Source organism: Eubalaena glacialis, chromosome 7 (assembly GCF_028564815.1).
Source record: "Eubalaena glacialis isolate mEubGla1 chromosome 7, mEubGla1.1.hap2.+ XY, whole genome shotgun sequence".
Taxonomy (NCBI): domain Eukaryota; kingdom Metazoa; phylum Chordata; class Mammalia; order Artiodactyla; family Balaenidae; genus Eubalaena; species Eubalaena glacialis.
In genome coordinates, this window is record NC_083722.1 from 73,660,478 (window position 1) to 74,729,288 (window position 1,068,811).

The window sequence follows — 1,068,811 nt, forward strand, 5'->3', positions numbered from 1 at the left end:
TTCCAGGCAAAAGAAAAGAATGCAAAAGCCCTGAGATGGGCTGTGCCTGGCCTGTTTGAGGAACCACCTGGAGGCCTTTGTGGCTAGAGCAGAGTTAGGGAGAGGAAGATATGGAGGTAATGTTGGCATATCAAGCGGGGCTTTGTGTGCCACTATAAGGACATCAGCCTCTCCTCTGAAGTAGATGGGAGCTATTCTGGGGTTCTGAGCAGGGGATTGACATAGTCTGACTTAAGAGTTAATAGAATCCCTCTTTCTGCGGGTTGAGAATAGACTACGAAGCAGGGAGCCTTGAGGAGGCTAAAGGTCATGGTCAGAGATGCTGGACTGCATCAGAGCACAGCACAGCAGGTGGTGAGATGTGTTTGGATTCTGGATCTATTCTGAAGGAAAAACCTAAAGGAATTGTTTTTTGTGGTTTTTTAAAATTTACTTTTACTTATTTATTTTTGGATGTGTTGGGTCTTCGTTGCGGTGCACGGGCTTCTCATAGTGGTGGCTTCTCTTGTTGTGGAGCACGGGCTCTAGGAGCGCGGGCTTCAGTAGTTGTGGCTCGCAGGCTGTAGAGCGCAGGCTCAGTAGATGTGGCGCATGGGCTTAGTTGATCTGTGGCATGTGGGATCTTCCTGGACCAGGGCTCGAACCCATGTCCCCTGCATTGGCAGGCGGATTCTTAGCCACTGCGTCACCAGGGAAGCCCAGGAATTGTTCATGAACAGAATATAAGGTACATAAGAGAGGAGTTAAGGATGATGCTAACGTTTTTGACTTATTGACTCTAAGTGGACAGTATTCAGGTATTCACTATATTACTCTTTCATCATTTCTGTATGTTTGTAATTTATCAAATTAAAAAGCTGTGAACAGGGCTTCCCTGGTGGTGCAGTGGTTGGGAATCCACCTGCCAATGCAGGGGACACGGGTTCGAGCCCTGGTCCAGGAAGATCCCACATACCGTGGAGCAACTAAACCTATGCGCCACAACTACTGAGCCTGCGCTCTAGAGCCTGAGAGCCACAACTACTGAGCCCACATGCCACAACTGCTGAAGCCTGCGCGCCTAGAGCCCATGCTCCCCAACAAGAGAAGCCACCGCAATGAGAAGCCCGCACACCACAATGAAGAGTAGCCTCCACTCGCTGCAACTAGAGAAAGCCCGTGGCCAGCAACGAAGACCCAACACAGCCAAAAATAAATAAATGAATAAATTTATTAAAAAAAAAAAAGCTGTGAACAATAAACATACCCCTATCTACAGCAGGAACCTCACTGCCAAGCTAACCTAACAACAGTCCTCCTCTGTAGGCACTCCCAGGCTAGCAGAAAGCCTAGAATAGGGAGAATGGACCATGTATGCTAGGGGTGGAAAGATTAGTGACAGGATCGGGATTGGCATCAGGAAGTCAGTGGGCCTGACTGGTGCAGAAGGCACCAGGTGAGTGGAAGGGGAGTGGAAGGGGATTGGAAGGCAAGGAGGCTGGGGCAAGGCCCAAAAGCCTGTTTACTCTGTGTTACAGGCTTTTTCTAGATGGGGATGGGGAACCATGGAAGAATTTTAAGCACAGTGTTGACATGATCAGGTTTGTTTTAGAAAATCTATTTTGGATGGATGAATTTGTCTTGGGAGAGAATGGAAGCAGGGAGACCAGTTAAGTGAAAATTACAGTGGTGCAACGAGAGGCAGTAAAGGCATTAACTGAGCCTGGTGCTCATCGCTGGATTGGCGATGGTAATGGGACCATGTTTATTTCACTTGTGACTTGTAGCACTCCAGCTGCAGAAGAGGATCTAATTTAGAGTCAATCTGCAGCTTCAGGAAGAGATGGTGTTTGTTATAGAACCGCCCTCCTGATAAACACTCCTGGTAAACCTGGTAAATCCTCCTGGTAAACCTCGACAGACCTGAACGTGGACTCCACTGAAGCTCACCAGCTTCTATTAAATCCTCATAGGGTAACTGATAATCCACTAAACAAATGGTCTTCCTGCTTCTTCATCTGATAAGCCTTACACACAGCTAGAAAACTCATCTGAAATTTAATCTGACTGTGTCATTCCCTGGCCAAAAAACCTCTTCAGCTCCCCATTGCATCAGAATAAAATATAAATGGTTCAGGGGCGGTCAAGGTTTTTCACAATTTCCTGCTAGCTTACTTCTTCAACCTTATTTTTCCCTAGACTGTATCTTCCTCTCGGAGCAAACTGAGCTTCTACTGGTTTACCACACAGACCTGTTACTTAACTGACCTCACCTCCCACCGCCGACAGCCAGGCTTTTACATATCCTGTCTCCTTCAGCACAGAGTATCCTTCCTCTCCCCACTCCATAACACACTGATGCAGGAGATGGATACCAAGTTGCCCATATGCTAGACACTGTCCAACCTGTGGTTCTTAGCAGTTTTGGGGGTGGAGAATTCCTGGCACCCTCTCCCCAGAAAAACGTACACATGCATATGCACCTCCAGGTTTGCTATCAATTTCATGAGAACTTGAAGCTATCCTTGGACCTCATATGAGAAGCCTTGTTCCTAGACCCTGGGAATCAAACATGAATGAGAGGGGCCTCCCCTTAGGTCACACCCTTCCCAAGACAGCCCACACCCAGTGACTGAGCAAGGTAGGGATTTAATGCCTGACCAGTCTGGTCTGGCATCAGATACTCTGACAGGCAATATTCACTCCAGTGTTCTCTGCTAGGTTGGCGGCAGCTTCATTGGGCCTGCAACACAGTTTAACTTCTGCCTTTGCCTAATTCTGCTTCCCGGGCTACCCTGGTGGTGCAGTGGTTAAGAATCCGCCTGCCAGTGCAGGGGACACGTGTTCGAGCCCTGGTCTGGGAAGATCCCACATGCCGCGGAGCAACTAAGCCCCTGCGCCACAACTACTGAGCCTGCACTCTAGAGCCTGTGAGCCACAACTACTGAAGCCCATGTGCCACAACTACTGAAGCCCGTGCGCCTAGAGCCTGTGCTCTGCAACAAGAGAAGCCACTGCAATGAGAAGCCCGCGCACCACAACAAAGAGTAGCCCCCGCTCATCACAACTAAAGAAAGCCCGCACGCAGCAACGAAGATCCAACACAGCCAAAAAATAAACAAACAAAATAAATATATAATTCTGCTTCGCTTTACATATGTTGGTCCCTAATAAATATCTTGCTCCCCAAACTCCATCTCAATATTTGCTTCCAGAGAGTCCAACCTGCAACAGTAGTGTTCCACACCACTCCTTAACAAAAACAAAATAAAACCAAAAGCAAAAGAACATAAAACTGTAAACTTAAGATTTGAAATAGTCCGCTCGGCTGCCTACAGCAGAGAATTGAAGAGAAAACTCCGAGGGCACTCCGTTGTCTTCTCCTGGAGTGACAACGCTGCTTTCCTAGTTGAACCCCGTCCTCCTTTGCGATCCGCTGAGGGCTGCAGTGAGCATCGCTTATCCTTTGGAGCCCTCTGCCAGGAAGAGCCAGTTGTGTGTGGCCCCTGGTGCCTGGCCATTCCCATCCAGGCTGGATTCTCCAGAGTTCCCCAACCAGGGATCAAACCTGGGCCCTCAACAGTGAAAGCGCAGAGTCCTAACCATTGGACTGCCAGGGAATTCCCCACACATGCACAGATTCTTGTAAGCTCCACACAGACAGGATATAGAACAATCCCCAAACTCTTGTCAAATTCCTTCTTACTGCGCAGGAGGTAGTCACTCTCCTCTCACAAGTGAGCCTGAGTAAGTACCTAGGAACCAGATGTGATAGGTGTATGTTTAACTGCCAGATGTTTCCAGAAGAGCTGTTCTAGTCTGCATTACCACCAGATATAATGTTAGAGCCGTGTGGCTGACAGGGTCTTGGTGCTCCGGCCGGGTGTCAGGCCTGAGCCTCGGAGGTGGGAGAGCTGAGTTCAGGACACTGGACCACCAGAGACCTCCCGGCCCCACGTAATATCAATTGGCGAGAGCTCGCCCAGAGATCTCCATCTCAATGCTAAGACTCAGCTCCCCTCAATGACCAGCAAGCTCCAGTGCTGGACACCCCATGCCAAACAACTAGCAAGACAGGAACACAACCCCACCCATTAGCAGAGAGGCGCCTAAAATCATAAGCTTACAGACACCCCAAAACTCACCACCGGACTCGATCCTGGCCACCAGAAAGACAAGATCCAGCCTCATCCACCAGAACAGAGGCACCAGTCTCCTCCACCAGGAAGCCTACACAAGCCACTGAACCAAACTCACCCACTGCGAGAAGATACCAAAAACAATGGGAACTACGAACCAGCAGCCTGAGAAAAGGAGACCCCAAACACAGTAAGTTATGCAGCAGATGAAGGAGCAAGGTAAAAACCCACCAGACCAAACAAATGAAGAGGAAATAGGCAGTCTACCTGAAAAAGAATTCAGAGTAATGATAGTAAAGACGATCCAAAATCTTGGAAATAGAATGGAGAAAATACAAGAAATGTTTAACAAAGACCTAGAAGAACTAAAGAGCAAACAAACAATGATGAACAACACAATAAATGAAATTAAAAGTTCTCTAGAAGGAATCAATAGCAGAATAACTGAGGCAGAAGAACGGGTAAGTGACCTGGAAGATAAAATAGTGGAAATAACTACTGCAGAGCAAAATAAAGAAAAAAGAATGAAAAGAATTGAGGACAGTCTCAGAGACCTCTGGGACAACATTAAGCCCACCAATATTCAAATTATAGGGGTCCCAGAAGAAGAAGAGAAAAAGAAAGGGATTGAAAAAATATTTGAAGAGATTATAGTTGAAAACTTCCCTAATATGGGAAAGGAAATAGTCAATCAAGTCCAGGAAGTACAGAGAGTCCCATACAGGATAAATCCAAGGAGAAAAATGCCAAGACACATATTAATCAAACTATCAAAAATTAAATACAAAGAAAAAATATTAAAAGCAGCAAGGGAAAAACAACAAATAACATACAAGGGAATACCCATAAGGTTAACAGCTGATCTTTCAGTAGAAACTCTGCAAGCCAGAAGGGAGTGGCAGGACATATGTATTTATTTATTATTTATTTATTATTTTTATTAGCAATTTCTTTCTTTTTTTTTTGAATTTTTGAATTTTATTTATTTTTTTATACAGCAGGTTCTTATTAGGTATCCATTTTATACATATTAGTGTATACATGTCAATCCCAATCTCCCAATTCATCACATCACCACCCCCACCCCCCCGCGACTTTCCCCACTTGGTGTCCATACGTTTGTTCTCTACATCTGTGTCTCTATTTCTGCCCTGCAAACCAGTTCATCTGTACCATTTTTCTAGGTTCCACATATATGCGTTAATATACGATGTTTTTCTCTTTCTGACTTACTTCACTCTGTATGACAGCCTCTAGATCCATCCACGTCTCTACAAATGACCCAATTTTGTTCCCTTTTATGGCTGAGCAATATTCCATTGTATATATGTACCATATCTTCTTTATCGATTCATCTGTCAATGGGCATTTAGGTTGCTTCCATGACCTGGCTATTGTAAATAGTGATGCAATGAACATTGGGGTGCATGTGTCTTTTTGAATTATGGTTTTCTCTGGGTAGATGCCCTGTAGTGGGATTGCTGGGTCCTATGATAATATTATCTTTAGTTTTTTAAGGAACCTCCATACTGCTCTCCATAGTGGTTGTATCAATTTACATTCCCACCAACAGTGCAAGAGGGTTCCCTTTTCTCCACACCCTCTCCAGCATTTGTTTGTAGATTTTCTGATGATGCCCATTCTAACTGGTGTGAGGTGATACCTCATTGTAGTTTTGATTTGCATTTCTCTAATAATTAGTGACATTGAGCAGCTTTTCATGTGTGTCTTGGCCATCTGTATGTCTTCTTTGGAGAAATGTCTATTTAGGCCTTCTGCCCATTTTTTGATTGGGTTGTTTGTGTTTTTAATATTGAGCTGCATGAGCTGTTTATATATTTTGGAGATTAATCGTTTGTCTGTTGATTCATTTGCAAATATCTTCTCCCATTCTGAGGGTTGTCTTTTCATTTTGTTTGTAGTTTCCTTTGCTTTGCAAAAGCTTTTAAGTTTCATTAGGTCCCATTTTTAAATTTTTATTTCCATTACTCTAGGAGGTGGATCAAAAAAGATCTTGCTGTGATTTATGTCAGAGTGTTCTTCCTATGTTTTCCTCTAAGAGTTTTATAGTGTCTGGTCTTACATTTAGGTCTGTAATCCATTTTGAGTTTATTTTTGTGTATGGTGTTAGGGAGTGTTCTAATTTCATTCTTTTACATGTAGCTGTCCAATTTTCCCAGCACCACTTATTGAAGAGACTGTCTTTTCTCCATTGTGTATCCTTGCCTCCTTTGTCATAGATTAGTTGACCATAGGTGTGTGGGTTTATCTCTGGGCTTTCTATCTTGTTCCATTGATCTATATTTCTGTCTTTGTGCCAGTACCATATTGTCTTGATTACTGTAGCTTTGTAGTATAGTCTGAAGTCAGGGAGTCTGACTCCTCCAGCTCCGGTTTTTTCCCCTCAAGACTGCTTTGGCTATTTGGGGTCTTTTGTGTCTCCATACAAATTTTAATATTTTTTGTTCTAGTTCTGTAAAAAATGCCACTGGTAATTTGATAGGGATTGTATTGAATCAGTAGATTGCTTTGGGTAGTATAGTCATTTTCACAATATTGAGTCTTCCAATAGTGGCCGGACATATTTAAAGTGATGAAAGGGAGGAAACGACAACCAAGATTACTCTACCCAGCAAGGATCTCATTCAGATTTGACGGAGAAATTAAAACCTTTACAGACAAGCAAAAGCTAAGAGAATTCGGCACCACCAAACCAGCTTTACAACAAATGCTAAAGGAACTTCTCTAGGCAGGAAACACAATAGAAGGAAAAGACCTACAATAACAAACCCAAAACAATTAAGAAGATGGTAATAGGAACATACATATTGATAACTACCTTAAGTGTGAATGGATTAAATGCTCCAACCAAAGACACAGGCTCACTGAATGGATACAAAAACAAGACCCATATATATGCTGTCTACAAGAGACCCACTTCAGACCTAGGGACACATACAGAATGAAAGTGAGGGGATGGAAAAAGATATACCATGCAAATGGAAATCAAAAGAAAGCTGGAGTAGCAATACTCATATCAGATAAAATAGACTTTGAAATAAAGAATGTTACAAGAGACAAGGAAGGACACTACGTAATGATCAAAGGATCAATCCAAGAAGAAGATATAACAATTATAAATATATATGCACCCAACATAGGAGCACCTCAATACATAAGGCAACTGCTAACAGCCGTAAAAGGGGAAATTGACAGTAACACAATAATAGTAGGGGACTTTAACACCCTACTTTCACCAAAGGACAGATCAACTAAAATGAAAATAAATAAGGAAACACAAGCTTTAAATGACACATTAAACAAGATGGACTTAATTGATGTTTATAGGCCATTCCATCCAAAAACAACAAAATACACTTTCTTCTCAAGTGTATTTCTTCTCAAGCTCATGCAACATTCTCCAGGATAGATCATATCTTGGGTCACAAATCAAACCTTGGTAAATTTAAGAAAATTGAAATCTTATCAAGTATCTTTTCCAACCACAACCCTATGAGACTGGATATCAATTACAGGAAACAAAACTGTAAAAAATACAAACACGTGGAGGCTAAACAACACACTACTAAATAACCAAGAGATCACTGAAGAAATCAAAGAGGAAATCAAAAAATACCTAGAAACAAATGACAATGAAAACACAGTGGCCCAAAACCTATGGGATGCAGCAAAAGCAGTTCTGACAGGGAAGTTTATAGCAATACAATGCTACGTCAAGAAACAAGAAAAATCTCAAATAAACAACCTAACCTTACACCTAAAGCAATTAGAGAAAGAAGAAGAACAACAACAAAAAAAAACCAAAGTTAGCAGAAGGAAAGAAATCATAAAGATCAGATCAGAAATAAATGAAAAAGAAATGAAGGAAACGATAGCAAAGATCAATAAAACTAAAAGCTGGTCAATCCCACTACTGGGCATATACCCAGAGAAAACCGTAATTCAAAAAGACACATGCACCCCAATGTTCATTGCAGCACTATTTACAATAGCCAGGTCACGGAAGCAACCTAAATGCCCATCGACAGACGAATGGATAAAGAAGTTGTGGTACATATATACAATGGAATATTACTCAGCCATAAAAAGGAACGAAATTGAGTCATTTGTTGAGACGTGGATGAATCTAGAGACTGTCATACAGAGTGAAGTAAGTCAGAAAGAGAAAAACAAATATCATATATTAACGCATGTATGTGGAACCTAGAAAAATTGTACAGATGAACCGGTTTGCAGGGCAGAAGTTGAGACACAGATGTAGAGAACAAACGTATGGACACCAAGGGGGGAAAACTGCGGTGGGGTGGGGATGGTGGTGTGCTGAATTGGGCGATTGGGATTGACATGTATACACTGATGTGTATAAAATTGATGACTGATTAATAAAACAAAACAAAACAAAAACAAAAACAAAAACTAAAAGCTGGTTCTTTGAGATGATAAACAAAATTGATAAACCATTAGCCAGACTCATCAAGAAAAAAAAGGAGAAGGCTCAAATCAACAGAATTAGAAATGAAAAAGGAGAAGTAACAAGTGACACTGCAGAAATACAAAGGATCATGAGAGATTACTACAAGTAACTATATGCCAATAAAATGGACAACCTGGAAGAAATGCACAAATTCTTAGGCTTACAGCAACCAGAAGCTGAGTCTATGAGGGAATAAAGTTCTGTTGTTTTAAGCCACTAGGTTTATAGTAATTTGTTATGGCCATCCTAGGAAATTAACGCAGATATTTATCATTCCAATTTCTCTTCCTTAATTTGTAAAGTTCCAGATTTCACTCTGTTATCATTTTCCTTTTACTTGAAAAAAAAATTAGCATTTATTTTAAAGGCAGTAAATTCTCTTCGTTTTCCTTCACCTAAAAAAAAAAAAAAAAAGATTTGAAGTAAACACCCTTGTAATAGACAAAAAGTAACTACCTTTTTTTTAAAAGCAAACTAGTAACTACCATATTTTTCTTAGCAAAATTATTTAATGGTGAAATATTAGAAACTTTCCTATTAATGACAGGAACAAAGGTAAAGATGTTTTTTAATCATGATTACTGCTTAACGTTTTACTGGACATGGTAGCTAATGCAAAAATACCAATAGGAAGGGAGGGAGGGAAGGAAGTAGGAAAGCAAGGAAGAAAGAAAGGAGAAAAGAGGGAGGTGGAAAAAGAGGGAGAAAAGAAAAGGAAGAAAATAAATTAAAAAATTAAAAATTAATTGTCCAAAATATCCCTATTTTCAAATGATCCAAATGCTCACTTTGAAAATTGAAGAGAATCAGTTGAAAACCCACTAAAACTAATAAGCAAGCTAAGTAAGGAGACAGACACAAGAACAATGTTGGAAAGCAATAACGTTTTGATACTTTAACAATAACCAATTAGAAAACATGAAGAAAGAATCCTATTCAGAATAATAGCAAAACCCACAATGTATGCAAGACTAAACCAAAGATCCATGTGAATAAAACTATAACAATTCAAATACAAAAAAGAAAAACAAAATAACTGTAAAGAAATACTATAGGGCTTCCCTGGTGGCGCAGTGGTTGAGAATCTGCCTGCCAATGCAGGGGACACGGGTGCGAGCCCTGGTCTGGGAGGATCCCACATGCCGCGGAGCAACTGGGCCCGTGAGCCACAATTACTGAGCCTGCGCATCTGGAGCCTGTGCTCCGCAACAAGAGAGGTCGCGATAATGAGAGGCCCGCGCACCGCGATGAAGAGTGGCCCCCACTTGCCGCAACTGGAGAAAGCCCTCGCACAGAAACGAAGACCCAACACAGCCATAAATAAAATAAATTAATTAATTAAAAAAAAAATTAAAAAAAAAAAAGAAATACTATATTCCTTGGATGCAAAGACTCAATATTGAGGATATCAGTACTACACTTGTTATTCTTAGAAATTCAATGCTCTCCAGTGAATTTTCAAAAGTGAAAACACATCATTCTGAATCTAAGGTTTATACAAAAGAAAAATTGTATGATATTGGCTAAGAAATTTTAGTCTTCTAGCTGAGGCCCCAGACATCAAGGGGCTAAAACAAATCATTCCTACTGTAGCCTGTCCAGATTCCTGTGCCACAGAAACCAAGAGAGATGTTATATTTTATATTTATATATCGTATGTGCAAATTTATTTTGAAAACAGAATACTACACACATCATTTCATATCCTACTCATATCACAGATACCTTTCCTTGTTAATAGATGCCTCAGTACAGCCTAATTGTTAATGGTTTTCTTTATTGTATATTTTACCATAATTTAACAAACCTTTACTTTTGGACACATGGGATGCTGCAAACTTTTTCCTATAGAATCACCATTCTAAAGCACATACATGTGCACATAATTTTGTCTGTATCTTTAAATGTTTTGGCCTAATTTTTAAATTTATTTATTTTTTAAACTTTGGGTTTATTTATTTATTTATTTATGGCTGTGTTGGGTCTTCATTTCTGTGCGAGGGCTTTCGCTAGTTGCGGCAAGTGGGGGCCACTCTTCATTGCGGTGCGCGGGCCTCTCGTTATCGCGGCCTCTCTTGCTGCGGAGCACAGGCTCCAGACGCGCAGGCTCAGTAATTGCGGCTCACGGGCCTAGTTGCTCCGCGGCATGTGGGATCTTCCCAGACCAGGGCTCGAACCCGTGTCCCCTGCATTGGCAGGCAGATTCTCAACCACTGCGCCACCAGGGAAGCCCCCTGGCCTAATTTGTAAATCTTTATTTCCTGGGGAGAAATTGTCACTAGTTAAAAATAATGGTATTAGCATCAGCCCAATAAACGGCTATTTAATAGAGTAATATTGAAAACAAGGTTGGATCTGTGCCCTTAAGAAACTCAGCTTTAAGAGGGGCAAGACAGGAGAACAGGTAAGGATTGTACATTGGATTCCAATATATTGTACATACACCTGTGTACTTGATATGTGAATGACCTCATTCTCTATTTTGCAAATGCAATAATTATACAGAAAAACTGATTGTTCCCTTGTATTCACTGGAGAGGATTTATTAGCAGTGACCCAAAGTGAAGGCTTCTAATTAAAGAGATTTCATTATCAGAAAATATATTTTGGGTCCTTCGCTAGTGTCATGACGTAAAGGGATTATGTTTTGTCATAACAAATAAGTACACTGGATTATAGATAGACTTTTACATTGTTAATGCATAAAACTCACAACCCTACAATATGTTACTCATTACTATTAATTTTCACTCCAAATTAATGTGGGGCTTTCTAGTATTTGAATGCACCTGACTTGGGTACAGGCTCTGAATTAAACAGGAAGCTGAAAATCATGTATAAGAAATACACGAATACATGCAAGAAGCAAGAACTAAAAATAAGAGAGCCCATTACACAACGATATCTTGAATATCTTGAATATCAGTGTATACACGACTCATGTATGGGTGGAAATGGTTTGGGTTATCTGCGGACTTGCACAGCGAGGAGGCTCCCTAACATCACTGGCTTCACACAGGCGTTTCCACGTTGTGCAGCAGCAACTTGAGTGGGGCTTCACGGCTCTATCTATCCACAATACTTGACAAAAGCCCTAGAAGGTACTTAAAGTCATAATGGCACTTCCTATACTGTTTGAAGAAACTGTGCAACAAGGCAGTTAAGATTCAATCTTGGATGAATGGGAAGCCAAAGAATTAGGCAGCGAACTAGGCCGCGGAGAGGGAAGCGGAAGCCTGGCGTGGTCCTGTGAATCGGCTGCCACCAGGCGACGGCCTCAGAACGTACGCAGAAATTCCCGGCCCTGCGCGCTGACCCGAAGACCCAGCTCTCCTTCGACTAGATAGCGGCCAGGAAGCAACAGGCCTTTATCCACTCCACGAACGTCTGGATGTCTTTTCGGTGCCGGACACCGATTACAAACAGAGAAGTGAGGAGTCCGACAGAAAAACCCTGGTTTAAAGTATCCCGGCGGGAGGCGCTGGTAGGCAAAAGCCGGAAGAGATGCCGTGACCACTCTCCAATAAGCCGAATCCTCTCCTCTGCTGCCTCTCGCAGCCGTCGGCACCGGCTGTGCCCTCGGCCCACTCTGGGTCGCAGCGCTTGTCTATAGTGAAGTGTCCGCAGAGAGGCGTTATTGCCCAGCGCCTGCCGCGACCCCGGCGACCGCGGGTCGACCCCGGGCCGGAAGTGACGGAACTGCTCTGAGCACTTCCGGAGCTGCTGAGACGGCTTCGCCGGAGGAAGCAGTGCGGGTCTTGACCGGCGTTGGCCCGCCGCCTCCGCCGCCGCCGCGCCTGGACCCGGTTCTTCTGGCCCGGCCCGACCCGGTCTGGCCCGCCCGGGCTCAGCGGCCGCGGGGCCACGGCTCCCGGTAAGTGCGCGGTGCGAGTCTAGGCCTTGTTTACCCCGGCGGGCCGGGGGAGGGGGTGGGCTCTCCGCGCGCCTCCCTAGCCCGACCGGGGCTCCGCCTTCGTCGCTGCCCGCGAGGTCCCGGCGCCCTTGGCAGCTCTTACACTGTTTCAGCGCACTCCGCCACCCGCCGAGGGGCGGCTGAAGGCTGAGGCCAGGGCGAACTGGCGCCTGGCGTCTCTCCGTTATTCCTCCTCCCGCCGCCTGCTCAGCTCGCAGTGAGGTCGGAGGCCAGCGCCTCTGACCGACTGGCGCCGGCGCATCTGGGCCCTCCCCGCCGGGCGCGCCGGCAGACGCGCTGCCTCCGGGGCTCCCCACTCGAGTCATCGTTGGGAGCTCTAGCAATGCAGCCCGCACGGTTAGTTAACGCCCGTTGGTGAAGGGTCCCGCAGCGCGTGGGCACCGTGTCCTCGCGGATATCCCGGCGCCTCGGACGGGACAGGCGGCCCAGGAGCTGCGTCGACCTCGCCCGACGCTGCTGTGCTAGCGGCGGCAGAGGCGACCGTGTTCTGGGATGACTTCACCTCAGTACTGATTGTTACCCTGTCCCATAGAACTTTCTGCCACAATGGTCATCTTCTGTATCTTTGCTGTTTAAGTAGGGTAACCACTATCCACACGTGGCCATTGAGCATTTGACTTATGGCTCGTGCAACTGAAAAAGCAAATGTTAAATTTTATTTAATTTTTAAGTTAAGTTAAATTTAAATAATCACATGTGGTTAGTGGCTACCGTATTAGACAGGGTTCATATTTTTGTATCAAGTAATTTTCTTCGGATTTGTAGACTTAGTAAATGACCTACAGTGCTAAATATTACGTCTGGAGTAAACGTCGTCAGACCCACCAAAAAGTCCGTGTTTTGTTCTTGTCATCTTTAAACTGAGAAGTCTTCCGTTTGAATTCTTTAGCCCAGGGTGGGTGGCAGGTCTTCTGAACACGTGACTTTGGGTGAAGGGGGAGGAGTAATTTCTGTTACTCCTTTTCTGTTTGGGATGTAAGGATAATATTTAATATCCAAAGGAAATCAGAGCGTTATCATCAGTTCTGTTAATGAAGTAATAACATACTGGCCCCTTTAAGCAATGTCAGCATTCTTTCAAATAGAATAGGGATATTTAACTTGGAAAAGATTAAAAACTAAGGTTTTATTTAAATTTGGACCTAGAACACCCAGTAAGCATGAAATGACATTCTCTTTTTTGGAAGGCAGCCTGAAATTTTCCCCGTTTCTTGAATATTTAGTTGGTGAGAAGGCTATGGGCAACCTGTAAGCCCAAATCCTGGAGAAAAATCCAGAGAAAGTGAAAACGGTGCTTTTTTTGTTGTGATTCTGGAGGTAGCTTTGTGGATAGTATTAGGCTTTCTGGGAGGGTGATGGGGCATTAGGAGTCCTCATAGGCCCTGGATCTGGTGAAAGTATTATGCTGGACTCTACTGGTTGGCAGCAGTGTGGTCCTGGGCAAGTTGCTTAATCTTTTTGAACTCTAGTTTCCTCATTTGTAAGAAGGGGATGATAGCCACTTTGTAGGGTTTATAAACATTTAATGAGAATGAGTCTGACCTGAAATTGGCTCTCATTAAATGAAAGCTATTACTGGTAGTGATATTTTGTAGATGGGAGCAATATTTGTAATGCTCTTTATGCAAATTTGCCTAATAAGCAGTATCGTACATAAAAATGCAGATAAAAGAAAACAGAATAAAAAAATCAATTATTCGCCTTCTATTTTGGAAATTATCTTCCACAATCATTGTTCAGACTTTGATTTTCATTTAGTTTAAATTTGCCTGTTTGTGTTTGAAGTATTTCTTTGAAAGTTATAAGCTCTGGTTTTCCAAGAAATTCAAAAGGATAAAGAAATGGACATAAAATTTCTAATTAAGTAAGCAAATAGTACTTATTTAGTCTTGGATAGTGGGATCTGTAGTTCTGAGAAAGTCAGGTAGCCCTTGAGCATGTCAGAAGAGAGGTGGGAAATGGGTGTTAATATTGCCTAGTGGGCATTCTACTGGAGACATTTTTTTTTGCTTTTTGAGCGCAAACCACTGGACCGCCAGGGAATTCCCTCTGTTTTCTCTCTCTCTCTCTCTCTTTTTTTTGTTTTGTTTTTTGTTTTGTTTTCTTTTGGGGACTTTTTTATTTGAAAATATTTTTTTCATGAATAAAGTGAGATCTGAAATATTGGCAGTATTCTATAAGTGTTAGTGGAGATGACTTCATGGCAAAAGTCCAGTTTAAGTCAGTTATGATTTGCTTTGTCAACCTCTGTGTAACATTTAAGATTGAAATTGTGGTAGTTAATTTAGGAAATCTTAACAATAAGAGTGAGGTGTTGCCCAACATTGTAAATCAACTGTACTCCAATAAAAATTTTAAAAAAAAAAGTGAGGTGTGGTGGGCTTTCAAACTGAGGGAGAGAACTGGGTATCCATTTCTCTCACCAGTACCCCAGGTTAAATTATTGTTAGCTGTTTATTTATTTAAGTCCATTTATTATTTATTTATTTATTTATTTATGGCTGTGTTGGGTCTTCATTGCTGCACTCAGGCTTTTCTCTAGTTGCGGTGAGCAGGGGCTACTCTTCGTTGCGGTGCACGGGCTTCTCATTGCAGTGGCTTCTCTTGTTGCAGAGCACGGGCTCTAGGCACGCGGGCCTCAGTAGTTGTGGCACGTGGGCTCAGTAACTGTGGCATGTGGGCTCTAGGGTGCAGGCTCAGTAGTTATGGCGCTCGGGCTTAGTTGCTCTGTGGCGTGTGGGATCTTCCTGGACCAGGGATTGAACCCGTGTCCCCTGCATTGGCAGGTGGATTCTTAACCACTGTGCCACCAGGGAAGTCCTGCTGTTTACTTTCAGTACTTTCTTTTTTTAGAAGGCCATGTAACTCTTGTCAGTATGTAATTATGACATATAGATTTCTATGGGACTTAAAATAAGAAAATAATTTTCTGGTCCCTTGCTGCTTGTCCTTTTAAATGTCTTTACTTTTTAAAAAATAAGTTTGCAAACTCAGGGTACCAATTTTAAAATATATGAATAGAACTATCTCTTTTCATTTTAGATGGAAATTATATGATATAGACTATTTGGGTGACATCTTCCTGAAAGATCTTCAAGAATTACAGGTATTTTTAATTTAATTTAAAGATTAATTTTTTCTCCTAAAGGAAAAATACCATAGTTAAGTTCAGTTGTGATGAGGTGGTTCTAGCATACAAAACAATTTGTTAAAAGTCAAACTGCAAGTATTACATTACTGCCCTCTCATTAATGTGACTTTTTTTTAAATTTGAGCATTTATAGGTAACATATCAGAGGTAGAGTCACTGATATTTTTATGATATCATTAAAATGTGGCTGTATAATCCCTTAGACTGGTTACATATTCAGCACACATTGATTTTTTTAAAAAATTTATTTATTGATTTTATTTTTGGCTGCATTGGGTCTTTGTTGCTGCGCGCGGGCTTCTCATTGCGGTGGCTTCTCTTGTTGCAGAGCATGAGCTCTAGGCGCGGGCTTCAGTAGTTGTGGCTCGCTGGCTTCACTAGTTGTGGCACACGGGCTTAGTTGCTCCGTGGCATGTGGGATCTTCCCAGACCAGGGATCGAACCTGTGTCCCCTGCATTGGCAGGCGGATTCTTAACCACTGCGCCACCAGGGAAACCCCCACACACATTGATTTTTAATCTTTGTTTTATTTTTTTTTTTTTTGGAGAGATTATCTACTTCAAATAGGTTTTAAATTTACTTTAGTATTTAATCCAGATTTGGTTATGTAAATTATTTACGTACTATTCAATCCAAATGCTCTTGCATTTTAAGGTCCTATTAGTTTTAGATTTAAATCACTGTTTGATACTGTTCCTTGGAAATGATCACTTGAGATAGTTCTTGTGCAGAGAAGTTAATGGGTATTTGCCAAAGCCCTCTCTGAGAAGAAGTTAAGACTGTGACTGTTTTGCTTTCTCAACTAGTATTCTCTTTTCATTTATATGTAATTGAGTAACATTTTGATCTTTGAGGATTTTTCAGTAGCTGGTTACATTTGATCTCTTGTTTCTTTACCCTAAGTAGATTCTAGCCTTGATCCTGCTAAGGCAGAATATCTATAGTTTTCCTTCACTATTGGGTCAGTTTCTTTGCCTCTTAAGTACCTCTTTTAAAGGATTAGTAGAACCCTTTAAAATGGAAAAATCAGTTAACTTTGCAGACTAGAGGAGGATGTTGAAGAGCTATGTGGTTTTTATTTTTTCTTTACTATGCACCTTTTTTTCCATTTATCTGAGAGTGATGTCTGTAAAACAATGGTATTCTTTCCCTAGATATTATAGTGGGAAGGAACTGTGTCCCTATTTATGTACTGTCTGTGTCACCACTCAGTGGAGCATGATTAGCTAAGAGATTTTAAACTTTGGTTGTTTAGCCTTTAGGATGCTTCTTCTATGGGCAGCCAGCTGTGGGAATGTGCTTCTCTCTTAAGGACCCTGGCAGGAAGGACAAATCTATGGGAATTTAACTCCTTGACATAGAGCAGATAGCCTTACTCTTTCATGCCAGACCCTTCATGTGAAGTTACCATTGTTAACTGCTTCTGCCCCTCCAGGAAAGGGTTTCCCTTTGAAAGGCCTGGGCATAGAGATGATGGTGAGGTTTCTTGTATGAGGGGAGAGTTGGAATAGGCCATAGTGGAGGTAGGACCAGGGCTATGCCATTTTGATTCTTGAATGGTTTTTGTTACAACTTCTCATATTGAAAGTAAGTAACACTTATTTTTTTCTTTTCTTCCCTTAGAAGACAAAAACACTAATGCATTTGAGAAAGTGGTAAAGTTTGTGGGGAGGGGAAAAAACTGCTTTCCTGATCTACAACTCGTCTGGATGTTAAGATGTCTGTGGACATGAATAGCCAGGGGTCTGACAGCAATGAAGAGGACTATGACCCAAATTGTGAGGAGGAGGACGAGGACGAGGACCCTGGGGACATAGAGGACTATTACGTAGGCGTAGCAAGCGATGTGGAGCAGCAGGGGGCCGATGCCTTTGATCCTGAGGAGTACCAATTCACCTGCTTGACCTACAAGGAGTCCGAGGGTGCCCTCAATGAGCATATGACCAGCTTAGCCTCTGTCTTAAAGGTGAGCAGTGTTGTCAATTCCCAAGTGTAATTCCTGCAGTTAAATCTAAATATGAGCTGTTGCTAACGTCTCCTGCAGACTGATCGAATGGCCTGTAGCTTGAAACCAAATATAAGTGTATGTTGCATCATCCGGACACATTTGATGCATTTACTTTGTTTGCTAATATGTGCATATCTAAGGTCCTCAGCTTCCCAGACTACTAGGAATTAGAAAGGAAGGGTGGGGTGGATTCAGGAAAAATAGACCAGAAGTACACAGAAAGCAGAACTGCATAGATTAACACTTGTTTCAGAAAGTCTTATGAAACTTTATGAGGTAAGATAGGATAAGCATCAGAATCACCATCTTCAACACAACAATGTGTGGGTGACTGATAAATGTCTTAAGAGAGGTACCTAGATCTCCTGGTTTGCTGTGAATAATCAGTGCTTCTGGGCTAATGAGCTCATTTGTTTCATATACTGATGACTAACGTCTGATGTTGAAAGAGATTTTAGCAATAACTAAGAATAAAGCAAGTTCTTCATAGCTTGTATTTCATTGATTTTGGGGGGTGTTAAATTGAAATTTTAAGTAATTAACAAAATTGTTTATTCTAGCAAGCGCCTTATTTTTAACACTTAAACTAGCATACTTTTCAATATTTTGCCCCTCAGGCCAGTTACTGTCCTCTCTATGTACGTTTTGTACTTCGTAATATTATACTAGTACATAGCATAGCCACATAGAACACCATGTACTGTGAATGTGAATATTATTATAGTCATTTAGACAATTTCCCGGCATGTTTCTTTCTCCTCTAACATTGGCCATTATGTGAAAGTGGGGAAATTTCTCCTACTTTACTGTTTTCCCTGACCTTCCTTTCAGGAACTGTTACATGGATTTTGTTGTTTGCTAAAATTGAAGATCAAGAGCCCATTGGAATGATTTCAACCAAATAATTTTCATGTTGGTATTTAAATGGAAATAACTAAGGTGTGCCATGGGTCATTACTATAAAAGTTGCTTTATCTACTAGTTCAGGCAATTTTTTTTTCCAGGTGATCGGCAAAGGCTAACTAATACGTTGGATTTGGACACTCAGGGCTTTATTAGCAACTAGCTGGAAGCTGAAAGCTAAAGCTTTTTGTGTGACTCACTCCTAGAAGTGTGCACATTTCCTCTCTTGTGCTCAGCAGAAAACTCTGAAGAATGGAGACCCATTGGAACCTCTGGGTTTGGGATTTCTCCACCATAACGATAACAAAGCTGCTGGGACCTCTGCTTTCCGAGGGCATTTCCCTGGTAGAAGAGAGGCATCAGATCTTTTCCTTCTTCGTTATTCACACCTCTCCCTATCTGGTCAACTAGTTTCTTTTACTTTAACCATATTATACATAGTCTTGGTATTTAAAATTACAAAAAAAATTGTCAGGTGTGTGGTTCTGGATGGTATCAATTGACTAAGTTCATCAGGATGTTCCCATGTATGCGTAGGAATTCTCAGTTTGTCCAGCCCCTTGTGCTGACTTCCTGACCTGCTAGAGCGGGGCACAGCTGAGGGGCACAGGCCCTTTCCTCCTTTTTTTTTTTTTTTTTTTGGTAGTAAAATCCATAAAATTTACCATTTTACGTCCTTCCTTTTTATTAGGCTGTCATATTGTCGGCCCCCTGGAAAGCCTTCCCTTCATCTCCTCACCTTTTAGTACCCTCAGGGCTCCTTCAGAGTCTACCTTGTGATTTCCCTGAGTGAGCCTCCTCAAGACCCTCTAGAACACAGAGGTTGTCTCTTTTGGTCCCAGTGTCCAAAATGTTACAGCCCATGTTTTTTTTTTTTTTTTTTTTTTTTTTTTACAGCCCATGTTTATTACATTGTATAGTGCAGTCTTCTGACTGCTTCATGTTGTTTTACCTTTTCACATGTTTTTGCATGTTCTCTCCAACTAGATTGTTACTTCCTGGAGGGCAGAAACTACATTTTACCTTATCTCTCCCATCATCCCTATCACAGTGTTTCATCCATAATAGGTATTGAATAATTTTGAGATACTTGTGGATTTTGTCAACTTTTGATGATGTAGCTGATGTTACTGGTGTGAGCTAGATTCCCTAGTCCCTGCTGTACATTCTCTACTGTCGTAAAAGGGCATTATTCTGTCCCTCAAGATCATGAAGAGTAGAACAAAAAGAACTTGGAACAGAGATGAAGGAACAAAGAGAGATGGAAGAAAGTTGAAACCCCAGGAAAGGGTTAAAGAGAAAATGAAACAAAGAGGAAAATAATCCATGAAATTTTAGATGATGGTAGAAGTAGAAGATGGATTTCTTTTCCCTCCCTCACTGAGGAGCATGTTAACACCATTTCCTTTCTGGGGCTGGGCAGCAAAGGTCCTGGCTCATTTGGTGGCTTGGCTGCACATAAAGGGGCTCAGTGGTGTTTTAAGTGGTTCAGGAATTTGACCAAAGATGACAGGCAGAAGTAGCTTGGTTAAGAGTAAGGGAGAAGGAATCACACACAATCTTCCTCTCTCAGGCTGGCTAAAAACTAGCATTGGTTTTATTTTTGTATTTAAAAGTTTTTTGAGACAGGAGGAAATAATTTAAGTGCTAAATTTACAGAATGGTGTTCACAGGTGCTTTGGCTACTCTCACTCCCCTGTTGCATGTGTCTCTGAGAATGGAGCTCAGTAGTCATCACCCAGGTCAGTACTGATTTCCCTCATTGGTCATGGTGCTGTTTGCACAACTCTGTGACTTATTGAGATATTTAATTCTTTCATATGATTTAGGTGTTATTCAGCTAGTAGGAAATGTGATATGTACGTAGTTTAAAATTAGAGCCTTATGAGCAGCTGTCCATGAACAAAAGCTAAGTTTGAGGAGTGGCATCAATTTTCCACTGATCTGTGTTACTCATTTTGTTGTGTTCTGGCAGTTGCCTATGGGTGAGCCGTAGCCTAACAAAATTAAGCCTTCTGTTACCTTTTGGGATTTGAAGTCTCTTAAGTAGAAAATTGCCAATTGCCTGGGACACTGGCCTTTTGGTTTAGTGAGGGCCCTTGGTGTCAGAGAGTCTTCCTGTATGTATTCTGGGACCAGTCCTTGAGTAAGATCATTAATTAAGAAAGGAAAGTGCCCAGAAAATCAGATCCCGGGCTGAGGATAGACAACAGAGAAAATGCTTATCTGTTATAGGGTGGTGGGGCGGGCGGACTGCTGATGTTCAAATAATGGCAAAACAGAAGCATTGTTAGAGAATGAGCTATCATCCTATACAAATGGAATAGTCGTGAAAGATGAAATGATTGCCAAGTGAGGTGGATTGTGTTGTAAGAGAGGGAAAATCTCTGACGAATATTTCAAATATTTTAGTGATATTTCAGTCTTTAAAGAAAACAAAGTTACCTTTTTAAAAAAATTTTTTTTAAATTTAATTTTATTTATTTTTGGCTGTGTTGGGTCTTCGTTGCTGCGCACAGGCTTTCTCTAGTTGTGGCGAGTGGGGGCTACTCTTCGGTGTGGTGTGCGGGATTCTCATTGTGGTGCCTTCTATTGTTGCGGAGCACGTGCTCTAGGTGTGTGGGCTTCAGTAGTTGTGGCTCGCAGGCTCTAGAGCGCAGGCTCAGTAGTTGTGGCGCATGGGCTTAGTTGCTCCACGGCATGTGGTATCTTCCTGGACCAGGGCTCGAACCCATATCCCCTGCATTGGCAGGTGGTTTCTTAACCACTGTGCCACCAGGGAAACCCTACATGCTGTATTTTTTTTTTTTTTTTTTTTAATTAATTAATTAATTAATTTTTATTTTTGGCTGTGTTGGGTCTTCGTTTCTGTGTGTGGGCTTTCTCCAGTTGCGGCAAGCGGGGGCCACTCTTCATCGCGGTGCGCGGGCCTCTCACTGTCACGGCTTCTCCCGTTGCAGAGCACAGGCTCCAGACGCGCAGGCTCAGTAGTTGTGGCTCACGGGCTTCGTTGCTCCACGGCATGTGGGATCTTCCCAGACCAGGGCTCGAACCCGTGTCCCCTGCATTGGCAGGCAGACTCTCAACCACTGCGCCACCAGGGAAGCCCTACATGCTGTATTTTTATATGAAACTTACACAAAGATTATTATTGCTGCTATAGATGAGGGGAGGCCTTTTCTAGTAATAACAGGCATTTTTATTGCAAAATGTGCTATAGTTAACTTAGAATAATTTTGTCATTCAGTGAATCCTGTTGGTACTGTTCCCTGAATTGCATGAGGCATTTGCTGTCAGGCTGCCTAAGAAGGGGATTAGGCATGGTTGAGCCCCAGAGGGAGCCCAGGCTGGCTTTCATTGGTGATGGGCTGGAAGCGTCTCCCACGTTGTGTGCTCTTTCTCTCAGCAGCATGTCAGGGCTGTGGGCGGGAGAGGCAGAGTGTTGCTGCTCAGAGCCCTGCCCATGCTTCAGAAAGGAGAAGAAATAGTACATTTTGGACTAGACCTAGTCCATGGAGCTACCGTGAGCTATCTGAGCTTTCTGTTGATAGGATAAACTTCAAGATAGGGTGCAACAGCAGTGCAAGTAACCAAAGTCCACAGGTCGATTAAGCATGGGGATGGGGAAGTTACCTTCTGGGCTGGAGTGGGAGACTAAGATGTATAGGTAAAAAGGAATAAAATGTAGAGGATCATGAATGCAGCCTAAGGTGTCTTTACTGTTGGAGGGAAGAATTTGATTTTTTAAACTTCAGTGCTGAACTGTGCTGCTCATTTTCTCAAGCCTGGTTTTCCTCAAATAGGGTTAGAGAAGTAAACTGGTTATTAATGAGTGTTTTTACTACAGTTCTTGCTTTACGAATTGCTGTATTAACTGTAGTAGAGCTGGGAAAATGTTCCCTAGAACACTCTATTCTGCCACCCTCTTGCTTGAATTTGTTTTAAGATCTAGTGCTTGCTATTCAGCAAAATATGGCTGGAAAATCTCTCAAAGTTCTTTTGCTGTGGATCATTTTTCCCTTTCGTGGATGAATCATGAGTTTTCAGGACTTCTGACTTTAAATGCAGAAGTCTTTGTAGTCCCTTGTTCAAAACAACCTGGTTTCTATGCATTGTCATTTGTAACATAAGCAGTTAATATTCTTAAGAACAAACATCTTATATTTATCCTTTCTCTCAAGTGGCACTAAGGTTTTGTATAATATCTGGAAAAGACTAACTTTATTTATTAAATCAACTTTCTTGTATTCTGGTATAGCTGAATTTTAAGAACATTTTACTTTTATTTATACATTCATTAATTAACCAAGTAATGGTTGTTTTCTTGTTACTACTCATGGAAAAGTATCTTTAAGCTGGGCCTAGTAACACTGAATGTTTGTGTGCTGAACAGCCATCTGATTTCTATTTTTATGATCTGATGTCAGGTTTCTTTGCATGCCTGTATCTCAGAATCTAGATTAAATGCCTGTGTTTCAAATAGTTGGTTGTTAGTGGATGTGTTGACGTACTTCACCATGCTTTAGTCTGGAAGTCTGATTTGTGTTTTACTGGTATATAAATTTATTTTTTAAAGGGAGATGAGAAATGTCCAGAGTGACATTGAGAATTGCCTAAGTACAGCTAGTGCTAGAGTTGTCCCTGTCTTGCCAGTTTAGAAAGGTTATTGTTATCATTGGCTTTGTGTCCTCACTGTGTACCTGGCATCACACACAACATGCTCACTGCCTTCCAGAAAAGAAGCTCTTCATCACATTCAAGGCCAGCTTTCATTCTGGTCTTTTCTTGTACTTTCACACTACCTTAGGAACCGTGTAAACCATTTGTAAGGGCAGGAAGAGAGAGATTATTAAAGAGCATGAGGTAAATATGGGAGTGCTCCTCCATTTGTAAATAACCATGAAAATGAAAGTAAAGGCATATATATGTTATAAACACAGATGAACAAAGAGAACATGTGGGGGGAGCATGTGGGACATCATTGCACGTGGGAGCCAGTTTGTCCAACATGTCTTTGAAGAGGTTGTGGGCTCTGATTTGACTGACAAAGACTGGGAAAGATAAGTGTGCTGCAGATGGGGGGATTAATTAAAGGTCTGTATGTAGAACAGTCAGCCCTGCTCTCACTTGGTCTCTCGGCAAAATAATCAAGGGGTGATTCTAATTCCACAGTTGTCCTAAACCTGAACTTATTTATATTTAAATGTTTATTGTTGAGATGTTACTACAGTTGAAGAATATCATTCATAATTGATGATTGATTAAAAAAAAATTAAAAAAAAAGAATGTCATTCATAATTCCATTAACGTAAAATAAAAGTTTTCTTCCTTGCTTATTATCCTTAGGTCTTGTCCGTATTCATAGATAATGTTACTGTGCTGCAATTCATTCATTCATTCAACCAATATTTATTGAGCACCTACTATGTTCCAGGCACTGGGAAAATAGCTGTGAACAAAATAGACAAGAATCCTTGATCTGGGCAACAGTACATTCTAGTAATCATTATGTACATGTATTTATATATTCTATTTTTTTATGTAAATTTCGAACATTTCCTCTTGTTTATACTTTATCCTCATTAGTTATTTTAGGGATAACATACCATCTTGTTCTTGAACCATAATTTGCTCAAGCTTTCCCCATTGGGCATTTAGGTGAGTACTTATGTGTTACAGTTATGGGGACTGGTTATATTGCTGTGAGTATTTTCATGGATGTGGCCTTTGTGTTGTTGAGCCTGGGCTAGTGGTCAGATAACTAGGTTCCAGTTCCTTTTCTGCCATTTAATATAACATGACCATGGGCAAGTTTCTCAACATCTCTAAGCTTCAGTTTTCTCATCTATAAAATAATGATAATTAATACCTTCTTCACAGCATTAAGTGAGATGATGCATATAAAGTGCCTGGCACATGAGTGTTCAAACATGGTCATGGTAGAAGCAGGGCAAGAGTTGAATAAGGAGAATATTGCTTTCACATGTTTGCTGTGGTTCCTTAAAACATTCTCAGGATTGTGCATTTTGAGTCATAGGGTAGGAGCCACATTGTGGAAGGTTCTGGGTGACATATTACTGACCGATGCTTCTGAGTGTGCGTGTGGTAGTTGGATCGTGTATCTTGGACTCTTTTGCCTTCGTCAAAGCCTCTAGTGTCCTTCTCCTGGGGCCTACTGATAAGAAAAGTAAAAAGAACACAAATTGAATTTTGAATTGGGACTAGGAAAAGATTATAGGGGAATGTAGCCTGTCTTTTGTTCCTACATTTCTTTTTTTTTTTTTAACTGAAAAACATTATTGTTCCTACATTTCTGATGAACTGCAGCGGTTGGTCTTGTGCCTGCATTGACAGCACTCCTTAATGAAGTGCTTAGCTTAGTTGATTTTGGGATCCTTGTTACTAAGGCACCTCCTTACCTTTTTTTTTTTTTTCCCCATGCCACATGGCATGCGGGAATCTTAGTTCCCCAACCAGGGATCGAACCCGTGCCCGCTGCAGTGGAAGTGCGGAGCCTTAACCACTGGACCGCCAGGGAATTCCCAAGCACCTCCTTACTTTAACTTTTGCTCTGTTCCAATATCACTCTCCTACTGCTCTAGGAAAAATTTAAAGGATTAGAGTTCTCTGCTCGAAAGAGTGAAGAGTTGTAGGAAAGATTTGAGAAAGGTGCAGACTGAGACAGCAGGAAGCTTCTCATCTTGCTCGTCCTGAAATGTGTCTGCCTGTGGCTTGATTAATTAAACTGTCATGAATTGTCGGAATTTGAAGCTTATGTTGTGTTCTCTTTTCTTTAAACTATCACGAGCCTTTATAAACATGAAATGGTTTTACTGTGATAACCATAAGTTATCAATCATAAATAGAGGAAAGTACAGGCAGGAAGAGTGAGAGGTTTGTTTGGAGATTTTAACAGGAGAACAGAGCTGTTCTTAAAATCATGAACAAAGAGTGGTCTCTATCCGAGAATGTTGCTCTCTGTGACTAGCAGTTTCTTTCCTGGCCAGTACATGCTCTACCCACTCATTTCCTTTTTCCGTTGTTTTAGACTTTTACTGGTTTCTTCAATGCTCTCACCATCATTTTCCAGTCTGTATATAGCCTTGCCACTTTTTACAGAAATATTCCAATGCCATCAAACGTGGCTTTCTGGATTCTGTATCTTAATTGGTGATACCACCATCTACCAAGCTGGAAACTGAGGATTTACCCTTGACTCCCTTCTCCCATGAAGCCCTCTCTGATCTCCAGACAGAGTCAGACACTCTTGCCTCTATACCACTTTGTGGTACATGTTTCTTTCTTTTTTCTTTTTTAAGTTGTTTATTTATTTATTTTTGGCTGCATTGGGTCTTCGTCATTGAGTCTTTGTTGCTGCGCGTGGGATTTCTCTAGTTGCGGCGAGCAGGGGCTGCTCTTCATTGCAGTGTGCAGGCTTCTCATTGCAATGGCTTCTCGTTGCGGAGCACAGGCTCTAGGCGCGCAGGTTTCAGTAGTTGTGGCATGCGGGCTCTAGAGCGCAGGCTCAGTAGTTGTGTCGCACGGGCTTAGGTGTTCCATGGCATGTGGGATCTTCCTGGACCAGGGCTCGAACCCGTGTCCCCTGCATTGGCAGGCGGATTCTTAACCACTGCGCCACCAGGGAAGTCCCTGTACATGTTTCTTGGTATGTACTTATGCTATTTGGAAAATTAGTTGTTTGTAAGCCAGGGATTGAACTCTTTGAGATAGAGGTCCATGTTTTCTCTTTGTATAACAGCATCTAGCAAAAATGCCAGGTTATGTTTTGTTCTCAGTAAGTGTTGCTTGTTGTTGATCTGACTGTCTACGCCCAGGCCAATAATTGCAAAAGTTGAGAATCTAACCCCAAGGCTCTACTCTGTGTGCTCATGTTTGTAAATAGAAGACATGCTTGTTGAAGAGCTTCCATGAAGCCAGCTGACTTTTAAGTACAGATAATATATACCTAGTGGACGTGTGGTTCCCAGCTTGGTGTGCATGTCAGAATTAGTTTTGGCAGTTCTCATACAGAAGACTGAACTTCGTGCAGATGTAATAAAACAGAATCTTCAGAGGTGAGGTGAGGTATTTTACATTATATTCATGTGGAAGTACAAAAAAATTATGAAATGATTCAGGTTATCAAAATGAGAGAGGAGTGCATCCTTTCTTTGGCTGCTGAAAAGATATGTCCAACATTCATTGTGTACTGGTTTTTTAACCAGAATGGGAGTAGGATGTAAACTGCCCACGTATACTCACAAATTGGGTAGGTTTTCTGTAATATTTTTGATGTCTAAACATTACTTCATATTTCCTTATCAAAATAAAAGTGGGTCCTTATGTCCATGTTGATGATGAGTAGCTGTAAAACTGACTAATAGTATCTGCAATCATAAATACAATGTGAATGTTTTAAAGGGTTTTTATTTTATGACACTAGTAGAACACCTGAAGTCTTTGCTTCAAGATGGTTGGCTGCCCTCACATACGTTTGTCCCTTCTCCATTTGTTTTTGTTTGTTTGGTATTCAAATGTCTGTAACAGTTTTATTTGCAATAGCCAAAAACTGGAAACAACCCAAATATCTACAAACAGATGAATGAACAAATAGTGGCATACCCATAGAACAGCGTACTGTCATCAATATAAAAAGAGTGGGCTGCTCATATAAACATGGTTGATAAATCTCAAAATATGCTGCATGAGGAAGCTCGGGGGGAAAAATAAACAATTTATTATTTCAATCATATACAATGCTAGAAAATGCAAACTTATCTATTGTAAAGGAAAGTGAATTAATGGTTGCCTGGAGAGCTGGGGGGAGGGCAGGAAGAGAGAGATTATTAAAGAGCATGAGGTAAATATGGAGGTGCTCCTCCATTTTTAAATAACCATGAAAATGAAAGTAAAGGCATATATATGTTATAAACACAGATGAACAAAGAGAACATGTGGGGGGAGCATGTGGGACATCATTGCACATGGGAGCCAGTTTGTCCAACATGTCTTTGAAGAGGTTGTGGGCTCTGATTTGACTGACAAAGACTGGGAAAGATAAGTGTGCTGCAGATGGGGGGATTAATTAAAGGTCTGTATGTAGAACACTCAGCCCTGCTCTCACTTGGTCTCTCGGCAAAATAATCAGGATAATCTGGGGAGATATAGGGCACTTAGAGAATGTAAGATTTGGTTCTCTTCATTTGTCATTTTGGGAGCCCTTGAGTCTTGAATAATTGCTGCCCCTGATCAGTCACCCTAAAGAAAAGCCTGTCATTTGGCAGGTCTGTTCATGTACACAGAGCTAGTATTCATTTCCTGAGGCCCCCTTTTTGAAAATTGTAACATTCACATAAAATTCACCATTTTAAAGTATACAATTCAGTGGCATTTAGTACACTCATAGTGTTGTGCAACCATCTTCTCCATCTAGTTCCAAAACATTTTCATCACCCCAAAAGGAAACTTGGTACCCATTAAGCAGTTACTTTCCACTCCCCCCATCTCTGGCAGCCACTAACCTGCTTTCTGTGTCTCTGGATTTACCTATATATGCTATATAAATGGAATCATGCAATATGTGACCTTTTGTGTTGTTTTCTCTTAGCATAATGTTTTTGAGGTTCATCCAAGCTGTAGCATGTATCAGTACTTCATCCCCCTTTTTGGGTGACTCTTTATTTTTTAATGTGAATGGCTAACCAAGAATTACCAGACATTTCAGGAAAACATGCAAAATGAAAGAGAAACAGAAAAATTGACCTTAGCTGAAACAGACCAGTAGGTAATTTTGCTTGTTTTTAAAAGTGCACTATTTAGTATTTGCCAAGATACTCAAGAAGATGTGGCATGTATAAAACAATCAGAGATGCCATCAGGAAGAAAATCAAAACAAAAAGAACTTGTGGAGATGAATTATGGGTTTGTCAAGTTAAAAAATATTCCATAGATAGGTCAGAAGATAAAATCAAGAAGATCTCTCAATGTAAAGCCAACATGCAGGCAAAAAATGTATGTGAAAAAACAGAGATATGGAGGTTCAATCCAGAGATCCAGCGTTTACTAGGATTTGTGGGAAGTGAGAACAAAAAATTGAAGGAAAGAAAATATTAAAAAGTATAAGAAGGAAATTTCCAGGAGCCAAAGGGAGGAGAGTCTTCATATTGAAAAGGTCTATTCTTTGCCCAGAAGAATAAAGAAAGACCCATTGCCAGAACTGTCCCTGTGAAATTTCAGAAAAACAAGGATAGGCAGAAAACTCTAAAAGTTTCCATAAAGGTATACCAGGTCTTCTAAAAGAAATGGGAATCAGATGTCTCAGCAGCAGCAGTGACAACCAGAAGACAATGGAGCAATGGCCTTCAAAGTTCTGAGGGAAAATAGTTTTGAATCTAGAATTCTGTCCTTGAAAAATAAACTCGTTTTCAGATGTGCAAGGACTCCCAAAATTTACTTCCCTTGTACCTTTTCTGAAGTAGTTACTTCAAGATGAAAATCAAAAAAGAGAAAAATAAAATTCAAGAAACGATTGAGGACTTACCTGGTGGTGCAGTGGTTAAGAATCCACCTGCCAATGCAGGGGACACAGGTTCGAGCCCTGGTCTGGGAAGACCCCACGTGCCGCAGAGCTACTAAGCCTGTGTGCCACAACTACTGAGCCTGCGCTCTAGAGCCCACGAGCCACAACTACTGAGTCCACTTGCCACAACTACTGAGGCCCGTGCTCCTAGAGCCTGTGCTCCACAACAAAGAGAAGCCACCGCAATGAGAAGCCTGTGGGCCGCAAAGAAGAGTAGCCCCAGCCTGCCTCAACTAGAGAAAGCCCACGTGCAGCAACGAAAACCCAAAGCAGCCAAAAATTAATTAATTAATTAATTAATTTAAAAAAGAAAAATGATTGAACTAACCTAGTAGTCCAGTGAAAAGTCTCATGTTCAGCTGTGTAACAGGCCTGGAAAATGGTCAGCCCAGATTGGAACAGAAACTTGGTGGGATCCAAGAAAAATTTCTTCAGGAATGAGAGTGAGGTGGATTCCAGCAATAGATAGAATGAAGAAACTGGAAGATGGTTGGGATGTGGTGAAGAAACCATAGGTCTCTTCACAAGAGGCAAGGGAATTAGAATTCCCATGCAAAGCAGAAAAACTACACACAAAAAATCACAAGCCAAATAAATATAAAGCAAACCCTCCATATGGCACAAGTATGAGTGATTGGCAGCGACTAATAATGATAATTTATTTGTGCCTGATGTACGAACATTCTTCTTTGAGTGGGCCAAGGATCGTGACATTGGAAGCTCAGGGTAGAAAATGCAATTCTGGTCCTGTAAACAATGTTTTAAAATTACAAAGGCTACAGATAGAGGAACTGAAAATAGTGATTTTAATATCAAAAAGTTGGGGCTTGGATGGGAGTGGGTAGGGAGTGGTATAAGTAAGCTAAGTCTGGTAGAGAATTACGGGCCCACTCAGCGATGTTGGTAACAACCAGAAGAACCCAGACGAATGACTGGGAGAGATTTCTCCTGGATGGGAAGACTGGGAGGATGGGGGTGGGGCGGGACAGAGGGGCAGGTGTTGTTCCTTTTCATCAAAGTGCTTTTTATGAACCATTTGATTTATTTTTTGTTCAGTGGTAATTGGGATAGGTAAAGAATTTGTTGATTCCCAATAAAAAGTGTTTCTGAGTGTCTTCTGTTGTCTTAACTTTTAGATAGATGCTAGGAAAGATGGGGAAAAAATAGTTTAACCTCTACCATAAAATAACTTAAAGATCTCTTTGCCTTTAGTTTCTGCCCCCTCCTTTTTTAGAATGGTGAGAAAGAAAGGAGGTATAAATAAATAAAACCTTTTCTACTTCTATTTCATATTTTCTGATATACCCACTAAAAGCATCATTTTATTTTGCTCTCTTGAAAAACTTGAAATGATTTCTCCAGATTCCAGCCTGAACTCTTCTTTCCTGTTGCTCCTCTCCTTAATGTTTGATTTTTGCCTCCTCAAACCTCCTGTCAGCATCTCTGCCATTCCTGTCACCCTCAGAAGGCTTCTCAGCCCGCCATTCTTTTTCTTTTTTTTTTTAAACCCTCCCTTCTGGAGCTGTATCTGGCCTCTCCTGGTAGATTGTGCACCCCCTGAGGGCTTGGAAGGCTTTGGTGCCTGCCTGGACTCTGGAGGAGGCTGTGGATTTGCAGTGGCTTGAGATTAGACCATAGGAGACGGGCAGAGGGTAGCGTTAGCATATAGCACCTAGTACTGGCACAGGCATTGTTCTAGGTGCTTAGGTATGACAGAGAAGGAAAGTGTTCTTAAAAACCTCTTCCCTCAGAGAGGAGCTTCTATTCTGATGGAGGTTTACATAAACATAAAAGTTATAAAAATGTGATATATGTTTTGAGCATAGCTAACAACAGCAGTCAGTGGCTCTGTCTTTGAAACATGCTGTTGGAGTTTGTGGCTTTGTCACTAAGATATGCTAGCCTATGACATGTCCTCTGGAGAAGAGAGGTGACCTAGCTGGAACTGCCTAGAGGTATTTGGTATTCCCTCTCCTTTGTCTCCTCACAGTAGCAGTAGCTGGAGAAGACAGCATTGTTTGAAATCACTTATGGACAAGATGGGCTTATAGCTGCGGGAATATGGTAGGAGACTTGGCTTTTAGTCCTACTATGTGTAGTTCATTGGCTGTCAGCTCCTATCTGCATTTCTTTTGGTTGTGGTTACTGGATATGACCTTGGTTCACTGAAGTTGTAATCATCCTGCCTATATATGGCACCCCCCTAGAAAACTGTTAGAATTCTAGAAGGGGCTGTAATCAGCCTTTTGTACTAAGTATTTCCCAGAAGATTTTCATTGAAATGCAAACCTAAAAAATATGCTGGCTGGGATTTACTTCACAATAATCTAGAGGGTAGGGGATAGGTAGGGTGCAGATACAGTGGACCTGGCCATGAGTTGATGTTGGAGCTGGGTGATGGGTACATGGGTTTCATTATAGTCTTCACTTATGTAGATGCTTGGAATTTTTCATAATAAAAAAAGTACCCTCATGGTCAAGAAATGGATGACTTTCGTATTTTTGCTTTATTGTATTTTTCATAAATAACTTTAGTAAGGTCTTTAGGTGTTTTTGGTATTGATTTTAATGATCAGAGACCATAACAGGACTAAATTAAGGATAGACTGGAGAGAAATCTTCAAATTTGTGTTTATTAATCAGATTTTTTAAAGCACTTGTAATACATGGGTGCCTCAGTTACAAGTCAGCCCTCCCTCTGTGGAGAGAAAGTAAAGGAAGCAAAGTTACAATCAGGTGCCTGAGAGCTGACCTTTTAGAGGCTGAGAGTATGAAGGTGTGAAGTATGGGAGAAGTGAAGGCCCACCGCTTAAATTCGACTTTAGGGGTGGGTCTTGCCTAAGGTCAGAGGCACTCTGGGACCCTACTACCACCACCACCACTGCTGATTTTGCCCCATTCTAGGCTGGTGTTCACCTACTCCTTTGTCTCTGTGCTTTAACCTTACTTCTTTCTCTTATTCCTTCGGTACTTTCTTGCCTCACCCTCTACCCTCCAAGACCAAAATCCATCCATCTGGATCTCCTTAGGCTAGTTTTCCTGTATCATGTCCCTTTCTACCCCAGGCCCAGAAGCTGGCCAACAATTCACTCTTCCTTCATCTCTGCTTTTTAGTGAATGACCACTAGTGTTTGTTAACAAATGTGATTGGACCATGAAGTGGCTTAACAACAGGCTGAGGCATGGAGACCCATTCATGTAGCCTTAAAAGATTTCAGGCAGTTGGCAAGTAAGAATTCTAAATAAAAATTGAAACTACCACCTGTATTTTTTCAGGCCGTTGATGCTCACTGCCATCAGCTGCATCCTCCCTATGGCACTGGTAAGTGTGGGAAGGGCTGGTGACAATTTTGGTGGGCTGCTGAATTTCTTTTTTCTGGGGGAAAAAAATCTATCTGCAAGCTGTGTTATTAACTTGTCCCCAAGGGCTGGACAGCTTGAACCAGCTATAGGAGACTAAAACGATGAAGAAGCAACTGACCATGCTCAGGGGTTTCCTTGGGGAACTGTTGTCAGGAATGGAGGCTATTCAGTATGTGCTTTGATCCTTACATAAAATTAGCATGTTCTGTGCATTATTTTGAATAATAAACATACTATCCAGGTTTTCTGGGATGTCAAGTAATGACTGTTAAATTGCCTGAAATTCTGAAGACATTTTTCCCAAAGATAGATGTTGGCGATGTATTGAAAGAGTACAGAATATTGTATGTACTTATCGTTTCCTTCAGTAGCAGGATTTATCTCCCTCTGGTATTTTAAGTTCTTTGTGGTCAGGGGATCAAAAATGTTTGTTCCAATGATTAAGTTATAAAATTCTGATAGAGACTTACTTGAATTTTTATCGGGGAAGGGTTTGGTGGAAACCAGAAAAGAAATTTGTGGCTCTCATTTACTAATAGACTTCAGGTGGACTTGGGGTCCTGTGATTTGAAAAATAATTTCACCACAGTCAGCTTTCTGCTCAGGGACCTAATAGGGAAAATACATACAATGAAATTGAAACATAGAGTGGGGCAGCAAGTCATAGGAATGCTAAAAGAATGCTAAAATATAACCCAATGACCAGATTGCTGCTGGAGTTGCCTTATCTAAGCTCCTGTAATCCTGCATCTGTCTCCTTGTAATGAGTGGGTCAGAGGCCACATAGATCCAGAAGTTTTATCTTATCAAGGTAGTCTCCATTCCAAGTTGACAGGCTGATGCTTATACTATTTCATTTCTCTAGTCTCTGAAACCCTTAGATCATGGAGTAAAAGTGCCTCCAGACAGAATATCTAACGAAATGCTGAGGTTGTAGACTTGTGTGCTGTTAACCATGTCAGGAACTGCTTGCTGATAACAGCAGTTAAAATATTCATGTACACTTCATTACATCTGTGAGAAAATCTTAGCATCATTGGCTCATATCCTGGATTTTCCCCCTCAGGTCCAACTCCTACCCACCCACCCCCCAAAGCCCTGCTTGTGAAGCCAGGATAGAATTGTGTGCACACTTTATATATTCTTTGTTAAAAAACAGAAAGGAGAACTTAACTCCTCAGCAGCTGTCTACTCCTTTAGGTGTCTGTGAACAGGTGGTAACTACTGAACATGTTTTGAGGGCCTCTATCTGGGAAATACCTTCTTAAGTGTCTCTCCCAAACATTATGGAGGATGACAGAAGAAGTTTGCCTGCAACCTTTGGGAAATAGTGATGTCCAGCAGCAAAGTCCTTTTTGACATGCATGTAGCCAAGTGCTTCCTGAAATAAAGATCAGAAAACCATCTAAGGGTGTTGAGATTGTAAATGTAATGGCAAAACAAAGCCAAATTGGATTGGCAATACAGAGCAATGTCCAGGGTGGATGACAACAGCGGTGACCCCACAGTCCTTTCAAGCTGGAGGGAAAGCTCTACAGAGTCTTCTGACCCATTGTGGGTCAGGTTTGAGGGCACAGGGAATGAGGGAAAAAAGGCAGGGAAGATGGGCTACACTTGGCCTCTCTTCTGACCCCATCTTTGACTCTGTGAAAACCTTCTCTAGACCACCCAGGGACGTGAGGGCACCCTTCAGTCTTTGATGAACTTTATACCACTACTTGCCCTCCCTTCCCCACTTTGATCAGTCACACTCCCTTCCCCAGCTCCCTGGAGAAAATGAGAGAGAAGTTCTTATCTTTGGGGCTTATGTTCACACTGACCAAGGCTTAGGCACAAGTGCAGTTGCTCAGAGACAGGCCAAGGAGTGAGAGGAAGGCAGGCCTGAGAGCTGTGCCCTGTGGAACAGCAACAGTTTGAGCTGACAGACCGGGAGAAGAGCATCCAATGGAACACTAAGAAGGCTGGGTGTGGGAGGTTTAGAGGGAGCCAGAGTGTTGTGAAGTTATTGGCATTACAGACCTATTTATGCTAAAATTCACATTGCCTAATCAGTTAACCTTTGGTCAGAACTATGTTAAAAACTCTGAAGGGAAATTTTTCATTTCGAAGAGTAAGTAAAAGATCAAAATGAACTATTTGATGCAGTAGTGTAAGGGTCAACCCTCCGTTTACTGTGACATTTGTTTATGCAGATGATTGCCATTGAATTAATTTGGCAAACTTTCCCTCCAACTTCATGAAAAATTTAAAATATACAAAGAAGTTTAAAGAATTATACAGTGGGCATCCATTTACATACCATCTAGATTATATAGTTGCTAACTTTTTGCTGCATTTATCATATGTCTGTCCATCAATTTTATTTTTAAACAGCTTTATTGAAGTATTACTGACATTCCATTAAATTCATCCATTTTAAAGGGTACCATTAGAAGAGTTTTAGTAAATGTAAACAAATATACAACCATCACCACAATCCAAGTTATAGAACATTTTCATCACCCAGAAAGTTCCCTTGTATCCATTTGTAGTTGGTCCCCACTCCCAGTCCCACCAAACTGCTGATCATCTTACTGTCTGCATAGTTTTGCCTTTTCTAGAAATTTAATATAAACTGAATCATACAATATGTAGTCTTTTGTGTCTGGCTTCTTTCACTTAGCATAATGTTTTCAAGGTTCATCCATGTTGTATCACATGTCAGTATTGCTTTCCTTTTATTGCCCAATGATGATTTTCCATTGCATAGATACATACCACATTTTGTTTATCCATTCATTCATCAGTTGATGAACATTTGGGTTGATTCCAGTTTTTGGCTATTATGAAATATGATGCTATGATTGTTTATATCCAGGGTTTTATGTGGACATGTTCTCATTTCTCTTGGATATCTAGCAGTGGGATTGCTAGGTCATATGGTAAATGTATGTTTAACATTTTAAGAAAATGCCAAACTGTTTTCTGAGGTGACTCTACTATTTTACATTCCCACCAGCATTATATAAGTGTTCCAGGTTCTCCACATGCTTGCTAGCACTTAGTATCGTCAGTCTTCTGGATTATAATCATTCTAGTGAGTGTGAAGTAGTATCTTGTAGTTTTAATTTGCATTTCATTTCCCTAATGACTAATAATATTGAGGATCTCTTCTTGTGTGTATCTGCTATTCATACTTTTTTTTGTGAAGTGTCTGTTCAAATCTTTTGCCCATTTAAAAAAAATTGAGGTGTTTGTCTTATTTTTGAGTTGTATGAGTTCTTTATATGTTCCGAAATAAGTTCTTTATCAGATACATGATTTGCAATTATTTTTTCTCCCATTTTGTGGCCTGTCTCTTCCATTTTCTTAATAACGTCCTTTGAAGAGTAAACGTTTAATTTTGATGAAGTCCAGTTTATCAGATTTTTTCTTTTAAGGATTGTGCTTTCAGTATCATATCTAAGAAATCTTTGCCTAAAACTAAGGTTGCAAAGATTTTCTTCTGTGTTTTCTTCTAGAAGTTTTATAGTTTTCAGTTTCATTTAAATCTGTGAACTATTTTGAGTTAATTTTTGTGTGACATGAACTAAGCATCTAAGTTCTGTGTTTGTTTGTTTTGTATAATGATATTCAGTTACTCCGGAATCGTTTGTTGAGGACTATCCTATCCTCCAATGAATTACATTGTGGAAATTAACCATAAGTGTATGAGTTTACTTCTGGACTTTATTCTGTTCCATTGATCTATATGTCTGTCCTTAAGCCAGTACCCCACTGTCTTGATTACTGTAGCTTTATAGTAAGTCTTGAAGTCAGATGGTGTAAGTCCTCCAACTTTGCTCTTTCAAGATTGCTTTGGGGACTTCCTTGGCTGTCCAGTGGTTAAAACCCTTGCTTTGATTTTGATTAATTTTTTAAAATAAATTTATTTATTTTATTTATTTTTGGCTCTGTTGGGTCTTCGTTGCTGCATGTGGGCCTTCTCTATTTGTGGTGAGCGAGGGCTACTCTTCGTTGCGGTGCACGTGCTTTTCATTGCAGTGGCTTCTCTTGTTACGAAGCACAGGCCCTAGAGCGTGTGGGCTTCAGTAGTTGTGGCGTGCGGGCTCTAGAGCACAGGCTCAGTAGTTGTGGCACACAGGCTTAGTTGCTCCGCGGCATGTGGGATCTTCCTGAACCAGGGCTCGAACCCGTGTCCCCTGCATTGGCAGGCAGATCCTTAACCACTGTGCCACCAGGGAAGTCCCTGATTTTGATTAATTTTGATTGCTGTGTTCAGTCTATAGCTATGTTGTCCAGTATGGTAGCTGTGACCACATGTAGCCATTGGGCATTGGAAATATGGCTAGTTTGGATTGGTATGTGCTATAATTCTGAATACAATGGACTTTGAAGATTTAGATGGAAAAAAGATGTAAAATATAGTTCATTAGTTTCTGTGGATTAACATGTTGAAATAATATTTTAGGTATATTGGGTTAAATAAAATATATTTATAAATAAATTTTAGTTTTCATTTGTTTGCTGCAAATGAAAACAAATTTATATATTTTATATAAATTTATATATTATATAAATTTATATAAAATTTATATTTTATATAAATTTATAAAATTTATGTATTTTTATATATTAGCATTCTATTTTTTTATCTTACTAAATTTATTAGTTCTACTAGTAGTTTTGTAGATTCTTTTAGGATTTTCTGTGTAAATAGTCATTTTATTTAGGAATAGAGACAGATTTGCTTCTTCTTTTTTTAATCTTTTATGTCTTTTTTGTGTCTTTTTTTTCTTTTTTTTTTTTTTTCCTTTCCTTATTGCCCTGGGTAGGGCTTTCATAATGTTAAGTGACATGATGAGAGTGGTCATCCCTGCAATGTTCCTGATCTTAGCATTCACTATTTCATTATTGAGTATAATGTTTTCCATAGATGTCCTATATTAGATTTAGGCAGTTCCATTTTTCTTCCTAATTTGCTAAGAATTTTTGTCTTGAATGATTATTGAATTTTGTCAAATGAGTTTTCTTGCATCTACTGAAGTGGTCATTTGGGTTTTTTCTGCCTTTATTTTGTTAATTCAGTGAATTGTCTTAGGAGTTTTCACATGTTAAATCAGCCTTTTCTATATTGCTGGATTTAATTTGCTAAAATATTTGGATTGATTTTTGTGTTTTTGTTCATAAGACTTATTTGTAATTTTATTTTTATATTTTTGTTAGGTTTTTATATCAGGGTTATGTTAGTCTCATAAAGCGAGTTTGGAAGAAGTATTCCTTCCTGCTCTAGTTTCTGAAAATGTTTATTTAAGATTAGTTTTGATAGATTCACCAGTAAAAACTTCTGGGTCTAGCATTTTGTGAGAAAATTTTTTATCATGAATTCAATGTCTTTAATAGATATAGAGCTATTCAGTTTTTCTTTTGTGTCAGTTTTGGTAAGTGTTTTTCAAGGAACTTGTCAATCTCATCTAAGATACCAAATTTATTAGCATTTTATTATTCATATTTTCTTATTTTCCTTTTAATACCTGCAAGATTTGTAGGGATAGTCCCTCTTATCACCCTTGTTATTGGCAATTTGTATTCTCTTTTTTTTCTTAATTGTTCTAGCTAAAGTTTTTATCAACTTTATTGATTTTTTTAAAGAATCAACTTTTGGACTTTATTGATTTTCACTATTTGTTTTGGATTTTATTTCTGTTTTTATCTATTTTCTTCTTTTAACTTTGAGTTTTGTCATCTTTTTCTAGCTTCTTAAGGTAGGCCCTTATGTCATTGATTTTTGGACCTTTCTTCTATAGTATAAATATTTACATTTGTAAATTTCCCTCTTGGCATTATATTAGCTGCATCTCACAACTTTTATTATGTGGTATTTTCATTATCATTCAGTTCAAAACATTTTCTAATTTTTCTTGTGATTTCTTCCTTGACACACAGGTTTTATAGAGGTATGTTCTTTAATTTCCAAATATTTGCTATATAAGAAGGGCATGCTTGGCAGAGAACAGTCATGGAGCCCCTTGGGGTTGCTGGAATCATTTGGTCTATTGCTGGACTCCTCAGGGCAGTGGTTCTGCAGTGGGTCCTGATGACTCTTGACTAACGCTTAAGGTTCATCTTGTCAGTACTGGAGAGCAATGATGGGTTTTAAACAGGTTGGGACTGATCCTGGTAAGACGTGAAAGCTCTAAGAATAGTCTGTTATTGTAATTGTTACATGGAGGCTTTAGGAAACTCATCCTGGGGGCTATGGGCGGTGGGGGGGGGGCGGGCAGACGATAGACACTGGCATATCAGTATATAAGATACCTTTCCTTTGTCCAGGTGTTAGTGAAGCCCTTCTGATGGAAGTGTTTAGGAGAGGCAGGACTAGAGATTGTGCAGTGGAATGGTGGTGATGGAAGAGGGTGGAGTGGTAAGGAAGAGCGAGACATAGAGGAAAATGCTGATGCAGGTGTAGGAGTGTGATGTCTCCAGTGACAAGATGGGCATTCAGGAGGAAGAGCACATTTAGTGTACCTGAACAGGTTCTGCGAGACTCATCACAGAGACCAAGAGGGGTGTTAAGGCAGAGGAAATTTAAGTGTCAAATTCTACCAACAAGATAAGAAATGTTTGTTGAATTTGGCAACAAGGGAGTTTATATTGCCTGGTACATGTGTGTAAAGAATAGTATATCCACTATCGGCAGTTCCAAATAGATTGAAATTCAGCAATTAAAATCAACATTTTGTCAAACTATGAACCAAAATTGAATTCATATTGGCAGTTATACCCACTAAACTTTCAAAGTATTATATATATTTTCAAGCATGATTCTTGAGAATAGCTCTAACGTTTTGGGGAGGAGGTGAGGGGATAGGAAAACATCTTATTTCTGCTCTTGAGAGTCTTTGTTTAAATTCATCCTAACTATTCTTGCCTCATGGTCTTGTGAGTATCCAAAGTGGACACATTCCACCAGCTAAGGGTTTGCAGTTTAGACAGGGGTAATAGTCCCAGGCATGCTGGAAATAGTGACCTATTACTATCGAGAAGGGCCCTCTTTGACCCCTGAGATGGAGAGAATGGTGGACTCTGTCTCTGTGGGGAGAAGCTCAGATTAATCTGTAATTACCTTGGGGTTCCACATTTTTGGGCAAGAACTTCCTAGTTCTTAGTTTCTAGTCTTTTCCTCGATTAGACTCATAAATAAATAAGACTTTTAATCTTCTTATTACATATTGATCTAATAGAACCGCAAATTTGTCTTGAACATGACATGGTCATATGTGTTCCTTCCTAAGTCATTAGTTTTTTTGGCTGTCAGTGGTTATCAGCTTGGACCCATTTTCCTTTTGGAAAAGGTTTGAGCTTCTCATTGTGAGTCCTTCTTGGGAGAGTTCCCTGGTGGCCTAGTGGTTAGGATTTTGGGCTTTCACCACCATGGCCCGGGTTCAGTCCCTGGTTGGGGAACTGAGATCTTGCAAGCTGCGCGGTACAGCCAAAAATAAATAAATCAATCAATAAAAGAAAGCTTTAAGTCGTTCTTGATAATACGTAATCCTAACTACTAACAGGTTGTTAGTTGCTTGTCAAAACAGTCCAGCAAGAGTTCGTCTTGGTTCTGCTGGAAGATTTTTGTTCTCCACAATTGGACATATAAGAAGAGTGGAAGACTTTCCCCAGTTGTTAAGTGTTTTTTTAATATATATAAATTTATTTATTTTATTTATTTTTATTTGTGGCTGTGTTGTGTCTTCGTTTCTGCGTGCAGGCTTTCTCTAGTTGCGGCTAGCGGGGGCTACTCTTCGTTGCAGTGCGCAGGTTTCTCTTGTTGCGGACACGGGCCCTAGGTGCGCAGGCTCAGTAGTTGAGGCGCACGGGCTTAGTTGCTCCGTGGCATGTGGGGTCTTCCCAAACCAGGGCTCGAACCCATGTGCTCTGCATTGTGCAGGTGGATTCTTAACCACTGCGCCACCGGGGAAGTCCCCAGTTGTTAAGTGTTGACTTTAATAGATTCAGGATGGATTGCCAAGCTCTTCGAGCATAACTCAGTAATGCTGTGAATACTCAGGTAGTTCGTTCCTGAGAAAGCTCAGCTGTTTGCACTCTGAGAATGACAGATTTTTATCTTTAATGTTTTAATATCATACATGAGGTTTGTCTTGGCCCTCTTGCTGAAGGTGGCTTAAGTATTGCCCCACCCCCCTACAATCACCTGACGTCTCTTCATCTGGGAGACTGCTGAGGGGGCAATGGTGAAGTCAGTTCTCTCTTGTGACCCAAATCAGGGAGGATGGGGCCTCTCTTCCGAGACTACCTTTTAGCATAAATTCTAGGTACTCTTCCTTTAACCCTGTGCTGCTCTTGCTCAGAGGGCCCTTTGGAACCTGATTTTCCTGTAGATCTTACCTGGTGTTCATTACTGGGCAAGGTGCCGTCATTCTGCATTTTCCTTCAGGTTCATAATGGATTAATTGAGGAAGAGTCCCTAATAGTTTATGATATACTATGAACATAATATGGGCAATCACAGCGCCTCCTGCAGAAGGCTGGTGGGAGGTGCATACAGCTGATGCACGTGCCTACTGCCTTGTATATATTGATGTATTCTTGGCTGTTGGCTTTGAAAGAATAGATTCACATCTATTTAGTTTTATAAAGTACTAGATGCATCCTCTCTTCACATTATCAGTCCTCACCAGAACTCAACTCTACTGGAATATTCTGAGTTGGTCATTAGTGGACTTGTAGTCATCAGTAAAATTTTCAGTTTCAGCAGATAGCTGTGTTGTTTTCATAGATGGATGGGCTGCATCTGGTGTGCTAATTCTGAGACTTTGTTGTTGCTGTTAGTGCTGTTGAGATCAAGGGATCAGACCAGGTATGGTGTTAAAATTCTATTTCTTCAGGAAGATCAAGAAATTTCATTTTGGGAATTCCCTGGTTGTCCAGTGGTTAGGACTCTGTGTTTCTACTGCAGGCGGCACGGGTTCGATCCCTGGTCAGGGAACTAAGATCCCGCGTGCTGTGCGGCCAAAAAAAAGAAAAGAAATTTCATTTTGAAAATCCATAAACTAAAGACATAATGTCATTTAATGATCATGTGTCCAGTCCAGTTCTGGGCTCTGTGGATCTGTGAGAGGCAGCCTGACCCCTGTTCTTAGCCAACAGGTTCCTCTAAGCCATCTGTGGTGATAAGGGAAGGTGGCTGCTGGACATAGCCAGGACTCCTCTGGGTTTCCTGAATGGCTCAGTGCCTTTGAGATGACTTGGTAGCCACTTCACAATGAGACATTTAGAAGTCAGGACAGAAAACAGTGGGTGCATGGCCGACTGGGCCCCACTGTATAAGAGACGACGGAAAAGGTTCCAGCAAGGAGCTCATTTAAACCAGTATCATTTTGTGAATTCCCTGGCGGTCCAGTGGTTAAGACTCAGTGCTCTCACTTCCGAGGGCCCAGGTTCAATCCCTGGTTGGGGAACTAAGATCCCACGAGCTGCGCGGTGCGGCCAAAAACATTAAAAAAATAAAAAAAATAAAAACAGTATCATTTTCAGGTTTTAAAAATATATTTGTAGCCAAAAGCTACATTCAAGCAAATTTTAACATTTTAATATTAACAACATTTTTAATAATAATATTTTAAACGAAATGTTTTTTCTGTTTTCATTCTGTGATAGTGGTCTGTGTGGATGCATAGTTTTTTTTTTTTAAAGGAACTAATTTTTTGATTTAATTTATTTATTTTTGGCTGCATTGGGTCTGCGCGTGGGCTTTCTCTCTAGTTGCAGCGAGTGGAGGCTACTCTTCTTTGCAGTGCGCAGGTGTCTTACTGCGGTAGCTTCTCTTGTTGCAGAGCACGGGCTCTAGGCACGCCAGCTTCAGTAGTTGTGGCACACGGGCTCAGTAGTTGTGGCTCGCGGGCTCTAGAGCACAGGCTCAGTAGTTGTGGCGCATGGGCTTAGTTGCTCCGCGGCATGTGGGATCTTCCTGGACCAGGGCTCAAACCCGTGTCCCCTGCATTGGCAGGCGGATTCTTAACCACTGCGCCAATGGAGAAGTCCCAGGTGCATAGTTTTTTTATAGAATCATTTAGAAGAAATGTCAGCTATAACTCAGGAATCCTAGGCCTGAAGTCTCCATGAGCCTCAGTAAGAAAATACTACAACAACATGCATGGGTCACATGCCTCTTACCTTGCATGGAAGAAAGTGGGGACCCCCACCCTTAGTGAAGTAAGCTGTCTTGAGTCCTTGGTTTTCTCCAGATGTACCTGGGTTGTAGGACAGGAAAGCACTCACTCACTGATGGTGCACTGAGACATGCTATTGTTTAATAGGGATGTATGTGTCTCCTTTCAGGAGTGATTTGAGCTCTAGGGAGCAGGGACCACATGTTGGTCACTGTGTGTCTTCCCTCCTGCAGTTCTTATCTGTGCACCAGGCATGTACCACCTTATAGGTCCTTGGTTGCGCCTGTATGAAAACTCAGTCCAGTGAGCAGAGTACCAAGGTTCTGTGTGTTCTCTTGGCTCCCTAGGTTGAAGTGTGCTCCTTGTTTTTCCTTGATTCAGTAGCACCCTCGTGTTTTGCAGTGCTCTCTCTGGGTAGCCTTATCTAGGCCTCCAAACACATCCTAATCTTCTGACCCCCCAGCCGGATTAGAAGATTAGGCCCCCTGGTGGTCCAGTGGTTAGGATTCTGTGTTTCACTGCTGGGGGCCTGAGTCCAATTCCTGGTCAGGGAACTAAGATCTCACAAGCCTCACGGCCAAAAAAAAAAAAGATTAGGCCTCCACCCAAGTCTTGATGTTCAGGGTTCTGTTTTGTAACTAGCTTACTTTCCTATTAACATTAAAATTAATATATGAATTACTTTCTGCGTCAGTAAATTTAGCTATGCAACATCCTTTTCAGGGACTGCATATCCTGTATCATTTCCTCAGAAAAAATTTACAGAGGTAGAATTGCTAGCTCAGTGCACCTTCTGAGGCTCTTTGATAGCCATAACCGTTGTGCTTTAAAGGAGAATGTAGGGGCCAGAAAGGCTGCCCACGGACTTCTAAATTCTCCTTGCAATTAGGGCTCATTAGTTGCCGGGAATTCAGAGATTTTAAACAGGGGTGTTTTTTGTTTGTTTTGTTTTTCTGGGTTTATACAAGAAGTCCAACCCTGAGGTTTTCTGCAAGTAACAGGCCTAACTAGAGGTGCACTTACCATGTATGGCCTCCTACAGCAGCTTGAGGAAACAAATCACATTAGGGAACCTAACAGCTCTTTTGCTTAAATTGGATGCTGGGTCGTTATATACTGTAGATAGGATGGTTTCGCATAAGTTTCAAATCAAACTAATTTCTTTGAAGGGTCATTAATGAAAACAAAGATCGAAAAATCAAGAGATCCAGGAAATCACTAAGACTATAAGAGTCTGAACTTAAAAGATGAAACAGGGAACCAAGAGGAAGAATTTGAAAGTCAAGCCTGGGCCTGCAATAGAGATGAATGTATGCATTTCTCAAAATGCAGAGCACTCTGAAAGAAACTACGTTATAATTTGATTTCTTTTTTTTTTCTTTCTAGGTATCTCATTCAGTTGCTAAACTTATATTAGTTAATTTCCACTGGCAAGTCGCAGAGATAATGGACAGGTAAGGTGTTTGGGGGAGGAAGAGATGGCATCGCCCATAGCTCCTCTCTCTGCCTACCCGCCCAGTGATGATGATTGTTTATGTTTTGGAGAATATCCTTACAGTGTGCAGATTATATTTTTAAAACACTGGATCATAGTGTATAGCCTTTTTTCTCTCAGTATATGGTGAACATTTTCCCATGTTTTCAGCATATTCTTTCTACCCCAGTTTTAGTGCTGGCACAGTATTTTATTATATAGATGTTCCATACTTTTCCAAAACCCTGTTGTTGTACAGTGAAGTTAGGTCAAATTTTTTATGCCATTGTTAATTTTTAATCAATGCCCTTCTAGGTAACACTTGACAGTATCTCCAGTTATTTCTTTCAGACACATCAAGTGAGGAATACATCATGACATAGTGCATATTACCTTCAGAGAAAAGGTCAGCTAGTTTACCCTGCACCTCCAGAACCAGAGCCCTTGAGGCACACAGCTTGGAGTCTCAGGTGTCCTGGAAGTTGTCAGGAGGAGGGGTTCCTCCTCCTCATGCATCCTCTAGGGGGATTCCTCTAAGAGGCATGTGCTTCTGTCTAGCTCAGGGTTTCTCATCCTAAGCACTGTTGATGTGTTGGGCTAGATAACTCTTTGTTGTGAAGGGACTGTTCTGTGAATTGTAGGAGGTTTGGAAGAATCTCCAGGGTCTACCTACTAGAAGTCCTTAAATCAAAAATGCCTCCGGACTGCCAGATAACTCCTGGAGAACAAAATTGCCCCTGCTGAGCAGTGCACTGGTCACTACCCCTGCTCTTTCACACCACAGTGAGTCTTCTTTCTCTGTATGGTGTGATTCTGTTCATTGGCAGAGGAAGATCATTATGCCTTTCCTTCTCTAGGCTAAGAAGACCAAACTAGCTGGAGCAGCTCAGCCTGATCAGGAAAGAGCAAATGCATTCCTGGTTCACTAACTGCACTCTCACTCTCTATACTGAAGAGCTGAATACATTTAGGTAGACTTCCAGATGAACTTCCCTGTCTGCACTGCTATCCAAAACTCTGGAACCACATAGGTTCCGGTAATGGGTATCTAGCACTGTCCAAACTCTCTAGCCTAACTTGGGGATGGAGACAATTTGGATAGCTATAAAGATATTAAGAATAGTAGTGTGAGAACTAGGAATAAAAATTGAAGTAGGTATTCTGACTAGGTGGAGTAAGGAAATCATGTATATGAGATGTAGTTCTTCCCTGCTCAGATTCCTGGTGTCTTGGTAATGTGATTACCTGGACTTTGTGTGGCACTTTTATTGCCACATGATAACTGTTTTTATTTTTAAAAGTATTTATGCCATACCTCATTCCAGAAAGGAATTAAATTTTTATTATGAAATTTTTTTTTCCAAAAATGTGTGAGTGCACACTCACATGCATATGTGTGATGTATATAGGTTTTAAAGACAAATAAAGCAAACAAGAAACTCTCTGACCTTTACTCAGAGGCCTCTGATGGCAATCCCTGCCTGGCTACAATCCCTTCCTTCTCCAGGGCGACCAGTACCTTGAATTCAGTATTGATCATTTTCTTATTTATTCTTAAATTATTTATCTTTTAGTTTTGTATGTTTTTAGAACTTTACAGACATGGAATCATATCATACGTATTCTTCAACTTTTTAAATTAACAAGGTTGAACATCATGACATCCATCCTCCTGTCAAAAACTATTTGTGAGTTTTTAGTTTTTTGCTGTTAAAAATAATGCAACTCTGAAAACTCTTGTACATGACTTACAGTGTCACATAATTTTTCTAGGGTTAAGTACAGAAAGTGAATTGCTGGGCTGTAGGGTATGTGTTACTTCAGCTTTACTAGATAACGCCAAAATGTTTTCCAAAGTGATTGTACCATGTTATATACCCACTAGTGGTGTATGAGTGTCAGAATTAAAGTTTTACAGTCTGGTGGGTGTAAATGGCATCTGGTTGTTTTTAATTTCAATGTCCAGATTATTAAGGAGGTTGATCATTTTTTCCTATGTGATTTGTACTTCCTCTTCTGTGAAATGCCTGTTAGGTCTTTTGCCCATTTTTCTAATTGTTGTTTTTCATTTCAAATGGACGTTTAGGAGTTTTTGTTTTGTTTATTCTGAATATCAGTTCTTTACCAGTTGTATATGTATTGAATTATCTTTCAGTTTATAGCTTGGCTTTTCACTTTATCTTGTCTTCTGATGAACTGAAGTTCTTTTGGCTTGCGGGATCTCAGTTGCCTGACCAGGGATTGAACCTGGGCTATAGCAGTGAAAGCCCAGAATCCTGACCACTAGGCCACCAGGGAATTCCCTGAACTGAAGTTCTTAAATGTAGCATAGAGTTTTCCTTTATGCTTTGCTTTTTCTGTGTCTTTAAGATGTCCTTTCCTATTCTGAAGACATAGAGATATTTGCTTGTAATTCCAGAAAGGGACTTAAAGCAGATATGGTCCTTCATAAGTATTTTTCTTATAGTTCAGTGCCTTTAAGACAGAGTTGTTATTCTTATACCAATTGAGAGCTAAAAAAATTGAAAAAGCAGAAAGTATTTGTAGTAAGGTAAAAAGCAAGCTTGGTTTTGCGAGAAGGTAGTTAAAAGACAAAGATACTTTAGTGTGACTGCAACACATGTTGGTCTATCCTGTTTTTGTTCAGAAGTAAAACTATTTGTCTTCAGGTTCTGATTCCCTTTATTTCTGCTTTTTGTTTTGTAGATACAAGTCTAATTCTGCTCAACTGCTCGTTGAGGCTCGAGTTCAGCCCAATCCGTCGAAACATGTGAGTGTCTCCTCCTTGAATAAGGCTTCTCCTGTTGCCCGTGGCTCTTTCTGTGGCTCACATTGTTATTGAGAACCATCTTGCCTTGTTTATAGTGCAATATGCCCATGATATTTGTTCCAGCATAGGCCTAAATCTTCCATTTCCATTATAGTTTGGAAACTTTCCTCATAGATGAGGAGTGAATCATTGCCTGCCCTCTCCAGCCTCACCTTTTTCCTTGCACTTACATACAGCCTGTACTCTATTCCTGCTGTGTTCTTGGTGTTCCCACTCACCACATGCCTCTTTGACTCTGCTTGTGCCTTCCCTGGCCTGGAATGTCCAGATTCTGTCCCCATCTCTGCTTGTGGAAATGGAACTCATCTTTAGAGACCCACATCCAAGCCATCTCTCACAAAACCTATCTCCTGGGACCACTCCCCTCCAAACTCCTCTAATTATATCTTTAAACCTTTACGTGTATGTTGTAGTAATTCACTCATATCTTTTCAGCTCCCCTACTAGACTGTAAGTGCTTTTTAAGTTTAGGAATCAATGTATAGCAATTTCCTCTGTATCTGGGAGTTCGGTCAGCATTTGTCAAATGAATGAGGGCCATGTTAAAAGCACTCTCAGGAGGGAGAATTGGGGCTCAGATCACCACATAACTTCTGCAGTCTCTTAGGAGAAAATTTCTAGGAGCATACTGGACAAACATGAGAATACGGTCCTTTTCCTCAAGTTATTTTTTGTATTCCCAGTAAACTAACAAGAACCTAATGTTAAACATGTAGTGGACTTTTTCATTGGTTAGTGTTTTTGGCTGGGGTCCCCAGATTGTCTTTGCCAGTTTGTGTAGCATGGTATATGGATTCTGGAGTTTTACAGTTTTTTTAAGCTTTACAGTTATTTGCCCACAAACTAGAAGAGTTTCTTCCCTTGTAGAAGCCTTCCTCATCTCTCTAAATTAATTGTATGTGACATCTCTTTGGTATGTTAAGGATGAGTTGTGACTTGGTAAAAATTGTAATACTGTGTGTTTTGGACATATTGATATGGGAAAACCACTGTCTTTGACAAGTAAAACTGCATTGTGGGCTGTTAGAGGCTCACACTCAGCCTCTAAGCACCTATATGGCTGGGTTTGTAGTACTTGTTGAGGAGTAACTCTGTGCTGTGCTGAATGAGGGCAGTTTACAAAAGAAACCCAATAGCCTCTGAAAGAAGGTGGATTGAATGACCTCTAAGGACCTTGACAATTCTGAAATCCTGGTCTTTTCAGCCTGACGTTATAAACTACTGTTAGTTCTCATTTCCATCTTCTCTCTGCCTCTCTAAATCCTAGTGATTCATCAAGCCTAGTTCAGTTACCACCTCCTTCAGAAAGCCTTCCTGATAATATGCTTTCTGCTCAAAACTGGAACTCGCAGAGTGCACACATTGCAGTTGAGTTCTGACACTTGTTGCAGGGTCAGAATTGCCTTCCATGGCTCATATCACTCTGCCTCTCCCCAGGTCCCCACAACCCATCCCCCTCACCACTGCGCAGTGTGTATGCAGTTTGTGCGGAAGGAAAACCTACTGTCTCTGGCCTGTCAGCACCAGTTTTGCCGCAGCTGCTGGGAGCAACACTGCTCAGTACTTGTCAAGGACGGCGTGGGTGTGGGTGAGTCTGCCATAGGATTTATAAAAGGCTGGCAGGAAGTATTTAGCTTCAGCTCTGCCCTTTCAGGTTCTCAGGTCAACTGAGTGTTTTCTTGTGAGCCTAATTGAAGTTTTTATTGTCAAAACCATTGGTTTCCAAACACATATGTCTGAACAATGGCAAAGTTTAGACCTGAGCAAAATGAGAGAGTTAAGGCTAATGTTTGGGCATATATGTAAATGTTGGTGTGAATGCAAGGCTACCTTCTCTTGCCTTTTGGGAGAACTGTCCTTTAAGCTGCCTACTGTATCTATCTTGATTCTCAGAGTGGCAGCCATAACTCAGAAACACCTAGAGAGTTTGCTGTTATTTAGGAAATATAAGCACAAATCAAACTTGATGATCAGTTAAAGGAATATTTAACTATGACTTGATATTTGAAACTAAATTAGCATTACTTTGTGTCTGCAAAATCTCATTGTATTGACGGTAATCACATGCACATAATATTAAACATCACAAAACTAAATTGTTAGTTAATAACCCTATAGGATTTTTTAAACAGTTTTGTTTTTTATTTGTGCTATTTGTGATATATATGATTTAATTTGTTTTGTTTTTGTTGTTTTGTTTTTTTTGGTGGCTCTGTGCGGCTTACGGGATCTTAGTTCCCCGACCAGGGATCGAACCCGGGGCTCTGGCAGTGAGAATGCCGAGTCCTGACCACTGGACCATCAGGGAATTCCCTATCCTATTTAATTTGGAATAATATTTTAGTTGCATCACTGTGCAAATATATTAATTTCTCTCTTCTTTGAATAAATTCTGATGCTTTAGGGGTTCCTTACGTAGAATCTGAATTTGTTGGTTGAACTCAGCAAATATATTATCGTTGTGTCTTCTGCGATACAGTTGTCCATCAGGTTGTCTTTGTTCAACAGGTGTCTCTTGCATGGCTCAGGACTGCCCGCTTCGAACACCAGAGGACTTCGTGTTTCCGTTGCTGCCCAATGAAGAATTGAGAGACAAATACAGACGCTACCTCTTCAGGGACTATGTGGAGGTATGCCCAGCCCCTGTTGTGCCCTCTGTCTTCCCGGGCCTGCTTTTCATCAGATGCTCACCAGTTACTTTATAGACTAGGCTGCCAGTAGATGCTTTCGTTTGAAGAAAGAGCTCCACGGCTTTAAAACAGGTTGAAAACTACTAAAGTGCTAGTGAATCCCAGGTCTGTTGCTTCCTTATTATGTATCCCTTGACCCATTATTTTACCTCTCTGAGCCTTGGTTTTCTCTTGTAGAATGGTCAGGCATCCCCACCTTATACAAAGCTGCTTAAACAAGCTATTGTATGTCAGGGGATAAACACAAGTCAGGCATATCTCAGGAGTTGCTGTTCTGTTCAGTTCACTGTGTGATTCAGCACAAAGAAGAGGTGTTGCTTTTTGGGCAATTTGAAAACTTGTTCAGGTTTTCAGCATGGTCAGTTTTGGAGTCCTTCCCCTCTATTGCACTACCTGTTCAGGCTTGTTGGGTCCATGCAGCATAATTTTCATCTTTGTCTTTCATGCCTAAGCTTATTGGATTGATTGATGGTCTGGGTCGTCTCATGCACATGCCACAGGAAAAGCAATGCCTTGTTCCTTGTGCTGTTTGCTGCCTTTGGTAGATGCCTGAGGGTCGTTGAGCCCTTCAGAGTCTTATGCACAGCTGAGTGGTCTGTGTTCCTTTCCAGCCCTGGTCCCTATGCCCTTTCATTTCAGAGACACACTTCTGTATTCCATTTTGTCATCTAATCTTAGAGCATTCTAGTGAGTTGCTACCTAGTTTAAGCTAAACATTCAAAGGTCATTTTCAGGGATCTCCCTGGTGGTCCAGTGGTTAAGAATCTGCCTTCCAATGCAGGGGATTCGGGTTCGATCCCTGGTTGGGGAACTAAGATCCCACATGCCGCGGGGCAACTAAGCCTGCGTGCTCTGGAACCTGTGTGCCACAACTAGAGAGAAGCCCACACGCCGCAACGAAGAGCCCACGCACCACAACGAAAGATCCCGCATGCCACAGCGAAGATCCCATGTGCCGCAACTAAGACCCGACTCAGCCAAATAAATAAATATTAAAAACAAGCAAACAAACAAAGGTCATTTGCACTACCTGCCTAATATCTGGTCTTCACGACATCCATCTTGAATTCCTGTAGCCCCTTGATATAGGTCATCAGCTGGAAGAACAGAAGGCATTTGAGTACTCAGGGAGGTCTAATTTGGAGGCACCAACTAGGGGATGTCCTCATTATTCCCCCCCCTTGGTGTTTTCACAGAGTCACTACCAGCTCCAGCTGTGCCCTGGTGCAGACTGCCCCATGGTTATCCGGGTACAGGAGCCCAGAGCTCGCCGAGTACAGTGCAATCGGTGCAACGAGGTCTTCTGGTAAGAGTGAGTGTGGGTGCTGAGCAGCCCTGGGCTTGTGCCTTCTCCTGCTCTAAAGCATCACTGCTGTTGCTCTTGTGAGGGTGGGGCTGGGAGAGGCAGGGTTGTTGAGCCAGAAGAGCAGCTCTGTTCCACGTGGGCAGGGTTTGTACCTAGCATCTCATGTTCCATGAGATGTTTGATAATAGTCAGTCTGGAGACAAGAAAGGGGCACAGATTCTTGGGGAATGTGCTGTGGTTTATGCTACTGAGACTTATGGCCCAGAGACTGCGTGTCTGTATGGGTGTGTATCTCCCTGCACAGATAATTCACATACTACTGTATTTGAAAGCAACAACCATCAAGGTTTTAATCTTTCTCTCTCTTGGCCTTTCTGCTAATTTTATAACACTATAATCCATAAATGTGTTTATATTTACCTGGGGTTTACTCTATTCAGTAGACATGATGGGAATAGCTAAAGTATACTGAAGGCTTACCAGAGGAAATGCTCTGTCCTGATGATTTTACCTTCATTATCACAACAACTGTGTATGATTGTACTGTTGTTACTCTTATGTTATAGGTGAGGAAATTGAGGTGCAAGGTAATGGCAGAGCCATAATTTAGGTCCAGACCTGTCCCCAATTCACACCTCCCTGGAAAATTCATGGTGGGGCTTCAGAGAAAGTATGTAGAAAATGTGGTATGTGTGCATATGTGCCTGCCTTTCAAGATGTTATTGAGGGAGTCTGTGATTCACCAAAGGTTAAGAACCACTAATGTGGTTGCTTTCCATCCTTTGTGTCCTGCATTATGAACTTCTTTTCCCTGGGACATGTGTTAGGCTACCTGCCTGAGAGCCTTTATCCATAAAGTTGTGTTGGCTTGGACAAAAGGGAAATTAAAAACATGGGAGCCTGGCCTGATGAATGTTGGAGTGTTTTTCTTTTCTGATTTTAAGTTTCAAGCATTGTCAGATGTATCATGCCCCTACAGATTGCACCAGTGCTGGCCTTGTGCATCCTGTGTGCACATCTGACTTGGAGATAAGCCAAGGCTCCCAGAACTGGATCTCATTCCTGCCTTGGGCCTGAGTTGAGGTATCTTCTCAGAATGCATCCCTGTGCCCTTTGGGAAGCTGAATTCTGAATTTGATATCCTGTCAGGAAGGATTGACACCACATAAGATATTTAAAACAAACATTTCATTTGGGTTTATTGAGAGAAATTCACACAGTACTTCAGTATAATCCTGGGTAAGAAAAGGTCTCAGATGCCTTGATAGGTGATGTTACCTCTTTGAAAAGCTCTAATTCAGGATCTGTTGGCTTGGACAGAAGGAAAATGAAAAACACAGGATCTGACCTAACGATTATCTTTTCTGGTTTTAAGTTTCAAGTGTCGTCAGATGTATCACGCCCCCACAGACTGCGCCACAATTCGGAAATGGCTCACGAAGTGTGCAGACGACTCTGAAACAGCCAACTACATTAGTGCTCACACTAAAGACGTAAGGACTGTATCTTACCTGTCATGGATCTGCCCTCCTTAGTGCTGCCCAGGGCCTTGCCCAGGAGATGTACCACCTGAGAGCAGAACAGGGCTCTTGATGGAGGCTCTTGATCAGGGCCTCAGGGCTCTTGATGGAGGCTGCCCAGACCTGGCAGAGTTTGTAGCAATTTATCATAGTATGCACCGAGTGCATTTATTTTAATAAATTGCTGAAATGCTTGGAGAAGTTTGACCCTTAGGAAAACTAATTAGAAGAAGACTAGGTTTTATTGAATGCCTCCCAAGCTTTAACAGCCCTGGGAGGGAGGTAGTTGATAGCCACACTTAATAAATAGCAGAACTCTAATGCAAGCCCAGGCCTGCCCAATTCTCATTCTGGAAACTTCCCATGGGAAAGCATGGCCTGTAGCCCCTTGAGTTCTGCATGACTCAGCACTCAAGGCTGTACCCTGTGCCAGTCACACGCTGAGTTGATGCACCCACAAGCACAGCTGTGACCATGACATCATTAAGCATAGTCCTTTTCATGGCGGTGGAAGAGCACAGCATCAGACTGATCTCTGCATTGCTGCCTGGGGTTGCTGGCATCTCTCAAATGAGAGCGAGCTTTAGAGGTTATTTCCTTGGCCTCTCCGGGAAGCAGAAGTTCAGGCAAGCTGATGAGGACTTAGTCCAGTGTGGCAGCTCTTATGCTGCTTTGGCATTCCTCCCAAGCAGGCAAGCTCTCTACTGACTCAGCTTGTGCTTAATCTGAGCGGCCTCGTGGCAGGGACAGATGGTGCTTGGAGTGTTTCAGAGCCAAACATGCTGACCTCATTTCCTTGAATTGCTGTTCCAGCCTCAGCGACCCGCCACATTTAAGTGAGATGCTCCTCCCCAGAAGTGCTCGCACGATGAGCTACTGGGCACGGGTGCCGGGAGCTTTGTGTAATTTGTCTTAGAACCGGCCTGATGGTGCGTGAGCCTAATGGCACCCTTCTGTCTCCTCAGTGTCCCAAGTGCAACATCTGCATTGAGAAGAACGGAGGCTGCAATCACATGGTGAGCAGACGCCTGTACGTTTTGCTTATGTGACGTGGAGCCTTTGGTCAGCGTGCCCTTAACATGTTCTCTTCTGTTTTCCTCTGACAGCAATGCTCCAAGTGTAAACACGGTGAGTCCCAGGCTTGATGTACAAGGCCCAGTGGCACAGTCTCTGTTTCTTGTGCACAGGTCTCCACTGCTTGTTTAGTGAGTGCTTTTGTGGTGAAGTGATAAAACAGAGGGCAGCCTCAGTCACTTAGGGTCATGATAACCAGAATAAAGCATTTCTTGATCTCTTGATTTATTATTTTTCGGTCCCTTTTATAATCCCACTGCCGTCTCGCTGACACATGTAGTCAGAAGTCAAGTTTGGGGTGACTATTAGACCCTCATGAATCCTCAGTCATCCAAGAAGAAGGTTTTAGTGTGTTCTTTTTATTTTTGCCAAGGCAGGTAAGTAGCATGGGGCTTATCTGTGCTGCCTTACAGATACCTTTTAAGCAGGCTGTACATGGTTTTACTGGAGGCAGTAAAATAATAGTTTTCCTCTAAGGTTTTTTTTTTTAATATATATATAAATTTATTTATTTATTTTTGGCTGCGTTGGGTCTTCGTTGCTGTACACGTGCTTTCTCGAGTTGTGGCAAGTGGGGGCTACTCTTCGTTGCGGTGGGCTTCTCATTGCAGTGGCTTCTCTTGTTGTGGAGCAAGGCCTCTAGGCGCGCAGGCCTCAGTAGTTGTGGCTCGCGGGCTCTAGAGCACAGGCTCAGTAGTTGTGGCGCATGGACTTAGTTGCTCCGCGTCATGTGGGAACTTCCTGGACCAGGGCTCGAACCCGTGTCCCCCTGTGTTGGCAGGCGGATTCTTAACCACTGTGCCACCAGGGAAGTCCTCCTCTGAGGTTTTATAAAGTTTGCAGAGGTGGTTTTGGCCTTTCAGGCCTCCGTCATCTGTCAGGTGTAGGTTACATACAACCTGTTGGTTTTGCTTTCCTTTCCTGCCAGATCAAGTACAGAAATAAAATTCCTTCAGGTAGAAAATATGTCCAGATAGGTTTCTTACACAGCTGCTTAGAGGCCGACCAGGAGGCCATGAGAGTTTCTCTTTGTATGAGCCTGACTAATGCTAATCCTGTGTTCTCCCAGGAGCACACTGTAATTAGAGTAGACGAGGCAAGGTTTTAGACTGGAGTGGTCACCCTGAAGTGTAGAACGAAGATAGGCCGAGGGTAGTGGCATATTTCCTCAGTGATATCCCACCCTAGCTTTTCTGCATGTTTGAATGAGAGAGGGACATGTATGATCCACTTAGAACAGTGCACAAGACATACGTACCGTTTAAAGAGAAATGACAAAGTGAACACCCGAGTACCCACCACATTCCTAGTACTGAGGAAGTCCTCTGTGTGTCCCTCCTCAGTCATAGTCTCCCCATCCCTTACTGCCCAGAGTTAACTTCCATCCCTTGCATTGCTGTATAGTTGTACTACCTGTACAGGCAACCCTAAGCAATGTAGTAGTATTTAAAACAGTAGCAAACACAACCTAGCTGACTGAGGAGAAAGCAATATTGCCACTGTTCAATGAAGCCTCCTAGGAGAAGAGAAGTGAACGACCTCTGGGTCTCTTGATTTGGCTTTAGCTTTAGCTTCTCCAGATTTTACAGAAGTCCCTTTTGGGAAGTCATTGAGCCAACTTATGGAGTGATTCCTGGGAAATAGCGTTTACCGCTGTTGGGGTCTCTGGTAGAGACAGAACATAGAACTGTGGTTGGCCCCTCTCCGTTAAGCCACAATAGTTGTTCGGATGTATAGCATTCATAGGGGATCTTTATTTTTCCCTCTTTGCTTCCTCAGTATGGAAACAGAGTCATAATTCTGGGTATGCACTATTGGGTGGGTTTTATGAAAATGTGCGTTTTATTTTTTTCTTTTTTTTTGGCCGCACTGCGTGGCTTGTGGAATCTTAGATCCCCCACCAGGGACTGAACCCGGGCCACGGTAGTGAAAGCACCGAGTCCTAACCATTGGACCGCCAGGGAATTCCTATAAAAATGTGCTGTTTAAGACAGAAGAAAAGGGGGAAAAGTCTTTCTTTCCAGTTTCATGTACAACACCTAGGACAGGTGTTGAGAGTGGGAGATAGTCAGGAGGGCAAATGTGTTTTCTGAATGACCAGGTGGGCTTCAGTTGGACAAGTTTCTGCTTGTCACAGAGGCATTGACACAGCAGACCAGTGGCCTTGTACAGTCAGCATCTGCTTGTGTTGGATTAAACGGCACAAAGCATATGTGTTCATGAAACTGAGACTATCCGTAGGCTGTTGTTCAGATCAGCAAGGACAGGCTTACAGGGACAGTGGGATGTGACAGGGATGAGAGGTATACATTCCCTCTGTAAAGAGGCACCCTTGGAGAGTTCTGGATAGGTGACCCGCCGCACCCCCCCCCCGCCCCGGGGCAGGATCGGTCTGTTTTCCTGCTTTGCCTATGACTTTGGAGGAATGTGGGCTTGTCTCGTGTGTGTAAATACTTCTTTCTCTGTTCTGTGTAGACTTCTGCTGGATGTGTCTAGGAGATTGGAAGACCCACGGCAGCGAGTACTATGAGTGCAGTCGGTACAAGGAGAACCCTGACATTGTCAATCAGAGCCAGCAAGCCCAGGCCAGGGAGGCCCTCAAGAAGTACTTGTTCTACTTTGAGAGGGTAGGCATCCAGAAGCCTGGAGGGTGGGCTTCTTCCATTTGGCCTGCTGGGTGAAATTCCCAGTGACTGGTAGCTACAGCCAGCATGCGCACACAGAAGTCAGGAAGTGGAACTCCTGCAGTGGCCTGAGTGGTGCCTCCATAGATATGGCTTTCAGGCTCCACAGGGCAGCCACAGCCAACAAGGAAGGACATGCTGACCTTGTTTGAATGATGAATTGAAGGATAATGAAGGATCATCAGACAGTCTTTTCCATCCAGTGCCATGTTTGTTGTTTGTTTTTAATTGAGGTATAACTGACTGACAGTATTATATAATTTTCAGGTGTACAACGTAGTGATTCATAATTTTTAAGGGTTATACTCCATTTATAGTTATTATAAAATGTTGGTTGTATTCCCTGTGCTGTACAGTATATCCTTGTAGCTTATTTTACACATAGTAGTTTGTATCTCTTAATCCCCTACCCCTATCTTGCCCCTCCCCCTAATCCAGTGCCATCTTAATAGTCAGATTCAGAGCGCAGTTCTCCCCAGGAAGACCCTTCAGAAGTCCACAGAGCATGCGACATTTGGTTTCTAAGCACAAGAGACCTGTAGTTACCTAGCTTTGCTTCATCCTCAGGGCTCGAGTCCTGTTGCCGCAGTGGGGTAGAGTGATTTGGCAGGCAGACAGCTGCTCTGGACAGGGTTGGTAGTGTGGACTGAGGAAGCCCCCCTCCTGCAATCCCAAGGACACACAGTCCCTATCAGCTAGATGAGGCTGTGGCCATTCTGAACTCCTTTTGGATCTCCACCTTCCTGGGACTCCTGCAGCTTTCTCCCTCCTCTGAACCCTGTAGTGGGAAAACCACAACAAGAGCTTGCAGCTGGAGGCACAGACATACCAGCGGATTCACGAGAAGATTCAGGAGAGGGTCATGAATAATCTGGGGACGTGGATCGACTGGCAGTACCTACAAAATGCTGCCAAGCTCTTGGCCAAGGTTTGTACCCCCTCACTCTTCCAGTCCCTGGTTTGATGCCCAGCCCTGTCAGACCCAGACCTCTGAGGGTGGGAGGCACTGTAGGGGGCAGGGGGCTCAGCACCCTGTACAGTCCTGCATGCTCCTGCTTATGGGTCCACATTTTGCTGGGCTGTGCCCACTGAGGACCCAGCCCTCTGTGGATGTCCAGGGGATTTTAAGAAGAGTATTCCGGTGCCTCTGCCTGCAGGGAAGGAACTGCAGGGAAAACTAGAGCCCTTTTCTTCTTTTGTCCCATCCATGCATCACTCAAAGGAAAATAAGAGATTGTCTTTGGACAAGTATTGAGATAGATGTGTGGACTCTGATGTCCGACTCAAGAGGGAAGAGCCGTTGAGGCAGCTGCTGGTAATAAATCACAGTGTGAAAAAGGAACTGTGGGTGTTCTGTGACCATTTTTGTTTCAGTTTTTGCCATGTTGTCCCCCAATTCATCTTTTATTTGCCTTGGCCTCATTTCTTTCAGGCCCATACCCGTTGAGCCAGGCTAATTTGCATGGTGGGGTAAGAACTGTAAAAGCCACTTGAGATCCATGTAGTTAGGATCATAGATACAGGTCCCTTCTCTTCTCTCTATTGCAGTGTCGATACACCCTGCAGTACACGTACCCATATGCATACTACATGGAGTCTGGACCCAGGAAGAAGCTGGTAAGGCAAAGCGATTCTTCTCCTCTGCTCTCTTAGCTTCAGAGGTGCCCTTCTCTACCTGCGCTTTGCAGGAGAGCAAGGACCAGACGCCTGGTTATTGGGAGGGCAAAATCAAAACTGGCAATTGTAAAATTTTGTTTCTCCCCTAGGCATTTCCAAAGTAGATCTCAGGTGCTGGTATTTTGTGTAATAGGAAGGCAGATATACTGAAGCCCGTGAACAACTATATTTTTGGGGTGACTGGCTGAAAATGTCTGTTGCCACTTGGGAGCAAGTGCCCATGCTTTGGGAGGATATGCAGCTTGCATGTTCCTAAATATAGTGGACTTTTTTTGCATTTTGGTTTAATTTTCATCTTAGATGTTGGGTTGTTTCCCCCCAATTATAAAGTAATTCACACTTGTTGTTTAAATGTTGAAAAACTTAGAAAAACGTTTACATCATTCATCATCCCACCAGAAAGAAATGACCACTGTTAGCGTTTTCCAGCCTTTTAAAATTATTTCTATAATCAAGGTTATATATATAACATTTTTTTGTTACAACTAATTGTTTTTGCAGCTGTCGTTATTTACCAGGCTGGAAAATGCCATTTTGTAATAGTTGCATAAATGTTCCAGTATATGGTTGTACCAACATTTGGGGCATTTATTGTTTCTGTTTTTCACTATCATAAATAAGACATTGGGAAACCTCTTTGTGCAACTGATTTGTGCAGTGGGTATATAATTACTAAGTCAAATGGTTTGAAAAATTTTAAGACTCTTGATTTTCAGAAGGGCTGAAAAAACAAAGTATTCAGTGAATACAGTGTCTGTGAATATCCACTTTGACTTGTTTTTGCAGCATCCATTTCCCTGTATGTTGGGAGGATTCTCTTCAGTGGCTTAAGTTCTTCCCTTTTCTTTGGGGGCGGAGGGTGAGTGTGGCCTTGCCACATGGCTGTACTCCATAGGTAGCCTTTTGATTGGATTCTGGCTCTGGGTACAGGAAGTAGCACTGCTCTCTGAGGACAGTATCAGGGTTGTCTATAGCTCATGCGAGCCTGAGGTGCTGCATCTGCCCCTCCCATCTGCAGGCCCTGCCCCGGCTACAGCCCCCTCTCCTTTTGACCCTCCTGCTCTACCCATACAGTTTGAATACCAGCAGGCTCAGCTGGAGGCTGAGATCGAAAACCTGTCGTGGAAGGTGGAGCGTGCAGACAGCTATGACAGAGGGGTAAGTGCTGTCCTCTTGGATCCTCTGGCAGGCAAGGGAGGGCTGGTGTGGTAATAGGTAACATGGTAGTTGGCATGTGGACTGGAGGCTGCTGCTGAAAAGGGTGGGAAGGTCAGTGCTTTTGACTTCTTGGAGTCTGTGGCAGGGGTGGCAGGGGTGGGGTGGCTTTAGCTGCTCCCTGCTCACGGGACTGGGCCATGCAAGCACCTATCTTGCTTCCTTGGTGCAGGACTTAGAGAACCAGATGCACATAGCAGAGCAGCGGAGGAGAACCCTGCTGAAGGATTTCCATGACACCTAGGTTGGGACATGGACGTGCCAGAGTGAGGAAGATGTGGCTGCGAGGTCTCCCGGCTGCTGTACTGCATGCTGCAGGCTCTGCCTTTCACAACCCCAGGCAACAGCCAGGGCCCCACTCCTGAGAGACACTGGCCACACACCTCTTAGTCGATTTCTGTTTTTTTTTTTTTCCCTCATCTTTTTGCTTTTTGTTTTTCCCAGGGTAGAGGCCATGTTGAATTGGCCTCTTCTCAGGACCTTTAATTCCCCCTGGATGGTTGTTGGGAGGGAGGGAAAGTTTTTTCTGAATGACTATTAATAGGATTAGATCATTACAACTTATAATTTTCAAAGATTGTACAATTATACAAAAAAGAGGGGCAGACAAACCATAGAATTACACAGAACCCTTTTTAAAAATAAATTGGCATTGGAGTGTTTTAACCTCTAGCTATTTTACTTAGAATGTAACATATGCTGCCCGCTCACCTTGCCTCAGAATCTCTACTGCAAGAGGGCCCCGGTGGTCTTTGCTTGCCAGATTCATATGTGTTTGGCCACAGCTAGAGTCTCAAGGGAAGAGCATGGGTGGCAGATGGTGGGAAATTGAGGTGGCCTGAGTTATAGGCATGGAGCGCAGGGAATCACATCGTGCCTCCTGCCTGGTCCTTGTAGACCCTTTTGTGGTCAGGTGCACTGCCTTACGTTGGCAGTGAGGAGACAATACAGAACGGAGTCTTGCCATGGGGTGTCATCCTGTCTGATGGCACTGTGTGTCTGTGGACTCATCTTAATTCTTGAAAGTGAGCTTTACCTGGGTCTGGCTACTCAGGCCAGAGCCCACAGCCGAACACGTAGGTGGGCTTGTGGCCCTCCAGACCAGGGGATGTGAGTTCAGCACAGTTTTCTTTTGTTTTCTAAAGATAGAGATCCACTTTTAAAGGGAATTGTTCCCCCAAATAAATTTGTTTTACCTTGGTTCTTTCTTTTGTGCCAGTGTTCCTGTGGTGTGACTCTGACCAGGTTCACACACAGCCATACCTGACACTGTCCTGCTACACTTTCCTCTGGTGAACGTCAGGGTCAGAGTTCAGCATGGTCCTCCCAAGGACTCTGGTCTGCCTGGCTCAGGGACCTTGTTTGCACAAATTGTTTTTATGTTAACCTGGAGTGTATATCTCCATTACCCACTCTAGGGGTTGGTGGCGCTCCCCCTTGCCTGGTTTCAGCTATTGGAGGACAGTACCTCTAGGGTCTGGGAGTCTGAGGCCAGCACCGTTCTTGATTTGTGGTCCCAGCTCCTGTACCACAAGGGGCGGGCCAGGGAAAAGGGCCAGCTTTTTCACAGTGCAGAGTAACAAGTGGTTTGCATGGTGTCCTACCTGTCCTGAACCTGGTCCTGTGGGCCTTTCAGAAGTTACATCTGTGATTCCTGGGGTTTCTATGGCTTTTTTCAGTGCCTCCACTCTGAGGCTGGCAGAGTTGTCCATACTCGATAGGGCCTCCTTGACCTCCTGGAAGAGTTGCTTGGGAGATCTGTGAATAAATATTGTGTTGGAAATTCTTTGATATTCAAACATTTTCACCTCAGTCGGTAATTTCCCAGGTACCATGTAAGCTGTAAACTGAATCACTCTTGAAGGCAGAGGACAGCTGTAACTCTTGGAGTCATGGGGTACATAGCCGGCTGCAGGCTCCCTTTCTCCCCGGTCAGGTTTTGCCTCTTCCTGTCATCTCCTGCAAGGAAGGGACCATGGGGTGGAGCGGTAGGACAAGTTATGAGTATAGCAGATGAACCCAGAGTTGGACAGTGCTGAGCTAACTGAAGGAGGAGAGTGCCTGCTGCGGGACCTAGGGGTGGGGTGTGACTGCTGCATTGGCCCATGGAAGATCCTGGTGTCTGGCGCTTTTACCTCTGCATTGAGTCCTTTCTGTGTCACCGCCATGGCAGCGGCAGGAGCTGAGTTGCAACTCTGCACCTTAAGTCACACCCTCGGCGCCCTGGACATTTTTTGGACTGCACAGCTACCACATAGTGCATTTGCATCCAGCTGTGGCCCCAACCACTGGAGCTGCAGGAGGTTCTGTGCCCAGACTGCAGCCTGCAGCCCTTGATCTGTGGAGAGCTTTTCTTTTGTGCCTCAAGTGGCTGTCTCTTGTTAACATCAGGAAGATGGAAAAGGTCAGGCAGAATTTTTCTGCCCTGCAAAGGAAGGCACAGTGTTTTCATGAATTTACCATATATCTTTGTTTTCTTCAAAGAAAAAGTTGAGGTGATGTCATCTGCTCAACCTTGAGTGGTTTATTCAAAATAAACTGCAAGTTTCTGATTATAAAAGTGTGTGCAGAGCCATTCTTCAAAGGATCCAAGTAGCCTTCTGAGCCAATGCCCCCGGGGGTTCAGGCCAGTGAGCACCAAATAGGGGCCTTCCTGTTGGCCAGTCCCCTCTTCCAGAGGGCTGTGAAGGCCCCACTGGCCTGACTGTTCTGCCTTTCTTCCCTTCCTGGGGAGAGGTCACCTGTGGAGGGAAGTGGAATATCCTGGTATTTTTGGCTTTCCTTTCCCTCCTTGGGTGCAGGCCAAACCATTCCCCACCAAACACAGATCCCAGGATGTGGTAATGTACTGATTCTAATGCCCTACAGCCCTGCTGAGTCCCTGAGCTGCTTATTCAGAAGATCCTTCGGTCCGTCCAAAGCAGATGTGGGAGCAAAGGGCCATGGAGTATGGAAGCGGGACTTGTGGCTTCACAGGGGCCCTGGGCTTAGGAAGAGAGGACTCTTGACAGGAACTGGAAATGTTTGGAGTTTAATCCCAAAGGCTGAGGACAGGAAACAGAGCTTGGATTCTGAACAAGGGGGTCCGCATTTGTGGTGTCAGGAGTGGCGGCAACTTCACTGATAGGGGTGAAGGCTCCAGCGCTGTGGGCAGCACAGCATGCACAGGGCAGCCAAGGCCGGGGAGGTCCCAGACACTGCTAGTCAATTCCACAACTGCTCCTCTTTGGACCTCAGATGTGCCAAGCCCCATGCTCAGCACCTGGGCATACAATAGTGTGCAAAAGATACATGGTCTCTACCCTCTAGGAGCCTCCAGAACATGGAGGACACAGAACTGGTCACTAGTGAATGTTTTCACTGAGGCAGCAAGGCCAGGGGCTGAAGAGCTACTCCTGCAGATCAGTGGGCAGGATACCAATGGCCTTGGCACCATACCCTTGGTGATCTTAGAACAAGAGAAGATAGCACATTCTAGCAAAATCTGGAGGAGGGATTTTCCACATACTCTTCAGGGCTTCCTGCAACAATCTGAGCATTGCCTATATACTGAGCTCTATTTTGGGCACAGAGGACATAGCCATTGAATTTGTTAGACCAGTTCCTGTCCCCACAAGATAATCACACTAATGGTCACTGAGCACATATCCACTTAGTCACCACAGCAGCCCTGTGAGGTAGGTGCTGTCACCGTCCAAAATGAGTAATTTGCCCAAGGTCATCATTCTAGTAAATGGCAAAACAAAAAACATTCGCTGTTAGAAATTGGAAAGTAAATGCAACTTTTGTAATAGAGATTAAAACACAGCTCAGCACAAGACCCAGATTTGACTATGTATCATGATTGAGATGGGACTGCCACCCCCATGAGGTGAGCCAGCCTGGGTGGTGAGAGGTTTAGATATCAAAAAGGCCATAGCTTTTAAAAGGCCAAGAAATTATAGTTTATGCTGTGGTTGTGAAATTCTCATAGCCAACAGCAGGCAGAGCAGAAATAGGGGGTGAGGCGCCCCCCACTTCCCACCCAACCTGCTTGCCCTCTGGTGATGAGTTAGCTGTGCATAGCAGTAAGCATAACAATTGGATACAGGTAATAGGAACTTAGGAGAATGGAGTTCAGGAAAATAGTTTAAGGAACATGAGCATTTTGTGGTGATCTAATTATAGGTTTTAAAAAGCTAAAAAGGAAATGGTCTCAACATTCATTCATGGATACCAGAAAACCATGACATCTGGAATTCATTTCAGGAAGAAGGGCCAGGTCCTCGCTGCCTCTGTCTTTCCCTCCATGTTGGGAGAGTCCAGACTTGCCAGTTGCCTACAGAGCTCAGTTCCTACTCCATCTGAAGCAGGATGCTGGACCACTGGAGGTGTTTGGTCAGCATCCCAGCTTTGGCTGAGCCCCAAAGGCTCCCATTGCCACCTGCCCCCCCCCCCGAAAACATCCAGAACTTCTCCTTTTATTGGACAGTGCTTCTCTAGTTTCCTAAGGAGATTGACAAGATAGTCCCTAAAGGTGACCGGATGAACGCATGTATTGGGTTGGCCAAAAAGTTCAGCAACATCTTATGTAAAAACCTGAACAAACTTTTTGGCCAACCCAATACTTGGGCACTGATGAAACCTGCCATTGTGTGTAGAATCTCCAAGAGAAGAAGGTGGGGCTGCCCTACTGAGACCAGAAAATGCACACTCTATTTGTCTGGAAGGAAGTTGGAGGGGGAGGGGGTCTTAACAGTGTAAAGACAAACCACCGGTGGGACCTGCCTCAATGATGTTGCTCTTGTCTGCATGTCCACCTCGGGGGTGGGGGGTGGGGCGAGCAGAGAACGAAAAAGACCAGGTTTTGGCACTTGGCCACTGGTATGTCCTCCCACCTCCATATTTGGGGATAATCTGGGTTTAACTTTCCTCTGAGGCGTTGGTGTCTCAATTATGGAAAAGTCCCTTTCTCCCTCTTCATATGTGCCAGCGCTGAGGCAAGGAGTGTTCCTGTGAACCTGAGCACCTGCAGCATTCCTGCAGGTTACTGTTAGGGTGCCAGGGCTCCTCCAGGAAGCCCCCTCTGACCACTCCAGACTGGGTCCCCCGTCTATACGACCCCGCACATCAGGCAGTTGCTTCCTAAGACCTGACTCGTGCAGCCCTCCCCGGGAGGTTCAGACCGACCGCAGAGCAGACCTCCAAGGCGTTTCCTGGCCGCCTACATTGGCGAGTGTCAGTGCCGAATGCCTTGGGTCCGACGCCACCACAATGTGCGCAGTCATCGGATTCCGCGGTGCCCCAACCCGCCGCAGTATTGAATCATCTTTTGGCACTGCCTCCTCCTTGTTGCCACCACACTCCTGGGAGAGAGAAAATGCAGACCATACTTTTCCGGGAAGAGGGAATTGCGTCTCAACCGGGGAACGGAGGAACTACCAGTGGGGTTTCCTGTAACTGTGCTGCTCTTGTCTGCATATACATTTGCGGGGCGGCTTCTGCCCTGGGGAGTGTGCATCTCCTCCTAACGATAACCCAACTCGGGAAGAGAAACTTCAGTGTGGGCCGGGGTTCAAGGCGCGGAGATCTTGAGTGCAGCGCGGGCGCGGGATCCCCAGGAACCCCCTGCTAGCGACCGCCGCACGCGCGGGCTCGGCGTTGGTTGTTTTGGCTACGGCGCGGCGCGGCGCTGGCAACCCCGCGGCCCCTCCCCTGGATGCGCGCGCAACCTGGGCGCCATGGCGGCGGCTGTGGCGGCAGGCCGGCGGCCTGAGGCTGTGAGTCCGCAGTGGGCGCCGCCCCAGCACGACCCGGCCGGGGCAGCGGCGGGGCTGGCCGACTGTGAGGACACACCGGTCCGGCCGCTGTGCAACCCCCGCGGCATCTGCTCGCGCGCTTACTTCCTGGTGCTGATGGTGTTCGTGCACCTGTACCTGGGCAACGTGCTGGCGCTGCTGCTCTTCGTACACTACAGCAACGGCGACGACAGCAGCGACCCCGGGCCCCAGCGCCGGGCCCAGGGCCCCGTGCCCGCGCCAACCTTAGCTCCCCTCACGCGGCTGGAGGGCATCAAGGTGAGGCCCCCGCCGCGGCGCGCTCCAGGCCCTGCACCGCCGAGCCCGAGACGGCCGGCAGTCAGCCCGGGGCTCCACGCTGCTCCCTGCGCCGTCCCGGCCTGCCGCGCGCACCCCCTCACTCGCCCGTCGCCACCCACCGGGCCGGGGTGCCTTTTCCTTTCTCGCACGTAGGGGCCTGGCGCCCGAGCTGCCCGCTGTGCCGCTTTCCCTTAGGTGGGGTATGAGCGCAAGGTCCAGCTGGTCGCCGACAGGGATCACTTCATCCGAACCCTCAGCCTCAAGCCGCTGCTCTTCGGTAAGTTCGCTGGGCACCCCCAGGAAGGGTCAGGGGCTACGATTTGGTGGCTGCCTTGAGGCTAATTTGACCACGTGACTTCTGTTTTGAAAATGGCTGCTTCAAAGTAGCCCTTTCTTTTCCACTCAGAGGTTGCCCCAAGTGAGGTACCCGCCCCCATCTCCAATATAGGGTGACAGGCTGACCTTTCCACACTCCCCTCTGTGACCCCTACTCTCTGCAGCTGATCCTTCCATCACAGGGCTGGGCAATGTGAAATAGAAGCTAGTGTCTAGACATTTCATTGAAACTGTCTTTGGACGCTCCCTGCCATGGTTAATTCTGTCACATTCTAGAATGGGGGGAGGGTCGGACAGACTGATAACCAGGTCCTAGCTGATCTCAGGACCTGTGAGGGGAAATTCCACTCCCAAAGTGGGTCTGATAAGAAGCAGGCTGTCCAAATGTGGGTAAGCTGGTGCCCCCAAACCTGCCCCACAAGGGCACCAGCCTTTGCTACCAGCACTCTGGGATTCTTCTTAGGATGGAGTTTTGTGTTCAGCCATTACAGTAGGCAGAGCCTTCCAGGGTGACCTCATTTGGAACCAGCCTCATACCTCACATTTTCTGAGCTCTTGTTATGTGCTAGACTTCATGTGATCGTTCCATTTAATTCTCACAACCCCTCTATGAGGTGGGTGTAGATCCCACTGTCAGGCTAGTGGGTGAGAAAGTGAGGCACAGAGAGCCCCCGTTGCTTGGCCAGGCTCACACAGCTATTTCAGGGTGAAGCTAGGATTAGAACAAGGCAGCCTTTCTCTACAGCCTGCACTCTAAAGCCAACGCGCTAGTTGTGAAGACCCTGAAGTCCTTCAAAGACTACCAGTACCAACAATATGGGGGTCCCCAGACCCATGACCTTGCCCAGGATAGGTTTTCCCACCCCAGTCCTGGGTACCCAGCCTCAGTGACACACTTACCTGCAGACCTGAGGTGTTACTGGGTGCTGGGGGATGGAAGGGTTAAGGGGCTTTCAGGAGGGGACTGGGGACCAAAGCAGAGCATCTGAGTGCATGCTGTTAACCGTAGGGCGGAGGGCCCTGGTTGGGGATTATGCCTAGACCTGTGAGAATGATTTCACATAGGTCAGGATGTCAGTCCTGTTGTGGGAAGGCACTAAAAGATTATTATTATTATTGCATAATGTTGAAGTCTGAGCAAAGCACTAGTTCAGGTGCTGGGAATACAGAACTGGACAAAATAGGAAAACAAAAAACACCTGAAGCTGACAGTCGAATGAGGTTACAACAAATAAACACACATGGTGTGTCAGATGGTGATAAGTGATCACAGACAAGTAAGGCAGAATTTCAACGGGGGTTGAAACTGAGTAAGGTGGTCAGGGTGGGCCTCCCTGAGAAGGATATTTGAGCAAAGACCCGCAGGAGCTGTGGGATGAAGCCAGGTGGCTGTCAAGGAACAGGTGATCCAGGCAAGGGAACAACTCTCCCCATTACTACTCCACTGTTGTGAGACGGACACACTGAGGTGGGTGTACTTTCTCTCATCAGCCTTTTTTGGACCCGTATATACTTAATTCAGACATATGTTAGGTTAAGTGAGCTATGAGGCATAACCCCTAACCCTAACCCCCTAACATGCAGCTTGTTGCGTCAAAGTCCTACAAAGCAGAGAATGAGAAACCCAGACCCGAAGTCACCAAGAGTACATTACGGGAAGCAGAAGAGATTTGACAAAAGGTAAACTGATTCTGGTTAAGCCATCAGATGGGTTTCTGTTTGTGCAGGTAAATTACAAAGGGCATGATTAGGAGAACTGGGCAGTTGCAGCAAGACCTTCCTGCTTATTGTTCTCATTTCCTCCAAAACTACCTTACACTACCTTTGAGTCTGTTGGTGAAAGATGTCCCAGGTTTTACTCAGAAAGTCCTGGGGCTTGCTGCTTGGTGAAATGAGGTGAGACAAATGAGGAAGAGGTCAGTGATTATAAGAAGTCCAGTTGTGAGACGGGCTAACCACAGGGGAGAGGGTGTCCAAGGAGGGGCAGTTCCTGAATGTAGTGTTGGATGAATCCAGAGAAGGAAGCCTCACCCCAAGAAGGAGCAGTGTCTGTCTGTTTTCTGTGCCTGCCTGTCCATCCACCTACTGTCGCCCTAAAGAGGCAGGCAGGGCCCAAGGAGAATGGGCCCGCTATGGGCTCTGCCACCTTGCCCTACTGTGACCCACCATCAGGGACCCAAGATACCAGGGCTCAAGGGGTAGGGGTTCAGGGTGTCAGCTGGGGCAAGGGAACTGGGTTTTACCCTAGGGTGCCTCCATCTCTGTGGAAGGGAACCCCACCACTTCACAGGGAAATCCGCATGTAACCTTCAGCCTCTCCCTTTGGGGGAAATTTCCTGTTTCCCACCTTTGTTCCTAGAGACATTTGGTAAGTGGGACCTGGGCCACAAAAGCCCCCACCCTGAGTTCCTGGCGGATACCTGCTTGACTGTGGTAGGCATTTCCCAAGGATTTGGACCGTTGTCCTATTCAGTTCAGAAGGGAGGTGTTCCAGTTCTGACTCACTGTCGCCTCTCTAGGGACATTGCTTTCTCTCATGTGGCTCACTTCTCCCTCTACCTCACACTTATTCTGTATTTAAACAGCAGATCAGATCTCATCACTCCCTTCCTTAAAGGCCTCCATGATTTCCCATTCCACTTCTACGTCTCATTTGGTGCCCCAAGGCCCTCTCACCTCTCAGACCTCATCTCCCACCACCCTTCCCTCACTCACCCCCTGTTGATTCTCAGACACCAAGCTCCTTGCTGCCTTGGCGCCTTTTTTTTTTTAAATTTTTTAATTTTTTAATTTTTGGCTGTGTTGGGTCTTCGTTGCTGCGTGTGGGCTTTCTCTAGTTGTGGCGAGCGGGGGCTACCCCTCGGGGTGCACGGGCTTCTCATTGCGGTGGCCTCTCACTGCGGAGCATGGGCTCTAGGCGCGTGGGCTTCAGTAGTTGCAGCACGCGGGCTCAGTCATTGTGGCTTGCAGGTTCAGTAGTTGTGGCACACGGGCCCAGTTGCTCCGCAGCATGTGGAGTCCTCCCGGACCAGGGCTCGAACCCGTGTCCCCTGCATTGGCAGGCGGACTCTTAACCACTGCGCCATCAGGGAAGTCCTGCCTTGGCGCCTTTGTATGCACAGTTCCCTCCACCAGAAGGCTCAGACTTGGCTCTCACCGAGGGTGCCTTCCCCCGCATCAGGCCTCTGCTCAGACCTCCCCTCCTCAGAGACCTCTCTCCACCTCAGACTGGTCTTAAGAGGTTTCCAGGCTCTCCGTTGCGTCAGCCTGCTTGGTTTTCTTCTCAGCGCTTAGCATCATTGGAAACTATCTTCTGTGTTTATTTGGCAGTTGTGTCTTTGCCCCTAAAGGTTAGCTGCATGTGTGGGAGGCCTGATTTGATATGGCTGTGTGTCCAGCGGCCAGAGTCTACTGCTGACCATTATTGGCCAGCTGAAGGGGTTTACTAGATACTCTCAGCCAGTCCAGCACCTGTCTTTTTGTGCAGAGTGGCCTCCACCATGACCCTGGGCAGGTGCCTCCTGATTTGGCACCCTCTTCAGGAGCAGCAGGGGGCACTTCCAGCGGGCCAGCAAGAGTTTTAGTCCACTTGCTTAACTATTTAAGGTAAATGAGTAATTGATACCAGTACACAAAACAATGTATGTTAAAACCATAACTGCTTTATTATAGGATTTCCAGACCTATTCTTTTTCAGCTTAAAAAAAAATAATAAAGCAGTTACATAAGACCACTGTGCTCTCTTGACAAACACTGGAAGCGCAGAAGTAGGGAAAGAATTGTAGTATGCATATTAGGTCAGGTTTGTAAGCAGCTTAATGCAGTTTTCTGTATGAACCCCCCTGCTGTTCCACAGGCCCGCTGCTTGGCAGAATTGTGGACTCAGTAAAGGTCAGGAAGATATAATTGAGTCTGTCTGGAGCTTGACAAGCAGCATAGTGCCTGGGTGAGCATAGCCTGAGGCTTTGTGCCTGCCCTGAGGCTCAGCTTGGGATGCTGGGGCTTGTGGGCAGGAGCAGGGCATCAGCCAGGCTGGCATCCCAGGTCTGGGAAGTTCAGAAAGGTAGTCTTGCCTGCCCAGCACACAAGGCTAGCTGCCTTTTTCCAGGAGAAAGGACCACAGAAGTGGACTTCTGCCCTGCTCGTGCTGGTCCTGGGTGAGCCTTGGAGTTACTCTGGACTCTGGTCTGCAAATATCCATGGAGGGCAGCAGAAAGAGGGTTTTGTGTGTGTCCAGGGGAGCACATGGTTTGCGTGGCCACTGCAGAGGCTGTGGCTATAAAGTCCCAGGCTCTCCCCACCTGGGTTGACTCTATTCTGGGCACTGGTGACGATGCCACCTGCGCATGGCCAGCTGCAGATTTCGGTGGCCCTGGCTCCAGCCATAGGCCGTGGTTACCAGCAGACGGTGACCCTGCACCTCCCCACTCAGCACGTAGGTCCCAGCATGCGTTCTGCGCAGGAGATTGTACACACACGTGGCATCCAGCTGCAGCCAGCGTCGCAGAGTAGGCGCCAGCTCCCCAGGGGGCAGTGGGCCCGCCTTCAGCACCTCTAGCTGTGAGTCCAGGTCGCAGAATGAGGGTCCGGAGGATGACCCATTGCGCCAGGAGAGCCTAACCTTCACTGCTGAATGGGATCAGAGGGCCGAGATGATGAGCCTGGCTCCTCTGAGTATCCCCATCCTTCCCTCCACCTGGTAAACCAAACCCTCTTGTCTGATGCTCTGCTCTTGGAATCAGGGTCCTAGAGAAGGCCTGTCCTCCTGGGATGTTGTTTTTTTAGCAATTATTAAAAGAACTTATTTTTTAGTTCTAATCAGGCATAACGTTTGGGTATCCCCTCTTTCTTTTGTCTTAGCACCAAGCCAGGAGTTGTAATGAACCCACTTGTAAGGGGTGTAACGGGTGCTGGGCACCAGGGGCTCACCAAAATCGCTAGCACAGAGCGTGTCCAGGACCTCCTTGGACGAGCTGGTGTCCTGCAACTCACAGTCCCTGCAGCTGGCACGCGGCACTGGGGGGAGGAGCTGAGTGAGGCTCCCCCTGGGCCCCGGGTGGAGGAGGGGAGTCATCAGCAGGGGTTTCTCCCACTTTCCCCTTGTTCTTTACCCTTTTTGAGATGGATGGCCGCTGTGTCCCTCTTCTTTCCCACCAGAGAGACCCAGTTACCTGATCCCCGAGAGCTGTGATTTGAAAGGGTGGGGTGCAGCCTGTGGGGCTGAGAAAGGCTTAGATCAGCCTAGAAGCTGTGCAGAGACTCACGTGGGTGGCTCGGGCGGGAGCCGTTGGAGATGGCAGCCACGCAGAGGCCGTGGCCGGCGGGGAAGCGTCCGCAGTGCAGGATGGCTGGCCAGGAGTAGCCTTAGCAGGCCATGATGGGGGGCGCAGCTGGTCTGCACGGCCTCGCACAGGCTGCGGCACGGGTAGTTGACCCTGCAGGGCAGGGAAAGGGTCAGGGGCAGCGGGTGCTCAGGACCAGGGTTCCTGGATTCCAGGCTGGGGCCTCTGGGTGCTCCTAGCTCGAGGCCTGGCCAGAAACTCCACGGTTGCTGGGCAACGACACCCTGGTCACCTAGCAACAGCCCTGCAGCTGGGCTTCTTGCTCCTTTGCTTGCTGAAATCTTAGCCCTCAGCCCTGCGTCTCCCAGCCCTTCTGTCTTGTATCCCCAGCCCCACCCCTGCCCTGGCCCATGCTGCTTTCCACCTTTCCAGTGCACCTCCCCCTGCAGCTCCGGTGGATGCCTAGTGCCTGGCAGAGGGCTGTGGGAGGGGCCCTGCACTCTGGGCCTTCACTCCCCATCTCGGAGGGAGAAAGCAGGGCCCTCCCTCTTGTCCTGAAAGGCCTGCAGGACACTGCAGTTTCTAGCCAGGACTGGGGTTGGCCAAGAGCAAAGGGGCCCGATCCTCAGTTTCTGAAAGAGCCCATTCTTGCTGCTACAGGCATGGTCACCCTGAGGCTCTAGGAAGGGCCCTGGCTCTGCAAAGAAGAAACTGAGGGAGCTGTTGTTCACGGGGTAGGTTAGGCTGGGGAAGAGGAATCAGCCTTGCAATCTCTGGACTCTGAGAGAAAAAGCCACCAGATGAGCCGTGGCTCCATCTCTGGCCAGGATCCTTTGGGCAGACAGAGTTGCCACACCTCACTGGAGAGGGGTTCTCAGCCCCTAGCCTAGAGCAGGCTGCTCACTTGCCCTACCTTGACATTTAAGAGCCCTTGTTGATTTGTGGATCCAAACCAAGGGTGCGCACCATTGATAGTCCCCTGCCTATGTCTCCTGTGTCCCATGGGCATCTGCGCTCTCTGCCAGCAACACCCTGACAAAACAATCCTTCATCCTCCTGTCACTGATAGGTACGCAGCAATGATTAGTGAAGAGCTTCCAGAGCAGGCCCTGGCTGAGGAGAGCCCCCCACCCTTACCTGGGAGCCCCTGCCCTACCTGTCGAGGCACACCGGGGCAAAGAGGGAGCAGAGGAAGAGGCGCGCATCAGGGTGGCACTCCCTGGCCAGCAGGGGCAGCCAGCTGACTGACTGCTGGATGGCCTCGGCTGCTGTGTCATGGTCCAGCAAGTTGGGTAGCCGCATCTCTGTGTAGCCAATGTCGTGGCACAGCGCCATGGCTTGGGGAATGGGCATGCACCGCGTGGGGCCCCAGGGAGCCCCTGCCCCGCCGTCACCCGACAGCACCACCAGTGCCACCAGCAGCCACAGCCCTTGATCCATCACCTGCTTTCTCTGCCTTGGTCTCAGTGGACTGAGGTTGGGGGCTTTATAGGGCTATACCCACACCCCAGGAGCCAATGTTTGCCCAGCTCCCATGTGCTCAGACCCACCTGGTTAGGCCCCAGTGTGCTGGCCTGGGCTGTTTGCATTTGATTAGCACATGGCAGGGAGCTGTATAGAGGGTGGCATCTCCTTTGGGCCTGTGAATGACTGGTACCTAATAAACTGAAGAAACCTGGGCCTGTGTTTTCTTTTTCTGGTTTACTTTTCTTGTTTTTTTATCTTTTTAAACGATCAGGAGGTGACTGGTGATTAGCAATTTGGTCTAACCCATTGTCCAGCAGCGCTGCCCCCCCAGTGGATGGCTCACACCCTTTCTGGGTTTGACAGGTTGAGGGGATCAGGCAGGCCGGAGGTGGGGGTGCGGTGGGGTGGCTTTTGTCCTGTCCTCAGTGTCGTCACATCTGGGTCATCTACCTGTGGAAGCTGAATCTGGCTGTGAGCATGGGTTCTGGAGTACAACAGCCTGTGTGGCCCTGGCCAAGTTGCTGATGTCTCTGTGCTTGGGGGCTCCTCAGGGAGAGGAAGGGTGAATTAATGGGGCCTGGTTTTCTAGGACGAGTATACGGGTTACGGAGTTGATGACATGCTTAGGACAGGACACAGAGTCTGTGCTCCCTAGGTGTGATCTGCTGTGATTACTATTAAAAACTGCTGCAATCCTGGCTCCTAGTGGCCATTTTCCTTCCTCTTGGCAATGACTGGAACTTCATGCTGAGAGAATAACCCAGAAAAGTGGCAGACCACTCTGCAGGAGTTCTGAGGGGTCACGGTGGTGGCATGGCCCTTCCTCCAGTCAGTTCCTGTGTGGGCCTCTTGTGCCCCGTCAAAGGAAGTCCTCTCTCCCAGGAACAAGAGAATGAAGCAAGGCCCAGGCTCCAGCCCTGGAAGTGCCTGGAGTCACTGGGATGTGGGCTCGCCAGGTGTGAGCTTCGCGTTCCAGCTCCACTGAGCTGCTTGTGGAGCTGGTGTGGGGTCATCCAGCCACTGGAGCTAAGCCCCAGGCCTGACTGGCCTTTACTTGGGCTTAGAGGCATGGAGTAGGCGTTCAGTGTACATTTGTTCCCAAAGCAAAGGACACTAGGGCATCTTCTCAGAGCATCTGCTAAAAACCTGAGTGACCCCCACTGACCTCCCAGCGCTGGGCAACTCAGTAGTGGACGGATGACCAGCACCCACTTGTGCAGGAGAATGGAGGGCAAGGCCTAGAACGCTGGTTGTATTCACTTTGTTTTTATTTGAACAGTGCTGAAAAGCAATAATGAAAGCAAAAACCTGCCAACATCCCCTCGCCCTTTTAAAATATATACCCAGTAAGGAGTGGAGGTCAACCCTCCACCCCTCAGGTCCACCCTCTGGCCTTTGGTCCCACTCCAAGGTGGGTTAGCCCATCCCCAGCTTTGCTCTGGCTCACCTCCCAGGACTCCCCTGGAAATTGTGTGCTCTCAGCGTCAAAAAGAGAGGCCCCATGTTCCAAACGCTGGCTAACCTTTGCAGGACAACTTGACCTTGGGGTCACAGCCCAGAGCAGATGTAAAGGGGTGTGTGAAGTCCTCCTGACTTGGTGACCAGCAGGGGACAGGGACTACCCCAAGCACCCTGCAGAGAGGAAGGTATTTATTTGGTGCATCAGCGTCCTGGCCCGGTCCTTGGCCTTACCCCCCTCCCTCTTCTGGCAGAAATCCCTGGCTTCCTGAGTGATGAGGAGTGTCGGCTCATCATCCACCTGGCACAGATGAAGGGGTTACAACGCAGCCAGATCCTGCCCACCGAAGAGTATGAGGAAGCAATGGGCACAATGCAAATCAGCCAGCTGGACCTCTTCCAGCTGCTGGACCAAAACCATGATGGTCGCCTGCAGCTCCATGAGGTTGGGATCCTGGGGCCTGGAGTAGGCACCAGGGTGGGAATGCCCAAAATTGTTTCTGGTGGCCAGGTCACTTGTGCTGCTCAGCCCTGGCCCCAAGAGTCAGATGCCACCTCAGATCAACTTGGGCATGCCCAGGGTCCACCTTCCTTCCTAGAGAGCCCCTTGCTGCCCTGGGAACCCCAGAGGATGGCAGGAGAATCTACCTGGAGGTGATGGCATTTATTGCCACAGTTCCCAGGTGGTGTGCTGTCTGTGGTCTGGATTCCTTGCTGCCGTTGCTGGGAGCCCCACAGAATTCATGGTGGATGGGGTGGCAGCTCAGAGGAAGCCAGAAGTCTGCATCTCTCTCTGCATGCCCCTCACACCCAGGCTTCTGAGAGAGGTCTTGGTGGGGTGCAGGGTCCCTTCCCTATATAGAGTGCCTCACTGAGCCCGATCTTCCTAAGGGGCCTGGTGGTCATTCACTGGCCAGGCCTCCCCATGGTGCCTCTTCCTTTTTCGCACCCAGGCCCTGGCCTCCCCCACCTCACCTGGGGTATCTGGTTGGGACACAGGCCTGTCCTTTGCTCTGCCTCCAATAGGCTGACAGTGCTCCCCGTGGAAGCCACAGTCCCACCAGGGCTGAGAATGGTCATGGCCCACAGGTCTTTAGACTGTCTTTCTGGCCTCCTCCCCAGATGCCTCTAGACCTCTCTGCCTACCCTCACTTCAGCTCAGGGACCTTGGGCTCTGTCCTTTGTCCTCACCCATGCCCTATCACCTGAACCCTCAGCCCTACAGAAGGAACTAGGCAGCTGTCTGTGCTCTGGTGACTCTCCATCACTGGGGCCACTCCACTGAGGCACCATCTTGTGCTTTAGGTCCTGGCCCAGACTCGCCTGGGAAATGGACGGTGGATGACTCCAGAGAACATTCAGGAGATGTACTCTGCGATCAAGGCTGACCCTGATGGTGATGGTGAGCTCATACCTTGCCACAGTTCTGTTGCTGTGAGCCTCCTGCCCCCCAAGCCAGGTAGCCTCTATGCCCAGCTTCTAGAGTAGCCAGAGATGAGGAGGTGAGGATCCAGCCTTGCCCTTACCCCTGGGAAGTAGGCAGGAGCTAGACTCTCCCATTCCCTTTGGTGACAGTCTAGAGGGCAGTTCTTGGAGGCTCTTTTGACCTCACCAGGCAGCATCTGGGGTACAGGAGGTATGGTTGCTGGCTGGCAGAGGGCAGAGTGGTACAGTGGGAGCAAAGGAACAGTGAGGTCAGCTTGGCATCTGCTTCTCTCCAGCCAGGCACACGGTCTGCCCCAGCAGTCGGCCTCTCTGGTCTAACCAAGGTCCCCCTTGCCTTCCTCTTGCCCACCTGGAGTCATGCTAACTGCTGGGGGTCATGTGGGCAGGAGTGCTGTCCTGTAAGCATCCTCGCCTTTGGTAATAACCCCCAGGAAGTTTCTGAGGTGTAGTCATTACCCTCATGCCCAAGTTCTGGACCAGTTGAGGAAATAGGACTTGGAAGAATGGCTTTGTGGCTGGTGAACCCACAGTGAAGAATCTGACTGGGACCTGTGGCTGGAGGGGCATCATGCTGCTACTGCCCCTATGTGCAGAGCTCGTGACAGACTCACAGCCCTTGAGTGCCCCCACCCTCAAGAGAAGTCTGGGCCAAAGCATGGAAGTGTGTCAGTTGGGTCAGCCAGGATAACATGTAGCAAAGACACCAGCTATTCTTCCAGAACCCTAAGAGGATACACCCTAGCTTTGTGGGTTGAGCAGGAACAGGGGAGAGTGTTCTCATTTGGGAGAGTGGCCTGGCTTTCTCTGCTGAGGTAGACTGGTTTACCCAGCGGGCAGGACTGGCCAGGTGTATTCCACTCAGGATGAGACCCGAGATCACGAGGGAATTCCTGGGGACCGATCCCAGCTTACACCCTACAGTGTGAAAGGCCCTGGACAAAACCCAACACTGAATGCTCTCTTTCTTCACCCTCTACAGGACCAGAGGGTGGCCCTCATGCTCTACAGAGCCAGGCTGGAGGGCCAAGGGCAGTCCTTGGCCTAGGGTCCTGGCCATATGGCTTAAGCTTCCTTTGGAGACCCTGCTCTCTGGCCAGTCTAATAGGGGTTGGGCTTCATCCTTTTGGGGGCCAAATCAGGGCTTAAACTGAGGAAATGAGCTTCTCTGGGTCTTCCCGTAGGGCCTAATGTGACAGAAGCCAACTTCATCTGACCCGAGTCCAGGTTGAGGGACAGGTGCACATGGCCCCCCAGTGCCTGAGGCCAGGGGTAGGTAGGAAGGTGCAGCCTCCCCACTATGCCCTCCCCACATGGGCTTGGTGGGCATTAATGGTGGGTGCCCTGTGCAGGAGTGCTGAGCCAGCAGGAATTCTCCAACATGGACCTTCGTGACTTTCACAAGTATATGAGGAGCCACAAGGCAGAGTCCAGCCAGCTGGTGCGGAACAGCCATCACACGTGGCTCTACCAGGGCGAAGGTGCCCACCACGTTATGCGCGCCATCCGCCAGAGGTGAGCACCTGAGGCTGTCCTCCCTGGTGCAGGGCCCCCACAGAAGTCCTTGGCTGAGACGGAGAAAACGGAATTGATTAGCCAACTCAGGATTAAGTTCCACTTGTTAGGCCAGGATTGGGACTCATTTGGAGACAGACAATTAACAAAAGCAAATTAGCCCTGATTGTGGGAAACAGTAGACATTTGGGATTAGAAACAGAGTGAATGTTTGTTTTCTGCTAATTAGAGAAGTGATCTCTTATCTCTGTCCACAGGACCCCCTTCCCCTGAGCAGCCAGGGGTTTTAGATAAACAGCCTCCTTCCTGGAGGGAGTGTCTCCCCCTCCCCCAACTTAATGAAGATTTCATCTTTCCCACCCAGTGATGTCTCTGGCATCCAGGGAGAAGGGCTCATCATGAGTAACCCCTTCCTGCTCTTACAGGGCCAGTCTGGGGTGGCTTAAGGAGCTTTCAGGGGAAATAGGGGCAGAGTTTGTGGCAGGCCCAGGGTCCACCTTGCCAGCTCCCTCAGGGTGCCACCTGGCATGGGGCTGCCCAGCTGAATGCCTGCTGCCCACCAGGGTACTGCGCCTCACCCGCCTGTCACCTGAAATCGTGGAGCTCAGCGAGCCGCTGCAGGTCGTGCAGTATGGTGAGGGAGGCCACTACCATGCCCATGTGGACAGCGGGCCTGTGTACCCAGAGACCATCTGCTCCCATACCAAGCTGGTAGCCAATGAGTCTGTACCCTTCGAGACCTCCTGCCGGCAAGTACCTCCCACCTGGGGGCTGCCTTCAACTCCCAGACCAGGCACCCCGATGACACAAGCACAGCCATGCCCTGTGGGCGTGCCCCTTGGTATGGGGCCAGGAGAGTGCTGGGCCATCCTGGTCGAGGATACCCCCATCTCTCCCCTCAGGTTGTTTACCAAGTGGCCCAAAAGGGGTGGTCATCTTGTCTCGGTGGCCAGACTGAGGTACCCACAGACACTGAAACCCGCCCTCAGAGCTCTCAGGCAAGGGGCAAAGTTGGACCCCTGATTCTTTCCGCTCCCTCCCTGGTTGTTGATCCTGCCGGCACTGCTGGAGACCTCAGCTTCTCCCTTTGAAGCTATGTCCCCCTCCCTTGCCAAGGCATGGTGGCAGGTCTCTCCTCTTCATGTGGCTGCTCTGGCTCAGCCCCTTCTAGTCACAACCAGCCCTCTGCATGATCTTGCTGCTTCTGCTAGCCTACGTTTCCCAGCTGGCCCTTGGTCAGGGCCATGTAATTTAGCTAAGTGCACCTGTGATCTTGGCCATAAAAAAACATTGTGACTGACAGAAAGAGACTGGGTTTGTGGGAAGAAGAATGGGCTAGGGACATCTTGGTACTGACCTGCCCTGTTGTCACTGATCCCAGCCTGCCCCTCTGGCCCTTGGGGACCTGGGCAGCTTATCCTGCCCACAGGTAAGCCCCTGGGAAGCATCCACAGCTGGGAACCTGCTCAACAGCCCCCCTGCCTTACAGCTACATGACAGTGCTGTTTTATTTGAACAACGTCACCGGTGGGGGCGAGACTGTCTTTCCTGTAGCAGACAACAGAACCTATGACGAAATGGTAAGGGCCAACCGGGCTGTTACCCTGGTGGGATGGCAGGGCCTTGGGCAAACAGTACATACCCCTCCAGACCTGGGATGAGGCCTAAACAGTCCCCTGGGGACATCTGACTGGTTTCCCTCTGGCCACCTTTGACTGCCTGTCCTTAGGCTCCTGGCCATACAGTCAGGGCAGCTTGAAAACCCCACCACTCTGCTGCCCACAGAGTCTGATTCAGGATGATGTTGACCTCCGTGACACTCGGAGGCACTGTGACAAGGGGAACCTGCGTGTCAAGCCCCGCCAGGGCACAGCAGTCTTCTGGTACAACTACCTGCCTGATGGGCAAGGTGAGGACCTGTGGCCAGGCCAGGGCTGCCTTGAGGGAAGCTTCCCTTTACCCAGCCCTGATTGCCACCCTGGTGAGCTGTTTCTGGCTGCCCTTCAAATGGTTTTTTTGCCCCTAGTGCCTCCCAAAGACCATCCTCAGTGACTTCAGCAGCCTGCACCTGTGCAGCCTCCTGGGCTCTCTGGAACCCTGTCACTCCTTGATGCCCCAGCCTTCCAGCTGACTGGGGTTGGGGACACGTGCACCTTGGTAGCCCAGACTGGGAAGGGCTGCAGACAGGCCTGGCAGCAAGAAAGCCGATTTCAGAGAGCCAGTGGTGTTGATAAGGCATTCGCTGGAGAAAGATGCTGAGCCCCCAAGGAGGCCTTGTGGCCAGATGTCTGCCACTGAAGGTGTGCACAGCTGGGCCTACCCTTGCCATGCACTTGGGCAATATGAGGACAAGCTCAGGTCAGCCCACAAGCTCAGCTCAGTCCAGCCTAGATTCCCTCTGGTCCCCTCCCTTGCTCACACCATCCTCCTCTCCTAGGTTGGGTGGGCGACGTGGACGACTACTCGCTGCACGGGGGCTGCCTGGTCACGCGCGGCACTAAGTGGATCGCCAACAACTGGATCAACGTGGACCCCAGCCGGGAGCGGCAGGCGCTGTTCCAGCAGGAGATGGCGCGCCTGGCCCGCGAAGGTAGCGCCGACTCGCAGCCGGAGTGGGCCCTGGACCGAGCCTACCGCGACACTCGCGTGGAACTCTGAGGGGAGTGTCCGTCGCGGTCCCCAGCCGCAGGTCCTCTGCTGCCCGAGGTTGGGGGCCCTACCCCTGTCCAGCTGCAGGCCAAAGGCCTGGCCGATGTCTTGCCCCATCCCCACCTCCAGCCGCGATTAGGGCACAGTTCCTATATCCATGTTATTTATTGTGTACAGCCCCATGCTTCCCAACAAATAAAACTACGCGGCTTGCAGCTGCAGGGCCGAGAACCTCGGAATAGGCTGTAGGCATAATGGGCGGGGCGGGGCGGGTCGCCGCGGCCGGGGGTAGGCTGCGACGTCACGTGAGGGGGAGGGCGATTCGGCCCCGCCAATCCCAGCCTGACGGCGTAGGGCGGAGGACGGTCGTCATTGGGTCTCGGCGGCAGGCGCCCCTGCTTCTGCTACCTGTTGCTACGGGCGCTGTAGAGCTGCAGCGAGGCGCGCGGGAAGGCTCGTCTCGCGAGAGCTCAGCTCCCTTCTTGACCGTGGCAGCTGCAGCGGTTCTGGGACTGACATGGACGCTCACGAGGACTACGTTTGGCCGAGGGCAACCTCGGAGCTCATTCTCCTCCCGGTCACGGGTCTGGAGTGCGTGGGGGAGCGGCTTTTGGCGGGTGAGTTTTGGTTTGAGGCGCGCGCTAGCGGAGAAGAAACTGAACGCTCGCCTGGGGAGCGGCCTTAAGAACAAAGGGATGCCGCGAGGAGGAGGACGGGCGGCGGGCGGGAGCCCGGAGATGGCGGGGCTGAAGCGCGGCCCGAGGAGCCCAGGAAACAAAGAACTGAGGTGGCTCCCGAGGCCTTTCATAAACTGCAGGTGACGCGGAGAGGGCGGGTGGGACGGCAAAAAGGAGCAGGGAAACGCGGTCGGCGGGGGCGGGGGAAGGGAATGAGAGACGCCTGTGGCCGCTTGGATGAGTTGGGCGGGGCCTTGGCCTCTCCTGAGGGGGCTCGGCGAGTAGGTCGGCGATGGGTCCCCCCCGTGGGCGGGTCCAGAGCCCGGGGCGTGGCCTTTCGGGGGTGGGCAAGGCCCAGAAGGGGGTGTGGCCTCTCCGGTGTGAGGGTGCGGCGGGTGAGGCTCTTACTTAGAAGGTGGGGATGAAGAGCCTCTGGCCAGGATGGGGTCGCGGGAAGCCAAGGACGAGACCTTTCTGAGTAGGCCAGTGCTCGGGGAGGCGGAGGCTGAGGTCTCTCCTGAGATGGTTGGGTTCCAGGAAGTCCGATGTCGATGCCCCTCCGAGGAAGGTCGGCTCGGGTAGCAGAGGCCAGGGATCTGAGGCGGCAGAGACCTGGGGAGCGGTGAGGCTCGACTGGAAGCCACTAGTGACCGATGATGGTGCTGCGGAGTTTGATAAGGGTCCCAAGGCAGAGCACTGGCTGTCAAGCCTTGAGTGAGCTGCTACCAATCCTAACGGGGATGGATGTATGGGGGTGGGGGATGGGGCGAGGGATGGCCCAATTTTGGTGTGGTGTGGGGGCTCTGGGAGCCCAAGGTTCCTACACTGAGCTAAACTCCTAAGGCTCCTGGAGGAGAGGATAGCTAAGCAGAAAGCTGAAGAACCGCAAAAGTAAACTAGAAGAGAAGGTTCCTGGCAGAGGGTGAGCAAGCCAAAGGCCTTAGCCAAAGGCCTTAAGACTGAGTTTGTCACTTTGTGTGAAAGAGGGAATTCTTATGAGGCTTCAGTAGGAGGGGAGGGTGGTCTAGGAGAAGAGCCTGGACAAATGAGCAGAGGCCAGACCATTTAAGGCCTAGATTTGACTTTATCCTTAAGGGCATAAGGTCCCAGTGGCGAAGCCCCATTGAAAGGTATTAAGCGTGGGAATGGCTTGGGAAGTTCAGATCAGAAAGCTTTTAAAGTGAATTCACCTATTCCTGTGACTTCCAAAGTGACTTTTATATTGACAGTTCTCAGATCCCACCCATGTGTACTGATGATCTAAATGTGTATCTACAATCTGAATTCCCAGCCCTTGTTGTCAAGTGCACAGGTGCCTACAAATTGAAATACTCCTGCTCAGCAGAGGGAACACCAGCCACTCAGGTGCCCAAGCCCAAGAATCTACCTTGTTCCCTAGGCCAGTCTGGTTGATTTTCACTTCATACATGTGGCATCTGTCTATTTTTTCTACCTTTATTGCCATCAAATTTGAGGCCATGCACCTATGCCTCCCTGACCCTCTCAGTAGTGTTCTCTCTAGCCCATCCTTGAGCCCTTTGTTTCCTGTTCTAGCCACACTACCCAAAGCTCTTGCTCACCTCAGGGCCATCAGAATTGCTGTTTCCTCTGCTAGGAAAGGTTCACCCCCTCTCACTCCTGCCTGTTCTTCCTTTGGCTTACTGCTGCTGATCCCTGATTCCTCAGCCTAAATGTTTTGTCCTCCAGTTGGCCTCCCCAGACACTCACCCAGTCTGGTTAGATCAGACCAGGGTTTCTTAGTCTCAGCACTATTGATATATTGGAACAGATCGTTCTTTGTGTGAGGGGCTGTCTAAATTGTAGGATGTATAGCAGCATCATTTAGCCTCCACTCCTAGATGCAAGTAGCACACACAGCTCCCGGTTGTGACAACCAAAAATGTCTTCAGACATTACCAAATGTTTCTGGGGGGAAAATTTCCCCTCTGTTGAGAACCACTGGAGTAGACTTTCCCATTTTATATCCTTTTTTTTTTTCCCCCTCATTTTATATTTTTAAATCAACCTATATAGTTCTTTCTTGGAACTTACCAAAATTATAACTATGTAGTTTACTTGTGTGATAGTGTTTGTTTGTTTGTTTGTTTGTTTTAACTTTTTGGGTTTATTTTATTTTATTTTTATTTATGGCTGTGTTGGGTCTTCGTTTCTGTGCAAGGGCTTTCTCTAGTTGCGGCAAGTGGGGGCTACTCTTCATCGCGGTGCACGGGCCTCTCACCATCGCGGCCTCTCTTGCTGCGGAGCACAGGCTCCAGACGCGCAGGCTCAGTAATTGTGGCTCACGGGCCCAGTTGCTCCGCGGCATGTGGGATCCTCCCAGACCAGGGCTCGAACCCGTGTCCCCCGCATTGGCAGGCAGACTCTCAACCACTGTGCCACCAGGGAAGCCCTGTTTGTTTGTTTTTAATATTTATTTATTTGGCTGTTCCGGGTCTTCATTGCTGCATGTGGGATCTTCAGTTGCGGCATGCAGGATCTTTTAGTTGCGGCATGAGAACTCTTAGTTGCAGCATGCAAACTCTTAGTTGCTGCATGTGGGATCTAGTTCCCTGACCAGGGATGGAACCCGGGACCCCGGATTGGGAGCGTGGAGTCTTAGCCACTGGACCACCAAGGAAGTCCCTATTTATTTTTTAATTTTTATTTTATGTTAGAGTATAGTTGATTAACAATGTTGTGTTAGTTTCAGGTGTACAGCAGAGTGATTCAGTTATACATATACATGTATGTATTCTTTTTCAAATTCTTTTCCCATTTAGGTTATTACAGAGTACTGAGCAGAGTTCCCTGTGCTATACAGTAGGTCCTTGTTGGTTATTTTATTACTTTTTAGAATATTTATTTATATATTTTTTGGTTATCTGTTTTATTTGTTTGGTTTTTTAAAAATATTTATTTGGTTGCGTTGGGTCTTAGTTGCAGCTTCAGGACTCCTTAGTTGTGGCTCGCCAGCTCCTTAGTTGTGGCATGTGAACTCTTAGTTGCGGCATGCATGTGGGATCCAGTTCCCTGACCAGGGATCAAACCCGGGTCCCCTGCATTGGGAGTGTGCAATCTTATCCACTGCGCCACCAGGGAAGTCCCCTGGTTATCTATTTTATTTATTTATTTAAAGTATTTAATTTATTTATTTATTGGCTGTGTTGGGTCTTTGTTGCTGCGCGCAGGCTTTCTCTAGTTGCGGTGAGTGGGGGCTACTCTTTGTTGTGGTGCGAGGGCTTCTCATTGCGGTGGCTTCTCTTGTTGTGTAGCAAGGGCTCTAGGTGTGCGGGCTTCAGTAGTTGTAGCACATGGGCTCAGTAGTTGTGGCTCGCGGGCTCTAGAGCGCAGGCTCAGTAGTTGTCGCGCACAGGATTAGTTGCTCCGTGGCATGTGGGATCTTCCCGGACCAGGGCTCAAACCCGTGTCCCCTGCATTGGCAGGCAGACTCTTAACCACTGCGCCACCAGGGAAGCCCCTGGTTATCTATTTTAAATATGTGTGTGTACATGTCAATCCCAGATTCCCAATCTATCCCTCCCCCCACTCTTTCCCCCACCCTGTAACCGTAGTTTTGTTTTGTTTTGTTTTTTTAAATTTTATTGGAGTATAGTTGATTTACAATGTTGTAAATTCTTTCTTTACATTCTATTCTTTCATTTCTTAAAGAATCTCAGATTCTTTACCGATATAGGTGATTACAGAATATTGAGTAGAGTTCCCTGTGCTATACAGTAGGTCCTTGTTGCTTATCTGTTTTTTATATAGTAATGTGTGTATGTTAATCCCAAACTCCTAATTTATCCCTCCCTGCCACGTTTCCCCTTTGGTAACCATAAGTTTGTTTTTGAAATCTATGAGTCTGTTTCTGTTTTGTAAATACGTTCATTTGTATCTTTTTTTTTTCTGGCTGTGCCTCGCAGCTTGTGGGATCTTAGTTCCCCCACCAGGGATCAAACCCGGGCCCTCGGCAGTGAGAGCGTGGAGTCATAACCACTGGACCAACAGGGAATTCCCTGTTGTAGACTTTTGGATGATGGCCATTCTGACCGGCGTGAGGTGATACCTCATTGTAGTTTTGATTTGCATTTCTCTGATAATTAGTGACGTTAAGCATCTTTTCATGTATTTTTTGGCCATCTGTTGTGTGATATTGTTTAATGTCTTCCTAATCCACAGGAGCAGGGTCTTATTCATTACTCCAGCATATAGTTCATTGTCTGGTTTATAATCGATGTTCTGCATTTTTTTTTTGTTTTTTTTTGTTTTTTGACCGCACTACAGGGCTTTCGGGATCTTAGTTCCCCAACCAGGGATCGAACCCGAGCCCCAGCAGTGAAAGCGGAGTCCCAACCACTGGACCGCCAGGGAATTCCCAAATAAGTGTTTATTGAATGTCAAAAGATTGAGATCACAGGCTGGGAATAGCATGAGGGATTGCTGTTGTCATCTCAGGTTAAGAGGTGATGTCCTGGATCAAAGTCACTGCGGGGGATTGGATTTACAAATTCTTTAGAAAATGAAATCTGCAGAACTTGGAGACAAGATGTGGGAAGTTAAAAGGAATGGGCTTCCCAGTTTGGGGCTGGGGTTGGGTAAAAGATGGTAATGGTCATTGGGGTGAGGACATGGAGCGAACTTGAGGATGAGCTAGTAGAGTAGGACGTGCCTGCAGGGCAGCCAGGGGGCAGCTGAGGGTCACAGCAGCATCTGCTGCCAAAGTGTGGGCTGCCTTCCCCATTGATATTGAACATACTCACATCTTCTGAGATACAGAGAAGAAGCTCCTGGAAATCAGGAGGGGTTCTGCTGTGGACGCAAGGTGGAAAGATTGACTTACTGGGTCTGCCTCTCCCCTGGGGGAGGTGGGAGTGGGAAGAATGCATGTAGAGGTAAATGAGGCCAAGGATTTGGGGACTAAAGCTGAGAAGGTTCCTGTCTGAAGCATGAGAAGTTAGGTGGGGTGAGGAGGAGACTGAGTTTGAGGAATTCATGGTTGAATTGAATGTGATGGGTGACTGATGAGGGGATCAGAAAGTCAGCACTGAAGGTACAGCTGAAGGTGAGACCAAGGATTTTCCAAGGTTCAAGCCTGCAGGACTGAGTGACCTAATATATTCATAAGCTACTTACTGAGAATTTTCCCTGCTCCCTGTCTCGTCTTCATGGCTCATCATAGTTAGGTGAGGGGTTCTGATGCGCCTCTTTGCCTCTGTCCAGGTGAGGGGCCAGATGTCCTGGTGTACACCTTGGATTTTGGTGGACATCTGCGGATGATGAAACGAGTGCAGAACCTGCTTGGCCATTATCTTATCCATGGGTTCCGAGTGCGACCAGAACCCAACGGAGACCTTGACTCGGAGGCCATGGTGGCGGTGTTTGGGAGCAAGGGACTCCGAATTGTGAAAATTGGCTGGGGACAGGGCCGCTTCCGGGAGCTCTGGCGCTCTGGCCTGTGGAACATGTCTGACTGGATCTGGGATGCCCGTTGGCTTGAGGGGAACATGGCCTTGGCCCTGGGCCACAACTCAGTGGTGCTGTATGACCCTGTGGTAGGGTGCATCCTGCAGGACGTGCCCTGCACGGACAGGTGCACCCTCTCCTCAGCCTGTCTGATTGGAGATACCTGGAAGGAGCTGACCATAGTGGCGGGTGCCGTTTCCAACCAGCTCCTGGTCTGGTACCCAGCAGCTGCTTTAATAGACAATAAGCCAGTAGCCCCCGACCGACGGGTTAGTGGGCACGTGGGTGTCATCTTCAGCATGTCGTACCTGGAAAGCAAGGGCTTGTTGGCCACAGCTTCAGAAGACCGAAGTGTTCGCATCTGGAAGGTGGGTGACCTGCGGGTGCCTGGGGGTCGGGTGCAGAATATTGGGCACTGCTTCGGGCACAGTGCCCGTGTATGGCAGGTTAAGCTCCTAGAAAATTACCTTATCAGTGCAGGAGAAGACTGCGTCTGCTTGGTATGGAGCCACGAAGGCGAAATCCTCCAGGCCTTTCGGGGCCACCAGGGCCGTGGGATCCGGGCCATAGCTGCTCATGAGAGACAGGCCTGGGTGATCACTGGGGGCGATGACTCAGGCATCCGGCTATGGCACCTGGTGGGGCGTGGGTACCCAGGTTCGGGGGTCTCCGCCCTCTGCTTCAAGTCCCGTAGCAGGCCAGGTGCCCTCAAGGCTGTGACACTGGCTGGCTCATGGCGAGTACTGGCAGTGACTGATACAGGGGCCCTGTACCTTTATGACCTCGAGGTCAAGTGCTGGGAGCAGCTGCTGGAGGACAAGTGCTTCCAGTCCTACTGCCTCCTGGAGGCAGCCCCTGGTCCTGAGGGCTTCGGACTGTGTGCCATGGCCAATGGGGAAGGTCATGTCAAGGTTGTCCCCATCAACACTCCAACTGCAGCTGTGGACCTGACCCTGTTCCATGGGAAGGTGCACAGCCTGAGCTGGGCCTTGCGTGGCTACGAGGAGCTTCTGTTGCTAGCATCGGGCCCTGGTGGTGTGGTGGCTTGCCTAGAGATCTCTGCTGCGCCCTCTGGCAAGGCCATCTTCGTCAAGGAACGTTGCCGGTACCTCCTACCTCCAAGCAAGCAGAGGTGGCACACATGCAGTGCCTTCCTACCCCCGGGTGACTTCCTGGTGTGCGGGGACCGCCGGGGCTCCGTGTTGCTGTTCCCCTCCCGACCAGATCTGCTCAAGGGTCTTGGGGTCGGAGGCAAAGTTGGGGCTGGTACTGGAGCACTTGGAACGGGTAGTGGCAGTGGTGGGAGTGAGAACGCCTTGGCTGAGTGGGGCCCTGTGTCCACCCTCCCTTCTCTGCATGGGAAACAGGGTGTGACCTCGGTCACCTGCCATGGTGGCTACGTGTACACTACAGGGCGTGATGGTGCCTACTACCAGCTCTTGGTGCGAGGTGGCCAACTCCAGCCAGTCCTAAGGCAAAAATCCTGTCGAGGTATGAACTGGGTGGCTGGGCTCCGAATGGTGGCTGATGGGAGCATGGTCATTCTGGGTTTCCACGCCAACGAGTTTGTGGTGTGGAGCCCCCGGTCGCATGAGAAGCTGCACATTATCAACTGTGGTGGAGGGCATCGCTCCTGGGCCTTCTCTGATACTGAGGCAGCTATGGCCTTTGCCTTCCTCAAGGATGGGGATGTCATGCTGTACCGGGCTCTAGGTGGCTGCACGCGGCCACATGTGATTCTCCGGGAGAGCCTGCATGGCCGTGAGATCACTTGTGTAAAGCGTGTGGGCACCATCACCCTGGGGCCTGAATTTGGGGTGCCCAGCTTCATGCAGCCTGACCACCTGGAGCCCACCAGTGAGGGCCCTGGCCTGATCGACATTGTGATAACGTGCAGCGAGGACACTACCGTCTGTATCCTGGCACTCCCCACAGCCACAGGCTCAGCCCATGCGCTTACAGCTGTCTGTAACCACATCTCCTCGGTGCGTGCAGTGGCTGTGTGGGGCACTGGCACCCCAGGTGGCCCTCAGGATCCTGGGCCGGGCCTGACTGCCCATGTGGTGTCTGCGGGGGGCAGGGCTGAGATGCACTGCTTCACAATCATGGTCACCCCAGACCCCAGCACCCCAAGCCGCCTTGCCTGCCACGTCATGCACCTTTCGTCTCACCGGCTGGATGAGTACTGGGACCGGCAGCGCAATCGGCACCGGATGATCAAGGTGGACCCAGAGACCAGGTGAGGTGCACTGTCAGACAGGAGCACGGGGTGGGGGGGCATGCAGGGCAAGCCCTGTGCCGCTGCTCCGAGGCTCTGCCTGATGGCTGTGTACTGTCCTTGCAGGTACATGTCCCTAGCTGTGTGTGAGCTCGACCGGCCTGGCCTTGGCCCCCTTGTGGCTGCAGCCTGTAGCGATGGGGCAGTGAGGTGAGCATATAGGACCCAGGGGGCCTGGAGACAAAAGAAAAGAATGTAAGGATGTTTAGAATGGGTTCTGAGCTGGGCCATCCTCTGCACCCCCCAGGCTCTTTCTCTTGCAGGACTCTGGGCAGCGGCTACAGCTCCTGGCTGAAACCTTCCACCACAAGCGCTGTGTCCTCAAGGTCCACTCCTTCACACACGAGGCAACCAATCAGCGGCGGTGAGAGGGGCTGCATGGTGGTCCTGCATGGGTTTGGTGGGGGCTCCTATTGCTTTCCATCCCCCTCACTGACCCAGCTGCCTTTTCCTGGCTACCAGGAGGCTGTTCCTGTGCAGTGCAGCCACAGATGGCAGCCTGGCCTTCTGGGATCTCTCCACTGTGCTGGACCATGGCTCCCCTGCCCTGGAGCCTCCAGCGGACCCTGGGCTTCCCTACCGTGAGTAGCTAGAGTGCCACTATGGCTGTCCCCCCACCTCCCAGTGCACCTAGCCAAGTGTTGAGCTGGGTCGTGACAACCATCTTCTTCCTCCAGGGCTGGGCAGCCCCTGCCTGACCCTCCAGGCTCACAGCTGTGGTGTCAACAGCCTGCACACCTTGCCCACACGTGAAGGCCATCTTGTGGCCAGTGGCAGTGAGGATGGCTCCCTCCATGTCTTTGTGCTTACTGTGGAGGTGCCAGAGCTGGAAGAGGCTGTGGGGGGCGCTGAGCTGGTGCCCCAGCTGCAAGTGCTGGAAGAATACTCTCTCCCCTGTGCACATGCTGCCCATGTGACAGGCCTCAAGATCTTAAGCCCAAGCCTCATGGTCTCAGCCTCCATCGACCAACGGCTTACCTTCTGGCGTCTGGGGCATGGTGAGCCCACCTTTATGAACAGTACAGTGTACCACGTAGCAGATGTGGCCGACATGGACTGCTGGCCCGTGAGCCCTGAGTTTGGCCACCGCTGTGCTCTTGGGGGCCAGGGCCTTGAGGTTTACAACTGGTATGACTGAGATGTCCCGCGGTGGCCGGCATGCTGGGCATGGGGCCTGCTCACAGACAGAGTGACTGTCTGTGCCCATGCCCAGTGTGCCTTGAGGGGAGGAAGAGGCAGCCGCGGGTTCCTGACTCAAGAGCAGGAGCTGGAGGTGAGTTGAAAGCCACCTGGGCAGACCAAGAATATGCCCCACTCCCCACAATGGGACAAAACTTTGTCACAGAAGCAATTTATTTTGGTTCTGGGTCTCTAACAAAATCTGTGGGTTTTTTCCCTTTCAGTTGATGACTTTGCGGACATTCCCAGATATTAGGGCCTCTGTGGCCTTAGATGTGACTCAGTGGAGGGAGACCCAGCATGGCCAGCCCGGTGTGGAGCACTTCACGCACAGCCCGCAGAAGCTGCAGACGGGCAAACATTTGACCAAACAAGTGTGGTCGAGGCTCCTGGAGGAGAGAAAGGGGCCTGCTGGTCTCATCCTTTGCTTCCCCTGCACCCCCCACATATGCCCTTCTGCTGTGCACTTACCCCTAGGATGTGTACCCGGTTATAGTATGAGCTGAAATCCATGCTGAGCTGTACCAGGAACTTGCACACCTAGAGACAAGAGACTGAGTCACTGGCCTGTCTCTCTTTGTGCCCCAGAATAAAGAATAGTGTGTGCAGTCCGTCCCAGTCTCCTCTGCCTTACCATCTCTGTGCGTGCAGTGATGTGGAGCCCTGGGGCTGTGTGGGGCAGGGCTGCTGTCTGGCCCAGCAGGTCTGGGAAGGGGAGGACGCTGTTGAAGAGCAGCAACCACTCACCCTGTGGGGGAGAAGGGTGCTGGGAGGGAAAGACCTGTGCTTCCCACACGTGACAGCTACCCAAGAGGGGCACTCACCTCATCATGTAGCAGGGAGAAATCCAGACTGCTCACAGGTGGGAAAGTGGGGTACAGACCTTGTTCCATGCTGCACTTGTAACTCTCAAAGAGTGTGGCAAGACGTGCACAATTATACATGACAAAGGTGCCACTTTTGGTGCCCTTTGTGGAAATGCTGCTGTCGGCCAGGGCCAAGAGAAGCTGAGGAATGAGGGCACAGCTGCAGGGGGAGGACAGCCACTGCACACCCTGTCCCCCCCAGCCCTGGCCCAGCAGGGCGCCCAGGCTCACCTGACTTTGTGGGGCTGTGCTGAGCATCTCAAACTTAATGGTTGCCACAGAGAGAACCCTGAAGATTTCCATCCAGGCTGGGTCTGAAGGAGTACAGATCAGTTATCAGTCTCTATAGGCAGGGAACAAGGGGGGCAGGGGTGCAAATGACCTTCCCCTACCCAAAGCACAGCCAGGGTCTCCCAGGCGCACCTTGTGCCAGGTCCCTACCGTGCTTCAGTGCTGAGGCCTTGCACACCTGGGCATGCCGGAGCCTGCATTTTGAAAAGAGTGAGAGGAGGAGCAGTGGGCAGAGTCCCCCACCGCAACTACCCTGGCTTGGTGGCCTTCCTTCCAGCCTCACTCACTCGTAGTACTCGGGGGCAGTCAGGGTGCCAGGTGCACCAGCTACTTTCACTGGGCCACAGACCAGGTGCTTCTGTCAGGAAGATAGCAGGGGCTCAGCCAGCTGGTGATACCCTCCAGGAACCTAAATTTGGTTCCTGGACTCCCCCAGCTTTTTACCTTAGGACCTCCATCCCATCAGGGTAGCCTCCTCAACCTATTCTTCAATATTCTCTGGGCTATGATGCTTCCAGAGACCTCTCCCAGCACCTGCTGCACGTGCCCATTTACCAAGCCTAACATCTCCCCAAGGTCAAGTATCACCTTCTGGACCCATCAACTAACAAGTGGGTTTCAAGGGCCCTCTGAGGTTGGTGTGGGGAGCCACCATCACTAACCTACCTGTCTGAGAGGAGCGTGGTTATCCAACTTCCACCAAAGCAGGTCCAACTTCTGTTGCTGGAACTCCTCCTCACAGCTCACCACGTGTACAACCATACAGCTACCTGCACCAGCATCTGGGGCCGCGGCCTATAGGGTAGGACAGTCACTGCTGGGGACACAAGACACCTGGTTTGCCAGAGGCCTGCAGGGTGGGGTGTCAGTCACTAACCAGGCCTAGGGAGCTGTCCTCAGCCCAATCCTGCACAGCCTGCTGCAGCTCCGCCAGCACAGCGAGCAGATCCTCCGTCACTGCGAAGAGAACACACAGGGCTGAGGCCGGCGGGGAGTGCGGGGCCCAACTACTTTTTTTTTTTTAAACATGGATTTAATTTATTTATTTATTTATTTTTGGCTGTGTTGGGTCTTCGTTTCTGTGCGAGGGCTTTCTCTAGTTGTGGCAAGGGGGTGCCACTCTTCATCGCGGTGCGCGGGCCTCTCGTTGCGGAGCACAGGCTCCAAACGCGCAGGCTCAGTAGTTGTGGCTCACGGGCCTAGTTGCTCCGCGGCATGTGGGATCTTCCCAGACCAGGGCTCGAACCCGTGTCCCCTGCATTAGCAGGCAGATTCTCAACCACTGCGCCACCGGAGAAGCCCCCCGACTACTTTCTGGCCCTGCTAGGCTCCGGGTCCTACCCAGACAGCTGTCCAGGTTGGGGTCATAGCCAGTTGTGCGTCCCCGTTCGTCCACCAGCTCCTTCAGGCACACTCGGCCCAGGGCGCCAGGGGGCAGGGCTTCCGCGTTACGAGCAGGGGTGAGCTCTGCAAGCGCGCGGCTCCTCAGGGCTTCGGTCGCGGCTCTCTCTGAGGCCGCGGGCCAGTCCACCCGCAGCTGCTGCAGGAAGGTCGGCATGTGCGGGTCCCGCACGGCGGGCACTAGGCGCACACTCACCCTGCGAAGCGAGGCGGCCGCCTCAGCCCGAGCACCGGGCTCAGCTATCCCCCACTTTCCACCCGCAGCGGCTCTCGGGCCCCCATCGCGCGCTTTCTCCTTTGTGTGCCCGCGCCCCAGCTCACCTGTGAGCGTGCAAAGCTCGCGCCAGGTGGTCGGCCACGAGCACGGCACGCAGCTGGCTCAGGCGGAGGGCGCAGGGGCTGCCGCGCAGCGCCGGGCAGTGCAGGACGACGCGCGGGCCCGGGGCGGCGGGGACGGTGGGCGCGGCATAGGCGGCCACGGCGCCGAGGACGCGCTCGAAGACGGCGGACCGCCGCAGCTGGAGCGCCAGCCCCGCGGGGGTTGGCGCGCAGCTCAGTACCGGGGCCACGCCAGGACCCTGCAGGCCGACGATGGCGTGAACCACGCGCTCGGGCACCTGCGGGAAGACAAGCTGGTGAGCGGGTCGCGGCGCTCCCAGCTACCTCGGGCCGCACGTCCCCGCCCTGCTCGCGCCCACCTGGTCGTCCCCGAAGCGCGCCTGCAGCGCGCGCCGCGGTGCCAAGAAGTCTCGGACACGCAGGTGGCGGGCGCGTGTCTCCTTGAACCACACTGGGCCGCCCGGCCCCAGGGCCGCGTTGAGGGCTCCCAGCGTCTCCTCTACCCCAAGGCGCATGGCGACCGGAAGGAGTAGGCAGAACCGGAAGCAAGGAACCGGAAGCAAAATTTCGAGGTCGAACTTCCAGGAGGGCCAATTGGTTGGGGCAGGGATCTGGCTGCGGCCCGTGAGTGGACAGGTGCACTCGACCTACGACTCCAGTGCTACCTCCGCGTGGCCCACCAGCTTGGCTCGGCTCCGGGTCCGAAATCTCTGGGTACGCTACGGGCCTAGGATTCTCTCGCCGTCGCCCGCAGTAGCAACCAGGGAAAAAACCTAAGTCTTACATTTATGTATTTGTGATAACGTTTCATTTCCTCCATTTACACATGATCAAAACGGCAAAAGTCCCAAGTGGATTCTCACTGAAATAGGGCGGCTAACATTAAAGCCACTTTCATGACCTACTGAAAAAAGTCACATTTTTAAGAGAATTTATGTTCTCCAGTTTTGGGTTATTTGCAAGCATTCCCTCCTTTGACATATAGGTTGTCTTTATTCCTAATAAATGCCCACTGATAGAACTGCCGGTTTTCTCCTCTTGAATCTTGAGTAATTAGAACCATCATGATGGTTTCCAGAAGCTCTTAATGCTTCTCCTTGAACCTGGTGTACTTTAACAAGGATCCTCCCACTTCCTGGTTTAGGCAACCAGCCATTGTGGGTCAAATAAACAATGTGACCATGAGAAGACCCAGCTTAAGAACAGTTCACTGAGCACCCCACTCCTCTACCAGTGAGAATGCTCTTTTCTCTGTCCCACCAGGGCTCCTGAATGTCTTCACTTTACTGTAACTTAGATAACCCTTTCCTCTTTTCTTTAATGGGGATTGAACCTAACGCAGTAGAGCGCTGTGCAGCAGATCACTGGCAAACCCCTGATCTCCGCCCTGGAGCAGTGAGAATAACCAGAGCTCAGAAAGGAGAGAAGCCTCGGCGCAGGAAAAGCTTGGCAAGGCCCCTTTCTGGGCTAGGGCTGCAAGGCCCTGCTGGGAAGCGCCGAAAGAGCACTGGGCGGACACGACATTCCCGATGGCTTCTTGGGTGCCCACTCAACGGGAGTGATCGTGTCATTCCAAAGCGCTTTCCATGCGTCACGCGCACGACCCGGGGACAGCTGCTAACAGGGTTGGGGGCCCGGAGGCGGAGCTGGGGACTTCAGCTACTCTGGGTGCATGAAGACGGTTGGGGGCGGTTTTACCCCAGGAAGTGAAAGGCTATCTTTAGCGAGCTGCGGGCTGGGGCTGCCCTGTGGGACTCACCGCCATTTGCAGCCCTATCCGGAGGCCCTGGGTCCTCCCTCCCCTGGCAATGGTACCTCGGGCTCCAGAGATGGCCACCGCCTCGGCTCTCCGACGTCTACGCCTGTCACTTCTAGCCTGAGGGCGCACCTGAGAGAGGGACGGAAACCAGAGCGACCCAATAAAGTATGTCTGGGGATCAGGGGCTAGCCCATTCCATCTGGGTCAGGACGCTGCTCAGGCAGGAGAGCAGGGAACGAAATCCAAGTGCAGCTGGAATGCTCTGGAGACAACAGCTGCTTTTGGGATTCCGTTGCCCGCTGTCCAGCCGGGGGGGGAGCGGTTTGAGGGGGTTATCCCTCGCCCTAGGGCCAGATCAAAACCCCCCACTCCCAGTCGCCGGACTCAGGAGGTGAAACCAAGTCTAGTGGGAACGAGCCGCTCACCTAGGCCCCCAAACAATATGGGTGGTGGGGGCCTTCCCCGGGACCGGGTCCCGATCCGGATTAGATCCGCAGAGTAGGATTAGTCCTGTTGGTCTCATGCAGTCAGGGCCACTGCAGTGACGGTGGCGGGGCGGGCTTCGGGATCAACCAAGAGGGAAGCGCGCCCGTGGGATCGGAGGGGAGGTAAACCCTCCTCGGGGACACCCCGGCACCCGGGACCCTTTGTCCGGTGACGCGGCCAGTGCCCGGAGCGCTAGGGGCCCAATGGGCCCGCACGGCAGCGACGGGACTCCTGGAAATCCATTGCGACCGTCCTCGGTTGTGTCAAGCCTCCCGCCAGCCCGGCCCCGAGGGTGGCAGACGCGGCAACGTGCCCCTGAGGCCAACACACGGTGGGCGCGCGGAGATGCCAGAACCTGCGCGGGCGCCAGCGATTCTCACGCCAGTAGGCCTTCTGATTCGGCTCAAGACGGGGCGCAAGGAATTCTCGGGACGCAAGCGAAGTGAGCGAGGACAGGGCGATGCTCCAGCCGCTGTCTAGTTCAACGTCTGGTCCGATTTAGGCCCGGTCGACCGCCGAGCACCTAAAAGTACCCTACCAAGGCGTCCCCTTCCGCTTGCTCTGGCCGCAGATTTGGAGCCATTTTAAGGCGAAACCAACCAGCCACGCCCCCTCGCGCTCTGGAAAGGCCAATCCATGCTCAACCACGCCCCGTGCGACTCGCGGCCGCGGCGCCAACGGTCGCGCTTGTGACGGTTAGGGAGGGGCGGGACTCGGGGGACAACCGAGGGAAACCTGAGCTGCCCACCTCGCCCTCGGAACCCGACTCTCCAAAGCCGGGATTAGAGGCTTGGGGGCTGATGCCACACCCTGGCCAGGTGTGCGGGAGTCGAACAGGTGCTCGGCCGCCCCGCCCCCGGCCCCGGGAGGCCGGCGTAATGGCTGAGAGCCCGGGGCCAGGCCGCGGCTGGGGCCCAGGCAGTGCCCTGAGGCCAGCCACGCCACCAGGTGTCCGGCTCCCGCAGGACGGCCTGCGGAGGTCTGGGGAGGGGCGGACGGCAGGTGCTGACACCGGAGCCGCGCTGGGGGACGCGCCCTCATGGGACCGAGGCCCCTGGCCCGCTCCTTCCTCTCTCCCGCGCTGGGCCGGCCGAGTTGCGCGGTGCCCTCCGCGACGCTGGGGGCGCTGTAGCCGCGCTAGGCTTGGTGACGCCACGACCCCGCTGTGCTTGCGCCAGCCTCCCTGCACGCCGGTCCGCCATGGCCGCCGCGTTCGTGCTTCGGAGCCAGTATCGAGCGCGGCTCGCCCTTCGCTGTCCGCCTGCGCAGCTGCCATGGTGAGCCCGGACCCAGCGTCCCTGACCACCCGCTCCTACGGCCGGCGATTCCCGGCCCCCTAGACCCTGATCATACCTCTCCGCAGGGCCCCGCGGCGTGGGCATCGGCTCACGCCGGCGGATGACGAACTGTATCAGCGGACGCGCATCTCTCTGCTGCAGCGCGAGTCCCCGCACGATATGTACATCGACAGCTACAACAGCCGCGGCTTCACGGTCAACGGAAATCGCGTACTTGGGCCCTGTGCGCTACTCCCACACTCGGTGGTGCAGTGGAACGTGAGCCCTTCCCTGCAGTGAGGAAACCGAGGGCCAGAGTCACAGGCCTGCCCCCTGATTCTGTCCCTGGCACACCTGGCTTTTCTTTTGCCCCGCACTGGAGCAAGTAGAGGGCCTCTGGGGAAACCTAGGTGGACTTGTATTTAACTTGTCTCCTCTCCACACAGGTAGGTTCCCACCAGGACATCACCGAGGAAAGCTTCTCTCTCTTTTGGATGCTGGAGCCCCGAATAGGTATTGGAGGAGGGGAGGGCTGAAGTGCTGAGCCCCAGAAAGCCACCCTTTAGACAGACCTGGTTGTAGACTAGCCGTGCCCGTCCTTCCCTAGAGATTGTTGTGGTGGGCACTGGAGACCGGACTGAGCGGCTGCAGTCCCACTTGCTGCGAGCTATGAGGCAGCGGGGCATCGCTGTGGAAGTGCAGGACACAGTATGTCTGGGACTTGGGAATGCGGAGGGGAGCCTAAGCCTAGCACTAGCCCAGCTGATGCTGGCTTTCTCTTTGCAGCCCAATGCCTGTGCCACTTTCAACTTCCTGTGTCATGAAGGCCGAGTGACAGGAGCTGCTCTCATACCCCCACCTGGCGGGGCTGCACTCACATCTCTGGCCCAAGCTGCAGAATGAACCACCAGGAACTTACCTTACCTGTCCAGGAGGGCCCTGGCACCTTTTGCAGAATGCAGGGGTTCCCAAAGCTTTCACTAGCCCCTCCCCCTTTGTCACTGTAACACTTGTCTTGTTTGCCAGCAAATTAATAATTTAACCCACTTCTCTGATTTTGTATTAGGTGTGTTGCTGGCCAGGCGCTGCTGGCTCAGTGAGTTCTTGGAGGGGGTTGTGAAGGAACCAAGGGGTCATCTATTTGTCTACACTGCTTGGCCTCTCAGAGGCCAGGAGACAGTATAGGCACCTGTTCTAAGCTGTATATCTATCTACTTGCTGACATGCAGATTTGAGGGGACCTCTGTGTTTTCTCCACGAGGTCCTTTTAGAGATTCAAGTTAGAGAATATGTATGTGGGTCTCAACCTGATCCCATGTGGCCAAACTTTGGGCTAGCAGGAGGCCCCGTGGATGCCAGTCCAAAGCCCCATGGACTGTTCTGTGACCCTTCCTAAGCAGCCACAGGCAATTTCTGAGACCAAACCCTTGGGGGCCAGAGCTTGTCTGAGTTGCCTTTTGAGATGCCTCAGGAGGGGCTTTTTGAATCTAGTACTACCCCCCACTTCCAGTTCCTTGAAGCACCCTTATCTGGGGGCATCAGGCTTTCTCTGGAAATGAAGGTGCTTTGTTTTTGTGTATCTGTGATGGTGGCAGCTGCAGAGCCCCACCTGCTTGTTGACCTCAAAGATCAGGCATCACTTTTTTTCAAACTTTTATTGAAAAACCGAGGGTGTGCTGTATCCCTTTTCAGAAAAGACGCTTCTCATACCTGTTGGCAGAAGGACCAGCTGTGAGGTGAGGGCAGGAGCATGGAGGCATGGAAGAGACCTCCACCCCAAGGACAGAGGAGTGGAGAGGGTTGGTCACTTACGAATGGAGGCTGTGGACACCACCTTCCACCTGAGCTGAGGATGTTCTCTTCTCAAACTTGAGCTCTCCAGAATACATCATGGCTCTGAAGAGAGGCAGAAGTCAGATGTGGGTAGCTGGCCCTGGACCAGCCCCTCTACCTAATGTCCCAGCTCCCTAAGCTTACCGGACTTGGGTCAAACTCTTGGCACCAATGTCCTGGCAGGAGTGCTGGATGCCGGCAATTAGGTAGGGCACAAATTTGTGTATGGATCCTTTATCCTGCACAGCCCCAGACACCCCCTGGGCCACCTTGATTTTGTCAGCTTCACTGCAGGGAGAGGCAGGAAACAGGCAAAGTCGAAACATGGATGATGCTGCCAGTGCAGGGTTAGCATAGGGCAACCGACCTGCCTGTCCCACCTGAAATATCGGTTCTGGCTGCTGAGATGCTTGTCCATGGCATCGAGAGAACCCATACCACGATATTTCTTTAGCCGGATCCCATCAGAGAAGAAATACTCGCCAGGGGCTTCAGTGGTAGCAGCCAGGAGGGAGCCCATCATAACTATGGACAGAAGGAATGCTGGGGGAAGACCCTGAATGGCATTAGGGAAGGAGACCCACTAGGCTCTCTGAATGTTGGGCCTCACCTGTGGAGGCCCCAAGGGCCAAAGCTTTGGCAATATGGCCCACATTTTGGATTCCTCCATCAGCGATGACAGGAACACCAAAGCGCCGTGCATATTCTGACACCTTGTACACTGCTGTTGCTTGGGGCCGCCCACAGGCCAGCACTGTTGAGACATGGAGGAACAAATGGGGGTGGCGTTAGTGGGGACAGGCAAGAGGCTCTGTGGCCACAAATCAGCACCCAGGAGCTCTCAGTTACACCTGCACCAGGACTGCAGCCTGGTAGAGGAAGAGTCTTGTCTGGGATGGCTGCTGCCCCATCAGCCTTAAAAAGTACAAATAGCTGTGATGGTCTCCATTCACCCTTGGCATGTGTGCGTGCATATGTGCATGGCCCAGGGCAGCCTCAGGCACGTGCATTCAGCAGCCGGGAAAGCCCCGCCCAATTGATATCAGGTGGGGTAGGGGGTCACCGTGCAGTTAGTACCCAGAGACCCACCCCTTGCTCCCTGCATGGTGGGCAGCTCAGGCAAGATCAGGGCAGTGGTCGTGTGGAAGGAAGAGTGGACCCCGGAGTTGGTCCTTAAGCTGTGCCTACTGAGGAGATGTGGGCAGAGCAGGGCCTACCTGGTGGAGGTCCTGCCCTACAAACACCCCAGGAAGAGAAGGGAGCTGTGTTCTTGAGCAGCTCCCAAAACCATGGTCTGTCATTCAGTTTGCCCTGCCCACCCGTCAGCACCACAAACCCCGGGAGCTACAGCTACAGTCAACCAAGCAGCCGGGCAGTGGGCAGCTGGGCCGGGCCAGTGGACCGGGCCGGACTTACTATAGCAGCCCGTGACAGTAGAAGGGCATTTGGGGCTGTGGGACTTTATGTCTGGAGGGATCTTGGGAGCCGCTAAATAAAACAAACAGACCAGAGTTTAGAGAGGGCACGGAGCAGGAGCGGGGAGGCCAAGGCTAGGTGGGGGAGGAAGTGGCAGGTGAAGAATGACGAGAGCTCGTCTTCCAGCATGTTACCCATCCAAGGGGCCTGTTTGGCCCTGGGGCTGCCCCTACTGGAGGACTCAATGTAGTTCCCGTAAGAGCGCATGGCTCCAGGGCATGTGGGGCTAAGGGCCCTGCTAAAGCCAGGTCTCTGAGGGCCTTGCCAAAACGTCTTCTTACCTTCTTGAGTGATGCAGATGGAGCCACTGCCCATTCCCACCCGCAGGGCATCTACACCAGCATCAATGAGGTTCTTGGCCTGAGCAGCTGTGACCACTGCAGGGAGGAACAGGGACAAGGCTCACATGAAGGTCTACGTGGGAGCCTAGCTCCCCCACTCTCGCCCCACATCCTTCAGTGCCCAGTCTTGTCTCACCATTGCCTCCAATGACTTGGAGACTGAGGTATTTCTCTTTGATGTACTTGATCATGTTGATCTGGAAGATGGAGTTTCCCTGGGAAGAGTCCTGAGACAGGAAGGTAGTCCCAATGAGACTGTGGTATGACAGCTGCTCCTACCACCCCACCTTGCCTGTGCAGCAGCTCACCAAAACCACCACGTCCACACCAGCCTGGGCTAGCAAGTCCAGCCGATACTTGTCATCCTCATGAGTGCCAATGGCTGCTCCACACAGCAGCTGCTTCTTGGCATCTTTGGAGGCCAGTGGGTAATCTCGGTTTTTCTTCAGGTCTGTCCGGGCAATGATGGCCACCAGCTCATCATCTTCATTTACAATGGGTAACTTTCCTGGGGGCAGGGCAGGACATAAATCAGGACCTTGGTCTTTGGTTCCAGAACCCTTCCTACCTCTAGGACTCACCCTTCTTGCTGCGCTGCAGAATTTCATTTGCTTCCTTCAGTGTGATGCCTGCAGGGGCTACCACCAAGTCTTCCCTCTTTGTCATGATCTATAAGAGGGGAGTTGTGAGGAATGGCAATAGGAGATCAGGCCTCCCAACAGACCCTGCCCTAACTCAGGGGTGAGGTTCCAAAGACCACCATGTTTACACACCTGCACCCAGACTACCCTCAAGTAAACCCAACAGTCTGCAGCAATCTAGTGGCAAGAGTGAGAATTTAGTAGAAAGGACATCAGGTACATGGAGCACATTGTGGAGAAAGAGCCACACCAGAGAAATGACGGGAGGCTGAAGTTGGTCCTTGAGCACAGCCCCCACTCTGGGTGTGGCAAAAAATTTGGGTATGCTGGCAAACATTTGGGCAGATTGAAAGCCTTTGGTGGGGAAGGGATGCAGGAACCCCATGAAAGGGTCAGAAACTTAGCCGGGTGTTCATCTTTCCTGGACAGCAGAGGCCCTCAGAGTTGCCATTCAGACAACAGAACAGAATCCTTTATCTTTAGCCTGGGCTGTCAAGAGTTTGCCTGTGCTCTGTCAGTGGCACCCACCTCTCCCAAAAACTGGTCATGCTCCTCCTCCTTGAGAAAATCAATGTCCCTCGAGGAGATGATGCCCACCAGGCGGCTCCCCATCCGGCCTGTGTCAGTGATGGGGATACCACAGAAGCCATGCCGGGCCTTGGCTTCAAAGACATCCCGCACTCGATCCTTGGGACTGAGGACCACAGGGTCCGTGATGAATCCCTGCTCATATTTCTGGAAGGGATGGTGAAAAAGGGCACTTCTGAACCACTTTCATCAGACTTTTGGTCTGAAGCCTGGGATCTGTGCCAACTCCCCCTTTGGCAGTGCCACAGGATCAAATCACACAAACACTTCAAACCCAGAGCTAGAAGACATGAGTGAACTGCAGGCACTGTCCACCTGGCCCTCTTCTGTTGCTTTAAGACACAGGGTCTCAGGCTCTTCTCCTCAGGAATTGAACCCCCACAGTGGGAAAGAAAGGATCCTAAATCAGGAGAATAATTCCCCCACTCCCACCCCACTCCACCTCAGTGCAATTCCCAGGAGCTCTTGACCGTGATCTTTTCCCTTCTGACCTTCACTTTACGAACTTCATTGGCCTGGAATTCTGGTGTACAGTTGTGGTGGATGAAGCCAATACCACCTGTAAGCTGCAGGATACACAGAAAGAAAACAGGGGAAAAGTGACAAAGAAGAAGAGTGGCATGATTGTATGCCTTTGGGAAAGAGAGATGGGGCCCCTGCTTCTGCCCTCACATGCCACAGTGCTCACCGCCATTGCTATGGCCATCCCAGCCTCTGTGACTGTGTCCATGGGTGAGGAAACAAGTGGGGTCTTCAGAGTGATCTTTTTAGTCAGAGCAGAGGTCAGGTCCTAAAGAAATAAGGCCAACTAATGTGCAAAAGCACCTCATATACCTCAGGGTGGTGCCATGTTCCCTGCAAAACAGGTGCTCTGTATGACCTGCATGCCAGTAAGACCATTCCATAGCATCCACCCCCAAAAGCAATCTACTGAGGTAGTCGAGAGGGGACAGCAGCACTTTTATCCAACCTTGATACTTAGGATCCAATTCCTGTCCATACTCACCACTTGGTCTGCAGTGAAATCGATGTACCCGGGGAGAATGAGAAAGTCACTAGAGGGGAGGGGAATTGGGAGTAAGGGTCAGGCTTATGGCAGCCTGAGACGCCATCCTCATAAATCATCTCTTAAGGCATTCCGGCAGAGAGGGAAATGACCTAGCCCGAGTATCACAGGCAAGGCAGAGAACAAGGTAGAGATGGAGACAGCGGACCTTTTCTGCCACCTAGCTGTTATCAGCGCCTCTGGCATCCTGACAACTCCATGTGCCCAGAGAACGGAGTTTCTAACCTGGAAATCTCAGGCACTACCAAGATGCCTCCTCCATCCCGCCCGCTTCAGACCTGTCAAACTGAACCTGAGATGGGTGGGGAGTTTCCGGAACCTGTCCCCCACGCCCGAGCCAAGCGGGCTCAATGGAAGCCCCACCCGGCCTCCCAACCCTGCGCGCCGCTCCTCTCCTGGCCCAGGTGAGCCCGCTAGGCCCGCACTTGTAGGTGAGGCCGTCCCCGCAGTTGAACAGCTGCTGTGCCGTGAGCCCGTCGTCCGGCACGTAGGACGTGCCCCCGCTAATCAGGTAGTCGGCCATGGCTAGCGCGGGGCAAGGCCGCGCGTCTCCGAGGACGGCGCCGCAGAGGCCTCCGCCTTCTGGGCCGCGCCAATATAAACCCGCCGATATCGTCACTGCGCCCAGCACGTCGCCGACGTCAGGACGCAGCACGCACGTACAGAACGCGTACGCTTCTAGGGCGGGGCTGGCGGTAGGGAACGCAGGCGCATAGCACAGCCTAGGGCTGTTTCCTGTTGCTACCCCCTCCCGCAGGGCCTCGCCCGTCCAACGAACAGGCAAGGCTTTGCTGCCACTGTCCCGCCTGGCTCCTCCCAAATGAAGAGACGTTGTTCACTAACATGTTGAAAAGACGTGCTTGTCATTCTTAATAAACAACTAGATTAAGAATACATAAGAGAAACAGAGTGGTATCTTTATATGATACACAAGTGTATGTTACAAGAATTCCATCAGGCACAGAAGCCTCAGGTTTAAGGCCTCAATGTTAGGCCAAAAAAAAAAAAAAAGACATGGTAAAGTTTTTACTTTAACATCTAAAATGTCACTTGTCATAAAGGAGGGTGTAATAGAAATTGTCTTTAATAAATCATAATTGAAGTTCCCCTCATTTTCCTTCCATTAAGATGCTAGGTTTATGTCTGAGCATGAAGAAAGAAAAGACCATGGCTCCCCTGTGGTCAGCAAAGTCTGCCAGTCAGAGTGGAAGCCAGCTGGGGAGATTCCCTGGAGGGTCCATCCATCATTAATTCCATCTTTCTGGAGGAAGGGAAGGGGCGACATTTCTCCTAACAGTCCAAGCCCTTTCCTCAGGCCCCACACAAAAAAAGTCAGCCAGCAACTGTCTAGGACATCTGGCTCTCAGGAAACCCAGAGCCCCCCATGGGCTGAGAAGTCTGCCACAGCAGATTTATGAAGATGCACAGGGGGCAAAGTTTCCTTTTACATTTGAAATAGAAGCAGTCTGAAAGGGTTCATAACTACACCAATAAAAAAAGAAAAGAAAAAAATGGAGGCCTCTTCTTTAGTGTGAAAGTGTCCGTTTTTTCCTGGATGGTCTCCCTTGCACCATGGCTGAGGGATCTCAGTGCATGGTGCTTGCGGTGGCCACCGCAATGGCCTCCTGAATTTCTCTTATCACCAGGATCCGAGTCAGCATCTGTCCCATCTGCTCTCTGCTGATAGGCTGGACTGAGTACCAGATTGGGCTGTTGGGGGCCACCACCGGCTCGGGCGTCAGGTAAAAGGTGTCATTCCGGCCTTTCACACTCTGGGGGCTGAAGAATACATGGGTAAAAGCTGGGTGAAACCACCATGATCTCAACCCTCCCACCATGAACCTCCTAAACAGATGCTATCTGCAAAAGATGGGAAGCTCTGGAAAGCATGGTGGCACAGCTCCTAAATTCCATGCAGCCAACACACACTACCTCTAGGACGTCCCTTTGGAGTTACTGCAAATGCCAGTGTTAGGCTGCCCATCTTCTGCTCCTCCCTCACACACTGCCAGGTGTGATTCCTCTGACTAGGGCTCCCAGGGCTCATCTACTTGAGTCCAACCATATCCCACTCTGAACCAATTTCAGCACCCAGAAGTTCCATCTCCAAGTCTTTGCTTATGTTGTTTCCTCTACTCCATCCACTGATAATTCCTCAACTTGATCTGAGGGACTCTGACTTCTCGGCTTGGCTATGATGCTGGGGCCTTTACCTGGACTCACACCCCCTCAACGTTGTGCTGTACTTCTCTTAAGTACTTAGCACATGCCATCCTCTAACAGTTATTCATCCACTGATTCAAGATTTATCAAAGGGCTGCTGTGTGCCAGGCCTGCACTAGGCGCTGATATTAAAAGAAATGAGTAAGACCCAAGAGTCCCTATATTATGGAGTTTACAGGTAAGAGGGGAGACAGACAGCAATTAAACAGTTACATAAAGACAAAGAAAATAACAAACAGTGGTAAGGGTTACAGAAGACACAGCCGGAGGGAACAGGCAGGGAATTTGGAAATGCTTCCCTAATAAAGCTCTTTTAAGGATTGATAGGAGCTAACTAGCTAAACAGGCAGGGGGTGGCAGGGTTTGCCCAACAGGGAAAAGTTCTGTGCAGAGGTCTTGAGGAAGGGAGAGCATGATGCCCTTCAGTGGAGAAGAGCCAGTGTGGCTAGAGAGCCAAGAGCTACACGGATGTGAGGTTAACAAGGGAGAGTACGTGAAAGGCCCTGCTGGCCACATTAGGATTACTGTCTTTCTCTATAGAGCAAAAGGAAACCACTAAAGGTTTTAATCTAAGTAACACGATAAGACCTACAATGTAGAAAGATCTTCTGGCATTGCTGTTAAGATGATATACCAAACTGCAGGGGCAGGAGAGAACGAAAGCCAAGGAAAGGAGTTCCCCTTAGATTGACAGTGGTGGTGAGAAAAGGTCAAGGCCAGGAAGATGAAGGGCTATGCTCAATATATGACAGAGGCAGCCTCTCTGTACCGTCCTCCCTCTACCTTCATCCTCTCTCCATGAAAGTGGACCATCAGGGAGCAGTGCTGGGCACATGCTTTGGGAAAACCAATAAGGTTGCTTCTATATTTAGCTTTTCGGAAGTGTGTTTTTACTCTGCCTGGGACTAGAGAATGCTTTTGTGCGCACGTGCACACACACACGTCACCCAGTCACAATAAAGCCTCCTCACCATTTAAAGAGGTAGAAATCGTAGAGCTTGATAGGACATCTCAGTGGATTCTCTGGATTTTCCGTCTGTTCTGCATACATGTCATCTGTAACTATAAAACATACCCCACCACCACCACAGACATGGCATCAGACTGCCTTTACTCAGGCTCAGATTAGAAACCTTAGGCTTCCAGCCATCCCAACCAGGAAATACTGGGAAGGAAAAGGGTGTGAGGCATGGGCAGTGAGTATGAAAGGAAAAGGTACCTATCATTTCTGGGGTGTCTCTGCTTCTACAAGAGTTTGAAGTTTCTGGCTGGGGAGAAGGGAATGGAAAATTCCTATCCAGCAAATCCCAATCTTCACACTCATTACTAGCCCCCCAGGCACAAGGGCAGGGCAGGACTAGTAGCACCTGTTTCTGCAACCCCTACCTCTTTCCCCTACCTTTCTGGCCAGTCTGGTGTATCCCAAGTGCCTTCAGGTACCGAATACTCGTGCTTTTATCCTTAGGGTTAGAGGGGTTCTTCTTTGTCTGTCGTAAGACCTTGGAGAAGGCCAGCTTCATGTGCTGGTCCACTGTCTTCAACAGGAAGTATCTGCACCACAAGTGAAAGCAAGGCAAAGGGAGGGGTGCCAGGAGGAGACCGTGACTTACCCTCCGCCATCAGGGCTTCAGAGGAGCCGCTGCCCACACTCCCAGAATCTGGGCAGGCCCACACCCAAACACACTGTCTAGTGGAGGAATCTCATCAAGACTGATGGTAGGGATCTGGCAAGGCTGTCTGCCTCACTGGTCAGCACACAAAATGTAGCCAAGTGGGGCTGAGGGCTTTCAGTAGCTCAAAGGCTCTCAAGTATATGTCAAAGGTATTCAGAAGTCCATCTGGATAGTTTCTACCCTCTTCACTGGGCAGATGCCAGCAGTGGCTAAGCATGGAGCCTCTAGAAGACTTACTTGGTGTTAAAGAACATGAGGGTGGTCAGCAGGGTGGAAGGGGAGTGAGCGCCGAGCTGCTTGCACTCCCACAGCATCTCCTCAGTCACGTGGCTGGGCAGGACATAGCCTAGGAGGAACAGAGTACTGCTACAACAAAAGGATGGCAGGCGGTCCCTCAAAAGTGCAGGATGGGAGGTGTGAAGCACAACAAGGACCACACAGGAGTACAAGCTTAACTGGAGAAGTCTTCCTGGGATATGGCAGAATCATCTGGAAAGCTTGTTAAAACACAAACAGCTGAGTCCCAACCCAAGTTTCTGGGCAGGACCCGAAAATGTGTGTTTTCAACAAGTTCCTAACACCACACTTTAAGAACCACTGCCCTACGTGATCACTCTCACCTGATGTTAATTCTTCCTCTAATTGCAGATTAATATGGGGTAGAAGGACATCCCTCAGAGAAACACCCAAAAGTATAAGCCAACCTCTCTGCATATATGCAAACTTCTCTGAAAAGAGGGTACAGAGCTTTCATCATACTTTCAAAGGTATCCAGGCCAGGGCCCAAAGAACTGGTATACATGCCCGTTTGCCCTTGTTAAACTTCTCATGTCTTCCATCTCTAGAAAGCAAACCCATTCTCATCCCCTTTGGAAAAAGGGGAGAATGATATTCAGATCTATTATAGGTTTCCTCCATAGGGCAAGTTTTACTGTAAGACCCTGGTTCATAAGCTAACTGAAAGCTGGACAGGGGCTAAGGCAGTGGTTTGATCAAGAGCCCTGGGCAGGCAGGTCTACACCAAAGGAAGATGACACTTCGGCTGATCATCAAGCCCCCTTCATATGTTCATTCAACAGTCAATGTCCAAGTGTATGTGTGCCAGGGACTGAGGGCATGGTGAAACAGCAACAGACACCAGCATTCTCCTGCAGGAGTTTCAGGATTCTCCAGGCAGGGAGTGAGGGTGGCACTTCTTAGAAGCAGGGGAATGTTCTGCCCAATACATTCCTTTTCTCTGTTCTTGCCAAAGCTGGCCCTCTGACTCCATTAGTGCACTTCCATCTCTTTAGGGAATGTCTGCCTCTACTATTCTATTTTGTGGCCCAATGGCAATGAGATAAACTTCCTTGCTCTCAGACAAATCTTAAGCGGGATGAGTGACAGAAGATAGCCCTCCTCAGGGAAGGCCAGCCCTAGGAGTGGCCCCAGGCATACCTTGGCATGCCCTATTTTCCCTGGGTTCACTCTGCCACCTGGTGTCACTTCCCTATAACCACTTCTTAACAACACAAAGTGAACTTTAATGCCTGAAATCCAGAACTCCTGGCACGGGCAACAGGAGATACAGATGGAAACAACATATAAAATCTCATAGTTCTGAATCTGAACTGTAAAGCATCAAAATGATCTATTTTATATTAATTTTTTTAGTTAGGCCTAGAAACCCAAGGAGCAATGAGCACCCCTACCATCCAGACTGTGATAACGAAATACCATTTAACACTGAAAAGTACCAGGCTCCGTGGAGAACTGATCAATTCCACAATGGGAGACAGAAAATGTCCAGGATAAGCCTGGAACATTCTGGCAAACCAGAAATCAAGGAAGTAGGATCATGTCAAATGAACTTAAGAGCCAATTTAAAGAGGCTCCAAATGGCCAAAGATGGGACAATTTGTGCATCATTAAAGATAACAAGTGCAATGAATTGAATCATATTAAATATGTTTAAATTAATTAGCTCACAATGATTCTTTAAACAAACAAACAAAAAAACCCCAGCTGGAGGAAGCTGGTAAACCAACTCATTACTGTGAAAACTGCTAAACAAAGAAGAAGAAACAAGCCCTTATCCTGTCTCTTCTATACAATCTATACTGCTAGGAATTCAAAGAGTTGACGAGGGAAAGTTTCTCTTTGTATTTCAGCTAATAATGAAGTAATAACATTAGAATACCACTGCTTGCAACTCCTCATGAATTAATGGATCCAGACATTATGGGCACCTGATGGAAGTAAGCAACCCATCTATGATGTAACCTTGCCAAAAAGAAAACACACAAAAAAAACAAAACTTGATTAATCAAGTCTTTATATGCAACTACCAATTAACTGTAAATACAGGGGACAGTAGAATATGTTAAATTACAGTATGGAGATATAATAGTAAAAATTAGACTTTTTAAAAGGCTAGTTTCTTCCATAAATAAATTGCAAGAAAAATAATCAAGGGGGAAATTAAAGATTAAAGCTAAACATTAAAAGGTATAACAGCAATTTCAATGTGTGGACCTTATCTGCAACTTGACTCAAACAAATAAAATTCTGATATTTATGGGACAATTAGAAATTCGAACAAAGGGTAGAATTTGATGACATTATGGACTTACCTTTTTAAAAAAAAGTATAATAAAGGCATTGTGGAATGTCAATAACACATATTAAAATATTTACGGATAAAGTGTCTGGGATTTACTTCAAAATAACATGGTTGGGGGAACAGGCAGTGTATATAGGGAACAAGATTTGCCATGGGTACATGGGAGTGCCATTAATTTATTCTGTTTATTTTATATGTGCTTGAAATTTCCATAATAAAAAGTTTTAAAAAGCAAACTTTATATAGCCACACTTGGTTTGAAATTTTGCAAATCATGTACAGTGATTCACTTACTCAGGTGTCTGTTCTAATGGCATCCCCTCAGAGAGGCCTCCCTCCTAATGTACCCGTAACACTTTCCATTCTCTGTGCTTTGTTCTTCAAAGCACTTATCATAAATTAATGTGATTATTTATACAGTCTCCCCCGTTAGACTGTAAGCTTCATTTTGTTCACTACTGAATTATATTATGTACACCTGGAACTGTCTGGCACATAGTAGGCACTCAAAAAAATATTTGTTTAAACAATATTTTTTTTAAAAGGTTAAGCATGTAACTATGACGACAAATGTTAACTAGACTAAATCATTTTGCAATATATACATACTGTATCAAATCACTGTTGTACACCTGAAACTAATATAGTGTTATATGTCAATTATATCTCAATTTTAAAAAAAGATTAAGAAAAAGTTAAACAACATACATTTTATTAAATCCAGAGCCAGGATTAAAACTCAGATATTCGTGTGGACATAAGGTTTTCAACTCATTTGGGTAAATACAAAGAAGCATGACTGCTGGATCCTAAGGTAAGAGAATGCTTGGGAATTCAGCCATTCTAATAGGTATATAGTGGTACATCACTGTATGCATGTATGTACGTATTTATGCATGCTGTGCCACGTGGCTTGCGGAATCTCAGTTCCCCGACCAGGCACTGAACCCGAGGCACGGCAGTGAAACCACCAAATCCTAATCAGTAGGCCACCAGGGAACTCCCATCACTGTTGTTTTAATTTGCCATTTCCTGATGATATATGATAAATATCTTTTCATATACTTATCTGCCAGCTTCTTTGGTGAGGCATCTGTTCAGATCCTTGACCCATTTTTTAACTGGGTTCTTTGTTTTGTTATTGTTGACTGTTAAGAGTTTTTTATATATTTTGGATCCCAGTCCTTTATCAGATATGTGTTTTGCAAAGATTTCCTCCCAGTCTGTGGCTTGTCTTTTCATTCTCTTAACAATGTGTTTCACAGAGAATAAGTTTTTGTTTGTTTTTTAAATTTTAATAAAGTCCAACTTACCAATTTTTTCGTTTCACAGATTGTGCTTTTTGTGTTGTATCTAAAAAGTTACCAACAAACCTGAGGTCACCTAGATTTTCTCCTATTTTATCTTCTAGGAGCTTTATAGCTTTACATTTAGGTCTATGATTCATTTTTTTAAAAAATATGTGGATGTCCAGTTGTTCCAACAGCGTTAGTTGAAAAGACTATCCTGGGAATCCCTGGCGGTCCAGTGGTTAGGACTTGGTGCTTTTCACTGCATGGCCCAGGTTCAATCCGTGGTCAGGGAACTAAGATCCCGCAAGCCACGTGGCGAGGCCAAAAAAATAAAACAAAACAAAACAAAAGACTATCCTTGCTCCATTTAACTGCCTTTGCCCCTTGGTCAAAGATAAACTGGTTATATTCGTGTGGTTCTATTTCTGGACTCTCTATTCTGTTCCACGGATCTGTCTGTTCTTTCACCAAAGACCTGCACACAATGTTTACAGCAGCTTTATTCATAATTACTGAAACGTGGAAACAACCAAAATGTCCTTTAATAGGTGAATGGATAAACAAACTGTGGCACATTCATAAAATGGAATATTATTCAGCAAAAAAAAGAAATGCGCTATCAAGCCATGAAAAGACATGCAAGAACATTAAATGAAGTTATTGAAAGAAATTAACACTAAATTATTCTAACTACATGACATTCTGGAAAAGGCAAGATTATGGAGACAGTAAAAAAGATCAGAGGTTGCCAGAGAGTCAGGGGAACGGAGGGAGGGATGAATAAGTGGAACACGGGGGATTTTACGGCAGTGAAACTTCTGTATGATACTGAATTGTAGATACATGTCATTATACATTTGTCAAAACCCACAGAATATACAACCCAAGGAGTGAACTCTAATGTAAACTTCAGACTTTAGTTAATAATAATGTACCAAACATGGGCTCATCAATTTTAACGAATACACTACACTAATACAAGATACTAATAATAGGGGAAACGCTGTGTGAGGGAGTATATGGGATTCTTTGTATCTCCTGCTCAGTTTTCCTGTAAACCTAAAACTGCTCTTAAAAATAGTTTATTTTTAAAAAAAAAAACAAACACCTCAAACATTCTACTGCGAAACTCATGTTCTTTCCAACACAACATGCTGCCCAGGTTATCCATGGGTAAAGCAAAAATTATGTTCTATATATGTAGAACGTATGTTTAAACATAAGGGGGAAAAAACTCAATATGTAATATAATTAACCTACAGATGAAATAGTTCATAATTCTTAATTTTTGCAAGGATTCTAATTTGAATCAATAAATTTTAATAGGGAAAAAAAATGGAGTAACTACCCCACACTCTGCATGCCCGTGTCCTTGCCACACTGGGACCAGCCAGATTCTCTGTCTGGTGAGCCGTGCCCCTTCCACATTAGGCCAAGCAGCACAGAGACTGATGTTTGGGGCCTGGGATTTATAACCTCCTCACCCACATGCTATATATCACAGCTAGCCACACAAGTAGCTGATCTTTCTTTTTTTTTTCTCCCCAGCTGATCTTTTTAAAACCCAGGTGCTAAAGACATCCAAGGACTAGGAAGATTCTTACCAAGTGGAGTGACTCGGGGCTGAACGTCCTTCAGAACTTCATGCAGCCACTCCGTGAATCGAACATAATAAAGATCGGAGAAAATGTCATCAACCCGTCCATTTTCAAAAAGATACTAAAAGAAAAATAATCAATAAAAGTTGTCGGTAGTCTCTTGGGCAAGTTGTTGAGGGGAAGCAAACATTTTTCTACCAGTACCCTCACCTCTCCCTACCCATTCCTCCCCCATTAACAAAACAACACACCAAGTCAAAACTGTCCAGCAGGGACTTCCCTGGTGGTCCAGTGGTTAAGAATCTGCCTTCCAATGCAGGGGACTCGGGTTCGATCCCTGGTTGGGGAACTAAGATCCCACATGCTGCGGGGCTACTGAGCCCATGCACCACTACTAGAGAGAAGCCCACACGCCGCAACGAAAGATTCTACGTGCTGCAACAAAGAGCCAACGCAGCCAAATAAATAAATTTTTAAAAAACTGTCCAGTGTGTGGCACTTTCACAGTATACTTCAGCATGTGAACTGCCTCTCACAACACTCTTGAGAGTTGGGTCAATGGAGCAGATTTTGTGAATGCTATTTCACCCAAGCAAGGCATTGTCTTGTGGTAGCAAAAATCACGATGTGGGCTCCAGGGCCAGCCTCTTATTAGCTATGGTATAAGTTTAGTAACTCATGCGAGTCTTTTAACTTTGGGGGCTCAGTTTCCTTGTTTGTAAATGGAGATGACTGTGCCTGCCTTCCAGGAGTGAGAGAGCATGGAATGAGACAAAGCATGTAGAGCAATTCACCCAGTGCTCTGGGTGACTGGTTAAGAAAGAGGAACAAAGTGGGAGATGGGCTTTTCTCAGGCCTAAGCAACAGGGTGAGTCCTAGTTAGCAACTGTTCTTCCATCATACTGTGGGCTTCTCCACAATAGCATTCAAACACTAAGAAATCCACCTCCGCTCTCCTAAACTGCCAGTCCTAAAATGAATTTCTCTGTTAATCTTCATCTTAGATGTCCTGAAAACCTAACTACAGTTGTATATTCTAGCTAGACACTTCCAAATAATTATTTTGCATTAATGCGGGAAACAATGAGAAGACAAGCTACATGTCAGCACGAGACTTTGTTCTGGATAAATTGCTTTTCTGCAAACTACATGTTTACTTTAATGAAAAGTGTTATATAAATGTTCCATGATAAAAAAAAGGCTCTAAGGTAATATATCAAATTTTTTTTAAAAAAATTTTTATTTATTTATTTATTTATTTATGGCTGTGTTGGGTCTTCATTTCTGTGTGAGGGCTTTTTCCAGTTGTGGCAAGCGGGGGCCACTCTTCATCGCAGTGCGCAGGCCTCTCACTATCGCGGCCTCTCTTGTTGCGGAGCACAGGCTCCAGACGCGCAGGCTCAGTAATTGTGGCTCACGGGCCTAGCTGCTCCGCGGCATGTGGGATCTTCCCAGACCAGGGCTTGAACCCGTGTCCCCTGCATTAGCAGGCAGATTCTCAACCACTGAGCCACCAGGGAAGCCCATATCAAATATTTTAATAGATGTTTCTCTAGATAGTGGGATTATGATGATGTTTATTTTATTTTTTAAAGTGAATATGTACATCTTTTCCAATTTTAAAAAATTCACTATATAATTGAAAGAGAATGTCTTTACTGTAACCACTTGCTTGTCATTTTACTAATTTGACTACCCAGCAAATACCCAATGGGAACACAGCTCAAACATGTTCCTGTGAAGTTCTGTTTCCTACCTTTTGAATACACAGGAAAATATAGTACAGCACATCTGGGTCATAGGGTTCACCTTCTCCATTTCGAGCTTCCCGTGTCATTAGACAGAGCCCATAATTCAACTCGGCCACAGCAGAAGAGATGAGATCTTCCTGGAATCGCAGCAATTGACGCCCTGCAACACAAGCCCCAGAGGTTAGTGAGGGTCCTGGCAACAGCCATCTCTTTACTGGTTGCTCATATCCCTGGAAGGAGGTTTCAGAGCAGACACCACCCATGAAGGTGCTGGGATGAAAATGGTCACCTGTATCTACGATCAGAACTAGCCTACAAAGACAATAATCCTGTTTGCCCTATTACACAAAGGGTTTCCTTCCCACAATCCTTCCTACTTCACGTATCCCCCCAATTATTATTAGGACCAAGACATGAAAGCAAAAACACAAAATCCACCCTCTGTAATATGAGGAAGTATGTGAGGATAATGCTAAGGAAGAGGGCCCCTGAGTGCACTCACTAATTCTTATCTCCTCCCAGAAGTCTCTCTGTCCCAGAAATCCATGTGTACAAAAATGCCTGATCTTGGGCAAACCCCACAAATTCTGCTCATTTATAGTAGGTCCGGCCTGCTTGTTGCTTGTCTTGAATTCAGCATACTATTTCAGATGGTGCTCCCTAGTGCCCAGAGAGCCAAGGGACACCACTTTCCTGCCATTCTGTCCTCCTGCTGCTTAAGTACCATTGCATTTTTGACAGAGTCCAACCCCCTTTCCCTCCCAAACACTTACTCCCAATGGGTGCCAGTCTGTTCTGAGCATCCTTCTCTAGCTCAGCGTTCTTGGTCTGTGCCCAGTTTTTCCATACTTCAAGCCCTTCTTCTGGCTTCAGAGAATTTGGAAGCAGAAGTTCTGGGGAAGGCTGTGCCTGTGACTGTGGTTCAACTTCAGCAACTTGGACAGTTTGAGCCTATGAGAGAGAAACCATCAAAATGTGTCCAAAGGCCTTTTGGCAAAACTGCCGGAAAAATGTTACTTATAGTAAAAAACAAAAACAAAAAACAAATGTACCATACTAATGTTAGATGTTAATAACTGCAGAAATTGGGTGTGGGGTTTATGGAAATTCTGCAATTTTTCTGTAAGTCTAAAACTGTTCTAAAAAATAAAAAAAAAATCTCAAAAAAAAAATGTTACTTATAGTTCTTTTAATTAAAAAACCTCTCTTCTCCTTGCTGTCCTACTTTCAAGAACCTCTGGAGTTCTATTCTTTACTCCAGAGACAGCAAAGGCTAGTGCAAAGCTCCTCAGTCTTGGTTGTACTTCTGAATCTCTGATTTAAAAACACCAATACCTGAGCTCCACCCCAGAATCTCTTTTTAAAGAGGTATCAGTCTTTTAAAAACCTTCCCATGTAAAAAGGCAATTCTAACGTTTAGTCACTGCTCAGAACTACTGGCACAAAGCACTGCTCATCAAACTACAATGCACAAATAAACCCCTTGGGGATTTTATTAAAATGCAGATTCTGATTAGAAAGACCTCAGGTGGGACCTAAGATTCTGCATTTCTAACAAGCTCCCAAATAAGGAAGCTGGTCTGCAGACTATACTTTGAATACCAAGTGTCCAGACTGTTAAACTTGGCTGCACCTTAAAATCACCTGGCTGATTTTAAAAAACACCCATGCCTGGGCCTTATCCACAGAGATTCTGATTTAATTGGTCGAAGGTGGAAGCCTGCCAGCAGTATTTTTAAAAGCTCTCCAGGTGATTCTAATGTCCAGTCATGGTTGAGAATCATCCTTCATGTTCCTTCTCAATAATACTGTTTTGGCTCATAAGGACATTTTCTAGAGACAGGAGGCACTGTTTTGTCTTCCTGCCTCCAAAGGAAGAGCAGTCCCATCCTCAATGGTCTGACAGCCAAACCACGCAGCCAAAGGGGCAGAGAATGTCCATGACCTTCAATCACAATCCCCATCAGGCAGGAAAGACACCAACACAGATACAAAGCACAGGTTCTTGGGTCTCACACATCTATCTACATTGTGAACAAATTCCCTTGAGCAATTTTCCATGCCAGGGCCTACTAAAGAGCTGAAGAATGCCAAATCATTCAAATTGAAGGCCAAATAACTTATTCATGACACAAATTTGCTTATCAATAAATAAAAATAAAAACTACCTTACTAGCTTTGATATAAGATACATGATCAAACAAAGAGATAAAAGAAATACCAGTGCTAGGCCCTTAAATGTCTGTCAACCCTGGAGCTCCCCTCTAGACACACTTCTCAGTTCAACTACCATTCTCCTTGGTGAGTCTCAACATTCCCAGTTTAGATCTCCATGTTTGTGGAAATGATTGCTAACTCTGTGACTCTATGCTAGACGGTCCCTTAATATACCCAGTGGGTACTGTACATCTCCAGCTGAACATCTGAAAGCCACCTCACATTAACATCTACGGAGAGAATTCATCACTTTGCCCATCCAGAAGTATTCTCCTCAGAGTACCCTCTCTTACCTTGTTCAATGGCAACACCATCTACCCAAGCTAGAAATCTAGGAGTCTGACTGGGTAAGCAGGTGGGGGCCAGAGGATGTGGGGCAGTGCTTCTCTGTCTTATTAGCCAGGGTCCCTTCACTGTGTGCCTCCACCCACTACATGTAACACTCCTAATCATCCTGACAACCAAAATTCTTCTACACATGCTCAAATGTCTGTCAGTGGGTAGGGGAAGTAGAAGTCTCATCCAGGTTGAAAACTACTGATGCAAGTAAGGCCTTCTACACTTGGTGTAGAGTTTTTCCTATTTGTGATGGAGACCTGAAAAGAGTTTTAAGTTGGGAAGTGACATAATCTTACATTTTAAGGAAATTATTCTTGAGCTGTAGAAAATGGATTAAAGAGCAAAAGTGGAAGTAGGTGCTGGTGGCCAAGACCAGGATGGTGGCAGTGAAATGATTTAAGAGATTCTGAGAAGTTTGGTGGTAGAATCAATGTGGCTTGTTGATGAATTGACTGTGAGGTGTAAGGTAAAGCAGACTCAAGGATCTCAAGGATGACTCCTGGGTTTCTGGCTTAAACAAATGGGTGAATGATGGTATCACTTTTTGAGATGGGATAGTTTTTGATAGTAGTAGAGGGGATGCTAATGAAGCGCTGAGATATCTTTAACAAATGCAAGTAAATAAATAAGTAGGCTGCTGAATGTATGGGAAAGGTCCTAAGGGGAAAGGTACAGTCTAGGGATAAAGATCTGTGTGTCAATGCAGTACATGGGTTAAGACATGGGCTCTAGAGCCAGCCTGTCCAAGGTTGAATGCCAACTCTGCTACTTACTAAAAGGTGGCTTTGGCCTTGTTGTTTAATCTCTCTGTGCCTCAGTTTCTTCATTTGTAAAATGGAGATAGTAGTACACACCTCTTAAGGTTGGTGTGAGAATTAAATGAGTTAATATATGCAACACTAAGGACAGTGCCTGGCAGATAGTGTCAGTGATTATCACCTTCTGCAGCAGACATCTAGAGGATTCTGAAAATCATGACAATGGAGAGAAATCCCTTGGGGAGAAGAGAGGGTTAGTACAGAGCTTTGAGAAACAACATGTATGGCTCAGACAGAAGAGAAGGAGGCTTCAGCAAAGTCTCCTGAGAAGGAAAAATAACCAGTGGGGTAGGAGGAAGACCAGGAGTGCATAATAACATGGAAGTCCAAAGGAGAGTTTCAAGAAGGCAGGCATGGTCTGTTGTGCTGTGTGTTGCTATAATTGAGATAAAAACAGACACGTCTGTTGGATCTGGCCACAGGGAGGTAGGTCACTGATGACCTTGACAAGAGCAGACCCAGTCATGAGTTGAAGGGAAAACTGGTTAGCAAGTAGAGTCAGCCTGTGCAGATAATCCTTTTGAGAACTCTGGGAATAAAGTAAAGTGGAGAAATAGGGGAACAGATGGAGGTGGGTGTGAGGTCAAGGGAGGGAGGTTTCGTCACAAATCTGGTTTTAAAGACAGGATATAAAAGAGCTTTCAAAAAGGGTATGCCAGGTGAAGGAACACATCAGCTCTCCTTAGGGTTCAACTCACATCACAGCACAATTATCTTCCCATGGGCTACGAGGGCTCCAAGGGCAGACTGTCTTATTCACCTCTGTTTCCCAGCACCTAGAACAGAGCCTGATAAGGAGGGCAGAGGGATATTTGTGGTGTAAATGGACAAACTCATCTTTCCTGCATGATGGGTATTCTTCCCAATTTTTCTTTTTCTGGTAATAACCCTTGACATACGTCGCTATAAGACTTTGCCAAAGGAGACACAGCCTCTGAAGAACATGAAGAACACTAAAATGAACTTACTAAAATGAACTCTAGAAAAGATTTTCCTGCTGAAGGGCCCAGATGTGCAAATTACAAGCAGAGCCCAATGAGCAACAAGAGTCCTGAATTGCAAATTGGAACATCAGGCCCAGGAGAGCAGAGGAGAGGCCTGATGCGCTCCATCCCTGTGAGCAAAAGCTCAGCACAGAGCACCAGTACAAGTCTCCTGTCTGGTCTCTCCTACATGCAATCAATTCTACACACCAGTAACTGATTCTTCTTCTTACCATGACTCTTAGGATTCTGGAAAATTTTCCTACCACAGATCATGTCAACTCCTCACTTTGGGAAAATAGCCCCTTTGCCCCCTGTACTAACTCCTCTCCCATGGTTCTCCTCCTCTCATGTGAACCTAGGCCATATCACTTGTGTCCACCCTTGGCTCTTATGCATCTTGCTCCATCCTTCTGTCAATCTAAGCTATCAACTAGAGATCAAAGGCCATTTTTTCCACAAAGATGCCTCTGCTGACATTTAACCTAGATTGATTTCTGAATTCCCAGCTTGACTTTGTGTGTGTAGCACACGTTGTCACACTTGATTACGCTGCTTTATAAATACTTTACAGAAACAAATCATATGTTCTCACTTCCACAAGACTATAAGCTACCCGAAGCAATGACACTGTCTTGTTCTACTTCTAGGCCTGACAACTGGATATTTAATAGGTCCTTAACAAAGTCACCTAAGATTAACATACTGTTGCCTCTATGAAACCACTCGGTCAGCTTTTGCTTACCCAATCATTGACATCTTGAGTTTCTGAGTGTGGTCCCTGGTCTAACAGTGCTTTGTTTGTGCCAGCTCCCTCACATGCATTCCCAGAGCTCCTGTGCTGAGGCACACTACCTTCACAAGTCCCATGAGACCAGAGGCCCTACATCCACTCTAAATGTCTGCCAGACAAGGGACCAGAAACTTTACTAACAGTCTTAAAAGGTGGATCTGTGATAGCCTTAAGAAGATTAACAGTTAGAAAAGATAAAAGAGCCAAGCAATTTTAAAGTTAAAATTTCAACAGTTCTGGGCTTTCCTGGTGGCACAGTGGTTGAAAATCCACCTGCCAATGCAGGGGACATGGGTTCGATCCCTGGTCCGGGAAGATTCCCACATGCCGCAGAGCAACTAAGCCTGTGCGCCACAACTACTGAGCCCACGTGCCACAACTACTGAAGCCTGTGTGCCTAGAGCCAGTGCTTCGCAACAAGAGAAGCCACCACAATGAGTAGCCCCCGCTCACTCCAACTAGAGAAAGCCCGTGCGCAGCAATGAAGACCCAACGCAGCCAAAAATAAATTTTAAAAAAGTGCCTCTTCAAAAAAAAAAATTTCGGGCTTTCCTGGTGGCGCAGTGGTTGAGAATCTGCCTGCCAATGCAGGGGACACGGGTTCGAGCCCTGGTCTGGGAGGATCCCACATGCCGCAGAGCAACTAGGCCCGTGAGCCACAACTACTGAGCCTGCGCGTCTGGAGCCTGTGCTCCACAACAAGAGAGGCCGCGATAGTGAGAGGCCCGCGCACCGCGATGAAGAGTGGCCCCCACTTGCCACAACTAGAGAAAGCCCTCGCACAGAAACGAAGACCCAACACAGCCAAAAATAAATATAAAAAAAAAATAAATCAATTAATTAATTCACTTTAAAAAAAAAATTTCAACAGTTCTATTTTTGCAACTTTTCTGTAAATCTAAAATCATTTCAAAATAAAAAGTTAAAAAATTTAGCTCAGGGCTTCCCTCGTGGCGCAGTGGCTGGGAGTCCGCCTGCCAAAGTAGGGGACACGGGTTCGAGCCCTCGTCCGGGAGGATGCCACATGCCACGGAGCGGCTGAGCCCGTGTGCCATAACTACTGAGTCTGCGCTCTAGAGCCCGTGAGCCACAACTGCTGGGCCTGCGAGCCACAGCTGCTGAGCCCACGTGCCACAACTGCTGAGGCCTGCACGCCTAGAGCCTGTGCTCCGCAACAGGAGAAGCCACCACAATGAGAGGCATACGCACCGCAATGAAGAGTAGCCCCTGCTCGCCACAACTAGAGAAAGCCCGCGTGCAGCAACGAAGACCCAACGCAGCCAAAAATAAATTAAAAAAAAAAACAAAAACTTGGCTCAACATAGCTGCCATGACAGAAAACTCAATTAACCATGGCTTATCTTAACTATTTTTCAAGGAACATAAAAACACGGTTGCAAAGTCCCACTGCCTAGGGGGCTTATTCAAGACTCCCAAGATGATCACTTTTTTTTTTTTTTTTGGCCACGTTACATGCCTTGAGTGAATCTTAATTCCCCGACCAGGGATCGAATCCGTGCCCCCTGCAGTGGCAGTGTGGAGTCCTAACCACTGGATCACCAGGGAATTCCCCAAAGATGATCACTTTTAACAGGCCCACCAGAAGGTATTTTAGATCTCATAATTCACCTATACTGTGTCCAGTGTAGTCCATCTTTAGATGACAACTAAAGGAGGAACAATTTAACACCCCCTCAACTGTGATAAGTTTAGAGCCTGTGTGCTAAACTACAGGGGTTCCACTAGATCTGTTCATCTGTGATGCAGAAAGCAGCTTCTGGGACAGAGATAACACTTGGGGTGACCCATTAGTCTCTACCTAGAAGTTTACCATTCCTAAAGAGATCACAAAAAAGCACTCCAGGCATCTACCCCCAAAGCAGTTACTGGTCATTTCATTTACCTCCAGGTACCAGGCTAGAACTCCTACCTGTTCCATAGCTTCACTTGCCATTCCTGTCCCCTCTCCCCAACTCTAATTAAAATACTAAATACTGTATTACTGCAAGACCAACATCATTCCTGTAAACAAGCCAGAGGCGCCAGAGGTTACCAGGCAAGTTCTGTGTTGCACTGGGCCCTGAGGGAGCAGGCTGCCCTACAGATAAGTCTCACTTACTGAACAAGTAACCTGGAGCTGCTGCTGCTGCTGCTGCTGTGGTGGCGGTGGCGTCTGTTCCTGGGGTGTTTGTTGTTGTGGCTGCTGCTGAGGGTCCCATATATGGACAGTCTGAGCTGTATTCTGGTATGTGCCTGCCACGGCCTGCACAGCCACTGGAATGTGGATGTTGCCATTCATGAACTGTGCTGGAAAGAGAGAGTTTGCAAGGGTCTGCACTACCTCTTCATGGGAGTTTTTCACTACAGACGTGGTGCCCACCATCTTCTCCTTGTCATCCTCCAGCTTTACAGCTGCCAGGGCTGTGGGTGAGCCACTGACGTGAACTGCGTTGTAGGCTTCCTGGGGAATGGCAATGTGAGTAATGCTCTGCTGCTGAGGGTCCCCCCGGGGCTGGGCAGAGTAAACAGGTATGGTCCAAGTTTCTCCTGTAGGGCTAGTAATGGTCCCAGTGGCACTGTACAGGTGGGCACTGTCTACTGTTAGTAAGTCGGGCCTCAAAGACACATAACTCTGCTGCTGGCCCTGTGGAATGGCCAGCACGGTGGCCACCGGCTGCCCTGAGATGGCGTAGGACACAGTGATGGGCATGTCCACTTTGCGCTTCTTCACTGGCTGGAGGACACTGGCCGTGCCAACCCGCCGCTCCCCTTCCCGAGGTGAGCCCTGCTGGGACGGTGGTGGGGAAAGGGCACCCACAGTCTGGATTTGGATCTGCTGACCCCCAGCAAGAGACTGGCCAGCCACCAGCTGAGCCTGGATCTGTTGATGTGGGATGTGCTCCTCTGGGATCTCTGCAGCCTGGATCTGCTGGGCCGCCTGCATGTGCTGCACCTGGATCTGGGCCGCCTGCAGCTGCGAAGGGCTGGGGCTCTGCAGAGATGGGGTCTGGATGGAGGGGGCTGTCGGCTGTGCTGCTTGGCCTTGGATCTGCACCTGCACATGGATGGGCTGCTCAGCAGGCTGGTGAACGGTGAGCTGCGGGGAGAGCTGCTGAGCCGAGACCTGCTGCGGAGACTGCTGTACCTGCACCTGTACCTGCAGCGACAAGATTCACCAGTGAGTGAATAGGGCAACATTGAGAATCCAGCCCCAAAGGGAAGAAGAGATCTCAGACGGGAACCCTGGGTAATGTGAAGAGGAGCGGCCGCCATACCCAAGGCTTCTGAGGAGGCCATAACCTCCAAAACCATAGGCAAAATTCTCCAGCATCACACTCTGAATGTGTTGCATTCAGAGCAACACATATCCACCTGAGAGCAAGCAAGACTATCAAGTGGGAAATATCAAAACTTTTGCTCATTTCTTGACTTCCTTTTTAAAAGTAACCCCTTTTGTTTTTGCATACTGACATAGTAGTACAAGTATATAATTTATAAATATATACTTAGGTGTATGTTCAAAAAATAGTTTATCCATGTGGTTAGTAATAAAAGTGTGGGGACATTGTTCTAAAAGGTCAGAAGGCATTCAACTCACAACTCAGAATCAGAACTACCCCCACCACAGACAAATAGTAAACAAACACAGCAGAGACAAAATGTTTGAAATCTCTTTTGGAGATATCTCCAAATTTGCTGCTAAAATATGGGCACTGGGGCTTCCCTGGTGGCGCAGTGGTTGAGAATCTGCCTGCCAATGCAGGGGACATGGGTTCAAGCCCTGGTCTGGGAAGATCCCACATGCCGTGGACCAACTAGGCCCGTGAGCCACAATTGCTGAGCCTGCGCATCTGGAGCCTGTGCTCCGCAACAAGAGAGGCTGCGATAGCGAGAGGCCCGTGCACCACGATGAAGAGCGGCCCCCGCTTGCCGCAACTAGAGAAAGCCCTTGCACAGAAACAAAGACCCAACACAGCCATAAATAAATAAATAAACAAACAAACAAACAAATATATATATATATATATATGGGCACTGTTGAATGATTCTTTAGAGTCCTTATTTAAGATAGCATTGTTTTAATAGAGAAGCCACAGATTCCTGATAATTTAATCTAAGGTTACTATATCCTGGACCATGCATTTCTGATAATAATGCAGCTCATGTCTTATTGCTGTTACTTCAGCATACAAAACAGCATGAAAAGATGCTATGTATAGTATGTAATTTTAAAAAAGAAAAGATTTTTCCATCAGACACACATACCTAAATTATTCTGAACTCAGACTTCCCTCGTGGTCCAGTGGGTAAGAATCCACGCTCCCAATACAGGAGGCCTGGGTTCAATCCCTGGTTGGGGAACTAGATCCCATATGCATGTCGCAACTGAATCTGCATGCCGCAACTAAGAAGCCCACATGTTGCAACTAAAAGTCCGCATGCCGCAACTAAAAACATGCCACAACGAAGATCCCATGTGCAGCAACTAAGACCCAGTGTGGCCTACATAAATAAATTAAAAAAAAAAAATTACTCTGAACGCATGTCGGAATGAGGAAGGTGTAAAATAAGAAGGTAGATCAGTGATTATATACATCACAAAAGATAACCAAAGATGGTGCTGGGACAAATGGCTATCTATGTAAAAAGAATGAAGTTGGACCTCATCCTCACATCATACACAAAAAATGGGAGAGGATCTGAACAGACACTTCTCCCAAGAAGATAAGCAAATGGCCGGTAAGCACATGAAAAGTTGCTCAACATCGTTAGCCGTCAGGGAAATGCAAATCAAAAGCAAAATGAGATACCATTTAAACCCAGGAGGACGACTATAATAAAAGATAATAGGGACTTCCCTGGAAGTCCAGTGGTTAAGACTCTGCGCTTCCAATGCAGGGGCATGGGTTCCATCCCTGGTCGGAGAACCAAGACCCCACATGCCGTGTGGCACGGCCAAAAAATACAATTAAAAAAAAAAAATTTTTTTTTTTTAAATAATAAAAGATAACAGGGACTTCCCTGGTGGCACAGTGGGTAACAATCCGCCTGCCAATGTAGAGGACGCGGGTTCGAGCTCTGGTCCGGGAAGATCCCACATGCCGCGGAGCAACTAAGCCCATGTGCCACAACTGCTGAGTCTGCGCTCTACAGCCTGTGAGCCACAATGACAGAAGCCCGCAGAACTACAGCCCAAGCTATGCTCTGCAACAAGAGAAGCCACCCCAATTAGGAACCCGCACACCGCAACAAAGAGTAGCCCCCGCTCGCCGCAACTAGAGAAAGCCCGCACACAGCAACGAAGACCCAACACAACCAAAAATAAATAAATTAAAAAAAAAAAAAAGATAACAAATGTTGGCAAGGATGTGAAAAAATTGGAATTCTCATACACTGCTGGTGGGAATGTAAAATGGTGTAGGCTGCTTTGGAAAAAAGTCTGGCAGGGACTTCCCTGGTGGCGCAGTGGTTAAGAATCTGCCTGCCAATGCAGGGGACACAGGTTCGAGCCCTGGTCCGGGAAGATCCCACATGCCGTGGAGCAACTAAGCCCATGCGCCACAACTACTGAGCCCGCGAGCCACAACTAGAGAATGCCCGCATGCAGCAACAAAGACCCAATTCAGCCAAAAATAAAAATAAATAAATTTATAAAATACTTTAAAAAACAAACAAACAAAATTCTGGCAGATCATCAAAAGGTTAAACATAGCATATGACAAAGATATGAAAACAACACCATATGACCCAGCAGTTTCACTCTTAGTTATATACTCAAGAGAAATAGAAACTATACTCACATAAAAACTTGGACATGAGGGACTTCCCTGATGGTCCAGTGGTTAAGAATCTGCCTTCCAATGCAGGGGACGTGGGTTCGATCCCTGGTCAGGGAACTAAGACCCCCACATGTGGCGAGGCAACCAAGCCCATGAGCTCGAGATTCCACGTGCTGCAACTACTGAGCCCAGGTGCCACAATGAAGAGCTCGCACGCCGCAACGAAAGATACCATATGCACAACTAAGACCCGACGTGCCCAAATAAATAAATTAATAGATAAATATTAAAAAAAAGAACTTGGACATGAATGTTAATAACAGCATTATTTAAAATAACCAAAAAGTGGAAACAACCCAAATATCCATCAACTGATGGATAAATAAAATGTAGTACTTCCATACAACAGAATGTTTAGTAAGAAAAACATAAAATTTTGATAAAATGCTACAACACAGATGAGCCCTGAAAACATTATGCTAAACGAAGTCAGTCACAAAAGACTACATATTATATGATTCCATTAATATGAATGTCCAAAATAGGCAAATCTATAGAAATAGAAAGTAGATTAGTGGTTGTCCAGGAGACAGGGATTGGGGGAAATATGAAGTAACTGCTAATGGCTACAGGGTTTCTTTCTGGAGGTGATGAGAATGTTCTAAAACTGATGTGGTAATGGTTGCACAACTCTGTGAATAGACTAAAAACTACTAAGTTGTATGCTTTACATGGAAATGAGTGAATTATTTGATATGAGAATTATATCTCATTAAAGCCACTACTGATTTAAAAAATAAAAAAGCAAGGAGGAGGCTATGTAAAGAGCATAGGCCTTGGGACTTCCCTGGTGGTCCAGTGGCTAAGACTCCACGCTCCCAATGCAGGGGGTCTGGGCTCATTCCCTGGTCAGGGAACTAGATACCACATGCCGCGACAAAGAGTTCGCATGCCGCAACTAAAGAGCCCGCATGCCACAACTAAAAGATTCTGCATGCTGCAATGAAGATCCCACATGGTGCAATGAAGATCCCGCGTGCTTCAACTAAGACCCGGCGCAGCCAAATAAACAAATAAATAAATATTAAAAAAAAAAAAAAAGAGCATAGGTCTTAAGAACAGACTTTAAGTGAACAGACTTGAAGTGATGATGTACTTTCCTAGCTGTGACTCCTCTAAGTTTCAGTTTCCTGAGGCACAATAAAAAGGGGGAGAAGGCCTACCTCCTTACAGAGTTGTCATGAGCATAAAATAATATTTACTGACACACAGTAGATGTTCAAAAAGTAGGTTTTATTCCTCATAAGCAATATTTCTTTACACCAGTGAGTCTCAAAATGTAGTTTCCAGGCCAACATCATCATCACACTGGCAATTATCAGATATACAAAATTTCAGGTCCCAGCTCAGAACTATTAAACCAGAAACTCTAGGGAATGGGCCCAGAAATCTGTATCTTAACAAGTCTTCCAGGTGACTGATGCATGCTCAAGTTTGAGAATCAGTGCTTTACACCAAGGACTGAAGGAAACAACGAAGCCAATTACTACAGAACAGCAGTTTTCAAGCTCTTTGATCTCAGCACCCTTTCAAAAAATGACTGAGGACCAACCCCAAAGAGCTTTTCTTTACACGAGCATAGATAACAATTCTTACTGTATTAGAAAATCAAACTAGGAAACTTAGAAAAATATTAATTCATTAAAAATCACCACATAGAGCAGAAGCAAGAAGAACTACAATTCTGCAGCCTGTGGAAGGAAAACCACATTCACAGAAAGACAGACAAAATGAAAAGGCAGAGGACTTTGTACCAGATGAAGGAACAAGATAAAACCCCAGAAAAACTACTAAATGAAGTGGAGATAGGAAACCTTCCAGATAAAGAATTCAGAATAATGATAGTGAACATGATCCAGGACCTTGGAAAAAGAATGGAGGCAAAGATCGAGAAGACAGAAGAAATGTTCAACAAAGACCTAGAAGAATTAAAGAACAAACAAACAGAGATGAACAATACAATAACTGAAATGAAAAATACACTAAAAGGAATCAATAGCAAAATAACTGAGGCAGAAAAACAGATAAGTGACTTGGAAGACAGAATGGTGGAATTCACTGCCACAGAACAGAATAAAGAAAAAAGAAGGAGAAGAAATGAACACAGCCTAAGAGACCTTTGGGACAACATTAAACACAATAACATTCACATTATAGGGGTCCCAGAAGGAGAAGAGAGAGAGAAAGGACCTGAGAAAATATTTGAAGAGATTATAGTCGAAAACTTCCCTAACATAGGAAAGGAAATATCCACCCAAGTCTAGGAAGTGCAGAGAGTCTCAGGCAGGATAAACCCAAAGAGAAACACGCCAAGATACATAGTAATCAAATTGATAAAAATTAAAGACAAAGAAAAATTACTGAAACCAACAAGGCAAAAACGACAAATAACGTACAAGGGAACTTCCATAAGGTTAACAGCTGATTTCTCAGCAGAAACTCTACAAGCCAGAAGGGAGTGGCGTGACATATTTAAAGTGATGAAAGAGAAAAACCTACAACCAAGATTACTCCACCCGGCAAGGATCTCATTCAGATTCGATGGAGAAAGCAAAAGCTTTACAGACAAGCAAAACCTACGAGAATTCAGCACCATCAAACCAGCTCTACAGCAAATGCTAAAGGAACTTCTCTAAGCAGGAAACACAACAGAAGAAAAGGACCTACAAAAACAAACCCAAAACAATTAAGAAAATAGTAACAGGAACATACATATCGATAATTACCTTAAATGTGAATGGATTAAATGCTCCAACCAAAAGACACAGGCTCGCTGAATGGCTGCAAAAACAAGACCCATATATATGCTGTCTACAAAAGACCCACTTCAGACCTAGGGACACATACAGACTGAAAGCGAGGGGATGGAAAAAGATATTCCATGCAAATGGAAATCAGAAGAAAGCTGGAGTAGCAATACTCATATCAGATAAAAGAAACTTTAAAATAAAGAATGTTACAAGAGACAAGGAAGGACACTACATAATGATCAAGGGATCAATCCAAGAAGAAGACATAACAATTATAAATATATATGCACCCAACATAGGAGCACCTCAATACATAAGGCAACTGCTAACAGCTATAAAAGAGGAAATAGACAGTAACACAATAATAGTGGGGCACTTTAACACCTCACTTACACCAATGGACAGATCACCCAGACAGAAAATTAATAAGGAAACATAAGCTTTTAAATGACACAATAGAGCAGATAGATTTAACTGATATTCACAGGACATTCCATCCCAAAACAGCAGATTACACTTTCTTCTCAAGTGCAAATGGAACATTCTCCAGGATAGATCACATCTTGGGTCACAAGTCAAGCCTTGGTAAATTTAAGAAAACTGAAATCATATCAAGCATCTTTTCTGACCACAACGCTACGAGATTAGAAATCAGTTACAGGGGAAAAAACATAAAAAACACAAACACATGGAGGCTAAACAATACATTACTAAATAAACAAGAGATCACTGAAGAAATCAAAGAGGAAATAAAAAAACACCTAGACACAAATTACAACGAAAACACGATGATCCAAAACCTACGGGATGCAGCAAAAGCAGTTCTAAGGGGAAGTTTATAGCAATACAAGCCTACCTCAAGAAACAAGAAAGGGCTTCCCTGGTGGCACAGTGGTTGAGAATCTGCCTGCCAATGCAGGGGACACGGGTTCGAGCCCTGGTCTGAGAAGATCCCACATGCCGCGGAGCGACTAGGCCCGTGAGCCACAATTGCTGAGCCTGCGCGTCTGGAGCCTGTGCTCCACAACAAGAGAGGCCGCGATAGTGAGAGGCCCACGCACCGCAATGAAGAGTGGCCCCCACTTGCCGCAACTAGAGAAAGCCCTCGCACAGAAACGAAGACCCAACACAGCCATAAATAAATAAATAAATAAATAAAATTTAAAGAGAAAGAAGAACTTCCAGCTGATGGGGGAAAAAAAAAAAAAAAGAAACGAGAATAATCTCAAATAAACAATCTAACCTTACACCTAAAGGAACTACAGAAAGAAGAACAAAGAAAACCCAAAGTTAGTAGAAGGAAAGAAATCATAAAGATCAGAGCAGAAATAAATGAAATAGAAACAAAGAAAACAATAGCAAAGATCAATAAAACTAAAAGCTGGTTCTTTGAGAAGATAAACAAAATTGATAAACCTTTAGCCAGACTCATCAAGAAAAAGAGGGAGAGGACTCAAATCAATAAAATTAAAAATGAAAGAGGAGAAGTTACAACGGACACTGCAGAAATACAAAGCATCCTAAGAGACTACTACAAGCAACTCTATGCCAATAAAATGGACAACCTGGAAGAAATCGACAAATTCTTAGAAAGGTATAACCTTCCAAGACTGAACCAGGAAGAAATAGAAAATATGAACAGACCAATCACAAGTAATGAAATTGAAACTGTGATTAAAAATTTTCCAACAAACAAAAGTCCAGGACCAGATGGCTTCACAGGTGAATTCTATCAAACATATAGAGAAAAGCTAACACCCATCCTTCTCAAACTCTTCCAAGAAATTGCAGAGGAAGGAAAACTCCCAAACTCATTCTACGAGGCCACCATCACCCTGATACCAAAACCAGACAAAGATACTACAAAGAAAGAAAATTACAGGGCTTCCCTGGTGGCGCAGTGGTTGAGAATCTGCCTGCTAATGCAAGGAACACGGGTTCGAGCCCTGGTCTGGGAAGATCCCACGTGCCACGGAGCAACTAGGCCCGTGAGCCACAACTAACTGAGCCTGCGCGTCTGGAGCCTGTGCTCTGCAACAAGAGAGGCCGCGATAGTGAAGAGGCCCGTGCACCGCGATGAAGAGTGGCCCCCGCTTGCCGCAACTAGAGGAAGCCCTCGCACAGAAACAAAGACCCAACACAGCCAAAAATAAATATAATAAATAAATAAAGATTACTATTAAAAAAAAAATTACAGACCAATATCACTGATGAATATAGATGCAAAAATCCTCAACAAAATACTAGCAAACAGAATCCAACAACACATTAAAAGGATCATACACCATAATCAAGTGGGATTTATCCCAGGGATGCAAGGGTTCTTCAATATACGCAAATCAATCAATGTGATACACCATATTAACAAATTGAAGAAGAAAAACCATATGATAATCTCAATAGATGCAGAAAAAGCTTTTGACAAAATTCAACAACTATTTATGATAAAAACTCTCCAGAAAGTGGGCACAGAGGGAACCTACCTCAACATAATAAAGGTCATATATGACAGACCCACAGCAAACATCATTCTCAATGGTGAAAAACTGAAAGCATTTCCTCTAAGATCAGGAACAAGTCAAGGATGTCCACTCTCGCCACTATTATTCAACATAGTTTTGGAAGTCCTAGCCACGGCAATCAGAGAAGAAAAAGAAATAAAAGGAATACAAACTGGAAAAGAAGAAGTAAAACTGTCACTGTTTGCAGATGACATGACACTATACACAGAGAATCCTCAAGATGCCACCAGAAAACTACTAGAGCCGATCAATGAATTTGGTAAAGTTGCAGGATACAAAATTAATGCACAGAAATCTCTTGCATTCCTATACACTAACAATGAAAGATCAGAAAGAGCAATTAAGGAAACAATCCCATTCACCACTGCAACAAAAAGAATAAAATACCTAGGAATAAACCTACCTACGGAGGTAAAAACCTGTACTCAGAAAACTGTAAGACACTGATGAAAGAAATCAAAGATGACACAAACAGATGGGGAAATATACCATGTTCTTGGATTGGAAGAATCAATATTGTGAAAATGACTATACTACCCAAAGCAATCTACAGATTAAATGCAATCCCTATCAAATTACCAGTGGCATTTTTTACAGAACTAGAACAAAAAAATCTTAAAATTTGTATGAGACACAAAAGACCCCAAATAGCCAAAGCAGTCTTGAGGGGAAAAAACGGAGCTGGAGGAATCAGACTCTCTGACTTCAGACTACACTACAAAGCTACAGTAATCAAGACAATATGGTACTGGCACAAAAACAGAAATATAGATCAATGGAACAGGATAGAAAGCCCAGACATAAACCGATGCACCTATGGTCAACTAATCTATGACAAAGGAGGCAAGGATACACAATGGAGAAAAGACAGTCTCTTCAATAAGTGGTGCTGGGAAAACTGGACAGCTACATGTAAAAGAATGAAATTAGAACACTCCCTAACACCATACACAAAAATAAACTCAGAATGGATTAGAGACATAAATGTAAGACTGGACACTATAAAACTCTTAGAGGAAAACATAGGAAGAACACTCTCTGACATAAATCACAGCAAGATCTTTTTTCATCCACCTCTTAGAGTAATGGAAATACAAACAAAAATAAACAAATGGGACCTAATGAAACTTCAAAGCTTTTGCAAAGCAAAGGAAACTACAAACAAGACGAAAAGACAACCCTCAGAATGGGAGAAAATATTTGCAAACGAACCAACGGACAAAGGATTAATCTCCAAAATATATAAACAGCTCATGCAGCTCAATAATAAAAAAACAAACAACCCAATCAAAAAATGGGCAGAAGACCTAAATAGACATTTCTCCAAAGAAGACATACAGATGGCCAAGAAGCGCATGAAAAGCTGCTCAACGTCACTAATTATTAGATAAATGCAAATCAAAACTACAATGAGGTATCACCTCACACCAGTTAGAATGGGCATCATCAGAAAATCTACAAACAACAAATGCTGGAGAGGGTGTGGAGAAAAGGGAACCCTCTTGCACTTTTGGTGGGAATGTAAATTGATACAGCCACCATGGAGAACATTATGGAGGTTCCTTAAAAAACTAAAAATAGAATTACCGCATGAACCAGCAATTTCACTACTGGGCATCTACCCAGAGAAAACCATAATTCAAAAAGACACATGCACCCAATGTTCATTGCAGCACTATTTACAATAGCCAGGACATAGAAGCAACCTAAATGCCCGTTGACAGACTAATGGATAAAGAAGATGTGGTATATATATACAATGGAATATTACTCAGCCATAAAAAGGAATGAAATTGGGTCATTTGTAGAGATGTGGATGGATCTAGAGACTGTCATACAGAATGAAGTAAGTCAGAAAGAGAAAAACAAATATAGTATATTAACGCATGTATGTGGAACCTAGAAAAATGGTACAGATGAACCAGTTTGCAGGGCAGAAATAGAGACACAGATGTAGAGAACAAACATATAGACACCAAGGGGGAAAGTGGTGTGGGGGGTGGGGGGTGGGGGTGGTGGTGTGATGAATTGGGAGATTCGGATTGACATATATACAGTAATATGTATAAAATGGATAACTGATAAGAGCCTGCTGTATAAAAAAATAAAATTCAAAAATTCCAAAAAAAAATCACCACATAAACCAATATAAATGTCAACATAAATAACATAGTCTTATGAAAAATAAATTTGCCAGAACAAAAAATTTATAATAAGAGCTGCATTATTTTACATCTTTGCAAATCTCTTTAGTGGCTGACTTAACTGAAGACGACTGCATTCTCATACTTGCTTCTGCATTCAATCTGTTGTGACACATCATACATGGCCTCTGCAAAACTCCACTGTACACTTATGAGAGAATGAGAGTGAAAAAGGCAAATAAACATCTTCATATTATAAAAAAAACAGCCTTGGACTTCCCTGGTGGCACAGTGGTTAAGAATCCGCCTGCCAACAGAAGGGACACGAGTTCGAGCCCTAGTCCGGGAAGATCCCACATGCTGTGGAGCAACTAAGCCCGTGCACCACAACTACTGAGCCTGCGCTCTAGAGTCCGCGAGCCACAACTACTGAGCCCGAGTGCCTTAGAGCCTGTACTCCGCAACAAAGAGAAGCCACTGCAATGAGAAGCCCACGCACCGCAACAAAGAGTAGCCCCTGCTCGCCGCAACTAGAGAAAGCCCGCACAGCAACAAAGACCCAATGCAGCCAATCAATCAATCAATTAATTAAAAAAAAAAACCAGCCTTAACTCCGAGGAACCCTGAAAGGGTGTTGGAGACTACCAGTCCCTGAACTACTCTTTAAGAACCACTGTTGTAGAGTTAAATACACAGTATGTTTTTTGTTTGTTTGTTTGTTTGTTTTTTTGGACTGCGTTGGGTCTTCGTCGTTGTGCGCGGGCTTTTCTCTAGTTGCAGAGAGCGGGGGCTACTCTTCGTTGCGGTGCGCGGGCTTCTCATTGCGGTGGCTTCTCTTGTTGCAGAGCACAGGCTCTAGGCGCGCGGGCTTCATTCATTGTGGCACACGGGGTCAGTAGGTGTGGCTTGTGGACTCTAGAGTGCAGACTCAGTAGTTGTGGCACACGGGCTTAGCAGCTCCACAGCATGTGGGATCTTCCTGGACCAGGGCTCGAACCCATGTCCCCTGCACTGGCAGGCAGATTCTCAACCACTGCGCCACCAGGGAAGTCCCAACACAGTATGTTTTTAAACTATATTATTACTTGCTTAAAAACAAGATGTCAAAAATCTGGTTATTGCAGTTCATTCATTTACTGTATCTCTTTAAATTGACTTTTCTTAGAAACAATTTATCAATATTCAACCTTCCAAAAGCAACAAGTTAGCAAAAATACTAAGGAATCAGAACTGAAGGCATTTACCCCTCACTACAGAACAAACAGATACAAATAATCTGATGCCACTTTATATCCAAAGTAGTTAGAAGTTAAAATTAGGGGAGTAAAAGTTAAAGCACTTTCTGACATTTCCTTACCAATGTCAAGATATTGGATAAGGTATCAATTATGTGTTTATAACCTTTACCCATAAGGATAAGTCAATAAGAAATTAGACGTTATTTGTATTAACCTCTTTCATATTTTTTATTTATATAAAAACATAACTTTTTATCTGCTTAGATAATTACTGCATAGTCATAGTGAAAATCTGTAACCTCAGTGGAGTAAAAAGAAAAAAAATTTTTTTAAAAAAATTTTACTTGAACTTAGGAGGAAAGAAAATTAAAAGTGAATTGAAGGGGGCTTCCCTGGTGGCACAGTGATTAAGAATCCGCCTGACAATGCAGGGGACACGGGTTCGAGCCCTGGTCCAGGAAGATCCCACGTGCCGCAGAGCAACTAAGCCTGTGCGCCACAACTACCAAGCCTGTGCTCTAGAGCCCACGTGCCAAGAGCCCGTGATCGGCAACAAGAGAAGCCACCGCAATGAGAAGCCCGCACACTGCAACGAAGAGTTGCCCCCGCTCACCGCACCTACAGAAAGCCCGCATGCAGCAATGAAGACCCAACACAGCCAAAAATAAATAAAATGTTTTAAAAAAGTGAATTGAAAGAATAGCTGAACTTTGAGTATTTCTTCACACTCAGAAAGCTCCTAGGGACTTCCCTGGTGGCGCAGTGGTTAATAATCCACCTGCCAATGCAGGGGACACGGGTTCGAGCCCTGGTCTGGGAAGATCCCGCGTGCTGCGGAGCAACTAAGCCCGTGCACCACAACTACTGAGCCTGCGCTGTAGAGCCCGCAAGCCACAACTACTGAAGCCTGTGTGCCAAAACTACAGAAGCTCGTGCGCCTACAGCCTGTGCTCCACAACAAGAGAAGCCTGCACACTGCAACGAAGAGCAGCCCCCTGCTCACCACAACTAGAGAAAGCCTGCTCACAGCAATGAAAACCCAATGCAGCCATAAATAAATAAATAAATAAATTTATTAAAAAAAAAAAAAAGCTACTACAAGATTCCTCTTTAAAAAAAAAAAAGAAAGAAAAGACAAAAATCTAAGGAAGATATTCAGAGGTTGGTATTGTGCTTTATTAACTTTAATTTTCAAGGTTAAAATACCTAGGTAAATTGTCGCAGAAAACAAACTGATAACTAAACAAAAAATTAAAGAAAAAAAGGTAGTTTGAAACTTAAGCCTAGATTTAAAAGGATTCTAAAGAAATACAAAAAGGAAAAAGATCATCCCAAAGACATGTATGTGCTAGAAAAGTGATACAACAATGGAGGAGGGGGACATTTCTGGGGGAATGAATTTGGTTTCACTGTTTCCAAAAGTACTGTTTCTTACCTTCTATCAATCCCTTATAAATCACATTATATTTCAAGTTCCCTTCACATCTGAATCGTTACTTCTCATTCAGCTCTCCCCACCACCTTTTCCAGAGTTTTTAATTGCTTTTTTTCCCGCTGTTGATCAGAAGAGATATACTTTAAATAACTATACTTCTGCGTTCTTGATCACATAGTATGTACAGTGCTAATTACTTTCTTCTTGAGCATTCTGACTTCCTATTTCAACCTGGACAGACTGCATTCTGGGTCTTCTGTACAGACTGGGATTTAGATCTCAACTCTGAGCTGGTTCTGTTTCTTTTGTTCTCATGACTTCTTTCCTAGATTCATTATTTGACTGAGTACATAAGTTTTTCAGAAAGTATGTCTGAACGTGGTCCACAGCTCAGCAGCGTCAGCATCAACCTGGAATTTGTTAAAAATGCACATTCTCTGGAAACGAAAAGACTGTTGAAGAGATATCTGCATCCCCATATTCACAGCAGCATTATTTACAATGGCCAAGACATGGGAACAATCTAAGCGTCCATCAATGGATGAATGGATAAAGAAGTTCTGGAACATATATATACCATGGATATTTTTCAGCCATAAAAAGGGAGGAAATTCTGCCATTTGTGACAACGTGGATGGATGCTGAGGGCATTATGCTAAGTGAAATAAATCAGACAGAGAAAGACAAGTACCACATGATCTCGTTTACAATATATGTAAAATCTAAAAAAAAAACAAAACCCCAATCAAACTCAGAAAAAGAGATCAGATTTGTGGCTACAAGAGGCAGGGGGCAGAGGGAGGAGGAACTGGATGAAGGTGGTCAAAAGGTACAAACTTCCAGTCATAAGATAACTAAGTACTAGGGATATAAAGCACGACATGATAACTATAGTTAAGATTGCTATATGGTGAACATGAAAGTTAAGAGAGTAAATCCGTGAGTTCTCATCACAAAGGAAAAAATATTCTTTTCTTTTTCTGTATATGAGATGACAGATATTAACTAAACTTGCTGTGGTTACCATTTCACAATATATGTAAATCAAATCATTGAGCTCTACACCTTAAACTTACACAGTGCTGCATGTCAATTATATCTCAATAAAACTGGGGGGCAGGGGGATGCAAATTCTCAGGAGTGACCCCAGATCTACTGAATTAGAATCGGGAGGGGGGGGTAGCCATTTTTGTTTTAAGAAACCTTCAAGGTGATTCTAATGTACCCTAAAGTTTGATAACCATTAGTGTATAAGTTTTATTGGACCTCACTTGTCTAGGTTCTTAACCTGTTTGCAGATGAATAATCTATTTCCTTTTCCTCTGTCATTCAGAACCTAAGCAATACAGAGCTCAACACAACAGGACTAAGTACTCCAACTAAGGAATAATGAGAAACCATGAAGTAATATATATATTACCCCTCTTAGGAATCTTTTCTTCCAAACAATCACTGACACTAAAAAAAATACATATCTAATATCATTTTTGGATTTTTTTTTTGTTTTATTTTGTTTTTGGCTACTTTGAGTATAAAACCAGTATTTTATTTAAACAAGAATAAACTGGGTGAGTGTGTTGGGTCAATTTCTGAATTCCACCTCATAAACAATTTTGGTCCAATATCCATTAGTTACATGTACTTAGCAATCACTTAAAACGTGGTTAGTCCAAATTACAATGTGCTTACAAGTTCAAAGCACAATCAGATTTCAAAGATTTGTGCCAAAAAAAATGGTAAAATAGTTCATCAATAATATAAGACTGAGTACATGTTGAAATAATATGTTAGTTTAAATAAAATGTGATCTTAAAAAGTCAGTTTCACCTCATTCTTTTCCCCCTTTTATAAAAGAGGCTACTAGAAAATTTAGAATAACATATGTAGCTTACACTCTATTTCATATTCTGAGTCTCATGAGGAGGGACTACTGAGAACAGTGCTCAATGTGCCAGAAGACCCCACTAAGTGAGGAATCACAGCACTTGGGATCCAAACATATCTGTGCCTTTTAACAACTAGTCAGCAAAACCCTGGTAGAATTTCACTGTTCAAACAATGCTCTTCTGAAAGTGGTAAAATCTTTATCCAACTATCATACATTTACCACTCTTACTAAACAAATGAATGTAGATATGGTGAGGGAAGAGATTTAAACATGGGTAGAAGACTGGACGTGTCTACTGACAGATAAATGGATAAAAAAGATGTGGTGTACACACACACACACACACACACACACACACACACACACACAATGGAGTACTACTCAGCCATTAAAAAGAATGAGGGGCTTCCCTGGTGGCGCAGTGGTTGAGAATCTGCCTGCCAATGCAGGGGACACGGGTTCGAGCCCTGGTCTGGGAAGATCCCACATGCCGCGGAGCAGCTGGGCCCGTGAGCCACAACTACTGAGCCTGCGCGTCTGGAGCCTGTGCTCCGCAACAAGAGAGGCCGCGATAGTGAAGAGGCCCGCGCACCGCGATGAAGAGTGGCCCCCGCTCGCCGCAACTAGAGAAAACCCTCGCACAGAAACGAAGACCCAACACAGCCAAAAATAAATAAATAAATTTATTTTAAAAATTAAAAAAAAAAAAAAAAAGAATGAAATAATGCCATTTGCAGCAACATGGATGGACCCAGAGATTATCATACCAAGGGAAATAAATCAAGAAAGAGGAAGACAAATACAACATATAGCACTTATATGTGGAATCTAAAGTATGACACAAATGAACCTATCTACGAAACAGAAACAGACTCACAGACATAGAGAACAGACTGTGGTTGCCAAGGGGGAGGAGGGGTGGGAGAGGGAAGTATTGGGAGTTTGGGATTAGCAGATATAAACTATTATATATAGGACGGGTAAACAACAAGGTCCTACTGTACAGCACAGGGAACTATATTCAATATTCTGTGACAAACCATAATGGAAAAAAATATGGGAACTTCCCTGGTGGCGCAGTGGTTAAGAATCCGCCTGCCAATGCAGGGGACACGGGTTCGATCCCTGGTCCGGGAAGATCCCACATGCCGCGGAGCAACTAAGCCTGTGCGCCACAACTACTGAGCCTGCATTCTAGAGCCCGCAAGCCACAACTACTGAGCTCACGCGTCTAGAGCCCATGCTCCGCAACAAGAGAAGCCACCAGAATGAGAAGCCTGTGCACTGCAATGAAGAGTAGCCCCCGCTCACTGTAACTAGAGAAAGCCAGCACACGGCAACAAAGACCCAACGCAGCCAAAAAAAAAGAATATGAAAAAGAATATATATATGTATAACTGAGTCACTCTGCTGTATAGCAGAAATTAACACATTGTAAATTAACTATACTTCAATAAAATTAAAAAAAAAAAAAAAAAGACTGGACATGAAGGGCCAGAAAAGGCAGCAATAAACAGTCTACCAATCTGAAGTGATGATCAGGACCCCAATCAGCCCACAAAGTGCCAGTGAGAGAATAGCTGATTTCAGTCCTGTTTTTGGCTGCAAACCCTTGTTTGCAGAATACACCACATTATGACTTCTGCCTCCCCAAGGCAGAAGCTGGAATCACTGTCCCAACCTCTCCTGCAGCTAGAGTGCAGGCGTGTGACCAAGGCTTCCCAAATTAGACACACTGCATGAAATCTGGACTCAAAACGGAGCAACATGAGGCAGCAGGAACCACAACCTCCATTTTCTGGTGAGAGTGGAAGATTGTGGCAGAAATGGAACAGGATGGCATAAATCCCAATGAGAGACTATGGTAGGACAAGGACCTGTGCCCAGGGGTGTGGCTGAAGGTCTTTGCCAAGGCAGGCTAGCAATGTGACCTGAGTCCTGTTCCTGGCTGTGCAGCCTCCAAGACACATTCTCTAAAAACCAAAACTCAGATGGATACAAAAGATATCAAAACAAGTTGAGAACTTTAAAATAGTATTTACCTTGGGAGAGAAAGATGTACAGAGGGGTATTAGAGATCTGAACTGCATCTGTAACATTATGTTTTTAAAAAAAAAAACCAAAAAAAGCAAAAATGGCAAACTGCCAACACAGTAGAAATACTTGTTCTAAATATTTGTCTGGATACTTACTTTTCAAATGTTTGAAAAGCAACTGGGGCCCTAGGTAGGAATGGCACTAATGAGAAGGAGAGGAAGAAGAAAACAACAGTGGTTATTATTTATTTGAGGGCTTACTACGTGCCAGGCAGTGTACTTAGAACTTAGCATTTTATGGAATCCTCAAAGTAACTACAACATAAATTCTTTTATTTCCATGATGTAGATAAGGAAACGGACTCAAAGTGGTTAAGTCACTTGTCTATAACCATATATCTAAAGAATCAGAGGCAGATCGAACTCATGTTTGTTTAAGGGCAGTCTGGCTCTTGATTACCTCCTTCCTCACTCTCAGCAATTCTACACTGAGGTGAGGGGTTAGTGACTGACTGCCCCAGCACAGAGGGAATGTGCAACAGCAAAAAGAGGAAGAGGGACAGAAGTTGGGATGACAAATGAGGAAGAATTGTACTTTGATCCACTGAAGGCTTGAGATCTTTACTTCTAGCAACAAAAGAATCAAGTGCTGAGGAATCTCCTTCCCCAAAGCATCCTTCACTTAGCAGGACCAGACTGACCAACCAGCCTTGTATGAAGCCTCAGTTCCTGCCCTATAGAAGTACAGAGAAGAAACAAGAAATTCTATGGGTGCTAAGTGAAACCGGACTCCTAGAATTCACCATCAGAGGGTCTTCTCTCTGGCATACACATTTAACTCCATGTGGATGCTTTAGGAAGTACCCAACTCAAGAGGGCTCTTGAAAGTGAAGTTCCAAATGAACCACCTTCACCTAGCTCAGGCAGACCTATCAACAACAGGAAACTTAGGCCTTCCTGGTATTGTACAAACTGTGAAGGTATTTACATGACAGCTCTTCCTTTTGCCTTAAGAAAGTGCCTCCCTATCTTAAATAAACATATGCTACTGTGATATTGTAATATAATTTTTGGTCTTTTCTCTGATTCTTGATCTGAGCTCTTAAGACCTTTGTAATTTCCTAAGTGATAATATAAATGCTAGGACCATATTATTTTCTAATGAGGCAACTTTGGTGGGCTCCTGGATGAGGGCTGGTCACCTCAAAGACCAAGCCATAATTAGAAACTTGGTACTTTCAGCCCCACCCTCCATTCTCTGGAGAGGGAAGAGGGGCTAGAAATTGAGTTAGTAATCGATCATACCTATATGATGTAGCCTCCATAAAAATCCCGAAAGTTTGGGGTTTAGGGAGTTCCTGGGTTGGTGAATACATTCACGTGCTGGGAGGGTAGTACACCTCAACTCCATGAGGACAGAGGCTCCTGTGTTCACGACCCTTCAGAACCTCGCCCCATGTATCTCTTTATTTGGTTGTTCAACCGTATCCTTTATCATTTCCTTAATTATATAATAAACTGGTAAATGTGTTTCCCTGAGTTCTGTGAGCTGTTCTGGCAAATCATCATACCGAAGGAGGGGTAGTGAGAATCGCAATTTATAGCCAGTTAGTCAAAAGTACAGGTGAGATAACCTGGGACTTGCAACTAGTGTCGAAAGTGGGGGGGCAGTCTTGTGAAACTGATCCCTTAACTTGTGGGGATCTGACGCTAACTCCAAGCAGATAGTGTCAGAACTGAATTGAATTATAGGCCAGCCAGCTGGTGTGAAGAATTGGTCATTGTGGGGGTAAAAACACACATTTGGGGGCCAAAAGTGTGAGTGTGGTAGTAGCAGAGAGTAAACGGACACAGTGAGTTTTATTCAGACAGCTACTCTAACTTTTGACACAGACCTTTGTCTCCCATCAATTCACTAACACTGTTCTAAGGATATGATTACTTTGTCAAATCTAACAAGCTATGTGGCCGCTTCTAGGCTGGAAAGATGAGAAATTCTTGGGGACAGAACAAACTCTCTGGGATGGCGACAGATGGTTTTAAAAAAGCAATCTAATTTTACCGCAATTTTTAAAAAAAGCAACTTAGAAAACTCTCTGCCCTCAAGGTAATGAATTGTTTTGAAATTTCAAATAACATTAATATAGGCATAATTTTACATTCTTATCAAAAGGGTTAGGTTGAGACACAATACTATGGGCCAAAGAGCCTTTTAACATTTGAACTGAGAAGGCAGGTCTGTTCAGCTCCATATTTCAGTGTACACGTCACCTCTCTAGTCTCATCCTTTCACTCAGTGCACTCTAGTTACACAGCCATTCTGCCGTTTTTCAAATAAGCAGGCTCCCACCTTAGGGCTTTCTGATTTGGAATGCTCTTTCCTCAGATAACCATATGGCTCACTCACCAGCTCTCTTTGGTCTTAACTCAAAAGTCACCAGGATATTAAGGCTTACCCTGGCCACCCCCATCTGCTTTGTTTTTCTCCTTTGCATTTATCACTATATAACAAGATTTTTAAAAATCTTATATATCATCTAACCCCTCCCAGCTATAATGTATGTTCCACAAGGTCAGGGAGCTTTCTGTCTTGTTCAGTGCTGTACCTAAACATCTAGCAAAGGGCTTCATACATAAACACAAACATATGGAGATGTCTGGGATAGGGGAAAAAAGGTTAAGAATCATTGTCCTATACAAGTTCAAAGCAAAATATTCACAAGCAACACTTTTTTTTTTTTTATTACAAAAGTAGTTCATGTTTAAAAAAAAAAAAATTCAAGCACTCCTCCTTAGTACCCCACTACCCCGCCCAATTACTGTTTTGGGCTTTGTTACTACTATTTAAGGACCACTACATTCTACATATGCTAAAAGCCAGTGATACTAAACTAGTTTTGACACTCTATAATCTGTTAAACATCCTGCTCTGTCAATATACATAGATCTATCTCATTCTTCTGGCTGCACAGGACAATATAGTACAGTTGTATCATTATTTGCCATTTTCCTTACTGAAAGAGTGACTTGTTTCCAGTGTTACTACTATAAGCAATGCGGCAGTGAATATCCTTATATACACATTTATCTGTGAACACAAATGCAAGGCCAAAGGTACGCATATTTAAACATTTGACAAGTATTGCCAAATTCACTCTCAAGAAAATCACACTAATTTATCCTCTTATACACCTCCTACCCTGGGTGAAATCTTTATAACTGTTTTCCTATCTAATAAATAAAACATATTTCATTTTAAAAACTTAACACTTCCATAATCACCAGAAGCATGAAGCATCTTTTGACATACTTACTAGCACAATCTGTATTTCCTCCCCCATGAACTATCTATTTATATCCTTTGTTCATTTTTCCACTAGATCATTTTTTTTTCCTATTTTGTAAGTTTCTTGTGTATTAGAAACACTAGTTAGGAGCACAGGCTCGAGTTAAAACAGCTTGGGTGCAAACGCTAGCTATCAGAAGATGAGTTAACCTCCCTACACCTCATGTGCTATTTTTAGTTTCAAAAATTATACCTTTAGGGCTTCCCTGGTGGCGCAGTGGTTAAGAATCCATCTGCCAATGCAGGGGACACAGGTTCGAGCCCTGGTCCAGGAAGATCCCACATGCCACGGAGCAACTAAGCCTGTGCGCCACAACTACTGAGCCTGCGCTCTAGAGCCCGCGCACCATAACTACTGAAGCCTGCATGCCCTACAGCCCGTGCTCCACAAGACAAGCCACCGCAATGAGAAGCCCGCGCACCGCAACGAAGAGTAGCCCCCACTCACTGCAACTAGAGAAAGCCCGCGCGCAGCAACGAAGAACCAATGCAGCCAAAAATAAATTAATTAAATAAAAAATTTTTTTTAATTATACCTTTAAAGAAAGAATATACAGACCTATAAAACAGATCAAGAAACAACATGTGTATAAAATAATTTGTAACTGCTAGGCCCATATTTTCTGTCACTCAGAAAATGTTTTTCCGAAGTCTTATATAAAGTTGTATCTTTAGCCATATATTTATTGATGTTGTCTGGCTTATGATTTTTTTTAAAACAAGTTTTTATTGTATTTAAGACACTTAGGTTTTTTTGGCCACGCTGCGCAACTTGCAGGATCCCCACCAGGGATTGAACCTGGGTCCCCTGCACTGGAAGCGCCGAGTCCGAACCACTGGACTGCCAGGGAATTTCCTGGCTTATGATTTTGATAGCTTTAGATTTATTAACATTGTCAACTTTCATATAACATTAATAACAACTTACAATCTTTATTTAAATTAAATCTACAAAGCCAACTTTTAGAAAAATTAAATTCCATTTGGCTTAAGCCAGTTATTAATGAAAATATATTTGTCTTAAAAATTTTTTTAATTTATGAAAATGAAAGAAAGATTAGTCTCAAGAAAGGTAAGCTAGGCTTAACTAAACTTTGGTCCAAGAATGCTTGGCTAAAAGGTCTTTTTTTTTTTTTTCCAGCCACGCTACGCGGCTTGTGGGAGCTTAGTTCCCTGACCAGGGATCAAACCTGGGCCCTTGGCAGTGAAAGTGTGGAGTCCTAACCACTGGACCGCCAGGGAATTCCCTAAAAGGTCATTTTTAATTTTAAATAAAGGGGATAAAAACTACTCTTGCACATATCATATACCACAAACCATATCTCGGCAACTTGTACGGTAGAAATTTGTGGTAAGATTTTTTAGAACTACTTGAATAAAGCAAAAAAAAAAACCCTCACCTAGGAAATTTTTTTTTAAAGGAAAAAATGAGGTTTCCTCTACCTACACAAATAACTTGAATTAAAATTGATAACCTGTGTGTGAAAGGGAACTACACATAAAAAGTAGCCTAACAGGTTGGCTAAAATGTAGACCCGTAGAAAAAAAATATGATTCTTACCAAAAGAGCACTGATAATTATTACTGAATTATTATATCACTTGCTGATCAAGCTAACATTCCATGGGCTGTAAATATAGTAATTTTTATGCAGGGGTCCCCTGAGGCCTGAAAATTAGTTCAAAGATTCTTTCAGGGTAAAAAAAGATTGGGAAAAGCTATCTCAGAGTTTACTTCTTTCCTTAGGAACGCTTTCCACAACCTAAAATTACAGAAACTTTCTATACTGCCTTTTCATAGTTCATTGTTTTCTTGTTATCTGACTCTTCAACCCATCTGGACCTTATTTTAATTATGAGAGGTATCTGACTATTTCCAAAAGAGGAGTAGACTGCCTTACTCCACTAATGGAATATATCCTTTCCTCACTGATCAGCAGAGCCACTTTCATCCTATACCTGGTATCTACTCATAATGTATGCAGACACGAGTGTGTATATGTTTTAAAGTCCTTGGTCAACTCCCAACACATGGGTCCCCAAAGGAGCCTTCTACTCTTTGTATTCTTTACTTCTTGGATTAGGGGACCCTGAGAACTGCTCCACTTTTCCTAAAAGTTTCTCTCTTAGATGAATTCCTCTATCACCTGATTCTGTTTGTTTCCTCTCTTGCAGCAATTCCTCAGATTTAGTGGGTTTAAAAAAAAAAATCATTCCCTATTTATTATTTTTAGTGAAGTTTAGTTGCTGTACAATTTTATAAGTTACAGGTGTACAATATAGTGATTCACAATTTTTAAAGGTTAAGATTTAGTGGGTTTTTTGATGGCACTTTTTTTCCCCCAGCACTGCTAGAAAAAAAAATTTTTAAGTATCTTTTCAGTCACTGAGGATGGGAAAATATGTGTTCTTATGAGTCCACCATATTGAACCTATCTCATGGATTTATTATTTTATTTCTTCTTCCATTTACAAGGGGTTTGGGAAAAATGATGATACTAATAGGTGATCTCAATTAGCTATCTTGAACGTAAAGTCTCAAAAAACACTTTAAACTCAAATCCCAAACTATTTTAATCTTACGAAAAAGAAGATCCAAGCAGTAAAAAACAGAATAATTTCTTCAACTGAAAAGTCAGGCCTTCCCTTTTTACCTTTCCTGTACCCTTCCTTCCTTATAGAGACTGGAATAAACAACTGCATCCCTCCATGTGCCAGATGCTTTCTTGTTATCTCATTCAGTCTCACTAAATAGTATTATCCCTACTGACAGATGAAAAAACTAGCACTAAAAAGATTAAGAAAATATCAACAAATAAGAAGTCAGGTCAAATTTAAACCCAGGAATGCAACTCCAAAGCCCAGGTCCTTCCAATATACTCACCTACGTTGTTAAGGGGCAAAACCTTCTATCTCACCAAACACACCTCTTCACACTCTTGCCTCTCCATCATGTTCTACTCCCTTTCCTATTCTCTTGGTGGAAGTCATGGAGGGCAAAGTGAAATGCAACCACAATAGACAGTAGCAAGAAAGCAGCATTTGTAACTGTAGGAGAGTTTTAGTTTCACATAAGGACCCCTAAAGAGGAAAACTTACCTTCTCGGCAAATGTATTAAGTTTCTCATCTTTCAATAAGCATATTATCAATTAGCATTATTTCTTGAGGCTTATAAATATCAAATGCAGGCCTAGAAATTTACAGGTGACGTTGAGTCATGGAACCATACAACTACATGAATAAGAGCCTTTCCATTTAAAAAAAAAGTTCCAAACATCATGCTTTTAGTAATGAGCTAAGACTAGCCCTCCTATGTTCTTGATCTGCTCAGGGTGACACAGACAGAAGGGGAGCTTCAGTCACACACAGTGTGACACATCCAAATCCAGTTCCAAAAGACCTCTTAATTTCTATACTGTTCAGTTCTCCAAAGCAAATGGCAAGTATCTGTAGCCTCTTAAGTTTACAGTAGTTGCAATTATTTTTAGTCTATGTTAACTATGAAAGCCCTTGTGTAAGATAAAATGTTTTTAAAAAGCCAGAATATTCCCCTTGGTGAAAATAATCTCTGACATCTGTATATAGACATGATGCTCTACTAACCAAAACCCTGATGGCAAATAAAGTCTATTCAATGAGGATGCACCTCAACATTTATTTCCCTTTTACCTGAACCTGCTGTGGCTGTTGAACCTGGATCTGCTGTTCTTGCTGGGTTTGTGGCTGAACACTGGCGGTGACTGGACAGGCAAGTTCAAGCAAAGACCCGGCCACTTCAGTGCTGTCTGTGTAAATGCAGTTCCCACCCTGTTGGTACACCATGGTAGTGGTGGCCGTCTGCTGGAACTCCTGAAGGGCTTCTGGCCCCTTAGAGGCTAGCGAGTCCAGAAATTCCTTCATCCTGTGTTGCGGGACAGACCGCGCCTTCACTCTGATGTACTCTTCAAAGGAGATGGTGTTCTCCAGAGAATTATTCATATTGCAGAGTCCTTAGGGTTCCTAGAAATAAAATAAATGGACAGAAGTCAAAACTATGTCACTGTTTTAACATACTGAAATGCACAGAGCAATCACTCTTGCATCAGTGTGGACTATTCAGGGCAGCTGTATACATCTGGAATCCAAAGTAAGATTTTATTAAATAACCTTATTTTTTTTCAGTTAATGGCATCTGAAAATTGTTTCCATAAACATTTCTTAAATCAAACTATCACACTGAAAACAAAAAACAAAAGCATGTGTCACAGTACTGGATGAAACGGGCTGCAAATACACTCTCCACCCAACACTAGGCCAATCCCATCTTCTCTGCAGAGCCAAGCACTGGACAAAAAAAGTCACATGCAACACTGCTCTGTGACCATCAGAGAGGACTACCAAGGAAGGTAGGAGCCAGGATTCCTACCAACATGTTCTATTTCCACTGCCAACTATGTTTTACAGTGAAGGGACACCTATGCCACCTAGCTGTGGCAAGACCCTGGAGACAGGGGATGTGTTCATTTCCCACCAGAAACACCAAAAATCCCATTTTGCTACATACTGCTCACATTCTTTTGCTGCATAGCTTAGTGGTTAAAAGCATGGATTTTGGAGCCAGCCTTCCTGGGTTTAAAACCCAGCTCGAGGGCTTCCCTGGTGGCACAGTGGTTAAGAATCTGCCTGCCAATGCAGGAGACACAGGTTCGAGCCCTGGTCTGGGAAGATCCCACATGCCGCGGAGCAACTAAGCCCGTGCGCCACAGCTGCTGAGCCTGCACTCTAGAGCGCGTGAGCCACAACTACTGAAGCCCGCGTGCCACAACTACTGAGGCCCGCGTGCCACAACTACTGAGGCCCGTGCGCCTGGAGCCTGTGCTCCGCAACAAGGGAAGCCACCGCAATGAGAAGCCCGCCAACAAAGAGTAGCCCCCACTTGCCGCAACTAGAGAAAGCCGGCACGCAGCAACAAAGACCCAACGCAGCCAAAAATAAAAATAAATAAAATAAATTTATTAAAAAAAAAAAAAACCCAGCTGGAACTCTCCTTTGCTGTGTTACCCTGGACAAGTCAGTTAACTTTAGTTTTGTCTATAAAATCGGAATTAAAATAGCATTTACGTCAAAAAGTTGACTTGAGAATTAAATATATGTAAAGCACTTAGGAAAGTACCTGACATATATACAGTGCCACATAATTATTAACTAATTCTATTAAAGTAAGTGGGGGGAGAAAATTGAATAGTACCTTAAATAACTAGGTCACTTCAGAAATCAATTCTGCAAGTTTTTCATCAGGGTATTTACCTTAAGAATTAATCTGGAGACTTCCCTGGTGGCGCAGTGGTTAAGGATCCACCTGTTAATGCAGGGGACAGGGGTTCGAGCCCTGGTCCGGGAAGATCCCACATGCCTTGGAGCAAATAAGCCCATGCGCCACAACTACTGAGCCTGCGCTCTAGAGCCTGAGAGCTACAACTACTGAGCCCACATGCTGCAACTGAAACCCCTGTGCCTAGAGCCCGTGCTCCGCAACAAGAGAAGCCATCGCAATGAGAAGCCCGCGCACCGCAACGAAGAATAGCCCTCGCTAGCCGCAACTAGAGAAAGCCCACGCGCAGCAATGAAGACGCAACGCGGCCGAAAAAAGATAAATAAAATTAAAAATTAAAAATTAAAAAAATTAAAAAAAAAAGAATTAATCTGCAAGGGTGGATAGTAGCTCTCAATCACCTGGGAGACAACCATGCAATCTATCCATGAACTGCTGAGTGCCCTGTCACTGCTGCTTTCATACCATACTCATAGTGACCAGTACCACCTCCAGGACAAAAGCAATGGCAGGATATGAAAGTAACACAAACCAAGTGAATCTCTTTGCCAAAAAAAGACTCTCAGTCAATCTCAAATGTCTAGAGAAGTGATTTGTTTCCTTGAGCCATCCGACTAGAAATATCAGTCTCTCTTTCACTGCCCAGATGCTGTCTTCTGTTAACAGATATAAGGTGTGTGGGTAATCATATATCTTCCACCTGGCTCTAAACTCTAGTAGACAGGACTGTGTCCTGGTCCTCTCTGAATAGCTGATATGTATAGGTACTTTGTATATATCTGTTGCACTTGGAATTCAATGTGGAACAAAAAGGATTATGACTGTTCCTGTAATATCTATAACTTACAACCATAAAATGTTATGCTTTTCTCTAGTAAATGGTTAATCTATACCTTGGGGGGGGGGAAAAAGCCCTATATATCCAGGGCAAGAGACTAAAGGAAAAATATGATCCTTACTGCTATTAATTTACTGACACCGGCAATATTCCTGTGGGAGGCTGTTTAAGTATAGTATACAAATTATATTCAGGTACTTTCAAACAGAATAGATCCAGCAGTAAACCTTTTATTATGATGCCCATAATATATTGTAAATATATTTCTCCATAAATAAAGAATACTACATATACCTTATCCTGTCTAAAATGCCTAGACCCCTACTCTCAGGAAAGCCTCCACCTCTTAGGAAACCCCAAGCACAAGAGAGTACAGAGAACGGCAAGTACTGGTCAGGGGAGTGAGTGCAAGGTGAAGCTGTTGCTGATGGCCTCTTGTCTTTGGAAATTTAACACTTGTTTGTCCCTTTGTCACCTCTCTTCTAACCATCTCCCTTGCCCAGTTCTCCCTTCTCTCCCTTGCAGAGGCTCTCAGTTATCTTTCTCAGGACAGAAAATTAGAAGGTCTGCTATGAGACTTCAAGATTAAGCTATCAATGATATCCATGGCACATAGAGTAGGAGGAGCATCAAGGACAAGCACTTCATACTCAGAGCAGGCCACTGCAGCATAGGTGACCCACAAACAGTCACTAACCACATTGGCACAGAATGTGTCAAAGCTTCCCTCTGATAACGGCATCACAATTGAAATTTCCCTCTTAAGGAAGCATCTCTCATAATATAGACCCACTAATATTACAAAGTTCACAATATGTGATTCTAATATCCAATTACATACACCCTTCTGCTCATAAGGGACAAAGGAGAGAGTGTGTGAACAACCATTAACCAGTTCTCTACCATGTTGGCACATATTTCAGTTTTTCACCTCCATTATAGAAGAAAAGCAGAGGGCAACTGAAATTTACACTTCCCCAAATTAATTTTCTTCAATAATTAGTTGCATTCATGTAAAATACTTAGAGATTGCTTGAATTTTGTCTGTGCTAGAATCGTAGCTACTGTATCAAAGCAATTTTTTAAAAAGTATAGAGAATCATGCAAATCATGCAAAAAAAAAAACAAAAAACTTTTTCTGCTTCAAATCTGGGAGAATATAAATATGACCAAGCACAAATACAAAGAAACACTGAAAGTTAAGTTTACAGAACCAGAAAACCTTCACACAAATATTGCTCGGTAAAGGCAGTCCACAGAATCTTCCTAGTGACCTTATTTCCCTTCACTCTTTTAAGTTTCAGTAATCAAGGAGGCTTAAGCCTCATCTGAAGTCTGATATTAAGTACAAAGCAGAATTATACCAATTTTTCTTCCTAGACACAAGCTTTCTTCAGTTTTCAGTGTAGAATTCCACCTAGTTTTTTTTTTTGGGGGGGGGGGGTTGTCTTTGTTTTTTTTGGTTGGGGAGGGTAAAAGTAACACATCTACTTTCTTAGAAAAACTGTTCAAATAATATAGCAAGGTATAAAATGAAAAGTAAAAACAGCTAAGTAGGGGCTTCCCTGGTGGCGCAGTGGTTAAGAATCTGCCTAGGGACACAGGTTCGAGCCCTGGCCAGGGAAGATCCCACATGCCGTGGAGCAACTAAGCCTGTGCGCCACAACTACTGAGCCTGAGCTCTAGAGCCCACAAGCCACAACTACTGAGCCCATGTGCCACAACTACTGAAGCCTGCGCGCCTAGAGCCCGTGCTCCACAACAAGACAAGACACGACAATGAGAAGCCCACGCACCGCAATGAAGAGTAGCCCCGCTCACGGCAACTAGAGAAAGCCCGCGCACAGCAACAAAGACCCAACACAGCCAAAAATAAATTAATTAATTAATTTAAAAAAAACAAACAAACAAAACAGCTAAGTATGCTGTGACCTCTGGTTCTTTTTTTTTTTTTTAGGAAGGAGGGGATTTTATAATTGGCCAAAAATTGTGAAAGACTGCAAGACAACTCTCATTTTTTTCTCATAGCACAGTTCAGAATGTTAATGTTTAAATTAAATGTTAAATGTTTAAAATTACTCTCTAAAATTTTAAACCGCTTTCTCCAAATTAAGAATGTAAGTGAACCATAAATAGAGGGAAAATCCTGCTCTATTAAAAGAAGGCTTCATATGTTCTAATAGAAAAACCACAATTTAATTGATTTTTAAAAATCTACCTAAATATTTCAAAATAACTGTTTATGCTTCCCCGAATTAACTAACTCCCAGTTTTAAGTACTACTTTTATTTTATTTTAACATCTTTATTGGAGTATAATTGCTTTACAATGGTGTGTTAGTTTCTGCTTTATAACAAAGTGAATCAGTTATACATATACATATGTCCCCACATCTCTTCCCTCTTGCATCTCCCTCCCTCCCACCCTCCTTATCCCACCCCTCTAGGTGGTCACAAAGCAACGAGCTGATCTCCCTGAGCTGATCTCCCTGTGCTATGCGGCTGCTTCCCACTAGCTATCTACTTTACATTTGGTAGTGTATATATGACCATGCCACTCTCTCACTTTGTCCCAGCTTACCCTTCCCCCTCCCCATATCCTCAAGTCCATTCTCTAGTAGGTCTGTCTGCATCTTTATTCCCGTATTGCCCCTAGGTTCTTCTGACCATTTTTTTTTCTTTTTTTTTAGATTCCATATATATGTGTTAGCATACGGTATTCGTTTTTCTCTTTCTGATCTACCAATTTTAAATATTGGTCTGTCCTCTAGGAAAGGTGTTAGGGCATTTAAATCACCTTCCTCTCACTAACCCCTGCCAATCATATTTTAATTTTTGTCATGATCAGTTTCATAGCTTTAAACCTCTAGTTGTAGGCACACTAATTTTATAGTATCTCTGGACTTCCCATCATGTAAGATAAGGAAATTAAAGTTCCATGCCCTCTATTTTTGACAAGCATTTAGCTAAGTGAGTATAGCTTCTGTTTAATCAATCTTTTAGTTTTAACAACACAGCATTTCATACCAAATCAAACTCAGAACATTTTTTTTTTTTTTTTTAAATCAAGGTTCCAGGACTTCCCTGGTAAGTCCAGTGGGTAAGACTCCGCGCTCCCAATGCAGGGGGCCGGGGATCGACCCCTGGTCGGGGAACTAGATCCCACATGCATGCCGCAAGTAAACAACTAAGAGTCCGCGTGCTGCAACTAAGACCTGGCGCAGCCAAAAAAGATAATAATCTTTAAAAAATCAAGGTTCCAAAGATGATAAAAACCATTCTGCTCCAAATAAATCCTACCTGTCAGTACTTCTAGAAAACAACATTCAAAACAGTCGCTACAAGAATAGTCCAAATATAAATTTATTTCCTGAGCAGAATGGCAAATAAGATGGATATTCAGTTCTCAGAAAGAATGGAATAAAAGCTTGGAAAAGTATCTGCTATAAAGCCCCAAAGTTCATTCTTTAAGTTTTCATCAAAAAAAGAAAAGACCACACACCTTTAAGTAGGGAAAATTCTATAAAACTTAGAAAACGTTGATAAAGGTTCATACACAGGTTCACTATATTCTCCTCTGTTCTTATGAAAATATTTGAAATATCCTATGACAAAATCACCTTTTGGTTTATAGCTAGCCATGTATTTTAAGTAGTTGAGACTCCAAAGTTATAAAACCTTCTGCAGTGCTCCAACCTTACAGTCTACTGTTGGCTCTAAGCAGAAGCTACTACTTCCTAATTCCCATTGCTTTTTCCTTTCACTAAGCCCCCAAGAGGTTCTTCACTGACTGTACAAGTCCACAGAATCATCTGAGAACCACTAACTCAGAGGAAGCTAAATACTAACAAATAATGAATTCAATGGAGAACTTAAAAAAATATATAATGGAAAAGGCCAATTTGAAAGAATATTCCAATCTGCTCATTTATACACAAGGCTTCATTTCTTGTCTTTTTAATCTGCTCACTTGGCAGTATCTACCAGACTGACACATTCCAATAATGAAAGTACACTAAGTCAGCATTTGACCTGACACAAAAGTGCTGCTTGGGGCGGGGGGTGGGGTGGCTTCAGAAATACATTTAAATATTTGAGACCAGTCAGTGAGTAAAAAACAACACTGAGAAAAATTAAACATATTCTCAATAGTGGTGATAGGTTCTTCCTTTGCTTTTATGCTCAGAAAAAGTCTGCCTTTACCATAAACTCATTCACTTACAATTTTTAAATTTACAGTGTAATTATTTATACAATGCTTTGATCCATTTAGAATTTATTTTGCATAGTGTGAGGTAAAAGCCTAATTTTATTTCCAAAGACCCAACAACCCTGTATCATTTACTGAATTATTGAAATTTATTTGCCCGCTGATTTAAAATGCCACTGTGATTATATATCAAATTCATATAAAGAAGGTCTGCTTCCAAGCTTTTTGTGTGATTCCACACATCCTTCTGTAACATAGTAACTTAAAAAAAAAAAAGCATGTTAATACCTAGAAGATCCACCTTCCCCCAACAAACGTTTGGTTTTAAAATAAAAAAATTTAGTGACACAGAAGACACATTACGTGGGAAAAGGGAGGCCAATACAATTGTATTTATATATCCCAGTATGGTTTAATTATGTACCCAAGAAGAAAAACTGGCATAACAGCAGTTATGCCTGGGTAGTGTGGAATAACAGAGGACTTAAATTTCTTCCTGTTTAATACACTCCTGTATTTTCCGCAATTTGTATTAAACCAAAAAGACAGTTAAAAAGTAATCCTTTTTGCATAGTGGTTATACCACAATAACAGTAACAGACACACAAACAATTCTGGTTGTTCACAGTTTGATTTTTCCCTCAAAATCTGAAACTCTGAAAGACAAAACCATCAAGCAACAGAAGCTTGCATAATAATGAAGACTGTTAAATTCAAGACGTTGCTCACCAGATACATAAGGCTGAGCCTTGGTAACAGAGAAAGAAAAATGGATAAACTTAATGAAACTACACTCTATAACCCCAAAAGAAAGAAGATTCTTAATTAGCCCCAAGTCAAAGACTCAGTGAGGAGCATTAAGTAAACTGATGAACTAAAATACTTCCGAAAAACATGAAGCTGGAGGGATAGTTGAGTACTCCCAATTTCTGGGAATCAGAAATGGAGGGGAAAACACTCTGGGGCTCTTTGGGGTGGAGTCTGTAGCCAAGCATTTGCTTCTGAATACTTTAAGCATAGCTGCTTTGCAAAACAATAGACAAACCAACCCCCCCACCAACAGACCCAGGAAATTTTCACTACAACTGCACACATTTTTACTGGTTATTTCCCCTGTACTTCCTTCTACTGGAGCTTAGCACAGTGCCTGACAAAGAGCAGGCCCTCAGTATACCACAGTTATCATTATTCTAATTATTTTATCTCTAGTACACAAGAGGAAAAGGTTACTCCAAAGCAACAATCTATTACATTTCTGTTTGCTAATTTTTTTCTATTTCAGTACTAAGGGAAGGCCTAAGTACTCAGGGGAGTCATCCCTTCTTGGGTCCCCTCGAATCTGGTACCTCTTCCCGGCCCCCATGCAGCTCTGCAGGGTGGGTCTTGAATATGTGATGAACTAAGAGAAGACACTTGGAGCTGCCTCAGAGCCCTGCCTCTTCCTGTTTACCCAATGGTCATGCTCTTGGGCCCCTCTTAAGGCTCACATCTACTAGCAATGGTTCCTCATAGCTTAGTTCTGGTTTGAAGAACACATTCACATGAAAAAAACATCAATTTCCATTTTAAGGAGTCACAGTCACATTTGTCCTAATTAACATAAGGAGTCATTTCAAAGAAGCAGATGGGGAGACACAGTTCTATTCTTAAAGATACTAACCCACCACACGGTTTGTGATAGAAATTATCCCATTAGGATAATTTCATCTGCCCCATGCCTTCACCAGATAGAGAAGTCCCTGATATAGGGGCATTTTCACCATGGTTCTAGTTCTAGACAACACACTTTCAACCAGAAACTTAAACTCATATTCCTACCAACGACTGATGAGCTGTAACCTGGCACAACTGTTTGCATTATCTAGTGAAGTTTGAAAACGTCCATTCCACATGATCCAGCAAATTCTATCCCTAGATGTACATGACACACACCTATACAAATGTACTTAACGAAGAACGTTCATAGTAGCATTGTTAATAGCCCCAAACTGGAAGGAATCTAGATGTCTATCAATAATAGAGTGAATAAATTATGGTTTGTTCAAACAGCAGACTACTATACAGAAATTGGAATGAATGAACTACAGCTGCACACAACGTGGATGAATGTCACAGGCACAATGCTAGAATAAGATACAAAACAGCATGACTCCATTTATATAAAATTCAAAATTAAATAAAACTAGGTTGTTGAGGGATACGAAGGTAGTAAAAAGAAAAACAAAGAACATGATTATCACAGAATTCAGAATAGTCATTGTCTCTAGGGAATGAGAAGCTGCAACCACGAAGGGACTCATGAAGGGTTCAGAAGTGCTGGCATTGTTCTATTTCTTGAAGAGGTGCTAGTTACACAGTGGTTCACTTTAGAATTTTTCATTAAATTGTATACAGATCTACTGAATTAATATGTATAGATAGATACTTCAAACGCACATGCAAAGAAGGGCTTTCTGACACAGTCCACCAGCTCTACCTACAGTTTTGCCCTAGCCTAAAGTGTGACAATAAAGGACCATTCTTTTCCCCTTTTCAGCAAAGCAAGGGGTTAATCTATCATTTCTTCATGCAGCTACAATTAGAAATCACAATCCAATGTGACAATTAGGAAAAAACTAGTGGAGCATTTAAGTGAAGCCTGGAAAGGACTTAAAACCTCTGGAACAAAATTCAGGGCAACTACCTACAAAGAAATTGAAAAGAACAGGTGTTCATATAACACTTCATTCTGAGGCTGAGAAATAAAAGACCATTACAGATAAAGGGTGGCCATTTAAAAAGTACGCTAGCGGGCTTCCCTGGTGGCGCAGCGGTTAAGAATCCGCCTGCCAATGCAGGGGACACGGGTTCGAGCCCTGGTCCGGGAAGATTCCCACATGCCGCGGAGCAACTAAGCCTGTGCGCCACAACTACTGAGCCTGCGCTCTAGAGCCCGCGAACCACAACTACTGAAGCCCGCACGCCTAGAGCCCGTGCTCCGCAACAAGAGAAGACACTGCAATGAGAAGCCCGCGCACCACAACGAAGAGTAGCCCCAACTAGAGAAAGCCCGCGCACAGCAACAAAGACCCAACTCAGCCAAAAATAAATAAATTAATTAACTAATAAAAAATATAAATAAATAAATTAAATAAAAATAAAAAGTACACAAACAAGAAGCATGGCATATCAGAGACAAACTTGTACTTGATTAAATTAAAAGAAGGCATGCAAGCTTGAAGGAAGAAATCCCTGATTCTGAAGCTGTCATGATGGAGGACAGCCACACCCAGAGCCCCTAACTTTGGTTACCTTTTGGAGCAATTCAAATTTACATGAAACTTCAACCACAATTTGATCTTTCCTTTAAAATGGCAACATAAGTGGAAAGGGGTTGTGGAAAGGCAGACGTTTATGGAGAGGTACACAAATTATTCATCACAGAGGACTGGAAGCAGGACATCTTTTAATAGGGAAATCTTAGTTAATGAGCTTATGAAAAAATATTATCTACAGACACCAATTTAAAAGGCAGACCTCAAACGTAACGGTTAAAAATTCCAGAAAAAGCAGGCCTAAATGGTGTATTAATATTTTAAGTGTATCCTAGATAAACTTGACTGCTTGTCTTTGAACCATTTGGATCCTTAGAAAAGCTGATGCCTTGTCATGCTAAAACCTGAAAGTTGCACTGACTTACATTTTAAGAGGAAAACACTGTTCAAGCAGCAAACTGGCTGGCTTCAAAGATGCCAGTTCTCCCACATATTCAATTTTCCAGCAACTACTAATTTCTGGCAGACAGCACCCAGAATGACTGGCAGGATTTCTAACGTTTCAATATTACCAGGAAAAAAACTGCACACATATTTACAGCATATGAATAATTCTAACTCACCAGTCACCATGTTGCATGCATTTCTGCTGCTTGTCCTGAGTTCTTAAGACCTGTAACATTCTAAAGAAGACAGAACAAAGAAGCTCCTTCCATCCTCAGCCTCTTTTTAAATTTTAACCTTGTTCTTAAAATAATACAGTATATTAAGAGCTTTCTAATAATACAGTATTTAGGTAGTTTTCTACCCCCACCATTTTCAAATTTAATTGCTAATTTTAGTTCCACTTAGTTTCTTTTTCCTTAAATTTAATGAAGCAAAACTGTAAAACGTAAACTAGCACATATTTTGTCTTAGAAAAAAGAAGTACCTATTTCTCTGGACAAACCTAGAACTCCCCTGGCACCAGAACACAGTGCTGGGATTTAAAAAAATAAAAAAGCTGAAAAGGATTGAAATCCTGGATCAAAAGTGACCTTTGCAGGCAGATTTCAGATCTGCTGGGGGATCTTCGGACTTACAAAAGACGGCAAAGCACTGATTATCAGATTGTTCAATTTCGTTCTGAGCAACTTTTTGGCTGAGCAATAGCGGGCCCTTTAACCTAACAGAGTACAAGTAAGCCCCTCCCAACGAAACAGAGGAAAAGGCTGCATTTCAGGATTTAAAGTGGCAATTTAGAGCTTGGGTAGTTTCACAGTGTCCATAGAAGTGGATCCCCTTCCGGAGCGCACAGAGGTGACGTCTAAGAATTGCGCTTTAATGAAGAATTACTTTCTAATGACAAGAAAACAAATACCACTGAAGGGCCTTTTAGGATTTGCCTTCCCTCTCCAGCACAAAGCATCAAAACAAGGTGAGGAAAGTCGAGGGGGTTCGTTGCCCTCACAGACGAACAGAGCTCGGTTTCAGAATCAGGGTAGCACCCTCCCAAGTACCCACCCTGCACATGGGCCTCGGGACACCTCATTCTTAGAGAACCAGCAATCTCGCCCACTTCGCAGAGAAGCGGGGCCGCAAGCCAGACCGCAAAGCAGGTTGGTTTCTCCTCAGGCCTAGGCCCCGTTGGTCCGGGGACGTCACCTGAGCAGGAAGGGTCCAACCCACAACCTTCTCCAAACTGCAAGCTGCCCGCCCGCCGCCCCTCCCCGCAGCAGGGGTGTCCTGCGCGCCCGCGCAGTGGTGCCGCCACCCAACAGCAGGCCGCGCGCCTGCCCGCGACCCCCGACTTCGGGGCGCGCGCCCCAGAAAGCCGCTCTGGCCGACGGGCTGCAGCTCCAGGAGCCGAGATATCCGGGTCGGGAACGCGCACGTCAGTGGCCACGCGCACCGGGAGGGCCGCACAGCGCGCGCGCCCCCGACCATATAAACAGCCCCGGCCGCGCGCGCCCACCAGCGCGCATTCGCGCGCCGTGCCCACCCGAATCCCCGAACCGCCCCTCCCCCACCCAGGGGGCGGGGGCGTGCGAGCCCTGGGTCGTTCTCGGCTCCGAAGCCGCCCCGAGGTCTCCTGGGCCCAGCGGCAGCGGCCCGCCCGCCCCCGCCCGCCCCCGCCCGCCCCCGCCCGCCGTTGTGTGGGGTGGGCCCGCTGTCTCAGGCCCGCAACCCCGCCACATCCCTGCCCCAACTGGAGCCCTCACCCGGCGACGTCGCCGCCGCCGCCGCCGCCGCCGTTCTACCCGCCGGCCCCGCCGCACCGCTCGGGGCCCCGGTTCTGCCGTCGCCGCTCCAAGACCGACAGGATTTTCCCCTCACAGCTCCCTGGGCGCCATCTTACATTCAACCCTCACAGCCAATGAGTGCCGAAAGCCTCTCTCGCGATGATTGGGGCGTCGAATCCCGCGAGAACTAAGGCTGCCTCCTGGCCAGACTTAAAGGGAACGCTTCTGCAGAGGAGAGAGGCCGAGCCTAGGGTTGCAGGAGCGGCAGAAGCCCGGGGTGTAGGGCGGAGCGTACCGCCCTCAGACGCCCCTCCATGTGGGGCGGAGCCAGGGCCGGAGATCGGCCTAGCCCTGGAGCCTGGGCAGGCCTGGGCTCGAAGCTCACTCTCAGGACCCTTCTGCCGCCTGCCGGGGCCTCCTTCTCGCAGCCTCACGCGGTGCGGAGACCAGCCTCTTACTTAAGGTGGGCCCCACAGCCTCTGACCTAGGCCCGGCGCCTCCAGCCGCACCCCACCTAGGAAGCCCCGGGTCACTCTCCTCCAGGAATCCCTAGCATCTGGGACCCACCCCTCACCCTCTATCTGCTGTCATCCTAATTCAGCCTTCCGCAGTCCAGTCCACCTTAAAGCGGGCCTCTGGTAGCCTGGTGTTTGTATACAGGGAAAATGTGGAGGGTGTTAAAGCTGCAGGCACACGAGGGCTTCACCAGTAGCCCACACTGCCCCAGAGGGGCATAGACTACCATACTGTTTCTTAAAAAGGCCTCTGGACCTTTGCACTTGTTCATCCTTCCCTGGCAAACTCCTAGTCCTTTGGGGTTCCCCTCAGGAGTCACTTCCTGAGAGTAGTCTTCAGAGGCCCAGGCTGGGTCAGAAACCTCCTCCAGCCTCACACAGGCCCCAGGGAGACATCTGCACAATACCTGGTCGCCCTCTGTCTCCCCAACTAGGTGGTGGACTTAGAAGGCCACCACACAGGTCTTCCTCATCTCACTGTGCCTGGCACATAGTAGGTACTCAATAATTATTTTTTAATGACTGGACTAGGAGCCAGGCCTCTCCATCTGCCTAGGCATGCAGGCAGACACAAACCTTCCAGGTCCCTCTGACACAGGGCTCCTAACAGTGGAGCAGCATCCCAGGACCCACCGTTCCCTCAGACCAGGTGCAGAAGATAACGAATCAGGCCCAGGCCTCAGCCCTCGAGCATCAAGAAGTGCACCAGTGGTTTCAAAGCTGTCAGTACTGCTCTGTGTGTAGCGTACCTTCCCCCTCCCCCAGCATGACTCTAAGGCCCTCGGGTGCTAGGAGACCAGAGACATAACACAGACCCCAGAGGGATTTAGCTGTTCTTTATTGACATGGAGTCTGGGTACCCCTCGCCTCCAGAAGGATGAGGTAGGTCCACAGGACTTCCAGTTCACACTTTTCCTGGGTCCTCCTTCAGTGTGACGGTCCGGTTGAAGACAAGCTGGAGGGCAGAGGGGGAGGAATGACCACCAAGCCAGAACCAGGCCAGAAGGCCTAAGTGGGTCTCACCAGACACCCCACTCCGACCCTCACTTCATCCCAGAGGAGCTGAGGGCCAAGAAACTCTAGTTCTCAATAACTTTCTGACTTTGGCTAAAGGACTGGATGGCTCTGGGTCTCCATTTTATAAGAATTATAACAATCCCTATGCCTTCCCCCTACCTTGAGGAATAAGAAAGGAAGGGTTCATACAAAATTTTGTGCACGGACTTAACCTCTGAGCCTGTTTCCTCATCGGTAGAACATGAACCCCACCTCAGGTGGTGAAGATTAAGTAAGGAAATGTCAGCAAAGTGCTTGGCACAGAGAATGGCAGCCACCACCATCATTGTTGCGGAAAGGTAAATTCAAGCACCTGTCCCTGGCGGCTGTCTGGATCCACAGAAAAGTAACCAAGCCGCTCAAACTGGAACTTGTCGAAGGGCTTTGCCAGGGCCACAGAACAGTCCACTAATGCTGCCTCGACCACTTGTAGTGATGCCTGTGGGCAGAGAACTCAGGTGGCCATCCAGCCAGAAAGGCCCACCACCCTCACCCCATACCCCATGAGCCTACCGGGTTCAAGTCACTTAAGAATCCACCAGGCACCTCAGCAGGATCCTCAGGGTTCTTGTGCTGAAATCTGCAGCCAGAGTGAAGGTCAGACTCCAGCTGGGCAGCCACAGCAAGCAATGCCCATCTTGTACCTGCCCCAACACCAGCTCTGTTCACTCACAGTCGCTCGTAGAGGCGAATCTCACACGTCAGAGGCTGTGATACCCAGTGAATAAATGCCTTGGGCTTTTCTCCAGCATCTGCCCGTCTGCAGGTCACCTCAAGCCTTTCCACACAGCCACTAGGGCCCTGGAAGTCAAGGGGCCTGCAATCAGACTTGGACACCACTACCAGGACTGCAAGCTGCACCCAGATCCTCACCCCAGCAGGCACTGTGGTAGGAAGGCTGCAGCTGGCTCTCACCTTGACAACATGCTGCAGCTCGATGATGTAGCCTGTATGCCTCAGGCCCACGGGCTGGCCCCATGCCAGGCGCTTATAGCCTGGCTCTGGCTCCTAGAGGTAGGAAGTGGGGTGGACACAAGAGGCTGCAAGGGTCGGGCAGGTACAAGAGGCTTCTCCCACCCCTAGGTCTGGCAAGGATTGGTTTGACTGAAGCAGGGAGTAGATGGACTGATAGAAGAAGAGATGAAGGGCCCTCAGGACTGGGCCCGGGAACAAATAGGACCCTTCACCACCCCCATTCACCTCTCTGAAGTCAGTCCTTTCAATGAAGACAATGGGTCCAAAGGGAATCTGATGGAAGCCCTTGGTCTCATCAGCTGGGAAGCTGGGTACCTGAATGTCCAAGGACTATAGCAGGAGATAAGTGTCTGAGTCACACTAGGCACTGGGATTCCCACACCCAAACCCAGGTGCACCCCCCAACACACACACACACACACACACACACACACTGAAGGAGACTTACCTTGGCAGCAGGAAAATTGGTGATGACCACCTGTAATGGCTCTAGCACAGCCATGGCCCGAGGGGCTGTGTCATTCAGCACATCACGCACACAGGCTTCTAGCAGATGTGGTTCCATTGTGGTCTGTGCCACTGTCACTCCCACCTAGCAGGAAAGGATAGCATCAGTCACAGCCACAACCACATATTACTGTGCTCAGCCCCCACCTGCCCACTCAGCCCACTCGGCTATACCCGAGCACAGAAGTTGTTGATGGCCTCAGGCGGGAAGCCCCGCCGACGTAAGGCTGTGAGCGTGAAGAGCCGTGGGTCATCCCAATCCCTGTGGGCGAGGTGGTGGTGAGAAGACCTTTGGCAGCACATGCTACTAGTACCACCAACCTTCATTAGCCAAAAAGCCACACCTACCGCACAGCGCCAGCTGCTACAAGCTGGAGAATCTTCCTCTTAGAGACAACAGCATAGTGCAGATTGAGGCGGCCGTACTCCCACTGCACAGGACAATAGACGTCCAGTGCATTGCACAGCCAGAAGTAGGAAGAGCGTCTGGGGTGGGAGGGCAGAGTCAGGACTGGCCACCTCCAACCAGGGAGAGACCGGCAGGAAGGGCTGCTGGAATCCCACTGGCCCTCCCCTCCCCACGGGCCCAGCTCCCTCACCGGGCCTGGAATTCCTTGGTGCAGAGTGAGTGGGTGATATGCTCGATGGAGTCACAGAGGCAGTGTGTGTAGTCATAGGTGGGGTAGATGCACCTGCAGGGCATAGGCAGTGGGCCCCACCATCCGGCCCCACTCTGCCCTACCCATGGCCCACCCGCCACTCTACAACTCCACAACCCCACCCCCACCTCACACCCACCAGGTGTCCCCTGTGCGGTGGTGCGGTGTATACTTGACTCGATAGGCCACAGGGTCCATCTTGCCATCCTCCATCACCAGCTTCATCCGCAGCGTGGCCTCACCCTCTGCAAACTTGCCCTTGCGCATTGCCTGAGAGGGAGCAAGGGCTCAGGCTGCCATTCAGCACAAGGGCATCTCATTCTCAGTACCTTGGCCCACCTAGACCCAATTGCACCCCCAGAGCCCCACCTCGAAGAGCAGCAGCGACTCCTCTGTGGGACGGTCTCTCCAGGGTGAGGGCAGTGGGTTGTGGCCTTTGAGCTCCTCTCCTCGCTGGTGGCACACATAGGCCTGACCCCTATGAGGAAGGGGTGTGAATGCCCAGCATGGCTGTGCCCTGGTCAGCCTGACTGGCTCCACATCATGGCCTTCGCCTCACCTGCGGATAAGCTCCTCGGCCCACGCATACAGCTGGTCAAAATAGTTGGAGGCATATGTCACCTTGTAAGGTGTGTAACCTGGGGCAGAATGAGACAGTATTAGCAACCAATCAGGGACACCCAATGGCAGGCCATGGCCCAGGGAGAGGCCCACTGATAAGCAGTTCTGCCCAGGCCTTCCCCAACCCATACCCAGCCAGGCCACCATGTCGCAGATGGCAGTGAAGAACTTTGCTTCCTCCTTCTCAGGGTTGGTGTCATCAAAGCGCAGGAAACAGATCCCATTGTTGGCCTAGGAGAGTTGCAGTATCTGTGAGCTCCCACATCATCAGCTCCTACAATCCATCTCATCAAACTGGGACATTCTCAGAGCTCTCCCACGTCAGAATTGAAAATATCTTTCACTCACCTTCCTGTATCTAAATGCCCTAAACAAGGCATCTCATAGTAACGTGGGACGCAGCATAGCCTCTTCCTAAGCCCAAGAGGTTGCACTGGGAATTTCCCCAAATGTGAACTCACTGCCTCACCAAGAGTTTTTCCTCAATGAGCCCAACTGGATGGATTCCTAGGTATCTGTCACACATTTCTAGGTATCCCCTCCAAGGCCTCTGTCTGCTCTGGGACACTTTATGGAAGCAGCAGGAAAAGTAGTGATACCTCTCTGGTACCTAGTCATGGGAGCAGCAAGCGGTTACCCTGCTTGCCAAGTCCCCAGACACACTCACCTTGGCATAGCCAAAGTTGAAGTTGATGGCTTTGGCATGTCCAATGTGCAGGATTCCATTGGGTTCTGGCGGGAACCGGGTACGTACCTGAGATAAGAGGAATGGGAGCAGAGGAATCAGGTCAGAGCTCAGACTACACTAAAGGATGACCCTTCCCAGGGAGGCCATGGTGATAGGTAAGGTGGGGTAGTATGAAGGCAGCCCCAGGCAAGTGATGATGGCACTAGCTAGCCTGGCAATACTCCCACACACCTGTCCTCCAGTGATTTCCAGGTGCTGCTTCAGTAGATCCACGGTATGTGGAGTGGTCACATAGCCCGGGGTCTTGTAGTTCTCACCTGCCAGGGCCAGAACAAGCCTGATGATACCAGGCTGCAGCCCAGGGCTCCCTATCCCAGGGACCTGACTACAAGAATTGCTATTAAGATCCAGCCCTCCACAAGAAAAGGAAACCCTCTTACACTGTTGGTGGGAATGTAAATTGGTGAAGCCATATGAAAAACAGTATGGAGTTTCATCCAAAAACTAAAAATAGAGTTGCCATATGATCCAGCAATCCCACTGATGGGCATATACCCAGACAAAACTATAATTCAAGAAGATACATGCATCACTACGTTCACAGCAGCACTATTTACAATAGCCAAGACGTGGAAACAACCTAAATGTCCACCGTTAGATGAATGGATAAAGAAGATGTGGAACATATATATATAATGGAATATTACTTAGCCATTAAAAAGAATGAAATAATGCCATGTGCAGCATCATGGATGGACCCAGAGATTATCACACTAAGCAAAGTCAGTCAGAAAGACAAATACAATATGATATTACTTATAGGTGGAATCTAAAATACGACATAAATGAACATATCTACAAAACAGACAGACTCACTGACATAGAGAACAGACTTGTGGTTGCCAAGGTGGGGAGCAGGGATAAGGGAGGAAAGTACTGGGAGTTTGGGATTAGCAGATGTAAACTGTTATATATAGGATGAATAAACAACAAGTTCCTACTGTATAGCACAGGGAACTATATTCAGTATCCTGTGATAAACCATAATGGAAAAGAATATATATATATGTATAACTGAGTCACTTTGCTGTACAGCAGAAATTAAACACAACATTACAAATCAATTATACTTCAATAAAATTAAAAAAAAAAAAAAAAATCCAGCCCTCCACAGAGTTTCAACCTGCCTGCTCACCAGGCTTGTGGAACTTAAGCGCCTCGCCTCGGAGCTGCTCCATCAGAGACAGGGTCTGAACAACAGCCTCACCTGCAAAGAATAGACCAAGGAAACTTATTCTCTGGATACAGCTACCACATCCAGCTCAGGGAGGTGCCTGTCGATACTACCCATATCCTGCAACCGGAATAGAACCAAGCAGTCCCCTCTTACCCCAACCCCAGAGACAAGAGATACAGACCAGACTTCTCAGGCTTCCTCTGACTAGTTTCTGGGTAAAGGAAACACCAGAAATTCCAGTCTTGCAGCAGAAGACAGAGTGTTGACTAAGCCAACGGCCTGAGAAATCTGGGCTATAAGGACCCATCAGGTGGAAAACCCAGAAATCAGGGAGTTGAATGTGACAGGAGCCTCAAGCCTCTCACCATTCTCCACCACATCCTTTGCTGTCCTTCGGGCTGTTTCTTCTGGCCGAGCCTTTGCCACCTGAGAGAAGTTCAAAAGTTGGGTCAAGGTCTCGGGATCACTGGGGTCAGATACTCCCTTCCCCAGCCTGAAGTTTCACCCTACCCCACCTCATCCCCAGGACCCAAGACCATGCTTGGTCCCACCTTGGGCTTCTTCTCCAGATCAGTCTCCGTCTTGGGACCCAGGAGGTGGAGGACCTGAGCAGAGAGCAGAGACCAGAGTCAGAGCTGGGACAGGAGCCCATGACTGACCCCATCCACCCATCCAGCTAAGGGCTTCTTGGTTCTGTCTACTGGCACCACCTTGAAAAACCTACCTAGCCCATCCCACCTCTGCTCCTCACATGATTCTGCGGCCTCAAATGCTTTTTCCCTCCTGAGGGTCCTGGGCTCAGGTAACAAAAACAGCCATTTACAGAAAGGAACTGTGGGCCCAGCATCAAGATATGCCATCTACCTCAACCATCACCCTCTTGTGATTCTCTGCCAGCACGCTGAGATGAAGGCCACATCACCCTTATTTACAAGATGAGGAAACTGAGGTTCAGAGTAAAGCAACTCACCCCAAATTAGGCAGAACCCTGAGGCCCAAGTCTTTCACTGTCCAACTGGGTGCTGCCCCCTCTACCCCAAGCTCTACTATCCATCATCAGAATAGGAATAGGCTCTCTTCCCCTACCACCACCATTTATCCCTCAGTGGACTCTAGACACTGTCTCTGGCAGGGTCTTTGCCTGCTTCAGCTCAAGGAGGCACCCACCTGCATGTCTACTTCGTGCTTGATCATTTTGCCATCTGCCCACTTGAGCGCAGCCCGAGCCTCTCCTAGAAATATGGGCAGAGGGAGCTGCAGAAAGGCAAAGCAGGACATTGCCCACCCTCTTTCCCAAGAAAAGAACCTGGCTGACCTCAAAAACCACAGCCAGACCACTTTTAAGGTGTTCCTATTCCTCTTCCCACCTCCCTCTCACCCATGCAGAAGAGAAGCCATGACTAGAGAGAATAACATAGTCCCCTGCCCCAGGCCCTGCTCACCCATCAGCAGCCCCATATTGAAATGGTAACGCTCTACTAGGAGCTGGGGTCGGTGGCGATTTATGGCAGCCTCCACCTACAGAAAGCCAAACCATGTGGTTCAGGAAAGTGTCCTTCAGAAATGCTCTAGGAACCCACACCCTCACCCTGGGTCTTCCTGGTTGGAAAAGCTGAGCCACTCCTTTTCAGGGTCAGTACTAAGGAGGCAACCGATGCCTGGGGAAAGACTCACAGCCTCCTCAATCTGCTCTGGGGTCACCACAATGCCCACACCACATTCCTGCTCAAAGTCCATGGTGTTGATGGGGTCCAGGGGATGACTCCGCACATACTCAAGGGCAGCTGAAAAAGGAGAGCCAATGAATTTGTGGCATCTCAGCTCCAAGAAGTAGGAAGACAGAGCCCTAATCCGATCCATGAAACCCCAATTAGTTTGGCCTCCTGGGAAATTGTCTTGCACCTCTAGAGAAGCCCTGAGGTCACAGGAAAGAAGCATGTGTTCTGAGGGAAACTCTCCCTCAGACCTACAGTTCTCTAGTCAGTCTCACCAGCGGTGGCCCTCTCCATCCCTCAGTGCCAGGGCCTGGGTTTAGAGGGGAATGCAGAACTAGTAATGCAGAGAGACGCTGAGAGACTTCGCAGAATGGGTAGATAGGGATCTTGGCTGAGAGGAGGAGTTGGAGGTGGAAGCGGCAGGACAGGCAGGGGTCTCACCGCTCAGCTGGGTCTCCGTATGGATCTTCCTATTGGCTATGTAGCTCACGAGGAAAGAGAGACGCCGCGGATCCCTGAGTCGGGAGGCCAAGCCATAGAGCAGGGTCCCGGTAGCCTTGTCGATGGTGCAGCCCAGAGTCTGTTGCGCCTGAGGTCAGAGGGGTCAGGAGATAAGCCCCATGCCCAGTAAGAAAGGCCTGAACAAGACAAGCTAGGTTGGTTGGGGTCAGGACCGAGCCTGGCGCTGCGTTGGGGAACAGTCGGCAGCCCGGCCCAGGGACTTGGGTTCGCACCTGGGTCGCCGCCTCGCGCAGCTGCGCGCTCAGAGCCGTGTTCTTGAGCGTCTCGCGGGCCTTGTGTTCGCTCAGGCCGAGGCCGGTGAAGAGCGACAGGGAGTCCAGAGCTGCCATTGCTGGGACGCCGGAAACCGAAAGAAAACTTTGGGGCCAATCTGCACATTGGCATTAGCCCACTGGCCAATTGGAGAGCGACGCCGTCAGGGAGAGCCAATGGTGTCCTTCCTTGGCGGGAGGGGGCGGGGATCTCCAAGGTTGTTAGCGTCATTGAAAGGGCAGAGGGCGGCCTTTCCTGCCTTTCAAGGCGCTTCACTTCCGCCTTCGTGCTGCAGGTCACTAGAAGGGGTAGTGGCCACGGGACTTCAGGGGATGACTTGCCGCGGACCTGGAGGGAAGGTGTTCAGCACCAAGGCAGGAGGCAAACATGGGCATAGCCCTTTGCTCTTCGACTTTTCTCCTTCAGCCCTGGAAACCTCGGGACCATCCCAATTCTGTTCTTGGGAACAAATTTGAGTCCCTATCGCGTTTCTGACGTCAAAGCTTTGGAGTTGTCACGGAAACATTTGAACAAAATGAAGCCCGGGAAATTCTGTCAAGACTCGAGCACAGAGAATGTCTGAAATGGCCCATCGATGGGCCTCAAAAGTCTGGCACTTTTTGAGCACCCACCTGGACACACACCTGGCCAGGAAGGGCCTCGCATAAATTCTGTGATGATTTGGTTTAAACTCTCCTGTCTGGGAATTCCCTGGTGGTCCAGTGGTTAGGACTGTGCGCTCTCACTGCTGAGGGCCTGGGTTCAATCCCTGGTCAGGGAACTAAGATCCCACAAGCCACGTGGTGTGGCCAAAAAAAAAAAAAAAAATCTCCTGTCATACTTAACCCCCTTATCAACGCATGCATATGTCAGGAAAACCACAAGCAGATTAGACCTTGAAATCCACATGCAGGTGTTTGACAGGATATTTTATTGAAGTTGGGATAGGGTGGGACAGAGAAGGTAGAATAATTATGATGATGTTCTTGGGGGTCTCCCCAGTCTCATTGGACTTCCAGGACCTGCTGAGAATCATTAGGCTGAAACTGAACATACAACCTGTTTTCTTTATGGAACTGGAGCTGCTGGTGGTGACATGATGAGGAGATGCCCAAATTTGGGATGGGAACTCAGGCTTTTAGAGGCCTTGTCATCACTGATACTACCGGACCTTCAAGCACTGGTCAGGATCCTGACTGCAGTCCGTATCCATAGTGTGTCCTTGTTTGGTACTATATCCTACTAATGAGCAAGTCCATTTCTGGGCCCCACATGATGACCACATGCCAGGTTCTGCCCAGTGCCACACTCCGCATCAGTATCCAGAGCCAGTCCTGTGTCTTGGCTCCCCATGGCGCCTTGGCCCCAGCCTGATGCCCAGCCCAGCCAAGGCCAGGAGCAGGCATTAAGCAGGAGTTGCAGTGCAGTGGTGCCACAGACAGGCACTAAGAAGCAGAACCATAGCCACGCCAGCCCTGTGCTGAGTCCACAGCTGCAGGTGTCTAGCTCACCACAAAGATGCCTAAGATGAGCAGAGTACCTGATGCCACCCAAGGATTCATTACAGCACCATGACCACCAACACTAAGTCCTGCAGGTCTAATGATGGCCCCCTCAGTGGGGTCAGGGCCTGTACCCTCTTCCCTGGTTCCCTCATAGTGCTGACCCTGTGGCTCCATGTCACAGGATGAGGCAGTTACCCCTACCAAGAATGCCACAAGTAGCAGTGGCAGGCCAGCCAGTCCTCTGGAGCCCTTTGACTTGCACAGAGCAGAGCCATAAAGTTGGATGGGTGCATCCCTGGGGGACTGGCTTGCTTGCATAAGCCTCTGGCACTACTTCAAGGAAAATCAAGAAAACAATGAACAAGGAGAAAAGCCAGGGAGCAGCCAGCAAGGCCCAGCTGTGGCATGGGAAGAGGCAGGGTCCAGTAGCCAGACCTACGGACAAGTCCCTGTGGCACAGGCTGACGCACAGAAGCAGCAGTGGCCACAGTGCTGAGGGCCATGGCAGCCTTGTGCAAATGCCCCAGAAGGGTAATATGGCAGGCTCAGCAGCAGCAGGGCTATGGTCAGAGGTGGACAGAGCCCCTTGAGTAGTGCATCCAGCACATGCAGGTCACCAGTGGCCAGACACTTGGGGCTGCACACAGTGAAGGCCCAGCACAATCCTGTTGCAGCCCATGCCTAGCAGCCCCTCCAGCAGTGTGCCAGCACCAACACCCAGCTTGGCAATTCCACCATTACTGCAGGGCCTCACAGCCAGCAGTCCAGGCCCCTCTCCATGGCCAGCAACCCCACATGGCCCTTGTGCTGTTGTCCCAATAGAAAAAAGCGACACTGGTCACAAGGCTAGCTTTCTCCAGGAGCTCCTTCTGCTCTCCCCCACCCCTAACTCCCTAACTCCAGCCAAGGAGTACTAGCAGGGCCCACAGGCTGAGCTTTTTGTAATACTGACCCCTCAGTCTTGGGGGCAAGATGGACCTGCCAGAATCCTGCCCCACCCCTGCCTGCCTTACACTCTTTCTGGCTTACCTGAACACCTGCCTCAGGAGTACCTTTGCTCCCCATCCCCCCCCCAGCTGGAGATGCCCAATCCTAACCCCAAGCAGTTGAAGAGAAGAGGCAGCGTTATCCATGAAGAGAGGCACGGAGGCTTCTCACAAGACTTGCCCTTGCAGTATGTGTACACAAGGCAAGCCTGCTGGAACAAGGCTGCAAACCCACTGTGGGTAAACAGCCTGGGGCAGTTGCCAGAAGCCAAAGTTTCAGGGAATCAAGGGAAGAAATGGCCTGGCAGGACCCCACACCCTCCCTCCCACAGGAAGCCAGCTAAGATTAGCTCTGGTCCTCTCTGCCTGTCCTTTTGGAGCAGGGTCTCCTTTCCCACAGCAGTTTTTTCCTGCTCTGTTCTCCTAAGGGATCCAGATGGTTTTCAAACTACAGCAAAGAAAGACCTGAGAAGAGAAAAGGAGAAAAGAGACTTCTCTCCACCCCCAAGTACTTCCTATTCCCCAAACAGTCCTTCCTGACCTGCTGTCTGGTTGTCAGCCCCAGGCTGCTCCAATGCCTGCACCTTTTACCCCACGCTGTCAGCTTCTGGAGCTTCACTGGGTACACTCCACCCCTTGGGTGTGAGGTACCAACAATGTTACCAACCATAGCTGCCTCCATGTGGGACCCAGAACCAGTGGGATCAAAGGGCAGGGGTCACGCCCCAAAGAGCTGATGGCAGTGGGGGCTTCACGACCCAAAGGGCCTGAACTGGAACCTCATCATCTCTCCTCAGACCAGAGCACTTCCAGGGTCTTTAACACACCGACACACACACTGACACACACACACACATACACACAGATGTTGGGAAGGGGAGATAGTCACAGCACCTGGTGTATCACAGTGACTAAGTCTGCTTATTTGTCATTTATTTTTAAAATATATTTAAACAGCAGCAATCACTTCCAAAATGCAAAAAAAAAAAAAATTACAATTTTTAGAATAAAATTATAATGTTTATAATGCGAGTCAGAAAGAATTGAAGGTACAACTGAGAATCAAATCACGCAGCACTGGGCGTGGCTGGAGAAGCCAAGGCCCACTGGCTGGGGCGTCAAGTTGACAAGAGGTCCCAACCAGTGAGGTTTCCACCCTCAAATCATACCCCCCCAACTCCCCATTGACGAAGCCAGTGTTCTCTAGGTTAGAGAAGGAGAAGCGTCAAAGAGCTGGCCCTCTGTGGGGGATCCCCCAAACCCAGTCCCCCCACCAGCCAGGGACCTGCTAATCGACCTCCTCCATGTTGCTGTAGGTGGGGGCTGGGCGGTCCACAGGGGGGGCGAAGCGTTCAGGGGCTGTCCGCGTGGGGGCCACCTCGGGGGCCTGGCCAGGGCCTAGTCCCTGCAACAGAATATGAGGACAGGGGTTGGGGGCTGCCCAGTATGCCGCCTGGCATCCCGGGGGTGCTGGCTTGGAGCCCTGGCACCCAAGGGAGGGCCCCAAGGCAGGCGCAGACAGCAGCGGCATTGAGACAGAGAGACGAGATCGGCCTGAACAGTCTCGCTTTATTAACACTTTAAATACAGGAAGCTGCTTGGGCAGGGCTAAGCCCCAGGCCAAGGGTAGGAGCAGTAGGACAAACGGACAGACAGCTGGACGGGATACCCACCCTAGGATGCTCTGCCCCTGCAGGAGCCACAGTCCCCACCCTCTCCCCTCAGATGCACACACTGAGGCCCAAGCCCAGAGTTGGTCCCCACCACAGAGGCAGGCATGGCCTGGCGGGCAGGTAGGTAGGCCAGCTCACAGCAGCTGCCTGCAGGTGAGCTCATCTCCAGGGACTCTGGGATACCAGAGGATAGAACACGTTGAGCACGAGGGCCACCAAAGCTGCCACGGTGCCCAGAACAAAGTATCGGAGACAGCCCTCGTCTGGTGTGGTAGGGCCACGTGGTGGGGGGCCCACCCAATCCTGGGGCCCCCAGGGACCCAGGGGCGCAGGCCCCTCGGGTACTGGCTCCTCCTCGGCCTCCAGCTCCTGCCAAATCCGGGAAGCCTACGGTATGCGGAAACGGCCATCAGCACCCAGGGCGGGGGTGAGGGGGTAGGGGGACCCAGTGTCCCCAAGACCCCTGGCCATGACAGTCCCGCCCCAGGTAACCGGCGCTAACCCCCTACATCCCAGGTCAAGCGGCAGAGAGGTGGGCAGGCAGGAGCCAAGTGGGCCATTCGCAGGGTTGTCTAGATGGAGAGCACCACAGTGGGCGAATCTTGATAGCATTTTGGCCTCAAGAAGCTCCCCAATCGACATGCAACTTCCCCACGGGGGTGGGGTGGGGGTGGGGGTGGGGGTGAGGGTTAGCTGGTCAGTTTTTTAGCCCAGGCTTCCCACAGAGGAGACTGGCTCATGGAGGACAGAGCTGCCAACCCCAGAGTCATCTCCTGGCTCCCTCCCACCTACATCCAGATCCTGATCACTGTCTGAGTCTGAGCATAGAGGGCTCAAGGGAGGAGAGGACAGCAAGGAGACCAGTCCAGAAAAGAGTTGCGGATGTGCCCACCAACCAGGCCTATGGCATCCCATGTCAGTAAGAGAGACAGAAGATCCCGAAGGCACAGTGGGGACAAAAGCTCACCTCAGAGAGGGTGACGGCCACACTAGGCTATGGCCTGCTGGATAGGCCCTGTCCTGAGTGCACATCAGAACACAGGGACGATCACAAGTGAGGGTCTGTGGGCTAGCATGTGGGGAGTGTGCAGAGGGAAAGTTGGGAGGTGTTAGGTACAGTCTGTTCACACCACTGTACCCAGTGAAATTTGGAGCAGCTACTTGGCCCGTAGCCTATGCACACACCAATGGCAGCGTGTTGCTGTGTGTGTACCTCTGTAAGTGTCCCTGCAGCCTGGGAATCGCTCTGGCTAAGGCTTTGATGTAAGGGAACCCTGTCTGTGACTCTTAAAAATCCCAAGGTTCCAGGGGCCTAGGGCTGTAGGAGAGGAAGCTGTGCCCTACCCCCGCCCATCTGTGAGTTGGGCCCCACTAGCCTGAGCAGCCTCCCCGTGCCTCACCTGGCTGGCAGCAGACTCAGCTGCAGGGCCTAGGTCTGGGTGGTGTTCAGAGTGACCTGCCCGGGGGGGCCTCTCCACAGGAGAGTTCCGCCGGCGGTAGAAGAGTACATAGGCATAACGCGTCACGACCTGGCTCTCGTCTACCGTTGTCACCGTGCTGTCATCAAACAAGCGCCAGCCTATAGCAAGGTGGGAAGAGTGTGAACATACCCTGCACCAACACCCCTACCATCTATCCTGCTGGCTGCGTGTGCCCTCACCCACGTCGCTGCGCTGGCTGCTGCGATCATTGGGCAGGCGCGCACAGGCAGTGTAGTGGCCACCGATCATGCCTCCATAGTGGTTGATGACAGCATACAGGTCATAGCTGGGCAGCTGCTCCTCTTTCTGACCGATACAGAACTTGCTCAGGTCCAGGTTCCTGTGGTACAAGCCAGAGAGAGGTGAGACAGTCAACAGGTGCCCTGGATGCCGACCTTGGCCCCCATGCCCTGACTACAGTCACAAGGGCCCACTGCTCACCGAACAGGGAACTCCACCAAGTCATTGATCTTGTCACGCCAGATGAAACTGCGAAAGGAGAAGCGCTTGAGCTGCACGATGAGCACATTCGGCAGGCGCCACAGCAACAGCTGCTTGGAGGCCTCGCGGTGTTGTTTGCACTGCGGGCAGTACCTGACAGGGGACAGAGGCGGAGTCAAGACCAACAGACCTCCACTCCACTCTTCCCCACTACCTGCCTGCTGCCCTGTCCTCACCAAGCCTCCTCAGGTGCCAGCACCTCAGGCCGCGTGAAGAGGTTCAGACACTGGTCCAGAGTGAAGTGGCCAGCACGGGCAGCCTCACCAGCAGAGCCTGGATCCTCAGCATATTCCAGCTCCTTGGAGGCTACCAACACAAACTCCTGCAGGCGCTCATTGTTCCGCCAGACTAGAGCAAGGCTGCAGTCATCACCCAGCTCTAGTGGGGTGTCTCCTGGAAACAGGCAGGGAAGGGAATCATGCAGCTGTGGAGAGCAGCCAGCCCAACCCACGCCAGGGGTCCCTCCCACGGCCTCAGACACCTTTGTCCTCTAGCCGCTGCTCTCGGTTGGATACATCAATTCTATAGATAAAGAACTGCGGTGTGTGGGAATTCATGGCTTCACTTGGGTGTTGGTACCCAGGCACAGCAGCTGTGAAAGAACATGATAATCAGAGCTTTCCTGTCTACCAGAGCCTAAACAAGCTTCCCCCAACCTCCCCTACCCCAGCTCCAGAGCCTTTCACCAGACTTTTACCTTCAGGCCGGGACACCCTCTCACCAGCAGGCAAGGAGCCAACTTCAATGGGCCCACTGGCCAGCATCTCAGAAGAAACTCCACTGGTGCTGGGCACAGGGCCCCGATCAGGGGATGCCCAGTCCCGGGGGACCCCTGTGTCCCCCTCAGCCACAGGGGTCACCAACTGGAGCTCTGGTGGCTGAACAGGGTCCCTGTCATTGTCCCCAGCCTCCAGGGAGCTAGTGGACAGCAGTGTGGCACAGCCAGGGCTCTGGGACTCCAAGGCCATGCGGCCAGGCTGGAAGGGTGGCTGGAACACACTCACAGAGTACCTGGTAACAGGCAGCAAAAGCAAGTAACAATCCAGACCAACGTGTCCAGCACCTCTGCACTCCACCCCCACCCCCCACCTACCCCACCTTAATCCAAACACTGGGCACTTACCGGGCATAGCCCTCTAGCAGCTGAGCAAGACGGGCATAAGTGAGGCGTGAGGCAGGTACACTGACCAGGAAGGGGTAGCCAATGTTCTCAGGGCGGCAGAGGCCCTTATGGTCAGGCCAATGGGTTTTCTGACAGAGCCTGGAGAGAAGGAGGAGGTAAGACTAGGGCCTTAGCCCCACCTCTACACTAGGGCTAGACCAAGGAACTGGGTATGCCAGCCCTGCCTCCCCCAGGGTCTGGTAGAGTGGGGTGGCAGGTAGAGGGCTTAAAATATATGTGCCTTTATGTGGAGAAGAGGTAGGGCAGCAAGTGGAAGGTGGAGAGGAGGGACGGGGGGAGACCACGGGAGTCCTCACTGGTTGCAGTAGCCCACGCGGTAGCAACGGGTACAGCGCTTCAGCTTCTCATCCTCTGACTGCTGCTTCCGCTGGCAGGCTGCACACTTGGAGATGGGGATGCTGGGCACCTGGGGGCGCTAGGGTAGGTCGTCTGCCTCAGTGAGGCCAGGCCAGGCAGGAACGCCCCCCTCTCCCATCAGGGCCCTGTGCCATCAGGTTGGCCCCCACTCACCTGCTGCACCTCTAGCACCACCACCCGCTCCTTAGCTAACTCTGGGGATAGCAGCTCGAAGCAGAGGAGCGTGTCGGAAGGTGACACAGTGTCCAGTGAGTGGGAGGGCAAAAACACACGGTGGAAGCGATTCTTAATCACCTGGGGACAGAGGACACACAGATCCTATGTGAGGACAAGCCCTTTCCCTGGCCCTGCCCCAAAGCACAAGAAGAAGACCTGACCTTGATCTTGGGTCAATGGGGGCAGGGTTGGGGATTGTGGCCCAAAAGAAGTATATGCCTCTGCTGGCCCCAGCCTCAGTGCCCAATGGAATAAGGAGCCTGGTGCGTCACAGAGCATGAAAAGACCAGGATTGGGGCAGGTATCAACCATACCAGCTCTCCACACCAAGGGCCTCTACCCTGCTGTCAACCAGTGGGCCCTGTTGAGACTGCACCATGGTTATTATGGAGGGACCACATTCAAGGAGGCATCTCCCTACCTCTACCCCCCTGAGGTAAAGGACACTACCAGGCAGCAGGCTAGGAACCTTTGGGGAAAACCGGCACACAGATCTGGGAAAACAGGAGGGAGAAGCAGAATGGATGGAGAACGTCTATAGCTGGTGGATGGCTAGTCCTGCAGCTCAAGCTCCTTGTCTGAAGAAGGAAGAGCAGCTGGGGGCCAACAACAAAAGGGGGAATAAATCCAGATGATGGCTGGGAACTGAGGACACCTCAGTTACATAGCCCAAATGCCTGGTTTCAACCATGCCTCAACCAATAGCACCCCACCTGTCTCTGTGCAGTCACATGCACGTTTGTGTGTACACGTACAGATGCTAACGATCGTACACACGTATCTGCGCGCTGCAAACACAGACACGTGTCCATGCGCGTAAGAGCCTTGGAAAGACAGACACACCTCAGCCAGACGCAGGTTCTCAGGCTTCACGTGGACACTCTGAGACAGGGAGTCCAACACTTCACTTGCACTGGAGTTCTCCTTGCTGATGCTCACCAGAAACTGTGGTGACAAGAGTACAGAGTCCATGGTGGGAGGTAGGCCAGGGTCTCTGTGAGAGCCCAGCAATACGGCCTTACTTCTCACCTTGACGGGCTTGCTGTGGGGCTCCCGGGCAAAATAGAAGATAGGGAGAACCTTTTGCTTCTGTGGCAAAGGCACCGGCAGGTACAGGAACGGGTCAAAAGTGATGGAGACCTGCAAATGTACAGTTGCCACTGGGTGGCCACAGAGGGAGTGGGGGGCAGGATGCTTGTGCCCTGAGAGCCCAATCCACGCCCTTGGATGGCTCTCAGGGTCTCACAGCCAACCAGCAAATTCTCAGGCTTGACAACACTAGATGGACCAGGAGAACCATTAGGAGAGAACAATCCCTGTTTCTGGTAGTTGAGGCCTTCCTCAGCCAAGCCACTTTAACCATCTGCCCCTCACTTGCACACCTTGTGCCTTTCCAATCTTACCCATCCCCACCCCACCTTACATCACCCAAACATCACTTTTACCTCAGTCAGGAAGCCTACCAAGCCTGACCTCTGCAGCCCACACAGGGCCTAAGGCCTCCCCCTCACCTTCTTTGCCCAAATGTTGCCCTGCAACACCTAAAGATGCACATGCCTCTGACCCCATTCTGACCAGGCTAGCTAGGAGAAGCTGGGGGTGTCTTTCTAGGAGAGTCCGTCACACCTTTGCGCACACGGGGCACACCAGCTTCGACTTGTACTGGCCCTGAAATAGGTCCACGATGAAAGAGTCATTCCTCATCTTGTGCCGCTGCCAGGCTTCCTCAGCTACCACCTGAGGAGCAGAGTGGTGAGAACCGAGGAGACCTGGGGACTGGGACGTGCATGAGACATGCCCACCTCTGCCCCCAACTCTGACCTCATCAGGTCGCCCATCTGAGTCCACGGTCTCCGTGTAGGGCTTATTCTGAATACGGTTCAAGTCTTCGTGCAGCCCATCCAGCAGGAAAGCCATGAACTCCTGGGCATCGTGCTGTGCGTAGCCTGTGAACTGGCTGGCCTTGCTCGCCACAATGGCCTGGAAGCAGGAGCAAGATGTGAGCATGGAGCCCCAGTACCTACCATGCACCCAGCTGGCTGGCCCTTCCCACCCTCTCCAGCCAAGGGTAGGAGTGGCCACAGATGACCTTCAACTTGGAGGGCTGGAAGGCATGATGGGTTCCCTTCCACAGCGCCCGGAGCAGTACAGCAAAGCCGATGGCCAGACGCCCACCAGTCCCCAGTGGGTTGTTGTAGTTGATCTCGGCCTCAAAGGAGCGGTCTAGGGACAGCAACCAAGTAGAGGTGTGAGCAGAGGAAGATATCCCCCATCCCCAGGGCTCCAAGCCCCCGTTCTCACCGTGGAAGAAGTCCCGCAGCTCCCGAGTATTGGATAGAGACTGAATGACGCTGTTCATGAAACAGGTGTTGCCTAGATTGACAAGGCCAGTGAAGCCCGGCAGACACACCTTCTTCTCTTCTTCCTCCTCTTCCTCCACGCTGTCTCCACTCACCGGGCTGTGGGGCATTGGAGGCACCATACATGTGGGCTTGGGCTGTGGGAGTAAGAGGGGCATGAGAGAGCAGCCCTGGGCTCTCCAGCCTTCATCCTTGGCCCTCCCCACCCAGGATTCTCACCGATGCCAGGTGTGGCTCTGGCTTTGGGGCTGCATGCTCCATGGGGGTGCGGGCTACCACACCATCTAGGCCTGTGTCCTCAGATCGAGCCTTGGGTTTCTCCTTCTCCACAGCCCGGGCTTCCTCCTGGCCTGTCAGGGGGTGGGGGGTACCTCCCGGTGGGGTTGAATCCAGAGGGGTTGGACCTGTCGGCACGGCTACCTTTGCACCACCCACTGCACCTTAAAAAGGGGGAATGGTGGGGCTGGTGGTTAGCAGCATGTGGCACGGGGTGGGGGTCTGGGTCATGAGGACTGGGCAATGAAGGGAGCTCGTGTGCAGACCTCGTGCAGCTGGGGCCTCCAGGCCCCCCCAGCGCTGACTCTGCCGCTTACGGAGGCAGATGTCGATGCGAGAGGCCGTGAAGCAGAAGGTGCACTGCTCTGGCTCGATCAGGTTCCTGCAGGAAGAGGCTAAACTCAGAAACTTAGGTGGAGGGGATGCAGGGCTAGATGGGTCAGGGGGATGGAGCCCGGGGTGGGACAGGCACAGTGGCGGGGCCGGGCACCACCCACCTGAGCTTCACCTGCCAACGGAAGATGGCGTGGGGCCCACAGCCCGGGTGCAGTCTCAGGAAGTTTCCGTCCCTGCAGAGGCAGAGCAGGGGCAGAGGGCAGGAGAAGAGGCAGGAGAAAGAACATGAGACGCACTGTCCTGCCTGAAGCACACTGTCTGCCCTGTGTGTCTGCCCACCCACCCACCTGGTCTGGAAGATAAGCGTGAAGTCCTGCTCGCGGAAAAGCACTCGAGATGTGTCCCTGCAGATTTCCTTCACGTACACGTGCACCACCACTGAGTCCGGCCCCTTCTCATACGAGTCATTCTTGACAAATGCCAGGTTCACCATGGACTCGGGCTCTACGTTGAGACCACATCTCAGCACCACCCAGGACAGGTTCCAGCCTGTTCCTACTCTACTTCCTACCCACCCACCAACCTTGCAACCCAAACTAGAGCTCTGCCTGCCCACCCCCAGCCCCACCTTTACCATCCACCAAGGCTGCAGCATCTGCTGCCACTGCCATCTCCTCTTTGGAACGATCATCTTTCTCAGGGTCTCTGCTCCGAGCCATGACTGGGGACACTGGGTCATTCCTGGGGGCTACTGCTTTCTTTCCTGTCAAAAGTGCTAGATTCTCCTCTGAGCCCAGGAGGCAGGTCTGGGGGTTCAGTGGTGGTACACGGAGCTGTTCCTCAGCCTCAGCCTGTTCATGGCGAGATTATGGGCAGGATCAGCCCTGGGTCTGGCAGGAGGCCCCCCACTGCAGTCCACACCCTTCCCCCTCATCTCCCATCTCCCAAGCAGGCACCCCACTCTCACCTGGGTGGCCGGCTCAGCCAGGAACTTGGGGGCCTCACCTCGGGGTCCAGGGCCATCTCTGGACCCTTCCCCCTCTGGCCCTCTGTGGAGATGCACAGCCCTCTTGGCGCTGGGCCCTGCCTGGGCCCCAGGGCCAGCCCCTGCGCCTACCTCACCACGGCCCTGGGCCCGCTTCTGGTTCCGGGCCTCCTGCTTAGCCCGGCGGGGCTCAGGGCCTGGCTCCAGGGCAACAGGAGACGGCTCCTGCCCATTCTCCTGGCACCGCAGCCCTGGCACCAACTCCTGGGTCCCTAGAGGTTTCTTCTGCCAAAGATACAGCAGTCAGGCCCTGTTAACTACACTGAGTATCCCTACCCTACTCTGCTCTGGAACTTACCAGGAGAGAGGGCCACGTGAGCAGAGGCACCTTCTTGGGCAGTGACAGCTGCAGGAGGCCACCTTTGCGAGCCTGCACTTTGGTGCAAGAACTTTCTATCTCAGCATAGAAAACACCACCCCACTGCCGACCACCTGGCAACAGAGTGGGAGGAGTGAGCTGGGGTAGGGGATATCAAAGGATTCAAGTATACTGCTGGGCTCAAAGCAGATGGACATACCTGGAAGCCGCACCACACAGTCTGTGTCTGTGAAAGCAGCATCCACCTCCTCCAGACGCAAGGGACCAGCTCCCACACGCAGCTTGACAATCACCTCATCAGCACTCTGCCTCCAATCGAGCAACAACTCTACAGAGGGAGTGTCAAAAAGATTGTGAGGGTCTCCATGAAATTTTGATGGGCGTAAGCAGGTACCAGACACCCAGCCCTAAGGCAACTGCTCTAGATAAGGGCTATATGCCCAGTGCCCCCTTCTCTCCCCTAGCACTCTATCATCCAAAAGGCTTATTCATTACTCACCCTCTTTGGTCGGCTCCTCCCGAGAAGTGAATGCTGACCCTGACAACAAAGTAAAGAACAGGGAAAGGATGATGGACAGGCAGCCTCCAAGACTCTAACATCCCACCAAACACCATCTTTAGGACTTCAGCCAAGTACCCCAACTTCAAAGCTGAGGCTCTACCCAGCCTGCCATTGATCCTTCTCTCAGCATCAGACCAGGATGGGGAAAGAACAGCAAAAAAGTCATCTCCCAATCCCCAATCTGTATGCTCAACAGGAAGGGGGGAGGGGAAGGCCACAAGCACTCCAGGAATGCCACTACCACCTCTCCTAGGATCTCCATCCTTGCTCTCCTGGTTTGCTCGATCCTTCTGCTTCTTCTTACTGGTGGCCTCCTCCAGTCCTGGGGGCCCTCTCCTTGGGCCTGTGGTGCTGGCCCCGCCAGACATCTTGAGCCGCTTGGGTGACAGCCAGAGTGCCCCGGGGTCGGCAACGGTGTCTGGGTCAGGGCTGCGGCGCTTTCTTCCTGGCCCAGCTATCTTGGCAACTCTTTGTGGACAAATTCTCCAGCAAGGAACTGACAGCCTAACGAGAAGGGGACAAGTGATTACTACCAAGGCCCAAAATTTGCTCCTTGGTTACACCCAGGGCTCAGCAACCTGGGACACTTCTAAGCCTATGGAGCAATATCTCTCTACTACCTGATGTAGCCCTGGATACTCAGACTATTCCTAAGGGGGAATAAATAATGCAAGTAGAGGCAACCACTTCTGGCTGAGCCTCCTAGATGCCTGCCATACAGACACACAAAGAGAGAAGCCTCACTGAGGAGATGTCAGGTCAAGGCAGCCATGGCCTGGGACCAGGCTCCTCCAATCTGGAGAGGAGCCATAGCTCCAGCCCACAGGGCTGGCGCTCTGAGCAGGGTGCTCACTTTTCCCTCACTCTCACTGGCTGCTTAGTCACCACCCGAGAAGTAGGAGGAAGGCAGGAAAGGAGGAGACAGACAATTAAACAGCAGGAGGACCAGGCTCTGTGGCTGAAAACAGGCCCAGCCCAGGTGCTACCACTGCCCAGGCATCATCTTGAGGTTAAGGAGCCCCACCTGCCACCTGCCAGTTCCCACCTTCCTCTGAACCTGCTTCTGTGCACTGCTTGGTTTTTGTTTTTGTTTTTGTTTTTGTTTTCTTATATCTGGAGAGATTCCTCTCTCCAGCTGCTCTCCTATGCAAAGAGGGACCTGCAAAAGCTAAGGTGAAAAGGGTATTCAGATGTCACATTTCCCTTTCAGCAGCATCTCTGCCTCAGGGTGGACATGCAGTCTGAGACTGAAACAAACATTATCCCCTTCCTTCCCATGTCCACCCCCTCATCAGCTCTTAGCCAGTTTCCCACAGACCCACCAGTGGATTCTGGGCTGTTTCTCCATCCAAAATAAAGTTCTCAGAACTGAGATAAGGGTGGGGATGAACGAACCATGGATCCAGGACCCCTGGCAGCCTCAAGCATGGCCTGAGACAGTAGTAGGACAGACAGTGACTAGTCTGTGTTCCCCAGAGTGTGAGTGTGTGGGTGTGGGTGTGGGGAGCGGAGGTTTGGCGGGGGACGGGGGGATTCTTCTACGGGTCAGATGTGGGACTGGTGGGCTGGATCTTCAGTGACGACAGGTCCAGAATCGAGAGGTGAACATCTGCCGCCTCTTTGCTCCCAGGCCCCAGCTGAAGGTCGCGTCCCTACCCTCTCCTCCTAGGACGTTGAGGAGGGAAAGGGGCTGCCTAGAGACCCAAGGTGGCCTAATACGGCCGCGCGGGGTTACTGACCACAGACCAGCGCCCCGGCCGGGCTGCGACCCAGCTCCAGCCTCCGAACCCTGGGCCCGCCACCACCTCCTCCAGGAAGCCGCCCTCGCTCGCCGCCAGCCCTCTCCGAGACGGCAGGCCGGCCACAGGCTTTAGTGTAACGGCCCCGCCTGCATCAGTGGGCCCGGCACGCCGCAGAGCTCGAGGGGTGGAGACTGGTACGGCCCGTGACCTTGAACAGGTCGCCCCAGGCCCGCGTCTCGGCCTCCCCGCTCCGGCGAGACAGGCGAGCAGCGGCCAGCTCCACTCACCGAGCGAGGCCGCTTCAGCCAGCCCTCTTCGGGCCCTGGCAACCCGCTCTCGGTTCCGGTTCCGGCGTCAGGTCGGTTCCGGTTCCGGCGCGCCCCTCCCCCGTCCCGGCGCCGCCACCACCGCCTCAGCGGCTTGTTTTGTTTCCACTTCCAGTTACGGCCGCGGGTGCCTGAACGCAGAGCTGGTGACGCACTTCCGTTGGGAGCAGGTCCGGGGCGGGCCGAACGGAGGAGGCGGGGCTACGGTGCCTTAGCCTCGGTGGGGCCCTGCTGGTGGCAGGTTCTAGGTTCCGCCCAGAGACTCCGCCCTCCCCAAATCAGAGTCGAGACCACACAGGGGGCATTCACACTGGTTTATTGGGGGACTTGCCAGGCTGGGGACTGTTCCATGCACAGGCAGTAATGCGTGCGGGGCGAGGCTGGGGACTGGGGTAGGCCTCGGGTAGGGGTCACTGGCAGGTGTTGTAGATCTGGACCTGCAAGTTGATGGCTTGAAGCACACTGCGCATCCTGGCCTCCAGCCCGTCCAGCTGAGCCGCTTTGCCCTCCAGCGCCCGCTCGTTCTCCTCATAAGTGCCTTCCAGCTCTAGGAGAGACAGGTCTCAGATGAAGGGTCCTTCTCCCAGAGTCCCACATCTCTGGCGTCCCATCCTCACCTTGCAGCCGCTGCAGCTTGTCTTGAGCAGCCTGCAACAAGCCGCGAGCCTCATCCCGCAGTTGTTCTGCCCGTGCCTGCGCAGCCAGCACACCCTGGGCCTTGCGCTCAGCCAGGGCCCTCACTGTCTGGTACTGGTCACCTAGTGGGCCCTTCAGCAGCTGCGGATATAGAGGTCCGGGGCAGGGTGGTGGCCCAGTGGAGGCCCAGCCTCTACCCCCACCCCTTCCAACTGGCTCTGCCTCAACCCACCTGTTCAGCTTCCCGGGCACGACCCTGGGCACTGCCAGCTGTTTCTTCAGCACTAGAGGCTGCCAGGCTAGTCCCTGCTCGCTTCAATTTCAGAGCCTCCAGGAGACCATCCAATTGCTGAGCCCGCTCACCTGCAGAGCTCAATGCCTTCTCTGTACCTGCCATCCTCTCCTGCACCTGCCACGGGTGGGCCTAGGGTTAAACAGGTTTATGCAGCATGCTCATAACCTTGCCCCACTGATGTCCCAGGGAGACCACACCTGGTGCAGGGTCTGCTCTGTGTCCTGTGTGTCAACCACTGCCCCCTGGATGGCACCCTGAGCAGCACCCTGTGCCCGCTGGGCCTCCTCCAGCGCTGCCTGTACTGTCTCTGCCTTCTGTTTCTCACCCTCAGCCCGGCTCCTGGAGAAGAGAGGGAATCAGGGCCTGCAAGTATCAAAACCAGGTGTCAAGGATGGGGTCCAAGGTTGGGGTCAGACCGTGCCCGCTGTGCATCCTTCAGTAGCTGCTCTGCCCGATGCACATCTCCCACAGTACGCGCCAGGATCGTGTCCACGTCTGCCAGGCTCCGGACCCGCTCTGCAATCTCGCCCGCCAAGTGCCGGATCTGCTCAGGTGACGCTGGGATGGAGAGCTCTAGCACCCGGGTGGCCACCATCTCAATGCTATCAGGATCAGCCCCCTCCTCTATGGGGACACAGGCAAGGGCTTAAGGACACAGATTCCCCAGCACGGGCATGGGGACACAGTCTTGGGGTATGGACTCAGGGACCACACATGGGGTACGGATTTGCTAATAGGCATAAGGATGTAACCACAATGACAGGGACTATACATGGGACATAGATTCAGGGTCGTGGACTTGGGGACTACATATGGGCACGGGCTCAGGGTCCAGACACCCTGAGCCCTTGCCCATCTGTGGTCACAAACACAGGTACAGTGCAGGCCCTGACCCAAGTATGAACACAGACACGGGGGAAACACCACATGGCCTGGGCCACAAGGGAGGCTCACGGCTGAGGAAGTCCTTCACACTCTGGATAAGTTCCCGCAGTTCCTGGTTGGCCTGTTCCACCTGTCCCCTGGAAGCATTAGCCTTGTCCAGGGCTGCCTGGGCCCGCTGCTGTGCCTCGCCTGCCTGCCGACGGGTCTCGGCTACCTGGCTGAGGATGCCACCACCTTCTGCCAATGCCCGCTGCAGTTCTGCCTGTGTGTGGCGGGCCCGACCCAGCGCCAGATCCGCCATGGCTGCTGCCCCACTGCAGCTGAGGCCCCCACAACGGGGCTGCCCATCCTCGTCCCGACAGCCGGCACCCCCGCAAGGGCTCGTAGCACAGGGTGCATCTCCCGGGGACCCACACACCTGCCAGGCACAGAACAAGTCAGGGCCTGGGGGAAGGAACAGCCACACCCATATGTCCCACCCGACACTTGTGCCTCACCAGTTCATTTATGCCTGTCAGGCTCAGGGCACGGGTACGGGCAGAGAGCTCGCCCAGTGCCTGCTGGTTAGCCACGTGCTTGCGGTTGAAGTCCTTCCTCCGGGCACCCATCAGCACCTCTGTCCGGTGCCGTGTGCCTGCTGAGTTGCTCACAGGGCTGGGCACTGTTAGGGCTGACATGTTGGCACGACGTTCTGCCTCTGCAGACAGGCTGTGGGCATGGCGGATGCTGTCATAGGCACCTAAGTCGGGCAGAGGCAGGCAGTCAGCTGAAGATCAAGCCTGATCCACACGCCTAGTTGGCCAACAACTCACCCAGGAAGTTTGAATGCTTGAGCAGGTCCAGATGCTGGTCAAGCTGCCGCAGTGTGAGGTTAAGTGCAAGCCCGTCTCGCTCTAGACTGCTTAGTGCATGGTTGGCATTGAAATTCTTGTCCTGCACATCTGTGAGCTCTGCTTCCAGCTGGGTCAGGTGCTCAGTGGCCTCCCCAATTTCACGCCTGCATGAGGTGATGGGGAGATATTATTTATAGAGACTTCAGCCCTAATGCATCGGGCCTCTGCCCCATCCCACCGTGTATCCTCAGGCCCGTCCGCACCGCAACTCCTCTGTGGCCTCCACGAGCTGTGCAGTGGAGGCAGCTGAGGCGTTACGGGCACCCACAATCCCCTGCACAGTGCCCAGCTTCTCCTGCATGTGCCAGAAGCTGCTCTCAAAGGCACCCAGCACACCCGTCTGCTGCAGCTCCTGCGCCCACTGCTCCAGGCGCTGTGTACGAGCAGCCAGGTCCTGTACCACACGGTCCCAGTCTCCGAAGCACGCGTGGCAGGGGTGGCAGGCAGGAAAGACACCCGAGAAGCCACGGGCACACTGGTCACAGCGCACGCCAGACATGCCCAGGCGGCAGCTGCAGTGGCCTGTGGAACGGTGACACTGAGGTGTGTCTATCCCACGAGGGTCACAATCACAGGCTGCAGGAAAAGGGCAGACCACAGAGTTAGGGCGCCAGTGGGGCATCCTGGGAAGTCCCCCATCCACCCTGGCCCCACAAGCCCCCTTACTGCGGCACTGCAACCCAGGGTCTCCCCAGTGGAGCTCCTGGCACTCAGAACAGGTTCGCCCACCGAAGCCAGCACGGCAGTGGCACTGTCCTGTGAACTAGAGTGGGAACAGGGCAGAAGTCAGTCAGAGGCTGAACCCTCAAGACGTGAGGCAGGCAGCTGGCCCCATCTCCCCAGGGATCCACAGGAAGGTCCCATACCTCATTGCAGGTGGGGCCTCTGGCTCGGCTTGGGTGGCAGGCACAGGGCTGGCAGCCATGGCCACTGGTAAGGTTCCAGAAGTTGGGGGCACAGCGGTCACAGCTAGGGCCCTGGACATTGGGGAGGCATGGGCACTGCCCACTGCTTGGGTCACAGTTGCACCGGTCAGTGGATGGGCACTGCTGGGGATCTGTGCCCAGCAGGTTGCAGATGCAGCCTACGCCAGCCAAGATGAGCACACTGGTTAAGGGGAGCTGGAGCAGGGAGCCCCACCTCAGCCATCCCCTCCATACCCACACTCACGGTGACAGCTCTGTCGGGCAGCCTGCCCATGGAAGCCAGGCTTGCAGTGGGCACAGTGCGGCCCCTCTGTGTGGTGTAAGCAGCGCAGGCATTGCCCCGAGTGGGGGTCACAGGCATCAGGGTCCATGGGGTCAATGTTACCACTGCATTCGCATGGTTGGCACTGGCCGCCTGGCCTTGATGGGTCCCCAAAGTGCCCAGGGGCACAAGCTTCGCACCGCAGCCCTGCCCACGGTCAGGGGAAGGCGTGAGTGCTCAGCCTAGCTGCCCCACCCTGATCCCACGCCTGCACCTTACCCACTCACCTGTATAGCCTGCCCTGCAGTGGCACACGATCTGCTGGGAGTACCCATCCCGATGGCAAGAAGTAGCAAAGTGCCGCCGGCTCCCGGGGCCTTCAGGGCAGGGACAGGGCCGGCACTGGCCCCCATATGGCAGCCGTGGGTCCCCGTGGAAGCCAGCAATGCACCTGCAGGGAGAAGGAGGAAGAGCTGTGTCATCCCTGAGCAGCCCGCCCACCCACCAGCTCACTCATAGCTGCTTCAGGCTCACCTTTCACAGTGCTCACCCCCTGTGTGGTCACGGCAGCCCAGGCAAGCGCCTGTGTGAGGGTCACATTCGTCTGCATGCCCGTTGCAGACACACGGCCGGCAGTTAGGGAATCCCCACTGGCCACGCTGGCAGTGCTCGCAGCGAAGCCCAAATGCACCAGTTCGGCAGGGGCATTGCCCATTGGTTGCTTCACACAGGCCGCTGAGTGCCCCCTCAGGGCTGCACTGGCAGGCTGGGGGCAAGGCAGAGGCTGAGCCAGGGAGAGGGTTTGAGGGGAGTTTGGGTGAGGTCACGGTAGAAGGTCAGGGAATGGAAGAGAACTGCAAGTGACCAGGGCTGAGAGTATGGGGTCCAAAGCAGAGTTGGAAGAAGGAAGAAGCAGAGCCAGAGGAAGGAGGGAGAACAGTAGTGGCAGCGGGGCAGAGGTGGGGGTGATGTGTAGAGAGAAGAACAGGGGGACAAAGGGGCAGGTGAATACCTTGACAGCCTGTGGGGCCAAAGCCATAGTAGCCAGGGGCACAGAGGTCACAGTGGCGCCCAACCACTGCAGATTTGCACAGGCACTGACCGCCATGGGGGTTGCACTCAGAGCTCAGTGAGCCCTGGGGGTCACACTGACAGGCTGTGGGGAGAGGGGACAGGGCAGGTCAAGCTGAGCCCACACACCTCCGCCCCACCAGCCAAACCACAGACACTCACGCAGGGCTCCGTTGTAGACCAGTGTGGACAGGCTGATGAGGAGGGGGGCGCAGGCCTCAGAGGGAAGGGTCTTGCTGGGCACCAGACCCTCCTCGTGGCAGCGGTAGTGTTCAAAGGTGGCACGGCGCTCCAGAGAAGCTGCATCACCCCCACTAAACATCTCCAGCACCAGGACACGGGGCAGTAGCACCAGCTTAAGAGATGAGCAAGGAAGAATGAAGTTCAGACCCAGGACCATGTTGGAACTGCCAGGACACTAAGCTTAGCACTGCCACCACTACAGGACCCATCCCACAGGCCCTGCCATCTTGGTTGGTGTGGGAAGAGGGAACTGTTCACCGAGTCAATGAGTAGGCTGGGTCCAGAATAGGGGGCCTCAGGCTGGGCACCTCCTCCTGTTCGCACCAGCTTGAGATGCAGCTTGTAGGAGATGCCAGGCTCAAGGCAGACAGGTCTGGGAAACACCATGTACCTGAGGTAGGCGAGGACAGGTATGGGGTCACCCAGGGTTCCCGTATCCATCATCTTGGGCCTCCCCACCCGACACATAGCAACCAAATCATTGGCCAAGAAAGATACTAGGGCTGGGCCAGGCCAAAAACAGCTGGACAGCCTGATGGAGAATCTCTACAGAAGATTCCCATAAATGTGCCTTCACTGGAATCATCACCTGTGCAGACAGTCCTGCTGAAAACACTCCATACAGCCTTGCAACCCCAGAGCATTTCCCTGGCACAAATGCTTCCCAATTTTCCCTCAATGCCCTTTTTACGCTTCCTCCAACCTCGACCTCCAGCCTCCAATCGCGGCTCCTCTTCACCAAGACTGCATCACCTCCCCTCACCCCAGGTCATTCCCATCAGCCTGCAAACCCATACTAGGGTTCTTTTATCCCCCCTGAAAAAAATCTTTGCTCAAGATTCGAGTCTCTCCCTGGCTGCTGCTTTGTCTTTGCTCTCCTGACCAACAAACCCCTAAAATTTAACTGTAGTCACTGCCTCCACTCTCTAGCCTCCCACTCCAGGGGAGCTTTTGCCCCCGCCAGCATGCCATAGAGTCAGCCTGTTCCAAGGTCACCAGTGACCTCCATTTAGCCAAACCCAGCGGCCACTCCTCTATTCTTATCTGCTCCAGCGTCCAGCAGCATGCAGTGAGGTCAGTGCGCCTTCCTTCCTGAGACGCTCTTCTCTTGGCTTCTGGGACCTTGTCCAGACTCCTGATTTCTCCCCATCCCCCAGCTACTGCCTCTCTACTGGGCTCTAACACTAGAGTACCCCAAAGCTTGGTTCTGCTCCTCCTTCCTTTCTCTGGTCATTTAATCTAGATCCACCTCTTTAGGGACAAGTCCCAAACTTACATCTCCAACCTGAGCCCTCCAGTAATTCCAGACACAGAAATCCAACCACCCACTGGCCTTGTCCCCCATGTCTAAGCATCTCAGAACTGCTCCTTCCTATGTCGCCATCTCAGCGAAGAGCACATGCCATCCAGATGCCCAAGCCCAAAACCCTAGAGTCACCTTTCCACTTTTTCTCCCTTTCCTAAGCCATCAGCTCCTCCACTGGAACCCTCTGGAAACTTCCTTTTCTCGCCACCTCAACTGCTACACCTGTGTCCAGCCCACTGTCACTCAGCTAACTCAACAGCTGCCAGCAGATCTCCCAGCTTCCACCTTGGCCCTTTAGGTCTATTCTCCTCTCAGAAACTAGAGGAATCTTTGCTAAACATAAGTCACAGTTGGCAAAATGTCTATTATGGGTACAGCCAGGTTCATTATGCTATTCTCTGCTTCTATGTATTTTTATTTTTACATGATAAAAAGTTAAGAAGAAAGTGATGAAAAAAGATACATGAAACAAATACTACCCAAAATATAATAAAGCCTTAGACCAGTTACATCCCCACTCAGAGTACTCTGACACCCTCCCTTCCCCCCAAGGGCACTACCTATCCTGACAATCAATGGGCTCCCCTTATTTCCTGCCTTGGCCTCTGGAACTTAGACCCCTGAAGGAGCAGGTCTTGTTCTGTCTACTTCCTTCCTCTGACCAGTGCCATGCCCAGCAGCAGCTGGCAAACAGTACGCAGGAGGAGGAGGCACTTGAAGGAAGGAACAGATGAATGAGCAGGGGGGTCTTCCAAGTGCCCTGCAGGGAGCTTAGGGCTGACCCACAACCCCCCACAGTTGTAGGTGCTACCATTAGTGTCCTCACCTGGTGCCTGGTCGCAGAGTCCCTGGGATGTGGTCATCCTTGGGCAGCACGTGCCCACATGGGCTGTGGGCAGATACAGGCCCTGGGCGCTGCACAGTCAGTTCCATCTCTGCCCATTGCTCAGGTACCTGGGGGAATGGGGTGATGGAGGAGATGCTCCCACACCCAGAGGGTCAGCTCTGGGTTAGGTGTCACAAGGTCTGACCTGGGGCTCCAAGCGCAGTAGCAGGTCATAGTCCATGGCTCTTGGTACAGAGGCCACCAGGAACTCCAGTGCCTGGCCTTCCTGCAGCCTAACAAAGCCTGGGCCAGTCCAAGATGGAATCCCCCCAGGGGTCACCAGGCGCGCCACCACATCAGGTACCTGGGAAGCAATGCAGCTGGGGGTGCGGGCTCAGGCAAGGCACTGCCTCTTTTGCCACAGCCTGTCCCCAAACCCCAGCTCTCTGTTGAGGCCCTACCCGAGGCGGACACCCTCCCTACACCAGGCACCACCCATAACCCTGCCTCTCCAGCCATAGTACCACCCATGCCCTGTCCTTCAACAGTGCCCCCCTACCTGCCCCTGGGCTTCCTCAGCCTCCCAAGTTAGGTGGTCAAGGAAGGGCCGGAAGTAACCAGGCTGCACCTGCTCACAGCGTCGCCCCACCATGTTCTGGCGGCAGCGGCACTGACCTGTGGCCTCGTTGCACCTGGGGAACACATGGTTACTCAAGAAGGATCCCCTTTCCCGCCCAGGATCTTTTCCCACCCCTCCCAGGGCCCCTTATACAGTACTCACTGGGGATCCAGGGCACCACCGACATCGCAGGCACATGGACGGCAGCCAAGTAGGTCGTGGCTCAGGCCCCAGTGGCCAGGCTGGGGGAGAAGAGGTTGCTGAGGGCCAGAAATAGACCCCCCTCTCTGCCCAACAGGGAATCCAATGATGGCTCTCAGCCTCTACCACCCCTTGGGGAAAGCATGGCCCCCCGACCACTGGCTCCCACCCTTGGCCTCCCAGACCTGAGGCCTCTCAACCAGGATCAGACCCAAAGCCCTCAGCGCCCACCCAGTGGGGCAGGGACACCACTCCCAGCCTTATCCTCTGAGGATAAGTGCAGAACTCCAGCCCCTCCAGTCGCACCAGGCAGCGGTTGCAGCCACGTCCAGTCACTAGACGCTTGCAGAAACAGGCTCCACTGTTGCGGTCACAAGGGGTGCCCCCTGGCACTGTGCCCCGTGTATCACACTGACATTCTGCGGAGAAGGAGACCCATCAGCACTTTGGGGAGCTGGGGCAGTGCTCGTGTCCAGTTGGGTCCAGAGTAAGAGGTCAAGGGTTAAGGTCAGCACAGGAGTTAGGACAGGAAGCACATACGCTGGCAGCCTAGAGGGTCACTGGCACTGAGCCCAAAGAAGCCATCACGGCACTGCTGGCAGCGAGAGCCCAGCACATGTTCTTTGCAGCGACACTGGCCCGAGACCAGCCCCAGTGCAGGATCATCATGGGGATCACAGCGACCACCGTCTTGGGAACCCATGGGGTCACAGTCACAGGCTGAGAGCACAAAGAAGTGCAGGGTTACCCTATGCCAACTAGCCCAGCACCAGTCATCTCTCAAGCCCCCACCCTAGATTCCCAGTCTGGCTCCACCCTCCATCCCCCCACCCCAAATCTCTGCCACCTGGACAGCAGTCTGGCACTTCAGCTCATACCCCAGGATCAGCCTTCCCTCTCCCATGTCCAATTCCAGCCTTACAGCGGCACACGGCTGGGTCTCGCAGGTCCTTGGTTGGGTCACGGTAGAAGAAGGGTCGGCAGAGCTCACACTGGCGCCCAGCTGTGTTGTGCTGACACCCATCACACACACCTCCACTCACGTTGCCAGATGCCAGGTATATGGCCATGTCGAAGTGGCAGCTGTAGGTATGCCCGTGGCACTCACACTCTTGGGAGAGGGGAGGGAAGAGCAGGGCAAAGGCCACTTGAGGGACCATGTCCTGAGGGTAAGGGGCTTAGGGGCCCCCAGTGCCACCTTAGGTCCCTGCCACAGGCCAGAATTTGTGGGTGGGGGTTCAGGGACTTTAAGGCTTCAGCATCATACTGGGCCCCTAACCAGAGCAGACTGTGGCAGAGGGTTGAGGGAGTCCCCAGGGGCATCAAGACCAGGATACCCTTCAGGCACAGCCTAGGTGTTAGGGGCTTAACCAACCAGCTCTAGGTTCTGCCCAGGGCACAGCCAGGCCACAGAGTCCTGGGGCTATGAGGGCCGGGGTCTCACTCACTCCTGCAGGCATGACTGTGGCCGTCCTCAGCCGGATGCCAGGGCAGATCATGATAGAAATCCTGACACTGCTCACAGTTGAAGCCACGAGTGTTGTGTTTGCAGATGCAGGCCCCATGAACCTAGCAGGGTGGGTAGGCAAGTGGTCAGCACTGTCCAGCCATGCCTGCCCCTGCCACCAGCCCTACTCCAGCCAGCTGAAGACCCTCACCATGCCCTCAGCATGGGCTGGTGCCCCTGGGGCGGGTGCACACTGTGAGGCGTGTCCATAGCAGAAGCAGTTGCCACGCACAACCAGCTCGTACAGGGCATAATAGTACTTCTCGCGGATCTCCCGCCGTGGGTCAAGCAGGTTGTCCCCGAGCGTGTGTAGCCGTGTCAGGTTCACCCGTAGGTTGGTGATCTTTAGCAAATCTAAGTGGGGGAAAGGGGTTGGGGGCCAGCTGTCCAGGCAGGCTCTTGCTGCCCCATGCCCACCCAGGAGCTGAAGCTGCCAAGGTCACCTTGGGAGACCTCCTGTCTACAGCTGTATGAGCTAAACTGGACTTGGCACCTGCCCTAGGAAGCACCCAGAATAGCTACTGAGGCCCCAGATAGTCACCAGCCGGACGCTGGGACTGCGCCAGCCTCAAAGAATGGAACACTCACTCTGGATCCATGGGCTATAGGGGTCTGGAATAGGGATTGCAGGGTCCAGCACACGATAGATGACCTGGAAGGGCATAGAGTCATTAGAGACACTGGACCTGCCTTATGCCCGTCGTGCCCCCTTTCTGCCCCAAGCCCAGATCCCAGCCCTCACCTCGCCTTCAGTGGATGGCTCAATCTCTGAATAGCGTGACTCACAGACTACGTCATCCCAGTGCCGTGGTGGGGCCAGTGGGACTCCTGGGAAGTCAGCCCCACAGTCATAGGAGAAATATCTGTACACGTGCCAGGTGCGTCCAAAGTCTGCTGAGCGCTCCACCAGCATGGCAGCAGGGCGAAACGTCTGGGTGGGGAGCATGGCTGATCAGTGGGCACTAGGACCCAAGTCCAGCCCAGGCCCATCAAGAGCCCTGCCCAGCTGGGGCCTGCCCTCAAGCAGCTCACAGACAGGTGGAGGTGACCAGGGGAAGCCAAGCAAGGATCAGGAAGGGAAGCCACCTCTAGTGGGGAGACTCAGCGGTCACGGGGCCCAGGGAGGCAGCGCCTGACCCAGCCTGGGATTGAGGCAGCGTGTACAAAGGCCTGGAGGGGGGAGGCAACAGAAGGTGTGGGAGGTGAAAGAGCCTCCCATCCAGCCAGGGCACAGCATATGAGCACAGGGAGGCTGGGCTGAAGAGCTGGGACTCTGTTCAGGGGCAATGGGGAGCCAAGCAGGGTGCTTCAAGCAGGCTCCCAGACACACGGGCACCTTGAAGGTCATAATGAGGTGCGTGAAATGGAACTCAGCCTCCAAGTCCAGCTGGATGGTGACCACGGGGACACCTGGGGCAGGAGTCGGAGGTCAGGGACTTGAGGCTACTTGGTAGACAGCCCTGCTCACCCATACCTCACCCACAGCCTCACCATTCTCTGACTGCCACCAGGCTGCCCGGCGCTGTGGTGCGAAGCTGGTAACTACATTCTGGATGCGATGGCTGTTTGGGTTGTCTCTAGCAGAGAAGGGGCGCCGGGAGTCACACAAGAAGCATTTCTTCTCGTCCTGGGTCAGGTCAGGGTCAGGATCAGCGTTAGTGCCTCAGCCAGTGCCGGCACCACCCTGACTCAGCCCCCCACCTCAACTCCAACCACACCTGCAGGTGACTGACGATGCAGTAGGGCTGGGGCCCGTGCAAGCCACAGGTGGATGAGGCGGTCAGTCTGTCAGCACGGCCCACCAGCAGGTCCCCTGTGGCGGGGTAGCAGCTTCCCCGCGAACAGCCTGGCACATCCAGGGCCAGGGCCTGGGCCAGGGCGGTGGCCAGCACTGGGAACAGGGCGTCAGCTGGTTCTGCTGCGCTCCCACCCCGTAGCCCCAGAGCCAGCTACCCCAGGACCCACCATCACATCCCGCAACCCCCAGGCCTTCACCAGGCCCTCTCACCGCTCAGCAGCAGGCCCAGTAGAAGCTGCCAGGGCCCAGGCTGTCCCCGCAGGTCCCTCCCTTGTTCCCCTGCGGCCCGCTCCATCCTGAAGAGGAGAGGAATCAGGATGAGGAGGGGATGAGAGGTCTGGGGCCCATGCCCATCTATCCCCTCCCTTGGGGTCCCGTATTGACTCTGCCTGTGTGGGTCGTTGGCCGATTCCCCACTCGGTCCTCTGTCCAGCGGTCCCTCCACTAGCTCGGAGTCCAGCGACTTTGAGCAAAGTTGGGAAGTATGGCAGGAAGCAAAGCACGGAGCGGATCTCGGGCAGGAGCACAACATCGTGCAGAAACCCCCACCTCTCTGGAAACGACCCTCACTCTAGAAACTAGACACAGGCTGGCTCACCTGCAAATCTTTATTGTGCCCCCATGCCCAGGTCTGCACAGAGCCAGGGGAACACAGGGTTTTGGGCCCTTAGGCCACTATAGTTAGGGGACGCACCAAGCAGGGGCTATGGCATAAGCAAAGGAGAGGAGTCTGATCTTTGAGACCTCAAGTGGCCCATGGAAACTAGCCTTTGTCCCCAGTGTCGTTGGTGCTGTGGAAGTCACCATCAATTAGGCTTTTCAGTCCCAGGGCTCCAGCATCAGTGGGGAGGTGGAAGGGTGCACTCAGGGTGTCAAGCTCCCCTATTCAGGGATGTGGGATGGACAGCCTGGCCGGAAGGACAGGACAACATGGGGTAGGGGGGGAGATGGAGAAAGGCCATCTCCTGCCCAGGGTCTCCGCTTCCCCCAGTCGCTACAACAAGTAGGCATGAGAAGAGCTCAGTTTCCCACTATGAAAATGAGTGCTGGTCACCGACAACAGACCAGAGCAGTACCGACCAAATCCAGATCTTATGGCTCTTCATCCACTCCGGGCCTTCTGGCCCACCGAGAGCGCCTGAGCCCGGGCTTGGAATGCGTGCTGCCCAGAGCCCATGCCCCACCCAGGCCCCTGGGACTGCGGTAGGGACCATGGATTCTGGGGGTCTGTTAGGGCCCTGTCGGGGTGACTTTGAGCTGCCACAGCTGCGTCCACTGTCTGGGGTCAGGTGGAGAGTACCCCAGAGGTGTAGGCCCAGGGGAGAAAGCTGGGGTTCTTCAGGGGAATCATTAGGCTTCACAGGGAGAGTCTGGGCAGGGGGGCAGTCAATCTGCTGGACTTTAAGGGTTGCTGGGAGTTGCACCAGTTATGTGGAGTAGGGGTCTCCAGACACCTGGGGGGTCATGTAGTCGATCTGAGGGACTCAGGGATACTAGAGGGGGCTCAGAATTTGAGCTCATTCAGAGATAAGGATCTATCAGGATCTCAGGGGCACTTGATGGTCTCAGGGAGTTTTACTTGACGCCCTCCCCCCGACACCCGCCGCCTCCCGGTTTCTCAAGGTCAGAGGGCCACTGGAAAACAACATGGTGTCACATAGAGGTCATTCAGGATCAACAGGCACTCAGTGGTGCCTCTGGTCTCTCAAGGTCAGGAGATTCCTGGGTCACTCTGGGGTCACTCTGAGTCACCCAGGTAGTCCCAGAGTCCCTCTTACTGGCATCCACAGACAGCAGTCAGCAGGTGGTGTACACAATGGCTCACAGCTGCATGTGATCAAGCAGCTCTGCTGCCTGCTGCTCCAGGGCCCACAGGGTGGTCACTTTCTTGCCCAGTGCCTGCGCATTCTGAGCCAGGTGGCGCTCCAACCCTGGGGATCAGGGTCATCTGAGCCAGGCTCTGACTTCTGGTCCTAATCTCTGACCCTGACTCTGACCCCAGCCCTAAATAAGCTCTAACCCTAATTAACATTTGACCTCCTGTTCTGGACTTTGACCCCAGCCTGAGCCCTATATGAATCTGGACCTGACCCCTATGTGAATCTGGACCTGACCTGCACCCTGCCCTGACCCTCCCACACCATCCCTATAACTCTGACCCTCCCTTCTGACCCTGAGCACCCCCCATACCCACCCCACCATGGCCCAGCCACGTACCCTCTAGGCAGCTCCAGCTGTTCTGTGCCAGCTTTAGAAACTCTTGGGCCTCAGCTCATGCCCACTGTACCTGCTCTTCTGCATCTTGCACCGTGGCCACCAGGCTATGCGTGCCCTCCTGCAACTCCACCACACCTAACTGGGCCACCTGCAATTCCTAGAGCAGGACTAGATCTGAAACCCCACCCCACGTATACTCTACAGTCCCAAACACATTGCTACCCAAAGTTCCTGGGTTGGGGGGCAGGGGGTTTTAGAACTGAGACCCTGCCTCAGCCCAGCATAGCCCAGTCCCAGCCTAAACCCCATTTCACACTATTCCAGAGGTGTCCCTGAGACCCTAATGTCCACTTTTCCCATCTCACCTTGCCCAGGCTCCCAGCCACACCCAAGGCATGTGCTGCTCACTCTTATGCCTCCTGGGCCTGCCGCTGACTCAGGGCCAAACAGGTCCTGAGAGCCACAGCTGCACTGGACAGATGCCCCAGGACCAGGGTCACATCCACTGCCAGTGCCACCCAGGCCAGGCGGCCTGCCACCTGAGGCAAAGATTGGGGAATCACAGAGAGGTCACAGCAGGGTAGAGCATTACATGGTCAGGGTATTTAGCACCGTGGTATCTCAATTGGTCAAGGATCTCAGGGAAAGAATGGGGATCACAGCAGCCTCAGAGCAAGAGGTGTGAGGGAGCTGAGGGGTATGGGTGGGGTATCACCTCCTGTACACTGGCCTCCAGACGTCGAAGTCTCTGTTTCACCACCTGCAACCCTTGCTCTGCAGCCCTTGCACGAGTTCCCGCCTCAGCCAGCACTCCCTAAACATCCAGCGCTTGGTCCAGGGCCCTGGCTGTACCCTCCCTGAAGGACACAGATGATCAGTCAGTCCAGCATTCCTTTCCTCCCCAACCTCTGACCTCTACCTCCAGCCTCCTGGCCCTTCACCTGGTCTGCTGTGCCTGATGGAGAACACCTTCAGCTTTGGGCAGCTCCTGGCCTACGGCATCTGGCACAGGGAGGGCACCCTGGATCTGATCCAGCAGGAGGGCAATGCCCGCTGCCCCACCTTGGGGGAGGGGCACCGCCAGCGCATGGCATGCCACCAGCTCCGCACTCACAGCATCTGTGGGGATGGAGGTAGGGATCCTGGATGTGAACTCTGATCCCTGACCCAACGAACTTTGACCCTAATCTCTCACTGACCCTGCCTCTGACATGACTACACGGTGTGCTAGAGGCTTCCAAGAGCCAATTGTTAAATTTTCAGGAATTCTGTGAATCAGTTGTTAAATGACAGGTAGACTGAAATCAGTCACGGTGGGGATTACTGACGCCATAGAAATTGACAAACACTACAAATCAGTTCCTCCTGACCCCCAGGCCCCACTTGTAAAACATTTACGAGCACACTAGCGCTCCCACCTGACCCCTGGTCAGCCCTGATGAGTATTCCTCATTCTAGAAGGAGTATCATAGCAGTGTCCTGGATGCCCACCTGCCCCTGCCCCTGACCTCAGCTGTGAACAGACACACAACAAGCAGACATGTACCCAAGAGGAAATGCTGGATGGGTTGCACAGTTGCTTGCATGTGAGCCATGGTGGCCACACCCCAGACCCCCCTGCATGACGCCACATCTCCCAGGCCTGGATTCCCGTGGAGCTTGCAGTGGCCTGGATTTGCTGTTGCCGGTAGGGGTGGGTCAGATGTGGAATATGTCTCTTGCAACACCATGGCCAAGCCATGGTACCCTGTGACTCCCACCATGCTTTCCTCCACAGCCCCCATGGCTCTGTACCAGTCGCTGACACTGCTCCAAGGCTGTGACCGCCATGTCCAGGCTATAGGAGGAGTTATGGGAGGTAACCAGAGCCCACTGGGAGGTAGGCAGAGTTCCAGCACAAGAGGGAACACCACAGGGCACAGGAACATAGACCAACCGAGGTCCCCGACCCCTACATTCCTAAGGGATCCAGTGAGGAATGCATGTCCCAGCTCTCCCATTGCCCTATACCCAGTTTACCCCTAGGAGAGAGTCCTCGCCTTGGCAAAGCCTCCCACAGTGACCCATATCTCCACCTACCACTCCAGCTTTGACTAGGAGCTGCAGAAGCTGAGGGTGCAGCCTCTGGGCCCTGTGGACCAGCCCCTTCAGTTTCAGCTGCCACACAGCTGTCCCTCTGGGCCGGCCCATCCCCCACAGCAGCTTCTCTGTCCACCACCAGGCCTCCTGGGCCTGTCCCAGGATGCTGTCTTGTCCTCCAACTGTGGCCACAACCTGGGCTGTAAGCATGGCCTCTTGAGAAAGCAGGGCAGCTGAGGAGGCCTGGGCCTCAGCACCTGCAGGGGATAGGAACGATAGACACAGGGTTGGCTCAGGGCTCCATTGGCAGGGTCAATCAGACTCCTGGGTCCCCCAGATATGTAAGCAAAGGCACCTGGTCCCTTCCTCCTGCCCCAGCCTAGACCCCACCGTCACCTGTGGCCCACCTACCTGCCTACTTGGCCTCACCTTGGGCTCCCGTGACCTTCTTGAGCCAGGCCGAGCCCTTGACACAGTCTAGCTCCCGGGATAATTCTTCCAGATGTTCACACTGCCCCCTAACCCATGGCTCTCTTTCTGCTACAACCTGTCCTTTGGCCCACAGTGTCTGGGCCAATGTGGTTGTTTCCGGCCTGTGGGAGGATGGAGTATCAGTCTGGCCAGAGATGCCCTTTCCTCCCTGATTCCTCACTCAAGAAAACTCATCTCACTCCCAGACCCAGGACTCAGACAGGCCAACCCAAGACCCTCTGAATCCCTGACCCTGGGAGGCTAGCTGGAGACCTCCTTCCTACTGACCCCAGACCCCTTGCCTGAGTCCAGCTATCCATTCCGTAGGTTGTCGTAGGGGCCCCACAGCGGGGGAAGGAGATTGCAGGAGTGTCTGGGCCTGCTGGAGTACCCCCTCCAGGCCTGCAGGTGCCCCCAGCACCCCAGCCAGGCATCCCCTGGCGTAAGGCGGCCACCTCGTGGGCCACAGAGTCCAGCTGCAGCTGGAGCAGAGCCAGGCGTTGGTCCCAGGAGGTGAAACAGGGAGGGCAGGACGTGCAGTGTGGGAAGCCACCTCTGGAGCCACGGGCACATGCCTGGCACCTCAGCCCTGAGATGCCCTCTCTGCAGCAGCAGGTGCCTGTGTGTGGGTCACAGCTGGGCGAGATGGAGCCCTGGGGGTCACAGGCACAGGCTGTGGGGGAGAGAGAGAGTCAGGGTAGGGAGCAAGCAGCACTCACCCTAACCTTGCCGCCAAGAAGCCTGAGGAGGAGAATGACCCTGTGTGAATATGAGAGCCTCACCTAAGCCACTGCTCAGAGCAGTCATGGGGGAACTTCCCTGGTGGTCCAGTGGGTAAGACTCCGCGCTCCCAATGCAGGGAGCCCGGATTCGATCCCTGGTTGGGGAACTAGATCTCGCATGCATGCCACAACTAAGATCCCGCACGCCACAACTAAAAAGATCCCACGTGCCGCAGCTAAGACTCAGCACGGCCAAAATAAATAAATAAATATTTTTTTAAAAAAAGAGAACGGTCATGGGTACTGGCATCTATCCCAGCCAGAGAGGCCATACTGCATGGCAGCCTTTGGGCAGGAAAACGGCACAGGGCTCCAGGTGCTCTACAGCCCAGGCAGGGGTCAGTTAGGGTCAAGACTGGCAGGCGGGGTCAGGAAAGAACTACCCAATGTGTCTGCTCCGCAGGCCTACCCGACCTGGCCTTGCCAACACTCTTTCCCTACAGCTGTTTTCACGAGTATTTCGTTAAGTTTTGGAGAAAACAGCAATAAACACGTGCTCTCGCTCAGGACAACCTGGTGGCTCCCCCGCCACCCCACAGGGAGGATCCCGTCAGGACAGCCTCACCCCTGGTGGTGGATTGTGTGAATGCCCTGCTCACCTCTGCACTCCCGCTCTGGGTCACCCCAGTATCCATCCTGATACCAGGAGCACGTGCGGCCCCCAAATCCTGCCTGGCAGGGGCACTGACCCGTGACCTGAAGGAGGAGTGTGTGGCCAGTCCGCAGAAACAAAGAGCCTCCTCTGGGGGAGGGAGAAGGAAAGGAGAGCTCAGAGGCAGCACGCTGTGCCTCCTCTCAGCCCTGTTCCTGCCCAGGCAGCACTCGTACCTGTGCTTGGCTGAGGGCTTCTCCCCTCCTGCTTCCTCTGGTCTGACCCCCTTGGCCGGCCCCCACCTTGTCCCCACATTGCCAGCCTCGCCTCCCACAGACCGGCCCTCTGGGTTCTCAACTCCTGACCTGCTCCTCTGTGTCCTGAGTGGAGCACCCCACTGTTTCCACACCCTCACCCCCCGACTCCCACCCTCTCCTCACCAAGGACTCGAGAACACACTTCAGACCTCATCTCATTCAGTCCCTGACGTCTCTCCTCCTGGAAACGCTCACTTCCCGCGGCCATCCATCTCTGCCTGCATCTCCCAATCCTCCCCCTCCGCCCATGTCTCCTCTGCCTCCTTCTCAGCCGCACCCGGCCCCACCCGTGCCACACTCGTTCTGCTTGCCATGACCAACTCACAGTGCTTCACCTACACGCCAACACATGGTGGCACGCGGGGTCGGGCCCATGTGGTCTCATGTCTGCTCATAGCTAATGTTGCACAAGAGCACACACAGCTGCTTGCAGCCACACACACCGCTGCTGGTAGTCACATTAACACTCACACTCACACCAGCCATAAATCACACCACAGGCACACACATTCACTCACACCTGGCCACTGCCACATGCTATGTGCGACAAGGGCTTACTCACCGGGTGATACACTGGCTGCAAAGTGTGTTGGGCACGGCGGTTGCAGGGCTCACAGCCTCGGGCCCCCCCCAGGTTCCAGAAGAGGGGGGCACAGTGGCTATAGTCCCGCCCCAGCGTGTGGGGGCAGCAGGGGCACTGCCCGCTGACCTGGTTGCAGAAGCAGGCTTCAGCCCCAGACAGGCACCACGCAGGTATGGTGCCCCAGCGGTCACAGCCACAGCCCGGGGAGAGGAAGGGCTTGACGGGGTCTGAGGAAAGAGAACGCACCCCCCACCTTGGGATACCCTCACCCATCCCACTCACACACTCATGCCGGCAGCCCCCTTGGTGCAGGGCACTGCCTTGGAAGCCAGGCTCGCAGTGGGCACAGCCAGGGCCATGGCTGTGGTGCAGACAGCGTTGGCAGTGTCCACTGTGGGGGTCACAGGCGGCTGGATCACGGGATCAATATTGTTGTTGCACTGGCAGGGCTGGCACGGACTCCTTCTGGGGTCATCTCCTGGCCAAGGGTGCCCAAAGTAGCCCAAGGAGCAGCGGTTGCAGCGGGGGCCTGGAGTGGATTGGGGTATGTGTGGGTTGTCTCAGTAGTCTTCCTGTACCTTTGGGGCCTCTGGGTCCCACTTAAGCAGCCAAAAGGTCTGAGGTCTGGCCAGGAGGGCAGAGGACACAATAGCTATATTATGACCCAACTTCTTGGCTTACAAGTTCCATGACTATAATTCCTCAGGAATGGGAACTTCTTGAGGAGAGGAGCGCACCCTGCAGCTCAAACACACAGGTGACACTGGCAAAGATTTGCCTCGTGGACCTGATGGGATTGTGAACAAGTGAGCAGGGCCATGGGTTTGTCGCTGCTAACCATGCCTCACCTGCATAGCCAGGTGCACAGAGACACAGGACACGTCCACTGGTGCCGTCCACATGGCCGGAAGTCCCATGATAGATGCCTGAGCCAGGGTGCCCAGGACAGAGGCAGGGCCGGCACTGCTGGCCTGAGCCCAGGGTGGGGTCTCCGTAGTAGCCATCCAAGCACCTGGGGGCAGTAGCACATGGAATGGGGCCTAGCCCACTCATCATGATCCCTCCCCAACCCTTCCAGTGGCAGCCTCACCTCTCACAGTGCTGGCCCATTGTGGCCCCGTGGCAGTCCTGGCAGACTCCTTTGAGTGGATGGCACAACTCAGCAGCTCCATTGCAGGCACAGGGTTGGCAGTGTGGGAAGCCCCACCAGCCATAGAGGCAGCGGTCCCAGCAGCGACCAGCAAGGCACTGCCCTTTCACAGGGTTACAAATGGCATTGGTGGCACCCATGGTGTGGCAGCGGCACTCTGTGGGAAATGACAGGGTAATCAAGCCCTAGAGAAAGGAGATGGCTGGTCCCAGACACCACACCCACTGGCCCTGAAGGCTCACCACGGCAGCCAGTGGGCCGGAAGCCATATGTTCCAGGTCTGCAGTGGTCACAGGTACGACCAACGATGTTAGGGTGGCAGCGGCACTGCCCACCCAGCAGGGCACACTCGGTGCTCAGTGAACCCTGGGGGTGGCACTCACATGATGCCAGGAGAACGGGTAAGATCAGATGAACCTCGTGGTGCTCCTGCAACCCCTATCCTTCAGCCCCCTCAAGCCAGGGCCACACACTCACCAAGGCCACCCCCCTGGAACAGGGCAGAGGTGCTGCAGGCAAGGTGGGCACAGGCCTCAGGCACAGTGCTGGAAAGGCTCATCCTCGCTGCCTCCATGCAGCCCACCTTGTGGAGCGCCTGCAAGTGCCCCGTGGCCCCAGGATCCACAGATCTCAGTCCAGGCAACCCTTTCACCTGTGGCAGGAGCACAACCTAGTAGGAAGGTAGAGGGTGGAGGGCAGGGGGTAGTGAACCCAGCCCCACTCACTAACACCTACAATGGAACTTCTGTACGTTGGCCCTCACAGCCCCTTCCCGCCCCTTTCCTGTTTCTCTTTTGATTCTGTTTCTCCTTCCTCTCCAATAGCCCTGATCTAGTCCAGGCAATGCCACCTCTCACTCAGAATCATTGAAGTATCTTCCCCCTAACAATCCATCCTCCCCATGTCTCTTCCCTGCTCAAATCCCTTCCAGGGCTCCCCATTTCCCCAGGATAAGCCCTTCGCCTGGCCCACAAGTTCCTGTGAGGTCTGGCACCTGCCAGTCTCACCTTCTATCCTTGGCATGTGCTTTTCGCTGCCTGATTCCCCCTCCCTACACTCTCCACCTGTCTCAATCCTCTTGGTGCAACTCTAGGTCTCCACAAGCCCCTGTCCCCTGAGCCCACTGCATCCATATTGTCCTGCTAATTTGTGTCTCCACCCAGATGTGGGGTGGAATCCCTAGGATCTCACCGAATCCAGAAGGATGGTGCCCCCTGCCCAGGTCTCTGCACCCCCTTGGTCCGCCATAGCCGCAGGGTCATGGAGTAGCGTGTTCCAGGTTCAAAGCAGAAAAGTCTGGATAGAAACACAGCTCTGCAGGGACGGGGGAGAGGAGTCAGGGTGGGGTAAGGAGGTCATGATCATGTGGTCCCAGGAATGCCCCATTTCCACTGTGCAGATATGGGGTCCAACATTTCATCATACGACCAATGGAAAAAGACCAACTTCTTAAACCCCGCCCTGTTTTAAATTAGGTCCCTGTTTTGATTGTTCTATGACATGACGGTATTCCATATTGGGAGGTTTCTGCTTTGTTTGGGTATTGCTTTGAATGTGTTGGCTACATAATAGGGTCTTGGTATTTTGGGGGTCATGGGGTCTAGCCTACCTGTGTACCTGGGTCAAGGCCACCTGGAACAGCTGCTCTGAGGGCAGCAGATGGGCACAGCGGGTACTGCTGGGCTGGGATTGAGCACGGACCCTGACTAATGCCTGCCACTCTTCAGGTGCCTAGGGTTAGGGGTCAGCGGTCATAGAGCTGCCCCTACCCACCACCCGGCACCACCCATCCACCTGCCTGGCACCCATGCTACTGACCTGGGTCTCATAGTGTAGGACAATGTCACACTCCAGGGCAGGAGGCACTATGGGTGCCAGAAGAGAGAGGCCAGCCCCATCAACCACACATGCAAAGTCTGAGCCAGTCCACAGTGTACAGCCAGCTCCCTGATGCAGGGGCAGGGGCTCCTTTGGGGTCTGGATGTGCGACACTGACTCCCAGGTCCAGACCACTCCAGGACCTAGGACCCTCAGGATTTAGGTTCCCATTCCTCTAAGACCCCAGGGACTCATAGCCCGGGGGCTTGGGCCCATCCCTACTAAGACCTAGCGGCCTGTGACCCAACCCTGTTCCTCACACTCCTCACCTTGGGCAGCTGGTATTTGTAACAGGCTCACCTGGCAGGGTGGAGGGCACACCGAGGGACACGCTGTCTCTGAAGTCGGGGCCTGAGCCAACCAGGGGAGGCCCCTGCGGCTTGTGTACAGTGGGGAGGAGCAGGCTCGGGGGCTCCCTGGGGGCAAGTCAGGTGTCAGTGTCCTCCCACACTGTCCTGGGTGAGGATTTTTTTTTGTCCGTGCCGTGCAGCTTGTGGGATCCTACTTCCCCGAGCAGGGATCAAACCCTCGCCCGAGGCAGTGAGAGCTGGGAGTCCTAACCACAGGACTGCCAGGGAATTCCCTGTCCTGGGAATATGGACTCCATCCAAGACACCAAACTTCTGACCATGCTGATGCTGCCTCACTTGGACCTGCCTCACCTTCCTAACCCTGTCTGGCCTCTTCTTCCAACTAGCTCTCTCTGGACACTCTCTCCCTCCCCTGAGCACCAAGGTGTGAGCCTTGATTTCCTCCTGCCCCTGCCCTTCCTGGACACTCACAGGCAGCTGGGGGTCAGCAGGCTGGAGGCCCAGACCAAGCTCAGCTTCAGCAGTGGCCTGGTCGAGGGCAGCACAGAAGTACCCAGACCGGCGTTCACAGCAGTGGCGGCCACGGAGGTGGGGCCAGCAGAGGCAGAGGCAGAGGCCCTCCCCTGCAGAACACCTGAGCCAGCATAGGAGTGGGGACGGGACAGAGTCAACTCCCAATTCTTGTCCCTTGACCTGGACCCCCAGTCCTTGCCTTGTACCTGTTGCTGTAGGCACCCCCCAAAGTCACAGTCACAGGGCCGACAGCCTAGAGTCACTACTCAGACCCCAGAAGTTGGGCTATAAGAGAGAGTAGGTGGGTGGAGGAAGGAAAGGAAGACCTGGGCAAGGAGAAGAGGGTCAGGAGCCTGGAAGGCCATATGCTGGGACTGCTCGTTGCAGGAAGAAGCGAGGGTGAGCCCAGGGCTGGAATGCTCTTCTGCCTCTGGCTGAGAAGTGGAGAGGAGACCCTGGTGTACTCCTGCACGGCTTCATGGAGGTGAGGTAAGAGGTAAGAAGATGAGGTCACAGCCAGGGGTAAAATAAAAGTTAAACAAAGGATTTGTAATGTTCAAGGAGAGGCAAGAAGGGGATACACTGAGTGTCCCTTCAAACACTTTTGCTGTGAAACACCTTTAAATTCAGTGCATAATACTGTTGTAACTCCTTTAAATGTTTTTCTTTCTTTTGTTCCCAAAGCTCCCACCTGAGGGCATGTGCTGGTTCAGCTAGCCAAGGTGGCGCTGACTCTAGTGACCAGGTCAGGAAGTGGCACCAACCCACCAACAAGGCTTAATCTACAGTCACAGATTACAACCTTGTACTTGTCAGCTTCTAGAAGCTCAGCACCCAAAATCAAGGTCAAATCAGAAGGTGAGTCAAGCCTCACCAGACAACGGCTGCAGTCCCATCCAGAGACAAAGCGTTTGCAGTGACAGGCACCACTGGAGAGATCACAGGCATGAGTGCCAGGGACGCAGCTCCGGGGATCGCATCTGCAGGCTAAGGCACAGGGCTGTCAGGGTGCTAATGAGACTGCTGCAGGGGTAGGTAGGCGCATGCATTATTAGGGTAGTAATTGGGGGCAGAGCAAGGAGGACATGGGGGTGGGGGTCCACTCTGAGGGTCACTCACACTGGCAGCCCTTTGACTGCGAGAGGCTCAGGCCATAGTGACCAGGCCAGAGGAGTCACAGCGCTGGCCCCACACGTGAACTTTGCAGCGATACTGCCCAGAGAGGAGGCCCGAGGTTTCATCTGTGTGGGCATCACACAAACCCCCTTCCAGGGCACCCAAAGGGTTGTAGTCACAGGCTAGATCAGGGGTCAGAAGTGCGGACAGAGTCAGGTCAGAGGTCACCATTGAAACTGAAGGAACAGGGTCAGAATTAGGATTGGGGGTTGGAGGGCTCACGTTTGCAGGAGTGAAGGGAGCAGGGAGCCTCCCTGGGATCTCGGTGGAAGAAGGGCTGGTAGAGCTCACAGTGGCACCCAGCTGTGTTGTGTTGACATGCATCACACACACCTCCACTCACGTTGCCAGATGCGAGATACAGGGCCATGTCAAAGTGACAACTGCAGGCATGCCCATGACACTCACATTCTGGAGCAGAACAAGGAAGGTGGCTATGGAGTGGGCTGGCCTGGCAGGCATGGGGGTGCCCAGGCTCTGCTGCCTGCCATGGGTGGTCCTGGTGCAGGTCCTGGCAATGCTCAGTGGGTACCAGCTCTGTGGTGGCAGCAGACACAAAGGCCATGCACCTGGCAGGGAGGATGGCAAGACGAGTCTGCCCCGGTCCCCCAGCTTGCCCTCCCACCAGCCACAGGATGCCACTCCTACGGTACTCACCATGCCTTCCACGTTGTGTGGGACCCTGGGTGCAGGCCTGCACTCAGAGGCATGGCCATGGCACAGGCAGCTGCCTTGGACCACAAGCTCAGAGGGCATAGTAGTAGAAGGGGTGTCCCTTGAGGCCCCCCTGGGGCCTGTCACCCAGTGTGTGCAGTTTGAAGTTCACACGGAGGTTAGTCACACGCAGGAGCTCTGGAGACAGATCGAGAGCCCTCAGGTACACTGGTTGTTACCCCTCTATGGCTGAGATAGAGAAGGAATTGGGGGGGGGGTGGTCTCTCCCCTCTCTACATCATTGCAGCCACCTCCTCCAGCACCCATGCTGTAGGACTCCCCCATCCCTGCTCCCCTGATTATACCATTTTAGGATGACCACAGCCTAATGGTGATTATCCCACCTCTGCACTGTTCCAGACCCGATATCACTCCTGAGCTGAGACCTGCACATCCCACTGCTTCCTGGACACCCCTTTCTGGTATCTCTAGATATTAGAAACCTGCTTCCCCAAGGTAGTAAAGGATTCCAGTCCCCAGCCCGTCATTAGAAATCAGCTTATCATCCAGCCAAACCACATAAGGTATGTTTATTTATTGACTGCCTTTCTCATTTTTATGTCAGCTCCAAGACAGATAACTTGTCTATCTGCTCCCCACTGAGCAAGGCCCAGAAGATGCCTGGCACACAGTGGGGCTCCATGGGCACTTGTTAAATGTACACATGGATGGAAAGATGCGTCCATGGCTCCTCTTGCTCCTTACAGCTTAAGTCAGCTACCAAGCCGAGACCACCTCCTGTATCTCTTTGCCAGAGCTCCCCTTTCTCTTGATCAGAGGAACATACAACAGCTGCTCTAGGCCCTAGTAGGGCGGGGTGTGTGTGTGCGTGTGTGTGCGCGCGTGCTCAGGGTAAGTAGTTGGTAATAATCGAAGTCAAGGTGGGTGGAGAACGTAGAATGTAGAGAAAAAGCTACTTTGGGGTTTGTCCTCCTGCTCTGGTACTCTCCTGGCCTGGCTCTGGGCTGCCCTGCTGGGTTATGATTATGTCTCTCTTGTCCTTTAACAAGACTTCTGTTTTACAAGGAAGAGGTCACACCCAGAGACGTCCTGGCGCCACCTGGAGGCAGCTTCAGGAACGCAGGGTACCAGTTAGGGCCAGGGTGAGGAATCAAAGTGGGGAGGGCAGACAGGGGACCGTGATGGGGAACAGTGACGGTGGCTCACAAAGGGAAGAGTTATGAGGTACAGTGTGATAGGAGCAGAGGTGGGGACAAAGATTGGGCTGGCATGGCCAGCAGTGATGAGGACCACAATGGGGCCTCACAAAGGAGTTCAGTGATGGGGCAGAGATAAGGGACAGAGATGAAAACTGCTACCCATGCCAGTCCCTATGCACTGGGCACAGGTATGGGGAACATGGGACAGGAATGGGGAGCCGTAACAGGGACCATAATGCAGCAGAGCTGGGAAACAATCCTTGGGGGACTGGGCTGGCTTGCCCGCTAACCTGCCCCACGGGTGTGCATACCCAGACAGGACCTCACCTCCCACCAGTGAGTATCTGGTTTTCCCAACAAAGGAGTACAGGACTGGCTGTGGGGATAATTACCCTGAACCTTGGTATTATTTGGGTTCTCCACCAGAATGGCTGGATCCAGAACTTTGAAATTACCTAAGAAGCAAGCCTGAGCCTCTGGCTTCATCCCAGGGCCCAACCCCCCTTCCTCTGGGCCTGACCTCTCCCTCAGTGGAAGGCTCGATGTCTTGAGTAACGCTGCTCACAGATGAGGTCACTGACTCTGTGGCCAGGGGCAAGAGGAATCCCAAGAAAGAGGCCTAAGCAGTTGTGGGCAAAGTAGCGGTACATGTGCCAGAAGTGGCTATGGTCCACTGAGCGCTCAAGGAGCAGAGCCAGAATGTCTGGGGACAGGAGGGGGTCCTTGGGTCACCAGGGGCAAACATCACCGGTGGCCATCAGGTCAGGAGGCAGAGAATAAGCTTTCAGTCTCGGGCACTGGGTCACCCTGAAAGTCATGATGAGGTGGGTAAAGTAAAAGGCATCTTCTAGGTCCAGCTGGTGACATTCTCAACACCTGTAACCACAAGGGCTGGTCAGTGGCCAGGCCTTGACCCTGATCCCAGCCCTGCACACATGGGCACACAAGGACCCTCACCACGCTCTGCTTGCCACCAGGTCTTTTTGCCGCCAGGACCACTCTGGGAGATCACATTCTCAATGCCATGGCTTTTCCAGTCCCGAGAGTCACAAAAGAAGCAATTCTCAGCATCCTGGAGGAGTGCCCAATGAGACTGACTAGTCAGGAGGTGCTTGGTTGGCCACAACCCCCTCCAAAATTTCACAGCACAGGCCTCTCCCTCTGGCTCTCGTCAATGACCTGAACTCCCACAGGTGCTGAACCTGCCCAAGAAAATCCAAGATACCATCTCCAGAGCCCGTACCCTCCTCCCTACCTGTAGGTTACTGACAATGCAGTAGAGTTCAGGGCCATGGAGGCCACAGGTGGATGAGGTTCGAAGGCTCTGGCCACAGCCAATAATCAGGTTGCTGGTAGGTGGGTAGCAGCTGCCGCCTGAGCAGCCGGGTGGAGGAAGTTTGTCTGGCACCTCCCGGGCAGTTGTTCTGGGAGCCTGGACTGGGAGGGGCAGGGTCTGAGTATAGAGATCCTAGGGGTACGCCCCCCACCTCACCCCATCCCACAGGGAGGCCCGATGATTTTTTCTCCCCCTCCAGATGGCTCTCAGGTAAAAAGACCACCTCTCACCCATCGGTGGCAGCAGCAGCAGAGCTGAAAGGAGGGGCTAGCCCGGCTGGGGGTCCTGGGCAGTTGGAGCTAGAATCAGGCCCGAGAGAGAGAATACAGAGTGTGCCCCTAGCTGGGCTGCCCTTGAGGATCTGAGTGTGGCCCTCAGGTCCTTCCCCATACTCACATGGTAGATGAACTCAAGGCTGCCAGAGGCAAGGAGCATGCAGGGTTGTGGAGTCATGGTGCAGCTGGGAGAAGGGGGGGGGGTCCCCAGAGCCTGGGAAACCAAGAGAGGCCGTGCCCAGGGAAAGGATATTAATAGCAGTCACCAGATGCAGAAGAAAGGTGGGGAGGGGGGCACCAAGAAGCAGAGCTTCTCTACAGGTCCGCCATCCAACGCAGCTGGTGCTGGTGCGGCCAGGGTTCAGACTAACCCTCAGAGACAGAAAGGATCCAATTCTCATTCAAATGAGGCTTCCACCCCTAGCTCTGAAAGGCTGTTCGTCTCCAGGAGCCTCTGGGGAATGTATCCCCCTCCCCGCCAGCCCCAGCCACTGCCTTTCAGGCTGGGCAGATAGTGAAGGACTGGCAGATGGGCAGGGAGCTAGTTTTGTTCAGGGCTCAGGGCCCTGTCCCCTCTCCAAAGCAGGAAGAACCAATAATGTCTGAACATACAGGCCACTGTTGGAAGACATGCTGAGGCTGGACCTGGGAATAGAGCACTTGGAACCCAGGCAGAAAGCACTGAAAGGCAGTGTGGAAACTCTCCAGGCTCAGAGACCGCAGCACTCCACCCATCCAAGATAATTCCTTGGTCAGTGAGGGGACTCTGTGGCCCTACAACCCAGAGCCACCCTGGCCCCTGACTCAAGCCCCAACCCCTTGCCACCAACTGGGGAAGTCGAGGATAGTCCCTCTCCTGAAAGAAGCAGAGGAAAGAATAGGCAGAAGTAATTCAGCCGATTTAGGCCCCACCCTACCCCAGACAAGCCCACACAAAGCGCCAAGGTTTCAGCCAGAGTAGACTGGAAGACAAGGCCAGGCTGTCTGCACCGCCCCTTCCCTGGCCTAAAAACCTGCAGGCTGCAAGGTTCCCCACAGAGCCACCTATTGTCCGCCTCCAAGGGAGCTATCTGGATAACAAACCAGGGCAGCCCCAAGGGGAGGTGTCCCACCTTAGAGTGGCTCTGCCCCTGCCCTCAGGGGCCCGGAGGCTGCCCTTCACTCACATCCATGACCTTCCCTGGGCTACCAGGACCCTCTCTGGCATTCCTGTTCCTGGGGCTACCTTTCCTAAACACTCAAGCTGGCTTACCAGCAGTCACACACACAAAAAAAGACAATGGAGTGTGTGCAGGGAGACTGGAAGGTGGAAAGGTATAAAACGTGATAGATGGAATAGTGGACATACAACTTGAAGAGTAACAAGTCACAGTGCGTCGCACCATGAGACCACCCCTCCCACCCGCCCACCCCACCCCACATCCTCCAGTCTCTGAAAGGAGGCCGGTGGCTCTCAGGGCCCTGGAGAGGTACCCAGAGTCCTTAGGGTTGTGGAATCCATGGGCATTGCACACTGTGCCACTGGCCACACAGACAACTGGGCTCAGTTTCCCCGAACATTGCTACGTGAAGGAATCAGGGTGCCGAGTATGGCAGCAATGGCTGAAGTCGTATTACAGGGGAAAGGTTCACACGGAGGATCCGCTGAGCCTGCTGCCGTACCTCACGGTCTGAGGACTGCCTGTCCACCTTGATGGCCCGGAATTTCAGCAGCTTTGCCGTTCCAGGTCCTAGCCATACCTTAGGGGATTGGGGCCCAAGCCGTGTTCTCTTCTGGGGAGGAAGATCCTTTGCCTCCTCAGTCCTTTTCCTCTTCTGTCCCACAGTCTCAGGGCAGCTTTTCCGGCCCCTCCTTGCAGTCCTGGCCTGAACAGACCTTTTTGGCCTGCCCCTGCCCCTGGGCTGGGTCCGAGCCACCTTGGCCTTAGCCCGCACTGCCTTGGCCCTGGCACTGGCCCGCACTGCCTTGGCCCTGGCCCTGGCCCGCACTGCCTTGGCCTTGGCCCTGGCCCTGGCCCGCACTGCCTTGGCCTTGGCCTTGGCCCGTACTGCCTTGGCCTTGGCCTTGGCCTTGATCCGTGCTGCCTTGGCTTTTGCCCGGGCCTTGGCAGCTTTGGCTTGTGTTCGAGCCACCTTGGCCTGGGCACGGGCAACTTTGGCCTGGGCTGTTTTGGTGCCCAGAGCACAGCCACCTTTCATTTGTGGGCCACTGAGGGAACCAGAGGCTTTGTAGGTCTTGCTCTGGGGCCCAGTGCCTTGTCGGGGTCCAGCCCTGGGGCCTCTTCGAGTCAGACACTTGGGGTCCTTGCTTGTGGCTTTTCTGGGAGCTTTGGGCTGGGAATTCCCCAGCCTCTTCCCTGGACCTTTCCGCAGCTTCAGGGGAGAGTCTGCAAGTGAGAGCTGCAGTGACTGTGCCTTGTGCTTGGCACCCAAGCAGGGCATGGGAGTCTTGAGTGGAACCAGGGCCTCAAGGACAACAGAGAGCCTCATGGCAGGGTAGACACCTGGATAGAGGTGGGTGGGAAAGCCCACTGCTGCACCCCGGGCACGGCTGGCGCTTGACTGCTTCAGGGAGCTCAGTAGCAGGTTGGTGGTGGCATGCTTGGCGAGGGCTGGTGTGGATGCTTTGGCCAGCCTGCCAGACAGTGGCATGGGGAGCAGCGTGGCCCGGCCTGCAGGCAGCCGCATGGCAGTTCGGGGAGCACTGGCTGGAGGTGATGTGGCAGCTGGGGTGGGGGCACGAGCCTGAAGCTTTGTCTGGCTTGGGGGGTTGGCTGTGCATGAACTATAGCCATAGACATCACCGCTGCGCAGGATGGTTGGTTGGAAGCCATCATCCCGCAGGCCCTGCAGGAAGGCCACAAGCTGGGCCTCAGTGGCACTGAGATCCTGGCTCATGGGGTTAAAGACAAGCAGCGCTTCCTCCAGGGCCTTCTTCCCTGCCGTGGAGATCCGCGACCAGGAGTGCACAGCTTTCTCCTCCACATGCTGCACCACCACGCTCATGGCATTAGGCACTGCAGATCTGCCTGGGTATCCGCAAACCAGCGCTTGGCACCTCCAAGGCAAGAGGAAAAGAGTCAATAAGAACGGCACCGAGATAGGGGACAGGACCAGTAGATAGGTCAATCAGGTCCAGCATTCTTCACAATAACATCTATTGACACAGAGGGGTCTGGCCAGAGTGAGCCACTCCTTGGGGCAAAACCCTGGTCTTCTCCACCTATCACGGTGGAGGGTGGGGGGTAGAGGTGGGGGACTCATATGGGTCAGAGGCAGCTTCTTCAGGATACATGCCCATAAGCTCATCAGAGCCATCCAACCTGCTGACGGGCCCCTGGAAAGATCTGGGCCTGGCCAAATTCCTAGTATTAGACTCAACACTGGGAATACAGGCAAATATCTCTGTCTTCCAGGAGCCCTGTACAGAAGGCAAGATAGAGATACCCTCAAGGTTCTCGGGAACGCACACTGGCACACAGCTCAGCTAGCCAATGGGTAAGGGAAGGATTCCCAGGAGAGGAATACTCAAGTGGGACATGAATGATGAATAGGAAAGGACCAGAAGGAGATGGAGCAAAAAGGGCAACAGCCAATGCAATGGCTCCAAAGTGAGAAAGAGTAAGGCAAACTTGGTGTGACTGGAATCTGTGGTCAGGGCTGGGAGGTCTAGCTGGAAAAACAGGGGACAGCAGGGCAATACAAGCTTTGAATGTTCCTTGAATGCTGGCCAAAGGGCCCAGACTTACATCCAAAGTCCATGACCATCTCTGTTCCTACAGTTGCTGCTGTTCAGGTGCCCAGGGGTGGACCTCCCTGCCCACCAGAAGTTCTGCTTTCAGAGTTCCCAGACAGTCCACTCAGAGGTCCAATTCCTAGCACTAGAGCCATGGAGACCAACCCCAGGGAAAAAGCCAGACTCTCCTTCAACAGAAACTAAAAAGATGATGAGTAGCAGGTACTAGTAACATATCTCTAGGCAATCAGGCAGCCTGGGGCCAGGCAGCCAGACCAAGAGCCCAAGGTCTGGGAGCCAATGACTCCGAGTAAGATGGTTAATAAAGTGGACCCTAGAGATTTGAACTGTCCTAATTAGGGTTTGGAAGCAGACTTCGGTACAGCCCATTTAGAGCTGTCTGGGAAGACCCAAGTTGTCCCAGGCTTCTCCTTAAAAGCTGTAGGCCGTCAATCATGACTAACATCTAGTCTAACCCATCACTGAAGGGTCCCAGAGACAGCTCCGTAGCTGCACAGGAGAATTAAAAGATCAGCTGGGATCAAGCAAGTCCCTGGGGCCAAGAGGTGAGTCTGTGCAGCTTCTTCCTCCCCCTAGTGGAGCAGAAGTTTTCAGAATTCCCTGGAGGAAGTGCCCTGGGGCTCTTTGTTTGGAAACATTCTTGGATCCTCAGGTGTCTCGGGCACTTCCCCTCTCCAGAGGCCATTCTCCAAGTACAGTCCTTACACATGACTTTAGTTCTTTTATTTTTTCCCCAAGGGGTGTAGTTCCCAGGACTGTGAACTGTACAATAAGGAAGGGCCTGTTACCTCCAGGCACAGATACTGGGGGTGAACCGGGGTCTCTTCCGCCCAGGTCGGCCTGGGCCCTTGGGAGGGGTCTCCTGGGCTTTCCAAGAGGCTCCGGAAAACAGAGACTGCAGTCCGACCCCTGACTTCCCTTCACAAGTGTCCCCGGGGCCGCCCGGGGAAGCTGATGAAAGATGCGGGACGGGAGCGGCCCTATCCAAGCGGAACTGGGATGGGGGCAGATCAGGGCCCTCAGGCTGGGAGTCCGCGTCCCTGGGACCGAAGCCGACGGTAGGAGCGGGGGGCCTTAGAGGAAGCGAAATGCACGGGGAAGGCGGTGGGAGCGCGACCGGGTCGCACAGCCCCAGGGTGGGGTCTTTGGGCACGGGGTGGGGGTTGGGGGTCTCGGCCGGGCCGGCGGAGGGCGCTGGTTCCGAAGGAGCCGGCCGCCCGGCCCATCCGCCCTGCCGCCTCGCGGACGACCCCTCCACGGCGTGGCTAGGCCCACGGCCCCAACCTACCGGCGCCGCCGCGGGGACCCAAGACGCGCCTCTGCGCCGCCTCCGCTGCTCCAACATGGCCGCCTGCTGCGCACCGGAAGTGCGCCGCGCTTCCGCTTCCGGGACCTGGCCCGCCCTAGTGACCCTTGACCCCCCGAGACCCTGTTTCCCCCAAAGTCTGGGGGCGGGACAAGCGGGAACCAGAGAAGACTTCCTGGAGGAGGTGGCAGAGGGGACCGCTCTAAACCCTTGCGGGCCTGTGCAGGAGTGTGAGGGGCAGAGGCGCTTTCGGCCGCTGCCCCAGGCAGGACTGCACCAGACTAGCATTGGATTAGGGGCCCGTCTGACACCTTCTCTGAGGGGCTTGATGGTGGAACGACATGTGGGAGGGATTTTTGGCAAGGTCCAAGCTATCCTTCACCCTTTTAGTCCTCCCGCAGCCACTGACAAGGCCCGCCTCTGTCCCAGGTGCCTGAACGGAGGGTGAAAGAGGAGTGCGCCCTGCCTGAGAGTGTCCCTCGGGAGCCTCTTTGTACCTCCTCTGAGGGCAGCAGGCCTTCCCCTAATTCCTGAGAATGGGCCTGCTGCATGTGGTATGAAAGGCTGGTTTGCACACATTTGTTGCAATTAAGCCCAAAACTGGGCATGTCCAATCTGAGAGTCCCAGCATACCAGTGTGGGCCTGAGTGTACTTGCTTAGGAGCATGCCCACAGGTGTGGTGGGAGGACCCTGGTCCAGCCTCAGCTCCCTCAGTGGCAGGAAGCCCTCCCTAAAGTCTTAACTCTTCCCCAAATCCCTGCTCTTTGGCCTAAGAGATTGGGACCTCTTTCCACCTGTATAGTCTTTCCACATGTACCCTGGGGCCAGCAGAGGGGTGGTGGTTACAGGGCTCACTACCCAAGCAGCATCAGATGAGAGGACACAGGTAAAAATTAACCCTAGGAGTCTAAAGGGTCAGAATGGTCTCTATTGCTCTGACCAAAGGCATTTCTTGGTCAAGGGCCCCCAACTCCAGGTTGGGAGTCAACCTGGAAGTCCTGGTTTCATGGATGAGATGGTGGGGGCATCTGTACTTGGGTCAGAGCCTGAGCTAAGAGGCAAAAATATTGTCATAACTCTTGGACCTGACATGTACAGTGGTGCAAATTTGGTAGCTGGGGGGCAGGTGGAAGCCTATGGGCAGTCACAGAGTGTGACTGGATGCTTCATTTGGGGACTGGTTGATAGCCCTCCTCACTCCCCATAAAATCCCAGGATCCTCTACCTGATCTATGTTTCTCTGCCTATACAGAGGGGTCTGGGCACCCCTAGAGAGAAACACTCACCCCACCCTAGGCCTCACCTTGTGCACCTGAGCTTCTCAGGGCCTCAGCCCTGATGGTGGGATCCTCAGTGCCTTTAAGCATAGCCAAGATGTCCAGCAGGAAATGCAAACACTCCTGCTCCTCTGGGGTCAATTCTTCTGGCCCCTTGTATTGGTAGAGAGAAGGGAAGGATGGGCTCTCAAGGGCCAGGGTCTCGGGGGTTGCAATCAGGAAGTCCCACCTTAGCACTCCCAGTCCCCAACTGTGGGTGAGCCCCATCTCTGCCCCATCCATGGTTGAAGATTAGTTGTTCACTCTTAGGACCAATCCAGCCTCATCTTCTGCCCAAGTTGTCTTCTACAGCTTCTCTAAAGCCAGCAGTGTTGGCCCCCTGTGTGCAGGTGGGGCCAGGCCTGTGTAAACAGAAGCCACTTCCACGAAGAAGCAGAGCCCAGCCTGTAGGGATGACATGGGCCTAGGTGTGTCCTGGAAAGAGGATATGTCTCTGGTGATGTCCAGCCTAGAGGTCAGCGCAAAGTGGAGGACAAAAAAAGGTAGGTCCATCCCTAGTCTGTGTCCCTTCCACACATTAGAACTGTGGGGATGATATGGGTTCAGGGAAATGGTCTGGGGTACCTAGCTTCCTGAGGGGAGGCTGATCCTTTTGCCTCTTGGTACCCAGTATGTCCCAGATGGAACTCTCTGGGATCATTCATCAGGGCCAAGTCTGACTTGACCTGGACTTTGGTGGATGCTGACCATCCCAGGCATAACTGGGATCAGATGAGATGAGGTTGGAGAGACCACAGGGCCATCCCAGGATCCAGCCCTTCCTCTCCATTTGGCATCTTTTATATCCCTTATATCTAAGGTGATGGACCTTAGACCCATATCCACCTGAGCAGAGAGATCTGGTGAAGATCTAGATGTGAGTGAGGCCAGTGGCCTTGGAGGGATCACCCCAGGAGGGAGTCTATGTGCCAGGGAGAAAAGCCAAGGCTGGGTCTTGAGGAGCCTCTTCCTGGGGAAGGAGAGGAAGCAGGGCCTGTAAAAGCCTCTGAGGGGCAGGACAAGCAGCAGGAGGAAGCCAAGGTCACAAGGGTGGGTGAGGCTTTGAAGAGGCCAGCAAGATTTCAGTTGAGAAAAAGACCATAGCCCCCCCCCCGCCCCGTTTTAGCTATATGGTGTTCCATGGTGACTTTGGCAATACCAAGTTTTGGGGAGCAGTGGTAGCAGATATAAGATGGCCAACACCAAGGCAGTGGAAACTGTGAGAGAAGATGACTTCAAGAGTTTGACTGGAAGGAATGGGACAATGGAAGGACTTGGGGTGCTGGGAGGTATCTAAAGGCAGGAGGCTTTTATGTGCTTAATTACTGGAAAGGAGAGGGGAAGGGGCCTGGAAAGGGAATAGTGGGAAATGTGAGGGGGTCTGCAGGACAGTGTGAATACCCCATGGAGGAAGGTACCAGTGACTGGCCTAAGTGAGGAGCATTTTGGGGGCAGAGTGGAGTGGGAGGATGGAAGCCTTCTAGCCAGGACCTGCAACCAGCCTTGGCACCATTTCCATGCGGGCCGTCCAACTCCATCTGCCAGCCCCTGAAAGGGACTGAAGACTCTCTCTCTGGTCAGAAGGCTCTGCCCACACTCTAGGCTGCCCAGAAGTCAGGCAGGCTAGGGTATTCATGTCTCCAAGTTGCTCTCAACCCATGACTGATGGAGATTTGAGAATGAATACCTTAGCATTCCCTTGCTCTGATGGGAACAATAATGTGAGGCCCATGTTCTACAATGGCTCCCAGAGTCCCCAGCAGGATTTGGTCCTTGTTGCCCACAGTGGGAACTTGTTTGATGACACACCCCTTTATTGGCTGCTTTCCCTGTCTCCTTGCCATTCTTCTACTGGTGCTTCCTGTCCTCATCTCCCACATTAACTATATGTACTTGTATCTCAGTCTCCAGGTGTGCTTCTGGAGAAAGTGAGGCAGACGCTGTCCATGAAAGAGGGACAAATGGTAGCAAGCATAAACAGTCACGAGGACTTCTTCTCATAGGTGACCACTGACCTGTACGAATGGGCCCCTAGCTCACAGACTTAGCCAGTACTCTTAATGCTCAGAAGATAGGATGGGCCAGGGTCTGGGTCTGAGGTAGGTCTGCCTCTGTCACACCAACTTGTTCTCGCCTGACCCCGGAGTTGGCTAGAGGCAGGCCCAGGACCCTGAAGATGGACAGTCACAAAGTGCCTTGGGTCCCAGAGTAGCCCAGGCCTCAGGCCCTGCAGAATAAGCCCAGAGTGACCTGCCTGGGAGGTCCCCTGGCCTCTGACTCTTCATCACCTGCTCTGTTACCCTCCCCCACAAAAATTGCCCCCACCCATGCCTGAGGAAGGGCCTGTCAAGTACGGAGGCTGGCACTTTCTGCTCCTCCACCCCCTGCTATCCTCAATGTGCACCACAGAACCTGTTCTGTGCCCTCATCCGTTCTTGGGGAAGGGCGACCGAGCCATTGCCCCCACCAAAGGCCCAGGACATTCCCTAAGAGGCCTCCAGGGGGCGCCGCCGCGAAGCCTGTCGTGGGCTCTTCGGAGCGCTGCGGTGGTGGGCAGGCGCCCGCTTCTCAAGCCCCCAGGTTCTTCTGGCCCGCCCCTTCGCCGGTGCTCCCAGGCTGGGTCCTGCTGAGAACGGCCCCCACCATACACGTGTCGTGCGGCCCACCGCTGCTTCCTTTCTCCCCCAGTCCGAGGTCGGACCCCAAATCCTGGGCAGGCCCAGTGTCCACATGTCCGTCTGTCTGTTCACCGGTTTGCGTGCGACCATGGGTCGGCGCGCCCTGCTCCGGCCACGGCAGGTGCGGGGTTAAAGCAGAGGGGAGGTTTTCCCGAGTCGGGAGGGGGACGAGGGGCGGACCCTGTCCAGCCCCGCCCCGCGCCGGAGCAGAGCGGGAGCCCCGCTGGAGCCCCGCCGGAGCCCCGCCGGAGCCCCGCCGGAGCCCGGCCTCAGACCCAGCCAGAGCAGGCACCAGCGGAACCGGAACCGCGGACCCTGCGCCCCGGCGGCGCCGGAGCCCCGGCCGGTGAGTCCCGCGGGAGCCGCGCTCAGGGGAAGTTTAGGGCGCGGGGTGTAGAGCCCCAAGCGCGCTCGCCCGGACCCGCCCCCCATTCCGCGAGCTGGAAGTTTGGGGCCAGGAGCCCCTCGCGCCAGTGGTCCCAGGAGCGTGGCCCCCCGCGGGAAAGGAGAAGCCAGGGAACTTGGGATCTGTGAAGTCCAGCTGCCCATTCCTGCTGGCAACGCCCTGGACTCTGGGAACCTAGAGTCCAGTGCTCGTGGGTTCCCAAAAATCATCCCCCTCCCCGTTCCAGACACCAAGAAGGCAGGCCTCTGGGGACTTGGCATGGGCAAACCCCTGAGAGTAGATCTTGAGGGGAAATGTGGGACTCTGGCCTCCAGCCCCTCCCCTCCCAGTCTCAAACACCCTGATCTTGGCCTTTGCTGGTGGGAATGGATGCACTCTATGGAATGGCTCCCAAAGGGGTTTTAAGGATACCCTGGACTCTGATCCCTGGCAGCAGGTTGGAGACCCTGATGGCTGCCCAGAGCACACTGGAAGCCAGTAAGGGGGAGGGTACAGTAAAACTCCACTGATGCAGAGCACCAGGGTGAGGATTGTTGAGGGAAAGGGAAGGGGGCTAGGGTGGAAAGTCCTATCCTAGTCACCTTATGTCCCACCTAGACCTAGATTCAACTGGGGAGCAACTAGGTGAGGGCAAGGTATGGGAGGAGAATCCCTCAAGCCCCATAGGAAGTCGGGAAGTTGCCTGGGTAACTGGGAGACTGCCCTCCTTCCCACTCCAGGAGGGCCTCCACATCAGTGTGCTAGGCAGTGGAGGTGTGTCCTCCCTCTGCTTTTCCCACCAGCAACTTTGGGCCAGGCTGCTCATCTGTACCCTGAGGGGCTGGTCAGTGGCTCTGACCCTTTGTTTTCCCTCTTTTCTCTAGGTGAAAGCAAAGTCCTTGGACTGGCCCCACACTCCCTTGTAGCCCCGGTAGAGTCAAGATGTGGCCCCATCATGCCCTTCAGTGAGGCCTGCAGCCTGAGCAGATAGCATGGCCTGCCACTGGAGGTGAACACCATGGCTACAGGAGGTGGCCGGGCCTTTGCTTGGCAGGTGTTCCCACCCATGCCCACCTGCCGGGTATATGGTACAGTGGCATACCAGGATGGGCACCTGCTAGTGTTGGGGGGCTGTGGCCGGGCTGGACTGCCTCTGGACACTGCCGAGACATTGGACATGGCCTCACATACATGGCTGGCACTGGCGCCCCTGCCCACTGCCCGGGCTGGTGCGGCTGCTGTGGTACTGGGCAAGCAGGTGCTAGTGGTGGGCGGTGTGGATGAGGGCCAGAGCCCGGTAGCTGCTGTGGAGGCCTTCCTGGCTGACGAGGGCCGCTGGGAGCGTCGGGCCACCCTCCCTCAGGCAGCCATGGGGGTTGCAACTGTGGAGAGAGGTGAGTGGCTTCCCAAGGAAGGTCCCTCAGGTGCCCCAACACCCTCCATTCTTTCCTGACTTGGTCCCTTACCTTCAGTGATTGGGCAAGAGCTGTAAATTTTGCCTGGGTGCCCTGGACATGGCTTTGTTTCTTGTACCCTTCCCTACCTAGCTCTGAGCTGGGCTAGCAGCAGCCTAAACTGCCTTTTCCAGCTGTGAGGTGGGAGTCAGAGCCGAGGCTAGCCGCCAGCATGACGGGAGGCCCAAGCCACCTCCCTGCCCCATTCCTCCTTTCTAAGAGACAAGGAGGGGTGGCCCAATGACTCCCACAGTTATAAATAGTCTGGGAGAGGGGGATGGGAGCAGGGCCTTGGCTCAGAGCCCGGCAAGTGCTTAAATTCCTCGTGCCACACAAACAAACCAGGGAGACTGAGATGGACAAAAGCCAAGCTGGCCTGGAGGCAGTTGCCATGGAAGCCCCTAGCTGACTGGCTGTCTGCCCAAGGCCCCCAGACATGCCCCCAGCTGACCCTGAGGGTGTAACAGGGCAAGAACCTACTCTAGTGAAAGGGCAGGGTACAGAAGTGCTGGCAGAAGGCTTGTGGACAGCACCCCCATCCTGCAGGCCCAAGCTCCTCTCCCAGCCCCCCAGCTGATCCCCAGAGCCCCCTCCCCAGTCTGAGCTCCATGCTGAACAGATCTTCATATGGCCCCCACCCCTGGCTTAAACCATCCCCCACCCTCCTTCCCCCATGAGAGTCCCCACATTGTGGCCTCCAGGTCTGACCACCGGTCCTACTTGGATGCCAGACTTGGTTGCCATAGCGTCTCCAGGGAGACAGAGACGGCTTATAATTAGATTGGCTGCCTCCTGCTCTTCACTTGAAGGGGCCCTGGCCAGAGTGGGAATCCTAGTTCTCCCAGCCCCCACTCCAGGCAGGCAGGAGGGTTTCTGCTGCCAGGGAGGGGTACCATAAATAGGTGTGTCCTAAGTCACCTCCAGGCCTGACCAGGGCAGTTGTCAGGGTGGAGTGCTGTGGCCAGGCCCAGGGATAGTCTGTATTACTCTTTTCTCTGCAGATGGTATGGTGTATGCACTGGGGGGAATGGGCCCTGACACAACCCCCCAGGCCCAGGTTCGGGTGTATGAACCCCGCCGGGACTGCTGGCTTTCGCTGCCCTCGATGCCCACACCCTGCTACGGGGCCTCCACCTTCCTGAACGGGAACAAGATCTATGTCCTGGGTAAGGACCTGGGGATGTGGAAAATTGGCTTGAAGTCCAAAAGCACTTATCCCTATAGGTTGGCTAGGATCAAGCTTAGTCTGGGATGGTGGGACAAGAGAAGTTTTGTTGGTTTGAGCCAGGGTTGCTCTGAGGCTCTGACCTCTGGTGGTCCTGCTGAGGCTGGAAAACCAAACCCCAGTGCCTAAGGATCTTTGGGGTTGATCTGTGCTCTGGTGTGCAGACAGCTGGGTATGGGTAGCTGGGGTGGGCAGTGGTAAAGGCTCAGCAACCTGGTAAAGGAAGAGCCTGCCAGGCCCCCTGGGCTGCCTCCCAGGTGCCCCAATTCCATTGGCAGGGGGCCGCCAGGGCAAGCTCCCAGTGACTGCTTTTGAGGCCTTTGATCTGGAGGCCCGTACCTGGACCCGACACCCAAGCCTGCCCAGCCGCCGGGCCTTTGCTGGCTGCGCGATGGCCGAAGGCAGCGTCTTTAGCCTGGGTGGCCTGCAGCAGCCCGGGCCCCACAATTTCTACTCCCGCCCACACTTTGTCAACACTGTGGAGATGTTCGACCTGGAGCATGGTGAGCAGTGGCTGGTCTGGGCTATTCTCCCACTCTCCATGGGATGGAGGGGTGCAGTGTGTGTGAGGGGGCTAGATCTGACCTCCCCTCCCCTGCAGGGTCCTGGACCAAGCTGCCCCGCAGCCTGCGCATGAGGGATAAGAGGGCCGACTTTGTGGTTGGCTCACTTGGGGATCACATCGTGGCCATTGGGGGCCTTGGTGAGTCTCTGTGGGGCTAGGGATAGGAGGGGAGCCCAAGACAGGAAAGAGTAGCCCCCCGCGTGAGCACCACCTCCTGCCCTTCTCTAGGTACTCCAGGGGTCAGGGCTTTGTGAGCTTCCCTTTCCCAATCTGTAAAACAGTCAGTGGGTGGTCTACCTGGCTCAGCTTTTGGGGTGTCTCTCAGCACCTAACTGTGGGTTCTGTACCAGCAGGGGCCTAGGAGATAAAAACAGGACAAATGACCACTGAATGAATGGAGAAATAGAAATGTGAATGAATAAATGAATGAGTGATGAAATGGGGGCAATGAGTAGCAAGGCATGGATAGCCCATCCTGGGGTAATGCATGCTGGGCCATGCTCTGGGCTCAGGGAGCAAAAGAGCTGGAGCCCCTGCAGCCTGTGCCCTTTACAACATCTGTCTTCTTCCTGCAGGAAACCAGCCGTGCCCTCTGGGCTCTGTGGAGGGCTTCAGCCTTGCACGGCGGCGCTGGGAGGCACTGCCTGCCATGCCCACAGCCCGCTGCTCCTGTTCTAGTCTGCAGGCTGGGCCCCGGCTGTTTGCCATCGGGGGTGTGGCCCAGGGTCCCAGTCAAGCTGTGGAGGCACTGTGTCTGCGTGATGGGGTCTGAATGCCTGATGGGACCTGTCCACTGGAGCAGTTCAGTGCCAGAAGCAGATGTCTGTGGTTCCTTTCGCTGCTGAGAAAGCTCACTGTGGCTCTGTGGGATGAGGGAGGCACAGGGTGGGGCACTTGAGACACTGTGTCTGGGACTTGGGGGTGGTCTTCATCTTTAGCACAGGACACACATACCTTTATACCCACCTTTACTCCCATTCATTCACGGACCATGCCCAGCTCCACCCTTGCTCTGGAACCTACTGGGCCCTCTGTCCAACTGGGAAGTGGGGGAGGGCAGAGCTGGCCTCCTGCCCCACAGGTCAGTGCCTACCTGGAGTTGATCAGGCCCTCCCCAATGGCTGTTCCTGAAAAATCCTAGCTGTCAGCCTGCCTTGAAGGCCCTTGTGGACTCAGAAGAGGTCAGAGAGGGTGGGAACACAGAGGGGTACAGGAGTGGATGTGGGGACCTTCAGAGGGCCAGAAGAATGTTGGCTTTGGGCCCTTTACACTGCTGGCTGTGTGACCTTGGGCAAGTCATTTCACCTCTCTGTGCCTCAGCATCCTCATCTATAAATGGGGATCTCTGAAACCTTCCTGCCCTACCTACCTCACAGGGCTGTTGTGAGGACCCAGGGAGTTCAGATGTGGAAGTAAAAGTGCTGCTAAATCTGGCTTATGGGCTCTGTCTGGTGTGGACTCCTGTGTTGCCCCTGCGCCCCTGGCCCTCAACTTTCTCAGGGGATGAGGGTCTAGAGGAGCCTTTAGGATCTGGCCTCTGCCCCCAAAGTGTTCTGGTGTCTTAGCCCCACTTAAGCCTCAGTTCTCTGTTGGTGACGTAGGATGACCCGCATCCCCTATTGCCCTGGCTGTTAGAGGGCACTCACAGCAAGACCATAGAAGAGCTCAGAAAACTGCAACAAAATACCATAGGATCAGGATGACCTCAAGATTCACATCACACAGCATCCTCAAAGCCTCTGCTCACCTCCGGCGGGGGGGAGGGGGAGGGTCCAGTGGGGGCTGTTCCCTCTGTCCCAGCTGTGGCGAAGCTGTCTCAGGCATGACTGTGTTGCCACTCACCAGACCCCTAGAGGCAGTAGCCTCCCAGAGAAAGCAAAGCTGCCAGCCCTTGCCTCCTCCTCCAGTCTTTGCTGCCCACTAGTAGGGGCCATTGACTCTACTTTCCCTGCAGCCGTACTGATTGCAAGGGGTTCACAGTTGAGTTTGTGGCAAGAACGGATTTGGGGTCCTGGAACCCACCTGCTGTGGCCAAGGTAACCCTCCTGGACCATTAGCCTCCTGCAGGCCTTACCTCTTCTCGCTCACTGGCAGGACTCCCCAGGCAGCACCTCCCCAAACCAGCACAAGGCTCCATGGCACAAGCAACATAGGAGCCAGGCGCAGGGCCTGGCTGTGCCTTACTGTTCTCCAGCCTCTGAGATCTCTTGGGCTGCAAGCACAGACAGGCCACTGAGTTAGCTGTCCTTGTTTAATGTTCTGGACCAGTTTAGACACTCAGAGACCCCAGCATGAAGGTAATGCTGCAGCAGCTTGGGTCTTGTGATCCCTGGAAGGTCAGGCAGTGTGTCGGTGACTGGGGCCTGGGGCCCCATGTTGTCACTACCACAATGGCCACCACGGGATGGCTGGCAGAAGTTCTGCTGGTAGGTGGTGCCGGCACGGGGAGGCTGGATTTGCACAAAGTGGACAAGGCGCTGGGGGAGGTCACTGAGTCCTGGCCCTGACCGGAAATCAGCCTGGTAGGAGGATTCAAGGGGCCGCGGCTGGCGCAACTCCAGTTCACAGGGTGCCCAGCGCAGGAAGGTGTGCTGCTGCCACAGGCGCTCCAGGTCTTTCCGCCTTCCGATTCCCTGTAGCAGGCAGTAGGGGCCCTCCTCAACGGTACGGGCCCTTGGCCCACAGTCCTGGCACGAGGCAATTCCTTGGGCCCCTCCTATACCCAAGCCTGCCTGGTGATGCCTGGCCTGTGCCTGGCCTCCCTGGCCTGTACCCCAGCCTCTTTGGCCTGCATCCCCAGTCATGCCTTCCATTCCAGAGTGAATGAAGCCCCCAGAAAGTCAGTGGCTTCTAAGATATTTGCACATTGTCAGGCAAGCTGGTGGGGGAAACCAAAGCAGAGGTACATCTGTTTGTAAAATGGGCTGTTTCCCAGAAGAAAGAGGTTGTCAGGAAGACAGACACTCCTCTGTCTGTATAAAGAACCCTCTCTCCCTGCAATGTCTTATCCCCTCCACCCTACCTCAACTTCAACCTAGGCTGGGAGTCTGCCCATTTTCCTTCCTCTCTCTAGCACTCACTTTGTCAAAGGAAGTGCGGTTGTCATGCTTGGAGAAGAAATGTTGCCGCGCTGGCTCCTTGAAAGACAGTGAAAAAGAAGGTGAATGGGGAAAGATGATGCTTACCTGTCCCCAAGATGCTAACTCAGGGCCCCATAATGGAGGGAAGTTGCCAGGAGCCACAACCCTTAAACTGCTAAACTGTCAACACACTGAAAGGGCAGATACAAATTAAAGCAACACCTCATTCCTGGGACATCTCATCCCAGCACTTGCTCTCAAAGCAGAAGCCTCTGGGGCCACTGATTGAGAAAGGGGCTGAGGCATTTTCCAGGACATCCTGCCATTAGTGGGGCAGTGGTTTAAGTTTCACATTGGGTCCTTTAGATCATCCAGGACTAGGCTCCAGCTCTCTCCTCCTCTCTTTCACTCTCTCATCAGCAACCCAGCCTCTTGGCCCTAAATACCACCTGGAAACTGAAATTTCTCTTTAGAGCTTGAGCTCTCTCCCGAACTCCAGACTGACTAGCCAACCACCTGCTCCATATTCCCATGTAAATGTCTAACAGGCATCTCCAAACACATGGCTGAGCTCTGGATCATTCCCCAAAACCACCCCACCTATAGCCTCCCCCAGCTCAGGTCATGGCAGCTAGATCTTGCCAAACACCTTGGAGTCCCCTTGATTCTTTTCTTTCACACCCTACATCCAGTGTGCCAGGAAATCCTGTTGATACTTCCTTCAATATGTACCCAGGATCAGACCACTTCTCAGCATGGCCGCTGCTTTCTCTGGTCTAAGCCACCTTCCCCTCATGCCTCAATTACTGCAAGAGCTTCCCACTTGGTGTCCCTACTTCCAAGCTTGCCTCTCCAGTCTATTGTCCTCTTAGCAGGCAGAATAACTCTTAATATGTAAATCAGATCACACTCCTTGTTTGCCAAAAATCCACAACAGTTCCTCATGTTTATAAAAGTCAAAGTCATCAGAGTGGTCCATGAGACCCACATGATATTGATTCCTCCATTACCTCCAGCCACACTGGCATCCTCACTGTTCCTCAAATACACTAGCTACTTCCACCTTGGACCTTTGTACTACCAGTTACTTCTGCCTGGGACTCTTCTCCCAGCTGGCCATGACTCCCTCTCACCTACCTCTTGGGAGGCCTTCCTTGACCACTACTACACCAGCAGTCCCATCACCCCAACCCAGTATTTTTCACCTTCTAACATACTGTATGACTATGTATTATGTTGCTGTTTACCATCCGATGCCCCTGACTAGAACACAAGCACCTCATGGGCAAGGTTACTGTCTGTTTTACTCACATCTATAACTCCAACACTGAGCCTGGCACTGTGCTCAATACATATTTGCTGTTAAATCAGTGAACAGGGACAGAAGGTCCCCAGGGCATTTGCTTTAGCCCAGTTGGGGCCAGAGAACCATGCCCCATCCCCAGGCAGAGAGAGACCACCTCTCAGGCCCCTAGACCTCAGCAGGAATCTCTCCCAAGACCGTCCACCTTGCCTTTGTGCCTGGTCTTTGCCCCCAGGGTCCCTCCACCTCAGCCACTCAGCTTCTCCTGCTGCAGACCAGAATGAAGTACCTGATCTGCTGAGTCCAATCTTGGCTGGGTTGGGGTATGAGCAATGCCTGACAATAGGTTCCTAGATAAAAGTCAGGGGCTAGCTCCATCCCAGATCCCTGAACCAGAATCTTCGGGGTGGAGCCTTTAACAAGCTCCCCTATTGGAACCTCCTGCCTTAGACAGCCGGTGTTCTCCAAATCGAATGAAAGCTCCATGAAGGTAGGAAGCCAGCTGGCCTTACCTTTCATTCCTCATAAAGCAAACTGACACAAGAGATTAAAAACCCAGAGCCCTTTTAGGAAAAAAATAGAAAATCTTCAGAATCTAGAGCTAGGCAAAGAGTTCTTAGATGTGACACCAAAAGCAAGAGCCATAAAAGAAAAAAAAATCAATAAATTAGACCTCATCAAAATTTTTTTTAAAGTTTTGCTCTGTGAAAGTCCATGTGAAGAGGATGAAAAGACAAGTTACAGACTGAGAGAAAATATTTGCAAATCACATATCCAATAAAGGACTAGTATCTAGAATGTATAAAGAACTCTCACAACTGAACAGCAAAATAAACAATCCAATTAGAAAATGGGCAAACGACATGAAGACATTTCTTCAAAGAGGATATATAGATGGCAAATAACACATGAAAAGATGTTCACCATCACTGAACATTAGGGAAATGCAAATTAAAACCACAGTGAGAGGGCTTCCCTGGTGGTGCAGTGGTTAGGAGTCTGCCTGCCAATGCAGGGGACACGGGCTTGAGCCCTGGCCCCGGAGGATCCCACATGCCATGGAGCAACTAGGCCCGTGTGCCACAACTACTGAGACTGCGCTCTAGAGCCTGCAAACCACAACTACTGAGCCCACGTGCCACAACTACTGAAGCCTGCGTGCCTAGAGCCTGTGCTTCGCAACAAGAGAAGCCACAACAATGAGAAGCCCGCGCACCACAACGAAGAGTAGCCCCCGCTCACCACAACTAGAGAAAACCTGCGCACAGCAATGACGAACCAACACAGCCAAAAAACAAAACAAAACAAAAAAAAACCCACAGTGAGCTATCATGACACATCAATCAGAATGGCTAAAATAAAAAATAGAGACAACACCAAATTTTGGTGAGAATGCAGAGAAATACAATCATTTGCTCATTGCAGGTGGGAATGTAAAATGTAAAACAGCCACTCTGGAAAACAGTTTGACAGTTAAAAAAAAAAACACCTAACATGCAAGAGGTACAATATAGGGGCAGGGGAAAAAAAGAGTTATTATGGGATTATATGAAATCATGTGTGTGAAACTTTTGAAAATTGTAAAGTGCTATAGAATTTAAAGAATCTTTCCTTCAATTAAAAAAAATTTCCATCCACATTAAAAAACCAAACAAACAACTTAAATGCAACCACAGGGACTTCTCTGGTGGTTCAATGGCTAAGACTCTGAGCTCCCATTGCAGGGGGCCAGGTTCTATCCCTGGTCAGGGAACAAGATCCTACATGCCGCAACTAAGAGTCCGCATGCCCGCAACTAAAAGATTCTGCATGTTGCAACTACAAAAAGATCCCGCATGCCACAACTAAAAAAAGATCCTGCATGCTGCAACTAAAGATCCCTCACGCGGCAACGAAGATCCCGTGTGCCGCAACTAAGACCCGGTGCAGACAAATAAATTAAAAAATAAAATATTAAAAATAAATAAATAAATGCAACTATCATATGACCAAGCAATTGCACTCCTAGGTATTTATTCCAAAGAAATGAAAACTTATGTTCACCCAAAAACCTGTACACAAATGTTCATAGCAACTTTATTTGTAAGAGGTAAAAACTGGAATCAGCCCAGATACATTTTAATAGATGGATGGTTAAGTAAACTGCTATATACATACCACAGAATACTATTCAGTAATGGAAACTGAACCGTTGATACCACTTGGAGGAATCTTCAGGAAATTATGCTGAGCAAGAAAAGCCATTCCCCAAAGGTTGCATGCTGTATCATTCCATTTACATAAGGTTTTTGAAGTCACAAAATTTTAGAAATGGAGGAAAAATAGCAGTTAGGGACAGGGGAAGGGTGGAGGAATGGGAGGCTGATGGGTATAAAAGGGCAGGACCAGGGATCCCTGTGATGTTGGTCAGTATCTTGACTGTGGTGGGGGATGCACAAACCTACACGGGTGATAAGATTTTATAGATCTTTTTTTTTTCTTTTGCAAATGAAGTGACCAACAAGGGATTAATCTCCAAAATATACAAACAGCTCATGTGGCTCAATATCAAAAAAACAAACAACCCAATCAAAAAATGGGCAGAAGATCTAAATAGACATTTCTCCAAAGAAGACATACAGATGGCCAGGAGGCACATGAAAAGATGCTCAACATCATTAATTGTTAGAGAAGTGCAAATCACAACTACAATGAGGTATCACCTCACACCAGTCAGAATGGCCATCATGAAAAAATCTATAAACAATAAATGCTGGAGAGGATGTGGAGAAAAAAAGGGAACCCTCCTACATTGTTGGTGGGAATTTAAATTGGTAACAGCCACTATGGAGAACAGTATGGGGATTACTTAAAAAGCTAAAAATAGAGCTAGCATATGATGCAACAAGCCCACTCCTGGGCATATATCGGGAGAAAACCATAATTCAAAAAGATACGTGTACCCCAATGTCCATTGCAGCACTATTTATAATAGCCAGGACATGGAAGCAACCTAAATACCCATCAATGGAGGAATGGATAAAGAAGATGCGGTACATATATACAATGGAATACTACTCAGGCATAAAAAAGAAAGAAATAATGCCATTTGCAGCAACATGGATGGACCTAGAACTTGTCATACTGAGTGAAGTAAGTCAGACAGAGAACAACAAATATCATATGATATCACTTACATGTGGAATCTAAAAAAATGGTACAAATGAACCTATTTACCGAACAGAAACAGAGTCACAGATATAGAAAGCAAACTTATGGTTACCAAGGGGGAAAGCGGGGGGATGGATAAATTGGGAGATTGGGATTGACATATACACACTACTATATATAAAATAGATAACTAATAAGAACCTACTGTATGGAACAGGGAACTCTACTCAATACTCTTTAACGACCTCTATGGGAGTAGAATCTAAAAAAGAGTGGATATATGTATATGTATAATTGATTCACTTTGCTATACAGCAGAAACTAACACAACATTGTAAATCAGCTATACTGTTATTAAAATTAATTTTAAAAAGATTTTATAGATTTTTATGGGTTTTTTTGCCCATGCCGCGTGGCTTGTGGGGTCTTAGTTCCCTGACCAGGGATCGAACACAGGCCCTCAGCAGTGAGAGTGTGGAGTCCTAACCACTGGACCACCAGAGAATTCCAAGATTTTATAGATCTTAACACACACACACAAATGAGGAAATCTGAATGAAATAAGTGGATTGCAGCAATGTCAACGTCCTGGTCATGATATTTTACTACAGATATGCAAAATGTTACCATTGGGGGAAACTGGGCAAAGCATAAAAGGGATCTCTTTACTAATTCTTACAACTGTTTCTGAATCTAAAACCATCTCAATAAGAATTTCAATTAAAAAATCTGGAGGTCTGGGGCATGTTCCAGTTGCCCCCCCAATCCCTCCCCCATCTCTACCCTTAGCTATAAAATTGTACACAGCCCTAGAATGTGGATGCCTCTGCTGTTGGAGGCAGGTCTGAATTTGGAAACTCACTATTCTTACAGTGACAGGATAACCTACCGACTCCCACTGACTTGAGTTTTATTCTCACAACTGTGGGAGTCTAGTGAAAAGTGCAGTCATTTCCTCTCCACCCAGGCAGTTCTAAGTATTCTTGTCCCTGAGGAGAATTTCACCTGCATCTTTGCTTCTAAACCATCTAAGGCTCCTTTTCCACTCAGGTGGTAACACCCGTGGTCTCTGAGCAGGTAGGGCTTGGGCTAGGGTTCGAGCTAAAGAAGCCTTGGAGGAGAAGTAGGTTTCCTGGAATGGGTCAGTGTTTGCCTGTGGGAGGACTAAGGGCCTCTGTGGAGGCTGGGCAGTGTGCAATTAGTGGGGTACTGAGCGAGGAGTCCCTGTGGCAGACTGAGACATGGTGGGGGGGTGGGGCAGAGGCAGAGACACAGCAATCACGGCACCACCAACGAAGGACCTGCCTCCAACCATGAGCCCCGGCACTCTGGTCTGACCTTAAGAACAAACAAGACCAGGATTACATTTCCCAAGAGTCAGACAGGTGAAGGCTAGAAATAAACTAATCTGGTTTAGAAGAAAAAAAGAAAAAGAAGAATAAAAGAAATAGAAGAATAAAAAGAAAAAAGAATCTTCTTGCATCTGAATGACAAAATTTCTACCTGCCCCAAACTAAAGGTAAGTGGCTGCCACATCTTGGAAAGGTTTTCAACAAGAATAGCTGCAATCAGCCAGCTGACACTTGGTATCTCTCAGCAAATATGAAAAAAGAATGTGCACCTTCCCTGAGCAGTCCCACTAATTAAAACAGCTTTAGATCTAGAAAGGGTCAGGAGACTTGGCATTTGTACAGCCTAAGCCCAAGATACACAGACCATGCTATTTTGGGGTTGCTGATAATGCCAACACGTAACAAGACTTCACTTCAATCAAAACATGTCCCCAAATATGTCCTCTACTCTGTTCCTGGGGGACAGACTGAGAGGACATTCAGGTCTTTGGGATGAGAGCTGCCACTGAGGACTACTACAGACACCCAGCAGGAAGTGCCCAGGTTACCTCTGTCCCTGCACTACGCAGACCTCATCACTCTCTCAAGGCAGGTGGCCCCAGACGAGCAGTCTGGAGTTGCATTTGGGCCTGGCTCAGTAGGCAGTGCCAGGCAGCCGTTCCAACTGGGCATGCTAAGGAAGTTCAGGCTCTGCAGCATGGCAGACTCCAAGACCCTGCTCTTGGCCTGGGAAAGCAATTTGTAGAGAATCCAGATGGCCAGTCAAGTAGGACCTGGCTAGAGGCTGGGAAACAAGAAGCTGCAGTGGGGGGAGCATCTTCCAGGCACACCTCCAGGTCCCTCTCAGCCCTCCTCCACCCTGATCTTTCCCAGGAGTCTGATGTGAGCACACTTCTCACCAGGTTGACTTCCCTCTGACCCGAAAGGAAGCCTGGAAAGGAGATGGAGGGAAGGAGGGAGGAGGTGTTTCTTCTCCTGGCTCCCTTCCAGGCCCGCCTCTACCTGCTACCTGGCTGTGTCTCTCCACCCGAAATCACCACTTCTCTCAGGAAAGCCCTCTCCACACCACTCTCTCCTTCTGGGTTCTAGGAGCCATGCCCTCCCCTTGTTCCTTCAGGCCCAGCAGTACTGACCACTTGGTTGTTACCATCCTGTGAGAATGCCTTTCTCTGAAGCTCCCACACCTACTCCTTTATATGTATACCCTCCTGAGTTCTCCTGTTTTGAGTGGGCTTTTTACTTTTGGGACCCTGACTATGCTCAGTGTCCCCTCCTTGTCTCCAGGCCTGGAAGCAGTGGAGGGCCTGCAGCCCTGCATCCCTCTCCTGTTATCTGGAAGCCTTTTCCAGCCACCCTAGGCCGATTCTGCCATCACTCCTTTCCAGTCCTCCTTGGCTAGGCATGGGGGTGGATACCTGCCACTTTCTATGCTGTTTTACTGACCAGAGGAGGCCTCCTACTCACTCCTGAGCCCCTGGACTACAAGGCTGACTGTGAGCTAGACCACTGACTTTCATGGCGTCAAGGAATCTGTGCTGAAGGACAGCAGTCTGCAAAACTCAAGGCTTACTTCTTGGGTTCTGGAGGCTCTCTCTCCATGGCCACCCACCCCACCTGGGCCCTGACTCTTCCTCCATCTAGAAGGAGCAGTGAGCAAAACTGTCCAGCCTGGTACTGGCTCTTCTCCACCCATGTATCTATAGGGGGAGGACCTGACATTTCAGGGAAGAGGGGCCAGGCCTCATGCAAGTCCTGGGGATAGGCTGGCCTCAAGTGTCAGTCCAGTTGTGGTAGAGTCGAGGATATTGCTCTTGGGTCCTGAGAGAAGCAGAATCTGGCCCAGCGTGGCAGCTGCACCCAGGGCTGCCTCGTACCTGACAGCGCTGCAGGAACACTGCTGGGGGCTGGGGCTTGGCTGCAAGGCGATATTCTCGAGCACTTTCACTCTTGAATTGGCCTCTGTAGTGCCCATAGAAGCCACTGTTGTGCTGTAACAAGGCAGGCTTGAGGGTGAATCCCACCCCAACCCCCACCCTGAGTCCTAGACCTCAGAGCCCCCAGGCTAGAAGCTTCTCCTGGGAGTTCCTGACAGAATAAAAAGAATCAGAGGAGGAGTGACACCCTGGAGAGGGGCCAACAGAGAGGTGTCTCCATCCATCATTAGAACAGTTGGCCTCAGCTGGGAGGGTTATGTCTGTAAGGAAAGGGTGCGTCCCTTCCTTCCTCCCCTGCTTCCTCTCACCCTCCCTCCCCTTCCTTCCTTCCTTCCTTCCTTCCTCCCTCCCTCCCTCCCCCCCTTCCTTCCTTTCTCTCTCTCTCTCTTTCTTTCTTCATAGCATCCTAATATGGGCTGGGGACACACACAGCAGTGAAAAGACAGAAAGACCCTGCCTCTATCAACCTTCCTTCTGGTGAGGGAGTAAGACAAGTGAATAGAGTCAGGAAAGAAAGAACCTGATGACTAGATCAAGAGTGACAGGGAGTAGGGACAGCATCTCATGACAATGGGCGTGGTACTTGAAGGAGTCAGCCATGTGAGGGGCAGCAGAAGAGCATTCTACGTGGTGAGAACTGCAAGTGCAAAGATTCAGAGGCCAGAGAGAGAGTTGTGTTGGAAGAACCGAAAAAAAAAAAAAAAAGAGGCCTCATTGACTAAAAGACTGTGAGCAAGACGAGGAGAAGTAAGGTGAGGTCAGGGAGGGACAGGGCCTAGACTGGGTTAGGAATATGGATTCTCTTCCAAGAGCAAGGGAAGACTTCAGCAGGGAAGGGGACCAGACAGGTTCTGAGTTGGGGTGACTTAGGAAGCACTAAGCAGAGTTTTGAGAACAGGGACACCACCTAGTAGCGTGGTCCTTCCCTGGGGGATCTGAGAGGAAGTCCCCTTCATTGTCTTCCCTGCATTGTTAATAGAGGTCAAAGGTCACTGAAAAGCCAGGACTAAATGGATACATATTCTGCATCTATTGACAAAGTCATGAACACCTGTTTGCTACACACTTTGTTATTCTGGGGCAAGTAGGGCACCCTCTGAAACTGGAGCACATAAACAAAGGATGAACTTTCCCAAAGAAGTACTTCAACAGTGGATACCTTCCGGAGAGAATTTCAGAGACAAGGACTGGCAGAAGACAGAAATGAGCACCTATTGGGGGTATAAGAAGCTGTACTGTGCTGATGTCATTAGGCAGACAACACGGATGACCATGTCTGGCCAGGGAACTCCTATGGCCCAACCTCACCGTCCTGAATACCCCCTGGAGAGGACAGTGTGTCTAGTACACGCCATGATCATAGTCCTGAGCAGAAAGAACCTGTTCCCAGCTGGCCTCTGGCCATCAAAGTGGGCTCCTAAGCGTGCCTGGGAAGCCCTTTATCTTTTCATCCCACTGAGGGCTTGGGTCATCCAACTCATCTGTCCATCCTTCTACTACTGTCAAACACTCCTTTCTCTCTATTCAGTTTATTTCAACAGTATTTACTGGGCCTTTACTGTATGCCAGGCATGGGACATACAGATAGAAGAAAGCAGTCTTTAGCCTCAAGATGTTCCCAGTCTAGAGAGCAGTCAAACTACAGAAGTTTGGGGGGATCAAACAAAGGACTGGGTATAAATGGGGTGGCTAGAGGACTAAGAGGATCAGCTAATCCAGGCATGAGACCAGGACACATGGAAGAGGGCACGGTGTCAGGAAGACTAGATAAGCTGTAGGGGGACCTCAGAATGGCAGGGGGGGAGTGGGCAGTTTGGGGTCCTCCTTTAGCCTGGATGCTGGATGAAACCATTCTCACTTTACTCTCATGAGTCATTCATATTTCAGGTACTACCCCAGGGCCAGGGGCTAGGATTAATGTAAAGTACACTCTTACCCAGGAGCCTACTAAAGCACTTTGCATCTTTCTGGGAAAGGAGCAGAAAAGGCAAATTTTCCTCCTGTCTTTTTGAGGCTACTTCTGGAGAAAGAGCATCTCAGCAGGTCAACTTCTTGTTGCTTAGTGACAAAGGGATGTTGTGACTACACAATGCTCCTGATTGTTGAGGCAGTGCCCAGCCTGCTACTCCTTTGTGCTTCCTACTCTGTTCTTACTTCTCTCTGAGAGAAATCTGTCCCTCAGCATTAACAGCTTGGGAGAGTTCTTATATAAACATATAAGGCTCCGCAGTGGAGTCTGATGAACTCACAGTCAATGAAATAGCAAACATTTTAAAGGCAAATCCTGCATTTTTAAAACTGCAACCATACTGCCAGGGATATAAATTTATAATACATTTCATGGAGTTAGAAGAAATACTAAAGGGGCTGGTAGCTCTTAGGATAAAAATGCTGCTTCAGAATAAGGCTCTGTCAACTTCTCAGGAGTTTGTGGTGACTGGGAACACTAATTGGTGGCAAATGTTGGTGAATGTTACAAGGGCCCAAGTGAAGGAGGAGAGAGCATAACAGAGGAGCAAAAGAAGCAGCATGAAAATATCTGACACCATGGTTCCATCCCAAGCTAGCCTTGGGCAGATTATTGTCTCTCTCATTTATAACACAGGGACATGAACAGTTCACTCCTTTTACTAACCCAGAGAAGCTGGCGATTAGCCTCTAAAACTGTGCCAACGAAAAGTTCAACAACAGGAAACACTCAGTAGGGCTTTGTCACTGGCACAAGCCCTACTAGCCAGAAAGTCCACCCTATTAGTATAGTAACCCTGGAGATCCCCTCTCACATGTATTCACAACTACAAAAATGTTCATTGCTGTATCTGTATAGGGGAAAAGCTATAAACAGGCTGAATGTTTATCAAGAGGACAATGAGAAAATTGGCCTATAATCAAACAATGAAATACTGGAGTTACTATAAATTGGCTACAGATACTTGAATCCATAGAGATAAATCTTAAAAATGGCAAGTCAAAAAGTTGTAGAGGGAATTACCTGGCTGTCCAGTGGTTAGGCCTCTGTACTTCCACTGCCGAGGGCCCAAGTTCAATCCCTGGTCAGGGAACTAAGATCCCACAAGCCGCAGGGCACTGCCAAAAAACAAAAAAAATTGTACAACTTGACACATTTTGATCTATGTATACATCTATGAAACATAACCACAATCTAGGTGGCAAACATATCCATCACCCCGAAGTTTCTTTCTGCCCATTAGTCTTCCTTCTCTATGGCACTCATTGGCCTCAGGCAACTGCTGTTTGTTTTTCTGTCACTATAATTTGCGTTTTCTAGAACTTTATGTAAGTGGAATCATTCAGTATGTATTCTTTTGTGTGTCTGTCTTCTCTCACTCAGCATAATTATTTTGAGAATTATCCATGTCACTGTGCCTATCAGTTGTTCATTCCTTTATATTGCTTAGTAGTTTTCCATTGTATGGATATGCCAAATCTCTCCTCTTGCTCTTTTTTTTTTTAATTTATTTTTTTAATAGACTTTTTTTTTTTATAGTTTTTGGTTCAAAGCAAAATTGAGTGGAAGGTCCATAGATTTCTTATATACCTCCTGCTCCCACACATACAGAATAGTACATTTATTATAAATGCTGACCCTAAATCGACACAGAATTATCACTCAAAGTCTATAGATTACCTTAGAGTTCACTCTTGGTGTTGTTCCTTCTATGGGATTGGACAAATGTAAAATGACATGTATGCACCATTATAGTATCAAAAAGAATAGTTTCACTGCCCTAAAAATCCTCTGTGCTCCACTTATTCAGCCCACCCTCCCCCTCTAACCCCTGGCAACTACTGATCTTTTTACTATCTCCATAGTTTTGCCTTTTCCAGAATGTCATACTGTTTAGAATCCTGCAGTATGTAGCCTTTTCAAGATTGGCTTCTTTCACTTAGTAAAATGCATTTAAGCTCCCTCCATGTCTTTTCATAGCTTGATAGATATTTTAGTCCTGAATAATAGTCCATTGTATGGATGTACCACAGTTTATTTATCCATTCACCTACTGAAGATGACATCTTGGTTGCTTCCAAGTTTTGGCAATTATGAATAAAGCTGCTATAAACATCCATGTGCAGGTTTTTGTGTGGGCATAAGTTTTCAACTCCTTTGGGTAAATACCAAAGAGCATGATTGCTGGATCATATGGTAAGAGTATATTTAATTTTATAAGAAACTGCCAGAACATCTTCCAAAGTGGCTGTACCATTCAGCTTTCCCATCAGCAACGAATGAGAGTTCCTGTTGCTCCACAGCCTCACCAGCATTTTGTGTTGCCAGCATTCTGGGATTTTGGCAATTCTTAAAGTTGCATAGTGGTATCTGTTTTATTTTGCATTTCCCTAATGCATATAATGTTGAGCATTTTTCATATGTTTATTTGCCATCTGTGTATCTTCTCTGGGGAGGTGTCTAGATCTTCGGCCAACTTAATTTTTTTATTGTTGAGTTTTTTAATACATTTTGGATACCAGTCCTTTATCAGTGACGTCTTTTGAAACCACACACCAATCAGGTTTTTGTCCCCATTACATCACTAAAACTGCTCCCTTCAAGGTCACCAATAATTAATTCTCACTCCTCATTTTCCTTGACTCATCAGCAGCATTTGACACAGCTAACCTCCTCCTCTTTGAAGGATCGTCCAAGTGGCTTCCACAGCACCTCACTCTCCTGGGGTTCCTCCCCTTTCCCTAACCACTCCCACTCTGGCTCCTTTGCTGCTTTTTCCTCATCTAAGCCTCTAAACGTTGTGTGTCCTAGGACTCAATACAATCTGTTTTCCATCCATACTCCTTCATTGGTGATCTCATCCCATTTCATGACTTAGCCAGCCATCTATAACTACTGTGCGTTAAGTTGACTACTGAGAGGGTCTGCATCGGCTAAGGATGCCTGGTGAGGTGTGGGTGGACTGCAGGGTGTGAGTGTGGAGGTGTGAGGGTCCATCTCGTGAGGTGCGCGTGGGTGGGTGTGTTGCACACCGGTGCCTGGCGAAATGTAGGTCAGCAGGCCAGGCCCACGATTAAATGGTTAACAGTTGAAACCGTTAGGACCGTTAAAACCGTTAGTAGCGTGCCGCAGCGGGGGCGGGGCCCAGGGGGCGAGGAGTAACTCTCATTGGTCAGAGCGCGCCCTAGGGGCGTGGCCACGCAGCTTAGGCTGCCTCCGCGGGACCAAGTGGCCTCGAGGCAGATCCCCGCAACCCCAGGTCGGGCGCGAGCCGGCCCTCAGAGGTGGAGGCCGGAGGGGTTTGGACAGGGCGGGCTGGAGCGGGGTGGGGTGAAGGTGGGGGGGTGGGGGTTGCGGAGCCGTCGGGTCCTCGCGGATGGGTTCGGGATTCCCGGGGATCTCAAGGAGTTTGAGTGCCTAGTGCCTAGTCGCCCTTCCTTTCCCTGTGATGAAAGACCACCCTGGCTCTTCAAGGGACTTGACTTCTGTGCTTATCCTTGGAGAGCTGTTTTCGCCAGATGCGCTGGGGACCACGGCCTCCTGGTCTGCCTCAGAGACGAGAGAAAGAGAGTACGCCCCGGAAGTCAGGGTGAACCGGAACCCAGGGAAACCCACTGGGATTGGTCTTTGATTATTATGACGGAAAATCCCTTGGAGGTCTCTGGAAACAACAAGGAATGATTTACTCTGGGAGCCCAGAGCATGTCTCCTGGTAGAAAAGAAGAGACTGAAAATGAGAGAGAGTGACTGTACGAGGTTGAGGCGGGCCTGGTGGAGGCCAGAGGGGCCACAAAGTCTGAGGGAGAGACTAGTTTAACCTGTAGCCAAATGGAGGAGCCGTAGGGGCCCTTGGAGGGCCTCGCACCGTGGCCTCAGGATTCTCAGAGTTGAAGACCGGGTCAGATGGGAGGGCTCTGTGCCCCTTAGGACACAGGACACCCTCTTCAGCCCACGTACTCCTTCCTGCCCATCACCGTGCCAAGGCCCTTCTTGTGGAAATAGTCGCGTGCACTGAAACCTTTCTCTTCCTTTTATGCTTCCTTTAATGGGATTGGGGGATAAGAGAGAGAGGGAACTCTGCCCTTGAAAGTTTTTAATGTGTGCATTTCAGTTTTTATTTACCTTAGAATGGCTAAGGTCCTACCTAAGAATGACTACCTCTTCATTACTCGTGTTGTACTAGCATCTGCAAGGAGCGCTGCCCTCTGAGAATATAAAAGCATGTATACAGATAGCATGGTGACAGGTGAATGCAGAGAGGACAGGTAAACCTGAGACTGAGCACATCAAGCCCCAGGTGGTCGTTAAGCATAGTCGCTGTAACCATGGAATTTCTTCAACCACATTTAAGAAACCTCTTAAGAGTAAGTTAGGTCTGGAACCTGGGGAGTAGTCATTCTAAACCCCAAACCACATGCTATATAAATTACTCTCCTCTGTCAGCATAAACAGAAATGGAAGACAATAGAGGATTTATTATCTATATGTAGTTATAATGGCCTTAAATAATGGCCTTATAGTGGTATGTATAAAATTGTCTAGATTCTTTTTTTTTTTTTAATAAATTTATTTATTCATTTATTTTTGGCTGCGTTGGGTCATCACTGTGCACGGGTCTTCTCTGGTTGTGTCAAGCGGGGGCTATTCTTTGTTGCTGTGCACTGGCTTCTCATTGCGGTGGCTTCTCTTGTCGCGGAGCACAAGCTCTAGGCGCGTGGGCTTCAGTAGTTGTGGCGCGCGGGCTTCAGTAGTTGTGGATCGTGGGCTCTAGAGTGCAGGTTCAGTAGTTGTGGCACATGGACTTAGTTGCTCCCCGGCATGTGGGATCTTCCCAGACCAGGGCTCAAACCCGTGTCCCCTGCATTGTCAGGTGGATTCTTAACCACTGTGCCACCAGGGAAGTCCAAAAATTGTCTGGATTCTAAATCTAGACTTTAGATGGAGGAAATTCTGCTAGTGTGAATGGAAGAAAAAAACTCGACTATCAAAGAAATAAGTAAACATGAGACTCAGGAATCCCATATTTACTTCATCTCCTTTATTAAAATATATAATAAAATTTGTGATGATCTAGAGACTTGAAATGCAATAACTGAAAACAAATCATATATATTTTTAAAAATATTTATTTATTTATTTATTTTGATTGTGCTGGGTGTTAGTTACGGCATGAGGAATCTTCAGTTGCGGCATGCAGACTTCTTAGTTGCAGCACGCATGCGGGATCTAGTTCTCCGACCAGAGATCGAACAGGGGACCCCTGCATTGGGAGCGCAGAGTCTTACCTACTGGACCACCAGGGAAGTCTCCATATATTTTAAATTTGTGGATACTTGGAAAGTTTTGCTCCATTGTTGTAATTTAGTTCCCATTTAGTTACTCATTTAACAATAAATATTTTCTGAGCACCTATTATTTGCCAGCACAATTTCTAGATTTTGAGGATATAGCAGTGTACAAAAATTCCTATCCTCAAAGAGCTTAAAATTACATTCTGGTAGGCATGGGTGTGCATGCTGAGACAGGCAAAATAAGATAAATTCATAAAATATGTAGTGTATTAGAATGATAGGGTGGAGAAAAAGCAGGGGAGAGACATAGTGATTATTATTATTTGTTTATTTATTTATTTTTGGCCGCACCACGTGGCATGCAGGATCCTAGTTCCCTGACCAGGTATCCAACCCATGCCCCCCTGCAGTGGAAGTGCGGAGTCCTAACCACTGGACCGCCAGGGTATTCCCCATAGTGATTATTGAGGTTTTACATTTTTGAATAAATAATTTGAGAGAATACCTGAAGGAGGTGGGGTAGCCTATTATGCTGATATCTGAGGAAGGAGTAAACCAAGAAGGAACAGAATGGGCAAGGGATCTGAAGCTGGTGTGTATCAAGTAAGGGAGAGCAATAGTGAGGAGCCCCATAAAGGTATGGAATGGCGTGTAAATGGGAGAGAGGCAAGGTTAAGGGAAGATTGCAGAGGACACAGAAGAAAACCATGAGAACTCTGGCTGCAGTGAAGAGTTTGAACAAAGGGGTACTATGATCTGACTTATGGTTAGAGTAACTTCCACCCTTTCCTAGGGAAGAGACTATAACTTGGAACAAGGGTGAAATCAGGGAGATCAGTTTGGATTGCGGTAATCCAAGCTTGTGGCAGTGGAATGAGGTTGTCAGATATAGCAAATAAAAATACAGGATGGGCTTCCCTGGTGGCGCAGTGGTTGAGAGTCTGCCTGCCAATGCAGGGGACACGGGTTCGAGCCCTGCTCTGGGAAGATCCCACATGCCGCGGAGCAACTGGGCCCGTGAGCCACAATTACTGAGCCTGCGCGTCTGGAGCTTGTGCTCCGCAACAAGAGAGGCCGTGATAGTGAGAGGCCCGCGCACCGCGATGAAGACTGGCCCCCGCTTGCCGCAACTAGAGAAAGCCCTCGCACAGAAACGAGGACCCAACACAGCCATAATTAATTAATTAATTTTAAAAAAATACAGGATACCCAGTTAAACTTCTGGATATGTTTTGTAGGAATTACCTTAGTATTTGCTTAAAGATTGGATTTGAGAAAGAGGAGTCAAGGAGGACATTTAGGTTTTGGCCTGAGCAACTGGAAAGATGAAGTTGCCATTAACTAGAATGGGAAGACTAGATGGGGAATGTTTGAGAGGAAAGATAATGATCTCGGTTTTGGACATGTTAAGTTTTAGGTGCATATTAGTCATCCAAGTAGAGATGTCAAGTCAGCAGTTGAATATAGGAGTCTGAAGTTCAGGAGTAGGGTCTGGGCTAGAGGTAGCAACTTTGGGAGTTGTCAGCTAATACAAGGTATTTACTCATTTATTCACTTTTTGTTGTGGGAAATTTCAAATATATAAAAGTAGAGATTGTTGATGAATGAACTCCAATGTACCTGTCACCTAGCTTCAACAATTATCAACCCAAGGCCAGTCTGTACCCTTCCCCAGCTGCCCAAGCCCATCTCCATTGTTTTAAAGCAAAGCACAAAAAAAATTAGATTATTTCATCCATTTAAAACTTAGGTATATATAAAGATAAAGACTCTGTTTTTATCATAACCAAAATATCATGATCATACTTAAAATGACAATTTCTTAATATCATTAAGTAACTAGCCAATGTTTAAATTTCCTTGATTGTTTTCCTACAATTCAGGATCCAGAATAAGTGGACCTGTACAGTTGACCCTTGAACAACACAGGTTTGAACATCACAGGTCCACTTATACATGGATTTTTTTCAATAGTAAATACTACAGTACTACACAAGCAGTTGGTTGAGTCCTGGGATGTGGAACTGCAGATGTGGAGGAACCACATATACGGAGAGCCAGTTATAAGTTATACCTGGATTTTCAACTGCACTGAGGGTTGGTGCCCTTAACCCCTGCATTGTTCAAGATCAAGTGTACTTGGTTGATGTGACTTATACATCTCTTCTTTTTTAATTTAAAAAAAATTTTTTTTTTTTTTGGTTTTTTTTTTTTGGCTGCGTTGGGTCTTTGTTACTGCATGCGGGCTTTCTCTAGTTGCGGCAAGCAGGGACTACTCTTTGTTGTGGTGAGCAGGCTTCTCATTGCGGTGGCTTCTCTTGCTGTGCAGCACAGGCTCTAGGCGCACGGGCTTTAGTAGTTGCAGCACATGGGCTCAGTAGTTGAGGCACGTGGGCCCTAGAACGTGTGGGCTCAGTAGTTGCGGCTGGGCTGCGGGCTCTAGGGCATGTGGGCTTCAGTAGTTGTAGCTCGGGGGCTCTAGAGTGCAGGCTCAGTAGTTGTCGTGCACGGGCTTAGTTGCTTCACGGCATGTGGGATCTTCCCAGACCAGGGATCGAACCCATGTCCCCTGCATTGGCAGGCGGATTCTTAACCACTGCGCAACCAAGGAAGTCCCTATACATCTCTTTAAATCTATAGTCTTCCACACCTTCTTTCCTCTTGCCTTTTATGGGTTGAAAGAATAGGGTCATTTAAACTGTAGAATTTCCCACTCTCTGGATTTTGCTAATTGCATTCATTTTGTGCCATTTAACCCCTGTATTTTCTGTAAACTGATCCTTACATCTGGAAGCTTAATCAAATTAAGGCTCAATATTTTTGGTATGTATACTTCTTTGATAATGCTGGGAACCTCCTGTTGAACCTCATCAGGAGGTGCATACTAAGTCTGGGTCTTTCTTTGTGATGAAAAGATCAATCCAGAGGTTTAGGTGTTGCCAGCCTGATGTATCCATTATCAAGTACCCTTATCAGCCCTTCACGTCTTGGTTTTAGCAGCCATTAATGATCGTTTACTAGATCCTTTATTTTCATTAGGGCTCCAAAATGATGATGATCTAATTCCACCATTCATTCTATGTTTACTAGCAGGAATACTTCTATAAAGAAGACCTTTTTCTCATCTATATATTGGTTACCCCAAGATACAGTTTAGAAAGGTAAGGTAATTATAGATTCTTTCCCTACCAGTTTTCAGAATAATGAGTTGGTTACCTATCCTCCAAAGTGACTGATGAGGGTTTTTAAAAATATAATCATAGCTTCCTTTTCCGGTCAGCGGCCTGAGGTGACCTCTCAAAATGGTTCGCTATTCACTTGACCCAGAAAACCCCACAAAATCATGCAAGTCGAGAGGTTCAAATCTTCGTGTTCACTTTAAGAACACTCGTGAAACAGCCCAGGCCATTAAGGGTATGCATATCCAAAAAGCCACCAAGTATCTGAAGGATGTCACTTTAAAGAAGCAGTGTGTGCCGTTCCGTCGTTACAATGGTGGAGTTGGTAGGTGTGCCCAGGCCAAACAGTGGGGCTGGACGCAGGGTCGGTGGCCCAAAAAGAGTGCTGAATTTTTACTGCACATGCTCAAAAATGCAGAGAGTAATGCTGAACTTAAGGGCTTAGATGTAGATTCTCTGGTCATTGAGCATATCCAGGTGAACAAAGCCCCCAAGATGCGGCGCAGGACATACAGAGCTCACGGTCGGATCAACCCATACATGAGCTCTCCCTGCCACATTGAGATGATCCTTACTGAAAAAGAACAGATTGTTCCTAAACCAGAAGAGGAGGTTGCCCAGAAGAAAAAGATATCCCAGAAGAAATTGAAGAAACAAAAACTTATGGCCCGGGAATAAATGCTGCAAAAAATAAATGCAAATAAAAGTAAAAGCAGAGTGTTGGTTGTCTTAAAAAAAAAAAAAAATATATATATATATATATATATATATATAATTATAAATTTAACAGAGAAAGCCCCTTTAAGTTAGCTCTCTTGTAGTCTTTGGCCCTAGTAATCTTTGATAACTTCCTTGTTGTCTGGTACAATGCGATGTCTAAGACTCATCTTGCACATTTCCTGCCCCAGACCTGGTTCCTTTTAGTGAGGAATGGTATTTCAAGACCCAAATCTGGGTAATAAGGTTGGTCATTATTTCCTGGCATTTTCAGTGGATGGAGCTATGAAACATATTTTTAAAGAGAATAATACATCAGGAGTTAATGATTTTTCAATTTATTTCAAACATAGGATTATAGGGTTTGTGTTTAACTTTGTCATTGATTTTATATTTGTATCTCTTTTATCATACACTGAAAATTTTGATTCCCAATGACATTAATATAATTATTTATTTGCAATATATATATATGAAAACAGATACACAGATTCCTGTGTTGCTCATTTTTTCCTTAGGATACGCTCCACCAGGGATGTGGAGTCACATCACCATATTTAGAGGCATAAGAAATAAACTCTCTCCGTGGGGCTCAATCACCACCTTGCTTGTTTCACTTTGCTTCTTTGCTGGGATTACTTTTTCCCCCCATTTTGATTTAATTTTAATTGTGTGACTGCATGTAATGATACTTACATAATTCTAAAGTTGAAACTGAAAACTGCTACATTTGGAGAGGTCTAGCTTAGCTTCCATCTCTAGCCTCTCTACCTTATTGCCACCCTCCCCCTAAAGATAAACATTTTTATTGGTTTTCAGTTTATCTATCTTCTCTATATGTCCCTCCCTCACTCCCTCCCTTCTTTCCTCCCTTTTTAAGAAAAATATAAGCACATTTGTGTGTGTGTATGTATTTATATTCATATTACCCTGCCTTTTCTTGGATGAAATAACTGCATACCACACACACTGTTCTTCACCTTGCTGTTTTTAACTTAGCAATATATCCTGGAGGTCACTGCCAGAGTATATAGAAGAAATCTTCCTTACTCCTTTTAACAGCTCCATAAAACTCCATTGTGTGAGTGTACCATAGTTTGTTCAACTATTCCCCAGTTGATGGATATTGGGTTGTTTCTCGTCTTGCTATAATAAGATAGTGTTGCACTGAAAAGGCTTGTGTATATACAATTTTGTGTTTTTGCCATAGTATTATTGGGATAGATCTCTAGAGGTAGGATTGCTGGATTAAATGCTAAATACATATATATGTCCTAGATAATGCCAAATTCTCCTCCACAGAGAAATACCATTTGGCCTTCCCACCAGAGGTGCATGACAGTGCTTCTTTCCTCACAGCCTCAGTAACAGAATACATCATCATACTTGGATTTCTACCAATTTCATAGGAAAGAAAATAGTCTCAGTATGATTTAATTTGTATCTCGTTTAATGTGAGTGAGATTGCCCATATTTTCACATATATATAAAGGCTTTTGTGGGTTGTTTTGTTTTGTTTTGTTTGTTTCTTTGTTTGTCTGTGCCACTCGGCTGCAGGGCCTTAGTTCCCCAACCAGGGATTGAACCCGCACCCGCAGCAGTGAAAGCAAGGAGTTCTATCCACTGGACCGCCAGGGAATTCCCATATAAGGGCCTTTGTGTTTCTTTTACTGTGAACTGTTGGCTCGTATGTCCTGACCATTTTCTATAACTTTTATGTGATACAAAATTTTCTTTTTAAAATTTTTATGTAGTCAAATTTGTCAGTGATTTTTTTGTTCTGGACTTTGAGTCAAAGTTTTCCCCACTTCCAGGCTATAGAGGAATTTACCAGTTCCCCCACCCCAGTGCTTTTATGGTTTCATTATTATTTTATCTTTGATCCATTGGGAATATTTTGTAGTATATGGTGAAAGGACTAGATCCGATTTTTTTTTCATATAGCCATTCAGTTATCCCAACTCTACTTTTTAAAATGTTTATCTCTCCCCAATATATTTGAGATACTACCTTTATCATATGCATACTACATTTCCATTTTCAAATAGATCTATTGCTATATTATAATAGACTATTATATTTTCAAATAGATCTATTGCTGTTCTACTGGTTTGTCTAACTGATCATGTGCCAATATGATGTGTTGAGAGGTGAGGAGACATCCTTGCCTTGCCTTGTTCCTGATCTTAATGGGAAAGCTTTTAGTTTCTCACCATTAAGTATGATGTTAACACAACATTGTAAATTAACTATACTCCAATGAAAATGAAAAAAAAAAAGTATGATGTTAGCTTTGGGTTTTGGGATAGATGTTTTCTATCAAGTTGAGGAAGTTCCCCTCTATTTTTTACTTTGTTGAGAGTTTTTATCATGAATGGGTGTTGGATTTTATCAAACGCTTTTTTTGTATTTATTGATATGGTTATATGATTTTTCTTCTTCAGCCTGTTGATGTGATGGATTATATTCATTGATTTTTCAAATGTTGAACTAGCCTTGCATGACTTGGTTGTTGTGTATAATTCTTCCTATACATTGTTGGATTCAATTTGCTAATAATTTGTTGAGGACTTTGCATCTATGTTCATGAGACATACTGGTCTGTAGTTTTTTTTGTAATGTCTTTGTCTGGTTATATTATTGGGGTAATGCTGGGCTCATAGAATGAGCTAGAAAGTGTTCCCTCTGCTTCTATCTCTTGGATGAGATTATAGAGAATTAGTATAATTTCTTCCATAAATGTTTGGTAAAATTTACCTGTGAACCAAGCTGGACAATATTGCCAGTTTTTTTTTTTTAAATAAATTTATTTATTTATTTTTGGCTGCGTTGGGTCTTTGTTGCAGTGCGCGGGCTTTTTATTGTGGTGGCTTCTCTCGTTGTGGAGCACGGGCTGTAGGCGCGCGAGCTTCAGTAGTTGTGGCTCACGGGCTCCAGAGCACAGGCTCAGTAGTTGTGGTGCACGGGCTTAGTTGCTCCGCAGCATGAGGGATCTTCCCGGACCAGGGATCAAACCCGTATCCCCTGCATTGGCAGGCGGATTCTCAACCACTGTGCCACCAGGGAAGCCCTATTGCCAGTTTTTTAAATGAATTTTCTTCAGTTTCATCTCAATGAGGTATTTTATTAATTTATTTGCATCATGGGAAAGTAATATTGCACTGAACTTCTTTGAAGGTAGTCTACAAAGAGGAAATTATCTAAACTGTGTTCAGTAAGGTTGAGACAAAATAATTAACTGTGATATTTAGTCCCAACCCTGTAGCAACTTTATTCTCAGCGAGGGTGAATGTGAGACACTTGGTGTATTATGAATGAGAGTCCTTTGAACAACTGAGAGCAGGTGCATATGAAAGGCCCCAGGAGACCATGGATTTGTTTGAAAATGGTGAAGCCACAGTCTCTGAGAAAGTAATTAAGAAGAACTTAATAAGTGCCAGTGTCCATATCCAGGCAATATATATTCATGATCTTGAATCCCTACCCCCACACTTAAAGGTAGGTGTTATCTTTATTTAACTGATGAGGAAACAGATTCAAAGAAGTTAACTAATTTGCCCAAGTTCACACCATTTATAAATACAAGAGTCAGGATCTGAACCTTGATCTAGTTCCTCTAAAGCCATAACCTTTCAAGTCATTACCCTGCTGCTCATCAAGGAAGAAATCCAGAGCTTCTGTTTCTAGAAAGTACCTAAAACAGAGGCAGTGTTGAGAAACAAGAGTATGGTGTGCTTGAAACAGCATGGACTTTGGTACTGGGATGACCTAGCATAGAACCTACTTACCTCTAATTATTGGAGAGAACTTGAGCTAATTATTTACCCTATCTGAGTCTTCACAAACTTTTAGTGGGTATAACAACACCTGCCTCACAAAATCATTAACTTTGCATCCTGCAGTGTATCTAGCACTGTGCCTGGCACATAGTAGATGCTGCGTAAATAGTACTACCTTTAGCCCCTTGATTCTGTGTGGCCTATACACTTAACATTCTTGTAAAATAAATGGTTATAAACACACAAATGCATCTATTTTTCTAGAAAATTAGAAAACTTCAATGTAACAAATTTCTCTAAACAAGGTTAAAGTATATGAAAAGTATACTAAAATATCTATATTTGTTCAGAACTTATGTTTCATTTTATCTTGATCTATATTGGGGATCTCATATGTGTGGGAATCATTTTCTGATGCCTTCAATGGTAATATACAATCTGATAGATGTGAATGTTCTGCGGGATCAGGCAGACAAAATTTAGAAATTGGGCTTGTTTCATAAAATCCAGGCTCAATGATCATCATAATGAACTGTATTACACAGTATGTTGGATTGGCAGTGAGCAGAGTAGGACACTGCTTGTAAGAGGTGTGGGAAGGCACTTTTGCCCAAAGCACTCACTCTTCAACTAGCTTCTTACTGCCCAAATTCCACAGCTCTCTTGGCATTCCAATATCCTATGGACTGAGAAGAATAAGTCTTCTTGGGAAAGGTTATAGATTAAGTCATTCATTGTATAGGCAATGAAAGAGGTGTTTATTGGTCTTTTGCCAAAAGCAGATTATTAGTAGGGTGGCAGAACAAGAAACAAGAGAGCAAAGGATGGAAGGCAAATTTACTGTTTCACAGGTGGCTGGGCTCTCTCTGGTATTAAGGAGGGGAATTTGTATGCAATTTAACTGCAAAAAAACCCCAAAACAAACAAACCACAAAACCTATTTCTGGCACATAGGTAATGGGAATTTTCACCAGTTGGATGCGAATATAACTGCTGAGATGTCCTCGTCTACATATAATAGTCACCAGTAAAGTAATCTTTGGAAAAAATTATAGTATATTAACCTTTTAAATTAATGTTCCTCTCTTCTTTTTAAAAGGAGTAATTGTAAGACATGAATTTTAATGTCTGGAATATCAAAGAGATGCTCAGTATTCCCTCAGGCTCTGGGTAAGTTTTCTGGTTATATACTCTGATACTTAAGAGGATCTTATAGTTGCATTGATTTCATAGAAACAGGCTCCCCTTCCTATTAGTTTATAGTAATAGGGTTACCCGATACAGCTTCTTCCCTTTCTCTTCCCCTCTCTTGTCACCACTGCACACTCCCATATTTGTCTTTTTCCTTTTGCCTATTTTCTGATTATAAAAGCAGTATCAATGGCTATGTGTGTTAATTGAGTAATGACTCTGTCCAGCACTGGACCTAGGGACTATGAGAGTTAGACATGGTCCAACATCTGGAAACTCTCACCTCACCTGGAGCAATTGCTATTGAAACAGCAAGGATCAAACTCAAGACAATGTTCAGATAAGTGTTCAATTGTGTAGTACAATTTGTAGGCACCATGAAATCAAGAACCACTCCATCTGTTGACAGGGCTCATTGACATACTGCCTGCTCTACTACTCCACTGAGGTACTTAGATTGGTGTCCACTAGCCATATAGTAGGCCTTCCATTGCTAACTTGGTGGGTGTACCCCAGAAGTAGTATATATTAAGGGATTTCCAATTGTTTTGGTATGCTTTTATCATTGGATAGTTTCTTTTCTTCCTAACACCTTCCTAAAGACAGCAAAAAACCTAAAACATTGTTGTTGTTGTTATTTTTCTTAAAAAGAAAAAAAGAGCTTACAGTTGATACAGAGTAGGGGGAAAAAAATCTATGCTTAATTCCAGATCGTAGCTTTAAGATGTAAATCCTACAGGACTTCTGTAGGCTTACAGAGCTGTTTCTTTTCCAGCCCAGCTAATTATTCTCTTTGACCTAAGAGGGGAGTCACAGAGAGCTATTTAGCTATTTTGAGCAGTGATTATGCAAACCATATTATATGTGTGCAGCCTATTACCTTAGCTAATCTTAGAAAATGATTCTATGAGTCAAAATAATTTCTCTGTTCTGAACAAGTAGGGTTTCTTTTTGCCTTGTATTAATAAATAATGATACCTTTAGCTTAGAATATGTACTTATAGGCTATCTATTTTAAATCTAACATTTGGAAAAGGAATGATCTGCATGTGTGTATTTTAATGAAAAGCATGTTTTCTTGGGTTACACAACAGCATTAAGTAACACAAATTGTTACTGAGGTGTCTTTCAAGTAAAAACTTGAAGACTATATGTTTTACTTGTCTGTCCACTTCTGTGCTGTCTCTGTAGTAGGCTTAGTACACTGTGTTCAAGTGTGATTGTATCATTATCAATATCATTATCCCCTTCATATGTGAGATTTAGACTGGCATAGGTATCCATGGGAAGCAAGTTGGAAGCCCACAGCTGGAAGTATTTAGAACAAGCAAGAATAAGACACTAAAAGTGTGAAAGGGAATAACACAATGTTTAATGGATCTTTCTGTGTGCAAACCTGAGTTGATCATATTCTTCAGTCTGGATGAGGCCTATTTTAGTCTGCTTGGGCTGCCATAACAGAGTACAATAAACTGGATGGCTTAAACAACAGAAATTTATTTTCTCACAGTTGTGACGATTGAAAGTCTTAGAACCCTATGCCAGCATGATTGGTTTTGGGTGAGGACTCCCTTCTTGGCTTGCAGACAGCTGCCTTTTTCTGTGTCCTCACATGGTGGAGAGAGAAGGAATGAGGGCAAGCTCTTTGGTCCCTTCTTAAAAGGACACTAGGGGCTTCCCTGGTGGTGCAGTGGTTGAGAGTCTGCCTGCCAATGCAGGGGACATGGGTTCGGGCCCTGGTCTGGGAGGATCCCACGTGCCGCGGAGCAACTGGGCCCGTGAGCCACAATTACTGAGCCTGCGCGTCTGGAGCCTGTGCTCTGCAAAAAGAGAGGCCGCGATGGTGAGAGGCCTGCGAAACGCGATGAGGAGTGGTCCCTGCTGGCCGCAACTAGGGAAAGCCCTCGCGCAGAGACGAAGACCCAACACAGCCAAAGATAAATAAATAAATAAATAAATAAATAAATAAATAAATTTAAAAAACTAACCTCCCCATTCCCCCTCCCCACCCCCACCCTCTTTTTTTTTTTTAAAAAAAGGGCACTAATCCCATCATGAGGGTCCCACTCTCCTCACCTCATCAAACCCTAATTACCTTCTAAAGGCCCCATTTCCAAAAACCGTCAAAATAGAGCTTAGGGCTTCAACACATGAACTTTGGGAGGACACAAACATTCAGTCCATATCTAGGTCTATCTTGTGTTTGTTGTATTATAGCTCCTTCTCTCCCTCCAATCCTGCTCCTTTCCTTCCCTATAGACAACAAAATCTAGGAGAGTTAATATGTATCCTTCCAATTAACCTTCTACATACTCAGTTACATACTTGTTTGGTGTGTATGATGTAGCCTTATAAATTACATTAATGTATGAGAGAGTTCATTAAATTTTTACTTTTTCTGCACTCAAAAATTATATTTTTGAGACTTATCCATATGGTTATATGTAAATCTAGCTTATTGCTTCTGACTACTGCATCAGTTATATGCATAAGCCATATTTTATTTTTAATCTATTCCCTTAGTGATGAACAAATTCAACCTTTTAAAAGATAATGTTCTCTTAATCCCTAAAGATTTTGTGAACTTTGATCTCCAAAATGGTGTTATAGTCCATAATGTTATAGTACAAGGAATAATGGTGTTAGTCCTTAATGTGTGAAATTCCATCTGATTGTTCCCAGGTTGTTGTAATCGAAATGTCTGGCATTCAAAATTTCCTTGTTTCTTTACAGGTAGTACTGGCAGTGTGCAGGGAACTAGGAGGTCAAAAAAAGCTAGCATTCTGCCCAGAATATTCTAAAATAGTTTTGAATTATGGTTTCATTTGCCCACTTGATATACTTGTATTTTCTTGCTTAATTTCAGGGCCACTAAGTCATCTAACTGGAATAATAATCAGACTGATTACTCTAGTCTCAGTGATTCCCAGTTCCTTTTTGGATCCCAGTTCTGTCCAGAAAGTTCAGAGACCCCGTCAACACCCTTGGACTTTGGTGTCCACCTGAGACATCCAAAACAGTCACAACAGAATTCTCTGGATGTAAGTCTGAATTCCAGAATTTCTCTGCACATGTTTCACGGTCATTATGGACATAAACTGTAAAGAAGACTTATTCTGCTGGGTTATATTTTAGAGTTGTACATCTCTAAGGATTACTGTCCTAAATAGATTTGTGCTTGATTGGTGACTCATTTGACTTGGTAGTGTGAAATGGAAAACATGTTTATATTTGCATTTTCTTCCATTACTAAAACAATATATTAGAATAGTGCCAGTACTTTGACTACTCCTAGGGAGTGCCAAATATTGCATGACATTTAACTCCTTGAAGAAGGAGATGAGGATATTGAGGCCTAAGTTGATGAATAAGGGCCAGAATGAGGAACATAATCTCTTGATTTTTTGAGACCAGCCTATCTTCTTTTGTGAGTCAGAAATATTTTTATATATTTACTTATTTTGATGTAGAACCAGATTTAACTTTATACACAGACTTAACTGCATCATATAGGGACTTAATGAATAAGATTAGGTCGATACTTTAAGTTAGTAAGGTATGATCTGAGATAAATATTTTAGTACAAAAATTGGTACCCAGTGATATGAAGGAGTAAATGTACTGCCTGAATGTTCCAGAGTAAGTTTTGCCTCAGAATGCAGGAAATGCCTCACCGTATGCCTGCATCACATGTCAAATTTATCAACAAGTCTAGTTCATCATCAACTGAGCAACAGCAATTTGAGTTAAACTTATTAATATAAAAACTTTAACACATCATCTCAAGACAGCATAATTTTCTGTTGCTGCCTTTAAATTTATGCAATTGATTTTAAGCCATTTTAGCTGACATTTTAAATACCTCTGGTCTGGTAAGGCAGAAATTATATTAGTAAAAAGAGTTGCTTTGTTTTAATATAATTTTCTGGTACATATGAAATAAAAAGGAAATACTACATGCTATATTGTATTTTATGGTTTGCACTTAAGTGTGACTCTGCTTTGTATAGAAAATAGTGCATGCTATAAATATTTTTATGTGTGAAATGCTATGATTTTTTTTTTTTCCACTGAACAGAGTGAACCTAGTATTTTCACAAAGTACCAAACAAAACCCCAGCTGTTTGGAAGAGATACAAAAGATGGAGGCTTATTTCCTCTTCCTTTGTCAGTTGGAAAATCAAAAGGCCTCTTGGAACAGTTTGAGGAGAAAAAGAAAAGTGCAAAAGACAAATGTGACAGGTACACAAACCTTTCAAGTGGATGAGACAGCTCCTCTCTTCTGAGCGAAACAGAAAGTGGAATGTCAGTAGTCGAAAAATTCAGTTTCAGCATGAGAGCATTCTTGCCTTTACAGCTCATCTAATAATTACTCTTTATTTGCTTTCTTGTCAGTGTGACTTATGGCTGCCACAGTTTTGGCCTCTCTGAATATTAAGCTAAAGAACTTCTCAGAGAAATGCAATATTCAAGTAATGTTATATTTATTCTGCCTAAAATTCTGCCCTTTAATTTTTTTTTTTTTCAGATCATCAGAATTAGGAAATTAGGTAACATTTGTTTTAGGGTCAAGAATATAGCACATGAATTCTTAAGTCATAGTTCAGGCTGATTTTCTCACTTTGAAATGGTATTTTTAAAGATATACCCTAAATTTTATACATATTCTGATTCACTACATATATATGTGTGTGTATATATATAAGCAAATATTAGGGCTACTATATTAATTTGCAAATGAATAAGTGGCAGTCACTGAGGAAATTAACTTGTTCATTTCTTGGTAGTAAGTTATTAACAGGACATCTTTAGGTATCATAGAAATCATAACACCCAAGCAGAAATATACTTTATTATTTCTGTAACAGTAAAGGTGTATCACTTAGCATCACCACTAGTACTTTCATGTCGAAAGAGCCAGAATTTCTTTAAAAATTCTAGATTAGGAATTCTTTAAAATTAGGAATTCTTTAAAAGATTAGGTATCTTTTCCACTGTATATTTACATTCCTTTAGTGAGCAAAGCAAAATGCTCTATACGAAGTGTTTGATTCTGCTGATAAATAAACATTTCCCAGATGCTGACAGACTTCTTTCCCCTAGGAATCTAGGCTCTAGGACTCATAACGATTGTAGAGTACTGCAGATGAGCAGGCTCCTCTCATCTTACTGCTTCAGATAAATTAGTCTTAATTTTTTTGTTCTCTGGGCTTTTGGATTACATTTTGTTTGATCAAGATTTCTGTAGCTAAGGCACTTCCCTGGTGGTCCAGTGGCTAAGACTCCATGCTCCCAATGCAGGGGGCCCGGGTTTGGTCCCTGGTAGGGGAACTAGATCCCACATGCCGCAACTAAAAACAAAAGATCCGACATACTGCAACTAAGACCCAGTGCAGCCAAACAAATAAACAAACAAACAAATAAGATTTCTGTAGCTAAAAAAAACTTTTTTTGAAACATTAAGTCCTTCTTGATATTTCCTTCCTCCCTCCCTCCCTCCCTCCCTCCCTTCCTTTCTTTATTTCATTTTTCATTTCCTTCTTTTTTTGTAGTGAAATGAGTTTCTCTTTTTTTTGGCCATGTGGCTTGTGGGATCTTAGTTCCCAGACCAGGGATTGAACCCAGGCCCTCGGCAGTGAGAGCATGGAGTCCTAACCACTGGACTGCCAGGGAATTCTCAGAAATGAGTTTCTGTTAATGTTTATTTACAAGATGGCTGGCAAAAAATAAATAGTATTTATATAGAGAGAACAGATGATAAGGACACTGAAGAATCACTTCTCTATTTAAAAAATTTCAAGCTTACGATATTGATATAAATGCTAAGCAAAAAATCATAATTTTAATAAATTCTGGCAAAAACAAACACCAAGATTTTAGATTCCTTGTTTTCTGTCAATAAGTGCTTATCAGAAATGTGGTGAGGAATGAGAAATTTTTAAATGAGAAAGAGAAAGCATACCACTGTAAATTTGGAAGGAGGAAAATGATAAGGCATGGTACAGAGTTCAAACATAAAGAGATGCTACAAATCAATAAGACATGGATTTACATATTGTGTTTTGAAAGTACATGTTTTCCCAAATGTATAGAAAGGGCATATGAGGTTAAGATATCTCAAAAGAAGCCTTAATCATTCAGATTGCATTTGTTATGACTCAAAAACCCACCTCAAACTAGCCTGGACAAAAAGGAGGATATATTAGCTCTCTTAACCAATCTGGGAAGGACGGGGAACGAAATGAAATCAGAATCTGTCTCTTTTCTGTGCTTCTCTCTCCATCTATACTTCATTCTCTCCTACTAGAGACCAGCTTCCTATTAACACAGAAAAAGAAACTCTCACCCCTTAGTTACAATTTGAAAATCCTAGTGAAAGCTTCTGATGGGCTTGTTTATTAGGTTGTGGGGGGGTGAGGGGAGGGGGCTGTGACTGGAAGTCCTCACCAGAATCACTTTGTGGATGCAGAAAGAAGCAATTCCCCATTAGAGCTGGATGCTGGGCACACCAGACAATGGATATCCATTACCCAGATTCTTATTTTTTAATCAGTCATATTTGAGAAAACAGATCAGTCTCGTAACCAATGAATAACCTAAGGACCACAAATAGATTATAAAATGAACCATGGGGACTTCCCTGGTGGCGCAGTGGTTAAGAATCCACCTGCCAATGCAGGGGACACGGGTTCGAGCCCTGGTCCGGGAAGATCCCACATGCCACGGAGCAACTAAGCCCGTGCGCTGCAACTACTGAGCCTGCGCTCTAGAGCCCATGAGTCACAACTACTGAGCCTGTGTGCCACAACTACTGAAGCCCACATGCCTAGAGCCTGTGCTCCGCAACAAGAGAAGCCACTGCAATGAGAAACCCACGCACCACAGGGAAGAGTAGCCTCCACTTGCTGCAACTAGAGAAAGCCCGCATGCAGCAACAAACACCCAACACAACCAAAAATAAATAAATAAAATAAATAAATTTTTTTTAAAAAAAGAAAACATATGGATGGCAAATAAATACATGAAAAGTTTCTCAACACCATTAGCCATTTTGGAAATAAAAATTGAAATCATAATGAGATATTACTGCTTATCTGTTAGCGTGGCTAAAATTAAAACAAACAAAAACTGACAATACCAAGTGCCGAGCAAGGATATAGACCAAATGGAAATCTTGCTGGTGGAAATGCAAAATGATACAGCCCCTTTGGAAAAGTTGGACAGTTTCTTATAAAATTAAACATAATTTACTATATGCCTCTGCAGTTCTACTCCTAGGTATTTATCCTAGATAAATGAAAATTTATGTTTACACAGAAGCCTATGCAATAACGTTTATAGTAGCCTTGTTCATAATCACCAAAAACTGGGCACAACCCAAATGTCCTTCGATGTATGAATGGATAAACAAACTATGGTATGTCCATATGATGGAACACTACTCAGCAATGAAAAGGAATAAACTATTGCTATACAACAACATGGTTGAATCTCAAGAGCATTATGCTAAGCGAAAGAAATCACAAAGGTTACATACTCTATGATTCCATTTAAATGACATTCTGAGAAAAGCAAAACTATAGGGATGGGTATCAGATCAGTGATTACCAAGGGTTATGGGTGTGGGCTGGACTTTACCACAAACAGACAGCATGAAGGATTTTTTTTGGATACTGTCTTATATCCTGGTTGTGATGGTGGTTACATGAATCCTAATTTTGTGTTAAAACTCATAGAACTGTGTACACACACACACACACACACACATACAATAAATTTCATATGTTAATTTAAATTTTTTAAAGTGTTAAAAATTATTAAAAGATATTGGGTGGTTCATTTTATTAGTTAAGATTATGTTCAGCTGCATTGACGTATATACACTCATTCTCATTATAATAATAGAAGTTTTTAAAAGATGTTTATTTTTCTTTAATGCAAAAATCATCCTGAAGTGTGTGGTCCAGGGCTAGAATGATGGCTCCATGGACCTCAAGGATCTGGCTCCTTCCAGCAGTGTGGTCTGCCATCCCTAAAGTATGACTGCCCCCTGCCCCCGCCATCCTCACAGTGCTTGGAGGCTGCTGGAATTCCAGCTGTTACATCAGAGTTCCAGACAGCTGATGGATGAGCGAAGGAAGAAGGGTATCTTCCCGTCCCTTTAGGATTCTTTTTTTTTTCTTGGCCACGCCATGTAGCTTGCAGGATCTCAGTTCCCCGACCAGGGATTGAACCCAGGCCCACGGCAGTGAAAGCACAGAGTCCTAACCAATGGACTGCCAGGGAATTCCCTAGGATTCTTCTTGGAAGTTGCATGCAACACTTTTGCTTATATCTCACAGTGGCTAAAATTTACTCACATGGCCACACCTAGATGCAAGGGAGTCAGGGAATGTCATCTATCTGGGTGGCAGTGCATGGTGGGTGAGGATCAGGAATCTAATTTCCAAGGAAGAAAATGAGGCCAATTTAAGTTTCTGCCACAGTCGTACAATTGCCAACAACTACCTGCCATGGACAACTTCCCAAACAAAGTTTCAAAATTAGCCCAGGGCAGATTCTGCTGCCCACTAACCCCTGCCCAGAGTGCACTAGACCCTTCCCTGCATTGTAGTCAGTATGGTCCTGGACACTTTTCTTTCTTTCTTTTTTTTTGATGTGGTCCCTTTTTAAGATCTTTATTGAATTTGTTACAAAATTGCTTCTGTTTTATGTTTTTTTGGGTTTTTTTGGTGATTGTTTTATTGTTTTTTGGCTGCGAGGCATGTGGGATCTTAGCTCCCTGACCAGGGATCGAACCTGCACCCCCTGCACTGGAAGGCGAAGTCTTAACCACTGGACCACCAGGGAAGTCCCGAGTCCTGGACACTTTTATCAGTCCCATGGCGCTCCATCTTTCTACTACTATTGCCACAGCAACCAGAAAAGAGAGCTCACAGTCTTTTTCTCCTGACTCCCAGTCTGGCAAGGCATGTGTGATGGGAGAGCCCAGGGTTCAGGAAGAGCTCAGAAAGCAAGCCTCTGGCACCCTCAGCCTCAAGAGAAGGAAAGAGACTCTGCTCCTCCCCAAGATCCCTAACCTAAGGAACTCCTCAAACAGGAAAGAGGGTCAGATGCAGAACAAACTGAAATAAAGAATCTAGACTTTTCACTCTAAGTATAAATTTGTAGATTCTGTAGTAGAGGTTTCATCGAATGCTTTGGGAGCCCTGAGGACAGGCTTCCAGCTCTGACTGGGGGCGTCAGGAAAGACTCCATCCAAGGGAGCACATCTAAACTGAGTGGGAGTTTTGGGCAGAGATCTTGGGTCTGTCAGATTTTCAAGTCTGCCTCTGAATCAACTTACTCTGTGAACCACCACTAACACTGTTTTATGTAACTCTGCTCTATTTTTGAGTATTTTCTTTCTTTCTTTTTAAATTTATTTATTTTATTTATTTATTATTTTTGGCTGTGTTGGGTCTTTGTTGCTGCGTGCGGGCTTTCTCTAGTTGCGGCGAGCAGGGGCTACTCTTCGTTGCGGTGCACGGGCTTCTCATTGCAGTGGCTTCTCTTGTTGTGGAGCATGGGCTCTAGGCGCACGGGCTTCAGTAGTTGTGGCTTGCGGGCTCTAGAGTGCAGGCTCAATAGTTGTGGCGCACGAGCTTAGTTGCTCTGCTGCATGTGGGATCTTCCCGGACCAGGGCTTGAACCCATGTCCCCTGCATTGGCATGCGGATTCTTAACCACTGCACCACCAGGGAAGCCCTATTTTTGTGTATTTTCAAAAATAAAAATGGGATTGTTTACTATGGACTATTTTGCAATCTGTTTTTAAAATTTAATAATATTAAATGATTATATTTGTTTCATCTACAAAATCATTTCTGTGGTTGCACTGTATTCTGTTATATGGACCATTTAGGGGGTTATGTTTTAAATGTTTAATACAGCATGAGACATGCCAAGAATACACAATGAGATAATGATAATCTTTTCAACAAATGATGTTGGGAAAACTGGGTCCTTATGCAAAAGAATGGAAAAGGACCCTTATCTTATACCATACACAAAAGTCAACTCAAAATGGATTAAAGACTTAAACATGAGACTTGAAACCGTAGAACACCTAGAAGAAAACATAGGGAAAAATCTTCTTAACGTTGGTCCTGGCAATGATGTCTTGGATATGACACCAAAAGCACAGGCAACAAAAGGAAAAATAGACAAGTGGGATTACATCAAACTACAGGCATCCCTCAGTATCCAAAGGAGATTGGTTCCAGGAGACCCTACACATACCAAAATCCACTGATGCTCAAGTCCCATAGTCAGCCCTCTATATCTTCAGGTTTTGAATCCACAAACTCAACCAACTGCAGATGGAAATTTCTGTCCATGGTTGGATGAATCTGCACATGCAAAACCCTCGAACACAAAGGGCCAACTATATTTATTGAAAAAAATCTGCATATAAGTGGACCCATGAATATCAAACCTATGTTGTTTAAGGGTCAACTGTAAAAAGTTTCTGCACAGCAAACGAAACAAAGAAAATGAAAAGGCAGACTTTCCTGGTGGCACAGTGATTAAGAATCTGCCTGCCAATGCAGGGGACACGGGTTTGATCCCTGGTCTGGGAAGATCCCACATGCTGCAGAGCAACTAAGCCCGTGTGCCACAACTACTGAGCCCACGTGCCACAACTACTGAAGCCCACACACCTAGAGCCCATGCTCTGCAACAAGAGAAGCCACCACAATGAGAAGCCCATGCACCTCAACGAAGAGTAGCCCTGGCTCACCGCAACTAGAGAAAGCCCGCATGCAGCAATGAAGACCCGATGCAGCCAAAAGAAAAAAAGAAAAAAAAGAAAATGAAAAGGCAACCCATGGGATAGAAAATATTTGCAAACCATGTATCTGATAAAGGGTTAATATAAAACATATAAGGAACACCTACAACCCAATAGCAAAAACAAACAAACAAACAAAAACAAAAACAAAAACACAAAATATCCTGATTAAAAGACAAGCAAAAGAATTGAATAGATAGTTCTCCAAAGAAGACATACTAATGGCCATCAGGTATATGAAAAGTGCTCAACTTTGCTAATTATCAGGGAAATGCTTATCAAAACCACAATTAGATATCATCTCACACCTGTCAGAATGGCTATCATTAAAAAAATTAATAACAAATGCTGGCAAGTATATGGAGAAAAGGGAACTCTTGTACACTGTTGGTGGGAGTGGAAATTGGTGCAGCCACTTTATTTTTTCTAATTTAAAAGAAAAAATTTTTTTTTGGCCATACTGCATGGCTTACAGTACCTCAGTTCCCCGACCAGGGATCAAACCTGCGTCCTCGGCAGTGAAAGCGCAGAGTCCTAACCACTGGACTGCCAGGGAATTCCCTGGTGCCACCGCTTTAGAAAACAGTATGGAGGTTCCACAAAAAATTATAAACAGAACTACCATATGATCCAGCAATTCCACTTCTAAGTATATACTCAAAGGAATTGAAATCAGGATCTTGAAGAGATATCTGCACTCTCATGTTCATTGCAGCATTATTTACAATAGCCAAGACATGGAAATAACCTAAATATCTATCAGTGGATGAATGGAAAAGAAAATGTGGTATGTACATACAATGAAATATTCTTCAGCCTTAAAAAAGAAGGAAATCCTTCCAGTTGTGACAACATGAATGAACCTGGAGGACATTATGCTGAATGAAATAAGCCAGACATAGAAGGACAAATACTAACTATATGCTACCACTTATATGAAGAGTGTAAAATAATCAAACTCATAGGAGCAGAGAGTAGAATGGTGGTTGTTGGTGGGGGAGTTGTGGGGGAAACAGGTGGAATTAGTCAAAGTGTACAAAGTTTCAGTTTATACAAGATGAATAAATCCTAGAGACCTGTACTGCATAGTGCCTATACTTGACAATGCTCTGTTGTATACTTTAAAATTTGGTAAGAGGGTAGATCTTTTTAAAGTGTTCTTATCCCTACTACTAATAAATAAAGAGGGTGGAAGGAAACTTTTGGAGGTGATGGATATATTTATGGCATAGATTGTGGAGATGGTTTCACAGTTGTATACTTATCTCCAAACTTGTATACATTAAATATGTACAGCTTTTTGTGGGTTAATCCATACCTCAATAAAGTAATTAAAAAAAAAAAAACCCAACTTGAGTACTGACCACTCAGAACAGATGATGACTACAAGCAATTGGCACAGCTATGTCCTTGTACAAGACTGGAAGTTCTTTTTGTTCAAAATTTCTAAAGCATTGCTCCATTGCCTTATAGCTTTCTGTGTGCTTTTAAGAGGTCTGCTGCCATTCTGATTCCTGATCCTGTGTATGTCACTTGCTTTTTTATTTCTGGAAATTTTTAGGATCTTCTCATTATCCTTAGAGTTTGGAAATTTTACAGCAATGTGGTTTGATATGGCTCGTCGTAGCCCTGGGCATTGGGGAATTACTTTTGACCTATAACTTGTGTCTTTCGGTTTTGGGAATTTTTCTTTTATTATATCTTTGAAAACCTCCTTTTCACTCTTCTTTTTTCCTGGATCTCCAATTTTGGGCATGCATTGAATCTCCTGCATTGATCCTCTAATTTTCTTTTTTTTTTTTTTTTTACTACCTACTTATTTTTCATCTCTTTGTCTTCTGTTCTATTTTCCATCATATTTCCATACTGTATCTTCTAGTTATTCAATTTGTTTAATTTCTGCTATTTTTAATTTATAAGTTCCCTTTCTTAGTCTCTGCTTTTATACTTTAATAGCATTCTGTTCTCATCTTTAATTCATTAATTTTTTTTCATTTTAATATTTTTATTGTTTTCAGGTAATGTCTTAATCTTATTCATAAAACCATAAGGTTTGTAGATTTCCAAATGATTCTATCAAATTCTTCTTTTAAAGTCAGTCTTTTGGACAATCCTGCAGCCTGTGGAATGAAAGCCACATTCACAGAAAGATAGACAAAATGAAAAGGCAGAGGACTATGTACCAGATGAAGGAACAAGATAAAACTCCAGAAAAACAACGAAATGAAGTGGAGATAGGCAACCTTCCAGAAAAAGAATTCAGAATAATGATAGTGAAGATGATCCAGGACCTCAGGAAAAGAATGGAGGCAAAGATCGAGAAGATGCAAGAAACGTTTAACAAAGATCTAGAAGAATTAAAGAACAAACACCTAGAAGAATTAAAGAACAAACAGAGATGAACAATACAATAACTGAAATGAAAAATACACTAGAAGGAATCAATAGCAGAATAACTGAGGCAGAAGAATGGATAAGTGACCTGGAAGACAGAATGGGTGGAATTCACTGCCATGAAACAGAATAAAGAAAAAAGAATGAAAAGAAATGAAAACAGCCTAAAAGACCTCTGGGACAACATTAAGTGCACCAACATTCGCATTATAGGGGTCCCAGGAGGAGAAGAGAGAGAGAAAGGACCCAAGAAAATATTTGAAGAGATTATGGTCGAAAACTTCCCTAACATGGGAAAGGAAATAGCCACCCAAGTCCAGGATGCGCAGAGAGTCCCAGGCAGGATAAACCCAAGGAGAAACATGCTAAGACACATAGTAATCAAACTGACAAAAATTAAACACAAAGAAAAAATATTAAAAGCAACAAGGGAAAAAATGACAAATAACATACAAGGGAACTTCCATAAGGTTAACAGCTGATTTCTCAGCAGAAACTCTACAAGCCAGAAGGGAGTGGCATGATATATTTAAAATGATGAAAGGGAAGAACCTACAACCAAGATTACTCTGCCCGGCAAGGATCTCATTCAGATTAGATGGAGAAATCAAAAGCTTTACAGACAAGCAAAAGCTAAGAGAATTCAGCACCACCAAACCAGCTCTACAACAAATGCTAAAGGAACTTCTCTAAGTGGGAAACACAAGAGAATAAAAGGACCTACAAAAACAAACCAAAACAATTAAGAAAATGGTAATAGGAACATACATATCGATAATTACCCTAAACGTGAATGGATTAAATGCTCCAACCAAAAGACACAGGCTTGCTGAATGGATACAAAAACAAGACCCATATATATGCTGTCTACAAGAGACCCACTTCAGACCTAGGGACGCATTCAGACTGAAAGCGAGGGTATGGAAAAAGATATTCCATGCAAATGGAAATCAAAAGAAAGCTGGAGTAGCAATACTCATATCAGATAAAATAGACTTTAAAATAAAGAATGTTACAAGAGACAAGGAAGGACACTACATAATGATCTAGGGATCAATCCAAGAAGAAGATATAACAATTATAAATATATATGCACCCAACATAGGAGCACCTCAATACATAAGGCAACTGCTAACAGCTATAAAAGAGGAAATTGACAGTAACACAATAATAGTGGGGCACTTTAACACCTCACTTACACCAATGGACAGGTCATCCAGACAGAAAATTAATAAGGAAACACAAGCTTTAAATGACACAATACCAGATAGATTTAATTGATATTTATAGGACATTCCATCCAAAAACAGCAGATTATACTTTCCTCTCAAGTGCACATGGAACATTCTCCAGAATAGATCACATCTTGGGTCACAAATCAAGCCTCGGTAAATTTAAGAAAATTGAAATCATATCAAGCATCTTTTCTGACCACAACGCTATGAGCTTAGAAATAAATCACAGGGAAAAAAATGTAAAAAACACAAACACATGGAGGCTAAACAATACATTACTAAATAACCAAGAGATCACTGAAAAAAATCAAAGAGGAAATCAAAAAATACCTAGAGACAAATGACAACGAAAACACGACGATCCAAAACCTATGGGATGCAGCAAAAGCAGTTCTAAGAGGGAAGTTTACAGCAATACAATCCTACCTCAAGAAACAAGAGGGACTTCCCTGGTAGCGCAGTGGTTAAGAATCCACCTGCCAATGCAGGGGACACGGGTTCCAGCCCTGGTCCAGGAAGATCCCACATGCTGCGGAGCAACTAAGCCCGTGCACCACAGTTACTGAGCCTGCGCTCTAGAGCCTGCAAGCCACAACTACTGAGCCTGCGTGCCACAGCTACTGAAGCCCGTGCACCTAGAGCCCGTGCTCAACAACAAGAGAAGCCACTGCAATGAGAAGCCCGTGTACCACAACGAAGAGTAGCCCCCGTCTGCCACAACTAGAGAAAGCCTGCGCACAGCAACGAAGACCCAACACAGCCTAAAATAAATAAATAAATAAATAAAATTTAAAAAGGAAACAAGAAAAATAAACAATCTAACCTTACACCTCAAGGAACTAGAGAAAGAAGAACAAACAAAACCCAAAGTTAGCAGAAGGAAAGAAATCATAAAGATCAGAGCAGAAATAAATGAAATAGAAACAAAGAAAACAATAACAAAGACTCAATAAAACTAAAAGCTGGTTCTTTGAGAAGATAAACAAAATTGATAAACGTTTAGCCAGACTCATCAAAAAAAAGAGGGAGAGGACTCAAATTAATAAAATCAGAAATAAAAAAAGGAGAAGTTACGATGGACACCACAGAAATACAAAGCATCCTAAGAGACTACTACAAGCAACTCTATGCCAATAAAATGGACAACCTGGAAGAAATGGACAAATTCTTAGAAAGGTATAACCTTCCAAGACTGAACCAGGAAGAAATAGAAAATATGAACAGACCAATCACAAGTAATGAAATTCAAACTGTGATTAAAAATCTTCCAACAGGGGCTTCCCTGGTGGCGCAGTGGTTGAGAATCTGCCTGCTAATGCAGGGGACACGGGTTCGAGCCCTGGTCTGGGAGGATCCCACATGCCGCGGAGCAACTAGGCCCGTGAGCCACAACTACTGAGCCCGCGCGTCTGGAGCCTGTGCTCCACAACAAGAGAGGCCACGATAGTGAGAGGCCCGCGCACCGTGATGAACAGTGGCCCCCGCTTGCCGCAACCAGAGAAAGCCCTCGCACAGAAACGAAGACCCCACACAGCCATAAATAAATAAATAAAAATAAAATTAAAAAAAAAAAAAATCTTCCAACAAACAAAAGTTCAGGACCAGATGGCTTCACGGGTGAATTCTATCAAACATTTAGAAAAGAGCTAACACCCATCCTCCTCAAACTCTTCCAAAACATTGCAGAGGAAGGAATACTCCCAAACTCATTCTATGAGGCCACCATCACCCTGATACCAAAACCAGACAAAGATACTACAAAAAAAGAAAATTACAGACAAATATCACTGATGAATATAGATGCAAAAATCCTCAACAAAATACTAGCAAACAGAATCCAACAACACATTAAAAGGATCATACACCATGATCAAGTGGGATTTATCCCAGGGATGCAAGGATTCTTCAACATATGCAAATCAATCAATGTAATATGCCATATTAACAAATTGAAGAATAAAAACCATATGATATCTCAATAGATGCAGAAAAAGCTTTTGACAAAATTCAACACCCATTTATGACAAAAACTCTCCAGAAAGTGGGCATAGAGGGAACCTACCTCAACATAATAAAGGCCATATATGACAAACCCACAGCAAACATCATTCTCAATGGTGAAAAACTGAAAGCATTTCCTCTAAGATCAGGAAAAAGACAAGGATGTCCACTCTCACCACTATTATTCAACATAGTTTCGGAAGTCCTAGCCACGGCAATCAGAGAACAAAAAGAAATAACAAGAATACAAATTGGAAAAGAAGTAAAACTGTCACTCTTTGCAGATGACATGATACTATACATAGATTTAAAAAAAAAAAAAAATAAAGTCAGTCTTTTGGAGCATCCATAAGACTTTGGTATGAAGAGTTGTCCTATTGGGGTTCAAAAATTGATATTTGCATTTGTATAGATTAAAGAAACAAAAATCTGTAAAAATTTTTAATGACGACGCTTGTCTGATTTTTTTCAAAAGAGGGATATTTATTTGAGGAATAATTGTGAAAATTTCTTTTTCATTAGAAACTAATATTGTTCCCAGAACTGTCTCTATATTATCTCACTCTTACTGTCAAAATAATAGTCATTAGACTAAGATGTATCCAGGAATTTTGGGCTATCAGAAAGAAGTCACTATCCTCTGAAGCCATGTTTGGCATAAAAATGAAAGCTGGTCTGTTCTACTGTACTAACCACTTGAATTGCTAAAATGCAACCTCATTTAAGATCCATGTAGAGTAAATTTTAAAAAACAAAAAAGTGTTTTCCTTTGGAAATGATCAGGAAAAGTCAGTATTCTCCTTTTTTCCATCTGGGCACTAAGGTTTCTCAGAGTTGAGTCTTCAACTCTGATAAAGCGCCGTTTTGATGCTGCACTAGGTAGAGTCCAGCCATGTTCATGGAATCAATTCTGTTACATACTGTTTCAATATTTCGCAAAGATTTACTTTCTTTTTTCTCTCCTATTTTAGTGAGACTCTATACAATTTCATTTCCCATATCAAAGAAAGCATTAACAGGGTAAGTATGCCACATTTCAAGGCATTAGAACATCTTGCATTTTAAGAAGTTTAATAATTATATTGTATTGACTTCTGTTCATGTAGAATAGCAATATTTTAACTACCCTTTTTTATCATTAAATGACAGTTCACCAAGTTAATAAAATAAGGCAACAGTCTGTGAATTATTTCCTAATTTTGGGTTTCTTAGTTACAGACATCTGTGGAAAAATCTGAGGAACATCTCAGTTCCAGAAGCCAATCTATTTGGGATTCTTTGGAAACTGTGGCCAAGACATGTGAGTGTCTAGAGTTTGAGGTTATCAGCAGGGGGCACTGGTGAGCAGTGAATGTGAACTTTCTGACCCTAGCCAGATTTCTGCCAGTGGTGAGGTTCCATACAGTGTTTCAGATGAGAGAATGGGTACATAAGATTAGCCCTGAAGAGATGTGGAGCTGAACTATGTAGTGGGCTCCACCTCTATATGGGAATGCCCTGGTTCCTCTATGCCTTTTCTGAAGCACCAATCCTCCACCCAGTAACCCTGCTGCCTCAGGGCAGACAGTTCTACCAGGTTTCTCATCTCACTGCCTGAAGTGAATCAAGGGCATCCCTGGTTCTCAAATGAATTGCTGGCTGTGTTGTCTATAAAGGCTCCCTTGCTCCCTTAGGACTTAGAAATAAAGACAGTGCTCCTTTAGGAGTTAGAAATACTCTAGTCACCTACTGTTCTTCTTGCTGCCTTCATTTCAATGAGAGCTGTTTTGTAGTGAATCACAGCATCTTTCTCAATTTCAGTTACAGTCTGTGGTTTGTAAAGTCCTCTGCTCTGCCAATTAGTGATTTACATTTAGGTGAAACCATGGTTCAGGCCCTTATTTAACCATTACACAGGTCTCCTTAGGTGAACACTTCCCTGGAACCAACAGCTTCTCAGCTAAACAGCAAGATGATGACTGCATCTGCACTTGTTTGCATTTGTCTGTGTGTTTATTTTTTATTTTAAACAAATTGAAGTCAACTTATTCAAATGCCATGGGATGGATTGCTCATGATTTACAAAAATTAATGCCTTTGTGTAACTTAGAAATTAATCCCCATCTGTCTACAAAGAAGCACTGTACTGTCTGCTGGCTTCCAACCTGAATATCCCACACACAGGGCAACTGTGCATCTGCTTGGAAACCAGTTCTGGAAGCGTAGGACTGTTACCCTCACAAGAAGAAGCAAGACAAAGAGCAGAAGGAAAAGGGATGCTTTCTTTGTTTCACATGATAAAATAACTCATTTTAAGTGTGCAAGGAAAGCACTCTCTTTACTTGTTATGTTTAAAACTGGGTGAAGTACAAAAAGGAGAATTGCAGCAAATGTGTGGCATTTAAGGCCCAGAATAGGGAATGGAAGTGCTCAAGGCCCCAACACAGGATGAAGGCAGAGAGAGGAGTAGAACTGAGTCTGGCTTATAGTAGGCATGGGGATCCTGATCCTTCACCCCTGACGGTTTCTTAACTTTCAGAGCTTAAGACTCAAGAGAGCCACATTGATAAGGCAAACAGTAACAAACACTGTGGCACTACATTAATTAAAAGCCAGGTTGTTCTTAAAAATAGGCACAAGGAGCCTGTCCAGAATCATTCCCTTTCTTGGTAGGTAGTGATCAGGAGCAGGAAGTTAGTCATTGAGAGAGGAACCAGGCAAATCCTCTGTCATATAGCTAGGCCCAGTCCAGCTAGCCTAGAGCACCGAACTTCCCAGTCAGTGCATTCTGCAGGCTTTCAGTATGCACTCACTGTGCTTGTAAGGGAAGGGGGAAGATACTATGTGAAAGCACTGTCTTGGGTTATTATGTAATTTATACCTTCACAGAATGAGGTCATGAAATCTTTCCCCAGTCACATTCTGCCTGTACAACGAGAAGGATCACTCAAGGCCATCTAATCTAACTCCTCTTCTTCTTCAGCTAAGGACACCAAGGACCAGAGTAATAGAATAAATTACCAAGGCCATCCACATCTCACTTTATCTTGGGTTTAGGTTCGGGTAATTAGTAGAAAGCAGTACTTTCACCTAATACGTATAAGTTCTATTGAAAAATATAGTCATTAGGAGAATAAAAAGGAGGGGCCACTATCAAAATCAGAGAATGACTCTTTTGGAAAATAGATAACTCCATACGTCAAAATTAATTCCATATGAATCAATATATTGCGTGGTGATTAAATCATTAAAAGAACTGTAAGAAGCATGAGCAATATTTTTATAATTTTAGAGTGAGAAATGCCTTTCTGAGCAAGGCACATATAATTGTTGAGAAGAATGAGGTCCATCTATATGAACCATGTTGGAATGGAAATATTTATTAATTGTTAAATGAAAACAGCAAGGTGCTGCTTATGTGCACATAGTTTGCTCCAGGACACATCTTGTGGAGGAGTGAGATCAGTCAGTGAAAATTGGGAAGGGTATCCTGAGAAAAAGGGGGACTGAGCAAACTCCTCTTGTACATAGAGGCTTCCAGACCCTTTCTCAGGCGGCTTTCATTAGCACAGCAGGGAGAGCAAAACTAGAGTTAAAGGAAAATCACTGGCCATCAGTGGAAAAGCATCAGAATATGACCTCATCTCAATGGAGCCCTCGTCAAATCACTAAAATAGAAATAAACAAAATCATCTTCAAGGAAAGAGACAAGGTGGCGGCGAGTAGGAGGACCTTGAGCTCACCTCCTCTCACGAGCACACCAGAATCACAACTAACTGCTGAACAACCATCGATAAAAAAAGACTGGAATCTACCAAAAAAAGATATTCTACATCCAAAGACATAAAGAAGAAACCACGAGACGGTAGGAGTGGCGCACTCACAATATAATCAAATCCCATACCACCCGGGTGGGCGACCCACAAACTGGAGAGTAATTATATCACGGAAGTTCTCTCACAGGAGAGCTCCGAGCCCCGCGCCAGGCTCCCCAGCCTAGGGATCTGGCATGGGGAGGAAGAGCCCCCAGAGCATTTGGCTTTGAAGGGCAGCAGGGCTTGATTGCAGGAGCGCCACAGGACTGGGGAAAACAGAGACTCCACGCTTGGAGGGTGTGCACAAGGTCCTGCACGCACCGGGTCCCCGGGCAAAAGCAGTGACTCCACAGAAGTCGGGGCCAGACCTACCTGCTGGTCTTGGAGGGCCTCCTGGGGAGGCGGGGGGCGGGGGTGGCTATGGCTTTCTCTGGGGCCATAAAAGCTGGTGGTGGACATAGCAGGGACGTGAACTCTGTCTGGAGGCAGACATTTTGCGGCCATGGCACCGAGACCTGGCCCCACCCAACAGCCTGTAAGCTCCAGTGCTGGGACGCCTCAGGCCAAACAAAATCATCTTTTTTCTAAAAAATATTAATTAATTAATTTATTTCGGCTGCACCAGGTCTTAGTTGTGGCAGGCCGCATCTTTAGTTGTGGCACGCAGGCTCTTAGTTGTGGCATGCATGCGGGAACTAGTTCCCTGACCAGGGATCAAAACTGGGCCCCCTGCATTGGGAGTGCAGAGTCCTACCCACTGGACCACCAGGGAAGTCCCTAAACAAAATCATCTTCACAAGAAAATAGAGATATTGGCAGTGCGCTCGGCAGTCCCTCAGATCTGTCTCTTACTTCAACAGTGTTCGGATGGAACAGATGCAGGGATGCCCCTTGCTCCAAACTCTGACCACCCCCCATCCTTTTTTCCAGTCACAACCTTCACAATCAGCCACTCAGCTATCCTCGGCCACCGGGACCAGCCAACACCATTTTTTGAGCTTAACTCCTTATTACCGATCAACCGTCAGCTCCCGGATTCGTCAGAATTATTCCACCAAGGTGGAGGCTACCGTCAACTGCCTGGTCAACATGCATCTGCAGGCCTCTTACACCTACCTCTCTCTGGTAGTGATGATGTGGCTCTGGAGGGCATGGGTCACTTTTTCTGCGAATTGGCTGAGGAGAATCGTGAGGGCGCCGAGTGTCTCTTGAAAATGCAAAACCAGCACAGCGGCCGAAGCTATCTCAAGATGAGTGGGGTAAAACCCAGGACGCTATGGAAGCCGCCGTGCTCAGGGAGAAGAACCTGAACCAGGTCCTTGTGGACCTGTACGCCCTGGGTTCTGCCCGCACAGACCCCCACCTCTGTGACTTCCGGGAGAGCTGCTTCCTGGAGCAGCAGGTGAAGCTCATCAAGAAGATGGCGACCACCTGACTAATCTCCCCAGGCTGGCTGGTCCCCAGGCTGGGCTGGGCCAATATCTCTTCGAAAGGCTTACCCTCAAGCACGACTAGGAGCCTCTGAAGCCCAGTGGCCTTTGAGGAGCCCTTCTGGTGTCAGAGCTTCTGCCTGAAGCCCCTCTCTGCAGCCACTAGGCAGCTTTTTAACCACCCTGGACCCCTCCCAAGCCTTGGACCAAATGGAAACAATAAAGCTTTTTGCCAAAAAAAAAAAAAAGAAAGGAAGGGAGGGAGGGAGAAAGAAACTAGAGATATTGTCCAGAATATGGAAGTGGATTTTAAAAGGCATTTTTACTAAAAAGCTAAAAATCTGTTTATAGACAAAGCAGAAATGAAATAAGTCTCCTTCTAGAGAAGACACACACACACGCACACACACACGCGCGCACACACACACACAGGATCTATAACCTAAACGTGGATATGCACATGTATTGATACAAAATTCCAGAAACTGCTCATAACGTTAAATCCGGGAAGCGGGACCAAGGTCTGCATGGGAGAGATTCGATCATTTTTCATTGTATGCCTGTTTATACTGTTATAGTTTTGTTTTGTTTTTGGCTGCGCCATGCAGCATGCAGGATCTTAGATCCCCCACCAGGAATCGAATCTGTGCCCCCTGCATTGAGAGCGCAGAGTCTTAACCACTGGACCGCCAGGGAAGTCCCTATACTGTTATAGTTTTTAAAAGAAAAAAATTCAATAGACTTTGGAAGTAATAGCTCAATACAAAAGCTCTTTAAAGGAGAAGACCCTGAACATATGTTTCCCAAGGACAAAGAAAGAATATGTGGGACCACAGACTGATGCTTACTGAGTACTGAATCTAGAATTGAAAACTTTGCTTGCCTTCCTCATTTTCTGTTCCTAAGAAACATTGATATTTAGGAACTCAACTAGGGTAGGATAATTACATTTGCTTTCTACTACAAATATCAACATGGATGTCTGGAAAAATATTTCACTAATTGAGTTTAGGGGCAGGAATCCAGTATTTGAAATATAAGTAAACAGCCTTTTTCTAATTGGTTGACACATGGAATTTAACTTGTGTTGAGTAATAGAAAATTCGCTTTCTAAAAAAATTCTTACATTTTTTATTGTGGTAAAATACACATAACATAAAATTTACCAGTTTTTACTTTTTTTCCCCCAAGACCACACTGGCTTGTCTATTCCTAGTCATCACAGGCTCTTTCTTGCCTCAGAATTTTTGCACTTGCTGTTTCCTCTAGCTGAATAACCTTTCCCTAATCTTTGCAGGGCTAGCTGCTCCTTATCTTTCTGGTTTCACCTTACATGACTCTATCTCTGATAACCTTATCTAAAGTAGGTGCCCCCACCCTCTTATTTTTATTATATTTCCTATCAGAGCACTTATCACCATTTTCATTTATTAATGTGCATGTTTGTTTACTTATTTTTTTCTTCTTCAAGACTGCAAAGTTCACGTAAGTAGTTTTGTTCAAGATTGTTTCCATACACCTAGCACAGTGTCTGATAATAAACTTTCAGATAAAACTGTAAATCTCCAATTAATATGTTCAAACACATTGGGGAGTCTTTCTGTTTCACTTTTTCATTAGAGATGTCCTGCCTGGAGCTCAGCCTCCAGCTCCAGATTGGGCAGGCTATGCTTTATGTCCTCTTCTTAGGACTTCACCATCATTCTGAGGATCCTTTTTTTTTTTTCTCCCATTCCTGAGGGATGGAAGCAGGAGTACTGTGAACCAAGGGAACAGCATGTACAAAAGCCAATGGTGGAAGAGAGATTGCTTAGGCAGAGCTCAGAGATACAGAGGATAGTGAGTTAAAGGGAAGTGAGCCTGGGTCTTGTTAGCCAATTTATTGAAAGATTTGGACTTCATCCAGTGGCCTGTGGGGTACCATTGAAGGTTCCAGTGACCGTTTCAGAGGAGGCATGATCATACCTACATTCTAGAAAGATCACTCTGATGACAGGGCCAAGAAGGCTGGCCAAAGAGGACGTTGGTGCCATCATCTGGGCAGCAGGTTTCAGAGTCCCCAGCAGGTGCTAAGGTTGAGTCTGCTTTGGCCAGGATGTTCTCAGGGAGGGAGGGAAGAAGAGACAGTGGAGGAACCACCCTGTTCTTGCTTTCTCTCCTCACCAGGGCTGATCTGGATGGTTAGAGTTCTGGGTGTTGGCAGAGCAGGCTCTGGTAGCCCGTGCCGGGTTCCAGCTTCTCCCTCTCCACGACTGTGGCCTGGGCAGGGTGGGGCATACCATAGTCTTCATGTGGTAAATTGTCATTGTTTTGTATTTAGTGCGAGAGACCACGAAGGCCCAGAGTGATCTGGTATTGGAAACAGTGCGGGACAAATGCAACATGGAACAGGCCATCCTTGAGTTGCAAAAGAGATTTGAAGGTGTAAGTGTAGACCCTGACCCCTTTCCTCAAGTGTGTTTCTGGCTTTGTTACTAAGACCTAGAGAGACACCTTTAAAATTGCAAATTTCAGCCAAGAACAGAGGCCACCACAGGCCCCTTGGTAACAGGCCCGGGTAGAGGCCAGCTTCCTTTCCCAAGGTTCTCTGGCATGATGTGGACCCTAGGGACCCTGCTCCAGAGCGTAGCCATGTATCCCCTGTATAGTACCCAGCAAGGGACAAGGTTTTGATCTGCTGGCCCATCCTTTGTTTTGTTCACACGTTATATTGTGCATTCTGAGTTGCACTGTCCGTAACTCCCTTCTTTCTCACTGCCTTTCTTTAGAGACAAGCAGAGTTTATAGAAATGAAGTCCAACCTGAAGCACCTTGAAGTTTTAGTTGCTCAGCAGAGTAAGGACTTCCAGCAGCTGTGTGAGCAGCTAGGCCAGCTGAATATGCCCAGTGTCCTAGCAGAGCTAAATCAATTGATCTCTGTCCCTCGGATACCCAGACATGTGAAGGACAGTGCTTCTCAGACTTCACCACCTCTGGCCCAGAGCCTCAGTTTCACCATGCAGGAGAAATATGCCTCTGAGGAACCAGTTATGTGGCAGGCCCAGGCCCTCCCTGCTGCATGCAATCTTAGTGTGGGCTCCTTGAGGCCTGGGGAGTCTGGCGTCTGGGGTGAGGGAGCAAAGAGTAGTGCTCTCCAAGAAGAGGCTGTGCCGCTGGCAGTTGGAACTGGCAAAAGAAACAGGCAAATCAAGGACAAGGCAGTGCAGACTAACTGCCAGAATTGTGCTATTACTAAAACAGGCTCTGAGAACCATGGCTCTGGCGTCCTGGGCCACAAGATTCCTGAAGACAGGGACCTGGTTTCCCAAGGAGCTTCGCGGCTTATATCCCTGGATTTAAACAACTTTGCAAACAGCATTAAGAACAACTGCCAAAAATGTCAAGCCAAAGGCATGTTTTCGTGTAACCCTTGTGAACAAAGGTTGGTGACTGAACAGAAAGGCAGAACTGTAGAAAGAGGGGGGAAAGGCAAGAAGCAGCATCCCAGGAAAGCCCCCAGAAGCAGGCTTCTAGCCAGGAAGCAAGAACAAACCCCAAGCAAAACCTGTGCTTCCAATTCTAAATATCCTCACCCTTCAGTTTCCATCCCACAAAGGCCCCCGCTGGGGCGGCAGGAACCCCTTGCTCAGCCCCTGCATCTTCAGGGCCCCAGGAGCCCCACAAAACCAGTCTGCTCTGCTCTGAGAGGAACAGTCATGCCCAGTAAGACAGCAAGGGCAGTGCAAGGGAATCTCTTGCAGTACAGTGGGCATGCTTCCCAAGACAACAGCCTGCTTTCTCACAGTTCCCAGGGGGACCAACAGATGAGCTGGTTCAGTGACCTCAACGTTGGAAAAGAGCCCCCTCAGTGCAAGGAGCCAGGGAAGAATATGCTCTATGACCTGGGTTTTGATAGCAGTGATGATGGCTTCTGACCAGCCCATAGTGACTTCAGCTGATGGTTTATTGGTCTCAGCTGGAAAGACAACTCACAGAACACTTTGGGCTGGCTAACAGCAGAAAGTTCCCAAAGGCCTGCCTGGAACCCTCAGGGTCAGAGGCTATGCTTTGGAGGGGGTAGTGGTCAGTGCAGGGCTGGGGAGCAGATCCGGCATTCTGGGTACCAGGTGCTGCCCATGACAGAGCACAGGGATAAATACACCCTTATTTATGGGAATGAAATGTGTGCAGAGGTGGTGATGAGAGCTGGGGCAGCAGCCTGGGTGTGGGGCATAAAGAGGAGGGTGTTGTGTTTGGTAGAAGGAGGGCTGCCTTCCATATGGAATATCCAGTAGCAGAAGGGCTCTCACAAAACTGCTGGTGTGGCAGCATGTCTCCCAAACACAACATTTTTGGTCTTCAAACATTTCCTTCACATGACCAATATCTTTCTGGGCCTCAGGATTTTTTTTTTTTTAATTATTATTTGTATCCAGTTTTGCTGCAAGAGCATCTGCATTTTTTGGTCAGTGGACGTATTATAGGGCACACACTAAGTCAGACTTCCTGTGAACAGAGAAATATAAAGCCACCAAGGAAAGAGAGGTGACATGCGCCAAACAAATGCCGGGAACCACACTCTTCACAGGCACACAGTTCCATTTTTCTTTCTAGCTGTTTTCCCCTGTCCTATTTTCAACCACTCTTTTAAAGCTAATGAGAGCAGCTGTGGGCCCTGTATCATTTCTGGAGAGCAGTGCGCTTATATGAGACTTTGGCTTTCCAATTATATCTTGTTGAAGTTTTTGAATTTTTGCAATATATATGTATTTCTTTTGTAATACAAAAAAATCAAAAAATAAAGATAAAACTTTTAAGGTGCGTACCATCTTTTTATTCCTTACGCTTCTCATAAGATGATTTTGAATAAACCACACCCTACTCAAACTGATTTTTTTTTTATGAAAGTAAAAATCCTCATGGATGGACAGCTTCCAGAATTTGCCTATTATCAAGCCAGTACAGGGTTGAAAATGGGGCTTTTTTTTTTTTGGCCATGCCACGCAGCTTGCAGGGGATCTTAGTTCCCTGGCCAGGGATTGAAACTGGGCCACAGCAGTGAAAGTGCCGAGTCCTACCCACTGGACCGCCAGGGAATTCCTGAAAATGGGGCTTCTGAGTGGGCCGTTATAGAAAGTAATGGTTCCTGATTTCTCATATTTATATTCTTTATTTTCAGGGTTATGTATCTCACAAAAATCTGGAAGAGTTTAATTTGCCTGTGACACCTTCGGCAGGGCTACCAGGAACCAGCCTAAGGTGCTTTCACTCTCATTTCCAGACCAAGGGCGTCCTGCAGTCTACAGCCACAGGAAATGGCAGCAGCCCTCTCTCTTCAAGGCCTAGGAAGTATAGACTTGGGCTCTGCCTTAGGGTGCCCTGGCCTCTACTCTCCCTGTGGGTCTCACTGGATATCTGTTCACCCTGCCCTCTGCCAGCCTCCACTGCCTTCCCTGCTGGTTTTCTCCGCCTGTGCAAGGACAGCACGGGAGGAAGCAGCCCAGCCCTTCCCAAACTGACTACAGGTGGCTGTGGAGCAGTTAGCATGAGGCTTGTAGATCAGAGGGGTCTGTATTTGGAAATGTTTTATTACTCTAAGTTGAAAGGTTTAGTCATTTTACTTCACAGTTGAGACCCTGTTGAGAGAACTCCACCAGTATTTATGACTGTGGCCTTCTCATTGAAGGGTCTTGTCCAACTATGAAATGCCAAAGCAGGACCCTCTGTTCTTTGATTCTGCTCTGAGTTATGAAATGCTGTATTTCTTCAAAAGTATTTCATTTTGTTTAAAGTCAAAGATCAGAGTGACTCAGTGTTGCATGAGCTGGGTGTTTTTGTAGAATGAACAGTAAATTTATCGCCTAACAAGGCTGGGTTAATTAAAATTATGCTGCCTGTCTCTGGCAATCATTAGAAAGGATATTCTGTTTCTTATTTTATTCCTAAGGCTTTTTTTTTTTTTTAAACTATTGTGTTCCTGCCAAATTTGGTGAGCACAACACAGCCCAGGCACGTCCCTGGAGCATGCAACATTTTTGGCTCTTTGGATGCTGATAGAGATGTATGTAGCCACACAGGGGTGGATGTGGTGGGAGGTCTACCGGCCTAGGGCCCACCTAGGGGCTCCTCCCTCTATACAACTCCAGCTACAGTCTGAGGATGGAAGTGAAGCCACTTGCAGCACCTAACTGTCTTGACATTTAAGTATCAATTTAAATGTCACCTACAGAGAGGCCTTTTCCTGACGTCTCCTCTTCTGAAGGGGCTCACCCTACTCACTGCCCATTCCCTTACCCTGTTTTAATTTCTCTCATACAGTTCCATCTGAAATGATATATTAAATCAGTATTTTTGTGTTTTGCCCACCTTGAACAGTAGAATATAAACTCCAGAAGCAAGAGCATCTGCCTCGTCCCTACTGTATCCTCAGCATCCAGGAGAGTGTCTGGCACTAGTAGACACTTGATAAATACTTACTGAGAACAGGGGTTTCCTACTTATCTTTCAAACAGCTCCTGGCAGCCTGTCCTGAAAGTTGGGTCTCTCTGGTATCCCTTTGCAACTTCCCTTCTTTGTCTCAGACGTTTCAAAGGGGTCCTGATGACGGATCTCCTATAAGATGCCCATTCCTGTCTCCCAGGCCAGCTCCCACCCAAAGTGCCCAGAAAACAACAGACTTTTTGCCCTCAAAAAAGACAGTGGTTTCCTACAAGAGCTGAACGTAGTTCTGAAATTGTTTTTCATGCCAGGCCTTAGGCCAAAACTCTTCATCAAATCAGGCATTTTCCAGCTGGCCTAGCACGGAAAGTCCTCCCCACTAGAGCTGGAATCCACTGTCAAGCAGATTTCCTGAGTAAAACTTTGTTCCCTCTATAAATATTTAGCTGGAACCTAAAATATTAATGTTCTCCCACATACTCCAGGGAGAAAGCAAATTACCAGAGCCTCAGATTGTCTCTAGATGACAGCCTTTCCAATAACTACCCATAATCAGGTGCAGTGGCCTCCCTGGTTTGCTTGCCTAGTTCTCTGGCCTTCACTGCCATGTTAAACGTCTTGTGCCTCAGTTAGAGGGAGGAGGGAGATTGGCCTCTTTTGCAAATCCTTTTCATCAATTTCTTTGATCATTAATAGCTCACAACTCCTCCAGTGGCAGGATGGTGTTGCTGCCCTATCAGCACATTCCTGGGTGCAAAGGTGAGGGGCAAAGGTCCCCCAGGTTATCTGTCTCCCTCCTCCTTGTCTCCTGACCCCCTTGGAGTCTTCCCTGGGATTGGAAGTGCAGGGTCCAGGAGAATGCCAAGGAGCCAGGGCAGGTGGGCCAGGAGGTGGCTCCCCCATTCCCCTGGTGAGGGGAGCAGGAGGGAGGGGGAGGGAACCCTGAGACTCAGAGATGAAAAGGTAGGCTTGAGTGCCTGACTGTGCTGGCTGGAGCTACACAGAGGCAGGCGCTTACTGACCACAAGTGCCCCCAGAGCTTACCTGGCAAGAATTCAGACTGCAGTCTAGACCTGTGTTGCTAGACAGCCATGCCCAGGAATGTGGGGAACATTGCAATCCAGATGGGGCTGAGGATAGGGTCACTGTTTCCAGCCCTTGGCCACCCTTGAACTATCTTTTTTTTTTTTTTTTTTTTTGCCACACTGCGTGGCATGTGGGATCTTAGTTCCCTGACCAGGGATCAAACCCACGCCCCCTGCAGTAGAAGCTCGGAGTCCCAACCACTGGACCACTGGGGAAGTCCCTTGAATTGTCCTCTTGAAAGAACTGTTGCTGTACTCTCAGGCCTCAGCTGTGGCCTCTGCTCCTTGCTGGAACTTCACTCGGCATTCACTCATCTCTCCTTTTTCCTGTCCCTTCTTCCCCGCCCTTTCCCTCCAGACCCCCAGCCTCTCCTAGCTTCTACAGACCAGCTCCTACCTTAAGTATTGTTACAAGTCTACCAGTATGCAGACAGAGCTGGTTTCTAGTGACTTTGGCACTGACTCGGCAGCATGTAGTCAGGGGACCTGGAAACCCCTCCTTATAGAACTGGATGGGCCCAGCTTCTCACATGCCTTGTGCTGTAGCTTGAACTTGCAGTTGGTGACTAGCAGGTTCCAAAGCTCCTATTTATTCTTGAAGCTGCCTTGTTTCTATTTTGATTCTGCTAATCCAAATTGCAGTTTGGTGTTTCCACGGAAACAATTCAGGGATTGTTTGGCTTTCCAAGATGAACTGTGGGGGAGAGAACCGAATGACGTAAAACATTTTTAGTTTCTCAAATATCAATGTCTCCCCAGTAAATCTTTGGTCCCAAGTTTATTAAAATAAATGTTCTAGGCAAAAAATGTTCTAGGCTCCTTTTACTCCTCCAGCTAAACCCCTAGAGACTAACTCCCCAAACCCCTGCTCCGTGCAGAGGAGCACACATCTGCCCGCCACCCTGAAGCAGATGACAAAGGCAGGAAAGTGTCCTTTGGGCACCTTGGGGAGCCAGGGATGCAGAGACAAGAGTAGGTGTCACCAGGGAAATGACCACATGGCCACCCCAGCTACTCTGGGACTGGCGTGCCAGAGGCTCAGGGCTCACCTACTTTACTAAATAACTGTGTTTCTACAGTGAGGAAAAGCTCCTCATTTAAGGATTCCGGGATGAATTAGCCCTTTCGGTAAATCTGAATTTTCACATAAAGGCTTTGCTAAAACAGAGGTATATTTGTCTATCCAGCCAGGGAAAACCTGACCCCTCCCTCCTACCCCACCCCTACCCCAGGCTCCGCCCTCATTCCCAAGGGCCACAGTCTCTGCTGCAGGCAGAAAAAAAATCCTCTCATTTCAGTCTTGCAGGGTTAGGGCTAGATCCCCATTCCCAGCACTGAGTGCTGAGAAACAGCTCTGTGAGACCCAGAGCTTCTGGCCCTGAGGGTCCAGCACCCGCAGGGAAGGGTGAGCCCCTTGTCAGGGTCCTGCTGAGCACCCCCTTGCAGGCCCTGGACCTGCCCCAGTTCCTGGAAACTGTGAAGGTCACCTCTGGGCAGGTTTCTGGTGAGGGATGCCCATGGCTGGTTGGTGAAGATGAGGGTTTTAAAGAACAACTCTAATTTCTTTTTTCTACAGAAGTGATACATGTCCACCGCAGATAAACTTACAAATACAGACAAGAGGACTTCCCTGGTGGCGCAGTGGTTGAGAATCTGCCTGCTAATGCAGGGGACACGGGTTCGAGCCCTGGTCTGGGAAGATCCCACATGCCGCGGAGCAACTGGGCCCGTGAGCCACAATTACTGAGCCTGCGCATCTGGAGCCTGTGCTCCGCAACAAGAGAGGCTGCGATAATGAGAGGCCCGCGCACCGCGATGAAGAGTGGCCCCCACCTGCCGCAACTAGAGAAAGCCCTCGCACAGAAACGAAGACCCAACACAGCCATAAATAAATAAATAAATAAATAAATAACAAAAGTGATTCTTTAAAAAAAAAAAAAAAAATACAGACAAGAAAAAGACCTAAAACCTCCTTGGTCCTCCATAACAGTTTTCTGCATGTGTGCTCATACACACATTTCACAAACTTGGGATCAACTGCATTTTAAAAAAAATAAATACATCTTAAATTTTGCAATAAATTCAGATTTACAGGAAAGTTGCAAAGACAATAAGTTCAAATATATCCTTCACCCAGCTTCTCTTAATGTTAACATCTTGCATAACTGTGGCATACTTGTCAAAACTAAGAAACTAACATAAACATATTAATAACTAAACTTGAGCCTGTATTTAGATTTGATCCGTTTTTCCATTAATGTCCTCTCTCTGTTCCAGGACACAATCCAGGACACCGCACTGCATTTAGTCATTGTGTCTCCTCAGTGTCCGCTGCTCTGTGACAGATTTTGAGTCTTTCCTTGTTTTTCATGACCTTGACAGTCTTGAGTACTGGCCAGGTATCCTGTAGAATATCCCCCAATCTGGGTTCAACTGATGTTTGTCTCACGATTAGACTGGGGCTGGGAGGTTTTGGTAGGAATACCATGGAAATTAAGCACCCTTCTCATCGTATCCTGTCAGGGGTGGGTGACGTGCACAAGACAGCACGGGTGGTGCTCACCTCCATCACTTGGTTAAGTGGTGTCTGCCAGGCTTCTCCATGTAATCTACTATCTTTCCCTTTCCCAGCTCTATTCCTTGGAAGCGAGTCACTAAGTTCAGCTCACCCTCAAGGGGTGGTGACAGGCAGGGGTTGGGGGAGATGAGGATTAAGCCCCATATCCTCTGTGGGAGAGTATCCACATCAAGGCATATTATTTGGAACTCACTGTTGGGAGACCTGGTTTTTTGAATATCAAGTAGCCTGACAACTCTCCCTCCAGATGGCCCCATTCCCCCTGGAGTGGGGCAGGCAAGAAGCTGTGAGCATTTCTTCTTATTTGCTCCTGTCTCTGCTATTCAGGGAATAGAAAGTGAACCCCAATTCCATAATCTGTGATGTTTATTATCTGCAGGGAGTGAGTGTGCGGTGGCTTGGAAGGAGCCTCTGGTTAGCCCGTCCGGCCCTCTACCCCCCAGCGGAGGCCTGTCCCATGAAGTGGCTGGAGGCTAGTTCTCAGGGTCAGGCAAGTGCCCAGTCTCACACAGCTACGGAGTAGATGCAAGGTCTCTACCTGGGGGCCCAGAGGAATCTCCAGACCTGTAGCAAAGGGGTGTTGCCAGCTCTGCAGCCTGCCCTATGCTGGGTCACTAGCCTAAAATATGGACTGGTGGGGGGCGGGTCCTCGGCCCCTTGGACTTCCTCCCAGCTCCTTGGTTTGAGTTTTGGGTCTTACAACAGCTTTGCACCAGACTCCTTACCCCCATACTCCCCTATGCCTAGGAGGCGGGCACTTCCCTGAGACTTAGCTTCTGGGAGGCATGATACCTTGCCCAACAGCTTATTAGGTTTCCTGAAAGAACATCATGGTTTTGAGAGATCTGTCCAAATAATTTCTGATGATGTCCTTTCTCTCAAGCCGTGGTGGAGGGTTGGCTCCAGCCCAGGAAACCTAATAAGGGATGCTACCAGCCCCTCTGACACAAGTAGGAGGCCTTTGCAGAGGGCTTTGAGCTGGGCAGGGGCAAGGATGGAGGGATTGAGGGTCTGGACATGAAGAGGGCATGAGGCCCGTGCAGGGGACAGGCAGCCTTGTGTGCAAAGTGCGCAAATGTGGCAGAGGGCCTGGGGCCAAGGTCCATCTTGATGCCAGTTCCTCCATACAGGCTGAGCTGGCCTGGGATGGGCTGGTCCCAGGGGTACAGAAAGCCCATGCTGGTTATGGCCCCCGTACTTTTTCAGGGGTCCATGGAAAAGAACATGAAGACACACAGCAGAGGCCCAAGACCTGCACCTGCCTTGGGTACTGGGTATATTGAACATCAATCAAAAAAACAGTCAAGATGTTAAAAAAAAAGGTGAAAAAAAAAAGAAAAACTTCAAAGCAACAGAATTAAAAAAACAAACAAACTGGGCTCTCAGCTCAAAAAGGGACACAACTGGAAGTTAAAAAGGTTGGGGTAATTCAGATTCTGCCAAGCCTCTGAAGAATGTGGCCCCTGATGATAACTGTGACTGCCCTGCACAGACGCCCTAACATCAGACTCCTGCTGTAAAGAATCAAAGCTGAAGTCAACTGTCCTTACTCAATTCGGTATTTAAAAGAGGTCATCAAATTGTAGTCCTCTTCCAAGTCCAGAACAGTCTCCACGATATTGTGATCATAGAAAGCCTGCTTGAGGCCGCCAGCGTCTGCATCCGAGGCCTCCTGAGGGCTCTCGTCCACCAGCAGGGCCCAGGCTTCCTCCTTGAAGGGCCAATCTTCACAGCAACCACACACACGGTTCAACTCGTTTTCAAATTCTAGTTTTCCAGCCAATTCTTCAATAGTTCGGATGCCTGTATGGTCTTAAAAATAAAAACATTCAGCATTACAATTCCAGTGAGAGATTTCTTAAGCCATTTCAGGCACAAGTTAAAAACCACAAATGGGCGGCCATCTCCGGGGACTCTGCAAAGCTGGTGTTCCTGCCCCCGGGGCTGGCAGGCTGCCACATTCTAACATGGGCTTGGTGTCCCCCTTCCTAGCTCAGGTATTTATTGAGCCCCAACCATCTCCTTGGTTTCCAAGGAGGGTTTAAGTGGGAGGATACAGAGATGCATGTGTTCGTTCCGGCCCTCAAGAAACTACTCCCTGACCTGCGGGCACAAGACACAGTGAGAGAAAAATAGGATCTTTTGGGTAATCATAATGCTGCCTGCTGGGACTCCCCTGGCGGTCCAGTGGTTAAGACTCTGAGCTTCCAGTGCAGGGGGCACGGGTTCGATCCCTGATCGCGGAACTAAGATCCCACATGCTGTGCAGCGTGGCCAAAAAATGAGAAAAAGCTAAAAATAAAAAGCTTTTAAAAAAAAATAGTCCACACACAGAATATACAGATGTGTGTGTAGAAAAAGTATCTATGACAGGATATACAGCACTGTGTTAACAGTGGCTGCCTTTGTGGTGGATGGTGGAATTATAGGGGAGTTTTTGGCTTCTAACTTTTCTTCTAATCTTGTATTAATGCCTCCCCAGCTGGACTACTCCCCTCTACCCCTACCCCCATCTCTGCCTATGTCCTGTTTCCTTCACATCTAAGCTTATCCACCAACAGGGGCTGCTGTCCCTGGCCTCCAAGGATTCACTCTAAATGTACATTTATGAAATGACTTGACTGATGTGTAACTCCCCCAGGTTATCAGCTCCATGAAGGCTCTCTGCTGTGAGCAAAACAAATCTACCAAGCCAGTGGAAGAGAAATAAGAATTTTTTTTTTATAAGACGCTTGCTGACTCAGGATCCTGTGTGAAGAACCTATCATTCCAGGGAGAGGATGGACCAGCCCTCTGTACTCACCAATCATGTCAAGCAAATCCTTTGTGACCTCTTGGCTAGAACTGCTGAGTGGCATGTTTGACTCAACCTTCAAATCTTTCTCCGTATCTTTCCTGCAGCCCTCAGGTGAAAAGAAAAAGGTGGGGGATTAGATCTTCTTTCAAGAAAATATTGGAGGGGAACTCAGTGTTAGATAATCTTAAAGACAAACACTGGTACTTTAAATTGTCATTTATGCTGTGATTAGAGGATGACTGGGAACCACTGAATCAGTGAAGTTGACTAAAAGCATCATAATGCCCATTAATGTTTGTGAATACGAGCAGAAATATTTGTAGAACTGAAATGATTAAATGGCTTCTTCAGTCTCTGACTACAGAGCAACCAAGATGGCAGGACGTTGAAGTTTCAGCCCATATGGTCCTCCTTGCTTCAAATCAAGGTGCCTAGGACGAGGCAGTTTGCTGCTACCTGGGAGAAGAAAAGGTCTAGGGAAGACCTTATCCCAGGGAAAGCCTAAAAAGCTCTGGGGTGAGGAAGGGGAACAGAAGCAAGGATGAAGTCAGGGCCCAGCCATCGATCCGCCTCTCCCCAGTGTGGGGAAAAAAACACTGGAATTAAGATGTGTGTTTCTGCAGCACAAAAAATAAGATGACTTTTAAAACTAGGTTCTTTAACATTCACTACCCCTTTTAGTACTGCAGAGTGGTTTCCATGACTGGTTAGACATTCAACACCCCTCACCCCCTCAAACCAAACACACACACACACACACACACACACACACACACACACGCACACACAAACACACACACGCTTTCTGAAGAACGTTTACAAACTCCCCAAATAAAGTCTTAGAGCTTCAGAGGGGAGGCAAGAGTAGTGTTATGGACTCAATTTAGGATTTTCAACAATTTTTTCAGATATGAGATACCCCTAATTGTAGCTATTAAACTATTCAGATTGGAATCACCTTAGACTGTCTTTTCTCCAGTTCTCCCCATCTCCTGCCGCTCTCCAAAACTGCCTTTCAGGTGCCAAAATGGAGGAATGCATCGATATGTTTTCCTTGCTGGTCAGAGGTTTTCTTTTGGGGCATAGAGCGCGTGTCTTTGCATTCACGGGTTCGTGGTTTGGTGCAAAGGCAGGGCTCTCATTCCCAGGAGCACACGGGACAGGAGAGAAAGGAGCCGCAGAGGAGCAGGCTGCCAGCGGGTGCCTCCTGCAGAGGAGCCTGTGCGTGGGGAAGGGGAAGGAAAGCGACGCGGCGTCCAGCTCCAGCCTCTGCATGCCTGAGCACTCCTGGGAATGACTGATTCCTTCAAAGGCCCGGTCAATGGCTGCAGTCAGCTCCTTTCTGCATCTTCTCAGTTTTTCAGACATCTCCCCTAAAAGCGACCATGTCTTTATTATACAATACACTGGAAATGCACACAGCAACGTGAAAATAATGTTACAGATGAGGTTGTAAACCACCCCCAAATGGGGTATTTGCCACAATTTCCTTAAGTTTGATCCACGCCATGGGTCGGAGAGCAGGGAAACCCACACTCCCTGCGCTTTTTTCCCCGTGGGGTCAGGTGCGGCCCGCGGTTCTCCGGGAGGGAGGAACCGGCGATGGAGCCGGAACCACCCCCCCTCCCCCGGCTCCGGGCCGCTCATCCCAGCCCGCAGCCCCGTCGGTCGCAGGCTCCGGCCCGGCCCCACCCAGCGGCCAGCCCCCGAGCGGAGACCCCCAGCCGGGTCCTCACCGAGCAGCCGGCGATACCGCAACGCAGCCCCTGCCAACGGTCGTCGCGCGCGCCCTCATCGATCCTTCGCGTGTGCCCGCGACTGACAGGCCCAACCCCCACGGCTCAGGTTAAAGGTCAGACAAGAAAAGCCCGGATGACCTTATTCTTTGAACCAACGCAAGGGGCAGCAAGGGCCCCACGCACGGAGGGGACAGGGGGCTCAGGCCTCACCGCGACAAAGACAACGGCCATGGGAGTGCGGCCCGGGCAGGGGTGCGGAGGCCAGACCGCCGAAAGAAAATCGGCTGGAGGGGCGGGGATCTCACTTCTAACCAAAATCAGCAGCGAGAATGGGAGCCCTTTCCAAGCCCAGGAAGGTTCCCATTCTCGAGCCAACAGGGAGAGAAACGACTGGACGCGACCCAGTACCCAGCGGTTTAGTGTACCAACTTCCAAGTGATATCTAATAAAAGTGCCAGACGGGTATCCAACTGTCTCAATTCATCAAGGATGCTGGGGGACATAACAGAACTGCTAGGTTCCACAGGAGACTGAGGGGCAGGAAACCCCAACACCAAGCATCTTCATTTCATTAGGGAGAAGAAAGCTGGATATTCCAAGATGACACAAAGGGAAACGGAAATGGGCTTCGGTGGCTAATTTTTAGGATATTATAAACCCATCTCAGTGCACAGCAAGGGAGAAGGGGATGACATCATTTACTCGAGGCTTCATTTACTGTGGGCAGACTACTGGGGGGAACAGTAATCATCACCAGAATCAAAAATCCAGGAACTCAGGGCAGCCTGTGGCAGGTCTTCATGGCCACACCAAACTCAATGACAGTGTGTTCCTCCCTGTTCTCTGGAATCCATCAGACATACTCCATTATGTGCCCCCCTCCCGACCCCTACTTTGCAGCTCCACAGGTTTTACAGAAATTTCTCACCACCTGTATAAAAAGAAAAATAATTCAGCCTCCTGACATAATCCTTTTTTTTTTTTCTTTTTTTCCTCATAAAAGAAAGAATTTCCTCATCCAGTTTTTAGACAGAACACTAGCAAGTCTTCAGTGTCAAAGGTATTCTCCTGACGGATTGCACTGGTGCTGTGGTGCAGGGTCACTGAGGCAGCATCAGTTGGTGTCCATGCTGCAAGTCTCATCATCCCCCATGCCCTGCTGTAAGCTGCCTGGTCTCGTCCCTCCATCAAAGGATCCAGGAAAACTGAGTGAAGTCGTCTTGTACAACTCATCATCTCGACGCTGGTAAAACAGCACATAAGCTGCTTTCGTCTAAAACACAAGAGGGGCAACGTCCATTCACTGGTTGGAAAAATCACCCATTCCCCCCCCAGCTTTTCGCTCTGTTCAAAACACACCACTCTCAGGGATCCGCCGTCTTGCCCTGTGCAGCCACATACTGAAGTGACTGTGAAAACCCTTCTACCTGAGGCTGGCTCATGCTGACCCTCCCCAGGGAGTGGGGAAAGGCAGGGGCCTTGTGACAGACCCCGAGGAGAGTTGAGCATCTCATTTAGGAAGGGTCCCAGAAGGAATGGCAGCCAACTCTTTCTCCACCACACCTTGCTTCCACCGTCCCAGCAGAATGACTAAATAACCAACTAGCCCGGGAGACTCTTCCCAGCTCTAATCCCTGAAGGTAAGAGTAGGAACCAGGTATTAGGGCCTACTCACCACTATTTGATCCTCGGAGGCCAGGGACACACTGCTATCATCAAAGTAATACCATTTCCCGTTCAGTTTGTTCTTCGCGTACGCAGTGTCTGCCAAAGCAAGAGAATACTCTAGCCGGTCACCAAGAGAGCTAATCTGGCTAGCTCATTAGGGTGGCACTCAACAGCAACACAATTCCAAAACATGAAACAAACAGAGTCTGAAATTAAAAGTAATTTATAGGTTGTGTCCTAACAACCAAAAGATAACTCATCCTTTAAAAAAAAACCTGTTCCTAGGGAGGGCGGGAGGGAGGGAGGCGTAAGAGGGAAGAGATATGGGGATATATGTATATGTATAGCTGATTCACTTTGTTATAAAGCAGAAACTAACACACCATTGTAAAGCAATTATACTCCAATAAAGATGTTAAAAAAAAAAAAAAAATCTGTTCCTTCTCAAAAAGGCACTAAAAGGGTAAAATTGGAGCTGCCGGGGACCAAGGCTTTAAACTGTAATTTTGGAAAACTAATCCAAAAACTAGAGGAATCCAGTGTCAATCTTCAGGATGGCTATGAGCAATAACCCAGAGTCAGGGGACCCTTAAAAGGAGCTGATACTTTAAGATTTAAACAAAACAACAGTTCTCAGAAACATGCCAAGTCAAACTCCCCCACTTCATCCAGGCAGATGGTTGGCTACTACTGCCTCTCACTGCCTCTGGAGCCTGTGGGGTAATCCCAGAGAGGGACACATTGGGTGTTTGGGTTTGCAAAGCTGGGATGTGAACAAGAAAACTTAAATATATCTGCCTTTGAAACTGTGAGTCAAGAATCTGTGGCTGGGTAACAATTCCTCACACCGGGCCAAGCATTTCCCCATACCGGGCCAAGCATTTCCCACATCCAACACTTCTGGTTTTGATTTTACACTATTTCCAAGCAGGATGTGTTTACAACAGGAATCCCAGCAGCAATACCCAATTCCTGCTCCACCCAGACTCTCAGAAACAACAGAATCTGATGGAGATCTGGTTTCCAGTCTCAACCTGCTGTGTGGCTTTGGCAAGCTGGTTTTTTTTTTTTTCCTTAAGCTGTTTAACCATTACTCACTGCAGTGCCTACTGCACCAAGTGGTAGTGGAGGACATGGGACAAAGTGACAGAGAAGGTGCCAACGGCCTATCCCCGCTGTCCATGCTTGGCATAACAACAGCAATGGTGGCTCTCAATCTTGGCGTTCCAACTGTGGACCCTATGTGGACCTGCACATAACCAGCCTAACCTGGATGAGGAAACTGAAGCCTAACCTGGATGAGGAAACTGAAGCCTAACCTGGATGAGGAAACTGAAGCATACAGAGGCTAAGTAACCTGCCCTAGCGTGTTTATATGCTAAAATAGAAGTTAAAAATGAATACATGTGTCCAGTATGCATGAATATAGATAGTGAAATTAATTTTGGGAGAAAAAAGTTAGAGAAGAGTAAGTGCTGCAGGATATGATATGATCAGAGATTGCTAATAGCCACTCCAGTAGAGCCCCAATTTTCAAACAGGCACAATTTTTATTTCCCATCCTCTCCTACAGCTAGATGGTAGCCCTGTGACCAAGTGATAGCCAATGAGATGTATGTCGAGGAGTTGAGGGGGACTTCTGGGAGATCTGCTTAAAAGGAAAGGTCATGCCCTTTTTTCCTCTTCTTCTAATGGCCTGGAATGTAGACCTGAGGGCTGGAGACTGAGCAGCCATCTAAAGGCAAGAGGTGATATGGTAAGAATGGAGAGGCAGGAGAACAGACTGCTGGGCCAACAGAAAAAGCTTACCAGTATAGAAGAGAAGACTGGGGTTTAGGGCAGTTCCATAATCCACTGTGAGTGTAAATGGAACTGACACCTCCCATGGTGTCATCTCTTGGGGTCCTGACACTGGGTGTAGTGGCAGTTATCATGGTGCGGATGCAACAGAAGAGATATGAGGAAACCCAGCTCCTCACTTCAACATCACTAACACCTTTCCATAAACAAGTAACAAAATAAACTAGCAAAAGTATAAAAGTGAAGGTAAACCTACACATTATAGAAATTTTGGAAAATAAAGTAGAACAAAGAAAAAATAGTAAAATTAACATTTTGGTCTCTCTCCTCCTAGGCTTTCCCCCCTCCTATCATAGTTTCTCTGTCTTTTGTTTCAGTGTAGTTGTGATACTACTTTCTGTAATGATGCAATTTTGTGTAGCTGTTTTCCCTTAACATACCATGGGTATTTCCCCATGTTATTATTAACTTTATTTTGCAATGACTGTGTACTCTTCCATGAAATCGATGGACAGAAGTGCCAACGGTTGATCACCAATGCTATTATTAATTTTCCACTATTATAAATAATACTAATTTTTGACTATTATAAGTAGGTGAATATCTTTGCACATGAATTTTTTCCCCAAAGTCAAGTAATTTCCTTAGGTTTCCCAGAGGTGGATTATTGGATTAAAGAATATGAACCACCACCCTACCAAAAAACTTGAGGGGCAGCAATATGGAAAAAGCCCGCAACCTGAGGCCCGTGGAGCTGTGTAAGTTAAGTGCTTAGAGCAATGCCTGGCACACAGGGAGAGGCTGGTGAAAGATGACTGGCCATGGGCATTTCAACATCTCAGAAGGAAGCAGATGCCAGTACTTACAGTGGCCAACCCCCATGGCTCCATAATGATTGGACACGGCAATGAGGTCGTACACATAAGGCCTTGCTGACAGGTCACAGACAAACTCAGACATGTTCAGAGCTCTGAGCACAGAAAACAAAAATAACCCTTCAATACATTAAACTCAGAGAAAGAAGTCGGAGCAACCCAGCAACCCCTTTCATGCAACAGGCTATAACACAGGGAGGCCCTCAGAAACTAACTGCAGAAGGAACGAATGAACAGTCCAGACAGAAGGGGCCCTGGGGTCTTGTTCTGACCACTGACATGTTCAGACTGGAAAAGAGAAGCCTCCTACCCGAGACCAAATGTCAAGGAAGGGCTCTGGGCACAGACACGAGGGCTGCAGCAACTTTGTAAAAATGGCTGTTACTATCAGAATTACAATTAGTGCCATAAAAATTTAAGCTAAATACCAAAATAGGCCCCCAAAAGCTTTTTTCCCTAATGTTTTATTTTGAAAATTTCTAACATACAGAAAAAAAGAATTTTACAACAAACATGTATATACCCACCACCTAGGTCTTCCCGTTGACATGTCTATACTTCATGTATCTATCTACCCATCCCCCATCCCCCAAAAAGCATTTTAAAATCTGCATATTGTGGAGGGACTCCTACCTTGTTGACTGACTTGCCTGTGTCACTTACACTCTGTAACCTGGGACCCAAGAGGACACTAGTAGACAGCCAGTCCCAGTCCCTGCCCCAGGGACAGGACTGTGGTGGATCTGCACCCCCAAAAATCCAACTCTCCCTAGCAGATTACTCTCTGGTTCCTTGTGCCCCTGCATTAACGAGGCACAGCATGTCCTTGTGCTGCCCTACTGAGCCTGGGCTCCCTGGGACCAATGACGGATGGGAAGACCAGTTCAGTTAGGCTGCGTAAGGGACTCGAGAGAGGAAGTGCTTCTACTGGAGAGTCCTTTCCTTACAGACACGGAGGGGAAGTGAGCCAAAGTCTAACTTCTCAGAGCCTAGCAACACACACACCTTCACGCAGAAAAGTCTTTGGCAGCAACACACTCTGCCAATCAGTGCCCAGATTATCTGCCTGTTTTTTAATTTTCCCAAAAATAACACTGCAGCCCAGGGACCCACCTGACTGGGAATTCCACAACTGTATCAAGCTTGTCCCTCCAGTATCTATTGTAGGAGAAACGTTTGAGGTGGACCACCAGAATCTTCGGCAAGGACCACAGGTCAAACTTCTTTGTGGCCTGCTGATGCTTCTTACAGTTGGGACAGTACCTGAAAAGAGAAACCTCCACTTAGTGGGGAGGCAGGGGGCCAGTGCCGCCTGGGCTCTCAAGCATGGAGGCAATCCCATAACATCCTTTCTTGTACTCAGCATGACTGCTTCAGGGCAGGGAGGTCTCTAAGCCACCTTCCAAAAGAGGGTGATGGCTTTCCTAGTCTGGAAAACACAATTCACACAGAAAAACCTGTGTTGTAGGGTCAGCCATGTAAAACAGTGACACGTCCAAATACAAAGGGTTTTAGTGTACACAGATGGCCCCAGCAGATCTCAGAGTCCCAGGGTACCTGGGTGCCCCTGCCCAGAGGTGGGAGCTGCATACCAGGGGTCATGCTCCCCAAGGGTCTCCATGGTAGTGAAGAGCTCGATGCAGTCTCTCAGGGCCACTGCTGTCTTCTTTTTCTTCTGAGGCTGCAACATGCTGACGTGCTTCTCGTAGGTCTGTGAGGAACAAAGTGCTGAGGTCTGCTGAGGAAACAAAGTCTTACCAGGCTCAGCCACAACCTCACGAGCTCTCACGCCTGGAACATAATGTACTTTCTGGAGCCTCTGAACATGTAATGACAAAATCTTTAAGTGCTTTTCATTCTCGGTCTAAAACATACCTTGCTAAACTGCTGGGGAACTGGTGAGAGAGACCCACCCGAAGCAGAAACCAGCACATACCCCTGACCAAGAATGCCGAGTGACCTACCTCAGATTCCTGCTCATCATAATAACGGCTCCGGGTCTCACTATCCCAATCGATGGCTAGTGTGGATCGAGCTGTGGAGGAGGACCAAAGTATCACTCACTACTGAATGGCCAGCAACAGTAGAGGCTCCTCAGGTGACAACAGTGAGAAGGACCGCACTCAGGCTACGCCATCAACACCTGCTCAACCATCAACAGCCACTGCCAAGAGTGATGCTCTGCCTTGAGCCAGCCAACTCTGAATCCCTGGGCCCCCAAATCCTTTGGCAAAGATTTCCTCAACGCTACAGACACACTTTAAAGGCACTAACTACATAGAATTCTGAAAGGGCACAGGTCAAGATGGAGTAACAGTGGCCAGATTTCTCCTCTTGCCTTAAACCACAAGAAAACCTGACAAAATAGAGGAAACAACTGTTTTCAGACACTGAATATTAGGCAGAGCAAGAGTGAGATCCCTGAGAGAAGGCAAAAAATAAGGTGATGCCTACATGGCCCCAGCTTATTGCCTGGAGGCATTTTCCAGGCCATAGCATGGGGGGGGGGGGCGGGGGAGGAGAACAAAAGGCTGAGTTGAGGAGTCAAAGACCAGTGTTCAAGAAGGGGGCTAGGGACTTCCCCTGGTGTCGCAGTGGTTAAGAATCTGCCTGCCAATGGAGGGGACACGGGTTCGAGCCCTGGTCCGGGAAGATCCCACATGCTGTGGAGCTACTAAGCCCGTGCGCCACAACTACTGAGCCTGTGCTCTAGGGCCTGTGAGCCACAACTACTGAGCCCTCGTGCCACAACTACTGGAGCCCGTGCTCCGCAACAAGAGAAGCCACCGCAATGAGAAGCCCACGCACCACAATGAAGAGTAACCCCTGTTTGCCCCAACTAGAGAAAGCCCGCGCACGCACAGCAACGAAGACCCAAAGCAGCCAAAAATAAATAAATTCAAATAAATAAATTAAAAAAAAAAAAAGAAGGGGGCTAGAATTTGCAAGGCATTACACTAAAGACAAGAAGCCGCACGGAGGGAATGGAGCTGCAAAAAGACAAGAGAGACCCAAAACCATCTCAATAAAGCTGTTTAAAAAACTCTTTTTAGGGGCTTCCCTGGTGGCGCAGTGGTTGAGAGTCTGCCTGCCAATGCAGGGGACATGGGTTCGCGCCCTGGTCTGGGAAGATCCCACATGCCGCGGAGCGACTGGGCCCGTGAGCCACAATTGTGGAGCCTGCGCGTCTGGAGCCTGTGCTCCGCAACAAGAGAGGCCGCGATGGTGAGAGGCCCACGCACCGCGATGAAGAGTGGCCCCCACTTGCCGCAACTGGAGAAAGCCCTCACACAGAAACGAAGACCCAACACAGCAATCAATCAATCAATCAATAAAATATTAAAAAAAAAAAAAAAAAAAAAACTCTTTTTAGGTAATTATTTAAAAAGGGAAGAAAGCCAGCTAGCAAACTAGAGGACATCTAGCAAATCTCTTCTCCAATGAAGGAAGCAAAAAGACACAAGAGATGCTTTTGCAGCTCCCCTCCCGACCCAGGGTAGGCATCTTCACTGTCCACATGTTGCTTTTCAGGCACAACACACGTCCCGTGTGGATGCCCCTTCCCATCTGTACAGCAGTCCCCATTACAGGCTCCAGGTAACAGCCTGTGAAATCCATGACCATCCTCTAGATGGGTCACACTTCATGAGTATTCTCATGGAACAAAAGAAATATGCATTTATTCTCATAAGTTTGGGGAAATACTGCCACCTAGGAGGGCCACAAGAAGTGTTATCAACCAGAGCAGAAGTCCTGAAGGATGTTGGGAGTGGAGGGAGAGCTCGTTTCCTTCTGAAGTCATCAAGGACGGAAGAGAAAAGCCTGACAAGAAGGCCAAGGGAAAGTGAGGAGGGGTGTCATGTCTCTGAAACAGTCTTTAGAGAGCTTTAACCCAAGGATCACACAAGTGTCTGTTCCTGGAGCCACACTATGAGATGATGAAAGCTCAGTGCAGTGAGTGAGTGCTGAGTGCAAGGATTTTCCAATAGATCCTAAGTCCCCAAAAGCCCAGTTTGAAAGGTCAGAGAAAGAGCTTACAGTTGAGTTTAAGCAGTTTCCCATCAGCTGCAAGGGAATTTAGGTCGGCTGTGCCATAGGAGTTCACAAGGCAGAAGGTAAAAAGCCTTTTTGGGCAGGGCCGGCTTTTGAGCTTCTTTTGGGTGGTCTCGCCATGGTCACTTCCCAGCTCATCCTCCCCACTGTCCTCTGTTTCTGAAAGCTGCTCTCTGCCTTCTTCCTGATGCTCCATTTCTTCTTCGTCTTCTCCTAGCATACAAATGAAAAATAACATGTATGTAATTTGCCACCATTTCAATGCTGCAATTTTTATTTCATACCTAACTGTGGTGCTTCCTTCCAGATTCAGTCCTGTGTGTGAACTACATCCACCCCTTTGCATCTACAAGGCACTTAAATTCACATGTGACACCCCCACAACCTGGTAAGCAGGCAAGTGGGCACAGCTATTCCACGATGAGGACGCAGAGGCCCAGAGAAGTTCAAGGAGTCACCAGAAGGTACAAAAGTGAGTCAGCAGTCCTGCCAGCCCTAAATTTGGGGCCCTCACCACTTGGTACTTTACTGGGCTTCATCCCACATAGTCTGACTCTTTCAACTTGAGCATTAGTCACACAGAGAGAAAAGGACCAAAATTAAACCCATACTCAATACTCAAGAAAACCGGCTGGTAAGAAACAATTTAAAAGTCAAACTTTAAATATGATAATGAACACAAATAATAAGTAAAGGTCTTCAGTTCCTCCACAAGAAACATGATGACTGTCCCTTCAACAAGTATTTACTGCATGTCTCTCAGGTGCAGGCGCCATGATGGGCCCCAAGGAACACAGCACACAGGATCCTCCTCTCCTTTTTTCTCCTTATTCATTTGAGATTGCTGAATTTCAAGAGTTTGAAGAGGGGGAGTTCCCTGGCGGTCCAGTAGTTAGGACTCAGCGCTTTCACTGCCAGGGACCCGGCTTCAATCCCTGGTTGGGGAACTAAGATCCTGCAAGCCGCGCAGCCAGGGGGAAAAAAAAGTTTTAAGAGGCATTCTAGGGACTTTCCTGGTGGCACAGTGGTTAAGAATCTGCCTGCCAATGCAGGGGATACGGGTTCGATCCCTGGTCCGGGAAGATCCCACATGCCGCGGAGCAACTAAGCCCGTGCACCACAACTACTGAGCCTGTGTGCCACAATTACTGAAGCCCGCGTGCCTAGAGCCCATACTCCGCGACAAGAGAAGCCACTGCAATGAGAAGCCTGTGCACCGCAACAAAGAGTAGCCCCTGCGAGCCACAACTAGAGAAAGCCTGCGTGCAGCAGCAAAGACCCAATGCAGCCAAAAATAAATAAATAAAATAAATAAATATATATTAAAAAAAGAAATTTAAAGAGGTATTCTAGAGACATATGGTGATAAGTAAATTTCCCAGGTGTTTCCAGAGAACTGGTTGGTATATATGGCTGCAATAAAAAAATCCACGATCAGGCTCATCATAATTTTTGTTGTTGGGCAGTCAAAGGGGAAAGTTAAGGTATCTAATAAGTAATTTCAACAAAGATGGGGACAACTCCAAAAGGTGATGTAAAAGTAACAGGGGAAGGGAATTCCCTGGCAGTCCAGTGGTCAGGACTTGGTGCTTCCACTGCCGGGGGCCCAGGTTCAATATCTGGTCGGGGAACTAAGATCCCACAAGGTGCACGGCGCAGCCAAAAAAAAAAAAAAAAAAAAAAAAAAAAAGTAACGGGGGAAGAAAAGATTCAAAATATGAAGTTTATATATTTGGGGAAATAGCAATAGAAATGGAAACTGAGGAAAGGAAGACGTATATTCTACATAAGAATCCTCTTTCAGGGACTTCTCTGGTGGCACAGTGGTTAAGAATCCACCTGCCAATGCAAGGGACACAGGTTTGATCCCTGGTCCGGGAAGATCCCACATGTCATGGAGCAACTAAGCTCGTGCGCCACAACTACTAAGCCTGCGCTCTAGAGCCTGTGCTCCGCAACAAGAGAAGCCACCGCACACAGTGGTTAAGAATCCTCCTGCCGGGGCTTCCCTGGTGGCGCAGTGGTTGAGAGTCTGCCTGGCAATGCAGGGGACACGGGTTCGAGCCCTGGTCTGGGAAGATCCCACATGCCGCGGAGCAACTGGGCCCGTGAGCCACAACTGCTGAGCCTGCGCGTCTGGAGCCTGTGCTCCGCAATAAGAGAGGCCGCGATAATGAGGGGCCCGCGCACCGCGATGAAGAGTGGCCCCCACTTGCCACAGCTGGAGAAAGCCCTCGCACAGAAACGAAGACCCAACACAGCCATAAATAAAAATAAATAAATTAAAAAAAAAAAAAAAAAGTCAGTTGTCTCTGTGTCTGTCATCTTTTGGAAAAAAAAAAAAAAAAAAGAATCCTCCCGCCAATGCAGGGGACACGGGTTCGAGCCCTGGTCCGGGAAGATCCCATATGCCACGGAGCAACTAAGCCCGTGCGCCACAACTACTGAGCCTGCGCTCTAGAGTCCGCGAGCCACAACTAGTGAAGCTTGCGCACCTAGAGCCCGTGCTCCGCAACAAGAGAAGCCACCGCAGTGAGAAGCCCACGCATCGCAACGAAGAGTAGCCCCCGCTCGCTGTAACTAGAGAAAGCCCACGCACAGCAACAAAGACCCAACACAGCCAAAAAAAATAAATAAATTTAAATTAATTAATTAATTAATTTTAAAAAAAAAAGAGAGGCCACCGCAATGAAAAGCATGCACACTGCAACAAAGAGTAGCACCCGCTCACTGCAACTAGAGAAAGCCCGTGCGCAGCAACGAAGACCCAATGTAGCCAAAAAATAAATTAAAAAAAAAAAAAAAAGAATCCTCTTTCAAAAACTGTGTCTCGGGAGTTCTCACGAGGAAGGACAAGTTGGGCCCAGGACAATGCAGCAGTTTCCTGTCAGGCCACAGGAACAGCACAGCCATGGATGACAGTGTGACATGAGTCCCCATAAGCAGGACTCTGAAACAGCCAGTGTGCATGAGACTGCCAGCCTCAGCTCTCACAGAGGTTCCTTTCTCAATTAGCTCACTTCACTCCTGAAGCAGTGGCACTGCCCCTTTTACACCCAGGTAAGCCTGCTCTGCTCTCAGACTGGCAAGTGAAACACTGCCCTGCCCAAGACACTCAGAGAATCAGCAGGAGACAGCCACCACAGGCCTAACAAGGAGCCATGGCAGTAAAGAGGTTAGAATTATTTCAACATTAAACAGGATCTGAAGTCTACGCACCAAGGCTCACTTATGGAATTCAAAAGAAGGCAGTGAGAACAAGAGACTGAACAAGAGACTGACAGATGGAATGTCTAAGAAACTAGGCTAATTGTAACAATAGCAAATACTGACATGATGCTGTTATTAACTGAGCATCTATTATGTGCCAGATACTCTAACCACACTATCTCATTAAACAGTAACCTCAACTCTGTGAAGCCGTTATCATCATCCCATTTTGCAGATGGGTAAACCAAGGTTAAGAGAGCTGAAGTGACTTTTTGAGGTCTGCCCCACACCTCAAGCTGGGAATCACAGTGCCTCAACTTCCAGAGCACTAAGAACCCACAGGTCACCCAAGGTCTGCTCAGAGACTACCACTACAGCTCCAACATGTCTGCTTGTGGGACCTGTGCACAAAATACACTCCTGTTCATCCCTCGTGGGAGGAGAACATGATATTCTGGGCAAGAACAGGAGTACGACTATAATAAATACTCAACCTAAAATACCAACAATTTGGAATATCCCTTCAGGACAGAGCCTTCTGGTCATTACTTTTAATGTCAATTCTCACTTTCCAGGACCAGGCGTGTCTTGCAGAAATCCTGGCATTTGAATTTTCAACTGAGAATATATATTCAGCTATTCACAAAGCACAGGAACTGGAGGACATTTCTGGTTTTATAGGAATAAAGCCACCTAGTCAGTCACGCAGGCCCCCAAAAGAAGGATGACAGCCACAGTGCAGGTCAGACATAGCTCCCTGGTCACAGATGAGCTTGTGAGCACTAGGCCACAGAAGGATGTTGAGGGCTCTGGGTTTCTTGCAACAAGTCTATCCTACTGCTTTTCCAACTGTGGCTCGTCACTCCCACATCAGGAGCTGTCCAGAGCCAGCTACCACCTGTGGCTTCCTGGGTAGAAAGAAAGAAAGGCCCAAGAGAACCTGTCTCTGCCTTCTGACTGGCTGGGCAGGACATCTGTCCTCCCCAGGGGCGGCTGCTGGACCATGGTGATGGGTAAGGGCCAAGACAAAAGCTCTACAGACACAAGCCAGGTTGTGAAGGCAGCCAAGTGTACTCAGCAATCCCAACAGGTCAGAATCAAATCCTGACTCTGCTACATGACCTTGGGCAAGTCACTCAGTCCTATTATGCTTAGTCTCCCTGAGGTGAAACCCAGCCTCCACGCCTAAGATTACACGAGGTGTCAAAGTTGGACAATGGGCTCTGGCAGAGTGAAGTGGTGCAGACAGGGCTTCCAGGTCTGCTCTCTAGGCAGAGCCCCCAACCCCGCCTCAGAGCCTCCCTCACCCATGTATACAACACCTTTGGAAGAAGAGGGAGGTCGGGAGGGATTTGGTCAGTCACAGCCCCACAGCGTGGCGTGCGCTCACCTTCACAGCTGCCCCTGGAGCCATTGCAGGCCCCCAGCTCCAAGGGCGAGCTGCCAGACTCATCAGGCAAAGGTTGTTTTATATAGCGGCTTGAAAAGAAGAAAGAAAGAAATTGTTTATTAGTTGTAACCTTTACCTATTTTTCTCCACTACTCAGCCTGAAGTAGTTCCTAATTTATATACTCAGCTATTCACAAAGCAATTTATGTAAATAAAAGGGCCTTAAAATTCGTGTGATGGCTTAACACTTCAAGAAATTGAGAGGAACCTAAGAGATAAGAAGTTTAACTACCAGGGCACTGAAGACTCTGAGAAAGTCTGTTTCAAATCTTTGATAAACGTTGCGTGGCACCATCATTTAAAAAAATATTTCCCAGTAATGTTAATTATCAGGTTCAGAATGACAGTGGAGTAGTTCAGAAATTACATTCAAATACAAAATGCCATCAAAGCACTATACTCCCTAGAGCAGGTGACTGACAGGTGTGAAGACATGATTCCAGGGACTAGAAGAGGCTTAGGTGTTCACTGTCATGGTGCTTCAGATGTGCCAGATGTTCTGTCCCAACAGCACCTGCCCTGGCCCTCCCAAGGGCCAAGACAACTACATTTCTAACAGAAGTGAGCACACGGGGTCCACACTGGCACTCTGCAGGGGGCAGTCACTCTTACTGGGCCTATCTTATTTTAGATAACAAGCAAATCACATTCCTACCACCAACCTGATACGCTCACAAACAGCCTGGTACAAAGACTCGAGGGTGAGCTTGTGCTTGGGGACAGAAACCAGCAGTGGCTGCCCATATAGCACTGCCCCAGTGGAAGTGCTCGACGGCCTGGATTTCCTTTCCCTGAAGTACACTGGAAGCGTGACACATTCAGAGCCGTCTGTGGAGGTGCTGCAGACCTCGTACCTGTGTCAATCACACAAGAGAGCACCTTCAGCGGCAGGTCCCTGTGAGAGACGGAGATCTGAGCTGCAGCTACATGGTGGCCAGGACTACGGTTACTAGGACAGAGTGCACTTCAGTACAAAAGGTGGATAAACCATTTCCAAGACGATGCTAGAGGATGGGTCAGGAATCCCAAAGAGGGTCAACTGTTAACACAAGGTGAACCTACACAACCCAGGACCTGGGGCTAATGTGATCCTCCTTCTCCCAACCATGGCCTCAAACTCTGTAGTCCTTCAACTGGGACTCAACACAGATGACACCTGTCATCCAGACCATCACTTCAGACACAAAGGCACACGGGGGGGCCCAGCCCCCAAGTTCACCTTTTGTCACCCATCAAGGAGCTTAACTTTTAGAAAAAGGCATTCTCAATGCCCTGCCCTTTAATAAAACCAAATACTGTACAGTGACGTATACCTAGAATATAAGCCAAAGACTCTTTATTTCAAATGAGGAAGCAAATTTATAAAACTGTTTGCCATCTTTCTTCAAAAACATTGAAGTAAAAGAATCATATTTAATTTTTTAAAAAAATCAGAGATAACCAAAGAAACTGCTAAATACAAATCAATGATTTTGAAAAATGTGTCTTACTTAGTGAATACATGGGATTGAGGAGATTTATAGATGTTTTATCCTGGAACAGATGTTACCAAAATTGCTGGCAACCGACTGTAGTCTTTCCCTCTTCCTATAGGGGGAGACACAAACTTACTGATTCAACTTTTGAAAACCATAAACACAAACACACACACACATACACACACACAAACTCTCCCCACATGCCTGGCAAACAGTCCTGACTATAGTATATGCAGGAGGAGTTCAAAGAAAAACTCACAAAAACGTCCAAGGTATGCTCTAGGGTAAGGACCCTGGGGTCCAGCATAATGGTCAAGAACCACACCTTGGAGTGAGGCTGGCCCAGGTTCCAGATCCATCATTGCCACTTTCTGGCTGCTGTAACCAGGCCAAGTGCCTTAATTTCTAAGTCTGTTTATCCAGCGGACAATGGGATCACCCACCTTCCAGTGTAGTGGTGAGGATTAAGTAACTCAGTAGCACAGTACATCACATGCTCAAAAAAGTATTAGATGCTACAATTGTGTTTTCATAAGACAATTATCAATTCATCATAAAACAATTTGCTTTCCAATTGGCTGGCCCTCAAGCTCTCTGAAAAATCCTCCATTGGTGGTTTGCCAACCTCCCCACAAGGTGATGTCCCAGGTCTTCTCAGCACAGGTATGTGCGAACACTAGTTTCCAGAACTGAGGGAGACTGTGTTAAGGTCTTGGGGTAAGAAGTGGACAGTCCCAGCCCTGTGGCCCAGCATGAGCCTTGGCACCCTCCATTAGTAAAGTAAGGGAACACGGCTGCGAGTGGGGAAGCAGCCTATGCAAGTGTGAACAGAACTAGGATCTTGGGTGTGTTAAGAATTCTTCCTTTTAGAGTGACCTAGAAGTCATTGGCCCCAAAAATGTAAAGGGAAGGAAATGCCTCCTTTGTGTACTGCATTCCTCAGCCAAAACCAAAAACCGAAACAAAATCCTAAAAACCTTTCTCGGCAGAGCCAAGTTTCTGGCTGAGAGGGAATGAGGGAGAGACAACATGGGTGTGCTCCACATGCAAGCCTCCCTGAGCAAGCGGCTGCTGGGAGCTCATACAAGCTCACACTCCACCCCCCCACCCCACCCCCACCTGGAAGAGGGACACAAACACAATCACACAAAGCAGCCTTGAAGCAAGAGGACTTGGGAGGGACCGAGGAGACGAGCTGCAGTTGGAGTGTACTGTCCCCACAGGGATGAGAAAACCGAGTCTCAAGGTTTGCAGACGTTAGCGCTGGAAAAGGCTGCTTAAATCAACCTTCCCTGTCATCTGGGATGGCACCTGCCTGAGAAGCCACTACCTGTGGCTGGGAGAAAGGATGAGACCCTCCCTGTACTGCGTCCCTTCTCCTGTCTTCCCGTGGCCCCTCACAAAGCTGTGACTCTTCTTGAGAAAAGCATTTCTGACAGCAGGACCATCTGCAGAACCACTGAACAGGCCTTAACAGGTAGCAACTGTTGACAAAAGCCTTGTTCATGCTGAGGAGAATTATCTGGAATGTCTAGCTCTGAAGTGCCAGTAGGCGCTTAGCACTGATGGCTGCCCAAAATTCCCTGAACATCCATCTCTTGCACCCAGGGGTTGGGGCAAATCCACATGAGCACCAACTGCCAGATCTTCTGCTCTGGAGACACTGACAGACACTGGCAAAGCCTCTAGAATGTTTCCTTTGACCCTGCAGCAGAAACCACTGAGTACTCACACGAAAATGTCATCCCGAGGCATGATGTGGTTTAAACCTTCATCCATTTGGAAAATTTTGTGGAACCGGTGATTATACACATCTGTGACCACCATCTAAGAACCAACAGTAACAGAAAGATTACAGGATGGATAAGAGTACACCCACCACATGCCGCAACTAAAGATCCCACATGCCGCAACGAAGATCCCATGTGCTGCAACTAAGACCCGGCGCAGCCAAATAAATAAATAAATATTTTTTAAAAAAGAGTACACCTACTTAATAACCCAGGCACAAATGAAAAAATATGTGCTGCCCCCAGAGAGATCACGATGCAACCAGCCCCAGAGCTCAGGGGCCAAGGGCCAAGGGGGAGCAGCATGGCTGTCGCCACCAGAAAACATGCTGCATCTGTCCCAAGGTTTACGATGGGATTTGCCCCCCAGTGGCAGGAATGGTGGGGAGTGAGTGCTGACCAGAGACCAGCAGTCATCCAGAATCCTCTGGGGTGTTCCCTGGGGCTGGAATTCCCCAAGCCATCCTCAGCACATAGCAGAAAAGACCAAACCCCAACCACCAAGACCTACCACCTGAAACCAGCAGGGGTGCAAGGGGAGTGGGGAGCAGAAGGGCACTGACCAGGGCTGGGACAAGGGAGGGGCTGGGGGCATCCAGGAGGATGGATCCTCGTGCAGCAAGAGGTCTTCACTTTCCCCACCTTCACACAGGGCCAGGCTCAGCAGAAAGGCCAGTGTGAGCAATTGTTTTTATTTTTCTATTTTATTTTTATTTTTTAATAAATTTATTTATTTATTTATTGGCTGCGTTGGGTCTTCGTTGCTGCGTGTGGGCTTTCTCTAGTTGCGGCGAGCGGGGGCTACTCTTCGTTGCGGTGCGCATGCTTCTCTTGTTGTGGAGCACTGGCTCTAGATGCGGGCTTCAGGAGTGGCACATGGGCTCAGTAGTTGTGGCTCGCCGGCTCTGAGCGCAGGCTCAGTAGTCGTGGCACACAGGCTTAGTTGCTCCGCAGCATGTGGGATCTTCCTGGACCAGGGATTGAATCCGTGTCCCCTGCATTGGCAGGTGGATTCTTAACCACTGTGCCACAAGGGAAGTCCCAGCAATTGTTTTTAAATAAAGATTTCTATCAAGTCACTCCACAGACTTACAGAGTTTGGGACAGGAAAGAACTTCCAGCTTCTCACATTACAGATGAGGTCAGGTAGGAAGGGAAGGCAAAGTGAGAGCAAATCCCCAGTCCTGGCCCTCTGACCATAGCTAGTGTGTCCTCAATGGAGGAAAGACAGTGTTCCCAAGGCTGGAAGGGACAGACTCAGGCACAGTGTGCACAATGAACAAGGGCTAGGAGGTCTGAGGCATCCAGATATAATCACATGTGTGCTGGCCGATAAGACCTACCCCACAAAAGTGGCTACAAGGTTGAAACTTAACTCCAAAGGACTATGAACTGCCCCCAATAGGCTGAGTGCCACTGAACACCTCGCCTTACGTTTTCCGCAGCAATGCCAGACAGCCTGGAGAGAGCCTCACACAGGTCAGACACGGCCCCCATCAGCGGCACAATCACACGGTACTGCAAAGGAGAGATGGGAGGGGTGACAAGGGTGCTCTGGAAAGGGTGGGAGATGAGTCGGGAGGAGCAGGCATCATGGAGGGCAGAGGTGCTCCTCCAGAAACAGTGTGTGGTGAGGTCAGGGCCCAGATGAGTGGCCAGCAGAGCAAATAGGCAAGTCTTCTGCATCAACACCTGCCTCTCTATTCAGGTAGCACCACAGAAGCTGGACCATCTCTTTCCCTCCTACACATTGCTTTATTTTTTTCTTAACTTTTTAGAGCCATTCACTACTTCCTTTAAAGAAATGTTACAATTATACAAACTGCCAACCAGTCCTTGTCATAAAGCCAGAAGAAGCATGCAGTGAGCCATCAGCAGGGCTGGACACTAAGACCGGCCTGTCACACCTTTCATTTGGCCTTTTGTTCTGGCCAGGCTCTCCTAGCTGACTTAGGGGTGAACATAACCAAAGGAAGTACTGTTTCTAGTCCCCTAACATTCAGATTCAAGGATCTCTTAGCAGATCAGCCAGGTTCCTTTAGTCAAATGAATGGAACATAGGGGAAAAGGTGACAGAGAAGCCCAGAGAACCTTCACAATATGCCTGAATGACATGGGATTACACAAAGGTCTGAGGGAGGACAAGGGCACACACTCAAGCCAAGTGCCAAGGGGTTTCAGAGGCAGCTGATGGAGCTGCTGCTGCAACAGATGGAAGCAGCCCCACTCTGGGTCTGGAGGCCACTCACAACAAGGGGTACCATGAGGGTGATGATTTCTCTTACCTGGGTAGGTCTGCAGCGAGGGTCAGCGGGAACCAGGAAGATCTCCATAACTCGATCTTTCTTCAAGGGCAGCGGGAGAGTTAAATAGCAAAATGGGTCAAAGGTCACAGAAACCTTAGCACATTCTGGGCAAACCAAGGTAGATTTGAAGAGGCCATGGAACGTGTCCACAATCACAGAGTCATTCCTCAACCTATGATTCTCCCAGGCTTCCTTTGCCACTACCTGGAAGAAAGCAAAGGAGATAAGTAAGACATTCTCAACACCCCCCAGTTCTTAGTCTCTGCATCCAGAATGATTCACAGCAAAATCTGAAACAGACTGTGAGGCAGTCTGTGCAGCCAAGAACTTGGTCCAGGCCAGTGAGGGCCAGGACTGCTCTTAGCATACCAAACTCATTCCACGTGCCAGCTCCATGCCCAATCCTACATTTAACCAAGTGCTGATGCAGGATCTACGGGACAGAGACGAACTGAGAGCACTGTGGACACATGGACCTGACCGGGGAAGGACTGCCTCCTATAGGGCTTCCAATGATCCAAAGTCCCTTCAGTGAGCTTTTAATTTATGCTACAGTTCAGCTACCTCATGGTTTTTCCTTTAAGATGTGAATGCTACTTTGAAGTATTCATATTGATCATCCCAATGTGATAGGTGGCTTAAATACTAAATTCCTTCTTCATAGATCTGAAAATCAAGGCAAAAAAATTTAAGTGCCCTAATAATATTAATAACAAACTATTTTAATCATCATAGATGGATTTTAATGGATTTTAATAATCCCAAGGGCCCACACTACAGACACTTTACAGTTTTCAGGGGGCCCTAGTCTCTGGTTCACCAATGTAATTCTACTAAACAAACTGACTCTAACTTGAAGAAGCCCAAGAGGGAGCATCAGGGGTAACAAGAGTTAGCCCCTTTGTAACGTGCAATACATTTCCATATTAGACCTAACGTCCACGTCACAAACAACAGTGAGAGGCAACCAGAGCCCTGGCACCAATACTCCAAGACCAGAAGAATGCCCTTGCACCTCCCAGTAGGAGGCAGCTTCTTTGGAATACTTTTCTTCAAAAGTCTTCAATATCATACCGCATCTGGCCGCCCATTGGCATCCTTCAGCTCCAGGTACGGTTTTTTCTTCACTCGGTTCAGATCTTCGTGCAATCCGTCTAGAAGAAAGGCTAACAGCTCCTGAGAGTCTTGTTGTTGGTAGCCAGAAAACTGAGGGGCAAAACGTCCCACCTGAGTCTACAACAAAAGCAACCACATCAGAAGGCATAAGTTATAAAGAACCAGTGAAGTCAGATAGGAAATTGTCATCAAAAATAACTTTGGGCTTCCCTGGTGGCACAGTGGTTAAGAATCCGCCTGCCAATGCAGGAGACAGGGGTTCGAGCCCTGGTCCGGGAAGATCCCACATGCCGCGGAGCAACTAAGCCCGTGCGCCATAACTACTGAGCCTGCGCTCTGGAGCCCGCGAGCCACAACTACTGAGCCCATGTGCCACAACTACTGAAGCCCGTGCGCCTAGAACCCATGCTCTGTAACAAGAGAAGCCACAGCAAAAAGCCCGCGCACCACAACGAAGAGTAGCTCCCGCTCGCCGCAACTAGAGAAAGCCCGCATGCAGCAACGAAGACCTGACACAGCCAAAAATAAATAAAATAAATAAATAAATTTATTTTTAAAATAAATAGATAAATAACTTTGCAGTCTGCTGGTACCGTAAGGGAGAACACCCTTGCTCCAGTAGCCTGATTAACTCCTCAAGGGCCTAAAGGTCAGCAGTTCCTACCAGAGAGAAGAGGGCTAAGATCTGAAATCCAGGACAACTACAGACTTGGAACTTGGGCCACTACCCTAAGAGAGGAGTAAAGAGTGACTCCCTCAGTAGCCACATCTCCTAAGTACAGACACGAATCCCTCTCCAACCACCTTCTTTGGTTCAGAGTCTCCCTAAGAAGTTTACAAATGGTACCTGCATCAGCCAGAGGAATCCTCTTAGCCCTAAATAAGAGCACTGTACATAAGAGCCCTCCTAGCCCTAAATAAGTGTCTGCCTTGTATTGCTCTACACTACTGATCCTCAGAGTGCAGTGCCCAACTAGTGGCATTAGCATCATCTGAGAGCTTGACAGAAATGCACCTTCTCAGGCCCCACCCCAGAACTTCAGAAACAGAAACTCTGGGAATAGTAATTTGCATATATTTCCCAGGGATTAATGTGACCATGGGAATGAAAAGAATTTGTTTTCAATTTCAGTAAACAATCTAAGATTTTAATTTTCTCATTGAGCTTAGGTGCTATATTTTTTTTTCCTCTGTGAATCAGATGCTTCATGAAGGCTCCTTGAACCAAACAGGATTTCCAGATTTCAACACATGGAGGCAAGGCACTTCCCCCTCAGCAGCGAAAAACATTCAGGGCAATGGAAGGTTGAGGTGCTCCAAGTGCCCAATGCAGTTCACCCATCTTCCCATCTTCCTAGCTGAGGGACCCAAGTGAGAACTGCCCCTCATACCAACATCTGACAATGTCAGCCCAATTCCTAACTTAGGGGACCCAACTCAAACCACAGTTGGTATACGTTCCAGTCTCAGAGAACCTGGGAGCACCCTTCAGATGATACTGGAAATTAGATTGAATTTTTATGGTCTGGCTTAGGGTGTCAACCATTTAAAGAATGCCACTGTAGGGACTTCCCTGATGGTCCAGTGGTTAAGACTTCACCTTCCAGTGTAGGGGGTGTGGGTTCGATCCTGGTCAGGGAGCTAAGATCCCACATGCCTCGCAGCCAAAAACCAAAACATAAAACAGAAGCAATATTGTAACAAATTCAGTAGACTTTAAACATGGTCCACATCAAAAAAACTTAAAAAAAGAAAGAAAAAAAAAGAATGCCGCTGTAGAATACAGCATTCTGAACAAGCAGCTTACAATACAAATGATTATCTGAAGTATCCTCGGCCCAGAGGTGGGGGCTGAGTCACTTAAGTGTGTGCTAAATGACTGAACAGAAAAGAAAGATCTGATCATGTAGTGCTTTTAGCCTCGAAGCCCATCTTAATCCCAAAATGCAGTAAAGGAATGCTTCATTACAACACGAAACCACTCTCCCCAAAATAGGAAAAAGGAAGTATATACGTCAACCTACTTTGAACATGCGAGGTGCCACATGAGCATCCCTTCCAGACCACATCTGCTTAATGAGCTCTGCATAGGCCTCTGCAATTTCCCCTTTCATTCCCAGAGGGTTGTCCCTGTTGATTTCAGCCTCATACTCATCTTTGAGAAAGTAGTCAGTCAGTGGTGCAGTGTTGCTTAAGCACTGAAAGAGAACACGATCACAGCTTACACCACTTCTGGAGAGCACACAGAGACACAAGATAAACCCAGTTCTAAACGACCAGTGAGGGTCACGCCAACAAAATGAAGTGCTCAGCAGATTCTCTGAAGGGCTCATAACAGTAAGGCACAGCCTCCCAGAGGCTGGTGGCCACATTGTGACTAGCCTCCCAGGGACACTGTTTTGGAGGGAGCTCACACTTACTGCCTAAGAACTGTTTCTGAGACAAGCTCTCTGAGGGCAAAAGCTGTATATCCCAAATGCCTGACACACAGTAATTTTCTATTCAGTGGAAGATAATAATTTTAAGATGATATTTTTTTTTTATTGGAAGTGACTGAGACATTCCACTATTTCATGAGAAGGCAAAATATAAGTAAGCCGAAGGCAAATGTTTTACTAGAGCCAAAACACTATGGGTGGGAAAATCAGGATAATTAGAGAATACAATAAATAATACTGTACCTGTGTATATTAATTTTAACTCCTTAAATTAAAAAATGAAGGTGGGTATTGGATTTTACCAAATGAGTTTTCCTACATCTACAGAGATGATCACATGGTTTTCTCCTTCATTCTGTTAATATGTTAAAAGACTGAATAATTTTTCAGGTGTTAAACCAACCTGGTTTTCCTAGCACAAACCACATCTACTTGTTATGTGTTACCACTTTTATTTAGATATCATTGATTTTGATTTGCTAAAATTTTATCTACATTATTTGTGTCTACACTTATGAGATACGATAGTCTAAAATTTTTCTTTTTAGAAATTCCTTGTCATATTTTGGTATCAGAGTATCCTGCCTTGTAAAATGATTTGGGGTGCTGAAAGAAGATAGGCATGATTGGTATTTCTGCCTTAAATCTTTGAATACATTCACCAATTCACAAGAATTTTCTCTTTAACCACTGGGCAAGCAATCAGTCATGCCATATAATAAAGCCCCAATAAAAATTCTGGACACCAAAACTCAAGTGAGTTTTCATACCTGGCAATGCTCCATGCCTACTGTTACACATCAATGCCAGGAAAGTAAAGCATCCTGACTCCACAGGAAGAGGGCAACAGAAGCTCTGCACTGAGAACCCTCCTAGACTCTGCCCTACTCCCTTCTTAACCTTGCCTAATTTTAAATCTGTATCCTTTCCCTATAACATACCATAACTGTGAGTATAATTACTTTTAAGTGAGTCTACAAGTCTTTCTAGCAAATTAACAAAACTGAGGGTGGTCTTAGGGAGCCCCAAACTTGCAGCTGGCGTCAGAAGTGAAGGCAGTATTAAGGACTGTGCCCTCCTAACTTTGTAGTTGGACCCTAACTCCAGCCCATGCCCAAAACAGTACCATCACATAGTATGTGCCCAAAAAATATTTGATGGATGAATAAATGAGGTTTCAAAGGGAGGATTTTAGGATTTTCTCCAAGCAGGGGCATGAGGTGAGACAGCTCGCTGGTGAAAAGATGGTCAACTTCAAGCAGGAATAATTTGGCTTAGTACCAGCTGCTGTGAGTTCTCATCCCATTAGAGACCAACCAGGCAAGTATTCCAGTACTTTCTGAGATCATTCCCTAATGGTCAACAAAATTCAACATACTTTTACTGTAAAACCAAACCTAGAACTGATTAAGAAGACATTTTGAGGCCAGGAACACTGAGGAGGCCATTCTGTACTACCCAGTGGGACGTGCCTTGGCAGGGATCCCTGAAGTACTAACAAAGGGTCGTTAGGGACCCCTGGGAGAGGATCCTCCCAACACCTTAGAGGCCACTCCCACCCGAGCCTCAAGTACTGTGAAGACACAGTGTTATTGAGATGGCAGCTCTGCCCCCTACCTGCAAGGCGGAGTTCATGAAGCAGGTGTTCCCCAGGTTTCCAAGTCCACAGAGCCCAGGTTGTACATGAGTTGATGGGGACTCCTGACAATTATACGAAGCAGAGAAGCCAGATCCACTGGAAAACATAACCCACATCAGCAATAAAAGTGAGTGTTGCTCACATGCCCTCAGGATGCCTTTTAGGGCTCCGCCAGGGCCTCTAGAATTCTCACTTGATAATAACCCCGTGATACAAGGTCTCTTTACTCCCCTCCCCAGCCCTCCAGCTCCCCCAACCCCCTGCCTTGATTTGACATGATAACGGGTGGTGAGCACATCCTTAAGGGGAGAAATGCTGTTTGAATCCTCTGCTCTCAGGCTTTGGCAAATGCTAATTTTGTACCCCTCCAGAAGGCTAACTGCCAGGTGACTTCGGGGAAGAACACTGGTTACCAAGATCAAAGCTTGCACCTGCCACCACCCACCAGGCCACACTCAGTCTTGACTGTGCCTAAGTGTGCATGCACTCTCTCTCTCGCCTGAACTTCCTCTTCCACCCTGTCCGTGCTATATGGCAGGTGCTCCTGAAACACTCGGAGAAAGGATCACAGCCATGCAGAGGGGAAACAGGCAGGGTCCTCCCACAGCCAACAATCATCCCCGCATAGCTATTCTGCCAGACAGCCAGCCCATTCCTTCACAGACAAATGCAGTGACCCCCATGACCACCAACTGACTTAGGCTGTGGGGAAAACACCAGCTCGCAGGAAGAAAAGCAATGTACATCAGAACTAGGAGGCACAATTTACTGTGGGTATGAAATGGAGCAAGAAACCACATGCAGCATGTTCCCATGGGGAGCCCTAATCCCACTATGCTTAGTGTAGCAGCAGAGGAGGTGTCCAGGTACGGCCTGGGAAAGGACTCAGAGGGAAGGGAAGCAAAGTGAAAGGACCTGCTCTTACCCCCTGCTGATACCGGAACTGTGCATCCCAGAGGTGTTAGTGCTATCACCATTTGAAATGGGAGAGGCAGATACTGAGGAATAGGGACTTGCTGATGATGTTGGAGAGGTAGTAAAATTTCTGCTAGGCGCAGTGCTTGATCTGGGAGAGAGAAGCAGAAACAATGCTACTGACATTTTGCAAAAAGCAAGCGCTATTTAATGCCTTAGGTCTCTTCTCAAGAAATAAATGTTCTCCATATTCAGTTATTTAAAATTAATTGCAAAAAGCCCATTTTCATGCTAATTCAAGACAAATTTTATTTAAGTGAGAGTAAAGAAATTAATTGATCTTCCTGTCTCATTCATCCACATGGTCATATACTGAACCTTTCAGTAGGATAAAACACAAGGTTGATCTTCAGGGCATCCTAGTTTGATTTACAAATGATAAGCTTCCCTAAATTTTAAGAGTTACCAGTGAAAGACAAAGAAAAATGGTAATAAGAGATGAATTTCCCCCAAAGTACCTGACCGAGATTAAACAGGTGGCTATTAAGTATAACAATAGGAAAATGGCAATTTAGTTTCACTGTGCTATTTGAGGAAATTCCTTTTGTTTCCTTAAATTTACCAAATGTGAATAACCTCTGTTTCAAACTCATGTTTCAATATTTTTCATAGCATCTTATTTTAGATTTATTCCTACTTTCAGATTAATTAATTCAAGGGCTAATTGCCCCAAATCTTAAATTGATATCAAACGGGACTTCCCTGTCGGTCCAGTGGTTAAGACCCCGCGCTTCCACTGCAGGGGGCACGGGTTTGATCCCTGGTTGGGGAACTAAGATCCCACATGCCGCATGGTGTGGCTCCCCCCCAAAAAAAACTGATATCAATTTTATCATATTTTCTACTAAAATTCATATAGGCACATGCAGAAGAAAGTGAGTTGTCTGCATTGTTTCAAGTATGTACAACTGTGATTTTCCTTCTAGATTTGGGGTTATTTTTAGAATAGAGAAAATAATTAAGATGCACTGTCCCTGCAGAGTGCCCAACCTCATGTGATCTGATGTCAACCAGGGTTCCCCTTGAGAAGACAGTGGGACGTGGCAACAAACATGAGTGATCCTGTACCCACACTGTAGGCAGATGTCAGGGAACTATCCAGGGGCCTAAATGGGCGTCAGGAACTGAGTTCTCCTTCACATTCTGCGGTCACAGCAAGGGAGGGGGAAAGAGGGCTCCCCAGCCTCTCACCCACCCATAAGGAAACGCACCTTCTCTAATCCTGAAGAGCATCTGCTTCACTGAGCCTCATCTCAGCTGCAAAGGAGTCCAAGAACTCAGGCAGCTCCTTAAGTAAGGCTTCTCAGAGCCAAGGGCACTCTCTTCTGCCACACAGGTGACTTAAGCATACACTTGAGGCCTGTCTACTGTGATGCCCGTATGCCCAGCCTCCTATGCAGGCAGGAAAGTCACTACCCAAGACTGGTCTGATATGGCAGACTCAGTTATCTCAGGTCTGGAGATACTACAAGATAGCGAAATTCAATTTCTGACATACAGAACCTCAAGGCACATGGCTTAACACTCCCCTTTTTAGTAACTGTTCACTGGTAACTTATTTTATTCCCTGAACTTAAAAGGGCAAAAATCCATATAAAGCCACTACACATATCCAAGACCTATCAACTTCTTAAACAGACAACATTCTGGTTGAAATGAAAGAAAACAGGGAATTCCCTGTGGTGCAGTGGTTAGGACTCTGCACCTTCACTGCCAAGGGCGTGGGTTTGATCCCTGGTCAGCAAATTGGGATCCTGCAGGCCACACGGAGTGGCCAAAAAAATAAATTTAAAAAAACAAAAAAAAGAAAAAAGAAAAATTTTATTTGACATTCGTTTAAAATGTTCTAGAAAATACTGCCAGTAGTTTTCAGAGTAAATTCGGTCAAAAAGAAATCCAACAGTGATTACATAAGGATATTTTTTATATGCTTGAAAACTTATACAATACAAAGTTTTTGTTTGTTTTTTTACTCTACCTTTGACAGACAAATCAAAAAGCAAGACCTCTGTACAGAAGTGACTTGTAACTGAGAAATGCTTGGGCACTTGTCACCTGTCACCAGGCAACTTCACAGCACACCCTAGGGCACTGCAAGCCGGGAAGTAGGCAACGGTAGGAAACGCCTGACGTGAAGCAAGACCTCACTCTCAAATGTGACCAAGTCTCATGCAACAAACTTTCTGAAAACAGAGGCTACATGTCCAAATAAGGATCCCTCTGCTCCTAAAAGATACTCTGGTTAAGCCTCTGGTCTCCTGGCACCTTTCTACTGAGATATTTCCTGATCCTAGGCATGTCCAGTCATTATCATCACAACGAAAACATGCCCTGACCTATGGCTGAGGCTCTGTAACATATTCATGCCTGCCCTCCTTGCTCCATTGCTCTCTGCTTGCCTCTCAGATGTTCTCCAGGCCAAATGCCACTCTGAGGATAAGTCCACTCTTTAAGCCCACCCTCTGACCTCAGGTATTCAGAGGCCAGCATCTGGCATTATCATTAAGACAACAATCAACTCTTAGCCAGAATCCTCACTGCCTTCACAACATCCTAAGCTGTGATCTCCCCCTCCACCAACAATGTTAACCCTCATATGCATGCAACTCAAATCTCTATTTCAGGAACACTGGCTTCTTCCAGCTCTGGGCAAGCAGCCTTAAAGGGGACCGTGGTGCAGAGCTAACCAGGCCTTATAGACATCAGGCAAGTAAAGTTAGAGAGAATTAAAGAGTTAGAGAGGGGCTTCCCTGGTGGCTCAGTGGTTGAGAATCTGCCTGCCAATGCAGGGGACACGGGTTTGACCCCTGGTCCAGGAAGATCTCACATGCCGTGGAGCAACTAAGCCCGTGCGCCACAACTACTGAGCCTGCACTCTAGAGCTCACGTGCCACAACTACTGAAGCCCGCGTGCCTAGAGCCCGTGCTCCACAACAAGAGAAGCCACTGCAATGAGAAGCCGGTGCACTACAACAAAGAGTAGCCCCTGCACCGCAACAAAGAGTAGCCCCCGCTCACCGCAACTAGAGAAAGCCCGTGCGCAACAACGAAGACCCAACGAAGCCAAAATTAAATAAATAAAGTTATAAAAAAAATAAATAAAGAGTTCGAGAAACAGAAAAAATGAGGCCAGATCTATAGAGAACCTTGGAAGCACTAACACAGAGGTTGGAGCAATCCACAGGAAGGAAAAAACCATCTGAAAATGCTCAGAGTTTACCAGGTGGCTCTCACTAGTGAATAAAGGAGCTGAATGAAAACAATTTCATTATGCTATCCTCCTGCCAGGATATATGTAAAATTGATTCTACAAGTGGGTTAAAAAAAAAAAGGATTAAGCCAATCATTGTCTTTCCCTGGATGACATACTCACTTGATGTACTTTCCCATTCCCTCAATTTTATCCTGTGTCGTCTTTGACAGACAACGTACTACTGAACAGGGCTGGTTTAAAAAACAAAAAGTCTGATTTGAGAGCTTGTCTTTTTAATGAGTTCAACCGATCTACAGTTATTCTAATTACTGTTATAGCTGGACTTAATTCAATCTCCCTTGTTTTCTAATAACCATACTTTTCAGTTGTTTTTTCCCTTCTTTCTTGACTTCCACCTGAGTTTCCCTTTTTTATTTTATTTATTTATTTTATTTTTAATTTTTTTATTTATTTGCTTTTATTTTTGGCTGTGTTGGGTCTTTGTTGCGGCGTGGAAGGAAAACCACATTCACAGATAGACAAAATGAAAAGCCAGAGGACTTTGTACCAGATGAAGGAACAAGATAAAACCGTAGAAAAACACCTAAATGAAGTGGAGATAGGCAACCTTCTAGAAAAAGAATTCAGAATACTGATAGTGAAGATGATCCAGGACCTCGGAAAAAGAACAGAGGCAAAGATCGAGAAGATGCAAGAAATGTTTATCAAAGACCTAGAAGGATTAAAGAACAAACAAACAGAGATGAACATTACAATAACTGAAATGAAAAATACACTAGAAGGAATCAATAGCAGAATAACTAAGGCAGAAGAACGGATAAGTGACCTGGAAGACAGAATGGTGGAATTCCCTGCCACAGAACAGAATAAAGAAAAAAGAATGAAAAGAAATGAAGACAGCCTAAGAGACCTCTAGGACAACATTAAATGCAACAACATTCGCATTACAGGGGTCCCAGAAGGAGAAGAGAGAGAGAAAGGACCAGAGAAAATATTTGAAGAGATTATAGTCGAAAACTTCCCTAACATGGGAAAGGAAATAGCCACCCAAGTCCAGGAAGCGCAGAGAGTCCCAGGCAGGATAAACCCAAGGAGAAACACGCCAAGACACATAGTAATCAAACTGACAAAAATTAAAGACAAAGAAAAATTACTGAAAGCAACAAGGGAAAAATGACAAATAACATATAAGGGAACTCCCATAAGGTTAACAGCTGAGTTCTCAGCAGAAACTCTACAAGCCAAAAGGGAATGGCATGATATATTTAAAGCTATGAAAGGGAAGAACCTACAACCAAGATTACTCTACCTGGCAAGGATCTCATTCAGATTCGACGGAGAAATCAAAAGCTTTATAGACAAGCAAAAGCTAAGAGAATTCAGCACCACCAAACCAGCTCTACAACAAATGTTAAAGGAACTTCTCTAAGTGGGAAACACAAGAGAAGAAAAGGACCTACAAAAACAAGCCGATAACAATTAAGAAAATGGTAAGGGGCTTCCCTGGTGGCACAGTGGTTAAGAATCCACCTGCCAATGCAGGGGACACGGGTTCGAGCCCTGGTCCGGGAAGATCCCACATGCTGTGGAGCACCTGGGCCTGTGTGCCACAACTACTGAGCCTGTGCTCTAGAGCCCGCGAGCCACAACTACTGAGCCTGTGAGCCACAACTACTGAGCCTGCAAGCCACAACTACTGAGCCCGCACGCCTAGAGCCCATGCTTCGCAACGAAGAGTAGCCCCTGCTCGCCACAACTAGAGAAAGCCCGTGCACCACAACAAAGACCCAAAGTAGCCAAAAATAAATTAAATAAATAAATAAAATATCATTGAAAAAACAAAAGAAAGAAAATGGTAATAGGAACATACATATCGACAATTACCTTAAATGTGAATGGATTAAATGCTCCAACCAAAAGACACAGGCTTGCTGAATGGATACAAAAACAAGACCCATATATATGCTGTCTGCAAGAGACCCACTTCAGACCTAGGGACACATACAGACTGAAAGCGAGGGGATGGAAAAAGATATTCCATGCAAATGGAAATCAAAAGAAAGCTGGAGGGCTTCCCTGGTGGCGCAGTGGTTGGAAATCCGCCTGCCAATGCAGGGGACACGGGTTCGTGCCCCGGTCCGGGAAGATCCCACATGCCGCGGAGCGGCTAGGCCCGTGAGCCACAACTACTGAGCCTGCGCATCTGGAGCCTGTGCTCCGCAACGGGAGAGGCCACGACAGTGAGAGGCCCGCGCACCGCGATGAAGAATGGCCCCCGCTCGCCGCAACTGGAGAAAGCCCTTGCACAGAAACTAAGACCCAACACATCCAAAAATAAATAAATAAATAATTTAAAAAAAAAAAAAAAAAGAAAGCTGGAGTAGCAATACTCATATCAGATAAAACAGACTTTAAAATAAAGAATGTTACAAGAGACAAGGAAGGACACTACATAATGATCAAGGAATCAATCCAAGAAAAAGATATAACAATTATAAATATATATGCACCCAACATAGGAGCACTTCAATACATAAGGCAACTGCTAACAGCTATGAAAGACGAAATCGACAGTAACACAATAATAGTGGGGGACTTTAACACCTCACTTACGCCAATGGACAGATCATCCAGACATAAAATTAATAAGGAAACACAAGCTTTAAATGACACAATAGACCAGATAGATTTAATTGATATTTATAGGACATTCCATCCCAAAACAGCAGATTACACTTTTTTTTTAAAATTTCTTTAAGGCTAAGTTTTGGAGTTTTTAAAATAAATTTATTTATTTATTTATTATTATTATTTTTTTAGCTGTGTTGGGTCTTCATTGCTCTGCTTGGGCTGTCTCTAGTTGTGGCAAGCGGGGGCTTCTCATTGTGGGGGCTTCTCTTGTTGCGGAGCACGGGCTCCAGGCACGCAGGCTTCAGTAGTTGTGGCACACGGGCTCAGTAGCTGTGGCTCGCAAGCTCTAGAGCGCAGGCTCAATAGCTGTGGTACACAGGTTTAGTTTCTCCGCAGCACGTGGGATCTACCCAGACCAGAGCTCGAACCCGTGTCCCCTGCATTGGCAGGCGGATTCTTAACCACTGCACCACCAGGGAAGTCCTACACTTTCTTCTCAAGTGCGCACAGAACATTCTCCAGGATATATCATATATTGGGTCACAAATCAAGCCTCGGTAAATTTAAGAAAACTGAAATCATATCTTTTCCGACCACACCGCTATGAGCTTAGAAACAAATTACAGGGGAAAAAAACGTAAAAAATGCAAAGACATGGAGGCTAAACAATACATTACTAAATAACCAAGAGATCACTGAAGAAATCAAAGAGGAAATCAAAAAATACCTAGAGACAAATGACAACGAAAACACGACGATCCAACACCTATGGCATGCAGCAAAAGCAGTTCTAAGAGGGAAGTTTATAGCAATACAAGCCTACCTCAAGAAACAAGAAAAATCTCAAATAAACAATCTAACCTTACACCTAAAGGAACAAGAGAAAGAAGAACAAACAAAACCCAAAGTTAGTAGAAGGAAAGAAATCATAAAGATCAGAGCAGAAATAAATGAAACAGAAACAAAGAAAACAGTAGCAAAGATCAATAAAACTAAAAGCTGGTTCTTTGAGAACATAAACAAAACTGATAAACCTTTAGCCAGACTCATTAAGAAAAAGAGGGAGAGGACTCAAATCAATAAAATTAAAAATGAAAAGGGAGAAGTTACAACGGACACTGCAGAAATACAAAGCATCCTAAGAGACTACTACAAGCAACTCTACGCCAATAAAATGGACAACCTGAAAGAAATGGACAAATTCTTAGAAAGGTATAACCTTCCAAGACTGAACCAGGAAGAAACAGAAAATATGAACAGACCAATCACAAGTAATGATACTGAAAATGAAATTCCAAGACTGAACCAGGAAGAAATAGAAAATATGAACAGACCAATCACAAGTAATGAAATTGAAACCGTGATTAAAAATCTTCCAACAAACAAAAGTCCAGGACCAGATGGCTTCACAGGTGAACTCTATCAAACATTTAAAGAAGAGCTAACACCCATCCTTCTCAAACTTCCAAAAAATTGCAGAGGAAGGAACACTCTCAAACCCATTCTATGAGGTCACCAAAACCAGACAAAGATACTACAAAAAAAGAAAATTACAGACCGATATCGCTGATGAATATAGATGCAAAAATCCTCAACAAAACATTAGCAAACAGAATCCAACAACACAATAAAAGGATCATACACCATGATCAAATAGGATTTATCCCAGGGATGCAAGGATTCTTCAATATACGCAAATCAATCAATGTGATACACCATATTAACAAATTGAAGAATAAAAACCATATAATCATCTCAATAGATGCAGAAAAAGCTTTTGACAAAATTCAACAACTATTTATGATAAAAACTCTCCAGAAAGTGGGCACAGAGGGAACCTACCTCAACATCATAAAGCCCATATATGACAAACCCACAGCAAACATCATTCTCAAGGGTGAAAAACTGAAAGCATTTCCTCTAAGATCAGGAACAAGACAAGGATGTCCACTCCCGCCACTATTATTCAACACAGTTTTGGAAGTCCTAGCCACAGCAATCAGAGAAGAAAAAGAAATAAAAGGAATACAAACTGGAAAAGAAGAAGTAAAACTGTCACTGTTTGCAGATGACATGATACTATACACAGAGAATCCTAAAGATGCCACCAGAAAAATACTAGAGCTTATCAATGAATTTGGTAAAGTTGCAGGATACAAAATTAATGCACAGAAATCTCTTGCATTCCTATACACTAACAACGAAAGGTCAGAAAGAGAAATTAAGGAAACAATCCCATTCACCATTGCAACAAAAAGAATAAAATACCTAGGAATAAATAAATAAGGAGGTAAAAGATCTGTACTCAGAAAACTAGAAGACACTGATGAAAGAAGTCAAAGATGACACAAACAGATGGAGAGATATACCATGTTCTTGGACTAGAAGAATCAATATTGTGAAAATGACTATACTACCCAAAGCAATCTACAGATTCAATGCGATCCCTATCAAATTACCAGTGGCATTTTTTATAGAACTAGAACCAAAAAATCTTAAAATTTGTATGGAGACACAAAAGACCCCGAATAGCCAAAGCAGTCTTGAGGGGAAAAAAAGGAGCTGAAGGATCAGACTTCCTGACTTCAGACGATACTACAAAGCTACAGTAATCAAGACAATACGGTACTGGTCCAAAAACAGAAATATAGATCAATGGAACAGCATACAAAGCCCAGAGATAAACCCATGCACCTATGGTCAACTAACCTATGACAAAGGAGGCAAGGATATACAATGGAGAAAAGACAGTCTCTTCAATAAGTGGTGCTGGGAAAACTGGACAGCTACATGTAAAAGAATGAAATTAGAACACTCCCTAACACCATATGCAAAAATAAACTCAAAATGGATTAGAGACCTAAATGTAAGACCGGACACTATAAAACTCTTAGAGGAAAACATAGGAAGAACATTCTTTGACATAAATCACGGCAAGATCTTTTTTGATCCACCTCCTAGAGTAATGGAAATAAAAACAAAAATAAACAAATGGGACCTAATGAAACTTAAAAGCTTTTGCAAAGCAAAGGAAACTACAAACAAGATGAAAAGACAACCCTCAGAATGGGAGAAAATATTTGCAAATGAATAGACCGACAAAGGATTAATCTCCAAAATATATAAGTTCATGCAGCTCAATATTAAAAAAACAAACAACCCAATCCAAAAATGGTCAGAAGACCTAAATAGACATTTCTCCAAAGAAGACTTATAGATGACCAAGAAGCACATGAAAAGCTGCTCAACATCACTAATTATTAGAGAAATGCAAGTCAAAACTACAATGAGGTATCACCTCACACAAGTCAGAGTGGGCATCATCAGAAAATCTACAAACAACAAATGCTGGAGAGGGTCTGGAGAAAAGGGAACCCTCTTGCTCTGTTGGTGGGAATGTAAATTGATACAGCCACTATGGAGAACAGTATGGAGGTTCTTTAAAAAACTAAAAATAGAATTACCATATGACCCAGCAATCCCACTACTGGGCATATACCCAGAGAAAACCGTAATTTAAAAAGACAGATGCATGGGCTTCCCTAGTGGCGCAGTGGTTAAGAATCCACCTGCCAATGCAGGGGACACAGGTTCGAGCCCTGGTCCGGGAAGATTCCACATGCCGCGGAGCAACTAAGCCCATGCGCCACAGCTACTGAGCCTGCGTTCTAGAGCCCACAAGACACAACTACTGAGCCTGAGTGCCACAACTACTGAAGCCCGCGTGCCTAGAGCCTGTGCTCTGCAACAAGAGCAGCCACCCAATGAGAAGCCCACACACCGCAAGGAAGAGTAGCCCCTGCTCGCCACAACTAGAGAAAAGCCCGCACGCAGCAACAAACACCCAATGCAGCCAAAAATAAAAATAAATAAATAAGTAAGTAAGTAAGTAAGACACATGCACCCCAATGTTCACTGCAGCACTATTTATAATACCCAGGTCATGGAAGCAACCTAAATGCCCATCGACAGACAAATGGATAAAGACGACGTGGTACATATATACAATGGAATATTACTCAGCCATAGAAAGGAACGAAATTGGGTCATTTATAGAGACGTGCATGGATCTAGAGACTGTCATACAGAGTGAAGTAAGTCAGAAAGAGAAAAACAAATATCATATATTAACACACATATATGGAAACTAGAAAAATGGTATAGATGAACTGGTATGCAGGGCAGAAATAGACACACAGATGTAGAGAACAAACGTATGAACACCAAGGGGGGAAAGTGGCAGGGGTGGTGGTGGTGGTGGTGGGATGAATTGGGAGATTGGGATTGACATGTATACACTAATATGTATAAAATAGATAAACTAATAAGAACCTGCTATATAAAAAAATAAATTAAATTAAAAAATTTTTTTTAAAAAAGGAAAGGTTTTTTTTTTTTCCCCTTTCACCTCCCAATGGTTATTCTTCCGTTCTTCTTTAGTTTACAAATCCCAAGTTTTAGTTAGAGCCCTTCCAACTGCTAAAAGACATTTCCCAGCCTCCTTTGAAGCCAGGTGTGGTCATATAATTGGCCAAAGAGATGTAAAGGCAGATCTTCTATGTGATTTCTGGGAAATTTCTTTAAAAGGAAGGGGCATGTCCTTCTTCCTGATTCCTCCTCAGCTACTTGAATGCAGGTATGATTGGTTCAGCTACAGCGGTCATCATGGACCCTGAGCTGACCACCTTTAAAGTTGAAGCCTCGCACAGTAGGCTGTGCAACATGACAAAACAGCTGGATTTCTAATAACAGCAGCATTGAACTGCCCACCTCAGAAATTCTTTTTGGAAAGATATAACCGTGTACGTTGCTCGACATGCTAATTTTCAGGTCTTTCTTCATTGCCACCAAAGCTTTCCTAATCAATACAACATGTTACATAAAAGATGTAAATTCTACTTTTGTATTTCTGGTAGTTACTCCACTAACTTACCAGGATCTATAACTGTTTTTATTTTTCCCCATCAATTACTTCAACTTATTAACTACATTTCCCTGCAAAAGTAGTTCCGGACATTCTCATCTCTCTTTACTGCTTCCTGTCTCCTCACCTGTCTTCCATGTTGGGATTACCCAGTATTTACTTCTGGATTGTGTTATTGATAAAGGCTGCTTTCTTAAACCTTTCTTCTTACTATTACTGAACTTTTTTTTAACGTTTTATTGAAGTATATTACATAGAGAAATATATACATTATGAGAGTACAAAAATCAAGACATTCCTGGGAATTGCCTGGTGGTCCAGTGGTTAGGACTTGGCAATTTCATAGCCATGGCCTGGGTTCAATCCCTGGTTGGGGAAATAAAATCCCAAAAGAGGCATGGCACAGCCAAAAAAAAGAATCAAGACATTCTCACCAAGCGAATACCCCTATATAACCAGTACCCTCAGACCAAAAAACAGGACAGCACCACCCCCCAGGTGTCTTCCTCATGCTCCCTTCAGTCATGATTCTTCCCTAAGCTAACCTCCATCATGACCTTGACACCCATAGATCAGTTTTGCCTGTTCTTAAGCTTTATATCAAGGGACTCAAACAGTATGCCACGTTTTGTGTCTGGCTTCTCTCATTCACATGGTTTATGAGACTCAATGTTGCTGTGGCTGGAGAGAATTCTATCACGTGCATACACCACAATTTATCTATCCATTCTATTTTTGGTGGACATTTGGGTTAGCTCCAGTTTGTGACTATGACAAGCTGTGCTGTCGTGAACATCTTTGAATGTATCTTTAAGTGAATGTGAGATGTATTTCTGTATGCCTAAGAGTGGATTGCTGGGTTGTAGAATATGCACACAATTCATCATTTAGTACTTGTTGCTAAACCTTCTAAAGTCACTGTACCAGTTTATATGCCCCATCAGCAGGGTCCAACACCTCTACAACGCTTGACACTATCTTTCTTTTTCATGTAAGCATTCTGGGGGATGTGCAGAAGCACTGCATTATGGTTTTAATTTGCCATTTTGGGATGACTGCTGAGGTTGAACACCTCCCCATATGCTCGCTAGCCACACGGTAGCCTCTTTTTTTTTTTTAATTTATTTTAATTTATTTATTTTTGGCTGTGTTGGGTCTTCGTTGCTGCACGTGGGCTTTCTCTAGTTGCGGAGAGCGGGGGGTACTCTTTGTTGCAGTGTGCAGCCTTCTCATTGCGGTGGCTTCTCTTTTTGCAGAGCATGGGCTCTAGGTGCACGGGCTTCAGTAGTTATGGCATGAGGGCTCAGTAGTTGTGGCTTGCCGGCTCTACAGTGCAGGCTCAGTAGTTGTGGCGCACAGGCTCAGCTGCTCCGCGGCATGTGGGATCTTCCCGGACCAGGGCTCGAACCCATGTCCCCTGCATTGGCTGGCAGATTCTTAACCACTGTGCCACCAGGGAAGTCCGGTAGCCTCTTTCTTAAAGTGACTGTTATAGGTTTTCTTGTCCTTTTTTCTAGAAGGGGTGTCTGACTTTTTCTTACTGACATTAAGGGGTTTCTTTGAAATTCTGGATATAAACAATCTGTCAGACATACGTATTGCAAATACCTTTCTCACTCTGTGGCTTGCCTTTCCACTCTTTTAGAACAGTCCTGAATTTAAAAGTCATCCACTCGGGCTTCCCTGGTGGCGCAGTGGTTGAGAATCCACCTGACAATGCAGGGGACACGGGGTGGAGCCCTGGTCCAGGAAGATCCCACATGCCACAGAGCAACTGAGCCCGTGAGCCACAACTACTGAGCCTGCGCTCTAGAGCCCACGTGCCACAACTACTGCAGCCCGCGCGCCTAGAGCCCTTGCTCCGCAACAAGAGAAGCCACTGCAATGAGAAGCCTGCGCACCACAATGAAGAGTAGCCCCCACTCGCCACTAGAAAGAAGCCCGCACACAGCAACGAAGACCCAACACAGCCAAAAATAAAAATAAATAAATTTATTAAAAAAAAAAAAAACCTTAAGGAAAAAAAAAAGTTATCCACTCTATCCATGTCCTCCGCTATGGTTTGTGGTGCTGTGTCTTGCGTAAAAAATCTTTGCTTACTCCAAAGTCATAAAGCCCTTGCTTTCCTGTCAACGGAACACTTCACTAGTTGTATACTCTCCCTTGCACCTTCTGGATTTTACTGCCTGCTCCTGGACGCTAACACTACTTCCCCCAAGAGGTTTTCAAAGAGGAGCTCTGTGTAGAAAACTTTCTAAAGTCATCTATGCCAGAGAAAATTATCTTTACATTCAGATAACAGTTTAGCAGGTTTTAAAATTCTAGTTTTAAAGTTATCTTACTTTGGGACTTCCTTGGTGGTCCAGTGAGTAAGACTCCGCACTCCCAATGCAGGGGGCCAGGGTCTGATCCCTGGTTGGGGAACTAGATCCCGCACGCATGCCGCAACTAAGAGCCTGTGTGCCGCAACTAAGAGCCGTGTGCTGCAACTAAAGATCCCGTGTGTTTGGGCTTCCCTGGTGGCACAGTGGTTAAGAATCCACCTGCCAACGCAGGAGACATGGGTTTGAGCCCTGGTCCGGGAAGATCCCACATGCCGCGGAGCAACTGAGCCCGTGCGCCACAACTACTGAACCCAGCGCACCCTAGAGCCCGTGCTCCGCAACAAGAGAGGCCACTGCAGTGAGAAGCCCGCACGCCGCAAAGAAGAGTAGCCTCCACTCGTCACAACTAGCGTGCAGCAATGAAGACCCAACACAGCCAAAAATAAATAAATAAATTTAAATAAATAAATAAATAAATAATAAAGATCCCATGTGTCACAACTAAGACCTGGCACAGCCTAAATAAATATTTAAAGTTTTCTTACTTTGATACTGAAAAAGTATCTCCTAGGTCCATTGTGGCTGTTGGGAAGTTTGATATTAATCTGCTTCTCACCGTGACTTTCTCTTTCAAACAGATTTGACATTTTCCCTACATCTTTGTTGTTAAATTTCAATCTAATGTGTCTTGGTGTGGGCTTTGTTTTTTCTGTCGTGTTTAGCATTCTTTACATTTAAGATGTATTCTCTTTTATGATTTCTGAGAAACTCTTGGTCATTATTTCTTCTAACATTTTCTTCCCCTTGTCTGTCATTTCCTCCCTGCTCCTAAGATTCCTATTATCTGGACACTGACATTTCTACTCCCATCCTCCACAGCACTTTTCTTCTATTATCTTCCACCTCCTTAACCCCTAGAATTCTTCAACCTGACCTTCCGACTTCTACACTCAAGTCTTGAGCTACATCCATTCTGCTACTCAACCCAGCCCCTGAATTCTCTGTTCCCACGTAGGTATCTCCTTGTTCCTGTTTCATGTACCCATTTCCTCTTTGTCTTTAGGATTTCCATTATGCTTCTTCCATCCTCCTAAGCAGCTGGGAATATGAATTCTGCTCCAACTAGCACAACCTGTCAATTTGTCACTTTCCTTTAATTCTGACTATACTTGACAGCTTCTCGTTGTGGCTCCCTGTGAGACGTTCACCAGGTGAGATCACCCCGCTCCTCACTCACCACACCCCTCAAATGAGCTCCCCACCTCATGGAAAGGCAAAGATGGAAGCTAGAGTCTCACAAGGATCACAGGCCGACCGCCCCAGCATCTCTTGGGCCTCATCCCCTCAGCCCTCCTGTCATCCCTCCAAGCACCAGTCATAACAAACTCCTGCTGGCCTTCAACCAGGCCTGCTCTGCCTCAGGACTTCTCCATCTGCTGTCACCTCTGCCTCACAAAGCTGTTCTCCACACCACACTCACTGCTGATTCCCTCGCCTCCTCCATGACCATGTTCAAATGGTACCTCAGTGGGGCCTCCCCATCGGCCTGTTTAAATATGCCCAAAGCCTTAGCACTTGCTAATTTTCTTCCCTGATTTTTTCCCACAGTACTTGTAAATCTTCAGACGTGTATTTTTTAAATTTATCTATTTTCTGCTCCTTGAGGATAGAGACTTTGTTTTGTTTATTGCTGTATCCTTGGCATCTAGAACAGTGTCCGGCACTACTGAGAGAGTAGGGAGGCGAATGTGCCTTAGGACTTCTGCTCTGAGCTCATTCACCATTGGACACCCTCTACCAGGAGACTCAAACCTTCAGGGCATCTCAATGAGGCATTGCTCTTTTCCAAAAGCTGTTTCCCTTCACTGGACTCTCTTAGGCCTGAGGGTGTGGAAGGGATGGGGAAAAGCAACAGTAGGAAGAGAAAAAGGCACAACTGAAAACAGTCTCCCTTGGCCAGTACGCACAGGCTCTTCCACTCCAAGCTGTCAACCCTACCTCACAGACTGGAATCCAAGCACCTTCTCCCAAGGGGGTTGTTGCAGTTTTTATGTTATTTTCTCTTGGTTCTGTGGCATTTCCATTCCAAGAAGGGAGTCAGCAGGCTGGGCTAGTATATTTGTCTCCTATGGCTGCTTCACAAATTACCACAAACTTAGTGGCTTAAACAACACAAATTTATTATCTTACGGTTTTGGAGGTCCAAAGTCCAAAATTCTTCTCACTGAGCTAAATCAAGGTGTGGGCAGAGCTGTGTTCCTTGGTGGGGGCTCTAGGGACTTCTAGAGGCTGCCCACCTTCCCTGGCTCATGGCCAGTCAAGTCTTTCTCACACTTCACCACTCTGACTCTGCTTCTGCCCTCACATCTGACTCTCCTGTCTCCCTCTTTCATTTATAAGGACCCTCATGATTATACTGGGCCTACCCAGATAATCCAGGATAATCTCCCCATCTCAAGATCCTTAATCACATCAGCAAAGTCCCTTTTGCCATGTAACCTAACATATTTACAGGTTCTGGGGATTAGGACATGGACTCTGGGGAGGGACATGATCATTATTCTGCCTACCATAGCTATTTTGTCATCTTCTCAGGAACTGGTGACCAGAGTTTCTTAAACTGAAGTCCATGGCTAGGCTTCAGGGTGTCTGTAAAACCCTTGAGATTATTGGCAAAATGTTGCGTCTTCCTGCATGTTTCTTGAGAGAGAGCTCAGAGCTTTCATTATTTTCAAAAGAGCTAAGAGCCCATTACTACAAAACAGTCACGGTTCAGGGCCTGACTGAGGGAAGAAAGCAAAGACCAACACTGTCCCCGTTAACTACTGGAACACAGACACGATTTCCCCCATCTTATACCATAAGAAAAATTCAACACTTCTGTCTCCTTCTCAGAATATGCATTAACTTCACACCACACATGAACATCTCCTGAGACAGAGGTGCCTGGAGCCCCAGTTAAGGAGCAGAGTAATTCCCCCAGCGAATGACGAGGACAACAATGAGAAACAGGCCCCTGGGTAAAGAGTGGGATGGCATCAAACTATCACCTTTACATCATGCAAGACCCCATGCCTGAGCCCTCTTCTCTTCCATCAAAGCCTCTAACTATAGGTGGAGAAAATAAATGCCCTTGACAGAGACAAAGCCACCTCTTGGCAGAGCAGATCCTGGCCCAGATCCTGGCCCCTTCTCTTCTCCTTTCATTCTCAACAAGCAGAGGCTCACTGCCTTGTTCACACACCTGACAGCTTCCCCTGAGATGGCTGCCCAGCATGCTGCTTACCAAAAGCCAGGATTATAGACTCCGGATACATAATCGAATATGTTTTCATCTGATTTAGAATTTTATTTTCTTAGCACAAGTAACTGCCTTAGGAAATAGTGTCTCTCTTACACCTGTGTGCCCAGCTGCAGGGAGAAAAAGTCCACTTACTTTGACTGCAGGGTCTGCCTTGGCCACGTGCCATCTTCATTTTGGGGCTCAATTACTAGCACCTGAGTGAAAGGGGAAACCATATTAGGAATGTGCAAACCATCTCACTGTTGACATGCTCAGAACCAAAAGATACCTGTCCACACACCCTGGGCAGAGCTGTCTGCTGGGGCATGGCTTGGGCCCTCCTACCTGACCCTGGTACAGCCCAGCATCCTGCACAGTGTTGTCTAGCTTGCTCAACTGCTCGTAGGTGTTGCTCATGTATTTGTTCCACAGCCGTGTCTCACGGTCCGCAGGGATGTTGAACAGCTTCCGCATTTCCTTCTCAATGGTTGCTGGGGACAGGCAGAAACATCACTCAGGGCTTTCTCCAGAAGCAAGGCCAGCAACAGCCATGGCAAGCTAATGCTCATCCTCCGTCCTTTTCAGATGGTCACTGGATGCTCTGGATCAAAACTTCTGACCGACCTCAGCCCCTTGGTGACTCCTAAGGCAAACATCTTCCATGGGCATACTCTTGCACTCATACAACCGAAAATTGTCCCTATGCTTCCCATTCTTTAATGATGTGGGTCCCCATTTTTAGCACAGAAGCAACATGGAAAAGTCAGAAAACTTATCTTTGGAGTTAAGATAGATTTGGTTTCAAATGCTAGCTTTGCCGTTTTCTCACTGAGATTTCTGAATAAGTGACATTAATCTCTCTGAATCTGCATTTTTTCGCCCTTATTACCATATGTTAAGTGGGCAGAGACCATGCCCAGTGTTTTATACAATATGATTCCCAGGCTTAGCTGTCCACAAGAATACCCTGGGGAGCAGGCTCCCAGGTCAGGACTGGTAACCACAACCCGAGATTATCTGGGTAACAAGTCTGAAGAGGGTGCCCCAGCTTCCCTCTCATTAGCCACAATGCCCTGCACTCTCACTGGATACCTGGAACTCCAGCCCAGCTACTCACCGATGGTGTCTGCCTTGCTGAAATGGTAACTCAGCACATTGGTGGGGTCACTGTTCTCACAAAGCTTCAATTCCAGCAAATACACCTCCACCTTGCAGTGCTTGACAAATAGGCCATGCTCTACAACCTGTGAACAAGAGGCACGGGTGAAGGGGCAGTGGTTCCACACCAGGGAAGTCTTGGAAGCAACATGTCTCATCAGTGGCAAAAGGCAGAATTCACATGATAATCAGTTTCCCTAAGTGATCGGGGGGTCAGAAGTACAGATTTTTAAAGCCACTGGCATCTGTCCTAGTTTAAAAACCTTACTTCCACTCATTAGGGCCAACCAAGAGCATCTGGATGGAACCAGAGCTGGCAACAACAGTGCACAACAGGAAAGTCATTGTTCATCTCTTAGTAGGGATCATGATGCCTCCCTTGCAGGGTCTGTGGAATCAGAGGCCTACAGAATACAGTTAAAGCCCTTGGCAGCACGCTCGCCACATGGCAGGACTGTGGGCAGGACCGGACATCTGCGGGTGGCCAGCATGCCCCTAACCATTTGATACCTAACCCCTCTTGGAGTCCCAGGTTTCAAGCTGGAGAAAGAAGGTAGTTCTGGCCCTGAAGAGCGACCCTTAGAAGCTTGGCCTCAGGACTGCAGCCCTTTCCTACTCTGCTAAGAAGGGAAACTAAACACCAAGCAGAGTAAGAAATTTACCCAATGCCTACATATCAGCAGTCATGTGGACTCCTGTGATGTCCCCCTCCAGTGGGATAAGCAAACAACTGTGGGAATCAGGCTGGTGGTATTCTCACCAGTCCTGTCTACCAGAGGGGCTAACAATCTGGGTTTCTCCCAGGGCCTGCCTTCCCTCAAGAGACTGTTTTCTCAGATATAAACACCTGTTTTCCGAGGTACTCAACAGTGTGACCAGAGATTCTTAAGCACAGGGGGAGGGACTTCGTGGGTGGGGCAGTGGTTAAGAATCTGCCTGCCAATGCAGGGGACACGGGTTCGATCCCTGGTCCAGGAAGATTCCCACATGCCACGGAGCAACTAAGCCTGTACACCACAACTACTGAGCCCGTGTGCCACAACTACTGAAGCCCACACGCCTAGAGCCTGTGCTCCACGACAAGAGAAGCCACCACAATGAGAAGCCCGCGCACCTCAACGAAGAGTAGCCCCCGCTCACCGCAACTAGAGAAAAGCCCACGCGCGGCAATGAAGACCCAACACAGCCAAAAATAAACAAAAAACAAACAAACAAACAAAAAAGCACAGGGGGAAAAGCAATATCAGAAAGGTTAAGTTAAACAAGAAGCAGTACATTACTGTATATCCATATGACCCCAAGTGAACTTTCTCTCATAGAACCTTCCAGAATGTGCTCTCACTGCACCGCTGGACATATCCCAAGCCACTGGGCAGCTGTGATGTCTGGAGGCCTCCACTCAACTTCTTAGGTATGGCCAGTACCCCAGGAAACCAATACCAGTCAGTGTCAGGGAGCACTCACAGACACTGACCAGCAGGTGTAACAATTCATGTACTCACTTTTCTGACAATGGGCTGCTGGCCTTCTACACAGCCATACCAGTTTAGTAACTTATTCCAGGCCTCGGCTGGGACCAATACATAGTCCAATTCGTCAATTAAATGTTCTTTCAAGGTCTGACTCTCAGGATCTGAAAAAGGAAAACAGCACATAGCTCACTGCTCTTCTCCCCAGAAATGTTTGTTTTACATGATTCTTATGTATTTTTCAGAAACACGAAAAGCATTTATAGGAACAAGTACAAAATTCCAAAATTCTGTCACTGGCCATAACACAGAGCAGACCTGGAGTCTTTAGTCATGCTTTCTGAACATTTTATGAGGAACTTGTATTTCTTCCATAGTTGGAGGGAGAAGGAAAGAGAAAAGAGAAAAACTCCAATTTACACTTTCAAAGTGCTTCCAGATTCCACAATTAAAATTGTTTACTATGAATATTTAACGTAATATTCTGCTTAGTGAAACTGCATTAAGGTCAGATATCATCTTCCTTTGAAAGATTTACTAAGAAAGCAAACAAACAAATCATTGAAGTTAAATTTATTTTACCAAGAGTCATTCAGCATTCTTAGTTTTCAACACTCCAAGTGAAAACTCAGCTGGACACCAGCCATGTGGAGGGAGAACACCTTTAACATGCTAAGCATCCATCTTACACCCCACACGGAGGCAACATGACTGTGAGTCAGAAAAGGACATCCATGGTCTGAAACATACTCTCTCAATGGAGGACCAAGGGACTGGATCAAGGGAAGACTAATCATCTCCCATCAAGGAAGCCTCCCTGCTAAGCCTGTGCCCATCTACACCCACTCCCGCAGTAGTGGAAGCCACTATTCTCCGCCAGACAAATGAAGCCATGAAGCCGGGGAAGCAAAAAGTACCCACAATGGTGCAACTCATCTGTAATTCAAGGCAGACAATGTTAAAAACAAAAACCAAAAACAGCATGCACAAGGTGACCAGGGCTTCCTATCACCTCTCCCACCAGTTTACACCCTACCCCATGAGGTCTTCTGCCCTTCCTCAGGGCGAGTTTCAGATCTGATCCACCTCTGCCTTTTTCATTTCCAAGGAAAAAAGAAAGGAACTAAACAGCCTTGGAGAACAGGAATACCAAGGTGAGAAGGATGAATGGAAAAACAAAATGTGGTATATACACACAGTGGGATATCATTCAGCCTTTAAAAAAAAGAAATTCTGACATGCCGTTAACATGGATAATCCCTGAGGACATTATGCTAAATGAAATAAGCCAGTCACAGAAAAACAAATACTGTATGATTCCACTTACATTAGGTACCTAGAATAGTCAGACTCAGAGACAGAAAGTAGAATGGTGGTTGCCAGGGGCTTGGGGGGGAAGGAGATTGGAAATACTGTCTAATGAGTATGGAGTTTCAGTTTTGTAAGATAAAAAAGTTCTGGAGATGGGTTGTGCAACAATGTGAATATACTTTACACTATTGAATACTTAAAAATATGCAGATGGTAAATTTTATGTGTATTTTACCATAATTTAAAAGAAAAGAAAAAAGTGGCTCCTTCTCACTGATAAGCCAACCACCTTCCACACCAGCTCTGGCATGATTAATACTGACCGACCACCCCTTTTCTATTCAGCAACAGAAGGATGGCACAGGGGTAGTACTTATCAGTCTACTTGAAACAAAAGCTTCTGAAAAAAACTGACACCTAAACTCCAAGGTTTTCTCTGATTTGCAAATTAAAACTCATAAAGGTTATTCACTTGTCTTACTTGGAGACATACACCTTCATTTCTAACACTAAGCACTATGCAGACCTGGCCACGCATACTGTGCCAAACAGCAGCCAGAAACCTTAAAATGTGGGAAAGGAACCGAGAGCTTTTAGCATCATCAACCCCAAGTACATCAATTCTTACAAGGCTTTCTCCTCTGGGACTCAGTGACAATTTTCTCAAAATGTCATTCTTATGACACTCTAGGGCAAACACAGGAACTTAACTGGAATTTTCAATGCAGTTCACTATTTTCACTTAAAACTGGATCAGTCTAAGGGCAGCATGCTAAAAATCACACATGAGTTTTACAAAAAGGATTTAGGCTCTGCAAATTTCTCCAACAGAGGCAAATAAAGGCAAAAAAGGAGAGCACAGTTTGGTCTAAGCATTGGGATTCCAAATACACAGCAGGGGCACAGGTGGAAATAAGAGAGGGGTGCTCTGCAGACAACATTAGCAAGTTGCCCTACCCCCTCCTTCCTACATGTTCAAGAGCCCCTTCTAGGTCATTCCCCATTCTAGGGTCATTCCATGACCCTAGGCGGAAGGCAGCCAGACTGGGACTGGCAGGTGACTGGAGAGCCCAAGAACTAAGAGGGTGGCCCTCACTGGCCAGAGATAGACCATTCCCACACTGTCAGTGTTCCAGGGTCTGAACGGAATGTACTTCTCACTTCCCAAGCACACAACAAATGTTTTGAGCCTAAGCCAGGTGACATCAAATTGGAAGACTGCAGAAGGAATGCTTGTCCTTAGCTGAAGGTCAGGCAAGTTACTTCAGAGGGTCCCTCCAGCTCTAGCGTTCTCATCACCAATACTATTAAAAGCCTTAAGAATTCTCCTTTTCAAAAAAAAAGAGGGAAAACGACAAAGTGCAAACACAATGCAATTATCCTTTGGGGTAACTTCATGGTATACTGCCACCATCTGACTTACATCAGTAAACAAAGCCTATGACATTATTGTCATTCAGACCTCCCCTAAAACAAGGTATATGCTGAAGCACTGCTCATTTTTAAAAACACCCAGGTAGTGTTATGTACTTGAATCAAGCCTCAAAAGCCTCATGCACTGTCTGCCTTCCTGCTGCCCTGATTGTGGGCCCAGGCAACAGATCACCTCTGTCCTGGTTGCAAGGGAGTCTAAAGCCAGGCAGAACAAAGCCTAGGAAAGGCCAATTGCCATTTCTGTGCATCTAAAGGTGCAAGCCAAGCTCAGGTGTGTCATACATCACTTTTTCAGTCATTTCTTCCATTGGGAGCTGTGATCATAACTCTACTAACCTTCCACCTCCCCTTACACTACTTCTATGACAAACACGGCCATCACAGGAATGCCTGATGAATGTTGACAGGTCTACAATTTGTTTCACTGCAAAGGCAACACAGAAAATTCTGGTTCCCAAATTTCAGATTCCAGATGCCGTTTCAAAATGATATCCTATTTCTTTCCATTCAATACACTAATCTAAAATCTGAAATCTCCAGCAGAACTAATTTGAAAAAGAGAGAGACAGGCAGACAGAAATTTAAAATGCTAGAAGCACACTCTTACCAAGAGCAGTTAATTTAGGAAAAAAAAAGCAGCTTAACTTCTCCATGAGGGTCTGCATAGACTTCTGCTATAGACACAAGTCAAGGACACTTGTTTCTATCCCCTCACAGTAGGAAAGTCAGGTTCACAATATCCATGTTACAGATAAACATGACCTCAGGTCACAACCCAGGTGGACATTTCAGTTAGATAAGCAACAGGATACTGCACCTGAAAAGAGTCCGGAGTTATCTATCGGGCCAGGAAACAGATTATGTTCACCCACACTGTACATATCCCAGCTGTCGAAGCCCACATACTTCTTCCACTGCTTGAACCACCGGCTGTCAATAAGATACCTAGAGACAGACAAAAATTTACTGTACCAGACAAGCTGAGCTTTTAAGTTTCTGCAGCTGCTCCCTCAATTCTTTTATGGTCCTTCCACTTGGGGAGCAAGCAACCCCCACTAAAAAACACACTTTCAAGAGCAGGAGCAGGACCAGGCCCTGCATGGCACAGTGAGCCTGGCCCAAGGCAGGCATCCATTAAGTGAAATGATTGTTGAAAGAATCCATAAATGAAAGGAAGGAAATGACTGGCTTCAAAATGCTTGTTTAAAGAAATTCTTTCTATGGGGAAAACCTTGTTTGCTAATGACCATGTCATTAATTTCATAATGATCTTTGTAGAGGTCCTTGTCCAGGCAGACAGTTTGGTTACACTGCTTTGCTTGATGTGAACAGCAGTAAAACAATTTTCTTTCTAAAAATGAGATAATAACATCACACACTTCAGTTTTCCTTTGAGGACCAAACAAGATATCAAAAAATGTGTTTGTGTGTGTATATATATGTGTGTGTATATATATATACACACACACACATACATGTACACATGTATACATATAGACACACACATATATACATATAATATTGTCTTGGTGTGTTTATCTTGTCAAAAAAGCATTAAGTTGATCTGGTTATATTTTAGAAGTATCACCATGCTGTTTTACAATTAAGACAGAAGGAGGGGAAAACCTCTGTAGGGGAACAAAGCACAACAATTATATTGGTGAGTCCTTCAAATTTTACAACCAACACACTTCAGAGGAGATCAGGCAGCTTCCCCAAGGCCACAAGGATCCATAAGTATATCCAAATCTCTAAAATGCTCTTTCCCCTCCAAACACTTTTAGTGTGTGATTTTAGTCTATGTGAAACTTCCTCTGCTTCTGCTGAGTATTTTTCATGTGCCACCACTACTCAGGATATCATCTAAAAGTACTTCTGCCTGCCCTGTCTTTCACAGCCTGGCTAGCTCGAGAACACTGTAAAGACTGAATTCTTCCTAATCTCAATGCTTCCCTTCCCTGCTCAATTCCTCTGTCACTATAATGGGCATTATCACCACTACCATAGTTTCTTAAAGAGGGTTGATCAATCATATTCAATGCAAAGACAAGCCCCAGTTTTCTGCTCCCACACAATACCACCCAGGAATCTCTTCACTAGTGGAAGTCCTGTCCCTTCTACTAGACAATTTATTAAGAAAAACTTCCTGACTCAGACTTGCTCTTCTAAATCCTGGTCTTTTAATCCTCTTTTTAGTTAGGCTCTACGCTACCCGCCTCTCCCACTCCGAAATGCTGCCGCCACAATTATTTTTGACATCTGCTACCAAAATAACCTGGGGCTCTCAGACATTTGTTCAGCCTCTGACCTTGACGTCCGTTCGGCAGTTTACAAGTTACAAGTATCTACTTCGGATCTACGCCTCAACCAACTGAAGGAAGGGGCGCCAAATATCGCTACCCTGGTTTTAATAGTAAGGAATCAGGGTCTGTGAGGTGTGGACGCCTTCGCCCAAAGTCACAAAGCGAGTCCTCAAAGGTAAAGGACTCTCCTCAACCTGAAGGTCCCCGTGAGCGTTCCGCTTCTGTCCACCCCGTAGCCCTAGCCTCCACCGGATCCGCCCCCTGGGGCTCCGAATGGACCGGGACGACCCTCAGCTCCACCCACGCTTTCCCAGAGGTAATCTAGGGCTCCCTCCCCTAAAGTGCGGGGGTGAAGCCACTCTCTCAGGGTCACTAACATCGCCCCCACCTGGCCCCTGCCCAAGCCGGGAAAGAGGGGCCGGACCTGAGCGTCCGAGCACCGGCCCCTGGCCCTGTGGGGCGGAAGGGCGGGCCCGGCGCTCACCACTGCGCCCCTCGTTGGAGCGTGGTCCTCATCAAGGCCCCGAGCTCGGATTTCTGGGTCTCCGCATCCGGTCGCTCACGGCAGCCCCCGCCTTCCGCCATCTCGTCCGTGTCCCCGGCCGTGCCGGCCCGGACATCCGTCTCGCGCACAGCGTGCTGTGGTCCGCGCCCACGCACGCACGCACGCATGTGCGCGCGCCCAAGCCCCTCCCTTCGTCGCGGCCCGCAGCGCCTGCCAGCCTCTGCCTTTCCAACGCCCGCGACGCGCTGCCCCTCTCCTGCCCGTGCGCGGTGGAGCCGGGAGGGGGGCCGGAAGAGGAGGCGGCGCGGAGATGAAGCCGCCGCTTCCTCCGCCCGGCAGGTCTCGCCGCCTGGTGGCCGTCTGGTGGCCGTCTGGCACCCTTTTCCCTGTCCAGCCCGGCGATCTCAAGGAGTCAGACCGCAGGCTCCACGACCCTTCCGGCACCCCCTTCCGGCCAGCGGTGTTATCCTGGTCTTAAATAAACGCAGCGCCAGGTGCGAGGAGCCCTGGAACTAGATTTTCTTGTTTTCACTCCGGCCAGTCCACTTTCAGCAGAGACCTTAAGCAAGTCTTTAGCTGCCCAAACGTGGGCTCCAGGTCCCTGTCCGGGAGGCCCTACAGGGATTTTGGAGAATGCCAGGTGCACCAGCGCTTTGGGACCGGGACTCGACGGTGTGGCCTAGTCATTAGCAATCGTGTCCGTCTGGACGCCAGAATCACCCGGCCCAGGCTGAATTCCACAAGCCCTCCACTGAGCTAGCTGCTTACTTTGTCAGGGAGGCAGGCAGCCACAGAGGGGCGATAGCAATGGGGGTGGGAGGAGAGGACTAGGTGTATTCTCCACATTAGATGTCCAGGCTGCTGATTCGTTGCTGCAGCAAGATACAGTGTCCTGAACACCGTATGTTTCCCACTCGACCCTGCATACAAAAAACACAGCCCTCCTCCTGGAGGGTGAAGTACGCCCAGAGCAAGGAGGAGACCAGGCAGCTGGCCTATGTGAGTCTAGCAGTTCCCGCCCTCAGAGAAAAATAAATAAGACCCAGCACCTGCCCTTATACGATCTAACAGAGGAGAGGGGATCTTCCACAAATAGCCCCAGCGCCAAGAAGTGCGTGATAAGCACCGTTACAGGGCATGAACCAAAGACTAGACCCCAAGCTGTGAAAGGGAGCCTTTGACTTAAGTACCTTTTGAGTGTGATTTTTTTTTTTTTTTTGGCTGCGTTGGGTTTTCATTGCTGTGTGCAGGCGTTCTCTCGTTGCGGAGAGCAGGGGCTACACTTCGTTGAGGTGCACGGGCTTCTCATTGCGGTGGCTTCTCTTGTTGCACAACACAGGCTCTAGACACATGGGCTTCAGTAGTTGTGGCATGCAGGCTCAGTAGTTGTGGCCCACGGACTTAGTTGCTCCGTGGCATGTGGGATCTTCCCACACCAGGGCTCGAGCCCATGTCCCCTGCATTGGCAGGCTGATTCTTAACCACTGCGCCACCAGGGAAGTCCCGAGTGTGATCGTGAAGAAAGCATAGAAATGATGGTGCATGTTAAAGGAGAGGAGACTAGAGGGGTCAAAGAGAATTTCTGGAGCAAGCAAGGAAGGATCAAAGAGTGAAGATTAGGCCAGTTGAGCTGGGCACAGACTGAAAGGACCTGAGAGCTAAAGCTGGAAGGGAGGCCGGAGGGACATATGTCCTGCCTTAAATGGCCCACAGATATTGTAGGAGGTTGAAGAGCAGAGAGAAATAGCTGAGGGTGCTTTATGCCTACAGTGGTGCAGCCCAGAGACCTACTAGGAACCTTTGGAAAGGTGCCTATGAGGGAGGAGAGGAGAAACAGATGAGCCATGTTCAGTGTTGGGGGTGGAAGAGAGAGCTGGCCTGGTGAAGCTGTGGTAGGACATTTGAACAGATTTACTATTTTTATGTTGGGTTTTGGCTAATTGAAATGAATTTGCACTCCTGGGACATCTATCACACACCATCTGGTAACAGAGGCCTTTTGGCAGTTGGGTAGATAGCAGGGGAAAGTAATTTGGAATTAAAACTGCCTTGAATAACCACATAGCAGTTAATCCCCTGCAGATAAGAGTTACCATCACGTGATAATTCTAAATCTGGGGAGCCAACCCTGGCACCCCAAGTGCCCTTCTGTGAAAGTTCTTTGAAATTGTTAAAAATGTTATCAAATGAGAAACATTGCCTTTAGTCCTATTTATGGAAGAAGAAAGTTGGGTTACTGACATGACTTCAGAACCTACATTACAATGTCTGCTTCCCTCTTCTTTTTTTAGCAGTTTCTCCTATACCATTTATGGCATGGGTCAGAGTCTTAAGGAAGTAGGACAAGTCGTCAGCACCACTAGGAAGGGGGACAAAACCTAATTATAAAAATGAAGACTTTGGAAAATCTTTTTAAGCCTGGATCTCCTCAGTGCTATTAAATAGCTGTAAAATTAGTACACTAATTATGGGTAGTCCCTAAAAATTTATATTAAAATTATCAAGTGCCAGTAGTTAAAATGCAAGGACTAAAGTGAAACTTCATAATCAGAAGATCACCATTATTTCCAGTTTTAAAACTTTCTTAGTGAGTTTGATTATATGTTAAAAACTAAGAACTAGAAACAATGAACATCTGCCTGTGTGTTCCTGCTGTTGTGAGAGTGACCAACGGATTTGGGAGGAAAGGAGTTGAGTGATTCAACTCAGGAGACACCCTGGCCCCAGGACTGTGTTCTCTGTTGGGCCATTTCCCCTAGGGAGAGATATGGGCCTAGTAGGCCCCTCTCTTTGCCCCACAACCAAACCCCAGAACTGAACAACTCACCCATTGCCAAGGGAGCTTGGAGCACAACAACAGGAAGGAAAGCAGGAAGAGAGCTGGAGGCAACAGGTCTGGCTGATTGGTTACATACTACGATCTTGGACTGTGATGATCTATCTAATTGAGGGTTTGTAATGTCTGGGTGTGTGAACTTTAAGTTTTATTTGGTTCCAAATCATGAAGTTCTTGCCTTGGCTGGTACTATGGCTTGCTCTAAACCTACCTGGAGTTGGCCCTCCCCAGTCACCCTTGGTCCACACTTGGCCGGCAATCACAGAGCACGTGTGGCTGTATTCACAAATACTGGGCACCTTTTTTTTTTTTTTTTTTTGGCTGCATTGAGTCTTCGTTGCTGCGTGCGGGCTTTCTCTAGTTGCGGTGAGCGGGGGCTACTCTTCATTGCGGGGCGTGGGCTTCTCATTGCAGTGGCTTCTCTTGTTGCGGAGCATGGGCACTAGGCGTGTGGGCTTCAGTAGTTGCAGCACGTGGGCTCAGTAGTTGTGGCACGTGGACCCTAGAGAGTGCGGGCTTCAGTAGTTGTGGCACACGGGCTCAGTAGTTTTGGCCCACAGGCTTAGTTGCTCCGCGGCATGTGGGATCTTCCCGGACCAGGGTTCGAACCTGTGTCCCCTGCATTGGCAGGGGGATTCTTAACCACTGCACCACCAGGGAAGTCCCTTGGGCACCTTTTGATTAGAGGTGGCATCAGGAGAGAAATACTTTTTTTTCCTTTTTGCCTGTGCTTTCTTACCTTGCCCAGGGGACTGTGAAAAAGTGAAAGGCGCTAGGGGTACATTTTAGAAGAATTTAATGTCTTATCAGTGACACTTTCGCCTCTGTTACATAAGGGTTAGGTTACTGGGGAAGGTGACAGAGGCAAAAAACTGAATGAATCTCACAGAAAGGACATGGGATCATTTTTTCCCATGTTGGAGATTCTATTCTGGTTATGCCACTGTCGGTAGCTAGCCCTGATTGGGTGGGGAAGGTGTTGTGTCCTGGGCCCATGTGTGGTCGTGTCTCCTCTTCCTGCTCTAATTCTGTTACCATCAATGTCTTAACCTTAAATAAGCATTTAGATATTAATTGTTAGATATTAATTGTATGTGTCGTTTTCCCTTTGCACAGAGAAAATTCTCCATAAGCATTTCTTGGGTGAATGAATGAAAGAATTATCCAGATAGTAGTCATTTTTTTCATTTGACTGATAATCTGTTATGTCCTCACAGTCCCTACCGTCCAGGGGTTCCCAGCCAGTGAGGTTGGGGAAGATGTTTTCACATGTAATTATAGTGTGTTGTGTGATAAAAGTGCTAGAGGAACATGGAGGGTGATGCTGTAGACACTTCGCTAGGAAGGAAACATAAGCAACTGGTGTAGGAAGCAGAGGTATGCTTAACATTAAGGATGAAAAAAAATTAAAGATAAAAAAAAGGGAGGGACTTCCCTGGTGGTCCAGTAGTTAAGACTCCGCACTTCCAGTGCAGGGGGTACGGGTTCGATCCCTAGTCAGGGAACTAAGATCCCACATGCTGCGCAGCGGTGAGGCCCAGAAAAAAAAAAAACAGTATGCTTAACATCCCCCCTGACCTTTGAGGATGCATGATGAGTCTTCCAAGGAATCCTGAGGGGACCAGGGCTTCTTTAGATTCACACACATGTACACAGATATAGCCACGTGCTGGGGACAGAGGAGGCTGGGATAATAGGTGCTTCTTCTTCAGGGAGGCTCAGATTCCCTCCAGTCGCCTCCCTGTGGAGTCAGGTAGCCTGCAGGACTGTAGGACACCACCCAAGGTGGGCTGCACCTGCCCCTGGATACTGCCCCGACTCTGGGCATTTGGATTAAGTGAGCCTGTCTGTGGTCTCCTACCTTGGCCTTGCTGGCCATGGCTACACTGGACCTGGGAGGGGTGCTGGGAGTGGGGTTTCTGTCTGCAGGATGAGTGATAGAAGAGCTACTGGGCCTCTGCCCAGCACGTCACTGTCATGTCCTGTCAGTTTCAATGCTTCTGGATGCAACTAACAGAATACCCACCAGCAAGTGGCCCACCTAGTTAGTGATTTTATTTTTGTTTTTTCACGTGACAAGTCTGGATTTGAGTTCTTGGGTAGGTCAAAGCTGAAGGATGTCAGATCTCAAGTTGGCTTCTCTGTTACCCCCAGGGCCAGTGCCCATAAGCCCTCACTCCTTGGGCAAGAACTTCTCTCATCTGAGCTCCTGCTTCCCAATCCAGCAGTGCCTGATGCCCAGTAACTTACTGACCAGCTCCAGCTGGGCTTTATTTTAGTGCCATCCCAGGTGTGTCACACCTCTATGAAAGCATGCTTATCTAGCCTATTTGGTGATTGTAATAACACAAACCTGCCAAATTCAGAGTGCTCTGACAGGGCTCCCTGCCCATTCTTTAAAAATCCATGCTGTGGATGGATTTATTTCTCTTGTGGAAAGCTTTAGCAAGTATTTTTTACTCAGTATTACCCCAAAGTTAAAACTTATGAGAAAAGGCTGATCAGGCCAGGAATGCCTCACTGAAAATAAGCTTATTTTAAATGTTGTTTGTGGAACTACATCGAGACAGAATGAGGAAGTCATCTGATAAAGAACTAATTGTGCAAGAAGTGCCTGACCAAATGAATTTTATCAGATTTTTTTTCAGCTTTGTTGAGGTATAGTTGACAAATAAATTTTAGTGTGTACATTGTGATTTAATATACATATACATATTTTATCAGATTTAATGTTTAAAACCAGCATTTCTGGAAGAACTGCTAAAATGGAGGCTTCTGAACCTACTGAGTAACAGCACAACCCATCCCCTTCTCAGACGACCTGTGGCCTAAATACTGCTGCCTGCTCCCAGATCAGGCAGTGTCCCGGAGGCACTGCTACCAAAGGCCAGGGCCGCAGGCAGGTTCACTGGGATTCCTTCACTTTTACTTGTTAATTTGAGCTGCTGATTCACAATGGGGTGGAGTGGGTGCAGGTCAGATCCAGTAGCAGTTGCATGGTTGAATGAGAAAGAATGTGTGTGTGTTTTGGGGGAAGATGTCCAGTTTCTTGGGGAGGAAGATTAAGTGTTAACCGGCTTTAGTCTGAGTGTTCCCAGAAAAAGAGAGAGTTGAAAAGGACAGTTAAAGGAGGCATGCAGCTTCAAGTCTGAGGAGGAGTATTCACCAGCCAGTGTCAGCCACGTGGGGATCTCAGAATTTCCTTTCTCTTGCAGCCCAAGGCATAAACTGAAGAAAAAAAAAAAAAAAAGTGGGCAAGGAGGGGTGAGTCACCAGGTACCCAGAGGGGAAGAAGTTGGAGTCAGTTTGGAAAGCCCTGGATTCCCATCCCAGAGCCTAACCAGAGAGTGTGGCCTGGGCCACACTGACCCTTTACAGGAAAGGGGAGAGTTGGAGCAGGAAGTCTCTTCTCATGGGTTCAGCTGTAGGACATTGAATAGGACCCTAAATCCCCAGGCTATCCACATCAGCATCTCTGGAGGGGGGCCGTGGACATAGCTTTAAACAAGCACCCAGGTGATTTTTGGGCACTGTGTATTAGCTCCCAGAATAGGACCTGGTAGATCTCGGGCACTGGCTGTCTGGTTACAGCTCTAGCTCCCCCTGACACTGCACTTGCTGAGGAACCCTCAGTTCACAAGCACTCATCCCAGATAACTATTCTTTTTATTTTTTTAATTTTGGCTACGCCGTGAGGCATGCGGGATCTTAGTTCCCTGACCAGGGATTGAACCCGTGCCCTCTGCAATGGAAGCGCAGAATCCCAACCACTGGACCACGAGGGAAGTGCCCCCAGCTAACAATTCTTTATGAAATGTCCCTTCCCTCGGCTCTTTGACTCCATCCATCACTGTTCCAGCTGTGCCTCTCTGCCATCTGACCCAGAAGCACTGTGAATTCATAGGCCTCAAGTTTAGGCCCCCTGATCTTCTTGCCACTCTCCCCAGGTGAGACCGTATCCTCTCCAATGGCTACTTACTGGCCCCTTGACTAGACCTTTGTCTCCAACCCAAATTCCTTTTCTGAGCCTCTTGTAAGCACCTGCTCCAGATATCTCCATCTGGATGTCTCATGCGCCAAATCTGAATCTAAACACTTTTCTTCTCCCCACACCTGCTCCTCCTTGTGTTACCTGATTGTCAGTGATGCCACCTTTCCACCTCAGACCTTCACACACTGAACTCCCTGCCTGTCCACCCTCCATCAGCTTGTTCCTCAGCTAACTGCTCCTTAACCTCTCTTCAGCTTCACTGTCACTCCCTCCAAGAGACAAAAGTGTGATCCTCCCCACTGGGCCAGGCCCTCTAATTTATTCTCAAAGTACGCCATACTACTCTCATAGAACTAAACATGCATTTAGTAATTATAGAGTCTTTCTGCTTTCCTGAGGACTGTATCCTGGCACCCAGCAGAGTATATGGCACAGGGCTGAATGATGAGTGTTGCAATAAAGGAGCAAAGGGCTTTTAGAGAAGAGATGTGGGGTTTAAGGAGGTCAAAGAGGGCCTAGGTATACCCAGATATACCCAGGTGTATAGGTTGTTAGTTTCCATTCCAGCAGTCAGATTTGGAGTCTACAAATAATCCTCAAAAATCCCTGACCCTGTTTTTTTGTTTGTTTGTTTTTAATTTTATTATTTTTTTACTTTTGGCTGTGTTGGGTTTTCGTTGCTGCACGCGGGCTTTCTCTAGTTGCGGAGAGTGGGGGCTCCTCTTCATTGGGGTGCACGGGCTTCTCATTGTGGTGGCTTCTCCTGTTGCAGAGCACGGGCTCTAGTCGCGCGGGCTTCAGTAGTTGCAGTGCGCGGGCTTCAGTAGTTGCAGTGCGTGGGCTCAGTAGTTGTGGCACACGGGCCTAGTTGCTCCATGGCATGTGGGATCTTCCCAGACCAGGGATCAAACCTGCGTCCCCTGCCTTGACAGGCGGATTCTTAACCACTGTGCCACCAGGGAAGTCCCCCTGACCCTGTTTTGAGTGGAAAGTTATTCTCTTTATATTAATTGACAAACACTGGCTGATTCATGCTATACACCAGGCTCTATGAACCCTGAGGAGATGACCAGCCCCTTTCCACCTCCCAGACTTTCACCCTCTGGGGAAGCAGCCCAGTCACTCACAGATGTAATCAAGACTTTTGGTTCTGAGAGGAGCACAGATAGAGTGGGGTCTCAATGGGGAACAGAGCTCTGCCTTGTTACCTCAGAGGGGACTCAAAAGCGAGGTGGAGAGGCCTTGCAGCCAGAGGGAGGTGGGCGTTTTGATGATGGAGAGAGAGGGAGCCAGAACAGATACAGCCCTTAATGACCTAAGGGCAGGCAGAGGGGGAGGGCAGCAGCAAAGATGCCTGCTTAGGGTTGGAAGAAAAGTTCTTGAGAGTTGGTTAAGACACAGAAGGGACTTAAGCCACCAATTTGAGCATAAACATTGGGACCCCAGAACCTCTGGACCGTGTTCTGGACTGATAACACATATCTGGGTGCTTGTCTGTCCAAACAGAAGCCTCATTGCATACAAGCCCGGCAGAGTCCCTTGTATTGTGATAGGAAGTGGCTCTAGGTCTGTCTCAAGATTACTGACAACAGGAACAACAGATGGAGAAGTTGGACCTGAGCCATACCTGAGAAGCAGCGCTGGCCTCCAAGATACGCGCCTACCCTAAGCCTGACCATGCAATTGCAACTGCAGGGCATGGTCAGAACAACCAGTTGTATACTATTCTGAGTACCTGAGAGGCAGCAGCCGGTAAGCACAGCATCAGAGCAGGTAGAAGCGCTGGGTAGCCCTATGCAAAGAAGATCTAGCAAAGTAATGGGGAAAGAAAGTTATGTTGCATAAGCTGCCAACTGTGTAAAGTGAGCTTGTATGGCCCTAACACTTGAGGAGGCTGTTACCAAGTAAGGACTTGCTGCCCAACACACATAGAAGCCAATACTATGGCACCCACTTTTGAGCAAAGAGCTTTATTGTGAGGTTGACCAGCAAGGAGACAGGAGGCAAGGCTCTCAAATCTCCCTAATCTGGGGTTTGGTCAAACTTTTTTGAGTTAGGGGAGGATGGGTTCATATGTGGAAGCACTGGTGGGGCAGGTTTTGACTGGAGGGCTTTGGAACTTGGTCATTTATGGTAAGGTATGGTAAAGGGGACTTCAGCACTGGGTCTTCCTGGACAATGGATCTTTCACTTCTGAAAGGGTTCCAGCATTCAGGTTCTGGTCATGTCCGGGTTCTTTTGGTTGTGTGTGGGGGAGGAGGGGTGGAGGTGGAAAAACTTGGTTCCAGGCATTATTAGAATTCAAAATTTCGCCTCTGCTGCATGACTTGCAGTTTTGTTCTGCTATCTCTGAAGAACAACTCAGTATCTTGTTATCAACAGAGCAGGGCCAGTTTGGGCTGGTTCTGCAGTTACAAAGCCACGGACTCTAAACTTGAGTGGGAGCCCATGGTGTTATTTTTTGTGAAGGTCATTTTGAGCAGAGCAAATACTCAGAAAGGAGAGGCCTAACTACTGAGGATAGGCAGTCAGCCTTTGAAATTTCTTCCTCTTTTTGAAATAAAGACTTTCTCTTGTAACAGGGCCTCAGGATGGCCCTGCTGCATGTCCTGGCAGAGGGAGAAACGCTGAGACAGGAGCTAGGATTGCCACATAGGAAAGAGTGAATTCCACTGCAGACAAAATTTTGGGATGTTCAGGCTTGGCTAGGTAATGCCAGCCAAGGAATGGGGGCTTAAGCTCCCAGCCCTATGACAATGAGGTTAGTAGGAAAGGTGTCCCCATCTGACAATGACACAGGACATACACACAGTTCTGCTCACACTCAGCACTTTATTAATGAGAAAGCTGTGGTCTGGGAAAGGGGCGGCTGGGATGGACAGGACCAGTGCCCATCTCGGGGGATTTTCCTGGACATCTGGCATTCCTCCATGCAGGTTTAGAGGAAACACCTTCATGGATAAAATCCCCAGAGGGCAACGCTGTGACTGCCAAGCAGCAGGGGTAGGAGGGGCACCCTAGGCACAGCTGGGCCCCTGGGACAGCACGGCTTCGATGTCAGGCTCGATGTCGATGGTCAGAAAGCGGCGGCTGTACCTGCGTACGGGCACACCGTCTGGGCCCACCAGGAACTTCTCGAAGTTCCAGGCAACATCGTTGCGGCACACCGGAGACCAGGTGATGAACTTGGGGTCTGTCATGAGGGCAGTGGCGTCGTCACTGGGCGTGGGCAGAGCCTCCCGAAGGAAGGCGAAGAGCGGATGGGCCTTCTCGCCATTCACCTCGCACTTCTCGAAGAGCATGAAGTTGGGCTCGAACCCACCGCCTGGTCGTACGTACTTGAGGCAATTCAGGATCTCCTCGTTCATGGCATTTTCCTGCGGGAGGGGAGAGCAGCTGGGACCCGGGGCTGCGAGGGGAAGGGAAGCCTTCTAACTGCAAACATGAAGTTTCTCCATGAGTCACTAGACTGTACCTTTCTTGCACAACCCCAGGGTGGACCTCAACCCCAGCTGGGATGAGCGCCGGAGGGAAGCGAGCCGGTGGCCCGCCTCTCCGCCCCCAGGGCGCGCGGCTGCTGGGCCCGGCGGGTCGTCCGCCGGCGCTCCTAACCCCGGTCGCACGCCCACCCCCGCTCCGCCCGGCCCGGCGCACCTGATGCCCAAACTGGTTGCACGGGAAGCCGAGCACGACCAGGCCCCGGGGCCCGAGGCGCCGCTGCAGGTCATTCATCTGGGTGTAGTCCCGGACAGTTGTGCCTCAGAGAGACGCCACGTTCTCAATGAGCAGCACCTTGCCCCGCAGGGACCCCAAGTTCACGGGCTCCCCGCCGGCCAGCGGGCGCGCAGAGAAGGCGTACACCGAGCGCGGGGCCGCTGCCGCCAGGGCGGCCGCCGAGCGCTGAGCAGCGCACATGGTGTGGGTGCCCAAAAAGACAGGAGAAAGCCGCGGACTAGACGAACAGGGGGTCCGGGAAGCGCCTCCTAACAGGCGAGCGACCGGGGTCATGTGGCTCGGGCACTTTTCCGGCCGCTCCTACCCGCCCCTCCCCCGCTCGGTCCCGCCTCATCCGGCCTCTGTCCTACGGCTGTGGTCCCGCGAGGCTGGAGGGTGCGGTCGGGCCGGATGCGGACACCGCCCAGACCGTGCCGAGGCACGGACGCATTTGGTCCCGCCCAGGGAGCGCAGCGCCGGCACTGTGGCAATCGCGCGGATTATCCAGCCCAGAGCCCAGGCCGAAGAGGGCTCCGGATTCTTTCTCAATGGTTCTCCAGGGATTGGGGCCCGGCACGGGGAGACTCGCCAGCAACAGAATCGTTCGCTGCCTGTGGCCACACAGCCCTCCCAGCCTATGCCATATTACTACTCCCCGGGAACGTGCCCTATTGTCAGACGCAGAGGGAGTTACGACTTGTGATGATGGTGCAGTTAGCAGCAGCTGCCAAGGGAAGTCCTCTGTGTTGACACTTCCTGGTTCTAGGAAGCTTAAGTTGGAGGAGGGTGGGCAATGCTGGGGAGAAAGGGGGCGGGCAGCCAGGGCTGGACTCCAAAAGCCAGCTCTTTCTAACCCATTTCCTTGCATTCTGGGGCTGCCCTAGACTGTGTTCTCCTCCTGGCCTCTGGTGTCCCTCCTACTTTTACACCCCCAGTGTGGCACGACCCTTACACAGGTTTTCTGGGGTCACTGCTCAGGCCCTGCTCCAGACCCCTGGAGGGGAGACCAAAAGCATGCAGGGCCAAGGGGACTCAGTCGATTTCAGACCATCCTCAACTTCATCTGGAGCTCAGGCGAGGAAGTAAAAGACACCGGTACTTTGCCCCCTGAAGGAACCTTCCAAGGTGAGCTAGGCAGAATTCATCCTCCATTCCCAGCCCTGGAGAGAGCCAACACAAACACCAGGATACAGGAAGTTTAGAAAACTGCCTTTATTCTATTAGTAGTTGGAAAAATTAACTGGTACAGAAAAAAAGTTTAGTCAGCTGGAGAGGACAGAGAAACCATGGGCCATCCAAGAGAACTGGTGGCTCCTCTGGGAGGGAACCTGGATACAGTGAGAAAAAAGAGCACTGTGAACTAGAGCCAGACCCTGCCGTCCAGGTGAGACAGGTTATGCCACCTTCTGAAGTATCTAAGTGCCTCAGGCATAAAACCAAATTCCTATTTACTTAGCCCAGCTCTGGGGAAGGGGGTACTGGAATATGTGGGGCCGAAAAGGGGAGACATGGCCATCTTTTTTCAGAGAAACTGACAAAACGGGTATTTAAAAAATGAATTTTCCATCTGACTTTATTTTCAAATACACTTTTTTTTAAAAAAACCAATACACTTTCTGTGAGGATGACAAATATCAGTATTAGGAAATCCAATTATACAAAAAATACTACATCTAGTCTGGGGTAGATATATTTATTTTTGGTAACATACATTAAGCGGCACTAATTACACAGTAACTATAAGGTAACTAACATGAAACCACAGAACTGTAACTTTGCCACAGCTGCGTGAACTTGGGCCTTTCTGGCTGAGCACATTTTCAAAAAACTGGATTGCCACCCAGAGCTATGCCAATGAAATCTGTTAAAATGAGTAAAGCTCTGAAGTGGTGACTCACCAGAGTACCTTGCAGCTGAAAGATGAGAGGCAGGACATGTTAGTTATAAAGTAGTTACAGCCTAATTCACAAAAGTTACCAACTGTTTCTCTTTCTAGAAAGAAGCAAGAAGTTAGGAAATTCCTTGAATTAGCGCCTAGTGTGTCAGGTGGGAGTGCAGAGGAGGGCTGTTAGAGCAGTGTCAGAAGGACCCTGGTGGGTCAGGTGGGTTGGACATCATTAATAATCATGGTTGGCTTCTAAATACTGGTAGCAAGATGACTTCTGATTTGTAATCTTAGGTAAATTATAGATAAATGAAAAAGGCCAGTAATCATACACTAAGATTAATAAACAGCACTTCAAAATTAACCGCATGAGGGCTGTGCTTGCAGCAGGGTTTCACAAGACAAGGCACCCAGATTTTTTCTTCCCACGTCTGGCTTGCAGAGCAGCTCTCGTGGCCATTTCAAAAACCTCCCTCACTCCATCTTTGGTCTTTGCTGAACACTCCATGTACCCAAAAGCGCCAATCCTGTTTGCCATATCTCTGCCTTCTTCCGGTTTTACTGGCTCCTAGCAAAGAGAAGAGAGCACTTTTAGTTAACAGCATTACATACATATAGTAAGTAGGTGTAGAGTATTCAAATTCAGCTAAAAGACTGCTTTTAAAAAGCTGCCGAACTCCCAGATTTGAGTTCTGTCTTATGACACTCATATGGGGTGACCCCCACCTCCAATATATAAAAAATCCCTGTCAAACACGCTCTTCTCTGGGAAGTGGAGAGAAAAGGAGAGGCCAGAGAAGCCCTAGAGGGTTGAGGGAATCAAGGGCAAATTACTCAAGCTGTTGATCCAGGGTAAGCCCTTAGGTCTTCCTGTAGTTAGCCTCACAGAGGATTGAATGCTCAGGGAAGGAAATAGACCCTGACCTTCACATTCAGACAGAGAAACCTCAGGAGGAGAACCCATGCAAAAGACCTCAAGGCACTCCTCCTGCAGTGGGGAAGTCCTATCATTGGGCCACCTGGCTTCTCAGAAGCCAAGATGTCACCTCCACCATCACTTTTATAAAGGCATTAGGGGTCTCTGTTTGGACTCCCTGCCATCAGGATTTCCTGATCCTTCAGTTGCCACCAATTTATCTTTAGCCTCACATATACGAAAGTAATAACTGGAGAGGGAAATCAAGAGCCTGATAAAGTTCCTGAATCTGAAGCACTGACTACTGCTGTGATGGTCCTTTCTCAGGCAGGCAATCTTCGGGGCACAGCACTACCTCACAAGAGAGGTTCCATCTTACAGGACTAGGGAGTTTTAGGGACCCCCTCTGTGCAGGCCCGAGTCAGTGAGGGCCGGATGGACAGAGAGAGGCTTCTGGGACTTTCTCTGAAACAGCCTGGCCTTTGAGGGTTTCTGCTGGGTTCCCTGAACCTCGAACCCAGGCCCCGAGTTTAAGAATGCTACAGGAAGACAGAGCCCTGCCCTAGACCATACCTGCTTCATCTTGGCTAGCTCCCGCCTTGTGTGCTCATCATTTCGAAGATCCTTCTTGTTCCCAACCAGGATGATGGGCACGTTGGGACAGAAATGCTTGACTTCTGGAGTCCATTTTTCTGGGATGTTTTCTGAAAGAAGCAAAATGCACATAATTTGGGGATACATATAATTCTATCTTGAAGAATCTCCAAAAACCCTAGTTAAATTGCAAAAAAACTTCTTGAGAAATATGCCGGACATTTAATGGAATTTCACTAGTTTCAAAACCATGAAAAAGGTAAAATCTAACCCCCCTTCTCTTAAGCACAGAATCACCAGCTTTTCTCAGTCCCACCAAGGAGCTCAGCTCCTCTGGAGGTGGCACCAGGTAAAGGCTCTGGAGGAGCAAAGGATGGCTCCACAATGGTGCCACCTGCCCCAAGAAGGAAGGCTCCCCACCAGCCATCCATGTCACTGCTGGCAGATGATTCTGACCACAGCTTACAGAAGGAGTCCCCATTCTGGGGCTATAGCTGGCTCAGGGTTCACATGTTTTCTCTACACCTTACTCATGGGCCCTCAGCATGACCTACCCTTGGGTTACTGGTATTTCAAATGGCTTGAGTGGCTTTTGAAAATGAGTAATAACCAGCTGTAGCTTCTTGCCAATACTGTAGTAATTTAGAAAGGTTCTACGTACACCATGGTGGACAAGTGGCCTGGGTTCAACCTCACACACCCACCACCTTGAGCATCTCAGTGTCAGGGATGACACTATAAAATGGGGATAACAGTAATACCTTACATGAGGCTATTTTGAGTCAATGCGTACAGAATACTTAGTATGATGATCATTCAAATGGTACTGATTGTAATATAACACTATATTTTAGGAGTAAACTGTTCACTCTCTGACTTCAAGACCAAAAGGCAGGAGTTAGAATATAAAAGATGCTCTGCCTTCTGGCTAGAAGGTACAGAAGCTACATGAATAAGGTCAGGAAAACTCATAATTCAACGCTCCACTCTTCAGCACATAAGACAGACACTTGTCTGCTTCCTTCCTCCTTTGCTATAGCGGCTAGAGTCAATCACTAATGTGACAACTTAAAACTCAAAGCCTTATTCTAGAACAAAGGGGTTCCCAGAGAAGCGCAGAGCAATAAAGAGACAAGGGCCAGCATATCTAACAGTGAAGCCAAACAGCCTCAGTACTGAATCTTGCTCTTATCTCTGCACCCTGTGGTCAGTTTTCAGTTCAGGTGCAACAGTGATAACTTTAAAGAGAAGGTGAGATCACATCACTCCTTTGTTCAAACCATCCAAGAGCTCCCATCTCACTCATGATGAAAGGAGAGGTCCACACCATTAACCACATGGCTCTGCAACCCTCACTCCACTCCCTCTGCTACAGCTACACTGGACTCCTTCCTTCTGCCTGGGAAACTCTTTTGTTGGCTATCTGTGTTGGCCTCCCTCACCTACTTCAGGTCTCTGCTCAGAGGTTTCCTTTTTAGTGAGGTTGCTGACCATCCTATGGTCATCTTCTAAAACAGCATACTACCATGGCCTATTCCATACCCACCTCTATGAATGTTATTTGTAACATTTCTTGCTATCAGATTTACTGTGGTTTTTGCTCTTCTGTCTCCCTTCATCTAGAATATAGGTTCCATAAGCAGGCGCTCAATAATTATTTGCTGAATATATAAAATTATTACTCCAAAAGTCCCCCCCACCCCCTGGAATTCAGGACATATAAACTGAAATGAATTGCCTCTGTCTTCACTTTTCATAAATGATTTTAAAACTTAATTTTTTACTTTTTAATTCAGTGATGGCAATCGCCTATGACTGCTCCCACCTCCAAAGTAATCTGATATCAGGACACATCACTTTACATGGATTTACGCTGGGGTGCTTTAGGGGCCATTGGGAATTCCATAAAGCCAGAGAAAAGGAATCCTTATCTAGATCAAGCAAATGAAATTTTGCCCAGAGTCTACCTTTATACGTGAAGTTTTACTGCAACAGAGCCAAGCTCTGTTGTGCTACAACAGCAGAGTTGAGTAGTTGTGGCAAAGTTCAGGAGGTGCAACAGAGAACACATGGCCAACAAAGCCTAAAATATTTACTATTTGGCCTTTTACATAAGTTTGTTGACCCCAGGCCTCAACTAGAATCTAGACTCTAGACCAACTGCCAGTGAGACAGCAGAGGTTCCAAAAAGTAAACTACTGTCACAGGGTTGGCCAGCAACAGGGCTGAAACCTGCACACCAACATTCTGATTGCTGATCAAACTTGTTATCCTACACCTAGACTCAGGGCCATGGTCTAACATCCAACCAGGTAAAAACGAAGTCCAGCATTAGGTTCACATTAGCTTTTCAGTTTCTTGATATAGACGTTTGACTTCCCAAGACACATTTTACTGGGGCAAACTACCGGTGGACTTCTCTCCTACTCCCTAGCCAAGATAAGAGAACTTTTAAAAGGCCCTTGGCAAAACCAAGCTAATTCAGTCAGCTCAGCAAAGGGGCGCTACCTACCTATCATACTACTGTGGTGACCAGCAGTCTCTCTAGGTATGTTTGTATTTCAGAGAGGGAGATCAATCTCTCTTTGCCTCTTTACTTTCTACCTCTGCTCTCCTCCCTAGGACCTGCCCTCTGGGGGAGAGGATAGCAAGAAACAAGTCATAGTAAACAAACAGAGGTCAAAAGCTGCAGACTTCCTTCGAGACCAGCAGACACAGTCTTAAAAGAAAATGTGAGACTGAAGAAGAGTAACTTTTTTGCTCTGAAGGTACTTTTGTCCCTAAAGGATTATACCTTGGATGAGGCGGCAAAGGGCACACAATCCTCCTCATTCCTATAGGATTTAGGCAAAGTCCATGATGTGTGTGTCTGAGGGGAAGGTGTCACATGGCTCCATTTTCTCTCTAAAGCTCAGCCTCTAGGGGCTTCTAACAGTCCCCCCAAAGGAAGGCAGATTAATTTGAAAACCAAAACTAGAACACAACTGTTAAAAACGAACCAAAGTGAAACAATGGCAGAGAGCACCCACTCTGTCTCAGTTCTGGGAGATATTGCACAGGGGGCTCAATCTCAGCTTGGCTCCTTGGGCTGCATGACCTTGAGCAAGTGGTTCAAAGTCTCAGAGCACCTCCCCCAGTACTGTCATTAAAGTGAGTACAAGCATGACACAGAAAGGGTCACTCTAACCCTAACTCCCCAGCAATAGCCCAGGCCACCAGCAGGTCCTCAACAGTCATCTGTGTTAATGATAATCTCCTTGGCCCACATGCTGCCCTGTAAAAACAGCACTGCAGCACCAAGCAAGACATTTCGTCATCTTCAGTACAAACCGAAAGCACGTTCTGTTTCAGGCCTTGCTGCCTTGTTCTGCAAAGTGTGAGGTCAGCATCATTCCCCCTGTTTTTTGAAGGAAAGCAGCTTCTGAAACATGTGGCCAACGGAGCTAGTGGAATGGTCAGGTTCAAGTCTCTATTAGCTAAGACGCTTTATAAAACAGCTAAAATAGGGCTTAAAAACATTACCAGGAATCACCAAGTCATCAGTCGGTCTAGATTTTGGGAAGCAGCAGGCTCAATATCAAGTACTGAAAAAAGGTGTGGACACCCAAAAAAAACCTTCCCCAAATCTTAGTCCAAAAAATAGCTTTGGGAAATGCCCTGGTGGTCCAGTGGTTAGGACTCCACGCTTTCACTGCTGAGGGCGCAGGTTCAATGCCCTGGTCGGGGCAAGCTGTGCAGTGCAGCCCCCCCCCCCAACCAAAAAAAGACAAAAAATAGCTTTGTATTCGGAACCCACCTACTTTACAAGGTGGACATGGCAGTCATGGGAGACCTAGGCTGAAAAGGGACTCAGGGCTCAGGCTCTACAGTCCCAAGGCTCTACGACTCTGGCCACTGATGATTCTTTCTCTGAAACTCATGTCTGCTTTTCAGTCACTTGATGCCCAGAAAGGACCTGAGAAACCAAAGGTCGGCCAGGCACACAGGCAGTGACAAACATCAGGCTGCAGGGCTACTCACCTAAACTATCAGGGCTGTCAATGGAGAAACACATCAGTATAACATCAGTATCCGGGTAGGAGAGAGGCCTCAAGCGATCATAATCTTCCTGCCCAGCTGTGTCCCACAAAGCCAACTCTACCTATGGTAGGAAAAATAAACATAAGAGTGCAGGTTAATCCCACCACTTACTTTCAGAAGAAGTGACACTTAACACAGTACCTTCAAATGATAGACTGTCCAAAATAGTAAAATACAGGAGTGTTCACTTTTATTAGAATCAAGCCTGAAGGTGGGAAGGGGTATTTAAATTATTTTAGGTTGAAATTTCTCAAAATTGCAAATTTTATAAACAGATGCTAGAATTGAATAAAGTACCTAATTCAAAATGTCAAGTCAAAAATAACTTTGTAGGGACTTCTCTGGTGGCGCAGTGGTTAAGAATCCACCTGCCAATGCAGGGGGACACAGGTTCGATCCCTGGTCTGGGAAGATCCCACATGCCGTGGAGCAGCTGAGCCCATGTGCTGCAACTACTGAGCCTGCGCACTAGAGCCCGTGAGCCACAACTACTGAAGCCTGTGTGCCTAGAGCCCGTGCTCTGCAACGAGAGAAGCCACTGCAACGGGAAGCCCGCGCACCGCAACGAAGAGTAGCACCCGCTCGACACAACTAGAGAAAGCCCGTGCACAGCAACAAAGACCCAATGCAACCAAATAAATAAACAAACAAACAAAAAACTCTGTAGCTTAAAAGTACTAAATTACAAATAACATTCTACATAGGAAAGAAAGTGAATGAACAAGAGGGGAAATCAACTGTAAACAACACTCCACTAGGTATACAAGGCAAGAGAGGAAAAAACCAGAACAAGTAACTTTTCCTAACACACTCTCACTCAACCATTTCCTTACTTTGTCTCATCATTCTGCTCCAATGTGGAAATGTGGAAACAAGACTGTATTTGAGTTGATGGGTCAGAAAAGACACCATCCTGGGTGTTAGGCAAGGTCTGAGCTGACAAGAAAGGCCTATAGCTCTGCCTTTACTGCTCAAAAAAATGTCTGAATGGCTGAATGAAAGCATCACATAGGTAGGAGGGTACTCCTTTCACACCTGGGAACCTACTGACTTTCCAGTGGTAGGAGGGCAAACTGATGTCTGGGCTCTGGACATAGCCCCGCTTCCACATTGTCCAGCACTGCAGTCAGCCCTGTCACTTCTTCTTACAGTCACAGTGGATTTTTAACACCCTTTGCTCAGGAGCCCTTTGGCGCCCAAGGAGTTCTCCCTCCAATGCCTAGGATAGCCTTCTATTCCTAACATCTTCAGAGCCTGTATTTCAGAGTTTCTAAATATTATTCCTACCTTAAAGTTGATGGCGAATTATCTCTTCCACCTTGAACCTCTGCCCCAGGATGTGTCACTCACAACTTCCACATGTCCCACTGCGCCTCTGTCACGCACACATACCATCAGCTTGGTATAGGAATCTGTGACATACTGATGCCCAATCCTCACAGCTGGTCTGATCTCAGGATGGTACAGCGCATTCAATCTCTGCCAAATCCCACTCCTCTGGCTCCTCCACACCTCATGGGTATTCAGTCAGACACAACAGCCAACTCTGATTGTCTCCTGATAAATGATTTCAGGGTGTCAGGACTGTCTCATGTCAGAATGGGCCTTTCTATTTTTGGCAGGCTTATTTCTTGGACCATGATCACCTAGAATTTTGGATGGTTCCCTAGGCTCTGTTAGTGCATACTTTTATGAGAACATTTGCAGGAGGCGCCCTCTCCCATCCTGGGGCTACCGACTTGCTCTAAGGAAGGTAGCTAGACTGTGATACCCTCTTCCAGATCAAGTACCTTTCTTTCAGGGTTTCTCTCCCTGGGTGAAGGGCTCCTCTATTTTGCCAGCGTCAGGCATGTTCAAGGTTGGCAGAGCAAGAAAGATATTCATAGACCATTCCTCAAGGTTTGTAAGTCAAAGTTCCTAATTTTCCTTTTCTTTTTTTAAATTAATTAATTAATTAATTTATGGCTGTGTTGGGTCTTCGTTTCTGTGCGAGGGCTTTCTCTAGTTATGGCAAGCGGGGGCCACTCCTCATCGCGGTGCACGGGCCTCTCACTATCGCGGCCTCTCTTGTTGCGGAGCACAGTCTCCAGACGCGCAGGCTCAGTAATTGTGGCTCACGGGCCCAGCTGCTCCGCGGCATGTGGGATCTTCCCAGACCAGGGCTCGAACCCGTGTCCCCTGCATTGGCAGGCAGATTCTCAACCACTGCGCCACCAGGGAAGCCCCTAAATTTCCTTTTTAAAAAATATTTATTTATTTATTTATTTGGCTGCACCAGGTCTCAAGGTTTATAAATCCCTAAAATTTCTTTTTATTTCTTAAAAAGTTATTTATTCATTTGTTTATTTGGCTGTGCTGGGTCTTAGTCGTGGCACGCGGAATCTTTGTTGCCATGTGCAAGATCTTCGTTGGGGCACATAGGATCTTTTAGTTGCGGCACGTAGGATCTTTTAGTTGTGGCATGCGGGATCTAGTTCCCTGACTAGGGATCGAACCTGGGCCCCCTGCACTAGGAGCGTGGAGTCTTAACCACTGGACCACCAAGGTAGTCCCAAAGTCCCTAAATTTCCTAAAGGTAAGATCCTGGTCATTCCAAGACACCAAGGCACAGATGATGTTTCAAAGACAACAGAAGAGTCATTACTACCCCCGAAACATATATACTGCCACAGGTGGAAAACACTCTCCCAACTGATGGTCACAGACACATAGCAACCAACAGCTGTCATTCTCTGAATGAGAAGATAAAACCAGCAATATACATTCAAGTAGGCTTTTGAGAAATGTGCTATGAAAATACCAACCTAATCCTGTTTTCCTCAAGCCACTGGGTCTTTCTGTGTATGATGCATGGCAATCTAAATTAGATGAGAGGGCTGTTATGTGACAGCAGGCCCAAAGATCTCAGCACATTTTCACCCAGCTTGTCACAATTGGGCCCTGTCTCTACACAAAACCAATCTTCCTATCAGGCCCACAGAAACCCTGTATCATCATGCAGAGAACTGACTGAAAGTTGAATTGGCAACACTGTACTGATGGGCCACCTGCAGGGAAGGACCCAGACAAAGTTCTGTTACGCTGGAATTCATGTGTTTTTTTCATCCATTCTTGACAAGAAGGGTGCCTTGGGGTTCCTAATGGCATGAGAGCAATCATTGTGGCCCACACGGCAACTGGATAAACTATAAAAGACGGTTCTGAGTATGCTCTTGTTCAGCCCAACTTGTCAAGTGCTTTGGTGCTTCCAAATGCCTTCAGTCACTTCATAGACCCCCGACGTCAGCCGTAAAATAGCTTAAACCACTTTACAAATGAAAGTGGCTCAAAGATTAGGCAGCTTACTCATGGTAATAGAAGTATCAAGATACCCTATGAGGGACCCTAGAATTCTAAGCAGCTGGCCTAATGTGCTTTCCATACACAGTCCCACAAAATGAGGCTAGGTAATACTGGGACAGAAAGGGATAGCAGGTAAAGCAAGAATATGAGAAGGAAGAAAGGAGACAGAATTGTGGAAGCCAATAAATTAGGTGCTAGCAGCATGAGACATGTGACTGAATGCCTTAAGAGGACTGAGTGTCTTGGAAAAGAGCCCCTTGTTCTAGTTTTCTTTTCAGCTAACCCATCTGCAATGAGAATTTCATTCCTCTTCAAAAGATGTATAGGAATCTGGATAAAATATTATTTTGACAACAAAAGGGAGAAGAGGAAAAAAAAATCTAATTCCAGAAGAGCTTTGCTCCAGTCTTGCTGGTGGGCTTTCAGGGCAGACAGGAGGAAACACTGTCCTCACCACCAGTGACAGGTAATTGAAGCAAATGTAGCAGCCTGTTTATGTTAAAGTAAAAATACATTAAAAAAATTAAATGTGCCGATGTTGTTTAAATGTCACACTGCTGGTGGTATAGATCTGTACAACCCTTTAGAAGCATAATCAATAAGGACCCGTTGACCTAGTAATCTCAAACTTCAGCACTTAATGAAATACTATGACAGAAAAAAAAGTCCATCCATACAAAGAGGTTCATTTTAGTATGATCCATTTGGCAACAAACTAAATTTCAAATATAAATAAAGCTGGAAAGAACACATATTCTAAGGCTTCCCCATGTGAAATACATATGAATGTGGACAAAGTCTAGATGGTAAGTTAAAAATGAACAAAATTGAGCTAAAAGGCAGGATGAGAATGGATTTCTCATTCTAACATTTTTGTTATTGTTATATTGCGTACTGAAGAGACAAAAAGGCCTAATTCTCTCCAGGCTCTATGAATAGCCTAACATGCAAAATAGTACCAGTTGTTATGAAAAGTATACTCACCTGCTTTCCGTCCACTTCAATATCTGCCACATAGTTCTCAAACACCGTAGGTACATACACCTCTGGGAACTGGTCCTTGCTAAAGACAATGAGCAAGCAAGTCTTGCCACAGGCTCCATCTCCAACAATCACCAGTTTCTTCCGGATGGCAGCCATTGCTGAAACACAAAAGTGTTGTCTAGAATGCACAAGAAGCTGTAATAGCTTCAGTCTATAGCACACACTTTTCTGACCATGGAGCACATGCTTCTAGTAGCACACCAAAATATAAAATGCTAGTACACCTTTCCACTTGGCACCAAAAAGTCATACCAAAAACCCATAACTAACATTATACTTAATGGTGAACATATTGAAAGCTTTCCCCCAAGATCAGGAACAAGACAAGAAAATCCACTCTTGCCACTTCTAAGGAGGTTCTAGAAATTAGTCAAAAGACAACATAAAAGACATCCAGATTGGAAAAGAAGAAGTAAAATTATCTTAATTGGCAGATGACATAATCTTATATATGGGAAATCCTAAGGAATCCACTAAAAAACTATTAGAACTAATAAATTCAGCAAGGTTGCAGGACACAAGATCAACATACAAAAATCAATTGTATTTCTATTCCTTAGCAATGAACACACTGAAAATGAAATTAAGAAAACAATTTCACTTACAATAGCATCAAAAAGAACAAGATAGGAATAAATTTAACAAAAGAAGTACAAGACATACTCTTGAAAACTTAAAAAAACAATGTTGAGAGAAATTAAAGATCTAAATAAATGGAAAGACATTCATGTTTATGGACTAAAAGACAATATTGTTAAATGGCAATACCCTCCAAATTAATCTACAGATTCAACACAATCCCTATCAAAATCCCAGCTGGCTTCTTTGCAGAAATTGAACTGATCAGAAAATGCACATGGAAATTCAATGGACCCAGAATGGCCAAAACAATCATAAAAATGAAGAGCAAAGTTGCAGAACTTACACTTCCTGATTTCAAAACTTACTATAAAGGTACAGTAATCAAGACAGTGTTGCACTGTCATAAAGACAGACATATAGGTCTTTGTGCATGTGCGGGGTGAAACAGGAAGGTGAAGATGGCAGCAGCCAGGGCGGGGGTCCTGGGAGTCCGATGGCTGCAAAGGGCAGCCCGAAACGTGGTGCTGATGGGTGCACGGACAGGTATGGTTACTACCTGAAGCTCCCTGACCACTCACAGCAGGAGAGGGATCCATGGTATGACTGGGACCACCCAGACCTGCGGTTGAACTGGGGTGAACCGATGCACTGGGACCTAGACATGTATATCAGGAACCGTGTAGACATGTCCCCCACTCCTGTTTCTTGGAATCTTTTTTTTTTTTTAAAACCTCTACAATTATTAGTTTATTAGTATCATCCAGGACTCAGATGTTCAGTATTCTTCCTGAAATTACATAAAACAAATGCAAATGGAAAGAATCCAAGTCAAAATTATATAACAAAACAGCACTCCATCACAAAAGCGTGTAAAATCACAAGAACGCTATTTTAAAACACTGGCACTTTAAGAGAACGATAATCTCAAAAACCACAAAATTGCCAAATTGTTCCCTAAACTGTTAAGCAGATAAACATATGACCCTGATGAATGAGCTTGAGTTTTGTAAAGAAAAATCAAATTCAAATAAATCAGGTAATTCATACTGAAATACAAAGTTTAAGTGTCTTCTTCCCTCATGTCTATTTGATTTATAAAGGGGCAAACCATAATATAGGAAAATATACCTGATTTAAAATGTGGTATACAATTTTAAAAGTTGGCCCAATTAATTAAAAATACCTTTAATGGAGGATCTCAAGTTTCCTAAACAATCCATATTTAGATAAATAGGAGAAGACATTTACAGCCAGCACTTTTTCTCCAGAGCCTTTGTTGGGACTAATATCAACAACTAAAAAAAAACGTAATATGGCAGTCTTGTATTTTAAGCTCACGCTTTTGGGGATACATTCTCAGTCTTAAACGTGGGAACTGCAAAATATAACTGCCATTACATGGTAATGGGAGTTAAAGGATGTAGAGTCCTCATGTAAAGATGAGAACATACTTTTCTATTAGTCCTTCAAGGACAGACTTTCAAAATGTTTGATTCTAATAATCCCTTGCTGTGAGTAGATTGGTTACTCTTCACTTTGTAAATGAACCTGGGCTATGTGAAATCTGATATCAAGCGATCAAGATTTGAGTTTCAGTTATGGATGAAAACTGTCTCAATTACACTTTTATTACCCTCATCATGAGTATGCAGGGTGTGTACACAAAAGCTTTTTATCAGCTAACTATACGAAAGATAAACACTGTAAGAATTCGTGTGATCCAAAATGGGCAAAAGCAAAAAGACTAGCTTCCCCTTAAGAAGAAAATTTTCAGACCTATGAAAAGGACAATACTAAGAAAAAAAATTGTATTTACTTAGAAGCATTCAGAATGTCAACAAAACAGCTGCAACTTTTTTTCTTTTTTTTGCAATTACAGAGTGGTATTCAGTTAACAGAACAACAATTATTTCATATAAGCTGCATCAGAGACAACTGAAGATGAAAAAACTACCATCCCCATATATAACTAATTTGTGCTGTGCACCAACAAGAACCTGCTTTAAATTTCCATGCCAATTTACAACCCCCATACTGTACCAGGCAAGGTTAGTGGCTATTGAAAATACCACCAGGACAGGGCTATCTAAAGACACATTTGGTAGTGTGTTAACTATACAAAAAAAGACACTGTACAGTTTAAAAACAAATCTTACACAGCCTTACATTTCAATTTTTTTCTTTAAAAGGAGTGAGTTGTGTACAGGGGGGTTAAATGCTTTATAGACAAGAAAAAAAAAAACTGCACTAGAACCAACTTATTCATCATCATCATCTTCTTCCTCTTCATCCTCTTCATCTTCCTCCTCTTCCTTCTTTTTCTTGCTTTTTTCAGCCTTGACGACTCCCTTTTTTGCTGCATCAGGCTTCCCTTTAGCTCGGTATGCAGCAATATCCTTTTCGTACTTTTCCTTCAGCTTAGCAGCCTTCTTCTCATAAGGCTGCTTGTCATCTGCAGCAGTGTTATTCCACTGCTCCACTGTTATTATCTCTCCCAGTTTCTTTGCAACATCACCAATGGATAGGCCAGGATGTTCTCCTTTGATTTTTGGACGATACTCAGAACAAAACAAGAAAAAGGCCGAAGGAGGCCTCTTGGGTGCATTGGGATCCTTGAACTTCTTTTTTGTTTCCCCTTTAGGAGGGATATAAGTTTTCATTTCTCTTTCATAACGGGCCTTGTCCACCTTTGCCATGTCTTCAAACTTTCCTTTCTCTTTAGCAGACATGGTCTTCCACCTCTCTGAGCACTTCTTAGAAAACTCTGAGAAGTTGACGGAAGCATCTGGATGCTTCTTCTTGTGCTCCTCCCGGCAAGTTTGCACAAAGAATGCATATGATGACATTTTGCCTCTCGGCTTCTTAGGATCTCCTTTGCCCATGCTTAATTATTTTTCTTCCGCGAGGCACAGAGTCGCCCAGTGTCCGTCCGGCTCTCACTTGCCCCAGCGCTGTCTCTATGGAGCTCAATGTACTGCAATGGCTGTGAGAGCGGGAGCCAGACGCAGCCTCCTCACTCTCTCCGCTCTGTAACTGTTTCTTGGAATCTTATGTGTAAGCACCTCTTCGGCTTCGTGGCCTTCATGCTGTTCATGTTTTGGGTAAGGGAGACTTACCCCACCTACCAGCCTGTGGGGCCAAAGCAGTATCCTTACAACAATCTGTATCTGGAAGGAGGTGGCAATCCCAACAAAGAACCTAAGCCGGTGTTTCACTGTGAGATCTGAGGAGGCTTCGTGGGCTTTGTGCCCCCTAACTGACTCCTTTAATCCTAGAGATTTTACCTTAATGAAATCCTTAATAAAACTTAGTGCTGTGGTTAAAAAAAAAAAAAGACATGTATAGATCAATAGAGTAGAAGTGAGAATCCAGAAATAATCCCTCACCTTAGGGTCAAACAATTTTCAACGAGAATGCCAAGACAATCCAATAGAGGAAAAACAGCCTTTTCAACAAATGGTGCTGAGACAACTGAATAGATATATACAAAAGAAGAAAATTAGAACTCTACCTCACATCATATACAGAATTAACTCAAGATGGATTACAGACCCAAATCTAAGAGCTAAAACCACAAGAGACATTTTTTAATTAACCAGCAACAACAACAAAAAACACAGTAGGGCTTCCCTGGTGGTGCAGTGGTTAAGAACCTGCCTGCCAATGCAGGGTACATGGGTTCAAGCCCTGGTCCGGGAAGATCCCACATGCCGCGGAGCAAGTAAGACCATGTGCCACAACTACTGAGCCTGCACTCTAGAGCCCGCGAGCCACAACTACTGAGCCGGCGTGCCACAACTACTGAAGCCCACGCGCCTAGAGCCCACCTGTGCTCTACAGCAAAGGGAAGCCACCGCAATGAGAAGCCCACGCTCCACAACGAAGAGTAGCCCCCGCTCACCTCAACTAGAGAAAGCCCGCGTGCAGCAAGGCCCAACGCAGACAAAAAAAAAGAAAGAAAAAAAACGCAGTAAAATATACATAAAATCTACCACTTAAACAAATCTTAATAACTTTGGTGGCATTACTTACATTCAACACTGTTGTGCAACCATCACCACCATCCATTTCCAGAACTTTTTTCACCTTCCAAAACCTAAGTTCTATATCCATTAAACAATAACTCCCCATTTCCCCTACCTCCCCTCTGGCAACCACCATTCTACTTTCTGCCTCTATGAATTTTACTACTCTAGCTACCTCTTGTAAGTGGAATCATACAGTATTTGTCCTTTTGTGACTGGCTTATTTCACTAAGCATAATGTCTTCGAGGTTTCTTCACTTTGTAGCATGTGTAAGAATTTCCTTTAAGACTGAATAATATTCCATTGTATCAATATGTATATACCACATCTTATTTATTCATTCATCTGCTGACACTTGGGTTGCTTCCACCTTTTGGTTATTGTGAATAATATATTTATCACAATATCCTGTGGACAGTATATTCACAAATATATCCATCACCAGGAACCAAAGAAAAAAGATAAATTGGACTTCATAAAAATTTTTAAAACTTTTGTGGTTAAAGAGATAGCATCAATAAAATGAGAAGACAACCCACAGAATAGGAGCAATGTTTGCAAATAACGTATCTGATAAGGGACTTGTATCTAGAATACATAAAAAACTCTTACAACTGAACAACAAAAAAAGCAGCTTAGGTTGGTAGTCTGGCTCAGGGTCTCTCGTTGCAGTCAAGGTTGATTTGGACCCAGAATATATAAAGAACTCCTACAACTCAATAATAACTAGACAAACAATCCAATTTAAAAAGGGGCAAAGGGGACTTTCCTGGTGGCACAATGGTTACGAATCTGCCTGCCAATGCAAGGGACACAGGTTCAAGCCCTGGTCCAGGAAGATCCCACGTGCCTCAGAGCAACTAAGCCCGTACGTCACAACTACTGAAGCCCGCGTGCCTAGAGCCCATGCTCCGGAACAAGAGAAGCCACTGCAATGAGAAGCCCACGCACCACAACGAAGAGCAGCTTGATGCAACTAGAGAAAGCCTGCACGCAGCAACGAAGACCCAACGCAGAAATAAATTAATTAATTAATTTTAAAAAATGAGCAAAGGATCCGACTAGATCTATGACCCAGCAATTCTACTCCAAGAGAAATGGAAACATGTGTCCACACAAAAACTTTACATGAATGTTCACAGCAGCATTTTTCATCATCATCAAAAAGCAGAAACAAACCAAATGTCTAACAACTGATGAATGGATAAAATGTGGTTTATCTACACAATGGAATGTTATTCAGCAATAAAGTGTGTGTGGGGGGAATACTAATACATGCTACAACATGGATGAACCTTGAAAACATTACAATTTGTGAAAGAAGCTAGCTACAAAGAACCACATATTGTTTAATTCCATTTATATGAAATGTCCAGAATGGGCAAATGCAGAGATAGAAAGTAGACTGGTGATTGCCAGGGGAAGGGAGTTGGAGGAGGGAGGAATAGGGAATGACTACCAAGGGAAAAGAGGAGTTTCTTTATAGGGTGATGAAATTTTTCCAAAATCATTCTCAGATGATTGCACAACTCTATGAATATTCTATATACAACTGAACTGTACACTTTAAATGGGTGAATTGTAAGGTATGTGGATATTTAATAAAGCTGTTAATAAAAAAGCAAAGCAAAGCAAAGCAAAGCATGAAGACTCCCTCCATTTGGCACAGACTAGTGGTCAACTCCAATTCCCACCATTACCTCTTAGAACAGCACTCCAATTTTTAGTTGTGCACTTTGTTGCCCAGCTAAAAGCCTACATTTCTTAGCTTCCCTTATATTAGGTATGGCCATGTACAAAGTTCTAGACCCTAAAATGTAATCAGTATTTTGTGGGACTTCCAGGAAGTCTTCCTTAAAGTTGAAGTCTCATGCCCTTCTCACCCCCTTCCTCCTTCCTGCTGCTTAAATCTGGAGTCAGGGCTGTTTAGAAAAAGTCGTCCTAGAATATGAAGATGAGTGCCACACCCTGGAGTTGGAGGAATAAAGGGTAGAAGGAGCCTAGGTCCCAGATATCTTGAGAGCCACCATCTCAGCCCAACTGCCTACTTCCACACTTCTTTTATGTGAAGGAAAAATAACTGTCTTGTTTAAGGTAGTATTTTTCAGGTCCCCATTACCTATAGTCAAACTAATCCTCAACAATACATACTCACTGACAAAATCATGTTGTCTGAAGGGAATGTTTCTCAAACTGGAGTGGGTGAGACAATCCATTGGGGTACATGAAGGAAGCATTAGAAACTAAAATTTTTAGTCTAGAAAACATAAGAAATTTAGCTTTAAAATTAAATACACACACACACAAAAAATTAAATACATATAAACTCATAAGCATAAGGTTCCATAATGGGAAGGGCTGACGTTGCCATCATTTGTGAGTTCTCAGAACATCTGCAGTATACTGCAGTCAATATGTGCCTGGCTAAGAATATACACAGCTATTATGAAATTTTAACCAACCCACAATATTATCTAGTAATTTTTAAAGACTTTTTATTTTCTGCAAAAAAGCAAATTGAGGATTATGGATAATACTAATAATGAAAGCACAATAATTAGCATATACATAAAGGGAAAATGTGCTCAATACAATTCTTTAAACAACAGGACCACGCAATCAGACAGTACTGTATAGAGACCAGCCCTTTAAGTTATAGCTCAGCACTCTGGCCATCCATTCAGCTTCTGTATCCCGCCCTCAATTTTTGCTTTGGATTCCTAATAAATATGGGACCCATTTCAAGGCCCTATACTTGGTTCACTTGTGTTTTGTCTTCCAACCAGACTGCAAGTCACCTCAGAGCAAATGACATATCTTAAATTTCTTTGCAGCCCTATGTGGTTCAGTACCTTAGTGGACATGTAGTAGGTATTAAGTAAATCCAAAAACAAAACAAAAAAAATTTTTTTAATGAGAAAGGAGAGATTACCTCATTTTCAGTCTCCTATGAAATAATCCAGGGCATAGACACTAATGAATTTACCTCTTTAAAAGTCCTTCCTCTATGTTCAGTCTGACTGCTAACATCTTGAAAGGATTCACAAACCATTTTCTACTTTTTCTCATGCTCTCAAATTCATGCCAAGACTTTATATACTTTACCCATCTCCTCAGGCCTAACTTGGTACTGGTTTATGCCCAAAGTCAAGGAACCAGGACCTTCCAGGATGCAAACAAAATGCATCAGGAATTTCCCTGGTTCAAAAAAAGGCTGCTATCTTTGAATAGCATCCTTCCTAGAAAGCACTCAATTCTCAAGAAATAATTCCTCTAAATCTAATGTGGTTAATAAGGACACACAAAATGAAAATGCCAGGGAGCAACCAAAAAGGCTCTTGAAAATTTTCCCTGGGGAACATTTTGCCCAGGAAAAATACAAAACCATTCAGCTTCTACTGATGACAAAGACAGAAATCACAAGTGATTATGGGACAAAATGAAAATGAAAGCCTACAATTACAAGGTAATTTCTGGGATGCTAGGAGTCTGGCAATACAACCAGAGTTGTTGACGAGATGTGAAAAGTACAAACATCAGAAAATGAAACTCGCTAATTTTTCCTGAAATGACCCAGGAATTTTTTCTTTTACTCTAGTATCTTTCCTTTCCACTTTGTTATAATCCAGTATCTTTTAAAGTACATGGCTTGCCAGCTTGAGAAAGGAAATCACACTGAGCTCTCTGCAGTCTATCTGCCAGATGTATCATTTTCTATTTCTAGACTCTGAATTGTTTCAGATATAATTCTTAAGAGCTTAGAGTAGAGGTTTATTTTTCCAGTAACAGTCAGTTATATCTATTTAAGTTACCTGTAATAGTATGCAAGTGACTGTATATTTCTTTTAAAAGTTCTTTATTATTTTCCTCAGTCCAAAACCTTCAGCATAAGTTACTGTGCTACCCTCACTCAAGTCGAAAGGAGCTCTCTCATGGTGCTAAAAGGGCACAGAAAGTACCCACTCCGAGTTTATGTTCTCTGCAACACAAAACCAGCCTTTCCTCAAATCTCAAAAAACAATGTGTTCTGGCTGTGAACCAAATATCAGCAAATTACATTAAGCAGTTACTGTTAACAAAGAAAACAAGACAACCAAGACTGCAATATATTTCCCATCCATATGTAAATAGAAATGTGTGCCCAAGAAAAGCAACTGAGAGGCTACATGCAGTGTCCCATGTAATCCCACACTTGGTACTCAACAGTCACAAGGGCAGATAGCTCAGTGACTCTCAGGAGCCCACACCATAGCCCTCCAGTGCAGCACCCCTTTACAGGAGGTATGTGGAATCTCTGCCATCTCTTACAGGGTCTGGCATTATGAGAGGCACTCAGTGAAGAGCAGTTACTACTACTAGGGTCTCTCTCCTGCCCAGGCCTAACCTTAGGTCCTCTAGCACCTTTCAATTCATACACTATTGCCACCTGTGGTATCCCACATCCCTTTCATCATCTCTCCTGTCTACTGGCTCCTTCTTTCAGTCTACAATAAAGTGCAGGGTGCCCTATTCTAAAACAAGAAATCTCCACATCCATGCTTTCCTCTACTAACCTTCCTCTCTCTGGTCTGTTTCAAAGAAAAGGTACAAATTCCTGCTTGCTTCATACCCACTCACTTGCTTAAATTCTTCCAATCTGCATTCTGCCCAAATTTCTACTGAAAGTTTCTCAAAAGGCACTAATGACCTACCTTCACAAAATCCAGTCCTCATTCTCCTTGATATTTTTTTACCACCTTACTTACCTTCCTATCCTTGGACCTCCCTGACAAAATATGCTGATGTGCTGATCTCTTAAGTCTTCCATCTCCCTAGCTATAGCCTCCACACCTAACGACTCCCTTCAAGATTGTTTTTTTCCCTCACTCTCCTAATACTCTACCTATCTCTGGGGGTTTCAGTTCTTCAAATATTACTTTTATGCACATGATTCTCAAATCTCTATCTCTGACCCAGTCCCTGTTCTCAAACTCCTGACACACCTGAACTCTGTGCTCTGCTTGCATATCAAATTCAACATCTCCAAGACATCATCCCAACTTCTGTCAAGTCTCTTCCCAGTTCCCCCAATCTTGGTGACAAAAACAAAATTACACTCCTAACACACTCAACTCACTGTAGAAACCCTGAGGTTAAAAGACTCTTTTACTTCCTTTGTTCTTCACAGTATGACTACTGTCAAGTTCTGGAGAACTCTACCCCTTCACGGGTCTCACTTCCACCACTAACACTTCCCCTTGCATTCCTACATTGTTTTCAGTTCAAGTCCTCAGTACTCCCTACCGGGAAAAAAGCAAAAATCCAACTGGTTTCCTCACTTCCCTTCTATCCTGCCTGTTGCAGCCAAATCCTCCATTCCTATGCCTGGGCTTCAGCCCATCAGTCTTTGCTCAAAGGCCTTTAGAAGGTCAATGCCAAAATCAGGTCAAGACACATCAGCCTTAACCTCTACGACCCTCTGAAATTCTAACAGCAACCTATTTTATCTTCACAACTTCTCTCCATTCCTTATACACCTGGTTCTGTTAACTGGCCTTGTAAAATTCCTCCACCTCAGCTCAAAGCAATGCCTTCGTTGAAAAATGTTTTCCTTTCCCCAGAAAAGAACAACTCACCTGTCCATCTCAACTACCACCTTCTGTTTCAAAGCCTATTTCTGGTCCTACGGCTTCCACTCCAAAAATGAGATGCTGCCTAAAAGTGGGGCTTTGGACTGCTCTTGGTTCTTATACGTATCAGTTCAACCACTTTTACCAGGCATTCTACTCTATGTGAGAGATGTGGCAGTTTATTTCTCTGTGCTTGACTCATATCCATTCCTGGGGTTTAAGTTCCTCCAGGACAGGGACTATGCTTCTGGCTTGGCCTATCCCTTGGAACTGTACTCCCAGCTGCATTAATGTGGCAAGGATACACTGAATGGGATCCATGTACAGAGGAATAAAAGTCTAAAGAAGGGGTATGTTTCCCCAAAATACTGATGAAAAACCTATAGTCTCAGAAAACTGAAATTCCACTCAAACTACCAGAGGTCAAGCACTAAAATACTGAAAAAGACTTAGTGTGTAATACTAACTGGACCTGGACATGTGCTCAGTAGAGAATTTCAATGACATTCCTCTGAAAAACAGACTACCAAAGTATGTCAACTGAAGCTACTTCTGCCTGACTTACCACGGATGTTTTTAGAGTCTCAACATTGCAGCTTCCCCTCTGGTCTGATATACCATATATAATGTTTGCTATCTGCCTTTCAAAAGCCCCCAATTTTAAGTACATACTTCCTACCATCACTGTATTGCAATTGGATCCTTCACATCTGAAAACATCCCTGTAAAATGCTGTTAGAAAGCCAGGTAGCACCACAGCAAAGATACATGCTCTTAGTGACTACTCTTCACAGGCGGACAGTGTGCCAAGTATACTGGGCCCAGCCCTGCCCCCTGATTTTCAAGGCCAAGAAAATTCCCAGGATGGGAACAATGGCATTATCAGTGGCTGCTACAACCTCTCAAAATCAATCACAACGATGACAAATTAAGGTGCCCTGACTTAGATGTGGATGGAACCTACCTTGCCCCTGTTGCTTTGCTTTTGGGGTTTTTTGGTCACGCCGCACAGCTTGCGGGATCTTAGTTCCCCGACCAGGGATCGAACCCGGGGCCCTGGCAGTGAGAGCGCTGAGTCCTAACCACTGGACTGCCAGGGAACTCCCCTGTTGCTTTGCTCTGATGTCAGTTACTATTCTATAGGCAACATGAAAGCCCCCCAGTCTTCCTGGTATAGTCTCATTCACAAAGTTACTGATGACCACACCAAAAAAGTCAGAAAGACCTTCTAACTCTGTGTCCAGAATGCTTTAAGCTATAGCAATAGGGTGAACTCAACAAGGCCACATGGGTGGCTGTCTGTGGCTGGCATTCAATGATCTAGTGGTTAAAGCATAAAATACAATAAAGAATTACTAATTGTTATTTAAAGGTTTCTATTAGAAAGCAGGAACTTTTGTTTTATTTGTTCAAAGACTCGAAACTTCTCAAAGGTTGGAACTCAGTACAGGACTGGCCCTGCTGCTAAGCAGCAGTGCTGGGAGTGAATGGCAAGAGGTCACCCTTCTGGAAAACACCACCTTCCTTCCATAAGAGGAAATAAGGGCTGCCTGGACATAAACATCCTCCCTGAACAGCACTGAGGACAGAAGGCAAGAACATCTTTTTTGTGATGTGCAAATCCTGGATGACATAGTCATAAGTACTTGGAGCAATACCCCTTTCAAGGGTGATTCTTCTGCTGGCATTGATGATGAAGCACTTTCCGAGGCATATACCTCACCAGCCCCATCAGAGGCTTGGGTTTTTGGAGGACAACCACTGATACACTTCACTGCCACATCTGATAGTGATGCCTACTGCTAATCACAGGCTACTTGTGGCTCTCGACTCCATTTCTGCCTAACCCTATTACCTGACACGCAACTCCTTCAAAAAACACACTATGCTAATCATTCTTCTGGTTCTCTCTTTAATGATATAAATGGTGTCGTAAGTTTCAAAATATGCTATACTACAACAGATCTTAAACTGCGTGGACCTTGATCAGCCACCATGACAACTTACACTGGTATATCACAATGTACCTGTTACACATTTGATAGGAACTGATTTGACCCTGAACTTCTCCAAAGGCAAGTTTAATTATCATTCATTTTACTAATGAGAAAAGAAGCTTAGAGTTACTATATTTTACTGAGTATAAGGCCAGTATGTTATTAAAATACATTTTCAAACTGAAAAACTGTTCTAGCATGTAAGGTACACAGTTCTAAAACTTCCATTTTTAGAGGGGATGCTGAAATGTAACTTGTGCAATTGGGATAGACAACAAAGGATTTACTCATTGCCAAAGAGCCCTACAAATCAACCAAACTCCATTAGCCTAAATTTCTGCCAGTAAACAGATAAAATAGGCCAGGTCTACTAAGCAAACATGTCATGGAAGCCCTGTGCCCACTGACACACAATGAAAGGCATGTGATGTCCAACTGGTCAGGGGGCAAGGGGATGGGGGAACATGACACATATGAAAAGACGTTATTCTACAGTGTGTTATATGTATATTATACAGCAGATGTATACACACATATAGAATCTTTCTTAAAAAATATTTCAATTGAAGTATAATTCACAGGACTTCCCTCGTGGCCCAGTGGTTAAAATCCACCTGCCAATGCAGGGGACACAGGTTCGAGCCCTGGTCCCGAAGATCCCACATGCTGTGGAGCAACTAAGCCCGTGTGCCACAACTACTGAGCCCGTGAGCCACAGCTACTGAAGCCCACGTGCCTAGAGCCTGTGCTCTGCAACAAGAGAAGCTACCACAATGAGAAGCCCATGTACGGAAACGAAGAGTAGCCCCCGCTCGCAGCAACTAGAGAAAGCCCACGCACAGCAACGAAGACCCAACGCAGCCAAAATTTTTTTAAATAAATAAATTAATTAAAAAAAGAATCTGCCTTCCAATGTAGGGGATGTGGGTTTGAGCCCTGGTTGGGGAACTAAGATCCCACATGCTGCAGGGCAACTAAGCCTGCGTGCTCTAGAGCCCACACACCACAACGGAAGATCCCACATGCCACAACTAAAGACCTGATGCAGCCAAATAAATAAATAAATATTACAAAAAAAAAAAAAGAAATATAATTCACACACTATACAATTTATCTATTTAAAGTATACAATTCTGGGGATCTCAGTACATAATGATTATAGTTAATGATACTGTATCACATACTTGAAAGTTGCTAAGGAAGTAAATCTTAAATGTTCTCACCACAAAAAAAAGAAATGGTAATTATGTGACGTGATGCAGGTGTTAGCTAATGCTTTGGTGGTAATCACTTTGCAATATAAGTGTATCTAACACTTTGTACATACTTGCACAATACTATATGTCAATTATATCTCAGTAAAGCTGGGAAAAGAGGTATACAATTCAATGGTTTTTGGCATACTGCATTATTTTTAGAAGTTGTGATAATATATAACAAAATTTGCCATTTTAACCATTTTTGTGTATAACTGTGATATTATGATATATATTTATAACAAGAAATATATATATATTTCTTATTTGGTCTTCATCCCAGCTCCTGGCACACAGCTCCTAAAACCTTAGTAATTTCCTAAGCGATATGTGCAATGGAGAGTTATTTGTTATAATATTTGGTCTTTTGGCCTCAAATAGCTCCAGTGTAATCAGGGTGAAGAGTGTCTTGTTATTCATAACAAGCTCTTTTCAACCATACCTGAGTTTAAGTTAATGAGGTGACTTTTGGAAAATCCCCAAGGATGGGGACTGGTTGCCAGGGGAACCAACCATGTGATTAGAAGGTTGGAACTTTCAGTCTACCCCCCACCCCCAAACAGGAAAGAGGGGCTGGAGGTTGAATTAATCACCATTGGCTGGTGATTTAATCAATCATACCTGCATAATGAAGCCTCTCCCAAACCCAAAAGGGTTCAGAGAGCTTCCAGGTTGGTGTTGTGAGAGTGACACACCCGAAGAGGGTAGGGAAGCTCTGTGCCCCTTCCCACATACCTTGCCCTATGCATCTGGTTGTTTCTTTTATAAGAAACCGGTAATCTAGTAAATTAAATATCTTCCTGAGTTCTGTGAGTCACTCTAGCAAATTAACTGAACTCCAGGAGGGGGCTGTGGGAACCTGGGGATTATAAAGCAATAAAAGCAGAGCTCTTTGGGTCTTAAATGACAGATTCACAAAATTAAAAGTTGACTTGATTCAGATATAAAATCTGAAACTTTATTTAACCCAAACTCTGCTTGCTTTGGTAACTAAGCCAAATTTCTTTCAAATGAAATTACTCACCTAACAAAATTCTGTTACTGTATCTTTAACCTCAAAACATTAGGGACCCAAGTCTAACTAAGGAGCTTCACCTCCATGTGTCTTACAGAGTGATTTACATTGCTCTAAAGAGGTGAGACCTATACTTGGCCCAGGTTAAGGTCTCTGGAAGAATCTACTTATAAAGAGAAAACATGCAACTTAAACCATCTCCATCTACACAAGCCAAGAGCTATTGAAGGGTACTGGGAGACTAATTTGGCAACAATCATTTAATATTATTAGTAGCCTTTAAGCAGAAAAAAGACTTTCTTGAAATTCATTTCAGGACACAATCTATATGAGTTCTCCCAAAATAAAGTAGCATAAGGTCTTACTGCAAAGGACATCTAGCCCAGGATCTAGCATTCCAACTTTTTTTCTAAAAAATTCCTTAGGCAGTCATCAAAGTACCAGCAAGATAATCAGCTTACTCAAGCCACAAGCTAGAATTTTTCAAGCTCCCAATGAGAGCCCAGATATGGTAGCAGCAGATCTGAAGTGATGCCCAGTACTATCTCTGGCAGATGCATTCTGCTCAAGCCCTCGTAGTAAGTCAAAGAACTCTGATCTCAACACAGGCAAAGCAGTTCTGAGATATGGAGAGCTTTAGTTTGTGGCTCACGTTCATATCTAGTCTCAAAGTTATGTTCTCCCAACCCTGTCTGTCCCAGTATTATTAATGGTAGAGGCTGTGTTCCAAAATGATTATTTCCAGCCACTATGAGCTGATCTGTAAGCTTTTGAGTGCAGCCCCCAATTCTTATACTGTTCTGCTAAAACTTTATTTAACCTAGGTTTACCCAGACAATTTAGGCTACTCCAGAGTTCTTTTGCCTTACCAAATCATCTATGTAAGGACATTTCCTTATGATGACACAAATGGAGTAATGCTGAACCCTGAATATAAAACACTGCCTTATTCTTAATTCTCAAAATTTTATTTTCTAATAATGAAGTGAGAACCCATTTGCAAAAGGGAAAAGGCATATTCTTAGATGGAATGAAAGCAAACAACAAGCCAGCACCTATTCTGGCTTTTCTAAAAGTGCACCTTCTTCCCCAAATCAATTCTTCTAATACAAATTTCAATCCCTTGAGTCATGCTCTCAGGTAGGTGTGAGGAAAACCAATAGAGTACAGTAATAATATAGAAAGTGTAAATGATAGGCTCAACTCTTTCAGCTACATTTGCATTTTATAAGAGCCTATAAAACCCAAATAAACACCTAGTAGATGATTACTTCATGAGAGATGAACCTTCCTTGATTATTCCTCAATCACTCTCAACTTACACTGCATATGTTAAAAAAAAAAGGTGGGGGAGGTTTTACAAAAAAAGAGAACAAAGACTAAATCTCAAAAGTCTTAAGATGTCAGAGGGAAGCAATAAAGAAAACCATGATACAAAGCACAAGGAAAGAAGTGTTAAAAGAACTGATTAATACCCCAGGAGTTAATCTTTTGGGGTAAAAAAAAAAAAAAAAAAAAAAATTTTTTTAAAGGTATTTCACGAAGTGAGCACATCCATGTAACTACCACCAAGATCAAGAAACAACACCATCAGCATCCCAGAAGGTCCCGTGTCCCCTTCCTCCTAAGTCATTCCTGGACTAGTCTGATTTCTTTCACTGTGGATTGGTTTTGCCTGGGTTTAAATTTCTTTGCTGATCTTGAACTTTGTTTGGGGCTACTTTATTTTAACAATCTTTCAGAGATTCACCCAGGTTGCTTCAAATAGCACTTGGTTTACTTTCATAGCTGTGTCGTATTCTGTTCTTGACTGATTATTTGGGCCTTTTAGGAATACTGTTATGACAAATCTTGCACGTGTTTGGTATACTTATTTACTAAACAATTTTGTGGGTTTATACCTAAGAGAATGTTTTGCTTTAGTACATACTACTAAACAGTTTTGCAAGGTAGTTATATACTCCCACAAGCAGTAAATGCTTCCCATTCAACGATACTTTTTAAATTTTAGCCAAGTTGGTGGGTGTGTAGTGATATCTCATTATGGCTTTAATTTGCATGTCTCTGTTGACTAGAGGTGTTGAACACCTTTTCCTGTGTTTACTGGCCATTTTGGAAAGCTGCTTTTGTGAAAAAGGATTACTTTGAACTAAGAAATTCAACCCTACTGGGGAGATAAGATACCTATGAAACATACTAAGATGTAGATTGAGATTTTTTTAACAGAAGCCAAAAGACTAGCAGAGTAGGTTAGACTATCAATCACTAAGAAGCAGATAAACAGATTTCAGAGAAATTGTAAGACTCACTGAAAATTATTCTGGGGTACCTGGTAGGTGGTGGGTGCTTCATTTTACCCCTATAGTGCATACACTGATTAAGAGGTTCTCAAAGTTTAACATGCATCAGAATCACCTGGAGAGAGGGCTTGTTTAAGCCCAGATTAATGGACCCACCCCCAGAAGTTCTGATTCAGTAGTTCTGTGGTGGGGGCTGAGAATCTGCATTTCTATCAAGTTCTCATGTGATGCTAACACCACTAATCTAGGGACCACTTTGAGAACCACTGAAGTGTCCTAGATAGTCACCTTAATAGGACTATTTCGTTAATTGAAAACTAAAGACTAAAGGATTAAAAATACAGGGAATTAAGTCAATTATTAGTGCCTTACAATATTTGCTTTTGGTTCAGTGAGTTATTTTTAATTTCCAATCCAATTTAATCTAGGAAGACTCTAGAATGTTGTACACTAAACTCTAGGTGTTAAACAGCTCCAGAAAGCCTTCAGGAAGCTATTCAGACAAATGTGAGTCAACATCATGGTTACACAAACATGAGGAGATCACCACACTGCTGTGTGAAATGGAGAGAATTGAATGTTAATGCATCATTGTAGTTTACCTACCCAAGTGCAGGAAGCAGCCACTCTTAACAGTTTAAAAGTGTCTGAAGGACAGACCACTCCCACACTGTGCAACCAGGTAAGCAAGACAGGCAGGAGTGCAAATAGGCTGTAGTCACCAGAGGGAATCATTAAGACTTGTAAAAAGAAGTGTGAAAAGAGCTGGCCACCACTTATAAGTCTTACTGTAGCAGAGCTTCCTGAAACTCAGAAAGCTACTACCCTTGCTTGACAGATAATCATCTGTCCCCCTCCATGAGTAAACAGACTTAAGACACACTAGAACCAAATCGATGACTTCACAGCAACTCAAACATACTCGACAAATTTGGCAGCTCTCTTCCCCTGGTATGCAAATGACATTCTGAAAAGAATGTGTACAAAAAAATCATAAAAGGATAGAAAGCTAGGGAAAACGTGAAATATAATTTTTACAACCACAGGACTTTTGATCGAATATATGGAAAACTCGTTAAGGAGAAATAATTCAGAGTAATCAATCACCATAAGTTACATATTAACTGAATCCACCCTTCCTTCCCTTCCTTTCTTTCTAAAATATCTATCTGGAAAAAAAAAAAAAAAAGAAAAAAAAAATCTATCTGGCTGCGCCGGGGTGTTTGCGGCATGAGGGATCTTCATTGTGGCATGCAGGATCTTTTTAGTTGCGGCATGCGGGATCTAGTTCTCTGACCAGGGTGTGAACCCGGGCCCCCTGCATTGGGAGTGCAGAGTCTTAAACACTGGACCACCAGGAAAGACCCTTAACTGAATGTTTCACAATGTCACCAAGATTTGCTTGGATAGGCAAAACAGAAAAGGACACTAAAACCTGCAGGATTCCTTCTTGATGTTTGCGGTGGAGAGAAGGGTGAGAGTAGAGTGTTTAGGGATATGGACTCTGAAACAAACTGTTTATTAGTTCAGGGCTTTGTTCTGCCCCTTACTGGTTAGCTGCGTGACCTTGGACAAGTTAGCCTTTCTGTGCTTCAATTTCTTTATCTGTAAAATGAGAATACTAGGCAATCCCATAGGGCAGTTATGGGAATTAGACATGTTCATATAAAGGAAAAAGTCTATAACGGCATTATTCAAGTGTTTGCTATTTCTGGCAATTTCCCTTTTATTTTCTACAAAGTGGTGGGAGACAAGGCTTCTTCACCTTTAAATGCCTAAGGTTCTAGGTACAAGTAAGGAGAAAAAGTAAGTTGGGGAGGGGTGGTTGCAAAAAAAGAAAGATGATCTAAATAAATAGAAAGACATCTGTGTTCATGGATCGGAAGATTTAACATTGTAAAGGTGGCAATACTCCTCAAATTGATCTATATATTCAATGCATTCCTTACCAAAATCCTAGCTAGCTTCTTTGCCAGAAATTAAGAAGCTGCTCCTAAAATTCATATGGAAATCCAAGGGACCCAGAATAGCCAAAACAATCTTGGAAAAGAAAAATTAAGTTGAAGGACTTCCTAATTTCAAAACTCACTACAAAGCTAGTAGTAAACCAAAAAGCAATGTGGTACTAGTATAAACACAGACATATAGACAAATGGAATAGGACAGAGAACAGAAATAAACCTTCACATATATGGTCAACTGATTTTTGACAAGGGGCCAAGACCATTCTATGAGGAAAGGACAGTCTTTCCAATAAACAGTGCTGGGGAAACTGGATATTCACATGCAAAAGTTCAGACTCCGACCTTATACAATAAACAAAGTTAACTCAAAATAGATACAAGAGGAAAACTATAAAAACCTTAAAATACTGGGGAAAAATCTTCCTGTCATTGGGTTTAGCAATGACTTCTTGGATATGCCACCACAAGCAAAGCCAATGAAAGAAAACTTAAATTGAACCTCATCAAAATTAAAAAGTTTTGTGTCTCAAAGGGCACCATCAAGAAAGTGAAAAGACAACCCACTTTTGAGGAGAAAAGATTTGCAAATCACCTGATACGGGATTAATATCCAGAATATATAGAGGACTCCTAAAACTCAACAGCAAAAAAAGAAACAACCCAATTCAAAACTGGGCAACGGAAAATATACAAACAGCCAATACGCACATGAAAAAGATAGTCAACATCATAAATTATGATGGAAATGCAAATCAAAATCACAATTAAATACCACCTCACACCTATTCCGATGGCTAAGATTAAAAAAAACCCAAAAAAACTCAGAAAACAGCAAGTGTTGACAGGAATGTAAAATGGTACAGCCACTATGGAAAACAGTATAGAGGCTCCTCAAAAAATTAAAAATAAAATTACCATATAACCCAGCATTCCACTTCTGGGCATATACTCCAAAGCAGCAGTCCCCAACCTTTTTGGCATGAGAAGTTTTGTGGAAGACAATTTTCCCACGGAGCAGGGGTGGGAGTGGGGTGGGGAATAATTCAGGTGGTAATGCGAGTGATGGGGAGCGACAGATGAAGCTTCGGTCGCTCACCCGCCACTCACCTCCTGCTGTTCCTAACAGGCCGCGGCGTGTTCCTAATGGTCCATGGCCCAGGGTTTGGGGACCCCTGCTCCAAAGAATTGAAAGCAAGATCTTGAAGAGATATTTGTACATCCATGTTCATAGCAGCATTATTCACAATAGCTAAAACATGAAAGCAACCCAAGTGTCCATCAACCAAGGAGTGGATAAGCAAAATGTGTTATATACATACAAAAAATTATTCGGCTTTAAAAAGGAAGGAAATTCTGCAATGTGTTACAACATGGATGAATCTTGAGGACATTATGCCAACTGAAAAAAGCAAGTCACGAAAAGGCAAATACTGTATGATTCCACTTATGTTTTAGAGTAGTCAAATCATAAAAATAGAAAGGGGAATGGTGTTTGCCAGGGGCTGGGACAAGGGAACAATGGGGGATTAATGTTCAATGGGTACAGAGTTTCAGATTTACAAGATGAAAAGCATTATGGGAATAGATGGTGGTGATGGTTGCACAACGTGATTTTTTTTTTTTTTTTGGCTGTGCCACGTGTGGCTTGCAAGATCTCAGTTCTCCGACTGGAGACGGAACCTGGGCAACAGCAGTGAAAGCCCGGAACCCTAACCACTAAGACACCAGGGAAATCCTGATGTGAATGTATTTAATAACCCTGAACTGTACATTTAAAAATTGTTAAGATGGTAAATTTTACATTCTGTGTATTTTAACTAAAAAAAAAAAAGTGATTAGTAGGCCCAAGTCTTCACACTGATTTAGAAGACAGAACAAATCAGTTTTACAGAAGAAAAGGCGGTTTCCCTTCTTTTGCTGGCTGGTGCCTGTATTCTGCCTATAGTGGCCACAGGCTGGCTGTCAAAGGCAATCAGCCTGACAGCCCATGTCAGGATTTAGGAAACGGTATCTGTTTCACTTTGGAAAAGGCAACATGTAACGAAAAATATAGATCAAACAAAATTTATGGCCTGTCCTAGGCCCAGGATTCCAAGGAAAATTTACAAATTTTAATGGTGGCATTAGAAAAACTAAATAAAACTCTTTCAGGAATAAGTAAAAGAAGTCATGGTTATTAATGTGAAAGAAGACATAATCAAAGGGAAAAATGGGGAATCAAAGTGAAAATTTTACTTAATGAAGAACAGTGAAAAAGTCACCTAACAGTTCTTCAAAGAGCCCAGAGTGACAAGTGCAGCTAGCAAGTTGTTGCAAATACCGTTGTGATCTGGGATTTTAAGAAACATAGCTTAATTACAGTTTATCTGGAAGACAAGTAGAAAGATGCTTAAACTAAGGTACCTGCAGGATTCATGAGACATTTCAATGACAATATAGCAAGCACCTAGTACATGTTTATATACCAACCATTAATAACTACATAACTGCCTACAAAGTTGGCTTTACTAAGCAATTAATATAACATATTTCACCTAGAATTAGGTAAGAAGGGTGGTAGGATAGAAAAATCAGCTCAAGGATCGAAGTTCAGAAATTTAAGCCTGGATCACGAGGCCACCCACAAGCAGACACCTAGGTTTTAAGGACTGCACTGCAGAAGCAATGTTTTCCAACAATCTTCTCTGAAATTAAGGGTTGTCTCCAGGTAAAGGGTCCAATTCACTCTAGATCTATTCCATTAACATCTGTACCACAATACAATTTTGTAAAAAGTAAAAGCATATTTTGGTCCTATATACACTTTCCTTCTGCCCAAGAAGCCTCCCCACCTCTTCTCTATCTACCAAATATTTACCTTTCAAGATGACGAAGTTGCTTCTTTCCTGATCTCCTCTTCCATTTCCTTTTCCTTCCCCACACAACCTCCTTTATAAATATCCTTATACTTATTTATCATTCCTATTTAAACAAGACTCCCTCTACTGACTGAAAGCTAACTTAAGGCAGGGACAGTTTTATTCATTTTTATATCACCAAGGCCAAGCATGTAGTGCCAGACACCAGTAGGCTCTCCACATGTGTTTGCTGAATGAATGAACGAAAGCCACTGTGTAATTTACCACTGGCTGCTACATACAGAAGTAAAAATTTGACTTCAATCCACCTTTGAAAGGAAGCACTTGTGAAGCTCTCCTCAACACGCTTAAGATGTCACTCACACCTAAATTATGCATAAGCAGGAAGGAAGCCAAAGACTTCAACAATAGTTATCAATTGGAATATAAAAATAATGAAAAAATATATTCAGGGAAGCAGAGTCATTGCTTGAAGCATGAACACAAGAGATAGGATGTCTGGGTTGTTTTTACTCCCAAAGCTGGTACTGTTACAGTTTCAATGCCCAACATGGTAGCCACAAATCACATGTGACTAATTTTTTAATATTTTAATTAATTCAAATTCAAAAATTCACTTCTTTGATAACACTGGCCACATTTCAAATGCTCAACAGCCACATATGACCATTGTATTGGATAGGCAGATACAGAACATATCCACCATCACAGAAAGTCTACCAGACAGGACTATATTCTAAACAATTCTCCCACGCCTATTTGGTAGACACAGGATTCTTATTCAATGTCCTGGTTTTTTGCATGCTACAAGGATCTGCCAAAGAAGACATATCCATAATTTCACAGTATAGATTTTTCTGGAAAACATTACAGCAAATATCAGGTCATTTAAAGATAAATTCTAGAAGGCACTCTCATCCATTACCCAGTCAGTCACTCTTACACCCTTTAGTACCTACACTCTTAATACTTAAGTACAATGGTGATCACCACCTTGCCAGGTCCAGTGGCCTTGTCTCAATTCTTCTCTCCCTTACCCTTGATCAGTCTAACCCAAATCAACAGTTTTCTATGGGCCATTCTCTGTTCTAGGTGCTAGAGAGCAGCCTTATATGAAAGACACCTATTGTTTTCTGTACAGAAAACAAAACAATGTAATTAAGTGCTATAAGAGAAGCTTATGCTCTCTGGTTTGAATGGAGAGAAAAGCAAGCAATTCTGCCAGAGGGCTTCACAGAAGATAACATCTGACCTGGACCTGGAAGAATGAGGATTAGTCGAGGAGTTGAAAAGAGTGGTGGTGGCTCAGGAATACTTTCTAACATGAGGGAACAGCCTGAGCAAATGACCTTAAAAGCAAGAATTCAGAGAGGAGAAAATGAAGCTGGAAAGATGAGTGACAGTTAGGCTGGAGGATCTAGAATGTCATGCATAGCAACCTGTATTCTATTCTGTAAACAAGAGAAAACCAATGGAACAGCACCATCAGATCTGTGATTAACAAAGAGAGCCGGGACTTCCCTGGTGGCGCAATGGTTAAGAATCCACCTGCCAATGCAGGGGACATGGGTTCGATCCCTGCTCCAGGAAGATCCCACATGCCACGGAGCAACTAAGCCCATGCACCACAACTACTGAGCCTGCACTCTAGAGCCCGTGAGCCACAACTACTGAGCCCATGTGACACAACTACTGAAGCCCGCGTGCCTAGAGCCCGTGCTCTGCAACAAGAGAAGCCACCGCAATGAGAAGCCCGCGCACCGCAACGAAGAGCAGCCCCTACTCGCCACAACTAAGAAAAGCCCACGCGCAGCAACAAAGACCCAACGCAGCCCAAAATAAATAAATATAAATAAATTTAAAAAAAACCAAAACAAAAAACAAAGAGAGCCTTGGCAGCAGCATGAGAGATGGCTGGGAGGTGAACCGGACAGAAATGAGAAGACCATGGTGAGAGTGCCCACGAAGAGAGAGAAGCCTAATGAGAGGGTGAGATGGAATGAGCACAATCTAAGAGGCTTTTTTCTAACCCTACATACATTTCCTCCAAATCAGATGAAAAAGGTTAGTGCTGAGACTAAGTTCTTATTACAGGTAAAAAAAGGATAGCCCTCAAGTGTGTGGAATACTGAGTGATTGTGATCTATCCACAGAGACCGCTAGTAACATGAAAGAGGTGGACATGAGGGAGCCAGAGATTTTTGAGCAAAATAGTCAGAAAGCTATGATGAGAATTAGCCCCAAGAGAAAGAGCATTTCAAGGAAAGGGTCCATATTATACGACTAGCAAAAAGGGCATAGACATAACAATCAGAAGGTCTCTAGCAGCACAGGGGAAAAAAACCCTTCAGTTGGTCACAGGGGAGGATTACACTGCAGTGGATGGAGATGAGGGCATGAGGAAGGTGGGATATAATGTTCTTTCAAGAAGTTAGAAAATACATGTTACAATATGGATAAACCTTGAAAACTTTATGCTAAGTAAAAGCAGCCAGTCACTAAAGACCAAATATTACATGGTTCCATTTATATGAAATGTCCAGAACAGGCAAATCTACAGAGATGTGGTTGCCTAAGGCTGGGGGGTAGTGGTGGGAGAGACTGGAGGATGACAGCTGGAGAATACAGGAGTTTCTTTTCAGGGTGATGAAAGTGTTCTAAAAAAAAAATTTTTTTTTTTTTTTTGGCTGCACTGGGTCTTCGTTGCGTCGCGTGGGCCTCTCTAGTTGTGGCACGCAGGCTCTAGAGCGCATGGGCTCAGTAGTTGTGGCACGCAGGCTTAGTTGCAGTATGTGGGATCTTATTTCCCTGACCAGGGATGAATCCAGGCCCCCCGCATTGGGAGCGTGGAGTCTTAACCAATGGACCACCAGGGAAGTCCCTGAAAGTGTTCTAAAGTTGACTGCACAAATGAGTGAATATACTAAAACGCAGTGAATTATACACTTTTTAAAAAATATTTATTTATTTATTTGGCTGCGCCGGGTCTTAGTTGTGGAACTCGGGATCTTCGTTGCAGTATGCGGGATCTTTCGCTGCGGTGCGTGGGCTTCTCTCTAGTTGTGGTGCACGGGCTTAGTTGTCCCACAGCATGTGGGATCTTAGTTCCCCAACAAGGGATCGAACCCGCGTCCCCTGCATTGGAAAGCAGATTCTTAACCACTGGACCACCACGGAAGTCCCAAGTTATACACTTTTAATGAGTGGACTGTATGGTATGTGAATTACATCTCAATAAAACTGTTACCAGAAAGTTTTTTTTAATTAAAAAAAAGTCTGGAAAGTGTGGCAGAGACTCCTCACTGCCTGCCTCAGATCAATCATTCCCCTTCCTGGTCAAATGGCTGCCAATAATAAAGACTACATCCCCCACCTCTGTGGCAGCTAGGTGGGGTATTAAAGTCTAGCCAATGGACTGAATGTAGAATTGATGCAGGGGAGGGGAAAACTGCTAGAGTAGAGTTCTGAGGAGATTAGAGGGGACTAGCATCTAGCACACAAGTGGAGGGGCTAACCCTGGATATGAACTATGGACTCCCAAAGGACCACTCCATGATAACAGAGGAGGAAGCAGACCGTAACAGCCAAATGTAGGTGAGTAAGCAGATGTAGTGGTGGACTCTTCCAATGGCTTCCATTTTCTCAGTTAATTAAGAAGAGAGATCATCAGTTGACAGGGAAGCTGGGGAAGGGAAACAGAAGGTTTGATCGAAGGAGGTATTTCCATATTGTCCTAAAAATAGAATAAATAGACTAAGGAATCTTAGTGGGACTGCTGGACAGTGCTTAACTTAGGAAAGAGCCACCTTTGAGGTTAGGGGTCATGAGTTCCAAGTGAGACCAATCAGCATACTTTTTTCCTTCTCCAGACAATCAGTTACAGGGTAGAATAAGTAAAAAGTTGGATTTAACCAGGGCCGACCTTTTGCCAGATAAGATGAAGTGAGAAAAGAGTTAAGAATATATAAAAGGGGGTGATTATAGTGATGAACTATGAACACTGAGGAGGAAAGTGCGAACTGAAGAAGATTGAGGGGCAGTAAAAGGGTAATAAGATCAATGGATTGTAAGCGCCAGCGTTGACTGAAGAATTTCAGTGTCTGAGTATTAAAGGGATTAAGTCATAAAAAGAGCACGCTATTAATGTAGGGAGCAACTTCTCTGAAGGGCTATTGACAACGTTAGAATTTAAACTGCATATATTGGGAATTCCCTGGCAGTCCAGTGGTTAGGACTCTGTGCTTCCACTGCAGGGGGCACAGGTTCGATCCCTGGTCAAGGAACTAAGTACATCGTTTGAACCACCAATTCTACTTACAAGCATTTATCCTATAAATATATTCATGTGGATGTAAATATTTATGTTCAAGAATACTCACTTCAGCAATAGTTTTATTATTATAGTAACAAAAGATTAGAAACAACCTAGGTGTCCCTTTTGAGGACTGGTTAAGTATCCATACAATGGCACATTATGCAACCATTAAAAGAAAAAAGATCTGTGTTAATGATCTCCAAGATAGATTAAATTTTAAAAAATAAGGTGCTGGGACTTCCCTGGTCGTCCAGTGGTTAAGAATCCACCTTCCAATGCAGAGGACGCAGGTTCGATCCCTGGTTGGGGAACTAAGATCCCACATGCCGCAGGGCAACTAAGCCTGCAGGCTACAACTAGAGAGAAGCCCGCGCACCTCAACGAAAGATCCCGCAGTGCCTCAACTAAGACCAAAAATAAATAAATTAAAAGAAAAAAAAATAATAAGGTGCTGAGTATTTACACTCTCATACCATTGTGTAACGGTGGAATGTACAAATATATAGAACAGGGCCCGGCAGAGGTACACAATTAACATTCACTGAAGAACAATGAACACTGGTATATACAGACTCACTCTCAAAAAATTCACAAGAAACTCTTAACAATGGTTGCTTCTAGGAGCCATATATCCTTTTGCATTGTCTCAATCTATAAGATGTACGTACTATGTTTTTGAAAATGATTAATAAATTTTATTTATTTACTTATTTTGGGCTGTGTTGGATCTTCGTTGCTGTGCGCGGGCTTTCTCTAGTTGCGGGGAGCGGCAGTGCACGGGCTTCTCATTGTGGTGGCTTCTCTTGTTGCGGAGCTCAGGCTCTAGGCGTGGGCTTCAGTAGTTGTGGCATGCAGGCTCAGTAGCTGTGGCTCACGGGCTTAGCTGCTCTGCGGCATGTAGGATCTTCCCGGACCAGGGATCGAACCCGTGTCCCCTGCATTGGCAGGCGGATTCTTAACCACTGCACCACCAGGGAAGTCCCTTAATATGACTGACTTGGAAAGGTCTACATAGTATATTAAGCAAAAAAAAAAGGGAAGAAACAAAGCAGTACATATGCAAGACTCCATCCTGGACTCTGATCTCCTGTTTATTGAATCTGACAGATGCATATTGCCCCCTCTCCCACATAACTTCCCTAGGCTAACCAACACTGTCCACCCTCTCTTCCCTATAAGGAGGTAAAACAAGATTATCTGTGTTCAAGCAGTTTAACACTGCAAAGGGCTGATTCGCACCACTCATAACACTCCCCTTTATCTCCTTTTAGGCCAAGAGTTACGCCCTCCCCAGAGACGACTCCCTGGCTACCCCAGCACAAATTCTTCTTTATCCCTGAACTCTTATAGCTGTTTCCCAAATGACTGTATAAGCTTGCCATCACTTGGTACTCTGCACTGGTAGAGAGAAGGCTCTTGAAATCAGGTGCTAGGGTTCAAAGCAGCTGTGAATCTTTGGATAAGTTACTCAACTCCTCTGTGCTTCTACTTCCTCATCTGTACCAGTGGGGAAAATAATGGTTCCTACTCTCACTGGATAGTGGTAATTATTGAGTTAACACAAGAAGGCACTTAGAATAAACAATACCTAGCACATAACAGCTAATGTTTTACTGCTGGATACTACTGTCTGTAAGCTCCAGTAAAAAAGACTATACAGCAGTCCCCTGAATCTACAGTTTCTGCACCTACAGATCAAAAATATTCAGAAAAAAAAATTCCAGAAAGTTCCAAAAAGCAAAACTTGAATTTGTCACATGCCTACAACTATTTACATATAATTTACATTGAGTTTACAACTACAGCTTACCCTTGAACAACACAGGTTTGAACTCCACAAACCCACTTATACTCAGTTCTTCAATAAGCACTATAGAGCTTCCCTGGTGGCACAGTGGTTAAGAATCTGCCTGCCAATCCAGGGGACTTGGGTTCGAGCCCCGGTCCGGGAAGATCCCACATGCCGCAGAGTAACTAAGCCCGTGCACCACAACTACTGAGCCTGCGCTCTAGAGCCCGTGAGCCACAACTACTGTAGCCTGTGCGCCTAGAGCCCGTGCTCCGCAACAAGAGAAGCCCGCCCACCGCAATGAAGAGTAGCCCCCGCTCGCCGCAACTAGAGAAAGCCTGCGCGCAGCAACGAAGACCCAACGCAGCCAAAAATAAATTAAAAAAAAAAGTATCCTCTAATAAATAAATAAATAAATAAACACTATACTATACTATCACACAATCCTGGTTGGCGGAATCCAACTGAATACGGGACTTGAGTATCCAGATTTTGGTATCCAGGACAGGTCCTGAAACTAATCCCCGTGTAAACCAAGGAACGACAGTATTTATGTTGTATTAGGTATTATAAGTAATCTAGAGATGACTTAAAGTATATGGAAGGATGTGCACAAGTTATATGCAAATACTACACCATTTTATATAAGGGATGTAAGCAGCTACAGGTTTTGGTATCTGTGAGGATCCTGGAGCCAATCCCCTGAGGGATAACTATCTTCATTTCTATACTCCCTACAATGCCTAGCAAGGTCAAAGGTATCACTGAATGTAAGTATGTGTTTGCCAATTGAATTAATGATAAGAAACCTAGCTTTCCTATGTTAATGGATAAAAACGTGTTGGTATAAGAAAGAGTTAATTTTCTAACTTTTGAAAGGAAACTTTCAAAAGCTCAAGTTACTAAAAATAGACATTAGCCTTCAAATTTACTTCCTCTTAGTTACTTCCCTTCTTTTCTGAATTGGCCTTAAGTCTCATTCTTCAAGTAGGAAGGTATTTCTTTTCAAACAAGACTTACAACTAACAAACCATTGTATATAAAACTCCCTAGCCCCAACATTCATGTATGAAACAACATCGAAAGGGGAGGGAAAAAAAAAGACTAAATGTCTATCTTGTCACCTTAGATATGGCAAAAAGCCTTGAGGAAAAGACCAGTACTCTGGGACTATTTTAGAGGGCAGCAGTTTTCAACCATGATGAAGAGATTCATTACAGGGGATCAAAAACAATTTGTTAATAATAGCTAAAGTACTGAAGATTGCAAGCAATTTATTTTTTCCATAAATCAGAACAGATTCAAAGTTACCCGAATACAGTGGTATTTTTTCCTAAAATGAAAACTTCCCCAATCCAGTAAATATGTTTTAAGGCCAAGAGTTTTTAAGGCCTATAAGCATTCCTTTCTTGCATTCTATTAAGTCTTCCAAAGCAGAAGAGAAAAGGCCTGGAAATTGTGCAACACCACTGTTAACTTGTGAATAATCCTGATTATTCACTGTAGTTGGAGGAAGGTGTAATCACATGCACTCTAACCCCTGCACCATCCAGATTCAGGAAGGGGACAGCTGACACAAGCTCTCAGAGTTCCAGGTGATTCTTTTTTTTTTTTTTTTTTTAATTTATTTATTTATTCATGGCTGTGTTGGGTCTTCGTTTCTGCGCGAGGGTTTTCTCCAGTTGCGGCAAGCGGGGGCCACTCTTCATCGCGGTGCGCGGGCCCCTCATTATCGAGGAGCACAGGCTCCAGACGCGCAGGCTCAGCAACTGTGGCTCGAGGGCCCAGTTGCTCCGCAGCATGTGGGATCCTCCCAGACCAGGGCTCGAACCCGTGTACCCTGCATTGGCAGGCAGACTCTCAACCACTGCGCCACCAGGGAAGCCCCCCAGGTGATTCTTATCCACCAACCCTCCCAACCCAAAACACTACCACCAACCTTACTTGACCAAATGTTACTTTTGGGTTTCAAAATCTGAGTCCCATCCTGAGTGTGTTTCATGAGCATACAGCATCTACTATATGGACTACCCCATAAAATCAGAAATATTCATTACATGGATAGGTCCCACATAGACTAGCCAAAGAAAAGATTCTATGAGAAATTAATTTCAGTTATAGGTAGCAACAGAGTAGAAAGAAGGCAGTTTACAGTAGCAGTAAAGGAGCTATTGATACATTACCTGAAAGTTATCTTACTAGCTTTGTGCCCCTTTACAGTTTCCTTATCTGTCAGGGCTGGCATGAAGATTAAATAAAATATTACACAAAAATAGCTTACCTATTCTGAAAATAGGTCAATGTTTAATAAATGTGTCATCATTATTTAGGTCTTATTTTGTACAAATGGCAACTCCTTCCTTCAAATTCCAGCTGGCCAGAATTGAAGACCAGTTTATAATATGGCCTGACCTGAAAGGAATGAAACTTTTACCAGTCCAGCAAATAATTATTTTTCCAAAGTGCATATGCCATCCATACCTCTTTCCACCCTCTTCTTTCCCATTAAAGAAAAAGACTTAGCTTTTCTCTCACTGCCTAGAAGTACAGGCCCACAATTCTTCATCCAAAAGCCTTGGGGTCAGATGTTTCTAAATTCAGAATTTTTCAGATTTAGAAAGGTAATATGGTGCAAATGCCAAATATTCTGTAACACACCCAATGGGTTAATAGTTCTTCAGTAAAATAAGTAAATATTCACACTAAGTAGGATAAAGACTACACAACTTCTCATCAGTTCAGGTTTTGCCATCAAATGAGTTTGTGGTTTTTAGAACTTTCTGAATGGCAATTATGAAATCCTTAGTCCAATGTCAATCTGTTTTAAACACACAATCATATTCCTCTCAATACTTTCTAAGCACCTTTTGTAATGCCCTCAAGTCTTATTTTTCCATGACCAATAACAATGCTGTTATCTCAGAGAAATGGATTGAGCCCCTCCTGACATTAAAACAAAATAGGCTTTAAATTAGGTGAGTTGGGGGTTTTGTGTGTTAATTTTGATAACTTGTTTAGGGACCACACATTTTACAATACTTATTTTCTTAGACTCACAGTTAATCTGCCCCTGAGCACAATTTTTAGCTTATTTTTGGCAGATAAAGAGCCACCAAAGACTTTTGAGATGGTGCTACCAGATTATAATAAATGCATTATATATACAGACATTTATTAGCCAAACATTCATTTTAAGCAGGCACAAAAAAGTTCTCAAGCCAAGAAACAGAAGTAGAAATAATTCAACTGAATAACTGTACTGTTTCTGCTGGATCAAGATCTTTATAATATTTTGGAAAGATAATGAACAAATCTCCATGCAGAGAAAATAATCACAGCTTGAAAAATTACTAATTCAGCATACTTGAGATAATTATAATTCTACCTCATAATTCTTCAATGGGACTAGCTACACAAAAGAAATAGTGATGACTACGGCAAGCTTTCTACTGTTTCTCAACCACCCAAGAAATAAAAGCATTTAACACCAGCATAGCTTCGGACATGACTTAATTTTTACTTTTTTACTGCATTCATTATTTTAAACACAGTGGACACAAAAGATTAGAAGTTGAGTTCATAAGACTTGTTAACATCCATATGCTTCAATTATGTAATACAGTTGAAATTTCATATTGTTTATTTCTCTCCCTAAAGAAGTTGTTACAAATCAGTATCGTACATATGACTATTACAAAAGCAAAAATTGTCTAGTCTTTTGAAAACTGAACTTGACAATTTAAAAGGAAAATTTAAGATACATAAAAATCCTGTGAATTTCATTATGAAGAGTGATAATCCTAGTGTACATAATAACTTAACCCCAACCCTAGGTTTTGTCAATGTTAGTTTCTGTGGAAGGGAGTAGTGTCAATGCAAGAGGTGCAAAAAATATTTTGGATGAAATGTGGGTACAAAATGTCATATTGCAGATAAGGAAATAACTATAAATCCCAAGCCACTAACTTATAAAATTATAAAACCCAAGGCATACAACCACCCTTGGCCAAATAAAATATCCTATAATATCCTATAGCTGAAGATATTAAGCCATCTTTCTTCGGTCTTTCCTCTGCCCTGAATGAACGTCACCCACCCTTCCCCCACTTAGATAACTCATACTTAAAAGGCTAAGTCACTTTCTCTCAAGGCCTTCCCTGAGCCAACTTAGATCAGGTCCCGTAAGTACTCTGAGCATGTAACATTTCTCTCAGGACTTCCCTGGTGGCGAAGTGGTTAAGAATCTACCTGCTAATGCAGGGGACACGGGTTCAATCCCTGGTCCGGGAAGACTCCACATGCCGTGGAGCAACTAAGCCCATGTGTCACAGCTACTGAGCTTGCGCTCTAGATCTTGCGAGCTACAACTACTGAGCCCACGTGCCGCAACTACTGAAGCCCGCGCGCCTAGACCCCATGCTCCGCAACAAGAGAAGCCACCGCAATACGAAGCCCGTGCACCGCAACGAAGAGTAGCCTCCACTCACCGCAACTAGAGAAAGCCCGCGCACAGCAACGTAGACCCAACACAGCCAAAAATAAATACATAAAATAAATAAATTTATTTTTAAAAAAATTAGCATTAAAAAAAAATTTCTCTCTACTTCACTCGTCACACCCCCTCCAAACTTTCTTCCTGCCAAACTCCTATTAGTGTAAGAATCACCTCTTATTCACCATTGTTGGACAAGCACAGGCGCAAGCATGTAACAGTTAAGTGTTCAAATAACAAATTCCAAAAAATACATTTCCCAGAGCAAAGAAGCTTATATAACCAATTTGCTGCATGCAAATTTTTAAAAGAAAACAAGTTACAAGATTAGCTGTGTACACCAATGGTGAGCTACCTCCTAAGGCACAGTTGTAGTAGTTTAAGAATTCACCCTCATAAAAAAAAATTCACCCTCATAGAATTACAGAAACCCCTCATATAATCAGGAACTTCAATCATCTGTAACAATGAGTGTTAAAACTCAGATCCTACGAACTTATTTGCTCTTATTTTAGACAACTCCGCAAGTCTAACTGGCCAGTAGCTCAGTTCACAGTAGTTTAGACAAATGCATGCTTGGGTGAGAAAGAGGTGTAGCCTATGACATGAAAGTAGAAAACCCTGTAAATCAGGTTTGGAAACGTAAAATGGGGAGGGAGGGAAGTGCCATTCAGTCCAGGCCAGAGTCCTAAAGCAGTGCAGCATACTCCAAGGACAGACCTTAAAAATCCTCTAGGAGGGGACTTCCGTGGTGGTCCAGTGGGTAAGACTCCAAGCTCCCAATGCAGGGGGCCCGGGTTCCATCCCTGGTCAGGGAACTAGATCCCGCATGCATGACACAACTAAGAAGTCCACATGCCGCAACTAAAGATCCCACATGGCGCAACTAGACCCGGCACAACCAAAATAAATATTTAAATAAATATTAAAAAAAAAAAATCCTTTAGTTGGAAAGACCTCAATCGTTATGCAGGGAAGCTTAAGGTCCAGATACTATAAGAGAAAAAGAAGACATTCACTACAGGAATAAAATAAGTTTTAAAGCTTAAAGATGCAAGCTTCAGTTATCCAGAACACAAAGATACTATTTCAGTGGTTTAGGATCTCAAATTTTCTACAGGAGCCATACTTCCTGTACTTAAATACACATGAATGAAAGTTTACAGGATGCCCTACAATGCACCCTCCTGAAGCAAAGCTATCAGGACTATAAAACTGAAAATAAAAGTCAAAATACAGCCTTTTCTTCAGATAGTCCTAAAAGTAACAACCAAACGAGAATCAGATTTTTGTTCAAACAATAAACCTGGTTGAAACGAAGTGTAGATTTTTCATAAGCACTCCCTTCTCCAGTACCCTCCTCCATTCCACTGCTTTGGTCCTTTGTTAAAATACACATACAAATGAACAGAATACATACTACTTCCTTAAGTCAGAGGAAGAAACTGTGTTTCAGTGCAATGGGCAGAAATCTGTCCTATCAACTCCAGGTTCACCCATACCTAGGACTGTGACTAGCACAATGGAAACACCATTAAACACTTGGGAAAGTAAGCTGAAAACATAAAGCCATTTATTTTGTTTATGGACTACATTGGAAACCTCTGGCAAGGAGGCGCAAACTACCATCTGTCCATTTGCTCATAATGAGCTTGAGCCTGGTACTATCAACATTATTTGGCCATCCTGATCAAGCAGTTGCCAAGGGTCAATGTCAGTTCAAAGGCCCTTGGAGACCAAGAGCAGCAGGCCTAAGGTACATAGTAAGGGCAAGTAGAGGAGAACAAGAAAGCCTCCAATATACTGCCAAGTGGGAATCATCCCAGACTGAAATTCTTCTTTGTGGGGTAGAGGGGAAAGAAACACTCCTGAGGGAACATACCTTCTGGCTTCCTAAATAGGAGCATCATATCACTGACTTCAAAAATTTCAGGGTGAAACTTAAATATTGGGTCAACAAAAAAGTTCGTTCGGGTTTTCTGGTAAGATGTTATGGAAAACCCGAAAGAACTTTTTGGCCAACCAACAGATGCACAGAATCAGGATTTGACCTTGTGCAACCTAATTCTCCACTTACACTGTCCCCAAGACAATGCTCGTCTGGAGAACTGACACATACAGTAGAATGCACCAAAAGCCTCAAGCTGCCTAATGTCCTGTTGAGATGTTTCAGCAGTGACAGTGCACAGCCAGGCACTGTATTTTGGCATAAAAATCGCTATTCCTCTCAAGGTTCCACAACTAACAGACTGAAAACTCTTTACGGTGGGGCCTGAACATCCATTTAAAAAACTTGTTTTTTTAAATTGAGGTGAAATTCACAGAGTATAAAGTTAATCTTTTTAAAGTGTATAATTCAGTGATATTTAGTACGTTCACAATGTTGTGCGACCACCAATTCTATCAAGTTCCAAAACATGTTCATCACCACCAAAGAAAACCCCACACCCATTAAGCAGTCAGTCCTCAGTTTCCCCTGCCCCCAACACCTGGCAACCACCAATTTGCTTTGTCTCTACAGATTTACCTATTCTACACACTTCATATAAATGAAATCATACAATATGTGGCCTTTTGTGTCTGGCTTCTTTTACTTAGCATAATGCTTTCAAGGTTCATCCATACAGTAGCATGTATCAGTGCTTCATTTTTAAAAAATAGCTGAATAATATTCCGTTGTATGTATATACCATATTTGTTTATCCATTCACCTGTTGATGGACATTTTGATTATTTCCACTTTTTGGGTATTTGAATAGTACTGCTATGAACATTTATGTGCAAGCATTTGTCTGAGTACCCGTTTTCAATTCTTTTAGGTATGTACCTAGGAGTCGTAAGGTAATTCTGTATTTAGCTATTTGAGGAAAAGCCAAACTATTTTCCACAGTGTATACTTTTAACTGTCTTGCCAAATAATCAACAAGACCTACTGTTAAGGGGAAAGAATAGATGTATAACAGTGTGATGTGCATTAGTTTGTATATAAAAAAGGGACACAGTATCTCTAGAAGGATACATATGAAACAGTTACTTGGTTTATACACAGGAAACAGGTACAAGGTTTTCTCTGAAGCAAGAACCTTGGGAGGCAGAGATGTGAGAAAGGCTTGTTTTCATGCTTTACCCCTTTTGCCTTGCACTGAATATACATGCTTTACCAACCCCTTGCTCTAAAATACCTTTAAAGCTCCAAAGGAAGCAATACTCTGAGAGAAGCACTGCACTCTAGGACAGGAAGAATATACAGTTTTTATTACAAACATTATTGTATGATTTTATTTTTACCTAGTGCATTTTTCCCCTTTTATTGTGGTAAAATATATATAACAAAATTTACTATCCTACCCATTTTTAAGCGTACAGTTCAGCGGTATTAAATACAGTCACACTGTTGTGCAACTATCACCACCATCTATTCCCATAACTCTTTTCATCTTGTAATCTGAAACTCTATACCCACTGTACATTAACACCCCACTCCCCGGTATTCTTCTTCCCCCGCCAGACCCTGGCAACCACCATTCCACTTTGTCTCTATGGTTTTGACTACTCCAAGTATCTCGTATAAGTGGAATCATATAGTATTTGCCGTTTTGTGACTGGCTTACTTCAGTTAGCATAATGTCCTCAAGATTCATCATGTTGTAGCACATTGCAGAATTTCCTTCCTTTTTAAGGCTAAATAACATTCCATTGTATGTATATACCATATTTTGCTTATCCATTCATTGGCTGGTAGACACTTGGGTTGCTTCCTTGTTACAGCTATTGGGAATAATGCTGCTATGAACATAGGTGTACAAATATCTCTTCAAGACCCTGCTTTTAATTATTTGGGATATAAACCCAGCAGTGAAATTTTTGGATCAGATGGTAATTCTATTTTTAATTTCTTGAGGAGCCTCTATATTGTTTTCCATAGTGGCTGTACCATTTTACATTCCTGAGAACACTTGGTATTTTCTGTTTTTTTGATACTTGCAGCCATCCTAATGGGCGTGAGGTGGCACCTCACTGTAGTTCTGACTTGTAATTCACAGTCCCAACAAGAATAAAGTACATATATTGTTTTAAATAAAAAACTAGTTAAAAATAGAAAAATTTTTTTTCATTTTTATCGGAGTATAGTTGCTTTACAATGTTGTGTTAGTTTCTACTGTACAGCAAAGTGAATCAGCTATACGTATACATATATCCCCTCTTTTTTGGATTTCCTTCCTATTTAGGTCACCGCAGAGCATTGAGTAGAGTTCCCTGGGCTATACAGTAGGTTCTCATTAGTTATCTATTTTATACATAGTATCAGTAGTGTATATAAGTCAATCCCAATCTCCCAATTCATCCAACCCCCCCTAACAACAGAAAATCTTAAAGCCTCCCAAGGAAATGTTCTGTATCTTGACTGGGTGGCAATTACACAGGTGTATATATTTACCAAAACTTACTAAACTGTTATTTAAATAAGTACATTTTATTTATGCAAATTACACCTCAACAAAGGTGATTTTTAAAAAAGCCTCCTAAAGTAATTCCAACTTTAGGAACTGGATCCCATGTTTAGGAATAGCCAGGTTTGCGAACCACTGTTCCTAAGCAACAGGGATCCAGTAAAGAGGCCTGTTTATTTCCCCCCAAATTAATTCTTAGGGTGCTATCCCCCCTCCAAAAAAATTACCTTACAAATTAGATTAAAGTGTGATTACTAGCTACTATAAACTGTAACTTGAATAGTGAAAGTTAAAGAACTGCACCTGCATGTCTGGCACTGGGGCTAAGTGCTTCTCTCTCACTGAACCCTCACAGCACTCTGTTATCCCCATTTTACAGAGGAGGAACTGAGTTACAAAGGGGTAATATTACTATCTAGAGTCATAAGCTGTCAAGTATAAGAGCTAGTACTTAACTGTCAGTTCTCTCCAGAGAACCCATGCTCTTACCTAAGATATTCTATTGCCTTCCTTTTCTGAACTTAAGACCTTCAAAAGATAAACAGTTTCCTTCGAATAACTTTAAAAGTTAAACAAAAGACTTCATCCAGAAAAGAACTTTCCCACAAAAAACTCTAAACGCCACAGTATTTCCAACAAAACTGCCAAATCATGTAATAAAATTATCTCGTGACAAAAAACTGTACTGTTACAACATTAAATATCCACCTTAAACGTACTTCCTTCCTTAGGCCTCAAAACCTAAATAACAAATAATAGGGTTACCTAAAGGTACACCAAAAGAGTGGCCAAACATTTGCTCTCTGCGCCCATGGAAGAGGCATCAGAGGACAACTCATCTGCACTATATCAACTGAGACACAACTGCCACGGGAATAAGGTAAAAATAGCAGTGTACATACAACAAAAGTAGAACTTTCAACCATATGCTTAAAATCAAAGCACAATTTTTTACAGTAATGGAATTGGATCTCTGTATTTTACAGCAGCTAGGAACTTCAGAAAATAAAAACCTATCTTCTTTTGTCCCTCTTCTTGCAAAAAACACATCAGTTTTTATGTGGGAACTGCTTTTGGGGGCCTACTATTAAACTGACGAAGTGGTTCAAAACATTTTCCTGTTAAGTTTTAGGGACTTCTGTCTTAGGGACTATGGTAAGGATGCAAGCTTAGTAAAATTGGAAAACTTAATTAATGGAAAATATAATTTCTAAAGAATAAGCCTGAAAGATAAACGAAGTCTGCATATAGCTGGTACAGGATAAATGCATGCTTCTAACTTCATGATCAAAGATTCTTCAACTACAATTAGACACATGAATGTGCATGAGAGTTGCCATGGATTAGATATTGTTCAAAACCCCTTCAGTTATAAAACGTAGTGGCAGCAAATAACAGTAGAAAAAAATCTCCACCTCACAGATCTACTTTTCTGTCCACTTGTTGGAGAGTGCCATCTCTGCTGCTACTATTTACTGATGCTTAGGGGTAGAACTAAATGATCCCAGTGTCAGATAAAGGCAGAATCACTACTACAACCCAAGAATGAATCTTTACAACTTGTGATTTACATGGTCTCATGTTATCGAACTATTATTCATGATGTCAGTAAACATTTATAAAAATGATGGTAAAATCTAAGCCCAACATACTAACTGCTACAGTTAAACAAACAAAAGACAAGAAAAGAAAATGAAAACAACTAACACGTGTTTCTCCTATTCAGTCAGGTGGCAGTAAAGAAATTCATGTAACTTTAAGCTTCCTATTAAAATCTTCATCACTCTGAAAGCAAACGGTCACTATATAAATACAATGCACTGATATCCTGAAAGAAAAATATACTTGAAGAATCTACCAGAGTTAGAACAAGTATTTCCACCAAGGGAGAAAACTAATATGCATTGAGCATTGTGCTCTTCACATATTATTTCATCTAAAATTCCTATGAAATGGAAATCTTCATTTCACAGATGTAGGTGCTGAGGCTCAAAGAAAAAAAATAACCTGCTTAAAGACAGACAGACAGATAGACAGACAGACAGGCAGGCAGACAGGAGGCAGGCAGGCAGGCACACCGTCTATGGCAGAATTCTTTTGTAATTACAGGGCCATCAGCCTTTCTGGTAAAAAAAAATCTGATTTAAGCAAACTTACAGAGCAAAAGCATAACCTTATTTTTGTTTTTAACTCAGTAATGTCAAAAATGAACTGAGAAAACAACTTTGAAACACAGTCTGTCCTCTTTTAAGAGAGGCCATCAATCAAACCACCCTAATGCATCACTCGAATCTGCTGAAAAGGAGAATTTCAAGCCTCATGGAACTGCAACAGAGTATCACGCCCAGTGGTGCTAGCCTAGTTGCTGTCTTATGCCCAGCACTTGCACTGGGCTAATCTCTTGCCATGGATCATCAGTATTCCCTACTAGAATAAAAATGAGCAGCGCTATTAATGTTTTTGTGATTATTAACCCCTGATGTGCTTTCCACTTTCTCGTCAGTGATATTGAGAAAAGCAGATGAAATGATTCAAAATGTTCATGTTTTTAGGAATAAAGACATTGTAAAACAAAGAAAAAACTACCTGAGGGCAGGGACCTTCTTTGTTTTCTTCAAATGTGTCCCGGAACAGCACCTGCATATAGTAACTATTTGTTCAATGAATGAATAACGACAAGCTAGCTTGGCCATTCCTTTTACCATGCCAACCATAAGTTCAAAGCCAACCATAAGTTCAAAGCCAACCAAAACCACTACCATTATATGACTTCCCTGCCAGGTAGCCTATCTCATCAAATGAGAATATTCATCCTCTTAAGAGCTCACTTCTTTATATACAGAGTTCCCTCCGACCCAAGGAGAACAAGAAAAAGTAGTCAAAATGGTACCAAACCAGGATACTTACATGGTATCAATTAAATTAAGATGATTCTATTTCCTTTATTTGTAATCCGTTTAAAATATCTGAATAGCCCCTGGATGGGCTATTACACCTGCTATTAACATTCCTCTCAATGCTGACTCCTCTGGTAAGAAGGACTGTCCTCCAATCCTCATTCTCTGGTTGAATTACTTTCTATTGATAATTAGACATACCCAAAGCACAGGTTGTGCACAAACTGTAAGATGACCAAACTACTCTACAGAAAAAACGAAAACTTAAAGAAATTTAAAAACAGAAGAATTAAGATGGGAGTGATCCAGAAGTGAGAGAAGTATGTGGATAATATGGTAAATATATCTCCTTAAAGATTAAGAAGTTAGGAAATATATCTTCATCTAAGAAGAAAAATATTGCTTAGAATAGAAATAGGAAGTTAGAGGAGTATCTTATAGAGAGAGGTTGGAAAATAAGACCAGAGAGAAAAGTTATGGAGTAAGATAAAGATCTCAAGATTGGTGGAGAAGAAAATCATTAATAGTATTGCACCCACATTTCCTTAGAACTTACATTAATATATAATACAAAATAATTATTTCTCTTCCATGGAGAAAGGGGAATGAAAGCTATTTACATACCTTACAAATGTGCTGCAAGACCCACGGCCTGTGTGGCAGAAGTTCTACAAAGTGCTTTGAACTTCTCAGATGAAAGGTACTATAAACACATTAAAAAAAAAAAATCAGGAATTATGTCTATTCATTTCACAAAGAAAAAAACAAAAGCACAGGATGTAAAATGGGCTTGCCCAAAGTTCTGTTAAGTAATTCAGAATCCAGAAGGGGGAAAAGCACAGAATTTAATTTTTACTGACATACCATAAAATTTACCACTTTTAAACGTTTTGGCCTCCTTCACTTAACAGAATGCACACTATCAACTTTATTTTCTGAGTATTACAAATTAATGTTGCCCTTTTAAAAGCAAAAATCAAAAGCAGATGAATCCTATGCAAATTAATTTCCCAACATTATAAACATTTAACACACAGCATTACAAACACACAGCAAAGTTAAAAGAATTTTACAGTGAACACCTGTATGCCTACCACCCAGCCTACCACGAACATTTGAATGACCTGCTTTATCAAATGACATTTCCTTTTTAATACAGGCATTACAGAGAAATTAAAGACAACTGTCAGAAAATCAATGGATTCAAAAAAACAGGTTGAAGTCATTAGGTTAAAGACATGAATAATATTAGGAAATCCTTCTGATACCTTTGTCAGAAATGGTCTGTATTAGTTTACTGTTTAAAGTCAAAATGGACTCAGATCTACCCCCTACTCTTGGTGAATGATTCTAATTGTTTAATATCAGATCGGATCATTATCCTGATCTTTTAAAAAAATCTGATGATTAAAAAAAAAAATCCAAAGAACTTCCCATGTCCTAAAAGGTTCTACATGATGTGGTCCCTGCCCACCTCTCTAATTTCATTTTACCTCCCACTTTTCCCTTCACTCCACTCCAAACTTATTTCATTGGCTGCTTATGTTCTCCTCTTTCCCTTTACTTGAATATTAAATAAGATGCTATCATAAATATCCTTAAGCACATTTACTTTACCCACCCTCTTAAAAAAAAAAAATCAAGCTCAGTCTGGTATCAACTGCAAACTGGCTCCACTTTAACAGAGTATCTCATATTTTGATGATTATTAGCTATAAAAATGTATTCATAATCATCTGGAGGAAGCACCAATAAACTCAGACCAACACCCAGAATAAGCAGCTTCAATGCCTATCTGATTTTCAGTCACATGACTACCATAATTATGAGTATACAAGGTCTTAATACTTCAGCACCACAGATTAAAAATGAGTCACTTGAAATAGGAATTTTACAGTAATTACTAACTTTAAACTGTCTTGAGAATTTTAATTTATTAATCTCACAAGTACTTAACAGTGAGCATGTCCCCAAAGAGCAGACTATAGTGAGACACATTAACACAAGTTTAAAATTTGGTTATGTTAATGTGAAAGTACAAGCAAATAGTTCTACAGGCCAGGTGCATAAAGGAATAAACTTAAGTCGTAAGGGAAGACGAAATACCTTTAGGGACCTTTTAAAACTACAAATATATGTGATTAAAATCCAGTGATTATGTACTATTTATCATTATCACTAGTAGCCACAATGCAATTAAACCCGAGGTGCTGTCTATAGAAGCCCAGCAAGCCCAAATTAGTGCTCTTAAAAGTTGAAATATCAGTCTTTCTTCTGACAAAGTTAACGTGACTCCCTCAGCTCCAGGACAATTAAGAAGGCCCAAAAATAAAAAAATAAAAAAATAAAAAAATAAATAAAAAAAAAAATAAGGCCCAAAGTAGCAACCCACCTTCTCCAGTCACAGCGTGGGCTCCAAGCTATGGACAAGAAACACCTGAAGATCTACCTGTTTTTACTCTAATAACTTACACCCCCACATGACCAGGTGAAACTTTTAAAAGGAGTTAACTGACAAACAAGGAATTAGGACTGAAAATACTCCAGCAAAACCACCACCACATACATATACACAGGAAACTATATTCTCGATATACACTGTTTCTCTCCATCCCACCTCAAATCAATAGTCAAAAGAGCCCACAGTTGCCTGATAACATCTTATCAGGGCCTAACTATGTTGGATTTGGAGCAGGGGAGTCTAGGCCTGCCTCTGGAAGAAGCTGGGTCCCTCAAGAAGACCAAAACACCTCACGCCAAGAACTAGACCAAGCAGAGACCCTGTATATTCATTTACCTATTTCAATCAACTGCTGTAGGACCATCCAAATTACAGAAAGGAGAGTAAAAGCTCAAGAACTGAAATTTGCTTGAAAAAATTTTCAGATTCTCCCAATACATAAAAAATCAGCAATACATAAATGAAGAAACAGTTGGAATAAGCTTAAAGTCCTGAATTTTAGCTGACTCTAAGCAAGCTGTTTGGGAGTACATGGAGATCTTACAGTGAAAATAGTTCTGGCTGGCACCTGACTAGACATATGACCTTGGGAAATTTACTTAAGTCTCTGGGGCTCAGTTTCTCATCTGCAAATGGGGTTGGACTACAAGTCCTGAAGATTCCTTTCAGATCTAAAATTCTTGATCAGTGAAAAAGTCAGTGGATTCCTACTCTCTTCTTCCCTCTAGTACAGATATTTATGAGAACAGAGACTATAAGTCTAGGACTAGACTTTGACTAAAACCAAGTTCCATCTTATATTTTTTGTTTGTTTTCTTCATCTTATAAATTTTATGTCCCCAAGAGCCACCAGTGCTCTAAAAAAGTAGACAGAATTACTCAAGACAATTTATCAAAAGAGATACTTCAAGTTATCCTTTACAATTAAGAATTAATCTTCTATTTCAGTCCAAACAATGTCACTTGTGCCAAACGCTCAAAACAGCATCTCTCCCAATTTAGCCATGTCTAAAGTGACAATCAGGCAATGGTACATAAGCATTACACATCTGGGTGTGTGACACTAAGTGGCAGAAAAATTCTCACCACATACAACATTTAAAATAATTTTTAAAGTATTTTTCCCCCTTCAGATCTGGCAGAAGTATAATCTGATCACACACCTGCATGAAACATTTACTTCAGTAAACTGTCTTAAACACAAAAAGAATCAAACGAGTTACCAACAGAGGTAAAAATTTTAAATCAGGATCATTAAGAAACACAAGTGAAACCAACTCTGGGAAAAAGAATGCCAATTTTCTATCATAAACTACTAAACATGGTTTTGACCAAATCAATTTGAGTGCAAATAGTACTATTTAATGAAGGTGTAACTGGATCCAACACAGGTAACTAAGGACAGATGTCCAGGTGATTCCTAATCAAGGCAGTAATTTAGACTAAGCAAAACTGCAAATTAATACTTTATTTTGATGACACATAGTTTAAATCATGAAAAAATGTTCCTTTCAACTGGAAAATTCCCTTCTTTTAAATACGGAAGAATCCTAACCCTTAAGATTTCAACACTATATTTTACTTACACAATCTCAAAGAATACTGCATTAAAAAAGAAAATACCCAAAACATAACTGGACTTCACGCAGTATAAAACGGTGATTCATGTTTCATATTAAACGTAAAAGCCAAAATGGAGTTGTAAAGAGTTTCTTTCCCATTTCAACTCCAACAGCCACGCGCGCTTCACAGGGGACGGCTGCCCAGCGGCTCGTGCGGCCCAGCTTAGAGCCCCCGCCCTGCCCGGCGCGGCCCTAGGAGAGGAAGCGACGGGGACCGCGGGCTGGTGGGCCGCTTGGGCTCCAGCAGGCCTGGCCGGGCTGGGGGAAGGGGCGCGGGAGGCCGCGGGGCGCGCTTCCGGGGACTGCGCGGGCGGGGCCGCCGCTTCGGGAAGCGGGGCCTGGGTCCCCGGCCGGGGGTCAGGGTCAGGGGCCAGGGTCCTGGTGCTGCCGGCCGAGAGCAGCAGGTGGGGCGCGGCCGCGGCGGGGCGGCGGCTGGCGGGCGGCCGGAAGAGTGCCGGGCGGGCGGGCCCGGGGCACCGCGGCGCCAGGAGGGAACCTCTCGCTCACCTCAGGCGACGACTCCGAGTCCGGCCTCTCCGCGCCGAGGACTCCTGTCCGCGAGTCGCAAGCTCGAAGACTACAGCGGGTGGCTGAGGAGGCTGCGGCGGACTAACGAGAGAACCGACGGAGAGCAACGGGCGGGGAGCGCGAGAAAGCCACAGCGGGCGGCGACGGCGGCGGGAGGGCGGGGAGCGACGTGCGCGCCCCCGTGTGCCCAGCGGGCTCGAGCCGGCCCCAGTCGCGGCCCCGCGCGCGCGCGCGCACTCCCTGCTCAGCCACGATTGCTTAGGAGCGTGTCCACACCCTAAAAGCAAGACTCTTAACCAATCATTGCAGCCGCGTGGGGCATCATGGGAACTCCTGGGCTATAAAAGACCTGGTTGCTATTTTATACTCCTCGAGTCACTCATCCTTTAAGCAGGGTGGGGCTAGGTGCGCGTGCGCGGTTTTAACACTCCTCCCCAAACTGCCAACTCTTCGCGCAAGCGGGGTAGACGCACCTTGCCTGGGTTTACGCGTGCGCACTAGCGGGCCTGGCCCCGGAAGACCAGACGCCTGCGCAGTGGGGACTACGGTGACAGTCCCCCGGCTGGGACGCCGGCCAGTCATGGCGGAGCCTTGGTCTGGGCAATCCTTGCAGGCTCTGCCGGCCACGGTGCTGGGCGCTCTGGGCGCCCTCGGCAGCGAGTTCCTGCTGGAGTGGGAGGCGCAGGACATGCGCGTGACCCTCTTCAAGCTGCTGCTGCTTTGGTTGGTGTTAAGTCTCCTGAGCATCCAGCTGGCGTGGGGGTTCTACGGGAGTACGGTGACCGGGCTGTATCACCGGCCAGGTGAGACGATCCACCAACTTCCGTAGGCCGGCCACCCCCTCCCCCACCGACTGTACCTTTGGGCTCCCCAGAACCCCCCCAGACTACCAGTGGGTCCCCTGAGAACCTCATCACAACTTAACGCTGTACCCTGACCCATGTCAACATACCATTTCACGCCAGAAACCCCACCAGTCCACCCGTCACATATAAGTTCCTTTCAACCCCCGTCAGACAATGCCACTAGTCCCTTAGGGCCTCCACTACACTCTCCATCAAACAATACCACTGGCCTTTAACCTGACCTGGGCTGATGCCTGCTCAGATACCCACCCCCAGCTTGCTGCAGCTCTGGATGTGTTCCTGCCCCCAGGTCTGGGCGGCCAGAACGGATCCACACCTGATGGCTCCACGCATTTCCCTTCCTGGTGAGTAAATCTACTCCTATGTCTACCCCATGCTTAGCAGGCAGAGGCCACTCCTGAGCTGAGGACAGGGGAAGGGAGTTCTCAGGGTAGGAGGCCACCAGCTTTGCAGCAAACCCCAGGGTCTGCACTAGAGCTCAGGCTTCAAGTGACATCGATGCCTGAACAGCCCATCTGTATGCTGTTCATACAGATATGTGGGGTGGGTGGCGTTATTGTCACAATTTCAGAGATGTAGTGGCAACTGCACTGTGAGAGATGTAGAGATTCCACTGCACTGTAAGCCCGTCAGTTAGAAAGGCAGGAGCCTCTGTCCTTAGTGCACTGACTGAACTCATCAGGATCAGCCTTCTAATCTGTAAAACATGAACTCACTAATCAGAGCGTTCATTCAGTTGATCTCTGAGCTCCTACCACATGGCAGGGGCCACACTAGGTCCAGAGAACAAGAACAACCCAGGCCCTGCTCACAGGTGGAACCAGAGATTTAAAAAGGGAGGGCAGAACCTAGTGGCGTGGCAGGGCAGGAATAAAGACGCAGATGTAGAGAACGGACTTGAGGACACGGCGGGGAAGGGGAAGCAGGGACGAAGTGAGAGAGTAGCATTGACATATATACACTACCAAATGTAAAATGGATGGCTAGCGGGAAGCTGCTGCATAGCACAGGGAGATCAGCTCAATGCTTTGTGATGACCTAGAGGGGTGGGACACGGAGGGTGGGAGGGAGGCTCAAGAGGGAGGGGATATGGGGATATAAGTATACATACAGCTGATTCACTCTGTTGTACAGCAGAAACTAACACAACATTGTAAAGCAATTATACTCCAATAAAGATATTTAAAAAAATTTTTTTAATAAAAGGGGAGGGCAGCAGTGCAGAGGCAAGGGTCATCAGAGCTGGTATCTTCCAAGTCAGACACCTAAGCTGAGGGCAAAGGCTAGGGGTGTACCAAGCAAAGAGAATGGACAGAACAAGGCCTAGAGGCAAGAACAAGGGTGACATATTGGAAGGATAGACAAGGCTGTGACGCTGGAGCTCAAACATAAAGAAATGGAGGGACCCGGAATACCCTATCCCAAGTCTCAAGGAGCTATTGGACTCAGCAAAGCCATGGCCTGATCGAATTTGCTTTTATAACTGCCTGCTTCATGGCAAATAGGTAAAGGAGTCCAATAGAGAGGGCAAGAGGCCAGTTAGGAGGCCTGCCACTGCACAGGTTTCTGTCCTTGGCAACTGGCGAAGGATGGGAGCACCATTCACAAAGTGGAGAAGCAGGAGGAAGAATAAGTCTGCAGGGGAAAGTGGTGGACCCAGTGAGGGCTGTGGAAGCTCAGCAGAGAGGTCTAGGTTATAGTGTGGCCTTACTGAGCCCAGCTCAGCCCCCACAAGGGGACAGTTGTGCTGTCCGTGGAATAACCCCTCTTCTCTTCTATCACTTTCAGGGAAACAGCAGCAAATGAACCTCTAAAAACCCACAGAGAATAAGGGAAGGCAGCAGAGGGGTCTCCAGGAACATCACCAGGTCTGCTGGCTCCCACACTGGGTTCTGCTGCTGCCCAGACCCCAGGGACGACTGCAGCGGGGGTAGAGGTTGGGGGTAGGGAGTATGCCAGTGCTTGCAGGGCTGGGCCTTCACTGCCCTTGGTCTTGCCTCCAGCAGCCCCAGGCATTGGGCCAGTAAAGAGTTTGCCTGTACCCTGATCTGGGTGGCTTAAGGAGAGAAGGCATGCTTCTCCTTTCAGGGATCAGCTCAGAAGCCTCTGGGTTGGGGATGGCAACAGTCCATTTTCTGTCTTGGCTTTTTCCTGTTCCTCTTCCCATCCCCCTGGGATGTGACCCTGTAGAGATTTGTCCCTGGGAGGAAGCCTGAGGTTGACCAGCTCTGAGATTTGTAAGGCAGGTCTGTTTTCCCCTAAGCCTTGGGTTTCCTTTATTTGGTTTTGCTTTGTTGGCAGGGACCCAGGGAATCCTGGCCTGGACACAGCCTTATATTTTATGGTTACTTAGCTGGCCATTCAAGTGTAAGACAGTGGACACCAAACACCCACCTCCTTTGGCTCATCCTGAGCTCTCCAGGTGTGAGTCAGGCTATATAAGTTCTCTTTTCATTGTACTCATATTCCTCTTAACCCCTCCCAGAATGAAGCTGGGTACCTAAAAGTGGCTGAGTCCCGGGGGTGACCTCCCATCCCCACTGCTTAAGTGCCTGTGGGGTTGTGGATCTGTACCCCGCCCCTCAAAGGGACATACTGAGCAGTTTAGTGCAAAGCGGCCCCATCGTGCCCTGCAGCCTCACCACTTCCCATCTTGACCTGGAACCAGAGGAGCTTCGTTCTAAGAGCCCACAGGCTAGGCAGGCCTGCCACTTCCACAGTGAGCCAAGGGAACTTCCAAAGGTATAAGAGGCAAACACCAGTTCCTGAAAGCAGTGTGGCCCTAGACCTGCCTCCTTCCCTGATGGACATACTTCTGCCTGCTTCTGCTGGGCCAGCAGCTACCTCAGTGTCCCACTGCTTGCTTCCTCTCTGTTAAATGTCACATTTCCATCTGGCAGCCTTTGCCTAGGCTGTCTTTGCAGAGTGCACTGGAGTAGGACTATGCTGAGCTCATGCACGAGTACTCCGGAGTATCATCTGGCTGGTGGGATGATGGTTCTGCAGCCCCAGGCCTACCCACTGACAACAAACACCACACTCAGAATTGGTCCCACATTTCACCCCAGGCTCAACTGAGGATGTGGCTTATTAAACATGGAAGTGCATCAGCTGTGTGGTTATTGACAGGACAGTGTGCATGCACAGGGGAAACTGGAGAGGGAACACCCTGGGGGCTGTTGCCCCTGAGCACCCAGAATACAACTTGCAGAGCTGCAGAGACGATGCCAGCTCCCTGGAGGAGCAGTGGTGGTGCCCAATAGGGGCACTCTCCCCTTTAGTTCTTATAGACCTGCCCCTCTCAAGGGGAACCCACTCTGAGTCTGGGCCAGGAAGGCAGGCATTGGACTGGCACCCCAGGAACCCTGTGGACAGAGAACAATGAAGCTAGAACTCTAGCAAGCAAGAAGGAAGGAAGCTCATTTAATGTTTTATTTTTTTTAGGAGTCAGTGGAGTCCAGTAGTAAGTCCCAGGGACAAAGGTCAGCCCAGGATAAGGCAAGTCTGAGAGGAGGCCCAGCCTGCCCTACAACAGCCCTGGGGCTCAGAACAGGTGGTGAGCCTGGCATGGCTGGCTACTGGGCAGCAGGCTGGGCCAACTGGAGAATGTGGAAGAATGAGTCCATGCCCCCCCCTCAGCCATCCCCAAGTTTACACACGGGCACCACAGCCCTACTAGGCCAACCCTCTGTGAGTCAGGAATCATCCCTGCCCAGGAAGAGGCAACAGTTTGAATTCATGGGAAGTGAACCAGAGGAGGTAGCTGGCACTGCCCAAGGTAATGACTCTTTGCAGTGTGAGAAACCGTGGTGAGGTAGGTTGGGCAGGCTTTCTCCTCCCCCTAAAGGTGAGCCTTTGCTCCACAGGCAGCACCTGGCAGAGTGGAAGGGCGAGGTGCCAGAACTGATGCTTCTCCAGCAGGCAAGAGTGGGGTCAATGGGACCGTGGGCTGGTCCGTCACTCAGAAATGGGGTCTTGAAGTTGCAAGTGGCACAGGATGAAGTGGGAATAGGTGGTGTGACTCCGTCACCCAGACAACCAGTACCAGCCTCCACCTAGCCACCTACCCCAAGTGTGTTCTGTCTCAGCTTCCTGACTAACCCCTTGTAGAATGCCCTCCAGGGTAAGGCTCCTGGAGGAGAGGGCCCTGCTCCAAGTCATCCTCACTTAAGGGTATAATAGTTTGTGGGCACAAAGGGCATCTTGCTGACCATGGCCATCTGCTGCTTTCGCCGCACCTCTACAAGCAGCAGGGTACCTGGCCGACTGTACTCATAGGGCACATAACCCATCGCCACATTCTTCCTCAGGCAGGGTGAGGGGCAGCCACTGGTCACAGCACCTGTCCGGGCAGACGCCATGTGTCCACACCACCCTGCCAGCCCAGGGTCCCCACCCTCCTACTGGGGTGGGTTGACAAGGGCTCTCCAACTTCCCTGGTCAACCTACCAAGCACGGTACCCTCCGTACTCAGGATGGGGTTGTGCGCCCGCACAGGAGCCCCCTCACACATTAACCCCACACGCCTCCGCTGCACCTTGCCCTTCAGCTGGGGAACAATGACCGAGGCTCCTGGGAAGTCCATAGCAGCTCGGCGGCGCTTCCCTGGAACATGACACATCAGATTTAAGCCACAGTCCGTAGGACCCCTGACCACAGGAGGTCCTAGTGACGAGGACCCCAAGTGACATCTATCCAGCATCAAGGCCCCTTCGCTTAGGCTGCCCCTGGACCCCATTCCTCCCCTGCAGTGCAGTCAGCCATCCACCTACTGACCCCTGGTCTTGGAGGCCATGCTCCCCACCTCAGCCTGCTGATGGTCCTCAATATCTACTGGGCAAAGCCACTGTGGTACCTTCAGGAAATGAAGGCTCAGGGAGGTTGTGCCACTTGCTCCAGGCTACACAACCTTGGAAGCAGTCCTGGGTTGGCTGGTCTCATCAAGGGTCACTCCAGCCTTCAGGATCCCCTCCCTGAGCGCTAGCCCAGCTCACCCAATGTCCAACTGAGGCTGCCTTCCACAGGTGTGGTGTGTTCGTCAATGTCGTTCCCATACAGGCAGAGGCCTGCCTCCAGGCGCAGGCTGTCCCGGGCCGCCAGCCCTGCCAGCTTCACCTCTGGGTTTTCCAACAGAGCTGTTGCCAGGCGGACTGCCTCTGCTGCCAGCACCGAGATCTGCAAGGGACACCAGGGAGCAGATGGGCTGCTGGCCCCAGAGTCCTATGCCCTGCACTACCTTGTGCCCACTTCTTGACAAACCTCCACACCATCCTCTCCTGTGTAGCCACAGCGGGTCACACGGCAGCCAGACACGCCAAACACCTCCATCACAGCACTGGTCATGAAGGGCAGTTTCCTCAGATCATCTGCCACGCCAGCCTGTAGCACCTGGGCCGCAGTGGGGCCTGGGCCCAGGGAGCCAATAACCAAGTGTCCAGGTCCTGGTGCCCCAGAAAGCTGGATCACAGCCCTTAGGGACCAGAACAAGCCCTGAGCAAGCCCCACTCTGTAGGTGGGAGAAGATGCTCTTGCCCACAGCCCATGGAGCCTTGTGGCAGGTAGAAGGAGGGCATGATACCAAACTTAGAATTATGGTGCACCATCCTCACCTTCCCCAGGTGCAGCGCGGCCTCTGTGCCAAGCAGTAGAGGAAACCTGGAAGGCAAACGTCAGCTCCAAACCCAGCCTGGCCCACTTACCTTGCAGGGCTAGCAAGGCATTATCCATCACCTCCAGGCCCACATCGCTGCCCATGTTCTGAAGCTCCCTAACCTTGTCCTGAAAGGAAAGAAATACCACATTTGCTCTGGGACCCCTTACTGAGCACCTACCATGGGCCAGGTGCTGCAGAGCTCAGCAGAGTAGGCTGGTTTCCATCTTAACAAGGTCATATAACTACTAAGTGGTAGGGATGACTCAAGCCCAGGTCTGCTAGCTCTAACACCAGGCTCCAGCCCTCCATCCTCACCAGAGGATGCCCACTTAGGGGCCAGGATCAGCTTCACCTCCCCACCTCCCCCACTTCCCCACGACTGAAACTTAGCATGCTCCAGGGAGGGCCCGCTCTGGCCCACTGTTCTTTCAAAGAGCCATTGTTTGAGCCATTCCAGGTCTGTCCTGGAAAACAAGGATGCTGCTCTGTGAACAAGGAGGACAGGGTACCTGGGACGCAGAGGGGCTATACCTGCATGAGGGTCAGGTCCTTTTCCCAGCAGCCAGCATTGGACACCACATACAGGTGTCCCTCAGAGGTGTTGGTCACAATCAAGTCATCTAAGATGCCGCCAGCCTCATTGGTAAACAGCGACAGTGTTCCCTAGCATCAAAGTGGAGCATCATTGCCTCCAGGTCCAAGAGGCCAAGGTCAAGTGTGAGTCAAACACACCCCTGGGCCCACTCAGCCACCACAAACTCATGAACCCTCGTGCATAGTGCTGAGGGGTGGCAGTGCAAGGAGCAAGGCTGGGTCAGCCCAGGCCCCTGCACAAGCCCAGGGTTTTTGATCCTCATACACTGAGAAAGGTTTCACCTCTTCCCCACCTTGGAGGACACCTCCCTGATCTGGTGGGGCCTCTGCACCCCTGCCCATTCAGTACAGAGAGCCCCTCTCACACTTAACCCACCATACCTAGGACTTGCTGCTTCGTCCCACCCAGACCTAGGACAACTCAGTCTGTGCCCCAAACCCCAGGACAGAAGCTTCAAAGTCTATGGGAATTCCCTGGTGGTCCAGTGGTTACGACTCGGCGCTTTCACTGCTGAGGGTGAGGGTTCAATCCCTGGTTGGGGAACTAAGATCCAGCATGGCCAAAGAAAAAAAAAAAGCAGCAGCAGCAGCTTCAAAGTCTATCTTGATGATCCCATGTGCTCCACAACAACCCTCCAAAACACTGAGGCTGGCTGGCCTCAGCCTCCCCACTGGATGGACAGTATAAGAGCCTGAGGTTAAGAGGTCACATGAATCACCTGGGGATCTTGTTAAAATGCAGGTTCTGATTCAGCAGGTCTGAAGAACTGGCCTGAGAGTGTATCCTAACAAGCTCCTATGTGACGATGAGGCTGCTGGTTTACGGACTACGCTTTCGTTTTTCTTTTTTTTTTGGCCGCGCAGCTTGTGGGATCTTAGTTCCCCAACCAGGGATTGAACCCAGGCCCTCGGCAGTGAGAGCACAGAGTCCTAATCCTAATCACTGGACCGCCAGGGAATTCCCAGGACTACACTTTAAATTGCAAGGGGTTTAGCAGCATGGAAGGTCACAGAACAGGACATGAACCTGGGTTTCTGGCCTCCCAGCTTGATGTGGTGGGGATGGGATAGGACCCTCCCTGCAGATGGCTGGGTGTCTGGACATGACTCAGGGACTCCGTCCCCCAAGAACGAAAGCCCTGAGAAACTGTGTCTGATCCATCTCTGTGCCCCTAGGCCCAAGGCAGGGACTCAGACTGGTTTGCTGGCTTATGACTAAGAACACTCATTGAGCAGAAATAAAAGAGAGGCCCGGGCTGCCCTGGTGGCGCAGTGGTTAAGAATCCGCCTGCCAATGCAGGGGACACGGGTTCAAGCCCTGGTCCGGGAAGATCCCACATGCCGCGGAGCAGCTAAGCCCGTGCGCCACAACTACTGAGCCCGCGTGCTACAACTACTGAAGCCCACGCACCCTAGAGCCCATGCTCCGCAACAAGCCAAGCCACTGCAATGAGAAGCCCGCGCACTGCAATGAAGAGTAGCCCATGCTCGATGCAACTAGAGAAAGCCCGCGCACAGCAACGAAGACCCAACGCAGCAAATAAATAAATAAAATTAAAAAAAAAAAGAGAGGCCCACCTGGTTTGGCTTTAGCTCTGCAATATCTCCAACCACTAGACTTTCCATCAGCTTCACCCGGTCATGGCCAAATATCTTGGTCTGGGAAAGAGGTCAAAAAGCCTCAGGTCACTGCAGTAGCTACAGTCTGGAAAGCCACGGGGCTAGGAGGCATCCTCCCTGCCACCCACAGCACAGTCCAATCCAGCCAAAGTGCCTGACTAGTCTTTTGGTTCTGCAAGTGGCAGAAGCCCTACTTTCTGACCCCCACACCCGCCAATACAGAAGAGATGCACTCAGGGAGGTTAGGGAACTTGAAAGGGCCCAGCACCTTCCTGAAATACCACCTTTTCCAAACAAATACCTAGGACAGTGGATGACAATGAGTGGCAGCCCTGGAAAACCCAGGACGTTGAGGCACTCCCCTAAGTGGGAGCAGGCTAGAGAGATGAGACAGGAGATGAGCAAGAGACCCTCTGAGTCAGTTTACTGGGGGCCATAGTACATTACACCCTTGAGACCTCCAACTCTTCTGAGAGGGCTGCCCTTGGAATCCAGCTCCCAGCAAAGAAAGCCGAGGGTTGCACCATTGTGGACGGAGAGGAAGCCCTGGCCTAGCAATCAGCGCACTCCCCTGGCTCACCTGCAGCATGTGGGACACGTCAAAGAGCGAGCAGTGCCGGCGTGTATGCAGGTGTGAGTCAACGTGGCTGTCCCGGTACTGCACAGGCAGATTCCAGCCTGCGAATGCCACCATCTTCCCGCCATGGGCCAGGTGGAAGTCATAGAGTGGTGTCCTGCGGAGCACGTCCTGCGGGCGGCCGGGCTCAGTGCCACCAAGGCCCCAGACCCCAGCCCTCTTCCTCCCCCACCCTCCAAGATTGGCACCACAACCCAGCACCCTCTATCCCACCTGTGCACTACTGAGAGAACGGCGCAGGGCCGAGGGGAGCGCCTGGAGACACGAGCGCAGACGGGACATCATGCTCCCAGCCCACTGCATTGTTGCCCGCAACTGGTGCAGCCGACGCACAGAGGCCACCACTCTGCCAGGCACGCTGGGAGATGTAGTCCAGGCCCTGCTTAGCTAGGTCTCTCCCCCGCCCGGGGGATCAGAAGAGGGAGTGGGCAGCCCCAAGGGCAGACGCAGCTTTAGAGCACACAGTGCATTGACTCCCAGCTGCAGGGAAATAGCCCCGGGCGCTTCCATCTGGGCGCTTCCATCTGATCAGGGCAGATTGGGCGGTTGGAGCCAGTTAAGCCACTCAGAAATAGAGCTGGGGGCTAGACCTCCCCCTGCTGACTGCCCTGCCTCCAAAGGGCCAAAGTTCTGCAAAGGGCTGAAAGGCCTGAATCACCAGTTTAGGACAATAGGAGTGTAAGGTCACATGGGGGGAGGGGAAGGGGTGGAGAGGGCACAGGAGGGTGGAGTCAGCCCGGCAGGCAGAGTGCCACAGTAACCTGGCCTCATGTGAGGGTCTCCAGCTCTCTCACTGGGCAAACATAGGCAGCGAGCACAGTGATGCATTCCACAAGTATTTATTGGTCTTGCTGCACACTAGGCCCTGTGCTGGGGACACAGCTGTGCAGGAAGCAGGGTCCCTGCCATCCCAGGGACCTCCCCCCTCACTCACATACACACTGAGGGCTGCTACTCCCTGAGCACAAGACTGATCATTACCCTCTTAGCAAAAGCTGAATGGGGCTAAGTAAATGACCCTGCAGGCAGATACCACCTGCAAGAACTCTGATAGATGACATCAGAAGGTGGCCACCAAAAAGTGGCTGCCCTTCCCCTAGAAAGCTGTTGAGCCACACAAACATCCAATTTTCCAGGTCCAACACATGTTGCAGTACTGCCTCATAACAGCCCCCAGAAGAAAGCCAGGAAAAAACAGAGAGAAGCAGGATTTTCTCATAAGGAGCAGCAGCCTGTCTTATTCAGCTGCTGGCCTGGGGTTGTAGAAAACCTCAGCCTCTTAAAAGACACCAATGAGAACTCTCACCTGGCCCCCACCACCACCACCGAGGTTGATCTCTCATCACACTGAGCGTGGCTCTTAGATGGGGGCAACTGGAAGAGGGACAAGGATGCACTTTGGGCTCTGTCAGATGGCAGACAGGTCCCAGGACTCATTTTCAGGCCCCAGCCTTGCCCAGGGCACCCGCCCAGACCCGATGGATGGGGGCAGACCCATTTGAACACACATCCAGGAGCCAACTCAGGGACCAAGGGACTCAGGCTGCCCAAATTCCCAGCTTTGCGTGGCTCCCTAGGCAAGCAGCAGAAGAGTTTAGATAGGAATTTTCTTTTTGTGGGCATAATACAAAGGGAAAGAAGACCATTAGGGGGCGCAGAAGGAAAAATGCGGCTCCTGTTTCTCCCTCAAGCTTCCAAACTACGACTGCCAAGCTATAGCAGTCTTCCAAGGCTAGACAGAGCAGGTTCTAGTAGGTTACCCCAGCCCACTGCACTCAGGGTGAGGGAGCAGGCAGAAGGCAGGAATGTGCATGTTGGCAGGGGAGACAGAGGGCACAGGGGGATTCTTAGTAATAGAACTGGAGTGTTTTTAGGGAGGGCGAAGGAGGAGTTTTGGGTTGCAGTCAGGTGAGGACAGAGTGTATCCCCTCCAGGAGTTCATGCTAAAGCAACACAGTGAGCCCCCAAGAATCTTGACTCTGTGAACATGGTCCCGACAGAATGCGCATGCAGGCAACACTTGGAATGCACAGGGACAGCACTTCAGCCGCTGATGGCCCAAACCGGGCCTGGATCGGCACGGAAGGCCAACGTCTTGGCTAAGGGCCACAGCTCAAGTGTAGGAGAGCAAGTTCAGGTCATAACAGCCATCCACCTGCAACACAAAAGACCATCAGATCTGACCCATTTAGGCCAACGGGAGCCAAGCAGAGGGAAGCGATCACTCACATCAAAGCGGCCGATCCTTGTGGAGGTGTGACTGGCCCGGATCATCTCTGTCAGCGCCCACATCTGCTGTACCTCGGAGGATACCCTGCTGGGGTCTGGGAGACCCTGCTCCAGAAGGAGGGGTCAGTGGCCATGGGTCTCTCCCCAGCAGTGCCCTTAGAACTCCAGATAGGCCAAGTTGGGCTATGGGGCCCTCCAGCTGACATTCCCAGATGACTTGTGAAGCATGAGGATGGGGCCTGATGTGGAGTAGGTGGCCCAACCCCACACAGAGATGCCTCAAATCCCAGGAGGAAGGTGCACAGAGTGAACCAAGGTCCCTGGGTCCAGCCCCAGATTCTTGCAGAAAGGGGTCCCCTTGGGCCTGTGCTGGACACCAGAGCTGTTCGCACATGGTTCTTAGCCAGGGTGAGGGCTTACCTCAAGAAGGGGAGCAGGCTGCTCACAAGGCACTGGGTGCGAGAGCCACTTGGGGAAGGTCATGGAAGGGCTCTGCAAAGCAAAGGCATACTGCCCTGAGGCGGGCAGAGTAGGAGAGACCTGGAACCAGATCTCAAGGTCCTGAAGGCAGAGAGAAGGGCCCCTGAGCCCCAGAAACTGGGAAAATCCTGTTTAGGTCCCAGGGGCAGAAGACTACCTAAGCTCTTCTGCTATGCAGAAGGAAGCCCCACGAAGACAAGGAACAGAAGTATATCTGGGTACCCGAATGTTCCAGATCTGAAAAAGGCAGGTAGCCCCAAAGGTCAGGGGATATGGGGACATGGCCTCACCTCTCATCATGAGCTTCCAGCATTCCCACCTGGCTAACTTCCATGAAGGACTCCTTCTGAGTCGCCCCATCCTTACCCATCCACTCCCAACTGTACCCCCAGGCCTCCCAGCCATAGCTAGGAGCCTCCTGGAGAAAAGGCCAGCAAACAGCTCTGAGCTAGTCACTTACCTTTGGTCCCTGCTGGTAGATCTGCAGCTCCTCCACCGTGAAAGACAACCACAGTGGTGATGGCTGTCGCAGAATCAGGCGTAGTTCCAGTACTTTGCCCATGTCACACAGCATCTGACACATACACACAAGGACCCACCGAGGCCCCAGCTCACTGCCCAGGAGCCAACCAGCAATGAGCCAAGGTGCTTCCTCCCCAGGCCTTTGAGAAGGAAACAGTAGTTCCTCCAAGGCACTTGCCCAAGAACCACAATTCAGGCCAACCTTGCCCGCCCCTCTTCCCTCATGGTATCCTGGCCCAATCCCCAGGCCTCTTGTGAGCCTTCATCTGGGCTGCCCTGGCCATACTGAGTCCCAGCTAACCTGGTGCTTAAACAGCGATACATACTCCTGAGCTCCCTCCTCACTGTGTGGGTCAGGCATCAGGCAGTAGTCCCGAAGGCAGGTCACCCACTTGGCTGGAGTGTGTGTTGAGGTGTGCTGGCGAACACGGATGGTCAGAAAGGCTGTGTAGTAATTCTTAAACATGATCTCCTGCAACTAGGGCACACACAACCCACCACAACAAATCAGACCTAGTCCCCGGGCCTGAGGGGTTCAAAAGCACCATCTCTTCCTCCACTTAGGAATGTACTCTTCTACCAATCTAACAATATCAACAAGAATCCACTGGGGCCCAAAGAGATTTTGCCTTCCTAGAACTCACAGTCTAAATGAGCACGTCATGCAAACAAACCATGACCTCGGATCTTGCCGCATGTCCAAGATGCTGCAAGTGGTCAGAGCCCTAACTCTAGATGAGTCAGAAAATGTACAGATGAGTTCATCAAGTGGACCATGAAAGGTAGAAACTGTAAAGTAGCATAAACAAAGGAGCACCAAGGGGTGACAGGACCTGGCATACCCCTGGAACAGAGAGTGGTTCAGCCTAGCTAAAGCAGTTTTCATCACTGGATACTCATCAGAATTACTCAAGGAGGGAATTCCCTGGTGGTCCAGTGGTTAGGACTTGGTGCTTTCACTGCCAGGACCCGGGTTTCGATCCCTGGTCAGGGAACTAAGATCCCACCGTGGTGAGGCCAAAAAAACCAAAAACAACAACAACAACAACAAAATACAACAAAACAGAATTACTCAAGGAAATTTTTTTTTTTTTTTTTAAATATAAGTGTACAGGCTCCACCCCAGACCTACTGAATCAGATTTCCAAGGTTGGGCCCTGTAATGAAGTCTCCCAGCTTAGAGTAAGCAACAGCTTGGGGGAGAACCACACACTACAGGACAAAATGCCTGGGGCCGAGAGGCAAGTAGGGCAAAGACACAGAGTGGCTCTGAATGCCAGGCCATTAGAAAGTGGACTTTGCCCTCTGTGTTGAGGTCTTGCAGTGTCCAGTCACTCTGCCAGCAGATGTGGAAGGGGAACTGGAGACTGGAAACTGCAGCCCCTGGGAAGATCCTGATGAGGGATGATTTGAACCTGACCTCCAGCAGGGACTGTAGGAATGGGCAGGAGGCAGGTTTGGGGGTAACTCATTGTCTAATGATACCCAGCCAGTGGCCAGGGACAAAACGACCTTTCACCTCTATTAGGTTCAAAACTGTATTTCCAGCACCTAACCTACTATCTCGGCACTTCCGTGTCAGCGCCATTCTGGACATTGGGGGAGAGACGTTGGAGAGAACAGAAGAGGAAGCTGCATTCTAGTAACTGTGTTAACTGAAGGAATAAATAAATGGTTAACTGATTCGTATGGGCGAGGTACTGCAGAGGCTTTCGGTAAACGATTAAATGGCTGGGACACGCCCGAGTTCCCAGATAAGCCCCGCCCAGGAGCCCCGGTCGCGCCCACTTGCTTGCTCACCTCGAAGGGCGCGACGCTGGGGAAGGTGACATCGATAACCAGCACGCCAGGCCGGCCTTGGGAGGTCCGCACGTCGCCCACCTGCAGGGCCACAGTGCCTTTCACATGACAAGGGACCGACACGCGGGACATGGTGGCAGCGGCCGCGACAAAGTAAGACCAATGGTCCTTCCCGGCGTCCCCAGCCGGGCCGCAAGAACTACAACTCCCGAGAGGACTCGCGCTCGGCCAGCCCAGCCAATCACCGATGCTCGGGTTGGGCCCGCATTCGGAAGTGCCTGCGGAAGTGCTCCTTCAGCCAATCACCGGGCGTGCCTTAGAGAGCCACCAGGGATCATGCCCAGAAACGGCCTAGCCATTCTGGATCCGGTTAGTGCTGAACCTTCTAGGTACCCTGAGGTCTCAGTCGGTTACTGCCTCTGTGCAGGGCCGGCGTCAGTTAAAGCACAGAAAGCCATGAGCATAGTGTCTGGACGACACTGGTTGCAAAAATAGATATTAACCCTTTTTTTACGTGCGCGAAGGATTTGAAGAAGAAGAAATAGCCAATAGCCAGCAAGAAAAGATAAATAGCCAATATGCCCATGAAAAGATGCTTAACATTATTATTCATCAGGGAAATACAAATTAGAACCCCACACACCCACTAAACAGACTAAAATTAAAAACTGACAAAACTGGAACCCTCATGCATTGATAATTTCCTGCCACTTTGAAAAGCAGTTTGGCCATTCTTTAAGAACTAAATTTATGCTTAAAACATGATCCAGCCATTGCACTCCTAAGTATTTACCCAAGAGAAATGAAAGCATATGTCCATCCAAGGACTTTATTCATAATAGCCAAAATTTGGAAATAATCCAGGTGTCCAGCAGATGAACAAATGAACAGATTACCTAATTGTGGTGTATCCACACAATGAAATACTACTCAACAATAAAAAGAAATGAATGAATCCACAGGCTATCAATAGATGAATGGGTAAACAAAGTATAATTACACAAAATGAAATTATTCAGCCTTAAAAAGGAATGAAATTCTGGCACATGCTTCAACAAGGATAAACATTGAAAATATTACACTTAGTGAAAAAAACCAGACATAGAAGAACAAATATTATATGATTCCGCTGATGTGAGGTACCTAGAAGAGGCAAATTCATCTAGACAGAAAGTTTAATAGAGGTTGCCAGGGGCTGGGGAGGGGGAAGTAGAGAGTTATTGTTTGACAAGTACAGAGTTTCAGTTCAGGATGGATGGAAAAAAAAATCTGGAAATAGTGGTGATGATTACAAAGCACTATGAATGTACCTAAGGCCAATGAATGATATATACACTTAAAATGAGTAAATGGTAAATTTTGTCATGTATGTTTTACCACAATAAAAAACAAACAAACAAATGAACAACTGACATACACAATACCACCACTGGATTTCAAATGCACTATGTTAAGCAAAAGAAGTCAGACCCAAGTGAGTTCATATGGTATGGTTCCACTTACATGAAATTCTAGAAAAGTCAAAACTAATATAGAGTAATATAAATCAGAACAGTTTTCCCTGGTGCCAAGGGTGACTGTGAAGAAGTACAGGGGAATATTTTGGGGTGACAGAAAGGTTCTATGACGTGATAGGCTGGTAGTTATATTTGTCTAGACATTTGTCAAAATTCATTAAACAATGCTTAAGATATGTGCATTTTATTGTATCTAAATTATACCTCAATTGGGAATTCCCTGGCAGTCCAGTGGTTAGGACTCTGTGCTTTCATTGCCAAGGGCACGGGTTCAATCCCTGGTCAGGGAATTAGGATCTCACAGGCCGCACAGAGTGGCCAAAATAAATAAATAAGTAAATAAAAATTGGTTAAAAAAAAAATATATATATATATACACACACACACACACGCCGATAAAGAAATTTAAAAAAAATAAAAATAAATTATACCTCAATAAACATGATTTTAAAAGAAAAAAATTAAACATCATATTTATTATCATCATCATCCTTCCAGATACTTGTAGAAACAATGCCTCAGAAATTGTCACTTAAGCCTGTTTTATGGATAACAAAGCTGAGGCCAGATGTGGGCCAGTGATTTCCCAAGCCAAGAAAGCAATATGAAGTAGAACTGGAAACAGAGCCTCTTTTGGACTCCTACCTCATAGGTCAGACCCTCCAGGCAACAGTCATCTTTGGTGACCTGTGCCTTCTCTGTGTGAGGGGCTCCAGAGACACAGGCCCAGTGTAGCTCATAGGATTCTCATAGTGGGGCATCAAACAGACACAAAACCAGGATTCCAAGCCAGCCCAAGGAACAGCCTGGAGGAGCTGAGCCTTCCCAGCCCAGACCTAGAGACCTCCAGTGACAGAAAACTTTCCCTGCCTCATCATAATTTGTAATCTGTGGCTTCTGGACTGGTCATTGTTATCTCCATTTTGTTTTTTGCTTTTTGTTTTTTAATATATTTATTTATTTATTTATTTTTTGGCTGCATTGGATCTTCATTACTGCACGCGGGCTTTTCTCTAGTTGCGGCGAGTGGGGGCTACTCTTCGTTGCAGTGCGTGGGCTTCTCATTGCGGTGGCTTCTCTTGTTGCGGAGCACGGGTTCTAGGCACACAGGCTCCAGTAGTTGCGGCACACGGGCTCAGTAGTTGTGGCACACGGGCTTAGTTGCTCCGCGGCATGTGGGATCGTCCTGGACCAGGGCTCGAACCCGTGTCTGCTGCACTGGCAGGCAGATTCTTTTTTTTTTTTCTGACATCTTTATTGGAGTATAATTGCTTTACAACGTTGTGTTAGTTTCTGATGTATAGCAAAGTGAATCAGCCATACATATACATATATCCCCATATCCCCTCCCTCTTGCATCTCCCTCCCACCCTCCCTATCCCATCCCTCTAGGTGGTCACAAAGCACCGAGCTGATTTCCCTGTGCTATGTGGCTGCTTCCCATTAGCTATCTATTTTACATTTGGTAGTGTATATATGTCAATGCCACTCTCTCACTTCGTCCCAGCTTACTTCCCCCTCATTGTGTTCTCAAGGGCAGGAGGATTCTTAACCACTCTGCCACCAGGGAAGCCCACTATCTCCATTTTGACTCAGAGTAATGATTCATTGCCTGGGTCCCTCCAGATTCCTGAGGGTTTCCCTTTTAGGGAGCCACAACCCCCCCATAATGGAGCAGAGGTTTCCCTAAATCCCAGAGGACTATAGCCCTCCTGAGAATCAGGAGGATACAGACAGGCTCTGGTCTTCAGGCCTCAGCTCTGAGAGCAGACACAGACCCATGTGGCCCCTCATTGCAGATGAGTCTCAATATTGAAACAGGAGGGAAGGGTGCAGGGCACAACCTTTGAAAGAATGACGTAGCCCGAGGACATGACATAAACTGATTAGTACCAAATGGGTCCAAGATGGCAGACAAGTCGACTTCCACTAGACCTTGAGCCTCAGTATACAGCTCATTGTAACACATCAGTAAGCTGACTGACACACCCACAGAGCCATGGCAGTTCCAAGGCCCACCATAAGTATCAAAAAGTGGGTGGTGGCCCAATTCCTGGAAATCCCCACCCTTTCTCAAAATAGCTGGAATACTCCTCCCATTCATTAGCCTATGAAATTACCCACCCCTATAAAAATTGATAACCCATACCCTGGTGCTCCTCTTGCCTTCTGAGATGGCCCACTGTCTGTCTGTGGAGTGTGTTTCTCTCTAAATAAATCCACTTCTTACCTATCACTTTGTCTCTCACTGAATTCTTTCTGCAATGAGACATCAAGAACCTGAGCTTCATTAAATCCTGAAACCAGGTGTGTGATCTCAGTTGGAAGACTGTGAGTTTTCGCCGGCTGCATGGGTTCGAGTCCCAATCAGGGTTTTGGCTGGGTTTGAGTCCCAGCACTTGGGTTCCGAGTCCCAGTCTGAGGTGCACGGTTTCAATATCTGTCTGGTGAACAGCCACCTCCACTTCATATATATATGGAGAGAGAGAGAGATCAATTGAGAGATTGAGATTATAAACTTATAAACTGTTTGCTCATGTAATTATAGAGGCTGAGTACTCCCAAGATCTGCCATTGGCAAACTTGAAACCCAGGAGAGCCAATGTGTAGTTCTAGTTCAAGTCTGAAGGCATAAAAACCAAGAGAGCTGGGCTTCCCTGGTGGCGCAGTGGTTGAGAGTCTGCCTGCCAATGCAGGGGACACGGGTTCGAGCCCTGGTCTGGGAGGATCCCACATGCCGCGGAGCAACTGGGCCCGTGAGCCACAATTACTGAGCCTGCGCGTCTGGAGCCTGTGCTCCGCAACAAGAGAGGCCGCGATAGTGAGAGGCCCGCGCACCGTGATGAGGAGTGGCCCCCGCTTGCCACAACTAGAGAAAGCCCTCACGCAGAAACGAAGACCCAACACAGCCATAAATAAAATAAATAAATAAAAAATTAAAAAAAAAAAAAAAGAAAATGCTCCCTATTAAAAAAAAAAAAATTACTGGCCATAAATTTAAAAAAAAGCAAAAGGAAAACAAACGAAGAAAAATATCTGCCATAGGCATAAAATCTGCTTAAAAAAAAAAAAAAACCAAGAGAGCTGATGGTATAAATTCCAGTCCAAAATCTGGCAGTCTCAGAGACCCTAAAAGAGCTGATGTTTTGGTCATACCCCAAAGGCTGGAAAAAGAACAATATTCCAGCTCAAGCAATCAGACAGGAGGGGTTTCCTTTTACTCAGCTTTTTTGTTCTATTCAGAACTTCAACTGATTGGATGAGGCCTACCCATATTAAGGAGGGTAATCTGCTTTACTCAGTCTATTCAAATATTAATCTCAAAAACTAAAAGAAAGAAAAAGAAAAAATAAACAAATGTTAATCTGACACAGAAACACCCTCAGACACACACCCAGAATAATGTTTGGCTAAATGTCTAGATACTCCATGGTCATTTCAAGTTGACACATAAAATTAACCATCACACAGTGTGTTGTTAAATTTCCACATATTTGTGATTTTTGTTTTCAGTTTTCCTTATCTTATTCATGTCTAGTTTCATTCCATTGTGACCAGAAAGGAAAAGATACTCAGTATGATTTCAATCTTTTTAAATTTATTGAGACTTGTTTGTGGCCTAACATATGGCCTACTCTGGAGAATGTTCCATGTTCACTTCAGAAGAATGTGTATTCTGCTATTGTTGGGTGGAATGTTCTGTATATCTCTGTTAGGTTTAGTTGGTTTACAGTGTTGCTCAAGTCCTCCATTTCCTTACTGCTCTTGTCTGGTTGTTCTATCCATCATTGAACATGGAGTATTGAAATCTCCAAATATTATTGTAGAACTGTGTATTTCTTCTTTCCATTCTGTCAATTTTTGCTTCATATATTTTGGGGCTCTGTTGTAAGATGTATATATGTTCATAACTGTTATATCTTCTTGCTATATTGTACCTTTTATCAATATTTTCCTTCTGTCTCTTGTAAACTGTTTTGATTTAGGTCTAATTTGTCTTACAATAATATAGCCACCCAACTCTCTTTTGGTTACTATTTTAATGGAATATATTTTTCCACCCCTTACTTTCAACGTCTTTGTGCCCTTATACCTAACGTGAGTCTCTTATAGATACACATAGATAGACCTTTTTAAAAAAAATCTAATTTGGGGAATTCCCTGGCAGTCTAGTGGTTAAGACTCCACACTTTCACTGCCGAGGGCCCGGGTTCAATCCCTGGCCAGGGAACTAAGATTCCACAAGCCACACAGCGCAACCAATAAATAAATAAATAAATATTTAAAATAAAAATACTATATATATATATGCCATCTGAATGACCAAAATATATATTTTTCATATATATTTGGTCTTCATCTACAGTTTCTGGTTCACAGCTCTTAAAACCCTTGGAATTTTCTGAGAGACAAGAACAATGGGTTAATATCTGGTCTCTTGTCCTGTCCTCAATTCCTGAAAACTCTTCAGGGAAAGTGACTTTTGGATCCTGGTCAAGGGTGGGGGCTGATTGCCAGGAGAACTTTTAGTCCCACTCCCCAGACCTCCATGGAGGGGAGAGGGGCTGGAGGTTAAATCAATCACCAAAGGCCAATGATTTAATCAATCATGCCAATGTAATGAAGCCTTCATAAAACCCCAAAAGGACAGGGTTCAGAGAGCTTCTGCATTGGTGAGCATGTGGAGATATGGGGAGAGTGATGTACCTGGAGAGGGCATGGAAGCTCCACACCCCTTCCCCATGCCTTGCTCTTTGAATCTCTTCTTCTGGCTGTTGATTGGTATCCTTTAATAATTGTTTTATAATAAACCAGTAATCTAGTAAGTAAAATGTTTCTCTGAGTTCTGTGAACTGTTCTAGCAAATTAATCGAAATTGAAGAGCAGGTCTTGGGAACCTCCGATATACAGCCAGTGGGTCAGAAGTACAGGTGACAACCTGGAGTTGAGATTAGCATTGTAAGTTGGAGGGGGTCGTCGTAAACTCAATTTGTGGCCAGTTGGTTAGAAGCACAGGTAACAACTTGACCTGTGTCTGAAGTGGAGGGCAGTCTTGTGGGACTGAGCCCTTGACCCATGGAATCTGATTCTATCTCTGGATAGATAGTATCAGAATTGAGTTAAATTCTCAGACACCCTGTGGGGAAGCCTCCACACACATGTTGGAATTGGGTTCAGGGAACCCTTATTTATTCCATTTCTGCCTTTTTAAAAAAATTTAGTTGATCTTTTGTAGTGTATCACTTTGATTCCTTTCTTTCCTTTTTTGTATATTTTTAAACTATTTTCTTAGTGGCTTACTTAGGGATCACAATTGATATCTTAAATTTATGACAAGCTAGTTTGAATAATACCAACTTAGTTTCAAGAGTTTACAAGTACTCTGCTCCTATACATCTCTGTTCCTCCCCCTTTATATTGTTATTGTTACAAATTATATCTTTATATATTTTATGACTACTAACATGGATTTATAATTGTTTTATGCATTTGCCTTTTAAATCATGTAGAAAAAAGAGAGAAATTACAAATCAAACCAAAAGTATCATGATCTTGGTTTTTATATTTACCTATGAAGTTACCTTTACTAGTATCCTTTATTTTAAATTATGGCCTCAAGTTACTATCTAGTGTCCTTTCATTTTAGCCTGAAAGATTCCCTTTAGCATTTCTCATAGGGCAGGTCTACTGCTATATCGTTGTTTATTTTAAATAAGCAAATAGGGACATCCCTGGCAGTACAGGGGTTAAGACTCCCAGCTTCCACTGCAGCGGGTGCAGGTTCGATCCTGGGTGGGGGAGCTAAGATCCCACATGCCTGGCAGCGAGGCCAAAAAAAAAAAAAAAGCAAATAGTTTAAATTTTCCTCAGTTTTACTTTCCAACACATAAACATCTAGAAATATAACTCACATAAAATCTCTCTTGAGTCCTCAGTTATAAGAGTGTACGGCCTACCGCCCGGAGCCAGTGAGGCTGTGAGGGGGTGCGTCTCGCCGCCCCTGGCCCGCCTGGCCGGGTGTTGGGCGCTGGGCGGCATCGCCTGTCTCGGGGTGCCCAGGATAAAGGTAGCAGTAATGCTGATGCTGGCAAGCAAACTGAAGCGGGATGACGGTCTCAAAGGGTCCGGGGCGTGAGCCACAGCCTCTGACTCCACTCGGTGGGTTTCTGTGAGAGCAGGCTGCTTGTTAAAGAGGTTGCAGAACTCGTCGCTAATTTACCTTGTACGTGTAAAGTATATTTTCCTGATCCAAACAAGCTTAACTGTTTCAGCTGTCACCCCAGATGAGGGTTACTACCAGGGTGGAAAACTTCAGTTTGAAACTGAAGTTCGGGGACTTCCCTGGTGGTCCAGTGGGTAAGACTCTGTGCTCCCAATGCAGGGGGCCCAGGTTCGATCCCTGGTCGGGGAACTAGATCACACGTGCATGCCGCAACTAAGAGTCCACATGCCGCAACCAAAGGATTCCGCGTGCGGCAGCCAAGACCCGGTGCGGCATCAGTAAATGAATGAATGAATGAATGAAACTGAAGTTCCCGATGTGTACAACATGGTGCCTCCCAAAGTGAAATGCTTGACCAGGATCTGGCACCCCAACACCAAAGAGACAGGCGAAATACATCTAAGTTTACTGAGAGACCATTCGACTGATGGCACTGGCTGGGCTCCCACAAGGACACTGAAGGATTTTTTTTTTTTTTTTTGGCCGCACCACAGGCACGCAGGATCTTAGTTTCCAACCAGGGATCAAACCTGTGCCCCCTGCAGTGGAAGCTTGGAGTCTTAACCACTGGACCACCAGGGAAGTCCCACTGAAAAACAGTGTTTAGGTATTAAACTCTTTGTTTACTGATCTTTTGAATTTCGATGATCAACTGAATATTGAAGCTACAGAACATTTGCAGGACAAGGAAGACTTCAGCAATAAAGTTGAAGACTACATTAAGCATTATGCCAGATGACAGGAGGAGAAGACTGCAGGGCTGTGGACTGTGCATTAGAAGTTTGTCTCCAACTGAAACCAACAGGGAGCCTCCTCCCAGTCCTCGTGCTCCCCTCAGTCACGTTGGGGCGTCGGAGTCCTGTGACCATGTTGTCCTGAGGAAGAACCTCTTCACAACCACCCACTGTAGATGGAGAGTTCCACATAAACACAACAAGGAAATGTGTGTGGGGTTCTAAAGCATTGTCTGCTTAACATGTTTACTTTTTTGGAACTGTACTGTATAGGCTGTTGATAAGATTCTCGAGAAGTTGTAATGAACTCAACATTGAGGCTAGAGCTTGATTCTCCCCCTTTTCCCAAAGTCAGTTCCCTGCACAGGTGATGCTAATGATGTGCTCATTGTAGTTCACAGACTGGCGATTAGAAACCTGCTACAAACTGTGACTGGATGCAAATTCTCTTAGCTCCTTCCATGGATGTTGGCCCTGCCTAGACATCGTGAAGCTTCCCAGAATGCATAGTCATTCACTGTAGATCTCTTACTGAAATGCATATTTTATTTAATGTAAGTATCTTTTGGAACAGATTTGTAATTTGTATGATTTAATGCTTTAATTATTTTTTTCTATTCTCAGTTTGTACTTTCATTGTATAGAGTAGACAGGAAGATGTTGGGGCAAGCAACTATTGAAGAGAAATTTTAAAAAAATATGAAAGACAAAAAAAAAGAGTGTACGTGGTTTTGAGACCAAAAACTTTGAGATCCACTGTTCTAGAGTTTATTTCTGGGAGTCAAATTGTCAGATCATGGCTATGAGAGAATGCATATTCTTACATTTAATCAATAACATGAAACTTTGGGACTTCCCTGGTGGTCCAGTGGTTAAGACTCCACACTCTCAATGTAGGGGGCCTGGGTTCGATCCCTGGTCAGGGAACTAGTTCCCACATGCATGCTGCAACTAAGAGTCCTCATGCTGCAACTAAAGACCTCCCGTGCCGCAACTAAGAAGTCCACATGCCGCAATGAAGATCCTGCGTGCTGCAGTGGAGGCCTGGCTCAGCTGAATGAATGAATGACTAACTAAATAAATAATCCCACATGGTGCGTGGTGTGGCCAAAAAAAAAAAAAAAAAAAAAAATCAAACTTCTTCCCAAAATAGTTATATAGCAATAAGCAATAATCTTTTAAAACTGCATCTCTGGCCCTGCTTTTATAACTCGTCTCTTACACTCCTCTCTCCCCTGCTCTGGCCACATTGGCCTCCACACTTCCCAGGCTCACAGGTTTATTTCCACCTGTTTGCTCACTGTCTCATTTCTGTCACTTCTCAGCCCTAATATCTCCTCACCTGACATCATATTGCACATTTGTTTATATGTCTGATTGCCCTCCAGAACAGCACTGTCCAACAGAAATATAATGTAAGCCACAAATGTGGGCACCCTATGTAATTTAAAAATTCTTGGTAATGTTAAAAAAAAGTCAAAAACAGGTTAAATTATTTTAATAAGATATTTTATTTAACCCAAAATACTCTAAATATAATTTCAATATAAAATCAATATTTAAAATGTTAGATAGTTAACATTATTTTTTTTACTAATTCTTTGACATCAGGTATGTATTTTACACTTACAGCACTTCTCAATTCAGACTACACATTTCAAGAGCTCAATAGCAGCGTGTGGCTAGGGGCTACAATATTTGACAGCACTGCTCTAAAATGTAAGCCCTGTAAAAGCAGAGCTTGGTCTGTCTTGTTCCTGGCTAAATCCCCAGCACCTAGAACAGTGCCCGGCACAAATTTTATATTCAATTAGTGTTTGTTGAATTCGTGAATCAATAGAATGGCTTTGTACTCCTTGGCAGCCTTCCGTAGGACAGGTCCCAGTCCTCTGAGAACACATCATCTGGCTGGCAAACATCAGGCATAGTTAGGACAGCAGCGCCACCTGCTGGGGAATGGGGAGTCACGCACCCATGAGAATCAGGCACCAGGACTCAAGGCTGGTGGAGGGGGCAAAAGCAGGAGGTGGGTTCTGGATGCCTGGAATGCTATTCCTTACCTGAGTCTTGGACCCTCAATTTTCCAAAAATCTTTCCCAGACCTTATCTCCTAGTATTACCAAGGTAACTATCATATTAAGAATTCCATCAATAATAAGACTTACCTGGTGGCACAGTGGTTAAGAATCCACCTGCCAGTGCAGGGGACACTGGGTTCGAGCCCTGGTCCAGGAAGATCCCACATGCCGCGGAGCAACTAAGCCCGTGCGCCACAACTACTGGACCATGCCAGGCTCCCTTTTGCATGGTCTACACCGGAACTCTGGAAATGGCTGCCTGAAAGTCTCCTACAGGCCAGCCCTCTGCCCAGTCCTTTTATTTTTTATTTATTTATTTACTTATTTTTGGCTGCATTGGGTCTTCATTGCTGTGTGTGGGCTTTCTGTAGTGCGGCAAGCGGGGGCTACTCTTGGTTGCGGTGTGCGGGCTTCTCATTGCGGTGGTTTCTCTTGCTGTGGAGCGCAGGCCCTACAGTGCACAGGCTCAGTAGTTGTGGCCCACGGGCTTAGTTGCTCTGTGGCCTGTGGGATCTTCCTGGACCAGGGCTCGAACCCAGTGTCCCCTGCATTGGCAGGTGGATTCTTAACCACTGAGCCATCAGGGAAGCCCTGCCCAGTCCTTCTTAACTTCTGTTGGGTTTAGACCTTTTGAGAACCTGATGAAAGTCAACCTCCTCCAAGATTACACTTGCACATTCGCGCACACACACACACACACACACACACACACAAGTTGCTCGTTTGTAATGTTTGGGGATCCAGAAAGAGTCAGTATGTATAAAATTGTACTAAATGGGGACTTCCCTGGTAGCCCAGTGGGTGAGACTCTGTGCTCCCAGTGCAGGGGGCCAAGCTTCGATCCCTGGTAGGGGAACTAGATCCCGCATGCATGCCACAACTGAGAAGTCTGCATGCCGCAACTAAGAGCCTGCATGCCACAACGAAGAGCCGGCACAGCCAAAATAAATAAATAAATTTTTTTAAAAAAAATAAATTTATTTATTTATTTATTTATTTATTTATTTTTAGCTGTGTTCGGTCTTCGTTTCTGTGCGAGGGCTTTCTCTAGTTGCAGCGAGCGGGGGCCACTCTTCATTGCGGTGCGCGGGCCTCTCACTATCGCGGCCTCTCTTGTTGCGGAGCACAGGCTCCAGACGCGCAGACTCAGTAATTGTGGCTCATGGGCCCAGTTGCTCCGCAGCATGTGGGATCCTCCCAGACCAGGGCTCGAACCCATGTCCCCTGCATTGGCAGGCAGACTCTCAACCACTGCGCCACCAGGGAAGCCCCAATAAATATTTTTTAAAAGTTGTATTAAATGAATGGCACCTTTGTCTAATGGCATAGTGGGTCTACAATAACCATCAAGTTTCTGATCCAGGTGGAGAAATCTCCTAGCAATGTTGAATGAACAAAGCAGAATAATAATAGTAACAATAATAATAACCACTAACACTTATTTAGCATTTACTATATGCCAGACACTGTTCTCTTTATGCTTGTGTTCTTTCCTTATTCCACTCCCCTTCAAGGTAGAAATCACAATTATTCTAATATTACAGGTAAGAAAATGAGTGGAAAGTTTGAGTAACTTGCCCAAGGCCATATATCTGATGAGCGGCCATACTGGGGTTCAATTCTGGCAGGACACCATGTTGTATATAGAATCTGGTCTGAACTCCATGATTTTTTAAATTTAATAAATATTAGCTGAGCACTTTTTTTCACATGGGCATACAGCAGCGAACAAAAGTCTCTGTTCTCATTTTTTTTTTTAATATTTATTTATTTATTTGGCTGTGCCAGGTCTTCGCTGCAGCACGTGGGATCTAGTTCCCTGACCAGGGTTCCAACCCAGGGCCCCTGCATTGGGAGCACAGAGTCTTAACCACTGGACCACCAGGGAAGTCCCTCTCATAGAGGATTCATTCTAGTGGAGGAGATAAGACAAATAAATCAGTTTACATATGTCTCCTTGTGATAAGCACTCTGAACAAAACAGCAAGTAATACATCCAAAATACTCTTGCCAGGATTCAGCCAGGTCCTTTGTTAAAAGCCTCCTGGGGAGTTCCCTGATGGTCTAGTGGTTAGGATTCGACACTTTCACTGCCATGGCTGGGGTTCAATCCCTGGTCAGGGAACTGAGATCCCACAAGCCATGCAGCGAGGCCAAAAAATAAAAATAAAAAAGCCTCCTGGATCCTAGGGCAGACAACAACAGTTCTTTCCTCATCTCCTACCCTGGGTTCAAAGTTGCTGGTTGGCAGCAGGAGGTGGCAAGAAAGTGACTAACAAGTCCAGGCTCTGCCTAGAGATGACCACACTAGGCAGCTTACCAAAAGCCCTAAATGAGTAGAAGAGGGATTCAGTTTCAAGGTGAACCAATTGGGAGGGCTGTGCGGGGTAGGCAGTGAAGGTTGGGAGGGCATGAGATTCAGGCAGGACCCAGAAGTATGGGCATGATTTGGACTTGAGCTATGCTTACTTAGCTCAAGCCCTGGTATATAATAGGTGCTTAGTAAATGTGGTGAATGACTGATAGAGTTGATAAATGAAAAAAACAAAACACACACCCTTGTATTGATGGGTGTGTGTGTGAATGAGAGCTCAGAACTTCAAAAGCTCCCAGAGGCCCGCAAGTTGGCAGCCAGACCCATCTGGATGAGCAGAAGGCAGAGGGGCAGCAGATACTGTTGGGGTGTGCGTAGAACAGCCCAGCCCTGGTGAGTGCGGGTCTAGCTTCTCAGCTGGGTCTGAAGCCACCCTTTCTTTTATACTATCTCCAATAAGATGATATGAAGTAGCTCCCAGGAGGTGGCAGGGCAGATGGACCCCTTGAGGCTCCCTAGCCCAACCTCTCAGGCTCGAGAGGGCAGTGCAAGTCAAGATGGCCAGGAGCTGGCCCATGGTTCAGCCAGTTGGGGCAGAACCAGACTAGAATTTCTCTGACCTTAAGTGCACTTCAGGGGCTTCTAGCCTGGAATCCCTGCAAGCACTGCAGGATATTTAGGGACTCTTTTAAATTATAAGCAAGACTGTGTGTGTAGGGAGTGTTTGTCTGGGAAAGTGCTTTTTCAGATGATGGAGATAAGGAACGCTGGGGACCCTGCCACAGGGAATGAAATCCATGGTACCCCTTTCCTAGAGTTGGTCTCCAGACAGGCTCTATGCTGCCTTCCCAAACATTGGCTGGCAGCCCCATCATCTCCCTTGGGGCTTGCCATGGAGTACTCAGCCGCTTCCATTCCAGAACGTGTGTGCCCAATCAGGGGGTGGCAGGAAATAAGACTTTCTCCGGTCCTTGGGGGCTACTGGGTACAGCTGGGAGCTTGGAGCAGCTTCCTGCAGCTGCTGGGGACAGGAAGCCAAGGAATGCTTGCCTGTGTTTCCCTGGCTTTCCTGGGACCTGCTGTCCTGCCGCTGAAGTCACTGGGACTCACCAGGCCCCACTAGGCCCCACTCCGGGCCTCACTGTTGGTACATTTTATCCCATTATGAAAGGAATCTGGAACGAGTTGACTCTAGTGTTGGGCAATGCAGGACCAGCAGGAGGCTGCCCAGCTGGCTTATCTTGTCAGTTCCCCTACCTCCTTCCCTGAGCTCCCCGTGCTTGGCCCCAACTCCAGACCATTCTGCTCAGAGTCAGGCAAGTTCCAGCAAAGTCTAGGATGCCTGGTCAGGGCCTGCTCAGGCAGTCACCTCTTCCCTGTTCTTGTCCATCTGTCCAGGCCTGGACAGGCTCTGCTACCGCTGAACCCTTCCTGGGAACTCCCCAAGCCAGCAGGAAACTAAGCTGCGCCCCTCCCATAAGACCCAGCTTCTGTGACCCCTACTCCATATACTTCCTCAGACCAGGCCAGGCTGCCTGACCCCCCTCCATATACCTCCTGGTTTCCTGTGTGCAGCTTTCCCTGAGGAGCTGGAACGCGTGCTTCTCTGTTGCCCTGGCCATGACTTCTAGTTCTCTGCCTTTGGCCTTCTTGCATGTCTGGGAACAGAGTAGGTACTCAGTAAAGGGCTTTGTTATTTTATTTATTTATTTTTTTGGCCACACTGCGTGGCATGTGGGATCTTAGTTCCCCAACCAGGGATGGAACCTGCTCTCCCTGCAGTGGAAGCACAGAGTCTTAACCACTGGACCGCCAAGGAAGTCCAAGGGCTTTGCGATTTGATTTGCATACTTCCCTGTCCTCTACCCACTTCCTTACCCTTTTACAATTAAGGACTGAAGTGGGCTTAGATTAAATGCCAGAACTTCTAGAAGACCCTATAATCAGGCACCCTGAGAACACCTGTGTTCAACCACTGCCCCCCCCGCCCCCCCCGCCCCCCACCCCCCACCCCAGGTCTTTTTGCTCTTTGAATGGGGCTGGCTGACCTGGAGCCCTCTGCCTTTTCCTCACTGAGGTTGCCCTGAAGCTTCTTCCCTCCCTCACTGGTCCCTGACTACTCATACAACTCAACAGTGTCAAGACCCCCACCAAGGTTGAGCCCATGTGAACAAAGGGAGAAGGAGAGAGAGACCTGCCCTGTTTCTCCCAAGTCTGGAAGCCCCTCTCATGAATTCAAGGCCTCTGTGTCCTGGGCTCCAGAGGTGGATAGGTCCTGGTAGTTGAAGTTTTTTGGGTTTTTTTCTGGCTGCGTTGGGTCTTCGTTGCTGCACGCAGGTTTCTCATCGCAGTGGCTTCTCTTATTGCAGAGCACAGGCTCTAGGCACGCAGGCTTCAGTAGTTGCAGCACGCGGGCTCAGTAGTTGTGGCGCATGGGCCCTAGAGTGCAGGCTCAGTAGTTGTGGTGCACGGGCTTAGTTGCTCTGCAGCATATGGGATCCTCCTGCACCAGGGCTCGAACCCGTGTCCCCTGCATTGGCAGGCTGATTCTTAACCACTGCGCCACGAGGGAAGTCCCAGTAGCTGAAGTTTTGATGCAGCTATATCCATCTGTTCACTCATTCAGCAAGCATCAGTGGAGTTCCTTACTCTGGGCCAGGGACAGTGAAGGCTAGGAAGATGAATAAAGATTCGCAGCTTGGCTATTTACTGGCTGTGTGACCTCTGGTGACTTTACCCTTGGGCCTCAGTTTCCTCATCTGTAACATGGGGCCAATAATAACAACCGTTGCAGAGGGTTGTTGGGAGGCAAAGTGAAATTTTGTGTGTCCAGGGTGCAGGACAGAGTTCAGTGATGGCAGCTGTTATTATCAAGGGAAATCTTTATTCTCCAGGAGCTTGAGGTCTCCTAGAAACAATAGGGAGTCAGATGCTGAGAAGGCTTTTGGGTGTTGTTCTTGAGTGGAATAGGCAGGACTTGGGTAGGCGGAAGAAGAGGGGCCCACACAGGTGGCATTCTTCAGGGAGTTGAGGGGAGGGGATGAGACTGGTGAGTCTTGACCAGTCTGGGGCAGGCCCCTATTGCCCAGGGTGGTATAGGGTGGGGCTCAAATTTATTCTGCAGGAGGCTGGAAGTCTCTGAAGGTATGTTGGGTTGTAAGGTTTGGCCTCCAAAATGCCAATTGGACTCTCTGGGAAGTCTCTCCAGAAGTCTACAGGTCTCCAGCACAGACTTAAGGCTCCAAGAGGCCTCATTTTCAATCAAATATTTGTTCACTCATTCCAATTTTACTGGGTACCTTCTAAGTGCCAGGCCCTGTCTCAGGTGCTAGAGGTTCCCAGGATGGAGGGAATAGCCAGACATAGATCCTCTAGTCTGTCCTAGGGATAAACTTTAAGTGAGACATAATAATATGGTGGGGTAAACCAGGGTCCACAGCAGAGACACCCTGCCCAGGCCAGAAACTGAGACAGGGGATGAGCAGGAATGAGGTCAACCAAGTGGCCAAAGAATGCTGTGGGCAGAAGTGTCACACCTGGGAAGGCTTGAAAGGCTTGAGGGGAGCTGGCAGATGCCTGGCATGTTTGTAGGAACTTAAAGAGGTTCCCTGTGGCTGGGGTCACGTGCAAAGAGAAACTGGAGTAAAGATGTGACGGTATGTGTTGAGAGAAGTGGAGGGTGGGGGCCAAGCTGGACAGGTCAGGATGAATGAGAGGTCCTCGCCCACCTGCCCCCCTCCCAGCAGCAGTGGGAAGTCGGGGGCAGAGCACTGAGCAGGGCGGGATCACAGGTAGATTTCAGTTTGGAAGTTAACTTTGGCTGCTGCCTCACAAAGACTGGGTCAGCAGAGGACAGGGCCCCACGGCCCCCTGCAGGCCACAGTGGTGTTATGGGAGAAGGTTCTCAGAAGACAAGGCCCCAAAAGACTAGGGGGATGTGCAGGGTAGGGGCTGGCACCTCACCCTCAGACTGACAGGAGGCAAGGGGACTTGGCCCTGGAGGAGCCTGGGAGCAGCAGCAGCTGTTGCTCCTCGTGAGGGTTTAGGCAGTCCACAGCTGTGGTGGGTCTCCAGGATTTGAGGTCAAAGACCTCTGAAAGGCAGGGCTGTGGTGGGCCAGCAGGGCCATCGGCCAGGGAAGGGGGGAGTCGTGGCAGTTCAGCGGGATGCAGTGTCCTACTCTGATCCAGCTGTCTGGGAACAGCTGCTGGCCCGGAAGAAGGAGGGAACCCAGGCAGCAGCAGGTGAGGAAGCTCCCTGGCTGCTGGGCTGTGGGAACGGAGGTTGAGAGCCAGTGGGGGGTGGGAGGGCATTGGGAGAGAGGCAGCATCTGCTGCCAATGGACCAGCCTGGCTCCAGTGCATTCTTTTTTTTTTTTTTTGGCTGTGCCCCGCAGCTTGTGCGATCTTAGTTCCCCCACCAGGGATCGAACTCGCACCCTCCGCAGTGAGAGCGCAGGGTCCTAACCACTGGACCGCCAGGGAAATTCCAGGCTCCAGTGCTTTCAGAGGCGACTGAAATTCCTCTGGGAAGGAAAGACTGGGGTGAGGATGGGGGTGGGGAGACTAGGGAGGGAGCCAAGTACTTTTCTCTGTGTTCCAGTGGTTTCCCTCAAAGACCATTCTCCTGGGCTGCACTGCCTCCTCAGGACCCCTCTAGAGCCCTCCCCCCATCCTAGTGGGGTTGTTGGTTTTTATCCCTCTCACCGACTCTTCAGCTCTCCTTATCTGCACCTATGTCCTGGCCCTTCTAGGAAGGAAAGTGGACAACCTGACGCCTTTTGGAAAGCTCTGGCCCATTGGGTCATAGAGGGAAAGGGGTTTGCCCAAGGTCCCAGTCAGTCAGAGGCAGGCACAGGGGCCCCTGCCTGTGTGCAGCTAGCCCTTGGGGCCTCAACCCTAGGTACCCACTATAAGAGCAACTAGGCCTGGTACGCCCCCAGGAACTGCCTCCTGAGAACTGGGAATTGATGGGACTTACTTAGTCCCAGTGGTTGTAGGTGCAGTAAAGAGGCCTGTGGGCTCCCGCTTCTCTACCCACCTCAACACCAGGGCCTCAGCACCATCACCATTGACCCAATTGCTGAGGGTCCCAGGCAGCAGGGCGAGTACAAGGAAGTTTCAGGCAGAGGGAGAGTATGGGGTCAGCTGAGGCCAGTCTTCCTTCTTGGGGGCCCCAGCATGAGACGAGCAGCTGCTCAGCCCTGCTTTGAGGCCCGGACTATCCCCTTCAGGAGCACCTCCACCCTGATGTCCCCACCTTTGTATTGTTCCAGCTGCCACATCCCCACATGTGCTTGGGGGCACAGAGATGGGATGGGAATGAAGAGATGAAATGTTTCTTTTTATCTTTGCTGTAAAAATTCTCCAGGGATCATGAATGGGTCTTTGTATGGCTCTTAGGACATGTTAGTGCCTCTGCAAAGAGCCATGACCATGCTTGTAGCCAGTCGTGCCTACACCCAGAGGTCCAGAGCCCTGGCTTCAAGCTGGGGTCTCTCTTACCTCAAGAGCCCAGTCCCCAGTCTGTCCTGTTCCAGGCCTTCTATTTTTTTTTTTTAATATTTATTTATTTATTTATTTGGCTGCGCCGTGTCTTAGTTGTGGTGTGCAGGATCTTTTTAGTTGCGTCATGTGGGATCTAGTTCCCTGACCAGGGATTGAACCTGGGCCCCCTGCATTGGGAGTGCAGAGTCTTAACCACTGGACCACCAGGGAAGTCCCCCGTTCCAGGCCTTCCTGGTCCCTGGGGTCCCTTGTCAAGTTCAGCTGACTGAACCCTACTGATGAATATAGACCCTCTCCTGCCCTTCCCGGGTAACCCCAGCCAGGACCTCAGTCCACTCCATTCGGCTAAGTGGCAGCTGCAGGGAGGGAGCTTTGAAGGTTACCGGCCCTGATCAGTGAGCAGAAGGGAGATGGATGGGACAGCTGGCTGAGGCCTCATGTGCCTGCCAGGTGACACCCCGCATGTCCTGAGGGCCTCCTGCAAGCCTGTGTCAGGCAGCAGCCCCAGGGGAGTTGGGTGGGGGGGTATCACCCAGAACCTGTCTTGGGGCAGGACATTCCCACCCCTCAACACACACACTCCTCTGCTCTCTTCCGCCTTCACCTTGGTCCAGACCAAGTGCTTCCTTTCCTCAGAGGGTTGGTGCTAGACCTTCTCTGGTGGGCTCTGCATGGTCTGTCCTAAAGCCCTTACCTGCAGTGCATACCAGGAGCTGTCCAAGCCATTCCTCTCCCCACAGGCATGTTCCCTCCCCCCTGGTCCTTCCTCCTCTGGGGCTGAAAGGAGGGGTGCTGCCTCTCTGGCCTCTCTGTATTCCCGTGGAAGATGGAGGCAGGGAAAGTGAGAAATTTTCTCTCTAAATGCTTGTTCTGACTTGACTTCCATGGTGCCTGCTGTCCCTCCCCCTGAGGATCCCCATCTGTGCCCCTTCCCCTGCCTGCTCTCCCACCCCTTTCCCTGCCTCCAAGGGGAAGGAGGAGCTCCAGGGCTGGGGCCAAGCTGCTGCCCCCTCATTCCTCACCCCACTGCATTCCTTCCAGGAGGCCTGAGGGCACAGTCCCACTCTCCTCCTCCTCCTCCTCCTCCTCCCCCTCCCCCTCCTCCTCCCCTCCTCCTCCCCTCTCCTCCCCCTCCCCTCCTCCTCCCCTCCCCCTCCTCCTCCCCTCCCCCTCCCCTCCCCCTCCCCTCCCCTCCACCCTCCCCTCCCCTCCCCTCCCCTCCCCTCCCCCTCCCCTCCCCTCCCCTCCCCTCTCCTCCCCCTCCCCTCCTCCTCCCCTCCCCCTCCTCCTCCCCCTCCCCCTCCCCCCCTTCAGCTTCCCTGCCCCTTGCTTCTGGGATCCTATACTTCTGGCAAACCCAAGCCTGGTTAAATCCAGCTCCAGTGCCCGCCCTCCCACCAGTCACTCTTTCTCCCTTGTTCAGTGTTCCATTCACTGCTCAGGCCATGGTGACCTCCCGGTTTCCTCAGACCCGTCTGGCCACTTTCTCCTCTGACTTCACTGTTTTCTGTTCCCTAGAAAACCCCAGGACTTCCTCCTTTACCTCCTGCGGGCTCTGCCTTCAAAGAGAGGACTTCCCTGATACCACATAGCAGATCCTGGCCCCTCCCGGCCCTCTCATCCCCTGATTATTACATTTTTATTTACTTATTTATTTACTGTATAGCTTGTTACACTAGAATTTGAGCTCCACAAGAGCAGCTTGTTCCTTTTATCCCTTGCTGTGTTTCCAGCATACAGTAGACTCAGTAAATACCTCTGGATTAATAATACACTGACAGATGTTTCACAATGGTCCTGATTCAGTCATATAAAGTGATATTCTGTCACTCTCAGTGAGCAGGCAAATCTGAAGCCCACATATGAGGTCACTTGATGATGAGGGACAGGCTCAGAGAAGGCAAGTAGCTTATTTCAAGTCACACAGTGAACTTAGCTCTGGTTCGCAGCAGGGGCTTATTCCTCATATGGACACACCTGGAGGTTTGGCTGATCTGCTAACATTCACTCTTTATCCTTTATTAGCTCCCCTCAAGATGCCTGGATGGATCCCTCTTACTCCTCCCCCAGATGCTGGGGATTTCCCAGACCACAGGTGAGGCTCCCAGGGACACTGCCTGTATCTGTCAACACTCAGCCTAGAGCAAAGGGTGTCTGTCCACTCAGGTTCAACACTTTCCAGTGTTCTAACAGCATACCCATCAGCCATGAGAGCAGAGTCAGAACCAGTGGTTGTCAGGTAACCTGTTAATGTCTCTTGACTAAGGGGCCACTGAGAGGAGCCGAGGCTGATGAGAGGCACACTCTCAGATCTCAGGCCAGCTCTGAGAGGAAGAGGTCTTTCTGCCATGGAGGAGCCCTGGCCAAGCTCTGGGCCAGACATGGACATATGACTGAGCGTGGAGAAGGGACTCTTAATCTGGCTGAACAAGAAGAGTGTCAGTCTGAGGGCCTGGGTTTAATCCTGGTCAGGGAGCTAGAAATCCCATAAGCTGCATGGTGCCGCCAAATAAATAAATAAATAAAAAACAAAAAAACCAAAAAAAACAAAAAAAACGAAAAACTGTGGGTGGCTTCCGCCAAGACTCTGTGTTTAGGGGCTAGCTGGTCAGTGACTAAAAAGAATTAACAAAGAGGCGCCTCAGCTTTGTTTGCCTCCACTGGCTCCTCAGCCAGACCAGACCTAATCTGGTGTTTAGTCCAGTGCTCAAGGCCACAGGCCCAGTGATTTGAGAATAATCACCCAAAGTTGGCCTTGGGGGACTGTCTTATCCCAGAGCCAAAAGGGAGTGGAATGTGACTGAGGGAGAGGGCAGTGGACATGTGTCCACCAAGGGGAGAGGCGACTTTTATTCATTCGACCAACCCTCACCCTTGCTGTGGAGTTCCTGTCCCCACAGGACTGTATGTTCCTGGAGGGCCAGGTGCAGAAGCAGCTGCCTGGTTGACTAGAAAGGAAGGCCCTATGCCAGACATGTATGAAGGGGTCTGGTGGAAGTGCTGCAGTTGAGGTCCCTGCAAGGGAAGGAGAAGATTTCTGGGAAGACTGGTGTTGACCCGCAAACACGCCTACTAGCAGTTTCTCCCAGATGAACTTATCAGCCCTTTCTTTCTGCCAGAGCTGCTGGACAATCTGCCTTCTGTTAAATCCAGACAAAAGGGACCCTTCCCTTGCCCTGATTTGGCTGGCCTTGCTTGCCAGCCCACTGCCTCAGGCAGACCTGCAGGCCTGGCATTTGGACCAGGAGCCTCCACCCTCAGCCAGCACTGACCCCTGCCCCTCTCCATTGGGCCTTGGGGAGGATCAGTAGCAGGAGCCTCCCTCCCCATCGAAGTCTGAGGCTGGGCACTGGCCCTTGGCCCTCGGTTCCTTGGGAATATGCCAGAATGAAAAAGGCCTGGAAGCCTAGGACCAGAAGAAAGTTTGGTCCAAGTAGGTGTCTGCTGGATTTCACCTGAGCTAGAACCAAGGCCCTAGCTTAAACCATATCAGCACCAAGTAAGCACTGGGACATTTGCTTTGGGCCTTGTACAAGGCTTAGACCCTTGGGGATAACTGCCAACCGAGAAGGGAGGCAGGCAGCATCCCCTGATTCCTTCTTTTCCAAACAGAAATTGAGCCTCTATTATGTGCATGCTGTTAGGTGATCGTTGCAATGTGGGATCAAGCAGGTACACATATCTGGCCTCAAGGGCTCATACTCTAGTGGGGAAGACAAACCTCAATCTGATAATCTTCCTGAAGCCTCTGGCTGGGGGTCTAATTGGAGGGTGGAGGAAGCACTGGAGGCTATATGGCCAGGAGAGTTGAGGGCTGACTGTCATGCCTAAATAGTCTCATTCTTGGTCTCTTGATCAGTTCTCCCTGAGCCCACACCACGTGGGCCCTTTGGGCAGCTGTTCTTGGGTGTGCCCTGGGCCTCACTCTTGGCTGTGCTCTCCAACTGGCAGTGAACACCAAGCCTGATCTAGGATGGCCTAGGCACTGCTGGGGTTCCAGAATAGCTCCCAAGGGTGAGTCACTGGGGACCTTGTGCTGAGCCCTAGGGTGAGCTGTGGGAGCCCCGGGAGAGGAAAGGTTTCAATTCTCAGGACTATAGGGAGTAACAGGGCCTTGACTTTACAGCCCCCACCCAACCTAGGGGCCATGAAGACTGTCCACCTCTCTCTATGGGCTCCATGGGGGCTGGTTGGGCTCCACTGGTGGCTGGTTAGGCCCCAAGAGGCTGGCCATCCAGGCCTCTTGCCTTCTAGGGCCTGAAGGAACAGGGGGTTGGGGGAACCCCAACTCCAGACAAAAAAGAAGAAGCCAGCAATGAGACCCAGAGCTCACATCTGTTCTGGCCTTGTGGGGAGAGCTGCCAAGGCTGGAGGGCTGGGGAAGGGGGAGAACATTGGGGCCAGCCTGGGACAACAGCATCTCCAAGTGAGTTCCAAACCTGGAGAGGCAGGGACTGGAAGGATTTGGCTGTAAGGGCTTCAGGCAAACTCTGGTTGTTGCTCCCCTCCTCCTAGGACTAGGAAGGGCCTATCCCACCTTTTGGCACCAGCTGGTTGAGGTAGAGACCTTCCCATGGCCAGAGCTCTGGGGGAGCTTGGGCATGGGGTGCTGGGACTCTGGAGGCCAGAGTGAGGCCTGGTGCCTCATCTAGCAAGACCAGTGCCAAAAATGAAGAAGGGGAGTTACTCTAGCATCCATGGATGGTCATTGAGGACTAAAGAGCAGCTAGCAGTTTCTGTGTAGACGGTAGGAGGGATGAGGCCTGTACTCACTGCTGTCTTTTGTTTTGGGAAAACATATATATATATATATATATATATATATATATATATATATATATATATATATATATATATAATTATACAGTCAGACACTAAAATACCCAGCAGAACCTAGGGCTGCAAAGCAGTGTCTGGTGTGCGTTTGTGGGTGGCAGGGAAACTCTGCAAGCTGAAGGAGTGAATGGAAAGAATGTATTTTGTTTAGAAACCCAAATAATTTTCTACATTTTTAGCCTTTTTTTTTTTTGACTTCTTTATTGGAGTATAACTGTTTTACAATAGTGTGTTAGTTTCTGCTTTATAACAAAGTGAATCAGCTATACATATACATATATCCCCATATCTCCTCCCTCTTGCGTCTCCCTCCCACCCTCCCTATCCCACCCCTCTAGGTGGTCACAGAGCAGCGAGCTGATCTCCCTGTGCTGCATTTTTAGCCTATTTGAAGGAGGAGAATTTTAGAACTGGATTTGAAAGACCATAAATTTTTTAGTTTTAACATCCAAGAGATAATTTGGGGCTTTTTTCCTGGTTTTTACTTCTTTTTCTGGTCTGTGTGAATGAAGTTTGGAGCCTAAGCATTTAAGTATAACGCATCACAAGCAAGTATGTGTGTTTGAAAGATGAGGCATTCCTTTTTGCTCTCTCCGAAATTTGCTTCTTCTAGTCCTTCCTAAGGAGGGGGAGAAAGCAGGGGAGACCCAGGGCTGTCCGGATTCCGGGAGGAACCCCTGGCAGGCAGCAGCCCGTTCTGTGTTCAGAATGTACTCGTTGACAAGAGTGCGGGCCTGGAATTCCAGCCTGGCCACAGGCCCAGGAGGGAATGGACACATCCTGCACAGGGTTTGGGGAACAGAGCCCACCACGGGTCCCATCCCCATACCCGTCCAGTAACTGTCGGGGGTCTTTGAGATAATGGGCCTAGGTAAGCCCTGGGGAGTGAGAGCATTTTTAGGACCCTCCCCTTGAAGGGAGACAGACCTCAGCAGTAACTCCCTGCCCTTTACTCCCCCAACTCCCTGAAAGAATGCGGGCCTCGAGTGAGTGACCAGCGCCAGCAGGTCAGAGCTATTTCTGGCGGCTGAGGAGGCACCGGATTCTGGGTGTTCAGGGCAGGAGGAGGGGACGAGGGTCAGGCCTGAGGCGCTTCCCGGACACCCCCGCCTGCTGGGGGCTAGGCCCCCGGAGAGGGGCAGTCTTCCTGCCCTTCCGGCCCTCGGCCCTCGCCTCAGTTCCTCATCAGTATAAGAGTCGGGCAACGGGGCCATCATCCTTCGCAATTTGGAGGACGCTTCCTGATTGTTTTCTTGTCTTAAAATTACCTGATTTGCGTTCGACAGAAATCAGGAGGGCGGAAGGCAGTCTATGGGTGGCCAGTTGTGGCCGGGCCAGTTATCGGGCCTGACCACCCGGGTAGGTTGGATGCCTCTCAGGGGCCCACATGCCTGAGGTTGGGCGGGGCACCCCTCCCCCACTCCCAGTCCTGAGCTCTCCGGGTAACCCGGACGGGCCGGGGCGTGTCGCGGGTACGGACCTGGCCCGCCGCGGGCGGGATTTCCAGGACGGGGCGTGTCTTTTCAGACGGGGGCGTGGCGGGCCAATAAGCAGAGCGGCGCGGGGGGGCGGGGCCTGTGCGCGGGTGCGGCGCGCTGCGGGGCGGCCGACGCAGGCAGAAGCGGGGGTCGCGGGGACTGCCGGTCGGCGCCGCGCGGAGCTGGCAGCGGGATTGGCTGTGGCTCTCGCGTGTCAGGGGGTTGCTAGGCTTCGGTCGCGCGCCCCGCCCTCGCGCTCCGCGCCCTCTCACTGCCCGGTACGTGCTCGCGCCGAGGCTGCGGTGCGGCGATAGAGCTCCTCGGGCTCGGCGGCGGCGGCGGCGGCGGCGGGAGCTTCGCGCCGAGTCCCCGGGGAGCGGCGGCGGTGTCTCGCGGGCGGGAAGAGCGAGCACCTGCCGCGGCCCGCCCGTCGGCGCTCGGTGAGTGCGCCGCCCGTCCACTGCCGCCGAGCCTGGCAGCCCAGGCCCCCATTTCCGTCGCTGGCCCAGCCTTCCGAGGAACACCTGCTGCTGCTCTCGCAGTTTGGCCCGGGGCGGGGACACGGTCGCGGACGTCCTTGCGGGTGAGGCGGCGACGCGGCCCGGGTAGAACCGCCCCTTGCTCTCGGCCCCTCAGGCGAAGGCTGGGGGCGTCCGGGCCCGGGCTGCGCGCCGCGGCGGTGGGCCAGGCCTCAACCCGGGCCGCGCTCCAGGGGACGCGCGGCGGCCGCGGGCGTGTGCGGCCTGCGGACTGTCTCCCGGGCTTTCTCAGAGGGTCGCGCGGCCCAGTTTGGCCGGAGCCCGAGGATGGGGCATTGAGCCCCTCAGGAGGCGCCGCAGCCGCTGGATCCTGAGCCGCTCAGAGCCTTGGGGTCACCTCTTCACACACATACACACTTGGCTTCTTTGGTGTTTGGAAAACCATATTCACCCGCGGGTATATCTGGAAAATGTCTCCAGAGAAAATGCTCTCTCGGTTTAGAATCCTTCTGCCGTAAATTCCAAGTTAATTTCATACGAACTCAACTACTAATTTAAAATGCATATTTTAATCTCTATGACTTGAGAAGCTCTTAGATTTGTAAACTTACTTCAGAATTAGTTTTAATGGTGATCATGAAGTTTTGCCTTGGTGAGAGCTACAGCCTGGGACAGCACGGTTATAGCCTAGAGTTCTGTCTTAAGAGCCCGGCCTGCTGTTTCCCTAAATAAGCGAGTAGACGTGATTCCTGGCATGGAAGACAAACTCTGCAGGGAGGGTGGTGTTTATAGGACATAAGTCCAGATAAAGAGTTGGATGTGCTACCAGGTGTTTTGGAGTTTGGTGTAGGTGGGATGTTGTAACTTTATCAGGTTCTATGCTCAAGCGTTCAGAGACATAATTTTGGGATGTCCTTTTTTAGAAAAAGAATTGAACATTGGAGGCATAGTTTGAATATGGAGAAGTTGAATTGAACTTTGTTTGCCTTGGAGCCAAGTAATAAGAGCTCCTGGCCTACATGCTTAAAGGAGGCTGAGGAGCCATTTCTTGGAGGAGTGAGATTTGAGGAGGGAGTTGGATGCATGATATGAGCCTGTTTAAGGCCTGTGGGATACTGTAAGAAAGTAGGAATAAGCATTACTATATAGGCAACAAACATCTGGTTGGAACATGAAAGCTTGTGTTGTTACGTGCCTCTGTTGAAAGAGGCAGAGAGCCAGTCTTTACTGCTCTGAAAAATTGATTTGGCAAAATACATTCATTTATTTAACAAATATTTGGCTTCACTGCTTACCAAATTCTGTGGTATGTCCAGGGGACCCATGTAAAAGAGACTGGTTCTGCCCTTAAGGAACTCAGTTTCGTGGACAGTGGGGGATGGGGAACCTATGATTGATAGTGTCTGCCCACTAAGTGTGCTCAGATGGTGCTTGGGAGCCTGAGGAGAAAGGGAATTCCTGAGCTGAGGCTTGCAGGGCCAGCAGAAATTAGCTGGGGGACAGCAAGGTCCGGACACAGGGAACCACATGTATATGAGTGCCTAAAGTAGCACATGTGAGTCCTCCAGCATGACAGGTGGGAGCCCCCGGCCTTTCTTGTTGTGCTTAGTAGTTCAAACTTCATACCCAAGGTGCAGGAGTCTGGGAAGGCTTTTCCTCAGTTGAGTGGCATGGTCCAGACCCATGTTTAGAAAGATCTTGTTGGTGGCCACAAGCTGTGTGGGAATACCAAGCTGTGATGGGGGAGGAGACTGCATTCAGGAATGTGTGGGCCAGAATATTTAGCATGACCAAGGCTTTAACCAGGTCTTCTGCAAGTTTGCTAGTGCCTCTTAAACATTGAATATGGTGGGATTTGGAGGGACCCTGGGGCAACTTAGACTGGGATTATTTAGAAAAGGAGAAGCATGGCATTTGTTTGTTAAAAACCTTAAACAACCTTATTTCTCACTTGAACTACATTGCATTTCTTCTTGGGCAGGGCTGGTATATTAACCCCTGAGAGTAGATGTGTGTTCATCCCTGTTGAGGCAGATGGGAGCATGTTCAGTCCTTTACCTCACAGTTGTTCCACCCTTCCCTGTGCTCTGGGCCAGTGACACGATGGATCTACATCAGCCACGGTCGAGGGCCTTCTGTGTTTCTGCTCTACATGCACCGTTGCTAATGCTTATGAGAATCCTTTATAGTGGCTTAGCAAACCGAGTCATAGATGAAAGAATGTTCCCAAGGTCACACAACTGTCATGTGGTAGAATTAGGATTTGAACCCAGGCTGAACATTTGGCTGTACCCATCTGTGTTTCTGTTACATCAGACTAGTAATGGTGACCTCGGTTGGGTCCTTCTCTGGTAAAGACCAAGCCCAGGTGTCTGGTGGTGGGCAGAATGCCAGGACGATATGGGAAGGTGATCAGTGATCCCACGTGGAACTCCAGGAACATGTTGTGCGGGACCATTTTTCAGAAACCTAGGGTTTGTCAGAGCCTTCTTGAGGCCTGTGCTGGTTGCTCTGGGTACCATGCTGAAGTAAGCCAAGGAACTTGGGTCCTAGGCTGGAGAGGGCAGACTTTAGGGAAGAACTGCATTGGGCTAGACCTTCAAGAACGGTTAGTGGTTTGATTGGTGAAGGAGTGGTGGCAAGAAGGTCACAATTCTGTGGAAGAAGAAATGAGCAGAGGAAAGGGGTGGGAGGGAGAAGACTGGGCACTTTTTTTGTATGTTCTGGAAGGTTGGGTTGCAGTCAGAATGCCACGTGGAGGAGTTTGGTGTTATGTAAGAACAGGAAACCTTGAAGATCTCGGAGCACAGCTGTGATTGGATCAGCTCTGGGTTTTAAGAAGTGAGCCCTCACTGTGAACGTTGAGGCTGGGCTGGACCAGAGGCAGGTTGGTTACTGCTGTGGTCCAGTGGGGGAGACACTGGATCTGAACAAGAACAGTGGTCAGCAGGGGAGTGGAGAGAGATAAAGAAGGTTCAGGATGAGCCAGTTCAGCAGATGTTAGGGACCTGAATGGTTCTGGTACCAGCAGGGGTCTGCCACTGAGTGGAAGAGGCAGGAGGTTGACAGTGAAAAGATGAGGATGTAAGGCTGCATCAGCCAAGCACTGGTGAGGACTTGAGAAACTCCAAATAAAGAGGGGCCCCTAGAGAATTCCCCAGTTGTCCAGTGGTTAGGACTCTGCGCTTTCATTGCCGAGGGCTGGGTTTAATCCCTGGTCGGGGAACTAAGATCCCACAAGTTGAGTGGTGCGGCCAAAAAAAAAAAAAAAAAAGAGGGGCCCCCTAGACTGCAGGAATGGGGGAAGGCTTGAGTCTTTGTGGCAGGCAGGTAAGATGGCAAGGAAGAAGTGAACTTATGAAAGAGAAAGCATGATTCGTTGACCCACTTGGTAGGTAGAGGAATAGTTTGAATTAAAATGTCTATAGTTTTGGATACTCAGAATCATGGTGGGTGTAATGTAGCTTTATTTTTTAATATTTATTTATTTATTTGGCTGCGTTGGGTCTTAGTTGCGGCACGGGGGATCTTTGTTGCAGCATGTGGGATCTTTTCGTTGCGGTGCACGGGCTCTTCGTTGCGGTGCTCGGGCTTCTCTCTAGTTGTGGCACACGGGCTCTAGAGTGCGGGCTTAGTTGCCCGACCTGGGATCGAACCTGCGTCCCTTGCATTGGTAGGCAGATTCTTAACCACTGGGCCACCAGGGAAGTCCCCCGTAATGTAGCTTTAGACTGGATTCAGTTAAAGAATTGCCACTGGCTCACAGATTTGACCTGTGCAAGGCAAACTAAAGGTGGCCCGTGATGGTGTGAAGTTAGAGCCCCTTTACCTGTGCTTGCTTTTTTAAATTGGGTTTTTTGGTTTTTTTTTTGGTCATAGCCTTCTTGATAAGAGGCACATAACTAGCCTAGTGGAATTGCAAGTGTTGACAGATACATTTTGTGGATGGGCAAGAATTAAGAGTGAAGTCTCATGAGTTTTTTTCCTAGCCAGTATAGGAAGTCAGCAATGAGAAGTTTGATTCAATATTCCAGGTTCCGGGGTACATTGTTTAGATTTGAGCCACTGCAGAGTATGACCGCTTGGAGGCTGGAGGCTTCCAGAGTATCAGAGGAGCAAGAAATGGTGGTGTGAACATTGAAGGGAACTCAGATGGGGTGTAGAGTATTGAACCTTAAGGGAACTTAAAGTGAGAATACAGGTAGTATGGTCTTCAATGTGTCCTGTATATTGGTCAAGGATTTCTCCCTCCTTTTCTGGAGTAAGTGTTCTCCCTCCTCCATGTTAAAGAGTGTTTCTGTGCCTTTGCCAGTGTTATTGTGCTGTTGCTTCTTTTTCTTTTTTTAAGTGTTTTTTTTTTTTTTTTTGATAAATTTATTTTATTTATTTTATTTTTGGCTGCATTGGGTCTTTGTTGCTGCGCACGGGCTTTCTCTAGTTGTGGCGAGCGGGGGCTACTCTTCGTTGTGGTGCGCACGCTTCTCATTGCGGTGGCTTCTCTTGTTGCGGACTAGACGCGCAGGCTTCAGTAGTTGTAGCACGTGGGCTCAGTAGTTGTGGCTCGTGGGCTCAGTAGTTGTGGCTCGTGGGCTCTAGAGCATAGGCTCAGTAGTTGTGGCACACGGGCTTAGTTGCTCTGCGGCATGTGGGATCTTCCTGGACGAGGGCTTGAACCCGTGTCCCCTGCATTAGCAGGCGGATTCTTTTTTTTTTTTTTTTTTTTTTTTTTTTAAATTTTATTTATTTATTTATCTATGGCTGTGTTGGGTCTTCGTTTCTGTGCGAGGGCTTTCTCTAGTTGCGGCAAGTGGGGGCCACTCTTCATCGCGGTGCGCGGGCCTCTCACTATCGCGGCCTCTCTTGTTGCGGAGCACAGGCTCCAGACACGCAGGCTCAGCAATTGTGGCTCACGGGCCTAGTCGCTCCGCGGCATGTGGGATCCTCCCAGACCAGGGCTCGAACCCGTGTCCCCTGCATTGGCAGGCAGATTCTCAACCACTGCGCCACCAGGGAAACCCCAGCAGGCGGATTCTTAACCACTGTGCCACCAGGGAAGCCCCTGTGCTGTTGCTTCTTAAGCTCCCATCTTTCTCTGCTTTTCCTGTGGTGACACTCCAGTTCTGGAGTAAGGTGATGGTGGTTTTGAATATACAACTGATTGATCTGGTCATTTCCCGGTAGGTCTTTGTGTGCACATGCCTCTGGGTATTGATTTAAAGCAGTCTTCCTGTGAGTTGCATAACCTGCTTTGACTTTTGACAGTCCCTCTTCACTCTGATCATTAGTCAGTAATACTGCTCAGATAGCAATTTCTATAAATAGGATTTTAGAGTAGTTTACAAAATTACACCAGCCAGAGTGCTTAATTTAGCCTTAATGAATAGGGTTTCCTATTTTCCTGTTTCTTAGGTTTGATAGCTAAGCATTTTCTTAACCTTGCTCTGGGTCCAGGGTGGAAGGATGGATGGGATGCTGTGGTACAATATCATAAACAGAGCGTGTCTAAATTGGTGAAACTGTTGTGTGTTCTCTGTTGGAGTGAAGTAAATCTGAATGAAACTTTTGCAGTATGTTGACTTAATTTATATTTTAAAAATAGGATTCTAGTGGGAATAATCAACTGAATATAAAAAATCACTTTTTAAAAAAAATTTTGGCGGTGCCAGGTCTTAGTTGCAGCATGTGGACTTCTTAGTTGCGGCATGCGGGCTTCCTAGTTGCGACATGTGGACTCTTGGTTGCGGCACGCGTGTGGGATCTAGTTCCCTGACCAGGGATTGCACCCGGGCCCCCTGCTTTGGGAGCACAGAGACTTACCCACTGCACCACCAGAGAAGTCCCTAAAAAATCACTTTTATGACAATGTCTTTATTCTGTACATCATGGGGTACATTTACTAGTGTTGAGGTTTTGCTTCTCAATTATACCTTCTTGAGCTAATTATTTTTGAAAATACCACTGTCTAAATTTTAGAGATTGGAATTAATTTTATATTTTTGAAGCTGTTTATAATTTTTGGTCCTGGATTGACTCTACAGAATACATTTCGTTTTCTTTATTACCCTTTGACAATAAATAAAGCGTGACTGATTGGTGGTGTGGGCGGGAGACTAAGTGGCATTCCCCACTTCCTTTGGAGGTGGTCATTGTGGTGTATGTAATTCTATTTCGGTTGTGAGCTTTCACCAATATTGGTTCCTTCTTTTCCTGTAGGGCCTCTGTTCTCCAGGAAGATAAGGCTGTTTTTTTGGCTGTGCTGCACAGCATGCAGGATCTTAGGTTCCCCAACCAGGGATCAAACCTGTGTCCCCTGCAGTGGAAGCACAGAGTCTAAACCACTGGACCACCAGGGAAGTCCCCCCAAGATAAGGCTTTTAAAGCAGCCTAGCACTGGAAGGTGAGGTAAGGTACTTGAAAAGGGAGATTTCTGCGAAAGAAAGATGGTGGATAATCATGTACTTGGCAAAATGATCACGGAATTTTAAGACACTATAGTGGGGGAAAAGCTGTATTAAATAATACATATATTTAAAATAAGAAATGTGGAAGAAAAAAGTAGAAAGGAAGGGAAAAATCCCTTGTCCCCCAACTGTATTCTTTCTTTAAATAGGAAATGCTAACACATGGTTCAAACTCAAAAAGTTCAAAAGGATTGTACAGGGGAAAGAAGTCTTTCTTCCACCCACCCCCTAAGTCCCTGCTTTCCCTCCCTAGGAGCAGCCGTTATCCCCTGATTCCTGGGTGTCCTCCAGAGATGGCCCTTGGGCAACACTTTTACTGAGTTTAGGTTAGAGTATAAATTTAATTTTTAATCTTGTTTTTGCCCTCCCAGCATTATAGCATGATCATTGTTCTATAATTATAACATTTTTGATGGTTAACCTGTCCCCAGTTCTTACATGGTTGTTAATCTTACTTTGGTCATAATAGGTAATGTTGCAGTTAACATCTTTGTGCATAAAGTTTTTTTAGAATCTTTTTATTACCACAATATTAAATATAAAACTTCTGAAAAAAGTGCAGTGTGACTTACAGTTTTGGAGGAGCACATCTATAACATCAAGTAAGGCAGGTTTTTATTGATTTTCATTTTTAATCACTGTGTACATTTTCCCCAGTTCCTTTTCTGTGACTTGCATGGGTATGCAATTATTATAGTCACGTAGAGGCCTAGACTCGATATTCCCTGCCATTGGGGGTATGTGTAGCCACAGATTCATTCTTCCTGAGGCAGTCACAGCCCTTGGATACCCTAAGTATAGGGGAGTGTGCCAGTTGAGGGGAGCTTAAGGATGAGTGAAACATTTGGAAGGACGTGTCATACTCAGGGAAAGAGAGGCCGGTGCCCAGCTTGGTCTGTTTTGGTATTTGCTCTTCATTTCTGTGAATGTTGAGTTTTTGTGTATGGAGTATGGGAATCGACAAACAAGAAGCACTGCTTACAGAGTTCTTTCTAATATGTATTGAAACAGATTCGTGGAATTGGAAGATGCTTGTTTTGGCAAATGTTATGGTTGTCTGTGTTTTACCTCTCACTGTACTGGGAACATTTACTCTAGGAATTCCAGGGGTTGATATGGGATTACTTAAGAAGATTCCCAAGGCTATCTATGACAGAAGTGAACCAGTTCTGCCTTGGTTTTCATAAATGCCTCTTTTAATTAGCTTAGTTGTTCTCCAGGGCTGGGTTGATTCTCTAACCAGTTTTTGCCAAGAAAAATTATAAAGTTAATAATGGAATTGCAAATACTGGTTCCTTTTTATTTGGCTGTTAATCAGCACCCAGTATACCATCCATTTTCTGGGCCCTTATTATACTATGAAATGCTTTCATAAAATATGCATCTCTCATCACTGTAAATGTCTTGTGTATACTCCTGCTTGGGCTGGTAGATTGTCTTTGCATCGGATCTGCCCTGACGTCAGGGAGCCTTGCTTACTGGATTTTTTTTTTTTTTTTTTTGGCCTTGCCGCGCGGCACGTGGGATCTTAATTCCCTGACCAGGGATCGAACCCATGCCCCCTGCATTGGAAGCATGGTGTCTTAACCACTGGACTGCCAGAGAAGTCTCTCGCTTACTGGATTTTTTAATGGTGGAGACCAGCCTGATGAGTAGCCCTTGAACAGGGGTGGATTCTGGGTCTTGTGGAAAACGAGGAAGTGTAGCGAACTTTGCTTTACCTGTTATGTTAAGCATACCTGAATAAGCGTCTTATATTTTTAGACTTTTGAACAATATTGGGAAGATTGAATTGCCTGAGGAGAGAAATTTGGTAAGAGGAGACTAGAAGAGAAGCTCTTTATTAAAGATCTAAAAATAGAATTCACTAAAGTCACAAATAGATAACAGTAGGATTCCTGTCTCCTTTCCTTCTCTGGATTGTGCTACCAGCTGTTGCTTCTGCTTACCTGGAAGGGATCACAATATTTTGTCAGAAGGGTCAATAGTATAGACTTAAAAAAAAAAATTTTTTTTTTTTTTTTTTTGTTTATTTGGCTGCATCGGGTCTTCATTGTGGCATGTGGGGGTCTTTCGTTATGGTGAGCGGGCTTCTCTCTAGTTATGGCACTCAGGCTCCAGAGTGCACAGGCTTAGTTGTCCCATAGCACGTGGGCTCTTAGTTCCCCGACCAGGGATCGAACCGCGTCCCCTGCATTAGAAGGCGGTTTCTTAACCACCGGACCACCAGGGAAGTCCCAATAGTATAGACTTAACATACTGTGTTTGCCAGTCTGAACATGTGCTTTTTCCAGTTTTAAAAGTAGTTTAAAAAGTGACTGGATTCCTTGGCACTGGGAAGAAATCTTTAGCAGGAAAAGTTGATTGTTCTGCTTGTAGTACCAGCCCTGGGCTGACGGGGGCTGTGGGGTCCCCTGTCCCCTCAGTGCCCTGAGTGGTGGTGTTTTTTTTTTTCCTTCTGGTTGGGCACTGCTGCCCAGAGAGAGGACTCCTGTGTAGGTCATCTAATCCGCATGACTTAATCAGTTGGCACCTCAGGACTCCCTTCTGCTTTTTTAGGAGGGGCCCTTTTTGATTTGTGCAGCTGGATAGGAAAATGGCTGCTCAGGCTTTCTTCTTATGCAGGCCTCTGATGCCCTGGGCTGCCTGTGCCCTTTCCCTCCGTGTGAGGGGGTGAAGGAATGTCCTGGCCTCCCCTCTGCCCTCCTGCCATGAGCTTTCAGGGAGAATGGGGCCCACTGTGGGCTGTGCACAGCCCTCCGCTTAAGTGTCAGGCCTGCCGTGGCCTTTCTGTTGGTCTGCTGTGGTTACAGGGTGCTGAGGGGCCAGAAGCCCAGCAAGCAGTCATTTCCTCACATGCTGCCCTGCTGTTCAGGAGTGTTCTGAGGGATGGTGCTTGTGCTTTGTTTGCTCCTGGGGCTGCCCTCTAAGTTTGTCAGTCTTGGTAAACATTCTTGTGGACCCCTTTGCAGGCCTGAGCTCACTCTTGCGGCAGATCTCAGGCCATATTTGGAGAGGCAGGCCTGCTGCTCCCAAGGGTGACTGAGTGCCAGGTCACAGGAGGCTGGGCAGTTCCTCCAGGCCACTGGGGAGGCCCAGTGTTCTGAATCTACTGGGAAGCATAGGATTAATCTATTTGTGAATGAAATTGGACTTCAAATTCTTGTTTTTCAAATTTATTTTGGCCTTCAATTATATCTCAATAAAGCCGAGGAAAAACTTATTTTGGCCTTAATCAACTGTAGAACTTGCTGAAGATGTGAAATGCCAGAATATGGTGTAGGGGAAGCCAGAGAGACTCAACTTTTTAAAAAACAGGTTTGTTCTGGATATGGGAGCTCTCTCCTGATATCAGACTGCCTTACCCATCAGGCAGTTCTTCTCCTGACCCCAGGCAAGTGTGTCCCTGGAAAAAAATGTATGAGATATTTTTGGTTTTGATGAGTGAACAGATAGAGGTCACTGGCTGTTTCTCTTTCGGGGGTGTTGGCTTCAGATAAGCAGCCAGATTTGTGATCAGCTGTTGTTTAGCAGGTTCCATGAAGGGTAGGTGAGTGAGTTGGTGGTGGTGGTAGCGGGGATGGAGGAGGCCTAGTCAAGCCTTTCTGGAATTGGCGAAGGGCTTTTCTACTTGAGGGCTATATTGATTGCATGGGAGGCTGCTGAGAAATTTGCTCCTCTAAAACTCAGGTAGGTTGACTTTGGAATGGTCCTGGAAATTGTTCTTGATCGTAGTAAAACAATTCCATTCTTTCCATGATGCTTCAATATGTACAATTTCTTTGTCTTCTGTGGAAGTGTCTTGTGAAAGGAGCAGCTGGCACTGGCACTGCCCTGGATGTTTGCCTTCCTCCTACCTTTTTTTCTTTCTTTTATTACAGGAAAAAAAAATTCTAGCCTATTTTAACCTGCTATCTGAGCAGAGTGATACGTTTCCTTCTCTGTTTTAAGATTGGGATTGGCACTTGTTTTTATCAAATAAAGGAATAAAACATATTTGCCATGCTGAGATCACACTGCAAATGCCAGCACTTGTTATAAAATGGTATTGAGTTTTCTAAAGGAGAACTGTTCTTTCAGATAGTGCCTGGTCATTCTATGGTCTTTTGGGTCATGACTTCCCAAGAGGTGAGGTCTACCCACTGAAGGCCCTTGCTTTTTGGCAGGACAGGCACGGTTTTTGGTACAAGTGTGATGAGGTTGGACAATGAAAACACTGCCTACCCTCAGCAGTAGAAACTCGAGCCTGAGGAAGGAACCTACCAGAGGTACTGAGTCCCCTGGAACCCTCCCATCCTGATGTGGCCTTAAGAAAGGCCCTTGACCTCTCTGCCTCAGCAAAATTGGGATGGAATATCCTCCCCATAGGCTGCTGAGGAGGAAATAAAAGCTTCCTAGTAATGTGCCCTACACCTCTCCATAATTGCTACTTATTATTATTACACTTGTCCTTTTTCTAGTGTAAACTGAGAGTCCGATATTTAATAAAGGCTGGACGTATTTCTTAGGTTATGTGATTGGTTCAGGGGTGTTTTTTATTGTGTTTTATAATTACATACATAATAGATTATATTTTATATGTACCAAGTAGTATCTTATTAAAAAAAAAAAAGCCTTAGACGTGAGCCCATTGATACCTCTCAGAAAGCGGCTCTAGCTTGACTGCTTGCTCACCTGTGGAGCTTTGAGTGCTGTGGTGTCTTATTGGGGTGCGTCATCCTGGAGGTACTGGCCCCATCAAGATGAATAAAGGACAAAAATAGTTTGAGGACCAAGGATTCTGTTAACTAGACAGCATTGTTTACATTTTTAAGGAGTTTCTTTGGAAATTCTTTGATGTGCCCAGGTTTGTTTTCTTGAACCTCACCAGTGCAGTAGAAGGAGCATGGACTGGCAAGGTTGCCGCGTGAGTTGAGTGCCTGGAAGTGCTTTGTTTCCTTTTTTTGTATAATGTTTATTTCTGTTTGAGTTATCAACAACAGTGCATGTCTGGTGTGAAAAGCCCTTGGTTTTCAAAGAGCTACACCTCTACTTATTTTTTCCCCATGTGACCATATGACTTATTGACTAGGTAGTTTATAATAGGTAACTTTGACTTTTCAGTCAACAGATGGCATTTTAAGAGACTTGGAGCAAGTGAGTGCTCCTGGTTGAACGTTGGGCAGCAGCAGATTCTGTACCTGGAGCATGTAATTTAGCTGAGCTGTAGTGTTGGAACTCTTTAGAACAGAAATTTTAAGACTTTTTTGTTTATTGTATAGTAGGATGAGCTCAGTCTGGAATGTCAGAACCTTACTCTGTAAAGTCAGCATCCTCCCTGGAAACCTGAAGTATTTTGGGCTTCCTTGATTCCTTGAGGGACAAATTGAGCTTAGAGCTCTGGGGTGGGAGGAAGATGAGGGTACAGGCACCAGTGCCCAACTTCTGAGCAGAGGATAATTATCCTAAAGACAAAAGTTGGGTTCCAGCCTCCAGATGATGAAGGCACCGGGTTTTATGAATCTGTGTTCAGGGGGAGCTGCCTGTGGGTTCCCACTGGAGAAGGCTCCGGGTGATTTCCAGATAGTGAAGGCATTTGGTCTCTGATCTTTGTTTTAGAGGCAGGTGAGGGTAAAGCTATTGGCTGTTATCAGATAAGAAAATGACATGATACCAGCGGGGAGCTGAAAATCTCTAAATGCTCACTGTAAATCCTCTGATAGGGTAGAGGGGAAGCAGAGCCCACAGGGCTTCTCCCAGCCTGGGAGTAGTCCTGGGGCAGTGCAGGGCAGTGCAGAGGAGGCCACTGTGCCAGAGCTGATTCTCAGTACAAGAGAAGAAACCCTGCTGTGGAAGTAAGTTCATTTCTGTTGCAGTCACTGCAGACTCCTTGTCATTGTGGGGGGATTATTGACCTTGGCAGTTTTATTTCAGATTTGGATCTGGGGTGGAGAAAGCAGGACGCCCAGTGGTATACATAGTGATGTCCATGTTCCTTAGCTCGTCTGCTCTTGTAGGTTGTCTGAAGCACAGAAATATTACACCCATCAGAGATTATGGGTGGCTGGATTAAGATTGTTTGTATTTTGTATATATATTTAAAGCGGTGTATTTTGTGTCAGGTCCTTTACATGCATTAGCTTACCTAATGAATATATGTTTATAATTGGAAAAAGTTAAAGAAAAAAGGAATTTGATCTAGGAAGTGTTTAAGATGAAATATTGGCTGTTAAGCAGCCTTGCAAGACAGGCTAGCCCATGAACTATGGAGGAGACTGTCTTTTGGCACCCAGCAGTCAGGCCCTGTTGTCGCTGGGTTTCAGTTATTTGTTTATTCATTCAGCAGGTGGTTTTTGAGTCACTGTCATGTCCTGGGCACCGTGCTAGGCCCTGGGAATGGACCTGGCAATGGATGAGAGAGGTATGGGCCCTATCGTTGCCCTGACCAGAAAAAAAAGGGAGAAGTGATGAAGTTATTTCCCTTCAGTTGATATTTTTCAGAAAAAAATGTGATTTGGAGAGGCTGAGGGTCACGCCCCTGGCAAGTGACAGCAGTCAGTGTGCCTCTGATTCATCATAAAGGGGAGTGGGGGGGCTAGGCCCATCTTAGAGAGTGATGTGAAGGGATCAGGGAGAGGACCTTAGAGAGCTGGCGGGCAGTAATAGATTATTTTCAAAGCCAAGCTGACATTTGGGTATACAGTGATGTGTCTCTGACCTGTTGAGCCATTTCCTAACCCTGATGCCGTGGGAACCAGTTGAGAGGGATAAAGGAGTCATGCAGGTAGCTACAATATCAGCTTAATAACCAGCAGAGCTATTGGAGAGTGTGGGACCTGGGTGAGCAGCCAGTGGTGGTTCCTAAGGCCAAACCCCTGAATTAGAGAGAGGTCTCCACCCAGTTGCCTGTGAGGCCACCCTCTCTGTTCCATGCTTCCTGGTGGGGTTCTCTTTCTGCATATGCTGCTTTGCAAAGTCCTCAGGCTCTTCCAGGACTGGTTTTCTGTTTACTTCATCTATTTATTTATTTATGTATTCATTCATGCGTGCGTGCGTGCATGCATGCGCGTGACGCAGCATGCAGGATTTTAGTTCCCCGACTAAAAATATCAGAAATTGAATCAGTTCAATCAGGGATTGAACCCATGCCCCTGCAGTGGAAGCACGGAGTTTTAACCACTGGACCGCTAGGGAAGTCCCAACTTAATCTTATCTTTTTAAATCTATTTTTTAACTTTTAAAAAGCTTTACTAGTGTAAAATTAAACAAAAATGGAGAAAAGAAGACCACCCTCCCCCCCAAAAAAGTAGAGCTTAGTGAATTATAAGGTCATGAAATAGAACTTTATTGGTTCCACCAGAGGCTTCTCTGTGGGCCCCAACCCTGCCACAGCCCCCTCTCCCCTTCCTTCCCAAGGTGACCCCATCCTGTCTTTTTGTAGCCATTTTCTTACTTTTTTTTAAAAATGGTTTTATCTCCCAAATGTATATCTTTAGGCACTGCAGTGTAATTTTGTCCATTTTTTTTTTTAAGTTGTCATATCTTGTAAGTTTCTTTATCTGCATTTTCTCCCCTCTGTCCCTTTTCCTTGCAATTATCTGCTGAAGAACCTGGGCCCTTAGACCTGTGGAATCTCTCGCAGTCCATATTTAGCAGATTGTGTCCCAGGGTGCAGTTGAGCATGCTCTTCTCTGTATTTCCTGTGAATCAGCAGCTGGATCCAAAGGCTTGATCAGCCTCAGGTTTGGTCCCTTTGGCAAGGCTGAGGTGGTGTGGGTATTTCCTCGGAGTGCTGCTTTCCTTTTGTTCCATATTTTGCTCATAGCAGGTACCCAGAGCACCACTTCTGTGGCAGGACAGTGGGGCCTGAGGAGAGGCTAGGCCCAGCTCAGCCTCTAAGTGGCTCTGTGGTCCTTGTCAAACCAGTTTCCCCAGCACGGTGTGACAGGTGTTGCAAGAGGAAAAGCCTGGATGTGTTCTCTGGCCTAATTCACTGAGATGGGTTCACAGTGCTGTCCCCCTCTCAGGCCCTCCCTTCTTCCTTCACATTGCTCTTCTCCCCACATTCTCAGCTCCTCTGCCTTTCACTGTCTGTCCCTCATCTTGTCCCCTCTTCAGCTTTCCTCTCTTCCTTTCCCCCTTTGTTGATAGGGTATTGTGATGGGAAAAGGTTGTTTGAGACTTAGGAGAGGAATGCTCATCCTGCGTGATTGCTCACCATCTGGGGGACTGTGGAAGCCTTGGTTTACCCATCTGTAAAATGAAGGTGTAGCTCCTGATGACTTAAATGGTCACCTCAAACTCTGTCTTATGAGTATTGTGTTTTACAAATTTTCTCTGTGTTTGAAAGCTATTTTAGAGGATTTTCCTGCTTCTTCATGTAGGCCACATAGCTCCAGTGGTAAGGAAATGGAGAAATGGATAGAGCTTAGAGAGCAGCCAGAATCTAGTCTTTCCCCATATCTGCACCATCAGACCAGGCAGGTTGGGTGGATAGTAGAAAGCTTTGTGGGCTGCGGTCATGGCCTCACCTGCTGGTCTCAGTCTCTGGGTACAGAGACTTGCCTTACAGAATGGGGAGGTATGTCAGGTACCAGTGTTGTCGCCTTGCTGGCTGGTAGCTGAAGATGTGGGCATGTGGAGGTCCAAGAGTGAGTGCTGAGAGTAGGCTCAGGCTCCAGGCCCAGGAACTCATCAGCTAGTTCTGGCTTTCTTGTCTGGAGGCCCCACCCCAGCTTACCCCAGAATTTGATGGGCAGCGTAAGCCGGTATCTGGTGTGAGGGCAACTATGTGCTCACCTCAGAGAGCTGCTGCCTGGTCAACTATTGCCGTGAAGATCTGGAGGAAAAGGGCTCTGCTCATGGCTGGCCTATACCTTTGTATATAGCAAGCTCATTGCCCTTCAGATGGGAGCTGCCCCTGAGAAGAGATGTCATGTGATGTACCAGGATTTTTCTGGCCTTTCCCCAGTGCTGTGACACTTACCATGTGCCTGTGGAGTTTTTGTTGTGCTATTATTTCACACATTTAAAATTCCATTTAGTTTTATACTTAAATAATTTTGAAGCCATGTAAATTCAGATTTTTGCATCCTGTATGTCCATCAAGGTTGCTTAGGCCTAAGGAAGTAGACCAGGTTTTGTTTTTTTGTTTTGAATCCAAGTTTTCTGAGGGTTGTCCTTTAGGGAGGAGAATGTAAGGAATTCCAGAGTTAGGGAGGTGTGGACTGTGCTAGTGGAAGGGCTGGAGAGGCTGCTGGGCACTGCTCAGGAGCTGCCTAAAGGAGTGGGTGTCAGCAGCGGGCATGGCGGTGAGGAAAGCGCTGAATCTCCTGTGTGAGAGATCTGTATCACTACCTTTAAAAATTGCATTACTTGGAATTTGGTGAGGTCAAGACCACAACCAGAGCTAGTTGCTTAGGTGGTGAAGCAGGAGTTAAAGCTGTGTTTTCTGATGTTGGCTGCTCTGGTATTCTTTGGTGTTTGTGATCAGCTAAGAGTGAAGGTCCTTAGAGGGAGTCCTTGCTTTCACCTCAGGTGTGGGCAGGTGGCAGGCAGGTAGCAGGCCCCAATCAAAGTTATCCCAGGCCAGAGCTGAATTATCTCATTCTTTAGGCTTTGAAAATCTATTCTGTTACAGATGAAGTTGTTTCACGGAATCTCCTGATAACTAGTAGTATTTGATTTTTTTTTTTTTGGTCACTATTAAAAACAGTTGAAGCAAAATTTACATGTAGCAAAATGCATAAATCATAAATGTACAGCTTGACAGTTTTAGATATTACATATATCACTCAGATCAAGATACAGAACATTTCCAGTAGGTTCTATTGTGCCTTTACCCAATCAGCATCTCCCTAAAGGTAACCACTTTTCTGACCTCTGTTCTTGAGCTTAGTTTTGCTACTCTTGACCTTTATGTAAGTGGAATGATAGAGAGTATGATATGTACTTTCATGTGCCTGTCTTTTCTTGCTGAATGTTAGGTCTGTGACATCTTTGTGGTTCTGTACAGCAGTTTGTTCTCTTTTGTTGTATAGTATTTCACATATGAATATACCACAATTTACTGCTTTTCCTCTTGGTGGACATTTGAGTTGTTTTAATTTTTGACTATCATGAATAATGCTGATATGAACCATTCTTGTCCATGGCTTCTGAGTATATATCTAAGAGTGAATTGCTGGATATACTTGATGTTTTAATTACTGGGAATTTTGTCTGTATGCCTCTGTTGTATTTTATTTTTGATCTTCTCGTGGAGAATTTCAAGTACAGTCAAAGACAGAATAATACAACGAATCCCATGTACTTATCACCAGCCCCAACATCCATCAACTACTGGCCAGTCTTGCCCATTCACACTCCCAACTATTGTCCCTACCCCACCCCTCCTTTATTTTGAAGCAAATCTCAGACATCCTGTCATTTCATCCATCAATAGTTTAGTGTGTATCTATAGAAGGTAATGTAACCACAACAGCTGCTGAAGGGCTTCATGCTCCTATCTGGTCCTGGCGTTCTTCACTAGGGGTTTGTATCATGGTCCTCATGGTAGGATGTGGTTCCCAGTTCCTGTTACTCCTCATCTTGATGGAGTTGCCTATGTCCCTGGTTTTTCCAGGAAGTTTTTGAACCAGGAACCAGCATGGTATAGAGTTGGAAAGTCATCTTAGGACTTTGGAATGTCAGTCACTGTTGTGGGCACCACTTTCTGTTGGATTAATCGTTCATGTGTACAAGTTAGGCTGATCTGAGTGAAAGATGAGAGTGAACTGGTGAGTACTTTTGTGCTCAGACACACAACTGCCTGTCCCAGATGGCTGCACTGGCCTGGGACAGATGGTTCTTTCCTCAGTGCCCCAAGAGTCTGGAGGGTGTGACCTCCAGGATAGCCGGGCTCCAGCATTCCTCTCAGACCCTGCCCCTCAGTTGAAAAACAATAGGCCTCAAACTTAGATTTGGCAATATGATTTAGAAAAAGTTAATGTTTTTCAGAACAGTGAAGCTACAGTATGAAGATTAGACTTGGGAGCCCCAAAATACTCTCTAGCTTCCCTTTCCTGTTCTCCTTGGGCTCAGCACTTGTATTTGTGTTCCCACTGCCCTGAGCCCAGAGTTGTTTAGGGTGGGCCCAGAAGGTACCCTGGTCCACAGGGCTGGTCCACAATAGGAGCAAAGAGCACCACAGATAACTTATTATTTGGAGTAATTAGCCCATAAATTTTCCATAGCAATTTTCCTCTGAGGTAGTCAAGTTTGACTAGAAAAACAGTGCCATGTTTTGATTCATTAGTCATCTGGATGCTCACCCTCCCATATTTTCATGCTGGCTAACTATGAAGTACCATTACTCCCAGCTTGAATTTATGATACCTGCTGCCCACTATGCCCATTAATCCAACAATATGAGAGGGACAAACTGTCTCATGCTCTTTCGACCTGTCCCACACTCCTTTCTCTTCCATCTCATGTTATTGAAGGAGTTTAACAGTAACTCAATTTTAGTGAAAGAGAAAAGTCACTCATATCTTTAGGTGGGAATGTAAATTGAAGGGTATTTTGCCAATATCTAGCAATTCTAATATACATAACCTTTGACCCAGCAATTCCACATCTAGGATTTTATCCTCAGATTTCTTACCAGAAGAATGCAGGGCTGAGAGGGAGAGAGCACCCTTCAGAGCAAAATATGCAGGATACTTAGACAGGTATGGGCTATGAGCAGCAAGGGGTAGTGAGGAAGTGGATCCACCCACTGGGGCTGAGGTCTTCCAGTTCTAGTAAATTTTAAAAAGTAACAGTTATGAAGTATGTGATACCATTTGAACTTTGAGTGAAATAAAAAGAGATGTACTAGTTTATGTGTTTAGAGATACATTAAATGTGTCATTTGTGGAGAACTCCTGAAGAAACCCAGCCTGCTTACCTGAAGGCCTGGGAGGGAAACCACCTTTTCACTTATGACCTAGTATATTATTGAAATTTGTTTTACCTCCATGTGAATTACTTTTATTGCATTAAGTTCAAAGGACCAGACAGCTGATGGCATCATTGTGAGGCTTACTGTGTATCTTCTGAATCGTGCCTGGGGATTGTTAATGGGGAATCTGATACTGGGAAACATTGATTTCAGCCTGCCCATATTTTGTGTTTAGCTCTGGGACCTCTGAACTTGGTGATGGTCTGGTTGGGGGTTTTTTCCTCCAGGAGGGAAGACTCCTGGGAAGGAAAGATGAAACTATTTTTAATCCTGAGCAAACATAGCCCAGTGTAGTAATTTCAGGCCCCAGTGTGACATTTTCTTCCATTATAATCCGAGTCACTTTTAAAGCAAAGTCCTTTTTTGTACATTTTGTGCTTGTGTTTCTAGAGGGAAATGCTTTTAAGTTAACCCCTCCTTATAAAGGAGGGCTTGGGGACCTGGTGGGCTGTGTTTTGAATCATGAAGTCAGGGGCCTTGGTGCCTGGAATCTGGAACGCTAGTGGACAGAGTGCGAGGGTGTGAGGTAAGTGGTAGGATTAGGGTTACTTAGGCCATCACCGTTTACAGAACTCATCTGCTGACTTTGCCTCACAACTGTTGATGAATATTGCTGCTTCGTCAGGGAAGAACTGAGGTTCTGAGACAAGAGGCCGACCATGCCCCACATTCCTTTTTCTTAACACTTATTTTCTTTTCATTTCACACAGTTTATATTTTTGTAACTTAAAAATTTGTTATAACTTCAGACTTGCAGAAAAATTGCAAAAGTAGTACAAGAGTACTACTTGTTTTTGCTTTGTCATTCTGTTTCTTTTCACTCTGTACATTTTTTCCCTGAACCATCTATGAGTGATTGGCAAACATCGTGCACCTTTACTCCTAAATACCTAATTGTGTATTTCCTAAGAATAAGAATATTCTCTTAACATAACGACAATACATCTGTCAATATGAGGGAAACTTAATATTGGTATAATATCTAATCTACATTCCATACTCAGATTCCTCAGTTGTCCTAATAACATCTTTGATAGCCCCATGTGAGTAGGCACAAGTTGCTGGTTTGTCTTGATCATCAGTCCTGGTTGAGGAGGTACCTGACAGTTTTTTCCTCCTTAAAGGTGCTGTTTTTCCCTTCGCAATTAATAAGTAATTTATGGTAGGACACCATGTAAATATCCTGTTCCTTATCAAACTTTGACCCTCTACTTTCAGCATGCAGTGATGCTTCTAAGACCATCATTCCTTCTGAATTAGTTGTCATCTTACTCAAAGAAGAGCTTTCTCACCTCCTTCACTTGTTTATTCATTGTTTATATTAGTTCACATTGATAACTTATTCAGTGTGGTACAGCCCATTCTTGTCATTATTCATTTTGATGCCCAGATTGTCCCAGGTTTGGCCAGTGGGATCCCCTTTAGGCTGGCTCCTGTGTTCTTTTGACATGTCTCCATCATTGTTTGAGCACTTCCTTACTTTCTAGTGCAACAAGATGTTCCAGGTTCCTTTCCCCAGCCTGGCATCAGCCCTTTCCACAAGGAGCCTTGGTTTCTTTTAGTTGAAGTGGCATTTAGAAACCAGGATATGGATGCATGGTACACATTTTTATTTACTAAAGTCTTTTAAAATAAATCTAATTTTGTATTCAGTTACTTAATCATGTTGCAGTTGAATAAAGGAGTTTCATGATTTGAATGAAGGAGATCCAGTTCTTGACTTTTGTTATAAGTAGAACAAGGGAACACACGATATTAGCAGACTAAGATGGACTTTAGCAATAAAATAAAAGAAGGTCTTGCCTGCTCAAAAACAATTTATTTCTGCTTAACTGTTACAGAAATTACCAAAACCACTGAGCTAATTTCTAAAGAGGAAGGATATGCCTGAATATTGATGCCAGGGACCCTTATTCCAGGCTGTGGACTGCCTGAAGTCCAGCTCCATGAGGCAGTGCCCTTGACTCTGTTGTCAGAGCTTTGGAGTAATGGCAGTGTCTTTCGAGGCGATGATGCAGAGCTGCCCTGGTGTTTCAGGTGGTCTTTGACATAGTTCTTCCCTAGGTGGGTTCCAGTGTCATGGGAAGACCTGGGTCTGACCTGTGTTCTCTCTGTGCCATCGTTAGACTATGTGAGCAAATCAGATATGGCCCCTGCTCTCACTATTCTGAGAATTTAATGAAGAAGGAAAGGTATAGTGGGGGGTTAATTGGATAATGGAGGACTGAGTTGGGTGGGTTTCCCAAGGAAGCAACATTTAGTGGGCTGGGAGCTGAAGGGCGAGAGGGAGTTGGAAAAAACTCTACTTAACAAATGCTCATGAGTACTTTTTTTGTGTGTGCCAGGCAGAGAGGGTGGACCTGATTCATGGGCAGCTGTCATGAGCTGCCTAGAACACAAGAGCCATGTGATGACAGTTGTGGCTCAGGCAAGTTAATCTAGTGAACCAGGCTTCAAGTCCTGGCTCTGCCCCTTACTTGGTATGGACTTCAGTTTTTGCATGTCGTAAAGGGGACGTTAGCTATTCAGCAGGGTTACTGTGACGTAGGGTCACTTGCCATCCTTAAGGTGTTGCAGCATCCAGAACATGATTACTCCTTGTTATGGCAGTTGAGTGTAGGGTAAACCATAATAATTGAAAGGCAGTCTTTGTGGAATGCTTAGTCTGTGCATACATTGGGCTGAGTGGCTGATGCATCACTTTCAGTTCATCCTGACAGTAGCCCTTTGAGGTCAGTGACACATGGTCCCCATTTCACTGATGAGAAAACAAGCTTAGGCAGCACCTGGAGGCCAACTTGAGCTCATGTCACAGAATCAGAGTGGAGCCAGCAACTGCCACAGCCACTACGACTCTGAGAAGGACTGGGACTTGGAAGGCAAGAGGGAGAACAACTCCAGTATCACTCCTGGGTATTTCATGTGGTGCCAGTGCTGCTCAGTAGCATTGATGTGTTTTGTGAGGGGACCAGGACATGTGGGAGAAACTTTCTAGAGGATCCAGAATTGTGGGTCTGGGGCTCTGATGAGAATTTCAATACAGGAGTCCTTGCCCTGGTGAGGATTGATCAGATATACTGGGTTGAAGGTAAGTTTCTGCATTTCCAAGCCCTTTTTCTCAGCTGTGCACCAATTTTTTAATTTCTTCAGTACCTGCTGTCCGTGTGGTCTGGGCCCCAAACTATACTGTCTACCTCCTGTTCTGTTTCAGAGCTGCTGTATCTTTAGAGCAGGGTTTACTATTGGTTGAAATCTGCACCCCAGTCAATGACATCAGAATTTTGGGGGTGGGATTCAGGCATCAGCTATGTTCCCTGCCCAGGTGATTCTAATGTGCAGCCAGGGTCTAGAGCCAACGCTCCAGAGCTTAGGAGAGCTTGTATCCTTGGTTGAAGTAAGAAACTTAGCCTGCTCACGAAGACAGAACTGGGTATTCAAAAGGTGTTGATGTCAAAAAGAGTCATGTACCACAATGTTCATTGCAGCTCTATTTACAATAGCCAGGACATGGAAGCAACCTAAGTGTCCATCGACAGATGAATGGATAAAGAAGATGTGGCACATATATACAATGGAATATTACTCAGCCATAAAAAGAAACGAAATTGAGTTATTTATAGTGAGGTGGATGGACCTAGAGACTGTCATACAGAGTGAAGTAAGTCAGAAAGAGAAAAATATCATATGCTAACACATATATATGGAATCTAAAAAGAAAATGGTTCTGAAGAACCTAGGGGCAGGACAGGAATAAAGACGCAGACCTACTAGAGAATGGACTTGAGGACACGGGGAGGGGGAAGGGTAAGCTGGGACGAAGTGAGAGAGGGGCATGGACATATATACACTACCAAATGTGAAATAGATAGCTAGTGGGAAGCAGCCACATAGCACAGGGAAATCAGCTCGGTGCTTTGTGACCACCTAGAGGGGTGGGATAGGGAGGGTCGGAGGGAGACGCAAGAGGGAGGAGATATGGGGATATATGTATATGTATAGCTGATTCACTTTGTTATAAAGCAGAAACTAACACACCATTGTAAAGCAATTATACTCCAATAAAGATGTTTAAAAAAAACAACAAACCAAAGGTGCTGATGAACCTGCCCATTAGATCAAAGCTCATCTGAGGAAGATGGTCACACAGGAAACAAGCTTTAGGTGGCCTTGATAGCCAGTGCATCAGAAAGGGGGTGCCTTCTGTTTCCCTCTTCCTGGGAATTCTCATGCCTGATGCTGTAAATGTTTAGCTGTTTTTGAAGTGGAAAGGAATGGACTTTGGTATAGTGCCATATTGCGGAAAAACAGTGATTTGTGTTTAACTCCCCAACTAAATGTTTGTTGAGCACCTGTTCCATTGAGGGGCTGGGCCGGATGTGGGAGTAAGCATTCCAAGTTAAGTGGAGCATGATCGCGCTGTAGGAACACCTGCGGCTCTGTGTTTGAGGAGAACGTGCTGTGCGCATAACTCATTAAATGAGTGGCAGGTATTGGGCATGCTTGGATAGAAGGGAAAGCACTCTTGGAGTGGTAAAGGAAGGGCAGTCTCTCAGGAGAGGAGGACTTGGAGCCTAGTTCTGAAGATAAGCAGAGAACCTGAGGGTTCAGTAGACATCTCTGCTCTGGGCAGTGATACAATGTCCTAGCTTATGGAGGAGTAGAGCCCTCCTATCCCTTCCTATCCCAGTGGTCTTGGATGAACAGACCGGTCTGGAAAGTAGAGGTAACACTCTGAGGACTCAGCTTTCCCTGATGGTGCTTCACTCTTCTCCACCCTGGCCAGGCCCTGCTGTCTAGCCCCCACTGCATTAGCCTGAGCTCAGGACTTAGGTGAATTAGACCCTATTCCACCTCTCAGGGGACACCCAGTCCAGTGGGGAAAGTTTTTATTGAGAAACAAGAGAAGCTCCTATTATTATTATTTTTGGCTACGCTGCGAGGCATGTGGGATCTTAGTTCCCCGACCAGGATTGAACCTGGGCCACAGCAGTGAAAGCGCCAATTCCTAACCACTGGACTGCCAGGGAATTCCCACATATTATTTTTCTTGAGACTAGTCCTGTAAATAAGAGGAAGCATTTTCATTTTTATTGTGTTCTTCATTTGTGAAGAGATTGAAACACAAATGGAATGGAGTTGGAGTTAAAGAGCAGATGGTGGAAGGTAGGATGATATGTGATATTGAGTAGATGGCCAAAATTTTTTTTTTTAATTTTTATTTATTTATTTTTGGCTGCGTTGGGTCTTCGTTGTTGCGCGCAGGCTTTCTCTAGTTGCGGTGAGCGGGGGCTGCTCTTTGTTGTGGTGCGCAGGCTTCTCATTGCAGTGGCTTCTCTTGTTGTGGAGCACGGGCTCTAGGCGCATGGGCTTCAGTAGTTGTGGCTCTTGGGCTGTAGAGCGCAGGCTCAGTAGCTGTGGTGCACGGGCTTAGTTGCTCCATCGCATGTGGGATCTTCCCGGCCCAGGGCTCGAACCCGTGTCCCCTGCATTGGCAGGCAGATTCTTAACCACTGCGCCACCAGGGAAGCCCTAGATGGTCAAAATTTGTTGAATACAAATCATCAAGGAAATATAATTCCTGTTGTGTGTTTCCTTGTTAGAGCAAGGTGCTTATGGAAAAAGAAAAGGAATTGCAGAAGTATTATTTAATTTGCCATTTGCCTAAGTTATCTCTGTTCATGCTGTTGATTATAATTGTAGCTGGTGTTATTTCATTCCATGTTTGCCTAGAAAACAAGGTTTCTAAGAACAGACATAGATTTATAAAATTATTTTTTTAAAATCCTGTTGGCCAAAAAATTGCTGTTGGTCCATTGCACCCGGTGTTGCTCTGCTCTCTCGAGTGCTGTGACCTCTGATAGTCACTGACCTCTTTCCTGTTCCATCCCCAGAGGACAGCCACACCTGAAGTTCTGTTGGGCAGGACCACTGCTTTCCTATTGAGGTGTAGATGAAGTTAGAACATGTTCATTCTCCTTGAGAATGTTTTGGACGTGGGACTTCCCTGATGGTCCAATGGTTAAGAATCTGCACTCCCAATGCAGGGGGACTGCGGTTCGATCCCTGGTCAGGGAACTAGATCCTGCATGGTGCAACTAAGAGCCTGCATGCCGCAACTAAAAGAGCCTGCGTGCCACAACTAAAGGTCCTGCATGCCGCAATGAAGATCCCGTGTGCCACAACTAAGACCCGGCGCAGCCAAATAAATAAATAAATAAATATTTTTTAAAAAAAGAGAATGTTTTGGACATGATTCCTTTAAAGCCTGTTGTGTCACAGCCCATAATAAGTGCTGTGCACTAACCATGTACAGGCCTTGGTGCCCAGGCGCTACACTCGTTGCTGTGGCTCATCCAGCAGGATATGAGCTACAAAGAAGTAACCAGTACCAGACAGGTGCACACTGGTCCTGTTTGAGGTGCTCACTGAAGCTTAGATTCCTGTTGAGGTTGAGGCCTTGTCACTTTCTTGCTCCGTGGTCAGTGTCAAATTCAAGTACTTAATAGTCTCTAAAAGCAAAAGATAGCTGAGATCCCTGGGTGCATTGCAAGTAATCCAAAAAACATATGCAAGCTTTAAATTAGTCTTCTTTGAACTAACTGCAGTTGTTTACAGGGTGGACTCTCTCAGAAACTGCTGCTCAAGTTTGCAGCTGCACTAATGCTTGGGGTACGAGAGGTGGAAACTCTGGTGTCAAGAGCCTGCTGGGTGACTTCCTGCTTCTTAGCCTTTCTGCAAGTAGAGAGCTGGAGTGACTTTTTGAGGCGTCCGTAGATTATGAATTTATAAAGAGAGCTTGACTTGAAAACAAAAGAAGAAACTCCAGCTCTCTAGATAAATGCTACTGGTAATTTACTTATTTTTAGTTCTTTGTCACAGAAAATTCTGGATTTTCTTCTAATCATTTGCTGAATATAGCAGGTAATGATCTAAGGCTGGCAAAGGACTGGAGGGCTGCTCTCTCCCTTGGGATGAGAAGCATCTCCGAGGAGCTCATATCTCCATTTGCTCCCCCTCCAGTTCTGAGTCAGGTTGATGGGTGAGACATCTACTTGGGTAGTAATAGCAAAATCCCGAAAAGGATCTGACTGCTGTTTTTGTGGCCATTTCCTTAATCCAGTAAGAAATATCTCCAGCCTAGCATGTCTTACTGCCTTAGGATGAACAGCTTGACAGGAGTGTGGAGGGTACTCTCTCCAGTCCCTGTTGGTTGTTGCCCTGACTGTCTTGTCTCTGCGTCTCCCACTCCCCCATACAGAAATCTATGTAGGGACAGAGACCAAATCCTGTTTTATCAGTCAGGCTTTACAGGGCAGCTTGGTCTGAGAAGATAGAATCAGAGCTCCATCTAGTTTACTCACACTTTCTCTTTTGCCTGTGACCTTCCTGCCTTCCTGTCCCTTTACTGACCAAGGAAGCTCTGAGGGGTAAGCAGCGGCTATCCCTATGGTTCTGTGAGGGGCCAGCCTGTTAGGAGGACTGTTGCCATGAATCCCTCACAGTGTCATCTTTATCCCTGTGTGAGATAAATGCAGAGGTTCCTGACTCTTGATTAGATCTGTTCTTAAGACCACAGAACTTAACAAGATTCATTGGATTGGTATACAATGAGAAGACATAAAATAAACTTGTCATTTACAAAAGAGGTCTTTTAAGTAGTTAGCTCCCAGCACAAATGATTTACGTAGAGCCTGGGAAGGGCAGGGTGCCTCTGTGCTCGCATTAGAAGCCAGTTGAAGATTCCTGGGAAAAGAAGATAGAGTATCTGAAGAATTAAGCTGTGGGCTGGTGGGAATATTTGTTCATTTGGGCTATGGGAGTCTATTTGTGCCTGACAGTGGCCCAGCTTGGAAATTTAGACGATCTTGGCTCTGTTTGGAAGAAGAAAACAACACTGTCGTGCATCAGGAGATGGTGGCCACTACTGAAAAGTACTTGGTAGCTGTTACTTTCTCCCCAGTACTTGGGAGTATGTAAATTGTAGCTGTACCCATTTGATAAGACAGACGATCCTCTGCATTTGTCCTTCCCTTATCTGTATTTACTTTTAATTTTTAATCCTTGGGTTCTAAAAGTCAGGAACTAATTTCCAAATAATTACTACTGAGTGGAAACCCACTTTTTCCTTTGTGCTAAGGGAGTGATCAAAGCCTGCAGGAAGAGGAGGTAGAAGCAGGGGGAGGTGAGGACAAGGGCATCTTCAAGGATTTCTTCAGTTGTGTTATACCTGGGTGTAAATCTGTTGTGGCAGACAGTGACTGGGGATCTCCTGGAGCTTTGAGGAGGGGGAAAGCGCTTGGGAGTAATACATTTCCTCCATCTTACTTGATGTAGAGGTACCTGAACTGGATATATTGTATTTCTCTGAATCGTTGCTGTGATCCTTGAAGAGCAGCCCCATATCCTCTACTGGGGATATCCTTGTACCGGTGTGCAATCAGCCAGAAGTTGCTGGGATTGGCCCAGGAGCTTTGCCTTCACCAGTTCACTGGGAGCTGGTACTTTCAGGTGCCACTCTAGGCCTGATTCCGAGGTCACGCTTGGCATGACCTTCTTCTGCTCAGCATTGGCCTTGTTCACTGCTTCACTGCCTGGTCATAGAGTGGCTGTGGCTTTGCAGAGCAGGGGTTTCAAGAGTCTGCAAGGCCATCTTTTGGCTCTTTTGCTCCAGCCTTTGGAAACACAGCCCTAAAACCTACCAGAGAAGTTTGTGATTATTTAGATTTTGCAGCTGTAGCAAGGCTGAGGTAGGTAGAAGGACGAATCAGAGCCATATGTGGGAGGGAAGGAATTCTGCTAGCAAGGAAGTCTGAGCAAAGGGAGTGGGTGCTAGTTGTGTCTTGTCCTTCTATAAACAAGGTTTGTTGATCTGGCAATTTCTGGCGTGGTTGAAATGTTCTTGATGGTCGAGCCTTAAGAATGTGGCCCCAAAAAAGAATGTGGCCAAAAGCAGGTCACAGCTTTAAACACTGAAGGCTGAGTATTTGCCTAGATAAACACTCAGAACAATGACACCTTACAGTGAAAGTGCAAGAGCTCCCAGTCACCGTGGGCCAGGATACGCCTGTCTGGCTCCTGAGGCCTGTATTGTGAGGTTGCTGGCAGGATCAAGAGCTGTAGTAATGGGGGACCTGAGTAGGGAGCTGGGAGTGGCTTTGGCCACCCCAATATTTCATCTCATTCCTCTGTTCTGGAGTCTGATTAGCCAGTTAGGTCAGGAAGGCCAGCAGTCAACAATCTTTTTCTAACCTTAATTCATTGAAGTTAGATTAGCATATTAGTTTTGAGCTGTGGTACTTATTTTTAGTCTTTTGTAGTATAATGGAAAAAATATCAGAAAGCTCAGCTTTTAACTTCAAAGTGTGAAATCAGATGATTATTTGCTTTGTGCTTGGTGAATCATTTTGGGGATTTAGGGGAAACCCTGTTGCTATTCCCTGATATCTGAGTGCCTGCTTGGTGCTAGGCATCAGCTGGGGAAGAGGGCAGCAGAGCATATGTGGCGTCAGACCCCTGCAGTGGACCTCTTCTCTCTCCTTCCTCTCTGGGCAACCCTTGGCGTTCAGCCTTGACCCGACAGATAATTGACCATTCTGCCCTCACAGTGTAGTCCCAACTCTACCTTTGTACTGAGATGAGGAAGGGGTTGGATAGCCAGAGGAAGTCTGGGGAGTCAGAACGCAACTTTTATTTTCTAGTAAGCACCTACTTGGAAAACACTTATAATATATAAGTATTTAGTTTATTACCTCTTGTGTTTTATGATTTAGTAATGTATGTAAATCTTAATTGGCTATTTTTGTATGAAATTTGGGACGACTACATGCATAGCAAATGAAGCTTCACACCTAGTACAGGGTAGGTAGTCGTTAAATATACACTGAAGTGTTAACTATTGTTGGGCTCTCTTGAGATAATTGTAATTTACTTTAATTGGGTTCTTGGATGCCACAAGGGTATGCAAATGTAGTAACTCATTCCCACTTGTATTCTGCTGAGTCTGGCCACCTACCTCTCACACTTGCTCCCCTACTTCCACCCCACCTCCAAGTCCAGCTGCTGCAGCCAAATGGACAGTTAGGCCTGGTCCTTGTCTTTGAGCTCAGTTTATCCTTTTCCAGCCTCAGTGCCCTACCTGGGCATCGATGATTAGAAGACTGGACCTAAGCCTTATAAGTTTTTTCCGAAGTCTAATTGGTGTGACACTTGAGTAATGTGGGTTTTAAAAAAATATTTATAATTGTAGTAAAATATATATAACGTAAAATTTGCCTCCTTAACCATTAAATTTTTAAAAAATTGTGGTAAACAAAACAACATAAAACGTAACCATCTTAACTGTTTTAAGTGTGCAGTTGAGTACTGAGTAATGTTTAACAGCAGCATATGGAGTTCAGTGGAGTGTAGAAGGAACTGTTTTTCAGTGAGCTTTATCACATAAGATGTTAAAAATCTACTCAGGCTAAAAACCACGGTCCAGTGGAGAATGGCCTTTCAGCCCTGGCTTCTGAACCTTGTCTTTCTTCCCTTCCTCTAGGATGTGTTTGCACCTGAGTGAGTTTGTACCCAGGTAGAAAGCCTTTACTTCCTTCCTGCCTTTGTTGAGAAAACCAAACCACCGTCAGCAGAAATCACTGCCCTTCCGGGACCTCTGCTTTTCATATCTGTGATAACTGAGAGTTTCCAAGAGTTTTCCAAGTGAGAAAAGCATTCAAATAGCTTTTGTGTTTGATAGACTGTTGAGTAGTGCTTGTTTCTCACAGGTGGTAATTTTTTTCTTCCACATATTTTTACTTTTAAATCTCTTGCTGTGTATGTGGCCCTGGACTCTTGGTGGGTTCCCAAGCTCCCTGATGGTGTCTTCGCCAGGCTGCCCCCACACCTCTGATGATACTCCCACGGGACACAGGCCAGACAGGAACTTGCTTTGTGTCAGGGAAACCTCATCTGCCTCCTGAGCAGTGAATGATTTTAGGGCGACACCTTGCATCTTCACCAGTGACTTGGCTCAACACCTTCCTCATCTGACCCCAAGGTGTGAAAAAGTCCTGTTTTAAACTCAAAGCAGAGCAATCTGCCTGTCTTATTGGTGTTTGAAGCCCAAGTAAACAATGACTTCACACTATTGTTTTCCATTGTGTTGAGTACATCCTGTTGGCCATCAGATTGAGCAGTTTTAAACTGGTTAACCCTCTAGAATTTTTAGATTAATATTAGACTGACATTTAACATTTACTTTTAACTTCTGAGTGTCTGGACAAAAGCCTTTTTGCTAGATGGAACCTAAAGTGGTTGTTTCAGTTCAGATTATTCCTTTTGACCATTTAAAACAAGGTCATGGAATTTTATTATTTTAGTTTTGTTTTAAGAAGAAAATCCCATTTTCCTTAAGTGTTTTAATTACATCGTGAATGGTAGCAATTTGACAGTTTAAATACTATTTTTAGGTAATATAGCTATTAGAGATTTAGGGGTTCCTGCGAGTGGTGGGCTGGGCTGCCTCTGCTTCGTTTTGTGTGGTTAATAATGGGTTGAATCCCACAACTTTTCCTTCATTCTTAGAAAATAAAAACTAGTAGGGAGCCATTCTTTCAGAGTTTTTAGTTAAGATACTTTAAAGTTTCAATCTCTGTAGGTTTTTCTGCACGTGAGGAAGCGTTAAGTTTACTATAAATTGAGTTAGTGTCATGTATGCATTTGTTCCACGCGTTTTTTGAGTGGAAGGTTTTTATTGACTGACCCTCCTCCATGTATGCGGCACTCATTAGCTCTGGGAGGTAGCCAGTGCTGGAACAGAGCTGCTTCTCTCCTGGGGCTGGAATTCCAGAGGGAATCTTCTAGTTCCCAGGGATCCAAGTCTGTCTGGACAGGGTAGAGTCACAAGGCGCTCGCACACGCTCGATCTCCTCTCCCCCCCACCAACCCCAAACGTGCTTCATTTGCGTATAGATAGGGATTAGTGACAGGAAGGAGCCCAGAAGGATTCTTTCCTCAGATGTCTGGGGTCCTCACCTACCACTGTATAATGCTTTTGAGTCTCTGGTTGTGTCCCTGCCGATTGATCTGGTAAACTTTATTTATTTATTTTTTATAAATTTATTTATTTTATTTGTTTATTTTTGGCTGCGTTGGGTCTTCGTTCAAGCGGGGGCTACTCTTTGTTGCGGTGCGCGGGCTTTTCATTGTGGTGGCTTCTCTTGTTGCAGAGCACGGGTTCCAGGTGCTCGGGCTTCAGTAGTTGTGGCTCGCGGGCTCTGGAACGCAGGCTCAGTAGTTGTGACGCATGGGCTTAGGTGCTCTGCGGCATGTGGGATCTTCCTGGACCAGGGCTCGAACCCAAGTCCCCTGCATTGGCAGGCGGCTTCTCAACCACTGCGCCACCAGGGAAGCCCTGATCTGGTAAACTTTAAATACACCTGCCTCCCGGGCAGATTTTATGTATTTTGTTTTACAAAGAGCACCACCTTTTAGGCACTGCTGAAAACTTGGCTTTTTATTTCTGCCCATCACTGGAGAGTCCCCAGTGTCACAGTTGGAGAAAGGAAGTATGCCCATTTTTCACATTGTATGCCATGGCTTGTTGAGCAGGTGTTCAGAACGCCAGGGGCTTCACCAAGGCTCTGGGAAGGTCCCTCTTCCCCCCCAGAGTTGGATTTTGCTGGGGTCTGGAGCAGTGCCGAGCTCAGACTTAGTGGCGGACATTGCACTGGGGACTGGCACAGAGGAATGAATTACCCATTCCCACTACCCATTTCTCAGCAGGAGAGCTTCAGCAGTGTCAGTCAGGCAAACAGTGGTGAGTTCAGCTGAGACATATTCTTGGGCTACCCTTAGCACTTGCTGGTATTCCAGAGGGTATAATGTGAGTGTGCATGTGCAGTGTTGAAATGAATGGCTGTGTCAGGAAGACTGGGTGACTCTGACGTAGTCTTTTTTCTGGTTCCTCAGCACCTTCTCCTCCCACCATCTTCTGGCCACAGGCTCTGTGTGACCATGGTTGAGTGTTACCTCTCTTTAGGCCTTGGTTCTGAAAACTGAGGAGGAGGATCTCTGTAGTGCCTCCATCTCTGGATGACCAAGTGTGTGAGTATGAGACTATGTGGAAAGCCTTCCAGAGGGATGTTCTAATAGTGGTGTTTGGATGCAGCCTGACAAGTTCCTAGCACAGGGAGGCGTGACCGTTGTTTATAGGAAGCCAGTATCAGAAAGACACAAGGCTGCTTTTTGCCAGTTTGCAAAAAGATCTTTTCTTCCCAGAACATGGAAAACCAACACATAGCAGCAGTTGGAGTTGTGCCCTGGACAATGCCTGCTTGCTAAATGCAGAGCACTTAGTCATGCCCATGAAACAGATACCCCGTGTCATCATATGTCCACAGATAGCATACTGAGCTTATGTTCCTGGTAGGACAGGGTGTGTCTCATACTGTTGCTGTTTTCAAATAAGCTGAGAATTTTTAAATGTAGAATCAGATTAGAAAAGCAAAAGATCAACTGGATCTAATAAGTAGAAAAATAAGTACACAAAAGAATAAAGGCATCAGAAGAAGATTAAAAAAAAAAAAATGTCCTGTATCCTCTCCATTCATTTATTACCTGTATGCTTGGCATACATCAGTGATTGCAACAGGTGCATTCCTGCCCTTCCCTTCTACAACTTACAGTCTTGTGGAGTGTTGGTTGAGCTGAGCCATTTACTAAATAATAGTTAATATGTATAAGAAAGGAAAAGTTATAGAAAGCACTATGCAACAGTAAAGAAAACACTAAAGTTACAATTTAAGATAGTATAAAACAAAAGACTTAGAGAATTTAAAAAATTAAGTGATAAAATAAACTATAAAAGGGGTACAAAAGCACAGACAATTAAAAAACTGGGAGATATTAAAAAAAAAAAAAAAAACAGAAAAGAGCTTGAAGAAAAGCCTTAAATTTGGGGGCAGTTTATAAGGATCTGAGGAGAAGACCTCCACCCAGGATACGGAGAACACCAGGTGTTGAAGAGCTGGGTGTTTCCTTCCTTGCCTTTCCTGGTAGAGGACCTCACAAAGGTCACTGGGAGTTAAGTGGTTCTTGGAACTGATGCCTGCAGGACCCCAGCTTCTAAGTCCGTGATCATTTGGTGTCCCTCTCGAGAAGTGTGGCACGTAACACTGCTGGCAAGTCTGGTGGGCAAAAGTGTTTTTCATGTTGCTTTAATTTTCTTTTCCTTGATTACTAGTGAGGTTGAGCATCTTTTTGTATGTTTATTGCTTTCAGGTTTTCTTTTCTGTGAATTACTTGTTTGTTATCTCTTCAACCCATTTTTATTGTTTTAGGGCACTTGATATATTTTGATAGGGATCCTTTAGCTATCACATGCACTGAAAAAGCTCTCTCCCAGGCTGTGGTTGGTCCTTTTTATTTTCTTTATGGTATCCTTTATTGTACAGAAATTTAAAATTCTAATTCAAATTTATCCTTTTTTTTTTAGGTTAAAACATTTTTTTGGAAATAATTGTGGATTCACATGCAGTTGTTAAAAATAATACTGAGAGATCTTGTATGCCCTTTACCCAGTTTCCCCCCATGATAACATCTTAAATAATAGTACAATATCACAACCAGGATATTGACATTGATACTATCAAAATACAGAACATTTTCATCACCACAAGGATCTGTCACGTTGCCCTTTCATAGCCACATCTTTCCCTCATGTCCTAACTCCCTCTTTAATTCCTGGCAACCACTAATCTGTTCTCTGTTTCTATAATTTTGTCACTTCAAGAGTGTTATATAAATGGGGACTTCCCTGGTGTTCCAGTGGTTAAGGATCCGAGCTTCCACTGCAGGGGACATGAGTTCAATCCCTGGTCAGGGAAGTAAGATCCTGCATGCTGCGCAGTGTGGCCAAAAAAAATTTTTTTTTAAATAAATTTATTTATTTATTTATTTTTGGCTGCGTTGGGTCTTTGTTGCTGTGTGCGGGCTTTCTCTAGTTGAGGAGAGCGGGGGCTACTCTTTGTTGCGGTGCGTGGGCTTCTCATTGCGGTGGCTTCTCTTGTTGCGGAGAGCGGGCTCTAGGCGTGTGGGCTTCAGTAATTGTGGCGCGTGGGCTCAGCAGTTTTGGCTTGCAGGCTCTAGAGCGCAGGCTCAGTAGTTGGCGGAACACAGGCTTAGTTGCTCCATGGCATGTGGGATCTTCCCAGACCAGGGCTCGAACCCGAGACCCCTGCATTGGCAGGCGGATTCTTAACCACTGTGCCACCAGGGAAGCCCTGCGGCCAAAATTTTTAAATAATTAATTAATTAATTAAAAAATTAATGTTATATAAATGAAATCATATACTGTGTAACCATTTGGGATTAACATTTTTCACACCACATAATTCCCTTGAGGTTCGTCCAAATTGTTGAGTGTGTCAATTCAAAAGTTCATTCCTTTTTATTGCTCACTAGTATTCCATGGTATGGATGTACCACAGTTTAACCATTCATCTGTTGAAGGGACGTCTGGGTTGTACCATTTGTTGAAAATGGTTGTACCATTTGTTGTACCATTTGTTTCTCCCCCATTTAATTGCTTTGTACCTTTGTCAAAAATCAGTTGAGCATTCTTGTTTAGGTCTATTTCTGTATTCTGTATTCTGTGCCATTGATTTATGTGTTTGCCCCTCAACCAATACAGTCTCTTTTTTAAAAATATTTATTTATTTTCCTTATTTTTTTTTTGGCTGCATCGGGTCTTAGTTGCAGCACACGGGATCTTTGTTGAGGCATACAGGATCTTTTTGTTACAGCACGTGGTCTGCTCAGGTTTCTCTAGTTGTGGCACTTGGGCTTCTCTCTAGTTGTGGCACAGGGGCTCCAGGGCACATGGGCTCCAGAGCGCTTGGGCTCTGTAGTTTGCGGCATGTGGGCTCTCCTGTTGAGGCGCGAGAGCTCAATAGTGGCACGTGGGCTTAGTTGCCCCACGGCATGTGGGATCTTAGTTCCCAAACCAGGGATTGAACGAATATCCCCTGAATTGGAAGGTGGATTCTTTAGCACTGGACCACCAGGGAAGTCCCCACCAATACAGTCTTGATTACTTAGCTCTCTAAGTCGATATTAGGTAGAATAATTCCTCTTTAATCTTCTTTTATTTTTTAAAATTTATTTATTTGGTTGTGCCGGGTCTTAATTGCGGCAGGTGGGCTCCTTAGTTGTGGCTCGTGGGCTCCTTAGTTGCAGCTCATGGGCTCCTTAGTTGCAGCTTGCCAGCTCCTTAGTTGTGGCGTGCAAACTCTTAGTTGCGGCATGCATGTGGGATCTAGTTCCCTGACCAGGGCTCGAACCCAGGCCCCCTGCACTGGGAGCATGGAATCTTTACCACCGCGCCCCCAGGGAAGTCCCTAATTCCTCTTTATTCTTCTTGTTCAAAATTGTTATTGTGTTGAGAAGCTGGAGCTGGTGTATTAAATTTAAGAATATGCAGATTATGACCTGCTGAATGAGGGGGCACAAGCCATCCACATGAGGTCAGCAGGTAGCTCCTTCAGCATCTGAGCTCCCAGTTTGGGGAAGTGAAAACCATAGGGTCGTTTTGATTGAAGGTGCAGTTCCAATCCACCCACACAAAGGAAGTGAAGTCACAAGGTCTATTACTTACAGATCCCAGAAATAGGGGGGTGGGCAATGAGCCAGGGGAAGGGCAGTCATCCGTCTCAGGTCACAAGCGAGCAGGAGATAGAGAGCACCTATTACTTACATGGTGGTTGGGGCAGAGGTCCCTTATTTTTCAGGGGCTCAACTCTAAGTGGATATTTTAAAAGATGCCCCAGGAAAAGCAAAGTGGGAATTTATGGTGGGAATCTTAAGCTCAGATCCTTATTGGAATGTCCAGACTCTGGGAAATGCCTAGGCAGCAAATCAAAATAATTGTTTTTCTCATCACAGCTATTTTATTTTATTTTTAACATCTTTATTGGAGCATAATTGCTTCCCAATGCTGCGTTAGCCTCTGCAGCACAACAAAGTGAATCAGCTACATGCATACACACATCCCCATATCCCCTCCCTCTTGCGCCTCCCTCCCACCCTCCCTATCCCACCCCTCTAGGTGGTCACAAAGTACTGAGCTGATCTCCCTGCAGCTGCTTCCCACTAGCTATCTATTTTACATTTGGTAGTCATCACAGCTATTTTAGTTCCTTTGCCTTTCCATATAAATTTTTCTAAATTAATTAATTAATTTTTTGGGTTACATTGGGTCTTCATTGCTGCACGCGGGCTTTCTTTAGTTGCGGCAAGTCGGGGCTACTCTTCGTTGTGGTGTGCGGGCTTCTCATTGTGGTGGCTTCTCTTGTTGCAGAGCACGGGCTCTAGGTGCGCGGGCTTCAGTAGTTGTGGCATGCGGGCTCAGTAGTTGTGGCTCACGGGCTTAGCTGCTCCGCGGCATGTGGGATCTTCCTGGACCAGGGATCAAACCTGTGTCCCCTGCATTGGCAGGCGGATTCTTAACCACTGTGCTACCAGGGAAGTCCTAATATAAATTTTAGAATAATCTTGTCGCTGTATACAAAAATTCTTACTGGGATTTTGATAGGAATTACGTTAAACCTTGAATTAGTTTTCTAGGGCTGCTGTAAAAAATTACTACAACTTTAGTGGCTTAGAATAACACACACAATTATTCTCTCATAGTTCTGGAGACCAGAAGTCTAAAATTAAGGTGTTGGCAAGGGCTGTGCTCCTTTTGTGGACTCTGGGGAAGAATCTATTCCTTGTCTCCTCTAGCTTCTGGTGGCTGCCACTATTCTTTGGCATTCCTTGGCTTATGGCCACATCACTCCAATCTGTGCCTCAGCCTTCACATCCCCTTCTCCATCTGTGTGTGTGTATAATCTCTCTCTGCGTCTCTCTTATAATGAAAATTGTGATTGGATTTATAATCATCTCCCCAGGTCAAGATTCGTAATTTAATCACACCTGCAAAGACTTTCCTTGTAAAGTACATTTGCACATTTTAGGGATTAGGACCTGGTATCTTTGGGCGACCATTATTTAGCCTATTACAAACCTGTATATCAGTTTGGGGAGAATTGACATCTTTACCGTGTTGAGCTTTCCAGTCCGTTAACACGGTATATCTTTCCATTTGTTTGGATCTTTGATTTCTTTCACCAGTGTTGTATGGTTTTCAGCATACAAATTCTGTACATGTTTTGTTAGATTTACACCTAGATATTTCATTTTTTAAGCAATTTAAATGGTATTATCTTTTAAATTTGGTGTCTGCATGTTCATTTCTAGCATACAGAAATACAACTGATTTTTTAAAAAAATAAATTTATTTATTTATTGGCTGAGTTTGGTCCTTCTTGCGCGTGGGCTTTCTCTAGTTGTGGCGAGTGGGGGCTGCTCTTCGTTGTGGTGCGTGGGCTTCTCATTGTGGTGGCTTCTCTTGTTGCTGAGCACGGGCTCTAGGCATGCGGGCTTCAGCAGTTGTGGCTTGCGAGCTCTAGAGCGCAGGCTCAGTAGTTGTGGTGCACGGGCTTAGTTGTTCCGCAACATGTGGGATCTTCCTGGACCAGGGCTTGAACCCGTGTCCCCTGCATTGGCAGGCGGATTCTTAACCACTGCGCCACCAGGGAAGTCCTACAACTGATTTTTGTATGTTTGTTTTATATCCTGTGGCCTTGCCAAACTTACTTGTTAGTTCTAGGAGTTTGTTTTGTGGATTCCTTGGGATTTTCTACATAGACAATTATGTTATCTGCAAGTAGGGAGAGTTTTATTTTTTTAACTTTATTTATTTTTGGCTGTGTGGGGTCTTCGTTGCTGTGTGCGGGCTTTTCCTAGTTGCAGAGAGCAGGGGCTACTCTTTATTGCGGTACACGGGCTTCTCATTGCGGTGGCTTCTCTTGTCGTGGAGCATGGACTCTAGGCGTGTGGGCTTTAGTAGTTGCAGCACACAGGCTCAGTAGTTGTGTTATGAGGGCCCCAGAGCACGTGGGCTTCAGTAGTCGCGGCACGTGGGCCCAGTAGTTGCGGCTCGCGGGCTCTAGAGCGTGGGCTCAGTAGTTGTGGCACACAGTTTTATTTTTAAGTCCCTACAGTTTTATTTTTTCCTTTACCATCTACATGCCTTTTGTTTCCTTTTCTTGCCTTATTATGCTGGCTAGAACTTCTAGCACTATGTCAAATAAGAGTGGTAGGGGACTTCCCTGGTGGTGCACTGGTTGAGAATCCGCCTGCCAATGCAGGGGACACGGGTTAGATCCCTGGTCCAGGAAGATCCCACATGCTGCGGAGCAGCTAAGCCCGTGTGTCACAACTACTGAGCCCGCTCTCTAGAGCCCACGAGCCACAACTGTGCTGCAGTTACTGAGCTTGCATGCTACAATTACTGAAGCCTATAGCCAGCGCTCCACAGCAAGAGAAGCCACCGCAATGAGAAGCCTGTGCACCGCAACAAAGAGTAGCCCCCCCTCGCCGCAACTAGAGAAAGCCCATGGACAGCAACGAAGACCCAACGCAGCCAAAAAAAAAAACAGTGGTGAGAGCAGACATCCTTGCCTTGTTTCTGATCTTAAGGAGAAAGCATTCAGTCTATCACCATTAGATGCTCTTTATCAAATTGAGAAAGTTGTCCTCTGTTCCTGTGTTTCTGAGAGCGTTTATCATGACTGGGTGTTGAATTTTGTTAGGTACTTTTTCTGCATTAATTAATATGATCATGTGATTTTTGTTCTTTAGTCTGTTAATATGGCGGATTACGTTGATTGATTTTCAGATATTGAACTGACCTTGTACCCTGAAATAAGTGCTACTTGGTTACGGTATATAATTCTTTTTATATATTGCTAAATTCTATTTCTTAATGTTTTGTTAAAAATTTTGTGTCTGTTCATCTGCATTTTCTTCTTTTTTTTCTTTTTTGGTATGGTCTTTGATGTTGGTGTCAGGGTAATGTTAGCTTCATAAAATGAATAGGCAAGTGTTTCTTCCTTCTACTTTCTGGAAAAGACTGTGTAGAATTGGTGTTAATTCTTTAAATATTTGGTAGAATTTATTAGTGAAGCTGTCTGGGCCTAGAGATTTCTTTTTGTGGGAGTTTTTAAATTATAAATTTTTTAAAATTACAAATTTTGAGGAATTGGTCTGTTTCATTTGAATTATCAAAATCTGTGAGTTATTTGGTAGTATTTCCTTATTATCCTTTTTGACGTCTGCAGGATCTGTAGTGATATCCCCTGTCTCAGTCCTGATATTGGTAATTTGTTTATAGAAATTTGTCAATTTTATTAATCTTTTCAAAGAACCAGTTTTTTGTTTATTGATTTTTTTCTGTTGTTTTCAATTTTATTGATTTCTGTGCTTTACTGTTTCCTTCCTTCTGCTTGCTTTTGGTTTATTTTGCTTTTTTTTTTTTTGAGATTCTTGATGTGAGAGCATAGATTATTGATTTGAGACTTTTCCTTCTTTTTCTAATGGTTTCAGTGCTATAAATTCACCCCTAAGAGCTGCTTTAGCTGTGTTCCACAAATTTTACTATAACCCCACAAATGTATATTTAATTCAGTGTAACATTTTATTTCCCTTGAGACTTCCTCTCTGACACAGGAATTATTTAGAAGTACATTGTATAGTTTTCAAGTTTTGAAGATTTTCTTACTATCCTTGTGTTACTGATTTCTAATTTGACTCCATTGGGGTTGGAGAACATTTCAGTATTATTTCAGTTCCTTTAAATTTGTTGAGATTTTTTTCATGGCCCTAGATGTGATCTCTCAGGGTATATGTTCTGTGGACATTTGAAAAGAATATATGTTCTGTTGTCAGGTGGAGTGCTCCATAAATGTTGATTAAATCATATTGATTGATAGCATGTTTTAGTTCTTTTGTACCCTTGGTGATTTTCTTTCTAGTTGTTCTATCATTTGTTGAGAGAGTGATGTTGACATTTCCAACTAGAATTGTTGATTTGTTTATTTTTCCTTTCAGTTCTATCAGTTTTTGCTTCTCATGGTTCTGCAACTCTGTTGTTTGGTGCATATACATTGAGGATTAGTATTCTTCTTGATGGATTGACCCTTTTATCATTATATAATGTACCTCTCTGTCTTTGATAATTTTTTTTGTTCTGAAGTCTACTTTATCTGATATAAATACAGCTCCTCTTGCTTTCTTTTAATTATTGTTTGCATGATATATCTTTTCCCATCCTTTTACTTTCTACCTATCTTTTTCATCTTGGTGTTGTCATCTGTTGATTGTCTTTTTTTCATTCAGTTTGGGATCTTCTTGGTTCTTGGCATGATGAGTGATTTTTCAGCTTTTTTTTTTTTTTGGGGGGGGGGGGGCTGTACCGCATGGCTTGCAGGATCTTAATTCCCTGACCAGGGATTGAACCCGGACCTACGGCAGTGAAAGCACCAAGTCCTAACCACTGGACTGCCAGGGAATTCCCATGATGAGTGATTTTTGATGGAAACTTGAACAATTTTGTATTTTGTTCTGAAACTCTAGATTCTGTTTTAGCTGGCTTTTGTTTGACACTTGTCCGGCAGAGGAAGGGTAGAGGAGGCACTGCCTGATTACTGGGAAGTTTAGATAGAAGCCCAGGTGCCCCACTCAGCCTTTGTTGACACCTGAAGGCAGGTGAAGTCCTTGTTACTGCTGGTTGAGGGTGGGAGTTCTAGTTCCCTAGGCCTCACGACTGCTGAGCAATGGTTAAAGTTCTGACTCTCCACCAGTCTTCCTCTGACACCATCCCAGCAGGGATGGGGAGAGGCTCCTTCTTATTGCTTGGGTGGGAATATAGAAATCCAGGTTCCCCTTGTGGTTTCCACTGACACCAAGGGGCTGAAGGTAGAGGGTGGTGCATTGTTACTAGCCAGTGAGGATGAAAGTCCCAGCTCCCTCCCCAGTGGAGATATTAGGGTGCCTTGTTACAGCCTCATGAGGGTGGAAGTCTTGGCTCCCCACTTGGCCTTTGTCGGCATGGGTGGGAGTGGGGCCACAGTTTTTTCTGTGGTGTTTTGCTAGCATAGAGCTGTTACTGTCTAAATGTTTTATGTCTTGCTAGGTTACCCCCTTCTTGCTCCTTTGGATAAAGAGAGCAGACTTCTGTTAGGACGTTTTTTGTTTCATCTGTTGGCATTTCTGGGTTGCCAGCTTCTTCAGCTCCCAATTCTGGTATACATGAGGCAAAAGAAAACCCAAGGAACTCACTGCTGTGTCATTGCTTGAATCCTGGGGTCCCTAGCTGGTCTGCCTTCTTCTCTTGACTGTTTAAGAGTCTCATGTTTATTTTATATATATAATATCTAGGATTTTCCCTTGTATTTAGTGGGAAGCTAAGGAGAAGTACATCTATTTCACCTTCCTAGAAGTGAAAGTCCAATGGTCTTTTTCTTTTACGTTTTGTGTTTTTTGATATCTTTTAAAAATGAAATCCTTCCTTATTCTGACATTCTGCTATATTCTAAACATTTTAAAGTTCTGCTTTTTACATTTATGTATCTAATCCACCTGGGATTTATCTTGTTTTTGATGGAGAAGTGACAGAAGAACCTAATTGTGTTTTTTTTCTACATAGATAGCCACTTGTCCTGGCGCCTTTGAACAGCTTCTTTGCAAGCAGGTTTTGGGCTCTCCCTCTGGTTCCACAGTCCAGTGTCTACTCTGCCCCATGTGACACTGCCTTAAATACAGTAGCTTTGTGATAAGTCTTGGTTTGGTAGGATAGGACTCCCAGCCCTCAAAATTGTTTTACTTTCTTGGGTTTTGTCTTTGTCTCATGACTTCTAGTTCAGAAACAAAATAAGAACAGGAATAACGAAGTCAATAGCAAAAAAAACCTTTTGGCATTGGCTTGGATTTGCATTGACTTTAGAGTACGCTGCCTGTTTCAGTGGCCTTGTTTTCTTCAGCAATTTTATTTACTTTGCATTACCCAGGTCAAAAAATATCACATGGCTCCTCAACAGCTTGGCTCAGGGCAGGGCTTCATCGTTTTCCAGAATGGGAAATTGCTTGTGATGGCTGTGGCCACCTGTGGGCACCCAGAAACTCCCACAGTGCATCTGTGTGGCTGCCAGCCTTAGGGCAGGGTCATGAGCTGCTTGAAGCTGGTGTGGGGGAGAGGGGACAATGTGCAGGGTTTTAGTCCCTGTTGGGGGTGGGGGGCAAGAGAGTTCAAATAAGTTTTGTTCACTAGCACTGAGTTAGCAAGTATATGCAATATGTGGGGTGTAAGCAGTGGGTGGTTGCCACACTTCTCTGTGCAAATACTTGGCTTTTCAATTTTTTTCAAAAGTATTTTTGAAAAATATTTAATAATTGTAATATTTGCCACATTGTTTTATCTCTATATATGCATGCACATGGGTTTTTTTTCCCCTTGGACCATTTCAAAGTGAGTTGCAGAGATTTTTGATACTTCATCCCTAAATACTTCAAAATTGAGGACAATCTGTTATCGAGCCACACCACCATCATCTCACCTAAGAAAATTAACAATAAATCTAATCTCCAGCCCACATGCACAATTCCTCAGTTATCCCTTTGGGAGCTGGTCTTGTGTGTTTTTTGTTTTTTTTTAAAAGTAAATCCAACACAAAGGAACCTATCTATGAAACAGAAATGGAATCAGGGTCATAGAGAATAGACTGGTGGTTACCAAGGGGGTGGGGGGTAAGAGAGGGTTGGATTAGGAATTTGGAATTAGCAGATGCAAACTGGTATATATAGAATGGATAAACAAGGCCCTACTGTATAGCACAGGTAACTATATTCAATATCCTGTGATAAACCATAATGGAAAAGAATATGAAAAAGAACGTACATATACGTATAACTGAGTCACTTTGCTGTACAACAGTAATTAGCACAACATTGTAATTCAACTATACTTCAATACAAAATAAATTTAAAAAGTAAATCCAGGGTCCAGTCAAGATGTACACACTGCATCTGGTTGCAGTCTTTAAATCTAGAATAGTCCCCATGTATTTAGAGGCGTCAGATTTGGAAAGACCAGACCAGTTATCTTGTAGAAGGTCCCACATTCTAGATTTGTCTGATTGTGTCTTCATGGCCCTGTGTTTCCTATGAACTGGAAGTTAGTTCCAGAGCAGCACTACTCAACAGAAATATAATGTGATCCACATATGTCATTTAATATTTTCCGGTAGTCACATGAAAAAAAAAAAAATAAGCAGGTGGAACTAATTTTAATAATATATTTAATATCTTTATTATGTACTATTTATTAATATTTATTTACTTAACTATACTTAATATTTTTATATCTAAAATATTATTTCAATATGTAATCAATATTTTTAAAGTATTAGAGATTTTACATTCTTTTTTTTAAAATTAATTAATTTATTTAGGCTGTGCCAGGTCTTAGTTGCAGCATACAGACTTCTTAGTTGCGGCATGCGGACTCTTAGTTGTGGCATGCATGCAGGATCTAGTTCCCCGACCAGGGATCGAACCCTGGCCCCCCTGCATTGGGAGTGCAGAGTCTTACCCACTGGACCACTAGGGAAGTCCCTAACGTTCCTTTTTTGTACTTAGTTTTCAGAATCCACGGTGTGCTTTATACTTAATGGGCCAGCCACATTTCCAGTGTTCAGTAGCCACATGTAGCTGGTGGCTCTGTACTGGACAGTGCAGGGTGAGACTTTATCCAACTCAGAGTAGATATTTTTGGCAGGAAGACTTAGGGGGTAGTAACTGCCTGTGCTCAACTTTGAAACCATGGAAGTTGCTGAAGTCTGAGTCTACTCTTCTTCTTTTTCAGGCTTTGGGTGCTCTGGGATGGAGCAGGTGTGCAGAGGCTGAGGACCCAGTTCTGGGACCACGTCACTTGCTTCCTTTCTTAGACTATCTGCTTGAGCAGACTTGAGCCCGGGATGAGGATGTCTGTGGCCCTCTCGCTGCTGCTCCCCCTCTGGGGGAGGACCTTTCTCCTTCTGCTATCTGTGACTGTGACTCAGTCCCGCTGGCCCAGTGAGCCTTCGGAGGCCGTCAGGGACTGGGAGAACCAGCTCGAGGCGTCCATGCACTCAGTACTCTCAGACCTCCATGAGGCTGTTCCCACGGTGGTTGGCATTCCTGATGGCACCGCTGTCGTCGGACGCTCATTTCGAGTGACCATTCCAACAGATTTAATTGCCTCCAATGGAGAAGTCATCAAGGTGAGACTGGATATAAACTGTAAATGAGGAATAATTCTCATCTTCCATTTTAGTTTTGATTTTAGTGTTAATTTTAGGTTTTTTTAGTTTTATAGTTTAGGTTTAGTTTTTCAATTTTCGAGGAATTCTGAGCTCAGTTCTTCCAGGACCTGCTAAGTGTTCCTTAAGAGAGGGACAGCCGCTGACGTTCACTAGAGGGTCCCCATATATCTCAGAATAGCATCCTAAACCTTTATTTTTGCTCCCATTTTGAGGGTGTCACCATTAAAAAGCTTTTACATACGTACTCTGGAAGATCTTTTGGTCATCAAGTTAGGGATTTGATGGAAGGGCCTGTGTATAGGAAATGGTCTGCTTTCATTAACCATGGGATTAAACCCAAGAAATATGGAACTTTTAAATGCTTTGAATCTTTTTTTTTTTTAATATTTATGTATTTATTTATTTATGGCTGTGTTGGGTCTTCGTTTCTGTGTGAGGGCTTTCTCCAGTTGCAGCAAGTGGGGGCCACTCTTCATCGCGGTGCGCGGGCCTCCCACTATCGCGGCCTCTCCTGTTGGGGAGCACAGGCTCCAGACGCGCAGGCTCAGTAGTTGTGGCTCATGGGCCCAGCCGCTCCGCAGCATGTGGGATCTTCCCAGACCAAGGCTCAAACCCATGTCCCCTGCATTGGCAGGCGGATTCTCAACCACTGCACCACCAGGGAAGACCTGAACCTATTTTTTAAAAATAAGGTATAAGTGAATATTGGAGTTTTGCTTTGCTTTGGTGTTCTATGTTTACTAATGTATTTGGTCACTTAAGAACCAAAATTAGTACTTAAATTTCAGCCTCGCCTCATCTCCTTTTGGGGAGGCAACACAGAAAACAAGGGGATCTGAGATCTTTGTAACTGAAGAGTGTCTTGTCCAACCCAGGGTGGAAATTAGTTGAAACAGGAAGCTGTTGTGTGAAGAAGTACCATCCCTTTGTCTGGGGTTGTGGGACCTTGGAATTTCCCGTGCTTCCTGATTGAGTTTGCATGGGAGCCGTGTGGGTGGGTGGGGTGTACTCCTCAAGCTATGAACATCTCCTAGAGCAGATGTCAGCACACTTTTTCTTAAAAAAAGCCAGATAGTAAGTATTTTTTTGGCTTTGCTGGCCATATGGTTTCTGTTGCAACTCCTCAACTTTGCCAGTGTAGTATGAAAGTAGCCATAGACAATATGCAAGTGAATGGACATGGCTCTGTTCCAATAAAACTTTTTTTAAAAAATAAATTTATTTATTTATTTAATTTATTTTTGGCTGCATTGGGTCTTTGTTGCTGTACACGGGCTTTTCTCTAGTTGCGGCGAGCGGGGCTACTCTTCGTTGTGGTGCGTGGGCTTATTGCTGTGGCTTCTCTTGTTGCGGAGCATGAGCTCTAGGCGCATGGGCTTCAGTAGTTGTGGCACGCGGGCTCAGTAGTTGTGGCTTGTGGGCTCTAGAGCGCAGTAGCATGGGCTTAGTTGTTCCATAGCATGTGGGATCTTCCCGGGCCGGGGCTGGAACCTGTGTCTCCTGCATTGGCAGGCGGATTCTTAACTACTGCGCCACCAGGGAAGCCCCCAATAAAACTTTACTTTTAAAAACTTTACTGAAACTGAAATTTTAATTTCATGTGATTTTCACGTGTCAAGAAATACTATATCTTCTTTTGATTTTTTTTCCCCTCACTCGTTTAAAAATTGCAAAAAACATGTTTAGCTCATGGACTGTACAAAGACAGGTGGCAGCCCAGATCGAACCCGCGTCCCCTGCATTGGAAGACAGATTCTTTACCACTGGACCACTGGGGAAGTCCCATGGCCACAGTTTTCTTTTTTTTAAATAAATTTATTTATTTTATTTAATTTATTTATTTTTGGCTGCATTGGGTCTTCGTTGCTGAGCGCAGGCTTTCTCTCGTTGCGGCGAGCGGGGGCTACTCGTCGTTGTGGTGCGCGGGCTTCTTGTTGCAGAGCACGGGCTCTAGGCGCGCAGGCTTCAGTAGTTGTGGCTTGTGGGCTCTAGAGCACAGGCTCAGTAGTTGTGGTGCACAGGCTTAGTTGCTCCACAGCATGTGGGATCTTCCCAGACCAGGGCTCGAACCCGTGTCCCCTGCATTGGCAGGCAGATTCTTAACCACTGTGCCACCAGGGAAGTCCTCATGGCCATAGTTTTCTAACCCTTGGCCTACAGCATTCTTTCCCCAGAGGTGTGGCTTGAATATGAATTAAAAGTATTCCAAGGTCTATACTTTGTTATGGTAGTTTTTAATATCTGTTTTGCACTTAGATTTCTACATACACATAGTGTTCTGGCTATTTATTGGTATGTTTAAAGCATAAGAACATAGTGGTTTGAAACAGCCAATTTGTTTTGCTCACAGTTTTGTGGCCAAGAATTCAGGGATTTAGAGCTCATCTGGGAATCTCATCTCTGCTGCACATGGCACTAGCTAGAGTGGCTTACCTGGGCCTGGAGGATCTACTTCCAAGATGGCTCATTCATGGCTGGCAAGTTGGTTCTGCCTGTTGACAGGGAGCTTACCTGGGGCTGCTGATCAAGGTCCTTGGTTTCTCTCCATGTAGACCTTTACACAGATACTTGGATTTCCTCACAGTACAATAGCTGGGTTCCAAGATTGAGTATTCCAAGATACAGGAAGTGGAAGCTGCCAGTCTCTTAAGGCCTGGGCTTGGAAACTTGCACAGTGACACTTCTTTGTACTCCATTGGTCAAAGCACACCCAGGCTCTAATGAGTCTTTACCAACTTGCCTCTCTCTGACCCACAAGCCCCAGGCATCTAGATTAGAAATGGTCACAAATTCCATGCCACTTTTCTCATTGAGAGGTGTGTCTATGCCCCTTTCCCTTGAATCTGGGCAGACCCACTCCTCACCTGACCCTCCTTGTGTTCTCTTCCTTTTCCTTTTTGACCCCCTCTCCTTAGCTCATGACTCGTTCTTAGGGTGGCCTTGTGTTCTCAGAGGTGGTCATACTTCCGAAGATCCTGGCTCAGTTCCATGGAGCTCTTTCTAGTTTGTGGAGTCTTTGAGAAAGATTTCCATGTAATCTTCATAACACCCCAGTAAGCCAGTTTCTAGTTTATTAGATGAAAAATGGCGTTTTTGGAGGTACATTTCTTACCCAGCATCAAATTTCATCTTCTGAATATCCAAACCCTGTAGTGATTACCCTTGTTCCAGTGGCCACTGGAATGTTGTACATGGATTAGTCTTGACCAAAGGTGCCTTGAGTCGATACAGTGAGCTGAGTATTTGCTGTATCTGGCAGAGGGACATTTAACAGGCTTATTCACTGGGGGAGCAAAGAGATTTTACTAGGAAAACAGGATTTTATCTGAGCATATCTATCTGTGGAAAGCAGACCATTTAGTAGATGATTAACCTGTAGAAAAACAGGTGAAAATGTGTGACTCTTCATCCCGAACAGTCTTGACATCAGGGTTGTGTGGGGTGGGAATCAGATCAGAAAGCCTGACTTCCTTCCTGGAGCTTTGGTTTCCCTATGTATAAAACAGGATTGAAAAGTCTTTACACTAAAGGAGTTGTTTTTTCCCCCCCCCATTATAATAATGATGTATAAATGTACATTGTAGAAAAAGGGAGAAAAAAAATCTCCTGTGGTTCCTACCACTAGCATACTCCTCCATCATTTTCTGCGTTCATCAAGAGGTGTCCGTGTCACATACACACACAGACATTTTAGACAGACCTGAAATCATGCTCAATCTATTTTTTAACCTTTTTTTCATTCACTGTAGTTTGAGTTTTTTTCCTTGGTTATTAAGTATTCTTTGGGAATGTAACTTTTAATGGCTGCCCAATATTCTTGTGTATGTGAGGAATATTTCAGATCTTGGTCCCAAGGAGCCTTGTTGGGGTGACCTGCAAATCATATCCATCACTATTACTGTCATCCAAACTACCACTCGCTCACCTCTTCCCAGGCGCCCTGCCTCTGTTCTTAACCCCTTAGTCTGTTCTCCATACTGAGGCAAGAGACATCTTTATCTTTGTAAAGCTTACATCTGCTAAAAACAGGCCTCCCCTACCCCCCTGCCCTTAGGATTAAGCCCTGTTTGATCTGGCCTCTGGCCTCTTCTCTCTCCCCTTTCCCTTTGCATACCTTGTCCCAGCCACACCAGCCTCTTTCTGCCCCACAGATATGCCAAGCTCAGGGCCCACCCCAGGCTGCTGGCTCTTTTTTTCTTCTGTCAGCATGGGTACAGCCACCTCTTTCAGGCTTAATTTCAGCATTGGAGCCCTTTCCCTCCACCCTGATGAAGGCAGATTTCTCACAAAACCCTGTGTTATCTTCTTAGCAAATTTTTGTACTTGAAATTCTTGTTAGTCTGCATGTTTGATTCCAGTCCCATAGTAGGCCTTCAAATGTTTTTGGGCTGGCAGAGGGAAGGAGAACCCCCTCAGTACCTGCAAACCTGCTTTGGATTGTCAAAGCCTACCTGCCAGGGACTTATCTGGTGGTGCAGTGGTTAAGAATCCACCTGCCAATGCAGGGGACACGGGTTCAATCCCTGGTCCAGGAAGATCCCACATGCTGTGGAGCAACTAAGCCCATGTGTCACAACTACTGAGCCTGTGCTCTAGAGCCCACGAGCCACAACTACTGAGCCCTCATGCCACAACTACTGAAGCCTGTGCGCCTAGAGCCTAAGCTCTGCAACAAGAGAAGCCGCCTCAATGAGAAGCCCGCGTGCCGCAACGAAGAGTAGCCCCCACTCCCCACAACTACAGAAAGCCCGCGCACAGCAACGAAGACCCAACACAGCCAAAAATAAATAAATAAAATAAATTTATTAAAAAAAAAAAAAAGCCTACCTGCCTGTTTGTAGGAAGAAATGCCAGCCTATGTCAGGGCAGTAAGAGACTAAGCTTGCCTAAGCCTCATGTGGGGTTCCCAGGTAAGGGTCGGCCTTCCAATCAATTAGCCGAATTGCCTAATGAGGACTCATAGGCAGAGCATGGTCTGTCCTGAGACCTGATGAGATTAGGTGGGGTGGTTGTCATACTTGCTGACTGGTCAGGAGATGTGCATGGGGGTTGGTGATAGAATAATTCAGTGTTTGTAACAGACCATGTAACAGTCTATAGAAGGGGTAGAAAATTAAGTCTCATGCTAAGTGAGCTGCACTGGCTACCTGCCAAGCCTTGTTGGACCTGTGTGGGCTGATGGTTGTGGTATTTAAGGAGATTGTGGCAACTTTGGGAATCACAGTGACAGAGGAAGTGCTGCTTGGCATCAGCCAGGTATGCCCATTGGGTAACATCAACTCCTAAAACAAGCACTTCCCTATATTTTATACACCAGGCTTCAAGGAAGCAGGTCAGGAGAAAGAAGAACGGGACATGCCTGCCTGGAGGATTAGCCCTGAGGTCCTGGATCTTTTGCTCTCCCCCACATCTGAGACTCTTTCATGTCCAAACAGCCCTTGTCCAGTCTCATCCCAGCCAGCACCTATTACTTCCCTGCTGTTCTCTAGCTCTACCTCAAGAATCAATTTGCTATTACTGACCCCATTTTAACTCCCAAATGGACTCCATTGATCTGATGATGTAAGAAGGGGCTACGAGCTACCTCCAGACCTTTGTGGCCAGCATGACCTTACTGAAAGACCTGTGCCTTGGGTCTCTCTTCTTTTCTCCTGTGGCCTCAGGACACCCTAAAGGAGATGGTCCTGGCGTGTGCTCCCTTGGACCAGACTAGATGCCTGTATGCAAAGCTCATCCCAGGTCTCGACTGTTCTTTGCTCTCACAGGAGTCTTAGGTCTTAGAACACCCTCTCTCTTCATCAGGGTCTGTGGGTATAGGTCCCACGGAAGCCAGCTTTGCCTTTGCTGGGCAGATCCTAAGCTGTCCCAAGTTGGCCATAGTATAAGTTACCCCCCTGACTTCCCTCAGGATTGGCGCCGGCTCCCTAAGGGTGCCTCTCCTTTGACTTGAGTGTAGGACTGGCTGAGGAAGGTGATTATATGGCTGGAGATGTTCTAACTCCTCCTCTCTGGGGTGGTCAGGAGAGAAGTCTTTGCATCTCATGAAATGATTGGGCTACCCCTCTAGAGCCCCCTCAGATGTCTCATTTTGGTAGTGCCCATGAGGATGGCTTTTCATCCCTGCTTCCCTTTAGCCTCCTTGTCTGGAGACAATGTGGAATTTCTCTCAGCCCAAGATGTCAGCAGACTGGGAGCAGCCCTTCCTGGGACTGTGCTCTCATCTGCTGGCATAGGCCCCCAATTGTTCCCATGAGAACAATGGGTACTCTTTTTGGCCAGGAAGGGGAGCTCATGAAAGGAGTATTTCTTTGGATGCTTGAGAGCTTTGTGGCAACCCCGCCTGCATGAGATGAACTGCAGTTTCTTCCTGCCTCAAGTGGGTGTTCCCTGGCTCTGAATTGATCCCTTGTGAACGGAGCACACTGGGAAATGCGGGTTGGCGAAGGAAGGCATCCTTGGGGGTGGGTTGTCAGAATGGCATTTGCCCAGACATATCAGCTCAAATACTTATTATTGAATATATAGGCTTCTATGTTTTAGGAAAAAAATTACTGACAAGGACTGAAAACATGACAAAGTAAAAATAGTTGATGTCAGGGCTTGGGATTGAGGGACTGATTCTGAGAATTTTATTAGTGGCTATAACTATGCTAAGCTGTCCCTTACTTTGGGGGGAAAATGATTAATTTTTGTTTTCAGATGAGAACAGTTAACATCGGATAAAATGCTTCATAATTCAGACCAGAGGGGCACTGATGGGGCTGGACAGGTTGTGTTCAACATGTGATCCTGCGGCCTTGGCCTTTGTGGCAACAGCCATATTCTGGTTTGAGGTTTGAATGTCAAGCAACAGAACCAATGATTGTCTCTCATGGGTGTGGCTCTGCTCTACTCGGTAAAGCAAAGTATGTCTACCCTGGTTCTACCCTGGTTCCTCACCTTCTGTGGGGGCAAAGTCTTGGCCTTTGACCTCAAGCCAGAGGCTCTTCCTGTTGACATGTGCCATCTCCCCACAACCCAGCCATGTGACTGCCCATGTGCATCATTTGCAGAAGCTGAGCTTGGCCACAGAGCAGATTAGTCTCACTGTCATAGTCCATGGCACAGACACAGGATCACCCTGAATGCGAGTCAGCACCATGGGGGCTTCTGAAACGTGACTGGAAGCTGACTCCATCAGAGGGACTATTTCCTGCCCCCCTGAGCAAAGGAGCCCACCACACAGTCGGCCTGCCCCAAGGAGGCCTTGATCACCTCATGTGTGAGTGCCTCCAGGGTGTTGCCTACGGTACCCAGCCATAGACGGCTGCGGGTTGGCTCAGCTCCGCAGCTTGGGTGAGGGGTGAGGGGCTGAAGGGTCCAGGAGCCAGTGACCAGGTCTGAGGGAAGGCAGGGACTTTGCCAGGGCAGGCTGCTAAGAGGCCCAAGCAGTGGGGTGTCACAGGGCAGCAGTTTGTGCCACTGTGAAATGGACCACTGAGAAGACCCTCTGGCACATCTGTTGGGGATTCAGGGAAGGTCCCAGCCTGAACCCCTGGGGCTGTCCTGTCTTGAGGTGTTGGTTGGAAGGTGCCACCACTGAGGCTCAAAGGACCCTCCAAAAGGTTTGTAGTGTGGGGGAATTCTCACCAAATGCAGTTTCTTGATTATACTTTATTCCTAAGATCCCTCTTTGCTGGCCAGCATCAACTCACCCAAGTGACAAGGATATGAAAGTGCTCATCCATCTTTCTGGAACTTTTGCTTGCCATTTCTAAGTCCCATAACTCCTGCATGGGTAAGATACCACCTTGTGGGTTCTGAATGATAAAGCTTAGGTTTTCTTGGTTTTAGAAACCAGTGGTCATATAGTTAATTAAGCCCTAGTGAGAGTCCAGCTCCTCAGTTTTGATGGGCAGAAATCTGCTCTTTGATGAGGGACTAAGTAATATAAGCTCCTCTGCCGATTTGTTCTTTCTCCAGGTATGTTATGCTGATTTGGAGTGAGAGACTCTACTTGCGTTGCATGGTGTTTTAGCACAGGTGCTGTATCTTTATCAGACCAAGTGTTTGACAGTCTACTGTGCAAGAGAAGGCTCCAGCGAAGAAGTTGAAGAGAATGTCTGAGAACTGAATAGGAAGTCAGTTACTAGTCATCTGCTAGTATAGACTGAGGAGTGACCAAAACCTTCACGTTTGGCAGTTCCCCAATCATTGGTCATGGTGATTAATTGTGGGCATCGCTGGGCAGGTAGTCTTCAGAACTCCTTATGTGTCTGCCCAGGTTTTGTGGTTTTGATTCTTAATGTTTTTGGATGTACTTTATGGATCAAAATTTCTAAAATTGGGTGTGTGGCTGTTCAAGATCTTGTTTTCCTCAGTGCTGGGCTTGCCTTCCATCTCAGAAGCATGTTCTCTCTGAGGGTTGCTGAAACTGGAAAGATTTCTGGCTCTTTCTGAGTGGCCTGTGATCTAGAGCCCATGATCTCAAATCAGGCTTCCTCCTGCAGTTTCTGCCTCCTGCAGGTGTTCCCATTGCCTGAAGTCTCCTTTCCAAGATGGCTGCTTTATAAGGTCAGCAAGGGAGTGTTGGTATTTAAGGATGGAGGGTGACTTGAAAACCTGGGGGTGCCTTGAAACCCTGGGGGAGTTCCATGGCCGGGGACAGCCTGTCACCCCAAATACATGTGCTGGTGTTATGAGCACTTCACACAGAGCTCTGATTCCTGCTTCTTGCCTGCCATTTCTAGCCTGGCAGTCCTTAGAGGGTCAGTTGTGGGTGGTTACAGTACAGCTAGGACAGAAATTTCTATATGAGTAAACTAAAGATTCCAAGGATAGTCGGAATCTCATGTGCAAATATGCCAGGATCAAGCACATCTCTTTTAGACTTAGAGGATGTGAGTGCTGGCTTTGGGCTGTCACCTGCAGCAAGTTCTCCCTGCCCTCTATGCCCCTCAACGTTTTCATCCACTCTTAGCAAACAGGTCTTAACAGGTAAGCAAGTCCCTGAGGGTCCCCAGCCTTGGCCGTGTTCCCCTATAGGGTCCTGGCTTCCTCTTCCTGTGGCCTCTCCACTTCCCTTTGATGCTTTGAGTTTCTGCTTTGGGGTATGAACAGGGAGACAAAGCCTCAGTGTGTGCTGGGTCCAAGCCCATTTGGGAAAGAGGATGGGGGAGTGGAGCCTGGACACGCCCTGGATCCATTCCTGCAGCAGCCTCACAATGTGTACTGTGTCCTCTTTCAGCCCATAGGGGCGGGTGAGGAACCAGCACTGACAGAGTCCAGCGTGTGCCTGGCCCTGTGATCATACAAGGCTGGCATCTTTTCCCCCTTCTTACATGTGAGAAAGCTGAGGCTGAGGTTGGATGAAGCCTCAGACTGCCTGGAGATGGGGCTTCCCTTCGGGTATGGTGTTTTTATAGAGATGAGTCCTGGCTTGTCATGGGGGCTGTGTCTCTGAGAAGGAACTTTCATATCCCACTTCACCCTTAGGCCCTGAGAGGAAAAGTGGTCTAGAGCCTGGAAGTTTTGCAAGCTGGGGAGGATGTCCAGAGTTCCCATGGACTGAGGGGCTCCTGCTTTGTCACAGTAGAGCAGGTGTTGCATCCCAGAGCGTTCCCTCAACTGAGTGCCCTTGAGAGGGAGGGGGGCCGCTAGTGGAATCCTTTGGGGACTGTGGACACTGCCAGACCTTCAGGCATGTTCAGACTTCCCAGTTCAGGGGCTTTCCCTAAATGGCCTTGAAAATGCAGAGATGTCAGCTTCCCTGTGACTTGGGTAGGCTCCTTGTGGAACTCAGATTTGTTTTGCTTCCTGTGGCCTTTCTATTAAAATGAATCATTGCCAACCAAAGTGCTGCCTGGACCTGATGTTTGCAGTACCAAGATGCTCAGAGATGCATGGATTTTAGAATGTTCAGGTTAGAATCTCTCCTTGTCTGAGGAGTACCCAACACACCGGGGACTGTTTGCTTCCGGGTGTAGATCCAGGTTGAACACCTATCCTGTGGCCAGGGTTCCAGTACCCTGAGGAGCCAGAATTTGCAGAAGGGAGGGCAGGTGCAGGGTGGAGTGGCTTGGCTCTGTTTTTCTGACATGGCTTATCCCAAATGTTGTCTCTAAAGCTGTGGGTAGACCATAGTGAAAGAATTTGTTTCAGTAACCAAAATGAAGCTACACAGTTCTGCTCTTCCATCGCCCAGTTTGAGATTGAGCATTATAACTTGCTTTGGTGAAACCTGGGGTTTTCTTTAATGTTTGTTATTTATGTTACACGTTATTAACATGTTAAAATGTTACTTGGCGTAGTTCAAATAAGTGTATATTTTCTAAGTCTGGCTGTGTGGGAGCCTTGACCAACCTGGGTTTATGCCTTAGGGCATGTCTGACAACAGAACTGTGGCTGTTGGGGGTCAGCAGAAAGGGAAGCCGAGCCAGCCAGGGAAGCTTGAGGAGGCGAGGGCCCTTCTCTGTTCTCTCTGTTATAAAGTGCCCTTACGTAATTGAGACAGACTTGAAAAAGCACTGGTGCTGCTTACTCATCTGTGCTGATGGAACACATGGCACTGGGCACAGGGCTAACTGCCTGGCCACTGAGGCATATCCCATGGGCCTGGCCAGCCACTTGGCACCCATCTGGAGCCTCTCCTGGTCTCTCTTGGCCCTGTTCAGTCTTCTCTACAAGTGGCTTCTCCTTGGCTGACTTCATCCAGAGATCCATTCTTGGCCCTCCCTTTCTCCTTTCTCTGCCCGATCTCTTGCAGGTGTGCTCTCATTCCAGTGGTAGTCATTGGGATGGAGTGGGCTTAGGAGAGATACCCTTGGGTGGCCGGAAACCTGGGTCCACGCCCTGGCTCACCTACTCTCTTCCTCTCAGGAAGTTCTTACCCCACCCCTGTAAAACATCTCATGGTTCCCTTGACTACTCCATTTGGCCTTAACATCTTTGCTTCACATTTTTTGCAAAACTAGATCATTCAACCTTTGCTTTATATGTTTATATGTGGATGTGGCAGTTTTTGTATTTAACATAATTGAACTGAAAAAATTTAAAGCATAGGTTTTTCAGTCAAAGCAGTTGTAATAAGTATTTTTGTAGCTAAAAAAGATTGTAAAGGAAGAATATATTTAGTGTTTTTCATGGATTTGAAGACACCCATGTTTACAGTTGTTTTACCATTTCTGATGTTGGCTCTGTTTGCAGTGGATGGTGAGTGATGGGATGGGGGATTCTTAGTGGTTCATTAATTAGATGATTGTGCACCCTAGGGTTGATGGAATGTGGTGTCACAAAAGAAACTCTGTGAACTCAGTGGTTCAGAGAGCAGTCAATAAAGGACAACTCCTAATAATGTCATATGTCTTCTCATGGCTTTTTGCTGGAGGTAGGAAATCTCTTTATAGGCAGGGTAAATATCTGGTCTCTGATAAGGTTGATGGAATGGCATGCGCATGGACACCTGGGTCCTGGCTGGGAAGAGCAGGTATGAGTTCAGGGTCTCTTCCCCAATCACTCAGGCACCTGGCTCTTGGAAGGAGGAAGCCTGACGAACCAGAGCCCTTGGGGAACCCAGCAGCCATAGCTGTGGCCTTCCTGCCACAGGGAGGGAAGCATTTTAGTTTCCCTCTCCTGACAAGCAATGACCAGGAAGGGCAATTCCTGGGCCGAGGCTGGCAGTAAGACATGCCATCTGTTGGCCATTGTGTTTCTGGACTTGATGGACAGGGCAGTGGAGCTGACTGAGAGTGCCTTTAGGCAGACCAGAGAGTGGGTCCCACCTTTCTTGCATTGGGGGCAGGAATAGGTGTTTCCCGAAGGTGAGAGAAGTCATAGATGGGGCCTGGGCAAGAGGCGAGTCTTGTTTCCCTCTTGTCAGCTGATGGTGGAAGTTTTTTTGGTGGCATTCCCTTGGGGGCTTTACGTATTACCAGTCATGTCGCTGTGGAGGACTTCCACCCTGAAATAAGTCTGGGAGGTGCTGTTGGGTGGAAAAGGGGATGAGCTCCTGAGGCCTGCTCTGTGCTTCGGCTTTCCAAGGACAGAGGTAAGCTCTGTCCATTTCCCAAACTTAGGTGACTACAGAATTCTCTTTTAGAGAGACTGGAGGTCCTTGGAATGCCTTTGATAAACACTCTTCTTAGAATAATTGTTTACATTCCCCTACCCTGGGCATTGCAGTTTTTCTTGAGATTTGAAAAGCAGTGTTAAGACATTAGATACAGCTAACCAAATGTACCCCACTACACTTGAATGTAACATGGTGGTTGTAAAATGAGGCATCTGGGGGCATTGAGTTGTCCCTGCACCCAGACCGATGTGCATTTCCACTTCTGGGCAGGAGAGGCACTCTAGGCCAGGCATATACCTTGAGCAAAGTTGTGGTATCTGTGGAGGGTAGGGTAGAAGTCTGAGGCAAGGTTGGAAAGTAGTGCTGAGGGATGAGACACTCGGGCTTGATTCTGCAGGCAGAGTGGACGAGTAGGTGGCAGGGCACTTCACTGGTATAAAAACCTGCAACATTCTTGAGCTCCATGGCATCAGTTCTCTGGGATGAGACATGTGTTTTGAGTGCCAGAACTGCTGTCTCCCCACCGTGTGGCCTTGGGCGAATCATTTGCCTTCCATGCTAGCCCATCTGGCAGCCCCAGTCTTTCCTGACAGGTAAATGAGCTCCAGGAGAGAGGCGTTGGTTCCTCCACCAGGAATTCTGAATTGTACCTCAGGCCTGTCACACAGGTTAGGCCAGTGGTTAACTGTTGTGATCATTTTCGGGTTATGCAGTGATGGTGGCAATTAACTCATGCTGACATCTCTTCTAGGTATCAGCAGCAGGGAAGGAGGCCTTACCGTCCTGGCTGCAGTGGGACCCACAGAGCCACACCCTGGAGGGTCTCCCCCTTGACACTGATAAGGGCGTGCATTACATTTCAGTGAGTGCTGCACGGCTGGGGGCCAACGGAAGCCACGTCCCTCAGACTTCCAGTGTGTTCTCTATCGAGGTCTACCCTGAAGACCACAGTGAGCCACAGTCTGTGCGGGCAGCGTCACCAGACCCTGGTGAGGTGGTATCATCTGTCTGTGCTGCCGATGAGCCTGTGACTGTCCTGACAGTAATTCTGGATGCTGACCTCACCAAGATGACCCCAAAGCAAAGGATTGACCTTCTGCACAGGATGCGGAGCTTCTCAGAAGTGGAGCTTCACAACATGAAGTTGGTGCCAGTGGTGAATAACAGACTGTTTGACATGTCGGCTTTCATGGCTGGCCCAGGAAATGCAAAAAAGGTGGTAGAGAATGGGGCCCTGCTCTCCTGGAAGCTGGGCTGCTCCCTGAACCAGAACAGTGTGCCTGACATTCGTGGTGTGGAGGTCCCCGCCAGGGAAGGTGCTATGTCTGCCCAGCTTGGCTACCCTGTGGTGGGTTGGCACATCGCCAACAAGAAACCCCCTCTCCCCAAACGCATCCGGAGGCAGATCCATGCCACACCCACACCTGTCACTGCCATTGGGCCCCCAACCACGGCCATCCAGGAGCCACCATCCAGAATTGTGCCCACCCCCACATCTCCAGCCATTGCTCCTCCAACCGAGACCATGATTCCTCCAGTCAGGGATCCTGTGCCTGGGAAGCCCACAGTCACCATTCGGACTCGAGGTGCCATTATTCAGACCCCAACCCTCGGCCCCATCCAGCCCACTCGGGTGTCAGAAGCTGGCACCACAGTTCCTGGCCAGATCCGCCCAACAATGACCATTCCTGGCTATGTGGAGCCCACGGCAGTTGCTACCCCTCCCACAATTACCACCAAGAAGCCACGAGTATCCACGCCAAAACCAGCCACACCTTCTACTGATTCCTCAACCACCACGACTAGAAGGCCGACCAAGAAACCACGGACACCCCGACCGGTGCCCCGGGTCACCACCAAAGCTCCCATCACCAGATTGGAAACCGCCTCCCCGCCTACTCGCATCCGCACCACCACCAGTGGGATGCCCCGCGGAGGAGAACCCAATCAGCGCCCAGAGCTCAAGAACCATATCGACAGGGTGGATGCCTGGGTTGGCACCTATTTTGAGGTGAAGATCCCGTCAGACACCTTCTATGACAATGAGGACACCACCACTGATAAGCTGAAGCTGACCCTGAAGCTTCGGGAGCAGCAGTTGGTAGGCGAGAAGTCTTGGGTGCAGTTCAACAGCAACAGCCAGCTCATGTATGGCCTGCCTGACAGCAGCCACGTGGGCAAGCACGAATATTTCATGCACGCCACAGACAAAGGGGGCCTATCAGCTGTGGATGCCTTCGAGATCCATGTCCACAGGCGCCCTCAAGGGGATAGGGCTCCTGCTAGGTTCAAGGCCAAGTTTGTGGGTGACCCAGCAGCTGTGGTGAATGACATTCACAAGAAGATTGCCCTGGTGAAGAAGCTGGCCTTCGCCTTTGGGGACCGCAACTGCAGCACCATCACTCTGCAGAATATCACCCGGGGCTCCATTGTGGTGGAATGGACCAACAATACACTGCCCCTGGAGCCCTGCCCCAAGGAGCAGATCACGGGGCTGAGCCAGAGGATCGCTGAGGATGATGGCAAACCTCGAGCTGCCTTCGCCAACGCCTTGGAGCCCGACTTCAAGGCCATGAGCATTTCTGTGACAGGCTCTGGCAGCTGTCGGCATCTACAGTTTGTCCCAGTGGCGTCACCCAGGAGGGTGCCCTCAGAGGCACCACCTACGGAGGTGCCAGATAGGGACCCTGAGAAGAGCAGCGAGGATGATGTCTACCTGCACACGGTCATTCCGGCCGTGGTGGTTGCAGCCATCCTGCTTATCGCTGGCATCATTGCCATGATCTGCTATCGCAAGAAGAGGAAGGGCAAGCTCACCCTTGAGGACCAGGCCACCTTCATCAAGAAGGGGGTGCCTATCATCTTTGCAGACGAGCTGGACGACTCCAAGCCCCCACCCTCTTCCAGCATGCCGCTTATCCTGCAGGAGGAAAAAGCCCCCCTCCCCCCTCCTGAGTACCCCAACCAGAATGTGCCCGAGACCACTCCTCTGAACCAGGACACCGTGGGAGAGTACACACCCCTGCGGGATGAGGATCCCAATGCGCCTCCCTACCAGCCCCCGCCGCCCTTCACAGCCCCCATGGAGGGCAAGGGCTCCCGTCCCAAGAACATGACCCCATACCGGTCGCCCCCTCCCTATGTCCCCCCTTAACCCACAAGCGCCTGGGTGGAGGCAGGGCTAGGGCAGGGCCCTGGAGACCACACGGTGTTGTCTGTGGAGACCAGTGGCCTGCAGACCATCACCCACTGGGAGCCGACACCTGACCTAGCACACGCTGACACACACGGGGCCTGGACAAGCCCGCCCACTTGGTCCTCCTAAACCCCAAAGCAGCTGGAGAGACTTTGGGGACATTTTTACTTTTAATTTTTGCCTAACAGCTTTTTGTTTGTTCATAGAAAATTCTTCGCTGCGTTTTTGAAGGCTGGCTCTGAAAGCACCGTTTGGAGTAGAGGTAGATGGAGGGAGCGAGGAACCGTGAATGAACTCGCAGGCAGTGCTGGGCGGCCTCCCGGCTCTCTGCGTTTTGCCTTTAACACTAACTGTACTGTTTTTTCTATTCACGTGTGTCTAGCTGCAGGATGTAACATGGAAAACAGTAGCTAAAGATTAAATTCAAAGGACTTTCAGAAGTTAAGGTTAAGTTTTTACATTTAATCTGCTGTTTACCTAAACTTGTATGTGTAATTTTGGGGTGGGTATGGGAAATTGCTTTGCTAAAAATAAGCTCCCAGGGTGTTTCAAACTTAGAGAAGACCAAGGGACAGTATTTTTTATCAAAGGAATCCTATTTTTTGACACTACGTAAACTTCGTTGCTCTGATACCCCAGAGAGCCTGACTGGGGGCCTCCTGGCCCTGGCTTAGGGGCCAGGGCCCTGGTGCTGGGTTTGCTGTCCCACTGTTGCCAGGGGCTGGAAGCTGGAGGGGCCTCTTAGGCCATGGACATCCACACCCCCACCCCATGCACGCTAGCGGCCCACAACCAAGGGGTCTTCATTTCCATGGAAAGGGGACTCCAAGAGGCAGTGGTGGCCGTGACCCCCAACCTAGGTGCTCCAGGTGGGCCAGCTGCTCGTGGGGATGCCTGGGGAAGTCGAGAGACTCGACTACATCAACCTGTTTTCTTTTACCCTTTTTCTGTGTGTTTTTTTTTCCCCTCCTAAAAGGAATATCATGGATTTTTGAAACACTCAGTGGGGGACATTTTGGTGAAGATGCAATATTTTTATGTCATGTGATGCTCTTTCCTCACTTGACCTTGGCCACTTTGTCCCAACAGTCCACAGCCCAACCCTGACCCACCCCACCCCTTTTCTCTGGCGCTCCAGTCCCAGGCCTTGGGCTTGAACAGCTGGGAAAGGTCTGGTGGCTGGGGAGGAGTGCCAGCAATAGTTCATAGTAAAAATTTGGGGGCTCTCAAAGCTAATTTTTTACTAAAGTTTTTATACAGCCTCAAATTGTTTTATTAAAAAAAAAGATTAAAAATGGTGATGCTTACAGCAGTTTGTACAAGCTCTTAGTGTTGATTCCATGGGACTGACGGCTTTGCTCATTTTGATTTTTTTTCCCCCCCTTCTTTTCCTAATGGTTTAAATTCTGGAATTACACTGGGGCTTCTTTTGCCTTTTTTAGCAGAACATCTGTCCATCCATCTGCATCTCTGTCCCGTGACTCAGGGGCACCCACTCAGCTTTGATTCTCCTCCTTTGGAAGAAACCATTTTGAGCATGACTTCTTGATGTCTGAGAGTTATTTTGGGTACCTTTTAGGGAGGAATGCCTTTTGCAATAATGTATCCCTTCCGTGATCGAGGGCGGGTGGGTGGACCCAGGCTCCCTTTGCACACCAAGCAGCCACTTCTAAGCCATATTGACCATTTTGCAGAGGATTCATGTGTGCTGCCTCAGGAGGGGAGGGACGGTCAGAGTGGAGGGGTCTCCACCCTGCCCTTCTCTGGAGGGTATTCCCGCTTGCGCCTTCTCCCACAGGGCCTAGCCTCTCTCTCCTGCCTGGTCCCCTGGTGGGGTGAGCAGTGCCACTGTGGGGGAAGCCTGTAGATGAGGGCTCAGTGGACCTGTGATGACTGGGCCTTGTGCCTCCAAGCCCTGATCCAAGCCGGAGTTTCCCCAGTGCCCCAGAGTCAGGAGCGCAAGCTGAGTCTGACCTGGTGAGATTATTTTTGATGACCTTGCCAAAAGATAAACAATTTCCAGTGTTCCAGGTGAGGGCTTTGAAAGGCCTTCCAAATAGCTCCGTTGCCTCTAGCAACCTCACCATCGGGCATTGCCACGCAGAGACGTGGCTGGCCCAGAATGGCCTGTTACCATAGCAACAGGAGGCGATGGGGCAGTGAACAGAATAACAACAGCAACAATGCCCTTGCAGGCCGCCTCCTCCCCTGAGTGCCCGGCTGGCAGTGGTCTTTGGACTCTGTGAGACAGAGAGCCAATCTCACATTCAAGTGTTCACCAACCACTGACGTGTTTTTATTTCCTTCTATATGATTTTAAGATGTGTTTTCTGCATTCTGTATAGAAACATATCGAACTAAATAAAACAGTGTCTTTATTACAATGCCATTGCCTCCAAGCATCTCTTTCCCTGGCCCCTACACAACATGAGTGTAGGGTGGAACTGGAGTCCATGTGACAGAGGGAAGAGGGGACCCAGCTAGGCCCACTCGGAGGTGGCCTTTGAGCAGCTGACCAAATAGCCTTCACATCCTTACCATTTCTGTGCCTCTGGGAGGGGTGGGTGTGTGCACCAGAAGCTCTGCCAACCAATGAGCCCTCCTTAGCACCTCTTCTGCCTGAGCCAGCTGAGATAAGTCTCCTTGAGCCTCAATTTCCTCATCTGTAGTGCGGGGTGGGGAGAGGAACGGGCAGAAAACCCAATGAGACTGGGCGGGAGGGGAGGATGGTGGGAGAGGTCTTGCTACAGGCTGTCTGCCCCAGAGTGGGTCAGCTTCTGCAGGTCCCAGACAGGGGTCCCTCAGGCTGGACCCCTTGCCCACTACCTTGTGGGGTTGAGGCTGGCCAGTCTCCCAGGTAGTCTCAAGGCAGGTTTGGCCTTGGCCTTGGCCTTGGAGTGGGGAGAAGGGGAGAATGGTTTCTGGCCAGGCTGTTCTGCCCTCATTGGGCCTATAGTTTCTGGGGGCCTGCCTCTAAGTGCCCTGCCTGGGATGGACAGGCCAGCTGGGTAGCCTTAGCATGACTTAGTGCCCAGGAAGGGGCAGATTGTCCTGGGACACTGCCAGGGCGTGGGAGGCAGGGGATGCAGCAGCTGTGTCTTCAGAGGCAGGATCAGGGCCATTGGTCACAGAACAACTGGTGCCTCTTTTGGGCTCACTCCCACCACCACAGGGTTCTCACCATCTCCACCTACAGCCCCCAGGCTGCTGGTCTGCTCACAAACTTCAAGACCCAGAGCTGAGACTGGTCCTGTATTGCAGATAGAACGGAGTCCCAGAGTTGGGAGTTGAGTGTCAGACAATTAACTTGTAGGATACCACACTGATAAATACCAGGAAACGCTGTCCCCAGTGCAGAGTTCACGGACACATACCTCACCCCAAGACCTAGCTGCAGGAGCCCAGGAAATGACCCTGCCCTTGCTCTCTTGGCCTCAGGAAGTTCTGCTTAATGTCTAACCTGAAGCCACTGGGTTGAGTGGACTCACTGTCCTGAACTCGAGTAAAGGGATTCCTGCTTTCAGCAGAGAATAGTAAGGTCAGCAGGGTAGGAAGACGAGAAGCCACAAGGTTCTCTGGCCTCCGCTCTGCCCTCTCCTTTAGGAATATCTGATGTTTGGCCTGGCGGGCCTCTGCCCCACAGCACTCCTGCCAGGTCTCCTTGGTGGGGATAGGGACTGTCTACTCACTTTTTTCAAGCTAGAGAGGGTGATGTAGGAAAGGGGCAGGAAAAAAGGGCTACAGTGGGGGAGGGGAGGGGGAGCTGTCAGACCCACAGAAATCTGCCTTCCCCCTCTGTCTCTGACCCAGGGCAAGTTCCCAGGATCCCTTTGGCCTGGCTTCCCCATCTGTGAGATAGGACAGTGCTGTTCTCCAAGGGATTCTGAGAAACCCTGGGAACTGGGGGAGTGGAATTGGGATAACAAGTCACCCCCAGTGCATCTGCCTGTAAAAGGGTCAGAGAATCCAAGCAAGGCTAGAAGACTCTTCATTCTTTCCTGGTATAAAGGTACTGCCTTGGGCCAGGGCATTGGCTGCAGAATATTGGGATGTCTAAGAGCTCCTGGCCAGCCTAGTTCTCTAGAACATCACCAGTTTGGTGGGGACTGGAGGCTCCAAATGACTCACCCACCTCCACTTGTTCCCAACAAGCAGAAAAATCTCCTACAAGAGGCCCTTCCCTGGCTGCTCTAAAGCATGGAAGGCCCCACTCAAGCATCAGTCTTTCAAGGGTGAGCTTCACTCCTCTCTCTCTATTACTATATCTTAAAAATACAAATGAGCTAATGCTTTTAAGCTAAAGCTTCCTGCTTCGCTACCTTCTCAATCACCATGTTGAGGCAAGGTGACTGAGGCCCAGAGAGGGCAAAGGTCCAGGTACTGTGGCTAAGGCAAAGCAGGTTCAATTCTAAGTGTGACCTAAACACTTTAGGTTTTTTCAGATTGTAAAATTCTGTTCATTTTGTAGAGCAGCAAAAAATTATTTGAAGCCCCCCTGGGAGATGGCACCATTTCCCTTATGAGGACCCTAGCAGACCCAGAGAAGATATGGCAAGAGATTCAAAGTAAGGGTTCCCATCTGCTGGGAATGGGGTGCTCCTACACCTGAGGGCAGCATGGAGCAAGGGCAGCATGGAGACCTGGCCACTGGGGCCCTCACTGGCCCCACTGCCCTCAGGGTTGATGGGCTCACTCCCACCACCACAGGGTCCTCACCGTCTCCACCTACAGCCCCCAGGCTGCTGCTCTGCTCACAACTTTCAAGACCCAGAGCTGAGACTGGTCCTATATTGCAGATAGAACTGAGTCCCAGAGTGGGGAGTTGGGGGTCAATTACTTGTAGGATACCACACTGATAAATACCAGGAAAAGCTGTCCCCAGTGCAGAGTTCAGGGACACATACCTCACCCCAAGACCTAGACGCAGGAGCCCAGGAAATGACCCTGCCCTTGCTCTCTTGGCCTCAGGAAGTTCTGCTTAATGTCTAACCTGAAGCCACTGATGGAGGTAACCCTAGAGTCTCAGCTGGGGTGGGGCTAAGTTGGTCTGTTTGTGTCCCTGTGAAGGCTCCGTGTGTCCAGGAGGTGCCCCTGGGTGGTTTCCGGGCGGTAGCAGGGGCAGCTCTCAACCCTGGTAGTGGTTCAGGGGCGCCCCATGTCAGCCCGGCGTCGAGCCAGTTGCCAGGGGCTCTGGGCCAAAGAGGGGGGACAGTGTCCATGGGCTCCCAGGAGGTGGCGCCACAGGCTGGAGTAAGCCTGACAGCAATGGGCAAGTCAGGCTGTGGGCGGGGTTAAGTAACAGCGGAGGCTGGCTGTGGGAGGGTGGAACCCGGCCTAGAGCAGAGCTGAGAAGGCCGGGCACTGGACCAAGCCTAGAGCGGGGCGGGGCCGAGCGGGGCTGTAGGCAGGGCTAAGGCGGTAGGGCCTGCTGCCGAGAGCCGCTCCGAGTTAGGCCGCGGACTGGCGCTTTAACTGGGCGGGTCTTTTCTCGCTCAGCCACCGAGGCACAGACCCTGAGGGCATTAGGGTGCGAGTTGCTGGGGTTTGGAGCCTGCCTTTCGCCGCGGCCGTTCTCCTTCAGAAAGGGAAGCTAGAAGAGAATAAATGGGAGGGGCGAGTCTGGGGCCCAGGCTTCCAGATGGCTTCTGTTACTGGGGCCCTGCCGGCAAACCTTGAATTCGGATGTACTTAGGCAGGAAGGAATAAGGACCTTTCCTTTGCACCTTAGCTTTTGTAAACCTCCAGGATTCCTGCGGTGGAGGCCAGCATGGGGCCTGCACACAGTAGGGCTCAGCACTTGTTGAATGCTCCCTGAGTCTCCTCTTCCTCCAGCCTGAGAGCTCCTGAGGACACGGCCTAAATTGCTGCGGATCTGGGAGGGTCCTGGATGGAAGCCAGGCGGCTCCAGTTGCTGTGCCCCTAGGGGAAGACACTTGGCAGTAGAAACAGACAGGGATGGGGTAGCAGATGACACTTTCTCTGAGTCGACCCTGGAGTGGGGGCACCCTGAAGCCCCAGGGAACACCCTGCCCAAAGCTGTCTCCACAGCCCTGGGCACTCACTAGGACAGCAGGGAACATCCATTTGGCAGTTGGCTAGAGCTCCCAAAGGCAGGGCTGAGTGTACTCTTGCCTTGTGTTCTCATGGTGTTGCAGCCTCAGGCTGTAGAGGGCAAAGCCCAGGTTTGGGACTTGCTAAAATGGCTGGGAGTTCAGGTTAGGCCAGCTCCTTTCCCAGGGATCATGCCCCATTTCCCTCAGCATCTCTGTTGCAAAAGGTCTTGGGAGAGAAAGGTGAAGAAAGGGGCTGGCTCCAGCCCACGATGGCAGGGGATGGGGAGGTCCTGATGGGAGGTGGCAGCAGCTTGCCTCCAGGTGTGCCTGTGGGAGAGGACCAGCTTTGTCCTGGATGAACTCACCCTCAGGGAACATGTGCCTAGTTGGGCTGGACAAGGAGCTGGGCTTGGGGGATGCTGAAGGGGATGGAGTCCTCGTTTGAGCAGCACATGGTGCATATGTGTGTAGGGGGGAGGCCAGCATTCCTGTGTCCAGTACAGTGATTAGAGGGCAAATGAGAGGCTAAGGAGGCATCCAGTGTGACCCCAATGGCTCTGACTCAGCAGCCACTGTGGCTCCCAAGGCCCACCCTGGGTCCCAGGCAGTACAATCAGCTTACTCCTCTCCTCAGAGAGGCCCTAGGCCAGGCAGGGCTAGGAGAGGGACACAACCACCCTCTGAGCCCCAAGAAGATCCCTGGAGCAAATCCGGGGATGAGGGAGGGCTTGGTTGAAATGAGCAAAGACTGGGGGAGGGAGGGCTCAGGGGAACACATGACCTTTCTGTTCTCTGAAGGCAAGAGGAAGATGTACTTTGTTCAGCCTTACTAGGAATTCCTCAGTCTGTACTGTTAACTTATGGTCAGAAAGGCTACCTTCTCGGAAAGCTGATGCCCATGCCAGGCCTGCCAGCTGGGGGAGTTATTAATACATAACTAGCAGTGCTAACCCAGATGCTGCTGTGCAACTGATCCCTGCTGCTACCCACCCCAGGACCCTGGGGAAACCTGAGTGTGACTTCAGCCTTTATAGCCTGGTCTGGCCTGGTGGTGCTTTGGCCACACCCACGGCTGCAGGGGATGGTAGTGGTCCTGCACGGAGGGCCAGCAGTCAAGCCCTACAGATTCAGGGCCTGGTTTGAGCAGCAGGCAGACAAAGGCCAGACTTGGAGATCGCAAGTTCAGTGAGGGTGGAGTAAGCTCAACAGTCTTGATTTCTGCTGCATCCTTGGGGCCTAGCATGATGCTGTCTTTATTCTAGGGCTCAAAAGTGCCAAATTGAACTGAAATTTAAATTTAACTAAATTGAATTTAACTGAATTGAAATCATCCATCCTAGAAGAGGCCTAAGGGACTGTGGACCTTTCTACTTGCCATAAGGGTTTTGTTTCACCGACCTGCCCTATTCTGTCCATCTTTCCTGGAAGGCAGGAATTCTTCCAGTGGCTCCTAGAAGCTCCCTGGACAAACAAACCTTATCATAATCCACTCTGATCAGGACAAAGATAAAGCTCAGTGCAGAGAGTAGCTATGTCCCATGGCCTGAAATCCCTGGTGGTAAAGGGTAATTCTCAGTAATGGGCTTGGGTTTGCAGTAGTGGAGCCACAGAGGGTCAGGAGGTAGGGTTCCCTTTAATAGACTTCCCTGAAGACATGTGGAACTGAGTCTGATGAAGGGGTTGAACTAGCTTCCCCTTCCCGTGAACTGTCCAAGTCATATCTAATCCTCTGTTGCCTGGAGTAGGATACATGGGCTGGTTAGGAGAGGGCATAGGGGCATGACTTGCCACCTGACCTGTTCCCCCCGCTCCCCATCCATGGAACAGAGGTAGGTGGAAGCAACTCCATGGAAACTGGGATCCTAGTGGGAAGGACTGCAATAGTAACTGAGGTAGCATTTTCTTTTTTTTTTTTTTCATTATTTATTTATTTTATTTTTGGCTGTGTTGGGTCTTCTTTGCAGCACGTGGGATTTTTGTTGTGGTGTGCAGGCTTTTCATTGCGGCAGGCAGGTTTTCTCTCTCTATTTGTGGCGCGCAGGCTCAGTAGTTGTGGCGCGCGGGCTTAGTTGCCCCGCGGCATGTGGGATCTTCGTTCCCTGACCAGGGATCCAACCCACGTCCCCTGCATTGGAAGGCAGATTCTTTACCACTGGACCACTAGGGAAGTCCCGAGGTAGCATTTTCTATAGTTTACAGGAAACCATTTATGTGCTTGTCTCTCCCCTTCTGCAAACTGAACTCCTTGAGGGAAGTTCCCCCAGTCTTCACTGGGCCTGGCACCGAGTAAGAGTTAGGGATGCACTGGCTGAAGGATGATGAGTGTGCGTGCACGCATGAATGAGATCTGCAAAGCCAGCCTGGAGGCCTGTTTGGGGGAAGGCAGAGGGGCAAGGAAAGCAGCATGTTTTGACTTGGACACTTACAACTTGGAGAAACCATGTCTTCATTATGTCACAACAAGCCTTTGGAAGCACATAACTCTAATAGCAATGGGGCTTAATTAGCTTTCTTGGGAGCAATGCATGGGCGGTGGGGCTAGGCTGGTGATAAACATTTCTGATAATTTTTTTACTGGCTTTTTTCACATAATTCAAGTAAAGATTTGCACATTGCAACAGTAAAGGAAGTATGCAGACAAGGCATCAAGCAAATTCTATACCTTTCAGTTTTGCTCCCTTTTCCTACTCTACAAAGGGCATGGGTCATCTGAAGACCCTAGTACACAAGCAAAATTGTCCTAGCCAGCCCAGATGGGCTGCTGAGCAGGACAAAGATTGATCAGGTTTCTTGTTTGTAGCCTCATACCAGCCTTCGGCTTGCTTGAGAGCTGCCTTATTCCCCATGTTAGTGGGTAGTGCTGACAAACCTCAGCCAGGAGGGAAACCTTCTGTTTCTTTGGGCTTCCTTCCTTCCTCTTCAGTCCTGTTTTTCCATCCCAGAGGAGGAATGCACACAGGGATCCAATTTCCCGAGTTGCTTCTCACTGGGAGGTGAGATAGGCCTCAGCATCACTACAACAAAAAGAAGAGTGCAGAGGTCAGGGGGCCCTGTAGATGGGAGCCAGCTCTCCCAGCATCTCTGGAATAGTCCAAAACCTGTAGCAACACGTCATCCAGAACTGTCCTCAGTCATCCTTCGTCATTCTCTCCCATCTCTACGTTCTCTACCTCCTCTTCTTGCCTGCAAAATTTGTCATTCCTCTTCACCACCGTCGGCATCTTCATCTTTGGCTCCTGAGCCTCTCTGTGGAGGTCGCCATGCAGAAAGTAGCAGCCCAGGGTAAACTGGATTGTGTGGGGAAGCAGGACAGCCTCAGAGTCTGCACTCTGACCCCCTGTGGATGGGCTTGCCTGCCTGTTGCCTTGCCCATGGCCCAGCTGGCAACCAGGTGCAGCTCCTGAGGCCCTGCATCTCTTCATTCTTCCAAGATTTGCCTTCCAATGACTAATCATTTCTACAAATCCCAGCAGCAAGCTGGCTCTGACTAGGCCTTTTCCTACCTGGATAGATTTTTTTCCCCTGATTTCATTTTCCCTCTGGTCTTCTATAAGTGTTTGAAAGCACAGACTGGAGAAGTAAGTGGACATGTGTCCATCCATCAGTTCTGTTTTGGCATGTGGACTGATTTTCCTCCCATCTGGTCTTTCTCCAAAATGACTGCTATGTGTCATATGTCACACTGAAGTGGGAAGGAAATGCCTTTGGCAAGTGAAGTTTAGGGGGCTGGGAAGCTTCTGTAGGGTCTCCAGGTCCATCCTGTCCCTGGCCAGGCAGCAGCTGGACAAAGGAGGGAGTGGTACCAGACATACCACACAGCTGGTTTGCACAAACCGAGAGATTTGTGCATTCACTTGTCATGAAGTCAAGCCTAGTGAATTCTCCTAGGTCAGTATAGGCAGCTTGTCTATGACCCCTCCACCAGGAGACACTCTGGGCACAACCTCAGCACCCTCCTTTTACTCATTAAGTCAACAACCCAAATGCAGTGTTGCAGGAGCTACAGCCAAAGGCCCCTCTGATGTGCTTTTAGACTGGTGGTTGGTGAAGCCCTTGGAAGTGCAAGTGAGGGAAATGCTCAGAGCTGCAAAGAGAACTCAGCCCAATCATTAGCCCCTGAGGTCCTGCTGAAAGCCAGCCCAGGGGATAGGACAAGCCAGACAATGTCCTGCTCTTGAGGAACGCCCACTGTAGGTCAAGAGGAAGGAAACAACCCCTGGAACAATGAATAAAAACTGGAGACTGAATCAGAGCCCCAGACAACCAGAGGCCAGCACCATCCCATGGTTGGCAGGAGTCCCTGGGCTGAATGCCAGGGGTGGATGTGGACAGGGCAGGCATGTTCCTGGCGATGTTTCTCAGAGGAAGTGGGACTGAGAGTTTGAAAGGAAGGTAGGGGAACCACTACCCCACACTTCCAGGTCTCTACTGTACTGTGTCCTTTGTCACCAAGGCAGCAAAGACCCTGGAGTTCTGCTAACAGCCAGCAATCCACTCTGAGGCAGGCAACTCCCCAGGCCCGCTGCCTGAGTAGGGCTAATTACCCCCATTGTTACCAGGGACATGTTGATTTAAATCTGTGGAAAGCCACAGCTCCTATGGCTTCTACAAAAACAGAAAACAAACATCTTTCTCTCCCCGGCTATCAAGTGGCCCAGCCCACACTGACTGGTGTCTGTGAAGCCAGAAGGGCCTGGGTCGGGCCAAGGTCAGGTCATTGGCCTGCCCATAGTGCCTTTGTACACGTTCTTCCGCAGGAGAAAAGGTGTGGCACAAAACCCCCAAATCCCAGACCACCCACCAGAGGGACAACTAATAATAAAGTTGGTCATGTGTATGCTGGGCACTTGTTGTTTTATTTGTATCAGCCACTCCACTCTCATAATCCCCCATGTTAGAAGGGCTAGTATTATTATAACTTTGCAGGCTAGGAAATGGAGGCTTGGTGAGCCTAAGTCAGTTGCCAAGGCCCCATTTGGAAAGTGGCAGGACTGAGGTGTGGATCCTTGTGGAGCCTAGATGTGCACACGTAGTCACCAGACACAAAGATGATTGAAACACAGGAGCAAACACAGTGAAGACCATCATAACATAGGCAGAGAGGCTCTCATCATCCCAGGCAGTCAGAGTCAGATAGTCAAGTCAGCGATCCAGGCTTCATGGAAACTCCATCCCAGAGGTTGGGGGGGAGCAGATCAGAGTGTATGGGAAGGCCCAGCCAAGGTCTGTCCATCAGCCTGGTTATCAGTGTTCATTGAGATCCCTGGATTAGTCCAGGTCAGGTTAGAACTGCTGACATCCCTTTTGATATATTCATCATCAGGAGAATTAAATGGGTTTGTAAAATGGGTCCAAATTTACTCAAGTTCTTCTACACAGCCATGATTTATGAAGCCAGGAATAGTTCGGAATATAGTCTGGATCTTCTAAGAAATATTCTCCCTCAGGAAAGCACAGGTTTGTGTGAGAAGCCAGGAGGCAGAGTAGTATGCAAACACTGAAGTCTGTAAAAGTGAGGTAACGGTTAATGCAGAGGCAGCCTGCAGCCCCTCACCTGGGAACAGTCCCTGGGAACCGCAGCTCAAAGCCTCTAAGAAATATCAATTCCTCTTCCCAATCTCCAAGGTCACTGTCCCAGGGCCTGCTGAGGCATCCTTCCATCTGGCTTCAGGCCAGCCGTGACACACCCTCTACCTTTCCCAGGGACACTTCCTGAGACTCCTGTCCCGTGGGACCAGGCCTCAGCGTGAATCCCAGATGGTTCTCATTGCACCATCTGGATAAAGTCTTCACCCCCCAGCTAGCCTTTGAGACCCTCATAACCAGCCCCATCACCCAGCATCCTTTATCTCCTACCTTCCATGACATTGTGCCTCTTAACACTCTTGTTTATTTGCGTTTCCAACTCCTAAACATCCTTTAATGCCACACTCGGTGTCCCCTGTCTGAGGCCTGTTCCCACAAAGTCTGCCAGGTGGCACACTTAAGTTACCCAAGTGAGAGCTCCCACTCCCAAGTTCTCCGAGTCAGAACGCGCCACTGACTCCAGGGCAGGGCACGGCGCGACGCCCCCACAGCCCCTTCTCGTGATCCGTGTCCCTCCAATCCTGGTTAGGTGGGAAGCTCCCACCAACCGCCGCTAGGCTCCTGATAGAGCCCTCGCCGTTCGCGTCGGCCTCAGACGGCGCATGCGCTGGCGCCGGCGGCTGTTTCCCTGCGACCCCGCTTCTGGCTCGTGTACTAGAGTCCTCACGGGCTGGCGGGAGCGCGCGCACGCGTGGGGGGCGTCGTGTGCAGGGAAGGGGCACCCGGGGCGCGCATGCGCAGCGGCAGGCGGCGGCGCGAGCAGGGCTGGGAGATGATGGCGGCGGCGGCGGCGGCGGTGGCAAGGAGTGTGTGAGCAGCATCCCGGGAACCGCCGGCCCGGGTCCAGTGCGACCCCGACCCCGCCTGGCCGCCCGCCATGGGCAACGAGGCCAGCCTGGAGGGCGGCGCTGGCGACGGGCCGCTGCCGCCCGGGGGCTCCGGCCCCGACCCCGGCGCGGGGAAGCCGCCTTCAGCACCGGCTGGTGGAGGACAGCTCCCGGCGTCAGGCGGGGCGCGGGCAACCGCCGGACCACCCGGTCCAGGCCCCGGGCCCGGTGCCGGCCCGGGCACGTAAGTGCGGGATACTGCGGCGCCCGGGGGGCGGGGATCTGTAGCCTGAGGCCGAGGCCGAGGCCGGGGCCCACGACCCTGCGGTCTAGTCTGGCCAGCGAGGTCGGACGTCCGGCCACACTTAGAACCCAGCTGGTTTGGCATGAGCGGGTGGTCGCGGGAAGCGGCCCTCCCTTTACAGCCGCCCTGCCTTAGTAAAGCAGAATGGTGAGCGCAGGGTCAGTCCGGGCCTGCAGACCGTGACTCCGTCACGAACCCCAAATTCGCTTCCTCCCCAGTGCCGGGCTAAGGAGGGGCTTATGTAACCTCTGCCGGGTCCCTCTGCACTGGGGAGCAATGGGATGGAAAGCGTCCTCCTGTCTGCTGGAGTCTGCATGTGTCCATTGTGTTGGGCCGAGGAAAGAGCACAATGGGAGTGGCTGTCAGGGAAGATAAGTGTCACTGCGAGGAACAGAAAGATGTGGAAATAGTTGAACCATGAACTTGGTCATGCGCTTTCCTCAGGCATTTAGTGGCTAAAATCATCTTTGGAGGAAGGGGAAATGCCACTGGACACCAAAAGGTACTTATTTAGGCTCATAAATACTAACAGGGTCATGTGCTTTCACAATGGTTTAGTGAAACACTTTGGGGTGAAGCAAAAATGCAGTTGAATCATCTAGAACCAAATATGTTCTCTTGTCTTATGATTTAGATTACCACCTCAAATCAGTGGAATGTTTTAAACAGAACATATCTGATCAAATACTGTGAAACCAGCTTGTTTAAAATGCATCCCGAGGTCCTATAAACAATCAAGTGGCAGTAAATGCAGTGGAAGGAAATGCCAATATATAATGAATCAGTAGACTGAAAACTCAGGAAAGCTACCAAGAGACAAGATAAAATGGAAGGCGTTATCTTTACACCAAATAGTCCTGGAGAGTAGCAAAACTGGGGAGTGCTTCTGGATCCATGTGAGTCTGCTGATAATGTTGCCTTGGCTTCTCTGTGTGGGAGCACATAAACTGTGAGGGAGCATAATTTTTGATTCTTTAGCTGCCCAACTGTGCCTTTCATGTGCTTATTTTCTCAGAAGTTGTTTCTTAGACAATTAACAGTAATGAAAGGCTCTTAGTAGCCTGAAACCTGCCACAGACAGGCCAGCCTGTGACCATCCCTTTTAGAGGGGGGATTTGCCCGTTTTACATTAGCTATTATGGTAATGCAGTTGGATAGCACACAGTTCTTAGCACTGCAAATACTGTCCGTTTTGCTGCGTGTTGAGCTGCTGTTTGAGTTTTAGCTTGGGGGAGGCTCACTCAGGCTTTAGAGCTCTCCTTCCAAAGGAAAGCATCTACGGCTGAGTGGAAAAACACATTGTTGTTAGGAGTTCTCTATATGGGAAATTTGACATTTCTCTTCTGATAACCAAACAGGCTACTCTGCTTGTAGTTTATCTAATGTTGCAGAGCCAAGCATATGAAAATTTGGAAAGACTTGGGCAGCTCAAAGACACAGGAAGAGGCTAGTGTCTATTCATATTCCTTTTCAGTATTTCATTTCTACCCTGTCTATGTGTTCTGCTACAGGGCAGACCCATGAACTACTGTGGGTTAGGGAACCATGGGCTCCTGCTGGATTTAGCAGTCACACAATCTCACTCCTGGCTGTGGGCAAGGCACACATATGGACCTGTGGAGCTAAGGTCCTACAGCTGTCAGGCTCAGGGGGTGAGCTGGCTATTTGTCACCAAAGCTCTGAATTGGGGGCCCTTAGGAGATGGGATTTACTCTTCCAGCTGATATTTGCTTGTCAGAGCATCTCAGCTGAGCTGCACCTCCATGATACGTCTCTCCTTCAGCATCAGAATGGCTTCTACTTCCTCTCACTAGAGCGTCTCAGGTACCTGATGCCAAATTTAGCATGTTCTGTTCCGAGATGCTGCTGAACAGATTGGCCCATTGATGGAGAAAAAGCCCTGTGGCATGTGCTTCTGGGCATTCGGGAAAGGCATTGGCATAGTTTCAAGCCAGCTTGTGAATTTGGGGGAATTATACTGTGAATAGAGGTAGGTGGAGGGTCAGGTAAGGGGGAGATCATTTTACTAACCCCAAAGGGGAATGGAACTGAGGTCCTGGGGGAGTTGATTCCTGTCTCTTTCCTGTTGCTGTATTACCCCTTGTCACCCCAGGTTGAATTAGTCTTTTCATCCTCATACTGAGCTGACTTGGGTTCTGTGAGGGGGCGGCTCCAGCATCTGTGGCTGAAGAGCTTGACTAAAATCCTGTGAGTAGCAGTGCCACCACACCCATAGTGCTGCCTCTAACCTGTTTGGATGATATGGCACTTTGGGCATCAGAGAGTCTCTCAAGGCAGGGCTCTCTGCTTCCGGTCTCAGGGTCACATGTGCAGTTATATACGTTGTGCCTTTCCCAAGGAGTGCCAGGTCAGGGAAGGCTGAACTCTATCTCAGGCTCCAAGCTATATGCCTTGGTATGGGCTGCATCTTCCTACAGGAAGGGGCACCTTTCACTTATTCATTCATTCACTTATTTTTATGGCAGAATGCCTGATGTACAGTGAAGGTCCCAAGTTGATGGGATTTTACTTGTACACACATCACCAGTTCAAGAGAAATTTTATGAGTACTCCAGAAAGCACCTTTTAAAAAAATTGCACAAAGAAGCCACGTAGACCAGTGGCGGCCTGTTTAATCTACACCAGCTCTGCGGACTTGCAGAACTTTGACATTTGCAAATTGATCTTTAGTCAATCAACCAAGGTATATTTACTGGTATCAAGAGCAAGCACTGTGCTGGGCTTTGTGGAGGGTCTGGAAGAATATATGATGTTCCCCTGTCCTCTAGCACCTCACAGTCTGGTTGGTCAGATAGCTCTTGAAGAGCTCTCAAAGAACAAAGTCATGGAAGGTTCCTAGGAGTGACACTGTAGGCAGCTCAGTGTCTGAGAAGTGTCAAATAGGTAGTGCTTATAGAAGGGTTGTCAAGTGAGAAGAGTGGAGAAGCAGAGCCAGGCTTCAAAAGAAGGAGAATCCCAAGGCTCCTTGGGAGAATGATGGGGATCTGAGAGGTGGAGAGAGATAGAAATGACATGAGGAGTGTGGTTTACACAGGCAGGGACAGTGAGCAGAGACTGGGGCCGAGTGCAGGGGTGTGGAAAGCTGGGGCAAACCAGGTAAGGCGCCTCCCGCTTGTTACCCCATTGAAATTGGTGATCAGTGCTGAGCTCTCACTCACTTCCAGTCCAGGGAGACATCTTGAGCCAAAGGCAGCTGGGCACAGAGAGCCTGGGCATTTGCTGGAAGGTGGTTGAAGCTGCTCTGAGAACCATACCCAGAGTTCCTTTCTCAAGATGGGTTTGCCATAATTATATCTCAAAAATAAATGAATGAATGAATGAATGGATTTGTCAGGCATAGTATCTCTGGTTTGGGATTAGCCAGACTTGTTATACTATGTCAGCTATCAGTCAGGCTCTAGAAAAATCTGGGATTAATTTGTAAGGCTAAAATGAAAGGATACAATTGTTAGGTTTGGAAATAATGATCCTTTATCATTTAGAGATCATGTGAGGCCATTGGATTCTCGTGGAGGGCATGTCATGGAGTTTGCGCTTAAGTGACCTAACATCTGAATGGTGATGATGTCAGAAGCTCACCCAAAGGGGGCAACCATTTTTGCATTTCTTGCCAGGGAGAGAGGGACAGTTTTGATAATATAGCTGTTCCTAGCATTAGTAAGACTGATAAGATGCTGCAGATACAAAAAAAAAAAAAGTTATGGATGCATTAAGGGGAGGAAGTCTATTTTATTTAAAAAAAAACTTTTTATTATGGAAAATTTCAAACATACATACATAAAAGTAGAGAGAATAAGTTAATGAGCTCCCATGTTCCCATTGCCCAGCCACCACCATCATCAGCTCATGGCTGATTAAGTTTATCTATCTCCCTCACTTCCCACCCCCATCTTCGAGATATCCCAACATTTCATCATCAATATTTTAGTGTCTGTTTCTAAGAAATAAGGGATTTGTAAAAACATTACCACAGCACCATGATCACATCTAAACAGCTAACAGTCTCTTCTTAATCTTAGCAAATATCCTGTCAGGGTTCAATTTTTTTGATTATCTTATTAATTTATTTTTACAATTGGTTTGTTTGGACTGTGAACTAAACAGGGTCTACACATTGCATTTGTCTGATACATCTCTTCAGTTTCTTTAAATCTATATGTTCCTTCTCCTTTTTTCCCCATTGTGATTTATGATTGGCTGTGTTATTTGTCCTGTGGTTTCTCATATTCTGGATTATGCTGATTGTATCCTTGTGGTGTCATTTAAGATGTTCTTTTGTCCCGTATTTTTCCTGAAAACTGGGAATTACATCTAGAAGCCATTCAGAATCACATTTCTCTTTTTGGCCAAGAAATTCTAGCTTTTTAAGAAAGAGTTCGTTGAGGGCTTCAGATGTGAAGGGACTGAGAGTTTGTTGAAAGTAGATCTAGACTTTGGACTAGTTTGGGAACCAAAGAACAACACAGTGGGCCACTTTTCTGTTCTTTTTCTAAAGTTCTCCTTCCACTGAGTAGGTTTGGTTCTGAGTTTAAGAAGTCAAAGCTTTCAGAGCCCCTGGATCACACCTTTTCACTCCAGCATAACAGGGGGAGCCTTCCCTGTATATGTAAGTAGCAGGCTGCTAGGAGAGAGGATTTGGGGCTTCAGTAAATCCTCCCCCTTTTCATAGGTCCTGCACATTTGAATGGGGCCCTTTCCCCTAGTCTGTGATGGATGTGGGGAGGGACAGACCTTGCTATGTGTGGGCTACTTGGGGAGAATCTGTACCTGGAGCCTGTGGCCCATACGCAATCATTTGGTGCTGACTGTGGAGACAGGTTGGCAAAGCTGTCGTAATAGTTATAACTACCATTGCTGGGTGCCTGTTCCACCACAGTCATTCCTCTAGGTGTTTTACACACACTTATTCCTCACTCCACCTGCCTGGCCATACAGCTCCTGCAGGCCCCATCTGTCCTGGCCTTATTCGTCCTTCCTTCCCAGGGACTCACTTTTTAAAATGGTGAAATGGTGGCTGAGACCTACCTGCCAGCAGCAAGGGCCAAGTGTCACTTTAGGACTTGAGACCCTCCTAGTAAGCTGGGACTCAGTGGACAATCCAGCTGTGGGGACTCCTATCTCAATTGGTGCCAGGGGCATGTCATGCTGGTCTTGGTACTGCATTCATAGGACTTGCGCAGGTTCCTTTCCTGCAGGGCCTTCTGCCATCTCCGTTCACCAGTGTAGTGGTGGAAGCTGATTGTAGCTGGGGAATGAATTAGGACCCTGGCCTATGGTAAGGGAGATGAATTCTGGTGTCCCACCCCCCCGTGGATTGGGCCTCTGGTGGGGGTCTGTCCCTTTCTGGCATTCTCTCAGTGCATGTGTCTTATACTTTAGGTTCTGGTCAGCTGTGCCCGTAGGATGGAGAAGAGGAGCATGCTCCCTGATTGATCTGTGCTAAACCTTGGCTGCCCACGCTGGTCTCAGGGCTGCTTTGATCTCTCCTTCCTGTACTTTGCTCTTAGGGGCATCTAGGGTTAAGAGAGCCTTGCTCTAGCAGAGACCTCTTACGTGGTATCTCCACTTCCTTCTAACAGGAGGGACACATGGAGGCATATTGGGAGCCTCCAGAGAACTTTAGGTCACCCTTGAGATCAAATCCAGATTTCTTTGGAGAGGCCTGGCTGCTTCTGAAGTGGTGGGACTGCTGTCAGGGCCAAAGGTGAGGAAGAGATTTTCCCTAAGGAGTAGTGGAAGGACTTGGTCCCAACCACTGAGGAGATCAAAGAGCCTCAGCACACAAGGAGCTCTAGGAGCTCACACAAGGATCACCCAACCTGGTCCCATCTGGGACTGCCCCTATACACAGAGGAGCCCAAGCTCTCCAGTGCCCCAGGCTCAGGGAGGGGGATGTGCCCACCCCCACCCCCAGGGATGCTGGAAGAACCAGTAAGACACTTGGGTGCTTAGGAGGAAAGGAGAGGTAAGGAAATTTCCTGGTAGTCGCATCCATACATTGGATACGTTCGTGTGTGCTGGTAGGTAATAAGGATCGTCTGCACTTTTTGTATACGGGAGCAGTTATGAGGGATTTCTACAGTTAAATTCTACTTAGAAGTAGGAGGACTTTAAAGTGATGTTCAGCCACGTATTCAGGAAACCCTTTGCTGAGCACCTACTGGATGCCTATCCCCGGGTGAAATGTGAGGAACAAAGGAAGGCGCAGGATATGGGCTCTGCCCTCAAAACGGCTCACAGCATGATGGGAGAGAAAGAGGGACTTCAGTTCAGATCTTTACCCTCAACTTCCTTAAATTAGAGTTTGCTCCTGCCTTCTCTTTTTCTTGCAGAGGTAAGAGAAATGAGCACACGATTAAAAGGGTTTGTATTATTTCATCTTCTAAAATAGTAGAGCACATATTTGTATGGTGTTCAACAGCTTACAAAACACATTCACAGCACTAACTTACTCTGTTGGGAGCTCCAAAGGTCTAACATGAGAGATTCAGAAGAACAGCCAGCTAGCTGACTTTAGCAAACCCAAATGCCATACACTGAGCACAGCTGGAGAACCACGTCACTTCCCTGCCTCCTGCTCTCAGAAGATGGAAAATTTAGCAAGAGGATGGGAGGGCCTTGAGGACAGGAAAAGGATCTGGAAGTAGGACATTTGAGCAAAGGACAGGGTAGGGTGGGGTGGGGGATGAAGAATGGTGGAAGCATCCTGGGTAGGGGTCAGAAACTCAGGTTTTAATCAGTCCTGATGTTGCCTGAAACTGGCTGTACGTGTTGGGTAGGTCCTCAGTTTTTTTCCATCTGTAAAATGAGAAATTTAACTAAATAATCTCCATAGTCCCCTCCACCTCTGACAGCTTATTTCTGTGAGATGATTGAAAAGGAAGGGGGATGCTTCCCACTGTTCAGCTTCACAGAGGAGAGAAAACAAGTACAACGTGCAGCCTTTAGGTTAATTAGAAGAGCTTTAAATGAAGAGGATTGCTCTTCCATTGTGCCCCAGAGATCTTCCGGAGTGGACAAAATGACCTCACAATCAAGCCTGGAGCCAGGAGAGGGACTGGCTGCTGCCTTGCCACTTGGTTGCTCCTGGTAAACACGGGCTCTTGAAAAGCTCTTGGCATCCTTCTACTGGCTTGGCTGGCCAGCCAGCAAGGCTCCCACCTGGACCTGCAGAGCCTGCTGCAGGATCCCTTTTCCCAGCCGTGCTCGACTGCTTATCTCCTGAGTGTTGTCCCATCCGTATCCCACAGGTGCTCTGGCAGCAGCCAGTGTGCTCACGATTTCCAGGGGAGCCAGCGTTGGCAAACACTTCGTGGTGGGGGAGGTGGGGCATGGAAAGGGCTGGCCTGAAAGAGACTTTAGTTCTGCCCCCTTCAGTTGGCAGTTGTACAGCTTCCTTCACTTGTAGAGTGAGGAGATGGATATGGTACTCGCTGCAGTTTCTCCAGTAGCTCCGTGGGTTCTGTGGGCTCAGGCCAGGTCTCCTCCAATGTCAAGGTCTGGCATGTGAGGCCACGTCCTTCAGGAGCATGGTTTAGCTTCAGCACGTGATATGTTTGCTCTGTCCTTTTATTTTGAGCATCTAATCCAACACCTAATGGGTACCAGCATGGCTGCTTCCATATTCCCTGAAGGCAGGAGCTCTGCCTTGGTGTGAATACCCCAGTGGTCCGTGGCCTCTGGTCCCTCCCAGGCAGATGATTCCACTGTTGGAAAGTTCTTCTTTCCCTTTGTGGGTCTCCTTATACCTCCTGTCTCTGGGTCCTGGCTCTGCCCTCTGGGCCGGCTGACTTATCCGCTCACAGGTTTGGCAGGAGCTCACTGTGCTCTCACCTCCTCAACCCCGGTCTTCTCTCTAGGCTTCTCCAGCTCCTGTGGCTGGAATGTGACTCTGGGACCCTTGCTGACCTGGGCTGTCCTGCCCAAGACTGTCAGATCCTGAGGACAGGAAGGCTCAGAGAACAGGGCTCAGGGCTCAGCACGTCACATGGACTGTGAGTGACACAGTCTGAAGGATGAGGGGCCTTGGCTCATGTAGCCTGAGAACACCATCCTACACCTTTGTGAGCACTCTCTGGCACTGCACCCCACAGTTGTCCAGCCTCATGCTGGGCATCTCAGCATGAAGGCTGGGTTCCCTGCATCCTGGGCTTGTGCGACCTGAGTGTGAATCTTTGGGGGTTCTGCATGGGTCCCTGCCATGACATCTCTGGTTGTACTTAGAGATCCCTTCCAACCTAGTGAGACTCTTTTGGATCCTGACTCTGTCCTCTGAACTGGGGTAATAACTAAGGCAGTGTGATTGTTTCAGTAATCATGCTATGTGAACTTCTCCCTTTCCTATGGCCCTGTGAGCCCACTTTCCAAACCCCTTTATCTGATCTTGAGTGGCCAGTGTAGGGTTGTAGAGGCCACAGCCTTGCTAGCTTGGGTTTGGAGTGGTGCCAGCTGAGGACAGTGGCAGAGACAGGGCTGGATTGGAGAGGCAGCCACCGCTTGCATCTTAGCCGTGGCAGCCCCTGTGTAGGCTTGTCCTTCCCTGGTTGGCCAGGTCATGCTGGCCTCTCTTTGGGGTGCGTTGGCTCTGTAGGTTAGATGTCCCCAGGGGCAGCAAATGCTCTGCAGATGAAAGTTTCAAACACACATAAAAGGAGAGAAGATGGTATGGTGAACTCCCTGCTGTGACCCCATCACCCAGCTTCAACAACGATCAGTGTTTTGCCAACTCGTTTCATCTATATTCCTCCAATTTTTTTTTTTTGGCTGGAATATTTTCAGTCAAAATCCTAACATATCATTTCACTCATAAATACTTTATGATGTACCTCTCATAGTTAAAAGATATTTTAATTTTAATCCAATGACATTATCACAGCCAACAAAGTTAACTGTAATTTTTTTTCAAACTTTATTTATTTACGTATGTATGTATGTATTTATTTATTTATGGCTGTGTTGGGTCTTCATTGCTGCGCACCGGCTTTTCTCTAGTTGCGGCGAGCGGGGGCTACTCGTTGTTGCGGTGCATGGGCTTCTCATTGTGGTGGCTTCTCTTGTTGTGGAGCACAGGCTCTAGGCGTGTGGGCTTCAGTAGTTGTGACTCGCGGGCTCTAGAGCGCAGGCTCAGTAGGTGTGGCGCACAGGCTTAGTTGCTCCACGGCATGTGGGATCTTCCCTGTAATTTCTTAATATAACCTAATACCTAGTCCATGTTCAATTTTCCTTGATTATCTCAAAAATGGCTTTTTATTTAAAAATTTTTTTAATTAAAAAAAATTTTTTTTAGCAAGAGAAAACACAGATTTTTATTTATGTATGTATGGGGGAGTTCAGAGAAAAATATGATTTCCAAAAATGACTTTTGAGAGTTTGTTCAAATCAGAATCCAAACAAACCTTGCATATATATAGACTATTATATATATGTAGTGTATATATGTGTACTTATTTCAAAATAATGATAGATATTTTTACTAACAATACTAATGAATATAGTTTAAAATTCGCTTGCAGTTTCTTTTGTCCTTAGTTTATATATTTTCAGGCATGTGTAGTCAAAGTTCTGTGTTTTATTTATTTATTTTAAAATATTTATTTATTTACTTATTTGGCTGCACCAGGTCTTAGTTGCAGCACGCGGGATCTTCGTTTCTGAGTGCGGGATCTTTTAGTTGCAGCATGAGGGATCTAGTTCCCTGACCAGGGATCGAACCCGGACCCCCTGCATTGGGAGCGTGGAGTCTTAACCACTGGACCACCAGGGAAGTCCCAAAGTTCTGTGTTTTAGAGTTATTAGAAATGATTCTTCTCTGTGTGGTTATGCTACTAAGAGGCTATACAATTAAGGTTTTTTTTTTTTTTTCCAGTTTGTGTTCAGTTTGTAAGGATTGCTTTTTGATCACTTACCTGTTGCCACTGTCATACTGCACAGTAAATCAACCAAAACTCAGTGGCTTCAAATAGCAATTTTTAATTCTCACTCATGCATCTGCATGCTGGCTAGAATTCATTGATCTAGGCTGGGCTCCAGGCTGTAGGTGAGTCCAGGTCTGCTCCACGTGTCTCTCATCCTCCTCAGACAGCAGGCTAGCCAGGGCATGTTCTTCCCATGGTGATGACAGATGCACAAGAGGGCATACCTAACCACATACACACATTTCAAGCCTCTGCTTGAAATGACACAACTGCTAACATTTCTTTAGTCAAAGCAATTTTTAGTTAAGCCCAAAATCAAGGTGTGGTACTGTAGTTACTATGGCTACATAACAAATTACCCCAAAACTCAGTGGTATAAAACATCCATTACTTTGCTTATTAGATTCTGTAGGTCAGGAATTCAGGCAGGGCACAGTGGGATGGCTTATTTTTGCTTCACAATGTCTGGAGCTTCAGCTGGAAGACTTGAAGGCTGGGGACTGGAATCATTTGACATGTCTTCATCATATTCATGTCTTACAGCTGATGCTGGCTATTAGCTGAGAGGGCCTCAGTGCTTCTCCATGTGGACTAGATTGAGCTTCCTCACAACATGGTTACTGGGTTCCAAGGGTGTCCTGAGAAAGGAAGTCAGGTGGAGACTGTGCTGCCTTTATTACCTAATCTCAAAAGATGTGCATTGTTACTTCTGCCATACTCCATTCATTGGGGCAGTCACAAAGTCCTGCCCAGGTTTGAGAGGAGGAGACAGACTCCATCTCTTGATTGGGAGTGTCCAGGTTCTATAAGAGCATATGAGGGCTTCCCTGGTGGCGCAGTGGTTAAGAATCCGCCTGCCAATGCAGGGGACGTGGGTTTGAGCCCTGGTCCGGGAAGATTCCGTATGCTGCGGAGCAACTAAGCCCGTGTGCCACAACTACTGAGCCTGCGCTCTAGAGCCCGCAAGCCACAATTACTGAGCCCACATGCCGCAACTACTGAAGCCCACGCGCCTAGAGCCCGTGCTCCACAACAAGAGAAGCCACTGCAATGAGAAGTCTGCGCACCGCAACGAAGAGGAGAACTCCCTTGGCGCAACTAGAGGAAGCCCGCGCGCAGCAACGAAGACCCAACACAGCAAAAAAATAAAAATAAATAATTTTTTAAAAAAAGATCCTACGAGGGAATTCACTGGTGGTCCAGTGGTTAGAACTGCAGGGGGCGCGGGTTCGATCCCTGGTTGGGGAACTAAGATCCCGCATGCCATGTAGCTTGGCCAAAAAAAAAAGAGCATATGAGACTGGAAATTTCGCTGAGATTATTTTCAAAAATAGAGTCTCCTTCAGCTGGGAAAATGTACTGCACTTCTAGTGGGAGGAATTGCAAAGTCACATGGTAAAGGGCAGAAATCCACGGAAGGTAAAGAATGGAGAACAATGCCATCTACCATATTTTTTCTTTACCATTTAATTTTCTTAAAATTATGTAAAAGTTTCATGTGATTCCAAATAAAACAAGGTGTATTGAGAGAAGTCTAGTTCCATCTTGTTGCCTTCCACTTTGTTCTCTGCCTTCCCTGATAAGAAACCATTTTTATCAGATTTTTCCATTGTTTCTTTTTGAAAATATGAGGAAAAATGTACATTTATTTACCTTTCTTTTTTATATAAAAGGTAACAGATTCTAAACACTATTCTATACTTTGCCTTTTTTTCACTTAATATATCCTGAAGATCTCCTCATAGCAGAATATAGAAATTCTCGTGATTCCTTTTTGCATCTGGGCACTGCTCTATCATGTGCACATGCTATGGTTTTCCCTTGGACATCAACCTGTGTCCAGGCTTTTGCTCTTACAAATAGCACCACAGTGAGGAACCTGGTATCTGTGTCATTTTGTATTTTTACCAGTGTATCTATGGGATATTTTGTGTTTTTTCCGCTGTATCTGTGGGATAGTTTCCTGTTGGATGCGGAAACAAAATGGTGAATGCACATTTTGCTATGTGTTGCCAAGCCTGAGGGGCAAGGGCAGAAGCTGGGAGCTAGTGAGGGGCTTGAACAGTATTCAGGTGTGAGAGGATGGTCACTGGACGAGAATGAGGAGGGGGCGATGGGGAGTGGGGAGGTGGGTGAGAGTGCTGAAAAGTGCTCAACTTCTGAATATATTCTGGCTGTAGAGTCAGCAGGATGGCTGAAGGGTTGGCTGTGAAGGGTTAGAAAAAGAAAGGAGTCAGGAGGACTCCTGAGTTTTGACCTGAGCATCTGGTGAACACTGGAGGCAACAAGGATGGGGTCTAAGATCAGGAGTTTTTTCCTGGACAGCTTGTGTTTTAGAGGCATCCAAGTGAGATGTTAAGTAGGCAGCTGGGTATTCTAGTCCCGGCTAAAAACATAAAGTAGCACTTCACCTGCAAATGCTTTAATGTTGATGCCACCTGGTTCCTACAAGCACTCTGAGAAAGAAATAAGGAAGAGGAATAAATTGAGGCCATACTGGAGTTCCAAGAGGGCAAGTCAAGTATGTTCAACTCAACAAGCATTTATTTTATCAAATGAAGTGCCAGAAATGAAAACATTCACAAGAGGCCTGGCATTAAATGCCAACTGGTGCCTGGTTCCTGCCCAGGGCTGAGGATATAAAGGTGAACAGGTAGATTAGCATCCCTGTTTCCTACTACAGAGAATCTTTGAGTTAAACTTGATTGAAGGTATGGTCTCTGCCCTCTGGGAGCTCTGACTCACTCATTGGGAGATGCTCAGAAAGCCCACTGTGGTCCATCCTTCTCATCTTCACACACAGCTGCTAAAATAGATACAGAATTTGAGCCTCAGACCAGAGAGTTTACTTGAAAGTTCCGGCCCATCCCACAGGCTCTCAGAATTCATTGCTGGTTGGGTCTGAAGCCCAGACCACCAGAGCCACAGAGAACACCCTCTCACTGTAGGAAGAGTATCACTGTTCCTTCTTAACCCTCACTTATGTTCATGAAACTCCAGGAAGGCTGGACTGTGGTGTGGGAGAGGGTTCCCTTGGCAGATTTTGGGGATTGGGAAGAGGGCAGGAGGGAGGGAGCTCCAGGTCTGGGGTTGCTGCTCTGGGGTGGTGATCTGCTCATGGGCATCTGGGGTAGAGATAACATAATTTGACTCTGTGATGTACATTTCTCTGGGCCCTGGGGCCCGGGTGCAGGCTGTGGCACACGGAGCTGGCTCCAAAGCCAGTGGACTGGAGTAGGTCTTTCCCAGTGGCCAAGCATTCTTCTCTGCTCCCCTCCTGTACTGAAGCACTTTTGCAAATGATAGTGCTTAGTGCCAACTGCCAGGGTGAGAGGGGCTTCCTGCCAGGGTGCTTTCAGGGAGCTGTGATGCAGGCTGAACCTGTGGAAGAAAGGAAGGAAGGGAAGAGACAGAACAGGGCAGCTTGCTCTAGATTCTCCCAACAGACCAGGTCTGCCCCCACCCTACCCTTTACTCCCCAGCTTTGTCAGGGTGTATGGTGGAGCCCCTCCAAGGATCCCTGCTCTCATTGGTACTTGGCACCTCCCTGGCCAGCATGGTGTACCCCTTAGATTGCCTGAGCTGAAACACAGACTGAGGGGCAGCAGGTACATGGCCTCTGTGCTGTCCCTACCCAGGTACCCAGTCAGGTATGAGGAACCCTGGGAAACACATCCAGGGCTCCAGGGACAGTTGTCACACTACCAGCTCCTTTTATTTTTTAAAAATATTTTAAAAATATATTCTTTTTCATATTCTTTTCCATTATGGTTTGTCACAGAATACTGAATATAGTTCCCTGGGCTATACAGTAGGACCTTGTTGTTTATCCATCCTATATAATAATTTGCCTCTGCTAATCCCAAACTCCAAATCCTTCCCTCCCTTACCCTCCCTCCCCCTTGACCAGGTCCTTTTCTAAATGGTAAGAACCTCCACACCCCTGAGTGTGGTGTGAGAAAGAAAAATGTCCTCCCTGTCCTCAATTCATAGAGCCTGGTGGGGACCCTTGGGGGCAACACTGCCCCTTTCAGTTGCCAAGACCTTGACTCCTGCTCAAGGAGTACCACTCCTGGTGGTGCTGAAAACCTGTTTTAAGTGGCATGATAAAAGAGGAAACCAGAAGCTTTGCCTTTTTGGAAACCGTCCTGTGTTCCCTGTACTCCCATATGAGCCCTTATTCTGGGACTCTCAGGCTGGTGTGATGCAGGGGCAGTGACCCCAGGAGTAATTAAGGCTGAGTCTCCTGGCAAGGTTTTCAGGGAACATGGGCCTTGGTCAGGCTCCCTCAGCTTCCTTTTCCTTAGTCCCTACTGGTGGCTCAGGAGAAACAAGACATTCAGATAAAGATGTACATAGCTTTTGGAAAGATAGTAACAATACTTAGTAATAATTGAGTGATTTTGCTTATACAGTATTTTTTCCTCTGTGTAGCTCTGGCCAATAGAGGGTCGGAATCACTGTTGAGGGATGGAAAGACTGAAGCCAGAGAGGTAATGGGCGTTTCCAAGAACCCCATAGCAAGGTGGGGCAGGACCAGGAGGAGGAGCCTGGACTGCCCACCCTGGCCTCTGTTCAGTGAATCTCCCTCGCTACTTTGGGATGAGGAAACTTCCATGTGTCCAGTAAAGGGATCAGACGTCCGGTGTGCAGCACTGGCCTGCTTGGTGCACTCTCTGCCCTTGGGTAGAGTGGGCTAGGGGTGGGGAGCAGGTGACAATCTCAGGGTGGCCTTGGGGGTATAAGGCTCCAGGGCCAGAAGAAAAGAGCCCAGCCCCCACTAGATGGAGTTTAGGGGCAAGGCCTCTGCTGCATTCTCTTCCAAACAACTCACTCTTGTAGAGCACTCACTCTGTGTCAGGCCCCAGAGGCCTCAGGGTTCAGTTGGGAACGAGGACAGAAGTCATTCAGTCTTTTTTTATGTGCTGGCATGGATGCAGGGAGTACCTTCTGAACAAGCCCACAAGCTCCAGGACCTTGTGGAGTGTACAGCCTTCAGGAATAAGACCCATGGCCACTTTTCAGAATCGGTATAAGCGATTCTGATAAAGGGTGCTGGTTGTTATTCCATGACCTGCCTTGGGGTTTAGACACCTAGGATCTATACAGCACCACCGACACCCTCCCCCGAAAAATTAATTTCTCCAGAAGCCCTGCTTTATCCCCAGGAAAGGCTTTGCTCCCAAACGGTTCTCATTCTGAGAATGCTGGTTCTTTGTCCAACATTTTTGTTCATTATTTATTTTTGTTCAGCGTTTGTTCATTCAACAAGCATTTATTAATCCTGCTGTGTATCTGGGTCTGTGCAGGCTCTGAGTTCACAGAGGAAATGCAGTAGTCAGTCTACTTGGATCCCACAGTCTGGGTCAGCATGAGAGACTCAGCCAAAGCCACAGTTCAGAGAAAGGAGCAGCAAAACTTCTTAGGTGCCCCCATGGGGGTCTCAGTGTACTGGTGTCCTGCCAGACTTTTTGTAGCTGGACAGGCCTGAGCCTCAGATGATGGCTGCTCGTACACACACACACATGCACACACACACACACACACACACACCCTCTGACCCTGTTACCTCCACACACACACACACACACACACACACACCCTGACCCTGTTACCTCCCGGTGCTCCAGGGACAGCCTAATGGCCAGGTTCCTGTCCTTAGCTGCTTAGACCTCCCTGTGGGCTCAGACGCTCCTGACCATGCTCTCCTTCTTGAAACTCCCTTCTTGGTTTTGTAGCATGTCCTTGTTTACTTGTCGGTCTTCTTTGTGGCACTGCTTGCTCTGTCTGATGAGGTCCCCAAGACTCAGCCCTCAGCCAAATCTCTTCTTCTCACTAGGCCTGCCCAAGGCTTCTACGCAAAAGGTGCTGTGTGCTGACGGCTCCCCAAACTCTCCAGCTCTGGTCCTCCCACTCCCAGTGGACATCTCCATATGGGCCATCACTATGCCATCACTTGCCCTCTCACCTCTCCCCTTTGGCTGAAATAGTGTTTAATGTTGGGTTAGCAGGACCCCTTTTCTTGGGAAAACTTGAGTCTGTACCACAATGGACTTAATCTGACATAAAGACTTTTTTGAGGACAGGAATGTCGATGATTTTGTTTGGTATCCATAAGAGATCTTAAACAGTCTTTTTTTTTTTTTTAATATTTATTTATTTGACTGCGCCGGGTCTTAGTTGCGGCATGCGGGATCTTTAGTTGTGGCAATGTGGGATCTTTTTTTAGTTGGAGCATGCGAACTCTTAGTTGTGGCTTGTAGGATCTAGTTCCCTGACCAGGGATCAAACCCGGGCCCCCTGCATTGTGAGCGTGGAGTCTTAGCCACTGGACCACCAGGGAAGTCCCTTAAACAGTCTTTTGTTTGGGAATGGAACCTCTTCCTAGGCCCAGGCCTGGGCTCCCCAGGTCGGTAGGAGCAGGTGAGCAGAGTGCAGATGGTCAAAGAACACTTCTGGTGGGAAATATCATAATCCAACTTGGACAGCCTTAAGTCAAAATGAGGGGGCCATATTATAAGATCAGAGTTGTGTCTTTCAGAACTCAAAAGTAGTTTATAGTCAGCTCTCAGATAGGGATGAGGACCAGGGAGATCATCTTCTCCTCCCAAATCTGCTTCTCTTCTTCTCCCTGCTGCTGCTTTCTGCAGCCTGGTGAGTCTGGCTTCTCACCAAACAGGCTGGTGGGAATCTTGGCAACTCACAGCTCACCCATCCCTCTCCCTGTTTTCCTTTCCCTCCCCCATTTCAGTTCTCCAGGGGAGAGACTCTGAGAGGCTCAGTGTGGGCCAGGGGCCAGCATCAGCTCTGATCCACAGTGCAGGTGGAGCCACATTGTACAATCTGCACAGGACGTCATTCCACCAGATTCCCCCACTAAGTGGAAAGCTTATGGTCCACCCACAAGGGTCATCTGTAGGATCCCTGCTGCTGGCCAGTGTGTCAGAGTGCCCCTTTAAAACCTCTTCCATGTGCAGCCCTTTTGACTCTATCTTACACCCTGGAGAACCTGGTATCCAGGTGAGACAGAAGGCCAGGTGGACCAGAGTGATTGCCAGGGCATGTGCCCCAAAGAGTGGTGGATGGCTCCTGGACCTGATTCTTTGCTTGTCCAGGAAGAGGAGAACATATTCCAGCAGCCTTGGGCTGACTCCACCCCATCCCCTCAGACTCCAATGGGCAGCTGCCTTTCACAGCAGCAGGCTTTCCTCCCAGAAGCCTGCTTCTGGGGTCCCCTTTTTTGCTTTGGGACCATAAGTGTGCTTCCTCTTTTCTACCCAACTGCTTTTGCTCTCCAGCCGGGTCCTGGTCTCTGGTCCCATTCTCTCTTCCATGAGCATACCATCACCATGGTATTGGAGCCTTTCCTGTGACTGTTGCCTTAGTCTAAAGGCTTGGTACTGGGGGTAGGAGCAGAAAGGGGCTTGCTCCCTCCTTTTCTCATGGTATAACAGTGCTGAGCAGCTGTGAACAGCTACTGGGGCTCACCCACCAGGCTTCCCAAGGGCAGGAACTCTGTCTAACCCTTTGAGAAACATTAGGGAGGGATGGGGCTCAGGGTCAGCCATGGTGAATTGCGGCCTCCCTGTGGAGAAGCCTTGCTTCTGGGTGGGCCCAGGTCGGTGGGCCCAGGTGTTTCTCCTGGAGTTGGAAGTTTGGTCTATCCTGTTGGGATCTCCTGTAAGGATGCAGCCAATTTCCCTTTTCTAAGCAGGTGTACAGCAAGGGCACCCTGGAGCAAGACCAGTAGCTCTCATCAGCATATCAGCTTGTGACAGGGCTCATAGGTAGTTCTTCCTTGCAACTTCGGCTTCAAGGTGAGCCTCTTAAAACCCTAGCAGCACAAGCCACACCTTTGGAAGCCAAGGCCAGGCCTCCAGACAGATGTAACAGAGACCCTGCTTCCCCCTCGCCCCCCACCCCTCCCCAGGACTGACCCCACTGTCCCGCCTATCTGGCTATGTTCCCTAAGGGAGGAGAGACGTGGAGAGGAGTGGGCGGGGGCAGGAAAGCCTGCATGGGGTGGCTTCCCTCCGGTGACCGTGATACCACTGATCAAGGTGCTAACTGTGTGGTTGCTTAGCATGACTGGGACAGGGGGAGCAAGTTTACTATATTTTCATCCGTGACTAGTGCACAGGTGGGCCCTGGGCTTGTGAGTACTCAGTAGGGTGGGGCATAGTGGGGGCTCCAAGAATAGTATGGACACTCAGCAGGGATTTCAGGAAGGGATCTTGCTGAGAGGTAGCTCTCAGCCCTCTTTGGGTCCTGCTACCCCCATGCTTCTCAGAGATCTTGCCTGAGCAGCAGTCTTGTTGCCAGTGAGGCTTGTTCTTTGTATTTGTTCCCATGCTCTTTTCTTGGCTTCCCTTTTTTATGTTACTCTCCCGACTCCTGATATATCCAGGTAATTTTGAGTTTTAACTTTGTTGATGAGACTCTTCTGGAATTAATAAAAATTATATAAGTAAGACATGAATATATTCTTGATGTAAATATTCAAACAATTCAATCATATATTGAGTAAAACTTCTATTTTCCTTTCCTTTTCTAGCATTATTACTTTTCTGTGTATATTTCTAAGATCTTTCTCCAAGCATTTATATTCATGAATCTGTTGTGTACATATACACACACTTTTTAAAAATAGATCAGTTTCATTTTCTGTAGTAGCAAACATTTAATCACCAAACAAAACTTGTGGACCTTGAGCACCCAAGGGCCATCACAGGCAAAATGTTAGGCTGCAATAATAAAGTAGCACCTACTCCAGAAATCAGTGCCCTAGGGAAGGGTGCACTGCCTAGGAGGGGCACAGAGTTAGACTTAGCCCCCTTTTCCTTGCTAAGGGTTAACAAAAAATGGGGCACAAAACTCTGCAGGGTCTGCACCACCAGAGGAAGCTGGTCGAGACAGGAGGGGATGGAAATTTGGAGTTGGCCAGGGTCTTCAGCCATTCACATTGAGCTACTTCTGAACTGTCCCTGAGAGTTCAGCATTTGGGATCAGGAATTGGTGGGCGATCTCCACCTCCATAGGTGACAGCAAAGGCAAGGGAAGGTGAACTGGAGCAGTGGGTTACCTGGACCTCTAGCCACCAGGCCCTGGTGCATGGGGTGCCCGCTGTGTATGGGGAATGCCACCGGCTGTGGCATCTTCCTCTCCTGTGATGCCAGGGCCTTAGGATTGCCTCGGCTCCCCAGGGCCACCTGAGCCACCAGGGCTTCCAGGACTACCTGGCCTGCCTTGGCTGTCGGTGCTACCTGCTGCACCCACTGCACTGGCCATGGCTTCTGCACCTTCCTCCACTGTGCTTGTGACTCCTTCACCATCTGACATCTTGAATCCGCCCACCCTCTCCACTGGCCGCTAAAAGATCAACACACATACTTTCTTAAAGAAATGGGATCACACTGAATATGTTGCTTTGCAGCCAGCTTTTTTTCACAGAACAGTATGGGGAGACATTTCTCCCTACCCCCCTCACTTCTCAAAGAATCAGCAGTTTGGGCCCTAGATAACTTTTTGTCACCTTGTCCCTTCCTGAATTGGAGCAATCCTTGTGCCTTTTGGAGTCTCTTGGCCACTCCTGTGTCCCAGGCATATCTCCAAGCAAGCTACCAGACCTTTGTCTAGCTGGACACGTACTTGCTCAGCCTTTGAGGGTAACGTGAGCTTGAGCAGCTCTGTGCAGGGGTAGGACAGTGCCCTTGTTCCTGAGGCTCTGCCTGTGAACTTCAGAGCGTTTCCAGGTTCTAATCTGTTTTTCCAGCTAGGGCTGTCTCCTGGATGCAGGGGTCCCTGCAAAATTCCTTTTTCTTCCCTGACATGTGGTGTGAATTCCTTTTCTCTATTCATACCTTCTGCAGGTTGCATTGCTCAGATTCACAATCATCTGAGTAGAAGACTGCTCGCAGGGCAGGGCCACTTACAGCATAAGGAATCATCTGTGCCGGCATCTTGCCTTTCTTTTTGGTCCCCATGGTGACCTGTATTAGTACACACTGCCTATGCCCCTTCAGAAACCCAACCCTGAATCTGAAGGAGGGTGGACCCCAATTCTCTAACCTCTTCCCACTAAAGGTTTTGGTGTTTGAAATTTGAAGATTTTTTTTAGTGCAGCCCAGCTCCATGTTGGATCAGACCTCTACTCCAGGGCAGAATAGTGCTTGGGGTCATTTATTCATTTAATAAATATTTATTGAGCACATACTACATGCTAAGGACTGTTCTAGGCAGTCCTTACTGTTGCCTATTAATCATGTCCTCCTCCCAAATTTCTTTGTTTTTGCTGGTTTCCTCACTGCTTATGGGAGGCTTTTGCCTCAGGAACATGAATTTCAAATTTCCAACCAAATAAATCACAAGAATTTTTCCCTGAGTGTTTACTCAAATTCTGTCCTACCAGGAGCATTTTATTCTCCTATGAAATGCCGAAGAAACAGGAGGCGTGTTTCCCAGAAACTGGCCTTGATGTGTTTCTGACGAGGCACTTAGTTTTAAGGAGTTGGGAGTGTTAGAGTAGGGTAGGGGGGCGCCTAAGTTCCCAGGCCAGGTCCCAGCCTCGCTGCCTGTTTTTCTGGTGCCCTTAAGCTGCTTAGTTTCTTTAATCTTTAGTCTTCTCATTGGAAAAAAATGGAAATGATAAGAGTACCCACCCTGCGTGGTTGTTAGGAGGTTGATTATGTAAAGGGTGAGTCTGGCACATGGAGTGAGCTGAGAGCCTGATGGTGCTAGGGGTGATGGTGTTAGTGGTCTGACTCCCACGAACGAAAGACATTGAAACCATTATGTATTTCATCAGTCAAGATTTTTTTTTAAAATATCACTTTTTATTTTCTAACTTTGTGAATGCTTAATACATTAGCACCATAGCACATGCTTACAGTTTAGAAATGAATATTGCATATTTGGGGGTATAGGCTCAGGTAGCATTTTTTTTTTTAATTGATTTATTTATTTTGGCTGTGCCTGGTCTTAGTTGCGGCACACGGACTTTTAGTTGCGGCATGCGAGCTCTTAATTGCAGCATGCATGTGGCAGGGATCCCTGACCAGGGATCGAATGCGGGCTGCCTGCATTGGAAGCGTGGAGTCTTACCCACTGGACCACCAGGGAAGTCCCTCAGGTAGTATTTTGAAATTCTTTTTTGAGATACAATTCACATAACATAAAATTCACCCAATTTTAAGTGTACCATTCAATGTTTTTTAGAACAGAATTGTACAACAAAAACTACAATCTAAATTTAAAACATTTTCATCACCCCCAAAAGAAACCTTGTATCCATTAACAGTCAATTCTTATTCTTCCCCACCCCCAGGCTTAGGCAGCCACTAATCTACTATCTGTCTCTACAGATTTGCCTATTCTGGACATTTCATGATTAAATAGAATCATGCAGTATGTGGTTTTTTGTGTCTGACTTCTTTCACTTAGCATGTGTTCAAGGCTCATCCATGATGTAGCATGTGTCAGTACTTCATTCCTTTTTATTGCCCAATAATATTCCATTGTATGGATATACCAAATATTATTCCCTCATAGGCTCATGAACATTTGGGTTGTTTCCACTTTTTGGCTTTGACTATTATGAGTAATTCTGTTATGAACATTTGAGTACAAGTTTTTCTGTAGACATATGTTTTAAATTCTTTTGGATGTATTCCTAGGAGTAAAATTGCTGGGTCATTTGGTAACTCTACATTTAACATTTGGAGAACTATTGGACTTTTTTCTAAAGTGACTGTACCATTTTACATTCCAAACAGCAGTGAATGATGGTTCCTTTTTTTTCCACATCCTTGCGAACATTTGTCATTATCTTTCTTTTTGATTTTAGCCATTCTAATGGGTGTGAAGTGGTATACATTGTGGTTTTGATTTGCATTCGCCTAATGACTAATGATTTGAACATATTTCATGTTATTGTTGTCTATGTCTTCTTTAGAGAAATATCTATTCAAATCCTTTGCCTATTTTTAAATTGGGTTGTCTTTTTATTGTTGAGTTGTAGAAGTTATTTGTATGTTCTGGATAATAGACTCTTGTCAGAGATTTGATTGGCAAGTATTTTCTCCCATTTTGTGATTTGTCTTTTTACTCTCTTAATGATACATTTACAGTAAAAAAAAAGTTTTTAATTTTGATATAGTCCTATTTACCTATTTTTTGGTCACTTGTGCTTTTGGTTCTGTATCTAAGAAACTATTGCCCAACCTAAGGTCATGAAGATTTTCTCCTATCTTTTCTTCTGAGTTTCACTTACATTTAGGTCTATGATCCATCAGAGTTAATTTCTATGTATGGTGTGAGGTAGGAGTCCAACTCCATTCTTTTGCATGTGGCTATCCCAGCACCATTTGTTGAAAAAACTGTTTTTTCTCTATTGTATTTTCTTGGCATCCTTATCAAAGATCAATTGACCATACACATATAAGTTTATTTCTGGACTCTCAATTCTATTCCATTAATCTATATGCTTATCCTTATGCCACTACCACACTGTCTTGATTACTGTTGTATTGTAGTAAGTTTTGAAATTGGGAAGTTTGAGTCCTCCAACTTTGTTTTTTCTCAAGACTCTTTTGACTATTCTGGATCCCTTACATTTCCATATGAATTTTGGAAAGGAGAGGCTTGTCAATTTCTGTGAAGGAGCCAGCTAGGATTTTGACACATTGCATTGAATCTGTAGATCAATTGGGGAATATTGTCATCTTTACAATATTAAGTTTGATGCATAAACATGGATGTCTTTCTATTTATTTAGATCTTTAATCTATTTCAACATTTTGCAGTTTTCAGTGTATAAGTCACATTTTTTGTTTGTTTAGGTTATTCCTAAGTATTTTATTCTTTTTGATGCTGTTGTAAATGGAATTGTTTTCTTAATTTCAGTTTTGTATTGTTCATTGCTAGTGTATGAAAATAAAATTGACTTCTGTATGTTGCTCCTGAATCCTGCAACCTTGCTAAACTAATTTATTGGTTTGAATAGTTTTTCAGTGGATTCCTTAGGACTTTACTATATTCAAGATCATGTCATATGCAAGTAGAGATAGTTTACTTCTTTCTTTTTTTTTTTTGGGCCACGCTGTGCAGCATGCGGGATCTTAGTTCCCTGACCAGGGATCGAACCTGTGCCCCCTGCATTGGGAGCATGGAATCTTAACCACTAGACCGCCAGGGAAGTCCCTACTTCTTTCTTTATAATATGACTGCCTTTTATTTATTTTCCTTGCCCAATTGCTCTGGTTAAGACTTCCAGTACTATGTTAAATAAAAGTGGTGAAAGTGGACATCTTTGTCTTGTTCCTGATCTTAGATGGAGAGTTTTAGTCTTTTACCATCGAGTATGATGTTAGCTGGGTTTTTTTCATATATGGCTTTTATCATGTTGAGGAAGATTCCTTCTGTGCTTAGTTTATTCCTAAATCAGCTTTTATCATGAAAAGATACTGAATTTTGTAAAATGCTTTTTCTGTATCAGTTGATGTGATCATGTGTTTTTTTTCTTCATTCTATTAATATGGTATATTACATTGATTGATTTTCAGATGTTCAACCATGCTTGTATTCCAGAAGTAAATCCCATTTGGTCATGATGTATAGTCCTTCTAATAGGCTGCTGAATTCGGTTTGCTGGTATTTTCTCGAGGATTTTTGCATCTATATTCATAAGGAGATTGACTTGTAGTTATTTTTTCTTGTAGTGTATTTGTTGATATGAATTCTTTTTCAGTGTTAGAGTTTACCAGTGAAGCCATCTGGACCCGGACTCTTCTTTGTTGGAAGTTTTAAAATGACCAATTCAGTCCCTTTACTTGTTATAGGTCTATTCAAATTTGTTTCCCCTTGAGTCTGTTTTGGTAGTTTGCATCTTTCTTGGAATTTGTCCATTTCATCTAAATTACCAAGGGCGGGCTTCCCTGGTGGCGCAATGGTTAAGAATCTGCCTGCCAATGCAGGGCACATGAGTTCAAGACCTGGCCCGGGAAGATCCCACATGCTGCGGAGCACCTAAGCCGTGCATCAGAACTACTGAGCCTGTGCTCTAGAGCTCACGAGCCACAACTACTGAGCCTACATGCTGCAACTACTGAAGGCCGCACCGCTAGAGCCTGTGCTCCGCAACAAAAGAAGCCATCGCAATGAGAAGCCCGCGCACTGCAACAAAGAGTAGCCCCCGCTAGCTACAACTAGAGAGAGCCTGCGCGCAGCAATGAAGTCACAACACAGCCAAAAATAAACTAATTTAAAAAATAAATTAATTAAAACATTTAAAAAGTAATAAAATAAATTACCAAGGGCATATGATGTTCATAGTATTCTCTTGTAATTCTGTTTATTTATTTAAGGTCAGTAGTGGTGTCCCTCTTTCATTTCTGGTTTTAGTCATTTGACCTTTTCTCTTTTTTCTTTATCAAAAGAATGTTTTTTTGGTTTTGTTGATCTTTTCAAAGAAAGAGAATTTTATTTCCTTGATTTTCTCTCTTGTTTTTCTATTTTCTGTTCATTTACTTATGTTCTAATTTGTATTGTTTCTGTCATTGTACTTGTGTTTACTTTGCTCTTTTTCTACCTATTAAGGTGGAAGTTTAGGTTATTGATTTGAGGTCTTCTTTTGAATATAGGTGTTTACAGCTATAAATTTCTCTCTGACCATTGCTTTTGCTGCATCCCATATATTTTGACATGCTGTGTTTTCATTTTCATTTCTCTCAAAGTATTTTCTAATTTCCCTTGTGATTTCTTCTTTGACCCATTGGCTATTTAGGAGTGTATTGTTTAACTTACACTTATTTGTGAATTCCCTAAATGTCTTTCTGTTATTGATTTCTTTTTTTTTTTTGGCTGCGTTGGGTCTTCGTTGCTGCACGCGGGCTTTCTCTAGTTGCGGCGAGCAGGGGCTACTCTTCGTTGCGGTGTACTGGCTTCTCATTGCGGTGGCTTCTCTTGTTGAGGAGCCAAAAAATTAAAAATAAAAAGGTACTGAGGTCTCCAATTATTGTTGTCGAATTTTCTATTTCTCCCTTTAATTCTGTCAGTTTTTGCTTCATGTATTTTGGCACTCTGTTTCTAGGTGTATTTATGTTTATGTATATATGTATATATGTTTATAATTGTATATAATTAGATATTGTATATTGATTGTATATAATTATAATAATTGTATATAATTTAAATCTTTCTAATGAATTGAGTTTTTAAAATCGATCTTTATCTTCAGTAACATTTTTCTGTTCTACAGTCTATTTTGTCTAATATCAGTATAGCCACTCCAGCTCTCTTATGGTTGCTGTTTGTGTGATAATATTTTCCCATGAAAAAAATTTTAAGCTATTTATGTCTTTGACTCTAAAATGTGTCTCTTATAGATAGCATATAGTTGGATTTTAAAAATCAAGTCTAATAATCTCTGTCTTTGATTCGATTGTTTAATTGATTTTTATTTAAGTGATGTTATTGGTATAGTTTGATTTACATCTGCTAATTTGCTTTTTGTTTTCTATATGTCTCATTGCTTCTTTATTCCTCTTTTCTTCCTTTACTGCCTTCTTTTGTATTAAGTGGACACTTTCGGTTTAACATTTTAGTTCCTCTGATGGTTTTTAAATTATATAGGTTTAGATTATTTGTCTAGTAGTTGCTGTAAGACTTATACAGTATACATCTTTGTTTGTCAGAATCTGCTTCAGATTTATGCTTACTTAATTCCATTGAAATATAGAAACATTACTCTTATACAGTTCTATTACTTTTCCCCCTTTTTGTGCTATTAGTGTTATACACACTATATCTATATATATTACAAACATAACAGTACATCATTATAATTATTACTTTATATGATATTATGTAATGTTATATACAATCTTATATAGACCTTTTAAAGAAGCTGAGAGAAAAAGGGGAGAAAGTATATATTTGTGGAGTTTGTTATATTAACTTTCTTATTTACTACTTCTTATTCTCCTCATTTTTTCCTGTGGATTCTAGTTACTAGGTGATGTCATTTCCCTACTTCAATACAGCTTTGTTCCCACCCACCTCTTTGGTGCTCTTTTTGTCAGACATATTACATTTCTATACATTATAAGCTCAACAACACATACAGTTTTATGCAATTGCCTTTTTATCAGTTAAGAGAAGAAATATGCAATTATACTTTCTTTTATGCTTACTTACGTAATTACCTTCACCAGCACTCTGTTGTTTTGTGTGTGTGAATTTGAATTACTGTGTGGTATCACTTGTTATCTGCCTGAGGAATTTATTTTTTCTTTATACCCTTAGTTTTACTGAGGTATAATTGACCTTTATTATTTCTTGTAAGGCAATTTGCTATCAACAGTTTTTTTCTGCTTTTGTTTATCTGCGAATGCTTTATTTTGCCTTCATTTAAAAAATATCTGTTTTTCCAGAGATTTTTAAGCTCACTTTATATTTGTTATTAAAGATTGTTGACTCTGATAAGGTTGAGCACCAAAGGCACAGAGTAATATTATGAAATATCAACACATTTCTTATTCACAGTTTTTAAAAACTGTTAAAAATGTTTAAAAATTTTTTTAAATAGCAAGCCAATAGAGTAGGGTAATTTGAGACATATTTTTTTTTTTTGACATATTTTTTTTAATTGAAATTATTGTAGATTCATATGTGGTTTTAAGAAACAATACAGAGACATTCCTCTTACATTTTGCCCAGTTTCTCCCAGTGGTAAAACTGTAGTATATCACAACCAAGATATTGACATTCATACAATCCACCAATCTTATTCAGATTTCCCTAGTTTTACTTGTACTCATTTTATGTGTGCTTATTAATTAAGGTATACAATTTTATCACCTGAACAGATTTGTGTACCCACTACCACAGTCAAGATTCTGATCAGTTCCAACCACAAGGATCTCTTGTGTTGTCCTTTTATAACTACATCCAGCCTCCCTCCTGCCCCTTCCCTCTATTTCATCCCTAATCCCTGGCAACACCAGTCTGTCCTCCATTTTAAATGTTCTGTCATTTCAAAAATGTTGCACAAGTAGAATCATACATAACCTTTTGGGGTTGGCTTTTTTCACTTTTTTTCACCTATAATTCCATACAGATTTGTCCAAGTTGATGTGTCAACCAATAACTCATTCCTTTTTATTGCTGCATAGTACTTCATGGTATGTATGTACCACAGTGTGTCCAGCCATTCATTGTTGAAGGACATCTGAGCTGACTCCAGTTTTGGTCTGTTACAAATAAAGCTTTTATGAACATTCATGCACAGGTTTTTTAAAAAAAATTAATTTATTTGTTTATTTTTGGCTGCGTTGGGTCTTCGTTGCTGTGCACGGGCTTTCTATAGTTGTGGCGAGCGGGGGCTCCTTTTTGTTGCGGTGCGCAGGCCTCTCATTGCAGTGGCTTCTCTTGTTGCGGAGCATGAGCTCTAGGCACGTGGGCTTCAATAGTTGTGGCTCATGGGCTCCAGAGCGCAGGCCCAGTAGTTGTGGTGCACGGGCTTAGTTGCTCCGCTGCATGTGGGATCCTCCCGGACCAGGGATCGAACCCGTGTCCCGTGCATTGGCAGGTAGATTCTTAACCACTGCGCCACCAGGGAAGCCCCCATGCACAGGTTTTTATGTGAACATAAGTTTTCATTTCTCAGGGATAAATGCCAGGAATGCAGTGGCTGGGTCATTTGACAGTTGCATGCTTAGTTTTTAAAGAAACTACCAAACTGTTTTCCAGAGTGGCTGTACCATTTACATTTCTACCAGCAGTATGCGAGTGATCCAGTTTCTTTGCATCTTTTCCAGCCTATGGTATTGTCATCATTTTTTAGTTTAGTTATTCTGATCGTCATTGTGGTTTCAATTTGCATTTCCCTAATGGCTAATGATGTTGAACATCTTTTCATATGCTTCTTTGCCATTTGGTCTGTTCGTGTCTTTTGCCCACTTTCTAATTAATTTTTTTTCTATTGAGTTTTGAGGGTTCTTTATATGTTCTGGATACTAGTCCTTTATTGGATATGTATTTTCAAATACTTTCTCTTACTCTGTAGCTTTTCTTCTCATTCTCTTACATAGGCTTTTACAAAGCAAAACTTTTAAAATTTGGTGAAGTCCAGTTTATCAATTTTTCTGTAATGGATCATACTTAAAGTATCAAATTTAAGAACTCTTTGCCTAGCTAGATCTTGAAAATTTTCCTGACATTTAAGTTTATTGTCCATTGTGAATTAGTTTTATATGAAGTCTGAGGCTTAGGCCAAGGTGGTGGTGTTGTTGTTGTTTTCCAGTCTTTGGATGTCTAACTCCTTCAATACCATTTGTTGAAAAGGCTATCCTTCCTCAATTGGTTGGTTTTGCACCTTTGTAAAAAGTCAGTTGAGCATATTTGTGTGGATCTATTTCTGAATCCTTTATTCTTTCCATTAGTTTATGTGTCTATCCTTCTACTAATACCACACTGTCTTAATTCATATAGTTATATAGTAAGCCTTAATATTGGATAGAGTTAATTCCTCCCGCTTTACTCTCCTTTGACAAGATTATTTTCATGTTCTAGGTCCCATGCTTTTCCATATAAATTTTAGAGTAAGTTTGTCTATGTCTATAAAAACTATTGGAATTTTGATAGGAATTGCATTAAACCTATAGATCAATTTGGGGAGAATTGACATCTTTTCTATGTTGAGTATTCTAGTTCATGAGGATAGTATGCTCTTCCATTTATTTAGGTCTTCTTTGGTTTCCTTCCTCAGCATTTTGAAATTTTCAGCTACAGATTCTATAAATGTTTTTAAGGGTATACCTAAGTGTGTTATTTTCTTTGGAGTGATTGTACGTGGTATTGTGTTTTTACTTTTGATTTCTCCATGTTTATTGTTAGTATATAGAAATGGAATTGATTTTTATATATTTATTTAGTGTCTTGCAACCTTGCTGAACTTATTTAATAGTTCTATGATTTTTTTGTAGATTCCTTGGGATTTTTAATGTAGATAATAATGTCATCTGCAAACACATACAGTTTTATTTCTTCCTTTCCAATCTGTATGTTTTTTATTCCTTTTACTTGCCTTATTACAGCAGCTAGAACTTGCAGTACTATGTTAACTAAGAGTGATGAGGGAGTGGCTGGAAGGGAGGGCTGGACTGAGGGACGTCCAGACATCAGGTTGAGTGGGGTGGTGAGACCAGAGGTCAGAGGGATTGGAATGGCAGGCAGGATTTGGACTTGAGTTTGTTAGGAAAATTCTTCTGGCTACTGTATGTGACATTCGTGGAGGAGGGGAGCCTGGAGCCCGGGAATGTGTAGAGGCTATAGTCACCACCCAGAGCCCCATCTTGGAGCCAGTGACAGAGATTGTTGAACATGGGTTTGAGACAGAAGAATGGCCTGTGAGGCGTGAGGAAAGAGTAGGTGAGGAGCCATCTTTAAGACTAGATCAAGGCAGGACAAGAAGCCCCAGTTCATTTTCCTCGCCCCTGTGATGTAGTCAGTGACCAATGGCAGAAACCAACTCTGTATCAGAAAAGCTCCTCTGGGAGAGCAGAGAGGAGAGTAAGTTCTCCAAGAGGAAGGAAAGTAGGGAGGTTCCTGGGCTCCAGAAAAAGGAAGCCATGGTGGGGGGGTAACCTGGAAGTATGGCCAGGAAAATTGGAGGGACCGAGGAAGTGGTCTGCAGTGCAGGTGGCAACCATCCGAGCTGCCTGAACATCACACATGAGACCTTCTCCCTGAAGGTTCTGCAGAAGTTAAAGAGGTCCTTACTTGTACTGCTGGGCATGGCAGTGTCCAATGGGCTCAGCTCTGCTTTCCTTTCTGAGGCCTCGTGAGATATGTGAGTGACCAGAAGCCTAGAAAGATCTTAGTAAGAGCATGGTTTCTTGGAGGTTGGTCTTCTGAGTGTAACACCTGTTCCAGTGCTATCTTGTGGCTCTGTGTCTTGGCCAAAAAATTTGAGGGTGAAGCTAAGTCCAGAGCTGCAAACAGAGGCCAAGGCTCTGATGGTAGTCCCTGGGGCAGAGTCTCCTGGATGTCATCTTCCTCACTGAAGTCGCTCCATGATGTCTCAGAGTGAAGGCTGAGTCTCAGTCTAGCCTGGTTTATATCCAGTCTCAGAAAGACACCAGACAGTTTTCCAATTTTTTGTGTATATCAATCACTAGCATTGTTTGTTTCTGAAGAATTTATACTTTTATTTCTCAATAGGAGGTAATTATTAGATTTCTTAAAAATGTGGGATTTGTTTAAATGAGTCACAGCATTTGGCTGAAATAGAGAGGACTCCGTCTGTTGCTTTTGCGTGGTCTCCAGTTCTGTTCTCTGTGACTAAGCTATAAGGGAAGCAGGAGAACTTGGTGTTCTGTGAGCTAACCATGACTGACTGTCAGACACAAGCCTCACCAAGTAAAGATATGGGAAAGAGGACCCTGTTTCCTGAGAGCTTCTCAACTTGAGATCTCTGCAATTAGTCACTGTGTTTGGGTGAGACGGGGTTGGGGGCAGGAGCCAAGGGCTCTTTGTCCACTGACCTCTGGCTCTTTCATTAGTGACAGGTCTTTCTCATGTGCAGAGTGAAAGAACAGGTATGCTGTGAGTCAGGGGCACAGCACATGAGATTCTCACACCCCTGCAGCTCCTGTGAGGGGTAGCTGCTCTGTGGGTGGGGCGAGTTGCTCCCAGAGCTTTGTGCTCAATCAGCAGATTGGCCTGCCCTGCTTAGCTGCTCACGTACCTGCCTCTCACTGGGCAGCTGGGGCCTGGCCTTCCGCACCCACTGGAGGGGCTGGGCCCATACAGTCATGCCTCGCCTCTGCTGGCTCCTCCAGGACCAGCAGCCTGGGAACTCTTGAGCGGCACAGGTGCTACTCCACTGCTCTCCTCTTCTGCTCTAGCCCTGGAGACCTTGTTCTGAGCTGTCACAGGAAGTGCCCTTTCCTCTGTGACTCAGCCTCATCTCTGCCTGTAGGTGGTGTGCTGCCTGGCTAGTGTGTAACCTCAGTGGACTCCTCCTCCTGTGGGGCCAATTGTAGTGGCTGTGTGGTCCTGTAAGCAGATGCCACCAGCTTTGCCTGATTCCTTCTTCCCAACTACACAGGGTGTATCACAGGAGTTGCCTGTCTGTTTATTTATTTATTTATTTATTTATTTATTGGCTGGATCGGGTCTTAGTTGCGGCACGTGGGATGTTTGGCTGCGGCGTGCGGGCCCTTCGTCATGGTGCACAAGCTCTTCATTGAGGTGCGCAGGCTTCTCTTTAGTTGTGGCGCGCGGGCTCAGTAGTTGCGGTGCATGGGCTCTCTAGTTGTGGCACGTGGGCTCCAGAGCATGTGGGCTCTGTAGTTGTGGTGCACGGGCTTAATTGCCCGGCGACATGTGGGATCTTAGTTCCCTGACCAGGGATCGGACCAGCGTCCCCTGCATTGCACGACGGATTCCTCACCACTGGACCACCAGGGAAGTCCCAGGAGTTACCTGTCTATATTGGCACCCTAGGCAACACAGTCCTGCCAGGATGCATCGTGATTACCGAATTAGCAAGTGACCAGAGCCTTTTCCAGGAGTGAGCCTCGTGTGAGGAGTGCTGAGTGGACCCCGCTCCACTGCTGGAGACAGCCCAGAAGCCATTCCCTACAGTGATACCAGTAGCTCTGAAGGCCCAGGGAGATAGATTTCTGTTGGCCATTCTTTTAGCAGGTTTTTGGTGAGCCATACTGTCACTCTGTGCTGAAACTCCAGATCCGACTCAGCCCAAAAAAGTGCTCAGCTGACCTTGCCAGCTCCCAGCGAGTGCAGAGGCCCCCACCCCAACAACCCCTTCATTTTGGGTTAAGTGTTTCCCTTTCCTGGTACATCCATGAAGCAACTTCTCCTTCCCAGCAACGAGCACCAGTTTGCTTTGACCCTGTGAGGGGTCTGTGCAACACCCTGTGGCTGGTGTTCGGACCACTAGCCTCGGACTGGGCCTACACCGGCCTCCCTGGTTTGCTCTAGCTTCCTTAACTGTAGCACAATAAGATATTCTAGGCTTAACAATTCTGCCCCTGGCTTTGTTCCCCTGACAATGATCCTGAGGATCATCCTACAGCAGTCCTCAGAGACCTTCCTCATCCCTTTTCACAGCTGTGGAGAATTCCATTATGTTGTTGGACCACAGTGTTATTCAGCCAACTCCTACGGAGGACTTTGGGGTTGTTTCCTGAGCTTTGCTGTCACAAATCGTCCCAAGATGAATTTCCAAGTGCATGTATCTTTTTTATTTATATGTGTAACCATCACCTCCATCTAGTTCTAAAACATTCTCTTCACCCCAAAAGAAAACCCCATACCCATGAAGCAGTTGCTCCCCATTTCTTCCTCCCCCAGCCTCTAGCAACTAGTAGTCTGCTTTCCCTCTCTATTAATTTACTTATTCTAGATATTTCATGCAAATGAAATCATAAAATATGTAGCCTTTTGTGTCTGGCTTGTTTTTTTCCTTTTATAAATTTATTTATTTATTTATTTATTTTTGGCTGCGTTGGATCTTTGCTGCTGAGCGTGGGCTTTCTCTAGTTGTGGCGAGCGGGGGCTACTCTTCCTTGCGGTGCGCGGGCTTCTCATTGCGGTGGCTTCTCTTATTGCAGAACACGGGCTCTAAGCATGTGGGCCTCAGTAGCTGTGGCACGCGGGCTCAGTAGTTGTGGCTCGCAGGCTCTAGAGCACAGGCTCAGTAGTTGTGGCACACAGGCTTAGTTGTTCCGCGGCACGTGGGATCTTCCTGGACCAGGGCTCGAACCTGTGTCCCCTGCATTGGCAGGCGGATTCTTAACCACCGAGCCACCAGAGAAGTCCCTCCATTCCTTTTTAAGTCTGAATAACATTCCATTGTATGTATATACCACATTTTGTGTATCCATTTTCCCATCCATGGGCTTTTGGGTTGTTTCCACCTTTTGGCTGTTATGAATAATGCAGGGATCCTTGAGTCTCAGCAGCCTGGTGGACAGGTAGAGCAAAGACATGTAGACAGGCACTGGGATGAGGTGCGGAGGCTCGGGAAGGAGTCCAGAAGCAAGGTCTGCTCCCATGCACCAGGGTGTTTGCGTGGCTTTCCTCAGGTCCCCTCTTCTGAGGGTCATCCCCCTCCTTCCTCATTTGTATTGTTCTGAACGAGTCAGGCTTATCCATTTGTCTTCTTGGTCTTTGCCTGTCTCTGCACCATAAGGCAAGTTCCATGAGATGAGTGGCCTTGTTTGCCTTGCTCACTGCTAGGTAACCAACATCTGCAGTGCAGCCCAGTGCCAGGCACCCTGGAGCTCTTGATAAAAAGGATCTAATGTTCGGTGAAGCCTCACACTTGTGCTGCCGTGGCTGCCATTGTAGCCTTAACCCCTTTTGTCTCCCCAGCTTGCATTTGGATCTGCACTCACCACGTCCTCTGTCCAAGTCATCCCAAACTATCCTGGGTCCCCAGCACCTTCTCAGACATTCCCCCCACCTTCTGCCAGGTGAGAGCCTGGCTATGCCTGAGGTTGCAGCATTCCCCTCAGCCCCTCGGCAGGGCTCTGCAGACCCACACTCACTCGCATGTCCCTCCTGGCCAGGGGGCCTTTGGGGCTGCATGAGCCTGGCCCTCAGACCCTGGTCCTTCCTCTCTTGTCAGCCACAGGCCATATGGTTCTACCACTTTCTCTCCCTCGGCCTTGCTGGCTGGACCTCTCATTACTTCCCACTTCCCTAAAGATTTTGGCATCAGAATCCCAGGCTTCCTGCCCACTCCCCTTGCTGTAAGCCAGGGAAGGAAGGAAGGGAGGAAGGAAAGAGCTAATGTTTTTCTCAGTGCCTACTGTGCACCTGGCATTGCTCTTCCTCAGACTGGGGTGACCCTCGCCGCTCTGTTGGCTTAGGCTGACCTGGGCACTCTTGGCGGGGACGCAGGGCTGGGCTAGTCCCTCAGGGCATTTGCCCTTCCCCTTGGGAGCAGACCTCCTGGACAGGGTCTTACTCATTACTCAGGGCTGTAACTCCATGCGCCATGAAAAGTGTGGTCATACATGTGCTGATGTGCTCACACACATAACCTTGCATACACGTGTGAGCACACGCACGTGCCCCACACTCACACATGCGCAGGTACACTCACACAGCGTCTCATCAGACTTTTTTCTCGGGTCTTAATCACCACCCTCAGACTCACATTTTCCTTTTGAGTACATCTGTCTTAATGGATTTTAAGCACAGGTAGCTGAGTTTAACACTCTCGACATGTGAACACGTTTCAGGTAGGAACATGGGCATCCCTGAGCCTCTGCTGGTCAGATGCTGAGCCCTGGGAAGGGGAAGAGAGTAGGGAAGGGAGCTCCTGGTGGTCAGTCCGAGGGAGGACCTCTCCTGGTCAAGGGTCCCACCTGAAAGGGACTTTTGCTCCTTGGATGGAAGGTTCTGGCCTTAGGCCAGGCCCAGGGAGCCTTGCAAGAGAGTTAGCTACCCCATGGCAGCCTGGGCAGTGGGGTGTGTGAGGGTCAGCTCCTCAAGCAGGAGGAAAGAATAGGCACATGGGGTGAGGAGGGGTGGGGTGAGGGAGCACTTCCTGCAGGAGGCCTCCCTAGCCTCTCATGTTATTGGGAAATCTCTACCAGTGGCAGGCAAAGCTCCCTGAGAGACTCATAGGTGAAACTCCAACAGGAGGGATCTAGAAAGGAACCCTCAGCACATTCCTGGCCCTCACAGTCTAAGGGAGAGGGAGGCTTAGGAACCAAAGTGCCACAGATAGATATTAGATTTCTCGTTCTGAGTTAGATCCCTCAGAAGTGAAGGGCAAGAGGACCACAGAGGAAAGACTACGGAGTTGGCAAAAAGGGAAAAGGAGCCTCCATGCATGTACATTTTAGGCTGACAGGGAAGGTGGAACAGTGGGCACAGTGCTGTTGAAGGCTGGAAGGGTGGTGGGTGGCTTTCCTTTTACAGTGTCCTTTAATGAAGAGGGCGTGTTTTTCCTGCTGGAATCTTGAGTCTCATTTACCATCTTGAGATGTCATTTTTTGTCATTCTGATTTTTTTCACAAGCCCTGTAAAGAATTGCATTCACTAGATCAACACTTCCTTAGCACCGACCCCATTTGGGCCTGGGTGTTTAGTCCTGTGCTGCATGCAGGTAGGGCAGGGAGAGAGACCAAAGAGCTGCCCTCAGGCACCACTGGGAGCTGCCCTGTGTGAGGCCGTGGAAGTCTGCAGGAAGGTCTACAGCAGATTTCTGGGGACTGGAGACTCTGGGGAAGGTCCCATAGAGGGCAGGATGCTTGAGCTGGGTTTTGAAGGTTGACTTGGAGTTTAAGGAAAGGGCCTTCTAGAAAGAGAGCAGAGCATAAGCTAGGAGGAGTGAGGGTCAGCTGGGGAGCCTCAGGACTCCCTGCCTGAAGGCAGTGCAAGAAGAGGAGACTGCGGGTGGGAGGACCCCATTGTAGAGTGCTTTGAAGGCAGAGGCCGAGTGCATCCAGGGAGGGGTAGCAACTTGGGTGGGGCTGGTGGCATTTCACTTGCACCTGTTTCGGAGGTGGGAAGAGTGAGCACTGGCGCAGTGTGTCTTGTGCGATTATGGCAGCTGCCTCATGGGCTTTCTTTTTTCTTTTTTTTGGCCGCACCGCAGGCGGCATCCTAGTTCCTAGGATTGAACCCGTGCACCCTGCAGTGGAAACACGGAGTCTTAACACTGCAGACCACCAGGGAAGTCCCCAAATGGGCTTTCTGAGTGAAACTCCTGAACAGGGCCTACCCTGGTATCTCTGTCCTGGACTTCAGAGTCCTTTCTGCCCCCAGACTGTCTCTCATCAGCCTCAGAAGTCTTGTGGCCCCAGGATTGTTGCAACACATTTACTATCTTCCAAGCCTGCTGTGTCCGTCACCACCACACAGGACCGCTGATTCCCTAATCATTCACCCCAGGCCATTGACCATTCAGTCCACAATTACTGAGTCCCCCTGTATGCCAGGCCCTGTGCCAGGCTCTGAGGACCGAGTGGTGACCCAGTGTGGAGGAAAGGCAGACTGCCCCCACTGCTCTCTGGAAGCCTGTCCCCTTCCCCCATCTTCCTCCAGAGTTTTCTCTACCTGTGCCAGCCCACATCCATTTCTCCTTCTGGGAGCCCCCGAATCCCCCACCCCTCCCCATCACACAAACATGTGTGCACATTTAAGTTCTAATTATTTTGTGTATGGTAAAGTTTTGTGTGTGAGAACACTTGCTTTGAGTTCTCTTGATTGTAATAAATTTGAAATTGCAAGGCAGAGGTATTGTTCAGAGGCTTTCCTCCTCATTTCATTACCTGTTATTTCCGGTGCTGCAGGCCCTTTGTCCAAAGGCAGGATTCTTTAGCGGTTGGAATAGCCCTGCGCAAGAACCAGCACTGTGCCCTGGGCTGTGGGAGCAAGTGACAGAAGGGCAAGCGCCGACAGGGTGACTTTGGGAGATGAGTAGGGATGGAACCCCTTCTATTTTTTCACTCAGAGCTGAAACCAAGGACCGTGGATGATCCTCCGTCACAATTTTCTTTTACCATTTTTGGGTCACAGATAAGTTTTTCCTTATTGTATAGAAACATAAAAAGCAAGCAAGCTCTTACTAGTTAAAAAAAAAGTTTAAAAAATTTTAAATTAAAAAAAAGAGCAGGGCTGATCTCTGGACAGAGAGGTTTTTAACATGGAGTGGGCAGACGTTACTTTGGTGTTTCTTTCTCCCCCCAAATACACAATAGACATAGTTTTTGGATCCCCCTGGCTTTCCATGAGAAGGGAGTTAAGGGGCCCTCAGGCTAGGTGGGGTTTCCCTGCAAGTCTGGAAGGGCAAGCTCTGGGAAGCCTCATACACTTGAGGTGTTTTCAGGTCCAGCCCAGTACCCTGTGCATGGCAGGTGTTCAGCCAGTTCACGTATTAATGATGCAGGCACTGGCTTATCTTACTAACTGCATTGTTGGCCCCCGTCTTCCTTCCAGTGCTTGGATCAGGGCGGGCATGGAGCAGGCCCTTAGCCATCTTTGTGGCTGAGGGTGTGTCCCGGCAGTCCCCGAGGACAGGCTGACGGCTGAATCCACTGCGCTGGGTCTGAAGACAGGGCAGAAGCTTGTCAAGCTTTCTGAGCTAGAGTCCTGGCTTCTGCCGTGTTGGGGTTGGAGTGGAGAGAGTGGGGCCTGCTGCCTCCATTGTCACAAAGACTTGCAGTTTTCTCTTATCTCCTGGTTTCAGCAGAATTTGGAAGAGAGCTGACAAGCATAGCGCTGTCCCCTTGGTAGAAGGCTGAAGTAGTAGAATTTGTTGGAGCAAGAAGCAGGGGAAAAGCTGGCTCAGCTTTATGTAATGACTCCTGACTCCTGATTAGAGATTCCTAGCTTTGAGAGTCCTCTCCCTGAGCCAGAAAACTGGGACGCTTCGCAGCTCAAAGTTGTCCCTATGTGGGGTCCCCATGCAGATGTCTGCAAGCCTGGGGCTGGGTGGGGGCAGGAACCTCGGTGGCTTGGGCTGAATTCCTGGGCCACACCTGGGAACCATGGCACTCCCGGAAGACAGGGTTGGTAAATGAGAACCAAGGGCCGGCCTGGGGCCAAAGATCTTGAGAAGGCTGTAGACAGGGGGCTAAGAATTTGCCTGTCCGCCATGTGTGCCTCAGAAAGCTGAGCCTGGGAGGGGAGTTCATGGGGGTATGTGGCTGGCCTGGAGGTGCCATTGAAGGATACCCTGGTCACCACAGGCTGGAAAGGCCAGGGAGTGCCTTAAAATTCAAATGCTGTACATGCTGTAGGTCTTAGTACAGGGATGTGTTGGGATTTGCCCAGACGAATGTCAGCATCCTGGGTTCAGTCCTTATGGTGCCCAAAGGGAAGAACAGTCCCTAAGGTTGGGGCCTTGTTTCCTCTGGTGTCCCAGGTCAGGCCACCTGGAAAGCCTAGGAGGTGACGGGGAGAGCCTTTGAGGAGCTGCTGACCTGGTTCTCATCTCTGGGCGGTGACTCTGGTCTTGCCACCTGCCTGCCTCCTCTTCCCTCCTTTGGCCCTCTTGGCTCCCAGCGTGGGCCCCCACCTCTCCTGGCTCCCTCAGGAATCTCCTACTGATGAGCTTTACCCAAGTCTGATGAATAAGTGGGAAAAAGGCATTAGGGCACTAAAAGCAATAATGCTCCCCTCCTACTAAGTTCTAGCTAAAGAAGCCAGCTCCTCTATGCACTGTAGTAAAACCCCGTCTTTGGATCCTTTCCCCTTGGAAATTGTGGTAATTGGCTGAACCAGACCTTTGTAAAAGATGATTGATATAAATATGACTGTTTAATTCACCTAAAATAAGAAGTTGCTTTCAAGCCCTACCAGAGTCATTTCCTATAAATCTTGCCTAATTACAAATTATCTTTCGTCAGTTGATTATAACAACCTGTGTGAACTTCTGCTTCCTTTGACTGGCAAACAGGGATTGCACCCGCATTAGATTCTGGGAACCCCTGCCCTTATGGGGTGCTCAGTCTGACCTAAGGGACACTGTAAACAGATAGTGCCTTGCAGGAGCAGCACTGGGACCAGGCCGGTGGGGGACGCAGAGGGAGGGAGACCCCAGGAGGCTCCACACCAGAAGTCAGGTTGGAATGGTGCTGTGGAAGTGTTCAGCCAGCCCTCTGGAGAGCCTGTGGGCGTGGATGCAGGAAAGCCCCTGGCCTGTTGGGGAGCCCTGCCTCAGGCAGGGCTTGTGTTAGGGGACGTGTGGGTGATGCTTGAGAGACAGGCTGGTGTGTAGGCCCAGACCAGCCATTGAGGAGTTTGTACTCCATGGGCTTCAGGAGGTCCAGTGCCTTCTGAGAGCAAACAAAAATGTTTATGAATGTGTACTTTTCTTCTTCTTAAGGATAAGATCTAAAGTTTTAAATCAGATTTATAAAGGGACCATGCTTTGGAAAACTTAGAACTTGCACAAGTGAAAAGCCAGAAAATGGCATTTGTTTTGTGTTGTAAAATGTCTTTCTGGTTTATACGATAAATTAAAAGCATCTCTTTGCTCAGTCTCCTTACTGAACTAACCAAAAACTGCAAGAAGAATAAGAAACAGAAAACTCTCTTCAACAAAACTAAGAAACACCTGTATGTAGGAATGCAGTGAACAAAGAATGGTTTCCAAGCACAGGGGAAATTAGTTCTGATGAGGGAGGGCCCCAGAAGGGGAAACTTGCCTCTGCGGAACTAGGGCAGGGAGGTCAGAGTCCAGAGGGCCAAACCCAAGAACCACCTTCTTGGACTGGTTAGCAAAGCCACCATATGTGGGGACGTTTAGGAGTGTCCCTGAACCCTGTGTGATGCCAAGAAGTTACTAGGGAGGTGGAGTTGCTCAAGGAGTTGAGCAGATTGGGGGGCGGGGAGTGGGGGGAACCATGGGCTGCCAGCAGCCTGGACAATGGAAAGACAAAGGAAAGTTAAAGTAGGTGTAATTGGTATCTCTGGAGAGGAGAACAAAACAAATGGAACAGAGAAAGATTCAAAGGTATAATTAATAGAAAACGTTTCCCCCCTGAAGTAAAGGAACACATAAATCTTTAGTTTGAAAGGACATACTGAATTTCAGGAAAAATAGATATGGAATATTAAGTTACTAAACTTCAAAGAGAAAAAAAAAAAGAGTTCTAGAGCACCTAGAGGAAAATGTTAGTATACCTATAAGGGGAACTAATTGGGCTGGCCCAGAGCTCCCCACAGTAATAGTTAGAAAACACAGGGGCTGTACCTGCAAAGTCCTCAGGAAAAGGAACTGTCAACTGAGAATTTTACATCCAGCCAAGCTGTTGTTCAGATTTAATGACCACAAAGGTATGTTCGGACTTTCAAGAACTAGGGAACATGGTTCCTATGAGCTCTTTTAACATGAATGAATGAATAAAAACTTCTAGAGATACACTCCATAAGACATGAATGGGCAAGCTATGACTAGAGGACTAGTAACCCCTCAACAGAGTCCTAAGGGGGATGGCATCTACCACTCCCTTGCCCTCAGGTGAGCCATGGTTCACACAAGCACCACAGTGCAAGAGACATTCAGCCTTCAGAGTTACACCGAGCTCATGGCATTTGATGGTTCAGCTGACTGATGCCCACACACAGCTCTTGTGACTCTGGGAAGACCACAGATTGGAGGTGAAAATGGGACCAAGGGAAAGGTCAGAGGTAAACACTACATGCATCCTCTGGTCTCTTTCGGGGGATGAATTTGACCCGAGGTGGGTCTGGCCCAGTTCTGAATGAGACACTCCTGGAAGCTGGGTATCACTTGAGGCAGGTCTGAGGGTCTGGTTTGGTTCTGCATCATGGATGACAAGTTCATGGCCTTTGTGCTTATGTGCCCTACTCCTGGGTTCATGACAGACCTTTCTAATTGGTGGCAACAGTCTTTCCCACTGATCTTTCTCAAATCCAGCCCTCCACGCAGTCTCTGCCAATTAATGGGGTTAGAGGAAAGTTACCTTTATTTCCCATCCTTGTTCTGGATTCTGGAGACTGACTGGGCCTAAAGGGAACCAAGGCCAAATCAGATTGTCCTGAGAAATGCTCTCAACCTAGTGGACCCAGATAGGCCTCAAGGCTGGGGAATGAGGTACCCAGGGCTTGCTTTCCTTGCAGTTATGGCCTGGGTCCCATCTTGCTCTCAGCCTCCTGCTGGTGTCTCCCCTTATGCTGGCAGCTTCCCCGGGGCTGTGTCTGATGGCAGCAACTCTTATCTCTACCAGGGACCCATGATCAAAAAGGCAGGAGGCCACTGGCCTGAAAGCTGGGCAGGTCAAGAAATGTTTTCTTGTGTGAAAACTGGCATTTTTTTAAAACTCAAACTTTCTGAATTCTCCCATCCATTCCTGAGAGAGTTGCTCCAGGACCCAGGACCTAGATCCTGGTGCCCACCGTTCTGCAGCCCTTGCTTCTCTGCCTGGATACACGGGGGCCGCTGGGCTGGCCTAGAGGTCCTTCCTGGCCTGGACCTTAAAGGAGAAATCCTCCCATAGCATCTTCCTGGCCATAATTGCCTGTTAGAGAAAGGTCAGCCAGGAATTTATCAAAACCTTGTTTGAAGCTGTGGGAACTCTTCCGGCTGCTCTTAGAAAAACAGTTTCTTTAAATTCAGTCCCCTCCTGGTGAGCAAAGGCAGCCATTTATTTGTGTGAAATATTTCTCTTTCAAGTATTCAACTGGAGGTGGCGGGGGGCATGCTCTAGAATGCTGCCATGTGGAACCCAGCCTAGTTTTCCCTTGGGAGCTCACACGGTCTCTTCCTGCTTTTCCTGCCAGTCTGCCCAGCCTGAGCAGGCCCTCCCTGACTGCAGCCACCAGAGGGCCTCCAGGCTCCTTCCCACGTGGACTAGGGCAGCCACGGCTCTCCCTGGTGGCCCTGCCCTTATGGACATACCTGGTGTCTGAGCATCTTTGGTCACTGGAGCTTGTCGGCCTCATGCCTCTCTTGGGAGTTTCTGACAGAGGGGAGTCCAGCTTTTGACTGGATTATTCCTCCCGGCAGTGGTCATGGTAAGGGACAGAAGGCCACAGGGGTACTGAGGAGAGCTGGTGGGGAGGCCGACGGGATTGGCCTTGTGGCAGGGGCTTCTTCCTGCCCTGCTAGCTAGCTTTAAGACTTGTTTCTGATTAGTCAGTAGCCTTAAATGCTGAAAGGGAGGAAACCTGGTAGAAATACAGCAATTTTTACATCCTCTACCTTTCTTGGCCATCTTTTTAAAATATCTATCCTGGATAAGGCATTTTTAGTCTTCCCCTGCTTGTCTTCCAGCCACTCCTTCATATCTCTGCCCTCTCCCTCCTTCTTAACCTGCCTGTCCTCCTGTGTCTTTTCCACTTTATGGCAGTGTCCCTCTCCCCTCCTGCTCACCTGTCCTCATCCCAGCCCTCCTCAAGGAGCAGGACTCCTGGAGGCTGCTGGGAGGAGCACTGGCCTCCAGGGCTCTCACTACTGATGAGCCATATCCATGAAGCCAGGTCTTCCCTGGGGCTGGGCTGGGTCCTGATTGTGGACACCTCCCTTCCTCCCTCCCTTCTGCACCCAGTGGAGACCTTTGTTAAGGAGGGCCTCCTGGGGAGGGCATTCCTCTGCCCTCCCCAGGAGGCCCTAGGCTACTCCAACCCTGGCCCCCTTGGGACTTGTGTCCAGTAGAGTGTCACAGACAAATCTGGATCTCTGGCCATGGATGGGCCCTTGTGGTCAGCAGGATAGAGAACTGGCCTGTCTTGAGGATAAGGGACTGAGTGGGAGAGGGCTCATGGCCCTCGTGGGTGTAGCCTTTTCCTTCAGAGCTTCTGAGGCTTCTCAGCCCTCAGGGACGTAGACTCAGGAGCATGTCGTTGAATGCTTCTCCTTATGGGAACTTCTCTGACCCTGGGGGTTGTGTTCTTGTTGTTCTCCTTTCTCTGACCTCTCTGTTTCTGATACCCCTTCTGCTCCCATTAATGTTGATACTCCCCACAAATCTTTTCTGGACCACTGCTCTCCATGTGATCTTTATCCCCTGAGGCTCACCTGTGAACTGAACCCTTAACTCTCCCAGATAAAAATATCTAGACTTGTCTGAATTGAACCCAAGCTCCGACCCATTTCCTGATGTTCCTTGGATGCCCCCTGAAGACCACCAACTCAGCAAAACCAAACTCAACCTCGTGATTTTGCCATTTCACTCCCCAACCTCCACCCACCAGTTGGCTTCTCTCCCTGGATCCTCCGTCTCAATCAAAAGAACCACTCCTCCCTAGACCCCAGGTCAGAATACCCCTGCTGAGCCTTCCCTCCCTCTTGGTCCCTGGACTATCTTTTGGGCTGTTGCCTTATTCTCACTGTCTCCCTGCCTCCACCATCTCCTTGACGCAGAGCTGGAGCACTCCCTTGTTTGAAAAGCTTGGAGGCCCTGCTCTCCTGGCCCTTCCTATTTTAGCTCTGAGCTTCCCATGTAGTCCTGGTAGTTGGGTGCACACTGTTGCCAGGAGCTGTTCTAGGTGCTGAGAATAGCACTGACTTACACCTTGTCAGGCCTCTGGGTCGTTGCAAGTGCTTTCCTCTCTGCTTCGATTGCCCTTTATCTTGGGGAGAACAGCCCATCCATTAAGACCTGGTTTAGATGTCTCCTAGTCCTCAAAGCCTTGTCAGACTTCTGCCTTCCCTGGACTGTGTGGAGGTGTCTTACAGTGATTTGTTTGCACATCTGTCTCCTCTCTGGACTGGAGGCTCCCAGAAGACTGGATCCCTGTCTGATTCACTTTTTAAAAACATTTATTTTAGTTAAATATTGAATAGGTGTTTATAGAGAATATAAGAACACTGATAAAATATGTGTAAGATGTAAAGGATAGCAATACAACCAACACCTGTGGACCCACCTTCGTTTGTAAGAGACGTAATCCATTCTTACCATCAGTACCTATCACAGGGCCTGGAACTATCATTCCAGGGGTCAGTGAATGTTTGCGAATGACGGAATGCTCGAATGAATGAGTGAATGAATGTGGTTTTCTCTATGAGTCTCTCAGTGTTGCTGGCCAAACTCCAGGGGAAGTTGTCATAACTAAGTAACATCACTGCCCTAGCTCAGCCCCACTCCATGAGCTCACTGCACTGCCATATGACTTCCTGTTTACTTTGCATCTACACTTATTGAGTGTCCACTCAGTGCCCAGCATGGTGCTGGGGCCTGGGCTACAGTGAGAAGCAAAATGTCAGAGACCGCTTCTGAGGGAGTTTCCACTTAAACAGCTCTTCAGAAGAAAGAAAAAAGAATCCAAATTGCAGTGCTTCCCACCCCTCCATAGCCTCACTGTGCTCCCCCAGAGGTGGTGTGGGACATGGTTAGGGACATGGACTGGTGGCCTTGATATTGGAATCCCAGTGCCACCACTTACAGGTCATAATAGCTTTTCAAGTTCCATAACTTCTATGTGTGGCAGTTTCCTTGTCTGTAAAATAAGCAAATTGGATCCTACCGCATGGATTTGCTATGAGGCTTAAAGGAGTTAATATGTGACAGGTGCTTGGCACATGTGGCGCTCATGGTGAGGGCCCGATTAGTATCACCTTTGCTGTGGTCAAGTGGAGTGTTCTATGTGGTGGGACTGGGGGTGCAGCCCCTGGCCAGAGAGGACTCCGGGTGTTGTTCCTGTCATTCTGTCCTGCGTGAGGTCAGATCCAGCGGAGGGCCAAGTGCATACCTGTCACATGCCATGTCTCCTCAGCTCGAACACATTTTGGGGCCACATTTTAATGTTCTGAGTCGTGATGTGACTGCAGTCCATCCATCCAGGAAACACGTATTGAGCATCCAGCATGTGCTGGGCACTGTGCTAGGCTCTGAGGTGCAGCTGTGGAGAAAGCACAGAGGCCCTGCCCGCATAGCGCTGTCAGGCTAATGCAGGGACCACAGAGGGTGCACAGAAGCAACATATATAGTATATGATGAGTCGGAAGGTGCTCAGTGCCATGGAGAACAAAGAGGCAGGAGGGATGGAAGCTGCATTTTAAATAGGGTGGTCCAGGAAAGTGTCTCCGAAACGATGCCACCAGAGCAAAGACTCGAGAGAGCGCAAGTGCCAGCAGATGCAAATGCCCAGAGGCAGGAGTGGGCCTGGCGTAAGGGAAGTGGACACAGGGAGAGAGAATAGTAGGAGATGAGGCTGGAGGGAAAGGGCCCAAATCTCATGGGGCCTCATGGACCATTGTAAAGCCTTTGGCTTTTCCTGTGTGAGGGAAAGGAAGGTTTAAGCAGACAAGGGAAGTGGTTTGATTTATGTACGTAAAGGATTATCCCAGCTGCCGCATGGTGAAGACTGCCACGTAGAGGGGCAAGTGGGAGCAACCCAGCTTGTGCAAAAAAAAAGAGGGCACAGTGACTTGACAGGTGGAGCGAGGAGGCAGAGGAAGTGGCCGGACGCTGAAGCCCACAAGATTTACTGATGATCGACATGGACTGAGAGAAGAAGGGAGTCAGAGACTCCAAGGGGAAGATGGGGAGGGGCACATTTGTGGGAAGATCAGGGGCTCAGCTTGGACACAGCAAGTTTGAGGTGCCTGTAAGACATCTCAGTGAAGATGGCAGTGAGCCAAGGGAGGAGCTCAGGGGAGGAGTCTGGGCCAGACACACATTTGTAGTTATCAGTGGGGAGTGGGAGTTAAAGCCTTGAGTCTGGGTGGGTCTTGAGCCTCAGGGGTTTGTGTACTCGGAAATGCTTGTGTGGACAAAAGCTAAGTCCCTGCAGTGTAGGAAGTGGGGTCCCTCGTTTGGGACACGAGGAAGACCCTGCAGAAGAGCTTGGAAAGGTATGGCCAGGAGGGAGGAGGTCGCTCAGGAGAGGGTGGTGTTCTGGGAGGCCAGTGGAGAGCTTATTTCAGGAAGGATGGAGTGCTCAGTGCTGTCAAGTTCCGCTGCTGGTCAGGGGATGATCAGGTGGGAGGAGGAACTGAGAAGCGACTGTCAGATTTGATGATGTGGAGGCCACCGGTGACTGTCACCTGAGCGATTTCTGTGGAAGGATGGGCAAAAGCCAGGCTGTATTGGTTGAGAGGAAGGGAGGAGAGGGGCTGGAGGCCGTGAGTGGAGACCACTCTCTCAAGAAGTTTTGCTGTAAAGAGCAGCAGAGAAATGAGGCAGTAGCTGAGGGGGAAAGTGGGCCAAAGTTCTTTTTTCTTTTTCAAGATGGGAGACACATGTTTGTATGGCCATTGAAATCATCCAAATAGAGAGGTAAACATGGACGGTGAAGGAGAGGGGAGAATTTGTGAAGTTGAGAAGTGGGCCTTGGGAACAGGAGACAGGCAAACACAGCGGGACAGACGCCGAGAGGCCTTAGATGTACAAATTCCCCTCCAGTGGCTCCCGCTTTCCCTGTGAGATGGTGAGCAAGTTGTCAGTGACAGCGAGGAGAGGGAGGGACATGCTGGCGGCTTGCAGATCAAGGAGAGGTGTGAGGAATCATCCAGGAGACAGGAGAGTGAAGGGCTCATGGGCGTGTATTGTGATTGCCAGGTGTCAACTACAGTCGCCGTGTGATGTGTGAACACACGTCAGGCCTCTGTGCAGGGACCGTTGCCCTTCCAGTGCAGACTTTGCTGGGTGCAGTGGGCATTGTTTGTTTATTCACTGTCACCACAGCTGAGTTGAAAGTTAACTTGAATTTGGATCCCTAAGTGTCACATAAAATGCCCCGAGAAAGACTACACTGTGATGCAACACTGAATTAAAAAGTCACTGTGTACACGGAAGATTGCCTGTCACACCTCACGCAAAACAAACACAGTAGAAATTGCTAAGTTTCTCAGGAGAAACCACTGACCTTGCACAGCCTGAGAAGGGGCTACAGTCTCTTCACATGTTATAAAGGGCTCTTCGTAGCTTCTGATTAGCTTTAAAAAAAATTTTTTTTTAAATTTATTTGGCTGTGCCAGGTCTTAGTTGCGGCACACAGGATCTTCGTTGCTACGTGTGGGATCTAGTTCCCTGACCAGGGATCGAACCCAGGCCGCCTGCATTGGGAGTGCGGAGTCTTAACCACTGGACCACCAGGGAAGTCCGTTTCTGATTGGCTTTCAAGGGCTGCTTTTAAATTCTAGCCCCAAATAATTTAAGTAAAAAATGAAATTATGAATTTAACCAAGTGGGATTATTTCTTTACGATACCTAGAAATTAGTCTACTGAAAGGCCCTAGAGTCCAGGTTCCAAGTGTGGGCCAGAGATGGCTGCAGCCACCACCACACTGGGCCTCACAGCTGGTGGCAAAGGTGGCTCAGAGGGGCTAGACTCAGACTCTGGTTATCCCACTGAAGAAGAAAGTGGCAGGTCTGTGAGACTGGATGGATGGGTGTATGCTCTTGTTGGTTGATGGACATTCAACAGTGTTTCTTTTTCCTGGAAGAGTCTTAATTAGACCAAGGGTGTGTCTCTTCCCCAGCAGTTCCTCGGAAAGCAAGAAGGACTGCAGAGTGTCTTGAAGTGGGCCTCGCCAGGGGGGCTCCTCGTCTCCCCTCTGAAATAGCTTGTCCTAAGGCATCCTACAGTTGGCTCCTGAATTTTTTGGCAAGCAGATGGTCTTCATATAAAGGCAGCAAACTTAGAATCCCCTCCTATTAGTCAGACCCTACAAGGAACAGGAACACTGGGGCTGAAGGGGCCAGGCCAGGATGCTCCACAGGTGGCTGTGGCCGGGCCTCTGCAGTGGCTCTCAGCCAGGCTGCCCTGTCGCCTGGGTGCCAGTATCCACCCAAATGAATACAGACTGAAGCAAGTATCGAATTTCAGGGAAGCAATATGAAGCATTGCTTTTGGCTTTTTGTGCTTGGCTTTTTTCAAATTGGAATACTGGCAGAAATGAACTGAAATTGGGTCAAATGAGAAGGAATATAGGGCATTGAGTTTAGCTTGATGGTTTGCCTTCTACCTCATTGAACTACTCAACTCTGCTGGCTCTGCTGCAGCAGGGCCATGTCGGATGGAGGTTGGGGTCAGGCATATTGACCCCAATGCCCCTCGATGGTTGCTCAAGGCCTGGATCCTAGAACTCCGGTCCCACCCTGCCTTGCACTAGCAGAAAGGTAACACTTCACCCATCTTGATGGACTTGGTCTGGCATTAGACCTGCCGGAAGACTGCCAGAAGGAAGGCTCCATTGTCCCTGCTGGAGATGGCATTAACTGGGCATTGGAGTGCCTCCCCACCCTCACCTCCAACTTCCTGGGGTCGGCCTCTGAAGTGGACAAGCCAGAATGTAACAGACCTGCCAGGGAAGTAGCGCTAAACTAGCTGCATGTTGAAATCACGTAGGGAGGAAAAAAATACTAATGCCAGGGTCCTGTCCCCACAGATTTTGATGTAATTTGTCTGGGGTGCAGTCTGAGAGTCAGAAATTTTAAAATCAGCCTAGGTGTTACTAATGTATAGGTTTAGAGCCTTGGTTTTCAAAGTGTAGTCTGCAGACTACAGTAAAGGCATCACCTTAGAGATTCTTTTTTTAACATCTTTATTGGTGTACCTTAGAGATTCTTAAAAGTGCAAACTCCACCCCAGACCTACTGAATCAGACTCTGCACTTTAGTGGGATGTAAGAGGGGACACTCATGAGCCAACCACATGGCCTGGTGCTGAGGGTTCAAGTCGGGGGACACTTGTCAGTCAGCACTCAGCCAGTGGGGGCTGTGATGATGCCACTGGGCAGCAGAGGAGGGTGGCGACGGGGCTTGGCAGAGTCACCTAGGTTGGTGGAGACCTCTGCAGGGGAATTCTCTAAGGTATATCTCTAACATTGTCATTTTCAATGTCATTTCAGCGTTTCCAGGAGACTGGACCCCAAGGAGCCCCTGGGTAGCCAGAGAGCAGCTTCCCCAACCCTGAAGCAGCCTTCTGCTCCTGCTCCCAGCCGTGAGAGCCCCCAGGAGACGAGGGCACAGGGCCCAGCAGGCCAGGAGGCTGATGGCCCCCGCAGGACGCTGCAGGTAGACAGCAGGACGCAGAGATCAGGGCGGTCCCCCTCTGTGTCACCGGACAGAGGCAGCACCCCCACATCACCCTACTCCGTCCCCCAGATCGCCCCCCTTCCCAGCAGCACGCTGTGTCCCATATGTAAGACCTCGGATCTCACGTCAACCCCCAGCCAGCCAAACTTCAACACCTGCACCCAGTGTCACAACAAGGTCTGCAACCAGTGTGGGTTCAACCCCAACCCTCACCTCACCCAGGTAATCAACTCTGCGCCGGCTTCCTCCACCCCACCTGCCTTCCCAGGCCTCCCCTGTTTCCCCTTTTCACCAGCTCTCTTTTCCTGGTCATTTCCCTTGGCCATCAGCTTCTGTGTCTTCCCAGGGCTTGTATTCTGGCTCCCAGATGTGGTAGCAAAGAAAAAGTCCTGGCCCCAGATGTCCTGAGGTATTCCTGCACCTACTGAAAGCTTGGGCTCAGTCCTGAGTAGAAGACGCTTTCTTACCTGGTCCAAGTTTGACCTGGAAAAATGGCCTTAGGGAGGGCCAATGACAGTCTTATGGACAACTTTTCCCAGTGGATGCTCATTTGGAGAGGGCCATGAGCAGCTGCAGGGCCCAAAGGGAGGCAAGTCTCCCTGGCCGTCAGCCAGCCTCTCTCCCTGACAGTGGGTCTTGGAGAGGGATGCCAGTGAGGGGAGCAAGGTGTTAAGGGAGACAGGAAACTGCCTCCCACCTGGGCTTCAGGAACCACCTCCTCTGGGCTTCCGTTCCAGTAAGCTGGGGCCTGATAGGGCAGAGCAGCTACCCATCCCAAGAAACAACCTTGGGGTAAAGTAGAGACCCAGACTGGGGGCCAAGCATCCACATGGAGACAGTGTCCTACACTCACCAAGAGGCCACTGCAAGGCCATTTCCATGTGATTGGCCTCCGTTCTCCCCCAAAGGACCCTGGGTCCCCAGCCCCACCCTTGCTGTGTTGGGATGCCTTGAGTTGCTGTGGGATGCTCAGCCAAGCCCCTGAGCCTCTCTTTGGTGCCATGGAGGCTGGGTGCCCCAATATACTAGCTGGGCTGGGGCCATGCCTTTGAAATGAGTGGGTTTGTCAGCTTCCTCCCTCTCCTCCATGGTAACCCACAGAAGTCTCTGGTAGTTCCCCCAGGGCTCTGCCCTTGGGCCAGATGGAGAGTGGTGACTGCATGGCCACAGCTGGGATTATCAGCAGCAGGAGCCGTTTGGACCACATGGGTGGGGGGATGAGTGAGAATAATTGTTCACAGGTTGGGGTCTATTTGTGATATGAGGTGCTGTGGGTGTGGGACGTGTGCTTTGCGAGAGGTAAGTGTGAGATTCCGAGGAAGGAGCTGCCGGTGTGGGGAGATGATTCAGTGCGTTTGCAGTCGCTCCTGGAATGTGGGGGCTTTCTGAGGAGGCGTGCACACTCGTGATTATTACATCCGTGATTAGAAACAGCCCATCCCTGCACTGATCAGTTAGGTAAGTGTTGCTCCTCAGTATTTAGAACAGTGTGGTTAAGGCCAGGGAAGCTCACCTGGGTGTTTCTGCTAGCGAGAACCCAGAAGCACCCAGCCTCACAGGAACAGGGAGGCTTGGCAGGCAGGGATGAGAGAGGCTGCTGTGGGGATCCCCCTCTTGTGCTGGCCCTGTCCCCCAGGTTCCAGCCTCCAGAGATGCTCACTAGAGCGGCAGGACCCAAACGACTCTGGGTGGGGTAGGCGGAGATCAAGGGAGAGCCGCACACGGTGGCACCAGTTTCCTGGTGGGCATCTCAGTCCTTCCCACACAACAAACTCCCCCAGCCTAGGACCTTTGGTGAGGTGGGAGGGGAGCCAGCCTTTGGCTGTGCCTGGAAAAACAGCAGAGTGGGAGGACCTTGGCGACACTCGGTCCATCTGCCTCATTGTGCTGGGAGGAAGCCGGGGCTCAGGGCCAGGAGGAAAGAGGCCTCCAACTTACTGCAGATTCACAGTGTTTGGTGAAGAGCGGGCCTCCGGACCAGGTCCTTCAAGGCATATACATGCAGGAGCTCTAAGACAGGGCTGTTGCTGGTGGCCTTTCCCAGACTTGCTTTCACGGAACATTAGGGGCTGCTGTTCCATGGCGTTCAGTTTGGGAAATGCTGACCATTCTCCAGGTTCTCGCCTGGTGGATGCCCTTTTCTGCCATGGTCTCCAAGCAGAACCTTTTCTTCTTCACGGTTGGCTTTCAGTGGTGTTCCTGTCAAGGAAGAGAACCCTCAGCCCATTTTCCTGAGGGGCTGGCAGAGCCTAGTTCTTGAGTCAGAGCAGTTGCCCTTTGTCACTTCACTAAAAGCAGGTTCACCTCCCTGGTCACGCTTCCACGTAAAGAGAAAGCACATTTGCAAGTTTTGCCCACATACCTGCTGATAGATCCACCTTGATCAAACCACATCTGTTCTGGCCCTTCTAACATGATGTTCATCAGCCAACAAGGCTGTCTGTGGGGTTGCCCTGGTGTCCTGGGCTGGGCTCCTGCCTGGCCTGAGGTTCTGGGCAGCGCAAGGGGCGGGTTCTGAAGTCAGGCTGGTGTAGGTGGAAGGGGCTCAGGCAGAGTGACCTTTTCCAGGAATTTCAGCTCCAGCACTCACTTCCTTTTTTGATTACTCACTTCCTTTTTTGATTTCTCACTTCCTAGGAGGAGCCCAGCTAGAGTGGAAAGTGGTGGGGGGACTGCCAGTCCCAGCACAGATGCACTACAGACACTGGCCACTGGGCAGCTTCATTGGGGTCCTGTCTGGGGGTGCGAGCTTGTGCCTGAAACTGCTAGTGTGGTAATGCCGAGGTAGCCTGGGTCCTGCATCCTGCCTTGAAGGTCACCGAAGCCTCATCAGGGCATGTGAGCAGGATGCATTGCTCCTCAGCTTTCTACCACACAAGTGACTTGGAGGGTTTCATGCCTCTCAGACCACTAATGAATCTGCTCTTGGATCTTTGGAAATGAGACCATGGAAAATGAACCTTTTATCGTGTGTGTCACAAGGAGAGAATCAGGGGCTGGTTGGTAACTCAAGTTGCAGCACAGATTAGGAATGTGATAGAACTGTTATGCTGAATGGCTGTGTGAGGACAAAGGAATAGGAAGGAGGGAAAAGACTGGCACTGCTGGGCCAATGGTCACTGGAACTCAGAGTTTTGGTTTTTCTGTCTCATGGCATCTGTCAGGGTCTTATTACTTTAGCTGGGTCCTGTGGAAACAGCACACCAGGTCTGGAGATAAGAATCACGTACAGGTCAGCCCCATGTGGCCAGAATAGTGTCTGAGATCTGGAACCACTGCTTTCTGGCCAGTGGACCCAGGGGCTGCTGGATGGGTACCACACTCACACAGATGTGGCACTTGCTGTCCTGCCCGTGCCCAGGTTGGCTGGTTCTCAAGGCTGTGATGCCTTGAGAGGAGGATGCCTGCCCATGCACTTTGCTGGGGGTCTGTTTGCCTGGAGCACATTAAGACTTCATGGAGGTCGGGGAGCAGCTCAGAGCACCCTCTGTTTACAGATGAGGAGACCAAGTCTTCGTTTATTCTGATTCATTCTGGAGCAAGGGAGCTGGGGACCCAGAACCAGTAGCTAGGTCTCCAGTTTTACCCCAAGGACTCCCATCCCCATTCTCCTTATTCATAGTCCATTTTTGCTTGGGCTGAGGATGGTTCGTAACAAGCAGGGCTATCCTGGCCACTCTTCGTGGTGGAGGCTGTTTTTTCCTGGAGATCTCCAGCCCTGGTTGCTCAGGGCAGGTAAATAATTTAACCTGTTTGAAACCATGGCAAAAGACTGGGGGTTTCCTTGTGGAGTCAGAACATTTCTCACCACCCACAAAAGACCCTCCCTGTGAGGACGCACTGACCAGGAAGCCAGAGGTGTTAGCATTTAAGCCAAGTCACTGCCCAGTGATGGGGAAAAGACAGGAAGACTGTTCTCTTCTCTCCCTGGATGTGGGTTCTTACACAAGTACCTTAAACCTCCCGAATGTTTAAGGAGAAGCAGGGTCCAGGGACCAGCCTCAGTGGCTTTGCCGATGCCCCAAGCCTGCTCCGTGCCACATTAGCCCACCTGTCTGCTCTTCGGTAACTCAGCATTCAGGCCTGCCACCCCTTTCTCCTCTGGGACAGAGCCACCTGTTCTGATAGCTGGGGGAAGGAGACAGGTGTGGCCATGAGCCAGCTGGGTGGAGGGGGAAGGTAAGGTCGGGGTGGACAGCGGGGTGGGAGTGAGCTCCTGGAGAGGACAAGCTGTGGCTGGGGGCAGGCATGGCCTGTCTCTGTCAGCCCCCTCAGGGGCCTCCTTGCCCTGCTCAGAGCAGCGCCAGCAGCACATCCTGGCCTGAAACTCCTTCAGTGGAGTCTGTCCTCGCGCTAGCAACAGCATCACAGGAATGAGTGCTGTGCAGAGGCAGGGCTGACTGCACGCCTGTGCTTCCCGGTTGGATCAGCAGAATCCTCTCAGAACAGTACCTAAAGTGAGGCTGTAGCCTGCACGTGGGAGGCCCACCCTCTACCCCTGTGGGTAGCAGCAGAGCTGCCACCTTATCCCCAGCCTTCCAGGTCCAGGCAGCCCATGTGCCTTCAACCTCCCTTGCTCTAGTCAGAATCGCTTATAAGCCCCTCTAAGAAAACTACAGAAGAGCGATCATGGTCTTTCTTCGCCCATTCCAAGGTCTAGACTTTGCTGAGACGAAGCCAAGACCAAGCTACTGTGCCCTCCCCCATTCCCACCTCATTGGCAAGCCTTGGGCTTAGGCACTTACCAGGGTGGGTGGTGTGGAGAAGGGAGGGAGAGATGCAGTGGCCACAAGCCTCTTCCTCTCCTGCCTGCATCCCACTCTTTTCCGGCGAGGGCTGGGCCACCAGCTGGCCCGGGGGTGGTGCTGTGAGTGCAGCACAGATCCCTCTGCTGCAGCCACCAGCCTTGCCCCCTTCCCTCTGCTCCCTCCTGGCCACACTGCCGCCTGGGCCACTGAGGACAGAGGAGCGGGTGTTAGAAGGACATGGATCAGCGGTGAGCTGAGGAGAGGCAGAGGTGTCCTCCTCCTTCCTGGGCCCAGCCTTCCCCTCTCCACCTCCAAACAAAGAGGAAGTGGATCTCCAGGTGGCGGGCCCTTTGGGAGGCCTTTCTCCCCTCTGTACGTCTAGTCCTTGGGTGGTTTGCCTGGCAGTAGCCAGTTTGACCCAAACAATCTCTTGAGTCAGTAGGGAAATGCCCCCCAAGCTTCAGCCAGCCCTGGGCAGCCAGCCGTGCTGTCAGTCCCTGCTCCCAGGAACTAGGCCCCTTGGCCGCCTTGCTTGGGCCACTACGGGGTGGAGGCCAGAGCCACTGGGGGCAGGCGGAAGAGGTGGCTGTTCAGAAGTGGGAGTTTTTTATAGCTGCGGCCGTCAGGCATGGCACTTAACTTTTAGCTATGAAAGGGGGCTGTAAAGTTATCTAAGAATGAATGTAAAATTAAATCAGAACAGAAAATACGAAATTTTATTCCTAAAACACCTGATTTTGTATGTGAGGGCAAAAGAAAACAGCATGAAAAATAATGGAGTGAAAAGGGTAGAAAGAGAGAAATAAAGTAGAAGCAGGGAGAAGTGACAAGACGGGGAGAGGCAGGGGGTCCAGAGGCAGGAAGAGGCAGAGGAGGAAAGCTCCATAAAGTAGCCAGTTGCTGGCTGGTCACCTGTTGGTTCTGCCATTTCTACTGTCTGTTAGCTCAAACTTTGGCCTGAGCAGGCCCGCTTGTATCTACTCAGTCAGAGGGTGGCCCTCTCCCTTCTTCTCATCCTTTCTTCCCTCCACAAATGCTTTTTGAGTCCATATATAAGCCAGGAACTGTCCTCAACACTGGGATTCAGGCAGAGCTGCAGCAGATGTGTTGCTCAGCCCTGGGGAGCCTCTGAGCCAGAGGGAGAGGCAGCCCGTTCACCAGTAACCACGCCTGCAAACACACAGCCGCACCTGGGGGTCAGGGTTGTGGAGGACCAGGAGGAGGGCTGGTGGGACTTGCTGTGATGCTGTGACAAGACTCTTCGGGACTTCTACAAGGAGGGGAGGTTAGACTGCAGTTGTTAGACTGATGCTGGACCAGAGACAGGTGGAGGCAGGGAAGGCCTGAGGGGAAGTACGTGGCCCATGTGACGGCCGGGGAGCAAGCCAGGTCCAGAGGGCAGGCAGATCCTGCTGGGGGCTCCAGATGTGATGTCAAGGGTTTTGGATGATGGCAGTGGGAAGGTAAGGTGTGCATTTAAAAACATCTTTTTGGAAATAGATAATGGTGATGGTTGCACAACATCATATATGTAATTAATGCCACTGAATCTACACTTAAAAATGACTAAAATGGCACATTTTATGTTTACTCCCCTTCATAGATGTATATGTATACAACAATAGCACACAGACATACACCCCACACTCTGGCCGCTGTGTGGAGAATAGCCTGTAGGGGCAGGCTGGGGCTGGGGTAGAGATGGTCATGGTGGGGGAACCGTGACAGATTCCTGGTGTATTTTGGAGGCTAAACAGACAGGTTATGGAAATGTAGTGGACATGGGGGTAGGAGATGGAGATGGAGAATTCTTCCGTTTGGGTCGTGTCAAGTTGGAGTTGTCTGTGAGCACCCAAGTGGAGTGCAATAGGGTGACAAATCTAAGACCCTGGCGTGCAGGCAGGTCAGGACTGGAGACCTTGGAGATTCACAGCCATATACTGACATCAGTATGCTTCCCACTAAACACTTCAGTAAGCCTCTCATTGGTTAGAGATCAGTATTTAAGGTTTTTTTTAAGGTAAAATTTATATAGAATGAAATGTACAAAGCTTAAATGTACCATTCAGTGAGCTTTGACAAAAGCATGCACCTGTGTCACCCAAAGCCCTCCAGTCAAGACAGACAACATCCCCTCACCACAGAAAGTCTCTTCAGGCCCCATCCCTGTCCATCCTCATCCCTCCTCCAGGGACAACTGCTGCTCTGATTTTTTATCTACCATAGATGAGTTTTGCCTATTCCAGAACTTCATATAAATGGAATCATACAGAATGCACTCTTTTGTGTAAGTCCTTTCTCACTCAGCACAGTGTTTTTTGAACTTCATCCATGTGGTCAACTCTCGAGAAGCTTGGCTGAGAAGGAGAGGAGAGAGCCCGGACAGTAACTAGGGAAGGTGTGCAGGCAGGAGAGGGTTTCTGAAAAGCAGGAGACAGTGGTGCTATCTGAGCTCCGAGAGGAAAGCGATGCCTAGGCATGTGGGAGATGGGGCATGATTGAAAGAGTGGGGCCCCCGAAAAGGCAGGTCTAGATTCTGAGTGTGGAGGAGGCATCCTATTATGTGGCTCCTTTTTGAGACACTGGAAGCAGGGCCATCATTTGATCCAGAAGGCAGGGGAAGATGACAGGCAGGGATGGGGATGGAGAAATTGAACCAGCCTTTGTGGAGAAAAGCTAACTGGAGAGATGGAGTGAGTTAACCAGGCAGCTGGGGGGCCCGGGAGAAGCTAGGACATAAGTTAATTTACAGTGGAGCCCCTTTGCCTGGTACCCATTCAGCTGTTCAGGTGTAGGCCCGGAGAAAAAGGTATGCAGTTGGATCTAATTCTGGAGCAGACACGGGTCAAGAGAGCACAGACATTGAGCAGAGTGTGACAGGATCGGCAGACCATAGATTCAGCGGGGTAGGAAGGGATGTGAAAGCAGAGGGCCCATGGACGAACAGAAAGCAGAGGCTCGGTGGGGGAGGTCTCCACAAGGCCCCAGGCCCGCTGCAGTGGGGAGGCCTAGGAGATGACCTGGAGGCTGGAGGAGGACAGGCACAGGGGTAGTTTGGGAGGAGAGACAGTTTTGGGCGAGGGTAAGTTTGAGGGTGAGGCTGAGGGATAGAGGTGTCAGGTGGGTTAGTGGGTGGCTGCCATCTGCAGTGACTGTGGGAGTCAATGCAGTGGAAGCCTGGGAGGCCAGGGCCAAGGACTTCTGAGACTAGAGGGCATGATGAGGGGGCCTGGAAGGCAGCAGGAGCCAGGAGGGGAACAGGGTGGGGAAGCCAATGGCTGAGCCCCGAGGGCCCTAGGGAGTTTAAAGAGAAGGTGAGGGACTTCCCTGGTGGCGCAGTGGTTAAGAATCCACCTGCCAATGCAGGGGACACGGGTTCGAGCCCTGGTCCAGGAAGATCCCACATGCCACGGAGCAACTAAGCCCGGGCGCCACAACTACTGAGCCTGCGAGCCACAACTACTGAGCCCGCATGCCACAACTACTGAAGCCTGCACACTCTAGAGCCCGTGCTCCGCAACAAGAGAAGCCACGGCAGTGAGAAGCCCGCATACCGCAACAAAGAGTAGCCCCCGCTCGCTGCAGCTAGAGAAAGCCCGCGCACAGCAACACAAGACCCAACACAGCCAAAAATAAATTAATTAATTAATTTAAAAAAAAAGAGAGAAGGTGAGGCATTGCCACATTCTGAAATCCAGGGAGTGCAGCTTCTCCTAGAGAGGTCGTCTGGGGTCCAAGAGGAGTATGGGGATGGGGTGTAGGGGAGTTGGCTCGGTGCTGGACAGGAGATTTTATAGGGCACAGTGGACAGGCCTGGGAAGGAGGGGAGCCCGTCTGGGGTAGGATCGGAGGGGAGTTGAGGGATATCGGGAGGTGGAGGAGGATCAGCAAGGGGATGGATTCTCTCCCTTTCATGGAGCTTCAGGCTAGTGAGGCCTTCCAGCCCCAAGCGGCAATTGGGTTCAGCCTCCACGACCCAAATCCTGGCCTCAGATGCTGGGCAGGTTCCCAGGGTCCCCCTCAGGGTCCTTACCTGATGAGATTGGCACAGGCCTCCCCAGTGGGCCAGGCCTGGCTGATCCAGCTCTGGATCAATGTGCCCTGCTCTATGGGACCCTGTGGTACCCGCGCCTAAACCTGAGGTTAACCAGTTGACAGGTAAAGCAGATTGGTGGCAGACTTGGGGCAGCTAGATGCTGGATGAGGCAGGTGATGTGTCCAATGCTAGGGGCAGTGCGAGGGCACAGGCCCACCCTTCTTCCCAGCCCACAGTGGGCTATGTGCCTCCTCCTGTCGAGGCCTGGCGAGTGACTCACAGCCCGGAAGAGCATGAGGTCACACTGGCCAGTGGGGCCCTCCCAGGAATCTCTAGACTTGGCACCAGCAGGGAAGGCTCATTTATAAGCTGCTCCTGTGATGTTTCAACTTGTACCAAAATGGAAAAAAGAATGAATGCAGCATCAGGCACGATGTCAGTGCAGTGATCTGACACCCTGCATGCCCACTCTCCCAGGTGGGGCTGGGCTCGGAGGCAAGCGCTGCTCTCTGCAGGAAGGCAGGCTAAGTGACGTCTGCCACCCTCCTTCCTTGCTGGTGGGGACGTGGGAGGGGATGGTGGAAAGAGAACCTGTTACTGCTGGGGGCCCTCAGAGCTTCCTGGTAGCCACAGAGGTGACAGTGCGGCAGGCCCCACCCAGGAGCAGAAGCAAGTTCCCTGGGCAGCATCCTTTGGGGCCAAATATGATGTGCAAGGCTGGATCCCACCCTTTGGGACTGAGACGCAGGGTGGCAGGTGCAGTGCCACCAGTGCCCCTGTGGGAAAGATGTAGAAACCCCTCCCAAAAAGTTTCCCCACACCCCTTCCTGCCCCAGAGCCCAGTGGAGAGAGCCGCAGGGAGAGGCCACGCAGACGTGTGGTTCACAGAGCCCCCAGCCTGGTCCCAGGCCTCTGGATCCTTAGTAGGCTGCACTGCCTTAGCTGCCCTTCTGTGATTGAACAGTGCAAGTAAGGGAGCAGCTGAGAAAGGCTCTTCTCGGGGAGAAAGTCCCCTCAGAGCCAGGAACCCACAAGGCCTGCTTTTTTGAATCTCTGGCCGGCTCCTGGCAGAGCAGGCACTGGCTCCCTATGGGAAGCCACATTCCTGTAGCTTCTGCTTCCCCTATCTGCGGACCAGCTCTTGGCTGCACACCACACTGAGCCTTTCCATCCCCTCTGCTGCTCAGACCCCCACTGGGCTGGGTGCAGGGGCATCTATGCCTCTGAGATGGCACAATGGGTCCCCTTGCTGGCAAGAAGGATCAGCTTGACCGAAGCTGATGGCAGGCAGAACCATCTACCTCAGAGTAGCCCTGGGAAGTCCCCTTAGCTCCATCTCTGGGTCTTGGGACATGAAGTCTGTGACCTGCCCACCTCCTGGCCATGGGCCAAGGGCTTATGGAGATATTTGATAACGAGACTCTAAGAGAGGTTCCCTGTCACACTGGTAGAAGGCCATGCCCTCTGATTCTGGTGGGCAGCCAGCTAGGAGGGTACCCAGGAGCCACAGACACTGTGTCCAGCCGAGGAAGACTCTTGCTGTTGTTGGTTCCAGAGCCAGGGGAGCTGCCCCAGGCCTGGTCATGTATACCCAGCCTAGGTGGGCAGGTGGGCTGGTGGTGCACAGCCATCTCCCTCCCTACCCAGTGGACAGCCTCCATCCCCCTAACACAGGGTAAGGACCTTGGAGTAGGGAGGAAGAGGTGGAGGATGAGCCCCTCCCAGCAAGCTTCTGAAGTTCCATGGGGGAGGCAGAGAGGGAAGTCTTGCTGGGTTCAGAGAGATCCCCCAGCGAGCTTTCTCCTTGGGTGGCCTTGTGTGCTGGCCCTATCTGCCTGGGCCTGAGCCTGGGAGGGGTTGGGGGAGGGCACGGTCAAGGCTCCTGCTGTCTGGAAGAAGCTGGATAGAAATAGCTACGCCCATCTGGGAGATGAGTCACTGAGGGGCGTTTTAGCTGTTTCTTGGAGAGGTTCTATTTTAGGTGAGACGCCTGTGACAGCCTGGGTGATAGGGGCTGGGTAAGGGAAGGTTCTGGTGGTGAGTGCAGGAGTTTTAGCACAGGCCCTTGTTCAACCCTGTCCAGAACCCAAAGGAGGGTCACCCTGAAGTCCCAGGAGAAAGAGCCTTACCTCTCAGATTCCTCTTCTCGGGAAGTCCCACCTCAGGGTGTGCTGCAGAGATGGGACCTCCAGCGTGGGCTGCGCACCCACCACAGGAACTGAGTTAGTGGCTGCCGCCCTGGGCCAGGACCTAGGCCTCCCCTCAAGAGCGTAACCATCTCCCAGGGTCCCTCTGAGGGTGAGCCAAAACAGCTTGCTCCTGGGAGCTCCCGCTTTTGATGGGAGTGAACCCCCATCACCCTCACCAAAAATGACTTTTCTAAAGGAGTCTTTGGGCTGAGTCCCAGGGACACAGATTGTTTCCTCTGTAGCTTTCTTTGTCCAAAGGTAGACAAAGCTGCCTTGGGTCTTCAAAGCATCTAGATGAGTTAACAGTTCCCGGTTTGGGGGATGGCTTCACTCTCCAGTGCTGCAGCATCACTGTTCTCATGGTTTCTAGAGCCAGGCTTGGTCTTTGAGTTTCGCAGGGGCAACTTCTAGACCCATGACTTGACTTGCGTGAGGCTAAGCGGTCTGCAGAAGAGGCAGACATGCAAAAGGCCACAGGCTGCAGCCTGCAGCTGAGGAGCTGGGCAGGGCTGGCAGGGCCAGTCTTGCCAGTAGTGCCACTTCCAAGCTGGGTTACTGTGAAAGCTGGTGGCTAAATCATACTAGACCTTGGTTTTCTCTACTGTGAAGATAAAATGCAAGAATGCCTGCGAACATGCCCTGTGTGGTGCAGGGTGCCAGGGGGTACTCATCAAAGTGCAGTCTTCTCCCTACTCCTTGGATGCTGCTCTTGGGCTGCTGGCAAGTCAGCCACAGCAGCAGCAGCACAGCCCTGTGACCTCAAGGCAGAGAGCAAGGCTGGAGGCACCCCTGAGGGTGGGCAGAAGGAGCTTTCTGCCCCAGGGACCAGACTGGACCTTTCCCTGGCAATTGGGCCACTGTGGTGCTTTCAAAGACTCTGGCTGCTCAACCATAGATGAGCGGACTTGGCCTCTGCCTTTCTGGTTGAGAAGGAGAAGCCTCCTCATGGGATGCTGAATCTCCATTCTCATGGCTGCGGCCTTGCAAGAGCTATGCCCCTATTAATAGGTTGTCAGGATTAATCCCACAGCAAGCATTTCTGGAGTGATCCCTACTGTGTGCCGCACACTGTGCACTGTCCCAAGACCACCTAAACAAGAGCTCATGGGTGGGGCAAGGATACAGGAGACACCCAAAGGGACAAAGTAGCAGAAGCTTTGGGAAAGAATAAGTACTGTGAAGAGGATAAAATGGGTGATTACCTACAGAGTGCTTCGGAGGTATTTTCTTTCTTTTTTTAAAAAATATTTATTTATGTATTTATTTATTTGGCTGTGCCGGGTCTTAGTTGCAGCATGCGGGATCTTCGTTGCCACGTGTGGGATCTTTAGTTGCGGCATGTGGGCTCTTTAGTTGCAGCATGCAGGATCTAGTTCCCTGACCAGGGATCGAACCCGGGCGTCCTGCACTGGGAGTGTGGAGTCTTAACCACTGGACCACTAGGGAAGTCCCAGGTATTTTCGATTGTGTGGCCAGGGAGGGCCCTGTTGGTGAAGTGATACTCGGTTGAGACCTGCATAGCTAGCAGCACCCGGGGGCAGAGGGAAGAGTGAGTGCAAAGGCCCTGGTTACAGAAGAGAGCTCAGAGGACCACTTGGCAGAACAGGAGGTCCAGCGTGTCTGGGGTGAGACAGCAAAGGGGAGAGGGCAGGAAAGGAGGCCCGAGAGAGGCATAGGCTGGGGTAGATCGGGGGCCTCATGGGTCACAGTAAAGAGTTCCCATGGTTAAGTGTGGTGGGAATCCACTAGAGGGGTTTGAGCCTGTAAATGACATTCTCTGATTTGTATGTGGATTTTTGGAGGAAGATGATATTGACTCATGTAGCTGGAAGTCCGAGGGTAGACTTAAGGCAGAGCTGGATCCAGGGAATTGAGTAAAGTCGTCAGTTCTGCTAGTTCCTCTTTGTCTTAGCTCCACTTCCGACTGTCTCTTGATTTCATCCTTAGTGCCTCTCTGCATGCTGGGCAAGAAGGCTACTGACCACTCCAAGGCTATGTCCTTCTGATGAGTGAGCCTATCTCCTGTTGTTCACTCACCCAGTAACATGGAAGGGCTCTGATTGGCCCTGTTTGCAAGGTCACATGCCCATCCCTGCACCCCTAGCTGCAACCAGTGATTGGCCCAACCTGAGTCATGAGCCTGCTGTCCTAGGGAGGAGTTAATGACAGAGAGAAACTACACGTCCATCATGTGAACAGCAACACATGCCTTGTTTATTCTGGAGGCACAAATTATCCCATTTTCTTTAAAAAATTTTCTCTTCCTTAAGAAAGCAAAAGGCTTTTTTATTCTACTTACGTCACTTACATTGTATTACTTTGCCCTCACTTATTTTGCTCTCAAGATTGTTCATTTATATCTTGTCTCCTCAGCTAGACTCTAAGCTCCTCTAGGACAGGAATCATGGTTTCTTTTTATTTTCTATGCCTCCCTCTCGCACCTATTACTCTTCACTTCTTTATTCATTCTGCAAGTTTTTATTGAGTACCTATTGCATACCAGGCACTGTTCTAGGGCCATGCTTTCCCTCCTGGTTTATATTTTAAAAGGTCACTCTGGCTGCTGTGCGGAAACAGCCTGAAGGGGGCAGCAGGGGAAAGAAAGTGACCAGTTGGAGGCTTTTGGGGTCATCCAACCAGGAGGATGGGAGCATGGATTGGTGAAGCGGGATGTGGAGATGGATGATGTACGCAGGTCTGAGGTACAGCCAGTGGCGTGGGGAGGACCCTGGCAGGCAGTCTGGCAGGCAGTGTGTTGGTAGTTGGGGGTGGGGAGTGTGTGACTGCCTCTGCTTGGCTCCACACATCTGGCAGCTCCTAGAGGGCAGGGCAGTGCTATCTGTCCCTCAGCCCACCTCCTGGCAGCCCAGAAACACCGGGGCCAGGCTTGGTGCCCCTGCCTGTGCTAGGAGCTGGCCCTGGCTGCTGTGGGCTGCAATGACCTGGACCATGGGCACCACCAGTCCTGACCACCCTGATGACCATGATGCTTCCTCCTCAGGTGAAGGAGTGGCTCTGTCTGAACTGCCAGATGCAGAGGGCTCTAGGGATGGACATGACCACTGCGCCTCGCTCCAAGAGCCAGCAGCAACTGCACTCCCCAGCCCTGTCTCCAGTCCACTCCCCAGCCAAACAGCCCCTGGGGAAGCCGGAGCAAGAGAGATCACGGGGCCCAGGGGGACCACAGCCTGGCCCCCGCCAGGCTGAGACAGCCAGGGCCACCTCAGTGCCGGGGCCTGCCCAAGCAGCTGCCCCTCCGGAGGTGGGGAGGATGTCTCCTCAGCCCCCTCTCCCCATCAAGCCTTCCACAGCTGAGCCCAGGCCACCTGCAGGAGAGGCCCCGGCCAAAAGTGCCACCACAGCACCCTCTGGGCCTGGTGCTGCTGAGCAGACCCAGGAGGGCCTCACTGGGAAGCTCTTTGGCCTTGGTGCATCGCTGCTGACCCAGGCGAGCACCCTCATGTCTGTGCAGCCTGAGGCCGACCCCGAGGGCCAGCCTGCCCCCAGCAAGGGGCCGCCCAAGATTGTCTTCAGCGATGCCAGCAAGCAGGCTGGCCCAAGACCTCCAGGCTCAGGGCCCGGGTCTGGGCCAGCACCTGGAGCCAAAACTGAGCCTGGAGCTAAAACAGGTCCTGGATCAGGGCCTGGAGCCCTGGCGAGAACTGGGGGAACAACCAGTCCAAAGCATGGCAGAGCAGAACACCAGGCAGTGGCCAAGGCTGCTGCCAAGCCAAAGACCATGCCGAAGGAAAGGGCCACCTGCCCACTGTGCCAAGCTGAGCTCAACGTGGGCAGCAAGGGCCCTGCCAACTATAACACCTGCACCACCTGCAGACTCCAGGTGTGCAACCTGTGTGGCTTCAACCCGACGCCCCACCTGGTGGAGGTAAGAGAACTGGACCAAGCATGTTCCCTTGGGCCTTGGTGAGGGGCCAAGGCCTGGGGTGATGGGGGGCATGGGAGCCAGAAAGGACTGTAGAAATCTGGGTCTGTAGCAGTCACGGGGCTGCCCCTACACAGCTGCAGAGGGTCTATGCTCCCTTACCTGTCCCTGCCCCCAGCCTGTCCTTCCACTCAGAGAATTAACTGGCACAGTGGACAGAATAATGGTGCCCACTGCCTCTGACCGGCTGACCAGTGCCCTGAGGCTGGTCCCAGAGGTAGCCAGGTTCAGGAGGCCCTGAACCGGCCTCCGCATTCTTGGCTATCGTGGGCATGGCCCTGATGGATGATGCCAACCCCTGCTGCGCATGCAGGAAGAACCTGAAGTCGTACCCTGCCCTCAGTCTGTGACTCTCACAGGGGTTGAAAGGCTGTTAGGCAGAGGGCTGTGCCCCCATGCCCAGGGCAGGGCAGGAGGCTTTCTTACAGCGGGGCAGCCCAGCCAGGCAGTGTCCTCCCTTCATCCCCTCGTCTGAGGTCATGGGTATTGATATCTGCTTGTCAAAGCCACAGTCTTTGGTCCACATATTTTCCTGTGGCAGGGCCTAGCCCTCCTTGGGGCTGTTTGTGGGGATGCTCAGAGATGCTCTTCTTACCCAGAGGAAAGTTTGAGGGAGTGCTGGGATTGGGGCCTGTCTCTCTGCAGTCCCTCTTCCACAGGAGGGTTCTGGGCCCTGTGCAGAGCTGGGTGGAAGGGAGCAGGAGGCCTGGTGTTCTCTTGAAGCTTGGAGCCCAGCCTGGGAGGTTCAGAAGGTGCGGAGGAGGAGGTACCCTGGCAGAGCAGGACGAGCCTGGGCCGGAAGGCTGCTCTTGCTTCTGCCCTCACCTACTCCGCCCTGCCCAGGGCCATCCATGTGAACCCTACCTTGGCTGCCTTGCCCATAGCGGGGTGTGTCCCCTTCCGTGTGTGCCCTTGCGGTCTCTGATTGGCTCATCTTGGCAGGTGGATGTGTCCCCAGCTGTGTCATATCAGGAGATGTCAAGCCAAGCCCACTCCTCCTGCACACGGTAGCCGCCTGAGTCTTGGGGCCCCTGGGCTAAGCCATATGTGACTGATGGTTGGGCAGAGGAGTGTGGAGTGCAGACCACCGCTGGCCCAGAGACAACAGAGGAGTGTGTGGTGTAGTCATGGTCTCTGTGACACCTTGTTGTGACTTGCCTTGGGCCAGGCCTCCATGGGAGCAGCCCACTGTGACAAGGAAGACTACTTTGGCCGCCACAGGCCATATTTTCCAACATATAGGGAGGGGCGGCCTGAGCAAGACGAGTGACCTCCTCGTGTGATGCCTCATGTGATGCCCTCCAGGTCCTCACTGCCACCTCCCCAAGCCCTAGGTCCAGTGGCTCACTGGAGGATGGCTGGCCTGGCTGCCCAGAGAGGTGAGGGGGCACCAAGGGGTCACCACAGGGCCAGAGGAACTCCAGTCCAGAGCCAGGCATACACCCACTGCCGGGTGGGGCAGCCTGACGCTGAGCCCTGTTGGACTGCTGAGCTGGCCCAGCCTGGAGGACCCTTGTCCCTGAGGGACCTTCGGGCCCACATTTCCTCATTAAGCAGGATGTGCAGAGAGGAAGGGAAAACTGTCTCTGTCCAGGAGTATAAATGTTCCTGACAGTTCCTTTCAGCGACTTCTGGGCCAGGCCAGGGGAAGTGCTGATTCTGCCCAAACAGGAGTGTCTCAGTCACATGCTGACTCTGGGTGAACGGTCTGGATTCTGATCTCAGCCCCTCATTAGAGGCTTGGTTGTTGCCTCCCTGGACCCTGGAGCTTCTGCCCCTCGGTAGCTAGCGTTGCCCCTTGCCCCAATCCCTCCATGTCCTGCTGTCTCCATGTCCTGCCCCACTGCCACCTCCTTGGCCAGGGCCACCCTTGCCTCCACAGGATCTGTGGGTTCCATGGGCCTGATGGCAAAGCTGCTGGGCGTCCTGGTCCTAGATCTTCCCTACCTGCAGCTTCTGCTTCCCTGCCTCCTGCTCCTAACAGCAGTCAGAAGGTGGCCCAGCTTCTCTGACTCCTTTCTCCTCATGGCTCTGCTTGTTAATGCTGCTATCCCCAGAGGGCCTGTGGCTGCTCCTGGGGAAAGTGTGGCTAGGCAGCCATCATGCCTCCTCCCGTGGTTCCCACCATGAGACCGTGCCACCATCATCCATCAGAGGTGCAAGCTGGGAGCCTGGGGTCATCCTCACCTCCCTCTCTCTCACCTCAGCATCCACTCCATGAACCAAGCCCTGCTGGCTCTGCCTTCCCACTGGCACTAGACCCTGGCCTCTTCTTTTCATCCCTGCAGCCACGGCCCTACTCCAAGCCCTTGTCCTTCCTCACCCAGACAATGATCAGAACTTTCTCCCGGCTCTGCCTGCCTTGGGTCTTGCAAGAGGCTGGTAGGGAAGGGCTGGTGCTTGGTGTGTCCCCCTCCCCTGCCCTTCCCAGCTGAGGCTCTTAACCAGGCCATGGGCCATCTTTGGTCCCATCTCAGTGAATGGCCACTTGGCATTTAGAGCAATTTTGTGTTTCCCTGTGTGTTCTTGGTAAGAGGCTCCTGATTTTTCAGCAGGTGGCCCAGACACATCCTGCCTTGGGAGGGAGGTGGAGGGGTAGGTCTGCCTTGGCTGTCTCTCTCCATCTGGCTGTCTCTGTGCACAGCATGAGGCATGTCTGCATGCAGACTGGGGGCCTGAGGGAGGGCCAGCTCCCCCCCAGGCCTGTTAGACCTGCTGTGGCTCCACCTGTGGGTGGAGCCACCTGTCTGGGCTGCCAGGGTGGGAATTACCCCAACTCTCTGAGCTGTAAAAACCTTTTTACCTTCTTTCTCAAGAGGGAGTCCAGAGCATACAATGGAGGAGGCAATAAGACTAGATCCCTTTTCTCTTTGAAATTTTCTCTGAAAAATTAACCATAGTGCTATAAAATGTGAGTCATTTCATGATTAACAGTTGTTGATTCCAAATTTTTTACCTATTTATCTTTTTGAAAGATAATAGTACCCTCTGGCTTAATTTTTAATTGGCTTTCGGTTCAAAATAGAGTTTGTGAAGAAATTAGTGGAGTTGGAGTTGTTACTGTAACACTGCCCGTTTCTTATCTTATTATAATTGCCAAAATACAAGCCGTGGCCTTGAGAAGTCAGGCCTCCCTGGGCAAAGGGCCTGGCACCTGTGATGTGTGGGACGGGCTGGGCCTATTTGGGGTGGGGGCTGCCTCTGCTCTAGACCTGCCTCAGTCTGCCTGTGGGGTAGTGATCTCAGGGAGACCTGTTTCCTCCCTTGTGAAATGGTGGCCATAGTTCTCCCTCTTAGGTTTCTGTGAGAACCAGGTGAGATGCCATACTTCAGATACTTGTGCGAGGTCCAACACACAGTCAGCCCTTGAGCCAGGAGATTGGAACCAGAGTGTCCTAAAAGAGGGTCTCTGTACAGGAAAGAAAGAGTCCCCACCAGCCCCTACTACCTGGGTATGAATTGACCCCGTGGCCAGTGCAAGATCCTCGTCTCATGAGGGATGGCCACAGGGAATGGACACATTTGGTGCTGGAGCATGAGGAGAGCACAGCCCAAACATAAAGGCAAATGTTGGGGATATCAGGGAGGATTCCTCTTATCGGAGGCAGAGGTCCCCAAAAGGGGAGCCTATGCATGTCTGGGGACAGGGAAGAGCAGGGCAAGAGTCAGGAGAGGAACAGCAGCACCAGCAATGGCCATGCCTGTGGTCCAGTGTGCAAGTCTTGGGCTCTTTTATTTTTAATCTCTGGGCATCCTTTTCTCAGGAGTTCTCATCCACTGCCCCTGGTCTGGCAGTGGGCCTGGGGGTATGTTGGGCTAGGCAGCCAGTCCGGTGTCGCTGTAACCAGACGGACACCTAGGCCAGCTCCACATGCAGAGAGACTGTGTTCTGCAGGGTCATTCAGGCTGTGTCAGACAGTGCAGGGAGGATGCCCAGCTTCCAGTGCAGCCTCGCTGGGCTCTCTTGGCCCATGAGGTGCAGCAGCCAGTGATTCCGGAAGGTAGCGGGTCTCACCTGCCTGTGGGGTACCCTACCAACTCTCTCAGATAATTCACTTCCCCTGCCTCGCCCCGAACCCACCTAGCTCCATCTGAAGGTATGCACATCTACGCCTCCCACCATTATTAGGTGGCGATAGCCCTTGGGGGATTCCTACCTTCCTGCCCCCAGAAAGGAACTGGGCAGAGGGAGGCAAGGCAGAAATGATCATCAGAGCCTCCCATGTCCATCCCCAGGTCCCAGATCGTCCCCTGCCCACTTGCCAAAGGGGATAGGAAAAGGGGCAAGTGAGCAGCAGCTCCCCAAGGGCTGGGGCTGCATGAGGGAGCGTATGAGAGAGAACGTGCAAGTGAATGATTGAATGAGGGGGGTAAACACTAAAGGGGGAGAGGGAATGCATGAACAGGGAATGAAGGAGCGGGGTGGGGGTGGGGGCATGAAGTGAGGGGCAGAGATGAGAGCAACGTGAATAAAGGAGTCAGGGCCTCAGTTTGCAGCTGCATTCCAGCCCCCGGGCACAGCCTGCCTCCCATCCCATCCCCATCCCCATCCTTGGCCAGGTCTCCCCTGGCTGCACCTCTAGTGGCCCCAATGCCCTGTACCCTTCTCCCACCACCCCCAGAGGGCTGGGGAAGGGCCTCCAGCAGCCAGGTCAGCTGTTTATTTTTAGCTCTTACCTCACATGCCTCCTCCTGCCTGCCCTCCCTCCCTCCCTCCTTCCCTCACTGCCTGCTATAGCAGAGCCAGGAGCAAGAGGGCCAGCTGGGCAGCCCCTTCTGCAGCCTGGCTGCCTCTGTGAGAAAGCGTGGGAAGGAACGAAACCCCAGGGAGCATGTGACCACAGTTGACATGCTCTGCTGAGGGCTGGGCCTCTGGGCTCAGGTAAGCAGGCCACTGCAGGGGCTGCCTCTGAGCTCTTGGCATTAGGTCTGTCGCCTCCATCCAGGCCACCCTTCCAAGGTGCCCTTGCTTCATTTGGACTGTCACTTCTGGGGTGGGGTCTGCAGGCCAGAGGTGCAGGTCGGAGGTTTGCCAAGCCAGCAAGGTGAGCCAAAGCAGATGACAGAACCTTCAGAGGCCTAACCTGGCTGGCTGTGTGCATGGACCCAAGGTGGAGTCAGGGCAGTGTTGCCTTGGGCCAGCCCCCTGTCTAGGCCCACATCCTAACCCCATCATGCTGATCCTGGGGCTAGGGAAGGGGCTGTTCGCTCATTTCCAGAACTCTCTCTGGGCCTTTGCTAACACCCCTCCCACTTCTCTAGGATCATTTTGCCACCTTACAGTCCTCTCTGACATGGAGGGAGTTCCACTGTGACCTCAGGTGATGCTGGGGGAACGTGGATGGGATTCCTGGCTGAACCCATCCAGCACTCTCCCTAGGCACCAAGTGAGCCCAAGGCCCAGCAAGTGGCCAGCACCCATTGCTTCATAGGAGTTTGTATGGGGGATACACAGAGCATCAGATAAGGTCCAGGGGAGTCAGCAGTGGTGCTAGAGCCAGGCCCTACAAGGAACAGGGTAAGTACCCGCAGGACCTCTGAAGGGTCCCCCTCCATAGCTGAGCCCCTCTACTCAGGACCTGTGTGTGGAATTGGGCCTCCAGGCAGAGTTGGAGCTCCAATCTCAGGGAAGCGGTCTCAAGGCCCTGAGTAACAAGCTTGTGGAGCAGACCTATCCCTCAATCAACACCAGGGCCCTGCCACCCGCCTGACCTGGCCTCTGCTGGGGCCCAGGGCAGAGATGTGGTGTGTAGCTTTGTGGGCAGGAAATCAGGGCAGAATCATTGATACGGCACTTGCCATGGTGGCCTATGGATGCCAGGCTGAGGACAGGCATCCTGGAGGTACCATGCTTCCAAGGCTCTGCCAGGTGGGCTAGGGTCTGACTTGGGCCCAGGGGCAGTGTGTGAGGTAAGGGTGCTGAGGATGCTGGCCCACTTTGGGCTGGTGAGGGCCAAGGGCCACCTCTTTGCCCTGTCCCTGGCTCTTTGACCTTGTGGTTCTGTGTCCTCTGGTTCCCCTGATGCCCCATCCTAGTGGTCAAGCTGCTGGTGGGAGCCTGAGTGTCTTGGCACCCCGATGTGCAACAGTAGGACAGTAGGGGTGCCGAGGCTCTGCATCCCTGGGACAAGAGCAGGCACAGGTGTGTGCTGTTACTCTCATTCCCCGCCCAACCCTCCCTCGTGGGCCAGGACAGGGCCTCAAGTCTTGCCAAGGAGGAGCCCTGACTCTGGAGGAGGCTCCTGGGAGACATGCTCCTGCCAGCTTCTGATCTGCTACAGAAATCACCCGCTCAGGGCTTGGGATGCTCGACCCTCTCCCTGTGCAGACAGTGGGACCTGGGGGGTTAGACTTGGTTTCTGGTGTTCTGGGAACTTCACCATTGATGCCCATGTCATACTCAGAATGACCTCTTTGGGGCTCTGGGTTCCAAGAAGGCTGCATGCCAGCCTGTGTGTCCGTCTTAGTCATGGCTATGTCTCCAGTCCCCAGCACTTAGACTGACACAGAGAGGGTAATCCTGAAACTGGTGGACTGATGGTTGAGGATTTGATCCTAGCCCAACTCTGGAGGAAGCAGGGCCCCTGGCCCAAGGTCTGGCACACACAGTTCCCATCGGAAGAACAGCCCAGAGGCCGGGGGAGCAGGAGGAGGCTTTCGCCTGGCGTCTTTGCTGGCCTAAGACAAGGTGACTTGGGCTGGGGGGTGTGAACAGAGGGGACTGCTCAGCTCCATCCCCCACCCCCAAGCAGGGCTTCCCCCAGACAGCCTCCCTTGGCCCCACGAGCCTGCACCCTCCCAGCACAGCCCTTATTTGGGGGTGGAGAAGGATGGTATCTGAGGCCTGAGAGCTAGGAGGCTGGGGCGGGGCAGTGCCTCTGGGAGGTGCTCCTTGCCTGATGCTGTTCCTGGTCTGCGGGGGCTCTCACCTGGGGGACTCTGCACCCCTCCCAGAAGCTGTTCTCACCCTGGGGGTGAGTCCCCAGCGCCCCCTCTTCTCCAGATACTGTGCTACTTTTGTAGCCTCCCCTCTCATACAGGTTCTCCTCCTTTTCAGGCCAAGTGAAAAGCTCTCTATGGGGTAAGGAAGCAACCCTTCCTTTGGGTTTGTCTTTTTAACTCTACATATGCATCTAAAGGATGGGGCGTCTGTCATTTGGGGGCAACAAACGTATCAGTCTTTTTCTCCTCGTGCCTTTAGTGTCATGCTTTGGGAGATTTTCTCCTCCTTAAGGTTTCAGAAATAGTCACAGGAATAATCTTTGAGTACTTCAGTGTCTTTGTGATTTTCATCAAACCCCTCCTCTCTCGTTTCCTTACAGAAAACCGAGTGGCTCTGTCTGAACTGCCAAACTAAGCGGCTGCTGGAGGGCAGCCTGGGAGAGCCGACCCCACTGACCCTGCCCACCTCACAGCAGCCCCCTGTAGGGGCCCCTCACCATGCAGCTGGAACAGCTCCTCCGAAGCAGAAAGGGCCACCAGGGCTGGGCCAGCCATCAGGCCCCCCGCCTGCCAAGGCCAGTCCCCTGCCCACCAAGGCCAGTCCCCTTCCTACCAAGGCCAGTCCCCAAGCCAAGCCCCTCAGGGCTTCTGAACCCATCAGGACCCCGAGCAGTGTCCAGGAAAAGAAGACAGGAATCCCAGCTAAAGCTGAGCCGGTGCCGAAGCCACCTCCAGAGACTACCCTGCCCCCTGGGACTCCTAAAGCAAAGGCTGGGGTGCGGAGGACTGAACCTGCCACCCCCGTCAAGGCGGGGGTTCCAGAAGCCCCGAAGGGTGGGGAGGCGGAGGTCAGTCTCATTTACTTCCCAGGGATCCTAGCTTTCAGGCAGGGCAATCTAGAGAAGGGCTTAGCTCCCTGCGGGACTGGGATGTAGACCTGGGACAGGCCCTTTGGGGCCACAGAGGACAGCAGGGATGCCTAGATGAGGCCCTAGAGGGCCTGGAGCCTGTGAGTTCTAGGCCGATCCTGTGTCTGACACCTTATTGGATGCTTTGCTGGGTTCTGCTGCCATTAGATTTAGTAAAATTTCTCTTTGAGAACCTAGGGCTGCTTGGGGTTTGACATGGAACCTGTAAGTTATTCAAGACCAGAGCAATGGAGTGGGTGGTGGGCCCTGATCCCCCGGGAGGTGGAGGTACCCTTCCCCAGGGCCCTGGGTTGACGGAGAGGGCTGGACTCCCCCCCACGAGCTGTCTGCCATGGGGAGTCAGCGTCTGCTTCTCACCCTGCTGCAGGAGCCGGTGGGCAAGCCTTACTCTCAGGACCTGTCTCGGAGCCCGCAGAGCCTCAGCGACACAGGCTATTCCTCCGATGGTGTCTCCAGCTCCCAGAGTGAGATCACAGGCATTGTGCAGCAGGAGGTGGAACAGCTGGACAGTGCAGGGGCGACAGGGCCACGCCCGCCCAGCCCCTCTGAGCTCCACAAGGTGGGGAGCAGCATGAGGCCTTCGCTGGAGGCCCAGGGCCCGGCCCCCAGTGGTGAGCGGAGCAAGCCACCCTACGGCAGTGGTGAGGAGCAGAAGCGGCGGCCCCACTCCTTGTCCATCATGCCTGAGGCCTTCAACTCGGATGAGGAGCTGGAGGATATCCTGGAGGAAGAAGACTCTTTGGAGTGGGGGCGCCGGAGGGAGCAGCAGGACACGGCTGAGTCCTCAGACGACTTCGGCAGCCAGCTGAGGCACGACTACGTGGAGGACAGCAGTGAGGGTGGCCTGTCCCCTCTTCCGCCCCAGCCCCCATCCCGGGCAGCAGAACTGACTGATGAGGAGTTCATGAGGCGGCAGATCCTGGAGATGAGTGCCGAAGAAGACAACCTGGAGGAGGATGACGCTGCCCCCACCGGGCACGGCCCGGTCAAACATGGCTCCCAGAAGGGCAGCCCCCGGCCCAGGCCCGAGCCCAGCCAAGAGCCGGGAGCGCTGCCCAAGAGGCGCCTGCCCCACAACGCCACCACGGGCTATGAGGAGCTGCTTTCCGAGGGAGGCCCAGCAGAGGCCGCAGACGGCACTGGGGCTCTGCAGGGCGGGCTCCGCCGCTTCAAGACCATCGAGCTCAATAGCACGGGCAGCTACGGCCATGAGCTGGACCTGGGCCAAGGCCCCGACCCCAGCCTGGACCGGGAGCCCGAGCTGGAGATGGAGAGCCTGACGGGCTCGCCTGAGGACCGCTCCCGCGGGGAGCACTCCTCCACACTGCCGGCCTCCACGCCCAGCTACACCTCGGGCACCTCGCCCACCTCCCTGTCCTCGCTGGAGGAGGACAGCGACAGCAGCCCCAGCCGCCGGCAGCGGCTGGAAGAAGCCAAGCAGCAGCGCAAGGCCCGGCACCGCTCGCATGGGCCCCTGCTGCCCACCATCGAGGACTCCTCAGAGGAGGAGGAGCTGCGGGAAGAGGAGGAGCTGCTGCGCGAGCAGGAGAAGATGCGGGAGGTGGAGCAGCAGCGCATCCGCAGCACGGCCCGCAAGACCCGGCGTGACAAGGAGGAGCTGCGGGCCCAGCGGCGGCGTGAGCGCTCCAAGACCCCCCCCAGCAACCTGTCACCCATTGAGGATGCCTCCCCCACGGAGGAGCTGAGGCAGGCGGCCGAGATGGAGGAGCTACATCGTTCCTCCTGCTCCGAATACTCGCCCTCACCCTCCCTTGACTCAGAGGCTGAAGCCCTGGATGGTGGCCCCCCTCGGCTCTACAAGTCAGGCAGTGAGTACAACCTGCCCACCTTCATGTCCCTCTACTCTCCAACCGAGACACCCTTGGGCAGCACCACCACTCCCAGTTCCGGCCGGCCTCTCAAGAGCGCTGAGGAGGCCTACGAGGAGATGATGCGGAAGGCCGAGCTGCTCCAGCGGCAACAAGGCCAGGCAGCAGGGAGCCGTGGGCCCCATGGTGGCCCCTCTCAGCCCATAGGCCCCCGGGGCCAGGGTTCCTTTGAATACCAGGACACCCCAGACCATGACTATGGTGGGGCTGCTCAGCCGGCCTCGGAGGGCACGCCAGCCAGCCTGGGAGCAGCCGTGTACCAGGAGATCCTTCAGACGTCACAAAGCATTGCCCGCATGCATCAGGCCTCCTCACAGGACCTGGCCTTTGCTGAGGACAAGAAGAAGGAGAAGCAGTTTCTGAATGCCGAGAGTGCGTACATGGACCCAATGAAACAAAATGGCGGCCCGCTTACCCCTGGTACCAGTCCCACCCAGCTCGCCGCCCCTGTGTCCTTCTCCACCTCCGCCTCCTCTGACAGCAGTGGGGGCCGAGTCATTCCCGACGTCCGTGTTACTCAGCATTTTGCAAAGGAGCCTCAGGACCCCCTCAAGCTGCACAGCTCTCCTGCCTTCCCCAGCTCTGCCTCCAAGGAAGTAGGCATAACCTTTACCCAGGGCCCTGGGACTCCAGCCTCCACAGCTGCGGCTCCAGCCTCCACAGCTGCGGCTCCTTGTCCGGCTGGCCTGCCACGAGGGTACGTGACTCCGACTTCCCCAGCAGGCTCTGAGCGCAGCCCTTTGCCCTCTTCCACTGGCCACAGCTATGGACAGAGCCCAACCACTGCAAACTACGGGTCTCAAACTGAGGAGCTACCCCAGCCCCACCGTGGCCCTGCTGTCAGTGGACGGGCTGCCAGAGAGAAACCCCTGAGTGTGAGTGATGGCGAGAGTGGCACCCCGCAGACCTCCCGGGGATATTCCTACTTTGCAGGCTCCAGCCCCCCTCTCTCTCCATCTTCTCCCTCAGAGAGTCCCACATTCTCCCCTGGCAAGCTGGGCCCAAGGGCCACAGCAGAGTTCTCTACACAGACGCCAAGCCTGACCCCTGCCTCGGACATGCCACGGAGCCCTGGTGCCCCCACCCCGACACCCACAGTGGCTCAGGGCACACAGACGCCACACCGACCCAGCACGCCTCGCCTGGTATGGCAGCAGTCCTCTCAGGATGCCCCCTTTATGGTCATCACACTGGCGTCAGATGCCTCCAGCCAGACCAAGATGGTCCATGCCAGTGCCTCCACCTCCCCAGTGTGCTCACCCATTGACACCCAGCCCACCACCCACAGCTACAGCCAGACAACACCTCAGCTGCCCCCAGAGCCACCTGGGCCACCTGGCTTCCCGCGGGCAGCCAGTGCTGGTGCAGATGGGCCCCTGGCACTATATGGCTGGGGCGCCCTCCCTGCTGAGAACATCTCCCTGTGCCGGATCTCCTCTGTCCCTGGAACGTCTAGGGTCGAGCCCGGCCCCAGGCCCCCTGGCAGTGCCGTGGTAGACCTTCGCACAGCCGTCAAGCCCACGCCCATCATCCTCACTGACCAGGGCATGGACCTGACCTCTCTTGCTGTGGAAGCGAGGAAGTACGGCCTTGCTCTGGATCCAATCCCAGGACGGCAGTCTACCGCTGTACAGCCTTTGGTTATCAATCTCAATGCCCAGGAGCAGACCCATGCCTTCCTCAGCACCGCCACCACCGTGAGCATCACCATGGCCTCATCTGTGCTCATGGCTCAGCAGAAGCAGCCTGTGGTCTATGGAGACCCCTTCCAGAGCCGGCTGGACTTTGGCCAGGGTGCGGGTAGCCCCGTGTGCCTGGCCCAGGTCAAGCAGGTAGAGCAGGCCGTCCAGACAGCCCCGTACCGTGGTGGGCCCCGAGGAAGACCCAGGGAGGCCAAGTTTGCCAGGTATAACCTGCCCAACCAGGTGGCACCTCTGGCCAGAAGGGATGTTTTGATCACTCAGGTGGGCACTGCCCAGAGTGTTGGCCTCAAGTCAGGCCCAGTGCCAGAGCCTGGTTCCGAACCCCATCGGGCCACCCCTGCAGAGCTGCGGTCACACGCCTTGCCAGGTGCCAGGAAGCCACATACAGTGGTGGTGCAGATGGGAGAAGGCACAGCAGGCACTGTGACCACACTGCTCCCAGAGGAGCCGGCAGGTGCCCTGGACCTCACTGGGATGAGGCCCGAGAGCCAGCTGGCGTGCTGTGATATGGTCTACAAGTTCCCCTTTGGCAGTAGCTGCACAGGTACCTTTCACCCCGCCCCCAGCGCACCTGAGAAGAGTGTGGCAGATGTTGCCCCACCCAGCCAAAGCAGCGGCCCCTTCTACAGTCCCCGGGACCCTGAGCCTCCCGAGGCCCCCACCTACCGGGCACAGGTGGTCGGGGGGCCTGGGCCCCATGAGGAGCAGAGGCCCTACCCACAGGGCCTCCCTGGCAGGCTGTACTCCTCCATGTCTGACACCAATTTGGCTGAGGCTGGCCTCAACTACCACACCCACAGGATTGGTCACCTCTTCCAGGGCCCTGGACGAGACTCGGCCATGGACCTCAGCTCACTGAAGCACTCCTACAGCCTGGGCTTTGCAGATGGACGCTACCTTGGGCAGGGCTTGCAGTATGGTTCATTCACGGACCTACGTCATCCCACAGACCTTTTGACTCACCCGCTTCCCATGCGGCGCTACAGCTCAGTGTCAAACATCTACTCAGACCATAGGTATGGCCCACGGGGAGATGCAGCTGGCTTCCAGGAGGCCAGCCTGGCCCAGTACAGTGCCACCACGGCCCGTGAGATCAGCCGTATGTGTGCTGCCCTCAACTCCATGGACCAGTACGGAGGGCGGCGTGGCAGTGGTGGTGGTGGCCCCGACCTCATGCAGTATCAGCCCCAGCCGGGGCTCAGTGCCCCGCAAGGTCTGGCTCCCCTCAGACCTGGCCTCCTTGGGAACCCCACCTTCCCGGAGGGCCACCCGAGTCCTGGGAACCTGGCCCAGTACAGGCCTACAGCAGCCCAGGGAACAGCAATCAGACAGCTGCTGCCATCCACAGCCACTGTGCGTGCAGCCGACGGCATGATCTACTCGACTATCAACACTCCAATCGCTGCAACACTGCCCATCACCACCCAGCCTGCCTCAGCACTGCGGCCCATGGTGCGTGGTGGCATGTACAGGCCTTATGCATCTGGAGGAGTCACAGCCGTGCCACTCGCCAGCCTGACACGCATGCCCATGATTGCCCCCAGGGTACCTCTTGGGCCCACAGGGCTGTACCGATATCCTGTACCAAGTAGATTCCCCACTGCTTCCAGCGTTCCACCTGCTGAGGGTCCTGTCTACCTGGGGAAGCCTGCCACTGCCAAGGCGCCAGGGGCTGGGGGCCTACCAAGGCCAGAGCTGCCAGCAGGGGCTGCTCGGGAAGAGCCTCTTTCCACAGCCACCCCTGCTGCTGTCGAGGCTGTAGCAGCCCCAGCCCCAGCCCCAGCCCCAGCCCCAGCGGCTGGCCAGAAGCCACCGGTAGATGCTGCTCCTGGGGGCGGCAGTGGGGCCCTCAGCCGGCCAGGGCTCGAGAAGGAGGAAGCATCACAGGAGGAGAGGCAGCGGAAGCAGCAGGAGCAGCTGCTACAGCTGGAGCGAGAGCGGGTGGAGTTAGAAAAGCTGCGGCAGCTGCGGCTGCAGGAGGAGCTGGAGCGGGAGCGTGTGGAGCTGCAGAGGCACCGCGAGGAAGAGCAGCTGCTGGTGCAGCGGGAGTTGCAGGAGCTGCAGACCATCAAGCACCACGTGTTGCAGCAGCAGCAGGAGGAACGGCAGGCTCAGTTCGCCCTGCAGCGGGAGCAGCTAGCACAGCAGCGTCTGCAGCTGGAGCAGATCCAGCAGCTGCAGCAGCAGCTGCAGCAGCAGCTGGAGGAACAGAAGCAGCGGCAGAAGGCTCCCTTCCCTGTGGCCTGTGAGGCACCCGGTCGAGGGCCTCCCCCAGCTGCCACAGAGCTGGCTCAGAATGGCCAGTACTGGCCACCCCTGACCCACGCGGCCTTCATTGCCGTGCCTGGGCCTGAGGGGCCTGGGCAGCCTCGTGAGCCCGTGCTGCACCGGGGTCTCCCCAGCTCCGCCTCGGACATGTCACTGCAGACTGAGGAGCAGTGGGAGGCAGGCCGCAGTGGCATCAAGAAGCGGCACTCCATGCCACGCCTGCGGGACGTGTGCGAGCCAGAGTCAGGGCCTGAGCCCTGTGTGGTCAGGAGGATTGCAGACAGCAGCGTGCAGACGGATGATGAGGATGGAGAGGGCCGCTACCTCCTGACCCGGCGGCGCCGGGCACGGCGGAGTGCTGACTGCAGCGTGCAGACGGACGACGAGGACAGCGCCGAGTGGGAGCAGCCAGTGCGCCGCCGCAGGTCCCGTCTTTCCCGCCACTCAGACTCTGGCTCCGACAGCAAGCACGATGCTACTGCCTCATCATCCACTGCCGCCCCCGCCATGAGGGCCATGAGCAGCGTGGGCATCCAGACCATCAGCGACTGCTCCGTGCAGACAGAGCCTGACCAGCTGCCCAGAGTCTCTCCAGCCATCCACATCACAGCTGCCACCGACCCCAAGGTGGAGATCGTCAGGTACATATCGGCGCCAGAGAAGACTGGGCGTGGGGAGAGCCTGGCCTGCCAGACGGAGCCGGATGGGCAGGCCCAGGGTGTGGCCGGGCCGCAGCTTGTAGGGCCAACTGCCATCAGCCCCTACCTGCCTGGCATCCAGATCGTCACCCCAGGGCCCCTGGGCAGATTCGAAAAAAAGAAGCCAGATCCCTTGGAGATTGGATACCAGGCCCACCTGCCCCCGGAGTCCCTCTCACAGCTTGTGAGCCGCCAGCCTCCCAAGTCCCCCCAGGTCCTCTACTCACCAGTCTCACCCCTGTCCCCACACCGGCTCCTGGACACCTCCTTTGCTTCCAGTGAGAGGCTGAACAAGGCTCACGTGAGTCCCCAGAAGCACTTCACGGCTGACAGCGCTCTCCGCCAGCAGACGCTGCCGCGCCCCATGAAGACCCTGCAGCGGTCCCTGTCTGACCCTAAGCCCCTCAGCCCCACCGCCGAGGAGTCTGCCAAAGAGAGGTTCTCCCTCTACCAGCACCAGGGGGTACTGGGTAGCCAGGTATGGGCACAGGGGCTGGTCCAGGGTGGGACAGGGGTCTCTGCCTAGCCTGGGGGGCCCCACAGGGAGGGGCATCTCCTGGGGTGGGGGTGGAGTCACCTCCAGCTCCAGAGGCCCAGAGCTAGGAATCGAGGAATGGATGCATATCTCGATGCACATCCAGTGGAGCCCGCAGCCCAGCAAGGACATCCTGGGCAAAACACACTCACACTTGGGCCCCCACGGCTATCCAGACCCTGCTAGAAACTTCAGCCTCACCCTAGCACTGCCTCTTCACAGCCCGTATCTAGTCCAGTCCCTGCCACCTCCCCCTTCAGGCCTCCTCAGCTCTCCCCTCCAGCCTGGGCCCCTCCTACTCCAAATCTCTTCTTTGGATGTTTCCTGAGAAAACCATAGCACCGACCTGGCTGGGCTGCTCCCCACTCCCCAGCCCCGGCCTGGCTCCCTTGCCCCACAGGAAGCCAAAGCCCTTTGGACTACCATTCAAGGCCCATTCCAGTGGGCTGCAGCGTGCTCTCTGCCTCATCTCGTCCCATGCCCCTATCTGGCCCTTAGCAAATCTGTTTACACACCTGTCTGCTGCCCTAGATAGGGGCTCCTGGAGTCTAAACTCACCCTCATCTGTGGCTTTAGTTGCCAATGATGTCCCGGGACTGTGAGATGTGGCCTGCATGTTAGGAAGATGGGGGTTGCAAGGGACTGACACCAAGGACTTTGAGTGCCAGGCCAAGAGGGGGTTGGCATTTTCTCAAAGGCCCTTGGAGCTTCTGGGTGTTTCAGGCAGGTGAGACAGGACAAGATGGGTATCTTAGAAAGTTTCCTAGGCAGAATATGGGCAGATGGACTGAAGGAAGTGATTGCACAGTGGCCCTGGGGAGAGCGCCTAGGAGCCAGAGGCATTGGAAGGTATATTTACCCGTTTTCTGAGTGTGATGCAGAGAGGAGAGAGGTGAGGCCTCAGTGGGTGGGGTTGTGGAGGTGAGTCTGGGTTGTGGAGAGCCCTGGGGTATGCAGGCTAGAGGGGTGGGGGTGGGATCAGGATTCTGGGCTGGCAGGGAAGGCACGTCAGAGAGGCAGGTGGTCTTGGCTCCGTGCTAGGGTCGGCACAGAGGTCCCATGGGCTGGCCATGGGGGGGGCCACGCCACGATGGGCACTCATGGTGTGAGACCAAATGACAAAAGACAGACAACAGAGTGAGGGGTTCAAGGAGGGAAATTTATTCCATTCCATCAAAGGCCACCCTTCGTCCTGAGGTTTGGGAACACATTATCATTTCCTTTATGACATATGGTGAAAGTAGGTGGGAGGCTTTTATGTAGTTTCTTGGCAAGGTAAAAGGTAAGAAGCCCGATGTCAGTCCCCAGTGTGTTTAGGGGATTTGGGTGGTCCATAAAACCCAGAGGCCTGGGAGGTAGAGACAATGGAAGGACCCAGGACAAAGCTTCTGGCAATGTGGACCTTGAGGCAATGTGGAGCCTCGGGCAGGTGAGGAGGACCCCATGGAGAACATGTAAGGGAGCCCTGACTGGGAAGCCAGGTAGCCAGAGATAGGGCTGGAGAGGCCCTAGAGGAGTCTGGCAGCCTCAGAGAGCGGTGGGCTGACAGGGATGTGGAGGAGCTGGGGCCAGACCGAGGGCACAGTTTGACAGAGGGTGGTACAGGGCCGCGGGAGGAGGAGAGTGGACAGGTGGCCGAACTGCATTTCACTTTAGAGACGAGGAGGGCAGGAGGCAGAAAAGACTCGGAGCCTGCAGCACCTGACATCCAGTCAGCATGCGCCCCCTGCCATGATCCTCTGGGAACCTGGTGGGCCCAGGACCCACTCCACTTCTGTCCATGGCCCTCCACTGCCCTTGGCCCCTGCCAGCTGCTAGGACCCAAACCCAGAGCCGTCAGACCTGTAGTCTCCTCACCTCAGTACCCTCAGTGGGAGGTGGAGGGTGGCAAGCCTGTTGGAGACGTGCTGTGTGCCAGGCCAGTATTAGACACCAGCACAGAGGGGCATCTGCTGCTTCCTCCCGTCCCACTGTCCCGAGGTCTGGGGAGGAGAAGGCCTGTAAGATGATCACAGGCCCTCCCTCCAAGGCCAGTGGGTGGGCAGGGCAGGCCTCAAGGCTGCCTGATGAATCAGGGCACTGACAGTGTGGAGCCCAGCCCCTACCCCAGCCCAGGCCAGGGCTCTTCTACCCTGTGCCCTGCCAGGCCACCCACACCTTGGGTCTCAGTGCTGCCCGCCCTTCCCTCTGTCTCAGGTGTCGGCGCTGCCACCCAACGGCCTGGTCCGCAAGGTGAAGCGGACACTGCCTAGCCCCCCTCCAGAGGAGGCTCACCTGCCCCTGGCTGGCCAGGCTCCCCCACAGCTGTATGCGGCCAGCCTGCTGCAGCGTGGGCTGGTGGGGCCCACCGCTGTCCCTGCCACCAAGGCCAGCCTGCTCCGGGAGCTGGACCGGGACCTGCGGCTGGTGGAGCACGAGTCCACCAAGCTGCGCAAGAAGCAGGCAGAGCTGGACGAGGAGGAGAAGGAGATCGATGCCAAGCTCAAGTACCTGGAGCTGGGCATCACCCAGCGCAAAGAGTCTTTGGCCAGAGACCGGGGTGGCCGTGACTACCCGCCCTTGCGTGGTCTCAGTGAGCATCGCGACTACCTGTCAGACAGTGAGCTCAACCAGCTGCGGCTCCAGGGCTGTGCCTCTCCGGCTGGCCAGTATGCAGACTTCCCTGTCACTGCCGCTGCTCCTCCCACTCCCTCCGGCCCCACTGCTTTCCAGCAACCCCGGTTCCCACCTCCGGCGCCACAGTACGCTGCAGGCAGTGGTGGGCCAACACAGAATGGATTCCCAGCCCACCAGGCACCCACTTACCCTGGCCCCAGCACGTACCCAGCACCTGCCTTTCCTCCCGGCGCCAGTTACCCTGCTGAGCCTGGCCTGCCAAGCCAGCAGGCTTTCTGTCCCACAGGCCATTATACAGCCCAAACACCCATGCCAACCACACAGAGCACCCTTTACCCAGTCCCGACTGACAGCCGTACCCCCCACCAGAAGCCACGCCAGACATCACTAGCCGACTTGGAGCAGAAGGTGCCCACCAACTATGAGGTGATCGCCAGCCCTGTCGTGACCATGTCTTCAGCCTCGTCTGAAACCAGCTATAGTGGCCCAGCAGTAAGCAGCAGCTATGAACAAGGAAAGGCCCCTGAGCTGCCGCGGGCCAGTGACCGTAGTGGTGTGAGCCTGAGCCCAGCCCCCACCTACCCCTCTGAGTCACACTACACCAGCCTGGAGCAGAATGTCCCTCGGAACTATGTGATGATTGACGACATCAGTGAGCTGACCAAGGAGAGTGCTTCCACTGCCCCTGACAGCCAGAGGCTGGAGCCCCTGGGGCCGAGCAGCAGTGGGCGTCCAGGGAAAGAGCCAGGAGAACCAGGTGTCCTTGAGGGGCCCACACTGCCCTGCTGCTATACCAGAGGGGAGGAAGAATCCGAGGAGGACTCCTACGACCCCTGTGGGAAGAGCGGCCATCACAGGAGCGTGGAGAGCAATGGCCGACTAGCCAGCACCCACTATTACAGTGACAGTGACTACAGACACGGGGCTCGAGCAGAGAAGTATAGCCCAGGCCCCTTGGGGCCCAAGCATCCCTCCAAGAGCCTGGCCCCGGCTGCCGTCTCCTCAAAGCGCAGCAAGCACCGGAAGCAGGGCATGGAGCAAAAGATCTCCAAGTTCTCACCTATCGAAGAGGCCAAGGATGTAGAGTCAGACCTGGCCTCCTACCCCTCCCCTGCAGTCAGCAGCAGCCTGGCCTCTCGGGGCAGGAAGTTCCAGGACGAAATCACCTATGGGCTCAAGAAGAATGTGTATGAGCAGCAGAGGTACTACGGGGTGTCCAGCCGGGACCCAGTGGAGGAGGATGACCGCATGTACAGTGGGAGCAGCCGGTCCCGGGTGGCATCTGCATACAGCGGGGAGAAGCTCTCCAGCCATGACTTCAGTGGCCGGGCCAAGGGATATGAGCGGGAACGGGAGGCTGTGGAGCGACCTCAAAAAGCGGGCCCCAAGCCCTCATCTCTGAGCATGGCCCATGGCCGGACCCGGCCCCCCATGCAGAGCCAGGCCTCTGAAGAGGAGAGCCCCGTCAGCCCTTTGGGGCGGCCCCGCCCTGCTGGGGGCACCCTCCCCCCGGGGGACACCTGCCCACAGTTCTGCTCCAGCCACTCCATGCCTGACGTCCAGGAGCACGTCAAGGATGGACCACGGGCCCACGCGTATAAGTGTGAGGAGGGCTACATCCTGGATGATTCCCACTGCGTAGTTTCCGACAGCGAAGGTAATGGCAGCTGGGGGTGATTTCTGCAGATGCTCAGCACCTGGGGGGCCTGCCCGTCCATGGGGCCCTGAGCCCTGAGATGTCTCAGTGGGGCTGGCCTGGCGCCTCACCCAGTGGGCCCTGCTGCAGGCTGCCCTTCCTGCCTGCTGCACCCGCGCCCTGGCCCGGTTGTGGGAGGGGGCTGGGGCCTGGCATTACGCTTGTGGCTGTGGCGCCCACCCTCTGTTTTCCTTGCATGGCTTCAGCTGGGCCTCCCACTGCGGCCAGCCCGGGGGTTGATGGTGTTCTGTTTTTGGTCCCTGAAGCGTATCACCTGGGCCAGGAGGAGACAGACTGGTTTGATAAGCCCCGGGATGCCCGCTCTGACCGGTTCAGGCACCACGGGGGCCACGCAGTCTCCTCCTCCTCCCAGAAGCGAGGCCCTGCCAGGCACGGCTACCACGACTACGATGAGCCCCTCGAGGAGGGCCTGTGGCCACACGATGAGGGTGGCCTGGGCCGCCATGCTTCAGCCAAGGAACACCGACACCATGGTGACCACGGGCGGCACTCAGGCCGCCACACTGGTGAGGAGCCGGGCCGGCGTGCTGCCAAACCACACGTTCGAGACCTGAGTCGCCATGAGGCCCGGCCTCACCCTCAGCCCAGCCCTGCCCCAACCGTGCAGAAGAAGGGTCAGCCTGGGTACCCCAGCTCCGGTGAATATTCACAGCCATCCCGTGTTCCATCAGCGTACCATCATGCCTCTGAGAGCAAGAAGGGCTCCCGGCAGGCCCACTCAGGGCCCGCTGCACTGCAGCCAAAGCCAGAACCCCAGCTGCAGCCGCAAGGTCGGCAGGCAGCTCCAGGTACACAGCAGTCACAGCCGCCTCCATCCAGGCAGACGCCCTCAGCAACAGCATCGCGCCAGCCGCAGACACAGCAGCAGCAGCAGCAGCAGCAGCAGCAGCAGCAGCAGCAGCAGGGTCTCGGGCTACAGCTTCTGCAGCAGGCCCCTTCGCAGGCCCGCCTGCAGCAGCAGGGCCAGCCAGCTGCCCGGGGTCCGGCCCCCGCTGCCAGCCAGCCAGCAGGGAAGCCTCAGCCAGGGCCCTCGACAGCCACAGGCCCCCAGCCATCAGGACCAGTAAGTAGGGCTCCAGTACGTGGATCCTCCCCAGGGTGGATGCTGGGACTGCAGCTTGGACAGCCCCTTGGTTCCAGGCTGGGCAGAGTTGACGGGCGGTAGCTCAGCTATGGGTTCTGTGTTGCAGCCGCGGGCAGAGCAGGCGAATGGCTCTAAAGGGACTGCCAAAGCACCCCAGCAGGGGAGACTTCCTCAGGCCCAGCCACCACCAGGACCTGGACCTGCAGGTGAGCCTGCCTTTGGACGCCCTTGGCTATGACCAAGAGTACCTGGGCTGCCCTCTCCCTGTGCTGACTGGCACCCTGAGCTCCCCTGCACTGCGTGCCTTCACTGCTCCCTGAGAAGGTGCCCAGTGCACTGAAGGCCTCCCCAGCAGAAACGAGCCTGGGGTTAGAATGAGCCAATGGGATCACCAGCACTGGGGCCTTAGGGCCCAGGCAGCTCTGGGCAGGGAACCTCGAAGGTGCTGGTGATCACAGGGCCAGGACCATGGATTCTTACTGTCTCCTTCCTTCCCCTTCCCTTCTCTCCTCTGCCTTCTCATCTTCCTCTGCCTATTCCTCCCTTTCTCCCTCTTTATCTTCCTCAACCTCCTTTTTTCTGCTTCCTCCCACCTCTTTTCTTCCCACTCTTACCTTCCTCTCTTTATTTCTCTATCCTCCTCCTCACCCTCCACCTCACAGGGTACCTGTGGTCAGATTTCCTCTCAGCTGCTCTCCCACTCAGACCCTGAAGAGCCAGGCCAAGCACAGCTTATGATGGTGGTTTCTTTACCCCTAGGCATGAAGGCTGGAGCCAAGCCTGGAGGGACCCCAGGGGCTCCTGCCGGCCAGCCAGGTGCCGACGGGGAGAGTGTGCTCTCCAAGATCCTCCCTGGTGGGGCAGCAGAGCAGGCCGGCAAGCTGACAGAAGGTACGCACTGCCTACAGCCAGGTCCAGGGTGGACGGCTGCTCCAGGGCCCTACTCTGGCAGAGGTCGGGTCTGGGGAATGGTTCTGGGCTCAGTCACCCAGGCACAGGCCAGCCCGAGGGCCCACCTGCTGCGGTCTAGTGGTTCTCTGGGTAGTCCCTGCCCCTTAGGCTGAGCTTGGCTTCACTGTGCCAAATGGCCTTGACTAGGAGGGAGCCTAGCCCGACTTCCTGACACCTCTCCTTTTTCTGTCACAGCTGTGTCTGCTTTTGGCAAAAAATTCTCCTCCTTCTGGTGACCATACCCTGCAGGGTGAGTATGAGCTGCCTGTACCCACCCTCCCCTGGGAAAGGCCTGAGGCGCTCGAGTCGGGGCTCTTAAGTCCTGCGGGGTCTTCTGGGAGGAATGTGGTCTTCAGTAGTGGGTGATGTGGCCAGAGCTGCAGTGTCCTTCCCCTATGAGAGTGGGAGGAGGAAGAGGAAGAGGGACCCTGTGCGCAGAGGTCCCAACATGGGGCCAACACAGTAGAGGTCCCCAGCAAAGGGAAGCCAAGGCCAATATCCCTTTGTCCTTTTCTACAACCCCTTAGCCCCCAACAGGGCTCCTAAAGCTATGAGTTGACATTAGGTTGTAGGTGGGTCCCCCTGGGATACAGCTCCTCCCAGCCCTCCTCTGTAAATGCTCCACAGGGTCTTGAGGAAATGAAGGGAGATGATATCATTGCTGTGGAAAAATCTCTGGAGTCAGAGGCCTGGGCGCAGCTCTGGACTCCGCGTATAACAGTGAGTATCAGGACTAGGGTTGGGTGGGGCAGAGGAGGGAGTGAAGGGCCAAGGCCTGGCTGACCAGACTGACCCAGTTCCTGTAAGTGTGAACTAGGAGGGACCTGGTGGGCTTCCTTCAGCTAGGATGGGCCCAGCTGCTACCTGGGAGGCAGAGACAACTGAGCTGGCTGAGGTGACTCAGGTAGTAACCTTGGGAAAGGGCCCGACAGAGCCAACCGTGCCCCACAACTTGGGGTCTGTACACTGGGCACTGATTCCAAAGCCCCGTCCCTGAGGCCTAGTGCTGATACCTTTGCTCCAGACATTCACATGAGGCTGGAGTCCTCAAACCCTGCAGAGCTTAGCAGCCCTTGGTGTGACGTCAAGATACAATTGGCTTCACAGGCTGAGTTCAAGACCTGCAAGGTGGAAAAGCAGAATGAATGGAGAGGCAGACAGGAAAGGGATGGAGCGGAAAGGGAGGTCACCCAGACATGAGTCTCAGCTCCAGACCAGGTCAGCCCAGGGAGAGAGTGGAAGGGCCTCAGGATGGGAGCCCTGGCTCTCTCTGGGCTGCAATGGCCAAAGCAGGATCCGAAGCCTCTGCCTAGAGCCTCCTCTGGACCTGGCCTTGCCTCTGGGCGGGAAGGAGGAAGCGGTACATCATGCAGGATGGCTGGGAGGGTAGGCTGGCTGTTGGTGCCGCTCTGCGCACAGCCAGGGACCACCTCCTCCCATTCCATAGCCTTGGGGTCCTCTTCCTACCCCGCCTTTGCGAATTCTACTGTTAAGAGTATGGAGGTGTGGGTGCTTCTCATGGTGAGCAGGCGTGTGTTTGGCAGGGCCAGGCACTCAACAAGCAAATCACGAGGGAGCGCTGGGGCCAGCAAGGGCCTTTGCCCAGGCCTGGCCTGCTTGTGGGAGGGAGCTGGGTGTAGTGCCAAAAGGGCCACCTATCTCTGGAGGACTAGCGGGGAAACTGGAAAGGTCCAGTTTCCCATCCATTTATTCATTTATTCAATAAATGTTTGTCAGGCCCTAGGTAGGTGCTGGGCCCTGTTCTGAGTTCTGGGGATCCAGCAGGGAACAAGACCAAGTCCCTGCCCTCTGAAGCTGACAGCCCGTTAAGAGGGGCAGAGAATAAATAAGTTTTTAAAAAATGAGATTAAAAGATAATTTCTGAAGGTTATTAAGTGTTCTGAAGCCAGGGAAGCAGGATTATGGCACAGAGGGGGCCACTCTAGAGAAAGTGGTCAGTGATAGGTAAGGCTCAAGGGAGGAGAAGAGGCTGTTGTGGGATGTGCCCAGTGAGGGAACAGCACCCGCAGAGGCTCTGATGAGACAGATAGGCCTCAGGGACAGACAAAAGGCCAGCACAGCTAGAGCCACAGAGGAGGGGAGAGATGGTCGGGGTGACGTCGGAGGGGGCAGGAGCCAGCTGGGGTGGGCTTTGTAGGTGAAAGTAAAGAGCCCAGAATTTATTCTAATTAGAGTAGCCACAGTGCAGCACCTCAGTGTTCTTCCTGCCTTCACCCCATGACAGCGGGCTCCCTGACACTTTCCCACCCAGCTGGATGTTTCCTCTGAGTTGCCCTGAAACAGATATGAAATCAGAAGTTGTGCTGAAGGGAGGGGAAAGAGGGGCAGCCCATGGACCAGGTCTATGGCAGGACCCACCTTGGGTGTAGGGCCGGGGCACTGTCACTAGGGAGGGAAAGGAACCACTGGCATGGTTCCTTTTGTTCTGTGTCCTGTCACACAATGTGCGTGGGCTACTGAGACCACTAACTTTGTAATTAAAAGAATCACCCTCAAGCTCTGGCATTTGGCTGATTGGGCCAAGCGGTCAGTGCTTCTGTGAGTGTCTATCTCCTGGTGTCTTTTGTGGAAATTTCAGAAGTGGGCTGGGAGAGGCTCGTTGTTTTAAACAAAATCCCATCTCCCTCACTCTTAAGAAACAAAAAGCAACTTGTGTTAAAGAAATGGCCCTTCCTGGCCAACCTGATTCTTTCTTCCTGATCTTCTCTTTATGACCTCAAACCTGCCCAAGCACCCCTCTCCCCCAGCCTCAGTGGGGTGGGATCCCGTGGGTGAGGAGGAGCCAGGCCGTCAGCATGTGGCAGACAGCTGGAAGGAGTGTGGGCGGGAAGCAGCTGTCCACAGTTCTTGACAAAATTCTTTTGTCTTTCCTGTTTCCTTCCCCCCTCCCTCCTTTTCTCCTCCAAGCATCTACAATCTGGCAAACCTTGGCCCAAAGACTCACACCAGGTGGGACGTGGCAGGCGGGCCTCAGTTGAGGACGGGATGTTTTCTAACAGCAGCTGCCGGGGTGAAACATCTGTTGGTCAAGTGGGACCATTGGCCCAGGGGGACCTGTGATTGTCTTTCCAGAGACCCTGCTCTCCTCAGGGCACCACCTTCAAGGCGTAGCCATCGTTGGGAGGGAGGAACCCTCTCTGCAGGCCCTGCCACACGGCAGTCTTGCTGCTCTTTCCACAGCCGCCTTCTGCGGCTTGGCCAGCCAGGCTACCAATGCGTTATACACAGAGTTTGGGCGCGCGCAGCCTGTTTTTGACGGACGCTGCCCTCCCTCCACAATGCCAGAAGTTTTTCCACAGCCTTGGAGAGGGGCTTTGACTGAGGGCTGGGGGCCCCGGGCTCTGTTTCCTTCACATTCCAGCTGGCCCAGATCCCTCTGTGGCCACAGGGCCCTGCCCCCTTCACCCTGCCCCCTGGGTGACACCGGAGCAGACTTCCATGTGGCTAGCGTGGGATTGGGAGAACTTTACAAACATTAGGACCTAACACTGTCTCATCGCTGAAATAAGAGGCCATAGCACCGAAAAGCAGCGTGGGCGCTGGCTGAGGCTTCTCCCAGCCCGTGGGTGGCCGCGTGCTAGCACGCCCGCCACTATCTTCAAAGCCATCACCCCCAGTCATCGTGAGCATCCCAGCGGCACCACCATTGTCTCGACCAGCCGGCTCCTCGTTCGTACACCTGGGGATTTCTTTTGATTTCAAGAACAGCCTTAATCATTTCAGTTTGATTTAAGTGTATACCTCATAAACATTGTTCTTTTATTTCTCCCCCCACCCTTTCTCTCTTCGCTCTCTCGGCTCACCTCCTTGCCTCTCCCCTCCACCACCACCTTGTGACTGATGGTTTGGTTCCCTCTCTGCTCTGCCCCTGCTCAGCACAGGGAGAATATTGACTTAGAAGCAATAGTGGGCAGCAGGCCACCAAGAGCACAACCCCAGGGCGGGGTCTAGGGAGGCCCCTCAGCCCGCCTCTGTTTACCGTGCAACTCCAGTCCTTCTTAAGCCATCACCAGTGGACATGGTCAGAGCAGAGGGGCCAGGGCTTCTGCCAGCCAAGGGAAGGGCCCAGGGCCCCGCGCTGGGGAGTGTGGCGCCGTCCATCCACCTGGTGGACTGGGCGGTGTTCCTCCCGGAGGCCCTTCCCTTAGGGGCCTCCCTTCACCTTGGGCACAGCCACAAGTCTCATCTCTAACGTTCTATGCAATGAAATATAAACCCTCAAAGACAACTGTTAATATTTATTAAATTCCGTGTTATGTATAAGGAGTTAATTGCAAACCTGCAATTGAGAAACTGGATAGATATGCTCATATCAAACCCCTCGCTCCCTTCCCCCTCCCCCGCTCCCACCGTGTGTGTGAAATTCTCAGTCTGTGGCATGTTCGACCTGTGGCAGGACTCGCTGCTGCCAGGCGAGTCACCGCCTGTCCCGCAGTGGAGCATGCACAGCTCGCAGCCTCTTTGCACGATTTCATCCATTTTCAATGCTCGACCCTCTTGCTTGGAGTTCTTTTTGTCTCAGAACCTCTCCTTCAGGAGTGCTTCTAGCTAACTTCTGCACGAGCTAGTGAGGACCCGCCGGAATTGCTGCCCAAGCATGCCAGGCTGTGGGCCCGGCAGTACAAGGCCCCACACCCCCTGCAGGTTTCTCTGACCAAGATGTCTCTGAGGAGACACGTGGTGGGAGCCCGCACAGGATGTGTGCGTGTGAACATTCGGAAGGTTTGCTGTAGGATTTCCATCTGTAAGTCACTCCCCCACTTACCCAAGCCCTGAGCCAGAGACATCTGGCCGCCCCTTCCCAGCGGGGCACTGCTCAAGAGCAGAGCTGGGCTGCGTCTGTAGCCAGAGAGACAGAGGCCAAGGGTAGGGCCCAGCTCCTGACTGCACCTCTCCGTGCCTCTCCTTTGTGGCTGGGAGGCTCAAAGGTCTGTGAGCCAGGAGATCTGGCCAGGGGGCCAGAGAGTGCTCAGGAAGAGCTGGAGTTTTGGCATTTGTGGTGAGGACAGCTGACAGTGTCATCTTTGATCAGAGTGCGTGTTCACATAGACAGTGGCTTCAAGCTGAGTTTCTTGGGAAGCTTCTCAATAACAAAACTTACAGAAGGTTCTGTTGTGACACCCTCTGCATCTGTCTCCAGGACCTAAACTCCCTGCCAGCCCCTATCTCTGAAGCCTAAGTATCCCACTGCTCATCAGCTTCTCTATGACTGAGCCAAGAGTGCGGCAGGTGGTAGCTGCCCGACCCCTCCAGGCCTGGCCTTCATCCAGAGTGCTCTGGTTTGCACCATGCATTTCTCAGGGGTCCACATTTCTCATTCTTTCCTATAAGGTCTACAAACCCCTTCAGAGAGGGATCCTGGCCCACCTCTGGCAGTTGTGGATGAGATAGGAGGCTGTCAACCCTTGTGTTGGGCCTAAGACCCTGCCCTTCTGGATTTGGGCTTCACCCATCCAACGGGACACCTGCCTCATCCCAGAGATCAGGCCTGGGCTGTGTGAGGCCGTCTGTGCAAGGGCTGAAGGAGGCCACCATCTGGCACCTCTGACCACCCAGGGCCAGGTCTTTGTGGGGATGTGCCTAGTGGCTGGATACATGAGGGACTAATGCAGTGATCCTCCCCATAAAAGGCCAAGGGATGGGACCAGGAGCAGGGAACAGGCAGGGAGATGACAGCAGGTCAGCCTCCATCAAAGCTAGTTTCACGCTCTCAAATGTTGACTTTTCAGCAAATCTCCTTTCTGGCCAAGCTCTCTGAGTTTGAAATTTCTGACATCTGCCACTCCCTAACCCCCAGCGTATCCACAGGACACATCTGTACCTATCACCCCTTGTGAAGGTGGCTGGAGCAGGCCTCTGGGCCACAGGTGTCCTGGCCCTTGTGTGGATACAGCTGTGGCTCTGGGGGCCAGAGGCTGAGGGACCAGCATTCGATGCCTTGGGCAGGGAGCACCAAGCACATTTCCACATGGGCAAGGGGTTCTCTGGGATGCAGTCCAGGCCTTCTCTACCCCCTCCCCCGACCCAGTGTCATGAACAAGGGCACTGCCGCCTCTGTCTACTTCAGGGCCTAATGCATTCACAGTGACACCCCCCTTCCCCACCATCCACTTAGTCCTTGGGAAGAGAGGGTGGTCTCAGGGCCCATGATGAGTGGGCAGCAGTGGCAGCAACTATGGCCTGTCTTCTGGAGCCTGTGGGGAATTTTCCAGGCAGATTCTTTGCCATGACAACAAGGTCCTGGCCTGTTGGCCCCTCCCTTGCCCTCGTGCCCCCTCCCCCCATTCTGTAAATACTTGTCATTGTGGACTCTAACAGGGTCAGAGGGACAGGCCTGACCAACTGAAACTCCTCAGAGATATCATTTCTGTCTCCCTGGGTACCAGCAGCCCTGCTGCCATGTGCACTGGGGTGGCACTGGAGAGCCATGGAAGTCATGAGATATTGTGTGTGTATGCATGTGAACAAGTGTGTGAGTGTGTATGTGTGTGTGTGTCTGCCTCATTTGGCCTCTGGGATCAAATCAGCTCCTTCTCTCTAAGTGCAGTGCCCTGGAGAGTGGTGGCCGCCCAATGCCTTTCCTCTGCTAGCTTCCATGTCTTGTTTTTGCTTCCCCCTCACTCCTTCCCTGCCTCCCTTCTATCCTCTCTCCCTTTCTTTCCTTCTCTACTTCTTTATTTGAGGGGGGAAGAGTGCTGTACAAAGTCAAACAAACAAGTTTACAGTTGTAAGTGCAATGAATGACCCGAGTCCTCCACATGACCTTGTGAATCGTGTGCCGTCCTCCTGTGCTCTGTGAGAACTCGTGGTACTTCAGTGTCCCTTCCCCTGTATTGTAACAAGGTAATTCTGTGGTATCAGAATAAAAGGACTTGATATAAACAACCTACAGACTGTCTCTGGGATGGTTTCTGAAGCGGGAAGGCGTAGGCAGAGGAACAAATCCCCAAACTGTGACAGTCCTGCCTTTTCACAGTTAAAGGGAAAAGAGTGAAAAGGCAAAGTTGCAGAAGTACTGGCAAGGCCAGGGCTGAGTTCATACCAATCTGTCCAAAGACAGTGGGCCTCTCCACAAAGGCGCCCCAAGGCAGGTTTAATGCTTGGACCTGGAGGGAGCAGTTAGCTCACTGGGCAGACTGCTGAGCGACTGTGCCTCCACAGCCTTTGAGTGTCCGGGCTGCACAAACAGCTTTCTAGGGCCTGGTTCCCTGGGGAAGCAGGTGAGCAGGTGCTGCCCCCTGGTGTTGCCAACAAGCCCTACACCTGTCTGCCTTGCTGTGTCCACTCCAACCCCCAAACTCTTGGGGGCTGCTAGATCTTAGTCCTTCCCCAGGATGGGAGAGCCTCCTTATCAAAGTAACCCAGAGTTGCTAGAAATTTTTTAAAACACAGATAAATGAAACGAGTATCAGCCTCACCTCTGGCCTTCCCTAAAGTTAGTATCTTGATGCATGTCTTTCCTTCCTGTTTGTGTTTTTCTTTTTCATTTTAAACAGAAGCCAGAAAGCACAGTACTTACTGTTTTCTAGTCTCCTGTTTACTTCTACACATTCATTCCAAGTACTTAGATGTTCATCCTCCAGTGCCCGGCCTCCAGAGAGCTGCACCATGAGTTTACAGCCAGTCCACTGCACATGCCCTCAAGGACAGGCACCATGTTCCCAGTTTTCCTGTTATAAACAATGCTGTAATGAACATCCTAGTTTCCAACTTTCCACCCAGATTGGTGGCTGGGGCCACTCTTTCTGCTCCCAGTTCTGCCCTTAACAGTCCTGCACACACTGGATGCTCACAAGTAAGTGGCCTCAGAAAGTGGAAACTGTTTTTAGTTAACTAGTCCAATGGAAGGAGAAGCTGCAGGCCAGTCAAGTGGGATCTCAGTCAAAGGCAAGGCAGGGCGCAGGGAGCCAGGGCCCTGAGGTGTGGAAGACCAGCCAGGCTCAGGGTATATGGAGGAGAGGACATCCATTGCTGCTGGCCTGACCAGCCTCTCCTGCCCTCTTCTGCCATTGTAACCTGCCCAGTCCAGTGCCACTGTCCTGAGGGAGCCTGCCTGCCCAGGTTTTTCTTTCCACAGGAAGCTCTCTGGTTCTGGGTGGAGCCTGACCCCACCAGGCCCTCTACACCCAAGAACTTGGGCTGAGGCCTGGGAATGCAGACAGAGGCCCACGCGCTCATGATCCCCAGCAAGGTGCCACTGAGTGGGGCGGGTGAGGGCTGCAGGGGCAGATAGCTTCTGGGGTAGGCCTGGTGGCCGATAAGACCAGGCGACACCCTGTGAACTTTGCACCCGCCCTTCTTTGCCCCACGCCCCGGAGCTCGAGCTCTGCGCCCTCTGCCAGGAGCACACCTCTGCCCTTCTTTCCTCGTCGGCCTGAGAGCCCCTCCAGAGCAGGGTCTGGCACCGTCTGGTGAATGCTTGCCTCGTAATGGACCAGAAGGACCCGACAGTTAGCCTCCGGGCTGCGGGAGACCCCAGCTGGGGCTGACTTCCGCTTGCACCCTGCCTGCCTCTCAGGCCCCCGCCCCTCACCTCTCTTTTCCTCGACTTTACCCTCGCAGGGCTCAGCCCCGCCCCCTAACCCACCCCCAAGTCTTCGAAGAGTCCTCGGTCCGCAGCCTCTCAGGACTCTGCCCCCGGATGCTTAGGGCCCACCCCCGTCCGGCCTCATCTGCCCTCCTCCCGTGGGCCCCGTCGTTCTTCACACACCTCGCCCCTCCCTACAGACCCGCCCCTTTATTCCGTTAACACAGCGCCAACCCCTCTCCTCGGAGACCCCATTCCCTCCCCTCCCAGTAACAGGCCGGGGCTTGGCCCACAGAGCTCGCCTCTCTCCAGCCTAGCCCACCCCGAAAGACCTGCTCCTTTCCCCGAGGTCCCTGCTCTTCCCCTCCCGGACTCCTGGGGCCGCAGCTCCAACTTGTTTCTCACAGGCCCCACCTCCTTACCATCGAGGCCTCGCCCCTCGGCTAATCGTCCTCGCTCATTCGTCGAAAGTCCCGCCCCTCTCACTGCGCGGCAAGGCCGCGGCGGAGACTGGCCGAGCCTCTCACTTCCGGGCGCCTGAACGCCCCGCCTCGCCCCGGCGGCCCAGAGCCACCATGGAGCGGCAGGTGAGGGAGCGGCCCGCGGTTCCCGTGGTCTTTGCAGCCCGGGCCGGGCCTGACCCTGCTGTGTCCCCTGCGCAGGTGCTGCTGAGCGAGCCCGAAGAGGCGGCGGCGCTGTACCGGGGCCTTAGCCGCCAGCCCGCGCTGAGCGCCGCCTGCCTGGGCCCGGAGGTCACCACGCAGTACGGCGGTTGTTACCGGACGGTGCACACTGGTGTGTGTATGGAGGGGAGTCGGTGGAGAGGAGGGGGGCGTGGAGGGCTAGCTGCCTGACAGTGCACACGGGTGTGTGGAGGAAGGCCAGGCTTGGAGAGTGGGGGTGTGGAACAGTGCATCAACAAGAGGTCTGTGCACACAGGTGTATGGGGGGGGCTATTTGGGGTATTATGGGATGGTGCCCATGAGTGCAGAGTGTGGGCCTTGTAAGGGTCACCCCTGTCATCGTATCCCACACCTGCCCTCAAGATTCTAGGGTGGATGCTAGGAGCAGTAATCGTTTCTCTCCAAGACGTTGTCAGCCTAGGCTCTGGAGGCCTAGACTTGAGAGTTGTGGCCAAGTGTTGCACATCCTGCCCCCCAGAATATCTGGAGACAGACTGAGGGAGGTTGGGTAGGGGAGGGGGTAGCCTGTGCTGGGACTGGTCAAGTTGAGCAGCCTCATGCCTCTCCTCGCAGAGTGGACCCAGAGGGACCTGGAACGCATGGAGAACATCCGATTCTGCCGCCAGTACCTGGTGTTCCATGATGCGGACTCAGTGGTGTTTGCAGGGCCTGCGGGCAACAGTGTGGAGACCCGGGGCGAGTAAGTTTGAGGGAGGAAGCTTATAGGCAAGGCCGCAGCCATCTGCAAGCCTTTTATGAATGCCCACCCTGTGCCTTGGTGTGGGTAGGGCCCAGAAGGGAAGCCAGGAGCCAGATCCCTGCCCCTTGGGAGCTCAGGTAGTCTCTAGTGACATGGTCATAAGCATTGGAGGCTTGCTCCAAACTTGGGCTGGGACTAGAGGCCCTGCCCCAGGGAAGAGAGGCAAGGCAGCTACCATGGTAGGGCTAGAAGGGCTGCAGGGGCGGTTGTGGGCCAGAGCCTCAAGAATCTTGTCTAAGAGGTTGTGGCCAATAAGGGGACAGGATGGGCTATCACTGGGTGGGAGGTAATACTGACCTGCTTCCCTGTATCCTCCTCAGGCTGCTGAGCAGAGAATCTCCTTCAGGCACCATGAAAGCCGTGCTGCGCAAGGCTGGAGGCCCGGGCACTGGGGAGGAGAAGCAGTTTTTGGAGGTAAGTCTGCCTAGGACCACGTGGTGGGTAATTGGGGGCTCAGTCCCACAGATGAGGCTCTGTTGGAGGACAGGCAACCTGACTCCCAGATGTCCTTAGGTTTGGGAGAAGAACCGGAAGCTCAAGAGCTTCAACCTGTCAGCGCTGGAGAAACATGGGCTGGTTTATGAGGATGGTGAGGCATCTGGCTGGTGAGCAGGCAGGGCGGACAGGAAGGGCAGCCATAGCCCAGGGCTCCCCCTGATCGGCCTTCCTTGCACCCAGACTGCTTTGGCTGCCTGTCCTGGTCGCACTCGGAGACACACTTATTATACGTGGCAGAGAAGAAGCGCCCCAAGGCTGAGTCCTTCTTTCAGACCAAAGCCTTGGACGTCAGTGGCAGCGATGATGAGGTGGCCAGGCTGAAGAAGCCAGACCAGGCCATTAAGGTGCTCATGGCCATGGCCAGTCCATGAAGGCCCCTCAGGGCAGCGCTGGGGTCCACTATGCTCTCTGCCCACACTGTGCCTATCAGAACCAGGGAGGTACTGGCTTCTAGGGGGCAGGGCCGTCTCCTGCAAGACAGGCTGGGCATTGAGTGTCTTGTGTTCTCAGGGGGATCAATTTTTATTTTACGAAGACTGGGGAGAAAACTTGGTTTCCAAAAGCACTCCTGTACTCTGTGTGCTGGATGTCGAGAGCGGCAACATCTCTGTGCTTGAGGGGGTCCCTGAGAGTGTGTCCCCTGGACAGGTTAGTGCTGACTTGGCCTACATCACTCCTGACGTCTGGGGGCCCTGCCTGAGCTACTGTCCCTTGTTCACACCTGCCCTGTGGTCTTGTTTACAGGCATTCTGGGCCCCTGGGGACACAGGTGTTGTGTTCGTGGGCTGGTGGCATGAGCCCTTCCGGCTGGGCATCCGCTTCTGCACCAATCGAAGGTGAGGACAATCGAAGGGGCAGGGCAGGGGGCCTTGCAGCTCAGACCAGCCTTGAAGCTGAGTGTCTCTCTGGTGGTTCCAGGTCAGCCCTGTACTATGTAGACCTCATCGGGGGGAAGTGTGGTAAGTGCTGGCACCTACCTGTGCTTCACTGACACACACTGGCCCTGGCAGCCTGCATGATGCTCACATTTCTGTCTGGTCCAGAGCTCCTCTCGGATGACTCTCTGGCTGTCTCTTCTCCCCGGCTGAGCCCAGACCAATGTCGCATCGTCTACCTGAGGTTCCCATCTCTGGTCCCCCATCAGCAGTGTGGCCAATTGTGCCTGGTGAGCTGGGGTGGGGGTGGGGGGAGGTCAGCAAGAGGAGGGGATGGCGGATGAGAGCTGGAGGGTCAGCTTCGTCTCCCCACGGGCCCCTCAGTGGACCTCCTGTCCTGGGTGCAGTGATGGTGTGAGTTCTGCCTTTCCTTCTCTCCAGGCAAGGCCTGGAGGCTGAGAGTGCTGTCATGGGGGCTCTGCACAATCAAGACTCACCACCTTGAGAGCATCCTCTGTCTACAAGAATGCTCCTCCCTTTGCTTCTCATCTGCACGTGGCCAGACACTGCAAGGGGCTGGGATATAGTGGGCAGTTACAGAGTCTCAGTCCTTGTAAAAGGGCCCCTAGTGAAAGTCAAAGGCCCCTCCAGACATCTGGTCCAGGTCACCAGAAAGGAGACACATCAAGCTTCTCTCAGGTCCTCCCCTCCCTGCCCTGAGGGCACTGCCAGTCCCCTGGTGAGCCTGACTATTGTGTTCTATTGCAGTATGACTGGTATACTAGGGTCACCTCCGTGGTGGTGGACGTTGTGCCTCGGCAGCTGGGAGGTAAGGGGTGTCGGTTGGGTGGGTGCCAAGGAGCATGCAGTTCTGTTTTCCTGCCATCTGTTATCCCTGCTCAGGGCCAGCCTCCTCAGCTCTTCCTGCCTGGGTTCCTTCTGAAGTCTCCCTGCTGCTGGGCCAGCCCCAGGTTCAGCCTCCACAGGGGGTGGGGCCATCACCATAGGGAATGGTTCTGATAGAAGGAAGTCAGCTGGACCAAAGCTGAGATCAGAGTGGCCCAAGCTGGCTGAGGCTTGAGATTATTTCATTTGTGCTGCAGCCCATAGATTTATCTTGTTTTTCCAGTGGCTGCTTAAAGCCACTGCTCCTTTAAGGGGTCTCAGAAAGTACACTAGATTGGCAGGTCCTGCCCCAAGGGTGCTCATTCTCCCACTCCCAGCCCCCACCCCAGCGTTTGTCTAGTCCAAGCCCTTGAGGCAGCAGGGTCTCTGGGAGGGTGGCTCTTGGCTGACAAGCTCCAGTCACAGTTTCGGGTGCTCACAACTCTGCTTGGGATCCCAGACTATCCCAAGGACATGAGGGGGTGAGTCTCTTGTTTTCTTAGGCCGCCTGGTCAGTTCCAGGAGTCAAGGACAAGGGATGGCCTCCTTTTCCTGTCTTCGGGTTACAGGGATGCAGCAGTGGGGACCCGGTCTGAATCCTAGCTCTGCCCCTTATTAGCTGTGTGTTCTTGGACAGTATCCTGACCCCCTGAGCTTCCATTTATTTATGTGAGGAGGGGGTGGTTGTTCCTGCCTTCTTTGTAGGATTGTAGTGAGGGGTAAATGAGGGATGATGTTAGAGGGTAGGATTTATTCAGGCCCGAGTGCCAGGTACTCTGCTAAGTACGGTTAGAGACAGACAGATGTCTTGGTTACAGCATCTGCTGCCTCCCAGCGGCCCATAAGAGCAGCTCAGAGGAATGCCAGTGCATTCAGTTTCTCTCAGAAGCTCTTCAGCTCCGCCTCTCCTGGGCCCTCAGAGGCCTCTGCCCTTCAGCCCCCTCTTCAGGCAGCTCCTCATTGCCTAGGGTACCCCCCCCACAGTTCTGGGGCCCCAGGTGAATTCCCCAGCAACCCGGCCTGCCTCATAGTCTGGACACACACACACACACACAACCTCCACTCCTGGACGTGGCCCCCAGCTCTCTGCCTTTGCAGAGAACTTCTCTGGGATCTACTGCAGCCTTCTGCCTCTGGGATGCTGGTCGGCTGACAGCCAGAGAGTGGTTTTCGACTCGGCTCAGCGCAGCCGGCAGGTGAGGAGCCCTGACTGTGTTGAGAAGCAGCCCTCGACCAACGCTCAGGAGCTGTGGGCCTGGGACATAGCACACACACACTGCCAGGTGGACCGCCCAGCTCACAGGTCTCCCTGGCCCCTTAAGGCCCTGCCTGCCCCTGTCCTGGACTCATTTTTCCTTGAGGGGGCTAGCTGCCCTGGTACCCCACAACAGAGCCCTTGGCCCTTTCTCCTGAGGCAGAGATGCAAAGCCCCCACCCTCAGCATTTCCATGTGGTGGGCAAGGGGGCTGCCACTGGGGCGGGCCCCTGAACAACATACGGGGAGCTGATGGAGATGGGACAGCAGCTTTCTCCCAGGGATTGGGTGGGGACACCACAGTGTGCCAGACTCCTTTGGGGTTAGGTATCGTTTGGTCCTCAGGGTAGCTCTAAGGGGCTCAAAGGCATTCCTTATCTTGCCCAGGGTCACTTAGCAAATTGTGATGGAACTGGGATTTGATCCCAGGCCCTCAGGCCACTCCCTACTGCACTGAGTAGCTATCACCATAGTCACTCACAGCTCTGGCCTTGGCCCAAGGGTCCCCAAGAGGGTGGAGAGGTGGTGGGGGCAGGACCCATAAGGCTCTTGGATGTGGTACCACACGTGGCCTCCTCTCTGCTTCAGGACCTGTTTGCTGTGGACACCCGGATGGGCGGTGTGACCTCTCTGACGGCTGGTGAGCAGGGCTGGCGAGTGGGCCAGCCAGGCCAGGGGTGGGACTGGAGCTCAAGCATGTGGGGCAGCACTCTCGGCCACTCTGCACCACTGACTGTCCCACAGCCTTTACTGACAGTCTTGTGAGGACCTGCCTATGCAGGACCCTTACTCAGCCAGCAGACTGCCTCCTGGCTCTGCTCTGCTCCCTGTGTCCTGGCACTGCCTCAGCACGGCCCCCACCCTACTTCTCAAACCCACAAAATTCTCTCTTGCCAAGATCTGCCAGAGTCATCCTTCCCCCTCCCCAAACCTCAGGCAGAGGCAGCTCTGCCAACACAGGGCGCAGAACCCCTGGGTTGGCTCCCTCATCTTCCTGTTACCCAGGCCTGATGATTCTGCCCCTAAAGTGTTTTTGAGTCCTCCACCTGCCCTGGCTGTACTCACTCCTCCACAAAGCTACCGAAGGATTGTTCCCAAACTGCATCTCATTGTATAGTACCTGCTTAGGAATCTTAATCTCCTTGGTCCCCACTGCCTAGAATTAGCACCTCCCCCACCAGCCTCCTGGGCCTAGCTGCCACCCCTGCAGACTGCAGTCATCAGGTGGTGGGTGGATGTGCCATGTGGTCTGGTGTGTCCCCAGATCTGGCAGTCCCAGGGCACAACCAGCGCCTGCTGGAGGAATGGACTGCGAAGGCGGCTCACCCAGAGCTGTGTGCAGTTGTCTGTGACAGTCCCTCTGTGGGCATCCCTTTGCTTCCCAGGGAATAAGGAGCACCTCACTATAAAGCCTCCAGCCTGGGACTCTGGCTCCGCAGGGAGTGGGTGGGAATAGTGGTGGCATCTGCCTTTTCCAGGGGGGTCAGGTGGAAGCTGGAAGCTGCTCACAATTGACCGGGACCTCATGGTGGCACAGTTCTCCACGCCCAGCCTACCCCCATGCCTGGTGAGTGTTGGTGGGCCCCGGGCCAGGAGGCAGGGATTCTGTGCAGGCAGAGTTCCCCAGGTCAGGGAACTGGCCCGAGTCTGACTGTGGCTGGTCAGCATGTGAGAGGCCAAGGTGTGGACCCAGCCCAGTATAGTCCACGAGGGTCTGGCACTATGGGGAGAAACTACTGGGTTAAGGTTTGCTCTGTTCAGAACAGGGTGCCTGGGAAAGTGCTCAGTCCTCTAGCATAACAGCCTAGAAGCTGAGGAGGGAGGGGTACATATGTGTGGTTATGTGAGTACCTGTGTATATACCAGCTCATGACAGGAGTCCATGCTGGACCCTCTGGAGGTGGGCAGATGGCCCAGTATAATGAGAGCTGCCCACTCTCACACTGGTGGAAAGGCAGGGAGGCAGCCAGGCCACCTGTGACACACTCTTGCCCTTTGGCAGAAAGTTGGGTTCCTGCCTCCTGAGGGGAAGGAGCAGGCGGTATCATGGGTGTCCCTGGAGGAGGCCGAGCCCATTCCTGAAATCTCCTGGAGCATCCGGGTACTACAGCCACCCCCAGAGCAAGAGCATGTGCAGTATGGTGAGCTGGGCAGGGGCAGAGGGGCACCTTCTCCAAGTTCCCCAGCACATAGTGTCTGTGGTCACCTTTCCCATCTCCTGTCTCACATTTTGGGATTTTTTGAGATTACCTCTAAGAGATTTTTTTTTCCTCTTGTGGATGGTCATGGGGAGTAGTGTCCAGGCATCTGAGCACCTACTTTGGGTATCAGAGCTGGGCATCACCAGGCCAGATCATCTGCGGTGGGATAACGGAGCCCAAAGAAGACAGGCCTATGTAAGGCCTCTGTGACCACACCTCCTCCAGAATGTTGTCCCTGCAGAGACTGGGACTCCCTGACTAGGGCAGAAGGAGCATGAGCGTCCTGGGGTCCATGTGTCACAGTGTGGGCTACCTTGGCCAGGTCTCTTGTTTCAGAGGTCAGCTGCAGACCTGCAGCTACAGCTGAGGCCTTGGCTGGGGAAGCCCCTCGGCAGTAGAACTGGCTCTGCTGATTGCTGCTTTTTCCCTGCAGCTGGCCTTGACTTTGAAGCAATCCTTCTGCAGCCCAGCGACCCTCCAGATAAGACCCAGGTGCCCATGGTGGTCATGCCCCACGGTAGGCAACTGGCCTAAGAGCCCCTGCCCTTCCACAATCCCTCCTAGCTGGCTCTTTCACCTTCCCTCTGTTCCCTATCTGCAGGGGGACCCCATTCATCCTTTGTCACTGCCTGGATGCTGCTCCCAGCCATGCTTTGCAAGATGGGCTTTGCAGTACTACTAGGTGAGGGAGCAGGGTGCCGCAGCTCTGGTAGAGCTGTGGGGTGGTGGTGATGGTGTGGGCCTGGTCTGTACAAGCACTGCGGGTACCACCCTAGTCTCCAGGCCTCTGCAGCCTGGACCTGGTAATCACTATCAGAAACTGCCCTGGCCAGTCTCTGGCTCCATGGCGTGGTGATAACATGAACTAACTTGTGACTGCCATGGAAAGGGTGTGTGGTCACTGGGCAGTCTCAAATCTCTTGGCCCCTTCCCCTTGAGTCTGGTGCAGCTAGCCTCAAGGCCTACTTCACATATAGGTGAAAGGGCGCTGGGAAGGTCACTTGACCACCCTGTCTGGTCCCTCCCTGGCCTCCAGTGAACTATCGTGGCTCCACGGGCTTTGGCCAGGACAGCATCCTCTCCCTCCCCGGCAATGTGGGCCACCAGGATGTGAAGGACGTCCAGGTAGCAGGGGCTGGGGCTTCTGGACAGGCTGGGGGTGTGGCTCCATTCAGCTGGGCAGGCAGCTGGCTGCAGCATGATCTGCCCACCCTGTAGTTTGCAGTAGAGCAGGTGCTCCAGGAGGAACACTTTGACGCAGGCCGTGTGGCCCTTATGGGTGGTTCCCATGGTGGCTTCCTGTCCTGCCACCTGATTGGTCAGTACCCGGAGACCTACGGCGCCTGCGTGGTGCGGAACCCTGTGATCAACATTGCCTCCATGATGGGCTCCACTGACATCCCTGACTGGTGGGTGTGCCCAGAGGTCCCCGCCCTTCTCCCCCCAACTCCATACCCTCATGGAGCTCCCGCAGGCCCCAGAGCTCCTGGGCCTGCATCATCTCAGTGTCTTGTAGGTGCGTGGTGGAGGCTGGCTTCCCCTACAGCAGCAACTGCCTGCCAGACCTCAACATGTGGGCTGAGATGCTGGACAAGTCGCCCATCAAGTACACCCCTCAGGTACGCAGCCCTCCCCCTGCCCAGTGCACCACCAATCTGCCCAGAGCCCCGGGCCCTGCTCACCTCCGCTCCCCACATACCTAGGTGAAGACACCAGTGTTACTGATGCTGGGCCAGGAGGACCGGCGTGTGCCCTTCAAGCAGGGCATGGAGTATTACCGTGCCCTCAAGGCCCGAAACGTGCCCGTTCGGTGAGTACAGCAAGACAGCCCTGGCAGCTGGTGGGCAGGTGAGCAGGGAAGGGTCCTCAATCCTCAAACATTGCTGCCCAACCCTTACAGGCTCCTGCTCTATCCCAAAAGCACCCATGCACTATCAGAGGTGGAGGTGGAATCAGACAGCTTCATGAATGCTGCGCTCTGGCTGTGCACGCACTTGGGCAGCTGAAGCCCTACCACTCTGCATGAGCTGGGTGACATATGCCACACTTGGCTCTTGGAGAGCCCCAGGGTCTGGCAGAGCGGCAAGGGGCTTCCTGGGCTCTGGACTTCATGGATGGGTGAGCCGAGGAATGTGGGCTATATACTCATAATAAATGAGGACACAGAGTCTAGTTCCTGCTGGTACTTTGTACCAAGCCACCCCTAACCCCAGCCCCACCCTTGGGGTTCAGAGACCGTAGGCCCTGGGTGTGGTAGCCATAAGGACGGCATCTACTTCCAGCGTGAGAGGGGAGGGGACAGCGAGAGGCTCAGCTGCTGCCTGTCCTGGCCAAGTAGGACTCCACCAGGCTAGCTCCCTCTGCTGCAGCCCCTTCTGTTAGAAACTGCCGTACACCACCCTTCTCCTCCCAGCAGTTTATTTAGGGGACTAGTGAGGCCTTGCCCTTCACAGCACCCACAGGCTAAGGTAGTGCTAGGGTCAGATCGCCCAGCCCAAATTGTGTTGGACTCAGCCACTCAGGCCCTAAGGAGGAGTTGCCAATTCATTCCCTAGACGCAAAGGCTAAGAAGCACCCTGCACAGGCATAAAGAGGAAAGGTGGCTTTATGTCTGACAGAAAGCTTCGTCCTCCCCAAGGCCCACAGGATTGAGGCTGGGACTAGCCCAGCCTCATGACCTTGTGAATCCAGTCCACAAACACAGAGACACGCATGAAGATGGATGGCCAGCGGGGCCGTGCGCACACTCGGTTGGGGATTATAATTCCCTCCAGGACCCAGCAGTCGTGAGTAAAGCAGGCAAGTGGGCCCCCGTAGTCACCCTGGTAGGTGCAAGAACTGGTGAGGGCCTGGACCGTGGTAGAGACTAGACCCCTTGGGGGTGAAGCAGTACATTTTCAGCTTGCCAGGGGCCCTGCCACTGACCTCACAGGCTCCAACAGGGGCCAACAGTCCTTCAGTGCACATCTCACTCTCGCGTACGCGACCTCGGTGCTTGATGTTACATTCCCGGTTGGAGATGACATTGAGGGAGGCTATGTTCAGGACCGTGTTGTCCCCTGTACCTACAGTGAAGGGAATGGGAAGAAGGAGAGGGTCTGTAGGTAGGATCCAAGGCTGGGCCTCTTGGCCTGGAGCAGTCCATGCCCCTGCAGTGTACTCTTACCTTTGGTCTCGCCCCAGCCTGCGATCTCACACTTGGTGCCTGGAGGCACCACATACCACTCAGGGGGCAGGCAGATCAGGGCCACACGCTGGTTCAGGGTCACAGGTCTTTAGCAAGAATGACGGCATTCAGGGTCTGAGGCCACAAGGCCCAGCCCCACCTCACGCCCTCTTGACTTGTCACACACCTCTCCAGCTTGAGCAGAACAAGCTGGGAGCCAGAGGGCCCGCAGACCATCTTGGCCATTGAGATGCGCTGCAGGCCTGGCTCCCCGGGCTGTGGGTCCGTAAACAGGGTGCCTAGCCACACCTCATAGCCAGTGAGAGGCCCATGGCTGAGAGAGAAGCTCTGCTACATCAGTTGAGACTCATAGTCTGCTGCCCAACACTCACCCATTGGCTTGCCTAGGGAAGGTGGCTAAGGGGGAGAGGAAGGCAGGGGGTTGGGACTGGGTCCCCAAACCCAAGGAAGGCTCACCAAGAGGAGAAGCACTGCCGGGCAGTCAGAACCCACTGCTCTTTCACTAGGGAGCCTCCGCAGAAGTGCTGGCCCTGCCTGGAGGAGTGCAGGTTAGGAAACAGTCCTGAGACACAGAGACGCAGGCTGGACCTGCCATGTCTTGGCTAGGATCTGTGAGGCTGGCGCAGGTTCCTGCCCCCCTACTGGCACAAGCACAAAGGATGTAGCGTCAGCCCCTGTCTTGGAGAATCAGGCAGTTGTGCCTCACCGGTTGCGCAAGCTGACTGTCCAGGGTGAGTTCCCAGGCTGGCCGCCCACCACACGCAGCTTGGAGCGCCGTGGGTCCAGGCGGGTCACTCTCTTGCCACACTTCTCAAACAGCACCTGGTCTGGGGGATAGAATGTGCTGGATGAAACCCCGGACTGGATGGAGATGGGGGGCAAAGGGACCACGACGCATGCCTGGCCCAAGTCCGTACCTGGGGGCTCCAGGATGGACGGCGGTTGGTCATCATCTGAAAGACCCAAGTTCAACCGCGTTAAGGGAGCCAGCCTTTGGCGGTGGAGGCTAGGGGCGGGGCCCCGGGGCTGTGTCGCCGGTGCTCACCGCAGCGCCGCAGTGCACAGTAGTCGAACGGAGTCCCCGGATCCGTGGTGTAGCACCAGGGCCCGTGACTGTCCCCGTCTGGGTTCCTGCAGAAGTTCTCCTCCAGTGGTGCGTGTGGGGTGGAGGTGGGCGTGAACCTAGGCGGGAGGGGGAGCAAAATCAAAGCAGGGTAATCCCAAACCCTCGCAAGCCTCCAGTTGGAGAGCCGAGGCATGCCGCCCTAGGGTTAGTCCCGGGCGGGGCCTGTGGCCTCGGTCTGGGAGGCGCCAGGCGCGCTGGCGGACTTACTGCGGCTTGTGCGGCGTCCCCGCGGACCAGCGCTGACACCGGACGCCCTTTCGGGTCTTGCTGACCGAGCCGCGGTACAGTTCCCCCGCGCCGTGGTAGCAGTCTGCGGCGGGCGGACGGGGGCGACCGTCAGCCGGTTCTCGCCCCAGCCCTGCGGCTCCGTGCCTCCAGCCGCAGCTCAGGCCTTACCCTCGGGCCGCACGTCGTCGGTGCAGCGCCGGATCTGATAGCAGAAGGCCACGCGCATGCCAGGCCGCGATGTGAAGCACCAGGGCGCCTCCGATCCGTCGGGGTTCCGACAGAAGTTCTCCCGAAGGTCCCTGAGCAAGCACGCAGCTCAGCCCGGGTGGGTCCCAGGTCATGGGCTGGCCAGCCCGGCTGGGCGGGAGCCCAGCCTCCAGCTCCTCCCCAAGCCCCGCCTTCTTTCAAGCCCCGCCCGGGACCCCCCTCAGGTCCCACCTGCAGGAGTACTAGGCTCCCAGCGGCGGCCAGCCAACTCACTTGCACGCATACTTTTCCGGCGCAAAGCGATGCTGATGCGGATGCTGCGCGTCCCAACGCTGGCAGGGCACGCCCGCGGCGGTGGTGTTGACCGTGCCCCGGTAGCCCTCGCCTTTCCCGCGGAAGCAATTGAGCGTCGTGGCCTCCCGGCGCGGCTGTGCCTCGGACCCTTGGATGGACCGAGGCCGGTCGGAGCCCGAGTCGGAGGTGAGACCGGGGCTGGGGCGGAGCCCCACTGTCGTTGGGCTACCGCCGGGTCACGCCCAGCCCCTCCTCTAGTCCCAGCCAAGCCACGCCCCCACGTGTCCCAGGTGCCCTCCCAGGCCCCGCCCCCGCGCTCTACCGCAGCGGGGGAGGTCGCAGAACTCTCGCTTCATCTGCGGGTCCGCGGTATAGCACCAGGGCCGCTCCGAGCCGTCCGGATTCCGGCAATAGTTGTCGTCCAGACTTTTGTCCAGGAACCTAGAGGCGGTAGCCAGGCGTGAACAAGAGCCTGGGACTCAGGCCCTGTCTGGCCCCAACCAACTGTGTGCTGCCTTACATCGCCCCGCCCCTGGAGTCCTGGGCCCTCCCCTTGCCCGCCCTCCTCCTGCCGAGCCCGCCCACGCGTACTTGCTGGGCTCGAAAGGGTGAGGGTGCGGGTGCTGCAGGTCCCAGCGCTGACACTCGCGTCCTGACTCCGTGCGGTCCACTGAGCCGCGGTAATCCTCGCCATTGCACCAAAGGCAAGCGGCTGGAGACACAGGGCCGATGGGTTCGTGGACGGGCGTGGGCATGCTCCTCCCGCCCCAGGCTTGACCCGGAGCTGCTTACCCTCCCGGCAGGACTTAATGCCGCAGCTCTGGAAGCGCACGGCAGGGTCTGTTGTGTAGCACCAGGGACCTCCGGGGTCCCTGTCCGGGTTGCGGCAGAAGTTGTCCTCCAAGCCATTTCGAAGTGTGGGTGTGTACCTGTGAGAGTAGCAATACAGTGGGTACTGGGGGCAGGCGCCAGGCCGGCAGGGACAGAGGGGAGCTGCAGTCTGTCTCACTTGTGGTCATTGGGGAACCTGTGGCTCCAGCGCTGGCAGGGTAGGCCACCCATAGTGATGGCCACGGTGCCCCGGTACTCGACCCCATTGTCCATGATGCAAGTCCGAACATAGACTGGGAGCAAGAGACCCAGGATCAACAAGGCCTGAGACCCCAGCAGCCCTCTCCCCAGCCCGCCCTTCTCTGCAGCCACTCACTTTTCTTTTGGAAGAGATCGCAGCGCCTGGAACGCTGCAGCCGTGTATGAGGTGAGTGCTGGGTCCATGGCAGCAACTGGCAACCATGGCTGCTCACATTGTAGTGGAAGGCCCTGGGAGGAGGAGCCACAGGGTAACTCAGTGCCCAGGTTCCCCTACCTCCAGTCTTATCTATGTCCTGTGGCCACTCACCTGCAGTCCAGTAGGGGCCCACAAATCCCTGCACATTCTTCAGCATTTGCCACATCTTCTTGCCAAGGCCTGGGCCCCACTGCGTGTAGCAGATGTTGCAGCTCCGTACCCCGGAGCACCTGGAAGTCATTCAAGGGCGAGCGCTGCCCTGCAGCGTGGGCATGCATGTCAGCACATGTATATCAGCACGTGCACACTTTATTCATTCAGGGGATCGAACTACAAGGCCTCTGGAGTGGACCCTGTCAGCCCATTCAAGGGTCAGACCCCTGTACTGGGTGGGAGAAGCAGGCCCAGACATGATATTTATCACTAGTCCACCTGCTTAGTGGGCAAGGCACTAGGCTCAGCTGTAAAACATACACTCTGAGAGCAGTGGGTGATGGTGCTTGCCCCATGGAGCTTATCCCATCTCATTTCTCAGATGAGAATGAGTAAGGCTCAGAGCTATCTTATTAACCATGCAGAGGCTCAACCCAAGCTTATCCCATCTCATTTCTCAGATGAGAATGAGTAAGGCTCAGAGCTATCTTATTAACCATGCAGAGGCTCAACCCAAGCATTCTGACTCCAAGTCTAGGCTCTCACTAGCATAAGGGCTTATGCTAAGTTAGAGAATTAGATCTGGCTCATAAGGGATAACTGCCTGCACGTGTGCCTGCATCTGTGCGGTCCTAATACTGCCTCAATGCTACAGCAGACGTTTTAATGCAGGCCTGAATAGGCAATGTGTTTATGTGTTCCTGGGGCTGCCCAGCTCTGCTAAAGAAGCCAAGGTCACTCGCTGCTCCATGCCCAATAGGAAAGTAAGTTCCGGGCTCAAAGAGCGGGATGGGCCTGGGGCCGACCCCTTTCTGAACGCAGATGGGGATCAGGGCTGAGGGGAAGGGCACTCACCAGGGGCCCCTGAGAACCCCGTCAGAAGCAGCAGGAGTGGGAGCCACCCCATCCTCCTAGCTGGAGGCTGCACTGTGACCCACCACAGCCCCATCCGGGAAGTTGTGAAACCTGTCCCTACGGGATTGGGTGGCTCTGTCTCCACACCCCCACTCTAGACTTGCTGGGGCCTGACCTGAGACCCAGTGGCAGGAATGGGGGTGGCGCCAGGCCTCAGGCCCTGTAGGTGAGGTACAAGGGTCCTCACTCTGGCACAGTTACCCCCCGGAGAGGCCTCCCTATGTAGTGGGCAGTGTTGGAAAGGTTCAGTGGGGACACTTGAGGTGCCCTGGGGTGGGGGTGGGGCCCCACTGCCCCCCCTCCCTTAGCCCCACCACCTCCCCATCCCCGCACCCTAGGCTGCTTTGAAGGGAAGGGCAGTGTGGACATGGTTGCTGCCAGAGGCCTAGGTTCCAGCCCGAAGGTGGTGATATTAAACTTTCTGAGCTTCAGCTTTCCCCTGTAAGGTGGAGAATATTCCCTGCCCCAGCCTGAAGCAGCCTGCCCCTTTTGCTGTCTTATCGGCCCCAGCTGGAGGCAGGTCTGCCCACGCCCCTGCCAGCAGAGCCCAGAGAGGCTCTCCTCGCCCCGCCAGAGGTGCCATCCCTGGGAAGGTGAGTGAGGCCACCTTTCTGGCCTGAATGGAGGTGAGGGTGACAGGTGGCAGGGACCCTGGGAGGAACGGCCTTTCAGACGTCCTAGGGGACCTGTGGGCCGGACCTCCAAGTACGGGTAGGAGTTGAGATAGGTGGCCAAGGTCTCTCCCAGGACACAGCGTTACGACATGGCTGGGCCAGGAGCTCCTCCTGCGCAGGCGGGGGTCGGAGGCGGTTGGGCAGTGGGGCAGTGGGGCGAGGCGGGGGACGGGAACGTCCCGGCTGGAGGCCCCGGAGGAAGCGTCCCCCCCACCCCCGCTGGAGGCTGTGGAGGGGCCCCCTGGCGGAGGTCGGGCGCGGGTCGATGCGCGTGCGCGGCGGCCGCGCGGTTTGGCCCTGGACAGGAGCCGTAGCTGTGAGCTGGGCGGATGTTGTGAGCCGGGGCGCGGTGGCCGAGGCTGGGGGTGAGTATGAGGGGCGGCCGGGCTCCGAGAGGGGCGGGTGCCCGCGGCTCCCCTTGCGGCCCCGGCCCGTCTAGTGTGAGGGCGCTCGCCGCGCGAGGGGTCACAGCCTGTGGTGCCAGACTCCGGGCCGGAACTGGCCTAGAGGATCCTCCGGAGCTTGGGGCCGGGCAGAGGCGACTGGGGGAAACAAGCGCTGCCCTTGCGTCCTTGGGATCCGAGATGGGGTCGGTTCGGTTACAAGCCTTGAACTCTCGGCGGGGCTGAACAGGATCGACGTGGCAGGGAGCCCCCGAGCAAAGTCAAGGACCGCCTCTCACCTGGGTCCTCAGCACCTGACACCCGGAGTGGATGTCTGGAAGGTTTGCTCATCAGTTGAGTGACAGCGTCTAATCTGTCCTGCACCTGCTCTGGTGTGAGAGGGCTGGTGGTGGGCGGCAGGGCGGGGAGTCACCTTTCTGAGGGGCAGGCGTGGTGCCACCTGGGAGTGGGCAAGAGTGTGTGGCGGGAGCAGAGGACCTGTTTGGGGTGAGATAAGAGAAAAGAGTTCTGTCTAAGGCAGTGCTGGAGGGCCAGCCTCTAGACCAGCACTGACTAATAGAACTTTATGTGATGATGGGAATGTTCTTTATTTTCGGAGTCTAGTCCAGTAACCATTAACCACATAGGGCCACTGAATCCTTGAAATGTGACTAATATAACTGAGAAATTGATTTGTTAATTTTAATTGAAATTTAAATACCCATGTGGGGCTAGTAGCTGCTGTGTTGGACAGCACAGCTCTAGATCAGTGAACCAGGCACCAGGGACTTAGTGCAGCTTCTGAAGCAGCTGTAGCAACACCATGGTATGTGAGGGATGGACAGCAGTGGGGACAATGGGGCCTGTGAAGAGGGCAAGGGTGGTGCTCTGATGGGGTAGGAGGCTGTGTGTGTGATTGGGGACAAGAAAGCTAGCAGGCATTTGGAACAGAGAAGGGAGGATCCTGGAACTGAGGAAGGGGATCCTGGCCTTGGATGTAAGCAGGACTTGTAGCTGGAGATGGCACCAAGGCCTTGGATGGTGGACTATACTTGATGTAGGGTTCTCTCTTCCAGATGTGGACCCAGTGTGGCTTACAACCGAGAAGGATACAGGGGCTCTGCTCCTGGGCCACCTCACTTTGGACACTTGGGTCTGATTTCACACTCGGCGGAAGCATTTGGTTTAGTTTAACAAACATATATCTGGCACCTGCTCTCTGTTGGGCCCTGTGTGAGCACTGGGACATGGTGGGGCCCTGTCACATGGCCCCAGACCCCCTCCCCCCCACCCTCCGTGTAGGAAGCTGGAAGCCCCTGCTTTCCTTTGCCCTGGGTTGATGTGTGTGTGAGTGTGCATGCAGTGGCTTCACCTGCTCCCAAGCCTTCCTGACACCACAGGATTGAGGTCAATATGGGGGCCCTTGGCTGGCTTCGAATAGACAGGCTTTGCCTCTGCTTCAGTCCCCAGGACCACTGGCTGCCCACAAGAGATGAAAGATGGCGTCCAAGGGGACCGGCATGGCTTTCTCCCGAAAGAGCTACAGACTGACCTCAGATGCTGAGAAATCCAGGGTCACAGGTAAGGGTTGGAAGGGCTGGGATGAGGCTCCTAGTGCTGAGGGAAGAAGGAGGAAGAGAGAGAGGCAGCAAAGTCCCAGGTGCATTGAGCCTCAGGCCTTCCTGCACCTCCTGTACCTGTGAGTCAGCTCTTCTCCACTAGCAGCCATGGAGCAGGGCACCCACCGTGACTGCTCCAATGACTCCTGTGGCTGGCCTAGGACCTGGAGCCTCTGTGGCCAGTAGGGGCTGGGAGCCACACTGACCATGTGTCCCTTCTCTCCCTTCTGACCTGTGGCGCAGGCATCGTGCACGAGAAGCTACTGGACGACTACCTGCACCGCATCTTTTCCTCTACTGATCGTGCACCCACGGCAGCCACCAGCAGGTATGGCCAGGTGGATCTCCCTTCCTCACTCTGTGGGACCAGACCAGAGGCTGGAGACTGCATTGTGGGGAAGGAGGCCGGGGCTCTGGGTAAGCTGGCTTGGGTTCCATTCTTGCTCTGCCACTCCTGGCTGTGAGACCTGTGGCCAGAGAGTCTGCCTTCTGGACTCCGCCTCTTCCTTTCCCCTGGCAGTGCTAGTACCTTCCTTCTGAGAGTATAGTGGAGGTCAGGGGCATGGTGCGCACTCAGCATGGCACTTCGCACCTACTTTACACTCAACATCTGGTCCGTGTGCACCTGCCCTCACCTCTACCGCACCCTGGCCCTCTGTAGCCTCTGCTTGATCTGTAAAGCACAGATGCCACCAGCCCTTTATTCCTTGCAAATTTAATGTATTTAAGTTTAGCTCATATCAAAACTACAAGTGGGGAATTCCCTGGTGGTCCAGTGGTTAGGACTCTGCACTCTCACTGCCGAGGGCCCGGGTTCAATCCCTGGTCGGGGAACTAAAATCCTGTAAGCCACTTGACATGGCAAAAAAAAAAAAAAAAAAAAAAAGTTACGAGTGCGCTTTAGCAGAAACTTATACAGAAAAAGAAAAAGCAACTGTCATCTTCTTATTCTAATATGACCATTTGAGTGTGATTCCTTTTTGTTTTCTTTATCTCATGATGTATGTAGTTTGGGTTATGCTGTGTGGAAAATTTTTTTTAGATTTTTGTCACTGTCAGTTTTTTTAAAGTTATTGAGGAATAATTAACATACAGTAAACTACATGTATTTAAAACATACAATCTAGTAAATTTGAACATGGATAATCTGTGAAACCAGCAGTGCCATGAACATATCCCTCACCTCCAAAAGTGTATAGGAGTTTAGATCCTATTTTTGTCATCAGATGTTATCCCTGAATGTTTTTCTACGCTACAGATTGATCTTGGGGGGAATCTTTTAGGTCCAGGAATCTGCCTGATCACTGCCCTAGTTTAGAGGGGCTTTTGTTTTTGTAAACAGTGCTGCATAGACGCCCAGGGTTGGAATCACAAGGCTAGAGTATTTGAATTGCAATCACTCTTAGGACTGTTGCTGAATTTCTTCTTCAAAGCGTTCTGTACATTCTTTTTTTTTTTTTTAATAAATTTATTTATTTTTTATTTATTATTTATTTATTTATTCTTGGCTGCATTGGGTCTTTGTTGCTGTGCGCGGGCTTTCTCTAGCTGTGGCGAGCGGGGGCTACTCTTTGTTGTGGTGCGTGGGTTTCTCATTGCGGTGGCTTCTCTTGTTGCGGAGCATGGGCTCTAGGTGTGCAGGCTTCAGTAGTTGTGGCTCGCGGGCTCAGTAGTTGTGGCTCGAGGGTTCTAGAGTGCAGGCTCAGTAGTTGTGGCGCACGGGCTTAGTTGCTCCGCGGCATGTGGGATCTTCCCGGACCAGGGCTCGAACCCGTGTCCCCTGCATTGGCAGGTGGATTCTTAACCACTGCGCCACCAGGGAAGTCCCGGTCTGTACATTCTCTCTCCCTGCAGTGAGGCATGGGTGTCCCCATGTCTCAGCCCCCTTGCCAGCCAGGGCTATTCTGTCTTTCACAGTCTTTGCTCGCTGGGCCGACCCAAAGGGCAGCGTCGTTGCCTGTTCCATTTAAGCAGCTGTGGTGACCAAAGGGTTTCTACTTGTGGAGGGCTGCTGCCCACCTCCACCCCAACCCCAGCCTTGGCCTGTTCCCAGGGCCATCTGATCCCTACCTCATGTGATACCAGAAATAATCCTGCTGCCACTGGTGCCGTGGCTGCCAGGAGGGAGAGCAGGTGGCAGAGCCGTTAGTCAGTGGTTGTGTGGATGCAGAACTCTGGGCTGGGACCTGGGCAATCCAGAAAGGGTAAGCAAGTGCTGGGCTTGGCCAAATGGGCAACGTTGCAGGCGTTCACTGGGGCTGAGTGTCAGGTTGGCCACCCGAAGCTGCTCTTAAGAGCAGGCACAGGACTAGAGCAGCCCTCCCAGGTGTGGGCCTGTAAGAAATGCTGTTGTGGAAGCCTGCTTGATCTCTGGGCCCATTGGGGTGTTGAGAGACAGGGTTGGCTACAGCCTTCCATGTTACTGGCGAGGCACCCCATTGCACGGCTGCCTCCTCGCCTTGGCCTGGGGCTCAGTAGGAGTAGGGAGGAGCCTTCATGAATCTCCACCTCCTGTAGCTCAAGGTCAGTTGTAGCTCACAGTGTGGGAACATGTGGCCCCTGGGCCTGGGTTGAAGCTACCTTGCCAGAGAGTCAGTGCTTTGGCCCATCTACGTGCCCTTCCAGAGCCTACTCTCTAGGGGGATGAGCGGGGTGGGAACTGGGATTAGAGTTAGAAGAGCAGGTGCCAGCAGTCTGTGGGCTGGATCCAGATGGGCACCAGGCCTCTGCTCTTCGAGCCCTGCTAGTTAGCACCACCTCATTCCCTGCTATTCTTAGCAACTGAACTCAGGACCTAGCTGGCCAGTGTTAGAGCTCTTTCTCCTCTGGGCATGTGTGCTGGGAGGATGAGGGGGCCACTCAGACAGATTTTCCTAGCCCCTTTGGCTGGGGCAGCTGGCAGATAGGCAGGCTGTGTGCTCTACTCTCCTCTACAGGTGGGTCCAGGACAGAGCCAGCCAGAAGCTAAGAGGGCTGAGCCCTTCATCCTCCCAGGACATGTCTCATTCAACACACAGGCTTCCCTGGCTGGGACCACAGACCTGGGGTCAAGGATTGGGCTAGCTGATCTTGGTACTGACCATCTTGGGGATCAGCACTTCTCCCAGCCTTCCTTGCCCAGGCATAATCAACAAGCCACCTTCAAGAGTGGGCAGGTTATGGGCTACGGAGGGCGCATTATTCCTAGGAATTTTCACAGCATCTCTGAGATACAGCTCTTGTTCCATTTATACAGATGAGAGGATTAAGGCTTAGAAAGAGTTCTTCCTTCTTTTTTTTTTTTTTTTTTAAACAGTCTTGAGGTGCACCAAATTTAGTGGATAATCCCCAGTCTTCTGACCCCCAGCATACCAGAATCTGGGACTGGCACAGCCCTTTTTCTGGAGTCTGGGCAGCCACCCTCCTAAGCTCAGGAGAAAGGGACTGGGAGAGGGATTTAGCGTCATCTGGCTGGTTTCAAGGACTTTTGGGCCCCTCGCAGCCTCTCGCTCTCCCCAGGAAACTCCTGAACTTCCAGAACCTGCCAGAGCATCTGGACCAGTTGTTACATGTGGACGAGGAGGCGGAGGAGGAGGAGGAGAGCCAGGGTAGGTGACAGCCTCAGGAATGGGACTGGGGAGCCGGGGCTGGGCCTGGGGGGCTCAGTACCCTCTCTGCATCTGTCAGGCCCTGTGCCCGGCCCAACCCCACACCCTCTTCTCTCCGTTCCAGGACAGGTTGAAGGGCGGCTTGGCCCATCCACTGTGGTCCTGGACCACACGGGTGGCTTCGAAGGGCTTCTTCTGGTGGATGATGACCTCTTGGGGGTGAGCGAGGGCAAGGCGTGGGGTCCCAGATCCAAGCCCCTCCTGACACAGCCCCAAGCTCCTCCTGATGTGGCCCTGGTCTCGACCTTTCTTGATGGGGCTGCAGCCACAAACCCCTCCTGATGTGGACTATTGAGTCCCCAGCCCCCAAACCCTCCTGACATAGCCCCGAAACCCTCTTGGTGTGACCCCAGCCCCGAGGTCTTCCCGGCATAGCCATGAGTCCCTCCTATCATGCTGCCGGCCCAGAATCCCTCCTGACATGGGCCTAGGCCCTTCCACCCTGTTCAGGCACAGTACGCTGTTGGCCACGACAGGCGTCGCCACCAAGGCGAGCCGAGTTGGAGTGGGGTCGTTCTCCCTTGGGGTGGCACCCCGTATGCCCGGGAGGAGGTTCACCACCCCTGCTCTCCACCCAGGTGATTGGACACAGCAACTTTGGTACTATCCGCTCTACCACATGCGTGTACAAAGGTGAGACCATGCTCTGCTGTGGCCCAGGGAGTTGGGAGGAAGTTTGAGGGCCCGGGCCAGAGGCAGGAGGCAGTCTTTGTTTCCCTGCTGGGTTTGACGTGACTTTTTCCAGGGAAATGGGTCTACGAGGTGCTCATCTCCTCCCAGGGGCTCATGCAGATTGGCTGGTGCACGATCAACTGCCGCTTCAATCAGGAGGTACATGCGGGAGAGGGACCCCTCCCAGGGAGACCTTCTCTGGCAGCAGGCCTCATCAGGGCTCAGGCAACCCCCCAGCCTACATAGGGTCTGCTCAGCACCCTAATCTGGACTGCCCTCTGGAGGAGGAATGTGTCCCACCCCATCCCAGGGCAATCCAGCCCCGAAACAGCCCTCACTCCTTCCCCCAGAGCATCAGCCCCATTCTGTAGAGCCACGTGGGTCCAAGGCTGGTGGCTGGTGGCTGGTGGGCTCTGGCCCTGCCCCTCCCCACCTCCCCCAGACCTCACAGACAGCTCCTCCCTAGGAGGGGGTTGGAGATACACACAACTCCTATGCCTACGACGGCAACCGGGTGCGCAAGTGGAACGTGACCACGACGAACTACGGGAAGGTGAGGCCCGGGCCCCCTGCAGCCCAACTGGCCCGTGTCCATCCCCACAGCTTGGTGGGGGCCACTGGGCAGCGGTGAGGGAATGTAGGGCACCAGGGGGAGGACAGGGACTGAGGTCCTCTGTCCTTGTGGCCAGTCTCCCCTGGGTGGCAGTGGAGACACAGCTGGAGGGGCAGAGTGGGCAGGCTGCTGGGCTTCTGCACATCTGTAAGGCTTCCTCCCCTGGCAGGCGTGGGCAGCGGGGGACATTGTGAGCTGCCTGATCGACCTGGACGAAGGCACGCTGTCCTTCTGCCTGTGAGTCTCCTGTCTCTATTCACAGGCGTGGCCTCTGGGGCATCCCCAGGCTGCCCTCGTGTTCCAGGCCCTGTAAGGGGCCAGGCTGGCTTTGGTAGCCTGAGGGTGGGCAGCCCCCACAGAGGCCTGCTCACTGGTCCATTTCAGCCACATCCTTCTTAGCACTGGCTCACGGACCCTCCCTTCTGCTCCAGGAATGGTGTGTCGCTGGGCACCGCCTTTGAGAACTTATCCAGGGGCTTGGGCATGGCCTACTTCCCAGCCATCAGCCTCTCCTTCAAGGAGTCTGTGGCCTTCAACTTTGGCAGCCGTCCCCTGCGATATCCTTTTGTGAAGAAGGCTGTGGGCTGCTTGGATGCTCTTGAGGAAGCCAGGATGGGGGTCTCCCTGCTCCAGGAGCTCTGCGGGCTGGTGGCAGGCCCTGCTGCCGTGAAGAGTGAGTAGGGTACAGCTTAGGTGGGTGCCGAGGAAAATGCTTGCAGCAACCTTGTTAGGTGGGTACCATTGCTGTCTCCACTGAACAGGTGAAGAGCATAAAGTGGCAAGAGAAGTTTTGCTTCACAGAGAAATGGGAGGGTTGTGATGCAAACCAGGCAATCTGACCTCTCAGCCCTGCCCTGGAGCCCAGGCCCTACTGCAGGGGTCTCAGTGGGAGGGGGTGGGTATTCTGAGCCACAGATCAGGTGTTGCTGGCTTAACTCTGTGGCACCTACCCAGTGGTGGGCTACCGGCCCCTGCAGGACCCACCAAGCGCCGACCTGGTTCGGGCACAGGAGCTGCTGGGCTGCTTCCAGGCAGTGCTGAGCGTGGAGCTGGACCCCGTGGTGAGCCAGCGTCTGGGCCGGGCATGCTGGGGGCTTTCTACAGCCCTCTGCCCCTCACAGTCCTTTCCTCCCTGCCCACACAGGAAGGGCGGCTGGTGGAGAAGGAAAGCTCTGAGTGGCAGTTGCAGGGCCAGCCCACCGTCCTCCTCACACTGGCTCACATCTTCCATCGCTTCGCACCGCTCCTGGTGAGGGGACATTAGGGCGGGGAGAGGCAGGCCATGGTAGAAACACCCCTGCTGAGGGCTGGGATGCTGAGGTGCATGAGGTCCAGCAGCATCACCTGTCAGGGGCCCGTGTGACCAGAGCCCTTAGACCTCAAGGATGTCACTGGGTGAGGAGGAGACACTTCCAGCTGAGGGTATCAGGGGGCTTCCTAGAAAGAAGATCGAGGGGTGGTGACATCACAGGCCAAGGGAACGGCATGTGCAGAGCCCCAGAGGGGTTGTTGGGTAGCAGCATTTCCTGTGTCTCCATCAGACCCCAGAAGGGCTCATCCATGACTTGGGGTTGCTTGACGGGGACCAAGAGTCCATCTGTGGCCTTGGCCATGTGCCAGGGCAGGGAGGCCCTGAGTGGGGCAGGAGGCTGCCACCTCACTGGCACCCGCCCTTGGTGCAGCGCAAGGTGTACCTGGTGGAGGCCGTGCTCATGAGCTTCCTGCTGGGCATCGTGGAGGCGGGCACCCCCACACAGGCGCAGTCTGTGGTGCACCAGGTCCTGGATCTCCTGTGGCTCTTCATGGAGGTGAGGCGCCGGATCTCAGGCCTCAGGCCAGGATGTCAGGCTCCACTGAGTCAGGGGACGTACAGGGAGGGTGTTGGAGAAGGCCGCACAGATGGCTGTCCCGGGACCTGCCCTCAGCGGGTAGCTGTGCAACCTCACCTCCCTCTTCCAGGACTATGAGGTGCAAGATTGCCTCAAGCAGTTGATGATGTCCCTGTTGCGGCTGTACCGGTTCTCACCCATCGTCCCTGACCTGGGCCTGCAGGTGGGAGCTCCTGCCCTGGCCCTGAGCCCCCTGGGCCTCACCTGCCCACTCTGAGCACCCTCTCCCCACAGATCCACTACCTGCGGCTCACCATTGCCATCCTCAGTCATGAGAAGTCCCGCAAGTTTCTGCTTAGCCACGTCCTGTATCCTCTCCTTGCTACTAGGCAGGCCAGACATGTGGTGCCCTCTGGGGTCAGCAGAAGCCAGGGAGGGTGGTGTGCCTCTGCCCAGGGTTCCCCACGGAGGCTCAGGAAGACCAGAGCCACCCAATGTGTGAGTCCTTGTTCCAGGACCCAGCCTTCCCAGCACTTTCTCTACAGAGCAGGGAGGGTAGAGCAAAGGATCCAGGCTGGCTGGCTGGCCTGAGCAGGGATTTCCAGATGCCTGCAGGCTCTTGGGCCACCCAGAGGTGGAGGGCGGTGGGGGGGAGCCACCAGCGCCTGCCCTCTTCAGCCAAAGCACTGCACTTTTATCTGTGCTCCATGGCGGGAGTTCCTACGAGATCTTCTCGAAGGAGTCGGCTCTTCCTGTTTCCCTATAACGTTGAGAACTGCAGGAATAGGAGAGAGAGCATAGCTTCGGGCCCCTGGCTGGGAAACCTGTGCTAGTAGCTGTCTTCTCTCTCTGGGATCCTCAGCCTCTAGGAGGCAGAAACAAATAGAGAGGCTGCCAGGCCCTCTCTCCAGCTGTCCCACTGTCATCTGTTCCTGTGACAAGTCTTCATCGTGCCCTTGCTCGGAATTGGGCTTGGTGGGTTTGACAGCCACAGCTGTTTCTCTGGGCTCACAGTCAGTGGTGACAGGCACACAGCAGCGATGGCACCCTGAGGACTGGGAGAGCTGTGGTGGGCACATCCGGAGGTGGGCAAGTTTCGGGAGGGCTCATGAGGGTGTACGGGGCACCCTGTGGTGAGCGGAGCTCTGCCTTAACGACCACCAGCTTCGACGTGCTCCGGTCCGTTGTCTTCTTTTACATCAAGAGCCCCCTGCGTGTGGAGGAGGCTGGCCTACAGGAGCTCATCCCCACCACCTGGTGGCCCCACCGCTCCAGCAGGGAGGTGGGCAGCCCTGACTGGGGTGGGCGGTGGTCACAGTGAGGGCTGACCCGGGGTGTCCGAGCCACCTGTACTTGGCACGTGAGGCCCCTTCCTGGGCTGGGGGTGGGAGTAGGGGTCTTTTGTCTGAAGTAGACCAGGGTGAGTCTTGCCATCTTTCAACCCCCTCCCCTGCCCCGCCCCTGCCCAGGGCAAAGAGAGTAAGGAGGTGAAGGACGAAACCTCCGAGGAGCGGCTCCGGCGGCGTGCCTATGAACGGGGCTGCCAAAGGCTCAAGAAGCGCATCGAAGGTCAGCCCCGTGCCTCAGGCACTGGGTAGGGGGTGGAGGATTTCTGTGCCTGTGTACTTGGGGGCACTTGGTAGTGACCATGCTTAGGTTGGACTTGGGGATCCCTGGTGGTGGAGCCTCAGTCCAAACCTGTTCCCCCTGCCCGTCCCCGGGAGCCTGAGGGCAAGGCCCTGCCTGAGGAAGGCTGTCCTGTTCCCCACCCCACCCCCAGTGGTGGAGGAACTACAGGTCCAGATCCTGAAGCTGCTGTTGAACAATCAAGATGACAACGGGGTAAGTGACTCCCAGACCCCTGTGTGGGTCCCTGGCCAGGAAGGGTGTCAGACCGGGCCTGGAGACCCAGAGGGCAGGGCTGGCTCAGGCTCTTGTGGCAGGGTACAGGCTAAGTTGAGTCCGGTCCGGGGCCAGGATCCTCAGCTCATCACAGCCTCGGCTTTCCTTCCCCTGAAGGGCGAAGCGTCTAGGTACATCTTCCTGACCAAGTTCCGAAAGTTTCTGCAGGAGAATGCCAGCGGCCGGGGGGTAGGTATCCCCAGGCCAGCCCACCATGGCCCCCTGGCTTTGTTGCAGCATTTGCACCTGAAATTCTGGCACCTCTGCATCTCCTCCCCACCTGCCGCCCTACCCTCCCTGCTCAGCCCAGGGTCCTGGGGCAGGGCCTTGGATGAGGAGTGGGCTGGCCTCCGGGCTGCACAAATGCATGTCTTACACCTGTGCCTGCAGAACATGCCCATGCTCTGCCCCCCCGAGTACATGGTCTGCTTCTTACACCGCTTGATCTCGGCCCTGCGTTACTACTGGGACGAATACAAGGCCTCGAACCCATGCACTACCTTCAGTGAGGGTGAGTGTGGCCAGGACCTCGAGTTGTAGACGCTGGGCAGAGCCAGGCCCAGGGCAGCCCCTAATGTTGGTGTGGAGTGATGGCTGAGGGCAGGGCTGGGGGGAGCTGTCCCAGGCCTCCTGCCTAATTGAGTCCTACCCGCTGGGTGCGGGGGCCTTGCACTTGGACGGTGAGCCTGTGTTTGCTCTGATGGTCCCCCGGGTTCCTGTCCTCTATGGGCCCCGTTCCTCAGTCCTTGCCCGCTAGCCCTCTGTGCAGTCCTTTGTCGGGGATGCCTTGGGTGGGCTCTGAGGTGCTGGGGGCCCTGTGTTTGAGTGGGACAGAGTCCTCAGGGGTCAGTGGAAGCAGCCTGCGTTGGGGGATCTCCCATAGGGCTGGGTCAGGGCCCTCTCTGATTCTCACCTGGGTGACCCGCAGCCAAGAATGCCCCCTTCATCCCAAGTTGTGCCATTGCTGGAACTGACCTGAAATGGTAGAGGGCGGGGAGGTAGGCGAAGCCTGGTCAGGTAGGTGGCCTAGGCCAGGGGTCCTGCTGGGCTCTGACTGCTGGCCCGGCCTCCCAACTCCTCGCAGAGGCCTACATCCCGCCCCAGGTCTTCTATAATGGCAAGGTGGACTACTTCGACCTGCAGCGCCTTGGAGGCCTCCTCTCGCACCTTCGGAAGACCCTCAAAGGTGCGCGCAGGCCTGGGCAGTTAGCAGGGCAGGGACGGGGGTGGTTCCTGAGCCAGCTCTGCCATGAGTGCTGAGCTGCGCTGTGCCCACCAGAGGGCGCCCGAGTCTCTCCACCTGCTCCGCAGGGAGATGCTGATGGGCCTCCTCTGCCCCTGGTCTTGCGTCCCAACTATTCCTTCCTTCCCTTGCACATCCACCCCAGAGGAGGTCTGGGAGCCCTGTGATGGAATAGGGGGCAGTGTGCTGATGGAGGAGGGAACCATGGGATATTGGTGAGGGGGTGGGGGAGGGACGGGGGCGGGTGGTGTGGCTCGCATTTGCTGCCTGAACTACTTGCAAGGATCAGCACAAATGTCTCCAGTGCAAAAGGCTGAGAGCACAGTGTGAGCAGTGGCAGGGATGCCAGCAACGGCCCAGCATGGCCTGGAGACAGAAAGCAACTGGTGTGCTGGAGAGGAAAATGAGAGGCCGGGAGTGATGGGAAATGAGGCCAGGGAGTCTGAAGGGCAGAGTCTGAGGGCCTTGTGGGCCACAAAGTGGCTGTAGGCTCCTTCCAGGGACAGTGGTAGCTTTGGAAGGTCCTGAAGCAAGAGAGCGAGGTTGGGGGGGGGGGTCTGCGTTGTAAGAAGCTCCCTCTGGCTGCTACGGTGTGGAGGGTGGAGTGCAAGGGCCAAGAAAGGAGACAAGGAAGCCAGTTGTCCAGGCAACAGAGGAGGCGGGGAGGGTAAAGGGGAGGGGACAAGGATGACCCCAGGCTTCTTGCCAGAGGCTGTGGGGATGAGGCACCATCAGGAAGAGGAGCTGCAGGAGAGGACAGTTTTGTATGTTTGAGGTGCCCAGTGATGCAGCCAGGACGAAGGCCTGGGCTGGAGGCAGCGGTGGTGTGTCCAGCTGTCAGCGTAGAGGTGGGGACAAGCCTGCGGTGAGGACCAGACCCCCTGGGGAGTGTGCAGAGTGAGGCAAGGAGAGCCCTAGGCAGCTCTGGATCTCCCTTTGTTTGTGGGGCAGGACAAGGAAGAAAGCAACGGAGCAGTCAGAGAAGTAGGGCCCTGGAGAGAGTGAGGTCACGCAGATAAAGACAGGGAGTGATGGGGTCATGGTGGGGAGAGCCTTCTGCCTCACTCAGCAGGACTCGCCCTACAAGACACAGGGCCTTGGGATGCAGGGTGAAGGCTGGGTTGGAGCCGGTGGAGGGTGAGGCGCAGGCACAGTGGTGAATGGGGCCCTGCAGGGCCTCCTGCCCAGCCAGCTGGTGCCCTCTCGCTGTCCTGAGTGGTTCCACCTATGACCCCTCTGCCCTCCACTGGCCTGAGAGCCCTCTTGTCATTCCTCCTAGATGACCTTGCCTCCAAGGCCAACATCCTGATCGACCCACTGGAGCTCCAGGCGGCCACCATGGATGACCTGGATGAGGATGAGGAGCCAGCCCCGGCTGCGGCCCAGGTGCCGCGGTAGGGGCAGGCAGGGGGCTTTGTGTTGGGCTGTCCCTCTATCATAAGGGCAGGGGTGTCACACGGGGCCATCTCCCCCTCCATGCAGGCAAGGAGCTTGTCCCCAGGCAGGTTCCCTTGCTGTAGGTGGAGGCATGAACTGACGGGTGTGGTGGGGCATGCCTCCTGCTGCTGAGTCCCTACGAGACACAGGGCCTTGGGATGCAGAGTGAAGGCTGGGTTGGAGCAGGAGGTGGAGGGTGAGGCGCAGGCACAGTGGTATCTGGGCCCCTGCGGGGCCTCCTGCCCAGCCAGCCGGTGCCCTCTCGCTGTCCCATTCCCCAGCCTCGCAAATCAAGGGAGCCATAAGTGGGCCCGGGTCCTGGGATTGCTGAGTGGCGTCTGGCCTCCTCTCTCTACCACAGCGCCCCATGCAGGCCCTGGCCATGGGGGGCGCGCTGCCCCTGCCTCGGCCCAGCTGGCTCAGTTCTCCAACCCTGGGCCGAGCCAACCGCTTCCTCAGCACAGCAGCTGTGAGCCTGATGACCCCACGGCGGCCTCTGAGCACCTCAGAGAAAGTGAAGGTCCGCACGCTGAGCGTGGAGCAGAGGACCCGTGAGGACAGTAGGTGCCAGGCAGGGCCAGGCGCGGCGCACTGAAGGATCCTTCTATCCTGTACAGCACTCCCCCGGGGCAAAGCCAAATACACCCCATTCCCTCCTGGTCCTGTGGCCTGGCAGTATCTCAGGGGTGTGGGAAGTGCACTCTGAGGGCAGGAAATTGATGCTACAGAAATAGGTCCTGGAGTGCAGGACCTTCCCTGCTCCCACCCACACATTCTCCCTGCAGGTCCCTCCTTGGGCCCAGGCATGGGGAGAGGGCCTCCTTCTCCTGCTGTAAGGCCCATCCTGGCTCCATAGGCTTAGAAGAGAACTGGAATGGCTCCGACCCTGACCCTGTCCTTCCCTATTCCCTAGTTGAGGGTAGCCAGTGGAATGAGGGCCTGCTGGTGGGGCGGCCCCCCGAGGAGCCTGAGCAGCCCCTCACCGAGAACTCCCTGCTGGAAGTCCTGGATGGTGCCATCATGATGTATAATCTCAGCGTTCACCAGCAGCTGGGCAAGGTCTCACGCCACTGGTCCATGCGCATGTTATGTGGTTCTGTGTGTTTAGATGCGTGTGTGTGTGCGCCCACATGTGCCCACGTGTCTCCAGGGGTGCCTGGGCGTGACTGTGCGTGTTAGCATATGCCACAACAAGACTAGTTTCTGCCAGTGCCGTTTGGGCCTGACCTGGTTGACTTCTGTGGGAGGGGGCTGTCCTGGGCCTAAGATTAAGGGTTTGGCAGGGCTGGGGTCCAGGCTGGGTGTGGAGAAACCTGTGCGAGGTGCCCAAGGGTCACCCTGGATGTGGTGTCTGGTGCTCTAGATGGTGGGAGTGTCCGATGATGTCAATGAGTATGCGATGGCTCTGAGGGACACAGAGGACAAGCTCCGCCGGTGCCCCACGCGGGTAAGGTGGACAGGCAGGTGGGTCTTTGGGAGGGCGGGGTGTTGAAGAGGGCAGCTTGCTCTCTGGGGGTCCCCAGGGAAGCCCATGAGGGAAAGCTGCTGTCCTGCCCCTGCCTCTGGGGTTGCCCAGCAGTTCTCCTCATCTCCACCCCAGCCCCGGGCAGACCACATCAGTGAGAGTGGGGCTGGCACCACGGCTAGGGACGGCCTGAGCCCCGTCAGCCAGCCATAGCCTGTGCCAAGATGCCCCTACCCTGGCCACTAAGTGCTGACGCACACCCACTCTCCTCATCAATTATGGATTCGACCCTGAGTACTTCCTCGGCCACTTGCAGAGTCAGCAGGAAGCAGGGCCTCCCTCCCTCCCTCCTTCCCTCCCCTGGAGCCCCTCTGCCGTAGCTCTCTGGCCTGGGGAACAGAGCCAAGTATGCCCAGTCTGGGCTGGGAGCCCCTGGCTCCCACCTGTCTACAGAACCCTGCGCTTGTCCAGGGCAAAAGCAGCTGCCAGAGCTGCAGTTCTAGCATGGAGTCCCTGGGGTGTCCCAGCCAGGGGCTCATCTCACATACCCTCAGCTGCGTCTCACTTCCACATTCTGAGGGGCACCTGTGGCCCTGTCTTGCTCAGGCTCACCAGCAGGTCAGGCTGAGGAGGGTTTTGAAGAGTGGAGCTGGGTCCGCCCAACACTTTGCCTGCCCTGGGCACCAGTGGGGCCCCTGCTAGGCTGCGTGGGTCTGGGCACGGGGCCATGTCCTGATTGTCCTCTCCTCCCTTCTCCTTGGGTGGCAGAGGAAGGACATCCTTGCAGAGTTGACGAAGAGCCAGAAGGTTTTCTCAGAAAAGCTGGATCACCTAAGTCGCCGTCTTGCCTGGGTCCATGCCACCGTCTACTCCCAGGTGAGCGGTGTGGCCTAGGCCAGCAGCTGCTGCCCTCCCCAAGCCCCCGGACTAGTCACTGATTGGGCAGGGTTGTGCTAGCCCCTCAGTGCTTCCTGCCCTCCTGGACCTCTGGCACACACGTGCCCCCTCCCTGCTCCTCATCCTCCCTCCTCCCACCTAGTGCCACATCCTCTGAACTTTTCATGCCCCATGAACTTAAGTAGATGCCATTTGTAGACCCCACTTCCCCACGCAGCTCATAACCCTCCATTCAAGGAACAGCCTGTCTCTACGTGCCTGCCACTGTCCGCTGCCCCTGCTCCTCTCCCAGCGCATCAGGGGCTCTGTGACCTCTCCCAAGCCTCACCCTGCGTCTGCATCTGCATCTGCTTCTCTCTGACTCCCCTCCCACTCGAGGCCACTGGCTTGTTCCCTTCTCACTCATTCTCTCACTCGTTCACTTATTAACATGCCCAGAGCCTGGAGGATGCCAGGTGCCATCCTGACACTGGGGACACTCAGTAGTGAACCAGAAAGCTGAGTCCCTGCCCTCCCGGGGTAGACGGGCAGACGGTGCACTCCCGCAGCGACCATGTTTTGACCCCCACCACCCCAGGCCCCGGACCCGCCGCACTTGTTTTATCTCCCCACCTGCCCTGGCATCTCCCCCTCCACAAGTGAGTGCCTTGGGATGCTCCCCATGTGCCCATGTAGGGCATCTGTTCACCTTCTTGGGTGTGCCCCTCCCCCATAACTGGGTGATCAAGGCCCTTGGTATCCCTGTCTCTACTGCTCTTTCTTCTGTTGACTCCTCCCCAACCCAAACCACCTCTGCCTTTTACCCCTCTGTTCTCTCTTGCCACAGACCACCTTGCTCCAGCCCCACAAAGATGGTCACTGTCATCGCACCACCAGGATTTCATGCCTGTCCACCTCCCTAGGCGATCTTGCCACCCCCTCCCACACTGTCTTCTTAGGAACCTCACCCTCCCATCTTTGTACCTTCTTCTTTTTAAATTCTGATAAAATATACACAACATAAAATTTACCATCTTAACCATTTAAAAAAGTTGTGGTAAAATACAATATGTAACTTATCATCTTAATCATTTTAAATGTACAGTTCAGCAGTGTTAAGTATATTTATTGCTGTGCAACCAGTCTCCAGAACTCTTTTCATCTCCCCAAACTGAAACTTATATCCACTAATTCCCATTCCCCCCTTCACCTCAGTCCTTGACAACCACTGTTCTACTTTCTGTCTCTGTGAATTTGACTACTCTAGTACCTCATATAAGTGGAATTTTTGTCACTGGCTTATTTCACCTAGCATAATGGTCTCATGGTTCATCTATGTTGTAGCATGTGTCAGGATTTCTTTCCTTTTTAAGGCTGAATAATATTCCATTGTGTGTATATACCACATTTTATTTATCCATTAATCCATCTATGGACATTTGAGTTGCTTCCACCTTTTGGCTATTGTGAATAATGCAGCTACGAACATGGGTGTGCAAATACCTTTTCAAGATCCTGTTTTTTAATTCTTTTGGGTATATACCCAGAAGCAAAATTGCTGGATCATATAGTAATTCTATTTTTAATTTTTTTGAGAAACTGCCATATTGTTTTTCATAGTGGTTGCACCATTCCCACTAGCAGGGCACAGGGTTCTGATTTCTGCCTATCCTTGCCAACACTTGTTTCTCAGAAATTTTTTTTTATTAATAGTAATCCTAATCTGTGTAAAGTGGTATCTCATTGTGGTTTTGATTTGCATTTCCCTAGTGATTAGTGATGTTGAGCATCTTTTCATGTAATTATTGTCCATTTGTATATCCTTCTTTGGAGAAATGTCTATTCAATCCTTTTGCCCATTTTTTAATCAGATTGTTTTTCTGTTTTTGATTTGTAGGAGTTCTTTATATATTCTGGGTATCAACCCTTTAGCAGATTATGATTTATAAATATTTCCTCCCATTTGCTCTTTTGATTGTGTCCTTTGATGCAATTTTTTAATTTTGATGGTCTAATTTATCTATTTTTTTCTTTTTTTGCCTGTGCTTTTGTTGTGATATCCAAGAAATCATTATCAAATCCAAGGTCATGAAGGTTTTCCCCTATGTTTTCTTCTAAGAGTTTTTAGCTCTTAAGTTTAGGTCTGTGACCCATTTTAAGTTAATTTTTGTATATGATGTGAGATAATGGTCCAACTTCATTCTTTTGTATGTGGATATCCAGTGTTCCCAGCACCATTTATTGAAAAGACTGTCCTTTCCCCATTGAATGGTCTTGGCACCCTTGTCAAAAATCATTTGACCATATATGTGAGGGTTTGGGGGTGGGGGGCTGTCTATTCCATTGGTCTGTATGTCTATGTTTATGCCAGTACCATACTGTTTTGATTATTGTAGCTTTGCAATAAGTTTTGCAATCAGGAAGTGTGAGATCTGCAGCTTTGTTCTATTTCAAGATTGTTTTGGCTATTTGGGGTCCCTTGAGATTCGACAGGAATTTTAGAATAGTTTTTTCTATTTCTGCAAAAAAAAAAAAAAGCCATTGGGACTTTTATAGGAATTGCGTTAAAACTGTAGATTGCTTTGGGTAGTATTGACATCTGACGATATTAAGTCTTCCAGTCCATGAACATGGGATGTCTTTCCATTTGTTTGTACCTTTTAAAATTTCTTTGAGCGACATTTCGTAGCTTCCAGTGTTTCCAGTGTTTCACTTCCTTGGTTAAATTTACACCTGTTTAATTAATTTTGATTCTAATGTAAATAGAATTATTTTCTCGATTTCCTTTTTGGATTGTTCCTTGCTTGTGTATAGAAACACAATTGACTTTTGTGTGTCGATTTTGTATCCTGCAAATTTCCTGAACTCGTTTATTAATTCTAATAGTTTTTTTGTGGAATCTTTAGGGTTTTCTACATATAAGATCATGTCATCTGCAAACAGAGATAATTTTACTCCTTTCCTTTTTAAAAAAATATTTATTTATTTATTTATTTATTTATTTGGCTGCGCCGGGTCTTAGTTGCAGCATGCAAGATCTTCATTGCAGCATGCAGGATCTTTAGTTGCAGCATGCAGACTCTTAGTTGTGGCATGCATGTGGGATCTAGTTCCTTGACCAGGGATCGAACCCAGGCCCCCTGCATTGGGAGCGTGGAGTCTTAACCACTGGACCACCAGCGAAGTCCCATACTCCCACCTTTCTAACGTAGATGGCTTTTACTTCTTTTTCTGGCATAATTCTGGCTAGAACTCCCAATACTATGTTGAATAGAAGTGGCAAAAGCAGACACCTTGTCTTGTTCTTGATCTTAGGGGAAAGCCTCTCGTTCTTTCACCATTGAGTATGATGTGAGCTATGGACTTTTCATAATACAGCCTTTATTATGTTGAACTGCCTTTTTTTTCTTCTACATTTGCAATGCTTACCCTCTTGCCTCCTGCTCATTCAGCTTCTCCCATTAGTAAAGGAAAAAGCCCGTGATGCCTTTCCCTCACTGTACATCTGCTTACACTACCGCTCTCTCCTTCCTTCTCTGTGTCTTGGCTTCCTCATCTTCCCTTCACTCTTTGCCCGGATCAGGCTCCTCCACTTTTCTGAAATAGTCTTGCAAGGTATCTATCGAGGTCCCCCGTCTCCCTTTGTGGACATATCTCCTCTCCCATTACAGTGGCCCCCTTGGCCGCATCGGTGCCATTGCCATCCTTTCCTCAGACTTGGTCTTCTCTGGCCTTCGGTGACGCCAGCTCCTGCAGGCCTCCCTGTCCGTGTGTACTCCCAGGCCCAGGCCCACCCTCTGACTTCTTGCTTACGTTTTCTCAGGCTCTCAGGTTTGAGAGCACATCAGAGAGCTGGTGGAAAGTGCAGCTGCTCCGGCTCCACTCCAGGAGATGTGGTGCTATGGGTCTGGACTGGGGCCTAGGGCCTCACTCTGGTTGGTGACGCCTCCTGGCCCCTTTTGTGGGATAGACTATCTGGAAACCATACTGTGGGGAACTGGGCCCTTGGCAGGTTTTGTCTGCTTTCCATGGCCTCTGTTCCACCAGCAGTCATGCTACCTTTGACCTTCACACCACCTTCTCCTCTGAGCTCCAGACCCATTTTCTACCTGCCTCCTTAACACCACCTCTTTGGGGGCATCGCTGGGTACCTCATGCTCCACATGTCCTAAGCCACATCCCCTCTGCCCTTCACCAGGCCTGCTTCTCCCCCAGGACTTCCAACCGCCATGGAGGCTCCATCACGCACAGAAATGTGGGCCCCATTCTTGTCGCGACCATTCCCTTGCCCTCACAGCCAATTGGTGCATCCGCATGCCTGGCCATCCAGTCCCTTTGCTGTCTTGGGCCTAGCCAAGGCTGTAGCTTCCTCACTGCCTTGTCCCCACTTGTCCCTGCAGCCCCTTCTGCTCTGGGCAGTGTTCCAACACAGGCTTCTGGTCACATGGCACCCTCTCGCTTAACACCTTCTGTACCTTAAAAAATTGCAACCCAGGATTCTGGTCGGGGTTGTAGTGCTGCCCTGTCCAGGCTGGTGGCTCGTCTTGCCTGCCCAGTACAGTGCTTGATTGCTCCTACCTGAGCCACTGCTCTCACTTCCTGGAATCCAGTTCTCATGTCATGTTCCTGGGAGGCCTTTCCTAATCTCCAGACCGGGCCACACCCCCTGTGACCCCTCCCGTGAACAGCCCAGCAACACCCTGTGTGCCTCCCACAGGAGAAGATGCAGGACATCTACTGGCTGCTGCGTGTCTGCCTGCGGACCATCGAGCATGGAGACCGCACAGGTCCTCTCTTTGCCTTCATGCCCGAATTCTACCTGAGTGTGGCCATCAACAGCTACAGTGCTCTCAAGAATTACTTTGGCCCTGTGCACAGCATGGAGGAGCTCCCAGGTGATGGGGCCATTCAGGCTGGGAGGGGACAGAAAACGGGGCCTCTGGAGTGAGCCCTAGGAGCCCTGTTCTGAGCCCTCGTGGCCCAGCAGCACACATCCCACGTAGGGGAGGAGGTGAGGCTCTGCCCAGCATCATACAAGCATTTGCAAAAGTCCCACATGGTGGAGAGCCCTGTCCTAGTACCAGCAGCCATAGAACCAACAGCTCCTCCCTGGTGTTAAGAGGGAAACAGACGAAATGGAGTACAGGGTGTGGGGATCACCCCCACCCCACCCACCCTGCCCCACCCCGCCCCGCCCTGCCCCGGCTTTTACTTCCTTCTTGGTGCTTCTGTGGCCCAGGAGCCAGCTGGCCTCTTACCTTGCTGCCCTGGCGCTGGCCATGGGGTGTGGCATCCCATGCAGGGGCAGAGTGGCTTGTCTTTGCAGATCACAGCAAGGAGCAGGGGGGCCCTGCTGATGGCCACATAGGAGTCTGGGCTTCTTGCAGACCACTGATTCCAGGCTGGGCTTGGCAGTTTATGTCTGGACTAGGCTGTGGGCTTTTAGGCTCCTGGCCTGTCCCCTTGCCCTGCCCTAGGCCTCGGTGCAGGCTTTGTCCTCAGAGGTGGAGCTGTGGGTGCCCAGGGGGCTTTGACTGCTGAGCCCTGCAGTGTGTGTGCTGCGATGGGTTTGAGCCCAGGCAGGACTCTTGTCAGGACCTATCCTCCTGCTGGGACCCGCCCAACGCCCACAATGAGTCTGTGCCTTCGCCTCTCACCAACTGCTAGTGAATGCCCTGCCTAAAGTCCCCAGATGTCGGCTTGGGCTCAGACTAACCCAAGCCCACTCACCAAGGGGTGTGCCTGCCTCTGGAGTCCGCACTCCCAATCATCTCGTCCTACTACCCAACCCTGCAGGCTATGAAGAGACCCTGACCCGTCTGGCTGCCATCCTTGCCAAACACTTTGCCGACACACGCATCGTGGGCACTGGTGAGGTGCCCGACAGAGGGCTGGGGGAGATGGGGACGGACGGGATGGCACCTCTGGCTGGCTATTTTCTGCGCACAATGCCGGCCAGGTGGGTATGAGGCATGGGCACCAGGGCTCATGCCAGGCACCTGCTGAGGCATGGCCTGTCCCAGCAGATATCCGTGACTCGCTGATGCAGGCCCTGGCCAGCTACGTGTGCTACCCAAACTCCCTGCGGGCTGTGGAGCGGATCCCTGAGGAGCAGTGAGTGGGGGCCCGGGGGCAGGGGGGCACGCACTCTGCCCTGCACAGCACTAGCCTCACCCCGTGCCTGCCACCCATTGCTCTCACAGGCGTATCGCCATGGTGAGGAGTCTCCTGGCTCCCTATGAGCAGCGGCCCTGGGCCCAGACCAACTGGATCCTGGTGCGGCTCTGGAGGGTAAGCCTGGCTGGAGAGGAGGTGGCTATGGCTGGCTGGAGGGAGGGGTTGCCCTGCCCCACTGACCTCCCGCCAACTCCACCCCCAGGGCTGTGGGTTTGGGTACCGCTATACACGGCTGCCACATCTGCTGAAAACCAAACCCGAGGATGCCAATTTGCCCAGCCTCCAGAGTGAGTATCCAGGTTTGGCAGGCGGGGGCCCTCACCCGCTGCTCTTGGGTTCTCGCAGACTTTCCCACTTCTTCCAGCCTCAGTCCTGGACTCGTGTTGGGCCCCAACTCCCTGTGTATCCCCTGGGGTTTCCATTTCCCTGCTTCCTCCCAGTCTAAGGACACTCTGGTCCTCTTGAGTTTTGCTTTCCAGTCCCATGTGTGTCCTTTGGTCCTGAACGATCTGCATGTGTCACAGTGAAAAGGGGCAGCATCTTCCCAGGCTGCTGGCAGCTTATGCAAAGTGAGGACCCTATCCCTTGCCCTCTGAACCAGCTCCCTGACTTCCAGCCTTGTCCCAACTCCATGTCCTTCTGCCCCTTTACTTTCACTAGCTGGTGCCAGACCCTGGATACCTGAGTCAAGGCAGGGGCACAGACTAGGGGCTGGCCAGGGCCCCAAAGGGTGTCCATGGGGCTTCCTGGAGGAAGTGGCCTTTGGTTGGGAGCAAAGTCTGCATTTTCTGTCCTGGGCCTATGGTCCAGCAAAGCCCTGTGAGCCTGGACCTTCCCTGGGCCCAGCCCAGGGTCTTGGGCTGTCTTGCTTGCAGAATCTGCCTGCCACATGCTGTACTCACCCCACACAGTGGCTCTTTTTAGCCCACGTGGTATGTTTCTGCCCTTGTGGGAGTGTTTGGGCCTAAAGGGGTCCCCAGAGGCCAAGTTCCTTGTGCAGAGTCACACAGCAAGTCCTTGCCAGTTGCCTTGGTCCTGCCTCCAGGGTGGACCTGAGCTGCAAGTGGAGAACAGCAGTGGGGCCAGATAGGCATCCTGCTGCTGTAGGAACTATTGATTTGCAGGGGGTGAGGTATGCCTAGCCCAGTGTGGCTGAGGGCTCTGGTTACTGCTGCCTGTCAGCCCAGACTTGGCGCCCACCACCTCAGCCGTATGCCAAGGCCAGGCCAAGGGCAGCAGAGGACAGTGGAGGATGGCAGGGCTCAGAGTAGGCTCTTGGGAGAAATGGCCTTGATACGAGTGAAGAGGGGTCTAGGTTGCCCTGTCTAGGTGTAGCCCTTCCTGAAGGGCATGTGACTGAGAACTTTCTGGGGATCAGGCTGGGGCTTGGGGGCGGTTCTAGAACTGGGGGTGGGGGAGGCATTGGGAACAACTGCAGCCTGTGGTTGGCCCAGCAGAGGGAGGGGACAGATTTAGCCCTAACCCCCAGGCAGCACTGCACCCTGTCCGCCTGCCTTCAAGACCTGAGTGTTCCCAGGGAGCTGTCTGTCTGCCCTTACACCAATGGCCTGTGAGTGAGGACAGAGGCAGACGGGCAGGGGCCGCTGACTGGAGTCCCGATGATGCCCCTCCCCATGTCCCCACAGAGCCCTGCCCCTCCACCCTGCTGCAGCAGCACATGGCAGACCTGTTGCGGGAGGGTCCTGACGTGGCACCCAGCTTCCTCAACAGTGTCCTCAACCAGCTCAACTGGGCCTTCTCTGAGTTTATCGGCATGATCCAGGAGGTGGGTCACGGAGGGACCTTGTGGGCCAGGGGGTTGCAGAGGATGAGGCACGATCTGTGGTGTGGCCAGACCACTGACTGCTGCCCACCCACACATTGGTGGCTTAGATCCAGCAGGCTGCTGAACGCCTGGAGCGGAACTTTGTGGACAGCCGGCAGCTCAAGGTATGTGCCACCTGCTTTGACCTCTCGGTCAGCCTGCTGCGCGTCTTGGAGATGACCATCACGCTGGTGCCTGAGATATTCCTCGACTGGGCCCAGCCTACCTCCGAGATGCTGCTGCGGCGTCTCGCACAGGTGTGTCCATCTGGGCAAGGGTGGTTGGGACCCTGGGGACACCCCAGTGGTGTGAGCCCACCCATCCACCAACGGGCTCCTGCCCTCACAGCTGCTGAACCAGGTGCTGAACCGGGTGACAGCTGAGAGGAACCTGTTTGACCGCGTGGTCACCCTGCGGCTGCCTGGTGAGGACCTAGAAGCCCTGTACCCAACACACCACAGGCCTTGGTTCCTCTGCCAGGAGCAGTGCTGCCTGATTCTACATTCTGCACCGGGACAGCCTGGCTTGGCACCCCCAGCCTAGCTCAGCCTTCTGTGGGGAGGAGGGTGGGAAGTGTGAATGACGATGATGTCAGCTGGGCAGGGATGGAGACCCTGCAGCGGGAGCACTTGGGTAGCTCATCCCCTTCCTTCCCTTTCCCTTAGGCCTGGAGAGTGTGGACCACTACCCTATTCTGGTGGCAGTGACAGGCATCCTGGTACGACTCCTGGTGCACGGCCCAGCCTCAGGGTGAGTGTTAGGGGCTGGGGTCCCCTGTGGGGGCTGGGCAGGGCCTTCCAAAGCTCATCTCTCACATGGACTTCAGCGTCAGGTCTGGAGCTGGGAGGAAGGTAGTGAGGTGTGAACTGAGTAACTAGGTGGCTGCAGCAGCAGCAGCAGCTCAAAGCAGGAGAATCCAGGAGCTCAGCAGAGCAGGGTGCCCTGGCCCACGGGCACAGCCGCTGGCTGTGGCTGTGCCTAAGGCAGGGGCAGGGGAACTAAGACTGTGCTAAGGGCGGGGTGCCATCCTGCGATATCCAGGGACGCACTGCTGGGGTTAAGAGCTGAGCACACACACTGCCACCTGTGTCTGTGAAGGCTCCAGCGACGAGCATGTACTATCTTTATTAAGAAATTCCATGATAGCTGGATCCAGGACACTTGTGGGCCCCCCAGCTCAGCCCTCACTCAGGAGGGGTTCCCAGTCCCCGCTTCCCTGCCTCCCTGCAGTGGGAGTGGTGAGATGCATATGAAGCCAGGGCACTGCTTCAGCCATTAGGCCGATACCAGTGCCAGCCCTTAAGAGGATTCTACCCTTGGGAGACAGCAAGTTCCGGCTCGGCCCTCCCATCTTAGCCACGCTCAGCAGGCTTTTTACTGCTGAAAAGCTGGGGGAACAGGCCGTTGGTGCCCCTTACCGTTGTCTTGCGAGCCCATGGGAGAGGCTCTGCCCTCAGAGTGGCCTGCGATGCCCCTGGGGGTCTCTTGAGGAGCCTTGCCTGCTAGTTGCCTTCTCACCAGACTGCATGGACTCGTGAAGCTTCAAGTAGCTTGAATGTTGGTGCATGGGGAGTCACATTTCACCAGAGGGAGGGCTTGTAATTCCTCTTTCCACCCTCGGGGTGGGGACTCAGTCTTCCTTTGAAGTCCTCCTCCTTTTCCCCCGTGGGCCACTCCCGTCCCCTTGGGAAGTGGAAGGTGGTCATGCTTCAATTCTTCACCACCACTCTCCTTGATGGCTGCCTCAGCCCCTGCGGGTGAACCTGGGGCTCTAATGCAAGGGCTCTTCCAGATGGTCCTCAGTTCCAATCCTCATGTGGGCACAGGTAGGCCCTGCTACGTCCTGGGATGTTTTGGTCCTGTGCTGCTGGGGAGAAGCAGGAGAGAGTTGGGGACTTCAGCCCCTTTACCAGTGAGTGGGGTTGCTGTGGTTTATGTTGAGGCCCACACAGGAGGCTGGAGGACCAAGCCCAGTGCTTCCCACCAGCATCTGGCAGTTCTCTGGGCAGCAGCAGGGAGCAGGGCAAGCAGCGGGCAGGCAGTGGCCTCGGTGGGGCCCCTGGGTAGCCTAGGTCATCACCAGACCCTCAGAGCCTGTGGAGCTAGCAGACTCAGAGCCAGCCTTGAGCCGCAGGCCCATGGGATTGTAGAGATCAAAGTTCTCAGCTACCGCTAGCTGCACACGACCATTGAGGCTTCTCCTGCCAGGCTCCAGAAAGACCACGTGCTTGTGGACACTGGCCTTGCGTCTTGGTGCGTCGGGCAGCGTGGTGCTGAGCACTGAGGACTGTGCGCTCAGCTCCTGGAGTGGGCTGGGTGTTCGGGGCCAGCGGCGGCAGCAGCAGGTGCGATGGTAGCAGCGGCGGCAGCCGGGGCAGGGTGGCACGAACAGGTAGAGAAGCACGAGCACCAGGCCCACAGCGCAGCCCAGCAGTGTGGTGAAGCCCGTGTTGAAAGTGTCAGGCTCAGGGTGTGGAAAGTGCACACTCACGTTGTACTCGTGTGTCTGGTTGTGATGCAGGTGGGGTCCAGTAGCCAGGCACACAAAGACACCCTCGTGCCATGGCTGCACGTTGCTGATGGCCAGGCTGCCATCAGCCCGCACTGCGATGCTGCCGTTGCGAGATCCTGGTGCCATGAGCAGCTCATGCTGCGGCGAGACCCAGGCAATGTGTACGGCTGGGGCGCTGGTGTTGCAGTGTAGCCTCAGGGACTGCCCCACCTGCACATGCAGCTGTTCTTCAGGCTGCTCTAGGCCCCGAGCCAGGGCAGCTGAGCAGTTCTCAAAGACACGGCTGTGCTCAAAGAAGCGCACGCGGGAGGTGGGTACCTTGAAGGCCAGGCACGTGTACTCGCCCGCGAAGTCGCTCACGGCGCTGAGCCCCCGCTGGTGCCAGCGCTGCAGCAGGTGGTAGAGACGGCAGTCACAGGGTAATGGGTTGTTGTGCAAGTAAAGGCCGTTCTTGAGAAAGGCTGGCAGTGAAGCCAGGTCAGGTACAGGGATGCGTCCTAGGTGGTTGGAGGAGAGATCCAGGGTACGTAGGTGGGTCGTGCCCAGGCCGTGCAGGTGATTGAAAGAGAAGGACGCAAGTTCATTGCAGCCCAGGTAGAGACGACTGAGCGCGCCCAGGCCGTGGAAGGCCTGCTCGTCCAAGTGCGCCAGGCGGTTATTGAACAGAAGCAGCATCTTGAGCTCCCCCAGGCCGTCGAGGTCGTGGCGGCCGAGGGCCCGCAGGGCGTTAGATGATAAATCGAGCAGCCGCAGGCCACTGGCATTGGTGAAAACTCCCCGACCTAGCGCATCCAGCTCGTTGTGATTTAAACGCAGGGTGCGGAGCCGGGAGAGGGGCGCCAACCAGCCGGGGCGCAGGCGCTGCAGCGCATTGTGGCTCAGGTCGAGGTCTGCAGCTGCAGCTGGTAACGCGACCGGCACATCCTGCAGCCCCAGGCCGGCGCAGCTCAGGAGGTCGGCAGCACAGACACATTTGTAGGGACAGTTATGAGGCGCAGGGGACAGGAAGCCCTCGGAGTCCAGGGTGCTTAATCCGACGCGCAGCATGCACAGCAGTGTGCCCTGCAGCACCAGCCGGGCCATGGTGGCGGCTGCCAGGGGTGGGACAGGGCAGCTCGGTGTGGGGCGCAGCTCCGAGACTCACCCACTTCACATCCAGCCAGAAGTGCAGGGCGCTAAATGGCCAGTGGCCAGCGAGACAGGATGCGAGCTCCGTCCCGCAAGGCCGACCGCGCCAGCTGCCCGGTCCCAGGTTTTGGGTTGTGAGTTGGGGCCACGCTCCGCTCAACACTCCCTTCTCAGGCTTCCCCAGCTCTCTCCTGAGTGCCTTTGTGAGCACTCAGCTTCTAAATACTCTCCGGGAGGCGATTTCTTAGGGGCGGGGCCTCAGGCTCCCATTGGCTCCCATTGGAGGGGCGGGGTAGCCGCGTCCCCCGGCGATCATAGGCCCCCGCGTGGCCGCCAGAGGGTGAGCGAGTCGGACCACAATGCCCCAGCCTAAGCTTGGCAGGCGGCTTTCCAGAGGGCCCTGTCTCCCGGAACCCTGGGAAGCACGCCTTTAAGCTTCTTGTGTTCTTTGTGTTTTCTTTGAAGGGTTAACGTTTATGAGGGGGCAGGTGTTTTCTTTGAAGGGTTAACGTATATGATTGGGCATCTGTTTCCTTTGAATGGTTAACGTAAATGAAGGGGCAGGTGGACTTCCATTATCTTCTGGTGGTGCCCCCTTAAACTGGTACCCGGCAATGTGGGTCCTTACCGGGATCTAGGACTTTACTGGGAGGACTGGAGAGAAGCAGGGAGATTGGGTGGAATGAACCAGGCAATAATGCAAGTAGGCTGGACTTTCCAGCCCCACCCCTCCGATAGATACTGATTTCAGACAAGCCCAGCATTCTGACTACCCTTGTACCCTCTCCCACCTAGGACAGAGAGAGCCACATCAGTGCTCCTGGCTGATCCCTGCTTCCAGCTCCGCTCCATATGCTATCTGCTGGGGCAGCCAGAGCCCCCTACCCCTGGCACTACCCTGCCTGCCCCTGACCAGAAGCGCTTCTCCCTACAGAGCTGTGAGTAGGCCGGGGGTGGGTCAGGGAAGAGAGGGATTTGGGGCTGGGCCAGGTCAGTAGTCTTGAGAAGAGCAAATTTCCAGGCAGGGAGTACTCAAGAGGCACTGGGTTCTAGGGCCACATTTGGCCTGACACCTCCTTCCACCCGCCAGACACAGATTACATCAGTGTTGAGGAACTGGCCCAGGTGGAACAGATGTTGGCACACCTGACCTCTGCGTCTGCCCAGGCAGCAGCTGCCTCCCTGGTGAGTGGGGCCACAGCATACGGGTCCACACAACCCCAGTACACATCACCACAGCTGTGTGCGTAGTGTACACCCAACTTGTCTGGGCACCCAACCCCAGCCCACCCTGCACTCTGCTCCCTGCAGCCCACCAGTGAGGAAGACCTCTGCCCCATCTGCTATGCTCACCCCATTTCTGCTGTGTTCCAGCCCTGTGGCCACAAGTCCTGCAAGTAAGTGGGCTGCACGGGCACAAGGGGCTGGGTGGGGAACAGCAGGGATACACAGGCCACCTTTATGCTCTCCCCTGTTATAGAGCCTGCATCAACCAGCACCTGATGAACAACAAGGATTGCTTCTTCTGCAAAGCCACCATCGTGTCTGTAGAGGACTGGGACAAGGCAGCCAGTGCAAGTGCCACTTCCTCGGCTGCCTAGGCCTGCCTGGCCCACACAGCAGGAACCTCTACCCTTAAACTCAAACCCAGGCTGGGCCCTATTTATGAGCCCCTTGCCCTGTCCCCCACGGCCCCCCACCATGCCCTATTTGTGCCTGAGCTTGACTTTCAGTCAGGGCCACAGTGAGCATTAAATTATTATTCCATACAGTCCTGGCCCAGCCCATCTTGAGGGAGTGGGCTTTGTGGGGTATCTTGCCAGATTATGTCCACAGGCGAAGGCGGGTGTCCGACGGCTTCAGCCTTGTCCAATCCTCCCCAGTCAAATGGCAATGAGTCCAGGGCCTCCTGATGTGTCGAGCCAGTGATCCCCTTGCCAGTGGGGAAATGGGGGCTCGGCCAGCCCCGCAGCATCCTCACATGATGATGCGGGGCTCCGGCACCGACTCACCAATAGACTTGTGGGGCAGCACACTGGCCCCGTTGAGGTAGAGCTCGTCGTTAACTATGACGTCCTCACCCAGCACTGTCACGTTCTCCATGCGCACCTTGGGGGGAGGGGCAGGCCTGTCAGCGAGGCAGAGGCATTCCCCCACCCTCTCCATCTGGCCCAGCCAGGAGGCTTACCCACTGGCCCACGCGGCAGCGCCAGCCTACAATGCAGGACTCCAGCCAGGAGTGGGAGCGAATGTGGGCGTCTCGCAGCACCGTGCACCGCCGAATGCACACACCATCCTCCACCACCACACCAGGACCCAGACTCACGTTGGGGCCAATGCTGCAGTTTTCGCCAATACGGGCACTTGGGTCCTGAGGACAGTGGGGAAAACACAAGTGGGCCATCTGTCCCCCAAGATTGAGGGGGTTGACAATGCTCTGGGCAAGGGCCTCACCACCAGCACGTTGCCCACAATGCCAGGACCTGAGCACAGTTGCTCAGGCTGCTTCTGTCGCAGCGACTGCAGGAAGAGGCACATGCCAGTGAGGAAATCCTTGGGCTGCCCAATGTCCATCCAGAAGCCTGTAGGGAGAGAATGCATCAGGGGCTCAGCCCAGCCACAGACCACCCCCACCCTGTGGCCTCCCTGCCTCACCCTGCAACTCCATGGCATAGAGCTGCCCCTCCTTGGCCATGACAGGGAAGATCTCCTTCTCAATGGATGTGGGCTGCAGCTGTGGGAGTGGGCAGCTCATGAGCAGGGTCATGGCAGTGGTGGCCTTCCCTACCCCAGCCCACCCAGCAGCTGGCTTCTACACACCTGGATGCGCCGTAGCACTGCAGGGCTCAGGATGTACATGCCTGCGTTGATCTTGTTGGACACAAACACCTGCGGCTTCTCCACGAACCGGTGAATGCGGCCTGTGTCCGCCTCACACACCACCACACCGTACTTAGAGGGTTCCTCCACTTTGGTCACCTGAGTGCAGGGGGACTTCAGGCCTAGTCCAGTGCTCCTGAGCCTTGATACACATGTTGTCCTAAATTTCACGGGCTTTGCCACAAATGCTTAAAGGCACAAACTGCACAGCTCTGCATCCACAACACCAAGGGGCAGTTCAAGGCTGGAGGATGGGAGAGGCTGGGGAGGCTGCGCATGGGGACAGGAACATTAGAGCAGAAAGACGTGCTTGCTTACCAGAATTGAGCCCTCCTGGCCATGGTGTCGGTGGAACTGCACCATGGCTTGAAAGGGGAAATCGCAGATCACGTCACTGTTGAGGACGAAAAAAGGGTCTGCAGTCTCAGAGAGCAAGTCACGGGCCAGTGCCAGGGGCCCAGCTGGGGGAGAGGAACAGGTCACCATCATCTTGGGGGTCTGAGCCCCTGGATCCAGGCTCAGCAGTCCCCATCCAGGCTGAGTCTTGCCCCTTCCCTGGCCCTAAACCCTCCCCAAGGGACCTTCCTGTCTCTACTGACCTGTCCCTAAAGGCTCCTCTTCATGGGACATAGAGATTCGGATTCCTAGCTGGAAGGAAAAAAACCCCCGTCAGGTTCCTCTCACCAGGGGGAAAAGTTGAGCGGGGACCAGGGCAAAGAGCCAGAAGTCCGTGCCTCACCCTTTGCTCCTGCGCCTTCATTTCCTTCTCCAGCACCTGAGACATATAGCTCACAGCCAGAATCACGTGGTCCACGCCGGCCTGTGGGACAGAACGGCGCCGGCCGCCAGGCGGACTCAGCCGAAGGCACAGGTGTCCCCGATCCCCAATCGCTGGCCGTCCCTCATCCTATCAGGTCCTACCAAGACCCCGGCCCCGGGCCTTACCGCGGCCAGCGCCTCCACTTGGTGCAGCAAGATGGGCTTATTGCAGAAGTCCACCAGCGGCTTCGGGATGCTTAGTGTCAGCGGCCGCAGGCGCGTCCCATAGCCGCCCACCAAAATCAGTGCCTTCATTGCGCCTGCGGGCGGCCGGAGAGTGAGTCCCGGGCTCCGAGGTGTCCGCGGCCCGCCTGGCGCACCCCTGCCGCACACTCCCGCCGCTGTGCCCGGCCCCGCGCCCTTCACCCGCCAGACTGACCAACTCTGGCTCTGCCTTGTCCGCCCAGTCCGCGCTGACGCTAGGTCCGGGACCGCAGCAAACCGAGACGCGACGCCGGACGGATACCGACTGCCTCCCAACTCGGGCCGGCGGCCGGCGGGAAGTGACGTAAACTCGGGCGGCCCAATCAGCTACCGTATACGTGGCACACCGTCGGCGTCGGAGCGCCGGGACGCGACGCTCCGGCCGACGCAGCCAATGAGAGCCGAGCGCGCCGGGCTGCCATGGGGACCGGGACCCGGACCTGCGGGTCAGCTGGCCATTGGCGGATCCAAAAGCGGAGCTGGCGCCAAGGGCGAGGCTTCCTTTGCACCGCGCCCCAGCGGCTTCCGGGCGCTCTCCGCCTCACCGGGCCGGGGAGGGGCCGAGGACGCGGGCGGGCCGGACTAGGCCAGTCTCCCGGAGGCCGAGGGGTTTCTCAAAGACACGGACACGCCTCGGTTTCTAGCGGCTTTATTTTGACATACACGACCTCAGACACAAGCGGGGCGGGCAGCGCTAGGTGTACAGAAAGGGGCGGGCTCGGCCCAAGGCCAGAGCACCCCCCTCCCCTGCACGCAAGGTCCCGAGAAAACGCAACCGCGCTCAGACGCGACCAGAGCCACGTGTCATATCCGGGCGCAGGGCTCGGGCGGCGTGGACAGGCTTAGGCAGCTTCCAGGAAAGTGGAGTAGAGAGCGGTCCTCCAGGTGAGGCCTTGCAGTTCCTCGAGAAGCAAAGGAACCAGGCCCTTCCCACGGTTCTCCCCAAACTTTTCCCCATTAAAACATTTTTTAAATCGGCACAAACAAAACCAAATTGAACAGTTTTAAAGTTCAAGCAATCTGCATCTGTGTGTGTGTGGGGGGGGGGGTGCACGTGGCGGGATGTGAGCAGAGGCTACGAACTAGCCCAGGCCTTTGGCCCCTTAAGGAGAATCCCCACGCCCACTGTACAGGCCCGGATATGAGGGAGGCGTCGGGTCCCTGCCAAGTTGCAAAACTGGTCCCCTTCCTCTTTAAGCACCGCCCATCCCACCCCGCTAGGGGGCTGGTGTCGACTTCGCCCAGGGAAGCACTACAGAGAGGGGTCGCTTGAACGCCCCAACCCGTGATCCCATCTTGCACTTTGGTCCCAAGTTGGGGCTGGGAAGGCAGGGCCTGGCAAGGACAGGGCTCTCTAGCATGGAACAGGGCGAAATGGTGGCAAAGAGCGTGTGCAGACACACATGCCCACCACCCACCAGATAACAGGGCTGTGTCTCCCAAGTGTTCAAAAGTGCTGAAAAGAAGGGACCCTGCCCTGGGGGAGAAGCAGCAAATCCCAGCCCTGCTCTTTTAGTGCCAGGCAAACACTGAATTTAAGTCGGTACAGCCTCTCTCGCGATGAAGAGCGGAATGGGGGCAGCATCTCCCATAATATACAAACTCAGGAAGCACAGCACATCCCCAGGCTGGAGAGATGCCATCAAGTGGGTCCCGAGTGGCCCTAGACCCTTTGCTTTAGCCCCTGCCTTGCCAGGAAATGACTATCCACACTAATGAAGAGCTACTGCCCCCATGGGGGAAGCCACAGACTAGTACAGAAGATGGTCATTACTGACCAGAAACAGGCAAGCTGCCCCTCCTAGCCCCAAGGAATGGGAACCTGCCCACCAATGGCACCAGGGTCAGAGGGCCGAGAGAGATGGGATCCCATCAAGGAGCCCATTTAAGATGTGTGAGGCTGCATCTCTAAGGACCAGGAAATTAGTCCATCAGTTATCAAGGCCTCTCAGAGACACAGGCTGGCAGGCTTACCATTAATGCCCAAATAGGGACATGCCAAAAGTGACAATGACAGTGGCCCTCGACTCAGAGGTGAGGGCACTAACCTCAGCAATGGCTAGGTGAGTGCAGTATCACCTGGCCACATGTGTTAGAGATGGCAGGTCTCTGTGCCATTAAGGGCTGGCAGCAAAAGTTATGAGCAAGGAATGGGTCACCCCCTGGGCCTTCACTGTGCCACTGTCAGTGTTGAGTGTTGAGGGGGCCACACTCCAGGCTCACAGAGAGGGTGTTGGGCCAGCAGAGAAACACCTCCTCCAATTCATTTTGCTACCAGTTCTTTTAAAAAAGGTAGCACCTGCTGAGGAAGGGCACAGGGGCAAAAACTCACCTCAGAAATGGTAAAGAGAATATTTTGCTGAGGGAAGCATGAAGAAAATCAATATTTACTAATGAACAAGGCTACACCCCAGGGGAAAGATCACAGGAGCTGGCAGATGGACAAATGGACAGACTGATGGACCCCAGTACTGATAAGACAAAACTCTCATTAGCAGAATCTGGGCTCCTGCACCCAGCGCCCAATGTCCCTATAAGCAAACAAGCTTAAAGTTCTCCCTCACAAGCCTGGAGCTCCTCACAGTGGGCTGCTGCCTTGAGCTTGGCCTGGGGAGAGGTGAGACCCTGAGCGGACCACAGCCTTTGAGCCCTGGAAGGAGCAGCCCATCCAAGGCAGCACAGCTGCCCAAGCTAGAGGAAGAGGACTCCTACCCACAGCACAAGGACTGCAAATACTAGCTGGGTCAGAGCCATCAGAGGCCCTGAGGCCTGCTGGAACATTGACTCTCCTCAGCAAACAGAGCAGGGCCCCCTCCAGTGGGGCAAGAGGGGATGGCCTCCTTAGGCAAGGGATCTTGGTGAGAAACGCTGGCTGGGCTGTGCAGGCAGGAGGAGGAGCAGGTTCAAGTGCCAAATAGTGCCTGGGGATCCCAGGGCCTGCCCTCTGCCATTGCTGGCTTCAGCACAGCTTCATGAATCTAGCCTCATGCCAAGGTCAGAACCGAGAAGGGTCCAGCTGTGTGCAGTTGGCCCTGTGTTGCCCTGGGGACATCTGTTACAGACCTGGGTGATACTCACAAGTTACAAAGTCCCCCAAGAGATGGGCACCCAACCCTCTACTACTGAGGAACAAGGGATGAGTGAGCATGGAGGGGCCCTGAGCCAACCCAGGGCTTCACCCCACAACTAGCAGGACCCTGGAGCCACAGACCCCAAAGACCTAGGCAAGAGAAACCAATGTCCAAGGGCAACCTGTCCCTGCTGCCAAGCCCACCAGGGGCATCTCTTCCTTCCTAAGTCAGCCTGGACACAGCAGTCAGAACCACAGAGCTAGGAAGCCTGGCTGAGAGGATGTGTTCTGCCCTCCTTCACTTTATATATATGGATTCCAGGCTACAGCTAAAAACATTTCTTTTAGTTTACACCAAAGAGAAATATAACCCTTTTAAAAGCAAGTCTGTGTGTCCTCATGGCGAGTTCAGAGCAATGGTCCCTGCCTGAGGGTGGAGAGGAAGGGGTTCTGGAAGCCCAGAGCTGGGCCTACTGGTTCTCGTCCCGCATCTGTTCCATGATGCTGATGAGGTTCTCCAGGCCAAACACATAGCCTCGGTCAGGCCCATCATGCACAGTGGGGTCATCTCGGAAGCCCTTGAATGTGCTGTGTGCAAAGTCGATCATGCGGACATCCACCTTGGGTGGAGAGGAGGGGCCCACCTCGGGGCTGGTGCTGCTGGGGCTGGTGCTAGGGCCACAGGATGGTGCCACCTCAGGGAGCCCTGTGTCCAGGTGCTTGATACGCATTTCAGACCGGCGGTCCAGGTAGGACTCAGACCGGCACTCCTTGCCATCATAGATGACAAGCAGGGAACTGGAGTAGAAGCGGTAGGAGGCCTGCCGCTCCAGTACAGCTTTCAGGCCCCGCAGTTTGCTCAAGATGGGCTCAAAAAGGTCACGCCGCAGGTCCAGGCCATTGTGCAGGTACTGATAGAGGGCATTGCGGAAGCCTTCGATGGAGAGCCCACGGCCATAGTACTTGTTCCTGCAGAGGTAATGCCCCGTGTCCAGCTGGTACACCTGAAACCCCAGGAGACAGACAGGTGAGTACCAGGGAGGTCTGATGACCTCATGGTGCCCTGGGCAGGCACTATCTGGAAAGTACTTCTGACCAACCTGAGATTTTCTGCTCAACCCTACACAACTGGAGGAGGCAGGCCAAGTTCACCCTAAGTTTTCCTGTGGTAAAGCCAGCAATGTGCAGAGACCAGGTTTTCTGCCACTACCTCTGGAGCCCTCCTCCAAGTTGCCCCAGGAGACCAGCTGGACTCAAACTAGGAATTATCTTGCTGACAGACAAGAGTCTTACTTGCCCCAATATCAAGGCAACAGGCTCTCACAGTGGTTCTGCACTGGAGCCCAGACCAAGGTCCCCAGGTAAGGATAAGAGGGCTCAGGGAACATATCTACAAAAACGCACTCTGCACCCTGTAGGGGACTCACCCTCTCGGAGGAGATTCTGGACCACTGTGGGCCAGGAGGACACCCGGCTCGGATAGCAGGCAGGTACACACGCAACCCAAAACAGGCAAGCAGGAGCACCTAGGCTCTCACCAAGGATGACTCACCTGCATGCCACAGACTCTGACACCCAGCGTAGCCGACGTACTTTGCTCGCACTTCCGCATCTGCCGGGCTGCCTTCTCAGCTGATGCATCGTCACCATGCTGCCGGGTGCCCATCTTCAGGTCCAGCACACAGGGGTACTTGAAGTGGTGCACCACGTTCTCAAGCAGGAGGAACTCTGGGCCACAGTCAAGGGGAATAACCACCAAACTCACCATCAGCCCCAGCCAGAAAAACACAATCCAGTTTTTCTATAAAAGGAGGCATTCCCTTCTAATGTAATCTGTATTCACCTCACAAACTCTCAAATGTGGATTTCAAACCACTGGCTTATTATTTCTTTAAAAAAATTTTTTGTTGTGGTAAAATACATGTAACATTTATCATTTTAACCATTTTTAAGTATACAGTTCAGTGGTGTTAAGTACATTCATATTATTGTGCAACCATCACCACCATCCAATCTCCAAAACTTTTTCATCTACCCAAATAGAAATTAGAAACTGTACCCATTAAACAGTAACTCCCATTCCCCCCTCCCATGACCCCGTAACCACTATTCTATTTTCTGTCTCTATGAATTTACCTGTTCTAGGTACTTCATATAAGTGGCATCATGTAATATTTGTCCTTTTGTATCTGGCTCTTTCACTTAGCAAATTGTTTTCAAGGTTCATCCATATTGTAGCATGTGATAAAATTTCATTCCTTTTTATGGTTAATTTTTCATTGTATGTATATACCACATTTGTTGATATCATCATTTTTATTTTATTCTTTAGATCTGTCTTGCAGGCATACATAAATAAACCAAAGAAGATTTGGCAGTTTCACATACATCCCTGGCACCATCAGTAAACCAAGGCCTTGCTCAATCCAGTGTCTCATTCAGGCCTAAGAAGTAAGGAACTTCCTTTGTAGCACTACTACAAAAATGATAAATCAGATTTAACATTCCCAAACAGGAATCTTTAGAAAAATCTGGATTTAAATTTCTATCTTGCCATTTTCTGACTAAACTTCAAACCAGTGGACCATATATTTAAACTTATCCCTTAGTACTTCTAGGACCTTCTGCTTAAAATGGCTCTGTGGTCCTGGCCTCCTGGCATTTATATCCATGTCCTCATCTACATCTCCTGTCTGCAACAATCTTAAAGGTACAGGCCTGTCACGTCTGCCAAAAGTCATCAGGGCTCACAGCCTAGCCCTCAATTCCATATTTGGGACTATGTAGCAATCACATGGTCTTGGAGGATAAGACCCTCAGCATCACTCTGATGATGAGTATTTTAATATCCCCTAATTCTTTAAAGAGTAACATAAAAAAATCATTAAATATGGCTTTTAACTAGTCTCATCACCTGCTATAACCTATAAACAAGTGACAGTAAAACTCAAAGAAGGTTGCAGAAATATCTCACAATGCCTGAGAGCACTGGATCCTGCTTCGGCCACTCACTGGCTCTGAGCACAACACTTAACCACCCTGTGCTTCCATTTACTCGTCTGTAAACGGAAATCATAACAGTTCCTCCCTCAAAAGACTTAGGAAAACTGAGTAAGTACATATGAAGTGCTCAGCATGCTTCCCCTCAGTTTCTCAGTAAGTATTATTTATTTATTGTCTACTGCTTCAAAACACTAAATGATTTTAAGAATTCCCATTTCATAATACTTTTTTACCTCTGGTATCTTAAAAAACTGTTTTATATTGCACAGGTATAGTGTTTATCTTTAGAAAAAACATACTAAAATCAAACATATTACTTTTTAATTATTATCTTTTGGGAGGGGAGAAATACACACGTGTACACATGTACATATGCGCATGCGCACACACACCCCTCCCCCTCCAATTCTAGACATGCACTGATAAATATGGTAGCCACTATCCATGCCTGGTGATTTAAATTTAGATTTTAATTAATTAAATAACAAAAATTCAGTAACTCAGTCACAGCAGCCATATTTCGGTTACAGTGTGGCTAGTGGCTACCACAAATTTCAGCACAGATTCAGAATACTTCCATTGTCACAGACAGTTCTATTGGACAGCACTCTTCTAGACTGCCAAGTTTAAGCTTCAGTCTTACCAGCCCCAAAACGCAGGAAAAAAACATGTTGATGAAAATAAGGACAAAGAGGAAGAAGAGCCTATGGAAAAGGGAGATGAGAACAAAAGACGTGCCCCTGAACAGAGAGGGCACTGGCCATGGTACTGGTAGGTGCCCTGACACAGGAGTCATGGTCCCAGTAGCAGGCACTGCTGGAGAAGCAGTAACAAGGATACTGTAGAGCTTTCGGTCCTTGGACTCGGAGCGCATGCGGCTCAGCTGCTGTTTGTGACAGCGCAGGCTCCAAGGGTTGTGGCTGATCTTCTCAGAACTCAGACCGCTGTTGCCATCCAGCATCTGGAAAGGGACGTCCGAGTGGCTGTGCAGCTCCACCTTCGGAGTCTTTGCCTCCTGGGGGCTAAGAAGGAAGAACATACCCATTGCTAAGGGGCTCAGACAAGCCACCCTCTGGGGTCTCACTACACAGGGTTGGGGAGGCCTGGATCAAGTCTAATGTGCCACGCACAGACCTTCCTGAGGGGTGACACGGGGCCCAGATGCATGAGCCCATTAAAGTGAGTAAATGGTATAAGTACTAAGGAGCTAGGGTGTGCAGCCTGTGCTGCTAAACTGATCTGATCTAATGTCAGAGACAAACTATGTGCTGCCACATCTAAGAAAAGTCCCAATTCCAACTTCTAGGTCAAGTCACAGAGAATCCTATTCACTGAATTTTTTTTTTTTTTTTTTTTTTGGCCATGCCGCACGGCTTGCAGGATCTTAGTTCCTGGACGAGGGATCAAACCCAGGCCCTCGGCAGTGAAAGTGCCGAGTCCTAACCACTGGAGTGCCAGGGAATTCCCTCACTGAAACTTATTTTTGAGTGATATTAAATATATATAAAGTAATTTAATCATACAATTTTAATTTCACTTTGGTTAAAAAGCTCATTTTTTATTTACATTAGTTTTATTTTTTTTATAATTCAGTGTTTTGGGGTTTTTTTAGTATATTCATGAGGTTATAAAACATCACCACTATCTAATTTTTAGGAATTTTCATCACCCCAAAAACAAACCTTGTCACCATTAGCAGTCACTTCCCATCTATCCCTCCCCCTCAGTCCCTGGCATCCACTGACTTTGCCTTCTGTCTCTTGGAGAGAAACGATGGATTTGCCTATTCTGAACATCTTATATAAATGGAACCATATAATATGTGGTTTTCTGTGACTGGCTTCTTTCATTTAACATAAATGTTTTCAAGGTTCATCCAAGTTGTAGCCTGTGTCAGTACTCCATCCCTTTTTATTGCTGAGTAATATTCTATTGTATAGATATACCACATTTAATTTATCCATTCACCAACTAATGGACACTCAGGTTGTTTCCAGTTTTCGGCTATTAGGAATAATGCTGCTATAAACATGTGTGTACAAGTTTTATGTGTGAATATATTCCTTCAATTCTCTTGGGCATATACGTAGGAGTACAGTTGCCAGGTTTAACTTTTGAAAAACTGCCTAATTTTTTTCCAGAATGGCTGCACTATTTTACATTCCCATCAGCAATGTAGGAGGGTTTCAATTTCTCCATAGCCTCATCAAAACTTTTATTGTCTATCCTTTTGATTACGGCCACCCTTGTTGGGGTTCACATTTTTTTGCATGATATATCAAGAAAAATAATTCTTTGTAGACTATTTTCCTAATCTACAAGAAAAATCAATTTCCAATACAATAAACTGAACTTCAGATTCAGGGAAAGGATTAATAGCTGATATCAGAGTCTCAGAGAGATCTGACACCCAAACCCTTAAGGAACACTAGTCTGGATGCCACTCATTGCCTTTGGGCTCTGACATCCTGCAGGTGAGAAAGGAGCTGGAACCTCATCGTGGACCAATGCATTTCCACCTCTGTCTTGGGGGTGCGAGACATAACAAAGCTGGAAAAAAACAGGGTGTTCTTGTTTCCAAAAAGCTGAGGGAACTTCATTCTCTCTTGACTAGCTATAGCTATACTCAGAAGGAGGCATCACTGGGGTGATGTGACATACAGGCGGCAGCCTGCACCTATGTGGGTGGCCTAAGAACATCAGCCACCTTCCCCTAACCTTGAGCCCTACTTCCCCGTGATGTATCAGGACTCTAGAGATATTCTGAGTATATCAGGACCAGACATGAACCACCAGTCCTGCTTACCATTCCCTTACCTCTCTGAGGTTTCAAGGGACAGGCTGGCTTTCTCCTCCCTGTGGTCACTGCCACTGCCTGACCGGTGCAGGCTCCGGCGAGAGTGCTTACGCCGAGGTTGCTCCCGCTCTGGTGTGTCATCCTGCTCCACGGTCTCACTTTCCACATAAGGGTAGGCCACCAAGTTGATGTAACCATCACTGTCCCCCTCAAAGCAGACTGACACCACTCCTGTTGGAGAAAAAAAGGCAGCCAGTCAACAAATGTCTACAGAGATTGGGTCCATTCAGTTCAGACTGCTGGCACTTGCTGTCCCTCAGCACACTGACATCACCTGCCCTGAATCAACTGTAGGAACAACGACTAGCAGACATCTTTCCAAAACATAGCTAACCACTAATCCCCCATTCTAAGTCCACTATTTACCTTTGATTTTGGATAAATCTATATTTTTTTCCCATTCTCTTGTCTAACCCTCTCACTTTCCTTTTTTCCTTTTTAATAAATTTATTTATTTATTTATTTTTGGCTGTGTTGGGTCTTCGTTGCTGCGCGCGGGCTTTCTCTAGTTGTGGCGAGCGGGGGCTACTCTTCGTTGGGGTGCGTGGGGTTCTCATCACTGTGGCTTCTCTTGTTGTGAAGCACGGGCTCTAGGCGCGTGGGCTCACTAGTTGTGCATGTGGGCTCAGTAGTCGTGGCTCACGGGCTCTAGAGCACGGGCTCAGTAGTTGTGGCGCACAGGCTAAGTTGCTCCGCGGCATGCGGGATCTTCCCGGACCAGGGCTCGAACCCATGCCCCCTGCATTGGCAGGCAGATTCGTAACCACTGAGCCACCAGGGAAGCCCACCCTCTCACTTTCAACTATTGCCTTCTGTACCATTCAAAAGAACTGTATTTTCTAGGTGACATCCACAGTCGACATAATTTAACCCTATACTTATTTAACTGCTCTATGATGCTGTCATTTCCTATGTCCTCCTCTAGATGTGTTTTCCTTCTGCCTGACAATGTCACCTAGAGAGACATCAAGACTTCTCAAAGACAGTCCCCAAAATATGTCTTCTGCTGACACTGAACATCAGGCTATTCTAAGCTCAACAGGCAGAACTTCTGCCTCACCAAACCACCAGCATTCCTAAGTTGAAACACCTATTTTCCGTGCTGTACTCATGCAAAACAGTTTGTTGTGTCCATTTTTATCAAACAGGTTTTCATAGTTTCTTCTGGATCATTACCAAACGAGTTGAAACACAATACCTAGAAATCAAGGAGTTTTTTGTTATTTGTTCTTAAAATGGTCTAGGCTGCCCTTCATCTAACTTCCATATCCAACCTTCTGTCAGCTACACTTCTCGTTCTACACTCTTGGTGTGCAAAATCAGCATTATGTGAGAATCAGTGAGAAGCATTTAGGAATATGTCAGTATGCCAGACCAAGAATATCCTTCTCTTTGGCCCACTTCCTTCTCCAGGAGGGCACTGCCCCAATCCCTGGTCTCTTTTAGGAAAAAAAATCCTTAAGACGTTAAGGTGAAATAGATTCTTTTTTCTTACCTTCTCATTACACTGTTTAAATGTACACCTCACTTTAGTGAGCTTCACAACTGTGTCCTGGCTTCCTTACACAGATGACTGCCTCTCCTACAGTTTTTTGCCTTTATAACTTCTTCTCTTTGTCTTTTCCTGAGCTTCAGTTCTGTTCAAGCTTGAATGCCCTCTGGTCTACAATATTCTTTGTTTCCTGGGCTCCCCCTCGTACTCTGATCTAGAGTGTCCTCCAGGCCTGCCACATAGCTCCCATGCTGGGCCCCTCCTTGCTGCAGCTGACCAGAGTGAGAATTGTTCCTTCTACGTCCTCTCCTTTTCCCCTTTTTCTTGGTTTCCTCCTTATTTGAGTGGAATACATCTTCAAGTAACTTCCTAAGAAAGAGTATTCAGGAGGTCAATTTTCTGAGTCCTTTGCAGGACTTTATTCTACTCCAACACTTGACTGATAGTTTGGCTGAAGACAGAATTCTACGTTGTCTGAAAATAAAGACAGTTTTACTTCTTCCTTTCCAATCTGGATGTCTTTTATTATTTCATTTTCTTGCCTAACTATGCTGGCCAGAACCTCCAAGTTATATGTCAACTAGAAATGGCGGGCATGGACATTCTTGTCTCGTTCCTGATCTTAGGGGTTAAAGCAATTGTCTCATCACTGAGTAGGAAGCTAGCTGTAGGTTTTCATAGATGCCTTCTAGCCGGTTTGAGGAACTTTCTTTCCATCCCCACTTTGCTAACAGTTTTGTTACTCTTGTTGTTTTATCAAGAATGGATGTTGATACAGATGGCCAACAGGTACATGAAAAGATGCTCAACATGGCTAATTATTAGAGAAAAGCAAATCAAAACTACAACGAGGTACCACCTCACACCAGTCAGAATGGCCATCATTAAAAAATGTACAGGCACTGCTGCCAACGCCCCGGCGGAGGAGCTGAGGTCATCATCAAATTTGAAATATTTAAAGTGGATACAAAACTGTTTCAGCAATGCAGACAATTAAGTGCGTTGTTGTGGGCGATGGTGCCGTTGGTAAAACATGTCTCCTGATATCCTACACAACAAACAAATTTCTATCTGAGTATGTACCGACTGTTTTTGACAACTATGCAGTCACAGTTATGACTGGTGGAGAGCCTTATACTCTTGGACTTTTTGATACTGCAGGGCAAGAGGATTATGACAGATTACGACCGCTGAGTTATCCACAAACAGATGTATTTCTAGTCTGTTTTTCAGTGGTCTCTCCATCCTCACTCGAAAACGTGAAAGAAAAGTGGGTGCCTGAGATAACTCACCACTGTCCAAAGACTCCTTTCTTGCTTGTTGGGACCCAGATTGATCTCAGAGATGACCCCTCTACTATTGAGAAACTTGCCAAGAATAAACAGAAGCCTATCACCCCAGAGACTGCTGAAAAACTGGCCCGTGACCTGAAGGCTGTCAAGTATGTGGAGTGTTCTGCACTTACACAGAAAGGCCTAAAGAATGTATTTGACGAAGCAATATTGGCTGCCCTGGAGCCTCCAGAACCGAAGAAGAGCCACAGGTGTATGCTGCTATGAACGTCTCTCCAGAGCCCTTTCTGGACAGCTGGTGTCGGCATCATACTAAAAGCAATATTTAAATCAAACTAAAGATTAAAAATTAAAATTCGTTTTTGCAATAATGACAAATGCCCTGCACCTACCCACATGCACTCGTGTGAGACAAGGCCCATAGGTATGGCCCCCTTCCCCCTCTCAGTACTAGTTAAGTTTGAGTAATTGTGTATTGTCAGAAAAGTGATCAGTACTAGTTTTTGTTTTGTCGTTTCAAAAAGTTATTATTTTTTTTTGTTTAAAAGCAAGGCATGCTTGTGATGACTCTGTAACAGACTAATTTGGTTGTTGAAGCTGTTTCCGGGTTCCACTCTGGCGAGTAATCTGGGATATCTAGTTTTTTTTTTTTTTCTTTTCTTTTTTTTGGGGGGCGGGGGAGTGTGTGTGGGATTTGTTTTTATTTAGTCATGTTTTTTTAATTCATTAACCATTGGACAGCCCTTAAGGGGAGGAGGATAGATTGATTCCACATTCCACTTCCTAGATCTAGTTTAGAAAACGTGTTCCCCACCTGGTGCTCTTAGGAAGGAGTATAGTAAACGCCTCATTTAATAATATACTCCTTTTTGAAAGTTGCCTTTTCTCTCCACCCTTGAGTAGGTCCAGCATTTGATGAAACTCATGAAAGTGGGTGGAACCTGTCTTGCCCCTCCTCTTTTCTAGGATGCACTATATATGTGACTGTGACTCTCAAGGAAATTTGTTTGCCATTTGCTGATTTTTTTTGAAGTTAATTTCTAACTTCTTTCACTGATAAATGAAGAAAAGTATTGCACCTTTTGAAATACACCAAATGGATTGAGTACGTAATTAAAAAACAATTTTTTTTCCCTGTCAAAAAAAAAAAATGTACAAATAACAAATGCTGGACAGGGTGTGGAGAAAAGGGAACCCTCCTACATTGTTTTTGGGAATGTAAATTGGTGCAGCCACTATGGAGAACAGTATGGAGGTTCTTCAAAAAACTAGAGTTGCCAGATGATTCAGCAATCCCACTCCTGGGCATATATCCGGACAAAACTGTAATTCAAAAAGATGCATGCACCCCTACGTTCACAGCAGCACTATTCACAATAGCCAAGACATGGAAACAACCTAAATGTCCATCAAAAGATGAATGGATAAAGATGTGGTACATATAGACAACGGACTATTACTCAGCCATAAAAAAGAATGAAATAATGCCATTTGCAGTAACACTGATGGACCTAGAGATTGTCATACTAAGTGACATAAGTCAGAAAGACAAATACCATATGATATCACTTACATGTGGAATCTAAAATATGACAAGAACTTTTCTACAATACGAAACAGAAACAGACTCACACACATAGAGAACAGACTTGTGGGGGTGGGGGGGCAGGGATGGGTTGGGAGTTTGGGATTAGCAGATGCAAACTATTATATACAGAATGATTACATAACAAGGTCCTACTGTATAGCACAGGGAACTATATTCAATATCCTGTGATAAATCATAATGGAAAAGAATATGAAAAAGAATGTACATATATGTATAACTGAATCACTTTGCTGTACAGCAGAAATTAACATAGCATTGTAAATAAACTATACTTCAGTAAAATAAATTTAAAAAAAGAATGTATGTTGGATACTGTCAAGTACTTTTTCTGCATCTACTGAGATAATCATATGATTTTTCTTTTTTTAGTTTATAAATATGGTCCATTACATTAACTTTTGAATGTTAAACCTACCCTGCATTACTCCTATGGTAAACCCTACTTGGTCACGACATATTGTCCTTTTAAATATATTCTTGGATTCAATTTGCTAAAATCTTGTTCAAATTTTTTAAATTTAGCTTCGTCTAGGACATTAATTTTCTTGTAATAGCCTTATAGAACGAGTAGAGATGTAGTCCTGCTTCAACTTTTTGGAAGAGTTTGTGTAGTATTTCTTAAATATTTGGTAGACTTCACCAGTGAAGTTGTGTGGGCCTGGAGTTTTCTTTGCTAGAATGCTTTAAAAACCAATTTCAATTTGTTTACTACATAGAGCTATTCAGATTATTCATTTCTTCTTGAGTGAGTTTTCATAGTTTGTGTCTTGCAAGAAATTGTCTATTTCATCTAAGTTGTAGAATTTACTGGCATAAAGTTGTTCATAATATTTTTATTTTTTTAAATATCGGTAGAAACTGTAGTGATGACACATGTCTTTTTTTTTTTAAGATTTCTTTTTTGATGTGGACCATTTTTAAAGTCTTTATTGAATTTGTTACAATATTGCTTCTATATTTTGGTTTTTTTGGCGGTGAAGCATGTGGGATCTTAGGTCCCCAACCAGGGATCGAACCCACATCCCCTGCATTGGAAGGTGAAGTCTTCACCACTGGACCACCAGGGAAGTCCCACATCGGTCATTTCTGATATTGGAAATTTATGTCTTTTCTTTTTCCTAATCAGTCTGGCTAGAGATTTATTCTAGCCTTTGGTCTTTAGTTTTCACTGATTTTCTTTATTTTTGCTCATTTTCCTACTGAATTGTCTTTTTTCCTATTGATTTTGAATTGCATACACACACACACATTCTAGAAACAAATCCTCAGTCAGTTTTACGTGATGTAAATAGCTCTTAATTTTCTTTAAAAGTGTATTTTGATAAAACTTTTTAATTTTATATACTCAAATGCATCATTCTCTCCCCTAAAATTTCTTTTTGTCTTGCAGGGCCATCTAAAGCTATAATGGAAACCTTTAATTCTCTGCAGGCACATACCATTGAGTACCTTGACACAGAGCATCATACCTGATCAAGGGAGAAATGGTTATGCTATGTGTAGAACAGGAAGAAGATCCTTCCAAGAGTGGGTAAGATCTGGTAATTAAATGAGCCATGCAACCTACCACTAGTTTAAAAAATATGTATTTTTTTGATCCTGATTTTTTTTTTTTTTTTTTTTTACCTCATTACTCACACCTAGAAAGAATTCAGGTAGGAAAATGAAAATCAATGGTCCTTTACTTTATTTGATATAAGCCCTAATTTTCTTGGCATTTGTAAGATTGGCTTAAACACAGAGAATTACATTTGGGTAGAGGTTTTCGGGGGTTCTTTAATATACTTTTTTTTACTTTTTAAAATTGTGGTAAAAACATATATAACATAAATTTGTCACTTTAACCATTTTTAAATGTAAAATTCAGTGGCATTACGTACATTCACAATGTTGTATAACCACTTTCGTTATCTATTTCCAGAACTTTTATATCACCTCAAACAAAATCTCTATACCCATTAAATAACTCCCCATTTCCCTCTCACCTGAACCCCTGGTACCCTCTAATCTACTTTCTGTCTCTACAAATTTGCCTACTGTAGATATTTCGTACAAGTGGAATCATGTAATGTCTGTCCTTTGGGGTCTGGCTTATTTCACTTAGCATAATGCTTTCAAGGTTCATCCACCTTGTAGCATGTGTCAGAACTTCATTTGTTTTTATGGCTGAATACTCTTCCAGTGTAAATATATGCCACATTTTGTTTATCCGTTCGTCTGTTCAACCCAATCAAACACTTGGGTTGTTTCCACCTTTTGGCTATTGTAAACAATGCTTCTGTGAGTATTACAAGTATCTGTTTGAGTCTCTATTTCCAATTCTTTTGAGTATATACCTAGGAATGGAATTGCTGAATCATATGGTAATTCTGTGTTTAACTTTTTGAGGAACTGTCAAACTGTTTTTCCATAGTGGCTGTACCATTTGACATTCTTACCAGCAATGTTCCTATTTCTCCATATCTTTGCCACTCTTTCTTTCTTCCTTCCTTTCCTCCTGTCTTCCTTCCTTCCTTTCTTTTCTTTCTTTCTTTTAATGTATTTTTATTTATTTATTCAAATTAATTTTTATTGGAATATAGTTGCTTTACAATGTTGTGTTAGTTTTCTTTCTTTTTGCTATTTAGCCATCCACTGGTTGTGAGTAGTCTCTATTGTGGTTTAGATTTGCATTTCCCTAATGACTAATGATGTTGATTATCTTTTCATGTGCTTATTGGCCATTTGTGTATCTATTCTGGAGAAATGTTTATTCAACTCCTTTGACCATTTATGAATAGGGTTGTTTCTTAACTTTTTTTTTTTAACATCTTTATTGGAGTATAATTGCTTTTGTTTCTTAACTCTTATTGGCAAAAAGAGGTAGACTAGTTCTTAGAACTAGTTGTTGTTGTTTTTCTTATAAATTTATTTATTTATTTATTTTTGGCTGTGTTGGGTCTTCGTTTCTGTGCGAGGGCTTTCTCCAGTTGCGGCAAGCGGGGGCCACTCTTCATCGCGGTGCGCAGGCCTCTCACTGTCGCGGCCTCTCTTGTTGCGGAGCACAGGCTCCAGACGCGCAGGCTCAGTGGTTGTGGCTCACGGGCCTAGTTGCTCCGCGGCATGTGGGATCTTCCCAGACCAGGGCTCGAACCCGTGTCCCCTGCATTGGCAGGCAGATTCTCAACCACTGCACCACCAGGGAAGCCCTGTTGTTTTTTACCTCAGGGCTTTTGTTTATGAGTGGAAGCTTGGAATGTTCTTTCCATTGTCCTTTGCCCACAGCTGCTCCTCATCCTTCAGTCCTTTAAGTCTCCCCAGACACTCCTTCCCTGATCATTCTATATCAAGTGCTCTGTTTTGGAAGCTTTATTATTTTCAATTACAGAACCTGACTTATTTTATTCAAAGTACTTATCACGATCTATAATTGTTTTGTCTATAATTTGTTTATTCTTTGTTTCTCACAGTAGCAATGTAAGCTCCATAAAGGTATGGGCCTTTTTTGTCTTTTACACTAATGAGCACAGGGCCTGGCATCTAGTAGATGCTCAGTAAGTACTGGTAACTGAAAAATGAATGAGGCAAAGTTTTGAATAACTATACAGAAGCCTAGAACCTCATATTTAGTACTATTAAGAAGTAACACTTGGAATTTCCCTGGTGGCGCAGTGGTTAGGAGTCCAATGCAGGGGACATGGGTTTGATCCCTGGTCCGGGAAGGTCCCACATGCCACAGAGCAACTAAGCCCGTGCACCACAGCTGCTGAGCCTGAGCTCTAGAGTCCGCGAGCCACAACTACAGAGCCCATGTGCCACAACTACTGAAGCCCGCGTGCCTAGAGCTCATGCTCCGCAACAAGAGAGGCCACCACAATGAGAAACCCGTGCACTGCAACGAAGAGTAGCCCCTGCTGGCCGCAACTAGAGAAGGCCCGTACGTAGCAACGAAGACCCAACAAATTGAAATGAAATGAAATGGAATGGAATGGAATGGAATGGAATGAAATGAAATGAAATGAAATAAAATAAAATATTGAAAAAAAAAGAAGTAACACTTGATAACTACCGCTGGTCATACTAAATAAATGAAAATCCCTCTTCAAACCTATTGCCAAAATATAGAATATTACTGGCATTTTTCCTTAGCTGAGTTTTAAAAATACCTGTACTTCTGGCAATAAAAAAATATATGTGTAATTGTGGGTTAGTATTAATACATGTATTTTCTAAACCTGTGTGTTGAAAGGGGCTAAAGGCAAAGATATTCCAGTGGCAATCAGAACATCTAGCACCAAGATCTTGTTTTTTCTAAATACCATTCCTAAAAGGAAGAAGAGCTTGTTGCAGAAGTATTTGGCTCCTGAATCTGGACAGGAAAAATACAAGATGAGCCTGGAACATCTTGCGGTAACTGAAAGTAAAGCAATAGTCAAAAATGATGGGGGGGCTTCCCTGCTGGCGCAGTGGTTAAGAACCTGCCTGCCAATGCAGGGGACACGGGTTCGAGCCCTGGTCCGGGAAGATCCCACATGCCGTGGAGCAACTAAGCCCATGCGCCTCAACTACTGAGCCTGCGCTCTAGAGCCCATGAGCCACAACTACTGAGCCCGTGTGCCACAACTACTGAAGCCTGTGTGCCTAGAGCCCGTGCTCTGCAACAAGAGAAGCCACCGCAATGAGACGCCCATGTATCGCCACAGAGAGTAGCCCCCGCTCACTGCAACTAGAGAAAGCCCGCACACAGCAACGAAGACCCAACACAGCCAAAAATAAATAAATTAAAAAAAAAAAAAAAGTTAAATCACCAGTAACAAGGTATGTACCTTGTGACATGATGAACTGAAGAGGACAGAGGATCATTTCTATCGCCCCAAAATATTAGGTTGGCCAGAAAGTTCGTTCGGGTTTTTCTGTGACATCTTACAAAAACCCGTATGAACTTTCTGGCCAACCCAATATACAACCTCAATCTAATCCTGAGGAAAGATAAGACAAATCCAAATTTAGGGACAGTCTACAAAATAACTACTAGTACTCTTCAAAAGTGTCGAGGTCAGGACTTCCCTGGTGGTCCAGTGGTTAAGTATCCGCCTTCCAATGCAGGGGACGCGGGTTTGATCCCTGGTTGGGGAACTAAGATCCCACATGCCGCAGGGCAACTAAGTACACATGCCACAACTACTGAGCCCAACTCTCTACAACTAGAGAGCCCACATGCCGTGACTATAGAGCCCACGTGCTCTGGAGCCCGCGCGCCACAACTAGAGAGAAGCCCGCCTGCCGCAACAAAGATCCCGCATGCTGCAACTAAGACCCAATGCAGCCAAACGTAAATAAATAAATAAATATTTTTTAAAAAGGGGGGGGGGCTTCCCTGGTGGCGCAGTGGTTAAGAATCCGCCTGCCAATGCAGGGGACACGGGTTCAAGCCCTGATCTGGGAAGATCCCACATGCCGCAGAGCAACTAAGCCCGTGCGCTACAACTACTGAGCCTGTACTCTAGAGCCCACGAACCACAACTACTGAGTCCGCGTGCCACACTACTGAAGCCTGCGCACCTAGAGCCCATGCTCCACAACAAGAGAAGCCACTGCAATGAGAAGCCCGTGCACCGCAACGAAGAGTAGCCCCCACTCGCCACAACTAGAGAAAGCCCGCGCGCAGCAACGAAGACCCAATGCAGCCAAAAATAAATAAATAAATTTATAAGTGGAAAAACAGCCAAAATTTGAATAAAATGTACGGATTAGTTAATAGTATTATACCAATGTTCCTTTCCTGGCTTTGGTAATTATAAATTATACTATGGTTATGTATTTTTTAATGATGCTTTTGTTTATTGATACTAGACAACCAGCCTAAGTAAAGACTCTGATTTTAGTATAAGTCCCTTTACTAACAATCGGCATGAAACAGCATCATACTTAAAATCTAAACCCTTTAAAATCAGGTACTGAAATTCACTTAAGGAACTTAAGGGCAGTGTTAAAAAGGGCCAGGTTTTCACGGGCCCTCATCCACTTCTGCACGTTGGTTGGCACCATCACACTGCAGCCTCCTGTCTGCTGGAGAACAGACCACAGCACAATTTCTGCCACAGTGAGTTCATTCCCAAGAAGCCAGGAGCTCTTCCCAAAAGCTGAATTCATGGAGCAGAACACAGTGGCTTCCCTCTTCTGGCTGAAAAATAGCTCTATCTACCCAGCTATCTATAAGGGTTAAACTTACAGCATTATGCTTCTGGCCAAACAGAAAACAAAAAATGTGCATGTTCCCTTCTCCTTCAATGGGATACATCATTTGGATACTGAACTTCATCTGAGTCTTTAGCACATTCTTCCAAATTAAGAGTAAAACCCAGCACTTAGGAAGGTTTTCTGGCGTGCTCTTGACTGCTGAATGTGTGTGAACAGTAGAGAGGACTCTAGTGGTCATAGAGCAGCCAGTGCAACACAAGCAGGGAGAGGGGAAGGGAGGGGAAGGGAGGGGAAGGGAGGGGAAGGGAGGGGAAGGGAGGGGAAGGGAGGGGAAGGGAGGGGAAGGGAGGGGAAGGGAGGGGAAGGGAGGGGAAGGGAGGGGAAGAAGGGAGGAGAAGGGAGGGGAAGGGAGGGGAAGGGAGGGGAAGGGAGGAGAAGGGAGGGGAAGGGAGGGGAAGGGAGGGGAAGGGAGGGGAAGGGAGGGGAAGGGAGGGGAAGGGAGGGGAAGGGAGGGGAAGGGAGGGGAAGGGAGGGGAAGGGAGGGGAGGCTGGGTTTGTGTTGATCAAGATGTCTTTCAGTGCCCTGTAGTCTCTTCCAAACACTGAATTTAAGCCCAATGCATTGGTAGCTAAAGCAGTGGGTTCATCAGCTTGGATTATGTTGGTAATATCCAAATCCACATCTGGCATCTGAATCATCTTGGAGAGACCATCGACTGCAGCTTTCAATTCATACAGATACTTTAGAATATCATCTTGGTGGAAAAAATAAAGTATCTTGGCGGAACTCAATAGGTTGAAGACTCTTCCTGCATCTAGCACGGGGCTGATGGTCCTGCCATGCACACTGGGGAGCCAGTACGTGCATCTACACAGAGAGGTGAGCCACACAATTACAGGGCTTTACTTGGTACATCGGCATCATGGGACCATTAGAGGAACTCTTATTATTTTTGCAACTTTTCTGTAATTTTAAATTTATTTCAAAATAAAAAGTAAATGACTTCCCTGGCGGTCTTGTGGTTAAGACTCCGTGCTTCCACTGCAGGTGGCACGGGTTTGATCCCTGGTCAGGGAACCAAGATCCCACATGCCACATGGTGCAGCCAAAAACAAAAAAAAAAGGTAAAAACCCTAAGGTATCAGTCTTTGAAATACATGAATTGGACCCATCATATCTTCCATTTTCTCTGAATAAACTGGACTTCATTTGACTTAAAAAGAAGCGATCAATTTTAATTTAATTGTATTTTTGAGAAAGTGTATTTATTCTTCCCTAGTGAAAATGCAGCCTGAGCAAAAAAAAAAATCAGGTAGATACTAAGGATTTGCTATGGCTTTTAAAGACTTCTGTTCCCCAGTCTGAGAGCAGGTTGGGGGAAAAACTGAACCAATCTATGACTGACAATCCTTCCCTGGGTGGCACCTTGAAATTCTAACTTGTCCCAATTCTGGTGGTTGTGATTTAGAAAACATTTCTTTGGAGCCAGGGGCTCAACTCCATTTTAAGGGTTTTTTTTTTTTTTCCCCTGAGCATCAGAAGGACTCCATGAGCTAACAGGGGTTGCAGTTCTCTTTCTGGTTTTGGCATATTTATAGCAGAAGATTTGGCCATGGATGTGTTGAGCGTGGATGAGTAGGCGGCTAAAGCCACATTTATAAAGCATTTATAACTGTTGTTTCTTAGCCACTTAGGGACAGCAGTGTGTTTGATTCTGGCTTCTCTCTCGTTTTGCAGCCTTAGAATATTTATTCCTCCAAATTCAATATTATTCTCATTCTGTTTTGAAAATAATAACAAACCATACAATTCAAAACTGCACAAAGGACTTGAATAGACATTTCTCCAGAGAAGATACACAAGTGGCCAATGGCACATCAACATCATTCATTAATCATTAAGAAAATGCATATCAAAACAAAACAATGAGACACCACTTCACACCTACTAGGGTGGCTATAGTATTTTTTTTTTTTTAATGGAAAATAAGGGTTTGTAAGGATGTGGAGAAATAGGAACACTGTTGGTAAGAATGTCAAATGGTACAGCCACTATGGAAAACAGTTTGACAGTTCCTCAAAAAAGTTAAACACAGAATTACCATATGATTCAGCAATTCCACTCCTATATACTCAAAAGAATTGGAAATAGAGACTCAGATAAATACTCACAGAAGCATTATTCACAATAGCCAAAAGGTGGAAACAACCCAAGTGTCCATCAACAGATGAACGGATAAACAAAATGTGGCATATATTGACACTGGAATAGTATTCAGCCATAAAAACAAATGAAGTTCTGACACATGCTACAAGGTGGATGAACCCTGAAAACATTATGCTAAGTGAAATAAGCCAGACCCAAAAGGAGAAACGTTACATGATTCCACTTGTATGAAATCTCTACAATAGGCAAATCTGTAGAGACAGAAAGTAGATTAGGGGATACCAGGGGTTCAGGTGAGAGGGAAATGGGGAGTTATTTAATGGGTATAGAGATTTTGTTTGAGATGATGTAAAAGTTCTGGAAATAGATAATGGTAATGGTATACAGCACTGTGAATGTATTTAATGCCACTAAATTATACTAAATTATATAACGGTAAATTTTGCTGTACAGCAGAAATGAACGAACATCGTAAATCAGTTATACTTCAATTAAAAAAAAAAGACAAGGTGCAACCACCTTAAAAAAAAAAAAGGTTAAATTTTACGTTATGTGGACTTCCCTGGTGGCGCAGTGGTTAAGAATCCACCTGCCAATGCAGGGGACACGGGTTTGAGCCCTGGTCCGGGACGATTCCACATGCTGCGGAGCAACTAAGCCCGTGCTCCGCAACAAGAGAAGCCACCGCAATGAGAAGCCTGCGCAAGGCAACAAAGAGTAGCCCCTGCTCACCCAACTAGAGAAAACCCGCACAGAGCAACGAAGACCCAACGCAGCCAGTGGCTGAGAATCTGCCTGCCAATGCAGGGGACACGGGTTCGAGCCCTGGTCTGGGAAGATCCCACATGCCGCGGAGCAACTGGGCCCGTGAGCCACAACTACTGAGCCTGCGCGTCTGGAGCCTGTGCTCCGCAACATGAGAGGCTGCAATAGTGAGAGGCCCGCGCACCACGATGAAGAGTGGCCCCCGCTTGCCGCAACTAGAGAAAGCTCTCACACAGAAACGAAGACCCAACACAGCCAAAAGTAAATAAATAAATAAATAAATTTATTTTAAATAAATAAAAATTTTTAAATGTTTATGTTATGTATATTTCACAATTAAAGATTTAAGGAAACAAAAGTCAATACCAATATGGATTGGTTTTTCTAAATCGAGGATCCCCCAAGTAAAGGATGGTACAAACATGACTGAATTCATACTGCTTTGGAAAAGTTGAAAAACAGAACACAGGGGCTTCCCTGGTGGCACAATGGTTAAGAATCCGCCTGGCCAATGCGGGGGACACAGGTTCGAGCCCTGGTCCCGGAAGATCCCACATGCCACGGAGCAACTAAGCCTGTGCACCACAACTACTGAGCCTGTGCTCTATAGCCCGTGAGCCACAACTACTGAAGCCCGCATGCCACAACTACTGAAGCCCATGCACCTAGAGCCCGTGCTCCGCAACAAGAAAAGCCACTGCAATGAGAAGCCCACGCACCGCAACGAAGAGTAGCCCCTGCTCGCCGCAACTAGAGAAAGCCCGCGCACAGCAACAAAGACCCAATGCAACCAAAAGTAAATAAATTAAATAAATAAATTTAAAAAAAAACAAAAACAAAAAACAGAACACAGGGAATTCCCTGGCAGTCCAGTGGTTAGAACTAGGTGCTTTTACTTCAGTGGCCCGGGTTCAATTCCCGGTCAGGGAACTAAGATCCTGCAAGCCAGGTGGCACAGCCAAAACAAAACAAAAAACAGAACAAAAAACATAACTTACACATGAGAGGCAATCATAAAAATATATAAACATAGTGACAAAAATCAGATTTGAAAATCAAGTACCTTAAATTCTGGTATATATCCACGGGGTTCTAGTCTATAAAGTTAATTTACGTTTTAAAACAGATTATTTTTCCTTTAAAAGTTAGGACCCTCCAGGCCCCAGTCCTTCTGTAGATTTCTTACCATCAATTCATCCCCCAGCACATACATACACAAGCTCCACAGAGCCTCCTCGCCAGCTGTCTCATCGCCTTAGCCTGGAAAGCATCCAATTCTTCCTCCTCTGGGACCAGATAAGTGCTGCCCCTTTTCTCCTAGACCATTCCAGCAAACAGGGAAACCTCCTTGACAACAGCATGCTCTTCACCAATGGGACTTAATGCTGTGAATTCTTCTCAGGTTTACCTATCAATGAATTCAATTTTCAAGATCTAAAGACCTTGCTGATGCTTTCAGCTTCAAATTTTGCTTAACAAAGTGACTCTGCTGCTTTGAGACAACAGAGACCTACAATCACACCACATGGCCATCAGAACAAGGAAAACTGAGCTGAGGGCCTATAAGCTGCTGCCGTCTCCAAACTGGCCAGTGACTGACCTTTGTACTCAGGGGTGAACTCCTTCATTTCGGGAGGGAGGGACTCGTAGAAGCGCTGCTCCCGGGAGATGAGGGGCTTGCACACAGTGTGGTCGTCGTAGCGCATCATGCTGCTGTGTCCGCCCACCTGGTGGATGAAGGGCTCCAGGAGGACTCCCCGGTCTCCGGCCCGACTTGCGTTCTTGCCATACTGCCCCACTTCCATGGTTTGACAAACACACATTGCGTTGGGGGCCAGTTGCACACTGAGAGCAGAGGATGCAGCACATGAGCCACGAAAGGAGAGCTAGGTAGAAGGTCCTGGCGAGCTGAAAACCAACGGTCAGAGTCTGTTCAGCTTATTCTTCTCTCCTAACAGAGGGAAGAGAGGAAAAGAGGGAATCAAAACACCAGGCAAGTTACAGTTTCCCTGGAGTTCACAGAATATCCACTCCTGAGGAACAACAGGGATTCTGTCTTGTTCCCTGCTATGTGTTCCCCAGTATGTACAACACTGCCTGATGCATGAGAGGTAACTGAGTCAATTTCTGTTGAATGATGTAATTTTGGTCTCCTCCATCAGTCTTTTTATGCACAGAAGCCCATATTCTCTTCCTTTCCTAGTTCTCAGATCCCTTCTAAGTTCTCTAAAGGATTTGATTTTAGAGCTACAGTATGTTGTAGCCATCAGGAAGGCAACTATCCCTGTTTACTTCACATTCAGTTAAGAGCTCAAGAAAAAAACAGAAAGCAACACCACTTCATTCTGTTCGGATTTCTCACAATACTCAGTACTGGTAAGGGTCTCTCCCTGACTCAAAGGAAGGGTTTTTGCCTGAGAAATCAGGTCATTCTAGATTCCCAACTTTTCTGCTGAAGGTGCCAAGGACCAGACAGGAAAAGCCATTCCTTCCTGAGTTGTAGAAGCATAAAAAGGTTTTGTTTTGGGACTTCCCTGGTGGTCCAGTGGGTAAGACTCCATGCTCCCAATGCAGGGGGCCTGGGTTTGATCCCTGGTGGGGAAACTAGATCCCACATGCATGCCGCAACTAAGAGTTCACATGCCGCAACTAAGAGTTCACATGCCGCAACTAAGAAGACCACGTGCCGCAACTAAGATGCCTGCATGCCGCAACTAAGAGCCCTCATGCCACAACTAAAAGATCCTGCACGCCACAACGAAAAAACATGCCGCAACGAAGATCCCACGTGCCACAACTAAGACCTGGTGCAGCCAAAATAAATAAATAAATATTTTTTAAAATGTTTTGTTTTTCTGAAAGGAATTCAGGCTTCATATTTCTTCTACTTTAAATCTATGGCCATCAATTTATGACCATGTCTAGCACCACAGAGCTTCCCTTTCTGTTTGACTCTAGGGACAAAGAAAAGCTCTTTGTACTTAAATAACCTCCTTTTAATGTCAGTCTTCTCTCAAGAAAGTTAATATAGTGGGCAACTTAATACTGAATATATTTTAAAAATTAGGAATGTAGTAGGTGGGGGGTGGGGGAGGGAAGGATTGGGAGTTTGGGATTAGCAGAGGCAAACTATTATACATAGAACAGATAAACAAGGTCTTACTGTATAGCACAGGACACTATATTCAATATCCTGTGATAAACCATAATGGAAAAGAATATGAAAAAGAACATATATATATATATATATGTATAACTGAGTCACTTGGCTGTACAGAAAAAATTAACACAACATTGTAAATAAACTATACTTCTATAAAATTTAAAAAAAAATTAAAAAGGAATGTAGTAGGCAAGACAACATCTGAAAGATCAAGACTAAAAAAGAAAAAGAAAATATAGAGCAGAAATATGGTTTTATCTTCAAGAGAATAAACTATTTTTTTTTTCTGAACCTCATAATTATGGGCAAAATGAGCTATACAAGAACACTGTTGCAAAACTGCAAAATTTTCTTAATCCAAAGCTGCCCAGGAAACTATGTTCTATTTCACCGCTATCAACAAAAATAAATTATTCTCCATTCCCACTCCCACAAACAGATCAGCACCACTTCAAAGCTATTCATTTTTTAGTCCTCCTTCAGGATAAGGCAACTCCCTGTCTCAGGGAGTTTTTTGAGACTCCATTCTCTTGAAACAAGAGTTTGATGTACACCTCTGCGACTCCTACGGCACCCTGTGCCAACTCTAAGGCAGCAATAAATCACTGTACTGTCATCTATTTTGTCATCTGTCACCACCACCAAACCATTCTCTCTTAACTCCATCTAGGATCCAAGGCAGTTCCTGGCACACAGTAGTGCTCAAAATAAGGTTTGTTAGAATGAATTAAAATAATTCCAGAAAGAGGACCACAGTGAGTAAAAGCACAACAATATGAAAATAAAATATGAAAGCACAGTGGCAGTGCTTAGGGCAGAAAGTGGGGGCAGGAAGCAATTGCTGAAGGCTTATCTCAGGGTTCCTGGAGGTGCCCACTGTGGCAGTGGACTCCAGTTAGCAATGTCAGTCGGCTCCTGCCCTGGCTCCTCTTCACCCTGGGACTGCCTCTGACCACAGATGGGATGCCAAGAAGGTGCCAGACTTTCTAGCCTGGGTCAGTGGGTATCTGGTTTAGGAGAGGGGTCAACAGTGCCAAGTGCCCCAGAAGAGTTGGACATTAGGGCCATTCCTTGGACTCTGAGAGATCCGTGGCATCCTCTGCAGCCCCCACAGGACTGAAAGGAAGAAGTTCAATCTCCAGTCAGATGTAGACTTTTGATATTTTGTTTCCCCTTGATGTCTACATAGTCATGGTACTGTTTTTGTGTTTGAAATATTTTCTTAGAAGTAAACATGTAAAATATACCACATTTCTATAGCTCTGATTTGGCCTTTCTTTTTAAATAAACTGGGAACCTGAAAAAGTGCAAGTGCCCAGAACTCTCTCAACCTCTGTGAAGCCCTGGCCTACAAGGTGTGGAGCCTTGTATGTCACTTGAAGTAAGAAACTTCAAGTTTCCTCATGAAGACATGCCCACTGCCAACCCTGCGGGATATGCCGACGTAGGTGAAGGGCTTGGGCTTGACTCACCTACTGCCCAGCCTTGAAAGTTCTGGAAATAGCAAAAGCTCTGACTCTTTTTGATAAACAACCAGAGGTCATTCCTGAAGTCTGGTGTCCACCAAGGCCCGCTGTAAAAACCGTGGACTGAGAGGGCTATGGATGATGGTGTCTGTCTCCACTATTCCTTTCCTAATAGAGTCCCAATCTTGTTCAGGCAGCCAAACCTCAAGGGAATGTGAAATTCCATTCTAGCTCAGGGAGAATCTTGAAAAGTACCTCAGTTCTTACGAGCTTATTTAGGAAAAAGCATGTGATTCTCTTCTTCCCAATGAGATGAGGAGAAGTTGGCCAGGGATTCTCTGGGAAAAGATACCTTGCTCTTAACATGAGAGAGGGGTACCTCCTCTTCCTCAGGATATTATTCTGTCTGCACGTGATATATGAGACTACTGCAGCCACCTTGTGACTCTAAAACATACTTGCCTAAGACAAGGCCAACATGCTGAGCATACAGAACAGGAAGAAAACATCAGGGCCCATGATGCTGTCACTAAAGTACTGGATATCCTGTTATGTAACAAAAATAAATGTCCCTTTATGCTTTAAGCCAGTCGCATTAGGATGTTCTGTCACTTGCAGTCAAAACCATCATAAATGAAAGGCCAGAAATAGTTGCATCAAAATCCCCAGATCTCCAGTTAATACACTTTGCACATAAAGAGGTCACTAACTGTTTTCTGATGACAACAAGGAAACTTCCAACAAATGAAGAACAAGCTCTTTCACTAATGACAAAGGGCATATTCTCCATAAGCCCCAAAATGAAAAATGCTGCTCTATAAAGTGTCCCTGAAGGCAGAGAATGTGAATTATGTCTGGTCCATAGCGCTGGTACCAAGATACTAAAAAAGAACCTGACCAACAGAAAATTCATTCTCTCATAAGTAGAAATGAACCTGTCCAAATATCCAAATAATTAGTTTAGAACTGATTCTACTATGCTTCAGGAGCCAGACCATAAAAGAAATTTATACTCTTGCCACTTCAGGACCTTACTGCTCATTTTTTTTTTTTACAAACGGATCTAAATACCATGTAGTCAATAAATCATATTTCCCAGAGTATAATTAATTCTCAAATATTTTGCAGACTGTCCTCTGCAAATACACTGACCTGATTTCAAGTAGTTTATGCCATTCAAGATGTCAATAGCTTCTGCAGTCTTTTCTAGACTTAAGAAACTACTAGCATAAAGAAAAACTTGTGGGGACTTCCTTGGTGGTCCAGTGGTAAAGAATACGCCTTCCAGGGCTTCCCTGGTGGCGCAGTGGTTGAGAGTCTGCCTGCCGATGCAGGGGACACGGGTTCGAGCCCTCGTCTGGGAAGATCCCACATGCTGCGGAGCGACTGGGCCCGTGAGCCACAACTACTGAGCCTGCGCGTCTGGAGCCTGTGCTCCGCAACAAGAGAGGCCACGATAGTGAGAGGCCTGCACACCGCGATGAAGAGTGGCCCCGCTTGCCGCAACTGGAGAATGCCCCCGCACAGAAACGAAGACCCAACACAGCCAAAAATAAATAAATAAATAATTAATTAAAAAAAAAAAAAAAAAAAAAGAATACGCCTTCCAACGCAGGGGACGTGGGTTCAACCCCTGGTTGGGGAAGTAAGGTCCCACATGCCGCGGGGGAACTAAGCCCACGCACCACAACTACTGAGTTCGCGCACTTCAACCAGAGAGACTGCATGCCGCAAACTACAGAGCCCAGGTGCTCTGAAACCCACGCGCCACAACTAGAGAGAGAAAACCCACACGCCACAACTAGAGAGAAGCCGATGCACCACAACTGGAGAGAAGCCCGCGTGCTGCAACGAAAAGATCCCACATGCTGCAATAAGACCTGATGCAGCCAAAAAAATAAAGGGACTTCCTTGGTGGGGCAGTGGTTAAGAATCCGCCTGCCAATGCAGAGGACACGGGTTCAAGCCGTGCTCCAGGAAGATCCCACGTGCCGCGGAGCCACTAAGCCCGTGCGCCACAACGCTGAGCCTGCGCTCTAGAGCCCACGAGCCACAACTACTGAGCCTGCGCACCTAGAGCCTGTGCTCCACTACAAGAGAAGCCACTGCAATGAAAAGCCCGCGCACCACAACAGAGTAGCCCCCGCTCGCCGCAACTAGAGAAAGTCCGCACGCAGCAACGAAGACCCAACGCAGCCAAAAATAAATAAAATTTTAAAAAATTTTTTGTAATAAATATATAAAAATATAAATATATAAAAAAAGAAAAACTTGTGAATTCTTTAAAAGCTACAAAGTATCAAAAATATCACATAACTGCAAACATGAGGGACTCTGGTTTCACTGCCATGGGTTAAACTAAAAACAAACCAAAAAAAACTCCTACCAGAATATGTTTTTGGTTTGGTTTGGTTTTGTAAACAAAACTCCAAAGGCTTTCCCTGGGGAAAACTTTATAAATGGTACTCTTTTTCCTTATGTGGCATCTTAGACCTGCGTCACTACAGAAATCATGGCCAAGTTTCACTTTTCTGTGTAGCTGTGTTCCCATGTAAATGTGTTTCCAAGTTACCTGTCTTGTCTACTTCCCAGGTAACATAAAGATTTTTCTCTGGAAAGGTGGAATCCCTACAGATACAGACCTCTATGCTGGCAAGCATTGGTTTCCTGGGTGTCAAGGAAAGGAACGAAGAATAGTGCTTGAAAATTACAAATCAGCCACTTTTCCCCCCCTAGTTTTTGGCCACGCTGCGTGGCATGCGGGATCTTAGTTTCCCAACCAGGGATCGAACCCGTGCCCCATGCAGAGGAAGCGTGGTGTCTTAACCACTGGAAGTCTCAGGGAAGTCCCACAAAATAGCCACTTTAATTCCACTACTCAGACCAGGGAAGTCCCACAAAATAGCCACTTTAATTCCACTACTCAGACAGACCCAGGAACCATACAGTGTGGAGGGACTTGTGAGCCGCCATCCCAGTTTCTAAGACCAGCAGAAAGCTGGCATTTATTAAAAGCATCTCCAGGACGCAAAGAGGCTCCCACTTTCCCCAGTCATCCCGATGGCCCTTTGCTGTGACTGACAAACATGCAGAAGTGAAAAGCAATTGCAATTAGTATTTAATTCCTACAGCCTAATTCTTTGACATGAAAGTCTGAAGTGGCATTTGCCCAGATTCAGAGTTGAAGGGAAATGTACTATTCTTCTTCCTCTCTACACCTTTTTGTCCTTGGCAGAAATAGGGCATTTCTCATTTTGGGGGCATTAAGGAGTACTGAAAGGAAGTAATTACAAGGAGTTACATTCTCAGGGTTTTGAGAAGAATCCCTAGGAAACTGTCTTAATCCGTCTGGGTTGCTGTAATAGAATACCATAGACTAGGTGCCCTATAAACAACAGAAATTTGTTTCTCACTGTTCCAAAGGCTGGGAAGTTCAACACCAAGGCAATGGCAGGTTTGATGTTCAATGAGTAACTGTGTCCTCACATGGTAGAAGGGATGAAAGGGCTCTCTGGGGCCTCTTTTGTAAGGGCACTAATTCCATTCATGAGGGCTCCACCCTCATGACCTAATCAGCCCCAAAGGTCCCACCTCCAAACATCATCACATTGGAAATTAGGTTTCAACATATGAATTTGTGGGGGACACAAACATTCAGTCTAGAGCAGAAATTACAATCAGTGTTTTCAGCTCTGCTGCCAGAGTACCTGTTCACTCTTTTTCTGATGAGACTTCACCATTTCTGCCATGACTTGATAGAATATTTGGTGAGGAAATCTTGTTTTTGTGAAAAGGAAACTGCCCTTTTCTAAGGAAATAGTTTGTAGCATTGTGTGTATTGGATTGAAAATTACTTTACTTTAAAATATTTAAAAATAAGAAAATTCCCATTGTGGAAACATGATACATTTCAGTATTTAGTAGTAAAGCTCCTCTCTGATTAACACAACCTTGAATAATGGAAATTAATCAAGAATATTATTTAATATTATGCATTAGAGTAGACAAGACCACTGTGTTCTGACTACCATGTCTCTTCTTACTGGGTTGTTTGCACTGGGGTCTGAATCAGGTTCTAGGGGAGGCAGGAGAAGTACAGCACCAAGCTAGGCTTTGGAACGTTTGGCAAAATCATGTGGTGATTAAAATTATATGACCCAGGACTTCCCTGGTGGCACAGTGGTTAAGAATCCACCTGCCAATGCAGGGGACATGGTTTCGAGCCCTGGTCCGGGAAGATCTCACATGCTGCGGAGCAACTAAGCCTGCGTGCCTAGAACCCGTGCTGCACAACAAGAGAAGCCACCGCAATGAGAAGCCTGCACACCGCAACGAAGAGTAGCTCCCACTCACCACAACTAGAGAAAGCCCACGCGCAGCAACGAAGACCCAATGCAGAAAGAAAGAAAAGAAAGAAAGAGAAAGAAAGAGAAAGAAAGGAAAGGAAGGAAGGAAAGAAAGGAAAGGAAGGAAGGAAAGGAAGAAAGAAAGGGAGGGAAGAAAGGGAGGGAAGAAAAGAAAGGGAAGGGAAGAAAGGGAAGAAAGAAAGAAAGGAAGGAAGAAAGGAAGGAAAGAAAGAAAAAAGGAAGAAAGAAAGGAAGGAAGGAAGGAGGGAAGGAAGGAAGGAAGGAAGAAAGGAAGGAAGGAAGGAAGAAAGGAAGGAAGGAAGGAAGAAAGGAAGGAAGGAAGGAAGGAAGGAAGGAAGAAAGAAAGAAAAAGAAAGGAAGAAAGAAAGAAAGACTGTGCCCAAATGAAAGGACCACTGGCTTAGCTTGTGGGGTTTTCAGTAATAGCTGCATTTTATTCAACAGTCACCAGCCTCAGGAGCAGAGAAGAGGTCTAAATACTTGAGGAAAAGGAGCAGGAGACATTCTTCACAAAAGTGGATGCTGGAGTAAGAGGGGCTTAAATAGCAGCAATCCCCTCCATATATCCTGGTGACTGATGTTCAGAGAGGAAATAATGTAGTTTGCTTGAATCAGTTATTTTAGATTATTGGAAGTTTATATTAAAATGGTTAAAATTTTGTCAGCTTATGAACGGACTGCTCCCCCAGAGGTCACGGAGTTCCACTGCTCTGCCTATGAATTTGTATACCACCAGCTACAGAAGTCTATATTTGTTTGTCCTTCATTTTCTTTAAAAAACTTTGGTTCCACATTTCACTGCATAAAATGGGAAGGAGGCTATTTTTAAGAAGAACTTGCTGAGATTCTGAAATTGAATTTTTTCCACTGGTGAACAGCAACAAATGAAAATAAATTTGCACTTTAAAAGACATTAGTTAACAATAGTTAGGTTGACTTTCTGGTTATAGGAACTAACTCCTTGAACATATAATTGAACTCCAAAATGAATTATGTTCTAATTCAAGTAAAATAAAGTTTCTGATATTGCTGAAATTTATATATTAATTTGTTTTCCTTTTTCAAAGCAAAAGCTGTTGGTGAGGTAAAATGACTATCAGGTGTTATTATGGCTTATAAATTAATAAGTGGGATATTTAATTCTGTAAAAAAAATTAAAATGGGTGAATTGTGGTATATTCATACAGTGGAATACTACAGAAAAATGAAAAAGAACCAACTACTGCCAAACACAACACAGATAAATCTCATGGGTGTGATGTAGCAAGAAAGAATCTAGACACAAAAGAGGCCATGTGGTGTGATTCTATTTATATGAAATTCAAAATGATGAAGACCACAACAGTGGTTTCTCTGGGAAAATGCTAATTGAGAAGGGGCACAAAGGGAGAGGTGACAAAGATGAGTACTATACATATCCACTGAGCTGTGTATAGCTTTACTATAAGTCAGGACTTAATAAAAAGGGGAAAAAAAATCAATAGTAGTCTCCTATACTAGCAAAACATAATTAGAAAATGAAAACTGTTTAAATATATCCCATTTACAACAGCAACCAAAACTATATAAAGTACATATGAATCTTTAAAAATTATGACAAATCAATAATAAAACTTTACTGAAGGACCCAAAAGAAGACATAAATACACCATATTCATGTCGTGGGGGGGGGGGGCTCGATATTGAAATGCAATGCAATTTCAATAAAAATTCCAAGAGAGTTTTCTGACAAACTTGACAAGCTGACTTTATATTCATATGGAGGAGTAAAGACCAAGTAATGTAGCTAGACAGCAATGTCAAAGAGTAATGAAAGGGACTTCCCTGGTGGTCCAGTGGTAAAGAATCTGCCTTCCAAGGCAGGGGACACAGGTTCAATCCCTGGTTGGGGAACTAAGATCCCACATGCCGCGGGGCAACTAAGCCCGTGCGCCACAACTACTGAGCTCACGCGCCTCAACGAGAGAGCCCACGTGCCACAACTAAAGAGTAAACCTGCACGCCACAACTAGAGAAAAGCCCGGAGCCACAACAAAGAGCCCATGAGCCCGCAACGAAAGATCCTGGTGTCGCAACTAAGACCCGAGGCAGCCAAAAAAATAAATAAAATAAATAAATATTTTAAAAAAAGAATGTAGAAACTTATCTTAAAAAAAAACTTTAAAAAAAAAAGAGTAATGAAAGATGACTTGCCCTCCCCAATAGCAAAGCTCTTTATGAAATTATAGCAATTAAGAAAGAGTATATTTTGCAAAGAGAAGCAAAGAGATCTTAGGAACAGACATGGGAGTGTGTGCGTGTGCCTGAAGTAATATTTAATTAAAATAATATTAAATATTTAAATACCCATTATTCAATTGAAAAAGATGATCTATGTCATAAACAGGCTACATACAGATAAAATTCTATCCCTACCTCCAACAATACTCCAAAATAAATTCCCAACATATAAATGTGCAAAATAAAACTTGAAGGCAATAAGGACAAAATTTAAATGCCTTTTGACAATAGATTAGGTAAAATTCCATAAGACATAAAACACACAAACCACAATAGGAAACACTGATGAATAAGACGGCATTAAATATTTTTTAAATTTTAACAGCTTTTATTGAAGTATAATCTACAAACCATAAAATTCACTTAAGTGTACAATGCAATTATTTTTAGTAAATTTACAGAATTGTACAATTCCCACAACCCAATTTTAAAATATTTCTATCACTCCAAAAGATCCCTCATACCCACTTGCAATCCCCCCTTCCTACCACCAGCCACAATAAAATTACTTTTTGTATAAGAGAATCATAAGTGAAGATAAAAGTCAGACAAAGAAATGATATTTGCAATATTTATAATTAGCAATATTAGTAAACAATATATGAAGAACTCCTATAAATAAAAGTGGGAAGAAAAAAGAAAACACTCAGATGGCTAATAAACATGTGATAAGATGCCCCCCTTCACAAATACCAGAGGAATGCAAACTTAAACAGGAAACCATTTCAATTCTGTAAGATCGGCAAAAAATACAAAGTGTGAACATACCAAGCACTGGCAAACCAGGGAGAAATGGCTCCTTTCCTATTCTGATGATGGCAACACAAAACCAAAGATCTGTACCCTCCACAACCTAGCACGTACCCAAGATGGCAGGTTCAAGGATGTTCACTGCAGCATTGTTACAACAGAAAAATGGGAAATGATTTAAATGTTCATCAATGGGCGAATGGATAAATGAACAGGTATATTCATAAATTGTATAGTACTGAATTAATAATCTACATGTGTTAACATGAATACATTTCAAAACAAATTGGAAAAGCATGTTTGGAAATATTTCTAGTATGCCATCATTGTAAATTTTTAATACATAAAACAGTATTATACATGAATGTACGGACACATATGTATTAACGACAACAATGATATGGAATGGAAGAATGTGCATCAACTTTACAGGAGGAAAAGAAAGGAGGGGACTGGTATCTAGGAAGAAAAGGGAACTTCAGCTCTTTTAATAATTTTAAATTTCTTTTTAAAAAGTCTGAAACAAATATGGTAAAATGTTAACATTTTTTAATCTATGTGCCCAGTACACTAGTATTGTATTATTCCCTGAACTTATATTTCATTAAATAAAACAAAAAGCCTTCATAGTGCTAAAAGCCTGATGTCAATACACAGCACATGACAGGAGAAGAACATATACTAGCAATGGTTCCCAAAGTGGAGTATGAATACCATCACAGTCCCCTGGAAATGGGAAAAAAATATTAGAACTCCTTGATCTGTTTTCTTCACTTGGGCTTCAAGCACCACACACCCCTCGTCTTCCTGTTACTCAATCTACTTTGCTGGTTCTTTCTCTTCTTCCCAGCCTAACGCTGGAGGCCTCGGGGCTCAGTCCTTGGTCCTCTTTTGTCTAGCTACACTTTCAGTTCAGTCCTCTTTCTTGAACACCAAATTCATATATCCAACTGCCTATTTGATCTAGGAAGTTTAAATTTAACATTGCCACGACAGAACTCATTTCCCCCCACCCCCAAAAAACCTCTCCACCTGCAGTCTTACCCATCCCCAGCTCCATTTTCACAGCTGTTCTCACAAAAATCCTGACAGGCATTCTTGATTCCTCTTTTTCTCTCAAACCCCATGGTATCAGTAGGCTATCATGTAATCCTACTGAGTCTATCTTCAGAACAAATCCAGATCCAACTACTTCTTACCATCTCTAATGCTACCACCTGGTGTGATCACCAACTGGTATCCAGCTTCTATCATGGCCTTCCTGCAGTCTGTTCTCAACACAGCAGTCAGTGGCTCTGTTAAACTGACAGTCGGAGCATGTGACTTCTCTGTTCAAAATCCTGCAATGGCTCCCATCTCACCCAACACCTTGCCATAACCTATAAGATCTGCATTCCTCCTCACCCCCATTTTCTCTCATATCTGATTCCTATCCCTTTCCCCTTTGCTTATTACCTCACTCTGAGTCATACTGGCTAGACACACAGGAATATTCCTACTTTAGGGTCTTTGCACCAGCCATTCCTTCTGTCTGGACCATTCTTCCCCCAGATATCCAAGTGGCTAACTCCCTCACCTCCTTCAAAAGTCTTAGCTCAGGACTTCCCTGGTGGTGCAGTGGTTAAGAATCCACCTACCAATGCAGGGAACAGGGGTTCAAGCCCTTGTCCGGGAAGATCCCACATGCTGTGGAGCAACTAAGCCCATGCGCCACAACTACCGAGCCTGCACTCTAGAGCCCATAAGCCACAACTGCTGAGCCCACGCGCCACAACTACTGAAGCCTGTACACCTAGAGCCCGTGCTCCACAACAAGAGAAGCCACCTCAATGAGAAGCCTGCGCACCGCAGTGAAGAGTACCCCCGCTCACCTCTAGAGAAAGCTCGTGCGCAGCAACGAAGACCCAACACAGCCCCAAAAAAAAAAAAAAAAAAAAAAAAAAAAGTCTGTGCCCAAATGTCTCTCTCAATTAGGTCTACCCTAACCTCCCTAAGTTTAAACTGCAAACCCGCCTGGATGTTCCATCCCCCTTAATCTGCTCTACTTTTTCTTTTTTTCACGGCACTTATCCCCTTCTGACATGTTATATATTTTATTTATTGATAATGTCTGTGGTTTATTATTAATATGATGTCAGCTCTATGAAGGAAAGGCTCTTTGTTTTTTCACTATATATTATCCAAACTGCCTGGAGCAGTGTCTGGCATGTGGTAGCCACACAATAAAAACAGCTGAATAAATAAATGTATGTATATGATTATATAACCGATGTGTACAGTAGGGTAAGTATACAACATATGAAAAATGTTTATGACAGGACAAGGTCTTTCTCTCTTTTTTTTTTTTTTACTATTAGGATTGTAAATCAAAAAAGTTTACAGACTTCTAACCTAGGGCTACCAAACCCAGAACAAAGAATTAACATGCCTTTACAGAGAAGTATGTTGACCAAAGGATAGAATTCCAAACCAAAGAAATAAAAAGAACGCAAAATTCTGTGTTTTGACTCGAAAAAGAGTTGATATATGAAAGAAAAAGATGTTTAAATGTACCTGCATAAGAATGACAACAACAGAAACTAAAGATATGGAAGGAAAAAAGAATCATCCTATGAGGGAGGATGATTAGATCATTTTCATTAATGATACAAAAGAGAAACAAGGGGCAAAAAAATCAGGCAAACATACAGATAATCTCAATTATAAAGAATAAACCACATCAAAGAACTTGAACCAAATTTAGGAGATATAAGTAGTTTTGTTTGTTTTAATTCAACAACACAGCAAAGCTAGAAAGTGGCAATGAATAAAAGCCCTGGCAAAGAAAGAGAAATTGCAATCAGATATGGTGGTGAATGAGGTCCAAACTATTTTAAGAACTAGGAAAGAACTGTCTTCACAGCAAGAGAAAGACAATACCTAGTCACCAAGTTTGTTAGTCGGGCAGGCACAGACACACACTCAAAATGCAGACCAGCAGACATGCACTCTAAGGAGCTTGGTTAGAAGTGGAAATTCTGGGACTTTCCTGGCGGTCTAGTGGAAGACTCCGCGCTTCCAATGCAGGGGACACGGGTCTGATCCCTGATCGGGGAACTAAGATCCCACATGCTGCGTGGTACGGACAAAAAAAAGAAAAAAGAATTGTAAATTCTGTGGCCAACGTATTTTTATAGCCTGAGATTAACCACTTGGGTTTGATATACAATCTTTTTGTAAAGAGAAGCATCCTTAGTACCTTCACATTGAACAGGTATATTTGCAAATTTCCTCAAATTTTCATTAAAACTGGTTTAAAAATCCAGTATTTCTACTACCTCTTCTAAAATTAAATACACCCACTTAAGCACTAAAAGCATAATGACAAAGTATCACGCCCTTAAAAAAGCATATGAGGGCTTCCCTGGTGGCACAGTGGTTAAGAATCCTCCTGCCAATGCAGGGGACACGGGTTTGAGACCTGGTCTGGGAAGATCCCACATGCCGTGGAGCTGCTAAGCCCATGCGCCACAACTACTGAGCCTGCGCTCTAGAGCCCGAGATCCACAACTACTGAGCCCGTGTGCGACAACAGTTGTGGCTCACGGGCTCCAGAGTGCAGCCTCAGTAGTTGTGGCGCACGGGGCTTAGCGGCTCTGCAACATGTGGGATCTTCCCAGACCAGGGCTCAAACCCGTGTCCCCTGCATTGGCAGGAGCATTCTTAACCACTGCACTACCAGGGAAGTCCTACTTAGACTTTTAAAAGTCTTTTAAAAGTAATTTAAACTTGATAAGACAGGAATGCTAAGTAAAATTCTGGCAATAATGTATCTTTCATTTGTTTTTTACTCTCTGATACAATCCAAGGGAAAAACAGCAAAATCACTCATAACTGAAAAGAACACAATGGACTGATAAGTCACTCTAACAGAAAAGGACAACACATAAAGCTCTGGTTGCATAGCTCTGGACTTTATGAAAACTAATTTCTAACTATTTCAGAAATAATAAGCTGATATGGACTCTAACAGGAAAAGATACTGAAATACTCTCAAATTCAGGGACAAAAAAACCCAAAACTGCAGCTGAAAACTAACGTGAAAGCATGTTTGTTCTCTGAAGCATATAAAATCAAGGGAACCTAATGCTTTCTGAAATTCAAGTCAATTTGTGCTTTTACGTATGAGACTGTAGGTGCTGATATAGATTAGGTATATTTATGAGGGTAAAAGAGAACAATCCTCCTTCCTTCACCCCTAAGGACTGTTTCAAGCAGATGCTCACAAACCTCTCCTTTAAGGAAGACAGAAATATAGGGAACGTTCTTGAGGTAAGTATGGCTGCCAACCTGAGCCTGCCCTTCCAATCTACCAGGGACTGGGACATCCCTCACCTAGAAACCAGAAATATGTGCAAAGGCCTAGAGCAATCTGGGAGGTTTGAAAAAAGGAGAAGGGGGAAAAGGCTTAAAGGTATCTATTTTGTTTATCCTCAGAGAAGAGGAAGGATTGTTTAGACATCTTGGTCCTATCCAGGAGCAAGGGACACAGTGGCATCCTCCTGAGGACACCAGGCTGAGAGCAAACAGGGAGGAAAGGAAACTTGGCAGGATGCCTGAGATGTGCCAGCCCATCAAGAAACAGCCAGAACAGAATTAATTTAGGACAAAGAGAGAAGCTAAGTAAAATCCAGTGAACCTCTTTCCTTTTTTTTACTGTATTTCTAAAGATTAGAAACTTGTGCTTCCCCAGACATATATATATATATATACCTTTTTTTTTTTTTTTTTTTTTTTTTTAGTAAAGATCCTTTTGAAAGTGTCTATTTCAACTGTGCTCAAAAGAGTGTAAGTAAGGAGGTTTGAGGACAGAATTTTAAGAACACAGGTCCAATGTGATATAGGGAAATCAAAACTAGAAAACACCAAAAAGAAAGGGGAAACAAAGGTGCCCCATCCTTCTCACCAGAAACAGTGTCTGCTCACAATTTGTATGGGATTATTCTTTAACAAGAATCCAAAGGAATACGTGTACTGTGATTAGTCAGTTCAGGCAAGCCATACCTGGATCAGGTAAGTCTCTGCCTAGCACAGTTAGAACTGAATACAAACATGGTCATACCTAGAAAGCACACATGTAGAAGGATAGGAGAAATGGTTCAAAAAGGAACACAAAACCAAAGAACACTTAAAATGAGACTGTCTAAAATGCTAACGTATGGAATGGGGAGCTTTCCAGACTTATCTCATACTACTGATCCCACTGAAGACCCAAAGCTGAAGAGAGAAGCTTCTGCATAACTGAAAGATGCAAACGAACAGTACAAGGCTTGTTCTAGCAACCTAGGTTCCTGACATGACTGGTAACTCTAGTTCCTTTTCTTTACTACCATCCTATTGCAGCTCAACTAAAAGAGAAGCTGAGCACAGTGGAGGCAAGCTGACAGGACTGAGGCAGAGGTGAACATACCCTAAGGTGACTGGGAAACTGATGTAGACAACTCCCTACTTGAGATTTCCCTCCACCATAAAATTTTTTTTGAATAAAATCTGCTCTATTTCAGAAGAGAAACAAAAGAAAAATAATTCTTGTCACTCACCCTGATTTCAATTAGCTGTAACTCTGAGTTTATAACTGGAAGTCACTCCAGGTACAAATCCGCTACCTTGTACTAGTAATATTCACATGTGTCCTGTTAAAGAGGTAAAACATGGAAATAAAATCTCCTGTACCTAGGAGAGATGAAGTCAAAGTTCTGGTCACAGCATTGAGCTTTCCAGATTACCTGGGGGCCTCATTTAGATTCTCCCACCCCCTGCCATGAAAGATGACTACTAGCTTAAAACAAGAAAATCTCCAGAGTAAGGAATTAGGCAACCATGGAATAGCTCCTGTCTTTCCTGTGACATCTCAATGATACCACACAACTGTTAGAACTCCAAAGGAGTTTTAAATCACCGAATTCTGTACTATTTTAAAAGAGGCACACCAAGAGGCAATATACACCTAAAAATCAAATATGTCTACAATCCAGAGGACTGCCTTTGGTGGTGAAATCACATACTTAAAGGTCTTGATACTATACTACTCTGCAGATTACCTGAAACTATAATCAAAAACCAAATTCCTCAGACATGGGCACTGGATTGTGTTCAGCTGTAGTTGGGAGATACAATGAAGTGTCCACCACAAAATATAGCACTGCTGAGTTTTGCTATTTTGGGATAATCTGTGGCTACTCCCACAAAGGGGCTGAGACCAACTTAGGTTCTCTCCTCCAAGGACCATGTTCTTAGTATCCTATGTTCCTGACCTCCTGTGAGACCTCTCCCCTACAAGGCCCACATAGCATATTTCCTTATATAGTCAGACATTCAGAAAACAATGCAAGGAGATTACAGAGCACAAATTCAACAGGTAGTCCCTCCACTTAGAACCACATACCATTTGCGGCCACACAATGACATATCTGAACATCTATCCTGTGGATAAAGATTTTATTAGCAAGTACCCAGAAGAGGATGAGCAACATGCAAAATGACAGTGAATGTGGGGAAAACCTGTAAACAGAAGAGGCAAATGACCTGTTTAATGCCTCACAAAATGCAACAGTTTGACTGCTCTGTCAAGACAGATTCAGTTTTCTACCCTCCAGTGAAACACCAGAACTTTAAAAGGTACTTTTAAGCACCTTTAAACATCAGAAAAGAGGGACTTCCTGGTGGTCCAGTGGTTAAGACTCCGAGCTCCCAATGCAAGGGGCCTGGGTTCGATCCGTGGTCAGGGAACTACATCCCGCATGCCGCAACTAAGATCCCGCATGCCGCAACTAAGATCCCACATGCCGCAACTAAAGATCCCACATGCCGTAACTAAAGATACCACAGGCAGCAACGAAGATCACATGTGCCGCAACTAAGACCCGACACAGCCTAAATAAATAAATAAATGTTTTTAAAAAAATCAGAAAAGAACTTCTATCTACCTCATAGACAACTCATAGTTCTAGATAGAGGAGGGACTAACTTTCACCCACACAACTTCCCAACTCAGAAAAGTGTAGAGATATCTCCAAAGAAACATCACTCCTTAAGAGCATGTTCCAAATCTCTCCACTCTCTCAGCTTCCTTTCCTGACCTTCATGTGATACAAGGAACTGAACAGCCTGAACATGTAGAGAGCTCTCATGATTCTGGGAGTCAAAAACTATATTAAAAAAAAAAAAATAGTGGAACTCAACCTGGAAGCAAGCATCAATCCCATGATTAATAAGTTGTGTACCCTTCAATATACCAATTCACCTTATTTTCCCTGACAAGGAGCTAGACTTGAGACTGCATGTCCTACTTTTCAGGGTGAGGTAATATATGAGAAATCAATTAAAAAATATATACTACAGGGACTTCCTTGGTGGTCTACTGGTTAAGACTCCACGCTTCCATTGCAGGGGACATGGGTTTGATCCCTGGTCAGGGAACTAAGATTCCATGCCACGTGGTGCAGCCAAAAAATTAAATTAAAAAAAAATTTTAATTTAATAAAATCAGTGTTCATTAAAAAAAATAAAAATATGTACTATACTGATGCAGCTAAAGCAATGCTAAAATTTTTTAGCTTTAAAAGTAGGAATATAAAATTAATGACTTAAGGTGCTCCTTAATAAACTAGAAAAAGACCAAAGTAAGTAGAAGGAAGGAAATAAGATACAACGAGAACTCAATGAGAGAGAGAGAGAGAATGAATAACAGAGCCAAAAAAAAAAAAAAAAAATCAATAAAGCTGATAAAATCTCTAAAGAAACTGATCAATGAAAAGAAAACACACAAATTACCACTATCAGGGATGAAAAACAGGGATATCACTTCGGATCCTACAGGCACTAAAAGAATAATAAGGTAATATTATGAACAACTGCATATCAATAAGTTCAACAACTTAGACAAAATGGATAAATTCCTTGAAAAATACAACTTACCAAAACTGACACAAGATTAACATAAAATCTGAATAGTCCTATATCTATTAAGAAAACTGAATTTATCACAACTCTTTCCACAAAGAAAAGTCCAGACACAGATGATTTTACTAGTAAATTCTATCTAACATTTAAGGAAGAAATAACACCAATCTTGCACAAATTCTTTCAGAAAATGGGGAGAGAAAGAACACTTTGCAACTTGTTTTATGAGGTCAGGTAACCCTGATAACAAGAACTAAAAAAGAACCATACAGAAAGAAAGAACGAATGAAAGAAAAGACAGAAAGAAAAAAAATATATATATATAGACCAATATCCTTCATGAACACAGACACAAACATCCCTTTTAAAAGTTTAGCAGAACAGGGACTTCCCTGGTGGCGCAGTGGTTAAGAATCCGCCTGCCAATGCAGGGGACATGGGTTCGAGCCCTGGTCCGGAAAGATTCCACATGCCACGAAGCAACTAACCCGTGCGCCACAACTACTGAGGCTGCACTCTAGAGCCCACAAGCCACAACTACTGAGCCCACGTGCCACAACTACTGAAGCCCGCGCGCCTAGAGCCCGTGCTTCGCAACAAGAGAAGCCACTGCAATGAGAAGCCCGCACACCACAACAAAGAGTAGCCGCCGCTCGCCACAACTAGAGAAAGCCCATGCGCAGCAATGAAGACCCAATGCAGCCATAAATAAATAAATAAATAAATAAATAAAAGTTTAGCAAAACAAATTCAGTGACATACAGAAGGAATAATATGACAAACTGTGGGATGCAAGGTTGACTATCTGTAGAATCAATCAATGTAATCCAACATATTAACAGAAGAGAGGAATAAAACCATCAGGAAGACACTCAACAAAATTCAACACCCACTCATAATTTAAAACTCTCACAAATAAAAATTTGAAAAAAACTTCCTCACCTGCTAAAGAGCATTTATGAAAAACCCAAAAAAACTATAGCTGACATCACAGTCAATGTGAAATTCTGAACATTTCCCTCATATAATCAAAATAAGGCAAAGATGTCCATTCTCACCATTTCTATTCAACATTTTATCAGTCAGTATAGTAAAGCAAGAAAAATTTTTTAAAAGCATAAAGACCAGGAAAAAAGAAACAAGACTTTCTCTATCCATAGATAACATAATAGAAATACTTTATACATACATAAAATACATAGAAAATACTTAGCTATCTACAAACAACTTCTAAAACTATGTGAATTTCACAAGATCATAGGATACAAGGTCAATATACAAAAGCCAATTATATTTTTATATGCTAGCAGCAAACAATTAGAAATTAAAAGACAATTTAGTGGATTGATTTCATATAAGATGGCAGAGAAGGAGGCTTCAGGAATCCATCCCTTCACCCAAACAACTAATGAGCTGGCAGAAACTGTCTGAAGTAACTTTTGGAACTCTGGAGTCTAGTTGGAAAACATGAAACTTCCAAGGTAGAGCTTGATGAAGAGGCTGGTGAATACTGGTAAACTTAAGCCTTTTGTGTAGCACCTACCCAACCCCCAGCCTCACAGTAAGCAACAGTGGCATGGTTACCTTCATTCCGGATATAGCTTGCTGGAGGCTAGGGTGGACACAATAAAGACCTTGTCCTCCAAATATTGGGGTTGTGTGTTCTGACTGATAACGGCTGCTTTTGATCACTGAGGAGCAGGCAGAGGCTGGTGACCATTGTTCCAACACCCACAAGCTGAAGCAGCTTCCAGGAGATTTAACAGAACAGTACTTGTTTTCATGTTTCCCCCTTTTGGGAGCCAGACATTTACGGAAATCTTTGTCAGGTCACTAACTGCAGATATAAGTGAACAGAAACTTCAATTATCGCATACAATAAGGAATACACATTTCAAAAATTTATCTGTAAAAGTCACAAATGGAAGGCTCTCACACTCAATGAGCAAAAACTAGCCAACACCTGAGGAGTGGGAAAGTTAGATTGCTAAAGTTACCACAACAGGGACTTCCCTGGTGGTGCAGTGGTTAAAGACTCCATGCTCCCAATGCAGGGGGCCTGGGTTCAATCCTGGGATCTAGTCAAGGAACTAGATCCCGCATGCATGCCACAACTAAGAGTTAGCATGCCACAACTAAGGAGCCCACCACCCGCAACTAAGGAGCCCACCAGCCGCAACTAAGGAGCCCGTGAGCCGCAACTAAGGAGAACGCCTGCTGCAACAAAGACCTGGCGCAACCAAATAAATAAACAAATAAATAAATAAAAATAATTTTTTAATTAAAAAAAATTAATAAAGTTACCACAACATAATACCCAAATGTCGTTTTAACAAAAAATTTAAAAACATACAAAGAAACAGAAAATCAATGCCTGATCACAGGAAAAGGAGAATCTGACAAAAAACAAAAAACACCAAAAACAAAACACCGTGGCCCCTCGCCTTCTGAGAAAGCCTACACTCTGCCTGTGAAGTGTGTTTCTCCCTTTGCTGCCCTCACTTTCTGAGACAACCCCATGCCCTGGGGCCACTCTTGCCTTTTGAGATGGACTGCATTCTGTCTACAGAATTTGTATCTCTAAATAAATCTACTTCTTACCAAAAAAACAAAACAAAAAAACCCCAAAACCATGAGGAAGCAAAGACACTGGAATTATTATTATTTTATTAGTTATCTATTTTATACGTATTAGTGTATATATGTCAATCCCAATCTCCCAATTCATCCCACCATCCCCCTCCTGAATTATTATTATTAGTCAAAGATGTTAAATCAACTGTCTTAAATACATTTAACGAGCTAAAGGAAACAATGGTCAAAGGAATTCAGGAAAATGATGTACCTACAAAATAAAAACATCAGTAAAGAAATAGAAATTACAAAAAGGAACCAAACAGGAATTCTGCAGCTGAAAAGTACAATAACTGAAATGAAAAAGTCACTAGAGGGGCTTCCCTGGTGGCACAGTGGTTAAAGAATCTGCCTGCCAGAAATTGAGACACAGATGTAGAGAACAAACGTATGGACACCAAGGGGGGAAAGCCGCAGTGGGGTGGTGGTGGTGGTGGTGTGATGAACTGGGCAATTGGGATTGACATGTATACACTGATGTGTATAAAACTAATGACTAATAAGAACCTGCTGTATAAAAAAATAAATTAAATTAAATTAAAAAATTAAGAAAAAAAAAAGAATCCGCCTGCCAATGCAGGGGACACGGGTTCGAGCCCTGGTCCGCGAAGATCCCACATGCCGCAGAGCAACTAAGCCCTTGTGCCACAACTACTGAGCCTGCGCTCTAGAGCCCGTGAACCACAACTACTGAAGCCCACACACCTAGAGCCCGTGCTCCACAACAAGAGAAGCCACCGCACTTAGAAGCCCATGCACCGCAACGAAGAGTAGCCCCCGCTCGCTGCAACTAGAGGAAGCCCGCGCAGCAATGAGGACCCAATGCAGCCAAAAACAAACAAATAAAATAAATAAATTAGAAAAAAAGAAAAAGTCACTAGAGGGATTCAACAGCAGATCTGAGCACACAAAAGGAATATCAGTGTACCAGAAGGTAAAACAACTGAAATTATTACACATGAGAGGCAAAAAGAAAAAAGAATAAGTAAAAGAGTCTGAGGGACCTGTGGGACACCCCCAAATGTAACAATATATACATTTTAAAAATTCCAAAAAGAGGAAATAAAAGGGAATAAAAAATATTTGAAGAAATAATGGCCCAAAACTTTCTAAATCTCAGGAAAGACATGAGTATATATGTGCAAGAAGCCTACTGAAGCGCAAGTGGGATCAACTCAAAGAGATTCACACCACACCAAGACACATAAAACAAAAACACACTATAAAACTGTTGAAACCCAAAGACAGAGAATATTTAAAGCAGCAAGACAGAAGCAACTGGTAAGGTACAAGAGATCTTCAATAAGATTAACAGCTGATTTCTCCTCAGAATCCTCCAGAAGGCAGTATTTAAAATCCTGAAAGAAGAAAACTGTCAACCAAGAACTCTATACCTGGATAAACTATCCTTCAGGAAGGAAGGGAGGGGCTTCCCTGATGGCACAGTGGTTAAGAATCCGCCTGCCAATGCAGGGGACACGGGTTCCAGCCCTGGTCCAGGAAGATCTCATGTGCCACAGAGCAACTAAGCTTGTGTGCCACAACTACTGAGCCTGCGCTCCAGAGCCCATGAGCCACAACTACTGAAGCCCGCACGCCAAGAGCCCGTGCTCTGCGACAAGAGAAACCACCACAATGAGAAGCCTGCACACCACAACGAAAGAGTAGCCCCCACTCACCGCAACTAGAGAAAGCCTGCGCGCAGCAATGAAGACCCAACACAGCCATTAAAAAAAAAAAAAAAAAAAGAATGAAGGGAAAATTAAGATATATCCAAATAACAAAAACTGAAGGTGCATATTACCAGTGGACTTGTCCTATAAGAAATGCTAAAGGGAGTCCTTCAGGCTAAAATGAAAGGACAACTCAAAGCCATTAAGAAAAAAATATACAACACTGGTAAACATGAGTACATAGGTAAATATAAAAGCCAGTATTATTATACATTTGGTATGGTTTGTAATTTCTCTCTTCTTCCTAAATGATTTAGCAGACAAATGCATAAAACTTATAAATCTATGTTAATAGGCATACAATGTATAAAGATGTAATCTTATAAATACATGTACATATAAATAAAAAGAAGGAGGGATAGAGGTGTATAAGGGCAGAGTGTTTGTATAAACTAACTAGGTTGTTAGCAGTTTAAGATGTAAATTTTAATCCCCAAGGTAATCACTAATAAAATAACTTTAAAATACACAGAAAAATGGAGAGAATCAAAATGATTCACTACAAAAAAAAATCAACTAAATTCTAAAAAAGATGGTAATGGAGGAATTGAGGAACAAAAACATGCAAGACACACAGAAAACAAGATAAATGAAAGTAACTCCTTCTTGATACGTAATCACAATAAATGTAAACGGACTAAACTCTCCTACCGAAAGGCAGAGATTAGCGGAAAGGACTTTAAAAAAATATCTATCCATCTATATGTTGCCTACAACAGATTCACATTAGATACAAAGACATAAAGAGGTTGAAAGAAAAAGGATGGAAAAAGATATTCCATGCAAATCTTAATCAAAGGAGAGCTGAGGTGGCTCTACTAATAGCAGATAAAATAGACTTCAAATTATAAAAGGTTACAAGACACAAAGGATATTAAATATTGACAAAAAGTTAGATATAGCAAGAAGAAATAACAATTATAACATACATGCACATAACAGAGCCACAAAATGTGTGTTTGGGAAAACTAGTAGAGTAGTCTTGTTCAGGCTTCAGAGGCAGAAGTAGGCCTCTGACTGACTTGTGACCCTGCCTGGACTGTGTGACTGCACACCTAACAATTGTTACCAACAAGTCAAGCAACACTTATGATAAGAAAGGGAGTGGGTTTTGGAATTTCTTGAGCCCTGGGGACCTGGCCAGTCCCCGGGGTCTGGAAAATCTTGTGACTCAAGCGGTGAACCCAATAGCATTGTTACAGTTAAATCAGAGCTGCATTTTTGCACACAAACTGATGATATCAGTTTGTGGCCTGGGATTATAAACGGAAGCCCCCAGAGCTGCAATCTGAAGTCTCACCTGTGGGGTGGACGCACCACCCGGGACCCTTCCCCACTGGGACTCCAGATTGCTATTACTCGGGACTTCTCAGCTGCTGTTTGAATCTGGATGTAGGTGTCGGCCCAATCTGGTGATGTACACTCTGTTATATCTCTCAAATACTTTTATTCATCCCCTTCTAATGACTGTATATTGAACTTAAGTAATCGTCTATTAAAAAATTAATTATATCTGTTCAGTTGTGTGAGACGAGTGGTTATTTTGCCAGCAAACCCAACGAACCCTGAAACTGAAAGCAGGCTTTTGGCAAAACATTAAATTGGCGCTGTGAGCAGGATTCGCAGAGCAAAATGCCTCTCTTTAAAAAGAAGGAAGTTAAAGTTAATCAGGTTTTTATTCCAGGATGGGACGAGCTCCCTTACAGCTCATTAGTGGCAGAGTGGGGCATATCGACTGGACTGTGTGAGAACTGGGGATCTAAATCAAAGCGAGCCGAACCTTTGGATGTGACTGTTTACAGCTCGTGCTGATAGAGAAAGGGCAAGAATGTACCACGCTGGGACAGAAAGGCTGGATCCTCCTTTCTGCCTATCGTAAGGTGCATTAAGCTAAGCAGAAATCGGCTGAAGAGAAAGCTCAACTGGAAAAAGATCTGTGTGACTTACAAGGACGACTGTCCATGACTCAATGCCAAAATTATATTCTAGCTGATTAGGTCTCCACTTTCCAGTCGGTAGCCGAAAAAGCCACTGTTAAAGTTGCCCAAGCCAAATATCAAAAGTGGCGGGGCAAAGTAAATAAAAGGAAGGTACATCTGGCTATAGCTAAAGCTGGAGTAGACTGGGACCCAGATACATGGGACGGAGATATCTGAGATGACAGCTCACAATCAGAATCTGATGAAAATGATGATTTGGGATGGAAGTCAGCCCCACAGTCAAAGGAAGAACTGAAACTGCCTAACTTTAAGACACAGCAAGCTTGGCGGCATAAAATGGAAACTGATGCTCAGAGGAATGCAATAAAAAAAGATACTCTGGAGGATTATATTCAGCATGAGATTAGATATTTTAAGACCGTTAACTCAAAGGCCAGGAGAGTCTTTAATTACTTGGGCAGTTCATATCTATGATGCAGGGGCCGCCGGAATATTAACTGATGATGGAGATGCTCATAAATTTGGCACCATTAGCAATGAGTCTTTTGTGCAACAGGCTGTTAGAGATAAAGCTAATCGCCCAGGCGATTCCGATCTATTGGAAATAGTCGCTGAAGGGTACCTTAAGAAATATCCCATAGAATCTGCTTGGCCTGGAAGGGACTGTCCCTGGTACACTCTTAAAGACTGTGTCCAGAGACTAAAGGAAGACGCTATGAAAGGTGCTATTTTTATTGGACATCTAGATAATATGTCTGACATTCCCGACTGTACAAATGAGAAATAAAGTTTTTAAAACTGCTCCTCCTACTTACAAGCATGTAATTGTGACTCTCCTGCTAAATGAGACAGGTAATCCCATCTCCAAAGTCATCAAATAAAGTACAACAATTGGGAGACTTGGGAGAGTGGAACTTTGAAAAGAAAGAGGACGATAAAGAAAGAGCAAGACAAGCAGACAGGATATCTGGAAAGGACACGTTCTTGGCCCTTATTACAAATGGGGTCCCAAGAGAAAAGACTGATGGAGTAACTACAAAGGAATTATGGGAAATATTTTTTTTAAAAAAAGGAAAGGGACCAAGAGACATTTTAAATCTCAAGCGGAAACTATGAGATATCTGTCTGTCTGGGTATATGTGTATGTCTCAGTATGTGTCTTTCTCTTTGGATAATATTACTGAGGTTAATTTATAAATGAGCTCTATTTAAATGGCTTAAAGAAAAGTAAGTGCTTACAAATCAAACAATTCTAAATACAAGAGAAATTAAGCTAAATGAATTTTAGGTTCATGTGAAATGGGAAATAGTCAATATTAAATTAATATCTGGTTTTAATGTTTGTTAATCTAATTAATATAGACATGTGTTAGGAGTCACTAACATTAAGTGTAACACTTTTATTGTGCCTAGGTTTAATATAAGCTACATAAAATCTTGTTATATTGTTACAAATGTCAGCAAGTAAAGTAACTTGATGTGAAGAAACTTTTAAGAAAATGTAAATGAGATAAGAGCTGTTAGATAAACTCTATTAAGAACAATTATGCTTTAGGAATGTCTATCTAAAATAGTCTCTCCAGATTCTGTTAACTTGAAATTCTAGAGTTATGCCAAATTAAGTGATGGAAGCTTGTTGAATAGCTAGGTCATTCCCAAATAAAATAAGATACTGAAACATTAATTACTGAACATTGGCTTCCTTTTACAGAGAAACAAAAGATATTTAGAATTATTAATGAATACGTTTGGTGCCACGTTCTCTAAAGAAAATAAATGTTTTTAGAAAATATCACTGGTATTTATGTTCACCAATCTACAGAATGCTAATGTAAAGGACAGTTTATAATTGCTTACTTCTTAGTTTTCACAAGAAATTAAGGTTTTAAGAGCTGAGGATTCTAACTTAAACATGTAATTAAAGCTAACAGAAATAATAAAGGAAACATTTCAGTGTACAGTAGGAAAGTAGGATGTGTGTTGTCAGTAAAGAAGGTATGAGGAATGGAATTACATTTTATTAAGGGAAAAGGAAGTAGGTCTGACCTATAGCTGGCTATTTCTGAATGGGAAAATAAAGTGATGGATATAGAAAGTGATAAAAAGTTTTGTGGAAAGTGGACCCCAAGAAAAGAGTTTTGTGCATGGTCAGAATTGACAAAGTTTAAAATAAATTTAACTGAGTAAATGAATTTTAAAAGTAAGCAGGTGTAAAACTTGAATTTGGCTTTTCTCTCTCTTAAGAGGACAAGATTTCTTAATATGTTGAACTGCCTTTGATAACAAATTTTAAGTTCTCTTACCTTTTAAGTGATCTGTTCTATATTTGCCTTTGAAATCTTGTATTGTTACTTTGGTAAAATAAATAAGTATTAATTCACAATGATCTATGAAGATTATGGCACACATAGATAAAGCTCATTCTCCTTCTTAAAAAAACATTAACCCCTCACTGTCAGACTTGTGCTATCCTGTTGTCCTCATAACATGGCAACGGTCTACTCCTAAGTCAGAAAATTTAAAATGGGTAAACAATAGCTGTAAATCAAACAGTCAGGGCTATGGGAAATCCAAGACAGCCCCTTGGCTTTTCCCGGCTCCCTGACAAACCTCATTCTTTATTTGATGGGATAAAGCCTTCCCTGGCAGCAGGGTTAATGCTCTCACAATGAAAAAGAAAAAAATTATGTTTCACTGAATATTAAATTCTAGTTTTGTTAACTGAGGTCTGTGTTTACCAAGATTCACTTCCCAGATAGTTCCTCGTTGCTATGTTTTATTGGTAAAAAGTTTAATTGAACTATTCTAAAGCTTATCTCAGTAGTCTGTCTTTGGATGGAGATCAGATGCCCCGTGACCTACAACCAGGGCACACAGAATTACATATGTCAATCAATGAACTGTATACTAATTGGAGCTTATGACAAAAACAGCGAGGCAAAAGAGTACCTCTGGGTTTTTGGAACAGAAAATTCCCAGAAGCCAGAAAGAACTATACTACCTTTGAAAAACAGCTACTGGCGGGCTTCCCTGGTGGCGCAGTGGATAAGAATCTACCTGCCAATGCAGGGGACACAGGTTCGATCCCTAGTCCAGGAAGATCCCACATGCTGTGGAGCAACTAAGCCCGTGCGCCACAACTGCTGAGCCTGCACTCTAGAGCCCGCAAGCCACAACTACTGAAGCCTGCGTGCCTAGAGCCCATGCTCTGCAATGAGAAACCACCACAACGAGAAGCCCGCGCACCCCAATGAAGAGTAGCCCACGCTTGCCGCAACTAGAGAAAGCCCGCACACGGCAAGAAAGACCCAATGCAGCCAAAAATAAATAAATAAATAAAAAGAAAAACAGCTACTGGCATGTTACTGGGCTCTAATTGATACCAAACAATTGACTGTAGGTCACACGGTTATATTGAGACCCCAAGTGCCCATTATGTAATGGATTTTAAGCTCACCAAAGACTCACAGAATTGGGCAAGCCCAAGAGTCTTGTATAGTCAAATGGAAATGATATATACAGGACCGGGCCAAACCGGGCCCACAGGGTGCTGCTGTTTTACATGCAAGGATTTCTGAAATTCCAATGGAAGGTCTTGAGCAAGAAGCTATGATTAGGGCTTCCCTGGTGGTGCAGTGGTTACGAATCCGCCTGCCAATGCAGGGGACAAAGGTTCGATCCCTGGTCCAGGAAGATCCCACATGCTTTGGAGCAACTAAGCCCGTGTGCCACAACTACTGAGCCTGTGCTCTAGAGCCTGTGAGCCACAACTACTGAAGCCCATGCGCGGCCCGCGCGCCTAGAGCCCGTGCTCCGCAACAAAAGAAGCCACTGCAATGAGAAGCCCACGCACCGCAATGAAGAGTAGCCCCCACTCGCCGCAACTAGAGAAAGCCCGTGCGCAGCAACGAAGACCCAACGCAGCCAAAAATAATAAATTAATTAATTTTTTAAAAAGCTATGATTAAATCCGAGTTAACCGAGTTGCCTGTAAAGTGGGGAAAGCCCCTTTGACTCTTTAACTGAGAAAGAAAAGAAACATGCCTGGTTTACAGATGGCTCAGCAAAATATATAGGATCTGTTTGTTACTGGAAAGCAGTAGCCTACAATCCAGTCACAACTAAACTGTTAACACTTGAGAGGGAAAAAGCAGTCAATTTGCTGAACTATATGCAGTATATCAAGTTTTGAAAAAGAAAACTTAACAGAATGTCCTATTTATACTGATTCCTGGTCTGTGGCCAATGGATTAGCAACTGGGCTTCCAACGTGGGTTAAAAATAATTGGCAAATTCATTCAAAAGAGTTGTGGGGGAAAGAATTATGGGCGGATATTTAGGAAATTGTCCAGAAAACTAATGTTTCAGTTTTTCATGTAGACGCTCATAGTACTCCCATTCCACGGAATGATGGTATAATTCAATTACAGATGAACAAAATCAGATCCAGATGGTGGAAGTCGACCCACACTCTAGTTAATTCAAAGGTTTGGCACTTTGGGCACACGAAAAATGTGGCCATCTGGGAGAAAAAGCTACATACAGGTGGGCTCAGGATCAAAGTATTTCCTTGACTATGGATCTCATTAAGTCTGTTATTTTACAATGTCCAATCTGCCAACATGTTAAACATAGGAGCTTGCCACAACTAGTAAAAGGACAATTGGCACGCGGCAAATTGCCTGGGCAGATATGGCAAATTGATTACACTGGCCCATTAATCTGTGATAAAGGCTGCCAATATGTGTGCACTGCAGTGGACACCTATTCTGGATACTTGGTGGCCATTCCATGTGGAAAAGCCAATCAAACTAACACTATTAAAACATTAGAAATAATTAATTTGTACTATGGTGTGCCACTCCAAATACAAAGTGATAATGGGTAACATTTCAAAGGTAAGCTTAAAGAAGAATTTTCCCAGGAATATAATACACAATAGATTTTTCATATTCCATATTATCCTCAAGCTGCTGGTTTAACTGAAAGAATGAATGGATTGCTAAAGGAACAAGTGATTAAATTGGGACAGGGTTCTTATAAAAATTGGAGGACTAACTTAAATACTGCCTTAAATATTTTGAACAATCGTCCAGTTGGGTTTAATGAGAATGACTATACCATATCTACAAATTCATAGGATGGATTTCCATCCAGAGATAATTGAATATTGGGAAATTTTACCTGGAGCGTTAGCTCCTTTTCGAGCCTCTCCTGAGGCAGCAGGCCTCCATTTGCATTCTACGACTGAGCAGAGGCTTAGTAAGAGAATGATTTGTGCTATATCAATTGGCATTGGTATGAAAATGCCTCCTGGACATTTTGGGCTAATTAAGGAACGCTCTAGCTTAGCCCTTAGGAGCATCTGTGTCCAAGGAGGAGTGACTGACCCTGAACTATCAAGGAGAAATTAAAGTGATTTTACAAAATGAAGGTAATGATGATTTATTTATTAATAAATACGACAGGGTTGCTCAACTACTTATTCTTCCCTAATTGGAAAATCAAGAAAGGAGAACCCCCTACTTTGTTAACTGTCTGGGGAGATGGAGGATTTAGATCCACAACAGAGCACAATTCAATTGGAGCTAAAGGTGAAGCAACCCAATGGTCCTCCTATACCTGCTGATGTAATTGTGCAGGGAAAGGATGACACTGTGTTGGTGATGATCCCTGGACAAGAAAAATGGAAATATGCGCCATTAACCCATTGTTATTCTCATGAACAGACTGTTTTTGGAAGCTTGACTGTAATGTGGATCGTCACCCACGCCTTAACCCCAGGATATCTGCTACGGTTGAGAAAGGACAAAGAAGGAAAACGTTGGGAAATCTTCCGTTGGGAAAACACGAGCCACACCTGAACTCAAGACAACTTCACCTGCCCTGCAAACAAAGCCTGTCCTTTTCCAATTATGACTTTCTATGGCTGTCAATTTCATGTGTGGCCTATTGCTTTTGGAAATGAATACCGGTTGCCTCATTTTGCTAGAAATTACTTAGATTTTAATAATCACACCCACTGACTGACAGACTGTGAAAAGACTATTCAAGGATTGCTTTGTGGCCAGACTTCACACATCTGGGAACCCTGTTTATTAGAGAATTCCATTAACTACTGTGAATCGACTATATTTCCTCAATCCTATAGTATGTTTTGTGATGTTGCTCCCCAATTTGTATGTATTGTAACTGATATTAACACAACTTCTACTTATCAGCTAGGAAACCCTTTTTCAGGATGTCTAGCACATATAGATCACTTATATTGGAAAGGAACAACTTATTTCTTTTCCCCCATACACACACAATTGTTGTGGACTCAAATGCTAATTCCTACTTTACCTGTTCCTAATATTAGCCTACCACTTGAACCTTTGAAAAAGGTATTACAGTAAACAGCGTTACTACAGAAATTTATAGGTAAACATAACCGTACTTTGTTCGAACACTCTATTGTTACTACTATTGCAGCTAACAAATTAATAGATGTGGGAGTTAATGTACAAAAGCATACTTCTCATACTTGGTGGGACTTTTTCTTTACTCAATCCCCCAAGGCTCGACAATTGTTCTCTGCATTATTTAACCCACTGCTTGTATTTTTGATTATATTACTCTTACTCACTGTTTGTAACTGTTACTTATCTTACCGTATTTGAAAAACTGCTCGTGTTATATTGCCTTATTCTTATGCTCTTCAGCCTCAACAATCCTAGAGGCCGAATCTTGGGAAAACCAGTAAAGTAGTCTTGTTCAGGCTTCAGAGGCAGAAGTAGGCCTCTGACTGACTTGTGACCCTGCCTGGACTGTGTGCCTGCTTGCACACCTAACAATTGTTACCAACAAGCAGCACTTACGATAAGAAAGGGAGTGGGTCTTGGAATTTCTTGAGCCCTGGGCACCTGGCCAGTCCCCCGGGGTCTGGAAAATCTTGTGACTCAAGCGGTGAAACCAACAGCATTGTTACAGTTAAATCAGAGCTGCATGTTTGCACACAAACCGAAATCACAGTTTGTGGTCTGGGATTATAAATGGAAGCCCCCAGAGCTGCAATCTGAAGTCTCACCTGTGGGGTGGACGCACCGCCCGGGACCCTTCCCCACTGGGACTCCAGATTGCTGTTACTTGGGACTTCCCAGCTGCTGTTTGAATCTGGATGTAGGTGTTGGCCCAACCTGGTGATGTATACTCTGTTATGTCTCTCGAATACTTTTACTCACCCCCTTCTAATGACTGTATATTGAACTTAAGTTATATAATCTTTTATTAAAAAATTAATTAAATCTGTTCAATTGTGTGAGACAAGTGGTTATTTTGCCAGCGAATCCAACGAACCTTGAAACCAAAAGCAGGCTTTCGGCAAAACATGTGTGAAGTAAAAACTGATAGCACAGAAGATGAAAAAAAGACAGTCCTTCAAGAATAGTTGGAGATTTCAAAATCCCACATTCAGAAATGGACAGAACAATATCAAAAACAGATGGAATATCAATAAGGAAATAGAGGATGTGAACAACACTGTAAACCAATTAGACGTTAACAGATATATATGGATATTCAACCCAATAACAGAAAAATAAATCTTCTTCTCAAGTGCACATGGAACATTCTTCAGGAAAGATCATATGTAGGCCAGAAGACAAGTCTTAATACATTTTATAAGACTGAAATAATACAAAGTATCTTTTTCAATCACAACAAACTAAAAATCAATAAAAGGAAAACTGGAAAATTTACAAATATGTGGAAATTAAATAACATACAACCTTGAACAATCAATGGATTCAAGAAATTACAAAGGAAGTTCCTGCCAGAGCAATTAAGAAAAAGAAATATAAGGCATCCAAGTTGGAAAGAAAGAGTAAAAACTGTTTGCAAATAACATGGTCTTATATATAGAAAACCCTAAAATTACATACATACACACAAAACCACTGTTAGAGCTAATAAATGAATTTGGCAAATTTGCAGGATACAAAATCAACACACAAAAAAGAGTTGCATTTCTATACACTAGCAAAGAACAATCTGAAAAGGAATTTTAAGAAAACAATTCCATTTACAATAGTATCAAAGAGAATAAATATACTGAGGAATGAATTTAACCAAGGAGGTGAAAGATGTGTATTCTGAAAACTGTAACATATTGTTGAAAGAAATTAAAGAAGTAAATAAATGGAAAGACAGCCCATTTGATAAACTGGAACTTTTACTATTGTTAAATGACAAAGACTACCCAAAGAGATCTACAGGCTGACTGAAATCCCTAACAAAATCCCAATGGCAGTTTTTATAGAAATAGAAAACCCATCCAGAAGTTCATACAGAATCTCTAGGGACTCTGAACAGCCAAAATTCTTGAAGAACAAAGTTGGAGGAATCACATTTCTTGATTTCAAAACTTACTGCAAAGCTACAATAATCAAGACAGTATGGTACTAGCATGCAGACAGATATATAGACCAATGGAACAGAATAGGAAATCCAGAAATAAACCCTCAAATATACAGTCAAATGATTTTTGACGAGGGTGCCAATACCACTCAATGGGGAAAGGACAATTTTTTCTTTCTTTCTTTCTTTTTTTTTTTAATATTTATTTGGCTGTGCTCTTAGGTGCGGCAGGCGGGATCTTCACTGCAGCATGTGGGATCTTTAGTTGCAGCATGTGGGATCTTGAGTTGTGGCATGTGGGATCTAGTTCCCTGACCAGGGATTGAACCCGGGCCCCCTGCATTGACAGCATGGAGTCTTAGCCACTGGACCACCAGGAAAGTCTCGACAATCTTTTCAATAAATGGTGTTGGGAAAACAAAACAGCCACATGCAAAAGAGTGAAGTTAGACCATTACTTCACATTATATACAAAAATCAACAAAATGGATCAAAGACCTAAACTTACGAGTTAAAACTATAAAACTCTTAGAAGAAAACATGGGCGGGGGGAACTTCACAACCTTGGATTTGATAATGATTTCTTGAATATCACAACAATAGCACAAGCAAGAAAACAAAAAAATGGATAAACTGGACTTCATCAAAATTTAAAACTTCTGTGCATCAAAGACACTATCAAGAGAATGAAAAGACAACCCACAGAATGGGAGAAAATATCTGCAATCCCACGTCTGATAAGGGATTAATATCCAAAATACAAAGAGAACTCCTACAACTTAACAACAACAAAAATAAATGACCCAATTAAAAACTGATCAAAGGACTTCACTAGACATTTCTCCAAAGAACATATACAAATGCCAATAAGCACATGAAAAGATGCCCAACATCGTCATTAGAGAAATGCAAATCAAAGCCCCAATAAGCTACCACTTCACACCCACTAGGATGGCTATTATCAAAAAAGCAGAAACAAACAAAAGTTGGTGAGGATGCAGAGAAATTGGAACCCTGTGCACTGCTGGTAGGACTGTAAAATGGTTAAGTCACTGTGAAAGACAATATGGTGGTTCCTCAAAAAATTAAACAGAGAATGTCCATATGATCCAGCAATTCTACTCCTACCCCAAAGAACTGAAAGCAGGGATTCAAACAGATATTTATACACTAGTGTGCATTATTCACAATAGCCAAAAAGTGAATACAACCCATATCCATCAACAGATGAATGCACAGATAAAATGTGGTGTATACATACAATGGAACGTTATTCAGTCATAAAAAGGAAAGCAATTCTGATACATGCTATAACATGGATGAACCCTGAAAACATTATGCTAGGTAAACAAGCCAGGTACCAAAGGAAAAAAATTATATGACTCCACTTATATGAAATATCTAGAATAGGCAAGTTCATAGAGATAGAAGTGGATTAGAGGCTGCAAGGGGGGGGGGGGGCGGGGAGAATGGGGTGCTACTATAGAATGAGTACAGAGCTTCTATTTGAGATGATGAAAAAAGTTCTTGAAATAGACAGTGATAATGGTTACACTACATTATGAATGTACTTAATGCCACTGTGTTATACATTTAAAAACAGTTCACGTGGCAACTTTTATGTATATTTTACTACAATTAAAAAAAAAAAAATCATTTACCAGTATGGAGTTTCCTCTAAAAAAATAAAAAAACAGTAAAAAACTAAAAACAGAACTACCATACGACACAGCAATCCCACTACTGGGCATATACCCTGAGAAAAACATAATTCAGAAAGAGTCATGTACCACAGTGTTTATTCCAGCTCTATTTACAATAGCCAGGACTTGGAAGCAACGTTAAGTGTCCATCTACAGATGAATGGATAAACAAGATGTGGCACATATATACAATGGAATATTACTCAGCCATAAAAAGAAACGAAATTGAGTTATTTGTAGTGAGGTGGATGGACCTAGAGTCTGTCATACAGAGTGAAGTAAGTCAGAAAGAGAAAAACAAATACCGTATGCTAACACATATATATGGAATCTAAAAAAAAAAAAAAACAATGGTCATGAAGAACCTAGGGGCAAGACGGGAATAAAGACGCAGACCTACTAGAGAATGGACTTGAGGACACGGGGAGGGGGAAGGGTAAGCTGGGACAAAGTGAGAGAGTGGTAGTGTATATATGGACATATATACACTACCAAATGTAGAATAGATAGCTAGTGAGAAGCAGTCGCATAGCACAGGGAGATCAGCTCAGTGCTTTGTGACCAGCTAGAAGGGTGGGATAGGGAGGGTGGGAGACGCAAGAGGGAAGAGATATGGGGATATATGTATATGTATAACTGATTCACTTTGTTATAAAGCAGAAACTAACACACCATTGTAAAACAATTATACTCCAATAAAAATGTTAAAAAAAATTTTTTTTAATAAATAAATAAATAAAAATAAAAACAGAACTACCATATGATCCAGCAATTCTGCTCTCGGGTATATATCTGGAAAAAATTAAAACACTTATTTGAAAAAATATATGCACCCCCACGTTCAGAGCAGCACTAGCTACAATAGCCAAGATATGGCAGCAACCCAAGTGCCCATCAACAGATAAATGGATAAAGAAGATGTAGCATATGTATGTGTGTGTGTGTATATACATATATGTGTGTGTGTGTATATATATACATATACACACACACGGAATATTATATAGTCATCAAAGGGGAGGAATTCTGCCATTTGCAGCAAAGTGGATGGACATAGAGAATATTATGCTTAGTGAAATAAGCGAGAGAAAGACAAATACTGTATGATATCACTTATATGTGGAATCTAAAAAATAATACAAATGAATGCATACACAAAATAGAAAGAGACTCACAGATACAGAAAACAAACTAGTAGTTACCAAAGGAGAGACAGAAGGGAGGAGGGGCAAATAAGGGGTATGGGATTAACAGATACAAACTATTATGTATAAAATAGATAAGCAAGAAGGATATACTGTATAGCACAGTGAGTTCTTGCCATTCTCTTGTTATAACTTTTAGTGGAGTATAATTTGTAAAAACTCTGAATCACTATGCTGTACACCTGAAACTAATATAATATTGCAAACCAACTGTACTTCAATTAAAAAAAAGAATAATATTGACAAAAAACAATTCATTTACAATAGCATTAAAAGAACATTAAATATCTTGGAAGAAATTTAACGAAATATGTGAAAGACCTCAACATTGAAAACAATCAAACAATGCAGAGAGAAATTAAAGTCGTAAATAAATGGAGATCTACATAATGTATATGGATTAGAAGACTCAATATTGTTAAGTTGCCAATTCTCTCCAAATGAATCTATGAATTCAATGAAATCCCAACCACAATGTCAGCAGATTTTTTCACAAATTGACAAATTAATTCTAAAGTGTATATGGAAATACAAAGAACCTAAAATATCCAAATCAATCTTGATAAAGTTTGACAACTTACACTACCTGACTTCAAGACTCACTATAAAGCCACAGCGGTGGGGTACTGGCATATAGATAAATAAACAGATTAATGGAACAAAACAGAGACCCCAGAAATAGGCCCATACCTATACAGTCAATTAATTTTTGACAAAAGTACTAAAGCAAACAAAGGAGCAGAGAAAGTTGTGGTGATTTTAAACTACATCAAATTTTTCAACATTCCTTCCCCCAAAAGGCAGAGCCCTCCTCTCGCCTCTCCTTGAGTATGAGATGGACTTAATGACTTCATTCTAATAAACAGAATAAATATGGCAGAAGTGACAGTATGTGACTAGATAAGAAGCTTCTTCCTTACTGTCTTGGATCATTCACTCTGGAGGACATAACTGCATACCAGGAGGGTACTCAGAGAGCCCACATATCAGGGAACTGAGGACTCCTGCCAAAAGCCAAGTAAGTCATCTTGGAAACAGATCCTCCAGCCCCAGGCAAACCTCTATCACTGGCAGCCCCAGAAGACATCCTAACGGCAACTTCATGAGAGACTATGAGCCAGAATCACCCCGCTAAGCCCCTCTTCAATTTCTGACCCTCAGAGACTGAAGTAATAAATGTTTGCTGTTTTAAACTGTTAAATTTTGGAGTAATTGAACAGATAACAAATACACAAGTCTTTTCAGCAAATGGTGCTGGTACTGGGACAAGGTATCCATACTGGTGGAGGGTGGGGAGGGAGTTTGAACCTCAACCTCAATCTTACACAATACACAAAAATTAATTCAAGGAGGATCAAAGACCTGAATGTAAAAGCTAAAACTGTAAAACTTCTAGGTGAAAACACAGGCGAAATATCCTGCACTTAGAGATAGGCAAGGGCACAGAAAGCAATACCCATAAAAGGAAATATTGATAAATCAGACTTCAACAAAACTGAAAACTTCTAACTTTTGAAATATACTTTTAAGAAATAAATAGGCAAGCCACCATGGACTGACAGAAAATTTTCACAAACATATATCTGACTGGTATTCAGAATATAAAAAGAGCTCCTAAAACACAATAATAGATGGAAGTTAACAGTTCCATTTTTTTTAATGGGCTGAAGATTTGAACAAGTATTGTACTTCACAAAGGAAATATACAAATGACCATTAAGTACAGACACCAGTGCTCAACATCATTAGTAATCAGGTAACTGCAAATTAAAACCACAATGAGATATTACAATACTTTCACAAAAATGGCTAAAATTCAAAACACTGACAACACGCTAAATGTTGCTAAGGACGTGGAACAATCACAACTCATACATTCTTGGTCGGAATGTAAAATGGTGCAACCATTTTGAAAAAGTTGTTAATATTTCCTATAAAACAAGACATACATCTACCCTGTGATCCAGCAATTCATTTCCCCTCAAGAGAAATGAATGTATATGTTCCCCAAAACCACTTGTACAAAAATGTTCACAGAAGCTTTACTCATAAGTCAAACCCTGGAAGCAGACCAAATGTCCATCAACAGGGGAATAGATCAACAAACTGGAATGTTCATGCAATGAAATACTTCACAGCAATAAAAAGGAATGAACCAATGATACAGGCAATAGCATGGATAAATCCCTAAACAGTATACTGCATGAAAGAAGCCCTACACAAGAGTACACAGGGTATTATTCCACTTATATGAAATTTTAAAACAGGCCTAACTAATATATGATGAAAAAAGTCAGAGAAGTTGTCTCTGGCTAGAAGAGAACAGTGGTTTAATCACTTATATTAAAACAAATTGAAAACATAAGGTGGCAGCAACAAGAGAATTCTGTTAAGAAAATACTTATCAAATTATTAATAACTTGGGACTTCCCTGGTGATCCAGTGGGTCAGACTCCTAATGCAGGGGGCCTGGGTTTGATCCCTGGTCGGGGAACTAGATCCCGCATGCATGCTGCAACTAAGAGTTCGCATGCTGCAACTAAGAAGCCTGCATGCCACAACTAAGAGTCCGCCTGTTGCAACTAAGAATCCCACATGCCACAACTAAAGATCCCACGTGCCACAACGAAGACCCAGTGCAGCCTAAATAAATATATTTTTTTAAATTAATAACTTGTTATATAGTGCCGACAAACAGCAGTTTACCAGTTATCAATATATTACCTCTTTGCTCCAAACCCAAACATCATAGCCTGCTCTGCAAAAATGGAGCTGAACCCATTAAATATTTTCCTTTGCCAATCGATGTTAAACTTTATCAGTAGAGGACACTGGAGAGACTCTGCAAAAAGAGGAGGCTTCTCTACATGGTTCCAGTATGCTCCTATCACCAGGCCCCTGCCAGCCCGTCAGCTCCCCGCACTGTCCAGTCACTGATGGGTGCCTGACACCTGCAATGCATAGTGGTCAGCAGCACGCAGTGTCCAGTAGCTTCCTCTGACACCTCACTCAAGCAGTTCTGTGGCAGAGTGGTTCCAGCAAGATACCCCTCCATAAATGGCTTTCTCTGACATCCAAGAGGGTAGATTTCCAGCAAGTTCTGGAGAATACATTTCCAACATGTTCTGCCAGTGTGACACCACAATGACTTTCTCTGCCATCCAGTTAGTCATGGCCACCCTCTCCTCCAACAAGATATGGATTTCAGTCCCGGAAGGGTATCTTCCTTAAGCACTCTGTATCAGCCCTACAGGTAGTGGCTATTCCTACATATGCTACTCCTATATTATTTAGAGTTCACTCTATTTCTTACTAGCCAACCCATCACTACTCCAATCTCCTGTTACCTGTTCAAATTACTGTGTGGTTTCTGAATGGACCCTGAAAGTTGTTTCAATGAGTTGAAAAGGCTAAGTAGCATAAACCTAAAATGAGAAATTTTATTACCTACATAAAATCCACATGCTTCTGCTTTATTCACAATTCTACCAATGAAAACTAATACAACACTGTAAACAGTCAAGTTAACATGTTTAAGGGCCTAAGGAGCCCCACCTGGTACACTCTGCTTCAGGAAGTTACTCAAGCTTAATATTCGGCTCCCTGAAGCTAAAGCCAGCATTTTCTTTGGAGACACTCATGAAATAGCTAACACAACCACATATCTTATAATATACCTTCCAAAATACGGAAGAAACTTCTTAGCATTCATTTTACTTTCTGTGCTAAAAAAATAATTTTATTTTTCATGCAGAATATCGAAAACCAAAACAGCCTAGGTATGCCCTGTGCTTGCCTGAAAAATCTAGTGTTCTACTTGGCCCTGACCCACACAATATCCTCCAGTTGAGCAGTCTTTATAAGTTTCAGAACACTTTCCACCAAATCAAGTTTGTGTCTAAGTCGCAATTATAAAGTCTCCAAATCAGTCGTGAACCATTAAAATAAAATCTGCAAAAAACCTTTTTAAAGGATATAATCAAATATATGCTGAGTACCCACAACGAATGAGACCCTGTAGAATACTGTAGTAATAAAACAAACACAGTTCCTGCCCTTAGAAAACTGAAAGTGAGGATGGAGAGCAGGTAGAAAGGAGAGGCAAATAAGCAATTTTAGAAGAGTATGATAGGGACTTCCCTGGTGGTCCAGTGGTTAAGAATCCGCCTTCCAATGCAGGGGATGCGGGTTCGATCCCTGGTCGGGAAACCAAGATCCCCTATGCCGCGGGGCAACTAAGCCCGTGCACTGCAACTACTGAGCCCGCGTGCCACAACTAGAGAGCCCACGCACCACAATGAAAGATCCCGCATGCCGCAACTAAGACCCGATGCAGCCAAATACATACATTTTTAAAAATAAAATTAGCAAAATAAAACAAGCTACAGGTTAACCATTTGACAGGCTTCCCCTTTATCTGATCAACACCATAAGGTAAAGAGATTAGGTACTGTCAATCCAATATTACAAACACAGTAGTAGAGAAATCAGCTGACTTGTCTAAGTAAGGCTCCACAACTAATACTTGAAATACCAGCATTCACCTTCCTCACCTGGTTCCAAGAAGAGCTCCAAGATGGATCTTTTCAATCTAGTCTGGGGAGGCAGGCACCACTCCGTACAGGATTGAGTGAGATTAGTACTCTAGGCAGTAAGTACACAGAGAGGTTCATTTGCTCAGAAAGTCTACTGCATTGGGCTTCCCTGGGGGTGCAGCGGTTAAGAATCTGCCTGTCAATGCAGGGGACACAGGTTCGATCCCTGGTCCAGGAAGATCCCATGTGCCGTGCCGTGGAGCAACTAAGCCCGTGTGCCACAACTACTGAGCCTGCACTCTAGAGCCTGCGAGCCACAACTACTGAGCCCGTGTGCCACAACTACTGAAGCCCACGCGCCTAGAGCCTGTGCTCTGCAACAAGAGAAGCCACCGCCATGAGAAGCCCGCGCAGTGCAATGAAGAGTAGCCCCTGCTCGCCGCAACTAGAGAAAGCTCCCGTGCAGCAACGAAGACCCAACACAGCCAAAAATAATAAATAAATAAATTTATTAAAAAATTTAAAAAAAAAAGTTTACTGCCTTAACAAAATGATGTGGGGACCCCAAACCTTTCAGACACTAGAGACAACATTTACTGTTGCCTGTGCCTTTTTCACACTACAGGGAAGCAAGGCCACAGAACGTGAGGAAGAGAAACTAAATAGTCGGGACACCAAAAGTTTCAGAACCAGGCTTGCCCTTAAGAATATCACATATTCTCTCTACAACTTTAGACATCACCTAGAAACTGAATACAACATTGCCAAACTCCCCACACTCTACAATAATGTCTAAGACTCTGAAACCATCCCACCTGAAAAAATCATGGTATCTGGAAACCTTCACATTATAGCTCCAATGTTTGGGTGATAATATAATCTTGGAGCGTTTCAAATCTCCCAGGAAATACTCTGAGTGCTGACAACCAGCATCAATGTCCATGGTCAGGAGAAAACTTTGAGAAGAGCGGTTGAAATTGTACCCTTAGGTAATATGTAAGAGAAAAAACCACAACATCTAAATCCAGTAGCAGTTGCTATCTGCATTATAAAACTAATTTATAAGCCAACTCAAAAGAAATAAGGTCTCCCACCCTCCCCCACTCTCTATCCTGGCAGAGGAGAAACCATATTGGCATCATCAGTTCAGCTACCAAGATAATGCTATAGTTCAGATGCAAGGCCTCTGTGGGGCTCCATTAACAACATCTGTTAAGACAAAATTTGAATTTTTTTTTGGGGGGGGGCCGTGTTGGGTCTTCATTGCTCCACGCGGGCTTTCTCTAGTTGCGGCGAGTGGGGGCTACTCCTCGTTGCAGTGCGCAGACTTCTCATTGCGGTGGCTTCTCTTGTTGCGGAGCACGGGCTCTAGGCGCTCAGGCTTCAGTAGTTGCGGTGCATGGGCTCAGTAGTTGCGGCATGCGGGCTCTAGAGTGCAGGCTCCGTAGTTGTGGCGCACGGGCTAAGCTGCACTGCGGCATGTGATATCTTCCCAGACCAGGGACCGAACCCATGTCCCCTGCATTGGCAGGTGGATTCTTAACCACTGCGCCACCAGGGAAGTCCAAAATTTGAATTTTTTAATAGGGAAAACTAAAGTAATAATACATAAAAACAAAAAAATTGACTTGGGAAGAAAGTACAGCCAAGCAACGCTGTCAGTGTACCAAAGCCACTCACACAGTCTTCAGCAGACCCAGCAGTCAGACTGGATACAGGGAGCAAAGGGTACAGTTATCAAAAGGCTCCAAGATGAGCCGAAAGGAGAAACAAAGTCCCCTGCATAGCTTTTAGGGCTTATCAGTCAAATGAAGAATATCAGAACCAATTATCTGAACTTTTTTCTAACAAAGTATTTTACCTTAATCTCAGGTTGTAGGAGGACTAGAAAATCGACCTGCTTTGTTCAGGGGGTATGACCCTAACTACAGTCTTATACTTGAAAAGATAAAATCCTTAAAGGAAAGTTGGTTTTGATTTGCTTTCATCACCTTCAGACAAGGATTTTTACCATCAATAAGTCTTACAAACAGCTCCAAGATCCTTCGCCCTCCCACAGGGCCAGTATTTCAATAAGGACCACATACAGCAATAAGGTTTGCTCACAGCACAGATTATAGTTTCCCAAGTAAAATGCTTACCTACCTAAAGCCAAATTTCCCAGGTATCAGGCCAGGGTGCACAGCTGTTGAGGAGGAAAGGAAAAGTTGTCCACATTTAAAAGATGAGGAAACTAGGCACTTCCCTGGTGGTCCAGTGGTAAACAGTCCACCTTCCAATGCGGGGGACGCACGTTCGACCCCTGGTCGGGCAACTAAGCCCGCGTGCCACAACTATTGAGCTCGCGCACCTCAACGACAGGGAAAACCTGCACGCCACTAGAGAGAAGCCCGCATGTCTCACCGTAACGAAAAGATCCCGCATGCCTCAACAAAGATCCCGTGTGCCGCAGCGAAGACCCGACGCGGCCAAAAAAAAATAAGGAAAAAAAATAAATAAAATAAATAAATATTTTTAAAAAACTAATATGTCATTTAAAAAAATAAAAGATGAGGACACTAAAGCACACAGAAGATAATCAGATGAAAGCTAAAGTAGAAAAAGGAAAGCTTTATTTGGCCCACTTTATAATATAATATGAATCTAAACATTCGTCTAAGCTCACAACAAATATGAAATGCATGTTACTCTTCTTTAAAAAGAGCAAGCGAGGGAATTCCCTGGCCGTCCAGTGGTTAGGACTCCACGCTTTCACTGCCGAGGGTCCGGGTTCGATCCCTGGTTAAGGAACTAAGATCCCACAAGCCACGCAGCATGGCCAAGGCGGCGGGGGGGGGGGGGGGGAGGAACAAGCATTTCACTTTAAAAAAACACAAACATCAAGCTCTATTTTGTATAAAAAACAAATTATATAGTAGTTTTACTCATAATTGTCAAAACTTAGAAGTAACCAAGATGTCCTTCAACTGGTGAACGGATAAATAAATGGTGGTACACCCACACAATGGATTATTCAGCACTAAAAAGAAATGAGCTATCAAAGCCCTGTAAAGACATGGAGAAATCTCAAATGTACATTACTAAGTAAAAGAAGCCAATCTAAAAAGGCTATATACTGTATGACTCCAACTACATGACATTTTAGAAAAGGAACAGTGAAAAGATTAGTGGGACTTCCCTGCTGGTCCAGTGGCTAAGTCTCTGTGCTCCCAATGCAGGGAGCCCGAGTTCAATCCCTGGTCAGGGAACTAGATCCCACATGCCGCAACTAAGAGTTCGCATGCCGCAACGAAGATCTCGCGTGCAGCAACTAAGACCCAGCACAGCCAAATAAATAAATAAAATATTAAAAAAAAAAAAAAAAGATTAGTGGTTGCCAGCGGCTGGGGGAGAGGAAGGGATGAATAGAAGAACAGAGATTTTTTTAGGACAGTGGAACTATTCTGTATGATACTATAATGATAGACATATGTCCTTATACATTTGTAAAAACCCATAGAAGGTACATAAACTGCAGACTTTGAGTGATAATGATGTGTCAATGTACGTTCATCAACTGTAACAAATGTACCACTCTGGTGTGGAATGTTGATATGTATGAGTGGGGCCAAGGGGTATATGGGAACTCTCCATTCAATTATGCTATGAACCTAAAACTGCTCTAAAAAATAAAATCTATTTTTTTATCTTTTTAAAAAATTTTTATTTATTTATTTATTTAAGTTTTGGCTGCATTGGGTCTTCGTTGCTGTGCACAGGCTTTCTCTAGTTGAAGCGAGCGGGGGCTACTCTTGGTTGCGGTGCACAGGCTTCTCATTGAGGTGGCTTGTCTTGTTGCAGAGCAGGGGCTCTAGGCGCACGGGCTTCAGTAGTTGTGGCACGTGGGCTCAGTAGTTGTGGCTCGTGGGCTCCAGAGTGCAGGCTCAGTAGTTGTGGCGCACGGACTCATTTGCTCCGCGGCATGTGGGATCTTTCCGGACCAGGAATTGAACCCGTGTCCCCTGCACTGGCAGGCGGATTCTTAACCACTGTGCCACCAGGGAAGTCCCAAAATCTGTTTTTTTAAAAGCCAATTTTTTTGTTTTGTTTTTGCTCTTTTGTTTCGTTTTGTTTTTTTGGGCGACGCTGTGTGGCATGAGGGATCGTAGTTCCCCAACCAGTGACCGAACTCATGCCCCCTGCAGTAAAAGCACAGAGTCTTAACCACTGGACCGCCAGGGAAGTCCCCCAAAAGCCAAATTATTCAAATGTTCTAATTTTTTATCTGGGTGGTTGTCAGGTATATACAGGTGTAAAAAATCATCTAATTTTGTGTCCTTTATACATATTTTATGCTTCAATAAGAGTTACTTTAAAAGAAAACAAAAATTTAACAGGGAAATCCAATCATTTGAGGGGCGAAAAAAAAATGTGTACTTAAACGAACACTGAGGCAGAGCCTATTTATCATGACAAGGCATGGGCACTGTCTGAGCACTGATACTCCCTGGCTGTGTGGCCTAAACATTATTCTCACTTCATTTCGTCAAATGTAAAGTGAATGTACTACTACTTGTCTCATAGGTCTATTAAAAAAGAAGTTCCTTCTCTTATCCACTTAGTTATTCAAAAGAAAAACATGAAGACCAGGGAGTAAAGATTCCAATCAAGCAAGAAGAATACTACATATTAGTTCTCTCTCTCAACAAACTATAAAAAATACAGTAAACTGGGGACTTCCCTGGTGGTGTAGTGGTTAAGACTCCACGCTCCCAATGCACGGGGTCCGGGTTCGATCCCTGGTCAGAGCACTAGATCCCACATGCATGCTGCAACTAAGAGTTCGCATGCCACAACTAAGGAGCCCGTGAGCCGCAGCTAAGTAGCACACGTGCTGCAACTAAGACCCGGTGCTACCAAATTAAAAAAAAAAAAAAATGCAGTAAACTGAAAATAAAATAGACACTTCAAATTTTTAACAAAAGGCCCTCTTAAAGCAGCATTTAAAGAGTAATTTTCTCATTTCAACCAACTCCCACATGAACATTTCATTCATCTTAAATACCCACCTTATCTTCTATCCAGAAAATATCATTTTAGCAACTCCATAAAAATCCAATTTATTCTTTAAGGGATTTGAGAAGCTTTAAAAAAGGATGCTGATAATCAAGTTCTTGGCTATAAAGAAACTAGTCACTGAACACTAGCACAAGAAGTCAATGGTGAAACAGAATGCAACATGCCAAACAGAGCTATGAATATGCAGTGTGGAAATGACTTTAATGGGACGGGGGATTTAAGGGATGAATACTTATCACCAAAAGCACTGCTTGCTGCTCCCAGAAATTAAAATCTAGAATACTTAGCTAGGACCCTCTGGTTGGTGCTAGTTTTCAAATACCACACATGGAAGATCATCAGACAAGGAAGGCTCAAGCTTTAGAAAAAAGGTGCATATGAATTAAAATTAATTCACGTGTAACTTTTTTTTCTTAGGTAGCAAAATACCTGCCACATGACCAACAGTCTAAAGAGGCAGTGCCAACTGTGGTAACTGGGCGTGGATACTTACAAAGGCACAAATCACCAAGGCCAGGCTCCACAGAGAGATGAAGGATAAATTTTGTGAACCCTGTGGATAAATTTTGTGAACCCTGTGGATGACCAAGAAGCCTCCTAGCCCGCGTCAATTAACAGAAACCCAGACACATGACAAGTAACTGAAGTTCTAAAGCAAAGAGACCCCCCTCAATCTAGAAGCTTGCGTCTACATGCAATAGTTCCTGATTATTTCAACTTCCCACTTCAATGGAATATCCATTAGTTTTTGACTCAGCATGGGTACATCTGGAAATCTGGCAAAAAACAGAAAATGAAGCTTAGAGCTGAGAACTATAAGGGATGAATAATAACCAAACTGGGCCCAGAGTCCAAAGAACTGTTCAACTTTTTCCGAAACAGTGTCCCTGAATGAAACTTATCTAACACATGTATTTTCTTTATAAGGCGCTTCACAGCCTTCTTGTGCTTAGGAAAATTAGACAGCACTCCAGCACTATACTTGGGAGGCATTTTAATCAGCAAAATTACCAATAAAAAACACAACAATATGAAAAATCATGGTACTAAATAGACCATGAAAAGGACACCTGTTTACCATACAAGTATCCCCCACTTTTCGAAAATTCACTTTACGCCACTTTGCTTTTATGAAAGACCTATATTAGTACCTGCTTTCACTAACCAAAAGAAATCCAAAGAGCATTTTCACTTCTATGAAAAGGCAGAAAGTAAAAACAGCATTCGGTATTTGTTTTGCAGGGAGTCATTATAGAAGCAGCGTGCACCCAGAACAGCGAGAGTGGCACTGCCAAGCTCCTTCCCCGGAAACTACACTCAGCATCTCAGCATCAAGCTGCTACAGCTCTGAATTGTATCTGTGAGCATCTGTGCTTTATCTTGATTTAAACTGTGCATCCGTTAGCAAGATGTGTCCTAAGGTAATTGCTTCTTCACTTTACGCCGTTTGCCTCATGAAAGGTTTCATAGGAGCACTCTACTTCTATCTGAAAGCACTCTACTTTCACTGGAAATCAAGGGAAATATGTATTACAGCTGAAACAAGATGGCAGAGTGTCACCTGGTTCCACCTCAGCTGGGAATGTACACCAGGCAATTCAAATTTTTCACCATTTCTGGTCTGCAAAGGGTTTTCTCTGATCACTGGAGTGGCTCAAATTTTAATTCATCGCCAAACTTTAAAATCAGGAAATTACACATGAAAATCCAGATTTCTGGTTTTCCTTTAAAAAAAAAAACAAAAATCACAAGATCTGGTAACAACAACTGGCTAAAACTAAGAAACAGTGACCCTTTCAATAGGGCCTGTGGTTGCTAGTTCACCGAAGTCCCCACCACTCACCACTGCCCTTACACCCTGCTTCCCTAATTTACTGCCAGCTAGCCCCTGATGTAAATGCATCGTTTACCAACCCAGACGTTTATAATATACTGCTGACTGCAAAAAGGTACAAATCAGGATGTAATGCATAATCTCATTTTTGTAAAATTTATAAGACATAGAAAAAAAGTCTGGTTGTACAATAAAACAGTAACAGTAAAATTATGGATGGTCCTTTATTTTTATTTCTTCTTGTTACTCATGTTATCTTTTTTTTTTTAAATATTTATTTAATTTATTTATGGCTGTGTTGGGTCTTCGCCTCTGTGCGAGGGCGCTCTCTCTAGCTGCGGCAAGTGGGGGCCACTCCTCATCGCGGTGCGCGGGCCTCTCATCATTGCGGCCTCTCCCGCTGCGGAGCACAGGCTCCAGACGCGCAGGCTCAGCAACTGCGGCTCACGGGCCTAGTTTCTCCGCGGCATGTGGGATCTTCCCAGACCAGGGCTCGAACCCGTGTCCCCTGCACCGGCAGGCAGACTCTCAACCACTGCGCCACCAGGGAAGCCCCTATCTTTTTTTAAACTAGTGAATATATATTACTTATATAAGTTATTTCCTATAACAGCTTCGAGATGTAATTCACATACCATACAAGTCACCCATTTAAAGTGTACAATTCACAGGAATTCCCTGGCAGTCCAGTGGTTAGGACTCCGTGCTTCCACTGCAGGGGGCATGGGTTCGATCCCTGGTCAAGGAACTAAGATACCACATGCCACACGGCAAGGCCAAAAAAATAAAATAAAATAAAAAAATAAAGTGTACAATTCAATGGTTTTTAGTATATAAAAGATATGTGCAACCATCGCTACAATTTTAGAACATATTCATCACCTCTCCTCTCATCTACCCCCAAGCCCTAAGCAACCACTAATCTACCTCCTGTCTCTATAGATTTGCCTCTTCTGGACGTGTCCTATAAATGAAATCATATACTATGTGATCTTTTGTGTTTGGCTTCTTTCACTTTGCATAATGTTTTCCAGGTTCATCCATGTTGAAGTATATATTAGTACTTCACTCCTTTTCATTGCTAAATAATTTTCCATTGTATGTATATACCGTATTTTATTTATCCATTATTGGCTGATAAACATTTGGGTCATTTCCCCCTTTGGTTATTATGAATAATACTGCTATAAACATTCATACACAGGTTTTTGTGTGTACATACGTTTTCATTTTTCTTGGGTAGATAACTAGGAATGGAATTGCTGGTAACTTTATGTTAACCATTTAAAGAACTGCCAGACCATTTTCCAAAGCGACTGCATCATTCTCACCAGCTGAGTATAAGGACTCTGATTTCTCCACATCCTCACCAACACTTGTCATTATCTAACTTTTTGATTATAGAGTAAGTTGTTTAGAAGTGTTCATTCAATCATAATACACTCAGATTTTTATGGACTTCAAGATGCTCTTATTCCCTGACATCAAAATTTAGACTTGAAAAGAGTCCAATTCTAGACCTGCTTCCCTAGCCTGTTCACCTTCTGGAAAATGAGGGGACAGGAATAAATGGGCTAAATCCCCACCCACAAATAAAACTTTTACAGAAATGATCAGATTTTCTAAGCACTCAACAAAATAAAGTCTCTAACAGGGATCCAGCACTGAAGTGAACATATGTTCCCATCAAAACTCATTTGCAATGCCTCTTACATAAACCCAGCTTCAAACCATAATAGCAGCAAACATGAATGAGAGTCTCAATCTATCACCTTTTGTAAAAGAACCAAAATGTCTTGGGTTTTTACACTCAGAATTCATTGCTCAAATCCTGCTGTAGTATAGGAAGAGAAATGAAATCTGATTTAAAATCGGGGCAAAAGCACAGATCCACTGGCACAAACATACAAAATGCCTCTCTGCTCCAAGCCAGAGACAGAGTGCACTGTGCAACCTTTCCCCAGCTCTACCCATCACTGCTCCTTATAGTCTCAGGGCAGCACGGGGAGGAGGACAAGCAGCAAATACTACTGACATGTTTACAGAAGCCCAAGGTGGCAGTGAGAAGACCCAACCAAGAAGAGAGTCTAAGAATCTCAATGCTATGCTCACCCAATACATGTTTTCCAAGAGTCAAAAGTGGCATCTTAGCCAGGAAGCGGGTTGAGCCGCATAGCCCCTTCTGAGATGCAGAATTGCTTTCTGTTCTCAGGCTTCAGTCATGCACTTTGAGCAAGTTCTGCTGCCTCTTGCAGAATGAGGATGGGCCTCCATAAGGTGCTAGAGTGCAAGCACTCCAGGCAGGGTAGGAGGTGGAGATCCATGGCCAAATTCTCATTTCTATTTGCCCATTCCCTCCATTTCCCTATTTAATTAGAGGGTGTTCTAACTCAGACAAATTTAGCACATTTTTGTAAACATTTAGTCCTTATCTACTACATGCAGGTACAAGAAGACACAAAAACACAATCTCTACAGGAAAGGGGTTAGGTCTAATCAGAGAAAACAATTATTCTCAAAAGAGTATATACTGTGTTTTTTGTTTGCTTGTTTGTTTTTTTAATAAGGGCAATGATACTACTGCAGTTCAGAGGGAGTGGAGTATTCCCAAGAACTGGAATGTTTTGGGAGTGTTTCATAAAGGAGGTAGGAGGGACGTGAGCTGGACTCTGGAGAAAAGAGAAGTGACATTGAAGGCAAAGAGGGGCAAAAGCCAATGGATTGGCTGGTAAAAGGATCTGTGTAAGGAAATATCATGTATGGAATGTTTACCAAACCATTTGGTTAGTGGGGTTAGGACAAACCCTGAAGAGGTGGGTTGGGGCCAGCTGGGCAGCAGCACCTTAAATGCCACATTAGGACATCAGATCTCATCCCATAAGTCTGCAGCAGTTTGACTTCAGTGTAGGATCTCCATAGTTGTGAATTATGTCTGTTGCTCATAATAGTTAAAAGTGTTGACATTTACAGGTGAATTATGTAAATACAAAGTTAAAGTAGATGGAAGGGCCACTATTCTAACATTCCTACTCATCTGCACTTAAAAATGCCCAGCACAGAAGTACTGCTATTAACTATCTCTGAGTAATAACATACACTGAATCAAGCAAGCATCATCTAATACTCATAAGTATTCATGAGGCAGTAAAAGCATTAAACAAAGGCAATAAAGTTCTTGGATATTCTATAATTTCCGTGGGGCAGCAGTTCTAACATAGGGTTAGACCACGAATGGACTTTAATGGACCCCCTGACCTCCCTAAAATTGCATGCAAAAGTTAGTGTAGTGAAGTTGACTGAGTGGATCTGTCTCTTTCTATATCTCAAAGAGGTCAGATACCCAAAATAGTCTAAGAGCCTAACTTAGGGTTGTTTTAATAGAAAACAGCAAGAATCTGGGGACTTCCCTGGCGGTCCAGTAGTTAAGACTTCGCCTCCCAATGCAGGGGGTGCGGGTTCGATCCCAGGTTGGGGAGCTAAGACCCCACATGCCTCACAGCCAAAAAACCAAAACAGAAAACAGAAGCAATATTGTAAACAAATTCAATGAAGACTTTAAAAATGGTCCACATCAAAAAAAAATCTTTAAAAAAAAAAAGAAAGAAAAAGAAAACAGTGAGAATTTAACCCTGTGGCAGCCTTAACTTTCTAAAGGAAGTGTTAATCAGAGGGGGGGTTGGGGGGAAGTTAGATTGAGGCCATTTTGAGAAGTTCCTAGTATTTTCGTATCTCCCTCCTTTCTTGTAAAGAACTGCCCAAGGAACTAGTCTCACCAAAATCAAGACTCATTCAACATTCAAAAAATGGCCCAAGGGAGGGTAATGAAATATCTAAAAACTACTCACTCAACTCCTCTCTCTTCTCACAAGTAAGGGAAACAGCAACAGGCCACCAGCTGCCTCTGGTTTCAGCATCTTCTCCAAAAAGATCTCCTGACCAAACAGCTAGTTTCCTTCAAAATTACACGTTCTGAGGTGACAAGATCCTGACACAAACCCACAAAGTATTGTTGCTTGATTTCTTAGTCGTCTCAGGCAGGCTTGCTGTAAGACCATATACAGGAGCCTATGCTGAGAAGCCAAAGGACCACAGGGAAAGAGAAATGTGTTTTGGAGCACTCAGAACTCTTCCTAGACCTGCACACCCTGCCCGGCGTCTCTAACCCTCCTACCCTCACAAGAAGCGGGGGCTGGCGGTCTGTTTTCATTGCGCAAGATACATTTACTCTATTAAAAGTTAATTTGGCATTCACGAGACAAAAAGAAGTTTCATTTCTTTTTCTGATTCTAACACACTCCCACATTTCCTTTGTCTCCTGATTACACTTGCCAGATTATCTCTTTAGGAGATAAAATCAATCAACTCACCACCGTAATATTCACTTTCTCCCAGAGCCAAAAGAGCCTTACCACAACTCCAAAGAGTGGTGGTCCAGAACCAAAGAAATTATGTCCCAAAATAAAATTCGGGCATCATGGACATTTAACCAGGCCCTTCAGGAAGCAGCAAACGGTGAGCTCCGAGGAGCACAGAAGGCAGGCGCCAGGCAGAGGGCCTTCGCCCTGTCAGAATCACAGGGCCGTCACACTGGCCTGCCTGGTTCGCGGGGGCTTTCGACTGTTTCGTCTAGTCTTAGTCTCAAGCAGTCTGAAAGTCAGTCGCAGGAGCGACATCTAAGAAAATGGTACGTGTATTTCTCACCTGGGAACAACACAAGACCCCGGAGAGCATCAAGCTGGCACTGGACACGTTTCAGCGCTGCGGGTCAGCGGAGCCCAGGGCTGTAGTCACAGAAGCTAGTTTCCCGCTACACCTCGGGAGCGGGGCTCTCGGACCTCCACCCCGAGGCCGTCCTCCGACCTCGGCACCAGCATCTAGGAGGCTCCACAGGCGGCCCGTCAGGACGATCGAGCGATGCTCAGCCGATACCCCTTTCCTGCGCGCGCCAGCTCCAACCCCGCGCCCGCCGCCGCCCGCCCCGCGGCGTCAGGCCGGTCTTTCGGCCCGGCTTCTGTCACTCACCGGCCGTCCCAGGCAGCGGGCGCCCACGGCTCCCCACGGGAGCTGGGCCCCCCGGGCCTCCAGGTTTCGACCCGCCCCCTGGCAGGCAGCGTAGGTGGCTAAGCCCCGCAGCAGCGGCCCCACACCGGCCGCTCGGACCACCTCCCGGCGCTGCCCACTAGGTACGGATCAACAACAAGATGGCGGCCAGCCGAGGGGGCGGGGGCCGGGCGTCATAGTAACCTGGATGGCAAAGAACCCGCCCCCGGCTCAGAATATCCTCAATCAACAACCTCTTTGCCCGACGCCCAGGGGAGTGCCTCCCGCTGACAGGTCGGCCAGCCTGTCAGTCAGACCCTGCCTCTCGTGGCCCGTGCCGAACGCCTCAGCACGTGACTGTGACGGCACGGGTTGGCGCATGCGCGCCGTTCCCGGACTTGCTGGCGGCAGAGCTTTCACTGGCTACGCCGAGTCCGGAGCGCCCTTGGCATCTCTGCTTGCGTGGCCACCGTGCGCAGCCGGTAGCGTCTTCTCCCACGCATGCTTAGGGAATGTCTGTTGTGTGCTACATACCTTTTTTTTTTTATCATTCACCCTAGAAGGCAGGACTTGTCCCTCCCTAGTGAGGAAACTGAGGCTCAGAGGGGGAGGCCGGGCCAAGGTTACACCACCTCTGGAAATGTAAGCACCGGGTTTCGTTCCTCCTCTTACTGGCTCCAGTGTATAATGCCCTCTTCCCAGCAGCTTCCCTAGCTTTGCCCTTCATCAGCCTTTTGTGCTGCCCCAGCAGTCCCTGGTCTGTTGGCCACGTTTGTCCTTCTGCCTGGAGTTCAGTCCCCAATTCAGTCCCCAGCACAAGCCCTGGCACACAGCGGGCATTCTTTCTTCCTACCCTAGAGCATCTCGTCTTGAGTTCTTATAACATCTTTTGCCCTGGATTGTCATGATCTGCCCCCGAGGCCAACTGTGAGTCTTGGGAAGACCGTTACCCCCTATGCAGAGAACCTAGCCCTGGGCTTGGCATCTGATGCAGTCGCACAGCCTGACCCACATCAAGTGCCTGGACTAGCTAGTTTTGTGACTATTGAGGCTTGGTTGCCCCACCTGTGGAATGAGGATAAAAATCAAGCTCCGCAGAGATGAGGATTTAATAAGCCCTTAGAGCAGGGTAAAGTGCTCAGGAAAAATCCACCTGCAACCCCTTCCAGTAAGGGCCTGCTGTCAAGTTGCTGGCCCTGAGGCCAGTTCTAACACCCTCACTTTATTGGAAGCACCGTGAAACATATTTTTCCCACAGAAGGCACTCAGCTTCTTCCTCCACCTGGGGTACCATAACTGGCTCAGTAAGGGAGGTCCTCTGGTACCCTAAGATGGTTCAAGTCCACAGACTTGACAGAGGGGAGAAGATTGAGAGAACTTGGGGACACCACAGTAAAGGTAGCCTCCACCAAGACAGCAGGTCCTCTGGGAGAGCTGGCAGTAACCTGAGACCTGATGCCAGGCTGGGTATGGGGAGTGAGCTAGCACTGCACCCAACAGAACCCACCCTCCAGCAGGCTACTGTAGGCCACCTCGCCATGTGCAGCAGCTCAGCTCAGCACAGGGAGGACAGAGGGCCCTGGAACTGGAAGAAACAGATCAGGAGGAAATGGGAACACCTGCTCAAAAGGGGGCTACTCTCAATCCCTCCATGGCCAGCCATGCCACAGGGTGCTCAAGTCTGCACCAACCCTCACCTCAATGCAAAAGCTCCAGATCCTTTTCAAGAAAACCTCCACATACAGTCGGCAAACTGCCCTGGAAGTTGGTGGGGCTCTCAAACGAACAATGCCCTGCTTTCAGTGGGAAAAGGAAGCTCTTGGGCCCTTCCCATCTGCCAGAGCAGGTGTCCTCTGAGGGGACAGGCCAACTGGAGGCCCCCTCAGTCCCCCTCAGTCACTGGCAAGGATAACAGCTTCTTACATTTCAGAGCATTGTACAATGCCTTCTTAAAAGAAAAATAACCTTACTACTCCCTACAATGTTCCCACAAGACAGGGCATTCTCCAAGTGAGAACAAGGAAGCACAGATCTCAGAGCTTCTCCCACATGTAGGTTACAAGGCTAGGACTCTTCTGTTTGTAATTTTGTTTATTATTGAATCAACTTGAAAACACATAATCATGTGAAGAAGAAATTCCACAAATATGATGCAGCTTCTTGGCCTCAGAGCCAGCGCCGGGCTCCTGTGTGCGTGTTGAACAGGTAATCTCTGCCTGTACCTGAGCTCAGATGGTCAGGGGAGAGGGAGGGTACTGCCGGCTTCAGCAGAACTGCCTCCCTCCCCTAAGGGCAGGGAAAGGTATTCCAGGACCCTTGGTGTGACCCCCTCCCTTCTGCTTGATCTAGCTTGTCCCCTCCCTCCTTTCTCAGCACATCCTTTGAGGTCTGGCTCAAATGCACAGGAAGCATCCATGGTTCCTGGACACCAGCTCCCCTAAGCCCAGTGCCAGATTACTCTGCTATAATTCATGGTGACAGTGGAGCATTTGGGGGCCTCTTCCCTCACCACCTTCCCCCCTTTCCCCCATGGGCAGGAACCAGATCGTGTTCCCCAGGTGTTTGGCAAACACTGGCTGAGGGGTGAGTGGGGGTGAGAAGAGACCCCATTCAGGGAAACAGTAGATAGTGGATGCCTGGTGGGAGGCAGAGATATTGAAATGGGGTATGGAAAGAAAGTGGGCCCAAGTAGAGAATGGTTTGAAAAGAGCGGGACTCACGGGGGTCCTGTGCTCTGCCATCAAAATGCTGCTGAGGTGAAGAATGAGAGGGTGCAATGAGTTGAACCCTGCCCATGGGGAGCAGGTGGAGGCCTGCCCCCAGAAGGGTCAGGAGCCCACCTGCCTCCTCCATGCTGATGGTGCTAGTATGGGCCCTCCCACAGGGACAACCATCCATGGGAAAGGGGGCAGGCTTGGCAGGGGAGCACTCTGCAGCAGCCTCAGTGCCCACTGCACAGGATGGTAGGTTGACATACCAGGCTCATGACACTGCTGGGTGCCTGGGGTGTCTCCATCCTCGGTGCCTCCATGAACCCCTCAACGGACCCCTCAGTTCCCTGGATACTGGGGCAAAGTAGGAGCTGGAGTACAGGATAGGGCTCTGGGCCCCAGCCTGAGTTTAAGAGATGGACTTCCAGGCATAGAGGTATGCAAAGGAGGCTTACCTGTTTAGCAGTAGAGCCTGGGTTGGTTTGCTTGGTGCCTGTAGCACCTGGGTCAACCTAAAATGCCAGGAGGAGGGACCAAGCAGTGAGAGCAGCAGACCTGCTGGCTCCAGAAACCAGCACCATTCATCTGCCCCTTTTATTGGGGATAGCCTATGTCTGTATGCAGTGCCCACATTGTTACTCCCACCTACCCCTGGGTTCAGTTCTGTGCTCACAAGAAACTCAGAGTCTTAGGGGAAGGTCAGGTTTCAAATGGAGGGCAGGGGTCAGAAATAGGGGTAAATGCCCAGTGCATGACAGACTCAGATTCTAAAGCCCTGGGCCTCGTCTCATTCCAAGACTGGGTTCTGCCAGCGATGGAGACAACTTTCTCCCAGTGTATCTCTGCCTCTAACCTGATGACCACTGGAAGGAGGGCAGTCCTCCTGAATATCAGTTTGTCTGCTCATCAACTTGGGCAATCTTGGGTAAAACCAGCTATCACAGATGCGATCCATTAGTGGGCTGGGGGGAGGCAGTCAGTACAGGGATAGCAACCCTACCCCCGCAGGAGCCTGCTGAGGAGCCAGCCCAGAGCCAAGAGGAGAAGCGCACTGGTCACTGTCAGCACCACCACAAACCAGGGCTCTGGCTGCCAGAAAGCCTCCGTGTCTGTCACAAGCAGGGGTGTCATCATTGAAGTCACCTGAAATGGGGCCACAGCTTCACCACTGCCCCGCCAAAATGCCCTGATCATCCAGCCTTCAAAACCCTCCAAGGGCTGGGCCACCCCACACCCCAGATTTCTCTTCTGTATTGCCAGGCTCTTTGCACTCAGCAGTTCCCTCTGAAATGCCTTCCCCCACTGTTCCACCTGGAAAACTAGGTCCCTGCATCCTCCAAGATCCTTTCTTCCCACCCACCAAGGGCCTGAGGACCCCCCTCACTGTGGCTCTGTGGGTGCTGGTGGCCACTGTGCTGGCCCTCCAGGGAACTAGATGCACAATGACAGTGGCTGTGGTGCTGAGGTGGGGGGTGGAGGGACCTGCATCGGCCACACGGATCAATAGCTCATAAGTATGGGGCTGCTCTGGCCAGGAGGGCCCCAACATGAGGTCGTTGTGCACCAGGACAGCTCCTTGCAGGCTGAATTGGCTCCGACTATTCCCTGAAAACAGAGTGGCAGAAGAAGGGGACCATTGCTGGCCTGCCTCTCCCCCACAGCCCAGTGGTCCCCTTGGCCCTCACCTCCCACAATGCTGTAGGAGAAAGCCAGGCGCTGTGGCTCGTGGGGCACCCGACATGACACTCTGGTCACCTCCATGCTGCGGCCCAGGTGAGTGTGGATGGTGAGCTCCTGAAATGGGGGCTCACACTCGGGGGCATGGTCGTTCACATCCTGCAGGCAGGTAGTCAGATCACCCACTCCCAAACCCCCAGGCCAGCCCCTCAGCCTCCTCCCACCACAGCCAGAACCTCGGTAACAGGCAACAGGTTCCAAAGCTTTCCACAATGAGGCCCCACCCCTCTCCAGCCAACCAGCGGAGGAACCTGAGGCAGAGTGGAAAAGCAGAAGGCCGGAGGGAGATATGAACTCTTTCCAATTCTTTCCAAGGCTTCGGGGCTCAATTACCTCCACCTCAATGGTAATGGTGCAAGAGCCTGAGCGGTGGCAGGTGGGGTCCTGGTCTTGGCTATGGTCAGTCAGCAGGACAGTGAGCCTGTGCAACTTCTGCAGCTCATAGTCCAAAGGCCCCAGGAGGTGAACCTCCCCTAGAAGGGGTGGCCACTGCCTCAGCTTGCAGAGCCAACTCTGGCTTCGCCCCTCCATCCCAGCCCTGGGGTGGGAGTACCGCTGAGATGGTCCACAGCAAAAGTGGCAGACCCGCCAGGGGTGGAGTACTCAATGCTGTCGTGCGGGTAATCCATGTCCTTGCCCACCACAGAGCCCAGAAGAGCGTGGGGCCCTGCATCCTCACGAACCCGGAATGTGCGTGGGACACAGGCTGGGGAGAACTCGTTGACAGGTGTCACCATCACCAGTACTGGCACCTCAGCTGGAAGCCATTTGGCAGTCAGGGAGCTGGCCTGGGTTGCCCAGCCCTGCCCTGGCGTCTTAAGGAGGTAGAGGCTCTGGAAGGAGGAAGGGCAATAGCCCTCCCCTGCCAAGGGGTCTCAGAGAGGAGAAATGTGCCTCTGCCAGGGGTCTTTGGTGGAGACAACCCTGCCCTATTGGTTTCCGAGGGAGGAGAGATGACCTCATCCTGAGGATAGGAAGAGGGGTATAGAAGAACCCAGTCCTGAATGTCCAGGCCTGGGCATGGTCACTCACTGGTCATCAGAGGCTGACCACTATCAAGCACCAGGATGGAAGCTGCATGATGAAAGCAGGCGCCAGGAGTGTCACAGTCCAGTGTGGCATTCACCTAGCCAGAGGGGCCAGAGGGTGACGCCCAGCCAAGGCCTGGGAGAGCCTTGAGCCACACTGGGCTGCCTCAGGCCAGGTTACTCACAGATAGCCTACCCTGACCCTCCGTTTTCCAGACTGTAAAGCAGGTTGACTCCACCACCATCTCCTTCACCCTCATGGTCTCGGCTCCCGCAGACCATTGGCCCACCCCCCTTCCTGTCCAAGCACTCTGCACATGGGTCTGGGGTCGGGGACTGGGCACCTCCAGGACTCTGTCTTGAAGGCAGAGGCTGGCTGCGCCAGCAGGGCTGTGGAACAGCAGCTGGTAGTCCAGGGTGGAGCCAGGAGAGTCCGGGTCAGTGCAAGTGAAGGTATTCAGCACGGTGCCCACAGGCGTGGTCTCGGGGATTTGAGTCCTGGGAGCAGAGGGCAGGGCGGCAGGGCGGGAGCTGGGGCTGGGCGGCGAACCATGGCTCTAGCCAATAGCCAAGGTAAGGCTCCCATATACTCACACCAGCAGCGCTGGTGTGCAGCGCGGGGGCCAGCGGTTGACCGACTGCACGTCCACCCTGAAATCAAGCTCGGCGCTGGCCCACGGCCGGAGCCGCTCAAAGGCCTTCACCCGCAGCCTAGTGACCGCGGCGTCTGGGGCTTGCGCCAGCTCCAGGGGCGAGGTTGTCCGGACCACTCCGTCGACTAGGCGGGTTGGGAGGGCGGGGGACGCAGAGTTCGGCCCCGCCCCCAGCTCAGTCCAGTTCCCACCCTCCCACGGATCCGCTGGCGGGGGAGGGCGCAGAGACTGACCACTTGGCCACCTCCTCCAAGGCTCGCTTCTAACTTCGGGCCCCCAAACGCGGCCTCGCCCCAGTTTCTGCCTCGGCACCAGGCTCGTTTCTCAAGAGAGCGAGGTGGTAGTGCGGGTCGCTTCTAGACCAGCCGCAGAGGCATCCCCTTACCCGCCCTCCATGCCCCTCACCGCGTCCGATGGAGAAGAGCCGGCAGGGCACTGGGGAGAGGATTTCGTAGCGCACATTGAAGCCCCGGGCCTGGACCTGAACCACCTTACTTCCGGGGACCAGGTTCTCCGGGATGGTGATATTCTGGGCTTGCTGCCTGGACCAAAATGGGGGCACTGGCTCCTACTTTCTCCCGCCACCCTGGCGGGGTCTGCGGACCCCTCCCCTGGGTCTTCCGTGGTACAGGAGCCAGCTGGGGATGCTCCAGCAGCCCCACACCTTAACCCTACTCCTAATTCCCTGGGGCTAGGTCCTGCCTTCCCCACTGTTCCCAGGGTAGGGGAGCCTTACAGGAAGGAGACCTGGCTGGAGGGAGCAGGCAAAACTTTCACTGTCAGCATCCCACAGCAGCTTCGGCCTTGTCCAAAGGTCACCAGGATCTGAAGCTGGAAGACCTGCGGTGCACACAAAACAAGAAGGGAACCACGGTGTGTGTCTACCTGTATATCTGTGCCCAGTCGTCCCTTCAAATAGGCAGCGCCACCTCAGGACCTCCACAAGGAACCCCGACACTCACTCCTCCCTATGACCTGTCACTCTGCTGACAGATATTCCTTTGTGTCTCACTCTTCTGGGTCATAAGTCCTCCTCTTAGGATGCATACAGCCCCCAAAAGAGTAATATCTGAATCATTCACAATGTGAATTATCATCTTAGAGTTGCTAAGAGTCAGTCACTAAGACGTGGAAGTTTTAAAGAAGGAACTTCTCTAACCTCCTCCAGACTACACTAGGCACTGTACCCAGAGCTTTCACTTCCTGTGTGACTGCTCAGAACTTTCTCCTTTCTGTAAGGGGCACCATGGGCTCCTGGAGCCAGGGATCCCTCTTCTTTCTAGAACTCCAGAGCCCAGCACAGAATCAGGCCAAGGTGCGAGTACAGCCAGCATGGGGCAGCAGGTACAGGTGTGGGCTATGTCTGGAAAAGGCAGCATGATTGAGGAGGTCAGGAAAAAACAAACCTCCAGGAGGTAGTGGCTCTGCCCATTTTATGCCCAATTCATGGATATCTCCAGGTCCCAAGTCATGCTCACCTTTTGAGCCTGGCCTTTGAGGCCCTGGGATGGCGCCTGCAGCCAACCCTGCCCATTGATAGAGAAAGGTCCAGGGAAGTATGGCGGATCCTGGGCACTGGTGATGCTCATCTGACAGGACAGAGATGCTGGAGGCCCCTTCCCCAACCCTCAGTGCCCCAAACATCCCTGTCAAAGTCCCCCAACAACCCAGCAGGTACCTGCCCACTCTCAACTCTCCCATACCCTGCCACTGCCACTCTAGCCTGGGCTCCCCCCAGCCCTGATCCTCAATCCTCTCTGCTTTTAAACTAATTATTTTGTTTTTAAACTAGATTTCTTTTGGGGATTGCAAAAATTATACAGAAATTTCATGGAGAATTCAGAACACACAGAAGAACTTTAAAGAAGAACTCAGCCCCTGAGATGTCCCTATGGGAACAACCATAGTCATTGGGGGGTGGGCAGCCCTCAGTGGCTCTCTCCAAGAATATGCATCATTGCTGAGGCTCAGCTGTAGACTAAAGAATCCTTCTGCAGGCTATGCTTGGCCAGACAGGGGCTGGGCTTGGTCTCCCCATCTCCCCCCGACCCTCCACCCTACCCCCCACCACCACCACTGCCCATGTGCAGGGCTCACCTGGGCTCCCTGGCCTGGGAGCAGCAGAGTGTACAGCCGGGTCCCAGGTGTGACAGTTTCTGGCACCTGAATGATTTCCCCAGCTGGCCAGAGGGGAGGTCATGGGGGGTTCTGTTCAGGTTATGCCTGCCCACACCCCCTGCCTGCTGTCCCTGGCCTCACCTGGGCTGGCAAATCGACCAGCACACTGGATACGACCAGGGTCCCGCTGCACATCCACAGAGAGTGGTCCCTCCATCACATGGTTGCCACATGTGAACCGCAGCTGCAGCTCATAGTGGTTCACTGTCAGGGCATCCAGCCGGGCCGAGCTGCTCAAGGTCATCTGTGGCAGGTGGGCAGTGCCATGTGGGGCCTAGGATCTCCATCCCCCTATGCCACCTCTGGCTTTGTGAATTTAGGGTCTGTCCTTGTTCCCCCATGGTCCCCAGTTGTGCCCATGACCCTACCTTGCCCACATAGATCCCCTGCCATCTAGTTAGGCTAGGTGGGTTGAAGAAGGTGGTGGGGGGCTGCACATGGAGCAACTCCAGCGTGGGTGTGTGTGAAGAGCAGTTGAAGGAGAAAGACTGAAGGATGGTGCCAGGTCCCTGGCTCTCAGAGACATTTATGAACCAGGGCAGGCAGTGGAGGTCTGTGAGGAAGAGACGATTCAGGCTGGAGGCCCCCATTCTCATGGAACCATATACACAATCAGAGTCCCTCCTTTCTGCCTTAGGGCCTGGCCACATCCTGGAGACAAGCAGCCAAAGTCCTTCCTTGTCCCCCACATCCAGCCATGGGTCAGCTCTTTTCACAGACTGGGAGTGAGAACTTGGTCGAGGAAGCAGCCAAGATAAGGAATGAGGGTCGGGGATACAGATCTTTGCCCTTTCCTGGCTCCCCCCAGCCCCTGTCCTCCATGGTAGCTTATCTGAGAGGGATCAGGACTCCACTGTGGAGTCAGGGGGTGAGAACTGGAGTTCCCCCACCCACCAGCTCCTCACCAGAGACAACCAGAGCAAGAAGAAGCACCAGGGGCCTGAGCAGCACCATAGTGGCCTGAAGATACAGACAGCAGAAGAGACTACAGAAAACCAGAAGTGATTGTCAGTCCCACCCCGTTGCCAGGTCAGTTGCTCAAACAAAGCTGGGCCTCCAAGATTCTAGCCCTGCCCAGCCCTGGTGACTGAGCTCTAGACTCGACAGTCATCAAGAGGCCTGGAAAACTCCATTTTTTCCACTGCTCCCAATGAATTCCCCTATTTATTACTAGAATTCAAAGGAGATGTGAGGGGAGAAGGATCAAGCTTCAGATAGGGAAACTGAGGCTCAAGGAAGTCTTGGTCATGCAGTCCTTGGAGACAGAGCAAGCACAGAACCCAGGAAAACTGGGCCCAGGACCTGCTACCCCACAGAGTCTGAACTCCAGCTGCCCACTCCCATTAGAACATTATCTGCCTAGGGACTTCCCTGGTCGTTCAGCAGTTAAGAATCCACCTGCCAATGCAGGGGACACGGGTTCGATCCCTGGTCTGGGAAGATCCCACATGCCACGGAGCAACTAAGCCCGTGCACCACAACTACTGAGCCTGCGCTCTAGAGCCCATGAGCCACAACTACTGAGCCTGCGTGCCACAACTACTGAAGCCCGCGCGCCTAGAGCCCGTGCTCCACAACAAGAGAAGCCACCGCAAAGCCTGTGCACTGCAACAAAGAGTAGCCCCCGCTCACCGCAGCAATGAAGACCCAACACAGCCAAAAAAAAAAGAAAAAAAAAGAACATTATCTGCCTATAAAACCTGAGCCCAACCATCAACAAAATCTCTCAAAACCTGTGTACATTCAACAAACAAAAGGTATCCTTGGTGATAGAAATAAAAATGGTGGTTACTTTTGGGGATATCAACTGGAGGGGACAAAAAGTGGCCTCCTGGAGTGGCTGGTGATATTCTATATCTTGATCTGGGTGACAGTTGCACAGGTGTCTACAGATTTTAACATTTATAGTGCTGTACCTTTGAGAGTTGTCTGTTCACTTTATTTACATTATATGGCAGTGTTTAAAAGGTTGTCTACACATGCCCTCTCCAGTTCTTCACCTCTCACTCTCTTTTCTACCCACTATAGTTGAGCTTGTCCCTCTCTCCATAAAAATGCCCTCGTTGGGGTCCTCAGAGACCTGCAAACTGCAGTTTATTCTCTACTCTCACCTCCTCGGCAGCATTTGATGCTTGCTCCCCTTGGCTCCTAAGTGCCCACACTCTCTCAGCTTCCTCCCACCTCTCTGGCTGCTCCTGCTCAGTTCCTTTGCTGGTTCTGCTTCATCTTCCCTACCTCCACCCAGTGGAGTGTTCTAGGGCTCAGTCCTGACTGCTGCCATCCTCTGTCCACCTTCCACCTCACATCCAGGCACATGGCCTTAAACACCATCCACTCAGACTGGTTCAAGATGGTGGAGTTGAAGGACGTGCGCTCACTCCCTCTTGCGAGAGCACCAGAATCACAACTAACTGCTGAACAATCATCGACAGGAAGACACTGGAACTCACCAAAAAAGATACCCCACATCCAAAGACAAAGGAGAAGCCGCAGTGAGACGGTACGAGGGGCGCAATCACAATAAAATCAAATCCCGTAACTGCAGGGTGGGTGACTCAAAAATGGGAGAACACTTATACCACAGGAGTCCACCCACTGGAGTGAAGGTTCTGAGCCCCACGTCAGGCTTCCCGACCTGGGGGTCCGGCAACAGGAGGAGGAATTCCTAGAGAATCAGACTTTGAAGGCTAGAGGGATTTGATTGCAGGACTTCGGCAGGACTGGGGGAAACAGAGACTCCACTCTTGGAGGGCACACACAAAGTAGTGTGCACATCGGGACCCAGGGGAAGGAGCAGTGACCCCATAGGAAACTGAACCAGACCTACCTGCTAGTGTTGGAGGGTCTCCTGCAGAGGCAGGGGGTGGCTGTGGCTCACCATGGGGACAAGGACACTGGCAGCAGAAGTTCTGGGAAGTACTCCTTGGTATGAGCCCTCCCAGAGCCCGACATTAACCCCACCAAAGAGCCAGGTAGGCTCCAGTGCTGGGTCACCTCAGGCCAAACAACCAATAGGGAGGGACTTTAGCCCCACCCATCAGCAGACAAGCAGATTAAAGTTTTACTGAGCTCTACTCAGCAGAGCAACACCCAGCTCTACCCACCACCAGTCCCTCCCATCAGGAAGCTTGCACAAGCCTCTTAGATAGCCTCATCCACCACAGGGCAGACAGCAGAAGCAAGAAGAACTACAATTCTGCAGCCTGTGGAAGGAAAACCACATTCACAGAAAGATAGACAAAATGAAAAGGCAGAGGACTTTGTACCAGATGAAGGAACAAGATAAAACCCCAGAAAAACAACTAAATGAAGTGGAGATAGGCAAACTTCTAGAAAAAGAATTCAGAATAATGACAGTGAAGATGATCCAGGACCTCGGAAAAAGAATGGAGGCAAAGATCCAGAAGATGCAAGAAATGTTTAACAAAGACCTAGAAGAGGGCTTCCCTGGTGGCGCAGCGGTTGAGAGTCTGCCTGCCAATGCAGGGGACATGGGTTCGAGCCCTGGTCTGGGAGGATCCCACGTGCCGTGGAGCAGCTGGGCCCGTGAGCCACAGCTGCTGAGCCTGTGCGTCTGGAGCCTGTGCTCCGCAACAAGAGAGGCCGCGATGGTGGGGGGCCCGTGCACCGCGGTGAAGAGTGGCCCCCGCTTGCCACAACTGGAGAAAGCCCTCGCACAGAGGCGAAGACCCAACATAGCCAAAAATAAATAAATTAATTAATTAAAAAAATAAAATAAGGTACCAAAAAAAAAAAAAAAAAAAGACCTAGAAGAATTAAAGAACAAACACCTAGAAGAATTAAAGAACAAAAACAAACAGAGGTGAACAATACAATAACTGAAATGAAAAATACACTAAAAGGAATCAATAGCAGAATAACTGAGGCAGAAGAATGGATAAGTGACCTGGAAGACAGAATGGTGGAATTCACTGCTGTGGAACAGAATAAAGAAAAAAGAATGAGAAGAAATGAAGACAGCCTAAGAGACCTCTGCAACAACCTTAAATGCAACAACATTCGTATTATAGGGGTCCCAGAAGGAGAAGAGAAAGAGAAAGGACCCGAGAAAATATTTGAAGAGATTACAGTCGAAAACTTCCCTAACATGGGAAAGGAAATAGCAACCCATGTCCAGGAAGCTCAGAGAGTCCCAGGCAGGATAAACCCAAGGAGAAACATGCCGAGACACATAGTAATCAAACCGGCAAACATTAAAGACAAAGAAAAATTACTGAAAGCAGCAAGGGAAAAATGACAATAACATACAAGGGAACTCCCATAGGTTAACAGCTGATTTCTCAGCAGAAACTCTACAAGCCAGAAGGGAGTGGCATGATATACTTAAAGTGATGAAAGGGAAGAACCTACAACCAAGATCACTCTGCCTGGCAAGGATCTCATTCAGATTCGATGGAGAAATCAAAAGCTTTACAGACAAGCAAAAACTAAGAGAATTCAGCACCACCAAACCAGCTCTACAACAAATGCTAAAGGAACTTCTCTAAGTGGGAAACACAAGAGAAGAAAAGGACCTACAAAAACAAACCCAAAACAACTAAGAAAATGGTAATAGGAACATACATATCAATAATTACCTTAAACGTGAATGGATTAAATGCTCCAACCAAAAGACACAGGCTTCCTGAATGGATACAAAAACAAGACCCATATATATGCTGTCTGCAAGAGACCCACTTCAGACCCAGGGACACATACAGACTGAAAGCGAGGGGATGGAAAAAGATATTCCATGCAAATGGAAATCAAAAGAGAGCTGGAGTAGCAATACTCTTATCAGATAAAATAGACTTAAAAATAAAGAATGTTTCAAGAGACAAGGAAGGACACTACATAATGATCAAGGGGTCAATCCAAGCAGAAGATATAACAATTATAAATATATATGCACCCAACATAGGAGCACTTCAATACATAAGGCAACTGCTAACAGCTATGAAAGACAAAATCGACAGTAACACAATAATAGTGGGGGACTTTAACACCTCACTTACACGAATGGACAGATCATCCAGACAGAAAATTAATAAGGAAACACAAGCTTTAAATAACACAATAGACCAGATAGATTTAATTGATATTCATAGGACATTCCATCCCAAAACAGCAGATTACACTTTCTTCTCAAGTGCACATGGAACATTCTCCAGGATAGATCACATCTTGGGTCACAAGTCAAGCCTTGGTAAATTTAAGAAAATTGGAATCACATCAAGCATCTTTTCTGACTACAACGCTACGAGATTAGAAATCAGTTACAGGGGAAAAAACATAAAAAACACAAACACATGGAGGCTAAACAATACACTACTAAATAACCAAGAGATCACTGAAGAAATCAAAGAGGAAATAAAAAAATACCTAGACACAAATTACAACGAAAACACGATGATCCAAAACCTATGGGATGCAGCAAAAGCAGTTCTAAGGGGACGTTTATAGCAATACAAGCCTACCTCAAGAAACAAGAAAACTCTCAAATAAACAATCTAACCTTACACCTAAAGGAACTACAGAAAGAAGAACAAACAAAACCCAAAGTTAGTAGAAGGAAAGAAATCATAAAGATCAGAGCAGAAATAAATGAAATAGAAACAAAGAAAACAATAGCAAAGATCAATAAAACTAAAAGCTGGTTCTTTGGGAAGATAAACAAAATTGATAAACCATTAGCCAGACTCATCAAGAAAAAGAGGGAGAGGACTCAAATCAATAAAATTAGAAATGAAAAAGGAGAACTTACAACAGACACCGCAGAAATACAAAGCATCCTAAGAGACTACTACAAGCAACTCTATGCCAATAAAATGGACAACCTCGAAGAAATGGACAAATTCTTAGAAAGGTATAACCTTCCAAGACTGAACCAGGAAGAAATAGAAAATATGAACAGACCAATCACAAGTAATGAAATTGAAACTGTGATTAAAAATCTTCCAACAAACAAAAGTCCAGGACCAGATGGCTTCACAGGTGAATTCTATCAAACATTTAGAGAAAAGCTAACACCCATCCTTCTCAAACTCTTCCAAAAAATTGCAGAGGAAGGAACACTCCCAAACTCATTCTATTAGGCCAAGGGGAGATCAAGAAGAGATCAATCCTCAACAAAATACTAGCAAACAGAATCCAACAACACATTAAAATGATCATACACCACAATCAAGTGGGATTTATCCCAGGGATGCAAGGGTTCTTCAATATACGCAAATCAAGCAATGTGATACACCATATTAACAAACTGAAGAAGAAAAACCATATGATCATCTCAATAGATGCAGAAAAAGCTTTTGACAAAATTCAACACCCATTTATGATAAAAACTCTCCAGAAAGTGGGCATAGAGGGAACCTACCTCAACATAATAAAGGTCATATATGACAGACCCACAGCAAACATCATTCTCAATGGTGAAAAACTGAAAGCATTTCCTCTAAGATCAGGAACAAGACAAGGATGTCCACTCTCGCCACTATTATTCAACATAGTTTTGGAAGTCCTAGCCACGGCAATCAGAGAAGAAAAAGGAATACAAATTGGAAAAGAAGAAGTAAAACTGTCACTGTTTGCAGATGACATGATACTATACATAGGAAATCCTAAAGATGCCACCAGAAAACTACTAGAGCTGATCAAGGAATTTGGTAAAGCTGCAGGATACAAAATTAATGCACAGAAATCTCTTGCATTCCTATACACTAACAATGAAAGATCAGAAAGAGAAATTAAGGAAACAATCCCATTCACCATTGCAACAAAAAGAATAAAATACCTAGGAATAAACCTACCTAAAGGAGGTAAAAACCTGTACTCAGAAAACTATAAGACACTGATGAAAGAAATCAAAGATGACACAAACAGATGGGGAGATATACCATGTTCTTGGATTGGAAGAATCAATATTGTGAAAATGACTATACTACCCAAAGCAATCTACAGATTCAATGCAATCCCTATCAAATTACCAGTGGCATTTTTTACAGAACTAGAACAAAAAAATGTTAAAATTTGTATGAGACACAAAAGACCCCAAATAGCCAAAGCAGTCTTGAGGGAAAAAAACGGAGCTGGAGGAATCAGACTCCCTGACTTCAGACTACACTACAAAGCTACAGTAATCAAGACAATATGGTACTGGCATAAAAACAGAAATATAGATCAATGGAACAGGATAGAAAGCCCAGACATAAACCGATTCACCTATGGTCAACTAATCTATGACAAAGGAGGCAAGGCTATACAATGGAGAAAAGACAGTCTCTTCAATAAGTGGTGCTGGGAAAACTGGACAGCTACATGTAAAAGAATGAAATTAGAACACTCCCTAACACCATACACAAAAATAAACTCAAAATGGATTAGAGACCTAAATGTAAGACTGGACACTATAAAACTCTTAGAGGAAAACATAGGAAGAACACTCTCTGACATAAATCACAGCAAGATCTTTTTTCATCCACCTCCTAGAGTAATGGAAATACAAACAAAAATAAACAAATGGGACCTAATGAAACTTCAAAGCTTTTGCAAAGTAAAGGAAACTATAAACAAGACGAAAAGACAACCCTCAGAATGGGAGAAAATATTTGCAAACGAATCAACGGACAAAGGATTAATCTCCAAAATATATAAACAGCTCATGCAGCTCAATATTAAAAAAACAAACAACCCAATCAAAAAATGGGCAGAAGACCTAAATAGATATTTCTCCAAAGAAGATATACAGATGGCCAAGAAGCACATGAAAAGCTGCTCAACGTCACTAATTATTAGAGAAATGCAAATCAAAACTACAATGAGGTATCACCTCACACCAGTTAGAATGGGCATCATCAGAAAATCTACAAACAACAAATGCTGGAGAGGGTGTGGAGAAAAGGGAACCCTCTTGCACTGTTGGTGGGAATGTAAATTGGTACAGTCACTATGGAGAACAGTATGGAGGTTCCTTAAAAAACTAAAAATAGAATTACCATATGACCCAGCAATCCCACTCCTGGGCATATACCCAGAGAAAACCATAATTCAAAAAGACACATGCAACCCAATGTTCATTGCAGCACCATTTACAATAGCCAGGTCATGGAAGCAACCTAAATGCCCATCGACAGATGAATGGATAAAGATGACGTGGTACATACATACAACGGAATACTACTCAGCCATAAAAAGGAATGAAATTGGGTCATTTGTAGAGACATGGATGGATCTAGAGACTCTCATACGGAGTGAAGTAAGTCAGAAAGAGAAAAACAAATATTGTATATTAACGCATATATGGGGAACCTTGAAAAATGGTACAGATGAACCAGTTTGCAGGGCAGAAATAGAAACACAGATGTAGAGAACAAACATATGGACACCAAGGGGGGAAAGTGGTGGGGTGGGGTGGGGTGGGGGGGTGGGATGAATTGGGAGATTGGGATTGACATATATACACTAATATGTATAAAATAGATAATAAGAACCTGCTGTATAAAAAAATAAATAAAATTAAATTCAAAAATTCAAAAAAAATATAAGTGAAAATAAAAATAAAAGCATTGCTTACTTGATGATTTCTTTTTTGGAAAAAAAAAAAAAAATACCATCCACTCGCTTTGCCTCCCAGATCCAAAGCTTCAGTCCTGATCTCTTTCCCAGGCAGCAGAGTCACACACCCAGTGGCTGACTCCGCATCCCCTCTTGGATGCCTAACAGGCATCTTAAGGGTCACATGTCCACAAATGATCATTTGATTTTCGTCTCCAAGCCCACTCTTCTCCAGTCTTGCTTGGATTGATTCATGGCCATTCCATCCAATCAGTTGTTCAGGCCAGAAATCTAGGAGTCATGCTTCATGCTTCTCTTTCTCTTCCCATACTCATGCATCAGCAAGGCTTGATTTTTAACTCCAAAACATTCCCCCAAGGGACCCCCTTCTTTGCAGCCCAGGTGATGCTCAAAAGCCCCCATTGCTCCCCATCACACCAAGAACAAAACCCCTTATTCCTTTCTAAGACTGCTAGGAGCCTGGTTTTGCTGACCTCTTCACTCCCCCAACTACCACCATCAGAGATATCTAGGTCTTCTTTATGTTATGCCCTGTCTAGCTCCTGTCCTCTCAGGGCCTTTAACTGGCTGATCCCCCCACCTAGAATGACCCTCTTCTTGATCTCCCCTTGATGGCTCATCCAGATCCCATACAGAATGCCACCTCCCCTGAGAGTCCCCTCTCCCAAGCTGGCCCGTCGCCCTCATTCCCTGGTATTTTTCTGTCTACTGACTTGTCTAGTTTATCTCCAGTTAGTCTGTGTCCTTGAACCTAGCCTCCGACTATGGAGCGGCCTCAGGGAAGGCTCTGACCGTTTGGGTCAGAGAGCCCCGCCGTAACCCCCTGTACTCAGCCCGCATGTGGTCTGGGTCAGAGGGGATGCTGGTGTCGCCTCGGAAATCGCAGCTAACCGGGCGCTGCCCACTGGAGGGCAGCCCTGCTTAGCTAGGCCGAGACGAGGGGCAGATAGGGCGGGGTCTGGGCCTTGGCCGAGGCTCCTCCCCGGTGCTGCAAAGAGGTTCTGCGCTCCCGGAGTCCTCTGAGGGGCCGGACCCCTCCCATGACTTCCAGGGACTGTCAAGGCCGGCTCCAGGAGCGGATTCAGTGGGTCGAACCGCGAGTGGGCCACATCAGTGCCGAATCCGACGATTGGGGGCGCTCTGCCCGCTCAAGGGCGCAGCCGGGGAACCCGCGCGGGAGGGACCACAACTCTATCCTGGGAAAAATGGGGAAGCTGAGGCTACCGCAGGGCAGCGACTTGTCCTGGGTCATGCAGCGAACCCGGAGTCAACTCAACGGCCCGGGACTTTGGGTAGTCAGGGGCCGGACGCGGCCCAGCTTCCAGCTATAGTCCTGCCCCTCCCCTCAGAGCTGCTGTGGAGTGGGTAGTGGGCGTCCGGCTCACCCACCCGGCACAGTTCGGGGGCGGGGCCACATCAGCCCCGCCCCAGCCCCATTGGCTGCGGCGCTAGGGGCGGGGCGGGGCTGCCAGATGTTGGGGCGGCAGCGACGGCGGGAGCTAGGGAGAGGGAGGAGCCGCGGAGCCAGGCGGAGGGTAAGGGCGCCGCTGGCCGGCCCGCGGGGCCCTCTCCGCACCCCTCTCGCTGAAGTTCGAAGAGGAATTGGCAGGCCTGGCGGGGGCTCCGGAACGGGCATGCACAGTGCTCGGCTTGACAGTTTCCTGGGCCAGCTCCGCTGGGAACTGGTGAGGCTTGGGAGCGGTTGTGGCTTGTGAGGATGTGTGTGGGGTGCTCGGCTGCCTTCCTGCCCGAACGGCACTCGGGTGGGGGGCTCTCCTGAGTGCCCATCCAAGACAGGATGGGGGCGGGGCGACGCAGATGGCCCAGATGGCCCGCGTCGGGTTTCGGACGGTTGGAAGCTGTGCTGGGCATCAAGTAACAGCCGCCCAGCTGGCCGTGCTGCCGGCGCGGCGGAGGAAGTTGGTGGGAGAAACTTCTTGTGGGGCGGAGCAGGGGGCTGCGAGGGACTAAAGAGGTGTGGCGCTGCTATGGATGCCTCCTATTCCAGGCTGGCCTGTACCTCTGTCCTCTATACCCCACCTGGCAGGTGCTCTGTTCTTCTCTGAAAGACGCTGCGGGCTTTGGGGAGCTGAATCCCTCAAGAGGCACAGGATGCCCCCCCCCCGCCCCAGCCCTGAGCAGGACTTACTTCCCAATGCAGGCCCGCAACCCTGCCTCCCGCCCTGGTGGCGGGTACCGACTTGCCCGGCGCTGCGTGCTGCAGCCTGCCGGACTACTACCAGGTCGGCCGATGGGAGCCACACGAGCTTCGTGTGCCAGCGCCCCATGCCGGCCCTGTGCCCACTAGAGGCTTTGCTGCTTAGGCCTGCAGGCCAATCCAGCCCTCCTGGGCCTTCTGTTTTGGAATTGGCCTGACCAGGCTGACAGGGGTGACAAGCACTGCTCCTTCGACTTCTGCCCTCTCTTCTTCCACAGCTGTGTGGCCGGGACACAGACTCACCCCCAATGCCTGGCCCCCTTCCGCAACCCCCCAAACCTGGCCCAGGCATGCGGCTCAAGCACCGGCTCAGGGCCTCAGATGCCTTGGAAGAGGACTCAGCCTGTGGTGTGGAGGAAGAGGAGGAAGAAGCTGTGGTGACAGGAGACAGGGGTGCAGCCTTGGGGGGCCCCAGGGAGCATGCCCTAGACTGGGACTCTGGCTTCTCAGAGGTGTCAGGCAGCACATGGAGAGAGGAAGAGCTGCCTGTACTCCAGCATCCACCACCCTCAGCATGGCCCACCCGTAGACAGCGCCTCTCGGCCAGTGGCATCCCCCTGCCTGGCAGAGCTCCTGCGGCCAGTGTACCACCTGCCCACCGACCACGGCCCAAGTCCACCCCAGATGCCTGCCTGGAGCACTGGCAGGGGCTGGAAGCTGAGGACTGGACAGCAGCCCTGCTTAGCAGAGGTCGTAGTCGCCAGCCCCTGGTGCTGGGGGACAACTGTTTTGCTGACTTGGTGCACAACTGGATGGAGCTGCCCGAGGCAGCAGGTGAGGGGGACAGTGGGGGTGGGCCCCGTGCCCGTGCTCGGCCCCCCCAGTTCCTGCTTGGCCTCTCTGAGCAGCTGCGGCGCCAGCTGGCCAGGGCACGCCGGGCAGCAGTGGCAGGAAAGCGACTGTCATGCCCACCTCGCCCGGAACCCGAACTGCCTGCAGATGTCTCACGCTTTGCAGCCCTCATGAGTTGCCGCAGTCGCCAGCCCATCATCTGCAATGATGTTGTCAGCTACCTCTGACCCTGCCCTCCAGCCTGGGACAATAAAGGCCTTTCTCTGCACTGTCCTGGTTCCATACCCCTGAGGCTCCAGGAGGCAGCCTCAGTCCTGCAAGGCACAACTCAGGCAGGCGAATCTAAAGAGCCTTTTCCCTCCCTGTAGGGGTCCCTGTCATGTCCATGTCACACCCCATGTGTCTGCCCCATGTTCCATCATCCATCCTGTCCACTTACACCTTCCTTCAACAAGCATTTATTAAGCGCCTACTGTGGGCTTGGGATGCATGGCTCAACAGAGCTGGGTGGTGGGGCTGCTGCCTTGTCACAGCTTGTAGTGCAAGGGTGGGAAGGTAACGTCCTCCTTCTCACCCTCATAGCTGAGCTCCAATACCAGCACCCGCTGCTCAGGCACCTGGCGTGTCACCTCCACCAGATCCGTCACCCTGGTGGCATGGGGGGGAGAGGGGTGGGGAGATTGGGTAGGTGAGCGGTGGCAGGCAGAGAGTGTCCTGGCCTGGACTATAGGGTGTTGGCGGGCCATAAGGAGCCCAAGCCAGGAGCAGGAGCAGCCCAAGACAGGAAACATCTGAAACTATTTTAGGAGCGGCTGGCGGGGTGGGCAGGAGGCAGGAAGCTGTGAGTCCTCTGGGAGTGGGCCGTGAAAGGGGAGCTGAGCAGGGCGTGAGCTGGTGGGGCTGGCCAAGCAGGCAGCTCCTAGAGGCCCCTCCTCAGGCTCTTGGCCCTCACCCCACCCCCAGCCCATTTGCTGGCTCCATTTGGCAAAAGAAAACTTCAGGAAGGTGTGAGGGGCCCAAATGGGATTGGGAAGAGGAAAGGCTGCTTGTCCCCCACCTCCAACCTCCAGGGACAGAATGAGGTTAAAGCCAGGTGTGGGCTCACCTGCGGGACAGGTGCTGGTCCTGCTTTTCAGGGGACCATCCTGCTGAGTAGAGCAGGGCCTTCCCGTGCAGCAGCATCCTCACCCTCAGCCCATTTAGTTTCTAGAGAGAGACAGGTTAGGTGCCAGCTGGGCCAGGCTGGGCCAGACCTGGGGGAAGGGCAGGAATGGGGCACACCTGGACATGGGCCAGCAGTGACTCCAGGGTCCTCTCGGGCTGCCCAGCAGGCACTTCCAGGCGGTCCCAACAGGTCCACTTCCAGTGATGGAACTGGGGGGCGGTAGTGGGGAGGAGTGAGAAGCTTCTTACACACACACCCTCCCCCTACCCCAGTTACCAATAGCTTATGGCCCCTTTCCTAGGGGAGGAGCTGGACTAGAGGCAGGAAGCAGAAGCCAGGGGGTGGGGGTGGAAGGTGGGATCTGGGCCCAGAATCTCAACACCCTCCCCTCCCATGCTGGGGCCAGCACAGGAAATGGGGCTACGGGGCCCCCACACAGGGAAACAGGCGATCCATCACACGGGCTGGTTGTGTGTGTGTGTGTGTGTGTGTGTGTGTGTGTGTGTGTGTGTGTGTTGGGGGGGCAATGCTTCCTGAGGAAGCGGGAGCAGGGCCGCTGCAGTCTCTGATAAAGCTGCTTGTTGTTCCTCAAATGCAAGGCTGGATGCTGGGGGTGGGGTAAATCCTGTCCCCTAATCCTTTACCACCAGGGCCTTGGACTACTCATGGGCACATGGCAAGGGGCACAGTGACTCTAGCAGGAACACAGTCCACAGAGGACTCCTCTTCCTGTCCCTTTGTTCCTTCCTTATTTCTGGAGTCTTGGGGTTCTGGTACCCAGAGCTGAGGGCATAAGGGTGGCAGGCAGCCAGGGACCAAGACAGGAGGAGTTCTGCCAGCTCCCCAGAAAACACAGTGGGGTCAAGCTGAGATGAGGCCAGAGGTGAGATGGGGGACCCTTCCCCTCCCCCTCCTCCACGGACAAAGGCAGCTTGTGTTCTAGCTAGAGGAGGGGCCCCTCACAAAGGGGCTCTGTGTGCTGTGCCCTGAGGGACCCCAGGGCTGCTCAGCAAAAGCCCAGTGCTGGCCCATGACCTCTCCCCTCTCCCCTGGTGAGGGAATTCTCTCTGTACCCTCTCCTCTGCCCTAAGGAAATGCCAACTATCGCAGAACCTGGGCACACAGCCAGGGGCATTCATAGCCCTACACTTGAAGGAACACACATGTACACAAGCCCACATGTGTACTCACATGCACACACACGCAAGCCCACATTGTGAAAGAGCCCTGCAGTCCCATCTGGCACACAGATGTGCAAGCATGCTCCCTCCATGCCCACACACCACAGGGCCAGGGATGCCCAGACCCGTGTGCACTCACACCTGTGACATGAATGCACACATCCCCACAGGGCTGCACACCCCACACCGGTGGTGGTGAGCTCAGTGCCCTTTAACTCAGGTCGAGGGGGCGGGCCAGGATCCCCATGTTTGCAGGCCGATATTAGGCTCTGTTTGGGGCTAGGGCCCTATTCCCCCTCCCCCTCAGGGGCACTCCTGGGAAGGAGGGAACTGCGGGGGATGTCTGGCTCCACTAATGAGTTAAAGCTGCAGCTCCCCCAGACCCGGACTGTTGGGGAGTGGGGGTGGCTGACGGCTGCTTCCTGTGTCTGACAGGTCCCAGCCTGGCTTTGCAGCAGGGAGGCGACTGGAGGGAGTCTTGAGGACTCCCCCAGAGTCTGGGTCCTGATGAGAGCCTGAAGCTAAAGTAGGGCCTGTTTGGGTAGGTGCAGGGAAAACTCAGGTCTGGTATGGGTGGGGTGTCAAGGGCTCACCTCCTGGATGGCTGGGGCGTGAGGTACCCAGCGGCTAAAGTAGTTTTCAGCCAGGTTCAGGTAGCTGTGGCGAAAGGCACTGCGGGGCCGTGGGCTGCCCACCACCTTATACAGCTCCAGGCCCACCAGGCCAGCCACAGCTGCCGTAGTAGTGGCAATGGCTGGGGTAATCCGGCCCACAATTCGCTTGGTCTGCCAAGGACAGGAGATTTGGTCTGGGCCCAAGGCATAAGGTTAGGGTTTGACCCCCACCTCCAGGCCTGAGCCCCAAGGGGCAGGGTACCTTGGTGCGGTCTGCTGGTGGGATCCCATAGTTCTGAGCTCGCAGGCTCGCCGCTGCCGCCACAAAATCCACATGGAAATCATCGTCCTGTGAGGCCCAAGGCACAGTAGTATTAACATTGTCCCAGTGCCCCTCACCTCAGCCGACCCTGTGCCACTGCACAGCTCTTCACACAATTCGGTGGGGTGGATGCTCACATCTCCCCACTTAACAGATAAGGAGGCTGAGGCTCGGGGAAGGTGAGCTGCTTCTGGGGTCCTTCTGGGAGGAAAACTCAGGCCAAGGGGCTTCAAAGCTACCTTCTTAGCTCTTGACCTTCCCCAACAACTTCTCTAGCCCCGCCCTTCACCCCCACTTGGGCTCCCACCTTCTCAAATGTCAAGGGTTCCAGGGGAGGGCCCACAGTCCAGATTTCCAGGGCTTCATGCAGTTTCTTCGACTGCTCAGGGCCTGTCAGGGGAAGGGGGTGTTGGGGCAGTCCTTAGCCCCCATGTCCTGCACTCTTCTGGAGCCTGCTGCCTATCCTTGGTCCCTGCCAAGCCTATCACTTACCACTTTCAGGGAGACCCCTTGATGGATGGTGCAATCTCCTCTCCAGCAGCCCCAGCCCTCACTTGTGTGTGTGTGTGTGTGTGTGTGTGTGTGCCCATGCACACCTATGTGACTCTGTTCTCATCTGGGGGCCACAGCTAGTTGCTCCCTAGGGCCCAGTGGTTTGTGTTTTTTTGTTTGTTTGGTTTTTGTTTTTGTTTTTTTTGGCTGAGAGTCTGCCAAAGGAATGGGGGTGGGGGAGTGGGGTGGGGGTGCGGTAGGCAGCAGGGAGAGGACCTACTGAGGGGCCAGAGGATGAACCCAAGGCTAGAGAGAAGCAAGGTCAGAGGGCCTGAGAGGTATTGAGTTGGCTTCAGGGCCCCCAGACCCCGTCTTCTTTCTGCAGCACAGGCTGAGGAGGGTCAGGCCTTTGGGTGGCAGCACGGGGGGCCAGGGTCAGGGACCTCACCAAACTCAGCATAAGCCGAAGCCAGCTCCAGGTCACTAGCAAAAATGGGGGCTAAGTCCTGTGGGTCAGGCAATGGCAGCAACTTCAGCAGTCGCCTGAATGCAGTCTGGTCCCGTGAGCCAGGCAGCCCATGCATCTGGGCATACAGGTTGGCAGCCGCTAGCACGTAGAGGAGATGCGTGTCCTGCAGTGAGACCAAGAGCAGGGGTGGCTGCATGGGCTTGAGCGAGCTTGTGTGGGTGCATGGGGTGGGGGTCACCGCCCATTTGTGGATCTGTTTGAGTGCCTGCCTCTGCCTCCCATGTGGACACCCACATGTGCACAAACACGGCTCTCTCCCTCTCAGCATCTGTGCATCTCTACAAAATATAGAGGTGCCCACCTCTGCTCTGAGGGGCCATATTCCCATCTCAGGGCCGCCAAGGGACTCCACTCACTTGGCTGGCGTCAAACTCCAAGGGCCGGGGACACTGTTTGGGACCCGACCAGAAAAGAGTTCCATCCTCTAGCACCTAGGGAAATGGAGGCTGCTGGGCTCAGCCGGGTCACCCTGAGCCCTCAGCCTCCTGAGGAGGCCCTCAGCCTCCTGACCCCTAGCCACCCACTTTGTCAGGTGGGAAGCGGCTCAGCAGCTGTGTGATGCCATAATGGAAGCAGAGTTGCCACTGGCCAAGGGCCCAAAGCACGCAGTGTTGCCAGGTCTGTGGACGCTCTCTCAGGACACCCAGCACCACCTGCTGCAGGGTCAGCACCTGTGACTCATCCAAGTGTGCCAGAGACGTGAATGCCCTGCGGGCAGAGGAGAAAGTTTGAGGCTAAGCCCTAAGTCTCTTGGTGTTAGGGAGCCTGGACTCCCATTCACCCTTGTTGGCGGTCTTACTGTTGGTGGCAGTTGATGGTCTCGGCAGACAGACGGAAAAGTCCTTCAAACTCATCCCGGGCCCACTGTGAGGGGAGGGAGGAACCATGAGGTGCCGGTTGGCAAAGAGGTCTGCAGCTGAGGACTGAGCCAGGTGGGTAGGAGTCTCTGGGGTTCTTCCCACCTGCAACGTGTGCTCGGTTGTGCTGGGGAAGTGCCGCACGGTGCAGACAGGGTAGGAGGCATCCTCAGAAGCTGCAGCGGAGGCGGGGGCTCTGTAGTCCTCAGTCACGTGTGGTATGAACACACAAGCACTGCCCAAGGTGCCCTTGGTGCCCGCCTCCAGTAGTGGCTTCAGATAGTGGGTGCAGCGAGCAGCCACATAGCGCCCTGGCGAGGGGGGCAGAGGGTCAGAAGTGGGGCTGGCACAGCCTCGGACAAGGGGTGAGTTCTAGGCTTGAGCACTCACGGGCCTGGAAACTGTCCAGGGCAGCAGCCACGCCATCCACACTGGAGAAGAAGTTGTCCCCATAGATGTGCTCTGTAGTAAGATCCAGCTGGTAGGTGAGCGGGGTCACCTGCAAATCTGAGTTCAGGCGGTGAGCGGCCTCTGCAGCCACCTCCGCCTTTGACCTCTGAGAAGAAAGCAGGAAGACGTTGGGTGGGGGAAGGGGCGCATTGTGGGAGGACAGTCCAGGACACGGGTGTGGGGACGGGTCGGCACTCACACCAAAGTCCTGGGGCCTGAAGAGAAACTGCCGGCTGAGGTTGGAGCGCTCCACGTGGTCCATGTCAGCAACAGTCACGCCCCCACTGCCGCCGGCACCCAGGCCCACTAGGGCAAAGCCTTTGAGCAGCTCGCAGCCGATAGCGCCAGCACCCACCTGCCAGCAGGAGCAACCTTAGCCAGAGGGCCAGGCCTTGCCCTTCCACATACTCCCAACCTCACCACATAGCTCACCAGGAGGTAGTGCTGGTGGCTCAGCTTCTCCTGAAAACCAGCCCCAAACACTGCAATTTGCCCGTCATAGCGGCAGTCTCTCTAGGAGACACAGACAGGGGTCAGTGATGGCCACTGGCCTGTGCTGCATCTCCCTCCTGCACCCAGTTTTCCAGGTCAGGATCTCGGGACCGTTCTTCCTCTTTCTCCCCCAGTCCTGAGTTTGGATAAGGCTTGCACCCCTACCCCAGGTTCTCACCGGTGCATAGTCCTCAGGATTGGGAAAGGGCTCCTCATCTTCTGGAAGGCAATCAAGGGCATCAAAGTACAGCCACTGGTCCAGGGCATAAACTTCTTGGAGACTGCCTAGAAGTCAGCACTTCAGTCTGAGGACTCTTCCCACCTCCTAATCCCCTCAGATCCTGGCTGAGGGCTGCACCCAGGTTGGTGAAGCCCCCAGGGCCGCTATCTGGTATTGGGCACCCTGTGGCACCCACACCGACCTCTGCACCCTTCCCAGCCCCGCCCTGCCTCTGCCTGTGCCCACCTTCAGCACTTCCTGAGCAGCCACTGCACCCAGCACGGCTGCCATGGGGCTCAAGCCACCAGCACTGCTCAGGGCAACTGTCCGCACCAGAGCCTTATCCAGCTGCTCTTCCAAAGGCTCTCCTTCTGTCCCCTTCAGTGATTCCAGGGCCTGGGCTAGGTCCACCACCATCTCTGCATCAACCTATCGGGTAGAACTCTGTGGGTAAAGCAGCCCCAGCTTGAGCTCCACTCCGCATTTGAATCCTTCAGGCAGCCATCCACCCTGTTCCACAGAAGAGGAAGCAGAAGCCTGAGTGGGAGGGCCCCACTAGCGGATGCCCGGTGCCGGACAATGGCCCTGGAGGCTTCCCCAACCTGGGGTCACCTTCCAGGCCAGATCTTAGGGGTTAGGAGTAGCATGGGTCCCCAGGCTTTGTGCTTGGCCCTTTCATGGATCCAGCCTCTGGTCTACAGATAGTGTTAATCATCTCCTTTATATGAGTGGGAAACTGTTTCTGGATTCAGTCTTGGATCTGTAAGACAGTCATTGTTGCCTCCTGGTAGGTGAGGCCCCGTTAAGACAGAGGCTGGAGGGAGGGGCAATGGGGCCACTCACAGGATCCCAGGGCTTAGGAGGGCGGCCATGGAGCTGCTGAAACTTGTGCAGTGCATGGAAGGCCTGATGCAGGCAGTGGGCACGGTGAACTTCCTGGGGACTCTGGGCCACAACACGGGGCTGAAGCAGGGCTGTGTCCAGGGGCTCCTGCAGGGGGCACTCAGTTCAGGGTCATGTCCAGAACACTGCGGGCCCCTTGAGGCGCCCAAGCTCCCCAACCTCAGATGCACTTGAACTCACGTGGCTCACAGTCTTGGGTCTCTTGACCTCAGTGACAGCCCCACCACGCAAGTAACGAGAGAAAGTTGTTGTGTCCCCAATCTCCAAGGTCCCATCCCCTGGGGGAGATCGAGCCTGGTCAGTATGCCCTCTGAACCTGAGTAGTTCCCCACACCCCATCCTGTCTTGCATCTACATTCTTGATGTTGCTCCACCCTGAGGAAGGGGGAGGGAGAACTTATCTCCAAGGACCAGGTTGTGTCCACCCCCAGTGGGGACCTGGGCACTGAGCCTGGAGTTGGAGTGGGGTTGACTTAACTCTGCACGTGGAGAGGCCGAGGAGCACAGCCGTTGAGCTCCACCATGCCCTCAATGCCTGAGAAAGTCACCAAATCCCCACTGTTGAAGCGGTGGGCATCAGCCTCTTCTCTCAGAGTGAGAATGCCAGGGGAGCCCTGGATAAGAGGTGGCTTGCTCAGGGCTGCCTGTCCCTGCGTTCCACAGGCTCTGGCAGCCCCTCCTTAGTAGGTGAGCACCCCCCACATTAGCACCCACCTGGGAGATGTGCTGGATGGCAGCCATCAGGGGTTCTGCCTCTGTAGGGTCCTGCACAGTGAAGTCCTCACCAAAGTCACAGAACAACTGCCTGTGGTGGGGTGGGAGGGGTCACTGAGATGGCTCAGTGGTTAACTGCCACAGTTGTGGTGAAGGGTGATGTACACTAGGGCAAGCCCAGAGGAATTGGGAAAAGAATGCTGGGAGAGGCTTGGAAGCTGGAGTTTGAAGGGTTTACTGGATCAAGTCTGGAGGCTGGGGTAGAGGAAGCAGACAAATGGGACTGGGGACTGTATAATCAAGAGGGGATGCTGGGACAGGCCTGAGGTTGGGTGGAGGGGCTCTAGAGCAAGCCTGGAGCTGGGGACAGCACTGGGACCAGTTGCTGCCTGTGATGTGGCAGGCTAGGTAAGCCATCTCACCCCACGAGGCCTCGGGTGTCAGCCACCAGAAAGCAGACTCCGTGTTTATGGCAAATGGTGCCCACCTTCAGCTGCTCCTGTAGCTCCGAGGCAGTCAGCACCACCACCTGGGTGGACCTCATGATCAGCAGGGACAGAACCACTTCAAGCCCACCCTGCTGCTAAAGGCTGGAGGGGGACACTGGGCTGGCCTGGAGAGTAGGGCTGGGAGGGCACCTGGAAGTCCAGCAGCAGGTCCTCGGTGATGTCACCTGTGTGGATGCACACCTGAACAGCTCCATTGAGCTTAGCCAGAAGTTCTTGAGATGCCTCAGCCCTGCTCCTTCCCAAGTCCTGCTCTGAGAGGAAAAACTAAAGAGAGACCCAGTCTGGCTTTAGCAAGGAGTTTTCTCTTGGGCCCTATCCCCAAGGGCTATGGTCTGGAAACCCATAGCCCCCCAGGACCCTCACCTGGGCAGACAGGTCAGACCAGCAGGTAGGGTGGGGATCATGAAGAGTGAGGCTGCCCACGCCCATCAGGACCAGGTTTTTGGCCACCTCAGCCCCCAGGCCCTGCAGGCCTGACAGTAGCACCTTGGCTCCCTGAATCCTCTGCATGGCTGGCAAGCCCAGCACATACCTGTGGGTGGGAAGTAAGAGGGCAGGCGATTGGAGATCAGAAGTCAGAAGGCCACCCCGCTCTCCTCCCCACCTCGGGCCTCACAGCTGCCGCGAGTACAGCTCTTCATCCAGCGACTTGGAGGTCTCCAAGACATCCATCCTGAGGCCTGGGGCCGGAAAACAGGCTGCAGCGCTTACAGATAGGGTCTCTGTGTGGCAGGCAGTGCCAGCAGGAGCCAGTGCAAACAGGCACTAAGGCTAAGGAGTGAAGCACACTGCCGGTCACAGCTTTCTTCCTGGCTCCTCTGTCATTTCCGGGGAAAGCAAAAGTGAAAGTGAAACTAGACTGAGCAGGCTCCTGGTCCTGCCTCCAGCCTGTCCAGCACAGCCTAGCCTGGCAAAGAAGAGTTCTGGCAGCCTTAGGGCACTGGTAAGGTAGGACAGAATTCCTGGATCTGTTCCCCCTCTGGGAGAGCAGGTATTTCTCTTGAGGAAGGGGGCAGGGCCATAGGAGGGATCCATGCGGTCTCCTGTAGCTCCCTAGATGTCCTGAAACCTCAGGCCCCTATCCCCCTTAGGGGCCCCTGCCTGGATGGGCTTCCTGCCCACAGAGTACCGATGGGAACTCCCTTGTCCTGAGGACTCGCCTGGTCTCCTAACCACACACAGAGACCTAGAGACCCTAGAGGGCAGAGCCAGTCCCAGAGGCTGTGAGAGCTTATGGATTACGTTATCCCACATCCAGGGCTTAAACTACAGACTTGGGGTGGAGCCTAGCATCTTTGAGAGTGCCTGCGTGCCCCTAAGCCATCTCCTCAGGGATCAGGGATTCCCCTCTGCCCACAGCTGCCTGGTCAGGACAGTTGGCAGCCCTAGGTGGCCAGTCAGGATCTCTCACTGATGAGTGCCAGGACTCAAAGAGGGTTCTCAGTCTCTGAGTGCCAGCCCTGAGAGTGGGCGGCCTGGGGCAGCCATGATCACGTGTCCTTATTTGTCATTTAAACTTTTATTTTGAAATAATTATAGACTCAGAGGAAGCTGCAAAAATAGAAAAGAGAGGTCCTGTGTACCCTTCACCCACAGATGTCCCCTTCTGCCTTCTTAGGAACTTGGGGCCAGTTCTTTAGAGGATGGACCACAGCTCCCCAAAAAACTCCACAATAGCTAAACCAGGTGCTATCATAAATTCTTTTTTTTAAATTGAGGTAAAATCCATACAACATTAAAATAACCATTTTAAAGTATACAATGTAGTGGCATTTAGTGTATTGACAATGTTGTGCAACCACCATCTCTCTCTAGTTTCAAGACTTCATCACCCACTGAAAAACACCACAACCATGTTAACTAATTGCTACCCATCCCACATCCCACATCTCACCCCCTGGCAAACACTTATATGCTTTCTGTCGCTAGGCATTTGCCCATTCTGGATATTTTATATAAAAGGAATCATACAAAATGTGACCTTTGGTATCTGTTTTCCTTCACTTAACATAATCTTTTTGAGGTTAATCCAAATTGTAGCATGTATCAGTACATCATTCCTTTTTATGGCTGAATAATATTCCATCAGAGGCATATATCACAATTTGTTATCCAGTCACCTGTTGACATTTGAGTTGTTTATACCTTTTGGATATTATGAATAGTGCTACTACGATTGTTCTTGAACAAGTATTTGAGTACTTGTTTTCAATTCTTTCGTGTATATGTCTAGGAGTAGAATTGCTGGGTCACATGGTAATTCTATGTTTAATTTTTTGACAGACCAACAAGCTATTTTCCACAAGCAATGTACAGAAGTGATCTCCACATCATGGCCAAACTGGTTTTCCTTTTTTTTTTTTTCAAATTATATCCATCCTAGAGGGTGTAAAGTAGTAGGTAATTGTGTTTTTTTTTTTTTTTTATTCAGTGAACATTTATTGGCTGTGTTATACATACTAGGTACAGAAACCAGGGCCAGATTCTGAAGTAAGTGGTATCTTCAAATAGATACCAAAAGGCATTTGATGAAATTCAACATCCATTCCTGATTTTTTTTAACTCTTATTAAAATGGAAATAGATAGATTTTTAAAAATTGTGGTTTTAACCATTTTTAAATGTACAATTCAGTGGCATTAAGTACATTCACAATATTGTGTAACCATCACCACTATTTCCAGAACTTTTTCTTTATCCCAAAGAGAAATACTGTATCCACTGAATAGTAACTCTTCAACAATCTTAGATCCCCTGTTCCCCTGGGGCTTCTATTCTATTTTGTCTCTATGACTTTGCCTATTCTAGGTACCTAATGTAGGTGGAATCATAAAGTATTTGCCCTTTTGTGTCTGGTTTATTTCACTTAGCATACCTTTTCAACATTCATCTAGGTTGTAGCATGTATCAGAATTTCGGTCCTTTTTTTTTATTGTGATAAAATATGCATAAAATGAAATTTACCATTTTAACATCTTTAAATGTACGGTTCAGTAGCATTAAAGACATTCACATTGTTTTACCACCGTCACCACCATTCATCTCCAGAACTTCATCATCCTAAACTGAAACTCTCAACCCATTAAACAAAACTTCCCATTCCCTCCTTCCCTAGAATGGCAACAACCATTCTACTTTCTGTCTCTATGAATTTGACTACTCTAGGTATCTCATATAAATGGAATTATACAGTATTTGTCCTCTGTGCCTGGATTATTTCACTTAGCTTAATGTCTTCAAGGTTCATCTATGTTATAGCATGTTTCAGATTTTTTTTTTTTACTATTTTTTTAAAAATTAATTAATTAATTAATTAATTTATGGCTGTATTAGGTCTTCGTTTCTGTGCGAGGGCTTTCTCTAGTTGTGGCAAGTGGGGGCCACTCTTCCTCGCGGTGCATGGGCCTCTCACTATCGCGGCCTCTCTTGTTGCGGAGCGCAGGCTCAGTAGTTGTGGCTCATGGGCCTAGTTGCTCCGTGGCATGTGGGATCTTCCCAGACCAGGGCTCGAACCCATGTCCCCTGCATTGGCAGGCAGATTCTCAACCACTGCACCACCAGGGAAGCCCCTCAGAATTTTTTAAAAGGCTGAGTAATATTCCATTGTATGTATAGACCCAGAGTTTTGTAGTTTTCCCTCACAGAGATCTTGTACATATTTTGTTAGATTTATACCTAAATATTTGTTTTCTTTTTTCTTCTTCTTTTTTGGTGCTGAAATAAATGGTATTGGGTTTTTAATTTTAATTGTTGGGACTTCCCTGGTGGTCCAGTGGCTAAGACTCCATGTTCCCAATGCAGGGGGCCCAGGTTCAATCCCTGGTCAGGGAACTATATCCCACGTGCCGCAACTAAGAGTTCGCATGCCACAACAAAGATCCCACGTGCTGCAACTAAGACCTGATGCAGCCAAATAAATATTTAAAAAAAAATAAAAAATAAAAATAATTTGAATTGTTCATTACTGATCTATAAGAAAGCTATTAGCCAGCCACTGCACCCTTAACTTGATGCTACACTTCCCCTCACTAACCGTCCTTGTCTCAAGGCAGCACCAGAGGGGTCCAACTCCCATAACCAAGAGCGTCACTTCCTCCCCAAGAAGCCCAAGGCTCCTCCACACCTGCTGGAGAGCAGCTGGGCACTCTCAGCCTGAAGCATTCTCCCCTGTGCCAGGTCCATGCTGGGATCTGCAGAAACAGGTGAACTCCCATCCAGTAGTGAGAGAGGAAAGTTTAGGGGTCCTCATCCAAGCTAGGAGTTCAAAGGGAAGTCTTCTGGGAGAAAGTGCTTTTGAAGCTAAGATGCAGAGGCTAGCAATTTGGCTGGCAGAGTTGAAAGGTGGAGATGAGGGGGGTGTCACTGGTCATTTGTTGTGCTTGCTGTGAGTTCCCTGTGTGTCTAGACCCTAGTTCACCCATTCGCTTTCCTGCTTATGGCCTTTGCGCTGTGCCCAGGTTAGAGACTGTGGACAAAGCTGAGGTGATGTCACTCTTGCTACAGTCTCCCTGTGCCCTATGAGAGGGCAAATGCCTAAGGGTGAAGCTGCTGGGTCTGGGTCTAGGTGAAGGTCCCGCTTTAGAAAATCATGCCAGACAGTTCTCCAAAGTGAGTGCAAATTTACACTCCCCGAGTCAGGAAGAAAAGACTCTATCTTTTTTATTTCACAAAGAAATCTGGCCCCCCTCCTCTCCCTACCACCATCCCCCATTCCCCACCCTGCTTGGCCCAGGCCAACAGCAAGTCAGAGACAGGCAGAAGCTTGGGCAGGCTGAGGCTGCCTGAGAAGCCTCAAGCACTTTGGTCCTTACAGTCAACAAAAAACCCTGGTCTGGAGGACCAGAAGCAGCCCAGCCACATCTGATCATGGCTATAAATGGGAGCCTGGAATAAGGAGCAAGCCCTGCCGGCGGGAACAGTAGCTGATCACATCAGCTCTCACAGGGAGACCCAATATGATGGGGTGTGGGGCAGGGTGTGTGTGCAGGAAAAGCACAGTTTCTGGGCCTCACCTTCACCCCCATCTTCTTGTTTATCCTCGTCCTCAGGGCTGGTCCTAGAAGAGGGGCCATGACCCCCAAACCATCTGCCGAGCCAGTCAGCAGTCCTCGGCCTATAAGTCAGAGGCATGTATCTGACCACTGATCAGACTCACTGTTCTCACTACCACAGGAAGGTGTCCAGCTTGGCCTGGGAGGGAGGGAGCACTGTCCTGGCCCCCAGTCTCTGCTTAGCCCTGGCCTTGGGCTTGGGTTTAACGGGCAGTGGGCGGATCATAGTCGTGTCAGTCTGAAGGAAATGTCAAGGAAGAGGCCTAAAGAGGGGATTGGAATGGAATGCAGGGCAGGAAAGGCTCAGACTTGGCAGTGGGCAGCCCTGCTATACTGAGTAAGGTCTGGCTCTGCACACCTGGGGCTGCAGCCACCGGTGGGCTGGGGTCTGGGGGTACGGGTGAGGGATGATGTGGGCGCCACAGCTCAGCTCAGCCCAATGCTACAGAACAAGGATACAGGCTGGATGAATTTTGTCCGGCCTCCAAGTCCATCGAAGCCGGTCCTTACCTAAAGCAGAAGGAAGAGGTGAGTGGGCCAGGCTAATGGGCTAGGGGGCTGGCCACCCAGCCCCACCCTCAAGGAGGCTGGCACTTGCCACTTGTAGGAAACCACACTCACTGCATCTGTGCTGCGACAGGGCTCTGCCCTGGTCCTCTTGGTCTGTTTCTGGCCCAGGACAGCATTCCGGATGAAGACAGGGAAGGCATCAGCCAGCTCCTCATCAGGCTCTCCCAGACAGCGCTGGCCACCCAGCAAGAGCTGGGACTCCTGCAGAGGAGACCCCAGAGCCAGGCTTGATAAGCCGGATGGCAGCAAATGAGGAGGGTAGGAGGTGTGTTGGAACAGGATCAGGATCTCTGATGCCTCACCAGGAGGCAGGAAGGACAGTGAGTAGGGTTCCCAGGGTGGCTCCAAAGTGCTTCAGTCCTCCAGGGGAGAGAGGGCTCTGGCAAGACCCTGACCTCTCAGAAGACCAGATTCATACTCAGTCCGGGCCAGAGTTGGAGGGTGACTGCCTGAGTTTCTGGGAAGCCTTACCTGCTTGGGGCCTTTGGGCATCTTCTTGAGAACGTCCCGAACGGGAGAACTGCAAGAGCGAAACATGAAGACAACAGGCAGGTGAGCAAGACATAAGGGGCAGGTGAGGGACTTCCCTGGTGGCACAGTGGTTAAGCATCCGCCTGCCAATGCAGGGGACATGGGTTTGAGCCCTGGTGCGGAAAGATCCCACATGCCGCGGAGGAACTAAGCCCGTGCGCCACAACTACTGAGCCTGTGCTCTAGAGCCCGTGAGCCACAACTACTGAGGCCCACATGCCTAGAGCCCGTGCTCTGCAACGAGAGAAGCCACCGCAAGGAGAAGCCTGCACACCGCAACGAAGAGCAGTCCCCACTCGCCGCAATTAGAGAAAGCCTGCAGACAACAACGAAGACCCAATGCAGCCAAAAATAAATAAATAAAATAAATAAATTTATTAAAAAAACAAACAAAAAAAGAATCCGCCTCCCAGTGCAGGGGACACAGGTTTGAGCCTTGGTCCGGAAGATCCCACGTGCCGCAGAGCAGCTAAGCCCGTGCGCCACAACTACTGAGCCTGTGCTCTAGAGCCCGTGAGCCACAACTACTGAGCCCGCATGCCACAGCTACTGAAGCCCGCACGCCTAGAGCCCGTGCTCCACAACAAGAGAAGCCACTGCAAGGAGAAGCCCACGCACCGCAAGGAAGAGTAGCCCCCGCTCGCCACAACTAGAGAAAGACCCCCGTGCAGCAGACGCAACGCAGCCATAAATAAACAAACAAACAAACAAATAAATATATTTTTAAAAGGGGGGGGCTGGTGAACCAGGCTCAGCACATTCCCCTTGGGGAGCCACCGCGTGGCATGGCTGCGTGCTGGGCAAGGCACCTCAGTAATCCCCACCCCAAGAGCAGGTCTGTGAACAGCTGGATAGCCACAGCCACCAGAGTGGTGGAGGCAGGGGAGGTTGGGCCATATTCCAATCTTGTGGCTTCCACTCAGGGACAAACCAATTCCATTGGAATGCTCACCATTGGAATGATGGGCTCTCAGTCACCTCACCACATCCTGGGCTGTATGTGGGGCTGGAGAGCCCAACAAATTCACTACCCACAGAAGGAAGGCCACTTATGCCCTGAAAATGAGCTCAGGCCTAGCCCCATCTGCCCAGAGAGGGGCCACCACCTCCAGAGGACCCTCAGTAAGTTAGAGAGCCTGTAAAGTACTCTCAGAACACAGGGTTAGGCCATCTCCCTAGATAAATCTGTGCAGGCAGGGTCTGGGGCAGAACAGATCATGGCCCCAGGCCCTGGTCTGCCACTCCTAGTTCCAAAGCTGGACACAGTGTTTCCATCCAACTCCTGGGGACCCTAGCAGCTGGATACCCTCTTCTCATATCTTCCCAGAAGGGTGGGAGAATGGTGACCTAAGGCTGACCCCGTGGATTCTCAAAGCCGTAAGGACAGGGGCAGGATCAGGGCCTGTAGATACTGAACCCCTCTGTTCCTGCCCCCATAGCCTGTGGTGATGCCACATGATGACCATGGGAAGAATCTCCTCTTGCTCCACTTGCAAGTCTGGTTCTGGGGAGGCTGGGCTCCCTCACCCCCGTCACAGGCACTGAAGATGGTAGAAATGTCTCTAAAAGGTATGGTAGCCTGCAGGCCCCAGGTGCCCACTTTCAACCTTTATAGCTAAAGAGGCAACAAGAGGAAGCCAGAGTATCGAGCAGGCACTGATAGGCCCCCTGACTGCAGCCCACATGCTCTAGGTTTGTTTCTCACTGCTACCAGTCCTGGCCCTATACAGCACTGGTGCCTCTGCCCCTGAGGCTGGGGAGGGGTGGATAATCCAGCTGGCTTTCCCTTTTGTCCTCTCCCTGGGCCTCCTCTACCTCCACTGCCTAAGAGCTCAATTTCTTTCTCTCATGTCCAAAGTCTCTGACTGAGAAAAAACTTGCTCAGCCCCTGACTCCCTTACCTGAGCAGCGTACACCTACATGGATGTACAGGAGTAGCTCTTGTCTCCATGATGAACTACAGTGGCCTGCCTGGCCAAGGAGACAGCCTCCCCACTCCCAGTCCCACTGCACCACTAGTGCAGGTCCCACCCATCCCACTGCAGCTCCTCACAGCTTTTCATGTCTGCCCCTGTGGGCTACCTCCTTAAATGGCAGGGCTCTGGGCTCCATGGTCTGATATGGTCCTGCCTCAAGCATGAGCCTGTGGGGCACACAATGGAAGAGGAAGTTCAGAGTCCCTGACTTAAGACTCCAGCGAGCCCATTCAAGGTACTGGGAGCACCCTGCCTCCCAACAGCATCAGCCCAGACCTGCCCCTACTGGGACCCCCGTGTTCTCTCTAATTCACATCCCCAACTTTGCTTGAAGGGTGATTGTGAAGATTAATGAGACAAGCAAGAGAAGGGCTTTGTACAGATTGAGTACTCAGGAGAGGGCAGAAAGGTATCTGGAACCAAAGCCATGGCCATGGCCAAGCCCAGGTGACCCTCACTGCCCTGTCAGCCACTCAGAGCTATTAGGGCAGGACCTGCAGAGATCTCTTAGCCATCCTCCCTCCAGGCTGTGGAAGGGCCAGGGACTACCACTTACTGTGCCTTCTCTGGGAAGAGCCTCTTGGCATGGCCATGCTGGGTGCTGGAGGGCTGGGCTGGGGGAGTATCCACATTAAAGGTGACATTGAGGTCAATATCATCGCCGAAGGCTGGCTGGCGAAGCTTCAGGTTCAGCATCTCCACAGGAGCTGGGCTATAGGCAGAGATGGCCTGGTTAATCAAGACCACAGTGGCAGCCCAGAAGGACAACAGCCCCTCAAGCATCAGAGATGGCTCAGCTCCAGGGGCCTGGAGCCCACACCTGGTTTAGAGCCATCCTGCAAGGAAGCCCAGATCTCTACAGAAAAAACCACTTGGCTGAGTCCTTCACACAGTGGAAGTCTGGAAGACATGGAAGGAAGCAAGCAAAAATCCACACAAAACCCAAATGTACAACTAAAAGGCCTTTTGTTCACGTAGCCTCATTTCTCAGAATGCAGTGCAAGGATCCTGTCAGAGAGGTGACCACAGACTGAAGTAGAGGGATGTCCCTTCCAGTGCTACTTATTATGACAAATGGCACAATATTAGAAACTGTCAAAATGACTCCCCTAGGGGGCTGGTACTTTCATAGCTTGAATATGATATACACATTAAAGTAGTGTTTCTAGAGAGTAAACTTAATAACATGTGAAAGTGCTCACATGTTAAATTTAAAAAGCAATACAAAACTCTATAGTCAACAAAAGAAAAACCAGAAAAATTAGACTTCACAAAAATTTTAAATTTTGCGCATCAAAAGATACTATCAATAGAGTAAAAGGGCAATCCACAGAATGGGAGAAAATATTTGCAAATCATATATCTGTTAACGGATTAAAATCCAGAATATATAGAGAACTTCTAAAACCCAACAACACAAAAGCAAATAACCCAATCGAAAATGGGCAAAGGACTTGAACAGACATTCCTTCTAAGATGATTTATAAATGGCCAATAAAGGGGAGCTCCCTGATGGCCTAATGTTTAGGATTCCGGGCTTTCACTGCTGTGGCCCGGGTTTAATCCCTGGTCTGGGAACTGAGATCCCCACAAGCTGCAGCATGGCCAAAAGAAACCACCCCCCCAAACAAATGGCCAATGAAGACATGAAAAGACCCCCAATACCACTAATCATTAGGGAAATGCAAATCAAAACTACAATGAGGGCTTCCCTGGTGGCGCAGTGGTTGAGAGTCTGCCTGCCAATGCAGGGGACACGCGTTCGAGCCCTGGTCTGGGAGGATCCCACATGCTGCGGAGCAACTAGGCCCGTGAGCCACAAGTACTGAGCCTGCGCGTTTGGAGCCTGTGCTCCGCAACAAGAGAGGCCGCGACAGTGAGAAGCCCGCGCACCGCGATGAAGAGTGGCCCCCACTCGCCGCAACTAGAGAAAGCCCACGCACAGAAACGAAGACCCAACACAGCCAAAATAAATAAATAAATAAAGTGTAAAAATTAAAAAAAAAAAAACTACAATGAGACACCCCTCACACTCATTAGGATGGCTACTATAAAAAAAAAAACAGAAAATAACAACTGTTGGTGAGGATGTTCTAAAATTGGAACCCTGTGCACTGTTGGTGGGAATGTAAAGTGATTAAATCACTGTGGAAAACAGAAAGACAGTTCCTCAAACAATTAAAACTAGAATTATCAAGTGATATAGCCATTCCATTTCTGGGTTTATGTGCAAAAGAACTGGAAGCAGGATCTCAAAGAGATATTTGTATATCCGTGTTCACAGTAGCATTATCCACAATAGTCAAAAGGTGGAAGCAACCCAAGAGTCCATCTACAAAAGAATGCATGAGCAAAATGTGGTATATACATACAATGGAATATTATTCAGCTTTAAAAAGGAAATTCTGCAACATGCTACAACATGAATGAACCCTGAGGACATTATGCCAACTGAAAGAAGCCAGTCACAAAAAGACTGTATGATTCTACTTACATGAGGTATTTGGAGTAGTCAAGACCATAGAGACAGAAAGGAGAATGGTGGTTGCCAGGGGCTGAGGGGGAGGGGGAGGAAATGGGGAGTTACTGTTTAATGAGTATAGAATTTAAGTTTTACAAGACAAAAATTCGGGGGATGGATGTTGGTGATGGTTGCACAACCTTATGAACATCTTTAATACCACTGAACTGTACACTTAAAAATGTTGGTAAGGGACTTCCCCAGTGGTCCAGGGGTAAAGAATCCGCCTTCCAATGCAGGGGACGTGGGTTCGATCCCTGGTCGGGGAATTAAGATCCCACATGCCGCGGGGCAACTAAGCCCATGCGCCACAACTACTGAGCCTGCGTGCCTCAACTAGAGAGAGAAAACCCGCATGCCACAACTAGAGAGAAGCCCGCGCGCCACAGTGAGAGATTCCGCATGCCGCAAAGAAGATCCTGCGTGCCGCAACTAAACCGGATGCAGCCAAAAAAAAAAAAAAAAAAAGTTGGTAAATTTTATGTTATGTATATTTTACTACAATAAAATTGGGGGGAAAAAACCAAAGAAAACTCTATGTATAGTACAATCACATGACTTGTGCACACACATCCCCTACTCTACCACATACAGAAAAAGGACTTGAAGGGAATATACCACTGGTCAATGGTGACTACCTCTGGGATAAGTCCATATTTTCCAAATTCTCAACAATGAATGTGTTTTTACTTTTTTTTAATGGGGGAGGGGTATAATTCTATTAGAAAATTTAAGCCAACAGGATTTTTTCTAGCCCATCCAGACCTGGTGGGGCTCCCCAGCTCCTGTGATCAGAAGAGAACTCCGGGGAGTGGCAGGGGAAGCCCCAAGAACACTCTTTCCCTCAGGAGCCTTTCAGAGCTGCCCACAGCCCTACTCTTACTACTCAGGGACAGAGGGATGAGCTGTGCCGTATTAGTCTCTGGCCAGGAGCCAGATGGGTTGTGCAGATCAGAGGAAAGGGAACTACCTGCACTGACTTGGGTAGGTAAGCAATCTGGGAAGCTTGGACTCTCTCTTTCCCTGGCCAGACCCCTGGAAGCTCTACCCTTTCCTTGCCTGTAGGTGGAAGCAAAGGCTGCATAGACCCACCTCAGACCAACTCCATGCGTTGCTTTGCTTCCCCCTCTGGGAACCACAGCATAAAGCAGCAGTCAGGACCACTCATGCCAATCTTTTTTTTTTTCTTTTTTTTAAAAATAATTTTATTTATTTATTTTTATTTTTGGCTGCATTGGGTCTTCGTTGCTGCTCGCGGGCTTTCTTTAGTTGTGGTGAGCAGAGGCAACTCTTCATTGCCATGCTCGGGCTTCTCACTGCGGTGGCTTCTCTTGTGGAGCATGGGCTCTAGGCACGTGGGCTTCAGTAGTTGTGGCTCAGGGGCTCTAGAGCATAGGCTCAGTAGTTGTGGCGCGCAAGCTTTAGTAGTGTGGCTCGCAGGCTCTAGAGCGCAGGCTCGGTAGTTGTGGCGCACGGGCTTAGATGCTCCGCGGCGTGTGGGATCTTCCTGGACCAGGGCTTGAACCCGTGTCCCCTGCATTGGCAGGAGGATTCTTAACCACTGCGCCACCAGGGAAGCCCCATGCCAATCTTCTGTAAGATCTGTTCCTCTGCCACTATTTACCAACCTCAGCAAGTCCAGGTCCAGGTTAGGAGAGGTGCACTCAGGAGGCAGGCAGGGTCTGGCTACGAGAGCCATTTTGCCCTCCAGGTGGCTCAGGGTAGGACTTCCTGCTGCCATTGCCTCAGACCTTGCCCAGTGGTGTTCATGGCATGTGCCCAGCCTTGGCTCAAGCCAAGCCAGTCTTTTTCACTCACACCTCCTGGCCATCCCCAACACTAAATTCAAGACTCAGGAGGTTCTCTCAGTGCCTCCCTTACTCCCCCACACCATCTGGCTCATATGAACACATTTCTTGTTCCCTCAGACACTTCCTGGTAAATCCTTCTTCTTTTATAAGCTCGAACCCTGTTTTTCTTCTTGCCAATGGTCTTTCTTTCCTTCCCACCTTCTATCTGTCTGACAAGGTGGAAGAGTCTAGAGCTCAGTGGCCACATACACCCCCCAACTGGTTGAAGGCCTGGCTTTAGGTCCTCCTGGGTGATACCATCATCTTTGGGATACTCACCCATGGCCAACATACAGGGCTTCATGCCAGAGGACTCAGGAATTGGGGCAAGACACCCCTCTTTCCAAAACTCAACCAAGGCCCTGGGCAGACCTATTACCTGTGTGGCACAGGAGTTAGTGTGTCCTCCATGAACTCATGACAACCGGCAGGCCTACCCTAAGCAAAGGCCTCCCCAACTCCTTTCAGCTTGGAGGTCAGGGGCTCTTGGGGTCCATGAGAGAGGTCTTCCAAACACCTCCTCTGTGGTTGGGGGTGACAGCTACCTCCTGAGGCCTCCCTAAAATAACGGAGTGAAGGATAATCCTACTGTAACAAATGGAATGGGCAGCCATCATCAGTACCCATAGATTTCCACAAAAATCTGGGAGAGAGCATGGCCAGGGGGTAGGAGACTTACACAATAGCCAGAACCCACCAGGAGAGGGCTACGGACGTAAGGGAGGAGCGGGGAAGACCTGGATTTACAGATGCATTAAACAAGCCTGAAAATGGGGGTACTGATGGAAGGTGCGAGCTTGGTGCCACCCCTCCCTACATCAGGGAGTGAGCACGAGGAAGTGAGCCTGCTACCTGGGGCCAAGAATGAGAAGGGCCTTTCCTAAAGTCACCTGCAAATCATCCACAGGATCTTAGGGCAGCCAGTAGTGGACCTGACAGCAAATCCCTCTCCACCTAGGTTCAGATAAGACTCAGCATGATACCAGATGACTGCACATTCCCCCAATCCCTGCCCATAAAGCGTTCCCAGGACACCTTTCTGTTACTCCTCCTCAGAGGGCCACAGGCAGCCAAGGACCCCCAAGCATGAGAGGGAAGTCCAAGAGAAAGGCCATGATGTGCAAACACTGGCCCTGACAGAAATGAAAATGCTAGACCATAAAACAAGGGATAGCATATTTTGCCAAGGATGCATTCAGTGAGCAAGAAAGAATGTGTGCAAATTTAAAATGCGATTGCTGATTCAGCCTTAAAAAGGAAGGAAATTGGGACTTCCCTGGTGGCGCAGTGGATAAGACTCCAAGCTCCCAATGCAGGGGGCCCAGGTTCGATCCCTGGTCTGGGAACTAGATCCCACATGCATGCCGCAACTAAGAGTTCGCATGCCACAATGATGGAGCTCACCTGCCGCAACTAAGAAGCCCGCAAGCTGCAACTAAGAGGCCTGCCTGTTGCAACTAAGACCCGGCGCAATCAACCAACCAAACAAACAAATAAATAAAAAGAAAGTAAGCAAAAGCAGGAATGGAAAGTCCCTGGGCACCTAGAGGAAGCCTCTGTGCTTGTGCTCCCCCTTACTGTGGACGCCAGACACAGATGACAAGTGCGTGGAAACACCAAGGCCCATGGAACAGAAAGTGGAGGGAGCACGATGGGGAGCTTGCAAGACATCCTTGAGTGATATCCTAAAAAAAAGGATTTTTACTTTCTGCCTTGACCCAGGTTGGGTTCTAAAGGTCTATCTACATGAGATGGTCACTGAGACTAACAGCTCCCTGAGGGTGGGTACTATACCTGCCAAGCTCCTGACAGAGCCTTCATGTTACCTGGGGCTTCCAAGGTGGCTGGGCTGATGGGCTCTGAGGGTAGAGTAGGTAGGAGGGACCAGAAACAGAGCTTAGTTTGTCAAAATCAGCCACAGGCTGGACCTCACAGAGTCATGTGCCCATCACACTCCCACAGCCCTCAGACCTAAACTGGGGCAGACAGGCAGCCCTGGCTCTGTAAAGAGACACTGGAAGGGGCTTCCCTGGTGGCACAGTGGTTAAGAATCTGCCTGCCAATGCAGGGGACACGGGTTCGAGCCCTGGTCCAGGAAGATCCCACATGCTGCAGAGCAACTAACCCCGTGCACCACAACTACTGAGCCCACGCGCCACAACTACTGAAGCCAGCGCGCCTAGAGTCCGTGATCCACAACAAGAAAAGCCACCGCAATAAGAAGCCAGCGCACCACAACGAGGAGTAGCCCCCGCTCACCGCAACTAGAGAAAGCCCGCGTGCAGCAACGAAGACCCAATGCAGCCAAAATTAAATAAATTAAATAAATAAATTAAAAAAAAAAAAAAAAAGAAACACTGGAGGACCTGAAGTATGAAAGGAAAGAGAAAGATTGAGGAATGAAAGGTAGGAGAATGAGAGGAAACTGGCTTGCATGCATTCACTGCCCCCCTCAGACGCTGACCGGGTACTATGGTGTGGGGGAAGGAGCGTGTGTGTGAGGAAGCTGATGGTGGGGACACAGATTAGGAGGTGGCTCCTGGTCCACTCGGAGGCGGCTCCCGGTCTACTCACAGCCGGGTGTGTACACAGGGGGTAGACCAGGCTCCAGAAAGCCTCTAGAGCACCTCTGTGGACCCTAGCACCTGACAGCATCTGAATAAGAAGTGCTACCTATGCAGAGGACAGTGAGCTTATTTCTGCTGAGGAGACTAGGGAAGGCTCCGCAGGGCAGCTGACACTTCAGTGTGGAGAAGAGCAGAAGCACAGGAGGGCACAGGAGCAGGAAGGCAAGGGGTGTTCTGCTGCATTGGGCAGTGTGATTTGGCTGAAGCCTGAATATCCACCGCAGCCCACACGGCCAGCTCCGTGAGGGCCTGAGGCCAGTGCCAAGGGTCCTGGGAGATGTTTGGCAAGGGAGTGGCATGATGCCCTGGGGCTGCTATACAGGACAGGGGGAAGGAGTGGGGCAATGGGTCACAAGCCTCACACAGAGGTGGGAGCAAGGAAAAGGGTCAGGAAGGCACCACAGAAGTTAGATGGGCAGGCTCTAGCAACTGAGCAGATGTGGGGAAGAGGGAGCATAATGATTTTCCAACGTTGAAATGTGGCTCAAAGGGACTTCCCTGATGGTCTAGTGGGTAAGATGCCACACTCCCAATGCAGGGGGCCCCGGTTCGATCCCTGGTCGGGGAACTAGATCCCACAGGCATGCCGCAACTAAGAAGTCCACACACTGCAACTAACAGCCCGCATGCCGCAACTAAGAAGACTGCATGCCACAACTAAAGATCCCGCACGCTGCAACTAAGACCCTGCGCAGACTAAATAAATAGTTAAATAAAAAAAAAAAAGAAAAGTGGCTCAAATAAAAGTGGCTGGGGGGCTTCCCTGGTGGCACAGTGGTTAAGAATCCGCCTGCCAATGTAGGGGACACGGGTTCGAGCCCTGGTCCGGGAAGATCCCACATGCCGCGGAGCAACTAAGCCCATGTGCCACAACTACTGAGCCTGCACGCCATAACTACTGAAGCCCATGCACCTAGAGACCATGCTCTGCAACAATAGAAGCCACCGCAATGAGAAGCCCATGCACCGCAACGAAGATCCAACGCAGCCAAAAAAAAAAAGTGGCTGGGGACTACGCTGGTGGTCCAGTGGTTAAGGATCCGCGCTACCAATGCAGAGGGAATGGGTTCGATCCCTGATTGGGGAACTAAGATCCTGCATGCCACGTGACTCGGGGAAAAAAAAAATGTGGCTGGGCTGCTGGGTTGTGTTTTCTGTCTGGACCATCAGGAGGGCTGCTAGGCAGGAGATTGCCCTGAGGACCCTCTCAGCCCACTGGCTTCTGTGGAACACTCGGGAGGAGGACACCCATCCCTCTGCCTCTTGGCTCCCTCTGCTGGCAGCTTTAATGTGCATATTCCTGGAACCAGAAGAGAGTTACAGTATTTCCGTGGGTGGTTTCGTGGTTGTTTCAGAACCTGGGGCAGACAGATACATTAGGTGAGCCATTCCATAAACAGGATGCCCTGAGCTGGTGCTCCTGCCCTTTCCCTGACCAGCCCTAGGTCCTTTCTGGCCTTCCCTGGCCTCTCCTTGTCAGAGCCCAGAATCTACCTCAAAGCTGCTTTTCAGCTAAATCTTGGCTATCTCCCAGGGCAGGGACGCACAGCCTTCAGGCCTACAAGGCCCACCCACTCCCACAAAGCCAGGAGGAGTGAGGACACCCTTATCAGGGAGCTCCTCCAGCCTGTAGCCCTTGCACCACCCCAGAGGGTCAACAAACCTCTCTAAAACCAGGCGGTTGACAGTCTCACTGTCCACTGGTGGCAGGTTCAGGGTTTCCTGCAGCATCGTTAGCTTTTTTCTCAGGCTCTTGGGGAAGGAAAAAGAAGAGTGTGAAAGAGACGCTGAGGCACCAAGTCCAGAGGGACTGCCAAGGACTGAGCACCACACACGAAAGGCAAGCCCCCTGGGAACAGAACAAGGCCCGAAACCCAAATATCAGGCTCAGGAGGCCAGGACCACCCGACCTCAGAAACCCTCTCTGGTGGAGCCCCTACTCTGGTGGTCTCAAGGATGTAGGCACAGGACAGACTGTGAGGAAGACCCAGGTGTTCTCTGTCCTCTGCTGAGGAGGCCCCAGCTCCAGATCAAGGGCCAAGGAACATGTCCTGACCCACCCTGACCCAGAAGGATGCAGGGATCCCAGAGCCACCACCACTGACTGGTGCAAGGTTTTGCAGGCAGAACTAGCCAGCCCTGTTCTTGGAGGGCACATAAGCCACCCCTCGTTCCCGCCTGGCCAGAGATGTCCCTCACTGCGATTTCCTTGTCAGCACTCTGTAAGTCCTTCTGGGCCGACTTCAGCTCCAACTTGGCCTGGTCCAGTTCAGAGTAGACTGTCTGCAACTACAAGAAAGTGCAAGGAGAGAAGGATGAACCAAGGGGTGGCCATGTGCCCTGCCCGCACCTGCTGCTACACCAGCTCGTGGTAGCCCAGGGCCCAGAAGAGCTGGGAACATGGGAGGGAGACCCTAGCTCCATGGGGCTGGACCTTAGTCAGGCAATGTCCATCTGGAGCTGCCCAGGAGCAAGGGCTACTTCCTACACCCTTGCCCATGGATGCACCATGCCCAGAAATAAAAACTGCTGTGCTGACTGAACAAGGTTCCAAGATGCCTTCTACTGGGTGTCCCCTGGTGGCCTAGTGGTTAGGATTCCAGGCTTTCACTGCCGTGGCCCAGGTTCAATCTCTGGCTGGGGAACTGAGATCCCACAAGCCAAGTGGCGTGGCCAAAAAACAAACACAAACAAAATAAAACAAAACAAAAAATACCCCAAAACAAGAGGCCTCCTACTCTGGGCCTGAAACAAAAAACAGGCCCTTGAAGCTGTCACATTTGGGACCTGTGTGCTCCAGCCAGCTGAGAGGTACCCAGAAGAGCAGAGGGGAACAGAAGTGTGCAGAGGCTGGGGGGATACCTGCCTGATCTGCCACCCTAACTGCACAAGCCATGTAGCCAGAGTCAATGCCCAGTAAGGATCAGAAACCAGCCTCTGTGAGTCATCCAACAGCCCCATGGCCTTGCTTAGGAGACACGCATGAGCATGACAAAAGGACAGCCACCTCTCCCCTCACTGTCAGCTCCCCACTGAATTACCTTGTTTCTGGAAGAAAACAAGTCCTTCTTCAGTTTGTCGGCTAGCTCCCCTGAGGCCTTCCGCGCCTCTTTTAGATTCTCGTACTCTCTACAAAGGGGCCATGGAAAGACATGTCAGCACCAGACACCTGCTGGTCAGACTGAGCCACAGCACCAACCAAACACAAAGCCTAGTCCAAGCCCTCAGCCCTTCTCATTCCTACTCTGACACCTGAGCCCAAAGGGGACCAGGTAGTGCTGTGGAGGGTCCGGCACCCAATGCAAGGAGAGCTGGTGAGTCTCTGTTCCCTGCCTGCCTGCAGGCACTGGTGATTTGAGAGGGTGTGCAGGAAGCCCCGTCCCCACTACGAGACCCCCTACACCACCTGACCCCTACACGAGGCATCTGGGATCCTCCATGCCTGTCAGCCAAGTGGTCCCTTTTCTCCTACCTCACACCCATTGTAGTGAACATCTGAGCTGAGTTTCTGATGCAAGCCAGGCAGGGTCAGTAACAGTGCTGATGGGAAACACGCTCCAGATATCATGATGGGGCTCATGGCTCAGAAAGCTGTGCCAATGTCTTTAGAAATAACACTTATAATTCACACTCAATTCTCTCAATAATCCTGTGAGGCAAGTTATTATTATCTCCATTCAGGAAGCTGAGGATCAGAGAGGTTAAGAAATTGGCTCCTGGCCACATGGTGAAAGGGGTGAGGGTTCAAACTGAGGCAGCATGGCTCCAGAGCCTGCCCCTTAACTCCACCTGCTGTGCTTTACAAGAGATGGGCAACAGACGGAGAGGCATGGCTGGGGTGCCATATGGCTTAGCTCCTGGGCTTGGATAGAGGGGCCAGAGTACACACTTCTTGAGGGACACGCAGTACACAGCCAACTGCTCCACCGCTGACTGTCCCACACCCATGTCTCGGATCATCTCCTCCACCTCGGGCCGCTGACTCTGGAGTAGGAGCTCAATCCTGAAAAACACCCAGCCCATGGCATTTAAAATCTGGAGGCTGATGGGTAGATACACAGTGCAGCTCTGCTTCCCTTTGCTGCCGTTGCTATGGTGACAGCCTGAGCTGCTAGGATGCTTCAGCAGGCAGGTCTGCCCAAAGAAAGGCCCCACAGCAGAGCTAAGCACAGCTGCAGCGATGCTGCTGAGGAAGAAGGGGTGTTGACAGAGAGCCTCAGGTCAGGGATCCCCAGAGAGAGGTTCTTGGAACAAAAGCCCTGCCAGGTCATTTGGCCACAGGCAACAGGGACAGGGAGGAGTGTGGCAAGAGCCCCCATGGAAAGTAGAGGAGCCCATAGAGGCTGAGTAAGACCTGTGCCCATACTCAGCTGGCCTGAGCCCCCCATGGCCTATGGAGAGTTGAGCTACAGAGGTGAGCCAGCCCCTGCTGCAGTCCTGAGAGCTGTGCCCCAGAGGGCCCTAGGTGCAAGGGCACAGGGCAGGCCCCAGATCCAAGCTCACCGCTCCATGGTCTTCATCTTGTTCCGGAGCCGGCGGGCCTCCTCCCGTGCTTGTTTGGTCTCATCCTGCTGCTGTTCCAAGTACTTCATCTGCTTCTGAAGAGCAAACATACCACTACATATCTGTTGCTTGGAGGCTCCCAGGGGCCAAGGCTAAAGTCATTGGGAGAACACTACCCTAGAACTGTATGCTTTTGAAAATGCTGATAAGCATATGCTCCAACGCCCAGGAGGTAAGGCTCCTGGGCCCCACTCTGGCTTGTGCTTTTTCTGCTAAGAGGCCCTAGGCCAGCTGCTTCCTCACCTCCCTGCTTGCTTCCTCCTGAGATATGTCTTACCACAGGCACAGCCCACTCCCAGGATCTATAGGCCTGCTGGGGGCTGCCAGGGTCCTGTGGCCTGCTGTGCAGGAAGCTGAAGAAGCCTGGAGCACAAATCCAGGCTGCGCTATCCACCATCTAGACCTATGGACAGTTGCTGGGGTAGGAGAGCTGAGCCAGAGGCAGCTGGCCAGGCTGCCCTCAGTACCTGGCCATTTCATCTCTGACCTAGGACTGCCAGAAGACTCCTGCTCTGCAGCCAGGTGCTGGTTCACTCCTTCCTTCCTACTGGCCAGGCCACGTGATCCAGGCCAGCCACGAAGCAGAGACAGAAACAATGAACACCCTGGGGCCCTATCTGTTCACAAGGATGGCTCCCTTTCCCTTTCAAATGGCATCCAGCAAGGACTGCTCCTTCCTACGAGGTCAGAATATCAATTGTGGATTCAAGTCAATCACCTCATGCCCCTTGGAGAGCAAGAGGCTCACCAACCCAGGCTGATACAAAATTCATTTGGGTCTAGAGCCACTTGCTCTGCAGGCTTTGATCTGCCCGGTCAGCTCAGCACAGACAACTTCAAAGGCCCCCTGCTCCTCCCTGGGATGCTGTTTGATCTGGCTCCAGAGAGCAGCCCAGCCAAGGACTAGAGTGTTAATGGAAAGTTCTTCAGGCTGGCTTTGTCAGTGGAGTACAAACCACTTTTGGAAACACGGCCCAGCCTCACTGAGGTCTTGGCTGAGCAGCCCCTCCATGAAGCACTGGGCAGGCCTCACCTCTCGAAACTACCTAGTACAAAATCCATAAGTGCAGGCAATACGATCCTTTTCTCATGGGCTGGATGGGTACAGCATGGGAGGCCTGGGGAAGATGGGATTTGCCTCCATTTTACAATTGCACAAACCAAGGTATTGACCAAGGCAGAACCAAAAGACAAGCCCAGAGTCATGAGTCCAGGACTAAAACTATATCTCCCCACCAATCTGTGTCCACAAGGCTTGGGGACCCACCTTGAGGGTGGAGCACAGCATCTCAGCCTTGTCTAAGGCCTTCTGCAGGGATTCAACAGTGGCGTTGCGTTCTTCCAGCGTGTCCCGCAGAGTGTCAATGATGAGCTGGCTGTCTCGTTTTTCCTTCTCTGGAGCAAGGGTGGGGGGCGGCGGGAGAGGAGAGGCCCGTCCACACCACAGTATGAGAACCTGGGCCCTTGGGCTCCAGCATACCACCCCAGAGCCAGGTGAGGAACAAGTCTCAGGCCAGAAAGTTGGGTGGTCTGCTTCTCTCTCTGGCAGACACTAAACCAGGGACGCCCAGCCAGAGTCTCTTCCTTCAGGGGATGAGACCCTCTTTCTGATGCTTGGAACTACTTGAGTAAAGATTTCACTGCTCCGTGCTCCTGTGGGTCTAGTTAATTCATCATCCCAGAACTCAAACAGGTTCCTGCCAAATTTGGCAATGGAACCCTCACCTACAAATACTTTCCCCTATCAGATAGCCCCCTCCCAGCCCGGCTCCTAGGCAAGCAGCCTCAGACAAAGAGAAGAGGCTCACCTGATCTAGGTGGACAGCTTCGGTCACCTCCCTTTCCTTTCCTTTTCTGCCAATCACAAGAGCTGATAGGACTCTTGGACATATGAAGCAGGGAGAGCCCCTGGCTCTGCTGGAAGGTTGGAGGCCTTCCTTCCAGGGCCTCTCCCTCCACTACCTAAGTCAGGGGCTTCCCAGGGCCCCTTGGGAACTCACCTTTCTGGGAAAGCAGGGCTCTGGTATTATCCAGTTCATTCTGCAAGGCAATACCCACAATAAGCAGCAAGAAGGCATCAGAGCTGGCCTCTACTCAGCCTCCCATAAGGCTTGTGGGGAGCCCCAGGAGGGGACAAGGAGGCCTACGGGCTCAGGGAAGCATGAACCCTGCGCACCTCAGGGCCAAGCTAAGTCAACAATGGAGAGAGAAATCTTGCTTTATCTCTGTGTGCCTTTTTAAAAAGTAGGTAAAATGGATGAAAATAATCTCAGGTACAAGACCCTAGGACAGGAAAAGAGGCATAACAGGGGCAAAAGAAGTGGAGCTGCGCCTGTGCAGTCAGTCTCATGGCAGAGGCTTCCATCGCTTCCTTGGGCCTGTGCTGGCCTTGACCCTCTATGGCATTAGCTGCACTCACTGGGGACACAGAATTGGGATGTCCAAGCACCTTGGGCCACCACTGCTTCTCTCCACCCTGGGTCCTGCCTGCTTCATGGTCTGCCCCTCTCCAAGCTCTAAGCTGGCTCTGTGCACCATGAGTCTTCCAGCCCCAGAATCCAACAGGTAGGTGAACCAGGACAACTTTGCACCCCTGGATGAAACCTCACCTGTGCTAGGCTCTAACCAGACTGTTGTGAGGGTCAAATGAGCCTCTTAAAGTGCGTGCATATGTTCCGAAGCCACTGCCACAGAACCACTGAGAGGCTGGAGCAGAACTGAGCCCAGCTCCCATTCAGGAGTCCCATGTACTCAACACCCCTGTGGGCAAGAGACATGCCTACTCCATAAGCAGGAAAACCAGGCTCGGCAGACCTGAAAGGCTTGGCCTAGGGTCCATGGTGGTGGCTAGATGCAATCCAGAAAAATCCTCCTCCAGATTACCCTTCCCAGGTCAATGCAAGACTCAGAATATCGGGCTTCCCTGGTGGCGCAGTGGCTAAGAATCTGCCTGTCAATGCAGGGGACACGGGTTCGAGCCCTGGTCCGGGATGATCCCACATGCTGTGGAGCAACTAAGCCCGTGTGCCACAACTACTGAGCCTGTGCTCTAGAACCGGCAAGCCACGACTACTGAGCCTGCGCTCTAGAGCCCGCGAGCCACAACTACTGATGCCCATGCGCCTAGAGCCTGTGCTCCGCAACAAGAGAAGCCACCGCAATGAGAAGCCCATGCACCACAACGAAGAGTAGCCCCCGCTCAATGCAACTAGAGAAAAGCCCTCACGCAGCAACAAAGACCCAACACAGCCAAAAATAAAAAATAAATAAAATAAAATAAGTTAAAAAAAAAAAATAGACTCAGAATATCACACATGACCAATACTAAGGCCTAGCCCCAGTGCGTGGATAAGTCCCTGTTGTCAAACTCTCTACCCAGGACTCTGGGGCAGGAGCTGTTGGTGGCTGAGCTGGTCAAATAGGCCGGACATCTGGGGTGGAAGCGGTGGGTAGAGAAGGGCACACACGGGCTGCCTGAGAATGGCTGCCAGCCCAAAGCTACCGCTAGTCCCCTGGCTCCTTCCACACCCAAGCAGGGTGCCTTCCAAGCCCTTGCTCCAAACTACTCAAGATTTTGCCTCCCTGTCTCCTAGATCTGGCTCAGAAGGCCAGAAAGAAATGAAGCTGCCTTTGTTGCCTTTATCACAGGGAGGACACGGCTTAAAACTGGGAGCAGTTACCATGACGATGAACATGTTAGCTTTAAGCATAAAAGTTCAAGCACGTTCTTGAAGCAGTGAGGTTCTAAGGACATCACAGCACCCTGCGACCAGGGCCAAATGAATCCTGATCTGACAGATGCCCAGCAAATTAACCCTCAGAGTCCAGGTTCACTTGTGAACCCCAATCCCACTTCCTTGAGAGATTTCTGCCAATCCAATCCCTTTGTGCACAAAGAAAGCTAAACCTTACACTTGGAGGGGAAGCAGTATAAGTGTAGGAGGGAATCCACCCATCCTCTCCTGCAGTGTGGGTTTCTATCCTGGCTGCATATCTTGATTCCAGGGGCTCTGCCCTCCATTCCTGCTCTGAGAAGGACTCAGGCACCTGGATATATACCAAGTTCCCCAGGCAGTTTTGAAGCACAGGCAGGTTTGTGAACAGTAGGTTCACACATATTCCCTGGCTGAGGACTGAAAAGATGGTTGTAGACCCTTTGCGAGGTGAGGGAACTTCAGGAGAGGCACTCTGAACTATGGTCAGAATTGCTCTGAAATCCCCAGGGGAGGGCTCACAGTCAAGTGGCTCCCTTCCTCCCTAACAGCGTATTTCTCCAATGACTGTAGCATCATCACTTGTCCTCTGCTCTCTCAGCCTCTGCCTTGAAATCTCTACCAAGTCTTCCCTCCAGAACTCCATCTCCATACTCGAGGTACTCTCCCTGGGTAGGAGCAGAAAGTGAACTCTCAGAGGGCTTGGGGTTCAGTAGAATGAGATAAATTCTGGGTACCTTTAAGAATTCTGCATCTAAGACACTCTCCTCCTCCTGGGCAAGGTCAAAGAAGAGCTTATTGATAATGGTTCTTTTGCCAACCTGAATGAAAGAACAAGATACAGTATGACTGCACAGCTGGGTCACGGGCAAGGAGGACAAGGGTGTACATTCAGCCAAGCCCATCTCAGGCCTAACCTTTCACAGCACATCCCTTGGAGTGAGAGGACCTCTGTAACCCTGCAGGTGGCCCAAGCTGGTGCCACTAGCTTGATGGTTACTGAAGTCATGTCACTGCAGCCCCATGTGGTAACTGCTCAAAAGAAAGCCCAACTCTAGGTGCTGGGCATTGCAGGGGAAAGGCTGGGAAGGAGACCAAATCTATCCAGGTGAAGATTGGCCCAGGCAATGAGTCCATCCGCCTGCTATCCTTGGGCACAAGCAGGCCTCCCGAGCCACTCAAAAGCACAAGTGAGGCTCGACCAGCCTCAAACCATGAGGGTCCAAATAGGTCAAAGACATTGCTTAGCTTCAGAGATCTTTCCTCATTCCTGCTCCCTGGCAAGGAGCTGTCTTTAGCTGAGGTGTTCTCATCCTACCACCCTCACCTGGATTCGGCACTGCGGGCAGGTCCGACTTGGTGCTGTCTCGAACCACTGAATTAGGCTGGAATGAGAAACAGAAAAACAGACTTGTGAGCCATGGCTTGGAGGGAGACATACAGGCCAGGTAGCCACCCCGACCAGAACAGCACCTGTCCTGCTCCTCCTCGACCCAATGCCTGCCTACCCAGGAGGGCAGCACCACAGGCCATGACGGTATATCCCACAAGGTCTGACTGGTACAAGCACTCCAACCAACTGGCCCTTTTTTGGGCCCTGTTGGCTTGGATTTCTCTACCCCGAGCTGCAATTTTGTCAACTTTCTAGGCTTGGAGCGGGACATGGGGGGGCAACAGTCAAAGCCAGACTCCCTCAGAGATGGGGATTGTAATAATACCCTCATGTAAGCTGGGGCTCCAAAGGGGTACACTTTCAAAGTAAGGATAAACTAGAGGTAAAAGCAAGTAGCAGTAAAAGCAAAACACAGCCCAGCTATGCACCATCTGCTTTAAACTTTAATTAAAATAGTCTCCTGCTAGGGAATTCCCTGGCAGTCCAGTGGTTAGGACTCTGTGCTTTTGCCAAGGGCCCGGGTTCAATCCCTGGTGGGGGAACTAAGATCCCATAAGCTGTGCAGCGTAGTCAAAAAAAACAAAAACAAAAACAAAACGTAGTCTCCTACTGGTAAACAATCCCATCCCCAGGGACCAGGGAGAAACAGAGTCCTTTCAGGAAGATGATACCATAATCCTAGGCCTCAATTTTTTTTCTATAAATAATTTTTCAAATACATATAATACAAAGCTAACAATGCACAATGGAATACTACACATCAATGAGAACGAATGAGTCTACAACTAAGAACAAATTATGGATGAATTACATAAATATAACATTGAGGAAGAGAAGCCAGATACAAAAAAAGGTATATTGTGTACAACTGCATTTACGTAAAGTAAAAAAGTAGGCAAAACTCATCTTTGTTGCTGGAAGTCAAGACAGTGGCTATCCTTATGTGTGGGGGAAAGGCGGGCAGGTGGGAGTAACTGAAAGAGTGCACCGACCTGGGTCCTTGGACTCTTTAATCAATAGAAACTGATAAGAGGCCAGAAGAGAAATTCAGGCAAGGCTTTATTGGGACTTGTGCTGCACCTGAGGGAGCAAAAACAAGCAACAGGTGCCCTTGCTTGCTCACTGTAGGGCAGGGGGGGAGCTGGTTCCTTAAATGGGGTGAGTGTAGGGGGCGGGTCGGCAGATTGAGCCACAAGGGTGGCTTAGGTAGTCTGCCCACTCCTTTGGTGGTGCTGTGTGCAGGGGTCATGCACAGTACCCTGCTTTTGCTCCAGGCACTTCAGAAGCGACAGCTGGGTTTTGGCCTTTTTGTATTTTTTGTTTGTAATTTGCCCCAGCTGCTGCACACATGTAGTTATTTTTAGTCCCCTATAGTTTCTCTGTATTCTGTTGCTTGAGGAGACGTTTGTCTAGGTGCAAGTGCAAGCACTCTGGCAGTGTCCCAGGTCCCAGCCTGTCTCAGGAGGAGGTTTCTGGAGTGCTGATGTCTAGTTTCTTGTTCTGAATTCTGGTTGCAAGGGAGTGTTCAGTTTGTGAAAATTCTGCAAGCTACACACTTATTATATTTGTACTTTTAAAGGTTTTATTTATTTATTTAATTTATTTATTTTTGGCTGTGTTGGGTCTTTGTTGCTGTGCGGGGCTTTCTCTAGTTGTGGTGAGCGGGGGCTACTCTTTGTCACAGTGCGTGGGCTTCTCATTGCGGTGGCTCCTCTTGTTGCAGAGCACGGGCTCTAGGCGCCCGGGCTTCAGGAGTTGTGGCTCGCGGGCTCTGGAGCGCAGGCTCAGTAGTTGTGGCACACGGGCTTAGGTGCTCCGCGGCACGTGGGATCTTCCCGGACCAGGGCTCAAACCCGTGTCCCCTGCATTGGCAGGCGGATTCTTAACCACTGCGCCATCAGGGAAGCCCCTATATTTGTACTTTTATGTAACATTTCTTTTTTTAAAAAATATTTATTTATTTATTTATTTATTTATGGCTGCATTGGGTGTTTGTTGCGGCACATGGGCTTTCTCTAGTTGCAGCGAGTGGGGGCTACTCTTCGTTGCAGTGCGCGGGCTTCTCATTGTGGTGGCTTCTCTTGTTGCAGAGCACGGGCTCTAGATGCGCGTGGGCTTCAGTAGTTGTGGCACATGGGCTCAGTAGTTGTGGCTCATGGGCTCCAGAGTGCAGTTTCAGTAGTTGTGGTGCACAGGCTTAGTTGCTCTGGCACGGCACGTGGGATCTTCCCCGACCAGGGATGGAACCCATGTCCCCTGCATTGGCAGGCAGATTCTTAACCACTGCACCACCAGGGAAGTTCCTGTAATGTATCTCAATAAATTATTTTTAAGTAAACAGTTATACAAGGAAAAAAGCACTACATAGTGCAAACCAGAACATATCCACAAAGACTTAAGATATTCGGATTTTCACAGACCATAATAAACACATTATGCTGAATAAATAAAAATTAAGATTGAAAATATCAGCAGAGGGCTTCCCTGGTGGTGCAGTGGATAAGAATCCGCCTGCCAATGCAGGGGACACGGGTTCGATCCCTGGTCCGGGAAGATCCCACATGCCGCGAAGCAACTAAGCTCGTGCACCACAACTACTGAGCCTTTGCTCTAGAGCCCGCGAGCCACAACTACTGAAGCCCGTGCGCCTAGAACCAGTGCTCCACAACAAGAGAAGCCACTGCAATGAGAAGCCCGCGCACCGCAACAAAGAGTAGCCCCCGCTTGCCACAACTAGAGAAAGCCCACACGCATCAACGAAGACCCAGCGCAGCCATAAATAAATAAATAAATAAATAATTTTTTTTAAATTAAAGAAAAAAAGAAAGAAAATATCAGCAGAGAATTCGAAAATAAAAGGTGACATATCAGAATTTAATAAGGACCAAACAGAAATTCTAAAACTGAAAAAATGGCCAAAATTAAGAATTCAATGGATGAGTTTAATAGCAGTTTAGACACAGTTGAAGAACTGGTATATTGAAAGATAGGTCAGAGGAAACACCGAGAATTAGAAAGATGGAAAATACATGAGAAATGATAAGAGATATAAAAGATACTGTGAGAAGGTCTAGCATACATATAACTAGGACTTCCAGAAAGAAAGTGTTAGGTAGAATAACGTCCTCCCCTCAAGAAGTGTACATCCTAATTTCTGAAACCTGTAAATATGTTACCTTATATGACAAGAGTAATTTTGCAGATGTGATTAAGTTAAGGAGATGGGGAGATTATCCAGGTGTGTCCCATGTAATTACAAGGGTCCCTGTAAGTGCGACAGGGGTATTGGAGTCATACAGAGAGAGTTGAAGATGTAACACTGCTGACTTTGAAGATGGAGAAATGGGCCATGAGCCAAAGAAGGCACAGCCCCACTTCCATCTTGATTTTAACCAAGCAAGACCCATTTTGGACTTCTGACCTCCAGAATTATAAAATAGTAAATCTGTGTTTTCTTAAGCCACTAAGTTAGTTGTAATTTGTTATAGCAGAAAAGAAAAACTAACATAGAAAGAAAAGAGATAATGGAATAGAGGCAATACATGAAGAGATAATGGCTGATAATCTCCTAGAACTGATTAAAGAAATTGTTCCACAAGTTAAAGAAACCTATGAATCTCAAGCAGAATAAAAATAGTAACAAAAAGAGAATTGAGGTAACTATATTATTGTCAGACAAAATAGACTTTAAGTCAAAAAAGTTTACAAGAGACAAAGAACGACTTTACATATAGATAAAAGGTTCAATCCAACAAGACATAATAATTATAAACATATATGCACCTAACAAAATATATATGAAATATATACATGTTAGAAAATTGTACAGAATTGAAGGGAGAAACAAAAAGTTCTCCAATAAAAGTTGGAGGTGTTGGGACTTCCCTGGTGGCTCAATGGTTAAGAATCCGCCTTCCAGTGCAGGGGACAAGGGTTCAATCCCTGGTCCGGGAAGATCCCACATGCTGCGGAGCAACTAAGCCCGTGTGCCACAACTACTGAGCCCCCACTCTAGAGCCCACGAGCCACAACTACTGAAGCCCGTGCACCGCACCGCAAAGAAGAGTAGCCCCCCGCTCGCCACAACTAGAGAAAGCCCGAACGCAGCAACGAAGACCCAATGCAGCCAAAAAAATAAATAAAATTTAAAAAAAAATTATTTTAAAATTTGGAGATGTCAGTACCCCACAATTTCAATAATGGATAGAACAATCATACAGATGATCAATATGGAAATAGAGGACTTGAACAACTCCTTAAACCAAATAGACCTAACAGACATATACTCCCCCCAACAATAGCAGAACACACATTTTTCTCAAGTGCGCGTGGAACATTCTCTAGGAAGGTCATATGTTGGGCCTCAAAACAAGTCTTAAATTTTAAAAGGCTGAAATCACACGAAGTATCTTTCCTGATCAAAATAGAATGAAACTAAAAATCAATAACAGAAGAAAAATGGAAAATTCACAAATGTGTGGAAATTAAACAACACACTCTTAGACAACCAATGGGTCAAAGAAGAAATCACAAGGGAAATTAGAAAATACCATGAGATTAATGAAAATGAAAACATACCAAAACTGTGTAATACAGCAAAAGCAGTGCTAAGAGGGAATCTGATAGCTTTAAACACACACAATGAAAGAGAAAACACACATTAGGATGGCTATTACGGAAAAAAAACAAAACAGAAAATAAGTTTTGGCAAGGATGGGGAGAAACTGCAACCCTTGTGCATTGTTGGTGGGGATGTAAAATGGTGCAGCTGATGTGGAAAACAGTAAGGCAGCTTCCCAAAAAATTAAATATAGAATTACCGTATGATCCAGCTATTCCACCTCTGGGGATAACCCAAAAGAAATGAAAGCAGGAACGTGAACAGATACTTGTACACCAATGTTCATAGTAACATAACTCACAGTAGCTGAAACATGGAAACAACCCAATGTCTATTAACAGATAAAGGGATAAACAAAATGAGGTATTTTCATACAATGAATACTACTTAGTCATAAAAATGAAATTCTGAAACATGCTACAACATGGATGAACCTTGAAAACGTTACGCTTAGTGAAATAAGCCAGACTCAAAAGAACCAAATGTGCGATTCCACTTATATGAGGTAGCTAGAATAGAAAAATTCAAGGAGACAGAAAGTAAAATAGAGGTTTCCATGGGCTGTGGGAAGGGGAGAATGGAAAGTTATTGTTTAATGGATACAGTGCTCTGTTTGGAATGATGGAAATGTTTTGGAAATAGATAGTGGTGATGGTTACACAACGTTGTGAATGTACTTAATGCCACTGAATTGTACACTTAAAAATGGTTAAAATGCAAGGCATCTTTGAGCTCACTGAGTAAACACCCTTCTGATAAATTTTAAAATTTTATGAAGAAGTTATCATTGAAATTAAATGGTGGCAGACATGTCCAAGGAATATTGCAGGAATTTGATCCCTTTATGAATCTTGTGATAGGTGAACGTGTGGAGATGGCAACTACTGGGCAACAGAACAATACTGAAATGGTGGTAATATGAGGAAATAGTAGCATGTTAGAAGTTTTGGAACAAGTACAAACAATGCCTGTGTTCACCAGAGAAATCAATTGTTTCCACGTGTCCCCTTTCCAAAGGGCCTGTTTTACTATGATATAAAAATCAGGTTGTGTACATTTTCATACTGAACTTTTTTGTTAAGTAAACTTTTGCAAAAGTTTAAAAAAGGTTAAAATGTTAAATGTTCTTATATATTTTTTACTACAATAAAATAGTGTATAGTAAAAAAAAGGAAAATGAAAAAATGGTTAATTTTATGTTACACATATTTCACCACAATTAAAAAAGGAGCTCGGAATCAGCCTGTTCACAGCTGCTAGAGGAATCTCCCCACTAGCTGCACACTCAACAGAACGGCTTGATTAGAAAGCACCTCCTTACCCTTCGATGTTAACTTGGGTTTGCTGGGGTCAGTGAATACACTGAAGTGTCTGACCAACGAGATGACTCTGGACAGAATCATTCCAAACCATCAAGCAAACCACAATAAATCGGGTAGCCAGTAGTCTACTAGGTCTCGAAGAAACAAAAGGGCTCGCTAACGTGGTGAAAGTTCATTTCTGCCCGGGCTAATAATTTTGAAATCACATCTCTTTGCAAGTCGATCAAAGAAACCCCTACTCTGTCTTCATTAAACCAACCCTGTACCCCCGACCTCAGCTCAGCTGTCACCTCCTCCGGGAAGCCTGCCATAACCCGCCTCTGCCCAGGTCAGGAACTCTCGTGGGACTCCGTCTAATGCCGTCCTCATCACCAGTCTGGGCTCCGGGGTCGGGTCGCCCGGAGGCCCGACACCCCACAGTCCTGTAGCCGTACGGGGGCGAGTGCCCAGCTCCAACAGAGCAGTCACTCACCACTGCAAGTGGAAGGTGTGGCCGCAGTGAATGGCGGCCACGTCGCGGGAGTGATCGAAGAAGTCAGAGCAAATGGTACACAGAGCACGGATAGGCATGATGACTGGTCTCAAGTGGCCAAGGTAGCCAAGGAAAACGCGACGGGTTCAGCTTCGTGGCCGTGCCTCCGCGTCTCAGTTTGCTTCAAATTTGGCTCCACAGCGCAACTTCCGGGAGCGGATCGGAAGCGGCAACAAGGAACGTGAAGGCGCGGACCGAAGATTGGGTCCGGATTGGACGAACCCTCAGGGGCGGGGCTTAACGGCCCAGCGGCCGTAAAGAATCCTGGGGCGGAGCGCGGGCCTGAAATTGTCAGCAGTATTTCTCAGGCGGCTCGCGGGAAGACCGCCGGTACCGCGGGAGCGCAGCGTTGGATTGGCACGGAGGGCAGCTGCGCCGCCGGCCGGGCCCCTTTCTGGGGCAAGACTGGGAGTTATGGTCCCAAGCCAGAGCTGGTGCCAGGTGCGCTGGGCACGGGCTTCTCAGCCTTGTTCTCTCGGCGCAGCCTCCTCTGCACTTCGGGGGAGTCGAGAAGACCGCGGCCGTAGGGGAATGGGACGACGGTCCCGATGGAGAGCGGGTCCCCTGGGCTCTGGACAGTGCTCGACCACATGGTGGAAGCCCATAGTTCCCAGACCAAAAGAACGCTCCACCCTCTCAGCCTTCCGCTCTGAGTGGTCCTAGAAAGATGGACACAGGTCCAGACACCTCAAGCTCACCCTGGCTCTATACAAGCAAAGCTTGATGATCCCTAAGTTTAGAGGTGGCAGGGCCAGTATCCTGACTTTAGCTCCTAGCTCTCAGGAGGATCAAGTTTTGCCTCGGGACTGCAGTAGGGTTGGAATTTTGGAGGCCCAGATGCTTCATAGATGAGTGACTAACAAACCTTTTTCTTATTCCCACATCAGAGAAGTTATCTTTGGGGTCCTCTCTGAGAAAGAGCAGCATACCTGGTGAGTTCACCTGGACTGATCTGGGCTGGAACAAGTATTCCTAGGAGTTTTCATGATTAATTATTTTTAGCAGTGTTACTCCCCTCTCCCCAGAAAAAAACCTTGTACAGAGCCCCATAATATAAAGCTGATCTGTTCCACCTGAAGTAGACCCAGAGTGAAGTCCTTGGGGCCTATGTGGAAAGCAAAGGTGTTGTTTACAGGAAAGAGGAATCAACACAAAGGGCAGGCTAGAATCTTTGTGTAATGCCCACCCTGCATCCACTCCCCAACCCAGGGAAGCCCAAAGATCTCTCCCTATGGTGGATGGCACTTGGTGGGTTCCAGGTCTAGGCCTAAGTCAAGACAAGGGCTCCTTGTTCAACAGGACTTGTCAGAACAGTAGCCCAGAGGTTATTCCTCGGCACAAGCCCAGCACGGTACCCACCACCCACATGGATTTCTGGAGTCCAGAGGACCCTGCCACACCATCAAGGAACACCCTGTGGCAGGGATGATCTGTACTCTCAGCCCAAGCAATCCGCATGGCACTGAGCACAGACCACTCACTACCTGTGAACCTAACTCCCGGCCTCTCCCCTCCCCACTGCCTTCCAGGGGCCCTTCCCCAGTAATATAGAGGAAGCAAAGGCGAGAGGGTGGCCAGAGGCTTTGGCAGAGTGACATTTATTTGCCAGGTTCAGCAGGTACACAGCCCACCGACCTTCATACACCGGAGCAGACCCACAGGCATGCAGGGAGAAGGGCAGGACTACCCCCAAGTGCCAAGCGAGGGCCAGGACCAGTGCGGCTGCCTGCCCAGGCTGTAGTGGGGTCTGACAAAGGGCACCTGCCAGGAGCCTCCATTAGGAAACTGGGGAGCTTTGTTCCACTCTCTCATTCCAGCAAAAGCAACTCAGCATGGCTCAGAGGCACCTGGGCCTCTCTCCAAGCCTTGATAGAAGGGAAAGTGGGTCATAGACATAGAGGGGGTTCCTCTCTATTTTGCTGTTGAATTGAGAGAGCAGAAAATCTGCCCCTGTGAAGGGCAAACCCCGAATCAGACTATGGGACACTGCCATACGGCAGGCCCCCAGGGATGGAGAGGACTGTGGACTGAGCCTGAGGGAGCCCATGTGGGAAGAGCCAGGGGCAGCACTCCTTGTTTGGCCCAGGGTAAGGACCCAGCTAGGCTGATACACTAGGTGCTGGGCCTGCACTCTGCCCTCCCAGATCTCATTGCCACATCCTCATTGCTCCTCCTTCCCCTTACAGGCTCAGGCAGTTCAGGGCACAGGGCAACCCACTGCAGGACCCAGGAGGGCAGGAAATAGAACAAGAGTCTTGGGAGAGACTTCCCAGGGACAAAGATGGAGGCTTCTAGCCTCCAACTCATTCTCTTTCACTTCTGAGGACCCCCATGGCTACCAAGCAGTGCCCCCAGCCATGTGACCAGTCTTGTCTTAAAGCATACTGCCTGAGATTATAGCATTCTCTATACCAGCCTGTTTCCACTCCTAGAGCAGCCCACACACCACAGGCACATACCTTCATGTGCAGGAGCCTAAGACCGCTGACAGGGCCTCGCTGGAGGACCAGCTCTCAGGGCAAGGCCACCCAATTTAGGGCCTGGGAGAGGATGGGACCTGCAGGGCCTGCCTGGGGGAATTGTGAGGCAAAAAGGGAAGGGGGAGGGGTGCAGGGACCTCCTGAGTATCCCTAGAGCAGCATCCCACAAGAAACAGAAACTGATGAAGCTAGCAAGACAGAAAAGCCACAAGGAATCCATGCAGGGGCTGGGGCTGGTCCTGCCTCTGGCCTGCCCACCACTCACACACATACACACAGGAGATGAAACTGCTCTCCTGTGGCCCCCAGACATGCCCCATGCTGGGAGGCTGGGGCGGGGGGCAGCGAGGGCATCATGCCAGTGACTCTCTGTACAGTGAGAAGCCCCTCATCCACTCTCCCACCCTCCTGCCCATCCCCCGCCCCCCCACAGCCTGCCCACTCAGCTGGTCTCCTCCCTCCGAGACTCCTGGGCAGAGCCAGCAGCCTCTTCCCCTTTACTAGAGGGTGGAGCCTGGCCTGTTGCGCCCCCTGGGGCTGTGCTGTCCGGCTGGGCCAAAGCTGGCTCAGGGGTGGCAGCAGCCTTGGTGGCCGGTGTGGCACTGCTTTGGGTAGTGGGCACGGTGCTCTCTTCCACGGCTGGTGTGGCTCTCCCATCAGTGGCTGGAGTAACACTTCTGTCGGTGGCTGGGGTGACACTCCCATCAGTGGCTGGGGTGATGCTCCCATCAGTGGCTGGGGTGATGCTCCCATCAGTGGCTGGAGTGGCACTGCCATCTGTGGCTGGGGTGGCACTACGGTCTGCAGGGGCTACATTATCGCTCTTCGTAACATCACCCGCTGTGGCTGGGGTGGCACTGCCCCCAAGGGCTGGGGCAGCTCCACTTGCGGCTGTGGCCCCGCCTGCAGCCCCAGAGGTGGCAGTGTCTGTGGCTGGGGCAGACTGGGCTGCAGCCGTGCTGGACTGCTCCGGTGCCCTGAGCCGTTTCATGAGGGTGGTCACTCGGACAGCCTTCTGAAAGAAGGACAGTGGAGACAGGCTCAGAGCGAGGCTTACAGAAGCTGGATCCATTCCTTTGCGAAGGCCAAACCCAGACCATTCCATCGTGCTCTGGCTGCCTCTGACCAACCCAGGGCCAGGGACCCAGCTGCTCAGCACACCTGCCTAAGGTAGTAGCAGTGGCTACAGCTACACCTGATGGTTGAAGAAAAGCCTGTGTGTGGCTGCAGGGGTGTGATGCAGGCAAGAAACTGTGGTGCCAGAAGGAGCACTTGGGATCAAGCCAGGAAAGGGAGCCATCCAAGCCTTACCTTCCACTTAGCCCTGGCAAAGTTCTTTTCAATCTGGGCACAGACGCCATCCTTGATGTTCTTATCAGAAGCAGCATTGCCAGAAATCCTGGAAAGGGTGCAAGTGCGTCTGGATCTGAGGGGGTATGGCCTTCATGGAGACTGTGCCCAGCCCTTTCCTTGTAAGATCCAAGGGTTACCAGGCAGACCCTCTGGGCTTTCCTGAACCCCAATTTGAGGCCTCAAGGATAGATGCTGCTAGATGTGAGGAGGAGAGAGGCCAAGGGACCCCTGGCCTCTCCTCCCATCCTCCCTGGGCCTGCTCACCACTCATGGGAAATGGCCTCTTCCGCGGTGATCCGCTGGTCTTGCTCCACCTCCATCAGCCTTGTGACCAGGTCTTTGGCTGGGGACAAAGCCAGGGAGAGGCTAGGCTTGGGCACCCCATTTCACTGTCTAGAGGTGATGAATGGGCTCGGGGATAGGATCAGAGTCCAACAGAGGAGGCTGAGAGCAGTCCCCCACGCCAACCCTTCACTCTGCCCTCATGCTGGGCACCTCCTCACCCGCCTGCGAAATGTCATCCCAGTATGGAGAGTCAAACTCATAGTCGCCAGCCAGGATCTTGCGGAAGAGATTCTTGTCGTGGTTCTCATAGTCATCTTCCTCCACCTCCTCATAGAAAGGTGGATTCCCTGAAAGCCTGCGCAGGGGCCCAAGGACAGGGTCACTCAGGAAGGCCATGGACACAGACCCCCACCCCACCTGGCTGCCAGGCTGTTCGCCGGCTTATCCACTCACAGGATGTACATGATGACTCCAATGGCCCAGCAGTCCACAGGGCGTCCATACCGCTGCCGGCCTACCACCTCTGGGGCTGCAAACAGTGTCCACCGGCTGGTCAATATCAGGCCTGGCCAGGCCTTGTACCGCTCACACCCATTTGCTGGGATAGGGACTTCCTTCCCCCCCCTACCCAGAGCCACTCATTGAAGGCTGTGTCCCACCCTGCCCCGCCCCACTCCCTGCTTGCCCAGGTACTCGGGGGTCCCACAGGGCTCCTTGATGAGGCCATTCTCTAGCTTAGCCAGGTGAAAGTCGCTGATGACGATCTTTGAGTTCTTCAACCGGTTGTAGTAAACCAGGTTCTCCAGCTGCTCCAGCCAGGAATGGCATGTGGGTGGGCAGAGGAAGAGACCATGAAACCCTCAGAGGCTGGACCACGGCCCTGAGGTGCTGCCCACCCCAGCCCCAGGCCGGCTGCCAATTGACCCTTTGACGTGATTGCTGGCCTCACCTTGAGGTTCCTGTGCACGATCTTGAGTGAGTGCAGGTAGGCCACCGCCTCCAGGACCTGCCGCACCACGTTGCTCGTGTCTCGCTCCGAGTAGTAGCCCTGGTCCAGGATCCAGTCAAACACCTCCCTCCCCGTGGCCCTGAGGGACACCAGCCCCTGAGCCCGGCGTGGGCAGGATCGGGGGTGGGGCAGGAGCACGTGGGCAGGCTGCCTACACCAGGCAGCTGACTGGGCAAGGCACAGGGACCTGGGACCCCAAGGATCCAGAAGGGGGGCTTTCCCTGGCTGCAGAGGGCAGAGCAGGTAAAGACCTGGGGGAATGAGGAATCCTGGAACCCCAGACCCACACTCACAGCTCCAGGAAGATAAAGTACTCCTTGCGGGTCACAAACACATCCACCAGTTGCAGGATGTTGGGATGCTTCACCCTGGCAACAGAGAGAAGAACCAGTAGATAGGGCTGGGTGAACCCCTAAGAGAGGCTCTGGTTGCCACTGTGAGCCACAGCAGACTAACTGGCCAGAGGCTGGTACTGCTTGAGGCGTCCGGACCTCAAAGCCCTTCCCGGCTACCTCCCCTACCCCACCCCACCACTGGGCCTCATACTCACATCTTGAGGATGCCTATCTCGTTCTTGGCTGCCTTCCGCACCTTGCGGCCATCCCGCTTCTGGAATTTCTTGCAGGTGTGCAGCTTGCCTGTTGTCTTGTCCTTGGCCCGGAAGATCTCACAGAACTCCTCACTGCAGCCAGCAGGCACTCCACTCAGCCCTGGCTTCAGCGTGGGCTGTACTCCGCTCCCCTTTTCCCAGCCCTTGCCCGCCCACCCTTGCCCAACAGACCCGGCACTCACGTCTTGATGACCTGTCCCAAATCATATCTGTCAGTCACCTCCGATGGCTGGTTATAGTTCTTCTTGTCACCCAGAGTCACACACCCAAACGGCATTGCCGGGCTCTGAGCTGCGGGCAGGATGGAGTCTGGTTCAGCTGTACCACAGCCCACTTCTCCCCACAATGTAAAGGTTGCGTTTGGGAAACCCCAACCTGTCTCAGACCAAGTCAGAGGCAGAGTCTACACCAGGAAGGGCTAGAGGGTGATCAGGCTCAGATCCAGTGCCTGCTTTTCTGGCTGTACCTCCAACCACTCAGCTTGGCTGCCCGAACTACAACAAGCCCCTGCGCTTATGAAAAATATAGTAAACTGACATATCCGTGAATCACTTTGCATTATATACAATCAAAAGAAGATTTATCAAATGATTTATTTAAATTTCAGTAATTCCACAGATGAAGGGGGCTGTATCTACCCACCCATCAGAGAATCATCTCCGCAAGTCTGGAGATGCCAAGTGTTGGCAAAGATGTGGAGAACACGAGCACTGCTGGTGGATGGCAAGTCTCCCCTTTGCAAAACAGTTTGGTAAAACTACTGAAGTCGAACATATCCTGTGCACCAACAATTGCACTGCTAACTATGTACATTTGTGCGGCAGGACACTCGTACAAGAGTGCTCATGGCTGCAATATTCAGAATTGCCCCAAACTGGAAACAGCCCACATATCCATCAAGAGCAGGATGTACTGTGGTAGAGTCAGTCACACAATGGAATATTGTTACAAAACAATGGAAATGAGGAGCTACAGCTCTACGCAAGCACATGGTCAATCTCACCAATACAGTGTTGAGTGAAAAAAATACCAAATACATATAGTGTGATTCTACTGATACAGAGTTCAAAACAGGCAGAACTAACCTATACTGTTTAAGGATACAGACATATTGGTAAAATTATAAAGAAACACTAGGAAATAAACACCATGAGTCTTTCTAAGAGAAACAAAGAGGTTGTGATTGGTGGTGGGGGGATTCTGGAGGACCTATTTCTGAACCTGAGAACCACCTGAGTCGTGGTTTAACAGGTGTTCAACTTTATAATAATTTGTAAAAATGTACATACACGTATTGGGCACATTCCTAGATCTTTCTTATATTTCACAAAAAAAAATGTTAATAAAAATTATGGCTATCCATTCTGAAGAATACTTGATAGCTATTAAAAAGCATAAAATAGATCAAAATGTGCTGCTGTAGGACAGTCTCTGAAAGAAAGCAGGGGACAGAATGGTGGGTAAAGGGTGCTACATTGGGGTAAATTTTTTAAAGTTTATATACCTGTGTACACTCACAGACTCTTTTCTGGGAGAAAATAAGAGTTCTCTTTGGGGGAAAGAATTGGGTGTCAGAGGGGCAGATTTATATCTATTGTTTATTAATTTTCTGTTAGGATTTGTACTGTGATTACTTTTACTGATTTAATAAATACTGCAGGAATTCCCTGGTGGCGCAGTGGATAAGACTCCACGTCCCCAGTGCAGGGGGCCCGGGTTTGATCCCTGGTCAGGGAACTAGATCCCACATGCATGCCACAACTAAGAGTTCACATGCCACAACTAAGGAGCCCGTGTGCTGCAACTAAGGAGCTGATGAGCCGTAACTAAGGAGCCCGCCTGCCACAACTAAGACCCGGTGCAACCAAATAAATAAATAAATAAATAAAAATAAATAAATATTGCTTGGGGGATTCTTCAGAGGGAGAACCCCCATCTGGGTAGAGAAATGAGGAAAGGCTTTGAGGAAGAAGCAGCATTAGGGCTGGGCCTTAGAGGGAAAGGATTTGCCAGGAGGCATGAAGGGGTAATGGTCCAGAAAAGCAAGACAAGCCTGCCTAGTGCCTCACTGCCAGGGCCCGCAGGAGACCTGGACCATCAGGTCCAGGGGAGAGGCCCCTGGCCAGGGGTGGCTATTTCAGGCACAAGGATGACCACACGCAGCTGACTCCAGTAGGTTCCAGGCACTCTGGCACCCGGAGCATGGCACCCCACGGGTCTGCAACCCTGCCAGCCCAATCCTCACTTGCGGTGCTGAGTGGACTGGCTCCAACACCCACAGGAAAAGGCACTCATGGCCCTTGCTCAGAGGTAAACTTCAGGAGGGGAATTGGTGACAGTGTCTGGACCTTTCCAGACCTGACCCAGAGTCAGCCTCCTTAATGCCTGGTTGGTGTGACACTGGGATGATAACACACTTCACACTGAGGCTGCATTGAAACTGCTCTGCCTCTGCTGACTGTGCATAGTCTCCCTCCACCCTGATTAGCACTTGCTATGCAAAGGGGCTGGGCTGGGGCCTTGGCTACCTAGATGCCCCCTACCTGAAGTGACTCATAGCCACAGGGTAGTGGAGGAGAGAGGAAGCCACCACCAGAGGAAGCAGCTTGGTCAGAGGGATTCTGCCAGCCAGGGTCGAAGGCCAGGACCCACACAAGCCCCCTGGTCAGCCCTGGCTGCTGCTTGCTTCCTCCCAGGAGGAGGCTACCCACTTCCCAGGGCACCCAGTCCTGAAAGTTCTCCCTCAAATTTGCCCTCCGCTTTAGGGAACAAATTCCATCATTCCCGCATCCAGGTTCTTTGGGCTCAGGGAACACAAACGCATTTCATCAGTGTGATTCAAGCTAGGGCTTAAGCCATCTTGTGAGGCACTGCAGAGGCAAACAAGAGAAGCTTTGAAGATCGTCCCTGACTGCGTATCTTTGCCGCCATGGTCACAGCCCTGCTCCTGCATGTGCCGGGAAGGAGCCTATGGCTAGAATCCCACTCTCACAGCTGAGAGCAGAGGCATGGCCACCCACCACTGCCGGCCACCCATCTCTATGCCCAAACAATCCGGGGGAGGGGGCTTGCATCAGTCCCCTCAGTGGCTCTTATGTGCAGCGATTCCCTTCCCAGGCTGCAATCCAAGGGCCCTGTACTGGGTGGGAGGGTTGTACCCCATCCTACAGGTCCCCCAGGAGGGCTGGGAGGGACCTGTGTCCCAGCTCTGCTGCTCTGCTTACACTATTCCCTCTGGCAGGAATGCCCTTCCCCCAAAGCCTCCCATCAGTATCCTATTTGTCACGGCAGAGTTATTTTTAACATTAAAAAAATCAGCAACTACCTAAACAACCAACAACAGGTGACTCGCCAGCTCAACTGTGTCCACCCAATGGCAGGAATTGTGGGCACTGGCAAGGACACTGTCCATCCTGGCCTCTCTGTGGATCAGCCTCCACATGAGCTAGGTGCTGAGACCAGGGCTAAATCTCTTCTTTCATTGTGATTTCTGACATTATAAGGTTATTTGTGTCACAGATTGGCTGCAACAATCCTGAAGCTCCAGGCTCAAAACCGCCCTTCGCTGAGATAACTTCCACAAACTCCACCTCCACCCACCCCACACCAATAGCTCCCTGCTCAGCCGCACGGCGTGGGAGGTTTTGTACGTGCCTGTCCCTGATCTTGGCCCAGCTTTTGGCCGTGCACAGGCACTCGTACCCGCAGGGACCCAGGGCTGGTCATGGGGGTCTGTCTCCACCACGGAAATCCGGGCCTCTGCTCAGTCACATCAGCCTGGAGCCATGTCCTGAAGCCTCATGGCAGGGGCAGGGACAGATCTGTCTCCTCCCTCCCACGGCGGCCCTGATCTCAGCCAGTCACTGCCTCTCCTCACCAACCTAACTGCACTCACTTGCCTCCACCCCCAACCTGGCCCCAGGGCGAAGAGAGGAGAAAAGGGGGCCCTGCTTCAGATTAGCATCTTGGTCCCCTCCACCCCCACCCACTCTACCATCTGCTACCCACTGCTGCTGCCTAGGAGGCTGCCGGTGTGCGTACCAAGCCCCTGGCACCTGCTTGCAACAAGGGGGCCCTGGCCCCAAAGCAGGGAGGAGAAGCTGAGGGACGGCTTCAAGAACAGTAGAAGGCCAGGCAGAAAGAGGGTGTGCATTTCTCACCCCCATGGCCTGGACAGCCCAGACTCAGCAACCAACAATAGAGAGCTCCCTGCGCAACGACACGGGACCTGGGCTCGGCCTTAAGTCCACACTGGGACATGGGAGGGCACAGAAGTCCCATAGCTGCCGTTTCCCTAAAGACATGGTTCCTTCCATTCTCTGCAGAGAAACTGACTGGTGTGCACAAGGGGCAGTCCAAAGGGAGCTTGGGGGAAGTGCAGAGCCTGGGGGAGCCTCTAAGGGAGCCTGAGGGCCAAGCATTCCCTAGTTACTGCCTGCTCCTCAGGTCTGGCCCCTCAGGCAACGCTGATGGAGCCTCTGCCTTGGTAATAAAGGGTCCCCTAGGGACCCTACTGTAGCCTAAGACAAGTCTGGCCCAGGGGAGGCCCGAATAGGACAGAGGCCAGCTCCAGAGGCCCAGGGGTCCCACAGAGAGTCCTGGCCCCTCCTCTACTGGGGTCAGCCTGATTCAAGCCCCACCTTTTGTAGCCATAAACAGGAGTTACCTGCCACCCTGGTCCTCTGCCATGTGGGGCTTCAGACCTTGCAGTAAACCTAGGGAGGCCAGGGGGGGGCCCAGGAGGCCTCCAGCTGTCTCCCAACAACTGTGGGCAACACCTCCCAATTTAGTGGCAGCTGTGAACACCAGCCTGCAGGCAACCCCTCCCCTTCCCTGATCTCCTCTCTCAGGGACTGGGGCTGGGTTCCCTGCTGTAATAGACATGCCTAGGCCCAAGCTCTGCCCAGCCTGCCACAGAGACCTCACCCGCAGGATGCAGGACGGGCAGAAATAGAGACCTCACTCTCAGGTCTGTGTCAGGGGGCAGAGTCAAGTTTCTCGCCCACCATCCAACTGCTTTAGGTAACTGGGCAGGGAGCTGCCCTGGCTGGGCCTCAGGCTCTAGCTAAATCATGGTCCGTAGTTCCTGCTGCTGACTCTCTCCCACCTAATGAGGGCGCAGGCAGAGGGCGGGGGTGCTCTCCAGCCTCAGGGGTGGGCATGCGATCAGGTGCTGCCTCCAGAAAGTTCAGCGTTCAATATGCAGGCAGAGCCAGAGCCAGCTGGCCCCTTCCAGGCACCTGGGGTCCCAATCTTTGAGCCCCTGAAGGAAAATTCACTGGGGGCCCTGCTTCCCTCTGAGCGGAGGAGGGGAAATTCAGGGAAGGCCCCAGAGTAAAGGGTTGCTATGGTGATGGAAGTTTTTTAAAACGGAGAAGGGAGGGGAGGGGAGGGGAGGGGAGGGGAGAGGTGTTATTCAAATTCTCCAAGAATTCCCTGAGACTTTGGCCTGATTCTTTCCCCATGGGTTCTGTGACCCTGGTCCCCATCAAGGAAGGGGAGGTGGGGAACTGAGAGACTTTAGAAAAGAGAGGGGCAGGGACACAGAGAGACAAAGGCAGAATCTGTGATGGAAGGGGAGTAAAGAGTCGACACAGTAAAAAGGATGCAGGCACAAGAACACAGGAGGGAAGATGGGCAGGGGGTTTCAAAGGGGCCTGTGGATGCCCAGCAGAGCCCTAAGGCCTCCATGACCATGTGCTCTGCACACCTGGACCAGGAGCTGCCCCTGATGCCTGGACCTCTGAGACTGACCCCTCCTGTATTCCCCTAAACATGCACTGAACTTGGTGTGGGACAGCCGTAGCTCTGGGAAAGAGGCCAGCTGTTGCGGTCCCCTCAGAACAGTTCCTCAGCCTCTCTCCCTGTCATCACAGCAGCTTAGGTGAGGCAGGTCCAACATGTCGAAGGCACAGGCTTGGGGGATGGAAATGAAGCTTGGAGACCTGGCTGCTTCCCTTTACAGCCCCTCCTCTCAGCTGACCCAGCTCTGCCTAGACTCCCCAGCCACCCCCACCCCCATCTGCTGTCCTCTAGAGGCCTTGGGTCCCCAGGGCCTCTCTTGCAGCTCAGCCTAATTCCCTGCCACCACCGTCCCCCTCCCCGACAGTGGATCCTGTCTGAGGGCCAGAAACAGCACTCCAAGCAACCTAGAAACAGGATAACAACTGCACAGCATCCCTCCACTATGCCTCAGTTTCCCTGGATGGAGATCACTGACTCTGTGGTCTTCTCCCAGGGCAAGGACTGCCCACCTGCCAGGACAAGGGCTGGAGAGGAGGGCCAGAAGCTGATATGGGAAAGGCAGCCTATGGCACCTGGGGGCCCACACCAAATGCTGTAAAAGAAAGGGAGAGAGACCTCTTCTCCACCACAGGGCCCGGCGCCTGACACCAAGGGGAGTGGAGACACCAATTTCCCAGCTGAGGAAACTGGGGCCCAGCAGGTACCTAAAGCTGGCAGGAATCAACTGGGAGTGGGGGGGCAGGAAGGGCACCAGGTCTCCGCGGGCGGTCCTGGGCGGGGGTGGGGGGGGTGTTGCTCAAAGCCTGGGCCTTGGAGGAGGGTGGCAGGACAGGGGCTGGACTGCTGCAGACTGAGCTTTTGGTGAGGGACAGAGAGCCCTGCTCCCTGGGAGGGAACCTGGTGAAGCAGGCTCTGCCTAACGGTGCGGACAAAATCAGTTTGGCAGAGCTATGGGGGGCTGGGAGAGCCTAGGGTCTCTGCCAGACACTACAGGCTGGGGAAAGCAGAAACTCACTCGCTCATTGTTCACCCTGCCAGCCGGGGGCCCTGCTCCCCACCGTGCTGCCACCCTGACCCCCTTCCCCAGTGCTGCTGACTCGCCCCCGCTGGCACAGCAACACACATGCGGGAGGCACACGTGTGAGCACCCAGCCCCGCACCTCCCAGCAGAAACATGTGCGTCCCCCAACCCCACCGCGCAGCGCTGGGTCGGTGTCCTGGACCCCCGGCGGGCCCTCGAGTTCAGGCTTGGAAGATGGATCTTGGCTAGGGGGCTGCTGGTCCCCAAGGGTTTGAGCCTCCTCCCCCACCCCGCGGCAGCCCCGCCCAGCCCCCTTCAGGTTGTCGCCCATAAAGAACTCTCGTTGTCATGGAAATTAGTGACTGCTTAGCGGGAGGGAGGGGGCCCGGGGGCAGTTGGGAGGGGCCGGAGGCGCCTCTGGGAGTCCAGAGGTACAGCTGAGCCCTCGGCCCCTACCCCCACGGGGCACCACGAATGTTGGAGGGTTAATGTTTTCACAATTAGGAGCCCAGCGAGACGGAGGTGGGATGGGGGACAAGGAGGGGAGATTGGCCTGGACTTGAGTCTCAGAGGCTTCCCTTGGGACCCCCGAGCCGTCTGAGGCGATGGGGAACTTTAGCCCAACCCCGCACGCCGAGCCCTGGATCTGCAGAGCCCGCGTGCTCTGCCCCCGCCGGGACCCCAAGCCCTTGCAGCGCCCCGGTGCACTCGGCTACCCGAACCTCGAGCCAGAGACTCAATCCCCTAAGACCCCACAACGTACGTTCCGGGGGCGCCACCCCCTCCCGGGTCACCCCGCACCTGCAGCGCTGGTCGGTCACAGGGAGGAAGCGATCGCGGGTTCAGTGGGGCGCCGAGGGCTCCGGGGGCGGCGGGCAGAATCCGCTCCGGGCACGCGGGGCAGACGCGGCGCCAGCTGCAGCCACTTCGGCTCGCGAACCTCAAGCATCTCCCGCCGCTCGCCGGCCTCGGATTCGCACCCCGGGCCGGGGGCGGGCTGGGGGCGGGGCCTCCCTCAGCCGGCTCCGCCCCGACCCTGGAGGAGCCTGAGCCCGGAATCCCACTCAGAAGGAGGGCTGAGGAGGGGGTGGCAGCAGAGAAGGTGAGCACTGGCCTGCCCGGCCCTGGCCAGGCTTTCAAAGGCTCCCTTAGGCCCTTGGACTGACCGGGCAACAAGGACCGGAGGGGTCTTCCTATGCCTATTGTAGAGGGTGCGGGGTAGAAGGTGTGGGGAAAGCCTGAGTCCTGGAGCTGCACAGGAGTGTCTTGGCAGGTAGTGGTCCCCAGGGGACTGGCGTTCCACCCAGCTCCCAAAACCTGACCCAAAGAGCGGAACCCACTTAGAACCAAGTGGGCAGTCGCTAGGGCAAGCTGTGCTACAGACAGGCCTCCCCTAGCTAGTAAACACACCGGGGTGTGTGTGTGCAAGTGAGGGCTCCAGACCTTGGTGGCAGAGTCTCCTACCCATCCTCCCCTCCCCTCCTGCAAGGTCCCATCCAGGGTGGCTGGCCCAGCCTGCCTCCTCCTGTGTGGCACTGAATTTCTCAAGCTCTAAGAGTTACCTATGACATGGCATAGACTCTGCTTTCTTGACAGTTTAATCACCCTCGAACGCTTCATGAACAGCATCACTACTGGTGGCCTGGGCTGGGATATGGGGGTACAGGAGAACTACAGCACCATGGTGGCCCACCAGACCTGGCCCCTGACTGGAGGAGGCTGAGAACTGCCAGGAAGAGCCTCTGAAGGAAGTCCTTGGCCATTTCTCTGTCCCTTGTCACAGAGGCACATGGACCAAATGCTTGCCCCGCCCCCCCACTAACCTTGAGGCCAGTATCTGAAGGCCAGACTTAGGCTTCTCTGTGCCTGAAACTGGGCTCCACCCAACCAGAACCCTCTCAGCGAACCCTCTCAGTGACCCCATCCTGGGTGGGGTCATCTCCAAACCCCTGGCCATGTTGAGTGAGTCTCTCCTGGATGGTTCCCCACAGCTGCTGACAGGAGTGACTGCCCAAGTGAGGAAGCTGGAGCTCGTGCTGGGGCTGGAAGTCTAGCCTGGGAAATGACTGCTCGATCAGGACCCCTCAATATCTTTCTCCAGAGGGGGTGTTGAGGAGCCCTTCACATCCTTCCCTGGTTTGGTCACTGCTTCCAGGCCAGGTTGGTGTCACCTCTGGGCTCCCTGGGCTCTGGGTGATCTCATTCATGGCACCAACTCCACCACTGGGTAGGAATCTCCTGGCAAGCTGGGCATCTGCAGGGCAGAGCTCTGTGTCTCATCTCAGTATGCTAAGTTCATGTCTGCAGAATGAATGAATGGCCTGGCACTCAGTCTTTCCTGCTGTCTGCCCACTGTCATTGAAACAATGGTTCCCTTCGTTGTATGGTGCATCTGATCCATGGCTTGCTGACCCCACACATGGCACACACATTTTCTGCCTTTCCTGAAGATCATGGCTATCCAGGCACAGAAAAGCTGGGCCAAGGAGAAGCTGGAATGTGGGGGATTTAGAGGCAGGGGAAGAGGTGGCTTGCTAGAGGCCTGCCTGCTGCTGGCAGTGCTCCACCTCTTCTTGGTCCCGTGCACACTCCATGTGCCTGTGGGTGAGCACGTGGCAGGGTGTATGTGCACACGTGTGATTATGTCTGTGTGTGTGTGCTCTTATGCCAAAGGAGATGGCAACAGCACAGTGTGTGCAGCAGTGCCCAGGGGCACATGTGTTTGTGTTCTGTGTGCACCCAGGCATGCTTGCTTGCATGTGCACATGGACGCTGTAGCTAGCTAGTCCCTAGAGCCACTGTTCCCCTTCCTACCTGACACAGGCCTCAGGATCGTGGGGGCTGACTCACAGTGTGAAAGCTGGACATGGGAAGAGGGTGGACCATGCCCAGGGGTGGGTGGGGGCTGTGATGACCTTATATCATTGGCCATTTCTAGTCTCTCCACGAAGGGCAGCCCCTCACTCTCAGGTGTGTGTGGGGATAGCCAGGTCTTTGCCCTTTGTGGAGAGGGCAACCTAAAGGCGAGAACCCAGGGTTGGGACAGGGGCATGGCTTGTCCCTCAGCTCCCAGCCAGAGGGGCACCAGCAGGGTAGGGCTTCAGTGTCTTTTTTTTTTTTAATTAATTAATTTATTTATTTATTTTGGCTGCGTTGGGTCTTCATTGCTGCAGGCGGGCTTTCTCTAGTTGCGGCAAGCAGGGGCTACTCTTCGTTGCGGTGCATGTGCTTCTCGTTGCGGTGGCTTCTCTTGTTGCAGAGCACAGGCTCTAGAGCACAGGCTCAGTAGTTGTGGCGCACGGGCTTATTGGCTCTGCGGCATGTGGGATCTTCCCAGACCAGTTATCGAATCCGTGTCCCCTGCATTGACAGGCGGATTCTTAACCACTGCACCACCAGGGAAGTCCCGGCTTCAGTGTCTTGGCTTCAACCTCCAGCTGCCCTCCAGGCAGAAAGTAGCAACACCAGGTGAATTCTTCCTCTCAGCTCTTCCAGGCCATGGAAGACATGGACCTTTATTCCTACCCCCACTATTCAGAGCCAGACAAGGTCAGGGGCCGTGGCTTCTAGCCACTCCCCTGGCCAGAGGGACAGCGGGAGGCCCTTTAAAACAGAGTGGAGTTTGGGACAAGAGCAGGGCAGTTGGCACTGGCATTGCCCCATAGCCTCTGTGGAGATCTCCTGACGAGGCCTTTACCCTGGCCACCCTGTGGGCAGAGGCTGCCCGTTTTGGGAGGCAGAGGAGGCAAAGGGAGCCCAAAGTTGACAGTTCTGGCTCCCACCAAAACTTGATAGTCAGAGAGGCAGGATAAGGTGTGAGTCTCCATGTCCACAGAGACTACAAAGCAGGCCAGAGCCTCATCCCCCAGCTCAGGTTGTATCTCCCACCCAGGATTCAGGACTTATCAGCCCCCCACCCTGATTTCCTGCCCCAGGGAACCAAAGGCCAGCACTCCTATACCTTCATATTCTGACTGGCTGACCTGAAGCACCTGCCAAACCAGCATAGAGCTCCAGCCAAGGTTCTGACTTTAGGAGGTATCTGCATTATCAGGCCAGCTCCCCCAGGAAGCCCAGACTCTGACAGGGACCCTCCTTGGGGGTAACAAGTGCTCCAGGGCCCCAGCCATCTGTAGAACTGTTTGGCTGTTGTCAGTGTTGCTGGCCTCAGCGCCCCGTAGAGGGCCCAACATGGGGGAAGGCAAGCAGTCTTTTCCTCTGGAGCTAGGGGAGGGGGCTGCCCCCCCCGCCCCCATGACTCACTCCAGGCTGTGTGGGTTATTACATTATGTTTGAAATTGCCATGGCAACGAGCTGGCAATCAAGGGTAATTGAGCTTGTCGCCAGGGCAACAGGGCAAAACCCACAGCCGCCACTCTCTGTGGTTGCCCTTGGGGTGCAATAAAGGTCAGGCTAGACCAGGGCCAATGCCAGCCGTGGGGCTCTGGGGCTCTCTGGAAAGGATAGAATTGCCAAGGCCCATGGAATTCCAGTGTGTAGAGGCAGGGTGTGCCTTGGGAGTGCCAAGGTCCCCATCCCTGACCACATGCCTGGACCCCTGCCCTTCCCTCCACCACCCTGTGCCTAAAATATGCCACAGTGGTCAAAAGAAGCAGAACCAGAAAGAACTTTTATGTGCTCACAGATGGTACTTATAGATGGCCCATGGGCCCTCCTCCTCGTACTCACGGCGGCTGAGCCACAGGCTCTGGAAGGAGTCCCGGGACGCCATGATGGAGCCTCCAAGCCAAGCAGCAACAGCACGGTGCGGAGAGCCCAGCACAGTGGCACCGGGGCCCAGCTCCTGTCTCAGGCGCTCAGGAAAGCCACTCAACAGGGTGCCGCCACCGTCCAGCACCACATTGGCCAGCAGCTGCTCCTGCTGCTTGGCCTCCAGCCGGCTGATACTTAGGAGGGCTAGTTGTGGAAGGCCCGGCTGATTGAGACCTAGCAGATTGGGCTGGAAGAGGGCCTCGGGGCAGCAGAAGCGCTCAGAGCCCAGTGTGATGACCTGCTTGTCTGGAAGCAAAAAGTCCACCTGGGCCAGGGCCTGGGCACGGACCATCTCAGCTGTCATGTCCATGGCCACATAGCAGCAGGCCTCTTTAATCTGGTTGACCAGCCATGCCTTGAACAGTGACTGGCCACCTGCCAGCAACAGCTGAGCCAGGTATTCAGTGAGGTCAGCACCTGCCACATCCAGCCGGTAGGTGTCAAGTGGGGCCAGATCCCCAGTGATGATGGGTGCCACATAGGAGGTGCCATGGCCACTGCCCAGCACCAGCCCAGTGGTCCGCCCATAAGCATAGAGTGCCAGCAGGGCCTGATGCACTGTCTGCATGGCTGGCACATGGAAACGCTCAAAGAGTATTTCAGCCACCTTTTCTCGGTTGGTGCGTGGTGAGGTGGGTGAGTCCGCCACAAGCACAGCCAGCTCCTCGGGCTGCACACCCAGCCTGCAATAGAACAGGTGCTGCCACAGCACCTCCAGTGCATCCCAGTCGGAGACCACTCCTCGATTCAGCACCGAGTAGGAACCCTCTCGGTTGTCAGGCACTGCGTACCTGGGCTGGCCCTGGACTGGATGCTGGAGCAGCTGGACGCGTGAGGGCAGCACACTGAGGACGTGGTCCTCTCCAGCCAGTCCACATTTGGTGAAGCCTGTGCCTGTGTCGATCACCACGGCTGCCATGTCCTGGTAGGGGCCCCGTGAATGGCGGCAGAGCACTGGGGACCGTACTGGCAGAACATCCATGGTGGGCACCAGCTCATAGCAGGCCCCTCGGAGAAGGCCAAGCTGCGAGACCACTGGCGAGTGTGTAATGTCCTCAGCTGTCAGCTTGAACCGGGGACCGTGGGGCTCAGTGCCCACCGTGGCCATGGGCAAGACCTTGCAGCCAGGACCAGGTGTGGTGAGTGTGATCAGGGAAAGCTGCTCCTCCTGCTCCCCGGGGGAGCCGCCAGGTTGCCAGGATGAGAGCCGATGTGAGCTGGAGCTTTGACCAGCACTGACACCAACATTTTCTCTGTTTACATAGACACAGGTCTCCTCAGGGGCCGGGGTCACCCGAAGTACCCCCACATGGGTAGGCGGGCCCAATGGCTCACCTTCCTGGCACAGGGTGGAGGCCTGACCAGGCTCCCTAGTGGTGGGGGGACCTCTTGAGAGAGTGGGCTCATTGGAGATGGGGGGTTCTTGGGAAAAGGGAGGCTGCCTAGTGAGAGAAAGCTGCCTGGCAATAGGGGCTCCAGTGAGAGGGGCCTGACTAGGAAGGGGGGGCTGCTTGGTGGAGGGGGCCTGCTCAGCTAGGGGTGGCTGTCCAGAAAGGTGGGTCTGCCTGGTAAGGGGACGCTGCTCTGCAGAGGGAGGTTGACCGGTCAAAGGGGGCTGCCTGGAAAGGGGATGCTGCTCAGCTAGTGGGGGCTGACCACCAAGGGGGGCGTGCCCAGCACCTTTGACCTGAGGGTTGTCAGGGTGAGCAATAACGACCTCTTTCTGATTGTGATTGCCTGCATCCTCCTGGAGCAGGGGTCTGGGCACCTGCTGGTTTTTGGCTGGTGGTACAGGCTCTGGGGTCTGCTCTGGGTTCGTCCACTGCAGTTTCTTGGCCTGGACCATAGAGGTGTCCTGCATCCCGGAGGCATCCTGCATCCAGATGGTGTGACTAGTTTCGTTTTTTTCAGCATCAGGTTTGGACCAGCCAGGATCATGGGCATGGCTCAGTATCCTCTCTCCAAATTGGAGGGGCATCCCCAGTGGAACACGCTCAGTGAGCATCCCCATCCTGATGGGTGTCTCAGTACCAGGGGAGCCTTGTGACTCCAGGTTGAGCCTGGCCTCTTTGGGAACGAGGGCCACCTCTCGGTAGCTTCCAGATGAAAGGCTGGAGGGCACGGGGCTGGACCCCATGGGTGTGGTGGACCAGAAGCTGGAGCCATCGCTGTCAGGGGAGAGGATGGGCATGGCCAACGGCCGGGTGGACAGCGTATTTTCAGAGGCATAGATGGATGGGTGGCTGGGCATGAGGCCCACCAGCACTGCCCTTGAGCCCATGGGGTCATGGCACAGCAGCCCCATCCTGGTGTTGCCCGTGGCCATATCAAACACCAGCACACGGTCTTCCACAGTATCCCGGAGCTGGCAGGTAGGGGCACTGGAGGGGGGTATCTGCGTGGCTTCCCTGGGAGGCTGTACTGGGGAGGAGTTGTGGCAGGTTACTTGGTAGGCAGACGGCGGCACATTGGAGCAGGTGTTGCTGCAAGCATTGAGGGGCTGCTGACCTGGCTGAGAGCTGCAGATCTCCTGGTTACCCCTCTGGGGCTTGGGGGTTTCTGGGGGCCCTGAGCCTGGTTTGGGGCTGCCTGGCCTGGAGGTACAGACCATGGGCTTCTCCACTTGGTTCTCAGGCTGCCTTGGTAACACCGGCCTTTGGGCAACCTCGAGCTCCTGGGCCTGGTCTGGGGACTCTTTTGGAGTGGGTGCTGGGGTGGCAGGCTCATCCCGGGAATGGAAATTCACTTTGTCGTGGCAGGATGTGACCCCTTTGGAAGACTCCAACTGGATTGACCATTGATTGCCACATTTCCTGGGCAAGAGGTCTTGGGACAGGCCCTTGGTGATGGCATTGGTATTCATCAGGTGATCAAGGTTGCAGGTGTAAGATTCAACTGCTGCTGACATTGAGATTGTATCCAGAGCTGGAGTATTTGCCCGAGTTGGAGTTGGAGGAGCCTGAGCCTGACATGGGCACTGGCCCTGGCCCTGATATTGGGCTGGAGCCAGAAGAGGACCTTGGGCTGCAGCTGAGCCATCCTCCCCTGAAAGAAAATACGGTAGCCACCGGCTCTTCCTAATGCCCAATGGGTCTATCTGGTTGGGGCTGCAGGGGCCTTTGCCCCAGCCTACGAGGACTTTAGCTGGAGCCTTGCCCTCCCCCGCCATCTGCACCTGAAGCCGGGAACAGCAGAGTCCATGCTGGGCCATGTCACTGGTGCCGTCACTGCGCCTGCACACCGGTAGAGCCAGGGTCCTGTTCTCTGTGACGAGCTGTGTTTGGGCTCCCACGATAGAGCCTGGAAACGAGCTAGTGGAGGAGAGTCTCAGGGAATCCTGGGAGGCCCGCTCACAGCCACATTGGGAGCTAACCTCAGCAGGGTCCCAGAGTTGCTGGTGACTGGGCTCGTGGGTATGGGCCTGGGACGCTGAGCCATAGGCCCCATCAAGGATGGCCTCAGTGGACAGTGACAACCCCTGCCTCAAGTATACAGATCCTGAGTTTATCCATGGTCCCTGGGACCCTCTAGGGCCACCGCCCAGCTGCTGGCTGCCAGCTGAGGGGTGGCCCTGGGAGCCCGATGGATCAGGGCCCCCCACTTTCTTGGTGACTTCCATAGTCCTGCTCCATGCCCTAGGTGCCCTGCCCCCACTTCATTGCCATGGCAACCCCACACATCACAGCCCCCAGTGACCTGGGGGAGGGTGAGAGAGTGTGGGAAACCAGGGGCCCCACCCCCCTGAGGAATGGGGGCCCGCCCAGGGAATCTTGAGAGATAGAAAGGCCAAGGGACCCCAGTGAATTCTGCCAACCCTAGACTGGCCTCCTCTCTCCTTGCCAGCCAGGTGGCCACTCTGCCCAGGCCAGCCCTAGAGGGAGGGCAGTGCTCCTAGAGGCGAGAGCATGTATAAGGCCAAGGGAAAAAGGTAGGCAGGGGAGATACTGAGGAAGCCCCTGGGTTCCCAGTTTACCTCAGATGCCAGACTTGGCTCTTTCTCCCCATTTCCCACGTGGCAACTTGAGACTTAAGCCCTGACCCAGGGATGCAGTTCCAAGTGTGTGACCCGAGGCCCTTGTGGGGGGCAAAGCCCCTTCACCACTCAGTCCTGAGAGGCAGAAGTGGGTGAGGGGCCCAGGCTCAGGCTCTAACTCCCCTCCCCCATGTTCCCCAGCTCCCGCTCCAGGGACAGCAGCTCCTTGGCAGTCTCTCTGCTCCAGATGGTTTTCCTCTGCCTGTGCCTCACAGAGCCCCCTCCCCAGAGCCACATGTCCTTGAGGCCCAGGACCAGTATCCCACAGAGGTGGGGATGGGGACGACACGGGTGGGAGTGGGGCCTCTGCTCAGAACCCTCAAGTCAGAATGTTCTAGCTCTTGTCACATTGTGTCAACTTCACCTTGGCCAGAAGGGGGGCAGAACACCGGGCATAGGGCTAGGCCACCAGTGGAAATTATAGGATGGGGCACAGTGCGGACACAGTGGTCAGGGGGCTGTCCACACAGTGGGCACAGGGCTGGCTACACAGTGCGGGTATGGTGGGTGCAGAACTGGGTACACATTGGGCACAACTGCATATGCAGTGAGGACAAGTTGGACAAAGGACTGGACTTGGGTAGCACACAGAATAGAAAGCTATTAGATGAGGTGGGCAGTCCTACCCTCCATTTTGTAGATGGGCAGAGGGTCAGGGAGGAATGGGACCTGCCTGGACCACCAGCCGAGGCCCAGATGTGCCCTGCAGCCACAGAGGACAGGCCTAGTTTGGGGAACCGACCAGTGCCACAGGCCTGAGTCTGGAGGTTCTGACTGGAGCGGAGTCAGACCGTCCTCCTTCCCCCAGTTATGAGCTCTGGGCCTCTTCCCTCTGTCCTCCAGGGCTATCCTTTCAGGCCTCAGTCTTTCTACCCAGGAAACAGGTTTGTGGAGAACGAAGCTGTAGTCTTGTCCTCTGAAGCGGTGTGTTTTCACAGAAGTTAAAAATAGTGCTTACGGTTGGCCGTGGGGTGTGAAGCGATGTGACCAGGGACCAAGGCTAGCTCTGTGCTTCATCTGCACCTTCCTGACTCGGCACTGGGCAAAGCCTGACTCAGCCATGTCTCAGGCCAGGCCCCCGGACCCCCTTCCCCTTCCCCAGATGCTGCCTTCAGTTAAGAATGGGGACAGATGTGTCTGGACACTGCTGCTCACCACACACTATGGCCCAGGAATGTGGCAGGGCCCAAGGGTCTGTGGTCTGCACATGTGTGCATTCACACACACATACTTGCTGAACACTATTAACTTCATTAATCTCTGGCCCCAAGCAAACTGTTTTTTAATTTTGTTTTGTTTTTCCCCATGACAGAGATGCTAGTAGCAGCCTCCTGTGTTTGTGGGAGGGCTGGAGAAGCATGGAGGGAGGCCCTGAAAGTCCCTGCCTGTCCGACCACTGAGCCATCCCCCAACTCCTGCGGAAGTGAGGCATAATCCTCCCTTTCAGGGCTGGAGTCCTCATGAACAACTGATCTGAGAAGGGTGTGGCCCACGAAGGAAAGACCAAAGAAGGCAGCCTGGAGAGAGGAGAAGACTTTTCCCACCTGGGAAGCAAACACCCCTTATAGCAATAAGAACAGTGACTGCTATTGACTGGGCCCTTCCTCTGTGCCAGGCAGTGCTGAGCACTGTAACCCAGCCTCACAGCAATTCAACAAGAGCCGGGTGCTGTCACCCTTATTTTATAAATGACGAAATCAAGGCACAGGGAGGAGAGAGAATTCACAGAGGTTGCAGCTAGTGAGTTGTAGAGCCAGAATCCGAAGCCAGGCCACCAGGCTCTGGACCCACACTTCAGGAAACTACGGTGCCGTCACGGGTGTCACGCGCAGGGCCACGTTGGCATGGACCCTGCTGGAAGGGAGCAAACATGCCTCCCTTCCGAGTGCTGCAGCCCCAAGCCCCCACCCAAGCTGTAACCCACATGGCCCTGTTCCTCCTCCCAATAGCTTAGCAGGTGGCTCAGGCCTGGGAGGGGGCATTTTCCTGGGGGGCACTAAGCCAGTGCCTCCCAGGAGGCTGTCAGTGCTGAGTAGGGGCTAGTTACATACCCTGTGGGACCAGGCTGAGTCTTTTGTACTCAGAATTCTTGGCTGGCTGAAGCCCCTCTGCTTCATCCAGCAGCAGGCAGTTAGAGAGGATCCCAGGCTGGGCCCCTTCTACCCAGCCCCCTCCTGCACCCACCCCCCCATCCCCCCTATCCCCTCCCCCCCATCAGGCAGGGACATTGCCCCTGTACCCCTCCCCCCAACATGTTTTTAAATAGTCTCTCACCAGGAAGAAGGGCATCCAATTCTATTTCTGATTCTGGAAAGTGAGGAGGGCCAACATGTTACCATGGCAACCTGGAGAGCCCCTCCCCCACGCTGAGCCCATTCCCCAGGCTGAGGGCTGTCTGGGATGGAGGGGCCAGGAAGCAACAGGAAGGAGCTCAGTCTGAGGGTGAGGCCATAGAGAGGCTCCTCTGTGAGGGCGGGTTCCAGCACTGCCTTCCTTCACACTTCACCTGACCCGCTCCCGGCAGGCTTGGGGGAAGGCCCCAAACCCTGTGGAGAGGGTCAGGCTTCAGGAGATGGGGACGGTCACCTCACTCTGAGAAACCCTCCTTCCCAGTGGATCAGGCTGGAATGCTCCTACCTAGGAGACCTTGAGGATGGTGGGCAGGAAGGACATCAAGAGGAGAGGCACAGAAGGCCCCATTCTACCTCACGACCAGCCAAGTCTCCCAGACCTGCTTCTCCAACACAGACATATTTTGGGCTCTGTTGTGTTCTCAGGAGTCAGCTCTGTCAAGTCTCTGGCCCTGCACTCTTCCAGTCTACCTGCCTTCCCCTCCCTGTACTCTGGGAAGACTCTGGACATCTCCAAAAATCTAGGATCAAAAGGAGCCTTAGGGACTTCCCTGGTGGCGCAGTGGTTAAGGAATCCGCCTGCCAACGCAGGGGATACGGGTTCGAGCCCTGGTCCAGAAAGATCCCACATGCTGCAGAGCAACTAAGCCCGTGCGCCACAACTACTGAGCCTGCACTCTAGAGCCCCCGAGCCACAACTACTGAAGCCCGTGCGCCTAGAGCCTGTGCTCCGCAACAAAGAGAAGCCACTGCAATGAGAAGCCTGCACACCGCAACAAAGAGTAGCCCCCGCCCGTCGCAACTAGAGAAAGCCCACGTGCAGCAACGAAGACCCAACGCAGGCAAAAATAAATAAATTAAATAAATAAATAAATAATAAAAAAGGAGCCTTAAAGGGCTCCCAGTGCAGCCAACCACTTGATAATGGAGTGAAAAGCAATGCCTGTTTTCCCAGAGGTTCATCTCTGCCTACTGTCCAAGGGCTCAGACACCAGCCCTCTGTCCCAGAGGCTGCACATGGGTAGCACTTAGGTCTGTGGAGGGAGGGCACTCCAGGTAGGAGCACAGCCCAAGCAGAGGCAGGCTTCTGAAGAGACCCACAAGGACCTTGTGATCAACCCTCTCTGGGTCCTGATGGGAAACCAAAGCCCCCCAGGAGGAAGGCTGTACCCTCTGTCTGTCTCTCAGCTCTATACCCAGCACTCTCTCTGTGTTTTCCTCTCCTCCCTGTGAACTCTAACTTCCTGCTTCCCTGGAAGTCTCTCCTGTTCAGGATGCACCCATTCCACGGAGGCAGCACCATGTTTGAAGGAGCTGGCACCTTCTCCCTGCCCCCCTGCTTCACCCCAAAGAAAGGCAGTCATGGTGCGGAAAACCCCAGTCCTAGAGGAAACTATGGCAGGGTGAAGGGTGATAATCCACTCCTCATCTGGGATGTGAAAGGCAGAACCCGAGAGTGCAGGAAGACATGGCTTTTGAGCTTTAAGGCACAGGGAAATTTAAATAACAGATGTTTAAACAACCTTCCCTGCAAGCCATGGTGCAGTGACCCCTCTGCTGTGATGTGTTACAGCTTAAAAATAGCCCACAATGAACTGCTCTGAGCTCCAATTGACTCAAGCTTACGTAACTCTGCGTGAAAGATGGCCAGCCGCACCAGCCAGGAGGGAGGACAACAGCACAGGCACCCCCCTGACTGCTGTCCACAGCTGGCTTAGGGGCTGCGGGCAGCTCCTCACCCTCCCTGGGAGCAGCCTCCCATCCAGGAGCCAGCAGCGGGGAGTGGGGGGAGGAGGCAGGACTTCATGCCCGGCAAGAAAAGACCTCCAACCACACCTGTGAAGGGGATGTAGGGAGAGCTGCCCTCCCTCAGGGTCCCTGAGGAACCCAGGCCCAGTGGAGGGTGGGGGCGACTTTAAGAACAGATGGCTGGACTTCCCTGGTGGCGCAGTGGTTAAGAATCCACCTGCCAATGCAGGGAACACGGGTTTGAGCCCTGGTCCGGGAAGATTCCACATGCTACGGAGCAACTAAGTCCGTGCGCCACAACTACTAAGCCTGTGCTCTAGAGCCCGTGTGCCACAACTACCGAAGCCTGCGCGCTCTAGGGCCCGCATGCCGCAACTACTGAGCCCATGTGCTGCAACTACTGAAGTCCGTGCACCTAGAGCCCGTGCTCTGCAACAATAGAAGCCACTGTGACGAGAAGCACGCGCACGCGCACCACAATGAAGAGTAGCCCTCGCTTGCCGCAACTAGAGAAAGCCCACGCACAGCAACGAAGACCCAACACAGCCAAAAATAAATAAATAAAATAAATAAATTAAAATAAAAAAGAACAGACGGCTGAGTCAGAGAGACCAGGGCAGGAGCCCACGTGGGCAGAGTGACTGGGGCAGCCCAAACAATTCCTTTCCCCCTTTGAAGAGGGGCCTCCCCAGCTTGGAGAGACATGTCAGCAGGACCGATGCCTGGCTGAAGCTGTCACTACCGTGGAGCCCAGGGGTGGAGCTCAGGGGTGGAGCTGACTTTTTGGGGGTCTCTAAGTCTCCATGGTCCAGGCCGCATGGAGCTGGTCAGGGGGATGGACTTGTAGCATGAGAGAGGGAGCTCTGGCTTCAAAGCTGATTAAATCCTGTGATCTTGGCCACCAGCTTCTGCTTTTGAGTCCCCTGCCTTCCCTGATGCATTCCCAGATCCCAACTGCCCAGTCCAAGACTGACCACAACTGTGCAAGCGGCTAAACCAACAAGAAAGGCAACAGATTGGAGAGGAGGCAAGGATGCGCCTGGCTCTCATGCTCCCTCTGCCTCTGCCCATGCTGAGCCCCAGGGATTCAGCAACTTCCCTCAGCTCCTACCACCTGAGCTCAGAATAGGAACCATCATGGGCCTGGCCCTCAAGCTCCCACAGAGCAACAGTGAGACAGGCGAGGGCCAAATACAAGGGCTCTCCTGTCACCTGCCCAGCAAAGGCTGGCTCTCAGGACCACTAGTGCCTCTGCTTCCCTTCCAAGGTTTGGGCTGCAGGATGGGTGGAGCAGAAATTGTGGGGGAATGGGTAGCTGTGGAGGGACAGGAGCTGGTCCTGGGCTCTCTTGGCATCTAGGCTCATTGGGTTAAGAACCCCAACTGGAACAAACCCCAAAAGAATGGAGGGAGAGACTGAGGCTCAACTGGCCCCCCTGTGCTGGATAGGGAATGCTGGGGGTGGTTCATCAAGTCATCCCCCCTCCTCCAGGCCAGAGTAGCTCCACCTCCAAGCTGGTTGGACCCTCACACGGGCAGAACAGAGGCTCTGAGTGAAGAGATGCTTGGTTCCTGGGGTCTTCACGGAAGAGAGTTCTCCAGCCCAGCATGGAGTAAACGGTGTTTTTCATCAGGGCCTGGCAGATACCGGATCAGCGCTCAGCTACCGATTCCTGGGGCTGCTTCTCTCCAGACAGAGGCAGTAAGTGTGAGAGGTGCATCCCAGGCCTTCCTGAGCCTCAGACACTCCCAGCAGTGCCCACGTCCCCCAACCCCACCCGGCACTGGAGGGTCCTGCTCTCTCCTACAGGTGCAGGGAGTTAGTTCATGAAATGGCACCAGAGGTGGACCCGGGACCTCATGGGCTGCACCAAGGGAGTGATGGATGAAGCCACTGTCCCAGAAAGTTCTCAGGATTTGAAATGGGGCTGTGTCTAGAACCCTCAGGTGTGACCCCCTAGAAAGCCTATGGATCCCTGAGGAAATTCTTTGAAAGGCTGGGGCTTCGGCATAAGGGGAATCTCAGACCAGATTCATGGTCCCCTATCAAAGCAGGTCGGTCTACCCCATGCTTGCCCTCCAGGTGCCAGACAACAGCGACACCAGTGGGCAATCAGGAGGATGTGAGTCATCTGCTGCTTCCTCAGCCCCAGCTCCCATCCTGGCCTTCCTCCAGCCTTTATTGGCACCTGCTGGGCCCCAGCCCCACTGGAGATGAGGAGAGGAACTGACACCCTCTCTCCACAGCTCATGATGGCAACGCTGGACTCCCAAAGCCCTGGGAGAAACCTGTGCTCACCCCATCCCACCCTAGTGTCAGGCCCAGGCCCACCAGGGCCACCAGCAACCTTCTCCTTGGACCAACCATTATTCAGGCCTCCCCCAGGGCAAAGGCAGTCCAGCCTTCATTAGCCCTGGAAACCACTCAGAAAACTCCTGGTCCCCCCAGCCCATCAGGGGGCCTAGAACCTACCGTCCCTTCTTCTCCTTCCTGGTAGCTCCCGACACTCCAGATGGACTTAGGACTATCAAGTGGCTCTGAGAAAAGAGTTCAGAGCTTGGGGGCTGCAGCATCAGGGAGAGGGGGTGCAGCTGTGGCAAGCACCTGCTTAACTGTGTCCCCTCCCTGGAGAATCCTGGCCCTGGAGGCCCTTGGCCCAGAAACAGGCCCAAAGCCCCACATTCTGGCTACACAGGAAACCTGACATCCCCTGAGCTTCTTCCGTCTTCCTTCTCTGGGACTCCTCTCCTCGCTAAGCTTCCCTCCCATCCAGAGACCCCCTTCTCTCTGAGTCCCTCTCTTATGAACAGAGAAGCCCATGGTCCACAAGCTGCAGAGGCCCAGTGGGGAAGGAGCCTCAGTCCAGCTTCAGTGAAGCCTCTGAGCCTTCTTCTCACTCCCCACCCAGCTCCAAGCCCTGGGTGACCCTTAGATCCCAAAGATGAGGTTAGGGCACAAGGACTACTAGTTGGAGGGATGGAGACAGTCCTTTCCAACTGGTACGGGAACCACAGCTGTGGGAGTGCTCCAGGACATTCCACTCACCTCTCTCCCAGCCTCAGGGGTGACACAATGGGGGAGAGAGAGCCCAAGGGTCCCTGGCAGAGCATGCAAGGCTACAACCTCCTCTGTGCCTGCACTCATGGGCATCAGAGGTGCAGGGTTAAACAGGCAGACGGAGTCCATCTCTTCCCCTCTCCAGCTCATAGGGCCCTGATCTTCAGACCCTTGCCCTTGAGCGTGAGAGTCTCCTTTTAAGCTTTACCCCTGTCCTCAGAGTCCTTTGGGTCCCCATATTTGGGCCTCCCTCTGGCCTGAGGTGACAGAGTAGGCAACAGATGGGTAGAAAACCACTAGGCAGCTCCAGTCCCAAGGAGACCCCCACTCTGCTTACCAGGGAGCTCTTGCCTAAACCCAGGATTCCATGCATGACAGGGCAAAGAGCTGGGGACTCAAAAGGAAGGGAGCCTACGCCCCTTAGGGTGAGCCAGGGTCTCCCAACTGATGAGATAGAGGCCATGGGGGACCTGAGCAAGAGAGAGGAACCAGGACTTCCCTGGTAGCACAGTGGTTAAGACTCCGTGCTCCCAATGCAGCGGGCCTGGGTTCGATCCCTGGTCAGGGAACTAGATCCCACATGTATGCCACAACTAAGAGTTTGCATGCCACAACTAAAGAGCCCATGTGCCGCAACTAAGGAGCCTGCCTGCTGCAACTAAGACCCGGCACAACCAAATAAATAAATAAATATTTTTTAAAAAAGAGAGAGAGAGAGGAACCACCACAGTGCATGTCCCGGGCTCAGTCACCCTGATACTCCAGTTATCCACACCAGCAGAGCCCAGCGGCCCCCTCAGCATTGAGGGCATGGGGGAGGGATAGTACAAGGAGGAAGCTGTTCTCCTTCTCTGGTGGAGCCTGCCCCTCTAGTGGGTATTGTACAGTGGCCTTGACGAGTATAAATAGCCTGAGCAGTCTGCACCTCGAAGCTGGTGCCTTGAAAGTGTGGAGCTGAGGCCTTGCTGCTGGCTCATCTCTTTCAAGGCTGCAAGAGCAATGCTGGCAGGATTGGGGGGAAGGGGAGCAAGTCTCCACGACTTATCAGTGGCGGAGGGGTGTCGGGGGGAGTTGAGGGAAGGCTGCAGGTGGAGCAGGGAGCCCTGGAGTGGGGTTAGGGCCTGGGGAATGGGACAGGCAGACTGGGCAATAGGAGAAGCCAACCTGGCTGCTGCATATCTGGGTATTCAACCCACCCCTCTCGGTTCCATCCAAAAGTCCCCAGGACCCTGTAACCTGGATTTGGGCCTGGCCTCCCCTTCCTGTTCTCTGGAGCCTTCTTGCTGACTCAACCCCTTTCCAGCCTCAGGGTCTTTGCATGTGCTGTTCACTCTGCCAAAAACTCTCTTCCCCCGACCGCTTCTGGCACAGTTCCCACCTGAAAAAGTCTCAGCAAAAATGTCACCTCCTGGGGTGGTTTCCCTTACCTCTCTATTCATCTGTCTAAGGCTGTCCTCCATTCCCTCAAAGCAGCCTGTCTTTTTCTTTCATAGCATTTACCACAATTTGTAATTAAATATTTATTTGTTCACTTACTGATTTAAGGGCCAGTGGTCACCACCGAGTCCCCTGTGCCCAGCAGCCAGTCACACAGCAGACACTCCATAAATACTCACTGCATCAGGGATCCCCTCAGTGGCCCCCACTGGGGAGTGAGAGACCAATGTGCCTTGCAGCCCTCCTGTGCCCCTGAAGGTTAAGGGGCAGGGACAGGGACAGGGCAGAGGCCAGCCCAGAGGCAGCTTGGGGTTAACTCCCACCGCTATGCAGGTCCAACCCCCCGAGACCTGCCTGGGGCTGAGGTCACGTGGGCCTTGGTGGCTCTGAGAGGGGCTGGGCCACCTATGCTCCTGTGCACTGGTGGGGATGGCGACTATTACAAGGGCATGTCTGCCTTGTCAGAGGCACCAGGGCCCATGTTCACGTAGGCCACAGGCAGCTGCACGTAGTGGTCCCCTCGCAACGTGGCCACCAAGCATTCCACGTCCCCTGCCAGTGCTCCAAAGGTGGGTCGTGCTGCAGGGTCTGCAGCCCAGCAGTGCTGCATTATTGCGTACCTACCGGGTAGAGGAAAACATGAGGGGCACGGTGCACCCCTACCCAGAGATTCTGGGCTATCCACCTGCTGTTAGCCCCCTGGCGGGCCACATGGGATGGACAGCGGGTGACAGGGCCTGGTGCCTTGCATCAGCCAATTAGGGGCAGCTCTTCTCGTTGTGATTGCCTTCCCACCCTGGCAGAGTTCGAATTGCCTCAGGGGTTGAGAGGCTGGACTCCTGTGTCCTGTGACCTGGGCTATGTGATCTTGAGCAAGTTCCTTAACCTGTCTGTGCCTCTGGAGTCTTCTCTGATCACAGAGCTATTGGGGCATAAAGTGAGAGGATGCCTGTGAAGTTCTTAGCTTAGGGCCCAGCTCACAAGCTATCATGGTTATCATCACGTCTTCTAGGAAGGAAGCCCAGGTCCAGTGAAATGGGGATTAAAAGCCCTGAGATGTGTGGGGCAGCTCATGGCACCATGGATTCCAAGCAGAGTTTCTCTAGGTTTGTCTGTTGGGTCCTAATACATGACCCTTTATCTTGGAAATGTCATCCCTGCCTTAAATGATACTAAAAGTGACCTACACACAATAATCTCGTGTAATTCTCAGACCTCTGAAGGTGGTACTGTTATCATTCCAACTTTGCAGATGAGGAAACTGAAGCCCAGAGAGAAGGGACTTCCCCTGGTATGGAGGATGCTATGGTATGCCACCCAGTTTCCCCCCTTCATTCTCCCTGTGACTTCTGATGGCTCTTGGCTGAGGCCCCCTCTAGGAACTGCCCTAGGCAGAAAAGAAATGCCTCCTCCAAGCTCACACTCCTTCCACAGGGGCATCTGTAAGCAGTGACTAATGGATGTCTGGAGCAAAGACCTGGGCCCCTTGGTCTCAATTTCAGAAAACTCTGAAGGGCCATCCCAATTCCAGGGGTCCCCAGGGGATGGACTGCAGCCTCTGTTGCATCTGCATCACAGTCCAACTTCTCCCCCTACCTAGTCCTGCTTCCCTCGCCCCCAACCTACCAATAAACCCCCTGCATGTAAACCTCCATCTCAGAATCTGCTTCAGGGAGCCTAACCCGGAGGCAGATAGGCAGTGAAGTTAATTTCCCTTACTTTGAACCAGGTTCATTAGTGAAATAAATAATAAAAAGCAAAATCAAGGCAGGCAGGGCTGTGAGGAAGGGTTACTCATACCCTTCTGGAGCACAAGCTGAGTGAGACAGTAATCATCAACCACCTTTACCTATGACCTGGTTCTTCCTGTTCTAACCTCAAAGACCTCAGCACAGCTAAGGCATGCATGCTGCTTATGAAGCTGAACCACCCGACAGGCACTGATGAAACACAGCTGCTGCCATGCCTCTGGGAACAGGGAATCTGAAACTATATCCAATGAAAAAAAAAAATTCTGATCTGGAGACGTGGAGGGGGCTAGTGTGAGAGCTAATGGAACCTTTCCTTGAGGTTAAGTAAGTGGAAAAGATGGAAAACAGCCCCTCTTGGTGGTGTGAGGGGAGAGGAGTGCTGGGAAATCAAATCACTGGCCTCAACCCAGACTCTGAGTTGGGAATGGTGTTACCATGGCAACCGTGATATCCCTCCAGCACCAAGACTCGAATGGTGGTGGAACCACAGATGCGGAAACTGAAGGCCAGAGAGGGTCCCTTTCTAGGTCAACCAGAGAATCAGTCAGAGATCCAGGCAAGAACTCTGTGTCTCCGGCCCCCTCCTCCCCTCCTTGTCTCGGGCCCAGCTCCCTCCCCATCACCATTTCCACATACTCACAGAGAATCAGGGCAATACTCAGGCTGGGGCAGGCGCCGACCCTGGGCCAGGAAGTGCATGAGGTCAAAAGGGTCGATGTGGGGGTACGGTGGGGCACCCCGTGTCAGCAGTTCCCATAAGAGGACGCCAAACGACCACTGTGGGAGGGGACAGGTGAAGGGACTCAGCTCTCGCCCTGGCGGGGGACAGGTGGCCCCCCCCCCTCCCCCCCCCCCCCCCCCCCCCCCCCCCCCCCCAGGTCCTCTACCTCCCAGAGCCCTCTAGCTGGAAATGAGGGGCTCGACCCCCCAGTCAGAGCCCATTCCTCAATACCTCACAAGCATCTTCCCTCTGTCCCCGCCCACCACCAGAGCCGTCCAGAGCTGGGGCTGGGCAGGGCCTGGATTGTCTGTGAGGAGCCAATGAGTTCACAGCCTCCTCTTGCCCTGACAGCTGCCCAGAGGTGGGCGAATGGGCTGTGGGGCTGCCCAGCGCGGGGATTCCCTGGGCTCATCACCATCCGGAGATCAATGGCAAGGCCAAGTGTTCTCTGAGGCCGTGTGGACTCTGGGGCAGGTGGGGCCTAACCACGTCGGACTTGGTGGTGAATCTGTAGGTCTGCAGGCTCTCTAGCGCCATCCATTTGACAGGTAGGCGAGCATGGCGGCGCTGTTGGACACTGTAGTACTCCTTGTCCAGGACGTCGCGGGCCAGACCAAAGTCAGCCACCTTGACTGTGAATGACTCATCCAGCCTGGGAGGGGAGAATCACACTCAGGACTGGCCCCCACCAGGCCCTGAACCCACCTGTTTCAGGCCCTTACAAGGTTTCTGAGCCACAGTGTCTGACTCAAGTCTGCGTTGGGCAGACAGGAAAACTGAAGCCCAGAGAGGGCAGGACATGCCCAGGGCTGCAGAGCAAGGACTGGAGCATGGGCCTTCTCTGAGGCACCTTTAGCTGCACGCCCTGGTGCTCTGCCCCTTGGCTTCACCCCAACCTCACTCTGGCTACTCACATGCAGTTCCGAGCAGCCAGGTCCCGGTGCACAAACTTCTGCTCTGCCAGGTACGCCATGCCGCGGGCCACCTGCAGGCCGAAGCTGATGAGGTCCTTCACTGTGGGGCTCTAGGGGCACAGGTGGGTCAGTAGGCGAGGACGGAGCAGCTCCATCCCCAGCTGTTGCCCAAGCCCCCCAGTCCAGGGCCAGCTGAGCACTGACCCGCTGGGGTGAGCGGATGAATTGGAGCAGGTCTCCGTGGCGCATATAAGGCAGCAGCATGCAGGGCAGCCCTTCAGGTGGCAGCATGATACCAATGAGAGCCATCACATTTGGGTGGTGCAGACTGCGCATAAGCAGCCCCTCACGCAGGAAGGCCTCCACCTCCTGCACCTCCGTGATGCCTGCAGAGAGGCTGGAGTCAGGCCCAGGGCAGGGAGGCCCTTTACAAGGGTCAGATGGGGAAACAGAGAAGAAAGGTCTCCTGCTAAAGGTCACTCAGCGAAGTGGTAGCACAGCAGGGATGAGTATCCTCCCAGCCTCTGCTCCACTTACGACTCAGCGACTTGATGGCACAGTGGATTTGATTCTGGGCCTCGTCTGTGTATTCTCCATGGTAAACAACTCCAAAATGACCTGATGAGGGAGAGACAGTGAGAGAGGCCCCAGTGCCCAGGGCTCACACCACACGCTCCCACTGGCAACCAGACCTCAGAGCCCCAACTGGCCAACCTGACATTAAAGACAAGCAGCAGCCTCATGATGGCAGAGCCTGCAGCTCTCCCACACCCACTTAATCTGCACCAGAACCCACGGAAGACAGAATTCCTATTTCACAGATGAGCAAATGGAGGCTCAGAGTCCTGCCCAACTATCCTTTGAGCCCCAACCCCACCCGGCCTGGCCCCCATACCTTTGCCAATGACTCGGTCAGTGTGGGTGACTACCCGCTCGTGGGGAATCAGTACATCCTTGACCTCGGCCAGGAGCGCAGAGTTCAGGTCCCCAAGCTGGATGGACTCTTTCCGCAGCAGTGGGACATGGGACCCATCCCCGTTGCCTGAGAAGGATGCTCTGTGGACCTGAGTGCTGGAATCCTGGCCATCAGTGGCAGGGGCTGCTGAGGAAGAGAGGGAATGAGGGGCTGGTGGAGCAGAGAGTATGGTCCCAGCTTCTAGCACCTCCACCATCTCACCAAGGCCATTTCTATAGTCAGAGCTTGAGCGGAGCAGAGGCAGAGGCATGGCTCCAGTGGTGCGGTCCAGGGATGCCAAGTCATCCAGGTCCGGAGAAAGGACTGTGGAAAAATGGCTCCTGGTAGCCAGCCACTCCAAGCTCCTAGAGGCTGACCCCTACGCAGGAGGTGTGGGCAGACCCCTAAGGCCTGGGCACAGAGAGGATATAGGGATTTGGAGATGTCAGAGTTTGGGGGTGGGGCTGGGTCAGGATGGGAGTGGAGAGCTCACCTAGCTGTTTTCTCTGGTGGTAACTGAAGACCAGTATGGTGGCCAGTACAGCCACAAGCAGGAGCAGGGCCAGTAGGACACCAAGGAGTGTGCTCTGTGGGACCCCTTCCAGACCTGGCCGCACTACCTTGCCCAGGATGTGACACCCACCATCCACGCAGACCTGGGGGCAGGTGGCAGCTCAGGCCCAGCCTGTAAGTCCTCAACCCATGTTTCCCGTAGAGGGCCAGCTGAGCTGCCTACCTGCAGCGGAGCACCGTCCTTGCCAAGTTGCAGGGAGGGGGGAAGGGGGCAGACAATCACATCCCCCCGCAGCTCATGCTGGCAGCTCTCACCACCCACGGTCACGTTCACATCCACACAATCAGCCACAGCGCCCAGCCCAATGTACTGCAGAGACAGTCGTGAGGGCTGGCCATTGCCCCCATCTCTTTCGGGCAGGCTGCAGCCTTAACCCTCCACTGTCCCCACCCCCTATCCCCCCCACTTACCTCAAACTTAATGGCATGCTCCTCAGGCTTCAGTGGGACCAGGTCCATGCTGGGTGGGTGGGGTGGGGGCAGGAAGCGAAAGCCAGGCAGTGTGAAGCCAGCAGCTCCATCCCCCTGGGCACTCAGGTTCCCCGTCACCCACCCCTGCGGTCCTCGGACCACGTATTCGGGCAGGCGGCACCAGTGCTGCTCCGGGAGCTGCCCCTCACACTGCTGGGTCCATGCGAGAGTGGTTAGCCCGGTATCCTACCTACAGCCACCCCAGACCCCTCAGCCCAGCATGGGCTGGGGCTGGAACTCAGGGGACTGGTGTGGCCTTCCTCCCTCCTGGCCAGTGCCCACTCGGCAGCTACCAGTGCCCACTCACCCTGTTCTCCACTGCCTTGCGCCCATCATGGAATGACAGCACGAGGTGCCACACTGAAGTCAGATGCTGGCCATGGATGGTGACGTGGGAGCCACTGTGGAGGAGAGCAGGGTGGTGAACTTGGGGTGCTCTCCGAGGCTGGATCCCTCATTCTTAGGAGACCAGAGTGGGCAAGGAGGTGGCACTTACGTGTAGCCACAGTTGGGGCTGATACCCCGCATGATGGGGTCTTCCTGGTAGTGGAAGTTCCAGGAGCCAGGCACTTCGGCGCCCCCCACCTGCAGGCGAATGGGAACGCGGGCGGTAGCAGCCCCGGGGGGTGTGGTACATAAAAGTTGCCCCTCGCTGACCCTGCAGAACAGGGGGATTAGGCTCAGGGGCACCCTCCATGTGATGGCTAGGCCCGACTCCTCCAGGGGCCCGCTGACCCCTCCCAGTCTCTCTGTTGGTCATCTCCTCAACTTGCCCGTACTCCATGGGTCTGTCTGAAGATAGGGTGGTCCCAGAAAGGCCTCCAAGAAGTCAGGGAGGGAACAGGTTCCCCCCACAGCCTTTGCTGCAGCCAGTGGACTCTGTAATGGGCTCTCTTGCCATCCCAAACCACCTCTGGGCTGGAGGGAGCAGCAGACACTTCTTCCTGGACCTGTTCCCTACACTGAGTGACTGAGCCCTCCTCCCCCTGCCCTGTCGGGGATCCAAGCCCCACCTGGTGAGGGCTCCCCTATGTGGGACCCTGTGGCCTCCCATCCCCTTTCCCACTGGCACTTACCGTTTCAGCAGGCACTCAGTCCCATTGACCAGCACAGCCCGGCTGGTGCCAACAGACAGGCCTTGGCCTTCAAGGGTGAGGCAGGTACCCCCTGCCCGTGGACCAAAGAGGGGTTGTACTGCTGTCAGCATGGGTTCCTAAGAGGGCATGGAGGTGGCTTAGCTTGGAGCAGGAGGCACTCCACTCCAAACTCTTCCCTGCCCGAACTGCCCAGCTGGCCAAGGGCACAAACAAGGAAAAGTGGCCTCACCATAAAAGAGAAGCCTCGCAGCATGGAGGTGCCATCTACCCGGAAGTGCTTGCCCAGTGGCATGTTGTTCACAGTGAGGCTGACGTTGGCAGGCCCGGCTTCCTGCGTGCCCAAGGGCTCCAGTTCACACTCAAGCTCCTCTACAAAGTCCTTCCGGGGTACTTGGCTGGGACATCAGGGAAACTCAAGGTCAGCCAGGGGTCACACAGGCCTGGTTGCATGCCCACCACAAATCACAGGTCTCATCTGAGCTTGAAGATAGCATCTCTCTACCCATGGCTTCATCCAGGGTCGGCAGGATCTGACGGGGCAGCGACTAGCTTTGCCATGACTCAACAGACAGGTAGGGCATATGTAGGCTCAAGAAGGGACAGAGATGTCCCCCAAGACAGAAAGCAACCAGAGCTACTACAGCTTGCCTCATACCTCCTTGCCCCATACAAGCAGAGGACAGGGTCTCACAGGGAAGGGGCTGCTTGGTTATCCGCATCAGGGATAGAAAGGGCAGGGACCAAGTCGTACCTGAGGTTTGAGTTGCCTTTGAGCAGCAGTCGGCAGGGACTTTGACCCACAGTGACCTGATGGGTGCCCTCAGGCACCAGACCAGGAGGATGCAGGTAGAAGTTGGAGCCACACAGGGTCAGTCTCGTGCTGCCCCTTAGGGGTCCACTGTGGGGGCTGAACTGAGAGGGGAGGAGAAGATAGCCTGAGTCCCTTTATGGGTCAGGACTCTCAGCCCTGTCTGCTTTCCCCTAAATTTTCTGCCACACTCCTTGCCTGCCCCACACTCCAGTCACCCTAGGTCACTTGCTTGTCCTCACTCAATACTTTTCTGCCTCTAAGTCTTTGCATGTGCCATCCCCTCTGCCAAGAATACCCTCCTTGGGACTTCCCTGGTGGCGTAGTGGTTAAGAATCCGCCTGCCAATTCAGGAGACACGGGTTCAATCCCTGGTCCGGGAAGATCCCACACGCCTCGGAGCAACTAAGCCCGTGCACCACAACTCCTGAGCCTGCACTCTAGAGCCCGCGAGCCACAACTACTGAAGCCCACGTGCCCTGGAGCCCGTGCTCCGCAACAAGAGAAACCACCGCAATGAGAAGCACATGCACCGAAATGAAGAGTAGCCCCCGCTCACCGCAACTAGAGAAAGCCCGTGCGCAGCAACGAAGACCCAATGCAGCCAAAATAAGTAAATAAATAAATTTATTAAAAATAAAAAAAAAGAATGTCCTCCCTGTAAATACTGAAGATATCCCAGGCCTGAGGAAGATCATGGTTAAGACCTGCTGACCCCCACCCCAGGCCCAGTTTGTCCCACACTTACCTGTGCCCTGCCAGGCAAGCCATACCTTAGTAAGCTCGGGTGGGCAATGGTCCTGTTGCCAGGAGCCAGGACACTCCTTCTGCCGGCCACACATGCCCCCACACCATCCACAGCCCATGAAACGCTGTGCCCGCAGGCAACGCCCACAGGTGAGGAAGTGGCGGCAGCCAGGGCCCTGGATAGGTACCTGGAAGACCTTGGACAGACAGGTGGCTCAGGGGTGGCTGAAGGCGGAGACTAAGCCCCTTAGACCCCCTGGTCCTACTGTAGATCAGGGTGGGGGGACCTGTGTGTCAATGCCTCCTTGGATCTGATGGAGAAGCTGTGCTCCCAACAGCCCAGCCCCGGGCCCTACCCTGCCCACCTTACCTGGTCCCCAGAGGCAAAGAGCAGGTGGTCCCCAAGGCGACTGACATACCGATGCACAGGCTGCCCATTGCTGCCCAGTGAGAAGTTGGACACGTACAGCAAGTAGTTGAGAGACCTGGCCAGCTCCACCTGGGACAGGTCGGCTGTGAGCAAAATGAGGACAGGGATCCCGGGACAAGGGGCCGTGGAGAGGAGGGACCTACCTGCAGGATGCGCCCGTTGGCTGTGCCCATGTGGGCCACTGTGACATTGTCGAGACGTGTCACGTGCAATGCAGTGACCTGCGCTGGTCCTAACAGCCCGTTGAATAGGTCCACCCGTAAGAGGCTGCTGCTGACCAGCAGAGGGAAGTGGCGGCAGCTGGTTTTGGGGCTGGGAGCCACCAGGCCAGGCTGGGGAGGGTCAGGGCAGGAGTCAGGACTCATCTCCATGAACTGACCCCTTGGGGCTTCTGTCAGTGACCACAGCAGCCTAAACTCCCACCCCTCACCTGGCCTGGCTGGAGAAGGCCCCAGTCCCGCCAGTTACCCCACCGCCTCCATGGGGCTCTCAGATGTAGCAAGGCCAGGGAAGAAGGCCAAGGCTGGAACACTGGTTCCCCCTACGCTTTGCCCTACCCTGCCATGGCCATTCTGATAATGAGTTACTGAGTTTTACAGAGCCAACCCCATTCTGTCCTCACAGCCACGCTGTAGAGTGGGTTGTCTCATCACCCCCATTTTACAGATAAGGAAACTGGCTCAGAGAGGTTTGTTCACCTGTCAAAGGCCTTATCGCCTCTCAGGAGACGAGTTCGGAAGTCTGAGTTCCTGACCAGAATCCTCTCCTGCCCCCTGCTGGTCCTGCCCTGCACTTCAACAAACCCTGTCCCCTCTTCAGGCTTCAGTCTCTCCACCTGCTCACGGGGCTGAACTCTGAGGTTAACTGGCCAGCACAGGGTTGGTAACGTCGCCTTTCTCCCTGAGACGCCAAAGGTCTTCCTGTACCTCCAGCTGCTACCTGTACCTCCTTCAGGGTACAGGAGGGATAAACCAAGGCCTGAAGGCCCGGGTAACAGGAGACACTAATTTCTCCCCTGCTCTTAGCAGGAGGGTGTTTGGGGGACACTCAGTGCCCCAGTGCAGAGCCGTGGAAGCTTCTGGGAAACCAGGCAGTGAGGGTATGGATGCAGGGTATTGGAGCTGGGTGCAAGGTGCAGGCAGGACTCTGTGGCCCAGTAGCTTGGGACCCTCCCTTGCCAGCCCTAAGGGTACTCCTCAAAGCTGATGGGAGGCCCCTATCAGACTAAGTATGCTTAACCCAGTCCTGAGACCTCAGTGCTGATTATAAGTCTTGGGAACAAGACCTCAGCATAGAGCTGGGCCCTGACTCCACACACTGGGTCTATAGGGTGGGTGGGTGGGGACTGGTACTCTGTCCTCACTGGAGGTGAGTAAAAGTCCTGGCCCTAGCAGGAAGCCAGCCAGGTGTTTTCAGTATGACTCAGGGACAGGTGGGGCTGTGGGGTGGAAAAGAGGCCCTACCCTGGTCAGAGCTGCACAGCTGCCTGTTTGCCCCTGGGCTCCAGGGCTTTAGCTCTGGATTTCCAGGCTTGTCTGGATTTCCAGGCTCCAGCCTCCTGAAAAGATTTAAGTATCCAATGCCCCATAGAGGAGGGTGACTCTGCCAGACTCAAACCCCATCTGAACCCATGGAGGGCAGGTACCAGCTCTGAGCCCCTCAGGCTTCGTGAAGGCAGCCAAGATGAGCACACAGTGGCTTTCTTCCTGGAGGCTGCATGCCCAGTCACTGGACAAACACTGTACAGGCTGGTTCACACACTGCCTGGGGTCCTAGCCAGCCTGTGGGCAGGGCCTGAGATTAGTCCTTTTGGAGGCTTGCACTGCCAAGTCGTGCTGGGTGTCTTCTGATCCCCTGACCACTAGCCAAGTCAGGGAGAGGTTCTGACTCCCCAGAAAGAAGGAGAGGAGGGCAGTCAGGGCTGCCCAGATCCAGACTAGGGATCTCAACCCCTAGGGCCTCCTCAACCCAGAGGGAGTCAGTTGAAGGAGGGAGGCAGAAGATCCCCCCACCCCTCATTGTGTGTAAATTCTCTCCCACCACTGGGGCATCAATCAGAGCGAAAGGAGTCAGTGAAGAATGTCACAGCAGGGCCAGAGCCACAGGGCAGCCAAAGACTCAGAGAACAGTGACTGTGGGTTAGCTCCCTGAAAGGCCACTTGTCCAATGCCATTTGTTTGTTCATTCACCCCATTTCCTTGGCTTAATCTCTTGTAATGTAGGGTGGGACTGTTTCAATGGCTTCAAGGGATAAGTTTTGGGTTTGTCCTCAGGGAAGCATTTGAAGGAACGTCCTCTTAGTCTCTGCTCTGGCTCCCTGACACCATGGCTGAAGAGGACCTGGGTAGGATCTGCATGAAGAGCACCTAGTTCAGCATAGGCTGGGAGACCTCCTGCCTGGGGTGAGAAGGGCCCCAACTATGGTGAAAGTCTGGGACTCCTACATGGTGAACCAAATCCAACCAGCCCCTCCTAGGCCTTTATTCATCCCCAGATGTTTAGTTGCTTGCACAAGACCTGGGTGAGCCTCCTGGAATTTACTAGAGCCAAGCTACCCTCTCACTATGTCCTGAATCCTCCCCCAATCACCCCATGGAGAACAATCAGGGATGAGTGGGTCAGGAAACCCCAAGGCATGCAGGCTCCCTGACAAGCCCCCAACTTCCAAGGCCCGGAAGGCTCTCTGCAACAGGGGTGGAGGGGAGCATTCTCTGACAACTCCTGCCCCACCCTCTTGAGAAAGCAGAGCAAAACAAGTATTCCCACAGGGAAAGAGAAAACGTGTTGGTGAGTAGATGTGAGTCTGGGTGAATTTGTGAGTATCTGCCTGTGGGGGGGAGGGCGCTGTTTTTTTGTGCGTCCCTAAGGGTATATGTGGTGGGCAGGTAGGAAGGGACAACCATCATTGTACCCAGAGTTTGGAAGTGTGCCTGGTAGAGAGACAGTTATGATGTAATCCAATTTTCACATAACAAGGGAAATTACCTAAAAAAGCAAGGGGCCACGGTAAGTGAGAGGGTGAAAGAAAAAAATGGTGTAGCAATGGGGTCTAGCCTGGCTGGGAGATGAGCTTCCAGTGTGGCCTTTGTTTGGCTGAGTCCCTCACACCACCCCCTAAGAAATTGGGTGGAAGAGAAAACCTCTCCCTGCCTGCCCTCCCCGTCCCAGACCCTCTCAGTGCTGGAAGAGAAGCATGTGCACACTGCTCACAAGTGAGGGCCCTTTCTTTCTGCTCACCGGGTCAGGGCAAAAACTGGGCAACTGGAAGAAGTCGAGGCCTCGCCGGAGGCCAGGGTGGACAGGAGGCTCACAACAGCGCTCCACACCCTGCTCGATGAGAGTGTCCAGCAAGTCTACAGGGAACGCACAGACGACAGAGTTGGGATCCACACCTGGGCCGCTGTCTCTGCTAGCCGAGAAGACCCCGAATAGCACTTCCTGGCCCTCAGCTATGCTCAGCTCAGTGGCCAGTCGCCCACCCACTGGAGCAGCGTGGGCCGCCCGCAGCACCGGGTAGGGCTGCGCGCCCTTATGGGCCGCGCGTCGCCGGCGTTTAGGTGCAAAACGGCAGTCGAGGACCAGCTCGCGGTAGTCGGCCAGGTCAGTCTCGACAGCGCTGAGCCGTGCCAGGCGCGTGTGTAAGGTGCCAGGAGCGTCTACCACGTTGGCTGGCTGCACAGTCAGGAAATAGACGAAGGCTCCTGCACGGAAACTGTACACGTATTCGATGCGGTAGGAAGCCAGGTGCTCAGGCACCACTGACAGTGCTGCAAAGCCTGGTGCAAATCCTGAGGCGTCAGCCTTGAGGCGCCGGATGGACACTGAGCGTGGGCTGAAGCTGGCGGCCACCGCCGAGTCCAGTGAGGATGCCACGTAGAAGTAGGAGGCATGGCCCTGCTCAACCACGGTCACGAGGGTGCCCAGCGGGCTGGCCACACAGTCGGGACAGTCCTCCGGATGATTGTGGTGTGCCGAGAAAAGGCAGACTGGTGGCGCCAGGTGCAGGGCTGTCCCGCCGGGCTCTATCTCATGCAGGAAGCAGCGTCCCCGAAGGCTAGAGCCACAACTGATCAGTGCGGGCAGCACCGGCTCCAGCACCAGAACCTGCGCATCTGTGTCTCCCGGCGGGCCGTGGGGGCCTGGGCCACAGGCCGCACATGTCTGGCAGCCAGGGGCCCCAGCAGGGCCTGTGGCCAGGCTCTCAACTGGCTGCAGATCAGGCCCAAGCACATGCAGGCGATTGCGTGTGGCCACGAACACGGCACTCCCTTCCCTGCCGCCCTCGTAGGTTGCCACAGCCTGTACCGGCCGGCCGGCCGAGAAGCTGGGTACCAAGTACTCCACGTCAAAGTCGCGGGAGGCAGCATAGGGGATGCGCGGGCACTGCCAGGACCCTCCCGTCTCGGGCACCGCTGGTAGCTCCGGCAGCGGCAGCAGCAGCAGTAACAGGAAGGGTTGCAATGGCGGCGGGTGGAGCTCCATCGAGGCCCAGATGGGGCCCCGCGGAGGTTCCTGCAGGCCCGGGCCTGGCTGGGAGCCGACGAGAAGTCTGGGTTCGGTCGAGCGCCGGTCCTGGGAGCCCTGGGGCACCGACCACACCGGGACTCCTGAGATGCCCACCGCCTTCTCCTGCCCTCGGGTCTGAGCACCTGGCGCGGGCGGACACACACGCAGAGAGGCCGCCCCACCTGTTGCCCCAGCTGCCGTTCCCAGCCGGTGCTTGGAGCAAAGTCTGCCTGAGTGCCAGGGGCGGGGCGGGCGGGGCCAGGGTGTTGGGGGCGGGGCTGTGGGCGGGGCCTGCTATATGCCTGGCCTAGCCCAGCGCTTCTGCCTGTTCGACTTTCCCGGCCCTCGGAAGCCTGGGTCCTACACCTACACTTGGTCCCCTTTTTCTCAGTGGCCTGTGGGTGGGTGTGCGTGGAGTGGCCTGGAGAGAGGTTAAGTAGATCTGAGCTGTCCCGTCCCGCCCCCCACGACCGACTGGGCAAAGTGAGGGTGGGTGTTGCCCCAGCGCATTTGAGGACCACCTGGCCTATTTCTTCTCTTAGCGCCAGGATACAGCAACATCCTCAGACACTCGTTCCGGGCAGGGCCTGGGGGACCCACCGTGTGGGGAACAGAGGCCAGGAATGTGTGGAGAACCAGAGGGGAGGTGTGGAGAGACCCCAGGAGTGGCACTAGCCTCTGTGGGCAGGGACTATCCCTCTGTGGGCCTGCCCTGGGCTGACAGCGACAGGATGGTGTCAGGATGGTGCATTGCATCCCGCCTGCCCAGGGCAGGTGGGATTTATAAGATGGGGCTAGCCCTGTTGGCTGGACGTTAGAGTCAGAGGAGAAGCAACTTATGTGGAGGCCCAACCCTAGCTCTGGTCTGTCCACTGCTGCCTCAGTAGGTGGAAGCTGTAGGATGGGGACAATAAAACACAAAATGTTGGCCTTCATTCCTGGCTCTGCTCCAGGGCCTCCCTGATATGAGGGAAACGTGGGCTTTGGCTCTCAGGGCACCTCTAACCTGCTCTGTAAGCCATGCTGGGCCTCAGCATCTCAGTCTCTGAAATGAGGGTGTAGTTCTAACTAGGTGGTTACCCAGAGTTCTCTCTCCAGGCTGTGATATGTGCGGGGCAGGGGTAGGGGAGTCAACTCAGGTCTGCTCTTGCCATCTCTCAGCATCTGCTCCTTGGTAACTGGCTCCCCCCAACACTGGAAGGGGGCCCTGGGGGACATCCTTAGCCTGACATCCCCTTCAACCAGGTGGGCCTGGACCCTGGAGGGAGGGAAAGCATCACAGGGTGGCCCAATGCTGAGGTCTGAGGGACCTGTGAACTGTGAGTCCCAGAGCTTTGGAGGGTAACGGGTGGGGGTGGGGAGAGGAGCCCTCAGCCCAACAGGATTCAGCCTGACCTTACGAGTATCTCCTCTACTCACCATCCAGCCCAAACTCCTTGTTCTTCCTTCCAGGAACACCCTTTTCCCTTCCTTCTCTTGCAACTTAGGTGCCATCTCCTCCAGGAAGCTTACCTGATCCAGGCGGTGACAAGTCCATTTTGTGGGTCCCACAGACCCTGTGCTACACCTACCCCAGCACAGTTTACTCTGGATACCTGACTCCCCCCCCCATCCCCCATTCCTAATGCTGGACTCCCATACCCCTTCCAGGCTGGAGCTTAATGAGCATCTGGTGACAGGGTGGAAACAGCACCGGGGCGGCCACACCCAGTGCTGGGAGGATACCATGCCTGAGGCAACATAAAAGGCACTCCCTTCGCTAACCAGAATTGGCCCGGAAATGAATAAACACACATCAGAAATTATGGCACCATTCCTGTGTTCCTCAGTCAACATGTCTAAAGATAGTCATGCAGGGCAAAACTGATATGAAACATTCCCTGCCCGGCGCTGAGACATGGGTTCTTGTGACCCCTATTCTGCCTCAGGACATTGGGAGAGACTTCTAGGGGTTGGGAGGAAACTTGAGGGGTCCTCCCCGTTCACCTGTTTTGGGGGTGGGTGTGCAGCAGTCAACAGTTGGTTCTCTGCTGCCATCATGTGGCCAAGCTGTTGGCTGCCCCCAGGCTGGCATCTCCTCTGAGGTAGCCTTGGTCTTTGACAGCAGGCATCCAGAGTGCCCCTTCCTCCCTCCTCATCCGCTTGGTCTGTGGGAGGGGGCAGGCAAGCCATGTGGGGGAAGTCAGCTAATGGAGCCTTGCAGTGCCGAATACAAGCGCTTTCTCAAGGTGAATTCACAAGGCCTGGCCCACGTTCAGCTAAGGACCTACCCTACTGCCCTTGCATTTGTCACCTTGAAGGAGTGCTAGCCACTTTGCTCTCTTTGGGCTCTCACTCCCCTCTGAACACTACTCCAGAGAACTAGTGCCAGCCTCTTTCTCCAACGCAAAGAGATAATCCTAGTGACAGCAGGGGGACCTCTGTAACCACAGTATGACCATGTCACTCTGCAGCTTTAAAACATTCTGTGGCTCCCCACTGCCAGACTTTTACCTGGAGTTTGAGAACCCTAGGCTTTAAAGACTCCTCCAGCTTCACTGTTACCCAGTCGGACAAGGTTCTTTACCATACCAGGTTTCATACCAGGTTCATCCCTTTGCACATGCTCGTTGCTCCACTAGGAACACCTTTCCTGTTTGCCTGTTGTCCCTTCCTTGCTCCCCAAACAGGTAAACCCCGCACTCCTAGGTGCCTACTGTCCTAGGTATACACACTTATCTAATTGTGACTATCTCTTCCCACCCCCACCCAGAATAGGTGCTGAACAGCAAGAAGCTGGAAGCCCTACAGGGATCAGGGTAGCCAGCAGGGACACCTGGAGGCTGACCGCTGACCAGAAGAACACCGGTAGCAGTCAGAGACAGCTAGCCTGGCATCACCCTGGCCCCAGAGGCAGTGGTTTGGTGCCCTTTCCAGGATTCAGGGAAGGAACAGAAACAGCAAGCAGACAGAAAAGAGACCCAGGGCATGTGGGCAGTGTGAGCAGCACCCACCAAGCCTGTGGCTGCTCCATAGGGGCTTTGGGGTCTGGGCAGGTGGCCTGCTGCCACACTCATTCTAATGTGATCTGGGGTGGGGCCAAGGGCAGGGGCTGTGCTGCCATTTCCTGGGGCAGTAAGTGACTCATTCCAGTGCATCCTTGGCCTACGCCACCTACACAGACACATTCTCCAGCATGGGTTGGTTTTAGTGGCAGAGTATCTTGGTCCAGCACTCAGAGACTGCATGAAGGTGATTCACTCTATAGTCTGAAGACCATATTCCATGGACACTATTCTCCCAAACACTTCCTAGGTCTTCTGTTTCCCTGGCCAATGAGATGGTTCAGTTGTGGCATAACTGGGAGAGCCCCCAGCAGGAAGGTAGAGGCTTTCTGCACTGTGCCTTGGGCTCTGTCCTAAGAAGGTCTCAAGGTAGAGTGAATGGGGCTGGGCCTTCACTGCTGAGCCTCCTGGGATGTTCATGGTGACCCACGTAGGCTGGGCCATGCCAGGGAACAGGGTGACTGAAAAGGGCATCAGCAGTTCTTAGGGCAGGGTCCACTCCTGCCCCAGAGGTCAGCTGGGTCTTCTTTCAGGTCCTCTGGCTCACTCCTGGGGGCCATCCTGAGGAATGTGCTGGCTGGAGGTAGGGGAGCTGAGGTGGACAGCCTTCATGAGGAACCCTAAGCTGGAATAGTTTCCCCAGAGGCCTACAGCTATAGTGAGGCTGGACTCTGAATTTGTGCTGAACACTGGGCCACCTCACCAAGGGCTCCCACCCATGCCCGGGCTCAGACTCTCTCCACTTGACTGTCCCTGTCTTACTCAGCTCAGCCCCTGCTGAACTACAGCAGTCCATTAAGCAGAGCCACAGTCAGGGCTCCCAGGTGGTTGGGTGGTCCTTCAGGCCATGCAGCTGGGAATCCCATCTAGGAGTGACAGGGGAGGCACCAGGGGCTCAGACTGAGTGTGGGGTGGGGCTTCGTGGAGGTTGGTGGGGAAGGCCAGTGGGGTCCTAGAGAACACTTTACATGTGGCAGGACTTCAGCTGAATGAAAACAGCCCCAGCCCAGGGGCCGACTCTGAGCACATGTGATGCTGCACATGGGGAAGCATGGGCAGGGCCTAGGGAGGAGGGTCCAGAGTCTGTATGTGAGTGAGAGTGAAGGAACCAGTGACAAGGCCCCACAAGTGTGTTCCCCAAAGCACTTTAATGCACACACCAACCCACAGTCCCTGCCTGCTGCCTGGGCCAGAGAGGCCAGCCCCACCTGGAAGCTCCCATGGCTTCCACAGCCTGGTGTGCCTAGGAGGGCCGAGCCCACACACATTCTCATCAGTACGTGAGGGGCGTGAGGATGAAGAGGCGGTCTTCTTCTTTGCGGATCCAGCGCATCAGTTTATGGATGGCACTGACGGCCGACGCCTTGGTCCCCAGGGGGCTGTAGCACATGTAGAGCTCAAAGGCGCCTGTCACCTGGAGGAAGGGGGCACAGGGTGGTCATCCAGATTAGACAACCCTCGTGGCCCTTGCTCAGGACCCCGATGAAGCCCAGCCCATCCCAGGGCTGCCTTACCCAAGCCAGGAGGTTCTCGTTGGGGCCCGTGTAGTAGATAGTCTTGAGTGGGCGGGAGGCATTGTGGGCGCGGCTGTGCAGGTACTGGTAGAGGCCCAGCAGCCGCTCCTGCTCTTCTTCACTGGTGTACGGGGCCTCGATCTCAGGGCTGGAGATGGGGGAGTAGGTTCGCAAAGGAATGACTTCCACTGGCTTCTCTGGAGATCCAGAAACACCTATTCCTAGCCAGGGAGACTCCACCATGTGTCCTACCCTCCAAATGCCCCCCCCCCACCCCAGGACAAGGCATTGTCTCCTCACCACTGAAGACTCCCCAGGACAGAGCTGGGCCCACCCAGACTGGAGCCCTGTTCTCCCCTCTCCCCCAAGTTCATGGCATCTATGGTGACCCTCCCTTGGAGAAGCCAATCTGGGTTTAGGTGTCCTAGACAGAGTGACAGGTCTGAGACGGAGGAAAAGTGAGCCAGGAACCCTCTGGACCAAAAAGGGATAAGAGGATAGAAGATGCCTCATCTGGCCCCAGCCCCTCTGTTGGAGGAGGAAGTGGAGGAGTTCTGCATCCTGGGCTGGACCAAACTGACCAAACAGAGGAGACCTCTGTTCCAGTTTCCTTCCCTGGGTGTACTGGGTATTTCAAGGCCTTATGGGAAATGACTGTAGAGAGGTGTATGCTGATGGGGAGTAGGGTGATAGGGGGTTTGGGTCCCTGGTATCAGAGTCAAACAGACACAGCAGGTCGGTCCATTCCCAGAGGGGTCGTCAGCTTCAGGACTGCATCAGAGCTCAGGCCCAACCGGCAACCCCCCACCACGCCCTTGTCTCCCTCAAGCAGTGTCCCCAAGGCCCTCCCTCACCTGGTGAAGAGTCCCGAGCTCTTTGACTTATAGAGGAAGTGGCGCAGGTCAGGGATGCCCACTTGGGCAACACTGTAGTAAGGTGTGCGCAGTGCCTCCCGCAGCGCCAGGTGCGCTCCGCGCTTCCGCAGGCGCTCCTGAAAGCGGCGGCGGCAGTCAGACACTGCAAAGAAGTCCTCACGGTCGGTGGAGACGAGCAGCAGGCAGAGATCCGTGTCAGGCTCCAGGTAAGAGATGTGTGCGTGGAAGAAGCCGGCTGCGTTGAATTTGGGCAGGCACACGGGCGTCCAGGCCTCGCCCTCGCGGAAGGACGAGGAGGAACTTATGAGGTTGAAGAGCAGGTGCAGGTCGATGGGGTGCAGGAATTGGTCCTTGCGGCGCACGAGCGCCACGAGCTGGTTGCGCGCCAGCAGGATGGAGAAGACGAGGCTGCGGGCGCGCGCCTGCTGCAGGCTGGCACTCACGACGTCGCGCACGGCCGCCGCCAGGGGCAGGCAGCGCGCCGCCCCCATCAGGAAACTGGGGTCTCGCGCCATGAGCTGCAGCAGGTTGTCCGTGATGCGCTCGGAGCCCGAGAGCAGGCGCCGCAGGTCATAGTTCTGCTTCTGCTGGAAGATGTGGCTCAGCTGCGCGCCCGTAAGAAGGCTCAGGATCTGGTAGTAGATGTAGAGCAACTCTTGCGCCAGTTCTTGTGCCGACTGCCGCGTGCGGGCCACCGCCACCAGCACCAGTGGGCTCCGGCGCACGAATACTACCTTGTAGCCATCTGATGGGGCGGATGGATAGGGGTGGTGTCAGCTTCAGCCCCTCTCCGGAAAGCCCTCCCTGATTGGCTTGCCCTAACACCCTCAGAGCCCCGCTTTCCCACGCAGCCTTCCACATCCTCTCCACCTCCCCTCATAACTGTGCACACAGAGGGGGCTTCAAGATGAAAGAAAAACAGATGCCCATGGGCCCCCTTCTCCCCCTTTCCTGCCACTTGCTTCACAGACTGGGACCAGCTAAAACGCAGGAAGCACTTCAGAAAAACACACATTCTTGGGCTAAGTGGTAAGAGCTGGGTGGGGCTCAAGACCTGGGATTTTTTGGTCACCTCCCCGGCTTCTCACCTTCTCCAAGGGCAAAGCCCATGTGCGAGCCACCTTTGGCCCTCACAACAGCCCTATGAGGCAGTCAGTGTTGTTTTCCCGTGTTCAGATGAGGACATGGGGCTCGGTGAAGTGGAGGGACTACCCTTGGTCACACAGCACATCCCAGCCCTCTAGTCCCTGGGAGTCTGAAACCTGGTATGGTCTCTCCTGGCCAGGGAGACCTCCCGGCACCCCCTTCCTGGTGGCTCACCTGCATGGATGGAACGGATGGCATTCTTGTCAGCCTCCAGGAAGGACACCAGGGCCACCATGACACCCATGGTGCTGGAAAGTGCCTCCTCTGACCCATAGCGGGAGTACACAGGCTTCCCCGCCTCGCTCAGCACGAAGACATGCTTCTGGTGCAGGCGCCATGCCTCAGCAGTCTCCTCCTCATCCCCTTCACCAGTGCCCTCCCTTGAGGGCTCTGTGGCTGGTCGCCCAGCTGCCCCTGGGGACTCCGGCCAGTCCTCAGAGCTTCCTGGAAGCATCTCCTCCTGCAGGTCTCGGGCGACACCCGTCAGCTGGGTGCTCAGCTCACTGAAGTCCTGGCTGATCTGGCGCATGTCTGTAGGCAGCGGTGGGGGACCACCAGCACCCTCCTTGGGGATCTCCCCAGAAGCCGCCCCATCCTCTGATTCAGTCAGGTCCTCGTAGGAACGGGCATGGACGAACATGGCACCCTCCTGTCCGGCACCTGCCAGCCAAAAGCACTGGTGTTTAGAGCGGTAGCTTCTGGCAGACCACCTCACCAGCAAGGTGCCCAATATAGTACACTGCTTGTCCTGATGAGGCAAGCCACTGTTCCCTCCGGCTACAAGTCATGCTTTGCTGTGACTTACAGCCCACCAGCCTCCTCCCCTCACCCTGGGAATAAGACCCCAACCCCTCAAGGCTGCGGTGGTAGCCAGTATCTGCCTGTCCCTCTCACTCTCATCTCACAGCCCTTCGTGCATCTGCTCTTGGATATCCCACCTACCTCAGGGCCTCTGCATCTCCTGTTCCCTCTGCCTGGAAGGCACTCCCACTTCCTTGCATGCCAGCTCCCTGTCACACTTCAGCTCACAGCAAAGATGTTAGTTGTCCCTGTCACCTGACCCCCAAACCCAGGCACTCTATCATATCCCCCTCCTTGACTTCTCTTAGGGCACTTATCAGTTATTGCCCTTCTCCCCAACTGCAGTGGGGTTCCCCCTCATGGGCAGGAACCTGGTTGTTCACTGCTGTGTGCCCAGCACCTCGCCCTGTGCCTGGAATAACTCTTGTGCTCAGCAAATCTTTCTCCCTGGGAGAAGGCTCCCTGACCCTGCGCAAGGACCCATGGCTCCTAACCCCCTCCACTGGAATGCTCTCACTAGCCTGTGGCTCCCCCAAGGCAGGGACCATGTCAGTTTTCCTTTACTGATTTTTTTTTGGACAGAAGAGTTCAAGAGATATGTTTTGAGTCTCTATTATGAGTTCAGCACTGTACCAGGCATTGGGGATACAACAGCTCTGTGCTCAAAGAGCTCACAATCTTGTGGACAAGAGAGATGGGCAATACATACACACACAAATAAGACTACAAAATAACTAAGACAAAATAACTGCACATGTTCTGTGCAGAGCATGGTCAGAGCAGGCCTCTCTTGTGAGGAGGTGACATTTAAGTTGAGAGCTGAGGGAGGGAGAAGGAGCCAGGGAGGTACCTGTAGACACAGGAAATAGGAGGAGAGCCCACACTGGTGACAAGACAGCACAGGGCAAGTGGCACAACATGAAGTGGAGAGGAAGGCCAGATGCACACTGAGCCTGGATCCCTGCAGTATCCCCAGCACATGACAAATAGCTAACAAGTGAGTGAACACATGCATGAATGAGTGACAGTGAAAGAGTGGTTGGGAATCCCGATTGCCCTGGAGGCTGCTCTAGCTGTAAGCTGGCTGGGGCTGCGCACCCTGCCCGTACCTGGCTCCATTCCCTGGGCCAGTCCTGGTGTGGGGCTCTCAGCTCTCTCCACACTCTGCCCATCAGAAGGAGCCAACGTGCCATCGGGGCCTTCGCTGCTTCTCTTCCTCTGCATGTCAGCAGCCATCCCTTGGGCTCTCCTGTGGGGCAAACAAAGGCATCATTGAGGGTAAGGGGGAAGGTGCTAGTGGCAGGAGTCACTGGCATGATTAAGAGTGGTTAAGTACAGGAAAGTATCCCTCACCAGGACCCAGCTAACTCAAACCTCTGGGGAATGGGTTCTGAATATTCCCTTCTAAAGAAGCGTGCTGTTCTCTTTCTGATTATAAAAGAATATATGGGGCACTTTCCTGGTGGTCCAGTGGTTAAGACTCTGTGCTCCCAATACAGGGGGCCCGGTTCGATCCCTGGTCAGGGAACTAGATCCCTCATGCCGAAACTAAGAGCAGCATGCTGCAACTAAAAGATCCCTCATGCCACAACTAAAGATCCTGCATGACGCAATGAAGATCCTGCCTGATGCAACTAAGACCCGGTGCAGCCAAAGTAAATAAATAAATATACTTTTTTTTTTTTTTGGCTGTGTTGGGTCTTTGTTGCTGCTCGCGGGCTTTCTCTAGTTGCGGTGAGTGGGGGATAAGCTTCGTTGTGGTGCGCGGGCCTCCCATTGTGGTGGCTTCTCGTTGCAGAGCATGGGCTCTAGAGCACAGGCTCAGTAGTTGTGGCGCATGGGCTTAGTTGCTCTGCGATCTTCAGGATCTTCCTGGACCAGGGATCAAACCTGTGTCCCCTGCATTGGCAGGCGGATTCTTAACCACTGAGCCACCAGGGAAGTCCCTGTGTCGGGTCTTAGTTGCGGTGCTCAAGCTTCTCTCTAGTTGTGGTGTGCAGGGTTTTTTTCTCTCTCTAGTTGTGGCACGCGGGCTTAGTTGCCCCGCGGCATGTGGGATCTTAGTTCCCCGACCAGGGATCAAACCCGCATCCCCTGCATTGGAAGGCGGATTCTTTACCCCTGGAAGTTCCAGGGAAGTCCCAGTCCCTATGTGGATTTTTATGTAATCCTGATCATTCTTCTCTGAGGCAGGCACTCTTGTCAGACAAGCTTTATAGATGAAGAAACTGAAGCTGAGAGAGTGTAAGTACATTGCCCAATGTCACGACAGGAAAGAAGCGCTGGAGCTGGGAATTGAAACCATTCTGTATCCTGATATCTTCCACTGTACATCCTACCATGAACATTTCTCCATTCAAAACTGAGTTGACAAATCAGTTCTTTTTGATATTTAGACATTTACTATGAACGAAGTGAGTCAGAGTAAACAGGCCTAAGCCTTGCTTTTCTCCTTGCATTCTGTACCTTTTGAATTTGGCACCAGGGCTCGCCTTTCCAGTTAAAAACAACTATGGACATGTCAGTTCTCAGTGCCCATTTGATGGACACTAAGGACAAACTCAGCCTGATCTCCCAGTCCTTCCACAGCCTCAGGGCCAGGTGGAGGTGGCCAAGAGTGGATGTCAGGGATAACGAAGTTGGGTGGCTCACTTGGGATCAGCCTCTACGGTCCCTTAATGACAGGCTGAAGGGTCTTCATTTGGCAGGCAACAAACAATCCATAGGAGAAGGGTTCCATCTGAGGCACTAACCCTTTAGGGAAGAGAAATTTGGCTGGATGGGCTAGATGGGCAGCGAAGACTAGTCAGAGACTCATGAGGAAGGCACTGCAGGCAGGCCAGGGGCGTGGGAGGGACTGGTGTTACTGTGAGCAAAGCAGACTCTGTCCCTGCCCTCCTGGAGCAGAGTCCATAGGGAATAATTGAGGCTTGTCCCTTACTAGCTCTGTAACCTTGGGCAAATGACTCCACTCTGAGCCTGGCATGAAGTAGATGCTCAAAAACGTTCATGAGAAGAGTGATTTCAAAACAGTGTCACCAGCACTAGCATTTGTGTGGCCCCCGCTTATCTGTGTCTAAGAACTCTCTCTGACCACAAGTTCCTAGCAGGCAGCTCCTGCAAGTGTACCCAAAGAATTGATTTTCAAGCTCTTCTTTTTGTCATCTTTGTTGTAAGCTATGGAATCCTTTCTTCAAATTAATCTTGTAAAGCAGTTCAATGTGCAAAACAGACAGACAGGGAGGCAGGGCCAGAGACTGGCCTGATGGCCACGCCCCCACTTGTCCTGGAGCACCACAGGGTTAAGTGGGGGTTGGGTACCACTGGTCAACAGCATCATCCCACACAGAGTGCGCTTCGAATAATCTTCAAAGGAAGATTATTCAGGAGAACATCTACCTTTTGGGATTTTCTAGGCCACCAATCCTGTCCATCAGGACAATCAAGAGTGATGGTTCCCAGCAAGGGTCGGAGCCCAGAAGACCAAGGTGTGGTCCACCTTTTCTGATGAAGAGTAATTAAGAAGCTGCATGCCCTCAACAGGAACCTGGGGAGGCATCCAGAAAGGTCTCCTCTGAGACTGAGACCAAGAGGAGCAATCCAAAACAGGCCAAAACAGCCACCGCAACACCACGGAGCCCAGGGCAGTGGGTGCTAAGGAAACTAGGGCATGTCCAGATCTTAAGCAAGAAGACACAGGCCACACGAGAACCTTGTAGACCATTATTTTACAAGCTAACCTAAAAGCCTGGGTGGGGTCTGCATTGCTGTGTAAAGAGAGAGCGACCCCAGAGAGATGAGTCTGTCCATATACAGGCAGAGGGCAAGCTGCTACTGCCAGTCCCGGGGTCATGGCCAGGGCTTCTGGACCTGGCTCCTTGGATGGAGGCCTGGATTGGTATGTGCTTTTTTCTGAGGAGAGGGTCCAGAACAATTACTTTAAATGGGAATGCCCTACATTTCTATGTGTACTCACTTTCCCACTCCCCTAGTGGATAGCTTCACATCTTCTCTCTTCTCAAGCTTCCATCATCTTCTCCGATGCTTGCCCTCAGCACTATCAGTGATAACCTTACCTTCTATTTCACTGAGGACATGCAAGTCAGCAAAAGAGAACTTCCAAGATTCCCACTACCACCTCACCTCACCTGCCAGACTCTGCCTTCCTTCTTCTTACTAAAGATGAGCTGCCTGGGCTCCACTAATGCCTCCACTCCAGCCCCTCTCACCCACCCAAGCATATGGCTTCAGCAGCTGTCCCTCTCTCTCTCGGATCATCAGTGTCCCCTTCTCCCCTATCCATCACCAATATACTGATGTTTCTTCCATTTTCAAAACACCTTCCCTTAGATGTGTTTACTCTGTTATAATTCATTGAGCTGTACTTATGATTTGTGAACTTTATGTTTGTTTTATTTCAATTAAAGCCTTAAAACAAACCTCCCCTTAACTTTACATTCCCCTCTAGGTACCACCCTATTTTTTTTGTTGTTTTTTTTTACTGTCCTTTATAAAACAAACAAACCTCAAAACAGTAAACAGTACTTGGAGTTAAATTAGTCACATAAGCTAGGCTATGCTGTGTAACAAATGAGTGCCCAAATGGTAGAGGCTTTACACATAAAGGCTTTTTTTTTTTGTTTTGGCCATACCACGTGGCTTGTGGGATTGAACTTGGGCCCCAGGCAATGGAAGTGCAGAGTCCTAACCACTGGACTGTCAGGGAATTCCCTAAAGGCTTTTTTTTTTTTTTTTTTTGCAAGCATTTTTTTATTGAGAAATAATCGATGTATAATATTATATTAGTTTCAGGTCTAAAACATAATGAGTCAATATTTGTATACATTGCAAAATGGTCACCACCATGTCTCATTAACATCCATCACCACACATAGTTGCAAAATTTTTTTCTTGTGATGAGAACTTTTAATACCTACTCTCTTAGCAACTTTCAAATATACAAGTATTATTAATTATAGTCACCATGCTGTACATTACATCCTCAGGATTTATTTATTTTATAACTGTAAGTTTGTACCTTTTGACCACCTTCACAGATTTTGCAAGCATTTTTAATAATCTCTAAAGGATAATATGTATTAAAATATTTACAAGTTCCTAATTTGACAGGCTGACTCCATTATATACAGCAGGGGTCCCCAACTCCCAGGCTGCGGACTTCTATCTGGGACGTGGGCTGTTAGGAACTGGGCCGTACAGCAGGAGGTGAGCAGCAGGAGAGCGAAGCTTCATCTGCCGCCCCGCATCGCTCCCCATCACTCGCATTACCGCCTGAACCAAACAATATGGAACGCTTCAGGAATTTGCGTGTCATCCTTGCGCAGGGGCCACGCTAATCTTCTCTGTATCGTTCCAATTTTAGTATATGTGCTGCCGAAGAGAGCACTAAAGGCTTATTTTTTGCTCACGTACTGTGGGTTGGGTAGCAATTCAGAGCAGCTCCCTTCTGGGCAGTGATTCAGGAATCCAGGCTACTAGCATCTTATAGCTCTGCCGTCCCCTGGCAATGGAAGACAGGGCTGGAGGGTCATGTACCAACTCTTAAATACTTCAAAGTCCAGATTGGCCAGAACTAGTCATGTGGCCAGAGGGACTGGGAAATGTGGAGCGCTCAGGTGTCTCTCCACTTTTCCCATTCACACTTGAATCCATTCCAACTATTACTCCAGTAACACTGCTCCCTCAAGGTCTCCAGTGACCTCCAGGATCATCTCACTTCACTCAGCAGCCACAATGATTATTTCCTCTCTCTCAAAACACTTTCTTCTCTTGGCTTCTGGCACATCACTCTCCTTTCATGGTTCTCCTACCTCATGGACCACTCCTTCTAAGTCCTCTTTACAGTTCTTCTTACTGTTGAGGGTCCAAGATTTCAGGTCTTGGATCTCTTTTCTGTCTTCATTCGATCCCTTGGTGACCTTATTCAGTCTCATGGTTTTAAATTTCACTGATACATTAATGATTCCAAATTTTATTCACAGCCCTAATCTCTCTTCTGACTTCCAGAGGCACACACGTTTAACTGTTTACTTGATGTTTGCCCTTGGATATCTTATAGTACCTCAAAGTTATATGTCCAAAACTGAGTTCCTGATCATCCCCTTAAAAAGTTGTTCCTCCCAGAGTTTTCTCCATCTCAGTGAAAGACAATTTGATACTTCCAGTTATTTAGCAAAAAACCTTGGAGGCATCCCTTATGCCTCTCTTTTTCCCGTAACTAATATACCAAACCACCAGCAAATCTTGTCAGCTTTACTTCAGAATACAGGTACACACAGAAAAATGTCTCTCATTAACCTTTGCCACATAGAATGCCTCTTGGTTTTTAGTACACAGCTGTGGTAGCCAGCCTTCAAAATGGTCCCCAGTGATCCTCAACTCCCAGCATTCAAGTCTGTATACTCCCATCCCACACTGAGCAGAACTAATCTATGTCACCAACAGGATAATGTGAAAATGACAATGTGTGACTTCTGAGGCTAGGTCATAAAAGACATTGTGGCTTCTGCTTTGTTCTCTTGGATCACTCTCTCTAGGTGCAGCCATCAGCCATCAGTTGTGAGGACACTCAAGCAGCCCTAAAGAGAGGAGCTCATGGTAAGAAACTGAAACCCGAGACCAGCCAGTACCAGTGTGCTAGTCATGTGAGCGGGCAGTCTTGGAAGCAAATCATCTAGCCCCAGTCATGCCTTTGAATGACTGCAACCTCATGAGAGACACTGGGCCTGAACCATCCAGCTAAGATGCTCCCAAATTCCTGACCCACAGGAACTGTATGAGATAATAAATATTTATTATTGTTTTGAGCTGCTAAGTTTTGGGATAACTTGTTACACAGCAACAGATAACTAATACAACAAACTTGTACTGATTGAGCTTATGTTTACATAGAAAAAAACTATTATCAACACTTGATTTATATTTTTTAATAAAGGAATGTGCATTTAAAGCCTCAAATTACATTTCAAATAGAACTGATAGAAGATCATTGAGTGCCAACAAAAGGGGTTTAGTTGCATCATGGCTATTTGCAGGTACTGAAAGAGGCCATGATGCTGTATCAAAGCAACACTGTTTGATGAGGAGGAAATGTTTTAAGCATTTTGTATCCTAACATTATAATTTATTTGGCATATATTAGGTATGTATTTTCCTTGTGTTTTAGTGCTATTTTAGAAAATTGGGGATTTGGGGTTGATGAAGGAAGCATTATACTTTTTCCCATTTAAAATAATGGGGAAACACATAAATCAACTATACTTCAATAAAATGTTAAAAAAAAAATAAAAAGTTAAATGACAAAAAAAAAAAAAAGTGGGAAACAGATACTAAGTTAGTGATTCCAGACAGAATGTCCAACTTTCATGGAACAGATTACTGATGTTCCATGGGGAAATGCCGATATTCAGAATCTGACCACTTCTCATCACCTCCACCACTACCACATTGGTCCAAGTCAACATTATCTCTCTAGCAGATTGTTGCAAGTCTTTTTTTTTTTTTTAACATCTTTATTGGAGTATAATTGCTTTACAATGTTGTGTTAGTTTCTGCTGCGTAACAAAGTGAATCAGCTATACGTATACAAATATCCCCATATCCCCTCCCTCTTGGCGTCTCCCTCCCACCCTCCCTATCCCACCCCTCTAGGTGGTCACAAAGCAGCGAGCTGATCTCCCTGTGCCATGCGGCTGCTTCCCACTAGCTATCTATTTTACATTTGGTAGTGTACATATGTCAATGCCACTCTATCACTTCATCCTAGCTTACCCTTCCCCCTCCCCGTGTCCTCAAGTCCATTCTCTACGTCTGTGTCTTTATTCCTGTCCTGCCCCTAGGTTCATCAGAACCTTTTTTTTTTTTTTTAGATTCCATATATATGTGTTAGCATATGGTATTTGTTTTTCTCTTTCTGACTTACTTCACTCTGTTTGACAGACTCTAGGTCCATCCACCTCACTACAAAGAACTCAATTTTGTTTCCTTTTATGGCTGAGTAATATTCCATTGTATATATGTGCCACGTCTTTATCCATTCATCTGTCGATGGACACTTAGATTGCTTCCATGTCCCGGCTATTGTAAATAGTGCTGCAATGAACACTGTGGTACATGACTCTTTTTGAATTATGGTTTTCTCAGGGTATATGCCCAGTAGTGGGATTGCTGGGTCGTATGGTAGTTCTATTTTTAGTTTTTTAAGGAATCTCCATACTGTTCTCCATAGTGGCTGTACCAATTTACATTCCCACCAACAGTGCAAGAGGGTTCCCTTTTCTCCACACCCTCTCCAGCATTGCAACAGTCTTTTAACCAGTCTCCCCACTTCTGTCCTTGTCCCTGTACAGTCTATCCTTCTCACAGCACTCAAAGTGATCTGCTTGAGACAGAAGTCAAGTCACGTAGTTCCTTTGCTCACTAGTCTGTAACGGTCACACCTCACCCAGTGAGAAAGCCAATTTCCTCACAGTGGTGCACAAGAACCACTCTGTCTACATGCGCCACACCCCACCCCCCAAATTACTTCTTCAACCTCATCTCCTGTTCTTTCCCCTACTTGCTTTGCTTCAACCCAGCCACACTGACGTTACGGCTTTCCTTGAGTATACTGTAAATGTAAATCCTGAGTATTCCTTCACTTCAGAACTTTGCTCTTGCTGAACTTTCTGCCTGGACCACATCTCCCTACTTTTCCCCCTGCCCCCCACCTCACCTATTCCACTACTTGGCCAAATATCTACATGACTCACTCTGTCACTTCCTTCAGGTTGCTGCTCAAGTGTTACCTTATCAGAGAGGCCTTCCTGGAATATCCTGGATTCTTATCTCCCTTGCCCTGCTTTGTTTTTCTACATTGAAGGTAACCCTGTGAGCTGTCGCAAATTTCAGAATGTCAGCTCCATACTCAGGAAGACTTTAATTAACATTTGTCAGACAAATAACTTTGTAAGGGAGAAGATGAAAGATCCTCAGAGAACACCCAGCTCCAATGTAGCCTTGGGAGACTCCTGCCTGTAGGGAAGACTTGTCCTTGGTAGTAGTTAAGTGTTCAGTAACAATGGCTCTGGAGTCAGAGGGACCCGGATTAACCTGGCTTGGTTTTATAAATCTCAGCTTTCTCACCTACGAAATGAGGATGATGACAGCACTGATTCATTGGGTTGTGGAAGGATTAAATGAGATAATCCATGTAATTTGGTTACCCTGGCACAGAGTAGGTACATATACACTCAGCTGTCTTTAGCATATCATGATTATTCTTATTCAGACCATGTGTACCTGCACTTATACACAGATCCAGTAATCTCTGCCATGTAAATCAGTCCTTTGAGAGTTTGCTCATCCTGAGCCAGGCCCTTAGTGAACAGGACATGCTTCTGACCTCATGAAGCCAGGTGGGCTCTGGCCTGAAATGACCCATCTGTGATGCTGGGACAAAGAGATGCCTTTGGGCCTAGGGCTGGGAGTTCCTCCAGGCTAACTGGCTATTCATCCTGAAGTTGCAGGACAGACCGTTGGTTCCCTGCTGCTCCCAGAAGTCTCTCCCAAGCTGAACTCCTTTCTACCACATGCCCCTGCTCTGTGGCCTTGCGCCTCTGGCTCAAAGACCAAAACAAGATCTACAGCAGCTTACCCCTGAGGGCCCACTACCCACTGATCCCAGTGGGCTTTAGGTAACTGCTCCTAGCATGGCTGAGTACTACCCAACATGGTACCTGCATGTTGTGAGGGCAGGGTCAGCTGGCTGGGGCTAGTGGACATCTCCTTCCGAACAGTTCTCCAACCACCTGAAATCATGTAGTACCTCAATATCTCCAAGGCCAGTATCGGGGTCCAGCCAAAAGCCCTGGTGAAGCAAACAGTTCTCTGGACATTTACACTGGAAACTAGGCAGGGAGGGTGAATGACTCATAGCAAAACCCACCCCAAACCCCACTGGAGCCATAACCTGTGTGGCTGAAGCTCTTGGGTGGCTGGGCCTGAAGCAGTTAAGCAAGAGAGGTCTCTTGGAACCAGTCCCAGATACTCCCTTGGGGCCCCTTCTCAGGCAGCCTCTCTAGAAGCCCCCAGGGCTTGCTATTTTCCCTAGAAGTGCTCTGCTGTGCCTTTGAGCAATGTCACCAAACAAGTTAGCTCAATCAGCCCTTCTGGTATGCCTCCCTCCTCTAGGTGCCTGGCCTGGAGGGAGGAAGGGACTTGCAAGAACCCCCCCCCCCTACTGGGTCCCTACCACTCTTGCTCCCTCTTCCTGCTTAGATAGTGCCCTATCCTGCCTTGACCCTTTGGGGAGTGGGCTATCTGGGAGGATGATGCCGGGATGCATGGATGTGTGGCAGACAGAGTCCAGGTGAGGCTGTGCTGTAACTGCTTCAGCAGGATGCCTACTCCATGCTGAGAGTATAGCTTGGTACTTGTCACTGCTAGTGGTCACTCCCCTCTCTGACAAAGGCTGCTCACCCTCCCCAGCAAACTCGAGCCCAGAAAGTGTGGCTCAACAGGTACAAGAGGCAGCTTGGTTATCTGAGCCAGGGCACCCTTGAAGGCAAAGTCCCAAGCCTCAAGACACTTTCAGCAGCTTCCTGCTCACCCCACAGTCAACCTCTGCCAGTCTTTGAGAGCACTCTGCTGGGCCGAATGTGTGTGCGTTGGGGCTACAGGACTTTGCCCTTCCAGCCGAAGGAAGAGTTCCAGGCCTCGCCTTTTGTATTCCCCAGCTGGGAACCGGCGAAGGGACCCCAGAGAGACCCAGTCCTTCTACCGCAAATGGCAGCGTAGACGGCAGGGGCCCCTAGTCTTCAAGCCCCTCCCTTCAAAGATGACAGCTCTCCAGTCTCTCGGCGCCCCCAAGCCACGTGGGTTGGCAGTCGGACTCACCTGTTTCTCGGGGAGGGGGAAGGGGTCAGGAAGCACAGAGACTGCCGGTCACTGCCCTCTGCCGGACCACCGGGAGGGCACGGGTGTCCGGCTGGGCGCAGACTGATGGTTCAGGTTCGCGGGACCACGGCCCCCTACGGACGCAGACATGGCCACAGCACAGGCCACCGCTCCCTCCCACCGCCCCTTGCCCGGCTGCCGACTCAGGAAGACAGCACTCGCCGGCCTCTGGCGGCGGAGGCCCGGCTCCAGTCGCTGGGCCTGGCCCTGCCCGCCCCCGATGTGCATTATGGGAAATGTAGTTCGCAGTGCACGGCCGCCGCGAGGTGGGGCGGCGCGCCAGGTCCCGGCAGAGACCTGGGCGGGGCCTGACCCGGGTCAGCGGTGGCATCATCCCGCACCGCCTTTTCCAGAGTCCCGGCCAAACTCAGACACCTCCCCAAACCCAAAGCCTGGGGTGGACCGCAGGCCCAGACTCCCCAGCTCTTCCGCCCGAGCCAACAAGAGGTTTATTTAAAGCGAAAGAAAGAGACTATGGCATTTTTTCCTCCACTAATTGTGGAAGGACAGTGCAAGTTTGCGGGCTGGATAAATGTCATTAGTGGACCCGGCCACACTGACTGTAAAGGATGTAGGCACACCAACTGCTGCTAAAAGAACACCCTTTTATTTTTTTAATATATTTTATTTTTTTATAAATTTATTTATTTTTGGCTGCATTGGGTCTTCGTTGCTGTGCGCGGGCTTTCTCTAGTTGCGGTGAGTGGGCTTCTCACTGCAGTAGCTTCTCTTGTTGCGGAGCACGGGCTCTAGGCACACGGATTTCAGTTGTGGCTCACTGGCTCTAGAGCGCAGGCTCAGGAGTTGTGGCGCACAGGCTTAATTGCTCCGCGGCATGTGGGATCTTCCCGGACCAGAGCTCGAACCCGTGTCCTCTGCATTGGCAGGTGGATTCTTAACCACTGTGCCACCAGGGAAGCCCCAGAACATCCTTTTAGCCACGTTTTAATATATCAGTATGAATCTCTAGAGTGGTATTTCTCAACTCTGCACATAGAATGACCTGGGGAACTTTAAAAAAAAGATGAATGCCTGCATACCACCCCTAGAAAAAAACAGGAAAACATAAAATCAACAATTTTACTTTTGGAGAGTAGTTTAAAGAAATAAAATTAGGGATTAACAACAATACTGCTCATGTTTCTCTGAAGCAATTAAATCACTTAATAGCCTCATGGTTAATTCACCCAACAGTTCAGGGATGAAGGAAAAAGTCTGAACTCACTCCTTTGATTCTCTCTGCTGCTCCATCACCCCAATGCAGTGTTCTGTCTCCATCTCAGCCCTACACTGGAATTGAGGGAGAGCTCTGCCCCTGGGCTTTTCTCATAGTCTCAGACAGCTGCCACTTGGAGCCTACCTCCACAACACTGGACTGTGACTGACATTGTGACAAAGCTGTGGCCTTTTACCAGAGATGGCTTTGCACAGGGCTATTAGACCCTCGCACATAGTTTAAGGGGAGCTTTCTCCTCCCTTTTATTGATAGTTAAGAACATGTGAGAAAATGCCCAATTCCTTAACTGTCTGTTCCCCTGGGAAGGAGAGAGGCGGAGTCTCTCCCAGTCTCCACAGGTCACTCAGTATTTTCTCTCCTTACTAGCTCAGGAGGACAAGCTCCCACCCTTAGAGTAAATATCATTTATATAGTTTTACTCTCATTAATCCTGCCATATTACATTATAAGAGTTCAAGCCAAGAAGGTCTCATATTCTCTGGTTGATACAGAAATATCCTGGCTACATTCCATTAACCAGAAGCTGCAGCCCATAGAATTGATCCCCATAGAAGACAAATTTAAAGTTTTTAAACATACCTAACCAATCTCCTCAACAGTCTCCATGTGACCTCAGGGCTTATCTGAGTCCCACTCTTGCTTTCAAGCACATCAGCTCTACCAGATAGCACCACTGTCGTTTGGAAGTATTGCATCTCCTTAGCCAAGCAAGTGGCCATTTACCCCATGGGCTTCTGGCTAACTCTTGAGCCTAGGACACTCTCTCAGAGCAAACCGTTGTGGCTACTTACGAAACGTTTTAAGGTTGTGATTTAAAACTCTGTTTAAATCAACCTATTGACCTATATTTGAATATTGGGACAACCCTTCATAAAGGTCACTTTTTACTGATAGAATTACCAAGAAATAAATCTAGGTCTTTTGGAATAATAATACATGTCAATTCTGTGATGGCCCTGCTGCCCTGTATGACGCTGCTTCAAGCCTTAGGCTTTGCCACAAACAACAGGCTACCGTGCACCTCCAGGTCAGGGGCTCCTCAAAACCTCAGCTTTCTGTTTTGTCTAGGCCCATGATTTTCATGGACCCAGCATGTCATCTCCACAACAGCAGTAGTGAGGACTAGCTGGAGCTGGAGCAAAGGTAATAAGACCTCTGTTCTTCCCCAGATGTCTTTTCTTTCATAGCTTGAGTGGACATTTCAGAACCTGAGGTGCTGTGAAAATGTTGTAGCTGAAGTGAAAAGACCCGATTGTATCTTGAGGCTGGGATCTGTTACCAGCCCTGTTGCTACCTTGCTGGTGTGACTCAGGGCAAATTCTTTAATGACTCTTTCAGCATCTTCAGCAGTTTCTCCCTCCTACAAATACAAGATTATACAATATGAAGTATTCTGAGCTAATAATAAGAATAGTCGGGCTTCCCTGGTGGTGCAGGGGTTAAGAATCCGCCTGCCAATGCACGGGACACAGGTTCGAGCCCTGGCCCAGGAAGATCCCACACGCCACAGAGCAACTAAGCCCGTGCACCACAACTACTGAGCCTGAGCTTGAGCCCGCAAGCCACAACCACTGAGCCCACATGCCACAACTACTGAAGCCTGTGTGCCTAGAGCCCGTGCTACACAACAAGAGAAGCCACGACAATGAGAAGCCCACGCGCCCCAACGAAGAGTAGACCCCGCTCACCGCAACTAGAGAAAGCCCGCGCACAGCAACGAAGACCCAGCGCAGCCAAAAATAAATAAATAAAATTAATTAATTAATTAAAAAAAAAAAAGAATAGTCAGTTCTTCCCTGGAAATTTTGAAGAGGTTTTCCTTCCTGTCTTTATTACTTTGCAGTTCCTGGTAAGGCAGCTGGTTTTCCTGCTCTGCTGGAAAATTTCCTCTGTGGCCCTTGTATTATCTGTATCTCTCCTGGTTCCTGTCTCTCATTTTAACATTTGATCAAGTCCCTACAAGTCCCTACTTTCGATGCTGAAGAGTCATGGCCCCAAGTGCGACCAAGGCAACAAAGAACAACAGGCAGCACAACAGTCTTCCTCTTTGCTGGGTTCTTCCGTGTGAGAATTTAGGGGCTGAAAGTGAGTCAACCTACCTCTGCAACTGGACGTTGTGCTCCCCATTCTGGGTGAGGGCGCTGTTCTGGGTCAGCTATTCTAAATACTCATATTCCTGGTCTTAGGCAATATAAACAATCTTCCAAGTACTATGGGCCAATGTAAGTTAAAAAAAAAAATTCTAGATGCTTCCTCTGAAAACTCAATAATCACCATAAGGAAAAGGGGAAAGTAGGCAGGAGCATGAGCCTTGGAGTAGGACTGACCTGGGTTGGAATCCCCCCACCCTCTACTTTCCAGCTTCAGCAAGTTAATCTTTCTGGTCTTTGGTTTCCATAACTACAAAAGGGGATATCATACAGTTATTGTGAAGATTAAATGAGATAATGAAGTGTCAGCACAAGGCCAGGCAAAGAGTTGTGATAAAGGGTAGCAATTATTATTGCCCAAGGAGCATGGGCATAAGGCAAAAATAATTAGTTCTTTCATATGTTTACCTCCTTAGAGGACAAAGTACTATCTGATAAGGGAAAGAACCACCAACAATGGCCCAGTTTGGGAAGCAAAGTCAAAGTACCCACAGCTCTGTGTAGGTGTTCCTTCTCTTCCCTGAAACCTCTTAGTGCTGGTGTGCCCCAGGCCTCAGGGCTGGAACTCTGCTCTCCTGTCTATTCTAACTCCTTCATTACCTAGGTCATCTCATCCAGGCCCATGGCATTAAATACCAGCACCAGCGATATGTTGATACCTCCCAGATTTGCATCTCTAACCCTGGCCTTTACCTTGAACTCCAGATTCATGTAGCCAACTGCCAACTCCACATCTTGTCTACTAGGCATCAAAAACAACCTATCCAAAACTGAGCTCCTGCTCTTCCTACCAAAATTGCTCCTCTGACATTCTTCCCTCTTTCCCCTCATCCCAGTCCATGTTTCCTGTTTCCACTGTGGCCACATAGGTACAAGTATTATCCTTCTGTGGTTTTATTACTGCAACAGTCTCTTAATCAGCTGGCCTGCTTCTGCCCTTCCCACCTTCAGCCTATTCTCTACACAGCAGCCAGAGGATCCCGGTTACATGGAAGCCATGATATTATTCTGTTTAGAGCCCTCCGACAGCTTTCCATCTCCCTCCTTACAGAAACCAAACTCATTTCAGCAGAGATTGTATATCTTGTTTAGTTTGTTGTCTGTCTTCAGTAACCACCCCCACTCCCATCTCCACCAGAGCAGCAAAGTTTTGCTTTTGTTTTTTAAAAATATTCATTTATTTATTTTGCTGTGTCGGATCTTAGTTGTGGCACGCGGGATCTTTGTTGTGGCATGCAGGATCTTTTTAGTTGCGACATGCAAACTCTTAGTTGCGGCATGCGTGTGGGGTCTAGTTCCCTGACCAGGGATCAAACCCGGGCCCCCTGCATTGCTAGGGCAGAGTCTTAGCCATTGGACCACCTGGTAAGTCCCCAGAGCAGCAAAGTTTATCAGCTTTGTTCAAGTTCCTGTGGCCCCAGCACCTGATACAGTGCCTGGCACACAGCAAGAGCTTCATGCAGTTCTTGAATGACTTCCAGACAAGATGTCTGAAAAGTGGGAAGGTAACTTTAAAGACTACTTAACTCAACAATCTCTTTTCTCTACAGATAAGTCTTGCTTTATTTTAGAATGATTTATAGGCTTTTCTTGCGGCAGACTTCTTCGATTCCATGATGTTGAATTCAGGCTATAAAATCAGGTTACCTTCCCTGAGGGGCCACTACCTGGCGATACCAGGTAGCTGGAACCAGCAAGCATTTCAACAATGTAGACGATCCACCTGGAAGCTTGGAGCTGGCCATTTGAAGAACAGTAGCTGTAAGGAGATTCTGGACGTGAGCTGCAAACTGAAAGTTGTGCTGCCCCGTTTTCCACTAGATTGCTGATTTGCAGATACTTTCCAGTTCCTCTGTGACCTCGCACAAGTCACTCTTGGCCAGATGTATTGCCCGAGCTAGCAAGGCTCTGTGTAAACTGAGTAGATTTTCCTTCGTAGGTAGGGCTATCAAACCTTTAACACAGATGACACCCACCTGGTATTCCTGAGTCGGTAATACCTAACTTGGAAACCCATCAGAAGGAAAAGGAGACGAGCCTCTGCGACTACTGCTTCCCTATCCTATGGGAGGGTCGGAAAACAGGCTCTTGTGTGGGCCAGAAGCCCCTGCCTCGGAAGTCTTAGGCCGGAGACGCCTCCCTTCCATTTCCTTCACATTAACGGAAAATAAGTCGTCTTGAAGCTACGCAGGCCGGGGCCATATGTGCGCTCTGGCGGGGAGCAAAACTCGAGAAGGCCAAGCCACCAAGAAAATGCACGCCTCGCTCAACTCCAAAGACCCAAAAAGAACTAGAACCCGTGGGCCAGAGGCCAAACCACAACCCCCAGCAGCCCCGGTGGACGGCGGGGAGGAGGAAGGAAGGGCGCCCTCCCATTGGACGCCGACGAGAGCGTGCCCTTACGTCCCGCCCGCGCAGGCAAGCACCCCCCTCCGCCCCGCCCCCCGCCCCCCGCGCGGGGTACGCCGGGAGTGGATTCGGTGCGACCGGCCGCGGTACTCCATCTCCCGGCGGGCAGAGCGCTAAAGGCGGCGGCGCCTTTGTGAAGGCAGCGGCTCGGCGCCGAGGAAGTTCCGGTCTCCGCGGCGCTGGGTCGGTGGCAGCGGCCGAGGATTAGGAGGAGCGGGCCGCGGAGGCCGCGCTGCCTCGGTAAGGGCTTGGGGCCGTAGAGAGGGCGTGCCGGAGCCTGGGGGAAAAGAGCCGGCCTGCCAGGCCGCTCTGGACGTCGCGGGCCCGCGCGGGCTAGAAGCTGCGGCTTCGGTGTCGCGGGGCGGCCGCGGCCTCGCTCAGGAAGAGAGCCAAGTGGCGGTGTGGTGAGGGAGGCGCCGCCCACGGGAGGAACGCCCCAGAATGGTCGCGGGCCCGGGGCGGGGCCCGGCGCGGCGGTGGAATTACCGGTCCAGTCTCTGGGCGGCCGGCTGCGGTGTTTGTAGCTGGCGCGTGGTTGCGGTTCGGTGCTCCTGGTCTGAGGAGCTCCAGGCAGGCGGCCCTTTCTTCCTTCTTTTTTCCTGCTTTTTAAAGATTCTGATGCAGTTCCGAGGCATCGTTCAAGAGGGAGCTTTTTTTGTGCTTAGCACGTAGCCTCACCCTCAGATCTGGACAGACCCGAGTGGGCTCAGCCGGACCACAGGGCGCGAGAGCTCGGAGCCCGGCACTCGGGGCTGTAGAACCTGGAGCCGGGGGAGTGGTCTCGTGGGTCCTGCACCCGTTGGGCGCATGTAGGAGGAGAGGGAAGTTTCCTCGTATTCGCTCTTTAGATTCCTTTTGGCGTTGTAAATCTGTGTTTTTCTCTTAATTTTAGAATTGATGTTGTGCTTATGGGCTCAACTCTGGGCGTGCATTTTTTAATAAAACAAAGGGCCTTGTGTTGTAGGGTACATAAACTGTAAGAGTACTTGTATGTTTTGCACATTCCAGGTTTGCTTGTGAAGGTCAGAGTTGCGGGGATCTAGGTGGAGTTCAGTAGACTTAGATGCGCCTGGTCACCTGATTCATTTCTGAACTCTGGATTGTGCCCTAGGTTTGTTAGTTTTCAACTTCCTGTTGAGTAGTGCCACCAATGTGAATGGTTTAATAATGTCAACATCAGCAAACTTGTGAGGACTATAGGAGAGGTATCAAGAACTGATAAGTGAGGGTAGGACTGACAATGGTATGTTAGCATTCTGGTGAAACACACAAAAGTTGGGCCTGAACCTTGCCTGGTTAACAGGCATCTAACTAGGTACCTAACCTATAGAATAGGTACTAGGTCTCTGTTTCTGGACATTTGTAGCAACCTTCTTTATAGAATTCTGTTACCAGAATTGGGTTTACTTTTATTGCCTTTAGGAGCCTAGTTTTTTGTAGCCTTTCAGAGGAGAATTGTCAGTGGAGAGGTTACTAAGTGAACTCTCCAGTCTTATTGAAGATACATGGGCAAGGTTATACTCTTCTGCCAGTGTTTAAATGTATGAAATGGTGTGTTAATAATCTAACTCAGAGTTGTGTTAACATTAAAGCTATTGGAAAATTCTTCATTTTTGAAAATTTTTTTTAAATTTATTTATTTATTTATTTATTTATTTATTTATTTAAGGCTGCGTTGGGTCTTCGTTGCTGCGCGCAGGCTTTCTTTAGTTGCGGCGAGTGGGGGCTACTCTGTTGTGGTGTGCGGGCTTCTCATTGCAGTCCCTTCTCTTGTTGCATAGCACAGACTCTGGGCGCGGGCTCAGTAGTTGTGGTGCACGGGCTTAGTTGCTCCGTGGCATGTAGGATCTTCCCAAACCAGGACTTGAACCCGTGTTCCCTGCATTGGCAGGCGGATTCTTAACCACTGCACCACCAGGAAATTCCCGCTATTGGAAAATTCTGAAATTTTAAAGATGATAAATCATGGACTCTTCTGGCTACGTTCCAAGTGCTTAGAATTTATTTTCCTGCTAGACTTCCACAGTAGTTGTTCATCTCATTCACTTAGTTAATGGGGCATCTATTGGGTGCCTTTAATAACCTTGCTATCACACTGTGGGACTCAGTAGAGCAGAGTGGGTAACTGTAGGAGCTCTCAAATCTGGTAGGGTTTGAACCCCTGACTCTTCCACTACCTGAGTGACATTGGACAAATTACTTAACTTCAATTTCCTCATATGTGAAATGAGGTTAAGAAATGTAGCCACCTCGGTAGGTTGTTTTGAGGTTTATGTAACCCTTTTAGAACAGTGCCTGGTGTGTGCAAAGTGTTCACTAAATGTTAGCCATGGTTACCTTTTTAAGAAATAGCTTTGTTGAGATATAATTCACACACCATACAGTTCACCCATTTAAGGTGCTTAATTCAGCGTTTTTTCGTATATTACGTTACTTTTTTTTTTTACAAAGTTGTGATAAATATATTTTTTTACATACATTGTAACAAAATTTGCCATTTAAGCCATTTTTATGTGTAAAATTCACATAAAATTCAGTGCATGAATTACATTCACAATGTAATGAAACCATAACTATTATCTATTTCTAAAACTTTTTCATCACCTCAAACAGAAACCCTAACCATTAAGCAAGTAACTCCTATTGCCCCCTCCCTCTAGCCCCTGGTAACATCTAATCTGTATTCTGTCTCTGTTTATTTACCTGTTCTGGGTAACCCATGTAAGTGGAATCATACAATATTTGTCCTTTCATGTCTGACTTATTTCAGGTAAAAATGTTTTCATGTCATAGCGTGTGTCCAAACTTCATTCTTTCCTTTTTAATTAAAGATTTTTTAAAAAAACTGAGATGTAATTGACATCTTCATTCCCTTTTAAGGCTGAACAATACTCAGTTGGTGTGTATAGACCACATTTTGTTTAATTGTTCACTTGCTAGACAGTTGGGTTTTCACGTTTTGGCTGTTGTGAATAATGCTGCTGTGAACATGGGAATACAAATATCTCTTCATGTCCCTGCTTTCAGTATCTTTGGGTATATACCCAGAAGTGGATCATATGGTAATTCTGTGTTTAGCTTTTTGAGGAACCACCATACTGTCTTCCACAGCAGTTGCATCGTTCCCACCAGTAATGCACAAGGGTTCCGATTTCTCCACATCCCAACGCTTATTTTCTGTTTTTTTGTTTTTGTTTTTGTTTTTTTTAGTAACCACCCAAATGGGTGTGAAGTAGTGTCTCTCTCTCTCTCTCTCTCTTTCTTTAACCATTTTAATGTGTACACTTCAGTGGTATTAAGTACCTTCACACTGTTGTGCAACCATCATTACCATCCAGCTTCAGAACATTTTTGTCTTCTCAAACTGAACCTCTGTACCCATTAAACAATAACTTCCTATTCTCCCCTCCCCCAACCCCTGGTACCCACCATTCTACTTTCCATCTCTATGAATTTGCTTGTCCTAGGTACCTTATATAAATAGAACATAAATTATACAATATTTGTCCTTTCATGACTGGCTTATTTTATGTAGCAGAATGTCTCCAAGGTCCATCCATGTTATAGCATCTATCAGAATTTCATTCCTTTTTGAGGCTGAATAGTATTCCATAATATATATATACTACATTATGTTTATCTTTTCATCTATTGGTGGGCATTGGGTTGTTTCCACCTTTTGACTGTTGTGAGTAATGCAGGAATGAACATGGGGGTGGGTACACATATCTCTTCGAGTCCCTGCTTTCATTTCTTTTGGGTTTATACCCAGAATTGGAATTGTTGGATCACATGATAATTTTATTTTTAATTTTTTGAGGAACTGCCATATGTTTTACACAGTGGCTGCACCATTTTACATGCCCACCAGCAATGCAGAGGGTTCTGATTTCTCCACATCCTCACCAGCCTCTGTTAGGTTTGTTTGTTTGTTTATTTTTGTTTTGTTTAATAACCATCTTAATGGGTGTGAAAGGGTATCTGGTGGTTTTGAGTTGCATTTCCCTAATTGCTAATGATGTTGAGAGTCTTTTTATGTGTTTATTGGCCATTTGTATTGTATGTCTTCTTTGAAGAAATGTGTATTCAAGTCCTTTGCTCATTTTTGAGTCAGGTTGTCTTTTGTTGTTGAGTTTTAGTTTTCTGTATATTCCGGATGTTAATCCCTTATCAGATATGCGTATTGCAGATATTTTCTCCCATTCGTGAATTGCCTTTTTACTCTGTTGATAGTGTTCTTTGAAGCACAGAAGTTTTTAATGTTGATGAAGTCCAATTTGTCTTTTTTTTTTGACTCTGCTTTTGGTGTTATATCCAAGAGATCATTGCCAAATCCAATGCATGAAGCTTCCCCTCTGTTTTCTTCTTAGAGTTTTAGATCTTAAGTTTAGGTCTTGAATCCTTTTTTTGAGATAACTTTTGTATATGGTGTTGGGTAAGGGCCCCACTTGATTCTTTTGCATGTGGATATCCAGTTTCCCTATGACCATTTGTTGCAAAGACTGTCTTTTTCCCATTGAATGGTCTTGGCACCCTTGTTGAAAATAACTTGACCATGTATGTGAGGGTTTATTTCTGGGTTCTCTATTCCATTGTTCTGTATGTCTGTCCTTATACCAATACCACACTGTTTTGATTACTGTAACTTTATAGTAAGTTTTGAAATTGGGAAGTGAGAGTCCTCCAACTATGTTCTTTTTTAAGGCTATTCAGAGACCTATGAAATTCTATACGAATTTTAGGATGGGCTTTGGAATCAGAAGGTCTTGAGTTTGCATTTTGGCTTTTCCTCATATTAGTTATATTGTTTTGGGGCAAGTCTCTCAACCTATTTGAGCCTCAATTTCATAGTCTCTAAAGTGGGGATTGTAACAGAACTTACCCCATGGAGGACCTGTGATGATTAAGTGAGAGAACCCATGTAAAATGCGCAACTGTGGCAGAGTCAGTACTCAGCTATGCCTGCCTTTATTACTCTTGTTTCAGAGAGTAGGAATAGACATACTCAGAAAGGTCCTTTCCAGCTTAATGTTATTGTCATTTTAAACACCTGACCATAGTAGCAGTAGTAATAATATTTAATACATTGTTGCTTTAAAATTTTTCAAAACTTTTTTTTGGAGGCATAATTTACATATCATAAAATTCACTTATTGTAACAGTTCAGTTTGATGCAGTCATCACCACTATTCAGATTTAGAATATTTCCAACACCTCAAAACATTCCCTAGTTCCTGTTTGTTGTTAATCTCCACTTCTCACTCTTAACTGCAAGTCCTAGCATCCACTGATCTGCTTTCTGCCTCTGTAGTTTTATGTTTTCTAGAAATTTCATATAATTGGAATGTCTGGCTTCTTTCACTTGTAATCTTTTTTGAGATTTATCCATGTTGCATTCCTTTTTACGAGTATATCACATTTGTTTATCCATCTACCTGTGGATTGACATTTGGATTCTTTTCAGTTTTTGGCTATTATGAATAATGTTGCTATCAATGCAATTGCTTCTGATGCATGATCTTATTTACTCCTTACAGTAATCATATGAGGTAGGTACCATTATTATTCCCCTTGTGTAGGAGGAGAGCTTTGAGGCATATAGAAGTTAAATATAACTTACCAAGGGTACATAGAAAGCTAAAGTTTTGGGCTTCCCTGGTGGCGCAGTGGTTAAGAATCCTCCTGCCAATGCAAGGGACACGGGTTCGAGCCCTGGTCCAGGAAGATCCCACATGCTGTGGAGCACCTAAGCCCGTGCACCACAACTACTGAGCCTGCGCTCTAGAGCCCGCAAGCCGCCACAACTACTGAAACCCGCGTGCCTAGAGCCTGTGCTCTGCAACAAGAGAAGCCACCGCAATGAGAAACCTGCGCACTGCAACAAAGAGTAGCCCCCACGCACCACAACTAGAGAAAGCCCGTGCGCAGCAATGAAGACCCAACGCAGCCAAAAATAAAAAAAAAAAAAAAAGCTAAAGTTTTGTCTTCCTTTTTTTTTTTTTTTTTTCTCTTGGCCATGCTGCGTGGCATGCGGGATCTTAGTTCCCCAACCAGGGGTGGAACCCATGCCCCCTGCAGTGGAAGCATGGGGTCCTAACCACTGGACCACCAGGGAATTCCCAGAAGCTGGAGTTTTGATTCAAACCCAGGCAGTCTGACTCTAAAACATATTCACTAGGCCAATGGTCTTGAAACCTTTTTACTCTTGAACCACCTAAAAGGATTAAAAAAATTTTAACCCCTAAAATTTCGAAAAAATTGTTTACCGCCTTGTACATTTCTAAGTTGGCATCTTAGCACTTCTGTCATAAATGGCTGCAAAGGATGTATTTTCTGGCATAATATATATACTGCATATGTGCTTTAAATATATAGTTGACAAAACCTTGGAACTGCAGATTTAATTTATGGAAAATGTCTGCCATATAGTTTAATTGGCAAATCAAACTTTAATGTCAGTCATTTAGCCAAACCAGACTGCATCAATGGGAACATTCCAAATCCCAATGATTTTTGAAATAAACTCTTAAAAAGAGTAATAACATTTACTGAGCATTTATTTATGAGGCACTGTTCTAGTGAATTTACATTGTCATTTTATCCTGATAATTATGAAGTAGACATTATCTTTATCCTGATTTTTAGAGAGAAGTAAACTGAGGCATTAAGTTAAATAACTTGCTTAAGGAGCTACATTGTGCAGAGCCAAGATTTGCCTCCAAGCAGTCTAACTGTGAACCCCAGCAGAGTATGTCCAGAGACTGCACTCTTATCCCTTCACCACCACACTGTGCCTTCTTATAAAACTCACTTTTAAACTAGGAACCTGACTGTAATTTGCTGGTGTAAGGGACCAGGATATAATATTTAAAATCTGGCAAATTTCTATTCACAAGAAAAAGCAGCTCTAATGAAGTATTTAAATGTCTCCCTATAGTAGTAAAGTCTCATTTGTACATGAGCTTGAGATTCCTGTGGGATAGCTAAGTGGCCATTTCTGGCAGGCATTTGGACTTTATAGGGAAGTCTAAGCTGGGGATGGAGATGTGGAAATTATCATCATAGAGGTGGTAGGGATAGTGGTTAAATTGGGAATCGGTAAGATTGCCCAGTGTCTTAGCTTGGGCTGCTCTAACAAAATACCCTAGACTGGGTGACTTAAACAATACAAATTTATTTCTCATAGTTCTGGAGCCAGGGAAGTTTTTTGTTTTTTGGTGTGTTTTTTGGCTGCATTGGGTCTTCGTTGCTGTTCGCGGGCTTTCTCTAGTTGTGGCAAGTGGGGGCTACTCTTTGTTGAGGTGCATGGGCTTCTTATTTGTGGTGGCTTCTCTTGTTGCAGAGCATGGGCTCTAGGCGTGAGGGCTTCAGTAGTCGTGGCTTGCGGACTCTAGATTGCAGACTCAGTAGTTGTGGCGCATGGGCTTAGTTGCTCCGCGGCATGTGGGATCTTTCTAGACCAGGGCTCAAACTCGTGTCCCCAGCATTGGCGGATGGATTCTTAACCACTGCGCCACCAGGGGCCACCAGGGAAGTGCCGGCGGGGAAGTTTAAGATTAAGGTGCCAGACAGTATGGTTCCTGGTGAGATCCTCTTGATTTGCAGACCACTGCCTTCTCGCTGTATGCTCACATGGTAGGGAGAGAGAGAGAGCATCTCTCTTTTGTCCCTTTTTTAAAAAAATAAAATTATTTATTTATTTATTTATTTTTGGCTGCATTGGGTCTTCGTTGCTGCGTGCGGGCTTTTCTCTAGTTGCAGCAAGCGGGGGCTACTCTTTGTTGCGGTGCATGGGCTTCTCATTGCGGTGGCTTCTCTTGTTGGAGAGCACGGGCTCTAGGCGCGTGGGCTTCAGTAGTTGTGGCTTGCGGGCTCTAGAGCGCAGGTTCAGGAGTTGTGGCACACGGGCTTAGTTGCTCCGCAGCATGTGGAATCTTTCCGGACCAGGGCTCGAACCCGTGTCCCCTGCGTTGGCAGGTGGATTCTTAACCACTGCACCACCAGAGAAGTCCTCTTTTGTCCCTTCTTATAAGAGCATCAACCCCATTGCTAAGGGCTCTACCCTCATGACCTAATTACCTCCTAAAGGCCCCATCTTCAAATACCGTCACATTGGGGATTAGGACTTCAACACATGAATTTTGGGGTAACACAAACATTCAGTTTAGTCCATAGCACCAAGAGACGGCATCAAGAACCATGCTGGGGAACAGAATAGAGGCTAGGGGATTAGCAGTATTTGGTGGACATTCATTTATATGTTGAACTAATATTCAAAGGTTTTGTATTGGGTGTGTGGGTGTGTGTTTTGCATGAGAGAGACTTGAGTATGTTTACAAACAAAAAGGAAGTAGTCAGCAGAGTGGTAATATAGGTCAAAAAATGAGTTAAGTGATAGAGCAAGGTAAGGGTAGATTCTTCAGACTACAGTCTTTAATCTATGGGTACACAAAAACATCCCAGAGAGACTGTGGGCATGTATATTTTTAAAGGAATCAATATGCAGAACTTGCCTTCCATAAATACTCTTCTTAAGAATGATCTGGGGACTTCTCTGGTGGTCCAGTGGGTAAGACTCCGCGCTCCCAATGTGGGGGGCCCAGATTCGATCCCTGCATGCCTGCCGCAACTAAGGAGTCTGTGTGCCACAACTGAAAGATCCCACATGCTGCAGCTAAAGATCCTGCATGCCATAATGAAGATCCGGCATGCTGCAACTAAGACCTGGTGCAGCTTAAATAAGTAAATAAATATTAAAACAAACAAAAAAAGAATGAATCTTGCTTCTGGATGTAAGAACGAAAACTCTTAAAACTCTTAGAAGAAAACATAGGGGGAAAGCTTTATGCATTGGATTTGGCAATGATCTTTTAGAGGATATGACACCAAGGGCACAGTCAACAAAAGGAAGAATAGACAAATTGGACTTCATCAAAATTAAAAACTTTTGTGGTCAGTGGACACTATCAACAGAGTAAAAAGGCAACTCACAAAATGGGAGAAAATATTTTCAAATCACATGTCTGACAAGGGATTAATATCCAGAATATATAGAAAACTCCTAAACTCAACAACAACAACAAAAAACCTGAATCAAAAAATGGGCAAAGGACTTGAATAGCCATTTCTCCCAAAAAGGATATACAAATGGCCAATAAGCACATGAAAAGATTCTCAACATCATTATTGATTAGGGAAATGCAAATCAAAACCACAATGAGATACCACTTCATACCCATTAGGAAGGCTGTTATTAAAAAACAAAACAAAACAAAAAACCAGAATAACATGTGTTGGTGAGGATGTGGATAAATTGGAACTTGTGTTATTCTGCTAGGGCTGCCATAGCAAAATACCACAGACTAGGTGGCTTAAACAACAGAAAATTATTTTCTCACAGTTTGGAGGCTGAAGTCTAAGATCAAGGTGTCAGCAGTTTTGGGTTTTGATGAGGCCTCTCTCCTTGGCTTGCAGAAGGCCATCTTCTGTCCATGTCCTCACATGGCCTTTTCCCTGTGCATGCATTCCTGGTGTCTCTTCCACTGATGCTGGTCCTGTTGGATTGGGGCCCCGCCCTTATGGCCTCTTTCAACCTTAATTACTTCCTCAAAGGCCCTATTTCCAAATACAGTCACATTGGGAGTTAGGGCTTCAGCACATGAATTGGAGGGGGCACAATTCAGTCCATAACAAAACCATTGTGCACTATTTGTGGGAATGTAAAATGGTGTAGCTGCTGTGGAAAACAGTATGGTGGTTCCTCAAAAAATTAAAAATAGAATTACCATATGATCCAGCAATTCTACTTCTGGGTATATATATCCAAAAGAACTGATCTCAAAGAGATATTTGTACACACTTGTTCATTATTCACATTATCCAAATGATGGGAGTAACCCAAGTGTCCATAAGTGGATGAATAGATAAAATGTACACGCAGTAGAATATTATTCAGCCTTAAAAAGGCATGAAATTCTGATAGATGCTGCAATATGTACGAACCTTGAAGACATTATGGTAAATGAAATAAGCCAGAAAGAACAAATATTGTATGATTCCACTAGTATTAAGAGGTACTTAGAGTAGTCAAAATCATAAAGACAAAGTGGAACGGTGGTTGCCAAAGACTAGGTTAAGAGGGGAGTGGGGAGTACTGTTTAATGGGTACAGAGTTTCCGTTTTGCAAGATGAAAAAAGTTTTGTGGATGGATGGGGATGATATTTGCAAAATACTGTGAATGTACTTAATCCCTCGTAACTGTATACTTAAAGATGGTTAAAATGGTAAACTTAAATTATTTTTAAAAAATGGGTCTTGTGGGCTTCCCTGGTGGTGCAGTGGTTGAGAATCTGCCTGCCAATGCAGGGGACACGGGTTCGAGCCCTGGTCTGGGAAGATCCCACATGCCACGGAGCAACTGGGCCCGTGAGCCACAACTACTGAGCCTGCGCATCTGGAGCCTGTGCTCCGCAACGAGAGAGGCCGCGATGGTGAGAGGCCCGCGCACTGCGATGAAGAGTGGCCCCCGCTCGCCGCAACTAAAGAAAGCCCTCGCACATAAACGAAGACCCAACACAGTCAAGAATAAATAGATAAATAAATTTATAAAAAAAAAAAAAAAGAGATTGCAAAAAAAATGGGTCTTGTTGATTCTCCTTTTCCACTTCCTCTTTCTTACTAACCCTTCTCCCACTTTACCAAGAAGTCACCTTTGCATTTGAAATCTAACTGAAGTACACTGCCCCAGGGAGGATACCCTTTAGGACACCAAACAATGTTTATCTCATCCCCCATTGAAGGATATTTGGGTTGTTTCCATTTTTTTTTTAAGCTATTATGAATGAAGCTGTTGTGAACATTTTTGTAGAGGTCTTTTATTTTCATTTATCTTAGGCAAATACTTCAGAAGTGGAATTGCTGGGTCATAGGGTAGTGTTTCTCAGGCCAGTTTCTAAAGTGGTTGTACAGTTTTGCATTCTTTTTGTGTGTGTGTGTGTGAACTTTTTTTTTTTTTTTAATTTATTTATCTTATTTTATTTTTGGCTGCATTGGGTCTTCATTGCTGCACGCGGGGCTTTCTCTAGTTGCAGTGAGAGGGGGCTACTCTTCCTTGCCATGCCCGGGCGGCTTCTCTTGTTGCGGAGCACAGACACTAGGTGCACAGTCTTCAGTAGTTGTGGCTTGCGGGTTCTAGAGCGCAGACTCAGTAGTTGTGGCACGCGGGCTCAGTAGTTGTGGCTCACGGGCTCTAGAGCGCAGGCTCAGTAGTTGTGGCACATGGGCTTAGTTGCTCCACGGCATGTGGGATCTTCCCAGACCAGGGCTCGAACCCGTGTCCCTTGCATTGGCAGGCGGATTCTCAACCACTGCGCCACCAGTGAAGCCCTACAATTTTGCATTCTTTCGAGTAGTGTATGAGTTCTGATTGCTGGAAATCTTTGTGTATCTGATTTTGTGAATCTTTTTAATTTTAGCAATTCTAGTGAGTGTGTATTGGTATCTCATTCTGGTTTTAATCTTTTCCTTCTGACTAATAATAGGGAGCATTTGTCAGACATGTGTCGCAAATATTTACTCCCTGTTCTGTAGTTTACCCATTCATTTTTTTAACAGTGTCTTTTGAAGAACAGATTTTGATTTTAATATTTTTCTTTATGGCTAATGCTTTCTGGGTCCTTTGTAAAAGTCTTTGCTGATACCAAGCTCAAAAATATTTTTCCTGTGTTTTCTTTTTTTTTTTTTTTGCCGTGCCTCTTGGCTTTTGGCATCTTAGTTCCCTGACCAGGGATTGAACCCGGGCCACCGCAGTGAAAGCGTGAAGTCTTAACCACTGGACCGCCAGGGAATTCCCGTGTTTTCTTTTAGAAACGTTATAGTTTTAGGTTCTACATTTATGTAGATCCACTTTTAATGTGGTATGATAGTAGGCAAAGCAAATACCATCAATGGGGATTTAGGATATGATTCTGGAGAGGAAGCCTGAAAAATCGCTATTACATTTGAGGAGGAATCTTTTATTTTTTTAATTTATTTTATTTTATTTACTTATTTTTGGCTGTGTTGGGTCTTCATTGCTGCTCGCGGGCTTTCTCTAGTTGCAGTGAGCGGGGGCTACTCTTCACTGCGGTGCATGTGCTTCTCATTGCAGTGGTTTCTCTTGTTGCTGAACACGGCCTCCAGGGCGCGTGGGCTTCAGTAGTTGTGGCTTGCGGGCTCTAGAGCGCAGGCTCAGGAGTTGTGGTGCACGGGCTTAGTTGCTCCGTGGCATGTGGGATCTTCCCAGACCAGGCATCTAACCTGTGTCCCCTGCATTGGCAGGTGGATTCTTAACCACTGCGCCACCAGGAAAGTCCCGAGGACAAATGTTTTTAAGTGTAATTGAAATGAATACACTTACATTTTTTTAATGGGAATTTGCAGGGGTTGGGGGAGCATTGGTGCTTCCAGCAGTCACTAATTCTAGGTCCAATAGTGCATATTAAAGTTGCTGCTGTTTAAAAACTCATAGTTGGATCATAGTTGGGTAGGTGCTCACACCAATCCTTGCCTGTTGGTGCCCCCTTGATCCTCTTAGCTGAGTGTCCTGTTTGGCCCAAAGCATTTACTTTGGAAAAAATTAAGAGTATTTAAAGCAGGAACAGGCTGCTATATACCACAGCTAAAACTAATGGAATAGTACCCCTGGTTCTGCTTTGTTGGCTTTTGGAACTGAAGTAATGAGTAAGAGGGGTGGCCCTGGGTATTTGTTTTATTTTGCTGGAGGTAAATTTCTTGGACATGTGCAGAATGGACCAGAGTGAAAGTATTTGCCGAGAATTTTTTTTAAATTTATTTATTTAATTTATTTTTGTCTGCGTTGGGTCGTCATTGCCGTGCGTGGGCTTTCTCTAGTTGCGGCGAGCGGGGGCTACTCTTCGTTGCGGCAGGCAGGCTTTTCATTGCGGTGGCTTCTCTTGTTGCGGAGCATGGGCTCTAGGCATGCGGGCTTCAGTAGTTGTGGCACGTGGGCTCAGTAGTTGTGGCTCTCAGGCTCTGGAGTGTAGGCTCAGTAGTTGTGGCGCACGGGCTTAGGTGCTCCGCGGCATGTGGGATCTTCCCAGACCAGGGCTTGAACCTGTGTCCCCTGCATTGGCAGGAGGATTCTTAGCCACTGCGCCACCAGGGAAGTCCCGCCAAGAATGTTTTTATTAATCAAGAGTCAAAGGCAGAGGAGGCTCAGAAACAATCAGCTAACATCATCATTCTAACCTTAAAGGCTGCTGACCCTATACAATGGGGAGGCTTTATTCCCATACCCACTGGTTGGTTTCCAGGAAACCAAAGTCTTTATGTTCTGGGGGAGTATAATTGTAAAGCTGAAAATTAAAGGAATTGATGAGAAGGGCATCACTAGGAGTGCAATCCATAGTTTAATGTGATGCTTGCCATCTCTCAGGATTAACTGACCCCTGTTCAGCCACTATTCATGTGAAATTACTTTTCAATTCAGCATTCAAAACTCTCATTTGAGTATCATACAAAGTGAAGTAAGTCAGAAGAAAACAAATATCTTAGCATATGTGTGAAACGTAGAAAAATGGTACAGATGAACCTATTTACAGGGCAGGAATAGAAACTCAGACGTAGAGAACGGACGTGTGGACATGGGGGGGAAGGGGAGGGTGGGATGAATTGGGAGATTAGGTTTGACATAAATACACTACCATGTGTAAAATAGCTAGTGGGAACCTGCTCTATAGCACCGGGTGCTCAGCTCAGTGCTCTGTGATGACCTAGATGGGTGGGATGAGGGGGTAGGAAAGTCCAAGAGGGATATATGTATACATATAGCTGATTCACTTCACTGTACAGCAGAAAGTAACACAACATTGTAAAGCAATTATACTACAATAAAAACTAACAAACAGAAGCCTCTCATTTGACTATTTACTATTACCACGAAGATCTACACCTGCAGCAGCTTCACCTGGACTTACATCTCAGCCTTACTCACCACAGGGGCCCTCTTACTCATTGCTGTGTTGCATCTGTTAGGGGTGGGATCTGGGCATTTGAGGTGGCAGGCCTTCTCGTTCCCAGTTACATGTTCACCGCCAGGTACAGTTGTGTAATTAGTGTTATAGTACCACTTATTTTCAGAGTTAGGTGGTATGGCAGGTGACTTGTTATACATTCCTTAGTGGATTCTGACTTTCTTGGCTCCTGTCTTGCTGTGTATATCAACCAATATCCCTCTGGGTTCTGATGAGCTTCAGCATTTAAAGCCTTAACCTGACATTCAGTTTATCCCGCAGTGCCAGTTCTGTTTACCAAAAGTAGCCCTGGCTCCATGCCAGTAACTCAAGAGTTTTTACCCATTTAAAGTTTAAGGATAGTTTATAACATCATTTCAGCCCCAAGACCTGTAATCATTTGCTTTGCTGGATTAAACTGTCTGAAGAATTCCAGCTATTCTGAGGAAAATTTTGGAGGGAACCACTACTAGATGTTTTTACATATCTTTGGCCCCATTCCCACCAGCAGTATATGAGGGTTCTAATTTCTCCAGATTCTTGTCAACTTATCTTTTTATTAGAGACACCCTAGTGGATACGAAGTGATATCTTACTGTGGTTTGTTTGTTTGTTTGTTTGTTTTGGTTTTTTTAGTTTTTTGGCTTATGGGATCTTAGTTCCCCGACCAAGGATTGAACCTGGGCCACGGCATTGAAAGCGCCGAGTCCTAACCACTGGACCACCAGGGAACTCCCCTTATTATGGTTTTGATGTGCATTTCCCTCATGGGTAATGTTGAGCATTTTTCCTGTGCTTATTGGCCTTTTAAAAGTATCATCTTTGAAAAAAGAAAAAAAAAGTATCATCTTTGGAGAAATGTCTATTCATAGCCTTTGCCCATTTTAAAGATTGGGTTGTCATTTTGCTACTGAGTTATAAAATAGTTCTTTATGTATTCTAGATAAGGTCCCTTATCAAATATGATTTACACAAGTTTTCTCCTATTCTGTGGGCTGTCTTCACTTTCTTGATGGTGTCCTTTAAAGCACAAAATTTTAAATTTTGATGATATCCAATTGATCTATTTTATTTTTCCTTTTGTTGCTTGTGCTTTTGGTATTCATCTTATCCAAGAAGCCATTTCTTAATCTAAGGTCATGAAGAGTTATGCCTGTTCTAAGAATTTTATAGTTTTACCTCTTAAAACATTTAGGTCTTTGATCCATTTGTGTTAATTTTTATACATGACATGAAGTAGGGGTTCAACTTTATTCTTCTGCATGGGGACATCCACTTGTCCCAGTATCATTTGTTGAAAAGACTGTTCTTTCTTCATTGAATTGTCTTAGAACTCTTTTCTAATACACTTGATCCTAAATGTGAGGGTTTATTTCTGGACTCTCAATTCTGTTATATTGATCTTTGTTTATCCTTATGTCAGTGCCACACTGTCTTGATAACTGTAGCTTTGTTTTTTTTTTTTTAACTGAAGTATACTTGATTTACGATACCGTGTTCGTTTCAGGTATACAGCACAGTGATTCAGTTTTTCGTATATACACACACACACACACATATTCCTTTTCAGATTCTTTTCCCTTATAGGTTGTTGAAAAATACCGAGTATAGTTCCCTGTGCTATACAGTAGGTCCTTGTTGGTCATCTATTTTATATATAGTATTGTGTATATGTTAATCCCAACCTCCTAATTTATCCCTCCCTGCACCCCCCCCTTCCCCATTGGTAACAATAAGTCTGTTTTCTATGTCTGTGAGTCGCTTTCTGTTTTGTAAATAAGTTCATTTATATCATTTATACCATTTTTTTAAGATTCTACATAGTAACGATATCATATGATATTTGTCTTTCTCTTTCTGGCTTACCTCACTTAGAATGATAATCTAAATGTTGCTGCAAATGGCATTATTTCGTTCTTTTTTATGGCTGAGTAATATTCCATTGTATATGTATATACTGCATCTTCTTTATCCATTCATATGTCAATGGACATTTAGGTTGCTTGTAGTTAAGTTTTAGAATCAGGAAATGTGAGTCCCCTAACTTTGTGGTATGTGTTCTTTTCTATTTTGCACAGATGATACCATATTACAAATAATATTTTGCACGTATTTTTAAACTTAATATATAATAGTTTATCCTATATAAACATAGCTATTTCATTTTTTGAGAGTTGCATAGCATTTCAGTAGTACAAATATATTCTGTTGATGTAATTTAGATTTTATAATCTTTTGCTATTACAAACAGTGCTGCACTATGTACCTTTGTAAACATGTCACCTCAGATTGTAAGTTTCTAGAGAATGAATTCCTAGAAGAGGAACTAGAATGTCAGAAGTAATATGCATTTAAAATTTTGTGAATTCTGCAGTTTATGTAGAAGGAAAACTATGGAAAACTGTAGAATTTTTCCTTATGTTATTATGTCTAACTTTATCCTGTTTTGGTTAGAGAGGATACTTTGTATGGTTATTTATCTTATATAATCTATTGAGGCTTGTTTGTGGCCCAGCAAATGGTCCATCCTGAAGAATATCCCATGTGCACTTGACAAGATGTGATTCTGCTGTTGTTGGGTGGAGCGTTCTGTATGTGTCAATTAGATGTGTTTGGTTTATTGTGCTAAGTTCTCTATTTTCTTACTTATATACTGTCTGGTTGATCAATTCATTATTCAAAGTGAGGTTTGAAGTTTCCAACTGTTATAGAACTGTCTACTTCTCCCTTCAGTTTCTTTCAGTTTTTGCTTCATATATTTTGAGGGTCTGTTATTAGGTTTATAATGTTTATGATTTATTTTCTTGTGTTTTTTTAACCTTTAAATTAATATATAATGTCCTTTGTCTTTTGTACCTTTTTTTTTTTTTAATGCATTTTAAATTTATTTATTTATTTATTTTGGCTGTGTTGGGTCTTCGTTTCTGTGTGACGGCTTTCTCTAGTTGCGGTGAGCGGGGACCACTCTTCATTGCGGTGCGCGGGCCTCTCACTGTCGCGGCCTCCCCTGTTGCAGAGCACAGGCTCCAGATGCGCAGGCTCAGTAGTTGTGGCTCACGGGCCCAGTTGCTCCGCGGCATGTGGGATCTTCCCAGACCAGGGCTCGAACCTGTGTCCCCTGCACTGGCAGGCAGATTCTTAACCACTGCACCACCAGGGAAGTCCCCCTTCCCTCTGTTACTGATGTCACAGATAACATCTTTATAAATTGTGTCCCATTAACCTAGATTAATAATTGTTTTTTATGCATTTGTCTTTTAAATCATGTAGAAAGTAAAAACTGGAGTTAAAAATCGAAGTTACAATAATACTAGCTTTTATAATTGCTCTTGCTTTTTTAATCTTTACTGAAGATCTTTATTTCTTCATATGGCTTCAAGTTACTGTTTGACTTTCTTTCATTTCAACCTGAAGAACTTTTGGCATTTCTTGCAGGGCCCATCTACTGGTAACAAATTCCCTCAGCTTTTGCTTATCAGGAAATGTCTTGATTTCTTCCTCATTTTTTTTTTTTTTTTTCCCACGCCGAGTGGCATGCGGGATCTTAGTTCCCTGACCAGGGATTGAACCCGTGCCCCCTGCAGTGGAAGCGCAGAGTCTTAACCACTGGACTGCCAGGGAAGTCCCTCTTTCTCATTTTTGAAGGAGAGTTTTGCTAGTTATAGAATTCTTTTCCTATACCAGTTTTGCAAAGGCTATATTCCTTGTTAAGTGTGATCACTGACACCTGTTCTTTTAGCCTTTGTTCATCTAATGTGTTAACCAAGATTTCCTTGAATACTAGGAGCTCAAACAAATAAAACAAAAATGAACAAAAAACACACCAACAAAAATAAGAGAAAAAAAACCCCACCTCTCTTTGTTTTTGCAGATTGGTTCTGTGCTGGGGCCATTCCTTCAACACTTAGCTAGGCTTGCTCTGAACCTAGAGATCAGCCTGAGGTGAAAGCTTAGAGTCTTCTCAGGTTTTGTCTGATCATGTGTCTGGGTATGCTTGTGGTGTTCTAAGTTTTCTCATATACATGGTGCCTTGGAATGTCCTAACTTCCCAAAGTGTTTTCACCCCAGCCTCTCCATATCTTTGAGTCTGTAGTCTGCTTTGCAGCTTTTATTAGCAGTGCCTGCCGCTTTTCACCCCGGAGTTCTGAGTTAGGTAAAACAGAGGCAAGTACCTTGCATCAGTCCTTCAGATGGCCCCCTTACAGATTAGAACAGATGTACACAATAATTTACAAATCAGGTTTCCCTTGGGTTTAGGGAGAGAGCTGAAAACTGGGCTGCCTTCAAGACAAAAACCACTGCCATGCTGGGGTGGGGGTGGGGCAAGGATCAGTAAAAACACCACAAAAAAAAAAAAAAAAAAAAAAAAACACCACAAAACTTTCCTATTATTTTGAGGATGACTTTTTCATTTTTTATTCTTTTTTAAAAATATTTATTTATTTGGCTGCGCCTGGTCTTAGTTGCGGCACGTGGGATCTTTGTTGCAGCATTCGGCATCTAGTCCTGCTGACCAGGGATCGAACCCAGGCGCCCTGCGTTGGGAGCACGGGATCTTAACCACTGGACCACCAGGGAAGTCCCGAGGATGACTTTTTCTTGACTGAGTGTTCACTTGGTTGTTGTAAAGCTTTGACTCTTTTCTAAAGCTACAACAAAGTTGGTTCAGACTGCTTGTTTTTTGATGTTTCTGTGGAGGAATGAGGCTTTGGAATTTCATAGTCTGCTGTTTTGCTGACATGTGGGTTGTGTTTTCACTCTCTTGATAGTGTACTTGGATTCACAAAACGTTTTCAATTTCGATGAAGTCTACTTTATTTTTTCTTTTGTTGTCATAGTAAGAAACCATTGCCAAATTCCAAGGTCATAAAAGTTTGTCTCTTTTGGGGAACTCCCTGGTGGTCCAGTGGTTAGGACTTGGCTCGTTCACTGCCTAGGCCCAGGTTCAATGGGGGAACTAGGCTCCCACAGTCCTCGTGGTATGGCCAAAAAAAAAAAAAAAAAAGTTTGCCTCTTTTTTAGTAGCTGGAGCACAGGTCCTGTGATGATTTCTCAGCCTTAGGTTACATGCCCATCTTCAAAGCAATCACTGTGGTGAGGTAATAGACTATTCTTTTCTTTTCTTTTTTTTTAATTTTTATTTATTTTTTGGCTGCTCTGCTTGTCATGTGGGATCTTAGTTCCCCCACCAGGGACTGAACTTGTGCCCCCTGCATTGGAAGCTCGGAGTCTTAACCACTGGGCAGCCAGGGAAGTCCCAGTAATAGACTATTCTGATTGGCCAGGCTGAATAGAGTAGGATCAGCCGCACAGACTGAGAGTGGTGTTTATGCTAAGGTGCTGTTTCCGAAAAGGAAGATAGAATGGGTGCCAGAAAAATTAGTAAATGTATTATGAAGCATTCTTAGTACATTGAGAAGTTGATGGTGCCCTAGAGTGCACATTTTAAATTTAAAATGTATTTTTCTTGCTATAAATTAATATGTAAATTTTTTTTTTTTAAAGATCTGGCATATATTTCCTGACTACTTTTTTTTTTTTAATTAATTAATTAATTAATTAATTTTTGGCTGTGTTGGGTCTTCGTTTCTGTGCGAGGGCTTTCTCTAGTTGTGGCAAGCGGGGGCCACTCTTCATCGCGGTGCGCGGACTTTTCACTATCGCGGCCTCTCTTGTTGCGGAGCACAGGCTCCAGACGCGCAGGCTCAGTAGTTGTGGCTCACGGGCCCAGTTGCTCTGCGGCATGTGGGATCTTCCCAGACCAGGGCTCGAACCCGTGTCCCCTGCATTGGCAGGCAGATTCTGAACCACTGCGCCACCAGGGAAGCCCAATATGTAAATGTTTAAAAGTGACTTCCAAAAGTATACCTGCTGATGTGGTCCCTGATAAGCCAAACAGGAGGAAGTTGGTTTAGTCTTTACTTCATGTTCCAATGTACTCATTTTTTGTGGTTTGTTTTGTACAGGTACTGTGATAACCAGAGTTTGGTAGCAAGGATCTACTTATTGGACCCTCTTGACATAGAAAGAGATGTGGGGGGATTCTCGATCTGCTAACAGAACAGGACCTTTTCGGTAAGTCTTAAAATTTAAATATTGAAGTGTCAGTATTTTAATGATACAGTATAACATTTTTGGCCTACCATAAAGAGGGATATTTTCTAGAAATAGCTCTGATTTTTTAAAAATAGAAACTATTTTAAAATTTTCTAGTCATTTCTATAGTGATTGTGAGACTAAATACCCAGCATGCCAAGTGTTTTGTGTTTTAGCATTTTTAAAAGCATTAACAAAATCCCCCAATTTCTAAAAATATTTTTTGTCTCTTTTAGCAAAGTAATACATATTTGATTAATAAGGAAAGCTAGTAAAAAATGTACATAAATGTTTATAAATGTATGTAAATGTTTCATTAAATTCAGTAATTTATGTCTAGAATCCAGAGCTCTGTCTTTCCTGTGACACATTGTGTTTCAGCTACCAAAAATAGTTCTGAGAAAGAAAAATTACTCAATGCAATTTTCTAAGCTGCATTTCAATTTTAAAGGTTACTAGGTACAAAGATAAGTGGAGAAGGTGGTACCGTTCAGTTGTAAATGGATTACATTTTAGATTTGTGGGGAGTTAATTTTTTATAGCCAGTATAATAAACACTGATGATGGTATTTTAAAACTTTTGCATTGTGTTTACAATTGGAATATGATTGTAATGGCTTTAGTTGGTATATGGCAAAGAAATCTGACCTTTAAAGCTATACATTAAAAAATATTTATGCTCCAGGGAATTCCCTGGTGGTCCAGTGGTTAGGACTCCACACTCTCACTGCCAAGGACCTGGGTTCAGTCCCTGGTCGGGGAACTAAAATCCCACAAGCCACGCGGTGTGGCAAAAAAAAAAATTTATGTTCTAATTGAAACTTCTGTTACTAGTAAATTTTCTTTTTGATTGGCAGTCTGCAGGATCTTCTTGTGCAAATTCAACAGATGTTTTATTATTTTGAAGCTTGGGGTTCCAATGAAAAATTTAGGGAGAGAACTAAGTTTTAAAAAATCCATATAATATTTAGTAAAACTAGTTTCATGAATAAAGGGGTCTTTACTTTCTGCTTAGCAGTCTTTAAATTAAAGCAGTGGTGGTGATGATGGTTATGTTTTTCCTTTCAAAATATTAAGGTCTGGATCAGTGGTCAACAACAACAGGTTGTACAGCCTGGAGCTTGTTTTTGTTTTATTGGAACATAGCCCTGATCATTCATTTACAAATTGTCTGTGGTTGCTTTCATGCTGCAATGGCAGAGTTGAATAGTTCTGACAGAAACTGCAAAGCCTAATGTAATTACTGTCTGACTCTTTATGGAAAAAGTTTGCAGATCCCTAGTCTAGATTAGTGAGTTTGTACTTTAACATTTAAAAATCTCTCCTTTTTACTTATATTTATGGATAATTATTTGTAAGTAAGGCTGTTTCCTGTAAGCCTTCAGGAATGTTAGGTAACTTCAGCTCTATTGCATCACTTAAAAATTTTTTTCAGAACATTTTCTCTTTGAATTTATTATTTAAAATTGTATTTCCCCACCTTAATTTTAGTTTAAATATAAGTCATTACATGCTATTTTTTAAGATCTTTGACCAGAAAGAGACATAGTTTATATAGCATAACTTTTGGGGGGACTAATTTGGGTGAAAAAGGTATCTTGCAGGAAAATAATTTTGTATTTATTTTAACAACTCGTCTTCTTAAAATTTTTAAAAATTTCATTGAAAATGATTTTCATAGCCACTGCTATTTTATACTAATAGAAGTGTTTCTTGAATAGTCTACATAAAATACAGTTCTAAGAACGTAGTACAGTGGTTACTCTAGATCTCTTTGATCTTCTCCACTTAAGAGGGTAAGGTAATCCTTAGGGTAGTATTCAAAGACACTGTTGGATGTGTTCTGGTCAGAGAACATGTAGATTTAGATACCTCAGCACTCAGCCTGTGAGTGTCTGCTGAGGCTTAAGTCTTCCTGCAAGCTAACTATTGGGATTTTTTTTTTTTATTATTAATTTTTAAATTTTTTGTCTGTGTTGGGTCTTTGTTGCGGTGCACGGGCTTCTCATTGCAGTGGCGTCTCTTGTTGCAGAGCACGGGCTTTAAGCGTGCGGGCTTCAGTAGTTGCAGCGCGTGGGCTCAGTTTTTGTGGCTCGCAGGCTCTAGAGCGCAGGCTCAATAGTTATGGCGCATGGGCTTAGTTGCTCCACGGCATGTGGGACCTTCCTGGAAAAGGGCTCGAACCCGTGTCCCCTGCATTGGCAGGCGGATTCTTAACCACTGCGCCGCCAGTGAAGTCCCTAACTATTGGGATTTGAATGATTTTAAATATGGGTGACACCAGAATTAGTGGTAATGTCTTAATTTTAGTGTTATATTGTATTATTTATGAAGAACATTTAAAGTTGCTTCTCTTATGATGAACCCCATAGATATAACTAATGTTAATAGGAGCTGATGGAAGTTACCATGTCCTGAAAATCCATTAAATATACATCATTCAACTGTTTAGGTTACTATTGTTAAATTCCTATTACTTTTTGGAAAGGGTTTGGCATTGTAACTGTTTCTCTTGCACTGAGTAACCCAGAAGCGGTTGTCTGTTGAATCTTTCTATAGCAGTGTAGTCTGAGTTCAGAAGGGTAATGTAATAGAACCTGTATATTCTGGAAGGAGAGAACTGAGTTGGACTTGATCTCTTAATACTTTTGTTTTACTGCTAAAAAGGAGGTAACCATTCAGATCATTTCATGTTTTCCTTTTTCATGCCCTTCTCTCCCCTCCCCTTGAAGCTCAGTATCCTAGGTACCTAATTGCCTATTTAAATTTCCTAATCTTTTACCAAAGTCAAAACATATAAAATGGTCTGGAGCTTAAGACAAAAGGAGGAAGTTAGGTAGTATGAAAGATTGGGCCAATTCTCATTTATCTCTTGAGTTCCGTAAACTGAGAATGTGAATTTAATACTATGCTTATTTTAAAATATATTGTATTACCATGAAAAATTAGATGAGGCATTAGAATCTAGAAAATCAGCTTTTTTTTTTGGGACCTGGTGATAATGCTTGAAGGCCTAATGCTCTCTCTAGGTCCCTTTCAGTATTAAGCTCCTGGATGCTGTTGCTTGGTTTAGTCAACTTAACACATGCTTTGTGGCATGATTCATGCTGCCTTCTGAGATACCCTTGAGTAGTTACAATAATAGGACCCAGGTGAGAGCAGTTCTAGGTGGAGCCACTGTAGAACTAGGATTTAGATGCAGCCAGGGCTGATGCTCAGCTGGTGAACACTGGTGTACTCCTAGTGATTTACAGCCAGTGTTTCTTCATTTGGGGCCTGCATCCATTCTGACTGGGTGGTGTCCATACTGTGGCTGTAATCAGATATTTTGGAATGTTACTCCTGTATGCACCAATGAGAAAGACACCTCCTGAAACCTACTGTATAAAATTTACAGTGCATTGGTTTTTCTGATGTATAGGAATCATCATGCTGATCTTGGAATTCTAAGTTCCCTGGCTATAGGAAATGGAAATTTTTGTAGAGTGTCACCATTGCTAGCTTATCTGGTGTTGCGGATTTTCCCTGTTGCAGGACTGGGTGAAAGCTTTTTCTGCAGCAGTCATGTTGAAAACCTTGTGTTGACTTTCCTCGTGTTCTGAAATGGGAATATAAAAGTTTACTACACCACTTTGTCTTAAAATAGCAAAACATTGCTGTTTTCTGCAGATCTAGGACCTTGTTACAGAACTCTGCCAAAAAAAAAAAAAATGTTTGCAGAAGAATGTGCTGTTGATTAGAGAAGAATATGCTGGTGTGTAGATTTCAAACTCTCTGGACAATATGAATAACACTGTCTTTGTTTCTACAGTGGGAGCCAAGAAGAAAGGTTTGCTCCCGGGTGGAACAGGGATTATCCTCCTCCTCCCCTTAAGAGTCATGCTCAAGAGAGACACTCTGGCAACTTTCCTGGCAGAGATTCACTTCCCTTTGATTTCCAGGGGCATTCGGGGCCTCCCTTTGCAAATGTAGAGGAGCATTCTTTCAGCTATGGAGCTAGAGACGGACAGCATGGTGACTATCGAGGAGGGGAGGGACCTGGACATGATTTCAGGGGGGGAGATTTTTCATCTTCTGATTTCCAGAGCAGAGATTCATCACAGTTGGACTTCAGAAGTAGGGACATACATTCTGGGGATTTTCGCGATAGAGAAGGACCACCTATGGACTATAGGGGTGGAGATGGTACTTCTATGGATTATAGAGGTAGGGAGACATCTCACATGAACTACAGAGACAGGGATGCTCATACTGTTGACTTTAGAGGTAGGGATGCTCCTCCACCTGACTTCAGGGGCCGGGGCACTTATGATTTAGATTTTAGAGGCCGGGATGGATCCCATGCAGATTTTAGGGGAAGGGATTTATCAGATTTGGATTTCAGGGCCAGAGATCAGTCCCGTTCTGATTTTAGGAATAGAGATGTATCTGATTTGGACTTCAGGGACAAAGACGGAACACAGATGGACTTTAGAGCCCGAGGTTCAGGTACTAGTGATCTAGACTTTAGGGACAGGGATACACCACATTCAGATTTCAGAGGTAGACACCGGTCCAGGACTGATCAGGATTTTAGGGGCAGAGAGGTGGGACCTTGTATGGAATTTAAAGATAGGGAGATGCCCTCTGTGGATCCAAATATTTTGGATTACATTCAGCCCTCTACACAAGATAGAGAACATTCTGGTATGAATGTGAACAAGAGAGAAGAATCTGCACATGACCATACAACAGAAAGGCCTGCTTTTGGCATTCAGAAGGGAGAATTTGAGCATTCAGAAACAAGAGAAGGAGAAACACAAGGTGTAGCTTTTGAACATGAGTCTCCACCAGACTTTCAGACCAGCCAAAGTCCACTTCAAGACCAGGACAAGTCACAGCTTTCTGGAGGTGAACAACAGAGTTCGGATGCTGGTATGTTTAAAGAAGAAGGTGGTCTGGACTTCCTTGGCCGGCAAGACACTGATTACAGAAGCATGGAGTACCGTGATGTGGATCACAGGCTTCCAGGAAGCCAGATATTTGGCTATGGCCAGAGCAAGTCTTTTCCAGAGGGCAAAACTTCCCAAGATGCCCAACGGGACCTTCAGGTATGTTAATGGAGTGGATTGCTTTTTTGAATTTTGCTTTTTCATAAAACTTTTCTGAAGGGTGAAGTGTAGAGTCCAGGACCATTAGTCCTAGGTCTTAACTTTGTACAGCCATTAAAAAGCAAGATTTGTATTCACTGTACATCTCTAGAGAAAGGGCCCTCAGTTCAGATCATATTTTTGATGTGTGTCTCTTCATTATTTTGCTTGATGGTACTGATCGAAATGCTGTGGGATAATTTAGTTTGAAAGTATTTGTCTTTGGGAGTTGGTTCTCTCTCAACTCTTGCATAGTCAGGCCTGTGGCTGTTTAGGGTTCATTTTCTTATTTAAACTCCTTTAGAGAATACCTAGGATATAGAGGTAGAGAATACCTAGTTATGAGGAGGTGATGTTAATGTTGCAAGTATGCTCTTGAAGCTAACTTAATTGACTTAAATGTTGAATTTCTGTATGTATAATGTATAATCTAATGTATATATAATCTAAGCGAGGAGAATTATGTTTGCAGTTGGACATTGAAAATATTATCTTTTAAAATATCTTTTAAATTATCTTTTAAAATATTATCTTTTAAAATAGTACCATCTCTGTTGAAGTTTCTGTTATTTTGGACAGTAATTCTAAGACATGCTAACCAAATAATGGATTTTGAGAATGTTAGAGCTGGATGGCCATATAATTTATTGTTCAAGTCAGGACACTTTCAAGAGTGAAAGAGGACACTATTTGTAATTATGCCAGGAGAGTAGGCATAACTGGGAGGTGTGGTCACGTAGTTATAGGAGACTTTTTTCCCCAAAAGTTAAACCCTTTTTATAACTGTTGAAATGAAAGAGAATCAGTTAGAGCTGAGACTTTTGTGAATATGGAAAATGCAGATTTCTCTGAATTGTACTGTTAAGTTATATTGTCAGATGACACCTTTTGACTTTGTTCTGGAATTTGTTATAGATTACATCTTTGATAAATGACATCTGGTTTTATTTATTTATTTGCTGTATTCTCATTCAGGAAAAGAAAGTTTTAGTTTTGAGAATCTAGGTGATTTTTTTCCTGTTTATAAAAGTCGTATTCAGTGTTGTTTCTCTTAATTTTCTGCTTTACTATTTCAAAATTCCCTCAATGAGCATGGATCTTAACACACTTGTAGTCTAATGATTTGAAATCAAATTTTGGGGGAATTCCCTAGCAGTCCAGTGGTTAGGACTCAGCACTTTCACTGCTGGGGCCCGGGCTCAATCCCTGGTCGGGGAACTAAGATCCCACAAAAAAAAAAAAAGAAAGAAATCAAATTTTGGAACTCAGAAAAATAGAGACAATTATAATTTTTCACATCTTCATATGATGTAAGTCATTTTGATTTTTGATCCTGAGTACCTGTATTTCATGTTATTTCATTTTGCGCATTAACATGTATTTGTTTCTAAAATAATTTTTTATTCTGGATTCAAGGATCAAGATTATAGGACTGGCCCAAGTGAGGAGAAACCAAGCAAGCTTATTCGATTAAATGGGGTGCCTGAAAATGCAGCAAAAGAAGAGGTAAGGCTTTTTTTCTTTTTCTTTTTTCCTTTTCCTTTCTTTTTGTCAATTAAAAAATTTTTTTAAACTTTTTATTTTGAAAAATTGTAGATTCCCAGGAAAGCGTAAAGAAATATTCAGGGAAATCTTGGTTATCCTTCACCCAGCTTTCTCCCGCCCGTCCCCCAGTGTCAACATCTTGTATTACTGTAGTACAGTAGCTAAACCAGGAAATTGGCTTTGGTATAATCCATAGAGCTCATTCATTTTTCACCAGTTACACATGTACTCAACTGAGGTGAGGTTTGTTAAAAAAAAAAAAAAAAATTATGACAAATGATTGCTGTCCTTAGACCTGATAATCATCCTTTAGGGGATGATCCAAGATGCAGTTACATAAAGATGCATAAAGATGCAGTTTATTGACAGTAGTAAAAACTGGGAGCTGCCTAACTTCTCAGTGGTGAAGGACTTGGTGACTAAACTATGGATGACCTTAAGGAAGAGTTTGATTAGAATATACAACTACCAGAGCAGACAGTGCTTTACTCTGTATTAGGCATTGTGTGATGCTTACAAGCATTAGTTCATTTAATTATCACAACATCCTATGAAACAGGTACTCTTTATTCATTCATTCCAAATATTAAGCACTATGGTATTCCAGGCAGTGTTCTAGGCACTGAGTGATACAGCAGTGAACATTATGAAGTCACTGCTTCCGTGGATAATAAAAATAAGCAAAAAAAAAAAAAAAAATCAAGCAGTGATAAATGCCCTGAAGGAAACTAAAGTAAGGGTTTAGAGCATCATTGGGGTATAGGCTATTTTAGATTGGGTAGTTAGGGAAGACATCACTGAGGAAGTGACATTTGAGCCCAGGCCTGAATGCAAGTGAGAGAACAGTCCATTTGAAAATGGGGAGAAGAACTGACCAGGCTGAGGGAGTTCAGGTGCCATGGCCTTGGACTGGAAAGAGCTCAGTGCATCATCTTATGTTTAAAAGATGAGAATCCGGATGCTGAAAGGTTACACAGCACATGAGCAGGAGAGGCTTGGAATACAGGCAGTCTGATTTCAGAGCTTGAGTTCTTGAGGTTATGCTCTTCTGCCTTTTTTATGTACTTGAGAATTTTTAAATAATTATGTTCTACTTATTCAGCAGTTTTTGAATGCCTGGAGTGTGTATGGCTCAGTTTTGCCTTTGTAAATTAATCATAGCTTTAAATTACGTAGAATAAAAGCCACTAGGGGAAATATAATATTCAATATTTGATTATGATGTGTATCATTACTGTACATACCATATTCTTGCAGATTCTTAATGCCTTTCGGACTCCTGATGGCATGCCTGTAAAGGACTTGCAGTTGAAGGAGTATAACACAGGTGAGTTTCATGACTTGCATGCAGCCTTGGGTTAGGAAGAGTCTTTGTCAGATCTCTTCATCTTGTGCTACTCAAAATTTTTTTAAGAAACCATAGTTAAGATTTTTCGGAAGTCTCCTGTTGATGCCTTCAAATAACAGCCAGCTTTAGTGTCAGCTGTGGTTCTTTGTGGATGTTTGTCCACACATAGGCAATAAGGATGCATGTTCCAGTTCTTCTGAGTGCCTGTGAGATATAAAGTGAGTGTTGTAGCATTTGTCCCCAAATATATTTTATATAATTAAATCATTAAACTTACTGCTTATGTTCTTCATGGTGGTGAAATGTTTACGTTTGAGCCTGGTAAGATTTTAATTATCTTACTATATGTAAAATTTTATATTTCATTTCTTCAGCGTGGAATTTTCAACTTTCCAGAGAAATTGTACAGATTAGTGGTTTCTTGAAATTTTAGTCTTATTCTGCGAACAGACTCCTGCAACAGCTATTTTGTTGAAACCCATGAATAGATCCAGAAGAGCTTTCTTTTTGACCTCTGTTCTGTGGTCTGAACTGCAGATTAGATTTTCAGAATATCCTCCTAGTATTTTAGAGTACCAAGTTTGGTCAGTTTCTTCAAATCTTATTACAGAAAAAATAATCAAAAGTGAAATGCCATGCACTCAAGGTATTGGACCAGTATTTTTAGGACTACACATATGAAGTGGTTTAAAAACAAAGGTAATATTTAAGCGATCTATTTTGCAGAATTTTAAATTGAAGAAGTAGAGCATTAGTCTTTTCACAAAACTTAGAATTTCAGTAATTCATGTTAAAGAACTCTTCAAGTAAGAGTAAGCCATATTTTTGAGTAGATAGTTTACTTTTAAACAGTTTACCATGGAATAAAATTTTTGCATTAACTAGATAGCTTCTTTCAATTGGTTCTACAGAGGAAAACTATCCACAAAAATAAATTTTTGTGCTTGAAATAATCTGGTGTTTGAGTTAAGTACAGAAATTTTTTTTCTGTAATTTGACAACAAACTCAGAAGCATTATTTCTCAGGAAGCTATTGTTTCCTTGTTTTAAATACGTCAACTCTAAATTTGTGGAAACATGACTAAGGGTAGTTATGTTGTTCTCGCACACCACTTTTTTGGCAGGGAGGGGCATGTGTCTCATACAGACTTTCTTGATTTACTATTAACTTTGGGAATTAAAAATAGAATTTATAGGCTGCCGTTGCTTTTTGACTCATAGGGCAATAATTTCAGCTTTTATCTTCTTTCATGAACTGTGCTTTCGTTAAGTATTGGTATTTTTAGGAAAAAGACATGTCTTGATGTTTAAATAGCAGCAATTGCAATTCTTCCATTTCTTTAGTACTCATTGACTTTCTATGTATATTGTCGGATTTATTAGCAGAGTAAAACCTACATTAACTTACACGGTTCACAGAGGGAGTTCTTAAATTTCCTGGCTGTGGTAGCTATTAAAATTGTAGCTGGCACACCAGAGATATTGATACACATGTGAAATCATTCAAGACAGGACAGTGGTTTTAAAAAAAAAAAATCAGCTTTCAGGAGATGCACTTTTCTTGGCATTTTAATATATGAAGTGATAGTATAATAAAAAAAAATATGCACATACATATATGTGTGTATATATATATATACCTTTTAAAATGAATGGATTGGATTACCAGTCCCATGTTATCCATATTACATCACTGTGTGGCAAGTAGAATGAACTTTTTAAATTATCGGTCAGATCATGTTATTCCCCTGCCTAACACCCTTTAACACCTTTCCATCTCAATTGGAAGAAATTCCCAACTTCTTGTTTTGACTTACACAGTCCTGCATGAGTTTGCCCTTGGCTGTTTGTCTGACCTCATCCCATACTGCTCTCCACCTTTCTTATTATACTCTAGCCACACTGAGCCTTTCTGTAGTCCTTGGCGAATAAAGACTTCTTTCTCTGTCAGGGCCTTTGCACTGCTCTTCCCACTGATCCTCACTTGTCTTTTGGGATTTAGTTCTTGGCTTCAGTTTCAACTCTCAGAGGCCTTGCCTCACCATCCAATCTAAAATCACTCCTCAGTCATTTTTTATTGTATCTGGGTTTGTCATCATAAGATTTATCACTTTGATATTTTTCTCAGTGGTTTTGTGTGTCTTATTCCTCTCACTAGAGAGTTAGCTCCATGATAGCAGGAGCCTCGTCTGTCTTGTTCCCTCCTGTTTACCCAGTTCTTGACACTATGCCAGGCCCTGATGGGTTCCCAGCATGCCTGGAATGAATAATGTGATGTATGTGGAGTAATGTATATGGAGAGCAGCTGTGGTCTCCTTTCAGGTGAGGTGCATTAAAAGGTAGTTTAGGTTTCACAGCCGTGCACTCTTATGTATCTGCTGAAGAACATACCTTGAAACAATCAGATGGTCTGAGAACTTTAACATTTACTTGTTCAAAGGTTTTGCGTGAATTTTAGTAGAAATGGTGTCTTTTATAAATGGCAGTCAATTTTTTAGGCTAGGATAACCTGCAGAGACCATGTAGGATGGATGTTGATCATAAGAGGGGGATTGTGGGGTAGAGTTCATCCTTTTAGTTGATGTATTGGGGAGCTAGTCTGTAACAGAGAAAACATTAATGCCTCTTCACTGACTCAAGTAATATCAGTTTAATTTTTGTCTCATTTAGAGCTGTGTAAGTACAGGGCCACAACTTCTATCTAAAATCTGTGGGGTCAGATGAATTTATGAATTTTTCTGAATATAGAAAGGTAATGTGGTACGTAGCTCATACATGAATTATTTCTCCCAGTGGGATGTGTATCAGACGTAATACTTCTGCAGCAAAATGAATATTCTCACTAAGAAGATGACTATAAAGAGACTAAGTGTAGTATATAGGTCAAGATTTGTCTCCAAATGACTTCACTGAAAATTTACCAAAAACTTGGTATTTAGGGGATATTTGGATTTTGGAATTGCAGATAAGGGACTGTGAACCCACACATATTGTGTACGTTTGAGTTTTTCTATTGCCATGTGCAAATATATAATAACCCTATTAGTTGTAAAAGTACCTTGACTTACATGATTATATTCCTGGGGAAAGTATCAGGAATGATATGTCTTTTGGTGACTGAGCAAACAAATTCTGGTATACACATACAATGGAATACTACTCTGCAGCAAAAATGATGAAACTATGTGTGCATGTAACAACATGGATGAATCTCAAAGGCATTATGCTAAGTGAAAGAAACTAGACTCAAAAGGCTACATACTGCCCTGAAAAGAAATAAAGTACTGATACATGCTACAACTTGAATGAACCTTGAAAACATTATGCTCAGTGAAAGAACCAGACACAAAAGACCACATATTGTCTGATTCCATTTTTATGAAATATCCAGAATAGGCATATCTGTAGAGACAGAAAATGGATTGGGTAGTTTGGTGGTTGTTAGGGGCTGGAGAAGAGGGAAAAGGGGAGTGACTGCTTAATGGGTATGGGGTTTCCTTTTGGGGTGATAAAAATGTTCTTCTGGAACTAGATAGTGGTGATGGTTGCATAACACGGTGAATGTACTTAATGTCACTGAATTGTACACTTTAAAATGGTGCATTTTATGTTCTCTGTATTTGATTATAATTTTAAAAAATACTGCATACTGTATGATCCTATTTATATGACATTCTGGAAAAAGCAAAATTATAGTAATAGAAGATAGTGGTTGCCAAGGTATTGGGGGAAGAGTTGACTGTAAAATGGAAGCATAAGAATTGGGGGGCATAATGGAACTGTTTTATATATTGATTGTGGCAGTGGTGTATCAATGTTAAATTCACTGAAGTTGGTAACTACTGTGGTTATGTAAGAGAACATCCTTATTCTTAGGAAATGCACAGTGAAGTTTTTAGAAGTAAAGGACCATGATGTATGCAGTTTTCTCTCATGGGGTTTAGAAAAAATATTTGATGAATATGGAGAAGGAAGGGAGTAGATATGACAACATGTATCAATAGATGAAACTGGTAATGGGCATATGAGTGTGTTCTTTGTACTGTTCTTGCAACTTTTTTTGTAACTTGGAAATTATTTCCAATAAAAATGTGAAAAACTGACGTAAATCTGATGTATCCTATTTTTAAACAATCAGCAGAAATCTTGCAAGATAAAGACTACAGTGAACTATTTCTGTCAACAAACTATAGAGCAGTGGTTCTCAGAGTGGATCCTGGACCAGCAGTGTCAGTACTACCTCTGAACTTGTTAGAAATACATATTTTCAGACTCCTTTCTAGACCTTCTGAATCAGGAACTCTGGGGGTGGGGCCTACCAATCTCTGCTTTAACAAGCCCTCCATGCGATTTTTTTTTAATGTTTATTTTATGTATTTATTTATTTATTTGGTCGTGCCAGGTCTTAGATGCGGCTGGCAGGCTCCTTAGTTGTGGCATGTGAACTCTTAGTTGCAGCATGCATGTGGGATCTAGTTCCCTGATCAGGGATCAGACCGGGGTCCCCTGCATTGGGAGTGTGGAGTCTTAACCCCACTGTGCCACCAGGGAAGTCCCTCCATGCGATTTTTGATGCACCCTGAATTGTGAGAATGATTGCATTAGATTATTTGTTTATAGTCTTTATTCTAGAACTTTTTTGCACCGTTTAAAATAGACAGTAAGCAAGTGGACCTTCTGTAAGTAGAAAAGCCTAATGCATATGTGCCTTAGGAGCCCATGGCAGGGCCTTGCCTACCTGATATCAGTTCTGCTGTACAGAGCTGGGGCAGGAACTGGAGTAGTGTTGATGTTATTTTATGTTCTTAGTTGTTCTTTCTGTTTATGTAGCATACTTCCTCCAGAGGTCTTGGAATGGTTGTAGATGTTCTCATTCTCACAGTGTTTCTCTGATATTTGAATGCAGACAGAACTGCTGTTGATTTTTAGATGGACTTGAATACTGACAGTATAAAGCTTGCTGTGATTTTTTTCCCAAAGGAATTAGTATCATTTAAGTAAAAACAGTATAGCTTACGGATTATGTTTCCTAATAAGTCTCAGACATAGAAAGTAACTCTCTTACAGTAAACTGAAGTGCTACAGAATTGTTTTAGTACTGCTTCATTAAGTAGTGTCAGAAAGTTAGAAGGTTAATAGGGTGGTGTTAGTAGGAAGAAACAATATCTTGCTTTGATTCTGTCAGTGTTCATATAGTGAGTGGACACAGTTTTTGTGACCCTGTGAAGGAAATTTCTTCTTAGGAAGTAAGCATTTGCAGCAACCGAGTCACTTGGTCTCGTACCCTAGCATTTTGGGTATATTGAAAGTGTCAGAGGCTCTCTGCATTTATTAAGGAAGCAGGCTCATATCCTTTTATTTTTCACAATTGAAATGGTTTGAGTTTTTACCTCTGTGTTGATAAAACAGAAGTGCCTTCCTTAAGAAAAGAAAAAACTCTGAGAGGATGTTTCAGTTTAGGGGCAGAAATCCATTGTGAAATGGGTTGACACTGATGATACAAGACATGCATAGTTTATGGCATTCCAGATGGAGTAGCTCAACATGATTTATAAAAAATAAATTATAGTTGGAAAATGCAAATACACATTTTTGCTTTTTTTTTCTGGCACTTACAGAATAGACAAGTAAAACTTTTAGTTCTTAGGGGAAAACTGACCAATCAGAAAATATCACACTTACTTGTCACATCTCTAAAACTACAGAAGATGTTTTCAACCAGGAGACTTACTGGGTTTGGTACCACATTTGGGGAGGGTGTTTACAGATGAGCCTTAAGGAAAGGTGGCTGAGCTTTAAAAATAAGAATGTCTGGGAAGCCAAGAGGCACTTTTTAGGGCTGGGTGGGCCTTGTGGAGGCAGTGGATGGACTCTATGGCTGAGCGGAGAACAGTACACCTGGAGAAGAATCCTGTGATGCGGTCCTAGAGGGATCAGGTGAACTGGGGAGAGGTGCTGGAACTAGGGTTAATTTTAGTCATCCTTGGCATTACCTGGGGATTGGTCTTGTTTATTTCATTTTTAATGTTTCCCACCCCAAAGACTTTGAGTAGAAGGTCCTGTTAGAGAATATGGATGTTTTGTGACTCTTACCCTCACTTTAAGGGATTACCTCTCCTGAGAGATTACCTTGGTGTAGACTCTGGAAATGGACAACTTGGCTAAGTACCATAAGCAGAGACATGAGCGAGTTGTCTCTGATGATGATGTATTCTGAACCTCATTAGGTGGTGTGTTACTTACTGCAGAATAGGGGCTCACTGGACTATTGGGAATGATAGCTTGAGGTCCCTGTAGACTTTATAGGAGCAGTAAGGCACTAAGGTTTAGTGACTAAGGGAAGTTTGAGTTTAGGTCTGTCAGCTAGTAAGGGGAGGGGTAGCCTAAGAGGATATAAGTATGTTTTCAGGGCTTGGTCAGGTGTGGGTACTTTTGAGGGTTTGTTGCTGACTTTAAAGTAGAATCCCAGTACTGTTTTGGAAAGCAAGACTTTAGAATTTCTGGTTTGTTTGTTTTTTTTTATAAAATGTATTTATTTATTTAAGAATTTCTGGTTTTACTTAATCTTTTTCTTTGGGGTAGTTAACTTTCCTAACACTTATCAAGATGAAACTCATTTTCTATTCTGGGAGCTGGCTTATTCTTCAATTTAAGCTTCCTTATTAAAACCCCTTAAGTTAGCAAGGATGGTTAGTGGTAGTTTGCAGCCCTGGTAGGGAAGTTTTAATATTTTTATTGACTTTGTTATTGGGCTCCCTGCATGCTACCTTTCCTTGGGGCTTTTGGGTGTCGAGTCTTTTTTTTTTAATATGGTATTAATTGATTGATTGATTGATTGATTGATTTATGGCTGTGTTGGGTCTTCGTTGCTGCACGCGGGCTTTCTGTAGTTGCAGCGAGCAGGGGCTACTCTTTGTTGTGGTGCGCAGGCTTCTCATCGCAGTGGCTTCTCTTGTTGCGGAGCACGGGCTCTAGGCACGCAGGTCAGTAGTTGTGGCTCACGGGCTCTAGAGCGCAGGCTCAGTAGTTGTGATGCATGGGCTTAGTTGCTCTGTAGCATGTGGAATCTTCTTCCTATACCAGGGCTCAAACCTGTGTCTCCTGCGTTGGCAGGCAGATTCTTAACCACTGCGCCACGAGGGAAGTCCTGGGTGTAGAGTCTTAATCTGGATCTGAGAATGGGACATCCTTCGCAGCCCAAGGCATCACTTTATTCAGAAGCAAGGACCACCAGCTTGGCAGTTTTTGGTTGGTAGACTATGTAGCATTGGAGGTCTCTATCTAAACCACACAGGACATCTGGAGGTAGAACAGACAGGTGACAGTATAGCATGACAGTGATGAGCAGATGCCTTAATTGGCAGGTTATATTCTCTTCCCTAGAACTATTTGGCTGAGATGGAGTTTGCCTCTCTGAAATGCAGAAGGTGTTTGAACTGTTTATAGCCCCGTGTCGGTTCACTGCCTTTCTGAGTTCCTCACTCTTCTTTAGGTAGAATTGCTTCTGGCTTCTATAGTCCTCACTTGTCTTTTTGGTCAAATGCTTAGGTGGCTTTGTCTGAATCTTAGTTTGTATAAGGCTGTATGGGGCTTCCTGTGCCTTTTGGTAGTTAGAATAATTCACTGAAGAGTTCCCTCTGATGGAGTAGCAAGAAGAAAAGAGTCATTAATCAGCCTGCATAGTGCAGGAGCCTGCTTGAGTCCCAGCTTCAGTCCAGGGAGGAAAAGTCATTTATACAGTTACCTTCAATGGGAAGCAGATAGAGGCCATCCATAAAAACTATTTATGGGATTTAAAGTACATTGGCTTCTTCCTTTAACTTTCCCCTTGCAGAACATCTGATTTGTGCTCACCCTTTCTAGCTTACATTCTCTACCCTCAGAATGTAAATTAAAGCAATTTTCCCCTACTTCCATGTTTCTTACTTAGGTTATCACTTAGGTCTTCTATCTAAGTTAAATACAAGCCTCTTAGGAACTATCTGGTGGTAATGGTTACACTACTTTGTGAATATACTACTGAATTGTACACTACTGAATTACACTACTTTGTGAATATACTACTGCATTTTATGGTATGTGAATTACATCTCAATTTTAAAAAATAAGCCTTCTTGAAAATTGGTTGACAGCTTTTAGAGGCAACAGGATTAAAAGAGAATAACACCTAGGTGAATGCTTGAAGGTAATCACTGGTCAGAGAGATCAGCAAATAAAGTGATGTCCCCTGAGTTTCAGAGAAGTAAAATAAATCAAGACTTTTCATCGGTATTATAGGAAATGATCAGACAAGAAGTAGAGAAAAATGCATACAGATGGACCTTTTTTGTGTGCTTTCTGGAAGGCTCATTGTACCTCTGTTCCAATGCATATTTTTTAAAAAGAATATTTTCAACCTCTAAAAATGTAATTGGGTTGTAAGAATTTGTAAATTCTCAGAGAGAAGCTGTTTTCTACATAGGAGACCTTTGGAGGCCTTGAAGGTCTTGGTTATTTCAGTCTCAGTATTAGGGAAGTTTCTCTACTATTTCTCCTTACTAAAAGAGGGCTGCTTTGCCTTCAGGGGAGTTGTTTTTTTTTTTTTAATAAATTTATTTGTTTATTTATTTATTTTTGGCTGTGTTGGGTCTTCGTTTCTGTGTGAGGGCTTTCTCTATTTGTGGCGAGCGGGGGCCACTCTTCATTGCGGTGCGCAGGCCTCTCACCATCATGGCCTCTCTTGTTGCGGAGCACAGGCTCCAGACGTGCAGGCTCAGTAGTTGTGGCTCACGGGCCCAGTTGCTCCACGGCATGTGGGATCCTCCCAGACCAGGGCTCGAACCCGTGTCCCCTGCATTGGCAGGCAGATTCTCAACCACTGTGCCACCAGGGAAGCCCCCTTCAGGGGAGTTTTTAAATGATCTGGAGCACTTTGAGATGTTTAGAGTGGTCTGAAACGTGACTTCCAAACCACCTCAAAATGTACCTTAGGAACCAGGATAGGGGAAATGGTAATATTTCATTTGTAGAACTTAGTCCTGACTCTGTTGAAAGAATGTTAGTTTTGTTGTGGTATTCCCTCTTTTGGTTTTGTGGGGCCTACTGTTTTTTGTTTTTGTTTTGACCACGATTTTAAAAACTACATTTGGACTGGAAAGAGAAAAAAAAAGATATTCATTGGCTTGGTTTATATCTTTCATGGTTCATTCAGTTGTTTTAGGGGCAGGGGGAACAGGAAAAACAAAGTAAAACAAGACAAAAAATTCCTTTTGTGTTTATTTGAATGCCCACCAGTGCTTTTGCATTTATCAGAAATGAATGTTGGTTGTCACAATCGTCAGATACATGTTAGAAAATCCCATGGTACAGGAGTTGGGGTGGGGGCTGTGGAATAGTACTTCATAGCTCTGGTGAGGGAAAGTGACTAGATAAGATCATTTTGATTTTAATTTTATTTATTTATTTTTTAATTGAAGTATAGTTGATTTACAATGTTGTGCCAGTCTCTGCTGTACAGCGCAGTGACTCAGTTATATACATGTAGACATTCTTTTTTTATATTCTTTTCCATGATGGTTTATCAAAGGTATTGAATATAGTCCCCGGTGCTATACAGTAGGACCTTGTTGTTTAGATAACATCATTTTAAAAAATGAATCAAATGTCCCTGACAGGGTAGGAAAATCATTGCTTAATAAATGAAGCTTAAGCTTCATTAGTTTTTCCCTAATAGCCTAGCAATTGAATTTGTGTCACAAATTAAATGATTTCCTGCCTTTGCTTGTCTTCAGATCAAAGAAGAAAATATTAGTCCTGTTGTCTTATCTCACACTCCAAGCTACAAAAATTCCTGGTAGCAATGTGTGAGGTTATGTGTGAATTGGTGGTTAAATAATATTTGTGTAAGTATTGGGATATGTTTCTTCAACCTGAAAGTATTAGTTAACATTAGTTAACATGTATGTGCTAACTTTGGAAATAAAATATTGGATGAGTAGATCCTCTCAAGAAATTTTTGTCAAAAATTCTGACAGACTTAATTTTAATTTCTAAAACTATGCAGTGGTGTTATGTTGAGGGAGTAGAGTGTTCTGTTTGTATAATTGTAAGTAATTTAAAATTCTATATTTTTTAGAAAATTTTTCATTTTAGCTTTCAGATTAATATCAAGTCCTAGAAAGTGCTCACCTTGTTTATCAGACAATGAGTATGTTTGACAATGTACAAGCATATCTGATGAAAGGTTTTGGTAAATCTTTGTCAAGAATAGTCCTAAAAAAAAAAAAAAAAAAAAAAGAATAGTCCTGTATTTTAAAATGACTGTATGGAGGACAAGTGCTGTCAGTAAGTTAGCTGATTACAGTGGTGTTTGCAGTTGAGCTTGGCATGGGGTGGTGGGGGTGGGGGCGACAAACTTCATGTAAATTGAGAAATGGAGGTCTGAACATGTTCTGGAGTGATGTCAGCAGAAAGCGGTGTATGCCTCTGTGTCATATAGGCAGAGAGATGGTGAGAGATTTTTTTTCCTCCTGACACCAACCAATTCTGGCACTAAGTGGGTGTCCTATAATTCATTTCAGTTCTGACACTAACTACCCAGAGTTAGCATCAGACTCCACAGGTTTAAGGGCTTAGTCCCACAACACTGCCTTTACTTCAGATGCCATTCACAAGTATCAGATCCCCAGGTTACCCATACATCTGTTGGAGGGTCTCACAATCCCCCACCCCCTTCAGATTTGATAATTTGCTAGAATGGCTCACAAGACTCAGGGAAACACTTAATCAGTTTATTATACAGGACCAGGTGAAGAGGTAGATAGGTACTTAGGTCTGGAAGGGTTCCAAGCGTAAAAGCCTCTGTCCCATGGAGTTAGGGTGCATCACCCTCCTGGAATGTGGATATGTTCACCAACCTGGAAGCTTTACAAATCCCATGATTTAGAAGTTTTTATGGCGGTTCCATTATGTAGGCATTATTGATTACCTCATTGGCCATTGGTGATTGACTCAATCTCCAGCCCCTTTCCCCTCCCTGGAAGTTAGGGTATGAGGCTGAAAGTTCCAAGCTTTTAATCAAGTCTTGGTTTTTCTGATGACCAGACCCCATCCTGGAACTATCTAGGAGCCCACCAGGAGTTGTCTCATTAAAACAAAAGACTCATCGCTCTTATCACTCAGGAAATTCCAAGAGTTTTAGGAGCTCTGTGTCAGGAAACTGGAGCAAAGACCAAATATCTCTCTATGATACCACAGATGGGGATCCTAAAGCTGTATCTGGTTGGTACCTGCTACCTTTTGTTGGACTTCTGTTCTCTATTACAGGGCATAGATGACCTAGGCTCATGGTCTGGTCAGCATGAGTCTCACAGAATGCCATCTGCCTGCTAACTCTTCTCTAGATGCTAGTTCACTTCTGGAATAGTTGAGTGGCTAGGCTAGTGTGATCTGCTGTCATCTTGAACAACTTGCAGCTCAGAAGCCATTATCTTTGTAGAACCTTCCCAGAGCCCCTTAGAACATTGGTGAATTGTCCTTTTTGTACTAAGACCCAAGGCAGTGGGGAAAAAATGTTTATGGGCCATACTTTCTTTCCCAGTCAAAATGAAAATAGCTTTGTGACCTATGGGAAAATCAGATATGTTTTTAGTATACACTAGAAATCAGTGAGGAAATTCATCAGTGCTAAAATTTTAGCAGCAACACAGGGGCAGCTGTCTCATCTTTAGTCCCTGAGAGTGCTTTGTAATAGAAGCACAGGGGTACTGCAATGTATTATCTCATGCACCCCTGAAACCACCCTGCAAAGGAGTTACCATCATTGCTACTTGGCATATGAGATAACCCAGGCCCAGAGAGAAGTGGCTTGCCTGAGGGCACATGGTGAATTAGCTGTAGCTTCTTGCCTATGTGCATAACTGTAGAAGTTACTTTCTTGTGTGTTGCTCCAGTGAAGATACTCATTACAAGTGATGTGACATTGACTGAGCGCCACTGCGTGCCGGGTATTATGCTAGTGTTGGGTGTACAGAAATGAAAATATCCCCCTCCCCCACTTAGTCTGGGACCTCTATTGTTCTGGGATCATCTCTCTGCATGGGCAGTTTGCTTCAGCATTGATGCTACTCCTCTCTTGGGTGATCCTTTTTGCCACTCCTGTACCATCTTTCCTGTCAGGTTGGAGTGTTCTTAGCTGGGGGGAAAGACTCAGATCTTATTTCTGGTGGTTGCTCTGTAGGTTTTTTTGGTTGTTTTCAAGTGAACAAAAATTGAACTAGATCATTGGCTCTAAAAAGAGTAGTTGTTCCCAGATTTTAAAAAAGTCCTGGGGATTTAATATACAGGGTTGTGACTATAGTTAACAGTACTGTGTTGGATATTTGAAGGTTGCAGTAAGAGTTGATCTTTAAAGTTCCCACCACAAGGAAAACAAATCGTAACTGTGTCTGGTGATGGATGTTAACTAAACTTATTGTGGTAATCATTTTGCCGTATATACATATATCAAATCATCATGTTGTATCCTAAAAGTAATACAATATTATTTGTCAATTATAGTTCAGAAAAAAAAAATAAATGTTCCCTTTTTTGACTTACATAGCATTTTGAGATGGTCTATGCTTATCTACTTGTCACAACTCTTCCATTAGACTAAGCTCTCTGAGGGCTAGGACACTCCCCTCCTCTGTGCTCACATAGCGTTGTAAATGTCAGTGGAATTGAAATGAGTTGAATAAGGGTGAGAATTTCCTAACAAATGTTAATCTGGGCCCGAGAACCATCATCAGAATGAAGTGACCCTAAGATTAATTTTGGATTTTGAAAACTACTTGAAAATACAAACCAAAAAAAATATTTAAAAAAAATAACCAGCAGGTGCAGATGGAAAGCTAGATAAAATAGAACCATATGCAGTTTTCAAATATTTAACAAGTAATCATCAGTGCATATCTTCGTAGTTTCATCTGTTTTATTATAAACCAGCAATCCTTATATGCATAGTTGAAGGAGAGAGAATTGAAAGTGCTTATAAGATGTCAAAGTGATGATTTCATATAGGCCAGTTTCATTCTTCCCAGATGGTATTTTGACATGTAAGTCAGATATTTTCCTAATTTTCCTAATGAAAGCTGCAGGTACATACTCATTTGAGGTTTTAACATAGCAAAGTATCTGTTGGAAATCTTTCACACAGGCCTCCTTTGTCATGTTATTTCCATTGATGGGAATTCAGATACCTGGATCAGTTCTGTTTGACTTTTGTTAAAATCTCTAACCTGATAATATTTTACTTTTCTTCTAAACACCTATATTCCCAGTGAAATGGAATTAGGAAAACAAGACCGATAGAACTAAGCCCTCTTGAATCTCTATTAATATTTTTCATGGTGCTTTTTATATTCATAATGCTTTGTTTCCACAGAAATATTACTCCTTGTTTAAAGGGAAAAATCCCTGTGTTTTCTTTTTCCTCAAAGATACCCAATAAAATTAAAAAAATTAATTTTTCCCTCTGCCTATGTCCTTTAAAATAAAATCCTGATTCTTTTTTACATTTCATAGTTGGTATGTATATTTTGGCCTTTTTCAAAGTCAACCAGTACTCTCCTAATGGGAAATTCAACTGGACTTGTTTATGTTTAGTTGGGTTTTTCTTGGTCAGTTTGAATATAGGGCTGCTCATCTCATTTGCCTAAATAAAAATCTTGGTGTATAACTGTTATGAAAACTGGGCTTGGTGTATAGACTAACAGTTGGCTTGAATGATCAAGGGCCGTGTTTGTCAGCATCACTGAGTCAGCTTTTCTAGGGACAGAGACTAAAGAATTAGTTCTGGGATTGGATATTATTTATCAGGGCTTTGTTTTCTGTACCTTGTTTTCCCCTAAGCACCTGGTTAGCTATTATCACAGATACTTTTTTGGGGAACAGGCAACCACATGGTTAATGAAGATGGAGAAGAATTGAAAATTTAATATTACCTTTATAGATTTCCTTCCTTGGCCTTGTTCTCATCCTTCTCAACTGCAAAAAAAAGTATAAGGAGCATTCACATTTCTATGAGAAATCTATACATTTAGGTTAGAAAATGGAGTAAGATATGCTTTTTAGTAGTCATACAAATAAGCCACAAAGACCCATCAGCCCACCAGGTTTCTTCCCAGCATGTGATGATGGAAGAAAAAGGTAATAAAAGAGACTTTTTTATTACTCTTTTTAGGTGAGAATCTGTCTGTGGGACTGTTAACACTGAGTTTACCATCTTGATGATTCCAGATGGTTCCTAGCAATTCTGAATGCAAGGTTGGTTGGTAGTCTTCAGAACATTTAGGTCTCTGAGTGGAACATCTTCTGTGTCTACTAGAACTTTTTCTGTGAATTATAAAATTACATTTGAGAACTAAAGGAAAAAAATTCCAATTATCTCAATACAACCACTGTAATCATTTTTGTTTACAGTTGTGTCACATTACATCATTTTCAGATTTCTGTATATTCACCTGTGCTTGCTCAACTCCTCTCCCCTACCCCACACCCCATTTTCCCTCTCATGGAGTGAGCATGAGAGTTGGGGGTGTGACTCGGCTATGGCTTCAGGTGGTCTCTCCAGTTTTCTCTGAGGATGAGCATTCACTATGCTGGCTGTGATTCTGTTATTTAAAGTGATATATTTTTCATACATTATGGCCCTTAAATGCAAGCCAACCTCTTCATCTGGTGTCAGCCAAAAGAAAAGTGATCTGTTGCGACGCTGGAGGAAAAACTGGCAGTGTTGGACTTAACCTATATTGAGAGATGGTATGTTGTTCTTCACCTTGGGGTGTTCAAGTATGATATTGAAAATGCACGGTTTTCATCTCATATGCTGACTTTTGTCTCTAACCTCTGAATTAGATGCAACTTCATTGTATTTAATTCTAGTCCTTTTTCCTATACACATTTTATATAATTGTTCTCAATTTTAAAGTTTTTAAAATATACTATATTCAATATACTATATCAAGTATCTTATCATATTGTAATTTTTATAGCCATCATTTACAACAAGACTTTTGGGTTTTTGTCTTTTCAGAAGAATTTTGATAGCCAGTATATTCAATCCATGAAAGTGAATGCTTTCTAACTTGCACAGTCAGGCCCACTCACAATGGTTCTGCCATAGATATTTTAGAATAAAAATAACTGTTGTGCTCAGATTTCAATATTTCTTAACTATAGACATAGTCTTATCTGTGCTCAGGCATGTGGGATCCTTTCTGTGATTGGGCTCCGTGGAGGTTGGAAATCAGATTAATTTATACAGTGTAGTGGTTAATAACATCAATTTGAATCTGGACTGACTGGGTTTGAAGCCAGGTATTGCTACTTACCATTGAAGTGATTTTGAACAAATTACTTGTTCTTTCTTTGACTGCTTCCCCATGATGGGTAAAATGAGGTTAATAATATTTACCTTATAGGATAGTCATGTGAGGATTAACTATATGTAAAATATTTAGAATACAGTCTTGCACCTACAAGTGCTTTGTAAATATTACTTGGTATCATCACCCGTTTTGGCAATTTATGAAAATCCTTATAGTGAAACTCTGAGTCTTGGACACACAAAATGCTTTGGATCAAGATTGGGTACTTTTTAATTATTTATTTTTAAAATTTTAGGTATTATAGTTAAACTTTTTTGCTTTTTCTGGCCACACTGCATCGTTTGCGGCATCTTAGTTCCCTGACCAGGGATCAAACCTGGACGCCAGCAGTGAGAGCACCGAGTCATAACCACTGGATCGCCAGGGAATTCCCTAAACTTTAAATTTCTGTTTTTGTTTGATAGCTAAAGTTTCAGGCAGAAGAAGTTGAATGTTGGGCTTATAAATTTAAATATTATATCTGAAGTACATTGTCAACATATAGTATCTCAGGATTGTATAGAGATGCTATTAGATGCTCATTATATCTCCTCTAGATGCTCATTATGTCTCCTCTAGTATCTTTTCCTTTGCAGTGACATTAGTATCAAAGTCTGTTTGTTCTTTAGCAAAGTATGAATGTTGCCATGAATCCTTTCTTTTTCTGCACATAGATTCTGTAACAATAGTTACTTCTTTAAGAACAGAAAGGAAACTCAGGGCTTTGCCAATTTGGTGTTGGTTCCCTGTGTTTTTCATTTTGGCAGCTATGGAGAGGGTTTGCTTTCCACACACCTGGACGCTCCTTTGACAGTGTTCTGTAGAGGTAATCAACACACTTGAGAGTATATCTGCTTGTTCCGTGGCTGCCCCTTTCTGATTGTGGACATGCATTTGAATGTTTACAGTAGATACTTGGTGATAAAAGGAACTTTAGTTGCTTCTGCTCTTCTGCAGTGTTTCCCAAGAACACTCAGAGCCCTTTACAAAATGCAGAATGTTTTACGTATGAGATGTTCACTGAGTTGAATCAAGAAAATCCACTTGAAAGGAAATATGTAACAAAACAATTTCTGCTGTTAATAGGGTATATACAAATGCATATACTGTTTCTCTAAAGTAGTTTCATTTCTCCAAATAGTTACTAATCAGAGAAGACTGATTTTGTTGTGGTAAGTTTAAATAGAGATTCCAGGGGTTAGTTCTAATCTGTGTTGGTCAAAGCTGTGAAATCAGGTACAAAGTCTCTGTCCACCTAAGGTGGTGCTGAGATTTCTAGTAGCTTTCTTTTCTTCCCGGTCATTTCCTAAAATTCAAAGGAAGAATCAAATTATACCATTGTAACATTTCGTAATGAACTTGGAGTATGTAACAGATCTAAAGCCTTACCTATATCATAATAAAACATTTCAGGCCATTCATTCCATGTGACAAGGGATCCAACCCATTTCACCAAGTTTGGTCTGTTTTTAAGTTATATTTTCTCTTGCCCTAGCTTTTTTTTTGTTGTTTTCCTTTTCCTTTTCCTTTTTTTTTTTTCTTTTTTTGGCCTTTATTACCTTGATTCAATGATACCAGTTTTCTGTTATTATATATACTTTGTGCTCAAAATTGACCTAGGTTTTGTGTGGTTTCTCTTTCCCTGAGTTTTATTTCTTTTTTTTTTTTTAAATAAATTTATTTATTTGTGTTTTTAAAAAAATTTTTGGCTGTGTTGGGTCTTCATTGCTGCACACGGGCTTTCTCTTGTTGTGGCGAGTGGGGGCTACTCTTCATTGCGGTGCGCAGGCTTCTCATTGTCGTGGCTTCTCTTGTTGCAGAGCACGGGCTCTAGAGCTCAGGCTCAGTAGTTCTGGCACACGGGCTTAGCTGCTCTGCGGCATGTGGGATCTTCCCGGGCCAGGGATCGAACCCATGTCCCCTGCATTGGCAGGCGGATTCTTAACCACTGCACCACCAGGGAAGCCCCTGAATTTTATTTCTTATTTGAACAAATCACATCTTTTTCTTGGTGTTCCATCTGCACAGTGTCGCTCCTAAAGATGAACTTCTTTATCCTGTGAGGCAGTGGAGGAAACATGGAAGCCACTTGTGGAGCATTGCTTTAATAAGTGTATTTTTGTAGTCATATGGTGGCAGTATCAAGGAAATTATAGGATGGGGTTAGTGTTAGAGTTTATCAGCTTGTAAATCCCATGACTTCCCATCTCATGGGTCACGAGAGTCACAAATGACACTTGCTCAGGAAAATGGTGAAGGGTGTTTTGTACTCTGATGGTACATACAATTCTTGAACATTGTACTGATTGCTAACAATTCCTGTCTCTCCCCCAGCCTACCCCAACTTTGTGCATAAGCACAGTTTTGGACCCAGCCATTTGTACTTACTTATGCTTTTACACCTTCTTCCTTTTATAAAGATTTTAGCTGGCTTATGACTTGAGTTGAAACAAGGAAAAAAAGAGGAGACCTGATAATGGTCTGTCCCCTGCCAACCAGAAGCTTCCTGTGGTATATAGTTGCCTCAGTCTGTCAGCACTTCTGTCTTTGAAGGTGGTTTCTGCTTGATAAGTGGTGGCTATTAGCATAGCTTTGAGATAATTGCTTCTCCTTCCTCTCTCGGGATACATTTTTTTTTCCAGATACTTTCCTGTTCTTGTTGACCTTGTTTTTCCAGAAGACTCAGCCTGTGGTTAAAATGTTTCGGGTCCCCCTTTGAACTTCCTGTGGGATTAACCAATTCTGGGGCACCCTCACCAGATCATCAGTGCTAAAGAGGGCAAAGAATCTTCTTGGTTAATAGAAAAGGCCATTTTGGAATGACTTTCTAAATCCAGAAACATCCAGACTTTCCTTCAGTACTTTTTTCTGTTTGGGGTAGCAGCTTTGCCTAGTACAGGGGAGGGGGGGGCTACGGGGAGGGCTTGTGTTTAAGGGGTTCAGAAACAGGGGATTTAAGTGTGTCTTTTGTGTTTTCAAGGCACTAACACCACTCCCGTCTGTATTTAAATGCTGTCCCCAGGTTACGACTATGGCTATGTCTGCGTGGAGTTTTCACTCTTGGAAGATGCCATCGGATGCATGGAGGCCAACCAGGTTGCTTTATACTTCGGTCAAATGATGCTGGAAGGATATATTTTTTATGTATGGGGAGGGAGGGCTTCAAATGGTTAAACTTTGGAAAGGTACCAGAAATCTGTATTTGGAGCATACCACATTCCAACCAGGAGAAACTTTAAAAGAAGCTGGGAAGATTTCTCTAGAAGAGTTAATGGGCACAGAGTGTATTTTAAAAAATAGCATTCAGTTGTAGTTGCACCATATTCCAAGGACAGTAGATGGAAAAAAATGACAGGTCTGGAGTGCTTCCCTTTGGAATGTGACTGAGCTTGGGATCCAGATGCAAAGAATGATCCTTGCCTCTCTGTGATCTGAAGGAACTTCCTGGCACAGGAATTCTAGGTCAGTACTTACACCCAGACCTAGGGTGAAGACCACTGATGGCAATTCCTGTGGCACTCAGGTCCTGCCTGCATGTGCTACTTGTGGAAGAGGGCCAATGGGGAGAAGAGAGTTAGTTGTTGATTGTTGGGGTCTTTTGCATTCATCATTGTTCTTTGCAAATTGGGGTTTCGTACTCAAGTTCTTAGCTGCATATAGTCAGAGCTGGTGAATCTGAATCTGTACTCACCTTATGTTTGAAACACCTAGATGTATTTAGCTTGCCACCTAGAACTGTCATCTGGGTCTTTAATTGAACGCTGCCTGGTAGTTTTGGGAGGAATTATGAAATGGATAGAATCCTTGTCATCGTGTTTCCTTGGGGAAAGTTGTTTTCTTTGTGGTGTGTTAGTTCCTCCATCTGTAAAGTGGGAGAAAGAAGCTTAGTGATACAGTTTGATTTTTATGTACCCACTGCCTGTGCTTAACATTGTGATTGCGATGCACCCAGAATCTTAAAAGAAGGCTCTGCCAGAGAAGAGTAGTATTGCATGAGAACTGTTCCTCTTTCATAGCCTAATGCCCTTTCATCAGCTTTGTTCCATTCAGCATGGCTCATCACACTTAACTTTTTCCCTTCTTTGACCATGTTCCCCCTTTATGGCAATGGAGATGACATGCTCTAAATCCTCTGGGATCAAGAAGTAATTAGAGGAAACTTGACATATCCATTCCTATTGTTAGTAGTATAAATACTGTTAGATCCTCAGAAAATGACTGCATTAGGACCATATCCCCTTGACAGAATTCTTGTTGCCTGATTTGTTCAGTGTCCATCATTGAGTCAGTCATTTAATAGATACTAATTATGTGTCAGAAAATGCTATCTGCCAATATTTGGAGAGAGGAATAAAAGTCCTAGTCTGTATGCTTATGGTTGATTCCATTCTAACAATCTGTCCTAATTTGAGAACATTCATTTAATTCATAAGCATCTTGTCTTTATCAGTGAGTAATCTTTAAATCCTTTGCCACTGTACTAAAGAATATTGTGAGTGGTAGAAACATAAATGGGGAGCCATGGCAGATGCCATTTCTTTTGTACCATTCTCCCAACTGTGTGTTTCTCCTAGAGGGATGTTGCTTTTTATCAGAGCTATTTAATCTTAAAAACAACCATATTGTGTCTTAACTGCCTCTTCCTTCTATCCCCCAAAAAATCCTATCTAAAGTATCCAGCCTCCTAAAGAGTAATGTCAAATAGAACTAGGGCAGCCTTCTTTAAAAATAAGGATTATCCTTATGCTGGATTTCTGTTAGAGGTACATCTGGAAAAATGTTCATTTACACAAGCAGTGTCAAGGGGGTGTGGCCTATAGACATATCTCCCCCAACCCTTCCCACCCATTCTTTGAACACTCTTAGGACTCCCAGATCCCTCATGAATGACCTTTGCCCAGTGAATGGGACACCAGAATAAAGCAGGAGCAAGGCCAGAATTTTTCTAGATGTGAAATAGAATGTTTTGACGGGTAACCATGCTCTTGCATAGGGTACCATATGTCACTCTGTGCAGGAGAGCAAGTAAGAGACAGCCTCTGTCTTCTAGGACCTTATAATCTCATACTAAGAAAGGTGACAGAGATTATGTGGTACTCACGGATTCCATAGAGTGTTCTCTCAGATAAACTCCAAATTCTGTCTGATAACATTTTCAGTATTCACTGGAGTTATTTCTTAATAAGGCATCACCATACCCTTATTCAGTCAACCCCATTTCCTAGATTTTTATTCTTCCCCTAGCCATGGGACAGAGGTCACACTGCTAACACTGCCATGCAATAGAATCCTCTCGCTGAACTGCATAGACTTCATGATCCAGTCAATATTCTTTTAATAACCTTTACCACAGCTCAGATGTGTACAAATCATTCTGATGAGAAAAATTTTGAGAATGGAATATTCAGGGGGATTTTTGTAATTAGGTAGTATAGCATAGAAAAGAGGAGTGTAGGTTCTATAGTCAGATGTTACTTCCTAGCTGGGTTGTCTCTGGCAAATTTCTTAACCTCCCTTGGCCTCAGTTCCCTCTGTTACCAGTACCTCATGGGACCCTGGAGTGGATTAAACGAGATCATGCATTCATGAGTGCCTGCTGTGTACTAGGCACCTTTCTGGATGCTGGAGATGCTGCAGTAAATGAGACAGATTATATAACTTCTGTTTTAGTGATAGAAGTCAGAGCATAAGCAAGTAGACAAATTTAAAATAATATATGATAGTGCTAAGTGCTATAAAGATGATGAAGCAGGGTATTGAGAGAATGCATATGAGGGCAGTTTTAGATGAGGTGGTTAGGGAAACTTCTTGAGGAATAACATAGAATTTGAGTAGTGACTCTTGGTGCATAATGTATACAGAACACTTAGCATAGCATCTGATATCTAGTAAGCATTTGAAATTAGACAGTCATCTCCTCCTCCTCCTCTTCCTCTTCTTCATGTCAAGTAATTTCCAATCATAATTCTGGGAAAAAAATTTTTATATCTGGATTTTCCTTAAGGAAATGGATGTGGATCAAGCTCCCAATAACACAGCAGTTTAAAATCTTATGAGAGACATAAGAATGTGAGGGAAGAAGTCCTTACTCCTTGGAGTAAGGTGCAAGTGTTTGTGGAAGATGTCTATTCATCCATTCTCCTTCCCTCCAAGTTTTACTTATAGACCAAATTAGTATGAATTCTGAGTCACCATCTACAGAGCACCTTTGAGTAGTCTGTGTATATGCTTCTGAGGAGGGTTCTATGAAATGCTTTGGGTTGAGATTTTTATAACTCTTCACTGTCCTGACTCTTGATGTGAAATGTCTTTTATTTATCATTGACTGATACTTGTAAGTCTGGGGAAGGGGATAAAGGAGGTTTCTGCCAGCTTGCTTTGTCAGATATTGTGGGGTATGTGTGCATAATGAGGTTGTTCAGGATGATAACTAAGGCCCCTCTAGCCCTTTCCCAGTGCCTTAATGGAGACATCAAACTAGTAGGATGCTCTGTAGCAGTACTGAGCATGGTGGCCAAGGGGACTCATCAGGGCATCACTTAGCCAACAGCTGTCTGTCTGGGAAAGTAATTTCCTACAGAGGTCTGTCAGCTCATACCTTCACCATCTCTGTCTAGGAGAAGTAGAAAGCCAGCAAACACTGTGAGATGCAGAACCTTTTATTCTATCCCTTCCTGGGAAAGGTATTTCTAGCAGTGTCATATACCCTTGGCTTTCTTTATTGTCCAAGTCCCTGGGGATTGAGAGTGACTATTATCTCCTTTCTCTTTGTGTGCCATTGCACTGGGACTTGGGGAGGGGAGTAAGAAGCATTGTGTTAGAATATCTCTCAGTGGTTGCCCAGTTGTGCTAGTTCTCTCAAACTGTTGTCATTTGGTCTGCAGCATTTTATTTTCTCAGATTTGCAGGTATGATGTTTGTTGCCTATTTCTGTTCGACCAAATAGTCACTAAAGTGCCCTTATAAAAGGGCTCTGGGAGAATAATTCATTTCTCTGGAGTTTTTACTCAACTTTATTAGCATCAGTGACCTTCTTTAACTAAAGATGACTTGGCTACATGACAGAATCAGCCTGACTTTATAAAGTGCAAGGGAAAAGAATGCTGTTATCACCTAACATGAAAATTCCTTCAGACACTGGCTTTTTCTAGTATGTGGGATGAAGACTGTAGAATACATGAAGTTTTATGAAATAGTGTTTTTTTGTGTCAACAAACTTAAGAGAGTTTGAGTTTTTGAAGATACCAGGATGGCCAGGGTATTTCTGAAGGTATGTGAAGGAAGCCAGATCTTAAATGGGATCTGTCCTTGTGGTTAAAATGAGATGAATAGGGAACGCTTATGTTTTGGGGGATGGGAAGACTTTGTTGAGGCCATGATGGAAAAAATGAGCTGAGACTCAGTTTGTTGGAATCTTATTTAAGTTGTTAGCAATACTGTATGAAACATTTCAGTACTTGAATTGTGTGCTTTCCAAGTAACAAAAAAAAATAATCTTTATAAATTCCTGCAAGGCTGTGGCGTTGCCTAAACCCTCACCCTAAAACTACTTCACTGAAGAGAATGTGGCATCCTGGCCAGAGCTCAGCTGTATAACTTGTGGCTTGAGTCATGCCATTCTTTCTGGAAATTTCAATTTCAGTACCCTCTCCTGAGTGCCCTCAGTAGAGGTATTGGTGGGAAACAGAAAGGAAAATGAATTCTAAAATGTGTGTAAATCAACAATTATTGAAGATTCTCACTCTTCCGGAGAGTTGGGGTATTCTGGAGAATTAAAAATTATTTTAAGGGGGACTTCCCTGGTGTCGCAGTGGTTGAGACTCTGAGCTCCCAATGCCGGGGGCCCAGGTTCAATACTGGGTCAGGGAACTAGATCCCACATGCATGCTGCAACTAAGAGTTTGCATGCCACAACTAAGGAGCCCGCCTGCTGCAACTAAGACCCGGCACAACCAACCAAATAAATAAATAAATAAATAAAATATTTTTTTTAAATGATTTTAAGGATTGATGATCTGATTATGCAGTTTGGTTACCTGTCCAGTGATTGAGTCTTGGCTGGGCACCAGGCAATATATCATAGTAGTTAAATATATGGACTCTGATCTCCATCCAGCTAGCTCAGTAGGTAAATACATGGACTCTGGAGGCAGACTGCTTGGGGTTGCTTCTCAGCTCTGTCACCTTGTACTATGTAACTTGGGCAAGTGGCATAACATAACATCTCTGTGTCTCAGTGTCCTCTCATACTTCTAGGGATTAAATGAGTTAATGCATGTAAGGTGATTAGAACTGGGCCTGGCACGCAGTGAACATTGAGTGTTTATTTGTTATTAACACATAACTTCTCATCTGACTGGACAAGAAAGTCCTAAATTATAGCAGCTCCAGTTTTGGCCTTATGGAGTATATGGTTAAAAAAGGATTTAGTGGCAGTGTCCAGGGGATTATTTTTACATCAACGATACTTCTTATTTAGCCTGTTGATTGGGACTGATTATCAGGTCTCTCTAGGTGTTTCTCCTGCCTCAGTGATCAAATCTTAAATTTTCTCAAGAGGAAGTGCAAGAGACATACCCCATGTGGGGCATGGAGTATGGTTAGACCACACTGGGAATCTAGCCTGTGACCTTAAAAGCCTAAACTCTGGTAACTAGCCAGTGGCGTAACTAGCCACTCTCTCAGATTTTTTCCAATAATTGTAAAAGGTACTCTGAACTGGAGTCAGTTTAGTTTTCTTGAATTTGAAAAGTAAACATTTATCATTTGGCAGTTTTAAGGGAAATTTCCAATGTGTCTCCTATGATGAGGTTTATGATTATTTTTGTTACACATGGTTCATTTCTGTGGATTGAAATAATTTAGTTCCTAATTGGTTCTAAATTGGACATGTGCCTGTATATTTTAACCTCGTGCTTTGATGTTGCCATATTTCTTTCAGCTTGTATTTTTTTTAAATTTATTAATTAATTTATTTTTGGCTGTGTTGGGCCTTCATTGCTGCACGCGGGCTTTCTTTAGTTGCAGCAAGCCGGGGCTACTCTTCGTTGCGGTGCGCGGGCTTCTCATTGCGGTGGCTTCTCTTGTTGCAGAGCACGGGCTCTAGGCATGCATGCTTCAGTAGTTGCAGCACTCGGGCTCAGTAGTTGTGGCTTGCAAGCTCTAGAGCGCAGGCTCAGTAGTTGTGGGGCGCGGACTTAGTTGCTCTGTGACATGTGCGATCTTCCCAGACCAGGGCTCGAACCTGTGTCCCCTGCATTGGCAGGTGGATTCTTAACCACTGTGCCACCAGGGAGGCCCCCAGCTTGTATTTTTAGTTAATGTTTGACTTTTTTTTTTTTTTTTAATTATTTATTTATTTATGGCTGTGTTGGGTCTTCGTTTCTGTGCGAGGGCTTTCTCTAGTTGCGGCAAGCGGGGGCCACTCTTCATCGCGGTGTGCGGGCCTCTCACTGTCGCGGCCTCTCTTGTTGCGGAGCACAGGCTCCAGACGCGCAGGCTCAGCAATTGTGGCTCACGGGCCTAGTCGCTCCGTGGCATGTGGGATCTTCCCAGACCAGGGCTCGAACCCGTGTCCTCTGCATTGGCAGGCAGACTCTCAACCACTGCGCCACCAGGGAAGCCCCAATGTTTGACTTTTTATAAAAATGAGATTGTGCAAAGTGCTAATTTTGGAACTTGATTACAGACAGTTATTGAAAAAAACAAGCAGAATTTGTATAATTCTAATTAACTAGTTCAGGGGTTATACAAAGGCACAGTTCCCTTTGTGGTCTTGGTTATAACTTTGGTTTATGACTTTGTATACCTCCAGACAGTATAGTGTTAGGAGCACAGACAGGTTTAAGATTCCAGCTTCATCAGTTCCTAGCTCTTTTGTAACTTCTGAAGCTCAGTTTCCTCATCTATAAAATTGAGGGATAATCACAGTACCTAACCTCAGAGCAATTGTGAGATTAAAGTATGTAATGTATGTGAAGTGCTTGGTATGGCAGCTGGCATGTGGTATATACTCAGTAGTACAGGGTGATTCTGTAACACTGGACTCTACTTGGTTGCCTTCCTTTTTCTTGGCTGCTCATCTACCTCTTGGGACTCAGAGATGCCTGAAAAGTGGAGGCAGTGCTTTGGGTGGCAGCTAGATCTTTGACAGCCAGTTCACGTGGTGCTGTTGCACAGTGTCTCTCCCATGAAACTTGGGGTGTCTGGACTGAAAGTGAAAGAGGCTGGGTAGCACCTGTCTTGACAGTGTCTGAGGGATGAGTGCACAGGCATCCAGGCATGTGAGGGCAGATGATCATGGCCATTCCAGCACTCATACGGTGGAGAGCCTTGTTTCTGAATCTAGCATTGCTGGTAGTTCTGTCACAGAATTCACTTAGGCCACAGGTGGCATTGAATGTTTATTGGGTGTCTTCTCCATTCAAGTTGAACTTGGAGGTTATCATGTGTCTTTGTGTCTCCGTTCTCCACAGGGCTAATTGTTCAGATGTTGTCATTCCACCCTCTAGCTCATTTGTATGTGAGCTAGATACATAAATACGTGTCTATGTAATATGTATTATATATAATATGTACATATTTCTTGTTAAGAGTACTGATGGTATGACTTTGATAATCATGGATAAGCTTATCTAGATTAATAATTATCTTTGGGACTTCCCTGGTGGCGCAGTGGTTAAGAATCCGCCTGCCAATGCAGGGGAAAACGGGTTCAAGCCCTGGTCTGGGAAGATCCCACATGCCATGGAGCAACTAAGCCCGTGCGCCACAGCTACTGAGCCTGCACTCTAGAGCCCGCGAGCCACAACTACCAAGCCCGCGTGCCACAGCTACTGAAGCCCGTGCGCCTAGAGTCTGTGCTCCACAACAAGAGAAGCAACCGCAATGAGAAGCCGGCACCACAACGAAGAATAGCCCCTGCTCGCCACAGCTAGAGAAAGCCTGTGCACGGCAATGAACACCCGATGCAGCCAAAAATAAATAAATAAATATATTAAAAAATAATTATCTTTAATCTCTCATGGTGAGATTAGTAATGCTGATGTTGTATACTATGATACGTATTTTAACAAAGTCTGTGACCAAGTGAAATTTGTATTTAATCTGTATGAACGCTGTTTCCAAAGGAAAATATAAAAAGAAAAAGAGGTCAATCACAGAAAGTAGATAATTGGTTACCAGGTTCTTATAGAGAGGGGGAAAGCAAGAGGGAATAGTGAGTGACTGCTAATGGGTAATAGGGCCTCTTTCTGAGGTGGTAAAAATGTTCTAGTATTAGTTGGTGGTGATGGTTGACCAACCTTGTGAATAGACTAAAACCCACTGAATTGTACAAAGTACTATAAAAGAGTGAATTTTATGGTATGCGAACTATATCTCAAGTTTTAAAAAAAGTCTTTAAACTTAGCATGGAATTTAGTTCAGGATCCCAGCCTGACGGGAATGAATCCGGGTCTAAAATAAAATACAGATTCACTTACAGAAAAAAAGGTGGTATGTCAGTTTGTCTGGAAGCTAGAGATTTAAAGCTTTGATCGTAAAATGTCTGAAGAATTTCTTTGTTAATGGTATCTACATGCCACAGAAGAACATTTAAACTAAATATCTGGAAGGTGATGGATGGAATTGGTAACAAGCCACATTTGAAGTGGCCACGTAGCTTGTGCACAGTAGTTGCTCAACACAGTAGCTGCTCAGTACAGAGTGGGCTTTCTGTTTTAGTATCCACACAGTTAGAAATAAAGGAAAGGGGAATTCCCTGGCTGTCTAGTGGTTAGGACTCAGCGATTTCACTGCTGAGGACTTGGGTTCGATCCCTGGTCGGGGAACTAAGATCCCACAAGCCTCGCGGCACAGCCAAAAAAAAGAAAAAAAAGAAGGAAAAAAAGGAATAAAGGAAAGGACTATTTTGAAGTATTGATAGATTTAAAATGAAAGTGCCACTGGGAAATCCTTGGGCTTTTTTTTTTTTTTTTTTTAAGAGACAACATTCCTGTAACCGAATGCTTTGTAGGTACCAACATGGAACTTTCCTGGTTTCCTGGAGTTGTTAACCAAAGTTCAAAACTGGAATGTGGGTAGAGAAGACCAAATCACTGCTGAGGGAGGTTCCCTCCCTGTATCTTTCTCAGAGGCTTCTTTTCGGCAGTATTTTTTTTTTTAATTCTTTTTTTGGGGGGAGGCTGCGTTGGGTCTTCATTGCTGCACGAGGGGGGCTACTCTTTGTTGTGGTGCGCTGGCTTCTCATTGTGGTGGCTTCTCTTGTTACAGAGCACGGACTCTAAGAGTGAGGGCTTCAGTAGTTGTGGCACGCGGGCTCTAGAGCGCAGGCTCAGTAGTTCTGGTGCATGGGCTTAGTTGCTCCACGGTATGTGGGATCTTCCCAGACCAGGGATCGAACCCATGTCCCCTGCATTGACAGGCAGATTCTCAACCCCTGTGACACCAGGGAAGGCCCTTTTCAGCAGTATTGACACTGCAGCTGTCATCTTTGACCTCTAGTACCAGAGGGACACAGAGGTTCTTTTTTTTTTCTTAAAGAAAAAAAATTATTATGATAATTTAAGTATCATAAAATTCACCCATTTTAAGTATATAATTTAATGATTTTTAGTAAATTTACCAAGTCGTGCAACCATAAAGTGATTTCAGACTTAAAGAAAAGTTGTAAAAACAGTACAAAGACTTCCTATGTGCTTTGCACCCAGATTCCCCAAATGTTAACATTTTACCACATTTGGTTTTTTTTGTTTTTGTTTTTTAAAATTTGTTTATTTTAAAACATGAAACCCAAGCTGAATAGAGACCACAGAAATTACATTGATGAGATTTTTAGTATTTGCCAAGAAAAATAAAGCCCCCAGAGAAATAAAAATCAAACCCCAAACCCAGTTAAAAAAAAAACAAAAACAGAAACACAGCGACAGCACATACAGCCATGGCCCTACGGAAGCTGGAGAACGCCAAGCGATTCAGGCCTCAGTTCCTCGCTCAGGATGCTAAATCACCTTGTGGAGGGATGCAAGGGCCAGGAGAGAAACCCGGGAGGGGGAGTCTTAACAAATGCAGAGATTTTTGAATGATTCCTTCTCTTGAAGAGGCATCATTTAACTTGTCTTCCCATCATACCCCCTCCCTTGGTGGTTGGAGGTACTCTTTGGTTGGGGAAAGTAAGTAAATTTCTGGTGGGTTGAGTGGATGCTTTGGAAAGTGATGAGGGCTTAAGCTATCTTGTCAGCGCTCCCAAGAGGGTCGGTCCCCTGCTGGGCAGAGCTGAGGTTGGGGGTTGGGGTTGGAGGATGGGAAATAGGACCAGATTCAAATCTCCCACTCCTGCACAGTGTGCGTTTAAGGTTTTTGTGGGGCTTAAAAAATACCCAACAAATGTTTTCCCCCGTGAGAGAGCTGGCATTTGGATGCCTGATACACAAAGAAGGACTTGCGTGCTAGCTAGCATTAGACCAAGAAGCAACAGCAGCCAGGGGAAAGGCGAAGCAAGCTTACATCCACTGGCCTCATGTTTTTTTGTAATACTGTGGTTCTTAACAGTGGGGAGAGGGCTGGGGGAAGGCAGTTTGGATATCCTTTTCTCCTCTCCCCAGCCACTGGACATTTGGCAATATCCAGAGACATTTTCGGTTGTCACTACTGGCACTAGTGAGTAGAGGCCAGGGATGCTGCTAAACATCCTACAACACACAGGACAGCCCCCGTAGTGAATTATCTGGCCCAAAATTTAAACAGTGCCAAGTTTGAGAAACCCTGGTATAAGGGGACGGGAGTTATGGCCATAGAGAGGATGACCCAACTTGCCATGGGTTGACTTTTAATGAATCACCTTTCTCTTTACCTTCCTCCTGGTCCTAACAGAATGGGGAGTGGTGGGTGGGGTTAAGAGTGTAGTGATAGAGTGCAAACATGGCTCCTGCCCACCCTCCAGACTGCCAGTCACAAGCCTAGCCTGTGCCCTTGGGGTAGGAGCTTCAGAATGAGACCTACTTGATATATTGCCCAGAATAAGTTCTTTAAAGAACCAAAGGGTTTTTTGGGTTTTTTTTTGGGGGGGGGGGTTTGTTTTGGCCATGCCACGCACCTTGCAGGATCTTAGTTCCCCTACCAGGGATTGAATCTGGGCTTGGCAGTGAAAGCGCCAAATCCTAACCACTAGGCCACCAGAGAACTCCCCAAAGATGATTTTTGGAATCAGTCTGAGCAATGACTAAGATATTCTGTTATCCAGCAGACATACCAGCTGGATATGGGGCTTGAGGGTCAGCAGATCACGCACATTTGACAGCGGTTTCTAGAAAAACGAAACAAGTTGAGAATTCCCTAAAAAGATTGTATTTCACATGTCAGTTTTCCAGGGAGTATTTAAAATACGGGTGCTGATTTTCGTAGCCCTTGGTTATAGTGTATCAAATATTGGAAGCCAAATGAATATCTTTTCATTTGGCTTTATTTTGGAAGAAGGTTTCACAGAGCCTTATAACTGGAGCCAGCATGTTGAACTAGTTATAGAGACTCAACTCAAAGTAAAAGATGCATATATTTTATCTTAATATAATAGCCTTTTACTGTAAATGGGACATACCCTCCTGTGCAAAACTGGTTGGTCTGTCTGGAATCATGTTGGATATATCAGAAACAACTCATTTTAACTTTTGTTAACGTGGTGAATACTGAGCACTTCTATGTGTAAGACCTTGGACTAAGTAGTATACATTTATTAATGAAAAAATGGACATGTCTCCTTATGGTCTAGTGGGGTGAGACTTTAAAATTTTTTAATTTTTAAAACTTTTCATTTTGAAATAATCTCAGTCTTTCAAGGGGGTACAAAGTAGTGGAAAGAATACCAATACTCTTCAACATTTCATAATCATTAAGTTAACATAGATATAATATTATCTAATATACATAACTGTTCAGATTTTGCCAGTTGTCCGCTAATGTCGTTTCTCTGGTTTGGTATGCAAGCCAGGATCATATGTTGTATTGAGTTGTGATATCTCATTTTATTCTCTGTGACAGCTCCTCAGTCTTTCTTTGTCTTTCATGGCCTCAACACTTTAGAAAAGTACTGGCAGTTATTTTGTAGGACATTTCTCTGTTTGGATTTGTCTGTTTCCTTGTGATTAAATTCAGGTTATGCATTTTTTGGCAAGAATATCCCAGGAGTGATGTGTGTCTTTCCTTATATATCATCAGGTAGCACATGGTTTTGTCCTATTACTAATGATATTAACTTAGACCACTTGGTTAAGGTGGTGTTTGTCAGGTTTCACCACTGTAAAGTTACTGTTTTAGGTATAATTAACTTACTAATTAATTATAATTAATAAGTATTTTGTGAGGGCATACTTTGAGATTATAAATATCCTATTTCTCAGCATGCCTTTTTCACTTAATAATTTTAGCATCCGTTGATAGCTCTTGCATGTAAAGTTACTACTGTGGGTTTTTGTCTAAGGGCAATTTTCTATTTCCATCATTTCTTACACATTTGTTAGAATTCTACTGTAAGGATGAACCATCCCATCTCCCTTATTTTATGTAGTGACTAGAACTAAAAAATATGGTGTATACACACATATGCATTTTTATATCTATCTGTGTATATATATTAAAAACCATGATTTCATGATGTTATAAATTCCAATTCCAATCCAATATCACAGAGTTCATTCTAGCTTTACCTCATTCCTTATCTGTAATTCTTTTTGCTAATAGTAAAAATCCTGGCTTTCATTATCCACAATATGTTTACTTATTTGCTCAATCCCAGAGTATACATAAAGTAGTTTCAGATTGTTAATTCATCCCCCTGTGAAAAACTAGAGTCCAGTATTTGGGTACAGTTCTTTTTGTCTTTAGCCTGAGAGTATATAGTCAAAATACTGTTTTCCAAAGTTAGTTAGGGTGGTTCTTCACCACCTCACCCACTCTTCTGTGTGGTTGTTACTCATTTTACTGTAGAAAAAGTAGAAAACACAGGTTAAAAGAGAAGGGTTAGTATCTCCAATGATCTCTATATTGCTTTTTATTTATTTATTTTTGGCTGCATTGGGTCTTCGTTGCTGCACGCAGGCTTTATTTAGTTACGGCGAGTAGGGGCCACTTTTCGTTGCGGTGCACAGGCTTCTTATTGTGGTGGCTTCTCTTGTTGGGGAGCACGGGCTCTAGGCACGCAGGCTCAGTAGTTGTGGCGCACGGGCTTAGTTGCTCTGCGGCATGTGGGATCTTCCTGGACCAGGGCTCGAACCTGTGTCCCCTGCATTGGCAGGCGGATTCTTAACCACTATGCCACCAGGGAAGCCCTATATTGCTTTTTTAAAAAAGTAAATTAATGGACTTTTTCTTTTCTCCTTTTAAATAGACTTTGTTTTTTAGAGCAGTTTTAAGCTCACAAAAAAATTGAGCATCCCACCTCCAACACCACACCCACAGCCTCCCTCACCATCCACTGTGGTACACTTATTACAATCAGTGAAACAACATTGATGCATCATTATCAACTCAAAGTCCATAGTTTACATGAGGGTTCACTCTTGGTGTTGTAGATTTGTGAGTTTGGACAAATTGATAATGACGTATATCAACCATTATAGTACATGCAGAGTTGTTTCATTGCCCTAAAAACCCTCTGTGCTGTACCTGTTCATCCTTTCCTCAATGGTTGCTGGGTTGCAAACCTCTAGCTACCATTTTCTTTTTACTGTCTCCATAGTTTGTTCCAGAATCTCATGTAGTTGGAATCATACAGTATGTAGCTTTTGCAGATTGGTTTCTTTCACATAGTAGTATGCACTTGCTAGTAATTGTCTTCTTTCACTTAGTAATATGGATTTAAGTTTACTCCATGTCTTTTTGTGTTTTGATAGCTCCTTTTTTTTAAAGCTCTGAATAATACTTTATTGTCTGAATGTACCACAGTTTGTTTATTCATTCACCTAAAGGGCAACTTAGTTGCTTCTGAGTTTTGGCAGTTATGAATAAAGCTTATAGGATATATCCATGTGTAGGTTTTTGTATGGGCATAAGTTTTCCATTTATTTGGGTAAAACTAAGGAGTGCAGTTCCTGGATTTCATGGTAAGAGTATGTTTAGTTTTGTAAGAAACTGCCAAACTGTCTTCCAGAGTGGCTGTAGCATTTTGCATTCCCACCAGCAGTGAATGAGAATTCCTATTGCTCCACATCCTCACCAGCATTTGATGTCAGTATTCAGTATTTTGGACATTCTAATAGCTATGTAATGGTATCTCATTTTAATTTGTATTTCCCTGATGACATAGGACGTGAGCATCTTTTCATAAGCTTATTTGCCAGCTCTAGGGTTCTACCCCACCCCCCTCCACCCCCATTGTTCTTTAGCAAGTAGAAGAGGTTCCCATCTATTCTAGTTTGCTGAGAGTTTTTTATCATGAATGACTGTTGGATTTTGTAAATGGTTTTTCTGCTTCTATTGATATGACCTTGTAATTCTTTTTTTTTTTTTTAGCCTGTTGATGTGATGGATTATGTTAATTGATTCTTCAAAGTTGAACCAACCTTGCATTACATACCTGGAATAAATTCCAGTTGGTTATGGCATATAATTCTTTTTATACATTGTTGGATTTGCTTTGCTAATACTTTGTTGAGGATTTTTACATCTACCTTCATGGGAGATATTGGTTCTTTTCTTGTAATATCTTTGTCTGGTTTTAGTATTAGGGTGATGTCTGCCTCATAGAATGAGTTAGGAAATGTGTCCTCTACTTCTATCTTCTGGAAGAGACTGTAGAAAATTAGTATAAATTCCTTAAATGTTTGGTAGGCTTCATCAGTGAACTCATCGGGGCCTGGTGCTTTCAGTTTTGGAAGAATTATTATTGATCCAATTTCATTAATAGATATAGGCCTATACAGATTGTCTTTTTCTTCTCGTGTGAGTTTTAACAGGTTGTGTTTTTCTAAGAATTGCTCCTATTCATCAGGGTTATCAAATTTGTGGGCATGGAATTGTTCATAATATTCCTTTGTTATCCTTTTATTGTCCATGAAATCAGTACTGATGGCCCCTATTTCATTTTTGCTATTAGTAATTTGTATCTTTCTTATTTTACTTAGCCTGGTTAGACGTTTATCCATTTTATTGATATTTTTTAAAACCCAACTTTTAGTTTCATTGATATTTCTCTATGAATTCTCTGTTTTCAGTATCATTGATTTCTGTGCTTACTTTTATCATTTCTTTTGCTTTTTTTGGATTTAACTTGCTCTTCTTTTTATAGTTTTCTAAGGTGGAGGTTTAGATTTTTGAGTTTAGAGCCTCATTTTTTCTATTATGTGCATTCAGTGCTATAAATTTCCTTCTGAGCACTGCTTTCCCTGCATCCCACAAATTTCAACAAGTTGTGTTTTCAGCTTCATTTAGTTTCAAATTTTTAAAAAAAGTCCTCTTGAGAGATTTCTTCTTTGATCCATGTGTTATTTAGAAATGTGTTGTTTAATCTCCAAGTATTTGGAGATTTTACAGCTGTCTTTCTGTTATTGATTTCTAGTTTTATTGTGTTGTGGTCTGAGAACATACATTTTATAATTTCTATTTTAAATGTGTTAAGGTGTGTTTTTTGGCCCAGAATGTTGTCTGTGTTAGTGAATGTTCCATCTGAGCTTGAGAAGAATGTGTATTCTTCTATTTTTGGATGAAATAGTCTATAAACATTGAATAGATTATTGCTGTATTTTGATGTGTGCCCTTCCAAATTTTCCTATGTACATATCATCCTTAACCTTTGTATTTACAAAGTAGGATAATCTTGTACACATGATTTTATAACCTTTTCTCTTCAAGTATTGTGGGCATATTTCCTTGTCATTAAATACATTTTTATCATATCACTTTTAATGGCTCTGTAATGTTCCATAGTATAGATTACCATGATTTAACGAGTTCTTCATTTGATATTTTGAGATTATTTCTTTATTTTATTAAAGAATGCTATGATGAATCTCCTTGTAGCTAAATAGTCATACATCCTTAATTACTTCTTTAAGTTAATTCCTCCAGGTAGACTTGCCAGATTAAGAGGTAAGCATATTTTATGACTTAATAAATATAGTCAAGTTGCCATCGAGAAATTTCCCGATTTATTTTTTACCAACAGTGTTTGAGAGTACCTGTCTTCCCTGCATCCCAACGGGTGCCAAGTGTTAATAACAAAATATTTTTATTGAGTGGTGGTACATGGATGTGTGTTATTGTATTCTCTAACTTTCTGTGTGTTTGGAATATTTCATAATTAAAAAAAAAAAATGTTGCCCGTGTAGCAAAGAAGGGAGTGATTTAATTTTCTGTCTTAGGTTACTAGTGAAATAGAATGTTTTTACATTTGATTACTAGTTATTTGTATTTCTTTTGTAAATTGTTAGTTCCTGATGAATATTCAGCTAAAAGTGAAAAAAATAGGACATTTTAGTTACCCTGTCTAGTCTTAAGGGATATCTATTAGACTTTTTGAAATGTTGAAAATAGGTATATTACCTGAATATGACATGGGGTTTCCCAAAACTTTATCACTCAGAAAAGAGAATCCTTTTTTTTTTTAAGCAGGCAAAGAAATTTAACACAGTTTTGGTGATTATTCCAGGGTTATAATCTCAAAAATAAAAAGTTGGATAACATATTTAATAAAACAAGTATTCAAATTCACTTACAGGACCATTGAAAGAATTGACTATTGTAGTTTCATGCCAAAAAGTACTCCTGGCTTATGATAAACTTCCCCACAATAACATTATTCACAGATTCAAAATGTGGTATATCTTCTTAAAATTTATTTTATTGAAGTTTAGTTGATTTACAATGTTGTGTTAATTTCTGCTGTACAGCAAAGTGATTCCATTATACATATATATACATTCTTTTTCATATTCTTTTCCATTATTGTTATCACAGGATATTGAATAGAGTTCCCTGTGCTATACAGTAGGACCTTGTCGTTTATCCTTTCTATATATAATAGTTTGCATCTGCTAACCCCAAACTCCCAATCCGTCCCTCCCCCACCCCTCTTCCCCCTTGGCAACCACAAGTCTGTTCTCCATGTCTGTGAGTCGGTTTCTGTTTCTCTCTCTCTCTCTTTTTTTTAATTTGGTTGTGCTGGGTCTTAGTTGCGGCAGGCGGCCCCCTTAGTTGTGGCATGCGAACTATTAGTTGCAGCACGCATGCAGGATCTAGTTCCCCAACCAGGGATCGAACCTGGGCCCCCTGCATTGGGAGCACAGAGTCTTACCCACTGGACCACCAGGGAAGTCTCCCAACATGTTTTTTTTTTTTTTTTTTTTTTAAAGACACATTTATTCAGCTTCATGATCAGACTATTACATTTAGCAATCAACAGCATGGGTGCAAAAAAAAAAAAAAAAAAAAATCTACATTAAAACCCTTTGTTGGAATGCTTTACACTTTCCACAGAACAGAAACTAAAATAACCTGTTATACAATTAGTCACAAATACAGTCCTCGAGTTTTTTTGCCCATACACATGAGTATTGTCTAAAACATGTCTTCTTTGTAGCAGCTAGGCCCTGCCACCACTGTGCTTGGCTGAGTTCACAAATCTGTTGTAACCTGTAGCTTCCCTGTCACTTCTCTGGCTCTCCTCTCCTGCTAAGCTTTGTTTCCTGGCAGTAATCAAAACCTTCTGCCACTGCCATAGCTACTGCTGCTGCTGGAACCACCATAGCCACCTTGGTTTCGGGGTTTGGCAAAGTATTGGCCTCCACCACCGTAGGGGCCAGAACTTCTGCCTCCAAAGTTTCCTCCTTTCATGGGTCCAAAATTTGAAGATTGATTGTTGTAACTGCCAAAATCATTGTAGCTTCCACCACCTCCAAAATTGCTTCCATCATTACCAAATCCATTATAGCCATCCCCACTGCCACCATATCCACCACCACCACGGCTGCCACCAAAGCCACCTCGACCACTGAAGTTTCCTCCATGACCAAAGTTGTCATTCCCACCAAAACCACCTCCACGACCACCACCAAAGTTTCCAGAACCACTTCGACCTCTTTGGCTGGATGAGGCACTAGCCATCTCTTGCTTAGATAGGGCTTTCCTTACTTCACAGTTGTGGCCATTCACAGTGTGGTATTTCTGAATGACAATCTTGTCTACAGAGTCATGGTCATCAAAGGTTACGAAAGCAAAGCCTCTCTTTTTGCCACTGCCTCGATCAGTCATGATTTCAATCACTTCAGTTTTCCCATACTGTTCAAAATAATCTCTTAGATGATGTTCCTCAGTGTCTTCTTTAATGCCACCAACAAAAATCTTCTTCACAGTTAAGTGGGCACCAGGTCTTTGAGAATCTTCTCTTGAGACGGCCCTCTTTGGTTCCACCACTCTTCCATCCACCTTGTATGGCCTTGCATTCATGGCCGCATCCACCTCCTCCACAGTGGCATACGTGACAAACCCGAAGCCTCTGGAGCGTTTGGTGTTTGGATCCCTCATTACCACACAATCTGTGAGCGTTCCCCACTGCTCAAAATGGCTCCTCAGACTCTCATCGGTTGTTTCAAAGCTCAAACCTCCGATGAAGAGCTTCCGCAGCTGTTCGGGCTCTTTGGGTGACTCTGACTTAGACATGACGGCAGTGGAGGGGGGAGACGTCAACGATGCTTACTTGGCGGCGTCCACGGGCAGAAAGTCCCAACATGTTTTGATTGAAGTGAAAACTTGCTGCATAAAGCATTTATTAGCATTATCAGCAACTCCAAACAGCATGATCTGTGTGTCTTGGGCTTAGTTTGTACAAATGGTTCCCTTTTTAGAGCACATCATTTTAATTGCCATCAAATTTGCTTAGGATATACCACATTTTGTGGGCAGAAGACCTAAATTGACATTTCTCCAAAAAAGACATACAGATGGCTAACAGGCACATGAAAAGATGCTCAACATCACTAATTATTAGAGAAATGAAAATCAAAACTACAATGAGGTACTACCTCACACTGGTCAGAATGGCCATCATTAAAAAATCTACAAATAACAAATGCTGGAGAGGGTGTGGAGAAAAGGGAACCCTTCTACACAGTTGGTGGGAACGTAAATTGGTGTAGCCACTATGGAAAACAGTATAGAGGTTCCTCAAAAACTAGAGTTGCTATATGATCCAGTAATTCTACGCCCGGGCATATATCTGGATAAAACTATAATTCAAAAAGATACATGCACCGCTATGTTCATAGCAGCACTATTCACAATAGTCAAGACATGGAAACAACCTAAATAAGTGTCCATTGACAGAAGAATGGATAAAGAAGATGTTGTACATATATATAATGAAATACTACTCAGCCATAAAAAAAGAATGAAATAATGCCATTTGCAGCTACATGGATGGACCTAGAGATGATCATACTAAGTCAGAAAGACAAATACCATATGATATCACTTATACGTGGAATCTAAAATATGACACAAATGAACTTATTTTTGAAACAAAAACCGACTCACAGACATAGAGGACAGACTTGTGGTTTCCAAGGGGGAAGGGGAGTGGGGAGGGAGGGATGGACTGGGAGTTTGGGATTAGCAGATGCAAACTATTATATATAGAATGGATAAACAACAACGTCCTACTGTATAGCCCAGGGAACTCAGTATTCAATATCCTTGATAAATCATAATGGCAAAGAATATGAAAAAGAATGTATATATATGTATAATGGAATCACTTTGCTGTACAGCAGAAATTAACACAACATTGTAAATCAACTAAACTTCAATAAAATAAATTTTAAAAAAATGATGTGCTCGGATTTCCCTGGTGGCACAGTGGTTAAGAATCCGCCTGCCAGTGCAGGGGACATGGGTTCAAGCCCTGGTCCGGGAAGATCCCACATGCCGTGGAGCAGCTAAGCCTGTGCACCACAACTACTGAGCCTGCGCTCTAGAGCCTGCGAGCCACAACTACTGAGCCCGTGTGCCACAACTACTGAAGCCCATGTGCCTAGAGCCCTGCTCCACAACAAAAAGAAGCCACCGCGATGAGAAGCCCATGCACCACATCGAAGAGTAGCCCCCGCTTGCCACGACTAGAGAATGCCAGCGCACAACAATGAAGACCCAACGCAGCCATAAATGAATGAATGAATGAATGATGTGCTCTAGAAAACTGCTAGATGACCTAAAATGGCTCTGTTGGTGATTAAAAATGCAGCATGTAAAAAGCTTGAATAAAATAGAAGTGTACAAATGGAAAGGGTACTGTGTCTGAATCATTATTTCTTCTCTCTCTCTCTCTTTTCTTTTTGAAGTATCACATACTTACAGTAAAGAGCAGAGATCATAAGCGTACTGTTCAGTGAATTTTCACAAGTTGAATACACCTATTGTCTTAGTTTGGGTGCTATAACAAAATATCATAGACTGGTTACGGTACTTAAATAGTAGAAATTTGTCACGGTTTTGGAGGCTGGAAAGTCCAAGATCAAGGTGCCAGCCAGTATGTTTCCCTGTGAGGGCCCTCTTCCTGGTTTGCAGATTGCTGCCTTGTTGTGTATCCTCACATGGTAGAGAGAAAGATTCTCTCTTGTTTGTCTCTTAGAGTACTAATCTCATTCATGAAGGCTCTACCCTCATGACCTAATTACATCCTACGTCCAAATACCATCACATTGGGGATTAGGGCTTCAACATATGAATTGGGGTAGGGGGGTGGACACAAACGTTCTGTCCAAGGACCTATGTAACTGCAGCCCAGGTTAATAAACAGGATCCTGCTCCATATTAAGAAGCCTCTCCTGGTCATTAATCTTTCTACCCTTCCCAGAGGTAGTCACTGTCCTAAGTTGTCATTCTGTAGAGTCCTTTGACTTGCTTTTGATCCTTATGTATATGGAATCACACATGATGTATTCTTCTACCTGACTTTTATACTGAGTATTGTTTTTAAAATTCATTTTGTGTTTAAGTGGGATGTGTTCATTTTCATTGCTGTACGGTCTTTCAGTATAAGAACATACCACAGGGATTTCCCTGGCAGTCCAGTGGTTAAGAATCCCCCTTCCAATGCAGGGGACACGGGTTCTATCTCTGATCGGGGAAACTAAGATCCCACATGCCACAGGGCAACTAAGCTCGTGTGCCACAACTACTGAGCACTCGGGCCACAACTAGAGAGCCTGTGTGCCACAACTACAGAGCCCACGTGCTCTGGAGCCTGCATGTCGCAACTAGAGAGCCCTTGCACTGTACCTACTGAGCCCGCGTGCCACAGCGGAGAATCCTGCATGCCACAACAAAGATCCTGCCTGCCGCGACTAAGACCCAGTGTAGCCAAAAATTAAATAAATAAATAAACAAACAAATATTTAACCCAAAAAAAAAGAACATACCACAATTTATTCATTGGTTCCACTGTCAAAGAACATGGAGGGTTGGGTTTTTTTTTTTTTTTTTCCATTTGGGGCTATTTCATAGTTGTTACTTCTCCTGGTGAATAGGTACACTCATTCCTGTTAACATATACCCATCGGTGGACTTGGATTTTGAGTGTATCCTCAGTCTGTCACCTAGTAGTTTAAACTTCATTGATTGCTGCCTAGATAAGTCATTCAGTAGCTATTGAGCTCCTTGCTGTGTTTATATGCCTGCCAGTGTATAGGTATTGGGGGTACAGTTGTAATTCAGACCATGTTGTTTTGTAATGTAAACATATAAAACTAATTAATTAATAAATTAAGTAGACATTTGGCTGTTTCATATCCCTAAAGTTTATTCATTCAAGGTTGGTCAAATTGGGCTTCCCTGGTGGCGCAGTGGTTGGGAACTTGCCTGCCAACACAGGGGACACGGGTTCAAGCCCTGGTCCGGGAAGATCCCACATGCCGCGGAGCAACTAAGTCCATGCGCCACAACTACTGAGCCTGCACTCTAGAACCCGCGAGCCACAGCTGCTGAGCCCACGTGCCACAACTACTGAAGTCCGTGCACCTGGGGCCCGTGCTCCACAACAAGAGAAGCCACCACGACAAAAAGCCCGCGCACCGCAACCAAGAGTAGCCCCCGCTTGCCCCAACTAGAGAAAGCCTGCGCGCAGCAACAAAGACCCAATGCAGCCAAAAATAAATTTATTTTTAAAAAGAAAAGGTTGGTCAAATTACCTTTTGCAGCCAAAAATAAAGACCCAGTGCAGCCAAAAATAAATAAATTAAAAAAAAAAAAAAAAAGTTGGTCAAATTGCCTTTTGGCCATCTTTTTGTTGGGAAAATGGATGTTCCCTTCTAGTTAGAGTTCTCTAATTTTCAGTTATGTATGGTCATTGGGAACCAGAGCTTTGGGCAAGAATTGAGGTGTGCTAAGGAGGATGAGTGTGGCAGTGGTATGCACAGTTAGAGGAGAAAAGGCTGGGGGCAGAGTACTCACTGAGAGGCTGTGGGGTGGGGACAGGTTAAGTGGGCCAGGGTATGGCAAAGAGAGAGGAATGAAATAACTGAATGTCTTTGTTCTGGCAATAGTCTTGCAGCCCTGAAAGCTTTTTTTGTTTTGTTTTGTTTGTTTTAATTAAGATATAGTCCACATATCTTAAAATTCACCATTTTAAAGTGTACAGTTTAGTGGCATTTAGTATAATATATTCACAGAGTTATGCAGCCATCACCACTATCTAACTCGTGAACATTTTCATCACCCCAAAAGAAACCTGCACCCATTAGCAGTTGCTCCCATTTCCCTTCACCTTCCCCCATTTCACGCTTTTAACGTCCACTGATCTACTTTCTTTTTTTCTTTTTTCGGCCGTGCTGTGCATGGCATGCTGGATCTTAGTTCCCAGGCCAGGGATCGTACCCACGCCCCCTGAAGTGGAAGCATGGAGTCTTAAACAGTGGACTGCCAGGGAAGTCCCCTAATCTACTTTCTGTCTCTATAGATTTGCCTGTTTGAGATGTTTCATATAAATGGGATCATACACTTTTTTGTGACTGACTTCTTTCACTTAGCATAAAGCTTTCAGAGTTCATTCATGTTGTAGTATGAATTAGTACTTCATTTCTTTTTATAGTTGAATATTCCATTGTATGGTTGTAACACATTTTCTTTATCCATTAGTTAGTTGATAGACATTTGGGTTGTTTCCACTTTTGGCTATTATGAATAATGCTACTATGAATATTCATGTACAAATTTTTGTGTAAACATACATTTTCAGTTCTGTTGGATGTATGTCTAGGAGTGGAAATGCTAAAGTTTTCAGGTTTTTTTTTCAAGGGCTTTCTCCAAATGGATTAGGCCCCATATTGGAGTGGTGTGGTATTGAAAACATGGAATACTCACAGTTCCAATGGCCAGGTTTCAGTTCTGTTTTGGATGCCTTTGGGCATTCATGCTGCCATTTTGAATTCTCCCTGGGACTATGGATTGTTTTTTTGTTGTTGTTGGGTTTTTTGTCTTGTTTCGTGTTGTTTTGTTCTGTTATTTGAAGCCAGATGCCTCAGGGCACTTGTTGCCCTGGACATAGATCAGCCTTTGTTATTTGGGTTTTGAGCATATCCAGAATTTGCAGTTGATGGTTGAACAGCTAGTTTTCTTCTTTCCATTCCTTATAGGTTCTCCTTCTCATAGTCAACTGTTAAATGGCACATTTATTATTTCTGCCTATGCATCTGATAATGCTCAGGTTGTCTAATTCCTGAAGTATTTTAAAGATATAAAGGTCTTTTTCTTTCTTCTTCTTTGATGTGATTCTTGTGCACTGTGAATCCAGAGCAATGCAGGATATGTTCGGTTCCCTATAAACTGGAGGAGTGCCAGCTCAGAGAAATGTTTGTGTTTGTTCCTATCTGGTTTCTAAGCTCAGCTGGACCTCTTTAAGGTAAGAGAACATTAGTTTGGGCGCCTTGCCTAGGAAAATGCTTCTTGTGGCTCTTTTGAGTGCTTGGGAGGAACGGGACTCTGTGTTGTCAGGCGTTTGCTTAGGTAGTTTCAAGATAGTACTGGAACCCTGAGAAATACGGAATAAAGGAGTAAATAGCTAAACCAGACAAAGTGCCCAGGTCATGACTAACAAAGATCTATGTAGAGTAAAGCAGGTGTTACCAGAAATAGATATCTCTGGATTTAAAGATCCAAGAGGGCAGGGACTGTTTCTTTTTTTCACTTTTATTTCCTTCACTGCCTAAATGGTTTAGACCTATAACTGGCAACACATGATGTGCTAAATAAATATTTGTTTCTGGATATTAATACAACTTAAAAGTAGTTTCTGACTCTGTATTCCTTCCTCATAAGCCTTTAGTGATCTTTTTAGTTTCTGCATAATGCAGAAGTCTCTTGTCCTCCCAACCTGAGTAGCCTCTTGAGTTGCCGGATTCTGGTACTTCTATTAGGCTTCTACCTTGTTATCTTTGATAGCAGATAGTAATATACTATTTCTGTTCTAACAGAGGTTGCCACATCTTGTTTGTTCTAATTTCCAAGTTTCTGTTTGATTCTTGGCCTCATACTCCAGGAAGTAGTGAAAGGAATAGCTTGGAAAGTGCAAGGTAGGTTGTCAGGGGCCTTACATTTAGTCTTTAATTTAAAAACATGAGGGAACCACAAGAATGTAACAAAGTCAAAATGACACTATAGGGAAACTCTTCTTGTGGTAGTATATAGACTTGACTAGAGGGGTGAAACTGAAGAGGAAAAGGTCTGTTAGAATCTGGAGCAGAAATTGAGATGTGAGGAGACGATGGCTTCCACTAGGGGCTGGGAGCAGGTATGTAATGAAGAAGTCAGGTTTGAAAGAAGACTGTCTGAGGTTTGGTAACACTGGGTATTGCACAGAGGGGCAAAAGGGAGGGCAGACTCAGAGGCCACTCAGAGGTTAGAAGAACGGTAGTACCTTGAACAGAAATAAAACATCTGGAAAAGGAAGGCGTTTGGAAGGGAGGGACGAAGATGGTTGTTGAGTGTGAAGTGACAGCAGGACCTTTAGGTAACTGATAGAGATACAGGACTGGTGCCTGGCAGAATAAACATGCAGTTTTTTCACTGTCATTTTTTGTATCTTTTGTTTCACTATTTAACTAGTTTACAGCTTTCTTTTTATTTCATAGTCTTTACGGCAAAATACCTACCTCTGCCTATCACCAATAATTTCCAAAAGCATCTATATCAGTTAGGATTAGATTTGGTGAGTGACAAAACACTAGAAATAACGGTGGCTTAAAATGAGGCGATTTATTTCTCTTTACCGTAAATGAAGTCTAAGCCATCCAGGTTTTCTTATGGTGGTATGATCATCAGGGACCCCGGCTCTTTTAGTTGTGTAACCCTATCATCCTCAACCTGTGACTTCTACCTGCTTGTCCAAGGTGGCTGCTTGAGTGTCAGCCATCACTTTGACTTGCCGACCAGTGGAAAAGAAGAAGGGATGAAAATGGACATGGTTCTCCCTTTAAGAATAGTTCCTGAACTTTGCAAGTACTATTTCTGCTTATGTCCAGTATATTAGAACTTATGGCTTCACTTAACTGCAGGGAGGGCTGGAAAACTTCATTTCAGGCAGCCATGTACCCAGTTAAAAATCAAGGGTTTGCTTCCAAGAAAAAGGAAGCATATAGGCATTGGGAGACTACTTGGAGTCTCTTAATTTTCCAGGCTAAGAACCAGATTCCAAATTCTTTTAGGTTATGGAATTTATTTCTTCAAACTTTAGTTATCCTGATAATAATAATAAATATACTAAACAATAATAAACTATATAAATAAAATATAATTAAAATGTATGCTTCTGTTTTTGTATTTTTTAAAATGTCACATAGACTTACAACTAGTAGCTAAAGCTTATGATGTGGAATAGACCAGTGTTGATATCAGTGTCTAAAATTTGAATATAAGATCAGTAGATTCAGAAGCTAGAGAAGTTATAGTATGATAAAGACCATATTTTACCAAGGCAGCTTTGGATGTAGTTTTTCTGTATGAGTTATTCTACAACTTATTATATGTAAACTGTAAGATTTATAGAGGGCAGAAGTAGAATGCCCCATCCCTGAAGGTGCTAGCATTTCTGCCAGGCCCATCTTAGCAAGAAAAAGAATATACCTTGATCTTATTTATTTCTGGCTCTCTTACTCTTCTTTCTTTCTTTCTTTTTTTTAAGATTTATATATTATTTATTTATTTTATTATTTATTTTTGGCTGTGTCGGGTCTTAGTTGAGGCATGTGGGATCTTTTGTTGCAGCGCGCGGGCTTCTCTCTAGCTGTGGCATGCGGGTTTTCTCTTCTCTAGTTGTGGCGCGGAGGCTCCAGGGTGCATGGGCTCCAGAGCAATGTAGGCTCTGTAGTTTGCGGCACGCAGGCTCTCTTGTTGACACGCACAAGCTCAGTAGTTGTGGCGTGCGGGCCTAGTTGCCCCGCAGCATGTGGGATCTTAGTTCCCTGACCAGGGTTCTAACCCGCGTCCCCTGTGTTGGAAGGCGGATTCTTTACCACTGAACCACCAGGGAAGTCCCTCTCTCACTTTTTTTTTTTTTTAAATATAAATTTATTTATTTTATTTTTGGCTGTGTTGGGTCTTCATTGCTGCTTGCGGGCTTTCTCTAGTTGCAGCAAGCGGGGGCTACTCTTCATTGCAGTGCGTGGGCTTCTCATTGTGGTGGCTTCTCTTGTTGCGGAGCACGGGCTCTAGGCGCGCAGGCTTCAGTAGTTGCAGCACGAGGGCTCAGTAGTTGTGGCTCGCAGACTCTAGAGTTCAGGCTCAGTAGTTGTGGCGCACAGGCTTAGTTGCTCTGCGGGATGTGGGATCTTCCCGGACCAGGGCTCAAACCCGTTTCCCCTGCATTGGCAGGCGGACTCCTGACCACTGCGCCACCAGGGAAGCCAGCCTATCTCACTTTTCTTAAATGTGGTTTATCATTTTCTTCTCTCTGGGTCACATCCAGCTTTGTCCATTGTACGTGCTGCTCACAGTGCACTTTATACCTGGTGAACTGTGTCACACAGTTGACCTCTTAGCATAAACTTTCTCACTCTCCTTTTGTCCCTCTCCACTTCTGGCAATATTAAAGAACCTTTCCATTCTGTATTTCTCCTGATAAGAATTTCAGATAGAGATATGTGCTGCTTATTTGTTTAAAACTGTACTTGTTTGTTGTCCTAGTGCTTTAAAAAATAATCTTCATGAGAGCATTGCTAGGTTTTGTTCACCACTGAACCCCCCCATGCCTAGTCTGCTGTGAGAAAATAGTTGTTCTTGAATAATGAATACATAGCCTGTTCTGGCTACTGATTTTGGGGGATGAGGAGGCGGTAGGGAACGGGTAAAGGCGTTTTTTAATCTATAAAACTCTAGAAGTCTTTCCACAAGAAGAAATAATCTTATTGTATTGAACTGAAATCTTTTGGAGAGGAGCCAGCTGTGTTGTAACTTTAACCATCTTCAAACGTCAAATTGGTTTGCATTGCCTGACACATAGCCTTTTGATAGGACAAAACGTGAAGTTGGAACTTTCCTAAAAAATCTAGACGTGCCTGCTATTCTGTGTGCTAGAAACCTCAAGATGCTTCCTGACACTGCTCAAGGCTCTCCCCTTTTTAATGTGTTCTTTCTCCCAGTTTTTCTTATAAAGAGGAGAAATTTTCAATTATATGATCACTTATCTTGGTTATTTTGGTGGTCTTCAAACAAATATAAGGGATGCCTTTTAATACACGGGATGGAGTATCTTAGGTCTTGAGAGTGTTTCAAGGCATCCAAGTGTTAAGTCTCTGTTATATTTCCAGGGCATACAGGTCTGACCAGGAGGGTTTCTTCATGGCCAGAGGCTGTGCCTTTGTAGCACTTGATAGTACCTCTAGCTGGGATAGTGTTAGAGACCCACTGGCTTTGTCTTCTCCCAAACTCCTGGATTACCAGAGATTTCTGCCCTGTGCAGAGATCATTCCCCCATTCTCTATACATATCTGTTGCAATGGCAGCCATGATATTACAGCTCAGCAGATGTTGCTTCCTCAGTATGGACTAATTTAATGTGGGCACATCTTCCATGTGAAAAGCCATCCCTTGTTTTTATTAGGGGCTGAAGTTTGATAATTCTGTTATTTGCATGTGAGAATGAGTAGATCTAAGAGTTAGGAGGACTTCCCTGGTGGTGCAGTGGTTAAGAATCCACCTGCCATTGCAGGGGACACGGGTTCGAACCCTGGTCCGGGAATATCCCACATGCCGCGGAGCAACTAAGCCCATGTGCCACAACTACTGAAGCCCGCGCGCCTAGAGCCCATGCTCCGCAACAGGAGAAGCCACCGCAATGAGAAGCCCACGCACCGCAACGAAGAGTAGCCCCTGCTCACCGCAACTAGAGAAAGCCCGGGCGCAGCAATGAAGACCCAACACAGCCAAAAATTAATTAATTAATTAATTAATTAAAAGAGTTAGGGATCCAGCTTGTTCCAGTGGACCTTTTCTGACTTGAAACTTCCATTGTTAGTCTTGTAGCTTCTGTGAGAGTGGCATTGGGTCTATAGCTTTTTGACTAAGAAATAAAGAATGGTGGGTGGTTACTTCCGCTAAAATGGCAGTTGAACAGTGAGTGTTCAGAAGTCTGGCAGCTTTGTATTTTATTCATCTTTTCAAGGCCCTGTTTCTGCAGAAAGTATGTTAACAGGGTTCTCTGAAATGTCTGAGCCCAGGACACTGAAGCCAGAGAGGCTAATAGAGACCACCTTCAAGAGAGCTAAGATTCTTGGGTGGGAGGTAGTAGATAAAGAGCCAGGAGAAATAATCTCTTTTCAATGGTGAGGCCAGAAGAATAGCTGCTGGTTCTTTGGGGGATGCCTGGGGAATATTGTGCAGCCTTTGTGGTAGGCTCAGCAGTGTGGCCTGTGCAGTGTCTTAGGACTTGTGGGCCTCATCTGCTCTCTTGGCTGTTCCTGCTACCTCCAGTCGTCAGCTCTGTAAGAAAAAGAAATGAGAGACAAATGGTTTGAACATTATTCAGCAAACAAAGCAAAATAAGAAGCTGTATATTTTCCGCATTGATTTTAGCAACTTCCTTTTTCTTCCCCTACGGTGACTCAGTTTAGAGACCTAGACAATGAAGCATGAGTATATGTTGAATTTAGGGTCCACTTTTCCCAGAAGAAAAGAGCCAGGGGATCTAGAACAATAGTCATCTTAGAATATGAAAGAATAAAATGGAGGTTATAGAAACCTGAATTCTGAAAGGAATTCTGAGGATATCAATAAGATATGTTCAAACCTAATTTTCTACTTCCACTAAGAACTAGATGATATCTTTATTTGGAAATAAATAATTGAATAATCAGGGAAATCTTAACTAAACTGAGGTCTTTATAAACATTGGCTGAAACATTGTTCTAAAACATACAAAATTATAACAAACTGAAAGTTTCAAAAATATTTGCATTTTAGTGGTTCACAGTTGTTTGATTATTCTAAGCAGTGTTAACTGGAGCTTGTAAATTGTTTCTTTATGGTAAGATATTTGTGGTGAAGGAATTTGCTGAGTGCCCCATCTGCCTGGCAGTCTCAGTCTCTGTAATAGAACCTCATTTTCTCACAAGGAACGAAAAGACTTTTGGCTGTTTTGATTATTTATTTATTTGCTTTTTCGTTTGTTTGTTTGTTTATATTTTACCTCTTTGTTTTTGACTCAAATGACTCTTAGAATGGAAGTCTCTCATAGATCCCCTGGTAGACGAGTCTATCTTTCCTAAGTCTTCCGGGACCTAAGTTAATGAAATCATCTCCAAGACTGCAGATCACTGATTTTCTTTCACAATGATAGAGGCATTTTCTGGGATCTTACTTTAAAATACACAAAAGAATGGCAGGGAATGGTGGTGGAGTGGGTGGAATATATTCTCAGCACCAGGTGCCTGTGTCGTCAGCTCCTGTGTTGTGTTTCGGGAACAGAGACCTTACTTCCACCAACTCTGAGCCTGGTGAGTAGGGCCCAGTGAAACACAGGTCAGCCATACTGCTTCAAAGAGCACAAATAAGGTTTTAGTTTTAGCAAGAGGTGGGTTGTGTCCTCCTAGGAAATGACAGATAAACTGGTCAGGCAGTAAACAGTGTTATTAAGGAGCATTTTAGAAAACATGTTTGTTGTGCTTTTGTCTGGACAAGAAAAGATATCAAGATAAGTAGCCGCCCAGAGGGCAGTGTCTCCTTGCTCCTCAATCTTTTTTTTTTTTTTTTAAACATCTTTATTGGAGTATAATTGCTTTACAAGTGAATCAGCTATACATATAAATATATCCTCATATCTCCTCCCTCTTGCGTCTCCCTCCCACCCTCTCTATCCCACCCCTATAGGTGGTCACAGAGCAGCGAGCTGATCTCCCTGTGCTCTGCGGCAGCTTCCCACTAGCTCTCTATTTTACATTTGGCAGTGTATATATGTCCATGCCACTCTCTCACTTCGTCCCAGCTTACCCTTCCCCCTCCCCATGTCCTCAAGTCCATTCTCTACATCTGCGTCTTTATTCCTGTCCTGCCCCTAGGTTCTTCATAACCAATTTTTGTTTTTTTGGTTCCATATATACGTGTTAGCATACAGTATTTGTTTTTCTCTTTCTGACTTACTTCACTCTGTATGACAGACTCTAGGTCCATCCACCTCCCTACAAATAACTCAATTTCATTTCTTTTTATGGCTGAGTAATATTCCATTGTATATATGTGTCACATCTTCTTTATCCATTCATCTGTCGATGGACATTTAGGTTGCTTCCATGTCCTGGCTGTTGTAAATAGAGCTGCAGTGAACATTGTGGTACATGACTCTTTTTGAATTGTGGTTTTCTCAGGGTATATGCCCAGTAATGGGATTGCTGGGTCGTATGGTAGTTCTATTTTTGCTCCTCAATATTAATTGGACCCTCAAGTGCTATTCTGTTTCTGGTGGAGTTTCCATTAGGGCCTCACTTCCTGGTTACTCAGAGGGCAACTCAGTTTCTGTTGGGTGGAAGGCCATTCTAAGCAGAGGGTACACGGCAGTCAGTGGACCAAGCTAGAGTTGTTGTCAGTGGACCAAGCTAGAGTTGACACAGAGCATTCTGTGTACTTCCTTCAGGATTTTTGGCCTCTGCTTCCCTCCTTCCTTCCTTTCCTTTTCTCTTTCTGTCTCATTCTGGTTTTGGCCTTTGGGGATACTGAATTTTACAAGATGTTTGAACTGTAACATATCCTTGTACCAGAAGGAATGAGCCTAGCTGCTTTGCAAAAGAGTTCTATAAAAACTACCCTTTTATACTGAGGGGAATGACATAGGGTCAGCCCTCCATATGCACAGGTTCTGCATCTGCAGATACAGAAGACCAGCTATACTACACCATTTTATTTTGTTTTATTTTATTTTATTTTATTTTTTGTATAAATTTATTTATTTTATCTATTTTTGGCTGCATTGGGTCTTCGTTGCTGCACACGGGCTTTTCTCTAGTTGCAGCGAGCGGGGGCTACTCTTCCTTGTGGTGCACGGGCTTATTGCTGTGGCTTCTCTTGTTGCGGAGAATGGGCTCTAGGTGCACGGGCTTCAGTAGTTGTGGTTCGCGGGCTCTAGAGCGCAAGCTCAGTAGTTGTGGCTCACGGGCTTAGTTGCTCTGTGGCATATGGGATCTTCCCGGACCAGGTCTTGAACCCCTGTTTCCTGCATTGGCAGGCGGATTCTTAACCACTGCGCCACCAGGGAAGCCCTACTAAACCATTTTAGATGAGACTTCAGCATCCTTGGATTTTGGTATCCGTGGGGGTCCTGGAACCAATCTCCCACAGTTACCAAGAGATACATCTGTTTTAAACCTGTTATTTTGTTCCTCTTGCTTTACTCTTTCAGCAGGTCCATTTGATTGTTGTTGGTGTTGAAATTCCTGGTAGTGTACTTACTAGCAGCCCTCTTTGTCTTAGACACAGCACCTAAAGTAATTGTAGGTGCTTTAAGAACATAAAGAGCACCTTGAGCAGGCCTGTTGGAGGATTGGCAGTGCTGTCAAGAAACAGAGTCTTTATGGCAGTCTCTCTAAAAACTCCCTGTGGGGCCATTGCCTGTGAATTTCTTTAGACTTACCTTGTGCACCTTTTCATCAGAAACCACCTCTTTTTTTTTTTTTTTTTTTTGGCTGCGTTGGGTCTTTGTTGCTGCACGCAGACTTTCTCTAGTTGTGGTGAGCGGGGCCTACTCTTCATTGTGGTGTGCAGGCTTCTCATTGCGGTGGCTTCTCTTGTGTAGCATGGGCTCTAGGCGCGCGTGCTTCAGTAGTTGCAGCACGTGGACTCACTAGTTGCGGCACGCGGGCTTCAGTAGAGAAGCCACCTCTTTGGTGTGGCAAGTATTATGAGTTGGCTGACACCCTGGAAGTTTAAAAACAAAGAAAAGCAATATGGTGAAAAGAAAACCTGACATTCAGTCCCGTATAAGTTGCTAACTAGCTCTATAATCTTGGGCAGGGTGCTCCATGTATCTCAGCCATACTTTCCCATGTGGAAATAGGTATTATATATGTCCTATTGTGAGGATTTATCAAGATGACATTTGTGAAGAATGCCTTTATAAACTGTAATTACTTTGTGAATAAAGATTACTATCTCTGATAGACAGTACCAGTTCTCAGCCACCAGTAACTTGATTCTCCCATCCTGTGTTTGGAAGAAGCACAAATCTACAAAGAGGGCTTGCTCATTTTTCAGCGTGAATTGTATTCACAAGGCTCACATACTTTCCCCCTGCCTTTGATCCTGTCTGTCTCCGTCTCTCTCCATACTTGAATGGGGTGATCTGTTATGTCACACGGCAATCATATTCTCAATACAGAGTATAACTGTGACTGTGCTTGTGGGAGATCTTCAGAAAAGATGCAAAGCTGCTGGCCAGAAACGTTCTTTCCTTTCCATTTTCTCTTGTACCTCCCCAGTACCTTAAGAATCCTTGGGCTTGGTTATAAACCAGCTGGAAGTTACGATAGAGTCTCAATTCTCTGACCCAAGTCCTTTTCACAGGTTAACAGTCACAAAATGGAGTTATGAAGTCTCCAAGAGCAGCAGATGAAAAGGGAAATGGAAATGTGAATGTTGAATTTAGCAGCCCTCAGACCCAGAATATGCTACTCTGTAGTGTCCCTGAGGTGGAGAGTAAGGACTTGCTTTGCTGTTCAGGAGTGTGATTATCTCTCGCTGCTTGCAGCTTCTTCACATTAAGACCCTTTGAAATATACTTAGGGACGCATATATGTGACTTTGTCAAGTGAGAGCTTTGGGCTTGGGAGTATTCTAGCAGGTTTTAATCTAATTTACGCCTAATCTAACACGACTGAGAAAGGGGGTGTCTTTGGTTTTACTTTCAAATATATGGTGGTACATCTTTAGAAGCCAGATGTGGTTAATCAGACTTGTCTTCATGGTACCTTTGCTTCAAGTGGCTTAATAAATAACCCAATAATTCAAATGAAGAATAAAAATTCTAGTGTGTGAAGGTGGTAGGTAATAGACAATTAAAAGTGGTCAACCAAAAAGTTACGAAATCATCCTACCCACTTATTAATCCAACTCCCCACAGGTTGTTTCCCTAGGAGACACTGGCATATCTTTACTCTATGAAATCTGAACAAAAGACCTGGCAGGAATGGGGAGGAGTACAGTATAAGTCACGCCTGTGCTTGGTACATCTGGGCAACCGCTGTAAGATAACACCTGGGGAATCAAATCATAAATCAACCTGATTGTTCTCATTCGAGTTTTTTGTGTCTGTTTATTCTTTTTTTTTTAGAATTTTTTTAAAAACATATTTATTTATTTATTTGTTTTGGCTGCATCGGGTCTTAGTTGCAGTACGTGGCATTCTCCACTGCGGCACACAGGCTCCTCGTTGCGGGGCGTGGGCTTCTCTGTAGTTGTGGTGCGTGAGCTCAGTAGTTGCGGGGCGTGGGCTTAATTGCCCCGAGGCAGTGGGATTTTAGTTCCCCCACCAGGGATCGAACCTGTGTCCTCTGCATTGGAAGGCAGATTCTTAACCATTGGACCACCAGGGAAGTCCCGTGTCTGTTTATTCTTATTAAAACAGTTGGCTCCCGGGCTTCCCTGGTGGCGCAGTGGTTAAGAACGTGCCTGCCAATGCAGGAGACATGGGTTTGAGCCCTGGTCTGGGAGGATCCCACATGCTGCGGAGCAGCTAAGCCCATGCGCCACAACTACTGAGCCTGCGCTCTAGAGCCTTTGAGGCACAGCTACTGAAGCCCGGGCGCCTAGAGCCCGTGCTCCACAACAAGAGAGGCCACCGCAATGAGAAGACCCCACGCAGCCATAAATAAATAAATAAATAAATTTATAAAAAAACAATTGTCTCTGTTCTTCAGTAGTGATGGGTTTAACAACCATTTTGTATTCTTTAGCAGTGGTGTCTGGTAGCCTCATGTCTAACCATGTGCAGATTGAAAAGAAAGGGCCGCCTTAGTTGTAAGGGACTCTGAGGAATAAGAAATCAGTGGTTAGGACTCTGCACTTCCGTTGCAGGGGGTACGGGTTCAATCCCTGGTCCGGGAACTAGGATCCTGAAAGCCTCGTGGTGCTGCCAAAAAAAAAAAGAAATCATGCATACCTTTGTAACACATGAATTGAAGGTAATCTTCTCAAATTGATATGTTGTGAGTACTCCTAGCAGGGGGAGTTCCCTAGCCTCGACAGAAAGTCATCAACGGCTCCTGGAACATCATATTTGTTATCTGATAAGTATAACGTGCTCCTTGCCTTAGGAATTCCTGAATCTACTGATGCCTCCAAGTGGTGCAATCAGAATTTGCAATTGATTGCAATTCACAGTGGTGCCTTGTTCTGATGGCACTGTTCACTGTTCAAGTGGCAACCCACATGTTTTATGGACTGGGTGTACAGGTGTACACGACAGCAGTACCTTCCTCTAGAGCCACTGTGTGCTAAAGCACTCCAGTCTTCCAGGGATAGTTGGATCCATTCAGTCTTTTTTTCATTCCATAACTGCTTATTAAGCTCCTTTTCTGTACCAAGTACTGGGCTTGGTACTGATAATAAAAGACCAGCAAGATTTAGCCTGGTTGATCAGATTTGGCCCAGCATTTGAAAATTAACACTAAGTGCTGTCATAAAGATACAGGTTCTGACATGCAGTGACCATTCCCTTATGAAAGCTTAGTCTTTCAGTAGATTGAAATGGGGTATGAAGTATTATCACCTGACAAGCAAGTAAGATGAAGTGAGTAACTAATCTGATGAATGAGTGACTAGTCCTTTTCTAGCACTTAGGGCTCGAAATACAGGTATTGAGCCCTAACTATATCCCATGCTAAGCACTTGACATGTATTAATTTACTTAATCTTCATAACCACCTTATGAAGTAGGTACTGTTATTCCTACTTTACAAATGAGGAAACTGAAGCTCAGAGAAGTTAAGGACCTTGCTGAAGGTCATGGAGTGGAGGCATGATGCAAGTTTAGGGAACCTGACCCAGAGTCCATATTCTTAAATAACATGATATACTGCCTCTGGGTGGAAGGGTATCATCTTAACCAACCTCCTGTATAGGTAGAGCTTGGCAGAGTGATAATCCTCTGACCCTCCCTGTCTGCAGAGCTTTTTCTCTTTCCTGGATTGGCTCCTAGAGCAGATTACCTATCCCTAAAGAGTGAGCAGGAGTTGCCAAATGCAGCAGGCAGTCCCTTATCTACAGCCCCAGAAGTGAATCTGCCTCTGCCTTTCACCAGCTGGGTAACCTTGCCTCTCTGAGCATGTTTCGTCATCTGTAAAATGGAGATAATGATCATGGGATCATTTAGGGGTTAAATGAGATAACATACTTAACAGTTTCTGGCTCTGAGTAAGCACTTAAAAAATGTTAGCAAATTTTTATTATCATTGTCCTCTAGCCTTGAGAACAAACCATGAAACAGTTTCTCAGAGACCAGATTCTAGGACTTAGGTAGGTGGGCAGGTTTTTTTTTTTTGTTTGTTTTGTTTTCACAAGACAATAATTTTATTCTATGTATTTCTCTTGACTCTTTTGGTGTGAAAAGCAGAGAGGTAAAGCATTATTTGACAGATGTATGGATTCAAGCAAGAAACTGAGGTCCAATTGCAAAGAAATGCCTTGTATAACTCAGAACCCTGTCTGAGGAGACACAGAGGACCCTAGAGGGCGGAGAATGAACACAGCGCAGGGGCTAGTTCCAGAGTCGCATCCTCGGTTAGTTCACTTGCAAGTGTGGGTGAGGGTCCCTTGTCAGTAGGCAGAGATTTTTTTTTCCTCTGCTCTAACACGTATCTGCTGTCTAGTGTTTATTAAACAAAATTTATTTTTTTCTTGATGTGAAAGAATTCGTGTCTTGTCCAAAATGCAGAGGCAAAGGAGCTCTGTAACTGCAGGCTTGTTGAACCCCTTTTCCCACCTGTTCTGGTGCCAGGCTTTCCCAAAGTGCTTATTTGCCAATGGTTGCTCCTCAGTTCTCATGGCCAGCTCACTCTGAAGGCTCCAAGCCACAGTGATGCTGCTGCCACCACCGCCACCACCACCACTGCTGCCACTACCAGCCATTCAGTTTCCTGCTCTAAGGATGTGACCTGCCGTGAAGCTTTCACATTCCTCTTTTCTTCCTGTCTTCGGTGTTGTACCTCTTTCTTTTGGTGCTTTTGCCATGCAGCAGTATTGCAAAAAAAGTTTTCAGGCACCAAAGTTAAGAGCCCTTACTACCTTGCCAAGGGGATTTGAGTTAGCCATGGAAAAGAAGATAATGAGAGGGCTCCTGTGCCTCTGTGCTTCAGAAGGAAAGAGTTTGCTTCTTGACAGTGTGCTAGCTCCCTAGCCAGGTGGGGGACGTGCTGGGACTACATGACCTCTGGAGGAGTAGACTGCCCAAAGACAGCGCCCCAACCCACAGGAGCCAAGGCTGAAGACTGATTTCACCTTCTCCCATTCCCTTTCCCTAAGCTTAAGCTTGCTCTGCCACACTGTCCCAAGTCTGTGGCTTATAACAGCCATTTCCTTTTGCCGATGAATAAGCCCACTCTTTGTAAAATGTTTCAACTTGGGGACTGGAAAGGCTCTCTGTGCTTTCCTGTCTCTTTGTTTCTCCAAAGGTTAATGTTGATGGCTTCTGTCTTTGTCTTTACAGGGAACTGTAATGATCCATGACAAAGAGGTCACCCTTGAGTATGTACCAAGCCTGGATTTTTGGTACTGCAAACGGGTAAGTGCCAAGAATTCCTCTCCTTAGAAGTAAGGATCCAGCATCACAGCTCCTCCATGTCTACAGGAATGCTGCCTGGTGTAGTATGCATTGCCAAGGGCAAAGGTCTTCTTCCTTGGTTCACTTCAGATGAACTGGAGGTCAGGGCAAGATCATCTATAATTTCTGCTTCCCAACTACTGCCTGTGGCCATAGAGGGTTCTGGGCCTGTAGTTGGAGACCTTTTCCCAAGGGCATATGCCATGCTTTCTGTTGATTACGAACTGAAAGAAAAACAGTCCCTTGACTTATAACCTCTCCCCAGTTACCCTTCCTGGGGTAAAGAGGATTTATTAGTATTTGGAATGATGTATATAAAGAGGCTGGTTCTGTGAGAGGTACCCATTTTTTTTGAATATTCAGGGGTTTCCAAGGGTATAGAACTTTAGGTACCATGGTATTTTTCCTCTGTTCAACTTCATATTGTTCTTGAATGGCATATATAAAGATTTTAGGCTATACTCTTTTTAGAAGTCCAGTTTGATTGCAAATGAGCATGAAAATATATTTTGTCATTTTTCATTGCTACTATTTAGTTTCAAAAATAAGTTTGAAAAATCTATATAAAGTTTCCGAACCAAGATTCATTAAAAGTGTTGTAGAACTTGATAAAATTAAGTAAAAGCTTTAGCTTTACATTTTGGAATACAATTTGGATAGCTGTGATTGTCATTGACCAAAGTATTCATAGTTCATGGATGTAGTACCTTAAGCTGTCAATTTAGGAAAACATTTAACTATTTTTTAAAAGGTGATGAAATACACATAACATTAAATTTACCATTTTAACCATTTTAAAGCATATAATTCAGTAGCCTTAAGTACATTCACAATGAAGTGCAATCATCAACACTATCTAATTCTAGAACTTTTTCATCACCCTAAAAGGAAACCCCATATCTATTAAACAGTCTCTCCCCATTCCCCTTTCCCTCAGTTTCTGGAAACCACTATTACTATTCTGTTTTTTATCTCTATGAATGTGCCTATTCTGAACATTTCATGTAAGTAGAACCATATATTATGTGACCTTTTGTGTCTGCCTTCTTTCACTTAGCATGTTTTCAAGGTTCATCCATGTTATAGTGTGTATCAGTACTTCATTTATTTTTAATGGCTGAATAATATTATATGGATATACCACATCTTGTTTATCTATTCATCAGTTAATGGACATTTGATTTGTTTCTACTTCTTGGCTATTGAGAATAAGACTGCTATGAATATTTATGTGCAAGTTTTTGTTTGAAAACCTGTTTTCAGTTCTTTTGGAACTGCCCAGGAATAGAATTGTTGGGTCATATGGTACTTTTCATTTTTTAACTCTTTGAGGAACCAATAAACTGTTTTCCACAGACAGCAGCTGCACCATTTTGCATTCCCTCCAGCAGTGTCTGAGGGTTCCAATTTCTCCACATCCTTGCCAACATTTGTTATATTCCCTTTTTTTTTTTTTGATAGTAGCCATCAAACTACTTCACAACCACCAGTGGGTGTGAAATAGTATCTGATCATCATGATTATGATGATGATTTGCATTCCCCTAATGACTAATGATGTTGAGCATCTTTTCTTGTGTTTGTAGCCACTAGTATATCTTCTTTGGAAAAATGTTTATTCAAGTCCATTTTTGATTAGGTTGTCTTTTTTTTTTTTTTTTGGAGTATAGTTGATTTATAGTGTTGTGTTAGTTTCAGGTGTACAGGAAAGTGAATCAGTTATACATATACTTATATCCACTCTTTTTTAGATTCTTTTCCCATATAGGCCATTACAGAGTATTGAGTAGAGTTCCCTGTGCTATACAGTGTAGGTCCTTATTAGTTAATCTATTTTATATATAGTAGTGTGTGTATGTCAATCCCAATCTTCCAATATATCCCTCCCCTCTGTCTTCTTGTTAAGTTGTAAGAGTTCTTGGGAATTCCCTGGTGGTCCAGTGGTTAGGACTTGGCGCTTTGACTGCAGTGGCAATCCTTGGTCGGGGAACTAAGATCCCACAAGCCGTGTGGTGTGGCCAAAAAAAAAAAAAAGAAAGAAAAAGTTGTAAGAGTTCTTTATATATTCTGGATGTTTATCCCTTATCAGATATGTGATTTGCAAATATTTTCTCCCATTCTGTGTGTTGTCTTTCACTTTCTTGATAGTGTCCTTTGATACACAAGGTTTTAATTTTGATAAAGTCCAATTCATCTATTTTTTTCTTTTTCTTTTTTTAAAATTTATTTATATATTTATTTATTTTGGGCTGCGTTGGGTCTTTGTTGCTGTGCGCGGGCTTTCTCTAGTTGCGGTGAGCGGGGGCTGCTCTTCATTGGGGTGCGCGGACTTCTCATTGCGGTGGCTTCTCTTGTTGCAGAGCGCGGGCTTCAGTAGTTGTGTCTCGCGGGCTCTAGAGCACAGGCTCAGTAGTTGTGGTGCACGGGCTTAGGTGCTCCACGGCATGTGGGATCCTCCTGGACCAGGGCTCAAACCTGTGTCTCCTGCATTGGCAGGTGGATTCTTAACCACTGCGCCACCAGGGAAGCCCCTATTTTTTTTTCTTTTATTGCTTGTCCTTTGGTGTCATGAAATCATTGCCAAAGCCAGGGTCTTGAAGACTTATCCGTATGTTTTCTTCTAAGAAATTTATAGTTTTGGCTTTTATATTTAGATCTTTGGTCTATTTTGAGTTAATTTTTGTTCCGGGTATGAGGTAAGGGTCCAGTTTCATTCTTTGGAATGTGGATATTCAGTTTTCCCAGCACCATTTGTTGAATTAACTATTATTTCCCCGTTGAATGGTTTTGGTACTCTTGTTGGAAATCATTTGACCATAGATGTATAGGTTTATTTCTATAGACTCTCAGTTTTATTCTGTTGATCTATATTTTTATCCTTATGCCAGTACCACACTTTTTTGGTTTTGTTTTTTTGGCTGCGTTGGGTCTTCGTTGCTGCGCATGGGCCCTCTCCAGTTGAGGCGAGCAGGAACACTCTTCGCTGTGGTGCGGTGGCTTCTCCTGTTGTGGCACACAGGCTCTAGGCACGCGGGCCTCAGCATTTGCAGCATGTGGGCTCAGTAGTTGTTGCTTGTGAGGGCTCAGTAGTTGTGGCTCGTGAGAGCTCAGTAGTTGTGGCGCACAGACCCAGCCGCTCCACGGCATGTGGGATCTTCCCGGACCAGGGCTCGAACCCGCGTCCCCTGCATTGGCAGGCAGATTCTTAACCACTGCGCCACCAGGGAAGCCCACCACACTGTTTTGATTACTGTAACTCTTTAGTAAGTTTTGCAGTTGGGAAGTGTGAGTCCTTCAATTTTGTTCTTCTTTTTCAAAATTGTTTTGGCTACTCAGGGTCCCTTGTAATTTCATATACATTTGAGGATCTGCTTTTCCATTTCTGCAAATAAAGGCCATTAGAATTTTGAGAACATTTTGCATTTTAATAGTGATTGCCTCTACATCTTGGAATTATGAGTGATTTTCCCCTGTCTCTTAAACTTTCCATTATTAGCTATAATGCACACGTATTGTTTATTTTATAATCAGAGATGGAGGGAGCTAGCATTAAAGGGAAAGTTTTGAACTCTATTTTCTGTTAACCAGCAGAAAAAAATGTTAATATCTGACATCAGAATTATATAGCTGTTGCCAAGGCTGTTGCTTGAAAGAACAGAATAGCTTGGTTAAATTGTTCCCTAAAATGGCAGGCCACTTGTTCAGCTGTTTCAGAGGTACTTTGTAATTTCTGTGCTTTTCTGGAAGAGTTGAGGTGCCAACCCTGCATATGTGATCTTTGGCCTGATGTGAAATGCACTGACTTTTTAAAAAATTCATAGCAGTATTACTCATAATAACCAAAAAGTGGAAACAACCCAAATGCCCATCAACTGATGAATGGATAAACAAAATGTGGTATAGCCATACAATGGAATGCTATTTAGCAGTGAAAAGGAATGAAGTATTGATAGGTGCTACAACATGAATGAACTGGGAAAAAACTATGCCAGACGCAAAAGATTAATTCTATAGGACTGGGGGTGAGAATGGGAGATGACTCCACCAGGTTTCTTTTTGGGATGAAGAAAATGTTCTAAAGTTAGATTATGGTGATGATTGTGTTATAGATATACTAGAAATCATTGAATTGGACACTTAAAACTGATGAATTTTATGGTATTTAAATTATACCTACTCAGGTTAGGATCCTGATTCCCCCACTTACAGCTCTGCTGTACAGTCATCCAACGGTATCTGGGGGGGATTGATTCCAAGACCCCTTGCTGATATCAAAATCCACAGATGCTCAAGTCGCTTATATAAAATGATGTAGTATTTGCACATAACCTAGGCACATCCTCTCATGTACTTTAAATCATCTCTAGATTACTTATAGTAGATAATACAATGTAAATGCTATGTAAATAGCTGCCGGCATGTGGCAAATTCAAGTTTTGTTTTTTGGAACTTTCTGGAATTTTTTTTCCCCAAATATATTTGATCTGTAGTTGGTTAATCTGCAGATGTGGAACCTGTGGATATGGAGGGCCAACTGTAATAACAAATAGCCCTCAAATCCTAGTGACTTACATTGACAAACATATTCTTCACTCACATTACATGTCCAGGGGCTGTGGGCAGTTGCTACAGTTTGGCTTCATGGCCGCTCAGTCTGGGACCCAGGTGGAAGGAGTTAGTCCCACATTGGGACTCCTGGCCAAGGAAAAGAACAGGACGCTCATCTACACAAGCATTGGCTCTTAAAGCTTCTGCCAGACCTGTGTAGATCACGTTCACTCACGCTCCATTGACCAAAGCAAGACATGTGGCAAGGCTGACAATGAAGTCCCTCACCCTACAGGGAGGCACCACAGTCACTTGACAATGGGCAGGGCTGTGTGTATGATCTGCTTACAGAGAAGGGAACAATAAAGTAATTGACTTTAATCACCTTGCTCAAGTGACTTAACCTCTCCAGGCCTCAGTTTCATTATCTACAAATTGGGGAGATAATAGTTGTCTGGATTAGTAAGTGACCACATGTAAAGTAAAGTAAGCCCAGTACATGCTGTGTGCTGTTTAATCATTAGCTGCTGCTGCTTTTATTATTATTCTCTCCTCCTCCATTTGGTATTATTTTACTCAACCTACAAGGCCCTACTCATATAGAATCCTTTTCATGGTTCCTGCTCTTTTGGTTTCTTACCAGTCAGCTCTGCCCTTCTAACACTCTGAGCTCAGTGGCAAAAGTTCAGGTTTGGGGCTGTGTTTGGGGTTGGGCAATGATAGACTTGCCTTTTTGTTCATAGGTTCAGATAAGAAGAACTACGTTCACAATGCAAAGTGTCTCTTCCCTTGTTCTAGGGTAGTGAATGTAACTTTTCCTTTTAACATCCTCAGAATAGCTGCCAGAGACACTACTTATGGATCTTCTTCCTCCTTCCGTGCCCTTTTTAAAATCAGTGTTTGAAAAAGGAATTGATCACTGGATTCTTCTCAGTTCCAGCCAAGCCTGAATAGGGTTGTCATAACCAGTTCAGGGTCAAATTTTGGATGCAGACTGAGTGGTAACAGCTTTAGGGCAGTCAGTATATCCTATAAACCACTTAATAATCCAGTTTTCTTAGTCAAGTTTACTTCCTGTAGAAATCCTTGTCCAGAGCAAAAGCATTTGGGGCTGCTCCAAGGTCCATATACCCTGTCAGAGGCAGCTCTCAAACAGCAGCTCATCAGAGTCTATGTCAGCTCTGATGAGTGGAAGACATCAGACTGATTAGGTTTTAAGGTGATCTGGGATATGGCTTATTTCTTTCATTTTTCGGCAGTTGTTGCTGTGTTGGATATACGTAAGATTTTTAAAAAAAATTTTTTTTGGTCAATTTGAATTCTTTTCCTTTCCCTTGTAGTGTAAGGCCAGCACTGGTGGACACCGATCTTCATGTTCATTCTGCAAGTGCCCAAGGGAAGGTGAGTGGTGGTAGAGATGGAGGTGGTAGTTTTTATTTTGTGCACTGAGCAAAACAAATTTCATGCTTTCCTTGGCTTCAAAGAGTGATCATCCCTAAATACAAGATGATCTGTAAAGCTCTTAAAAGTGCAATGTGATAGCTAACTTCGTGTGACCTGTTAGTAAATAGTTTTGGATCTCAGAGTTCTGCCAGGGGAATGAGATGGGTTATGGGCTCCTTACCCATAACCCAGCTGACCAGAGGTCAGTAGTATTGTTACTCAGAATACATTTAAGGATATTAGATTGAGAAAGAGTCTACATGGCATTAGTCCATGTGGACACCCCACGCACCCTGCCCCAGCTTCTTTGAAGTTATTGGGAATAATTTGCTTTTGTTATTATTTTCTCATTTATGTTCTAAACATTTGAGGATCTTCAACACAAAAACATTTGTTAAAGTAACAGTAAAAATATAAACAAGAGACAATAATCAGGGTTGAGGGTATGTGTTATTTTTATAGAGTAATAAACCTAACAGCTTCTCAGTAACTTGGTTTTAAAGTTAATTTCTCCTGAGAACCTGTAGGTAAACAACCTTGAAGAGTCTGTCAAAGGCATCCGTAACAATAGTCCTATAACAATGACTGTTATGTGCCTCTTTCTGATATTATCCTGTAAGGAAAGCTAGTGTATGACCATAAAATACAGTTCAGTGCTGGGATCCTGTTAGTCTTCTGAAAGATCTGTTTGTTCCAAGGTTAGAACTTAGCATGCCTACAAAGAATTCCTTAGCTGGGCTTTTGGCCTATAGTGGAGATTCTACTCTCTAGTGAGGGCTGTGAAGCAGGTGTTCTGAAAATCTTTGGGGAAGGCTCTACATGCTCTAGAGACCAAAGCAGCATGTGGGAAGGTGAGTAAATTAACTTCCCCGTGGACAGGTTGGAGATTTTTAGCTTGTTGTATTACTTCAATTAGGCAAAATTGTGCTTTTTCCCTCAAGAAAGACTTCTTTCTCAGTCTACTCTAACAAATGAACAGATGGTTTATAAAAACCCTTGAGCACCATACCACTAAGATGGCTGAAACAACTTTAACATGGAAACATACATAGCAAGTATTCATTGGTCGCCTGTCACTGCTGTTAAGTAATCTCTACACTGCTCCCATAGAATGTCTCTTTGAGCCTCATGACTTCCTCTAAGAATGAATTAATTGCAGAAATACCTCCAATTAACTGGACAAATTATCCTGCTTTAGAAAGAGATTTGAAATGAATCATTTACATTTTAAAGGACATTTGCCCATTGTAATTATTTGCATATAAATGAGCTGTGTGCAGGTAGGTCTCTTCTTAGCTTCTCCGGAGAATAGGGTGTCTGGTCTTACAGAATTTGAGCAGCTATCTTAGTACCGTAACACTGGAAGAAGCAAGGCCCCTAGCCATACACGTTTGAGATAAGTGTTTCTAGCAAACTTCTAGCAAGGGCCATATCTTTGGTAATTTTGTCCCCAGATCTGTTCTATCATTGTTTATAATAGTAAAGTTCAGGGTCTCATGAAAGATTTAAATGTTGGGGAAGTGATAGAAAACTCTTAAGATTAAATTTTTTAAATACTGGGTAGTTTCTTCTGTTAACTATTTTATATGCTGTCTTATTAGCCATGCTTAAAGTCTGTCACAGGACTTTTTTGTAGGTATTTCTTTGACTTCTAAAACTATTCCAGGGAATTCCCTGGCGGTCCAGTGGTTAGGACTTGGTGCTTTCACTGCTGTGGCCCGGGTTCAGTCCCTCGTCGGGGAACTAAGATCTCGCATGCCACGTGGTGCAGCCAAACAAAACAAAATAAAAGCATTCCACTATGAGTATTTGGTGGCAGGTAAGGAGGAATCACAGTGTTTGCGGGGATAAAACCTGTTGGAGATTCTCTTTCTGTTCTGTTCCTCTAGTGACAGAGGCCAAGCAAGAATTAATAACCTACCCTCAGCCTCAGAAAACATCCATACCAGCACCGTCAGAAAAACAACCCAGCCAACCAAGGTCAGCTGATAAGGAATCTGAACCCAAGAAGCGGGAAGAAGGACAAGAACCACGCTTGGGACATCAAAAGAGAGAAGCAGAAAGGTATCTCCCTCCTTCGCGGAGGGAAGGGCTCACCTTCCGAAGAGACCGAGAGAAGGAGCCATGGTCTGGGGAGACACGCCAGGATGGGGAAAGCAAAAGTAAGTGGTTTGTTGGGGCATGTACCAGACCGTGACCACGGTGGTTGGAACATAGATTGCTTGTGTTGTGGCTCTGGACCAGCAGCTTCCTACACCCTAGTAAAACTGCTTGGCCTGATTGAAGAGGCTCTTGCTCTTTGCGGCCTCACTGAAGTAATCTATATCCTCCAAATAGCAAGTTGCTATTCAGGTGCAGCAAAGCATAACTTTAGATTTCTAAGTATTGGTGAAGAAAAACATGAAGTATTTGACTAGCACTGTGTTATAGAACCAGCCTTGGTAGAGCAGGGTAACATCTGCAGTCATCTGCAGTAAAAAAAAAAAAAAATATATATATATATATATATATATATATATATATATATATATATACACATACACTCAGGCTCTGAGGACTTCAAAAATGTAAACCTTTCTTACTCTTTCCTTTCTCCTCTCCCATTTGTGCTTGGTTTGTTCAGCAATCATGCTAAAACGCATCTATCGTTCCACTCCACCTGAGGTGATAGTGGAAGTGCTGGAGCCCTACGTCCGCCTTACTACTGCTAACGTCCGTATCATCAAGAACAGAACAGGCCCCATGGGCCACACCTATGGCTTTATTGACCTTGACTCCCATGCGGTGAGTCGTAGTTATCCGTCACCACCACCACCACCCCCTGGATCCCTCACCTCCTACCACCTCAGAACAGCCTAGGGATGGCTGGCTATAGAAACCTCAAGAAGGTTTGAAGGACTTTAATCTTGGAATTCTCATTTGCTACTTGGTACCATAACCCCTATAAGTCTTCTCTTGGGGTTCATTCAGGTGAAATGACTGCCCTTGAAAGTTGGAACTCTGAGTGGTTTTCCAGATCCATTTTTGTCTTGTGGCATTTACAGTTTCCAGTTAAAATAAAGTGACAGCTTAGTCACTTGTGGAAAATCTGAGGACTAAACCTTTTCAAGATTTTAGTGAATTTTCTGATTTCTTAAAATCATTTTGCCTGGCCACAGACAGTTTTATGTTTGATGGAAACAGAGCATTTCCTCTTTTTCCTCAAAGTGTTGCTTTAATAGATTTCTTGTGGCTTGAATTTTTAGTTGTGGGGCCCTTTTCTATGGAAGTAATGTGAGGATAGCAATGAAAATCATTGATATTTCTTAGATTTCACGCTCAGAAATCACAAGGGACTTTGTAAACTGAATCTGATGCAGTGACAGTTGCAGACTAAAAGAAGAGGATTTGAATTTCTGAAATTTATACCAAGAACTGATGTCTACTCTGACCGTTATTCTGATCAACCCTTCATTAAGAGTTGCCTGTTTTTGCCAGTGTGCTCTTAGTATTACAGTTATGACCCGAACATAATGTTTAGAAATTTTTCTTTTGAGAAGGAAAATCCATGTTCAGTTTTCTTTCAAGGGACATGTCCTTTTCTCTCTTTGGGTTCAAATGAGTCTTTGGTTCCCCAGGAAGCTCTTCGCGTAGTGAAGATCTTGCAGAACCTTGATCCACCATTTAGCATTGATGGGAAGATGGTAGCTGTAAACCTGGCCACTGGAAAACGAAGGTAAAGCAGAGGGGTGCTACCTCCACTCAGGTTTTTGGGAGGAAACTCTTATTCCTGGCTGGAGAGACAGATAGTAAAACGTGGTGTTTTCCCAGTATGAGTTGCTTCAGGTATGTGTGTATATTTTCTTTTTCTGAAGCTTGCCTTGTTCTGACTCTAGGTTTTTGTTTTTCCCTTTAAATAGCAGTACTAGGTACTTTTGTTTTTTCCCTCTTGATTCTCTGGTATCTTTGGGTCCCAGGTGATGGTACAGTCTTGGATGTGCAGGAAAAAAATCGCAATATATCCTTGCCCCTTGGAATCCTAAGAAAATGCTGTCTTGACTTTGTTCATACCCCCATAGTGCTGGGAAATCTTATTCTTCTTTACTCCTTCATTCATCTTGACCCAGGAGTGGTAACTGGGAAATGGCTGCATCAGAGAGGCAGGTTTACAGGGATGGGGCAGATCTTGCTCTGGCACCCTCAACTCAATTGCTGTTTTGCTTCAGCCGATAGCTTTGTAGGAGTCCCACTGCCCCTCCCCTCGGGAGTCTCTGCATCACCAGACTTGCTTACTGTCTGGGTTGGTTCCTTTCCGTGCAAAAGGGGGAAAAGAGTTTCTCAGCAAATCTGTAGGGTTGGGCACTCCTCAAGTGGCTTTTGGTAGCAGGCTCAAGACATGTTGTATTGTTTGTTGCAGAAATGATGCTGGGGACCATTCTGACCACATGCACTACTATCAGGTAGGCTTCAGCAGTTGGGGGGTGCTCTATTAAAATCCTCAAGTGACTGAAAGAGTGATCTTAAATTTTCTCTAGTGGGTGATTGTTAAGGTAAATGGCTATCAGAAGTTCCATAAGTTTAACTTGTCTTTCTGTGATAGGGTAAAAAATATTTCCGAGATAGGCGGGGAGGTGGCAGAAATTCAGACTGGTCTTCAGATACAAATCGACAAGGACAACAGTGTGAGTGACCTTTGTCTTATTTCTATTGTTCTTTCTGGCTTGACTACTCATTAATTGAAATCTTTATGGTCACAAAGTTGGCAAGAGATGCAGTTGACTAGGGGTTCTGTCTCAGAGAGCACCATCTACAGGTTCTGTACCGTTTTGGGTTGGCCAGCCTCGTTCTTAGATTGTTCTTGATGAGTCCCAGCAAGGGCTTCATTGGACAGGGACTAACACTGGCTCTGGTTTTATTCCCTCTAGCTTCATCTGACTGCTACATATATGATTCTGCTACTGGCTACTATTATGACCCCTTGGCAGGAACTTATTATGACCCCAATACCCAGGTGAGTTTTTGGCTTTGTTATTTTGTCAATGATTCTTTTGAGAAAAGTACCTGTGATTTGTTACTTTGAAGGTTTTATTCCCTGGATTCTCTGGTTGCTCATTACATGAAAAGTGTAAAAGTTTAAATCTATATAAGCTGAATATTTCTCCATTCAAGGCAGCTGCTCTACTATTGTACTACGTGTACCTCATGTCTACTTCTTGTTTTAAAAAGTCCAGGTTTTATATTGAGTTATATTTATTTAGGTGGATTTTAAAGATGATAATCTTCATGTTAACTGTTGCACATATAGAAAATCAATGCCTTGTGGCATTACAGGCAAGAACAGTGCTGTTCTTGGAAAAATGGACAGTGAGTGGTCTGGCTACCTCCTGGCCCCTGGAGTGGAGTTTTAGATTGTTTGATATGGTCTCTTCTTAGGCTTGAGAGAGAGAGCTGTTCTTTCCCTCAGAAGGGAACTGTGCTCCTTAGATCTGGAATTACTGGGAAAGTGAAACGTTCTGTAGACTTAACTGTTTCCAACTGTATTGCAGCAAGAAGTCTATGTGCCCCAGGACCCTGGGTCACCTGAGGAAGAAGACATCAAGGAAAAGAAACCCACCAGTCAAGGAAGGTCAAGCAGCAGGAAGGAAACGTCTAAAAGAGATAGCAAGGAGAAAAAAGACCGAGGAGTGACAAGGGTAAGAGGACTTGTGAATCTGCTCCCTTTTCACCACATAATTACAGATTAAAAGAAAAGAGTCATAGACAGACGAGGTCTGGGTTTGAGGTGTAGAGTTACTAAAAAAGCAGGCAGTCCACTAGCCTCTTACAGCCTGTGGTCACTCTCTTTTCTAAATACAGAAACTGTGGATGGTGGAACAAAGTGGCTCAGCTCAAACCCCAATACCTCAGCTCCACACAGTTTCACTTTCCTACATCCCTTTTCAGTGCTTGACTCCGTATACACATTTCTATAGGTGTAATTGTAGCAGGGGATACCATTTTCTATTCTTTATTCACTTTATATTTGGTCATAAGTATTTTTTCATGTTTGTATAATACTCTTTATTACTTCCATGGCTGTATGGTAAAAATTCATAGTAAAACTGTGACCTTGTTTTCTTCATCATTCCTACATTGTTTGTCTCCTCTTTCTAATCTTATTCTGTTATAATATACAGCATTTAGCATTTTCTTTTTTCTTTTTTAAATTACTTCCTTAGGATAAATTTTCAAGAACAAAGATGATGAACATTTTTACATTTCCTGGCATAAAATCAAATTATTTTCCAAAGAATTATATTGATTTACCCTGACACCAGTTATGCATTAATGCAAATGGCTGAATTGGCCTGTGGCTTAATTCATAAATTGTCTTTTTTTTCCCCCCCTTCTAATACTACTAGTGTTTATGCAGCTACATATATAGAGAGAAAGAATCTGAGAACTTTTTTTTCTTCTAATTTTATTGAGATATAATTAACATACAGCACTGTATAAGTTTAAGGTATACAGCATAATGATTTGACTTATATACATGATGAAATGATTACCACAGTAAGTTTAGTGAACATCCATTGTCTCATAAAGAAACAAAATAAAAGGAAAAAAAATTTTTTTTCCTTGTGATGAGAACTCTTCTGATTTATCCTCTTAACAGCTTTCATATATAACATACAGCACTGTTCATTATATTAATCATGTTGTACACTATATCTCTAGTATTTATGTATCTTATAATTGGAAGTTCTTACCTTTTGACCACCTTCATCCAGTTTCCCCACCCCTACTCCCACCCTGCCTCTGGTAACCACAAATCTGATCTCTTTTTCTTTGAGTGAGTTTGTTTGTTTGTTTGGGTGTTCTGTTTTGTTTTTCTTTTGTTTCCCTACAACACTTGTTAGTTTTGGTGCACAACATAGTGATTCAAAATTTCTATACATTACAAAATGATCACCACTGAAAACTTAGACTTTAAAGTTATACTGGCTTAATATGTGGGGTTTTTTTTGTTTTCTTTATAAATTTATTTATTTAATTTATTTATTTTCGGCTGTGTTGGGTCTTCATTGCTGCGTGCGGGCTTTCTCTAGTTGCGGCGAGCGGGGGCTACTCTTCGTTGCAGTGCGCGGGCTTCTCATTGCAGTGGCTTCTCTCGTTGTGGAGCACGGGCACGCAGCCTTCAGTAGTTGCGGCACGCGGGCTCAGTAGTTGTGGCTCATGGGCTCTAGAACACAGGCTCAGTAGTTGTGGCGCATGGGCTTAGTTGCTCCGCGGCATGTGGGATCTTCCCGGACCAGGGATCAAACCCATGTCCCCTGCATTGGCAGGCGGATTCTCAACCACTGCGCCACCAGGGAAGCCCCTGGCTTAATATTTGGATTCTGCTTTTGCCACTTATTCTTTCTAACCATATTCTCAATCATTTGTAAAATGAGCATATTAATGCCTATTTAGAAGGATTATAGTAAAGGCTGAAGGAGATAATGTATATAAATGCATCACCTGGTGCCTGACATATAGTAATCAGTCAATATATACTAAATGTGATGTTTTTAAAGTTTTTTTTTTTAATTTTGGAATCATTATAGTAACATTACAGATATTTCACAAATTAAGAGGTTTGGAAAATCAGACTCATTTCAACAGGGTTAACTCTAAGCCCAGCTTTTATAAATATCATATAAAAATTATCTGGGATTTTGATCAGTTTCAGGAAAATGCCAGTGAGGGGACAGCTCCCCCAGAAGATGTCTTTAAGAAGCCTCTGCCTCCCACTGTGAAGAAGGAAGAGAGTCCTCCACCAGTAAGGCTAAGCTGATGCACTGGGCTAGGGCTGGGGCTGGTTCCGAATGGGAAAGGAAGTTCAAAGGTTGATGCCTCACTTTGGTGTTGGTCCTTTAGCTCTCTGTGTCTCACAGACAAGGACTCTTCTTGAGTATAAGCATGAGGTAAATTTTCCTGTCTGCTAATAGGGGTATTGATGGAGAATCAGAGGCAGTTATCTGTCCTCTTTCCCTCTGCCTTGTGACATTCCCACCAGACTGGCCCTTTTTAAGTTAGAATCTCGGTCTTGTTAATTCTTCTCTTCTAAATGACCAAGGAAACCCATTTTCCTGGCCCCGATGTTTCCTACCTTTTGGTGCTGCATGAGAATCTCATAGGTGTCGAGTGCATGCATGGTCATTTTTATAGTTTGCCTGCCAGAGTGAACAATGCTAACATTGGTACCCATTTTTTAGATGCCTTTAAGTGATAGTGTCAATCTAATCACAAGTTATTTCGATTAAATATAAATATATAACAATAGAGACCCTCTGTTTGTTTTTATTTTGATTGATCATATGCCAATGATCATGCATCATTATTTAACATTTCCTACAAGCTACTGATAAATGCTTTTTGCCTGCTCTACATTATTGATTCAGTTCACTATAACATCTATCCTAACCATGCCTTTGTCTTTACCTTACTCAGGAACTGGATCTGTCTACCTGGGTGTTTATCCTTCAGTTGCTTTTAGTCCATCTCCTAAATCTCTTTTGCTCTAGGAGTTACTGTAGCCTTGATGAAAGTTATCTTTCCTTTTCTCCATGGGTTACAGTGACTTGGAGGTAGTTGCTATCTCTGCCTCTTCAAAAGTAACTTGTAACTTTTAAACTCTCCCTGTGGTCTCTGTCAGTTTCCCTTTCTCTTCCTTCTCATCACTGTTCTGTTGCTAGAGTCACTTCTAAGGGAAACTTTTCTGGCTTATCTCAGTGGACAAGGAGAAAAGTCAAGCTCGAGCCATGTTGCTTCCATCTGGGAAATAAGCAACATGGTCAGTGGGCCTATTCTGAACCCAGTTCATTATTCAAACTAAAAGAAATGAGATGCCCATATCAGAATATCCAGAAAACAGGCCCCAAATATAGGTTGAGTTTGCGTTAATCCCTGGCCTTCTCCTACCAGCCTAAAGTGGTAAACCCACTGATCGGCCTCCTGGGTGAATATGGAGGAGACAGTGACTATGAGGAGGAAGAGGAGGAGGAGCAGATCCCTCCTCCACAGCCCCGCACAGCACAGCCCCAGCAGCGGGAGGAGCTGACCAAGAAGGAGAATGAAGAAGACAAACTCACTGACTGGAATAAACTGGCTTGTCTGCTCTGCAGAAGGCAGTTTCCCAATAAAGAAGTTCTGATCAAACACCAGCAGCTTTCAGACCTGCACAAGGTATTAGGGGAAGGGCCCTGACCTTTCGAACTTTTGACTCTTTATCACTGTTAGCATTACAGTGACTAAAGAAGCTTATGCTGTCCTCCTCAGCCTGTATCTTCCCCAACTCCTCTAATTAAATCAGTTTAATTCAGAAATGAGTTGCTGGGACTTCCCTATGGTCCAGTGGTTAAGACTTCGCCTTCCACCACAGGGGGCCCAGGTTCGATCCCTGGTTGGGCAACTAAGATCCCACATGCCATAAAGCGCGGCCACAAAAAAAAAAAAGAAGACAAAAATGAGTTGTTTCTCCACCTTTTGTTCATGAGTTGCTCTGCATTAAGATGGTGCCCACCTTCAAAAAACTTCAGGGTGTAGACCCAAGGCAAGCAGCATGGCTGGGGCTGGGGCACCAAACATGGAAGCTGTGCTGAAGACAGGAGGAGAAGGGGTCGTGGAAAAGGAAACTCACCTGCTGGGTTTCTCATCTTAGCTCTACCATTAACCTAACAGTTGGACTTCAGATAAGGCCCTTTTCTTCTTTGATACTTGGTGGCTTCACCTGTATCACTTCCATCTAGCTCTGACAGTGTGCGGTTTTCCCCAAGGGTGAGTCACATTCTGCCATCTCTTCATGTAGTGAGTTATTGCTATAAGCCATGGCACAACAACTATTCTTGGGGTGTTAAACTGACATACATTGGTCCTCCCTTGCAGTCTTCTCATTTATATGTACTGGCCAAGGAGCCAAATTCTGGACAAGTAAAGCCCCTAGATGGACTCGTGTTCTCAGTATAAAGTAATTTCTTTCACACTCCTTTTCTAGCCGATGTTGCTAGAGCACGTGAGGGGATTAGATTTAGACTTTCTCTCAATATAAAACCCGAAGTCTTAATGTAGCTAAAAGCTGAGAAGCTCTGCTTTGATGATAGGCACACCTCTTCTTCCAGCTGCCTCTGTTGAGGCTCTGCAAAGTTTCTAGGATTCTGAGAGGCTCCTTCTGACAATCCCTGCAACAGACTACCTCCCAAGTTCCTTTGACCTTCTGGAATTCTGAGTCATCAGACAACACATTTAAAATTCAGCTCTCTTATGAAAGTGCTAGTAAATTGCTAAAGAGATTAAAAAGTTGTTGTCAGGAAAGAGGAGCCAGAGGTCTGATGAATCCACAAACTGAACTAGCCCTGGGACAGTGGAACGTGGACTATAGCACTTTTCCTTTCCTTGCAGTAATCCAATGCAAAGAATCTCCTCTCTGTACAAGAGCTGCTCTGGACACCTTAAGTTTCTTATATATGCCAGAGGGAGCCACGCTTGAGGAGTGTAGGACCCTCAAGGAGTACAGGACTCTCAGAGCAATCTGTTCTTTTGTGACCTTGGAGTTCCTTTTCCTGTTTCTCTGTGGGCTTGAATAGTGCCCACAGAGAATAGTGTCTGAGGATGGCAGGTGGTAGTGGTGGTAGGCAGAGCATGTGGGCCTTTGGTTTTCTTCACTGGTGTAGTCAGATTTCCCTCTCCCATTTTTACCTTAGGTAAAGAGATATAAACCAGATTTGTGTCTTCTACACTTTGGAGAGAAGTAGGATAAAATTCTGTCTTGTGCCACAACATGTAACTAATCTATGTGACAAGCCAGTGTTAGAACCTGGGTTCCCATTGGTGAGGCTAACGCAAGACCAGTTAGGGATTGTTGCTTGCATGGTGCAGTGATCACTTGGGAGAGATGGTCAGTGAAAGAAGCTACAGTCCTAGAGCAGCTATCAGGAAAGACCTAGAGCATTTCTAGGACCACTTTTTTTAGACCTACACTCATAGAACTCCCTCTCTTCTCAGCAAAACCTGGAAATCCATCGGAAGATAAAACAGTCTGAGCAGGAGCTAGCCTATCTGGAGAGGAGAGAACGGGAGGTAAGATTTGGTGACGTGTTACTCCCTTGACCCCAACTCTTCTTGCTTTCTGGTGTAGCATTTGTAGGCTGTGCTGAAGATAAAGAACGAAGAAGCCCCAAAAGATGGTGTATACATTTCTCAAAACTCATCAAACTACATTAAAGTGGGTGCATTTTATAGTTTATAAATTATACCTTAATAAAGTTGGTTTTTTTAAAGGTGGTGTTAGGGTCTCTGGGTAGGTGAAATAACATTCCTCTTTCCTGCCCAGCTTTTAAAATCAATGAAGGAGTGTTGGATAGGGCTGCTGAAATAGCATCTTTTACTGTTAAAGGCCAAGTTGGAGGAAGTAGCTTAGTGTGAGAGCCAAATGGACTTGCTATCTAGACCAATTAGGCAGACTCACTTACCCAGCTACAGGCTTCACCGGCCCATGACAGGTCTTATGTGATGGTTAAGAATCCACCTGTGGAGGCGTATTGGAGAGCACTTCCTCCTCAGAAGAGGAAAAGATAGCCTCTTCTTCCCAAATTTACCAGTTAGAGAAGCCACTATTTCCTCAAGAAGAATGTTTAAAGGAATGAGAGATTCCAGGAGTTACCAGTTGAATCCCTTCACATTAGAAGAAATATCGGGGATAAAGTGAAGCTTTCGCACTCTCCCACCCCCTCAGATGGGAGTCTCAGATCTGTTCTTCTGCTTACCAACAGGGAAGGTTTAAAGAAAGAGGAAATGATCGCAGGGAAAAGCTCCAATCTTTTGATTCTCCAGAAAGGAAACGAATTAAATACTCCAGGGAAACTGACAGGTAAGCTAGAAACTCTTCACTCAGCCTAGGTCTCAAGCCTAATGATGAAACCATCACTTTCTCCAGCATGCTGCCTTTTTCTCTCTCGGGGAGTGAGGTTATCGGGAGCAGGTTCTGTCTGAACTCTTGAGCATGAAGTTCACCCCAGCCTTTTTACCACCTGTCTTAACACAGGGAATGTACGTTTGCATGTAAGAATCACTGGCTGCTTAGCTGCTCAAAACCAGGACTGGAGTGGCTATAGTTGGGAACCCTTTCTCTCCTCATCAGTAATGCTATACCTCCGTATTAGCCTGATAAGAACGTCACACTCTTGGACTTTTTTCTCTAGGGAACCTCCATTCTCACACATTAGGTGCTGAATAAGTAAGTGGTTGGCTGCTGATAGAGATATATGATCTCTAGCTTCCTGTGCTTGTTTCTGGTCAGAGAGCTCCCAAGTCGTGAGTCCAGAGTTATACAGAATTTGCTGATAGCCCACTATGTACAGATACTGCACCAAGGGCAAGGAATATTCATGTGGACAAGACACGTATTATCCTTGACTGTCTGAACAGAGAATAGGAAGGCTTAGGTGATACTTTGTCTTGTAGGGCAGACACAGAAATCCGGTGGAGAAGGGGAGGGCATTTCAATTGGAGGGAACTGCATGCTTCATGGATGAAAGAGAGAGAGGTCATGATGCATTTGAGAAGTTGTAAGTAGCTTGATGGGCTGAACACTGAAGATAAGTGCTTGAGTGACAAGGAGATGAGGCTGGCTCAACAGACACAGTCCCGTTCGTGAAGTTCATGCTCCTTGAACGCCTTGCTAAGACTTTGTCTTAGGGCAGTGGGAGGTTATGAAATGATTTTAAGCAGGGTATTGATCTAGTGAAACTTGAACAAGTCTCTACATTGGTAAGCAAAAGAACTAGTAGCCAGGGTAGAGTATGCCTGTGGGGAAAGGGGAGATGATTGATGGAGAAAGGCCCCTAAGAAGTCTAGATGGGGTCTGGGGCTCTGGCATTCCAACTTATTTGTTCACAGCCCTCAATAAGAGATTATTTTGAATCATGGCCCAGAATATGTGTGTGTGTGTAAATAACTGAAAAAGAAATCTTCATGAAAAATACTTCCTTACTGTGCAATAAACACTGGTATTTTTATTTTAGTCTATTCTATTCGTATTTGTAAGAAGTGCTAAGTTGGGACCACTTAATCAATGTAGCATCCCATTGGGTCATTCTCTGCAATTTGAAATACACTGAACGATGACAAAACTGAAGGAGTCAGCCAGGAGGAGGAAGAGCACCTTAGCCCTGAGTCAGTTGGGTGTAGCTGGGTGTAGAAAGAGATGCCTCTCTATTTTCAGCACCCATCACACCACATTCTACTGGCTCTCCTCCTTCTAAGTCTTCTCTCCTGCTCCTCTTCCTTTTCTGGGTAATTCCGGATATTCTCCAGGACTCTGCCCTCAGTTTTCCTTTATTCTTGCTCCTCCATCCTCTTGACTTGGACTGCCTACGGTACCCAAGGCTTTAGCCACCACTCACAGGCTAACAAGTCCTATGGCTCCATCTCAAGTCATTTCTGTTTTCTGAGCTCAAAATCATTATTTCTGTTTACCTTCTGGGCATATCCTCTTGGCCGCTTCTCAGCCTCCTCACACTAAACAATTACTCAATATTATATTCCACATTATTCTCTAGTCCAGTCCTGCTAAACCTGCTGTATTCCTATTTCAGAGTAGTAACATCATCGCATCATGGTCTACCTGGTCTGTCCCAATCTCCCTCCTTTATCCTCTGTATCGTTAGAGGCCAGATCCGTAATTAAGCCTTGCCCCAATTCCTAGCTCACCTCCAAACTGGACTGCTTACTTTCCATCTTTGCTCTTCAGTCTTCTGTCCATTCTCTACCCTACCACCAAAATGACCTTTATAAACAGAAATCTCCTAAAACTAGCCTTTTTGTGAACATATACCTTGCCTAAAGGGAGGCCTGGGTTCTAGAGATTCTTTGCCTGAAGTATGAAGTACAGAGTCATGATTTAGCATGATGTTCAAGGCTTTTCACAGTCTGGCTCAAGCAGCCTTTTGTCAATTCCTGCCACTCTTCTTCTGGACAAATTGTATTCTTTCACTTCTCCTTGCTTGTGTCCTCCTTTCCTCCCATGCTTTTTCTAGCTCATAAGCTCCTCATTTGTTAAGACCCGGTTCAGGTATACCCTCCTGTTAGAATTCCTCCTTTTTGGTGATGCCCCTTCAGGTTTGTGTTCCCTGTTCGTGTTTCCATAGTAGATATATACTGTTGCTACATCCATGGCTGAGCTCTTCAATGTGCTGTAAGCATCTGTTGACATATTATCCTTCTCACATCCTTCCCCATGAACAGGGTCAGGTCTTGGTCATCTCTGTATCCCCAGGACAAAGCCGGTTTCATAGATAGCAGGCACTCAAAGATACTGTTTAATATTCTTAAGAGGTGGCAAATTTGAATCAAGAGGACAGAGGTTTTTATTGGGCTCACAAGCATGTCACTTTGAAAGTGCTGGTGTCTAAGTATATATGCTTCTTTTGCAGTGATCGTAAGCCCGTTGGTAAAGAAAGCATCGACAATAGCAGCAAAGGAGGCTGTGTCCAACAGGCCACTGGCTGGAGGAAGGGGGCAGGCCTCGGATTTGGCCATCCTGGATTGGCTTCAGCAGAGGAGGTGAAATGGTTTCCATCTTGTTAGGGGTGGCATGAACCTGGCATATACTTAGTTTCCTCTCATTCTGTGGCCCAGAGCTATGTCCTTGCCTATTAGCTGGGCTTTCACCACTGCTGGCAAAGAACGTGAGAGCTGAGAAGCCTGTCAGTCTTGATACTGGGTTGTAGCTAGGCATGCTAGGCTCTTTGCTGTTTGATTGGCGATGGGAAGGGGAGAGAGAATTTGGAATGGGGCTGATTTCACTCTTACACAGAGTAAGACATGGGGCAGTGTGGGAATCAGGCAGTTTGAGATTGAAGAATCATTTGGTGAAAAGAACCAGGGAACCAGCAATAAAAGGTACAAAGGCATCTCAGAGAGGAATTGTCGTTAGAGGTCTTTGATGGCTAAAATTTGAGGAGCATGAAGTTAGTCCTGGGTCCCATGAAGGGCCTCACCCCTCATGTTTAAGGAAAAGAAGAGAACATAGAAAAGGTGATAAGAGGGACCCCTGTCCATTTTGTGTTGTCTTAGTCCCTGTCTGAAAATGCCACATATAGGAGATTGGCTTCTCACATTTCTGGTGTTGGATCCTGTATCCTGAAATCATGGCATCGCCACCCTCCTTATTCATCTTGAGTGTTTGTTTATTAATTAAGCATTCTTTAAAAATTCTCCTATATCCTTCTCCTTGCTAGTCCAGAAATGCTTATAGTCAAAGACCAGCCCTGAGGCTGATTAATTCATAGAGCCCACTTCATTGTTTGTCTTTGTTTTACAGACTGAAAGCCGGATGAGGGGTCCCAATGTGGGAGCTCCAGGAAGAACCAGCAAGAGACAGTCCAATGAGACTTACCGAGACGCTGTGCGAAGAGTCATGTTTGCTCGGTATAAAGAACTCGATTAAAGAGTGGAGACAAGTCCCACAGGACACAGCCTCCTTCTTGTTTTGTTTGTCCCGTCTCTCCTTTTGTTTTGTTACTGTTCTTGCTGCTAGAACTTTTTTAAATAAACTTTTTTTCAATGTGACTTCTTTTGGTGGTTAAATTTTTCTCCCATGGGTGGGGGGGGTGGGGCTAATGGTAGGAGGAAGAGAGTCCCTTGGTGTGGGTCCATTTGAGGTGACGCTGAAATGGCAACAAGGGCTGTAGTGAGCCCTGGAACAGTGCCTGCTATCAGTGTGAGTGGACTGGTTGCAGTGACCTTTGAACTCTGGCTTGTATGAATACTGTCAGATTTTTAAAAATTATTTTCATAATCAGTGAAAATAGCATCACTCATTATTGTAACTGCTAAGGCTGAACATATTTCCATATGTTGGTTTACTAGTCATTAGACCTTCAGAAGTCCTGACTTTGTTGGGGGACGGGGGGAGGCAGTGTTGTGACAGCTCTTTTTCTGAGTGTCTGCTGGGTGTTCACTGCTTCACACATTGTGGTCACCACAGCAAGTTGGCATAATAAGAATTACCACTTCTCTCCAGCCACTGCCCCAGCTTTTCCTTTCCTCCATGGCTAGAACTCTCCAAAGAGATGTCTGCCCTCTTTCAAATCTTTATTGCCCACCATATCACTCATACCATTTCACAGAATTTGCTTCAAAAGTGAGTTTTTTGTGTGTTTTTAATTCTTTGTAGTTAAAAGGACTGCTATATCCTATGCACCTATTAAAACTTTAAAAAGTAATTTCTCAAGGGAACATATGGTACTAGGAATTGCACTTTTCAGGTATCTCAGGGGAAGAATGTTTCTTAGAACTGCATGTTTCGAAGAACATCTTGATTGTATAAGGTGGGGGTTTGTAAACTTTTCTGTAAAGAGCCAGAGAATCAATATTTTAGACTTCATATTATAGGTCATATGATCTCTGTTGCAACTACTCAGCTCTTTTGTAGTAAGAAAGCAGCCACAGGCAATACACAAGTGATTTTGGCTGTGGTCCAATAAAACTTTATTTACAAAAACAGGTCACAGGCCAGAATTGGCCCAGGGGTGGTGGTTTTTCCCAACCCTTGGTCTAACGACATAGTCTGGATGCATAAGGCAGGACCAAGGAGGGTTTTGTAAAAATTGAGTGGGGGTATTGGCATTTTGGAGAGGATGAGCAGTGAGGGGTGGGAGAGGTAAGGAGAGGTGGGAGTATACCAAGGAGAAAACATTTCTAGCAACAGGAATGGTAAATGTGAATTTAAATTGTTTGTCATGCTGTGTCCAAATATAATCCCTTTCTCTTAATCTTTAATATATCTTTTTACCCCTCCAAAAAAGGAAAACAGGAGTACATTGGCTTAGGGATCAAAAGCCCCTAGTTCTGGGCCTTGCTACCACTAGTGCAGCATTTTAGAAGATGGGCTATTTGGATCTTTCAGCCCCAGACAGATGTACTCCAAGAGCCCTTCTGGTCTAACTGATGGTCTGCAGGCGCATCTATGGTGTGTCCAATTACTCTCTGTCTGACCTTCACTGAATAGGTCAAAACATTTTTTGGAAGTTTCCAAGTTTGTCCTGAACTGGTCAGACTAGGTTTTCCTCCTAAATTTGTGTCACCCTGTTTGGCCTAACCTGAGCTGTGAAACACATCCAATGCTTCAGTATTGAAGATCCTGTAGAGGCTACTTGGTTGACCCAGGTTATTGGCTGCCCAGCAGTAGCATCATCAAGTTATTAAGTGGTCATTGAATGTTTTGAAAGCCTACTTTACTTGTCACTGGGGCTTATAGCAAGATCAGTGTGGGTCTCTGTGACCATGGGACTCAGTCCTCTGGGGAAGATGGACGTTGCACAATTTCTGATGTGACAAGAGATGCAAGGGAGAAGTATAGCAAGCTACTGGGATGGTATGACATGGACTTAATTCTCATTTGGTGGCAGCAGCATCTTCTCTGATGTGTTTAAACTCAGACCTCCGGACTAGTTTAGGCCACTGCCTAGTTTTGTTTTGGTTTGTCTTCTGGTTTTATTTTGCCACTTTAGTGGAAATTTTATGGTTGGAAATAAGGTCTAAAGTATTTCATACATTTTCAAAGCAGTACTTTGGGTATTGTATGATACTCGGAATGGGTGTGAAAAGTGTGTCACCCTAAGATGTCCCTAGGAGGTTCCCTGAGGCCTCTGATCAGAATGCCAGCTACATAAGGGCAGAGATCTTGGGTAATTTTCTTCACTACTATATCCCTAGGGCCTGGCCCAGGGCCTAACACAGTTGGCACCCAATAAATGAGTGAATAATGAACTCATAGGTCTATGGTAAATACTTGTTGAATTAAGTTTTGATTGCATATCTCTCTCAGTTTAAGCCCATCTCTGACAAATTATTTTGGTTTCTTGGTATAGGCAAGAGTTCTCACATAAGTCTTTTTTTTTTTCCCCCCACATGTGCCTTTTTACTCATTCTAAAGCAGTAGTTCCCAGCCTGGGACCAAAACATGTGAACTAGTTTCTATTCTTTTGTCAACTGGTGAGAAATTAAGAAAAAGAAAAAGACCTAAGATCGTTTCATTAAGAGAACTTTTTTTTTCCCCCATCAAAAAAGTAGTAAAGGCAAACTTAAAGGACTGTCTTCTATTCTATATTGAACATCTGTGCTTTCTTTAAAACAAAAAACCAACTCATTCTGTTGTCTTTGTTTTCCTTAATTAGCCAGGAACTTGTTAAACTTTTCCAGAGTCGCATCAGCTGCCAGACAGGCCTTTGGGGGCACAGCTCTGGAACTCAACAGGGTAGTGTCCACAAAGAAGGTCAGCTACCAGAGAATTTTGAGGATGGCATTTCGCTCTGGTGGAATCCATCTTTTTTTCTAGACACCTCCTTCAAGTATTTAAGAATGATTTTGTACCATTTATGAACAGCTATATAGCTTTTATGGCTGGTGACAAGCCCAGCCCAGCAGGCACCTCAGGGATGCTCAGAAGTGCTTGTTTAACTGCTTTGGAAATGAGCAGACTTCTAGTGACCATTAAGTCTAGCAAGTTCTGGGTTCTCGGCATCTGCATTATCCATTGCAGGGTTTGCAATGACCCATCTATATTTAAGTTTTAAATATCATTAAACTAATATTGGAGTTCTGAGGGTCACATACATTTACTTTATTCTGATGATAAAAGTTTTACATATATAATATGTGTGTATATATATACATATATATACACTCCCCCATAAGTTGGATATTATATACAGATACATACATACATATGAAAATGTAGAAAAATATGTGTGTGTAGGTAGTCTATGGTCTGAATGCTTGTGTTCCCCCCAACCACCACCAACACCTAAACCCCAAAGGTGATGGTATTAGTAGGTGAAGCCTTTGGGAAGTGATTAGGTCATCAAGACAGAGCTGTCATAACTGAGATTAGTGCTCTTATAAAAGAGATCCCACAGAACTCCCTAGACCCTTTCACCATGTGAATATACAACAAGAAGTTTGCAGCCCGGAAGAGGGCTCTCACCCAACCATGCTGGCACCTTGATCTTGGACTTCGCAGCCTCCGGAACTGTAAGAAAAAATTTTCTGTTGTTTACAAGCTACCCAGTCTGTGGTATTTTGTTATAGCAGCCCGAACAGACATAGGTAGGTAGGTAGGTAGATAGATAGGAAGATAGAAATAGAGATGAGGAGAGAGAGAAACAAGTTACCCATTATTCTAAAATCCAGAGATTCCTACCTTTCCATCTATTGTCATGTTTTTAATTATCCAAAGAGTTTCCAGTGTCAGTCACTTAATGCCCTCGACGTAGAAGGATAAGCCATAGTTAGAAAATGTTTAAAGATGCTTTTCCAAGGAAAAGATTTTCCAGTATATCTGAAGCTTCTGGTTTGAAATCTCTTTGACGTCCTTCTACTTATTCTTTTTTTTTCTTTATTTTTATTTTATTTTATTAATTTATTTTTTGGCTGCCGTTGGGTCTTAGTTTCGGCACGTGGGATCTTTCATTGCGGCGCGTGGGTTTTCTCTCTCTAGTTCTGGCGTGCGGGCTCCAGGGCACGTGGGCTCTGTAGTTTGTGGCACGCGGGCTCTAGTTGAGGCGCGCGAGCTCAATCGTTGCGGCGTGCGGGCTTAGTTACCCTGTGGCATGTGGGATCTTAGTTCCCTGACCAGGGAACGGACCCACATCCCCTGCATTGGAAGGTGGATTCTTTTTTTTTTTTTTTTTTTAATTTTTATTTATTTATTTATTTATGGCTGTGTTGGGTCTTCGTTTCTGTGCGAGGGCTTTCTCCAGTTGTGGCAAGTGGGGGCCACTCTTCATCGCAGTGCGCGGACCTCTCACTATCGTCGGCCTCTCTTGCTGCGGAGCACAGGCTCCAGACGCGCAGGCTCAGTAATTGTGGCTCACGGGCCCAGCTGCTCTGCGGTATGTGGGATCTTCCCGGACCAGGGCTCGAACCCGTGTCCCCTGCATTGGCAGGCGGACTCCCAACCACTGCGCCACCAGGGAAGCCCGGAAGGTGGATTCTTTACCACTGGACCACCAGGGAAATCCCCCTTCTACTTATTCTTAAAAGATTTCTTTTTATCCAGAAAGAAAAGAGTATAAGTGTGATTTTCCACATCTAATATCTTCCTCTGCCTTGTCATGGTCTAATTATTCAATCTGTATATGTGACCTGAAAAATCAGTTCCACTAAATCTATATCTATAAATAATGCCAGTGGGCAAGTTATGCAAACTGGATACATAGAAATACCACCATTTGACTGATGAGTGAGGGTCCAAAATATCTCTCTCTGAATTGCTGAAGGATCCCTGGTTCTTTCTGCCACAAATGTTGCACTTTCAGCTTTGGTAGTGGATTCATTTGTTCATTCAACAAATATTTACTGAGTGCATACCATGTGCCTGGCAGCAGTAGAGGCACTGGGGATATAGTAGTGAACTAAACAGACAAAAGTCCCTCCCCTTCTGGAGTTTACATTCTAGTGAATGAGGGCGTGGACTCAAACTTACTAGTTCAAATCCCAGTTCCACCACTATAGTTTGGAACCTATAGTGTGACATTTTAGTGTGACCTACTGTCTCTCTAAAACAAGGACAGTGATAATAGCTTTAACTAAGTGAACGGCAGTTGAGCCAGCTAGAAGTGGTCAGATCCAAGATATAGTTTAAAGGTAGAGTCAACAGGATTTGCTGATAGATTGAGTGCGAGGAAAAAGGAGTCATGGATGACTCCAAAGTTTTTGTCCTGAGTAACTGGAAGCAGGGGGTTGCTAACTATGGGGTGGGGAAGGCTGTGAAGGAGACAAGGTTGGTTTTTGGCTGTGTTAATTTTGAGATTGTATTAGACAGCCAAGTAGTAACTGTTAAATTAACCCTGGAAGGACTTCCTGGTGGCGCAGTGGTTAAGACTCCACTCCACGGTCCCAATGCAGGGGGCCCGGGTTCAATCCCTGGTCAGGGAACTAGATCTCACATGCGTGCCGCAACTAAGAGTTCGCATGCCACAACTAAGGAGCCCACGTGCCGCAACTAAGGGGCCTGTGTGCCACAACTATGGAGCCTGCCTGCCACAACTAAGAGCCAATGCAACCAAATAAATATTTTTTAAAAATCCTCTTAATTTCCATAAACCTCAATTTCCTTACTTGCAAAATGGATTTAATAACCACCTCATAGGTTATGAAAATGAAAATAGAAATTTGTAAATCATGTAGCCCAATAATCTAATCTAGCATTCAATAATGCAATAGGCGATCGACCTACATTCCTTAAAGCCAGATTAAACGTGATGGTTTACACCGCGTCGGTGAAAGAAAACTGTACTCTCTAAGGCCCTTGTAGCAAAGCAAATAATTACTATGCCTAATAAAGGTAAAAGCTCTAATCCGTATCTGCAAAAGGCAGACTGGAGATTAGGCCTGGGTTTTGAAGAAAGGGAAATACGCAGGAAATTGACACAGGGCGTAGTTAAGTGACAGGTTGCCCTAGCGACCACACTTCCCAGCAGCCCTCGCGCAGCCAGACGCCTTCGCGGATTGGACACCTCCATAGGAAGCGTGTGGCGGGGGGAGGGGATAGGCGCGAGGTAGTGTGGGTAGGAGACGGCCGTCGACGGAGGCGCCATTTTGTGAGGCGGCCGTACCCTGTTGGAATCCCTTGGCACAAAACCGCTACTGCTGCTACTTCCGTCCTTCCTGGGGGTAAGTGCGGCGGCCGCGCGTAATGACCGGCGGTTCTTTCTGTTGGAGCACGCCCTGTAGAGCCTCCCTGTCAGCCGCGGGCGGCGGTCGATCAGCTCCAGACGGATCTCTCGAAGGGCTACCGGAGGCATTGGAGGGCCGCGCCCCTCCTCGCCGCTAGCGCTGTCAGCTTTCAGAGAGCGTTCTCCCGCCCAGCCCGAGGCCCGCTTCTTTCGGGCTCTTGAGTGTGCCCCTGTCGGGACGTGTTTCCGACTACCCACCCCAGCTGAGCATGAAGCCGTCGTTTGTCCCTCGGGTACTTCTCAGGGGCGCCCTGACAGTCTCTAGCCGCCATCGCCCCGCAGCTTCACCTGAATCAGCCCTCTCCGGAAAGCTGTTCGGTGAAGGCTGATCTGCGGGCTGGGAACCTCTTGGGTGTCGGGAGGCGGGTGTGCAGGCAGGAAGAGAAAGTCGGACGCCTGAGTTGGTCGCGCAGGCCGTGGCGCCGCCATCTCGGCCGCGACACCCCGCGGAGGTGGGTCCGGGCACTGCCCAGGCGATGAGAGGAGGCATCAGAGGTTCTGCCTAGGGCCTGGTTTCTCCCGGATGCTTCCCTTCCATTTATTAATTCAGCAAGTGTTCGTTGAGCGCCTGCCTAGAACAGGCGCCAGGGACGGCTGTAAGTAGTTTCTCGGACCGCGCACGCATCGAACGCAGTCTAGCTCTGTGATGTTTTATCACCGCCGGTGCGCAGCTGAGCCAGGCTGGCCACCTCAGGAACCTGTGGTGATTATTGTTACCTAGGAATTAAGTCGTGTGGAGGTTTACCCTTGTTTGTGATAGCTTTGGATCAGCCGTTGCGTTTTAAATGGAGTAGATTTTCAATCAACTCAGCATCGGGCTTCTGAAAGGTTTTAAGTTTTTCATAAGTAATTTTTGAATTTCGTTTCGCTCCTTGTATTAATACAGACACTTTGATTAATGTTTTAACGGTCAACTATCCCAATGGAGTTGCTTTGATTCAGAACACAGGGAGCTGATTGCAGCTGTGCCCTTTTTGCTTTGTAATCCTACAGCAGGAGCAGGGAAGGAACCTTCTGCTCGTATCCTTTTATGGGTTTGTTATTGAATGTGGAATCTAATATTTTTCACTATGCTTCGCCTTCCTGCTATGCTCACTGTTAACAAAACGTTAGCTTGATTTTAATGTTGACAGTTGGTCCCCACTTCCCTCCGCACCCCCCCAACCTTAGATAATCACTGTTAATGGTTTAATGAAATTCCAATCTCAGTAGTGTTCCAGCTATGGAACAGTTGACTTACGTGATCTCTCAGATTTGCAGCAACCTATCTCTTTTGTCTCCTAGGAAAAACAAAATTTGAACCTTTTGGAGCAGTGTGCTAGATCTTCAGCAGGACAATGGGTTCAGACAAACGGTAAGTTATTACTGTTACATGCCTTTGATCTCAGCATTTCAATGGGGACTGAGCTATTTGTTAAAAATTTTTTTCTTTTTTTTAAATGGACTAGTCCTACAAGCATTACATTTTTTAAATCAGAATTTTTTTTTTTTTTTTAGTGTTTATTTATTTATTTATGGCTGTGTTGGGTCTTCGTTTCTGTGCGAGGGCTCTCTCTAGTTGCGGCAAGCGGGGGCCACTCTTCATCGCAGTGCGCGGACCTCTCACTATCGCGGCCTCTCTTGTTGGGGAGCACAGGCTCCAGACGCGCAGGCTCAGCAACTGTGTGTCACGGACCCAGCTGCTCCGCAGCACGCGGGATCCTCCCAGACCAGGGCTCGAACCTGTGTCCCCTGTATTGGCAGGCAGACTCTCAACCACTGCGCCACCAGGGAAGCCCTAAAAATTGTTTTTTTGTTTTTTTAATTAATTTATTTATTTTTGGCTGTGTTGGGTCTTCATTTCTGTGCGAGGGCTCTCTCTAGTTGGCGGCAAGTGGGGGCCACTCTTCATCGCAGTGCGCGGGCCTCTCACTACCGCGGCCTCTCCTGTTGCGGAGCACAGGCTCCAGACGCGCAGGCTCAGTAGTTGTGGCTCACGGGCCTAGTTGCTCCGCGGCATGTGAGATCTTCCCAGACCAGGGCTCGAACCCGTGTCCCTTACATTAGCAGGCAGATTCTCAACCACTGCGCCACCAGGGAAGCCCTAAAAATTATTTATCAAACAAATATTTGAGTGTCTGTTTTGTATCCGGCATTGCTGTGAGCACTTTCATGATACTTGCTCTCACAAGCACACAGTTTAATGAGATAATTAAAATACTGTGTGAACTGTGCTATAGTAAAAGAAGTTGAGGGTGCTGTTAGAACACTTAGGAACATGTGTTTTCTTGGAAACGGCCAGGAAAGCTTCCTGGAGAAAGTATTCTCTAAGGTGAAGCCTGAAGGGTAAGAAAGAATTAGGCAAAGGAGGGCTGGGTGGAGTAGTAAGTCATGAGGGTTCCTGGTGTGGATAACAAACAGCCTCTGGAAGAAGCTAGGAGATCATACTGTCCGTCACTTTGCACAGTACCTGGGCTGTAGAAAGCAATCAGTGAATGCCAGTTCTCGTTATTGTCCCCTCCATGACAAGATGATCCAGATTTATAGAGCTGAGAAGCTTTGGACCATGGGTTACATTTTTTAAAAACAAGAAGAAGAAAGAAAAACTGCTAAAGAATTAGTAAAGAATTAAGATGAGAGCATTTGACTCCTGTGTCATCTGTGGATTCTCCGACTCAAACCATTTGTTTTAAACACACAACCTTTATTTATTCATCCAGCTGCCTCCTTAATATTGAGTCCAGTCCCAGTGATAGATCAAATTGATGGCCCACTGGGACTCGTGAAGTGTTCATGTCACATGATATCATTGTTTTAATGCTTTGTCAGTAGTCTGGTTCCAAATAAATTAACATTTACCGTTTTAGGGTTTCTCATCTACATACTTAACATTGCGAAATAGTCCTAGACTACTTGTTTCATTTGTTTCTTTTTATGAAATTTGTATACTCTAAATGAGGCCCTTATAAGCCTTTTCTTTGTCTTGTCCTTACATAGTAGTTTTATGAACCTGGTAAACAATTTATGAAAGAACTATTTATATCTGTGGTCAAATGGGTTTAAGCCTTTTGTTATTAGGCTTTCCTGTGAAGCCCAGTGCTGCTCAGTAATCAAAAATAAATCAGGGGCTTCCCTGGTGGCGCAGCGGTTAGGAGTCTGCCTGCCAATGCAGGGCACACGGGTTCGAGCCCTGGTCCGGGAAGATCCCACATGCCGCGGAGCAACTAGGCCCGTGTACAGCTGCTGAGCCTGTGCACTAGAGCCCGTGAGCCACAACTACTGAAGCCCATGCATCTGGAGCCCATGCTCTGCAACAAGAGAAGCCACTGCAGTGAAAGGCCCTCGCACCGCAGCAAGAAGTGGCCCCCGCTCACCACAACTAGAGAAAGCCCGCGCACAGCAATGAAGACCCAACGCAGCCAATCAATCAATCAATCAATCAGATGTTATAGGAAATAGTGTTCTCTGATGGTGCTAGTCATATCTAACAAATGAACTTGGTTAACTGCCTAAAGGGGAAAAAAGACAGGTTATCCAGTTTGTTGGTCCATTTCTCAGTAGTGAGATACCCTTCAGAGTGGGTGAGTCAGGACATGTCCTCCTTTGTAATTGAGTGAAATGCTAATACAGTTGACCCCTGAACAACATGGATTTGAATTTTGCAGGTCCACTTATAGGCAGATTTTCTTCAATAAATACAGTACTACATGATCCGTGGTTGGTTGAATCTGCAGATGCAGAACTGCGTATACCAGAGGGCTAACTGTGGGACTTGAGCATCCATGGGTTTTGGTATCTGCAGCAGGTCCTGGAACCAGTCCCTGGCAGGAACAACTATAATTACATTCTTCCAGTCTAGATTGATCACTAAGATCTGAAATCAGGGATGAAAGGAGTGATGTGTAGGCCACAGGCTTGGGAAAATGCAGGATGAACTTGGGCAGCCTGACTCTCAAAAATATTAAACCCATACATTTGATAGCTATATTTTTACATTTATTATGAATTCCTGAAAACTACCTTTGTACTTAGGGATATAGCTGTTTTCCCAGTCATTGTCTTTGTAAATTGGAATTTGGTGATAAATTTTAAGGGATACACTGAACCAGTTGGATATCTTATAAACTGAGATGTGGGTTGTGTGTTTTTTCAACCATGTTTTCTAAAGGGACAAAATGTGATTTACTTAAGAGTAAATGAAAATTATTTTCCCTGGCAGAGTGAGTAGAACAGAACGCAGTGGAAGATACGGGTCCATCATAGACAGGGATGATCGTGATGAGCGTGAATCCAGAAGCAGGAGGAGGGACTCAGATTACAAAAGATCTAGTGATGATCGGAGGGGTGATAGATATGATGACTACCGAGACTATGACAGTCCAGAGGTGAGTGACCAACAACTGTTTATAGAGTTGTTAGAATTATGAATTATATGCACAGAACCTCCAAGATTCTTGAAATAAGTATACCAAGTGTGGAAATCTCTCAAGAGGAGTATTATATTCAAACTCTTTATTATTCTGAAATCTGTTTGAGTCGACTATAACCCTCAAAGACAGACTGAGCCCTGTAGTCATAGAAATACTGGCCAGGGTTTACTTAGGGCTCACTATGCACCAGGCACTCTTTTGAGCACTTGACTTACATGAACTCATTCAGGTCTCACTACAACCTTATAAGGTAGGTGTTATTCTCATTTTAAAGATGAGACAATTGGGGCATAATTATATACCATCCATTTGCCTCAGATGGTGTTTCTAAAAGTTGTAGTTTAACATTGTAGCATAGCTTTTTTCACATTTCTTTCAATATGCATTAGCTTTGTTTAGCAGTAATTGTGCTGCCCACATAATTTTGCACTGTTTTTTTTTTTCTTATGCATATAATCATCTTATTTTAACAGGTAATAGTGTTTCATTGTGGGTTGTTATACTGTTTGGTGAGTTGTTAAACCATTCTTCCTGAACTAAATGATTGTTGCCAGGTTTGGGGGTTTCTGTCCTTGTTTTTGTTTTTGTTTTATGCTGTTTTAGAAGACACTGCAGTGAACATCATTATGGAGTTCTTGTATTATCTCTATTCCTAAAGATAAATTACTAAAAGCAGAGAGACTGGATCAGAGGGTATAAATAAGCCCAGTGTGATTTGAATTACAATTTTCTTTATTGTAAATCAGAGAGAACGTGAAAGAAGGAACAGTGACCGATCCGAAGATGGCTACCATTCAGATGGTGACTATGGCGAGCATGACTATAGGCATGACATCAGTGATGAGAGGGAGAGCAAGACCATCATGCTTCGCGGCCTTCCCATCACCATCACGGAGAGCGATGTAAGGGAAACCAACAGTTCTAATGAGCAATCCAATAGGCACGATGAACTTTGAGCTTCTACCATTATTTTCTTGTGTTACTATATCTCAAGCTAATATCTAGTGAAATACATTTCTATAATTAGGGTGGAGTTCTCTCAACTTGGTTCGCAGATAGATTATCATTTGTATTTAGGCTTTGAAGCTCAGTGTAGAGTTTTCAGAAGAACTACAGGGAGCAGTTCTTATTCCTTCAATAATAGCTATTAGAAGGTAGCCAGTACGTTTTTATTGAATTGGTTACTTACTCAGTGAGGATGTATCTGTAAGAACATTTTATGATTTGGCCATCCTTTGATTTAATGGAAATTATATTATCCATTTGAAACTTCTGAAAAGCCTGTGGAAAAGCCTGGCTCCCCACTTCTCAGACTGGTCAACTGCGGCCTTGGTGTACTGGGCACTGCCTGATTTCCAGTGGTATCTCTGACCCTCACCCATTCCTTCCAGCCACATCCACCACTTGCTTCTGCTGCAGGCAACTTTGGACATGTCCATCATTCTACCAGTGTGCCTTTTTTTCCTCCTCGAAGCCCTCTTCCTTCCTTCCTTCCTTCCTTCCTTCCTTTCTTTCCTTTCTTTCCTTTCCTTTCCTTTCCTTTCCTTTCCTTTTCTTTCCTTCTTTCTTTCTTTCTTTCTTCCCTTTCTTTCTTTCTTTTCTTTCTTTTTTTCTCTTTCTTCCTTTCTTCCTTCCTTCCTTCCTTCCTTTCCTTTCTTTCTTTCTTTCCTTCTCTTTCTTTCCTTTCTCTCTCCCTTCCTTCCTTCCTTTTTCTTTCTTTCTTTTCTTCCTTCCTCCTTTCCTTCCTTCCTTTTTCTTTCTTTCTTTCTTTTCTTCCTTCCTCCCTTCCTTCTCTTCCTTTTCTTCCTCCCTCCCTTCCTTCTCTTCCTTTTCTTCCTCCCTCCCTCCCTCCCTTCCTTCCTCCCTCTCCCTCTCTCTCCCTCCCTCCCTCCCTCCCTCCCTCCCTCCCTCCCTTCCTTCCTTCCTTCCTGTCTTTCATTTGGGAGGGCAGCTCTCTGCGGCATGCAGGACCTTAGTTCCCCGACCAGGGATCGATCCCGTGCTCCCTGCAGTGGAAGCACAGAGTCTTAACCACTGAACTGCCAGGGAAGTCCCTGAAGCCTTTCTTGACCTACCAGGCGGAATTTCTTAAGTGTATCCCCAACCCTTGAATGCAGGAGGCTGCTCAGCCAATGTTGTTTGTGAAATGAATGTGATGTTTTGAAATACATTTATAAAACATGCATTGTGCCAGTATCTATTGTCTTGGAGTGTTCAGAGTAATATTCTGACTAATGTTTAGTGAATTTTAGAGCTAAAGATAACTACTGAGTTCACACAGCCTTGGTCTTCTAAACACTGGAAGTGACAAATGTGAGATGGGATGTTAGAGTTAATAGTGGGTATTTGTGATCCACAGCACACTTGCTACACTGTGTACTGCTGTGCTATAGTGATGCAGAACCATGGATCCTGCCTCATAAAAGCTTAAGGATGAATAGCTAAGGTCAGCAGATAATGAAGACAATGCAGAGTAGAAAGGGATAGGTGTTGGAAGAGGTCCTGTTGAAAGTGGTTCTGTGGAGTAACTCTGGAGGATTCTTTAAGGGAGCTGAGTTAACTGGTCGAGGGCAAGGAAGAGCTCCAGGGAGATTTTAGTTGAGCTGATTCTTGGGGGATAGAAATGTTTTGGTCTGGTGGAGAACTGAGGATAAGATGTGGACTGGCCCAAATCAGCTTGATTTGACTGAAATCAAAGGCTTTTGGCAGGAGAGAGGTGGATGGGAAGGTGCTTTGGGGGTCAGTGCTGGAGTCTTTGAAAGCCCAGCTAAGTATAAAAGAAAGCTACTGAGGTTTTTACCTGGTAACAAAAGCTATGTAGGTTAGAATGGTAGAGGGAGAGAATGGTAGGGGCTAGAAAGAAGGCAGAGCTGAGCTCAGGTAGCAGCAGCCATGGGCATGTGGAGTAGGGGAGGAGGGGATACAAGAAATCTTGCAGGAGTCAGTTGAGGAAAGTTTACTTGTTGATCATACTGTCCCCTTGAGTCTTTTAGGCCTGTGGCCCTGGGAGCGTGCAGAAGAAGTGGGTGGCATGGGGAGAGCAATGCCTTAGCTGACTTTGGGGGCACTCCCTTCTGGTAATGAAACAAGATTGAAATGCTTATTTATTTCAGGCTTCTCAGAGAATTAGAAGTGCTTACCTTAAGAAGGCAGGTTTTCAAAGCAGACTTTCTGAGGTTGCCAAATTTTGTGCAATATTTGTAGAAAATTTGCTTATTGGGATCTTTAAAACATTTTAAAATTATGGTATTTAATCTTCTCCTGAATTTCAGTTTATCACTTTCAGTATTGTCATTTTATTTTAGTCCCCCCCACTGACATGTGAACTCTTAGAGTAACTGTCTTTAGTTAATTATGTTACTGTGTATGTTACTGTATCACTACTTTTATAGAAACTGTTTTTAGTTACTCTTGTGACTGATTTTTCACTTACTGTGTTACCAAGCATGAACTTGAGTCAGGTGGTTGGCTCCCGCTCAGTGTAGCGCTTCTCATACATACTCTTTGTGAAAAAATAGTCGATTTTCCTTATATTTGTGGTAGTTACAGTCTATAAAGGCACTGGGGGTACGGAACCATGCTCTTAGGGGAAATACAAAGTTAGGTTCCTGTGAGCCTCTGGTCACAACATTTCATTAACAGATCAATATATGACCTTGTTTCGTGTGTATTTCTGTTTAGAGGTGCCTTATTTAATATATACTGTTGGTTCATTAGCATTGAACTAACAGCCAATAGCACTGTAACTTATGTCTGAATGAAGATTTTCTAATATATTTTCCCTGTAAGGGACATCACAGCCTTCCTTCTTGCATTAGGAACACTAGACAGCACTTCAGCACTGCACTTGGAGAGCCATTTTAAACAGTGAAATCACCAACAAAAAGTACAAAAATGTGAAAAACTTGGCACTAAACAGACTATGAGTAGGACACTTGTTTACAGTATGAAAGCTGAAACAAGGCAGAGCATCACCTCTGCCGGGAACACATACATCAGGTGACTCAAATTTTTTACTACTCTGCATGTGTCTGCAAATGGCCATGAAAGCACTACAAGTATTGATTTGGAGTTAACGAATTTTAATGCGTAGGCAAATCCACAAGTGCAGAATCCCCAAATAATGAGGATTGACTGTATATAATTCTGCAGCCTTTACACGTAATTATGGAAAGTGGAGGCCACTAAGAACCTCTGTTTCACAAATTTGGCCCTGGTGTTCTCCCTGGGAGTATCGCTGCCTGGTATGATTGATAAAGAGACTAATGTATTTATTAATGTATTTTGCCTTTTGCAGTAAGGGTTTGATCTGACATCAATAACAAACCTACCAGCCAGAAGTCTTCCTTCAGGCCCAATTAATGTTTATTTTGATTTACTAGGAGCCGAAGAATGTTATGAGCTTTGTTAATTTTCACCATTAATGTAAATGTAAGGAAACTATTTCTTTAAGATATTGTGCAAAAAATATTTATCTCAAGGGAGTTCCTTATTTTTTGGCATTGATACTTGGTTGCATACTTCAGAAGACAGTGACATATCTTCTGCATTTTTTAAATCTCATCTTTCTCTCTGGTCCTTTAGTACAAAGAACAACAAGATAAGACTAAAGGAGGGAGGCTTGAGGGACAGCATACTATGAGCAGGACTGTGTATCACAACATAAATAATTATGCCTGAGGAAATTCCCAGTCAGCATATAAAGAATGCCTTCAAAGCTGTTACAGTACATCAGTTTCTATGAGAAGTGTTCCTTCTTTTATTCTATTTTTAGAATAATTACATTTTGATGATAGAAGTTAAAAGCTTGGCTAATTAAGCAGTTAATGTAATCCCTAGTCTTTGACCTCTCTTTAGTGTGGAATAGTTTGTGGCTAAAGCTTTAACTATAAATGTGTAAAACCCTGTCTGTGCAGATTCGAGAAATGATGGAATCCTTTGAAGGCCCTCAGCCTGCGGACGTGAGGCTAATGAAGAGGAAAACAGGTGAGAGCTTGCTTAGTTCCTGCTGTTCTGGTTCTCTTCCCCATTCCCACCTCAGTCCCTAAAGAACATCCTGATATCCCCAGTCTTCAAGCACATGAATTCAGAATGAAAGGTTTGCCATGGCTAAGGAATGTGACTGTTTGAAAACGATGTTAGAAAGCATCTGAGGACCTTTTAAAAAACTTTGTTTTTAGGGGCTTTTTTTTCCCTTCGGTAAGTAGTGATTTATAAACTCCTTGTTTGACTGTTTGTAGTCGGTTGCATGGTTACTTTTTAAGCGTGGAATCAAATCGAGTGGCATTTAGTTCAGGCGGCTTGGTTCCTTGCCATGGCAAAGTATCAAGAAGATCCCCAAGTCAAGTCACATTTGTAAAGCTGCTTCCCAATTGGCTTTGTCACGCAGTGTTGAAGCAGTGGGAGAGAGATTCACCTGTTATAAAGGAACTGACTAACACGAGTATCCCGTCTATATCTGAATGCTGTCTCTAGGTGTAAGCCGTGGTTTCGCCTTCGTGGAGTTTTATCACTTGCAAGATGCTACCAGCTGGATGGAAGCCAATCAGGTTGCTTCACTCACCAAGTCTAGATATTCATGAAAATGGAACAAGTCTGTACAATTTAAAAAAAAAAAGGTTGAAGGAGTGGTTTGTTCCAAAGGAGTGACTTTATAAAAAGAAAAGCTTTGTATATATTAAAATTGCTGTTACTAGAATAAATACAGTACCAAGCACTACACTGCAGAATTTGCTCTGCCTTTAAACATGGCTACCTGGCAGGGCCTTGTTAACCACTGAATATTTGTCTGGTAGTTATCAAGACACCTTTAATATTCCCCTTTTCCTTACCTGATTATATTCCTATTATGTCCATTGAGAGTAATCTTAGATTATCCAACTCTCGATTTGACAGTGAAGATAATATAATTGAAGTCTGCTACAGGCATTTTGTAAGTAATTTTTTATTTCGCTTGGAGACTGCAAGCCTCCTGGAGGCGTAACTGCTCACATGGGTCTTCAAGGACTATATAAGGACCTAGTGGAATTTCTGAACAATAAGTCTGATGAGATTAGCCTGGGAGCTGGTGTCTTGCTGCTGTCTGATCTAGTTAGAGTGGCATTAACATTCTAATCTCCCTGAGAATGCCTTTTATAGTCTGTTCAAAGCAGATCATTGAAGATTCTTTAAGAAGCATTAACTGAAGTGTTCTACGGTTTGTCAAGATAATGTTCAGTGCTTGGCACTTAAATAACGTTTTTTGCCAGAACTCCGAAGCACAGTATTGAATGCCTTAACCAAGTGCATTCTGGGAAGTCTGCTTAACTCATTATGTTGCTTCTCTGCAGCATTTTATGATTTGTCACTCATAAATAAGAGTTATATTCTTTGGTGATTTATTATCATTTGTAACAAGACTCACTAATGAGGGTATCATTTTGATTGACTTGTTAGATTTTTAAGCCTCTCATTTCCTTAACCCAGAGGTGACAGCCTGATCTTATAATGGTAGATCTTCATTCATTTCATACCATGGACACCATCCTAATAAAATTCAGAACATACACAAGCTTCATGTGAATCTGCTTTCTTTACATGACAGCATCTTTTAATATGGTGGATGTATCAGAATGACTTGCTTGGGAGTTTAAAACTCCTAGGAAATTAAAACCTGTAAGACACTTAAAAATCTCCACAATTTTAATGTATACAAAGCTATGTTAATGTGTAATATTTCATTACAGTTCAAATTCACTCCAGAAATAAAAGGCCAGTAGGATTAGGGACTCAGTGATAGTTTGGAGTCTCCCCCAGCACACATCCCTCCTAGTGGGATGATCTGTTGGCATATCTCCCAGCTTCTTTATTTTTGCTTCTTTACAACACAGTGAGTGGATGGCCTTCAGCTCTTTCCCTCTTGGCCAGACATGCAGTCTTGTCTTTAGATATTGCAGAGACAACATTCACAGCATGTCTTAACTCTTCCAGGATTTGCAAGAACCAAATTACTCAACAGTATGTATGTTTAGAGGGGTTAGACTCCTTTAAAAAAATTTGGATATCTAACCTCCTACTTAAATCTGTTCTGACAGTGTCAGATCATCCTGCTCCCTTCCCCTCCCCCCCAAAAAAATAAAAAGAAAAGATGTGCCTGTTAAATGAAGGCTCTCTGGGGGCAGGTGCTGGGTATACTCTTGGTAGACTGATTCAGCTCGGAGTTTTGACCTTTGAAAATTAAGTCCTTTTTAGTCACATGGTTGACTTGAAGGATGAGGTGGTATATGAACATTTACAAACTTTTCCTAACCCCCTGAAGAAACTTCATTGGCCTCCTGGTTACTCATCTTGAAGGAGAGTACCATCTATTTCAGTGAAAAACACATCTGTCACTCAGGACATCACGTGGTTGCACTTGGCAGGAAGAAATCTCATTTAGCTGTTTTAGAGTCGATGGCATTCAGACTAGTTCCTCCTGAGAAAATTGTAACCAGATTCCCTTTAAAAATGAGTTCCCCTCCCATTGTCCCCCAAAGGACACATCCTGAAGCAGGAATTTGGGGGAAGGGGAAATGTAAAGGCTTTCACTTTGCGTAAGGATGGGGGACTGGGGCAAAAGTGAAGCGAAGCCCAAGGACACCATGCTAAGGGCTAAAGTAGGAGACAACCTCAGAACTGGGAGAGTTGTGTCTTCTGCTTTTTGAAATAGACTGTCACTCTCAGGCAGCCTGTCAATGATGAATGTTAGGACTTCTGTCTCTGCTGGAGACACGGCCTGGTGCATGTCAGCGTTTAGTGTGTGGCAGCTTTCTCAGCACTCCCTGACTCCGTTTACCTTTACTCCGCATCCCATTCTCTTACTGCCTATCTGAAGGATTGGATGGGCAGAGTATAGGTGGCGGTGGTTGGTCCTCCCCATATGTTGTCCATTTAATTCCAGAGCACTGATTTTTCCGAAGTGTGCTCTGCCCTGGGAAAATGGACACATGTTCCTCACAATGGGAATAACTAATTACTTCTTTTTTTACAGAAAAAGCTGGTGATTCAAGGAAAGCATATTGCAATGCATTATAGCAATCCCAGACCTAAGTTTGAAGATTGGCTTTGTAACAAGGTAAGCATGGGTTTTTCCCAAATAGACAAAACTCTTTTGGGGTTTTGTTGTTTTCTATTTGTTTGTTTGACTGTCCAAACAAGGAAACGAGTAAGTACACAATCACCAGCTTTTATCATAAGGTGATTTCCGTACTTTCTGACTTTCTTGGGTCCTCCTGAGTAGGTATTAGAGGACAGAATCCCTCAAACATGAGAGATTTTGTTTAAGATCCTGGTTCTAAGCCCAGTGTTTCAATTAAGATTTTAAGTTTATTTCACTTTATGGTTTCTTGAATTCTAGAGCTCTCAACTTTTGGCAGTTTCTCTCTTTTTTTTTTTCTTTCTATTTATTTATTATTTGGCTGCATTGGGTCTTTGTTGCTGTGTGTGGGCTTTCTCTAGTTGCGGTGAGCGGGGGCTGCTCTTCATTGCGGTGCGCGGGCTTCTCATCGTGGTGCCTTCTCTTGTTGCAGAGCACGGGCTCTAGACGCATGGGCTTCAGTAGTTGTGGCTCGCGGGCTCTACAGCGCAGGCTCAGTAGTTGTGGCGCACGGGCCTAGTTGCTCCGCAGCATGTGGGATCTTCCCGGACCAGGGCGCAAACCCATGTCCCCTGCATTGGCAGGCAGATTCTTAACCACTGCGCCACCAGGGAAGTCCGTATGGTGCTCTTCTGATATAAGGGAGAACTTTGCCAGTGGCTTGCTGTAGGATTTTGGGGTGAACTAAAACTTTTCCCCAGCTTGATAAAAATGGAATTCTACTTCAGAATACATCAAAATTTGTTTTTCTTGGGAGAATTCACATAGTAAAAGCATTCTAAATTTTTAGGTTAATATCCCTTTATCTTGGATACATGGTATCACTTTCTGCTTTTTTTTGTTGTTGTTCCTCACTGGGACTTGCCCATGGCCCTCTTGCTCTAACCCACATTGTTACTAGTAAGCCCGGCCTACTGTGAGAAATAACCAAGATAAAACTTTTTTTTTCCAGTGCTGCCTTAACAATTTCAGGAAAAGACTAAAATGCTTCCGATGTGGAGCAGACAAGTTTGGTAAGCCCAGATTCAGCTGTTTGGGAATATGTATTAAACCCTGACTAATTGGATTGTCTGTGAACCTAAGGAAAAGTACAGGTTGTAGGGCATTTAAACAAGTAACCTGTATATTTTCCTTAAACCTTCTTACCTTAGGTTAGGTAGATCCTGCTGATGATTGTGAGAGTACAAATAGTTCTTTTATGTTCCAAAATTAAGTCTGCTCGCCTTGTTTACATTCTGCATCTGCTTTTCTTTAGTATAGAGGTAATGTCAGTCCTCCACTGGCCCAATTTTTGCATTCCGCATTTAAAATTCATGTCAAAATTAATGAGGTTTTACTATAGCCACAAATGGTTAAAAAAGAAAAAATAACTGCTACATTTACTTAAAATTAAAACTTTGGTATTTCAATGTATTTTTTATATTGGTTTGTTGTTTGTTTGTCTTAAGTTACTGATTCTTCCTCTTTCTTTCCTTTCTTGTAGACTCTGAACAGGAAGTGCCCCCTGGAACCACAGAATCAGTTCAGTCTGTGGATTACTACTGTGATAGTAAGTTCAAATGTAATCTTTTGGCTTTTATGTTGGAAATTGACCTCCATTTGATGTTTTTGTTCTCCTACCCTTTTTTATTTTATTTATTTATTTATTTATTTAGCATTTATTTTATTTATTTTTGGCTGGCGCTGGGTCTTCGTTGCTGCGCACGGGTTTTCTCTAGTTGTGGTGAGCAGGCTTCTCATTGCGGTGGCCTCTCCTGCTGCAGAACACGGGCTCTAGGCATGCAGTCTTCAGTAGTTTTGGCACGCAGGCTCAGCAGTTGTGGCTCGCGGGCTCTAGAGCGGAGGCTCAGTAGTTGTGGTGCATGGGCTTAGTTGCTTCGCGGCGTGCGGGATCTTCCCAGACCAGGGCTCAAACCCGTGTCCCCTGCATTGGCAGGCGGATTCTTAACCACTGCGCCACCAGGGAAGTCCCATCCTGCCGTTTTTTAATGAGGAGCAGTAGCTTCAGGTTGCCTCATAAAAGATTGGTTTTTAGAATCTTCTCCATGTCAAAGTGTGAAAGATATGCAGTTGACCCTTGAACAACATGGGTTTGCACAACGTGGGTTTTTTCAATGAATGCTATAGTAGTACACTATCCTCTGGTTGAATCTGGGGATGTGGAACTACCAGTACAGAGCGCTGACTATAAAGTTATGTACAGATTTTTGACTGCGTGGCTGGGATGGGGGTGGGGTCAGCACCCCTAATCCCCCTGCATTCAAGGGTCAAATACGCTAGAAACCTCCCAAAATGGATTTGTTTGTTTGTACTTGAACCTGCCTTGAAAAGCATTGGTGGTGGGAATGCATGTATCTGTCATTTGTCTCATTCACCTGCAGCAATCATACTTCGAAACATAGCTCCACACACCGTGGTGGATTCCATCATGACAGCGCTGTCTCCCTACGCGTCCTTAGCTGTCAATAACATTCGCCTCATAAAAGACAAACAGACCCAGCAGAACAGAGGCTTTGCGTTTGTGCAGCTGTCTTCTGCAATGGTGAGATGTTCATTGAATCTTTCCTTTTAAAAGAAACTGAGATTTAAGAGGCAAATGTGGTTCATCCAATTGTGATACTGTGTGTAAGGCTCCTGGAGCCCAAAGTTCAAGACTTAAGAAATGACAGTTATTACAGCGCTAAATTACAGGCTGTTGACTTCAGTAAGTGGTAAAAATACCATATATACCTGTAGATAACTGGCCGAACTGAAGGTTGAGCCATAGTTTCGTCCTTTCATCATGCTTTGTTTTAGACTGTTTTAGCATTTACTCTTTTAATAATACTGGATACCTTCATGTCCTGGAGGAAAGAGGGCTAATTTTTTTCTCATGATTTCATATCCACAAATAAGAATGAACTGCTATTCTTTTTTTAATATTTCTTTGACTGGGCTTAGGTAGTAGAGAGAGATTTTCAATTACGTGACAAAATTGTTTTTCTTCACATTCTCCTTCAGGATGCTTCTCAGCTGCTTCAGATACTACAGAGTCTCCATCCTCCTTTGAAAATTGATGGCAAAACTATTGGGGTTGATTTTGCAAAAAGTGCCAGAAAGTGAGTGGCTTCATTGTCCTTACTTCAAACCGCTGCATCTGCGTGCTTGTCCAGGGATGCTTTGCTAACTGCACTCAAAGCCCATGTTCTCTACATTGAGACACTATCCTTCCTGGTTGGCTGGGAAGGATACAGTTGTCTTCTTAGAGCTTATTCCCTCCTGTCTCAATAACCAGTTGCCAGAAAACTTCAGAGCAGGACAAAGAGAGACATGGCAGATGGGTTGAGAATAAGTGCTATGCAAACTGCTTCAGCATGGTGCAAACCCATCTGGATATAATTCTTTACTTCCAGAACAACATGCAGCTTCATGTATGTAGAGCTTCATTCTAGCGACATAAATTTCCCCTCTCTGGTATCATTGCTCATCCAGCAGACACCTTATTAGATGGAAGGGTACAAAGGAGAATAGAAATACTACAGGGACACTTGCCCACTTAGGGCTTTGCCCATGGAAACCCTTCCTCATCTGAAATGTGGCCTTGCTGGCATTAGAGACCTTCCAACAAAGGCTGGAGTGAATTGCTGTTTTCTGGGTAGTGTGGGGTTAGTGATTGGAAGCATACTGAGATAGAATCACATGATTGGATCATTGTGGTTTCAGAGACTTGGTCCTCCCAGATGGTAACCGGGTCAGTGCTTTCTCCGTGGCTAGTACAGCCATTGCTGCCGCTCAGTGGTCTTCCACCCAGGTAAGATGGACGATCTTTTTGCTCAAAGTAGTGTGGTGGTTTTCCCTGGATTCACAGAAGTAACCTCTCCAGCGGTGCTTGCCTTAGAAGCTCTCCAAGGACATTTTAAAAACTTGATGTCTGTGTTTCCTCTTCTTTTGATATTTTGTAGTCTCAGAGTGGTGAAGGAGGCAATGTTGACTACAGTTACCTGCAGCCAGGCCAAGATGGCTACGCCCAGTATGCTCAGGTAGGTAGATTTGACCAGCATCCAACTTCTGGTCTCCAGAGTGTGTCTGAGAATAGCAGCTTTAATGGTGGACTCTTCTATAGTACTCACAGGATTACCAACAGTTTTATCAGCAACAGGCTGGAGGATTGGAATCTGATGCATCATCTGCATCAGGTAATAAACTTCATATTCCCTTTATTTTTGTTTAAGCAAATACAGTTGAGGAAATAGAACTAGATGTTCTCACTAGACCCAAATAAATCTATGAGGGCCATTTCCCTGCAAAACTTGGGGGTAGGACACATTCAGGGTTGTCACCATGTGCCTAAGGTCCTAGGGGAATATTGGGATTGCTCGTGTACATCAGGAGCTGATAAGAAGCTCTTAGAGACCATGTGATGAGTGTTCATTCTTGGAATTCAATATTTTCCCTGTCTGTGTTGTTAGGAATCATGGGTGACCATGTAGGTTCAGGTAAGCAGAGACGGTGTGGCCCTACAGTCTGGTGTCCAGACATTAATCAGAAGGGTCACTCTGAAAGCTTATGCTTCAGTTTTTGTTCTAGAATTATAAAGGTGTGGCAGTTAAATCTATTCTCAACCCCGGAGCAGATATGGAGACTTCCTTCTCTTCCTCCTCCTTAGCCGTCATACAGAATGTTTGACTTTGTGTGTCACATTCTAGTAGGATTATAAAAATGAAAATATCGTAGGTTCAAGAGTACTTATTGGGAAGTAGGTTGTTAAGAACTGACATATACAAAGACGCTAGATTGGGCATTACAGATAAGGATGTTTGGCTTAGAGTTCAGTGCGTTGGCTCTTCTAACTCCTGTGTTCATTATCAGGCACAGCGGTGACCACCACCTCAGCAGCTGTAGTATCTCAGAGTCCCCAGCTATATAATCAGACGTCCAATCCACCCGGCTCTCCGGTAATCCTGTCATCTTAGATACAGAACTGGTGACTGTTGGGGATCTTTGTGTTGTCATACTAGTATTATCTTTTCCTGCTGTATGAGCTAGGATTGAATAATACACACACATTCCAGTCTCACTTCTCTGTCAAATATTATTAGATAATAAAATAATTTTGTGTGTGTATTTTAAATGCAAGATTCCAAACAGGGTGTATTTATACTATGCATGCTTCGACTTGACCTTTAGGAAGAAAGTTGTCAACATGTGTTTTGCTCAAGGATTGCCTTAGATCGTTGCTACAGTGGGTCTGTCAGGGGTCCCTTCCTGCTGGATGATTGCAGTGGTTTAGTTCTCTTGAGAGACTTTACAGTTGAAATTATATTGAAGCTGCTGTTCTTTCCAGACTGAGGAAGCACAGCCTAGCACTAGCACAAGTACACAGGCCCCAGCCGCTTCCCCCACTGGTGTAGTTCCTGGTACCAAATATGGTAAGCCAAACCTCATGGGGCTGTTGACAGTTGGAAGGTCCTAGTTGTTGTCTTTGTTTAATAAGAGTTCCTCTCCCTTTGTGGGTGTCAGAGGGACACTTGGGGATGTGAGAGAAGACCATTAAGGCCTGCTGCATCTCAGTGGCTTAGAATTTGAAGTAAAGCCAGTTTCTTACCTGGAATGACTGTATGCTGGATTTTGTTTTTTGCAGCAGTGCCTGACACGTCCACTTACCAGTATGATGAATCTTCAGGGTATTACTATGATCCGACAACAGGGCTGTACTATGACCCCAACTCGCAGGTAATTTAAAGGTTAAAATACATGTTTTGAGGTATAATGTACATACGGAAAAATGCATGAAACTGACGTGCAGTTCTTGCAGTTCTTTGAATGTTTACATGTATATGCGTTCATACATATACCAGCACTGAGATAAGAACGAGAACATTCCTAGCACGCTGGACATTCTCTGGTGCCTGTTGCTGTTCGGTCAGTAACCCTACCCGTAGCCACTATTCTTACTCCTAAACCATGGGTTATTTTGTCAAGTTAATATTTATAGGTGACTGTTAACCTTCATGTAAAGACCTAGATAGAAATTTTAATTGTGATTTTTTTTTCTTACTATATATTCTTTTTTTTTAATTGAGATAAAATTCACGTAACATAAAATTCGCCATTTTAACCATTTAGAGTGTTCAGTTCAGTGGTATGTTCACAGTGTTGTGCAGCCATCATCACTATCTAATTATAGAACCTTTTCATCAACCTGAAAAGAAACCCTATGCCCTATATATTAAGTAGTCACTTCCTAATCCCGTCCCACCCCAGCAACTGCTCTCTGCTTTCTGTCTCTATGGATTTGCCTATTCTAGGCATTTTGTGTAAATGGAATCAGATATGTGACCTTTTGTGTCTAGCTTCTTTTACTTAGCAACCCTTTGTATTTTTGAGAGTAGAAATTAGCAGATGTGTGGAGTGATATTTTATTTTTGGTGGTGTATATAACTTTTAAAGAGGAAAAGCAACATTAACACTCCATAAATAGCTATTTATGACCAGGAGCTGTATGTATATATAGAACAGTAAAAATAAGTGCTTTTAACAGGAACTTGGCATTGAGAGCTTGTGGTTTCTGAGAGTCAGGTGTGAAGCTGTGTGGGACTTGCCAAGCAGGCTGAGCCTGTGCATGGTTCTTCCACTGCTCTTGCTTGTGGAGTCTGACCTTTCCCAGGCCATTCTTCTTGGCGGCCATAGAAGTTGTGGCTCCTGTGTCTGACCCGTACCACCTTCCCTGGAAGAGATAGAACAGGCAGTCTCTCCTGGGTCCCTGTTGAGCAGGTAGAGTGAGTGATTGAAGAATAGAGAAGAGGAGAGATAACTGCTACCTATTCTCTGTTGTGGTTCTCCCCACAAATTTCAGATCAAGTTCCTTCACATGTCACCTCCTTCCAGGCTCCCGAGCTAGCCTTTTACAAACCTGTTTGGTTGCCTGGGTGTCCACAGGCAGGGTTCTGTATGGTTGAACCCAACAATGAGATGTTAACTGGTTGTCATGGAGGACGTATGAGAAAACGCTCCTCCTGAACCACCTGTTCTGGCCACTTGGTTTGTGTAAATGGTCTGTCTATGGAAAGGAGTCAGACCCGTTTCTCTTTGGGTACCCTCCAGGCCCAGGGATTAAATTAATGGGAACTAGACTCTTGAAAAGAAACCACACTCTACTTTCGCCCAAGAGGTTTCACACCTCTTGGCTGGTTCATCATCCTCACCTACACCAAGGTGTACAGCACCTCTTCTCTATGCAGAAAATATTACTGGTCTGCAACATGCTTTGTTTTTATGTTTAGTTTTTTTGGTTTTTTTGTTTTTTTTTTAATTTATTTTATTTATTTTGGCTGCATTGGGTCTTCATTGCTGCATGCAGGCTTTCTCTAGTTGTGGCAAGCGGGAGATACTCTTTGCTGTGCACGGGCTTCTCATTGTGGTGGCTTCTCTTGTTGCGGAGCACGGGCTCTAGGCACACGGGCTTCAGTAGCTGTGGCACGTGGGCTCAGTAGTTGTGGCACACGGGCCCTAGAGCACAGGTTCAGTAGTTGTGGCACACAGGCTTAGTTGCTCTGCAGCATGTGGGATCTTCCCAGACCAGGGTTCGAACCTGTGTCCCCTGCATTGGCAGACAGATTCTTAACCACTGCACCACCAGGGAAGCCCTATGTTTAGTTTTTTTGACAAAACAACTTTGATGTGGGTTTTGGACAAAATACTCCTTTAAGATAATGGTTCAACACAGCAGAAATCTGCATTAATGGTATTTTTTTCCCCAGTACTACTACAATTCCTTAACCCAGCAGTACCTGTACTGGGATGGAGAGAAGGAGACTTACGTGCTGGCTGCGGAGTCTAACTCCCACCAGCAGACGGGCCTACCTCCTGCAAAAGAGGGGAAGGAAAAGAAGGAGAAACCCAAGAGCAAAACAGCACAGCAGGTAAGATCATGACCCAGCCAGCAGACCCATCTTTCTCTCTGGGATATTGGGCTTAATTTTTATGTTTTTTTTTGGGGGGGGGGCACGGGGGTGAGGCATTATATCTGCTTTATTTGGATTCTTTAAAATGGGGCCACACATCTTACTTATATCAAGTTTGTAGAGCATTTTGCAATTTTTTAGTGTTACTATATGTTGTCTGTCAGTTGCCTATGTACTTAGGGGAAAAAAATCCTGAAAGACTCAAAGACTTTTTTTTTTTTTTAATATTTATTTATTTGGCTGCGTCGTGTCATAGTTGCGGTACGCGGGATCTTCATTGCTGCGTGCACCGTCTTTAGTTGCGGCATGAGGGATCTAGTTCCCTGACCAGGGATAGAACCCGAGCCCCCTGCATTGGGAGCACAGAGTCTTAGCCACTGGACCACCAGGGAAGTCCCTGAGATTTAGGTTGTATAAGGCTGTATGGGGTTTCCTGTGCCTTTCGGCGGTTAGAAGAATTTACTGAAGAGTTCCCTCTGATGGAGCAGCAAGAAGAAAAGAGTCATTAATCAGCCTGCATAGTGCAGGAGCCTGCATGAGTCCCAGCTTCAGTCCAGGGAGGAAAAGTCGTTTATACAGTTACCTTCAATGGGAAGCAGATAGAGGCCATCCATAAAAACTATTTATGGGATTTAAAATACATTGACTTTTGAGACCTTTAATGACTTTGGTTATATGCAGTATCTCATAAAGGTAAGGGCAAAAGGGGTTTTGTTACAGTTTGTTACAATAATGGCTTGTTTTCATGGCATAGGAGACTGTTTTCTAAGTTCCTCTACCTAAGTGTATTTTTTGTGTTTGTTGTTTGACTTTAGATTGCCAAAGACATGGAACGCTGGGCTAAGAGTTTAAACAAGCAGAAAGAAAATTTTAAAAACAGCTTTCAACCTGTAAATTCTTTGAGGGAAGAAGAAAGGAGAGAATCTGCTGCAGCAGATGCTGGCTTTGCTCTCTTTGAGAAGAAGGTAACAGTAGCAGGAATGGCCTTACTTCATGAGGGGAACTTAGGTAAAATTTGAGGCTTATGACTTGTTCTCTGTTTCCCAGGGAGCCTTAGCAGAAAGGCAGCAGCTCATCCCCGAATTGGTGCGAAATGGAGACGAGGAGAATCCCCTCAAAGTAAGGAAGTACCACCAGTGTTTAAAGACCATATCTGTGCTTTGTGCCTCACTTTGAAACTCAGCTGCGTCTTGGCTAATGTGATTTCTACTTAATTGGTCCCTGTCAGTGGGTATTTGGAGCAGCTTTTGCACATAGAATCCATGTTCAGGGCTTTGCTTTCCCTGTGTGAGAGCCGGAGAGATGGAGCAGGGAATGAAGCCCAAATTCCTGAGCTCAGTTAATTGAGTTTTATTGCATTTGTAAATAGAGAGTTTTAACAGACTGGAAAGAGAAAATTAAGACAAGAAAAAAATTATTTTATTGGTAGATACTAATGTGGGTGGGCCATTACTCTGATCTGTTGTATTTGGGGTTTTCAAACATGGTCAGTAGTTTGAGAACAGCCATCCAGGAACTCTTCTTGGGGCCCCAAGAGGGTTGGTGCCAGGAGGCTCTCGAGGCCAGCCCTGGAGGACCTGGCTGCTCCACTCAGTACGGGTAATGGGCGTACTCTCACAGCTTGGGTCAGGTGTTACTTTTAGCCATTGCTATCTTCCTGTTGTACATTTCCAATGACCCACCCTCCTTTTGTCCCTAGAGGGGTCTGGTTGCTGCTTACAGTGGTGACAGTGACAATGAAGAGGAGCTGGTGGAGAGACTTGAGAGTGAAGAAGAAAAGCTGGCCGACTGGAAGAAGATGGCCTGCCTGCTCTGCCGGCGCCAGTTCCCAAACAGAGACGCCCTGGTCAGGCACCAGCAGCTCTCAGACCTACACAAGGTGGCCATGCTTCTCTGAGCTGATCTGAGGCAGGGAGGGGAGGCAGCAAGATGCTGTGAGTGCCCTGACGGTAGTGAAGGTTCAGTAAATACCTGTATTAAATGATTGCCTTTTAGAAGGCTGCTCCTGATTATAGTATGTTCTAGATAATAGAGTGGAAAGGACCGTGGCAGATCTGTATGCAGCGGGCTCTGGCTTTCATGCTGTAGTGTAGTGAATTGGGCTTTGACTCTTAGAATATAATAGATACTGATAATGTTGTGATATCTCCAATTAGGTAGGTGTGAATTCTTACTGTCTGTAAAATCTCTCGTATAGCAAAACATGGACATCTACCGACGATCCAGGCTGAGCGAGCAGGAGCTGGAAGCCTTGGAGCTGAGGGAGAGAGAGGTGAATGGGGGTCAATGTGCCGCTAGAGTGTCTTGGGGTAACTGCCTTTGGCTTTTATTTGTAGCACTTGTTTCAGGTCCCAGGGGCAGGGTAGGATTTGCCACATACCTGTCACTTGGCCATTGTGGCTCGTGTAGACTGGACCCAACTCAGTGCACTTTGTGAGCCCTGCACTGACCCTTAATGAGGGTGCTCAAGGCTGCTTACAAGTCCTGAGTGCCAAATACTTGCTGGTGAAGTATGCTGGATTTTAGCAAGGAGAGAGTGAGTTCATTTGGCCTGGCCAGGGAAGCCTTTGTGAACAATGAGAGGAGCTTCAAATGAGGCCCAGGGAACAGCAGGACACAAGATGATTGCAGGTGATGTGGAAGGAAGCAGTGGGCAGGAGAAGCTTGTGGGGCCACTAATGGGCAGTCATTTGGTAGTTGACGAGGCAGGTTGAGAGCCAGCTGGGCAGGGTTTTAAATACAAATAGAGGCCTATGAGTTAGAGATGAACCAGTGAGCAAGTTACTTGAAATTTCTCACCCCAAGATAGTATCTGTAGTTAGGGCTTTTGCTTTCCTGTTTTTTTCCACTGTTTATGGTGCCGTCTCCCCAGGGACTGTAGAACAGGTTTCTGGAAGTCTCCTTGGCTCTGTCTCCCTGGAGGTGGGCCTGTCCAAATGCTGAGGGGGAACAGCAGCTCTGCCCTCCTCTCCCTCGAGGACCTTGGCAAGCTGTGCCCACGCCCAGCCGGCTGGTTGAAGAGCTTGACAAGAGGTGACTCGTTAAATAAAACTGGTTGTTGGAAACATAGTTCTACCCCAGGTTCCACACACAGTTCATCTCTACAAACCTGCCGTTTTGGATATGACTGAGTGCAGCGAGGGAGACAGGGCATGTGGTATTTGAGAGCACTCTAAAAGGCCAAGCTCCAGATGAAGAAAGCACTTGAGGTGATAATCTTGAAGTGTGGGTGCATGAGACTGCTACAGATTGAAGTCTGAGTATCTCTAACCATGTTTGTTCTCCCACGTAGATGAAATACCGGGATCGAGCTGCAGAAAGACGGGAGAAGTACGGCATTCCAGAACCTCCAGAACCTAAGCGCAAGAAGCAGTTTGATGCTGGCACTGTGTATGTGTTGTGCACATTTTCCACTTTGTGAGCCGCGGCTCTGGCTTTTTAAGTAACTGTGTGTTTGCCACTGGCAGGAATTACGAGCAGCCCACCAAAGATGGCATTGACCACAGTAACATTGGCAACAAGATGCTGCAGGCCATGGGTTGGCGGGAAGGCTCAGGTTTGGGAAGAAAGTGTCAAGGCATCACAGCCCCCATTGAGGTAAGCAGTGGCTTGCAGGCTTATCCCAGAGATGAGATGAGGTTGAAGCACCCAGAGGGCCTAGGACCCAGTGGGAGTTGTCTTCTCTGCAGCCCTCCCATATTTCACGCTCCTTTGAAGATGTCAGTTGGAAGGAATGGGTGTGGCACCCTACTTGATTTTTCTGGTCTTTTGGTATCTTTGGGTAAAACCTACCTTCTCGTAAGGGCTGTGTCTATGTCCTTTGTTATAAACAAACCCTAACTTAACACCAATTCAGACCCGTGTAGCTTAGATTGGATTTTTAGAAAGGTACTGTGCTTTAATTTCTAAGTGATTTTGCTTATGTATAAAACAAATTAAAATTTAATAGGATTTCCATCCATGATAAGATATTCTTTACTCAGAGCTCAGGAGCAGAGGCCCTCAACCACTGGCCTTCTAGACAAAAGCACCGCCAGTGATTGCTCCCTCTCTGACCCGGCAACATAGCTTAGGTCAGACTCTTACTGTTGATTTGTGTAAGCGAGTTCTTCTGACTTCAGGCTGTCCTGCTGTGATCTGTGCCCAAAATTACCAGACCTTCCCCGGGCTTCAATGCAATGCTTTGTGCTTTGGGGCCCTTACAATGCTTGCTGAACAGGCATAGGAGTAGGGGAGGGTGTGGTTCTATCTGCCTGTCTCCCTTACCTATTTGATCCCTTCAGTCCTTAAACCTACTCCAGGTCTCCAATATAGAAATCCATGTCTTCATTTAGAACTTCCTCTCCTATCTTCCAGAGGGTGGTCCAGCTCAGTAGGGAGTGGGTTAGATGAGGGGGAGAGGGAGCAGTCCACACCCTACCTGCCAGCTGCTGACAGCAGTTTTATCCCCCCCAGGCTCAAGTCCGGCTAAAAGGAGCTGGCCTAGGAGCCAAAGGCAGCGCATACGGACTGTCTGGTGCAGATTCCTACAAAGATGCTGTCCGGAAGGCCATGTTTGCCCGGTTCACTGAGATGGAGTGAGCCTCAGAGAGAGGATGAGAGAGAGAGAGAGAGAGAGAGAGAGAGAGAGAGAGAGAGATGACAAGGAGCTCCAGAGAGCACAAGGAGTGCTCCATATCTTGAATTCACTCTGACCACCTTTCTCTTTAAGGGCATGCCTTGTGCTGTTAATAGTTTTTAGGGCAAACCACTTCATTCTGCAAGGTTCTCCCACTTAAAGGAGTTCCCCTAGTATGGGTTATCTGGTGAATGGCCTGCCTTCCTGCCAGAGGGCTTGTGAGCTGGCCAAGGGGACAGTGGGTCTTTTATACTTCAGTGTACATAGTGTAATTGTAGTGTTTTACATGTGTAGCCTATGTTGTGGTCCATCAGCCCCTTGCATTCCTAGGGGGTGTTGAGATGCCCTAGGGTGGTATGTAACACCAAAGCCGCCTCTGTCATTTGTTGTGCTGTCTTTTCTCGGCAAAAGCCTTGTGTATATTTGTATATTACACATTTGTACAGAATTTTGGAAGATTTTCAGTCTAGTTGCCAAATCTGGCTCCTTTACAAAAGAAATACCTTGAAAAATGTGTGTCTGTGTCTCTTTATTCTTAGGGTGATGAAGGAAGTGTGTGAAAATTCTTCATGAAAACTCCATCATAACTGAGTCGGCTTTTCCACTTCCTTACTTTGTATAGGCCTAAGTGAGTGCGAGCACTTGGGCTTCTTCACTTTTCACAGACTATATCCTAGACCTGCGGGGGGTAGGCATGTTACTGCTCTGTGAGGAAGAGCCTCCCTGCTTTTGGCCACAATACAGGCAACCTCTCTGCTGAGGTGGAGGAGCTGAGAGGCCATCTCTCTCCCCCGAAGCACTCTGCTTCTCCGCTGTCATCTCAGCTGCTGAGGAGGTGGTCAGGGACGTTGCAGGGTTTTCCATTGAGTGGTGTCATCCAATCCTTGTCATCATTTGGCCAGCAAGACCATGCTTGACAAGGGCAGGAAGTGTGCGTGAGTCTGAGGCTGTTCCCAGGACCAGATGTGGTGGTGGGGTACCCATGCTGCCCATCTAGCTGAACTGAGTGCTTGGGCTCCCTGTTTGGCATTTAGTCAGGGAGGGGGAACTTGTTCTTAAAGCTAGAACTCCATGGCTTTTGTGAATGGTCATATTTTTCTGTTTTCGGGCAGGCCTGGCCCTTATAAAATCAGGATGAAAAATGCTCAAGAGGAGCTTTCAGGGCACGGGCCCTCACCCCAGCCTCCTAGGGGGTGCCTTGGAGAGGTTGAGCCTAGCTTTGCTAGGGAGATGTGGAGGCAAATGCAGAAACCTCAGGCTTGGGCTTCTGTGGGCTAAGGCTTGGGAACCTCACAAATGAGGGCCCAACTGATATGCCCATCTTCCAGGGACAGCCGTGGGGAGATACCATCCCCACGTCCAGAGTCCTTGCAGACACTGGTTCTCTTAGCATCTGAGCAGCAGTCGCAAGCAGCTTAATTAGACACATCTAACAGCCAGCCTGGAAGGCTGAGACCACACAGGTGAGGCCACACATCGTGAGATCTGGGAAGCTGTTAATTACGTATAGCCAGCTCATCAAAGGGCACGTGAGTGTAAGCCTCTTCCCTGGGGAAGCCACAGCTGACCCCTGGCAGGAGAGCCAGGCCTCTGTCAGCCATCTTGAGCCTCTGACGTCCCCACACCAGGAAGAGCACTTGAATCGGTCCCAGCCCTACTTGGTGCTGATAGTTGCCGTACTCAGCTGCTCAAGGCTCCCATGAAGACAGCTCTGGACCACAGCATCTGCTGTCTGCACTGGCATGGGCTTTCCTATAAACATGAATTTAGTGTCCATCCTCTGATCAGATCCTCAGAGAAGCTGGTGGCTCCCTCTCCCACTTTCAGCCTGTTCCACAGCTATACCTGTCACCAGCATACCTAGCCAGGTGACTGCAGTCCTCATCTTGCATCTGAACCCATGGACCAATTTCTTAAAGTTTGACAGGCTGTACCTTTGGCTCAGATCTCTCATACAAGACGGTATTTGGGAGATCCTGCTAATAGTGCTAAATGACTCTTACCCCCTGAGGACCTGAGGCTGAAGCCCAAGGGCCCAGGCATCCCCCGCTGCCCTGTCAGGTTCTACTCCAACCCCAAGCCCAGGGATGAGTGTGCCATGTCCTGCCCTGCCCTACCCTGACCATAGGACCGCTGTTCCAGCCATGGCCGACGGGGGTGCTGTGAGAGCAGTGCAAAGTTCCCAATCAGGGAAACCCAAATTCTGAATTTGGAAGGGTCTCTTGCTGACCTAGAGGGAGCCTCCAGGGATCCCAAGTCCAGTCTGCCCTTTGCTGGGACAGCTGCTGCAATGTGCAGGGCTTTGAGGGCCATCCAGGAGCAGATGTCGTGGCCATGCATCAAAAGAGTTTCAAAACCCGGATGAGCAGCCAGGCCTGAGCTAAGCTCCCCAGGCATGCACGGTTTGGCTGGAGGTCTCAAGGGCGCCTGGAGTCCAGCCATCGGCCATCCTGATTCCCGAAGGATGAATGCCCTCAGGGACAGGTGGGATGGGGGGGATGGGTGGGAGATTGCCCTGGAGACTGGACCCTGGAGAAGGGCTGTGCTACTGGTGGCCACCAGGTGGCAGCACTTCATCATTTATGGGCTGGACTCGTTTAGGTGCTCTCGTTGGGAGCGTGTCTCACCAAGTCCTGGGGTGCTGGAGGATCCTAAGACCTCTTGCAGGTCTCTGAGATTCAAGGGGACCTGGCTAGAACTCGGGCCTCAAAGTTCTGTGTGAAGCGGGATAAGCAACAAGTTTGGGGCCCTTCAGGTTCTTTTTTTTTTTTTAAGATTTATTATTTATTTATTTTTGGCTGCGTCGTGTCTTAGTTGCAGCACGCAGGATCTTCATTGAGGCACGCGGGCTTCTCTCTAGTTATGGTGTGCGGGTTTTTTCTTCTCTAGTTGTGGCGCGCGCAGGCTCCAAAGCGCATGGGCTCTGTAGTTGCGGCATGCGGGCTCTCTCGTTGAGGTGCGCAAGCTCAGTAGTTGTGGCGGGCGGGCTTAGTTGCCCCGTGGCATGTGGGATCTTAGTTCCCTGACCAGGGATCGAACCCGTGTCCCCTGCATTGTAAGGCAGATTCTTTACCACTGGGCCACCAGGGAAGTTCCCCTGCAGGTTCTTGACAGGTCCCTTACCCCCAGGGATCACCACTGGCTAGAAGGGGAAGTTGTTGCCCAGCTGTGGGACAAAGGGTCAGGCTAGCCCTGTGCACAGTAAGTGCTTCAGTCTCTTAGCAATTCTTTTCAACCCAGGTAAATAATTTCTATGGTCGATAAAATGCATTTCTGCCTCTCAAACTATCTTTACCCATTTGCCTGATTATTGACTCACAGAAATACTCCCTTGGCAGAGCCCACATTGGATCCAGAGCCTCTGTCTCTACAGCCAGAGGAAGTTTGGGCTGAGCTTGCCCAGGCCTCTCAGGTGGAGGCAGGGGATGCCCACGTGCCCTCAACCAGCCTCCCAAAAGGTGGAAGGAGGGGGGAACTTTCCAGCAGGAGGCATAGCCAGGGGCAGGGCCCTCGCATCTGATTAGTCTCTGAACCACTTTTAGTCCCTGAACCATTTTCATCCAGTTTAAAGAGGAAACAGGCTCAAAGCAGAGCAGTTGCTGGAAATTACCAGGCTGGCAAGTGCTCAGCCTAGGTTCTGACTCAGGTACCTCTGCTCAACTGACATCTGGGCCAGCCAAAGGGACCCGGTAGAGATGGAGCGAGCTCGGCCTTGGGGATGACCACCACCCTCACCCGCCCACCACTACCCTGGAGAGAGAAGACAGACAGGGAGAGGCAGGAAAAAAGACAACTGCAGACAAAGCAAGGCCTAGAGGATGCCAGGAAGAGGAGCAGGAAAGGTCTGCAGCGGCTGCAAGGGGCGGGAGGAGGCTGCGGGGCAAGATAACATGGAGTGGGGGCGGCCCACCAGGTCTGGGGGAGTCGGTTCCGCTCCACCCCCCGGCCGCCGAGGAGATAAGACAGCCAAGCAGCAGCCGGTGAATTCTGCATGCTGAGCGGGGAGGCCAGGCGCAGCAGGCCAGGGAGAGAGGAGGGGCCAGGAGGCCTGGCCCGGAACCCCTGCCGGCTTTCCTGCCAGACTGAGCAGCCCCACAGAGCCTGGCCCACCAGGCCTGGCTCCCGCTCCAAGCAGGCACCAGCACCCTGAGTTCGGCTGCTGGACAGGAGTTCTTTGAGAATGATTCATGGATGCAATTAAGTGTCCCCATACCACCTCCTTGCTCAGGCAGGATTGGGGGAAAGGGGGTTGGAAGAGGATGAAGATATGGGAGCCCCGGCCTGCTGTGCAAGGGTGGGGTTAAGCACAGCCGAGTGCCTCAGGTCACCCACTCCAGAACTCCAGCCTGGAGCAAGGCAAGGCTAGGCCCAAATCCTGGGGGGCACCCGGGCAGGGGCTTCTCCTTTCTCCCCAAATCCTAGGTTGGGCTGAGGGGTGACCCACTGCATGCACAAGCACGAGAGTACGCATGCACATGCACGCACAGGCCTGGATAGTCATCCAGCGGCATCAGGAGTGCTTCTCCAGCACCCTCGACATGCGTGGGGGTAGGACACGCAGATGCCTGCAGACCCCAACCTCCCGCACCCACCCCACCCGTGCATGAAGCATGCACGCTCACACACACCTCTTCCCAACCGCCTGTACATGGGCAGGTCAAGTCAGTCATGAAAGCTCACCCCTGCACACACTTATAGCCTGCTCTGGCCCAAGGGGGCGGGAATCAGACTCTTGCTACCCTTGAAGGAAGGAAGCTTGGCCTGGCAGCTGGGAAGGAGGTGGGAGCTCACAGGCCGCAGTGGGGCGGGGCTCGGACTGGCAGAACAGAGGCACCCCCCCGTGCGCGTGCACACGCACGCACGCACGCACGCACGCACGCACGCAGCCATCCTGCGGCTTGCCCTTCCCAGGTAGGTGGATCTTGGGGGTTTCCACCCTGAACAGGTTCCCGAGCTTACTGAACAGAGTCCTGCGCTCAGCTCTAGTGTCGAAATGCGAAGCTGAAGGGGGAGAGGAGGCTGAGGAAGGGGACACAGTGCTCCTGAAATGGCTCAAAGCTCAAAACTTTCCCTTCTATTACTTACAGCCACACTTAGTGGGGAGGGGACTGAGCGGCCTTCTCCAACAGACTGGCAAACTGAGGCTCAGAGAAGGGCTGCCGCAAACCCTGACTGATAGGGTTCATCCACAGCTCGTGGAAGCCCTGGGCTCTGTCCGTCCCTGCCCCTAGGCATCTCCGTGGGTTGGTGTCCTCTCCCACCCAAGACTGGGCTCTGCCATCCCCTCAGGCCGGCAGACCCTAGGATCACCTCCTCAGACTAGGAGTGCCCAGAATCAGCTGGGCTCTGCCTCCTCCCTCAGACTGGGATCTCCTAGGACTAGATGGCTTCTCCCTTAGGACTGGGTACCCCAGCACTGACTGGGCTGGGCCTCTCCTCTAAGACTAGGAGCCCCAGCCTGAGCCCCTCAGGCTCTACCAGACTCAGATACAGAATGTGGGCGGCAACCACACACCGCTGTCCTCCCCCCTCTCAGATTTTTCTGGTTCTTATTAATGTAAATGAAATCTGCTCAGTGTTCTTAATGGAAAGCGTTCCTGGAATTTGTGCACACGTGGTGGGAGGGGGTGGCACCCTGAGATTAACCCTTGTGCTGTCAGATGGAGATTCATGACTGTATAACGACCCCTCGGGACTCAGGCTGGGGTGGGGGCTTGGCGGAACCAGGACGGTCACTCAGCCCCTCCCGGAACTGTGTCCCGGCAACATCAAAAGTGGCTGACAGAGCACCGTACTTAATCTACCCTCTGCCCTGAGACCAGCTGGGCGGTCCAGAGGTTTCTCAGAGCTTGAAGAAGGTGGCCTTGACAGGAAATAGGAAGCCCTAGAAGGTCCTTGATCGGGGAGGGGCCCAGCCAAAGGCTGGAGAGGCAGGGGGGGTTGGGTGGGGGGGGCAACCACCAGCCAGGCTGCCCATCCTGTGCTCATCTGGCTCTATCTTGTGTTGGGAGGGGGGAGCCAGGCAACAGACCCTGTCTCTTTGAACCTCCCCACCCTGCAGAGAGAAGACCCTGCCTCTGTGGTGCACCCCCATCCATCCCTCCTCCGCCCACCTTACTCCTGTGATAGATCTGCCAGGACAATTATCTTCATAACTGAAGCGGGGGCAAAGAGGGAAGCGGGAGACCCAAGGGGAAGTGCCTAAGGACAACTGGCTGAGGGGGTAGTGGGGCAGCGAAGCCCTGGCCTGGAGCCCACACCTCACCCTGCCTGGCTCCCGCCCCAAAATCTGGATGCTTGTTCTGGCACAGCCCTCCGCCCGCCGGCCCCAGTAGAGCCGTGTTTTACTGCCTTTCGTGTCCAGGACAGGGATGTCTGCTTCATCGGTGGGGGTAGGGGAAGAGTCTAAGATTTCAATTTCTCCCAGGTGTGGCTCAGTCTGGAGGATGCCTTGGGGAGGCTGACTGAGGGGCCAGCACCTGGTGCGGGGGAGGGCAGTGCAGAGAAGGGGAGGGGCTCCAGAAGGGGAGGAGGCCACCTGGGGGTCTCAGAGAGGGAAAGTGGGCTCTGGGAGGTGGGTTGGAGGGGCAGGGGACTCAGAGTGGGACCGACTTCAATGGGGGACAATGGGCTGACGGTTCTCCCTCCCACCCACACCTGTCAGGCAGGCTGGGGGAGGGAGAGTGACCCACTTAGCTGCCTCCCCTCCCAGGCTTCCACTAATGAGCGCTCTGAGCTTTGGGAGGCAGCCTTCCCCCCACAGGCTGTGCCTGAGGCTGTCCCTTCCCCCCAGCCGCTCATTATCTACTGGGGGTGCTCACTGGCTCAGGCTGCCCCCCTTATCTGCAGCTGTGCCTGCCTGTGGCAGTGAGGAGGAGGCTCTGGACCCCAAAATGTGTCCTCTCGGCCCCAGCTCCCCTCCTCCCCCAGGGCTGGGGAGACAAAGGCTCCCGCTCCCCGCTGTGCAGCTCGACTCTGAGCAGAGCGCTTTGATTCCACCTGTGGGCCCCACCAGCATGCCAATGAGTGAGGCGGGGTGGGATGGGGGTTGCGCCCGTGGCTCATGGGAGAGCTGGAATTTAGGCGCTGCCGGGGCCACAGGATGGGGTCTGATCTGCTCGCCAGAGGGCTTCCCAGCAGCTGTGGTCAGGAGTCCCTCTTGACCAGGAGTGGGGGCTCGTGGTGGGTGACGGGGGGCTCCTGAATGTGTGGAGAGCACAGCTCTGGAGGCCGGAGAGTATGGAGTAGCATTTGGGGCACAGCTCTAGGAGGAAGGTGTGGGGTCAGGAGGGATGGTGGGGAGAGGTTTACATGGGGGCACAGTTCCTTGTGGACAGTGTGCGGGAGGGAGCACAGCTCTGGAAGGACCATGTTGCTGGGAGCACGGACCGGGAGGGGGCACAGTTCTGGGAGGACTGTGTGGGGAGCATAGTCTGGGGGGCTGATGTGTGTGGGGAGCGCAGCTCTCAAGGATATTCTGCCAGAGGACAGTCCAGGAAGAAGGCTGCCATGTTTCTGGTAGCCTTGGCTTCTTCTGACTCCTCCTCCCCCACATTCCTGGGGTGCAAGGGGAGGTCTGGTTGCTGGAGCATGCCCAAGTCCCCCCAGGCTCCCTCTGACTCTGTCCCGCTGTCCATCTGTCCACCCCCTCCCCGAGGAGCCCAAGGCCCAGGTGGCACTCTCCCCTCACAGCACCCTCATTAGGAAAGGGCTTTGAGATCCTCCTGAAGCATCTGCCCCGAGCCCCCCACCTCCAAGTCAGCTGCAGGCTCTGGCCCCTAGAGCCTGATAAATATTTATGACAAGATAAGTAGGATCTGCCAGCTCCCAGCCCAAACCTTTGTCGTGGGAGCTAGAGGGAGAGGCAGGGTCAAAATCTCAGGACTTGAGTGTCTCGGGGCACAGCTAGGTGTCCGGTTCTGGGCAGGGGCAGGCCTGACTGGGTAGGCCTCCTGAGCTCCACACTAATGAGGGGGCTGGGCTGGGCTGTGGCTGGAGCAGGGGGTGCGGAGGGGAGTTTCCTCCAAGGTGTCACACTAAACAAGGTCGCTCTCCCCAACCCTGGCGGGTCTTGTATGGGGGGAGGGGGAGAAGGGTACACGCCATACTTGGAACCCATTTAATTCCTTCTTCAGTGCGGACAACTGCTGTAGCCAGGGTAGGGTTAAAGCCATACTTAGGGGCAGTCCTGAGTTCAGGTATTCAAAGAAACCCTGAAGTTGAAGAGGGAATGAATGAACGCCATTAATGGTAAGTCCAGTGAGACTCTGGGCATTCCTGGCTAAAGGGGTGGGGCCCAGGTGATCCAAGGGGTCACCCGTGGATTCCAAACCTGCCTACAGTGTGTAATCCTCACAAGGCCACCAAGCAGGGCTCAGGGCTGGCGATGAGGGGGCGGGGGCCGCCTAAGGAAGCCTGGGGGAGGAGTCCCTATCTCCCTCACTCTGTGGCTCCTGCCTAGTGGGCCCCAGAGCTCTGTCCCTCCCGGGAGCTGGGTGCCACCTGGCTGAGCCCTCTGAGAGAAAGGCCAGGCTCCTTTTGGTGCGGGGCAGAGTCCCAGGTGAACCAGCAGGGTTTGGCCTCTTGCACGTGGCTCTAGGAGCTCCTGGGACATCAGATACTGGCCTGGGGCTGCAGTGACTGCACCCCACTTGGCTGGGGGGGCGGGGCGAGGAGGGGGATGGAGCCTGAAGCAGGCTGAGCCCCCCCCCACCTGGGGGCAGCCTGAGGGTCCCTACTCTGAAGAGAGGACAGCCACCTCGGGGAAAGTGTATGGCGGCAAGAGGTCCCAAAGTCCCCACCAGCCAGCTCCATTGTTCCTGTGGTCCCTGTGTGTGTGCCCAACGTGTGTGTGAGTGAGAGGTGTGGCCTGGGTGCACGCAAGCTGCCGCTCCCTCAGGAGTCTGGGTCGGTGCCCTCTCCCCACCAGTCATAACTCCTGCCATGGCGGTTCTAGCCACCTTCTCAGTGCTGAGTGATAATTGCCCCATCTGACCCCAGTCAGGCACTTCCTTCCGGCAGGCTGGCTGAGCAGGGTGGATGTGGGTGGCGGGGTACCTGGAGCCTTCGCCAGGGTGGTTTTGTGTTTAGCGTCGACCGTCCAGACCTCGGAATTCCTTAACCTGGGCCAGCTGGGCTAGTGGGGAGGCAGGATCTTGAGGGGGCAGCCCTGGGCTGGATCTCCCCTCCCAGGGCTGGGTGGAGCAGCTTCTGCAGATGTAGGCCCTTTCTGGGCTCAGCTTTCCTACCTGCGAGAGGGGCAGTTGGGCTCGGGGAGCGAGGGAAGGAATGCCTCTCTTTCACCCAGTGGTACCCAGCCTCCTGGAAGACCAGGCCAAGGCAGCTGTGAGGAGGGGCAAGAGTCATCAGAGTGCCTTGGGTTCTTGCTTCTCCAGCGGCGGGAGGCATTTCTTACCTGCCTGAGAGGTGCTTTTCCCCTAGACAGACTCACTCCTCTCTCCACCCACCCCAGGTAGTCACATGGGGCTACACAGCCTCCCTGATGCTCCCTTGTGTCTCCTCAGAACTCTTGTGCCATGCTCTCGGCAGAAGGGAATTCTGGGCGTGGGTCTGGGAATCTAGAATGTAACAAGCCTGCTTGAGGCTGACAGACTGGGATGGTAGACACCCCCACCTCCTCTGCTGACCTGCACACACACACACACACACACACACACACACAGGTAGACACCCCCACCTCCTCTGCTGACCTGCGCGCACGCGCGCGCACACACACACACACACACACACACACACACACACACACACACACACACACGCACACACACACCCAGGTCTCCAAGGCCACTGGCAGCCCATATAATCTCTGAACTTGGCTACACTAATGCACTAATGGAAAAGCCTGAGACTCCAGGAGCCAAGATGCTCCCAGGTGTGTCTAACAAACATCTTCTGGCGTCACTGGGAACCCCAGAGACCGACTCTGATGGTAGGATGTCAGGCCATGGGGCCAGTAAACCTGAATGCCCAGCCCCTTGCATGGAGCCTGTGGTGTGAGAGGGTCAGTTGGGACCCAATGGCTGCACAGGTCAGTCCTGAGCCCACACCAGGAACTATCGAATGGGACTTGTGCTTCTGGTTGCCAGGCTGTCCTGGGGTTCCTGAGAGTGTCCTCAGTGGTGACAGAACAGGATCCTTTCTGTCCCTCCCTGAACCCTTACATTAAACCAAGTTTCTGGTGATAGGTCTGGAGTCCTGGAGGCTATAGGCTCTTGAAGGAGAGGACTGTCACCTTGAGAAGCCATCCTCCACGTATGTTTGGTCATCTTCCAGGTGTACATAGCAACCCTCCAGGTGTGTATAGCTGTCCTCAGGGTATACTACATAGTTGTCCTCCAGGCCTCATGGAACTAATTCCTGGCCATACACTTTTCTTTCTTGGGGACCAGTGACTGTGATGGTGATTCCCAGACTGCCACTCCCTGAGGTCAGGCGCAGACTTGGATGGTCTCCAAGCCCAAGGCTGTGCCCAGTTAAGAGCTCGGTTAAGCAGGCTCAAGATCCCACTCAGGGCTCCTGTAGGCCAGAGGCATTTGAGAAAGGAGTGGGTGGTAGGGGTTAGGGGATTATTCCTGACAATATTTTCTCCTCTGACCCCACTGCCAGGAGAAAGCACCCAGCCTGGCCTTCTGGAAGTGTGGGGGTAGGTGATCCCCGGCTGGATAGCAAACCACCCCCCCAGATTGCTCCAGCCCAGGCTCAGCCTCCTCCACCTACCCCCTCCGGCCACCTCCCAAATCCCCAATCCCAGCAGCAAACCTCGGTGTTTGCCTGTTGCCATGGCAATGGGATGCACCTTTTTTGTTACCATGGCAACCAGCCAGGGGTTTTTAAAATTCAGTTGAGGTAATTTCCACCCCTGAATCCTCATCCTCAGACACCTCATTCTTCTCTTTTCTTCTCTGAGTCTTACAAGGGAGGGGGGCCCACAGCCACCAGTCAGAGGTGGAGGGTCAGAGGGGCTGGTGGGAAGACTTGGGCCCCATTCCTCCCTGATTCCTCCATGCAGACTAGACCCCAGACAATAGGGCAGCCTCTTCCCCATTCCCTGTCCAGATCCAGGTCCACGGTGGGAATATGAGGGCTTTGCATGGCTGGGCAGGCAGAGGCCAGCACACCTGGGAGGCCTGATTGAGGGTACAGCCTGTGTGGCTATGCAGGAGCAGAGAGAGTCAGCAGGGACCCTCCCAGACCTCCCTGCTGTATCTCCAGGGCTCATGTGAGGATCTCAAGGCACCAGGGCCCAGACACCAGGACAATAGGGGACAGATGTTTATGCTGTGTCCTGGTGCTAAGGAGCTTAGCTTAGTGGAACCCTGTGCTGGCCAGATTTGGGCAGAGGGCATCTGAGAAGGATGGAGGGAGAGGGATGCAGACCCTGTCCAGTACCTCCCCCTCCCCCTCCCCCTCCCCACTAGTGTCCTCTTTCCCCAGGAACCCGCTTCATTAGTCTGGTCATTGTAAATTCATGAGGCCCAGCATCCCCTCCCTGCCCCAGCCTGCCTCCTGGCTGGGAGAAGAGGAGTCAACAGCCCAGGACAGACAGGTGGATGCCCCCCTGATCAGAGTAGACTGGGTACAGGGGATGATGGGACCCCAAGCCCCACGCACTGCCCCATCATGCCTCGTGTGCATGTAATTCCTTCATTCTTTGACTTGTCTCTGTAGCAGGTTCGTGCCCCACAGGTAGAGCTTCCCCCAAAGAAGGGGTTTCGAGGAAGGAGAAGTTGGGGAGAGTCCTGTAGCAAGGGCACCCTCCCCACCTCCCCTGTTCTCTCCCTATGCCTGTTCTCCTACTCCATCACTCAGTTGGGTAGAGGGGCCCTTCTCCCCCAGGATGGATGTAGAGTGCCAAAGCCAAGCACTGCAGGGACAGCAGGTGGGTGCCAAGGCCAAAGGGAAGTCACTTCCAGCTTACCTGTCCCTTGAGCTCAAGGGCCGAGACCCTATAGCAACAGCCCTTCTGAGGCCATAGATGGGCAGGCCAACCTTGGGAGACTCCAGAGAACCCCCCCAGGCTGAGGCTCAGGCTGCCTGAGGGCCTGCTCCCTCCTGCTCCTCCCTCACCCCAGGCAGGGAAGGTTTGTTTGGGTTAGCATTGCCTTTCCCAATCTCCTCTATTAAATAGTAGCCCCAGCCCCAGGGTCCACGCCACCTAGGGGTGGGGGTCACTCACACCCTTCCCACCAAGGACCCACAAGACCCTACAGAGTCCACAAGTGCCTGAACACCTGGGTCTGTGGCCCCCCACGTGCAGGATAATAATAAAGTCTGTGTTTGACACTTTTCATGACTTACTATTCCCACCAGCCCTGTAGGCTCCAGTGGCCCAGACAAAGCCACAGGGTTCTCCATAGCAAGTATGGCTAACTCTTTTCTGTTCTCCTGTCAGCTGGTGGGAGAGCGGGGGGAGGAGGGGTTAAACCAGAGACTTCTGGGAAGGAGGTGATGGGGCAGGGGTTGGAAAGGAAGAGGATAGAGGAGTGTTGTGGCCACCCTACCCCCACCTGCCAACTTTTCTTTCAGTCTCTGCTCCTTCCAGGCTCCCAGACCAGGGAAGCCCCAGGCTAGGCTGGGGAGGAGGGAACCCAGCCCAAGCCCTAGGTGAGAGTGGGGATGTCACAGGTGGGGCACCCTGCTCCACGCTCAGCTGGTGGACACCTGCAGTCTCTCTGCTAATCACCAAGGCACCTCCTCTCTACAGCCTTTGACCCCCTCCCAGGGTTATGGGACCCAGAGAAGGCTAGACCCCTCTCTCTCCCAGCCACCTGTGGCTCCTAGGCTCCTGAAGAGCTTCCTAGTATTAGGGAACTGATACTGAACCACACTACAGCTCCGTCAGGGCCTCCACACTTGAGAGCCTGCAGCTGAAATACTGAGGAGAAGCGCTGCCTGAGGTTTCTCTTGTGAGCAGCAGGCGTCCAGCGAGCCACACTCAGTGCGAGCTGCTGGTGGGGGCTTGGCATCAGCTAGAGGACTGCCCAGCTGGGCAGACCCTCCAAGAAGGCCTGCTGGCCCTGGCAGGCTTGTGCAGCACTGGAGCCCCCATCCAGAGTCAGAGGAGGGGTGCAGGTGAGAGGGGGAACAGCAGGGCAGGGCAGGATGGGTGTCCGTGGCATGGGAATAGAGACCACCCCATCCTGGGACACCTGATGGCCTAGTTTCTGGGCACCTTCTCTAGGGTCAGAGACAGCACCCTCTCCCCCACATCCTGTGTACTCACATCAGGCAGGGAGCAGGCCTCACGTTCCATGGGTGGTATCCCTGGACCATCCCAATGCCTGAATATGAAGAGACCCCAAATTGCCCTGCCTCAGTGGAAAGGGGTCCCTGGGGCTTTAGAACCAAGAATCGGGGCCTAGAAGCCTGACTCCCCAGAGAGCATTTAAAAGAGAAGCTGAGGAAATGCCAGCAACTATTTATAACCTGTGGGATATGCCAGCCCCAACCCAGGATGCATGCCCTCATTCTCCTGCCAGCCACCTGCCAGCCATGGGGTAAGCATCCCTGAACTAGAGCAGGAGACCCCAAAGGTTCAGAGAGAGCAGACCTATCTGAAATCCCACAGCTCACAATCTGCACAGCCCTGGGAGCTGGACGGTGAGGACAGGGGCAATGCCTAACTCAGGGCACAGCGTAGCTGGGGAGGGGCACTGGGATGGGAACATATACTCAGAAGGCCAGGGCAGGGCTCTCAGCCCAGGCCAGGCTGGGCAGGCCTGGTCAACAGCAAAGGGTGGTTGAATAGGCCTCCTGTGAGGGGAGTGGAGTCCAGTTCCCTCTGCGTGGAGCTACGTCTGTCTGGCTATCTATAGGGGTGGTTGCTAAGAAGTGGAGGATATGAATTGTCCTGTCAGCTGCTTAGGCGACCCAGCCACATGGGCAGGGAGCAGATCAGAGCTGGAAGTATGGGGGGCACTGGGTGTCATGGAGGCTGGTCCCCACTGCTGGCTGAGCAGGCTGGAGATTAGAAGCTTAGGAAGCCCTCCCAACCCACCCACCTTCCTGTAGGGGCTCCATGGAGCCTCTACAGGAAGCACCCCTGAGACCCAACTTCCCAGCCCACCTGGTCTCCTGATGCTCTGACAGCCCATTCATCTTAGGATTCTGTGAGGCCCAGGGGCATGGCTCCTATTTCCTCAGTCCCAGCCCTGTCCTCCAAGAAGAGTCTGAGCTCTGGGCAGGCAGAAACCATACTAATGCTAATGCTCATCCACCCTGCCACATTGGGGCCTGGGAAAGAGAGGGGCACACGGAGTTGTTGTATGTGTGAGGCAATGAATGATTTTGCCTTAAAACATTGGAAATGTACCTGTGCTTTGTGGTCAATCGGTTGACTGAGCTGTTACCCAGTGCTTCCAGGACCTGGGGACCAAGTGTGACTGAGACAGTTGTGGTCTCCATCCTCCCAGAGCTCACAGTCCCATGGGTAAGGAGGACAAAGCTGATCCAGTGGTTGGACCTGTGATAAGGGATGCAGGACACATGGGATCCCAAGGAGGAGGGACTAGGCTATCTTCTTTGAGGAGAGGTCCCTGGGCTGAGCTGGCCGGGTCCCAGGGCCTCCAAACTGCAGGCCAGAGGAGGAGGCACATCAGGACCCGGGAAGAACCCCTCAGAGCTGGAGCTGTCTTGACTGGCTTTCCCTGAGAGAGGTCTCAGGGGAGGGTGTTGAGAGGGGAGATCAGAGGGGAGTGAAGGGGGCACCTCTTGTTCATAATGGATAGCCTGGGGACATGAAGCCAGGATGAGGCAGTGGCAGGGCCTCGGGTCACTGCCTGTCACTGACCTGAAGGACAGGCCAACTCAGATCTCCCGGGCAGCTGGCTCCACTGATCTGACTGGAGACTGAAAACCCAACCAGGAAGTGACCAGGGACATTCTGGCCAGGAACACTGGGGAGCAGACTGGTGGGTGGGGGCGGTTACTTGTCCCCTTGGCCTTATCTGGACTCAGCTGTCTTCCTTCCCAGCAGGCACCCTATTCCCAGGGACTGGTTTGCCTCCCCCAGGGCCTCCCAGGATGACCCCTGAGGCACTAGCTAGGCATACACCTGCCCCACCTCACCGGGACACAGGGATCAGTTCCCCCACATCTGGACAGGTGAAGCCCATTTTTCACCAGCCGCCAGAATGGAGCCAGGAGCCAGCCTCCTTCCTGGGAAACCATCTGCCCAGCTCAGGTTGCCTGAAATGGGCACCAACATCTGAACAAACAGCCCTGAGTGGGGTGGGCCTGGGGGTGGTGGTGGTGGGGAGGCAGTGCCCCCAGCCCTGCTCTGGAGCTCACAAGAGTCCCACAGCTGCCTTTGTCCCAGTGCTGCTTGATGACCACATGGACCTCCCACCCCTCAGCCCCATGGCTAACCACTGCCTGCCCATGTTCAGCCAGGCTGAAGCTCTCCTGGGCCCTCCCCAGACAACCTGTCTTCTCTTCCTGGTACATGAAGGGCCTCTGCCCATGGCCCTCCATTCCCTGCCATCACGCCAGTCGAGCTGGACTGTCCTTCCCTGTGTCCACCACTGTCCCGATGCCAAGGACAGGCTGGCATACAGTGGGTGCTCAGTAAGTATTGCTGCCCGTGGTCATGACTGTGGGGTGAGTGGTCCCAGGGATAATGCCTGACCAGTTTGGACCAGCTGTTCTTCCTGCTCCTCCAGCTCACGTGGCTTGATCAGGCGCTGAAGGCGTGACCCAGATGCAGAGCTGGGCTGGGCTGGGCTGGGCCCCCGGGTGGGAGCTGCCCACGTGAGGCCCACACTCGGTCCAGCTGTCCCTGTCCCTGCCTACCTGGGGAAAGAGGGGACTGGCATGGTTCCGCTCCCATGCCCCTCTTATCTGGCATTGGCCTTAGTGGGCGGAGCCCTGTGACCTGGGAGGAGCAGGCTCTCTGGGCCTCGGAGCTCTCACCTGAGAAATGAGGATGATAGTGCCCCATCTACGGGGTGTGGGGCCGCTGCAGACATAGGGTCTGGGCACTCTGTGCCTGACACCCCTCAGAAGGCTTCAGCCCCTCCACTGCCCCTGCTACCTAGGGGTGGGGGCAGGGGGCACATCAACCTTCATGCATCTTTCCTGTGATGGACTGTCAGTGCTCTCTGTCTCCTGATGGGGGACTTCCAGATAGTGCAGGGGCAGGGGCTGTGCGGTCCTGCGTGCCTGTAGGACTACACACGGGGCTCCCCGGCGACCAGAGGGTACGCAGGGGTCCCTAACTGGCCTGACTGTATCCTTGCTATGACATCTTGGGCCAGGGGGAGGGTGACCCTCCCTCTGGGTAAAGCAGTAAGTGCATCCCCCAAGGTTCATTTTCCATTTCCTGTAGGTCGGATCTCAACCTGACAGGCATCCCCTCTCACCTCGCAATCACCATGCCTCCCACCCCTCCCCCTGCCCCTGTTCTATTACCCACCCGTTCCCCCTACCTAATCGGGACGCGGTCCACCCCCACAGAGTGGCTTCCTCTCTCCGCGTGGTCTCATTCCCACCGCCGCGGGGAGAGGCCAGCATCCCGGCCCCCTGCCTCCCTGTAGTCCCTGTCCTCTCCCCTCTGCCCTTCAGGAAGCCCCCACCCCATCCTGAAATACCCCCACCCTTTTGGATCCCCCTCCCCAACCTGGGATTCGGTGTCCTGGGGCGCCCACCCCCCAGCAAACTTGGCTCCTTTCAGCTCCCCTCCCGCTCGGGCAGAGGCAGGGCGTTCAAGTCCATTTAATCTTGGCAGAATGCAATTTCCTGCTTCAGGGAGCTGGCGGGTTTAGGAGGCTTAATGAAGGGGGAGGGGGGAGACGGGGGAAGAACAGAAGCTGAGTGGGGCTGGGAGATGGAGACAGAGTCCCTGAGAGGGTGGTCCAGGAAGCTCAGGGATGTGTGTGTGTCTGGGGGTTGCCTGGGGGTCTTTGGGATCACACAGGGGTCAGCTCTTCAGCTTCAGGCTCCTGCTCTTAGGTAAGGGGCTCCTCCACAAACCTCTCCACCCCCAGCTATGTAGGGTGGAAATGGGGGAAGGGGAGGGGCCTCAACGTGGCCCACAGTGAGTGCATGAGTGTGTGTGGGGGGGGCACGGATCTGCACGGCCAAGTGGTGTGGGTGCAGGTCCAAGCGTGCAGATGGGGGAGGGGGTCCCGGGGAAAATGTACAGCTGGGGCATCCTGGGTAGACTGTACACTCTGGGTGGGTCCTGGGGAAAGTGTGCAGCTGGCAGGTCTCAGACCCCCAGGTGGGGAAGTGGGCAGCCGGGCTGGAATTTCAGCCCCGAATGGGATGCTTATCTGGATACTGCCACCTAGGAGGCAGAAAAGATAAGGGACAAAGGGACCTCTGAGCTGCCGGAAGCCCCACACCTGGTGTGGGTCGGGCAGCCAAGAGCCTTGTCTGACACCCAGAACACAGGCAACCCCTGGGGGAGACTGAGGCTGGGCGTCTGTCTTCCTGCGATTCCTGCCCTGCAACCCCACTGGGCCCCCTCTCCCCACACTTCCTCGTCTCTCGTTGGACCTGGTTCAGCACATTTACTTCCTGGAAAAGCCCTTGGAGGAGCCATAACCCATCAGACCCCATCCCTGGAGTCCCCAGGCAGGGTTGGCAGAGCGGTGGTCAGGGACTGGCGCCCACAGGAAGCAGGCAAGGGGGCAAGGTGGAGGGTCTTTACAGGGAAAAGTACGCAGCCTGGAACCCTCCAGGAGCAGCGCCCTGGATAGGGAAGCTCAGCTAAGCTTGGGGCCCCCGAGGAGGGGACAGAGCAAGGAGGGTGGAGAGGGTTTGAGGGCTCTGGAAGGCAGTCTGAGCCCACTTTCTGCTGGGAATTTTCATTTATGGGGACCTGGGAGGAAGGCCGATGGACACCACGGAGGGCTGAAGCCCTCAGCCCCTTGGCATGCTGGGCAAGGTACTCTTCCTCTGGGCTTCAGTTTCACCATTTGTGAACAAGAGTACCAGGACAGGAGTAGCCCAGACCTCCTTGGAAACAGGTGGACCCTGCCCCAGCCCAAGTGTCATCTGGGGCTGTGCTTGAATGGCAGTCAGGTGTATAGAGATGGACACTAGGAAGCTGAGGATGGTGGAAGGTATGATAGGGACACAACCTACGGCCTTGTGCCCTCCTGGAAATCTCAAAACCTCCCAGCTGCCCATCCCTAATGAAAGCAGCATCTTCTCCAGAGGAGGCACCCTAGCTCTCTGGGGAGGATAACTCGCAATCTACCAATAGACTATGCTCAGGGGCAGAAAGGTCTGCAGGCCGGGAGTCAACAGGAGCCCCCAGGGCTTCCCTGGTAGCAGAGTGGTTGAGAATCTGCCTGCCAATGCGGGGGACACGGGTGCGAGCCCTGGTCCAGGAAGATCCCACATGCCATGGAGTGACTAAGCCCGTGCACCACAACTACTGAGCCTGCGCTCTAGAGCCCGCGAGCCACAACTACTGAGCCCACATGCCACAACTACTGAAGCCCACGCACCTAGAGCCCATGCTCCACAACAAGAGAAGCCACTGCAGTGAGAAGCCCACGCACCGCAACGAAGAGTAGCCCCTGCTCTCCACAACTCGAGAAAGCCCACGCGCAACAACGAAGACCCAACACAGCCAAAAATTAATTAATTAATTAATTAATTAAAAAAAAAAAATAGGAGCCCCCAAGCCCAGCTCCTTGTGAAGGGTTGACCTGGTTCCTTGCACCTCTGCTTCCCCTTCTGACTAGCTCACCAGCTGTCTGGGCCACCTGCTGTCCCCTCACTGGGCCTTTTCCTCTGACTGACACCTCCCCAAGGACTGTTCTGGGGTCCACATCTGCCCTCACTCTGCCTCTGCTGAGCTCAGCTCGGGCCCTCTTGGCTCTTGTGTCAGTCAAAATGGAACTCCTGTGCCACTTCTCCTACCCCCTACCCCTGGCCCTGGCCCCTGCCCCTGCCCCATGCACACCTCTAGTAGACTCTGACACTGAGTCCCGCTCAAGACAGCCCCATGATCTGGCCTCTAGGACACACCTTGACAGGTTATGCCTCCAGGCTCTTGCCCAAGTTGTTCCTTCAACCTTCAAGCTGGGAGATCTCTGATTGGTTCTTTAAGACCCAGTGACAGTGTCGCCTCCTCTATGCAGGCTTCCCTGAGTCACCCTCCTAGGCCTCTGAGTACACACACTTGCTAGGGTACCCCCTGGCTGACCTAGGAGCTGATCTGGGGCCTCATCACCTTGCCAACTCCAATAGCTCCTGGCTCATAAATGTTGGGAGGAACTGTGGGTTGGACATTGGGTTGAGGCCCAGAGTGGGGCTGGCCGATATAAGGAGGGAAGCAGGTGTGTGGCCTGGGAGTCCCAGGTGGCCTGCTTTGCTAGCACCACATTCCCATGACAACTTGCATGCTGGCCTCTCCCAAGGAGGACAGTAAGGCAGTCTTTACTGGTGGAGGCTCCAGTGGGGGCAATCCTGTGTGCTGCCCGGCAGGTCCTGGATGCCTGAGGAGCTGAGGCAGTGGCTGGATATGGGGGTCAAGGCTGCCCCATCCTGAGTGGACCCTTCTGCTAGATGAGAAGGGTACCTACTTTCTCCTGGGGCCCCAGCCTGTGGCAGAGCAATTCAGGTAAGCCCTCATGCCCCTGGGTTTCTCTGTCATCCACTGGGGAGAAACAATGAGTCATAACAAAGATGACATGGGCAGAGTGTGCCCTATATACCAGATGCTGCTCCCAGCAATCTGCTCTTAGTGGCTTATTTCATCCTCCCAGCACCCTGAGATGAGGGACTTGCTCTCATTTCACAGATGAGGAAACTGGTCTCCAGAGAATAAGCAAATGAATGCACATGGGCCATGGGTGGGTAAGACCCTCAGGACTCTAGGCTTGGAGTCAGAGGGTCCTTGATGGGGCCAGTGGGGACCTTCCCACACATGTGTGCACTCATACTGCAGCCCCAGCCTTGCTGGCCCTGATGTTTGGGTAGGTAGAGTGAGGCACAGTGAGATCAAAGAGCTCAGTGGCGCTGCCTGCATCTGCCCATGTTCCCATGTCCACAGGAGCTCTAGTGGCTGCTTAGAGAGCAAGGCCGGAGCTGCAGGGCTTCTGTCACTGCCCAGGCTGCACACTGGTCTCCACACTTCTGTGGGACTCCTGCTTCTCTAGTCCATCTGCCAGCCCTCATGGGGCCTCTCCAAGGTGTAGGGTCCAGGGTGGGCCTGGGCCCTGCAGGGACTTGATCCCCCAAACTCTGTGCCATTAAGGTCTTCTGAGGTGACCCACTTCCCTCAGCCCCAGGCCTATAAGCCTAGCCTACCACTCTTTGGAGACAATTTTGTTAAAATTTCAGGCCACACTGGGGTGGCGAATCAGCATGGGGGGGTGGGATTGAGGGCTTGCTCACACAGTAAGCAGGGGCTCAGTGGCAGTCCGGCCCATTTTGCCCATCCTCCCAGAACCAGCTCTGCACCCTTAGCTCAGAGGAGACTCCACCAGGCCCTCTGAAGTTCACGGTCCAGAATGGGTGTGAGATGTGTGGAGATGTCAGCCTCTGTGGCCTAGCGATTGGTACAGGGCTGGGCACACATGATGTCTGCAGAATGAATGAATAAATGACATTTGACCAAGACACAGGTAGAGAGGTTCTTTCCTAGAAGCTCAGAGGACAGAGACTAGTTGGGCAATCAGGGGAGGCTTCTGGGGAGAGACAACATTGGAATCAGGCCAGAAGGACCAGGAGAACCTCCCTGGGGGGATGGGAAAGACATTCCTGGTGGGAGAACAGCCTGGGCAAGGGCTTGAGAGCAACGTGGTACTAGGTGTGATGGGGCAGTGGCCCTCCAGGAACCTTGGAGTGACCCGAGGAGCCGTCTGGCTAGGGCATAGGGACCTGGCTTCCAGGCACTGAGGTTTGCCTGGGAGACCCCTCCCTGTAGAGACCCCTCTGACTGACTGAGCAGTGCAGGCAAACTGGGCTCTGCTGCTTCTGACTCAGACTTTCCATGGGACTCTCTCAGGGCCCTCATTCTCCCCATTTGCGAAGTGGCACGTTTGTCTGAGGTCTGGCCTGGTAGGGGGCGAGGGGTCGCTGGCATGGGAAGCTGCGAAGATCTCATCCGGCGGCCCTGTGGGAAGAGCAGATGGGTAGGAGTGAGTTTTCCAGAGCCCAGGACTCACAGGGCGTGCAGTCTTATCTGATGAGGAAAGGGGGGTAGGGGTTGTGCCTTTGATCAACAAGTGACAGAGGGAATGGGAACTGACCCTGCCTGGACAGCTGGAAGCCCCAAGGTATCCTCCACAACAAGCCCCATTGTGAGGAAACACCGGTCCAGGGCAGCAGATGAGGAGGGGCAGTGCTTGGGGGGATTCAACACAGAATTAACCCCAAACTCTGGCTGGGGTGGTGGGTGGGGGTCTCATGCTTTGTGCCCCCACCCCAAACTCAGCCCTTACCTCCTCCTCCAGGAAGCCTTCCCCAACTGAAGGCCCCAGGATGATGGAGGCCTGGACTGGACCACCTTGTGTCCCCAAGACCGCAGAGCCTGAGACATGAGCAAGCCAACACCCAGGACTGGGTCCCCCCTCTGGGTGACTAAACCTGCAGCAAGGGACACCATGTTAACCAGAAGCTGGGCCCCAGCAGCCCTGCCTGGCCCCTTCCTGGGGAATGGGGCCCCATAGCCTAGCCTGGGCCCAGCCAGACCCTGGCTGGGAAATGTGGGCTTCCTGAGGCTCGGTGTTGACTCAGGGCTTTGAGTTGCTGCCCAAGATGCCATATGTGGGCTACCCCAAGGGTAAGATCCCTCTCAGGCTGGGGTACAGATATTCTTGGCTGGGAGGTGCTGATTGTTGGGGCTACTCAGCTGGTGGGGAAGCTGCAGTGAGTCCAGAGTGGTGGGCGCCCCGGGCAGGGGCTGGGTACACAGAGAGAAGAGTGAGGAGAAGGCGGCCTCGCGGTGGAGGGTGGTGTGGGAGGGCTGCAGTGAGGAGTGGGATGGAAAGAAGTTGGGGCAACTTGGGCTAGAGGACAGGAAAAGGGGTACTCCACGAGAGGACAAGGGGCGGGGGCATGCTGGAGCCGCAGTTTCCCCTCAGGGATTGTGAGGAGACCAGAAACTGGGGAGGGGGGACGGCAACGGCCTCCTTTTGAGGAGGTAGTGCCCCTCTGTGCCCCTGACCAGAGTCCTGGGGAGTCAGGACCTGTCCAGGGCTGGGCTGGCCAAGGGGTGCAGCTTGGGGTCCCAGAGACCCTTCCCTGTGAGCTGAGTGGATGTGACTGATAGAGGCGGCACACAGTAGGTACTCAGGCAGGCTGTGGACACATGAATGCATCCCTCTGGGTGGCAAGAACAAGGTCCCTCCAAGTTAGTCTGGAGGAGCAGGAGATAGGCAGGGCAGAGGGTGGAGTGTGGATTTCTGATCTCTCCCTGCCCCCTCCCTTCCTCCAAATCCCCCTCCCACCTTATCCCTCCATCTCAGCTGGTCCCTGCTCCTTCCGGCAGCAAACATGAGCTTTGCAGAAACTTGTCCTCGGATTAAAGCTTAAACCACTGTTTCAGGGGAGCGGGGGCAGGGAGGCTGGCCAGCCAGACCACATGTGGAGGGTGTATGAGGCCAGGAAGGAAGCCTCTTTCCCCATTCCCAAATCCCAGATCAGATCTGATACATAGGCTCAAGGGAAAGGTGAGGGGACCCTGGCTGAGTTGAGGATACCCAGAAGCACCCCTAGTAATCTAGCCAGGTCCCTGTCCCCTCTCTCTTGGAGGCTCATAGCTTCCTTTCTGGCCCCCTAGGAGCCAGAGGAATCCTTTAAAATCTTAAATCAGACTATACTGGCCTCATTACCATCAGGCCAGTCCTAGTCCTTCCTCAATCAGAGGCTGCACCCCAATATTCAAGGGGGCCCTAGTCTGGAATCCCCAGAAAAGGTTGCCCAGGCCCCTGCTCCTCAAGGTCTCAGTATTCCCTTCTATGAAATGGGTACACAGTAGTGTTCTGGCCAAGGTGAGCCAGAGGCCCTCATCCTCCCTAAGACTCCACAGATAGCACAAGTGGAGCCCCCAATTCCTGGATGCAGGTCCAGAGACCAGGTAAGGCCAAGGTGTCCACTCTACCCAATTATGTTTGGAAATCAAACCCTCACAGGACAGGATGGCACCCTATCCCAGGGTAGGGAGTGTGGGCTCGGCGTCATTGCCCTGCCAACCACATACATGGAGCAAAGAGGCTCATCATTCTGGATGGAGTGCTGAGGACACCAGGTTGGCCAGGGCAGGCCCAGCTCCCCACTGCCTGGCTTTAGCCCTGCTACCCGACACTCCCCTAAGGCATGAGGCTATGAGCTGTAAAGGAGAGATTCTCTGCAAGGAGCATTCCTCCTTGGGCAGTCCCAGTGCTGCTGTGCCACAGATGCCTTACAGCCTGGAATAGGCAATGGTGCTGGCCAAGATCCTCCATTTCCTGGCTCACGGGGGATGGAGACACAGATGGGATGCTCTGGCCTTAGATCTCTGCTCTGAGGGTATGGACAGTGACCTCATATTGTAGCCCTTCCTCAGGGAAGACCTGAAGCCAGGCTTAGGGAAGAGGGCCAGGATGGCAGGGTACCCACGGTCTGCCCACCTGCCCCTCCCCCTTCCGGGGGGCTGCCTTCATCTGGGCCCCACTTCCCTGCTGGGAATGAGGGACCAGGGGAGGCCATGCTGCGGCTGTCACGGAAGGGACATTCCCCAGTCATTTGGAACTAAGTAAGTCCAGATCCCAGCTTGCAGGCCTGGCTGCAGGACCCTCCTTGGGCCCCCCTCTCCCAGGACTGTGGCCACACAGACACATGGAAGGGGTGTGTGCAGCAGATGTGGGCCTGGGAGGCAGCCAGAAACCCCACAGGATCAGAGCGCGGCGCAGTCAGCTTTGTTGGGGGGCTGCCTGGGTCTCCCCTAGCTCTGAGACACACCTCTGCCTAAGGGACTCTGCCTGCCCCTGGGGGGCTCACAGCTGGAGCTTCCCTGCCTTTCAAGTCAAGGCAGAGTCTACCTTGAGTCTCTGGGGCTGTAGCTTGAGACACTGTCTACTCAGGCCAGCTCTTCCATAGAGGAGGAAACAGCACATGGGTACCCATCCCTGCCCTGTCCTCAGCTCCAGGGAGTGTGAGCAGAGGCCCAAAGACCAGGGTAGAAAGCAGCTCCCGTCCCTGATCAGAGTACAGAGAGGCCCTGGGTTGAGCCCCTCTCTCATTCAGTGAGACTGGTATATACCAGTCTCCATTCTGGGTGCTGGGGAAGCAGCAAACAGACAAAACAGTTCCTGCCCTCTTGATGCTGATAGTCTAGCAGGGGTAGGGAAATGGACAATAAATAACAAGCATAAAAAGAAGCAAAAGATGTCGTATAGAAAAAGAGAGGAAGGGAAGGGAAAGTCAAGAGTGCTAGGGCAGTGGTGGTAGATATTACTGAGAAGGTACTATCTGAGCAAAAACCTGAAGGAGGTGAAGGAGAAGTCATAGAGGTGCCTACGGGAAGGGCATCCAGGCAAAGGGAACAGTCATTTCAGGGGCCCTGAGGCTGAAGTGCCTCATGTGGGAGGAAGAGGGAGGAGGCTGTGGCCAAGAACAGGAGGACATGAGTCAGAGATGGGAGCAGGCTGGGGAGACAGCCACTGCAAGGACTTGGCTTTGACTCTCAACGAAGTCGGAGCCACTGAGAATTTCGGACAAGAAAGAGACATGGGGCTTCCCTGGTGGGGCAGTGGTTAAGAATCGCTTGCCAATTCAGGGGACATAGGTTCGATCCCTGGTCCGGGAAGATCCCACGCACCACGGAGCAACTAAGCCCGTGTGCCGCAACTACTGAGCCTGCGCGCTGCAACTACTGAAGCCCGCGTGCCTAGAGCCCATGCTCCGCAGCAAGAGAAGCCACTGCAATGAGAAGTCCGCACACCGCAACAAACAGTAGCTCCCGCTCGCCCCAAGTAGAGAAAGCCCGCACGCAACAATGAAGACCCAATGCAGCCAAAAATAAATGGTAATAAATAAAAATAAATATTTTTAAAAATCTTATATAAGAAAGAGACATGCCCTGGCTTCCATCTTAACAGGGTCCCTCTGGATCCTGGCTGGCTAGCAGGAGGCAAGAGCAGAAGCTGGGAGCCCAGTAAGGAGTCTCCCATACTTGTCAGGCGAGAGACGAGGTTGGCTGTGGAGGTGGAAGCTGCAGAGGCAATGGCTGCAGAGCTGGTGGCCAGGGAGAAGGTAGGAAATTGTCACCTGATATTTTGCATATTTTGAAGGTGAAGTTGAAAGTATTTACTGATGGTTTAGATGTAGATGTGAGAGGGAGTCCAGGCTTATTCAAAGACTTTTTGGCCTGAGCAGCTGGAAGAATGGGGCTGTCCCAACTGAGTTAAGCAAAGCCAAAGAGTGGCTGGTGGTTCCTCCCAGGTGGGCTCCAGATCCAAGGTCTTTTCAGCCAAGCTCCACATCCCCCACGCCTAGCCAGTGGCTGGGGCTGCCCAACCATAAATGACCCAGGGCCCAGGCACCCAGAAAAAAAGCCTGTACCGTGGGGGCAGAGGAAATGCAAAATCCCCATCCCAGTTCTTAGTAAGGAGGCCTCTCTGGAGCAGATAAGGTTTGAGCTCTAGGCCCAAGACCTGGGCTCCCCAGCAGGGGCAGGGCAGGCCCAAGTGAGTGAGGGATGGCTGTCTGGCCTCTATCTAAACAGGATGTGCTCAGGCTGGCTGACGGTCATGGGTCACTTGGCAGCCAGCCAAGCTTGGGCCCACCCGACCCCCCACCTCCCTCAACATATACAAACACACACACACACAGTAATACAAATATGGGATGAGGGAGTATGTGGCAACTCAGAGCCCGTGGCTTCCTCTCTTATTCAGTCTGAATGCACATGAGAAGCAGTTGCTGATGGGTCTATGTGGGACCCAGCCAGGAGAACGCAGAGAGGCCTGGGTCTGTTAATGTCTGGATGGGGATGCAGGACCCGCAGGGGCCCAAGGACGCTCCTGACCCAGCCATTAGGATTGGCTTTCTGGGAGGTAATACCTTCCTAGAAGCCTGCAGAATCTAGAAGGAAATAGGAAAGACATTCCAGGCACAGGGGAACAGCATGTGCAAAGACCCAGAGACAAAAGAGAGGGCAGAGCTCCTCAAAGAGGCTTGGGATGCCTGCAGGGCTCTGGTGTGGAAAGGGAGAATGAAGCAGCCTCAAGAAGGGACGCCGGCCCTTTGTGCAGAAAGGGACAGCGTTTGGGGGTGGAGGAGGTGACCAAGGGCTCTGGGCTAGAGGAAACACAGGGTTTACACTGGCACTGAAGTCGGGAAGAACATTCCTGGTGGAGGGGACAACAGCAGAAAAGACCTAGAGGCAGCTTTGGGGAGCAGCCAGGGAGGCGGGTCATTCCAGCTTTTGATGGGCTCAGAGCCAGCTCCTGGGCCAGGCTGGGCAGGGGAAGGTTGAGCTGAACCCCATCCTGCACCCTGGCCGTGGGTGACTCCTCACGGCCCGCCCCTTCCTGGTATGGCCGAGCACCTCCCCGCGCCCCCTCCCGAGCCCCCTTTCCAACACCCCCTCTCTGGGATCCAGTTCCGGATGGGTGGGGGCTGGGCCAGAAAGCAGGCAGCGCCTGGGGCAGAGGAGATGAGAAAACCAGAAAGCGGGGAAATCTGAGCCAGCAGCGCTGGGGCTGGGCGGGCCGAGGCTTGCTCAGCCTGCTAGGCCCGGGAAACAGGTTCCCCAGAGACCGGGCCAGAGGAGAGAGCGCTGGTTTAGTCGCCACCTTCATCAAGGGGGCATGGCCGGTCCCTGAGGCCCAGGCCTTCCTCGTCCAGCCTTCCAGATGCAGAGGCCAGGAGGGCAGGTTTTCTCTCAAGGTTACCCAGTACAGCAGGCTGCCCTCTCCCCACAGGGGAGGCCAGATAGAGACAAATAGTGTAGACAGACAGAGGATAGACAGGCAGCAGGAGGCCCAGGGTTGCACTTCAGTCCCCAGCAGCACAGGCTGGAAGAGCCAGAAGGAAACGAAACAGGCATGAGCACTGCCAGAAACAAAGTCTGGGCCAGGTGGAAGGGCTGGAGGTGTTTGGGGGAGAAGACCTTCAAAGCTTTCCTGCCCACCGCAGCACCATCATCCAGGGCGGGGGCTGGGACAAAGGGGGCCAATTCCTTCCCAGTTGTAACCTCCATTGTTGGGCTTTGTGGCACCTCAGAAGCTCTGGGAAGCTGAGCCATGAGTCCAAGGCTACACAGCCAGGATATCACCCCAAGGGCCTATCCCCATCTGGGAAGGGAGAGGGGGCTGCTCCAGAGGCGGGGTCAGTGGGGGAACCTGACCTGGTGTAACCATCTCTGAGCTCCCTACCACCTTGCGTGTCCAGACTGGTACTAGGGTGGGTCATGGGGGAGCTGGAAAAGAAGCATGCGTGGGGTCCAAGTGTCTGCAGAGGAGGGAGGGATGGAGGCCAGGCAGGTGTTAGCCTGGCCTGACCTCCGTTCAGGCAACCCCACAGGGCATCCTGGGTGCCTCTCACGTGGAGCTAGCACAGCAGAGTGGCTTTTAGAGGGAAAGACTGAAGGACTCTGGGTGGCAGGGAGAGTGTCAGGTGGGGGCAGCCAGTCCAGAGGAGCTAGGTAGTAGGCACGGAGTTGGCTCCTGAGCTCTTGGCTCACGCGCCCTCTTGGATCTGATATTGCAGGGATTTGCCCTCTTATTCATTCAATAAAGATTTATTGAACTCCCTAAGTGCCGCGTGTGGCTCTAGCACTCATTGCCAGCCCCCCAGCACCGGTCTGAGTTGCAGGCCCTTGGCTTCATGTGGGCCCTGTGGCCTGGCCCTTCCCTCCTGGAGCCTTCCCGTAGCTCCTGAAAATGCCACATTTCCCACACCACAGCCTGGTGGTTATAGGTCTCACCCCACTTCTCCCAGTCTCCTCTTCCTCATCTGTACAATGGGGACAGCAGGACTTGCTCCTCAATGGGATTGTGAAGTGCTGGGGAGGGGGCAAAAGATCATAAACCCTGTTGGCATGCAGGGCCTCCCAACCCCGCATCAGGGGCTGGTTTCAAGGGGTCTTTGGACCCCTGCAATTGAAGGCAAAATCACAGGAGGCGCTACAGTATTCCTCCCAATGATACATATTATATATAAAATGACATATAGTGATACAAAATGCTCATCCCAGCATGACACACACAGGGCGAGGGGGCATTGTGGATTCACTGTGGCAATAATAAAATTGTTTTGATTTCTATTGATTACTCAGCTTCTCACACTGATTAGAAGAGAAGTGGCATCACTCCACTGTGTGTAGCCAAGCCCAGCTCTAGCTCTCCTCCCTCTCCTTGTCCCCTTCCTCCCACCCCCCTGCCACCAAAGACCTCTGTGTGCTGGGCCTGATCTGTGTGTCTGAGAGGTGCTCCATGGACAAATCAATTGAGTCTCTTTCCTTCCTAACCCAGAACCCTGAAGTTGTCTTTGGCAAGTCCTCACAGTTCTGCTTTAGTGAGCAGGATAATGATAATGCTGGTGGTGGTGACAGAGGAGGCCAGGCTATGAGGAGGCCAGGGAGGCTGTGGGGTGGTGTTGGAATTGATGGCTTTGGAAACCACAGTGATGGTGTCATATGCTGCACTGGTAATGGTGGTGCAGTGGTGGTGACCTCAGGGGTGACCCTGGTACAGAGGAGTGGGGATGAGGAGGAATGACTGACAGAGTGATCTTATTTTTATTTTTTTATTTTTTCAATTTTTTGGCAGCGTTGGGTCTTCGTTGTTGCGCGTGGGCTTTCTCTAGGTGTAGCAAGCCGGGGCTACTCTTCGTTGTGGTGCGCGGGCTTCTCATTGTGGTGGCTTCTCTTGTTGTGGAGCACGGGCTCCAGGTGTGCAGGCTACAGTAGTTGCAGCACGCGGGCTCAGTAGTTGTGGCTCGCGGGCTCTAGAGCGCAGGCTCAGTGGTTGTGGCGCACGGGCTTAGTTGCTCCGCGGCATGTGGGATCTTCCCAGACCAGGGATCGAACCCGTGTCTCCTGCATTGGCAGGCGGATTCTTAGCCACTGCACCACCAGGGAAGTCCCGACACTGTTTTTAAATGAGACATGACAGCGAGAGACATGCAGGCACTGTCACTGCAGCCACCATTACTGCAGGCTGCGGCCAAAAAAAAAAAAAGAAGCAAAGGGACTTCCCTGGTGGTCCAGTGGTTAAGACTCTGCACTCCCAATGCAGGGGGCACGGGTTCAATCCCTGGTCAGGGAACTAAGATCCCGCATGCCACACGGTGCGGCCAAAAAACAAAAAAACCGCGCAGGCTGGTGTTTCCTTAGATCCAGTGACCAGCCTCTGCTTGGAGCATGTGCGCCAGCACTCCAAGTCCAAGTCCGGGTCAGGAGACCCTCAGCAGGATCCCTAACATCCCACCCCAACCTACATTTGCAGTCAACCAGCCAATGGGTCAGAGTGAGAGATGTCTTGAGGGGTGTCTTGTTAGCCAGGAAGAGAAGAGGGAGAAGGAAGAGAGAGGAGAGGGGGAACAAGAGGAGGAAGAGAGAAAGGAGGAGTGTAGAGGAAGAGGAGGAGAGGAGGAGAAAGGAGAGGAGGAAGCAGACAAGGAAAAATAGGGGGAGGAAAGAGGGGGAAGAGGAGGGGAGGGCGAGGAGGAGAGAAGAAAGAGTAGAAAGGAGAGAGGAGGAGGAAGGGGAGGGAATAGGAGAAGAGGGAGGAGAAGGAGGACAAAGAGGGCCTATGCCCACTGGGACCTTGGCAAAGTGCATGGGGCCGGGCTGAGGCTGTGGTCCTGGCTGGTGAGGCTACGGCCTTGGGAGCTGGGTTAGGTTGGGTGGAGGGTCCCTTCCTCGGATCAGTTGCAGGGCCCTCAGTTCATCAGGAGGCCCTTTGAAAGCAAATGTCCCTTTTAGGAACCCCTATCCGGCTTCTCTGGGGTATGGAACTGTAAGGGGGTGGATCCGTGGGGCTACTGGCTTGAAATAGGACTGGCTGCTGAGGGGGTCTCAGGGAGCTCTAGAGCGGTTGAACGGAGCTGTAAGGGTGACCTGGCTTGGGCTGGAGGCGGCGGGCAGGTACCGCCGTGCCAGCCGTCCCAGCGGCTGCACTGCCACCTGCTGAGCGGCCCGGGCAGCCCCGGGCCCTGAGCTGCGGGTCTCACGCCGGGCCAGGCGTGGCGGGCAGCGAGTGGGAAGGAGGGACACGGCCGGGGGTGTGCAGGTGAGCGCAAGCTCGTTGCTCCCGGGCGCGCCTGCCCTTCCCGCCAGGGAGTTGAGTGCCCGGGTAAACACCAGGCGCGGTGTGCGCGGTGTATCCACGGAGAGACAAAGCCAGGGCGGGGCGGGGGCCCTGCCTGCGAAGCCAGGGCGGGGGCGCCGGGCGCAGATTAGCCTCCCTGGGCGCAGGCTGCCCCACCGCCTGGGAGCACCGAGCCCAGCCCGCGGACAGGTGGAGAGGAGGCGGGACGGCGGCCGGGCGGGTCCCGCCCCGGGGGTGGGGCCGGGCGGGGCGGGCGGGGCGGGGCCGCGCTATGCAAATGTCGCCCACGGGCGGCCAATTGCCGGCGCTCCCCGCGCGGCTCCGAGCGCCCCGTCCCGCCGGCGGCCGCGAGACCAGAGCAAGCGAGCGAGCGAGCGAACGGCCGCGGTCCGGTGAACCCCGAGCGCAGCCCAGCGCGGCCGGCCGGCCCCAGTCCAGAGACCAGGCGAGCACAGCGCCACCGAGCCAAGCCGAGCGCAGCTCCCCGAAGCCCAGCGCGCGCCGTCGCCCGCGCCCCGCTCCGGGGAATGCGCCCTCGGCGCGCCGGCCAGGGGGCGCCCGCAGCCCACCCGGCGGGAGGCGGCCCCGAGCGCCCCTGAGCCTTTCCATGGCCCGGGATGGGGCCCGGGGCCTCGACTGCTGACGCGCCCGAAGCCCGCAGAACCCGTTAAGCCGGGGCCGCGGCCCCGACCCGGGCTCAGGCACAGCGGCGAGAGGGCGCGGGCAGGGCCATGGCCCCGGGGGGCCGCTAGCGCGGACCGGCTCAACCGGGAGCCGCTCTGCTGCCGCCGCCGCCGCCGCTGCTCGGGAGCCCAGGCCCCGCCGCCGTGGAAGAGGTCAGTGCGGCGGGAACCGGGAGGGAGCGGTCAGGCAGCCGGGCCACCCCGCGATCCCTCTGGGACCCGCGGCACTGCAACTCTGCGGAAGTGTCCGGGGCTTGGGGCTCAGAGAGCCAGGGGGCTTCCGCGGACGCAGGGTTGACCAGACTGGAGTGGGTGCCTATACCTGGCCGGGCTGCCCCGACCCTCGGCATCGAAGCGATGTGGAGATGTGTGGAATATGTGGCCTGCGGGGTCACCAGTGTGCAAAGCAACTTTTTCTGCGAAAGGTTCTGGGTGAGTGGGTGGGTGCTCCCATACACCTCCACCACCTTGTTCCTGGAGCGGGAGGCCTCATGCCCCTTCTCCTGGCTGAGCTCTCCCACTAACGCCTCAGGCAGCGTTCTTCCCCAGTAGGTACGCCTGCCCTGCCTCAGTGTCCGGATCTGGGGATCGTCTGCTGGAAGGGAAGCGCTATACTGGCAGCCCCCACGTGGAAGGTCTCCAAGATCAGCAGGGCAGGACTGCCAGCCCCAAGGCTTTTCTCCCAGCTCTGTGCCAGCCCCCTGACCCCCGCTGCTAGTTTGGGTTTGCTTTCCAGCAGGGAGTCTTGCTTGGATTAGGGGCCCTGCTGTATGTGGGGAGTAAGTGAGCTGGGAGAGCCTGCAGTCAAGCCCCCCATCTGGGCAGGCTGGGGCCCCAGTGGTGAAGTGGGCAGGGGACACTAGGAGCTAGGTGGACTTGCTTAGAGCAGGTGGGACCAGAGAGTGTCAAGGTGGCCCAGGAATGAGGCAGGACTGGCAGGAGGGGTCAGCTGGAGCTAGGGCTGGAGGCCTGGCTGGATAAATAACTTCTAATTCTTGAGATAACTGTGTTGTGAACACTAGCCTATGAACACCTGGGGGAGGGGGGGGAACTGAAGGCACCGATGTGTCCGCTCTGGAGGTTGGGGGTTCCTGTCCTCCTGAATTCATCCAGATTGTCTCCCAGAAGCCCCTGTCCTAGTTGAAGATATAGGGAAACTGCACCCAGAGGTTGGTAGGCTCATTCCAGTCCAGGGGGTTGGATGGAGCTGGAGCCTTTACCCAGGCTGCATAGGGAGTGTGCCTGGACCCTTGGGGTAAGGTGTCCTGGAAGGTGAGGACACTGGGCACGCCTACCCCTGCTGCTGCCCCTCAGTTCTGAAGGAGCCAGGCCCAGAAGTGCAGGGGGTTGGGGAGAGAAGGCCAGGAACCCAGCCTCAGCCCCCTGCCGCTCCAGGAATACCTTGAGGGGGAAGATGGAGCCAAGCCCAGGTGACCTTGGCTGGGAAACCCTGGCCATGAAAGGGGGAGTTTCAATCCTAGCTATGCTGGTGTGTCTCTGTTTCCTGGTCCATAGGGTGTTGGGGGAGGGGGAAGCCAAGGAGTCAGGAAGGAGCTCTGGCCTGCTGGGGGGTAGTATGAGAGCAGCTAGGTGGGGGGTGGGGTGCTGTTAATAATTTCTTCACCATGTTCCCCCACAGCCCTTGCTCCTGCCTCCCTTCCATCCAGGCAGTTCTCAGCTTGGAGGAGCCAACGTTCCTTCCCTGAGGCAGGCTGTCCCCCACAACCCCCCCAAGCCTGAGAAGTCTGGATCAGTCTGGACAATTCGACCTCCTAGCCCCCTGCCCCGCCCCCAGGTGCCTCCAGACCCCCTCGTCTGGCCGCCCCTTCCCTGCACCCCTTGCCAGCCCCAGCTCCTCGGTTCTTTGTTCGAACGTCTCTCCTCCGTCCCTCCCTCTCTCCTCCCTCTCTCCTCCTCCCTCCCGCCTGCCTCCCTCCCTTGCTCCCTCCCGCCAGCCTTCTTTCCTTCCTTCTCTGCTCTCCTCCTGGTGGGCTCCCAGGTGGCGGTGGCTGTTCCTTCTCTGTCCACCCACCTGGGCTGGGCCAGACTGGGGGCTTCTCTGGGGCTGGGGCTGAGTGGAATGCATCTAGGGGCTGGCAGAGGGGAAGCAACTGTGGAAATGCCCTCCCCTTTCCTCTCTCTGTTCTTCTCTTCCTCTTTTTCCTTCCCTGTCCTTCTCCCCTCCATCCCCCAGGCTGCCAAGGAGGGGGCCTAGACTTGGGCCTGAGGCCCCAACAGATTTGAACATCCCCCATTCAACCCTTTTAAAGGGCCAAAGCATTGTGGGAGGTCCCTGTAGGGGCCCAGTGGAGCAAAGCCCTCCACGTTTCTGGACACCTTGGGGGACTCCAACACTGTCCTTGGTAACCCTGACCTTGTCACCATGAAAATGGCTGTAGGAGAAATGAGGTCACAGGGAGGACGGGAGGCGAGTCACCCTGAGCCCCCTGATACATAGGATCAAATCTCTCTAAGGGACCCAGCCTGCATCTTGTCCTCCCCAAGCCAGGACAGTGTCTCCCAGCTTCCTTGAGCCCCACCCCACTAGCAGGTCAAGTTCTTGAACAAACATATGCTTGTAAGGACGAGTGCGGGCATGTAAGTGTGGACGTGTGTATATCCACAACTGTTAGTGGGGGCCTCTCAGGTGCACCCCAGGGTGCTGGTAGCTGCACAGCCCTTTCTCCCACCTGCCCGCCTCATCAGGGCCTGCCATTCAGTCAGCACCAGCTTTGTGCCCCAGCAGACTGGGGGAAGGGCTGGTTCTGATTCTCCCCTCCCTCCTTCAGCAATCCTCCCTAGGAGGGAGCACCTGTGATGGGAGATTTTGAAGGAACGTGAGAGGTGTGTCAGGCACTCAGGAGAGGGTTTTCCCACAGAGGGCACCACATGGGGAATGGGTCAGTCAGCCTGAAGCTGCACTTCCTGTCTGAGGAACCACCAGTGGTTTGCTTGGCAGGAGAGGCAAGGTCTCAGGGGAGGTGGGCTAGGGAGGGCATCAGGGTCTGTCGAGTGGGGCTGGACAGTCAGATGTGGAGCCTGGGCCTTGCCTCAGTTTGTGTTAGCCAGTGCAGGGGATTAACAGGCCACGATACCTCTTACACCCCACCCCCACCTCAGGGTCCTAGAAGTGGGCCTGGGGTCCTGTCTCCCATGGGAGAAGGAAGTAGGCCAGACAGATCTGGGGGGTGGGGCTCACATTGTCATTCTTGGTGCCCCCACCCCCAGTGCATCTGGGTGGGGGGCGCGCGGTTGGGAAGTTGGCACTGGTTTTCGCCTGGAGGGAGCAATATGTTCAGACAACTGGTGCTGGGCTGCGTTTACCCAACAGCCAGTCTGCCTGGGGAGACAATATTTGAAAAACATTGTATGGAAACTTGGGCCTGCTTGGGGTATGGGAGTTCTGCAGGGGATACTGAGGCTGGCTCAGACCCTGCCCCAGGCCTGCTGGCCGTCCTCGCTCCCCTTCTTTGCCCTCTGTAGGCAGAGCTGGAAATTTTCCTGGCAGGAAGTCCTTCTGTATGTCTGACCTGGATCCCTCCTGCTGTGATTTCAGTAAAAGTAGACCCTACTGTTCTTTGCCTCTCCTTTTCTGGCTGCTGTCTCTCTCTCACTCTAGGCCATCTATGTGTGTCTCACTCATGCTCCACTCCCTCATGCTCCCAACCCCAATAATCAGGTTCAGATTTCCCTATACTAGAAGGAGAGATTTGACTGGAGCCAGCAGGACTGGACCCATCTCTTCCCTCATTCCTTGAAGTGGGAGAGGGAAGGAACAGCCCATTTGGTTGGGGGTGGATGCAGGGGAACTAGAGAGGGCTGTAAGATCACCTGCTTGAGCTGAGCGCTGTGAATGGAAGTCAGGAAGCTGTGATGCGGGGAGGGTTTGAGTCTCCCATGGCCCCTATTAGTCCTGGTGACCCTAGGCTGCACTCAGTGGCTTGGTCTTCAGACCCATTGTTAGGGACAAGAAAGAATATGAGGTTTTCACACTGAGGCATTCATGGCCCCAGTCTGAGGGTGTGAGTAAGGAGACACCCATCGCCCTATTTATTCAGATAGGGAAACTGAGGCACCTTGGGCAGAATTACACAGGGAAATGTTGGTAGGGCAGGGTACCCCACTCTGCCTCACACATTGCAATCTTGCTCCCCCTCCCAGGTGTCTAGCTGGCTGCCTGATTCCTGGGCCCTAGGCCCCTCCCACAATGCCTGTCGCTGGCCTCCTCCTCTGGGCTTCCCTACTGACTGGGGCCTGGCCAGCCACCCCAACCCAGGACTACCTCCCGGCCACGCCTCGGGTCCGGCTCTCATTTAAAGGTAAGAGGCTGCCTTGCTGTTCCCCAGCATCCTCCTCTGTCCAGAGCACTTGGCCCTGTTGCACAGGAGAGAGAGGAGAGGTCAGAGCAAAAAAGGACAAAATGTGCAGCCACATGGGTCACACTGGGTGTGTTGGGGGCGACAAAGGAGGTGGTGACTTGCTGGGAAAGGCTGGAGACTGGACTACTTAGATATTTGGAGAAGGGTCCTGAGTCTGGCTGCTTCTTTTTTTTGTTTTTTTTGGCTGCATGGCATGAGGGATCTCAGTTCCCCGACCAGGGATCGAACCTGCAGTGGAAGCGTGGAGTCTCAACCACTAGACCGCCAGGGAAGTCCCCAGGCCGCTTCTAGAGCCAGAATGTGTGGCCTCTGGGTTTGGGACTACAGAGCATCTCCCTCTGTGTGATAACTGGGGTGACAGAGGTGTCATGCCTTTCAAACTTGTGTTTGCAGAAGCCCTTCCCTGCCACTGGTCCTGCCCTGCCTGGTGAGACAATCGGGCAGACACTGAGGCCTCCGAAAGCTAGAGGAGCAGGACCTGCTCTGCTGGGCTGTGGGTGCTTGAGGAACCTTCCTATGGGTCTCCACGTGGGAGGGGTTCCCAGGAATTGGGGAGGGGGCTCTTGGCTGTGACTAGAGGCTAGGCCACCCGGTGAGTTCAGGGAGAGCACGTGCTGTCGTTACAGGCCTGAGATCCCCAGTGAGCACTTTGCTTGAAGTCACTGGAACGTTTTAATGATGAGTTGGGGGCTGCAGAATGAGATGCTAGTCCCCCAGCTCCATCACCTTTGCAGTTAACCCACTAGGCAGGTGAACATGCGTGCCACACATACTATCCAGGCGTACCAATGGCTCACTCACTAGCCACTTCCTCGAAGGTGTGCATGATCCAAGAGTCTACCCTCGGCCTGGGATAAGGGACAGCAGCCATACTTGGGGGACCTGGGGTCACTGCTGAGTTCTCAGCCTTGGCCCTCCTCTGGCCCAGGGTCACTTGGTCCAGGTGCCTGCCCTGGGTGGGGCCGACTCAGCCCTGGCTGACCAGATTTCCGGGTGCACTTATAAGGGTGAAAGGCTGGGCCAACCTTTCCTTCCTTAGGCTTGGCTGAGGCCCAGCCCCCACCTCACCATGTTCCCATGTCCCCCAGCAGAGCCCCTCTCCTGGCCCCATATTACCCGTGCAACTTGATGGGGGAGTGGGGAGTGAATTTCTGAGGATGTGCCTGGAAGGAGTCCTGCACAGGGCCTGAGAAATGGGCAGAAGAGTTGATTGGTTTGGGTTGTAAAAAACAACTCCTCTCCTAGGCCTAAGAAGGTGAGATACTTATTCTGCTGATATCTCTACCCTTTCCTGGTGGAAGTCCTCAGAGCTGATTAATAAATATTGAAGGGGCCTGGTCCCCCTCTCACCCCATTCCAAGCCCAGGGTGCCAGCAGGGAGAATAGAGCATCCCCTCCCCCCACAGGGGCAGGGAGGGTGACTTGGTTTCCGTACCCCTGGGATCTTGGAACCAAGACATCCAGTCTGGGTATCACTTTTGTCATCACCCTGGAGACCCATGAGAGGAAGCAGGAGAAACAAGATATTGGGAGAGTCTCTGTACACTTCCTTTAAACCTTCTTGGACCTGCAGGGGCGAAGGGGCAAAGGCTTTTGTTCCTTTTTTCCAGAGAGAGAAACCGAGGCTCAGGCAAGGGCAGGGCCACGGTCAGGCAGGAGGCAGAGGAGAGGCCAGAAATAGTGCTGGTGCTCTGGTCTTGCCGACGCCTGAAGCCCACATCGGTCAGGTCGATTCCCCCTCAATTAGCTCTGAAGCTGACACCCACAGTGACTAAAAGCCCAACTCACTGGCAGCCAGCCTGTGGCGCTGACTCTTGTGGCAGCCTGGGGTGGGGCTGTAGGCTGCCTGGGGCCACCCCATCCCCAGGCCTCTGTGCTTTTGCACGGGCAGGTTTCCCTGTCCTGAATGACCTTTCTGTTTCCTACTTGATCTCCTGTCCTACTTTTATGCTTAGCTGTCACTTAGTTTAGCAGATTCTTGAGTACCTGCCATGTGCCAGGCCCTGTGCTGAGCACTGGGGACTGTGCAGTGAACAAGATGGGGTGCTCACAGACAAAGTGGCTGAAAAGACAATGGACACCCAGCTGGCCAGTGCCTCCTGGGAGCTCAGCACTTACTGTGCACCAGGCCCTGTGCGCCCCTCTCCCCCCTCATGCTGGATGGTCTCAGGCAGCTCATGCATACGATGCGGCCCTCAGTGAGGAGTAGGCCCTCACTGATCATTTGTGGAGTGAGAATAGAGACCAACACCTACAGAACCTGGGCCCTGGCCTGCCTGTGGCCAGGGCTGGGAGGAGCTTATCCTCCTGGATATACAAGAGGGGCACAGAGAGGGCTGCTCTTGGGAACATTGGTGGTCACTGTGGCTTCATGCCTCAGTTTCTCCATCTGTGCCTTGGATGGATATAGCAGCTGCCATACCAGGCCTCAGGGCCTCCCTCAGTCTAGGCACATCCCCTCCCTTGCCTGGGTCCCGCTGCAGTTGGGAGGTGCTAGTTCCGGCCTAGTCGGGCCAGACCCTCTAAGCCGGAGGTTCTGGTATGAGGGGCCACGCTGCCCAGGGCAGATAAAGGAACAAAGGCAGGAACTGGGCCAGGCTTGGGCTTGCTGCCTGCCCATCCGCCTGGGCACCTCAGCCAGGCCTAAAGCTGAGAGAGGGTATAAGGGAGAAGGGGCCCAGGGTTCAGTCAGAGTGGGGAGACTCCTATGGCCCATCTCCTGAGCTTCCATCAGCAGCACAGCCAAGGTCATGCAGAAATGAGGGGTCAAGTGAGGAAGATTTTCAGGAGCAGGAGAGGTATTCTTTGAGAGCTCATGGATGCTTAGAACTAGAGAGCCTGGGCAGCAGGACCCTCTTTTCACCACCTATCCTTGCCTGGGCCTGGAGTCCCCTTAACCCCAGAGTCACTGGCCAAGTCTGGGAGAAAAAAAACTCTCCCTTCCCCCACCCTGAGATGGTCCAAGCCCTGGGGTACCACCTCCCACTGCAGAGGGAGGTGTGAGGGCCCTGCCAGTTCCTTTGTTTAGCTTGGGGAATGTTTACTTTTTCCCAGGAAGCCACCCCCACAATACACTGCTGCTGCCTGGGCTGGCTTTGGCCAGGACTTGAGGCCAAGAGGTGTTTGGAGGGGGAAAGCGGTCTTGTGATGACATGAGGTGGCTGGGCTACTGGGGAAACTGAGGCCGGAGTAAGGAGATGGAATGGAAGGTCACCTTGCCAGGGGAGGTCAGGAAAGATGAAAATAATAGAAATAACAATAGGTGCCCATGATGATAACCAAGTGGTAGTCCCTCCAAGGCCTGGGGAAGGGGACTCCCTGGGTATCCTGTGAGGAATCAGACCCAGAGGCTTTCCTGGGTCACTCAGGAGCAGGACTAAGATGGAGCCTGGCTCTGCCTGATGTCTGAACCTGTCCCAGGACTGGGGGTGGAGGGCAGGTTGGGAATGCAGGCACAGCCCTCTCCCATGGGCTCGGGCTCGAGCTCGAGCTCCAGGACCCTGCAGTGCCGGCTTTAGCCTGCCCAGCCTCACTTCCCAAGGAAAGGGCTGGGTTCGCACTGGTCAGGCTTTTTGTGCTCTGTACCACTGGAGAAACAGCACTTGGGTTTGCTTATTTCCTATGAATACAGTTGTCCATCACCCCAGCCCCTCCACTGATCAGAGTCCTCTAGGAAGCTCTCTCCTTCGGAGAAGGAAAACCAGGGCCCAGGAGAGGAAAGGGCTTCTATGACCAGAGCAGCCCTGGGGTTCAACCTTCTCAAGAGTCTGGGCGTATCTGGCTTGCTCTTTGGGAAGGACGTTTTGCAGGTGGAGGGTGAACGGGTTGGTGCTGGTCACTGCCCACCAGCCCTCCTCAGCCCAGCTCCTGAGCCTCTGGGACTATTAGGCCCATAACAGTGCCACCACTTACATCGCTTGTGTGTGGCATTCGAGAACCAAAGTCACCAGGTCTCCTTATTAGGAAATGAGGAGATTGGAGGTTAGGAAGGGTCACAGTCCATTTACTTAGCTGGCCTGACTGCACGATGTGAGGGGTGGGGCTGGGGAGCTTAAGGGCCCTCCCTTGCCCACCAGGGGGGCTCCCTGGCCAGCCAAACAGGCTTGGAGCTTCAGATTGCAAGGGACAGGTGAGAAGGCCCAGGAGCTTGGAGGCCAGGGGTGGCACCAGGGAGCTGGGTAGGTGGCTTTGACAGCTACAGGGGGACTTGGAGCTAGCAAACTGGGGAGGCGTGGGTATTCCAGGATGAGCCTGATGAGGGAGGAAGGAAGACCCAAAGCATGAACTTGAGCCGAGATCCCTGCGTTTGGGATCTCAGTTTTCCTGGAAATGGGAGCCGCCTCACTCCTGAGAGGGGACTTGGAAATGGCCGCTTTGGGAGTTGGGAGGTCCTGGGTGCTGGTTGGCTGCCCCTCAGCTGGCCAGGGATCAGCCCTCGGAGAGAGCCGGGCAGGTCCTTGTGCTTGCCGAGAGCCTGCCTGAGGCCCAGCCTGGGTCAGCCAGGCCAGGGCCTGAGGCTCTCAGCTGTGGTCCTTCCAGGTCCAGCCAAGCTTCAGATGGGACCGCCACTGGCTGGGCCTCCGCAGCACAGGCCTTGTCTCTGGTTCCCTGGCACGACGCCCACCCCTCCCTCCCTGGCTCCAGCTTCCCTTGGCACGGAGTGAGGAGCTGGTGCATGCTCAAGGAGTAAATCATGTTCCTTGGCAGCCCCCACTGCTTCGTAATCGTAAAGAATTTAAAGAGAAACCACCAAGATAAAAATCTCATCCTGGCCCATAAAGGCATCTTTCACCCTGTGGCTTGGGAGGTGGCAGCCTCAGAGTGGGCTCCTGGCTGTCTGCACCTGTGTGTGTGCACCTCCAACCCTGTGACCTCTCCAGAGGTGGTGTGGAGCCCAGAGGGTGTCTTCAGAGCCGTGGGTACTTGGCCTCTGACGCCTGGGAGACCTCCAGCTCCTCCCCCAGGGCAGGCAGTGGGACACTTAATTTGGTAGAATGAAGAGGTGGTGCTGTGGTGGTTGAGAGAGCTGGCCCTGAAGGCAGGCAAACCTCTATCCTACCTTGTCAGCTGTGTGATCTTAGACAAGTAGCTTAGGCTCTCCCACCCCCGGTTTCTCCATGTAAGGTAGGGATGGCAGTGGCCCCATGGAAGCAGCATCCTGAGGTCTCAAGCTGCCTAGCTTGCATCCTGGCCATGGGTAGACCTTGCGTAGTGAAGTCCCTCTGTGTCCCTGCTGCCTCATCTGTAAAATGGGGACAAAAATGGTGTTGACTTCATTGTGTTTTGTGCATTAACTTTTTGTGAATACAGTTATGGCTCTGGTGAAGGAAGTCTCAGAAACTAAGAGCTACTCTGAGGGTGGCAGACACCCTCAGAGGGCTGAGGGCTGATCCTGGGGGTGCCCAAGGAGTCCGCACTGCCTCACCTCTCCCTCTAGATTTCTAACCTTTGGTAAAGCAGGTGGTGTTTGGAAAGGACTGCAAGAGGGACCCTGAGCCCTGTGGGTAGAGTGGGGTCAGGAGGAGGAGGATTCCTACCGTGGGCATCTGGACAGGATTTGTGGAGGAGGCTACATCACAAACAGGGGAAGGGAGATTTCGGGAGCGGGAAGAACAGGAGCAGAGGCGGGGTGTGTGGGGTGCAGCAACTGGGGAAGGGGCAAGATGCTACATGGAGTCTTGCTCCTGGTGCTAGGATATAGAGTTTGCACTTTCTCCCTGTGGTTTTTGAGCTCTTTTTTTCATGGCAGAGGTACCAAATACATACTGGGAAAAAGATAATGCATTTGGGGAAGGGATGCCATGGAGGGGGCTCTCCCGGAGATGAGTGTCCCAGTCTGGTTGGGGCCCACGATCAGCTTTAGTGACACAGCCCGCAACCCACCCCCACCCACCACCCGGCCCTGCACTGTTCTAGCTCCTACAGCTTGTGCTAGGGGTAACCAGACCTGGGTTGTCACTTGGGCATCTACACGACTGGCCCGAGAGTATGTTTTCTTGGCCTGACCTGGCACTGTCCTGGGAATCTGAGCCCTGCCTCAAGGGAGCCCTTGGAGCTTTGGAGAAGCAGAGAAGATTCCTGCTGCATTTTTCTTAGAAATAGCAAGAGGGCCTTTGCCAGAGGCCTGGATGCCAGAAGGCTCCGATCTGAATCCAAAGCCCAGCTCACGTGGGTGCCTGAGCTTGGCAGGCCTGCAGACCCCTGCCCCCCAGGCTGCTGAGCAGCCCCTGGGAGAGGGTGGAGGCCTCCTGGGGTTGCTTACTGATCCTGACCCGGCAAAGAATGGGGTCTGGGCGGTGGCTGCTGGCCTAGGTTCCAGGAGGCCAGCCAGTGGCGGAGGGAGGCTCAGCTAGGTTGACCTGTGGCATTCTCACTGGGGCTGCTGGCAAGTATTGCCTATCTGCTATATCTCTGCAGGGCAGGGACAACCCCGAAGCAACAGGCCCCTCCAGGGACCAGGAGGCCTTTGGGGCGTGAGGCCTCGGCTCCATCCCCCCTTCCCCCAGTCTTCTTCCTTCCTTCCTTCCCCTGATCCCCCCCTTGTCTGCATCTCCTCCCATCATTACCATGACCCCTCCGTGGCTTCCTACCCGGACATGCTCTTTCCTCTAAGGTCTCTGCACCCAGCCAAGAGCCTTGTTTCTTCCCATTTAGGGCTCAGTGCTGATGCCCTCATTTCCTTCCAGGGGCAGAGTCCACTGTGTGGACCTGCTGGTCCACCAGCCTGGGTGGCTCCTGTCGGTCCTACACTACAACTGCAGAGCAACAGCTAGAATGTGGGGGCCTCCTGGGCTCCTGCAGCGCCTGAGGTGGAATGGGTGGCACTCCAGGCTCCTCTGCTCAAGGCTGCTCACGCTGTCATTTTGCTTAGCACCCTCCAGTCCTAGCACCAGGCCTGTGTGGAGTACTCGCTGCCTTTCTGGACTGGCGACCAGCTAAGTCATGCCTGGAGTCCTGAGACAGCCTCACCACATCCCTCAAGGCTGACCCTGAGCACACATCTGTCTGTGCGGTGCCTCAGTTTCCCCATCTGAATATTGGGGGGGCGCGAAGACTGTCTGGGACATCCTGGGAATCTCTGGGTAGGTGATGTGAAGGGGCTGCAGGGACCCCAGGAGTCTGAGGGGGGCAGAGATGGGGGCTGGGCCCAGGGCAGGGGGAGGGTCTTGACACCCACCAGCCTGTTGGTCCCATCCTGGCCTGTCCGTCTGGTTGATTTATCAGAGTAAATGAGCCATGGAGAGTTTGTTGTCTTTTGCAGTCACAGGGAGGAGGAGGTGGTGGAGGAAGGAGTGAGGAGTTTCCGGGCCAGGTCTGGAATGTGGGAGGAGGGGTGGGCCCCCGAGGCCTGTGGAACTGGAGGCTCTGATCCACTCTGCCCACCTGAGAAATGGATTGGTGCCACCCTCCCCTCAGGACCAGCCCCTCTTCCCACCCCCTTCCCACTTCTTGGGGCACATTCCAGTGTGAGCTGCTTGCCTGGCCCAGGCCCCCTCCTCCCACCCCAGGCTCAGGGACTGCCTTGCCCCTTCAAACCAGCCTCCTTGACCACACTGTGTCTTTTCCAAGCTGGGCAAGAGCTCTGAACTTTGCCTGGCCTGCGGATGCCCAAAGGTGTCCTCCTAGGCAGCCGTGCACGCCATTCGGGTCCAGGTAGGACATCCTGGCCCCCTGAGCCACCAGCCCAGACCTAGAACAGTCAGGCATCATGTGGTCCTGGGGGTGGGCAGGGATCAATGGAGGCACCGATGCTGGAGGGCTCCCTACCTGCTGGGACACAATGGTCGAAAGTCACTGGACATCCTTAGTGGGGAGAGGTGTAGAACCTTTGCTGTCCACCAGGTGTGTGTGCCAGGGAGTGACTCTGCTGCCCCTTCCCACCTGGCTTTTTCCCGGGTCAGGATGAGCTGTGCCCCCAGCCTGTCTTCTCCTGGGCGGAGCAGGTGGGCGCTGGGGCGGAACGGGCGTGGGAACAGCATGCCTAGGCCTGCTGGTCCCAGGCCCCAGGCCCCAACCCCCAACCCCCAGCCCTTAGCCCCCAAAATGGGAGGGAAGCCTGCAGCAGAGCTTAGCCCAGCTGGGCTGCTCCAGCTCGGCTCCAGCTTGGTGTTTACTGAACAGCTGCGATGTTTACAGTAGCCCTTAAGAAGGGGCCCCTTGTTCCAGAGGATTTCCCATCTTGCGGGTCCCACTGGGGGCTCTTCTGACCTCACCACCTCCCCGCACCCCTGGGATAGGCATGTCAGGATGGCAGGGACTACAGCCATCTCCACCCTCTCCAGCGCTGGGCCAGTGTCTTGGCACCTGCCCCTCCACCATTCACTCTGGCCTTGGGTCCCTCTCCCCTGGAGGAGCTGACATTCCCAGGAAGTGGCAGCTCTAAGTGATGAAATACGGTAACTGGGTCCCCAGTTCAGACTTTTAAATTAAATTCAATCAGAGCCGTTATTGAATATAAACACGTGGAGTCATTTACATGTTAATTATGTTGAATGGACTATGAGGCCATAATTAGTTGCTAATTGGGTGAAAGCGGCTGTAATTGGCTTTGTTGGCACTGACCTGGCTCACCTGCCTAGGGGGAAGAGAGGCGAGTATGTATGGCTCCTAGGGAGGCTTCTGGGTCTCCAATCTGGACAGCCTGATCCAGAGATGGGATTGAAGAGGACAGATTTTGAGGGGCTTGGGGCCAGAGGAACCTGGAGCCTACCCCCCAGGGAGGAGGCAGCTTAAGCCCCCGGCAAAACCCTGGGTCTGGCTTCTAGGGGTTCCCATCTAGAACATCCCTAGGGGTGGGGTGGGAGGTGGGACTGGGAGAGCCAGCCCCTGAATCAAAGGTGACAGCCTCTCCTGCCCAGCCGCATGTGGGACCTGGACCTGAACAAATGGTAAATGCCTAGGAGAGGGTCCATGGGAGCACAAGGCAGATGTCACCCTGGTATGTCAAGGCAGATGCTGGGGCCCTGGACTGGCCTGGCCAGGGTTGGAGTCTTGGCATTGAGGTATGAGTGAGGTGGGTGTGCTGAGCAGGGAGAAAGGTGCATGCAAAGGCTTTAGGGAGGCCCTGCCCCCAGCTCGCCTGGCTGGGGCTCCAGGGTTACAAGGCTGTGGCCAGGGGCTGAGGCCTTCCGGCTGGCCGCTCATTAAAAGAGGATTAGGCCGGGAGCCAGTGGGTCAGCCCAGCCCCTGGGCCTTCCTCTGGGGCCCCTCACAGCTTGAGGGAGTGGTAAAGGGGCTGGGGGCCAACCCTCCCTAGAGCCCACGGGGGTGTCCAGGAGGGACCCTGCCATTCCTGCTGCTGCCACTGCTACCATCTCCTTATCCACCTCAGTTTCCCTCCTCAGAAGGGCAGGGGGATAAAGTACTGACCAGAGACCCTGGCCAGCACCCCCACCCCTCACCCCCAGCCTCATTTCTCTTCATCTTAGGGATTAAGGCTGGACCAGCCCACATGAAGTCAGAGGTCAGGGCTGAGCTGCCGGGACCTGTCTATCACCTCCCAGTACCCAAGCACAGCCCAGAGAGGTGACACTGTCTGTCAGGGCCTGCTGCTTTGTAGGGCTGTAACCAAGGGGGCGGGGTACCCATCTCTGATCCAAGACCCCCCTTTTGCAGCAGCCCCTGCCTCACTGGCAACAGACCTGGTGTCCTAGAGACGGGCAGCAGGGGTCGGGGGCCGCCCACTCGGGGTCTTCGGGTGAGGGCTGCAGACACGCCTCCTCAGTGCTCTCCTCGCCCACCACCTCCTTTAAAGTAAGGCATCATCAGCTGCTTCCCAGAGAGGAGGAAACAGAGACCCCCAGGATTAAGCCTCCTATACACTGAGAAAATTCCTGCCTCTGGACCTTTGCCAGGCCGTTCTGGGCCAGGACCCCAAGTGTCTAATGGCCATGGGAGAGTGCTAGAGGCTGGAAATGACTGCGGAAATGAGGTGTCTGATGCCAGAAAAGGCTCTTCCTTCCCCATGACGGGAAAAGCCTTCCCGGATGTCACCCCACCCAACCTGTGCCCAGCCTGGATGAGGGCATGGGGGTGGGGAGCTCTTCCCTGGAGCATCACTCAGGCGCACCACCCTCCCTCCCCAAGGTCAAAGCTTATACAAACTTGTATCCCTGACACCCACAGAGCCTTTGGTTTTGCCCCAGCCCCTCCCTCTGTATTGTCCTGGGGGTGGGGGAGGGGCGACACTCCTGCTATCAGAGCTGGGCCTGGGGCAAGTGGAGCAGAGGTGGGGACTGGCCTGAGGACAGGAGCAACCTCAGTCCATGTCAGCTCCCCCACATACATCCATGCCCCCTCAGGCCCCCAGGTCCCCTTGGCCCAAGTCCCTGCTCGTCAGTGGGGCTGGGGGCCAGTAGCCTCTAGCCCTGCTGACACTGCAGGTGTCAGAGCAGGATGCCCAGGGCTACTCAACCACCATCTGCCCTGACCCGGGCTTCTTGGAGGAGTGAAGGCCCCCTGTTCCTCTACCCTGCGGCAGAGTGAGGAGGTGGGGGCAGCACACCAGTTTCACTCCTCACCCTGTGACCTAAGGTGAGCACCACTCTCCCCTGGGCCTCAGTCTTCCTGTCTGGAGCTGGGGGTGCAGGGCTATCATGCGGACCCTTATTTTAATTCTTTACTACAATCTGGCATGAGGGAAATGAGTGCTCCGAGACCGCAACTGGGGTCATGAAGCCCATGCCAGAGCCAAAGATTCCTCACCCTTGCTCCCACCCATTTCCTACCCCACACAGCCTTATGGGGGCTCCCCACACCCACCTTAGTTTCCACAGAGACCAAAACATCACATCCTGTGACAACAGAGCCATTGACGCCATATCCCGTGGCCACTGGGAGGGGTCCCGAGGGTCCTGAGTCATGTGTCCTGTCAATGGAGGACGAGTCACCTTCCGGCCCTGGCCCTCCCAACAGGCAGTCCCCACCACCAGGTCTGGCTCTGCTGGCACCTGCCTCTCCTTTAGCCCAAAAAGCCATGGACCTGGGTGGGAATATCACTCTCCATGCACACTGACATGTCACTTCCCTGCTCTGTGCCTTTCATCTGTAATTTGGATGTTAATGAGCACAGGGCTTTGCACATAATAGGTACTGGATGACTAAGTGAGAGGCTCCCTCCATTCCCATCTCTACCAAAGGGCACGGGCACGGAGAGTTGAGAGGGAGGATGTCAGATCAAGGCTGGTCTCCTGCTCCTCATGTAGGTCTCAGTTTCCTCATCTGCTGAATGGTGTCTCCTCTGTCTGTACTTGGGAGGGGGACTTGGACTTGGGGGTCGTGGCACTGTAAAGGGGAAGGGTCTGGATTATAGGGACCCAAGGCTAGGTAGGGATGGGAGGGTAGGCATTATGGCTGGTTGCATCCCTGGGGCTAGGTACTTGGAGCTCCCCCCACCTTAGGTGCCTGCGTCTGAAGGTGCCCACTTCAGCCTCGCCTCCCTTCCCCCCATTGCCCCCCAAATGCCCCCTAGCCCAGCAGGACGGGTAAGGGCACAGTCAAGGCCATGCCCCCAGCCAGGGTATAAATAACCCCTGGCGGGCTGTCCCAGCCTGGGGGGGCTCCGCTGGCAGCCCCACTTCCTCTCTGGCCACTTCCTGGCCCTGGGTCGGGGTGGGGGAGAGTGTTTACTTTCCTGTTGTCACTATGGCCCGGTGGCCAGGCGGGGGACTCCGAGTGGCCCAACAACAGGTGCAGGACAGGTGCCCAGGGTGCCCTGCCCAGGACTTCAGAGGCACCGCCGATGAGGCTTTAGCCAGGCAGGGATCGGCCCTTTGATCCCTTGGCGTCCCTGTGTCCCAGTGGTGGGCCAAGGTCATCACCTGTATTCTCTTGCTGCCATAGTCAGAGCTGGGTAGGGCAAGGCCTTTGCCCTGCCCAGCCCTCAGATGTGGGCTCTGGGTCTGCTGTGGGACTCCTCTGGCTCCCAGCCCACCTCACACACCCATCTCAGCACATCCTGAAGCTCCCATTCAAAGCTGCTCTCAGGCACAGCCCCTCCAGCTCCATTCCCTGGTCTCCAGCACACAGCAGGGGTCAGGGTCAGCCAGGCCAGTCAGAGACAGCGGCCTTGACTAATGGGATGGGGCCACCTGCTGGTTCCACCTTCAGGCAGCATCTACGGCTCTCAGTGACCTCAGATCCCAGGGCTCAGATTCTCCCTCTCCAGGCCTCCCCCTTGATCGCCCCACCTGTGAAATGGGTTACCAGATGTGGGGCAGGGAGATGCGATGTGTATGTTCCCCTTAGTGGATGCGTCATCTGATGTAGGACACTTATGTGCGTGTGTGTATACCTGGGCCATGTGCATGCATACATACGCTTCTGTGTGCTGCCATCTCAGGCCTCCTGTGCTGGTGAATATTCATCACCCTCATTGCAATCTCTTCTCTCCTGCGGAGCTAAAGTTAGCTGGGGGTGGGTGGAGGAGCGACTTGCCAAGGGGACCCCTCGGAACTCCCTCTCCCAGAGGAAGGTGACCAAGTTTCCCGGAGTCCTCTGTCATTGGCCTATCACTAGCCAAGTTTCCTCCTGTCTTTCATCCCCAGAAAGGAGGACTTTCCCCCAGCAACCTGAGGGTGAGAGGGCCAGGGCTGCCAGACTCACGCAGAAGGGAAACTGAGGACTCAGCTGGACCCTGTCCCCAGCCCCGGGGACTCTGCAGCACTAGGGGGAGGGCCTCTTTCCTGGGAAAGACTTCCTGGATGGTTCAGAGTGGCCTGAGGATTCCACCGTCAGCAACCCTGTGGGGTCTGGGGGAAGCCCAAGGTCTGTTGGGCAGTTTGGCTCCAGCAGAGCTTTCTGGTGTCCTGGCTAACCTGCTTCAGACAAGGTGGGGACCTTGCTGTGTGCCAGCTTTGCCCTCTGTCTTGTTGGCAGCTGGGGTGAGGACAGGGCACCCTGGCTCTGTGCCAGCATTTGTGAGCTGTCCTGGATGCACCTGCCCCCCACCCCCCCGCTCATTAACCCTTTTAGGCCCCTGTGGGAAGCTGGCCCCACCATGAGCATGGGAGCATTAACCCCCAACCTGAGCAGAGAGTCTTTGATGCCATCATGCACCCTGGCCCACGCCCACTGCCCTTTCATTGAGACCCAGAGACTGGCTGGGCTGCCCATGAATCAGGGCCCCAGCTTTGGGTGTGGCCCCTTCCCTGGCCTGCCCACCTGTCCCACTTTCTCCTCCCAGAATGTCAGGGACTAGAGAGGGAACCAAGCAGGCCCTGGAGGGGAAGCTGGGGGTTTAAGATGACCGTGTGGTGGGGCTACCCCCTCTGTCAAAGGGGGTACGGCTGGATGGTCTCCAAGAGCCCTCACTGCTGCTCTGCCCTCTGCCCACAGAGCTTAAGGCCACAGGCACGGCCCACTTCTTCAACTTCCTGCTCAACACAACTGATTACCGAATCCTGCTCAAGGATGAGGACCACGACCGCATGTATGTGGGCAGCAAGGACTACGTGCTGTCCCTGGACCTGCATGACATCAACCGCGAGCCCCTCATTGTAAGGGCCAGCCCAGATGTGGTGGGGGGGTGAGGGATGCGTGCCCCAGGGCTGGGAGCCCTTCCATCAGGCCCTCTGACCTCCATCTCTGGCAGATCCACTGGGCAGCCTCCCCACAGCGCATTGAGGAGTGCGTGCTCTCAGGCAAGGATGGCAACGTGAGTGCAGTGGGGTCACAGGTGGGGTGGTGGGAGGTGGCGGCGGGGGACAGGGGACTCCAGGAAGGCACTGGGGCCAGGCAGGCATCTGGGCACCTCCTTGGCTTTCCCTCTGGCCCCAGGGTGAGTGCGGGAACTTCGTCAGGCTCATCCAGCCCTGGAACCGAACACACCTGTATGTGTGCGGGACCGGCGCCTACAACCCCATGTGCACCTATGTAAACCGCGGCCGCCGCGCACAGGTAAGCCTCGCCCACCCTGGCCCTGTGCTGCCCCCACTGATAGCTACCTTCCAGGGTTCTGATGGGAGGATGGGCTTGAGCCCCAGCCCTGCCACTTCCCGGCCCTGTGACCTTGGGTGAGTGACTTCTTCCACCTCTCAGAGCCTCAGTTTCCTCTCCTGAAAATGGGGCTAATAGCTGCCTTTCTCACAGGTCGGTGTGAGGAGGAGGCAGTGAACTAACGCTCTCAGAGCTCTTAGCACTGTGCCTGGCATGTAGTGAGCGCTTCCTCCGTATGTGGACAGTGCCCCTGCAGCCAAAGCCAGAGGGCCAGGCGGGGGCCTCAGCATCAGGAGGCTGGACGCCTGGGTCAGCTTCTGCCATACGGCCTGGGGGAGAGCTGCCCCTTCCTCAGCTCTGCCCCACCCTGCCCGCTTTTGCCCTCCTCCATTTCCATGTGGGCATGTGTGTGAGCTGGTGTGACCTTGTAGGGAGTGTGTGAGAATGATTGGACCTAAGGGGCACAGGTGTGTGCAGGTGTGCCCCAGCTGTGTGTATGTGTTCACACAGGGGCGCATATATGTGCTCTGGGGGCTCAGGTGCTCCCATGTGTTCCTGGCATGTGTGGTGTGAGAAGCTGGCAGCCCAAGCCCGCTCCCCCAGCCCCTGCCACCCCTGGCTCTAACCCGTATTCCTCATCTTCTCAGGCCACGCCCTGGACCCAGATGCAGGTGGTCAGAGGCCGAGGCAGCAGAGCCACTGATGATGCCCTCCACCCGACGCCCACAGCCCCACGCCAGGTGGGCCTCATCCCTCCAGGCTCTTGCCAGGCAGCACTGCCTCTGAACCGAACTCATCCTGGGCCTGGCCTTCCAGCCAGGAGCCTGCACCCCAGGCCAGCCTCCCCACGGTCTTCCGTCCACCTCTGTGCCCCCCTCCCACCCCTTCCCCTGCAGTGCCCTCAGCCTCTGAAGGCATTCCCAGTTGGACTCATGTCAGCCTCAGTGTGACAAGAAATCATGAAGCCATCAGGTGGGAAAGACAGGAGCCCTGGGGACAGCCATGCCTCCGCCCTCAGAACACGTGTGTAGACATGCGTGGGCACGCGTTGGGCACTCTCCAACCCACACCTTGCTTAGCACCCAGCGTGGGAAAATGGCACATGTGTGCAGCCTGACACATAGCTCTTAGGTGTCCCTGCCCCATGCCTCGCTTGGGGCACGGGTTAACCCCTGGGGTGGGAGGGGCAGAGCTGTGTGTCTACTAGACTTGACCCAGGACAGGGCTGAGGGGCTGGGCCGGGGCTGGGGGGTGCTGGGGCTGGGCAGGGGCGGGCAGGGGGGCAGGGGCTGCCGGTGAGTGATAGAGCAAGTGGTCACTTGTGCCCGCGTGTCTGTGGCAGGGAGTGCTGAGAAGTGGGGCCGCTCAGACTCTGCGTGTGTGTGCCCAGGGTGTGAACAGTGGGTTCCGTGTGTTGGCAGTGATGCGTGCCGAGCTGTGTGTGCAGCCCCATGTGTGCAGGAAGTCATGTGTGCAGAGTGTAACTGGAAGCAGGCCTGTGTACACCTTCCCATCACCATCCCTGCCACCTGCTGCCACCTCCTTCCTGCCTCTGTGCCTCTCTCCTCTTCCTCCCTTAACCTACTCATGAGCTCGTCCTGGTCCCAGTGCCTTCACCAGCCTTCCTCCTAGCATCTTCAGGGATGGGCTGGGAGGCATGGGGGAGGCTTTGTGAATTCCATGTGGTCTGGGCTGGACCCCTCAACTCCCGGCTCCCTGTGGAGACATGTGGAGCTGGGGGCTCTGCTGAGGGGCAGGGAAAAGGCCCTGGCCTATTAGTCTATTCTGAGGACCACAGGTAGGGCACAAAACCTGGCGACACAATAACCTCAGAGCCCTCTGGCCTGGTGGGACTTGATGGCAAAGGACAGGATCCCAGGCCCTTGGCCAGTACCCCTGCCCTTCGTGGCCCAAGACAGGCAGCCACAGCTCAAAGAGTTGTGCCTCTGTGGCCCAAGGGGGCCCCGGCCAGAGTCTTCCTGAACCAGTTGGCATGGAGGGGCTTCAGCCCCTATAAGCCCACCTGATGCCCCTCTCATGGTCCCCAAAGCAGAGTCCTCTGAGACGTGATTCCCAGGTCTTATCTGAGATCTAGACCAGGAAGCACCTCCCTGGGAACCCTCAGCACCACCCTGCCCTGGGAGACCTGGCAAGATAGAGTTAAAACCCAATGAGATCTGGGGAGTGAAGCAGGGTGGCTTCAGGGTTTCCCTGGGGGCTCGCTCTCACCCTGGGAGCCTGATGACCGTTGCCTTTCCTCTGCGGGATGGCTTGGATGATGCTGAGCCCCTCTCTGCCTTGCAGGATTACATCTTCTACCTGGAGCCTGAGAAACTCGAGTCAGGAAAGGGCAAGTGTCCCTACGACCCCAAGCTGGACACAGCCTCAGCCCTCATCAGTGAGTGCTCCCACCCCACCCTGGTTCTAAAGCCTAAAGGTGTGATCTCTGCCTCTGGAGCAGGGAGCATGGCAACAACACTTTACCCCAGGGAAGAGACCATGAAATTGCTGTGTCTGAAACCTGCCCCCCCATCACCCCCGCAATGTGGCCCCACTTGGCAAGGGGAAGGGTACAGACCAGACCCCAGTGTGCGCTGAGGGGGCAGAGACTAGGTTGTATGAGCCTCCATCCCACCCCTCGAATGGGGGTGCGGTGGGCTCAGGGGGCAGATTCTACCCTGAAATCCACAGTGTGGTCCATGCAAAGGCCAGAACCCTCCCGGCCACGGGCTTCCTGGAAGAGAAGACAAACGGAGTCTGTACTGAGGGTGGTATGAGGCGGTGGTCCCATAGCCTGTTCTCGGATTGTCTGGGAGGCTGGGAGAGGCCCACAAGGCAGCACCAATGGAGAGTCCTGGCCCAGAGACCAGCTAGGGGAGTTTGTTTCTGGTCTGGCCAAGTGTCTGGGAGAGTTGGGAGAATGTTCTCTGAGGAGGAGTCCTGCCTGGGACCTCAGAAGCAGCTGCTGCCCCTACCCCCAGGTTGGGCGAGCCCACTGCTGACCCAGGTCCCTGCACTCTGCCTACTTTCTGGCTGCCCAACCGAGTCTGCCTCTCAGCAGCTGCTGGGCAGTGTGCCACCTCCAAGCCTGGGAAAGGCAGAGGGTGGGCATTATCCTCTCACTCTTGGTGAGTAAGAAGGTCCTAGCCGGATGGCAGGGTCCAGACCAGGGAGTCTGATGGGGGAAGACAGGGCCTGCCCTGGGGGAGTCTAGAGGGAAGACTTGGAGTGGTGTGCTGGAGCCAGTGTGTTTGTCAAATTTTCTGTTTAAATTTTCAAGTATTCTGTGGGCCAGCTGTTAAACACAGCTATTATTAGAAAGTAAATTATATACACTTACAGTTAAATAAATTACTTTAAAAACAAAGGTAAAAATACTCAAAACTCATTACTTCCTAATTATTTTACTACATTTTATTATTATCTATGTTCTTGAGATTATTTACATCTCTCGTATCTATTGGGTGGAAATACTAGACAATGGTTTTGGCAGGTCTTCCCAACTCTATTTTCAGTGACCTCAGGTTAGTAGCTTGAAATCAGCCATGGTGGGAGTATTTACACCACAGAAATTGGCTCTGGCTGCTAATCAGAGCCAACTGCTACTAATCCCAGTCCTCCCAGAGCCAGTTGTTAAAACATTCACCAACGCCCCACTGGTGATACAATCGCCCTGGAGAACCTGAGGGGGAGATGGGACCCTGCCCTGGAGGTCATCTGTGCTGTGCACCGGCCTTAGCCAAGGGCGCCCCCCTGACTGACCCACTGGCCCACCCACAGATGAGGAGCTCTATGCGGGTGTGTACATCGACTTCATGGGCACCGACGCAGCCATCTTCCGCACGCTTGGAAAGCAGACGGCCATGCGCACGGATCAGTACAACTCCCGGTGGCTCAATGGTGAGCAGAGCCCGCAACACCTCCAGCGGGCAGCATGTCTGGGGTGTGGCACAGATATCATAAAGAAACACTCGTGGGAGAATTTTTGGCCCTTGACTGGCTGGGGCGGGGGTAGTTTCTTATCCCCGGAAGACTTGGGGGTCTTCTTGTACCTGGCCCGGGAAAGAGGTCTTGTCCAAGGAAGGTGCGGTCCACTGACGCCTGCCCGCCTGCAGACCCTTCATTCATCCATGCCGAGCTCATCCCTGACAGCGCCGAGCGCAACGACGACAAGCTCTACTTCTTCTTCCGTGAGCGGTCCGCGGAGGCACCGCAGAGCCCCGCCGTGTATGCCCGCATCGGGCGGATCTGCCTGGTATGAGGCCCCTTGCTGCCCCCTCCCCAGGCCCAGTCCTGGTTCCATCAGCCCTGCTCTGGCAGGGTCTTTGGGGTGAGTGAGCTGATCTGACCCAGCCCCTGCCCCCTGCCCCCCAGAACGATGACGGCGGCCACTGCTGCCTGGTCAACAAGTGGAGCACATTCCTGAAGGCAAGGCTGGTCTGCTCTGTGCCAGGCGAGGATGGCATCGAGACCCACTTTGACGAGCTCCGTGAGCACCCGGCAGGCGGGCGGGGGCCTATGGCTACTGCAGGGGATGGCGGCCGGATGGGTGGTCAGGGGAAGCCTGGTGCCCCCCACCCAGGAGTGGGCAGGGCCTTGGGGCTCGTGGCCAAGGTACCCTCCCAGCCCCCTCTCCTTCTGTCCCCAGAGGATGTGTTTGTGCAGCAGACCCAGGATGTGAGGAACCCAGTCATTTATGCTGTCTTTACCTCCTCGGGGTGAGACTGGGGCTGGGGCCGGCAGTGGCAGGGTGTGGCTGAGTTGGGGGGCTATGATTTGTGGAGGACCCCATCCTGGTGGGGAGCTGTGGGTGAGGGCAGGCTGGGGAGGGACCCTGGGCCAAGGGTCTGCCCCACCCGCAGCAGCAGCCTGCCTTGCCCGCAGCTCTGTGTTCCGAGGCTCTGCCGTGTGTGTCTACTCCATGGCTGACATTCGCATGGTCTTCAATGGGCCCTTTGCCCACAAGGAGGGCCCCAACTACCAATGGATGCCCTTCTCAGGGAAGATGCCCTACCCACGGCCCGGCACGGTGAGGACCCCACTCACTCCACCTTTCCCTTTCCTCTCTTTCCACAAGAACTCTGCTGGGTCAGGCCCTTTGCAGACATGGGCCGCACCATCGTGGCACTCACAGCCAAGTTGGCGGGGGCGGGGGCGGAGGTGGACCATACACACATATAAACTCACCATTCACCCTCAATAAAGCTGAAGTTAAAACAAAACACACCATAAGGAAAACACCATTTACACACAGTGTCGGGCTGTGAAAGAATCCAGCTAGGATCCTGAAACAAAGATGGTGGCTGGGTGTGGCAGGCTGCTCCCTCTGGGAGGCTGTTTGGAAGCTGAAAGTTGTAGGGAAGTCTCCCAGGCAGGCTGGAGGTGTGGGTGGGCAGGAGCCCCTGCGGTAGTGGGAGGCGATTCACCTGATCTTGGTGTGACATGGACCACTGCGGGAGTCTAAGCAGGAGAGCTTCATGATCTGATCACATGCCTAGGGTGTTAAAGGAGCTCCGGGCCTGCCCTCCTGCTGAGCAGCGGTGGAGCTGGGGAAGGGGCGAACTGGAAGAACAGTCAGAGGAAGGAGACAAGCTGGTGGGGATGAGGACCTAGAAAGGCCATTGTCAGCTCTGCCAAACGCTGCCACAAAGTCATGGCACGTGAAGCTGGGGAGATGGCCATGGGATGTGACCATGTGAGACCTTGGGACCTCAGCTGGTGCAGGACCTGCAGAGAGGTTGGGTATTGGGCAAAAGCCCAGATGGGTGTTCTGAGAAGCGGAGCAGGTGGAGCTGGTGGGGACAGACAGAGCGGAGACCTCTTCTGAAGCTAATGGGTCCAGAGTGCCCTGGGCAGCCTGGGCCTGACGCTCATCACCTGCCTGCAGTGCCCTGGTGGAACCTTCACGCCATCCATGAAGTCCACCAAGGACTATCCTGATGAAGTGATCAACTTCATGCGCACCCACCCACTCATGTACCAGGCCGTTTACCCTCTGCAGCGGCGGCCCCTAGTGGTCCGCACAGGCGCTCCCTACCGTCTCACCACTGTTGCCGTGGACCAGGTGGATGCAGCCGACGGGCGCTATGAGGTGCTTTTCCTGGGCACAGGTACCCACTGCTGCTCCCGGCCCCTCCGACACTGGGCCCACTGGGTGGAGGGTACTGATCCATAGGGCTGGGCCCTGCCCTGCTAGGGGGTTACTACAGGGTTGTCAGTGTCAGCTCTGCCACCTTCATCCTTTGGAGGCTTCTCTCTACTACCAGGATAACTGAGAATGGGGATGGGGAAACCCCATTTTCATCCCTATCCCTGGTGGCCGGGAGAGCAGGGACACTGGGTGCCTGGGGACCCATGTTTGGGCGGGAAGAGGGAGGACAGAGCCAGACACCTCCAGGATACCTGGGTCCAAATACTGACACACATGCTCTCGTGTGCACATGCAAACTGCACACACCGCTGTTCCAGTAGCCCTCAACATAAGGGAATACTTCCTGCAGCCTGTTCGCAACTTCCCAAAATGAGGGTCTGGGGTCAGAGGGGCAGACTCTAGCTGTGACTACCCCCTTATCCAGGGCCAGTCCCCTTAGACCTCTTCCCCTCATCTGGGGGCAACTCTTCAACCTTGGCACAGAGCTCCCACTCCACTGCCCTTGGGGGGTTTGGGCCCTGGTGGGGGAAGGGGCTGAGGCTGGTGCCCCTTTCCCAGCGTCCTCAGCCCCACTGAGGCCCTGCCCGGCCTGTTCCAGACCGCGGGACAGTGCAGAAGGTCATCGTGCTGCCTAAGGATGACCAGGAGATGGAGGAGCTCATGCTAGAGGAGGTGGAGGTCTTCAAGGTGGGTGTGACACCACCCAGTCCTGGCCTCCTCACCATGGCCCTCCTCAGTACCACCTCCTGACCTCAGACCTCCAGGTCAGGAAAGGAAGGGGGTCCCCAGGGTCATAAGCTAATCCCTATCTTCTTCTAGGACCCAGCACCTGTTAAGACCATGACCATCTCTTCCAAGAGGGTGAGTTTTGGTGAGGTGGGCTGAGGGTAGGGATGGAGGCTGCTTCACCTTGGGGTCAAGCCCTTGGCAAAGAGATGGGGACACTGAGGCACAGAACAAGAAGGGGAGGAGCCTGGCCCAACTGGCTCCTAAGGAAGGCTGGCTATGGGGAGGGAACTGAGAAGCTCCTACCCCTGCCCACAGCAACAACTGTACGTGGCCTCAGCCGTGGGCGTCACACACCTGAGCCTGCACCGCTGCCAGGCATATGGGGCCGCCTGTGCCGACTGCTGCCTTGCCCGGGACCCCTACTGTGCCTGGGATGGCCAAGCCTGTTCCCGCTATACAGCGTCCTCTAAGAGGTATGAACCCCGAGACCCTTGGAATTTTGGCCACCAGACCCAGGGCTCTGTCCTGGAGGTCTAGAGGTGGATGTGATATTACCCTGGGGGACTTTATGGGTGAGACATCCTACCCTGGAGTTTCGGGGTTATAGAGACTTGGGGGGCAAGTTTTCTTGGGAATACTCCTTCAGGAGCTATCTTCATCCAGGAGGAGCCGCCGGCAGGACGTCCGGCACGGGAACCCCATCAGGCAGTGCCGTGGGTTCAATTCCAACGGTGAGTGCTGTGTCTCACCACTGGGTGCTCCTCGGTGCGGAGCTGTGCAGCCCACAGAGCTGCTCGTGGGGCCCCCACTGGAAGGATTCTCACATGGTCCGTGGGGGTGAGGGGGTGAGGGGTTTTGGAGAAGGGATGTCCTTGGCCACCCCCTCAAGGAGTGGATGCCTGATGGCACAGCCCTGCCTGTATGGGTGGGTATCCCTGTATATGCCCCTCGCCAGCCTGCAGTCTGCCAAGAGGTAGTGCTGCTTTCACGTGGCATCCTCTTGTTCTACAGCCAATAAGAATGCCGTGGAGTCTGTGCAGTATGGCGTGGCAGGGAGCGCAGCCTTCCTTGAGTGCCAGCCCCGCTCGCCCCAGGCTACCGTTAAGTGGCTGTTCCAGCGAGATCCCAGTGACCGGCGCAGAGAGGTGATTTCCTGTGCCCCACAGTCAGTCCTCACCATGGTTGGGAGAGTCCCTTGTACAGTAGAAATTCTACGTGGGTGAAATGTGGTATAGAAACCAAACTGGGGCAGCCCTCATTCTAAGAAAGTCCTTCCAAGCTCCCTTCCCTATGTGGAGATCATTTGGGTGAAACCAGTTATATGGAAACTCTGTGGGGTGTCCATATTACATGGAAACTACTTGTAGGCATGCCTTTTTATATGAGAATTCCATATGTGTACTTTCTTGGCAGTATACCTCATTGTATGGAAATGTCACGTGGATGAGTTCCAGCATATGGAAATTCTGTGGGGTAGCCTTCCTATTATGGAAATACCTTCTAGGCAATCCCTTCTACATGGAAATTCTATGAGGGTGCCCCAACATCTATTTATTCTCATTAAATAGAAATTGTGTGTGTGCTCCAGAATTCTCTCATTGTACAGAATCCCCTTACGGTCATTCCTCCTGAAATGGAAGTGTTTATTATTCAGATGTTATATGGAAACTTGTTTTTCTTGGTATATGGAAATTCTACATGGGTGCCCCTGCATGGGGTGGCCCCAGAGGTGGTCTGATCGGGGAGCTGGCCGGGGCAACAGGGTGGTCCTACAGCCCCTGAGCCCCAGCCCCTGCCCCCACAGATGCGTGCAGACGACCGCTTCCTGCGCACGGAACAGGGCTTGCTGCTTCGCGCCCTGCAGCTTGGTGATCGCGGCCTCTACTCCTGTACAGCCACCGAGAACAACTTCAAGCATGTCATCACACGAGTGCAGCTGCATGTACTGGGCCAGGACGCCGTCCATGCTGCCCTCTTCCCACCCCCAGCTGTGAGCGTCCCACCGCCCTCAGGCGCCGGGCCCCCCACACCCCCTTACCAGGAGCTGGCCCAGCTCCTGGCCCAGCCTGAAGTGGGCCTCATCCACCAGTACTGCCAGGGCTACTGGCGCCATGTGCCCCCCAGTCCCAGGGAGGCCCCAGGGGCACCCAGGCCTCCTGAACCCCAGGACCAGAAAAAACCCCGGAACCGCCGCCACCACCCGCCGGACACATGAGGCCTGCTGTCTGAGCCCTGCGATGGGCCGGCCTAGTCCTCGTCCCTTTTAATATAAAAGATATATATATATATATATATAAAATATCTATATTCTATATACACCCTGCCCCTGCAAAGACAGTATTTATTGGTGGGTTGTAAATAGCCTGCCTCAGCGGCAGCATCATCCAAAACTTAGACCCATGCTGGTCAGAGACGGCAGAAAACGGAGCCCACCTAACCAGGCCCGGCCAGTTGGCCGGGCCGGGCCAGGACCACACAGTCCCCAGGCTCAGCTGGGAGTCTACCTGCTCGACAGCCACCGCCAAGATCTACAGGACACAGGGAGGGAGCAAGCTCTACCTGGATGGGGCACGGACTGTACACCTTCGCCCATGTGTGCTGTTGGCACACATGTGGATGCGAGGACTGCTTTGGAGACCGGGGGTGGGGGTGAGGGCTCAGATGCGCTCAGAGAAGGGAAGAAGGGGCTGGCACAGGATGCCGGCCCCTGCCTGGGAGAGGGGCACTCAGTCAAGGCCAGCCCTTTCCTGGGTATTTATTCTCTATTTATTGGGGACAGGAGAAAAGGAGCCCTGCCTGGGTGGGGCAGCCCCTCCAGCCCCTCCTTCCCTCCCTGCCTGGCCACTCTACCTCTTTGCTTTCTCCGTGCCGCTGTGATGCAGGGGCTGGGAGAAAAGCAGAGGGTCCAGGCTGAGGGGAGAGGGGGTCATGGTGGAGGCCTGGGGCCTGCAGGGGCTCCCCAGGGCTCCCTTCTGCCCACCACTTCAGATGATGGGTGTAAATAGCTCTGGGGGGCAGTTGGGTAGGTGGGTGGGGGCTCCTGGCAGCCCTCTGCTGTTCAGGCCACACCTGCCCTTGGGTTCCATCTTGCTAATAAACACTGGCTCTGGGACTGGACTTTGGCTTTCTCCTTGGCAAAGGAGGGAGGACGGGGGTTCAGCCCATACCCAGATTTTCTCCCTCCTGCCCCCCCCCCCACCAATGTGGCTTGACCACCAGTTCCCCCACGGTCTCTTTTGCAAGCCCAGCGTCCATTCACTCACTCAATTGTTTGATCATTTGTTCACATTGCTTTCTCACTTGGCTTTGTGTCTTGCCAGGAACTCAGGACTCAGAATTGGCAAGACAAATCCACAGCCCTTACAGTTCAGCTGCCCCTGCCCTGGGAATCAACAAAATTCCCATTCTTCCTGCATCCTTCCAGCCAGATCTCAGCAGAGGGTCCAGCACAAGCAAATGTCCAGAGGCAGGGAAGACCAGGATATGTGGGGAGCTGCTGGAGAGGAGGAAGTGGGGCTGGGGGCCCCAGGCCAAATTTAACGAGTCAAGCTCTGGCAGGGGAAGCCAATAGCTATGGAGGCGCACGGATCCAGCAGGGCTTAGGGCCATACCTGGCAGGCAAGGGGAGCCAGGTGGCGACGGGGAGGCAGTGGAATGGTCCCACTTTAAGTAAACCCAATATATAGAAAGCAGGTTCTTGTTGGTTTAACAAACCTGGGCTCCTGCACCACCCCAACCCCCTGGGCAGTGTGTAGGGGCTGCAGAGACTCCCGGGGCCCACTTACAGCATGGTGGTGGGGTAGAGGACGAATGGGGCCTAAAGGTTGAAAGTGGCACGAATGATCTGTTGCTCCTGGACAGATCCCCCCTCACCCAACAGGGTAGATGTTGAAGCCACCAGCTCACAGAGCCAGTATCCACTCCCCACACGTTTAGGGACAGCCTTTGTGTGTGTTTGTGTGTGTGTGAATTTTTTTATTGAAGTATAGTTGATTTACAATGTTGTGTTAATTTCTGCTGAAGAGCAAAGTGATTCAGTTATATATACATTCTTTTTTTTTAATATTCGTTTCCATTATGGTTTATCACAGAATATTGAATATATTTCCCTGTGCTATACAGTAGGACCTTGTTGTTTATCCATTCTGTGTATAATAGTTTGCATCTGCTAACCCCAACCTCTCACTCCATCCCTTTCCCGCTCCACTCCCGCTTGGCAACCACAAGTCTGTTCTCTGTGTCTGTGAGTCTGTTTCTGTTTCATGAAAGTTCATCTGTGTCATATTTTAGGTTCCACATATAAGTGAAATATAAGTGTCTTTCTGACTTACTTAGTATTATCTCTAGTTCCATCCATGTTGCTGCAAATGGCATCATTTCGTTCCTTTTTATGGCTGAGTAGTATTCCAGTGTATATATGTACCCCATCTTTATCCATTCATCTATTGATGGACATTTAGGTTGTTTCCATGTCTTGGCTATTGTGAATAGTGCTGCTATGAACACAGGGGTACATGTATCTTTTTGAATTATAGTTTTGTCTGGATATATGCCCAGGAATGGGATTGCTGGATCATATGGCAACTCTATTTTTAGTTTTTTGAGGAACCTCCATACTGTTTTCCATAGTGGCTGCACCAACTTATATTCCCCCGAACAGTGTAGGAGGGTTCCCTTTTCTCCATACCCTCTCCAGCATTTGTTATTTGAGGACTTCTTAATGATGGCCATTCTGACCAGTGTGAGGTGGTACCTCACTGTAGTTTTGATTTTCATTTCTCTAATAATTAGCGATGTTAAGCGTCTTTTCATGTGCCTGTTGGCCATCGGTATGTCTTCTCTGAAGAAATGTCTATTTAGTTCCTCTGCCCATTTTTCAACTGGATTATTGTTTGTTTGTTGTTGAACTGCATGAGCTGTTTGTATATTTTGGAAATTAAGCCCTTGCTGATCGCATCGTTTGCAAATATCTTCTCCCATTCTGTAGGTTGTCTTTTTGTTTTGTTTATGGTTTCCTTTGTTGTGCAAAAGCTTTTATTTTTTAAATTTAATTTTATTTATTTTTTTATACAGCAGGTTCTTATTAGTTATCTATTTTATACATATTAGTGTATACATGTCAATCCCAATCTCCCAATTCATCCCACCACCACCACCACCCCCCCCCGCCACTTTCCCCCCTGGTGTCCATACGTTTGTTCTCTACATCTGTGTCTCTATTTCTGCCCTGCAAACCAGTTCATCTGTACCATTTTTCTAGGTTCCACATATATGCGTTAATATGCGATATTTTTCTCTTTCTGACTTACTTCACTCTGTTTGACAGTCTCTAGATCCACCCACGTCTCTACAAATGACCCAATTTCGTTCATTTTTATGGCTGACTAATATTCCATTGTATATATGTACCACATCTTCTTTATCCATTTGTCTGTCGATGGGCATTTAGGTTGCTTCCATGACCTGGCTATTGTAAATAGTGCTGCAATGAACATTGGGGTGCATGTGTCTTTCTGAATTATGGTTTTCTCTGAGTATATGCCCAGTAGTGGGATTGCTGGATCATATGGTAGTTCTATTTTTAGTTTTTTAAGGAACCTCCATACTGTTCTCTATAGTGGCTGTATCAATTTACATTGCCACCAACAGTGCAAGAAGGTTCCCTTTTCTCCACACCCTCTCCAGCATTTGTTGTTTGTAGATTTTCTGATGATGCCCATTCTAACTGGTGTGAGGTGATACCTCATTGTAGTTTTGATTTGCATTTCTCTAATAATTAGTGATGTTGAGCAGCTTTTCATGTGCTTCTTGGCCATCTGTATGTCTTCTTTGGAGAAATGTCTATTTAGGTCTTCTGCCCATTTTTGGATTGGGTTGTTTGTTTTTTTAATATTGAGCTGCATGAGCTGTTTATATATTTTGAAGATTAATCCTTTGTTCGTGATTCATCTGCAAATATTTTCTCCCATTCTGAGGGTTGTCTTTTCATCTTGTTTGTAGTTTCCTTTGCTGTGCAAGAGCTTTTAAGTTTCATTAGGTCCCATTTGTTTATTTTTGTTTTTATTTCCATTACTCTAGGAGGTGGATCAAAAAAAGATCTTGCTGTGATTTATGTCAGAGTGTTCTTCCTATGTTTTCCTCTAAGAGTTTTATAGTGTCCGGTCTTACATTTAGGTCTCTAATCCATTTTGAGTTTATTTTTGTGTATGGTGTTAGGGAGTGTTCTAATTTCATTCTTTTACATGTAGCTGTCCAGTTTTCCCAGCACCGCTTATTGAAGAGACTGTCTTTTCTCCATTGTATATCCTTGCCTCCTTTGTCATAGATTAGTTGACCATAGGTGCATGGGTTTATCTCTGGGCTTTCTATCCTGTTCCATTGATCTATACTTCTGTTTTTGTGCCAGTACCGTATTGTCTTGATTACTGTAGCTTTGTAGTATAGTCTGAAGTCAGGGAGTCTGATTCCTCCAGCTCCATTTTTTTCCCTCAAGACTGCTTTGGCTATTCGGGGTCTTTTATGTCTCCATACAAATTTTAAGATTTTTTGTTCTAGTTCTGTAAAGAATGCCACTGGTAATTTGATAGGGATTGCATTGAATCTGTAGATTGCTTTGGGTAGTATAGTCATTTTCACAATATTGATTCTTACAATCCAAGAACTTGGTATATCTCCCCATCTGTTTGTGTCATCTTTGATTTCTTTCATCAGTGTCTTATAGTTTTCTGAGTACAGGTCTTTTACCTCCTTAGGTAGGTTTATTCCTAGGTATTTTATTCTTTTTGTTGCAATGGTGAATAGGATTGTTTCCTTAATTTCTCTTTCTGATCTTTCGTTGTTAGTGTATAGGAATGCAAGAGATTTCTGTGCATTAATTTTGTATCCTGCAACTTTACCAAATTCATTGATTAGCTCTAGAAGTTTTCTGGTGACATCTTTAGGATTCTCTATATATAGTATCATGTCACCTGCAAACAGTGACAGTTTTACTTCTTCTTTTCCAATTTGTATTCTTTTTATTTCTTTTTCTTCTCTGATTGCTGTGGCTAGGACGTCCAAAACTATGTTGAATAATAGTGGTGAGAGTGGATATCCTTGTCTTGTTCCTGATCTTAGAGGAAATGCTTTCAGTTTTTCACCATTGGGAATGACGTTTGCTGTGGGTTTGTCATATATGGCCTTTATTATGTTGAGGTAGGTTCCCTCTATGCCCACTTTCTGGAGAGTTTTTATCATAAATGGGTGTTGAATTTTGTCAAAAGCTTTTTCTGCATCTATTGAGATAATCATATGGTTTTTCTTCTTCAATTTGTTAATATGGTGTATCACATTGATTGATTTGCATATATTGAAGAATCCTTGCATCCCTGGGATAAATCCCACTTGATCATGGTGTATGATCCTTTTAATGTGTTGTTGGATTCTGTTTGCTAGTATTTTGTTGAGGAGTTTTGCATCTATATTCATCAGTGATATTGGTCTGTAATTTTCTTTTTTTGTAGTATCTTTGTCTGGTTTTGGTATCAGGGTGATGGTGGCCTCATAGAATGAGTTTGGGAGTGTTCCTTCCTCTGAAATTTTTTGGAAGAGTTTGAGAAGGATGGGTGTTAGCTCTTCTCTAAATGTTTGATAGGATTCACCTGTGAAGCCATCTGGTCCTGGACTTTGCTATTGTTTTCTTTGTTTCTATTTCATTTATTTCTGCTCTGATCTTTATGATTTCTTTCCTTCTACTGACTTTGGGTTTTGTTTGTTCTTCTTTCTCTAGTTCCTTTAGGTGTAAGGTTAGATTGTTTACTTGAGATTTTTCTTGTTTCTTGAGGTAGGCTTGTATTGCTATAAACTTCCCCTTAGAACTGCTTTTTCTGCATCCCATAGGTTTTGGATCGTCGTGTTTTCATTGTCATTTGTCTCTAGGTATTTTTTGATTTCCTCTTTGATTTCTTCAGTAATCTCTTGGTTATTTAGTAACCTATTGTTTAGCCTCCATGTGTTTGTGTTTTTTGTTTTTTTCCCTGTAGTTGATTTCTAATCTCATAGCGTTGCGGCTGGAAAAGATGCTTGATATGATTTCAGTTTTCTTAAATTTACTGAGGCTTGATTTGTGACCCCAGATGTGATCTATCCTGGAGAATGTTCTGTGTGCACTTGAGAAGAAAGTGTAATCTGCTGTTTTTGGATGGAATGTCCTATAAATATCAATTAAATCTGTCTGGTCTATTGTGTCATTTAAAGCTTGTGTTTCCTTATTAATTTTCTGTCTGGATGATCTGTCCATTGGTGTAAGTGAGGTGTTAAAGCCCCCTGCTATTACTGTGTTACTGTCGATTTCCTCTTTTATAGCTGTTAGCAGTTGCCTTATGTATTGAGGTGCTCCTATGTTGGGTGCATATATATTTATAATTGTTATATCTTCTTCTTGGATTGATCCCTTGATCATTATGTAGTGTCCTTCCTTGCCTCTTGTAACATTCTTTATTTTAAAGTCTCTTTTATCTGATATGAGTATTGCTACTCCAGCTTTCTTTTGATTTCCATTTGCATGGAATATCTTTTTCCATACCCTCACTTTCAGTCTGTGTGTGTCCCTAGGTCTGAAGTGGGTCTCTTGTAGACAGCATATATATGGGTCTTGTTTTTGTGGCCATTCAGCGAGCCTGTGTCTCTTGGTTGGAGCATTTAATCCATTCACATTTAAGGTAGTTATCGATATGTATGTTCCTATTACCATTTTCTTACTTGTTATAGGTTTGTTTTTGTAGGTCCTTTTCTTCTCTTGTGTTTCCCACTTAGAGAAGTTCCTTTAGCATTTGTTGTAGAGCTGGTTTGGTGGTGCTGAATTCTCTTAGCTTTTGCTTGTCTGTAAAGCTTTTGATTTCTCCGTCGAATCTGAACGAGATCCTTGCCGGGTAGAGTATTCTTGGTTGTAGGTTCTTCCCTTTCATCACTTTAAGTATGTCGTGCCACTCCCTCCTGGCTTGTAGAGTTTCTGCTGAGAAATCAGCTGTTAACCTTATGGGAGTTCCCTTGTATGTTATTTGTTGTTTTTCCCTTGCTGCTTTCAATAATTTTTCTTTGTCTTTAATTTTTATCAATTTGACTAGTATGTGTCTCGGCGTGTTTCTCCTTGGGTTTATCCTGCCTGGGACTCTCTGTGCTTCCTGGACTTGGGTGGCTATTTCCTTTCCCATGTTAGGGAAGTTTTCGACTATAATCTCTTCAAATATTTTCTTGGGTCCTTTCTCTCTCTCTTCTCCTTCTGGGACCCCTATGATGCGAATGTTGTTGTGTTTAATATTGTCCCAGAGATCTCTTAGGCTGTCTTCCTTTCTTTTCATTCTTTTTTCTTTATTCTGTTCCGCAGCAGTGAATTCCACTATTCTGTCTTCCAGGTCACTTATCCGTTCTTCTGCCTCAGTTATTCTGCTATTGATTCCTTCTAGTGTAGTTTTCATTTCAGTTATTGTATTGTTCATCTCTGTTTGTTCTTTAATTCTTCTAGGTGTTTGTTCTTTAATTGTTCTAGGTCTTTTTTTTTTTTTTTTTTTTTTTCAACATTTTATTATGAAAATATTCAAACATATATTATAGTTGAAATTTTTCCAGTGAAAACTCATGGATAACCAATACCTAAACTCAACCATAACATTTTATTCTATTTGTCCCATAATTATCTATCCATCTTTCCATCTATTTTTTTTTTGATGCATTTCAGAGTGAGTTGCAGACATCAGTATACTTCACCCCTAAACCTTCTGTATGCATATCATTAACTAGAGGTCAATATTTGTTTACAGTTTCTTTTTTTTTAATTAATTAATTTATTTATTTATTTTTGGCTGTGTTGGGTCTTCGTTTCTGTGCGAGGGCTTTCTCTAGTTGCGGCAAGCGGGGGCCACTCTTCATCACGGTGCGCAGGTCTCTCACTATCGCGGCCTCTCTTGTTGCAGAGCACAGGCTCCAGACGCGCAGGCTCAGTAGTTGTGGCTCACGGGCCCAGTTGCTCCGCGGCATGTGGGATCTTCCCAGACCAGGGCTCGAACCCGTGTCCCCTGCATTGGCAGGCGGACTCTCAACCACTGCACCACCAGGGAAGCCCCTACAGTTTCTCCTTAAGATAAAATTTACATCCGATGAAACGCACAAATCTTAAATGTACCATTTGATGAGTTTTGACAAATGCATACATTTGTGTAACCCAAACCCTATATCAAAATAGAGAGCCATCAACCAGAAAGTTCCCTCTGCCCCTTCCCAGTCAATTCTCATTCCCACTCCATCCCCAGAGGCAACTGTTGTTTTTAGTTTTTTTCCATCATATATTAATATTGTGTGTTCTAGAGCTTCAAATAAATGGAATGGTACAATGTGTGCTCTTTTCTGCAAGATGCCTATCACTTAATGTAATGTTTTTGAGATTCATTCATGTTGTTGAATGTATCAGTAGTTTGTTCCTTTTTATTGCTAAGTAGCACTCCATTGCTTGAATATAACATTTTATCCTAACCCATCTATCATTATGAAATGTTCCTCTTTATCCCTGGCAGTACAATTTGTCTTTTTTTTCTTTTTCTTTTTGGCTGTGTTGGCTCTTCGCCGCTGCGCACGGGCTCTCTCCAGCTGCGGCGAGAGGGAGCCACTCTTCATTGCGGTGCGCAGGCCTCTCACTGCAGTGGCAGGAAGAACCGACATCTTTACAAGATTGAGTCTTCCTTGGGACTTCCCTGGCGGTCCAGCGGTCAAGAATCCGCGCTTCCACTGCAGGGGGTGTGGGTTCCATCCCTGGTCAGGGAACTAAGATCCCGCATGCTGGGCTCACTTAGCATAATGTGCTCAAGGTCTATCCATGTTGCCACAAATGGCAGGATATCCTCTCTTCTCATGGCTGAATAATATTCCATTGTGTATACATACCACATCGTTTTTATCCATTCATCCTCTGATGGGCATTTAGGTTGTTTCCATACCTTGGCTATTGCAAATACTGACATAGTAAGGTCATCAGCAGTGATCCGAAGTTCTTCCTGTTGTCTAACTTTGACCAGTCTCGCTGAAATCAATTCTTTTTCTAATGTTTTCAACTACATTATCCGCATCCAGCTCTTAGTTAACCTTGGTAGTTATTTATCCACTGTTTGTGTATTTATTGGTCTTGACTTCTTTGTTAAACTCTGAGGTCCTCAAAAACAGGACTCATGACTGTCTAGTGCGCTGTTTGGCTTCCCACAGGTATGCTAAATACCCACTGACTTCGCCATGGGAGGATGAATAACTGAGGACAGCTTTGTTGCCGGGATTTTCAGGCAAGTGGCTGGTGGGGAACTTGCTTGAAGATTAATAAAGCTGGGGGTGGGTTTGGCTCAACAAAGAGGCACAGCATTACCTTCCTCTTTGGCTGCGGTGTTAATCGAAAGCCTCAACCCCAGCAACCACCCTTGTCTCTTCTAGGTCTTTGTTAAACATTTCTTGCATCTTCTCGATCTTTGCCTCCATTCTTTTTTCAAGGTCCTGGATCATCTTCACTATCGTTATTCTGAATTCTTTTTCTGGAAGGTTGCCTATCTCCACTTCATTTAGTTGTTTTTCTGGGGTTTTTGTCTTGTTCCTTCATCTGGTACAAAGTCCTCTGCCTTTTCATTTTGTCTATCTTTCTGTGAATGTGGTTTTCCTTCCACAGGCTGCAGAATTGTAGTTGTTCTTGCTTCTGCTGTGCAAAAGCTTTTAAGTTTGATTAGGTCACCTTTGTTCATTTTTCCTTTTATTTCTATTCCTTTGGGAGACTGACCTGAGAAAATATTGGTACAATTTATGTCAGAATGTTTTGCCTATGTTCTCTTCTAGGAGTTTTACGGTGTCGTGTTTAAGTCTTTAAGCCATTTTGAGTTGATTTTTGTGTATAGTGTAAGGGTGTGTTCTAACTTCATTGATTTACATGCACCTGTCCAGCTTTCCCAACACTAGGGACAGTCTTCAATGCTCAGTATCTGGGGCCCTGGCACCCCGGGTCCGCAAGAGTTGAATCCTAAGACAGCCAGGTTTCCGGGGAGTTCAGCCAGGAGGGGCCTTGAGAGCCCAGGATTTGGGTCTTCTGATGGGAGGTGGCAAATCTCCAGAGGCTGGAACTCAACATTACATACTCAGTTGAACCACTTCCACTCAGCAGCACGTCCTGTCCCATCTAAACCCCCACAGAGACCTCTGACCCCTAAACTGAGGCGGCATGCCCTGGAGATACCCCTAGGCAGGTCCTAGATTACCGACAGGGGACAGAAGAGGAGTGGGGCTCATCTGCTCCTCCCCTGGGAACACCAGACCTGCTTCAGGACTCAGTTTTCCCATCTGATAACAGGCCTGCAAAACATTCCCTGGAAGAGCCTGGCCACCTCCGCAGGTCAAAGTGTTGCACCATGGGTAAACGTAGACACAGGTATGTGCAAGTGTGCACACATACAGGCAGACACATGCATAAATGTACATGTACACAGGCAAGTGCACACACACATGCACATATACATGCATTTATACATTCATGCACACACATGCACATATTAACCCACTTTAGCACAATAAAGTACACATACAAACACATCTGCACATGAAGAGAAATGCACAAAAGCACATCCATGCACACGCACACACGGTACACAAACAGGCAAGCATAGACACACACATGCATTCACAAAGGCATAAAAATGCAGACAAACACACAAGTATACATAGACAAACGTGTCATGTCATTGCCTTGCTTGGTGCCAGTAAAGTATACATGCACACACCCAGTACACGTAGCAGACATGCACACCCACCCAAGTCCATTGGAATCATGGAGGCATGTAGAGGCCTTGACCAGGTCAGATCCAGACCTTGGTACAGGGCAAATGCAATGTCCACCTTTCCCTCTTGACTCCCTGCTGAGCATGGAACCCTGGTTCAGAGTCACCAGCCCTTCTCAACTACGTCCTGCTGTGTGACCCTCTGAGCCTCCACTTCCTCATCAGTAAAATGATGTGGGTACCCATCCGCCAGGGCTGGTGTGAGCTAGGTAAGGAGCAGTGCTGAGCCCAGTGCTGGGCAGGGGTCAGGTGCTCCTTGCATGCTTCTCCCTCTACTCCCTGCTGCCAGGCCTACCCCCCAATGCCCCCACCCTGGAACTTGAGGCCCTCTCCTCCCCTTTCTGAGCCTGGATCCTGTGGAACCTGTCTCCCTGCTCTGGAGCAGGGCAGGACTACCTCCAGGGTCTCTCCCAGAGGGTTTGGGGAGCAGCGTACAGGGGCTGCGGAGTCAGCAGTTGAGGGATTGGGGCCATGCCAGCCTGATTAGGGTGGCTGGGGGCTGAGCTGGATTCACCTGTCCTTGTCGCTGATTGGCTCTTGGGTACCAACAACCCCCAAATCCTACTAAGCAGCCCCAACAGGGCCTGCACAGGTCTGTGGACAGCCAGTTGATTGCCAGTTCTGAGGTCAGAAGGGTGTCTGGGGAGGCCAGAGGCTGGCCTGAGCCTGGCTCTGGGGATCCCCTGCATCCAGAAGAGCCAACTGACCACCCTGTTCCTTCACCTCCTCCCGGGACCATGGGGGCTGGGGCCAGCGCTGAGGAGAAGCACTCAAGGGAGCTGGAAAAGAAGCTGAAAGAAGATGCCGAGAAGGATGCTCGAACCGTGAAACTGCTGCTTCTGGGTAAGAGTGTGGGCTGCGGTGAGGCCACTGCTACTAGTCAGAGGCCCAGGGGCAGGCAGGTGGCCCTTCTGTGAAGTAGGTGTGACTTGGGAGACAGAATGAGCCTGCAACCTGGCAGGAAACAGAGTGGGAGCCCTGGCCAAGCAAGCCCTGGCCAAGCCTTGACAAGTGTTGCCTTGGCTCCCTAAGGCTGGGTATCCCACAGAACCCCTCTCCAGAGGGCCCAGCCTCAGGCAACCTCCCCTCCCAAGAAGTGTGTGCCAATCTCACTTTTGTAGAGATGTGTGTACGAGGCCTAGTTTTGTCCTGGCTGCGCTCCCTCAAACACCAGCCTTTGGCTTGATGGGCCTGCTGGGCAGGGCTCAGAAACAAGGGGCCTCCTTGGGAGCCCCACAACAAGGCTGCTCCCTTGGGAAGGAGAAGGTCACAGTCCTCCTGAGAGTGGGCAGCCTCTAGGACCACCCAGATCCACAGACAATGACCCTCAGTTTCCAGAGCTTTATTGTTGACAGACCTGCAGAACAATTAAAGGGGTAGGGGGTACTAAGGCCCAGCCGGGAATAGATAAAGCCATGTCCTTGGTCCCACGGGTAGTGAGGGGAGATGGGGCTGATCTAGTACCCCAAGTCCACTTCCTCTCCCCAAGGGAAGAAGGAGCTGCTTTGAGAGGGCAGTGCAGGCTCTACCCAGGCTCTCCAGGGTCCAGCCAGACAGCTGGATGTGGGCAGAGGGACCAAGCCAGAGTACCCCAGGGAAGAGAGAGAGGCTAAGCCAGAAATCCCATTAACTGTGCCCAACACCCGCAATGAGAACAGGCTCAGAGGGGCTGTTAGCTCTGTCCTCTCCCCCAGCAAAAGGTGCTAATTCCCTCTGAGCCTCTTGGAGACACTGCCTCCCACCACAGGTGAAAAGCAGGGGTTGACCTGGCTCAAATAATCCCATGCATGCAGTACCAGAATCTTCCACAAGGTGGAGCGCCAGGTTTCTTTATTTTTGTCCTCAGAATAATAAAAGACTGAAAATACCAGGGTCTTGAAGGCTCCTCAGCACAGTCGAGGTTGTCGATTCCCCTCGTCAGCCCCCTTCTGTCACTCCTGACGTTTACGTTTTGCCGCCAGGGCATCATGACCTGACTTTGGGGGTTGGGGGGAAAACAGGTGTGATAGAGGGGGCAGTGCGGTCAGCGCGTCTCTGAGGTAGGGTTTCCATTCCAGGTGCCGGTGAGTCCGGGAAGAGTACCATTGTCAAGCAGATGAAGTGAGTGCCCCTGCCCTACCCGAGGCCCCTGGGGGTGGGCACACGCACGAGGTCTGTCCTTCCCCACCTACCCAAGAGGCGCTGACCCGGCTCCCCACGGCCGCAGGATCATCCACCAGGATGGGTACTCGCTGGAAGAGTGCCTCGAGTTCATTGCCATCATATATGGCAACACGCTACAGTCCATCTTGGCCATCGTGCGCGCCATGACCACGCTCAATATCCAGTATGGAGACTCTGCGCGCCAGGTGTGCCAAGAGACTAGCTGAACAGGGTTTCTCGGGACTCGAGGTGCGAGGCTGGGCCCAAGTCCATGGTCACCACCAACCACTCCCCTGCCCCCCCCCCAGGACGATGCCCGGAAGCTGATGCACATGGCGGACACCATCGAGGAGGGCACGATGCCCAAGGAGATGTCAGACATCATCCAGCGTCTGTGGAAGGACTCGGGTATCCAGGCCTGTTTCGATCGCGCCTCGGAGTACCAGCTCAACGACTCTGCTGGCTAGTGAGAGCACAGGCGGGGCGCGGGGCGGGCGGGGCCCTGCCACACCTCTCCACCCAACCCTACCCACACCCCGGATCTCCCGCAGCTACCTCTCGGACCTGGAGCGCCTGGTAACCCCGGGCTACGTGCCCACTGAACAGGACGTGCTGCGCTCGCGTGTCAAGACCACTGGTATCATTGAGACGCAGTTCTCCTTCAAGGACCTCAACTTCCGGTACGACCCCGCGCCCTAGCTCTCGCTCTCTGGGGGCCTGCCCGCAAGTTCACTGCCTGAGGCCCCGGCTGATCCCAGAGGCCCCATCCCTACGAGAGACCCTGCCCCTTCTCGGACAACCCGCCCGCAGAAATGCCCGGCCCCTCCGGATGCCACTCCCATCTGGGTGCCTCCCAGCCAGCATTAGGAAACCAGGGGATGCCTGTGGGCACGTCCAGGGGACTCGATGCGCCGGCTCAGGTTCCCACGGCCCCGCAGGATGTTCGATGTGGGCGGGCAGCGCTCAGAACGCAAGAAGTGGATCCACTGCTTCGAGGGTGTGACCTGCATCATCTTCATCGCGGCGCTCAGCGCCTACGACATGGTGCTTGTGGAGGATGACGAAGTGGTGAGTGCTCCAGCAGGGCCTGAGCGTTTGAGCGGGGAGGAGGAGAGCGGAAAGCAGAGACAGCGCTGCGGGCGCGGGGAGCATCTGAGAGAGGACATTCGACCCAGAGCGGTCTGAAGGAGGAGATGAGGCAGCCTGCTGCCCTGCTCAGGGGGGCGAAGGGGGAGACGGTCTTGGAGCTGTCTGGGCAGGGAGGCCCCGGAGCCCAGAGAGCAGGGGTCTGCCCGCCGGCCGCAGCCAGGTGGGGGCTGCGGCCGCAGTCCCCGGTGCCCGACAGCCTCTGCCCTCCTCAGAACCGCATGCACGAGAGCCTGCACCTATTCAACAGTATCTGCAACCACCGCTACTTCGCCACCACGTCCATCGTGCTCTTCCTCAACAAGAAGGACGTTTTCTCGGAGAAGATAAAAAAGGCGCACCTCAGCATCTGCTTTCCGGACTACAATGGTGAGACCCTCGGCCCGCCGCCAGGCGGCGTCTCAAACCCACGATCTCGGCCTGCGCTCCTCCCGCCGCGGGGAGGATTTGCTACCGGGAGTGAGAACTCCCCCTTCCCCGCCAGGGCCCAACACATATGAGGACGCGGGCAATTACATCAAGGTGCAATTCCTCGAGCTCAACATGAGACGCGACGTGAAGGAGATCTATTCCCACATGACGTGCGCCACCGACACACAGAACGTCAAGTTTGTCTTCGACGCTGTCACCGACATTATCATCAAGGAGAACCTCAAAGACTGCGGCCTCTTCTGAGGTGGCTCCTCGCGGGCCGGGATGCTCCCCTGTCGTGCCTCTTGGTCTCAATACCCCAAGCCCCATCCCCTGCTCCCCATCCCACCTCTGGACTGCAGGCCCCTCCCCAGCTCTCCAGATCCACTCCACTGCCTGCCGTCTGGCCCCCAACTTCCAGACCCTATTGCTTCCAGGCCCCACCCTGACTCCGCAGGCTCCACCCCATGGCCATAGGCCCCTCCCTTGGCTCACAAGCCCCACCCACTCAAGCTCTTTTGACCCCACCCCAACCCCCCAGGTGTCACTGCTTCCAAGCCCACCTCCACCTGTCTCTCAGCCTAAACCCAATTATTTGGGGGCTTAGGAATGTTGACTCTGTTCCTTTTTCTCTTCACAGGTGCCTGAACTCATGCGTTCCTGAGACCCTGTAGCCCTTGCCGCCTTGTAGCCCCAATCTGCATGACCCCTATCAGCCCCCCAGGACTCCTGGGCTCCAGCCTGTGGCCCCACCAGCCACAGATTCAAAACCCTAAGCCCTGCTAACCTTGAGGGACTTACCCTCCCCCATGGCTCCCAGGATCCCCAGGTCTCCCAGAGTCCGGTGCCCCCAGCCACCCCAGCACTGCCCTTCACGGCCTGGCTGCACTGGCCTCCAGGACCCACCACAGCCAGCCCCAGCTAGGAGCAAGCAGGACTTGGGGCAGCTACAGCTCACGGTGACTCAGCAGTACCCCACTGACCAATCTCCTGCTGCTCTCCTGCCCCAGGAGGCCCGTGATTCACCTGGTGGGTCTGGGTTCAGCAAACAGCCCTCCCTCCCAGAGTTTCATGAAGGGCAGGGGGGCAGGAAGGGAACCCTCCTCCAAGCAGCCCTGCTGCTTACCATCAGCCCATTCTAGGCTTACCACCTCCATGTGACGAGTCTGACACCCATCTGCCCAGTGGCCAGTGACTGCCCCACCCAGCAGCTTTAGGGGTCCAAAGTCCAAGCCAGCTCTGGCCTGTGAAACTCATATATAGACGAATTAGTGAGTGGGGGCAAGCCTGGGAGCTACTGGTGCCAGGAAGAGACTCAAGCTGGACCCTTCCCCACATATCCTAACCCCTTCACCCACAGGCTCTGCCCCCTCCATGCTTGGACACTGTATTCATGTCCTACTAACTTACACACCCACAGTACTCCAGGCCAGTCTGTTGAGGGAGGGTACTGTTGACACCAGCTGTGGCCAATGGCTGAACTGTCCTGAGGGGTGGCTGGGAGCAGAGTCCAGCTCCCATCGATCAGCCCCAGGCAGGGGATTTGAGACAGGAAGGAGGCCCAGATTGTGCCCAGAGGGGTCTGCCTCAGGTAGGGTCATAAGCAAACCCAGGTGACCCTCTTGTCCCTGCCAGCAGCTTCTCTCATCCTTCCCATTCAGGGCCCATTCCCTGGTGGGAAAAACTGAGGTCCATGCCTGAACCATCAGTGACAAAGGCATCCATGTCCCCACACCCCTGCTCCCTACTTCCTCATCAAGCACCAAGTCCTCGCTGATGCCCGTGGGCTGGGGCCTGTGCTGTAGTCAAGGGCAAGGAGCATCCGTCTAACAAGGCCAGGGCATAATTTGCACTCCCTTCAGCTAGATACACAGACTCAGCAATAAATCTTTGCATCAGGCCCCAGCTGTCCTTTCTTGGGAGGAGGGGGAGAGTGTTAATGATCATGAGTCATGCAAATTTATTAAGTGCCCAGTGCTGGGCTGGACGTGAGTGGGAAGGTGGTCCCTTCCAGGGAGAAGCACCTGACCTAACATGGCAGGGGTCACTCTTGGGGGCATGGGATCAATTTGGGGTCTTGAGAGGGGTTGAGAGGGGGAAAGGAGCCGTGGGAAATGTTCACAAGGACGATGTTGGATCAAGAGGGGGTTGTGAGGTGGAAGCTCATTCTGGCAGGGACTGTAGTGTGTATAAGGCCCGGGAACATGGGCTGGTGGACCACAGGAGTTCAGTGGAGCAGGAGCAGGGAAGGGGAGATGGGGTGGGGAGATTGGGCAGGTGCCAAACGCCAGCCTAAGGGCCTGTGCTTCCTCCAGAAGATGATGGGTCCAGGAAGCCCTTGAAGCTAGAACATAATTGCAGGGCTGTGATTAGGGTGAGGCAAATGAGGCACTCACCTCAGGTGTAAGATTTAAGGTGATGCCAAAAAAATCAGTAATCAAGGTAAATATTAATGCAATACTTTCAAAAATTGAAATTACTGCCAAAAAATCCATAATGAACAGAATATCAAAATTTTAAATAAAGACAAGATCCAAGAGAGCCCTGCAGAGCCATATTGGACCCTGAAGCAAAAGGAAAAATGTCCACTCCTATATATGTTTTTATGTATTTTTAAAGGTTAATTTTTTTTACAGAACATTAAAGTAGTTGAAAAAACATCGAACAAATTGTAAGTAGGTATATTAAAACTCACAATATTACTTTAAGATTAAATATTTTATTTATACCTAAAACAGAATTTATAATTTTATTTTCTTGGCTTTAATGGAAATAAAATCATCAATGATATTTTCCAAATCTGTTTCTGGAAAAAATAATCATTAAAATTTTTCATAAAAACATGTATATAGGGGCACATATTTTTCCTGGGGGCTGGGCATGGGGGAGGAGAGGAGTGGGTCTGGGAGGGTCCATGAGGAAGAGACTTATGTCATTACCCTGTGGAGCCAGGATCTGCAAGGAGTGGGACTCATTGACAAGGGTCTGGATCTGTGCAGTGACCACGTGCATGTGATGCCCCCACCAAGCTGGGACTGCACAGGAGTGTTGAGGGGACTGAGTTTTCTGGACCTGTGGCCACTTGGGGGAGAGGTCCAGGAGTCAGACAGATACTTGGGGCTGGGCAGAAGGCAGCATGTGGGCAGCATCCTCCATGTCCAGGTGGAAGTGGCACTGTGAGCCTGTGCGGGGCTAGAAGGGGAGAGTGAGGGTACCCAGGCCTGAGCATGGGGTGGAGGGGGGGACACTGGATGGGTTAGAGAGCCCAGGACACATGGGCAGCCACAATGGTGCTGCTCAGAGTCCTGAGGGGAGGATGAGGCTCAGGCCAGTGGTTCAGGACCTCACTGGGTGGTTTTGGGCCTGGCTGAGCTGGGCTGCTCATCCCTGTTAAGGACCCTCTGCCCAAACAATTTACTGGAGTGAGGTGGGGCAGGGGAGAATGAGTGATGGCGGGATTTATGGGGAGGGGCAAGGTGGAAGACAGAAGGCTTTGAGAAGCTGGAGTTGGCAGGCTTGAGATAGAGGAAGCTGCGGGAGAGGTGGGCTAATGGGGTCTTCCGCATGGCCACCTTGTCTTGGAAGGAAGGTAATGAGCTCCCCAGCCTTCCTAGGCAAGGGACAGAGAGGAGGCCAAACACCATGCAGGGGCTGGACCCCACGCTCCAGGTTCTGACCCTAGGGACTGGGATTCTGAACCAATATTCTTGGATCCCATGGACTGAGGACACTGCCTGGCCTCAAGCTGCCCTGTTCATGGCCAGCAACTACGGGGGTGGGGGGTCGAGTCTCCTGGCCTGAAGCTTCCTCAGCCCCGCTTACCGCACCTGTGTAATTGCACCCTAACGAGCAGGATCAATGGGTGCCTAATGCCTGATTCACAGTCCAGGGCAGAGGATCAGAGAGAGCTGGCCCAGAGTCGGCACAGTGACCACACCCTAGTCTTGTAGGCAGGGGGCATTTACTGTGGGCACCTCCAGCCTCCACCATCCCTGCCTGACCTCAACCTCAAGGTGCCCCTGGGGGCCTTCCCAGCCTTCGACTCTGGCTCTGGCGGGACTAACCTGGCCCAGCCACGGAACAGAGATTAGACAGGCCTGGCGAACCGTTAATGCTGCTGACGTCAGGGCCCGGTCTGGTGGCTACTGGGTGGGGGCTTGGGCCCTCCCCACGGGCAGTAGCATGGCCCACGTGACCTGGGTGCATTAAGCCGCTTCAGTGGCCAGAGAAGCTGGGTGCCAGATCTCAGGGGAGAGAGGGGGGCCCTCTGGGACTGTGGGGGCAGGCTCCAGCCTGCAGGTCACCAGCTCTGTGGACTCAGGCCAGGGGAGAACCAGACAGGAAGGTTTGCCTATGGATGCCCTCTATACTTCCACAACCCCGCACCCCTGCTAGTGCCCAAAGAGGAGCTTTCCAGACACCAAGGTGGGCAGAGTGTATTCAGGAGCTATGGGTGTGGGTCCTCAACCCTGGGGTATGGAGGTGAGAACCACCCTCTCCTGTGAGGCCTTGAAAGCCCCAACATGCCTCCAGGCCAAGGGTCCAGCCCCTGCACACAGCCCTCCGCCTATCAGTGCCAATCCCACATGCACTCAAGGTTCCCTGTGGCCAAGCTGTTCCTTCCAGCCACAGTACCCTCTCTTCCCCACCCTGGCATGTGCCTTTCTTCCCCTTGGCAGAGTCAAGCCCACGGATTGCTTCTCTATCAGGCTTTTCCTGATCCGCACACTCTAACCTGGCAGGAGTTGTCCTGTCTAGAGGGCCCACACAGAGCGCTTGGAGACACTGAGCCTGGGGCTGTGTGGTGGGGCGGCAAGAGCAGCCACAGTCAGGGCAGGACAAGCTGGCTCTTCCAGGGGCTCAGGCACGGTTCTCAGAGGCAATCTTTCATTTGCGTGTTGAGGGACAAGTGAGAGTTTGCCAAGGAGGTGGGACAGGATGGGGAACCAGGAGGGCAGAGGCACAGGGAGGTGAAGGCTGGCATGTCCTTGGAACAGCCGGGCAGTGGAGGAGGTGAAGAGGCCAACTGGGAAGAGGAGCAGGTTGGGAGGATGTCAGGCAGGCCAGCTGGGTGTGAGGCAGGTGCCTGCAGGGTGTCCAAGGAATCAGTGGATACAGATGCTAGGCTCTGGGGAGGACTGGGTTGGAGGTGAAGATGGGGCCTCACTGTAAAAGAGGGTCTTGAGACACTGTGTAGACGGTGTGCCAGGGGAGGTGCTGGTGTGGTGAGAGGGGGCTGCCTAGCTGGAGGCTAAAGAGGGAGGAACAGAGCAAAGGGCTGCCAGGACCCTGGAAGGAGGGTCTGAGTGATCCTGGGATCCTAAGTTCTGTCTCATATATCTGACAGTTTCTTGGGCCTGTGTCTCAGATTCTGGAGATGGCGGAATGGAGGTAGGGGACTGGGCCGAAGGTTGAGATAAAGCTCCCCCCACCTTCCACTCCAGGTGGCTGCCCCCAGCACAGCAGCTGCGTGGATAGACATTCCCTCCAGCCTCTGGGAGAAGGTGCCTGGTACCTCTCAGAGCCCCATAATGGCTGCCAACTGTCCAGCCACCTCAGGCTGGGCTGGGAGATTTGGCAGGTGGTGGGAAAGGCCTCTGAGCTGTGTCTGCCCTTCCTGGGGCCCAGGCCTAGCATCAACAATCGGGCAGCCCCTCCCCCAGCCTGGCCACAACTGGCCTGGCCCAGGGACCCCACCTCACACCCCACCTCACGCTCAGGGCTTCCACAGCAGCCCAGCCCAGCCCAGCTGGCCCCTGCTCCCTCCAGTCTGGGTTGAGGACCCCAACACCCACATGCTGGGTGACCTTGAAGCCAGGCCTGGCTCCTCAGGAACTGCCAATAGGAGCACCCAGCCCTTTGCAAATGGCTTCTGTGAGCATCCAGGATGTCTGGAGTTGGGAGGTGGGGGGGCAGACCTGAGACCCCGGTCAACACCTCTCCTACCTGACTCTGTCCCACAGGCAGTCCTCAAGCCCCTTCGAAGGGTGAGAGTCTTAGGGTCTCTCATGACCAAAGTAAGCTGTGATCTGGGATTACACCAGCCCCAGATGAAGGAGGAGAGCCAGTGTCCCTTCCTATTTTTCAGCCATCAGCAGGGAGGGAGCTTAGATGGTTTGAGGTTTTCAAGGATTGCCACCATCCCAATGCCTTTCTCTTTAGTCCTCCCATCCCCTGGTACTCCCAGCCAAAGCTGAGTCCCCTTGGCTCACGGCTTCCCCTTAACCCACTCCCTTCAGGCCAGGGGAAAAGCCAGAGCCATTTCCTTGTGACGCAGAGGGAAACTGAGGTACGCTAGGGCTTGGCTGCGGGGGTGCTGTGAGTCAGGCGGAAGAGAATCCTGGAGTCCTGACTCCCAGCCCAGGA

At 48.3% G+C, this 1,068,811-nt stretch overlaps 45 protein-coding genes, 2 non-coding genes and 5 pseudogenes across 124 annotated transcripts; 21 read left to right on the plus strand and 31 right to left on the minus strand.

Annotated features, from left to right (window-relative positions):
- Positions 1–12,341: 12,341 nt before the first annotated feature.
- On the plus strand, positions 12,342–61,748 carry ARIH2 (ariadne RBR E3 ubiquitin protein ligase 2). 6 transcript variants are annotated; one of them, XM_061196743.1, is made up of 16 exons: positions 12,342–12,487; positions 15,590–15,653; positions 17,323–17,665; positions 44,105–44,172; positions 46,899–46,962; positions 48,460–48,610; positions 49,531–49,652; positions 50,909–51,018; positions 52,394–52,511; positions 53,504–53,554; positions 53,645–53,666; positions 56,088–56,239; positions 57,081–57,224; positions 57,845–57,913; positions 59,048–59,131; positions 59,361–61,748. In XM_061196743.1, exons 3-16 carry the CDS (start codon positions 17,417–17,419, stop codon positions 59,430–59,432), a joined length of 1,476 nt encoding a protein of 491 aa, XP_061052726.1. In that variant the 5' UTR covers positions 12,342–12,487; positions 15,590–15,653; positions 17,323–17,416; the 3' UTR covers positions 59,433–61,748. The 6 variants fall into 6 exon arrangements, with proteins under 6 accessions (XP_061052726.1, XP_061052727.1, XP_061052729.1 ...); XM_061196744.1 differs by having other exon boundaries at positions 17,326–17,665; XM_061196746.1 differs by having other exon boundaries at positions 58,992–59,131; positions 59,361–59,446.
- Positions 61,749–64,904: 3,156 nt separating this feature from the next.
- On the plus strand, positions 64,905–79,639 carry P4HTM (prolyl 4-hydroxylase, transmembrane). 2 transcript variants are annotated; one of them, XR_009701603.1, is made up of 10 exons: positions 64,905–65,244; positions 65,461–65,542; positions 74,063–74,253; positions 75,114–75,210; positions 76,604–76,766; positions 77,330–77,515; positions 78,256–78,346; positions 78,552–78,675; positions 78,793–79,066; positions 79,204–79,274. XR_009701603.1 is itself a non-coding variant. In XM_061196763.1 (9 exons), exons 1-9 carry the CDS (start codon positions 64,909–64,911, stop codon positions 79,422–79,424), a joined length of 1,491 nt encoding a protein of 496 aa, XP_061052746.1. In that variant the 5' UTR covers positions 64,905–64,908; the 3' UTR covers positions 79,425–79,639. The 2 variants fall into 2 exon arrangements, 1 of the variants encoding a protein (XP_061052746.1); XM_061196763.1 differs by lacking the exon at positions 78,793–79,066 and having other exon boundaries at positions 79,204–79,639.
- A 199-nt stretch (positions 79,640–79,838) lies between these two features.
- Positions 79,839–89,626, plus strand: WDR6 (WD repeat domain 6). The gene is made up of 7 exons (XM_061196750.1): positions 79,839–80,032; positions 85,313–87,794; positions 87,900–87,983; positions 88,081–88,197; positions 88,296–88,414; positions 88,511–89,106; positions 89,237–89,626. Exons 1-6 carry the CDS (start codon positions 79,933–79,935, stop codon positions 88,969–88,971), a joined length of 3,363 nt encoding a protein of 1,120 aa, XP_061052733.1. The 5' UTR covers positions 79,839–79,932; the 3' UTR covers positions 88,972–89,106; positions 89,237–89,626.
- DALRD3 (DALR anticodon binding domain containing 3) lies at positions 89,169–94,718 on the minus strand. Of its 4 annotated transcripts, none has more exons than XM_061196753.1 (13): positions 94,094–94,717; positions 93,725–93,797; positions 91,892–92,187; positions 91,511–91,767; positions 91,047–91,126; positions 90,836–90,964; positions 90,457–90,527; positions 90,320–90,363; positions 90,110–90,192; positions 89,837–90,019; positions 89,647–89,760; positions 89,484–89,552; positions 89,169–89,401 (listed from the first exon to the last, which is right to left on the minus strand). In XM_061196753.1, the coding sequence occupies exons 1-13, from the start codon at positions 94,189–94,191 to the stop codon at positions 89,282–89,284; spliced, it is 1,617 nt and encodes a 538-aa protein (XP_061052736.1). In that variant the 5' UTR covers positions 94,192–94,717; the 3' UTR covers positions 89,169–89,281. The 4 variants fall into 4 exon arrangements, with proteins under 4 accessions (XP_061052736.1, XP_061052734.1, XP_061052735.1 ...); XM_061196751.1 differs by having other exon boundaries at positions 90,302–90,363; positions 94,094–94,716; XM_061196754.1 differs by having other exon boundaries at positions 89,312–89,401; positions 89,647–89,717; positions 90,302–90,363; positions 94,094–94,718.
- A 513-nt stretch (positions 94,719–95,231) lies between these two features.
- Positions 95,232–96,486, plus strand: NDUFAF3 (NADH:ubiquinone oxidoreductase complex assembly factor 3). Its single transcript, XM_061195357.1, has 5 exons — positions 95,232–95,431; positions 95,518–95,710; positions 95,878–95,944; positions 96,039–96,139; positions 96,218–96,486. The coding sequence occupies exons 1-5, from the start codon at positions 95,355–95,357 to the stop codon at positions 96,332–96,334; spliced, it is 555 nt and encodes a 184-aa protein (XP_061051340.1). The 5' UTR covers positions 95,232–95,354; the 3' UTR covers positions 96,335–96,486.
- A 585-nt stretch (positions 96,487–97,071) lies between these two features.
- On the minus strand, positions 97,072–101,982 carry IMPDH2 (inosine monophosphate dehydrogenase 2). 3 transcript variants are annotated; one of them, XM_061196757.1, is made up of 15 exons: positions 101,802–101,982; positions 101,317–101,365; positions 100,999–101,100; positions 100,802–100,876; positions 100,251–100,457; positions 99,663–99,750; positions 99,390–99,589; positions 99,218–99,308; positions 99,022–99,117; positions 98,681–98,752; positions 97,875–98,018; positions 97,645–97,789; positions 97,409–97,552; positions 97,244–97,327; positions 97,072–97,141 (listed from the first exon to the last, which is right to left on the minus strand). In XM_061196757.1, exons 1-15 carry the CDS (start codon positions 101,897–101,899, stop codon positions 97,120–97,122), a joined length of 1,617 nt encoding a protein of 538 aa, XP_061052740.1. In that variant the 5' UTR covers positions 101,900–101,982; the 3' UTR covers positions 97,072–97,119. The 3 variants fall into 3 exon arrangements, with proteins under 3 accessions (XP_061052740.1, XP_061052738.1, XP_061052739.1); XM_061196755.1 differs by lacking the exon at positions 98,681–98,752 and having other exon boundaries at positions 101,802–101,981; XM_061196756.1 differs by lacking the exons at positions 98,681–98,752; positions 101,317–101,365 and having other exon boundaries at positions 101,802–101,889.
- Positions 101,983–102,442: 460 nt separating this feature from the next.
- On the minus strand, positions 102,443–156,816 carry QRICH1 (glutamine rich 1). 4 transcript variants are annotated; one of them, XM_061196762.1, is made up of 11 exons: positions 156,678–156,816; positions 144,534–144,863; positions 120,507–120,822; positions 119,785–119,972; positions 113,289–113,466; positions 112,521–112,675; positions 110,771–110,885; positions 105,510–105,618; positions 104,999–105,150; positions 104,571–104,661; positions 102,443–103,155 (listed from the first exon to the last, which is right to left on the minus strand). In XM_061196762.1, exons 2-11 carry the CDS (start codon positions 144,840–144,842, stop codon positions 102,963–102,965), a joined length of 1,806 nt encoding a protein of 601 aa, XP_061052745.1. In that variant the 5' UTR covers positions 144,843–144,863; positions 156,678–156,816; the 3' UTR covers positions 102,443–102,962. The 4 variants fall into 4 exon arrangements, with proteins under 4 accessions (XP_061052745.1, XP_061052741.1, XP_061052743.1 ...); XM_061196758.1 differs by having other exon boundaries at positions 119,785–120,822; XM_061196760.1 differs by lacking the exon at positions 156,678–156,816 and adding an exon at positions 155,980–156,070 and having other exon boundaries at positions 119,785–120,822.
- A 1,218-nt stretch (positions 156,817–158,034) lies between these two features.
- On the minus strand, positions 158,035–165,555 carry QARS1 (glutaminyl-tRNA synthetase 1). 2 transcript variants are annotated; one of them, XM_061196764.1, is made up of 24 exons: positions 165,406–165,555; positions 165,113–165,260; positions 164,631–164,740; positions 164,399–164,474; positions 164,124–164,188; positions 163,508–163,561; positions 163,322–163,382; positions 162,915–162,986; positions 161,951–162,036; positions 161,699–161,785; positions 161,163–161,262; positions 160,970–161,048; positions 160,780–160,888; positions 160,550–160,680; positions 160,351–160,443; positions 160,100–160,237; positions 159,926–160,013; positions 159,693–159,836; positions 159,470–159,574; positions 159,185–159,277; positions 158,943–159,070; positions 158,783–158,849; positions 158,583–158,708; positions 158,035–158,168 (listed from the first exon to the last, which is right to left on the minus strand). In XM_061196764.1, exons 1-24 carry the CDS (start codon positions 165,520–165,522, stop codon positions 158,118–158,120), a joined length of 2,328 nt encoding a protein of 775 aa, XP_061052747.1. In that variant the 5' UTR covers positions 165,523–165,555; the 3' UTR covers positions 158,035–158,117. The 2 variants fall into 2 exon arrangements, with proteins under 2 accessions (XP_061052747.1, XP_061052748.1); XM_061196765.1 differs by lacking the exons at positions 164,399–164,474; positions 164,631–164,740.
- Positions 165,556–168,861: 3,306 nt separating this feature from the next.
- On the minus strand, positions 168,862–180,449 carry USP19 (ubiquitin specific peptidase 19). 18 transcript variants are annotated; one of them, XM_061196768.1, is made up of 28 exons: positions 179,985–180,267; positions 179,291–179,413; positions 178,487–178,749; positions 178,183–178,221; positions 177,883–178,011; positions 177,663–177,796; positions 177,287–177,589; positions 176,948–177,170; positions 176,667–176,823; positions 176,481–176,552; positions 176,250–176,365; positions 175,927–176,147; positions 175,649–175,844; positions 175,437–175,570; positions 175,169–175,327; positions 174,974–175,084; positions 174,377–174,487; positions 174,191–174,292; positions 173,285–173,425; positions 173,071–173,189; positions 172,715–172,852; positions 172,289–172,602; positions 172,073–172,183; positions 171,768–171,984; positions 171,532–171,684; positions 171,270–171,430; positions 171,010–171,188; positions 169,348–169,996 (listed from the first exon to the last, which is right to left on the minus strand). In XM_061196768.1, exons 3-28 carry the CDS (start codon positions 178,611–178,613, stop codon positions 169,769–169,771), a joined length of 4,095 nt encoding a protein of 1,364 aa, XP_061052751.1. In that variant the 5' UTR covers positions 178,614–178,749; positions 179,291–179,413; positions 179,985–180,267; the 3' UTR covers positions 169,348–169,768. The 18 variants fall into 18 exon arrangements, with proteins under 18 accessions (XP_061052767.1, XP_061052765.1, XP_061052762.1 ...); XM_061196784.1 differs by lacking the exons at positions 169,348–169,996; positions 179,291–179,413; positions 179,985–180,267 and adding exons at positions 168,862–169,341; positions 180,275–180,448 and having other exon boundaries at positions 175,927–176,141; positions 176,954–177,170; positions 177,287–177,586; XM_061196782.1 differs by lacking the exons at positions 169,348–169,996; positions 179,291–179,413; positions 179,985–180,267 and adding exons at positions 168,862–169,341; positions 180,275–180,448 and having other exon boundaries at positions 176,954–177,170; positions 177,287–177,586.
- A 163-nt stretch (positions 180,450–180,612) lies between these two features.
- Positions 180,613–194,736, minus strand: LAMB2 (laminin subunit beta 2). 4 transcript variants are annotated; one of them, XM_061196788.1, is made up of 33 exons: positions 194,714–194,736; positions 191,992–192,077; positions 191,702–191,874; positions 191,475–191,610; positions 191,320–191,393; positions 190,726–190,914; positions 190,572–190,635; positions 190,135–190,337; positions 189,925–190,045; positions 189,399–189,587; positions 189,017–189,196; positions 188,783–188,895; positions 188,438–188,517; positions 188,216–188,348; positions 187,862–188,020; positions 187,657–187,784; positions 185,783–185,915; positions 185,444–185,636; positions 185,223–185,366; positions 184,745–184,994; positions 184,498–184,661; positions 184,193–184,417; positions 183,889–184,106; positions 183,689–183,785; positions 183,226–183,598; positions 182,942–183,126; positions 182,627–182,868; positions 182,199–182,547; positions 181,661–181,868; positions 181,442–181,583; positions 181,182–181,358; positions 180,931–181,090; positions 180,613–180,860 (listed from the first exon to the last, which is right to left on the minus strand). In XM_061196788.1, the coding sequence occupies exons 2-33, from the start codon at positions 192,074–192,076 to the stop codon at positions 180,724–180,726; spliced, it is 5,424 nt and encodes a 1,807-aa protein (XP_061052771.1). In that variant the 5' UTR covers position 192,077; positions 194,714–194,736; the 3' UTR covers positions 180,613–180,723. The 4 variants fall into 4 exon arrangements, with proteins under 4 accessions (XP_061052771.1, XP_061052769.1, XP_061052768.1 ...); XM_061196786.1 differs by lacking the exon at positions 194,714–194,736 and adding an exon at positions 192,171–192,270 and having other exon boundaries at positions 184,745–184,976; XM_061196785.1 differs by lacking the exon at positions 194,714–194,736 and adding an exon at positions 192,171–192,270.
- A 7,892-nt stretch (positions 194,737–202,628) lies between these two features.
- LOC133095755 (laminin subunit beta-2-like) lies at positions 202,629–207,513 on the minus strand (annotated as a pseudogene).
- A 1,237-nt stretch (positions 207,514–208,750) lies between these two features.
- CCDC71 (coiled-coil domain containing 71) lies at positions 208,751–212,446 on the minus strand. The gene is made up of 2 exons (XM_061196789.1): positions 212,381–212,446; positions 208,751–210,393 (listed from the first exon to the last, which is right to left on the minus strand). Exon 2 carries the CDS (start codon positions 210,339–210,341, stop codon positions 208,911–208,913), a length of 1,431 nt encoding a protein of 476 aa, XP_061052772.1. The 5' UTR covers positions 210,342–210,393; positions 212,381–212,446; the 3' UTR covers positions 208,751–208,910.
- Positions 212,447–216,582: 4,136 nt separating this feature from the next.
- KLHDC8B (kelch domain containing 8B) lies at positions 216,583–221,456 on the plus strand. Its single transcript, XM_061195358.1, has 6 exons — positions 216,583–216,739; positions 217,663–218,172; positions 219,234–219,398; positions 219,736–219,960; positions 220,059–220,160; positions 220,598–221,456. The coding sequence occupies exons 2-6, from the start codon at positions 217,797–217,799 to the stop codon at positions 220,792–220,794; spliced, it is 1,065 nt and encodes a 354-aa protein (XP_061051341.1). The 5' UTR covers positions 216,583–216,739; positions 217,663–217,796; the 3' UTR covers positions 220,795–221,456.
- Positions 221,457–222,259: 803 nt separating this feature from the next.
- C7H3orf84 (chromosome 7 C3orf84 homolog) lies at positions 222,260–232,804 on the minus strand. Its single transcript, XM_061195359.1, has 4 exons — positions 232,778–232,804; positions 230,782–230,895; positions 223,103–223,159; positions 222,260–222,676 (listed from the first exon to the last, which is right to left on the minus strand). The coding sequence occupies exons 1-4, from the start codon at positions 232,802–232,804 to the stop codon at positions 222,260–222,262; spliced, it is 615 nt and encodes a 204-aa protein (XP_061051342.1).
- An 8,566-nt stretch (positions 232,805–241,370) lies between these two features.
- LOC133094702 (large ribosomal subunit protein uL22-like) lies at positions 241,371–241,992 on the plus strand. Its single transcript, XM_061195360.1, has one exon. It carries the CDS (start codon positions 241,404–241,406, stop codon positions 241,956–241,958), a length of 555 nt encoding a protein of 184 aa, XP_061051343.1. The 5' UTR covers positions 241,371–241,403; the 3' UTR covers positions 241,959–241,992.
- Positions 241,993–246,890: 4,898 nt separating this feature from the next.
- On the plus strand, positions 246,891–272,569 carry IHO1 (interactor of HORMAD1 1). Its single transcript, XM_061196791.1, has 7 exons — positions 246,891–246,946; positions 249,834–250,008; positions 251,046–251,209; positions 264,403–264,451; positions 264,644–264,731; positions 270,976–271,079; positions 271,424–272,569. Exons 1-7 carry the CDS (start codon positions 246,891–246,893, stop codon positions 272,567–272,569), a joined length of 1,782 nt encoding a protein of 593 aa, XP_061052774.1.
- LOC133094703 (ferritin light chain-like) lies at positions 268,255–268,740 on the plus strand (annotated as a pseudogene).
- A 5,623-nt stretch (positions 272,570–278,192) lies between the features above and the next one.
- C7H3orf62 (chromosome 7 C3orf62 homolog) lies at positions 278,193–283,215 on the minus strand. Its single transcript, XM_061196792.1, has 3 exons — positions 282,491–283,215; positions 281,539–281,630; positions 278,193–280,547 (listed from the first exon to the last, which is right to left on the minus strand). The coding sequence occupies exons 1-3, from the start codon at positions 283,177–283,179 to the stop codon at positions 280,282–280,284; spliced, it is 1,047 nt and encodes a 348-aa protein (XP_061052775.1). The 5' UTR covers positions 283,180–283,215; the 3' UTR covers positions 278,193–280,281.
- Positions 283,216–283,951: 736 nt separating this feature from the next.
- On the minus strand, positions 283,952–332,757 carry USP4 (ubiquitin specific peptidase 4). Of its 6 annotated transcripts, none has more exons than XM_061196793.1 (22): positions 332,605–332,757; positions 330,635–330,762; positions 327,106–327,236; positions 325,563–325,689; positions 324,791–324,936; positions 324,599–324,660; positions 308,020–308,160; positions 307,073–307,190; positions 305,042–305,215; positions 302,976–303,134; positions 301,881–302,105; positions 301,030–301,113; positions 299,538–299,632; positions 296,990–297,181; positions 296,268–296,356; positions 291,653–291,880; positions 289,579–289,649; positions 289,207–289,325; positions 288,728–288,877; positions 287,606–287,709; positions 284,947–285,035; positions 283,952–284,544 (listed from the first exon to the last, which is right to left on the minus strand). In XM_061196793.1, the coding sequence occupies exons 1-22, from the start codon at positions 332,703–332,705 to the stop codon at positions 284,386–284,388; spliced, it is 2,892 nt and encodes a 963-aa protein (XP_061052776.1). In that variant the 5' UTR covers positions 332,706–332,757; the 3' UTR covers positions 283,952–284,385. The 6 variants fall into 6 exon arrangements, 4 of the variants coding, with proteins under 4 accessions (XP_061052776.1, XP_061052779.1, XP_061052778.1 ...); XM_061196796.1 differs by lacking the exon at positions 332,605–332,757 and adding an exon at positions 332,509–332,586; XM_061196795.1 differs by lacking the exon at positions 308,020–308,160.
- Positions 332,758–342,264: 9,507 nt separating this feature from the next.
- Positions 342,265–343,503, minus strand: GPX1 (glutathione peroxidase 1). The gene is made up of 2 exons (XM_061195361.1): positions 343,107–343,503; positions 342,265–342,829 (listed from the first exon to the last, which is right to left on the minus strand). The coding sequence occupies exons 1-2, from the start codon at positions 343,458–343,460 to the stop codon at positions 342,470–342,472; spliced, it is 714 nt and encodes a 237-aa protein (XP_061051344.1). The 5' UTR covers positions 343,461–343,503; the 3' UTR covers positions 342,265–342,469.
- Positions 343,504–344,363: 860 nt separating this feature from the next.
- On the minus strand, positions 344,364–399,408 carry RHOA (ras homolog family member A). Its single transcript, XM_061196805.1, has 6 exons — positions 399,169–399,408; positions 395,203–395,281; positions 354,968–355,125; positions 350,582–350,702; positions 346,541–346,671; positions 344,364–345,619 (listed from the first exon to the last, which is right to left on the minus strand). Exons 3-6 carry the CDS (start codon positions 355,121–355,123, stop codon positions 345,446–345,448), a joined length of 582 nt encoding a protein of 193 aa, XP_061052788.1. The 5' UTR covers positions 355,124–355,125; positions 395,203–395,281; positions 399,169–399,408; the 3' UTR covers positions 344,364–345,445.
- LOC133094705 (high mobility group protein B1-like) lies at positions 357,423–358,652 on the minus strand. The gene has a single exon (XM_061195363.1). It carries the CDS (start codon positions 358,489–358,491, stop codon positions 357,868–357,870), a length of 624 nt encoding a protein of 207 aa, XP_061051346.1. The 5' UTR covers positions 358,492–358,652; the 3' UTR covers positions 357,423–357,867.
- Positions 399,409–399,572: 164 nt separating the features above from the next.
- On the plus strand, positions 399,573–407,679 carry TCTA (T cell leukemia translocation altered). Of its 5 annotated transcripts, none has more exons than XM_061196808.1 (4): positions 399,573–399,992; positions 400,297–400,399; positions 401,844–401,923; positions 407,603–407,679. In XM_061196808.1, exons 1-3 carry the CDS (start codon positions 399,770–399,772, stop codon positions 401,884–401,886), a joined length of 369 nt encoding a protein of 122 aa, XP_061052791.1. In that variant the 5' UTR covers positions 399,573–399,769; the 3' UTR covers positions 401,887–401,923; positions 407,603–407,679. The 5 variants fall into 5 exon arrangements, with proteins under 5 accessions (XP_061052791.1, XP_061052792.1, XP_061052790.1 ...); XM_061196809.1 differs by lacking the exon at positions 407,603–407,679 and adding an exon at positions 407,479–407,513; XM_061196807.1 differs by lacking the exon at positions 407,603–407,679 and adding an exon at positions 402,956–403,156.
- Positions 403,477–409,288, minus strand: AMT (aminomethyltransferase). 4 transcript variants are annotated; one of them, XM_061196798.1, is made up of 9 exons: positions 408,773–409,288; positions 408,503–408,670; positions 407,881–407,961; positions 406,240–406,371; positions 405,755–405,833; positions 405,315–405,460; positions 405,050–405,230; positions 404,505–404,660; positions 403,477–404,397 (listed from the first exon to the last, which is right to left on the minus strand). In XM_061196798.1, the coding sequence occupies exons 1-9, from the start codon at positions 408,860–408,862 to the stop codon at positions 404,219–404,221; spliced, it is 1,212 nt and encodes a 403-aa protein (XP_061052781.1). In that variant the 5' UTR covers positions 408,863–409,288; the 3' UTR covers positions 403,477–404,218. The 4 variants fall into 4 exon arrangements, with proteins under 4 accessions (XP_061052781.1, XP_061052782.1, XP_061052784.1 ...); XM_061196799.1 differs by having other exon boundaries at positions 405,665–405,833; XM_061196801.1 differs by lacking the exon at positions 406,240–406,371.
- Positions 409,289–409,382: 94 nt separating this feature from the next.
- NICN1 (nicolin 1, tubulin polyglutamylase complex subunit) lies at positions 409,383–413,770 on the minus strand. 2 transcript variants are annotated; one of them, XM_061196802.1, is made up of 6 exons: positions 413,591–413,770; positions 412,092–412,268; positions 411,729–411,842; positions 411,209–411,280; positions 410,789–410,893; positions 409,383–410,714 (listed from the first exon to the last, which is right to left on the minus strand). In XM_061196802.1, exons 1-6 carry the CDS (start codon positions 413,720–413,722, stop codon positions 410,673–410,675), a joined length of 642 nt encoding a protein of 213 aa, XP_061052785.1. In that variant the 5' UTR covers positions 413,723–413,770; the 3' UTR covers positions 409,383–410,672. The 2 variants fall into 2 exon arrangements, with proteins under 2 accessions (XP_061052785.1, XP_061052787.1); XM_061196804.1 differs by lacking the exon at positions 410,789–410,893.
- A 7,413-nt stretch (positions 413,771–421,183) lies between these two features.
- LOC133095756 (NEDD8-conjugating enzyme UBE2F-like) lies at positions 421,184–422,069 on the plus strand (annotated as a pseudogene).
- A 10,031-nt stretch (positions 422,070–432,100) lies between these two features.
- Positions 432,101–432,173, minus strand: TRNAG-CCC (transfer RNA glycine (anticodon CCC)). The gene has a single exon. It is a non-coding gene; the product is annotated as a tRNA-Gly (tRNA).
- A 5,892-nt stretch (positions 432,174–438,065) lies between these two features.
- DAG1 (dystroglycan 1) lies at positions 438,066–500,028 on the plus strand. Of its 8 annotated transcripts, none has more exons than XM_061196813.1 (4): positions 438,386–438,555; positions 444,970–445,158; positions 481,961–482,357; positions 495,200–500,028. In XM_061196813.1, the coding sequence occupies exons 3-4, from the start codon at positions 482,073–482,075 to the stop codon at positions 497,600–497,602; spliced, it is 2,688 nt and encodes an 895-aa protein (XP_061052796.1). In that variant the 5' UTR covers positions 438,386–438,555; positions 444,970–445,158; positions 481,961–482,072; the 3' UTR covers positions 497,603–500,028. The 8 variants fall into 8 exon arrangements, with proteins under 8 accessions (XP_061052802.1, XP_061052796.1, XP_061052800.1 ...); XM_061196817.1 differs by having other exon boundaries at positions 444,970–445,153; XM_061196814.1 differs by lacking the exon at positions 438,386–438,555 and adding an exon at positions 438,566–438,717.
- A 10,132-nt stretch (positions 500,029–510,160) lies between these two features.
- Positions 510,161–598,106, plus strand: BSN (bassoon presynaptic cytomatrix protein). The gene is made up of 13 exons (XM_061196820.1): positions 510,161–510,354; positions 533,531–533,542; positions 558,658–559,066; positions 572,819–573,703; positions 581,083–581,550; positions 581,999–588,667; positions 590,921–592,997; positions 593,303–594,120; positions 594,248–594,347; positions 594,901–595,032; positions 595,288–595,342; positions 595,720–595,812; positions 598,021–598,106. Exons 1-11 carry the CDS (start codon positions 510,161–510,163, stop codon positions 595,326–595,328), a joined length of 11,805 nt encoding a protein of 3,934 aa, XP_061052803.1. The 3' UTR covers positions 595,329–595,342; positions 595,720–595,812; positions 598,021–598,106.
- Positions 598,107–604,157: 6,051 nt separating this feature from the next.
- On the plus strand, positions 604,158–612,964 carry APEH (acylaminoacyl-peptide hydrolase). Of its 2 annotated transcripts, XM_061196821.1 has the most exons (22): positions 604,158–604,227; positions 604,303–604,435; positions 604,897–605,023; positions 605,404–605,497; positions 605,597–605,672; positions 605,762–605,925; positions 606,092–606,229; positions 606,326–606,417; positions 606,500–606,540; positions 606,625–606,746; positions 607,225–607,285; positions 608,440–608,537; positions 609,185–609,236; positions 610,075–610,163; positions 610,599–610,737; positions 611,231–611,314; positions 611,399–611,479; positions 611,834–611,922; positions 612,016–612,206; positions 612,314–612,416; positions 612,501–612,607; positions 612,698–612,964. In XM_061196821.1, exons 1-22 carry the CDS (start codon positions 604,216–604,218, stop codon positions 612,801–612,803), a joined length of 2,199 nt encoding a protein of 732 aa, XP_061052804.1. In that variant the 5' UTR covers positions 604,158–604,215; the 3' UTR covers positions 612,804–612,964. The 2 variants fall into 2 exon arrangements, with proteins under 2 accessions (XP_061052804.1, XP_061052805.1); XM_061196822.1 differs by lacking the exons at positions 605,597–605,672; positions 605,762–605,925.
- Positions 612,965–613,386: 422 nt separating this feature from the next.
- Positions 613,387–618,259, minus strand: MST1 (macrophage stimulating 1). Its single transcript, XM_061195364.1, has 18 exons — positions 618,136–618,259; positions 617,239–617,386; positions 617,047–617,159; positions 616,849–616,963; positions 616,632–616,768; positions 616,431–616,551; positions 616,162–616,280; positions 615,819–615,987; positions 615,507–615,637; positions 615,318–615,420; positions 615,030–615,166; positions 614,902–614,937; positions 614,691–614,811; positions 614,441–614,518; positions 614,151–614,297; positions 613,964–614,070; positions 613,723–613,862; positions 613,387–613,619 (listed from the first exon to the last, which is right to left on the minus strand). The coding sequence occupies exons 1-18, from the start codon at positions 618,227–618,229 to the stop codon at positions 613,458–613,460; spliced, it is 2,178 nt and encodes a 725-aa protein (XP_061051347.1). The 5' UTR covers positions 618,230–618,259; the 3' UTR covers positions 613,387–613,457.
- A 375-nt stretch (positions 618,260–618,634) lies between these two features.
- Positions 618,635–647,968, plus strand: RNF123 (ring finger protein 123). Of its 7 annotated transcripts, XM_061196831.1 has the most exons (40): positions 619,141–619,234; positions 619,503–619,605; positions 620,716–620,833; positions 621,115–621,199; positions 624,370–624,458; positions 624,583–624,677; positions 625,097–625,151; positions 625,264–625,349; positions 625,657–625,743; positions 625,973–626,040; positions 626,235–626,360; positions 626,750–626,864; positions 626,948–627,052; positions 627,486–627,611; positions 627,763–627,855; positions 627,927–628,000; positions 628,797–628,914; positions 629,102–629,201; positions 629,413–629,474; positions 629,652–629,723; positions 629,925–630,045; positions 630,619–630,720; positions 632,057–632,163; positions 632,576–632,774; positions 633,128–633,273; positions 633,578–633,661; positions 634,448–634,555; positions 639,273–639,450; positions 640,352–640,426; positions 640,582–640,669; positions 640,759–640,846; positions 640,935–641,019; positions 642,379–642,518; positions 642,626–642,814; positions 642,906–642,981; positions 643,223–643,307; positions 646,993–647,135; positions 647,288–647,382; positions 647,509–647,594; positions 647,678–647,968. In XM_061196831.1, the coding sequence occupies exons 3-40, from the start codon at positions 620,752–620,754 to the stop codon at positions 647,796–647,798; spliced, it is 3,954 nt and encodes a 1,317-aa protein (XP_061052814.1). In that variant the 5' UTR covers positions 619,141–619,234; positions 619,503–619,605; positions 620,716–620,751; the 3' UTR covers positions 647,799–647,968. The 7 variants fall into 7 exon arrangements, with proteins under 7 accessions (XP_061052817.1, XP_061052812.1, XP_061052818.1 ...); XM_061196834.1 differs by lacking the exons at positions 619,141–619,234; positions 619,503–619,605 and adding an exon at positions 618,635–618,788; XM_061196829.1 differs by lacking the exon at positions 619,503–619,605 and having other exon boundaries at positions 619,135–619,234.
- AMIGO3 (adhesion molecule with Ig like domain 3) lies at positions 643,647–647,865 on the minus strand. The gene has a single exon (XM_061196837.1). It carries the CDS (start codon positions 646,150–646,152, stop codon positions 644,626–644,628), a length of 1,527 nt encoding a protein of 508 aa, XP_061052820.1. The 5' UTR covers positions 646,153–647,865; the 3' UTR covers positions 643,647–644,625.
- GMPPB (GDP-mannose pyrophosphorylase B) lies at positions 647,938–650,382 on the minus strand. 3 transcript variants are annotated; one of them, XM_061196840.1, is made up of 10 exons: positions 650,276–650,382; positions 650,023–650,156; positions 649,817–649,897; positions 649,677–649,725; positions 649,396–649,538; positions 649,018–649,176; positions 648,853–648,931; positions 648,652–648,779; positions 648,386–648,568; positions 647,938–648,306 (listed from the first exon to the last, which is right to left on the minus strand). In XM_061196840.1, the coding sequence occupies exons 2-10, from the start codon at positions 650,149–650,151 to the stop codon at positions 648,175–648,177; spliced, it is 1,083 nt and encodes a 360-aa protein (XP_061052823.1). In that variant the 5' UTR covers positions 650,152–650,156; positions 650,276–650,382; the 3' UTR covers positions 647,938–648,174. The 3 variants fall into 3 exon arrangements, with proteins under 3 accessions (XP_061052823.1, XP_061052822.1, XP_061052821.1); XM_061196839.1 differs by having other exon boundaries at positions 649,018–649,191; XM_061196838.1 differs by having other exon boundaries at positions 649,018–649,251.
- Positions 650,383–650,733: 351 nt separating this feature from the next.
- IP6K1 (inositol hexakisphosphate kinase 1) lies at positions 650,734–726,738 on the minus strand. Of its 4 annotated transcripts, XM_061196825.1 has the most exons (7): positions 726,564–726,738; positions 726,243–726,415; positions 674,136–674,486; positions 658,991–659,201; positions 657,014–657,195; positions 654,723–654,898; positions 650,734–654,174 (listed from the first exon to the last, which is right to left on the minus strand). In XM_061196825.1, the coding sequence occupies exons 3-7, from the start codon at positions 674,356–674,358 to the stop codon at positions 653,641–653,643; spliced, it is 1,326 nt and encodes a 441-aa protein (XP_061052808.1). In that variant the 5' UTR covers positions 674,359–674,486; positions 726,243–726,415; positions 726,564–726,738; the 3' UTR covers positions 650,734–653,640. The 4 variants fall into 4 exon arrangements, with proteins under 4 accessions (XP_061052808.1, XP_061052807.1, XP_061052806.1 ...); XM_061196824.1 differs by lacking the exon at positions 726,243–726,415; XM_061196823.1 differs by having other exon boundaries at positions 726,243–726,738.
- LOC133095437 (cell division control protein 42 homolog) lies at positions 661,428–662,948 on the plus strand. Its single transcript, XM_061196828.1, has one exon. It carries the CDS (start codon positions 661,506–661,508, stop codon positions 662,079–662,081), a length of 576 nt encoding a protein of 191 aa, XP_061052811.1. The 5' UTR covers positions 661,428–661,505; the 3' UTR covers positions 662,082–662,948.
- LOC133095438 (aminoacyl tRNA synthase complex-interacting multifunctional protein 2-like) lies at positions 669,367–670,359 on the minus strand (annotated as a pseudogene).
- A 2,009-nt stretch (positions 726,739–728,747) lies between the features above and the next one.
- CDHR4 (cadherin related family member 4) lies at positions 728,748–735,842 on the minus strand. Its single transcript, XM_061195365.1, has 19 exons — positions 735,794–735,842; positions 735,257–735,441; positions 734,970–735,132; positions 734,808–734,890; positions 734,189–734,299; positions 733,447–733,550; positions 733,116–733,252; positions 732,652–732,835; positions 732,402–732,555; positions 732,062–732,155; positions 731,583–731,786; positions 731,363–731,502; positions 730,978–731,128; positions 730,677–730,897; positions 730,293–730,435; positions 729,748–729,804; positions 729,559–729,646; positions 729,302–729,329; positions 728,748–728,803 (listed from the first exon to the last, which is right to left on the minus strand). Exons 1-19 carry the CDS (start codon positions 735,840–735,842, stop codon positions 728,748–728,750), a joined length of 2,352 nt encoding a protein of 783 aa, XP_061051348.1.
- Positions 735,843–744,951: 9,109 nt separating this feature from the next.
- Positions 744,952–746,814, plus strand: INKA1 (inka box actin regulator 1). The gene is made up of 2 exons (XM_061195366.1): positions 744,952–745,147; positions 745,899–746,814. The coding sequence occupies exons 1-2, from the start codon at positions 745,097–745,099 to the stop codon at positions 746,697–746,699; spliced, it is 852 nt and encodes a 283-aa protein (XP_061051349.1). The 5' UTR covers positions 744,952–745,096; the 3' UTR covers positions 746,700–746,814.
- Positions 746,815–746,914: 100 nt separating this feature from the next.
- Positions 746,915–755,725, minus strand: UBA7 (ubiquitin like modifier activating enzyme 7). Its single transcript, XM_061196841.1, is given in 25 exon segments — positions 746,915–747,120; positions 747,578–747,678; positions 747,754–747,846; positions 749,412–749,603; positions 749,695–749,781; positions 750,062–750,144; positions 750,695–750,878; positions 751,132–751,206; positions 751,300–751,483; positions 751,575–751,639; positions 751,738–751,943; positions 752,023–752,188; positions 752,282–752,437; positions 752,515–752,595; positions 752,753–752,835; positions 752,838–752,859; positions 753,041–753,223; positions 753,638–753,784; positions 753,878–753,975; positions 754,176–754,311; positions 754,412–754,502; positions 754,834–754,940; positions 755,050–755,184; positions 755,284–755,452; positions 755,537–755,725. Coding segments are annotated over 25 exon segments (3,021 nt in total). The 5' UTR covers positions 755,593–755,725; the 3' UTR covers positions 746,915–746,999.
- A 4,357-nt stretch (positions 755,726–760,082) lies between these two features.
- TRAIP (TRAF interacting protein) lies at positions 760,083–786,227 on the minus strand. The gene is made up of 15 exons (XM_061195367.1): positions 786,130–786,227; positions 779,649–779,706; positions 779,059–779,142; positions 776,609–776,648; positions 775,876–776,003; positions 774,549–774,643; positions 773,935–774,048; positions 773,087–773,174; positions 772,245–772,334; positions 771,709–771,797; positions 763,604–763,759; positions 761,012–761,060; positions 760,592–760,741; positions 760,430–760,480; positions 760,083–760,208 (listed from the first exon to the last, which is right to left on the minus strand). The coding sequence occupies exons 1-15, from the start codon at positions 786,225–786,227 to the stop codon at positions 760,083–760,085; spliced, it is 1,416 nt and encodes a 471-aa protein (XP_061051350.1).
- Positions 785,108–786,085, plus strand: LOC133094903 (small nuclear ribonucleoprotein G-like; annotated as a pseudogene).
- Positions 786,228–787,780: 1,553 nt separating the features above from the next.
- On the minus strand, positions 787,781–799,579 carry CAMKV (CaM kinase like vesicle associated). The gene is given in 10 exon segments (XM_061195368.1): positions 787,781–789,684; positions 789,981–790,068; positions 790,287–790,365; positions 790,526–790,662; positions 790,761–791,113; positions 791,257–791,395; positions 791,610–791,684; positions 791,867–791,998; positions 792,109–792,217; positions 799,494–799,579. Coding segments are annotated over 9 exon segments (1,671 nt in total). The 5' UTR covers positions 792,204–792,217; positions 799,494–799,579; the 3' UTR covers positions 787,781–789,111.
- A 3,752-nt stretch (positions 799,580–803,331) lies between these two features.
- LOC133094711 (uncharacterized) lies at positions 803,332–807,084 on the minus strand. Its single transcript, XM_061195369.1, has 2 exons — positions 804,995–807,084; positions 803,332–804,925 (listed from the first exon to the last, which is right to left on the minus strand). Exons 1-2 carry the CDS (start codon positions 807,082–807,084, stop codon positions 803,332–803,334), a joined length of 3,684 nt encoding a protein of 1,227 aa, XP_061051352.1.
- Positions 807,085–816,368: 9,284 nt separating this feature from the next.
- MST1R (macrophage stimulating 1 receptor) lies at positions 816,369–829,041 on the minus strand. Of its 3 annotated transcripts, XM_061195370.1 has the most exons (20): positions 827,797–829,041; positions 824,703–824,891; positions 824,500–824,628; positions 824,156–824,326; positions 823,326–823,486; positions 822,804–822,969; positions 822,554–822,690; positions 821,974–822,135; positions 821,785–821,878; positions 821,418–821,627; positions 821,170–821,316; positions 820,927–821,089; positions 820,656–820,757; positions 820,374–820,580; positions 820,016–820,096; positions 819,683–819,864; positions 819,479–819,588; positions 819,051–819,216; positions 818,484–818,620; positions 816,369–816,712 (listed from the first exon to the last, which is right to left on the minus strand). In XM_061195370.1, exons 1-20 carry the CDS (start codon positions 829,039–829,041, stop codon positions 816,532–816,534), a joined length of 4,140 nt encoding a protein of 1,379 aa, XP_061051353.1. In that variant the 3' UTR covers positions 816,369–816,531. The 3 variants fall into 3 exon arrangements, with proteins under 3 accessions (XP_061051353.1, XP_061051354.1, XP_061051355.1); XM_061195371.1 differs by lacking the exon at positions 821,170–821,316; XM_061195372.1 differs by lacking the exons at positions 824,500–824,628; positions 824,703–824,891.
- A 4,197-nt stretch (positions 829,042–833,238) lies between these two features.
- Positions 833,239–847,607, minus strand: MON1A (MON1 homolog A, secretory trafficking associated). 2 transcript variants are annotated; one of them, XM_061195375.1, is made up of 7 exons: positions 847,342–847,607; positions 846,183–846,313; positions 837,555–837,694; positions 835,819–836,304; positions 834,478–835,243; positions 833,624–833,771; positions 833,239–833,523 (listed from the first exon to the last, which is right to left on the minus strand). In XM_061195375.1, exons 3-7 carry the CDS (start codon positions 837,679–837,681, stop codon positions 833,383–833,385), a joined length of 1,668 nt encoding a protein of 555 aa, XP_061051358.1. In that variant the 5' UTR covers positions 837,682–837,694; positions 846,183–846,313; positions 847,342–847,607; the 3' UTR covers positions 833,239–833,382. The 2 variants fall into 2 exon arrangements, with proteins under 2 accessions (XP_061051358.1, XP_061051357.1); XM_061195374.1 differs by lacking the exon at positions 846,183–846,313.
- LOC133095857 (U6 spliceosomal RNA) lies at positions 841,746–841,852 on the minus strand. Its single transcript, XR_009701713.1, has one exon. It is a non-coding gene; the product is annotated as a U6 spliceosomal RNA (small nuclear RNA).
- Positions 847,608–853,258: 5,651 nt separating the features above from the next.
- On the plus strand, positions 853,259–958,544 carry RBM6 (RNA binding motif protein 6). 4 transcript variants are annotated; one of them, XM_061196842.1, is made up of 21 exons: positions 853,259–853,437; positions 873,177–873,285; positions 877,118–878,396; positions 879,852–879,941; positions 881,238–881,307; positions 899,737–899,810; positions 936,874–936,948; positions 942,875–942,935; positions 944,867–945,139; positions 945,601–945,761; positions 946,595–946,692; positions 947,374–947,416; positions 947,557–947,638; positions 947,882–947,967; positions 948,503–948,649; positions 950,662–950,757; positions 951,903–952,163; positions 953,979–954,053; positions 954,746–954,843; positions 957,407–957,536; positions 958,297–958,544. In XM_061196842.1, exons 2-21 carry the CDS (start codon positions 873,242–873,244, stop codon positions 958,420–958,422), a joined length of 3,369 nt encoding a protein of 1,122 aa, XP_061052825.1. In that variant the 5' UTR covers positions 853,259–853,437; positions 873,177–873,241; the 3' UTR covers positions 958,423–958,544. The 4 variants fall into 4 exon arrangements, with proteins under 4 accessions (XP_061052825.1, XP_061052827.1, XP_061052826.1 ...); XM_061196844.1 differs by lacking the exons at positions 853,259–853,437; positions 877,118–878,396; positions 879,852–879,941; positions 881,238–881,307; positions 899,737–899,810 and having other exon boundaries at positions 873,207–873,285; XM_061196843.1 differs by lacking the exons at positions 853,259–853,437; positions 873,177–873,285; positions 877,118–878,396; positions 879,852–879,941; positions 899,737–899,810 and having other exon boundaries at positions 881,236–881,307.
- On the minus strand, positions 917,101–918,396 carry LOC133094715 (heterogeneous nuclear ribonucleoprotein A1-like). The gene is given in 2 exon segments (XM_061195376.1): positions 917,101–917,418; positions 917,421–918,396. Coding segments are annotated over 2 exon segments (1,074 nt in total). The 5' UTR covers positions 918,363–918,396; the 3' UTR covers positions 917,101–917,286.
- A 6,008-nt stretch (positions 958,545–964,552) lies between the features above and the next one.
- On the plus strand, positions 964,553–990,313 carry RBM5 (RNA binding motif protein 5). Of its 2 annotated transcripts, XM_061196846.1 has the most exons (25): positions 964,553–964,652; positions 965,999–966,068; positions 968,913–969,078; positions 969,870–970,025; positions 974,040–974,109; positions 974,599–974,672; positions 977,132–977,215; positions 978,189–978,249; positions 978,720–978,785; positions 979,618–979,778; positions 980,237–980,334; positions 980,939–981,026; positions 981,178–981,255; positions 981,339–981,411; positions 982,085–982,170; positions 982,560–982,644; positions 982,857–982,948; positions 984,976–985,137; positions 985,995–986,144; positions 986,227–986,298; positions 986,879–987,058; positions 987,377–987,451; positions 988,472–988,569; positions 988,647–988,776; positions 989,635–990,313. In XM_061196846.1, exons 2-25 carry the CDS (start codon positions 966,052–966,054, stop codon positions 989,758–989,760), a joined length of 2,448 nt encoding a protein of 815 aa, XP_061052829.1. In that variant the 5' UTR covers positions 964,553–964,652; positions 965,999–966,051; the 3' UTR covers positions 989,761–990,313. The 2 variants fall into 2 exon arrangements, with proteins under 2 accessions (XP_061052829.1, XP_061052830.1); XM_061196847.1 differs by lacking the exons at positions 964,553–964,652; positions 965,999–966,068; positions 968,913–969,078; positions 974,599–974,672 and having other exon boundaries at positions 970,006–970,025.
- Positions 990,314–1,020,337: 30,024 nt separating this feature from the next.
- Positions 1,020,338–1,049,025, plus strand: SEMA3F (semaphorin 3F). Of its 4 annotated transcripts, none has more exons than XM_061196850.1 (19): positions 1,020,338–1,020,872; positions 1,022,359–1,022,514; positions 1,024,881–1,025,038; positions 1,038,434–1,038,594; positions 1,038,690–1,038,752; positions 1,038,875–1,038,994; positions 1,039,681–1,039,773; positions 1,041,338–1,041,431; positions 1,042,814–1,042,933; positions 1,043,149–1,043,288; positions 1,043,408–1,043,751; positions 1,043,918–1,044,062; positions 1,044,921–1,045,143; positions 1,045,783–1,045,871; positions 1,046,004–1,046,045; positions 1,046,229–1,046,386; positions 1,046,577–1,046,644; positions 1,046,925–1,047,058; positions 1,047,718–1,049,025. In XM_061196850.1, exons 3-19 carry the CDS (start codon positions 1,024,927–1,024,929, stop codon positions 1,048,126–1,048,128), a joined length of 2,517 nt encoding a protein of 838 aa, XP_061052833.1. In that variant the 5' UTR covers positions 1,020,338–1,020,872; positions 1,022,359–1,022,514; positions 1,024,881–1,024,926; the 3' UTR covers positions 1,048,129–1,049,025. The 4 variants fall into 4 exon arrangements, with proteins under 4 accessions (XP_061052833.1, XP_061052831.1, XP_061052834.1 ...); XM_061196851.1 differs by lacking the exon at positions 1,022,359–1,022,514 and having other exon boundaries at positions 1,020,339–1,020,872; positions 1,043,408–1,043,522; positions 1,043,682–1,043,751; XM_061196848.1 differs by lacking the exon at positions 1,022,359–1,022,514.
- A 10,359-nt stretch (positions 1,049,026–1,059,384) lies between these two features.
- Positions 1,059,385–1,064,386, plus strand: GNAT1 (G protein subunit alpha transducin 1). The gene is made up of 9 exons (XM_061195377.1): positions 1,059,385–1,059,589; positions 1,060,804–1,060,846; positions 1,060,953–1,061,094; positions 1,061,197–1,061,354; positions 1,061,440–1,061,568; positions 1,061,827–1,061,956; positions 1,062,250–1,062,403; positions 1,062,519–1,062,710; positions 1,063,086–1,064,386. Exons 1-8 carry the CDS (start codon positions 1,059,484–1,059,486, stop codon positions 1,062,707–1,062,709), a joined length of 1,053 nt encoding a protein of 350 aa, XP_061051360.1. The 5' UTR covers positions 1,059,385–1,059,483; the 3' UTR covers position 1,062,710; positions 1,063,086–1,064,386.
- Positions 1,064,387–1,068,811: the final 4,425 nt, after the last annotated feature.

What these genes read in the sequence shown, in the direction of transcription:
- ARIH2 (XM_061196743.1), top strand. Translation starts at nt 17,417, where the DNA reads ATGTCTGTGGACATGAATAGCCAGGGGTCTGACAGCAATGAAGAGGAC. An exon ending in GCTTAGCCTCTGTCTTAAAG is followed by an intron (nt 17,666 to 44,104) that starts GTGAGCAGTGTT and finishes TTTTCTTTCTAG; the next exon opens with GTATCTCATTCAGTTGCTAA. An exon ending in ACGGAGGCTGCAATCACATG is followed by an intron (nt 53,555 to 53,644) that starts GTGAGCAGACGC and finishes TTCCTCTGACAG; the next exon opens with CAATGCTCCAAGTGTAAACA.
- P4HTM (XM_061196763.1), top strand. Translation starts at nt 64,909, where the DNA reads ATGGCGGCGGCTGTGGCGGCAGGCCGGCGGCCTGAGGCTGTGAGTCCG. An exon ending in CCTCAAGCCGCTGCTCTTCG is followed by an intron (nt 65,543 to 74,062) that starts GTAAGTTCGCTG and finishes CTCTTCTGGCAG; the next exon opens with AAATCCCTGGCTTCCTGAGT. An exon ending in CCCTTCGAGACCTCCTGCCG is followed by an intron (nt 77,516 to 78,255) that starts GCAAGTACCTCC and finishes CCTGCCTTACAG; the next exon opens with CTACATGACAGTGCTGTTTT.
- WDR6 (XM_061196750.1), top strand. Translation starts at nt 79,933, where the DNA reads ATGGACGCTCACGAGGACTACGTTTGGCCGAGGGCAACCTCGGAGCTC. An exon ending in TGTAGCGATGGGGCAGTGAG is followed by an intron (nt 87,984 to 88,080) that starts GTGAGCATATAG and finishes TGCACCCCCCAG; the next exon opens with GCTCTTTCTCTTGCAGGACT. An exon ending in GAGGCAACCAATCAGCGGCG is followed by an intron (nt 88,198 to 88,295) that starts GTGAGAGGGGCT and finishes CCTGGCTACCAG; the next exon opens with GAGGCTGTTCCTGTGCAGTG.
- DALRD3 (XM_061196751.1), bottom strand. Translation starts at nt 94,191, where the DNA reads ATGAGACCAACAGGACTAATCCTACTCTGCGGATCTAATCCGGATCGG. An exon ending in TCACTGCACGCACAGAGATG is followed by an intron (nt 89,553 to 89,646) that starts GTAAGGCAGAGG and finishes TCTTGTCTCTAG; the next exon opens with GTGTGCAAGTTCCTGGTACA. An exon ending in ACCGGGTACACATCCTAGGG is followed by an intron (nt 89,402 to 89,483) that starts GTAAGTGCACAG and finishes TCTCTCCTCCAG; the next exon opens with GAGCCTCGACCACACTTGTT.
- NDUFAF3 (XM_061195357.1), top strand. Translation starts at nt 95,355, where the DNA reads ATGGCCGCCGCGTTCGTGCTTCGGAGCCAGTATCGAGCGCGGCTCGCC. An exon ending in ACTCGGTGGTGCAGTGGAAC is followed by an intron (nt 95,711 to 95,877) that starts GTGAGCCCTTCC and finishes CTCTCCACACAG; the next exon opens with GTAGGTTCCCACCAGGACAT. An exon ending in GATGCTGGAGCCCCGAATAG is followed by an intron (nt 95,945 to 96,038) that starts GTATTGGAGGAG and finishes GTCCTTCCCTAG; the next exon opens with AGATTGTTGTGGTGGGCACT.
- IMPDH2 (XM_061196757.1), bottom strand. Translation starts at nt 101,899, where the DNA reads ATGGCCGACTACCTGATTAGCGGGGGCACGTCCTACGTGCCGGACGAC. An exon ending in ATTTCACTGCAGACCAAGTG is followed by an intron (nt 101,101 to 101,316) that starts GTGAGTATGGAC and finishes TTATTTCTTTAG; the next exon opens with GACCTGACCTCTGCTCTGAC. An exon ending in ATGACCAGTTTTTGGGAGAG is followed by an intron (nt 99,751 to 100,250) that starts GTGGGTGCCACT and finishes CCCCTCTTATAG; the next exon opens with ATCATGACAAAGAGGGAAGA.
- QRICH1 (XM_061196758.1), bottom strand. Translation starts at nt 144,842, where the DNA reads ATGAATAATTCTCTGGAGAACACCATCTCCTTTGAAGAGTACATCAGA. An exon ending in CTCATGTTCTTTAACACCAA is followed by an intron (nt 105,151 to 105,509) that starts GTAAGTCTTCTA and finishes CTTGTGGTGCAG; the next exon opens with ATACTTCCTGTTGAAGACAG. An exon ending in GATTTCTACCTCTTTAAATG is followed by an intron (nt 103,156 to 104,570) that starts GTGAGGAGGCTT and finishes TGTATTCTTCAG; the next exon opens with CCCCCAGAGTGTGAAAGGCC.
- QARS1 (XM_061196764.1), bottom strand. Translation starts at nt 165,522, where the DNA reads ATGGCAGCTCTGGACTCCCTGTCGCTCTTCACCGGCCTCGGCCTGAGC. An exon ending in GCCGAGGAGCTTATCCGCAG is followed by an intron (nt 160,889 to 160,969) that starts GTGAGGCGAAGG and finishes CCTTCCTCATAG; the next exon opens with GGGTCAGGCCTATGTGTGCC. An exon ending in ACCAAGGAATTCCAGGCCCG is followed by an intron (nt 160,238 to 160,350) that starts GTGAGGGAGCTG and finishes CTCCCACCCCAG; the next exon opens with ACGCTCTTCCTACTTCTGGC.
- USP19 (XM_061196766.1), bottom strand. Translation starts at nt 178,613, where the DNA reads ATGTCTGGCGGGGCCAGCACCACAGGCCCAAGGAGAGGGCCCCCAGGA. An exon ending in AGAACCTGCGTCTGGCTGAG is followed by an intron (nt 173,426 to 174,190) that starts GTGTGTCTGTCT and finishes CTCTGTCCCCAG; the next exon opens with GTGATTAAGAATCGCTTCCA. An exon ending in CTGAGTCTGCTGCCAGCCAG is followed by an intron (nt 169,997 to 171,009) that starts GTGAGGCACGGG and finishes CGCATACCGTAG; the next exon opens with GCTTCCCGGATTTGGCAGGA.
- LAMB2 (XM_061196788.1), bottom strand. Translation starts at nt 192,076, where the DNA reads ATGGAGCGGGCCGCAGGGGAACAAGGGAGGGACCTGCGGGGACAGCCT. An exon ending in AGACCCAGCCGTGTGCCGCT is followed by an intron (nt 189,197 to 189,398) that starts GTAAGGCTGGAA and finishes TTGTGCTCTCAG; the next exon opens with CCTGTGACTGTGACCCCATG. An exon ending in TGACAGGCATAAATGAACTG is followed by an intron (nt 182,548 to 182,626) that starts GTGAGGCACAAG and finishes TGTGCCTGGCAG; the next exon opens with GTGTGTGGGTCCCCGGGAGA.
- CCDC71 (XM_061196789.1), bottom strand. Translation starts at nt 210,341, where the DNA reads ATGAGCGTGGTGGTGCAGCATGTGGAGGAGAAAGCTGTGCACTCCTGG.
- KLHDC8B (XM_061195358.1), top strand. Translation starts at nt 217,797, where the DNA reads ATGGCTACAGGAGGTGGCCGGGCCTTTGCTTGGCAGGTGTTCCCACCC. An exon ending in GATGTTCGACCTGGAGCATG is followed by an intron (nt 219,961 to 220,058) that starts GTGAGCAGTGGC and finishes CCTCCCCTGCAG; the next exon opens with GGTCCTGGACCAAGCTGCCC. An exon ending in CGTGGCCATTGGGGGCCTTG is followed by an intron (nt 220,161 to 220,597) that starts GTGAGTCTCTGT and finishes TTCTTCCTGCAG; the next exon opens with GAAACCAGCCGTGCCCTCTG.
- C7H3orf84 (XM_061195359.1), bottom strand. Translation starts at nt 232,804, where the DNA reads ATGCAAAGTGCTTTAGTAGGCTCCTGG. An exon ending in TGTTCCTGCAGCGCTGTCAG is followed by an intron (nt 223,160 to 230,781) that starts GTACGAGGCAGC and finishes CTGTCTTTCAAG; the next exon opens with GAGCCAGCGCGGCAACATTT. An exon ending in ACCGCACTTCCTTTGACAAA is followed by an intron (nt 222,677 to 223,102) that starts GTGAGTGCTAGA and finishes ACCGTTGAGGAG; the next exon opens with GGCCCCTACTGCCTGCTACA.
- LOC133094702 (XM_061195360.1), top strand. Translation starts at nt 241,404, where the DNA reads ATGGTTCGCTATTCACTTGACCCAGAAAACCCCACAAAATCATGCAAG.
- IHO1 (XM_061196791.1), top strand. Translation starts at nt 246,891, where the DNA reads ATGAATTTTAATGTCTGGAATATCAAAGAGATGCTCAGTATTCCCTCA. An exon ending in AGTATTCCCTCAGGCTCTGG is followed by an intron (nt 246,947 to 249,833) that starts GTAAGTTTTCTG and finishes GCTTAATTTCAG; the next exon opens with GGCCACTAAGTCATCTAACT. An exon ending in TGCAAAAGAGATTTGAAGGT is followed by an intron (nt 271,080 to 271,423) that starts GTAAGTGTAGAC and finishes GCCTTTCTTTAG; the next exon opens with AGACAAGCAGAGTTTATAGA.
- C7H3orf62 (XM_061196792.1), bottom strand. Translation starts at nt 283,179, where the DNA reads ATGAGCGGCCCGGAGCCGGGGGAGGGGGGGTGGTTCCGGCTCCATCGC. An exon ending in TGGAGAAAAGACAGTCTAAG is followed by an intron (nt 281,631 to 282,490) that starts GTGATTCCAATC and finishes TGAGGGCTGCAG; the next exon opens with GAAAGATACGGAGAAAGATT. An exon ending in GGATTTGCTTGACATGATTG is followed by an intron (nt 280,548 to 281,538) that starts GTGAGTACAGAG and finishes TTTATTTTTAAG; the next exon opens with ACCATACAGGCATCCGAACT.
- USP4 (XM_061196793.1), bottom strand. Translation starts at nt 332,705, where the DNA reads ATGGCGGAAGGCGGGGGCTGCCGTGAGCGACCGGATGCGGAGACCCAG. An exon ending in CCAATGGGCGGCCAGATGCG is followed by an intron (nt 302,106 to 302,975) that starts GTATGATATTGA and finishes GCTTTCTTCCAG; the next exon opens with GTAGTGGCAAAGGAAGCCTG. An exon ending in CTCCAGGGGCAGCTGTGAAG is followed by an intron (nt 291,881 to 296,267) that starts GTGAGCGCACGC and finishes TTTGTATGCTAG; the next exon opens with GAGAAGACGAAGAAGAAATG.
- RHOA (XM_061196805.1), bottom strand. Translation starts at nt 355,123, where the DNA reads ATGGCTGCCATCCGGAAGAAACTGGTGATTGTTGGAGATGGAGCCTGT. An exon ending in TTGAAGTGGACGGAAAGCAG is followed by an intron (nt 350,703 to 354,967) that starts GTGAGTATACTT and finishes TTCCTACCATAG; the next exon opens with GTAGAGTTGGCTTTGTGGGA. An exon ending in TGACAGCCCTGATAGTTTAG is followed by an intron (nt 346,672 to 350,581) that starts GTGAGTAGCCCT and finishes TGCTTCTTTCAG; the next exon opens with AAAACATCCCAGAAAAATGG.
- LOC133094705 (XM_061195363.1), bottom strand. Translation starts at nt 358,491, where the DNA reads ATGGGCAAAGGAGATCCTAAGAAGCCGAGAGGCAAAATGTCATCATAT.
- TCTA (XM_061196808.1), top strand. Translation starts at nt 399,770, where the DNA reads ATGGCGGAGCCTTGGTCTGGGCAATCCTTGCAGGCTCTGCCGGCCACG. An exon ending in CGGGCTGTATCACCGGCCAG is followed by an intron (nt 399,993 to 400,296) that starts GTGAGACGATCC and finishes ATGCCTGCTCAG; the next exon opens with ATACCCACCCCCAGCTTGCT. An exon ending in TCCACGCATTTCCCTTCCTG is followed by an intron (nt 400,400 to 401,843) that starts GTGAGTAAATCT and finishes TATCACTTTCAG; the next exon opens with GGAAACAGCAGCAAATGAAC.
- AMT (XM_061196799.1), bottom strand. Translation starts at nt 408,862, where the DNA reads ATGCAGTGGGCTGGGAGCATGATGTCCCGTCTGCGCTCGTGTCTCCAG. An exon ending in ACGTGTCCCACATGCTGCAG is followed by an intron (nt 407,962 to 408,502) that starts GTGAGCCAGGGG and finishes CCTCTTTCCCAG; the next exon opens with ACCAAGATATTTGGCCATGA. An exon ending in CAGAGCTAAAGCCAAACCAG is followed by an intron (nt 406,372 to 407,880) that starts GTGGGCCTCTCT and finishes CTTTGATGCTAG; the next exon opens with GGAACACTGTCGCTGTTTAC.
- NICN1 (XM_061196802.1), bottom strand. Translation starts at nt 413,722, where the DNA reads ATGTCCCGCGTGTCGGTCCCTTGTCATGTGAAAGGCACTGTGGCCCTG. An exon ending in TATCGCTGTTTAAGCACCAG is followed by an intron (nt 411,843 to 412,091) that starts GTTAGCTGGGAC and finishes TGTATGTGTCAG; the next exon opens with ATGCTGTGTGACATGGGCAA. An exon ending in TCTACCAGCAGGGACCAAAG is followed by an intron (nt 411,281 to 411,728) that starts GTAAGTGACTAG and finishes TTTGCTTTGCAG; the next exon opens with AGCCCTTCCATGACCTTCCC.
- DAG1 (XM_061196819.1), top strand. Translation starts at nt 482,073, where the DNA reads ATGAGGATGTCTGTGGCCCTCTCGCTGCTGCTCCCCCTCTGGGGGAGG. An exon ending in CCAATGGAGAAGTCATCAAG is followed by an intron (nt 482,358 to 495,199) that starts GTGAGACTGGAT and finishes CATCTCTTCTAG; the next exon opens with GTATCAGCAGCAGGGAAGGA.
- BSN (XM_061196820.1), top strand. Translation starts at nt 510,161, where the DNA reads ATGGGCAACGAGGCCAGCCTGGAGGGCGGCGCTGGCGACGGGCCGCTG. An exon ending in AGGGGGTACTGGGTAGCCAG is followed by an intron (nt 588,668 to 590,920) that starts GTATGGGCACAG and finishes CCTCTGTCTCAG; the next exon opens with GTGTCGGCGCTGCCACCCAA. An exon ending in CGTAGTTTCCGACAGCGAAG is followed by an intron (nt 592,998 to 593,302) that starts GTAATGGCAGCT and finishes TGGTCCCTGAAG; the next exon opens with CGTATCACCTGGGCCAGGAG.
- APEH (XM_061196821.1), top strand. An exon ending in TTACCGGACGGTGCACACTG is followed by an intron (nt 604,436 to 604,896) that starts GTGTGTGTATGG and finishes CTCTCCTCGCAG; the next exon opens with AGTGGACCCAGAGGGACCTG. An exon ending in AGAGTGTGTCCCCTGGACAG is followed by an intron (nt 606,230 to 606,325) that starts GTTAGTGCTGAC and finishes TCTTGTTTACAG; the next exon opens with GCATTCTGGGCCCCTGGGGA.
- MST1 (XM_061195364.1), bottom strand. Translation starts at nt 618,229, where the DNA reads ATGGGGCTGTGGTGGGTCACAGTGCAGCCTCCAGCTAGGAGGATGGGG. An exon ending in CGATCTCTTCCAAAAGAAAA is followed by an intron (nt 616,964 to 617,046) that starts GTGAGTGGCTGC and finishes TCTTGCTCCCAG; the next exon opens with TCTATGTTCGGACTTGCATC. An exon ending in CTGTGCACTGCGGCGCTGCG is followed by an intron (nt 614,938 to 615,029) that starts GTGAGCACCGGC and finishes TGGGTCTTTCAG; the next exon opens with ATGATGACCAACCGCCGTCC.
- RNF123 (XM_061196834.1), top strand. Translation starts at nt 620,752, where the DNA reads ATGGCGTCCAAGGGGACCGGCATGGCTTTCTCCCGAAAGAGCTACAGA. An exon ending in GGAGGAGGAGGAGAGCCAGG is followed by an intron (nt 624,459 to 624,582) that starts GTAGGTGACAGC and finishes TCTCCGTTCCAG; the next exon opens with GACAGGTTGAAGGGCGGCTT. An exon ending in CACACGCATCGTGGGCACTG is followed by an intron (nt 640,427 to 640,581) that starts GTGAGGTGCCCG and finishes CTGTCCCAGCAG; the next exon opens with ATATCCGTGACTCGCTGATG.
- AMIGO3 (XM_061196837.1), bottom strand. Translation starts at nt 646,152, where the DNA reads ATGGCCCGGCTGGTGCTGCAGGGCACACTGCTGTGCATGCTGCGCGTC.
- GMPPB (XM_061196838.1), bottom strand. Translation starts at nt 650,151, where the DNA reads ATGAAGGCACTGATTTTGGTGGGCGGCTATGGGACGCGCCTGCGGCCG. An exon ending in CTATGCCATGGAGTTGCAGG is followed by an intron (nt 648,780 to 648,852) that starts GTGAGGCAGGGA and finishes CTCTCCCTACAG; the next exon opens with GCTTCTGGATGGACATTGGG. An exon ending in GCTGCCGCGTGGGCCAGTGG is followed by an intron (nt 648,307 to 648,385) that starts GTAAGCCTCCTG and finishes CCTCCCCCCAAG; the next exon opens with GTGCGCATGGAGAACGTGAC.
- LOC133095437 (XM_061196828.1), top strand. Translation starts at nt 661,506, where the DNA reads ATGCAGACAATTAAGTGCGTTGTTGTGGGCGATGGTGCCGTTGGTAAA.
- IP6K1 (XM_061196824.1), bottom strand. Translation starts at nt 674,358, where the DNA reads ATGTGTGTTTGTCAAACCATGGAAGTGGGGCAGTATGGCAAGAACGCA. An exon ending in GTTCACCCCTGAGTACAAAG is followed by an intron (nt 659,202 to 674,135) that starts GTCAGTCACTGG and finishes TTTCTCCAACAG; the next exon opens with GAGTGGTGTCAGTCTGCTTT. An exon ending in TCAGAGTCTGTGGCATGCAG is followed by an intron (nt 654,175 to 654,722) that starts GTGAGTCATCCT and finishes CTGGGGTTTCAG; the next exon opens with GTGTACCAGCTGGACACGGG.
- CDHR4 (XM_061195365.1), bottom strand. Translation starts at nt 735,842, where the DNA reads ATGGTGCTGCTCAGGCCCCTGGTGCTTCTTCTTGCTCTGGTTGTCTCT. An exon ending in TCCAGCCAGGTCTCCTTCCT is followed by an intron (nt 733,253 to 733,446) that starts GTAAGGCTCCCC and finishes ATTTTGGTCCAG; the next exon opens with GCAGCAAGCCCAGAATATCA. An exon ending in CAGGCTCTACTGCTAAACAG is followed by an intron (nt 729,647 to 729,747) that starts GTAAGCCTCCTT and finishes ACTTTGCCCCAG; the next exon opens with TATCCAGGGAACTGAGGGGT.
- INKA1 (XM_061195366.1), top strand. Translation starts at nt 745,097, where the DNA reads ATGCACAGTGCTCGGCTTGACAGTTTCCTGGGCCAGCTCCGCTGGGAA. An exon ending in GCCAGCTCCGCTGGGAACTG is followed by an intron (nt 745,148 to 745,898) that starts GTGAGGCTTGGG and finishes CTTCTTCCACAG; the next exon opens with CTGTGTGGCCGGGACACAGA.
- TRAIP (XM_061195367.1), bottom strand. Translation starts at nt 786,227, where the DNA reads ATGCCTATCCGTGCTCTGTGTACCATTTGCTCTGACTTCTTCGATCAC. An exon ending in TACTGCGTGTCCCTCAAGAA is followed by an intron (nt 773,175 to 773,934) that starts GTGTGTACTCTG and finishes GCCCCTTTGTAG; the next exon opens with AGAGTACGAGAATCTAAAAG. An exon ending in TGTTTTCTTCCAGAAACAAG is followed by an intron (nt 772,335 to 773,086) that starts GTAATTCAGTGG and finishes ACTTTCTTGTAG; the next exon opens with TTGCAGACAGTCTACTCTGA.
- LOC133094711 (XM_061195369.1), bottom strand. Translation starts at nt 807,084, where the DNA reads ATGGAAGTCACCAAGAAAGTGGGGGGCCCTGATCCATCGGGCTCCCAG. An exon ending in GGACAGCCACCCCTAGCTGA is followed by an intron (nt 804,926 to 804,994) that starts GCAGGCCCCCTC and finishes CCCTATTGCCAG; the next exon opens with GCAGCTTTCTCTCACTAGGC.
- MST1R (XM_061195370.1), bottom strand. Translation starts at nt 829,041, where the DNA reads ATGGAGCTCCACCCGCCGCCATTGCAACCCTTCCTGTTACTGCTGCTG. An exon ending in GCAAGGCAGTGGAGAACAGG is followed by an intron (nt 821,628 to 821,784) that starts GTGAGTGGGCAC and finishes TGGACCCAGCAG; the next exon opens with TGTGAGGGGCAGCTCCCGGA. An exon ending in TCACCACCAAGTCCGACGTG is followed by an intron (nt 818,621 to 819,050) that starts GTTAGGCCCCAC and finishes CCCCTCCCACAG; the next exon opens with TGGTCGTTTGGCGTCCTCTT.
- MON1A (XM_061195374.1), bottom strand. Translation starts at nt 837,681, where the DNA reads ATGGCTGCTGACATGCAGAGGAAGAGAAGCAGCGAAGGCCCCGATGGC. An exon ending in AGCTCGGGACTCTTCACCAG is followed by an intron (nt 833,772 to 834,477) that starts GTGAGGGAGGGC and finishes CCCCATCTCCAG; the next exon opens with CCCTGAGATCGAGGCCCCGT. An exon ending in ACGAGAACCTCCTGGCTTGG is followed by an intron (nt 833,524 to 833,623) that starts GTAAGGCAGCCC and finishes CCCTTCCTCCAG; the next exon opens with GTGACAGGCGCCTTTGAGCT.
- RBM6 (XM_061196842.1), top strand. Translation starts at nt 873,242, where the DNA reads ATGTGGGGGGATTCTCGATCTGCTAACAGAACAGGACCTTTTCG. An exon ending in ACCACATGCACTACTATCAG is followed by an intron (nt 947,417 to 947,556) that starts GTAGGCTTCAGC and finishes TTTCTGTGATAG; the next exon opens with GGTAAAAAATATTTCCGAGA. An exon ending in TGGAGAGGAGAGAACGGGAG is followed by an intron (nt 954,054 to 954,745) that starts GTAAGATTTGGT and finishes GCTTACCAACAG; the next exon opens with GGAAGGTTTAAAGAAAGAGG.
- RBM5 (XM_061196846.1), top strand. An exon ending in TGTGGATTACTACTGTGATA is followed by an intron (nt 978,786 to 979,617) that starts GTAAGTTCAAAT and finishes ATTCACCTGCAG; the next exon opens with CAATCATACTTCGAAACATA. An exon ending in GCTACGCCCAGTATGCTCAG is followed by an intron (nt 981,256 to 981,338) that starts GTAGGTAGATTT and finishes ACTCTTCTATAG; the next exon opens with TACTCACAGGATTACCAACA.
- SEMA3F (XM_061196850.1), top strand. Translation starts at nt 1,024,927, where the DNA reads ATGCCTGTCGCTGGCCTCCTCCTCTGGGCTTCCCTACTGACTGGGGCC. An exon ending in CCTACCCACGGCCCGGCACG is followed by an intron (nt 1,044,063 to 1,044,920) that starts GTGAGGACCCCA and finishes ACCTGCCTGCAG; the next exon opens with TGCCCTGGTGGAACCTTCAC. An exon ending in GGTGCTTTTCCTGGGCACAG is followed by an intron (nt 1,045,144 to 1,045,782) that starts GTACCCACTGCT and finishes GGCCTGTTCCAG; the next exon opens with ACCGCGGGACAGTGCAGAAG.
- GNAT1 (XM_061195377.1), top strand. Translation starts at nt 1,059,484, where the DNA reads ATGGGGGCTGGGGCCAGCGCTGAGGAGAAGCACTCAAGGGAGCTGGAA. An exon ending in CGTGAAACTGCTGCTTCTGG is followed by an intron (nt 1,059,590 to 1,060,803) that starts GTAAGAGTGTGG and finishes TTTCCATTCCAG; the next exon opens with GTGCCGGTGAGTCCGGGAAG. An exon ending in CTGCTTTCCGGACTACAATG is followed by an intron (nt 1,062,404 to 1,062,518) that starts GTGAGACCCTCG and finishes CTTCCCCGCCAG; the next exon opens with GGCCCAACACATATGAGGAC.